The sequence below is a fragment of the Mauremys reevesii genome, linkage group 1 (genome assembly GCF_016161935.1).
Source record: "Mauremys reevesii isolate NIE-2019 linkage group 1, ASM1616193v1, whole genome shotgun sequence".
Taxonomy (NCBI): Eukaryota; Metazoa; Chordata; order Testudines; family Geoemydidae; genus Mauremys; species Mauremys reevesii.
Genome location: NC_052623.1, coordinates 339,473,902 through 340,518,239, shown reverse-complemented (window position 1 = coordinate 340,518,239; position 1,044,338 = coordinate 339,473,902). Strand labels below are relative to the sequence as shown.

The window sequence follows — 1,044,338 nt, the reverse complement described above, 5'->3', positions numbered from 1 at the left end:
TTCTTTTCTAAAATGTCCTATTTCAATTACGGCATGAAGTAAAAGCAGTGAGATGTGCAATTTTGTGCAAACTGCTGGTAATTTTGTTCTTGCTCAGATTTATTATGAAGACAGCGAGTCATGCTGATGGTTGCTATGGAGATTTCTAGCAGGCACTAGCACTAAATGGATGGCTTACTAGGACGCCTATAATCATTATTCTTAATTGACGAAAGTGGGCTGGCATACTTTGCTCTTACATGCATTCACAAATGTTTCTGGTATTTTTATGAAATGGGATTGTTTGTCTGGTGTGACTGGGGTTGTCCAGGAAAGCCACAGTTACTTTGGAATTAGCCCTCTGAAATGGGTTTAATTCATGCATCTTTATATATTGAAATTCAAGTGTAACTTGTCTGCTGGAATCCCACCCTGAAATACAAAGGGTAGTGGCTGTCTGGAAAACTGGTCACTATTAGCAATGGCTTGACCAACAGCAGCAGAGACAGGACTCTTTTGATTTCATGGTTGTTATCCATTCCAAAGAGCTAGTGACAGAGCTGGGTTCACGCACATTCCCTTTTGTGAGATACCATCAATTCAGAGTTCCCAAGATGCTTCCAAAGTGTGCCAAGTTCCTTTTTTGATCAGATTTCTAGGTTGTACTGGAATCATTCTATGCAACACTGTTTCGTGTTCGAATGCATTTTTCTTTTTGGGGTGAATGAAGTCAGAAAAAAACCCTTCTTGTGACATTTGAAAAAAACACCACCACCAAACAAGGACTATTAGTATTTTTTACTTTTTTTTGTATATATTGCAACATATTCTTTCACCCCTCCCCCCATTTTAGGTTTCTTCAAGTAGCTGAAAGTGCTTATATGTGGCGGCAGATCTTATCATCTCTGAATAATTGCTTATTAGTGAATTCACACATTTCTTTGAAGATGCATGTTGTGGCTAGGCAATGGCAGAGGCAGTTTAATTTGTTTTATTCATACGTCTGCTGGGTCAACAGAGATTGAAGCTGCTTCTTTGTTCAAGGCCTTGTACAGTGGAAACAAGCTGAATTATGAGAAAAAGCACAGTGTATGTGTTTACAAATAACAGGGATTTCTAATGTGGTCATTACTATTATGCATACAATGAGCAGCAAACCATTTTCTTTTTTCCTAGTTCACACTAGACATGAGAATTTCTAGGATGAATGTTGAGCTAGTACTTTATCATTACACTTTAAAGGGATAGTATCCAGGGGAAATAGGATATCTTTATTATTACCCACGTTTTTTTACATCATATCTCGGTGGCAGTAATAAGGGCCTGATCCAATGCCTATCGAAGTCAATGGTAATCTTTCCATTCATTTCAGTGTGGTTTTGGATCAAGACCTACGAATTGGTAGAGTTAATTTGCTGGATACATAGGTGTTCCAATGGTTAGATTGTGGGGGATATTGTAGCTGGTAACCAGCTGATATTGATTCTGACTCTAGGAATGATGAGGAGGAGGACTGCTGGAGAAGAAGCAGCTAGTGTGCCCAATAGAGATGATTTAATTAGCATTTAGTTTCATGGAAATATCATAAAGATGTTAATAGTATTTTTTTAATCTTATTATTTGAATCATAACTGACAATATTTTTAAGTACTTTATTTTCATTGCTACAGTGTCTGTATCCCAGATTCCACTAAGTATCTATCTAGATATGTACATACATATATGTATAAGAGAAAAATTGCATCTGTGTAACTGAAACTTGAAGTAGTAATAGAACGGAGAGGTAGTTCACTGTAAGTATCCACCTACATCACATTTGGGGCCCAATCCTGCATTCCTGGTCACACCAGGGCTGAAGGATTGGGCCTGCTTTTTGAATTACTAGTTGCCTTTAGTAAGAAAGTAGAAAGAATAAGCAAAATCCGGATACTCTCTCTTTAAATCATAAGATGCATTTTGATGTTTTCCGTACGTTCTGGTTTATTCTTTTTTAAAAGAAGATTAATAAATAAATAAATATACTGATGAGCTCAAAAATTATATTATATATATTTATCCATAACTCAGAGTAGGTGATTTGAGAGAAAGCAGTTTTCTTAATTTGTTACCCTGTAAATAAGTATACATTTTTGTATAACAAATCAAGTTTGAATTATAATTCCATCTGGCGTCCAAGCATGTGAATGTGAGCATTATTTGACTGTATCTTGTATAGATGTTCAGTGACGTGCTCAGGTGCTCAGCAATAGCTGACTAGCGTGTGTGCTGTCATGCTAGCCGACTATGTGTACAGCATACCCAATGTTTAAAAAAAATCTGCAAAAATACCTTAAAAAAACAAACAGCAGCAAGAGTAGTCCTTGGAGAAATGTCATGTTTCTGCAATGAATGTTGCATGCATTGATGGTGGTTTGTTAATTTTTTTTTGTTTTGTTTTATTTATTTTGCTTCCGAATTCTCTCAGCAAAACAAAACAAACCTGTTCTAAAAGGTTGTATAAATTGAGACAAAAGCAGTATGAGAACTGTATAAAGAAAATGCTTGTAAATCTGTCTCGGTTTCCACTTTATGTATAAATCCATGTTATGGTTTTGTGGTTGTATACAGGATGTATCTTGAGAACTTATGCAAAATGTGCTGTATAAAGGCTGTTACTTCAGTCTGACTAATAAATATTTAAAATATCCACTTTGGTTTCTTTTCCCCATTGAATGCATAAATCTGTACAGATAAGAGTTTTGCTGGTCCAAATTCATCCCCCTCAATGACTTCAGTGGTTTTACAGTAGGGTTGTATTTAGCCCACCTGTGATACTGTCTATCTAGTCAAGCTGCCATTCCGAACCCTACATGGGCACCACTTCCCAAGGTGTTTGCAATTCCATCATTATCCCACATTTTCAGTTTTAAATAGGGCTTGCTTTGCCCTAAGTTCCCTCAGGCAGATTAGCACCTGCATTCCCCTAAGAGGAATGTCTATGCCTTGACCTGCGTTCCTCCTGGCATCCCCCAGACAGCACACATCAGTGTGATTGCAGCAGTACCATGGAAACATGTGCAGCATATCACCTCCTCCACACCTGGACAACTCTGGTATAAAGATGAGACGGAGACATGTCCCAAGGCTGTACTGTCCACTGTTAGGAACCTATCACCCAGGACAGCACTAGGAACACACACACAATATTCCCACCCCACCTTCCAATGGGATTCTGGCCAGCTCCCATAGAAAGGGGAGAATGGACTCCCCTTCTGGTACCCTGTTCACTGGACCATTTTGCCACCCCCATAGCAAGCCTCTATTAACTTAATTCTTAAAATTTTTAAAACTATTATAATAAATAATTAAAACTATTTCAGATTTTTCAGCTCTCGAGTCTGTTTGGAAATAAAGAAGTAGTGGCAACATGATTTAATAACTCCCATGATCAAATTCATTATGAGAACATGAAAAAATTCATTAAACTGAGGATTTCCTGGATTCACAGAGGATTTTCAAAAAACATTGGCTACTAATCCTACAAGTAAAATCTGTAATAACACCCACAATTCCCACTCCGCATCCGAAAGTGACAAAGTACACTGTTAATACACGAAGATTTTAAGTCCTGCTCGAAATGATAATTGAACAGAAATTATTTGCTACAAAGGAGAATCAAGATGATATGAATTAGGAAATATAAAAAGAATAAATCAGCAAGAAGTGTGTGGAATAGAGAATTCCTTTCCCAAGCCACATGAATTGTTCAGATGTTTTTTACATAAATTTTTTGCAAACTGCTGTTTCCAGACCTGCTTTGAGATAAATGCTTCCAGGCATTTCAAAATATAAGGGAACTGAAAACCTTATGGCTTTAATCTGTCATGTTTATAAGATGCTGTGTTGTAGTAGCCATACTGGCCCCAGGATATGTAAGAGACCTGATATGAGAGGTACTATCTTTTATTGGACCAAATTCTGTTGGTGGAAGGGACTGAGGAGGAGATAATAAAGCAGATAATTTGGAGGCCTGGTAAGGAATAGAGTGTCTGCATCCTAGCAATATTCCAGGAGAATTATTGACAGTTCAGCCCGTTAAATTTTCAAGAGCTACCAAAGCACAAGAAAGCTTAGCATAGTATTTAGAAGCATTTTTCATCCATAGACATGCATGTGGGAACAAGATGGGTAAGCAGATCAGGTGACTTCCCCCAGTGTCATCGTGTGTTAAACAGAGCCAAAGGCAGAGCTTGGGTCTCCTGCTTTCCAGTCCATACCCAATCAATCAGACCATGCCAAGCAGAAGAAATGTAGGTCACTTTACCAAAACACACTTAGGTGCCTAGGAAATTTAGGTGCTCACGGGGTAAGTGGCAACTGAATGGGGGCTTCGAGCATCTCTATTTTGAATTTAGGCACCAAAAGTGGCAATTGGCCAACTAATTCTCCAGTGTAACTGTAGCAGGGCCAGGAATCCCATAAAACGTTCCGAACTGATGCATCGACTTTCTATTTTTGCCAAACTGTTACATTATGACAGCACTGACTTTGAGCCCCTTTTCTTTTCTCTGCATGCTGTTTTTATTCTGTAGTCTTCCCACCCCCCCTGACACATTGTAATATGCACACACTTTGGAATCTGTTTTCCTTCATAATTAACTACCCTTGAAGTAAGCAGGTACCTGCTATGCTTTAGAATGTCTGGCGAGGAAGTCATTTGTGGATTCTCCTTCCCCATGCAACAGTGGATGGACGCCTGGAAGTTCCTATCTCTATGCCTCCTCCTCTGCTTCCTTCTCTTCAACCTTCTCCTCCTCCTTGCCCCTTCCAGCTATGTCTAGCCCATCAGGTAAAGTGGTTATTTCATGCAGATTACAGCGTACTAGGAGTATTCTAATGACCTTCATGGGGCTGTACTATAGTGTTCCCACAGCAGACAGAGGGAAATCCCTCCACTCCATCTTCAAGATGCCAAAGGCTGTCTCTATCACTAACTGAGTGTGTTCGTGGGCACAATGGTATCACTCTTCTGCCTCAGTTGGGTTTCCTATGGGTGAGGAGCCAGGGCTGGAAGGGGTATCCTCTATCACCTATAAGAGTCTGTGACAGGGCCCACTCCCCCTGCATTGGATGGGGAAGGGTTAACCCGACATTGTGGGCTGAAGAAGCCATGACCCCTCAACTCTACTGGGAATGCTCCAAATGCACTAGTATAAAAGGGAGCAGCTCAGCTTAGTGGGGGCTGACCACTGGAGAGGAAGGATGCATGCCACAGGCTCCAGCCAAGGATCAGTTGAAGCCCAAGGCCATGGGAGCCAGAGACGGCGCAACCCAGGCAGATGCCAGGTTACCCACAGAGGCCCTGCAGAGTCCAGAGTCACTGGAGACAGTGCAGACCAGGGAACCCAGAGACAGAGAAGATACCCAGATTGCAGCAGCGGGAACCACAGTGGGAAGCAGCCCAAAGAAATTAGTTAGAGAACCAGAGCTTTGAGTCAGCGTGTTTTGGTCGGACCCCACCCCCCACCCCACCGACTCAGTGGCACGTGTTCTTGCCACTATCAGGGTCCTGGGCTGGGGCCCGATGGAGAAGGATGGCCTGGGCCCTCCTATGTGGGATACCACCACCCCTCTTTTGTGCATGGCGGCCCCCTTACGGCCTTGCTAAGAGATGCAGCTGTATTGACTTTGGCCACTAGGCCTTACTGCCCCACTAGCAGAGGTGAATCTATGGACTTTGGCCTCTAGGTTGCTAAGAGGGGTGAACCTATTGACTCTGACTGCTGGGCCTTACTGTCTTGCTGAATCACATAAAGCTAGTGACTCTGGCTTTTAGGCCTTACTGCTTTGCTAATTGGGGCTATTCTATTGCCTCTGGCCATTGGGCCACACTTCCCTCCAAACAGGGGCACATATACGTTAGGATTAAGACATCTGTCTCCATGGTAGGGTGGCAGTGTCCAGTGTTGACGCAGCCAGAACATGCTGTGGATTGGGCTGGTGTGGTTGATGTATGTGGTGTGATTGGTGATGTGTGGGGGAGGTGAGTTCCCCATGTCTTACCTTACCGGTGTGGCTTCTTCTAGGGAAGGTCTACCATAGACAGGGTCTTCTCTGTAAGACAATTTCAGGAAAAGTGCAGCGAGAAGCATATTCCACTGTACATGGCTTTTATAGATTTAACAAAAGCCTTTGATAAGTTAGTGCATCGGGGCTTTACATTGTTTTGAAGAAGCTTGGTTGTCCACCTATGTTGCTAAACCTTGTGAAATCCTTACACAATGGCATAAAGGCAACTGTAATATAGTAAAACCAAGGGTCTGACTCATTTAACATCAACCATGGAGTAAAGCAGGGTTGGATACTGGCTCCTACATTGTTTAAAATTTACTTCTCATTCCTGCTTCAACATGTGTTCCACAATGTTCAAGAGGATGTATCTTAGCACTAGACATGATGGAGGTTTGTTTAATATTGAAAAGTTCAGAGCTAAGATGAAGGTGAAGGAGATCATCACATGGGATCTGTTGTTTGCAGATGATGCAGCCCTTGTGGTTCACAGTGTTATTTCCCGACACCATCTTATTACCAAGTTACCTGGCATGCCATGAGAAGGCAGCAAACCACCAGTGAGCATTCCATAGGTGGAGAGAGCTTGAGATGAGACTAAGGTTTAAGGCCACCATAGATGATCAGTATGAAGAGAAGATTGCATCAGAGTCTCTTTACTGGCAAAATGTTCTGAAAAGGCTCATTGCCATTGTGAGAGCGCTTGTTACCCAAAACCTAGCACTGTGTGGCACATCAGATCAGCTGTATGTGCCAAACAATGGAAACTTCCTTAAAATTGTGGAGCTGATAGCTGAGTTTGATGCTGAACTCCAGGAGCATCTAAGAGTCACCACCCAAGAAATGTACACACACCACTACCTTGGAAAAACCATTCAAAATGAGATCATACAGTTACAGGCAACAAAAGTAAAACAGAAGATTGTGGCAGATCTGAAGTCAGCAAGATATTATTCTGGATAGCACACCTGACATCAGCCATATGGAACAAATGACTTTAATGGGGCATTTTGTAACAACAGAACATAGTGAAAATGTCCCTGCAGTGGTGATTGTCAGAGAGCATTTTCTAGAATTTATTGACATTGGTGATGATACTGGAGCTGGTGTGACAAATATGCTGCTTAAAAAGTTGGAAGATATGGGAATTGCAATAGCTGACATGAGGGGTCAGGGCTACGATAATGGTGCCAACATGAGCGGAAAGAACAGAGGAGTGCAGACACGGATTCAAGAGTTAAACCCTTGAGCTTTTTTTGTTCCATGCTGTTCTCATACATTGAACTTAGTGGTCAGTGATGCAGCATCAGTTTCTAGTGAGGCTGCTGAATTTTTTTAATGTCATTCAAAGCATCTATGTATTTTTCTCTGCATCAAGTCATCAATGGTAAATTTTGAAGCAACATCTGGAAACATTCTCTCTGACACTGAAACCACTGAGTGCCACATGACGGGAAAGTCGAGTGGAGGCGATGAAGCCTATCAAACACCAAATTGGGAAGGTAGATGATGCCATAGTTGCCATTATGGAGGATAATGCTGTGACAGGAACTGTTTGTGGGAGAACGGTGGCAGAAGGCAATGGAATCACCAGAAACACACATAACTTCAAAGTTCTGTGCAGCTTAGTGTTGTAGCATGACATAGTGTTTGAAATAAATGGTGTAAGCAAGAGACTCCAAGGTGTTGACCTTGATATATCTGGAGCAATGGAACAACTGGACAAAGCAAAGTCATACCTATTGTCTTACCGGTCAGATGAGGGATTTCAAAAAGTTCTGAAGAGTGCACAGAAGTTGGCAGAGGAACTTCACACTGAAGCTATTTTCCCACCATTCAAGAATACAAGAGTCTCCGACGAAGAAGACATTTTGATTACGAGGCACGGGATAATCCCATAAGAGACCCCAAACAACAATTCAAAGTTGAATTCTTTAACCAGGTGCTAGATTTTTCAATACAGTCAGTTGAAGAATGTTTCATGCAGCTCAAAGAACACAGCAGTATATTTGGAATGTTGTATGATATTCCAAAATTCCTCACTATACCTGAAGAAGACCTACACCAGCAATGCAGGGCACTAGAGACAGTGTTGACACATGATGACATGCACAATATTGATACGAGTGATTTAGGTGATGAACTGGAAGCCCTTTCAAGATACATTTCAGCAGGATCAACTACAAAGGCTGTTCTGAAATACATGTGTACAAATAAGATGACCACCCTCTTTCCAAATGCTCTGTGCATACATCTAATACTTCCTGTAACAGTTGCCAGTGGAAAATGCAGCTTCTCCAAGCTGAAGTTAATAAAAACAGATCTATGCTCCACAATGACACACGAGAGGCTGGTTGGCCTTGCAACCATCTCAATAGAGCATGAGCTGTCCCAGACTGGACCTTCAGGAAGCAGTTCAAATCTTTGCAACCAAGAAGGCATGGAAAGCACCACTTTGATTATTCAAACAGATAAAAATGCCAGTGTTTACTATGCAGACAAGAAAAGTTACATTTGCTGTTCAGGCATTTGAAAGTTAAGTGTTACTTAAAATTTTTTGAACAAGGCATTTTAAGTTGTTAGTTCTCCTTTATTGGGGTAAGTAGCAGAGCAGTACCATGAGAGGAGTAGAGCAGGAAGAAGACAGCATTGAGACCTTTCAAAGTTTTGGCCCAAGCGAGGGGGCATGGAGGCGTCATTTGAGCTCCCTGCCTCAGGTGCCAAAATGTTGTGGGCCGGCCCTGCCGAGGTCAGCTTGTAGATGGAGTGAGGCATTGTGAGGCGGACTGGCTCAAGCTTTCCAATTACCAGCATCAGAGGAGGAAAGAATCTGCGGCTTGGATTCAGAGCATTGCTAGTGCATGGGTGTGCCCTACCTGTGGATGTGACTGTCATTCGTACATCAGACTCCACAGCCATCAAATAACTCAAAGACAGATACACCATGCTCTGTAAAGTGCGATGGTGTCATTAACCTAACAGACACCTAGAGGGAAACTCTCCTTGGTGCCTGAGACCAAATGGACAGGATGCAAGGTATTTGGCTATGAGGTCTAGAAACTCCATTCTGGCATTGCATGCTGCAGTCATGTTCATTGCATAATTCCTGTGTCTATTCATACACACAGGCGCACCCTGTTGTGGCTTTCTGGGGTTCACGTATGTGTCATCAACTGCTCTGAACTGAAGGGAAGTATGTGTTTCACTAGAATTCTGTCATAGTTCTCCTCCAGGCTGGTGGCTCGAAAGGAAACTGAGTGAATTATATTAACCTGCATGGTTGACTGTAGTGACCAGAAAGTGATCCAGTATGTATCCAGAAAGTGATCCAGTGTCCCTCCCTTTGGGGCGGGATAGCTCAGTGGTTTGAGCATTGCTCTGCTAAACCCAGGATTGTGAGTTTAATCTTTGAGGGGCCACTTAGGGATCTGGGGCAAAAATCAGTCCTTGGTCCTGCTTCTGAAGGCAGTGGGCTGGACTCAATGACATTTCAAGGTCCCTTCCAGTTCTAGGAGATAGGTATATCTCCAATTATTATTAGAGTATCCTTGAAATGCTTGAGTGACTGATGCCGGTGGTCTGGGCAGTGATCTGGTCCCCACTAAGGCCACAGCAATGCTTACCTGTATGTGACTGGGACTGCATGACACCTGTGGGTAGCAGTGGCTAGGTTCTCCTGAAGGATGTCTCACAGGTGGTACGTAGCGTCTGGGTTGAACCTGTAGTGCCATATGCAGGCCCAGTCTGAGACCCCTATAAAACTGTAGTGAGGTCAGAGGAGGCAGATGGCAAGATTTGGCCTCTGCTGCCACAGGAGGTGCTGCAGCACTACAATGCTGTTGATCTTTATTAGTACATCCAACTCTCCAGCCTTCCCAGCACATGATCCCTCTCTCCCCACCCCCAATTCTGCCCCCCGGCATCCCAGCCCACTTGCTAGCCCTGTCCCAGCTCTCTCTCTCCAGAACGACCTCCCCCACTGTGGTTCCCATTCCCTGCTCCATCTGGCTACCCCAGATATTCCTTCAACCTTCAGATATTCACCTTCACCCCTGAATTTGACCTACTACTTAATCCCCTGCATGGCTAACCCAGACCTCATCCCTGATCAGCTACCTGTAGGGATTGATGAGAATTCAGCCCAGGCCTGGAGGGCTCACAGGCAACCAACATCCCCACGCTGCCACCCGGCAGCAGCTATATCCTGGCTGCTCCCTGTGACTCAATCTGCAGAGACTGAGCACCACAGAAAGTTCCACCTTGAGTGCTCTGGCTGACAGTGGTCTTAGTTATCCTTGATCCTATATAAGCTCACAGGGCATACCTAGAAGTGTCCAGGCAACAATGTGGATTCCTGGCTAGCTGCCATGACTGTCCTGTTTCTGAACTCTTGGTATTGATCTTGGTTATGTCTTGGGTTCTTTCTGCCAGTCGGCCCCCAGAACCGCCACACGGACCCTGATATCTGGTATTAACCTTCGGCCTGATTCCTGACTCTCTCTCTCTCTCTAACCCTCATCTTGACTCCTGATTCTGAGCCCGGCTTGACCCTCAACTAGACTCTTTTGGCTCTTGATCCTGACACTGGCTCTGACCCCTGGCCTCATTTCCTGGCTCCTCAGCTCCTGCCACTAGTTCTGACTTTCTCCACACCAAATCCTGGTTCCCAACAGTTTTTTTCTTTCTTTCTCTCTCTCACATGCTCTTCTTATGCTGCCCTGTGGCCCTGGCTGCTTTTTCTTGAGGTTACTCAAATGCCCCTCTACCCAACTGTGGCCTGCATCCAGCCCTCCCACAGTGGAGGAGGACCTTTATTGGGTGTTAGACATTCTCTGAGCACATATACCAGGTTGGGCCTCACAGGCAAGATAGATGCTTCTCCATCTGTTTTACCCTGCTTCGTGGCTTGCTCTGGGGTTTAGAAGGGAGATAGATGTTCAGAGGGCTAGTATGCGGCAGCAGTACGTGTGCCCAAAGGTAGAAATGTAAGGGCCAAAGGGCAGCTAGGCACGTAAGTCCCTTTGTGAATCTAGCACAGAGTCTTATTCTTATTGCAGCTTGTTTTATTTACATCATATATGCTGGTCTTTGAACAGAGGTGGTCAAATATCACATGGGTATTCAGGAATCTCCCAGACTGCAATACTGCCTCAAGAATTGCAGTGTTGTCAGCTCCTGTGATTTTTATGGTGAGTCTATGATGATATTTGGTGATTTCATTAAAGTTCCTAGAGGCAAGAGATTATGTAAGAATTTCAGCTTTTACTTTTTAAAAGTAAACTTCTAGCCTTCTTGGTATGGAGAAGAGCCTGAAAACCTGAACTGACTGTACTCTAAAGGCTCCAAAGCTAGACGACAAATGAAAAGAACCCCAAATATTTTATTTTTAAATCCCCTGATTTTGTGGGGGTTGACTCATGATTTTTAAACAGTTGGGGTTGACAATACTGGAGTAAACTCTAGATAGAAAGATTAAGGAGCAAATTCTCCTGCTGATTACAACAGCTCCCCCCAAAAGAAGCTTCATTCCAAACCTAACAACAATGCAATACTTCAAAGACTGAATAGTGCTGGCATGCCAAGAAAAATACAGGAACTTAAAACTATGCCACACTGCCATCTGCTGGCTCTGACTATAACAATAACATCTGCCCATTCAACATTGACCTCTGCTGGAACAGAACGGAACCTGATCCAAAGTCTATTACAGGGGTCGGCAACCTTTCAGGAGTGGTGTGCTGAGTCTTCATTTATTCACTCTAATTTAAGGTTTCGCGTGCCAGTAATACATTTTAACGTTTTTAGAAGGTCTCTTTCTATAAGTCTATAATATATAACTAAACTATTGTTGTATATAAAGTAAATAAGGTATTTAAAATGTTTAAGAAGTTTCATTTAAAATTAAATTAAAATGCAGAGCCCCCCCAGACCAGTGGCCAGGACCCGGGCAGCGTGAGTGCCACTGAAAATCAGTTCGTGTGCCGCCTTCGGCACCCATGCCATAGGTTGCCTACCCTTGGTCTAGTAAGTCAATGGAAAGACTCCCATTAACTTCAGTAGGGTTTGGATACGCTCATATAGTAAGGGTCTGTCTACACAGAAATGCTCCAGGAAGGTATTGTTTATTGAAATAAATCCATAAACTCATAAAGCAATAAAATAAAGCTTTCCCAGATAAGGTTTAATCACTACAATCTCTTTAGTTGACTCGCAAAGCAGCTGTCAGTAGGTGACTTGACAACAGAGCTGAGAGAAATGTAAAAAAAATCCCTTCAGAAGTGTTAATGAGGGAGAACTCTGATGATGTTCTGAAGTTTAGCACTGGAGAAAACAAAATGCATCTGAAAAGAGAGTTCTTGGCATTGAGTTACCTTGAACAATTTTAAAGGGCAAGCCTGCTCTCATGCGTCCCGAATGTGCAGAAGGAAAAGGCACTCAGAAGGATCTTTCCATCTTGCTGGAAAAATGTAATCAGCACTTGGGAATTAAAAACAAGAAAAAACATCCAGGGGTGAAAAAGGTTAATTGATACTTTCAATTAGAAGCGTTAAATATCACCTCCAGGATGCTAGCGCTAAGTGTGAAAACAATGTGTCAGTACTTCTCGTTGGTGTGGAATTTTTAAAAACACTCCTGCAGTCATGAATTTGCACATTTCAGCAACATTAAGCAGCATCATTTTTTCCCAGTGGCTCTTGACCTCATTTTCAGTAGAGAAAAGACAACGTTAGCATCAAAATTCAATCTAAGCAGTAATTACAAATCCCCAAGTGATTTTAAACATCTTTTCAATTATAAAATATTCCAGTTCTTATTTTATTGGCTGTTATATGATGTACCTCTAAAAATATAAATATAGCATCCTAGAGACAAATCTGGCACTAAATAGAACTAAACATAGTATTACCAAATAAAACCTGCTTAGTTACTGTAAAAATAAATTGCATATTTAAAACTGTGTTGTTATTTTTCTTTCAATCGTTCTTACATAAGTCTTAATATAGCACAAAAATAACCCGATGCACTTTTTTTTTAAAACAATTTATAAAGGTTGGTATATTTTCAAATGGAGGAGAAACAAGGGGGAAAATCAAATGCCCAGCCTCGTCCACATAATTTAAAAATTGGAGGGGAGGGGGTTATCCATAGTACAGGAGATTATGGCAACATATTCAATACTACTCAGTTTATCATGGCTATACTCACTCTAGTAAAAAATAGGAAAAAAAGAATTCTGTACCACACATAGGGTGACCAGACAGCAAGTGTGAAAAATTGGGACAGAGGGTGGGGAGTAACAGGAGCCTATATAAGAAAAAGCCCCAAATATCAGGACAGTCCCTATAAAATCAGGACATCTGGTCACCCTAACCACATACATTAATGACTAATGCATATGTATGTGCCTTGCAGTGTTCTATATTATGACATGGATCGCCTTACTGACCACACCAAAGTGTGATCAGTGTTCCTCAAAAGCAATAATACAAACATGTGGGCAGTGGAGCTACTGGACAGCATAACAGAAGTAGGGACAAATTGTGTCCTCAGTTACCTCTTTGATTGTGTTTCAATAGCGCAGCTGAGGACAGACTGTTTCATTCTGCTTCTCTAAATTTTCCGGGCAAGGGTGGGAGTTTAAGCTATTGCTCATGTTAAGAATGTCAATGAGGCATTGTGCCTAAGACAAACACAACGGGCTAGGTTCTCTGGCTATTTCTGGCCCCTTTGTGCCACTCTGGCAATGCAGAGGGGCTGGAAAGCCATCAGATCTCCCTAGGTAAGGATTCTCCTAGTGTGTGGGAATCACCAGCTGGCAGAGAGCCAGGGTGGTCTGCCACAGGTGGCATGACTGGAGCATTACTGCCTTCCTGCAGTCTTCAGCTGGTATGATGCTTGTTGTAGGTCATAGCCAACTGATCAGAATGGCTTTGAGGCTGCTCTATTCCATGCCAGGGTCAGACCAGCTTATATTGGGCTTAATATCAGGGAAATGCAACTGGCTGTTTTATGGCTTCCACTTCAACTGCATCCAACATGAACTGGGTGAAACTGCGAATCTAGGTGATGGTCTCCAGATGTTCACATAAGATGCAGATCTGAGTAGTTCCTATTACACTTTTCTGGAGTGTGACATACAGGCCCCAAACCCACATCAGCTTAGCTACCTCTCATGCCCACCTGCTTTGGGAAGTTTAGTACCACTGTTCACCCTAGAATCACACAGTCCTACAAGGTTCTGGAGCGGGATCTCAGGTTAGGAGAAAGGCTCCTTGGCCATCCACACAGAGCTAGATACATTAGTTACATTAATTGTTTACATCACTCCATGTGGTAAATTTGCTATGCCATTTGATAACATTGTGGCAAACAGTACAAAGTCATTAGGAACAATCATCTTAATAGGATGGTTCTGCATCTTCCATTAATCATTTGAGGCATATAGGACCAAAAATGTACTCCTGCCATAACCCCAACGACTTTAACAGAGTTATTCCAGCACAGGAATTTGGTCAATAATGCTTAATAAATATTCCATTAGGAATCAGGTTTGTGAAGAGAGAAGATAAAAGACTTTATTAAAGGCACAAGCATTCACCTCAAATCAAGTCTGCTCAGGCATCTGGAGCTTCTAGTGTCCAGGACACATGCTCAGAGTCTTTAACACATGTATTAGCATACTCACTCCCACTTGGTCCTTTTTAAATTATATTTGCACAGATAGCCCATACTGGTATTCAGATAGCCTTACCGAGCACAAAATCACTTTCATTCCAAGGATGGGATTTGCAAAGGTGCCTAAGTGACTCAGAAGCACAAGCTTTTGAAATTCCTTCTCTAAGTCATGTTTTTGTTGATGTTGAAATTGAGTTAACAGAAAATGAGAAGTTGAGTTTTTCAGTTGTCATGAACTTAGTGAAAATGCAGAAGTTGCTGATTTCACTCTGTGCTAAGCAGAAAGCCAATATTAATAACCTTTAATAGGGAAATTTTATTTGTAGAAAAGTCATGAATTATTACAGAGAGACCCTGGGGTTCTGAATTTTTAATATTACATTTTAATGATCATGTTGGAGCTGCAGTACATGTTCAATAAAATTTGGAAGCCCTCCTTCATTCAAACTTCAAAAGAATATAAAGAGAAGCTGACTAGGCAATGGTCTACAGATATGACAACAAGGAATGAAAAAAAAAGTGTGCAACCTCCCTGAGGAAAAACAAACACAGAGCCTGTATAAATATAGAGCATTTAGAAGAGAACTGTTGCAGATGAAGACAATAATAATAAATTATATGGTTACAACTAGGATGGGAGATACCAGAAAAATAAATTTGAAGCTTTTGCAAAATTAACATAGTAAAAGAAAGCATTAACATTCATTATATGGAAATGCCATTTTGCACAAACACCATTGTTACCTAGTGTTTATTTAGAGAGTGCAGTCAAAGCTGAAATAGTAACGAAATTACCTAAAAAAACCCACAGCACTGTTTATGTTTGTCACTTAAAATGAATATCTTCCATAAACTGGAATCATGACATACTTGATCAAGATTCTTGGAACCCAGCTACTCAACCCAAAAGTTTAAGTTTCACAAAGTTATGGTATCTGTTCCTACCATATACAGGATTATTCTCTACAGCATTAATTTCCACTGTCTAGGAATTTAGTTTTTAAATCAAAGAATAATACAATATTAGAATAGTTTAAGTAAATCTAATCTGAATACTAGAGCTGTTTGAAATTTTTCTGTTTAAAAAAACTGAGATGAAAAATGGCCCTTTTGTATAAAGAAAATTGTTCTATGAAAATGTTTTTTTCAAAAATTTTCAGTTTTACAGTTTCAAAAAATTGCCCTCAATATTTTAATTTTTTTTCAATTGAAAAATATGGGGGCAATTTTTCAAATGAAAAATTCAGTTTCTGAAAACTAAACACAAAAACTTTTAATTTTTGGTGTCATGTTTAAAAAAATTGAAAAGTTCTATGAAAATTTTCCTAAAATCTTATTATTTCTTTTGAAATTTTCGGCAGAAATACTGACCAATACTTTCCCAACCAGTTCTAATGAAAACAACAAGAAGAACAGCAGTGTAACCTAGCTGAAGACACTTGGAACTCCTGCTTTAAATAGGCAATCACGAAGAGTCAACCCAAAAGTTGTAATTTATTCATAATTACTACAGAGTGATAGCTGAGCCATTACGGGAATACCTCTCCTTAGACCAGGTATGATCTCAGATACCACTAAGAGACTTCATAATGACAACCATTGTTCTTGTAGAACAGCTACTATTATTATTTAGACCAGTGTTTCCCAAACTTGGGATGCCGCTTGTGTAGGGAAAGCCACAGGCCGATCCCACTGGCCAATGGGGGCTACTGGAAGCAGCGGCCAGTACGTCCCCCGGCCCGCGCTGCTTCCAGCAGCTCCCATTGGCCTGGAGCAGCGAACCCTGGCCAGTGGGAGCCGCAATCGGCCGGACCTGCAGACAGGGCAGGTAAACAAACCGGCCTGGCCCGCCAGGGGCTTTCCCTACACAAGCGGCGTCGCAAGTTTGGAAAACACTGATTTAGACAGAGGTAGTGTTTAGCGGCCCCACTCAGTATTCATGACCCCATTGTGGTTGGTCACAATAGCAACCTTCCTGATATGTTACCCCGAAAAATGAGTTTTGGGGTGCTGCTACACTAACCTTCCTATTGCCCCCTTAATATGTTCTTCCCGAGGTAAAAGTTCTCAGGGTTGCTAAGGAAACGCTCAAAGGACAGGGATATAACCTTCCAATAAAGTAATTGACACAGGCAGTAATCTTTCCAAAACAAAGTATCCTTTTATTAAAATAACTAATAGACCCTAATACAGTGTATTCTAAAAATCCTAAATAAAGCACAAAAAAATCGCTGAGACACAAATCCCTTATTGCATGTTAAAGAGCACTTGAACTACAATAGCATATAGTGCAAATGATACTAAGCAAAGCAATTTGTTGCAAGTGGCTATTTTGCACCAAACTGCTGACAGCCGATCTTAAATTGCTTTAAAGTTCACATAGATAAAATACAATTAAAACACACACATCTCAAGCATACACATCTTAAGTACTATAAAAGCTACCCTAAACTAATTCTAAAACTCTAAATAAAGAATATTAAGCTTACTCTATAAATCCGTTGCTGCTTTCTCTTTAAAAGTCAAATCACTACTGCTGCGGTTCAACTCCCGGTCAGTTAGTTCTGTTCTGCTCCAGCTTTCTTTTCTCTCCCTCTGCAGTTTGTCTTTTCTTTCTGGCACTTCGGCTTCTCCTGCACTGGTCTTGCCTTCTCAGACACAGCCTTCAGACTCTCCAAAACGCTGCTGGCAGCTGGCCTTTGATGCTACATAGTATCCCTGTACTATTAGCTTCCTATTCTTGGCTAGTTACCTCTCTCACACATGCTCAGTCTTGACCATTACTTCAGACTTCTGATTGACAGGTCTGACCTTTAAAACAAGTTGTAACCAGTATGAGGGGGTTCTGGCCAGCTAGAGGCTTAGCTAACTGACCTCTCTGTCACCCTTCCCTTTCTTGCACATGCTCACTGTTATTGTTTACCTCATGTTACTAGGACTCTGCCCAACCCTACACACACCTTTTGCCAAGGCACCATCTTGGAAATTCTGGGCTTTCTGCAGGGCACCTTTAAAAAAAAATTAATTGTCAAGAAATCCTAGGTTCTTACCAAGCATGCTCACGGTCCGCCGCATCTGTCTCAGAGTGGAGTGGTTTTTGCTTATTCAGGATAGCGATCAGAAATACAAAGCAGAGACTGGAGAATTTTCTCTTGCAACAGGGACTTGGAAGGAGGATAGGGTTGCCAACCCTCCAGGATTGACCTGGAGTCTCCCAGAATCGGCAATGATCTCCTGGTGACCATTGAAAGCGATCCAGATTTTAATAGGCTATTTTAAGAAAATGATATTATGTCATGTTGGGGAAAAAAATCTCCTGGAATAGCTTCAGTCAGAGCTGGCAACCCTACAGGAGGAGCATGGGTTGCCAAAAGAAAGAGTTTGGAGAAGGCACTAAGCAATTCGTCTGCAGGCACATGCTACAAGGCTAAGCTGCAGTGGCAGCATCTCTGTAAGTAGTTACTTTAATAAAAAAACAGTTTAGTTTAGTGTTGTGAACCTATCAATTTATGAAAGAGCCAGTGTAGCTTAATAAGAATGGAGGCCTCTATGTTATTACCCAGCACGTGTTACATGAACTACTGTACAGACATGACACACACAGGAAAAAAAAATCCTTGTCCCAAGAGCTCTCAAGCTATATTTCAATCTATTCACTTTTTTCTATGGCTATAAATTGGTTTGTCAATAATTATCAGTTTTCAGACAAAACTGAAGTCTCAATTATTACCTTTCTACTGATCATTAACAGACAAATCTTGAGATCAGGCATTTTGAGACAAGAATTTAGCATAAATAAAATGCAGTCACTAAACAAAGAAGTCATGTCTTACTCTGTCTTTTTTGTCCTGTATTGGTGTTTAATAGTCAAATCAATAGTCTCAAGGTGTCCTACAGAGCTGCAGCAAGCTGTTCACTACAGATTCACATGCTGGTGTCCCAGTCCCTGGGAGCATGTGAGAAATGCACAGGAGCTCCCTGCTTGCCTCAGCCAAAAATAATAAACTAAACGTAACCAAGAAGCTTGCTGAGCTGCCACTGGCAAACTCCTGAATTCAATGTTTGCAAGCAAGAGACTCTGGAAAATTCAGAAGAAAAATTACTGTCATGAGGACATTAATTTCCTATTAATGTTCTCAGTGTCTTTTGCCTTCAGCAAGGCATACTAAATGCACTTTTGCAATTCTCAGTCCTGGCTCATGCAGCCATGCTGCCATACAGGGGCTAGTCACAAACACTCCTGCCACTCAGTATTGCCATCTCTCTTCATATAGGGGATGTCCGGCCAGGTGGGCAGGGAGGTGCAGAGCATATATCTAAATGTGTCCTCCCCTGTCTGGCCCAGGATTAGAGGAGCAAAAATCTGTTTTAGAGCCCCATTTCTCACCCTTCCCCACTCATCTGCACTAAGTGTAATCACAGCAGAGGTGAGGATCCAGCCCCGTATTTTTAAGCAAACATGGACTGTATTAAAACAGAATGTGCTAAGACACTGTAAAAGATCACGTTACCTACACACAATCACTTGGGCCTTAGCAAATTCAAAGAGAGAACTGGCTAAAAACCCTTTCACTGAATGTGGATAATATAGCTCAAAGATTTATTTTTCACCAGAGCTGCAATTTCACCTCCCCTCCTGAGTAAACATGAAATGATCGGAATGCATCCACACCATCTACTGGATGCTGAAGGGAATGCAGCGCAGAAACAAAAGACTTGAGAAACCAAGTGCCAGGAGAAATGACTGCTAAAAGCCAGTAGGAAGTGGGAGAGCCACTCCCCTCGTTCCCACTTCTTCAGCACATTTTTGAGCGTAATATTTTAGTCTCTAGAGGTACTTTGTGAATTTTACTTCTCTTGGCACATCAGTTGCTGACTGAAACAGCAGCTTGAATGTCAATCATGCTTTCTGTCAGCACTGACCTCAGTGCAGCTCTTGGGTGCTGAGAACTTTTGGAAACCAATTAGATGGTTAACTAGCGGGAGGGGTAGGGGTCCCACACTTCAGAGCTTCTGTAGGCAGAGCTCATTTCTCACACCAGGGCTCCTTGAATTCCTTCATGCCACTCCATAAGCCCTCCTCCAATGCCCCTCTATTTTAGGGATTCCTTGCAACTCCCTGCACTGTCTTCCTTTTTCCTGGGACTTTATGTGGACCTCCCAATTCCCTCTCCATCCATACCAAGGTCCTATATTCTCTCCCCCCAGTGCCAGTGGCTCTGTGTGCACCCCCATTCCTCTCTTCCTGCCCAAACCTTCCCATCCTGGGTGACTAGATACCAAGTGTGAAAAAATTGGGACTGGGGGAGGGGGGTAATAGGAGCCTATATAAGACAAAGCCCCAAAACTCAGGACATCTGGTCACCCTATCTGCCCCCCCAATACCACAGGTGCCAAAATATATAGATTTTGAAACCTAAATTAAAGCCTCTATTATTAAAAATCTTTACCATTGGCATTATTTATTAATACCATTGGCATTATTTATTTATTTACAGTAGCACCCAGACATTTCAGTCCTGGGCCAGTCCCTGCGATGCTAAGTACTGTACAAACACAGAACAAAGAGATGCCATCTTCCCCCAAAAGCTCACAAACCATGATGCATGCTATGGAAGAAGATTTAAATGAACACAAGAACATAAGAACGGCCATACTGGGTCAGACCAAAGGTCCATCCAGCCCGGTATCCTGTCTACCGACAGTGGCCAATGCCAGGTGTCCCAGAGGGAGTGAACCTAACAGGTAATGATCAAGTGATCTCTCTCCTGCCATCCATTTCCACCCTCTGACAAACAGAGGCTAGGGACACCATTCCTTACCCATCCTGGCTAATAGCCATTAATGGACTTAAGCGCCATGAATTTATCTCTTAAACGCTGTTATAGTCCTAGCCTTCACAACCTCCTCAGGCAAGGAGTTCCACAGGTTGACTGTGTGCTGTGTGAAGACGAACTTCCTTTTATTTGTTTTAAACCTGCTGCCCATTAATTTCATTTGGTGGCCCATAGTTCTTATATTATGGGAACAAGTAAATAACTTTTCCTTATTCACTTTCTCCACACCACTCATGATTTTATATACCTCTATCATATCGCCCCTTAGTCTCCTCTTTTCCAAGTTGAAAAGTCCTAGCCTCTTTAATCTCTCCTCATACGGAACCCGTTCCAAACCCTTAATCATTTTAGTTGCCCTTTTCTGAACTTTCTTTAATGCCAGTATGTCTTTTTTGAGATGAGGAGGCCACATCTGTATGCAGTATTCAAGATGTGGGTGTACCATGGATTTATATAAGGGCAATAAGATATTCTCTGTCTCATTCTCTATCCCTTTTTTAATGATTCCTAACATCCTGTTCGAGTTGTTTGACTGCCGCTGCACACTGCGTGGACATCTTCAGAGAACTATCCACGATAACTCCAAGGTCTCTTTCCTGCTTAGTTGTAGCTAAATTAGCCCCCATCATAGTGTATGTATAGTTGGGGTTGTTTTTTCCAATGTGCATTACTTTACATTTATCCACATTAAATTTCATTTGCCATTTTGTTGCCCAATCACTTAGTTTTGTGAGATCTTTTTGAAGTTCTTCACAATCTGCTTTGGTCCTAACTATCTTGATCAGTTTAGTATCATCTGCAGACTTTGCCACCTCACGGTTTACCCCTTTCTTCAGATCATTTATGAATAAGCCTCTCCATTCTGAAAATTTACCATTTATTCCTACCCTTTGTTCCCTGTCTTTTAACCAGTTCTCAATCCATGAAAGGATCTTCCCTCTTATCCCATGACAACTTAATTTACGTAAGAGCCTTTGGTGAGGGACCTTGTCAAAGGCTTTCTGGAAATCTAAGTACACTATGTCCACTGGATCCCCCTTGTCCACATGTTTGTTGACCCCTTAAAAGAACTCTAATAGATTAGTAAGACATGATTTCCCTTTACAGAAACCATATTGACTTTTACCCAACAATTTATGTTCTAGGTATCTGACAATTTTATTCTTATTGTTTCAACTAATTTGTCCGGTACTGACATTAGATTTACCAGTCTGTAATTTCCGGGATCACCCCTAGAGCCCTTTTTAAATATTGGCATTACATTAGCTATCTTTCAGTCATTGGGTACAGAAGCTGATTTAAAGGACAGGCTACAAACCATAGTTAATATTTGTGCAATTTCACATTTGAGTTCTTTCTGAACTCTTGGGTGAATGCCATCTGGTCCCGGTTACTTGTTACTGTTACGTTTATCAATTACTTCCAAAACCTCCTCTAGTGACACCTGAACTTGTGACAATTCCTCCGATTTGTCACCAACAAAGGATGGCTCAGCTTTGGGAATCTCCCTAACATCCTCAGCCCTGAAGACTGAAGCAAAGAATTCATTTAGTTTCTCCGCAATGACTTTATTGTCTTTAAGCGCTCCTTTTGTATCTCGATTGTCCAGGGGCCCCACTGGCTGTTTAGCAGGCTTCCTGCTTCTGATGTACTTAAAAAACATTTTGTTATTACCTTGTGAGTTTTTGTCTAGCTGTCCTTCAAACTCCTTTTTGGCTTTTCTTATTACATTTTTACACTTACTTTGGCAGTGTTTATGCTCTTTTCTATTTACCTCACTAGGATTTGACTTCCACTTTTTAAAAGATGGCTTGGAATCTCGCACTGCTCCTTTTACATGGTTGTTAAGCCACGGTTGGTCTTTTTTAGTTCTTTTACTGTGGTTTTTAAATGCTTGAGCTGGAATTGGAGGGAAGCGGCAGCAAGTGAACGAAGTGACCATTTGCCCCTAATACCTAAGGCCACCCAGTACAGCCACAAGAAGCTCTGCAACAGCCTTGCTGCTGAATATGCCTTTGTTTTGGATGCCTCAATTGGGGGACTGATCGAAATCATCTACTCACTTATAAACATACCAGTAACATCCTAGAATCTTCTGTACAGAGGCAGTATTAATATACTAAAATATTCATGAAGGCCTAATTCAGGAAGAGGCTTTTAGCATTTTGAAAAGAAGAGATTTTTCCCATTACATCATGTAACAAACAATACCATGAAGTAGGAGGACAGCAAATACAGGACTAGTTAACTACACTGCTTTATCAGCAGACTCACACATCTCAAGTTAATGATACCACATTTGCATTTAGACGCAATACCAATCCTGTCTCTAGCCATAAATAATGATCTCTTCCAGGAACTGTGTTTTAATATAGACTTCACGCATTACCTCAGCTCCCATTTGACTTCACACATAGCCGTATTTATTAGTATGACTAGGATATATTACAGAATCCCAGAAATGAGAGCTGCAATGGACCTAATACAAGTTGGTCACTTAGTTATTCCCTGGGCCATTGAAGGGTTATTTGCAACAGAATCTTGTCATGTACAGTTCTAAATGACCACTTACCTTGGGAGAATACAATTTAATAGGTTTCACCATCTGGCCATTTAGTCTAACATTCCGTTATTTTAATATGCTTAGTTGTCTCATATAGCCAATAAAAAAAAAAAAGGAAAGAACATTATGATGGCAAAGCCAAGCACGCAAAACCTGGGAAATGCTTGCCTGTGCAACCTTAATTTGGTCCCTTTGTGCATTTTGATACAGTGTTTAATTACATGCTTACACAGTATTTTCCATAGTTTGACAACATTATAAGCAACTGAAAACAATGTCTTATAATGGAAAGTGTTGGGTAACTTTAACAGGTGTTGCTGCCTCCACTGCCTATAATATACACGTATACACAGGCAGTATTCAGGGGCCATAGTGAAGGCTGTGGCCCCTTTTTGCTAGGTGCTGTAAAATCCTGTATGAAGACAAGATCCTTTCTGTGAAGAGGTTTCAGAGTGGTAGCCGTGCCTGAATAAAGACTGGGAGTGGTTGGGCCATTATAAAACCTAAATTTAATTTCTTCCTACTGTTACTCACACCTTCTTGTCAACTGTCTGTAATGGGCCACGCTCTTACCACTTCAAAAGTTATTTCTCCTCCCTTGGTATCCTGCTGTTAATTGATTTATCTCATTAGACTGACCTCACACTTGGTAAATCAACCCCCATCCTTTCATGTATTTTTACCTGCTCCTGTATTTTTCACTCCATGCATCTGATGAAGTGGGTTCTAGCCCACAAAAGCTTATGCCCAAATAAATGTGTTAGTTTCTAAGCTGCCACAAGGACTCCTTGTTGTTTTTTCTGTGAAGAGTTTACAATATAAGACGAATAACACATGCAGGGTCAAAGGAGAGTGATACAATCAAATATGTACATGTTTAATATACACATATCTACTTCTTGCCAGTTGGTGGTTTTGAGAAGCAGCTCCCAGCAGCAGTTGGAAAAATTAAACTGAACTTGACTGTCTAATTCATCCCCTTGAGTGCCAGGCTGCCAGAGGAGCTAGACAGTAGAGGGAAGACTAAGCCAGGAGCTTGACTGCCATCACTGATTACAGACAACCCTCAATACTCAGAATAGTCTTCACATGGCTGGGACCAAGCATACTGAAGCCAGTTCCTCTCAGCCAGTTCCATCCAAGATGCCTTGGGCAAAGGATTTCATAATCTACTTTACCAGTCCTGAAGGTAAATTTAAAGGCCCTTGCCAACTGACTTGCTGGCAGTATTGCCAAAACCCAAGCCTTCAAAAATCATATGTCTGCCCCCCACCCCCACCTTTCTCTGCACTTCCCCCAAATCATTAGATTTTCAAAATTAATGAATCGGGTGTGGGGTTATTTGCCTTCTCTTTTCTCTCCTCTCCCCCAGACATGAGCCTTTCCTCCCCGCCACTCCCTGACCAATTCTAGAGGCAGTCACCTTGGACACCAACTTTCCAGGGCTTCATTTTTGTTCCTTTCTTCTTCATTCTTTGATTGCCTGCAGGGCCGGCTCCAGGTTTTCTGCCACCCCAAGCAGCCACAAAAAAAAAAAAAAAAGCTGCGCTAGCGCGATCGTGCTGCTCCACTCTTCGGTGGCAATTCGGCGGCAGGTCCTTCGCTCCGAGAGGGACTGAGGGACCTGCCGCAAGTGCTGCCCCAATAGCAGCTGGAGTGCCGCCCCTTGGTATTGGCCGCCCCAAGCACTTGCTTCTTTAGCTGGTGCCTGGAGCCAGCCCTGATTGGCTGGCCAATTTTACTGTGTTGGTTGGCCTGCCTTTTTTTCCCTCCTCCATACTCTGATTGGCTGACCATTTTTGCTCCAGTGACAGGTCAGCTGTAGTTAGTTTGATTTTTTTGGCTTTGTTTGTGTGTATTTTTCTTTGTCACTCAGGGACAAGGGATGGGGGGCAATGAAAACACTTTCTGTCCTGCCCAGAAAAATGACTAGGGCAACTCCTGCCCCACTCCAATCCCAAAGCTTTTCTATGGAATCAAGAGAGAGAAAAACTTAACTTTTAAATTTTTTAATGAACACTGGGATTCTCATGTAATCACATGACTCCAAGAGCTGGAGCTTAATCAAAAGCTCCAAATATTGTAAGACTTCTGATAAAATTCTTAGAATTGACAACTGTCACAGAGTCACCGGGGGTGATGCTCTGGAATTACTCTGTATGAAGCCAGCCAGGACTCTGGGGGAGCATGCCTCGTCTCTCTGAGCATACTGTCTCCAGGGCAAGAAGCTTATACAGCTTCGACCTTCCTGGGTCTGACCTTGGAGCATTCACCATCCCCTTCCATACTTATTTCGCCGCCCCAAGCACGGCAGGAAGGCTGCATTCGGTGGCTTGCCTGCGGAGGGTCCACTGGTCCCGCAGCTTCGGCGGCCCTTCCACAGCCGTGCCTGCGGGCGGTCCTCTGAAGCCGCGGGACCAGCGGACCCTCCGCAGGCAAGCCACCAAAGGTAGCCTGCCTGCCGCCCTCGCGGCGACGGCAGAGCGCCTCCCCCTCCCCTGCGGCTTGCTGCCCCAAGCATGCACTTGGCGTGCTGGGGTCTGGAGCCGCCCCTGTCCATACCTTGCACTTCCCACAGCAAGTCCGCTCGGGAAGGGCTCCTGGGGAAGCCAGAGGGCACCCCAACTTCGCAGTCAGATGTGACTCTAAGCCAGTGTAAAATGGAAGGTTTCTTAGTCGACAGGAACACAGTGTAGAACAGAACTTGTTAGCACAGAAATCAGTGGCCTTCAGCCAAGTCCATTTTGGGAAGTCCTGGGCCAGATGCCTGGACTCCTCCTCTTCCAGTCCCCGCAAGCAGACTACCAGCTTCCAGTACCTTAGACACCCTCATTGCTCTTCCTCCTTCTCTTTGTCTCGCATCTCGGGCAAAGAGTCACCTGGTTGTCACCTGGTTGCATCCCTCTCCTGGGTCTCAAGTTATGAAGGGCACCGGTCATAGCATATGTGCAGGCAGCTGGAGCAGCTTCACCTGCCCCAGAGGTCTCAGCCAAAGTCACACACTCCTATTCCCACCACCGAGGTATTGGTGCAGCACACAGGGAAACTGAGGCACACACAGCATTACTGCAAAACAATAAAACTCACATAGGCTCAACAGTAAGACCTATATATAACATAACAAGGGAAAATCCCCACTTTGTCACAACAACACTGTAATTCTAATTTCCAGGGTCTGATATCTCTGGGTTTACACATATAGTAAGATGAAGGGTAAGAAACCTGTGGAAGCCTGGGGAAGAAAGAGGAAGCAAGATAGAAAGCTGGCTAGATCGTCAGGCTCAACGGGTAGTGATCAATGGCTCTATGTCTAGTTGATAGCCGGTATCAAGTGGAGTGCCCCAAGGGTTCGCCCTGGGGCTGTTTTTTTCAATATCTTCATTAATGATCTGGAGAATGGCATGGACTGCACTCTCAGCAAAGTTTGCAGATGACACTAAACTGGGAGGAATAGTACATACGTTGGAGGGTAGGGATAGGATACAGAGGTACCTAGACAAATTAGAGGATTGGGCCAAAAGAAACTTGATGAGGTTCAACAAGGACAAGTGCAGAGTCCTGCACTTAGGACGGAAGAATCCCATGCACTGCTACAGACTAGGGAAAAGTGGCGTCATCAAGCGGTGTGGTCGCTGAAATGCCGCTGAAAAGCGGCGTCACCAAGAGGCATCACCGCCGAAATGCCGCTGATTTTCACTGGCATTTCGGCGATGACGCCTCTTGACATTGCCACTTCTCGGCGAAATTTCGGCGGATGCTTGTCCGCTGGCCATGGTCCTCGGTGGCTCGTCGACCAGCGCTGCCACCCGGAAAAGGTTGGGGACCACTGACCTAGACTGTTCTCAGTGGTAACAGATGACAGAACAAGGAGTAATGGTCTCAAGTTGCAGTGGGGGAGGTCTAGGTTGGATATTAGGAAAAACTTTTTCACTAGGAGGGTGGTGAAGCACTGTAATGGGTTACCTAGGGAGGTGGTGGAATCTCCTTCCTTAGAGGTTTTTTAAGGTCAGGCTTGACAAAGCCCTGGCTGGGATGATTTAGTTGGGAATTGGTCCTGCTTTGAGCAGGGGGTTGGACTAGAGGTCCCTTCCAACCCTAATATTCTATGATTCTATGAGAAGCCAGTACTCTTTATTTGCATTGGTCACAATGAATTTCTACAGTATAATTTTGCACACCTACTTATCACTTGCACTGCATCTAAATGGGATTTGTGCATTCACATAGCTGGAAACCTATACAGTCATAGCTGCACATTAAATCCCCAATTTGTGCAAGCATATATGGAAGTTTGCATATACATTGGAACTGCAACTGCATGTCTATGAATGGGCACCTGCTTTATGGTTAAAAAACATCACCTGATTAACATTGCTGTCTCAGTTTCCCATTCATTAAAGGTCAATAATATTTACATGCTCCCCCACTGCTATGAATTAATTTAGAAGTGCAATTAGTCCCACAGGAGTAAGGGTCTTCAAGACCAGTCCTAGATAGTTATTATTTATAAAGCCTTTTGAAGTTAAGTGTGAGGGAGCACAGGTTTCAAACCCACACATGCAGGTCCCCAGGCAGCACTCAGGCCACAACCACTGTCACTGCCAAATCATTAGGCAAGGGCTAGCTTGCTAAGGAGCTCCTGCACCCCCAAGATCCCAACTGGGGGAAACACCCCCCATAATTGACTAAATAGTGTTGTATAAGCCGGGAAGTTGTCTGAGCAACTAGAAGCTGCCTTGGTTGTCTGTTACTATGGATCTTGTCTGCTTACCTGAGCCCTGCATTCCTTCCTGCTGCTGGTTCCTGTCCTCACATCCCAGACCTCTGTCTACTTCTAGGCCCCTGTGCCTCAGTCTTACCCCTAATGCTGTCTCTGGCTCTGATCCCTGGCCTGGCATCTGACTCCATCTCCAGCACTGACCTTTGGCTTGGTACCTGATATGTCTTTGGTTTTGACCCTCTGCTTAAACCATTTTATCTGACTCCTGCTCTGACCATTAGCCATGACCACCCATTCCCCATGTGATGCAATAAGTGTTCAAGTTATTATAACCTTCTTTGAGGTACTTGTAGCCACAGATCACTTTTGAAAAACTTCATGTGTCTTTGCTGTATAAATTCTGGCTCCTTCACAACTACTGTATATGTACAGTGTTTGATATTTCCTAGATGCGCATCTATTTTTAATCACTCACCACTTGGGGAATCTGTTGATGCTAGCAAATTCACCCCTAACTTTGTAGTTTTAATGAGGAAATGCTACATGCTACCAGCAGATGGTGAAAGAGCACCAGGAAAAGAGATTATACTTCAGTTACTAGCTGTTGAAAAAATGGAAAAGCAGATACAAACAAAGGATGTTTTTCTCTTTTTAGAAGTCTATAAAGAGTTTCACAAAAGTGATCACAGTTCAATTTCATAATCTAATCCAGGTGTTTGAAGTAGCATCTTGATCTGAGGATATTGTGATAGACTTTGAGTTCTTTCATATTTATGTATTGGTTTTAATTTTTAAAGGTCTTATCTGCCCAGAAAGTTAGTCCAAACAACCAATGGCCCCTACTACTTTAGAGTAATGTGTTCATAAAATACACAAGCCAAAAATTTTTAAACATGGGTGTCTAACTATAGGTACCTAAATGCATATTTATGCACCAGAATAAGTAACGAGATATCTAGAGGCACTGGGCACCTGTATGTCTCATTTTCTCTGAGTGAGAATTGTGGGTGTTTCAGAATGAAGCCAATTTTATGCTCACATGAACATTTTAAAGTTTTTTTTTTAACAGCTTGATTATATTTTGGAGACCTTGAACAGACACAAAGGGGATTAGAAGCTGACACAGGAGCAAAAGTTTAATAGCTATCAGTTCCATATATTAGCAGAACAGTGATTTACAGCCAAACAAAATCGCTGTATTTCCAAGGCCTCTGCTGCTTTTGTCTTATCTTTTCCATAGGCTAGACATGGTAGCCTGATGGGAAACTCCTCTCCCTCTGTCTCAGATCATCCATAAGCTTTTCTGTTATGAGAATATCTCATGTTTAATTACATTATTTAGCCATAGCAAATTAATGACTTTTTAAGTAATTATACAATCTTCCTCATTACAGTATCTGAGGGCTAGATCCACAGAGGGACTCCAGCACCTAATTGCCACTTCAGGCCCAACATTTAGGCACTACTGAGATCCTCACAACCCCCACTCAGCCACCACATAACTCTGGAGCTGCCTGAAGGCCCTAGGTTTCCCCCAATAAAGACACCATTTCATTCACAGGCAAGTCCCAGCAGGCTTCACAGACAAGGTAATTCCCTGCCCCTTTCTCCTGATGAGCCTTATAATAAGGGTAACATATGGAGATAGACCTATTTCATGGAGCTAGAGGGGACCTTGAAAGGTCATCAAATCCAGCCTCCACTAGCAGGACCAAGTATTATCCCTGACAGATTTTTGTCCCAGATCTCTAAATGGCCCCCTTAAAGACTGAACTTGCAACCTTGGATTTAGTAGACCAATGCTCAAACCACTGAGCTACCCATCCCACCAATACATCCATCCCCTGCAAATAATATATGGAGATATACCTATTTCATAGACCTGGAAAGGACCCCAAAGGTCATTCGGTCCAGCCCACTGCCTTCACTCACAGGACCAAGTACTGATTTTGCCCCAGATCCCTAAGGGGCCCCCTCAAGATTGAACTCACAACCCTAGGTCTGGGGTGGGTGGTCAATACTCAAACCACTGGGCTATAAGAGCATGTCTGATCTCTACAAAGAACAGCTGGGAGGAGACTGGGTACCCCATATTCAACAGCACAGTGATTCGAGCGCTCACCTGCAATGCAAGAAAACAAGTTACAGGCCCCATTTCCTTATTTGGAGGAGGTCTCCCATGTCCCAGACAAGTGCTCTAACCCTGGGACTATAGACTCATTCTCTCTTTCTGGCACAATAAACACTTATGTATTTTATTCAAGGTGGAATGGCTTCAGAAGCAGAGATTGAGAGAGTCCAAACCCAGAATTCCCTCTAGCCTGGTGATTAGGCTAGTCAAGTGATGGTGAGAGGCCTGGGATCAAATCACTGCTCTAAAACAAGCAGACTGGGGATCTGAACCTGGCTGTCACACCTCCTAGGTAAGTGTTCGAATCATAGGGTTACTGGGTATAAGGGGACCAGCCACCTTGATTTTTTTTCCCCATGAGAATGGGCTGACCTAGCTTAGGCACCTAACTCGAAGAAGAGGGTCCATGGAGGTGAATCCTGAGGGGAGGGAGGTGCCTCCCTCCCGCCCAGAGTTAGTTGCCTAACTCCCTGAAAGGGGTGAGGTCTAAGCTCTTTGGCATTTCCTAGTGCCTAGCTTGTTCATCTTACTGGATTCTTTTTGAGGATCCTTTTTAGGTGCCCAATTCTCCCCATGCATTACATAGGGAGCCTAACTCATGGCATCGTATGCCATTTGGCAGCAGGACAAAGAAAAGCCCACAGCTGGCCCATGCCAGCTGACACAGGCTGCAGGGCTGTTTCATTGCTGTGTAGACTTCCAGGCTCGGGCAGGATCCTAGAGCCCAAGCTCCAGCCACGCCCAGAGGCCCCGTGAGCCCTAGTCAGCTGGCATGGGCCAGCCACAGGTGTCTAATTGCTCTGTAGACACACCCCTCAAAGTTAGGCAGCACTGAGTGTTGTGATGCCTAAGCCCCTTTGTGAGTCTTCCCTGAGTGCCTCCCAATTAAACAGGTGTTACAGCTGCCCAGTTCCTAGATCAAATTCAGGATCCCCTTTCAGAGACACCTGATTCAGAGTAAACAGTTCAGTTAACATGAAAACTAGTGACTGTTTTATGAACAACACATTCAACATAAACCTGCACAGAAAACAATGCAGAATGTGAACTACTCCCGTTTCATGGTGCAAATCTTAGGGAAGTAAATTGGTTAAGATTGGATTGGAAAAATTAAGCAAAGCACTCAAGTACATATTTAAGTCCCACTTTAAAGTTAACCACGTGTTTGACTGAGTCAGGCAGACTTAGCCATGTGCTTAAATGCTTTGCTAGATCAGATCCAAAGAGAATGCATTTCTACGTAGTACCCGGCCCAGAAAGGCAGTTTTCTGAAAGGCAGAAAAGACATTTACAATAAAATCTTGCTAGATTACACTTATAACTGTCTAGCAACCCCACTATAAACTACTGAACTGCACTAATTCACAAATGGGCACACATAGTAAGATTTATTGATTATGAAGCTAGAATGGACTATTGTTATAATCTAGACTAACCTCTTGTATAACATAGGCCATAGGACGTCTCTGAATGAATTCCTGTTTGAACGAGAGCATACACTGCCCGGTTCTCTTGGCGGCGTACACTATGTATGCGTGTGTAGCCCTCTTGCATGGGTACAAATAGCAGTGTAGCCAGTGAGGCATGGCTTAGGAGAGCAAAGACAAACCAGAAAGGTGTGGGTGTGAACCTGAGTACACACCCTACATGACTTTCCACTTGCTCAAGCCATGCATCCCTATCTATTTTTAGCCTTGTAGAGTCCTGTTGCTGGAGCTTTGCCCTGCTGCAGTGAAAGTCTCCAGCAACTCAAAAGGCAACGGCAGTGTGGAAAGCTAAGTCAGCTCCCCACTGCTGGAGCCTTTCACCCATCACACAGAAAGACTCCAGCATCAGGGAAAGGCTCTGCTAAGTCCTTTCTACCAACTGCGGTTTATAGCTACTAACACATGTAGCTATACACCGCAGGGGGAACGCAATCTGCGTTTTGCTATGGAGTGTAGCTACACATACAGTAAATGCCGTCACTAGTGGTGTGTAGCGTAGATGTAGTCTTAGAAAAACATCCACTCTTGATTTAAAAATTAACAGTTATAAACAATCCACCTAAACCCTTGGTAAATTTTTCCAATCATTAATTACCCATCCTGTTAAAAGTTTGTACCTTATTTTTACTCTGAATTTGGCTAGCTTCAATTTCCAGCCATTTGCTCATAAGAACATAAGAACGGTCATACTAGGTCAGACCAAAGGAGCATCTAGCCCAGTGTCCTGTCTTCTGACAGTGTCCATTTCCAGGTGACCCAGAGGGAATGAACAGAACAGGTAATCATCAATCCCATGTCACCCATTCCCAGCTTCTGGCAAACAGAGGTTAGGGACACCATCCCTGCCCATCCTGGCTAATAGCCATTGATGGACCTATCCTCCATTAATTTATCTAGTTCTTTTTTAACCCTATAATAGTCTTAGCTTTCACAACATCCTCTGGCAAAGAGTTCCATAGGTTAACTGTGCGCTGTGTGGAAAAAATATTTCCTTTTGTTTGTTTTAAACCTGCTGACTCTTGTTATACCTTTGTCTGCTCAATTGAAGGGCACTTATAGACTGTGATCAAATCACCCCTTAACTTTCTCTTTGTTCAGCTAAATAGATTGAACTCCTTGAGTCTATCACTGTAAGGCCTGTTTTCTAATCATTTAATCATTCTCGTGGCTCTTCTCTGAACCCGCTCCAATTTGAATTGTAGATACCAGAACTGGACACATTATTCCAGCAGCGGTCATACCAGTGCCCAATACAGAGAATATAACCTTTATTCTTATTCAATGTTCCCCTGTTTTTACATCCAAGAATATCATTAGCTTTTTGGCTGTAGCATCTCATTGGAAGCTCATGTTCAGCAGATTACCCACCATAACCCTCTAGTCCTTTTAAACAGTCACTGGTTACTAGATAGAGCCCCCCATCCTGTAAGTTTGGCCTACATTCTTTGTTCCTATGTGTATGACCTTCCATTTGGCTCTATGAATCTTCTTTGCTTGCACCCAGCTTACCAAAAGATCCAGATCACACTACGTCAATCAACTGTCTTTTTCATTATTCATTATTTCCCTATAAGGAGGACAATGCCTCACAAAATGCACTTCACTTATTTGATGATACTTCATAGTATATTAATGAATACTCTATGGTATATTTTTGAAAGTAACAAATCTTCAGCAGTCTGAGACCCACTACAGCCTCCTGCTATTAAAGCTTTGCTGGGAAGTGTGGTGAGACCACCCTTTATGGCATGCAAATATTGGGGTATGCAAATTAGCAAGGTTCCAATGTAAAATGTATTAATATTTTATAATCCATGGGAAGCACCAGCAGTTATGCTCTCATGTGGATAAACTAATGGCAATCAATATTGCAGCTACATGAGCGATTGTGTATTGTACATGTGAACAAATTAGCTCTTTGGTTTTTTTTAATATAGATCCTACATGCTTGATTTTGGTGAAAATCAGGAAAACAGAAGGAGGAAATGGGGAACACATAGAGCCCCTGGCATCTGGTAAAGCATATCCATCAGCTGCAACCAGGTCTGTAATTGTCTGTAGATCAAAGAATCAGTCCAGCATAACAGTGACCACCATTGAGTTCTGCCCATCATCCAGATGGATTTTAAAATGCTGACACCCTGAATGACGTCTCTCCCAGGCAGAAAGAAAAGAAATAATTAAAATTATAAATGATACAAGCTTATCTAGTTATATGGGTGCCTGAAGTAGTGAGGAATAAGAGAGGGAGCCCACAGGGAGTTTGTGGGGGAGAGTGGAGGAATGCAAGAAGCCTCTGGTATGTGCAAAAAGCTCAGCCTACAGAAGCAATGAAGTGTGCAAGCTGTGCATGGCTAGCCTACCCAAACTAACTTGAATCCAGATTGCTGCTATTGTTACCTGCCCTAACAGCTCAGTGCGGGCTTCAGCAGGGTAATCCACGCCTGGCACAGACTTTGGGTACTTTCCTGGCTTGCCAGTTTGCGCTGAAGCCTGTGCTGCAGGCTTCTCTGCTACCGTTACCTGTGCTAGCTGGATTCACACTAGCTCATACATAGGCTAGCCGACACACAGATTTTGTTGTGTAGACATACGCACTGTGTGCATAAACATCCCCCTCTTGCCTGCAATCTGTTTTTATTTAATTTATTAGTGAGTCAATGTAATTTCATTACTTCCACTTCAGAATCATAGTAGCCTTTTCTTGTGGTTTATTTGCTAGGAATCATAATCATTAGGGCTTTCCTCAGAGAGACTTTTGTTGCTGTCATCTTTGTTTATGCACTGCCAACTTTCACCATTAGATGGCACTGTATGACTACTGTTTACTAAACCTATCTTGCCTCACCAAAAGAATAACAGTGGTCCATGAAATAATTTCATATCCTGGCTTCTCATTACCTTGAGGGCTTCAATTGTAGAACTTGCTAGAAGCATTATGGAAACAGATAACCCTGGAATTGTGCCTAGAACAGAATGAATTGGAGAAAAGACCTTGTTCATATCCAATTAACAAGCGATAGCTTTTCTACAGCTAAACATCCAGACAGGGAGTGAATATCCAATGCAGTCAGGGTCCCCTTTTGACATACAGACAGCAAGACTGAGCTAAGCTAAGCCCTATAAACCATTCTTCTCAGGAACTCCTCCTCAGTGAAAGAGGAACATAGGAGTAAGAATATCTACCAGCTGGAAGAGAGGGACATATACCATTGCCAAATGGCCATTTTACAGTTGTGCCTACTTGGCTCTATAAAATTTAAGGGACAGGGTCAGGAAAGCAGGTTGGGGGAAATAAAAGTTCCTGTTGGAGGGTAACCTTGGAGTGGGGACTGTTAGCAGAGACAAAGGTCCTACAGTAAGACAAGATCCTACTGACATTTATGCATGCTTAACTTTATACATGTGAGTAGTTCCATTTATTTCAATCAATGGGACTACTTGTGGATAAACGTAAGCATGTGGATAAGTGTTTGCAGGACTGAGGCCAGAGATATGGTTATGCTGGAGGGCATTGGTGGCTACAACCAAGTTGTCTTTTGGTCTATGTAAACTGAAGGAGCAATTAAATGCATCTTTGTTCATGATAGTTCAAACAATAGAAGCCACTGCCCAAGACTTGAGCCAGCCTGGCAAAGCCTGAGCAGATGCTGAGTCATGTAGCCCAATGTGTTTCCTTGGAGACTGATTGCACATGCAGGAGCTGCAGCATTGCTTGGTTGGCATCTGTGTATCCATCTGTGTGTGTGAGAATAGAAAGCCAATAGAGACGTAGTGTGAGTGTAGCCATGGGAGGAAGCCAAGAGAGATATTTCTTTGAGGCAAAGAACTTGCTGAGAAGGCAGAACAAAGAACAAAGAAATTGCCTTGTTCCAACTGTATCCAGGAAAACAGGACTTTGTATGAATCCTTTGCAAATATACAGGATTGCAATAAACAAAAACCAGCTCATCTAATCAATTTCTCCTCCTAATGGAAACAACCTGGCAAGGCCCTGGATATTGACTAACTGCTCAGGCCAAGTAGCAACAACACTAAAGTAATGAGAATTCTGAAAATTAGATAGATAGGTAGGTAAGAACTGGTTTGAATTGTGGAAAGTTTATCACTTTTTTTGTTCCAGATACTTCCTGCTAACTAAAATTAAATATGACTGGGTGATTGCATACACAGCACTCAAGAGCATTTCCTGCCTTCTCCCCTTTTAGCCATGCCCCTGGTCAGTGGCAGTGGGGACTGAATCTGTGACCTCTGTCTCTTAAAATGGGAGCTAAAAAGCCTGAGTTAAAAAGGCCCTCTTCTCTTAGCCACAGCTGGCAAGCCACTGAAGCAGAGAAATGGCTAATCTAATTTTGGGGTGTATTAACAACAGTGTCATATGCAAAACACATAAGGTAATTATCCCACTCTACCTGGCGCTGGTGAAGCCTCAGCTGGAGTACTGTCTCCTGTTCTAGGCACTACACTCTAAGAATGTTGTGGACAAATTGTCTTTATTCAATTTCATATTGTTGATTTCAGATCAATTCTCCAATTCGTCAAGGTCATTTTGAAGTGTAATTCTGTCCTCCAAAGTGCTCGACACTTTGGTGTCAACTGCAAATTTTATAAGCACATTCTCTACTCAGTTATCTTGTAATGAGTGAAAATATTGAATGGTTCCAGACCTAGGACTGACGCCTGTGGGGGCCTCACTAGATACATGTTCCCAGTTTGACAGCTAATGATTGATAACTACTCTTTGAATATACTCTTCCAACCAGTTGTGCAGCCATCTTATAGTAATTTCATCGAGACCACATGTCCCTAATTTACTTATGAGAATATCATGTGGAACTGTGTCAAAAGCCTTATCAAAATTAAGATATATCATGTCTACAGTTTCCCTGCATCCAAAAGGAAATTAGGTTAGTTTGGCATGATCTGTTCTTGATAAATCCATGTTGGCTATTACTTGTACCTTTGTTATCCACAAGTTACTTACAAATTGATTGTTTAATCATTTGTTTCAGTATCTTTCCAGTTATCAAAGATAGGTTGACTGGTCTATAATTCCATGGGTCCTCTTCATTTCCCTTTTTAAACACAGGTACTATATTTGCCTTTCTTCAGTCCTCTGGGACCCGACTGTCTTCGAAGTGTTCGCAAAGATAATCACTAAAAATTCTGGGATTGCATCAGCCAGTTTCTTAAGTACGTTAGGGTGAATTTCATCGTGCTCTGCCATCTTGAATACCTCTAAGTCATCTAAATATTCTTTAACTTGTTCTTTCCCCATTTTGGCTTGCAGTCTTTGCCCCTTGTTGTTAATATTCATTTTAAGTATATGGTCACAATTTACTTTTTTAGTGAAGAATGAAGCAAAATATGCATTAAACACCTCAGCTTTCTTGCTGTCATTTTATTTGTTCTCCTTCCTCCCCTAAATAGAGGGCCTACACTTTCCTTCATCTTTGTCTTGCTCCTTCAGTATTTATAGAACTTCTTATTGCTTTTTATGTCTCTTGCTAGATATAACACATTTTTGTGCCTTAGCCTTTCTGATTTTGTCCCTACATGCCTATACTATTCTTTTGTAGTCATCCGTAGCAATTCATCCCTTTTTCCACTTTTTGTAGGATTCCTTTTTAATTTTCAGCTTATTAAAGAGCTTCTGACAGAGCCATATTGGCCTCTTCCTATCTTTCTTTTGCAGTGGGATAGTTTACAGTTGTTCCTTTGAATGTTGTCTCTTTGAGAAACTGTCAGCAGTCCTGAACTCCTTTTTCCCCTCAGATTTTCTTCCAATGCGACCTTTCCTACCCTGTTCTCTGAGTTCGTTAAATCTGCTTTTTTAAAGTGCAGTGTCCTTATTCTGCTGCTCTCACTCCTTCCTTCCTTAGAATCATGAAATATATCTTTTCATGATCACTTTTACCGAAATTGCCTTCCACCTTTAAATTCTTAGTCAATTCCGCCCCCTCCCGTTAGTCAGAATCAAGTCTAAAATGGCCGTCTCCTTTGTGGCATCCTCCAATTTCTAAAAGACAAAGTTGTCCCTAGCACATTCCAAGAGCTTACTGGACATTTTGTGTTTTGCCGTATTGCTTTTCCAACAGATATCTGGGTAGAATGCCAGCCTGAGTGGGTGTGGGTTACCATTGCATTATATGGATGATATGGGTGGAATGCAGGGTTTTGTGACACTAGGCAGGATATGTGCTCCTTGTATATGCCATGGAACCGAACTCCCTGGAGGCCCCCTGGAGGTGGGGATGGTAAATTTTCCACTGCACAGCTCCTTTAGATATTGACCCTTGTGAAGCAGGGTTGGAAGTCATGAAGATGCTACTCTGGCCCTGAACCTGGTATAGTGGCTGAGGAATGTATCTATTGATGTTCTAGGACTGCTGAGGTATTTTTCCTCCCACCATCCCAGTGGAGATTCCTAGGGCCAGGCCTATTTCTTGGGCTGAACTCTAGGAAGAGGATCTGTGCTTAGTGCTAACATCCTTTTTGTAATACTTCTCCTCAACACCTCCAGAACTGATTATGTACCAAGAGCTCTCTTACAGTCCATATGCTGCATTACAACTTTTTGTGGAAGACTTTGTGTTGGGATGGAGAATGAATATCCACTCCTGTTTGGTGTCCTTCATACTGGAGGGTACAAGTGCAGGCTGAGGACCAAGTGGCACACTTCTGCAAAGTCTAAAGAGAAGTTGCATCACCTGGTGACATAAAGACAAGATGCAGGGGGACATCAGGATGAAGCTGACACTGAAGATACCTTCAGGCAAACAGTACTGTTCATAATGATGACCTGATGCAATTGCTAGCAGCAAGTCCCTGTGATAGTCATAACAACATCATATTTTGGTGTCTTAGCCAGAGAAACTGAACAGGCCTCTCAGGAAGAGGAGCAATAGATACAGTTTCCATCCCATGACACAATTATTCCAGGAAGAGAGCAAATCAATGTGTTTTTTTACAAGCAAATCCTGTGTGGTTTCATTGTTAATTAATAGGTCTAAGTGCAATGTTTTCTGTCCTTGTGTGGAATGCATTTGGGCAGCAGTATTAATATTAGTTCTGGCCTCATAATATTTTATTACTATTGGGGCCTTAAACCAATTTTGTTCACTCCATCTTATGGGTTGACAATCTCCCTTGCTCTGTTATTACGGTTTGTTGCTAGGCTGCTGGCAGTTTAATTTTTTATTACTTTGTTAACATATAGCTACATAAATATGGGAACAGTTTATCAGCTATATAGAACAATGACATATCACAGTGGGAACATACAATATGTATACATAATGACATTGCACAGTAATTTTAACACACTGATTTTGTTCCACCAAATGAAACGGCACTATTGCAGTCCATTGTCATAAATCTTTCAAAATCTCACAAGAATCTTGCACTACATACTGTATAAAAACATGACTCCAGACTCCACCCACAGACACACAGTATTCGTAATGTCATGGATTCTAAGACCATAAGGAACCAATGTGATCATTTAGTCTGACCTGCTGTATATCATAGGCCATAGAACTTCCCCAAAATAATTCCTGGAATATAGCTTCTAGAAAAACATCCAATCTTTATTTAAAATTAGTCAGTGATAGAGAATGCAACACAATCATTGGTAAATTGTTCCAGTGGTTAATTACTTTCAGTGTTAAAATGTACACCTTATTGCCAGTCTGAATTTGTGTAGCTTCAACTTCCAGCCATTGGATTGAGTTATACCTTTCTCTTGTAGACTGAAGTGTCCATTATTAGATATTTGTCCCATCTAGGTACTTACAGACTGTAATCAAGTCAACCACTTAGCCTTCACTTTATTAAGCTAAATAGATTGAGCTTCTTGAGTCTATCACTGTAAGGCATGTTTGTAGAAATGCATTTCAGTGATTGCATATTTGGATTTTAGCATATTATAAAAAGTGATAGAGATTTCACACTGCTTCTATTGCAACAAAGAAACCATTATTTAATACTTGCTCCTACTGTGGAGTCCAAGAACATCCACTCCAGTTACTAGAGATCATCTTTAGGGGGTTTTAAACAATCCAAAGTCATACTTTTGATTGTCAGTTTGATTAGGCAGTCCTTTCTTAAAGGAACACTATTAATCTCTTACCTAAAATAGTTAAAGACATGTTATTAATTAACATCTGTAATGCTATGATACCACAATTGAATATATTATACTTACAGTTCCTACAGATACAACATAACACCCCTTTCCCTAACCAGGCAGGAAGAAAATTCATAGATTTTAAGGCTGCAATGGCCAATATGATTATCTAGTCTGCCTTCCAGTATAACCCAGCCTATAAAACCTCACCCAATAATTCCTGCATCAAGCTTATCACTTCTGTTTGAGCTATATCATATTTTAGACATAATCCAGTCTTAATTTAAAGACTACAAGTTATAGAGAATCCACCACATCTCGAAGTAGGTTATTCCACTGGCTAGTTACCTTCGCTGTTAAAAAGTTGCATCTTATTTCTAGTCTGAATTTGTCTTGCTTCAGCTTCCAGTCACTGGATCACCTTTATGCCTTACTTAATACTTACTTAACATCAAAAACATTTATAAATAACAAATGAAACCATTTAAGTTATTGATCCAGTAGATTCAGGAGTTGGGGAAAGAATCTACACTAAGCATGAAAACGGGGAGGAACTACAGTAAGATTAATTTATAAGGGAAGAAGAATGTTTTGCTAAACTGAATATCTGGCTGGAATTCAGACAGACACAATAAGCATAAAAAATGAGATGCAACTGATTACACTAGATGAGTGAGCACTTTCACTAAGTCTTTATAAAAGTTCAGGTGGAGCAACTGCAACATTTATCATCAGAAAATGAATATATGGAGATATACCTATTGCATAGAACTGGAAGGGACCCTGAAAGGTCATTGAGTTCAGCCCCCTACCTCCACTAGCAGGATCAAGTACTGATTTTGCCCCACATCCCTAAATAGCCCCTTTAAGGATTGAATTTACAATGCTGGGTTTAGTAGGCCAATGCTCAAACCACTGAGCTATCCCTCCCCTCAAATAGCTGGTGTACTGTTAGAACAAGCAAAATGAAGTCGCATCCGACACAGAATCTCTCCATCCCACAACATGACTGTGAAAATCTGACCCACAAGCCAGGTAGAAGGCTGCAAACCTTCTGGGCTCTTCAATGGATAGAGATGGTTAAAAAAATCCCTCTATATATTTTCAGTGGAAAAATAGGTTTTTGATTAAATGAAAAATGGTGCAGAAAATGTCTCAATTTTTGTTTGTTTTCTGCAGTTTTGAGCCAAAAATTTTCAGTTTTTCACCATTTGGTTTTTCACCAAAAGGTGTAAGTTTTCCAATGAAAGTTTCAAAAGAAAATAATTTTGTTTTTGGTCAGATTTTTCTGCAGATTCCCCTTCCCTTACCCCTTTAATTTACCAATCACCTTTAGCAATAATATTGTGTATAGTAGGGGGATCAAGGAACGCAAGAAGGAGGCTGTATGGATGCTTTATGCTGGTCACAGAGATGAAAGGGCTTATGTATGTGAACTTCCAATGCACCGTAACCATTGAAGTTTGGAACAAAATGAGGGCTAATTTTTATTAGCACCATGAAAGGAATTTTCCTCCTTCAGACTTGACACAGAAATAAGGTGTGTGTGCATATGTGCATAAAGGGGTGTGTGTGTGTGTGTGTGTGTGTGTGAGAGAGAGAGAGAGAGAGAGAGAGAGAGAGAGATTATTTTATTCAGAAACATTACAAAAACAAATTCCAGACACAACAGGAATGTCACAAGGTTCCTTATCCTTATCACTTCTGTTCCTTTGTGGGAATAAGTTATACTGGTATAAATACCTTAGACGAGTATTACTTTGTGTACACTAGAGGTTTAACAAAGTGATACCATTATAACTATACCAGTGTAACTGGTAAAATTTTTATGCATACACAAGCTCTTAGACACCTGCCTGATTTTCAAGAGTCCTGAGGACACGAAGCAAATGACAGCTGCTGGGCAGAGCTGGGCACAATTTTTTGGCTGAAATTTTTTCAGCCAAAAGCACAGATTCAGCAACCCTGAAACATTTGCAAATTCCCATTGATTTTGCTGAATTGTTCATTTGGACAAATACAAAAAACAAGACAACTGTGGGAAAAATCAAACTGTTTTGTTTTGATATTTTTAAATGAAATATTTCGATTTTTCAGTTTGAAATGACTTTTTGCTTCAAAATGTATTTTAATTGGATTTTGAATATTCAAAAATATTTGAAAATGGTCAACATTGAAGTGGCACGTTTCAGTTTTGTTGAAACAAAATAGTTCATTTGACCTGAAACTTTGTGTGTGCATGTGTGTGTGTGTGTCTTTCAATTAACCAACATTTTCCAATATTTTTTCATTTGGTCCAACACAAATCCCAATATTTGGAAATTGCCAATGAACTGAAAAAAAACTATTTGGTCAGCTCTACTGCCAGATGTTTAGTATAGCTTGTTGGAAATTTTTTAACAAAACCAAATCTTATCATGGAAAATATCTGTTTTGACAGAAAAAGAGGAAGCAGCACTCTAGAGTAGCTAATATCCCTGTGGTTAGGGGCTGCACATGGGATGTGAGAGAAGCTAAGTCAACTCCCTGCATTGCCTTATTAAGAACAATGGTCTTCTATACCTCACATAAATGCCCTAACCTATCAGCTATGGTATATGCTCTCTGCTCACTCACTGTTGAATTTCGGTTTTTGTTTTGTTGTAAGAAAAATTCCCTAGGTCTTGTTTCCACACCTCACTCGAACAAAAAGAAAAGTCAAAACTCAATTTTATTTCACAAAGTGGAATTTTTGTTATTTTCTGGCCAGTGCTAGCGCTTAGCACTTTTGAAAATCAGGCGCACATCTGCCTAAATTTACACTTCTATTTGTTTTTAAAAAAAACTTGGCCTATATGGTTACAATTATATTTTAAAGTTAAATTAGATTTTTTGTATATTAGAGTTTTGCACTTCTGCCCATCACCACAGTACCTTAGCATCTAGTCCATTAAATTCCCCATATTTCAGATTAAATTCTTACAGGAATAAAAAAAACAAAACAAGAACAATCTTTAATTGTACAAATTTCTACATTCAGCCTAAGTCCAACATTAATGGCAAACCACTGAAACTGTGAGCACATGGTAAGGAATAAAGCATTGAGATGCTGCAGTTGTAAATGGTTATTATTGTATTAAATCATATTTATGAAGACATGACAAAGTTATAAAGTACAATGCAAACAAGCAGGCAGTTAACAACAAAGCAAAATGGCTCATTACATACTTAGCATGACAATTTTATTACTGCAATACACCAATATTACAATTGCAATAAGAAATAAAATAAGCTTAAGTTATTTTGAGACAAAAGAGCACAACAGACCAAATTCTATGGGGTGGTATCATTTTATAACAATATCTTTTCTGAAAAATTTTCAGAACTGCAGTGCCATTAGCTAACATAATTCAACTATCAGCCAATACAGCATAAAGCCTTTTTCCAAGTTCTTTTTATTATTGCTATTACAGTATTGCCAACCCTAGATGTTCAAAAATCAATGTCTAGGTGAGATGTGGTGAGCCAATAGCTCCCCAAAATATATTCTGTACCCACACATGGCCCATGCAGAGTAGAGGGTAAAGGGGTGGGAGGATTTGGGGTTCTGGGGATAAAAGGCGAGGCTGGAAGAAGGAATTGGGGGTGCAGAAGGGGCCGGAGTGCAGTGGGGGAAGATCTGGGGCACTGGGGGCAAAGATGGATGGTATGACAGAGAGGCCATCGAGTCACCTCACCATGGAAGAAAGTACATTGGGGGACCTGGGCTAGGAGGCAGTATAGGTGAAAATGAAGAAAGGATGTCACTCAGCTGGGGGTTGGGAGGGACATCAGGGGCCAGTACTTACCAGAGAATGTGACATCAACCACTTCTTCCTGGCTCCTGGCCCATGGGGCTGGCTGGGCTCAGTTCCCCGCACTGAGTGTTATGATCCCTGGTGTCACAAGTGCTTAGGTTTGCCCTGGCCTCTCTGAGATTGGGGAAGCTGGGCCAGATTTGTGGGAGTGGCGTTCCTACCCAGTACATGAGGTCGAGGTCACTCAAATTTGACTGGGCCAAACCTGAGTGGCTCTGAGACCCAGTGCACCAAGTCGCAATGCCCAGAGCGAGGAGCTGAGCACAGCCAGCTCTGTGACCCTTTGATGCATTCTGGTGACTCTGTTTTGGGTCATAACTCACAGGCTGAGAAACCCTTATCTAGGTGATAGTGTACTGGACTAGGACTTAGCAGAACTAGGTTCAGTTTCTTGCTCTGCCACAGACTTCCTGTGTGACCATGGGCAAGACAAGAAACATGGTCTTGATGAACTTAGTAAAAGGTGGGTGCACAACTGGAATACTCAGAATGTAGTTATCAATGGTTCATTGTCAAACTGGGAGGGCGTATCTAGTGGGGTCTTGCAAGGTTCTGCCTGGATCTAGTACTGTTCAATATTTTCATTAATGACCTAGATGATGGAATAGAGAGTACATTTATAAAATTTGCAGATGACACCAAAGTAGGAGGGATTGCAAGCACTTTGGAGGATAGGATTGGAATTAAAAATGATTTTGAGGAATTGGAGAATTCTTCTGAAGTCATTAAAATGAAAGTCAATAAAGACAAGTGCAATGGTCTACATGTAGGGAGGCAAAATCAAAATGGGGAATAAACTGGCTAAGCAGTAGTACTGCAGAACAGAAACTGGGGGTTAAAGTGGATCATAAACTCAATATCAGCCAATAATGTGATGCTGCTGCAAAAAATTCAAATAGCATTCTGGGATATATTAACAGAAATGTCTTTGGTAAGACCCAGGAGGTAATTGTTCTGCTCTATTTGGCAGTGGTCAGACCTTATCTGGAGTACTCTGTTCAGCTGTGGGCACCACATTTTAAGAAATATGCGGACAAAGTGGAGAGAGTCCAGAGGAGAGCAACAAAAGTCATAAGAGGTTTAGAAAACATGACCTGTGAGGAAAGGTTGAAAGAACTGGGCATGTTGAGTCTACAGAAGAGAAGACTGAGGTAGGGACATAATAGAAGTCTTCAGATATGTAAAAGTTCTTATAAAGAATAGGGTGATCAAGATAAAAAAACCTCAGGGGATTAAATTAATCACTTCTTTGAGCTCATGCTTTGAGCTGTTAGATGCACTTGAATTACAAACGTCAGCATTACAACACCCCCCCTCCCCCAAGAAGTGAAGGCAAAGAAAAGTTTTGCACAAACACCAGAACCGTAACCATTGTGTTTTGCTCAGCAATATTAATTAATTATCCTTGGATACTTTGGGGACTCACAGTACAAAGGTTGGTTGCTTATTAAAATCCCAGCCATCTCTAAACAGGAAATATAACTAACTATCCCATTTGCCCATGACATTGAATATCCATTCAGGTGTATTCATCATTTTTCACTTTATTGTATTTTCCTTTAAGCCTGAATTACAATGCTGTGCTTTAGGGACCTAAGGGGCAGACTTCCTTTAGCAGCTCAGGATAAACTACAGTGCAATGGTTATATGCAGAATACCACTGCAAATGTTCATAGCTCCCTCTGAATAACTATGGGCCAAACACACCTGCAGCATAACTTCATTGCAGCAGAAAGTCAGTTTATACTGGGGATGAATTTGGCCCTATATATTTAAAGCTTGAAGGAAAAGCTAAAGGAATCGAGGGAAATCAAGAATATTCAATGAATTTCTGATGCATGTGTATCCTTTTATTGGATTTTTTCCTCAAGGGCTTATTACGGGTGCACATTTTTTTGTTCAAATCTGAAAAGTGTTCAGGACTTTTTTTTTCTTGGAAAAAAGACAAGGAATGAGCCATACCATGAAAGATTATAAAATTATCATATATATTAATCTTCTGTTGTTACAGAGACTTCTGCCAAGTTTATAAGAAAGTTAGGTAATAATTCTCTCTTTCCATAGTGAATGTGAAATATTTTAGGCTTCAGTGATTATGAGCATCTGAGCTGCAAGATGTTCTGCCACATTCATATACATCTCACATTTCTGCTTTCAGGCTGGTGTTCTTGAGAGACTTACTGGGATAACAGCTACCCACCAATAAGCTGTACTGGTGGCAGCCAAAAATCTGCTTTTAACAGTTGCTATGACCAGCTAATCTATCTCAAATTTAACTCAGGCATTTCCTTCCCAACTACACTGGCAAATAGAAAACAAAAACATTATGCAAAAGACCGAACAGAGAAATCACAAAGGAATCGGCAAATCTTACAAGTATATTTAAAACAACTGCTTTTAAGTTTGTCTAGATCTCCTATTCCACAGAGAGTTTAAGTTCTGTCATGGAGAAAAACAAAAGTTTTCAAGAGTGATACAAGAAAATCCAAGAAGAAAGGAAAGAAAAAAATAATCAACTGACAAGCTTGGCTTACTGCACACACTGTAAGGTACAGGTATGCAGTTGAAGATGCCTTGAGATGAATCATCATAAGTTGCTATAATTTTTTCAGCATGCCATTCCCCATAACAGCAACAAACCTTTCCCATCAACAAAATAGTATCTAGTTTACAGCCAATGTCCAGCCTGTCAGTCTAATCCCACTACCTCTACTGACACAAAGGAGGTTTTGTGGTTAAAGCCCTGGATGGAACTCAGAAAACCTGGATCCCAATCACTGACTCTGCCATAGAGTGCCTGTGTGGCCTTTGGTCAATCACTTAATCTCTCCCTAATTGCAGTGCCCTAGAACAATGGGGCTTGATCTCAGACATGGTTTCTAGATGCTACTAGAATATAAATTAAAATACTAATAATAATAATAATTATTATTATAATAATAAATAAGTTTCATTAATTCAATGTAACTGTGCATCTGAAAGAGGGTTTCATGAATTGAGTTTTATATGGATTTAAAGAGGCATATGTTCGATTTGGAGCACAACCTACAAATGAAAACCCCATGTCTGCTGCAGAATATGCAAGGAATAAGTAACTGAATATTTGTGTATTACATACCTATAATTCCATGGTATTATATGATTGAGCTTTAAAGATTATACTATTTTAGACAGATTTTCAAAGCCACCTCAATAAATATGTAAATAAAGTTGGATGTATCCAGTTCCTGCTTTTTTGTTCTGTATCTCTGTGTTTACAAAGAAACAGAGCAATTAATGTATATAAAATACAACACAGATGTACGAAATGAAAATGGGTGTAAAGTAGCTATCACAGAATTCTCTTCTGGATGCCATAACCTTTTCAGTTTAATCAGTGTAACGCTTCCCTGTATAAGAACCCTAATACCTGAATAGATGCCTATGTACAGAATCCTTCGCTTGTCATAAACATAAACCAAGATGGCCCCTTTAGGTATGGATGTGGGTGTGCAATTTATATACGCCTCTGTTTGTTCCAGCTAATGAAGCCTAAAACTACTGAATTGTAATTGGTGTACATGGTTAATGTGCCTGTTACAAACATGTTGATAGCATCTGACCAGCTTCATATAGGAAGATGTTTATATATATTTCTAGCATAATGATACCGACTTGCTTTGCAAAGCGCTTTTTGATCTACCAATGACAATAGCTGTTTAAGAGCCAGGTTTTGTTATTATTTACAGAGGAAACCACATTATCATCCAAACCACAAAAGAAAAAGAGTTATAAGTAAGCTGGTATCATCAGGTTATTTGTTCTGTGTCTTTGTACCGGTAAGTGTTTATACACACAGAGAACAAATAAGCTTTTATAGTGAGTAAGGCCTATTTAGTGGAGCTAAAGTAAAGGGTGAGCCAGATTCTGTAGGTAGAGCTCCTGTAGGAAACAGGAACTAAAATAATTCTAAATTTAAAACCTGGATAAATTACTTCTGTATTTGTGTGATTTCTTGCACAGGTTTTGGTAGTCAAGGATTAAATATCTGCAGCTTTTTATTCAGGTATTCAATCCATATTTTCCTTTGCTTAATTTCATCCAGCATGTAGCACGTATCTTTGTGTTTACACTCTTCAAATATTTGTACATGGATAACATATCCTCCTTAATAACTGTTTAGCCAAGGTATTCATACTTAGGTGCTGATCCCGTGCCTAACTTTATACTTAAGGCTTTGCAGCATCCGGGCCTGAGGTACCACGATAATGATAGATAGAGGGACAGAGCAGAGGGATAGATCATAACAGATAGATGGATTTTTTGCAGGATCAGTGCCATAGATTTTGCTCTTTTTACTCGTAAATCAATCCCTCTAGTCCCTTGACAACAGAAGTAGCCTGAGTCTGATACAGGAAAAAAAAAAGGAATAGAAGGGCCCCTGAGTAATATAGAGTACTGAAAAATGTAGTGTAATAATTACTATGCCATTACACCATGAATCCACATGTTCCTCCATTATATCTGTGCCCTGAAACTTAAAGCTTTGCCTCCTTCTCATAATAACTTTCAGTCCTCTCTAGGAAGAATATGAATTCTAATGAAATACTTTGAAAAAACAATGAATAAATCATTGACTTAATCCCCCTTGATAACGGATGTACCAAAAAAGTTAATTCTTAATTTCCATTCACACACATCACAAATGAAATTTTCTCATCATTAAATCTAAAATAGCAGATGTGGGTTTTTTTTAATTAAAATGATGGCAAATGATGGATTTTTAAATGCTTTTAATGCTGTATATGTTACCCAAAGCTACAAGCAAAATATCCCCCTAGGAGGGTGATGCTAGGTTGCTAGTGATTGTTAGTGACTGAGGTTTTTCTCATGATATTAAAAAGTAGAAAAGAAATAGCAGCACTAACACAACAGTTCAGAACTCATTAAAATGTTCTTTGTTCATGAAAAGCACTCAATATCCTTGACAGTTATAAATATCCGGTGGCAAGTGTAATATTTCAGAAAGGGAAAAGTCTGAGATTAACACTTAAATGATAAGTTTTATCTCATAGACAGAAGGGCCAGAAGTAAGTTTGTGTTAATTGTCCAAGGAACACTTTCTCAGCTGATAGACACTGAGTTTGTTTAAATTTAAGCATGTGCATAAAGCCCATTGAAGTTAATAGGATTAAGTGTATGTCAAAAAACAAACAAACCCACAGCAGCAAGTCTTAAAGCCTGGGTCCACTGACTCAGACTTGTGTTGCAGGGCTAAAAATAGCAACATAGATGTTTAGGCTGGGGCTGGAGCCTGGGCCCTGAGACCTGGAGAATAGGGAGCCTCTACACAGCTATTTTTAGCCCCACAGCATGAGCCCTGCAAGCCCAATTCAGTTGACCCAGCTCTAACACTCCCTGTCTGTGTCTTTTTTTGCCGTCTAGACATACCCTAAGAAACCTCAGGGCCTGACACAAGGCTACTGAAATCAATAAGAGTCTTTCCATTGACTTCATTAGGCTTGGAACAAGGCCCTAAATCTGACCTAACCTTTTCTCTTCTATCTGTTATACAAGCAGAGTCCACATCGTTAGTAATATGTTCTTTCCCCCAAACAAATGCTGGCTTGAGCACATAACAAAAACAGTGCCGCCAAGTGCTCAACATTCATGAGCCAAGAAAAAATAACAGAACAATGTGTGTGCAGAATGGAGAAGCTGGGAGAGCTAATAGACTGTGGTATAGTCTCCAGTAGGAAATAATGGAAGTGTCCATACCAGACCTGTGGACCACATGCTTCCCTATGGATCAGCACTGCATTGGCCGAGTTGTGAAATAAATTACTTGAAAGTATTTTCTCTCTCTGGTTTGCCATCACCATCAAAGCTCAGTAGTAACTCTTGATGGCTCACCATAACAATTGCACGGATTTTTACAAGTACTCACTATTTAAGGAGCAAGAGCAAAGATGTGAAAAAATAGAGCTTGAAAATGAATTGTGCCCATAAGGTAAGGCTTGTGATGTGGGCAGTGCAGAGGCAGAAACTCCTGGAGTTACTGTGTCTCACACAGGTAAGTAGCCTCTGATACTACAGGAAGAACACAATCATTGCTGCCAGGGGTGCTGAACAATTTGTATAGTAGGGGAGCTGAGAGCCACTGAACCAAACTGTTTCCATCATATAGAGGGTTTACTACTTCAAGCCAGGGAGTCCAGCACCCTTAGTTCCAGCACCTATGATTGCTGCACCCTGTGAAAGGATAGAGAGGGCTCTCTGCCATCCCATTTAAGGCCATGGTCCTGCCCCTTTGGGGAGCCTCACCTAGCCATGTAAGTGGCATGGCATCTGATCCTGCTTCTGTTGAAGTACAGTAGAACCTCGGAGTTACCGACACCTCGGGAATGGAGGTTGTCCATAACTCTGAAATGTTTGTAACTAACAGCACGTCCCCCTCCTTGTGGCAGGCAGGGAGGGATGAAAGCAGTGAGGATCCCATCACTGCTCCTGCTCTGCCGGCTCTAGCTGCACAGCGTCTTGCTGTAAGTGGCTGCCCTGTGCCTAGGGGTGGGGATGGGGGTGGAGTGTGGACAGGATGCCCAGATGTGCCTACCTTTAAGATGCAATACAGGCACAATACAGTATTTGGTTTTGGGGTTTTTTTTGTCTCTGCAGCTGCCTGATTGGTTACGTCCGGTTCATTCACATGGTATCCGGTTGACTGGTCAGTCCATAACTCTGGTATTCGTATCTTTGAGTTTCTACTATAAGTGAAAAAAGTCCCACTGAGTTCATTGCTAACAGGATCAGGCCCATTGTTCATGGACACAGGACTGTGTGTCTACCTCCAGCACAGATGCCCATGGGGATCATCCTCTCCCCTCCTTATCCAACAGCACAGGCAGGGCACAAGGGAGTGCTTGCTGCTTACCACTATGTCCAAGGACCTCCTCTTGCTTCTACAGCTGCCAGGCTTTCATGTTATGCCCAAAGGAAGTGCTTCTCCAAGATGATACTTTTGGGCCTGGTGCCGGTGGGGATGTGATATTTCTGAGCATGCTTGTCAGCATCTTGAGGCAATAGTTTTGGGGATGGAAGGTATATAAACCCATATTTAAAGAAATGCATGTCCCTGTCAGTTTAACAAACTCCCCACAATAATTCATCCTGAATTTGAGATGAATTGTGGCAAAAACAATCATAATAAATAACACACAACAGATGTAAGTAAGTCAATAGAGCACCACAATTTCAAAAGCATTAAAGCGATCTATTATTATTACTCTTATGGTAGTGCCTAGAGGTCCCAGCTCAGACTGGGGCACTGTTGTGCTACGTGTTGTCCATACACTTGGTAAGAGACACAAAGCTTCTAGTCTGAACAGACAATACAGACAAAGAATGGGAAGGGAACCAGAAGGACAGAGCAGTGCAGGGACCAGCCTAAGATGACACAGCATATCAGTGGCAGAGCAGGGAAAGAACACAGGTCTCCTAATGCCCACTCCATTGTCCTGTCCACTAGACCACACTGCCTCTTATTGAGAAGCTTAAGGACTTTCAAAGGAATCAATTCAAATAAGGATTCTAGGGTCAGAAGTTTCAGACATGGGCACTGTCATAGGATGTCTTTTGTCTCATACTTGAAGGCCTGGATCAAAACATAGACACTTACATTGGATATTTACTTACCGTGTACCAGTTTGAACATCCAAATCTAGGATGGAGATGTCCTGTTAAAAATTGTTCATATTTGAAAGGAGAATTTGTCTACATGCAGAATAAAATACAAAGGCATGTGGTTTGTCAGGATCCCCATGTTTATAGGGAGCTGAATCTTTAAGACTTTATCAGAGACATTGGAGATGTTATCTAATGAAAGTACTTTACAGAAGTTTTAAAAGCATATTTCCCACCAGCACCTAAGATCTACTTACACATGTTCTACTGGTATATGAAGAAATTTAACTTGACATTCAAAGAATCAGGAAAAAAACATATGAGGATGTGCAAATTGAAGTGTGATGGTGTAACTTACACCATCTTCCAGTTTCTCTGTGTTCCACATTGTGCAAATTGGTCACAATTTGACTCACTTATGCATCTGCAGAGCAGGTGTAATTAGGTCTGTGGGAGTCCCACTGAGTGTAATTTACACCACCTTATGCTTCACTTCTGAATTTGGTCTTCTCTTTTTAAAAAAGGCTTAATGAATGACCCAAACTGGTTTATCTCATAAACAGTATTTCTAAAAACAGACCAAACCAGGGGTCAGAGCCGTCCCTTGGGTAGGGTGAATCAGGCGACCGCTCTGGGCCCCGCACTTTCGGGCCCCCCCTCCCCGCACTGGTGCAGTTGGCCAGTGCAGTTGGTCCTGGAAGAGACAAATCCATCACTTCCACCCCAGGTCCCGCACCCCTCTAGGGACGGCCGTGCCAGGGATGGTTTTCTAAAGCTTCATTGACTGGGTTATGGTTTTGCAAGTTTGTGTGATTCAGGTCTGGCCCCATTTTATCTAAACACCCAACATTTGCATGGCTCTGTAAAATGATTCCAGAATTAAGACAATTTAGTAAAAAAACATTTGCATCTAGGCTGAATACTGGTATCCACAGACTGACTCCACAGTAGCGTGAAATAGGATGTATATAAATCTCTTCAAATCACAGTCCTTACAGAGGACAAAGATTAAACTTTTAAATCCTGAATCATACTATTGACCCTCAGTTAGTGTAAATTAGTGTAGCTCCATTGATTTCAAAGCAGTGACACCGATTACAGTAGCTGAGAATCTGGCCTACTATAATTTGTGAAAAAGATCAGGAATTTTGAAAGCACCTTCCAAAGACTAATAGGGTGTATTGCATGCATGTAAGGATCCAACATGACATTAAACAGCATGACATCTCAAGGACATTATATTTGTCAGTTTGGAACCCAACGTCTTTGACTGCAGTCCAACAGGGATCTCAAGCAGGATTTGTCATGTCTTTGAGCACTAATTACCATCACCAGGCCTCTGTATAAATAGGTTATAAATATTCATAAATATCTATGTGTATTTTTTGGTTCCTTTAAACAGTAACTGGAGCATTCTTCCTGTTTGCAAGACGATAACTGTGTCCTTTGCTAAAGGAACTCAAAGGCTGAAGGTTAAAGAGTGTCTATGGTTAATACTGAGATAAAATGGAATACCCTCAGGTTATCACTCTACTGACATATGCCTTACATCCTCTGACTGTTGTGCTCTCACTAGCTACTCTGCCCCCGCCGCCCCCTGGCTAGCTACTACCCTCAGGACTTCCCATCCATTTGCTCACATCAAGCAATGTCCATCTCACCGTCTCTCCACTCTAACCTCAACCTTCCCCCTTTGCTCCTCCTTGCTTCTGGAACAATGTTTAGGCATTCCTTCCCTTAGTGAGCGGCAGTGTGGTCCAATGGCTAGGATTCTGGACTGAGAATCAGGATACCTAGAGATTAATTCTCTACTGCCTTGCCATTTGTGAAGTTATTTCCACCTGTGCAAACCAAATCTGAACACTAGTCCTTTCCTTACATCCACTTTGCACTCATTGCGCATGATGTAAATGACTATGCAGGGCTGAAGGAATTGGCGAACCAGCCCTTAGTTTCTATCCTGGCTGGGCTACTGAGTTGCCGTGTATCTTTGAACAAGTCACTGCAACTCTTTGAATCTTCTTTCTTCTGCAGAAGGAAAACCCTGAAAGGGGATCTGGAGGAAACTATGTATGGGAAACGACTGCAATTGTAGTAGTTGACATTCTAAGAACAGTTAAGACAATGGAACAAGCTGATAAGGGGAAGTTGTCCATTCACTTTTCCTGGGGTTATTTCCAGCTAGAGCTGACATTATTCTACAACGGTAAACGATTCAGTGGGTGGGTAACCCAGTAGAAATCCCTTCCAAACCAAACAATCCTACTATAACAAAGACAATCCTTAGTTAACAAATATTTTTTTTTGTAATTATCCCCAGATATTATAAAGAATGGCTCACTCCTTTTGTTGCTGTATATGTAGATCTCAGTTACACCAGTTCCTGTCCTGTTGTTGAGTAGAAGTTATTTAAACCCCTTCAAATTCCTGGTGGAGCATTATTGATAAACATGTATTTATTAACTGCTGGTGCACAGAATGTGGTGACTGGGACTGACTTCCATCGCACAGTAAATGCTGAGGGACGAAAGATGCCTTGTTCGCCTGCAGCAGCATTTAAATTACATGCCTAATGGAAGGCTCAGATTTTCACTTTAAAATTACACAAGTATGTCAGGTCAGGTGGGATGACTCCAGCGAATCAATATTTAACACTGTGCAGGCTGAATATGCGGGGCAGCTGTGGGAGTTATGATCAGCTAGTCATACTGTCAGAAAACACACAGGGGCAGAGTGATATTGTTTTACTCATGCTGAATAGTACTTTACTCCATGAGTAGACTCTCTGGAGCCAATGGCACTGCAGGTGCAGTGAGGCACTGCCTCACCTAGGTAAGGCTATCTCTCTGGCCCACACATGGTGGAGCAACGGCATATTGCTATTTGTGGTCCACACTTCAAATGGCCAAATGCCAGTCTCCATTTCAGAGGACACCTGCACTCAGCTACAGCAATACGAGCTGAAAGTTGGCCAATTCAGTTCTGTCTCCCTCAAAGCCTGGGGAAGGTTCATGCCTCTGACCCTCTCTAAGAAAAAAATCAGACCTTACGCAGGTCAACATTTTCAAAAGTGACTAGTGGTTTTTGGTGGCTCAATTTTGGGATGTCCAATTTGTGACACCTGAAAGGAAGTGAATCTGCTCCTGTGAAAATGGGACCCTTTAATAGTGCCTAAAATTAAGCAACCAAAAACTGAGGCACTGAAAAAATCATTAGTCGCTTTTGAAAACCTATGCAAACACTTGCAAATCTGAGACTTATATGTTTGTCTTCCAGAGGATTTAAGATTCTTTGTCTGTGTGCACATCTTTGTTTCCTTTAGGTATTTACTTCACCTATAAGACTCTGGGTGAAATTGCAATAGTTAAAAACAAAGGGAAAGACATGATGCTCATTTCGTCTGAAGCCCAGTACACTACGCATAAAGGGGCTTTGGAAGGGTGTTAATGTATCCATCAACTTCACGGCCCCTTTACATTGCCAGAGTGGTGTAAAAGGACCTTGGGTGTCAATGAAAATGAGACCCATAATTTAAATCAGTACATCAAGACAGCGTTAACAACTGCCAACAGTAAAATAGCCTCCTAGTTACATTATGTGTGGGTATAAAGGGAAAAGTTCTGCCATTACTTCACTCCTGCATGTAGCAGGGTTGAAGAGTGCAAATGAGGACACAGTTTGGTGAATTAAAGCTTCCAGAATTGTCAGGCTGTTTTTAGGGTCCGTAGAAGAGAGATAGGTTAAGGATCTTATTTTTGGTGGTGTATTTGGTGGAAGAGTCGACTGGAAGCACGGCAGCATTACCATGTGGAGACACGTGCCTCTTTTGACAGTTTACCTCAAAGAAAGAGAGACTCTTTTATGCCTCCTTTGTTTGTTGGACTCCCTGAGAAGCAACAAATTTGCATGAAGAAATCACATTGCTCTGATCATTTTAATTAAAGCTTGTAATGCATCACTGGCTACATAAAAACAAACATCACACTCTTCAGCTGTACCACACACATAAACACGCACATGCACAGCATGTGGAATGAATGGAACTCAGGGCCTTCTGTTCTAAAAGCATATGCCTCCACCACTGATAGGATTATCTTTAGCAGTTTTTGAACGGACCTGTGAAACCTTCATAACCTCTCTGCTAGGGGCCAATGGCAGTAACAAAGGGTTCAATCTGTCTAGGGGTCCTTTTCTAAAATATGGCTCAAATCTGCACCCAGAGACATATGACTATTTTCCTGTTTCTGGCTTTGGGAAATTAAAATAAAAACATCTTGGTGAACATTGGGAGCAGTTTTCCCTACTTACAGGCACTCAGTCCTTGGGAACACAGAACCCCATGTGTCTGTTTTATTTGTCCGGGAAAGGAGAAAAGAGTCAATAGCAACATGATAGCCCAGTATATATACAAAATATATAGAGAATATATCAAGAATACATATGGTCACCATTTTTCTAATTGAATGTTTTTCTATTATCAGATTTATCAAAAAATTTATTTCATTTCCATAAACCCTAACTGGGAAAAAAAAACATTTTGATAAGGTCATCATGAAATATATTGATTTTTCCTGCTGGAAATTTCTGCACGAAATTTTGATTTTTCCTTCTGATTCAAAACAAACACAATTTGAAATTTCAGAATGACCCATCAACAGGGAATTCTGGGTACTGCCCAGCTCTAACCAGGAGTTTGGGCAACCCCACCCCAGTCCCAAATGTTAAATATCCAGCTCATGGGCTCTAGATGCCATCTCATCACAAACCCCACCCACCTAAAACCCCACTCATGGTTGAGTTAATCCCGGAAATAGCAAAGGAACATCTGGAGGTGGCTCTCTTCATTGGTCTGCTCCAGTTCAGAGAGAACTGCTCTGCCATGTCGCACTACAGTGTGCTGCTACCCAGTCCAATCCTAGGACTACAGATCTGTTTCTACTGGCCAGGGCACTATGACATCAGTACAGCACTACTGCTGCTGTTGCCGCCAAGTCAGTCTGGTCCAGTCCAGCTTTGGAGTTAACCCTGCTCTGCTGCTGGTCCAGGTGGATCTCACTGTGGAATCACCTCTTTACTGCTGGTCCACGCAATCCTTCCTGTAGATTCCACTCTGCTACCACTCTCACAACTCCATCTGATCTGGTCTGGCAAATTCTTCCACACATAACAGAGAATTTTCAAGTGGGGAACCCTGATCAAAACAGGACCCTTGGACAAAATCCCTACGACAGAGCTCAGCTCCAAGGGAGAGCCCTTTCCTCCTCCTCTTCGCTGAGCCTGAGCTTCATTACCCAGCCAAAGTCCATGAACCGTAATATCCTGCCCAACTGTTATGTTCTTTCATGAGTAGCGTGGGGATGATAATCTATCATCACATTTACACCACAAAACAAACAAATTCCAACCAAAACAACACTGAGTAGGTGGAATTATACAGAAACCACATTATAATTAATGTAAATGAAGCTGGTCAAAACTGCCTTTTCTCCAGTGGAAGGAGCCGAGAGCGCCATTCCTTTATGCCTTCTAATCCTGGCATTATTGCTGCTCATCACTAGCATAACTATCTACAGTGTCTACACCACCGGACAGGATAGGCCAGATCCAAAGCCAATGGGGGTTTTCCCAAACTTTCAATGGATCCAGTTGTATATACGAGGCTGCGGCACAGAGGAAAGGAACAGGAATCTAGGGCATTCAAGTGAACATCCTCCATTCCCACTGTAGACTTTCTCTAGTCCCCTGAGCTTTCCCTGGTATAGTTCCCACAAGTTCTGACTACCCTTAATATAAGTGGCACAGGTAGCAACCTAGTTAAGCTTGCCTGACACTTCCAATTATAAGAGGCTGTTTTCAGTTGCTTATAACTTTGCTACGTGTTAACCATTTGGGCAGATATTTTCCATGCCAGTAGTCTGTCTCAGGTATGAACAATGGTGGGAGGGAGAGGTGAGGAGGAAGACAAATTGTCTAGAAGAGATGCGGCTGGGTGAAAAGCCAGACTGGGATGGGAGAGCAAGCGGCTGGGATGAGGAGCCAGAGAGGGGAGACTGGGACTAGGAAGAGGCACACACTTGAGGCACTCCCTGAGTGCCACGGCTCACAGCTCCAAAGGGGTTTCCTTCCTTAAGAGTTTTTAGGGACAAGGCAGGAGAGAGCTGCAGGATCTCTGATTACACAGACCCAGAGGCCATGATCCCTTCCAGGGTCAGGGAATCACAGCACCACACTAGCTGCTAGGGATACTACAGATCACAGTCTGGAAGACACAGAACACAACAGATGTCAAGTGTACTGCAGTCTGCAGTCTGGGGCTGGAAAATAGGTATCTGGCTCAGTGACATCCACAGCCCCAATCCCATTTACTCGAGCTGTGTCTTTGAATCCCCTAAACAACTTTTTACCTTCTTTCACGCTGACCACCTTACTAATTCCGGGGATTCAGCTTTGACTAAGAGCTCCTGTGTTTTGCAAAGCTTTTATTTAGTTATTTTCCAAAAGGAAAATGCCTTCACGATTTCCAAAGTGTTTTTTTTTCCCTTCAGGGCAATGTTTAACAAAACACCACGAGATGTATCTGATTAAAAACCCAGCCAACAATAAAGTGATTATCTTTCTGCACAGTGTGCAGTGCCATATGGTGACTGAGCAAGTGGGAAGAATTGATGCTTAATATGCAGCTCCACTGATTTACGGTTCCCGACTTCCTGTGGAAAATGACTATTTCTTTCATAAAAACCTAATTTGTTTTAAAAGTATGTGTTTGCAGAGGAAAATTTATGTTGATCAAGTTGCTAGTGCAGTTTCAAAAATATATTAATGATCTGTAAACAGCTACACTGGCAAATTCATTCTGAGCCAGCTGTCTCGTTCTGTCCCGCTGACCCATACGATCAGAAGTACTGCTTGAAATAACCACAAGCAGCTGTTTTTACTGTTGCTTATTATTTATGGTATTTATAAACTTCTTACAATTACATCAAATCAGGGTATAAATCCACTAGCAGATTAAACAGCAATTATATTCTTGTTAGGAGTTCTGCTGACAAAACTGAAGGCTTTCAAAAGGGAACAGTGTTTTAATCTCTAGTTTCATTTTTTTTGCCTGCAGCAATAGAGATGGTACTGGGGGGCAGAGGACATGAAAGGAAAGGGGACCCAACACAGCAATTGAATTCAGACTGAGAAGGCTTAATGTAGAAAAGCACTTCAATAACATCCCAGAAACATAACAGGTTCCTCCTTACTAAATCCACATACATTCTGCTCTTGTTCAATTGTAACTCAGAAGACAGTTCTGTGAATTCACGGCAGATTGGGTTTGATTCTTCAAGACAATGAGTGCCCTACACGACCAATCCAAAGCCTGCTGAAATCATTGCAAGTATTTCCATTCAGTCCAGTTGTTAATTCCATCTATTAGAGATTGAGGTATACCCTGAATGATGAAATTTTATATGATTTCTAATATATAGCTATTTAACCCTATCTAATGACACTGTGGAAGTTTTCATTATCCATATAACTCTCTAATTCATTTTCAATCCTACCAAAATCTTGGACTCAATCTTGTGGCAATGAGCTTCACGGGATTATTATGTATGGTGTAAATAGGTTGAATCCCACAAGGACTTTCACCACCTCAAAGTATGCAGATTATACCTATGTGTGAGTCAAACCCATCTCTGCTCTGACCCCTGGCCTCCCGTCTCTATGCATCTCACCACCAGCTCAAACTCAATCTTTTCAAAACTGAACTTCTCGTGTTCCTTCCAATCTTTCTCCCCTTCCTCTCTTTTTTTGTCTCTGTTAAGAACTCCATTATCCATACCAATTCAGAGGCTGTGCCATATCCATTCTTCACTCTGCTTCTACTCCCCAACCCATTCCTGTCAGGCTCTCCCTAAATCCTGTTTTTATTCCCTATACAATCTGTGAAAAAAATAATCTTTTCTCTCCATGGATGCAGCTGAAACCATTGTCCATGCCTTGCTCATCTTTCATGTTGATGGTTCTAACATTCATCTCTCTCTCTGGCCTCCCGACTTGTCAATGCATACATCTTGCAGACTATCCAAAAATGACTGTAGCAAAGGGTTATAGTGACTCATGCTGGATCTAGCACCTCCTAATTCAAAGAAAAGACAGAAATTGTTGGCCTGTGTTTTCCATTGTCTGTGTTTACTTGTAAACTCTTTGTTGCAGGGATCATGTGTTCCTGTCTTGTAAAATATTACATATGTTTGTAGATCTGCATAACACTATTGGCAGTGGGCTCATTTCTGATCTCACACTAGTATTAATTGGAAATAAATAACCCTACTGTAGTGACAGTTACACCAGTTTAAAACCAGCATGATATCAGAATCAGGCCCATTGTAGTCCAAGCCACACATTATAGTGCAATAACTAGCAACACTTCCAGAATGGGGAACTGTAACTTCTGCAAAAAACAGAAAAAGAGATTGGGAAATTATTCTCTCTTCTCTGAATGTATGTAAATCCTTAAAGCCAATGGGAATGACACATACATTGATAAAGTAGCATATTTATTTGTGGACCCATTTCTTTAGCAATTTGCAGTTAAAATTTAGGCATAAAACCAGAAAGTGTTCCTAATGTATTAAATTAGACATGTGGACAGTAGAGTTGATATGGTATTTGGCATTAGTCAAGTAATCTGAATTTGATCTTATTTCTAGCAAGAAACTACATGAAGGGGAAAGATTCTCTGTTAATTCTGTAGTTCAAAGGTATTGCAGTAACATAAGTAGAATTGAGTTAAAGAAGCCACTGAGAAGACCAACATACAGAACCCTAAAAACTGAGAAGACAAATGGTCAGATATTTTAAGAGTTAATTAGAGGAAAACAGCAAGAAATAAAAGTATCAAATAACTTCAAGGAAAAAGGAACCAGAGAAGGGAATTGTCTCTGCTGGTGAGGAACAGAGTGTTAGGTGACAGCTAGAGAAGGGATACTAAACAAGATTAAACACCCAGCTTGCTAGTTTAGAATCTAAACAAAGGACCTTTCCTTTGCTGGAAATTTCTTCCCTTCCTTCCTCCAAAAAATACAGTTCTGTGGCATGAGCAAGGTGGTAGGGAAACAAGCAGGAGGGACAGCAGTGTCCCATATCAGCATCCATTCACAATAGGCAAATAGAAAGGTGTTTCCTAAAATGTGGGGCACTTCCCCCTGGCAAGGCAGGGGAAAAAGAGCTGGGCACCAGGGGAGGGAAATAGACTTCTCAAGTGTTTTTTTCCCCAGAGTCTCTGGGTGTTTTCTTTTTTTTAAGCAAGTATCCAGTTGTTATGCCTGCACAGGAAACCTCCAAAATGCAACCTGAGTGTAACTCATGCAGCGACATTTGCCTGAGTTTGTAGCATACCTGCAACAATGGCTCAGCGGTGTCACTTCAAGTCATTTCTAACTCAGATGCTGATGATGACATGTTGTGTGTCATCACTGTGAACTATTTCATTTAGCTTTGGGAGACACTGAATGACAGGAAAGAAAACCGTATAAACAAAAATTGAATCAATCTTTTGAAGAAGAGAAGTGCTACTTAACTGTTATACATCCTTATTAATTAATCGTGATTAATCACACTATTAAACAATAGAATACCAATTGAAATGTATTAAATATTTTGGATGTTTTTCTACATTTTCAAATATATCAATTTCAGTTACAACACAGAATACAAAGTGCACAATGCTCACTTGATATTATTTTTTATTACAAATATTTGCACTCTAAAAATTATAAACAAGAGAAATGGTATTTTTCAATTCACCTCATACAAGTACTATAGTGCAGTCTCTTTATAATGAACTCTTTATAATGTAACTTACAAATGTAGGCTTTTTTGGTTACATAACTGCACTCAAAAACAAAACAATGTAAAACTTTAGAGCCTACAAGTCCTGTCAGTCCTACTTCTTGTTTAGCCAATCGCTCGGACAAACACATTTCTTTACATTTGCAGAAGATAATGCTGCCCACTTCTTGTTTACAATGTCACCTGAAAGTCAGAACAGATGTTCACATGGCACTGTTGTAGTCAGCGTCGCAAGATATTTACATGCCAGATGTGCTAAATATTCATATGACCCTTCATGCTTCAACAACCACTCCAGAGGAGTTAAGTATGGGCTTAAGTGCTTTGCTGAATGAAGGTGAGTGGGAAGGACTGAAATATATTATATCTATTGTACATCTGTCAAAATAATTTTATATAGGCAGAATGAAATTACCCAAGTTGTACTTTAGCTAGGACACAAGTACTAAAACCATTACTTTTGCAAAAGTATGATCGGATCTTTTGATGATCACAAGTAGTGTGGGCCTAACTTTACCTCTCATCTCTCAGTTGGTTTGTGGTTGTTAAGAAAATGTAACAATGAGATTTGGTTTATTATTTTTGAGAACAGTATGTGATAACTTGTATACATTTATGCAAGTTTTGCTAAGAATTTTAGAATAATTGTGGCCTGTAGATGAGTAAAATGAGAAACTCTATATTAGAGTGGACGGTTACTTGTCATTCACAAAGATGAAAATGCAAAATAGAGAGGCTTATTTCAGAACTGATCAATAATAAATCAACAGACCAGAGATGATTCAGAGTCTGCTCATGAATTAGTAGTTTGACATAGACCAAAGAACCATCAAGGAAGGCAAAGGAAAATGAGAAATCAGAGGAGGAGGAGGAGGAAGAGGAGGAGAAGGAGGAAGAATTAGTTTCAAAAAGGCTTCTTCTATATGCAGAATAAAGCACCTAATATAAAATTGTTGACAAAAAGATGGAGTAGCAGATCATTCTGACAAAATGGGTCAGACTCTTGAAGTCAAAAGGACTATTCAGGGTGTAAGTCAGGGCAGAATTTACTCCACTGAACAAAGAACATCCTTGATGTAATTGTCTTGATGTTACTGGAGTTACATCAGGGATACATTTGGCTTTAGGATCGTATTCCCCTCCCACACCAACTTCACCATTGACTAACTCCATTGAATACAACTGGGTTATTATTAGGGCTGTGAATTAATCATAGTTAATGCATGCAATTAACGCAAAACAAATTAACTAGATTTAAAAAATAGTCGCAATTAATCGCAGTTTTAATCGCACTGTTAAACAATAATAGACTATAAATTTCAATGTATTATAAATATTTGTGGATGTTTTATTACATTTTCAAATATATTGATTTCAATTTCAACACAGAATATAAAGTGTACAGTACTCACTTGATATTATTTTTTATTAAAAATATTTGCACTGAAAAAGATAAACTGTCAGCTGAAAGTGAGAACAGGCATTTGCATGGCTTTATTGTAGCCGCCGTTGCAAGGGATTTACTTGCCAGATATGCTAAATATTCATATGTCCCTTCATGCTTCGACTTGTAGGCTCTAAAGTTTTGCATTGTTTTGTTTTTCAGTGCAGTTATGTAACAAAAAAATAGTAATAATTCTACTTTTGAAAGTTGCACTTTCATGAAAAAGAGATCGCACTACAGTACTTGTATGAGGTGAACTGGGAAATACTATTTCTTTTGTTTATCTTTATTACCGTGCAAATATTTGTAATCAAAAATGTAAAGTGAGCACTGTACACTTTGTATTCTGTGTTGTAATTGAAATCAATATATTTGAAAATTTAGAAAATCATTCAAAAATACGTACAAGTTTAAACTGGTATTCTATTATTGTTTAATAGTGTGTGATTAAAACTGTGATTAATCGTGACTTTCTTTTTTAATCTGGTGATTAATTGTGATTATTTTTTAATCGTTTGACAGCCCTGGTTGTTATTCTTAATTTATATCATCATGTAACTGAGAAGAGAAACAGGCTCAGTATGTTCAAATGACTGCTGACATGGTGCTGAAGGAATGAACTGGGAAGGGTGTATGGAATGATACATCTTTCAGTATCACATCATAACAGAATATGCTTATAGATCAGTAGAGGTCCTAGATCTGGATAAATATTGGAATAAAATTTTCTATTTTTTACATTGTGTTGGATGACGAAGAAAGCAAATACTATTCCCCTGAAAAGTTATTCTCCACTTGGAATATAACTCCAGACTTTTATGTAACAATGATTGCAAGTGCAGACAATGAGAAAATTATTAGGATACCTGATCTTTACATAGTGCCTTTCATCAGACAAGCTCAAAGCCATTTACATCCATTATATGCCTCCTGGGTAGGCATTTTTATACTTATTACATAGATGGATAAAAAGACACAGATTAGTCTCAGGTGCTACAGTGGCGTGGTCCATTTAAGTAGAAAAAGATGAGGTGACCTTCCCAAAGTCATTGATTTCAGTGGGAATTAAGCACTTAAATTACTGTAAGAAAATGGGACTTAACCCCCCAGGCTCACAGGGTTTGGGAATGCAGTGGAGGAAAGCACTGGAATTAGTTGGTAAATCAAGTCTGTTGGGAGTGTTTTACTTCAGTACCTCAATATTCAAAAAGTTAGGGGGAGCAGGAATAGTTGGACATACTGGTGCACTGTTCCATATAGAAATAGATTATGGATGTGCTGTTCACCCAACATGCTCAAACATTTGTCTTCTGCTAGTGAACACGATAATAGCAGCAAAGTGTGAACTGGAACTCACCACCCATGCCATCCAGCTAATGAGTTGTTAAACTGGAAAACCAAGCTTCTTCAGGCTCCATAAATGTTATCTATCATGGTTAAGCGAGGCCATCTAAGGAGCTATCCTCTGTTTGACACCTGGTGGCAAACACAGCATGTTCAGTCACTCAGTTGGCCTTGTAGCCAAACCATGTTCAACAGAAAAAAAACATGATCAGCTCCTTGTCCTAACAAGATCAACCAAACTTTCTGTATTAGGTCCTGACTGCCAAACTTAATTTGGCCCTACCCACACAATAGACAAACTGCATTCAACCAGAGCTAAAATGGAACAAGAGCGGGATTACTGTTTGACATCACATCAATGCACATCTCAAATTTTTAGTGTAAACACTCAATGGAAAGAAAAGTTCTCTTTTTAAAGCAGTCTGCTTATGCTCACCTCCCTCCTTTGCATTACCCAAGACTGAGCAGGATCTTTCCTCCCAGTGTATGCAGGCTGACAGGAGCTAGGAGGTTTTCCTTACTCATCCATTCAACTGCTGATGAAAAGTGCTGCAGAAATTACTCGGCAGCAGCTGCTGCGATTCCAATAAATAAGTTAATTAATTAACTCATTAATTACTGACATTAAAATGTTGCCACCCATAGACGCTTAAAGAGGATTGCAGAGCAGTAACGTCAGTTAAGAGACACAAGCATATCGGAGAAATTATTTTTTTAAAAAGAGCCCCTGAATCCCAAACCATCACTGAAACCCAGACTCAGGCAGATGCTGTTTTGGTCAAACTCAGGTAAATCAATTATGATGATTATCACTGAGGAGTATTATTTATTTATTATTTTATTACAGTAGCTCCTAGACATTCTGTAGCACAACAGACATTAAATATATATTTTATAGATAAACTCACATCATTTCACCACTGGGAAATAAAAGAGAGAACCACACATGAATTATGCTAGAAGGTGTTCAGATACTACAGTGATGAGGACGGTACCTGAATAAAATCGAATAGGCTCAGGTGCTAGGCCCTGTATAAACACAGGGTAGCAGCGCAGTCCCTATCCCAAAGAGTGTACAGTCTCAGGCAAGATGCAGTAGGGGGCATAGCACACAGTAGGAAGAAGCAGCGAAGGGAGGACTGGGCATAGATATCAAGTTTTGAGGAGATCCTCCACTGACATTTGTGGCATTTAAGAAGTTAGGAGGCTAGAAATGGGGAAGGGAATGCTTCCCTGGGGGAAAATTGTGCTGTGCCCAATTCCCCTCGCCTACACTGTGTTTGCCTCAACAGCCACCCAGGCAGACACCAGCAAGTTGGTTGCTCCACTACCTACCTTTCTCTCTTATTGTGCTCCAGTTCCTCCTCCCACAACTAAGTAATCTCAGTTATGCTCCTCCTTTCTCCACCTGCAACTTGCCTGCCATGCCAGATACAGTATCAGCCAGTACCAGTCACCCCCTTACTCAACAGTTCTCAGCCCTACAAGTTTTGCTTTCCTGCTAGCCAGCCAGCTACCAATGGGCAATCCCTGCAGCCTAGCCTGAAGCATGAGAATCCGGTGGGAGGTAAGGAGTCACCACGGAGGTGCCAAACGCACTAGATGCTTTATGCTTGGCAACTCTGTGATGGGAACAGCAATGCAAGCTTGTGTCCACACAGGGAAGCTACGTGTATAGCTAGATATAGTGTTTCTGTTGTTTTTTGCATTGTAAGGGATAAAGAATAGGAGTCAGTAGTGACCACCTACCTAGAGAGACTTCTAATATTCGTTAATTTAACAATTACAACCAAAAGAGAAACAACTATATTATATCACCTAGAATTAGGAAGAACTCTTTCATTTACCATGCTTACTTGAAGAATTCACATTGTATTTGGCACACCTACCAGGATTACAAGAAGGTTGCTAATGTCTTTATCTTCATGTAGCTGTTAGTCCATTGCAAAACATATGCTGATTGCATACCTAGTGCAAAACCTTTTCTCAACTGTTGTTTTTATAACAGATCACATCTGCTTTTCTAGCTACATCTTTTAATCAAGTGCAGAGTCTCAGCAGCTGTCCTAGAAGTTTTCATACCCTACCCCTTTTTTTCCCTTTTCTTTTCTGTTTTAAATGAAAGGAGACGTTATTAAGCTACAGCCTGAAGACACATCAAGGCTGTCATTGTGAAGGCGAGGTTATTCTTTCCTGTATTTCCCAGGTGGGTTTCAGTTTGTCAGGGATGAACAGTCACTTTTATGAAATGGTGCAACCTGCACATGAAAACCCATGTAACACTGTGAAGGGTTTGTCAAACTGGTAAAAGTGACTCTACACAATATCGACCTCAAAAAGCCCCAACAGCTTGAGAGCAGACAGCAGGGTGAAGAGGATGTTTTTAGGTCAAACAGGATCACATATTTTGATGGGGAATGGAATGAAAAAGTAGTCGGTGAAGGCTTCAAATTCAAACAGTTGCTCAGATAATGCCATGATACCATTTCTTTTCACAAAGCAGCTGGATAAAATGATGGTACTTAAATGATGGCCCATTTCAAATAGTGGTCTCTATCCAAGTGCTGTATAACTAATAAACAGAATGGAATTACTCAGAATGGAATTGTTTTGATTTTCATTATTCCTAACACGGGACTCTAGCATTCTTGGAATTGTTTATTAGATTGTACAAACTCCCTACTCCCTAGGGACCACTTTGAATTCCCCCCTGCATCAGTGTTAAGATTCAGATCCTAATTTACAAGAGTGTGTGCCTTAATGAGACTTCAAAATCCTGCATTTGGATACTCAGCTTGGCATTTAGAGATATTGCTGTCTTTTTTCATAGACCTAAACCCTGATTGGAAAGACATTCTGTGAAGACACCTATGTTTGAAAATTTGTTTCTCTCACAGTGGGCCAAATTCTGAATTCCTTGCTCAGTGTTAGCTACTTAGCTTCATCATTACTGAGGAAAGAGAATACTTTTTTTTTCTTTTTTGGCTATATTCTCCAAGCTCTGGCCTTACAGACACTAATTCATCACAGTAAGAGACAGAAGAAAGAATTTTCATCTCTAGATTCTGTGCTAGTCCTTTCTGATACCTGTAACACTAGTTTAGATTTGGCAATGAATGTGGAGTGGGGTTTTTCCTATCTTTCATTTCCATTCAGCTAATTAGTGACCCTTAAATGTGGGAGAATGTTTATGTGGCAGTTTTATTTAGGAGGCAGGGAATTCTCCCCTTAGCACTGGCAAACCAAAGAAGCATTTTGAACCTTTAGACATGTGGGATCAATTTCCACTGATTTATGGGAAGTTGCTTCTGATTCGCAATGGTGTGAGATCAGGATCTGACCATGCAGTTATACAGGCTCCAATGCAATGACTTAACTGACATGCTCTTAACCATGGGACTACACACAAGCTTAAAGTTAGGCACATGCTTAAGTATCTTACAGAATAATGAACATATACTATAAAGATGGGCCTGAGCTTCAAAGATTGGGTCTGGAGCCTAATAAGGATCCACTTCTGATCTTCCTCAACATCCAAGGGGTCAGGGGCCAGTTGAGGAGTTCAGATCTAAAGTTCCCCAATATTTGAGAATGTTTGGATCTGGAATTTTAGTTCAGGTCCATCTCTAACATACACAGTTAGCAACATCCAGAGAGGAAATGACTCTATCAGAGGCAAGGGAAATCCTTCTTTTCTGATTCCTTTTGACCACTCTATTGTATTTTCATATGTGTGTCATTCACTCTGATATGTCACTAACAAGGCCTTGGTCATTATATCCCTTTTGAGACCCTCATTATAGGCCCCAGGCAGCACCACTCTTTCTTTTGAGGGCTGTGATAAATGAAGGGTGGGAGTAGCTCCCTTTGATGAATACCCAGCCGGACAATTAGCTGTAAAATCCCTCTTGGTAGCTGTTCTCTACTTGTTTTACCTGTAAAGGGTTAAAAAGTCTCCCAGGTAAAGAAAAAAAAAGTGGGCACCTGACCAAAAGAGCAAATGGGAAGGCTAGAACTTTTTTAAAATTGGAAAAGAAACTTTCCCTTTGTCTGTTGTTCTCTCTGGCCTGAAGACATGGGGCAGCAGGAATGCTGTGTAAAGTTTAAACCAGATATGAAAAATCATCAGATCATATCTAGAACTACTTTTAACAATCCAAATATATAAGTAAATTAGGAATGTTTAGAAATATGCGATTAGGTTTATTTCTGTTTATTTTTTAAGGCTTATGGACTCCTCTGTGCTAACCCCAGATGCACTTGTTTGCTTGTAACCTTTAAGCTGAACCCCCAAGAAAGCTATTTTGGGTGCTTAATTTTTTAGAATTGCTCTTTTAAAATCTAACAAAAGCCTAAGTTCCAGATGTATTTTCTTCCTTTTTGTTTTAATACAATTTATCTTTTTTAAGAACAGGATTTGGATTTTGGTGTCCTAAGAGGTTTGTGCATGTTGTTTAATTAGCTGGTAGCCCCAGCTAATTTCATTCGTTTTCTTTCTCAGCTCTTCCCGGGAAGGGGGTGGGGTTGAAAGGGCTTGAGGGTACCCCACAGGGAGGAGTTCCCAAGTGCTCCTTCCTGGCCCCAAGGGTGGGTTTTTTTTTTTGCATTTGGATGCTGCCAGCGTTTATCAAACCAAGGTCAGAGAAATGCTGTAACCTTGGGAGTTTAATACAAGTCTGGAGTGGCCAGTATTAATTTTTAGAATCCTTGCAGGCCCCCACCTTCTGACCTCGAAGTGCCAGAATGGAGATTCAGCCCTGACAAGGGCTAAACTAAGTTATGATATTTTCTAAAAATCCTGCAATCAAACAGTGGGGTAAAAAAAAGAGAGGACTAGGCACCCAACAACAGAATAAAATACCATTGGGAAATGCAAAGAAAATGAATCATGCTGAGGTTTTGTTTGTTTAGGAAAGGAAATTACAGTTCTTAAGAGCATTTTTTGGCAGTTATTTTTCATTTTCCTAAAGAATTCACATAGGAAATGCACTGCATACATATTTCTCAGCATATTCTTTTTTGATGGAATTAATTATCACGATGGAAAGACACAGTTTCCTATTATAATGCAAATAAACAGGAAGAAGTTCTTCACTCGTATTGCTGATCTATTCCTGTCCTCAGTTGTGCCGCTCAGATTTTACTTCACATTAAAGATGTCTCCAAAGTAATAATTTGGATCTGAACAACAAAGAAGTTTGGTGAAGTTTGGTGCCTGTTCTAAATGTTGTAACTGACTTTTTGCTTTATCATGCTGAACCCAAAACCTGAAGTCAAACATTCATGGAACTGTGGGGCAGTTTGGAGCTGGAGCTGAACTGTGCTGTTCAGTCTCATCTCTACTGTATAATTGATCAGATATGGTTGAATGGGAACAACAGGAAATAAACCCACAAGCTCATTTTACAGGAACTAAAATACAGGAATTGCCATACTGGAGCAGACCTGGACAGATCCATCTAGCCCTGTCTGACAATAGCCAGCACCAGCTGCTTTAGAGAGAGGTATAAGAAACCCTGCAGCAGGCAAGTGAGAGATAACTATGTTTCTTAGAAGAGAAATCCTGAAGGGACTGATTAGAATAAAGGTGGTGAACTGGTTTTGCAATCATGGGATAAACTTCTGCCTCACTGAAATCGATGGGGGTGGGGGTTGGGGGAGGTTGCCCTTGATATAACTGGGACCAGGGTTTCACCCACACTCTCTAAATTTCCTGGAGACTGTTTACATGAGAAACATTACCCTGATGTTGCAGCAACAATACCAATGCCAGGAGAGGATCTCGATGCAGGCACAAAGACAGGATTCTCAGTCCCTGGCCTCAGATGCAGTACAGCCAGGGCCAGCTCCAGCTTTTCTGCCACACCAAGTGGCAAAAAAAAAGACGACAGCAGCACTTCGGCGGCAGTTCCTCCCTCTCTTCCTCTTTGGCGGCAGCTCAAAGAGGAAGAGAGGGAATGAGGGACTCGCCGCCAAATTCCTGCCGTGGACCCGGAAGTCCCACCCCGATACTGGACAGACTGCCGCCCCTTTGAATTGGCCTCCCCAAGCACCAGCTTCTACGCTGGTGCCTGGAGCCGGCCCTGAGTACAGAGGTGACACATTGAGTCTATGAGAGAGGGAAACAACTGCATTGTTGTTTGAGCTGCCCTCAAATGCCAATTAGTGAAGGCATGGAAATGAGGACTTTGCAGGAAACTGATTACTCTGCGGCCAAGCCCACCATGCCAACCAGGGAGTATAGCTAATGCTGCTAAAGAAATATTACAAGGAGGTGGGGGGAAAAAATAACCCTGTCTGCATGCAGAATTCTCTAGTCTCAAGGGGTTTTCTGTCTGTGCTGAAAAAGGAACATAAATAGCAAGCCCTTTTTGGAAGCAAGAAAATATTAGACTTGTAGATGAGATATTTGAGTTTATGTTCCCAGATTAAAGCAGCAAGCAAGGCTTGAGCGAAGGAGAAAATTTGTAATGTGAGAATTAACAGCGTCCCGCATTAAACAGGGTTTAGAAAAATTGCAATCCACATTCCTAACAAAAGTGAAAAGCACGGGTCAAGGACTCACATGAGGAGATTTTCCCCAGTCATTATACATGATTAACTTGTTGATTAGGAATTACTGATTTATGTCCTCTGGGGCTTGATAGGAGAACTTTGCTTGACCTTTCAACTTTCAAATAACACTGAGTAAAGTCATGCCCTTTCCTATCAGCACCCATGTATGAGACAGGAAACACTGCAAGTTTCTTTCCCTTCATAGAATTTCTTCTGGATTTCTCCACTGGGGGAAAAGCGTTTGCTCCCATATAGAAGAAAGTTGGGGTCTGGCCCACTAGCCCCTGAAAAACCCTTCCTGACATCAGAAAACCATGTTCTTCCACATCTTCTCTGTCTCCCCTTTAGCTTTGCCCACCTCTGCTCCACTGGAGCTATGCCACCAGTGACTCCTCCACCAATGCATTCGCCAAGACACCCCTACGAGAGTGTTTACCAGTAGGAGGAGGGGCAGGGCTCTGCAGGAAAGGCATTACTCCTGGGTGAGGAGGGGGGAATGATGGATTGATCAGGGCCACACCTGCCTCTTCTGACTTATTCCTGTTCCCAGATCACCCCAGCCCATTAACAAAGGCCTGTGGCAGCATTTGAACAAAGGATAGGGAGAGGGTGCCACAGAAGTGGCTGACTCGCCCCTTCCAAGTGAGGAGGGGGATCTCTCTGCACAGGCCCCCAGGACAAAACAACACCACAGAAGAAAAGGTTCCCTTTGTAAGGAAGCACAAATAAGGCATGGAGCAACACATCCAGCATGGCAGGGGGTGAAGACATAGGGAAGCTTTGTGATGAGAGGAAGTCAAGAGCTGAGAGGCTTTTCCACCTCCTTGATCAGGCCTTTTCCCAGCAATGACATCTTCCCAGAACCAACCAGCAGACTGGAGAAGAGAGAGTAGAAAGCAAGTGGCAAAAAGTGCAAACAAAACAATTTGTACACTGGGAATGAGAGAGACCCTGAGAATACTGGGCCTGGTACAAAGCCCAGGGAAGGCTTTCCATTGACAGTACTGGGCTTTGGATCAGATCCACGAGAGACACCTGAGAAGAAAAAGACAGAGAAATAGGTCCCCTTGGTTGGAGAGCCAACAAGCAGACTATGACATAACATATGTCTCTGCAAACTAACCAAAAATCACCTATATACCTTCCTCCTGTCTTTTTGGCCGCTGTATACTGTCTCCTGTTTACTGTCACTGTAGACAGCCCAGTCCATCCAGCTCCTATGTAAATACATCAGTGCATAATTATTCGTATTTAAACATTAGGACTGGAAAAGACTCCAATAGTTTGGTCACTACTGTCCCAGTCAAAGAAGGTAGTTTTATGTCTACTACTTTGTTTTAAATATTCAAGCATAAGTTGCACAGTCCCTTCACCACAATTATATTTAACATATTGACATACAATAAACCAGGCGACAGCTTGCAATGATTTAACAGCACTCTTTGCACCAGCCATTCTATTAAATGTTAATGGACACACACAAAGTGATAGACATTAATGTATTCTGTAGAATGCAGGCAAGTCTGCAGTTTATTTTTTTACAGAGACCTCCAGCAGTAAATACAAAATTTATTAAAAACAATATATTACTTAATGCATATAGAACTAAAATATTCCAAAGTCCTGCCAATATTTTCTTGGCCAGCAGTTTTTGAAAGTTAATTTTAAAGTGGAGCAGGGGAAGGTAACAGCATTTAAGTCCTAGAAACTGTTTCATTCTTCAGGAAATAGCACAGCTGAAAGAGCTCAGACCAAGGTATAGATAATGCCCCAGCTTACAAAAGAGTGTGTTTTGAAGAGATTTGAAGGAGTACAGGGAGTCTGATTGGCACACAGGAAAAGGGAGATGGTTCCAAGCAAATATTTCAGGCTCTCAGGTGCCATGGTGATGGGCACAATAAAAATCTAAATAGCATATATTAAATGCACAAGTGAAAGCATTGAGAAATGCACTCTGGTAAGAGTGTTTCTTGAGACCCATGGAAAAACTAGGTGTTTTAAATCATTACAATATAGCCTTTACTTTAACAGTTACATTCACTCTCCTACTGAGGGCCAGCATATGACCTATGCACCACCTGAGTTTTATTTTAAGAACCAAAGTGGTGCAGCAGGCATCTGCTAGACTTTTCCAAGTGGTGACTTGGAATGACTGTGGAACTCAGGAAATCCAGCGCGGTCTACTTCAGAACCTGTCTGGAGAGGACCAATCTCTTAACCCTCTTCCAGTTGGGTAAGTGACATATTCATGGCCGTGGCACTTGGAGCTGTGGCATTTGTGATGCCCCTCATTCTCCTGTGGGGGTGTGATGGTTGCCATCTTGGATGACATGGGTTGAATTGGAGACCTCCAGGGCTAAAAGCATAAGTCTCTACAGTTTAAACTAAAGAGCCAGGCTCTTAAGCTGAGGCCTGTAACAGACTTGCGCCCCTTGTGGATTGGGCACAGAGAGGAACAAATAATACACACTGACCAGTTGGTTACATGGATATGTTTGATAGATCATAGTTTGGATCGGCTGCCTATTCTTAATTTTATGCACATCAATAGTCCTATCAATTTTAGTGAGAACATTCACATGCATAAAATTAAGCATGCGTGTAAGTATTTGCGGCATCAGAGCCTACATTTAGCATGCCACTTGCTATGGCATGCTTGGACTCCCTGGTGTGGGCCAAGAACAGACAGGGAGGCAGAGGAATTCATTTTGATCTCCTTTTCTTTTTATTTCACTCTCCTGGGCTTTTTCTCCCCATTCGAATGTGGTCCAATATATAGACTTAGGACAAAGTACTAGTAGCCTCATCACCGCTTGCTGGCAAAAGGCAGTCAGATGACCCTGGGAGCATGAGAGCAAACTTTATCCTCCTATTTCCTCCTCCTTGCATAATTATAGCAAGTTTCCTTTAGCTTAGAAAATAGAAGCAGAAGTCTAGTAGCCAGTCACCACAGAATTATACCACATGCTATAGTGAGCTTAACGTAGGTACAATGGCCCAGCAACATGACTACAGAACTGCTAGGTCACAGTTGGGGAATATTATAACTTCCTACAATCAGATGGAATGTTTTCCACTTAATTTTTTAAAATAATAATGAAACTATTTAGTTTTGAGATAATATTTGTTCGCTAATCCTATTTTTTTTTTGGCCTAAACACCACACAGTGGGGTACCTTTAAGATGTCCTTGTCTCATTTTCCCTTGATCAGGCACGCATGAAGATGAGAATGAAACTCTTGGTTTAGATGCAGGAATGCTAATCTTTTAATTCATTAGGTATAATACATTGGCAGGAGACCAGAAAGTATTCATTTTAATTGCCTTCAGAAGTAAAATCAAAATGAAATTATTTGATTCTAAAAGTACTCCATCCAGTATGGAGTGCATTGTAACAATCTGTACAGTGTGTACTTGGCAAAAACACAAAGTTGGGAAAACTTTTAGATTCAAACTTAAATTAAAATAAAAAATGGAATTTGACTATTCAAGTGTAAGGTACCTTTGCCCCAGCTGTTAGATTTGGCTCTACTGTGTTGGTGCTCAGGATCCAAAAGTGACTTTCCTCCACCTTTGCTGCTTCCTGGTTCTGGGTCCAGCTTGGGACCAGTCCAGCCACCAAAGTAAGTTGGACCAGCCTCAGATATGCCATTTATATTCCCAAGGAACTGTTCTGGCAGCTTGTAATCACTGCTGTGTAGAGACCCTTCAAGCCATGCCTCCTTTTCCCCAGATATGCTTCCCATGTGCTAGAGCAGGGCCAGAGGTGTGGTGCAGAGCCACAATACCAGCTCTGTCCCACCCCAAAATCCTCCTTTTCAAGGGGTAGTTCCCAGCTGACTATCTCCACTGAATTACTAACCACTTTGTGCCATGTTCTTTGGTAATGCTTCTTTGAAGTGGAATTAACACACAATTTGAATCCCCTCCCCCCCAAGTAAAATTTTATTTTCTTAATCATTTGGAAACTAGTTGATCCCCAGGTGACTATCAGTCAGGAGCTTTGCAAATTTCCCAAAGGGAGCCACTGGCGTGCTGCAATGGGCGAGATGTAAAGGATTTGAATATTTGGAGGAAAAGTGTCATTTGGACCTGCTGTAAATCCCCACCTGATCCCCTGGCAGGAGCCCCTGCCCTAGCCTGACTTCTGACAGGAGCTACCCCAGTGCTCATGGCCCATCACTTCCTTCCCAAACTCAGGGAAATGACATGGAGCAGGAAGACAGTCTGAGGGTAGGAAACAACTGGCATGGCCCCATGCAGTGTATGATAGAAGTGGAACCACAAGGACCTTTTCCTACTTAAGGGGGTTCCTTTTCTAGTGCTCACAGAAGATATAAGGAAGTTAGTAGGCAGGGTAGCCAGCTCCCAGGTATGCCATCCTGGTGTAGGAGGAGACCCCTTTCCTGTAGCTATGGGTCTGACCCAAAGCCCATTGTAGTGTAGTGTAGTGTAGGGGATGTTGGCAGCAACAAGGGCCAGGTTCAATAGCTAGGGGTACCTCTTAGCATTACAAAACAGAACTGGCTCAAGCCCCATCCCACTCCCCGAAATCTGGAAAAACTGACCACCACTCTAGGGCACCTCTAAGAGACAATGCTTCCTCACTCACAAGCACTGAGTCTGTGTATGACAAAAGAAACGTTTTATTAAGAGGAGAAGGAAACAGCATTAATTTGGGAAAACACGGCAGTGACTCAAAAGCATGTAAACAGTAAGTAAAGCACCTGTCTGCCCCCCCTCATCTCGGGCAGTAGTCCTTTGCCTCAGTTGCCCACCTTGTCGTGTGAAAACCCAACAGATGAAGGTCTCTTTAACATGCCACTCCCCTCTTCCCTGCACTACTCCTCCGCTCATGATTTGTTATTCAAGGTCAGCAAAGCCCAGAGACCAGTGGTGTGTTCAGGTGTGTTCGCCTCCCACCATGAGGAGTCACTGGTGCCTCCACTTCCTTTCGATATTGTCGCTCCCACTTGTACTGCTGCTCAGTTCCTCGGTCTTCCTGCTGCTGTTCCTCAGTCTTCAGCCACAATGCCATGTTCTGAGGAACATCTTCACCTAACCCAGCCTTCAGGGATTTCAGCTACTAGTTATACTGGTGGATAGTGAGGAGCCTCACTCCTGCTGCCCTCTCTGTATTGTCTTTTGCCACAGCACTGTCCACACCAGCAGGTGTAAGGCTCAGACCCTCACTGTGTACTGATGTTTTCAGCTCTAGTGTTCACTGAGAAGAAACCATGGCTATCAATTGAGTCTAGTCAGTTCTGTCTTTAAACAGTGGAGGAAGAGGATCAAATGGCATTTAGGACCCTTTAAAGAAATCTTCCTCACCCACTCTGACTTTCACTTGGATTTGGTTTCACTGCCCCCTGCTGAGCAGACGAGGTTGATGTTAAGGGTGACCCACCTCAATTAGGGCATATAAAGGGAAGCTGAACTGTACTTACGTCATACAATAAGGATAACATTTAATTATTCCTGCATCCAAGACAAAGTGAATTTTAACCGAAAACAGCCAAAATTGATCTCTTTGACAAAGCAGATCTGTCTGCTGATCACCTAGACAAAATAAATGTGTCTATGCAAATACGGTCTGCTCCCGAGATCTTCTAACCCAATTTATCAACAAATAGTAGATGAGATTCAGACCCTGCAGGCCTTACTGCAGTCACTGGGACTCTTTCCACTGACTTCAATTAGCTGTAGATCAGGCCTTCAGTGTTTAACTTGCTAGACTTTTACATTACACCAAATAGTGCTGAGTTAAGCTTTTTAGTGCCCAAGCTGTGAGGGAGAGTCTGGAGGGAAGGGACATTTGTCATACTTTAAAGATCAGCTTCTGAAAGTCCTGTAAGCAAGTTACTTCTCTAGTGATAGATATGCTTTAAAATAATGTTATTGGAAATGTACAAAGTGTTTGGAATGTAAAATTTAATTACCCCTTGTATGGTCAATATTTCTGCTGCGGAGGCAGCCTCAGTTCTCAGCTCTGCAGTGTCATAGACCTGATGTCATGATCCACTAGCCAGCTGAGAATCTATGAGCATCCTCTGATTATTTTTAAATGGATTTGAGATACCCGAGCCTGCTATCTCCAAACTCCTTCACATCAGAAAATGTGATCTCAGCCCATCAGGCACTCTTGCCCTCTCCAAATGTGCCTCAGCCTTGCCCTGAAACCAGATCCTTGAGTTTTAAAGACTTTTTCTTTTTTTCTCTGTTTGTACAGTCATTTTAAATGCAGATAAAGTTAGTCTAAAACACGGACATAGATTTCAAAGCCAAAAAGGACCATTGTGATCATCCACTTTGAATTCTTATATAACACAGGCCATAGAACTTCCCAAAATAATTCCTAGAGCAAATCTTTTAGAAAAACATGCAATCTTGATTTCAAATTTGTCAGTGATGGAAAATCCACCACAACCTTTGGTAAGTTATTGCGATGGTTAATTACTCTCACTGTTAAAATTTACAGGCTGAACTTGTCATGTTATGCCTTCTCTGCCAGACCAAAAAGTAAATATTTGTACCCCATGTAGCAACTTATAGATTGTAATCAAGTCGCTCCTTAACCTCCTCTTTGTGTAGAAAAATAGATTGAGCTCCTTGAGTCTATCACTATACGGCATGTTTTCTAATCCTCTAATCCAGCAGTTCTCAGATGGTGGGTTGAGAGCCCAAAGTGGGTACACCCCCATTTTAATGGGGTCAGCAGGGCTGGCTTAAACTTGCTGGGGCCCAGGGCTGAAGCCCAAGCCTAAGGCCTAAAGCCCTGGGCAGCAGGGCTCAAGTTACAGGCCCCTGCCTGGAGCTGAAGCCCTTGGGCTTTGGCCCCCCCACCAGGGGCAGTGGAGCTTGGGCTTTGGGGTCATGTAGTAATTTTTCTTATCAGAAGGGGGTCACAGTGCAGTGAAGTTTGAGAACCTCTGCTCTAATCATTCACCTGGCTCTTCTCTGAACCCTCTCCAATTTATCAATGTAACAGGCCCCCGCTTGGCCAAGTGCATGTGCCTGCACTCTCTCTCTCTGGTATGTCTTTGGTGACTCAGCCCTCCGACCTAGTCACACACAGTCTGTCTGTGGGATGAAAGCAAAGCAAAAGCCCTTCCGGGGTACACATCCAACAGGGGTCTCTTTCAGTGCCCCCTGTAATGTCTCCCACAAGTTGTCCCTGCTTCAGAATAGATCAGTGCCCTAGGACTCCCTCCCTGGTGACAGAGTCTTTGCTCTTAGGGCCTTTCCGGCCACAACTCTCCAGCTGGGCTGCTGAAGTTCAGTTCCCCCCTCTGGGGGTGCCTCATGTCCAAGCCACTTCCCCCACTGGGGGCTAGGGGAGATCTGGCCCAACCAATACTCCAGGTCCCAGCACAGGGATCCTGTAGATAGCAGCTGTCTGCTGTGTCCCTTTAAGTGACACTGCTGCTCTAATTCCCTGGGCCACATCCCCATGCCGTCTTCACCCTTGCCTCAGGGCCTTGTCCTGATGGAGTCCTACAACCGGCACAGGGCTCCTTCTCACTCTCCCTGGCTTCTGGCAGCACTACCTCATCCAAGGTCCTGCAGCTCCCTCAGCCAACCACACACCATTCACCATCCTCCAGCTGTAGCAGGGAACTGGAACTTACTCTGGCCCTGCAGCTCTTCTTATACTAATCTGCAGGGCCCTGATTGGCTGTGTCCCACGCAGCCATTCTAGGCAGCTTGGTGGACCATCCCCACTGCCCTTTTCTAGGGTGGGGATGTGGCAGGGCCACAAAGCCTCCAGCAGGGGGACTTAGAGTGTCTGATATACCCCGTCGTAATCAACATCCTGCTTGAATTGGGGGCACCAGAACTGGACACAGTATTGCAGCAGTGGTCATACCAATGCCAAATATAGAGGTAAAATAATCTCTCTACTGCTACTCAAGGTTCTCCTATTTATGCATCCAAGGATTTCACTAGTTCTTTGGGCCACAGTGTGTAGCACTGGGAGCTCATGTTCAGCTGATGATGAGAGCCCTGTGTGGATACACAAATATGTATCCACATCCGATCTGCTATCCCAAAAATGATCTGTGGATATCCATGGATTTGCAGGGTTCTACACGGGGGGCCGAGCTGAGGCTCCAAGGCATCCACCCGCCACAGCCCGGTAGGGGAGAGCTGCATGAGCAGCTGTGAGAAGCCTGTGCGATATCACAGACCCTCCACCTGCCCTCGGCTGGGTGGGGAATCTGGGGGGTGGGGATTGCCCTCAGCCTCCCCTCACCCGCACTGTGGACAGTTGGAGGGTCTGCCACAGCTCCCCAACTGGGCTCCACACTGGCCTGAGTAGGGGGAGGGAAGAGACCTGTGGGGCTGCCTGGGGGCTGCTCGGGCCCCCACCCAGGGAAGGTGGAGGGTCCGCTGCAGCTCCGCACAGCTGTCCACCCTACTCTTAAAACATCACCGGGCTGAAGCTCCGAGCCAGGCCCCCCGCTGGAGCTGGGTCGGGGAGAACCATACTGACAGCTGTGGGGAGCTGCGGCAGAACCTCCATCTGCTCTGGGCCGGGGGCCCCGAGCAGTGTCCCAGCCTCCCGCAGCCCCCATTGACCTGGAACAGCGAACCGCGGCCAGTGGGAGCTGAGATCGGCTGAACCTGTGGATGCTGCAGGTAAACAAACCATCCCAGCCCGCCAGCAGATTTCCCTGATGGGCCGTGTGCCAAAGGTTGCCGATCCCTGTTAAATAGCATAGGGCCAAGAACCAATTCATTTTCTTGCCTGGAATCAAAGTCAGATTCACAGGCCTATAATTACTTGGGTCTTCCCATTTACTCTTTTAAAATACTGGCACAACATTAGCTTTCTTCCACTCTTCTGGAACTTTCCTGGTGTTCCAAGACTTTTGAAAATCAACGTTAGTGAGCTCCTCAGCCAGCTCTTTTAAAATTTGTGCATGCAAGTTATCTACACCTACCGCGTTAAAAATGTCTGACTTCAGTAGCTGCTGAATAACACACTACTGAGATGCTTACAGAATAGAAAGAGTATTATCATATGATATTACTACATCATCTATTTTTTCCCAAATACCCAGCAGAAATATTTATTGATCATTTCTGCCTTTTTGGCATTATTACTCATAATTCTACTGTTTCCGTCTAATAATGGACCAATACCATTGTTAAGATTTTTTTTTCCTAATATATTTTAAAAACTCCTTCGTATCGTCCTAAACTGTGCTGACCATAGGTTTTTCCTTTTGTCCTTTTTCTTCCTTTACCAATTTTCTACAGTTCCTAGCTTCTTCTTTATGTTAATTACTATCAAGTTTCCCTTTCTTCCATTTGTTATACAGTATTTCTTATAGCTGCCTTTATTTCCACACTAAACCAAGTCAGTTTTTTAACCAATATGGCCTTCTTCCTCAGTTGTGGGACTGTGATTTTTGCATCTAGTAAGGTATTCTTAAACATTTTTCTGATTTAATACTTCTTCCCAAGTGATTTGGCTAATAGTATTTTCAGCTTTATGAAACTGGCCCTTTTCAAATATATATACTTGGTGCTTGAAAAGGGCCAGTTTCACAAAACTGAAATATATATCACTGGGCTGGGATTTATTCTGTTTGCATGTTATAAATGATATCAAGTCATGATCACTTTACCGAAGCTACTATTAACTTTCAGTTCTGTGATTGGTTCCTCTTTATCTGTCAAGATGTGGTCTAGTATGGAATCCCCCCATGTTGGCTGCAACACTTTTTGAGTTAGGAAATTATCATCTGTAATGTTTAGAAATTCTCAGGAAGTTTTAGTACTGGCAGCATGAAAATCCCATTATATGTCACTGAAATTCAAGTCCCCCCATGATCATGCAGCTTTTTTCCCCCTACATATTATAGATGGGTGCTTCAAAAACTGCTCATCCTATTCTCTAAGGAGATTTGGTGGTCTGTAACAGGCACCAACTAGTACCCCATCTTGTGCTTTATCTGTTAGGACATTTATCCGTAAGTATTCAAGATCATCTTCTTCTGAGTGATCAGTGACTCAGAAACAGGTAATGCTATTTTTGACAGAGCGCCATTCCCCTTCCCCTTTTGCTTCCTAAATAGGTTATAATCATTGATTTTAACATTCCAGTCTTGGGAATCATCCCCCCAGGTTTCAGTAATACCATTTAGATCACATTTATGCTAATCAATGGGCATAAATACCATAGGAGAAATGGGCATGGTGATTAGAGCATGAGACTGAAAGTCAGGATTTTGAGTTCTAGTTTAACTGCTTCCCTGTGTGATCTTGGGCAAGTTACTTAACCTCTCTGTGTCCCATTGGTAAAATGGAGGTGGTAACACATACCAGCTCACAGGTCTGGTCTTTAGTTCACTAGAGTCTAGGATGTGCCTTTTGGCGCAGACTGGAACAAGGGCTGAGGTGTGAGATGCACCGGTCCAGGGGATACAGAGACAACTCTCCTTTTTCCTTGGTCCAGGGAGGGAAGCGGGTATCTAGTAATTTGCTGATGGCAAATTACAACCCTCCCCTGTGGCAGCTCAGCTATGCTGATCAGTGAGTATAAAGAGGAAGAAGCCAAGGCTCCACTTACTCCCCTCATCCCTGCTCTGGGGTTATATGTACGCAAGCACACATAGGAAAGATAGGATTTATGGCAAGAGACCACCCTCGCTTAACCAGGAGATCTTCAATGATCTAAAATTCAAAAAAGAGTGCTACAGAAAGTGGAAATGAGGTCAGATTACAATGGATGAATATAAACAAATAACACAAGCATGTGAGAACAAAATTAGAAAGACAAAGGCACAAAACAAGATCAAATTAGCTAGAGACATAAAGGGTAACAAATAACGTTCTACAAATACATTAGAAGCAAGAGGAAGACCAAGGACAGGGTAGGACCGTTACCCAATGAAGGGGGAAAAACAGTAACAGAAAATGTGGAAATGGCTGATGTGCTTAATGACTTCTTTGTTTCGGTTTTCACAAAGCTGGTTGGTGGTGATTGGATGTCTAACATAGTGAATACCAGTGAAAATGAGGTAGGATCAGAAGAGGCTAAAATAGGGAAAGAAGAAGTTAAAAATTACTTAGACAAATTAGATGTCTTCAAGTCACCAGGGCCTGATTAAATGCATCCGAGAAAACTCAAGGAGCTGACTGAGGAGATATCTGAGCCATTTACAATTATATTTCAAAAGTCATAGAAGATGGGAGAGATTCCAGAAGACTGGAAAAGGGCAAATATAGTGCCCATCTATAAAAAGGGAAATAAGGACAACCCAGGGAATTAAGCCCTGAAATAAATTGCCTAGAGCGATTGTGGAATCTCCAGCATTGGAGATTTTTTAAGAGCAGGTTAGACAAACACCTGTCAGGGATAGTCTATATAATACTGAGTCCTGCCATGAGTGCACGGGACTGGGCTAGAAGACCTCAAGGTCCCTTCCAGTCCTATGATTCTAATGTACCTACTTAATACTACACACCCAGATTCTAGACTGGAATAGTCCACCCAGGAGTGCATTGGGAATTCTTACTTCCCCTCCTTACTCACTACATCTGCAGCCATGTAATCCAAATCACAATCCATCCCAACGTCTAATTATATATAGAGTGACAATTGTTATTTATCACCTGTCCACAGATTTATAGAGTTTAAGGCCAGAAGGGACCACTAAAGCATTTAATCTGACATCCTGTATATCACCAGCTATTAAATTTCACCCAATTACCCCTGTATTAAGACCAATAAATTGAGTTAGACTAAAGCATATCTTTCACTAAATTAAAGAGCTCTTAGGTACCCAGTATTTTCTCCCCATGAAGGTACTTACACACTGTAATCAAGTCACCTCTCAATTTCCTTTTTGATAAATTAAACAGATTAAGCTTTTTAAGTCTCTCATTGTAAGGTTTTTCCTCCATCCCTCAAATAATTTTTTGGCTTTTTTCTGCACCACCTCCAATTGTTTATAATCCTTTTTAGAATGTGGACACCAGAATTGGATGCAGAATTCCTATACCAGTCTCACCGATGCCATATGCAGAGGTTAAGAACAGGATTTATACACTCTATTATCTTTCTCCATAGGCCTCTGAACAGCTATAAAATAATCAGTTTTGATCACCACTGATGTAGGATGAAGTCAAAGCAGCTGTGAAGGGATCTAAATTCCATTTCTGGAGCCATCTAGTCCCCCAGCTGCGGATAAGCAGCAAGATTCAGTACCCATTGCTTATGAACCCAGCAGCTTTCACGACCAGTAACTTTTACCAAAAAAATACTGTTGTCTTAAAAATGTGGACCAAAAACCCCAACCATCTCTGCATCCTTGGGGACTTACTATATGCAGATGGCAGATTTAAAGTGGTTATAGTTTGACGGATATTTATAGACACTCTTTTGATAGGTGATAAAAAAGACCCTATGAAGCAGCTTAAATGCACATTGCAAGAGCAACATGTAATTCTTAGACATTGGCAGTGAGTTGCTTATTAATGCAATGGAACAAACTTTGTTGTTTAATTTACACTCTGCGGTACACAGAAGCACTTCTCAGCTAGACAACCTAGTATATCTGCCAAGGCAAGGCCCTGTATTTCTGCAGAACTTCTGATGTATTGGTAATGTCAGGCTGTCATGTCATGGAACTGCTTCCCCTACAGAATCAGTTCCAGCAAGCATTTGTATTGCTTCTGGTCAAGCCCTGTTCAGTACTCTGCCATGAAGAGCTTCATGCTTCCTGCACATTTGTTTCTTGAAATATAGCCTGTGCACTGGCCAGCTTCAGATCTCATTTTGGTAACTTTTTAGTGACCAAGCTGGAATTGCCACAATTGTGTGCATGGTTATCCAACCCTTGTGAATATGCTTAAGACTTATTAGTGTTCTATTATTATATCATATCATATTGTATTATATTACTATTCCAAGCAGTTGGTAATACAGAACTGATTCTCATCTGATCTTCCAAAAACAAACAATTTCAATATGCAAAATGTCACACGCTAATTTATTTCAGATCATGCCGCCTTTGGTGCTTCATTTGAAAGTCTGCATTTAAAGTATTGTGAGTGCATGGAAAGATGCCCTGGAATAGAGCTCATTACAGCACATCAGCTTTCCTTCTGAGTGGAACAGCCATCTCATCCCAGTTGCCTCATATCTATTGACAGGGAAGTGTTATGTTTCCTTTCACTTTGGGAATATGAGCGACTTTGTTCTGCACATCAGAGTCAGCAAGAATCCTTCAATGGTGGGGGTTAGAGATCTTTCTTCAGGGGGGTTCGTTCTGAAACAGTCCTGTTGTCTTGAGCCATCATGTAGAAGTGCACATACTGTTGTGTAAAGGAAATTAATTTGTAAGACTTTAGAGACATTGTTACATTACTCACCATAATCTAGTGACCCTTTTATATATGAGTGCTTAAGAAGAGAGACAGTATGAAGGGTTATTGCTAGAACATAAACAAGAAGAACCCAAAGAAAAATTGCATAAACTGCTGATACATACAAGAGATTTAAAAGGTTTATTTTTTTCAGCTTCTAAACACCCATTTGCATGTGAAATACAATCAAACAAAGCCTTGATTTTGTTAAATAAAATATATGGTTCATTTTAACTGACTAACGTGAAACAATATGTCCCAGTAATAATACAGTAATACAAGCACAGATCTTTATAATCCCTAGGAATTTTATTTCTCCAGAGTTATATAACAGAATATACAGGAAGAAAAATTGAAAATAAATGTAAATTACAAGCAGCCTCCTATTTTTATACAATATGGTCATGTCAGGTAACTCACACTTTTGGGGCAGAAGTAACATATATAATAAAGGACATCACAGGAGATTGTTGTGGATAGAACACTGGACTGGGACTCATGAGACCTGTATTCTGTTCCTGGGTCTGACACTGGGTGACCTTGGGCAAGTTACTTCACCTCCTGTGACACAGTCTCCCCATCAGTAAAATGGGGATAATGACACTGATCTCTTTCTTTTTTTCTTTCTTTCTTAATTAATTAATTTAAAAAAGGGAGATAACTGATAAGGTAGCCCGGGTGGGGTGGGGGAGGAGAGGAGGAGGAAAGGACAAGGCCACATTGCTTATTGTAGCCACACTACAAATCAAAACTGTTTGAATGACAGCCTTCTGTTGCTTGGGCCATCCTCTCGAGTGGAGTGGTTGGGTGCCCGGAGACGCCTCCCACGTTTTTGGGCGTCTAGGTGAGGAGGATATGGAACTTGGGGAGGAGGTCTGGTGGTTGTACAGTGGATGCAGCAGTGGTCTGTGCTCCTGTTGGCTTTCCTTCAGCTCCACCAGACACCTGAGCATGTCCGTTTGCTCCCCCATTAGCCTCAGTATTGCATCCTGCCTCTTCTCATCACGCTCACTTCATGCTTTCCTGGACTCTGCCACTGAATGCCTCCATGCATTCAGCTGTGCCCTATCAGTGCGGGAGGACTGCATGAGCTCGGAAAACATGTCATCGTGAGTGCGTTTTTTTCACCTTCTAATCTGCAATAACCTCAGGGACAGAGATGATAGGGGGAGCATAGAAACATTTGCACCTGCGGGGGGATAAAAAGAGAGAGTAAAATTTAAGATAGATTTCTGAGAACAAAAGGGAGACTCTTTCACGGTGAATCAAGCAATTCACAGCAGACAGCACATGTGCTTTAGGTACAAGGTATCATTTTGCCTTTTATATTGAGCGCCTGCTGGTATGGTGACACATCACACACGGCTGGGCAACAGAATTCGGTTTCCAGGCAGCCATGGTAAGCCAAAGGGTACACAGGTTTGGCTTCTAACACCTTCATAACATGTGGGAATGTTTTCAAACTGCAGTGCCCTCCTTTCCCATAGCAAGCAATGCCAGTTGGGTTTGCCATTTAAAAGAAGGGGCTGCAGTTTTTGGGTGGATGTGCAGCACACACCTCCCCACACCCTTTCACATTGCTATTTGGGGTGATCCGTTCGCCCCTTGCCCTCCGCCGTGTGGCTATTCTCAGGGACGATCCTTTTTAGCCAAGCGCAAACAGCCCAGCATGAACGGGTCCTTTTACTGTTCCCTTACAAAAATTCCCCTATTTCAACCAGGTGACCATGAATGATATCACTCTTCTGAGGCTAACACAGAAATATATAGACCGCATGTTGCTTGAAGGCAACCAAAACCCAGGACCATTCACTGCCATGCTTTGTGCTGCAATGATTACTTGCTACTGGCTTGGAGTGGTAAAGTGTCCTACCGTGGAGGATGAAATAAGGCAGCCCTCCTCAGAAACCTTCTGCAAAGACTTTCAGAGTACCTCCAGGAGAGCTTCATGGAGATGTCCCTGGAGGATTCCTCCTCCATCCCCAGACACGTTAACAGACTTTTCCAGTAGCTGTACTGGCTGCGAATGCATCCCAATTCTTCAGGGCAAATCAAACATTAAATACTATTGCTTTTAAACCCTGTACTGTAGTTACAAATGTGCACTCACCAGAGATGCCTTCTCTGCGTTCAGGGTCAGGGATCCCACCTTGGGAGGGTATTGTCTCCAGGGTGATGAAAAGGTCCTGGCTGCCAGGGAGAACGGATTCATCGCTTGTCTGCTACGCAGTCTCCTCCTCTTCCTCATCCACAAAATCCTCCTCCCTGTTGCGTGAGACTCCCCCCTTGCAGTATCCACGGACAGTGGTGGGGTAGTGGTAGGGTCCGCCCCTAGAATGCCATGCAGCCGATCATAGAAGCGGCATGTATGGGGCTCTGACCCAGACCGACTATTTGCCTCCTTTGTCTTTTGGTAGGCTTGCCTGATCTCCTTGACTTTCACACGGCACTGCTGTGTCCCTGTTGTAGCCTCTGTCCATCATGCCCTGTGCGATTTTGGCATATATATTAGCATTTCTTCTTTTTGATCTGAGTTCTGCCTGCACAGATTCTTCTCCCCATACAGCAATCAGATCCAGTGTCTCCCATTCACTCTATGCTGGAGCTCGTTTGTGATTCTGGGGGGACTGCATGGTCATCTGTGCTGCTGAGCTCGGCATACTAAGCAAACATGAAATGAAATTCAGAAGTTCCCAGGGCTTTTTCTGTGTACCTGGCTAGTGCATCAGAGTTGAAAGTGCTGTTCAGAGCGGACACATTGGAGCACTCTGGGATAGCTCCCAGAGGCCAAGAATGTTGATTTGCAACCGCACTACCCCAAATTCGACCCAGCAAGGTCGATTTTAGCACTACTCCCCTCGCCGGGGAAGAGTACAGAAGTTGATTTTAAGAGCCCGTTAGGTCGATGGAACAGAGTTGCTTTTGTAGATGCATTCATTATAAAATCGATCTAATGCAGCTAAATTCGACCTAACCCTGTAGGGTAGACCAGGGCAGAGGCAACATAGCTTGAAAAATAAACATTCCTTTCCCTCAGCAGCACTATTGCTTCTTTTTAAACAAAAGTTAATATATCAAAATTTTGGTTCAGAGTGAGGAGTGTAGGCAAAGATAGAGATCAGCAATAGAAGGCTAGCAAAAACAAGTGAGTTCTGAATTTTGAACGGGACAGGAAGTCTGTATGGCACTCAGGGCAAGGAAAGTCATTTCAACCACAAGGGGAGGCGGTTGAGGAAAGCCAGAGAGTTGTTGTTCTTGATAAACCCAAGATCCTGACTAAAAAACCCACATTTCACAGACATAGCTGGTCTCTTATCTTCCAAATTCATGCAAAGCCGCTCACTGTCTAATGTGGATTCCACGTAACACTGTGGAGATGATGGGACTGGAGACCCTATTGATTAGTCCCAGTGACAGAAGAAAAAAAATTTATGCAAGCCTGATAATATTTGTGTACTGTACTAAGAGGGGCTTGCCAGTTGCAGTGGTTTTGGATTTCCCCCTAGTAATATGACCTCGCTCTGTGAACACTGTAGAAATCCTGTGTCATAGGTCAAAATGAGACTTAAGGTCCTTGTACATCAAGGCCTACATAATTTTCAAATTCACCCTGATGCTTTGTCTGCTCCCAGGAAAGAAAAACCATTGCATAGTTTAGAAAGACTTACAGCTGAGCTTTAATGACTGACTGGTATAGCATCTATATAGATTTCTAAAGCCCTACACTATTAGAATCCAGCAAAGACTTCACAGCAAGATTCACTCAAAAGATTGATGAATCAATTCAGAAAAGTTCAGATGGATATAGCCATAGTCCTTATGGCTCCAAACTATCACAACAAAATCCTACAGCTCCTAAGGTCTATCAATAACTCAGCCTTTAAAGTAGAGATAATACAAAAGTGAGGGCACAGAGGATGTATGAATTCGTAGGGTTTAGTGTTGTGTATTTGGTTGTCGTGGTAATAGAATCTTGTTGTCCCAAGGATATAACATTTAGTGTCATCCTCCAGATTTAACACTCTTCTCTAGGATCTACATCTTCATTTAAAAGAAAATCCCAAAGAACAAACATTTGAGGGAATGGTTTGGCTCCGAGTATTGGTAACAATATAAAGGGTCTTCCATGCACTCGTAGAAATGTAGGGCTAGAAGGGACCTTGAGAACTCATCAAGTCCAGCCCCTGAGGTGGGGCAGGACCAAGTAAGCCTAACTATCCCTGACAGCTGTTAGTCCAACTTGTTTTTAAAAACTTCCAATGATAGTGATTCCAAGACCTCCCTTGGAAGCCTATTCCAGAGTTTAATTACCTTATAGTTAGAATTTTTTCCCTAATAGCCAACCTAAATCTCCCTTGCTGCAGATTAAGCCTCTTACTACTTCTATTTCAGTGGACATGGAACACAATTGATCACATTCTCTTTATAACAGCCCTTAACATATTGGAAGACTGTTGTCAGGTCCCCCCTCAGTATTCTTTTCTCAAGACTAAACGTGCTCCGATGTTTTAACCTTTCCCCATAGGTCAGGTTTTCTAAAGCTTTCATAATTTGTGTAGCTTTCCTCTGGACTCTGTCCAATTTATCCACATATTTCGTAAACTGTGGTGCCCAGAATGGACTCAGTACTCCAGCTGGGGCCTCACCAGTGCCAAGTATAGCAGGACAATTACCCCCTGTTTCTTACATACAACACTCCTGTTAATACATCCCAGAATCATTTTTGTAGCTGCTTCACATTGATGGCTCATATTCAATTTGTGGTCCACTATAATCCCCAGATCCTTTTCAGCAATACTACCACCTAGACAATTATTCCCCATTTTGTAGTTGTACCTTTGATTTTTCCTTCCTAAGTGAAATACTTTGCACTTGTCTTTGCTGAAGTTCACCTTGTTGAATTCAGAACAATTATCCAATTTGTCAAGGTCATTTTGAAGTTTAAACCTGTTCTCCAAAGTGCTTGCACCCCCTCCCAGCTTGCTATCATCTGCAAATTTTATAAGCATCCTCTCTACTCTATTATCGAAGTCATTAACATGTAGCTAGTTTAAATCAATCCCATGTTGGTAGTGACTGAGATCTGGATCCAAAGCCCATTAAAGTCAAAGGGAGTATTTCCATTGACTTCGAAGGGTTTTGGATCAGGCTCTGAAATCATAAATATCTGGCATCTGTTGAAAGGCCGACATGGAATGGGTTGCTGGTCTCAGGCTCCACGTAGTTCCTAGGGGCAGTGGTTACAACAGATTGAAATGGTAGGGAGACAGCTCTTTGTGCCAGCCCAGGAGAAAGATGTAGTGAGCGAGGACTAGATGACCTCCTGAGGTCCCTTCCAACCCTGAGATTCTATGATTCTATGAACCTCTGCATATCCAAGCCATGGAGAGCTGTACTCCTCTATTTATTCTATTTATTCTTGCTTTAGCACCAGTGAAGAGACCGGGAGTTAAATCCTGACCCCACTGAAATCTACGGGAATTTTGCCATTGACTTTAATGGAGTCTGCGTGTCACCCCATTTGTCTTCATCACAACATCTGGAACTGAGTGGCACTTTTATTGGCCATCCATGGATATGAAGAGGAAACCACTTATTCACCCTTATTCACTTCCTCTATGTTATTGAGGCACATAGGCTGGGCAGTGTGAGTAAATATGCACTGCCAGTGGAGTGCTGTGTCTGCTCTGGAGATATATAAGAGATTACAGTCTCTTCAACACTAATCCAGATTATTATACTAGCACTAAATCCATTTGAAATTTCAAGAGCAACAAATGTCATATTCATGCTGCAGAAAAAAGCACTTCTGACTGTGAAGTTACAAAGGGATCTCACAAAACTGGGTTGCAGCCCATAGAGCTAGCTTCAGCATTTTATTTAGCAGTAACGCAAGGAACCTATATGCCTGTATGGTGTAAGATATTAGCTTAAGCAGATAGCAGATGGCATATATTAGCATAAGGCTTTGAAGCCTATGACCTTTGGCATAGATAAATTGCCCAACAGTTACACTGAGCTTTGGGGAACTGGGAATAGCATGCTTAAGAGAGGATTTTGTGTGTAACAATACCAGGTAACCACAAAAAAAATGAGCTGATACTGGGCTTGGATATTTTATGATAAAATGTTGGCAAAGGCTTAACTATTCATAGATTCTATGACTGGAAGGGACCTCGAGAGGTCATCAAGTCCAGTCCCCTGCCCTCATGGCAGGACCAAATACTGTCTAGACCATCCCGGATAGACATTTATCTAAGCTACTCTTAAATATCTCCAGAGATGGAGATTCCACAACCTCCCTAGGCAATTTATTCCAGTGTTTGACCACCCTGACAGTTAGGAATTTTATCCTAATGTCCAACCTAAACCTCCCTTGCTGCAGTTTAAGCCCATTGCTTCTTGTTCTATCCTTTGAGGCTAAGATGAACAAGTTTTCTCCCTCCTCCTTATGACACCCTTTTAGATACCTGAAAACGGCTATCATGTCCCCTTTCAGTCTTCTCTTTTCCAAACTATGAACTTGACTTGGCAACAAATTGATGTATATGGTAATTAGCTGAAATCATTAATATACTAAACTATAAGATATAGATACACCAACATTAGTAGGGTGAGGAAGTTAGGTATGGACAAGAGAGGCTAGGCATTTGAATGAATATTCATGACAGAACCTAAGTCCTATAATAGGCCACACCACCATGTAAGAAAGAGGTCTGGACCATTGGACTCACTTGGCAGGCCAGGGACAGGGCTGGACCTATGTCTCTTACCACTAGATCCCCAAGGAAGGGTGTGAGTATATGAGCATAAGTGTGAGTAATTGTACAAGATATCACCTTAACTCTATATTTTTGCTATCTTTTTATGTGTTTTGGAGCTTTCCTATCTTTACTAGTTGTGCTAATAAAAGTGGTGAAAGCTTTCCTTTGCCCTCAGTGTGAGTGTCTCTGCTGTGCACACCAGGTTTCCCCAACCAGTTATTGAACTTAATAACGTTGATTGTGTTGTGCTTGATTCTGGGACTAGAAACCTACAATCCCTCAGCTCTTTAAATCCAAATTAATTGGAAATCAATAATAATCAATAACCACTAAAGAATTGGGCTACAACATTAACCAAGATGCTGTGCATCACCTCATCAGAAAATCTACATTATGTACTTGTTCAGGAGGGCTGGATAGAACCATTTATCAAAATTTTACATTTTTTGCAAAACAACCCTTGCCTTGGTATTTTTCAGCATATTTTAAGTCAGCATCTTTCATTTATCAAACATAGTTTTTTTTCTTATTGAAACCCAGAGTTTTAAAAAATAAATCCTAAAAATTTTAGTAAAATTACTGCATAAAATGTTGCAAACCCCCCCCCAATGGGACCATTTCAGACCCTGTAAAACAGAAGCAATATTGAAACTTTGAAATGTTTTGCAAAAATCACTTTTTCTATCAGCTCTAGATAAGATGCAGATAGACAATTTGGATTCCCAATGGACAGTGAATTATTACAAGCTTAATCTATAGAGTGATTTATTTTGAACAAATATTTCCTGAACCTCAGAGGCTAAGCCTCTCCAAGCATGTCCAGAGGTGGAATCCCACTCTGAGCCTGAAAACTTCTTAAGCCATGCCTTTCCTTTCTGCAAACTTCCTTTGTCTTGACATCCCTTCTGCAAAATCCCATTTGCTATAGCTCAACAAGTCTCAGCCTGACATCTTTTAAATTTTGCATAAGTAGCTGCACTCTGTACTGTTCTAACCAGAAAAGCAGCTAGATCTATAGGTTCCAATGCATAGAGCCTTAGAGGAAGAACATATGTTAGGAGGGTTCTGTGATTAAGGGATTCCCAGTGAACATGCAAAAAGAGAACAAAGAAGCACAGAGCCTTGGGATGTATCAGGACTACTGACTGGTGCTTCATAAATTGTTATTAATAGTTTAACTGCCACATATAATCCAGAAGGCACAAAACATTTAGTTTTGGTAGGTCCTGTAAAATATTTTTTTTTAGTTTAAGTAATACATACATATGGATGCACATTCACCCACCAGATATTTAGAATCCAGAGGACTTTTAATGTGGCACAAACTTTAGACCCTAAAATATTGATGGCATCTCTTCAAGTGTTCAGTTTTAATTCCTACACTGAAGGCGGGGCTGTGGAGGTAGGAAATCAACCATTTAGTTAATAGCAAAATGAGAAACATTTTTAATAATAGACACATTTAACAACGTAGATGATATATCTCTCTGATTTATGAGCTGCATATGTAATTATAGCACAATCATAAAATGTTACTCAGAGCAATTCAATATATTTGTTTATCTGTGCTCCCAGATTAAGAAAGTAATGCCGTCAACCAACCATGTGAGGGCATTGCAGATCCCAGATTAATTACCATCTGTATGAGACAGATGTTAAATCCTCAATTTCACAGCAAGGCATCTATTGCTTATTTCCCATGGAGTGTTTCTTTGTCTGATCAATAATATGTATCAGCCTAGTTCTTCATCTTGCCATAGAGGTCAGAGAAATGACAGAAATACATCTGGTTTTGTGTCAAATAAAGGCTGAGGAAATTAATCCAATCCAGGCAGATAAACACTCTAGCTACAAGCATCCTTCAATCTTCCGCTAGGCTACTGATGATGATTAAGTTTTAAGCATTTGGGGATTTGTAAGCGTTGGCACAGTTAAAAACTTTGTATGGATTCCCCAACTAGAATTGGTCTCAGTAACTTAAATGTGCAGAGCCTAATTTGTCTCTCAGTTAGGCCGGTGGAATCCCAATGAATTCAACTACAGCCAATGGGGTAGTTCCACCGTAGATGCTAACTAATAATATTTCATCACAAGTAGGGCCGGCTCCAGGTTTTTTGCCGCCTCAAGCAAAAAAAAAAAAAAGAAATAAAAAAAGAGGCCAGAGTGCCACCGCTGAAGCAAAACAACAACAAAAACGGAGTGCTGCCGCTGAAGCAACAAAAAATAAAACCCGGAGTGCCATCCCTTGAAAAGAGCCGCCCCAAGCACATGCTTGGAATGCTGGTGCCTAGAGCCGGTCCTGATCACAAGCTGAACTATTAATGGTTATATTTGTTGTATGGACTAAGAAGGCGAGTAATGAATCTGGTTATTATGTTAGTGACCAGTATTATGAGGATGAGTGCCTTTGATAATAAATAGTGTGCTAAATGCTTAACTCCTGTTAAGTTAATGTGGGTGAAGTGACCTTCCCAAAGAAAACAGGGATACAGTGACAGAGCCATATGTAGGCAAACTACTCTGAGTGGTGTTTCATGTTTTACATGAGAATCTAAAGGGTGTAGAAAACAAAGCGTATGATATTCTATATCATTTGTTTAGGAAATAGTATGTGATCATGTAATAAAAGGGGAAGAGTTAAGGCTGCAAGTGTAAATTTAACTTGCCCATGTCCTGCTTTGCCATTCTGTCTCTGTGGCCCCTATTGTATTTCAAGGTGTAATCCAGACCAGTAAAGGGCCGTGTAGTCTTCGGTGTCTCACAATGTCTTTCTGCGGTAGCTCCTACATGAGCCGCTCACAAACAGCCTGCCAGCGCAGGTCACACCCTGAGTGTCTGTGTATGGCCATAGTACTGGTTCAGTAACTCAGATCCCAGAAGCCTGTCAGAAAACACCAGCCACACTCTGGCACCTACCAGCCTTGGTTATTACTTGCAGGGTGACCCCAACACATTCCCAGACCTAGATTTTCTCCAAAAAAAATGTGTGTTCTGTACTGTTTAGCCCTCTTCTGGACAGTTCAGATATTTTAAGTCCATTGTCCCTGTGAGGGAACAATATACAACAACTTGCCACCTTAAATGGATTTACCCACACAGTCACAACACTGGGTTAATTAAAGAACCAAAAAAAAGTTTATTTAAGTATACAGAGATAGATTTTCAGTGAGTACAAGTAATGAGGTGTTAAAGTCAGAAATGGTTACAAGAAAAATAAAGATAAAACACTTTCTAAACTTAACAAACTAGTCTTGGTTTTAAGTGAAGTCCCTTCCCACAAGTTTTCAGTACATTATTGACCAAATTTTCAGCCAGAAGTCCAATGGCTGTTTCTTTTGTATTCTTAGGTAGGGAGAGAGAACCTGGAGAGATTTTGAACTTCACGTTTAAAGTTCAGTCACCCTTTGAAAAGCATTTTCCTGAGTGTGACCCCTAGTTAAAGTTCTTTCCAGCCGAGAGCAAGGAAACATGGAATCTGGTGGAGAAGATGTATTCTTAGGTAGGGAGAGAGAACCTGGAGTGATTTTGAACTTCACGTTTAAAGTTCAGTCACCCTTTGAAAAGCATTTTCCTGAGTGTGACCCCTAGTTAAAGTTCTTTCCAGCCGAGAGCAAGGAAACATGGAATCTGGTGGAGAAGAGGCGTTATGCTATTGCTTTCCACCTCTGTTTGCTAAGAGGATGCAGAGCTGTGCATCTCTTGCCTTCCCCTTATTCTGCCTCAAAGATTGGCCAACTGATAAGTGATGGCCCATCAGCTTTGATGATACCTGGCTAGGGGCATCTGCTTGTCTGTTGTTTTTGAGAAACAGGTTTACCCACTTCCCAGACTTGTTAGATAAACACATTTCAGTCATCATTTCAGGTTATGTTCATAATTTTGCTTATAATGTTGCTTCACGCATTTCATCATATTATTGATGAACAAGGGGATTAGTTTTCAAATGATACCTTACAAGGCACATTTTGTACAAAGATTATTACAGTAGTGTGTAAGGTGTGAATACTTGGGTGCATTACCATAATATCAGTGCAGCTGATTATTAATGGATTTTCTCTCTATAACACTCCTGTGAGGTTCAGAAATGTTATCCCTATTTCAAAAATGTGGAACTAAGGAACAAAGTTGATTATATAACTTGCCTAATGTCAAGGAAAGAACTGAACACAGGTCTTCCAAGTCCTCATCTGGTGACTTAAAAATTAGAAAGAAGCATGGTCTGGTGGTTGTATTGTTTTGTATGTAGAATATGGCATTATAATGGCTATGATCAGAGCATTGTATATCCTTTAAGAAGGGTGATGTTGTCACTAGTAGGTGTTGCATCACCTACTTAGGAGCAGTTCTGTCCCTTGCTGAGTGGAAACATGGTTTATGCCAGTCTTTTTTATCTAACTTTATTGTCAATATGCCCTCCAGAGAAGTGCATATACTTTTCCAGCTTTGCATCTAACAGGCATATGATGGACCTTGAATTCATTGATTCTAAGGAGAAAGGCTTGTTCTCTGAGTTAAATTTACCTGTGTTCAGAGGGTATAATCAATGCTCTATGCATCACTTAACCCCTTGAGGAACTTGAAAAAATCCTCATCCTCTCAACCATGTCCTGTAGGAAGCTTCCCCACACAAATGCCATCAGTGTCCTTAGAATCTAAGCTTTTATTTGGCAAAATCAAACAAAATCAAAACACAAGCTTATGGCTGTGACGACATTTCAAATTGAAACTGACTATATAGTGGTGCAGTGTTAGCTTCCTGAGTCTGCCAACAGTGTCAATGTCTCTGCTGCTGCCCAAGGCTTGCCCAAGCTGCAGCAGGATGAAAGCTGCTATTTGGGACCTGCAGTCAGTTGTTGTCTGAGTGTGTGTTCTCCCTTTCTACTATTGTGAGTAGTAGTCAAACTGACAAGAATCAAGTCAGTTTCACACTACTGCTGCTGCTGCTTAAGAAAACTAGCAGGAGGAGTGGAAGTGGACACTGGAGCTACTCTATAGCAAAGAGGACTCAAAAAACAAGGTTGGGGAAGTGGAGGAGTAACAGAGACAGATACATACCTCTGACAAGCATCCAGCAAGCCTGGGAGGGGAGAGAGTAAAGAAGATCCATGACTCACACAGGCAGTAGAGAGGAAGCTTTGAGGTGGAAAGAGGGACCAGAAAGAGAGAGAATCCTTTTGCAGCAGCCAGAAAAGGTTAGGGGAAAGTGGTGAGGTTACTCCTCAATCCTCATCTTATTTCCCTTGGACAGTACGCCCCAACCTCCATCTTTTGTACTGACCTTTGGTTACCAGGTGTCTGGTGAAAATTCCAAGTCCCTTGTGTGATGGGATGTGTGTAAAGGAGAGATTAGAAAAGATAAGTACAGTACTGAGAGATCAAAAGATCTGAGGTGATGAGGATGGAGAGGTGCAGAGAGCACAATGGTTCAGTGTCATGTGATCTGGTCACATGCCCTTGCTGAGTCATAGCAGCCATTACTTACAGGCTGTCTGGAATGTTCTCAGGAAGGCTCACCAGGTGGGGGATAAGCTTCTCCTAAGGCCTTTTGTTTCCCCTGATGGCCCATTACCTTGAATAGGCTCTTCCCAACCAGCTGTCTAGAATGGAAGCATCTTGCCTAGTGGGTGTCACCCAGGTGTAACTACATTTGAAATACAGACACATAGTCAATATTCATAGCTTTAGGTACAAAAATGACACACACAACTAGGATAATCATATTCAGCAAATCATAACTTTTCCAATGACACCTCACATGACCCATCTTGTACAAAATGCATCATAATTACATTATAATTACATCATAATCATACAACTGTGAAGAATATGGTGTCATAGCCACCATCTAAGAGCTTGTCAAACAAGGGGTTATTTTCTTCTAAAGAATTTCTACAGCTAAAGCGAAAGGGAATAAGGGGTGTTGTTAAAATTAAAACCTTACTTAATACTTTACATTTCTAATGCTTAACTGTTCTTTCTTCTTTTCCGCATCATTAAGGAAAGGTTTAAAAGGATTTTTAATAATGTGTTTGCCGTGGTACTAAGCAGTCTTAAAAGTCTTTAATGTTGGGCAGTTTCAGGGTCATGTTAATATCTTTGACTCTTTAGACCTATATACTCCATCTAGATTAATACAAAAGGACTCTAGCTTCTACTGTAATAGAAATACTAATAATAATTGGTTATGATATGTTTAGCCATATATATATATATATTTGAAGTGATATTATTTGTTGCTTTGATACACAATATGAGGGAGATAGAGTAAATGATTCAAGGGCTTTACCATTCCTCATGTGCCCTGCTTTCTTTTTTTATATGGATGAAATGCATCTGGAAGACGTTCCTATATTCTTCCCTTACACTTTCCACTAGCTCTTCCTATGTCACCCAGGTGCCTGTCTCCACATGTTATGACACCTTCTCATTGTAATATTTCTATTGTGCCTTTCCTCAAAGGTAGAGGAATGACTCATAACATTAAACTGCATTATAGTTTAATAAAATGCTACATTGCACTGGAATACTAGGTGGATGGTTTGTAGCACATAACGCGACAACACAGATACTGAAACAGCAAAAGTATAATTTTGAAATGATATGTTTTTGTCGAGTGTATAAACATCAGACAGATACCAATAATCATAGGTAATGAAATCCTGTGGGTACTTTGTCAGCGGGTTTACCAATGTAATAATACGATCATCCACTAAGGGGCACCCAGGTGCTATGTTTAAAACTGTACTCGGCGTTCTTTTCAGACTTTAAAACTTCTGAAGTTTCCAGACAAAAGTTCCTCTCCCTAAGGCACCACTCCCAAGATTCAATAAAATCCTGGCCTATAAAACTCCCTTACAGTCAATAGAGGCCTATGCAATATACATTTAATTAATTCACTCTCGTTTACCAGAGTGCTGATCACAGTAACAAATATAATACTTAAATCACTCAAGGATGTGGCCTCTTTACAAGGCAATAGCCAAATCCTAGGCAAAGGAACTGACACCAAAGAATAAGCTTTGAGAACAAAGGCCAAGGAGCTTCATAGGGCAGAATATATTTGTTATCAAACTAACATTAAACAACCTCAGATCCTTACCACCATAAATAAGTGTGCAAGTGATGGGGCTGAAGTCAAGGCAACCATGACAGTTGAATGTCCATGGGAAATTCTGAAGTCAGAATGGAGGGATTTTCAGCAGTCATTCACTATCATCCTCACCACAATTATATGGCTATTTAGAAATCTGTACAGTGCAATTGCCAGATCCTGTGAATGAGCAAGCAGAGATTTGCCTGACATATTATTGGGAAATAACCTATACATCCATCACGCAAATCAGACTCATTCACAACCAGTTGGAATGCTGAGAACTGCATAACTGAGAAGTAAATGTACAGTTATCGGTCAGTAACCTACAGCAGCCCTGTATTCTGACTGGCTGAGGAAATTCTACTTAATTATAATGTACTTTAAAGAGGCATTTAAGCATATCTTCTGATCTAAAGTTAATCTATCTTTTACTGCTGCTGGTTAAAATAACTTAAACTAAATGGAGTGGGTGTGGAGTGATCAGTTCAGTGGTCATGAAGCCAATGGTATTGCACAATTTTATACAGCTGGGAATTTGGCCCATTAAGTTTAACTCTTTCATTCTCCCCTGTACTTAACAAAAATCTACATTTTGTGTCTACACTAAACTGATGGTGTCTTAATAACAAGCATTTGAAGACGTTTAAAATTATTTTAAAATACTGTAACATATTTGAAACACATCTCCGATACATTGTGACACTGATCATTTGAAATCACTAGGCAGTGGTTTGGGAATGGCAACACTTTTGAGCTGAGCTTTTAGAGTAGTTAGTAGAGAGTGCTGTGGTTTGAGCATGAGCCTGCTAAACCCAGGGTTGTGAGCTTAATCCTTGAAGGGGCCACCTAGGGAGCTGGGGCAAAATCAGTACTTGGTCCTGCTAGTGAAGGCAGGGGGCTGGACTTGATGACCTTTCAGGATCCCTTCCAGCTCTATGAGATAGGTATATCTCTGTATATTATATCAGGAATTAATATTATTTAAGAACCAACACTTAGAATGTTTTCAGCCTTGTCTGGTTATAATTGTTCCCATCTGGTGAAGGAAAGACAAACACACAACAGCATTGGGCCAGTGCCTGAGCAGCAGGAAGTGAAACTGCTCAGTGAAGCCTCTTTGTTTTCAAATGCAGTTAAATGGGAAAGTAAGCAATCCACATACATGATGAAGAGGTCATCCATTTCCAATTTTAGACGGGTTTAGCAGCATGGGGAAGGAATTTAAAAAAAATGTATTCTCATCTTGTCACTGACTCTGTCTTTTATAGACACAGGAAATAAAAGCTATCACTTTGTATGTGATCAGCAGCATTGCAAAGCCTGGAAGTGTCTTCAACAGAGGAGGGCCATTTGTCAGCACCTGAATTTGTGTTAAACCATTTAGCATATGCCTACTTAAAATCTTGCTGCACAGTGAGATATGAAGTGTCATGAGACACAGTTGTAAGATAATACTACACAGTAAACCACATTTGTATCTTGCTGCTACAATGGAAAGATTTAATATGTCCTATCCATTTACTACCCTTCAGAGCCAGAGATATAATTGGCTACGATGGTTAAGATTTGATTTAAAGCAGTGACTCCATCAGCCTGGGTTTTTGTTAATGTGGAGGAAGGGTTCCTTACTACATTATATTTTGCCTTGTCATAGTAAGCCCTAGGTTAATTGTATGTTGCAATATAATCTATTCCTGCCTTCACTACATTCTCTACAAGACACCACTGGTACATGTGCTTGATCATTCTCCACCTTTATAAGAAGGAGAAGAATGATAGCTGTCACAGACTACAGCTTACCTGAAATATGAGGGGCTTGAAATTGATAATGACTGTTACAATGATTACAGCTTTTATTTCTTTTCACGAAAACACTTACTGGATCACAGTGGTCAAAGCTTAAAATTATTTGGCACTAGGCAAAGGGGTCTTATTCAATTCTTATTATATTTTAATACTGAAAATTCTGAGAACCAGATGATGACTGAAGACAGGGCCACACAGATGTGTTTGGGTGCCCAGGGCAAAATCTGAAGCTAAGGTTCCCCACCCTTCCAAAAAAAATTACCATGGAAATGGACACATTTTAGAAGAGGAGAGGGGATGGAGGGTCAGAGAGGGCTCAGACCTGTAGGGTCACTGCCCTCCCTGTGCAGATTGGGGATTCTGCCCTGCATGTGGCCAGGGATCCGCTCCCAGTCCTGGCTTCCGCTGAGCTCCAGCCCCGCTGTCAGTAGGAGCAGTATCTCTGCCCACTTCTACCTCTGAGCTGTGAGCCTGCTGGGTTGCCTCAGGCCCATTGTGATGTTGCAGCAGCAACAATGGGATCTGGGCCCAGCCAGGCTGGGCGAATCACTCCCCACGCTTTCAACGGTTGGCGCCAAACCTGAGTGGTGCTGTAACTCTGTGCATCAGGTCCCAAGGCCTCTCACTCAAATTTGGCCCAGATGCCCCTCCATCATTATGAGGCCCCTCTCAAATGGAGGGCTTGGGGCAAACTGCCCCTTTTGCCCCCCTCCAAAACCCTGACTGAAGATTTAAAAAGGGAATAATTCCACATTAGCAGCATGGCTTATGGCCAATAGTACTTAAACAACCTGATGTTTAAATATATATATTATGAATCATATCAACTGTGTGTAGTGTAATGAAAGTCTAATTTTTATGGCTATGGACGATGATTGTCCCAAATAGAATTCTAATTACATAATTGAGATTTGCTAGTGCCATGCCTGTGTGTTGGTTTTCATTATATTTTTAAATATTTTTTTTTCCAGTAGACGAGATGATTCTGGGATTGGGATATATGGAGTATTAAATCATCAATTATTTGGATTCCTCCCAGGTTATTAGTGGTTAGACATCAATACCATTATCTGATGGCTTTTCAGTGACCCAGTTCTAGTGGATAGGTGCCCATATCACACAACCATCCAACAAAACTGGCAGCTTTCTTGGCAGGCTAGACAAGACTGCTTGAAGCATGGAGAGTCTCACCTCTAGAGATGTTTACTCCAGCCCAAGGTTGAGGCCGATTGGCAGGGCAGTAGTACAGAACTTGCACTGCTACAATGGTTTGGCTGTACCTAGCTGGTGAACAGCTCCACTTCTATCACTGCTACATCTTTCATATGCACTACAGAAATTCAGACACATTAGAGAGTGAAAGAAAACGTCAGGTCATATAGCCCCTCTGCATCCCTTCCTATCAAAGGGACCTCACAGTGTAACTTTAAATGTCTGGTTGATCTTATGTGCACTCTCTGGCGTGCCTACATATTACAGGTAATGGACAGAAAAGATGGCCAATGATTCAAGAGTTAGGCTGGGTCTCAGGAGACCCAGGGACAATTCCCTGCTACACTATAGACTTCCTGTTTGCTTTCAGGCAAGACATTTAGTCTCTCTGTGCCTCAGGTCCCCATCTGTAAAAAGGGGATAATAGGACAGGGATGTTGTGAGGGTAAATACATTAAATGTTTTGAGGCACTCAGATGCTGTGGTGAAGGGAGCCATAGAAGTACCATAGATAAATAACAGAGCTTAGAGTGCTACACAATATTCCGGGAGTGGGCCCATCAGAGCCAAACACAGAAGAACTATTAGTTTCCTTTACTATTATATAAGATCATAGAATATCAGGGTTGGAAGGGACCTCAGGACCAATTCCCAACTAAATCATTCAAGATGGTGCTGTGGATGCACATCTGCAGACTCAGTGACAGGTAGTTAAGACCCGTTGGTCCCTTTCAACATTGTTGATTTCCAGGTTTCCCACATTATACATCTTCATTTAATGAAAAATAAGTTCAATGAAAAAAAAAAGTGCTTCCAGGCACACATCTCGGCCTTCTCTTCTGCACCGTTGCCCACTTCCAACACCAATATCTGTGGCCATTTGATGTAGCAGTCTGGTGTTTTGGGAGGGGGTAGGTTAGTAAAGGGAGTGATGGAAGGTTGGACTCCCAGAGAGAGAGGATGCATGCAAGTTTTTCAATGAAATCAATATTTTAATGAAATAGACATTTACAAAATTCAGAAGAAGCCCCCAAGGTAAAGCCTGAAGTTCTGGATGAGCTTTGTTACAATAAGTTCTCCTTGACAACCCTCAAGTTTCAAGCGACCTTCAGCAACTGTTCAGTGGCATTCAAGATATGGCGATGTTTCAGACTTTAAAAACTTTTTTTTGCCAACAAAAATCAAAATTGAAAAAGGCTCCAAGGGTCTTCAAGAGAATGAAGCCACATTCTTCTTCTCTAAGAAGAAACTACATTTAAGGCTACTTATCTTTAGTCACTGATACTTTCAGAAAATGCCTGTGGCTACCATGTCCCTTGCAACTCCCAAACTAGCTCTTCTACTGGAAAGTAATCTTTGGAAGTGGCTCTGCTGTCAGAAAAAAGTTACTGAAAGGAGATAATGAGCTACTGTGTGTGGGAGGGCAGATGGGCTCCAGAGGGAGAGCTACAGAAAAAAGTTACTAATCAAAGTAAATGAAAAGCATTACACTTCCAATGATGTGTTTACCAAGTATTATTCTACCATATTCTTCCTGCATTCTCTAAAAAGTATTTTCCATGAGGGACTGAAAGAATATCCACAATAAAATAGACAAACACATTTTTAAAGACGAATGCTCTTAAAACTAATGCATTCCAAAAGAAAGAACTATACTCTAGTAAGACACTCCAGGATATGTTCTATGGGGGGACATAACTTTGGTAGTTGAAGGTACGTTGGATTGGCTCAAAGTAGGTCCCTGTGATGGTCTAGTTCTTCTAAATCCTGCCTCAAAGGGGGATGTACTGGATGACTTCTCAAGGTCCCTTCCAGCCCTACATTTCTATGATCCTATGATTCTGTGGGGCTTGGTATGGGTGACAAGGATCCACCCATGAGGATGCAATTGCAAGATCATGGGCAAAGACTTGTCAGGGCTTTCTTTATACAGACATGAACCAAAGTCCGTTGAAGTCTTTACATTGATTGTGCTGCGATTGAGATCAGGCCTGACATCATTTATTTACAGAATCTTAGCTTTTTGGATGCAGAAGGTTGAAAAGGTCCACCATCACTATTTGTGTAACGTAATAATGTATAAATAGTAATATTATGTGTGCATGCATGTGCGTATGTGTGTATACACATACATATACATTTATGTGTACTGCCATGCGGTAGGTATGCATGAAAGGTATTATAATTTTGTTTGGAATTTTTTAAGCAACGTTACAGAATTCAATTATCTGTTCTTCTACCAAATGGGGACTGCAACCAGTTGCAGTACAATCTTCCTCATCCTACAGCACCAAGGGACCTCCCATTTCACTTGGAGGAATTCTCTCTAGGGGAAAAAGGACAGTTTACTCAACTCTTGGCTTTTATTCTGAGGCTGCCAATAAGGATACCAATTACTGTCAGTTATAGTGGTAATTATATTTTTAACCTTCCCTTTGAACATGAGTGAGAATGCACAGGTTACGGAAGAGCCATCACCCAGATGATTATGATTTTTGGAACTACCCCCATCCTCTGTCAGTGTCTAATTGGTGACATATAGAGAAGAGGCTCTGTACCCCTGAGCCATGCAGTCCTCCGTTCTGCTCCTGAATGGTAACACGTAAGTTTGGTATGATAGTTTCTGACTTCCAGTCTCTAAGCAGGAAAGAAAATAAACTGAGATATTCATGAAGATCAACATTTAGTGGGCCAGATCCTCAGCTGACATAAATCAGTGTCGCTTGATTAACTGCAATGGAGCAACCCTGACTGGCACCATTGAGAATCTGGCCACAGTTTTTAAAAAAAACACTAATACCCAGAATCACTCCTTGTTAAAATTAGAAAGTAGATCAATAGCTGCTAGAAATAGTATTTGGAGGAAATATTTAATGATCTTCCAGCTTGCTCTTTTAAGGTATCTGAGTGGACTTGAGGGCCTTTTAAGCTTCCTTTCAGCCCTACATTTCTAAGATTCTGTGCTTTTATGCCCAGGATGCAATTTCTTGTAAACTAGCCTATACAGAGCCAGTTACAGTTGGCTGCCATAACAACATAATCTTACACTTCAGTACTACCCTAAGTACCTGACTATAATACCAGGTTGGCATGTAGGTGCTGCTGACCCTCCATGTTCACAGTTCCCATCTCTGTTAAAGCCCTTATCATGCATCAAGACACCAGTAGTATGGATTCCTGCATCTATGGTTCCATGCAGGGTCCCATCGCTGCAGTTTATCAGTTCAGCCGTGCCCATGTGCGTTAATATGGTATTTGACATTATCAGATATGAAGTGATGTGGGATTGTGTGCCTGCACAGAACCAAACAGTCGATGCCCATGTCTGTCCCTAAGTGTCGTAGAGCATAAAGCTTCTTTCTCCCTTAACTGATCATTGCCTCACTTTGATTCATTCATGGCTCCACTTAACTTGCTTTAACATCTTCTGCTGTGTCTGTGGTAGAATATTAATATTTCACCGAAACTTTGATGTGTCCCATCCTTCAAAATACTCCAGCTAAAAAAATTCTCCATAAATCAGCAAGACTTGCTTACACTGATACTTTTTTACTGTTAACGGTGCACATGTATTGGCTCAAACTTCCAGGATGTCTGAGGACACCAGTGCCTCATAAGAGTGTCTTTTATGTAAGGATGCAATTGTTTTCTTTAATCAGACAGTTGCAAAGTAGGCTTGGCTTTGAAGTGGAGTGCAAATTTGGGTACATTGATTTGGGAGACCATGAACTAAAGCTGTCATCCCCGCATCTTTATCAAGTGTTGGCTAGGTGGTCTAATTTGCCAGATTGTCTAGAGCTGTCAGGGACAGCTGCTTCTTGTTTATTTCTTATAAAGAGGTGTGAATCAAAATGACCTGGACTCCCATGGGCTAGCACCATTGGCAGCAAGTATTGGTGTCACTGGATCCTTGTTTGTGTTAGGTTAACAGGCTTTTTAAAAATAATATCTAGCTGCTGTAGTTGGGAAGATTGACAGGATTAGCCATAAGTATACCAAGAACGCTGCAATAAATATTTGATCTGGAAAGAAAAAGTCAACAAAGATTGTACTTTCAGAAAGATAAATGCTGGAATGGTAAATGTCACAATTTGGATGTTACTAAGACAATGCTAAGAAAGAGATTTAATATCAGATGTCTGTAGGAGACAAGGCAGAAGTTGAAGCCATAGAGATAATGAACTAGGGCACTTCACATGATAATTTTAAAAGGGATGCACAGGCTCAGGGATATCGATACAAAAAATAGTTTAGACTTAGAAAAGAACAGCAAGTTTGTTCAACAATGGAGAACACTAATAGTAAGCCTGGTTCGAAGACCAAAGTTGAATTTCCTTCTAAAATGGCCACTGGATCTGGTTGGTAAATGTGTCCCCCACCTGAAAAATTTCAGTGAGACAAAAAAAGTTTATCAAAATTTTCAGTGGAAACATTGGACTTTTAAGCTCAAAATGGAAAAAACATACAAAATTCAGATTTTGATTGTCTGACAAAAATTGAAATTTTTGAGGAAACCACTTTCCATGAAATTTTTTTCTTCATCAAATGTGATTTGCCACCAAAAATGTTGATAGAAATCTTTCAACTAACCCTAATAGCACCACTGTATTACAAGATTGCCAAGAGCTTTTTTTTGACAAAGAAATAAGTAGAGATGGGCCAGAACCAGACAGTTCAGCAGTTGGAATCTGAACTTCCCCACAGGATTTGGGCTATTTAGAAATATAGGCTTTTGTTTCTGGGCATCTTGAGAAACAAGATCTTCCATTCCTGGTGTTTGTGAAGGAAGCTGATAAATAACTATAATCAGATATAAGCCTCAAAGTAGAATGTAATATGGCCCTTCATCCACCACCCCTGGGCTAAATAGGCCTCTTCCCTCTGGTAAAGGAGTTTCCACCCATCTCTGGAGGGGTAGAGGGGGAAGAGCACGTCTTCCCTCTACTCCATGTTCCAGCTTTGGGATGCTAAATTCTGGTCAGTGCTCAGCTCTAAGCCCAAGGCTGCTGGTACAGGATGGGGACTCACCATCTGGTGCCTTCCGCTGGTGACTCTGGGAATTAGCTCTGTCCAGTGGAGCGCCCGCTCCTGGTGGTGTCCCGTCCGTCTTTCCACCCTCCGTTGGCGTCTCTGGACCCGCATTGCTCCCTGCTTGGCGGTGTCCCCTTCAAGGCCACTGCCCTTCAGCAGTGCCCCTTAGTCCATCCGCACCCCCTTTTGGGGGTGGGTGATCAGCAGTCCTACACTTCTGCCACCATGTCCAACCACACCCTTGGAGTGCTGTCCATGGTGCTAGTCTCTCACCTTTAAAGACTGACCTTCCCCTGTCAAAGGCCTGGGACAGACTGCCTGCTCCCTTCTTGGGCAGCCTTCTTATAGGGCTGAGCCTGGCCCTGATTGGCTGTCTCCACACTGGGCCTGATTGGCTCACAATAAGCCCTTCTTTAATTGGCTCCCTGTCTGCACAGGTGCCCTGGCCTGCCGCAGCCCATTCTCACAGGGAGTGGGGCAGTCTGCCCCACTACAACTGCCCTGCTCCATTTCTTAGGGTGCCTGCTGCTGGCCAGTCCTTCTTCTTTGGGTGCCCAGTGTTCCTTCTGTAGTCCAGCCGAAGACCACTACTCAGCATCTTTCCCGGCTTCTTCCACACAGCCTTTCCCAGGCTCCTTCACAAGCTCCTTCTCAAAAGGGAGCTACCACTGGCCCTTTTCTAGATCCCTGTTCCTGGAGACTATCCCCACAACCCCCACCACTGAGAACAGGATCATATGTTTCCCAGTTGGCCTGTCCACATGTCCTCTTCTCTCTCAGTCATGTGATTGGAGCAAGCAGTGGAACCAGGTACAAGTCAGAGCTGGGACCTGCCTATCTTCAAGTTCTAGCATATCCTGCAACACATCATATGTTTTACACTGAAAAAGTCTCCTAAAAGTGCTGCCTTAGTCCTTGGACCAGAAATCGGGCTAGTGTCCTGATCACTTCTAAAAGAAGCATGACCTTTGATCATTAGATAGCAAATTGAACAAGGCACTTCACTGACAGATGTATACCTGAGATTAAAATGAGTAAACTGAGATTAAAATGAGTAAGCAATAAAATCACAAAGCCTCCCGCTAGAGGAGTTCCTCAGTGTGGGACAATCCCCAGGTGGTGTAGAACTGCCACAATTTCCTTCACCAACCTCCAGCACAGTGGGCGTGGCAAGGACAAAAGGGGTCTGGCATGTTTTGGGGCGGTCTGTGGGAGTAAGTTAAAACTGGCCCAATGGCTGCTCTAATACATGTGAGGGACTAGCTCAGTTCCTCCGGCCCCTGTCTCTGGTTCTGTACTAAGCACAGCTCAGCTGCAAAGGAGAACCTTCCCCCATATTTTTTTTTAAACTACATATTTTCATAGAAGTGTTCTGTCTTCACTTGGTGGAGTTTTCTGACTACATCTCAGCTGCACAGGATACAGTAGCGGTTAGATTAATGCTCTGTTCACTGTCAGGCTGCAGCAACCTGCCCTCTCAAAGCCAGCGAGCCTTGTTATTCACCTTGTACAGCCACTGTTCAGGGCTAAATATATCCATCCAGTTCACCACAAAGACTGAGCCTGGAGTAAATGTTAAAGGCCATCCAGATAGTTAATGCTTTGTGCAAATGGGATCCAATAGAGCTGATGTAACAAAATCCAGGCAGCTTTTTTTCAAGCTGTGTATCACAGCAAAAGGAAAGCACAGCAGTAATGGCAAAGCACTGCTTGTTCTTCCTGTCTATGCACTGGTTAGGAATTTCTCATTTAATTTATGGCTTGCTGCACCGATTGCATGAAGTCACTGGAGTCCTTAAGACAAAGTCTGGAAGAAAGAATTAATGTCCCCGAATAATATGTGGTCTCTAATCTTGGCACATTGAGACACCAATGTACAGGCATTTTTCAATGGTCAAATCTACCAGTCCCGACACAATACCTACTCACCCATTAAAAAAAATAAGTTACTGACCCAGGTTAGAAATTTGCAATGCCATGGTAGCAACTGGAGATCTAGTTAAATTGGTTGATCCCCAAATATGAGACAAGTTGGCTCAAAAGAGAGTGATCACACACTAACCTGGTCCTCTGTCAGCTCTACTGAAATCCATGCCAGAAGGACCCAAAGGATAATTCACTCACTACCAACATATTCCAGGTATGGAAAGAAATGACTTTTCACCAGATTGAAAATTATAGAACCATACAGTCTTCCTCTACTTCACAATTAGAGATAGCAGTTAAGTCACAACATTTCAGATGCTAATGCTAATTTCTCAAAGTTTAAAGATGTTTGGATTTGAGATTTTGGTTCTGGCCTGCTTCTATTCAGAATGCCAAAAATCATCACTGAATGGTTAACACAGATGTCTTGTAAACCTGGTAGATTATGCATAGGCAGCTAGAAATAATCATTTGAAGATCAGGGTGGGGGAGGAGGGGATATCAGAGATGAAGGATCTTGCAGAGACCTGGTAAAATATTCCAGTATTTCACATACTAGGCAGCTAGAAATAGTCATTTGAAGATCTAGCAAAAAATACAAACTCCCACAGTCTCATTATCTTTTGATATTTACAATAAAAAAAATTCTCTAACTTAAGACATTGGTTCAATGTACCAAGCAGATAAATTCTGCCCCATAAAATATATGCTAGTGTTTCAAAGAAGTATCCCTAGGCACTCCTGACCCAATCCTACTTTCACTGAAATCGATGGCAAAACTGTGATAAGGGAGAGGATCAACCCATATTTCTCTTCATAACTGATCTGTGGCAGTTTACATAAAGACATTATAGACATCAGTTAAACAGCATGCATACAGCAAAGGCAAGGCTTGAAATACCATCACCCACTCCCACTGGTGAGTGGGAAGCCTGCCTTGGCAAGTGATGGATCTGACAGGATCCATCTTTGAAGAATTTAATTTTTGCTGTTTATTTGCTTATGACTGATTTTAACACATATGGTTCTAAACTTGAACTGAGTATAAACCAATACAAAATTTTTCTGACACCACAGACAGCTGCGGTGCCTCTGCTGCTGTTCATGGCTTTGCCAAGCACCAGCAGACTGAAATTAACAAGACTAAGTTCAGTTTTACTGCTGTTGTTCAGACTATGGTGGCAACAATGAAACAGTCCAGAATCATTGCTGCTGCTGCTGCTGCTTGGGAAAAAAACTTTGAGGAAAACCAGAGGCAGACACAGAAGTGATTCATGGCCCCAGGAAGGAAGGCTGCCCAAAAATCAAAGTTCAGAGACCTTTTATAGAATAATCTCCTCTTTACAGCACCCAGAAGGCTGGAGAAGGGGTAGATTAGTGGAGACCTTCCCATTTGAAGCAGTCAGGAGATTCTGGAGTAGAGAACGAAAGACAGAAATCTCAGGACTCAGAGAAGGATGGAGATTCAAATATATAAGACATCTGCTACGTAAAAGTTTATATGGAAAATGGAGGAATGTCCGTGGTCAGCTCTTTCCCCTTTCCCAGAAACTAGGAGTTGAATTTTTCATTAGGGTATTTTCCATGGACTTTATTAGTGTTCCCTGCCACCTACCTTTTACCTCTGATTAATAAGTTTAGTCCTGTGATTAGTAGGAATCTGGTATATTTTTTAAGTCTTGGGTATAGAGCAGTGTTTCCCAAACTTGGCATGCCACTTGTGTAGGGAAAGCCTCTGGCAGGCCGGGCCAGTTTGTTTGTCCCTGCCTCGTCCGCAGGTCTGGCTGATCACGGCTCCCACTGGCCGCGGTTCATTGCTCCAGGCCAATGGGGGCTACTGGAAGCAGCGGCCAGTACGTCCCCCAGCCCGCGCCACTTTCAGCAGCTCCCATTGGCCTGGAGCAGCAAACCGCAGCCAGTGGGAGCCGTGATCGGCCGGACCTGTGGACGCGATAGGTAAACGAACCAGCGCGGCCTGCCAGGGGCTTTCCCTACACAAGCGGCGTCCCAAGTTTGGAAAACACTGGTATAGAAAATTGAATTCAGGAGCTTCAGGTTCAATGTATTCTATATAGGTTGTTATGTCCCACACATTACCATGGTATCTGAACTAAAGGACCATTGATATTAGCAATGGTTAAACTAACACCCTTTTTGTAAGCCCAAGAACTAGAGGATGTCAATAATATATATTTGAGCCCATTTGAGATCATATGCAGTAGTCAATAAACTATAGATATTCAGGCCTAAGTCAAAGCAAACATCGATCCTCGATTGTCCAGCAGAGTAATCAGTGGGAAACAGATCAAAACATTCTCATTGAATGATAAGCAATGGGCAGCCCAGTCTGTTTTAAAGTCAGATGAATATATTCCAATAAAATATGAAGAGTTTGTTGGATTGCGTGTATTTTCTCTTATGTCTGTTCAGAAACGCACCTCCCTAAATAAATTAATCCCAGAACTATATATATCCTAAACCTGTCAATTGCCAGAGACTAAGGTTTGTTTTGTTTAGTCTCTGTTTTTGTTTCTCCTATTTCCTGGAGTGCTACAATTTTCTGAAAGACCATAGAAACAGGGCCGGCTCCAGGCACCAGCTTATCAAGCAGGTGCTTGGGGTGGCAACTCGGGAGCGGGGTGGCACTTTCAGGTATTTGGCGGCAATTCGGCGGAGGGTCCCTCACTCCCTCTTGGAGCGAAGGACCTCCCGCTGAATTGCCGCAGATCGCGATCGCGGCTTTTTTTTTTTTTTTTTTTTGGCTGCTTGGGGCAGCAAAACCCCTGGAGCCGGCCCTACATAGAAATATGTATGATCAGATAATCTCATATTGCATAGAAGGTCAATAGGTTTACATGTTATATAGAGCACTATGTTGCTGACTTGATATGAATAATTGGACATGGGTGAGGCCTCATTTCTTGGGAGGCAGAATTAGGGAGGTAAATGGTTCAGCAGACTGGAAACAGAATGTCTCTTCTAGCTACGATAAGGAAGAACAACCAGGGAACCATTTACAATGGACAAGATGACAATGGATAAGATAAGCCTGGAAAATAAAATGAGGTAAAGAGTAAATTGTTCATGCACAGTGCAGGGAACTGAGTATGCTGTACAGGTTCCTACAAAGTGACCAAGCCAATCCAAAAACGTGTGATGCAATGTATAGTAGACGCAATGTAATGTGTAATTATATAGAGAGAGGAGGCGGTTTGCTGTATAACTTTGGATGTGTGGTATACCCTTTACAAAGAAACTCCAGAGAGTGGTATTAAATGGGAGAGAGGAGGGGAGAGGGAGAGAGAATGCTTGCCAGAGCTTTATGGCAAAGGTTGGCTAAGTGCCATAAATAAATAAATTATTGGCAGGGCACACCAAATGTCTGTCAAAACAATAAGGAGTCCGGTGGCACCTTAAAGATTAACAGATTTATTTGGGCATAAGCTTTCCTGGGTAAAAAACCTCACTTCTAAGTGAGGTATTTTTACCCATGAAAGCTTATGCAAAATAAATCTTTTAGTCTTTAAGGTGCCACCGGACTCCTTGTTGTTTTTGTGGATACAGACTAACATGGCTACCCCCGATACAAAAGTCTGTTGAATGCCACTAGAATTTTCAAAAAAATAAAACCCATTGGCAAGTATGAAAAAAACAATAACTGGGTGTGTTGGGGGGTTCAATCCAAAGGGGGGAAAAAAGCCCAAACCAAGGCAACAGCTTCACAAGGATTAGTTGCGGAGGCTAAAACTTCACAAATAAAATGCGCCACATTGAGGGATGAATGCAAAAAGCATCCAGAGCAAATCAAAGCTGTACAGAAAGAAAAACTAAATGAAAAAGATTCCTGAAAAGTCAAGAAGAAAATTATGTCTGTCACCTATTTGCATAAATCCAAAGTAAAACGCAACCATTCTTCAAGGACTGTATTTAGTGAGTACAGTTTTGCAAGCAAAGGGCACTAAGTTAAGAAAGAAGTGCAAAAATAACCCATAAAAAATACAGTAAGCTTAGAACCACTAAGGAAAAGTCAGCTACAATATGTGTTACTCTAGGAAATAAGATAGAAGAGTTATGGTCCCAGAATTTAGTAGCTGGCAAGGCCTTAAAAAGTATCTTATTAAACAATAAAAAACTAAAGTAAGTAATTTAGGGAAAAGTATGTGCAAAAAAGGAGTGTTTGCACAATTAATACTGCAGAGCTCAGAGGGGACTAAATAGCCAGGGGGGTAATGACAGTCATAAAGTATTAAAAAGGACATTAAAGTGTTTAAAAAATAGAATTCTTGATTTAAGAATGAATCCCAGTTATGGCAGAATAATGCAGTGCAGTCATGCCTGGTGAAATCCTTAGTAATCAAACTAATTATGCACTGGGGAGGTCAGGTGGTAACAACTTAACAGCGCTATGCTTTTCCCCCCCAAGAACCTTTACAGCCCTTCTGAAAAAAAAAATGGGCTCTTCCCAATGAATATGTCTGTAAATAATCAATTGTGCTGGCCGCTGCAAATACAAAGACAATCTAATTTAAATTGTCTGACTATAAACGATTTACTTGAAATCACAAGAGGAAACAGGAATAGCTATATGGTTTAACTGCTTCCAAATGTTCTAGTAAGAAGGTAACCTGGGCACAAAAAGGAAAAGGAATAATTGCAGTGTTAAGTTCAAGAAAAATAAACAAAACAGCAGCTAAAACTGCCTGTCAAAAAAGATAAATGTAACACTCTGCTTACTAACGTCTGAGATAGCTAAAATGCAGAAGAAAAATAAAGAAGTAAAAAAAGGCAGCAAAACAGATGTTGCTGAAATTCAGCAATTATCAAAGCCCAGGCCAAAAATGTTATCTTGTCTGTAAAAAAATGTATTCAAAGCTTAAATATAAAAATAAAAATTGCAGCTTAGAAATGTGTGCCATTTGCTCATCACTTGCAATTTACAAAGGGAAAACTTCAGGAGTGTAAGACCATTTTAGAAAAGAAGGTTCAAAGATTTAACTAGCCAGTTAAGCCAAGCAAGTTTAGAAGTTGAAAACAGCTAAAAAGCTGCAAAAATAAAATAAATATAATAATAATGATAATTATATTATAATATATAATGTAATTAATACAGCAAATAAAAAAATAAAAGTTAAATTACAAAACATGCAGTGTATACAGTAAAAGAAGCAAAAAAATGTAAACAGAACATGCTACTTGATTAAAATCCAAAAAGTTGTGTTTTCTTTTTCATATGTATGTACCCAGCACAAGGGGGGGGGGGAACAGTAAATGTAAAGTAAATCCCAATTACCAGAATCCTATTAAAAAATGCCATCCAAATTGCTTTCTTTTAACAGATTATTAATGACAAATAATTGTGCAACTGTAAATGGTGCAGCGGCCATTCAAAAAATATAACAAAACCTCCAACTATAAAAATCCCACTCAAACATTCCATTTAACTGAAGTGTAACATAAGTGTTACTAAGGGAGTAAAAATCAAAACTATATGGTGATGTTTTGTAAATAAAAACAAATATAATGTCCTAGACTGAAAACAGGTCCATATAGTTTAGCATTAAGACGTATTAAAAATATTGTACAAAAAATGTTCAGTTTATATATGTGTCAGAATTATTACCTTTTACCAATCTGAGGTTACCTAAAAAATCGTGCCCACCAAAATTTAGTAAAATATAGTTTACAACTGTTGAAAGGAATTTCTGAATAAAAATGTATACTATAGAACCCATAAAACTGCCATGGTAGGGGGCAACTACACTAAAAGAAACTGAATAGGGTTGGTAAGATTAGAGTCTATTTAAAATAGGTAGGGAGAGCCACACAGAGATGCTGTGGAAACAAGACCAAGCACTTCAAAAGAAAATACCGGCAAAAGTTCTGCATCCGTTAAATAAGCAAAACCAACTAATTAATAAAGCTTTGTTAACTGTATATGATGTATATCAGGTTATAATTGCTTTTTAAAAAAAACATAACATTAAGTCAATGTGTTCTAATAATAATATGTGTGGTATGTGGGGGATACATGCTATACAAACCAAATGCAGCCTTAAGTGATATGTAGCAAGAAAACTTGCCCACTTTTATCACAACAGAAAAGTTTAAAATTTGGTGCAAGAAGGGTGACACCATTTGGTGCAGGGTAAGAAAATTAACAAGGGTCCAATACCAGGAAGTTAAATGTGAAATCACTGCAACCCATACGGTGTGGAAGAGGTTTGTTTTCCCTCCTCAAATATTGTTGCAAGACAATTCAAGGTCTGAAAAGCCCCAGACTAGTACTGCTGTTTGCACCAAGGGACGCTTACATTTGCAGATGTAATGTCTTAAACAGAGTTGCCGGCATGTGCGTTCAATATGGGGGAGTAGTCTCCAAATTGCTCAGTAGCGTTGAGACACTGGGACGCTGGTAAAGTAAAAACCGCCTGCTGGTAATGACAAGTATTATGTGATGGCCGAAGAGGACAACTTCTGGTATGGACTCAGAAAATGTTATTTTAATTAGCCTATGTTCTGTTTCAAATTTCCTTGGTAATAAATGGAAAAATATATATGGTGTAGCAGGTTTTTTGTAATGTAATAAAAGAAAAGTTAAAATTACAGAAGAATGTTTTAAAGGCAAATATGTTTGCCAAGCCTCCCGGATTGTCCTGGAGTCTCCAGGAATTAAAGATTAATCTTTAAGTAAAGATTATGTCTGTGATGGTGCACCCCATAAGGCTTTATGGAAATATGCTTAGGAATGTATATATATGACATAACTGGAATATGTTTTATGCTACATATACCATGAGACGTATCTCTGTAAATGTTATGATCTACTGAATCTATTCATCCTATTTGTATGCATGCATCATTTTTGTATTCAAAGTTATGAATATTCGCTGTGTAGTGGCTTGATTTGTATGTAGCCTCTGTAAAGCATTTGGTCAGCTTCTTGAGAAAGGAATGTGCAAAGTAAGTGCCAATTCAAAAAGCACTTAAGGGAAAATGGATCTTGGAGGCTCCAGTCCACATAAGAAGTCTACATGAGGACATTCAAGATAGCAGGTAAGCAATGACTGCTGCCTGTAAAAACTGAGTCATTCATGGACATGTGACTCCAAAATTCCATCTTGGAGCTGGACTTTGCATAGGAGAGAGGAGGGGGTCTCCACCCACAAGAGAAAGTCTACTTAAACCCTGGGAGACCCCTCCATTTGATCTTCAGCTGGCTCAAGAGATAGCCTCTCCAACCTCAAGGATAAATGAAAGAAACTGGAACAAATGACAGTAACTACAGAGGGTGTGAGTGATTGCTGGACCCAGACTAGAAGGAGACTAGTCTGTAAAATGAAGCTTACTGGGCGAGGTTTTTATCTGTATTCAGTTTTCTTAGGGCTGGTCCACACTAGAGGAAGAAAAGAACTAGAACTACGCAAATTCAGCTACGGAAATATTCGTGGCTGTTCCACAACCTAGTCACCCACTCCACTCGATCCCAGGCGAAGTGAAGTGCAGTCCGTGGCGCTCCCACCGCCACCACCACCAGCAGTGGTGGAGGAGATGGGACGGCGCCGCGCGCTTCCGAGTTTGAACTATCGCCAGAGATTAGGCGATAGTTAGTTCGAGAAATCGAACCACCCGCGTCGACCCAGCTGGTAAGTGTAGACTAGCCCTTAGACATAAACTTGCGTGTTCTATTTTATTTTGCTTGGTAATTCACTTTATTCTGTCTGCTATTACTTGGAACCACTTAAATCCTTAAATACTTTCTGTATTTAATAAAATCACTTTTTTACTTATTAATTAACCCAGAGTATGTATTAATACCTGGGGGGGGGGCAAACAGCTGTGCATATCTCTCTATCAGTGTTATAGAGGGAGAACAATTTATGAGTTTACCGTGTATAAGCTTTATACAGGGTAAAATGGATTTATTTGGTGTTTGGACCCCATTGGGAGTTGGACATCGGAGTGTTAAAGACAGGAAAGCTTCTTAAGTGGCTTTCAGTTAAGTCTGCAGCTTTGGGGCACGTGGTTCAGACCCTGGCTCTGTGTTGGAGTAGACGGGTGTGTCTGGCTCAGCAAAACAGGGTGCTGGAGTCCCAAGTTGGCAGGCAAAGCAGGGGCAGAAGTAGTCTTGGCACATCAGTTGGCAGCCCCAAGGGGGTTTCTGTGATCCAAACCATCACAATGTCATGTGATGAAATCTCCAGGAATTTGTCCAACCAAAGTTGGCAACCCTAAAGGCAAAGCAAGCATATAATGTAGGATTATACCCTAGTGGACTATACCAGAGGAGGTGAGCTTGCACTGCCTGGTTTGTAGTACTACTAAGCCTAGTATTAATGGTGGTTCAAATAATTACAACTACTGTGATCTTGGGAATGTGTTGCTGGGTAATAAACTTTAAAAAAGCACACAAAAACCTAAAAATATAATGCAAATTAAACAAATGCTAATATAAAAAAGAATAATAAAAGCAGCAGAATGTAGGCCTGGCTTGACATGAGTAATTGAACATGGGTGAGGCCTCATTTCTTGGGAAACAGGATTAGGGAGGTAAATGGGTCAGCAGGCTGGAAACAGAATGTTTGCAATATCTAAGATAAGGAGGAACCATTTACAATGAACAAAATAACAATGGATAAAATAAGCCCGGAACATAAGATGAGATACAGAGTAAGTTGTGCATGCACAATGCATGGACAGAGCATGCAGTATAGAGATTGGTTCCTACAAAGTGACCAAGCCGATCCCAAACTGTGTGATGCAACGTATAGTAAATGCAATGTAATGTGCAAATATATATAAAGGAAAAGGTTTGCTGTATAACTTTGGATGTGTTGTATGCCCTATGCCCACCCCTGATCAACTCAGTGTAGCTTTGCTATATGCCAAAAAACCTGAGTGACCAAAGTAGAGTCTAACAAAGTTCTTGGGGAACCAAGTGGAAGGGTCTTGGGGGCACCCCAACATATATCTGAGCAGATAATAGCATTACTGTATACTGTGCCATCACTATATGATAATCTAGAGGTAATTCTTGTTGGTGCATTGAAGATAGGTGCTGTTCAGAACCATGCTCAAAGATTCTTGGTGGCAAGAGAGCAAGTAACTTGTCTAAGGTCTCAGAGGCAGTTTATTCTAAAGTCAGAATGGAACCCTGATTTTCTGAGTCACACAAGATCATCTTTCCTTTGCAAGGCAATAACAGGGATGGAGGCGTGAGAAAAGAGATTCCTCCTCCCCTTGAAAGCCTGCCACTTTTGAAGTAGACTTAGAAACAGGAAAATCAGTCCAGGTTCCACTGCCCCCTTTTGCAAATTATTTGGGAGCAAACCTCTGGCCTTGTGGCCTCTTGAGCCTGCACTGGCATGGCATTAAGGTGATACTAGGGGACCAGATGTTGCCAACTTTCCACTCATAGAGTCCACGCTGGGCCAACCACTGTATCTGAGAGAGAATGAGCTCATTTTGGATGCTGGAGTGAGTTTTCTAGTTAGTGGGATCTTCTATGCTTCTTATGAGTAACAGTCTAGTTTACTGCTGAGATAGGGCTGTGCTGCAGCACAACAAGAGTGGCTGGAATCCACCACAGGAAAAAGACAGTGAATGATGTAATGATCAAATTCCTAGGTCGGCTTGGTGGTGCTGTGATCAGGCACAGGGAGGAGCAATGTAATTCATTTGTCTGACATAGGTTCTACCTTTATTAGAATTTGTCTGGAGCAATATTTACCTAGCAAGCTGGGTGAGGCTAAATGTTCTATCCATTCAGTATGAGGTTATCACATGAAAAACCCTTTACTCCATCATACTGAATGAGGAAAAAGATGGGTGGTGGATTTTGGCTTCAACCTACACCGGGGAGTGGGCAGACTACAGCCCGCGAGCCATTTTAAGCCAGCTTGAAAATGCGGCTTGGCCCCGCTCTGGCGCTCCAGCCGGGGCGCTGGGTCGGGGGGGCACCACGTGGCTCGGCCCTGCTTTGGCACTTCAGCTGGGGTGCTGGGTCAGGGGCCAGGCCCACACCACGCAGATCAGTCCCACTCCGGTGCTTTGGCCAGGGTGCTGGGTCGGGGAGTGCACCACGCGGCTCGGCCCTGCTGTGGTGCTCCAGCTGGGGTGCTGGGTCAGGGTGGGCGTACCACGCAGCGCGGTCCTGCTCTGGGGCTCTGGCCGGGGCACTAGGTTGGGGGGTGTGCACCATGCAGCTCGGCCCTGCTCTGATGCTCCGGCTGGGTGCTGGGTCAGGGGCCAGGCCTGCACCACGCGGATTGGTCCCACTCCCGCGCTTTGGCCAGGGTGCTGGGTTGGGGGCTGAACCACGTGGTGCGGCCCCACTCCAGCCGGGGCGATGGGTCAGGGGCCACACCTTGAGCCTGTCCCCACACCCTAAGCCCCTGCCCCAGCCCTGATTCCCCTCCCACTCTCTAAACCCCTCAATCCCATCCCAGAGCAGCCCCCTGCATCCCAAACCCCTCATCCCCAGCCCCACCCCAGAGCCCGCACCCCCAGCCAGAACCAGAATGCCTTCCCACACCCCTGCCCCAGCCCTGATCCCCCTCTTGCCCTCCGAACCCCTCGGTCCCAGCCCAGAGCATCCTCCAGCACTCCAAACCTCTCATCCCCAGTCCACCCCAGAGCCCGCACCCCCAGCCAGAACCCAAACCCCTTCCCTGATCCCCCTGCCATGTCCCATTTCAATACATAACCGGTTCCTCATGTTGAAGCACTCCTAAAACGATTAGGGGGAGCAAGGTATCTTTCAACCCTGGCCTTAACCAAAGGGTATTGGCAAATTCCCCTGACTCCAAACTCCTGAGAGAAAACCGACTTTCCCACAGCCTTCAGCGTCTTCCACTTCGTAACCATGCCGTTCGTCCTAAATGGGGCCACCGCCACCTTCCAGTGATTGATGAATAAGGTCTTGAAACCCCATGACAAGTATGCCATGGCTTATATAGATGACATTATGGTCTATGGTGGTAACTGGGAGGACCACTTGCAACACCTCGCTGGTGTGTTCCAGGCCCTTCAAGAACCGGCCTCATGGCCAACCCTGCAAAATGCCATCTCGGACAGGATGAGGTCACATATCTTGGGTATATAGTGGGAGGAGGGAAACTGCGGCCACTAATCAATAAGGTGCAAGCTCTAGCAGACACACCCATGCCGAAGATGAAGAAACAGGTGCACTGATTTTTAGGATTAGCAGGATACTATAGAGGCTTCATGCCAGATTTCACGACAATCGCCACCCCTCTCTCTGACCTGACGAAGAACTCTCAACCCCGGTAGGTGCAATGGTCCGATCAGTGTGAAGAGTCTTTCTGGACCCTGAAAGAATAGCTAATGCAGGAACCCATCCTGAGACATCTTGATTTTATGAAAAAGTTCATATTCCAGACTGACGCATCAGAAGTGCGCTTAGGGGCCATGCTATCCCAAGAAGCGGAGGGGGAAGAACACCCCATGCTGTACCTGAGCTGCAAGTTATTCCCCCAGGAACAGCATTATTCAACAATTGAGAAGGAAGCCCTGGCCATAAAGTGCGCTATTACCTACTGGGGACCACCTTCAAATTAATCACTGATAATGCAACCCTCAGGTGGTTACACAGCATGAAGGATACTGCACTGGTACATCTCCCTCCAGCCCTACAACTTCTGCGTGTTTCATTGACCGGATGAGACTCACCTTAATGCGGAATTTTTTACTAGCCTGGGAGGGGAGGAGGAGGAGACGGACTGGCCCCCAGGGTTCCTCCTAAACTGGAGGGTGTGTGACGGGATGTGCATACCCCGCACTAGCCAAGACAGGATTAAACCCATGTTATGAACAGCGGAAGTTCTGCCCCTTAGGCCAGACTGAGCATGCTCCATATGCTGCAGCAGTATAAAGGGAGGAAGCCCAGCTCATTTGTGGCTGGATACTGGAGGGGAAGGACCTGTGCTGGAAGCTCCCACTGAGGACTGGCTACAGCCCCTGCCTGCAGAGATCAGAGGCCCCAAGGATCAGCTTGGACCCCTGTGACCAATGGAGCCCCAGGAAGTGACTGGTGCTGCAGAGCCTGAAGACCCTGAAATCTCATTGCCTGCCACACCAGAAACAACAGTAGGAAGTGACCCAAGAAGGGTGACAGAGTAGTACCTTCCACCCAGGTAAGCTCAGCATGTTTTGGTGGGATTCCCTGCTGAGCTAGTGACAGACTGCTCCGCCACTGCCAGGACCCTGGGTCAGGGCCCGGTGGAGTCAGGTGGGCCCGGATCTCCCTACCTGGGCTGCCTGTCATCCTTGCTGGTGGCACCTCGGGTGCTGGCTATTAGGCTTGGCTACCCAGCACCAAAGGGCCATGCTATTGACTCTGGCTACTAGGCCTCACTGCCCTGCACCAAAGGGATGCACTATTGACTCTGGCTACTAGGCCATGCTGTCCTGTATCAAAGGATGGCTGTATTAACTCTGGCCGCTAGGCTACTGTGCCATAGGAACAAGGGCTATTAACTTTACACTGGTCCTTAGACCCTGGGGTGGTGAGGTCAGAGATGGACAAGTGGACTTAACGGCGGTGTCTGTGTACCCCCGGGACTCCTGTTTCTGGCCGGTGTGTGCATACGCCGCCACAGGGTACTTGATGGTTGTTGTGCCTGTTGTGATCATGTTGTGATGAGGTAACTTCAGGGAACACTTGGACTTGTAGGTAACAGACATTAGGATTTCTGATGTTTAAATGCATAATAAAAGCTGTGGCCAAGTTCTTCAACCATAAGCCTTGGGTGGAGTCTTTATTTGCCAACCTTCCTGTTAACACCAGTGTTACATTTAAAAAAAGAAAAAAACGTAAGTGGGCATCAATAGACTGATGCAGCCAGTACATATTTTGCTGAGTTCTAATGTATCTTTGCTGAAGACACTGTACTTTGTGGGGATAGAGTGATAATGGACAATAATGTCTTCTATAAGCTAGTTTCCAAGGCCTGGTCTACACTAGGACTTTAATTCGAATTTAGCAGCGTTAATTCGAACTAACCGCTCAACCGTTCACACCAGGAAGCCATTTAATTCGAACTAGAGGGCTCTTTAGTTCGAATTTGGTACTCCACCCCGGCAGGTGGAGTAACGCTAAATTCGACATGGCTAGCTCGAATTAGGCTTGGTGTGGATGCTAATCGAACTTAGTAGCTCCGGGAGCTATCCCACACTGCACCACTCTGTTGACGCAATGGACAGCAGTCCGAGCTTGGATTCTCTGGCCAGCCACACAGGAAATGACCCGGGAAAATTTGAATTCATTTTCCTGTCTGGGCGGTTTGAATCTGACGGTCTGGTTGCACATCGGGGCGAGCTCCGCAGCACCTGCAACGATGCAGAGCTCTCCAGCAGAGGAGTCCGGGCAATCCCAGAATAGAAAGAGGTCCCCAGCATGGACAGACCGGGAAGTCATGGATCTGATCGCTGTGTGGGGCGAGGAGTCTGTGCTCTCGGAGCTGCGCTCCAGCAAGCGGAATGCAAAGACCTTCGAGAAGCTCTCGAAAGCCATGAAAGACAAAGGATACAGCCGGGATGCGATGCAGTGCCGCGTGAAAGTCAAGGACCTAAGACAAGGGTATCAAAAAGTCAGAGCGGCAAACGGACGACGCTCCGGAGCCCAGCCCCAGACATGCCGCTTCTACGAGGCACTGCATGCCATTCTAGGTGGGTCTGCCACCACTGCCCCACCAGTGACGGTGGACTCCGAGGGCGGAATAGTGTACCGGGACAGTTCCTCCTCGATGTTCGCCGATGGGGAAGATGAGGAATGGTCTTTGGAGGACGGCGCAGGCGACAGCGAACCCACTCCCGCTTTCCCTGACAGCCAGGATCTCTTCATCACCCTCACAGAGATCCCCTACCAACCGTCCCCGCCCGTTACCGCCTGATCCTTCCCCTGATTCTGAGTCCGGGTTAAGTGCTATAAACATGGAAACATTTATTTTTTTAAAAAACAGGTATATAAAAAATAGAAATACTATATAAAAAATTTTAAATCTCAAACTATACAAAAAGTAGGTCCACACATATAGGAATAGAGCAATAATCCTCTTGGGACAGTTCAAAAAAGCTCTCAGAGAGCAGCTCGAAAAGCCTCCGCAGGAGGTTCCTGGGGAGAGGTGCCTTATTGGGTGCTCCGTGGAAGCACACTCTTCCGCGCCAGGACATCCTAATGTACATAGGAACCATCGCCTCCACCAGCATTGCTGCATATGGTCCTGGTCTGTGCAGGGCTTCCCTTAGCATCCGCTCTCTCTGAGTCCGAGTGACACGCCTCAGGGTAATGTCGTTCTGGAAGTGCTGCATCTAATTAGGGCAATTAGTGTACTGTTACTATTGTGAATGGTAGACTTTTACTTTGCATAAGAATGACCCTCGCTTAACAGACTTTTACTTTGCATAAGAATGACCCTCGCTTAACAGACTTTTACTTTGCATAAGAATGACCCTCGCTTAACAGCCACGTGTTGGAGGCCACAGAGGAAAAGCATACAGTGATCTTTCCCGTGCACTGGCGGGAGGGGCTGGAAAAGGCTCATCCTTTCTGCTTTCCAGATTGCCTTTAGCGGGAGGGCACAGCTATCCATTAACTGTTAAGCAGACTCTACTGTAAGGCTTACCAGGACTGGCTGCTAGACGGATTCAGCTGTCCCTCCCCGCTTGGCGTCTCTCCTGTGCAAGACCGCAACCACTGAAAGCGTATTCCGAAATCTCGAACTTGGCCTGAGATCTTGTGAGACTAGGTGCACTGTATGGTCTTGTTCACAGAAACTGACTAGACTGTGTTCACTGTTCGCAAACATGTATCTGTTCAAGGAAATCACTTACTTTTTCCCATCACACAGCTTCGGCTCTTTCCCGGACTGCCCCGTCATCCACCTCGCAGAGGCTGGCTAACATTAGGCGGCGAAAGAAAAAGACTAGGGACGAGATGTTCGCGGAACTGATGGCCTGCTCCACAGCCGAGGCGGCAGAGCAGAGACAGTGAAGGGAGACCCTGTGTCAGCAGCATCGCACACACATCGACCGGGAGGATAGGTGGCAGCAGGAAGACCAGCAGGCGACTCAAACGCTGCTTGGTCTAATGAGGGAGCAAACGGACACGCTCCGGCGCCTTGTAGATGTTCTACAGGACCGCAGGCAGGAGGAGAGAGCCCCCCTGCACTGCATCTGCAACCGCCCTCCAACGCCAAGAAGTCCTGTCCCCCCCTCACCCAAAGTTACAAGAAGGAGGGGCGGTAGGGGCCGTGAGAACTGTCACTGCACCGCAGCAGAGCGCTAATGTACAAGACACCTCTCGCGCTCTAAATTTGTAGAAGTTCTTCCCTTACAGGATCACCCAGTCCCAAATCCAAGGCCTGGTCTACACTAGGACTTTAATTCAAATTTATCAGCGTTCATTCGAACTAACCGCTCAACCGTCCACACCAGGAAGCCATTTAATTCGAACTAGAGGGCTCTTTAGTTCGAATTTGGTACTCCACCCTGGCAGGTGGAGTAACGCTAAATTCGACATGGCTAGCTCGAATTAGGCTTGGTGTGGATGCTAATCGAACTTAGTAGCTCCGGGAGCTATCCCACACTGCACCACTCTGTTGACGCTCTGGACAGCAGTCCGAGCTTGGATTCTCTGGCCAGCCACACAGGAAATGGCCCCCGAAAATTTGAATTCATTTTCCTGTCTGGGCGGTTTGAATCTGACGGTCTGGTTGCACATCGGGGCGAGCTCCGCAGCACCTGCAACGATGCAGAGCTCTCCAGCAGAGGAGTCCGGGCAATCCCAGAATAGAAAGAGGTCCCCAGCATGGACTGACAGGGAAGTCATGGATCTGATCGCTGTGTGGGGCGAGGAGTCTGTGCTCTCGGAGCTGCGCTCCAGCAAGCGGAACGAAGACCTTCGAGAAGGTCTCAAAGCCATGAAAGAGAAAGGATACTGCCGGGATGCGATGCAGTGCCGTGAAAGTGAAGGACCTAAGACAAGGGTATCAAAAAGTCAGAGCGGCAAGCGGACGCCCGGAGCCCAGCCCCAGACATGCCGCTTCTACGAGGCACTGCATGCCATTCTAGGTGGGTCTGCCACCACTGCCCCACCAGTGACGGTGGACTCCGAGGACGGAATAGTGTACCGGGACAGTTCCTCCTCGATGTTCGCCGATGGGGAAGATGAGGAATGGTCTTTGGAGGACGGCGCAGGCGACAGCGAACCCACTCCCGCTTTCCCTGACAGCCAGGATCTCTTCATCACCCTCACAGAGATCCCCTACCAACCGTCCCCGCCCGTTAACCCGGACTCGGAATCAGGGGAAGGATCAGGCGGTAAGTGCTACAAACAGGGAAACATTTATTTTTTAAGAAACAGGTATATAAAAAATAGAAATACTATATAAAAATTTTTAAATATCAAACTATACAAAAAGTAGGTCTACACATATAGGAATCAAGCAATAATCCTCTGGGGACAGTTCAAAAAAGCTCTCAGAGAGCAGCTGGAAAAGCCTCAGCAGGAGGTTCTTTGGGAGAGGTGCCTTATTGGGTGCTCCGTGGAAGCACACTCTTCCGCGCCAGGCCATCCTAAGGTAAAGGGGAAGCATCGCCTCGACAAGCATGGCAGCGTATGGTCCTGGTCTGTGCAGGGCTTCTGTTAGCATCCGCTCTCTCTGAGTCCGAGTGACACGCCTCAGGGTAATGTCGTTCTGGAAGTGCTGCATCTAATTAGGGGAATTAGTGTACTGTTACTATTGTGAATGGTAGACTTTTACTTTGCATAAGAATGACCCTCGCTTAACAGACTTTTACTTTGCATAAGAATGACCCTCGCTTAACAGACTTTTACTTTGCATAAGAATGACCCTCGCTTAACAGCCACGTGTTGGAGGCCACAGAGGAAAAGCATACAGTGATCTTTCCCGTGCACTGGCGGGAGGGGCTGCAAAAGGCTCATCCTTTCTGCTTTGCACATTGCCTTTAGCAGGAGAGCACAGCTAACCACTAACTGATAAGCAGTATGTACTGTAAGGCTTACCAGGACTTTGTGCAAGAGGGATGCAGCTGTCTCTCCTCGCTTGTGCGCTATCCAGTGCAATGGCGCCGCCAATTAGAGCGTATTCCGAAATCTCGGACTAGTTCTGAGATCTCCTGAGACTTGGTTCCCTCTTTGGTCTTGTTAACTGAAACTGACTAGACTGTGTTTACTGTTGGCAAACATGTATGTGTTCAAGGAAATCACCTACTTTTTCGCATCACACAGCTTCGGCTCCTTCCCGGACTGCCCCGGCATCCCCCTCGCAGAGGCTGGCTCAGATTAGACGCCGAAAGAAAAAGACTAGGGACGACATGTTCCAGGAACTGATGGCCTGCTCCAGAGCGGAGGCGGCAGAGCAGAGACAGTGGAGGGAGACCCTGTGTCAGCAGCATCGCACACACCTGGAACGGGAGGATAGGTGGCGGCAGGAAGACCAGCAGGCGACTCAAACGCTGCTTGGTCTAATGAGGGAGCAAACGGACACGCTCCGGCGCCTTGTAGATGTTCTGCAAGACCGCAGGCAGGAGGAGAGAGCCCCCCTGCAGTGCATCTGCAACCGCCCTCCAACGCCAAGAAGTCCTGGCGGGTCCCCCCCTCACCCAAAGTTACAAGAAGGAGGGGCGGTAGGGGCCGTGAGAACTGTCCCTGCACCGCAGCAGACCGATAATGTTCGAGACAACTCTCGCGCTGTAAATTTGTACAAGCTCTTTCCTTACAGCATCAACCAGTCCCAACTCCAAGTTTAAACCCCCCACTGTGTACTACATTATTAAAAGCGGTTTGGTGTTACTCACTGTTTCCGTCACGTTTCTCGTGTCAGAAGACTTTCTGTGGGTGTGTGTGGGGAATTGTAATTGCAGTGCATAGCCCACAGTGCCATGGTACAGACTTGGGTGCAGGGTCAACTGCAGGGCACACACAGACTGCAGTCACTAGGCACCAGGGACAGTCTGTGTGGTGTATGCTGCCCCGGGTCTTTCCTTGATGTGTATGCTTGTCCAGGGTCCTGGTGCCTGCCATCCCCGAATGTAAAGGCAGGCTTCCCTTCACATGCACTTGGACCGTAGCCACGATCCTCCCCGGTGCCCTGAGCCCCAAAAAGCCCTCATCCAGGGGCAGATACTCACCCTTCCCCCACACCCCTCACCCCTTCCAACGCCCAAACCCACAGCCGTCATGTTAACCCCTATCCAAAGACGGCACCCCTCGCCCCTTCCTGCAAACCCACCCATTCCTGCAACCCTCCCCCTACATGCACAACCACCGTAAACCGTCCCCCACCCCACAGACCTATGTAGGAGCAGGAGGCTGTCCGTCCTCTTTTGGACAAGCGGTCTGTACATCAGTGCACACCTTACCCAGCACAGAATGCTTCCATGTTTCAACCAAGAAACAGAAATGCAAAGTCAACGAAAGATTTATTATTAATTACTGAAACATGTCCTTAGTTTTAAAACGTCCTTTGGAAGTGGGGGAAACTTGGTTTGTGATCAGGCTCTCTTAAAATCAAGTGGACAGTCACAGGTTACCCTGCTCTGCGAGGAAACTCGCTTTCAAAGCCTCCCTGATGCACAGCGCTTCCCGCTGGGATATTCTCTCGGCACGGGTGTCTGGCTGATCGTAAACAGCAGCCAGGCGATTTGCCTCAACCTCCCAAGCGGCCAAAAAGGTCTCGCCCTTGCTCTCAGAGATTGTGGAGCACACAGCAAGCAGCAATAACTACGGGATATTCTTTTCGCTGATGTCCGAGCGAGTCAGTAAGCTCCGCCATCTCCCCTTGAGACGTCCGAAAGCACACTCCACCACCATTCTGCACTTGCTTAGCCGGTAGTTGAAGAGTTCCTTCTCACTGTCCAAGGCGCCTGTATAGGGCTTCATGAGCCAGGGCATTAGCGGGTAGGCCGGGTCCCCGAGGATCACTGTAGGCATCTGCACATCCCCAACCGTTATTTTGTGGTCCGGGAAGAAAGTACCTGCCTGGAGGCGTCTAAACAGACCAGAGTTCCTGAACACATGCGCGTCATGAACCTTGCCCGCCCACCCGACGTTGATGTTGGTAAAACGTCCCCTATGGTCCACCACAGCTTGCAGCACCATTGAAAAGTAGCCCTTTCGGTTAATGTACTCGCTGGCCTGGTGGGCTGGTGCCAGGATAGGGATGTGAGTCCCATCTATAGCCCCACCGCAGTTTGGGAATCCCATCGCGGCGAAGCCATCTATGATGACCTGGACATTTCCGAGAGTCACTACCTTTGAGAGCAGTTGCTCAACGATTGCGTGGGCTACTTGAATGACAGCAATCCCCACGGTAGATTTGCCCACGCCAAAGTGGTTCGCTACTGACCGGTAGCTGTCTGGCGTGGCAAGTTTCCAGAGGGCTATGGCCACTCGCTTCTGCACACTCAGGGCTGCTCGCATCCTTGTGTCCTGGCGCTTCAGGGCAGGGGACAGCAAGTCACACAGTTCAAGGAAAGTGCCCACGCATCCTGAAGTTTCGCAGCCACTCTGTGTCATCCCAGACCTGCAGCACTACGCGGTCCCACCAGTCTGTGCTTGTTTCCCGGGCCCAGAATCGCCGTTCCACACCATGAACGTGACCCATTGCCACCATGATCTCCACTGCCCGGCGTACCCTGGTTTCTGAGAGGTCTGTGCCACTCTCCTCACCGCTGCCGGAGCCTCCTCGCCTGGTTTCTCAGCAGCTGACTGTGGAAGAGGTGGACGATAAGGTGCGAGGAGTTGACAACGGCCATAAGTGCAGCGATGATCGCAGCGGGCTCCATGCTCGCAGTGCTGTGGCGTCCGCGCTGTAACCGACCAGACAAGGGCGCGAACAGATTTCCCGCCGGCGCTTTCAAGGAAGAGAGGGAGGGCGTGATTGACGGTTCAATGACGACACTAACCCAAAACCACCCTCGACACATTTTTCCCCCCAGCATGCATTGGGGGGAAATCCCAGAATTCCAATGGGCAGCGGGGAGTGCGGGAACTGTGGGATAGCTTCCCACAGTGCACCGCTTCCAAAGTCGACGCTGGCCCCGTGAATGTGGACTCAGAAGTTCGAATTTGTGTATTTAGTATGGATACACAAATTCGACTTCATAAGGTCGAATCCACAAATTCGACTTAAGTAGATTCGAAATAGTCCTATAGTGTAGACAAGGCCCAAGTTTCAACCCCCCACTGTGTATAACATTATTAAAAGCGGTTTGCTGTTACTCTCTGTTTCCGTCACGTTTCTCGTGTCAGAAGACTTTGTGTGTAGGGGGCGGGGATTTTTAATTGCAGTGCATAGCCCACATTACCAGGGTACAGACTTGGGGGCAGGGTCAACTGCAGGGCACACACAGACTGCAGTCACTAGGCACAAGGGTCAGTCTGTGTGGTGTATGCTGCCCCGGGTCATTCGTTGATGTGTATGCTTGTCCAGGGTCCTGGCGCCTGCCATCCCCGAATGTAAAGTCAGGCTTCCCTTACCATGCACTTCGACCGTAGCCACGAGCCTCTCCGCTGCCCTGAGCCCCAAAAAGAGCCGTCATCCAGGGACAGATACTCACCCGTCCCCCACACCCCTCACCCCTTCCAACGCCCAAACCCACAGCCATCATGCAAACCCCTATCCAAAGACGGCACCCCTCGCCCCTTCCTGCAAACCCACCCGCTGGGATATTCTCTCGGCACGGGTGTCTGGCTGATCGTAAACAGCAGCCAGGCGATTTGCCTCAACTTCCCATCCGGCCAAAAAGGTCTCGCCCTTGCTCTCACAGAGATTGTGGAGCACACAGCAAGCAGCAATAACTACGGGGATATTCTTTTCGCTGATGTCCAAGTGAGTCAGTAAGCTCCGCCATCTCCCCTTGAGACGTCCGAAAGCACACTCCACCACCATTCTGCACTTGCTCAGCCGGTAGTTGAAGAGTTCCTTCTCACTGTCCAAGGCGCCTGTATAGGGCTTCATGAGCCAGGGCATTAGCGGGTAGGCCGGGTCCCCGAGGATCACTGTAGGCATCTGCACATCCCCAACCGTTATTTTGTGGTCCGGGAAGAAAGTACCTGCCTGGAGGCGTTTGAAGAGACCAGAGTTCCTGAACACACGTGCGTCATGAACCTTGCCCGCCCACCCGACGAAGATGTTGGTAAAACGTCCCCTATGGTCCACCAGTGCTTGCAGCACCATTGAAAAGTAGCCCTTTCGGTTAATGTACTCGCTGGCCTGGTGGGCTGGTGCCAGGATAGGGATGTGAGTCCCATCTATAGCCCCACCGCAGTTTGGGAATCCCATCGCGGCGAAGCCATCTATGATGACCTGGACGTTTCCGAGAGTCACTACCTTTGAGAGCAGTTGCTCAACGATTGCGTGGGCTACTTGAATCACAGCAACCCCCACGGTAGATTTGCCCACGCCAAAGTGGTTCGCTACTGACCGGTAGCTGTCTGGCGTGGCAAGTTTCCAGAGGGCTATGGCCACTCGCTTCTGCACACTCAGGGCTGCTCGCATCCGTGTGTCCTGGCGCTTCAGGGCAGGGGACAGCAAGTCACACAGTTCAAGGAAAGTGCCCTTACGCATCCTGAAGTTACGCAGCCACTCTGTTTCATCCCAGACCTGCAGCACTATGCGGTCCCACCAGTCCGTGCTTGTTTCCCGGGCCCAGAATCGCCGTTCCACACCATGAACTTGACCCATTGCCACCATGATCTCCACGGCGCGGCGTACCCTGCTTTCTGAGAGGTCTGCGCCACTCTCCTCACCATGCTGCCGGAGCCTCCTCGCCCGATTTCTCAGCATCTGACTGTGGAAGAGGTGGACGATAAGGTGCGAGGAGTTGACAACGGCCATAAGTGCAGCGATGATCGCAGCGGGCTCCATGCTCGCAGTGCTGTGGCGTCCGCGCTGTAACCGACCAGAGAAGGGCGCGATCAGATTTCCCGCCGGCACTTTCAGGGAGGGAGGGCGTGATTGACGGTTCAATGATGACAGTATCCCAAAACCGCCCTCGATACATTTTTTCCCCCAGCAGGCATTGCGAGCTCTACCCAGCATTCCAATGGGCAGCGGGGACTGCGGGAACTGTGGGATAGCTTCCCACAGTGCACCGCTTCGAAAGTCGACGCCGGCCCCGTTAATGTGGACTCAGAAGTTCGAATTAGTGTATTTAGTGTGGATACACAAATTCGACTTCATAAGGTCGAATCCACAAATTCGACTTAAGTAGATTCGAAATAGTCTTGTAGTGTAGACAAGGCCCAAGTAGCTGAGGGTCTCTGATTTTGAAAAAGGGATCAGATTGGCTCAGCTCTCATTTATTTCCTCCTTGTTGCAAGTTAATTAACAGAGTGAAGGAGTCAACATGCACTCAGCCTTCTCATACCAGCACTGACTTTTCTTTTTCTCTAGCAGTAGAAGGCAGATCTCCAACTGGCTTGTTACACCAAAGAAAAGTAGATTCCCTGACTATTCCCTTCTGTGCAGTTTAAATACCACCGACTGAGAAACCTTTAAGCAGACACCAGTGTCACAGGTGCTAGTTGCCTGATTGATTCCCTCTCAGAGGAACATGTTGGCATAGATGTGCATGAGTGCCATTTGGCCAGCTGGCATCCAGGGACATCAGCTGCCCTTTCAGGCAGATGAATGGTGCAGCAGATTAGCTGTTTGCCAAAGGAAAGACTATCTAGGAGAGGAAGAGAGGAAACATACTTCATACATTTATGTCAGAAGTTTTTATCCTCTTACCATTTGGTTATGGAGCTAACATTATGTGACAAGCTCATCATCACCAAAAGCCTCTTTCTGACACAGCAGTGAGTTACTTTGAATGGATTCTACAGAGCAGAACAATTCATTGAGGAATGTGCATTCTCTCTAATGGTGGTTAGTGTTGTATATTTTCCCCAGTGTGGTTACAACACTAAATAAAATGTGATCTTATAGAATCTCCTTTTTAATAACCTTAAATCCCCAGGCCCCCAAAAATTGACTAACTTTAGGAGCTAAACTAAGTGGCCAAATTTTTGGATGGGATGAGCACCCATAGCTCTCACTGGGAGTCCCCCTGTTGGAGACAAGATCCTCAGCTGGTGTTAATGGGCAAAGCTCCACTAATGTCAGTGACGCTCCAACCATCAACACCAGCTGAGGATCTGGCAATGAAGTACTAAAGACATGGTTCTCAGTGCTTTCCAAACCATGGTCCCATGTTACAACAGAAAAAAGTTGCAGGACCCTGATAGTTTTGGGGATCCCCTATCATCTAGACAGAAAGAAACAGAGGGTGGTCATGATCCCTCTGGACCCATCTGTGACTCCCTGTGAGTCGTGACCACCACATTGATAACTCATGCTCTAATGCATTTTCTTTGACTTTTATGCCAGGTTATGTAGGCAGAATCTGAAAGAAAGGGACAAAGGTTGGTAGAGTAAAGCTATTGTATATACTTTGAAAGACTCACACAGATTAGAAATGTAACAACTTGGCAACGACATTCTGATATTGTGACTTCTTAATAAGTATATATTCACAGCCTCCTTCTTATTCATATGAATTCTTGGGGCTCATTAAATGTACTAGCATGTACTCATTACCATAGAATATATATTCCTTTCCTCAAGAAGTGTGATAATTATTTTTCATTTAAAACATCCTATTAACTAACTGCTCAGAGTTTGCCAGTCCATCCTGTCTAGTCTATATTTGTCTTGTTTAGATGTAAGCTGCTTGGGGCAGGATCTCTCAGTATTTTGTGGTTATTACTATGCTGAACACATAAGAAAAAAGATCTTGCAGTGCTTTTCTGAATGCCAGATATGTCTGGGGATGTGAATGCTCATTGTTCATTCTTCCAGCGTCTCACACCCTTTAGCTGAAGTGTTTTAATATATTTCTGCTGAAACTTAACTGCCAGTGAATTAACAACAAAATTAAAGAGAGTAAATGGTGATTTCTGGCTGGCAGGGTGCCTCTGAGCCCCATGTAGTATATGTTATCTACCATTGGACACTCCAGATAACAGACTGTTTTCCCCTCACCATTACTACTAATGTTGTATGGCTCCTATCAGCATCTGAGCACCTTTTATGATTTTGACTCTGCAAATTTACATTCTGACCCAGCAAAAAAAAAATTACACACCTGATTAACTTTATTCATGCATGAAGACCCACTGAAATCACTGAGACTATTCGCTTGAGCAACACCATGCACATGTGTGTTTGCAAGATCAGGACTCCAGTGGTGCATTAACACAGTGGGTTTGCATTTAATTAAAAATATAAATCTATATGATGCTTCACAGATGGGCCTCGGTGACCCCAGCTAGTGTCATTTTTTTCTCTTCATGTAAAAAGTTGATGTAAGGCTCTGTGATGCAAAGTAGGAAAACATTCAGTGTTGCAGCCAAAAGAATCTCATTTGGAATCCCAAAGGAATTTGACCCATCCAAGCAAATGCACTTTAGCCTGATTATGTAGCTGCCAATTATATTATTGTTTCCTGCATTAAGTTTACGTGGGCTAGATTCTATACTACAACAACAAAAAATCCACTTCAGTGAAGTGTTGTACCTTTGCCTATCTACCAAACAAGTGAATATTGAACATGCATTAGTAATCCGAGTCTTTCTATTCAATTTTGTCAGTCATATAACTGGCAAGTGTCCAAAGTTTAAGGCTGAAAACAAAGATACTGCCATTACTTGGTTATGTAATGGGAAGGATATGACATTGTATAAACAGGTTTTGATGAATTATGGGATACTGCACTCCACTTTTCTTCTGTATACTTGTTAGGGCTGAGGGCTGCAGCCTGCTACAGCATGCATAACATTCATGGCCTTGACTTGCATGTCCGTATGAGAAGACGACAAAGGATGAATAGGATAGCTATAAAGAGATTGCTGGAAATAAGGATGGACTTCAAACATTTGAAGGTTCAGTTTTGTTATCAAAAGCCTTGAACATTTTCTGAGGGGAACCCCCATCACCATTTTTTAACTAGCTCTACCAGGGTCTCCTTTAACCTTTCACATTAGGTCTATGTAAAGTTACATTTTCAGGCATTTTCTGTAGGCTGAAAGAAGCTCTTCTAAATCCTTGTGAAGTGTTAGGGTACGTCTTCACTACCCGCCATATCGGCGGGTAGCAATAGATTTCTCAGAGTTCGATATATCGCGTCTCATCTAGACGCGATATATCGAACTCTGAACGCGCTCCCGTCGACTCTGGAACTCCACCACCATGAACGGCGGTGGCGGAGTCGACGGGGGAGCCGCAGACGTCGATCCCGCGCCGTGAGGACGGGTAAGTAATTCGAACTAAGGTACTTCGACTTCAGCTACGCTATTCGCGTAGCTGAAGTTGCGTACCTTAGATCGAACCCCCCTCCCCCAGTGTAGACCAGGCCTTACTCTCACACAATTCATGTTATCAAATCTTCCATGGGTCAAGATGTGGAAAACTCTCTGACTCCCAGTCAGCTCATTCTCTGGTAAGCTTCCAAGGCCTCATGCATGGAAATACCCAAAATAGGCTCTCTTGCTATAGGGTGGGCAGATTGTAGGCTGCCCAGAGATAGAAAAAAACATCTAGTTGTACCCCTACCCCCAAATAGGCTTAAAACTAAAAAGTTCTGTGCAGCAGTACTTTCCTAAGAGATAGAGAAGTCATTTGATAGCCCTCCCAGCTCCCATATTAAATATCTCTACCAGCTTCCCTTTCCTTCTCCCTGTAGAAAAGAACCCAGCTGCCTGGTAAATAAGGTTGAGCTATCAGCATCCAGTGGATCAACTGGAGATCCTCTGTTACCCATCAAATCCTTTTAGTAGGAAAGTGGTTAGCACCGATCCCTCCCATATACTCAGAAGTCCATAAAATTATGCTCTGAATTTCCAAGGAAAAGTCACATTTGGGTTGAGACCAAGCCTGGAAAGTTTCACCACATAGGAATATGTTTTAGGAAATTGTAAGTGAAATGCAGGGGTTTGAAATAGAAGTCTTCATCTAGTGTGAACTTATTAAAAGTTCTGTCTTGAAATGCCAAATCCTTGATTTATATTCCATTCGTGTGTAAATACCATCCAATGTGTATTTACTTCTGAATACAAAAGCAACTCCCTTCCCCGCCCACACCGATACGGACTAGCTATACAGATGTAACCCCCAAGGAGCTTATCTTGGTTCCTGGGTCTCTGTGTGCTAGTAATTCGGGGAGACGTGCTGTCCCTGGGAGGAAGGGGGGACAAGGGCAGACTCAGAGCCTGCTAGGCAACCAAGAGGGGTGAGGAGGGACACTGTTTCAAGTAATAGGGGCCCTGCTGCCTCATGGGAGAATAGCAAGTGTGCATGGTTGGCCACCAGCACGCCTGCTCAGGTAAGGGGCAGTTTCTGAGAGAAAGGAGGGGGTATTATCAGTGTGGGCACCAGTGACTGTGAGAGTAGTGTTTTACCCAGTTATGTTATACATACTTCCTGTTTAATATAATTACTCTGGTGAATATATTGCGTGTGTTTGTTTATCTTATTTCTTGGGAGTCTCCAATAGGGTGACCAGATGTCCTGATTTTATAGGGACAATCCCAATATTTTGGGTTTTTTTTATATGGGCTCCTATTACCTCCCACCCCCATCCCGATTTTTCACATTTGGTACCTGGTCACCCTAGTCTCCAACTATCTGGAAAGTAAGTGCAAAGAAGGAGGAATGGGGGATGGAGGCACTCACAAATAAATTCATAGGGGAAGAAAACAAGGAAGTTACACTCAGCTGAGCTGGAGGCAGGATCCTGATGAACCCAGGCCTGTCCATCAAAACCCATAAGGAGACTGGCATTAAAGGAGGCAAACAAGTGCATCAGGGTGCCACATAGGCATCTATTCTAACAATGCAAGTCCAGTATTTACCACACTTCTCCCAGTGGCCTGGCTGTCCCCCATTATCCACTATGTAATGAAAAGCCTAGATTCCCTAGGCCTGATCTGACACTCATTGAAGTCAATGGATGTTTTCAGTGACTTTGGTGATCATTAGGTTTGGTCCTTAGTCACTGCAACTAACCTGCTTCCCTCTCTGTGGAAAGACTTACCTCCTCCAGTTCTTTCTTCTTGCCCACCTCCTTTCTCCCTACTCCCAGAGACTCTCTTCTACCTGATCCCTCCTGCAACCATTTCCACATAGCCAGAGACTCCCTCCCTCAGATTTGTCTGACTCCTTCCCTTTGTCCCTCCATTAGAGCACTCCAGATAGGCTAGCTCCCACTGTTCCAGGTTCATATTTAGCAAATACCCTGGTCAACTATTAGGGTTTCAGTAGAAAATCCAAATATGTGGCATGTCTTTTGTATTTAACCATTCCCCAAAGCCACATTCAAGTACAATCTCTGTGATACCTGCAAATTTGCAAACTTACATGTGTCTATATTTTTTCATGCTGTGACAGAATTAAATTAGTCAAGAATCACATACTCTTCTGCATTAACATCTCAGCCATGTAAGAGAACAGGAATTTAATGCCATGGCACTATAATCTCCATCTAAATTTACTGGGAACACTTATCTATTTTCTCCCAAACAGCATCAGACATTAATCCAAATCGATCCAGTACAACAGCATGCTGTTCAAGTATTAAGGCAAAAAGGCTCTGCTCTTAAGACTCTAAAGTGACAGTGAAATGTGTTAAGTTTGGGAGTGTCTGGGTTTATTCATCAGCAAGGACAGTGTTATATAGTGAAAATGCCATACGATAACAAGATGGTAATGGAACTTGCAACTGAAGAAAATGAAAAACTCCAATCTAGCTAAATGCACAATGATTTTTTTTTAAAAAGAGTACGGAGAACTGGTGACTATTCAAGCCATTCTCAGCCAAAATACAGTATGAAATGCTGGAATCTAAGGGCCTCATCCTGCAAACACTTACACATATGAGTCACTTTAAATTACTTGCATGAATATATTTTTGCAGCATTGGGCACTGAAGTTGAAAGCAGATTGAAATAGCTATTTGATTAATATTTTAACTTATACTGGGGAGAGCATGAAATCCGAAGACTTTATTATTAACCAGGTATCTCATCTAAATAAAATTCAGACTGATCATTCATCTTCCCATTTTACACAAAGTCCTATTTTCCTTCTCTTTACATGTATAATTAATTTTATTATACACTTGATACATCTTATATTTATTATACATCTTTTTAACAGATCCTTTATAAAGAGGTTAGTTCACCTACGCTGTTTTTTTTGTTCTAATGCAAGCCCTGTAATTTAATTATTTTAATAGACATGACAAATGTGTTTGACACATGCTAGACAATGTTTTGGCTAGTGCATTCATGCATACAAAATGGACATTTCCCTTGAGAGCAGATGCATCACTGCATACTGCTCCTGTTAAAAGGACCGTGGGCTTCATGGTGGTATAATTAACAGAAACAACAACACTGGTAACATAAGCATAACATTTAAGCATCTGCTCAGTCTGGGTGATCTGGTTAGATAATGCTTGTTGCTTTTCAGAATTTTAAAGAACAAATAAAAATGACAAAGGGATAACAGGCCCGATCCAAGGCCCACTGAAGTCATCAGAAAATTCTCTTGACTTCAAGGGGCTTTAGATGAAGCCCCAAGAGAGTTAATCAAGGAAAGGCAACATATTTCACCACAGCATGTATGCTTCAGCAACAGTTAATCCATTTGAAGTCTACAGGCAATGCCTTCAGTATGTCATTGTGGAAATGAGCAATTTTGTTTTGCACAGTTCAAAAAAGCCCATTTTGGTTTCATGTTATGGTTTAATTCTTTTTTTTTCCAATGTCCTATTCACTTTAGTAAATATGCAATTCCAGTGTGAAAACGTGCATATTCTCTTCACAGAGCAATTTCATAGAAATAGTTATATTGAATGTAACAGTGCCAGGGCTGCAGAAAAGTAGTGTGCAAAATGATGTTTGCATGAGCAAATAGACACCAAGGCACATAAAATGGGTAATCACTCACGTAAAAAACTGTGTGTGCCTCCATGGGCAGAATTTGTAGGAAGTGCAGATGTGACAACCACTCTTGAAAATTTCCCTCTACATGAAATCTCTTTCAGGACAATTTACAGTACTCAGGAAGAAAGGTATCAGTCTAATTCCAATTCAGGTATTTTATTGAATTTAATTCTTGTCTTCTTTTTAATGGCAGAATGAGAACACTTCCAAACTGAAGTATTCAGTGCATTGCCCATGGTCACAGGGTTTAGAACAGCACTGAGATCTATCTAAATTCTTCCTTTCTTCCCACATCCTGTCTCATGTCTCTAACTCAAAGTGTAACTTGGCTTTTAGTTCTGATGTTTGACCTCCCTAGGTGCTCTGTCGTGGGTCCATGTTTCTGTAACTTTGGCCAGAGTCCAAATTTGATGAGCTTCCAGGTGCAGTACAACACCTCTCTCTTCAGCTGGACCTGTGATTGACCAATGGATCACCATTGCAGTGGGTACGAAGGGAAGCAATCATCTTGTAAAGACCTACAGTATATCTAGTCAAATGTAGTCTTTGATTTTAATTGATGTATAGTCAGGTACCTACACGATGAGGTCATGGTTGCACTAATAAGCCCTTAAATACTTACACATATAGAACCAGATCCTCAGTCAGTGTAAATTGACATAGTTCCATTGACTTTATTTAAACGTTGCCCTGTTACACAAGCTGAGGTGTTTTATAGTGAAGTCCTTTCACAGAACACCTAGGAGACACTCACAGTGCATTCTGTTCTGCAAGCTACTGAGGGCCATCCATTCCCACTGAGGTATACACCATGTGTCAGATGTCAGTTGAGTTGACGGCTCTCAGCATTTTTCTGGATCAAGCCTTATAACAGGGATTAATGGACTTTTTTTAAAGCAGTGAAAGCAGGATGGACTTCCATTCTACACCCACACAAATGGAGTTTCACTCTACCCAAGATTACGATAGCCAAATCCTGCTGTATAATTTGTAATTTCACTTCTCCATTCATACCCATGTGCTTTCTCTGCAAACAATATATTATTCCTGATCCCCTTCTCTGAAGTGTGTGCAGATTCATTATGCCACAGTTGTGCAGAGATGGTGTCTGTGTTGTGTTGCTAGGCAACTTCTGAAAAACCAAATCCCCAAGCAGGTCACCTGCACAGGCATACCTGCCTGCAGCTCCAGCTATGTTTGTTTAATTAAAACTCCTACCCCTTAACACCAAGCTGGCTAGAAAGTCAACAGCCCCAATCGATTACAACTGCATTAACCAATCTGTCCACAGTATGTTTTCATTTAATATTTCAATGCGCTGGAAACATCTCCCACGCTGCACTCACTTTGACTGACATCACGGAAAGAGTCTCAGAGCAAAATATGGACTGATCCTCTTGAACGTTGCAGGAGTTGAAAGCGAGCTGTCAGGACTGTCTCTTCCTATTATGCATGCACCCTCGGCACAGCATCCTACAGCCACATGACAAATACCCATAACAACACAATTTCCTCCAAAAAGGGATTGAAGTGTCATTTTATATTGGTAGAGAACAACTGAAAATATGTAGAGAAAATTTGCTTTGGTTTATTGATAAGAAAATAATGGTGATGGCATAGTCTCTCATTTACACTTTCTATCCCTACATGGTTTTCTGTTCATTGTTATTACTATTGTGCTGATTTATTCCTTTCATATATTTCCAAATTCCTCAAAGACTCCATTGTATCAAGCAGAAGGCATTGGCACTAGCTTGGCAAACTGAAACTCCCAATTGGAGACAGCAAAGCCTTGACATTATTCTAGCATGTGCCAGCAGTGCTCGTTCACTGAGAGCTCATTCTTGGATTTTCTTCTCTCTTGGGAGTAACTATACATTGAACACATGCTTTGCAAAAAGCTCCACTCATGATGCTATGACAGATTCATTTTTAATATCTGTAAGGCATGGCTTTCTAAGTGGAATTTCATGTGACCATGCATTTTCCTAATTTCTTCAAGTGCTATTATGATTGTGAATGAGGCTCTTAAACAGGACTGAATGTATGAAATCACCAACAGTAAAGCATGTCATTATGCACATATATACATAAATGTTTTTCCATTAGAATAGTATAACCTGTCAGAGTAAAGGCTGAGTAATCTGAGATGAAACTGTGAGATGGGAATGAAACCTGTGTTACGATATTTTTAGGAGCTGCTTTTGAAACCAAAGGGCCTCTGATCTCACTCACACCAATGTAAATCAGTACTAACACCACTGATGTGAACCAAGTTATTTCAGTTTAAAACCACAGTGAGACTGGAATTAGCCTCACAATGTAGAAAGCTCTCTCGTTTTAAGTGTAGAGAGTGAAATATTTTAAAATTTAACTCATGAACAAGAGATCCTTTCCGTGCTCTGAATAAAGAAACTTTCTATTCCCATTCCTGATGTTATGGGAATAATTCAGGTTAGTTTTGAATTTGGTGATTAAGGAATGTGTACTTGTAACTGTGGATAAAAAAAAGATTAAGAATGTGTTTTGTGATGGCTGCTCTTAATGATGTCAGCTTTTCAGAATTAAAGTGACATGAGAAAAATGTCACTACTGGAAGGTCTTCTAATGACAGGCTTAGCATTGTGAAAGTGCTTACTGGACTATGTACTGTAATTCATAAACCCATGATGAATGTTATAGTTGCCTTGTGTCTGTTACTGGATATACTACTGAGTAGATATACCGTATATATTTTATATTATTTAAACCAGTCTATAGAAATAACATGCAATATGATGCCTATGGGTAGTGGTGGGGATTGAACTCCTGAGCTCTCCATCTACAACCATGAGCCTCTAAAGGTAGAGACAAAAAAAACCAAAAAACAACCCCCTCCCTGCTCAGTTTGCTAAGAGGCTGTAACAGATTCTTAAACTTCTACGCATTCCAACCACTAGAGGGGGACAGCACGCCAAAATGCATAAACATGAGTTACAAACATGTGCAATTATGACAATATATTTTTATCTGTGATCATTCTCATTTTACAGTTTGCATAATCATCCTTCCCAACTCAGCAACAGAGCAGAGCAAAAATGTAACCTATCATTTAAATCAACTTCTGTACCAGATGACTGGAGGATAGCTAATGTGATGCCAATTTTTTTAAAAGGGCTCCAGAGGTGATCCCGGCAATTACAGGCCTGTAAGCCTGACTTCAGTACAGGGAAAACTGCTTGAAACTATAATAAAGGACAATATTGTCAGACATATAGATGAACATAATTTGTTGAGAAAGAGTCAATATGGTTTTAGTAAGGGGAAATCATGCCTCACTAATCTACTAGAATTCTTTGAGGGGGATAAACAAGCATGTGAACCAAAGGGATCCAGTGGATATAGTGTACTTAGATTTTCAGAAAGCCTTTGACAAGGTCCCTCACCAAAGGCTCTTACGCAAAGTAAGCTGCCATGGGCTAAGAGGGAAGGTCCTTTCATGAACTGGTAACTGGTTAAAAGATAGGAAACAAAGAGTAGGTATAAATGGTCAGTTTTCAGAATGGAGAGAGGTAAATAATGGTGTCCTCCAGGGGTCTGTTCTGGGACCAGTCCTATTCAACATATTTATAAATGATCTGGAAAAAGGGGTAAACAGTGAGGTTGCTTTGCACAGGACACAAAATTACTAAAGATAGTGAAGACCCAGGCAGACTGTGAAGAGCTACAAATGGATCTCTCGAAACTGGGTGACTGGGCAACAAAATGGCAGATGAAATTTAATGTTGATAAATGCAAAGTAGTGCACAATGGAAAGCATAATCCCAACTATACATATAAAATGATGGAGTCTCTAAATTAGGTGTTACCACTCAAGAAAGAGATCTTGGAGTCATTGTGGATAGTTCTCTGAAAACTCAATGTGCAGAGGCAGCCAAAAAAGCGAACAGAATGCTGGTAATTAAGAAGGGCTAATAGGCAGGAATGGTGTCCCAAGCCTCTGTTTGCCAGAAGCTGGGAATGAGCAACAGGGGATAGATCATTTGATGATTACCTGTTTTGTTCATTCCCTCTGGGGAACCTGGCACTGGCCACAGTCAGAAGACAGGATACTGAGCTAGATGGACCTTTGCTCTGACCCAGTAGGGCCATTCTTATGTTAACTCCTAGACCACCTCGGCAGGGCCAAGTATATCATCATATTAGACTTCACAAACCTGCACTGGCTCACTCATACCAGAGTTCTGAGACCCCTTTCCACACCCTTTGGGGTATACCAGTTTGAACCATGCCTTTTGGCCTCCACAGAACTTCCACCATCTTTGTGGCTGATCGACTGGGTCCAGAGGCGGCTCGAGACATTTCACCGTGAACCTTCCACAGGCACGCCTGCGGGAGGTCCACCAAAGCCGCGGGACCAGCAGACCCTCCGCAGGCATGCCGCCATGGTGTGCTGGGGCCTGGAGCCGCCCCTGACTGGGTCCTCCATCCACACAGTTCATACAATGATGCCTATTTAGCCAGGATTGGGAGTCCCATCTAGAACAAGTGGCTGTGGTCATCCGATCGTTACAGGAGGCTGGGCTGACAGTGAACCCAGCAAAAATGTAAAATTGGAAGGACGGAAACTACTTACCAGATATATATGCTGGGGCAGGACCAGGTCCAGCCCCTGGCTGAGAAACTCCAGGACTTAAAATCCTGCCCTGTCTCAATAATGAAGAGATAGGTTTGGAGCTTTATAGGTCTCATGGGCTATTATTGCAGATTTGTGCCTATTCACTGACCTGCTTAAAGATAATGGCCTAGAAAAGTCCACAGGTCCGAGGAATGTGAGAAGGCCTTCTAGACACTGAAGGATTGCCTGTATAGGGCACCAGTCCTGTATGGTCCAGATTTATCAAAAGAATTCATGTTACAGACAGATGCTTTGGAAATAGGGTTTGGGGCCAGTTATCCCAAGAAATAGATGGATGGGATCATCCAGTGCTATATATTAGCCAGAAGCTATTTTCAGGGGGAAAGGCCTACTCTGTCATTGAGAAAGAAGGCCTAGACGTGGGTAATAGATGTGCTCCAATATTACCTCAGGAACCAGCTCCTACATGTCCCCCTCAGGTGATTAAATGCCATGAAGGACACAAACACCATGTGTCATAAACATACAGCTAAGGGTAGCATAAAATCCCTCCTTACCTGTAAAGGGTTAAGAAGCTCAGATAACCTGGTTGGCACCTGACCAGAAGGACCAATGGAGAAAGAAGATACTTTCAAATCTGGAGCGGGGAGGCTTTGTTTTGTGCTGTGTGAGAGAAAGAAAGGGAGAGAAAGGGAGAGACCAAGCAAGTAATCCCGCTTCCACTGAAATGATACATCTAATATTACAGAAATAGTAAGTAATAGTAAGGAAATGCATTAGAGTATCTTTTGTTTTAGCTTGTGAATTTTCCCTGTGCTAAGAGGAAGGTTTATTCCTGTTGTTGTTGTTGTTGTTTTTTTCTAACTTTAAAGTTTTGCCTAGAGGGGAAATCCTCTGTGTTTTTAATCTTTTGTTACCTTGTAAAGTTATCTTCCATCCTGATTTTACAGAGGTGATCCTTTTATCTTTAAATAAATTCTTCTTTTAAGAACCTGATTGATTTTTCATTGTTCTTAAGATCCCAGGGTTTGGGTCTGTGTTCACCTGTATCAATTGGTGAGGATATTATTCTCAAGCCTTCCCCAGGAAAGGGTGGGGGAGGGCTTGGGGGAATATGACTCCAAGTGGTCCTTTCCCTGATTCTTTGTCTAAAATCACTTGGTGGTGGCAGCATACTGTTCAAGGACAAGGTGGAATTTGTGCCTTGGAAAAATAAGCTTAGGGGGTCTTTCATGCAAGTCCGTACATCTGTACCCCAGAGTTCAGAGTGAGGAAGGAACCCTGACACCATCCTTCCAGCCCTAATGTTTTAAAGCCCAACATCGAAAAAGAAAGCACACCCAACTGTGGATTTTTCTCAGGAGGGTGAAGGATCTGTCTTCCAATCCTAGTACCCTGAGTACTGTCTTGAGAGGGAGAGTGTGTGCTGGGGTATACAGACCCTACACTGACCAGGATGGAGTGAATTACAGCCAGTGAGCCCAATCAACCCCATCCCATTACACCTATGCAGAGATCAAGCCTGGAAGGAGAAGATAAGAGAGGGAAAACCCAGCTCAGTGGTGACTGATAGAGAGAGACCAGACCTCTTGAGCTAGCACTGGGAAGGAAGGTCCAGCTGGGGCTAGAGACTCCTAAGTATCCAAGAGTCCTTGGGGGCGAGTAGGCCTGGTGTGGAACCTTTTTGTTTCTTTTGATCCCTATAACTAATTGGGCTTTCCTTTGTTTTCGGAGTCAGCTGGGGGACTGTAACAAAATGAATGAACTGAACAAACAGACCTCCTCTGTTTCAGTCAGAGTCCCTAGGCTGGAATGCAGAGTAGAGGTCAGGCCTGGCTTCCTTTTCTGGCCCACTTAGGACAGGACATGAAAATCCCTGAAGCCAAGGGCTGACAGGTCCCAAAAGCCTGAAGTTTGGCCTAACCTCTGGCATTATGTTGCCAGACTATTGGCATATCGGACTCAGGTTACCCCAGAAGGGGCAGGACTTAACGTGACCCAGCTGGAAGGCCAAGTCACAAGAAGAGGCAAACCACTGCAGTCCTAGAGCCACTGTTGGCAGGGCACAACAAAGGAAGAGAGACGCTAAACCACACCCAGATATAAGGGGGGCACGCCTGCAGCGAGTAGACCCTTCCACAGGAACAGGACAAAAGAAGGGGCACACGGCCTAATATAGGGTTCTATCTGGTACAATATCATGGCAGGGAGTGTGGAAACCTGTCAGAAATACATGACAAGGAAAGGTGTAGAGTTATTACTCTGTGATAGGAAAGGAAAGAGGAAACTATCCGGTCCCAATCTTAGTTCAAGGCTGGGATTCACTAATTCTATTGTTACCAAGGACTGCTCTTCCATATGAGCCCCTCCCATTGCATTATGATTGAGTGCTGCTTGTGATCACTCATTCTCCTGGAACTCCCTCTGCTGTGCTGTTCTCACCCTCTTTATTATTAGCTCCTCATTTCCCATAGTTCTTATCTATGTTAGCTTTGCCTTCATTTCAACACTCCATGATTCAGTTTTCTTCTCTCCTGATGATTTTCATCTTTACTGATAGGTATGTAAGGAAACCAAAGTCCTTCACTCAAAAGCAGCCTGTTTCTTTTATTAGTCCCAATATACTGTGACATAGTAACACTGCATATCATGTGACTATGTCAAATTATATATGACTAACAAAAAGAGTATAGCAGATTCTTATCTGTTTCTTAGCTATACAGAACAATTAGCAAAGTTGGCACTAGCAACAGCCTGGCTTTTATTATCCTTGATGAACTCCTTCTTTGAATTGTATTGGAACATTAGTTGTGCTCCTATATCATGGTGCCCACATCCCTGTGATTTGAATGAACATGTGAATAAATCTCATGATATGTTACAACATATTGTGCCATGTCACACCGTACTTCCATTCAGGGTCATAACCTGGATATGTTCTTTTTAAAGGTAAATGTGCTGAAACGGAATGAAATTTTAGAGAAGAATCAGTGAAAGAAATAGTCTTAACTCATTATGTTACACCATCTATAGCTATGTGGTCCATGGCATAGGACAGTAGACACAGGTTCTATCCCTAGATCTGCCACTGACTTTTAGTGTGATCTTGGCCAAGTCTCTGAATTTAGTTCACTTTCCCATGTTACCATCTGAAAAATATTCTGTTCTCCCCATACTAACACTGAAACCTATAATCAGCTGCACAGGTTTAAAAAAAAATTTGGGAAGCTACAAGCTATACTTCAACTTCATCCTCCCTGAATACGGTATTGGGGCACACACTAATAGGATGATCTTGTGCTCTGCAAATAAAAATGGATTGTCTCACTGCCCTTTTAAATTTACCACCACCTCATTTTTCTGCCTCTTTTTATAAACCCATCAAACAATCTGTAGACCTCAGCAAAGATGGAGCTAGCAGTTGCGATTAGAAACAAATTTCTTCACACTTTTGCAAAGTGAAGGTCAATCACACAAAGCTCTGAAATATTTGGGAAAGGGAAGGTCAAGGAATTGGTACAGTTGGAGGATGTGAAAAGAATGTTATTAAAAAGAAGCCCCAGAGAACAAAATCCAAATGTGAGAAATGCATGTCAATGCATAAATTAAAACAATGCATCATTAGTAACATTATTTCTTCATTTAATGCCCCAGCTTCTGGAGTCATGTAATTACATGAGAATCTACTCACAATTAGTCGCACCGGGAACAGTCTTGTAGCTAGAATTAGCAGATTTTGGCCCAAAGAGAACAATTCTACACTTAAATTAATTTAATGACAAAGAGCTTCAAAAGAAGGCACCAGGGAATGTATGGCACAGTGGGTTAATTCACCTTTGGATACTATTTAACATATACCTAGTGTCTATGGCAGCAGGGGGATAAGCAGAAAAATCACATATTTCTGCTTGAAATGCCAACAAAGCTCTAGTGAAGAACAGATTGGCTATGTAGTATCAACAATCTGATTTGTTACCATGACCACATTTGTCTGACCTGTGAAATGTGGGAGGAGTTATTGTATGGATCTCTCTAAAAGTACTGTGATTTCCTACTTTAAAACATTACTGTAAACTACAATTGCTCAGGCAACAATTATTTGTGTTTGGTGACCTCTGTGCTCCAGTATATAATATACTTGTTTCAATTGTTTTATATCTTTTTTCACATAAAAAAGTATGCTGAGCAGAAAACTTTGGCTTGTATGATTTAAAAAAACAACAGTTAGTAGTTAACAGAGAACCAAACCCCCTACTTGCAGCAAAAAGGGAACCAGGAAGCAGAAACCTCCCCTATGTCTTTGTGCCTATCTTCATGTTCTCAGAGAAAAGAGAACTCAGTAAAGGCATCTGTGACTAGATGAATCTTACAGAATTCCTGAAGGTCCACATGTAATGATAACGGACACAATTACTATTAAAAAAAATTACATACACATTGATCCTGGACTGGAACCCTGACCATTCACCTCTGAACAAACTGTCTATCACTAGAATAAAAAGCGATGTCCTTCAGGAACTGGTAGCATCAGGTCCCTTGTCCTTTCTGTGTGACAGCCAATTTTGCAGATAGCTAATACATTCCAAGAAGCTTTGGTTTCTGTTGGACCAGCAAAGGGAAGGAGCTCCCAATTAAAGGTCTCTTTTGCTGAAGAAGCCCTAACTCCAGCCCACAGTGTTAAAACCTGGTGCTGTTAACTCAAGTACCCCAGCTATTTTAAAGGTAGCCACAATTGAAACCATATAGTGTTCTAGAAATCAAAAATGGAAGCAGGCAGGGAACAAGCAGTGGAGTAAGTGGCCTTCATGGAGAACAGCAGGTGGGGTCAGATTTAATTAGGTACTTCCATACACCCAGGCAGATGTCCTGGACTGCAGCATTGTGTTATGTCTCCCATAAATCTATGTGCTTCTGGTTCTGAACATTGATACTTATAGCTATGCCCACCTAGGCTGATTAGAACAGATTCAGCGCCCCTTAAGTAGGACTCTCTCCTATGTATTTCATTCCATCCATGTTTATAATTAAAAATGTACGTTGTATGCTAATACAAGGATGATGAGTGCAGGGTAAAGGAGAGGCTCTTGGGTGGGGGAAGGCTGAACAGAGAGCAGAAGGCAGCAGGGATAAAATTGTGAACTATCCCTGTCTCTGCCTCCCTTTGTGGCTTCCTGCAATCCCTGTACCCAGATACTCTGAAGCCCACTAAGGTTTGTGATAACGATAACTGGGTATGAGCCTCAGATAACATTAATGTGAGCGTCCATTGCAGCACAACCTTCTCCACTCTGCTTTCTTAGTTTTTTCCCCCCACACTGCCCTTTTCTACACTGCTTTCCCCAAAGGAGCTCTGTACGTTCAAAGGCTGTTCTTACCTTACAAGCGAGAAAGAATTTGATGGTCTTATTGTGTTTCCTACTTTTCATTTGTTGGATCATAAGAGTTATTACATAATTTTGGCAAATCAGCACAACTGGCAGTCTCTGTTCACAACCGGCCAAAGACTGGAACAGCTGGACTGTTATAGCTTCGGATTGAGGTATATCAACTAACCCGTGTGGAGGATTTTGAATATTACCTTCTATACTACACAGCATGCCTGATTCAAATTAGTATTATTAGGGTCTCTGATTAGCACTGAAATTCTCTCAGTTTTTCCTGGAATGCATGTGTGTGTTAAATGTGAAAAGACACCTTGTGACAAGAACTGCAATGCAAACTTAACCTGGTGGATTGTTGCAACAAAAATGATCAACGACAGGAAGAAAAGTCTTGTAGTCCAAGAACGAAGACTGGGAGGCAGTTAATCAGGCTTCTACTTCAGGCTTTGCTACTGCCATCCTTGAACGTTACTCTCTCTGTGCCTCAGTCTCCCCATCCATACAATGAAGACAATAAGATTTACCTACCTCACAAGAGCAGAACAACTCTTAATTAGCTGATTGTGAGAGGGCTCCACTCACCAAGCTAGCACCTCATGATGGTTGTCTTGGGGATCAGCGCCACAAGTTAGTACATCTACTCCCAGTGATGTCTCACACACCATCACTCCTGCTTCTAGACCCACATCACTCCAAGGACCACAGCATCCTCTTCATGACACAGCTATCCAGCTGTGCCACACTCTGCTCTCCCTCCTTCCAGGAGCCAGTACCACAGTCCAACTGTCCAGCCACTGCCTCAGCGGGGGTACCTGGGCCCACACACTACCCCAAGTCTCAGCCCAGAAACCCTGTAGATGGCAGCCATGTGCTGCATCCCCTCCAACCTCTCAGTACATTTCCCTGGGCCACTTCCCTGCGACCCCAGCACCTTCTTCACCTTGACCTCAGGGTCTCAGCATGGCAGTCTTAGCAGCCAGCCAGGAGCTCTCCCTAGCTTCCCCAGTCCCTGACAGTAGCACTGCTCTGTGCAGAGTGCTGGATCACCTTCCTCTTGCTAGGAACCTTATTTTTCCCTCCTTAAGCTCCAGGCAGGTACTGACCTTGTTCTGCCCTGCAGCTTTTCTTATATGGGCCTGCCAGGCCCTGATTGGCTAGTCCTCACAGCCCCTCTCCCATTGGCTGCTTTTTGTGCAGCCTGCCTAGGGCTCCATTAATTCCTTACAGGCCAGTGTGGGGCAGACACCCCGTCACACTGGTGGTTGGAAATCCCTGGATGGAAGGATAGAACTGCAAAATATATTTTACTTACTGTTGAAAAGCAGCATATTTTATGATGCATAGTGCACATTTCCCCATAATATACAAGCTTAGCTTGCATATTTCCACACTTACTCCCCTACCCCCCCAAAAAATGACTAAATTTATTAGAGATCGGTGACATGGTCAGCTGTGACAGATGTCTTCAAACATCCTTCCTGGAAAATTCTAATATAGAAAGCTAGCCTCCCTCAAAAGTGAGCACACTTACCGTGGGGTAGATTGTGATATCAAGTGTAAATAACACTTTACACTAATGGGGCAATTTGAAGAGTAACAAACTACTCAACATGAGCAGGAGTCTCATGACCTAGGTCCATATGACAAATGGATGTTGAAGAATGACCATGGAAAGAACCCTGTGAAGTGAGAGTGCTTCCAACTTGTCCATACAGCAGTTTACATGAGTTATCTCTTGGCATGTATGACTATCCATGAAGAAGTGACTAATGATCTTTTCTGTTCTCATTTTATTTAAAGATACTCTACAATTCAAATACTAACAAGCAAAAGAAGAGGTCACATGAGTCACCTTTGTAACAACAACGTAGATGGTTGGCACATTCCAGAATTTTTAAAGTTTTTGTTACTTTATAGGACATATTGTAAGACCATCTATTTTCCCAGGCCTTACCTGGGGAGAGATTAATGGAGGAGGTGAATGGCAGGTAGTTGATGCAGGCAGAGGAAGATACAATGGGGGAAGAAAGAAAGGGATGTGAGGTCTCCTCTTTTTTAAGTCCTATAAATGTTTTTGTGCTTGGGTCAGTCATACTTCATCATTTGGTAATGTGCATATGGGTAAGATAAGCACATTTTATTAAAATATAAGTAAGTACTTGTATAAAATCTCAACAGCGATCAATCAAAAGCTGCCCAGAGAGAAGGAAGAACTTAGGGGAAATGAATTCTGTATTAAACACCAGAAGGATGATTCATTGGTTCTTGATTTAGTAGTTTTGGACAACTCCATTTTTGAAATCAGAAATTAGAAATCAGCTTTGTTCATTGCCTCAGCACTGTGCTGAGCATGAAATAGGGCCTAATGTAATGGAACAAACTACTCGCCCCATGAGCTGATTACATGTTTTGCACGCAGAGTGCTGATTCTTTTATCATCATAGGAGGCTGAATATGTAAACAATAAAACACACATCTGTTACTGAAACTTGACTTCCTTCTTCTGATGTTTCCTCCTTATGAATGTCTGCCTTGTATTTGAAATCTCATAGTGAGATCACGTACTGGTGTTCAGTCTGTAGAAACAGATTATAGTGCAGTGCAATTTTCATTGGTTCCATCATTCCAGTCCCAAATGAGCTTGGTCCAATCAAGAGTGAGAATTGTTGCGGGAATGTTTAGCTAGTCAGATTGCTTAAGTGGCAGAGTGTAGTAAAAGATGTAGTCTTGTGTAAAAGAAATTGCCTCAAATCATGTCTAAAGGTTGATATTGGAATTTGGTCTGTTAACAGCATATTGAAGGGGCGGTCTACGGGGGGCAAATTCTGACTCAATTTCACTTGTGTATAAAGTTAGCAAAAGCCATTCTGTGTATCTTTATAGTGCCTGGCACAGTGGGGGCCCTGGTCCCCAGCAATGCCCTTAGGCATTACTGCAATACAAATAAAGTAACAGATGAACAAAGCTCACATATTCCAGACACTGTTCTCCAGCTTTTCACCCAAATTCTGCTAACCTTTACAAATTTCAGATTGGCAATTGCACCTTTTCTATACTCTCAAAAGGGATGTAGGCAGAAGTAAAAAAATTGGTAAGTCTTATCCATAGACAACCTCCTTCATGCTGGCTCTCTTAAATAGGTATAGGAACTACATAGTTCTCATTCCCTCTCCGAACTTGTATAAAGTAGATGAAGTTCACACCAGAAAGCCTTCTCCTAGCTGTTCAAGTGCTGAAAAAGATCTTATTCCCTCTAGGTCCATTGCAGCACATCCAGGACCTTACCCACAGCCTACAGAAATCAATGGAAAGACTCCTATTAACTTCAGTGTACTTTGCATCAAGCAACAATGGACAATCAGTACAATTTGCTGAAGTTACCCACAAGTGAGCCAATCCTATTCTCACTAAAGTTATTTGCAAAACTTGTGACTTCAGTGATGCAGTGTTGGGGTTCTGGATACCTGAAGCAGATGTTGTGTCATTGGATATCGGGTTTATACACACATGTGTATCTGTTACACTTACTGGCATTTTAAAAATGCTGTGTATATTGATAGGCAGAGTGGATACACATAACACACACATACAGTAAAAAAACAAGACAACATATAATTCACTTCCTAATGAGAACATTTCAATTAAATGACTTTACAGTTGACAGAGAAATCAGAAAGAAATTAATCTTTACTTTGGGAAAGGCCTCTCTCATTATGTGTGTATGTGTGCGCCTTTATGCATGTGTGCCTATAGACCGCTAGTGTTTTAGAGAAATCACCCTGGATTTGAATTACTTGTTATAATACTATTTAGATGCAGGGCCGGCTCCAGCACCAGCGCAGGAAGCAGGTGCTTGGGGCGGCCAATGAAAAGGGGCGGCACATCCGGGTCTTCGGAGGCAATTCGGCAGCAGGTCCCTCAGTCCCTCTCTTCCTCTTTGAGCTGCTGCATAAGTGCCACTGAAGAGGAAGAGAGGGAGTGAAGGACCCGCCGCCAAATTGCTGCCAAAAAAATGAAGCAGCACAATTGAGCTGCCGCCGAAGTGCCGCCAATCAGCTTCCCTTTTCTTTTCTTCGCTTCGTCGCCTGGGGCGGCAAGAAAGCTGGAGCCGGCCTTGTTTAGATGACAAGTTCTCAGCTTCCCTTAATGTCCTGCTGGAATAAACTGTGCTGATCCAAAACTCATTGAAGTCAACTAAAAGATCCCACTGACTTCAGTGAGCTTTGGAAAAAGTCCTAAATACAACAGAACCAGTGAATGAAGGAGACTTTTCCACCCCCCAAAAAAATCTGCTCTTCATCAGTGAATCAAACCAGGCAAGATCCTCAGCTAGTATAAATTGATGTAGCATCATTGAAGCGATGCCTATTTACACCAGCTAAGGATATGGCCTACAATAATCGTGAATATATATCATGATGGCCCTGCAGATTTTCTGATGAATTGGTTGCCCAAGTGTGGAACCAAATTCCATGAATGGTCCACCGTAGCCTCTACACATTTATGCTATATAGAAGGTCATGGGTTTTTGTTGTTGAATATGGCACCCTGAGGAATTAATTAAATGTGATTTTAAATTATGAATGCCAGACATGTCATATTGGATAATTCACTTTTATTTTACAGTAATTGGTTACACAAATTATTATTGTATTATTTAGAACCTCTTGATTCTCAGTGGAAGTCCTTGTACATTTAATTAAGCATGAGTACAAAATGACTTTAACAGTGTAGTCATTAAACAACTCCTTATAAATTATTATTGAATGGAAACAGCCAGTAACAACAGGTTTCAGAGTAGCAGCCATGTTAGTCTGTATCCGTAAAAAGAACAGGAGTACTTGTGGCACCTTAAAGACTAACAAATTTATTTTAGCATGAGCTTTCGTGAGCTACAGCTCACTTCTTCGGATGTGAGCCAGTAACAACAACATTTTAGTTTCAGATATTGGTATTTTCTTTTCTTTTTTTAAGAAAAACCAATAGAGACTTGTGATAAAAATCACAAGAGTTGGCAACACTGATATGGCAAACAAAGATTTTGTCCCTTATACAGAGAATAGTTCATAATTGTTACTGATCCATTTTTAATACATTAAAAAGTAACACAGATTAATTCAGTAAAAAGTAAATTAACTTTGTCAGGAGTGATAAGATTATAAAATGGGAGATGGAGGACATCAGTTCTAAACCCACATGCTGTTTAGCACTCATTACCCTCCCTTTTACGCCGTAGCTTTTTGTACTTTGAATCCCCCTCTCATTATAATCTTTACCCATTCAACTATAAATTCATTAGTTTGTGTCAATATGACAAGCTGCCAATTTTGTCTTTCTCAGCCAGCTGAATCTTAGCTAATAAATGATCTTTTCTTATTTCACTTCCATGAGTCAGCATAAGTAATATATGACTTCTGCCAGCTTGCGTGTTGCAGTAATTTGCCCACTAGCACTGTGTGACAGTCTTCATTTTGATCATCTGACTTAACCAATCAGTCTTTTTTAAACATAATTTTTCTAAGACTTTGTAATGAAACAATGCAGTGAGGCTCCAGTAACATACATGCTGTGTTTTAGAAGTAGCAGTAACTTCCCTACATTTCCCTTGCAACAGGGTGAAATATAGATATTATATAAATAAAATACACACACACCACCTGTAGGTCTTCATATATTCTAATGTTTTCAAAACATTAATTGAAAACTGCAGTATTTTCTCACCTCAATGCTGGAATTATACCATCTTTCATCAGAACAAAAGAACCGACTTCTTAAACAAAAATAAGCAGTGTGGACCCTGATTTTAATAAATAGGCTCACATAATTCAATTGTTGAGATTGTGGTAGCATGTACACAGATAGCTAATTGCGTGCTTGTGTGTGTGTATCATTTCTGTACTTGTGTATACAACAGTAATTGTGTCTGCAGAATGTGCACAAGTACTTTTGCACACAAATGTAAGGAAATTGGGACCAAACTGGCAAATTCTGTTCATTCCATTAAGAACTCTTTTTTCCTTGTTGGCAGACCAAGGTAATGAAGGAAAATTTATTTCCCATTGTGGGAAAAGCACTCAAACTAAAATGCTGATTTTAAATATATTTCAACGTGAATAACATTAAAACTAGAGCTGGTTTTCCTGCCTTACAATATTTTGAGATTTCAAAGCTTTTTCCCATCCAAACTCAGGATGCAAATTCTAAATTTAAAAAATATCTGCAAACCAATAATCTGAAAATGTTTTTGGATCAAGTCAAACGAAATATTTTGTTTTGATCCATTTTTAATGTTTCAACTTTAACCTTTTTTAAAAAATTACTAAAACATACATTTTGAAATGAAAATGGAAAGTTTCTTTCAAAAAGTTCAACATTTTTTCCAAAAATTAGAACTAGGAGCTTCATCAAAACTGACCCTTTTCCTGCAAACAGTTTCAATGAATCAGCATTTTCTGAAGAAATTATGTTTTGTTGGAAAACTCCCACCCAGTTCCAATTAAAGCTACTGACCAATTTTCTGCAAACTTTGCTTGTTTTGTAGATTTCAGTTAGACTTAAAAATCAAGCTGGAACCCTTCTGCCAGGTGTTGTTAGCAGCAACAAAGGCCATTTTCCTATAGCTAAGGGTCCTCTTGAAACTAAGAAGCACCATTGGCTCAAGCCCCCACCCAGAATTCCCAGGATCACTAAATACCTTCCCCGAGTGCCCTTAATATGCAATACTTTTCCACTTGCAGGCATTGAGTCCATATGAAACAAGGGAACCTTTACTAGGGGGAAAAGGGAACATAGGATCAACTTGGAAAACACAGCAATGGTATGTCTATATGAATGATAAGAAAAACAGCCCTCCCTCCCCCCGCATATGGTAACTTTGGCAGTATCTATTAACTTGGTCCCCCACTCACCAGTGTGTATGTCCAATAGACAAATGTCCCTTTACCACATCACTTCTTTCTTCCCCATCTCCTGACCTCACTTGCTATTTGGTGTCAGAGTGTAGTACAGTCCCAGAGTCCTGAAATGGACTTAGGGCTGTCTCAGGTTCCTTGAGAAGTTCTGCCTGTTTTTGTCCTAATGCTCCAATAGCTAACCCAGCTACAGTGATTTGGGCTTTATTTAGTGGCTGGATAAGAAGGGCCTCACTGGAGGTCACTTAGCTCTTCTGCTCCCCTCTGTGGCTTCAGCAAAGAGCCTTCTTTGCATTGCACCCATTAAGGATCCAAAACTCATCCTCACCATCCAAGCGTGTGAAGTATTGTCAGTGGAGGGAAATCAGTAGCATATAGGATCATTGAAGAGAATCCTTGCCACTGAGGATGCACTCTTTGCCATGAAGGAGGAGCCCTTTTCCTCTTTCTCAGTCCAGTTCCACCATCAACCAGTCCTTAGTTTGTGCACAGTTAAGGTGGCTCACTCAAAGTGTCACTGGAGAAATTCTGGGTAGAAAGCTTATGCAAATGAAGCTCTCTCAATAGCTCCACGCACCCACTGGAATTACGCAGAGGAAGCAGTTCTGTGGCCATTCTTCCTCCTGGTCTCAAGAGTTGGGAGCAGAGAGCTCCTGACCCTGTATAACTTCAGGTCTCAGGGCTTATAAGGATAACTGTGAAAGCCATATGTAAATTATTGTACATACTGTTTGTGATAAGAATAGCTTATACAGAGCTTATGTAAAATTTTAAATTTTATATTTCAAATAGATTTAATCTTGATAAGCTGTAAAATAATTTTTCCTTATCAAGATAAAGCATTTTAAGACCAGTTTCTTGACCAATGACCCAGCTCCAAAATAGAAAGATTATTGTAAATGACTTCTTTTCAAGAATAAAAAGAAATTGGAATGGATGAAACTGATCACAATTTGAATTTATTTTAAATTCTGCTCTTGAATGAATGTTGAGTGACTAGTTTTTGCTAAGAGATTTTCCAATTAGCTCCTTTTATAGTATTTTTACATTGAATTTTTCCTAAACTGGTGACAATGTTATTTTATGACCTTTCATCCAGCTAAGACCATACCAACTTCCTCAAAACTGGCCTCATATATCTGGATTCTTGCTATTTTTTTTTTGCATCACAGACTTATAGTTGCTGTGGTATGCAATACAGTGAATATTTTTAAATTGCTGATTTAAGCAGGGCTTTTCCAAATTGATGCTCACTAAGGGTGACCTAATTCAAACATGATTGGACCAAGCTGCAAGGTTCCAAGGTAGGCCTCACACCTGATTTGGCTGAAGACCTCGGAGGGAGGCACAGCAAGGCTGAGGAAGCAAAGTCCTCAAACCATAAGAATCATGGTTAAGCCAAAGGAGCTTTGCCTTTTGGGTCAATCAGCCACACATTCCATAATATTCAAGACTGGGCAGAAGAAGTCATGTGATCGACAAACAGGCTACTACAGCCTTTAACTAGTCTCTACGTGTTAGAAAGGAGGCCTGCTAGCAAGAATCACTGTCCCTACAAAATACTGCCATCTGACTCCTTGTCTATAGTTCCAGCTCCTACTCTACAAGAGTCCAGAAGATTGAAAAAGCTGAAGACTTTGCAAGCCACGTGTTATGTTATGTATTTTCTATTTTCTGTCTTTTGTTTTTATTAATGGGGAGATGTCCTAGCCTTTTTATTTTTAGAGTGTGAAATGAAAAAGTGTGGCTGTGTGCATGTGTGTGAACATACCTACAAAATCCACACAGGGAATGCACCTGAAAGAAAAGATCCCCAGCTTTAAACAGCCCTAAATATTGTCTCATAAGATACTCATTAATGCATGGTCTGTGTCTAAAAGTCCTGGGAGACTTGAGATTGTCGTCTGTAATTTCTGGTAAATAAGAATTGTTACACTTGTGCTTGTCAAGAGTGTTTGGTGAAGTCTCTATTGTAATATCTCTGTTGTGGGGAGGAAAGGTTAGCCACCATACAAGAACTGAAATCTCAGAAGGAAGCTTTATAATTGGCTCTGAGATTCGGGTTTGGACATTACGTAATTTGGTTTTTTTCCATTAGAGATTTAATTGACTTTGACAAAATTCCATAGCTGGGATTTATCACCAAATGGATAGCCTCTTTTTCAGAATTAAAGATTGATTTGTTTTGGTATTAATGTGATGATTTAACTCCAATCCAATATTGAAACTAACTTGTTGATTTGATTATGATTGGATAGTTGTATTGCTTTATTTTCAGGTTATTTTAATATTCATAAACAGTTTTTATTATGTTTTCTAGATTTTCTTTAAGAGTTTTAACAAATTTTATAAAATTGATACTGCATCACATTGCTTTCAATAAGCAACTTGGGTCCAGAACCTGGGTGGATACTGCAGCGATTATTTATTTATTTTTTTTAGACGTGTTTTTCTTTGGCTTTTTAAGTACTTAGTTTGACTGCAGACTTCGTCACTCAGGTATTTTTATTTGGCATACGGCAACACTACACTGAGTTGATTCGACTTAAATGCATGGTGTAGAAGTAGGGTACATCACAAATCCAAAGTTACACCAAAACCCTTTTTTAAATATACATTTACATATTATATTATATTCACTACACATTGCATCACATCTTTTAGGGTTGGCTTGGTTACTTTGCAGGAATCAATTGTTGTATAGCACACTTTGTTCACATGCTGTCCATGATGGCCTTATTTTTTACCTCATTTTTACATTCCAGACTTATTTTATTTATTATTTTGGTTTTTGTAAATGGTTTCCTGGGTGTTCCCCTTTTTATTTTAGTTAGCTTAGTTTGATGACCCATTTACTTATTTTAGTTAGCACAAACATTCTGTTTTCAGCCTGCTGATCTATTTACCTCCCTAATCCTGGCTTCCAAAAAATAAAACCTCCCCCCATGTTCAATTAGCAATTAGTCATGTCAAGCCAAGTCTATAGAGACAAGCCTGTCAAACTAAAAGCATTACCAGCCTCAGTCCTTAGTCTTTGGTTCTCACGTTGTATAAAAAAAGGTATGTTGATGTAATACTTAATTAGTTGACTAGTTATAAATAATAAAGGGAGACCATATTTTAAGGCATAAGTTCTGGTAGAGTTTTATCTACCTAAGCATTTTTATTGAGATAATCACCAGGTATCTAGACACCAGATGTGGAACTGGGGATCCGACAAGGTCTTCAATGGATATAAATCCTCATCCAAAGAGCTTTTAGCCAGAACTTTGCATTTCCCGCCTGTGGAGCTCTTGATTTCTCACACTAATTTGAAGTACTTAATTTCTCACACTTGATACCACACTAACCAAAGTTGTTTTGCATGGACTTGATCTAGAAGTACATTGGGCTAAACCTGAATACACCCCAGTGTGTCACCCATTCAGATCAATGACAGGCAAAGATACACCTGCTGCATTCAGACACAAAGGAGACTTGTTTGGGACATAATTTCTCATCTCTCTCTAACACTATTTTTTATTTATTTAAGTTTAAACAATAAAAACCTCAATGCAAAAAACTACATTCTCTTTGCATCCCCTAACCCTCCCCGAAAATGTTGGCCTTTCCAGAGTACCCACTACTGGTATAAACAAGTACCGTCTGTAATGGATACATAAGGATATCTTGGGATGCACATATTATGGACACGCAATCATCATTAAACCCTTGGTTGGTGTATATGCCAATTAGTCATCTAAACTACATAACCACATTCCAGGATTGTCACTTTTTTGTATCACACTGAAACCTAGAATGCCTTGTGAGTCAGTGTGAAGTGCTGCAAATAGCTACAAGCATGGTTGTTCAGAAAATCACTGGGTTCAGTCATCACTGGGATTTGCAATCTTGCCATGCAGTTTTTGAGTTCTCAGCCATTTCCAATTTGCAAGTTTTTCCTTCTTCAAAATGGCCACCAACTCCTATTACTGTCAATGGAACTGAAGCCAGCAAGATGTCCACCATTTCCCTACTGTCTATCTGCATGTGGAAGTGATGCTGCCCTTAAGAAATATGCTGCCACATGTTGCTTTTTTCCAGTGAGATTGAAATCTCACTCACCAGCAAAATGGTTGCTACTATATGATTCAGGAAGCAGAGCAGGAACTGTGAGAAGCAACAGAGACACTGTGGAAGGTGAGAGCGAGTGAAAGCATGAGAGGCTCCTTCGATCCTGTGAATTTCAGGGTGGGCTTTCAGACAAAGTGCTGTGCGAGAGTCTCAGGCCTGAGGACACAGATCTGCCCTGCCACTGAACCCTGCCTTCATACATGACCCTAGAGCAGAGAGCAGGTCCTGGGGCAGCAAGCAGCAGGGAAGGACAAAGCAGGGGAGGTGGTGCTGCTGGGTCCCAAGCAGAGAAGTCCCGGAGCAGCAGGAAGCAGAGAAGTGTTGCTGCAGGGTCAAGACAGTCATAGGAAATGAATGGCAGATCCCCTGTCTGAGGGGTGAGGAGAGGGTAAGCGAAGTCTCCATCTGAGCAGCCACGGAGAAGCTCACACACACTCACTCACAGAGGAACAGAGGGCAGTTAAAAAGAGACACTGTGACAAACACGTATTTTAGCAGTAAGTACACTATCAGTCCTGGGGTATCCTGAGACTGGTGAAATGTACCTTCGTAATAAAGTTTCATATTCAAAGCAAACAAAGGTGTTAGGCTTTCAAGTTGTCGAGTATTTGTCTGCCACAAAATAAAAACGGCTTCATGCTTTCAACATTAACGAAAGATGTGGTTCAAAACTTTGTGAAAACATGGACAAATGTCCTAAGTAATTTAACAAACAACTGGGATGGAGGTGGGCATGTTTGAGTTAGGTGATAGGAGTCAAAATTGTCACATGTGCATGCACTGCAATTTGACAAGGTGAATGTTTTGCATTCATATTCTTTCTTTCTTGCCTAATATTTTCGTCCAGCAGTCACTGTCGTTTCATATGACTTTAGAAATTAAACCAGTGCAATAGCATGGGCTTTCAGCTAGCATGATATAACCAGAGCATGTTGGCAATCTTTTATATTGTAGGATGGGATAAGATCTGTAGTACCCAAGCTAGCCTGAAAGACCTATTTTCCATTTCATAAGTACAGAAGAAAAGAATGAAATGGAGAAAGGCATTTAGATAGTGCAAAATAAAAACAGTTTAGCAGCTCTTAAGACACTCAACATGGCTATGCTACATGTTTGCTATTACATCCCATGCGTACTAATGATAGATTAACAAACCACATAGGTGGAAGTGGGAGTTTGAAAGCCAGTTAGACACTGTGAATTTTCCCCAATGTGTCAAAATAATAGAAGTGGCTGTGCTCAGTAACTTTGTGCTGAGCCATTGTGGAAACTGAGTGATTAATAACCTTCAGTGCTTGTCTTTGCTTTCTTATGGTATTGTGATCTCGTTGCTGTATGCTAAGAAGCAGTGTGTGCATAATACACACCCTGCATACAAATCTCTTAAATGAGGGCTATGCTGGGTTCCAGCTAGGTACACCTCCAGTCCTCTACGTAGTATTGACTGCTTTGTATACACAACATACTTATGTTATGGATTGGGACATAGGTGGTCAGGCCTAGTGGTCTGAGCCAGAGTCAGAATGAGGAAACTAGTCAAGCCAGGGGTTGGAAATGGAGTCAGAATCAGGAATCAAGTCAATGGTCAGAGTGGAGTCAGTGGCCAGATGTGGGGTGTGCACACAGGGATTTGGAACGAGGCAGGAATAAGGGTCCAGGTTAGAAAGCAAGGTCCAAAGTAGCAATCAACCAAAAATTCACCTAATTGCTCAAACAACTTCTTATGCCTCCTTTTGATTTGAATAGCTAGTCTGAGCCAATCAGAGAGGCCATCTCCTTCAATCAGGAGCTCTGTGGGTGGTGCCTGTGGTGACTTAGGGTCCACCAGCCCATACTTCATGCTGGGAGTAGCAAGCTGCAGGGTGGTGACTGAAGTCTGAGGACAACCTGTAGTTCCATGGATCCAGGTTCAAGAGCTGTGATACCTCTGAACTTATAAGGACAGCTTCTGGACTAGCATCTCTCCTGTGCCAAATTTCCTGATTCTTGGCCACAGCTCTGATATGATTTCAAGCAAAGGCTAGGATGCTCTGAGGTGTGGCACTGGTGTATCTCTGCACTGCCACCCACAAGCACCAGACCTGGCTCCTGCACACTTATCCTACGAGAGAGCCCCTTCCACAGGAGGATTCACTGCCAGACAGATTGTCATCTCAGCAGGAAAGAATCTAGCCCATGTGATTTCCTTCTCCAAAACTAAAAGCAGTGGAAGAGTATTATTGATCTTTTTGGTGCTGAGAAGTACCATGACAACATCCGTTCTAAAGATAGAAAAATCGACTTTAAAGACACTAACGTGTTGTAAGAGCACCTAGAAAAACCCATTATTCACATAGCATCCAAATGTTTGCTAGGTGCTTTTTATACATGGTTCATGTCCCCTGAGCTGTTCTCCTGACAGTAGGCATGCAAAGCATCCAGCAAATTTTGGGACATTATATAAATAAGCAATAAAGGCTTCTCTTCAATCCTAACATGGGGGAGAGAGGGAAGAGATCCAAAGCTAGCCTTCAATCCCAGCAGGGTGGAGCGCTGAGTTCTCACATGGCAAATATAATTACTAGCAAATCAAAGTTCTACATCAGACATGGGATTTTTTTCTCTGATTCAAAAGGACAGCAGCAAAGCAATCAGCTTTGTGTTAGCAGAGGGAAGGAGAGTCCCTAGGGAACAAGTGATCTAAGAACACATTTGAAAATAAAACGGAGAAACATCTGTGTAGGTTGAAGCAGACTTCCCCAGTTGGGGGAAAGGTGAGAGAACATGTCAACACAGGACGTAGCTGACATATGGGTCCACAGAAAGCTACTGATTGGCACTGATGTTGTCAGTGTTGGGATTTTGCTGTCAGAACTAGGGGGAGGTCTCCTTTCATCTTGGCTATGTCTAAACTACAAAGATAAGTTGACCTATGTTAGGTTGACTTACAGCCACTGCATTAATTACTGCGGTGGCTAATGTCCACACCACCCTGCTTCTGTCGGTGGTTCATGTCCTCACCAGGAGTGCTTCCACCTACAGAGAAGGGGCACTCGTTACACATAGCTCCACACCGGGAGCCCAGCTGCCCCCTGGGGATTCTCGCCTCCAGCAGGAAGATCTACACATGGAGTCCGGTTGGCTGCTGTGCTCCCGGCAGGGAGCAGGGAGCCGGGACCCCCAGGGAGCAGCAGGGCTCCCAGTGGGGAGTGGGAAGCCCAGGCAGCAGCTGAAGCTGGGAGCCTGGGTGGCAGCCCAGCTTGGAGTGGAGAGCTGGCAGCAGCCCAGCTCCAGAGCAAGGAGCTGGCTTTCTTGTCAATTTCACGGCCCCCTTGGCATAGCAGGGCCCTGTTGGTGTAGCAGGGGAGTTACATCATTGGGAGGAGCATTTCAATGTGTACACCTCCACTGTTTTGTCAACAAAAGCTGACTTTTCTCAACAAAACTGGGTAGCATAGACAAGGCTCTTGTCTGGTCTCCCATAAGGAGGGGCAGCAGGACTCTTCTTTGAATTAATGAGGTTCCTGGTCTTTTTCAACTACTATTATCCCTTTCACCAAAAGGAGATGGGGTCACTCTGGATCGGGTAACTATGGTTTAGAAGCAACTCCATTTTTCAGACTGAAAGTTTGACTGTCACCAGTTGGAGACTACTAAAACTATGGAACAACTTTACAGAGATAGTTTGTGTTCTGTGGGTTTGTCTGTAGCAAGTTATGTGCCTAAAATGTCTTTATATTAAAAGGGGTCCAGGGTTGTACAGACCTTTGAAAGCAAAAGTCTTTACAAGTCAGTATGAGAAATAAAACAAAACCAGCTGGCTGGTGTACATATCTATATCAATGTGTACATAACGGCTTACTGACTGCCATTTTCTTTCTGAATTTTCCCTACAAATGACTAGTAGAATTCTTGCTCACCAGTGACCCAGGATTTTCAATCTATGACCCAGGATTTTCATGCAATTTACTGAAAAATTCAATGTGAAATCAATGAGCTGGCTCTGTGATTCAGGAAACAGGATGAAATAGGGCTGGTCAAAAATTTTCCATCATAACTGTTTTTGTGGAAATTTTCATTTTTTTCAATGAAATTATTTTGGTTTTTGAGCTTTTGCCAAATACACAAACATTTCGAGGAAAAACGTATGGGTGAAAATTAATCTTTTTTTGGTTTTGTCAAAAATATTCACAGGGGAAAATACACATACTAGCTATAGTTAAGATGCCTCATTAGAAACCACTACCTAGCTGTGCAGACGGGTTTGGTTAGGGAGACCCCTCACCCCATGCACATTTCGTTCAGTTCTCTTGTGCATTTGTTACCCAACAGGAATAATAACATCTTTATAGATAGATTATTACCACCAAACTTAAAACTTAACTGAATTTTGATCAAAATGTTACAGACGGTTACATAACAGAAATGCAAATACAGTTTGGCCTATTCAGTCGTTTCCTCTTTCTCATCAACAGAAGCCAGCAGAGATCTCCCTCCCCTGTTCATCTGGAATTCTTAAGCAGTTCTGGTCCGGTCATCTCCCGGCTCACTAACAGGTGTCAATTCTATGCTGTAGGGCAGTGGTTTTCAACCTGTAGCCCATGGAGCCCTGAGGTTCCACAGACTATGTCTAAGATTTCCAAAGAAGACTGCAACTCCATTTGACATTTTTTAAGGGTTCGCAAATGAAAAAAAATGTTGAAAACCCTGCCCTAGGGCTTCAGGCCAAAGAAAGCAGTGCTCTTCAACACCACAAGGTGGCCATTTTGGAATGCCATTGCAGACTTAAGGCCTAATATTCCTGTCTTGCCAGTGTAAATCAGGAGTCGCTCCACTAAAGTTAATGGAGTTATGCCAGTGGGAGAGGACAATTAGGCTGTCAGCCTTCATTTATGGACATCTCTGTTTTACATCGTGGGAGGGTAACAAAATGATTAAAAAAAACTGGCCCAGAAAGAAGAGGCAGAGTTTATGCCCACCCACACTTTCTACTCATTCAGGATCACAAGATGAGATTACCAGGTATGATGACTACAATATAAGGAAAATATGTTGTGTTTTTAGAGCCTAAGGCTAGGCTTACTTATTCATCGTCTAAAGAATCCTTCAGCATCAAGATAGACATTTTAAATATTTTTGCTGGAGGCTAATTTTTAAATAACTGACTGATTAATTAGTAGCATCAAAGAGCTGAACTGTGCATCACCTTATTTACCTACTACAATGAGTAAATCTAATAATTTCAGGCTTTGATGGTATCCACAGGATTGGGTCGCAGTCAGTGGCGGCTCCAGGCACCAGCACTCCAAGCACGTGCCTGGGGCGGCAAGCCTCAGGGGGTGGCCTCCCGGTCATTGTGAGGGCGGTAGCCAGGATGCCTTCGATGGCTTGTCTGCAGGAGGTCCACCAGTCCCACGGATTTGGCAGCAATTCGGCAGTGGATATGCTGAATCCACGGGACTAGCAGACCTCCCACAGGCGCGCCGCCGAAGGCAGCCTGCCTGCCGTGCTTGGGGCAGCAAAAAAGCTAGAGCCGCCCCTGTTCGCAGTTGCTGACTTTTGGGGATGAAGGTGAATGCACAGGGCAAATTCTCAAAATGGCCTGATACCCCTGATATTTTCAGTAGGCAGATAGCAGGTGCACATCTCTCCACAAGGTTTACATCAGGTATCTCCCAGCTTCGTCTTCTGGAGCTGATAGGAGGCTGCTTCCCTCCCTTCCACAACCTATGGAGAGCATGGGTGCTCTCCCGCCCCCTCCTCCACCTGACTGGCATGTAACAGCTATAATATGAACTCCTATAATCTTTCCTCCAAGTTTCATTTTTTTTTCCTGAAATGGCCCCATTTCTCTAAGCTTTCATTGTTTTTGTCCCCATATTATCTGCCTTTCTTTCCATCTCAGCTTCATTTTTGTCATCAGTTGTTTCTCTCACAGGAGACCTGGGTTCAAGCATTTTTCACTGGCTTCCTGTGTGACATTAGGCAAATCACTTAGCCTCTCTGTACCTCAGTTTCCTGCCTGTAGAATGGAATACTAGCACTGCCCTGCCTCCCAGGGGTCATATCAGGATAAATACATTAAAGATTGTGAGGTGCTCAGATACTAGGGTAATGCAGGTCATAAGTACCACTAAGTCTCTTACTGTTCTGCCCCATATAATTTATTGGACATCTCCATCCTGGCTTTGGAGGTTATTGGGAAGAGTGGGGTGGGAAGAGATAGATCAACCAATGCCTTCAGGTATGAAGCATAATTGCCCCTGCTATGCCTCTGAGCCCTCTCCATTCCACTCTGCCCTCAGACACCACCAGGATACAGGGAAAAGACAGTTATTCTGTTGCCTGTCTCCTTTCCACCTCCACAGTACAGTGCCTCCTAGTTCATAGATTCCAAGGCCAGAATGATTCATTGTGATCGTCTAGTCTGACCTCCTATATAACACCGGCCATAAAACTTCCCTAAAGTCGTTCCTAGACCATGTCTTTTAGAAAAACATCCTATTTTGATATAAAAATTGTTGGTGATGGAAAAATCCATCAAGACCCTTGGTAAATTGTTCTAGTGGTTAATTCCTCTCACTGATAAAAAAAATTACACATTAGTCCAAATTTGTCTAGATTCAGCTTCCACTATTGGATGGTGTTATACTTTTCTCTGTTAGACTGAAGAGCCCATTGTTAAATATTTGTTCACCCAGTAGATACTTATACACTTATACACTGTAATCATGCCACCTCTTAACCTTCTCTACATTCAGCTGAATAGATTGAGCTCCTTGAATCTATCACTGCAAGGTGTGTTTTCTAAACCTTTAATCATTCTTGTAGCTCTTCTCCGTATCCTTTCCAATTTACTTGCAAGAGGCTGGCATTCTTTTAATAAAGTGTAAGCACCAGTGTCAGACAGCAGTGCTTTGAACAAAGCCCAGGGCTGGATTATAAACCAGGACAGTCTGGCAAAAATGGGACTCTTGGCAGTTGTGAGTTGCTGAGCCATTGGCAACATCACACAGAGTCATTTATTCATCAGAGATGTACAATAAAAGTGCATAACTAAATTTGTATTACATCATGGACCAAAGGAGTTCAAGAGACTTGGCAGTTTCTCAAGGAGACAATATTAAAAGGAACTGCAAACTACCACACTGTAAAGGAAAGACAGGAAGCATAGTAAGAGGGCATTATGGCTCCATCAGGAGCTCTTTAATTTAAGGAATCCTACAAAAAGTGGAAACATGGATTAATTGCGAAAGATGAGTACAAAAAAATAGGCACAAGCATGTAAGGACAAAATCAGAAAGGCTAAGGCACAAAATGAGTTACACCTACCAAAGTACATAAGAGGAAATAAGAAGAGATTCTTTTAAATACCTGAGGAGCAAGAGAAAGATGAAGGAAAGAGTAGGTCTTCTACTTAGCAGCAAAGTAAAGCTAATAACTGATGGCAGAAAGAAGTCTGAGGTTTTTAATTTTGCTTATTTTGCTTCAGCTTTCACTAAAACATTAATGGTGACCAGATACTCAACATAATGAAAACTAACAACACAGGGAAGGACCACAAGCCAAAACAGGAACAGAACAGATAAGTTAAATGTATTCAAATCAGCAAGGCCTGATGAAAGTCATCCTAGGGTACTTAAGGAACTAGCTGAAGCAATTTTGGAACAAGATTAGCAATTATCTTGGAGAACTTATGAAAGATTGGTGAGGTCCCAGAAGGCTGGAGAAGGGAAGACATAGTACCTGTACTTAACAAGGGAGACAAAGAGGACCCGGAGAAGAACAGAGCAGTCAGCCTAACTCCATACCTGGAAAGATACTGGAACAAATTATTAAACAATCAGTTTGTATGCACCTAGAGGATAATCGGATCATAAGGAATAGACAGCATAGATTTGTCAAAAACAAATTATGCCAAACCAGTCTAATTCTCTTTTATGTCAGAGTTCCTGAACTACTGGACAGGGGGGCAGTAAAAATGATATCTTGATTTTAGTAAGGCTTTTGACACAATCCCACATGGAATTTTCATAAGCAAACTAGGGAAATGTGGTGTAGATGAAATTACTTTATGGTAGGTGCACAACCTGTTGAGAGACCTTACTCAAAGAACAAGGACCTACACACACCACACAACAAAAACACTAACCCAGGAACCTATCCTTGCAAAAAACCCTGTTGCCAACTCTGTCCACATATCTATTCAAGGGACACCATCATAGGACCTAATCACATCCGCCACACCATCAGAGGCTCATTCACATCTACCAATGTGATATATGCCATCATGTGCCAGCAATGCCCCTCTGCCATGTATATCATTAAATTAGGCTTGGATAAAGATTAGGAGTGGATGGGTCATTACACAAAGTAAAAACTATTTCCCCATGCTATTTTCCGCCTACTGTTACTCACACCTTCTTGCCAACTGTTGGAAATGGGCCATCCTGATTATCACTACAAAAGTTTTTTTTCTCCTGCTGATAATAGCCCACCTTAATTGATTAGTCTCATTATAGTATAGAAAAACACACATTTTTTCATGTTCTCTGTGTATATATATCTTCCTACTGTATTTTCCACTGCATGCATCCGATTAAGTGGGTTTTAGCCCACGAAAGCTTATGCTCAAATAAATTTGTTAGTCTCTACCGTGCCACAAGTACTCCTCGTTCTTTTTGCTGATACGGACTAACACGGCTACCACTCTGAAACCGTACTCAAAGAGTAGTTATCAGTGGTTCACTGTCAAACTGGGAGGGTAGATCTAATCCAGTCCCATAGGGGTAGGTCCTGGGACCAGTGCTATTCAATATTTTCATTAATGGCTTGGATAATGGACTATAGAGTATGTTTATAAAATTTTCAGATGACACCAAGCTGGAAGGGGTTGCTAGCACTTTGGAGGACAGGATCTGTATTCAAAATAACCTTGACAAACAGGAGAATTGGTCTGAATTCAACTAGATGAAATTCCATACTTATAAGTCCAGCATGGGGAATACAAAATGCAGCTACAAAATGGGGAATAACTGGCTAGGAGGTAGTGCTACTGAAAAGTATTTGGGGGTTATAGTGGATTACAAATTGAATATGAGTAAACAATGTGATGCAGCTGTGAAAAAGACTAATATGCTGGGGTATATTAAAAGCAGTGTTGTATATAAGGTATGGGAGGTAACTGTCCCATTCTAATCAGCACTGGTGAGGCACCAGCTGGAATACTGTGTCTAGTTGTAGGCACCCACACTTTAAGAAAGATGTGGATAAATTGGACAGTGTCCTGGAGAAAGCAAAAAAAAAAAAAAAAGATAAAAGGTTTAGAAAACTTGACCTATGAGGAAAAGTTAAAAAACTGGGCATATTTAGTCTTGAGAAAAGACAACTGGGGGGTTGGGGAAACCTGTTAACAGTCTTCAAATATGTTAAAGATTGTTATAAAGAGGATGGTAATCAATTGTTGATCTATCTTCATTGGCTTGAAGAAGAAGTAATGGCTTGAAGAAGAAGTTAATATGCAGCAAGGGAGATTTAAGTTAGATATTAGGATAAACTTTCTAATGACACAGGTAGTTAAGATCTAGAATAGGCTTCCAAGGGAGGTTGTGGAATCCCCGTCATTACAGGGTTTTGAAAACAGGTTGGAAGAACACCTGTCAAGTATGGTCTAGAGATTTCCTTGGCCCTACGTCAGTGCAGGGAGCTAGACTTGATGACCTCTCTAGGTCTCTTTCAGCCCTATAGTTCTATGAAAACAAACTGCATATGGACAAGGCAGGGTAATGTTATACATACATCATGCATTCAACTGTGAACAGCGAGATAGAAGTACTGTGTCACTGTGATGGGGTGTGTTCTCCAGGCTGGTTCTGAGAGGGCTGAATTAGGCCAGGTGGGTCCAATCAGCCAATTAATCAGCAAATTATATATAAGCTGTGTGGATGAAGCTAATTGTGAGGAAGCTCACCTGTGAAAGAAGAGGAGGGGCCTGTATAAAGCCCAGGAGCTTAGAGTAGAAAGGGTCTGCCAGGAAGTAGGATGCAGTCACTTCTGGAGGAGAGGGGATAGGATATGTGTTTGGAGGTTACAGAGGCAGGTAGCCTTCAGCTACTCCCTGGGAGGAGGGAGTTAGGAGGCTGGCAAACCCTGGGAGGGGAGCCAGCCAGACAGGTAGGAAAGGCTCAGGGAAAGTGGCAAAAAGATCCAGGAGAGAATAGACCTTGGTTGTTAATTAGAGGGTCCCTGAGCTGAGCCTGGACTAGAGGGTGGTCCTAGGTTCCCCCTACCAGCCACTGGGAAAGCGTCACTGGCTGGGCAAGAAATGGAAAGGCTGGACTTTGATATCCCAGAAGTGGAAACAGCATGGTGACCTGGCCAGAAGACCAAGTCATGAAGAGGCAGCAGCAGCTCCTGGATCAAGAGGGGTGCAACTGCAGGAAGGGGCTTTGGCCTTGCAGAGCTAGTCCCCAGAGAGGCCAGAAGGAGGCATCATCTAGTGGTGAATAGAGTACACCGTGACAAGTCATATTTAGAATTAAACAGAAATAGCTGTTACTATAACTATCCTAGGCAGTCATATAACCCCCCATTACCGTAGTACCCAATCACCTCACTATCTTTAATGTAGTTATCCTTGTAACCCCATGAAGAGAGAGAGGTCAGTTCCTTTATTGCCATTTTACAGAAATGGACCTAAGAGCCTGCGTGTCTTATCCAAGCTCAGGCAGGAAGTCTGGGTCCAAGCAGGGATTTGAACCCACATGTCTCAACTTGCACCCTAACTATTGGACCATGCTTTCTCTTCAAACTACAGCTGATGTAAGGGTCACATAAGAGGCGGAATGTTTGGCAACAATCTCTCATTCTAATAACTAGCAAGCAGAGTCTGAAATTATGATACAGCAGGGGTGTGATATATAGGAAATGTCATCTTTGAAAACACACAACTAATATAAGACTTTAAACACACTGGCTTGATTCACTGTTGCCTTGCCATTGTGTAGTCAATTACATCACTGAAAGTGGGTACCGTTGGAATGGTAGCATTTCACACCCACTGTGTGTAAGTATAAGTGACTGTATAAGGGGCAGAGAAAAGGGAACTGGACCTCCCTGTGTGTTACACTATTTTCTATACTCAAATGCTAATGAATTTCACATTATGTAAATTCACAATAAGCAAGCACAGGAAGTATGCTTATACACAGAACACTGTGGAGTCTGCCCTTCATAGCTTGTGGCATTTTAAATAAACTGGTCTGTAAGGGTATGTCTACACTAAAAACAACCACCCGCAGCAGCAAGTCTCAGAGCCAGGGTCAACTGACTCAGTCTCCTGCTAAGGAGCTAAAAATAGCCAAGTACATGTTCCTGCTCAGAGGGTAGGCTTGGATCTGAAATCTGGCAAGAGGGAAGTCAGAGTCTACACAGATATTTTTAGCCCTGTAACGTGAGCCCAAGTCAGCTCATACAGGCTCTGAGACTTGCTGCAATGAGTTGTAAGTTTTTTGGTTTGTTTTTAATGTAGATGTATTCTAGGAGGGCTTTTAAGCCAAACTTGGAGCACGTTGTGCAATTGATTTTTCCAGAAGAACTCGCTAGTAAAAATCAATGAGGAGTTCTGCTTAATGATCAATAGTACAAAATGGTCTTTGGCTTGGATTAGGAGTGAGATCAGATCATCTGACAAAGACAGCAAATGGTGCACATCTCACTACAGATGCATGGGGTCCCAACTTGTTAGTTATATTCCATTTACCTCCACACCAAGATCATAGAATATCAGGGTTGGAAGGGACCTCAGGAGGTCATCTAGTCCAACCCCCTGCTCAAAGCAGGACCAATTCCCAACTAAATCATCCCAGCCAGGGCTTTGTCAAGCCTGACCTTAAAAACTTCTAAGGAAGGAGATTCCACCACCTCCCTAGGTAACCCATTCCAGTGCTTCACCACTCTACTAGTGAAAAAGTTTTTCCTAATGTCCAACCTAAAACTCCCCCTCTGCAACTTGAGACCATTGCTCCTTGTTCTGTCATCAGGTACCACTGAGAACAGTCTAGATCCATGCCCTTTGGAACCCCCTTCCAGGTAGTTGAAAGCAGCTATCAAATCCCCCCTCATTCTTCTCTTCTGCAGACTAAACAATCCCAGTGATTCAAGTCCAACAACTTGTGGTTAAACTAGAGTATCTTTTAGATAAATACTCACTCTTAAAGATATCAGGTGATGAAGAATCTATCAAACCAATTGGTAAGCTGTTCTAATGGCTAACTTCCATCACTGTTAAAAGAAAATCGTGCCTTAATTCCAGTTTGATTTTTTTTAGTTTCAACTTCCAGCCATTTCCTCATTGGATAAATAAATATCACTTGATCAGCTATTAGCTAGGCACAGTGCATTTGTGTTCCGCTCACCAGCTACATCACACAATGTAGAGATCAGCTAATGATAACCTTACCCCCTTAGGAGAAAGTGTCACCATTTGCAGCACAGAAGACCAATTGAGAAGTTTTAATCAGTATCTCTTTACTAACTTTTTTAGTTAGTGATCATGGTGGCTTCCTTGTGTTTTCAAAGGAATATATGAATCTAATAATGTTTTTAAAAGAATATCCTTGTGTGAGATAGATAATATGCTGAAAAATAATTGCCAGCTCTCTTCCAAATGCTAGTCTTATTTTCCACAGGATGCAGAACAGCTATATTCACTCCAAGAAGAGATGGCAATAGCACAGACTTTCGTAGGATAATATTTCTCACACATTTTCATGTTGCTCCATATTTCCCTGTCCCATTTCTAGGTGTCAGAGCTCATCAGGTATGTGACATACATTATGTGCTTTGTTCACTGAAAAGTGTAGTGTAGCAGTTTCATAGGTGTGAAGCCAATGTACCGCACATGAGGCATAAGAGGTATATTGTTAATACAGATTTACTACTAATCTGCAAGGAACATCGAAGCTAATTTTCTGCAAACACCAAGTTCCTGTCAGCTAGACAGAATGCCCTTCTTTGAATTAGTGCTGCTCTTGAGCAGTGAAAATGAACCCAAAATCCATGGACAAAGCCTTGTTCTTTCTGCGTGTCTGTAAATTTGGCAATGAAACTGTGTAGCCACTGTACATGTCCTTTATATAATTGGTCCCAGAAGAGAAACTGCATGATGTAGCTTGAACTTTCCCTGTAGGAATGGGGAAGACCCAATCATAAGAAGATACTCTTTCAAAAATGTTATGTCATTCTCTCAATAGGAATCAGTCTATGAAGGTAGGGGAGAGGCTTGGAAATAAATAAATAATACTGAATTGGCTCTCTGAAAAGTGGTTGCTTATTTTCAGTTAGTTTGGGGCAAGTTGGTTCTTTCATTTCCCCTCCATCCTATGCATTTAGTACTTCTTCTTAAAAAACTTGTCTATAACTTATCTTCTCTAGTAATAGCAGAATGCCTCTTTCACGTACTGCTAAGCTACTATTACTCTGATAATCTATTTCCAACCATACATTGGTTCAAGGTACTCTGTTTGGTTACACAACTGTTTCCGGCACTTCTAGATAGCTGAATTTAGAGCCCTTTTTGTCTGTCTTAGCTTGTTAGGATTCTTACTGCACGGGGGGAACCCTTGAATGGTGTAGACCTACCCATCCTAACCCATGGCACAAAGGGCATATCAAGGGAAGTGGGGAGAGTAGTCCTATGCCTCATGTACCTATCTATGCATTTATATTGGGTACATCACTGCATCTGGGAAGAGGTAGTGAAGAGCAGCATGCTAATTTCACAGATACTACTACATTGATAGGAGCTGTGAACATTACTCGGGACAGAAATATGAAGATAGAGAGAACTTAAAAACATGAGCATAAAATAGCAATATGAGATTCAACTTGGCAAACTACAAATTAATGCCCATCTGGGGGTAAATGATCCGAAGGTCATGTATGCCATGGGAAGATACAGGCTTGGAAGTAGTAATACTGAGAGACAATGTGTGATGATAGAGGACAAGACAGCATTATAATAAGGCAGCAAAAAGGCCAATGTGATTGGGGGGGCGGGGGGCTGTAGGTGCAAAAGAACCATGTTACTCAGAAAGAGGCACTAACCACCACTAGTGCCATATCAGAATATTGCATTCCATTATGGGTACCACATTACCAGACAACAAACTGGAGGGATTTCACAAAAAAGTAACAAAGATCGGGAGTGTGCAGAGAGTGACTTACAAGGAAAACATTTTAAGAAGCTAAACATGTGTAACATGTCTTAGTTCTTTCTAAGGAGATCCATGATAAGCATATACAACGATTTAAAGAAGCTCAGCACGAAGAATGGAGAGAATTAGTTAATCAATCAGTCTAGAAACCTAAGTAAGCTAGCTGTCATTGGAGCAGTAACTGGTTAAAAGAGAGCAAACCACGGGTAGGAATAAATAGTCTATTCTCAGAATAGAGAGGTAAATAGTGGTGTCCCCCAGGAGTCTGTACTAGGACCAGTACTGTTCAACATATTCATAAATTATCTGGAAAAACGAGTAAACAGTGAGGTGGCATAATTTGCAGATGATACAAAACTACTCAAGGCCTGGTCTACACTGGGGGGGTGGAATCGATCTAAGATACACAACTTCAGCTACAAGAATAGCGTAGCTGAAGTCAACGTATCTTAGATCGAATTAAAATTACCTACTTCGCATCCTCGCAGTGCTGGATCGACGGCCGCGGCTCTCCCATCTACTTTGCTTCCACCTCTCGCACTGCTGGAGTTCAGCAGTTGATGGGAGAGCGATTGGGGATCAATTTATCGCATCTACACTATACACGATAAATCAATAGCGCAGTGGTTTGAGCATTGGCCTGCTAAACCCAGGGTTATGAGTTCAAGCCTTAAGGGGGCCATTTGGGGATTAATCCTGCTTTGAGCACGGGGTTAGAGTAGATGATCTCCTGAGGTCCCTTCCAATTCTATGAAAATCCCCAATAGATCAATCGCTACCCGCTGATCTGGATAGTTAAGTTCAAAGCAGACTGCAAAGAGTTACAAAGGGATCTCACAACACCATGTGACTGGGTAACAAAATGGCAGATGAAATTCAATGTTGATGAATGCAAAGTAATGCACAGAGGAAAACAATCCCAACTGTACATATAAAATGATGGGGTCTAAATTAGCTTTTACCACTCAAAGAGTTCTTGGAGACATTGTGGATAGTTATCTTTGCTTAACATTTGCTTAATGTGCAGCAGCAGTTAAAAAAGTTAACAATGTAGGGAATCATTAGGAAAGGGATAGGTAATAAGACAGAAAATATCATATTGCCTCTATATAAATCCATGGTATGCCTGCATCTTGAATACTGCATGCAGATGTGGTCGCCCCATCTCAAAAAGATATATTGGAATTGGAAAAGGTACAGAAAAGAGCAACAAAAATGATTAGGGGTATGGAACAGCTTCCATATGAGGAGAGATTAATAAGACTGGGACTTTTCAGCTTGGAAAAGAGATGACTAGGAGGGGTAGTAATGATAGAGGTCTATAAAATCATGACTAGTGTGAAGAAAGTAAATAAGGAAGTGTTATCTACTCCTTCTCATAACACAAGAACTAGGGGTCACCACATGAAATTTAATAGTCAGCAGGTATAAAACAAAAAAAAGGAAGTATTTCTTCACATAACCACAGTCAACTGTGGAACTCCTTGTCAGAGGATGTTGTGAAGGCCAAAACTAAAACAAGGATCAAAAAAGAACTAGCTAAGATCATGAAGGATAGATCCGTCAATGGCTATTAGCCAGGATGGGCAGGGATACAAGTTTCCCTAGCCAGAAGCTGGGAATGGGTGACAGGGGATGAATGACTTGATGATTACCTGTTCTGTTCATTCCCTCCGAAGCACCTGGCATTGGTCACTGTCGGAAGACAAGATATGGGCTAGGCAGACCATTGGCCTGACCCAGTATAGCCATTCTTACATTCTTAAAGTGGTACAGAACACAGAGACCTGCCTAGTCAGCAGTGCTTCTTAGTGGCAGCACATAACACTACTTCTCTATGCTCTGCCCTGGCTGTCTATTGGCTTTTAGTCTGAATTTAAGGTATTCATTTTAACCTATAAATAGGGTGACCAGACAACAAATGTGAAAAATCAGGACAGGGGGTAAGGGGTAATAGGAGCCTATATAAGAAAAAGGCCCAAAAATCAGGACTGTCCTATAAAATCGGGACATCTGATCACCCTACCTATAAAGCCCTAAATCACTGAGACATTTGTACTTGAGAGATTGTGTAACAACACAGGGCTTCTCTCCAGCTCCCAAAGACATACAGCCACACTCACAGGCTCTCTTAGGCAGTTTTATTGTAACAGTTTCTCAACTGCTCCTGGGCTACAATCCTCAGGGGATTTTTCCCCTTTGGCTTTCACTGCCTTCCCTTTTAGGGGAGACTGGCAGTCCTGCTTCCTAGCTCTGCCTCCCCAAGTCTCCCTCTCACTAGGTCTCTTAAAGCTTATTTGGGTCAGCTGCTACAGCACATATGCACCAGTCCTGTTGCCTCTTAAAGAGGCAGAGTCACCCTGTGCCTCTTTCCTTATGCTATACAGATACATCTGGGGTCAGAAGTGCTTGAGCTAGAGCCATCTGCCTTTAAAAGAGAAGGGGCCAGTGTCAGAGAGGTCTCCATGAGGAAACTTCACCTCGGGAGCAAGTTCTGCCTACACCAAAACTCTACTTTATTGATTTTTATTGATGCTACAGAAGATGGGATTTAATGGGCTTTGTATAAGGTTTTGATCTGTGGCCAGGAGGGAAGTTTTTGTGTTCTGCTGACTGTTTAATTTTATTTCTTATTCTTGTGACTTCTGGCAGTAGTGCCTAGAGCCTTTGGCAAGCATCCAGTAAGCAGAGCTGTAACCAATCCAGTTTGGGGCTCTGTCTCTGCCTCAGTTCCCCTTTCCTGGGTTTCCAACTAACTGAACATAGGTGCTTATGCATCAAATAACATCCCTTTTTGGAGGCTGCTTTATTAAAATATCAACTGAAATCAAGACCCATCTTTCTCCAACTCTACAGATCTTCAGCCCGTCACTGGGCTCGATGGTTCCTTTCCAAAAATCTAGGCTCAGATGTTCCTAAATCCTCTCCTTTTTAAGGGTAAAGGACTCCACCTACTCTATTCATCTGGCTGGTGTTTAGAGCCCTTTGCAGGTCTGCTCACTCCAGCTCTCTCCCATCAGGGGCACCAGCACAGCAAGCGTGTGCCTGGGGCAGCAAGCCTCAGGGGGAAGCAGGCAGGTGGCTTTTGGCGGCGCGCCTGCGGGAGATCCGCCGATCTGGCGGCAATTCGGCAGTGGGGACACTGATGGCGTGGCATCAGCGGACCACCTGCAGGCGTGCCGCCGAATCCGCATGACCAGCGGACCACCCACAGGCGCGCCGCTGAAAGCCACCTGCCTGCCGTGCTTGGGGTGGCAAAAAATAGAGAGCTGCCCCTGTTCCTATGCCTGAACACAGGCTGCCCTTATCTCCCAGCAAATCTGGACCTTGTCACATTATCACCCTTGTCATGCAACCTCTGGATTCATTCTCTTCCTCTGGAGAGGTGGGCTAAACCTGGTACAGGTGAGGCAGGCCTCAACTCCTTAACGGGGCAGCTCATCAGGTGATACACACCATTATACTTTGTACAAATCTAAATAAACAGATGGTGCATATTGGAATAAGTAGAAATGGATGACATCAAGGAAGGGGAAATTTGTCATATATGAATATCTACAACCAATGTATTGTGAGAAATTGTGGAAAGGAATTCATAAGAGCTAAATTTCCTCCTATTGTTCAGTACACAGAGTAGGCCATTGGGAAATTAAATTGAAAAACATAGAATCACAGCTAAATGAATTTGAAACTCATAGTAACCAATGGTTACAGGTTGCACAAACATAACTGAAAGCACCCTCTAATCTTTTCTCTCAAATCCCTAGGAGTCCAACACTAATGTTTTCTAACACATTTAGGAACCCAATTTTGCAGTCCTTACTGGCTTCTTAACTGGTGGAAAACTTCTCCCATTGGAAAATGTGATTTAGTTAAAACTGAAATTTGTCCCAAGATAGCTTGATTTCAACTAAATGTTTCAATTTTCTGTCAAGAAATTGAAACAATTTTAACTGAATTAACAATTTTAAACTGGACAATCTTTTTCATTTCAAAATGTTGGTTGCAAACAAGTTTTTATTTCAAGTTGACATCTAAAATTAAAAATGTCATTGTAAGTTGAAATGTTGATTTGAAACAAATTTTATTTCAAATTAACGTTTCAAAATGATTTTTTATTCCATTTTAATATGACGAAACATTTTGTTTCCATTAAAAATATCAACATTTTCCACTTCAGCAGTTGCATATCAACATTTTTCTCAGTGTGTTTGATCTGTAAAAACTTTCAATATTTTGACTTTTTTCATTCTAAATCAGGAGGAAAACAAATGTAGACATGTCATAATGTTCCATTGGATGGAAACTCCATTTTCCAAACAGCTCTACTGACTTCATTGTGCTTTTTGTTTGACTAAGGATGAACAATTTGTGCAGTAGGATTTGATAGTTTCACATTTGTTTAATCCTCCTCCTCGCATGAGTAGACTCATTTATTTTTAAACTCAGAAGATATTTTCAAGTCTATTCTCTACTTTCAAAATGAATGAAGCTTATGAAGGAAGCATAGATAGTAGCTCACCTCACACGCAAGCTGTATTTGTGCCATGCACTCTTATGGACATTGGTCATGCTGGTCCCAAACGATCAGATGTCTATTATGCGGATTCATGTTTTTACCTTCTCATCCACCCCCACCCTATACCGCCCCACAAAGATCAACACTTCTTGTATTGCCTAAAAATCTTTGAAACTTCACATGTAGGGAACAGGTGCTTCTTTAATTAGTTATCAATCCCTTCTACCCAATTACAATGGATTGCGAGTCTAGTAATGATTCATTCAGGTTGAGTGTTCCTAGGTTGTTAAATTAAATTAATCTGGGAGAAAGCCTCTCTTTAAAAAAAAGAAGAACTGCTCATAGCACAGTTAGGAAACGTTATGCTAGAGCCAATGTTGCCAACTTACAGTGTATAAATTAATATGGTGGCAGCAGCTATGAACCCTATTTAAAATTGCGTATCAGTGACTTCCTGCATTCAAGCTGAAATGAAAGTATTTTACTGGAAGCTTCACTCTTACCTCAGACAGAGATTGATGAAAAGATGTTCCTACAGAGAGTGGCCTCCCTTCACCTATTCCTTCTCTTTAGATCACTTAAGAAATTATTTTTCCCCGAATGTTCTACTTTCAATCTCTCTATTTCTTCTGCAGTTTCTCTCTCTTGTGCTCCCTGCAGTAGTGCTGAATGCTAATGAAGTAATATCTGGCTTAGCCATACAAAGACATTTCGGAGGTCATTTCTCAGGGACATTAGAGACAACTTTTTTTTTCTTTTGAGTCCTAAACTGCTGTTGGACAACTTGAACAAGTACCTGAGCTGAGCTAAGCTAAAAGAGGAGGAAGGAAACTGAGCTCAACTGTTAACTGGTGTTCTTTGACTTCACTGGATCTATGCAGATTTATACCAGCTGAAGAGCTGATATGGTCCTATGTTTTAGACTACAGCAACCGGTCTAGTGTACTGTTGGGCCCTAGTACTAGTGATTTTTGGAGCCACTGGTCCTCTAATGGAAAACAGAGGCAAAGAGGAACATTTTAATGTAATCTACTGGAATTTCAATTAGGGTGCTGTGTGCTGGCAAAATGCTGCCAGAGTTGCTAATTTCCTAAATTTTGAGATCAAGTGCAAATCCAATTTCCTATATTTGCTGGAGTTTTCTTTTTCTCCATTCAAAAATCATAAAAGCCCTATAGAGACAAGGTGGGTAAGGTAAAATTTATTTTTATTGACCCAATTCTATTTGTGACAGAGCCAAGCTTTCAAATTTATACAGACCTGAAGAAGAGCTCTGCGTAAGCTTGGAAATTTGTCTTTGCCACAAACAGAAGTTCGGTCAATAAAAGAGATTTCCTCACCTACCTTGTCTGTCTAATATCCTGGGTCCAACACAGCTACAACAACACTGCATAGAAACACTACAGACGTTTTCATTTTGCACGTCATGACGGTTAGTAATATTGCTTTTTTATTTTATTTAGAGCGGATTCTGATGCAGTTACTCACAAAGAGTAGCTCTTTGCTTTGTAAGTAGCCCCAGGAAAATCAATGAGACCATTGTACACTGTAAGGTACTACTTAATCTGCCTCCCCCTGCACCCATTGAAGTCAATGCCAAAGCTTTCATTCACTTGAGTAGAGTGGGATTACCCCCAATGGAAGTAAGGCTGGAAGAATCGGACTCATTTTGTATTGTTTTTGCCCTTCATTGTCTGCTCTAGGAAGGCAATGGGCACTAAGCATGGTGGGGGACTGACACAGACTAGAGCTGTGCTTGTCGCTGTTGCCACTAGTTCCCTTTAGAATGATAGTTCCCAAATTTTTCATGCTGTAACCCCCCACACACACACTTTGGGCTCACCTCTCTTACCATGACGCCCAGGGATCTGACTGGTGATGGGTGGAAAATTAAAATAAATAATGAATGGGTCCTGCCTCCAGAGGGTGGAGGAATGAGGTACAGAGCGAATCTTCTCTGCGTTCACCCCAAAACCATGGAGCTCCTGTGCTGTGGCCTGGCTGGGCTCAGTTCCCACTCTGGGCATTGCAGCCTGGCCCCTGGCATATGGGGTCACATTATAGTGGGCCAAGTCACAGCAGCCAGACCTGCGAGCCGAGCCAAACCAGCCCAGCAGGACAGGAGCCACTTCAACCAGGACTTATTCTGGCTTTCTTGCATTTTCTTTCCATGTCTCACAATTTCCCTAGTGCCCTTTTAGGACCACTGAGGGGAGTCATGACTCACCGTTATGAAAATGCTGTATTAGAAGACTGGCAGCAGGTGTTTTCTATACTGCACCAGGGTGTGACGAAAGAATGGCTTGCTGGCTGGAGGAGGTAGCCTCTAACGGGCAGGCAAAGAGCTTGCCACATTGACCACAAAAATCCCTTTTTTGCTGCAGTTATTTTTTGTTCCTATTTGTTCCCACTTTGTTAGCTGTTTGTCCTATGTCAGGTGAATATGAAAAAGGCTAAATGCCAGATTTTTCACCCTTGGTGATAGGAATAAGTCTTATAACTATGCCTAGTGCTATAGGTCCTTCTTTTTTCCTGTTCCCAAGATTTTCTTTTTTTTCCAGTCTCAGTATTAAGACCTCTATTTCCAGGACTATTTATTCAGCATGAAAAACAAGCTGAAATAATTCTGGGGACTCCTGCCTGGGTATGGATATATTTTATACATACTCTAAAAGTAGTAAACAGATTAAATTCTAGTTATTTGCCTAGGCAAGCGTTACGCTATTGTTGTCGCTAACCCAAAATAACCATAGACTGACAAATTTCCTTGTACTTATGATATCACTATAACACAGCAGCCCCGTAGCTATTAGAGTAGAAATATAATGTATTTCCAAAGGTCATCTTTCCACTGGGCAACCTCTGGATACAGAAGCCCTGATGATGTGTCTGACAGAGCTGTATTGCTAGAGAGAGTGGGAGTTGAAGACCGTTGAGGCACATGGTCTCCAAGGCAACAACCCTGGTCTCCTTCTGATCCACAGGATTACAGGGCTGGCCCTACAGCCTATCCCATGGATGGGGAGAGATCAACACTTTTCTGGAAGATATTCTTTAGCACAACACAAGGTAAACACGTAATTGGACGCAATGCAGCTGTAGCCAGGTGAAATTTAATAGCCTGTGATATACAGGAGGTCAGACTAAACTAATGTTCCCTTCTGGCTTTAAAATCTATAACCACCCTACCCTGACAGAATAACAGACAACAGAAATGAACCCACAGGCCCCTCCTATAATTTCCCCATGAGACAGATGACCAAGTCATATTTCTATTTGTGCTTTACCTCTGCAAACACTAAGTTGTCACCATTTAAAATGGAAGCATTCACCAGTTGCTACCACACAATGGCATCAAATTTACTGCAGTGTTTCCTGCCATTAGAATACAGAATAACTGCAATATCTCATATGCCACAGTGTGGTGAATTTTGACTTTAAAATAGTGATCACTGGTATCTATATCCATGTGTATATTTATCAAAACCCTTAAGAACATAAGAACTGCCATACTGGGTCAGACCAAAGGTCCATCTAGCCCAGTATCCTGACTTCTGACAGCGGCCAATGCCAGGTGCCCCAGGGGGAATGAACAGGAAATCATCAAGTGATCCATCCCCTGCCACCCACTCCCAGCCTCTATCTCAGACTATTGAGAGTCACCATCACCTCTTAGGAGCCCAGGGCCAGATTCCAGGTCCTTATTCTCAGTCACGACAGTTTGAGAGCCCTCACAAGGAGGCGTGGCATTTTGTTTCTCTCTTTAGCACCTCTTTCACCTTTCTAAAAATGTTTTACAATGACCTTGACCCATAACTTTTTGGCAGCAGTTTGTTCATCCCCCAAGCCCTGCAGACATGCACACTGGTCCTATGTTTATTTCTCCCTCAACTGCTGTGCACCACAGTTCTTATCTCTAACGCCATTCCCTCTCAACCCTTCCTGCGCAGACATCCTTGTATTCAAACCCCTTTGGACGGAAAGATACCTTATTACTCTAAGCCAGGAGGAAAGTGATCAAGACCTGTAAGTTAATCACATATTGATCTGCAATTGATGTGCACATAAATTACATTGAACAGTAAAGATAGCCAATGAATCAAACACTTCTTTTTCTGAACCACTGTACTTTTTTTTTCCAACTTCAAATACTAGTTGTCAGGAAGCAGGGCCTGCAGCAGAACCAGTCTTCAGGCAACATAATGAGTGCAGCCTGATTGGTGGGAAGAGGTGGCTGATTGCCTCCCTTGGGAGTGCAAAGTGTGTACTCTGGCAAGGGGGATGATTATACAAAGAACTTAGAGGCCTTAAAGCGTCACTAATGGTATTGTAACACCTAGTAAGAGTATCAGAAAAATGTGGCCCTATTTAAAAAAAAAGGAATATTGCATTTCTTTACAAATTCAGGGAAAGGTGAAGGGCTTTAATTCTTGAATTATCTATGATGTCCAGTGATGATCATAAACTCAGCAAGTGAGTCTACTTCACCACAAACCACATGAAGAAGTTTGCTGGCGGTTCAAAGCATTCATCCCTGGCTGCAATAACTCCTGTGCCACCTTGATCCCAGCCCTATTCCTGGCTTGCCTTACCCCAGGTAACACACTTCTGACCCTAGGTTCTGATTCCTGACCTCTGACTCTGACCCTTGTCTCTGGCATCTGGCCTCTGTCTCCAACCACTAGATATGCTTGCCCTCATCCCAATGTCTGACCCTCGTAAAATGAAAATCTTTTGCAGATAGAAAGATTCTGAATCCACTTTTTCTGAAGTTTCTACAGGAATAAATTAGGGTCATATTATCTTACAATGTGAAGATACAATTTCCCTGTAGACACAATCAAGAGGTGCAAACTGGCAGCTTCTACCTGAATTGGTTAGAAGTGTTTTGGCATTATCTCAAGTAATATCAGGTTTACAGAGGAGATAAAGTGCTTTTAGCTCCCCTCTCCCACATATCTCCCCTAGCTTAAGAATTAATACAAGGCTTTTTAAATAGTCTCTTTTCAGTATGATCTACAATGTAAAATACATTTTATAATTTAAAAAGGAATGGAAGTTTATGTGAACATGACACACAGTAACAGCGTATGTGTTAAATGTGGGTGTAAGCATGCATGCATCTGCGTTGTCATCTTCACAAGTTTTGATGTCAAAACAAACAATTGTCTAAATCAGGTATTTGCTGCTATGTCCAATGATTTATCAACATAAGAAAATCCTAAGTAATTTTATTGAATAGCCACTTTAAGAAATGGTTCATTAGGACTTAAGACATAAGGGTCTTGTAAAATCTGCAGTCTCTCTCACTCTTACCTTTATGTCAGGAGTTTGATGCTTGCAGAAATGTAGTCAGGTAGAAGAACACAACTGCACTGCAGTTTCAAAATACCAAGGCATTTCCCTCTACCCTATGATTTCCTTTGGAGGAGAGGAAGCAGGAATTCAAAGTATGGTCATACTAATGAGATAATACCTCCACTAACGACTTTCAGCTATGGGAATACAGCTGTATTGAGCTGAAAGAGGAAATTACTCCTGGACAATAAAGGAACACCAAGAATCTTGCATCTTTTTCTTTTGTACTTTGTTTCCTATATCTTAAGAATCATCAATAGAAATGTGTCACTAAACACCATCATGCAGAACTAGGCAGGTACACCAGACCCAAGTGGAATGTGTCCATATACCCATATAATCTCTCCAGTCAAATCCCATCCTGAAAACCTACTTCAGCTGTGATGCCTACAAGAAATTAACTGCCAGACTGTTGCAAGTTTGTGGGGTACTTGCAATAGTCTTTAATATTATAACAAAAACCTCCGGCTTATTAAAACTTTGCTAATCAGTACCTGGCCACTTTACTTGTCCTCTGTCCCCTTTTCAGGTTTGTTTGTTTGTTCGTTTTCCTGTCTGTCTATTTTGCTTTTGCAGACAGAGTGAGCTCTTCAGGTCAGGGAGCATGCCTTCCTTTGGACCAGATTCCTATACTCCTACACATGCTAAATAATACCTTATGCCAAGGACAGTCCCAATGAAGTTTCTAGGACTATTTGTGGAGGAAGGTGCTATCTACTCAGTGGGACTGAGGATATCAGAATCTGTCCCTTCATATTTGCATGGTGCCTAGCTCATTGTTGGCATTACTGAACCAGTCATAGGTATTTAAATTCCTATTATTTATCTGGACTTCCAGTTTCTATATAATTGGCGATAGTCATTCCTTCTGACTTCATTAACTAATATTATAACTAATTTAGGGCACTTTGACCCTGTTGTATGCCTCATTGAATTCCTCCACAGATAGGGGGCCATTTAGGGATCTGGGGTAAAAATCTGGGGATTGGTCCTGCTTTGAGCAGGGGGCTGGACTAGATGACCTCCTGAGGTCCCTTCCAACCCTGATGTTCTATGGTATGTTCTATGAGAAGTCCTCTCATAGCCTTCTTCTGCTTCCCCCAGACTACCCACATCTTGAGAGTCTGCACAGTAAGAGAGCAGATGCCACCAGCCTGCTACTTCCTCTCCCACACAGGTGGGCAAGGAGTGGACAGACAGCAGGAGTTAGTAATCTGTGGCAGCAAGAGGGCCACCATAGATTGTTTTCCCTGGAGCAAGAGTTGAGCAGAAACCAGATTGTATTATTGGGGTGTAGACATAGCCTCAAATACACAGCAGCTGTGGCTAATTCGGGCTCTCAAGGGTCGGGCTGTGGGGCTATAAAATTGCAGTGCAGATGCGCAAACTCTTGCAGAGTCCAGGATCCAGCCCAAACCTGAGCATGTACACTGCAATTTTATATCCCATAATCTGAGCCCTGGGTAGCTGACCCAGGCTCTGATACTCGGTGCTGTGGGCTTTTTATTGCAGTGTAGACATACCCTCAGAGTCACAGCCGGACTCTTTGCTCTTATTTGGACTGAATTGTAACTTTACAATCCAGCCCTTCAGAAACTATTTGCTAATATGTTTGTTTTAATAGATTGTATTACTTAATAGCAACAAGTAATTCCAAGACAGGTAACAGTACTGCTTAGGATGGTTATGTAGTAAACTTGATAGTGTAAATACCGTCAATTCCTCCTTGAGTATGTCTTCCCCGGAATCTAATTATTAATCAAATCTCATACTGGAGGCAGTGCTTAATTTGTGCTGGGGCTTGCCAGCACTGAGCCCCAGTACCTCGAGGGTTGGCAGTTCATAGCCCTAGCACCTCCGGGCTTCCCGCGTCTGTTATGAAAGTAAAAAAAAAAAAATGCTTGAGCCCTGGAACCTCTTTCATTACAAATTAAGCACTGACCATAGGCACACTTACAAGAAAAAATTGTCTTAAGTGAATAACATTACATCACTATCCCCGTAGTAAGTATAGAAAATGATGGAGGAGATACTGAGGTAACTTTGTCTAAAAGTGACGAGTTTTAAAATTACTGTGTATAATGTGGGGATTCATTTATTTAAGTGATGGAAGTGCATTCATGTTCATGATTTAGAACAACTGCAATAGTAACAATGGTGGCTGTACAAGTGAGTGATGTTGTCTGTCAACGGGATTTGACAGCTGAGGAGACTAGAAATGAGACATTTTGTGCCCTGTTAGTGTGATATGAATTGTACTTGCTATATAAATCTAGGGGTGGGAGCAATACTACGTTTCCTGTGTGTTTGTGTATGACAGTTAGCCTGGAAACAAGGTCAACAGTGGTTACATTTGCAAGGTTAGTAAACATTTCTCTCAGGGTATGTTGAAGGAAAAATGCCCGACACCTGATGGTCAGACATACCCAGTAGACTTTGTATTACATGACAATGAATACTCTTGTAAATAGGAAAAGAAATCAAAGTCTGACATAATTCCAAAGTTGCAGTCCTATGAAACAATAAATTCAGAGAACTATGAATCATGGGCTTATTCAACAAGTAAATCATGCTTACTGAACGTTAAACTGCAATTGCTTCGAAGTCACATGTACCCCCACAAATAGATGACCTATTAGGGAAACCCCACGAGAACCCAACTCAGTACAAACATAACAACAAGGAAATTGACACCTCCATACAGCCAATAAATAGAAACCGGGCAGGATGTATAAGACATCAGGGGTGAAGCAGAAAGAATCTACTTGGGAGCTAGAATTGGCCAACTCTGACATGTCTATTAAGAAGGCCTCAAAGTGATGGCTGGGCATCACACCAGCACCCATTAGTTGTGGTCTGCCCACTTGGCCCTGCCCCAAAATCTAAAGCCCTCTGTATGATTTATAACACTGCTTACCCTTGTGGGAATTCCAGAAGACACTACTACAAGCATTCACCTGTTCTCAATTGCTCTCTATTGGTCACTGTTGCCTTGCACTGGTTTTTGTTATTTTCAGTTGGAGAAAGAGTAATCCTAGGAAAGACTAGATGAATACATCTGTTTCTCTGTTCCACAACCCAGTTGGCCAAATAGAAACCAGTAGGAGACAGCTGAAAGTTTTCACTTGGAACCTAAGTAAAAAGGCACATTTCTGGTCTTTACTGGCAGGGGCAGCGCTAGGAATTTGGCCGCCCCAAGCACGGCGGCATGCCGCAGGGGGCGCGCTGCCCATCGCTGGTCCCGCGGCTCCAGGGGACCTCTTGCAGACGTGCCTATGGAGGGTGCGCTGGTCCCGCGGCTCCGGTGGAGCATCCGCAGGCATGCCTGCGGGAGGTCCACCCAAGCCGCGGGACTAGCGCACCCTCCGCAGTCATGCCTGCGGGAGGTCCCCGGAGCCGCGGGACCCGTGCACCCTCCGCAGTCATGCCTGTGGGATGTCCGCTGGTCCTGCGGCTCCGGTGGACCTCCCGCAGGCATGACTGCGGAAGGTCCGACGGAGCCGCCTGCCGCCCTCCTGGCAAAATGCCGCCCCAAGCGCGCGCTTGGCGCGCTGGGGTCTGGAGCCGGCCCTGTTTACTGGAAAGATAAATGGTAGTTTGTGGAGAGCCTATCACTGTTGCTTTGGTATATGCATTTATACAGAAAATGGGAAGTACTTTGTTGTTGACAATCAAGAGTATTTATCTGGGGCTGGGATGGTGGTAACCTATGAATCCACCAATCAGTCAACACTAACATGAGTGTAAAACATCCTATCAAGGAACAAAGGAGGTAAAAGAACCATTATCTGCTTGGCAAAGAAACAGAAAATGTGTTCTTCTGTGCACAACTACTGGAAGAATTAACTTCAGTATGGGTCCCACAAGTGTGAACTGGATAAGCTGTGGCAGGAGATGTCTAGCTTCCTAAATCATATATTCAAACATCAGAGTACATTTGTATACTGCACTGTTGGCATTTCCTCTGAATGTTTATTAAAAGCTGTAATACTTGCCTGCTGAATCTGTCCTGAAATGAATGTCACATTATCCCATCTCAGCAAATTGGATTGTGGTTATGTAATTTAACCCATGCTAATACAGTGTGGTTCTTTGTCCCCTTCTAGTGACTGTACCACATGTAGTCTTTACTTGTCTCTGAAATAATAGACTTGGTCTATTACTTTCAGAAGTAGAGGCACCTAGCCTGAATCTAAGCCTATGACTACACTGCAAAAAAACCTACCCCAGGCAGTGAGTCTCAGAACCTGGGTCTACAGACTCAGGCTGATGCTGTGGTGCGAAAAATAGCCATGAAGAGCCCAAGCAGGAATGGCTGAAAGCTAGGGGGTTGGGTTTCAGAGCCCAAGCAGGGACATCTATCCTATTTTTAGCACCATAGTGCGAACCTGAGTCTGTAGACTCACACTCTGAGACATGCTGCCATGGTGGGTTTTGGGGTATTTTGTTTTGGTTTGGGTTTTTGTTGTTGTTTTTTTTGCAGTGTAGACATACCCTCAGAGCTCCTATGCAGGATTCAGTCCCTTCAGACACCCCAACAATAATGAACCGCATACATATGACACCATGGCTGTCAATTAGGCCAGCCTAGGAACCTCAGCCCAAAAACGTAGTTACTATTGCTTTACCTGAAAAAGTTCTTTTAACTGTCAATAAGTAGCAGGCTTTCATGACCTCTGGGGCTAGCCACTCCATAGACTACACCAATGTATTGCATTTAGCAACCAAAATGATGGGATCCCAAGCTTCCCATAGGACCCCACTCTGTGTAGGATCCTTAGTTCCCTTATCTATGCTGGAAGCCAGTCTGGCTCCTTCTGTACACCCTGGATTCCTTTCTTCCAGTCGCCATGGAGGTTTGAGGAAGGCAGCAAGTACAAAAGATGGCATCTAGAATGAGCATCCAATTCTTCCTCACTACTAGAGAGTGTCTAAACTAAACCCTGTTGTTCAGTGAGATGATATCTATAAATTGGATCAGTTGGATGCCTACCATGGTAACAAGTCCCAGCTCCAACTCAACTCCCTGAATCCCTCCTAGACATGCAGCGTACACATTAGCTAGCAAACTGACTAAGAGGGTTTTGGTCTTTTGTGTGTTTTTTAATTTATTTATTTTTTGGCACTTGTGCATATCATGCTTAGGGGAGTTCCCAGCAACCGAGAGACCAGAGCTTACAGCTGCTGCTTTTGTCTGCTTTTGTTTTCATTTTTATTTATTTCTGGGACTATTTGAGACTCATCTATTCCCTTCAACAGCTGAGCTACTTTACATGATATAAAGAGTATAAATAATAAGAGCTGCTGGGAAAATAAAAAACTTTCATCAAAAAAATCCAAATGCAGCCAGTTCAAGTACCTTATATGTTGGCAGCATTTAGTATCTACATTATAGATGAAGTGTTCGGAGTGATAAAAGACATAGTCAAAATTCATTGGTTCCTCCCTTTAATGCTGTAGCATAATAGAAGAATGAACAGATCCCTCAAAATAATTTAACAGCAAGGAAAAAATCCAAAATATGTCACAGAGAGCTAAATTCTGAGGTCTTGTGTCCTCAATCCAGCAAATTCCCATTAACTACAATCAGGGAGAAGGGGTTTCCTGAGCACAGAAAAACTCAGTAAGGATCTCCAGGATTTGGTCTCTTTTATGAAGGCAGCCTGTTGAATACACTGAAGCAAGAGGTAAGTGAAGGCTGCAGTGACATTACATATTTCACCACCAATAGGAAGATGTAGTTTAGACAAGCCTCCAGCATTTTTACCAGTCAGTCAAGCCTAGATTTCAGCCCCATCTATGCTGCTGCTTGCACTGTTGATACCACCGAGGGAGTGTGACCACTGGTGAATTGTGGCTGTAAAGTCCACTGGCATAGATAAGGTCAGATAAGACTCAAGGAGCTCGGTCTATTTAGCTTAACAAGGAGAAGGTTAAGCGGTGATTTGATTAGCCTGTAAGTACCAACATGAGGAACTAATATTTTATGATGAGCTCTTCAGTCTAGCAGAGAAAGGTATAATATGATCCAATGGTTGGAAGTTGAATTTGGACACATTCAGACTAGAAAGAAGGTATAATTTTTTAACCATGAGAATAATTAACCATTGGCACAATTTACCAAGGGTTGTGGTGGAGTCTCCCTCACTGACAATTTTTAAATCCAGATTGGATGTTTTTCTCAAAGATCTGCTCTAGGAATTATTTGGGGAAGGTCTCTGGCCTGTGCTATATAGGAGCTCAGACTAGATGATCACAATGGTCTCTTCTGGACTTGGAATCTATGAAACTATGAATAGAGAGATTATGGTAAATTAGAGGAAAGAACTGCAGAATGTGGGACCAGATCCATGAATAGATTCCTATCTCATTCTGTCTATCTACATTTTACTTTCCTTTTCTGTTTCCTTCAATCACTGCATTATTTTCTGCCTTTTAAAGAGCTTGGTTTGGTATTACTTACCAGAATGTACTGGGGTTCTTCTTCTGGGAGACCCAGTTCACCTTGGATTTCAGCCAAAGCACACTGAAGTCAGTGGATGTTTCCATTGACTTCAATGGTCTTTGGATCAGGCCCTTTGAGAGCTGCCCTGTGGACAGCCAAAAGTAAACAGGTTAATAGCCTGTAGCTTTGCCTCAGGGTCATCAACTCTCCTAGCCAGTCATTAATAGCTAGGAAATACTCTATATAAGAGTTATTTAATGCTCAATTAACTTTAAAAAGTAGATTGTTGTGCTCTCATACCTTGTCACTGGCATGTTTCCCCTTTTTGTAAAGAAACCTGAGGTTGCATTTTAAAATTGAGCTGTTTTCTTGAACACCAGACTTTTATTGAGCAGTAAAAGGAAGAGCTGCACTTGCTTTCAGATATACATTCCAGAGCTTCCTGGAATACTGTGTCCATGCCATCAAGAAGCAGAGTTCAAAGCAAAGGAGAGAGGTGGGGAATTACAGCTGGAGGAATTACATACATGAAGAGAGAGGCACACAATATTTTTAAACATGTATTAATCATGACTCAAAACAGCGGCTTCAGAATGAGGGTTTGCGCCTGGAAGGAGGTAGCAGAGAGAGTGAAGTACTTGTTTTCTAAGTATATGCTTTGTTGAAGCTCAGAAAGATGACGCCGAGTGGGAATGTGCAGCTAGGATGTGGAGGGGAGAAGGAAAATGGATATTTTTCTAGATCTGCCACTTTGACATATGTGCACTCCTGCTTCCGACACAATGGGAGAGTCTGAGAAGTAGGGTGGACATGAGAATAGGGCCCTGTTCTAAAATAGCAGCCATCGTTAAGCTTTCCTTCTGTTTGCTAATTAGCAAAGATTTAAAACAACAACAGAAAACTAATGGACTTGACAATGCTTTGACATATCACATTTTAACAGCAATTTAATATTTAATAATGACTTAATTATGCATGTACTTAGATCACAGATGAGCCTGAGAATCTTCTTTGGTGTTGGATTTGCTACACCTTATCATTCAGCTTTCATTTGCAACCCCCAAACTGGGGATGGCTCAGATCTGAGTTCATTCAACTTGAGCATCTGGAGTTTGGCATAGTGGGAAGCGAGACAAAAGATTCTAGGTTAATCGACTCTCATCTCTAATTTATATAGTACTCTAGGAAGCTTACTAGGATTGTGCAAGGTATATTAAAGGGTTCAATTTAGCCCTTCCCCTTGGGACTACATGGAGCATATACTAATGCAGGGTTTGGCCATATGTGTACCTGTTGCACTTCCAAGCAATGAATAATGATCCCTGCCCTGAGGAGTTATACAGTACATTGGAGTCCAGATGAAACATAGGAAAAGAATGGAGAAAGGCGGGAGTATGGAGACATCGTGGGTGAGGAGGAGCCTGACACTGGATGGTTTAATGGCCAAGGTGAGTGTTAAGAAAGAATATTGAGCAGAAAGAGGGGATCACTTAAAGAAGAAGTAGGAGGGGCTTTCAGTCCTAGGAGGTGGTGTGAAAGAAATGAGGCTTAATTATTTGTGTCTGGTACTTTTTCTATGGACTTTATTTTTTTAGAAGAATTTTCTTGGGCATCACTATGGGTGAGTGGCTGAGGCACTAGACTGGGAGTGAGGAGACTTGCATTCTATTCCTGGCTCTGCTACTGACTGGCTGGATGACTGTACGCATGTCATTTCACCTCTCTGTGCCTCTGTTTCCCATTGCTTGCCTGTCTTGTTAATTGAGGACTGTAAACTTGCCATAGAAGGGATGGTTTTCTTCAGTGTGTTTGTACAGCACCTAGAACAAAGGGGTCCCAATCTTTGCTGGGGCCTCTGGGTGCTACTGCAGTACAAACAATTTGTCTGGCTCTCTGGATGGGTGTTTTACCCTAAAGGTGTTATGTCGCACCATTCAAAAGTGTGATTACACAGAAGTCCCCTTACATAATTTTTTCTTATCTCTGAATTAAACTGGTTATAAGTAGCTGATCTCATTTTAAAACACTAAGGAGATATTATTTGTGCAGCACTTCATAATTATGCATTATCAATAAAGTAAATGGCGTAACTAAATGGGTTTGTTTGGGATGTCTTTAAAAAGAAACAACCGTGCTGGCTGGCCAGCTGAGGTATAAAATTAAACAACATCCATCAGCAGCACAAGAAGAAGTGGAACCGACCCACTGCTGTATTCCCCTGAAAGCATGAGTCACAGACCTATTGAGAACAAAATATGGATGTCAGATGGTTAGCCCCTCAGGCTGTCTGGCAACCTGCTTGCTAGTGAGAAAAGGGTAATAGCTATTTCATATAGGACTAAGAAGGATGATGGAAAGGCCTATATTGGCGTAGGGAGCTCAATACCTGAAGAAACCAGTCAAGGCAGACAACATCTGTGCCTTAGGAAACAACTAAATCCGGCTAGTGTAGCTGGAATAAATACAAGATGGCATTCGCTTATTGGAGTCAGGAATTACTGATTTCTCCATCCATTTTATGGGGTTTATTTTAAAATCTTCTAGTGCTGTTTTTTATCTCTATATAATATTTATTTTTAAGCTGGTAATTTCAATGGGGACTACAGGAGTTTGAAAATCCCATCTTTATTTCTTAAGGCCAGCTTGTTTCTGGGCTTTGTGCAGGGCACAGGAAAGGGAGCACCTAAGGAGTACACCTCTGCCAAGTATAACCACAGTGCCCACATTCAAGAGCATAGAGACAGTGCCCCTGGGAGCATAAGTCACTGAAGAGGGGGCAAGAATAGGTGAGAGGAGACAATGCCATTGCACCACTCCCCTTATTGGCCTATGGGACTGGCCAGCTGGTGAGAAGGGTACATGCTGCACCTTCGCAAGAGATGGTGCAGTCTGTGTACTCACCTGTGAATCGGGGAGCTCCAGGAGGTGTTATACTATTGCTATTATCTATAGCCCTTGCACATTTGGTGCTAAGTTGAGGGAGCTTCTTGTGCCCTGCCCTCCTCTTCTGCACCTCCGCGAAAAAGGCTACACACAATTTGATCCTAATGATGGGCCAGTGATGTCAGATCAAATAAACGCCCTACCTGGCAGAGCCAATTGTCATTTCTCACTCGCTGAGTTTGACCCAAGCTTTGGCAGTGTTCAGCTACAGTTGAAATTCCCACTTCCAGTGAGCACCTGACAGGGCCGCATGGGGGGGGGCAAGTGGGGCAATTTTCCAGCCCCACCTTCCCCCGGCGCATCAGTGCGCCGCATCCAGGAGCGGCCCTGGACAGAGCTAAAGCGGCCTGGCTCGGGCAGGGCCTGAGCTCCTCCCCGCTCGGAGCCGCATAGTAAGGGGGCAGGGCTGCGAGCTCCGGTCCCACCAGAGCCATGCCCCTGCAGCGCTGTCCAGGGGCCAGGGCAGCTCCTGGACGTGGCGCGCTGAGGCTCCGAGAGAGGGGAGAGGCAGGGGTAACCCAGGAGCGGCCCTGGACAGAGCTAAAGTGGCGTGGCTCAGGCGGGGCCTGAGCTCCTCCCCGCTCAGAGCCGCGTGGTCAGGGGATGGGGCTGCGAGCTCCGGACCAACCAACAGGAGCGTAGGCCTTGCTGGAGCCATGTTGCAGCGCTGTCCAGGGCCGCTCTTGGACGTGGTGTGCTGAGGCTGGAGTGGAGGAGGGGGTAAGCAGCATGGCAGGGGGCCAGGGGGTTGGATAAGGGGCAGGGAGTCCCGGGGATAGTCAGGAGACAGGGAGGGGGCAGAGGTTCGGGGGGGGGTGGTCAGGGGATGGAGAATGGGGAGTTGGATCATGGGCATTCTGGGGCTCTGTCAGGACTCAGCAGGGTGGGGTGGATAGGGGTCGAGGCAGTCAGGGGACAGGGAACAAGGGGGGTTGGTGGGGCGTGGGGTCCCAGGGTGGTGGTTGAGGAGCGGGTCTCGGGGGGGGGTGAGAGGACAAGGAGCAGGATGGGTCAGGGATTCTGAGGGGGGCAGTCAGGGGGTAGGAAGTGGCTGGGGGTCAGATAGGGGGGCAGGGCCAGGCTGTTTGGGGAGGCACAGCCTTCCCTACCCTAAAGCTCATTCAGCAGTTTGAGGCTTGCAGACAGCTATTTAACACAAAGAGCCAAGCTGTTATTTTTTCCATGGGGGAGGGATCACATGAGAAGAGCAATATCCTACACCACCTACCTCCTTCCCAACCCTACCAAGGGAGACTTCCCCTCCCTGCATTCCCTGAGGCTCCAGAGGGGTTAATTCAGTGGTTCTGAAACTTTTGTACAGGTGACTCCTTTCACATAGCAAACCTCTGAGTGTGACACACCCCCCCTTATAAATTAAAAACATTTTTAAAATATATTTAACACTATTATAAATGCTGGAGGCAAAGCGGGGTTTGAGGTGGAGGCTGACAGCTCGTGACCCCCAGTAATAACCTCATGACCCCCTGAGGGGTCCTGACCCCCAGTTTGAGAACCCCTGGGTTAATTTAATTTTAGCACCTTGTGTCCATTCACATGCTTGTGCTATTTTGAGCATTTCAGTTTTCACAACATAGGCTCATCCCAGATTCTGGAACAAGCTGAAATGGTCAGTTCATGGAGTATGTACATAAGCTATACTAAAGACAAACTCACAGTAACCGTCTCCAGTTTGTGAGGGACCCCATGGAGTCAATCTCTAGGAAACAGAGATTGTTTCTCCTTGCTGGAGAAACCTACATTCATGGAGGTTAAGTCCATTAATGGCTATTAGCCAGGATGGGTAAGGAATGGTGTCCCTAGCCTCTGTTTGTCAGAGGGTGGAGATGGATGGCAGGAGAGAGATCACTTGATCATTACCTGTTAGGTTCACTCCCTCAGGGGCACTTGGCATTGGCCACTGTCGGCAGACAGGATGCTGGGCTGGATGGACCTTTAGTCTGACCCAGTATGGCCATTCTTATGTTCTAACCTAAATGAACCTAAAGTTATGGAGACAGATATGTCAAGGAAGCCAGCAGAGTATCAGAAACCTGGAAAAATCTCTGACTGGATGGGCTCCGGCTTTTGGTCACAAGCTGAGGTGGTTCAAAAGTTTTGGATTTTTTTAAGCAGAATTTTTTTATTGTTTTTTTAAACAAACACAGCAAGCAGCAAATATTTGGCCACACACTTCTGAAAACCCAAACCATGTTCAGGTTTTGGCAGACTAATTTCAGCTTTTCAATTAAAAAAACACAACACATTTTGAAGGAAAGCAGACATTGACTGTGATTTTTTTCTGCTTTTTAAACCCCCTAGTTTTTGATCCAAAAAATGTTTTGACGGAAAATATTTGTCCAACCCCTTTAATGAGCTTTAGTGCCTTTTAGCACTAGCTGATGCTGAGAACTAGTGATACCTTGTAAAGGTGACTTGAAAAGAAGTTCTCTCAAAACTGGGTTTGTGCCGAGATGTGGAAGGTTTTTAAATGTTTATTTTTCCCAGGGCTGCCCGGGGACGGGTTGGGGGGGCAAGTGGGGCAATTTGCCTCAGACCCCGCAGGGGCCCCCATGAGAATATAGTATTCTATAGTATTCAACTTTTTTTTATGGAAGCGGCCCCTGAAATTGCTTTGCCCCAGGCCCCCTGAATCCTCTGGGCAGCCCTGGCACCTGAACCCAAAGTTCTGATGTAACAGCAGAGACTAGCCACTAGAATGGCTAGAAGTTTCTCACTTCATGAGAATCTTGTGCGTTCCATCCTAATGTACCCATCACAACGGCGTCTCTATTCTGTTTTTGGGGTGGGAGCCAGCCCAGCTTTGCTGACTCACAAGGATCAGTTAGAGATAGGGCAAAAACAACAAAGAATGAATCCAAATCCAATGTTTTTTTCGGGGGGAGGTCTTCCTATCCATGACTTTGCTTCCACTTATGCTAGAGATTGGGTCCAGCAGCAAAATTCAGATCTCCAGAAAGGATGGTCTAACAATTAAAGCCGTGGTCTGGGATTTGGAGAGCAGACTTGCTACATGATCCTGGGTAAGTCACAATCTTCCTGTGCCTCAGTTTCCCACCTTTAAAACGGACATTTCTCCCACTCTTTGTGTGTCTTGTCTATTTAATTTGTAAGTTATTTGCAGCAGGTACTCTTGCTTACCATGTGTGTGTATATCATTAGCACAACAGGCCCCTAGATACTACCATAATACAAATAACAGCATATAAACTTCCAAGAGAGTACGGCTGGAGTTCTGTTTGAGGCTCAAATTTTGCCTTAAGTGCCACATAATCTTCCAGTAGTTTGGGCTTTTGTCAATACTAACCAAACTCTGAATCCTTGGACGTTCAGTTCTCACCAAAAGAAATAACGCTTTTTCACTACTGCAGTGAATTGATTAGAATAATCAACCACATTTACCTTAGTATATTACATTCAATGGACTCTCTAAGTCAAAGTCGCATGGAAATAGGGGAGCATCAACAGTGTTTTAAATGTCAGGAAACATTAAATGCTAATGACTGTCTGATTCACTTATAAATTAAAAGGATAATTTTAGAAAATAAAAATGACCTCCCTCCTCCATGCTCTATTGATTATGTGTCTGTAATGCATCACCACCCACTTCTTTAATCAGGCTCTTTGCTCTCTGCAACTACACGGAGGTGTCTTGCATTTGGCAATATGTGTTTTAAATAGGCAAAAGCCATGATGGCTGCTCTGAATTACTGAAGGGCAAGCTTGTTATCCGTTCAGGGGACAAACAGACCTGTAGCAGTGTTTGTTATATTACTTCCGGGAAGAAAAAAAAAAAGATGGCTAAATTATCATCCAAGTGATATATTATTATTTTTTTACAAAAGCTGCCAAAACTTACTGCAGGGGTCGGCAACCTTTCAGAAGTGGTGTGCCGAGTCTTCATTTAGTCACTCTAATTTAAGGTTTCGCGTGCCAGCAATACATGTTAACATTTTTAGAAGGTCTCTTTCTATAAGTCTATAATATATAACTAAACTATTGTTGTATGGAAAGTAAATAAGGTTTTTAAAATGTTTAAGAAGCTTAATTTAAAATTAAATTAAAATGCAGAGCCCCCCAGACTGGTGGCCAGGACCCGGGCAATGCGAGTGCCACTGAAAATCCGCTCAGGTGCCGCCTTCAGCACACCTGCCATAGGATGCCTACCTCTGACCTACTGCAATGAGCTTAGACAAAGTCAATGAAGAAAAGAAAAAAAAGCGTGAAAGTGATGGTAGCGCATGCAGCCTGCACCATCCCTTCTCAAAGAGCATTCCCCTCTGTCATGACCCCATGTTACCTACAACCCAGTTCTCACTCGGAACACTTAAGCCAGGCCACTCCTCCCTCTGCTCCCTTCTAAAAAGGACCCTGTCACCATGAGAGAGAGGCATGGTATGTGTTCTTCAAATTCTTCTGCAGAAACCCACAGCACCACTCCAGACTGAACTAATGATCCTGTAATTTATTATTTACAGTTAAAACCTCTGAATGGCTTCGGGTACTGATCAGCTGGAAGTGCCTACTGTCCTTTTCAAGTCCTGTAAAGTCTTATTTCCCACCCCAGTGCAGGCTTCCTTTTCATAAGCCATGGAGACTGAAGTTCTCCCTGTCTGTTCTCAGTGCCACTCTGGCAGCCCAGGCCTCTACCCTGTCTGGTCCGTGGAGTCCAGCACAACCTTTCTGGGCATCTTCAGCAAGCCTGGATCAAACCACCCCAGCTGTCAAGTCTCCACACTCCCTCCTTCCATTACACTTTTGAAGAAATATTTTTGGGAGGGGCTCCTAGCAACCCTATGGGCCCTCATGTAGTCCTTAGGTTTCGAACCACTATCTCACTTCCACCCACATATTTTATCTTCCATATATCTCATACCTAAATAATATAAACACAACACATACCTAAATGTTCTCCAGGCTCTCCTGCAAGTGGAGAAGAAATGGCAGATGGGAGTAGGGGTGGGATTTCCTGCCAGCTCCCTATCCAACCAGGGCTCTGGGGGCAGAGGCCTGACCCCTTCACACTGTTGATATGTGGAGTGGAGACTCCATACATTACCTCCTCCTCTTAGGGACACACTTTTAGCTCAGGCATAAAGAGTTAGCTAAATGACTCCTGTTAATCACACTGGAAGTTACTTGGCAATATTCCTGGAGGCCATATGCTGATTACTTGAAAAACAGCCAAACAAAAGCCCTACTTAAAATTAGAGATAAACTTCAAATCTGGATCCAAACTTTTCCCAAGCCTGTGAGGCTACTGCTCCTGAGTTTTGGATCAGCCCATTGCAGACTTAAGACCCGATTCTCTTCTCTAATATGGCCATAGCTGGCTAGTTAAGTGCCTGCCTGGTTGGGTGATCTCTCCACTGGCATAAAGTGAGCTTCTTTGTCAACCACCCCACACCATGCTGGCATTAGGGATGGGTCGGGAAAAAGCACAGCTCTGCCAGTTCTCAAGTATAATCCCTGGGCTGCTCTAACTTTCACTGAGAGCAAGACTAGCATAGACCAGCCCACCGGCTGTTCCTGATGTCCTCCACCCCACTCCAATCTTGACACAAGAGAGAATCCAGCCTTTACTGTCCATCTATGGAGTACAAATGCATTGTAGATCTGGGTTTGTGGTTTGGGTGTTCCTCCACTTAACAAGCTTGTTTAGACTCTTTGTCCCTTCTTGTGTCATTCTTCTCTGTCTTACATAAAAGTCACAATTTCCAGCTTAAAATAGCTTTCCTTCCTGCAAGAATTAAAGATGATGAAATATGCATGCAGCAATATTAGCAGCTATTATCCTGCAAACACTTACACACATGAATAACTCCATGGATGTGCATAGTTCTGTTCAGCTCAAGAGTTTACCAGATCAGAGCCCTATTGTGTATTATAATGAAGGTCCTACTTAACTTGCAATATTGCAGAAATTGTGAATTCTGCACTATTAGGCTTCCACCACAATTTTGACAGTGGGAGCCCCGCCATGCGCAGGGCTGATAGCGGGAGCCCTCGTGGTCAGCCCTGAGTGGCCGCTGTCAGCCCCAGGGGGCCAACACTGGGAGCCCCCGCCCTCAGCCCCAGGCAGTGGACAGTGGGAGCTCCCGTGGAAAACTGTGGAAGAAAAGTAATAATGGGCTTTATTACCGTAAATGATAAGGTCCATTATTACTTTTCTGCAATTTTCCATAGCTTGTCCACAACTCAGCTGAATTTTTTGACAATCCATACTGCAATTCAAGTAGGGTCTTCATTATAATGCTATTGCTAATGCAACTCGGGTGTGCAAACCACAAGGGGGCACAATGAAGAACTGAGGCCGGGCATCTACTCAGAAGCAAAATGTCGTAAGTGGCTGTTTCTATTTGGTAGCCAAGGAGAGGCTTTAAATCTTTTACTCCCCTGTAATTTTCCAAGCAGCGATCACATCTTTATACATATTGGGGCCTCTTGCCTGCATGGAGTTATACTCACAGCTGCTTTTTGCAACTAAAAGTGGGGTTTCTTTGAGGCAAGGTCTGTCTTTTTGTTCTGGGTTCGTGCACAGAGGGGTCCTGGCCCTTTTAAGTGCTACAATAATAATACTAATAATAAATAAGAAGCAAACCAGTTCACATCAGTTTAAATTAAAAAGGTCAGACAAAGTGTAATGATAGCTGTAGCCTTATTGAAATTCTACTTCTCCACATTTATTTTTGAGGGCCCCACAATGTGCGAAGTATGGGACTTGGTCATCCCTGCACATGAGATGAGCTCAGTGTAGGGACTCGGGAGTGGAGTAGAGACAAAAGGTGGATTTCTGCTTTCCCCATCCTGGGGCAGGCTGGCTCCAAATGCAGGCTGCCCTAACTTGTGCTTGACTGGAATGCTCCCTATAAGCTGTTCTCATAGAACATCCCAACCATGTCCCCCTCCCCAGCAACATCATTGGTGCATCCTTCTACTATCAGGGGATGATGTAGGGCTGGCGGTGTGGACTTAGTGCCAGGCAAGAATTCCCACCTCTGTTGAAGGAATTCACGGATGGCCTTCATGGTCCCTTTACACTAGCAGAGTGCATCCACTAATTAATTTGACCCATGTGCCCTGCCCCTAAGTAATTCATTTAAATTCAACAACATGCAATTACTGAGGGTCAGGCAGACAGAAGGGGAGAAGAGACAGAACAGAAGAGAGGTAAAATGGTCATGAGGTAACTCAGTCAGGGGTGAACACATCCTCCTGTAGTTTAATTATGTCCTTGGAGGTCCTGACACTTAGTTTCTATTGGTTTTACCCCCATCATCAGGGCTATGAGGTTTTCAGCCTCTTTGTTAATATGACATGCATACGGTGGAAACCACCTATACTGAGACATTATAACTGCAGTCTTCCTATATCCAGATGCACCTACCTCCCACTTCCTCTTTTGCTAACTCGGGACGCTGACCCTTTCTATGGTCCCCAGCTTGTGGATCACAAGCAACCATGATAGCTAAAATATGTATAGGCAGTGGTGGTTCTGGTTGGGTTATCTGTGGGGACTGTATTCAGGATCTATGGATATAAAAATATGAGCATCTACTGCCTGAGGTAAAGGACTACCTCTACTGAGCTCAGAGACAGCAGCACAGTCATACACCTTTATATGTGGCCTAGCCACTAGAGGGAGACAAAGAGCCACTATCGTGTTGAGGTGAGTTATACAAACCTATCAAGTGAGGACCAGGAGTTTAGAATGCCTGGCTTCTGCAGTCACTTTGCGAGGAGCACCAGTGAAGTGATAGGGGGTTGAGGGTTGAAAAATATGCTTGAAAAGGCACCATACATAAACCTAAAGGGCACCAACATGGGGGCGACTGCCCTCTTTGGCCTCCTATTGCCTCCTCTGTCCTCCATTGACTTCATAGGTGGATTCCCACCAGGCCTATGTGGATAAACACAACAGAACCTGCTGTTCCTCTCCCTCTGATATGGACAAATAAAAGAGGGAGGGGAGAAGATAATCCACTTGGCATGCAGCACTTCTCACCTACCAGAGAGGTGAAAAAATCATGAGGATTATCCAAGAGGACCCTGCTTACACTGGAGCTTAGCTTCATGATAAGAGAAGTGAAAGTCCATTAAACTGCACCCTTCTTGACCACAGATGGAGTTTTACTCTATCCAGCTTCCCTATAGACAGATTCTTCTGTACTCCTAACATGCATTACTCAGACTGCTCAGTGGCTAGAACAAGGGACTAAGAATCAAGACAATGGGTTCTGTTCTATTGCTTAAAACATAAGAGAGCTACATAATCTGTGCCGGAAGCTATACAAATTATAGGTGTTTCCACCCCAAGAGCAGATCTATGTAAATCCCTTTCCTGACAACCAGTTCCCCATAAATTCCACATTAGAGAAAGCTATACAGAGTGGACTAGATTGTGCCACACTGATGCGGGGGGGGATGGACTCCGTGGGGGATTGTGTCTCGTGGAACATTGTATTAATTCTCTCCAAGCTCCCTCCTGCACAAGAAGATGTGCAGTTTGCACCATTCTTTAAGAAAGTGTCGCCTTCCCCTTGTAATGCCTGAGCTGTTCTGCAACAGTGCAGGGGTGCCCTCCCTTTCCCCTACTTGCACCTTCCTTCCTCCCATGGACCCCAGCAAGGGTCAAGTACAATTTGCCCAGTGCATTAATCTGCCAAGGGCATTATGCATTTTGTGCATTATGTGCTCCTGAAACAGACATCAGTGAAAAGACTTTCATATGACAGAAGATGAATAAGGCTAAGAGCACCCGTTTGTCCCGAACCAGGACCCTTTCTGGAGCTTCACCCTGCAACATGCAGCAGACATGTGGACATGGATGATGGAAAACACCAGGGATCATCTGTTACACATTTTCAGGGCACAAAAGACCCTTCTGCCATTGCAGTAGGTAGCTGGCCCATCACACTTGAAGTGCTAGTACTTGGGAACACTCCATGGTTTCAAAGAAATCACCATCACACAGAAATTATGGCAGCATCTACAATCACTGCAAGAGTGATGTTACTTTTCAGAGAAAATAATCTTTTCAGAAATAAATATGTGCAGATCTGCCAGGCAATTTTTCCCCTCCTGCTATGGACATCTGCAGTTCATTTATCTGAATGTCTTCTGAAAATGTATAACAACTGGCAGTTGGCAGGCAGAGCTTCAAAAGGAATCTCAGATTCTTTGGAGATTGAGAAGGCTGTTTGACAGACATTTCTTTCTCCTCCCCCATCCCTCACTTCTTTTTATATACCTTAATACTGTTTTAATAAAACTTTTATTAGATGAGTCCATTTTTTCTCCTTTTACATAAAAGTCTGTAGCTTTTATGTAAAGAAATACAAACAAACAGAGACACAGGTAAATCCTGAAAAAAGAACGAGGAGTACTTGTAGCACCTTAGAGACTAACAAATTTATTTGAGCATAAGCTTTTGTGGGCTAAAATCCACTTCATTGGATGCATGTAGTGGGAAATATGGTAGGAAGGTATATATACACAGAGAACATGAAAAAATGGGTGTTGCCATACCAACTGTAACAAGAGTAATCAATTAAGGTGAGCTATTATCAGCAGGAGGAAAAAAAAAACTTTTGTAGTGATAATCAGGATGGCCAATTTCCAACAGAAGGTGTGAGTAACAGTAGGGGAGAAGCAGCAAAGAGTCCTGTAGCACCTTATAGACTAACAGAAGTTTTGGAGCATAAGCTTTCGTGGGTGAATACCCACTTCGTCGGATGCATGTAGGGGAGAAAATAACATGGGGAAATAGTTTTTACTTTGTGTAATGACCCATCCACTCCTAGTCTCTATTCAAGCATAATTTAATGGTGTCCAGTTTGCAAAAATTAATTCCAATTCTGCAGTTTCTTGTTGGAGTCTGTTTTGAAGAGGTTTTTTTGTTTGAGTATTGTGACTTTGAGGTCTATAATTGAGTGACCAGGGAGGCTGAAGTGCTCTCCGACTGGTTTTTGAATGTTATAATTCTTGACATCTGATTTGTGTGACTCTCAGAAAGAATGAAAAGTGTAGGTACAAAAGACATGCTATATTCAAATCTAGAGCTATCAAAGAAACATATGGTGGAGAAATAAGTCAACACAGAAATAGTATAAACAACTATGCCCAATCAGTAGATATATAGAAATAAAAAGGAAAGGAAGGTGATATTGCATGAAATCATTGATGACAGAATAACATTTTTGTTGAGGGTTTATGTTTCATGATGTTTCCCCTTCTGCATTGAGCAACTTAGTGTAACACCTGCTGCCAGAGATCTAGATAAAGTTTGGATGCATTTTTCTAATTAAGTCATATAGCCTTGATATGGGATAGATAGGCCACCCACTGGTGAGATGAGGATTAATGAGGCAGGTAGGCTATCCAGTGACAAGAAGAGTGTTAAGAAGAGCCTATGGGCCCACCTGACCTTGCCCTGCTACATCTGCAGCCCATGCTACATCTGCAGCCAATTTGGGGCTGACCAAGGAAGGAAAACAGAGCTCTATTATGCCCTTGAGGAGGGAAGCCTGGTTCCAGTCAAGAGCCTGAAGAAGCTTGCTGCGGGAATGAACCATTTTGTGGTTGGGGTGACTGGGCACCAAAAGACTGGCGTAAAGGGACTAGCTTTGTGATGACCAGCCTGGAGCAAAAAGATTAATCTCGGGGTGACCCTGTTTTCAGTTCACCAATTTCCTATTGTTTTGGACTCTATCACCCCAGAAGGGGCAGGACTCAAGTGTGCCGTAGCTGGAGAGCTAAAGTGCCACAGCACTGGATCTTTGAGGGATGACACCTGACCAGTGGATGCCAGCAGAGTGAGTTGTGCCCTGAGCAGCCACAAGGGAGAGGTGGGTGCTGCTTAGATCACTTCAAAGGCTTGTAACAAGATTATGAGCCAACGACACCTCCGCTGTTCATTCACTCCCTGCCTGCAATCTCATTTCTGTTTGTTTTAGATATATAGCAGCAGCAGCAGGAGCTCGTTTCACACAAAACAAAGAGAGGCTGCATAACAAAACAAAGTAATTTATAAAAGCTATGTCAGATAAGCAGTAGAGTACTTATTTCAACCGGTATAACAATGCACTTCAGATTTAAGATAGCATTCTATGGCTATGTGAACAGAGTTTAGAGAGGTTTAAGGATTATCAGAGATCTGGAGAATAATAATGTGAAGGTGTGGGTTGTTGTTTTTTTTAATCTACTGTCAAAAAATGGCCCACAAGACTGTGTAGGAAGAGTCATGTTTGTTTAAACCACTGCTGCACTCTCAGGACACATAAGCCAATAAAGTCACACCACCATGTTCTGGGCTGATATAATTGATAGGGAAGCTTTGACACAAGTGCATTGCTTCAGGATTTTGGATGCACTGATGAAGGGCCTTGCAGGGGACTTTAGGAGATATTCTCTACTTAAGCAATGTATTGTCTGACTTTACAGGTAAAGGATCCTAATGCATCAGCATGTATCTAATGCTTCAGAGATTAGTTCTCTATGAATTTTAGTTTGGCACATACCAAATGTGGCTGCAAGATCTAGGAGTGGGAAGAGAAAAGAAGTGGCCTCAGTGAAAGGGTACGGTTCACAGTTGTCTCAGTTGTATGCTATTTCTATCTCCCGCGATAGAGGCAGCTGTAGGGGGAATGACCTAGTCTAGGCAAATCCAGCAGCAACAGACAATATGGAACTTTTCCTATGCCACAAAGTTAATTTGTTGGTGACAGTCTACCACCAAAATTACTGGGAAGTAGTCAGACAGGGCAGGGGACATCTTACAAGATCACCATGACAAAGTGAGCAATTAAGCTGACAAGAAGTAAGAGAACAAGTCTTTCTGCATCTTGTCATCAGCTGTGAGGACTGAGAGCAGTGCAGGTCACCTTAAAGAGATACAGCAACACAAGCCAGGTCTAGGTCAGGGAACTATTGAACTGCTTCCTTTAACACAGGATGGAGTTCATGCCAAATACAGCTATTCTGGGAAACTAAATGTATTCTGCATACACAAACTATATTAAAAGAACATTATTAAGGTTGCAGAATCAAGCACTTGGAAGTTAAGAAATGCTAGACTTAAAGTTGTCAGTGTAACCTTAGTTCAGCTTCCTTGTGTGTATGCATTGGGAGTCTTTAATTACATGATCCCATATAACTTTTTCTACAGAATCTGCTTCATTCAGTGCACAGAATGGACAGTGCTCGCTTAATGAGCATCTCTTCATTATTATCTTATCCTCCTTGTTCAATATGTGGCACCATGTCTTATCAATTGCACTCTGTTCAAATCTTGTTCTCAGGACAGAATTATAAATGTTATGAGTCCTTCACAGGTATTAATTTATCTTCATGACACTCCTAAGAAGTGAGGGAGAGGTATTAACCTTGTTTTGCAGATTGGGAACTGAGGCACAGAGAAATGATGTCCACTAATGTTGGGTACCCAATCTAAGTTGCTTACAACCTGACTTTTTGGCGTAAGCACTTTATGGTCAAACCATGAGTACTCAGCCCTTCCACAAATCAGCACCAAAAATAGGAGGAACACAAAATGAATGACCATCTCTGAAAAGTTTTGGTTTAAGTGACTTTCCTTCTATCACACAGGAATACTGGTCAAAGCTTCCCACCCCTGCAAAACAAGCACCACCCCCTGTGAGGAAAAAACACCCATTCCCTGGGTTGATAGCCAAGAGGGGGGATGCTGTAGATGCAACATGCCTGGTCTGCATGCCCTGGGAACTGCCCCTCACAGCACTGGCACCAGAACCATGCCTACACTGCCCCTCCCCCCCAAAAAAAGAAACAAATGTAGAATTCATGTCGCCTGCAGATTTTTTTCACCCTGAAGAAAAATAGATTCTGCTGGGGAGGTGCTACCATACTCTTTTCATCCACCAGGGGCTGCTGTGGCACCAGAAGAGAGGGCAGATGGCTCACTGCCAGAGCAGCCAGGCCCAGAGAGGGAGGGGGCACTTTGGCCTTTTTCCCTGTCCCACTTCTACAAAGGTTCCGATGTACTTGCTACGCAGGCATACTCTGGGGTAGCTGGTTAAATTGGCTGTTTTCCTGCTTTGTGCCACCAGAGCAGCACAAAGCTGGCAGGCTAGAGGCCAGAATCAGGGCCTCAGCTGTTACTTAGGCAACTGTGTGAGTTGCCTTGCCCTTGACTTCAGTGGGAGTTTTGCCTCATTAAAGACATCAGGAATTAGGCCCTTACTTTCATAAAAGTGAAATCAGGTAACAAATACTGTTAGCACTATGAACAAACGTCACTATTTATAGAAAACTGTCCTTCTGTAAATAGACATGTGCTGTTATCTCCATATGTGCTGTTTTTTTATAACTTTTTTTCTGTTTTTCAGTACCTACTAACATCTGGTAGTTCCTGCTGTTATTTTGTACCGTGGTAGTGCCTAGCAGCCCCAGTCAGGGACCAGGTCCGCGTTGTGCTAGGTGCTGTACAAACACAGAATAAAAACATTGTCTCTGCCCCAAAGAGATTAAAATAAGAACATAAGAATGGCCATACTTGGTCAGATCAAAGGTCCATCTAGCCCAGTATCCTGTTTTCCAACAGTGGCCAATGCCAGGTGCCCCAGAGAGAATTAACAGAACAGGTAATCATCAAGTGATCCATTCCCTGTCGCCCATTCCCAGCTTCTGGAAACAGCGTCTACGGACACCATCCCTGCCCATCCTGGCTAATAGGCATTGATGGACCTATCCTGCATGAACTTATCTAGGTCTAAGTAAAGTAGTGCTAGAACAACTTTTTTATTTTTTTATTCAAAGCATAAATAGCCCCAAAGATTAAAGTCAATAAAGACAAGGTCAAAGTACTACACTTAGGAAGGAAAAATCAAATGCACAAATACAGAAGGGGGAATAATTGGCCAGGCAGCAATACTGCCAAATATATCTGGGGGGTTATAGTGGATCACAAAATGAATAGAAATCAAGAGTGTCTTCAATCAATGTCCTAGTCAATGTCATTCTGGGATATATTAACAGGAAAGGTGAATGTAGGACATGGGAGATAATTGTTCTTCTCTGCTTAGCACTACTGAGGCCTCAGCTGGAGTATAGTGTCCAGTTTTTGGCACCTCACTTTAAGGTGATGGAGAGAGTCCAGAGGAGAGCAATAAAAATGCTAAGAGGTTTAGAAAGGTTGAAAGAGTTGGCCATGTTTAGTCTAGAGAAGAGAAGGCTGAGGGGGGCATGTGATAAGTCTTCAAATGTATTAAGGGTTGTTATAAAGAGGGCAGTGATCAATTGTTCTCAACGTCCATTGAAGGTAGGACAAGAAGTAATTGGCTTAGTTTGCAGCAAGGATGATTTAGGTTAGAATTAGGAAAAACTTTCTAACTATAAAGATAGTCAAGTACTGAAATAGATTACCAAGAGAGTTTGGGGAATCCCCATCAGAACAGGTTAGACAAACACCTGTTGGGGATGGTGGATTAGATGACCTCTGGAGGCCCTACATTTCTCTGACTCTCTTTCACAGTGTAATTGTAAAACTAAATTATCTGAGCATTCTGGTGTAATTTAGCTTCTAACAAAATTTCAAATACAATTCCCTTTCCCAGCATAAAATAAACAGACACTAATAGATAAAATAACCCCCAACTCTAAACAAGGCTTTTTTATCATTTCAAAAAATGGGACTGCTGTGTGTGTGTGTGTATATATATATAAAATAATAAATACAATAACAATGTTCACCCTTTGACAAATGCAACCCAATGTTAATCATAGAATATCAGGGTTAGAAAGGACCTCATCTAGTCCAACCTGCTGCTCAAAGCAGGACAATCTCCAGACAGATTTTTGCCCCTGATACCTAAATGGTCCCCTCAAGGATTGAGCTCACAGTCCTGGGTTTAGCAAACCAAAGCTCAAACCACTGAGCTATCCCTCCCAATCAGTTTCTTGTCCTACCAACAGGAGGCAGTGTTATGAGTGCCAGGAAGGGCACACTGTAGTCAACATGAAAAGAACATTGCTCACATGAGTGAGAAATTGTAATACTCCACTCTACATGAAGTAGAAGGTACAGGCAAACGGGTAGTAATCAGCCCACTTCTCAGTGTAGAGATAAGGATTACATTTGCCCACCTTCTCCAATGCTCTTTTTCTCCTCAGCCTAGCAGTTCAATGTGGAGACCAGACCTTTGTCTTTGTTTTTGGTGCAGCAACCTTCTCATACAAGTCTATAAGAGACGCTTTTCTCATTCATTTTCAGCCATGTTTTTTAATTTCCTTTCACTCAGTCTAGTATTATTAAGGAAATGCAACAAAGCTTTTTTTAATATACTATTGAATATCCCTGATATTCTCAGTATTCCTTTTGAGTCCAAGCTGACTCATTTTTTTATTTTAAAAAACCCTCTTTCCATAGGATATTGCCCACAATTCCATATAAAATGATCAACCGTTTCTTTGGTTTTGGACATATTACACAGCCTGCGTTTGTCTTTTTATTAAGCTTAACATACCATTTAAGGCACACTGACCAGATAACACTCTATAAATGACTACTTCACTTTGTCTAGCATGACTGTAAAGTATTATCTTTTGATTTATTTAGCATACATCATAGCATTTTCATCCTTTTTGTTTCCTTAGTCCAAGGTTTTTTGCCATTCCTTCACAAGTTTCTTCATGACCACACTTCAAATTCTTGTCTAATTAAGGGTATCTTAATATCCATCTCCCCATTTTTAGAGCATGTTTTGCTCCATTTCACTTCCAGGTATTCCAATATGTGCTGGAATCCATGCTATTGTTACAGAGATCTGCTTGCATTATTTCCATAGTTAGGAACATTATTTCACTTATTCTGTCACTTCTGCTTTCCAAAGTCCCTGCTCTGATTGTCATTATGCCTGACAAGTAATCAGATAAAATAACAGTTGCAGCTGGTCACGCATCTCTTATCCAGGTTAGTGCCAACATTATCCCCATTAGTTCAGCTGTCAGAATGGTCCCATAACTCAATAGCCTTTTAGAATTCTGGATTCCAAGACTAGGAACACAGAAGGCTGTTCACACTCTACCCATGTTGTCCTCTTTTGATCCATCTGTGTAGATTAGGCAAAGCTGGCCCCATTTTTTCACACATAAATTCAGAAATTGCTTTGGTCATAACGTGTAGTTTGCTTCCCTTGTAGATTTGGAATTGTATTTTTTTAAAGGGGAGAGAGGGGGAATTACTGTCCTTCTCTTTGCTTTCTATTACTAAAAATTCTTTCTAAAAGTTCTTTCAGTTTTTCTCTGACATCATTTTTACCCATTTTCTGACCCTGATAGTATGAGGAAGTCTGTGACAATCATATAATTTTGTCTGCTGAACTCCCAGCAATCCTCATAAATCTACATACTTCTATTTTCATTATTTCCCTTTTACCTCTGCCCAAAAGCTTAGATCTAACAGTTTCATTCTTATTCATAGATGCTTCTCCAGTGGCTATTTGCAACACGCACATTGGTACTTTTATCATTGCGCCACATGCCTGTTGCAGAGCTTAGGCCTGGAGCAATTTCAGGTTTCTAAGAGTTGTTTTTGAGGGTTAACCAAAAGCTTGGCATCCGTATTCTAAAACTGGTCTTCTCAATGCTCTGTACATAAAAATCAGCACTTTCTTGTCTGTACCCCCTTTGTTTCCAGCTATACTTTTAAGTAAGTTCATCCTACTTTTGTATGCAGTGACCTTTCCAAGCTAATTTAATATCAAACACTACTTCTACTAACATAGATTTTTCAACTATGTGAAATTTTTCACCATAAGGAAATGGCCTATTCTCGCCTAACTTTCTTCCTGGTGAAAAGCATTCCTTTTCTAAGTCTGACTTTAACTCCCCAATCACTTTCCTCCTTGGAAATTCTATAAAGTGCCTCATTTCTTTTCCATGGCTACATTGTCTTTCATATGTAGTCCATATAGTACAGTCATCTCACCCCCTCTCACCCCCTCAAAAAACCCTATTGTCATCTGCACACTATGTGGGGGGTCATTTATCATAATGGAAAACAAAGTGAGGCTGATAATACTCCCTTGTGGAGTTCCATTTGTAGAGACAACCCCTCTTTTGCAGGCTTCCTCTTTTCCCCCTCAAAATAAACTGAATGGGTATGTCACAAGGTAGCCAGTCCCTGTGAGTAGAACTGGGCCCAGCTTCCCTGTGTCTGAGCAGGTTTGCTCAATGCAGCCAATTAAAGGGGGCTGAGCTACACCTGGGCCTATAAAGGGCTGCCAGGAAATAAGTGCTGGAAAGGAGTGATTGGAAAAGGCAATGCCTGGAGAAGGGAAGCTATGGTGTAGTGGGTCCCTGGAGCAAAGGACCAGGTGCTTAGGATACAGCTCTGGGTCTACTGCTCTTGGAAGGAGCAGTGCTGACTAGAACTAGGTAGCTTCCAGGAGTTTCTTTGAGAGCCCCAGACACTGCTGGGAGAGGTGACCATGAAGCCTAAAAGAAAGGAGTGAGTTAAGACTGTTTTCTGTTGCTTTCCTCACCTATGTTAAGAGAATGAACCTTCTTAAAGGAGACAAGGCGTGGCAGTGACTGCTTGGAAGCTGCAGAGAAGCCCTGTCCTGGGACAGAGGAATACATAAGTGATTAGCAGAAAGAAGACAAAAAACTAAAGTCACTTCTAGAAGTGCAGTGCCCCTCAAGAGGGAGAGAGGGTAACACATCAGAAGAGACCTTCAATAGCCTTGCCCCTCTGGGCCCTCTTGAGGGCATGCATTGCATTCCCATCTGCATTGTTTCCAGCCTGCCTTCACACTGGACCTGCAGCAATTCCAGCGCAGCTTTCACACACACACACCTACCCTGCCCTGAAGATCTCATAGCATAAAGGAGACTACAGCCAGAACAATAATGCAAACCATATAAAATAATATAGTAAATGCATTTGACCAGAAGGAAAATTTTTAAGTGTGTTTTGGTTTCTTTTGGCACAGTGGGGGATAACTAATTTCTATCTCTCTCAAAGCCTGTCTATTAACATGATTCATCTTTCAAGCTCAGGCAGACTGGAAGTGTGACCTCTTGCAGAACTTTGCCACATGTCACCCATCATGTAAGAGCAGTCTTAACCTATCTCACGCTACTGTCCTGAGGCTTACATAGCTAATATTTGCAAATGTAAAGTGCTATGTAAGTGCACAGTCATGAAACAGTTCCTTATAAATTAGCACTGAGCTAGAGAATTTGGAAAGTCAGGAAAAGAAAGTCAAAGACAGAGGAAAAAGGTTAAGGCCTAAAGTCGAAGAGGAGAAAGGGGACTTAACTGAAGGTCAAAGAGAAGGCCTAAGCCTGAAGTCAAAGAAGGGATTCTTAGTACAGAGGTGTCTGACTAGGGCAGAAGAATCCACCCAATAGGCTCCGAGGTTCAGGAAGCCTAGCCTGCCCTCCACTAAAGTTTGTTAGCTGTCCAGTATCAACAATAGGAAGATGTGCTGGAAAGCACCTAAAGAGTTAATAGTGCAGGTCTCCCTGCATTCTGAAGTAGAATCTGCCTCACTTTCAGTTATTCCTCAGGGCTCACCTGTGGCTTTGCTGCAAGCCCCGGAGTGAGGAACAGCCTGTGGTTGTGCTTTCCTAGGAGCAGACTAGTGACCAGATGTTGACTCAGACACACTGTAGACCCTGCTTCCCTCCAGTCCTTTACGAGGAGATAATCTGCTCCAGCTTTGTACTGGACTTGGGTGACCACCCGTCCCGAATTGGGTGTGACAGGCCTGAAATGCAGAGTTCAAGTCCGAGTCCCAGACTGAATGACTCTGGGGCAACATTTGTCCTGGATTCCCTGCAGCACCACTCTGGTGCCAGCCACTTCCCGCTCTGGGGGCTGAGGTGGGCAGGGGCATTGGCTGGGTCCAGGGATCCCCACAGTGGCCCAGGCTCCCTGGGCAGCTCTTACCACAGCTTTGCTCCAGCTTCCGGACTGGCCAGGGGGAAGAGGAGGGGCAGGGCCACAGAGAAGCAGGGCTCCTGTTTGTGTCCTGCTTTTGCCTATTGAAAAGGTGATCACCCTATACTGGACATAGATGACTTGCTCACTGCACAAGCTCCACCAATTTCCCACTGCCCAGCAGTGGCGGGACCAGCCGCATAGAGGCAACTCTGCACCTGCAACGCAGGTAGTCCTCACAGGAGAGTAATGGGATTTCTTGCCCCCCACAGCTCTCCTGTGAAATAGCATAGCCAGGGTGACATTCTGTCCCTTACAAAGTCATATGCTCCCTGCTCCTGCCTACACCACCACAGACTATGTCCGATAATATGTTGTGCAAATTCCAGCCAGACTGCATTGAATTGGGTTATTGCAATCAAACATCTGTCTGTATGTCAAAAATATAAAGGTCCCTCCCTCCCCCCTCTATGAATGTTCCACAGTTAATGAGTTTTGGACTGAAGTCTGGGAGTTAACTCTTAGCTATCAAGTTCCTAAAGGCTGGCTGACGTTCCTCTGTCATCATTAATAGTAATTATAAAAGCAAAGCCCTATTGATACAGCCACACATTTAAAAAAAAAACAACCATGATAGACATTTTTATGCCATTCCTCCGGCCAGATGAGCATTAAGAGATGAAGGGCTCCCTGCCACTCTGAAGATCATTGGATTTGCTTTATAGGATCAGATGAGCAGTAAATTGAGAGTAGAAATGGCTAGAAAAATGTTGACAGAACCACTTTTTGTCAGAGAATGCAGGTCCATGGAAGTCGAAACACTGTAAAATCATATTGATCTCACTGAAATTTCATTTCACAGAAAAAAATGGGTTTTGTTTCCGGTTGGAACAAAGATAAATGATGAAATCTCAAAATCCTTAGTGAACAGGAATTTCTGCTTCCAAGTGGCTCTAACTGAGAGCAGTAGCCTGCCTCTGGCAGGGTCCAGTTGATAACACCTCTGACAACTCTCGGTGCACCTAGTCAATTGTGGAATACAATGTAATATGCAGTCAATTCTTCCCTGATCAGCTTACCCCCCGATCACTGTTATGTCTGCTTGTATAACTATAGATATCACTGGTCCTAAAACTAGTCAATACTCCTCCTATCTGATGGCAGTGTATTCAATAGTCTGACTTCATGCTGGGAGTATCGCTTTTATTTGCCTTCCTCCCACAACCCAGGAGCCAAGCTAATGTTTGTTTTTTAATCAAATGTCTGTCTATTGCCCAAAATTCTTTCCTGATTTAGTTTTGGATTTAAAATCAGCATGGTTAAAAGGTTTACTGGAAAAAAGCAAGACAGAAAAAAATAGCTGTCTACAGTGGTAGCACAAACCCTATCATTAAACAGGGGAAAGGAGGAACAAGGTGATCACTGATGTTGTGGCTCTGCAATCTGTATCCTGCTGAAGATGAACTTATCTCTACAGGGAGAGAACAGAGAGAGAAAGCAGCTGGGAGAGGATTGTTGAAACAAACCAGGGGTTGGTTGTCCCTGTAGCAGATCTAAGGAGGGAGCTACCCTCTGACTGGTGACTCTGAGCAAGCTGGCCCTTTCACAAGGTGTTGTTTGTATGTAGAAGTGAAAGGTTCCCAGTGTTGAATTTCTTTTTTTGGGGTGTGGGGGATTAAACATTGATGCTAATTGTATACCGGGCAGAACGAAGCCTGAGTAATTTACTCTCACACTTACACAAGATGTAACATCTTTTATTTCTCATAGTTCATGTCCTATGTCTGTAAATTTCAAGGCTGCCTGTCATGTGACAGTGGTAGAGAATCACAAAAAGAGTTCTTCTAACACCAAAGAAGGAACTTTATTAGAATAACAGAAAATAGTTATCCTTAAAAACGCTCTGCCATGGTGAAGAGCTTCTGCCCAGAACCTTCCCCTAGGGCTAGCCTACCTGACTTCCACCAAATATTTTAAGAAACAGTACAGATGTACAGATCCTCGCAGACCCGTTACCAATAATGGGGAATGCAAAGGGAGAGCTGAATAGTCAGCATGGTGTTTCTTCATTAAGGTTCTGGGGTCTTTCAAGTATGGTGTATCAGTTTGCTGTGCATCTGTTTTTATTGCTTCTGTAAAGAGAAGAGAGATCGGTACAAAGGGAAGGGGATGAGCTGAAGAAATGTAAAAAATGAACAAAATGATATTGAAGGAATCCAGGGAGAAATATAAGGGGGCAGAATAAAGGAGCATAAAAAGAGAAATGAAGGAAAGAAAAATAGCAGAGGGCAAATATGTGCAATATTGTGTTAATAAAGCCATTATACCCCTCTCCCTAGAGATTTTTCACTGAGCTCTTTAAGGGATACTGTGAAGTTAGAATTCTCAGTTTAGGAGTTAAACATAGACCTGAGTTTCAAGTCACCCCGGCCCCTGATCCTGGCCTATTTTTCTGGTTTTACAATACCCCAGAAAATGTTATTTTTCCCCTTTGTTGCTGTATAAAAGATTTAAAGAAACAAGAAAGGAAAGTGACTGACCATAAGGGGAAATGGAGAACTTGACTATATATAAAGCGCTATCAAATGCACAATGTAAACTGGAAAAAATAAATATTTTTCTCTGTTGCTTTGGTAATAATCTTAATGTCACTTTCAACAACAGTAGGTACTACATTTTCAGAAAGAAGTGTTTGTTATGTTTTTTTAAGGGACTGTGGGCTAGATTCACAAAAGGTCTTACTAACTGCCTAACTGCCATTGAGGCACCTAAGTCCCATAATTAGGCCCCAATGGGATTCATAAAATCCCTACTCAGTAATGCTGTAGGTGCCTAAACTCACTCTAACATTTTTTGCAGTAAAAATTCCCTAGAAGCCTATCATAGAATCATAGAATATCAGCGTTGGAAGGGACCTCAGGAGGTCTAGTCTAACCCCCTGCTCAAAGCAGGACCAATTCCCAACTAAATCATCCCAGCCAGGGCTTTGTCAAGCCTGACCTTAAAAACCTCTAAGGAAGGAGATTCCACCACCTCCCTAGGTAACCCATACGAGTGCTTCACCACCCTCCTAATGAAAAAGTTTTTCCTAATATCCAATCTAAACCTCCCCAACTGCAACTTGAGACCATTACTCCTTGTTCTGTCATCTGCTACCACTGAGAACAGTCTAGATCCATCCTCTTTGGAACCCCCTTTTCAGGTGGTTGAAAGCAGCTATCAAATCCCCTCTCATTCTTCTCTATGATTCTGCCTGTGCACATACACACTACAGCCCCATGCCAGGAGTCTGGACACACAAACCCAGGCAATTCACAAACTGGGGGAAGATAGACATTCCTCCACCTAGCTCTCCTGCAGGGCCCAATCTGGCAAGCATGCTCAGAACTCACCTTCTAGATCAGGCCCTCATATGTTCAGCCAAGAATCTTATAACTCTTTAGCCCAAGAGTTAGAGTACTCAGTTAGGATGTCTAAGACCCCTGGTTCTAAATCCCCCATTCTGCCTGAGAGAGGACTTGAACAAGGATCCACCACCTCTCAGATGAGTACCCTATCACTAGGTTAGAGAATATTCTCATGTGGGGTCCCTCAGTCTCTCCTTTTGAACTGTTCCACTGGGATAAATAATGAGTCATTGGGCCAGAGAGACGCTAGTCAGGGAGAAGAACTGAGCCTCCACCTCCCTCGCTCCTTCCTGGCAGGGTCACCAGGGCATCTTGGGCAGAAAATTCTACCAACAGAGTAATCCCCACTTACTTGACAGATAATTGGAGACTTCCAAGAAATAACACAAGCACATAAAATATATTCAACACAATAATTATATTAAACTGGAGACAAATACAACATAACAGGGTGAAACACTATTTTAGGGTCACCGGTGCCCACACTGAAAATACCTGTGACTTGATGTAACAAGTGTAAAATTAGTGTCCTGTTGGTACGCGTACTTTGCTGGGGCCCTTGATGATCTATAACCACAAAATTCTTCTCTGCAGTGGTTTAGCAGTGTGGCTGACTGGGTTCAGTACAGCCCAAAGGACTCACAAGTGGGAGGAGGTGGTAAATTCCTCCACAGGTGTAATATGCAGCAGGTTATAAAATCCTCAAACCCTCACTCCCTGGCTTGAGGTCACAGTTCAGGGACTAGGGGGTCCCCAAAACAAATTCCCAGACTAACTAATTAAAAGATGGTGCACTCACAAACTCCATGAATGATCCTCAGGTTTGAAGATTATGCTGGACACCTCAGTCACCGCAGAGGGGATGCTGTCTGCTGTCAGGGATCCTCCTCAGGCAGGAATCAGGCTGCGTCGGTCCCAGGATTTCCCCTCACCACAAAGGGGTGCAGGGCTCAAGGTGTAGGTTATACAACTACACTAACATCCAAACTGTAGCCTCCTAGCCCAGCCTCCAGTCACACACTCAGCAGCAGCTTCCCTGGACTAGCAGCCAGAGCAGAGCTGACCATGTGGTGACTGGTATCACCTAGGGAGCTGGAGGTGAACCCAGCCTGGCTGGGGAAATTTCCCAGCAAACACTACAAATTGGGAATCATCAGTGGGGAAGGAAAAACCCAGCTGAGGGATCTGCTGTCAGGTCCCTAGAAGCCTGTTCTCAGGGGGAACCCTGCATGCAAGCCTGGGACTGACCAGCTCCCCACATAGCCAGTCCTCCCTTTTTCCTGGCTGGCTTCAGACTGCCTACAAAATGGCTTCTCCCTGGGAGGGCCTGTCGCTCCGTTTTGGTTTCTGGGTGGACTCTGAGTCTGCCTTGGCTCCCCCTCCCTACCAGGGAGAGTGCCTCATCCTGAGCTGGCAGCAGACAGTGTCCCAGGAATCTATGTTATCTCCTTGGGGGTTACAGAAAGTTAGGAAGGGAAGAGGATTGAGGGAGATTTTTTGGAAGGAGGGTGGGGGAAAGCCTGAGGGAAAGGGGAAGCCAAGAAGAGGGTAACTTTGAGAGAGAACGTGGGGCAGGAGGGAGAGTACACGAAGCTGGGGCAGAAAAATAAAGGGGATGCTGTGAGGATTAACCAATTCATGTTCACAGAGTTCTGAAGATGGAAAAAGGGCTGTAAGTACCAAGTATTGCCCTTTGTAATAAAGCTCCATTGGAAAAAAAATCAATGGAGGAAGCATGGCTTATTTGAATGGGAATTTGCATATCAATATCTCAGTAGCATGGTGCTATAGTAGAGAGAGATTGGGCAAATAAAGGCTAGTGCCAAATATTGCTGGTGTTTAACCTCCATATCTATTTAAAATAAAAACTGAAAATGCCACAGTGTATGTTTGTTTGTCCTTGATTTCCTTCCAACAGAATGTTAATTGATGTGTTCACATGTTTTGATGTGTGATTTACAATCTCTAACTCAAGGGGCAATTGCAACCAGGCTGGTAATCGAAAAGCTGAGCCTCACTACAGTGGGATGTCAACTGTCTTGAATATTGTACTCTAAAAATTCTGGCTTTCTAAGTGTGTGGGTGAAATTATTAAGCAGCGATAATCAACAGTACAGCTGATGGGGGAGAGGGTGGTGGCGGGGAAATGGAATTCTGAAAATAGCTAGTGCATCTGCTTGGTAACTATTTTTTTCTTCCAACTGGAAATATTCTCTAGTGTTTCAGAGGAAAAAAATAGAAAAAAAACCAAAAATGTACTAGTCTTCACAAAGAACTCATTGTCTAGAATTTTTAAAAATCTGTTTTTAGGTGGTACCTAGAAAAAAAAACGAATATTCGCAACTGGTTTTTGTTTAAAAAAATCTATTTCTTTTCATCAGTACTTTAAAAATTGCTTTGCAAAACCATAAATGGCCTGAAAACTTGTAAATTATAGTTTCATCCCAATACAACCTACAGCAGCTCATGTATGACCCCTGAAAACTGAGGTGATAATGAAAAAAGTGAAAGCCTCTAAACTATTGCAGCACTACCCTGTGCTACTAGACTATCACCTGTAAACTTTACGTTTGATCTAGTTTTCCATTGTGATTTCATCCTGTGCAAGAGATACTTAACTAGGAATATTTTTAGAAAAAAAATTGTTCTATTTTTCATGTGCACAGGCTTCCATGCTGTTAAATGAGTTGCTGTAAAGGGCTGTGTGCGAGAGAGAAAAATAATCATGAGCTTATGCTATTACTTGCTATTTCTGTTTATAGAGGGTGATTTGATAAGTAGATTTCAGAGTCTGCTACGGATCATTTGTATTCACTCCGAGAGGAGTTCAGAAGAAATTAACGAGAAGCTGAAATTACTGTTGGTGTGCAAAGTTTTGAAAAAGGTGGGTAGAGCAGATAACCACAACTTTCTAGTGAAGAAATCTGGCAGTTGCTGACCCAGCAGCTGTATTGCTATTTTTTGTTAAGCAATTAGCAGCTTTAATGAATTTTGATAACAAGATGCTGCAAAAATGCTTACCTGAATTATCTTTTTAATGTGGAACAAATACATTAGTTTCTCTCATAAACAAGAATGTATAGGCTCTCATCCTATATTATGTAGCATACAGGCAGATCTCCACAGAGCCCCAATTATTTCAGCGAGATTTTGTGCCAGTTCAGCACTCCACTCACACATTACAGTTCAGGACTGGGGCCATACGTCTTGCCCAAGGGGAATCGTTGGGTCAGATTTTCAGAGGTACTGAGTGCCTAAAGATTGAGATGCCTTAGAAGTCAGGTGCTGACTTCTATTGACTTCCATAGGAGTTCGGCATCTAACCTGCCTAGGCACTTCTGAAAATCCCCTTAGGTGCCTACCTGCATCTATAGGTGTTTAAGTAGCTTTGGAAATCTGACCCCTCCCAATTAACATCTTTTGCTGATGGCAACACTGCTGAAGTCAAGCCGCATCCTCAACCAGGCAACAAGAGAATTTCTACCCATGGGAGACAGAACAAATAATACCAGCTTCCCCCTATCCAATTTCCACAGCTCTGCTTCCCATCTCCCATTTTCTCATTTGCAGAAAAACACAGGTGCTTGATTTTTAAAGGGACACAGGGCTACATTCACCAAGGAACTCTGACTTGGTGAGTGTTGCCACACCTAACTTCTAGGTGCTTAGGGAAAAAAAATCACTGGGATTCACAAAGTTTGATTAGGTGCCTCACAGTTCTCCCTCTTTCTTGGACTGGTGTAATAACAGCTCCCTGTCCTGTTTCAGTCTACTTTAACCATGGGGGAGGCTACAAGGTGGTGATACACTGGTAGTTCCCACGAGACTTCATCTGGGCTAAAGAGATGAACCCAGGTTGCTAAAGGAGGAAGCAGAAGCTAGCAGAGGTATCCTCTGAGAACTGGCTGCAACAACAGGCTCTGTGGCTCTTAAGTCCAGATCCTGATAGTTATTGAGATACTTACCTCCAATCCAACTCAATGAGAGCTAGGTTCCTAAATACCTCTGGAGATCTGGGGTTCTGTGAAGCATACCAGCCCATCAAGCAGATGCTGATTGATACATCAGTGCAAACCACTTCCCTGGGAAAGAATGCAAACAAATGACTCTTTAGCGGAAAATGCCAGATCAATTTACTCCATTTAAAGAGATGTATTAAGAATCTCTTTATTTTTCTACATTTAATTGTTATGCTTTGAACTTTTAATTATTTTTTGGCTAAGAGTCTTAACCTAAGGTTCATAGAATCATAGAATATTAGGGTTGGAAGGGACCTCAGGAGATTTTGATGACACTTTTAAACACCAGCCTGGGGACGTGTATGTGTATTCGATGTGAAATTCACCCCTCTGCCAAACACCAGCACAATGACTATACTTCGCTTGCATTAAGCAATGTATATGCCAAGCATGGGTCCTCTGTACCAGGGTGAAGTTCACTCATGGAGCATGATCCATGGGAATGGCCCAGGCCGTGCTGTAGGTTTCCTGCAGTAGGACCAATGGAGCTTGTCCCGGAGGAAAACATGTAGAATAAAGAAACTTTCATACCCAAAACTACCCTGCCTTTGGAACCTGGGGAAAGAGGCATATGGAACTGTGTGGAAGGAGAATGGAAAGTCTAAGGCAGACTTCCTATCAATTCTGTGCAGGGAACCTGTACATCTCATATTGCCATAATTTCTTTTTGGTGTATGCGCACCACAGCTCTCTGGACAACGTGAGAGACCTACTCAAGTGCGTGTGTGTGTATATAAAACAAGTGTGTATAAATCAATAATTGTGCTGACTATGTGTAGTTACTGCACCTACCAGGTCTGAAATAGTGCTGGTCACAAGTTTTTCAACAACAAGTTGGCCTCCTTGAAATCAAAATGTTCCACAGGCAAATGTCAACTTTGATGATTTTTTTTTAATTTCTTTTTCAGAAGCAACATTTAGAAATGTCAATTTGAAAGTAAATGTCTTGTTTCAAATTGACATTTCATTTCAAAATGTCAAAAGGTTATATTTTGATTGGAAATGTTGAAATTTTTCATTTCAGTGTTCTCCAATTAGTATTTTATGGAGCTTTTTGTTCCGCAAAAACTCTCTGCATTTTCACTTTTTGTACTGATTCAGGATGAAAACAAATGTCAAAACATGAATATTTCTTGTGGGATGGAAGTGCCAGACAGCTCTGGTCTGAAATATTCTACCTGTCAGAGTTCAGAAGGTTTCTCAGTTAGCATCTGGAGTTTGGTCAGAGAGCAGACATAGAGATGGAGTGAAATGGTTGCAGATTATACAAGGGTTTACTCTGTTAGCTTGATTCATTTTGCTGTTTATCTTTTGCACTTAAAGTCAGCATAGCTGATGTTAAAAAATTTATTTGGATTTTGGGACACACAACCATCTGGTAACTTTTGGTGGCCAGCTCACACAGAGTATAGTTCCTAATACTTCTACAATTAACAGATTCTTCATAACTGATACAAGCCTGTGTTTGTGGAACTTAAGTTCTTGGGTTTGTAGCCCTGCTGGAACCACAAAGTCCACCTTAATTGATTAGTCTTGTTAGAGTTGGTATGGCAACCCCCATTTTTTCATGTTCTCTGGATCATGCATCTGATGAAGTGGGTTTTAGCCCATGAAAGTTTATGCCCAAATAAATTTGTTAGTCTCTAAGGTGCCACAAGGACTCCTCATTCTTTTTGCTGATACAGACTAACACAGCTACCTCTCTGAAACCTGTCACAAAGTCCTGTGTGTCTGTACAGTGGTTTCAATGTGTATGTTGAGAGAACCCGTGGGAGTACAGAGTGATAGCTTTTTATGGACATAAGTTCAAGGTGACTGTTTCTCATGAAGGAGTTAGGCATATTGTGTGAAACAAATTGAAATAACGGCTAAATGAAAGGAACCTAACACCCAACTCCCACTGAATTAGTTGGGTGCATAACTCCCTTGGGCTCATCATCACATGCTTCATTTTGATTATCTTGCATGTTAAATTATTTTTTGTCTGTCATTTTTTGGTGTGCACATCTTCATTCCCCTTTACACATATTTCAGTTGCTTCCCCACTTTCTTTTAAGTATGTTAGTTACTATGGAAACAACACTGGAGTTGGGAGTGGCAATGATTAGTGATGTCTGCAAGTGCAGGGTAAAGTCAATGTATATAATTAGGCCCCAAAGCCACAGTGGGCTTTGTGTAGCTAGAGTCCCAAGGTCTGGCTGGGCACAGTTCATTCCAAGATGGGGGCCTTAGCATTCTATATCCTGATTTGTGAAATAGTTGTGATGGGGATTAATTAATGTAAATGAATGACATTGTTCGAGGGTTGAGTGGGGTGTGAATCAGGCCAGGGGGTTGACTTGATATGTATTACGAGTGCACATTAAGGATGTGCTGTACACTCGCAGCAAGCATAAAAAAAATGTCTTTCTACTGAACTGTCAACTTGAAATGTGACTTTTAAATTCCTTCCTTCATTTTAATGATAGATGTTGGGGCCGGTCAGAGACACATTTATCTGCAGCTGCTTTTATCTTTGATTCTTTAATTGGCAATTTTTAAGATTACCAAGAAGCTTTTAAAATAAAGATTTTAAATAAAACTCTAAAGGGCTTAGAGAGCCTGCTTGCCATGGGCTTCCTCAGAGAAGTAAAGTTTATTATTTCTTAAAGGCATTTTGTTTGTTTGTCTTATGGGTCCCTTTGCTCCTCCTCCTCCTACCAGGCCTTGTCTATGCACAGAAGTTATACCCCTTTAACTTAAATTAGTATTCAAATTAGTGCAAAATGCTGTGTGGGCACTCTTATTTCAGATCAGGGGTGTCTTATTTTGGTTTAGCTTAATCCATTTTTACCAGGTTAGGCTAAACTGAAATATGCCAGTCTTAATCCAAAATAAGTGTGTCTCTTTGTAATGGGGTTGAGGGAGGTTGAGGCAATATTATGTATAAATCTATCACACTCCACTTCTTCCAGTTTACCTCTTTGCTGAAGCACAGATCAGATTTCTGTCTTTTCAGAAAGTATTACAGAGTTAAACTTCAGGACTATTTCAGGGACAATCCTGACCAGTAGGTATTAATAGTTCCCAGTCTACTTCAAAGATAGAGTACCCTACAGTTTATTAGTAAACCAACATTGTAAACAGAATAAAGTATTACAAATAGGGTTTGGAATACTATAAATGTACACAAAAGCTATTAGATGGTAAATGTGTTCCTTTTACAGACTTCCCCTTTGTTGCTGTTGCATATATTTAAATATAAGTTTCCAACACAACATTTAGACTTCTGTATTTTAGCACACACAACAAAACACACTCCCCTCCACCTTATTCCAAAGATGGCTTCTCAGTCTTTATAGTGTGACCAGAATGTGTAGAGTGTGTCAGCTGGACTCTTCAGAGCTTGAGAAGAATGGCAGCATCTCAGTCCTTTCAAACGCTTCAGAATCCTGTCAGCTCACAAAGAGTTTGGGGATCTCCATAGTTAAGCATTCCAGCCCTTGGGATAATAGGTGACTAGTCTTCATTTTGCTGATGAAATGGAAATCTGGAGCCTGTATCCAAAACGGTAGATGGGTCCCACACAGCAGACACATCTTAGTCCTGATCCATCAGCTGCTGCATCCGCAGGGTTGTCTTTAGTTCCTATGTTTACAACCATTCTCCCCCTGCCCACAAGCTGTTTGTTTGGCTCAGTTCTCAAGTGGTGAATGTGTGGGACCTGCAACATTCCTTGCTCACAATGAAGGCTTCTTATACACATTTGGAAATGCTACTTAGCATGTTAGTAACCACCTGACCCTAGTTCTGGATGTTCCAGGACTGTTCTAACTGAGTTGGCCAGCCCTACTCTCTCTTCATCTTTGCAGAGACACGATATTTCAACTATGATGCATCTCTCTTCCTCTTTGCTTCTCCCCCCTTTCTTTGGACTAAAAATAAATAAATGCTGTAGTACAAACCATGTAGGTTACATATGCACAAACTTAACACCACTTTAGAAAACACTTTTTAGTTAAAGCAGTGCTAGCATGTGTAGACCAGGCACGCACCCATCTCTACCTCCTCTCCCTCCCCCTTGCTATCTACTCTGAACTTCTATTTACTTCCACCATTTCCTCCCTTTATTCCCCTCCTCATCTTCCTAGACACTCTCCTTTCTTCTTCCTCTCCTGTTTATACCTTCCCCCTTTTCTTCTCACATCCCCCTCTTCTCCTTCACTTTACTCCTCCTTCTCTTATTCTCCCCCTCCCTCTCTCACATTACTCCTCCTTTTCTTCTCTACTCTTCTTTCTAATTTTCCTGACTTCATTGTCTTCATCCAGTTCTTTCTTTCCCTTCCTTCTCATTTTCTCTCTTTCCTTCTCCCATGATTCTTCACTCTCTTTTTCTTCCTACATTCTTGCTTCCCCTCTAACTCTTACTTTTTTTCTTGTCTCACTTCTATTCATCCTCTGGACCATCCCACTCTTCATCCACTCGTTTTCCTCTCTCTCTTCCACATCACCTTTTCCCCTTTGGTGAATGCTCATTAACATACTTCAATGTCCTGAAAACAGGATCAAAGGCAAGGGGTGAGGTGGAGTGAAGAAGGAGGAAGAAAGGGGAAAAGAAGAAGCTGAGCACTATTAGTGTTCAGCCTTGAACTCTATGGCTGTAAGCCACCACTTTTGTTCCAAATTTTTGAGGGTTGCACCCCACCTTAACCCTGTCTGTGCTTCCCCGCTCCCCTGGAGCTGGAGCTGGGAGTGGGGCCATGGCTCCTGGGGATGAGGGGAACGGGGTAAGGGGGCTGAGGCTGGGCCTGCAGCTGGGGGCGGGTCTGGGGCCAGGAGTGGGACCCACCTCATCCTTCAGTGACTGTAGCTCACATATATCATTCCCATTCTTGAGAAGTAGAAGTACTGCAACACCTACTGACAATGATGGGGACTAACCTTCTCAATGCTCATTGAACTCACTAGGAGTCTTTCACTGATTTCAATGATCTTTGAATCAGGCCCAAACAAAGCTACTATTGAACTGATCCAGCATTTCGTCTCACTGACTTCAGTATGTCAATAATCAGTATGAATGCAGGCTCAGGCCCTGAGTTCTTAACCCTGAATTTCTTGGGCCCAATTCTTTACTCTTTTAAGCTGTTGCCAAAGGAGTTACAATGGCACAAAACCAGAGTAAAAGAGAGAGAATCAGGATCCTTCTATTCTTAACTTGTCACAGCTTTAGCGTTATTTTCGAGCTCATTTTAGGCCAGATTCACCACTATGTTACTCTTATGCTGGTGTAATACCATTGATTTCAACTGACTGCCACTTGCATAAGGCTACAGGAAAAGCAGTGGTGCATCAGGCCATTAAAAATTAATGTAAATGGTTTTAAAACTTGTATGAGGCTCATCCATGGACCAGTCTTGCTCTTACTTTGTGTGATGTGATACAGCAACAGCAACCAGAGTTCTCCATTATTCTTACAGGCCCCTGATCCCGAGAGATGCTGAGCACCCTGAACTTCCAGTCTGGCAAGGTGACCAACCCTGACAGAGCTGTTCCAAAGACTCCTATTAATTACAGCAAGAGGCTGTCTGGTGCAATATTATATATTAAAAACTACAGCCAAGTTCCTCATCAAATGATGCACTGATCACAAAAATATGATATTACTCCTGGCATGCAATATCTTCCTTATGCATTTCCATAACATGGGGCTTGAGAGGCTAAGCACATCAAATTTTCAATTTGTTCAACAGTCCAGTGGTGGGGAGAGTAAAGGCCTGATCTGGAAATAAGATACAATTTTTAATAGGGTAATTAACCCTTGGCACAATTTACAAATGGCGTGGTGGATTCTTCCGCACTGACAATTTTTAAATCAAGATCGGATATTTTTCTCAAAAATATGCTCTAGGAATTATTTCGGGGAAGTTCTATGGGCTGTGATGTTCAGATGATCAGACAAGATCAGGGGTCGGCAACCTTTGGCACATAGCCCATCAGGGTAATCCGGTGGCAGGCCGCGAGACAATTTGTTTACGTTGACCATCCGCAGGCACGGCCCCCCCACAGCTCTCAGTGACCGTGGTTTGCCATTCCCGGCCAATGGGAGCTGCAGGAAGCTGTTTTCTCCTAATGTTTATAGTTATAGGGCAACCCCTTAAATATTACCTTATAACATGGGGTATAGATATTATAAGTAAGATTCATGCATGCAACAACTCACAAGCATTTCATAGTCTCAAAACTCTAAATACATTTTAATAGGTCTAATACCTATTTGGAGATATACCTATCTTGTAGAACTGGAAGGTACCCTGAAGGGTTATTGAGTCCAGCCCCCTGCCTTCACTAGCAGGACCAAGTACTGATTTTGCCCCAGATCCCTAAGTGGCCCCCTCAAGGATTAAATTTACAACCCTGGGTTTAGCAAGCTAATGCTCAAACCACTGAGCTATCCCTCCCCACTAACACACAAGTGAGCCAGACTGGTTTCCAGCTATGTGTTTGTCAGTGGCCAGCGAGGCCTAAGGGCCTTGGCATGAGCTTCCCAGCGTCACAACACATACACACACTTTGTAAGTGGAAGTGATGTCTAGGACATAAAATGTGTAACATGATGTTATCATGCACCTTTGATGGTTTGGTAGTCCTGGTAGTCCATCTCATCTGGAATTTATTCTACCCCTTAAAAAGACCCTTCTATATCGCATGCTGCATTCTCATTTTAAAATAGAATTGGCCTTCTTCACAATGGCATTGCACTGTGTGCTCATCTTCTGTTTTTCTCTGATGTGCCTAATGGAATGGAGCCCTGACCTGGTAAAGATTTCTAGGCACTACACCATGTTAGATTTTGGGAATGATGATGCTGATTTATCTCATCATAAGAGCTTTCTAAATAATAGATCCCTACTTGACATGTAGATGGGGCTTTGTTTTTTTCTCAGGAATGTTATCTTTTATCTCAGGTACTTAAATGTCCCCTATTACTGTACTGTCAATGTACTTGTCCTCACAACACCCCTGTGAGATAGGGAAATGCTCTCACCTGCATTTTACAGATGCAGAGGTAAGGCTTAGAAAGACAATGATTTGCCCAAGCTCATACAGGAAGTCTACCATAGAGCAGTGAACTGAACCCTGGGCCCTAGGGGTAGCACCTTAACCATTGCACTGTCCTTTTTGTATTTTGCTATATTAAACTCATTTTTTCCTTTGGCCTGCCAAATGTCTCAAATGATCCCAATTTCTCTGTATTTTATGTGGGTTCTATAGAAATTGTGCAAAACCCCAGAAACTATTTCAAAATTCTCCACCATTTCTCCTAAACCACAACAGTGGGAACAAACATGTCTTAGCTGATGCGTTCTCAGAGAGTCTCCAAATGCAGAGCAGTATCCACAAGCTGCTTTTTTAAAGGGCTGCACAGTGAATCACAATACAGTGGGAAGAGCTGCATCCAGGTCTCTCCTTTTCTGGGATAAATTTGCAGTATTTTGGCTCTGCAGATCACTGCATCTGTTAGGAGCTTCTTTGAGTTAAGAGGTTTTCTTTTCTTTTCTTTTCTTTTCTTTTTTTTAACCAATTAATAATAATAGTTAGTTTTCAGATTAAATGAACATTGTTTAGGAGTTTCATAAGCACCTAAGTGACTTCGTGCTCCTTTTCAAAATCCCACCCATAAAACATAAGGGCAAGACTGTGGATTTAATTTGGGTTGGGTGGGGATGGTGGGTTTGAGAAAACCTGTGCATTGCCAGCTTCTGACTGGCATGGTGCATGATCTAGGCACAGACCCTCTGGGAGTACTGGGAAAATGCATGCGGTAGCTTTTACCAAGTGTTGCACTCTCCACCCAGTGGCCCAGGTGTGATGGTGGAGGGCAGCAGGGTCGTGGCTCAGGCCTAGCTCTGCAACTTCCCCTGTTTTTGTGTCATTGGGTATATGGTTGTGTGAGTGCAAGTGTGAATGAAGTGGGCGTCTAGTACAGCTGTCACTGCCAGTCTTCTGAAGTCCTTATGCACCAGGAGCCTGATCCAAAGCCCACTGAACACAATGGGATTCACCCATTAACTGTGGTCTAAATAAAGAATGGAATGGGGTGGTTACACCATTCAATTGATTCTATATATATGTTAAGTCTCCCTTCACCTTCTCCCTCCATCTTATTTATTATAACTTTTTTTTTTTTTTTTCCCCCTAACGATAGCTCATCATCCAATTGATTAGACTCTGCCTGTTGGTATGCATACTACACCTTTTTCTTCTCATGTTATATATATATATCTGTCTGTGTGTTTTCCATTCATGCAAGAAGTGAAAGAAGCTTTAGCTCAGCTCTCATGCTACAATACAATAAATTTGTTAGTCTTTAAGGTGCCACAAGTACTCCTGTTTTTTTTGCGGATACAGACTAACACGGCTGCTACTCTGAAACCTGCCATTAATTTCAGTGGGCTTTGTACTAGGCTGTAGGAGCACAAAGACCAGGCACAGTCCTGGTCCCTGCACAGAGGCTTAATGGAAACAGAAGGAAGGATCTTTGTACCCTATCACCTGAGCACTCCTACAGGGCAAGGCAGAATTGAGAAATGTGCTGGTACGTCATCCCTCATGACTTGCTGATGCTCTGCATGTTTTGTCTGCACATCCCAGAAAATAGCTGCCAGACTGTTTCAAAAATAAGCTATGGAGCTTCTCCAATCTACACCAGCTGAGGATCTGGCCCCATGTCTATTGACCTAGGATACTCTCTTAAAACCTGCAGTTTGAGAGAGCCCATTGCAGCAGTGTGGAAGAGCCAGGGATGGCACATTTCTCCAGAGTGGAGCGTACAAGCTTTTTGCAGACAGTCTGGCTCGAAGAAACTATCTCTGTTCATAATTATTTGCAAGGAAAACAGCCATTCGGTGTCAAAGCATGTTTTACTATATCTTACACTGGAAACAAGGAGCAAGACTACCCTGATTCTTATTACTTCCTTTCAAGAAGCAATGGCCATAGAGCATGAGTAAAGGTGGCTCTGCCATTTTGAGCATACATCTGACATTAGTAAGATGTATCAAGGGGTTGCACTATATTCTATGTACTTACATGGGATTGCTCTTGACTTTAAAACCAAAGCTGCTCTACATATTATTTAAAATTATGCTTCAGTCCAGTACTCTGACTTCTCTCTTGATGTTGTGTTCTCTGTCTTAAGTCCTAAACTAGGATTTCTCCGCTTAAAAAACAGTCTAAGGCCCTGATTCTCCACTCCCACAGGCTTGACACCCATGTGATTCCCTTGATTTCAGGGGAGTTACTTCTGATGTAAGCATCTGGAAAGTGTATGAAGGCAGTAATAATAACAGTAGTAATAAACTTCAATGGTCCACCTTCCCATCTCTAATTGGGGTTATGAAGTTAGCATGTATTAGACCCGATCCCGCACTCACAAAAGTCAGTGACAAAACGTCTATTGACTTAAATGAACTAAGATCCCATTGGGGCAAACTATGCTCCCATTTACACAGGTGTAAACTCCCCAACTACCTTACACAAGTGTAACTAAGGCCTGGTCTACACTAAGGGCGGGGGTCGAACTAGGGTACGCAAGTTCAGCTACGCGAATAGCGTAGCTGAACTCGAAGTACCCTAGTTCGACTTACTTACCCATCCAGACGCGGTGGGGTCGAACTCCGCGGCTCCAAGGTTGACTCCGCCACCGCCGTTCGCGGTGGTGGAGTTCCGGAGTCGACCGGAGCGCGTGGGGAGTTCGAACTATCGCGTCTTCATTAGACGCGATAGTTCGAACTCGGAGAAGTCGAACTCACCGCATCGACCCGCGCGGTGAGTATGGACCTGCCCTAAGAGTAGAATTTCTGTAAATCTGTTTTCTGCCACAGATTTCCTGAATGACCTTGGGCCCCTCCTGTGTCTGTTCCCCCTCTGTAATGGTGGTAATCTGTGAGTAGTGCAAGAATATATACATTAAAGATTGTGAGGCACTCAATATGGTAATGGGGGCCATGTAAATATCAAGGCTAGATAAGAGACAGAATATGGTGCATTGCCTAAAATATATAGGGCCTGATTCTCCTCTTGCTTCCATTGGTGTAAATCAGGAATAGCTAATCTCCCCTCCCTACCATATGCATTACAGTGAGTATACTGATAGATCAGAGTGCCTTAACATTCATTACTCTTCTCCTTGGTCCCTATCTTTCTCAGTTCTTTAGATTTCTCCTGCGTGCACACATATAATTCCCCTGGCCCAATCCTCTTGTCTTCTAGAATTTATAGACTTTAAGGTCAGAAGAACCATTGTGATCTTCTAGTCTGGCCTCCTGCATATTGCAGGCCACAGAGCCTCGCCTACACATTCCTGGAATAGACCCCTAACCTCTGACTGAGTTACTGAAGTCCTCAAATCATGGTTTAAAGACTTCTAGTTACAGAGAATCCACCATTTACACTAGTTTAAAGCTGCAAGTTACCTGCACCCCATACAGCAGAGAAGGGCGAAAAACCCACAAGCTCTCTGCCAATCTGATCAGAGGGAAAATTCCTTCCTGACCTCAAATATGGTGATCAGTTAGACCCTGAACATGTGGGCAAGACCCACCAGGCAGATACCTTGGAAAGAATTCTCTGTTGTAATTCAGAGCCCTCCCCATCTAGTGTCCTTTTGAAGGCCGTTTGGTATTTTTGCTATTGAAAATCAATGATGGGCCACAGGCCATTGTAGGCAGTCCCATCACACCATCCTCTCCATAAACTTACCAAGCTCACTTATCAAGACCTTCCCTGTGTCGAGGTGCTCTCATCTCAGCCTATCTCTACCTCAGTTTGAGTTCCACTTTCTGTAATACACAAATACTTCCACCTCATTCCCCTCCTGCTCAGTGACCACTCTACAGTACAACAGCTCCCAGTTCAGAATCCCATCTCCTCACTATAAATTCTCCACCTCAGTCCTCCGTCCTTGTTGACCCACCTACCCCATTCCCAGCTACTGCTACCAGCTCAACCCCCCAAAACCCAAACAAAAGGTTTAAATGGGTCAACTAACACAGGTCAATTATTGCATTTAATATGATCCTTGGTTATGCTTTCTTCAGTTTGTTTGGCTTGTGGTGTGAAGATTTACATAAAGTAAGATTTTTTTAGGATCTTTGAAACAATAAAACATGACTTGACACAGGAATGCATACAGAAACCATCTGACTTTTGAAAAGTCCATGCTAAAAACAAAAGCTTGTTTTTAGACTGCAAGAGCATGAAGAAATATCTAAGTCTTCAATCCGGCAAAAACTTATGCATGCAAGCAACTTAAGTCACCCCAAGCCTTCCCATCAAACTCAGTGGGAACTCGCCTGAGTAAAATTACTCACGTCCATAAGTGTTTCAAGATCAGGCCCCAAATCAGTAAGAATTTTGCATCCCCATAATTTGTAGCACAAACAGTTATTTATTTAATAAAACAAGTGAAATAAATAGTTGGAAGGTTTTAAATATCAGTCACTCCTGGAATTTGTGCAAGCGCATCATTCACTCTGAGTCAGGGTGGATCTTGCCTCCTGATTTTCAGATTCAGAAAAAATACAAGAATTCAAAATATACCACCAAGCTTCACTTGGTTCTGAAGCAAAACCATGACTCAACTTCAGGTTTCTCCAACACCGGGCTCAGCGCCAAGTATGGTTGTAAATGTTGCAAGGTTTTCAGGCTGAATCTGGGTGGAATACCATGGCTCTGATCCTTATGGTGAGCTCCATGGGGGTGGACCCCTGCACACACACCCCCATGGGACTATGCACAGGCACAGAGGTCTGTCTGTATGGAGCTTGTTGTAATTGTGGGGTTCAAGTTTGTAATGAAACCTCAAGCCCACCAAGTTTTTCTTGTTTTATGAGCACCATACACAGCTCTGCCTAGTTCTAATCTTCAATGAATTTCACCACAGAGTACATATTCATAATCAGGTTATAATAGAAACCTGCCCTTATAGTGACATGGCCAAAGTTGGGAGGCCTCAGACTTAATCAGCTTTGAAGCTAGATTGTGATTTAAACCATTAGCCCCATGCCTGGACCCCTGCATGGACTAGCCAGGCCTTAGGTCTGGGGGCAGAGAAGTAAGATGGTGCTACATTCATGTTTACTCCCCCTGGAGCACGGGAGTGGAAAATAGGCACAGCCTTGGTTCCACTGATCAACACAGCTAAGAGTTCACTTGAGTAATTCTAATCTTCCAGAGCTGCCCCCAGCTTCTGCTGCCTACTCGTTTTCTCTAACATGGAGGAGCAGGACAAAATATCCAGCCTCAGAGTGTTAATGGAGCCAAAGTGCCTGGGAGCAAGGGTGGGGGAGCAGAGACCTCCAGACCTGACACAGATGCACAGCTTCTCCATATAGACTCCTGCATTTCTTGGACCCATACAGTGTGGGAGCAGCACCCACTTCCTGATCCGGAAGTAGCACCCCCTCTCTTCCCTCTTCCATTGAAACAGTGAGGTAAATACTACATCACTATGTGCCTCCACTTGAGCCTAATGGCATCTGTTCAGCTCCTGTTGTGCAGGGCTTCCAAAGACTCCCTCTGCTACCGGATGGCGATGGACACCATGCTTCTCCTCCCTTCACCTCCCTTCCTTTCTAGGGCCGGCTCTACTGTTTTCGCCGCCCCAAGCAGCGTGCCGAATTGCCGCTGCAGAAGGCGGGGGCAGTCCTTGTGCCCTTAGGACGGCTCGCGCGTTTCCACGGCGGCTGAAGACAGAAGCTGCGCCGCCGTGGACAGCTGAACATAGAAGCTGCCGCTGAATCGCCGCCGCCACGGAAACGCGCGTGCCGCCCTAACGGCACATGAACTGCCCCCGCCATCCGGCGGCAATTCTCGCACTGCTTGGGGGCAAAAACACAGGGACTGCCGCCCCTTGCAGATTGCTGCCCCAAGCACCTGCTTGGGATGCTGGTGCCTGGAGCCGGCCCTGCTCCTTTCGATGCTAACTCATCCCATCCCTGCCATTCCCATCTCTTCCCATACCTTGGCAAGCCAAAAAGAAAATAAAAGAATCTTATATAAATAAAAGGAAAGAAATACCCTCCCTCACTCCAATTTGATATATGTCTGTAATCAGGGAGCTAACAGGGCATATTTTGGTCATCACCCTGGCTGCCGTGCTTCTGTGTTGTGTCCATTTCAACAACCCTTTTGTCCTGATCTGTACATGAGTGTAGTCAGATATAGGATCGGGGCCTTAGTCTATCTTTGGCCTCTATCCTGCAGTGAGCTTTATGCAGACCTTTCCGCCTGTATGGAATTCATTGCAGAAGGGGGCCTTAGCTTGTAATCTCTTCAGGGTGAGTGTCTTGCTAGGTGATTGTACAGGGCTTAGGATGGATCTGGATGCTGATTGGTGCCTTTGGGGTATTACTGTATTAGAAAGAGCAATAATACTTCTACTTGTATTCTTTCCAGTTGTTTACTACTTTGATTATTATTTATTTATACCTGGGAGCTCTGGTCATGGACCAGTGTGCTGGGCCCTCTACAAGCACAGAACAAATTACATTATTATAGTGGGGTCGGGGTCTGATCCTGGAAACTATTTGTATTACCATTACTATAATTAATTATTTTTACAGTTGCTGCACAGAGGACAAATGCAGCATTAGAAAGCTTAAGAATATGATGTTAATGTGGAAGAAATTAATCCCATGTCACTTTATGCTTCTGGCTTTGCTTGTGCTATCATTCCTCCTTTGGCCTTAGTTGCTCATTTGTCTCTCTCACGTCAGCATTGCTAACCCCAAGTGTTCAAAAATTACGAGTCGGGGTACCAAAAATCAGGAGATTGGCTTAAAAATCACCTCATTATAAATGTAATTTTGATGGGTTTTTTTCCTTCTTCTAGTGTTTGTGCCTGCTGGGGGGGTCACATTTTCAATCTTTTCACTGCAATTATAAGCACTAAAAACTATTTTTTTTAAAGTGGAAGCTGAGATGCTCACATAGTCACATGACTCCAGGAGTTGGGTTCTTGAGAAAAACACCAAATATCATGAGACTCAACAAAACTGAAGATGGCTGAGAGTTTTACGTCAGTGCTAAGGTGGCTCTGAAACAGTCTTTCTTTGTGACCAAGGTTTATGACCACCCTGCTCTTCCCATTGCTAAATGGAATGGAGTCCTGGCTAGACAGGAGGGAAGTCTCAGAGGTGGGGATGTGCCAGTTTAGCAAATCCAATGAGTTAATAGTGACTATGTTCAACAGAAGCAAGGAATAGGAGGAAGTAAGCTCCATTAGATTAGAATAATTAAAATGAGACTGGATAAAACTCTCAGGTACCATACAGAAGCATGATACATATAGACAAGGTAAATAGCACTACAAATGCACTGTACGGCAGAGATTCTCAAAGTGTGGTCTGTGGAGTATTTGGTGGGAGTCGTGTAAAGAGCTGGCTGATTGCATGAGGAGAAGGATGGTTTGGTGGTTAGGGCACAGCGCTGTGATCTGGGACAGCTGGGTTTAATTCCGTGATGCTAGCTCTGCCCCCTCAGGTCTATGTGTTGGATTGTTGTTTTTTTTTAAAGTTTGATTAAATTAAAAATAATTGTCATTGTTCTTCTACCCTTGTAAACCAATTGTATTTTCCATGGGGATGTGATTGATGATGAATGGGGTAGTGGAGACTGTGGGAGGGGCTGGTCTGCATGATTGTGAATGGAAGAGGTGGTGGCTCCTACAGGGGCATAGACAACTTTTTTGAAGGGGGGGGTAAAGTTAACAAATAAAATAACCGTTGAATCTCACTTTAATGAGTAATATTTTATTATGACTAAATTTGTCTGCTTGTAATACATTGGAATAAACAAGCTTCTATTCCAAACTGTTTTCTTCATTTAATAACTAAATCCCTAAATTGTTAGTAGGGATAAAGCCCCTTCCTAGCTCCCAGCTGCCTATACCCTGGGCCCTAAGATGATCTCTGAGTTAAAATGTGGTGAGGCAAGGCGGATGGGGTATTAATTTTTATTGGATCAGCTTCTGTTGGTAGGAGAGAAACCAGTTTGAGCTTACACTGAGCTCTTCTTCAGGTCTGGGTTCTGTGTAGCCGGCACGCTTGGCTCTCTCACTAACAGAAGTTGGTCTAATAAAAGATATTACCTCACCCACTTTGTGTCTCTAATATCCCCGGACCCACAAGCTTACAACACTGCATGCTTAAAATGTGGTGAACACACTGATAAAATCTGGTCTTGTCCTGGGAAGGAAATAGATGGAAGGACCAGACTGTCAAAAGTGCCGCGCTTAGCACCCATAACTGGCAACCGACTTTCAAAAGAGCCCCCCAGAGGAGCTGGTGAATGCTGAGCAGAGCACTTTTAAAAATCAGGCCAACTTCCATGGGGAGCCTAAATGGCAGCTGTTAAGTAAGGGGGCAGCTTGCCTAGTAACTAGCCTAACGTGCATGCTTGAGGAGGGGGAGCCGCCCAAGGGCTGAACCCCAGGACCCATGCCCAGGGCCGCCCTGGAGGTGCAGAGCCCCAGCCGCTCATGCCCAGGGAGCCGCCCGGGAGGTGCAGAGCCCCAGCCGCCCATGCCCAGGGAGCCGCCCGGGAGGTGCAGAGCCCCAGCCGCCCATGCCCAGGGGGCCGCCCGGGAGGTGCAGAGCCCCAGCCGCCCATGCCCAGGGTGCCGCCCGGGAGGTGCAGAGCCCCAGCCGCCCACGCCCAGGGGGCCGCCCGGGAGGTGCAGAGCCCCAGCCGCCCATACCCAGGGAGCCGCCCGGGAGGTGCAGAGCCCCAGCCGCCCGTGCCCAGGGGGCCGCCCGGGAGGTGCAGAGCCCCAGCCGCCCGTGCCCAGGGGGCCGCCCGGGAGGTGCAGAGCCCCAGCCGCCCGTGCCCAGGGGGCCGCCCGGGAGATGCAAAGCCCCAGCCGCCCGTGCCCAGGGGGCCTCCCGGGAGGTGCAGAGCCCCAGCCGCCCGTGCCCAGGGGGCCGCCCGGGAGGTGCAGAGACCCAGCCGCCCGTGCCCAGGGAGCCGCTAGCGACAAGCCCGCAGAGGCTTTCGAACTAGGCGGCGAAGCGGAGTCTCGCTGGATTCTGCGCTCCAGTTCCCAGGCTGCCCGGGCTCCAGCACAGGGCTAGTTAATAAAACACCAAGTGCGTGGCGGGCCGGTTCGGAGCCTGGCCTGCGCGGCTGCCCGGTGCAGGGCTTTCTAGCATGTGGCTGGCTGCGGGCTGGGGCTGGGCACCCCCTCCCCAAGCTCGGGAGAGCAGCTGCTGACTTGGGGAGTTCCTCCGATTCCTTGTATGGAAAGCGGCTCCCCACGGGGCTCGCCGAGACTCCTCGAACACCCTCCCCCGCTGTGACTCTCCCCGGCTCCCTTGTCTTCTTGCCGGTAGCAGGGAAGCAAAGGAGAAACCTCCCAGCCTCCGCTGCTGCCCACAACTCACCCCCTCCAACACTCCCACGCCCGCCTCCGCCTCCTCCCCTCCCCCGCGCTCGGGAATAAATCCGGGAAGGACCGAGCCTGGCGCGCCAGAGCGAGCGGAGAAGCTGTTCCAAAAGTAGCCCTGATGGCGGCGGATCGGATGCAGCCGGAGCTGCCGCGGGAGTAGCGGCGAGTCTGAGTATCTCCCTGGATCCCCCGCTCCACCCACCGATCTCAATCGGTCTCCTCCCCACCCCCAGCTCCGCTCCCTGCTGCTGTGCCCATCGCTGGGCGGCTCCTCGGAGAAAGGGCGGGGGGCGGCATTTTAAAAAGCAAAACAAGCCCCCACTCATTTAATTTCATTATTTGTTCCGTCTCCGTGACTGGGGGGGATCGATCTTCGATCAGGAAGATGGCTGCTAGCTGGCTGCTAGTCTTTAGTCTGACACTTTTCCAGTCCCTAGTGATGAACCTGTCCTCGGAAGGACCCTTCCCCTCTGCCACAACGTAAGTCCCACCTAAGTTGGGGTCTGGACTGTGTTTTGTTTTTTAATGGGATGGTGGGGAAGGAAAGCGTTTCGCTCGGAAAGTGTGTGTGTGTGTTTGGGAGCGGGTGGCGATTGTAATTTGCAGGAGAGTTCTCCTTCCTGGGGCGTGGGGGAGCCCTGATCAGAAAGTGGTAACTGGGGTACACTGCAGGATTTTGGCTGCTTTTGTTTTGGCGATCCAGGCTCTCCAATAGACGCTCACTGAGAAGAGCGAGAGCAAGACCAGGGAAAGCCGAGTACTATACTTTTGAGTCAAGGGATTTGCATGAGAGCAACACTCCAGACCAATCTCTAAATATACCCCCAGCAGTTTAGCTGTGCTAAGAGGAAAGTTTCTAGTTACATACATTCCGCTCTCCCCGCCCCCACCAGCTTCAAAGGTTATTTCTGTGTGACTGGAATTTTAACACTCTCTATTTTTAAAAATACTGTAGCAATTTCTTTTTTTAAAAATAAAAGATGCATGGAATACATGTCCTTGCCTTTTCCATGCATGTTTACAAGACAGTGTTGTTATAATTTTTGGATGCAGATTTTAAATGTATATATGCGCTCATTTCTACTTGGATCTCCGCCAGTTCACAATATTAATATTTTGACAGTTCCAGGGTTTGTTTTGTTCGTGTGGTTTTGTGTGTGCGCATGCATGTGCAAAAGCAGACTTTTTTGCATGTTTAAAGCAACATAAGTAAAGTAGCTGTGTTTTCATGCAGACTCTTCAAACATTAGCCTTCACAATAATTACTTAAGGGGATTCACCTTTGCACCTTCAAGAGAAATATTCTTAGTAATAGCTGTTTTATGTTACTGTTTTGCATGGATATAATAGAAAATTTTAAAGCATTGCACAGTTGTTAACATGAAAGTGTGTCCCTGAACAAAGCTAGGATCACATAATGAAAGGCATGCAAAACAAGAAAGGGGTGGGGAATAGCCCAATATGTTATATTAGTTTCAGTCAGACACTTATAGGATAAGAAACAATGTGGAATAATGACCATATTTTCTTTTTAGAAGCACTTACTTTAGTTCCTGGGTTAAAACCTGTCATTAGATAACTTTATGTGGATGGCTCACTTTAATGCATTTTACATAAGAAAAACAAAGCTAAGGATAGTCTTCTGTGTTGTTTGATGCTGGGCAGAATTTACTGTCCTGGCTCATTCTGTACAGGAGATTTCAGTGATTATCAGTAGTGCCTTTTACCAATTAGTGCTGCTGCTGTGTTAGCATTGGTTTCAGTTCTCTGTGTTGGTTCTATTATGTATTGGAGCAAGACTAAAAGGATGCACACACTGGTACAAGAAAGAAAGGAATTAAGAAAGATAACTGCATAACCACTTAATATCTTTTAGATTGCTTTTTCATTTTCATTTACTTTTATTTTCTTGGACTGAAAGAGTTACAAAGATGTGCTGTGTAAAACAAGAAGCGTTAACTAAAAAATAATGCTCAGATACCCATCTTTTAAATCCTTGCTACTTAGACTTCACCATCCTAGATCAAAAGACTATCTCTTATGAATTGATAAATCATGATAGATACAATTATTCACAACTGATCTTCTTAAATTTATCTAATTTGTAAAAGATAAAGAAATGGAAACCAACATGATGGAAAGTAGATACTATAATTTCCAAGTAGAATTATGGATCTCTTTTTACTTTGAGATACTTTGTTTTTAAATATTAGTGGTCCGTTCAGTTCATATTTGCTTCTTACCATCACAATTACTCTTACTATTCATAATGATAAGAGCAAACATCAGCAGAATAGGGTATTAGTTAATCAAAGAACTTTAATGATAAGGAATGCAATAAAAAATATCTGTTCTCTTGGGTAACAGCATTTATATGTTCCCCATGATCTACTTACTGTCTGTTTTTTTTTAACTCAAGCCATTGAAATATTGTAGAAAGAATCCACAGTGTCTGCTTATCTTCATAATAATGTATTTCTAGTCTTAAATGAAATCAAAGAGCAAATAAGTCTAATTTCATTTAGGAGGCAGTTCAGCAGGCTGGTAGGAGGACTTGTTTTGCAAAAAGTAATGATGTAACAGGTGAAGCCGAAAACAATGCTAGGATACTGCTTTTAACAACTGCGAGTTTAATGATGTTTTGCTCACCAGTGTATAGTGTAAATGGGGAAGAACAAAGTGAAAATGACACAAGTGAAAATGTTCGTGAGTGTAAATCATTTTAGATGTAAATACCAGTAGTAACAAATAGAAAAAAGACTGAGGGGTGGGAAGAAACGGAAGGGATACTAATAGTTGAAAACCAAAGGCTGTTTAATGCCTGATATGTCACATTCATCTACAAATATTTTCAATATGCACCCCTCTCTTTTATCATTTACTTGAAAACTTGGTGTTAGGCGGTATTTGAATATTGCTTGGGTGGGTGTATTGTAGTTTAAAATTAGCATATCCAAGGCTACATAGTTGTTGATTTTATCAACAATTGCTTTCCACCCCATTACCCTGTGTATTTTGCATCAGTTAATGTCATTCTTATGAGATGTATCTTTCCTGCAGAACTCAAGAAACTCATGTAATCAATACAGTGATATAAAAATATGATATCTTTTTTGGTAAAGAAAAACTCAAAAGCTTTCACTAGTGTCTCTTAGATAGAATCTCAGGCATTTGATTGATTCCACTACTTTGGCTTTGATATGTTTACCCAGCAAAATAGGGGGAGTCAGCTTATTAGAAACATCTATACTGAATGAAATAGAAACCTGAACTGTTAATTCAAAATCAGAACATATGTTATAGTCACATAGTGCTGCAAGCAGCCAACATTAGAATATTTTAAACAGACTGAAGATTTTCTGTATTGGGATATGCAGGCATATTGATGGATATAACTTGATCTTTTGATATAAGGTTTGACAACTGATCAATATATATTGCACATTTAGTTAAATATATCATTTTCACTGAGTCAAAATATTAAGGAATTATACAATGCACTAAATTATACAGTGCACTAAAATATACAGTGGTCTCTTATGTTTTGACGTCCAGTAATTCAGTCATATGTGCAATATTGCATACATTTTGCACTTGTATGAGAATATTTTTTTTGTATGGCAGACCTATCATACGTGTAACTGAACTGCTGGTAAAAGTACACAATGCATTTCTTTCTTTCTAGTCTTATATGTACATTTAATGTCTCTCTCTCTCTCTCTCTCTATATATATATAGATAGATATAATATTTTAATGTTAGATGTATTTTTTAATTTTATTTCCAAGGACAGCCTAGCGCACTGTGCTGCTACATGAATAAAATAACAGTAATAGAAACAAAATAAGCCATTTTAATTTTAGATTTTTTTAAAAAAACAGTTGTACTTTTGATATCAACTAAAAAGCAGTGATTACAGTAGTGTTGATATTTACTATAACACTGATTAACATAAAATGTAAATATGTACTCCATGCTTTGAGAGGACTAACTTGGATATTTTGTTACACAATTTAAAACTTAATAGTTAAGTGTTTGACAAATTTAGGGTTGGATCCTATTAAATTCAATGGGACTGCTTTTGTGTATGTATTTGCAGAATTGGGCTCATAGTTTGGTTCTATCAAATCCTTTAAAACATTTTCTGTCTTTAGTTCTCTCTTTTTTTTTTTTAAATGACTCTCTCCAAATGTTTTGGATTTTAAAATAAGAAATATAAGTTCATGATATAACCGAGACAGACTTTGTCACTTGGAATGAGTTATAAGATTTATTAATATTATTCAGAATATGTAAAATATGCGAGAATAACAAGGAAATTGTGCATATACTTATAGACAAGCAAACATTTAGTAAATAAAGGTCTAATCCTGCAAACACTTACTCACGTGAATCACTCTCACTCTCTTTTATGTCATTAGGATTACTCATTGAAGTAAGGATGACACACATGAAAGGACTGGGATCTTTATCTTTTGGGTTTTGCACATGGTCCTACCATGTGTAATTCTACCATTAATAACTATACAAGCTAGAATTGATATTCTGTATCACTTTCTGTATTAAATGATTAGTGACAAAGGGTGGACAGAAGACATTCACGGTGTGTGTTTTAAATCTGCTGATAAATGTACATACTTCATTTTGACACTTACAGTATAATGATTATTTAATCCTTTTATTAAAAAAAATCTTCCTATTTAGCTTTGAAACTAGTAGTTATATGTCGAGTACTAGCACTTATAGCATTGTTTTGGTACATTCAGAAATACTCTCTGCTATAAAAAATACCCCACTGACGTGAACCTTCATGTAAATGGAACAGAGAGAGGGAGTATCACCTCTTGGTGTGTTCTCAGCATCATGTGTATTAAAACCACAGGTGCTTAAAACACAGTCTTATGAATGTACGTCTAGTAGAAATAAATTTAAAGCAGAGTGCAAAACAGCTTGGTGACCAGTATTGTTTTCCTTTTGCGTGTGTATGTGTATCGGTGTGCATGAGTGATAAATGAAAGTTATTTGGATTCACAGAACATGATTCCATTTATTATATTTATTATCAGTGAATGGGAGTTTCTTGGTATTTTGTTTTTATTTCTTTCCCTCTTGTTAGTGTTTTGATGTCTTCCCCTCCTCTCCACCCCCATGGTTATTTCTTCTGAGGTTTTCAAACCTACAACTGTTACATTTTATTAGGTATGAAAATCTAAACTGAAAACTTGCAGCATAGTCACTGATCAGAAAGAGATTTTCATTGAAATAAATCAGTGGTTTAGGGTTCTTGCCATCTTTAATCTTACAATGATGCTATTTTCAGAACTGCATTGCTCATACCCTACAAAATGATTTTATCCAAGAACTCCGCTTCTAGAAAGAGAGGGAGGGAGCCTGGCAGTATGTTAGTTTTATATATGTTCACTTAAATAGAAGGTCTTTGGTGTAGATTTTTTTTAAAAACAATATTAATTTAGCTGAACACTTTAATTTGGGGGAGGGAAATGGTCAAATTTTAGTTTAACCTTTTGCAAATGATAAACAGTAAACTGGGATACACAAATCCACTGATAACTGAGGTTAGACCTTTTAATGCCTTGATCGTGTGTCCCTTATTCATGTGAGCAGCTCTTACCAAAGCAAGTAATCTCATTTAAACCAATGAACTATAATAAGATTTGAGGGTTGCAGTACTGGGTAGTATAACAGAGAGAAGAAAATAGTCCAATCATACTCAAACTGGTTTTAATGGAAGCAGGAGTGGGTCCGAAATTCCCTTGTATTTTTACAGGTGAACTAGAGTTTCTCATCCCTGTATGCCTATATATGTGTTTTGTTTAGCAAGTTTATAAAGATATTCGTGACTAATGCCAAAATTGTGGACTTGGGATAAAAACCCCTCCTCTGCTTAGGAAGAAGAAACTTCACCAATCTATAATGCTGGGAATCAAATTGTTACTTGGACCTCAACTGTAATTTTGCTAAAGTCAAATGCTGTGCTTTTTTTTGTCTCTAGTAAATACTGAATCAGGCTTATTTACAGAAATGGTACAAACTTATTTTCTGGATTTAAGCAATTAGTGACCCCAACACTTTGAAAAAATGCAAAGGTTACTAATTACCAAAAAACAAACAAACCCCTAAAAACATATTCCTCATTTTTCTCCCTTGGGTAATCCTGATTCTCAGTGCTCTGATTACTGTCAAAGCTCTCCAGTATGAGCACTTCATTCTGTCTACTGTCATTAAATGATGAGTATCAATGAATATTTAAATTATATGTGAACGAGATTGCAGCCCCAATTTTTCTTTTTGTACGTACTAAAGGACCCGATCCTACACCACCTGTCTCATTCATATAGTTCTCTCACATCCGTGATCCCATGGTCCCCTTGGACTACTCGTATGATTTGCAGGATTGGGCCCAAAGCTCGGATTTTGTAGTAATAAATGGTATTGCAAAATAAAAATGAACCGAACGCTGCAATTACATATTATGGGCTTGATTCTCATCACTCCCGATTGATACTCCGATAAATGAGGAGAGAATTTGTCCAGTATCTTATTTTGAATATGCTTTTTGGCTCCAACAGCATAATTATTTCCATATAATACTCTACTGATTGTAGAAATGGTTTAAATACAAACTGCAAATATATAATATTAATAGCTGAATCCTGCCATCATTGAAATAAATCAATAGCTGAATCCTGCCACCATTGATGACATTAATGTGCTGGTTTGAGTTTAACTGAGGACAAAGTCGGGCCCAATAGGTTTAATTTTCTAGGACATTCAGTCAAATCTAGCCTGCTAATTATGCAATATTGCAGTAGAACATGGGTGGGATTTTCAAAAGAGCCTTAGTGACTTAGGAGCCTGTACATACCTTATTGAAAATCAATTGGACTAGTGCTCCTAAATCACATCAGCACCTTTAAAAATCCCAGTTTGTATCAGAGGAGTATATCTAGGGGCCTTATTGCATAAACCTTACTCAAGCTAAAGCCCATGGCAACTTTGCCTGCATAGGGGCAGCTGGTTGGGGCCTCGGGTGTTTCCCAGGTGTGTAGAACTACACCTTTTTGAAACTGAGATTAGTTCAGATTGTGCCCCCATCAGCAGAGTCCTCAGCAGCATCTCCATCTTCCCATGCCCTCAGGGCTTGGATTTATGTAGTGAGGGGGCTGAGTCTCAGCAGGCCTGACACAGGAAGAGGCTGATCCCACAATGGACTGAGGCAGCATGGGTGATACACATCGCTCCCTCTCACAAAGATCCCCCTAGTAAAAGTGACACAGAAGTGAACTTGGTTGGTGGAGCTGATGTTTGATGAGGGTGGAATTGTTGTCCAAAGGGTGACCCCAAAGCAGCTGTCCTGTGAAGCAGGGTTATCGGTTACAGGGAGCACAGATCCTATCTGTATAAGAAGTGCCAATGCTCATTCCACGTGGAGGCCAGTCCTGGCCCTGATGTTGTTTGAAAAAATAAAAGCAACTATGCTGATATAACAAACTTGCAAAAGCCTTGATGTTTCCCCCACTGTTTTATTTTTCTGGGCTTTTGTTGAGACATCATTAAATATAGAGTGTTGTGCCAGAGCGTAGAGAACACACATGATTTACAAAGGGAAAAATGTCAACTATGGCTTTGTACATGATTGCTTCATTTGTTTACAAATGACTGTCTTTAATGGGAATTAATAGTAAATTAATGAATTATGTAATGATGGGATTGATATTTGAAAGATAATATCTTTATGTTCCATACAGTTTCACTCCTGAGCACATTTCCACTGTGACAAAAATCAGTACTAAATGTGTCTGATCTGTATTCCTTAAAAGGTGTGAACATTTGTTACCATACAGTAACCTCACTTACATCAATGAGATATCTTCCATGAGCAGTGACTTCTTATTTGAGTCAAGTTTTGCCGAATCAAACCCCATGTTTTATATTCTTGATTTGGGGTCAGAATCTGACCCTAATCAATGAACCTTTGTTGAGAAGCCCCATTCATGTCAGTGGGGTTATTGCATGGGCAAGAACTCATCATATGAGTAAGGATTTGCAGATTAGGCCCATAGCTCTCTTTTGGTTTTGGTTTTAAATAATTAAAAATAATGGGTCCTATCTTGCTCCCATTCAGTGCAATAGGAGTTTTTCATTTACTTTAATGGGAGCAAGATCAGACTCAAAATTCCCTCCTCCCACTCCCTGCCCCATTTCTCCCTAAAGTACTCTTCACTGTGTGCCAGTGGTGGAAGAGAGGCAGGAAGCTGGATTTTTGTTCCTTGTATGATTTTTACTGTTTATTTACAAAGATTCTAACAAGTTTATGAAAAAGATTGACATTATATTGCATCAACAAATCAGCAAGCTTTTGCAGTTAATTACAGTAATTCAAAATCAGACTGTCTTTATTTGAGGCAGTGCCTGAAATACTCATAGCATATGAATGTGGGGTTATAATATTTCTGGTTATAATAAACCTTGCTTCTATGGGATTTTTTTACCCTCTTTAATTACCTTCTCTGCTTCTCTCCCCTTCCCTGCTTTTTAAGAGTTCAATAGGAGAAAGCATGCAGATCAGCTGTGATAGATACAGATTTTGCAAATAATGATTTGGGCCCTTGAACCTGAAATTGGATCGGTGTGTTCAGAGCCCAGTCCTGCTGCCCTTACTCACCCGACTCACATAATTTCAGCTGGGCTACATGTGTGAATACGTAAAGCAAAATGTGTCTCATGTTTAGCAAAAGCTCTGATGTGACTAGATAGAGTAAAATAAAGATTGCGGTAATCGTTTTCCTTGGCATGCTACCGAAAGTCCATTTTGTAGCCATATTTTCTGAGGTAACAATTTTTACTCTAGGATAGCTCCTCCATATGACATCAATGGGGGACTTCGCTCTGTGAGTTTATTCTGGAAGTGCAGCTATTGCATGCGTCATGTTCCCCTCTGCACATTGCCAGTTTCCCAGAAGATATCAATGCAGGAAGTGATATGGGTAGAAATACCTTATACAATATCATGTATTTTATTATTATCCTCATCATTATTAAAAATTCTATAGAAAGAATAACATTCTGTACTAGGGTCTATGTCACTCTGTCAAAAATTACATTACCTGTTCCCAAGTCACTGATAACTTGGAATTAAATAATCTTATGAATCAGTGTCCCAGCAGACAAAGCACAATATGAGGTATTAGTTGGTGTCTGTGACAGACCACCAGATCACACTATACAATAGAATGATGAGCTCCTTACTCACCTGTTCAGAGTGTGCAGGGAAAAAAAAACCTGTGTGACCGTGAGGGACTTCAGTATGAGTGACATACACTGGAAGTATCATGCTACGAGCACTAAAACATCATTGGAATTTCTAAATATTATAGAATTCGGTTCAAATTCAATGTGTTGCATCCAACCCAGGGGAATTCTATATTAGACCACATCTTGACAGATAAAGAGAAACTGGTCACAGAACTAAATATTAATGGTAGCTTAGGTACAAGTGATCATGACTTGATCACATTTCTAATGTGCAAACTGAATAAAGTCCAGACTTGATGCTTTAAAAGGGGCTGTTTTACAAAGCAGAAAACAATTACAAGTTAGATCAGCTCAGAGGGAAAAAAATAATCAGAAAAATGTGAATGATAATTAGGAATTGTTTAAGAACATTTTACTAGATGCAAAAAGCCGCAATCCCACAACTGAGAAAGAAGAATGTTTTGGTTAAAAAACCAACCTGGTTTATAAGGGAAGTGAAGGCAGCTATAAAAATAAAATAATATATAACAAATGGAAGAATGAGAGTAAGGAATATAAATCAGAAGCTAGGAATTGTAAAAAAAAACAAAAACCAAAAAACAACAACAACAATCCTTTGGGAAGTAAAGGAACACAAGGAGAAATTTATGGCCAGCAGTATAAGATAATAAGTTCAAGTATGTTAGGAACAAAAAGAATCCTAACAATGGTATTGATCCATTAATAGATGGAAATGGTGGAATTATTAATGAAAATGCAGAAAAGCCAGAATAGTTCAATAAATATTTCTGTTCTGTATTTGGGGGAAAAAACAGAGGATGATGTTATATGATAACACACTTTCCATTATATTAGCATCTCAGAAGGATGTTAAACAGCAGCTACTACAGTTAAACATTTTAAAATCAGCAGGTCTGAATAACTTGCATCCAAGAGTTTTAAAAGACCTGGCTGAGGAGCTTGCTGGACCATTAATATTTGTTGTTGTTTACAATAAGTCTTGGAAAACTGGGTAAGTTTCAGAAGACTGGAAGAAAGCTAATTTTGTGACAATATTTAAAAAAAGCGTAAACAGGATGACCCACAGTAGCTATAGGCCTGTGAGTTTGATGTGGTTCTCTGGTAAGATAATGGAGCATCTGATATGAGACTTGATTAATAAAGAATGAAAGGAGGGTAATATAATTAATACCAATCAATATGAGTTTATGGAAAATAGATTCTGTCAAACTAATTTGTAATCTCATCAAAAAAAAGACATCAAGTGTGGTTGATACAGATAATCTTCCTGTAATATACTTAAACTTCTATAAGGTGTTTGACTTGGTACTGGATGATATTTTGATTAAAAACTAGAATGATGGAAAACATGGCACACTTTACATGGATTAAAAGCCTGTTAACTGATAGGTCTCAAAATGCAATTGTAAATGGGGATTCATCATTGAATGGATGTTTCTAATGGGGTCCATCAGGGATCAGTTCTTGGCCCTGTGCTAGTTAACATAGTTTTCGGTGACCTGGAAGGAAACATAAAATCAGCACTGATGAAGTTTGCAGATGACGGAAAAATTGGGGGAGTGGTAAATAATGAAGAGGAGAGGTCACTGATGCAGCGTGATCTGAATCACTGTGTAAGTAGGGCACAAGCAAACACTATGCATTTAATATGGTTAAATGTATACATATAGGAACAAAGAATGTAGGCCATACTTTCAGGATGGGGGACTCTATCCTGGGAAGCCGTGATTCAGAAGAAGATTTGGGGTCATGGTGGATAATCAACTGAACATATGATACAAGTGTTATGCTGCGGCCAAAAGGGCAAATGCCTCCCTTGGATGCATGAACAGGGGAATCTCAATTAGGAGCAGAGAGGCTAATTTTACCTCTGTAATCAGCACTGGTGCAACTGCTGCTGTAATACTGTGTCCATTTCTGATGTTCACAATTCAAGGAATATGTTCATAAATTGGTGAGGGTTCACAGAAGAGTCACAGGAACGATTAAAGGATTAGACAACATGCCTTACAGTGATAGACTTGAGGAGCTCAATCTATTTAGCTTAACAAGGAGACGGTTTAGAGATGACTTAATCACTGTCTGTAAGTACCGACGTGAGAAACAAATATTTAATAATGGGCTCTTCAGTCCAGCAGAGAAAGGTAGAACAAGATCCAATGACTGGATGTAGAAGCTAGACAAATTCAGACTGGAAATAAGGTATAAATCTTTAACTGTTGGAACAATTTACCAAGGGTTGTGGTGGGCTCTTCATCACTGGCAATTGTTAAATCAAGATTGGATGTTTTTCTAAGCTATATTCTCCAGGAATTATTTTTGGAGAAGTTCTGTAGCCTGTGGGTTATAAGAGGTCAGACTAGATAATCACAATGGTCCTTTCTGGCCTTGGAATCTATGCCTCTAGGAATTATTAAACTCCTAAAGTATTTAGGAGACTTGCTACAGAACCTTGTTAAATGTCTACAGAACCCTGTTGGTTTCACCCTTATTACATTCTGTAGCACTTCTCTAGCCGGGAGCAGTAATTCCATTCTATATCTATAACCCCTCTTCAAGAGGGGTTAAGGTGGAGGTGTGGGGGCCAGAGTTCTAAAGGGAGCCGTATCTGAGATAGGGTGGGATAGAACATTGAACTACTGCATAAAGAGGGTTGGCCTTGTACAGTGGTAGGAGGTATGCACAGGTCCACATGCATTTACTAGTCAATTTGCTGGTGTTGCCAACTGTGCGCCCTTCCTCGGGGCTAAAACCATCCCCATGAGTGGATGATGCAGTTTCAATGGTATTTTTTCTGCAGAAGAATAATGAGAAAGGAGACTAAAGGGAGGGGTATTGTTTTTCTGGTTTACATCCCCGGGGACAAATATATTACATTATAGTTAAACTGGTCCAGTCTTTTCATATTGAGTCTCTCTTTGGGCTTGTTCTAGTCACTTACAATCAGTGCCTCAGTTTCCCTCATTTATTAAGTGGGGGTAATACTTACCTACTTCACAGGTGTCCAGTTTTACAGATGAGGGGCCTAGTACCTAGCCAGATTGGGGGAGGGGGACTGTCTAGATTAATTTGTTACTGAAGGTTTGTAAAGCCCTTTATGAATGAAAAGTGGTTTTATTTTTATACTCTCATTTTGCCTCAGAAAGCTACATACGCGTGATCTTTCCTGACAGGATAGTAATTCTGATTTATCTGCTTCCCGCGGCAGATGCTTTTTATAGAACAAATGAAAAGTTGCTGTCACACCTAACCCTCCCCCTCTTTTTTGGTGACTGAAGGCCTGGGGAGTTAGGAGAGTTAATCCCCCAAATCTTTACTCCTGGGATGTACACAGATTGTAAAACATAAGCTCAGTAGCATTTTTAGAAACTAACGCAGGAGTCAGCAAAAATGTACAGAAAGCACTGTGAAAAAGACCAGCGTATCTGATTCACGTCCGCAGTTAGTTACATTTTGATATACCCCCATCATTTCCCCAGATGAGAACACCTGAGGGGCTTATTTCTGGAATTAATGAGCTCCTGAAATTCCCACTGAAGGCAGTTGGAACTGGGGGTGCTCAGCTCATTTGAAAATGGGCCATAAACATCTTAAGTGTTCTCGAATGAAAACAGAGAGGGAGGCTAGTCAAGAGGCTAGCATCCTAACCTCGGACCCATCCTACCTTGCAGAGGTGGTGTGTGAATAAATACATTACAGACCGAGGGGCGAATGGAGGCCACGTAAGTACTTAAGACAAATAGAGCTACTTAATGAAATTACTTCCAAGGAATACATACATGTTGCATGGGTGGCAGTGTAGGTGGGGGTGGATTTATTACAGACTATGAATTCATGCTATAACTAATGATAACCACTGAAGTAGCAAGTTTTCAAATGCGAGTAACAGGCCTCTCCGTGGTAATCATTTTTTACATGCACAACAGAAGGAAATTTGTATAATCCTTACACTGTTAATTTGTTACATTCAAAGTCACTTTCTTGTGTAGCATCTTGTTGCATTTGGCTTTTGCAGAAATGCTAGATTTGCAAGTGAGTGGGTGATTTGCATGAAGTGTTAAGGAGATTACATTAAACTGAATAGGTGGGACCAAGTTCTGCTCTATATCTGAAAGCAGAATCTGGCTAAATTAATCAGTGTGTGACTTAGTGGCATTACACCAAGGATGAATTTGGCGTAAATGTGCATGCATAAATGTCCACAAATATAATTTGGGACCTGAGTCTGACCTCCTGCCCTATGCTTATGTAAGGAAGTAATTCTACTGAAATGAATAGAAGTTATATTGGTGAATGCAAGAAGAGAATCAGGCCTGTACCATATACAACCAAGGTTCAGGATGAATCTGCATAAAATAATTTCTTATTGTGCATATGCAGATTTTAATCCTTGGGGAATGAGTCATCACTGTTAAGGCCTGATTGTGTAGATTGTATAAAATAAAATGTATTACATGATCATATTAGGCTATGAAAAGGGAAATAGTAACATATCACAAAGGAAACCATGCATGATATCAGATGTGGTCATTTGTCTTCCCCTTAAATTATCAGCTCTGACATCACTTCATTGTCTATGCATTGCTGAGCAAGTGTCTATGTAAAAGAGGACTTTTTAACATGCTATAAGGCATGGCAAATTGTTCCTTCAGATTAGCAACAAATGTTATTTTGTATACATATGTGATCGTAAAGAGGAAGTATTTTCCCTGTTTAAAACATTGTATATTGTCTAATACTGTGAAGTCTAAAATGTAAATGGCTCTCACACGTTTTGCCTTTCTTTTTTTTAAGAAGCAATTAGTTGTAGAGCTCAGCATTTCATTTCAGCTTGGGTAGGAATGATCAAAGTCATTTATTTTAACCCCTCATTATGCAGAGCTGATTACCTCGTTCACCATCTGGTGCAAAAGCTTGATTTTTTTTCAGGTATTTATATTTAAAATCTTCACAAAATCTAAAGCATCAGAGTTCTGCAAACTAAAATCTTGATCTTTGTCGCAAGAGATATATTGGAAAATATTTACCTTCTCTCTTCTCCACCAGGAGTTGAAATATACAATGCGGTTTAAAGAGGAGACTGGTCTAAGGGTGAGAATGGGGTGTAGGAATGCCTGGGTTATATTCTTCTGCCAATGCCGGGTTTACAATGGTGCCAGTGGCTCCATGGAGCTGGGCCCATGTTCAGATGTGGCCCCAGCCTGCTCTGCTTGGACAGCACCCCAAGACCCTGCTGGCTCCCCACACCCACCACTTGCTCCTCTCAGCCTGCCCCCTGGCTGAACCCCAGTCTCTGCTTCCTACCACCTGTGGGGCCCTACCTGTCTCCCCGGAGCGGAGGTGCTTGGGACTGGTACAGAAACCTGGCCAGTCTCAGCCAGGTGGTGGTGGTGGGACAGTGTGGGGGAGTTGGCTGGGCTCCTCCAGGCAAGTGCTTCTTGAGGGAGCCTGGCTGGGGCAGGCCCTGGCCTGCCTGATCGTGGCACTCCCGAGGGGCTGGAGCGATTCCCCATCCTGGGACCATCCCTGGCTGTGGTGCTGCCTCCCAGCAGGGCCAGTGAGTGTGGCCGGGAGGCAGGGCATAGGGGAGTGGGTCTCTGAAGGGGTTTTGAGTGGGTGCTGTGAGGGGGTGGGGAAGATCTCTGTGTGTTGCGGCATTAGGGAGTGGGGGTTCTGTGGGGTTGCTGAGACATTGTGATGGGGCTGTGGGCAGGGGGGCGCAGGGCAGGGGTAGTGTTGTGCAAGGAGCTGTGCATTTGTGGGGGGGCACTGGGCATAGTGGGTTTGGGTGGGCACTGGCCATAGGGAGTCAGGGGGGTGTTGGGCAGAGGGGCTGTGTGGTGTGGCCTGCTCCTGAGGGGAAGGGGCATGCTGGCAGCACAGGGCCGGGCGGGCCACTGTGCGTCTGACAACTGTGGTTTGTAAATAGTGTCCTCACACTGGTCTGGATGGAGCAGAGCCGCCCTGCCATGGCATGCCCCATTGCCTGTGGCTGGCCTCTTGCTCCAGGGACTGACCCCCCCCCCACGCCATGCTCCATTGCCCCAACGGGGGCCCACAAATATGTTTGACATGGGGCCCACAAAAGATTAATCTGATCCTGTGTAAGGTCAGGGAGTTAGAACTCTTATACTACTGTCTCATCTTAGAATATTGGGGTTGGAAGGGACCTCAGAAGATCATCTAGTCCACCCCCCTGCTCAAAGCAGGACCAATCCCCTGACAGATTTTTACCCCAGTTCCCTAAATGGCCCCCTCAAGGATTGGGCTCACAACCCTGGGTTTAGCAGGCCAATGCTCAACCACTGAGCTATCCCTCCAAAGGCTTTCCTGAAGAGCTCAGTGGTTGAGCATTGGCCTGTTAAACCCAGCGTTGTGAGTTCAATCCTTGAGGCGGGCCACTTAGGGATCTGGGGCAAAAATCGGTACTTGGTCCTGCTAGTGAAGGTAGGGGGCTGGACTCAATCTTCAGCAAGTTATTTAGGTCTTGATCCTGTAGAGCGCTCTCAGTTTCCATTAATCATAATGTCACTGGGAGGTGACTGCTCTCAGCATCTCATAGAATCAATCCCTTAAGTTTCTCAGGACCTTAATTTCCCAGTCTGCAAAACAGGGCCTAACAATACTCATCACTCCCTCACTGGGACGTTGGAGGACATAATTAGGTACTTGCATGTGCAAATACGGTCACTGCGCACACAAATTGCATTTTTACACACAAGTATCCATTATGCGTCACAAATAGAGATTTTTTTTCCCCCCCTGCCGTTTCTGCAAGCACAGATTAAGCACCAATGACTGAAATTTTGGTTCCATGTTTGTATTCACCTGGAGCCCAGTTCTGCCACCTTTACAGCCAGGGCTGGCTCTAGGCACCAGCATTCCAAGCATGTGCTTGGGGCAGTACTTTTCAAGGGGCGGCATTCCGGCCCTTTGGGGGGCGGCACTTTTCAAGGGGCGGCACTCCAGGTTTTTTGTTTTTTTTTCCCTTCAGCGGCAGCACTCCGTTTTTTGTTGTTGTTGTTTTGCTTCGGCGGCGGCACTCCGCCCCTCCCTTTTTTTGTTTGTTTTTTTGCTTGGGGCAGCAAGAAACCTGGAGCCGGCCCTGTTTACACTGAGTGTAGTATCTTACTCCACAAGTAGTCCATTGAGGACAATGGAACAATCTATTAATGAAGTATTACAACACTAAGGAACTGGGCTCACAATGTACTTGTGACACAATTTTGTCATCTTAGTTATAAAGTTACTTCAACCCAATCTAAATCTAATATTTGCCTGGATCCTCTCTATATACATCAGACAGTTGCCTAGGCATAAGTCAGCTTTCTGTTTGAGCTCCTTTAAAAAGAGTTAAATAAAACAATTATGGTTCTAAATGGGGTGTGGAACTGCCCCTAGATTAGGTATAATTAACATAATTAAAAAAACAGATGTAGCAGCTGACACACATTAAAATCTTGAGGTTTTAATTGAAATGATTGTTTAAAATAAAGACATTTTTGTACTTGCATATCCTATAAACAGAGATATTAAGTGTTTTTGTACCCCGCAGGAAGGGTAAATATCTGATTTGAAGCTTGCAGTTACTAACTAGTCAGATGAGATGCTACATTACACAACAATTAGAAACCACACTAAAATTCAGAAAGTTACTCACTTTTAATCATCTGAGTGAAATTGCAATGGTAGCATGATAAGCAGGCAGGAAGAGTAATACAGAAGGGAGGGAGTTAGGGAGAGACTATTGGCAGAAAAGAAAAGGCATGTTGACATTACAGTACGTGGAGAGAAAAGTTAGGGTGATACTTTATCAAGTGAAAAGATAGTAACATAATCGGGCATGATTGAAAAATGAATAGAGGTGCAGAATATCAAAGTGGAAACAGAAGAGGTAGAACAGTGATAAATACTAGATAACAAAGGTGAATCCATATGGAATAGTCACTTCTATGAAGAAGAGTACGCTCCAAGATAGTGGAAGTCACAAAGAGGGATTTTTGTTTGTTTTGGGATTTTAACTAAGCTCTGTGAATTTTCTGCTGATCAGTGCTTTCATTTCAGTTTTGTAGTCTTGTGCATGCAAATTTAGTACTCTAGCCCAAGGATTCTCACAACAAAATGTTTGGTGACCTCGGAGTGCGGCCACCAAGTCTTGCTGGTGGCCGTGCTGACAATTTTTCCTAAAATACTTAATTAACTTTAGGAAAAACAAATAAATATGCATATATACATGTCCAAATCATTGTAATTTATTTTTCAGACTCAGTAATAAAAAGAATGTACAGTGGTCTCTATTCTTTACTGGACCTAAACAGAATAGAAACACAAATAAGGTGCTTTGCATGTTCTTTTCTTTTTGTTGTCGTTTCTTTTGCTTTTTTAAAAAACTTGCTAGATAGTAAGTCTGTTGCTGTGAAAAGTGATATTTGCATGTTTGTTAATATCACTTTTCACAGCAGACCTACTCAACCCTGCCAAGCCCTGGGAGAAATTAAGCCCTGGATGGGGAGGTGGGCAGGGAGGCTGCAGGACCCAGGGACGATGGTGTGGATGGTGAGCCTGGGACTAGGGCCTGGACCAGAGCCTGCTACTGTGTGGTTGGAGCCTGAAGCCCCGTGGCCAAAGCCGGCCCCCCTTCCCCTGGGAAAGTGGGGAATTCACCAACTGCCTGCACCTCCAGCATTTGTGTCTCCGGAGGGGGGCAGGGCCCAACCCCTGCTGGTGGCCCTGGGAGAGGGGCCACTGCTCCCCACCCCCATCACAGCCCAGGAGGCTGTGGCTGCAAGAAGAGCCACGGGGGGCGCATTTGAAAAGCGCTGCTTCTAGCCAGTGCTACTAGTCTTTCACATTCTTGAGTCACAGGCTAGTACTGTACAAACTTCCCTAGACATCTCTGCCAGTGAATGTCACTGGTGACCAGTCACTTCACTTTTATTCCAGGTTTGAGAATTTCCTTTGCTGTGAGTGATCATTATGCTAATCTATGTGGCTGTGGGTTCTTTTCTTTTTAGCTATGGACAAATTTCCACAAGTGACCAACATGAAAACAGCAAACTCATTTTCAGCAATGATATTCTAAGCTATTATTTGGACAGACCTCCATTAAAGAATGGCTGGTGCATTTATTTAGTAAACCAGGTTAGATCACCGTGAGTCACATTCGGATACCCTTACTCATGTACTATCTTATTTCTTGAATAGTCCCACTGAACTCAATGATTCTGTTTGGGGAGTAGGATAATATGCACCATGAGGAAGGGTATTAGAACATGGCCCTGTAGGATCACTGGCCCTGATGGGGATATTTCTGGGTCACACTCTCAGCAGAGAAGCGATGCAATGAAAAACGGTAGCAATGGCAAATCCATCCAATTTATTTTTTTTTGGAAGCATCACAGAACTCTCCTAACCCAGACAATTTATATTGAAAAGTCACTCCCTGATTGGCAATACTTGTATAGCATCATGCAAAAGAAGGGCATAACACTTTATGAAAAGAACATAATTCCCCTTAAACTATACAATCAAAACAAAAATATGTGAGTCAGAAGCTGGATTCTGTTCCTGGCTCTAGCACTGACCTACTGGATTGCGTTTCGCAGATGGGTATCATCATCATCATTATATATTAGTTGTAATGCCTAGAGGCCCCAGTTGGGATCTGGTCCCCATTGTGCTGTGTGTAGTTAAAGAAGAGCTCTGAAAGGCTTACAGTCTATGTAAACAAGACAGAGTGGGAGGGGAAACAAGCACAGAGCGGTGCAGGGACTTGCCCAGAGCTGCACAGAAGATAATTGGCATAACATAACCCTGGACCCCTGATTCCCACTATAGTGCGCTAACTAACATAGTTAGTCCTGTAGCCCAAGTGGTAAAAGTCTGTGTAAAGTGATGATGAATAATGGGGAGAAGGGTTATCACAGCTGTGTTTAAAATTTTTTGCTTTTTCCTTTTTTTGAACAAAACAAACAAGGAAACGACATGAAAAAATGCTAAGTTATAGAACGTTATTTAGATTGCAAAGTCAAATACTCCAAAGTTAGGAAATGTCAGCTTTTAGGTTGCCTATGCAATCTTTATTCAGCCCTCCTTGTGCATATGCATAATGATACAGTCTTTAATTAAATTATCATATATGGATATTTCCACAAAAATTCATTCCTCTTTCTGGAAGTGGCTAATTATACTGTTCACCAGGAGTTAGTAGGTGCAGGTGCATTCTGGGTGAAGCCTTGTACCTAAACTTAAAAATGTGTTTTAAGTAGCATCTGCCCTTACAGGGCTACCCAGGAATTTGTCAATAGCTTTCCCTTCCAGAGATAACTATTACAGGCTGTAAGAGTCCCAATCCAAACGTGTTCCACTTACAGGAATCCAGTCTAGCATATACTTATTTAAATATCAGGTGAGCCACAAATTGGAGATCAACTGAAAAATAATTAATCCCAAGCCTGGTTAAAACAGAAACAGAGGAACTGATTACAGAGAAAATATGAAACTGAGTTACCATGAGATACCTCTAAAAATTCACGGTACGCTGCTTTGATAAACTAATAACTAGGGATTCTATAACTGTTAGAGTGAAACAACTCTACAGTAACTGAAATAGGCCTGTTTATTTTTCCATGCAGGCTCATAAGTAGATTTTGGTCCATGCCCATCAAATATACATATCTTGTGTGTATACACAATGTATGTATGCAAGTATAGACTGTATAGTGTGTGTGTGTGTGTGTACATTGTTTTTGTATATGAGATTTCTGGTTCAACAGTAAGTTGGTTCATTGCCAGGTTGGCCTGTTAGCACTCTATAATTAACATGGACACATACCCCTGCATGTGACATTTGTTTCACCTGGGAAAATTGGATAATAAACTAATGAAGGTTTTCTTGGCTGAAAATGCTGTGTATTTTCAGAGGGGAGCAATTACAACTGTGTTATGCATCCTTTGTATCTAAACAGAAAATCATCAGACAAATAGGCTTTATTTACAGAAGCATATTATTCTGGTGTGTGTGTAGGGGAATGAGGGGCATGGATGCATGGATGGATGTACATTTTATATAATCTCTGTCACATAGGCTGGAATGAAGTGATGCCCGTGCATTAGGACACAGGGATATTCAGAAGCCTGGTAGTACATCAGGGATTTTTTTTACCATCTGATTTTTGCTTTCAATTGAAAGCTGTTGTCACATTCCATTGTGTCAGAATCTGAATTGTAAGGGGGTGGTTCAGAGAGCAGTACTTCCAGGAGAGACATTTAAGAGGCAAATGCTGTGGCCTAGTACTGGAGAGCACCCCATGGTTTGGTTATGCTTTGCTGGCATTCATACACCACCACCAGGCAAGTTAAACAGCCCATCACTTGCTGGAAAATGTAGAATTAGAAAACGCCTCAAACTTTCCAGCCTAAAGCTGGATATGACTGACTGTGTCCACTTGGTGTGAGTCACAGGACGCAGTTGTGCTTAGTGTCTAGGATGCCAGTGTGGAGGCCCTATAGAGCGGGGCGTGGAGTCTTGGAGTCTGGTTATTGCTAATTGTTTTTGCTTCATGTTTCTCCACTGTGACAATGGGATAGTAATTCTTGCGTCTCCCAGAGGTTTAGTGATCATAATTTAAAACGTAAAATGCTAATGCCTGTTACATTTGAGAAGGTAAGAAAAGGCTGTGTACAAAAAACTTACTAGAATGACTTCAGAGATTTAAAAAGTATTCCTATTAGCGAGAGAAGGTGGGTGAGGTAATACCTTTTATAGGACCAACTTCTGTTGGTGAGAGACACAAGATATTACCTCACCCGCCTTGTCTCTCTAATATCCTGGGAATGATAGTTACAGCTACACTGCATACAAGTATACCTGTTTTCAGCCATTTCCTTCATTTATGGGCTTCAAATTAAGATCAGGAAGATTTAGGTTAAATATCAAGGAAAAATATCCTGACAGACTTAGGGCTGCCAACTTTGGGTGGATGAATTCCTGGAGGTTTCATCACATGACATTATCTTTAATTACATCTTTAATTCCTGGAGACTCCAGGGCAATCCTGGAGGGTTGACAACCCTAGACAGAGTCCTTAGAGTACAGAATCATCCCTTAAGGTGTTTTGTGGATGTTTCCAATCTATAAGACTTCTAAAATATTACTGCAGATGATATGAAAATATAATGTAAAGCCCAATCCTTCACTAGTATCCATTGCTCACATGTCTTCTGTGTAACCTGTTTTTATACTAGCAAAATACATTTTACTTTCTATACCCAGCTGGAAGATTGCAGTATGTGATGGATGCAGGGTCTGGTAATGCAATCAAATGTATTTTTGAATTGTGTGTTGTGTCAACTACCAGTCATCCAGAGGAACTGGCATTAATGAGTATATACAAATCCATGGTTCAACATGCTTTCCTCAGCTGATTTTTCTAAGGCTTCTCTGAATTAAACATCTGTGGGATATTCTTTTAAGGAGATTTCCCACTTCACTGTGGCTCTGCATATAACATCTTTATTGCCAACATTCACTAGAGGAATGCCATGACAGTCGTTGATATTCTGTCTGGTCTCAGTCCACATTATCTTTTAATGAAATAAAATGTAGCTTGTTCAATTATTCATGCTTTGTGGCAAGATATTGTTAAACACTACAGATATGCAATCATTCTCCCCTGAATATTCTGGTGACAAACAAGTTCACAGAGTCATAGAAATTAAAGATAGAAGGGGAATCAAGTAGGTCATTTAGGCCATTCCTCTGCCATTTGCATTCTTGGATGTCAGTGACATTACAGTTTAATATAGTGAGTGTGTATTGTGCCAAATAGGCAGACCTGGGGATTGAGTTCCTCTCTCACACCGAGTAGGGACAGCAGCAGTGGATGTGTCCTCTCATCACCCTACATAGTGCCTCTGTTGTTGCAGTTATTTATATTGCCATTACACCTGGGAGCTCCAGTAATGGATAAGGACCCTCTTGTCTTAAGCACTTAACAAACACAGAACAAAAAGATGGCCCCTGTCCCCCAAGGTGCTGACAGTCCAAATATAAGATAAGAGACAACAGGTGAATACCGACAGAAATTGCGGTTTGGAGAGACCACACCTGGAAGGAAGAGAGGAGTTCACCTCATGCCCATTGAAACCTTGGTGTCTTTCCTATGACTACTGATAAAGGTAATAAATAATGCCCAATGGTGGTGTTTGGCGGTCTTGTGCCATGACATCTATCCACTATGAAGTGATCTAAGACCACCACCTCGCTTCAGATGAGTCACTGATCTTCATGATAGCCAAATTCTTCCTTTTCACATGCACGTGTGCATCAGAGGTTGAAATGTGTGCCTTTGCCTTACTTCCATTTATCTGCTATCTCCTTTATTCATGTTACAGAACAGTAATACACTAACTGTTTGCTATACTGCAGGTGGTGACTGTTGTTAATGGATTCTTTAAATGCAGAGATATTAATGAGACAAACAATTTGTATACTATCACATGATCAGGGATCAGAATTTGTCCATGTAGATATTAAAATATAATTAAATATGCTCCATTACTGTATTGAGTTTTTGGCTTTAACTGGGTGACCTTGGGCATGTCATTTGGTCAGTTTTTGCCTCAATTACTCTATCTGTAATATTGGTTACAAACAGCATGTCATCATTCTACATCAGGCCAGGATCAATGACTGATTATGTCCTATCTCATTTCCAACAAGTATTGAACCATTTGCCTCCTGTATGAGAGTATGGATGGAATCCTGGCTCCACTAAAGTCTATGGCAAAACTTGCACGGGGTCAGGATTTCGCCCTATGAGTTTTGAAATAGCTGCTGTGATGCTGATGCAGATAGAACTACTGCACATATAGATGGATAGCATATAGATTTCCTGCATCTACCCTGCCTTCTTTTTTGCCAAGTAGCGTATATTCTTGTTAGTGTTTATCTTTATCTCCAGTTGCCTCTCAAATCTTTATCAGTTGCAGCTGGTAACAAGTTTGTATCTAGAGAGGTGTGTGTTGCTTGAGAGAGGATTAATTCACTTTTTTTGAGAGCTCTGCCATTGAAAGTTCACTGAAAGGCAATTGGGTTTCCCTTGCTGAAAGAGAGTGGGAGAGTTCTTGATGCAGATATTTTATATGTATGAATGTGTGCTGATGGGTTACTGTTGGTTGTTGGGGAAATAGGGGATACAGAAATGGTCAGTTTCAGGGTTCTTTATCTAGGAATTGTCAGGGATTGTCTAAAGGAAGGGATGTGCATGCAAATCTAAATAAAGATGTTTCCCAATTCAATCTCAGTATTTTTGGTTTTATACAGTATTAATGATAAATAATGTGATTCTGCTGCCTCTTAGAAGGAAACCAGAAATCTTAAAGAAGTGGTACAAAATGGATGGTAAGAAAGAAATGTCCATTTGAATAAGCTGGATATAGCTCGATATTGTTACATTTTAATTTTATTATTTTGTTTTATTTAAAGATGATAAAGGAAGTGAAGAATCCATAGTGGGGTTGTTTTATTGATTGATTTGTATGTTGTTGTAGAGGATGGTTGTGTGATTTTCGTCTTGTGGCATTTGCATATGTATCTCAGATTCTTTGGTATAAAAAGAAGTGCTGTCTGATTTGCATTTTGAGAGCAGCTTGGATTCAAACAGATGACAATCAAATTGGAATATGCCAGTCTGCAGTGCGGTTGTTAAGTGCAAGGTTGAATAGTAACTGAAGTTCAGTTTGGAATTTTAAACCCTGCAGCAGGGGCATAGTGTGTTCTGCTAAGGAGCAGCAGGGAACTGGCTCCACCTGAAGAGACCAGGTATGGTACAGTGGGACCGAATTCAGCCTTGAGTGTCTCTCCTTCCTTTGGGATCACTGATATCTGATGAAGTCCACGCTGTGCTTAGAGTGCACTCACTGACAGCATTCACACGACAACAGGGTAATATAACTAATAAGGATTTGCTCTGTTTTCTTCATTGCTCTTGTTGCTTTTATTTTTAGCTCTCTGCTACAAGAGACAGGGCTGTGGATTGCTTGCTCTGTTGTGCACGCTCTCTCTCTTTGGCTGTCTCTCTCTGTCTCTTGACAGGTGTAAGGAGGATCCTAAATATAGAATCCACCCGTCAGTTGGCTTCAGCAATCAGCAGGCACTGATTTAGCATTTCTCTTAACCTACTAAGTTCCAAATGATAGGGTTATTTTTTTTAATCTACAAACACGTTAAACTACAAGGTATTCTTAAGATTATCCACAAATTGGGATATGTTGTAGTATGTATGAGCTATGCCATAAGCGGGCGTCTGTGAAACAATAGAAGGTTGTCAGGAATGGTTTGCTTAAGATGCAGTGATGGAATATATCAGGAAGGGGAAGAAAATGCATTTTAAACAGCTCCTGTATCTTAGTCACTTAATGAGATGTTAGATCATTGATTAGGAAGAGATTCAGGACACATAAATAAGCATATTCTTCACGTATCGGGTGTCAAATGCATATTTAGCACTTGTATTTTTCATGGATTTCCCAAGGAAAATAGAGTAACAGTCAGGGTGATGGGTGTGTGGGGGTGTTAATCAGTTGCATCCTGAGACAAGAATGAAATTCCAGTGCATGGTGGGAAATACAGTTATCTTGACTCGGAATGTTTTATGTTGCTTTCATGAAAACATTTTAAAGAAAAATAAAATAAAGTGTGATAACTTTATTTCATAAAGTGCAGTCATTAATGACTTAGCTGAGGTCAGTGCATTACCGATGTTTAACATTAATTGGCCAATCTTAATTTGTTATTAAAAACAGTTTCCAATAAAGGTATTTGCTAAAGACCTGTGATTTTAAATTTAAGGGAACAGGTAGTTTCTCTGTTTAGATTGCCATCAGGAATTAAAAGGATCTCATCTGTCTCTCACATATCTGTATACCATTAATTTCAATAGGAGTTTCGCACAGCACATAGAGAGGGGTGTTGACTTGTTAGCCTGGAGGATGTAATTCTTTATGTTCTGCATCCCTTATGACTGCACATGTCTATGGAATGTATATGTCAAATCAGTAACACCACAGACCACCTTGAGGATAGCTCCTTTAAATGGATCAAGACTGCAGTAATGATTTTCCTCATTAACTCTGTTACAGGTGGCTTCTCTAGCTGCAAGTATTCTCTCCCAGTTTGCCATGGTTCAGTGCCTTTTGTTAATGGCAAAGCTCCCATATCCTGCATCCTAATTCCATAGAAGCCTGTTCTCCCCACTCCTTTTGTCATCACTTTAGGGTAGAACAGGTTGGTAGCCCACCACCACCCTTATTTATGATGTCTTCATGGGGCAACCAGGTGGGCTGTGTCCTCCAGTATCCCAGTTCACCTGGAAATCTCTTCAGGGAAACAGGAAATACTCCTCTTTCTTCCACTACTGGCTGCTTGCCAGGTCTGGGATTATCTGCTAGCATCGTTCACCCTGTTGATTTAAGCCCCAGAGTGAGGTAAAAGAGCAATGTATCAAGAGCAGTAGGACTCTCACTTGAGAAGATGCTTCGAGGAGGATAAGTGGTTTCTGTCCCTGTTCCCTTGTGATTGACAGGTGCTGAGATAATTCTCCCTCCCCCTGCTGCAGCCAGTTGAACAGGGTACCAGGTTGGGATTTCTGTTCTCAGGTGTGGACCGTGAAACTGTCTGGTGTAAACTCACTGGCTCTTCATAGTTGAGAGGCAAAGCCTGCTGAAAGCTGGCAGTTTTGGCTGAGTGTCCATTTGAGTGTCTAGGCTCAAATGAATCTGAAACTCCAAGGGGCACAAACCCAAGAAAACTGAGCCCGATTTCCAAAGGAGCAAAATAAAACTTGTGTGACCTGAAACTGCTCCCTTTTTTGCACAGCTGTAGCTGCTTGTGCACAGATGGGCTCAATGTGTAATGACAGCTGAGAACACTGACCTTTCACCTAAAGCTATCATCTGTCTCTATGTAGCCAAGAACGTCCATGCTGGAAAAATCAGAGCATTTTTTTTAAATGCATGTACTAACAACTGACAGTGTTGGGTTCATTCCTTCCTCCCACCATCATCTCTGCCAGTCTTTCTCCTGCAGTAGATGGTTCCTTGTCTTCCAACAGCCTCCTCTCTGCTTGGCCTGGGCTTTGGATGGATTCTTTCTTTTCCCACTCTCCCCTTTGCAGAGTGCACTGGGGAGAGAGCCCATCTGCTTCACCATCACCTATATAACTCTTCCTAGTCAGAATCTATTCATCCTTCCCCCATCCTTACCATTTGTCTGGATAGAAGATACATTTAGCTAAATAGAATAAACATCCAGAGCCAGACCCAAAGTCTACTGAATGGGAGTCATTTCATCAAGTTCAGTGGGCTTTCTATCAGGCCCCTAGTCTGCATTATTTGGAAGTAATTCTGTCGGTGTGTTTTACCCCAGGATAAAATTGTGTGAAGCAGAGATATCATTCAGGTAGGAAAATGATTTCTAGAATAGGTCCTAATAAAAGGTGAATTTGGAAAATAATGTAGTGGAAGTAATGGCTACACTTTGGCATTAGATTGTGTTAAACAGGAAACAACCTCCCCAGTTCATCCATGTAAAAAAGATAAAAGGGTTAAAGGATCAGGATGTAAGATTAAGGAAGTAAGAAGGTTAATAAGGGGATACACACTAATTGTGTACATGAGTATAAAGACCAAAGACTGTCTTTATAAAAATAGACCTCCTGGAGATATTATGTGTTTGGCGTGTATCTGGGCAATGTTGACCTAAAAGAAATGTTGGGGATTTGCTGCGTATATGATTCTGCGGCAGTTTGAGCGTGAAAATTGCTGGCACTGGTATCAGTGGTCTTGAGACCATGGACACTACCATTTCTTATCCTGGCAACTATAAGACCAGCTTATCCATAACCCTCCATGCATGTGTGAAGGGGAAGCTACAAGGTATCTTGTGCAGCACAGGAACTGCTCCCTCCCTATGGTATCACCTGCTCTAGGGCAGGAAGGGAGTGGGGTCATGGCCCTATCCCTCTCCTTCATGCTGGTCTTTGCAGCTTGCTGGGCATGAATAGAAAGGCAGGCAGGATCATCCTAAACCTGCACAATCCTCCTTCATACTGTGAAGTCCCTCCTCATTTTCCTCTAGGGCAGTGTTGGCCTATGACTAAATGCCACAATGTAGACTGTGCTGTATAAAGAAAAGGCATGGCCTGCCACCGCTAGAACACATGGCATCTTTTAGTAGTTACATGTTACAAAGAAGTTCACTCAGGATGTACTGGCAGTCACTTGATCAAATAGATGATATAAGTTATAAGTTGCAAAAAATTACTCTCCATGCATGGTGCTTCGATTCCTAGCTTTCGCATGTTGGTGGATTTGAGACCTCATGAAAGAACCCTTGACTAGAGCATTTTACCAGTCAGAAGGAGAGTGAAATGTGTGTCCTTGCTGTTCGGTTCCTGTCTAAGGCTTTTAGAGGTAGCAGTAAACAGAATCCTTTTATGTATGAGGAGTTCTCACCCTCTGTTTTAAAATGAATTGACATTCTGGTTCCATATCCTATATGAGAGGATTCCTCACAGTTAGTCACACGCAAGACGCCAGACTCAGTTTTGTCAAAGTAAAAGGCTCAGAAAACAGATGGGCTGGATGTCAGTTTAAAGAAGCAAGGAAAAACTGCAATCTTCGTGTTTGAATGTATGCCTAGGCTATGACAATTACACTGTAACATCTCTTCTGCCATTCCTGAAGCAGGGTTTACAAGCTCCCAGAACCTGTGGGTCAGCCTGGCGGCTTCTGCTCTTTCCTTCAACAGACTTGAAACATTTTTTAAAGTGTAAGCTTGAAAATGTTTCTGGATGTTTGAAAGTTTAAAAATAACTAACTAAATAAAACTGTGTTGCATGTCTAGATTTGAAACATTTATTCCTGTCCTATAGTTAAAAATGCAGTTCTCTTTCTTTCTGTTATTTCAAAATAGAATACGACTACGTAAAAATAGGGCCTGTTCCTGGCTGAAACATGAGTGCCACTACTGAGCACAGTTGTGGGACTATGGCACAGAAAGAGAGGATGGTTTCTCAGGTAGGCAAGTCATATAGGGCTATATGGGTCAAAACTAACAGCCAGCACAGATCACATAGTGTGCACATATCTGTCTGCATGTGCACCTTTCATCATATGTGAGCCACCGTCAGACTAGGTGCCTGCTCATGCAAGGCCCAGGGCCTCACTGACCGCTGACAAATGCACAGCTTGAAACCACTCTGGCTTACCTGTGGGTTAGCATAGCTAAAATAGATATTAGTGTTAGAATGGCAAAAGTTGCTAAACATCAGTAAGAGATCCCCATGCTGCTTGCCGTGGGCCAGCCCTAAAGAACATAGAGAGCCGCTTATTACATAAGCATCTATCACCTTCTTAAATCTAAGACTGTTACTCCTGTGTTTGTGTATGTTTCCTGTTTTAACCTTGTAAAGAACTTTCATTTCTCTTCTTAGTTAATAAATCTTTAGTTAGTTTATCACTAACTGGTTTGGTTTGAGATCTGAGGACAGTTGAGCTGCATCTGTGACTGGTTCTTTGGGACTGAGAGTAACCTGAATGTTGTGGTTATTTTTGGTGTAAAGTGACCATCTATCATATAGTCCAGTTTGCCTGGCTGGCAAGATAGATTGGAATGCCCAAAGGGACTGTCTGTGACTTCATGGTAAAACTGGTATAGTGCTTTAGGAGTTCATCCTTGTTAGAGGGTTGGTGAAATCTAATTATAGAATATATAGTACGTTTGGTATTTCTGCCCTGCTTTTTGTCACTCTGCCCTTAGATTAGCATTCAGAGTTGAGAGTCATTCTAGATGGCGTGACAATGTGAACTTCTGGTCATGGGCCAAGAACTAACCAAGCATTTATGCTGGCATTGCCAGCACCGTCTCAACATGGGTGATGTTGTCTAGGGAGAAGGCATGACCACCCTAGCTGGGGGATTGTGTTGATCCACAGCATCCTGTCAGCAGCTTCCACTATGTCTCTTGTGGAATCCCAAATGGTAACCATACAGGAAAGGCCATTCTGCTTACCATCCTCTGGGTTAAAAGCTTGTTAAAGATCCCAGCCTAAGGATGTAATTGATGCTTCTTTGTTTTTGCTTGGTTGAATCTAGCAAGTAGTTTATGTTACAGTTTCAGTTGTCTAAGGCATAACAAACCTGACAGGACATGAACCAGAGCAGTTGTGAGTTAACCTTAACAGCGGTATATGGATGGAAGCGCAGCACAAATTGCAGTGTGTGTGTGTATACTACCCATTTTATGGACTCTGTTTCTGCAAGTGGAAAGAATACTCAACATAGTAAATGAAATGAAAGCCGCTCACTTTCTGTGCATCTCAAACCACCCCATTTGTGTAAATGCCATGCTATGTAAACCACCCCTCTGTGTAAATGCCATGTAAACCTTCTTGACTGCAGCCAATCAAATTCTGGTTCAACAATTAATCTTCTGGTGACTACAGAATAAAAAGGGTTGCAAATCCTCAACTAGCACACCCCTCTTAAGGGAAAAGTCGGTATGTCAGATTTAGTCTAAATGCCTAGAAGGGCTCTTATTGAGAGATTGCCAGCAGGGCCCACCTGCAGTTTGTCTGTCCAAATAAATATGGTTCAGCCTTATACCTAGGACGTAGGGGTTACAGTGGACGAGAAGCTGGATATGAGTCAACAGTGTGCCCTTGTTGCCAAGAAGGCTAGTGACATTTTGGACTGTATAAGTAGGGGCATTACCAGCAGATAGAGATGTTCAACATTGGTAAGGCCTCATCTGGAGTACGGTGTCCAGTTTTGGGCCCCACTTACAAGAAGGATGTGGAAAAGTTGGGAAGAGTCCAGCAGAAGGCAACACAAATGATTAGGGGGCTGGAGCACATGACTTATGAGGAGAGGCTGAGGGAACTGAGATTGTTTAGTCTGCAGAAGAGAGAGCTGCTTTCTGACAGTCACACAAGGAGGGCAACAAAAATGATTAGGCGGCTGGAGCACATGACTTATGAGGAGAGGCTGAGGGAACTGGGATTGTTTAGTCTGCAGAAGAGAGCTGCTTTCTCGCAGTTAGTCACAGAAGGAGTCACTCAAGAGGAACCAGTTTTTTTTCCTCTCAGCACTAACAAGGAGCCCCAAGGAGATGTTTCCTGGAACAGTGCAGATCCACACTGGTTCAGAGCTCAATGCCAAAATCTAGCACTTTACAAACCATAACCCAATGTTTTTTTATTAGGATGAATTTAGTGCTTGTCTGACTGTCAGCCTCACCACCATAATGATTGGAATCTACACCAAAGGACAAGAGCATAGACAACAATTGTGCAAATTTCCTCAGTCCATCCCACCAACATGCGACCTCTAAGGATGAGACATTGTGTCTCCACCCCCATTTAATCCTTGATACCTCTGCTGATCCTTCTACCATCAAGGTCTCATATACACTTTTTTTAGTGATGTCTGAGAGGAAACCCAGCTTGACCTTGGTCCTGGAGCTGTAGTTTTTGTTTAATGTGACTATGGATGTGTCTGAATGCTATCCAGGGACATTCCAGAATATTCACTGGAGGAGGTGACTGACTGCTTCTTCTGTAATGTCCTGTTGATGTGATCTAACCACATTGAACCAGACTATGACCCTGCCTATGTTCCCATGCAGAGGAGGAAGGAGGCAAAGGAGCATCATTCCACCCAGTGAAGGCTACTGGTATTGTGTGGTTGGGGAGGGAGCAGGGACAAATGGTCTATGGGGAGCGGGTGGGCAGCGGTGGGGAGTGGGGAGAGTTTTGGCTCTGCTCCCAATGCAGTATCCAGCACACCTGAGCCAAAGCATAAGAGGAAGTAGGCTGTGCCAGGAAAGGGGCTGGGTGCAGTTCCCCAAGGAAAAATGGAGAAGCGGAGACCAAATTGTGTTTCTGCGTCACAGCTCATTTCCTGCTCTTCTCCTGGGGCAGTTTGACAGCAAGCTACCCCTCACTCAGAGTGGATTGCCAGGTGCCAGTTCATCCCATTGTGTTAGCAGGCTCCATTCAAAATCCTCTTCCATGGCTGTAAGGATGGATGGTCCAGAGGTAAGGGCAGAAGCCTGGGACTTGAGAGACCGTGCTCTGCCAAAGTCTTCCTGTGTGACTTTTTGGAAAAGTCACTCATGTTGTCTGTGCCTTCATTCCCCATCTGTAAAATGGGGGAATAATAGAGCTTCTATAGCCCTCATAGGAAGGATAAATACATTAAAGATTCTGAGGTGCTCAGATACTATGGGGTTAGAGGACATGTAAGTACCATAGGCTGTAACATCAAAACAACATTTAAAAAGAAGACTGTTATAATCTAAACAAAAAAAAAAAAGGATTCTCCACAGAGCATTGTGATGTGACTGCAGCAATCTGTGCCTGGAGACTCAGACGGGGAAGTTAATTGCTTTCCCAATAACCAACTAATTCTGCAGGTGCAAAATGTGAAGGAATTCATATCTAAGCTGCCACATTCACTCTGGAACCATTCATATCTCTTGGCACCTCACAGAGTTTAAGGCCTCTCATAGCTAAATAAGAAAGTGAAAAACATTCTGGACCAATAAGGTCATAGGATAGTTGCCTATAAAACTAGTGTTCTGGGACCCGCCTCTGATTTCATTCACTCAGATCTCAGCATCTGCCTCTGGGAGCGAGATGGTCTAAGCGGTACTTTCCAGACTGCGCTGCAGTTGCTGAATTCGTGGCCACTCCTGGTGGTTCACAGGGGATGCATGCCAACAAACTCCAAATTAGAGTCCAGGAGCTGAGCTTTAACAAACTCTAACAAATATTGTGAGATTTGTGATTAAAATTGTGAGTGTTGACAGCCCTGTGGAACAGATTACGTTGGGACTCTGTGCCTGGCTATAATAATTTATTTTATGGATCATCAAACTCCTCTTCAGAAACAGAATCTAATATGTGAAATATAATAGTGCCCCTGTCAGGGTAAAATCCTCTTGAGTACCTCAGTAGGGGGCTTGAAGGTTCCAATGTGGGAGGCAGGATTCCTTCTTTCACAGGCTGCGGCTTAGATGCTGGAGCATACTTCTACAATAGAGTGTGAATTCTACAGCAAACTTCTCTACCCAGAATACAAGGAACCCTGCATAGTGCTAAGTATTATCCCCATACATTCCAAAAATATCTTTCTCTGGCTGAACAAGCTGTGATGTGATTTTAATTTACTTCTTTCTGGATGGGACAGCTTGAACGCAGTACAAGCAGCCCAAGGGATAAAATGCGAGTCATATTTTGAAATAGATCCATGTGAAAGGCTGAAGGGCAGGTGGATGAACAGATTGTACAAAAGAATGGAAAAGAAGTGAGATTGGAAGGAAAGTAGATCTAAATCAGGTGGGAAAACTATGGCCCAGGGGCCACATCCGGCCCTCCAGACGTTTTAATTCGATTCTCGAGCACTCACCGGGGAGTGGGAGTGGCTTGCCCCGCTCCGGCGCTCCAGCCGGGGAGTGGGGTCGGGGGCTTGCCCCGTTCCGCATGGCTCCCAGAAGCAGTGGCATGTCCCCCCTCGAGCTCCTATGCATAGGGGCAGCCAAGGGGCTCCGCAGGCTGTCCCCACAGCTCCCATTGGTCGGGAACCATAGCCCATGGGAGCTGCAGGGGTGGTGCTTGCAGACAGGGAGGTGTGCAGAGCCACCTGGCTGCACCTCCATGTACAAGCCAAAGGGGGGACATGCCGCTGCTTGTGGAAGCTGCTTGAGGTAAGTGCTGCCCAGAGCCTGAACCCCTCCTGCACCCCCACCCTGTGCCCCCCCTCCCTTCCTCCGAACCTCTTGGTCCCAGCCCGGAGCACCTCATGGACCCCTAACCCCTCATCCCCAGCCAGAGCCCTCACTCCACTCCCCCCCACACACTCTAACCCCCAATTTTGTGAGCATTCATGGCCCAACATACAATTTCCATACTCAGATGTGACCCTCGGGCTAAAAAGTTTGCCCACCCCAATCTAAATTAAGGAAGATATGGCAGCAAACAATACCGTAAAAAAGAAGTACGGTATATAAAAGGATTCTCTAAATTCACTCAGAAAAATTCAAGTTAGGGGTAAAACAGGGCTGCTAATAAAGGAGAAAGAGGAACTGGCAAGTCATGATTGTAAAATGGTTAAAAGTTTTGCCATCTTTGTTCATCTCTTTCAGTAAGAAGGATAAAAACAAAGAAATCAAAGAGCAAGGACAATATTAGTGCCAATAGTCTGACTCCCGAAACAGGAGATGAACAAAGAGATGGTGAAAGACTCTCTCAGAAAATTAAATACATAGTTCAGTATCATATATCCTAATGTTTCAAGTTTCCTCTGTGAGGCGGTGGATGAATGGGAAAGCTGAATGGAGCCAGCTTTCATGGGCCAAGAGCCTTGTATCCCAGCCAAGGATATGTTAATCCCTGTGCTGGCCATGTAGCTATCAAACCCCTCACCCCCAGGGAGGCATAACCAAGCTTCAGTTAACCAGGGTACTCTTTGTAAATGTGCAGGCGGGACTGGACAAAATGCCTCTGAGAGCTCTAAAGGAGCCTCAGAACTTCTGAAAATGATCTGCTATAAATCATGTGTGTCAAGGGAGGTACTCGAGGACAGGAAAAGGCATTTAGCAAGAAGGAAAGATAGCTTCCTAAGTTATCAGCCAATTAGTCTCTGTTCTGGGCGAAGTATTCAAACATAGCTGGGAGTCGTCATGAAATATTTTGGATAGAAGCATCCAACTGACAAAAAAGCATTAACAAAAGACATATTCATCATCATAACTACTGATCAAGTAGACAAAGGAAATATAGGCACGTCATAGTGTGATATAATGGTGTGTCATACATTGGTAAAGAAAATGGATAAATACTAATTGGATAAAAACCTCATAGCATGGATTCAAAATTGGTTGATGAACAGGAGCAAAGGTTAATAGTTGATTTCCCAGCAAGGACTTGTTTTCATTAATGACCTATAGGGAGGTGTAACTTTAATTCTGATCAAATACATTGATGGCACCACATTCAGAGAAGTGGCAAGCACAAATATCTAACCCACCTGCTAAGTGACCTGGAGACTTTGGAACAGTTGAATGCTGTGAGCTGAGATTCACTGTGATGGATTAAAAAAAAAAAAATCACAAGAAAGATGAGATTAAATTGTATAGAAATAAACTGGGGGACAGCTATCTGAAAAACAATGAGTGATTAAGAGCAAACGATTGAGAGAAAACTAGAGAAAATCCCAAGGAGTTTAAAAAAGGTACAGAAATTGGAGGATAAGTCATTTGAGGAGATTAAAGTAGCTAAACTTAAATAGCTCAGAAAAGAAGACTGGGGACATTGTCATGGTCTATAAATGCCTTCAAGGAAATGGTATAAATGAAATAATGGAATTATTCGGTATTAGAAGTAGGTGGACAGAGAGCAATGGCTTGAGGCTAAGAGAGAAAAAGTTTGCTAGGTATTTGAAAAAAACCCTCTTGAACAGCAAGAGTAAATAGCCAATGGAATAGACTGCCAATGGCCAGAGCACCCTCATTATACGTGTGCAAGAAATAGGTAAGACGTTAGTCTTGCAAAATAGAAGAGTAGAAGGCGGTGTTGGGGTTTCTAGTTCCTAGTGATCATTCCTGCCCCTACTATCTCTGTTTTATTTATCACTATCGGTTAAAGTTAATGAAGAGCAGAGAAAAATCACACACTAGCTATGAATTTGCAGTCATCTTATATGTTCTGCAGGGCTTATTAGAACCCCACAAAGCCGCCTTGCAAAATTGTCTGCTTCCGGAAGTGCATATAGCAGAAATGCCATCACCTGGGCCAAAGACACTGCCTGCTTCTTCAGTACAGTCACAAAGAACCATTGTTTGCTCCTGAGGCTATGTTACAGTATCCTCTCTTTGACTATTTCCCAAGCAGTGTGGTGATGCCTTGCACCTCAAGTCATTTGGTCCTCCATTCGCACAATGGTGCCCATCTGTCCTCTCTGACGCTGTGCATATAAATAGGATTTTTCCCCATGGCAAACAAACCTTCTGGCCTTGTGTGTTATATTGCATGTTACACCTTACCGGAGGGGTGAGAGGAGGCTCTTAACATGGAGGGTAGGGCTTTTGTACACAGCATTGTTCAGTTTTGTTACATAATGTTTCTTGGACTGTGGTCAAGAGAGCACCTAGCGCTCTGTATAACTCATTATCATAAGGAAAAAAACAAGAACAGTCTGTGGCCAGGGTGTTTCCAGCCTCTAAGGCAGACACAGGGAAGACATTCAGAAGCCCTGGTCAATCCAGAGGAGGGAATAACTTCCCTCCCCCACCATCTCTTATTAATGTGGCCTTTATCGAAGGAGTTGTAGGAGGGTTCTACATGAGGAGAGGGTGTGGATTTGGCAAATTGGGAAGGTATTTAATTACTAAAGAGCAGCATGGGCAATAGGAAAAAGAAATGAATGGACCCCAGCCCCATGGACCCTTCCTGATAATCTGCAGAATGAAACGTTTTAAGAATCAAACAGTAGGTTTGGGCATGTAGATGGATTCATGAGGTCTCTAGTGAAGTGGTCCAAAGAATGAAGTTTCACCAATGCAGTGCATATTGGAAGTGACACACACCCTTAAGAAAACCCAGGGGAGATATTGCAAGGGCTGCAATTGGACTGGCTGGACATAGCTGACTGCATTTTATAAATATTTAGTGACATTTTAATGCTTTACCTTAAGCAATCTCTCTCTAGAAGTTAGTTTAAACTCACTGTAACAGAGATGATCAAAATGAATCCATATGACCGTCATGAACTGTAGATTTTTAAATGGGGGAGCCTTCCATAATGAAAGGGGGCAGATTCCAAACTGATGGAAAAATATTACTTTCACACAGCTTGCCATTAGCCTGTGGAACTCATTGTCACATGATATCATTCAAGCCAACAACTTAACAAGCAGACCTTTCAGCAAAAGACTGGACAATTATCCATATAACAATCTCTTCGAACCCATGTCTGTAGGGAAAACTTGGTTTCAGCTGTACTCCTGAGAAGAAGAAGATAGTGAAAGGTAGTACCTGGGGTCTAACCTGTTAGGAGTGGATCTGCTGTTTTCTAATAATGCCATGCTGTTTACTCTATGTAAGGTAGTTTCCCCTATATCAGCATCTGAGTGTTAGCTTTTCTACAAGTGCTTTACACCCTAGAGTTAGAGAATGAGGACTTAATGGGCTGGTGATAAGACTACTGACAGTTAATGGGGGGAGGGGATATTTTGGGATTCAGCCAAATGTATGGGATGGTGTTTGCTACCAGGACCTGCTCAGGTCCTCCTACATTAACAACAAGTTACAAAACATTGATCTTGATGGAGCTGTAGGTGACCATTCATGTGGCAGGAGGAAACTACTTCCAGAGGTATCAGGGAAAATCTCCCAAAGAGGAGGAGGGTTTTTTGTTTTTTTTAAACTTTGCTGTGGTTATTTGCTATGAGCCAGATCTCAAAATCCTTGTTTTTCTTTTACTCAGCCCTTTCTCAGGCAAAGCTCCACTTCAGTGGAATACTGGCATGAGGAAGGAGGAGCTCTACAGTTACCCTTGGTTTGAAATTCTGGAACCTGTTTTAGATATGCTCAGGCCAAACTGTACACTGTCAGAGCAGGGGTAAACGTTTGCTAAGTGTGCCATGTCCCTCTGCAGTGGCTGATCCACATAAAGGACAAGAGCCTACTATTGCTCTCAGCTCATGTAATTACTACTTCAGTTCAAGTGTGCTTTGGAGCTGAAAGTCCAGGGTTTTGTTCTGATTGATGTAATGGCCTGTTTCATCAGACACGAAACTGAGAGAACTGGTGATAATAGGTCTCTACTTCTCTCCTTATAAAAGGTTAAAAGATTAAAACTAGGAGCTGTTGTGTAGCCAGTAGGAATTGAGACTTGCAACCAGGGCTCTGGATTCACAGATTTGTAGGCCAGAAGGGACCATTATGGTCACCTACTCTGCCCAGCATAACCCAGGCCATAAGAACCTAAAGGTAATAATTGGAGATATACCAATCTCCTAGAACTGGAAGGGACCTTGAAAGGTCATCAAGTCCAGCCCCCTGCTTTCACTAGCAGGACCAATTTTTGCCCCAGATCCATAAGTGGCCTCCTCAAGGATTGAACTCACAACCCTGGGTTTAGCAGGCCAATGCTCAAACCACTGAGCTATCCCTCACCCAGTATTTTCTGCATCCAGCCCATTGCTTCTGTTTTGAGTGATAGCATTCGATATTATTATAGAATGGCCTGTTCTGGTTTACTTCTCCTCCCTGAGGTGTCCAGTTGCAGAGAAGGACAGAGAATTTGATAATGACTCACTCAGAGAGTTAGGTGGCTTAAGCATTTCATTTCCATTCATCTTTAAATCAGAGCAATGTTCCTGTTGCAAAGCCATTCTTGGGTTGAAGGAGCTGAAAGAGAAATAGCCAAGTAACCTTTCCTGTTTGTTCTTTGGTAGGCTTGGAGCCGAAGTACTAAAATGCCACTTCTAATCTCCTTCTCTAATTCTATCTATATTTTATTAACTTCTGTTTTTACGAGGCTGTTCCTCAGTTCCCATCTCCACTGAAGCCTGCTGTGGATGGCCCTTTCCTAAAGATGGGACAAAATGTTATGCTATACAAAGCACACAGGATCTTTCCGGGGGGAAGGCAAATACACCGCATTTATTGAAAATATAATAGTTAGCATATGCTTTTCAGTCACACACACACACACACACACACCAAGTCCTGCCAGTTGATGTTTATATTTACCAGTCTGTTCTAGCTTGAGTCAATCTAATGGCCAGTTCGATTGAGCATGAGTGTGGAGCTGGGTTCTGTTGGTCGTGATCCGATGCTCTGAGGCTTTGCAGGACTGAACCCAGAGTTCCATGGCAAAACACCCCAGCTTTATAGTTGTAAATTCCCATTTGAGTCCATGCATTTTGCAATGTCATCCTGTAATCATTAGTCCTTAAATGGTGTTAACCTTGGGGTTTTCTGCTGTTATTATTTGATGGTTATTGTCGGGCTTCCCATCGTTATCTTCTATTTGTTGTCTCGCCTTCGGGGGTGCCTGCCTCACCTCTGAGGTCGTCAGTGCTGTTAACATGTTTAGCATCGGATATGATGGATGTTTTCTGATTGTCTCCTGGTCTTTCCAAGTCTCTTACTTTTTCTTGACCATCTAGACATTTGTGATGGCTTTGACACCTTATTTTTTCCTGATGCATGCATTCCTCATTCACACAAACAATCTCTTACAGAAACTTTCAAACAGTATTGTATATTCAGCAGACAGCAGTATTGTATATTCAGCAGAATACATTGTAAATCAAGCCTTGCTAAATCTTATAACTAAAACAATTCACATTGGAGCTTCAGGCCCTCAACGTTCCTCTAATCTTCTCAACATAGACACAATACAAGATCCTGTCTCTTACTTACTAAAACCTTAAAACAAAGAAATGTATATTGAACTAGAGTGCCTAATTTGTAATACATATAGGAAACCATAGTAGACATTATAACTTATCCTAAAACAAAAGGGTGTGACCATAATCAGTCATAAGGATTGTTCTGTTCTGTCATTCCTTTCTGCTATTCAAAAAGGGTGGCTGACAGGATAAAATCAAATCATACATTAATTCTCATAGTACAATTATAAAATCCTGCTTCTGCAAAATCACATGCGACCTGCAATGTCCTTGGATTAAAAAAATCTTTGGCCGTGTCACATCATTTCGGTGTGCTATTCACCAGGTGACTGTTCTGAAGAATGGCCTTCCAGATAGTGGGTTATAATCAATTGTATTTCAGAAATACGAAGTATGGAAAATGCTAAGGGCTAGTTGGTGTCTGGTCTTATGTTGGTGGGTGGGAGTGTACATGAAGTTTTCCTTCACTCTCCTTGAACAGTGGTTAATCTTAGCAAAGGCATAATGTGGTTTGGTGCTCAACTTCCCAAAGAGATGTGGTATTGCCAATCCTAAACATTTAAAATTGTGATTCTGGCTTAAAAATCATGCGATTTTTAAGAGGAATAGCTCTTGGGGTTATTTGTGTATTGTATCCTTTGTTCTGTAGTGTCGTAGCCTTTAGGACACGTTTAAGCTTTTCTCTGCAGCCATGAGGACTAGAAACATTTTTAAAATGAAAGCTGAAATTCTCATGGAATAACCTGATTTCAGGAGGTGGGGTTCAAGGAAAGCACCAAATATTGTGACTCTCATGATGAACATAAGAATGGCCATACTGTGTCAGACCAACTGTCCATCTAGCTCAGCATCTTGTCTTCTGACAGTGGTTGGTGTAAGAACTGGCATGATTGTATAACTATGAGAGCCATTCAAAAAACCAGTTTTTGTCTTGCAAAATTTCAAATGTTTTCAATTTATTTTTGGTGGTGAAAACAAAATGAAGAAACAAAAAAGTTCTGTTTTTTCATGGTTTCTCTTTTACAATCCCCTCCCCAAAACTCCCCACCAAAAAACAAGACCAAAAAATGTCAAGGGAAACAAACATCTGCCCCACCCCCAAAATACAAAAAAGCCACTTTTCATCAAATACTTTCCAAATGAACAATTTTGACGATATCTAATAACTATGATATTTTATGCTTGTATTTTATAATATAGACTATCAGTGGAAATTAGGGCTGTCAAGCGATTTAAAAAAATTGGCTGGGAATGGTGAACCATGGCCACTGGGAGCTGCAGACAGCTGTGCTTGTGGATGGTCAATGTAAATAAACTGTCTCGCGGCCCGCCAGCCAATTACCCTGATAGGCTGTGTGCGGCCTGCAGGCCATACATTGCTCATCACTGATTTATATAGAGGGTTGATGGTTGATGGTTCGAAGGTTGATGAAGCTATAGCTGTACTACAAGCCCACCAAGGGTAAGAGGCTGCTCAGAAAGCAGTTAACAATCCCATTGAGGTTCCAAGTGTTTAATATAAAGATCCGGGACTTCAGACTAGAACTTCGCTTCACCGAAGAAAAAAATCTAAACATGGAAAAATGATTAAATATTGAGAAAAACATTGCAAAATATAAAATAAATAAAAAAAGGAAAGGAAACTTTGAAGCTTATGTACAATGCAAATGCCTGGGCTAGCAAAACTAATGCTGGTCCTAGATTTACCTATTGATTTAAAAAAAATAGTAAAATAAAAAATACAAATTAATGTTTTATAAACCCGGGGGGGAAGAATTTTCAGCACAATACAGAAATGTAAAGCATTCCTTTCTTTAGGCAATATAATATTTTCTGTCTTCTTATCTATCCCTTTCTTAATGATTCCCAACATTCTGTTTGCTTTTTTGACTGCCACTGCATATGGAGTGAATGTTTTCGGAGAACTATCCATAATGACTCCAAGATCTCCGTCTTGAGTGGTAACAGACAATTTAGACCCCATCATTTTATAGGTATAGTTGGGATTATATTTTCCAATGTGCATTACTTTGCATATGTCCCTACATGCTTCTGCCACCATTCCAGAGGACATGCGTCCATGCTGATGACGGGTTCTGTTTGATAACGATCCAAAGCAGTGTGGACTGATGCATGTTCATTTTCATCAGCTGAGTCAGATGCCACCAGCAGAGAGAAGGTTGATTTTCTTTTTTGGTGGCTTGGGTTCTGAAGTTTCTGCATTGGAATGTTGCTCTTCTAAGACTTCTAAAAGCATGCTCCATACCTCATCCCTTTCAGATGTTGGAAGACACCTCAGATTCTTAAACCTTGGGTTGAACGCTGTAGCTATCTTTAGAAATCTCACATTGCTATCTTCTTTACGTTTTGTCAAATCTACAGTGAATGTGTTCTTAAAATGAACAACATGTGCTGGATCATCATCTGAGACTTCTATAACATGAAATATATGACAGAATGCAGGTAAAACAGAGAAGGAGACATACAGTTCTCCCCCAAGGAGTTCAGTCACACATTTAATTCACGCATTATTTTTTTAATGAGCATCATCAACATGGAAGCACGTCCTCTGGAATGGCGGAACCATTAAAGGGCATACGAATGTTTAGCATATCTGGCACGTAAATACCTGGCAATGCTGGCTAGAAAAGTGCCAAGAGAATGCCTGTTCTCACTTTCAGGTGACTATAATTAAGAAGCGGGCAGCATTATCGTCTGCAAATGTAAACAAACTTGTTTGTCTTAGCGATTGGCTGAACAAGAATTAGGACTGAGTGGACTTGTAGGTGCTTCAGTTTTACATTGTTTTGTTATTGAGTGCAGTTATATAACAAAAAAAATCTACATTTGTAAATTACACTTTCACAGTAAAGAGATTGCACCATGATACTTGTATGAGGTGAATTGAAAAATACTATTTCTTTTGTTTATCATTTTATAGTGCAAATATTTGTAATAAAAAGTAATAATATAAAGTAAGCACTGTACACTTTGTGTTCTGTGTTGGGATAGAAATCAATATATTTGAACATGTAGAAAAACATCCAAAAATGTGCAATAATTTCAATAGGTGCTCTATTGTTTAACAGTGCAATTAATCACAAATTTTTAAATTGTGATTAATTTTTTTGAGTTAATCGCATGAGTTAACTGCGATTAATCGACAGTCCTAGTGGAAATTATAGATAAAAAGCAATCATTCTGTAAAAATGCATACAGAAAGATTCTATCAAGATGCTCAGCGATTTGGCACATAATAATGGGTTGCTTTTGTGTTACATGGAACATAGCCATCATTTTTGAGAATTTTTGTTAGCTTCACAAATACAGGGTTTCAGGGAAGGAGTTTTTTCTCAGTGACATTTCACTTTTTTTGTCATTAAACCCAGTAACTTTTTTCCCCGAGGACCAACATTCATGTAACGATGGAAAATTTGGAAATGTTGATAAAACAAAGAAGTCTGAGCATAGGTCTAAATAGCAGATGCTCCTGAGTTCTGAACTGGGCTCTGGCATTTCTCTCTGTGGCCTGGAGCAAACCATTTAATCTCCCAGCCTCAGAATTCCTATCAATTGTATATTGAAGATTAATTAGTACATGTTTATAAAAGGTGTTGAAGATGTACAAACCTAAGTAGTATTGGCAGACATTTCTTGCAGCAATGACTCAGGAAATCCATTTTCTTAAAATTCAAGGCAATTTCCAGACTGTGTGTGGTTCCTCTGAGGCAGCAGTCTATTTTGGTGTCATTTTTCTGAAAGTAGATTGAATTGTCATGCATGGAGAAATCTAAATCTCTCTCAGTAAGTGATTGTGCTTTACTCTCTCATTTGTTCTCCACAGCCCCTTAAAGATTTGCTCATTGTGCAACTCTCATGTCCCCACTACTCCCAATTCTAGTGGGGTGAACATTCCAATGTGTACAATAGAGAGCAGAGTAATCTAGCCTAGCTCAGTGGTTACTGAAAAGCATTGCCATCTGCTGGTTATTCATTAGTCTGTGTGAAATTAATGGACTCTGTCCAGATCAGAGAGTCTGCACTAGAGTAGCCACCAGTGAAATTGGTGCCAGTTGTCAGCTCTCTTAGTAGAGGCCAAGAAGTAATGCCCATTGTGACTGAAATTTCCTCTCGCCAGCAGAAATTGTCCTGCTATCTCATGTTTCTTCTGACATATTAGTGGTTCATTGTGTGGGAGAGTTGCAGTATTGCCTTCCATGCGAGGCTTCAGCTATAGATAAATGGAGGCCTTTATTCTCCAGGTCTGCCAATCCACCACCTTCCATAGTGCTAAATCATACAGACAGAAGTACAGGAGTGTAGAGTGGTGTTTTTGGTGCTTACTGTTGCAGGTAACACACTGAACATTGGACTCAGGGCTTGTTTTCCAAGTACTGTAGTGAAGGAAGAGTTAATTTATGTTTGATAAGTTTTATAATTCATATCCTGTTCCTATTGCAATCTTAAGCCCCTGTGATGCAAGTATAAGTCAGTGCTCCCATTTGCACGTGAGTATGTGCTAGCTCATCTGTTTGCAGGTTCAGGGTCTGAGACAATATTTGTAGAAAAGCTTTGCACCTTCTATGCAATGTTTTGGATCCTGCAAGTCAGCTCTGTGGCTGACTGAAGTCTCTAAGTGATGCCCAGTATTGACAAGTACAGAGCAAACAACATATGGTAAGATTCCGATGGAGTCATTTGTTAATGGCACTGTTATCTTGCTTGGAGATACAGGTTTCTGGTATGATGCATAGACTTTTTTCTATATGTGCTATGGCTTTATGCTAACAAAAAATCTGAGTCTTTGCCTAGTCTTCAGAACACACTACTGGCTAATATAACCTCAGCAAATCCAACCATCACTTCTTAATGTTGATAGTGCTTGAAAGATTCAAAATTGAAGGCCAAATTCTGCCCCCAGATCAACCCATGCAACCCTGTTGACTTTAATCAGAGTTTAGTCTCTGGTATTCATTTTTATTCTAAGTGTTCACATGCACCTTATTTTCAAAAGCAATAAGAATTGTGAGCGTTTGGACATATTTTTCCTTTCATTTTAGAAGGCAAGATTAGTATTGTTCTCCTGCTCTCATGGAGAAGCTATGTTAGGCAATTATGTAGCAACAGAGCAATAATATGGTTACCTCTGAGAGGACTGCCCATCAATATTAGGATGCATGTGCGCACATAGCAATCTTGTTTTTCCAAAGGTGACTTGAGATTTTTATGCAAGCAGGAGAGAGCTGTATTACTTAGATTGCTGGCTCTTTGGGGCAAGGCCTGCCTTGTTTGTTCTGTGTTTGTGCAGTACCTAGCACAATGGGCTCCTGGTACATGACTGGACTTCCAGGTTCCAGTGCAATACATGTAATTAATAATAATGCGTGGACTTTAAAATCCAGCTCCTAGCCCTGTGGCAGGCTACAGGATCTCAAGGCAACCTTTTCCTAACCCATAGGAACTGCCATTTACCATCTATAAGTGGGTCACTGTCCATAGAACTGGATGGGAAGTGGTTTTCCCACCAGACGAAAGTTTTCGAGATAAAAAAAAAATCTTTTTTTTTATTCTCATCTCCTAAAATCATGGGAAGTCTTTTGCCATCAATGATAGAGGAAGAAGGATAGCCTGGTGATTAGGGCACTCATGCTGGGATATGGCAATTCTGGTTCATGGCCTTGGTCTTCCATCCTTTCACATCCAGGTGGGTGTCCTAGCCACCAAGCTATCAACTATTCTGGGGTGGATTGCTCTCAAATGCTCCTGTTTGGAGCTGTTCCACTTCATATAAATGAAGTTCTTTGGAGCATGTATGTGAGTCTGGGTCCCCCATCCTACCTGAGTGCCCTGGGCTATAGGGTCAGTCTCTTCCTCTCACCTTGGATGCAGAAGACCTGTTCTCCTCCATCACAGCTGAGTGTACTTACTACTAGGCTTTTGGCTATCGTGGTCTCTCAGCATGAAGGAAAATCTGCCCAGCCTTTCCCTCCCCCGTAACATTACTGTAAGGAGAGGAGATGCGGATAGGACATAAGGTTCTATAGTGAGCTGAAGGACCCATCTGTCTTTGAGGACTCATTTATTTCCTTTCAGGAAACAACTAAAGCAAAATTATTATAATGTTCCTTGGGATCTTCACCATTAGTGGCTAAAGCCATCATTAATTTGGCATAGCATTATTAGTTATAAATTAAAGCAGAAATCAGCTGAACCCATTTGGTGGCACCAGTCTAATTTCCTACATAGATATAAATGTTATGCTGGTGTGAAAGCCTGCATTAGCACTTTTTTATAGCTCAAGCTATTCACTGTGTGTTTCAACACCTTTGTACATCTAGTCCATTAATGTGTACTATAAAATCTTCCCTTTTTTCCTGCTAAGCTTGTATATCACAGCTCAGCCTATGTTCCAAGATGACACTATCCTGAATTCAAATTATTCTGATTAATGTAAGAACATGCAGCCTAAAACAAGAGCAAAACTATGTTATCCAATATGCATTGTGTATCCCTAATCTATGCTATGCTTCCATGTGCTAGAATCCTATTAATATGAGTGGAAGCTGTGTGTGTGAGACGAGTGAAGAATATTCATTGGTGAACTGAACTGTGGGTGGGAGATATGCCTTGCAGGTGGGAGGGAAGAATTTTGGCCATGGTTGGTGGTGTGTGCAGAAAGTCTAATGCTGCCCTGATTACTCTGTTGTTTGTAGAGTTGCAGAGTAAATCAGCAATGTATGTGTAAGTGAATTTATTTACATCAGTGTGGTTACTTGCAGAACAGCTTTCAGATTCGAGGCCTGAATTAACACCAGGCAACATATCAGAATGGGATTTGATCTCTGTAAAAAAAATTAGGTTCAGTAAACGCTGCAAATGCTGATAAAATCTTCTAGGTGAAAATGTAGCCTACACAACTCCTGGGTATGGTGCTCTGTCCCATGTAGTGGCACTAAGACCACTTAAAGATTAATGAGTCTGCTACAGCCTCAGCGGACAGCAATGTGGCTTTTAGCTCATGCAGTAGAGGTTCATGCACTAAGCTCCAGAGACCCCAGGTTTGATCCTGTCCCCCCGGCTGTCAGCGTTACACAAAGATATGTCTGTGAGAAATTCCCCACTTGCACATTCTAATGGGGCAGATTTGTGAGAGTAAAATTATGTCCACAGTTTTAAAAATAATGCAGGCTTTAATTTGCTTGGGAAGATTTTGCAGTATATATAAGTGTGTGTGTGTGTGTGTAAACAATGCATACTTTTAAAGAAATAAACAAAAGGGCACCATAAATCACAACAAATGTAAATCTCCTGTTTTTTTTTTAAAGATGATCTCTAACTTCACTGAAGGAATTTATATTGTATAACTATATGTATGTATAATGAATTTTATTCAAATAAGCAGTTATGTGCAGTGTTGACCTAGATATGCTTGCTATAGGAATCATAACTTCATTTTTTTGTTTGAATGATTGAGGATTTAAACTTTCTATGAATGTAGGGCTTTTTTTGCATTTAACTTTCTACTGCATGTCATTTTTTAAAAAAATCACATATTGGAAAAACAGCCATGGGTCTGATTTTAATGTATAAAATCAAAAATAGGTGGTGGCATGCAAATTTCAGTACATGTTGGAAGGAATTTGTGATCTAGAATGATTGGTCCCTGGCTTCATAAGGGGGGATCAGAGGGTATTACAAGTCCACTGACACTACCCATACCATCCCCAGCCTCCATTTCCAACTTTTGTGTTTTGTACTACAGGCTGTAATACTGCGTTTGTGGCTATAATTTCAGAGTATGAAAATCTGAATTAAAGGACTGATTCATTGTTCAAACATTAATAACATAGGGGACTAAGAGGAAAAGATGGCTGGCCAGGTCTGAGATGGGTACAGAGTTCAATCAGTCTACACTGTGCTCCAAAGTGTGCATCTCAGATATAAAATGGAATGATGCCAGTTTAGGCCAGCTGAGGAGCTGGAGGTCTTTATTCATGTTTATGCATACGTCGGATTGCAGCTGTCCATTGTCAACTTTTGTGATTTTTATCATGAAGTGTTCTTGAATTTCCAACTGATGGAGTCAAGAGATTTCCTGAGAATTACAGCTTTCATTTTTTTTAAAAAGTGAGTTTCCAGCTCATGATTATGGCGGCAAGGTGGTGCTTGAAAATATGAAACCTAAAGGCTTGAAAGCCAAAAGAGAAATAAAAATAACTCCAAATTGATTCATTTAAAAAAAAATAAACCTCTTGATTTTTAAGATCGCCTCATAATTTTTGGGAGGGTCTCATGATTTTTGAGTGATTGATCCTACTGAGCTGTGTGCACCTCTCTGTTTTAGGTGGTCTTGCAAAGAATTGTGCAGCCTGTGAGTTTTAAACATTTGTAACTTTATTTCTAAATGAAATTTCTTTGGATATGTCTAGAATGAGGACTCTGGCCCTAATCCTGTAATACGTAGCACAGAGCTGGACTGCTGTTGCATTTCTGTGGCGACTCAGGCTTTCTGGAGGCACAGTGGGCTACGTGAATGCTCCATGTTACAGTACCAGGGAGTTATTCCATAATAACAAAATTGACGTTTACAAATTAATGTACAATACTTACCAGAGTCCAAAAAACTCAACCTGATTTTAAAATAGCTCCCCTCCCCCACGATTATCCTAATAAAAATATCTGAATGTAAACACACACACACACACACACACACACACACACACACACACACACACACACACACACACACACACACACACACACATTTTCCCCTTGTCCTGATAATTTCAGGCTGGAGTTTAATTTTCGTAAAGCTAGAAGCATCTGAAACAAAGCTTTGTAACAACAGGGCATCCTTGACCACAAGTATAGCACAACTCTGTATGGAAATTGCCGGTGCTTTTGATAAAGGGCTTTTATAGTATGCTCGCTTTCTTTACAATAATGGAACACAGTTTGATTTATATTGTTAGTGTTATGATTTTCTGGAATAATTACGGTGAAGGCCATAGTTATAAGAATGAACGGTAAAGGAATAAAATGCCTGTAAGAATAGGTTCTCTATGCTGTGAACCATTTTACATGACTCTCAATAATTGCAGCTGTTAAAAGTATTGCACTTAAACTAATAAAATGGATGAAAGATGACAGAGTAAACCTCTCTTCCTTAATAAGATTTAGTGTATGAAACTCTCCTTCCTCAGCCACCACAAAAAACTATTCTCTCATGGGCGGGGGGGACGTAGTGATAATTTTACAAGTTAAGTGAGTCTGGAGTTTGTCTGTTCCCAATGAAGTAATTGACAAGATTACCATTAACTTCACCAGGAGCAGGATCTAGCCTTCAGTTGATTGTCCAACCACAATGAAGACAATAGGAGTCTTGTCATTGACTTCAATGGTGGCAGGATTTCACCCCCTATGTTTTATAAGCTTGATTCAACTGTGCAAGGTGCAGAGTGCCACTGGGATTTGAGAGCACTCAGCATTTCCGAGGAGATGCTCAGTGCCTATTGGGATCAAATCCATTGTAAGCAAAATAAAGCCCTATTAAACAAAGCAGCTCCCCATCATTTGTTTCCTTAATGTTAATCTGTTCTGCTAGTGCATTTTTATTGCCCCTGTCCATTCTTTAAGTAGCCATTTTTCATCACCAGAGTGAAATAAAAGCTTATCAAATTCTGGCCCCAAAGAATCCCAAGCAGAAATTGTAATTATTGCTGTTCAAATGCTTCCAAATGGCCATGCTCCTTATTTACATATGGCATTGCTCATGTGTTGCATAGTTTGTATTCTGTCTCTAGAAACTTTGGCTGTTAATATGCTGACATTCATAAGAACACTTTGAACCTTTTAAGTATCCATTGCTTTTCCTCAGCTGTTTTCTTAAGTGGCATGACTTTAAACTGTTCTTATTATGATGTAAGTTGCTTTCTTATAAAGAATTAGTTGACCACAGAAAGCCATGGACATAATCTTGATTATGAAGACTGTGAAAAATCACTAAAGCTAGTGGATACAAAATAATTGTACTCACTCAATGCTAGCTAACCATGCTGATTTCTACTTATTGTTTAGCCAGTTTTAGGCCCCGTTTTACCAAACCACATAAGGATGTGCTTAAAGGCAAAAACATGATGAAGTCCATAGGACTTCAATGAGACTTAAGAATGTAGCTTAAATTTGAGCACATGCTTAAATGCTTGGATTTGAGCATGCACTTGAACTTTAAACACATGATTAAATGCTTTAGTAAATCAAGGTATAAGCACTCTTGAATGGGGGCTTGATTAGCAGTCCATCCCTATTCAGCATGTGCTTAACTGCTTTGCTGCGTTGGAGGCGTAATGATCATTCATAGATTCCAAGGCCAGAAGGGACCATTGTGATCATCTAGTCCAGTGGGTTCTCAAACTTCATTGCCCCTTTCTAACAACAAAAATTACTACGTGACCCCGAGGTGGGAAACCGAAGCCTAAGCCCACCTGAGCCCCACTGCCCCAGGTGGAGGGCCAAAGCAGAAGCCCAAAGAATTCAGCCCCAGGTGGTGGGGCTCAGGCTTCGGCTTTGGCCCCAGGCCCCAGCAAGTCTAACACCAACTCTGGCATTAAAACGGAGTTGCAACCCACTTTGAGGTCCCGACCCACAGTTTGAGAACTGCTGAGCTAGTCTGACCTCCTGTGCAACTCAAGCCAGAGAATTTCCTGATAAATAATCCCTAGAACAGATCTTTAAGGGAAAAAAAATCCATTCTTGATTTTAACATTGTCATTGATGGAGAATCCATCACGACTCTTAGTAAATTGTTCCAATGGTTAATTATTCTCACTTTCAAAAATGTGTCTTGTTTCTACTCAAGACAAGATGAATGCTAGCACAAGCCTGAAACATAAATTCAATAGCTTTTTAGCAAAAGGCAGTGGAACAAATAGATTAATTTAAAGTATTGTTAAAATTCGTAAGTGCTCTTGTTGTCAGCGTAGAATGTTTTTTACTTGTTTTACCTCTTTAGGGAAGTGTGTTTGACTTTTAGTTCAGGATCAGGCCCTTCGTTTTCAGATCTCTGTGGGGTAAAATTTCACATGGGGTACAAAACCTCACACCTTCCTCGAATTTGCAAACAGCAAAATATTTGTGGCTTCTTCCTTCCTTCCAAATTTGTTCTTATTTCTTTCTCCCTTCCACTTCCTCAAAAGAGAGATTTTTATGTGTGAATTGTTGATTTTTGCCTGGCACATGTGCATTAATTTGCTGCAGAAAATTGTTTTTCACAAGTGAAAATTTGCAAAGATCCACCAGTGATTCATTTCTACTTGTTTAAATGGGCCCCATTGAAGTCACTGCATACAATGGTTTTTAAACAATTAATTTGTCTACAATGATTGTTTTGCTTGAGTAAGGACTGCAGGATTTGGAAATTAGAAATTAGTTAGACAAGCCATTTTATCTCATCTTTATCAGACGGAGTTGTTCCCTGCAGTGTATTTTCTAGAATCTTTCCTGTTTAATTACCAGTATATGCCAAGCAACTCACAAAATGTATAGCATTCTCGGGCTTGATTTTTTCCATTGTGTTTTATGTGGATGTGACTCCACTAAAACTAATGAAGTTACAGCAGCATATACAGTTGGTGTAAAGTCATGGAGATTCAGGTTCCTACATTTACTGCAGTCTGCTGAGAGTTTTGGTTGGAAGTGGGGAGTTTTAAACATCTTTAAATGATGACAATTGTTTAGTCATCTGTTCTTTGTGAATTTGAGGACTCCTGTTGCGAATTGCAGCTGTAGGTCGGCTGAATTTTGCTTGTCCTTAGGTTCTTGTGGGTAAATGGCAGAAGTGAGGGTTCTTTTCCTGGCGCTGACATTAGCTCCCTCTGTGTTTTCTGGCAAGTTATTTACCATTTTGGAGGAGGTAACACTGACAGACTCACAAAGGGCATCGCAAAGGGGGGCAGTCCCTTACACTGGTCTAGATGGCCGATCACAAAAAAAGGGTAGATTTGTATTAAGTAGGTCACTTGCCTCTCTTTGTCCTAGGAGCACTAATGTTTTGCCTACTGCCCCTCCCCAAGACTGGTATGAATGGATTATGTGAATGGGCCAGCATGGCTTCTGTTTAGCAGGGGGACTGGATCCATAATAGATGTAGCTCTTAAAAAGAAAGAGTAAAGGTCAGAAGTAGATGTGATGGAGATTTGCTGATGGAAAGACCATTTTAGAGAGAGCCAGGACTAATCTGGAAGATTCAAGTCACACATGGAGAGGAAGGAATTATCATCTGCTCTGTGATTCTTTAAAGTCAGAACCCAAAGCTGAAAAAATATAGTAGCAGCCACCCCTCTCCCCACCCCAAGAGAAGGAGTTTTAATTCCAGAAAGCCATTTGGGAGCATATATGCTTAATCTACTACCACCGGGCTCATTTTTACTGCATGAAAGGAGCAAATTACTCACCGTGTCAAATTACTGTGTGACATGAGCTCCTCCAACATTATACCTCTTCTGAAACATCCATTCACATCTGCAAGGATTGTGGGAAAGTTACTAGAGGCACATTGTTCAATGCTTGATAAATTCAGGATACTACTCGCTAGTCACCAAACTTGAAACAAGCTTCTTAATTACTCTGAAACCAATAGTTGTCCAGAATAGTCTAATTGGGACGATCTGAATCTGAAGGTCGGCCATTTTTGTCTAAGAAAACAAAGCAATTCGTATTCTCTTGCATCACAAATACTGGCAGAAATAGGCTGTATTTGTAAACAAAGCCAAAACAAAGTAGATTTGAGGATTGACGATTAGGAATTCCTGTGAGCTCATACCAGCTCTGTCACTAACTACCTCTGTTGCCTCTGGCATAGCATATCACCGTTTTGCCTCAGTTTCTCCTACCGTAATGAGAGCTGTACTTATCTGCCTCACAGAAAGATTAAGTTTAGAAAATGAGAACTTCAATGTGTTGTCACATGCATGTTAGTGAAAGGCTTGTCCCACATCTGCCTTTTGTTTGTACGTGCTGCCTAGATTGTGCTGTATTATAAAATGGCACCCTCTAGTCAATAAGCAAACCCATGACACTTTGTTTCAGTAGCATGCATGCCACATACCACTGAATGCTGCAACCCCCTCTTTAAATATCCAATAACGTAAGGTTTTGCATAAAGACAGAGGCAGTCAGGTGAGGATCAAGGTAATGCTCATACACCTCATGACATAAGACCCATTCAGAACTCCTTAGGAAACTAGTAAACATCCCAATTCTTGCTATTTGTATAAGATATGTGTGGCCCTGTCTTCCTTTCCATAGACCACCAACCATCTCTCAACACTACTGGAGAAATCGTGAGCTTACTCCTTGCAATGTCAGCTATAACTTGGGCAGCAAAAAGTGCTCACTAGTTTACATTTAAGTTGGTATCTCTTTAAGTAATTAATTTGGTATAAATGCATTGTTCACTTTCCAAGTGTTGCCCTTGTGGGCTATCTTTCAGCACCATGCAACGTGAATTCTGCACAGCGTGGGAGGAAAGCATCTCATACATTGATGGAATCAGAGTGGTCAGTCTGCTCCAGAATAACCATAAATCATGCACTTTCGTCCAATCTGCATCCAGGGTAGAATTTACCCCGATAGAGGAATCGGTTTAGTCCAGGGATTTTCAGACTTTTTATAGGTCAGGCCGTGTCTTAATACAGGGATTGTCTTGGGACAATTCCCCTCCCATTGATGATCCCTTTGGCAACTGTAGCAATTGCTTGTGCAGAACAGTAGGCAAGTATTTGATATTTTTAGTTGGCTTTTAATGTAGGTTAGTAGCTGGAGATTAATAGAAACCAGCACTGTGTGACCAGAGCATTCATCACAGAGCACAGTTTGGGAATCTCTCATTTAGTCTTTGTAAAGTGAAAGTAATCTGCGCAGGAGAATAGAAGTATATCAGATTTGTGTACAACTGGGAGTTTAACTTGAGTAGAAACGTCAACATACCCTTTTTCACCAATACCTTTCCTTGAAAGTGCTCTCCATTTCTCCCTCTGAGGGTATTTAGTAGCCTGTGTAAGTCAAAGTATTAAGATGATTAAATATTAAACATAGACTCTAGACCTGCATTAATTAATCCGGTCTGTTACCTGTACAAGACATAAAGCCATCTCATCTTCATTCTTATCACAGTGTAATCTGTTGCAGTGCATGCACAGATCTCACATAGCAGAGCACGCTTATACTGTGGATGAAAAAGGGATTACGTTTCAAGGACAGCCTTAGAAAGAGGGTACAAATAGATCAGGTTTTAATAATACTTTGTGCTGTTAATGGGAGGATCTCAGACTGCTTTGCAAATGGTAACTAAGACTCATAGCACCTGCAAGAGACAGGGAAGCAGCATATTCCTTCTGCAGGTGGGTAAAGAGAGGTTAAACAGCTCCATCTTCTTGTACAGAATCTTGTGTGAACCTACCCAGTTGTGTAGGTTTAAAAGAACCTGATTGGCTTGCACTCAAATGCTTCTGTGTGTGTGTGTACCAGAGGTGCCCATAAACAGAAGTTTTGTTAATAGAGGTGCCCTAAATTTTCAAGCAAAGATATCTATATATTAACAAAACCACCTAGGGGATTTTAACACCCTGTTGCCATTAATATAATGGGAATTGGGCGTGCAAATACTTTTGGCAGCTTTAAAAAGATCAGCTTTATTATCATTAGAGAGGCAATTAGAGGCTCCAGTCAGGGATCAGGGTCCCATTGAGCTAACTGCTGTACAAAGACATAGTAAAGAGACAGTCCCTGCCTAAAGAGTTGACAGTGTAGGTTTAGAACGAGATGCAAGAGATGGATAAATCAAGGTGGTGGTGATAAGGGTGAGTTTACAAGACAACAAACGTGTTTTCCAACAAACATGGACTAGCTATGCACACAGTGTAGTGCCACTTGCCTAAGTCAGGCGCTGTTTGACTTACGTGCAAAGATAGTCTGTGAATGAGCCTGCTATTTTTAATATGGCCTGAAGCCTTGGTTCGAATAAGTGGGTGCTGCAGTGCTGTCAGATTTCACCATTTTTGGTGGCAGTCTTAAAGCCCCAGCTCCTGGAGTCACGTGATCCCATGAGAATATCAGATTTCATTTTTGTAAGTAAGTTTTTAGCCCTCAGATTTGCTGAGGAAAGCTTGGAAATGTGAACCTTAACATCTCAAAAGGCAGATGGCAAGTTAAACCCTACAAATAATTGTTTAAAATCTCATGATATTTAAGCCAATCTCATGACTTTGTGGGACCTATGATTTTTTGAATGGATTGACAGTAATGGAGTTGGGCACCTCCACTGTCGACGAGAAATTAGTAGAGAGACAAAGGCAGGGGAGACAACTTTTTTTCCCCTTCATGCAACATCGACCCCAGTGGGCCTTATTCTCAGCTAGTGCAAATGGAATTGACTCTACTGACTTCAGTAGAGGTGCAGCCATTTACATCTCAATGGAGAACTTGGCCCAATATGCATCACATCCACTGTGCTGATGTAATATAACATCCCTAATCTAAAGAGAAAAGCAAATCTAGTACCTTCCAAAGCACATCTGAAACTTTAATCAATAACTGGAATGTAAGAGCTTGGCAGTGGGACAGGCATGGGGTTTAAAGCAGGCTGCGTGACCCATGTGTAGGGAATCAATTTTTATGAGGAGTAGAATCTGGCACTTGTCCTGCATGATCCGTCGAGATTCAGTTTGACAAAATTTGGATAATGGATTAGTGCTGATTGAAATTAAGTAATTTTATGTGACTTTAACACTCTGCCTAAGATGGTTCAGTCAATAGTACTTAAACAGAGATGCCCCAATATTAGAGGATGGTTTGAAGTAAGCAAACAGCATGTTCTGCACAGTGCTGTGTGTATATAATTATCTCAGCATGCCTGCCAGGAGAAGGGGAGAAATCTTAACATAGAAGTGCGTTACTAAATCACTTCTTTTCCCATTTGAGTCTAAAGCAGCATTGGCTTTTGGTGCTGTGTACCCTGGAAAGTCATCTTGACAAGTAGGAAGACCCGAGAGTGCTCTCAGACCTAGTCCATGCCTAAAATTTAGGTCAACCTAACCACATTGCTCAGGGCTGTGACAAGTGTCACGCCCTGCATGACGTAGTTAGGTTGACCAACCCTCACTTTAGATGCAGTAAGGTTGACGGAAAAATTCTTCTACCGCTTCTCAAGGGTGTGGATTTACTATAGTGACTTGGGGAAAAAAAACCTTCTGTACTGTAGTGACAATGCGACATCAGTGTAGCTGCTGCTGTAGCTCATGTAGTTACATGTAGCCCTTAGTCGTCAGCAGACTTACTGCACCCAGCAGCACCACTGAAAGCCAGGTGCTGGGTGTTTCTATCACTGAGGAGGCTGGGAGCAAAGTGTGCTCTAACTGTGGGGCATTGAATCCAACTTGTAAATATCAGACACATGTATGGGCTTAGCACTATGCCTTTTCTGAGAGGTTGCAACATGACTGGGCACAGAGTCCCTCAGAGTTACCTCTGAAGTAAATCGTGTTCCTTGCACAGAAGGTAAGTGGACAGATTATTGCCCTGAGTGAGTGGATCCCTGATAAGGGAATGGACCTGCTGCTTCAATACTATCCCTTCGGTGAAAAAGACAATCCAGCTGTGCCAAGGTGTTGCACAGTTAGACTTCCCTTCCACGGGGCGAGTGTTAGACATTCAGACATGTCGCGGTGATTAACATGTCCTCTGAACGCTGTGTGCTGTCACGGCAAGGTGCCAAGCTGTTTGATTATGGATTTGACGATGAAGTGAAATTCAGACTGCAAAACCTCTCTTGATTTCTCTAGCGAGAATGGCAGCCATTTTACTGAGCTGCTCAAGGACTGCCTGAGCCTGCCAGTCTAAAAACACTTTTAAAAAAGAAAAACAGCTGTCAGCCATTGGCTCTGGTACAAAGTAGAAAACTCCATTCATTATTTACTCAGTTTGTCACCCTCCCTGTTGCAATGTAGGTGCCTCCCCCACTTGCAGCCATCTGTAGCCCTACTCTGTTTCTACGCACTGCCACTCGCCCATGGGTGGATCAAGGCTAAATAAGGCCCTCTGCCTCTCACGACGACGGAGAAATGTCTCTTCCCTTGCCAAACGGCTTTTTTTCTCAGTTCCCTCTCCATGCATTTCCAGACACGTCACATCCATACCCTGTCAGTGCCCTGCTGTGGATTCCCTGATCTTTTTTTACTCCCCCAGGACTGAGGCTGCCTCTTGCAGATAGTCAGGCTCAGAACCAAGGCTCCTACCTCCAGTTGCAGCAGCAGGGAAGTGTTGCAGCACCTTTCCTTTCAAGGGAGAGGGCTGCTTCTTCTGTGGCTGGTGCTATGTGCATTCTGTCCGTGCTCGGACTCAGGGCACCATTGTGGTTTCATTCAGAGCCCTTGGTTTGCATTTGCACTCTTTTCAGGAGAATCAATCCTTTCCTGGTCCAACATGAATGAGTGAAAAGCTGCGTCTGATTTCCAAACTTAGGTTACCTTTCGGTAGCACAGTCTGCTCAAGTGACCACCCTCACTAGCCGAGGCTTGGTATAATTTTTGATTAAATACTTCTGTTACTCAAACTTGCATACAGAAATGTCTTGATGTTGAGGCAATGGAAATAGAGGGGAGGGTGCCTAGAAGGGAAGAGGGATGCTTGATCAGGTTACTGTTATGATGTATCTGTTTTGCATAACTCAGAGAGAAGAATTGCTTTAGCAATTGGCTTCCCCCTCCCTTTGCTCACTCTAACGATTGCTAGAGAAACTGATTTAATCAACAAACCGTGCAAGTGCAGTGATTGTGAATCAGATCCTTGTGAAGCAAACAAATGTTTCACAGTAAATTGCCAAAGGAGACCAGCTACTCTGCTCTCTTTTTACTCAAATAGATTGTCTTTTAAGCAGCTGCCTCATAAAAAAAGCCTGTGCTATGTATGGACCTTTAATCAACATGTCACTAAAGCCTGCGTTCTGGTATGCTTCATTTGAAACACATCCAGTGCTTTTATTTATTAAATCGTCCAGTTCCGATTCCAGCCACTATTAACCCTGGTAAGCAAAGATGGATGAGTGAGTGACAAAAAGCTTGTGTCAGAGCGGAGATCATTTATGCGTGTGTGATGTCTTGATCTGTTTGTACATCCCTCTTGGGGACCGTCGGGCAATTAAGTTCACCCATTACAAACAGAGCCCTTTCTGTACACTCTGATTTGATAGGAGAATGGGTAATTCCTGTTAATGACTACTACATCTGTTCAATTACAATGCTTTGTATTGATGGTTAATTAGGGAATGTGTCTAGATGGGGCAGGGGAGGAGAAGAAAGGGGGAGGGATGGCTCCCGTGTAAATGTCAGACACTCTTCCTCAATAGTCTGTCTTTGTAACGTGCATTCAATGCACTGACAGGCATTGTAGCCTGACCATAGGGCATGTACCCCAGCCTGAGAAAGGAGAGCAAAGCCTCTTTGAGAAGGAGTTGTTCTAAAGCTGAATTACACTTAATGGCATCTTTATCCAGCTTTAGTGTGAAGTGACCCTCGCTGACCTTTGGCCCCGTCTGCATGCTCAGAAATCATTCCTAAGCCTTGGCTTTAAACCCTGTTTCAGAGCACAGGCTTTATTGCTGACCCCAGGCATTCAAAAATCATGGGTTAGACCCTTCCTAAAATCATGAATGATAGCTTAAAATCATGAGATTTTTTTAAAGGGTTGTTTTTATTTGCCTGCTGGCTTTTGAGTATTAATTGTCACATTTTCATGCTGTTTTTTCCACCTGCAACCATGAGAGCTAGAAACTTATCTATTTTTAAAATTAAACTGAGATTCTTGTGTAATCACATGGCTCCAGAAGCCAAGGCTTTAAGAACAATGAGAAATATCAGTATTGAAAGACTTTCAATAAAATCGCAGGAGCTGGCAATGCTGCACGTGGCTGAGCAGGCCTGTGAGGCCTGGTGGTAAGTGTGTTAGAGATTTGTGATATAAAACGCTGGAGAAGGTTAGGCACACATGGCTTTAACACAGATGTGGCCTGTCCACACTGGCTGGCATAGCCATGACCATGATCCTGTGGCCATTACACAAACAAGTGGTGGTCACTCATGTGAGTAGTCCCATTGAAGTCAAAAGGCTACTTGGATGAGTTAGGGTTTGCTAATCTGGGCCTGATCTTTTGCATAAACAATTTTCAACCCTCTGTTTAAGATTGTTTCTCAGTACAGCAAACTGCACTGTGGACTAGATTAACCCTTTACTCAAGGAGTACAGAATATTGGTTATTTCATTACAGAAGTTTTCCCGACAAGGATCATGACAGCCATTAATATGCATCTGCAGTTCAGGAGCTAGACTATAACATTCCACTGGCTCCCCCTATTTTTTTTTTTTCAAACAGGAACTTACTGCAATTTCAGTGGAATTGACCTTACAGGACATGAGCAATTTGAAGACACCAGGATTTTATACACTCTGTTGCTACTGTTGTGGATGCTTAACATTCAGTTCAATACCCTTTTGATTTGACAATTGTTTTTGTTTTCCAATTTCCTTTCCTTTCTTTTGTTTTATTTTTTTTATGCCAGCATTGAATGCAGGTAAATCCTACCTTTAAAAAATGGAGTCTATTTACATCTCTGCAGCGCAAAGTCTCGTTATGCTGTGACAGTTGTGGTATGTTACAGAGGTGACAGCTTTTACGCATTGGAAGTCAGCCTTTGAAGGCTTGAAGATATTTGCAAATGAAATAGATTATTAGTCTGGAGGATATTCTGCAACAAAGAGATGCCACTGTATATAACACTTCGGTAAACTACTTTTGTAGATGAGAGCAGCGGTAACTGTAGGATGATGAGGTAAGGTGAGTTGGAGTCAAAGATTTGTGTTTCTTTGACTATGTGGCCTTATCATATACCAGCATGTTACCTTCTGATAATAGATGTTTTATTTATGACTCCTTTTGATGATTAAACAAGAGGATTCAACTGCACAGAACATTGTCTTTCCAAACAATCTCTAAGGATCAAGTCTTGGTGGTGAACTGTTCTTGGTTGCATAGTAGCCACCATGTTCGCTGACACATTTGCTGTATTAAAAGTATTTAAATCAATGTGGAAGTTACCTAGACCAGTGCTTCTCAAAGCCGGTCCGCCGCTTGTGCAGGGAAAGCCCCTGGTGGTCCGGGCGGGTTTGTTTACCTGCCACATCCGCAGGTTGGGCCGATTGTGGCTCCCACTGGCTGTAAGTGGTGCGGGCTGAGGGACATACTGGCCACCCTTCCCGCAGCCCCCATTGGCCTGCAGCAGCGAACCACAGCCAGTGGGAGCCGTAGTCGGCCGAACCTGCAGACGTAGCAGGTAAACAAACCGGCCCGGACCTCCAGGGGCTTTCCCTGCACAAGTGGCAGACCAGCTTTGAGAGCCACTGACCTAGACTATGAAATGCATGGTATAAAAACAAGTCTATTTTAATAATATTTGGTGTTTTTCATCTGGAGATGAAATATTAATTGGTGCAAGGACTGGAACCCCTCCTCAGCCCCGAATATCAGGACTGTCCCTATAAAATTAGGACCTCTGGTCACCCTACAAGCTAGACAATATAAGATTGGTGTATTTTAATTTATTTTTCTCTGTATACATGGAGCATAAATAGAATGAGGTCATCCAAAGACTGTGCTTACCATGGGCTGCATGGTGCCCTGATTTACATCTCGTGGAATGCCACTAACATCGGTCAGGCTGCACAGTTGGAAGGGCTTACTGCTGCACCACTGAAGTCAATGGAAACTTTGCTATTGACTTCAGTGGGAGCAGAACTGGGGGGCCTAAATCGAGAGAGAATTTGGGTGTGATTAATATATTCTGAGGAGATGTATACATGCACTTCTGGCAAACACGCATCTTCAGTGACAAATGGTCTTAGAAATATCTACAGAACAATACATACAATGATGAATGTCACAATATACTTTTAAAATGATCTCTTTGGGTGCTGTTCTGGTTTGGGATCTGATCCTTTCTCAGACAAAACCTCTACTGCAGGGCTTTGAGTGCAGGAGCAGGCCCTGAATTGACAGGCTGATCTTACCAACTTTCTAGCACCAACCAAGAGCTTTCTTGCCGCTACATTGGGCAGGCAACATTTACACACTTTTACCACACAAGCATGTGTGAGATACCACCACTTTCTGCGTACTCTATAATAGGAAATTAACTGCCGTGCCTCAGATACTGGTGTGAGGTAACTGTTGACTCTAATGATGACAACTTTATATGTGTCACTGTACAAAGGCTTGTGTAGCTAATTCAGCCAAAAAGTACAGCGCCTAACTGCTGCATTCTAGGTGCATGAAGGCAAGCCTGTGCTACAGTGTAAAGACACGACGTGGGTGGCCCAGATGGAATTCTCAGAATTGCCCTGGGAATGTATATATTTGTCAAACTGCGTATTTGGATCCTCATTTGTATAAACCTCTTTCCTTGTTAACCTTAATAATCACTTCTTTACTAGTATTCAATCTGCCATATTTTAATTTCATTATGCTTTTACTAAGATTAAAATGCAATGCTTATTAGTTTTGGAGAAAAAAATTCATTTCAATATAAATGACAGCTAACGTGTGAACCTGATATGTTAAATGCAATTGATAAAACTGTTTCATGCATAAAATGCCTTAGCAAAACTGCATTTTAAGCACTTTATAAAACCCCATTACAGTGAAATTTATTTTTCAATCATGGTTTTGATGATGATTTTTTTCTTCCAGCGAGCAGTGCTATGCCCAAGGACAGAGCTGCTACATAATAAAATAATATTCAGAAGCATTTACATAGTGCTTTTCAGCCATGGGGATCAGATTCTAATACCAGTTCCATTGGTGTAAGTCTGGAGTAACTGCATTCTGATGAGTGGGTTCAATTCTCATCTCATTTATACAAGTGTAAATCCACAGAAGTCAATGGAGTTAGTCCTAATTCTCACTGTTGTAACTGAGGTCAGGATTGGGCCCAGTGGAATTATTCTCAACTGATAGCAGTTCAAATGAAAATACTCTTAATTATCTAATCTGTTTATTTAGGTCCCCATCATCCTACTGTCTGAACGTCCTGAATTTCAAAGCACTTTACATAGGTTAGTTTCATTAACCCAAGTTTAGAGAAGTGGAAACAGAGTCTGAGTCTGTGTGAATTGCCAGTGTCTCACTGCACTGCAGTTGGCTTTTGCATTGTGTGTTAACAATCGTGACTATAACTTCTCATGTACAGACTGCACAATGGATTTTTGCATGACACAGCAAGCAACACTGTCTAAATTACACTAGAAGTTGCAGTTGTGTGTCAACATAGATTAAACCACAATTAAATACGTGCAGAAATATTCCAGATAAAGAGCTAGGGAAAAAAACCTGGGTCTTCTATTCCTGTGCTCTATTAACTGGACCAGATTTCCTCATTATTTAAAAAAGATTTATATTAGGCTCCATCTGCTGTAGATTTAAAAACAAGCTCATTATCATGCATGATGCAATTCTAGTTTTGGGGCTATAGCAGTGTTAAGTAGATTTTGAGTATTTGATTAATTTTCTTCTTATAAGCAATAAACGTACTTGATAGATATCCAGTTGTAAGAGCCTGTAATGAAACACATCTAGGAAACAATGGCAATCAATGAGCTGTAACTTCATTAAGTCTTATCTCTTTATATGAGATACTTCTCATTTAACTGGAGGTGGTTAAACTTTAATAATTTTTTAAAGGGCGTCTATTTAGGATATATGTTAATTCTGGATCTGAATCAGTTTGTGTCAGGCGTAAATATCTTGGGTTAAACATTAAAAAAAGGAAGAGTGTTGTGTTTAAAATAATAAATGATTCTCCGTATAATAGTAATTTCCATTATGGAACATTTATGGAACATTTGTGTTGTTTACTGGAACGCTGCAGATTGTAAAAGGAGACTCTTTTGGCAAAAAAGAAGAGAAATATTTGTGGAGCAGCAGCTGTAATTATGGGCTTGCTCTGCTAAACACCTGTCTGTCACTTGATTTATTCAGAGTTTGCTTATAAAAAGTAGCAACACAATTGAGGACTAATCCTGCTGTCTTAATGCAGGCAGCAGAACTTCTGTTGAAGTCTGGAATCTATCCTAGGTCAATGTGGCCACCATTACTGTAGATTCTCAGCACCTCTTGGTCTTAAATCTGTTTATTTTTACAACACTCCTGTGAGAGAGAGAGGCAATGTTGTCCCTGTCCAGTGCTACTGGAACACTTTTTAGAGTGGAGGAGCTGGGCTCCCGCCCCTGCCAAGGCCCCCACAGCCTGCTAGAGCTGGGTCTGGGAGCAGAGTTATGGCTCCAGGAGTGTGGGAATGTGGACAGTGGGAAGGGGGGGGGCAGGTGGACCTTGGGGCCAGCAGCCAGGAGCTGAGACCCAAGGTGAGGGGGCTGGCAGCCGGGAGCCTGAGTGTGGGGGCTGGGAGCCAGCACCTTGGATCGTGGGACTGGCAGCAGGGACCCTAGGTGCGGGGCCAGGAGCAGAGCCCTGCATAAAACCTGGGGGTGCTGAAGCATCCCCTGCACCCCTCGTTCCCGTGCCTATGTCCCCATCTTCCAAACAGAGATCTGAGGCACATAGAGGCGATGTGACTTGGCGAAGGTCACAGCATAAGTCCAGAGCAGGGGCTTATCCCCAGACCTCTGAAGTCCTAGACTAGGTGTGTTAACCACTGACCCATCCTTCTGCTAACTTTTACTGGTGTAAAGACTACTGTGTTGGGCTCACACTATGGTGTTTAGCTGAGGTGCGGCGAGACCATGACGGACTCTCTGCATCACATAAGCCTCACTTTGGGGCTATTTGCTGGAGCAGCTGGTAAAGCAGTCGTGGATGTTTGTGAACCAAGCCTGCATAGGCCTGCGGCATGTACTGCAATGGGGAGGGATCTAAAGAGCCATCTTCTTGGAGATCCAATGACCCGGATGCCCTCGTCAAGGATGTGGAGGGGCTGCAGCTGCTACTTCAGCTTTGGACCTGGTTTTGGAGGTGGATTTTGCCTCCCTAACCCACTTTAAGAAGCCTAGGTGTGGATTTCACTCGCGATGGGCAAATTCTAGGTATTTGCCTTCTAAAGCCTTTCTGCTTAGCATGGAAATGCTAAAGCCTCCTACAGGAAAAGGGGGGTTAGATGTGAGGGAGGGCTAACCTTCTCTCTCCTCCTGCCCTCACCAGAAAACCCAGATCTCTAAGGTGACATGGCATTCTAGAGTATAGAGATTCATATATCTAGCTCACTGGATCAAATCTGGTGCAGATAGGGACTGGCTCCAAATCATTATCATCTGTGGCGATCACATATACTCTGTGCCTCAGTTTCTATTTCTGTAACAGTGGGATAGTGATTCTAACCCATGTACAGTGCTTTGAGAGTCAGGATGTTGAGCTAATAGGTTGATGGGAACCTAAATATACAGATTAGAGAATTAACAGTATTTCATTTGCATGGGTGTCAATTGGGAATAATTCCATTGGGCCCAATTCTGACCGCAGTTACAACAATGTAAATCAGGAGTCACGCCACTGACTTCAGTGGATTTACACTTGTATAAATGAGATCAAAATTGAACCCATTCATTTGAATGCAGCTACTCCAGACTTATACCAATGATGCTGGGAGGATGAAAAGCACTATGTGTGTGCTGCTATTATTTAATATTATTTTATTAATATCCAAATTTATTGCAGGCAGCAAGTTTCATGAGCACTGCATGAAAGATTGATGAAGAAGTTTATTAATTTAAAGGAGTGGGGGAAAATAAGGTGGTGTTTATTAGTATTCCATCAGTGTCAAGAGGCTGCAACTAATCACTGAGCTAGACACTAGACAAACATAGAGTAAATAACCCCTACCATGATGAGTTTGCAGTCTGAATAGACACTAAAGAAGCCTTTCCACCAGAACAAGAATGACAGTCACTGTACAGAGGCCCACACCTTCTGCCATACTGACAAACAAATCAACCAAATAAATAACCCTACTTCAAGCAAAGTGTTTATACTGTGCAAAGAGAGAAGACCCAGAGACTTCCTGGAGTACCTTAGGGGCTTGGCTATTGGTACTTCCATATGAAAGGCACTCCTGTACCAGGGGGGCTCTAGACATTTCGCCGCCCCAAGCACAGCGTCATGCCGCGGGGGGCGCTCTGCCGGTCGCCGGTCCCGCGGCTCCGGTGGACCTCCCGCAGGTGTGCCTGCGGAGGGTCCGCTGGTCTCGCGGCTTTGGTGGAGCTGCGCGGGACCAGCGGACCCTCCGCAGGCACGCCTGCGGGAGGTCCACCGAAGCCGCGGGACCAGCGGACCCTCCGCAGGCGTGCCGCCGAAGGCACCCTGCCTGCCGCCCTCCCAGCGACCGGCAGAGCACCCCCCCTGCAGCATGCCACCCCAAGCACGCACATGGCGTGCTGGGGCCTGGAGCCGCTCCTGTCCTGTACTGGTGTAGGCAACAGTGTGTTACCCTTAGAAAGATCAACAAGATGGACAAAGGGGAGTGGGGAAGAAAGAAAGTAATATTCCCATTCTTGCAGTATAATGGATGCTGCATTGTGTACACTCCATCCGCACACTAGCGAATTCCTTCATGGGCAGCATGGCTCCCAGCAGTAGCTATAGAGGCTATAATCTAACTCTTATTTAGACAAAAGCTTGTTCCGGTCATCTCCAAGAATTAGTCCCATGTGATATACAGTTTTGCAATGAATGTCTGGTAGTGCACACAGAACCCACTGTCATCAGGATAGAACTGGGATCTTCAGCACTCATATCACAAGCCCCTACCACTTGAACTAAAGGACAAAATCCTTTGTATACACCTTTGTTCAGTACTGATGGAATTTTACATGCCTTCAATCCACCAGCAGCAAATAGATTATGCCAAAGTATCCGAGAAACCAATGGGCCCAGGTTCAGACGTGCCCAAAGGTTATATAATTAGTTCAGCATGTCTCTTATTGTGGTTGTAAAGGTCCTTGATGGTGTGGCATCTGAATGAATCGTTAAGTCTCCTGTACTAACGTATAAGTCAATCAGAGATGTGACATTCACTTCCTGGGATACTGACTGCTTTTCTTTTATGTGGCTTCCATGTTATACCTGGGCTTTAAAACCGAGGTGACAGTTTTACCCATCTTTAGATACTGTTGGTGTGTGATTCAAGGTAATGCCACTTCTCTAAGGGATCAATCTCATGCCCATTATTGAAGTCTGTGAGTCTTTGCATTCACTTCTATGGTCATTGGATCAGGTCCTGTGTGTTCAGTCTTCTGAAATGCTGAGCACCCTTCTCTTCCTTTGACTTGGAATAAATGGAGGTGAGGACAGTCAACCCATTGCAAGACAATTTGGTCAGTATCTCACAGGATCTGCCTCTCGTTGCTTTTTTCAAAGCCCAGCCATCCATCCACCAGCACATGTGAAATACAAGTACTGTCCGCTTGATAGGTCATTTGAATATATAGTATTATTAAAATTCTCCCTAGGAGTCATACACACTAGTAAAACTAGTGATTTCCTTCTAGAAAGTTAATAATTCCATTGTAATGTGTGTTCTCCTTTCACATGTCATCTAGAAATTGTAATAACAAGCAGTTTCTACTTGCCCTTCAGTTTTGTCTGAAAGGAAAAATCCTGGCTGACAATTCTGTATTTATGATAATTTTGTAGCAGGATTTTTTCTTTGTGCTCCCTTTCCCCCTCCTTTCATGGATAGTAAATCTTCTTCCAGAAGCATCTGATTCTGAAAGTGAAGGTTATTCTGAGTGGGAAAACAAAGAGTAGGGGTAGATTGGATAAATATAGCAGTGCTTGCTCTTTCGTTATTTCTGAGTCAAACCTCCTTTATCTTCATTTTTCAAACACTGCTTTTCGATTGAATTAAGAGCATGTGGTCTGCATTTGGGGGAGTGGGGGCAGGGGTTGATAAGCTGAGAAATATTGAACTATTTTGTAAACAATTCACTTTCTTGTATTCCACAATTTTCATTATTTTAACTGTTGCTTATTAGATATTCAAAGGTGTGCTGGATACATTCAGAATCACAGACAAGATGTGCCCTGGTCCTGAGGAATTTACAGCTAAGGTCCCAAACCTCATTGTGATCTGCATTGACTGACTGACTGCAGTGGGCAACTAGGGTATGTCTGCACAGCCCCCGCAGTTGACAGACTTGGGCTCGGGGGGGATCATGCTACTGAGCTAAAAATAGCTGTGTAGATGTGGCGGCTTGGACTGGAACTCAGGCTCTGAAACCCGACCTGCGTCTTAAAAGTGCTGTCCACACAGCTGTTTTTAATGTGTTGGCGTGAGCCCCGCAAGCCTGTGTCTGTCAACCTGGGCTCAGAGTCTCATTGCTGTTGGCTGTGTAATCACTGGGACTCCATGAGGGTGTGCATAACAGTCTGCCCATAACATCAGAGCCAAACACAGCAGGATTGGGCGTTACCTCAGTGCCCATAGCCTCAAAGCCATGGTCGGGCCTGATTCTGGTGTCAATCACAAAACAGATGCAACACTGTCTGAATTAACTGCCTTCCTTTCTTTAATTTTTGAAATCCACTAGGGCTCTACTTTTTTATGTACTGAACTAGTGGTGCACAATACTGTGTGAAGTTTGTTTTTATGTTCAGTGTGTGTTTAAAATAAACAAACCAAAAAACCCACAACGGATTTGGGTTGTGTAAAGAAGGGTCTGTGAGGCAGAGACCTTTGATGCTGATTTTCAACCAGGCATATGTTTAAATGGCCATGGTTAAACCCTGTGACTCTGGAGATTGTAAATTAGTATAGTGAAAGAGTGTTTGTTGTACTGACTGTCAAATTGGTCTTTATGGACCACATCTTACCATCAGGCGTAGAGCAGAGTATCCCGCTGAACTTACTGAGGTGTTCTGCTTAAAAAACACATGGCATGCTGTGGCCCTGTGTTTGAAATTTCAGGCCACATTCTGCTTTTGAACACTCAGATAAGGTTCCCATTGAAGTCAGTAGGAACTGCACATGTGTGGAACATATACTGTATATGTAATCTTTTTATGTAGATCTTTTCATCCATAGATCTCAAAGCCCTTTAACAAAGAAGGTAAGTCTCCTCATTCCCATGTTGTAGGTGAGGAAACTGAGGCATGGGGAAATGACTTGCCCAAGAGCAGCCAGCAAACCAGTGATGGAGCAAAGAACAGAACCCAGGACTCACGAGTCCCAATCCACTAGGCAAAACTGCATTCCTTCTTGGTTATTGTCTTTTATATATATAACAACAATATATGCAATATATATACAACATATATGCAAGTGAGGGAATCTTTGCTATGTGGAATGTATAGCATATTGCAGTCCATCTCAAAGGAAACCTAACCTCAGTAACTTTTTACTCTGCAATAATTCTCAGTGCCTGAGATGACAAAAAAGGGTTCAGAGCAATTGTATTATTGTCTCTTTTGAGCTTAAATATATTCTGATTTTCTCTTTAAAAGTTCTCATTGCAACTTTAATGCTCTACTAAACAAAAATAAACCTCTCGTCAGCATCAAGGTTCTGTTGCTGGCCTTATCAGGAAAAAAGGTTGCTGCCTCTTTAAGTCACAAGACCTCATGTTTGCTGTAACAACTTTCCAATTGTTAAATAAACTCTGACCGTGAGCAACTGTCAGACAGATATTACACCGTAGGCTTCAGTGAAAGAAGCAGCAGACAAGCATTTCAGTGCTGAGAAGCTCTCATTTCTTTTCTTTTTTTTTCTTTTTAATTTGACGTATTACTTTTTTACCAAGAAAAAAAATTACAATGAGATAATATGATACATTTGGATATGTTTAACAGAAATTGCCATTTTGGACTGGGATTACAGTCTACAAGTGTTGTGCAAAATTTCCCCTGCAAACTTAGTACTGAGAATGTGTCCAGTTCAGAAACCACATCTTAATAGAAGCTTGGAATAGCTAAACCATATGCAACCAAGCCACTTATAACTGGTAGTGAGGTGGAGGATTACCATTCACAGTTATAAACATTAGACAATTTAAGTAAATACTACTGGCGTTACTTAGATGCTTGTGGGAATGAGAGAGAATTGCATTAATCTTTATAGAGATTTTAGAACAGTAATTTACAATGTGATACTTCTAATATTAGTGTGGGGGGAAGGATCTAAATGATTATTCTTTATTATACAGTACCCTATTGTATTAGCCACTATAGAAACAATTAATACCAAGAGAATCCATGTCACAGAAACCACGCAATCTAGGGTGACTAGTCTAGACAATATTCTGTAATATAGACAATAAACAATAGACAATAAAATAGACAATAAAATAGACAAACTATAAATCAATATTTGAAGGTACAAAATTGTTTTAAACAAAGCTAGCATGAGGAGGGAGATTGTCATTTGTTAATTTTAGCTTATTAGTTTCATTGTTGTTATCCCGTCTAACTGTGTGGAGCCAGTTGCAAGATTGGGACTAAGTGAGATCAGAAGCAGGCCTGGGATCTTTTTATTTAATATACAATTTAATATTACTAGAAAAACTGAGCATATTTTTCTACATTAAGGAGGGCATCAGTTGGCATTTCAGCAGTTTCCCATCGTGAAAGAGATTGATGCTCATTTTTTTAGGAGTAATTTGCTTCAAAATTCAAAAAGTTTAAGTATGTTAAAGTAATTTTAACTAAACTAGGTTTTTTACCATCTCCAATCTAATTGAGTAGCTGACAATTACCATTTAAAAATATTAACTGTAGAGAGCATAACTGTGGTAAATGGAAATTGTCAATTTAAAAATCAATCCTGTCTGATTTTTATCAATTATTGTTACAAATAAGACCTAAAATCTTCTTATAACTAGAATAGATCAGAGAAAAAAATTCTGTTTTTTTTCCCTTCGGTTTCCTTTTTGTGCACTGGAAAACACTTTTTGAATAATGGATGTCACTATTTCAGTTTTTTTGTTTGTGTGGGTGTTTCACACAACAACTAGGGAGAAGAGACATTTAAAAAAAATAGGAAAATGTGATGGTAAAACACACACAAATTGGCAGATGATCTCAGGGGCAACTGTAGTTCCTGATACTACTGCCTACTAATACTCTCTCTCTCTGTGTCTCTTGTTGTGTTTAAGTGACTAGATTTCAAATTGGTGTCCCTTTCACTAAAGCAGATGGTAGGCTTAGTAGATCACAGCTGCAGGGCACACAAAATGCACCATAAAGAATCCACATTTACAAGCAGTTTTCTAGAATAGAAAATACTAGATGAAATGTTTACTTGATATAAAATGCAGAGAAGATTTGAATCAGGACCTTTAAAATAATTTATATGTGATGCTTCTGAAAAAAAGAAACATGGAAAATAATATGGAAAAGCTTCAGAATAATGTTTGAATTAATTACAGTAGTCAATGAGAATGTAATCAATCAGCCCAGAGACACATCATCAGCATGTTGTCTTGCCATGTGGGAGTCTCAAGATGAGAATGAACAAAGGAGGGATCTGATAGGGGTGAACTGTTGTTGATATGATGCCGAAGAGGAAAAGCAAAGCACACACTGTATCTCTGGGGAGCAAACCATCCCTCATAATCTGATCCACAGAAGAGCATTAATATTACCCCTGAAGGCAGCTGCTTATTTGTTGGCTGGGAGGCTGGTAGCAAATTGTCGCAAGGGGGACAGCAAGTGGAAAAAGCAGTGTTCCAGTGAGGGGAGTAGGAATTAATGGTGTAAAAAAAGGGAGAGATGGGGAGGAAAGAAAACAAGAACATTGACTTCAATGGAGCCAAGATTTCCCCTGCTGTCTCTATGCTAGCATTTGTTTTAAAATTGCTCACCCTTGCATTACTGCCAGTCCAGCTTCACCAGCGCTAGCAACATTAGAGTGCTGGGATAGACTTGTATACTTGTATACTGGCTGTTCAACCACCGTGTTGCGTAAGCTCTGGCGAGCACTCCCACTCGTGTTAGCATGACGGTCAGAAATTTTAAGAGAACGTCTAGCATAGGCAGGGGTGCTGAGTCTAATTGTCTAAGTGGGTGAATGGAGGCTTTGAACTGCTATGACAACACCCTATGCATTCTCATAGAAAATGGAGGGCCTTTCTCTTGGCCCTTTTGTGAACAACTTTACGGAATATAATGGAGCATTGTAGCCCTGCTATAGAACTCTATCAGATGGGTGAAATGGAGTTGAGGGGTGGGGTACTAGGGACTAGAGCTACTGTAGAGGTACCTGGCCTCTCCATGGATTGCCTAGCCTCCTATGAGGGACCTTCATGGGGACCTGGGTAGGTGACAGGCTCTAAGGGGAGGCAAACCCCATCTTCCTGGACAGATGCTGTCGGGGAATCTCCAGAAATTTCATTAAGATTTCCATGCAACATTCCTACCCCTTCTCCCCGCAGCACACACTCCTGTGGCTTTCCCCACAATATGGCCTGTTATTACTGAGACACCTAACGAGCTGGTATTCTCAGTAGATTGGAATTATCAGTGAAGCCTCTTTTGGCACACACTGGGAACCTCTGGGTATTATAGTTACTGCCAAAAATTCAAAGCAAACCTTTGTTTTTGGAAAGTGAGTGAAGCTATCCAATCCAAATGTGGACACTGTCCCCTTCAAATTTTGGAGGCACTAGGTTGTGCTGCATTGTAAATGTAAGCATTGTTACATTCCCATCGCATTGTGCTGTATAATTTGTGTCACATTCCAAACTGATGGATCACGATGGGATGCGCAGTAATGAGATGCAACCCATTCTTGGGTTATTTTTTTTCCCCTTTAACAAAGGCATTTCTTTCTTGGATTAGATACAGCACATCTGTTTTGCAACTGAATCTAAAATAACTGCAAATCTGGAAGAGACCGTATCAAATGTGAGAAATGGCCAATTTCTTTTTAATATTGAACCATTTTACAACATTAATATTTCCAGAATAGCAGATCTTAGCTGCTGAGAGCACAATTAACTTCCAGGATTTCTACCCTCCTGAGAGGTACCACAGAGAGCAGAATGAAAGCGCACAGGCATAAAAGGGGAGCCAAAGGCAGCATGGCTCCTAATTGCAGGAATATGCAGACATGGCCATCAAGGGATAAATGCTCTTAGGGACAGGCATTTCTTGCGGGTGCTCTGAGATCAGTGGAGTTAGGACCAGATTTCCCTGTGGATCTCTCGGCTCTGCAGAGTTAGAGATCCATGCTCTCTCCTCATCCTCTAGAGGGAAGAATCTGATGAGTTTGCTGCACACTGAAATTCTTTGTGTGTTCAGATGACTTTTTTCCCCTTCTGTTGGTTTTTCTATGGGAGGGGAAAACATAGGGACACATATATAGCTAGATGAATGATGAAGACTAGAAATAAAAGCGGGAGAGGAATTATTTAGGATGGTAAATAATAGGATTAACCGGATGAAATTCAGAAAGAGAATTTCCAGTGGGATTAGGTGGTGGCATAGTCTTCCAAAGAAAATTTTGGCAAATCCATTGAAAAGTAGATTAACCAAATCTCTAGAAAATGTACTAGGAGGAGCCTAGCCTGCACTGTCAGGGAAATCGGTTAGGTGACCCGATCAAAATTAAAGATGGCCTGTGTTCTTATCTGAACATAGGAAATTGCCATTCCCATCACCACTGCAAGGGGGGAGGGTTCATGATTTAAAGATCTCAGTCCTGATTCTTTGCTGCGCAGAGTTTCTGCTTCATGCAGCAGAGGAAAACGCATCAGGGAGGCTGTTACCATTTCTTAATTATCTGTGCTGGCCACGGCATAGATTCGAGTTGCCTGGGGGCTTCAGCAATTATACCAGCTGGTATTGTTCCCCAAGGGATCATCTACTGGCTGAGGGGATGCTTGGTGCCCATTGGACACCTCTGCACATCCCACTTCACTGATGCCAGGTGGGGTGGTGGTGGTGTATGGGCCAGGTCCATGCCAGGGGAATTCTGATCTGGGCAAAGCTGGCCCCTTTGCACCATCAGAGTGGTGCAAAGAAGCCAGAATGTGATAGAAAATCTGGCCTTGGTTTGTATTTCACTAATTCACACTGTTTTGTGTCGCTGTTGAATACAAACAGCCCAGACTATTGCAGTGGAGTTGTGTCACAGAGGCCCATTTGTGGTTCAGTGCTGTATCGGCAGTTCTTGTATGGCCTGACATACTCACCACACCTAACACACTGTGGTCATAATCTCAATTTATAAGGTGGCATGTAGGATTTGTAATAATCTTGCATGATGTATGTATGGGGCATGGATATGGATATGTAGCTCCCTGAGTTCTGGATATGGCCTAGAATAATATACTTAAAATGTGTTTGGCAAGCAATGTGTAAGCACAGTCTGCCTTAGATAGAGGTATGTGCATTTGCTTTTCTGACCAGCCTAGTTGTCAGGCAGAGACAGTATAAAGTAAACAAAACAATCAAGCTAACAAGTAGGGGAGAAGACAACATGGTGTCTACAGCCCAGCAGGAGAGAGACGCTTGGTCTGGGTTTTACTTTTCTAAGAATAGATTGCAAAGGTTTACTGGCTGAACCTCCCTGGCATTATAGACCAGTGATAAGCAATTGAATCAACTGTGTGTATACAATATTACTGTATTATAAAAGTGTATCTAGTCATGTCTTTTCTGCCAATGATACAGTGGTGATTAATATCCTAGTGAAATGTATGTATTAACACTATATGAGGAAATATGGGTGCTTAATGATACTATACTTTAAAGTCTGTGACCAAACACCGTGAGAAACAGTTAGGTTCCCTCCCAGACAGTAGGGAATGCATCTACCTGTTTCCAACAAAATTAAACAAGGTTTGACCAAAAACAATGGAAGCCCTATTTACATGGAACTCAGCAGGGGGATGGGAAGCCCTCAGGAAGAGAAGAGCATGAGGTCATTCTGCATCTTGGAACAAGGTCACTGAACTTTGGAAGAAATAAGCAAGGACAGAAGCCATCTTTGGCATTCATCGTGAGAGACACACGCAAGGGGTCAGAGCTCTTGCAAACCGAGAAAGATGGGTCCATCAATCAAGGGTGTCAAAGTCTCTGGGAATGGAAGATTGATAAGGAAATGACCTTGAACAAAGATTGTAGCTGATTGAGTAAGGTCTTAGCCATTAGAAAACGCATTTTTGCTTTTTTGTGTGTTTGTAGCCCTTTTTTAACTTTATTCCTCCTGCTTGGTGTCACTTAACTCTGTCCTTTTGTTAATAAATTTGTTTTATTTTTACTATAAACCAACTCAGTGCTCTGCTTGAAGGGAAGAGTGTATTTACCCCAGTTAAGTAAGCCTTGTCTACATTAAAGGGAAAAGTGGATCTGAGCTATGCAATTTGAGTTACGTGAATAGCGTAACTCAGATTGATGTAGCTTAGATCTACTTACCGCAGGGTCTACACTATGTAACGTTGATGGGAGATGCTTTCCTGTCGACTCCCCTTGCTCTTCTTGATCAGGTGGAGTACAGGAGTCAATGGGACAGCGATCGGTGGTCGATTTAGTGGGTCTTCATTCGAACCATTAAATTGACTGCTGATGCATCAATTGCCACAGCGTCAATCCTCTAGTAAGTGTAGACAAGCCCTTAATAAGCTGTAATATCCTTTTGGCTCTTTAAAGGAGCAAATGAACCTTAATATCTCTCTGACTGGTCCAGGAGGTGGCTGGACGTTGCAGAGCATATGGCTTTGGGAAAATTCAGAGTTAGGATTGCGTTGAGGTCACTCTCCAAGTGCTAACCAAAGCTGGTAGAAAACAGTGAAAGTGACTGGTGTATTGCTGGCAGACTGCTGGGTTCAGAGTTGCGGGACTAAGGCTGCACTTATACACAACCACTCCGGGCATGTGAGTCGCTGGCTGTGAACGTCCCAGGCAGGGAGTTAAAGTAACAAAGCTTTTAATGCACATAAGGTTTACAGGGTAAGAGGTGATACAACTCCTCATCCCAGATTGCACCCCAAGATGTGATAGTAGTGTTACAAGTGTGGGTGATGGCTCATGTACAGAGAAGGTTTATAATAAAATAACATCTGAATGAGACAGCCTATTCATGTGCCTCGACTGATTTGCGGTACATAATAGTACAATGACAATAATCCCCAATGATTCTGGAACTTTAACTGCTGCATTCTCCTACCTGTCAGTGCTACCTGTTTGAAACAAAAACCTCTCCTTACAGGGACAAATGCCCTGGATTACATGGAGGGCAAATGACCTTGTGCCAGTCGATAAAGGACTGCAATCTATATTCCTAGGAGCTCAACCTTGTTCACATGGCATTGAAGTGAAATCCAAAGCATATGCACTGTGTGCAGCTGTTATGCAGAGTGATTTACATCTCTTCTGGCTTAACTCCTGTTTAGTGATCAGAGCTGAATCTTCAGCTGAATCAAAGCCATCCAACAGTGTTGTTACTCTGCATCTGCTGCTGTGACCAAGGCTGAGAGAATCTCTCTTGGTCAAACTCCCACTCGCTGCCTTGTGCCTGTGTTTGGGTTCTGCATAGCAACTGGGGAGGTGAAATCCATTCCAGCAACTTCGCAGGAGGGTGAAGGGCTGTTTCGTGGTCCCTGCTACTCCATCCTGGATCACATTCTAAGGTGACTCTCTGCCCCCATTCATTGTATAGGGAGCCAGGACACAACTCAGCTTTGTGGATCACAGTGTTGTTCCTGTGACTTTCTAGGCACCTAAAAGTGGGGCACAGTGACACTCAGCCTTTGAATCATTGAATCATAGAAGATATGGGTTGGAAGAGACCTCAGGAGGTCATCTAGTCCAACCTCCTTCTCAAAGCAGGACGAACCCCAACTAAATCATCCCAGCCACAGCTTTGTCAAGCTGGGCCTTAGAGGTTTTTAAGGATAGAGATGCCACCACCTCCCTAGGTAACCCATTCCAGTGCTTCACCACCCTCCTAGTGAAATATTTTTTCCTAATATCCAACCTACACTCCCCGCCCCCCACTGCAACTTGAGACCATTGCTTCTTGTTCTGTCATCTGCCACCACTGAGAACAGCCTAGCTCCATCCTCTTTGGAACCCCCTTCAGGTAGTTGAAGGCTGCTATCAAATCCTCTCTCACTCTTCTCTTCTGCAGACTAAATAAGCCCAGTTCCCTCAGCCTCTCCTCATAAGTCATGTGCCTTCAGCCCACTAATAATTTTTATTGACCTCTGCTGGACTCTCTCCAGTTTGTCCACATCCTTTCTGTAGTGGGGGGCCCAAAACTGGACACAATACTCCAGATATGGCCTCACTAGTGCCGAATAGAGGGGAATAATCACTTCCCTCGATCTGCTGGCAACGATCCTACTAATGTAGCCCAAGGGCACACTGCTGACTCATATCCAGCTTCTCATCCACTGTAATCCCCAGTTCCTTTTCTGCAGAACTGTTGCTTAGCCAGTCGGTCCCCAGCCAGTGCATGGGATTCTTCCATCCTAAGTGCAGGACTCTGCAGTTGTCCTGGTTGAACCTCATCAGATTTCTTTTGACCCAATCCTCCAATCTGTCTAGGTCACTCTGGACCCTATCCCTACCCTCTAGCATATCTACCTCACCCCCCCAGTTTAGTGTCATCTGTGAATTTAATGAAGATACTGAACAAAACCGGTCACAGGACCGACCCCTGAGGCACTCCACTTGATACCAGCTGCCAACTAGACGTTGAGTCATTGATCACTACCCTTTGAGCCGACAATCTAGCCAGCTTTCTATCCACCTTATAGTCCATTCATCTAATCCATACTTATTTAACTGGCTGGCAAGAATACTGTGGGAGACGGTATCAAAAGCTTTCCTAAAGTCAAGGTATATCATGTCCACTGCTTTCCCCTCATCCACAGAGCCAGTTATGTCATCATAGAAGGCAATCAGGTTGGTCAGGCATGACTTGCCCTTGGTGAATCCATGCTGACTGTTCCTGATCATCTTCCTCTCTTCCAAGTGCTTCAAAATTGATTCCTTGAGGATCTGCTCCATGATTTTTCCAGGGACTGAGGTGAGTCTGTAGTTCCCCGGATTCTCCTTCTTCCCTTTTTAAAATATGGGCACTATATTTGCCTTTTTCCAATCACATCAGCCAACTCCCTAAGTACGCTTGGATGCCCTGCATCCGGCCCCATGGACTTGTGTATGTCCAGCTTTTCTAAATAGCCCTTAACTTGTTCTTTTGCCACAGAGTGCTGCTCACCTCCTCCCCATACTGTGCTGTCCAGTGCAGCAGTCTGGGAACTGACCTTATCTGTGAAGACCAAGGCAAAAAAAGCATGGAGTACTTCCGTTTTTTCCACATCATGTGTCACTAGGTTGCCTCCCCTTTCAGTAAGGGTCCCACACTTTCCCTGATCACCTTCTTGGTGCTAACATACCTGTAGAAACCCTTCTTGTTACCCTTTACATCCCTTGCTAGCTGTAACTTCAGTTGTGCTTTGGTCTTTCTGATTACGCCCCTGCATGCTCAAGCAATATTTTTATACTCCTCCTTAATCATCTGTCCAAGTTTCCACTTGTAAGCTTCCTTTTTGTGTTTAAGCTCACCGAAGATTTCTCTGTTAAGCCAAGCTGGTCGTCTGCCATATTTTCTATTCTTTCTGCACGTTGGGATGGTTTGTTCCTGTGCCCTCAATAAAGCTTCTTTAAAATCCAGACAGTCTTCTGGACTCCTTTCCCCCTTCATATTAGCCTCCCCGGGGATTCTGCCTATCAGTTCCCTGAGGGAGTCAAAAGTCTACTTTTCTGAACTCACGGGATCTTGTGAGGATAAATAAATTAAAGATTAGAATGTGCTCATATACTAGGGTAATGGGGACCAGAACATAGATAGTAATAATAAGTGCTGACAGTATGCTTGATTGTTCAGCTAACACGTGGTCTGGTCACTATAGACAACCGTATGAGAGATACAACTGCAGAAAAGTTCACCTGACACTTGAAGACTTAGAATCAAAATACAACTGGGAGGCTAGTCAGTCTCTATACCATGTAGTCTCTAACCTCTCTGCTGCAGCTGTCAGCTAGTGCTAATTGTGTTGATGGGTTTTGTGAGAGGAACTCCTGTCTAGGATATGCGGGGACCACCATGCAGTCTACAGATAGTTACACAATTGGTTGTAAGACCAGGCTAGATTTGAGCTAACAAAAGATATTCACATTAACTTATGTCTCAGTATTGGTGGCATATTCCAAAAGGACACACAGGTTACTTTTTCAACAATCAAGGGCAAGGCTCTTGTGCCCTTTAAACAACTATTTTCACGTGTCCTGACTTTTTGCCCTTTTTTCAATAGGTCATTGTATACAGCTTCCTCACAGTGTTGGGCCTTTGCAAGGCAGAGAGCTTCTATGAGAGAGAGAGAGAGAGAGAGAGAGAGAGAATGAATGTCTAAAGCAGAGTTACAGCAATATCGAGGGGACTTCGGAATCAATCTGCCTCCTGGAGGATAATCTGTCAGCCTGCATTTGTGTTTGTGATCATCATAACTATTTGCCATTGATCTGATGGGACATCTCTTTCTCTCTTCTTTTTATTTCTGTAGAATAAAGTCATGGGTGGATAAAATGCAAGTCGATCTTGTAACGTTGGCAAGAAGCGCAAGTGGGGTGGACGAGCTTGCCAAGGTAAGTCTAAATGGGTAGAGCCTCTGTGACAACTAGAATAGTCAAAAATGGATGGTGCTCATCATATAGGGGAAACAATTAATTCATCCCATCCTCACAGTGATTTCTTTTGGAATGAAAGCCTATAATATCCTTTTTCTCTTCTGTTTACATAGAAGGACATGAATAATGGAGACATCCATTAATTCACTCTCTTTATATTGAAGCTAATATTTAATCAGCTGTGCAGTACCGGGCATAAGGTTTATGATTATTACAATACCCACACGCAATAGCACAGCTCCTTTTACATTGTATATTTGTCCAATATGGTATCCAGGAAGCAACTATTCAAGGAAAGTTCATGGAAAGCTCTCTGTTTTGAAAGAGAAGACCGGTTTTCTGACATATAAATTCTCTGAATTGAAGAAGTCTTTGTAGCCTAGATTTCTATGGAGGAGAATGATACTATCTAATGTTCTCTAATGTTATACTACTTTAATCCAGAGTATATTTTACAGAAGGAACAAATTATTATTATTTTTATTATGGAGAAGAGGTATCCATGTTACTGTACACACTATTATTGTGCACACAAAAATAAGTTAAAAGAACATTATTAAAGTTGCGAAGTCAAGCACTCAAAAATTAGGAAATGCCAGAATTAAGGTTTCCCGTGCAACCTTAATTCAGCCCCCTTGTGTGCATGAACTGTGATACAGTCTTTAATTTCATGGTCACACACTATTTTTTCCATTGGACCTCTTCCCCAGTTGGTTCACAGAATAGACACGCTCTGAATATGAATCAAGGTTATGCAGGGAAGGGGACAGTTGTTTGAAGGTCCGTGCATCATTTGTAGCAGAATTTGGAAGGTGTATAGTGAGTGAAGCACGAGAATGCAGGAAGAGAAAGGATGGTCTCATGGTTAAAGCAGTTGAATACTATCCCCAGGAATTAAATTCTGTCCCTGTCTTTGCCATAGAGTTCTTATGTGACGTTGGGCAAGTCACTTATACCAAATTTAGTGTATTCTGTATTTTCTGGGTGCCTGAGTTGAGACTCTGGGATCTAATTTGCAGGAGTGCTGAACACCCTCAGCTATGACTGAAGTCAATGGGACTTGTGCTTTGATCATATAAAATGCCATATAATGGTAAGAACTCTAAAAAAGGAGCTCTTAGGCCGCTGAAATTTGGAACCTAAAACTAGTGAACACTTTTGACCTTAATCTTCCTGGGCCTCATTGCCCCTCCTGTAAAATAGGGACAATGCCCCCAACTCATCTCACAAGTGTACTGTGAAAATGAATTCATTAATATTTGTGAAGCACTCAGATGCTATAGTGACCAGCACTATAGAAAACTCATAAGGAAACTAATAACTCTGTTTTCAGAGGAGGATTTAGATGGGTTTGCAGTAAAGAAGGCACACACTGAACAATGAGGTGAAAACAAATCTCCTCATTAAGTGACTGTCCATTCTGTGCACTGAATGAGGCAAGGGTCCTATAGAAAAATAGTGTGTGAGAGTTAGAGACTGTATCCTAATGCCTCTGGCAGCCAAATTAAGGTTGCACAGGCATCCTTCATTTGGAATTCCTAATTTTTTAGTGCTTGACTTTGCAGCCTTAATAATAATCTTTTAATCTTGTTTTCGTGTGTAATTTCCTAGTTTTTTTTAAAAAGGAAACTGGAAAAAAACACATCCTGAAATTCCATCATGTGGGATCATATTGACACTCTTACATGGTTCATCAACAGGAAAGGAACCCTTAGACCCACTGCATACACCTCTGACACATGAGCTGATGGAGTAATTGATAGGGGGGATGAGATCCTTTGCCAGTGGTTTCAGAGATTTTCACAGCAGAACATGGTGAGACTCGGAAATTATAGGCTCCGTTTTGTTGGAGGGAGTGTGCTCTAGCAGGTATAGACTCTTCTGTGCATGTGCCCCAAGTGTGACACATTCTGCCCCATCCCTTCAGACTTGTCCCAGTCCTGTCTCTTACCCATCCCGGCCTCCTTGTCCCAGTTCCATACTTCTCACCTACTCAGTCCTAGTCTCCACTCCTCAGGCTACTCATCCCAATCCTGGTTTTCTTGCTCCGGTAGTTCTAGTTTCACCACTGTGGACTTCTGATCCCCTTATTAATCTACTCCCAAATCCCAGTTTTCTTGTGTAGCCATTCCTAGTTCATCCCTCCTCCAAACCCCCATCTCCTTACCCAGCCACTCCAAGTTATCCTCTCCTGGCTTCTCTTCCAATCTCTCTCTCCCTCACCCTGGCCTTCAGTCACACCCCTTCTTGCTCCCGTGTTCCCAGTCCCAATCTTCCTTCCAGGCTTTTTGTCCAATCTCAGTGTCCCCTCTCAGTTCTCTCCCCTCATCCTGGCTTCTGGCCAGATCTCTCTCCTCTCCTTCATCACCTGCTCCCCCCTACATATTGGTCCTAGTCTCTGTAGCCAGCCAGTCTGTGTCTGCTGCCTGACTCCTCATCTGATTTCAGTCTCTGGCATTTCCCATCCTTCTCCCAGTGTCTTTTCCCAACCCGCCACAGTTTCCCCTCTCACCTAATTCACTGTCCTAGTTCCCCACCCCCAAGCTTCTTGTCCCAATGTGTTCTTTTCCCTCCCCTCTGGTCTGGATTTTATCCCCTCTGCATGAGACTCAGTTGGATTCTTCCTCCGTGCAGCCTAGGCCTACTGGCAGATGGAGGGGGGGGGGTCATGAGGGGCATAGGAGACACAGTCTCTCTGCTTAGATGCCTGGACTAAGAACAGCCCATAGCAGCCCTGAGAACTGCAATTGTAGACAAAACCCTGTTCAGCTGTGGCTTGGAACATGCCCAGTGCATAGAGAATCTTTGAGAAAACTGCTAAAATCTAAGAACCCTCTACTGAGCATGTTTGATCTGCAGTTCTTCAAGGATTAGGATTTGGACAAATTAGGATGGAGTTTCGAAGGGACAATAAAAGGCACATCTGTGAAACAAAGGTTGCCCCCTGCCAAATTTCAAGTCCTTGCTCCAAAGGATGGAGGTGCTAGAGCTTTTAAAAGAAAAAGTGTCTTGAATATTTTAACACAGTCAAACAAAATATTTATCCATATTTCTTTCTTGGAAATTGCTGAACCCTTTTGCCTGAAATTTAAAAAAGAAAAAAAAATCAGCCTGAGGCAGACACCAGGGATGGAAAATTTCAGCCCAAATGGATATAGCTTGGCTACACTTGAACCAGTTGAAAACAGGTTCTTATAATGGGAAATGTTGGGCAACCTTACTGTTGAAACAGTGCTATCAGCCCTGCCTAGAATATACCACAATTACATGAAAACTGAAGGAACTGTTAAACTCTGAACATGGTAGCTAATCCCTTTTGAAAGCCAAAATGTATAGCACACTTAATACAAATCAAAGTGCTGTTTCACTGAGTATGCGGACTGCCTTGTGTGTGCGCGCGTATGATTCCAGAATAAGAAGCATTAATGCAGTATGTTTCCATGTAAAATACCACTTCATATTAATATAATTAATGACAGATCTATACTGCCGTATGTCTTTTTTCTGTATCCACAGATTTGAATTGCCTTTCTTTGTAAATGGGAATGTAAGACCCTGTAAGGAGTGACCTATGGAATCTCTCTCTTTTCTCTTATTTACAAGTATCCTTGTCACTTTCTGATTTTTAAAATGAGACTCCATTAGTGCTTAATTGCATCTCTTCTGAAATGAACCCCTGTCAAGGCTGAATCCCCACTCTGTCACTCCAAATGCAGAAGATGGGGGCCCACAAGGATTTTAAAAATTAATACTTGCCACCCCAGGCTTGTATTACACTCCCAAGGTTACAGCTTTTCTCTGGCCTTGGCTTGGTAAATGCTGCCACTACCCAAATGAAAAAACAAAACAACAACAACAAGTCAACCCTTTGAACCCAGGAAGGAGCACTTGGGAATTCCTCTCTGTGGGGTACCCTCAAGCCCTTTCACCCCTCCCCCACCTTCAGGGAAGAGCTGAGAAAGAAAACAAAGGAAATTAGCTGTGGCTACCAGCTAATAAAACAACATGCACAGACCTCTTAGGACACCAAAAATCCAATCCTGTTCTTAAAAAACAAAAAGGAAAAATTACATCTGGAACTTAGGTTTTTTTTGCTAGATCTTAAAAGAAACCATTCCAAAAATTAAGCACCTAAACTCGCTTTTTTGGGGGTTCAGCTTAAAGGTTACAAGCAAACAAAAGCATCAGGGGTTAGCACAAAGGAGACTCACAAGCCAAAATAAAAAATAAACCTGATTGTGTCTAACTAAACAATCCCTATCCAAATAATTTCTTCTAGGTATGGAACATACATTTTCATACCTGGTTCAAGCCTTACACAGCATTCCTGCTCTATCCCTGCAGCCCAGAGAACAACAGACAAAAGGAAAGTTTCTTTACCAATTTTAAAAAGTTCTACCTTCCCATTGGCTTTTTTGGTCAGGTGCCCACTCCTTTTCTTTTACCTGTGGGCTTGTTACCCCTTTACAGGTAAAGCAAGCAGAGAACAGACACCAAGAGGGATTTTACAGCTAACTGGCTGGCTGGGTGTCCATCAAAGGGAGCTACTCCCCCTCCCTTTATGTATCACAACTCCAGTCTTGCTATATGAGAGATTAACATATATTAAAGATAAAGCGTGTGTGAATTCTGCAGTTAGGGTCAACTAGCACTTTTATTCAAAGAACCTGCTTTCCATTGCTCATAGCTTTCTGAAACACGGAGCTTTTAGGCTGAATTTCCAGGGCTATTGTCTGACCCAAAGCCTGCTTAAGTCAATGGAAATACTTCTGTTGACTTCAAACGGCTTTAAAGCAGCCCTCTAGTCTCCACACTTTAGGTAAACTTTGAGAGTAAAATAGTTGTCTTGTCTTTTTTTTTTTTTTTTGGAGGTGAGAATGATGAGATTTTAAAAAAGAATACACAGTTTCTATTATAAAATAATAGTCATGACTTTTTATGAGCAGCTGTAGCGCCGGAGTGCGTGTGCGGAGGACGGGGGTAGATAGCTGTAAATTGGCCAGGAAATAGGCTTTAGGAAGGATAAGTGTCTCTGTGTTCTAGAGAAAAATCCATTCTGATTTGGCCAAGCGATAAGGGTTTGAAAATCACCGCTAGCACATATAATAAGGCCTGATCCACCTCCCACTAAAGTCAGTGAAAGGACACCCGCTGAGTTCAGTGGGAGTTACTGCATCCTTCCCAGTGCTACACTCACCCATTTGTGTCACTAGGACTTCTGGGGGCATATCCCATGATTCTTTGTGCTGCAGCTTAATATTAAATACTTGCAATAAACTGCTTATGAACGTTCTAAGACTTATAGAAGACCCAGAATAATGCATAGAAATGATTTGGTGAATAACTTTGAATAGTGAATACATTTGAGAAAATTGTTGCTGCTTGTGGACAATTGGCCAACAGAAATGGGTTGAATATTATTATTTATTTGTATCGCAATAGCACCTATAGCTGCCAAACAAGGTTGAGTCCCCGTTATGCTAGGTGCTGTGCATACAGATAGTGAAACCCCTGCTCAGAAGAGAGAACAATCTAAATAGACAAGACAGCCAAAATATGTGTGTGTGTGTAGGGAAAGGAACCACTAGTATCCTTATTTTATGGATGGGGTACTTGAGCACAAAGAGATTGATTTGCCCAAGGTCACACAGACAGACTGCGACAGAGCCAAGAGTAGATCTTGGATCTCCTGAGTCCCAGTCCAGTGTTTTACCCACAAATCATCCTCCCACTAAACAGTTTGTTATCAATTATTGATTAGCTGTAGGAATAAGCAGTCACACAACTAGCAATTAACTACAGTTATTATTACCCTTAAGATGAACTGTGCTTAATGTGTATGCTTCCTTTTGTAGTTCATCTTTGTGCCCTTTGCTGCTTATGTATGCTGTATGGGAATGGCTTCAAAGTGGTTTTCCAAAAATAGTTTTTAATCTGCATTTTTCAGTGCAGTTTTCCCAGATATTAATTAGGGGGCTTAGCCTGAGAACTGGGAAAGTGCCAACACAGATTTTCCACCAACTGTGGTGTCCTCATCTGAATTCCAGTCCTCCAGAGGTTGCCTCGACAAAGAGGGGAAGTTTTGAGTTGATAGGCCAAATTCTCAACTGCTGTAAATCAGAGTAGCTGCACTGAAGTCAATGGAGTAACATTGATTTATACCAGCTGAGGTTCTGGTCTGATATCTCTAATTTAAAAAAAAAACAAGCAAGCAAACCTTATTTGGAAAAAAAAAATTGAGCCATTTTTATACATCATACATGAGAAATAAAGGACACAAACATGATCACTTTTTGCCTGTTCAGTTTCCCATTTGAAAAGAGCACTGTGGGTTGTACTACCAGTCTCACATCCTGATACTGTCCAGTTTCTGATTCAGTACATGTTTCTTACTAAACGAACAATGGGAAAGAACTCCTAGTGAAGCACAACATGCAGGATGATCTAGAGTTACAAGATGTTGCACATGTAGCAACCTCCCTGGCACTTGGAGGGGAGGCCCACAGGTTGCAGGAGGGGAGAGTTTGGAGGAGGCATCAGTAAGTCAGTCTGTGTGCATGTGGCTTGAAAGTTTGCTGCAGTTACAGCACCTCTGTAAATAGTTCTCTTAATAAATGGCCAGTCTAGTTTTAGAAATATCATGTCCTCTACTGTTGTGTTACATTAAACAGTGCAATTGTTGTGGGTAGGGTTACCCCTGACCGGTATTTGACCACCCTGGCTTTTTTTTTTTTTAATGGATTTCCCAGTTGCCAGAAAAATAATTTAATCTGCTGGGGGGTTTTTTTATGTGGGTCTAAAGATTTGCATTATTATCACAATACACTGGGATATCAAATGTTAAAAGTTTCTGTGTCCAGCTAAAGATGCTGCAGAGTTCCCAATTCTGCAGTTTAAGTGATAGATCAAAACTGTTGAAAATACAGCAGCTATCTTCCCACCAACATGTAAGCGCACCACACGAATGTGTGAGAGAGGGTTTGAGTCATGTGAGAGTGAGGAGAGATGCAATGTTATCAATCTTATACGTATGTGTTACCTCTCTAGTTAGAGTGGCTGCTGAAGGGGTAGTTGCGGAATTGCCTTGTGGTTGAGGTTAAGGTAGTCTTGCCTTATGGGAGTGGTGCCGGGGGGTTTTGCATTTCAGAGGTGGTAACCCTAGTTGATGGCTTTAAAAAAAGAAAAAAGATTCTTATTTACACCAAGGCTTCTTTAAACTGCTCTGGCAGTGTGCAGGTGGTGTTAGCATTGTATAAGCGTAATTGCTGTTCACTTTAAGGACTCAGTGTAAATCAACCCTAGTGTAAATGATATGCAGACCCTAGTGAGCAAGTGTATTTTTAAGCTTCCTGAGGAATATAGAGACATATATTTTTAAAAAGTGAGTGTCTGTAGATAAAAAGAACAGGAGTACTTGTGGCACCTTAGAGACTAACAAATTTATTTCAGCATGAGCTTTTGTGAGCTACAGCTAACACGGCTGCTACTCTGAAACCTGTCTATAGATAGGCTCCTAAATCCATAATAAAGTACCAAAATAAGGGGCCTGTTTCTCAGAAATGCCGAGCACCCAGGTGATCCCATTGTCTTCAGTCATTTTCTTCAATGAGAGCAAAAAAGAGTTTATTCATAAAAGGTACAAACCCATGTGTGTTAGTCCTGGACAACCAGTGCCACATTGCTCAGGAGTGAGTGGAGAATGGTTTGAATTGTAGAGCTAAGTACACAAATAGTTACTGTTTTTTAAATGTGTGTACAGCTTCCATTTTAAATAGACCTTTCACAGCAAAGGCCCGTGACTAAGCTAATTGACACTTTTTATAATTTAATAAACTGTGACAAGTCTGCTTCTAATTACCCACATTAGTTGCTAATATACCTCTAGCAGAAGGAGAGAGAGAGAGAAAAGGAGGGACCCTTGCAAAACTCAGAAATCAAGTTCTCAGATTGAGCGCGTTGACCCTCAGCAGTGCACTAGCCTGTCCATTTCAAACTGATTGACAAGGAGCATATGTTGCATAAATATCAAAATAAAAATGTGGTTGTGTGTTAGAAGTTTTGACATGACGAATACACAGGAGCTGTACCGTAAACTGCAGTGGCAACAAATAACGTTTTACACCATGTAACCTTTTCAGGCAACAGGCTAATTGAACACAACAGCAGTTTAGAGATACCGTTCCAAGGAGAGCTAGTTTCTGAATGTTTCCCTTTTGATGTAGTAGCAATAGTGACTCTTGCATGATATTCATGAGGCATGCTGTTGTTATAGTCCCAGGAGTCGCAGAGAAAGATAAACTTGTTCTTTATTAGAGCTGGTCAAAAATGGGAGGACATTTTTCTTTACAATTTTGTCTTTTTTTAAAAAAAGACCAAAATTCCAAATTTCAACCTCAAAAATTATTTGACATTTCTGTTTATTTTCAACCAGTTCTGTTCTTTATCTTTACCCATATGTATTATTGTGAACATTACCAGTTGATGTTTTCTGCCTTTCCATTTAATTTTGGTTCAGATATTTTTAAAGTAAAAATTATTTGCTCATAGAGGGAAAATAATAGTAGGGATGGAAATGATTGGTTTGGAGAAATGGTGGGAAGGATGTATTTTATTTGCATATTTTATTTGTCAATAAATAAAAATGTAGGCTTCAGCATGGCAGAGGGGAGCACAGGCCACTGGCTTCACGGAGGTGGGAGATTACCCTGCAGCCCCCCTGCCTGCGGACACAGATTCGATGAGAGTGTACCCGACCCTGACATAGCCTAAGGGGTAGGCCTGCCCCAGAAACACACCCCTGCCCCTCTGCACCAGGTGCGCCAAGATAGCAAGTGAGAGGGGCAGAGTCTCACACGCATTCCCAGCCCTGGCCCCCAATCCAGGTGTGGGGCAGTCAGGCTCAGTCCTGCAGGATCCAAGTGTGGAGGGGCTTAGTGTTGGGGCATCCAGGTGTGGGGTAACAGGGTTCAGTGTTGGACAGTCTAGATGTGGGTGGCTTAGTGGGACATGTGAGGGGATCTGGATGCATCTGGGCTCATTGTGGGGTTCCGGGTGCAGGGGGAATGGAACTTTGCAGGGGGGTTGAGATGAAGATGGTTGCAGCTCAGCAGTGGGGGTCTGGATGTGGGGGAAATGGGGCTCAGTGAGGGGGTCTGGGTGTGGGGGACTCAGCAGCAGGAGGGGAGGTGCTGGTGTGGGGGTCTGGGTGCAGCTGGTTGGGGCTCAGTGGGGTGGGGGGCCAGGTACAGGGAGTCATCGGAGTGGTCCAGGTGCTGGGGGGTGGGGCTCGTCAGGTTGGGGGTTCAAGTGTGGGGGATTGTTGAGGTGCAGGGATGGGGGTCTGGATATTGGGTGAGGAAGGCTCAGCCGGGGGGTTCTGGGTATGGGCAGTGTGGCTTGGCAGGGGGTATGTATATGGGGGGGTCTGGATGCATAGGGGTTGGGTGGATGGAGGAGCAGCTCCCTGTACAGTGACCTCTCCCCCCATGGCTGAGGAGCGATGGGGGCAGGAAGTGTGTGGGGGGGTGCGGAGCTTCCTGCAGCCGGGGGAGGTTTCTGACCCAGCCCTGGCTGCTTCTTGCAGGGAAAGAGGAAGATCTGTTGTCTCCCACCCCGCAGCCCAACTGTGACTAGCAGCAGAACCTGGCACAGGGTAGGAGCCACCAGCCAGGGCGTCCTCAGCCACTCTTCCCCCATCCCCCCGTCTGCAGTGACTTATCTCTCTGCCAGCTGCTCCAAAACAGCACACCCACACTTCCCTTTGCTTCCCTATCAGAAATCATTTTTCTGTGGGGAAACAAAGAAATCTCTGGGAGACATGAATTCTGTGCATGTGGAGTGACACAGAATTCCCTCAGGAGTAATAATACAGCAGGGCTCATTACTGGAGAGTCAGTGTGGTTGAGCCGATATAACGGTGTTTCTCAAACTGGGGTTGCTGCTTGTGTAAGCAAAGCCCCTGGTGGGCCGGGCCAGTTTGTTTACCTGGGCCAGTTTGTTTAGCTGCTGGAAGTGGTGCGGGCTGAGTTTGAGAAACACTATGATATAATATAGGGCTGGCACTCAAGATCTCTTGAGTTCTAATCCTGGATGTATCACCAACCTGTTTTGTGGGCTTATGTCACTCACAGTCTGTGTCTCTTAATTCATCTGTAAAAAAGGGGATAATACTTAACCTCCACAACAGCCATGGAGTAGCTAAGTGGGTGAGATTTGCATGGCTCTTTTAAACATGTAAAGTCTTATAATTGATGAGCATGGTTATTAAGGGATTTTGCAGTAGGGCAATGAACACAGGCACCGAAAATAAGCATTTCACTCAGTCACTGAGGTGAATTAGAGTCCAATGGGTAGTGTTTGAGAGAATAGACAAGATGGGATAGGGTAAATAGTGGTCTCCAAAACGTTAAAGCAATGTTTTAACAATATTGTGCTCCAGAGAGACATCCCTGCCACTGCTATATAGTTTTATGTGAAACTAAATACCAGAGGAGTGAGAATTATGAAGAGGATCCTCCAAATTAAGTTCCGTCGAGCTTACATGTTGCTAACTGATGTCAAGATGTCAGTGGAATGAAATCACTTTTAGAAATGCAGGCTGGGAAATTTGAAGACACATCTGCATGTTATCCTTATGATCCATATGGAAATTAAGGGATTGTCAAAACACTGGGTGCCTCATTTATAACTTGCACATGCTACTCTCCCTCAGCTCCCTTAGCAATAAACCAGCATTTTGAAGTGCTCCTTCTTCAAGCATGTGAAGTCAGTTATAAGAGTCTAAGCATAGGTGGCTGCATTACCAAAGTCCATTCAGACTCAAGGGGATGGGGCGACTCAGCATTACCATACTTTCAATTATTTCTACGTGATGAGCTGGGAAATTATTGAGCATATTACTACTCCTGGCATATGGAGGGTTTTTTTATTGTTTTTAATCACGCCTGCAAGTGTAAGTGGCAAACCATCCTATTCCAGCTTCCTATGACACTTGCTTTCTGCTTGCTCTCATAGCAGCAGGGGATGGATTTCCTTGTTCCAATGCTCAAATAAATGTGTTAGTCTCTAAGGTGCCACATGTACTCCTCGTTCTTTTTGCTGATACTGACTAACACGGCTACCACTCTGAAACCTTTCTGAACATAGTGGTCAGTCAGATGTCAGAAAGGGAATCTAGTTTTCTGTGAGTGAAATTCACCCCCATGTAGAGGGTTGGCATGGGGCTTCAGCTTGGTGATAGGTTTTCCCCTGTGTATCACTGTGTTTAAATGAAATAAATAAATGTTCTTTGGCCAAAATATGTCAGTAGTGAAGGATTATTGAAGTACTTTGCTGTGAGTGCTCAAGTTTTCTATTGTCCTGATCCTGATATACTCCCACATTTAGTTGTGAGCATCTATTATCAGCATGGGTTGAGGAGTATAGACTCCTGGGTTCTCTTCTTGACTCTGCCACCAAATTTTCTGTTTTATACTGGGGAAGCCACTGAACCTTTCTGGGCTTCAGTTTTTACATTTGTGAAACAGGGACAATACATACCTCTCAGGGAGACTATATGGCTTAATTTTGTAAGATCCTTGCTCTCAAGATATTCATGCAAGTGCGAAGTTGGCTAGAAGATGAAAAGTGCTATGTACGTGTTGTCTATTACAGTATTGTTTGTTGTTATCAGTATGACATCCAGTGAGATATTTTGAAAGATAATTTTTTTATGGAAAGGAACATCCCCTCCCCCCACTCTTATATTTGCTGTGTGATAGGTGAAGAATTGAATGTCTATTTTGAGATATTAGATACATATGAAATCGAGATCATGGAAATAATTTCTTGCCTTTACAGACTTCCAGGCTGAGTACCTGGGTAGACAAGGATAAAGCTGGGCAAGGTCTCAATCCTACAAAGTGGCCCTTGAGCCCCGCTTAACTGTAAGCCCATGAATAGTCTCGTGACTTTGGGACTACTCATGTGCTTAGACAGAAGCAGATGCTTAAGTGCTTTGCTGGATCAGGCCAGATTGCTCAGCACTTTGCAGGATCAAGTCCCCACTGTCTGCCTGAGCCTTGGTGAATGTATCAGTTACGAGTGGGCTCTCTCTTGTCAGAGTTCTAGAACTTCCTAGTGCATCCATCACTACTCATGAGATGTCCGGGATATAGAAATTGTTGGCTCTGTCATTTCTGCTCAGATCACCACAGCACTCTGTGACGAATAATTGTGAAAAAGCAATGGAGAATGTAAAATATTGGGGCATTTTCTTCCTTTGTGGGGGTGATAAAAATTTCAAGAACAAAGACGTCTGTGGGTTGCTAGGAAACTGCTGTAATTTTATTTAGACTTTGTATCTGACAAAAAAAAAGTAAGGCATGTTCAACATGATCTCCCTGATTTTCCTGGCATGAACATTTTTTTTAAATGGTGAGGATTTGTGGCTACAGTTTGCAGTTTATGCTCTATAATGAATCAGTTAGTTGCAAACAAGTTAGGGAGTCATAAGTAAAAGCCTCAGGCCCTGGACTTAAATAGAGAAAGTATTCGTGTTGCTTCAGGAATTTGTTATGGGCAGTAAGAGTACAGGAATTATTTACTTTAGTGCTTGGAGCGATCTACAAACTAGATTCAAGGGAAGTGTGCAGTATAATGGCAAATCAGAAATAATAATAAGGGGACACTCTAGACTAGGTTAGGGTGAATATGTCTATTCTTGGAGTTTTCCTATTTCTACCGAAATCAATGACAACTTTCTTTATTACCTTCATTGGCAGCAGGATGGAGCCCTTTGTTTTGAGAGGCTTAACCAACCCAATATGTACAGAAACAATGTTATGAATTAAACAATATTCTGCAGTGCTGGAAACTTATACGCGCCCTCCCCCCTGACCACTTTCGTAGTCCCTGAGCGACTCACTGTCAGTGACTGGAATGTGCGTAGTTGTGCCTAGTAGTTGGAGCAGGAGTCAGTAGCCAGGAATAGGAGCCAGGGTCAGCGGTCAGAAACAAGGGTTAAAGCCAAAGTCAGAAATTGGAGCTGAGGATTAGTGCCAGGTTACTGGGTGTGAGGAAGGCAAGGGTACAGCTGGGTTCAAGGCAGGGGCAGGTGCTATCACAGTAGAGAGCAAGTGCTGTGAGCAATTGATGAACTGCTACTGCTGCTGATTTAAGAGCTGGTCTGCTGACTCCTACCAGTAGCTGCTCAGATGGCCTATGACATGGCAGTTCTGCTCATTAGGTTGCTTGGAGACTGGCTCTACTACAGACCCTGACATTCACAATCTTTAATATGTTAATCCTCTTGGCAAATGAGGAAAGTATTTTGTCCCCATTTTACAGATAGGGAACTGAGGCACCAGAGACTAAATGATTTGCCCAAGGTCATACAGGAAGCTTGTGGTAGAGCAGGAACTCAAACCCAGGTCTCCCATATCCCTTCCTCACATATGCACAAAAGCATTGTACCATTTCATGAAACCACCCAAATCACACAGATCATGTACAATTTGGTACAAAGATGAGATAAACTTATAATTTAAAGAAGTCACATAAATGGTGACTAGCCAGTTAGATAAAATGAAAATTTATCTTTCTAAAATAGTGCTAGGAACCCAGGTAAGGAATTGTATTTGTGTGACTTTCATATTTACAATATTCCATTAAAGATAGGAATTATCCTTTTCTTCGGTCTTCATGTCAGTAGCAAGAATTGTGTTGTACTCTTATGATTCTTATTCTTTGTATTACTGTAGCTCCAAGGAGCCCTAGTAATTGCCATGGATCACATAGTGCTGGGTGCTGTACAAACACTCCCTGCCACAAGGATCTTACACTTTAAGTACCTGCCATGAATGGACAATCTGACCTAGTGGTCAGAGCAGGAGTCAGGTAGGAGCAGGTTACGAGGAGATCAGAGTCCAAGACAGGCTAGAAGGCAAACTGGGGGTCAGGTGTGAGGAAAGAGGCAGCATCAAATTACTAGATCATCATCAGCAGGCTGTAGGAGCAGGTATTGCAGGGAAAACAGTCTTGAGCTGGGAGAACCCTGTTGCAAGCATAATTTCCTGTTCTTGTGCTTGGATTAAATAGGGACTGAGGCCCCTTTAAGGTTCCTCCCAATCATATTCCAGGACTGGACTCCTTTGTTAGAGTCAGTTGCTCTTTTAGGCCTTGTTCACAGGTTCCTGGGTGGCAGGTTGGGGCTGCCTAACTCTTAAGCATCCTGTAGACGAGGGTTCAAGCCTCCCAGTCCCTGATGGTAAAGACAAATGGATACCCACGGACAGGGCAGTACAACTAAACGCTGAAATGTTGTTGGCCTGCATGATAGGTGGTGGATAGTAATTTTGAACAATATATTCAGCAGCAATATAATGCATCGCAGATAAAGATCAGCAGTAGTCCAATAATTCTTGCCAGTACTGTTGCACCAGTGCAAGACTGGAGTGAGACAAGTATCTCGGTACTCGTGTGGCCTCCATTGCTGCAGTATTTGAGTGTCTCACAAACATCAATAGATTTATTGTCACAACATCGTGTTGATATAGACAAGTACTATACTCCCTATTTCACAGGTAGGTATCAGAGGTATACAGAGCTCAGTTGTGGTTGCTTAACACTTGAGCTCTTTTGAAAACCTGGCTCTACGCGCCTTGCCCAAATTCATGCAGAAAGTCCAGTGACACATCTGCACATAGAACTCACATCTCCCAAATCTCTGTTCAGTGCCTTAACCACACTGCCCTCCTTCCTAAGAAAAGGACCCTTTGTTTCTTAAATTTGGAAAACTTGCATTACACAAGGTACACAGAAACAAGTAGAGGTAATTGCAAAACAGAATAAACAATTCAGCCTTCGCATGAAAACATTCCAAGGAATTAAACTATAGTTTGGAATGATTCAGTGCTCCTTTATTATCTGTTTCTGGGCAATCTGTGCAAACAATGCAGAGGATGCTGGCCATTGAAAGGGGAGCACATTCAGTGCTCTTGGAAACTTGTGGGAGGAGCCAGCTTTTCTGAGTGTTATAATGTATTAAAGCCATTTCAATGGAATTTCAGTTATAGCATGCCCCATATATAAGACACAGTATAATAAAGGCCCTCAGTGAGTGTGCATCTTTATTTCACCCTTGATTCATATAAAAACATTTGACTTCCCTTATCTACCCTGCAGCAAGCAGAGAGAATGCCTTTTTTGTAAGGGATTTGTAAATATGCCCTTGAAGACAGAGCGGAGAGGGGTACTTTCTGTAGGGGAATTGGCAGTTCTTCTAATCTTCAGCACATTAGACTATTGTTCTTGTTCTTGTGTGGTTTCACGCTGAAGTGTTGTTTTTTTTTTTTTTATAAACTATGGTTCATTATCTTTGAATAAATATCCATTATTTAGAAAACTATTTTAATACATTCTCTCTTGAAGGGAAAAGTACATGACTATTGACTTGAGAGAGAAATGAGTGTATTTTTCTTGCTGTGACCTTACAGATTTGACTTATCCATGCAATGGGGTTTTTGTTCCATTAAAAATGGCATATTTTACTGTCAATTTGAAGAGCTTTTAGTAAAACACTAGTGATTAAAGTACTGAAAATGAAGTTAGATGTAAAATCTAACGAAAACTTGCATTCACTTGGTCAAAGCAATATAATAAAATGTATTAAAATCAGCTCTTTAGAACAAGCCTCATAGATAATCAAATTGCATTTTGAAAGGTGAATAAACACACCTTAGATAAGGACCTTTATGACTATTAGAGATGAGCTTTCGCTAATTATGTTTGACTGCTAGGTGGAAAGCTTTGAGAATGAAAAGTTTGTTGCTGCATGCAGATAATGAAACCTCCTCTTGCTGCTCTGATTTTCTGCAGTATCAAAGCTGAATTCAAGGAAAAGGGGAGCAAACAAATAAATTATGTAAGCAACTCAAGTAATTAGTGACTCTTTCCTCCATTATTCCTGCCTTGGTGGATTAGACAAGCCTCACATTTGAGGAAAGATTGGGAAGCGTGTTAACATTTCCGAGCACTCTGAAAAACCGAAACAGGTTTGTGTTCAATAAATAGCGGGGTATATCTCCCGCTGGAGTTAGTGGTGGGTAAGGGAGGAGTAATTTTGATACTTTGAGCCCTGGGGATAGGATTAAGTGAGGAGAAGGGGGAGAAGGAGCACCGTGTTCTCTATGTTTCTAGTCCAGCATCCTACAAATTTGCAAATTTAACACCATTAATTTGGGCTTGGATAGGGACTGGGAGTGGCTGGCTCATTACAAAAGCAGCTTTGCCTCTCCTGGAATTGACACCTCCTCATCTGTTATTGGGAGTGGGCTACATCCACCCTGATCGAATTGGCCTGTCAACACTGGTTCTCTACTTGTGAGGTGCTCCCTTCTCTTCATGTGTCATTATATGATGCCTGCATCTGTAACTTTCACTTCATGCATCTGAAGAAGTGGGTTTATGCCCAAAGCTTATGCCCAAATAAATGTGTTAGTCTTTAAGGGGCCACTGGACTCCTTGTTGTTTTTGTGGATACAGACTAACACGGCTACCCCTTGATACTTGACATCCTACAAATGTTTATTCCTACTGTACCAGTTTCCAAGTTAGGTCATCTGGTAACAGCATGTCTTTAAATCGCTGACAAAGAGGCAGTGTCTCTGGAAATAATGTGAACCTCAGTAGAGTGAACCCTTCTCAGTGCCTGCAGTGAAGGCTTTTCACCGAATGGGGTAAAGGATTCCAATTAGGCATTGTTGGATCTCCGCTATAATCATGTGGATTATTCCTGGAGTAGGAGCTTGGGAAGGGAAATGAAAATGTTTCCCTTGTTCCTGAAAGTGGTACCCAGCATTCTGGCTGAACTGCTATGCAATTACCTGCAACTTCCCACAAATCTCCACCAATAAAAGGTGTTTAAATGTTGCAGTGTATTGAAAGGCTAGAAGACTCGGTGAGATTCTAGTGCTGTGCTTTGTTCTGTGGGCAACATCCTACTTTTTGCAGGCACATGTGATAGCACCATACATGGTCCCTCTCTTAGGACTCTGCGATTGAACACTCAGTGCTAGGACACTTATAACTGGTGAGGTGGGAAAACATTTTAATTTCCCTTATCACCCCTAGCACTTATTGCATCAAAATCTCACTACCTGCATACACTACCCTCAATCCCTATGTGCAGATTGAGGGTTTGCATATATTTATATGTTTGCAGTGGGTGGTGTTTTATTTTAATAGAGCAGAGCTGGTTCAATTGTTTGGAATTAAATATTTGCTGAAATCAAAAATAGCCTTTTGTTGTTGTTGTTTTTTGGCGAATGGAAAGCTTTGCAAAACATTTTTCCCTCTCTTCTTCCCCTCCCTGCCAGTGAAACCCAAAAATGGGAAAAAAAAGGTTTTTTCTGTTTGTTTGGGATTTTTTTCTTTGCCTCCCTCTTTTCAGTGGCAAAATGGAAAGAAAAAGAACAAAAGTGGGGGAAAGGCAGGGGTAAAATGAATAATTGGAAATTTTCAAAAGCAAAAAATTTAATGAAAAATTTAAAATACATGAAAAATGGTTCTTTTGACACCCTGGAAGAATAAACAATATTTCAAATTGATCTAATTTCTTTGCAAAATCTCATTAACCTTTTAATCATATTTGTTGCACAGTTATCAAACCATGAAAATCCATAATTCATAATGGCTCTGCCCCTCATTAGTGCCAATGGTACTGCATTTGGCTTCAAAACAGAGGCTTTGCATATATGAGGATCACTAAGATTACGGTGGTTGTCTCTTAAGTGGTTAGGGTGGGTATTAACTATTGATAGGACATCCTGGTGGGTTTGATACAGTTTGTTTAAATCTAGACATCTTGAGATTACAAAACTGAGCTCAGATTTGGTCTTTTTGGCAGTCACGTGAAACAATTTTGTGTCCCTTCTCCCCAGTGTACCTGGCTCTTGACTAGAAATGTAGATATACATATTACCAGTCTGGATCAGACCAGTATCTAATTTAGTATCCTGTCTCTGACAATGGCCAGCACTAGACACCTCAGAGCAGGGTACAAGAAACTCTGTAGTGGTCCATTATGGGATAAAACGCACATAGAATCATAGAAATATCGAGCTGGAAGGGACCTCTAGAGGTTATCTACTCCACCCCCCCCCCCCCTGCTGAGAGGCTGGATCAAATAAACCTAGACCATCCCTGACAGGTGTTTGTCCAACCTGTACTTAAAAACCTCCAGTGATGGGTATGCCACAAACTTCCTTGGTAACCTTATTCCAGTGCTTAACTATCCTTCTAGTTTTCCCTAATATCTAACCTAAATCTCCTTTGTTGCAGATTAAGCCTGTTACTTATTGCAGTATCTTACATTCAGTGGACACGGAGAATAATTGATCACCCTCCTATTTATAACAGCTTTTAACATATTTGAAGACCGTCTTCTTTTCTCAAGAATAAACATGCCTAGAGGGTTTTTTAAAACTTCTCCCACAGGTCACATTTTCTAAACTTTGTATCATTTTTGTTGCTCTGCTCTGGATTCTTTCCCATTTGTTCCCATCTTTCTTAAAGTGTGGTTCCTAAAACTGGACAGTGCATGCCTGCTGAGGTCTTACTAGTGCCGAATAGAGTGGAACAATTACCTCCATATCCTACATCTGACACTCCTGTTAATGTGATACTACCTTTTTTTTGCAACTACATCATGTTACTGGCTCTCATTCAATTTGTGATCCACTATAACCCTTAGAGCTTTTTCTGCAGTATGACTGCCTTGCCCAGGGGTCGGCAACCTTTCAGAAGTAGTGTGCCGAGTCTTCATTTATTCACTCTAGATTAAGGTTTCGCGTGCCAATAATACATTTTAATGTTTTTAGAAGGTCTCTTTCTATAAGTCTATAATATATAACTAAACTATTGTTGTATGTAAAGTAAATACGGTTTTTAAAATGTTTAAGAAACTTCATTTAAAATTAAATTAAAATGCAGAGCCCCCTGGTCCGGTGGCCAGGACCCAGGCAGTGTGAGTGCCACTGAAAATCAGCTCGCGTGCCGTCTTCAGCACTTGTGCCATAGGTTGCCTACCACTGGCCTAACCAGTTATTCCACATTTTGTATTTGATTTTTTTCCTTCCTACGTGCAATACTTTGTACTTGTCTTTACTGAGTTTCATCTTGTTGATTGTCCAATTGTCCAGTTTATCACGGTCCTTTTGAATTCTAATCCCATCTTCTAAAGTGCTTGCAACTCCTTCCAGTTTGGTATCATCCACAAATTTTATAAACATACTCGCTACTACATTATCCAAATCATTAATGAAAATATTGAATAGTACCGGATTCCAGGACAGACCACTGCAGGATCCCACTAGATATATCTCTCCCCCCCACACCAGTTTGACAGTGAAGCACTGTTAACTACTCTTTGAGTATGGTCTTTCAACCAGTTGTGCACGCTCTTTATAGTAATTTCATTGAGACCATGTTTCCTGAGTTTGCTTATGAAAATGTTATGGAAGACTCTGTCAAAAGCCTTACCAAAAAAATCTAGGTATATCAGATCTACTGCTTTCTCCTATCCACTTGGCAAGTAACCCTTTCAAAGATAATTGCTGATGGTTCTGAGATTGCTACAGCTGGTTCCTTAAGTACTCTAGTGTGAATTTCATCAGTCCCTGCCAACTTGAATGCATCTATCTTATCTAAACACTATGTTTTTTAAGATGTTCTATCTAACCCCTATCAATTAATAGTTGGTTTATGCCCTGAAGCAAAAGGTTTATGTCCCTTCTATGGTTTTGTTATCCTATCTAATGTAACTAAATATGCATGTTGTCATTACAAAAACAAGGCCAGATTTTCAGAAGACATCGGCACATTGGCCATAACTGTCACTGCTGGATGATGAGTAGCTTTGAAAATCCGGCCCATATTTAGATGCCTAAGTAGGACCTGAGCACCTTATAAAATCTGTCTCTAATTGTAGATGCTTTGCTGTCTGACTATCTTGTCCATGATGTCTAATTTGGTTTTGGATCTGCAGTGGGAGCTTTAGGAAGGCATGAGATAATTAGCCATGCTGGAATTTGACCAAGATACTGAGACTTGCAGAATGAGTCATGAGATCTTTAGCGTGCTCCCCTTGCACATCACTGGGGCATTGGCTGCCTATCAACTGAGCAAGAAGCATCTGTGGCTGAATCACCGCTTTTTGCAGAACAGTGGACTTATATTTGCTTGTGAGATCTTATGTAATCATAGGCTTGAGTGGTGGATTGTCTACAGGCGTTTTGGGGATATCTTCCCAAAAGCAAGAATTAAAACGCTTTTTTCTTTTTAAATCAGTTTTTGAGGGAGAAAAAGGTTTTGATTTTTTTGAAAATAAATAAATTATATAATCCAGTGTTCTGGAAATCAAAACTGATTGCAACTAATGGTAATTCATGTGAATGACAGAACTGACAAGACTTATCAGACATGACTGGTTTCATTCATCAGAATGGCATCAGACCTGGCAATGTTCAAAATCCACCAGCCGCAAGCGGCAGATCCCTATATTGGTGTGTCCCTTTAAAGCCACCATATAACTATACCCTGAGAAGCCTGGCACAGCTGGTAGAATTAGTCTGCTGGATAGTTTCTGAGATCTTTCTGCTGGAGCTCGGCCAGTGAATTAGTGTTGGACCTATTCCTGTGTGTGTGCCTAGAATTACTTCCCACAAGACAGTATAACCCCCATCAGTCAGTGTTTCAGAGAGCCAAAGCACTTTTGTAACCTCAGACCATCTGTTGGCTGCATACATTAGTTTTCCCCATTCACTATCTAGCCATAAGGTGCACACTCTTTCTTTTTCCAGATTGTTGTTAGAGTTTTTCTCCCCCTTTAAGGAGGTTGTGTAGGAAGAAGGGGTGTCCTTTTAAAAAACAGAAACAAAGCCCACACCTCTCTGTTTTTTGGTAGTTATCCCCCTTAGAAACACCACAGAATAACAGAACTAGAGGTGCTCCCTCACCACCGTGTATTTTAAATCATGGAAGTAAGGACAATATTAAAACAACAAACAACCCCCTAGATATACCTTACTAAAATAAAGGTAAATAAGTGTCCAGATCATCAGGAAGTGTAAATCAGCATAACTATGTTTAATTCAGTGGCACTACATTGATTCACCCTGAGTATCTGTCTCTTAATCTTTTAGGAATAATAAAACACATCAGTGATTTCTGGGCTCAACTTCAGGCACCTTTACAGGCATTTGATTTTCAGATAGGGGATGCTCAGCACTTTGTGAAAGTCAGGGCCCTTTAAGATCTCAGGTGAAGTATCTACCCCCTCCCCCTATCCCCATCCCCCGCCAAAAAAACCTGGAGGTACCCAGAATAATTACCTATTTTTGAAAAGGCGAGCCATCATTTTTAAGGCTCAATCCTGAAAGCAGCAGACCATTGCTTGGGGATGCCGAGGACTGTTAAATCCCACTGATTCTGATCTGCTCATCTCCTTGCAGAATTGATTCCATAGTGTTCTAGATGGGCCGAAGTCTAATAGAGGCACTAATCCTTAAGCCATCGTTGTGAGATGGGTAGTAGTGAGGTAAATACAATATCCTTTCTAAAGACGGGGAAACTGAAACACAGAATCCAAAGCTCCCTGGGGTAGGGACCGTCTGTTCATTATATGTGTGCACAGTGACTAGCACAGTGTGGCTCTGATCTTTGATCCTTTAGGCTTTATTGCGATGCAAATAATTAGTAATAATTATCATAATAGCCTCATGGGTGCGGAGTATTAATATTAACAATAATGATAATAAATTTAGCCCTTCATTATGCCCACATAATCCCCAAATCAGTGGGGACACAATTTTCAGCAGAGAGGCTGTGGCTTGCCCAACTTAGCATAGTTTATTTGAGAAGTGCATAATAATAACTGAAGAGTTACTGGCTCATAGTCCTGTATTCAATCCACTAGGCCACTGTGCTGTTATTACAATGTAAATAAACAGGCCCATATGCTCGTTCTGAATGATTTCCTTTTCTCATGCAGATTTATACGAAATACAGCGATCTGTATACGGTGGAAGCCAACAATGCACGTGACTTGGTGGAAATTGCAGCTAGCAATATTGAAAAACTACTGAGTAACAGATCAAAAGCCCTGGTGGTGAGTACTAATTGGATCTCTCTCTTCAACTTATTTCTCATTCTTTTTGAATCTTCATGTTTAATGATGCATGTTTTTACTGTTGTTATTTTTGCTGCTTATAAATGTAGGGGCAGTGTCAGTCTGATATGTACGGGATGTGACATATGCAGAATGATGGCTTGCGAGTTCATGATAGAAAATCAGCTCATTAGTTAGTTGGCATAGGACAGACGTTTATATTGTTGATTGACACATTAGGGACCCGGGCCAAATGGCAAATCAAAAGATAAATAGGTTGAAAAATATTCCTCTACGTGCACATGAATGTTCATGACATGAAGGTGATAGCACTCTACAGTCATTAGTAATCTTGAAACATTGAATGAATACCGGATCCTCTAAGGTAACTTATTTTTTAAAATATGTGAACATCATCCATTGGGTAGATGTGTTTTGAGACAGACACCCAGTGAAAGATGGGTAATATAAGATGTATCTCTAAGTAAATCACTTAGCCTTTATCGACTCATCTTTTTAACCCTCACATCTTTCGTGATGGCAGCATCTGATTTTCGTCTTCCAACAATGTGTTCATGTGTCTGCTGAAGCTTCACAGTGTGTTTATTCTACGGCTGACTGGCCATTTTACTCCATATTTCAGTCACCTGCAGTGTAAATGAAATTCACCTTGAACTTCTTATAAGAAGTCTGTGTTCAGTTCTAATCCCATGATCCCTTATGTTTTGAATTACAAGTAGTTGCTATTTCAAACTGCTCATTGGCAGTGATCCTTTCCTTTCCTTTCTTTTCCTGTCCTCTAAATAGGCCAAGTCTGGTTAATTGCTTCTTGTAACTCATACCCACAAAACCCTGATTCATTTCAGAGTAGCCTTCTGCTGCCGTTTTCAATCTCAACAATGCCCTTCCTAAGAGATGCTGACCAGCTTTGCATGGAGCACTCCAAGGGCTTGTCTTCACTACCAGGGAGATGTATGCTGCTGCAATTGATGCAGCGAGTGTGAATTTAGTGAGTCTAGTGAAGATCTGCTAAATCGACGGCAGAGCACTCTCCAGTTGACGCTGGTACTCCAGCTCTCTGAGAACATCTCTCATCAATGCAATGCAGTAAAGACTCTGGGGTAAGTCGACCTAGGCTATCACGACTCCAGCTATGTTATTCCTGTAGCTGGAGTAGCGTAACTCAGGTCGATATACCCCAGTAGTGAAGACAAGCCCTAAGTGTGTTCACTCCCTTGCCTTTCCTAGTGTTAAATCTAGAAACGGGCATACCTTGAAGTGGGGTCTAATGGATGGAAGAGTGGACTGGGAGATGGGTCACTTGGGTTCTGTCACCTTCACACTGACTCTTAATGTAGCCTGGGACAAGTTACTTAAAGCCAGTTTGTGGTTGGTCATCTAGGAGTGGGGGGAGAGAACACAAACAGCCTTCATCCCACTCCAGTTGTACCTGGGTTGAGTGCCAGCAGCTGGCTGGGGAGTGAAACCACTGCTCTGTATTAGCCTTCAGTACTAGCCTCCTTACAGGTGGTGAGGAGAGCCATGCACTTATAGTAGCCTGGCCTAGGGGGTCACCATGTACTGTACCCATTTAAAGGATTGTGGATCTGCCATTGCTTTTTGTGCTTTGCCAAGAGGAATTCCTGATTATTCCTCCACATTCCTTAGCTTTCCCCATCCTTAATGAAGGGCTATATCTTTAATACACGAACTTTTAACTTCTCTGTGATTCAGCTTACCCAAGTGTAAAATGGACGTCATGCTGCTCACCTACAATATGACACTGGGTGTTCTGAGGCTGGCTTAGTGTTCTCATAGCATATGAACTTTGTGTGGAAGAATTATAGTGGTGAATTATGGTATGATAACTACTGTTTAGACATTTGAAAACATGCCTGTTTCCCCACTACTTTCCCAGTCCAATAATTCAAACTATTGTACACCTAAGGCAGTGTTGCCAGTTTTTGCAATTTTATTGTTAATCCAAGAGGTTTTATTGTTTTCCTTAAAATCTCAGCTGCTGAAATCAAGAGAGTATGTGAGAATCTCAATTTTCATCTTAAAAAAGTAAGTTTCTAGCCCTCATGATTGCTGAGAAAATCTTGAAATGTCAAGTGAATGCACATTAAAGGCTCAAAAACAAGAAGGCAAATAAAAAGAACCCCCAAATTATTCTTTAAAAAACTTCTTCATTTTTTAGCCACTTCCATTAACTTTTGAGGCCTGATTGATGATTTTTCAATGCTTAGGGTTGGTAATGCCATTACCAATAGGCACCTGTTACAGGGCTCGTTATTTATACCAGTGTGGCTGTAGTCTCCTGATGCATACGAGGAACTCCTGTTGAAACGTGGGAGGATCAGACTCCTGGCATCTGTACTTATCTTGCCACTTTATCCATCAAAAGTGAAATTCACCCTGCGCAGAGGGCCAGAATTGGTCCTAGGCATCACTTAAACCCTCTGCACAGATGTGAATTTTGCTCACAGTCTCTTAGATCCTAATGCTCCCTCTTTGGTGCTGAAACAGCTCAGAAGTTACCATTTTTAGCTGGCCTTTATGAGGTGTTTTTAATCATCTGAGGATCTCTGTGATTTACAAACATTAATTAAGCAAATACAACAGATGCATCCGCCCCTCCTTGGATGAGCATACTTTGGATATATATAACCCTCATCCAGCCTACCACAATTGCATATTCATCTGCTCCAGTTGGCAAGGCATGGCGTTGGACTTCTGCAGACTCCAGTATTTAAGTGTTTACCTCTATTCCTACGAAATGTTCTCCCAGTCTTTATTTAGCTTTTTAATGCCATGTGTGTGTATACACACACTTTTTAATGCCTTTATATGTACATAGGCATACAAGTGTGTGTGTATATACATATATGTACATATACACTTTTGTGCATGCTGGAAAAGTGGATATTTAAATCTAGTCAGTTCCTTTCAGAATATTGTCTGCCATTATATAAAATACCTACATACTCTTCAAAAGTCATAATTACCACACTGTTGCCAACCTCATGTAGTCAAAAATTATGAGTCACATATTCCCAAATCATGCGACTGGCTTAACAATCGTGAGATTAAAAAAAAATTGGAGTGTTTTTGGTTTTTTTACTTTCTAGTTCTGATCGATTAAGGTACATTCAACTCACATTTTAAAGCTTTTCTCCACAGCCGCTTGGGCTAGAAATGTTTTTAAAATGAAAGCTGAGATTCTCATGTATTCACAAGACTCCAGGAGCTGGGTCTTTCAGAAATATGCCAAATAGTGTAAGACTCTCAATAGAATCATGAGATTTGGTAATACTGTTACCAACTTCAGTTTTGTTCCTGGCTTCTGTTCTCTATTAATGATCAGTCTGTGATTAATCTCTGTGATTTAGAGTCTTCCATGGCATTACCTTACGTTAAAAATTACCTGATTCATTCATCTTGCCATAAACGTTGATGGTTGAGATACTTTGTATTGGTTTTTGTGTTCACAGCTTCCTGCTTTTGTCATCAGTGCACACTGTGACTTCAGAGTTTATGCCCTCCTCCAGGTCATTTTTACTCACTTGGGATACTCCCTTGTTATCTTCTGAATTTTAAACTGTTGCCTTCTACTAGCAGTTCTTCTTCACCTCCCAGGCACATTTCTGTGTCATGCAGTACCATCTCCATGAGACTTACTGATTTTGTAACCAGATCATCTGTGTTGCAAAAAGTTGATCGGAAATGTAGATATGTTTATACCTACAGCTTCAACTTTGACTGAGAGCAGGAATGGAGTCAGGCATAGCTGTTACTAATCACCACAGTGGGTTTTTACCATTGGGACTAAAGTGTGTCAAAGTGTTAAATTCAGAGCGAGGATGATGCAAGAGGACAATACAGCTTCTAGCGATGCCCTGAGGGAGATACCAGTGAATGACATCAGCAGTCTCATTGTTCATACACTGGCATAGCCAAGGGACTCCACTGGGTAAATGATGTTCCCTGGGCAAGTAACAGAAACAAAGTTGGGGCAAGGTTGTAATAAGCAAATATTGGTGGTGACTTTCCCATTAATATCCTGGTTTCCCTCAGGTTGCCAGGATGACTATAAATGAAAATTAATCCTTCTGTAACAAAATCTGCAGTGCTGTACTACAGCCCTGTGCTAAACCTCTATAATGAAGATTTTTGGACAACATTATCTGATGGTTTTGTACGTGATATATGAAAGTGTCACTCCATCAAGCATTGCGGATAACTCAGAGGGGATTCATTATTCTATTTCTGGTCTGCATATATTAAGTAAATAGTATGACATTTATATGGAGAGATTATTGTGAAACAATGGACGAAGATAGCAGATGCTTTTCTAGCAAGAAGAGAAATTACGTTTGATTAATCATCATCTTTCCTCTTAGTTAGGTTCCTATATTTACTATTCCCAGAAAGTAAACCTGTCCCCCCCATCCTATAATCTGCCAAGGTCCAAATATGGGGCAGAAAGTGTCACAAAATTCCAAATGAGAGTCATACAAATATTAGAGTTGTGCAGGAAATGCCATGGAGTTTTTTCTTGTAGCGTTGGGTAACTGTTTCTGTTCCCATCCCACCATGATTTTTTATTTCTGTTGGAAATAATTTTTCTGCAGTAAAAGTTTGGGGTACCATCTTTATGTAGAATTTAAGTATTCTTGGAACTGAAACGAATGATGTCCCTCAAAATGAGAGATATTTGAGATGTATGAGTCCATCTGGTCATGTCTGTGTAGGCAAAAAGTTGTGTTCTTCAAATGAGTTAAGCTAATTCGATTGCTCTAACTCAGTTAAAAACTCCCTTTAATGCCTATATAGGCCCTGTTTAACACATTTAAGATAGGTGGCTATAACATGACTAGATGTTAAATAGAGCTTGTCTGGAATTTTCTGTCAAAACAATTTTGAATGAAAAATTCAGTTTCTGCAAAATTGGAATTTTTCATAGGAAAACTTCAAGTTTGCAGAATATTTTTGATTTTTCACTTTGTTTTGAGGCAACACAACATTAAACTATATAGTTCTATGTTACCTGATCTGGAGTAGTATTTCGGAGGCCCGATGCCCACATTCTTCTCCAGTGGCTGGGCTCTCTGGCTGGATGACGTCTCCTATGATGCAATGTGGTCTCCCCTGTGAATGTGGGTGCATCATGGGAGATGTCTTCCAGCCAGGTAGCTGAGCCACAGGGGAGAATGAGGGCATGAGTTGCCTCAACAACAACAACCATGAGGCACAGTAACATCGTAAGCAGATGTAGTTTAATGTTGAACTGACTCAAAATGAAATGCTTTGACATTTCCAAATCAAAACTTTTTCATTCTACAAAATATTTTTTGATATTTCAACTTTTTTGTTGTGATTTGGGAATGTTGAAGTATCAGAATTTCCCATGGCACAAATTCCATTCATTGCTCAGCTCTAGTGTTAAGCTGTCTACTCAGATGTTAAGGAAGGGGCGGTCATGCAACTGAGTTAGCTTAACTCAGCTGAAAAATGCACCTTTTTGCCAGTGAAGATAGGGCCTCTGAGATTAAGCATAGCTATAATAATACTACCTCTGAATGGATACCTGCTCAACCATGCAGCCAGTTAAAAGCCTTTTCTTGTGGTAACAGAATAAAATGTGTAAAAAGGGGCATTATAGTCTCCTTAATATTTGTGTGATTGAAGGCTTCCCTCCATGTTCTGAGTGCAGCAATATTATCTTTTGCCAATAATTGCAAGGCCAGAAGAGACCGTTGTGATCATCTCATCTGACCTTCTGTGTAACAAAGGCCATAGAACAAGCACTCAACGTCAAACAGGAATTATTTTGGGTATCTTTTTGAAAATAATCCAATCTTGATTTAAAAATTGCCTGTAATGCTAACAGTTAAAAGAAAAGATTTGTTGGCAACAACACTGATGAATTTTTCAGGAATGTGCTGCAAAGGACAAGGGTATATTTAGTGTAGGCGGTAGTATGATATAAGCAGGTTATGTGCTTTTACCCAGCAATTTCGAAGTGTAATCTACATTGTTCAGATGATCAAAACGTAGCCTCTGTGCATATGAGTTCTTGAACACATAATTTTTGTGTAATATTTCTTATTGGCCTAACCCATCACTCAATGCAAGTGACTTCAACAGAAGTTGGATCTGGCCTAATGTGCATACATGAGAGAAATATCAGAGCCGTGTTAGTCTGGATCTGTAAAAAGCGACAGAGTCCTGTGGCACCTTATAGACTAACAGACATATTGGAGCATAAGTAGTGTATTCTGAGGAAGTGGGTATTCACCCAGGAAAGCTTATGCTCCAATACGTCTTTTAGTTTATAAGGTGCCACAGGACTCTTTCTCGCTTTATAAATCAGAGAAGTTACATCTGAAAATTTAATCAATGAAAATGAGTTCTGCAGGTGTTTGGTCTCACATGATAGTATACAATACTGCATGCACCAGTGATTGCACTAGGGTTGTCAGGTGTCTGGTTTTCGACCAGAATGCCCGGTCGAAAAGGGACCCTGGCAGCTCCAGTCAGCACTGCTGACCGGGCTGTTAAAAGTCTGGCGGCACAGTGGGGCTAAGGCAGGCTCCCTGCTGCCCTGGCTATGTGCAGCTCCTGGAAGTGGCTGCCATGTTCGGCTCCTAGGCGCAGACTGCCCCGTTGGCCGGAAACCGTGGCCATGTGTGCAGATGGGAGCAGCATGAAGAGCCGCCTGGCTGTGCCTACACCTAGGAGCTGGACATGCCAGCTGCTTCCGGGAGCCGCCCGGAGCCCACACCCCTCACCTCCTTCCACTCTCAAACTGCTCCTGGAGCCTGCACCCCACATCCCCTCCCACACCCCAACCGCCTGCCCAGCCCGGAGCTCCCTCCTGTACTCCTAACCCCTTGGCTCCAGCCCAGAGTCCCTCCCCCCCAACTCCTCATCCTCGGCCCCACACCAGAGCCTGCACCACAGCCAGCGCCCACATCCCAGTCCCCAGCCTGGAGCCCCCTCTAAAACTCTGGGCCCCTCATTGCTGGACTCACCCTGGAGCACGCACCCCCAGCTGGAGCCATCACCCCCTCACACACCTCAATCCCTTGCTCCAGCCTGGGAGTCCCCTCCCACACTCTGAGCCCCCCGGTCCCATCACCCAGCCCAGACTCCCCTCCTGCACCACAACCCCCTGACCTAGCCTGGTGAAAATGAGCAAGTGAGCAAGGGTGGGGGAGAGTGAGCGAGGTGGGGAGGGTGGGATGGAATGAGCGGGGGATGGGGCCTCAGGGCAGGTGTGGGGCAGGGGGCGGGGCAAGAGTGTTTGGTTTTCTGCAATCAGAAAGTTGGCAACCCTAGATTGCACACAGTTATATGTGTACAAATGGAGGTTGGATTGATGCTTCTTTGAAAGTATGGCCTGTAATAACCAAGTACCTCTATCTCTACCTGTATTTTTAATGCAGTTTCATTTTCACAAACTGGTTGCTCTTGGCAGGGAAGTTAAGTGTCTGCACTTGACTGGATGCTTAGGGTATTTCTTACTTTTAGCTTAATAGCTCAGATTACATACAAGATGAAACTTCCTTCTATACTCTTCTAAAAAGTGGAGCTGACCCTTTAAAAACCATCTGTGACAGGGTATACATTGATTAATAACCTCTTGTCCCATTTGCCGCCCACACTCCGTGGAAGCATCTTGATCATTTATGTTCCCAGGTAAAAATACACACAAATGCCATAAGAAATATAAGACATCAGACACTGAGAGGGCTTTATATTTCTGCTACATTTTCACTTGTTACTATCAGTTTTTTGCTTACTTTTTCTCTTTTTTCTATCAGTTTTTTTAAGCCCTTACTGGTGGCTTAACATGATTTCAGTGAATGTTCATTTTTGCAATGGAAGCCGAAACACCTGGGTTCTTAGTTACTAGACTACAATGCAGCTTTGGGCAGATTGTATAATCTCTCTTTGCCCATTTGTAAAATGGGTTCTAAACAATACCTCACTAGTATGTTGTGAAGTTTAAGTAAGAAATTGTGGTAAAGTACTTTGAGATCCATGGGTCAGAGACACTACACAAATGTACAGTGGTACTGGAATCTTTGCTTTGCTGAAGATTTGGTATGGCAGCTTACTTATTTATTGCTGTTTTGGGTGGAGGAAAAAATGAGAATGTTTGTTTGTACTTTCACAGCTTCTCCTTTAATTTCCTCTGCATAAACCAGCCGTACTGTTGAAATAAGTACAGCTATCTGAATGTCTTTTATTTTTCTCTCCATTTTCTCTTCTCTATTCTATACAGCCTACAACAGCTTTGCCTCAATCAGAAATAATTCCATGTCTCAGTTTAGCTAGGACTATTCATTTTTAGAACTGTTCAAGTGTCCAAAATATTATTTTTGGTACCTAAACAGGTAGTTTTCTGGTCTCTTTTCCTGTTTGCTAAACCACACTACATGCTTGCCATGCTGATGACCACTGCAAGAGGTATTGCCACCTCCTGACACAATACTTCTGGTGTTAGAGGAAGATTAAGGCACTGGATAAACAATATCTCGAAGATATGGGTTCAATTCCTGGCCCTGCCAGAGACATTCTGTGTGACCCTTAGTACACCTCTACCTTGATATTAATGCTGTCCTCGGGACCCAAAAAATCTTACCGCGTTATATCAAACTTGCTTTGATCCACCGGAGTCCACACCCCCCCCGGCGCACTGCTTTACTGCGTTATATCCGAATTCGTGTTATATCGGGTCGCGTTATATCGAGGTAGAGGTGTATCTCTGTTTTAGTTCCCTGTTGTAAAATAGGGATGATAATCCTCCAGTTCTCTCACCCTTTGTCTTTCTTGTGAGCTTAGATTGTATACTCTTCTGGTCAGGGACTATATCTGTTCAGTACCTAGCACAATGAGGCCCTTATTAAATAATTAATAGTGGAAAAAACGTTCCTAAGCCACTTAGGAGCTTTTGAAAATGTTACCTATTGATAATGCAAGCTTGTATTTAAAAAAAAAAAAGGCACTGCACCACTCAACAGTAGTAGCTCTAAACCAGTGATTCTCAAAGTTTTGTACTGGTGACCCCTTTCACATAGCAAGCCTCTGAGTACAACCCCCCCCCTGCTTATAAATTAAAAACACTTTAGAATATATTTAACACCACTATAAATGCTGGAGGCAAAGCGAGATTTGGGGTGGAGGTTGACAGCTTGTGACCCCCCACATAATAACTTCACAACCCCCTTAGGGGTCCTGACCCCTAGTTTTGAGAACCCCTGCTCTAAACACTATCTCTTACAGTGGCTATAACTGCGGCATTTGCTGTAAAATACTGTAGTATCTTTCTTGAGGTATAGGCATCATATTTCAAACTCCTGACAATGCAGAGGAAACCCCCTGGGACCACAGCTACAGTCTCCTCCTTTACAAATTGGTAGCTCTGGAACTGTAATCCAGCTGTCCCATGGCTGGAGACTCCGCACATACTGAACGAGCCCCCAGCATGTCATGCCCCCGCTGTGGCAATTTTCTGTTTTTCAGTGTTAACATAAAATGAAAGCAATGCCTGACCTAGCTTAATCCTCTGAGACTGGGGCTACTGTTAGATTTATTCTTGGAGCCCTGTCCTGTAGATAGTAGTGTTTTATTGCTGTTACTTACAGAACAAATTTTAGTGAAAACACGTTTAACAAACAAAGTATATTGTAGCTGTTTGCCTTTCTCTAGGTTGGTAATAGCTGAATTATGGAGAAGGTGGCCTGTAATGGCTATGGTATCTACTTCAAGATCTCCTTCAAGCTAAGGATCTCAAAGTGCTTTGCAATTAACATAGCTTCAGAATACATGGGGTGGGGTGGGTGGTAGGTTAGTATTGTTATTAATTCCATTTACAGGTAACAAATGGAGGCAGAGTGAGGTTGTTACTTGTGTAACCCCTCTGCCAGGCTGAAACGATAGCAGCAAGGGCCAGGTTCAATACCTAGGGGTCCCTTCCCCACAACGTAATGCAAACCAGCTCGAGCCCCCACCCAGTGACCTGGGAAAATCTTACATACACCCCTGGGCGCCTCAAGGAGGCAATACTTCCCCTCTCGCAAGCACAGACTCTTGGTGTAGCAGAAAAGGTTTAATTACATAAGATAAACAACAACAAGCATGAAATTTGGAAAATACCTCAACTAGAGTTCATAGGTCAAACCGTGAGCAAAGACCCACCCCAGCAACTTGGGCCGTGTCCTTCTCTCTGGGCCCTTGAGTCCAGCAACCCCCCAAATCACCCACAGTCCCAAAAGTCCCACAATTCAAAAGTCTCTGTTCCGGGTCAGGCAGCCCAGAGTTCAAGAGTCTCTTTGCAGAGGTTCCCCTCCCCAGCCTAGGTAGAAAGGGGCACCTTACGTGGTTTGGGGCCAACTGCCCTGCCTCTTCATGGGGTTCTGCTTCCACTAGTCGTCCCCGCAAACAGCTCAGCTCCGCTTACTCTGTGGGCTGCTCCACTCTGCCAGCTGCTCTGGTCCTCCAGCTGTCCTGTGATCCGCTCCAGCCGTCCTCACGAGCTGCTCAGCTCCACTCACCCAGTGGCTGCACAAACTGCTCCACTCCGCTCTGCCAGTATTGCTTCAGGCTCCCCCACTCATTAGCACAGTGCTCTCAGCTCAGCAAGTCCAGCTCTTCAGTGATTTCAGCTCCACTCATTAGCACAGTGCTCTCAGCTCAGCAAGTCCAGCTCTTCAGTGATTTCAGCTCATAGTAGGGGAGCCCCAATACCAGTGAATTCAGCTCAGTAACCTGCATCTAGATTCTTAAGGGAATCAAAAATTAACTCTGACATTCCGCAGTGGAGAGAAGCATAGGTGGAACTGGTGCTTCTGGCTCACACAAGGAGCCTGCACCACCCAGTACAGATACCTGTCCCCAGCCTCTCTCTCCAATGGGTTTTGGAACCCATGTCCCCCGTCTAGCAAGCGCTATCCTGCTGACAATGAAACCCCCCATCACAAGACAATTTTGTAGTTCCCCATTTACCCAATCAGGGTGGCAAAATTTCATTGCTCCTGCCCCAATAACAACGAAATTGGGGGTCCCACAGCTGTGAAAATAATCATCCCATGCTGCTTTGCGGTATGCTAAGTGGGGTGGGAGTGCCAATGCAAATAACCGAAACTTCTTTCCGCACTCCCCATAATTTACCACCAGATGTCAGGGTGGGGCTCATCCTGACTCTGCTTACACTTGCTTATGGTCACAGACTTTGTGACAGAACCAGGAATACTACCCCGATCTGTCTCGCATTTCTAGCTCATACACCCTGACTGCTCCTCCAAGTGCTGGTCCCTATGTGTATTCCATGTTCCTGAATCTGGAAATTCTAACAAGCAGTGTCTATTGGCCAGCATATGTGCAGTAGTTCTCTTTGTGCTCCAGACCGAGGGCAGAAGAGGCAGTACAGGCCGACGCCTCTCCAGTTCCTTGTTGCTGCCACATGTCCTGAGTCGGAATCCCTGTGGCCACAGATTTCTCCAGCATTTATCCTTGATAGTCTGTAAATAAATTGTGTAAATAGTTCTACAGTTTTTATATTAGTATAGTTGGAGTTTTATAGTATAGTATAGATAGTGCTTTTCCCCATATTGGGGGCTCCCTCCCTGTGGTCAGGGACTATTTCCAGAGTCTCGGGATTCAAGAATTGTTTCCTGCCCTTAATGTAGTTTCAAAGCTGTATTAAGTCAATGTTCAATTGTAAACTTTTGAAAGAACAACCATAACATTTTGTTCAGAGTTATGAACATTTCAGAGTTCCGAACAACCTCCATTCCCGAAGTGTTCATAACTCAGAGGTTCTACTTTACCTAGACCCCACAGGAGCCTGAACATAACCGAGAGCAATCCACCTGGCATGCAGGGCTTTTCTCCTGCTCATTCGTTCTCTCCACGTCCACGTAATGTCAGACAACCTCACCATGGCCTTTCACACAAACAAAGAGGGTGGAGCAAGATCTCTTCCCCTTTGCCTAGAAGTAGTCAGGTTTTGGAACTGTGCATCCAAACCACATCACTATCCAAGGCACATGCCTTCCAGGTGATCAAAACTCTTTAGCAGACAACATGAGCAGACACTTTTCTGCAAACCATGAGTGGGAGATACACAGCTCTATCCTGAGTGAGATTTTCACTCAGTGGGGAAATCCTCAATAGGATCTCTTTGCATCCCAAACAAACAGGAAGCTTCCCTTGTTCTGCTACAGAGGAGCTATTGGTGATGGCTCTAAGGGTGATGCTCTCCTACTGTCATGGACAAACAATCCAATATGCCTTTCCTCCTGTTCCCCTATTACTACAGGTCTTGAGAAAGATCAGTCAGGACAGAGCCAGAGTCATTCTCCTGACATCCAACTGGTTGCCAGAGCTCAGGAGGACAGACTGTAATTCTCATATCAGGATCTGCTCCTTCTGGGATCTCCTTACTTAGGAAAGGGACAGACTCAGACACCCCAGTCTAGACCCACTATATCTCATGGCCTGGTGTTTGGATAGGCATCAGAAGTAGAATGCTCTTGCTCAGCATCCATTCGAGCTAATCTTACTCAAAATAGGAAAGACTCAACTAGAACCTGCTACCTATCGAAATTGAGACTTTTTCTACGTGGGCTCAGTATAACAGCCTTCTCCAAGTTCTGCAGATAATCTAAAATGATTGGGATATCTCCTGTTTTTACAGAACTCAGATCTTTCTATTATCTCACTGCAGGTCCTTCTTGCAGCCATCCAGACCTTCCTTCTTTCAGTAAACAGATGTTCCATCTTTACTCAGCCTATGACAGTGAGATTCATAAAAGGCCTAGTCAGGACCTTTCCATCAGTCATCAAATCAACACCTCAGTGGACATGGACCCTTACAGCAGACCTTCAATGGAAAATACAGGTAGTAGAGATGAGATACTTTTTGTAAAATCATGGGTATCTCCTACTTCGACCATGTCACTAATGAAGAGGTCCACAACATCATCACCCAACCCACTGGGTCATATGAAGACTTCCTGACAACAGTGAAGAAGCACAAACTGAAGTTGTATAGACATGTAACAAGATCATCTAACTTATCCAAGATCATCCTCCAAGGGACGGTATGGGAGAAGAGAAGTATAGTATAGGTAGACAGAAGAAGAGATGGATTGACAACATAAAAGAGTGGAGAGGAATGGACTTCATGGTGACTCAAGCACTGACAGACAATCATCAGGAGTGGAGACGATTGATTGCTCATGAATGAGGTGCCCCAACAACCAATGCAGTTTTCGAAGTGGTGGTGGTGGTGGTGATGATGATGATTGATGATGACTGTTGCTTGCATGTGACAATCGGATTAATCTTTTGTCCTGACATCTTACTATCCTAAACTCTATAATCCTCCATGCCTAATCATAATCATAATACAACATGAGCTTTACAGTATGTCTGGAAAGTTAACAAATCCAGGCTCTGGTGAACCAAGGATACAAGCGATTTCCAGAGTCTCTTCATGGAGCATGTCCAGCCGGCCGTCACATCCCATTTCTAATGCCTCTGCTGATTGCAACTACTGTATGATTGAATGGGGAAGGTGGTGATTTATAAGGTAGACAAATCCCAATGTGTTTTTGCTTCTTAGATTAAAGCCAGCACCTTGAACTCCACTCTGCAATCAACCAATCACTATTGCAATGCATTCCTGGTGTAACACTCTGCTTAATACGTGGTTTCTGCACTAGCTTCAGTTTCTAGATAGTCTCATGATCTAGCGCCACATAGCATATGATACAGTAGTCTAGTGCTGATATGGGAAAGGCAAGAAGGACTGTGGGGCGGTTGGTATCCAAAATAAACAGGCTCAATCATCTTGCCTGGTATAGATAAAATGAAGGGCTGTTAGCTGCTATTTGGGCATTGAAGTCGATTGGAATTCTGCATGAGAAAGGACTGCAGAATATCACCGTAATGTGCCATAATCTACCGTATTAAGTGAAACAGAAACAAAAAAAATGACCAGCTGCTCTCTAGGCTCTTTCCAGTCCAGTGTTCAGTGTAGTCTGTGCAAAAATAATGGGTAGAGCAATAACAGGCTGGGTGGTGCTAACAGATGCCTCCCAAAGACAAGAAAAGATTATCAGCCTGTGTCACAGGTGCCAGAACGTCTGTCAGATCAGCCAGTGATGCTCACAGCACTGGCAACGTGCTGAAATGCTGCACTGTCACTGGGTGCCCATGCTGATGGTAGCTCTTGTAATAGTAGCTGATGTCAGCTCAGCAAGACTCATTTAGGTATGAAAGCCAGGTGGTGTTTTACACCTGCAGCAGGGGTTCCTTGCAGCCTTATCACCAGGATAATTGCAATTGGCATAACTGCTCCCTCCCCCCGATTAATTAGCTCATTAAGTCCAACCACTGCTTTCAACAGAAATTCTGGGCTGTTTCAGTGTTTTGAATGAGAACCGAGAGCTGCAGGGAACTGACTTTCTGATTGTTCATTCAGTTGCCATATACTTTCTCAACTACCTCCTAAGCAAAGAACAAGGGGCTTTCTGGGAGAGAGGGTCCTTGTGGACCTGGTATTTCATGATGTGATATTTGTGAGCAGCAATATAGTGATGTGTGATTAACTAAACTCAGGCAGGAGAATGGCGTAAGTGATATATGGATGATGTAAATCACAGGAGGAGCACTGTTTATGAAAGGTGAATGGATTGATCCAAAACTGATCAAATTTCAGCCTTTGAACGTACAGTCAAAGGGATCAAATGTCCATTGTAATGTTAAGAAAAAAGGAAGAGGTAGTGTCAGGAAATTGTTTTTTTGGTCTGGCTCACACTGATGATCTCTCTTTCTGTCTCTTGTACTTGCCAAGCACTGGAATGGTGTAGGCAAGTACTGGGCACGTGCCCCGAGCAGCTATGACAATGCGTCTTAGTTCTGAGCTGTAACATCCCAGTTGTATTTCAGCTCCACTTTGTGTGTGTGTGTGAGCTTTACTTAGCCTTTTTCAAACTAACATTTCATTTCAAACTAACCAGTCATTTCACTGATCCCATGCCTGGCCTGTAAGTTAGTGATTTTCCAAGCCAGTTAAAGTCGGGCTTGTTAAGTATTGCTGTGATTCCATGGCATTCATCAAGATCAGGTTTCTTTTCAGTGAACTGTAATCTCTCTTTCTCTTGTCCTTTGCTGAGACTAGGCACCATTCAGCCCTGTCAGTTTCAGGAGCCCTATCAGTAGGGAAAGCAGCAGCAGCATGATTGTGTGGATGAAGTCTCTGTTTTAAGTTTAGCTCTAAGAACTTCATCTGTTTCCTACTTCTTCTTTTTTTTTTTGACACATTGCCCAGCAGCACTGGAAGAGCTCACACTGGAGAAATGTTGTTAGGGAGGAAAGCTTGAAGGGCTGACAGCAGTCAAGGCAGGATGTACTTTTCCTTTCAGAAAGCAGCTTGCAAGGGAACCTTCCCCATACTTTGCTAGTGTTTTATTGTCACTTAAGTAGATTGCCCATCCTAAGGGTAGCTAGCAGTGGACTTTATCTGCGGGATTGTAAGACAATAGTAATTTCATGCTTCTCAGTTCAGAGACACAGTTAAGAGGGGAAAATGTTGTAAATGGAGGAAGAAGTGGAAGATACATGGAATAAATTATTGGTACCCAAGGCAAATATGTTTTGTTTTTGTACATACATATATGTATTATATATGCACGCGCACACACACATCTACAAATATTATCTGTTATATATCCTCCTTTATAACATATCAAGCTTCTTTCTGAAATAGGAGGGCTAGAAACTCCTTTTTATTTTTATTCTAGACGGAACTTTTTAAAAAAAATAAGTTTTAAATGTTGCTCTTGAACCTTGGGTTATGAAAAGATAGTTGGAAATTCCTAGACCTTGACAAATGTAGTACACAAAGCACACAAGAACATCTCAAAGCAAGCAGCATTAACCCTTCCAGAATCCTGCATTAAATGTTTAAAATGTATTTTAATAACATAAAGTTAAAGGGTGATTTTATCTGTGTGAGTACTCCAAGATCATGCCTAGTGTATATCTTTATGCAACAATGTGTGTCTTGATTCTTCAACCAATTTTTCCACCATGTGCTATGGTGTTGGGACTTTTAGTGCTCTAATTTCTGTGTATTAATTGCCTTTCTCCAGCAGAGCACTAAAATCCTTTAACGAGTAATTCACTGCGGTGCAAAATTTGCAGATTTTATCATTGGGTGCTTAAAGTTGTCATTCTTGACAAGAGACTTGCCAACTGTTTGTGCAGCACCTAGCACAATGGGGGCATGGTCCCTCACTAGGGCTGCTAGGATCTATGGTAATACAAATAACAAATAGTAATAATAACTGGCTCAGATACTAAACAGCGCATAGCCCATATGTCAGAGAGCAATGTTGCACTTCTCTGAAAGTAATGGCTTGCACTGACAGATTATAAAACTAGGAAGAAGATCCTGGGTGGTGAGACAAGCACATTTTTGCTCTTTAAGCTGTAATACTATGTCAGTTAGCATGTATGAACGTTGCTTAAACCTTCAGATGCAAATGTAGCCTATTCTTGAAAGTCACTAGCAGTGGCTGAAGCAGATGTGTTTTGGAATGACAGCTAGTGAGATCTGACACTTGTGTAGTCAAGCATTTGTCAACTTGTCCACATATCAATTGTTTGAATTTGTTTTCACTTGCCTCGTCTTGAGTCTTATTTTGTTAAGTTGGATGGAGGTTGTACGGATGCAGTATAGTGTAAAGTAGCACAGTGTGCCTGAAAGCGACAACTCAGATAATTCACACACCTTGCAAAGCATTAGAGATTCAGGAAAGTAAAGCACAAGGGCTTGCAGTGAAAATCCAAATGGAGACTGCATGATTGTAGTTTTTCCAGTTGTTTTCCCCATGGTTTGCTGTGGATTTTATATCCCTACTGACCGGTGAAAAGGGGTCTACACAGACAATCATGACTCCTCATCTTGATGGTATGTAGCATAAGTCCACAGAGGTACTGAGATGGTATTTAGTACCTCTGCCGAATCTCTGGCCTCCTGGCACAAACTATTGCAGCAACAGTACTACGTTTGGACTGCTTACATATGTGACTGAGATGACATAGGCCAAGACCAGCTTGAGGCAAATATTTTTAAATGATCAGCATCACCATTTAACTTTCCCTTTCATTCCACTCACAAAATTGACTCTTGGTGCTAGAACTATGAAACAAGTATGTTTCTTTGTTCCCATTGCACCATTCTGGCAGTATTTAGTCTGTAAAAAAACCAGGAACACTGGGACCAAAGGAGCCATAGGCTCCCCAGGTTAGTATTTTCTATCCAGATACGCCCCTTTGAATGTTTGTTTTGTTTGCAACAAATTCCCTTTTGATACGTTCCATGGCTCGGGCTCAGAACGCTACATTCTAAGTTGGTGCATTACTTTTTACTTCTTTCCCCCCAGCTGGAAGATTGTGATTCTCTTCTACGGGCATGTTCCCCTATCTCAGATTGCGATTGATACTCTAAACACCCAGAGCCACATTATCGGTGTATTCACTGTAGGTTAGTGGGCTGACCAGATGGGGAAGGTGAAGTATTGCTCCAAAGAACCACACTGGTCCAGTCTCATATGCTCAGGGCTTTTCTTTATTAATTTACGCCTGGATTTCTCGGCTTAGCATTGTGACGCATAGCTGAGAGGAAGACAGGCTTAGGAGGAGTCGGGGGAGGGGAAGGATTTTTGTTTGTGTGAAAGATAGTTTTGGGACTTCAGTGTGGACAGCTGTGACCCTGGAAGGGATGGACTTAAGATGCAGTGTAGTTTACTGTAGCTGTCAGAGCCTTTCCTCACTGCAGGGAAAGCTGGCTGCCTCCTGCGACAGGGAGAGGCTCCAGCAGTGAGGAAAGGTGACAGAGGCAGTGGAGAAATGTTCCAACAGCTCCCCACTGCTGAGCCTTTCCCTACTGTTTCCTCCTGCTAGAGCCTTTCATAGACATGCGTAGCTATACACTGCAGTGTGGATGCAGCCAGCTTTTCACTGCAGCTGCATATACCCTGCATGCCACCACAAGTGGCATGCTCTGTAGATGTAGAGGCAGGAAGCTTTATAGATTTGTAGTGTTTAAAGTCAGAAGGAACTATTACATCATCTAGTCCAGTGGCTCTCAATCTGTGGTCTGCAGGCCACTTGAGGTCTGCAGACTATGTCTAAGGGGTCTGGAAAAGGTTATCGTTTCAATAGTGGCAGCCTTTTCTATACAAGAACCTCAGAAAGTTCTTCTTTGAGTGATGGTCCCTATTGTATTCCATTGAAGGTTGTATGTATGCGCCATGCGTCCAGGTAGATAAACTGAGGTGCAGAGAAATCAAAAGCCAGTAGAGATTAAAGGTAGAGGCCTGATGTCTGTATGAAAAATTCTCAGTGTCTTTGGGTCCTGCTATTGATGGGTGCAGTTCCTGTATTTGCATGCAAATATACACCCTGATAACTGGGATGCAGCGTGTAGGAGGTCTGGGGTTAGACTGCAACTGCTGCAACTATGTTGGGTTCAGGTGCAGTTGAAGGTGGGGTTCAGGTGCAGTTGCAGGTGGGAAGTCCCTGTAACTCAGTGGTCTGCCTGGGCTTTGGTCCTGGGCATGGCAATGCCTGGTGAAGGAGCATGCCTCACATGCAGCTTGCGGCTTCGCTCATGTTATCTCTCCTATCTCCAGCGTGGAGGAGAGGAGCAGGTTTCAGTGAGGGTCCTTTGGCAGGCTGGAGGATGTTGAGAGAACATTGTCCTCACACTCACTCTCATATTTATAGGACACCGGGGCCACTGGTGCCAGCTGAAATCTACACTGCAACCTTCCTGCTGGGTAGCTTGGGCTTATTACCACTGTTAGGTGATATTTATAAAGTAAGTTGTGACCTCTGCTTTTAGCCATTTTATGGTGTTTCCATGTTCATATAATTGTTTTCATGCTCATATCAATGAAATGCTGCACATATTAGTGTGCATTCAGATGTCTCTACACTCCACGCCCAAAGGCAATAATTGTATTCATAGCTGCAGATCCTCAAATGGGCATTCTTGGGACTTATCTGTAACCCTAAGATTTTAAGTGACTTCTCTGAGAAGTAGGTAGAAGCCTGTGGCAAAGCCAGCAATAGAACCTACATCCCTTTTCTCCAATGCCTGTATTATGATCTCGAGGCCATTCAAGTTACATTAGTGGGATTTGAATTTTGTGAAGTTTATGAACAGTTGGGGATTGTTTATTTTTAATCTGCCTGCCTCCCTTACACTGGTTAGCACCTTGCTGGTTGAGTAGCCCCCTGTGAAAGGGTATACCAGGCCTTTGTGGCCCCCTGTTGGAGGTCCTATGGTCCTACCAAACCCGGCCCCAGGAAAGGAGCAGCGAAGGAGGTCCTCCAGGCCTGCCTAGAGAGAGGCTGCATGGAAGCAGCCAATGGGAGTCCAGCAGGCTCAGCTATAAGGAGCTGTGGGGGCTTAGTAAATCAGTGCCTGGGTGGGACCAGAGGGGCAAGGGAAGGTGCTCTGCTTTGGCTGTGGGAGTGCAACTGGTGGCATTTGCTTAAGCTGGGAGAAAAAAGGAACTGAGAACTTTAACCCTGAGGTAAGGGGTGAAGATAAAGGAGCCAGGTGTGAAGAGTCCCAGGGATGCAGCAGCAATGAATTGAAGGGAGTGAAACATGGCTACTGTTTATAGAGTCTCTGTGTTGGAACTTAGGGTTCCCCCGCTGGCAAAGTGGCCTGAAGCCTGAGCAAAGGGCTGAGTTTAAAGGGCCCAGAGCCAGTGCTGAAGACCCTTGTGAAGGCAGACAGACCATTTTTGATGGATTCTCTGCTGGAAAGGATTAATTTTTGACTGTGTGACCCAGCCGGAGGGCTAAGCCTCTGAAGACCTGCAAAGCAAGGCTGACAGCCTACAGGGGGTACCAGAAGCAGGAAAAGGCCTGCAAACCACATGCAACAGCAAGACGTGCTCAAGAGATTAGTGGTCTCTGTTATGCCCCCTTTTATTCAATGGGGACTATTCACAGAGAAAGATACTCACATTTCTTTGTCAGAGGGGGGCAGAATCAAGCCATTTACTTTTATGTGTATACTTTTCCTCACCCCCTGATATGAATTAATTATTTTAATGCCAAATTAGGATATCCTTTCTCAACATGAAATAGCACTTTACTGCATGAGTAGTGGCCTTAACTTCAGTGTAACTACTCTTGCTGTAAAATTGGAGTAAATGTATCTGAATCTGACCTTAAGATTGTAAGCTCTGACTTGTCTTATATTTTTGGAGAAATCCTAGAACATTCGGCGTCTCACTGCGATCTCGATGATAATTGATAATTGGGATATTGCTGCATAGTCTTTCCATTGACTCAACCATCCCTCTCTTTGTCATTCAGTCCAGGAAGTGTTGTCCTGAATGTTACTTTAGCCAGCTGTAAAATGGCTATAATCCTTATAGAGAGCCTTAGTATCCGCAGATGAAAGGTATTATAGAAGTGCATAATACCATGGGGGTTCAGTGGTGTAGAAAATACTTTCTTGGAACAATTTGAGATTTTTCTACAGCATCTTGGTGGCACAATTTGTGGCAGTATTTCAGGCATGCTGTTAATTGTAAGCCTCGGGGAAGAATGTGGGTAAATCTGGGGCTTTTCCGAGTAAGCTTCGAAGGAAAATTGGATCATCAGTGTTTGAATCTTCGGGAAACAGCTTGCTGCACAGCTAGTTAAGAAGCAACACCAAATCTCTCTCTTCAGGAAAATACAAAGCAGATTCGGGTAGCAGATTCATCTGGCATCTTTCTTTGATAGCCTTCCCTTCCCCGTCAGTATTAAGGTGCCCACCTCCTACCTTTATTGTGCCGTTTGGGCTTTCTAGTTGAATTTCCATGTTAAAATATTCCTCAAGGGCAGCTTCTATCAGCGTTTTATGCAACAGTGACCTTTGATGTACTTGTTAGTACAGAAGGCACAATTCCCTAGGAACCCAGCCCTCTCTTCACACCATAAGGAAGTGTCTATGGAAAGGTTCAGAAGGCAGAATATGTCGGTAGGGAGGCAGTATAATAAACCACCTTGTGCAATTTCCTGAAGGTACAGATTGTATTTTATTCTAACTCTTTCAGATCCAACTTTTAATTTGCCCACAAACAAATAGAAACGTCACCTGTAAAAGCCTACATTAGTCGGAAGTGAGTGATCCACTTTCAATTACTTTAATGTTAACCCCTTTATAAAATGAAGCAGAGTCTCTGATGGATGGTGTCACTTCAGATAAATCTGCACACAAGGGGTCACTGCTGATGTACCACTGTCACGATAATATTATAGGTGTATCAGAAGTCAGGGCAAGACGTGGTACGTGATATGCTCCTCCTCCCCTTGCACAACTGTTGATGGGCTGCACCCACCAGCAGTTTGTCTTCTAGGGAGCACAGGAACTGTTCACTTCTGCTCCCCACCAGTGACTCTGAAAAGGGACCAGGGAGGAAAGGAGAGGAGGTGGGGCCAAGAATGGAGTACATTGCTCAACCCCTCCCATCCTGTGCCATGTACACATATAGCAACAGTGAAGAGATAGGAATTGCCACACTGGATCTGACCAGTGGTCCATCTGGTCTAATTTCTGTCACTGACAGTGACTAGTACCAGCTGCTACAGAGGAAAGTACAAGAAACCCTGCAATAAGTAGTTATAGGCCAACATGCCTCCAGGGAAAGCTTCCTCCTAATCTCCATTAGCTAGAGCTTGGCTTAAACCCTGTATCGTGAAGGTTTATATCCTTTCCAAAGGTCTTGGGTTTTTAATATTTACGAGTATAACTCTGGATTTTCTTAGGCACCATATAAATGTCTAATTACTTTTTGAATTGCGCATTGGCCTCAGTGATTCTTTGTGGCAATGAGTCTCAAAGTCAAACACAATCTGACTGGTGCTCCTCTTGGGTGGTACTGATCTGCAGGGCACATACTCGGAATTTTGATTTAAAAGCTACATGCCAGCCCTACAGTAAAACCTCATTCTAAAAAGTCAAACAAATCAAACTGCTAATAACACCTAGCTCTTTGTGTAGCACTCTTCATCAGTAGATCTCAAAGAGGTCAATAGCATTATCCCCATTGTATAGATGGGGAAACTGAGGCACAGGGAAGTGTAGAGAGTTGCCCAAATCACTCAGCAGGCCACTGGCAGAGCTGGGAATAAAAGCCATGTCTCTTGAATCCCAGTCCATGCTGCCTCCTGGTAGCTGGAGTAGGAATAAAGTAGGAAGGCAGAAGGCCCGGGGGAAAGGGGGAGGGGGAGGAGCACCAGGGATGGGACTTCAGCCCCGTGCTGCTCCCGGCTTCAGCCCTGCAGTGGGGTCCCAGGGATGGTGCTTCAGCCCCACGCTGCTCCCAGCTTCAGGGGGTTGTGGGGGGAATGGGAGCTCAGGGTTTCAGCCCTGTGCCGCTCCCGGCTTCAGCCCTGTGGGGGGTGCCGGGGCTCGAGATTTTGGCCCCATGGCCCTCTGAAAGGGCTCGCGGACCCCCAGGTGGCCGTGGACCCCCGGTTGAGAACCACAGGTATAGAATACAGTGATCCCTGTGTTCGTCCCATTGGCTGTCCTTCCAGTCTATCCATAATGGGCCAGATCATCAGCTAGTACAGCTCCATTGAGGTTTCTGAAATCATACAACCGACATGTCCCCCGTCCTTCATAAAACTCTGTATTAACACTCTTTCTCTGACATAAGAAGACTGCCTGTTTCCTCTCCAGTGCAGTGAACAAGGTACGTGACATATAAGGAATAACCACCAGTAGAAGATTTTTTAGAGGTTGTAGGGTGGAGTGGGGTTTGAGGAGGAAGTGGTGCTGGTGTGAAGTCTAGGAAAATGTAGCTTTGGTTTATTATGATTCATTTTCCTAGCATACAAAAGAAGTTTTCTGACAATTTTTTTAAAATTTAGTGAAACCCCAAACTCTCCTGTTGATTCCTTCATGCCTGGGATCTAAGACATCTCTCTAAGGCTGGTGAGTCACTATGTGAGCCATTTAACGATATTTTACCATATTTTAGTTAGTGCTGACATCATTCTCCTATTTTATAACAATAATAAAAGTTGCAGCTGATCTTCAGGTCTAGAATACCCTGAGCAGTCATTGCTCATTAGTGAGGTTTTGTTTTTTTCCATTATGTCTTTTGGTTTTAATGTATTTTAAATTCAGGATATCTTATTAAAACTTCAGTCACCCACTTGATTGTAATTAAAACCACCCCTAGGCAATACATTTTGTTCCATGTAAATATGACAGGCATAATTATGGCAAACCTAATTGTTCATGTATTGCTATTTTTCATGTAGTGATAAGGTTGGGTATGAAGGTAAGTGAACAAGTAATTAGTTTGAAAATTCACCCCTCTGCCTCCCAATTCTTTCTCATTTTTTAAAAAAAGTTTTATTTCACCCTCCAACTTGATGACTGAACCACATCTTAGAAATTAACTTCAGAATGCCACAGAGATATTGCTGTAGACCCAAATGCTATTAAACTGGAAAATGAAGAAAAACTGTGCTTCTAGTCAAATACATACAATTCTACTTTTAATTGTAATTACACAGGCCTGAACATTTCAGACTTGCACTAATGGCAACATTTTGTAACCTTATGTTCACCTGTTTCCCTTCTGTGATGAGCCTGTATGACCCATTACAGCTCTTTTCTGGAAACAGCTTCATTCCTGAAGGAATTTTTCAGGGAGCAAGCAAGGGGCACACTACCTCAGACCTAAAGAATAGCAGCGATGGTGCTTTAGGACCTACCCTCTTCTGCAAAGAAACCTTACATAACCCTTCCATTTCAATTTTTGCTTGCACACCAGCTATAGACAGGCTCCTTTTCCCTAGCTCTTCATGCTGTCACAGAGTGGTTCTGTGTCACAGCAGCAGTGACTCATTAATGCTCAGTCCAGCGTAAAGTACTGAGCAGACAGCCTCTGCTGCTAAATTCAGTAACGATTCCCCAAGTAGACTGTCTGAGTCAGACCACTGTAGAGTAATGATTTTACTTGCTGGATATATTGGGGATGATGTCACGGGAGTGGGCGGCCCTAGGGCTCTGGTTGCTGAGCATGCAGTGAGCTTTACCCTCTGACATTTGTTTTCTTTTAGCTCTTGAAAGGATTTGCATTAGTTGTAGATTTGTCAGGATCTATTTCTGTTTTTTTTTTTTTTAAAGTTAGTGGATTGAAAGTGCTAGAGTAGCATGTTTACCTGTCTGGAAGGTGATAAAGGCATCTCAGGTGGAAATCTCAGTGGCTAATTATTTGCAGGCAATTTTCAAAGAGGATCAGTCATTAGAAACATACGTGTTGTACTGACTTGTGTAGACCATGTGTCCATTCAGCTTCTCCAGAGAGCTCTCTCCATCAGTTGCATTACTGTTGTTATTTTTATTAGGGTAATACATTTGTGGCGGAAACCCACACCATCATGCACTATTCCACCTTAAACATATTTTACTGGCATATATGCTAGTGGAAATAGCCAACTGAGGAACAACAGGCAAATTAAAAAATGTTTGTGTTGTCATGAGATGGAGGTCAAAGGTGGTCTTGTCACAAATCTAGGAAAAATTACCAATCAAATGACATGTTGCATGAGCTTCAACTCCTTATACACAAAGAGGAGATCATACCCACGTGTATTCCTGTTTTCTTATGTATATTCAGACTCCCAAAATGTTATGCGTGTATATTATGGAGTCACCACCTGGCGCCTCCATAATTAGGGTTGTGTCCCAAAATGGGTTTAATTGGGCTGTTTTTCACCTCTAAAAGTAGGGGTCCAGTTGGTGTAAAGTTTCACCATGGGCTAGTTTATATACCCTTTGCGTTTTCTGTGTAGGTTCTGTGTAGACCTCACACAGCAACTGTAGCTGTACCACCTTCCCAAAATGCCAGCCTTCCATAACCCCCTTTAACCACTCTGCTGCAAATATCCCCAACCTACCCTCTCCCAATACAATCAACTACAGGACCAAACATCCACAACTATTTAGTGGGTTTTTTTTTGCGGGGGTGGGGGGGCGGGGAGATAATCTGGTAAAGGGAGGTGTGCAGCAGGTGAAATCACTTAATATTGTAGTGCATGTTCTGCTGTACAGTTGTGCTTGTGTGTGTGTGTGTATATATATATATATATAGAGAGAGAGAGAGATACCTATGTATATAGAGATATAGATATAGATATTCATATATCTATATACTTATAATAGCCTGTTTTTTTAGCTATGATTATTAAACTGTATTTGAGCTACTCCACTGGCTCCTCATAGCACCATATGAGAAACCCCAGTGTGAGTATGATCTTGATATTCCAGTTTTCCAGACCCAGTGATCTGTGTCTTAGGAGCAGGTGGGAAGGCAGAACATCTTTTGAAAACTTTTGTGTGAAAATACCCATATAAACTACGAATGTCATTCATGAAGAGTGCCTCCAGCCTTTAGAAAACGCCAGCAGCTTCAGGCTGACTCTTCTGATGGATCAGAATTGCACTGCATAATCAAAAGTGCATACACAACATACTCCATATGCAGTCTATTAAAACATGTTATGTTATGTTTAGTATCAAATCATTTCCCAACCGTTATGTTTTGCTTTTTCTCCATCCTTAACAATATCCACAAGACACCATATTTGTGTATCTTTTTGTATTCTAGCGACATTTTTGTGGGTCAATACAAATCTGAAAACTGTGCTCTGGATATTGTCATGAATTAATAATATCATTTTTGCTAGATTCAATATAGATGAACAGATAGATGGCTTTACTGAGACTTCCCTTAGTTTCGGTCTCAGAATGCAGCAGTAGCTAGGTCAGATACTGGCTCTGTGTGTGTGTGTGTGTGTGTGTGTTAGGAACATGCGGTGGGAGAGGTGCGTGAATGAAATGTGGTTTTGCTTTTTCAAGATGCCTGGCTACATGGCTCTGATTTATTATTTAGCTGTGTGCTGTGTTCAGTTCAGCAGGGGAGCTTTTCTTCCTGCAGCTCCATTGAGATCTGTGTATGTCAAGTGACCATTATACAGTGGTTTGGACATCATTCATGACTGCTTGCATTTTCTGCACACCTTCCACAGAATTTATTCTCATAACTTCTTCAGTGCCGACAGAAAACTCGTTTTTACTAGGTTTATTTCCTCTTTAATTCTCAGCACGTTCATGTAAGCATGCAACCATAGGCTGCTATTGCACTGACTATCATGTGTCAGCTGGGAAATTAGACTTCTTTAGAGTTTGGCACTGATTTAAAACTAATACCAGTAGAAGGCATACTTAATTAGCAGCTTTCCGATAGGTATGATATCACCAATGGGTAAATTACCATATTTTCAGATTGTGTACATTTTTTTAAAGGTTTGTGATGTCTTCTGTACCTTACACAGTCAGCATCTAATAACAAAACAAAGAGAAAGGAGCACAATGTTTTGAAATGCTCATTTCATACCATTCATACCATACCTGTGACTTACCTGTGTCTGCACCAAACTGTTTCCTTTGCCAATTAGGATATTTTGGAATGATATAAACATTATTTTTCATTTTAGGGTTTAAGAAAACAGGTTAAAAACACAGTTTCAGGGAAACAGATATAAAAAAGAGAATGATAAGCATTGTTGCTCTCTAGAAGGGCTTTTCAACAGGGGTTATCTTCAACTACTGGGTGATCTAGTTCTTCACCCAGTCAAGGAAGGATTTTTTTTCTAGAGTGCATTCTAGTCTTTTGTCTAGTCTGTTTTTGAATGTTCTAAGTGATTCAGCTTCCAACACTTTGGAGACTTTCCACTCTGTAGTAAATGCCCCGTCCAGACATTTTCCTTATCATGTTCAGCCTCCTTTTTACCAGTTTTAAATTTCCTACTTACACTCCCTTGTGTCACCCAAAATAATTCCTCTGTGCAGCACCCCAGTTGTCACTTGGCCACCCTATATCTATACAGACCTTTATATCTTTCCTCATATGCTAGATCCTTCCCACTGCTTGTAATCATTTCAGTTGGTTTCCTCTGCACTCTGTCCTGCTCATCACTAACTTGATAGTGCCGAGGTGTCCGGAATTTTGATATGATACTCTAGGTGTGGTCTCAAAATAAGGAAAAATATTTTAAAAATAGTATCTATATTATAGCTTTGCTCAGAGACATCTATTGGGTTTGGGGACTCGTGCAAACAGAAGAGAGAGTTTACCGCAAAGGGCTTACAATAATCTTTTAGGGTTTTATATTCACACCAATCACCCTAATATCTGAGAGCCTTCCATGTAAAATCAATAGTAATAGCGAAGTCCCCAGTGGACTTTATTGAGTCTCTGGCAGGTCCCCCTTTTCAGGATAAAAGAATCTGCATGTGGCAGGGTTCTTGGTTTGGATATTTTAGATTTTGTTAACTTACTTTTTATTTAGGCTGATTTGTTTCAGAGTCTTTTGTTTTGTTTTTTGTTGTTCGCTGGGGTTCGTTGGGTAGAAGGAGGTGCCAGTGTTGTGAATTCCTACGATGAGAAGACCTTTCCAAAGAAGAAGTTTTGCTGCATTTCCTAAAGACCATCATACTTCAGGTTCAAATAATATCCTGCAAATGTGTTCCATAGCCCAATCCTCTCAACTGAGACTGCTTTGTCCCCAACTCTGGTGTATTTTAACTTGGGCTTTGCGATATGCAGTGGCCCAGAAGAGCACAGCGGTCCTAGGCAAAAGACACACACAGTCAAAAGAGTAGGGGATGAGGCCATAACATTCAAGGAAATGAGTATGATGAAGAATTAGCATAACTTTTTAAATTGGTGGTGGTGTTGGGGGTGGAAGAAGGGCTTAGGAAAAGGGATTATTCAAAGCTTGTCGTTCACCAAACCACGTACAGTAGGCTGGGCTTATTGGCCATCGTGGTAGAATCCTAAAGAGGGATTTGAAAAAATTAGAAGGTAGTATCTGTATGAATTGAATGAGAGAAGTTATGCCATGCCAGAGGTGTTTAAGGAAGAAGCTGATTGGTGGATGGGAAAGGTTGGGAGTGTTGGTGGAGCCAATTTTTGCATTAGATTCTGCAAGTGGGAACACTCTGCCAGAGAAATCTGAGGGATGTTTCCATAAGCGTGCACTAGTACTGCTTCTGAAAATGCAAGGGACCCTCCCAAATTATGAACCAAGTGTTTATCAGTAATCCAGCCCACCTCAGAAGTCCCATAATACAGAAAATAAAGAATGGAGCTCTCGAAGTTGTAACAGACAGAGAAACATAAGGGTTAAAATAAAAAACTACTTCAGTTAGACTTTTTGTAGCACAAGGTACATTTTTGCAGAATCCAACTCTTAAAACATTAACATGAAATAAGTATCCAGACACTGATATTTTTGTAAACAAACAGATCTTTACATGCAATTGTAATGGCTGTAATAAAACAGCAGCACTTTATACCAAAAATCCAAGGGGAAACTTTGTGAAGAGCAAATAAGCTCTACAGGTAGTGGCTTGGTTACTACTTAAAAAGTGTCTGCAACAATTTCTTTCAATCTCTCTAGAAATTTTGAGGAAAGGAATTTTCACAGCAATGCACAGCATGTTAGGGGTAGGAGATTGAGAGGTGTACCGCAGGCAGGGGAAAGTGATTAAGGATCATTTTCAGGCTTTCAGACATTTAAAAACTGAACAATGTGCTGGCTAGATCACAACATTCTTGCTCAGGACTCATGCCAAAACTTGGTTATTTGTTCTGGAGCCCAAACAGATTGCGTGACCCACGTATTGACTCCACAATGACTTTTGCAGCTTCAGGCAAGGAAGTTCCATTCCTTAAACCATGTGGTACATCTTTATCCAAACTGTACTGTAAAACACTTTATGTTGTTTGTTGAATGTTGACAATGTGCATGACACTGTGAAACAGAAGAAGAAGTGGTCTCTACCCTAAGGAGTTTACAATCTAAACAGAGCTGAAGATTCATTCTCAAAGTTATTCTTGCTGCTGCTTCTTCCATAACATTTTAAAATCTGGCCTTTTGTCTCTGACAGTGCTAAAGCTCTCTTCCAGGCCCACCTCCTCTCTCATTTTGTCTACTACAATCTCCTCATCTTTAGCCTTCTGACACCCACCTAGTTTCTCAGAGGTCTACTTAAAACACTGCTGCTAAGATCAGCTTCTTTGTTATGTCCTGCACCACACCTGTCTGGTCCCTCCACTGTCTTGTCCACCACAACAAACAGAAGCTTCTGATCCTTCCCTTTTTAAAGCCCTTCACAACTTAGTCCTCCTCTACTTAAAAGCAAATGTATCTTCTTGCATCATTTTTCCCGCTCTCCCCCATTCCTGGCAGTGATGACTTCCTCCATCACTTGTTTGGCTGCTTCTCCCAGAAACTATCTTGTACTTTTTCAGCCCCAGAGTGTGCATGTGGATCAGAACTGTTTCTTTTCTCTGAACCGGAAATTCTCCCTTTCTCTTGTGCTTTTTTTTTTTTTTTACCAAGAATCCTCAGTTTTGTTTCAAAATTCCATCAAGTTCAGAAGTGTAAAAACATTAGTTTACTTACATGCTTAAATATTTTTGAAGACTGACAGTCACTCTAAACTGGAGCAGGAGAGAATAGACTTCAGTCTGACCATGCCATAAAGTACTGTAGTGGATTTCATTGATATCTTTACATCCAATAGGCCACATCTTGTCTTCATTTTCACCCATGCAACCCCATAAAGTCAATATGTTTTATAGAATTATACTTTCCCACATCAGTCGAGGACACTGGGTGAAATCTTGGTCCCACTGAGGTCAAAGGGAGTCTTGCCATAGATTCAGTGCAGCCAAGATTTCACCCAAAGTATGTTAAATGTTGTTTTAGACTTTTATTCCCTGGACCGCTAACCTTCCCCAGTTCCCTCTTCTTTATCCTCCTTTTTCTTCAAAGGGTCCATATCTTAACAGCTGGTGACAGAGGAAAGCTAGACTAATCTCCTTCCATATGCTCTCCATTCATCCTCCAGAGATGTTCATTGGAAAGCAATACAAAGCGTTGCATTCCCTTCCTTCCCTCTGCCACATGGACTGCAAATGTAATGCAGCAATCTCTGCTGGACCAGGCTTTCAGAAGGGAAGTTGATGCAGCTCCTTTGAAATCAATGGAGCTATGCCATTTTACATCACCTAAGGATTTGGCCCAGTGACTTTTGATTGATCAGCTTTTCAGTCCCCACCTCCTTTGCTTGTCTTTCTTATGCTTTTTTAAAAAATGTTCTGGGTACAATTAAGAATTATAGGTAGAGTTAGGACACTAGCTTTTTGTTTTTGCAAAAGCAAATAGAAGGTGGCTGTGACTTGTTCCCCTTTTATCTGAATCATAAAATCATAGAATATTAGGGTTGGAAGGGACCTCAGGAGGTCATCTAGTCCAACCCCCTGCTCAAATCAGGACCAACACCAACTAAATCATCCCATCCAGGGCTTTGTCAAGCCAGGCCTTAAAAAGCTCTAAGGATGGAGATTCCAAAACACAAAAGTCCAGGAATGTGGGAATTGTTTTATGAAGTCAATATTTATTTTGATTCCATTTCCACTGCAAATGTTTACTTCCATGACTAGCCCGTGAACAATCAGCCCCACTGAAGTCAATGAGGCTGGAGACCAGAATTATGATGAGACCTAAATACCTTTTGTAAATGTGGTCTTAGCCACCTAAGAGGTTAGCAGTACTGTCCCCAAAGCAGGCAAAATTCATTCCCAGATCAGAAATATTAATGATGTTGTGCACTTTGCAAAATGCATGTAGTTGAGTGGTTACTGAGCCATCAGGGTGCATTCTCAACTGCTGGTACTAGATACGGCCCTTTTTTGTTTTTATTTGAGGGTTTGGGTCAGCTCCTGAAGATGGATCTGAATTTGCTTTTTTTTCAAACTTTGACATTTGTTTCCTTCACTGTAGAGTCGGTGCAGTGAAGGATATTAGACAGATATTGTGGACTGAGAAAGGAAACAGACAACAAAATGCACACACAGGCACACGCACTGGAACCTGACAGGCTGAGTCATTGGAATAGAAAAAAGATTATAACACATGGAGCCTGATCCTAAACAGAACCATAGCAGCAGCTACGTCTAGGCAAAGAAATGCAAGTTGTTTCTCAATCCGCCTGCATGGAAGGAATGTAGCTAATAGGAAATGAAGCTCTCTCAATATGCTAAGGGTTATATAGTTATGGCAGAAAGGAAGGGTCTGAACCACAGTACACTAATGGATTTGCATGGCAGGAATTGCTCTTGAGGCAATATTCTGGAAACAAACAAACAAAAAATCACCATGCTAATTGTCACTGCCGTGGTTGAAGGTGATAATTAAAAGGAGTGTTCAAAAACCAGACCTAATAAATAGTAAATGAACTGTAAATATGATCTTTTCATTTGTTTGCTTCTAGCCATGGGAGGATGCATCACCTGTCTGTCCTTTCTTGTGACCCGGTCCTGCTGTGCTCTGTCCCCTCTAGGTAGGTCAGGCTTGTGTGGACTAGTCCAAGGGGGATATTTCATCTTGGTACTTGGCGGTGAGGAGGGATGTGAATCAAGCTCGAGGTAGAAAAAGGGACAAAATTAAAACACATGAAAAGCAAATATTTCTAGTCTATTTTTTTTGTATTCCTTTTATTTCTGTCATGTTCTCTTCCTCTACCATCCACATGCAACATGTTTTCCAGCCTGGGGAGTGTGTTGCTGTCTTCCACTATTTGCATTTTTCTGAATATTCAAAACTGGGTGCTCTCAGTACCAAATGGGTCCATAGGAGATGGAAGTTAATATCATCATGTGGATGGTTTTCTTGATTGTTGGGTACAGAAGGGAGAAATGCCACATTTCCCTAAATGCAGATGTGTATTATTTCTGTGTGTGCCTGGTATGCTCTATCAAATGCCACAGTGTGCATGGGGAAGAGGCCGCTTGAGCTCTTAAGAAAATGGGATCAGATGCTCTTCGTGGTTTCTGAAAGCTCCTAAGGCTGGAAGCTGCTAGCTGATTAAAAACCTAAACTCCAGTCATTACAATAAAACCTGTTTACTTTTAACAGTCTCGAATGGAAGGTAGAACTTTGATTGTTGCATTATTGAAGCAGCATGTGGGAGGAAAGTGAAGAAATATCGCCAGCGCTGGGAAAGGGAAGGCCTCTGTAATGATACCAGGGATCTTGATGTAATTGTATTTGCCTTCAGTCCATTGGAATCCAGTAAACAGCATAGCCATTAGAAATGATGCAATATGTTCAGACAGCTAACGCTACTGTAAGATGAATGATTAAGGGAGCTGAACAAAAAATCATTGTACTGTGTCCTTCCAGTGTACAGGCAAAGGGGAACTTCATCCTTGGAATGACTTGGAATGAAGTCAGAGTAACGCCAGAGATGACTTTTTGGTGCAAAGAGCTTATATGTGAATGAGAGAGAAAGGATTTAATATATAGTTTTCAGGGATATCTTGAAGTGATAGCAGCTCTATAAGCAAAAGAAGTTCTGGCAAAATGACACAGCCCCAAATCCTGTAACCACTTGTGTGCAGGAGTAATTGTAGTGAAAAGGATAGTTACCATTGAGATCAATGGAGATTTAACCACATGCGTAAATGTGACTTTCTTACATGGGCAGGTATTTGCATCAGGACCTGACACAGTAAAATGGGGAGGGGGCAAAAGAGAGTGCCAAAAAATGCAGATTTAAGGTAAAGCGGGAAAAAAAGGGACTGATTCTGTAGTCACTGTACACCCACGGCTGCTAGTGATTAGCAATGGGAGCCTTGGATGGGCAAGGAATACAGGAGTGGATTTGAAATCGACTAACTAAAAAGCTGAAGTAAAAGAGAGGAAAATAATTATTTTGGTGCACTCTTCCTTCCACTACTTAGGTTATGAAATGGCTTGATGCTAGGTTTATCTTCACAACTGTTTCCTGCGAAAGACAGTATTTCTAGACCAGGCCTTAAAAATAGTGCCTACTAATTAGTTTAATGGTATATGTGAAGAAATCTAATTATTTTTCAAAATACCTGGTATCTTACTAGAGCTGTGCACAAATTATGATATGTCCTCTCTTGTCCCATCCAGTTTTGTCTTATATTTGATCAGCAAACTGACTCCTTAACATTTCATTACAAGTATAAAACTTTCATGACTTGAATTGGGAGTTTTTGCATTACAGTGAAAGCAGGATCAGGGCTTGGACCAAAAGAGTAAGGATGGCCCTGAGAGATTCAGAGATAATTCCCTCCTCTGGCACAGGGGCTGATGTCTTGTGTGACAGCTGTCAGCTTGTCTGATACCCTGGGAATTGAACTGGTGACCTCAAGAGATAAAAAGCATGAATTCCTGCAGCTTGAGCTAAGGAGACAGCACTCCAACTGGGATTCTAACAGACTTGTATCCTTGGAAGAATGCTCTCATAGCGGACCACAATGCACCTTCATCAGTGGATTCTTCTTCAAGTGCTTTCTCATGTCCATTCCATGCTAGGTATGTGCGCGCCCCATGCACTGTTGTTGGAGATTTTTTCCTTAGTGGTACCTGTTGGGCTGGCTCTAGCACTCTCTGGAGCTATGCACGTATGCATTGTTATAAGGGGCGCTGCCAGCCCTGCTGGCCCCGCACTCTCTCAGTTCCTTCTTACCGCCCATGACAGCTGGTGGAACGGCCCTTTCTTGCTCTGGCATGGTTTCTTCCCAGTGGTTTTGGATTCTTGCTTCATTCATAGTGTTAATAGTTTAGTGTATATAGTTTTTGCAAGTTGTGATAGCGTATATATTTATCATCATCGAAGGACTTTTCGCCTCAGGGCTGGGCCCTGGTCCCCAGCTTTCAAGCCTTGTGCCTCTTGGGGCAAACCTATGCTTATGAGTGACCTGAACTCGAGTTGCTTAAAGGGCTTGGGGGAAACTTACCTAAAGGACAAGTGAAAAATCTGTTGGGACTTCAGACCCCACGCTAAGAAGGTCTGGGACATCTGTCGCAGATCTGAGCTGCTCTGATTCGGCGTCGGGTATTTCAGCATTGGTGCAAAGTGCTCCCTCAGCACTGTTCTCTATTCCCAGTGCCAAGGAAGAAGTACAAAAAGCAGCAAACCAAGAGAGGGTGCTCGCCAGTGCAGAAGAGAGACAAGCAGGGTGAGAGATTGAAACCCATGCCTGGTTGCTCTTCTAATTGTGGTTCCACATCTGCACTGTTGACTCTGACAATGGTGTTACGTCTGGTGTGGGAGCTACTGTGGTACCAGAGGACAGATGGTGCCATCGACCTCGGATGCATTTCAGGCAGCCAGGACCCTTCTCTCTTTTCTGGTCCCTCCAACTCCTCTGTGGCACCTACCTGCTCCAGAGTCCGGAGGCCAAAGGTGATGTCACAATTCCACAACAACCAGTACATTTTTTTTCTACCTGTCTTCTTCCCAAAACCTCACAGAAGCTCCAAGGACTGCTGCTTCATTCGTTGGATGTTAGGTGGGCCCTCACTTTTTATACTGAGAGAACTTAAGCCCTTCTGAAAATCCTTGCAACTCTTTGTGGCAATAGTGGATGAGAGGGCTACTTGTGTCAACCCAAAGCATCTTGTCCTGGATAACTGCCTGTATTCTAGCTTGTTATAAACAGGCGAACAGCCCACCTCCAGCCATCATGACCACTCATTCCAGAATAGCCTAGGCTTTGTCAGAAGTGTTCCTTGCACAGGTACCAAGCCAGGACATCTGCAGAGCTGCAACCTGGTTATTGGTTCATACCATGACACCATCACCCAACAGGCCCAAGATGATGCTAGTTTCGGGAGAGCAGTGTTGCAGTCAGCACATCCATGAACTCTGAGCCCACCTCCAGGAGTACTGCTTGTGAGTCATCTAGCATGGAATGGACATGAGCAAGCACTCGAAGAAGAAAAAATGGTTACTAACCTTCCCCAACTGTTCTTTGAGGTGTGTTGTTCATGTCCCTTCCATGACCCACCCTTCTACCCCTCTGTCACAGTTATTGGCAAGAAGGAACTGATTGGGTGCAGGGCTGGCAGCACTCCTTATACCAGTGCATAAATGCGTGGCTCCAGAGGGCAGTAGAGCTGGCCCAATGGATACTATTAAGGGAAAAATCTCCGGCAACAGTGCACGTGGTACGCACACACCTAGCATGTAATGGACATGAGCCACACGTCTCGAAGAACAACAGTTATGGAAGGTTAGTAACTGTTTTTTACATTTGCACGTCCTCCAGTCTGAGAATGTGTGCACCATGGAATTCTTTGCTTTGTGTTTGGCGGAGAGGCCCTTTGTCCTAGTGCTGGTCACCTAGAGGGTGGGGAGAAAAGTTGAATTTATGCCTGCCCTATAGGAGATGGATGATGCCCTTAGTCAAACACAGATTTAAAAAGCTAATAACTAAATATGCTTTGTCCTTGTACTTTATGAAGAGATAAGTAAACAATGTATATCATGGGGAAATAAATGGTTTCCAGTTCTTTGGTAACCTCAGTTGTGATATTGAGAGAGGTTACAGTAGATTTTGGCATAACTGACTTTATCGTTGATCAAGAATATGGATTTCTTTACATTAGTGGTCAGAGTGCCTAGTTATGAATGGAGAGAATTTTTTCATGTAGATATTTTAATTTAAAAAAGCAGCTTTTAAACTAAATTAAACATTAAATGTGGGATTTTCAAAAGTGCTTGGATGACTTATTGTAATGGGGTTTGTGGCCAAGATTTCCAAACAGAGATTAGTGGTTTTGGGTGCCTCCATTTTTGGGTACCCAACTTGACACCTAAAGATGTATGGCTTTCAGAAAGTGCTGAGCACCCAGCTTCTGGAAATCAGGTCCCTCTAAGGCGTTTCATGTTGGGCAACCAAAAATGGAGGCACTCAAAATCAATTTTGAAAATTTTGGCCTGTGCTCCTAAATCACAGAGGAGCTTTTGAAAAAAAAATCCCACTCTACACCAGGAACTACAGAAACATGCACCTTGTCCTCATGTAAAAGGTTAATATTGTGTCTTTCCCATCCTGTACCTCAGCAGGCCCCCTGCAATACTTTTAAATTTGTTGTTTTTTGTTATAAATTGTTCCCATATGAATCCACCTAGCAATGCCAAGCACTACAAGAGAACTCCCCATCTTGTAAGTTGCCTTCTTTGGGGGCCCATTGGGTCTGATCTGTTCCTTCCATGTTTTCAGTTAGAACTTAGAGTGGTAGCCATGTTAGTCTGTATCGGTAAAAAGAACGAGGAGTACTTGTGGCACCTTAGAGAGGGCTAAAATTCACTTAATCTGATGCATGCAGTGGAAAATACAATAGGAAGATATATACACATAGAGAACATGAAAAAATAGGTGTTGCCATACCAACTCAAAGCTTATGCCCAAATAAATTTGTTAGTCTCTAAGGTGCCACAAGTACTCCTTGTTCTTTTTTCAGTTAGAACTGTACATTTCAAGATCTGTCTTCAACTAATTGCTCCCCCAGACCCAACAATGTGTTGACAATACCACGTGAAGTTGAAATTCTGAAGTCCCTTCTCAGCACCCCTTCCATCTTGCTTTTCATTGTAGCACGACTGTTGGGAAAGAAGCCTTTGAAAATCAGTAATCAGAAAAGGCAATAATGTATTGAGTACTAGGGCGCAGACAAATAAAGACTGATATTGTAAGCCTTCAATTCCTCTAGTGAAATATTATTATTGCTTGATGTTTCATAATGCTGGGTATATTGGTATCCTCAAGGGAAACTGTAATGTGGACAAAACATAATTACAGGGGCTTGCTTCCTGTAATGTGGTTTTTTTTTGTTTTTTTTTTGTTTTTTTTAACTGAATGCAGGAAACCAAAGATCTTGCTTGGTTCAGAGCTTAAGTTAAGATACTTGTGAAACTTTAAAGATATTTGAAATGTTCTGGAGACACAAACCTTGCTAATATGGGAATCACAACTCCACTTGAAGCTGATGCCTGGTTTACTTTCAGTGCTTAAATAATGAATTGCTTTCTGGTTTTCCGAAGTTCAATGAAAGAAATAATCACTTCAAATGCCACACTAGCTTGCTTATTGAAGATGTTTGTTTTACAAGACAGCTGTCGACATTCAAACTCTCTCTAAAGGTGAAATAAGGCTTTTTTCACTGGAGTCTGACCTACTACCAACTCTATCACCAGGACTGGATACATAGATTGTGAGTTCTTTACAGCTGGCTAGCTGGGTGACCCATTCTGTAACTGGGGTTGAGGACCTCCAGCACACATTTCATTTTTCTCTTCTGTACATCTGGAGCTCATCTTGATCACATGCATGGAGACAAGGAGGCTCTACTAATGATCTTTGGAATTTTCCATTAGCATCGATCCATCATCTAGTTATTTATAAGGGGCTTACCAGAGACTGGAGAACAGACCATGGGCCTTACTGCACTGGCCTTTTCAGCAAATGTTGATGGAGCAAAACCATGTTAGAACTTGGAACACAGTTTTTCAACATGGCTCACAGGTTTTGAACATGACTCCTCTGGGGATTCCGCATGGCAGCATGAAGGGTTGGGTGGGAGTAAGCCAAAGAATGACTGAGAATGAGGATCTATCTACTGTTTCCTCCCACAAGTGGTCCTGGGACATATACCGTGTTACAGAGGCAGCTCCAGCCCTACTACCTTGTGCATCAGACCAGTGCCTAATCTGGCTACTGTTTTCCCAAACTGCAGGACTTGGGCAGTGTCTTTGTGGGGCCTTAAACTCTTGCTTTACTTGCCTATTTACAACCTTGAAAACACAAAATGATGCTTTTGGCATTTGCCTTAGTTTCCCTGAGTGCTTGTTCCAGCTTTTGCTAAAATCTTTCCAATGCAGCCCCAGCAGCGTTTCACTAGCAGCGATTCCTTCTGGCTGCTGGAAGCTGCAGTTGTGCTGGTACCAATGGTAAAGACACTGTATCTCTCATCTGCTGCATTCAGTGCTCTCTTGCTGGTGCCCAGTCAGTGTGGAACCACTGAGGGAGGAGAAGCTAGCAGCTGAGTGCCTCAGGGTCTTGCCTGAAGGGAGTTGAGGGAGCAGATGAAGGGGACAGGAGCTCAAGGGGGAACAGCACTGAGGGAACAAGTTGGACCCTGGTCCTCCATGAACCTCTTTTTTTCTTTGGGGAGCTTTCCACTTTCAGACTGGGACCAGAATTTCCACAACTAGCTAAGCTCTGTGCACAGAAATAAGCTCCCATCCATCTCACTGAAGCATATCAAGGTAAAGTCTGTTACAACGGTGTATGCATTAGAAATCTCATAGTTGATTCCTGGTGGATACCTTTGTGTCTCGAACATGTGTGAAGTTTGAGCTCATAAGCCTTGATAAAGTGGAGGACTGATGGTACAAAGTTTGAGAACCACCATACTACTGAACCTTTTCAAAACTAGACTTGTGAACTGGCTCTGTACGTTAAGGAGAAGGGAGAGGTGGTGAAGGAAAACATTCCACTTTAGAGAGCTGTGATGGGATAGAAGCACAATGCTATGTCCCCAGTAGGCAAGGAGTTAACTCTGGTTTCCCTTCTCTCTGCCCCGGGAAGGCTATCAGAATGGCTTCTGGTGAGCCACAGAGAGTGTAAAGTGATCATGTACTTTACCTGGGCTTTTAAAGTAACTGCAGCCTTCGAGGTTGCTTTGGCTTATGAAAAGTTGTCTTGACTGCTGGTTAAAAAGATTTGCTTGAGATATCAACCACAGCTGGCTGTTACTGTAATTTCTGGAGTTAGCCTAGTTTATGGTGCAATCCTATCTCCTTAGCTCTCTGATATCTGCAGAGCTGGAGGAAAGGCTCTTGAACGATTAATGGCAGCACAACACTGATAAACATTTAGTGCTGGTTGGTTGCCTGCAAGTGCATCGCAGGAGGTGCGCTTGTCAGGTCCCACAAGCCTATATGGTTGGGCTTGTTTTTTGGTCTTCTATTTGAATGGGGCCATCCAAGGAAATTGCAGTGTGCGGGTATGATGTTTGTCCTTCTGCATCACTATTGAACCAATTCTGCAGCACCATTGTAGAGAGGGAGGGGAGCAGTGTATTGGAGATGCAGTGTTTCCTTCTGATCATTAAAGATCCCACGATACCTTTCTCAAGCCTGAGTTTATTTAACTCTAGTAACCTGAATTAATCAACTCAGCTGGTCAAATTCCAATTTAGGGAATTGAATTCTGCTTACCTATCGTAAATGCTTCTTGCAGTTTTGAATGAATAACCATATTTTTTCTTCTCTTCCTGTCCTAAATAGTTCTGTAGCATTGTGATGCACTGTTCAGAAATTTTGCTTTGTTCAACTGCAGAAATAGCTGCATATCATCCTTGTATGCTTGATTTCAGAGGAAAAGGGCTATACTATATTAATGTACTGGATTCATTCCCATCCCCATTATAAGACAAGGAACCACATAGTTGTTGATTCTTAGTATCAGTACTGCAGTGCCTCAGTTTCAGCCAGATATTTTATAGGATGATGAAGACAGCCTTTTTAAATACTGAGGTTCCTATACTGTCTTCACTTCTCACACACACCTCGTTGATATTAGTAAGAATTGTATAATGGCTCCAAGGCAGTGTGTGGACCTGAAGTTTTAAAAGAAACCATCTAAACCAGCTTAGAACATTAATCTGTGTTTTCTAGGATAGAATAGAATAGCACTGATTAAATGATTGAAATCACTCTTCAGAGTCATCTGGTTTGAATTGCAGAAACGCATTATGCTGCACTGACAATGTAAACGCCTGTAACCTAGTGTCTCTCCCAGTGTGCGTTGACCCTGACAAGATATTCCCCGAGCTCTCTCTGTGATTTGTCTCACTCTGTGCAATCTAGAGTATTTGGCCTTTAATCAGTTAAACAGGTTGAAGTGTTGCTTGTAGAAGGTAATTACAGGTTCTCAATGAAAATGGCAGAGTTAGTCTGCTGGATAGCACTTGTCACACTGGGGAGAGTACAAGCAGCCTACACAAGGCATGGGTCCTCTGCAGAAGGGCCCCTTCCTGAGATAATGATACAGCTCCTAGCGGAATTGAGGGAATTGGGTAGCAATCTGACAGGAGAAGTGCTGCTTTACCTTGTGTGATATCCATTCAAGAGAAGCAGCAAGGTTAAGAAGGAAATGTTAAACAACAGGCAAACTGTGCTGAGTCCTCCTTCAGTGCAGGGTCTTTGCATTCAAAATAACTCTGGTAAAAAAAAAAAAAAGGAATTACTGACATACTGATCTTCTGGGACGTCTCCAAAGATATTGTGTTCTCCAGTACTTTTAAAAAAACTTCTCTCTGTGAGAGCAGCTATCTTGCTGGAAGTCCTGTCAGTTCTGGTATTTAATTAAAGTAACAAGGTTTACACTGCAGTCTAATTGGCAGCACCAATGAGAGATGGCTGCTTGGTGGCTGAAGCAGCATGTACAGCTTGTGTTTCTGAGCCATATGCCTTAAGTAAAGCTTGAATTGTTGTCTGCATGCAATCAGGCGCTACGGGTATATAACTGTGACTGATCTTCAACTGACGTAAATCAGTGTAGCTCCAATTAAATCGATGCAGCTATGCTGATTTATACCAGTTGATGATGTGGCTTATAAAATGTATGCATAAAAGGTCATAAGTGGCTGACTTATGTCTGTAAAACGGCATGCAGCATAGATGTGGTTTTGTGTTCAGTGCTGCCTCCTTCCATGGGGTTAGGTTATGAGTCAATGACGTGTGTACGTGTTCCCTTTTTGAGACAAGCAGGCCGCTGTGTTTTATATGCTAGTTATTTGTGGGGATTTAGTAAAGTAAATCACGGGGGACACGTAGTAGTGTTAAGAGGCTATTGTTGAAGAAACTAGCAATCTGTGGCATTAGAGAAGCTACCTCATTTTGGAGGTGCCCAGGTTTCTTTCGGCAGATTCCACGGAGATCAAGGCCGCTGTGTGTCAGACAAAGACAGTTGTACAGATACATTAACCACTTACTGGTACTGCTTGTTTTAGAAAACATAAATGAACAGAGCAACGTTTTCCTTCAGTCATAATTATGATTTGGGAAACCCACCTTAATAATCAGAATATATGTGTGCACAAACAGAGGACTTCAGGGCTGTCAATCCAGAAACCATTTTTTAACAATATATTTACTTAAAATTTAAAGGGGGGAGGAAGAGACTATGCTAAGAAACTGAATCGAACAGCCATTCTTCTGAAGAGATGGTTGCACAGTACTTGCGTTAGTGCTGGCAAAAGGACTTTCACTTCCATAGAAACAGATAAGAAGTCCCCTCTGTGAGAATACATCAGATGGCAGCAGAATCACAGGCAATCTGATTAGTTCGACAAGCTGTCAATTTTCACAGGCTCTCTGTTCAGGCACAGAGCACTGATGGTTTTTGTGCATGGAAGACAGATGTTCCCTTTATAGTCCCTAAGTGAGGTAATAAAAGTTCCGTCACATGCCAACCTGCACCGGAACACACACAAAATGAGATAATATTATGCTGCTGCTGCTGCCAGCACCTCTGGTGCTTCTGTACAACACTTTGGAGAGCCCAAGAAAATGGGATCTAAAAATAACATAAGGTGCAAAGGCATTTGTGCTACATACTGTATCTTACAAGTATCAGGAGGGAGCCATGTTAGTCTGTATCTACAAAAACAACAAGGAGTCCAGTGGCACCTTAAAGACCAGACTCCTTGTTGTTTTTGTATCTTAACAAGAAGGCACATCACTTTTTTTTATTATATTTTAACGATTATTTATTGATTAAATGCATGGATTTTCTTTTTGATTTTGGAGAAAATACTCTTAAAATATTTCCATGCAGAAATCCACCAAAAAAACCCAAACAAACAACTGAGAAACAAAAAGCCCCAACATAAGCCTTTGCAATATTGCTTAGCAAGGGACTAGAACCTCTCTTGGAATGTTTGCCAGTTGACTTTTTGTTTGTCACAGACAGGTTGTTAACACTACTTCAGGGTGTGTGTGTGTTTGTGTGTATGAGTGTATGCATGTGTGTTTAACCAGGTGGACTGGAGAGGGGCAGTGCGTTAAGCCAGACAATACTAATTGCACTAGTTCTGGAGTGGAACTTCATATTCAAAACATTAGTAGATGCCAGTTTAATACATACTAAATATCAACTAAACCAGAGCCTAGAATCTAAAAACTTTAGAATATTTGTGGAATTCGTATTTGAATTCCTGGATCTGAGAACCTGTCCCAGTAGCTCTAGCTTTGGATTGGATCCAAAACTTCAAGGAGTTTATGGGCCTTTTTTTGCATTTGGATATAGCCCAGATTTCATGAGAACAGCTGTTCTTGCAAGAGGAGTCCCAAGACCAGAGAGATTTTGTGAGAACAGCTGATCATGTGCGGTTTCTGTCATTTGGGGTTGAAATCTTCAGAGTGCAGCAGGATTTCATTGATCTTGAATCAGAACCCAAGCCTTAGCCCTGATTTGGTTTTGAACGAGCAGACTGAATGTGGATCTGGCCTTGCATAGCTGCAATTGTTAGCTACTTATTGAATGAAATACGTGTTGGCAGTGATTGTTGGCAGCGAGGCAGCACCATACAAGTAGGGAACAGCTTGAAGAACCGTATAACCTTTGAAAAAAATTTAAACAGTTAGAAGTAAATGTGAATTATCTGTAAATTTTCAGGCCATCCCTTATTAAATCTTCACTTCAACATTTGCTGGCTCTGACATCTTCCTTTTGGGCAAACTGTGGTATTTCCCCACCATCTACCAGAGTTTGTGGTCACAGAGGATACTATGATGCTCTCCCAAAAAGAGTGTGGTGTGTGGATAAAAGCATCAAGGTAAATGATAGAAGAGGAAATGCCAAATTGCATTATGGATTGTAGCCTGATCAGTGGCTGAGGTTAGCAAAAGGTTGGGAGGGGGGGGAACAAAGAGAGGGGAGGAAGGAGGAGGGAGGAACAAAGCAGAAATCCGGCACCACAATGTCCAGTGCTGGCACCTCTCCTGATAATTTGGTACATCACCGCCACCCAACTCAAGAGAGCAGACACACATTTTTTCCTAACATAGAATTTTCAATAGTGCTTAAGTCCTCTTTTTCAAAAGTGACTTCAGGGCCTAAGTCTCATTGACTTCCTATGAGACATAGGCTCTTAAATCACTTTTGAAAAATGGGACTTACGCTGCAATCCTAAACCACTTAGGCACTTTTGAAAATTTTACCCCTAATCTCAGATCCAACATTCTGGGTATGCCTACGCTGAAGCCTGGGTAGAAGTATCCGCACTGGCTCAAAAATAGTAGTGTAGCCATGACTGCATGGGTGAAGGGATGGCCTCACTGCCCCAAGTACAATCCCATCTGAAACCCTAGCTATGTAATCGAGAGCAGCTATCCCATCCCTCCTCCTTCTGCGGTGTCTACACTGCTATTTTTAGCATGCTACTTGTTCAGAGCTAGGATGCGTATGCCGAGCTAGAAATTATACCTCCAGCTCTAGTGTAGACATACCTTTTAAAATCTACATTTACTAAAGATACTTCTCTATAATTGCTAAACTGGTCTAGAAGTCAGTCTTCTCTTGAACAGGAAACAATGACAGCCTAATAAATCGATTGGGGTGTATATTCTTATTACTGAAGTTTTATTAGAGATTTGAATCAGTAGTGGGGCAATCATGTTGGCAGAGCACTCCATAGGAAAGCTATTTGGACCTCCAGCCTTCCCTGAAAGAACACTTTTAATAGCAGAAATCAACTATATTTCTGATAAATGTACTCAAAGATTCTCACCAATTAATTTAGAAAAAGGTAATTTAGCAATCCACAGTAGCTTTTAATTCTACATCAGGGGTTTGGAGATGTATCCAACTGATATTTAAGCAAAACAATCCTTTTTTAATATCTGCATTTTAGAGTGGAAATTCTCCATGTGCATTTGTGGGGCTTTTTCAGTCATAAATCCTTAATGGCAACCACAGTACTGTTAAGGCAGAATAACTTTGCAAACAAATGGACAGTGTGACAGTCAGATGTGTCTGGTAAAAGAGAACATGGGGTTGCTATTAAGGTTTTGCATTAAAATGTTGTTCCATGAAGGTGGAGTGCATATTACTTTTCAGTATCTTTTGGAGGTGGAAGGGAATCCTTTATGAGTGTGGTGGAATGTGTTAGCGACGGCATATTAGGCAATGGGAAGGTGGCAAGGAATGCTGAAGGTTTTACCAGTAACTTCATATTCTTCTTCGAGTGCTTGCTCGTGTCCATTCCATATTAGGTGTGTGTGCTTGCCACATGCACCAGTGCTGGAAGTTTTCCCTTAGCAGTATCCATAGGGGACTGGCTCTGGCACCCTCTGGAGTGGTGCCTGCATGCTCCCCCCCACCCTCAGTTCCTTCTTGCTACCAGTGATAGTGATGGAACTTCTGTTGGTTCAGCTAGTTTTCCATTAGTTCAGTGTGTCTCATGAATGTTTCTTTGTAAAATAGTTGTATATAGTTTAGTATTTACCATTAGCATTAGTTCTAGTTAGTTGGTCCCGGACAGGACTCAGCTAGGGACATTCTATCAGTGCTCACCAGCATGGAGCCATTGCGCCTCAGGCTTTGGGAGGCAGGCTCAGAGAAGCCCTCTTTGGTCTTCGGACCCTGGGAACCGACAGCAGGATTCGAGGCGCCACTCGCTGGTAACCTGACGCAGACCTGTGGAGTCACGCGCCCCCCGGCATGAGCGTTGAGACTGATCCATCGTGTCTCCAACGCCTCGGCACCGGTCCTGCAGCGGAACGGGGTCACCAGTCACCCGCCCGCTGGCACCTGTCGCCGAGACGCAGATCCCCTTGATCGGGGAGATTCTGCCGATGGCCGGCCTGCTCCGACTCTAGGTCCCACTCTAGATCCCGGTACAGTTCAAGCAGTGTGAGGCTTAGATTGCCGGTCTACCGAGGCAGAGCCGCTGAATGCCAAAGATCCCCAAGGTCCTGCGGGAGAAACTTGTTCCGATCAGACAGGTCGGCATCGAGGCACAGCAGCCAGCATCACGGGGAGCAGGGCCTCTGGGCCAGCCAGTCGTGGTCACTCCGCAGTGTCCGTTCTGCTTACAACTCTGGTGCTGATCAGGAGTCCCTGGTAGATGGAGAAGCCCTGGTACCAGTGGTACCGTTGACCTCATTGGTCAATGGCTGGCAGCATGGTACCCCTGGAATCCATGGAGGTTCACCCAGCCTTCCCAAGCCACTCGGTCAGTGGCTTGCATCCAAAGAAGTGGGTTTTCACCCACGAAAGCTCATGCTGCAAAACGTCTGTTAGTCTATAAGGTGCCACAGGATTCTTTGCTGCTTCTACAGAACCAGACTAACATGGCTACCCCTCTGATACTCGGTCAGTGGTGGGGGCCTCAGATAGGCCATCGGCCGCATTATCCCACCCTTCTCCAGAGATGGAGGCACCACAGGGAAAGGCCCCCCAGACCTATGAGGACCAGCCAATTGGAGCACCAGGTGATGTGGGGGATCCCTTGGCACTGGCTTCTTCCTCATCATCGCCAGATGAAGTGATTACGAGTCCCCCTCACCCAATTCCGCAAGATGATGCCAAGGCTCATCCGGAGCTTTTGAAGAGGTTCACCTCTAACCTGGGGCTCCAGACAGAGGAACTTGAGGAGCCGTCGGACTCACTGTTCAGCATCCTTTGCTCCACAGCACCCACTAGAGTGGCTTTACCCCTGCATGAGGGGCTATTGAAAATAATTAATGCCCTATGTCACACCCCTCCTCCCTGCCACCCATCTCAGAAAGGGCTGAGTGCAAATACTTTGTGCCGGCTAAAAGCCATGAGTGTCTCTATATTCACCCAGCCCCAAACTTCCTCGTAGTTGAGGCCATTAACCAAAGGGAGAGGTAGGGTCAACCCGGGGCTATGCCCAAGAATAAAGACTCAAAGAGACTGGATCTGTTTGGGAAAAAAAAGTATTAGTCTTCCATCCTTCAGTTGAGAGTGGCCAATCACCAAGCCCTCCTTGGCCACCATGACTACTATATGTGTCAGTCTATGGCCAAATTCGAGGTCTTGCTGCCCGAAGGGTCCAGGAAGGAATTCTGGGCGATCCTCAAAGAGGGCACAGCTGCAGCAAGACAGGCCCTCCAAGAAGCCTTGGATGCAGCAGGCTCTGTGGTTCGCATCATCGCCTTGGCCATCTCCATGCAAAGGACGTCCCAGCTGCTCCTCTCCGGTCTGTCAACAGAGGCTCAGCAATCGATGCAGGACCTCCCCTTCAATGGCCAGGCCCTGTTTGCGGAGCAGACGGACAACAAACTGCCTGGCCTTAAGGGCTCCCTCACTCCCCTGAAAACTCTGGGGCTGTACATTCCCGGTCCAGCCTGTAAGCAGTAAAAACTGCAGCAATCTCAGGGCTAAGGGGCCAAGGAGTCAACCCCACCAGGAGCCCCCATATAAAAAGAGTAAGGGCTACAGGCGCAACCCGAGCCACCCACCTCCACCCTCTGCCCAGTCGGGCTCATCCTGCAATAAGCAGGGGGGCAAGCGAGCATTTTGAGCGTGAACTCGAGGGCAACCTAGCAGACTATAGATCCTGGCTCCATCTGTCCTGCTGTTCTCTACTTGCCTTTCTTTTTTCCTCCCCGCATGGACAGCTATAATTTCAAACTGCTAGGTCTTCAATACTATGGCGGAGGGTTATACCCTACAGTATATTTCTACCCACCTCCCATACCTCCCTTTCCCATCCCTCTTCAGGGACCCTTCTTACGAGAGTCTCCTCGCACAGGAGGTAAAGGGGTTGCTGCAATTGGGCGCGGTGGAAGAAGTTCCTCTTCAGTTCAAGAATAAGGGGTTCTGTTCTGGGTACTTCTTAATCCTAAAGGCCAAGTGTGGTCTGCGGCCCATCCTGGAGCTGAGGGACCTCAACAAATATCTAAAGAAGTTAAAGTTCCCGCATGGTCTCCCTGGCTTCTATCATCCCCTCCCTGGATCCAGGAGACTGGTATGCTGCCGTTGACTTAAAGCACACATACTTCCACATAGCAATCTTTCAAGGTCACAGATGCTTCCTCCAGTTTACAGTGGGCCCCCACCACTACCAATTTGCAGTCCTCTGTCTACACATTCATGGCACATTATGCCATCACTCAGCAGGCCAGAGATGATGCTGGGTTTGGCAGAGCTGTGTTGCAATCTACTCGTCCATGAACTCCTACCCGCCTCCAGTACGTCCCTCAGCCCGCACCGCTTCCAGCAGCTCCCATTGGCCTGGAGCAGTGATCCGCGGCCAGTGGGAGCTGCGTTCAGCCGGTCCTGCGGATGGGGCAGGTAAACACACCGGCCCGGCCCACCAGGGACTTTCCCTACACAAGTGGCGACCCCTGTTTGAGAAACCCTGTGCTAAGGGAAGAACTTCCAGCATTGGTGCATGTGGCGAGCACACACACGCACCTAATATGGAATGGACATGAGCAACACATCTCGAAGAACACTAGTTATGGAAAAGATAACTGTCTTTTTTTTTTCTTTCAGGATTTTGTATGGGTGGAGTGTAGTGATGTAACATTAAGTGCCCAATCAAACAAAGTTTTTGTTTGTGCTAATAAACTAAGCAGGGAGGATAAAAGAATTCCAAACATGTATAATAAAAGTGTGTGTGGCTGTATGTAACAGAAATAAAACTACATTTAAAACAATAGTAATGTTGCAAATTCAAGCACTCAAAAGTATGTATGATACCGTCTTTACACAGTCACATACTATTTTTTCCATAGGATCGCCATCTCATTTGGTTCCTGAGGGACCTGTTCTGGGGATGAATCAGAGTTATTAAACTAATCTTGAGAAGAGCCGGGGATCAGTGCATATACTCTTTGTAGGTGCCCTGTATGCGTCAAGGTTTATTATCTTTTATTAAAGAAAAAATTCAAAGATGGCCTCCAGTTCACTTTCACTTCTGCTTGAAATTCTGTAGGCACACAAGTAAAGTGATGCTTTGTTGTACTTTTGTGTAATCTTTTGACAGAAAAATATTTAAAAAAATATCCCAGGGCTCAAAATAGCCCAAATCTGAATGGAGACGTTCTGAGAGTTCCTGAAGAAAGTTGTTCCTTTTTTATCTTTAAGACCGCTATATTTACAACCCCATCTTTATAGTTTCTTTTAACTGGCTTCCTCAGTTTGCAACCCCCGATGGGAACACTGAGTCTAGCTTAGAGCAGGGGTTCTCAACCTTTTTCTTTTTGAGGCCCTCAGTAACATGCTATAAAAACTCCATGGCCCACCTGTCCCACAATATCTGGTTTTCTGCATATAAAAGCCAGAACTGGCGTTAGGAGGGTAGCAAACAGGGCAATTTCCTGGGGCCCCACGCCACAAGAGCCCCGGTGAAGCTACATTGCTCAGGCTTCGGCTTCAGTCCTGGGTGGTGGAACGAGGGCCGGCTCCAGGCACCAGCCCAGCAAGCAGGTGCTTGGGGTGGCCAAGGGAGACGGGTGGCACGTCGGGCTCTTCGGCAGCAAGTCCCTCACTTCCTCTCGGAGTGAAGGACCTGCCGCCGAATTGCTGCTGAAGACTGAAGCGGCGGCGGTAGAGCTGCAGATCGCGATCGTGGGTTTTGTTTTTTGTTTTCTTTTTGCTGCTTGGGGTGGCAAAAACCCCTGGCCCCGGCCCTGGGTGGAACTCAGAGCCCTGGGATTCAATCCCATGCGACAGGGCTTCAGCTTTCTGCCCTTGGCCCCAGCAAATCTAACACTGGCTCTGCTTGGCGGCCCCCTGAAACTTGCTTACGGCCCCCCAGGGGGCCCCCGGAACTCCGGTTGAGAACCACTGGCTTAGAGCATACTTGGCCAAAGGTGGCTAGAATAGTGTCAACCTTCTCATGCCCACACCAGAATTCTTCTTCACTTTTGATCTCAGTTCTGATCTTTAGCTTGCAGAATTTCTCTTTCTGGGCTTACCACAGATGGACACATTTCTCTTCATTTTTTCCTCTATGTCCTTATGCAATCACCAATACTTTCACTCTTTGATTCTGATTTGTGAGACGTGTGTTGAATATGTCATGCATTTTAGCTACGTTAATAAAATAAAGCCATTCAATGTGCCAGGTTTCTCAAGCATTAAGGAAAATTGCTGCAGTGCAAGACTGCTCATGCTGGAGAGTAACTTACAACAATTCTTTGTACTTTTTATTTACTTTTAAAATACATTTTAGTTTGCTCTAAGGAAGGGTGGATGGGGAAAGTGTCATCATTCTGCTTGTTACAGTACCACTCTATATTGCTCAGCTGTCACAGCCCTTCTCACATCAGTTCAGCTCTACGTTTTAGAATAGCCGCCTACCTAGGTCCTTGAGTTCACCTGATCAGAGTCTACGAAGATATCTTATGATTAAAGTAAAGTGATTGTAATTCACTAAAACGTGATCCTGTTGCTAATATAGTGTCAATCTATTGTGTCAGACTCCAGTGCTTGTTCAGTGTTCAGGTTGTAAGTTAATGCTCAGCAGGCTCTGTTATTTGAATTATTGATAAAGCATTTTGTTCAACGTGAGAATGCAAAAGCAGTTTTGAGCTACAGAGATAAGACACTCCCATATACTGTTCCCAGGCTGCTAGTGTGAAAATGCCTGCCTGTAGCCTAAAATGAAAGATACGACGTACTTACTTCAGTTTGCTAAGATTGTTAATGGATGGCTGTGCTGGATATCCAGTTAACAAGCAAGCAGTTCTTTCACACCTGACTGGAGAGGCTTTCTGTCATTGGAGCATAAGAGCGATCGAGTCTGTTTTGAAAGCCACATTATATATTGCTGAAAAGAATTCAGTATTTAATTACTGGACCTTTATATGTGAACTCCGCCCAGTCTTCCTTTTTTTCTCCTGCTACAGAGTGGAATTTGTGTTTTCTTGCAGGCTGCAATTAAGAGCAGAGATTCATAGATCTTGCATTCAGTTTCACTGATGGACAAATCTTATAGGTTCATAGGTTTGGGGGCTTTTTTGAGCTTTTTTTTTTTTAAGGTCAGAAGGACTATTGTGGCCATCTAGTCTGACCCCTGTATAACAGAGGATGTGGAATTTCACCCAGTTATTTTCAAATCAAGCCCATAACGTCTGGTTGAGCTAGAACAAATCTTTTAGAAAGATAACCAATTGCTGTCTGTTTTGCAGGATTAAACACACAGCTCAAACAGGATAAGAATCAAGCCAAAACTTTTTTGAGGGTAAGCTTAGATTAAATGAGGAAGCTGGATCCCTGTCATGTTAAATTTTGAGTTTATTTCTAACTGTTTTAAAGATAAGCGCCATTAACCTGCCTTTCCACATTGTCACAGCTTTATTCAACACAGATTTATAATTTCACCTTCAAGAATTTATATATAATATAGAAAAGTTTCAAATGAAAAAAATACACACTTTTCCAAAACATGCTGATGCCCCTGCAATTGAAGTAAAAATGGATCTTCACATGAGCACAGGGGTCTAATTACAAGATTGATGCTTAAACGTATATAGGCCAAAAAGTGGGGAAGGCCTTTCATTATCCTAGTTCATATAGTAATGTACTTACTGTTCCTACAAGCCTGATCTAACCATATGCTGTGTTCCCAGAGCTGCTTGGACTCTGGCATAGTTGTGAGTGACTATCTAGTGAAGAAGAATTCTAGCATTGGCATGCAAAGGGGCACCTTTAGAAATCTATTTTTCTTCAACAGTTTGACTTCCAGCAGTCCTGCAACAGGCAGGTTGTGTACAGGCACAGAGTTTTACTCAGGCCAGGCATGCAGTCATGGATTTCAGCTGTATTATTTCATTTGTTTGTTTTAGAGAATGTGTGGTGTTTACTCTCTCTAATGATTTTTTTTTGGCTTAGGCACAGTGAATGCATTTGTGAATTAATATTTTCCCAATGAACTATAATAGCTTCTTAGTGAGTACACATCATTTAGTACACACACTTTGGTATGCATATTAACTTGAAAATATGTTATTTACCTATATGCTTTATCAGATCCCTCTGAGTCAACATAGCTTATTCTGTTAATCTATCTGATAAACTTTTTTAAACTTTGGGGGCTAGATCCTACCATCTTTACTCAGGCAAAAGTCTCTTTTGACATCAGAGGGAGTTTTGCTGGAGTTAGGGCTATGGGATAGAGAGCCTTTTTGTGGCTAATAGCTCAAACCCATTAAGGTCTATTACAGAAGTTCATTTTAATTCAGTTGGTTATTAATCCAGTTGGCTTTCACAGGTGCTACTATGTCAGTCCAGCTGCCATACAAACACTCTTCTGCAAGTACAGACAAAATATGCACTTATGGTTAAAATATTGCACATGAACTTTATCCTATATTTTCAACCTCTGTTTTGGCGCTGCTACATTGTGTTTTTAAAACAGGCCAATGGGCTAAATTCTTGTCAAACTTCACTTATTAAATCAAAGCCTTTACTTAATTATATAAGTGCAAAGAAACTTATTTCATTAGAAAACTTTTCATTTACAAATTACTTATGCACACTTAACTTCAAAGGACAATTTTCAAGTTAAAACTCATGCATGTAAAAAATCAACTTCCCACCCTATTCAAGCTGATTTAAAAGCAAACAAACACAATCCATGGCTTTTCTGTATTTATTCGGTTTATTTACACGTGGCACTTCCTTTATTTTAGATAAGGGAAATATACGTATTAAAAATACAATTTTACTTTTGTCCTTTTGGTTCTGGTCAATTTCACTGGCTTCTTGTGCATTTATTAGCAAGCACCAGGCTGCAATATTTGGCTTGCAGACCCTGCAGGAGAATGTTTAAATTCGTAACCAGTAACACAATCACAGTTGGATTGCTGCTGTTTTTAGTTAGTTATTTTATTTTAAAAGCACAGAACCTGAATACTGGGCTCTCATTTCAATGTCCCTTTGAGGATGGCTAAATAAAGGGGTCAGTTGTGGCTTTGCCGTAAACCCTTTGCTTGAGGCAGTACATAGCTTTGTTACCCCAGGAACAGACCAGGCATCAGATTGTAATAAAGTTACAATTTGCCTCCTGGTTTCCCCTACCCTGGGCAGGGGGTGGAACATATTCTGCCAGCCTTATGTCTGGTGCAGCATACTGCCCGTAGCACACTTGCACAGCTGTACTACCTGGTGCATGGGAAGGGGCGGAGCCAAGGCTCAGCCAACTCTCTGGCCACAGGTGCCGTGGGTGGAGACATAGTGAGCCCTTGGAGGCTGTTTCCTTCTGGGCTACTACTAAAGGTATAACCAGCTGATACAGGGGAATCTGGGGCACTACATGTCCTATTACTCGCCTGTATGGGTACACATATTGGGCCATAACCTGGCCCTTATTTTATATTATTTTGTGTTCTTCCAGAACATTGAGTTCAGTAAAACTCATTTCTGGACAATCAGGAAATACTGAGTTGAGGTTAACGTCCACAGTACCTTCATTCTGCCCCCTCCACGCCCCCTGAAATAGCAATAGCCCCTGGGAATTATCTGCATGCGCTCCACGTCCATTTGCTGTTAGGAGGAGCTGTACTGAATGGTGGAGGAATAAGCTGGAGCATATTGGAAGAGCGGTGATTGTGATATGAGGCGATCTGGGTCTGAATCCTTCCCCACCCAGAGTGTGGATGTACCTGGAGATTCAAGTCTGCATCATTTCAATACAGAACTGTGTAGGTTGTGACAGTGGCAGGGCACTGAGATATTCTTGCCATGGGTATTGTCAGTAGTAAGGTAGGAGATGAGAACAGTCTGGATTTACTAATGTAGGGGAAATATAGGTTTTGGTGGTATCCTGTGTGAAGGGGTTGTAAATGGGTATGTGAAGTGGTTACATTTTACAAGTGTGGTGTTCTGTCAGGGAGTAGGTTCATCTTTTGAGTGTAGGGCAAGTGCAGTTTGTGTCTGTCCATTGCAGACAGACACAAAAGGCAAGAGTTGTGTGTGTTACGGGCATATTGGGGGCATCACTCAAAGTGGTCAGAGATAGGGTTGTGTGGATGTTTACCTTAACTCTGGATTTCCTGGTTTTCAGAAGTTTGAATTTTGCTGAACTCGACATTCTGGTAGGGCGCGAGCTACCACCAGTAACCATAACTCTGTGTTGATGAAGCTTTTTGCCATTTAATTTCTTAGTTTTTTAAACAGCGAACTTTTTTGTTGGTAGAAGTTGATGGTCACTTAGCAGATGAGAACTACAACGGCCTGTTATGGCTATGTAATAAGCTTTATATAGCTTTTATATAGTGCTTTTCATCAGTGGATCTCATATAACTTTACATCATTAACCCATTTTACAGATGAAAACCTGAGGCACAGAGTGGTGAAGACCTTGCCCAAGGTCATCCAGCAAACCAGTGGTGGAGCTATAAAGAGTCCTTGTCCAGTGGCCTTTCCACTAGGCCACATGGTTGCTGTTATTTCCTCAAAGCACCTCCCCCTCCTGTATATTTTGTATGGTGGATAATGGTCATGCTTTCTAATGTGTAGCTGTTCACAGGGCCAGTAAGAAAAATCTCATTTGTGGTCTGTGGGTGTCCCCAAACCTTGACAGTTTTATTATATGGTTGTGACAGTAACTTCACGTGTGGGAGGGAAGACTGGGGTGTCTCTCTCCTTCATCAGTCCGTGCTTCACCATTCCCTGCAACATGTAGCCCCATCCACCAATATTTCTAGCCCCCCTCCCCCAGCCTTCCTACCCTGTTAAGCTATTAGTTGGCTCTGTAAAAGTCATTAATATGTAAGAAGTTGCTTCTTGCTGTGTCCTGCCCTATGCTGCTGCATACGCATATCACAGGCAGCAGCTTACTGGAGGGCCTCACACTACTTCTGTTGTGTAGCCCGAGCTACATGGTGAGCTGGGCCCCTCGCTCTCACCGCCAACCTCAGACTGGGACTCCTACCTCAGGCTTCCCCAGCCATGCCCCAGGTACATCCAGTCTGACCATCCTCCAAACTTGGACTCCTCCTCCCCCCCGGCAGCCATCCCTCTCCTCCCACCATAGGGGTGAGGTGTATCTTAACTATTTGTTTTCGGGATTTCAGATGTTTAAAATTGCATTACCTTCATTTCCGCTGCTACAGATGTCAGCTCACATGGAGGGGTGGGGAGAGGGGTTCAAACAGCCTAGGAGGAGCAGGGTCCCCCAGAACCCATAGTGGGTAGAGAGAGAGGGGTAGAGCTCCATTAGATCCACGCATGGAATAGAAGGAAGCAGGGCTGATAAATCCACCCCACCCCTGAATCCCCAACTTCCTCTGTTCCTCCTTATATTCTCCAGCACTCTCCCCTTGCCTGAACACCCAACTGCTCTTCCTTCCCCATCACCCATTCCCATTTATCCCCCCCCATAATACTCCCACCCCTTACTTCAGACCCAAACCCCTCTTCCCCTATTACCACCTACTCTTGCACCTCTAATCCATCCTCCCTTCCCCGTGAGCATTCACATGTGCAATTTATTCTTCTTTTCAAAAACAGTTTCAGCGCCTCCTCAATATTCTCCTGCACTCAGATTACATTTCCCCAAAGTAAATTAATAAAACAAAACAAAAACTCAGCCCTGGACAGAGACATTTGTTCGCAAATGTTTTATTCTCAGTTCGTTTTCAGATTTCTGCACAGGGTGGGTTTCAAACTTCAAAGCTGTAGGTTCAGAGGGGTGAAGTGGCCCTTTCATCTCAATGAGCTGTTTTCGTGAAGGAGAATACCCAATGGAGCCTGAACAATAGTTCTGAGATTCTGAACCGCTGCACGGCAGGTGGAGAGTTTCTATGTGTGAGGCATACCTGTTCTCAGCTCCTCACCCCAATCTCGGCAGTGTGTTCTTGGTGCATGTGCTGAGCATGCCAATTTTAAGCTCTCCACCCAGAGGGGTAAATCTTCCCCCGATCCAGGGGTGGCTCTAGCCATTTCGCTGCCCCAAGCACGGTGGCACGCTGCAGGGGGCGCTCTGTTGGTCGCCGGTCCTGCGGACGTGCCTGCGGAGGGTCCGCTGGTCCCGCAGCTCCAGTGGACCTCCCACAGGCGTGCCTGCGGATGCTCCACCGGAGCCGCGGGACCAGCGGACCCTCTGGAGGGACGCCTGCGGGAGGTCCACCGGAGCCGCCTGCCGCCCTCCCGGGACTGGCAGAGCGCCCCACGCGGCATGCCGCCCCAAGCACGCGCTTGGCGTGCTGGGGTCTGGAGCTGCCCCTGCCCAGATCCTGGCTCACATGGGCTTGGGGTAGAGAAAGGGGATGTCACACCCTTGTAGATGGGATGGGAGTGGGCCCATATCATGAGAGGGGGAGGTGATGATATGAGCCCTGGTTTTATCTCTGTGCACAAAAAATAGGTTGGCAAAATCTGGCTACTTTAAGAAAAGCTGTGTTTTGTTTTTGTTTTTGTTGCTACTGTATTCCTAGCTGCTGAAATAGCGCCAAATCTGGATCACTATCAGAACCTCACACCCCAATGAGGGGCACCAAATTTCAAAGCAATCCAAGCAACAATATAGATTTTAGAGCATTTAGAAGAGTCGAGCTTTAAACAGAAAGCTGGTTTTAATCTTAACTAGAGCAGCACCGTAAAAATATAAGGCAGTGTATAAAATTCCAGACTCGTTTCCCATCACAGATTTTAACTCAGACTGGAATTCTATGGCCAAGTTTCAAACATGTAATATTTTGCGTGGGAGGAGCAGAGAGTACGTTCACAGAAGCCTTCCTACTTGTGGCACCCAGTGTAGAAGTCCTTAATTTGGCAAAACTCACATTGACTCTGTTGGGGAAATTGGCCTGGGACACTTCCGGATTTTGACCCTAGTTACTTTTTGTATGTCGGTATAATGTATACACTCTGTATTAAAGTAATAGCATATAGAGTACTAAATTTCAAATTCCTTGTTGTGCAGGAACAGTTGCCCTTGCAAGGATACAGTAATTCCCTTTAACTTCAGATGCAGTTTACTTGCATTCTTCATTGGATAACAGGGCCCAGTGTCTTCCTCTGATTTGTACAGTGCTGGTAATGCTAGGGTTACTGAGGGCAGATCTACACTACTGCTTAAGTCAATCTAACTTGCGTTGCTCAGGGGTGTGAAAAAGACACCCGCTGAGTGATGCAAGTTATAGAAACCTCAGTGCTGTCCACACCAGCGCTGTCAGTGGTAGATGCTCTCCCGCCGACATAGCTTCTGCCTGTTGTGGAGATGGAGTAAGTATGCCGAGGGGAGAGTGCGCTCCCGTCGTCATAGTGTGTCGTCACCAGACGCAGCTGCGCCAGCGTACCGCTTCTAGGGTAGACCTGCCCTGAATGAATACCTTTGTAAAATTAAAGGTGAAAGGAGAGCAACCCTCTGAGCTGATACCCTCTCCATATTTTCAAATCTCTAGAAATGAATCTGCCCTTATGGTTTTGGTTGCATGTCAGATCTCAAACTGAAAGAGATCTGTTGTGCATGTTTGATTCAGATGTGGCCCTGATGGCAGAAATTTCATAAAAAACATCATCTTATCTTACAAGGCTTCTGCCCTTTGGGGATGAAATCTCATGAACAGCTGGTGAAATTCCACACAGCTGAACCTGGACTCCAACCCTTGAAACTAAACCAAATCCAAATACTATCTCCTAGGCCCTGATAATGTTCATATACCATGGGAAATCAGACATGAAGCCTGCCAAATAATATTCTCCTTTAAAAGAATCTCCCTTATAATGCCACCCTTAAAACAGAATTAGGGTACCCCCAGAATAGGTCACTCCGATTTACCAAAGGAATGTTTGGTACAACACTTTTTACAGCCAGTCTGTTTTCCTGAGGTTTGGGTCTCCAGGGTGGCTAAGGAAATACTTGGAGGACATGGATGCGGCCTTCTGATAAATGATTGACACAGAGACAGTTTTCTTTCCAAAAAAAGGCAGCTCCTCTTTATTGGTGCAAATAATAATTCCTAGCACAGTAATAATTTAGAACACAAATCCCTTACAACAAATTAAAGTATCAGAGAGGTAGCCGTGTTAGTCTGGTTCTGTAAAAGCAGCAAAGAATCCTGTGGCACCTTATAGACTAACAGACGTTTTGCAGCATGAGCTTTCGTGGGTGAATGCCCACTTCGTCGGATGCAAGTTTTCCACTCTTGCATCCGACGAAGTGGGCATTCACCCACGAAAGCTCATGCTGCAAAACGTCTGTTAGTCTATAAGGTGCCACAGGATTCTTTGCTGCTTTTAACAAATTAAAGAGCATTTCAAACTGCAATAAATACAGTTGAAATTATTCTAAATGGTTGCACCCTGTCATAGCTGGCCAGTCTTTTACAGGCTGCTGACAGCAGTTTTTAAATGCTTTGGCTCTTATACATGTCCTTCTCTATGAAGACACCTACTTACATCTTTATTAATCCACACATACACAGACACATACTAATAGGGTGACCAGATAGCAAGTGTGAAAAATCGGGACGGGGTTGGGGAGTAATAGGTGCCTATATAAGAAAAAGCCCCCAAAATCAGGACTGTCCCTATAAAATCGGGACATCTGGTCACCCAACATACTGATACTATACTGTACTATGCTATAACTATAGCTGACAGGCTTACCCTGTCTGCTGACACAGGACTCCTGCTGCTGCTGCTGGTTTTTTCCATTGCTGCTGCTTTGTTGCTGCTGCTTCTGCCACTGCTACTGTTCTCCACTCTGCTCTGTCTTTTTTCCACCACGTCTGCTCTGCTCTATTCTGCTCTGTCTTGCTCTGCTGTATTCTACTCTTCAGCTCCTACTCCCTTCAGCTATCCTGTCAGTACACTCTCTACTGCCCACCGACACACTGACTTTTATACTGTTTCTCAGTTCTATTTTTAGACACATCCTCAGACAGGGGCGCTGGAACAATTTGTATAGTGGGGGTGCTGAGAGCCATTGAACCAAACTCTACACCCTGTATATAATGGAAACCATCTCAAGCCAGGGGGTGCTGCAGCACCCCCAGACCCTTAGATCCAGCACTTATGTCATCAGATCTTTACTGCACATGCTCAGTTCCAACATTCCAAACATTCTTGAATGTATGCCAATGTTCTAAACATTCCACACATGCTCATTGCCTTTGTTTATGATCTGCTAACCTTTCCCCTACATTTGTACTGCACATGCTCAGAAATATCGTGTGGCCCGAGGCTTCCAATGGTGTTTAGGAGTCAGGGCTTTCAGATCGCCACTTGAGGGGAACCCCATTAGAAGCATTGCCGTCCTATCTCATGGACTACAGAATGCTTTGAAAATGTGATTTGTATCAAGGATCCTCCTAGTTCTAAATTTACTGTATTGACTTTATGGAGAATTACAAGGTTGAAGTTTTATAAGATGCACAATATCAACTCACCATGACACACACACACAGTTTTAAATAATGGAGTTTTTCCTCTGGAAGTCAATTCTTTGAGAATATCATGTGAAGATTGAATATGAATGTATTTTACATGAAAATAAACAGCTAGTCTCCTTTTCCCCCTACCATTTTTGGTGGTAATTTCAGGTCCCTTCAAAGCTTGAAAATAGCTGGGTTATATAGAGAGAGTCTAAACCAGAATAATGAATCCATACTGCTTTGCTTCTATATGTTGGTGGTTCTGATAAAATCAGACTCTGTGTTTGGATTTGGAAAACAAAAACCTGATCAATGCTTTAGAAAACCCACATCACCCCAAATTTGCCTATTTCGGTGTGAAATATGGAGTCGAGAGTCGGAACCAGTTTCTTTTATACTCCCACAACCTTAGATCATTGGGTAAAATGACATCGAAATCCAAAGACTTGACTTAAATTGTGGAAAGCCGGAATCAAAGCCATTCCTTGGTTGTGCACAACTCAAATGTTGTGTCAAAATGACTCAGTGGAACCCTGTGCATGTGTTAGAATCTACCTTTGTGGTTCTCTTTGCAGGATCTAGGCCTTAGATTGTCAGCCTTTGGAACAGTTACTGTGTCTTCTATCTGTTCTGTAAAGCAGCTAGCAAACTTTTGGGGGCGCTTAAACAAATAATAAATTACGATGATTTAAAAATCTAACTTAATTTTCATTCTGAGTGTCATTTTCTTTTTCCATTTCTTTTTACATGGGCCCTGATTCTGCAAAGAGACAAGTGTGGGTCTAACTTTCTGTATGTGAACAGTTCCAGCGAAGTCAATGAGGCTACTCATGTGTGCAAAGTGATTTACAGGATTGGGATATTGGCCACTCAAAGAGAGGCAAGACGGTCAGTAGTTAGGCCCCTAATCTAGGATTTGGGAGATCTGGGTTCAAGTCTCTGTTTTGCCGTATACTTTTTGTATAACCTTGGACATGTCACTTACAGTAGATCTACCTTACAAATTTCTGCTGGCATAGTTGTGTTGGTCAGAGGTGTGATCCCTGATTGACATAGCTGTGCTGCCAACAGCTCCAATGTAGATGCAGTTATACTAGCAAAATTGTACTTTTGCTGGCATATCTTATTTTACTCAGTGGGGCTGGAATAAGATACACCGGCAAAAGCTACATCCACGCTAGAAGCACTTTGGCAGTGTAATATGGTGGTGTATAACTAAACTGGGAAAGCGCTCCTAGTGTAAACTTGGCCTTAGCCGCTCTCTACCTCAGTTTCCCATCTATAAAATGGCTATAATAACACTTTTCTACCTTTCATGAGTGTTGTGAGGATAAATACATTCAAGATTGTAAGGTGCTCAGATACTATGGTGTTGGGGAATGTATAAACACCTAAAATAACTAGATTGATCCAGATTGAATTACATGTGTCACTTATGTTTCTGGTTCTTATTTACTAAAATAGTGTTGTTTTGGTTCACAACACTGCAGAGGAATATCTAGATAAAATGCACAATGAAATAAAACAACTCAACAAAATCCAGTTGTTTGGCTTAAAACTATTTAAGAAGAGAAAAAAATCCTCCTCCTTTTTGATGGCTAATTATATGCTGGAATTATTTTATTTTTTAAATTATAGTATATCAAATATCTTTGTCCCGTTTTTTGGCATAATCTGTAGATGATCTCAGATACTGGTATGAGCTTTGGCCTATATTACAATATAGGCTACCTAAAACAACCCGACTTCTAAGCTAAGCAAATTGAAAACATGAGCTTTGTGTCTAAAATCAATAAGTAGTAATATCATTGCAGCAAGGAATCAAGATAGACCCAATAGCTGCCATTCAGAATGGGGCTCTGCAGTTTCCTGAATCAGAGCCATAATCAGTTTGGTTTGTTTGCTATTTTTTTTTTTATAATGCTGGGCCTTTAAAAAAAAAAGAGAGAATTAGTATTCACAATACAAATCTAACCCCAAAGGTCAGGCAGGATTTCTAATTGGTGGTGCTTTAAGAGTAATTGTAAAGAGATTGGAATGGGGGATGGGGTGGGGGGAAGTGGCAGTTGCAAAGATTGTGCTTTAGTGCTAATGAGCAGATGCTCTGCCGTGTATTGAGAGACCTCATTGCAATTAAAAAATAGTTGTAGGTGGGAGGAGATCATTCAGCTGTGTATGCGCTGTCAGATCTACCTTGACCAGCTTTTTGTGTGACAGATGCAGTTAGATTTAAAAAAAAAAAAAGTCTCCATAGTTAGCGGCTGACTTGGCAACAGCACTGCATGCAGCAGAAAATGAGACCTGGGCTCAAAGGGAAGCTCAGAACATTTTTTCCTCTGGTACAGCTCAGGTGTGTCAGGATGGGGCTAATGGCTTGCTGCTGAAGCAGCATGAATGTTAGCCACTGCCACTCCCTGCCTTCCAGTGGATATCTCACCCTTTCAGGCAATGACCTTCAAGGAGACTTTGAACTTCTCTTGATAAGTACCAAGTGGAAAAGCAGCAATCCAAGAGGGAAGGAAAGTGGTACCCACAGGATCTCCCATGACTAGGTTATGCTTTAATTGTGGTCAGGTAGATAGTGAACATGGGGTGACCACATTAGCTAAGGATGGGGTGGATAAATGTGATACCCCCAACTATAACAACACGGCCTCTAGCATGGAGAGGGAGAGATGGAAAGGAAATGGACTCTAGAATTAATGTCCCTACCTCTAAGCCCACAGGTAATCCTGCCAAATTTATTAGAAAAACACTTCCAAGTTTAGGAAGCAGGTGCATCTTGCATAGGGAAAGGCACTTAGTGAGAACAACTCAGCTGCTGCCGGCACTGTTAGATCCAACTAATGCACTTTTTCCTCTCTGGCCCCCTCCTGTCTCTCTCTTTCACTTCAGGTCAGGGGACTTGTAGCATAATTAAAAATTGAATTATTTATGAAAAGCCATTAAAGTGGGCGGCTTGCAGATTAGTCAAAGACAGCAGAAGTGTGACACGAAGCTGCATTCTCCTCTGCCTCTCTCACTCACAGTAAATGATGTCTCAACTGACTGCCTGGAAACCAAGCTAATGTGTTTTGAGGTTTGGATTAAAAAAAAAATGTTGTGTGATGAGATCTATAGGGGAGATAAAACTACAGATGGAGATCTGCTGGCAAAGGGGTATATTGAGAGGACAAAGGGAAGGGCATGGAGCATGACTCATTGTACAGCTTTGGAAATTAGGAAATGTAAGGCACTAATTTCTCCATCCACTTGAGGAGTTTGAGCTTAATGAAGTTTCTGAAAACAGTGGGAGCTCATTGAATAGCATTAAGACATATAGCATTCTACCAATATGGTAGGGAGCCTGTCTAAAAATAACGGAGGAAGGCCTTTATTTATATGCTGTTCTCTGGTAATAAGGGCACATCTATAAGTGGGACGCTAATAAATGAGCTCCAAGACAAGTGAAGCCTTTAAGCTGCAATACTGCTTTTGCCTTGACAAAACTTCCTTATAGGAAGGCAACATGAGAAATGGGCAGTAATTGTACCATGAAAGTCAGCCTGGTTTGCTGGCTTCCCATTCACTTTCAAGTGCAATTCAGGGTCCTGACTTTCGTCCCTCCATGGCTAGACCCTGACAATCTGAAAGATCACTTTTCTCACCATAATCTATCGTGGCATTTCAAGTCATCTGAACTGCTGAAGCAAGCAGTCCTTAGATCTAATGGTAAACTTGTTAGTGGCATTGGGAGTGCAGTGGTAAGGGTTCTGGTTGTGTGGGGTGTGTGTGTGGGTGGGGGAGGGGGGCTATTCCTCGCCCCCCCCACCCTGGAAGAAGTATCTTTCTGTGTATTTGAATGTGGCTTATTAAATTATGCACATGTAGCCTGTCAAAGGTCTATTTAATCTAATGACAAATACTGTAGTGTGTTTGTGTATGTGTGAGGTGGTCTCATCATAAAGATTGCTTTAATTGTGAGGTGGAGTTTGTATGGAGTATTATCCACTTTGGTAATCCTGGCAAATAAGATCTCTAGTGTAGCATGTCCCTTTTGAATAACATTAGAATTATAGTGAAAACATGCCTACAGGCCCTATGCGAAGAGCCAGTTTGAAAATGAAACATGCGCATCATCTCTTCAATATACATAGTTCATACAATGTAGATGTTGCTTTTAGAGTGCATAACGCAATAAGATAGAGTATATCTTCTTTTTCTTTATGTGTATGTGTGCACTCATGCAGGCAGGAGGAAGGTGCAGAGTCCCATCATAATCCCCCCCCTTACATTTCTTTTTGTTTGTTCCTCCTTTGTTCATGACAGATGGAATATAATTCTGTTACCTGATTCAAATGAGTTTCTAACACAGACCTTTGTTGCTCTGAGTGGCTAAGCTGAATGAGCATTCATTCATCCAGGAAAAAACATAGCACCTTTAAAACCCATGTCTGATGAGAGTTGGCATTATTTTGCAAAATAAGAATACGGACACATTAATTAATATGAATTGGCCGGAACTGAAGCTTAGTATGCAGAATTGAAACTGCTCGAAGCTGCCTTCACTTACACATCCACAAGTTATGCTGTATGTTCCCATGGTAATTATAGTTCTGTTCAATATTGATGAATAATTGCTATAGCGAATTCTTAAAGCCCCCTTCTTTTTTTAAAAATGATTAACCCGTTACTGAATTTGGAGTTTATGTGAAAACAGGTGTGCAACAACCCCAGGTGAAGCCAGGATCACGGCTGCAGGTTTTGTATGCGTTCCCCTCCCTAATTTTGCTAGTCACAATCTGCCACCCTTTGCTTTATCCAGCAACTTCTACCTAGGTGTATTATGTAGAGTTGCAGTGCTCTTGTGTGATACTGTATATACACATACTGTCCAGGATTTTCAATGGTGATACCATCAATTTCAAGCTGCCCAAAGTGAAACACCTTAAATGGGCTTAATTTTCAGAAAGTGCTGAGTACCCATTCCCTGAAAATCAGGTCCCTTTAAGATGCCTCAAGTTGGACACTCAAAAATTGAGGCACTCAGAATGAACAATCACTCTTGAAAATTTTAGACACTGTACTTAGATCCTCAGCCTACTCCCTGATTTATAGGGTTGTGAAGAAAGGCCTTCTAAAGATTTTAATCTCCTTCAGCTATCTTCAGAGATCAATCTCTTAATACGTCATTCAGAAATGATCATTCTTAAAGCACAAACCATCACAACAGTTTCCAAGTATGAGACCATCACTTACCATTCTCTTTTCTTATCAGGATGGTAAAGTTTCCCCTTTGGGTTAGGACATTCTTAGTTTTGTTCTGACACTTCTGGGTCTGCCGCCCAGACACTTGCTGTGGAGAGAGAACATTTCAGTAACATAAAATGATCCTCCTTTTCTAGAATATTAGCTAGGAATTATCTTCCATTATCAACAGTATAATCCTCCTAAGCAACATCCCTTTATTGCTATGTGTGAAAGTAATTATACTCTTTCTTTTAATATGCCTATTCTGTCACACTGGAAGCAGGGAGTGTGTTTGTCTTTGATCTTTGTATATAATTTTTTCCCCTAAGCCTCTGGTTCTATTCTTGAAACAGTGGCTTATAAGATACTTTCTCAAGAAAAGCGTAGCTGAATGCAATGAAAATAAATAAAATCTAATGAAAGAAAAAAGCTGAATTGTACTCACTGTCTGTGCCTGGGACTTTCCTTCATGTTAGTGGGAGTTTTGTATAAATGCTGAAGAAGGTGTTTGGCTCAAAGTGCAGTAACCAGTGCTAGTTACTTTTTCAGTGATTCTTTAGAACTTTCTCTTCTATTTTTATATCCTTTGTTCTCTGAAACATTTTATTTTCCTTTCTTGATAAATTTCCCTTGCCACTTTTTTGTTTACCTGAGTATTTAAAGAGGCGCTCCTTGCTTTGTAGTTATTGTGTAATAAACTGCATGCAACCCTTTGAGATCGTAGCTATCAAGTCTTGTTTCTATTTTTTATTTATTTATTTTTGTATTGCAGTAGCATCTAGCACCTTCACGCATGAAGACCCCATTTACGAGGCATTTTACAGACACAGAACAAAAAGAAGGCCCCTACCTCAAAGAGCTTATAATCTAGGTATAAGACAAGAGTCAACAGATGGATACAGACGGGGAGCATAAGGAAACAACGAGAGAATTATTGGTCAGCCTGATTGCCTGAGCACTTTCTCATGACGTCATAAAAAAGCAGAAGCTATATCAGGGGAACATTTCTATGGTTTTCCCTTTTAACTTCAAGGTTAATTTTTTCTCCATTGCTGATATAGCCTCTGTAGTTTTCTAACTACAGGTGCAGTTTCTGGGGCTGACACCTGTTTCTGAGCTGTGGGAATGGTATACCTTGGGCAAACCAATTTTTTTTCCCCCTATTGTTCCCAACAATATAACAAAAATATATAAATAAACAACGAGTTTTGTAGTTTTCCTTCCCCTTTTCACGTTTATCTAGGTTCTTGGATACCAGGGTGAGGAACATCAAAGTCAATGGAGGATGTCAGGGAAGGTAGTGTCTTCCAGTGGACAGGTCACCAGACTGGGAGCCAGAGGACCTGGGCCAGAACCTCAGCTGATGTAAACTATCACAGCTCTTCTGAAGTCTAATGGAGTTACACTGGCTGAGGATGTGGCCTCTGGTTTCTGTTCCTAGTTCTGCTATTGGTTTGCGTGACTTAGGGCAAGTCACTTCACCTGTCTGTGATTCATCTATGAAGGGATACCTCGTTTGTAAAGAGTGCTTTAGCTCTTCAGATGAAAAAGCACCGAATAAATGCAAAGTATGAGATTATAAATACTTTATTTTTGTGTAAACTAAGGAGATCTGAAGGATTTTGGTGCCCCCCATCTCCTGCTTGTCTGGCCTAGCAAATAGCATATAATTGGTAAATATCTTGTCCTCATTTTGAATAATGCCAACATTTCTATGTTGTACTCTTATATTTTAAAATATATGCCACAGTCTGTCAAATCCTTTTAGGTACATCCCACATTTTGCTTTTATTTATCTTCAGAGTGGAGCATCCTTATTCACTACATTTTGGCTGCCAGCATAAATGGAAACTGTCTTGAGATGTATATGCATTTAGACTGCAACAGAATGACTGGCACTGGGTATGTGTTTTTAGTGTCAAGGCTATGGTAATATATATCATTAGTTGTAAAACATAGTCTGCTGCCGGCTCCGTGCCAGCGTGCTGTCTTATGCGCAGTGCCAAACCTTGCTGGGAACCTAATATGTTCTTTAGTTCAGCTGCAAATTTCCATAGTTGAAACTACAGCGATGAGACACCAAATGGGGTGACACAAAATATCCTTTGAACCATGTTGACTGTATTTCAATTTGACATGAAAATCGATCTCAACCTAGGCCAGGTGAGGTGCTATTGTATCTTCATCTTCCCTTTGGGCTAGATGGCCAGTCATGAGTTGGCCATGCTATGGGAGTAAGACCTCTCTTCGGGTATGTTTAAACAGGGATAAAAGCCCTGCGGCACAGCTACGGCTGTCTTGGGTTCGCAGGGCTCAGGCTATGTGGCTAAAAATGGCTGTGTAGATGTTCGGGCTCCATCCCCAGCCTGAATATCTACACAGCAATTTTTCAGCCCTGCAGCCTGAACTAGCTGGCTTAGGCCAGCTGCAGGTTTTTTATCCCTGTGTGGACACACCCTTAGTCCCCTGTGCAGCCCTGCTCAGATCGTGGATCTGGCTATGGGGTCTAGTCCCTCAAGTGTGCAGGGAAGAGGAGAGGGGAAGCGACTGCTTGCTTCAGAGAGTGGATGGCCCAACACATCGGGGGAGTAAGTTGCTCCATGAAAAGTGGTGAAGTACTTCACTACTTCCCTGAGGAAAGGGGACGCAGAGGATGAACTGTGACTCTGAGTAACAATTCATTCTCTGGACTGGTCTTGGGGCAGCACCATTCCTTTTTTAGGACAGGTTGTAAAGTTATGATCTGGCCTTTTCTGATCTATGGGGATAGTATGTACAGACTGTGAAATAGATGATGCAGAGAGAAAACCTTGCCTTTGGTCTCCTGACATGTAGAATAGCACGGTGTGTAATAACAGCTTGTGTTTCCAATAGTGCCTTTTGTATGCAGTGTTGTCATAGCCATGTCTGTCCCAGGATATTAGAGGGATAAGGTGGGTGAGGTAATATATTTTATTGAACCAACTTCTGTTTTTTCTCTCACCAAGAGAAGTTGGTCCAATACAAGATATTACCTCTCCCACCTTGTTTCTCCCATAGTGCCTTTTGCCATTTGGTACTCACACTATTCAAGTATAGTGGTTCACCCACCAAAATGCTTAGGCCACTACTGTACAAAAGACTAGAGGTATATTCAGTACAAAAGAAAGGTACTTTACAAGTACTTTTAAAATAAAAAGTTAAAAAGCAGCAGCAACAACAAAGGGGGAAGGAAGGGATAGCTAGGTAAAGGGGATTATGATACTCTTACTTATGCTCAAAAGTGTCTTACTCTATGACTTTTTCCCCTGCAACCAATACAGCTGCAAATGTATTAAAATACTACTGGGTTTGAGCATTAGTTTTCCAAAGATCACAGTAATGGGATGAGATAAAGGGAAAATATTAGGCTATCAGCAAAAATAGTTATTCCATTATGAAATAATCTTCCACGGGGAATTTCAGAAGTCCCATCATTTTAGTCTTTGAAAACAGGAGTTAACAAAGAAATGATGATTATATTGTTAACAGTATTTTAAGAGGAAATGGACTTTCTGGCCTAACAGGTCTTTTCCAGGTCTGTTTTTCCTTGTTCTGTGACTCAGTTTCTCACTCTGGGTATCTATGATAAACTTAATGCAACACAGTCTATAAGAATGCCAAAGTACTTGTATGGTTACATATATCTAAGGGCTTTGTTATATTTTCACATGTGATATTCATACTGTAAGATGGCAGGCTGATATACAGTGGTAAGGAATGATAGAAGGTTATGGCCACAGAAGCAAAAAAAAAAAAAAAGTTAGAGTGAAAATTGTCATTCATCTAAAAACAATAGGGTTTTTTTTGAGTGATTTACTTAGTCTAGGATTTGACTCCGGGATGAAAAATTTGAAGGCAAAGAACCCCCCTGTGATCCGATGTAATCCACCAGGAAGGGAAGGGAAATAAGCAGTGAGCAACAGCGCAGATTCTGTAATCCCTTGTTTAAAGGAAGTGTGTTTGCGTGGGGGGCTGAGGAGCAGCTGCTCACTGAAATAATATGCAGTCCAATATTAATCCAATCATAAAAATCCAATATCATTTATTGGATTATGGTATTTAGTTTCTAAAGGTTTTACGATATAGCAAATCTGGATTTTGAAGTGCCTTACCTCCTCCTTTCTCTGCAACCGCACTACTTTGTTTTTGCTTTGTAGAACCTGAAGACTATAATAGGCTACAACAGTAAGTACATAAAAATAAAAATTGTGGGTTGGAACGGGTGTTGTTTGCTGTCTTTTATTAGATATTTCTCACCAACTTTTCTCATTATAGTTTGGCATTATGAGCCAGCACACACAGAAGGAAACCTAGGGTCACCATTTCTTTACACACAGTAATCCATTTTCATAATGATCTTTGGATTCAGATTGGAATATACCTCCTGTGGTTCCTTTATGTATATATATGAAAAGGAAAATGTAAAGATTCCATTTCTAATTGAAATGGTCGGGCAAATTCTTTAGAGAAACTTTGTTCCTGCAACTCACATGAAAGTTAATGGGAATTAAAATTAATGGAGGTTTCAGAGGCACCTCTCATAGTGTGGCCATTATTTGGCAAGGACAATGTGTAATACAGACATCTGCTTCAAGAGCTCTCATCTAAGACCCCATGGGTTTAGAACTTGGGTCACTGACAGTTCTGTGCTGCCACCAATTTGCACTCTATGATCTATTGCACTCTATGACCATAGTCTGTCTCTTCTCAAGGGGTCTGACAGGCAGTAGTTCTCATGGCTCCTGATTGGCTCCCTGCCCTATATAAACCTACGGGGATGTTCAGGAAGTGTTCCGGCAATGTGTGGATCTCCCGTAGCTGCCATGATCATTCGTGCTCCTTATTGCTGGCCCCTGAAACTTTACTCTGATTTTGACCCTTGGTATCGACCGTGGCCTGGAACCTAAGTACTCGTCTGCTACTCCTACCCTCAGGTTTGCTACTGCTCTGACCCTAGGTCCTGACTGTGCTTGTCAGGACCATCTGATTGGGTCTGTGCAGAAGAGTGTAGAAAAAAGGACATTTTCTAAAAATGAAAAATAGTTCAACTTTGACACAAAACCCACTTCAAAATTTCTATGAAAAATAGGTTTTCAGGTTTTGACCAGCTGTGTAATCTACCATTTCACTGGTGATCATTTACCAGAAAAAGCCTGCCATTCTGGGTGCAATCTGAGTAGACAGACACAGCACTTTTCTTTCTACCTTACTCCTATCTGGCAAGAAGGAATGAGTTGAGCTGCAGGGAACTTCTGAGAATGAGTGTCCTTATAGTCCACTTCCAGAAGATGAACCATGGAGACAGACAGACCAAGACATTCCATGTGAGAACAACTGTTGTGAGAGGTATAGGAAGGGGACAGTCTCCGAGGGAGGAAATAGAGAGCAGTACTGGGTTATCAAGTGTATGTAATACTACTGTTCTGTTCTACTAGGTTGCCGCTAAATGGTAGCAAGCTGGCAGTAGTTAGTACATCTGGACTAGGGTGAATACCCACTTCTTGCATCTGAAGAAGTGGGTATTCACCAACGCCTTCTGATACTGGACTAGGAAGAAACTCCACATTTGAGCAGGAATATGGCAAATTATAAAATTAACAAAATTTGAAAGATAAGTCAAGCAAACTGACAGGGACATTCAGTCTCTATAAATATGCTCTGTTTAACAACAGAAGCTGGATCACAGATATAAAAAAATCCATTCATCTATAGTCACACCTGGGACATAGCCCCTGAACTGTGGGTGCTATGTATTCTAAAATGGAATACTCACATAATCCATTTTCACCTTAAAATAATGACAACAGCATAGGGGATATTTCTTGGGTATTAATGACCAGCTGGAGTTAACACCTCTCCTCCTCCTCAATCATTTATTACCAGGAAATGCTATGCAACTTAACTGTCACTGTGTAAATAATGACCCTAGTAGACTAAAATACATGATTTTAAATGCATGCCTGATGAGACCACAGTCACAAATATGAACCAAGGCATTTTATTTTAGTGAAGCCCATCTATTGTCCTCCAGAGTGCCCCATAAAGTGTTCCACTGCCTATTTCTTTTATCAAACAAAGTCCTAAGACTTGCAGGCACATGAACATTTATTTGTGAGAACCCTGAATTTTGCATCATTCTGGACCATTCATGCCTATTTTTTAATATCTTCAGTTACCTCTAATCTATTTAAAATGGCATATTAAACTGTTCCCAAACTGTTACCTGCACCAGAGAAGTGCCAGTAGTGAGTACAATTATCTTACCCTCTGCTGCCAAAGTTTAATGTAAATCAGGGTGTAATATGAATTCCATCTGTTTACTCTGGCTTATTGATTTTGCTTTATCAGTAACTAGGAGAGTGTCTCATCTGCCCCCTCCCCCGCAGCAGTTAGGTCTTGGCAAGGATTGGTCTGCTCTGTGGACAGTTGTTGACAGTAGACCTTTAAACATGCCCAGTTATTGTAAAGACCAGTGTGACATAAATTATTGAATAAATCAATATGTAAAATGTGACCCATCATCTTTTTTTTTAACCATCTCTCAACCAAAATCTGTATTTGGAGAATAACAATAAAAGTTTAATGAGCATTGACATGATGAATATCTTCTCATCTTGTAAATCAAGAATTTTCTTCTTATACATATAACAGTAAAAAGTAATATACACTGCTTAACGATCTGTTTTAAACAGTAGCTCAGAGGTAACATAAAGACCATGGCATGATAAAGTTGATGTATAAAGCATTTCTGATTAGATATTGTAATAGTCATGAAAATCTGTATAATTTGCCAGAGTGCAAATTAAGGTCTAATGAGCTCTGTGTGGCAGAGCCCCTCACTGATCTCATAGGGAATTTCTCTGCAGATACAAGAGTCCACCCATTGTGGGTTCAGGATTTAAGGCCACAAGCTAGAATCCCTGTAAAGTCAGTGTGGCTTTATAGGGGCTCAACAGATCATTCACATTTCTGATTGCAAGGACAACACCTACATAATATTCTGATATGTCCTATGTTTAATAGGAATTGCCAGACTGGATCAGACCAGTGCTCTAAGTAATCCACTGTCCTTTCACAGACAGTCTAGCCAATACCAGTCGCTTCAAATATTGGTGCAAGAAACCCAGCAGCAGGCAGTTAGGGGAAGTTTCTCCCATTAGTTAGAGTTTGGCTCAAGCCCTGCAGCATGACAGTTTATAGTCCTTCCAAAACTCTTGTTTGGTTGGTTTGTTTGTTTTAGTATTTACTGTTATGACTGAATATTTTTTTACTCTGGATATTTTTTTTTAATTCTCCAAATAAACATATGGAGGAACGATAATTTTGTGTTTAAGGCACATAACTGGAACTCAGGAGATCTGGCTTTAATTCACAGCTTTGCCTGAAATTTCCTGTGTAACTTTGGGCAATCACTTCATCTCTTTGTGCCTCAACTTTCCATGCATAAAATGGGCATAATATTTCCCTACATAAGAGGGTTGTTTTGAGAATGAAATCTGCTAATGACTGTGAAGCACTTATGCTGATGTGGGGGAAGCTTATAAATACCTAAATAGATAGAAATGTCCGATTCCTTTCTTGAATCCTGTGGAGCTCTTAGCCTCAATGATATACAGGCTCAGTGTTTGTTGTGTGCAAAATAATTTATTTTACAATATCAGATGTGCTGCAGTGGGAGCAGCAATAAAGTAACACATTAACACTTAACTTTTGACATTTCATAACTTTTGAGTGCTTAACCGTGCAACCTTAATGTTGCAGTAATATCTGTTCCCCCCATTCAATATTTTATATAGCATTTATGATCCTTCAGGATGAGAGGTGCTATATAAAAGTAAGATGTTATTGCCTTTCACTAAGCATTTCATCTTTATAGAGCTGTTGCCTAGGAGATGAACAAATTCTGATTTTTCCAAGATTCCCTGCAGCATATATAAGAATATAAGAATGGCCATACTAGGTCAGAGCAATGGTCCATCTAGCCCAGTATTCTGACTCTGACAGTGACCAATGCCAGATGCTTTAGAGAGAATGAACTGAACAGGGCAATTTCAAGTGATTCATCCCCTATTGTCCATTCCCAGCTTCTGTTATGAGCTATTTGAATGAAACCAGGGCTTACATATGGGCAACAAACCAAAACTATTAAGATGAGCCATTTGTGACCCCAAATTTATACTACATATAAGCAGCTTTGGAGAAAATCTTTGTCCTCATGGACAGAGCAAACATATTTTATGTGCTTTAATAAAGCAACTTTCCTGTCCATTCTAACTTACTTTTTGTTACTGGGAGCTGTATTCTATTATTCAGGTACTAGAGTTCTCTGTGCATCCCCAGAGGAATAGAATGTAGAGGACTATTATTGCTGGAAGATATTATTGGTGAATTTCAATTGTACAGCAGGGTCTCCTGTAAGATTGGTGAATTGTCAAGGACTTTGTTTCATGGTGAAAAGAAATTATGCTTCTGTGCAGAACTGAACAAGCTGGAAGCCCAAGGGGAATGCAAAAATGTTGCCTTCCCTGCGGGGAATATTGCATATGTGAGAATGGATGACAATAATACAGTAAATAAAGGTAATAAATAAGCAAAGCAATGTCATTTTTCAAGTTGCAGATGGTCACCATCTGATACGAACATGATATGAAGTCTGCTGTGATTAGTGATGTTACATCATAGCATTTGGTTCTAGCAGTGCCTAATCATACCGCCCTTCCAATGCGAATGCTGGTGACTGCTTATAATCCAGTGAAAAAACACTTCTGAATTGTTGCTGTTTCATATTTTATTATGCCTTTTCCCGCCTCTGAAAGGAAGTTATGATCAAAGATTCCTTCCCTGCTTTACTATGTATAATATGTTTAAATAGGATTTGAAGATAGGTGGCAAATAACCTGCACAAATGAAAAAAAAAAAGGGAAGATGACTATAATTCTAATTGTCCACCTCTCCTAAACAATAGGGTTGTTTTGACATTTTTAGATGTGCTGAGGATTTATCCCAGTATTAGTTAAATAGTGTTTAAAATAAAATAGCCACATTAAAGGGAGACTTGCAGAATGAATGAAGAGGAGAAGATTAAAGAGTTTGCATTGGAATACATAGCATTGGAGCTCTCTGGGAAATATGTTATTGGTCCATTGATGAACAATCTGGGTGCATTGTGCATGGATAAATGCCTTCAGCAATTAAAGCATCTATTAATGAACAAAAATACACCCCCCCGAGATTTTTTTCTTGCTATAAGAACCAGGTCTCTCCATTTAAATCCAAATGTTTAAACTATCTTTTATTAAAAAATATTTTTCCCTACATATTTTTCTGCTATGAGAAATAGTTCATTGTGCAAAACTTGTGCCATTTCTGTCTCGTTCAGACCCTGATGCATGAGGGGTAAACTAAGGAAATGGATTCTGCTTCTCACCAAACTAAACTTACTATTGTGATTATAACATTCAGGGTTATCTGACTGATTCCTCGTGGCTGTTAAATAGTGTATTTTGTGGGCTGGACATAAGTCTACTTAATTTCTTTTTCTTAGAATCATGAACAGTAGGCACAGGGCAAGGGGAAAACAGTTTAACCTGGACATATAACCTAAAACTTCAGATTAACAAGGTAGAAGAAATACAAGACTGAAAACCAAGAACTATATAAACCAAAAGATGAAACTTACTGAATGCGATTCTCCTCACCCTTTACGCTGGTTTAACTTCATCTACTTCAGTAGTGTTAAGGGTGTGAGGAGAATCAGGCCTTTTTTGCATCCGGGAAAGGACATTTCAGGCAGCTTTCATTAATGAAAATTTGTCAGTCCTTATTTTAACTCGATCCCTTAGTTCGCTCCACTTGGAAGGATGAACAAACTAGATAGATAAAATAAAATCCAAACATAAATCATGTGTTTGCCGTGCAAGCACAGTGCTTTTATGGCAGGGTGTCTCAAACAGGGGTTGCTGCTTGTGTAGGGAAAGCCCCTGGCAGGCCGAGCTGGTGTGTTTACCTGCCCCATCCGCAGGTCTGGCTGATCGTGGCTCCCACTGGCCACAGATTGCTGCTCCGGGCCAATGAGAGCAGTGACCCTTGTTTGACAAACCCTGTTTTATGGCATTATGTGTGTGTGTCTGTTTAATTTATAAATTCTGTAGGGTGACCAGATGTCCTGATTTTATAGGGACAGTCCCGATTTTGGGGTCTTTTTCTTATATAGGCTCCTATTACACCCCCCACTCCCTGTCCAGTTTTTCACATTTGCTGTCTGGTCACCCTAAGGGTAGGGACCTTGTCTTCATTACCTTTCAGTAAATTGCCTAGCCCAGCTATAGAAATCAGGTTAAAGTGTCGTTTTGTAATCTGCCTTGAATAGGAGGCAGCACATAACTGTGCTTCTCAGAAGCAGAGCAGGAAGGAAATTGTGACTTTTAGTACCAGAACTCTCTCCCTACCTCTCCCATTGCTCCAGGGAATGAGTAAGTTGCAACTCATCTGTACCAGGGGTTCTCAAACTGGGTGTCGGGACCCCTCAGGGGGTCGCGAGGTTATTACATGGGGGGTCACAAGCTGTCCGCCTCCACCCCAAACCCCGCTTTGCCTCCAGCATTTATAATGGTGTTAAATACATAAAAAAGTGTTTTTAATTTATAAGGAGGGGTTGCACTCAGAGGCTTGCTATGTGAAAGGGGTCGTCAGTAGAAAAGTTTGAGAACTACAGGTCTATACCAACATCAGTTTACTTCGCCCTTTGCACCAAGCACCAGCTCCACTGTGCTAGCTGCTGCATTTTGGGGTGCAGTCCAGGCTCCACCCATTTCTCACTTGTGCCGACTTGCCTGTGTAGCGAAGTAGACTCCATTGACTTTAATAGGACTACCCACAAGCTTACAGTTAGGCATGTGCATGAGTACCATGCTGAATCAGAGCCTCACTGAACTGCTTTTGACCTTGAAGGATGGGACTTGCATGTGGAAATATCTGTACATGCATTTTTATTTATTTATTTATTTATTTTTTGCCCAACCATACTACAGTTTTGAAAATACTACTGTTGCCGGCCCAAAAGGCCTGAGGCAGCAAACAGTGGTTCGTTGCCCGGTGTACCTCGCTTCCAATAGACACACCAAGGTGGAGAAGCAGTCAAAAGTTTATTTGAGTTCTCAAATAACAGGATGCTCGGAGACACACACGTCTCAAATCAAGCACACAGACATAAGCTGTGTGTCTCTTTTTATACATGACTTTAACTAGGCATCCTCATTACCCCCCACTATTCGCCTCCCCCTCCTATATAATACATACATTGTATAGTTAACAATTAGATCATCCTTGACAGCAAACAATTTATCTTGTTAGTAACTTTTCAAGGCTGTTAGGTTGGCTTACTTCTGAATTTATTACTTTGCCTCCCCCCTCCTCCTCTTAAACCAGAGATGAGTAGGCCTCTTTTTACTATCTCCTAATGCCAGTATTGCACTGATAAGGAGCAGTTACACATTCCATTCTCAATTCTAACCTGGGAGTTCAACTAAAGTTTAATATGGAGGCACTCTGGATAAGCATAAAATAACTTTGGTCCATTCAGGCCTAGTACAGAAAGGCTTCATTAACACTATGGTTTTCCACCCTCCTGAGTTACCTAGGGTTATGCTTAATGACACCAACACTACCCTGAGTGTCCAAACTTTCATGCTGCCAGAAAGAAATATCCATTAGCCACTTGGGAAAAGAATGGTAAAACATGCACCTGCAAACAAATTATAATTTATCTCAGAATGATAATATCTTGACATTTATATAATACCTTTACATGTTTGTGTGGTAGCAGTTCAAAAAAAGATGAAGAACATTTTCTGAAAGTGAGGATGCATATGGTATGCTATGTGGTTTTGGGAGCAGAATATGCTTGTCGAATTGCAAAGGATTTGAGATGAGAAAACCAGCCCAAACTCTTTCATATCTTTTGTGTGTGTTTATTTTTACAAAATTATTTAATGTTCTGTCCTAATAGTTCTTCCGGTTAGAGGCAGAAAAATTTTGTATTTGAATCGGAACAGTGGTAAAGTTTAAAAGACTGGTTCAACTCAGGCACCCTATTAAAACTTTTATATTTTGCTGAAAGAAAAAAAAACTATAGCAGGAGATTAAAGGCCTCCTAATTTAGAATTTAAATAGAAAGTATCAGCTTAACTTGGGAGAGAAACTTCTGAAAATATACTGACAGCCCCAGCTCCACTGAAATAGAGGTGCCTCTTTTTAAAGCAGCTTTTACAATCCTTGATAAGAGATGACTGGCTATACTTTATTTGTAAAAGCAGCAAGGAGTCCTGTGGCACCTTATAGACTAACAGAAGTTTTGGAGCATGAGCTTTCGTGGGTGAATACCCACTTCGTCGGATGCATGTAGTGGAAATTTCAAGAGGCAGGTATATATATGCAAGCAAGAAGCAGGCTGGAGATAACAAAACTGGTTTTGAAGTTGTTTAATCCTGAGCTGATGGTGTCTAATTTGCAGATGAACTGAAGCTCAGCAGTTTCTCTTTGAAGTCTGGTCCTGAAGTTTTTTTGCTGCAGGATGGCCAGCTTAAGATCTGCCATTGTGTGGCCAGAGAGGTTGAAGTGTTCTCCTACAGGTTTTTGTATATTGCCATATCCTAATATAGCAATTTACAAAAACCTGTAGGAGAACAGGATTGAACAAAGACTGTGAATGGCTTGCCAACTACAAAACCAGTTTCTCCTCCCTTGGTTTTCACACCTCAACTGCTAGAAGAGGCCCTCATCCTCCCTGATTGAACTAACCTCGTTATCTCCAGCCTGCTTCTTGCTTGCATATATATACCTGCCCCTGGAAATTTCCACTACATGCATCTGACGAAGTGGGTATTCACCCATGAAAGCTCATGCTCCAAAACTTCTGTTAGTCTATAAGGTGCCACAGGACTCTTTGCTGCTTTTACAGATCCAGACTTACACGGCTACCCCTCTGATACTATACTTTATTTAAAGCTCTTATGAGGTCTTGGAGGCCTGCCTCATTATTTGCTCCACTCCTTATATTACTTGCAAGTGCAGTCAGTGCTAAAAGGCCTAAAACTTAGGTTTTGTGTTCAGCTTTTTTAATGTCAAATAGTAAATTTTAATGGAACTTCTGAAAACATTAATTAAAGCCTCCTTTTTTCCCCCTTCTTTTGATTTTGATATTTCCCAGAAGTGTTTGTAGCTCAAATGCTGCAGCAGCATGCAGCAGAACCAGAAAGTGAAACTGTCTATAGACAAGCTGAGGTAGTTTTTGTCCATGCCCAGTGGAGTGCACAAAAATAAGTCCCCCGTTTGGCAATTAGATTTAACCAGATCACTGGACCCATGTGCACATATGCAAATCAATGAACTCAAGGATTTGTTTGTTCAGGTTTAGCTATAGGTTTGGGGTCTAAGTGGTAAATAGTGAATTAGAATAGATATAGATTTAGATTGATCTTTGACCCTTAATTTCCCCTCAACTGTTTAGATTTCAAATAATCTTTATATGGACATGTTTGGAGTTTTTAAAAAACCTAATAGCTATGGGTGGGCTATGAGAATAAATGCTTGCATTCTAGATTGTATCTAGTAGTGGATAGGTGCCCATATCACAAAAACAACTATGGTTCCAGTTATCACTAATTGGCACTTTAGCTGAATGCCTCAAAACACAGGCTAAGGATTTAGGGATGAAACCTGCATTCATTAAATACAAATTCTCTCTGTATACCCACAGGAGGCCTGCTCCTGCTGTTTGTATTCTCTCTCTGTATATATAGTGACTCTAAGTCTGGGTTGAGGCACTGTCAGGATATTACAGGGAATCTTGTACTGCACACAGACCAAGCTGAGGAAATCAGAGGCCTGGAACAGTGAAACTATTGTAACCCACACACTAGAGGGGACAGAATGCCACACCCAAGAGGTGGGTGGGTTACACTATGAGTGAAACTGTTTCATGAAATGGTTGCACAAAAAGAAATTACTGAAACTAGGCACCTTTCTTTAGAGAGATGGGAAGGAGATTATTTAAACAGAGATGCAATTCTTGTGATATACAGGAAACCTATAGACCTTTGTGACCTGAGATGAGAAATCCCCCTTTTTTGGAAGAACATCCTGTCCTTTATACTAAGCACATCATAAACCTTACGATACTTAGTGATGGACTAGACCAGGGGAAGTCAATAGGCGGACCGCGCCAGATGCTTTTGAACAGACCCCAAAATCTTTTTATTTACTAAAATACAGAATATTTTCATCAGCCACCTATGGATTATTCTAGACCCTGTATAAGGAGGGTCTGTCACCTGTTTGCTCCCAGGATGTGTTGCAAATGTGTGCCCAATCTGCTCTCCACTGATCTCCCTATGTCTCTTTCAATATTACTATTTTCCAATTTGTGTACTTCTGAATATTGTTTTCCCAGATTCATCAGCTTGCATTTTGCCAGGTTGAAGCTACTTTGGTCTGTTCACGTCATTAATCTCTCTGCCCCTTTGTATTTTTCCGTCTTTCCTAGTGTGTGGATCCCACGTCGCATCACACACAAATTTCATGAACATGCTGCTTACCCACTTCTTCCAGATCATAAATAAATATTAAGCAGGACAGAACCTAACCCCTACCCTATGGTACCTCATTAGACATTTCCCCAGAGTTTAGTACACTGGGCCAGTTCACCACTGATGTAGGTGGGCACTTATTCCATTGACTTCATCAGAGTTGTACCCATCTATGCCTGCAGTCAATTTGGCCCACAGCCTTGTATCCTTAGCCTTTGTTTATGTTCCATTCAGCCAGTTTACAATGACATGACAGTGTTCCAAGCCAGTTTTAATTAATTTTTCAACTACGGTATCAGATGCTTTATTAAGATCCAAATATATTACAGCCACTGCATCCCTTTTGCCTACTCGTTATGTAAATCCACCCCCCCAAAAAAGGAATCAAGTTTGTGTGGCAAGATTTTCTTTAGCAATCCAGGTTGTTAATTGTTCATGGTTATGTGTCCTCTGCCCCATATAGCACCTTTACAATGGCCACCCAAAACCTATAGGGCTAGATCCTGATCTCAGTCAAATCGATGTCTATGTGGAGCAACCCTGTTGACTTCAACCGAGTTACTTGTGATAAGTAAAAGAAGTAGTCAGATAGAAATATGTGGGCCCCCCTTGCCACAGTATTTGAGTGCCTCATGATCTTTCATGTATTCATCCTGCAGCCACGAGTTAGGGAAGTGCTATTACCACCATTTTACAGGTGGGTAACATAGAGACTAAGTGGCTTGCCCAAGGTTCGTTCTCTCTCTCTCTCTCACCACCACCACCACCACCACACCACACCACACCACACCACCCCCTCAGAGAACTGAATCCAGATTCAGGCGAGTGCTCTAACCGCTAGAGGCTGCCCTGGCAGCTGCTGCTGACACTGACAAAGCCAGCCAAGCTTGCCCACTCCACTGCTTCCCCTGTGTGTAGCCCTGGCCTTCCTCCTAGCCTTGTGGGAGCTGCAGTGCACAGCACCGGGTGGAGGCTACACAACCCAAGCAGTATCGGTGGGTGAGTTTCTGTGCATGGGAAGGCTGGGAGAGGAATGGAGCATGTTGTGGCTATTTCTGAAGAGCTGGAGCATAGCTCTGTCCTGCATTTCAAGTGCTGGAGCAATTCTCTGGACCACTTAAAAAGCACTATACCTCTGTGGCAGAGAGAGATTGGAGTGGTGCTAAGCCCTCTTGCCTTTCTGCCTACTGGTTATGATTGGCTTGTTCATACCCTTGTATACACATATGTCTGATGTACACTTATGGGCACTTGCTTGCCCAAACATTGAGAGACTGGAAGGAATTCAAGAAAATACCAATTAAAGTTAATTAGGGATTGAAAGGTCTGATTTAATAGGAAAGACTAAGAGTTAATATGTACACAGTAGCTGAATTAAATGATAAAGGAAGAGTAAAGATGGAGGAAACAGTTTTGGACTAGATGACCATATCCAGGTTTGGACTAGATGACCTCCTGAGGTCCCTTCCAACCCTGAGATTCTATGATTCTATGATTCTATGAGTAGCAGTATACAGATTTTAAAGGTGTAAACAGCAAGGAGGTTGCAAAATTGTGCAGGGTGTGGGTGTGTGTGTGTAATTAGCAGTAAAGGAATGAAATTAGGATACACCTCATAATTTTAATGTATTTATCCTCCCAACACTCCTGTAAGATAGGGAAATCCCTATTTTACTGATGAGAAACAGAGAAGCTAAGTGATTTGCCCAAGGTCACACACAAAGTTTGTGGCAGAGCAGAAAATTAAACTAGAGTATCCCAAATCATAGCCTAGTACCATAACCACTCTTTCTCTCTTCATTTTCATATTTCAGTTTAGAGCAAAATTTATTCTGCTTGGGTTAGGTCCTCCTCCTATCTTGATTTTTCTATGAGGTTTTCTGGCTGCTCAGATCTGCTTGGGATTCTAATCCCGTAAGCCTCTTCCCTGCTGCCAGAAATCCCCTCCTTGCTGTTGGTCTGTGCTTCTGACTCAACCCATCTTCCCAGCAGTGATTCTCTTCAGCCAGGAAACAGGCAGGCTGGAGTGGGAACTGAAATGGAGCTAGGAACATAGCAGATGAATAGGTAAACAGGTAGCAGCCATAGAAAGCAAGCAGGGAACAGGAGGAAATCAGCCCACTGCGGTTTGTCTCTCTCGTAATGTGGGTCTTACAGATACAGGGCAGGGGTTGAAGAGCTAGGAGGAAACACCTTGAGCTGGAGACACAGAGGGAGCAGTGTTCGGGATGGTAGCAGGTGTGTTGTGTGGGGAAAAGGTGGAGGGGTGGGAGAGCGGAAGTCCAGGCTGCTCATAATTGTTACTTCAGCAGAGAAGGTACAAGTTTTGTTTCATCCTCTGAGCATTAATACAGTGCTCGTGTAGGTGTCCTGCTGACTTTATCGTTGGCTTTCTTTTCCTGAATTAACTGTTTACAAAACAGAGACGATGTTGAAGGACCACTTTGCCTGGGGTAAGCCCTTGCCATATCCAGGTTTGCTCTTTGTTTTGAGAAATTGCTCCATCAAGAACTCTCTGGCAAGATGCATCGTTTTTTTTTATATATCATGTAGAAATTAGGGTTAAATGCTTAGGAAAACACCAATTAGTGTTTCTTTTCTATGTCGCAGGAGTCTTAAAGGGAAGATCTTTGGGAGAAATAGATCTCGTCATCATCTTGTATTTGATGCTTACTTGAGAACTAGCCTTGTCAACTGATCCAGTGAATTCACTGAGTCTTTCTAATTTGTCTGCTGATTTCAGAATAATTAATTTTGCTTTTAAGTTTTGAGTTGCAAATGTATCTGGGAAGGAGCCATGGCAGCCTAAAATAAAATTCCTCCTTCGGATAGCTTGGGTAAGTTGGCAGTGATCAAAGCAGCAACTATTATTCATTATCCTCTAGGTTACTTAATACATTTATTCTTCTTCATTATAATATTCTTGAGAAGACTGGAAAATTGTTTGAGCCTTTCCCAATTGCACTTAAAATCAGTGTAATTAGTGTGTGTGTGAGAGGTATGGGAATGACAACTGCCGAGAGCTCTGTCTCCAGGACAGGTCAGTGACTGCGAGTCTCAGTAATGTGTCACACCCATAGAAGGGATCATCTCAGTTTATACACTATGATTGATTCACAGTGCTTGTTCCAATACTTAGCCCCTCTGCCAACGAGGGTGAGATGTTAGTTATGTAGTTAATATGACCTGGACCTGTTTCGTAGATAAGGATGGATGATAAGGATAAGGATTCGTGAAAGAAGGATGGTCTTCTGGTGAAGATCTCAGGAAGTCGGGGTTCAGTTGCTGGCTCTGCCAGACTTCTTATGTGACTATGAGCAATTCACTTAATCTCTCTATGCCCATTGTCTTTTTGGCCACAACTGGCTTGATTTACATGGGAGACATGCTCAAGTGGCTGAACCACATTGCTTTGTCTAGGGCAGGGTAACTTTGCCTGTCGCATGTTTTAAGGACGTAATTTTCAGCACACATTTGTAATTTTTCATGCATCTCCCATGAATAGACCACACAGTAATAGTAATAACCAGTGTGTTACCAGTTAACAGTTGTTACCTTGCATGACTCCTTTTAGGTATAGATTATGACAACAGGGAGTTGGGTTATATTGAGCTGGTCAGGCCAGCTGAAACTCACTGCTAGATACCAGTAAGCCTCTGCCGTCCAGGGCCGCCCGGGGTGGGGGGAAGTGGGGCAATTTGCCCCAGGCCCCGGGCCCCACAGGGGCCCCCATGAGAGTTTTTCGGGGCCCCTGGAGCAGGGTCCCCAGAAAACTCTCGCGGGGCCCAGGCTTGCAGGGGGTCAGGACGGAAGGACGGCAGCGGGTCCCAGAGTGGAAGGACCCCCCACCGCTGTATTACCACTGAAGCAGGACCTGCCGCCGAAGTGTCGGATCTTTGGCGGTAATTCGGCAGCGAGGGGTCCTTCCACTCTGGGACCCGCTGCCGAAGTGCCCCGAAGACCCACGGCGGGGCTCCCCCGCTGTCGAATTACCACCCGGCTGCACTTCGGCGGCGGGGGGCCCCACCGTGGGTCTTCGGGGCACTTTGGTGGTAGGTCCCGGAGCGGAAGGACCCTCCCTGCTGCCAAATTACCGCCAAAGCAGGGGCCCCCGCTGCCAAAGACCCCAGGCCCCCTGAGTCCTCTGGGCAGCCCTGCTGCCGTCTGGCATAGGGATGCTCTTGGCGTCACAGACCCTATCCTATTGGGGCTTCTAGCCAATGCTGTAATGCAAATAATTGTGGAAAGTATTAGGATTTGCCTGTTTGCCATGAACCTTTTATTGGAAATCTTGTGGTACATAAAACATTTTTTCTTAAGCAATAAGGGTAATTAACCACTGGAACAGATTAGCTAAGAATGTGGCAAATTTTCCATAACTTGGAATTTTTAAATCAAGATTCCATCTCTATCTAAAACCTACATTCTCATTCAACCCCAAGTTGTTGTTGGCTAGATGGAGGAATCACAGGGTGGAATTTAATAGCCCGTGTTTTGCAGGAGATAGACCAGATGATCATGATGCCTTCTGGTCTTATGACTCTATGAATGTATGGCACAGTATAAATAGTTAATAACAATTTTGGGCCTTGCCAAATATGGAAGTGCTGAGATATACCAAAAAATGGAACTGGAACATTTTGGAAATTCACACTGGGCACTCAAAATTCTGAGTAATTTTCCCAACATTGCTTCAGTCTTGGGTGTCTCCTTGGGTTTAGACCTCTTTGTACCTCAGTGTTCCTTTCTGAACAGTGGGGTAGTACTACTTACCTACTGTGCAGGGATGAGGCTTATTTCATTAATATATGCCAAGTCCATTGACATGCTCAGACTGGATGTAGTAGATGAAAGGAAGATGTGAGAGTAGTGACTAGGAGTATGTAGGTGATTTTACTTCGGTATGCAGCATTTGTGAGACTGATATTGGATGACTGTATATAGTTTTGATGTCCACATTTTAAAAAAAGATGTTGGAAAAATTGGAGAGGGGGTAGAAGAGAGTCACAGAAAAGATTTGAGGGTGACTTAATTACAGTGAATTACCTTCAGGGTCTAAAATATAGGTACTAACAGGCTTTTTTTATATATAGCAAAGGAAGGCTGAGGCCAGACAGATTCAAACTGGATATTAGACACACATTTTTAACAGTGAGGGTGATTAACCATTTGAACAAACTACTATGGGAAGTGGTGGATTTTCTCTCTGATGACGATATCTTCAAATCCGGACTGGATGCCTTTCTGGAAAATAGGCTTTAATCAAATACAAGTTCATTTTTAGTCAACTGCAAGTTACTGGGCTCAGTTGAGGGGTAACCTGAAATTTAATGGCCCGTGTTACATAATGGATCGTACTAGATGATGTAATGGCTTCTTCTGGCCTTAAACTCTATGAATCTATGAAAGATGCCCTTGAAGTGAATGGATTATTATTAGCACTATTACTTTGTTCAACAAGTTTCACTGTTCATACATATGAGTAGTCATTTTATTATTATGGTAGCTGTAATAACAAGCATTTTAGCACGATCTAAGCTTTAGGTTCATAGTGACGTTTTCTATCACTCAACAGTGAACTCTAATAAGGTTAGTCCATCAGTCACTCTATATGTCTGAGGTGAACCAATAGCAATGTTGAGAACGGACATGGAAGGAAAAATATTCACCAAAACTTAATTAAGGCTATCGGAAAAGAAGGTCTGTGCATCAATTATGAATCAAGAGAGAAATAAAATGTGTTATAAACAAAGAGAGCTGTTGAACGTCCATAACATAAATAACTATTCCACATCATTAATTCATTGGCTTTTTCGCCTACTACTGCTGGAATGGCAGACACAGGCCTGGTCTACACTAGGCGTTTAAATCGGTTTTAGGAGCTTAAAACCGATTTAACGCCAAAACCGTCCACACTAGGAGGCACCTTATATCGATTTTAATGGCTCTATTAACATATCGGATTAGGGTTAGTGTGACGCTGATCGACGGTATTGGCCTCCGGGAGCTATCCCACAGTGCACCAGTGACCGCTCTGGACCGCAATCTGAACTCGGATGCAGTGGTCAGGTAAACAGGAAAAGCCCCGCGAACTTTTGAATATTTCCTGTTTGCCCAGCGTGGAGCTCCGATCAGCACGGGTGGCGATGCAGTCTGAAATCAAAATAAAAAAAGAGCTCCCGCATGGACCATGCGGATGTGATCGCTGTAAGGGCAGGCAAATCCGTTCTATCAGCGCTCCGTTACAGAAGATGAAATTCAGAATCCTTTTTTAAAAATCTCCAGACAGACGCCATAGCAGGGACTCAGCGCACTGCAGCGTGACAAAACGGAAAGCCAAAGAATCAAATGGACGCTCATGGACTGGAGGACTGAAGCTATCCCACAGTTCCTGCAGCCTCCGAAAATTATTTGCATTCTTGGCTGAGCTCCAAATGCTTCTAGGGTCAAACACAGTGTCTCAGGGCATAGCTTGGCAATCTACTCACCCACCCCCACCCACCCGGTAAAACAATCCTCTGACTCTTTTACATGTCACCCTATCTTTACTGAATGATGCAGATAGACGCGATAGTGCAGCACTCAACACCAACATCCTTGCTCCATGGCAATCCATCCTCATCATCAGCATAAGCTGATCATACAAAAGATGGAAATCCATCCTCATCATCAGCCTATTGGCCCTAATTTTTCTGGTGGATGGATGGTGCAATATGGCTGGTAACCATCCTCATCATAGCAACAGGGGCTGAGCTCCATCAGCCCCACCCTTCAAGTGTAAAGAAAAGCTTCAGGTGCCCCCGGACTAGCAGTGGGATGCTGGGCTTCTCACCTACACACTGCATAATGTCCTGTCTGGACTATCATAGCAGCTGGAGGCTGCCTTCCACTCATGTCTCACTAACAAGTCAGTGTGTCTTATTCCTGCATTCTTTATTAATTCATCACACAAGTGGGGACAATGCTGTACCCAAGAAAGGCTGGAATCAACAGATGGGGTTGTTACAGGAGCACCCCCTGTGAATAGCATACAGATAATAATTTCTGCAGGCTCTGACACAGAGCAGCTGTGCTCTCTGGTTCTATGATACGGTGGTTCTCTAGCACACTTGCCTATATTAGGCAGCACTGATTCTATTTTTAGATACCAAAAGGAGGGATTGACTCAGGAGTCATTCCCAATTTGGCTGATCGGCCAGGGGCACTTATGACAGCAGCTAATGGTACAAGACGATGGAAGGTGCAATATGGCTAATAACCAATCTTGGCTTGGCTGATTGGCCAGGGGCACTAGCAGCAAATGGTACAAAAGGACTGGTAGCCATGATCATCCTCAGTTCCAATTTATGGAAGGGTTTGGATGGTGCAATATGGCTAGTAACCATCTCTGCTGTCATGCAAAAGCAAAAGCATGCTTCTGTGTAGCGCTGCTGAATCGCCTCTGCATCTAGTACACATAGGGTGAGAGTCACAAACTGCAAAACAAGCTCCATGATTGCCATGCTATGGCATCTGCCAGGGCAATCCAGGGAAAAAGTCGCGAAATGCTTGTCTGCCGACATTTACCCAGAACCACCGCGACAATGATTTTTGCCCCATCAGGCACTGGGATCTCAACAACTATGGGATAGCTAGGGAATAGCTACCCACAGTGCAACGCTCAGAAACACCACCGATTTAATGTGTTTAGTGTGGCCGCGCGCACTCGATTTTATAAAATCTGTTTTACAAAACCGGTTTATGCAAATTCGGAATAGTCCCGTAGTGTAGACGTACCCACAGTCTCCATTCTAAACTGAGTACTTTTAAATATTTCTCTTTAGTCTCTCTTAAATGTATATTCACCTGACATTTCTCAAAAATATAATAACTTGGGCATGGGGGAAGATACAAAATGTGCCTGAAGCCCCTAGGGATCTGTATGTAAACAATTAAATAGTATTTGGGCCAAAGAGAAAGTGAGTGACTATATTCCTGTGGTTGTTAGGGTACTAATGTGGGAAACCCAGATTCTGGTCCCTCTGCTCAAGTGAATATTTAATTATTTTTACAAAGTTGAACAGCTTCATCAGGGAAGATTGAGAGAGACTTGCCCTGGAATTACCTCATAGCTGAGTGGTTAGAGCATTATCCAGGGACGTGGCCTCTTCTCTTGGATGGAGGAAGAAAATTGAACCCAGGCCTCTTATGTCTGGGTGAGTGCTCTGACTACTGGGCTAAATGGTAGCTTTTGTCTGTCATCCAGTCTGACCTGGCTCAGATGTCTAATTCCAGGGGAAGGTTCACACCTGTGAATCCAGAGTGAAGATAGGCTTCTCCTTCCAGCCTACATTTAATTCCCTATGAAGAGTGGGGCTTAGATCGCACCCCGCTTCCTGCTGGCTAATTTAGGCAACTCCCCACTCAGAGTGTAGGCTTTTGTGAATCACTTTCTTAGGTGCCTCACTGTCCCCATGCATTGTGTACGGAGCTTGGGTGCTTAACAGCATTGTGAATTCCACTGGGTGGCAGGGTGCCAAAGTGCCCCTTGTGAATTTCATCCAGAGTGTTCAGAAGTACATGAATAATTTGGAGTGTGCTAAGCCCATCTCTAACTGCATCCCAACAAATGTAAAACAAATTTGCATGGATAGTATTAATTGCATCGTGATGATACTGAAATAGGTGCAGCTGAACTCTCATGCATTGGTTGTAAACATTATTACCAGTAGTGTTCCATACATGAGCCCCGATCACAGTAACCCATGCCTCAGTCTTAGACAGGTGGGCCCAGATATTAAAAAAGGCTTAGAGCCAGATTTTTAAGTGTTTGACTCCCATAATTGAAGCAAAAGTTCCAGTAAATGCAAATATAGCTACAGTAGCATTCCTACTTAAGAAATCATTTTGAAAATGGCTTGTAGGAAGGAGGGAAAGGAACAAGGGCTGGGGAATGAATCAAGAGCATCTTACTCCCCCTTCTGTCCCGGAAAAAAGAAGGCATCATTAGGACTTTCTTTCTTTATTCCTCTCTCCCAGCAAATTACACATTCTCTCTTGCGTACACACGCATCATTAAACACTCCATAGATCTCCCATAGCTTCTCCACCCTAACACTCAAGAAGCCAGTCATCAGATTAATCTTTGTCACTAACAATCACTTGTATAGCTATAAGAAAGGAACATTATAGCCATACAAGCACAGCAGGAATCTATAATTTAAACCTCATACCGCTGAATTAAGGGCATTTATCAATATACTAACCCAAATCACACATATTATTATATTTTTAGCCCCACGGTGCCAGTATATTCAGGTATTTTAACCCAAGGCTCTAAATGCGTTAGTAGTTAGTAATCTGCTCTTGATATGAACTATTATAGCTAAGCTAAGACATGGCTAGGGTTGAAATTATTTGTTACTTCACTGGCAGCAGGCCACTGAGATGCCCACCTGACACCACTTGGCTGCACCTTGATAGAATTAGAAGCACCTTTCCTATGTGGGCACATTCCTCCAGGCCTCAGTGCCATTCCGGCTCATCCCGCAGTCCTGTAATTGGAGAGAGCTTCCGGGAACAGCTGAGACTTCCCCAGCAACAGCTAGAAACTGGGGCAAGGGGAACCCTCTCCATTAGGGGTCCCTGGCTCCAGTGGACTTAATCTGACCTGGCCTCCCCTCTTCCAACGACATGGAGTGAAGGAGGCAGAGCAGGAACTCCCACTTTGCGTAGCCAGCACCCAGGAGCAGGCAAAGCTACACCGACCTTCACAGCAACATCTAGGAACAGGGCTGGGAGTAGCCAAGCAGGGGCTGCCTCCCCACTTCACAGCCATTGGACGCCAGGCTACTTTTGCCACTCTGAACTGCAGACATTACGTTCAGCCTGCCGGTTGTTTGTTTGCCCTACCCCACAACCCCCGTTCCTCTGACTCACTGCCCTTCCAGGAATGGCTTCACTGTCCCTGCCCTAGGTGCTCCTTTCCATCCTTCCATCCTACCTCACTTATTGTGTACCACTAGCACCACATTGTCTAGGCAGTGGAATACAGGAGAAGTTAAACACATTATTTGCATCAGTCTTCACTGTAGAGTATATGAGGGAGGTTCCCAGACCCGTGCCATTCTTTTTAGGTGACAGATCTGAGGAACTGTCTCAGATTGAGGTGTCAATACAGGAGGTTTTGGAACAAATTGATAAATTAAACAACAATAAGTCACCAGAACCAAGTGGAATTCACCCAAGGGTTCTGAAGGAACTCCAATATGAAATGGCAGAACCACTATGATATGTAAAACATCATTTAAATCAGTTTCTGTACCAGATGACTGGAGGATAGCTAATGTGACATCAATTTTTTTAAAAGGCTCCAGAGGCAATCCCAGCAATTACAGGTCAGTAAGCCTAACTTCAGTACCAGGCAGATTGGTTGAAACTATAGTAAAGAACAGAATTATCAGAAACGGATGAAAACGATTTGTTGGGGAAGAGTCAACATGGCTTTTGTAAAGGGAGATCATACCTCACCAATCTATTAGAATTCTTTGAGGGGGGTCAACAAACAGGAGACAAGGGTGATCCAGTGGATATAGCATACTTGGACTTTCAGAAAGCCTTTGACAAGGTCCCTCACCAAAGGCTCTCATGCAAAGTAAACAGTCATGGGATAAGAGAGAAAGTTCTCTGATGGATCAATAACTGGTTAAAAGACAGAAAACAAAGGGTAGGAATAAATGATCAATTTTCAGACTGCAGAGAGGATAGAAGTAAATAGTGATGTCTCTCAGGGATCTGTACTGGGACTAGTCCTGTACTACATGTTCATAAATGATCTAGAAAAAGGGGTAAACAGTGAAGTGACAAAATGTGCAGATGATACAAAACTATTCAATTTAGTTAAGTCCAAGACAGACTGCAAAGAGTTACAAAGGGATCTCACAAAACAGGGTGATTGGGCAACAAATTGGCAGATGAAATTCCATCTTGATAAATGCAAAGTAATATATCCCAACTATACATATGAAATGATGGGGACTAAATTAGCTGATACCAGTCAAGCAAGTGATCTTGGAATCATTGTTGATAGTTCTCTGAAAACATTTGCTTACTGTTCAGTAACAGTCAAAAAAAGCTAACATAATGTTGGGAACCATTAGGAAAGGGATAGATAATAAGACAGAAAATATCATATTGTCTCTATCTAAATCCATGATACTCCCACACCTTGAATACTATGCACAGTTCTGGTCACCCCCTCTTAAAAAAGATATATTAGAATTGGAAAAGGTACACAGACAGCAACAAAAATGGTTAAGGTATGGAACAGCTTCTGTATGAGAAAAGATTAAAAAGACTGGGACTTTTCAGTTTGGAAAAAAACATCTAAGGGGATATGATAGAGGTCTATAAAATCATGAATGGTGTGGAGAAAGTGAATAAGGAAGTGTTATTTACTTCTTCATATAACACAAGAACAAGGGGTTGCCCAATGAAATTAGTAGGCAGCAGATTTAAAACAAAGAAAAAAAAGTATTTCTTCACACAATGCAGTCAACCCGTGGAACTCGTTATCAAAGGATGCTGTGAAGGCCAAAAGTATAGCAGGGTTCAAAAAAGAACCAGATAAGTTCCTGGAGGATAGTTCCATCAATGGCTATTAGCCAAGATAGTCAGCGATGCAACCGCATGCTCTGAATGTCTTTAGCCTCTGATTGCCAGAAGCTAGGAGTGGAAGACAGGGGATGGAGCACTCAGCCTATTGTGTTCATTCCCTCTGGGGCACCTGGCATTGGCCACTGTCAGAAGATAGGATGCTAGGCTAGATGGACCATTGGTCTGACCCAGTATGGCCATTCTTAATTCTTATGTTCTTAGGTCTACACTATTCTCTTTAGCTGTGTAGTATCCTGTGGCTTCCTGGTGCTGGAGTCTTTCGCTGCCTTGTGTAGTGCCTGTAACTCTACGTGCTCTTGTAAGTGTAGCTATAGCCTAAGAAGACAAGTAACTAGCAGAAGGTTGGGGAAAGGGACACAATCAAAATGTGTTGTTTGCTATTTAGTGCATACATAATAGATATATATGAATTATACTTGGGGCCTTGCAACCTGTCTATTGTTAGCTGGCCAATTTCTTGTAGGATTGGGTCTTGGGGGTGGGTCTTGAGGGTGAGGGAGATAAAGAAGGAAAGGGCAGTTTATAGCCGGGGTGAAAGTGAGCTGGTACAGCGTACCAGTAAGAAGCTGGTACTGGCCTGTACGCAGCCCACATTAAAGCGCTGCCGCGGCTGCACTTTAACATCTCTTCCCCTTTTGCTTCCCCTGTCAGTGGCCCTGCAAAGGACTGTTCTTAAAGCAGTGATTTAACGTTGCTGTCCCTTCCCCATCTGCAAACCCACCCTGCTGACGGGGGGTGGTGGGGGGGAGGGAGCAGCTGCCTCAGGGCTGGTGATTTAAAAGGGCCCGGGGCTCTGGCCGCTGCTGCCTCTACTGGAAACCCTGGGCGGCGCGGGCCAGGTGGCGTGGAAGGGCTGGCTGGGGGATGCTGACCCCCCCAGCCCCTCCTCTTCCACCTGAGGCCCCGCCCCTTCTGGGTACAGTTTTTGCTTGGGACTGAACCCAAAGCTAAGCAAGTGAACGGAAGGAAAAATGGGCAGCAGTTTAGGCTCTCAGTTGAAGTACAATATCCACATTCATTTCTGGAGTTCATTATAAAACAATAGCAATCTGCCAGGTTTTTCACACAATGAAAGCAATAGTTCAAGATGATAAAGGTGATTTCAAATGTGATGGGGTGCAGAATGCTGGGCATCTGAATATTTTATGCCAAATTCTATTCTTTACCCTTGTGAATCTATTGCAGTTCCATAGGCTTTCAGATTTATTCTGGTGTGACTGCAAGCTGAATTTGCCCCTTTTTGTATGACAGAGATTGCTTAAGATTTATTGTTAAAATTATCTTTCAAGACAAACATTGATTTAAAAGACAAAGGGGTTTCCCTCTGCTGAAATCCATAACAGCTTCTGTATCTTTTAAAATGCTGAGTTATATTGCATCTTTATTAGTCTGGAAAGGTGGTACAAGAGGTGGTAGGACGAACTTGGGAACCCACCATGAAGAGGGACAGAGAGGAAATGGGAAATTTAATAAATCACTGTCTAAAGTAAGTCTTCTGATATATTAAAAAAGATGTGAAGGCCAGGAAAAGCACACCTCCTGCTCTTTCTATGGTAGATATTTTGGATTGAACTGTTACTTTGTACAGTGCCTAATAGAAGTGGGTCCATGACTGGACCCTATGGAGGCTTGCACAATTAATAATCATAATTAATAATAGCATCTGAAACCTTCCTGACATTTTGGATATGTAGTCTCTTGGTTGAAACAAAGGACTCAGGGGATGTAATTCTGTTTTTGCCAGATTTCCTGTGTGATCTTGGGCAAGTCACTTAATTTATTTGTAACTCAATTTCCTCATATGTATAATGTTGATAATAATACCTAGCTTGCAGAGGGCTTCAGGGTCCAAATTAATTTTTTTAAGAAGCATGTTGGAAAGCCGGATGGAAAGCCCTGTATAAATGCAATATTGTCATTATTATTCCATGTGACTCTGTGTTTAAAATACCAAAGAAAAATGGTGTAAATGGAGAATCATTATTGGGCAGGTGTGTTCCCATTAGGGTGCTAATCAGTTTTTGGCCCTGCGGTATTTAACATTTTTATCAATGATCTGGAAGAATACACAGAATATCACTAATAAAGTTTGCACTTGACACGCAAATTGGGGGAGTAATAAATAATGAAGAAGACAGGTCACTGATTCAAAGTGATTGCACAAGCTAACAGTATGTGTTGTAATACAGCTAAACATAAATGAATACATCTAGGAACAGGAAGGGGGACTGTGCCCTGAGAGACAGTGGTTGTGAAAAAGATGTGGGTATTGTGGTGGATAATGACCGGGGCGGCTCCAGACCTCAGCACGCCAAGCGCGTGGTTGGGGCGGCATGCTGTGGAGGGCGCTCTGCCGGTCCCCAGGAGGGCGGCAGGCGGCTCCGGTGGACCTCCTGCAGGCGTGCCTGCAGAGGGTCCGCTGGTCCCGCGGCTTCGGTGGAGCATCCGCAGGGTCGCCTGCGGGAGGTCCACCGGAGCCGCGCGACCGGCAGAGCGCCCCCCGCGGCGTGCCGCCGTGCTTGGGGTGGTGAAATCGCTAGAGCCACCCCTGGGTAATGAGCAGAACATGAGCTCCTAGTGTGACTCTGTGGCCAAAAGAGGTAATGTGATTCAATGATGCATAAACAGGGGAGTCTTGAGTAGGAGTAGAAAGGCTTTTTACCACTATTGTTGGTACTGGTGTGACTGCTGCTGGAATACTATGTTGATTAACTGGACAGGGTTCAGAGAAGAGCCACAAGAATGACTAAAGGATTAGAAAACATGCCTTATAATGATAGACTCGAGGAACTACATCTATTTAGCTGAACAAAGAGAAGGTTAAGGGGTGATTTGATTACAGTCTGTAAGGATCTACATGGGGAACAAATATTTAATAGGATTGCCAACTTCCTAATTGCACTAAACCGAACACCCCCTTCCCTTCTCAAAGGCCCCGCCCTCACTCATTCCACCCCTCTCCCTCCGTCGCTCGCTGTCCCCCACCTTCACTGGGCTGGGATGGGGGTTGGGATGAGGGCAGGGGTGAAGACTCTGGCTGGGGGTGTGTGCTCTGGATTGGGCCAGAAATGTGGGGTTCAGTGTGTGGGAGCGGGCTCCGGGCTGGGGCTGAGGGGTTTGGGGCTCAGAGCTTCCCCCCCCCCAAGTCCCTCTGCCAAGGAGCCAGACATGTCGCCACTTTTGAGAACCGTGTGGAGCTAAGGCAGGCAGGGAGCCTAGCTTAGCCCCGCTGCGCCTCTGACCGGACTTTTAGTGACCTAGTCAGCACTGCTGACCGAAGCTGCCAGGGTCCCTTTTCAACCAGACATTCTGGTAAAAAACCGGACGCCTGGCAACCCTAATATTAAATAACGGGCTCTGCAGTTTAGAAGAGAAAGTTATAACCCAATCCAATGCCTGGAAGTTGAAGCTAGACAAATTCTGACTGGAAAAGTAATTAACCATTAGAACAATTTAAGTTGTGGTGGATTCTCTTTTGCTGGCAATTTTAAAATCAAGATTAGATGTTTTTCTTAAAGATCTGCCCTAAGAACTATTTTGGGAGATGTTTTGTGGCCTGTGTTATATAGGAAGTCAGACTAAATCAGGGGTCGGTAACCTTTCAGAAGTGGTGTGCCGAGTCTTAATTTATTCACTCTAATTTACGCTTTCGTGTGCCGGTAATACATTTTAATGTTTTTTAGAAGGTCTCTCTTACAAGTCTATATATTCTATAACTAAACTTGTAAAATAAATGAGGTTTTCAAAATGTTTAAGAAGCTTCATTTAAAATTAAATTAAAATGTTGATCTTATGCCGCCAGCCTGCTCAGCCCACTGCTGGTCTGGGGTTCTGTTCACCTAGGCCAGCAGTGGGCTGAGTGAGGCCTGTGGTCGGGACCCCAACTGGGAAGGGTCTGGCAGCCAGAACCCCAGACCAGCAGCGGGCTGTGCGGGGCCAGCAGCCGGGACCCCAGACTGGCAATGAGCTGAGCGGCTCAGCCCACTGCTGCTCAGGGGTTCCATCCGCCGGTTCCTGCCAGCCGGGATCCCGGCTGCCGGATCCACTCACCCCGCTGCCAGTCTGGGGTCCCGGCCCTGCCCACATACAGTGGGTACCTACCTTCTCCCTGGTTCTGGCCCATTCTCTTCCTCTCTCTGCACTGAGCTGAGGGTGGGAGTGCACTGAGCACAGGGCTGGGGGTGAAGGGTCGGGCCAGGAGCTAGAATGAGGGAGGAGGCTCAGGATTGGGGCAGTAGGTTTGGGTGTGGGGCACTTACCTGGGCAGCTCCCATTTGATGTGAGGGGTGCAGGTGGGAATGTGGGGGTGTGTGTGCAGGAGCTCACATTTGGTGCTCAGGGTGGGGATGAGGGGGGTGCAAGAGTCATGGGAGAGGGCTGGGGGCATGTGAGGAGGATGCAGGTGTCAGGGCAGGGAAGGCTGGGTATGTGTGAGGGTGCCAGAGTCAGGGCTGGAGTCATGGGGGGTGGTGAAGGAGTCAACGGAGGGCTGGGTGGTACAGAGCTCAGGGCAGGGGCTTGCGGGGGTAGGGGTGGGGGTGCACGGCTCAGGGCAGAGGGCTGGATGTGTGTGTGTGGGCGGGGTTTCAGGGCTCAGGGCAGAGGGCTGGGTGACTGCCCCCCTCAGAACCCCCAATCCCCCCACTCCTTGTCCCCAACTACCCCCTCCTGGGACCCCTGCCCCTAAACTGCCCCCAGGACCCCACCCCCTATCTAAGCCTCCATGCTCCTTGTCCCCTGACTGCCCCCTTAGGACCCTACCCCCTACCTGTCCCCTGACTGCCCCAACCCTTATCCACACACCCGCACGCAGACAGATCCCCCCGGACTCCCATGCCTATCCAACCGCTCCCTGCCCCCTGACAGGACCCCCAGAACTCTGGACCCATCCAACCCCGCCGCTCCCTGCCTGCCCCAACCCCTCTCCACACCCCTGCCTCCTGACAGCCCCCAACTCCCGACTCATCCAACCCCCCCAGCTCCTTGTCCCCTGACCACCCACTCCAGAGACGCTCCCCAACTGTCTCCCCCAGGACCCTCCTTGCTCCCTGGCCCCTGACTGCCCTGACCCCTATCCTCCCCACCCCTAACAGACCCCGGGACTCCCATGCCCCATCCAACCTCCCCTGCTCCCTGACTGCCCCCTCCAGAGACCCCGCCCTAACCACCCCTGGGATCCCACCCCACCCATCCAACCCACCCTGCTCCCTGTCCCCTGACTGCCCCCACCCCTTATCCAACCCCTAGCCCTGGACCCCTTACTATGAGGCTCCCCGCTCATCCGGAGCCCTGCCGCCGCGCACGCAGCATTCTGAGGGGTGGGGCTGCCACGCGTGCAGCATTCTGAGTGGCCGGGTTGCGTGCGCGGTGGCAGGGCTCCGGATGAGCAGGGAGCGTCTTTCCCTCCCCACGGAGCCAAACCCTGCCCCATGAGAGCGCGCAGACCCGGACCCCAGAGCGCTGCGCGTGCGGCGGCAGGGCTCCAGGGGAAGGCGGGGGAGGGGCCGGCAGCTTGCTGCACTTGGCTGGATGCTCCAGCCCGGGAGCACAGACCCTGCGGCTTGCCGCGCCGGCAGGATTTTTAATGGCACACTGGAGCCCCGGAAGGCCCCAGCGTGCCATTAAAAATTGGCTCATGTGCCGTCTTTGGCACACGTGCCATAGGTTGCTGACCCCTGGACTAGATGATCACAATGGTCCCTTCTGGCCTTGGAATCTATAAATCCATGAACCTAGTAATATAATGTTAAGCTTTTGAAGTTCCTTGTGCTGCTGCTTAAAACTAGCTCTTCATTCTGTACCATGTGCAGTGATTAAAAACACTGTATAAGTAGGCACTGACACTGACTTGCTGTTTGAATTATAATGCATTAATGATGCTCAGTTTTCTTAATAGGCTGTTAACTCCCATTGGGTCGTCTTGACTTTTGGAGGGTGTAGTGTATGTTGAGTTTTAAGTGAGTGCTATAAATAAATGCCGCAATTACTGTTGGGTAATGAAAGGGATGAAAGTTGTAGTCTGTTTCAGCTATCACCAATGTATGATTGTGATTAAAGAATGTAAAAACAGAACACTTATAATGTTGCTTATTCATACTCCAGAGAGCAGAGATTCCTCCCCTCCCCCACCAACTATAGAGAAATCCAGTATAAATGTTTGAGTACTTTAGCTTCAAATACAATCTGTAATGAGACTCCGGTAATAATGTAGCCTCCTGAAGAACATACAAATTCCCAAATAGTAAAAATGGTTGGGGGCGAGGGGGAGTGGGGAGATACACAAAGATTCGGTATTAGTCTCCCTCTCTACCCATCACTGTTTCCATATTTCAGGATTTTATATTTTAAGTTTAATGGAATAAAGATACCTTTTCTACCATTGTTAATTAGAATTATATTCTCAATTTATTATTTAAATATTGTAACATTTTTCTTTTGAAGGTGCTATGCATTATATCCACATCATTGTATCTGGTGGAATGATTCCAAGTGATATCGTCTACTTAAACTGTTTTTTTAATAAACTTTTTTTTTTAATTATAGCATGGCAATATGTGTAATTTTCTTTTTCATTTTTTATCTAGCAGTCCAGATCTGAATGATTACAATGTGACTCAGTATACTTCATTGATATTGCTATCAACATCTTTCTTCCTAGGAGATGATTGTTTAATTTAAGCAAATTGAATTACTGATGTTCTTTTTCTTGTCTTTTTGTTTTTTCTATTCTGTTTGTTGTAAATTGCATAAATGCTTTTTCTACCCCACATATACAAAAATAAAAGATACTTTTTGCCCTCTAGTGGCTAAAAATGAACAATTTCAGCCCAACTTTTGCACAGCATTGAAATGACAGTCTTTGAGGATGGGTCTTGTAGGTCGTGCTGAGCTCCCTTTCAGCCTTTCTGAACATAAAATTGTTTTCAGCTTCTTTGGGAGAGCAATTGGTTCTGTAAAGTATGGAAGCAAAAAGCAGCAGTAGCGCCCACGATCTTCATTGTGTCTGTACTTTGTACAAAGGAATTGTGGGTCTTTGGTTATGTGCATGAAATTACCATTGTTTAGGTGATGTAGTGATTGAATGTTTGGAAACATTCATTTCAGAATGTTCTCACTCTTTTAAATTAGTTGCTATTTTTGACTCTTACTTGGCCTTTCTATCTTGGTGAAACTTTGCAAAGTCAGCAAACTAAAGGCTTTGGAAGTTCATTTGTCTTGTGGCTATGTGCCAACCCTGCTCAAGGTCCACTGAAGTACTGAGTGACACAAGTACCCCAGGAAATCTTGGGCCCTTGTGCGTGAACAGCAGTTGGTGCTAAAGGAATGTTATCTACAGCACAGGGTAAGTCTCCTATACATTTTTACAAAAAAACTTTTCTTAAATGCACTCAAAACAGCACTTTTTTTTAAAAGCTCTAAAAAGTTTCCAACTTTATGCTCAGCTTCTGGCCATCTCTTATTTTTTCTGAAGTAGACTGTCCATCCCTAATGTAAATAACTGCTACCAGCCATCAGAATGTAAGCTTAGAAATAACGGTTAAGTATTTTTTAGAAGGGTGAAGCCTCTGTTAAGGGTGAAGCTCTGTTAAGTTGTACCTTAGCTCTGAAAACTCATTCACAAACAATTGTGTGTTGTATGTGCAGGTGTGTATGCAAACTGTGTGAACTAGCCCAAATACCCCAATGTTTTGAGACCCCCATTATATTTATTTATTTATTTATTTATTTATTGCTGTAGCACTTAGGAGTCCTAGTTATGTATCAGGACTCCATTGTGCTAGACACTGTACAAGCACAACAGAAAGATGGTCCCTGCCCCCAAAAGCTTGCAATGATCTAACAGGTGGATACAGATGGATGGGAGCATACAAGGAAACAGTGAGACAATATTGGCTGGCACGAAAAGCAGTGGTGTCAGTGCACCAGAAGCGTAACAGTCATGTTTTTTGTAAGCATCACGGCAAAGGAGAATTTTAAGAGGGTTTTTAAAGAGGATAATGAGTTAGTTTTGTTCATATTTGCAGGGAGCACCCCCCAAGCGTGAGGGGCTTCATGGGAGAAAGCATTAAAGTGCTTGTTTAAATTCAACAAGTGAACGATGCAGTCTGCCACCATTGGCTGCTTGGAGGTGGGAGATGACACCTTGGTCGAGGAGGATCAGGATGGACAACTGGTTCCGAGCTTTGGCTTGGAAGATGTCATTAGAAACCTTGGCGAGAGCAGTTCTAAGTCAAGTGCAAGGGGCAGAAGCTGGTTTGGGGAAGGTCTATTCAACCCATGTTTAGGGAGCAACCATATTTAGCACCTACAGCTTGTAGTGCTTTTCATCTTCAAACCATAACTAATAGCCACTTACTAATGGATCCTCTCAAAGCCAATGCCTCTTGTAGTGCTTTTCATCTTCAAACCATAACTAATAGCCACTTACTAATGGATCCTCTCAAAGCCAATGCCCCTGTAAGATGCTGAAAGGAAACATCATTATAAATGCTGAAACTGAGAGGGGATGTAAGAAATTGGCTGTTTTCTAGTGGGGCTGGTCCTGTTGACTGGTCTATTGCCAGGATTTGGGTTTTCTGGAGCTTTTGTGACAGCTGGGAAACGGGCACATTAGGCGCAAGTCCTGTCATGAGGCCATTCTTCCCTGTTTCTGAGAGCCAAGCCTTACAAAGACTGACAGGCCAGCTATACCTTATCTATGTTTGCTGCGGGACCCAGTCCCTCCCTCAGTCTAGGTACAACATTTTGCAGGTTGGACCTGTCACACAAAGTAGCTCTGGAGAGATTAATTTGATGGAAGAGGGTGAAAGTTAGGGGAAGCTATGAATTTTGAAATTATACAGTTTTTGTGTTTGAACTATCATTTTATTTTAAGGTTCAGAATTTTAAGGTTTAAAGTTCAGAATTCACCCAGCGGCTTAAGAATTCAAGATCCCTGTATATGCCTCGAAACAAGCAGTAAATAGATGTAATGAAAATGCACAGAGTAGCACAGGGCCCTCATTATTCATAAAGGTAATTCTCTGAGTATGTGACTCACATAATTCCAGCAAACTGACACTCCAACCAAGATTGTAGGATATTTTTGTTTTTTGTGGTGATGGTATTGGTGGGAGGAAGGCAGAGATGCCGGCCTCTGTGACTACAGCAGGAGTCTAGTTGGAACATGTGTTCAAGGGAACCTTTTGACAAACAGGATGCTACAGCTTGTTCCCTTCTGCTCAGACCAATGTTGAAATTAAGTCAGAAATACTACTGGCCTGACTTGATATTGAATTGATTTTATGTTAACAGTTATCAGTCACAAACCTCCTATTCCTAATTATGCTACTCAAATATTCAATACAGTAACTGTACAGCGTACACATAAGCTAGGCTAATTATGCTGTTATACTTGTTTGCAGCTTGATACAGGCAGCACCAATACCATGCATTTGCATCCTAGTGTCTGATAAAATAGGTGCTGTAATAGGGTGGCCTGGCACTTTAATGCCAGCTATGGCCAGTGATCAGACCTGATGCAATGACCCCAATCTCAAACCCAGGCCTTTGAGTTCCCAGACAGCCATTGCAACCTGGCCCTCACCCACTGTTGTCTGAAACCTGGCCGGCCAACGAGCTAGTAGGACTACAGCCTCAGCCAAGGCACCACCCATGAGAGCCCTGATTGGATGATCACCGGTCTCCACCAATTGGTCCAGCCATGCTGTTTAAGCCAGAAGGAGGCACAGAAAGTTGTCGGAGCAATTAGGTGATTCCCTGTTGCTGGTGCTTTGGACCCTGCTTGTGCCTGCTTCCTGTGTTCTTCACCCTGCACTCAACCTTGTTCCTGATTCCCGCTCCTGACTCCAGTCTCACCCCTGCCTGGTTCCATGCTCCTGCTTCATGCCTGATCCTTACCTCTCTCCGGTTCCTGCCCTTACACCTCACTTCCAACCAGTCCTGGCCTGGGCCCTGGGCCTGGCATTTGGTGTGTCACCCCAGCTCCAACCCTCAGCTTTGATTCTTGGCTTTGACTCTGACTCAACTCCTGGCTTGGGGAATCGGCAGTTGATTGGTTCTGAACCTCAACTTCGTTCCCTGACTTGGACACCTGCTCTGCCCACTAGACCTGCTCTGACCACTAGGCCAGACCGCCTGTATCCTGGTTCCTAACACTCAGCTGGAATGGGAGTAAGTGGTTATAACAGCCAGCAAGTGTCTCAGTTAAGTGTGGGGAATTGTAAGTGAAGCTGCAGGAAGGGAGAGGCTCCTGCAGTGGATGCTGAGGAAGGATGACTCCAGTTGGGAAGCCCTGGGAGTCGTCGGGGTAGAACGTTCCAGCTGGATGTTTTGTTTTCCTTTTCTTTTCTGAGTTTGTGGTCATTTGGACAATAAATAGAGCCTAGACCCAAGGGCTAAGGAGTAATTGAGTGTGGCTGCTAATTCCCCAGGCTGGCAAGAAAGCCTGCCTTATCACAGGGGCACTGACCATGGGCTGGACACATCCCAAACTAACTACAGTAGAACCTCAGAGTTACAGACACTTAGGGAATGGAGGTTGTTCATAACTTTGAAATGTTCATAACTCTGAACAAAGCACTATTTGGGCTGCAGATCCAGCAGCTGACACTCCAGGCCAGGCTTCATCGGGGCAGCTTCCCTGCAAGCAGCTTCTTTTCCTGGGTCTGAGTTTGCAAGCTGGTCTCCCTCCCAGCCGTGTGTGCGTGTGTGCGTGTGTGTGTGAGAGAGAGAGAGAGAGCGCAGCACGTCCCCCTCCCGGATGGGGTGGGGAATGGGGTGAAAACAGCGTGACCCCTCCAGGCCGGGGGAGAGAGTGTGAAAACAGTGGCGCAGATCCCAGCACTGCTCCTGCTTAGCTGGCTCCAGCTACCTTGGGCTAACAGCCCCAGCGTCTCCACCTCCTATCTGTAAGTGGCTGCCCCGCATATAGAGGTAAGGGTGGGGTAGGGACAGGCAGCCCAGACGTGCCTACCTTTAAGATGAAATACAGGTACAGTACAGTATTTGCTATTTTTTTTGTCTCTGCTGCTGCCCGATTGGTTACTTCTGGTTTCACGTGGTGTCTGGTTGATTGGTCAGTCCGTAACTCCGGTGTTTGTATCTTTGAGGTTCTACCGTATAAACATTTAGTAAGCATCAGCCTGTGCACACAAGTATGGAATATTTTTCCCCTTCTAAATTTTCTTCTCTTTTTATAATGTTTTATAAAGATGTGTCTTTAGTACAGGTCCTTGACTCTGGAACTCACTTTCCCCTTTGGTCAAGAGAATCTGAGTTGTTTGGCCTTCAGTGTTTATGCCTATACAGCCCGCAGCAGCAGGCTTCCCAGTCTGGCTAGACAAACTCAGGCTAGCTACGCTTACACCACCATGCTAAAAATAGCTGTGTTGATGTTGCGACTCAGGCTGGAACTCAAGCGCTGAAGCCTGGGGAAGAGGGTGGCCTTCACACCCTGAACTTCAGTCCAAGCTGCAACTTAAAAGCTGTCTACACAGTTCTTTTTAGCACAGTGGTGCAAGGCCGAATCTGTTGACCCAGACTGGGAGACTCACTGCTATGGGCTGCTGAAGACTATGTAGATGTATTGTGTAAGTCCTATCTCTTAACTCTTGGCCTTTATTTTGTTATCTTCCATACTCTCCTCCATACTAGGACATAGAGAATCTCCATTAGTAGATCCTCCTGTAAGGGATGTCTCTGTTCAAACCACATGCTCCTCTGCACATGTCAGCTTTCCCCCAGCCCTTAATTAAAAAAACTGCTCTACGCCCTTTTTAATTTTAAGTGCCAGCAGTCTGGTTCCATTTTGGTTTAGGTAGAGCCCATCCTTCCTGTATAGGCTCCCCCTTCCCTAAAAGTTTTTCCAGTTTCTAATAAATCTAAACCCCTCCTCCCTATACCATCGTCTCATCCACGCCTTGAGACCCTGCAGTTCTACCTGTCTAACTGGCCCTGTGTGTGGAACTGGAAGCATTTCAGAGAATGCTACCATGGAGGTCCTGGACTTCAATCTCTTACCTAGCAGCCTAAATTTGGCCTCCAGGACCTCTTTCCTATCCTTCCTATGTCATTGGTACCTACATGTACCACGACCACCAGCTCCTCCCCTAATATTGCTAATACGGAGATGGGAGAACTGGATATGCCTGTATTCATTTGTAAAGAGAGCCATAGGGCCAGAACCTCTATTGCCTTGTTCCTTGCTTAGTCATTGACATCTCTGCCAGGTGTATGGAAAATACTATGAGCCTGATTCAATGTTTACCAACTCCTTGTGTAGCCAGTTACACCTGGACAATGTGCATGTAAGGCATTCTGATATGGTAGCATTTCACATCCACTTTACCCCAGTGTAAATGATGACATATAGTACAAGGCAGTAAAGAATCAGACCTCTAGTAATCTGAGCTGAATCAATGACCGGACCACACAAAGAAGCAGGTTAATTAAATGACTTAGGGCTGTAAATGACAGGAAATTGAAAGATATAATGGACATCCATCATCCTTAAATAAATCCACTCTTTATAAAAACAACTAATGAAACCTTCCATGGAAGTTTATGAAATTCCTCTTAATTACCAAAGAGTTGTTGAAGTTTGAAGCAGATTTTTATTTAGGAAGACTTTTAAAACATCAGTGATAGTGTATAGCATCTGAATTTGACAGATCACAGCAACTCCTTTTGTTAGAGGGGAATAATGTGTGGTCACAACAACCCTTGGCAGAGAGTCTTGAACCACAGCAAGACACAAGAATCCAAGCAAAGGATTTAACAGACACAATTTTTTTTTCAGCCCTCAGGTTCCTTAGACCACCTAGGATACAATGCAGAACACTAAGCATGTGGAGTGCAAGATTCTGTCATGCAGATTATTTCCCTTTATGTATTTCTCAATGCCATGGCCACTAAGGCACTGGGGGTGTTATTACAATATTGAAATACCTATTCATTGAATTACGGTAATGGCTTCAATATGCATGGGCAACTTTGACTATTATAATCATTAAAAATCGCATGGCATTTCTCAGAAGAGCGGGGGTGTTAATGCTAGCGTTCTGATTTAAGGACTGACCAACTTCACTGAGATCCAATATGATGGGGGCTAATTTAGCTACAACGAGTCAGGAAAAAGATCTTGGAGTCATTGTGGACAGTTCTCTGAAGATGTCCACGCAGTGAGCAGAGGCGGTCAAAAAAGCAAACAGGCTGTTAGGAATCATTAAAAAGAGGATAGAGAATAAGACTGAGAATATATTATTGCCCTTATATAAATCCATGGTACGCCCACATCTCGAATACTGTGTACAGATGTGGTCTCCTCACCTCAAAAAAGATATACTGGCACTAGAAAAGGTTCAGAAAAGGGCAACTAAAATGATTAGGGGTTTGGAGAGGGTCCTATATGAGGAAAGATTAAAGAGGCTAGGACTCTTCAGCTTGGAAAAGAGGAGACTAAGGGAGGATATGATAGAGGTATATAAAATCATGAGTGATGTGGAGAAAGTGGATAAGGAAAAGTTATTTACTTATTCCCATAATACAAGAACTAGGGGTCACCAAATGAAATTAATAGGCAGCAGGTTTAAAAACAAATAAAAGTAAGTTCTTCTTCACGCAGCGCATGGTCAACTTGTGGAACTCCTTGCCTGAGGAGGTTGTGAAGGCTAGGACTATAACAGTGTTTAAAAGACCTGGATAAATTCATGGTGGTTAAGTCCATAAATGGCTATTAGCCAGGATGGGTAAGGAATGGTGTCCGTAGCCTCTGTTTGTCAGAGGATGGAGATGGATGGCAGGAGAGAGATCACTTGATCATTGCCTGTTAGGTTCACTCCCTCTGGGGCACCTGGCATTGGCCACTGTCGGTAGACAGATACTGGGCTAGATGGACCTTTGATCTGACCCGGTACGACTGTTCTTATGAGAGCCCAGTCACTGTAGAAAGGGTTCTGTGGGATATGGGAGGCCAGAGACAAGCATTCACTAGAGCCACTACTCTCCCTTCAATATCAGTTTGGAGACCTGAGCTTTGGTATCATTTGCTCCCAAAGCAGAAGGTAGCAAGTTTTCTGGTCTCGTGCTCACCTAAATTCACTTCACTGTCCTAAACTGTCATCTAGCATAAACAATTGCTGTGTTTCACCCCAGAGGTGGTTGCACTTTAGTAGAGGCCAAAGTGCTTCCAGTTATGTCAGTAAAGTGTTTAGGGATGCATTTGGAAGAACGGTGATATATAAATGCAGGCTTATGATGGTCCCAAAATAACCATCATTGTGTTTCATGTCAGCACTTACACACTCATACAATAGATTCTGGCTTTTTTGTCATTTATTTTGTTTTCGGAACAGCTGTTAAAAATCCCCCCAAAAAACAAGGAAATGAGGTACAAAAACTAAGTTTGGGTGTGGCAAAAAAGTGAAAGCTGGGACATGAACCAAGACAAACGATAAACTGTAGCATTCAGACTGAATCTTCCAGTCCTGAGAACATCCCATTGTTCCTTTTCATCAGCCTTGAATTTCTCTCCTTTTGTTGATCTGCATTAGAACCCTTAAATAATTATAATTTAAGCTGGAGGATTTTTGTTTTTGTGAAAACATGTACTCAGATTTTTTTTCAGACAAGTCACCATGCATGTAGCAATCATGACTGCTGAGATGTTTGTAATGGCAAAGTTATACATTCATTATTTCTTTAAAATAGTGGCAAGGAAACAAACATTTTATTTAGAAGTTGATATAATTATTTCTTGTTTTCAGAGCACTAGTCCAGGTTGATTGCCCACAGAGATACATTGATACCTGCTGGGAAGGAATTGTTCATATTTTTATTTGTGGTATGGCTACAAAGCTAATTACATGCTGATTGTGGCCAAAACTGCCTGCTCTACTCGTCAGAAAGCTTTAACCCCAATGGTAGTTTGTTTGCTAAAAATCAGGACTGTCTTTTCCAGTTGTCCAAGTAACACTTCTGGAAGTATTGTGGGACATCCAAAATGTATTTATTTTGTGGAAAGATAATTTTGTAGCATTATTTTACAGATAAATTCTATATGAAGTGATGGTATAGATTCATTAAGCCCTTTTGTTCATAGATACAGGTTACATGAGCCCACTGAAATCAATGGCTTATAGTGAACTGTTTCTGGTTCTACCATGGACTCTCTCTCTAGGATCTTGGCAAGTCCCTTTGCTACTTTATGTCTTAGTTTTTTCGTGTGTAAAACAGGGATAATATTAATAACCAACTAACTGACAGTGGATTTGAAGACTCTGCCTTCTTCATTTGATGTAGTTTGACGTTCTGGCATTTTTCTGAGTAACACAGCAAATAATGGATACATTCAAAATCTTCTGGGCGAGCAGATAAGACCAGTACGGGATTTGGATGGAAGCAACTGGGACTGAAACAAGGGGCTGGGGTGGCTTATGTATTTTAGGGGCAGCTATTGAAAACAGCTAATGCAAAGCATTTGTCAGATCATATGATGACATTGTGAAGAGTGACCCTCAAGTGGGGCTATTTTGTGCCTTTCCGACACAGTTGATTGTAAGCCACCAAGAGCTCACTGATTGAGTTGGTGTCTGTAATTGGCTAAAGCCCTTTAATTGTGGCAGCATGTTGCCTTCATTCTTCTAAATTAAAAACCTTAATTATGACTTCATGCCTCCCCTGCAAACACATGGCACATTGACATGTGTACATAGGCCAACAGCATTGAATATTTACTTATTTATTTTACAAATAAGGCTACGTTTTAGGCACAGGTATTTTTAGTAAAAGTCACGGACAAGTCACGGGCAGTAAACAAAAAGTCATGGTCTGTGACCTGTCCATGACTTTTACTAAGAATATCAGTGAATAAAACTTGGGAGAGGCTGCCTGGGGCCCCCACAGGTGCCGTGGGAGGACAGCCCTGCTGCTTGGCGGGGGGGTGTGTGGCAGGCTCCCTACTTGGCTATGCATCTCCCCTTCCCAGCAGCAGCAGAGTTTGAGTGTGGGAGCGGGCAGGGGAATGAGTAGGGTGAGGTGGGCTCTAAGCAGCATTACCTGGGGGGCTCCCCAGAAGCGGCGACATCCCCCTTGCTCAGCTGCTAGGTGGAGGCATGGCCAAGCAGCTCTGTGGGCTGCTTGATCCCAGAGTGCTGGCTTCGCAGCTCCCATTGGCTGGGAACCACAGCCAATGGGAGCTGCGGGGGGTGGGGGCGTGACTTCCGTGGCAAACTCATAGCCTTAGTTATAAGGTCCATCTAGAAGCCCAAGCTGAGACCGGGACCCCATTTTACTAAGCACTGTACAAACAGCCAGCAAGAGCTAGTCCCTGCCCCCAACAGTTTACAACCTAACTTGACAAAGCAGACACAGGGCAGAGGGAGACAGAGGCACAGAGAAGTGCCATGGACGATGTCAGAACCGGGAATAGAACTGATAACTCCCAACCCCCATCTGTGAAACCAGGCTGCCTCCCTAATGTTGCTGTTGATGAGGTTGTAATTTAGGTTCTACATTATATGGTGAGTGGTTAAAATGTGTCCTATGTCGTGTGTTTTCTTCTCTGTTGGAAGTGGAAGGAAGTTAGGTGTGAAGATGTGGAGTCTGTCACTATTTGGAGAAATGTCTTGAGTGGGTATTCAGGTTCATTTAAGAAGTGTCCCGTGACTTGGCATTTTCTTGCCTTTCAGGCTTTGTTTCAGTGTCAAAATATAAGTATTAAATTAATCACAAGAGATATCTCATATACCTTCAGACTTAGTGGGTGAATGCTTTCTGCTATGAGTATTCTTAATTTAGATGCTGGCATTGTTGAGTTTCTGAAGAGCATTGGTAAAGTGAATTAGCATTTGATCAGTGCCAAAAAAGACTGAGGTCATTGAGAGGAACTAAATGTGAATGGAGGACTTGCAGCTCCAGAACACTGACCTGCCTTCCTGACTTGCTACGGGGGCAGCTGTACAAGATCAAAGGGTAGAGAGCCAAGCTTAATGCCTTTTTAAATAACAATTGAGTTAAGGAATATGAAGCCAGGTTTTCTTTCCAGTGAGATCTTATAGTACACCTCTACCCCGATATAACGCTGTCCTCGGGAGCCAAAAAATCTTACCGCATTATAGGTGAAACCGCGTTATATCGAATTTGCTTTGATCCGCCAGAGTGCGCAGCCCCGCCCCCCTGGAGCACTGCTTTACCGCGTTATATCTGAATTCGTGCTATATCGGGTCGCATCATATTATGGTAGAGATGTGTATGTATTTCCTATATCCATACACCTTCTTCATCAAGGAGGTGTTACAACGGAAAATAGGAAGCCTTTTGTATTTGTGAAGGGAAGCTGATAACCAATATATCATATGATGACTGTGTATGGAAGAGCATCCACGGCCAGAGGAAGGTGCTTAGCAGACTAGGAAGGACATGGGATTTTTTTCTAAATAGGATAATAAAGGGAATATAATAGCATGGAGACAAAATGTGGACCAGGAAAGGTAACTTTTTCAAAAAGAGAGCAAAGCCCCTTCCATTTTGTTTATGGAGTAAAGGCAAATGTATATCTGTTTTCATGATGACTGAATGAGTTCTGCGGTGACATAATTAGTTCCTAGGTCACAGCACCAGATGGTTTTTTGTCTGGGGGTATAAAGTTTCACAAGGCTTTGCTTTGGTTGCTTAACAAATTTACAGTATTACTTCTGCCCCTGAATTGAGGGTATTGTCACAATGGTCATTCACCAAAAGGCTCCTTGCTGTACATGAGTTCGGGTTGGTAAAATAATAATTTTTAAGCAGACTATCTCAGAGCATAGCAAAATAAACTCAAGATAAAGGTTCAGAGGTTGATATGAGCCCCATACCAAATAAAGTACATATGCTGTCATAAAGGATCTTTGCTCATATTATGACAAACTGCCATATGTTACTAGCCCATTTCCTGCTAACAAAAATTAACTCCATTCCACAGAATAAAATTACCTTATCTCTCTTTGTGGCAATGATATTGGTAGTACTGGAAGTTCTGGTACTCCTATAACATAACTTTGGGAGGACAATAAGCTGGGGCTTGTTCTCTTGAGAGAACATGACTTTGGAATGCCCTTCTCTTGACATACTCATCCCTGTTGATCTGTCTGTGACTGGGTGCTGGGATAGACCACACTGACAATGCCACACGCAGGGCAGACTGCAAGAAATAGGGCGGACAATCCCTAAAGCTGGTGGTTTACTCTATAATTAGAATCACCAAACCAGTAACAAAAGAGCTTCTGTAGTACCACACTGGTTAACCAGAAGCCAAATACAATCCCCTTTAGGCATTCCAGCCCTTGGCTCCCATCCAGGCAACCAAATTAATATAGTGAGAGGTTATTGAAAGCCCATTTCACCATATGTAAGGTTCTTTCTAATCCCAAAGGATCAGACACATCCCCAAGTCAATATGAATATCAGATCTTACCAAATATCATGCTGTCACCCAATCCTCAGTGACTAATTAAAGATTTAATAATAAAATAAAAGACCGTTATAAATGTTTAATAGATCATATACATATAAATGATTGCAAAGTCCTTTATCAGGTTTGTAGCAGTGACGGAATAGACTGTGGGCTTGTAAAGTCTCTCTCTGGTAACTTCCAAAAGATTGGAAGCTCCTCAGTCCATAGTTCAAGATGCTTCTTTTAGTTGTAAATCAACAGTCCAGAGAATTAGAGCAGGAAAGAGGCAACATGGAGATGTTTCAGGTGTCTTTTTATATCCTCTGCCATGTGTATGGAAATTTACTGTCCCCGGTGAATAGAAAATTACAGCCCCAAGATGAAGTCCAGGCTCATATGAGCATATCACATGTCCTTACATGGTTTTCTGAATCACAGTAGGTGGCCATTGGCTTCTTGCTGTCTGAAGCATCCTCAGGAAGAGCCATCTGGATGGGATGAGTTTCTTCAGTGGCCCATTGTGAGAGTGGAATATCCTTGATAGACCATCAACATGTATCTAGTCTTACTGTAAGTTCTGAGTGGGTGTCACCCAGGAATACAACATATGTTTTACATACAAGTACATAGTCAATATTCATAACTTTAGATACAAATGTGATACACGGATTTAATCAGGATAATCATACTTAGGAAATCATAACTTCTCCATTGAAACCTTACGTGACATATATTGTATAAGACTTATGGAAACTGTGTAACAGTGGTAACAACAGTGATATAAATCTTTAATCAAATAGTATCACAGTCTGTCTCCATTGGCTTGGTCATCATCAAAAGATGGACAATGGGCATATTCCAAAGGATGTCCTGTATGGTGAACTTGCAGATGTGCCAAGGCCACTGGGCTGACCGACCTAGGCTCAGATTCAAAGACGTTTGCAAGAGGGACATACAAACTTTGATGCTGCAAGCTAGGAAGATGCAGCTAGCAACAGGCCACAATGGAGAGCTGTGCTGCATGAGGTGGTTGAAGAGGGGTGGTTGAAAGAGAGGAAAGCAAAGAGGAAAGTGCAGCAGGCTTCAAGCATTAGTAGTGCTCCAGCTTCATCCTGTGACCTTATGTGTTACACCTGCATTATCTGTGGGAAGGATGGTTGTTAGAGAATTGGACTTAGCTGCGTGTGGTAATACTGCTGCACAACATACAGTAACTGAACTGCTTTGGTGCTTAAACCAGTGTCTTTCAAGATGAACGATTGGCACTACTATTTATTATTAATCTGTATGTATCAAAGGCATTTCATAAATGTGTCCTAGCTTTATATTATTTTACTGATGGCAGAATTGAGGCACAGATCGCTTAATTGACTTACCCAGTGTTAGAAAGTCAAGAGCAGAACATGATGTTTTCGTCCCCTATTTAATACATGTTTGTATGGTTTATTTTTGTTGTCAGGAGCTGCACTAGTAGAATGCTTTGATAGCCCCAGTATTTTTAAAAATACCTTGGGACTTTTAGGAGCCTTGATTACCATAGTAACTGAGTGCCTTGTAGTCATAAAAACACCCTCATGAGGTAGGGGAAGTACTGCTGTTCTCATTTTATAGTCCTGGAAGGATAAGTTACTTGCCTAGGGTCATATGGGAAGTGTTTATCAGAGTTGGGAATTGAAATCAGATCTCCTGAGAACCAGTCTATTGTGCTGACCTCAGGGCCATCCTTCCTCCCAAAGGAAAAAAAATAAACTTGAAATTTTTGACCTCTTCCTGTCCTCACTCATATCCCAAGAGTCCAAGATGGGTCTTGGAGAAGAGACCATTCCTTAATAGGACAGAAGAAAAGAGTTTGCCCTCCTTGCATTGTCCAACACTCACAAAACAGTTCTCTCAGTGATTCTCTCACTTATTTCAACTCTCTTGGGAAAGTGAATTAGGTGATAATTGTTAGGCTGTGGGGAGAAGAAGAAGATTAGAGGATTTTGCGGATGGGGGTGAAAATGTGATGGCAATAAATCCCAGTTTGAATTTAGCCCCAGGATGTTAATGATCAACCTAATGACTACTTATTTCACATGATATAAGCTGGTGCTCTGACTCCAGTTTCACGCAGATAGGTAGGAATCCACACTGCACACAAAACAAAAACACAGTACAGTGAAGGAAACTCTCCATCACAGTTGCTACTAATTGACATTAATTTTGATGGCAGTCTCAGCAGAGAGAAAGAGACGAATCATTGAACTGTAGGACTGGAAGGGACCTTGAGAGGATGTGCTGGCCACCGCTTCCCGCAGCTCCCATTGGCCGGGAATAGCAAACCGCATCCAGTGGGAGCTGCTGAGGGGGGCGGTGCCTGCGGATGGTCAATGTAACAAAATGTCTTGCGGCCTGCCAGTGGATTACCCTGATGGGCCATGTGCTGAAGAATGCCAGCCTCTGATCTAGACCATCCCTCACAGGTGTTTGTCTAACATGCTCTTAAAAATCTCCAATGATGGAGATTCCACAACTTCTCTAGGCAATTTATTCCAGTCCTTAACCACACTGACAATTATGATTTTTTTCTTAATGTCCAACCTTAACTGCCCTTGCTGCAATTTAAGCGCATTGCTTCTTGTCCTATCCTTAGTTGTTAAAGAAAACATTTTTTCTCCCTCCTCCTTATAACAACCTTTTATTCACTTGAAAACGGCTATGCCCCTCCCCCCTTAGTCTTGTCTTCTCCAAACTAAACAAACCCATTTTTTTTCAATCTTCTCTTGTAGGTCATGTTTTCTAGACCTTTAATAAATTTGTTGTTGCTTTTCTCTGAACTTTCTCCAGTTTGTCTGCATCTTTCCTGAAATGTGGCACCCAGAACTGGACACAGTATTCCAGTTGAGGCTAATCAGTACAGAGTAGAGCGGAAGAATTACTTCTTGGGTCTTGCTTACAACACTCCGACTTTTGCTTTTTTTGCAACAGTGTTACACTGTTGACTCATATTTAGCTTGTGATCCTCTATCACCTCCGATCCCTTTCCACAGTACTCCTTCCTTGGCAGTCATTTCCCATTTTATATGTGTGCAACTGATTGTTCCCTCCTAAGTGGAGTACTTTGCATTTGTCCTTATTGAATTTCATCCTATTTACTTTAAGGGGCCTGAATAGTCTTCTCCAGGGCAGAGCCTGCAGCAGGAAAATCTGCACTGCTTCTGAAAACACTGTATTTGTTCTGTAGATGTGTAGGAGACTTCCTTCTCCAAGGAATCCAACACAAACACTATAGCTTAAAAAGAAGAGAAGAGCGTAAGGAAGTTTGATGTATCAGCCTCAAAACTACTGTTTTTTCTATCACGCAGTCCTCACATTTTGTCCCATCTAGACACTTATAAAAATGACTAAGGAATCCACATCCACAGTCATTGGAAAACAATTATCCAAAAGATTAATGTTATTGCTAAACTTTTTGTTAAACCAGCCATTTTATTGCTTTAAGATTGGGCAAGTTGTCACCAAACGTAGGCATATATAAAGCAGAAAGAAATGCATTCGGAAGCCTTACAATTGGGGGAAAAAAAAAGGTTTATACTGAAAGCCATTTTTGTCTCCATGCTCCATAGGATTTGGAACAATTATCTTGGCTTATGTCCTTCCCTAGTATCTCAATTTTTTTTTTTGTACCGTATCGTAGCTGTATCGTAAGCTACACCATACGTTCAATTGGTACTTGCATACTGCCTGGTTTAATTTCACTTCATAATTATCCTCCCTTGTATTGGCAAGATTTGGATTTGACTAATTAAAATATTTTGAATGTCAGAGTCATATTCATTCATAATGAACGCACTGTATGTTTTCTACCCCTACATTTCCTTCCCAGTTTACATTTATATGAGAAATCCAGAATAATTGTAGATGCTAATAAGAGTGCTGAACACAGAAGAAAAAGCAAAGAATTTGGTTTCATACAACACCCGACATCTAGAAATAGATTAGATTCTGGTAATGTAGGGGGTATGTAGGCAAACACAGCAGCCATTATGTTCTTGACAGGAGCTCATGCACAGCACTGGGTATAGAACTTGTTAGAGCCCAGTTTAATAGAGAGATTGGCAGTACTCACTAGTGGCAGGCTGGAAGAGATGATACCACTTCTTTGGGTGGAATTTGATCTAGAACCCTGCAGAAAAGTAATGACTTCTTTACCAGAAATAAATGGCACGGCATGGAATTTACTTTGGAGGACAGATGGGATTTTAAGGTTATATTAACTATTTTTTATTCTCACAGGTAAATAGAATTAGCTGTTGCTAAAATCTAGGGTGTTATGTTGTATAGAGTTTTGAATGACACGAGTTTAGGATGACCATATTATAGATACATTTACGTTCCCAGTAAGCCTTTTTGCACACCATCATGTATTCTGTGTGGTTAAAACATACGCTTTAGAAATGTGTTTAATTGTTCTAGTTTTCTTTCACCATTTTATTCTCCCTCTGTTTGTAAAGCCACCCCATCTTAGTATCATGCTTTTCAGGGACAGAAATGTTCAAAGCAATAAATATTAGAAACCTAGAAATCACCTGGAGTAGCTTTTCCATCCATAATAATGTTGCAGTTTTAAAGTCTGATACTTCATGATGTACCAGAGTAGAAATAAAAGCCCCTAGCCACTAGAAACATGGGAGGAGGAAGGATTGTGAGCTCTCTGTTATAAATAATCAATTTCTAGCCCTAACATATAGAAGAAAATCAAACCTTAAACTTGCAGGATGGAGTATTGCCCATTACAGGCCTCACACCATGTGGCAAGGCATCTCCTTCGCCTTGCCAGGCTCCACATCTCCCCCTCGGGTAGTGGGGGCCTGGAGTAAATCAGTCCCATTCAGGAGAGTTTTTATTCCTCACTCAGGTTTTATTTTTGAATATTTATAAGGTGGGCCTCAGGGTATGCCCAAGCAGTACTCCCCAGCCACACAAAAAGTAACAAGTTCATAATTCAGGAAGGGACTACCTCTCCCTGCCCACTCTCACCAGAAGAGGGTTTTTTAAAGGTCACAGGGAGCCCTTAATGTGACTTCAGTTGACCTGAAGTAACCTCTTTTCAGCTCATAGGGGAAAGAGCCTTTCCACCACTGTGGTAGCTGTCTGGTCTGACTTTGTCACAAGGGGTAGAAATTCAATATCTGGTGAGGCAAAGGAGAAAATTATCTGGCAGATGTTTCTTTTCCAGTGGCATATGTTTGAAGCTACTCAAAGACTTTGAATATTAGAAGTAGTTTAGTGGAAATAATGCAAATGATGTTTTAGCCCTCTTGGTCCAACCACCTTGTCTCTCTAATAATGTAAGTGAGGCAACGAAAAGTGTATGATACAATTTATCACATGGCTATAACCACCACATCTGCAATGTCTGTGTCTTTTTTTTTTCTTTTGATGTTTTCCTGATGACATTTGCCTACACATCCTCCTCAGCAGCTACTCTTCCTATTTTTATACTCATCCTTCGATAGAGGGGAGGGATGTTTACTTTCTTCTGTGGTTCACTTTTTAATTTATGAATTCGGATAGTTAATTGAAAATATGTGGGCACTTATGCCATTGGGCAGTCCTCATAATGTGAAGCTTGGTGTCACTACTTGCATTTGGCATTAGTTTGTCCCATGTCGCTGCTCATGTCAATTAGCTGCTTTCCAACACCAGCCGACAGACGTGGATGAGCTAAAGGTAGGTTTCAAATGGCAGATCAAAGTACTTCTAGTCATAATTTAGTGGAGGGGAGTCTGGTTGGAGGATTAGAAGACAGGACTGGGAGGCGAGAGACCTGCTAATCCCAGATATGACACTAATTCATTGTATGGTCTTTGTGATTCACATCCCCCATCTGTAAGTTGAGGGGGATGTGAATCACAATTTGGGGGTTGGACTAGATGACCTCCTGAGGTCCCTTCCAACCTTGAGATTCTATGATGATGATGCTCAACATCCCTGCCTCAAAAAAGAGTATTTCAAAGAATAATAAATCCATTGGTGTTTTTGAAGTGCTTAGAGCACAAAGTGGGGGTAGTGGGGTTGTGTAAGCCCTCATAAGTGAGGGTGAGTAGCTGGACTTTGAATTTCAAGGTGGAAAAGAAGTGTGGGGATTCAAAAGATGGAAGACTTTTAGAGATGAAAGTTACTTCACTTTTTTTGGTGATATTTCCACTATAATATATATTCTGTGCATAGTTCCTTTTGATCCAGAGTAAGAGTTGGAAGCTGAGGCAATGGGGTTCATAAAAGTTTAGGTCTGTCATGGCTAAGTTCTTTCCTCATCCTTATAGCAAGTTATGCAAAGAACGCCAGAATGCTTTGCACTGAGAGTCACTTGTAAACTAAAGTGAAAGGGAAGGTTTTGAGGAGAGATTTTAAAGAGGGGAAGTAGTTTGGAAGGGAGAGCTCAAGCTATCTGTCTTTCCATCCCTACCTATTTTTGAAGACTTTATCACCATAATTATCAAATTAACATACCAACATGTAATATTCTGATAAAAATGCAATTACGACAATCAGCCAAAGTAATTCTAATGATTGCTTCTCTCAACTCTGTCCTTATAAGTTTCAGGTTTTCTTAAATCTTGGATAAACCTCTAAAAAGAGAGTGAACATTTTGACTTAATATTCCCTGTGGTGCATTTTGTTGGAAAATTACTATACAGATAGTTTTAAAATTAGTAGCAATTTAGTAAGACAACAATAACTATGATCTCAAAATATTTTTCCCACTGTTTTGTTGTTATGAGTTGCTTTCCTGATTGTGGTGTAATGAGGAATATTCTGGAAAATTGTATTTTGTAATAAGCAATGATTAATGCAAATCATTTGCAGCAAATATATTAATAGCTTTATAGTTACCAGAGAGCTCTCATTGCTTAAATAATGCATTAGAAAATTAAGTCCAAGGGCAACGTTATGAAGCTACACATTTTGAAGCTAGTATAATAGGAAAAAAGGTTGTTTTATTATCTTCTATAATTTATCAGTTAATCCTTTTCAACCCACACATAGATATGCATATTTAAAATTGTTTGTATTACTGATCATTCAGTACATCTTTGCGTATAAGTCGTCTGTTTACATCATTAGCAATAGTTTTATTTTCTTTAGATCACCAGCATTTCATCATCGTATGTTAGGCAATGATTAAGAAGTCAGATTGAAAGCACTGGAACTTTAAGACCTGCAACTGACGTTATTCAGAACTGTAGGTTTGCTAAATGGAAGACTGTAGTAGTGCACCCGTGTGAGGGTTCCTTTTTCTTTACATTCCTTGAAACTTTGGCCAGTCTAGAAATTAATATAAGAGCTACTGAAAGAATAAAAGCAACAGCTTAAAATGAGGTTCAAATGTATATGGGTCCTTGCTGCTCACCGTGCTTAATCCACAGGGTTCATGTATTGGATAGTGCTTGAGTGAAACAGACGTGCTTGGACATTATCATATTGCCACCTCGGTCAACCTTCACCTACCTATCAAATGAGCAACACATCTGAGCCCCCTTCTGAACTTTGTCAGCAGCATCCCAGGAGGGTGCTTACCCCTTCGTGTCTTATCCAGTTAGATATTTGAGAAGCAGAGGAAGAATTCAGGGTATGTGTGTAGCTGAGTACAGGAGAGGAATTGCTGCCATATTTCAGATAGTGGATTGCCATGTACAGGAGAGGAATTGCTGCCATATTTCAGATAGTGGATTGCCATGAAGGAAAGTAGCATGAATCCAAAATAGGAAATTTTAGCACAGTAAAAGACACAATCTGTGCATGGCACTCTCTGAAACAAGTGAATCTGGAGGGATCATTTTATTAGGCACAGTTTTTATTTTAAAACTTCCTTGGAGTCTATAGAGTTCTTAAACCTCCTCTATTGTGCTGCCATTAGTGAGCTTTTGGGCTAATTGATTTTTTTACACATCATTCAGCTTTATAAAAGCCCCAGATGTTTAAAAAAAACCAAACCAACAACCAAAAAATGCCATTAAGGATGTTCTGTGGATTTGCGCAATTCCCTGGAGGTTGACGCGTGTAGAAATCAATGAACAGATTACACTAATCTCCTTTCTGTACCGGCTATCTACAGTAAATTTGTCTTCTGTGGCAGATCAATTTTGTATAATAGTTGTAATTTTCAACAACTGTTTCAGAACACAGTGTGAAAGAGAATACAGCAGGATAAGAATTGCTTACATATATAAATACATGCTTGTCACCTGATTTTTTTTTTTTTTTTGGCTGGGCTCTTGAGAATGCAAGAAAATTGGGCATATTATTGTATTTATTGGTCTTGTATGTGTCAGTCATAAAGGCCTGGCACTTTAAGCTAAAGATATAGTCCGCAAACTGCTAGTCAGGGTTTCTGTGCTATGTCCAGCAGAGAAATGATTAAAAGACTTGTACTGAGTTACATAAGTAGCATAAAAAGATTCTGTATGCAGAACGGTATTTGCATGCTGTGCAATAGACAAGGCATGGGGTCCCACATTTGAACGCTGAAGGATAAATACTGAAATACTGAATAGCTGATCATTCACTTAGAGCTGTCCATCCTGTGCACTAAATAAAGTGGGAGTCCTATGGAAAACAAAAAAGGAGAGCATGTAATTAAAGACTATCGTTAATGCATATACACAAGGGGCGCTGAATTAAGATTGTTCAGGCATCCTTAATAGTGGAATTTCCTAACTTTTGAGTGCTCGACTTCACAGTCTCAATATCTATTAATGCAGTTTTCTGTATGTCACATGTCACCCCCCCACACCCCTTGGTTGCATATTTGAGTGGCCCTCTGCAAGGTACGGACTTGTGTTGCTCAGTAATTGACATGCTCCTGTGTGCGATAGTAATGGCTAAGTGAAAAATCCTACGGTATTTAGTGCACCCATCATTTCCCCACCATTTACAGTATCAGAGTAATCAGGTTTCCATATTAAAATCTCCAGCTGTCCCCCTCATCTCACAGACTTCTTAGAATTGCCTAAGAAAAAATTATTAATAAAATTTCATATCCTTTGTAATTCTTTGTCCTCTGTGTGGCTTGTAGCTATGATTCACAGAATATTAATAGAAAAAAGTTTTAGTTTTTGAGCATGGGTTGGTTGAACTTTTCATTGAGGATGTTCTGTATTTACTGTTTATTTCTGTTCACAAATCTATCACAGACTAATTCTGATATCTTTGAATGTGTTCTCTATAAGTATTCACCAGACACTTCAGACAAACAAATTTCAGACTGGCTTATTCACAAAATGATTATTATGTTTGTTCGTTAATTGTGGTTTGTGATTGGTCACCTAGGTCACATGGTATTGTCTGTGCTTCCTAACTGGATTGGATTGTAAATGGAGGTTAAGGAGGAGAATAAGGAAGAGCAAATGAGAATGTACTTTCAGGGTAATAATAATGATTTTGCTGAATTTTGGAAATTGCTAAAATTTTCAGATATCTATGGGTCTTCCCCACACTAGAAATGTGACACCACAGGTAACCACAGACCACATTTGCCACTTTAATCTGCACATAATTGTGGGTGACTTTTTGTGTTATTTGAGAAGCTTGCTTAGTACCCAATTTTGCAAGGTGCTGAGAACCCTGACCCTAATCAAGCAAAGCTCTTAAACCCATTCTTAACTTTAAGCAAATGAGCAGCCCCATTCACTTCAGTGGGATTACCTATGTGCTTTAACATGTGCTTCCATGCTTTGCTGGATCAGGGCCAGAGTGCTCAGCAGCTTGCGGAATTGAGCCCGGAGTGGGCACAGTCTGTGAGGGTTGCTTTGCAGTAAAAATGTCTCATAGCTAATCCCTTGCTATCCATCTGCATTTTGCTAACCTTTGTGATTGGATGCCACATTGATATAATCAGAAAGCTCTTCATCCCTGCTGTGTCCTTTGGGAAATCTAAATTTTCATTTGAATCTCCCCACCGGATTCAAATTGGGTCTCATCTGTCATCGCACATCTTAGCTTGTTCTGTCACACTGAAGACAAGGTGTAGAGGATCAAGGCAGATGGCCTTGAGATAAGTAAACAGCAACAACATGATGGATAACTAGTTCACGCAGGTTGCTCTTGGGATAGAGAGGACAAATTCAGACCTGTGTGAACTACTAAGTGTGGACCTGGTATAGCTGCAGGCTCTGTTTCATTGCTGCACTGCTCCCAAGTGTTAGAATGAATGAAACTGCTTTTTGCAAAAGAACTATGCAAAGGAACACAGCATTTTACACAGATAATCACAATACGTGTTTGAGTCATTGGTAGTCCTTTGTTTACAGGGCTCAAATGCCATGTGTAGGCAACTGATTAAAATGTGACAGTATTCTCTTCCATAAGCTAAAAGGTTGTGCTCCTGTAGACTGTTCTAGGTGAGACACATCCTATAGCTTTTCTCTGAACTTTCCCCAGTTTTTCAGCATCCTTTCTAAATGGTGCATGCAGTATTCCACCAGTGATCTCACCAGTGCTTTATACTCCTGTTCACTATTCCTCTGTTAATATAGTCAGGTATTGTGTTAGCCCATTTTGCCACAGCATTACTTATTTTATAAATTCTTTAGGACACCTAGGTGCTATAATACAAATAATTAATAATAATAATTGCACTGGGAGTTCATGTTGAGTTGGGTACCCACACTTATCTTTTCAGTCACTGCCTTCCAGAATATAGTCTCAGTCCTGTCAGTATGACTGTTTGTGACAGTTGCATTAAAAAGCTGTATCTGTATATTATAGGCAGGGTGGGTAGTGATGTCTATTATTAACATTGCTTGACACTTCCTATTATAAGAACCTGTTTTCATTTGATGAAACTTTGCCAAACTGTATCCAACTGGGCTGAAACTTTCCATGCCAGGTGTCTGCCTCAGGCTGAATTTTTTGATAAAGGCACTTCTATTGGAAGCAGTGGGTGGGAATGAGCAACAACAGGGAAATAGATTGTTTGGAGACACTCTAAGGATTTCAGAGGATCGGAGCAGCTGGGAGAAGAGGTTTGGGGTGGGCGATTGAGGGGATATATTTATTATCAGTTTGAGAAGGGCAGCCTTTTGAGAGGCTGCAAGAGAATTAAAAGCTGCAGGCATTGTTACTTGTCTTTAGCTTTACATTTTTTGCTTTTGCATAGTCTATGCAAAACAATGTGGGTCTGATTCTGCTCTTAGCTACACCAGTGTAAGTCACTGGAGTTATAGCAGGGTAAACACGAAGTTAGAACAGAATCAGGCCCTTGTAATTACAACATTGGATAAGATCCTCAGCTGATACAAATTGGTGCATCTCCCTTGAGTTCAGTGAATGCAAGACTCCTATCTCCCAAGTGAAGTTAATGAAGCCATGCTGATTTACACCAGTTGAAGATCAGACCCAGTGTATTTACATGTGCTTATTATGTTCCAGTCTTTTAACACTGAACTAGTAAACCTGCTCTATGAGTTTGCTGTCAGACCCCCTGCCTTGTTCATCTTATTCAAAGATGCTTACTGATTCAAAGGAAACACAAAAAAAGATCTGCAGTGCCTGGGCAGCTCATTTTTGTACATGCACTGCTAATTGGTATTTGAATACAGGAGCTACAGATGTGCAATTTCTCTTTATACCTACAACCCTCCTATTGATTTAAATCAGAACTAGAATAATGAAGTTCTCTCATTTATTTACTTTCAATCTTTCTTGGAGAATCAATCATACAACAAATGCTTGGATCTCTTCTCAGGTACTGAAGTTACTGGAGACATTGAAGTTTAATAGTCAGGGCCAGCCCTAGACCAAATGGCTCCCAAGGCAAGACCAAATGGCTCCCTCTCATCCCCTCCTGCCTCCATTTGTTAAACTTTTGAATACCTTATTTTTTATTGCATTTGTAGCCCATTTCATGACTTGGATGCATCATTTGCATGCATGATTTATCCCTGTCATATAAGATGGTAAATTTGCACATTTGGGTCTGTAAATCTGTACAGTAACTCCTCATTTAATGTTGTCCCGCTTAACGTTGTTTCAATGTTAGGTCCCTGCCCAATTAGGGAACATGCTCGTTTAAAGTTGTGCAGTGCTCCCTTGGCTGCCTGCTTGTAAGATTCTGTGGAAGAACAGCGACTTTACAAGGGAGCAATGCACAAATTCCGCTTCTCCACCTCCTCCCCCTCCCTCCCAGTGCTTCCCCCATCTCCAATCAGCTGTTTGGTGGCGCTTAGGACTTTCTGGGAGGGAGGGGGAGAAGTGGAGATGCGGGGCTTCTCTGTTCCTCCTCCTCCCTCCCAGCACTTTGCATTTAGGACTTTCTTGGAGGGAGGGGCAGGAGCGGGGAAGCACTGCATCTCCGCTCCTCCCCCTCCCTTCCAAAAAGTCCTAAGTGCCACAAACAGCTGGGAGGGATGTGGCGTGCTCTGGAGTGGAGGTGGGAAGAGGTGGGCCTGGAGTGGAGCAGGGACAGGAGGAGGCGGGCCTGGAGCATTCCTGGAAAAGTCTGAGCCTGTTCTTCTCTGGGGAAGCTGCTGCTGCCAAGGTGCTTCCTAGCGTCCTTGCCTGGCATGGGCTGTGCCTGTGTGGGGTAAGCCAGGGGCACTTCCCAACCATAGTACAGTACAGTACTGTACAGTATATAATGCCTTTTGTCTGCCCCCCAACAAATTCCTTGGAACCTAACCCCCCACATTTACATTAAATCTTATGGGAAAATTGGATTAGTTTAACATTGTTTCACTTAAAGTTGCATTTTTCAGGAACATAAGTGAGGAGTTACTGTATTTATTCATGCCATATATAAGCAAATAAAAAATGTTTCCTTTAAACTTATAGAAACTTTAATTTTCAGAATAACTGAAATGTACTAACATCAAGAAATTGAACTGTGCACCAAAACTGGGTGGACCAATAGTAAATAGTGTTACAGTAGGTGACAGCCGTAGAATGTTAACCCTAGTCCTTTAGTTCAAAAAGTCGCTTTTCTCACCTTTGCCATTGCGAATTGAAGCACAGCATCAGAGAGATCCAAAGACTGGCCAATGGCATTTTCAGGAGATAAAATAGCAAGTGATGTCAGTCTCTCTTCGGACATCATTGATCGAAGATATCTTTTAATGAGGCTGAGCTTTGAAAAGCTGCGCTCACCACTCACAACTGTGAAATTAATCAAACATTATGTGTTAAGCATGGCAAAAAACATAACAGTATTTCCTTTATATTGGTGCATAGATGGGGGTTCAATAGATATCTCTGGCGTCTCATTAAATATGTCCTTTATTAGTCGCTACTCAGGCTCTTCAAGTCTTAAAACAAAAGTGCACTTTCACAATTACACAATAAAACAAGGGCTCTCACTTCACTTTAGTTTGTTTTTATATCTCACTGAATGACTGGTGATGCCCCACCCTTTATTATACCCACAAGGGCATGGCTGACAGCATTCTAGGAGGTTTGAAGAATATGTAGTTCTCAGAAAGTCTGGAAGGTTCCCAGAGATTCTACCATGATCCAGAACATTCTAGGAGGTTAGTGAAAAATGAATCCATATATGCAATATTTGAAACATGTTACTTCAAACATTCTATTTTCCCTTTTGTCACTAACAGCAAAAACAGCATCCCGAGCCCGGCACCCCAGGTGGTCGCCTGGATTGCCTGCTCGTAAGTCCGGCACTGTTAACAGTACAGTACCCTTCTCACCAAAGCTTGGCAAAAGCACTCTTGCCAGTAATAACTGACCTTTTTAATTAAGGGCTAAGATTTTCAGAGTTCTGGATGAAGTAAGGAGCTTTGGAGTTGTGGGTTCTATTCCTCACTCTGTCACAAACATATTTTGTGACCTTGTGCAAATCACCTAACCTTTCAGTGCCTCCTTTTATTTCATGTGAAATGGATATAAAAATATCTAATTCCCATGGGTGCAATGAGAATCAGCCTCTGATTCTCACACCAAAATCCACTTACACCACTCTGACAATGCAAAGGGGGTATTAATGTAAAGGGGATGTAAACTTTTACACTCAATTAAGGCCCCTTTATACTACCAGAATTTTGTAATGGGACCTTAATGTATATGAGAACGGGGTCCTCATTATGTGTAACATGCTTGGAGATTCTTGATCCAAAGGAAGAATAGAAGTAAAATATATTATAACCATTTGAGCTCTCTGTAATATCAGTTATTACATCAAACATCGTTTCAAAGGAAAGGTGTTATAATATAAACTGGCTTTAATGGGAAGATGAGAAAATTTCTTATTGGGCTGACTAAAGAAGGAAAGAGAAACGGGGCTTATGCCTCTTATTGGGCCTTTTTCTGTGTGGCACTGCAGTTCTATTGATCCCTGTTTAGCATGCTGTCATTTTGTCTGTGCTTTAATCATCTTTCCAATACATTGTGCTTCAGGTAAAAGTTATGATGACACCTTTTCCTTTTCTTGAGATGAAAAAAAACCCTTGATATTCTGTGAAAATACTTTCCAACAGAAGGCCCAGTCTCAAGAAAAAAATCATAGGGTGTGAAAAAGCTACATTCAGAGAATACGTTTTGGAAGATAAAGATCAGGTTCTCTGCTACAATGTGCAGATGAATGAATCCAACAAAAACATAAGCCTTTTTCCTGCTTTGTACGTTTAAAAATCTATAATTTCCAACAGCAATTACGCAAAACAATTGGGAGTTAATTTTGTTTCAGACAATCAATAAAGAAATGATCAACACCACAACATGCTTGATACATTTTCTTGTTTTGATAATTCAAGTGTAAACACATTAAAATAAAGGAATATAACACTGACATAAGACAAAGTCTTGGGAGGATTAGATTTTTAACATTTACATGCATCTACCGATAAATACATACCAATTAAAAAATATTTCCATCATCTGACATTAATTTCAGTTCACTGTGAGAATATAGTCACTTAGTTCATCTCGGTTCCTTCTCTCTCTCTCTCTCTTTTTCTTTAAAGGTGTGAATTTTTTAAATCTCATAAATCTCATAAATCTCATAAACTTGGGGCTCTGTTCATCCTTCTTTCATTGTCTATGCTTTACATGATATGTAAAGATATGTATATACATGATATACATGATATGTAAAGAACAACCCCCCCTCCAGTGCTTAGTATGAGGTATCACCAAACCCTTATTCTATGGTCTTCTGCCTCCTTCCCATTTACCTAGCTTGTTATTTCATCCAGAGTCCTGTTTTGTTGTGATCCACTTACAAGGTGAGCTGTTCAGGGCAGGGATCTTATCCTTACTTGCTCTGTAAAGTGTCACATATGTATAGGGCTACATGCACAACGGATTGTTATAATTAGGCTTAGAAAGATTAGGTTTTTATTTCTATTGGTAATAATCAAATTTCATGGATATGCAAAATAGTAATGTCTCAAGCAGCAACAGTTATAAAGCTTTCACTTTTTGAATCTCAACATCTCTGGCCATTAAATATTTGTCTGACATTTCTCCCCTCCCTCCAATTTCCCATAACTGTGAAAAAATTTAGATCAACAAAAAATGAAAAAAATGCTTGAAATTATTACAAACCTTGAATTCTGATAAGCCTCGGCCTCTAGATACTCTGATGCTTGGGTGCTTAGCAAACAGCTGTTACGCAAATAGTTGTGTCATCCCCAGTGTCTAAAACGAATTCTTTTGTCTGTACAAAATGCCACTGTGTTGCACTATTTTACACAAGCGACCTACATTTAATTATCCAACGGATGTGTGTATATGGAATTTCATTAGTTCTACAAAATGGAAATTGGGGGTTTCAGAAAACCTTTCTGCCTGACTGATACATTTACTGTCATTGAGTAGAACCTTATTCCCTCAGTAGATCCACTAAATTAAATGGACTGCATAGTAACTGACTCTGATGTGGCCATATAGTGGAGTAATGGAGAATAAACCTCCTTTCCATCCCTCTGCACAGCCCTATTAATGTTCCCCTCTGAACATGATGGGGACAGCAGAAGCTGCATGTCCAGTTACTCCACCCATCAGGTGGATGGAGCATCCCATTCCCTGTATGACAGCCTGCAGAACTGAACGTGCACCTGGTAACGTGTTTCAGTAAGTTGCTTTCTTCTGGAATAGGGAAGGTATCCTGCCTATGAGTCACCATTCCTACCCTGGGTTCCTCTTTGTTGTGACACACCTCTATGCTGCTCCTTAAGCTTTCATCTAATCCAATGAGACTACTCACAGAATAAGGGATGCTAATCAATGTGACTAAGGGTTGTACAATCTAGAGCATCTGCACTTGTATCTTGATCAATGAATTCCTTCCAACAAAGACTTTGGCTTGGTGAAGTTGAGGATAATTCAGTTTCTACGGTGTTCCCCTGGAGAGCATTCACTTGCATACTCCGTTTATAACGTGTTTGGCATTATTAGACAACAACAGCTCATTTAAGTGTATATTATAACAGCACTTCTTAGAAAGCAACTTTGGAAATTGTCTGACAGTTAAATGGGATGTTAAGGGCCAAATTGTTACCCACACACTCTAGGGCACTGCAGCATTACCCTTCCGTGGGCTCAAGGCGTAACCTGGTTAATTCAGGCACCACCACCATTTTGCAGTTTCTAGGGCATGGGGTGAAGGACACCTACCCTTACCCAGTTCCTAGGGCTCAGGGTATAATCTTCTGTGGGTTTGTGGGGCCTTTTACTGATGGAAGAGCCTTACACATTAATATTTTTAACCTCTATTTATTAACAATTATCAAAACAGAATACACTTGTTAAAAGCATGCAATGCTCCCCACTCCCAATAAGGCAGAAGAACTTTTGTTGGTGGCCAGTCAAAATTAGGCTATTTGGGGCTCCAGTTTCTGCACAGTGTGATTGGCAAGGTGTTGAGGTCTGGCACCTCTGATCTTAGGCTGTGTCCTGGAGTTAAGTTCCAAAGAACTTCCTTTTGGTTATATAGGTTATATAGTCCTGCTTAGCTGTACCTGAACCAATCATTTTAAACTAAAGTCCTACAAAACAGTATTCTAGCCCAGTGTTTCCCAAACTTGGGACGCCGCTTGTTTAGGGAAAGCCCCTGGAGTGCTTCCACCCATTGGCCTGGGGCAGCGAACCGTGGCCAGTGGGAGCCACGATCGGCCGGACCTATGTGAAAGTTGTTCCACTCTCCTGAAGTTGTGTGGTGTGATAAATTCCACAAAAAACCGTGTGGCATGAAATAATGTCTGAAAGTGTTTGAGGGAAAATTGGAATGATGGATAATAAGGCTCAGTGATGGTGGATACTGATGGTTTGGTATCATTTAAAAGATGACTGATAAGGTAGGACTAAATTGTCATATTCCCCATGTAAGCTGGGAAGTCTGTATTTCTTTCTGGATTCTTCATTCAAACAACATTTCCCTTCATCAATCAGGACACGCCAGCAATAATTTCATCTTCTTGGGCAAACCAGCAGCCATCCACCACACCTGGATTCATGCTGAAAATCCACAATGAAGTCTAAGAGCAGCAAAGATTACCATCTGCTCTGCCATTCAGTCTCTGGTGGTTTGAGTGTGTGTGTGTGTGGGGGGGGGGGTGCGTGCTGGAAATAACCAAAATATTGAGGCTGAAAAATTAGGTATTGCACATAGGAAGTGGATTTTTTCAACTGAAAAAATCATGGTTGTTTCATGATCTGTTTAGCATGCAGCTTAGTTTGCATGGATGGCAACTGAAGGTACAGAACAGACCATTATTGCTCCATTGCTGTCACTGCAGTTTTTCAGGTAGATAATGCATGAACTAAGGATGGTTGACAAGACAGATTGTAATGCTATATTGTTTAAAAAATCCTGTCTTATTTTTTTAAGTGCCTAAGTCTGTTTTATGTCTGTCTTATTTTTATAAACTATTGTTATGCACACAATGTACAATTAACCTTGTGAATTCACTGCTTCAGAATCATATTAAGGCAAACAGCTTAGTGAGATTTACATGCTAAAAAATTAGAACATTTGCACAGTTAATAGCAAAATGGTTAAGCCTTCACTATAAAATTATATGGGCTCTCAGTCCACATGTATTAGCATGTAAGATCATTAACTGGTGTCTGGATAACATATTCCATGGTGTTCTACTGCAAAATGACTAGGTCCACTATGGGTGCAGATACTGCAGTTTCCTGTAAAGCAGTGGTTCTCAAACTTTTGTACTGATGACCCTTTTCACATAGCAAGCCTCTGAGTGCGATCCCCCCTTATAAATTAACAACACTTTTTCATATATTTAACACCATTATAAATGCTGGAGGCAAAGCGGGCTTTGGGGTGGAGGCTGACAGCTCACGACGCCCCTATGTAATAACCTTATGACCCCCTGAGTGGTCCTGACCCCCAGATCAGGGCTCTGTTGTGCTAAGCACTGTATCAACATACGGGTAGGTGCCATTCCTACCTCCAAAAGCGAAGTACTTTTACTCTAATGTAGCGTAGGAAATAGCAAAGTAACTGTATCTGCTTATCTAAGGCAAAATTGGCATGGCTCCAGAGTGAGCACTGTAAATCTGTTACAAAGACGCTCTATAGATGATACACATGGTGGGTGTCGGCTGTTCTCTCCCTCACCCCTAACTTTCTTACCAGCCATCATCATTTATCTTTAGAGTAGTGTTTCCCAAAGTTTGAGGCATGAACTGTTAGCCAGAAGTAAGTTTCTAGCTGTTATGATTGCAAAGGAAACATGACCTGACTGAAAGCAATGCAATGGCTGCCTGAATTTGTAGAGCCTTCACCAATAGCTCAGAGTTGTGGATTACCCTGTTCATTTCATGGGTTCATTTCATTCAGTTGCCAGTGAAAAAAAATCATGACATTAACTCTTTCATTGCCCATCAATGTAGGGTAAGAAAGAAAATTAATTCTCATATTATGAAGCTCTACCCTGTGTACTATAAGTGACTGCTCATTTTGGGTAGGCCATTAATGCGATCTATATGTTGTTAAAGGCAGACACGTTTGGTTTAATCTTCCTGAAAGACAGCTCAGCTTTCAAACATTTGGGAAATGCTGTTTTAAAAAAAGGATGTCCAGTTATTTTAAAATGATGTCAAAGGTAATAAAGGGAGATATGCCAATCTCCTAGAACTGGAAGGGACCTTAAAAAGGTCATTGAGTCCAGCCCCCTGCCTTCACTAGCAGGACCAATTTTTGCCCCAGATCCCTAAGTACCCCCTCAAGGATTGAACTCACAACCCTGGGTTTAGTAGGCCAATGCTCAAACCACTGAGCTATCAAACCAGAGTATGGCTACATTAGAACTGGAGGGTGTAAATTCCAGCTTGAGGAGAGATACCCATGCTAGCTCTGATTGATAGACGTGTGGCCGCAGCAGTCCTAGTGCTGGGAGGCACTAGCTACCCTGAGTTTATTATTTCAATGGGCTCGTACTCAGGATGGCTTGCCCCTTCCACTGCTTGTGTTACCGTAGCTACACTTTTCTCGTGTTAGCACACTAGCTTGAGCAGAGCTAGCATGGGCATGTCTTCTGGAGCTGGACCTTACACCGACAGTGGGCTGGAGTGCGTAGGGTGAGCCAGCCCTGGTTACAAGACGAGCCCCACCTCAGAAGAATCAGGTGATTCTGATTATAAAAGGAGCAGGAAGTTGCACTGAAGCAGGGAAAGCGCAGGAAGCTGTGGCAGAGTCTTCAGGGAGTGAAGAAAACTCTCCAGGCAGGGAGGCCTGGCGGAGACCCTGATCAAGCAGAGGAGGGACTGCAAAGGCCCCAGGCAGGAAGGCCTAGGAAAAGAAAGAGAAAACTGGGTTGTGTGGCCTTCTGAATGGACTTTATGATTTTTATTTACAGTTTATTTTATATTGATAAAGCCAGTCCCCTAGAAGGTGTATTTTTTGACCAAGAAAAGGCTTGAAGTGAAGTTTTATTTGAAACTGAGGCAGGCTGCTTGTAGCATGACCTTAGGCCACAAGGGGGCACACGGGAGGCAGCCAGCCTGGCTACAGGGTGGCCCTCGTTGTCTGTAGGGCAAGGGAACTGTGAGAAAACTCATTGCCAGACCCAAGTTCAGCCCGTTTGTACATTGCAAGTAGTAAGAACTTCCTGTGACTGAATTTTAAAAATCTGATTCGTGTTCATAGCTCACAATCTGCTTCACCCATAAAGGTTAATTTGTTGAACTGGTGCTTTGTTTCCTATTTTGTTTCCTAGATCACTCTCTGTAGTGACATCTTCATACATTAGCTAAACCAACACATTTTATATTATCTGGCAGCTTATTTAATTATTGGTCAGACATCACTTTTTAATATTGCAGCCAAGCAAAAATGTATTTGTTCCAGTAGCAGTTTCTTTTTTAAACACCAGCCTGTAATATTTGAGTTTCCCTAGGGAACTCTTAGTGCCAGGCCTAGCCAGTAAATAGAAACAGCTTTCTTGCAGCCTGAGGTATTGACAGATGCTTCAAATTGGATGCTTTATACTCAGTACCTGCTTTGAATAAAAGATTACTAAGGATTGATAGGCCATACTTTACTCACAAAAGAAGCTTTGCTAACTTTCCTGCCATTCTGTAATTGGGAAAATCACATCACAATTTTTTATTTCAGTGGTACTTTTTACCCTCCCCACACACACTTTTTTTTTTCTTCAAATTCTGAGATCTGTGAGATGCAGCAATCTCTCACCAGGATTATATTATTCAGTAAGTGTAATGCAAGTGATATATTACTCTGACATGAATTTGCAGCTAAACAAGGAAACCATTTCCTTACCCAAAGGGACAGAAAGTAGCAATAATGCCAATAGGAATATGATAGTACCAAATAAGAAGTGAATGATATAATAGATTAGATCACTAGCAGGTCTAATGGGATTTGTACGAGTTATTTATAGTTAATACAATGGGGCAAAGACTTATCCCAGATTCAATATACACACATAGGAGGATTATTATTATTAGCATAGCACCCAGAAATCCTAGTCATGTACCAGGACCCCATTGTGCTAGGTGCAGTACAGACACAGAACAAAAAATGGCCCCTTCCTTGATAAACTGTTATCTCCTACTATCATATGCTCTCCTTCAGCAAAGGGCCCCATTAAGCAACGCACTTAAGCACATGGTTGTTAGTGTGCTTAAATCCCATTGATTGCATGATATCTCAGCACATGCTTAAATATTTTGCTGGATAAGGATGGACTTAAATACAGGCTTAAAAGCTCTGCTGAATCAGGACCTTAGTAAAGGATTTCCTAGATTGAAATATAAAACCAGAGAACAATCTTGTGAGGTGCTGAGTTCTACTATAACCCCTAGATCCCTTTCTGCCGTACTCCTTCCTAGACAGTCTCTTCCCTTTTTGTATGTGTGAAACTGATTTTTCCTTCCTAAGTGGAGCACTTTGCATTTGTCTTTGTTAAACTTAATCCTGTTTACCTCAGACCATTTCTCCAGATCATTTTGAATTATGACCCTGTCCTCCAAAGCAGTTGCAATCCCTCCCAGTTTGGTATCATCTGCAGACTTAATAAGCGTACTTTCTATGCCAATATCTAAGTCGTTGATGAAGATATTGAACAGAGCCAGTCCCCAAAATGAAGACCCTCTATGCTGACATTCTCCCGTTGGCACAGTTAATCCACCTCCCAAGAGGCGGTGGCTTTGTCAACCGGAGAAACTCTCCTGCCACCATAGCCCTGTCTCCCCTGGGGGTTAGGTTGGTATAACTGCGTCACTCAAGGTGAATTTTTCACACCCCTGAACGACATCGTTATATCGATACCAGGGCTGCCCAGAGGATTGAGGGGGCCTAGGGCAAAGCAATTTCGGGGGCCCCTTCCACAAAAAAAGGTTGCAATACTATAGAATACTGTATTCTTGTGGCGGCCTCTGTGGGGCCCGGGGCAAATTGTCCCACTTGCCCCTCTCCCTCCCCGGGCAGCCCTGATCGATACAGGTCGGTAGTGTAAACCAGCCCTAAGGCTAAGGACAGACAGCTCGGTTAGTTTTCTTCCTTTTCAGACACATTTCACCAATTGGGGTGTGTGATTTTTGTTCTGTTTTATTTTGAGAGAGAGAGAGCGAGAGAGCGTGCAGTGAGTGACTAAATCCAACTACATTCCTCACCTCTGAGCAAAGCTTTCTCAACACAAAGAGAAATGGCCTCAGATTGGCTTGGCAGAGATTAAGCCCACTTCAATCCAATGAGTTTACAAAGCAGCCTGTTCTAAAATAACTGCTGGACATGCTGGCAGTCTCCGTCAGTAATCTGCAGCTGCTTTTTGCCGTGATATATGTACGAAGCCATTGTCAAGACACTGATTCATTATCTAGCCTAGCTGAAGTGCCATAAATTATAATGGCTATTTTTCCAGGTTACTGCCAAAAGTTATAGATTCAATGTTCTCTGACAGAATAAACAGGTTAGAACTCGACTTAGAAGTCTACTCTGTTTAAAAAAAAAAAAAAAAAAAAGATATTTTTAAATATTGGAAACTTAGTACAGCTCAACTGGTTTGTTTAATAGTTTATTATTGTTTGTATTACAGTAGAAGATCCAACTGAGATTGAGGCTCCATTGTGCGAAGCAGTGTAATAAAATAGTGCATACCTTAAAGAGGTCATGATAGAAATAGACAGAGACAAAGGTTGGGACGGGAAAGGTAAACAGAGAGGTGAAATGACTTCCCCAAGATCACACAGCAGGTCAGGAGCAGACCCAGGAATACAACCTTTGGTCTCCTGGTTCATGATCTCCTGACTTTTTTTTAATGACTAGATTCTTCCCTCCCGCCCCCATGCATTTATCCCCTGCTGCAAAACTATTCAGAAATTTAAGTCAAATCCAATGAATAATTTCAGCTGAGAAATAACAAAGGGAAATTGAAAGTCAAAATGCAGAACTTTCATGATGTTGCATTTTGATACTTTGAGATGTTTCCTGTTTCAAAACAGTGTTTCAAATTCAAAATTGGCTAAGCTAACCCTCCGCACGCACACACACATATGCCAAAACAAGTGAATGGAAATGAAAAACTTGGGAGTGGGGGTGAATTTAAGCTAATTAAAATGTTCAGGGTGATTTTTTTTTTAAATTCAACAACAAAATTTGAAGAAAAAATGGTTTTGGTTTAAATTGAACCAAATTATTTTTTTATTTCTCCTGACCCCAAGTCCAATGCCCTATGTCATGGAAAACATTGCAGTCTATAATCTCATCATTGAAACAAGGCTGGTCCAAGTTCAAAATTCAGGTGTTTCATGTTGCTGGTGCAGAACGGTCATAAAGTTCTAGAGATTGTGTTCTACTGGCGGAGCAATGTGATCTCTGTGCATGTTACAATGTGCAGTGTTATGAGGATTGTGAGCATTGCTATGTCCTGCCATCAAGGCAAGATGCTAGTTGGCTCAAGTGAGCATTTGGCATAGGTCAGGGTTGCACAATCAGGCCCTGAATCAAGAATTAATGTTGTGTGTGTTGGGGGGGAATGTTTACCAACTATTACATTGACCATTCTATAGTGTGATTCTCTTAATCAGGAAATATTGTTTATTTTAAACACAGTGTTTGACGCCATTCAAGACAGCATTAAAAATCATGTAAGCAACACGATACTTGCCAGCCATTGCCCTGATGACTTTGTTTGTATGCTGTATTCCTGTTCCTAATACATTGCATTGACCTTGGTTAATTTAAGCTATATGCTTTTCATGTGACCATGGGCAAGTCACTTAACCTGTCTATGCCTTAGTTTTCTATCTGTAAAATAGAGATAATAGTGCTGCCCTACCTCACCTGGGTCTTGTGAGGATAAATACAGTAAAGATTGTGATAGGGGAGGCCATATAAGCATCTTAGATAGGTGTTTAGCATCCATAATTTCTTATTCCCTCACAATATTGTATAAGGACACTTTGCAAAGCTTGCTTGCTCGTCCTATAAAATAACTATGCACCATACACATGGAAATACACATTCATGTTGTTGCCACTTTTATTTTTTTTCAATTAGCTAACTTTGGCTTAATTTTTCAAGCAATCTCTGACATTGTATTTGTACCCAAAATAGACCTTTAAGTCTGATTTGACAATAATAGACCCGGATGGAGAGCTGGACTACTTGACTTAAAACAAAGGATTAGCAAGAAAATGCAAATACAGTGTTGTTTCATAATTCCATTTGAATATTGTTTAATATACCCCAAACCTTTGGTATACCAGATAAAGTCTGAAAATAGTACTCCTTGATAAGTGGCTTGAAGGGTGTTGATGCTAGGAATGTTGTGTATTGGACTTTGGAATGATAAATTTGGGAGCATATATAGTTCTGAAAATGAATAACCTTAGTTTTGTAAAGGAAGGGAAAACCATCCCTCTCTTGTTTAAGATTTGTTCCAAGCTTTGTTACATGATCTGCAACCTCTGTCAATATCCTTCTCATCTCCTTTTCAGTTATAGTCAAGGCAAAGATTTTGTCACGGTTATTTTTAATAAAAGTCACAGATAGGTCACGGGCAATAAACAAAAATTCATAGAAGCCTGTGACCTGTCCCCAACTTTTACTAAAAATAACCATGACAAAATGAGTAGGGGGGGCCCAGCACTCACCTCTGCTGTGGCTCTGGGGCTCAGAGCTGCAGGGCCCCCCACTGCCCTGGGGCTGAAGCGGAAAATATCATGGTGGTTTCTGGAAGTCATGGATTCCGTGACCTCCTTGACATAATCTTAGCCTTAGGTATAATTTCTATTTAAAAAGAGAAACAATTTCTCCTCGCCAAAATCAGGTGCAAGGTGGCTGGAAACAGCCATTTGAGAAATTTCCATTCCCAACGTACTGTAGAACAGAAACAAGGGTTTGTTTTCCAATGACATTGTTCAGCTTTATCCCACATCTTCTCTTTTGATTTCCAATGGGAAGGAATTGTAATGAAATGGGCATTTGGCTTGTGTTAATGGACTCAGTTGGTACCATTCATTCTGGATGGAAGGAGCCACATATTGGGATATCCTAGGAATATGGACAAACTTGGTGGCACAGATATTCCCGGGCTGGAATACCTCTTTTCAAAATATTTGCTATGATTTAGAAAGGAGGAACCCCAGCTTCTAGATACATCTCAGCACTGGCTGATTTTTTCATTCATTAATGCCATGTTTGAAAAGGTTAATGAATGCAACAACACGCAGAAGAGTTCACAGTCTTTTGGTCCTCCTTGGAACCAAGACCTTTCTTTAAAGGCTATAATTTGTGTGGGTAACATCTGATTGTGCTGCTGAGGCTCACTGAAATTAGGTTGAAACCTGAGAATCATTGACTCTGAAAAAGATTTGGGGGTCATGTTGGATAATCAGCTGAACATGAGCTCCCAGTGCAACGCTGGGGCCAAAAGGGTGAATGTAATCCTTGGATACATAAAGAGGTATCAAGTAGGAGGACAGGTTATGTTACACTGTAGATGGCACTGATGCAACCACTCCTGGAATCTGTCCAGTTCTGGTGTCCAGATTTTAAGAAGGATGCTGATAAATGGGACAGGATTCAGAGAAAAATGAGAATGATTATGGGACAGGAAAACATGCCTTATAATGATAGACTCAAAGAGCTCAATCTAACTATCTTAAAAAAGAAGTTTAAGGGGTGACTTGATTACAATCTTTAAATACCTACATGGGGAACAAATATTTAAGAATGAGCTCTTTAGTCTAGCAGAGAAAGATATAACATGATCCAATAGTGAAAACTGAAGCCAGACAAATTTAGGCAGGAAATAAGGTGTAAATTTTTTAACTGAGAGAGTAATTAACCATTGGAACAATTTCCAAGGGTAGTGGTGGATTCTTACTCACTGGCAACTTCTAAATAAAGATTGGATGTTTTTCTAAAAGATATTCTGTAAGAATTACTTTGGGCAGTTCTCTTGCCTGTGCTATATAGGAGGTCAGACTAGATGATTACAATGGTCCCTTCTGGATGCGGAATCTGTGTTTTGGAGCAGCTTGCATCTAGGTCTGACAAGCTTGTGATTGGGTTTCAAGAGTTCTGGGTGATGCACTGACATTTCCATTTTGCATGTTATTGCTGTCTCTCAAGAGAGAGAGACAGACACAATTAATTAAGCCCCTAACTTGCAGCTGCGGCAGCCATGCTGGCTAATGAAAGAGAAACAAAAAAACCCAACAACTAAAAAACAGGCAGATGGTGATAAGAAAATAGGTAATATAGGTAGCAGCTCAGGGAAGAAGGATGTTATTTCTGCCATACATGGAACTCAGTACCTCATCTAGAAATTAGCTTATATCTTATTAGCATAATTAGCATATAGCTTATGTCAAATTGGGCCATTTTCTCTAACCTCACAGCTGGAGGTGGGGCACCGTAAATGTGCCAGGAAGAAAACAAGTTTGGAGTGGAACATAGAAATTGCCAATATCATGTTTCTGACAGTGGCCAGTACCAGCTGGCCACTGTCAGAAACAATGGCAGTGGCCAGTACCAGCTTATACTGTGATTGGAAAAAGGCTAAATTCTGCCATGAAGTACCTGCCGCAACTGTCTCTGAAGCCAGTGGGATTTGGACATGTGCATCTGAAAATGGAATTTGTCCCAAAGTATTGTCTTTCATATAAACACGGGAAGCTACTTTATATGTCTCATAATAAGCAGCACTTTAAATCGATAGATCACCAAAGCACCTTATTGGGTAAGCATCATTGGCCTGATTTTCAATCAGGCTGCACCTGCGGCTCCCATTATCAAATCTAGTTCCTATTGACACTGAGCACCTTTGGGAAAGAAAAGGCCGCATGATTTCTGTTTTACAGATGGAGTAACTGAAGCACAATTGATGTTACATCATGTGCACAAGGTCACATAGCAAGTCAGGGCGGGGTTAGGAATAGAATCCAGATCTCTTCAAGCTATGCTGAATTCTATAGATAGGTTTCTAGCTCTGAGTGAATGTGCTTGTGGGTGCCCTGTGTGACTGTGAAAATTACCACATTAAAGGGAGTAATTTGTTTAAGCACTTTCCTCTTAAAGTGCCAGAAACTTTAACATATTAATAGTTAAGCATCATTTTGATGAGATAATTGAATGTGCTGGGCAGTTTGGAGTCCCAAGGCAAAGAAGAAAGTGTTTAACATACACATGAGGTCAGTTATGAGGTAACACTCACTTCTGAGCAGTTTACTGTCATTAGCTGTTTCAAATAACTTTACTGAGGATATGCTTGAAAAGCTACTATTGCCAGTCAACAGTTATATACATAAGAGTGAGAACAAAAAGTAAGTGGTGAAAGAGCCTGAAACAGCAAATGGAAAAGAGAGGCTCCGATTGCCTAGATGAGACAGGGTAGATGAGCAAAGTGTCACTTAGGGGAAAGCCTTTACATTTCCTCCTTTAGAGAACGTTACACGATGTGATAGGAAGAATTTACATTTTTCTGAAGATGAATATTATGAATATTTTCAGCAGTGTGTCATGAATATGGAAACTGTGCTTTTATTGTTATGTGTATAAATATATATTTTGTGAGTTCATATCTTTAGAGTGTGTAATATGAATTTTTAAAATTGATAATTAATGAAGTGATTCAGGGGAAGGTAACCCTATAGTGGACAGTTATGCCCATAGGGGAAATTTCTTTCTATTCTCTGAACACTTATGCCTCTCTTATAAAGCCTCTGAGAAAGACAAGCATGGAACTCATGTTTTCTGGTTTCCTGACATATGCCTTAACAACAAGAACATTCTTTCTCTCTCAAAATGTTTAGCAGATTGGTTGTATTGGGTAGTTTTCTGAAGCTTTTCCAAAGGTATTCAAAGATCTTGGGGAAGTGGAAAAGAGACTGTGAATCTGTTGCAAAAAGATTTTGTATACAAAGTCCAGTGCTTCGGGGTTTTCACTGGGTCTGCAATAGTGTCTGAATAATCTGGTTGATTTCACTACTTCCATCTATGTGCAGAAATCATATGAATATTAGCGTGCAGAATTATATGATTTTTGAGCGCTTACGCTTTTCTGTGTTACATGCACAAATGTGAGAACAATGAGTCTCCATTTCTTGAAGGGTCAGTCCATAGTAGTAAGGAGCATTAACCAAACAGACCTGAGTCAAAAATAGAGCTGGATGAAGTTGTTTGACAGACAATAAATTGGCTGAAAAATGCATTTTTGAGGCATTGAAACTGTTCATAAATTCAGGCTGAATTTGGTAAATAGATTTGGCTGGGGAAAAATATTTTTGGAATGTTGATATGTTTCATTCAAAAATTTAAAAAATAACATTGTGTTAAAAAATAAAAAAAAAAAAAAAAAAAGTGTTCAAATTTGTTCAAATTGACATTTTCAAACCTGTTGTTTTGACATTTTGTGTTTTGTGGTTTATAATATAATGGAGATATCTAGAGAACTGGAAGGACCTTAAAAGGTCAGGTCATCCCCAGCAGCCCCCTTCCTTCAGCAGAAGACCAAGTACTGATTTTTGTCCCAGATCCCTAAGTGGCCCTCTCAAGGATTGAGCTCATAGTCCTGGGTTTAGTAGGCCAATGATCAAACCACTGAGCTATCCCTTGTTTTGGTAAGGAAAAAAAGGAAAAACATACAATTTCTGTTCAAAACTAACCACATTTCCTCCATTGTTTTTGTTTTAGCCACCAAACCAAAAAATAACTTATTTGCTCAGCTCCAGTCATGAGTCCTATTCCTGACTCTTGCTGCCTTAGGCTTTGTTCTGCAAGGTATTTATAGGTAGGCAGGTGCTTAAGTAAAATATGTAAGTAGTTCCATTGAAGCCAATGGGACTTCTCCTGTTAAGCACACACTGTATCAGGAGCTGAATGTGCAACCTTGATTAAGTTACTTGAACCCTTTGGAATACAGTACCAGCTTATGAAATGTGAAAAATACGTACCTTCCTCACATGAATGAATTAAATAAAAGTGATCCTTATATTAAAAAAACTGATTAAAAGAGTCTGTATAAATTAAGTGAACAATAATGTAACATAATAAATATATATATATATATATTGGAGGCAACGGTGGCACCAGTGCTCCAAGCGCGTGTCTGGGTCGGCAAGCCGTGGGGGGCAGCCTGCCGGTCCCTGCGAGGGCGGCAGTCAGGCAGCCTTCGGCGGCACGCCTACAGGAGGGCCACCAGTCCCGCGGATTCGGTGGCAATTCGTTTGCGGGTATGCCGACACCATGGGACCGGGGACCTCCCACAGGCGCGCCGCCAAAGGCAGCCTGCCTGCTGTGCTTGGGGCGGCAAAAAAGCTAGAGCCGCCCCTGATTGGAGGGAGATATCAGCATCTTTTAAAATTATTCTTGGTTTACAGTACAATCCGGCTAGGTTTGGCAGAATTAGATTGTTTGTTTTTTATAATTGTGACAGATATCTGTTCATTTGTAAGAATTATTTTCAGTTATTGATTTAAATTTTCAGTTGTTCAAAATTATGGGTTTTAAGCATTTTGTATTTATTTAAATGTTCACAGTTGTGGGAAACTATGGGGGGGAGGTTCAGACAATAATTATTGACAGTGGATGCTGAGATTCAAAAAGTCAAAGCTTTATAACTGTTAAAACAAAATTATTAGTATCGCATGTCAAGATATACAAAGTGAATTTCCTTAAATCAAGCTCTAAGTTCCCAAGCAACATTTTTCTTTCTTTACCTATCTGCACATTTTGATTACTATCAGTGGAAATATTTGTTGTCAGTTTTTGTGTTTTGCATTATATGGATGTTTACCGACCCCTACTGATAAAAATGTAATCCTTCCATGCCTTAACAAGGCTCTGTGAGAATATTGATACTGTCACTATGAAAATGAAATACCTCCCAAAAAACTAAACAATAGTGTTAAAACAAACAGTTACAGGTGCAGAAAATAATTTTCCAAAAATGTTCCTTTTAAAAAGTCCTTGTTTTGAAACAAAATGTCTCCTAACGTGTTTTGTTTAAAGGGGTGTCAATTTCTTTAAAAAACTATAGTGTCTCTTTGCCTGTGATGTGGGACTGTGGCGCCGAAGTGCTAATGAGACAATATATGGGTATCATTCATTATGCTTTTGAAATGAAACGACACTAAGCCTTCGCACACAGTTGCTGCTGAGAGGTCCCTATGTTATATTAAGTGCCTTTTGTAAAATTTTCTATTTTGACTCTGAGATGAATAGGCAGTGGAAGAATTAATTTGGGTTTTCTGGCTGCCTGAAATAACCCCTTGAAAAGCTGTGGCTAATCAGAGGTACTCAGTATTTTGCCTAAGATCAATAGAGCTGACCGCAGCCTGCCACATTTTGCACATTATTAAAATATTGTCTTCATTATGATTAGGGCTCCTGCACACTACAGTAATACTACTACTAACAATAAACTGCACTAAGGGCCTGATCCAAAACCCATTGAAGTCAATAATATTAATATAATAATATATCCACTAAGGGTAGGATTTTCAAAAGCACCTAAGTGATTTAGGGGCACAGATCCTATTGCAAGTTGATGGGATTTGTTGGGGAAATTTTCAATAGCATAAATGGTAGTTAGGTGCCTTATGCCCATTGACTTACAGTGGGTCTGTCGTTTGTGCCTTTGAAGACCTTGCCCTTTGCTGCTAAATCACTTAAGCGCTTTTGAAAATCCCATTTTAAGGGCCACAATATGTGTTCTAGTACACAACCACAATTACTGGTGAAGTTAATGGAATCTGCTCTTCGGCATTTCCAAGGTCCGAGTCAGTTGGTGCAGTGCATTTGTCTTGGGGAGGTGGGAATGTGTGTTCGACACTGTGCCCATCTATTGAATTTACTCCAAGATTAAATAGTTCTGATATGATATGATAGCATTCATGAAAAAGATTTCCTAAAATAAAATCCTTTTCTAAGGGAGTAAAACTCAAATGAGAAGAATAACGGTTTGGGAATATTGTCCATTTTCTTTACTCATTGTAATTCTACTATTTATTTGGTTTTGGTTCTAGTCAGAATCAAATCAAAATCAAATCAAAATTTGCTTATTAGACAATAGTGACAGAGAGAGAGACTCCACTGGCTTGGCACTATTTTGCATCTAGGGATAGTCCTGAGCTAGAATTGTATATGCAGATCAGAAATTCCCCAGAACACATGGGCATTCAGATACAGAATTTAGGTTTGAGACCCTTTCTATTTGTTTCCTTTCCCCCCCACATGTCCCAGAACCTGCCATATCTTTGCAATATCAGGTCAGTGCCCAGCTCTAGCATGTGAAGAAGCAGTAATAAGCCAACAGGAAACACTAAGCCCCCAATTTTGAAGGGAAATTTAACAAGGAAACTTGCACCAGCAAAAGGTAATAGAGGAAGTGGAGTTTGATGACATATTGCCTCAGGTGGGTGGAATTATTATGGTTGTGAATATGTTTGATGGAGTTGATTCATATTGTTCACTCAAGGTCAGTGGGGATAGTCTTTAAGGGTTCTTATTACTGATCACCTATTATAGGTCATCAAAAGCCTGAATATGGCTCCAGAAGAAATCCTGGACCAGCCCCCCAGAGAGGGACCATCATCCTTCCCCTGGGGGAATGAAGGAGAGGACAAAGGGATTAGGATAAGAAAATGGAGGGGAAAACACAAGTCCTCAGATTATCCCAGCAAAATACCATCTCACATGTTATTTGAACAGTTGAGTATAGGTCTCGTAACTTCTTTTGTTGCCATCTAAGGAATAAGAATGACTACTGTGGGAGTTTGTCTCTATTCAATAAGTCAATAACTTAAATATGACCTTCAGCAAAGGACATTTTGTAGGAGGACTCATTTTAGAGGAAGAAAGTGACATACAATCTGAGTTTAATGAGATACCAAAACTTCGTTAGAGAAAAGTTAATGTTGAAGGCATGCATCAGTGGTTTGTGTGTACGTTCTTGTTTAAGAGCATTATATTTGCAAACAAATAATTAGAAACAGGAAAGTCAGAGCTAAGGTTAACTGACAAGGAACCCAAACCTGTGAAAGTGTGGAAATTCACAGGGAAGGTATCCAAACTACCTTAACTATGCACCTATGGTGATGCCTTGAGAGAGTCAGAAATTCATAGTATGTTATCAGTGCATAATAAATACATTCATCTTATCAATGACTACAAAAACTGGACTGCCTTAAATGTATGTAGTGAAATTCACTGCTTTTCAGAACCATTACTTAAGCCGTAAAAAATAACTGAGCTCAAATGGGACTTAAAGTATATGGTGTAACCCTTTGCTCAGGTCTGCTACCCTGGTTGATACTTAATGCTGAAGAGTGCCCTGTTCTAAAAGTAGTGCCTTACTCTGAAAGTTGTCCCATCAAAATCAGCAGGATTACTTGTGGAGTAAGGGACTACTCAACAGAAGGGTAGCTGAATTGGGCTGAGAGTGGTTGTGCCACTTTATGGCCGCCTTCATGGTCATCATGGTACACCTCAAGGGATTTTTACAAATTTCTGATTATCTCAGTAGCACAATGAAGACAATCCCCCTCTTTTCCAGCTCACCTTTATCTTCGTATGGGGGGGTGCAGCAATGGGCTGGGACCAGGTTGGGAACGGGGAGGGCTGACAGCCAGCCTTCTCATATAGGTGGGAACAATTATGGAGATAATGACCTATGTGTACGATTTATTGCTGGGTATTCCCACATATGTTAAGTGAATACAGTTGTGGCCTAATTAAACTGCATCCATTGTAGCTAGTCATTATTCCTGCAAAGCTAGGACAATAACAACTAATACAAACATTATAGGGCCGTGCTGATGCTGCCATGAAAGCAGCAGCAAACAATGTCATCCAGTGCATTGGATCAATATACAAAGGGACAGAATTAAAGTTTCACAGGCAGCCTTGATTCTGATATTTCCTAACTTTTGGATGCTTGACATTGCAACCTAAACAATGTTTTTGTAACATATGGCGTTTTGTTTTTAATGTAATAATAATGATATAACTGTAAGAATCCCATTGTGAGCTGCTGGTGAGATTAAACTGCGCAAGTGATTCAGAAGCACACTGTTCACTACGGTAGTTAGTTTTAGAACTCCATTGAAGCAGGAATTCAGCATAAAATGACACAGTGGACATTTTTATTATGTAAATCATCTGTTTTAATTTCCATGATCTATGAAAGACTGAAAACAAAATCTTTCCCCTGCTGTAGAACTGAAATGAAGTCATGAGAGAGAAGGATGTTAAGGGTGTAAAATGCGTAACTGTAAACTTTTAAGCATGGTAGTTGTCACCCTGCTGCTCAGGATTATTTAGACACTTGACTTTTTCATTAACATTTCCTTTATTTCTGTTTGATCCAGTGGTCCTTTAGTGAAGTGTGTGTAAGTATGCCTAGTTCAGGGTGAGCTGGTCCTTTATGGGGATTGGAACTCAGCTGCAGCTATAGGGAGATTCCTTCCAGAGACTCTGGGTCAAGAGAAGGGCCTGGACAGGAGCTTGCCCCACCAGCTACGTGGCTTGGGTTATTTGCTGTGTGGGCAGCAGCAGAAGCCCCCTAAGGCACAGGTCTCAGGAGGAAGAGGTCAGGCAGCAGGACCTGGTTTACCTTCTTTGACTGACATCAAGCTATGTTTGTGTCTGAACAATAAATACACCTCTGAGAAAAGGGACAACAAGGCCGACAATGCGAGAGGCTTTATTGATGCAGCTGGCTGGTGAGTTGTCCCGCTGGCTTACACAAGAGTGGGGAAACTGAGGCAGGGTCAGAGTCCAGTGCCGATGGAGGCAACCTGGTTACAGTGCAGTGTAATCCAAGGTTATTTGATTTGGTAGATACAAAATATACGAATAAAACATTATAAAGAAAAAGAGTAGGATAAACGTTGATTGGGGCCTAGCAGTGGATTGGTGCTGCAGACCCTCCCCACACTGAACTCACTATGATTTTGAACTCTTGTTTGCGTCTTATGGAAAAGAAGCAACAAGCTAAAGAAGATCCCAGACAAGGCTTACAAGAATAGATGAACACATTTAATGAAGACAACCATGTAAGTGTAAAACTGGATCCAGAGTGTTAAGGATCTTAAAATGATTATTGTGAAATCTCATTTGTCATTGGAGCTCAGGCATCAAACAAGGATGTAAACTGAGCTGCTTGAACCACAAGAAGACCGCAGCCTGCATGCGGTGATTTGAGATTTCTGTAATCACAAGGCAAGCAGTCATCGGGCTGGACCCTCAGTTGGTGTAAATAGACTCCAGTGGAGAGACACTTATTTATAGTAGCTAAGGACCTGGCACATGAATGTTAATTCTCCACTTGATGCAATTGCTCCACTCATTAAAGTTTGGGTTGGTTCTAATATTTACAGCATCTCTAACTCAAAGGTAAAATTTACAGCTGCAGATCCGCTCTGTGTTAATATCAGGTTGTGACTCACATTTTTAAAGATGTTTAGGGACTTAAAGATGCAGTTGGGATTTGCAAAGTAGCTTAGGTGCCTAGTTTCCATTGAAATCAAGTTAGGAGCCTGATCTGTTTAGGTCCCTAATGGAATATTCATAAGCACCTAGCTACATCTTTTGGTGCCTAAATACCTTTGAAATTCTGACTTCCTGTTTAGTGACGTCTCTAGGTATTTAACATAGAGAGTGGGGATGTTAATGACTAAGGGGTCATTGAACTCAATGAGAGTCTTTTCATTGACTTTGGTTGGACTTGGATCTCACCCATGAGAATACATAGCATTTATCTCCCTCCCTTCTAAAAGTGATCTATTTTAGTGACCAGATGTTCTGATTTTATAGGGACAGTCCCGATTTTTGGGTCTTTTTCTTATATAGGCTCCTAATACCGTCCACCCCCCCGTCCCGATTTTTCACACTTGCTGTCTGGTCACCCTAGTGACTGGTAACGTTAGTATCTAAATGTGGATACAATGACACTGACATGATGATTTGAGGGTGCTGAGATAGGGAAATGTACTTGAATGTGAATGCTGAGGGGGAGGACTCTCCTCTGGCTCAGGAGATCATGAAAGGTGGTTGTAGCTGAAAAAATTATTGCAGTCCTGCAAGCTGCTGGAGCTCTGGCCCCAGTTCACTAAAGCACTTAAACTCATGCTTAACTTTAAGCACATATGTAGTCCCATTGGTTGTGATGAGACTACTCACATGCTTAAAGTTAGGCACATGTTTAAACTATATCAAAGCTGAGTGCTTAGCTCCTTTCAGGACTGATCCTGTGCTAACTTTGCAACTATTTGTAAATTCCTTTGGTAAATATTATATTAAATGCACTGGCATTGGTTTAATGCATTGGTATGGTTTAAATTAGAGCTGTGCGGAGGACAAATTCCATTTTGCAATGGATTTTCAGATTTACAAGAGTAGTTTTGATTAGGAACAAAACCTCCGAAATGTATTAATTTCTCTATGAAAGAAAATTCTGGGAAAAAAGTTTTGGATTGATTGAAATTTGTCACTTTTTTTTTTGGTTATATTAAATACCAAAAGTCATTTCAAAACAAAAAATCAGACATTCAGAACTCCCCCCACACATTTTTTCTGAGGTGAAATTTACGTGATTTCACAAAGGACTTAGACTTCGATTGAACTGCATTCTCTGACAGAAAATATCAACATTTTTGACCACCTCCAATTTTATTTTTTAATCCTGTTTAAAGATATGATTTATGCTTTCTAAATATAGCTGAAGTTATTTTTAGATAATTAGACCAAAAGCAATACAATCAATATTGTTAAAGTCTTTCATTGTTACTGAAATCTTAAATTCTCTTCCAGTAAGTGTGTGGGGAGGGGAAAAAAGGAGAAATAGGCCACTCCAGCAATAGTAGAAAATGCACTGAGCCTCATTAGTGCATAACTGAAGCTCTTACTGGATATTTTTCTTTTGCTCTAAGCAGTAACAACTACGGTTAGAATTACATTGGCACACACAGCAAGCAGTGCTCATTAGCTCTAGAAGCTACTTTCTTTTAGCCGTTAGAAACAGGGAAACAAAAACCAATCTGATTGTTCCCTGTTTCATATTCATGTAGTTTCTCCTTGTAATGGCTTGATTGACAGCCATGGTATACATTGTCCAATGTCTTCACATCAAGACTATGACCTCAATTCACCTATCATTCACTTCCACTGTGTCAGCTGAGCCTATTGTGGATGTCCATTATTCAGACTCTATATTGTGTTATGATGAATTGCCCTCTTGGGAATTTTAGGACATCTTAATCCGAGTCGGACAGAACTCTCTGGAATAAATAATCAACAAGATCCTATGCTAAATCTAAGTAGATCAGAGGATGTGGATTTTTGACAGCTGTTACTGATAGAAAAGAAGCAAGAGGGAGTGCCCTAAGCATCCTTGAGCAGGTTTCATCTCCCATTTTACTCTCACTGGATGCTTTTCCACTGAGATGTTGTTGGTAGCAGGGGTGGCAAAGTAATACTTTTATCCCCAGTTTCTTGCTTTATACGCAAAGTGTGTACATGTCGGAGAACAGTTACAGAGAACTGCTGTTTGTAATTTAGACTCACACAGATTCTTCCTCCATCCTCAGAGAAGAAAGAACTTTATAGCAAGAAAAGTCAGTAGCATTTTATTTCATATTCCATTGAAAGCCGTGTGTGTATTTAATACAGCTGGCAGTCACTAGTCAAACATATGGTAATAGTATAAAATCGTGTGTGTGTGTGTGTGTGTGTGTGTGTGTGTGAGAGAGAGAGAGAGAGAGAGGGAGGAGGGGGGTTAACCCTTTCAATAAGGCTAGACTGTGGCCCTCATGTAGCGATGCTGGGCTAGGGCAGGAGGGAGTGAGGAATCTTGTGTTGCCTGTCAAAAGCTGGCTGGAGTTGCAGCACAGGATCTGCCACCAAGATACTTCCTGAAGGTAGTGGGGAGGGGATTAGATAAGTCTGAGACACGTCTCAAACTCTATTCACCCCACAACTGCAGCCCAGAGAGGCTGGGGACCATGTGAGAAGGGTTTGCTGCACCCCTTTAAGTAGATCACAAATTGTGCTTCCTCGGGGGTAATGTGGCTCCACATCACTGCTTTTGATAGGTTGTAGATACATACTAATCTACATGCCCCAGAGCATTAGGACCTTTTAGCTATATTTGCGTTGGCCTAAGGATTTTTGTGCAGGTACATTTTTCATAGGGAAAGACCATAAATTAAGGTGAGTAAATAAAGTAAATTTTTATTACAAAAATACATTACATCAGAATTAACACAAGAAAATACAACATTCATATAGGACCACTTCTGACCATGTAGACAGCTGCTTCATTTAGCAGACAGGTAAGGATAATTGGATTGGAAGAACCTGCCACATTTATAGATGGTCAATTTCCTAGTATTCCCACTGAGTCTTACTGTCTGAATTCCCCCTTCCTCTTTCCTGTAAGCTTCAGTTTAGGACTACATTTCCCAGCATGCCTTTCCTTTCCCCTTCTATTGTCATGTACCAGGGAACTTTTAGGTCCTGCAATTACTAATTCATCTATATTGAGGGCCCTGTTACATTCCAAATACCCATCATGTTCATTGCATAATTCTGTCTAACAGAGTAGGTGGGACCAAGCCATGTATCTGACAAAGGCTGAAGTCTCAGAAATGTCCAAGCACCTTGTAAAACTACTCCAAGGCAAACGCAAAAAATTCAGGGCCAGTGATTCTTCCTCAGTGTGTGAAATTTGACAATGGCCTAAGGCTCGAGCTGTTTGAAAAATAAGGGATATTTTCCCCATGGAAAATCTACATTTTTTTTTTTTAGTGAAAAAATTCAGCCAACCCTCCCCCCAAAAAACTAGATTCAAACTAGCACTGAAATGCCTCATGGGAGTTGTAGTTTGAGTGCCTTGTTCTCCCATCTTCCAGAGAGGACTGGGTTCTCTGGCTAAACTACCGTATATCTCCCATGATATACCATTTTCTTCCCTCTTGGTGAGGCAAGGGAGTACCTCACAAGAGTATCTGGCTGTGGTGCATCATAGGAGAAGTAATTCAGCCGGAGGAGAGATGGGAACACAAGACTCCCATGAGGTACTGAGGTCTCAGTTTGAATTTAAATTTTTGGGGTTTTGGGTTAAATATTTTGAGGTTTGGATTATTGATGCTATAGTGAAATTTTCCATGGAAAGCAGACACTTCTTGTGGAAGAATTCCATTTATTAAAAAAAACCCTAATTTTCCATTTTAAATGTTTTTGACAAAAAAAATTCTACCAGTCCTATCTAAGGCGTCAGTCATGTCATTTGATCAGTTTCCCTCACAATATTCTGTGCTTTATTTATTTATTGATTGATTGATCATAGTAGATCAGGTAGCTAGTCAGCAACAAAACCTTGCTTGTATTTCTCCATTAGTGTGATTGCATTTACCAATGGTCAGGTTTGATGCCAAATATTCACAGCAGCCCTAAAAGAAGTCTAAAGTGCTACACATTATGGTATCATAGCCAGTCTCTTGCTGTGTAGTACCAGTTTCAAAGCTTTATTACAGGCATGATTTGAAAGAAATTTTACAGTTTCAGTTCAGCTTCAATTAACAGATCCTAGATAAATACATTTATTAACCAGACTTGCACATATTTCTTTTAAATAAATTGGCTGATTTAAAAAGAATTGTCAGGCTGTTCAAGTCTGAATTCTGTGAAGTTAAGGCCTAGGGTTTAATGTCACATTTCAGTATTTCTTGCATAAGCTGCATTATCACATTTAAGCCATGGATACTGTCAAACCTTGCAGAAGAAGCAAGTTCTCTTCTTCTGAACTGTCAGCAACCACCTTAATTAAGTTACAAAGCAATTTTTCTCCAAATAAAAAGTGGTAGGTGTCTCTTCTCACATTTCAGATCTGAGGCTCAAGTTGACAATATGAAGTCAAGATGTCATCCAGCACTACACTATTTGCCATTATAGCTTAGACAGCTGTAGGAGATGTTGTGTTCTGAGGGTGGTATATTCATGTGTGTGAGGAGGTGGGCTGGATAATAAATCAGTTTTGGAAATGAGGGGGGAGGGAAAGAGCTTTGTCTCCGCTGTTGTGCTCTTGCTTGTTCGGAAGCTAAGTAAGGATAGCTATATTGGCAGCACTGCTGTTTAAATAACTGCATCATTCTTAGGCCATGTCTACACAACAAACTTTGGTCAACACAAGTTATGTCAGCATAAAGCCACTGTGATTAGTGTATCGCTTGTGCAAGTACATACTTGGCTCATTGCACCAGTACTGCGTGTACTCACCATGAGCGTTTGTCCTGATGCACAGTGCAGTGCACGGTGGGTCGTATCCCAGTGTGCAAACTGCCGTCGTCCGGTACACTTTCCTTTTGGGAAGTTTTGGCAATGCATGGCAATGCAGAAATGAGTTGAGCAGGAGTGACTAGGAGCAAGGGGTCAACTTCCCAGTGTGCAACTGTCCCCATCTCATAATGGCATCTATGTCCCATAATCTTCAGACCCTTTTTAAAAATCCCACTCACCCTGCGTGGTCTTCCTCACTGTCCACCATCTTCGGAGCCTGGACATGGAAGCATAGAGCCTCCACAGCTCTGCATTCTTGGCATGAGCATTGCAAGCACAGGATGCATGATCCTCCACTATTTGCAGAGCCGTAAGAATCAGTAGGGAACATGATGATTTCTTGGAGGACTGAATGCTGTGGGGCATAGGGAGAGCCAATTCAAGGTTGGTGGTGGTGGTGTTCACAGAGCAGCTGTAGATGGAGGAACACTGCTTCTGGGCCCAAGAGACAAGCACTGACTGGTGAGATCACATCGAGCAATGGCTGCAGAACTTTCAGATACGCAAAACCACATTCCTGATCTGTGTGCCGAGCTCATCCCAGCCCTACAGAGCAGGGACACCAAATTGAGAGCTGCACTGACAGTGGAAGAGCAAGTGGTAATCACACTATGGAAACTAGATTGCTACCAGTCAGTGGGAAATCATTTTGGAGTTGGAAATCCACTGCAGGGGCTGTTGTCATGCAAGTGTACAGGGTCATTAACCATCTGTTGCTACACAGGACTGTGATTCTTGGTAATGTGCAAGACATAGTGGATGGATCTGCAGGAATGGGGTTCCCAAATTGTGTTGGAGTAAAAGACAGCATGCATATCCTTATTTTGGCACCAGACCACCTTGCCACATAGTACATCAACAGATAGGGCTAATTTTATATGGTTATGGAAGTGCTTGTGGATCATGGGCAGGGCTTAAATTCTCACTGAGTATTTCCCAGAATCCTGAGGTTTGAGCCCCATGAGATGTGCCAGGTCTCCTGTGGGTTAGAAAATATTTCCTGGAGCTCTGCTCCAGATAACTCCGGCTGAATTTAAGCCCTGATCTCGGGGATGTTTCACCAACCTCAGTGTTGGCTGGTCAGGGAAGGTGTATGATACTCACATCTTTAAGAACACAAGACTGTTCAGAAAGCTATAAGCAAGGACTTACTTTTCCGAGCAGCAGATTACTATTGGCCAGTAAGGATCCTGGTGAACTCAGCCTACACCTTGCTCCCCTGGCACATGAAACCATACACCGTACATTTTGACAGCACCAAGGGAAGATTCAGCTACTGGCTCAGCAGGTACTGAATTACAGTTGAACATGCTTTAGATATATTAAAGGAATGCTGGCAGTGTTTACTCACAGGACTGGATCGCAGTGAAAACAAATCCCAGTGGTTATAGCTGCCTGCTGTGTTCTGCCATAATATCTGAAGCAAAGGGGGAAAAGGTTGCTTCTGGGGTGGAGGGCGGAGGTGGAACGGTGGTCTGCTGAGTTTGTCAGCCAGACATACTATTAGAAGAGCTATTAGAAGAGCTCAACGGGGAGCTATATGGCTCAGGCAGTCTTTAAAAGAGCACTTGAACAATGAGCCCCATGAACGCGTTGTGGTGTACTGTACTCTACCTGATCCTACTGTTTTGGTGCCTATTAGGAATTGTGTGCCGCTTGGTGTACATCTGTGAATATAACACTGCCAATGCACCTATTTTTGCTGTGCTTGCTGTACATTTCATTATTACACCGTGTTTGTCACTGATCCTATGAGTTGTCACACTGTACGGTAACATGTAAGTGGGTGCTTTCAGAACTGTTAGGCACTCTGCAGCATAAGTTGTGAACTAATAAAGATTAATTATTTTCCAAATAGAATTTTATTCAGTAACAAAACCAGTGCAAAGAAAAATATGTGAAATTTAAAAAACAAATACATTAAAAACTTAATAAAGTAACGGAACAGAACTTAACGTGGGAAAAGAACATTCTTGTCCATTTTACCTACACATAGAGCAACAATGGCTTTCACAGGTCAGTATATGTGAAGCAGTAGTTGTGCTTAATATCCCCTGGTCTGGAGTGGTAGGGGCAGGGATGTGCCCCCTGATACCACATGGAATGCTGAGGGGGGCGGTATAGGGATGTACTATAATGGAGTTCTCCATGGAGTACAAAGAGAGGCGAGCCTGTGATTGCTGAACCTGTAGATACACAAGAGTGAGCAGCATCTGTGTTTGCTGCCGGAGAAGCCCCATTTCTGTCCTGGTGCATCTCCTCCTTTTCCTGATGCGACACCTGAGCCTTTCTCCTGTCCACTCTTTCCTTCTCCGGGCTGTCTGCAATGTTCACCCTCCGGGCCCTTTGCTCACAGTCTGATGCAGCAATGTTTTGCAGGATCTCATTGAACATATGATCCCAAGTCCTCTTCTTTCTACTCCTTAGCTTGCTCAGGCCTTCTGCGGGCATGGAGGAGGAACCCCTTGAGGCAACAGCAGCACCTGTTGCAGCTAAAACACACAAGTGCCTTTGTCAATATAATCACAATGGAAAATGAAAGTTAAGATTCAGAACTCACTTCCATTGCTCCCCTAAAAGTTTTAAACAAGACATGTTTATTGACATTTTTGCTTTGGAGTGCTTGTGCATACTGAGTATGGCTTGCCAGAGGAGAGGGAAATACTCAGTTGCATGAAGCTGTGAGTCTAGGGCACTGGCACTGAATGCTGGCACTATTTTCCATAGGTGGTGGTGGGTTTTAGTGGATATCTGACTCCAGAGAGTAACAAAGACACAGAGAACACAGCTGCAGCTAGTGTCCTGAAGCTGCCTAGAACCCTATGCTGCTAGCCTGTGTACTGCAATGGTGTCCGCTGAAATTATTGTTGATTTTCTACTGCGGAGGAAGAAATAAGGCTGTCATCCCTAGAAAACTTTGAGGATTGCAAAGTACCTCCATGAATGTTTTATCAAGACCTCTCAGGAGGGTTCAGGGGACATCCCTGTGTACATAAGCAAACTACTTCACATCTCCCCCTCCCCCCTTGCCTAACTCTGCGGGGGAATGAAAAGCAGATAATAAGGTTACCTCTCTTTGTTGTACTGCTCCCTCTTCTCGTTCCAGTATATTGGTGAAAAGTCAGTAGCTGTGTTCTGTTAAATTGGAGGTGCCATCAGTACATCACTAATGGGAAATACAATTATATGCTTACCTGAGGCTCCTTCCCCTGTATCAGGCTACCCATGCTCGACTGACTGGGCTGTGGTTCAGTCTCAAACAGGTCCTGACTCATGGCATTTCTGGTCCCCCTGTTTGCATGTCCCCCATCTTCCTCCTCTTCCTTGCTGTTCATGCCCGGGGCCTGTGACTCAGTCTCCTTGGAGGTATCCACAGTGCTGTGGGGCGTGGTGGTGGGGGTCTCTGCCAAATATGCCATGCAGCTCTTTGTGAAAGTGGCAGGTCTGTGGCTTGCACCAGATTGACTGTTGGCCTCCCCGGCCTTCTCATATGCCTGACACAGTTCCTTCACTTCCATGTGACACTGCTGCTGCTCCCTGTCATACCCCTTCTCCTGAATCCCCTGCGCAATCTGCTTATAGATGTCTACATTCTATGGCTGGTCTTGGCTTAGTTTGGACAGTATCTTCTCCCCACAGGCCCAGGAGATCCGATATGTCCTGTCTACTCCAGGCCAGAGCACATCTGGAGTGTTGAGCTGGTATGGTCAGCTGGGCAGTTGCACACAACAGTGGAGAGCTGCTAGGTGTGCTTGCCAAGCTGGAAGATCAGGGAAAGGCATTTCAAAAATTCATGCTTTAAAGGGGAGCAGGGTCTTCCACCCTCTGCAACCCCCTAGGCAGTGGAGTTCACAGTTGTGGCCAGAACATAGTGGGAGAGCTACTGGAGCAGTGTCATGGTCGACATAAGTAATGCATTGTCTACACTAACCGTTCATTAACCATGGCTCGATGGTGCTTGGGGAGCTGGTGTTTCTGTGTGGCTGGAATGGGGTACTTACATCATTGGGACACAACTTTAAGCTTAGTCATGTGCTAGGGTGACCAGGTGTCCGTTTTTTTACCAGAACACCTGATTGAAAAGGGATCCTGGTGGCTCCTGTCAGCATGGCTGACTGGGCCGTTGACTGTCTAGTTGGCAGCACTATGCAGCACAACTGGCAGGCTCCTGGGAAGCAGACAACATGTCCCCCCTCTGGCTCCTATGCTTAGGAACAGCCATGGGGCTCTGCAGGCTGCCCCTGCCCTAAGCACCACCCTTGCAACTCCCATTGGCTGGGAACCATGGCCAATGGGAGCAGCAGGGGCGGTGCCTGCAGACGGAGCCAGAGAGGGGACATGCCACTGCTTCCAGGAGCTGCTTGAGGTAAGCACCGCCCAGAGCCTGCACCCCGACCCTCTCCTGCACCCCAACCCTCTGCCCCAGCCCCAATCCCCTCCTGCGCGCCGAACCTCTCAATACCAGCCAGGAGCACCCTCCTGCACCCCAAAACACTCAGCCCCAACCCAGAGCCCGCACCCTGAGCTTGAGCGCTTACTGCGCCCCACACCTCAATCCCCTGCCCTAGCCCTGATCCCCCTCCCGCCCTCTGAACCCCTTTATCCCAGCCCCGAGCACCCTTCTACACCCCAAACTCCTCAACCAAAGCCCTACCTCTGAGTCTGCACCCCCAGCTGTAGCCCTCTCTCCCCTCTGCACCCCAACCCCGTGCCCCAACCCTGATCCACCTCCTGCCTGCCGAACCTGTCTGTTTCAGCACGGAGCATCCTCCTGCACCCCCCAGATCCCTCATCTCCAGCCCCACCCCAGAGCCTGCACCCCCAGCTGGAGCACTCAACCCCCCGCGACCCACCTCCCTGCCCCAACCCTGATTGCCCTCCCACACTCTGAATGCCTCAATTGTGTCCCCACCCTGGAGCTTTCACCCCCTCCCACAGCCCAGCCTCCTGAGCCAGCCCAGTGAAAATGAGCAAGTGAGTGAGGGTAGGGAGAGTGAGCGACAGAGGGAGGGGAGGATGAAGTGAGCTGGGGCGGGGCCTCAGAAAAAGGGCGGCGCAGGGGCAGGGCAACGGTGTTTGGTTTTGTGCGAGTAGAAAGTTGGCAACCCTACCACTTGAACAACTAAGTTGACGCAAGGTGACCTATGTTGACTTAACATTGTAGTGTAGACCAGACCCTACGTACACTTTGCAGTAACAATCCTAGTTTTATTTTCTCCTTCAGAAACTGTGACTCACTTTTTTTTTCTTTAACACATGGGGAGGGAGGGGAAACCTGTATAAATTAAAGAACGGGGAAAAAAAGAAAAAAAAATAATTTCCTGAGTATGTCATAGCATTTGTGTGCAAGAGGAGACATTTGTCTTGATGTGTACTCATGATCAGGATGCCGTGGAAAAACTTTATTCAAGATACATAGAAATAGTGATACAAATTTAACTTGAGGGGAGAGGAAAAGGATATGTTTTGGTGGACGAGGTGAGAAATATACCATCATTTCCCTTGTTCTGGTTTGGTACTTTCTAGACCTAACACTAGAGCTGGTTAGAAAATGAGGTGAAAAATTGAAAACTACCAACAACTGAGAAATTTCCTTCTGAAAGCTACTAAATACCAGAACATTTTTGAGTGAAAACACACAATTTCGTGTGAAGGCTTTTGGTTTTCCACTGAGAAATTAAAAAATAAAAAAAGTAAAGAAAAGCACACACTTTTATTTAACTGAAAGCTTGATTTTACTTCAGCCAGTCCTAGCAGTAGTTAATGCTGATGATTGTGTTTGGCTTGCTGCAGGTAAGTATCTGTTTTGAGATTCCTTATGTGTGAAACTAAAGGGTACAGTAGCACTGTCACAATTTTGAGACAATTGGGGGAGATGAAACTCTTATCACTCATGCTGCACAGCAGTATTGAGCAAGCTCATGGGCCCTATTCCTTTCCCGTACTTAGATTCACACGAGGGGACTCTTGCACGTGCACAGAGCTTCATAATTGGGCACAGAATCTGATTTCAGGATCAGGACATTAGTTGGTACAGTGCTTTGAAGATATAAGGTGCTGTGTAAGAGCTAAGTTTTAGAATTAGTTAGGGTTATTAATAACCCTCATAAAATTTCTTTTAATTTCTGATTATGAAAAATTGCATTGTGCAGTTAAGAATACAAGATTTAGGTCTTAGCCACTTAATAGTAATTCAAACTGTAATTTAACAAATGCGCCCTCATGGTAGAACAAAATCAGAGTAACTGAAACTTAAACACTTCCACTAGCACATATTTATTTTAAAAGATGCCATTAAGATACAGCGTCTTTCCTAACACAGAACAGTACTTCAAACCTTAATAGAAAAGTTGGTTTCTTAGAAGTACATTTATAATGTGCTTGCGTTTGGACCTGTAGCTTTTAATTAGCTTGTGTGTTTTTTCACACTAAATTATTTACAGGAACTTTTAATGTTTCATATCAATCTAAATGGAGAGAGAATTAAATAGGGCATATATAATTAGATTTAAATAGCTGCAGAAAATCAATTCAGCTCAGTTTGTGTTATTATGTAAACTACAATTCAAGACATGCTACATCATTGAATTTGAGCATTTTGATTCTATATGGATTTTCAGCAGTTATGTTCTAGCTAGTGTGAGGCGTCATTTGTGTAGACAGATTTTGCTTTGTAGTCTTAAAGCCCAGTCCTGCAGTCACTGCGCGTACAAAACTCTTATAATTCTGTGTATATAATGTAGACAGGATCAGGTCCTGTGTTTAATATGAGTGGCGAGCAAGCAGATCTATTGAAGAGGCAAATAATGAATTCCATGCCGTTACCAAGAAGCATAGTAACATACAGTAGCAGAGAATATTTACGGCATGAATTATTTATTGATAAGGAAAGATCCCTGCAGTGTAACCATAAAACTAGACAAAGAAAAGAGAAATTATATTTCGATTTGGGTAGGAGATATTGAGATTCCAAATCTTAAATTAGACGATATGGCTTAAGTGTCATAAATTGATGCTTTAGCAGACACACCTTGGTTAAATACATGTTGTTATATAGGCACAAACATAGGGTTTATTTACTTCCCTTTGTGAAAGTCCATAAGTAACTCCTGATGGTAAGGCTGTAAATGCAGAATTTGGAATAAGGCTGACAAAGGGGGTAACCAGGACAAAGCTAATACAATGGCTGAGTTTTGCACTGACTTCCTTATCCTCTTGTCTTTACATGTTAAGCTTCTATGCATCAGGCCACATCCTTATGTGGTGAAAATCAGCATATTTCCATTGAAATTAGTGATATTATAGACATGTATACCATCTCAGAAGCTGACCCTATGTAGCTGACATTTTCCTTGTTTTGCCTCAGCCAAAATTTCCACTATGCTTAGAGTTCCAATATCATTTCAGGGACAGTAATATAAACACATAATATAATTTTGATGATAAGTGAATAAGAGGAAGGATTGTCTAGGGGTTCACGTACTGTGCTGGGACTCTAGAAATGCAGGTTCAGTTCCCTGCCCTGCCCCAGACCTCCTGTGTGACCTTGAGAAGTAATTTATCTCTGCCTCGCTTGCCCATCTGTAAAATTAGTTTATTTGTATTACCATACTGCTAGGACCCTTAATGATGGACCAGGGCTCCACTGCACAGAATAAAAAGACAGTCCCTGTCCTGATGGGCTTTCAATCAGAATAGCACCTCCCTTCCTCACACAAGTAATAGGAGGCTAAATATATTAAAGACTCTGAGGTGTTCCGATTCTACAGTAGTGGGGCCATATAGGTACCAAAGAGAGATGTTGCATCACATGGCTACTTCACTGAAGAGTTCCATAGATATGTAACATTTTGAAGTGAAATTGGTAGCAATATTGGTGCCAGATTCTGATGTCAGTTAAGTTGGTTTAAATCCAGAGCAACTGCCTTGCAGTCAGTGAACCAAGGCCTTGCCCTCTGCAAACCAGCTGTACCTAGGTAGGCAAACGGCAGTGCTTGTGTATAAGGTAGGTGCTGCTGCTGAGCTCATTCCTCCTTCCCATACTCTTGCAGCCGTTATATCTTGTGTAGGCATAATGCCTCCCTCCAGCAGCAACTGGGTAGTCAGCAGCTTTCTCCCTGTTACCATGCCTACTCCCACGACTTCACCAGCGCTCAGAGCCATAATTTAGCCCTCAAAATCTGGTTGTCAAGTTTCTGTTTTAATAACTAGCATTTGTTTGTGTAATGGGTCTTAATTATTGGGTTTCAGCTGAGGAATAAGCTTACATATAAAAGTCCTCCTGGCTTAGTAGAATTACTGGTGCTTCTCTCTGTGGCTTGGAGCATCCACATTTTTGTTGTTATCTGAGGTTCCAGTGAAGCCAAAACCTATGAAGGGGGTATGTTTGGAAGCAGTAAAATGGACCATAATCTACTCTGTTTTATTGGGGTAGATCAGATGTAGATTAGTGAAGTCAGTAGAGTTACACTGGATCTATGCCAGCCTAAGAGGCAGCAGAATTTCATCCAGTGTTTGTGGATGGAAACTTGTGTTCAGAGTGACAATTATTAATAGTGACAATGACACCAGCAAATATACTATGTCTGGAGAGAGCAAGTTTCCTTCTATCTAGTGTGTATTTCTAACGTGGTTAGGCAAAGTAAAAAGTGTTCCAACGGTAGCTTGTGTGGCAAAGTCAGGGTGGATGGTGCTGTCAAAGCAATACCATGACTTGGATTTGAACCAAGGTGGTTGCGGCCACAATGCAGAGTACTAACCTCTATATAATCATGGCAAGTTACTAGGGCTCTGATGGAAGGCAGCTATGTTAGCCCTAGAATGTTAAAGGCCCTCTTCCCTATAAGCTGAAAAGGGGTTATCTCAGGTCAAATTAGGAACACCTGGATCCAGTTAAGGGCTGCCTGAGACCTTTAAAACCAGGAGGGTGAGAGAGACAAGTGGCTACCAGGCTAGTGGCAGCAGAGAAGTAAGCTTCTTCAGGAGGGGAGGCAGACAAGCCTGAGTGCCTGCTAGGGGGAGGACTGACACCCAGCCCCAAGGAGGAAGCAGGGGAAGGTATCACCCTTTGTTTATGTATTTATGGGACTATTCCCCTTTTGTTTGGTGGAGGATCACCCCATAGGCCTAACCAGGAAATATGACTAAAGCAGTACAAAAGCGGGGAAGACAAACATTGCCCAGTGTGGGCTGGGGCTGATTTACCCCAGGCATGCCATCACCAGAGAGGGAAGCGTTTGGTTGGGTGAGATGAAGGAGGTGCCTTGCCACACTTGCTAGTCTGTTTTAAGACATTTTATTACTGAGCCTGTTTGATTAGGTGTAGTCTGAGACATGAGGGATGTTAGTATTGAACAAACACATACACATTCATGGTTCAATTCCTCTGTTAAAACAGTGAGCTTTAATGCTTAAGGAAAGCAGAAATGGGTCCTTATATTAAAAACATGCACATGTCTATAAAGTTGTTAATTCTGCTCTCTTTGCATATGTAATAAATGAGAGGCAGAGATGGTTAGCTTAAAGAGACTTAGTTGGGAATTGGTCCTGCTTTGAGCAGGGGGTTGGACTAGATGACCTCCTGAGGTCCCTTCCAACCCTAATATTCTGTGATTCTATGCCTCCACTGAACTAATCTTAACTGCTGAGTGATTGTTCTACCAACCTGGGGATTCATTCACTGTAACAGAGCTTTTTGTTCTATTTAAATACTTTAGAAGCAAAATGGATATCTGGAAATACTCACTATTTCAGGGGATTGATTATAGCAGCTATTGAGCTAATTAAATCAAAAACTTTTTTCCCAGTGAAGAACTTTGTAGTCTGCTCAAACTGATCCAGCTGTCTTTAGAGCCCTTCATATTTGCAGAAGACCCTGCTTTGCCCTTAAGAAAGCAGTATCTTTTAATCTCCTGAATCATTAGTCATTTTTCCCTTGTGACTTCTTACATAGACAATTTCATACCCATGCAATAGACAGATATTATTACATAAGGCTGAAAATAGTTGTTTGATTATTATAAGGTGTGCTGATTATTACCTTTATACTTAAGGTTGCCTATCTTTCTGGATCTTTTACTTTTCTAGGAAGGGTGTGGGGAGGGAATTTTCCCACACTTGGGGTCTGTTTCTCCATTTGCTTGCACCAGTGTAAAATGAGTATAAAGTGCTACCAAATGGTTACCAGTCTGATTTGGTAGTATTTTATGCACACTCTACCACTCATTCTACACTGGTGTAAATGATGATACCTTCCAGGGCAATGGAGACTCAGACCTATACCAGAAAGTGAGTATTGCTGGAAGGTTTGAAGAAAAATAAGTCAGCCATTTCTGAGGGATCGGAGAGTGAGAAAATTATTGCTAAGGTTGAATAATGTTTTCCACTTAAATCCTGGTTTTCATTTGCTCATACATTTCTGGGACTTTAAACTTTTAGATTGAAAATTCCTTTCATGTTTCTTCCCTAAAACAAATATTTTTGAGAAAATGTGAGCCATTTTTTAATAGGAGGCAAATGAACAGTATCTTTCCTGTTATTGGGGGGAAAAAGGCACTTCGTGATGTTAACAGGAAGAAGCCTGCTCTTTTACCTTAGGAGCATAGTGGAGAGTAGGGTTGCCAACCCTCTTGGATTGGCCGGGAGTCTACTGCATTCGGCATCAATCTTCCAGTGACTATTGAAAACAATGCAGGAGAATTGAATAGGCTGCTAAAAGTCTGGCTGGTGGCGCAGTGGGGGTAAGGCGGGCTCCTTACCTGCCCTGGCTCCGCACAGCTCCCAGAAGTGACCAATATGTCCCTCTGGCTCCTAGGTGCAGGTGTGGTCACTGGGGCTCTGTGTGCTGCCCCACCCTGAGCGTCAACGCACCCCAGCCCTGAGCCCCCTCCTACATTCCAAACCCCTTGGCCCCAGCCCATCTCTGGTCCCACCCCAGAACCAGCACCCCCAGCCGGAGCCGTCATGCTGTCTCGCACCCCTGCCCTGGCCCGGAGCGCCCTTCCACATCCTGAATTCCTCATTTCTGTCCCCGGAACCTGTACACCCAGCCAGAGCCTCATCCTCTCCCGCACCCCAATCCTCGACCTCAGCCCAGGGAAAGTGAGTGAGGGTGGGTGAGAGTGAGCGATGGAGGGAGTGGGGATGGAGTGAGTGGGGGTGGGTCCTCAGAGAAGGGATGGGGCAGGGATGTGACCTCAGGGTAGGGGTGGGACAAGGGTGTTCGGTTTTGTGCAATTATAAAGTTGGCAATCATAGTGGAGAGAGCAACTGTCATGGTTGGAACCCACTGGTGAGTGTGTTACAGAGCGGTACTTGTGTCTGATCCACAGAAGATGTCTCTGTTATAGCCACAGCTAGGGAATGTTAGCTCATGCTTTTAGCTCTGGAGGTCCCTGGTGTGTCAGTCAAAATGGTGGCTATTACATGATCAGTGCCAGACAGTCTGAGATCCAGAAGAGTTACTTGTGCTAATGCCAAACAATCAGCCCAGGAAAGTGAATCTCTTTTGTTTATTTTTGTTTCTCCTCCCATCTCTTTTCTTAAAACCAAAAAAAAAAAGAAAAAACCCTTTAGCCATTGTATACAAAATAGCTACCTTCCTAGAACACTGGGATTGTGTGATTACGTTCAAAAGGCAAGATGCATCATTTTATTTATAATATATATAAATGCTGATCTTATTACTGATACTGTATATTTTATCTGTTGTGAAAGCACGAGCGCAACAAATATGTGCTTTAAATAAAAATTGAAATGTCATAAATATATTGGGCACATGTTCTGTGAAAGTCTTACTGATTATACAACTATTTAAATATACAACATGATGCTGCACATTTTGTTTTCTACAACCTTACAGACTGCAGTACACTTGGTCCAACATACACCGAGTCCATGAGAATTTTACTGTATGAAGAATGGACGATATATCTCACTTGTACAGCAAGCTGCATATTAAGATATTTCACAGGGCAAAAGTGAAATTTTCTGCCCATGTTTAGGCTAGCCAACTGTGTGGTCTTGCAAACACTTCAGTACTTGTTTAAGTGTTTTCATGCAACTCGCCTCATTGACTTCCAGGGGACTGCACACATGACTGAAGTTGCACAAATGCTTAAAGGATTGGGGCTCAAATTAGCAGTGCATTTAACTGGCTCGTTCACTTGACTGCCCTGAAGGAAAACTGTTTAGAGTGTGGCTAAAAGGAATCTTGTTGCCCTCCTGTGTGGGAGCTGGGTACAATTCCGAGTACTGAGGCAGAGAGCTGGGGACTGTCTACATGTGCTGGGGGTTACCTGGACAGGAGCAGAGAACTGGGGACAGCCTGCATAGGCTGTGGGCCAGATGGACTGGTGCTGAACTGGCTCACCATTAAGGAATACAAGCTGTCGCTAAAAGAATGGCAGATTGGCTATTTCAGCAGTGTGTGCTCTGAAAGAATTATGGTCACAGTTTCTCCTGCAGAATCCAACTACTGCCAAGCCCGTCTGCCCGTTCTCTAGTTGGGGCTGTAATTTAGCATTCAAAGTCTAGCTCATATTCTCTGTTCCTCTATGCCATCTGTAACGTGGTTATAACACCTAACCAAGAGGGGAGTTTGACGTTGCACTCTATATGATTTTATGAAAATACGCTAATGTAACTGGAATATGCTTCATGCAAAAGGTCTCTTGTAAGGTATCATTACAAAGCTTATAATCTACTGAGTGTGATCGTCCTATTTGTATAAATGTACCACTCTTGTATCTTAACATATAAATATGAAATATAACTCTGAGAGCCTATTGCAGTTATGCAAAGTGTGGGCCATTAATGGTGGTTTGGAATCTTGACTCCTATTAACACAATTGACTGCAGATGGCTCTGTTTTACCTGTAAGTCTTCCTGTATATGTGTGGGCTGGCAAGGGGTAATGAAGTCTTACAGTGACATGTGATCATGTCACTTGAATTGGAATCCATCTTTAACCTGGTGCCCTTCCATTGAGAAGGGGTGGGTGGGAACCCCAGAGGGACAAAGGATTCCCGTCTTATGCAAAAGATAAATGGGTGGAACAAAACTAAGGGAAAGCCATCATGTAGAATCCCCTGGCTACCATCTCAGCTGGAACAAGAGCTGTACCAGGGGAAAGAATTGTTCCCAGGGCTGGAAGGTGTCCGGTTTGAGGAAAAAACTTACTGAAGCATCTCTAAGGGTGAGATTATCTGTATTCAGCTTGATTAGACATAAATTTGCACATTTTTTTATTTTGCTTGGTGACTTACTTTGTTCTGTCTGTTACTACTTGGAACCACTTAAATCCGACTTTCTGTATTTAATAAAATCACTTTTTACTTATTAATTAACTCAGAGTGTGTGTTTAATACCTGGGTGGGCAAACAGCTGTGCATATCTCTCTATCAGTGTTACGGGGGCGAACAATGTAAGAGTTTACCCTGCATAAGCTTTATACAGGGTAAAAAAGATTTATTTGGGTTTAGACCCCAGCGGGAGTTGGGCGTCTGAGTGTTAAAGACAGCAATACTTCTGTAAGCTGCTTTCAGGTAAGCCTACAGCTGTTAGGGGGCGTGATTCAGACCTGGGTCTGGGTTTGCAGCGGGTTAGCGAGCCTGGCTCAAACCAGGCAGGACACTGAAGTCCTAAGCTGACAGGGCAGGAAAGCAAGGGCAGAAGTAATCTTGGCACATCAAGTGGCAGCTCCCAAGGGCGGTTCTGTGATCCAACCCGTCACAGGGAGATCTGAAGCAATTTTAGATTCTTGGCTGAAATGGTGCTTTGGTAGCACAGCATATTAGGCCTTGTCTACGCTACAAAATTAAGTCAGCCTAAGTTAGGTTGACGTGCAGCCACTGCGGTAATTAATGCAGTTCATGTCCATACTACCCTCCTCCTGCCGCTGGTGCACATCCTCACCAGGAGTGCTTGCACTGACATAAGTGGGGCAGTGTAGGAGGCTGTGAGCTCAGGGCCAGGGAGGCTGCAGGTGTGAGCCCTGGGTGTGGGGGGCTCCAGCTGTGAGACTCATGCAGAGCTAACAGCCAGCAGGCAATGTAAGTGACAGTGTCTACATGGAGACTGTGTCACCCTAACTACATCAACTTAACTCCTCCTCCGTGAGAAACGTAATGCTTATTAGGTTGTGGATAGTGGGCAACTTACATTGGTGGGAGTAACCTTGTGTAGATGCTTACAGAGTTAGATCAATAAACAACGTGTTTTAAAAGCAAACAAATGAACACAGGAAGAAATCATGCTTCACAGTTCCCAGCCCCCTTTGACTGCTTGTGCAGCCAGTAGGAGCTGCCTGCACAGGTAGACCCAGTTCCAGGGCTGGTAGAGCCCTCAGGGAGCAGTGCCCAGGGTGGTGCACCCTCCCACTCCTGGCACACAACCCTTAGCTATCCTGTTCCCTGCAACTCTTAGTTACCCCCTCCCTGCACCCTGAGCTACACTTCTCCATACACCCGGAGTTACACCAGTCACTTCACACAGCCGCTAACTACTTCCTCCTCGCACCCTGAGATACACCCCTCACAGCATACAGCCCTTAGCTCCCCCCTGCCTGCACCCTGAGCAACTTTCAAACTTTTTGAGCTGAGCTCCTGCCCTTGAGGTATATTTTTGGGTCATACCTCCCCAACCCAGACAGGCTGGGAGGCCTGCTGAGGTGAGTGATGGGGCGGAGGCAGGGACGGCTCCAGCCACCAGCACGCCAAGCCGAGCTGGGGGCAGCAAAATGCCTAGAGCTGCCCATGGGCGGAGGTGGCGTGCCCTCCCAAGCCCCACTGAGCCCTGCCCTCCCCCCAGATATAGACATCAAACTATGCCTATGCCCAAGGCACCCCCCCCACCCAGTGCTCCCACCCCAGCAGCTGGAGCCCTGAGCCCCTCCCACTGGCTGATGGAGTTTTGATAGCATGTTGGGGGGTTGGGGAGCTCAGAAAGACAAAGATTGAGAACCCCAATGTAAGGTGTCTACAGAAAGCTCGTAACTTATCAAGACTCAATCATTGCAAGATGCATATATGGGTAATAGTTAAGGAACAATCTTTTTTATATTGAAAATCTCTTTATGGACTTGAAATCGAAATGTGTCACCAAGAGGTAATGGATCTTGGGGATGGCCCATCCAAGCAAGTGGGAGTTGTCACTCCTCCCTAATCAGCTAGCAAGGTAATGCAAGACTCCATTGACCAGCCTTGCTCCCTCCCATGACTATCAATGGAAAGAAGCACCACCAAACAATCAAAGCCTCTTAGGGGTGAAAAAGGATCGTTAGGACAGGCAGAGTTTTGCCGTGGCTGTGAATAGAAATTTGTTGTTTTCAGTATAAGACTGTAGGAACACACTATTTCCATTCACTGAGGAACCCCTTGGGGTGCGAGGGGGCTTTCATGAATGTTTTGGTCCTGATTATTGAGAAAAATCACTCACCTCTGCAGTAGACTGGACTTTGTGGTTGGGGGGAAATCTACTTGTAACTATTGAGAAGTGTAGACCCAGGTTTGTTTTTTATAATTTTGTTTTGTATTGTAGCTACTTGTTTTCAGCACTCTCTCATTTCTAGTTATCTCTACTCATTCATAAGTAAACCTAATTTTGTTTTATTATAAGTGCTCACAAGTGCTGTGTAGTTACAGAAGTGGTGGTTTAAGGTAAAACTGGGTGCAGAGGATCTGGAATTTCCATGAGTATGCAGTGTCGGGCTGGATATCACAGAGGAATGATTGGCCTGCATTGGCCACTGTCAGAGACAGGATGCTGGACTAAATGGAACAGTGAACTGAACTGGTGTGGAAAAGTGATTGCTGTGTTAACTACAAGATATATTTGTACTAGGGCATTTTTCACACACATTTATCTTCTGTATACTTTTTCTTTTAGCATAATCTCATTTTTTTTCTTTAGGTAATAATTGGAGATATACTAATCTCCTAGAACTGGAAGGGACCTTGAAAGGTCAAGTCCAGCCCCCTGCCTTCACTAGCAGGACCAATTTTTGCCCCAGATGGCCTCCTCAAGGTTTGAACTCACAACCCTGGGTTTAGCAGGCCAATGCTCAAACCACTGAGCTATCCCTCCCCCCTGAGAGAAGGCTTTATATTGCTTTTTTCTGTTCACAACCAGATTCTGAAGATAACCCATATTAAATAGCTTCATTTGGAATAAAAATAAATGAAAGTTCATAGATCATGCTATGCTTGTGTGTATTATGCATTTTTTTCCCTTTATAGATAAGAGGCAAGAAAGACTAACAAAACAAAGTAATACCAGATGTGAAAGCAATATGAGGGGGGAGCAATGGTGTTTTTGAGATGGGATAATGCTACTTGATTGTGTTCTTTGAGGTAGAAGGTGGTGATTAGATTTTCATATGTAGAGAAGTGTGAGACATCCTAATTAAACACCTTTTGCTGGAAATCATCATTGATAAATCCAGATTGCTTGTGGTAGCTCTTTTACCCAGGAGGCTAATGCTACAAAGGCCTTTCAGAAATAGCTTTTCAGAAGTCTTTTTTCCAGATTGGAGGGAAATTGTAATTTGAGTGTTGAATCAAGTGTATATGTTACAATTTGTGCCATTTTTCACAAAGACAATTTGTGTTAAGCAAAACTAGAGCTAGTATACAGTAGATTTTGATTTTCTAAAATGGTATGGTTCCTGGAAGGAATATTAAGGTAGAGCCAAGAACACATTCACTTGAACAGTAGTGTGTGCAGTGAACTAAGCTTGAGGCTGGATGCCAGATGAAACTGAGTTCTAATCTCAGCTCTGTCATTTATTTGTTATGCAACCTTGGGCAAATCATTTAACCTCTCTCTGACTTACATTTACCACATATAAAATAAGATTAATAAAATTTATCTCACAAGGTTCTTGTAAGGATTATTTAATGTTTGCATAGTGCTATGAAAATGTGCACTCTTATACAGGGGTTTCAGTATTATTATTGTGCCCTATGCTTTTAAGCTCCCCCGCCCCAATAAAGCTGACTTCTATGTTTTGTACTAGAATAGTAGACTGTGACTTTTCCTTAACATGTACAGGTATGGAATCTTGCAGCTGGATTTCTGAATGGAAAAAAAGACAATGATCTAGGCTAAGTTTTTTTTTTTTTAAAACATACCCATCACTGTGGTGTCTAAACATTGCCCAAAAGAAAGGAGAATAAAAACCCAGAATGAAAAGTTTGAATGTGGTCTGACAGGATACGTAGATCCCGAAGAGATGTTGCTGAGAACTGGGATGTTGGGTCATAAGCAATGCAAGGATACTGAACTTGGTGGGGAGGGGAGGACTTCCGATGCTGAAGTATATATTCAGATAAATACACACAAATACTGGAATCAGTGAGTTTTTCTAGGTCATTTAAAAATATGCTATACAGTCCATGCACTGTCTCTTCTTTATAAAACATGCTGCTTTTACAGATCCAGACTAACACGGCTACCCCTCTGATACCTTATAAAACATCTGACCAGTATGTAAGTATGGGCCAGACACAACACTTAAATTGTAGGGGTGAAATCCTTGCTTTGATGAAGTCAATGAGAAATTTGCCATTGATTTCAAAAGGGTCTGGATTTCACCCCAGGACAGCACCCTCCTCCTACATCAGCTAAAGGAAAACACCTTTAGTTGTGATTAATTGTTGTTAGTGAACTTATTTTAGTAACACTCAAAGGTCTCAATCAGACTTGAGCCCCGTTCTACAAATGTAGAAAACAGATGATCCCTGCCCTAAGGGGCTTACAATCTAGACACAAAATGAAAAAAGGGGCATGGAATGGGGATACAACATAGAAGGAAATAAGAGTGGTGAAGGCTTGGCCCAGATTCGTTAGCTACATGGACTATAGGTTTTTTTGTTTTGTTTTTTAATTTAACGTAGTGGTAGGGAGTAGGTAAAGGAAACAAGGGGTAGCTGGATTAGTCACATATTGTCATCTGCTTAGCCAAGACCAGTAGGTTGGGTTCTGTAAGCAGCATCATGGCAGAGAAGGCTAAGATAGTGTTAGGGTACGTCTACACTACGGGACTATTCCGAATTTGCATAAACTGGTTTTGTAAAACAGATTGTATAAAATCGAGTGCGCGCGGCCACACTAAACACATTAAATCGGTGGTGCGACTTCTGGAGCGTTGCACTGTGGGTAGCTATTCAGCTATCCCATAGTTCCCGCAGCCTCTTGAGATCCCAGTGCCTGATGGGGCAAAAATCATTGTCGCGGGTGGTTCTGGGTAAATGTAGTCAGTCACTCCTTCCTCTGGGAAAGCAACGGCAGACAAGCATTTCGTGGCTTTTTTCCCTGGATTGCCCTGGCAGATGCCATAGCATGGCAATCATGGAGCCTGTTTTGCCTTTTGTGACTTTCACCGTATGTGTACTAGATGCCGCTGACAGAGGCGATTCAGCAGCGCTACACAGCAGCATGCTTTTGCTTTTACATGACAGCAGAGATGGTTATCAGCCATACTGCACCATCTACCAATCCATAAATTGGTAAAAAGATGAACATGGCTACCAGTCGTTTTGCACCATTTGCTGCTGTCATAAGTGCTCCCTGAGTCAATCCCTCCTTTTTGGTATCTAAAAATAGAATCAGTCCTGCCTAGAATATGGGCAAGTGTACTAGAGAACCACTGTATCAGAGAGCACAGCTACTCTGTGTCAGATCCTGCAGAAATTATGAGCTGTATGCTATTCACAGGGGGTGCTCCTGCAACAACCCCACCTGTTGATTCCGTTCTTCCCAGCCTTCCTGGGCGCATTGTCCCCACTTGTGTGATGAAGTAATAAAGAATGCAGGAATAAGACACACTGACTTGTTAGTGAGAAATGAGTGGAAGGCAGCCTCCAGCTGCTATGATAGTCCAGACAGGACAGTAAGGAGTGTGGAGCAGAGGAGCCCAGCATCCTCTGCTAGTCCAGGGCAATTTAATCTTTTTTACACATGAAGGGTGGGGCTGACAGAGCTCAGCCCCTGTGATGATGGTTATCAGCCATACTGTACCATCTACCATGAAAACCAGGCACCCTTGATCAACCTAACGGATGCTAGTCTGCATGGTTACCAGTCCTTTGCACTGCCCCATGTGCCAATAGGCTGATGCACCATCAGCCACCCATGGCGGGAGCAAGGATGTTGGTGTTGAGTGCTGCAGCATCGGGTCTATCTGCAGCATTCAGTAAAGATAGGGTGACATGTTAAAGAGTGAAGAGAGGATTGTTTACACTGTGTTTGACCCTAGAAGCATTTGGAGCTCAGCCAAGAATGCACATACTTTTCGGAGACTGCAGGAACTGTGGGATAGCTTGAGTCCTCCAGTCCATGAGCGTCCATTTGTTTCTTGGGCTTTGCTATGGCGTCTGTCTGGAGATTTTTAGAAATGATTTTGAATTTGATAGAACAGATTTGCCTGACCTTACAGCGATCACTTCCGCATGGTCCATGCGGGAGCTGTTTGTTTATTTTGATTTTTAACTGCATCGCCACACGTGCTGATCTGAGCTCCATGCTAGGCAAACAGGAAATATTCAAAAGTTCGTGGGGCTTTTCCTGTCTACCTGGCCACTGCATCCGAGTTCAGATTGCTGTCCAGAGCGGTCAGTGGTGCACTGCCACACTAACCCCAATCCGATATGGTAGAGCCCTTTATACCGATATAAAGGGCCTCTTAGTGTGGACAGGTGTGGCGTTAAATCGGTTTTACGCTCCTAAAACCGGTTTAAACGCCTAGTGTAGACCAGGCTTTAGTTAGGATTTTACCTGGGAGTTTTCCCAATAGCTAAGAGGCAGCATGGGAGAAAGCACAGGGATGTTTAAGAGATTAACAGATTGGCAGGTAGCTGACAGAAGAAAGGTGGAGGGGGGGGGTCAACATTTTAATAGGTTACTAGATGAACTAAGTAGAGAGGGACTCTGTTATGAAGGGTTGTAAAGATAAAGAGGAAGCTTGTGTTTGATGCTGAGTTGAACAGGAAGCTAGTGGAGGGTTGATGTGCTTAGGGTGGTGAGCCAAGCAAGTGGTTTTAGGAGCATCATTATGAATAGACTTGAGGGAAGCAAGGTAGCAATATTCAGTCCCAGAAAAGAGGAGTTTGCAGTAGTCAAGGTGATATGATGAGGGACTGAACAAGTATTTTGGCTGTGTGGGTGGAGGAGAGGCCAGATTTTAGACCTATTGTGTAAGAAAAGTAGCAAACTTTAAAAATGATCTGACTTTGTAGTTTGCAGTAGTGTTGTAGACATGTTGATCCCGGATATTAGTGAGACAAGGTGGTGAGGTAATATATTTTATTGGACCAACTTCTGTTGGTGAGAGAGAAGAGCATTGAACACATCATCTACAACCATGATTTGGCGTGTTTCTGAAGAAGAGCTCTGTGTAGCTCAAAAGTTTGTTTCTTTCACCAACAGAAGTTGGTTCAATAAAAGATATTATTTCATCTTGTCTTTCTGAATATGTCCAAAGAGAGGACTGAGTCAAAGATGATATCTAGGTTATGGGCCTGAGTGACTGGGAGGATGGTAGTCATGATGGCACAGGAAATGGAGAGAGGAGTAGGGCTGAGTGGAAAGATCTGAGCTCAGTTTTGATTGTCTTAATTTTAAGAGAACTACATCCATGAAAAGGTATCTGAAACACATGCCAAGAAACAAGATTGGATGAAAGTAGATTTGTTAAATAAAAATAAAGATGATAGTTTTAAGCTATAGTTGTGGATAAGAGTACCTAGAGAAAGAATGTAGAGGGTGAGCAGGAGGACGCAAAGATGAGCTTTGACAGATACGCACAGATAGGGGAGAGGGAAGGAGGATAACCCACTGAATGAGATATTGAAAGAGTTTAGAGAAGTAGTTCAGAGAGAATCATGGGTAGACAGAACCACAAAAATCAGTGGAGGGTGACCATTTCAATAGGGAATGGTCAACCATGTCAAAAGATGCTTAGAGGTCAAAGAGAATAAGATTGGAGTTCAGGGCTTGAAATCTGGTCAAGAAGAGGTTATTAGAGAGTGTACTGAGAGTAGTTTCACTCAGGGAAGAGGGTGGAAACCAGATTGGAGAGAGTAAAGAATTGAAGTGGAGGAAAGAAACTCCAGACCATGGTTACAGATGATGTGTTCAATGTGTTTGGAGACTGGATGATGATTTAAAAGGAATGTAGGGCTGAAGGTTTTTTTTTTTTTTTTTTTAGGATGGGGAAACCAAAACATTTTTATAGTGAGAGAAGGACCCTAGTGAGAATGAGAGGTTGAGGGAAGTTAGACGCAAGAGAGGATATCAACTGGGCATGCAGGAAATCTGGCTTGTTTGCAGTTACCATGAATCTAATTAATCTGTCTCTGGCATTTTAAGTGAAAATCGAGCCCCAAATTAACATGAGTACAAAGTGATTTATTTAGATCTCTTAAATATCTAGCCATAATAGCTATAGGCACTTTTTACAGAACCCTAAATGTACAAAAAAAAAGATAAAAATCCTTAAATAGGCAATGAACTGTCCATGCAAGCCAACACAGGACAATAAAATAGGACTTGCACAGTAAATAACTTCCCATGTGTCACCATCTCACATCCCTCAGCCTACACTGGTAACAAAAGCTAGAGGTGTGCAATGTACTCTAAAAGTCAGTGAATTTCTGCCCATGTGGAACATTCTACATTCTTCATGGAAAACAGCTCATCACCTGAATTTTCTTCTTTTTAACTGGAGGCTTTTAGCTGAATGTCTCCAATGCCTGTAGATGCAGCATAACAAGAACTTGGAAAAATGGGCAGGGGAAAACAATAAAAATATTCTAAATTTATTCTAAATTCATTCCATTTATCTTTGGGGGTGCTGAAAAGTTTTAAAACTACTCACTGCTTGGCTTAATTTCAAAAGAGTATTTCAAAAGAGTATTTAGAGAAAGCCCTTAATGAAGTTTAATCCTCATTAGAATGCCTCATTTTTCTGCATATGTGATTGATTGCCAAAAAATTACTATTGTCTTTTAGTAATTAATCTCCTTTGTGCCACACACTAGCTGTTTTGTACTGAAACAATGTATTCATAGGGTGTGCAATGAAACATTGGTCCACATTCTGAAGAACTAATTGGTAAACCGATGTTTTATTTGTATGTAGTGATAGCATTAAATTTTTGTTTCAGAGATGAGGCATAAGGTATTGTTTACTTTTCATCAAGTAAATTAAGCGGGATATGAAAAGTGGACTATAATTGGCCAGCTGTGGAACTTTCAACTTCCTTTGTGTTCAAATATTGTTCATGACACTTCTGAGCACTATGTCTGTAATTAGTTCAGCATCTTTAACAATGGGAAGCTTGACAGATTCAGACTGGAAATAAGGTGCACATTTATAACAGTAATTACCAAAAGTTGTGGCAGATTTTCCATCACTGGCCATTTTAAAATCAGGATTACATGTTTTTCTAAAAGATCTGCTCTAGTTCAAACAGGAATTAATCCAGGGAAGTCTTTTATGGCCCATGTTATGCTGGCGGTCAGATTAGATGATCACAGTGGACACTTCTGGTTTTAGAACCTGTGGGTCAAATTGTTAAAGATATTTAGGCACCTAATGGAATTTTTAAAAGCATCTGTGTGCCTAGATGCTTTTAAAAAAAACCTAGTAGGCACCTAAATACCTTTAAAATCCAGCCACAGGAGTCCATGAATTTATGCTGCAATAGAACTCAATCAAGACTAATCTGCCTGGATTTAGCATAATTTCTTTCCTGGTTTAGAATTTTAGTGTAGCTATGCATCCTGCAGAGCACATGTGTCAGCCAGACACCAGAGTCGTCCGAAAAAATAAATCTGACTCTCATAACTAAACCTGTTGATGGCCAGTTTGTATCCATATGTTTAGGCTTGAAATTAGATGAAGGTTTCTAACCATCAGTTGAGTGAATTTCTGGAACAGCCTCCCAAGGGCAGTGGTAAGGGCAAAACACTTAACTGGCTTCAAGACTGAGCTTGATAAGTTTATGGTATGATGAGACTGCTTACCATGCATGTAGCCAATCTGCGACTGCTAGCAGCAGATATTTCCAATGGCCGGTGATGGAATACTAGATGAGGAGGATGTGATGGGGTGTACCCTGGTGTGCAACCTGGACTGTGGGACTACTAGAGCCCTTCAAACTCACCAACCTGGGCTCTCTCTCACACTGGGATGTTGATGTCAAGCTACACACCTCTGATAGGTGCGGCGCTCACACAGACATCCAGAGGCAGGGACACGTTCAACATGAATGATCTCCCAGACACTCATGAACCAACAATAGGGAGGCTCTAGCCAATCCCTTCCAGCTCCCCAGCCTTGCACCCCGAGAACAATATTGTATTTCACTGTTCAGAAATCTGACCAATGTAAGTTCATTATGTACTTTGCTACTCCCTCAATGTGGAATGGACACGCACAAGCCTTTGTAAACTGAGATTTCCCAAGCACTTCAACACTGTATTAGGTAAAATATAAAACAGATTTATTAACTACAGAAAGATAGCTTTTAAGTGATTAGAATTAGCAAGTGTAGAGGTCAAAGTTGGTTACTTAGATTGCAAATTTATTCTTATTTCTTAAGTTCTACAAACTAAACAGGGTTTGGATCAAGCAGTGTCTCACCCTGACAGATAGTACAAGCAGGTTTCAGAATATTAATATACAGGCTGGACTCCATTTCCAGCCTGGGACCACACTGCCCCAGTTCAGTCTTTGTCCTCCAGACGTTCCTCCAGGTGTTGAGTTGTAGGGGGAGGAGAGCGAGTCCAAGTGATGATGTCACTTCCCTTCTTTTATATTTCTTCCTGTTTGCTGGAAGGATCTTTGCTGTGACATGGGGATCAAGCAGTCTCCATTGCATACATGCTATATCTGAGAACTGTCTGGGATTGCCGTTGGGAGAGTGGATTCCCTTTAATGGGGCATCAGCACATGTCTGGCTGGTCCTTTGTTGCAATTGAAAGGTTGGCTGTGGGCGTCTCACAACATATTTCAGTAACAGATCTAGCAATGCTTCTTAACTTCACAGATAATGATAAAACATACAGTTCAACAGGATATTAATATTCAGCAGATCAAGACTTTTAAAATGATACCTCACAAGGCTTACTTTGTACAAAACACATACTAATCATAACACAGGGGTGAATATGGTGGTTCCAGGGTGCTGCTTTGAGGTACAAAGTGTCACAGAGGGCTTGGAGTCACTACAGAGAATTTTTTTTTCCCAGGAGTCTGTCTGGTGGGTCTCACCAACATGCTCAGGGTCTAACTGATTGCCATATTTGGGGTCAGGAAGAAATTTTCCCCTTGGGTCAGATTGGCAGAAACCATGGTTGTTGGGTTTTTTTTTTTTTTTTGCCTTCCTCTGCAGCCTGGGGCATGAGTTAATTGAAGGTTTAAACTAATGTAAATGGTGAATTCTCTGTAACTTGGAAGTCTTTGAATCATCTGAGGTCTTCCATAACTGAGCCATACGTTAGAAGTCTCTTACAGGAGTGGGTGGGTGAGGTTCTGTGGCCTGCAGTGTGTAAGAGGTCAGACTAGATGATCATGATAGTCCCTTTTTACCTTAATATATGGAGATATACCTATCTCATAGAACTGGAAGGGACCCTGAAAGGTCATTGAGTCCAGTCCCCTGCCTTCACTAGCAGAACCAAGTACTGATTTTGCCCCAGATCCCTGGGTGGCCCCCTCAAGGATTAAACTCAACCCTAGGTTTAGCAGGCCAGTGCTCAAACCACTGAGCTTTCCCTCTCCCAAGACCTTAAAGTCTTTGTGACTAAATAGATGAAATACTCTGATTATACTAAACCTCACATGGACTTTAATGCTCAGGAAGATGAGTGAAATGTGGTGGACAAAAATAGATCTTGCTGCTCCTTGTCCCATAAGGAGTGGGATCTTTTTGAGCATAGGAGTTTGTGCAACAGTTGGCAGATATAAAATGATTGACAGCACCAGATGGATGGATAATATGCATTCATGTATTTGTGCATGTGTTAAGTAGCCACTCCATTTTTTTAAAAAAAAAGGCATGATACTTGTACCATCCATATACCATAATGACAGGTACTTACAGTGCTTGAGTACCTCTGCTTAGGCAGGAGGCAATTTGTCTGTGTGCCCATAATGTGCCTAAGGTGATGTCTGATCAATATAGTTCCTAATAAAGCTGTCAGCACGTCTGTGAAGCAAAAGAGCTTTGGAATTGTTCAAACATTGTCAGATCATATTAAAAGTCACACAGACTGACATAGTTACAGTTGTTTAAGTAAATAAGGGTCCTTGATGGAGTTAAAGAAACCTTTCTCTGACAGGTCCTGCCAGTTACCATCTTGGCAAAATGTAAAGATCAACCTGTTGTGTGTCATTGATAAGAAATGGGGGAAGGAGCAAAGAAGGGGGTGGAGTTTTGATTTGTCTGAGATGGCCCATTCCTGAAAACAATTAAGGTCAGCTTGATCATTAACACATAGCCCTGATTCAGGAAAGTACACAAGGATGTGCTTTAACTTTATGCACATCAGTAAGTCCCATAGAAGCATGTACTCAGTGATGTAGGAGTTTAAATGCTTTCTTGGATATGAATGCTTTTCTGAATCAGGTGCTATCCCTTGTGAGATAAAGATGGCTGGACAACACCAGAATGGTCAATGCACTGTTAGATTTGGCTAGATAACTTCCCTTAGTCACAGATTCTCCTCTCATGTATCCTAATGTAAACCAGGAGTAACTGCATTGAAATCAATGGAGTGAAATGGATGCAAAATCAGCATGAGAGGAGATTCAGGCCCTTTGTTAGGGTTACCATCCGTCTGTATTTTCATACATGTCCAGCTTTTTAGTTTTTAAATCACCTTCCGGGAGGAATTTGTAAATATCTAAAAAATACGGACCTATGGTAACCGTAAGTCCAAAGTCCCAGGGCTGGCAGCGCTTCCTGGCGCCCGCCCGCCAGCAGGAGCCTACAGTGTGGGCAGCCCGTAGGCACAGAGGCGGAGGGAGTCTCCACGTGTTGCACCAGCTCTCTCATGCCCAATCAGAGTTGCGGGGATGGGTCTTGCAGGCGCTGGCAGCGGGAAGCCCTCACCCCCCGCCCCCAACCTGACCCTAGGAACCAGAGGGTCCTGCCAGATGCTTCCTGGGAGCTGCCCCAGGTAAGAACCACCGGGACTCCCTACCTCACCCCCTGGCAGGTCCCTCTGGCTCTTAGGGTCGGGTTGGGGGGGACGGAGGGCTCTCTGTGTGCTGCTGGCACCTGCAAGCCCCGCTCCGTGGCTCCAGCAGCTCCCATTGGCGCTTTTCCCGGCCAATGGGAGCCACGGAGCTCGCGCTTGTGGTGGGCACAGCACATGGAGACCCCTGATCCTAGGACCCAGAGGGACCTGTGGCAGGAGGGATTTGAGTAGGCGAGCGGGGCGGGGTGAAGAGGCGACTGGTGAGCAGTGGGGGATGAGTAGGTGAGGGGTGAATAGGTGAGCGGGGGAGGGGTGTTAAAAGGCCAGTGGCTGGGGTTGAAGAGGCGAATGGCGAGGGAGCCAGCAGTGGGCGGGTGAGCAGCGGAGAGGAGGCAAGAAGCGGCGAGCCAGTGGCAGGTGGGGGTTCTCGGGGCAGGCATGGAGGTTTCTGGCAGGGGAGTGAGGAGGTGAGTGGCAGGTGGGAGGAGGCGAGCGGTGGGTGGGGGACTGAGGAGGGACTTAGCAAGCCAGCGGTGGGCCATGGGGTGAGGAGGCGGGACCTGGGGCAGAGTGGGAGTGGAGTGTGGGAGGACGGGGGTGGACTGTGGGCGGGGCTGACACCCCTTGTGGAGTGTCCTCTTTTTTGAATGTTCAAATATGGTAACCCTACACTTTGTGTTTTTTTCCAATTTGATAATTATGGCACATTGCCCCTTCAAAACTTATGTATTTACTTCTTAAGGTGAACATGCACTCCCTTCATGTCCCCTCACTCCTGCCCGACATATTTCTGTATGATTATGAGTTAAACTTCTTTGTCTTTCTGGTGACTAAAAGCTACTTCCATCACAGCAGTGCTGTCTGACAGTCGCATTCAGTTTCAGTGTACTTTTTGTTTTTGCTGTTGCCACTGGAAACATGTTTCTTGGACTCTTTCTCACTATTGAAGAGGTTAAATTGATTATTCAGCAGCTACATCCTACCACCTGCTCTCTTTCTTCCTTGAGAAACAAAGCTGTTAATACGCTATATGGAGGGCATGGGCTCAGTTATCACTTATGCTGTCAATATTCTGTCTGGTTAAAGTCAACATCCACATTGTTTGAAGGCGGCTGAGATTACTGCTATATTTTTAATTTTTTTCTATGGAGGAGTTAATTCACTTTTAAAGATAGGCGGCCAGATCCTCTGCTAGTGTGACTCAGCATGAATCCATTGAAGTCAACAGAGCTATGCAATTTGCACCAGCTGAGGATCTGAAACAGAATGGTTTAACATTTTTTGAAGCTCATATTACTGTGCTTTCCTTTGACCTTTGGATTTTATTAAGAATAAAGGCATATGTTCTGTAGGCCTGTTGTTGAAACTTTAATGCATACCATGATGTCATCTCAGTTTGATTATAAACATTTAATTATTTTGGGCCTTATTGTTTCACAGGATAAATGAGCATGTGCTAGTGAAACCAACTGGTTGTACTTGTATCCTTTAGCTGGAGCAATGCACCTGTATTTTGATTTTTGTCATTTGGGGAATTTTGTTTTTATTTTTTTAAATGTTTATAATTGTAAAATAAGTTAAAGCTCTTTTTGGATGATGAAAGGAAGAAGTTGTAGGTATAAGAGGCAGCTGAATAGTCTGTGTGCAGCTATGTACCAGAACATCAACCTAACGGTCTACAGCTAAAAGTCTAGATCCACAAAAGAACTTAGGTGCTGCAATGCTCAGCATAACTTTTTAGGCACCTTTCCACCCTGTAGAATCCAGAGCCCCATGTTGGGTGACTAGACTCCCTATGCAATGCATGGGCAGAATTAAGCAACTAAGAATGGGATTCACAAAAGTCAGCAAGCACACTAAGTGGGGAGTCGCCTAAACCAGTGGTTCTAAAACTTGGGCTGCCGCTTGTTCAGGGAAAGCCCCTGGCGGGCCAGGCTAGTTTGTTTACGTGTCACGTCTGCAGGTTCGTCCGATCGCGGCTCCCACGTGGGCCGAGGGATGTGCTGGCTTCCCTTCCTGCAGTCCCCATTGGCCTGGAGCGGCGAACTGTGGCCAGTGGGAGCACGATTGGCCGAACCTGTGGACGTGGCAGGTAAACAAACCGGCCCTTTCCCTGAACAAGCGGCAGACCGTCTTTGAGAACTACTGGCCTAAATTAGCCAGAAGGAAATGATGAAGAGAGAGGTGTGGCCTAAGCTTGGCCTGTGAAAGGGAGTTAAACGCCTAAATCATTTTTTGCATGGAAAGCTGGAGGAGGTAGTGCCCCCATTTGTAACTTTTGGCCAAGTGGTTAGAGCATTCACCCAGGATGTAGGAGACTCAGTTTCAATCCCCCACCTCTGCCTGATGGAGAGAAAAGATTTGACCTTTGATCCCCTATGTCTCAAGAGAGGGCCCTTACCACTGGGCTGTGGTATATTCTGGGGTAGGGCACTCTCAATCTCCTGTTTAAACTGTTTTATAACTTAAATAGTCATGGGGATAGCTAGCGAGTAAGCAATAGACTCTATAGTGAAGTGGTTAGGCCACTCACCTAGGCTATGTGAGACCAAGGTTCCAGTTCCCCTGCTTCATTGCATATTTATACACAGTGGAACAGGTCTAACAGGAGAGACAGAAAGATGTGCTTCAGAATACCCCAAGGCCTAATAGGTAGAACACTTACTTGAGAGGGGGAGATATCCTTTAAATATGATGTCCGCACACGGTTTGTGTAATGACATAGCATTTTGATAACAGCTAAGGCTAATTAGAGTAAAAGACAATGGGGTTGAATCTGAACTAGCGTTGCCAACTTTCTAATCGCACAAAACCGAACACCCCTTCCTCAAGAGCCCCCCCCCAACACACACTACATTCCCCCTCCCTTGGTGGCTCGCTCTCCCACACCCTCACTTACTTTCACTGGGCTGAGGCAGGGGTTTGGGGTGTGGGAGGGGGTGAGGGCTCTAAATGGGGGTGCCGGCTCTGGGGTGGAGCTGGGGATGAGGGATTTGGGATGAAGGAGGGGGCTCCAGACTGGGGGGTAGGGCTGAGGGATTCAGAGTGTGGGAGGGGGCTGCAGATTGAGTTAGGGGGTTGGGGTGTTGGAGGGGGTGAGGGCTCTGGAGTGGGGCTGGGGATGAGGGGTTCAGGGTATGGGAGGGGGCTCTGGGCTGGAGCAGGGGGTTGGGGTGTGGAGGGTGAGGGCTCTGGGCTGGGGATGTGGGCTCTGGAATGGGGCCGAGGATGAGGGGTTTGGAGTGCAGGAGGGGGCTCCAGGTTTGGGGAGGGGCTCAGGGCTGGGGCAGGGGTTTGGGGCATGGGCTTACCTCCGGAGGCTCCCGGTCAGCGGTGCAGTGGGGAGGGGGGCTAAGGCTGCTCTGGCCTGCAGGCATCGTCCTCCCAGCTCCCATTGGCCAGGAAGCCAGTGCTCAGGGTGGTGGCCCTTCTGGGGTTCAGCGCGGTACCAGAAGAGGTAGGGACTAGCCTGCCTTAGCCCGGCAGCACCACCAACTGGACTTTTAACGGCCCGGTCAACAGTGCTGACCAGAACCACCAGGGTTCCTTTTTGACGGGGTGTTCTGGTCAAAAACCAGACATCTGGTCACCCTAATTGAACTCCCACTGACTTTTTTTTTTTAAATACCATTTAATCCCAATGACTTATTAAAAGCTCTTATTGTACAACTAAGATCAGAGTTTGAGCATATGTATCCTCTTCTTCAGTTGTCCTCCATAGAGGGATACATCTGCTGTATTCTCTTCCTACTCCTGTGTAAGGTCCTGAAGTTAAGCAGGTGCTTAACATTAAGTCCACAAGTAGTCCCATTTGGCCTGATCAATGCCCGCTGAAAGCAGTGAAAGATTCCTATTGGCTTCAATGGGTGTTTGGATCCAGATCCACTAACTTCAGTGGATGCATACAGCTAAGCGTGTGATTAAGTGCTTTGCTGGATCAGAGCCTTAATCGAGAGTAATTTGAATGAGCTTAATTGAGTTACACCTGTGTGGAGAGAGGCACATCAGGCCCTTGGAATCTTAGAAAACCTGTGTAAAGCAGTGGTACTCATTGGATTTCTGGAAGAATTTTGTGTTCTCTTGAGTTTTTCTTATGGTGTTTAACACTGCAGAGATGCTGTAAATGAAAACGAAAAGTAACAAGGCATGCTTAATTAGCGTACATGTCACTTTGCTGTGCATCTTGTTGGTTATGGCTACAAAGTTACAAGCTCAGTTGCTGAGCTTTTTTGGGGGGTGGGGGGACAGGGGATGTTACTGAAGTAGGCAGTGAATAGTAGCTGCTGGTGTTCTGCAATTTGTGATTTGTCAGATCATTTGGCAAGTTCAGACTAATGACTCCAGCATTTGTCCCTCACCTTAAGCATGTTTAAAAAAAAAAAAATAACAATGTGGCCTGCTTTTAAAGCATATGAATTATGAGAGTGCAAATTTAATAAGAAACACTCTAAGGGTTTGAAAACACTGGAAATGAGAAGGATAAATTGTATGTTAAAAGAAACACCCTTTTACTGATTGGATAAACTATTCTAGCAAGATTTCACTGCTAGATGTCAAGACAGATTTGACAGACTATTTCTTATTTTCCCTTTCTGCTCATTTTTCTTCATGCCATTATCTATCGCTCTCTGCATCTTATCCTCTCCTTGGCAGAGACATTTTCAGGCACTATCAGGCTGTTAGAGTATTGTACAGGTTTTCAAAGCCCCCCATTTCTACTGCCTCACTCCCAAAAAGAAGAACCACATGGGTATGTAAACTATGGAATTAGCTGCTCTGCCAGTGTGTGAATGTCGGCAACAAAAATGATTAGGGGGCTGGAGCACATGACTTATGAGGAGAGGCTGAGGGAACTGAGATTGTTTAGCCTGCAGAAGAGAAGAATGAGGGGGGATTTGATAGCTGCTTTCAACTACCTGAAAGGGGGTTCCAAAGAGGATGGATCTAGACTGTTCTCAGTGGTAGCAGATGACAGAACAAGGAGTAATGGTCTCAAGTTGCAGAGGGGGAGGTTTAGGTTGGACATTAGGAAAAACTTTTTCACTAGTAGGGTGGTGAAGAACTGGAATGGGTTACCTAGGGAGGTGGTGGAATCTCCTTCTTTAGAGGTTTTTAAGGTCAGGCTTGACAAAGCCCTGGCTGGGATGATTTAGTTGGGTTTGGTCCTGCTTTGAGCAGGGGGTTGGACTAGATGACCTCCTGAGGTCCCTTCCAACCCTGAGATTCTATGTTGCTGCTATTTCTTTAACAGAAAATATGGACAGAATCCTATTGTGAGCTATTATATATTTGTTTATTATTAATATTTCTCCATAGTGTATTGCACTAATACATAATGTCACTGGCAAAAGACATTTTTCTGGTCTGTCCATCTTCCATGCAGATGAGTATGTTTTGTCCTTCCTGATGATCGGACAGGTGTCATTTGTGACTTTTTTTTTTATTATTTCACTGCCTCCTTCTACTAGATCTCCAGCGATACCCACTGCCCCCTAGTTTTGATTCTTGTCTTGCAAGAAGTGGTCATACAATAGCAGACTTGTTACAAACTTTTCCCATTTATGCAGATGGCAAAAGGACATTTATCTACTTACAGGTCTTCCGATTACTCTCTTAGTTCATTCATCTATCTGCATATATGATGCTCTTACACAGGTGAAACCCAGAAGCCAAACTGACTAGGAACCTAAAAAAATTTCAAATTAGGAACTAGCACCCTTGCCCGCATCCTTAAATGCAAGTTTTATAGCTTGCACAAAAACTACTATTTTCCCCCGAAGTTTAAATAAATGACCCACTCTTAATGTTTTCTTTTCTGGTCATTAATAGGATGGATAAAGTTGTTTGAGAATTTGTGGCTGCTCTCAGGGTGGTATTAAGTTTATTCAAACAATCTTAACTGTGCATTTCAATACTTCTGCTTTAAAATTAAAGCATTAGAAACATCTTACTTTTGCCAATTTCCCTGTACAATACTCATGACCATAGGTGCTTCTAAAAGGAAAGCCAGAGGTCTGAACTTCCTCAATGGCCCCACCACTACTGAAAATATGTGGAAAAATTGGGGAGAATCCAGCAGAGGACATTAGGGGGCTGGGACACATGACTTATGAGGAGAGGCTGAGTGAACTATGCTTATTTAGTCTGCAGAAGAGAAGTGATGGGGATTTAATAGCAGCCTTCAACTACCTGAAGGGGGGTTCCAAAGAGGATGGAGCTAGGCTGTTCTCAGTGGTGGCAGATGACAGAACAAGGAGCAATGGTCTCAAGTTGCAGTGGGGGAGGTCTAGGTTGGATATTAGGAAACACTGTTTCACTAGGAGGGTGGTGAAGCACTGGAATGAGTTACCTAGGGAGGTGGTGGAATCTCCTTCCTTAGTGGTTTTTAAGGCCCGGCTTGACAAAGCCCTGGCTGGGATGATTTAGTTGGGGCTGGTCCTGCTTTGAGTGGGGGTTGGACTAGATGACCTCCTGAGGTCTCTTCCAACCCTAATCTTCTAGGATTCTATGAATGCAGACAGAATATAGTCCAGACAAGTGGAGAGTTGTCTTAATGATATGTCATGGTTTCAATTCATGATGAGGATGTGTCAGAAAGCTAACGCATCAAGTCCATATTTCAGTATACCCATTATGTGAAAGTCACATAACACCATGCATCTACATGGTATTAGGTCCTGAAGATTTAAAGCTCTTCCTTGGAGCTCTCACAAATATCCTTGTTGAGGATAACTAAATTTCCCGGTCCTTACAGTACCCCCAATTTACTTTGTGATTAAGAGATCTAATTTAAAATACTTACCTGACATACTTTGTCATGTTTCTCTAAATTATTAATATTTTTCAAATATAGACCAAATATATTAAAATGGACCAATGCCAGCCAAGCTCACATTTTATTCTTTATGTTTATTAACATATATTGAATGCCGCTCACTGTAATAACAAAAATACAAAAGTAAACCAAAATGAAACAATATAATACAAATGATGTCAGATTGAAAATGATCTGCATAAATAGAATATCTTTGATATATTTGATGCAGCCCTTTCCTGTTATATACATACATTCCATTTAACTCCTATCTCAAACATCACTGTCTTGCATCCACACTACAATTAAACTCAGCTGAATTATGTTTAAAATCTGAACAAGCTTGAAGTGCCCACCCAGAGAGAATCAAACTGCCACTACCCACATGCCATTTTACTAATGACTGCTGCTTGAGACAAATAAATGCCTTTTGAGCAGAGAGACAATATCCGGAGTAGCAAAGAGTCCTGTGGCACCTTATAGGCTAACAGATGTATTGGAGCATGAGCTTTCGTGGGTGAATACCCACTTCGTCGGATGCATTGCTGGCATATGATGGCGTATATTGCATTGGTGGACGTGCAGGTGAATGAACCAGTGTTAGTGTGGCTGATCTGGTAACCACGTCCACCAATGTAATATACGCCATCATATGCCAGCAATGCCCCTCTATGTACATCGGCCAAACTGGACAGTCCCTACGTAAAAGGATAAATGGACACAAATCAGATATTAGGAATGGCAATATACAAAAACCAGTAGGAGAACACTTCAGGCTCCCTGGACACACAATAGCAGATTTAAAGGTAGCCATCCTGCAGCAAAAAAACTTCAGGACCAGACTTCAAAGAGAAACTGCTGAGCTTCAGTTCATCTGCAAATTTGACACCATCAGCTCAGGATTAAACAAAGACTGTGAATGGCTAGCCAAATACAAAAGCAGTTTCTCCTCCCTGAGTGTTCACACCTCAACTGCTTGAAGAGGGCCTCATCCTCCTTGATTGAACTAACCTTGTTATCTCCAGCCTGATTCTTGCTTGCATATATATATCTGCCTCTGGAAATTTCCACTACATGCATCCGACGAAGTGGGTATTCACCCATGAAAGCTCATGCTCCAATACGTCTGTTAGTCTAGAAGGCTCCACAGGACTCTTTGCTGCTTTTACAGATCCAGACTAACGCGGCTACCCCTCTGATACTTAATATTCAGAGTTGTTGTTTCGGTTGCCTCTGGGTTGGATTTGTGGGAACGGAAGGGGAAATGGTTGATGCTTTAAATGGGAGGAAGGAAAAAATCAATAGGATTTCTCTAGCTGTTTAAAGAGAAATGTATTTGGCAGAAAACTTAGGGAGAACACTATTTGAACAAGAAAATTATTGAGAAGCATGTAATTAGTCCTGTGTCCTTAATATTTGTCCTATTAAAGGACCTGGTTTGAGACATGCCATCCCAACGTGAGCTTTGGGATTCATTGGACATGATTCACCCCATTTGTGCTTAACCAGGCCCATGAAGGAGCTCCTAGGACACAGGAGAGATGCAACTGGTAATACCTACTTCACAGAGACATGTGAGACTTCATTAATGTTTGCAATGTGCTCTGTGTCCAAAGGTCTCTAGGAGATGCCATGAAGAACAATAACCTTGCATTGGAAAGGAGCTTGGACCAGATGACTAAATAAAATAACCCTGCTTTAAAATTTAATTTATTTTCAAAATTCAGCAATAATAGCCTTCTTCTTGCCCTGCAGCTGTACTACAAGACTCTTCTCTCTGACTAGGTTTCTGATTGTTAATCATTTGGAACAGATCAGCATTGAGAAGTTAGAAGCAGAGACACTGTTATAGTCTGGGTCTGTTTTTGTTTTGTTGTTTTGTTTTGATCAGGTGAAAAATTCCTTATTGAATTCAGGCTACTGTGTCCGTAGCTTTGCCTGTTTGAATGGTAAGCTAATTTATATCTGTTTGGGGAGTTACAGATGAAGTTATTTTCATGTTCTGGGATTGATTTCCACAGGCCTCTCCTTCAGTTACATTGCACAGCTCAATCAGACCCAAACCTACAATCACCATGCTGAAGCCATGTTACTTCACTTTTCTTATTTGCCTTGCATCCAGTAAAGAAGAGAATGTGATATTTAGTGTGATTTCAGCCTCTTGTTATGCACTAGAGGTACAGACCTGCTGTTTAAGTTTCCATTAGGAAAGGCACTATTTGTATTCAGAGATTGCCTATTCCATACATCCAAGAAGGGAGTCAAATGTGAGGCTATTATGATATTCTGTCAAAAAGAACTGGGTTGTGCTGAATTACATTAAATATTACTAGGAAGTATATAAAAGTTTAATTCAGCATTATTTTTATGAGGAATGCTAGACTTTTTGTCATTTTTTGCATACATCTTCTCTGAAATAACTCAGATATTTACAGCTAAATGCTAATATGTATGTATCAAGAGAAAGGGTAACAACATCAACCAATTCTATTTCCTACTGCGTGCTTAAGGGCCGTACTTTAAAGTAGGTTCACCTATGCCCTAGCATGATGATTTTTATTTCCTGTGGCCTAAGGGCCTGATCCAAAAATCCACTTAAGTCTATGGAAAGCCTTCAATAAATAATCCTACAAATTTAAAAGAGAGAACATTTCACATGCTTTAAACCCAGTGTCTGGGTAGCATTTGATCAATTGTTTGCTTGTGTAGGGATTTCAGAGGACATTCTCTCTCTTAACCATGTAAAGAAATTGCTCAGATCTTAAACACCCTCTTCGCCCGAGCAGTTTAGAGTTTAGCAAGAGGGAAGCTTTTGCTAGGTATGGCTGAACCTTAAAATACGCGAGAATTTAATTTAGTTTGGGTAAACACCCAGTAAAATGAATGAATACCTGAACCTGACTTGAAACATCAAACTGATGAGGTCTTCCGCAGCCTCTGTCATATCAAAATGTGCCTGTTTTGCTACTAAGTCAGTGCATAATTCTTTGAATGTAGTGAGCGCGTGCAGTGTGTGTGCATTAGCTTATCTGATGTTTGGAGTTGAATCTGCGCAGCAAGTTGTGACTAGGGTGTGAGAAATTCGTAGAGAGCCAAATTCTGACTGGTGACATTCAGACACATTTTAACTCAAGCACTGAGAGCCAGAGGTAAGATTCAGATGTTCTTAAGTCACCATGGATGTCCTGTAACTCCATAAGTAGCCTTATCAAATTGATGGGACAGTCATAGAGTAAAAGTTTCCAGGTCTACTTATTTGGAATGGCAAATCCTCTTGGGAGTGGGGAGAAAAGTTTTCAGTGGAAATCAGTCTATCGCTTTGTCCATTTTAATCCATATTAATAAAGTTTGGTTTGAATCATAAAGAAGGAAGATACCCCTTACATTTGTGTAACTGACATTGAACAGAAATCCTTTCAATCTAGTCTTCTACATTTATGGAAGATAATCAGATTTCCCCATTAGATTTTATTAGCTAATATGATTGTCTCATGTTGGACATGAGGTCATCTTGTTAGAAAAACTGATTAGGAAGGTCTGAAAATATAATTATTATTCATGTGATAAAAGAAGATGAGCTTGGAAAGCATTAGGCATAGATATAAAATGTGTAAAATAATATTTAGTTAATTGGTACACTAAGGTTGACCTTGAACTTTTCTAGTTTCCAGTGTTATGGCAAGGAACACATTTTTCAGCATGTAGTATGAGAGGGATCTGGATAATTCAGGGGGTTGGAAAATGGGGATAGAATTTGAGTCACGAGTTCAGATCAGTTTATAATAGAAGTCCCATTCCTAGTAGACAGATGTCCCCACTTCAGAAGCCACTGTTACTACTGGCAATTACTCTCTTTTGACAGTCTCATGAAAAAAGATAAGGACTGATGCATGTGAATTATACTGTAATACTCAGGGGTGGTCCATCTAGAAGCATATTGAGACATGTTGGCATGGCAATGTGGGGAATCTGGAATTGTTGGTACCTGTGTGGCACCTGTCCATGAGATGATTAAGCAATGTTGGGTCTCCAGGGCTCTTAGTCTGACACCTTTCCTGGGAAATCTATTCACTTACAACAAATAAAAGAAGGGTGAGGGGGGAGAATATAAGGTGCCTGATCATTTGTCTCAGCCAAGCTGTGATCATTGGAAAACAACGCGGGGGATGATGAGCACTGGCGGTGTTATTCTATCTTTATACCTCTCTTCTCAATTGTAGGGATGCAAGTTAGAACATCCTCAAAGCTGCTCTAACTTCTGCCAGCCGCAAAGGGGCTATTGTGCTTTACAAACCCTTAGTTGTACATGGTGCTCTACATTTGGTAACTTCACCGTCAACCACTCCCTCTTGCCCAGCATGTCCTCTAAACGCAAGTGCCTGGAAGGGTGTGGCCTAGAGCTATATTGGTTCTGTGCTACTCATAGACTAAACTGTGTTGGGGATATTGTGGTTATGCCAACAAGAATTGGATGCTGGCCCTCAGTATATTGTCAGAATTTTAGTATTTTTAAAGGGTTTATTATTAGATTACATTAGATTTAAATATACATTTTAACTCTGTAATTTATATACATTTTGCTTGCATAAATGGAAGTATATCAAACAAAAAATTATTTTATGGTAAGATATAAAAAAGAAGGGGAAAAAAAGCAAATTGGTCATGGTCCAAATATGAAATTTTGGTCTTCCACAAATTAATGTAAAAAATCAATTAGAAATACACACACACACTCCGCATGAGTCCTGTTCACTTCTAGTTTCTTTATTAGAAAAGATTATGTTGGCAAACAAGCAACAATTACTTTGCCAAACAAGCAATTTAGCAAAAAGATTACTTTAGCAAATCTTTTTAGCCAAATGGCTTTCAGGCTTAATGTGGTGGGTCCCATGTTGTATAGATTGAAAGCATTTTATTATTTAACCCCATGTGCCATGAAATGAGATTCTAGAAAACATGGTCTCGCCCATCATTTATGTTGTAGTATGTTATTTTCTTCAATTTAAGGTTTCCATGCTATCAAAACAAATTGAGTCTCCTTTCAAGAGACTTTGTGCATGCAATACCCTGGTGCTTAAGGGTGCAATCCTCTCCTATAATTATGCCTTCATAGCTGCCTGTCCTTAAAAATCAGTCACTCTGCATGGCAAGTGCATCAGCTGACTTTTTCCCTCATAATACCCATTGCTGCTTGCTGGGAGGTCAGAGGGCAGGATTCAGCCCTAAGGATGAACTGTCCACAGTATCTGTGTACTCTTTACTGTACCAAACCAGTGAGTCTACTGCGTAATTATAGAAGTAATAGTTCTCTTCTCCCCTACCATTTTTACTCCTGCACACATCTCTGGCCTTAAAGACTTCTTCTACATACAAAGGTGATCAGCATATCGCTCTAGAGCCCTTAATCAAATGTATGCACTATGTATTTAAGACAATGAAGGATTATACTGAAGCTATTTTAATACTAGCTGGTTAATATTTGTACAGAGTTTGGGGAAGATGGAAAACACTAGAAAGTATGAGGAAGCAATGTTACTATTATTATTCAGAGCTGATCAGAGAAGCAACGGGATGTTTTGTAAAACACTGTAATTGAGTGATTCAGTCATTCTGTGGGCCATATCATCATCAGCTTGTGTAAATTAGCATAGCTCTGGTGATTTTTCAATAGTGTTAAATCAGTATGCACCAGTTGAAGAGTTGGCAGCATACATGTTCCTTTGTTTCTTTAATTGTGAATTTTGATGGCAACTATTTAGGCTTGGATTATTTATGGTGCTTATTAGCAGTGGGTGAAATCCTGATGCTATTGAAGTCAATGGATTTTTTTTGCCATCTGAGCACCTATGGAGTGCAGGTGAATTTATTTCACAACCTTCCTGCTCTGTCTGTCATGCTGATCAATGGTGTTTCCTTGTGCTCACCCATCTGTCTGTCTATGCACATAGTTTTTTGTCTTATTGTTAGATTGTAAGCTGTTTGGGAACAGGGACCATCTTTTTATTCTTTGTACAGAACCGAGCACAGTGGGGTGCTGGTCCATGCCTGGGGCTCCTAGGCTTTATTGCAATACAAATAAAATGCCTAATGATAGTTTAGGCGAGGAACCTTAGGCAGAAAACATATGGCAATTCTATGGCTATACTATGAAAAATGTAATCAGATGGCCAGTTATCATTCATGGTCAAACTAAATTTGCCATACACAGAGGGAAGGCTACGCACACAGACTGTTATACAGAAGGCCATCAGGTCAGAAATTTACACCTTTGGTCTCAGTACTAAATTTCAAGTAGTCAACACAAGTGCCTTCCCATTGCACTTTGTCTCCTATTGTTTCTTAACAAAGACCATAGTGTTTCTCAGTGTGACAGTTGCCATCTTGGCTGATACTGAGGCCCTGCAGAGCTAAAAGCTGGAGATAGTTGAACTTGAACTAACGAACCTAGGCTGCCTTAATATTCGCTGTGATTCAGGTGTACACTGCAATGTATGTTCATCAGTAGCTTACAGCTTTTGCTCTTGGCCTAACAGTGCCGTTCTCTGGCACTATTAATCAAAAATTGTTAGTTGTTAAATGTAACTGAATAGGTGAAAAATGTAACTTCTGTTTAAGAATTCATTTGAAAAGAATCAAATGTGTCCCTTTTATTAATCTAAGCTATGCTTGAACTTTTTTCATGATTGCAATCCTGCCTTTGATCCCTGCTTTATATCCGTAATTCAAGAAGGAAATGCCTGAACTGGGAGTTGAGGTTTATGGTTTAATGATCAGTTCATGTGTTACAATTCAAGTAGTTAGAGCTACAATGGTCACCATGAATAAAAGCAGCATTTACTCATAGCACAATGGCATATGAGATATCATCATAACTGTTTCTTATTTTAAGTACAATTAAGCATATGACTCCTCAGACACCTGTATGTGCTAACTATTGATAATGTTTGGCTTTTAGTTATCAACAGGGTTGCCAACTTTCTAATCACACAAAACTGAACATCCTTGCCTTAGTCCCTGCCCCCCCCACCATCAGGCCCCATCCCCACTCACTCCATCCCCCCACCCCCATCCGCTTGCTCTCCCCTACCCTCACTCACTTTCATTGGGCTGGGGCAGGGGGTTGGGGTGCGGGAGGGTGTGAGAGCTCCAGCTGGGAGTGCAGGCTTGCGGGGGGGGAGGACTGAGGGGTTGGGGGCTCAGGGCTGTGTCATAGGTTTATTCCCCACTTTGAACTTTAGCGTCCACAAGATGGGGACCTGCATGGGCTCCTCTAAACTTAAATCCTAGTTTAGATCTGGTAAAGCTGCCACCAACTACAGATTCCAATGTCTAGCACACTCCCTGTTCCCCCAAACTTTCCCTGGGGAACACAGATCCCAACTTCCTGGGATCTTAACACAAAGGGAAATAATCCATTCCCCCCACCTTCTTCCCCCTCCCCTAGTCCTTGGGAGAGATACCTTGATTCAAACTCCTTGAATCAAAACAAAGAGGGATTCCCTTTTCCCCCCCTCCCCTTCCCCTGAAAATCCAACCAAGGGAAGAAATCAATCAGTTTTTTAAAAAGAAAAGGATTTATTAAAAGAAAGAAAGAAAGTACACTATCTCTGTAACACCAGGATGAAAAATTTACAAGGTCTAACTTATAAACCTGGAGAGGCTTTCCCCCCCTCCTTTCTCAGAATAATCAAAGTAACAGCAAACAGAAATAAAGATATTTCTCCAGCAAACACACAATTGCAAATGTAGAAATTAATTATAAGACTAATCCGCCTTTCTAATACTTACTATACTGGATAGTAGAAAATACTTCAGGAGAACTTGGAGATATGTCTGGCCTCTCTTAGATCTAAAGAGAAAACAAAAACCCAACAAAGAACACAGACAAAGCCTTCCCTCCACAGAGATTTGAAATTATCCTGTCCCTTGATTGGTCCTCTGGTCAGGTGTTCATCAGGTTACTGAGCTTTTTAACCCTTTACAGGTAAAAGAGACCTTAACCCTTAACTATCTGTTTATGACAGGCTGGGACAGGGGGTGTGGAGTTTGGGTGCGAAAGGGGCAGGGGGTTGGGGTACGGGCTCCAGCCAGATGGCGCTTACCTCAGGTGGCTCCTGGTCCTTGGCACAGCAGGGCTAAGGCAGGCTCCCTGCCTGCCCTGGCTTCATGTGGCTCCCAGAAACGGCTGGCATGTCCAGCTCCTAGGCAGAGGGGCCAGGGGGCTCTGCACACTGCTGCAGCTACAGGTCCCATCCCCATAGCTCCCATTGGCCATGGTTCCTGGACAACAGGAGCTCCATAGCCAGCACTCGGGGCAGGGGCAGTATGCGGAGCCCTCATGGTTGCCCTTGTGCCAGGGAGCCTGCCTTAGCTCCACTGTACTGCTGACCGGACTTTTAGCAGCCCAGTCACTGGTGTTGACCGGAGTCACCAGGGTCCCTTTTCAACCAGGCGTTCCAGTCAAAAACCAATGCCTGGCAACCCTAGTTGTCAATCCCTGTACATAAACATTATGTCATTTGTTGGAATCTAAACAACATATAGTAACTAGGTCTGGAATCCTGCACAGAGGACTCTTATGCTCTCATGGAGTCAAGCTGAAGTCAGTGCGATTCAAAGTGGGTGTAAGGGTCATCCCTCAAAGATCTCTTTTCAGATGGGGGGCCCTACTTGCTAAAATCAATTTTGAATTGTGATGTGGTGCAGAAAAGCTACACAGACCACAGTTCTGAGTAGACGGCAAGGCCACAGAACAAATATTCCAGTGATTCCAGTGGGGTCCTGCAGGCATCGCTTCTGTGTCCTACTACACTATTCAACATTTTTATCAATGACCTGGAAGAACACACAAAATCATCACTGATAAAGGTTTGCAGATGACAAACCTATTGAGAGAGTGGTAAATAATGAACATAAGAACATAAGAAAGGCCTTACTGGGTCAGACCAAAGGTCCATCTAGCCCAGTATCTGTCTACCGACAGTGGCCAATGCCAGGTGCCCCTGAGGGAGTGAATCTAACAGGCAATGATCAAGTGATCTCTCTCCTGCCATCCATCTCCATCCTCTGACGAACAGAGGCTAGGGACACCATTCTTATCCATCCTGGCTAATAGCCATTTATGGACTTAGCCACCATGAATTTATCCAGTCCCCTTTTAAACATTGTTATAGTCCTAGCCTTCACAACCTCCTCAGGTAAGGAGTTCCACAAGTTGACTGTGCGCTGCGTGAAGAAGAACTTCCTTTTATTTGTTTTAAACCTGCTGCCTATTAATTTCATTTGGTGACCCCTAGTTCTTGTATTATGGGAATAAGTAAATAACTTTTCCTTATCCACTTCCTCAACATCACTCATGATTTTATATACCTCTATCATGTCCCCCCTTAGTCTTCTCTTTTCCAAACTGAAGAGTCCTAGCCTTTTTAATCTTTCCTCATATGGGACCCTCTCTAAACCCCTAATCATTTTAGTTGCTCTTTTCTGAACCTTTTCTAGTGCTAGAATATCTTTTTTGAGGTGAGGAGACCACATCTGTACACAGTATTCGAGATGTGGGCGTACCATGGATTTATATAAGGGCAATAATATATTCTCAGTCTTATTCTCTATCCCCTTTTTAATGATTCCTAACATCCTGTTTGCTTTTTTGACCGCCTCTGCACACTGCGTGGACATCTTCAGAGAACTATCCACGATAACTCCAAGATCTTTTTCCTGACTCGTTCTAGCTAAATTAGCCCCCATCATGTTGTATGTATAGTTGGGGTTATTTTTTCCAATGTGCATTACTTTACATTTATCCACATTAAATTTCATTTGCCATTTTGTTGCCCAATCACTTAGTTTTGTGAGATCTTTTTGAAGTTCTTCACAATCTGCTTTGGTCTTAACTATCTTGAGTAGTTTAGTATCATCTGCAAACTTTGCCACCTCACTGTTTACCCCTTTCTCCAGATCATTTGAAGAGGACAGGTCACTGGTTCAGAGTAATCTGGCTCACCAGGTAAACTGGGAGCAAGGAAACATTAAAACACATATTATGTCTAAATGTAAACGTTTACCTCTAGGAACAAAGAATGTAGGCCATACTTACAGGGATGGGGAACTGTATCCTGGGAAGCAGAGATTTTGAAAAAGATTTAGGGTCATGGTGAACATGAAGCTGAACATGAGCTTCCAGTGTGATGCTGTGGCCAAAAGAGCTAATGTGATCCTGGGATGCATAAATAGGGGAGTCTTGAGTAGCAGTAGAGAGTTTGATTTACCTCTGTATTTGGTGCTGGTGAGACCACTGCTGGAATACTGAGTTCAGTTCTGCTGTCCACAGTTCAAGAAGAGTGTTGATATATTAGAGGTGTTTCAGAGAAGAGCCATGTGAATGTTTAAAGGATTAGAAAACATGCCTTATAGTGATAGAACCAAGGAGCTCAATTTTTTTAGCTTCACAAAGAGAAGGTTAAGGGGTGACTTAATTACAGTATATAAGTACCTACATGGGGAACAAATATTTAATAATTGGCTCTTAAATTTAACAGAGAAAGGTATAACACGATCTAGCTGAAGCTAGAAAAATTCAGACTGGAAATAAGGCGTACATTTTTAACTGTGATAGTAATTAACCATGGGAACAATTTACTAAGGGTCATTGTGGATCCTCCATCACTGACAATTTTAAAATCAAGATGGGATGTTTTTCTAAAACATCTGCTCTAGGGGGTATTTGGGGAAGTTCTGTGACCTCTGTTATCATCTAGTCTGACCTCCTGTATCACAATGGTCCCTTCTGGCCTTGGAATCTATGAATGATCTCGTTACCCAAAGAAAAAAACATGACACATTTGGAATATGGCAAGAATGACCACTTAGGGCAGTGATACTCAGACCTCAGTGGTTCAGGAGCCAAATTAGCAATCAGCATTACCCAAAAGAGCCACAGTTGTGTGAATTCATTGTTTCATTTACTATAGTGCTATATATTCATATTTAAACAGTATGAGGGGGAAATATTTAGTTATCTATAATTATTCTCACAGCAGAATGACTGATCAAGTATTATTTTATCAACTACAATTAGTTAATAACCTAGTAAAACATCCTGATTGGTTAATAATTAAAGCAGTGTTTTAATATTGTGGGCTGCAAAGAGCCACAGGAGATGCATTAAAGAGCTACTTGCGGCTCACGAGCCCCAATCTGAGTATCACTGATTTGGGGTCATTTAACCACATTTACTCACAATGAGTAGTACTCTGCTCTATAGATAGCCCTATCTACTGCAATGGATTACTACAGAGTAAGGTACCATACATGAGTAAGGGTAGCAGAATCTAGTCCTATGTGCGTGGTTTCATTAAGTTCAGCTTAATAGAGAGAAAGTAGCAGCATTATGAACAAATAAATAATTATTCTAGCTTGCAATGCTTCGTCAGATTTTTATTAAAACATTTTAAAAATAGCATCCTCATAATATTCTTTCATTATTGCTTCTTTTTGCCAGGAACTGCTTACCCCACCCCCATCCCAACCCATTTCTTTCCATTACTTCCCTATTGGTGTGGTGTTTATAATTAGTTAAAGGAAACTAATATTTGTGTGACAGTATATGTTCATACTGTACAGTGATGTCTTCTGTATTATTCATACATAACAGGATGGAGTATTTCAATTATATCTCCAAAGCAGCATTTGAAGTTCATTCTATATTTCTAAATTGTTCGAAGCCAGCTGTGATGCTGCTACATTCTCCCTGGGCATATCTCTTTTTAAATGACCTAAAAAAAAATTCCTTGGAATTCAGCATTTTAGAAAGCTTTTGTCAGACTATTGAGGTCTAATAACTCTCGGATTACACATTTTATAATGGCTTAATGTACCAAGGGGTAGTCAAATATTATTTCAAGATGAAATACTTGAGGGGAGGAGGTGGGAAGCATAAGAAGATTGATTTCATTGTACTGAATATAATTGTAATAGAGCCATGAACTGACAGAGGTCTGTGCTGGCTAGGGGGAGATAAAGCTATGACAGACAAGAAAAGGGAACGATAGAAGATGAATGGGCCTTTTAGGGAGTTGCTCTTTCAACGGATCAGATAAAGCTTCTTCAGGTCTCGTTCCTGCAGACTATGGTACATCAAAGGCTTTTTTGGGATCTGGGGACTAGACCTTTAAAACAGGCAGTTCTAAGATTGACAGTTAGTAGGATTCATGTGGGTTTTTGTAACCCTTTTAAAAGTTACAAAAAAGTTTAAATAAACATAAACCTTGGATCTGCTTGCATTTTCTTAGTCTTCCACAATGGGTATTTTACTTTAAGGGTATCAGCTCTGTTGGAAAGATTACAAGAAATGTAACAACAAGCAATGTTCTTTTTCAGTGCGTGGATGAGAATATCTGCTTGTGAGCAGAGACAGTGTTTCAAAGGCTAGTTGTTTTCATATTAATAACTGTCACCTGATTGAATTGAAGGTTATTGAAGGTAATGCATAGTTGAACGGCACATATCAAGAAAACAATGGACAGCAGATCTGATTCTTTTAAAAAATAAAAAATATTAATAATTGCAGGTAAGAGCACTGGCAAGTATTAGCCAAATGCAATATTTTTAAATATTCCTCCTTGTAACAGTAGATTTGTTTTCCCCCATCATCCATGGGGACCTAAAATAGTGTCTAAATGCTGGCCTTTTTAATGTTCTTTATATCACGGTATATCTACTCAAAAGGATAATAACAATATTACTTAGTGTTTCTGTAGAGCCATTCAGTCATGGTTCTCCAAACACTTTATAAACTTTCTTCTTCACAACACCTTTATAGATGGGTAAACTGAGGCACACAGTGATGTAAATGATCAAAAATGAATTTGCAAAAAGGAACGTTTGTTTGGGACCCTTTCTCTCTTCTTTTTAAACTTTAAAATATCAGCTTCTGGTGTCCCAGTTTTTGCTGGAGAATCCTGTGGGGATCTGCAGTATAGGTTAGTAGCATCATAGTAGGTTCAGAGTTAAACTTCAATTTACTCATCCCACCTCTGATGGGGGTGGTGGTGGTGTTGAGTCTTTTTTCAAGTTTCATCCTATTGCATCACTGTCCAACTCATGGTCTCCAGAGAATCGTCCCAGGAAAGAAAGAAGACAAGACCTGAGATTTCTGTGATTAAAAAGCAAGCTGAAATTCTTTGGGGGTGAGGGTGAGAAAAGTTGAGATTGTCCTTGTACATCACCAAGGAACAACAAAGGGCACAAACAACTCCTAATTTGCTGCACAGTCCATCAGTGTATGACCCACGAGTCCTGGCTTCTATATTATACTTTTAACAGAGCATTCCCTCTCTAGACTGCATGCTCCTACAACAATAGTGGTAGAGTGTCTTCCTTACTCGGAACAATAGGCACAACATCTGTGTGTGAGAACGTCTTAACTTTACAAAATACGGAGTCAAATATTAATTGCATTTTAAAAATAATACAACTCTCGATGTTCTTCCATTGCCTTTCATCCAAAGATATCCAACTTTACAAAGAAGGGCAAGTGATTTGTTTGTGATCACACTGTAAATTAGTTGCAAAATCTTAGATCCTTGCCGTTCTGATTGACTATCCCTACTCTAACCCTTAAAAATGGCACCTTTTATGACAATAAAAGCAGCAAAGAGTTTTGTGGCACCTTATAGACTAACAGACGTTTTGGAGCATGAGCTTTCGTGGGTGAATACCCACTTCGTCGGATGCAACCGAAGAAGTGGGTATTCACCCACGAAAGCTTATGCTCCAAAATGTATGTTAGTCTATAAGGTGCCACAAGACTCTTTGCTGCTTTTACAGATCCAGACTAACACGGCTACCCCTCTGATTTATGACAATAGTTGGGACTAGATCATTATCATCATCATCATGTTCCCATTACACCTCTGGCATTTAGGGCAAGAGTGAAGCTCCTCCACTCCTGTCTGTTTGTGGCAAGTTTTCAATGGTTCCCCATCTGTGCCCCAGGTTTTTCAGCTCAGCTTCCACAGTTCTTCAACATGTTGGTTTTGGGTGGTCTCATTTTCACTTGCCTTCAGGTGTCCATCTTATTGCTATTCTGGTGATGGAATCAGTTTCCATGCAGAGCACATGGCCAATCCATCTCCAATGTCTCTTGGTAATGATGGTGTTCATGTCTTCTTGGCAGCAGTCTGTGAATAGGTCTTTCTTAGAAATTGTTCTGGGCCAAAAAGATATGGAGGATTTTTCTGAGGCAGGTTGTATGGAATGAAGACAGTTTGGCCATGTCATACTTTCTCATTCCCCAGCATTTTACATTATAAAGTAGAGTTGAAAGTACACCGCTCTGATAAATCTGGAGTTTGGTTTTGGTGTTGTATTTTGATGATTTCCAGACTGTATTTAAGCTCCTGAAGTTGTTCCTGGCTTTACTGATTCTGTTCTGGATGTGCTGGCTTGTTCTACCATCCTGGCTGATAGTGCTGCCTAAGTATGTGAATGTTTCTACATTGGTGAGAACATGATCCTCTATCCGTACCGGTGCTGGTGAGGCAATATTAAAGGTCATGATAGCTGTCTTATTGCGGTTGATTTTCTGTCCAGTTTGCTGGCTGAATGTGTTGAGTCGAGTTGTTTTTTCTTATATATGATGTTGGATATGTGATAGAGTGAGATCATCTGCAAAGTCCAGGTCTTCAAGGGATGAGAAGGGTGTCCATTTAATGCCTTTTGGCATATCTTCTGTTGTAAGCTGCATTACCCAGTCGATGGCAGTGTTTAAGAGGACTGCAAACATGACACACCCCTGATGTACTACTGTTTTGACTTCAAAACTGAGCTCTCTGTGATCAACACTGCATGTAAAGTTGAAATAGAAGCTTTTGATGACGTTGATTATACAGAGCAGGATTCCATATGCCCGCAGAGTGCATCATAGACTGGTCCTTTGAATGTTATCAAAAGCCTTCTCAAATTCTGTGACATGTATGTAGAGTTGCCGTTGCCATTCTAAGCATTGTTCTGTTATGTTTCATAGAGTGAAGATCTGGTCTGTACATCCATGCCCTTTCTGAAAACGCTTTCAACTGCCTCAGATATACGCTGGACTATGATCTTACAAAATACCTTGTTTGGCACAGATAAAAGTGTGATACTACACCAGTTGTTACAATCACTCCGAGTGCCTTTCTTTGGTATCTTCACTATTATCCTATTGGTCCACTCATATGGCACTTTTTCCCTTTCCCAGACTGATGTAAATAGAGGGGCAGGATAAATGCTGCTAACTCAGGATTTACCTTGAACAATTCTGCATTCAAGTTATCCTTGCCAGGAGCTTTCCCATTTTTTAAGGATCTGATGATTTGAATGATCTCTTCCTTAGTTGGGGTGTCTGTGTTGATATCAAGATCTTCTTCTGCCTCCTGGATGTTTGCTTCCTCTTTAGGTGGCTCCCTGTTCAGCAATTCTTTGAAATGCTCTATCCAGAGCATTTCATGTTCCTTTTCTGTTGTCAGTACGTGGCCTTGTTTGTCCCTGATGAGTGTTTCTTGGTGTCTGCCATTTACCACTGATAAGCCACATCATTTTGTAAACCATTCCTTGTTCACCACGAGCAGCTGCATCTTCTGCTTATGTTGCTAGATTATCAATATAATGTTGTTTGTCCACTCTCACAAGGTGTTTGACCTTCCGGTTTGCCTTGCTCTACTGCTTGCGGTATTTGTTCTTTAGCTTCTGGGATTTTGTGTCTAAAATGTTTTTCTTCAGGGCTTGTCTGGTTTCTATGGCGTTCCATGTCCTGAATACAATCCACTCTTTCTTCTCTTCTGCTTGTAGCCTAGACAGGCTTCACTGCTCTGTTTATAGATTGTTACTTTGTCCCACATCTTGTTGATCTCCTCATCTGTGTCCCCCTCCTCTTCATCAAGGTCTGCAAGTACCCAAAACCTGTTCTTTAACTGCAGAACAAAGGCTTTTTGTATTTCAGGGGGCTTTAGTTTGTCAACGTCATAACGTCTATGTCCTTTGTTTGGTGGACCCACACTTCTCAGTTTTATCTTCATGGAGGCTGTCACAAGGTGGTGGTCGCTTCCAACATCTGCTCCTCTTTTCACTTTCACATCTGTCAGTGAGCATCACCATTTGCCATTGATCATAATTTGGTCAATCTGGTTCTTATCTCTGCCATTTGGAGAACACCATGTCAGCTTGTGAATTTCACAGTGTTCACCTAGGGTTCCGCCGATGACTAGGTCATTCATATTGCAGAGATCAACAAGCCTGCCTCTGTTTTCATTCATGGTGCCACACCCATGTCTTCCCATTGCTCTGTCATTGTTTGTGTTGTCCTTACTGATCTTGGCATTCAGGTCTCCCATGATGATAGTTAGGTCGTGGTGTGGTTCTCTCTCTAACTCCGCCTGTAATGTAAGGTAGAATTTGTCCTTTGATTCTTCATCACTATCATTTGTCGGAACGAAACACTGAATCAGGATGATATTTTTGTGTTTTCCTTTTGGTCTGGCTCTCGTAAATTTGCTGCTGATGGATTTCCACTCAAGCAGAGACCGCTCCATTCCCTTCTTCAAAAGGATGGCAAAACCCTCATGGTATTGTCCATCATCCCACCCAAAATACAGCAGAATTTCTCCCGAGGCTGTTGTTTTTCTTCCTGATCCTGTCCATCTGCTGTTGCTGACACCCAGGATGTATAAGCCGTAGCATCTCATCTCTGCTGTGACCTGAGCAAGCTTTCCTGGTTCGTACATTGTTCTTTTGTTCCAAAAAACAAGTTTGCTTTTTGTCTTGGGGTTGAGCACTTCAGTCTTCATGCCAGTGGCTTCCTTTCGGCTTTCACCACTGGCAGTCATATGGGTCATTGACTAAGAACATAAGAAAGGCCGTACCGGGTCAGACCAAAGGTCCATCTAGCCCAGTATCTGCCTACCAACAGTGGCCAATGCCAGGTGCCCCAGACGGAGTGAATCTAACAGGCAATGATGAAGTGATCTCTCTCCTGCCATCCATCTCCATCCTCTGACCAACAGAGGCTAGGGACACTATTCTTACCCATTCTGGCTAATAGCCATTTATGGACTTAGCCACCATGAATTTATCCAGTCCCCTTTTAAACATTGTTATAGTCCTAGCCTTCACAACCTCCTCAGGTAAGGAGTTCCACAAGTTGACTGTGCGCTGCGTGAAGAAGAACTTCCTTTTATTTGTTTTAAACCTGCTGCCTATTAATTTTCATTTGGTGACCCCTAGTTCTTGTATTATGGGAATAAGTAAATAACTTTTCCTTATCCACTTTCTCAACATCACTCATGATTTTATATACCTCTATCATGTCCACCCCTTAGTCTTCTCTTTTCCAAGCTGAAGAGTCCTAGCCTCTTTAATCTTTCCTCGTATGGGACCCTCTCTAATCCCCTAATCATTTTAGTTGCCCTTTTCTGAACCTTTTCTAGTGCTAGAATATCTTTTTTTGAGGTGAGGAGACCACATCTGTACACAGTATTCGAGATGTGGGCGTACCATGGATTTATATAAGGGCAGTAATATATTCTCAGTCTTATTCTCTATCCCCTTTTTAATGATTCCTAACATCCTGTTTGCTTTTTTGACCGCCTCTGCACACTGCGTGGACATCTTCAGAGAACTATCCACGATGACGCCAAGATCTTTTTCCTGACTTGTTGTAGCTAAATTAGCCCCCTATCATGTTGTATGTATAGTTGGGGTTATTTTTTCCAATGTGCATGACTTTACATTTATCCACATTAAATTTCATTTGCCATTTTGTTGCCCAATCACTTAGTTTTGTGAGATCTTTTTGAAGTTCTTCACAATCTGCTTTGGTCTTAACTATCTTGAGAAGTTTAGTATCATCTGCAAACTTGGCCACCTCACTGTTTACCCCTTTCTCCAGATCATTTATGAATAAATTTAATAGGATTGGTCCGAGGACTGACCCTTGGGGAACACCACTAGTTACCCCTCTCCATTCTGTGAATTTACCATTAATTCCTACCCTTTGTTCCCTGTCCTTTAACCAGTTCTCAATCCATGAAAGGACCTTCCCTTTTATCCCATGACAGCTTAATTTACGTAAGAGCCTTTGGTGAGGGACCTTGTCAAAGGATTTCTGGAAATCCAAGTACACTATTTCCACCAGATCCCCCTTGTCCACATGTTTGTTGACCCCTTCAAAGAATTCTAATAGATTAGTAAGACACGATTTCCCTTTACAGAAACCATGTTGACTATTGCTCAAGAGTTTGTTTTTCTATGTGTCTGACAATTTTATTCTTTACTATTGTTTCAACTAATTTGCCCGGTACCGACGTTAGACTTAACGGTCTGTAATTGCCGGGATCACCCCTAGAGCCCTTTTAAATATTGGCGTTACATTAGCTAACTTCCAGTCATTGGGTACCGAAGCCGATTTAAAGGACAGGTTACAAACCTTAGTTAATAGTTCCGCAACTTCACATTTGAGTTCTTTCAGAACTCTTGGGTGAATGCCATCTGGTCCCGGTGACTTGTTAATGTTGAGTTTATCAATTAATTCCAAAACCTCCTCTAGTGACACTTCAATCTGTGACAGTTCCTCAGATTTGTCACCTACAAAGGCCAGCTCAGGTTTGGGAATCTCCCTAACATCCTCAGCCGTGAAGACTGAAGCAAAGAAGCAAAGAATCCATTTAGTTTCTCCGCAATGACTTTATCGTTTTTAAGCGCTCCTTTTGTATTTTGATCACTCCTGAATGCCATCACACACTGTAATGGTCGATTTCTCCGCTGCTGTTTCTGTAACATATTTTGTTTTTTTTACAGGACAGGGTTGTTAGCCCTGTGCCTAACCCCCAACCTGGAGGACCAGGGTGTCTGTTTTGTCTGCTCATCCCCCAAAGACCAGTCTGGCATGGTTGAATCTGCCGGGAGCAAAAAGCCCCCCTGACACAGACTCTGGACATCGTTAGAGCATGCAAGCTGTCCCGCCACAACAAGGCATGACACCTGAGGACAGGGGGACTAGAACAGTTGCTGGGGAAAAGTAGTGTAGTTTAGTGAATAGAGCAATGGACTTACAATGGGGAGACCTTGGTTCTGTTCACTTTTTTGACAATTACTTCATGTGACTTTTGGCAAGTAGTTTCGACCTAAGTTTTCTAAAGAGGCCGTGAGTTTGCATGCCCAGCTTTGCACAACTAGGGCCTGATTTCCAGAGGTGTTGGACATCTGCAGTTGGAGATGAGGGAACATCTTAGAAAATTGGGCCGCAGCTGTTTAATATTGGGCAGCGGGAATTAAATGCCACTTTTGTAAATGTGGGGCTTTACCTCTCTGTGCGTCAGTTTCTCCAAATTCAAAATGTAGATGTAAAGGTGGGTAGACATTTTTAAGGTGTTTTAAGATCTATATTTATAAAATGTTACAGAAGTGCTAAGTAGCTTTATTATTTAGAGTTGATTTGTTTTTATTTGGAATACACACACACAAATACAGATGCTTATCCAAACTACTTGAAACTCATGACTGCAAAGTTGGGCTGGGAAGTTCAAGAGCACTGGAGCATTTATGATTTTGCGTTATTAATTCTTCCACTCAATAGAAATACTGTATGTGAAAATTGACTTTCTTGATTGGCTTTGGGCACTTCCACTATGAAGTACAGTTGAGCACAGAAAACAAACAACTTGTTAAACAAGAGTCTCCACAGATTTCAAAGAGAGGTTCATGTCTGGTTGCTCCTTCCCTTCTCTGAAATCCTTAATATGGACAATGCAAACAGATATTCCTCCATTGTAACCCATTTACCAATTTGGTTCATTTGGGTTCCTCTTGTCTCTCTATAAACCAGAAGCAGTTCTGAGCTGTCCTTCGAGGGTATATTGAAGCATGTGTAAAGAGCCCAATACAAATAAATATCTGTGTTGTATAGTTTTGTGTAGTGAGGTCACACTATGTCCCACTTTGCTATATTATTATGAAACATGGCTTAAGCAGCTATAGCTCATCAGAGCACATCCTCTACAATTTGATGCAGAACTGGCTGTATCGAGTAAAGAAATGGGGATTTATAAATCCCCATCCCATTGCATTATGCCAGTGCATTATCACATTGAGGTATTTGAGGTAATGAATTAATCTAATGAGTTGTATGGGGGCAAGCCATGCTTTGTCCCAGCATAATGAATCATGTTATAATGGAATTGTTTTTGTTTTGCAAATATGGAAGTTGGCCAGTTGGAAGGTAATTGTGGGTGGAAATGCTGATAAGACATCAGTAATTTCCTATTAGCTATGAATAGTTTGAATTGCCTAACACAGTAGAGTAGGCCCAGCTCTTCTTTGGCAGTGGAACAGGCTGGGCTCTGACACTGTTTATAGGATGATTGCAAGTTAATAATAATAATGAGTTAAAACGAATGCAGTGCTTGTGAAATATGCCAGCCTGCCAGTCCAGGAGTTTGACTTCCTTTCTCCACAGTGCTGGTCCAAAAATGACAGCACCAATGAAAGCGTCTTATTAGTCTCCCACCAACCACTGTGGTCAAACTCCTTTCTAAAGGCACCACCAGCAGGGTGGTGATCATTCAGGTCTTGGCCTCTTTGCTGAGACTGCAAACAAAACCGACAATTTCCACATGATAAAACTATTGTTGTTATCCGTCAACTGGAAATAAAACTGACACCACCAATTCATTTCACATAAGATTTAATCCAAAATCTATTGTTGTCAATGGGGATCTTTCCATTGACTTTAACTGACTTTGGATCTGTCCCATAGTGACCAAGATGTCATCAGAGGGTAATGAATTTTATTCACTATTGATCTGAACTAGATTCAAATAGATTACTAGGATCAGAGAGTTTTAGAATCCTGTTATCAATCGCCTGAGCCATCTAGTCCACTTTCTTCCCTCTAAGAACAAATCTCTAATAATATACCTCCTTTACACTGTTTTGCCTGAGTTGGATATTAAAATGAAGGGTTGGTCTTTGAATTACCTTTTCCTTGTTAGAAAGGTTTTTCTTGTGCAATAAACATATGGAAATGCATTTATTGATATCCTTGTGCACTTCCTTTGGTGTTTCACAGAAGTCCTACTCTCATTACAAAGTCTGAAGGTGAATTTAAAGAGAGGGTGCTAAAGCAGTTAGTAGTGGACGTTCTCCACAGATTGTGTGAGGACTTGCTTGAGATATCTATATCTACATCTCTGTCTCACCCTCACCCCCTACCTCACCCCAACCCCCATCCCTACACACAAATCAAAGCTACATTAAAAGAACATTATTAAGGCTGCAAAGTCAAGTCCTCAAAATGTAGGAAATGCCAAAAGTTACCTCTGCATTCCAATCAGAAAGCTTCCTCCTCCCGGCGTCCTGGACACCAGCATGGGGAGATTGAGGGCACAGGAAAGAAAACCTCCCTGCTTTTAGTTCTGGTGCCAGCCTGGCCCCAGCTTGCAGCAGCCCAGAGCCGCAATTGCAGATAATTTCCTGCTTAGCCCTGGCCTGGAGCATGCTTGGTGCAGATGGAATCATCAGAATGTATTAGCTGCAAAGCTCTAGCCAGTCTTTATTGAGCATGTGTGAACTGTTTTTCCACACTGCCACCTCCCCCTTCCCACCCTGAGGCTTGTAATTTGGCCAGTGTTGTTATCGCTGTGTTGGTCACAGGATATTAGAGACACAGGGTGGGAGAGGTAATATATTTTATTGGACCAACTTCTGTTGGTGAGAGAGACAAGTTTTACAGTAACTAGGCAGGAAAAGAGATGAAACACAAAGTGGGGCCTATGAAGGAGGCAACTTAATCATGTCATGATATCTAATAGCTCAGAGTATCTTGTGATATCTATGCCACCACAGTGAAGAGTAACAAATAAATGTTTGTAATAGTAATTGGTATTAGGCAGATGAAAATAATGTGGAAACCTCACTGAAATAGCAGTTACTGTTCAAGTCAACAGGCTGAGCTAGCAGCCAAGAAGAGATGAGGTGGAAGATCATTAATATCCAGTATGGCAATGCCTCTTTTCCAAAGCCCAGTGTCCTTCCCGCAGGCTGGAGAAACTGCATATTATCTGTTTCTCACACACCACTGCAGGGTGAACAACCTGAGTAAAGCATTATTCTTGGGCTTTATACAGGTGTCCTGATCTTCACCCTGTGGGCTCAACTGGATGTGCAGCAGAGGGTCCAGTATATTGTGTACGTCCCACTTGTAGACTGGCATCTTTAAAAGTCTTTCACAGTGATCTCATATTTGTTCATCAAGTTTAGTGTCCCCACAAAAAATAAATAAATAGGAAATTTAAGAAACTACACATTGAAATCGGCCTAACACCTGTTTATATCTCAGTGTCATATTAATACTGTTATGTAGCTAGCTGTTATGAGGGTTAGAACAATAGGTATTCCTACAGTGACCATTGTTTACAAGCATAATTATATTAAGACAAGTATTGAAAACACCAAAATAGATTTCTTTTTCTTTTTCCTCAGAACCTTGCAAAAGAAGCAGAGACATTTCAAGCAGCACATCAGTGGAGGGATGAGTTTGGGGTAAGTTTTTTTTTTTTTCACTTTTCCCTCATCTACCTTTTCAAAAATTTCCCACTTTACAACTGTCACTCTGTTCTTTCAAATTTAACTTGTCAATACAGCTGTGTCAGCAGGGTCTGTTCCCCTGAAAACATGGATTTGGCCTGATTGAAAGAATTAGTGTTGTGCATGTGCTAATTTGCTTTGCAATGAACAATGAATACGTTTGAGTTAAATCGGTTTCTGTAGGACAGTGGTGTGACTCAAGGTGCCTAGGGTAACCCACATTGAAAATGCCAAGGGCAGGGCAGGCTGCAAAAAGGAAAGCAGATTCTCCCAAAACTGATGTTTAAATTGTAGTTAGACTCCCCGACCAGCCACAAAACTGTGGTTCTGATCCCCTACACTGGTTATCAAGAAGCTAGAAAAAAAATCACACAGCTCCCCTTTATTGCATTCCAGTCTCTGGCTCCCAATCAGCAAATAGGTCCAGTAAAGTGAGAAGTTACTTAAAACTCTATTCACTATACTAAATGCTCTTCTGATTCCCAAAGGAGCAGCCACATTACTAGATAAATATTAGTTTGGATCATACCCAAAATACCACACTGCCAGCCAATCCTTTGGTATTTAAATCTAAAGGTTTATTATAAAAGAAAAGAACGAGAAGAGAGTTGTTAAATGGTCCAAACAATCAGATACATATATGGACTCCGAAGTTCTATGTATCAGGCTCTTAGCAGCACTGGTGAGTTTGCTAGCTTGTAAAGTTCCTTTGGAACACATACAAAGCATGGATGTGTCTATCAGTCCTTTGTTCTAAGCTTCCGTTTGTAGAGAAGTTGCTTCAGAGGTGAGAAGCAGGACTGAAGACCAAATGGAGATGATGCAGTTGACTTTTTATATCCTCTGCCATGTGACTTGAACGTCCTTTGTCCCAAACACAAACTCACTGCACATGGGCATGGTAAGGTATTGCCACACTTACTTCTGTGCTGCTGCCTTCAGTGCTGGGCCTTCAGCCAGCAGCTGCCGCTCTCCGGCCACCCAGCTCTGAAGGCAGCTCAGAAGTAAGGGTGGCAATACTGCAACCCCCCTAAAATAACCTTGCAATCCCCCCACAACCCACTTTTGGATCAGGACCCCCAGTTTTATAAACGCTGGTCTCCCCCATGAAATCTATATATCAGGGGTAGGCAACCTATGGCACGTGTGCCGAAGGCAGCACGCAAGCTGATTTTCAGTGGCATTCACACTGCCCAGGTCCTGGCCACCAGTCCGGGGGGCTCTGCATTTTAATTTAATTTTAAATGAAGCTTCTTAAACATTTTAAAAACCTTATTTACTTTACATACAACAATAGTTTAGTTATATATTATAGACTTATAGAAAGAGATCTTCTAAAAACCTTAAAATGTATTACTGGCACGCGAAACCTTAAATTAGAGTGAATAAATGAAGACTCGGCACACCACTTCTGAAAGGTTGCCGACCCCTGCTATATAGTATAAGGTAAAGGCACACAAAAGACTAAATTTCACAGGGGGAGACCAGATTTCATGGTCTGTGATGTGTTTTTCATGGCCAGGAATTTGGTAGGGCCCTACTTATATACACTGAGAGACAGAGGGTTAAAAAAATGACTTAGGTCCTGACCAAATTCAGATACTGTAACTAGCTCAGAAGAGCCTGGATCACTAATGAGCAACAGTCTGCTGTTTTGGTGGTCTCCGTGCACAAGAGTGTGGATAGTTTTAGATACTATGTTTGATGATGCACTCTTTTACTGCTACACTAGGCACTTGTGCCACCTGGCTAGCACTGTCTCTGGGCTTTGCTTTTTTTCTTTTGCCTTTCACCTTCAGTGGGAAAGATGCAGATTGTCATACTCCCTTCAGGAAAGCTTCTGGTCTCATCATAATTCATTGCCAAGGAGAGATCTCAAAGTAATTTTTGAAATGTAATTTTATATTAATGCACGCAGCTCAGGCAGTGGCTGGAGTTATAGAGTTAAGGCAATGACAATCTGTGCATATCTCATAGGCCGAAAGAGTCTGCAGTTGGATTTGTAATAAATTAGCTGCAAACCAAGCTTGTGCTTTACTGTTTTGAGTTAGGATGAGAACACGGTACAGAATATAATAACCTTGACATTAGGTTATGCAATTAAATTGAGAATAAATGTATTAAGCATCTTATAATTTAATTTGTTCCATTTTAGCCAGAAGTAATCTTTCTTCTCTTCTGGCCTACTTTTTAGAAAATGCCTGATCAAATTAGCTTGCACACAGATCTTTTTGATAAACTTATTTTTCACTGCAAGATTCATTCTCCTAATGACTGTTTTGGAAACAGAAACTGTACTGTAGAAGGCTTTCAGTGGACTCTGCTTCTTACTGTATTTGTGGTTCCAGAGTGTCTTTTATGGTGTTGTTTCTTTTCTAGGATTTTCTTCTGGGTTATTAAAGCCCCTTCAGCACCATGCACATGAATCACAAGAGAAACAAGCTTTTTTGGACACAGTCTATTGCTGATTTTAATTAGCTCACGCTCAGCAATGGTCTTGACAGCCATATTGTAGCACAATGATAGCCTGCAGGGTTTTGGAGGGTAAAAGAAAAAACAAAACAAAACAAGCAAAGAAAATATATAACATGGGAGGCTCACTCTTACAGAGTGACTATATGGGCTGATTTCAGTGGAAGAAACTGAGGAGAGCGAGGGTAAAAGACATGACATAAGTTCTGAGATCTGTGTAGAGGTATAAGAAGTGTGCCAGTAGGAAAAGTGTCAGCACATCTGTTGTAGCAATATTTGTGCACAATTACACAACAAAAGTGTGCAAAATATACTAAGGTTGGAACAAGGAAGTGTTTAAAATATACTAAGGTTCCAAGATTTTCTCTCTGAGCTAGGGTTGTACTGGGACAGAGATCTAGTATCCTTGGATAATTAGGTGATGTTAAAATAATTGGTATGGGGCAAATCTCCAAAGGTTCAGTTCAAAGAGGACTCTAAAAACCCAAAGTTTATCCAAACGTACCCAAAACTCTTTCTGGTTAATTCTGCTGATAATTTAATGTAGAGCTAGTAAAAATTCTCTGACTTTTTTGGGGGGTGGGGATGATTTGGAAGAATGTAGATGAAATTCAAATTTGAATGAAAGCAAAGAGACTCTCTTGTAGAAAGAGGCCTCATTTTTTAATGATCTCTAGTTCCATGAGAGAAGACTTTCTTATAATATTTCTAGTTTCTAGCTTTATTTTCCAGCTGAAACTGAGAACTATTACTACACAAGAACTGCAGGCAAAAAGTAAATGAACTTCACTTTTTTTCAATGCTCAAAAGCTCAGAAGTTGGAACATTTTAGTAGAGTGTCAGATCAATATTTATTTTACTTGAACTGCTTTGAGAGATATCCCTCTCCTCCCATCCCCAAAGTCAGGGGATGTATCAATAACAAACCTAGCTGGCATCTGGAAAGTTATGATGGTGTCCAAACAAACAACACAAAAGTGAGGGGAGGGATAGCTCAGTGGTTTGAGCACTGGCCTGCTAAACCCAGGATTCTGAGTTCAATCCTCAAGGGGGCCACTTAGGGATCTGGGGCAAAATCAGTACTTGGTCCTGCTAGTGAAGGCAGGGGACTGGACTCGATGACTTTTCGGTGTCCCTTCCAGTTCTATGAGATAGGACTATTTAGGGCTGCGCCAAGTATAAGAGCTAACCTACTTCAGAAAGGGAAGCTTCTGACAGAAGAGACTGACTCTGCTGGGGTTGCATGGTGGTGTACACTGGATTTGGCCCACTGCTTAAGAAGATGGAGACTATGGAGTAAGTAAAGGGAGATGTGGCCTAGAGCTGGTAAAGAACTAACATTTGCTCAGTGAACTGTGTAAACAAAGGGGTAGGGTTCCATTTTCAACCCTAAGTTAGCAAGGTGGAGTCAGTAAAGAGCAACTTGAAGCAGAGGGTTAAGTTTGGTATTTTACAGGGAACAATATTAAGACACAATCTATTGCACACTGAATTCAGGGTGGGTCTTTCCACAGGCCCTAAAGGACCAAATCTGCATTCTGTGTTCACGTAACTCATAGATTCACAGACTTCAAGGCCAGAAGGGACAATCATGAGCATCTAGTCTGCCTCCTGCACATTGCAGGCCACAGAACCTCACCCACCCATTCCTGTAATAGACCCCTAGCCTCTGACTGAGTTATTGAAGACCTCAAATCATGATTTAAAGACTTCAAGTTACAGAGAATCCACCATTTACACTAATTTAAACCTGCAAGTGACCATGAGCCAGGGGAAGGCAAAACACCTCTCCCCACCCCCCAAGGATCTTTGCCAATCTGACCCCAGGGAAAATTCCTTCCCGACCTCAAATATGGCAATCAGTTAGACTTTGAGCATGTGGGCAAGACCCACTTCCACAGAATTGATTGTGGGTTTTTTGGTGTGCAAGGAGGAGACAATACAGACAGATTGCAAAGCATTTCAGGTTCAGTAATCTCCTGGAAGCTGTAATGAATCTATGTCAGCACTACACAATGTATTCTCATGACATTCTCATCATTCTGGAATTTTCCTTAAATAAATACCCTGTGTAGGTATTTATTATTTAATAAATGTATTTTATATAGCACCATAAACACAAATTGAAATCTGCAACGTTTTCTAGTGATTTTGTGAGGTGAAAATGATGAATTAAACATAATGCACTGAATATAAATTAATTGTGGCTATGTATTATGGGTGAACTTCACATATGTGGCAGAGGGCTGACATGTTGAATTCAGTGGACTTATGTCATTAAAGTTAAGAATGTGCATATGGACTGGGCCCTTACATGGATCCAGTTGCCCCTGATGCTCTGCATTACCAGCACAGAGGGGCTGTGGTCACTGTTCCAACCCATAGCCTGGAATAGCAGATGGAAGTGCTGCGTGACAAGCCCAGCATCTTGTCCCTGAGGGTGGATCTCCCCACCTGGGATTCAACCTTCATAGAGCCTGAAGCCAATGGATATTTCTATTGGCTTCAGTGGGCAATGGATCAGAACCATAGAGGCCAAACACTCTGGGTTTATGTGGAGTGAATTTTACTCTATGTAAGTAGAATTTTTATTAAGATGTAGGCACATTGCCCATAAACCTTTATTACACAGGAATGTTTAGAAATCCTAACTATAATAGAAACCAAATGTTGTGTTCTTTTTTACAGAATTTCTTTTAAAAATCCATTTTAATATGAATGCTTTAGAGTTTTAACTATTGTAAAGAGTCTAACTTCTTAATGTCTCGCATCAATAATTTAACATTGGGGTATTGGGAATAATTACTGAAAAGGTGCCTTAACATTTCAAAGGAATATTAGAGATCCTGGACATTTTCTGGAGTAAAGGAGGGCAGCTTTAATTAAATATTGGTTTGTAAAATATAGTTTTTCTGTTTAAATGCAATGCCAATTAAAATATATCTGATTTGCAGTTACCTTTAAGGCCATAAAATACAATGTGCCTCTTATGAAAGTATTAGGTCTCTAGAGACCTATGTGAACACTATGAAGAAGAATCCAAAATATTGAACAGTGGGAACATAACGAGAAAAAGAAAAAAGGCCCACTTAATTCACTGCCCTTCTCTGTTTCCTTTACTCCTGGCAGCACACAATTCCCTAGCTGAATAGAGAGCTGGAGAAACAAAAAATGTATTTATAAATTACCAAACTTCATCAGTGGCTATTTGGAATTTCTTGAGATTTTGAAGACTGAAAGGAAGATATTTTTTGTCACTTGTGATAGTTCAATTATTCTTTTAGATTTCAGGGGCTTTTTAAAAGAGAAAGAATAGGGGACATGTTCTGTATTGAAATAATTGCTTGATTCCCCAAATGGATCTCTTACAATTACATTTGGTATCACATTTGATTGCATTGCAATGGTTTCTTAGCTAAAGCAATTTTGTTTCCAGTTGGGTCCATAATATTAATTGTACTTACACATGTAGAAACGTAAGGAATATCTCATTTGTATTTTAACAAGCAGAGTCTTTCTGCATGGCTTATTAGCATCCACTTGTGTATAAGAAGACTGCAATGAAGACTTCTAGGAATTAATTATCATGTAAAAAGAGTCTCTTAAAAATTCCTTTCAGTGTGTTATCTTTTAAACAATGGCATTGTTCTGGACTCTTTAGGGACCATCTTAATTCCCTGTAGCTTAATAGTTCAGATATAATATTTGGTTTGATTTAAAAATAGGCCAGAGTTTGAGTATCAGTTGAGCTTAAGTTTGAGGCACAGAGAAAAGGTCACAAAAATGTTATTGTGGATCATGTATTTTCATACCTTTCTAGTTTTCTTGAAGAGAGAAGGTTGGCTTCATAAAGTTGCTCAGCAGAGAGGCAAAGGATAGAAACGATAATTGAGATTAATCTGTTCTCCTACCATGAGAGGTGATCCTTTTTTGGTCAGGGTAGACGCATATTGGGGGGACCAGTAGCGGGAGCTTGCTTTCCTTGACCTCTCCTATGGGTTGAAGACTTCAGTCTCCATGGCTGTCTGTTATCTTTCATGAACACTGAGTCAGCACCAAAAAAGTTGTATCTTAAAAACACCAGCTGAAAAATCTTGCCAATTGTATTGTTAATTGCCTGGCTTAAAAGAGGCAGGTTGCCAAACCTGATCTTTCAACTTCTGAGATGGCAGAAAGAAATCAGACATCAGAGGCAGAGATGGGGTGCAGTTCTTCACTGATTTGTACCTCATGTAGCCATTTGTGTTTATACAAAGTGGTCCAGCTTCTCTGTTACTTAGTATCTTGCATAGTCAGTTGCACCAGTGCAAAGTAGGTGGGAAAAGCTACCATTCCGATTTGGCACCATTTCCTGCCCACTTTCACTGGTATAAATGTCTACACAAGCTGCAGGGGAACAGAGAACTAATCCCAGTGACTGCAGGTGGAAAGTAGGTGGAGTTGAGAAATCTGATTAAAAACATAAATGGCTCAAGGCAATGGAGAATCAGGCCCACGCTAGTATGTATCAGTCTTTTCTGTGTCTTCACAACAGGGCCTGATCCAAAGCCTATTGAAATAAATGGGAAGACTTCCATTGATTTCAGTGTTTTTTGGATCAGGCCCTGTGCTTCTGAGATATATGTGATTGAGATGTAACTCAGTGTGATTAATCTAAATTGACAGACAGATGGTCATGGTCTTAGGGAGAAGAATTTGTTTTCCTCTGAAGGGCCCTGTGCTACCTTCACTTATGTGACACATCTTTGATTTGTGCATAATTTAAATGAGACATGCCATATATCTTGCTGCGATAATGTGAAAATGGAATTTTGCTGTCAGTTGTATGTGCACTTTGTGGTCTTCCCACTCATGGAATTGTGCCTCATATAATGGAGATGGTGAGAAGAAATAAAAATGGAGCATAACATGCTGAAATGAGCAGTCGTGTAGATTGTTCTGATGTTTCTCTGATGCTTATCCAAATCATCCTAACCTTTCGGGTCTGTGCAAATGGGCTCAAAGTGTCGCAGGAAAAATATTTCCAGTACTGCCTGTTTTTAAATTGGGTAGGAAATATCTCAATTACAGTCTTTCTATCAGTACCTGGACTGAACTCAAGTTGTGATTCTTTTCCCCTAAGTTAACTGAAATGTCTTCCAAATTTAAAAAATAAATAAATCAGTTTTAATTCAGTTCTTAGTGTATTTGAACCTTTTTCACCATCCTTTATGTAGGATGGCAACAACTGGCAAGGAGATAGAGCTCTTAATTTAGAAGTTTTATGAAAATGTGACAGGATTGAAATTTGGCCTAGACAAATGTGCCATTAGAGATAAATACTAAGGACTTGGTTCTCCTTACACTTTTTTTTTTTCACTTAGAAATATGTGAATCCCTTTGGCCAGATTTTGAACTGTTGGATGGGTGTCAGTCCAGAATAACTCTGCACTCCAGTGGAATTGCCCTTGACTAGTGTAAGTCTGAAGAGAATAAAGCCTGGTTAAATCCTTGGGAAAGTAAATACTAGAATTCTAGACTAGATCACTTACGGCCTTTTTTCTCTTTAATTTCTATCTTCCTGAGAATGGCAACTACTCCTTATGGTTTATCCTCCAGTGCTTTGTTCAGTGTTCTTGGAAGTTCTTGCACTATTGACTCAATGGGACTATGATAGCTAAGGATTTAGTCCTATAATTTTGAACTCCTTGCTCTTCAGGTATACTCTTTTTTTAGACTTGCTAGTACTGTAGGAAGCACCTCAACAAACTCTGCATTGCTTTTGGTGGGAAAAGAAGAGTTTATGGACCCTAAAAACACCTTTGAGAAGTGCTGAATCTGACAATCCCATTTTCTAATATGCCTTTTTGGGTCTTTGTATTTTGGTGCCTCTTTTCTGCAATGAAGTTAAGCATGTAGTTTAACATTTTAATATAAGTCATTTTAAAAATTACATCCATCCAAAAGAGAAAATTCACCGGTAAGGATGGTGCCAGGAAAGCTTTTACGGTGAGGAGATAAACAGTCAGTCATTTTATCTTTCAAACACCCCACTTTATCTGAAAAATTTAAAGTGTGAACAGACATCATGTACCATCTCTACATATTGACCATGCAGCTAATTAAAATTTGTGCTGTTTCTGATAGGGGTGGGAGGTGGCTGGGCTCAGTGTAATTTAAATCTTTTCATCTTTTAGACACCACTGGAGAAAACACATGTGCATTATCACCTTCTTTGGATATGATTGTTTAATGTGCTTTCTGAACAAACATCTAATTAAAAGCAAAATGTTCTATTGTACCGAATTTATTAGCACCCTGCAGGTTCTCTAGCTTAATTTAAAGAACCTACTGTACTGTTAAGAGATGCTTCTGGCAGGCTGCTGTCTTCTTAGTACCTATTTTTCCAAGAGTCTTAAATGACTTGGTAGCACCATTTTAGGACTAATTATTTATTTTTGTCCATACTACATTCCAATGGCAGATTTAGTAGCTACTTTAAGTTTGTGATAAGTGATTCTTAACGTGCAGTTTTACTATCCTAAGTGACTCTAAAAATGGCATTGTGGGATTCCATTTGTATTGTTTCTCAATTTCCAAATCAAATGTTAGTTTAAAAAATAAATATTTTCCCATAAATGCAAGCTGTGCCAGTGTAACCCAGCTCAAGATGGATTTCTTTTTCTTCTTGTGCACCATCATCCCTAAAGAAGGTCCTGCAGGTTAAATAAGACCACCAATTACATCTGTTCAACCCCATTATCTTCATTTGGAATTTAGTTAGCAAATCTGTTGGTGTGTGTGAGAGAAGAAAATTAAGTTCACTCAGCTGCAGTGGTTTTGCACTGCTAATAGGAGAAAAGCAGTAAAAACATACTTTTGTCTTCACTAGAATAAACAGATATAGCTCCGAATATACACACAAGGAACTAGTCAGTTAAGTAACAAGGTGACATTTTGACATAGATACTTTTCAGAAAGGAAGCACACTTTAAAAGGTTTGGAGATTCAGTTCAGTTTGAATAGCTTGATATTTGAGAAGTATCCAAACTATGAATTACCTACTGGATCTGCAAATTGAAAAATCTTTAAAGAGTATGATTTTTTTGTGAGAATTTCAATATTTTCTCTTAGTAAGCAAACAACAAGAAACCACCTCCCAAAAAAGAAAAACCCAACAATCTCCTCCCCCATAATTTTTTTTCAGTTTGGCAATTCTGTTTCCAGAAGGCTGGAATCTGAATATGCCGAGGTGCCCAGAAGTGCAGAATAATTGGTGATGAAGTGGGAGGGTAGAAGAGGGAAATAACCAAATTTATTTGAAAATGGAAATATATTTGCTTTGAGATTTTGAAGGAAGTAGAATAGCTGAGGTTTTTTCCCCATTCAAACATTTGTTTTCATCTTCTCTCTCTAGATGTCAAGGCAGTGCAGGCCTAATGTTGGCTTCAGGGCTGGCACCAGTGCAGAAAACAGGTGCTTGGGGCAGCCCAGGTCTTCAGTGGTAATTCGGCGGCGGGTCCCTCAGTCCCTCTCGGAGGGAAGGACTGGCTGCCGAATTGCTGCCGAAGAATGAAGCAGTGCGGTAGGGCTGCCGCCGATCACAGCTTTTTCTTTTTTCCCCTTCTCTTCACCGCTTGGGGCAGCAAAAAAGCTGGAGCCGGCCCTGGTTGTCTGCAACTTAAAAGCTCCCATACTTGGTCCTGCCTCAGCACAGGGAGCTGGATTTGATGACTTCTTGAGGTCCGTCACAGCCTACATTCTAGAGGCTCACATTTTTCTTCATATGTCACAAACTTTTTGTGCGGCTTAAGACAAATATTTAATCTGTCTATGCCTCACTTTCCTCTGTGTAGAAAGAAAAAAGAAGATTGTAATATTGATGGAATCTGTATAGTAGGGTAGTTGTGAGGTTTCATATTTTAATGTTTGAGGCCCTCGGTGGAGACACTGTAATGCAAAATATGGCAATAATCTGAAAATCTAATGACCCAAGAAACAAAAAATGGCATTTTTACCACAGTATGTATTGTGGCAAAGTTCCTCCTCTCCTCTAGTAGGTCCTGCGCTTATTGGCGGATTTCTTCCCTTCAGTGGTCTTCCCTTGGATGAAACCCACAGTCTGGATCAACTCCTCCTATGTCTGATTAGAAGTAGCGAGGCTTGGGGGGAACCCGGGCCCGCCCTCTACTCCGGGTTCCAGCCCAGGGCCCTGTGAATTGCAGCAGTCTCTATAGTACTACTTGTAACCGCTGCTTGACCGCTACAGCTCCCTGGGCTACTTCCCCATAGCCTCCTTCAAACACCTTCTTTATCCTCACCATAGGATCCTCCTGGTGTCTGATACTGCTTGATTGTATGGTGTTTCCTCAATCCTCCAGTAGTACCCCCTCTCAGTTCTTAGTTCTTTGTGTCTCTGGCTCCCAGCTCCTCATACGCACTTCCTTCCTCTGGCTCCTCTTCCCTTGACTGGAGTGAGCTCCCCCTTTTTATACCAGGTGCCCTGATTAGCCTGCCCTGATTGGCTGCAGGTGCTCCAATCAATGTAGCTCTCTCCGGTGCCTTCTAGAAAGTTCTTAATTGGCCCCAGGTGCCTTGATTACCCTGGAGCAACTGCCATTTTGGTTCCCATGGTACTAGGGATTTGCTTAGCCTGGGGCTAACATACCTGTTCCTCAGTACTTTCCTGTAGTCATCCGGCCTTGCTCCATCACAGTATACATAATTAATGTCAAGAACTGATGTTCCCAGGCTACCAGCTCATACTACAGCTAAAGATGGCGAGTATTTGATGTCTCTCCAGTAATCTCAAATATACACAATCCAAAAGTTAACGATATACCCACTCAGTCAGGCGTGACTCTAAAATGCACTTAAAACTATAAAGAGAAGATTTGTTGGATAACCACTCTTAACAAAAACATTTTACACTGGAGGTTTGGTTTGTATCCTTCCATCCATTTTGTGCTGTGCCTCTGACTTTCATGAAAGTTAAACAAGTGAGGAGAGATTGTGACTCTTTTCTGTGACTTTTGTGAAAGTGATATTGTGCCATGAAGGAATGAGACACATGTCTCTGAGACAAGGTGGGTGAGGTAATATCTTTTATTGGACCAACTTCTGTTCGAGAGAGAGAGACTTTTGAGCTACACAGAGCTCTTCTTCAGATCTAGGAAAGGTACTCATAGTATCACAGTATATATAATATTGTATTTAGACCCACAGGTATAGATCTGTACCATCTAGTTGAGGAACTACTCTAGCTGTGGTGTGTATGTGTAATAAATTCAAATTGTTATGCATTTTCCATTTGAAGACGTTCATAAATCATATTTAATTTTCAATGGTAAATATGAAATTATTTTTTAAAACAATCTTTCATATGTTAACCAAAATGGACCCTCCTCACATTTAGAACTCAAATACTCCAAATAATTAATCTAAATTGAGCTCATCCCTCTGCAGTCTTTAGGAGGCACACAGAGGCATGGTACTACTAAAACTGTCACAGAAGGACCTGAATCTGCGTGTTTGCCTCCTGTTTTTCCAGGTATCTTCCACTGCACAAGGCTACAGACGCCTCCTCTCAGAGGGGAGGATGCAGAGGAAACTCAAAGGAAGAACCTTGTTTGGGGTTTTATTGGAATTTTTCTCCTTTTCTTCTTTTTCCTGCAGTTGGGGAACACTTGGTCATTAGATGCATAGTAAACCAATATTTAAATAACTGTAAATACTACTACTAATGAATAGGTGACATTTTGCAAAAATGACTGTCATTATTACTGGGATTGTATAATGAAGGTGACCTTCCTTTTAAGTGACGACTTCAATCTGAAAATGGTACTGGCACAAATATTACAAAATGTCATCTGAATGAAAAAGGAGAGTGCAGCTGGAGTCGACCCAAGGCTGTCATGTACACAATGGACTGATTAAAAGCAATCAAAGCTGATCTGAGCTAACCAAATACAGGAGTCCATTCTATAATAAAGAACAAAAATAAAGAGAAAAGGAATGACGGATCAAGCTGCTTGATGCCACATTTTTCTCTTATGAACTCTAATGTTTCTTTGGGGGGTGGTGGTTCTATTTTAAGGCAGGTGCTTTACTTTTAGGAAGACTTTCTTGTCTTCTGTATGTACAGGGCAGTACAAGGGAATATAGTGTTCGAGCAGGTTGGCCTTTACATAAAATGATAGGAGGACACAGAACAACAATTTGCATGTGATAACATTATTTGCTTAAAAATTATAAAAATGTGCATGTTATATGGTCAAAGAAGAGACAGAAGGAAAACTGACTATAGTTAGAAACAGCAAGACAAGGGAAAAACACACAAAAAATGAATTGCTTGTCTACACAGAGAAACTTCCTAGTATAGTTATACTATTATATCTCCCTGCGCAAACACGCTTATTCCATAATGAGAGTGACCTTTTCTGATTTAATTTATACTACTTGAAAAACAACATATTCCAGATAGGGATTATAGTCTGATTCAGCGTTCATTGATATCAATGGCAGTTGGCGGACTCCAGATGAAATATAATGAATCTGAATGAGGATTTCCAATGGTGACCAAAACCATTACTACTTGGCACATATTGCTAAACAAATATGCACTGATTTCTGCACATAACACACCTGCAGTGGTCAATATGACAAAGCTTAAGTGTGCAACACAGTGTGTGACAGACCCAAGATACACACAAATGTTCCTTCAGGAAACTTAAAATAATGTAAGATGAATTTATTGTTGGTGAAAAATTATCTATAACCATATTGTCATAGTTCTTTATTTCTGCTGTAAATAAGTTTCAACAATAGAAGTGAGCTGAGGCTACGATTGTGTGGAACACTGACAGCTTTGGGACAAAAATGAGAGATATTTCTTGAAATGAGTCACCTGAACAAAAAGAGGGACAATTAAAACCTAAAAATTACAGTAATGACCAAAAAGAGTTGCATGACCTGTCATAGTTGATTCCTATTTGAAATATAGGGAAATGTAGTGGCATTGCTGTATAATAGCTGTTAGCAAATGTTGACTTTGGATGGTGGATACTGTAGAAGGCAGATCATAGGATTGATTCTCCCCAATTTTACAGAAGGAGAAACCAAGACTCAGAAGTTAAGGGGTTTGTCCAAAGCCACACAGAAATTGGCAAAGCTGAGATTGAGAAATAGGAATTCCTGCCTTTTGTTTCGATGCACAGTCTTCCGTTAGACCAAGCTGCTCCCCAAACAAAAGTTAGGGTAAGTCTACACTTAGTGTGGTGTGTAGACTATAGACACTACATGCTCAGCTAGCATGGGTATAAATAGAAGCGTAGAGAGTGAGGCAAACAGAGTATGGCTACACCAGTAACTTAGGGTATATATCTAAGCCTCTTTGTTTTCAGCTCAAACCTATTTTAACCGAAAAAATCCTGGGTTCTACAAAATGTATTATTAGCAGACATGTCAAACCCGCAAAAAACCAAACAAACAACCTCCCCCACCCCAGAAATAGGGCTTGGTTTTGGCTTAATTGGCTTGTGAGTTGTTTGTTGGCTAGTGTTTGGCTTGTAGCTTGTTGCTTCTTTTTTTTTTAATTGGGGGGGCAAGGGAGGGAAAGCAGGGGCAAGGGGGGGCAGAGTCAGGGGTGCACAGCGGGTCCACCATAGTCCCAGACTGTACACCGGGGGATCTAGTTGCATAGAGGTGTTGGGGTTCTTAGAGATTGGCTTGTTTTGGCCTTGCTTTGAAATGGGATTAGTTTGATGCTTGGCTTATTATGAAAGTCGGGGAGCTTATTTACTGCATGAAAGTTGGCAACTCTGATTTAGTGTTTTTTCCCCGATTTTTCACCCTACTTTTGAATAATTCAAATATCTATAAAATAACTCGTTATAGCGGAAAAATACAATACATTGCATGAGATATTGTATTATATCCATTAATCTGTGTGCATATGCAAAGCTGCCTGTTGAAGTAACGCTATGTATTAGTCTAGATGAAGATAACACAACAAACAGGCACAAATGCAAACTCTGAAGTGCATGCACATCTGAATGAACTGATGAAACTTATGCCCACCAAGTACACATTTCAACCTGTTAACAGATAATGGTTTAAGGATCTGACACTAAATTGGGAAGAAAATGAAAATCTGTATCTGAATACGTTTCAGAACACAAGGAAATAGTCAAAATTAACAAAAAACAGGAGAAAAGGATGAAGTTGTGTTTATGCGCCTCAAATGGTGGGGCCCAATTATTAAATGTAAATATTTATAGGCAAATAGTTCTAAGTCTAAATAGTAAACTGGTGTTTATTCAAATAAAAAGTTTTATTTGGGAATTAGAAAGATATTTTTAAAACCTACTTAAAGGCATTGTGTTTTGAATTCTGTTTTAGTTCTGCAGCAAGCCACACTGAATTCCATTAATCAAAGCATTAATCTACTGAATATTTCCCCCCGTCCTTCTGTCCACCAAAATAAACCCTGATATTTACCCAGAACAATTAATAGCTTTTTTGACCAATTTCCACCTGTTTTTGTTGTTGTAATAAACACCAATTAAAATTCCTGGGAAAAATAAAATAAAATAAAAACCAAAAATGAAGGGCCCTATATATACCCTACACAGCTCAGGTATGTGCCCTATCCAAGCAGTGCTTCCTATGATAGCTGTTCTATTCCGCTTCCTCCCCGCTGCCAGGATCTTTCCCTTCCACCTTCCCCCGCCAGAGCCTTTTGCTGTGGACTGTTGCTTCCCACCGCAGAGTGGACGCAACCTGCCTTTCACTGCAGTGTAGCTACACGTACCCTCCGCATCACTACAACTCTTAAAGTCCTTAAACCAAGAGAATGAACTCTTAAACTGGATAGACTCTTTGTATCTCTACCGTGTGTTCAGGCATTCTGCCTTTTGCAATAAGCTTGGGTAAGTGGGTTATTTATTTTCAAGTTCAGTTTTTTGCAGAATATTTTATTAAAAAAATACTATGTCATATCTCTGCTGACTGAAATTACAAATTGGGTTAAAGTAGACACTTCTAGCTGTTGAGGGGCTGAGAGAAGAGACATAAAGTTCTTCTCGCCTTGTGAGTTGGAAATGAGTGGTTTTATTCTATTCAGTTTTGTTATTTGGTCCTCATCACTTTAGTATCTGAGCACCTTCCAGAAGTGCATCGAATTATGTGACTCGCAACTATCGTGTGATCCTTTCTTACTCTTTTCCACTTCCCAAAGATAAAGTGTTCAGTAGTTTTGTTTGTGGGTTTTTGTTCTTTGCAGAACAGTGAAAATTAAAAGAAAATCTCTGCAGCCATTAGTTTTATTACATCTTAGTATTGGAGAATCTGTGGTTTTTAATATCTTTCCATTCATTTTTTAAAAAAGAAACAGAGTTGCAGAGAAGAACTTCTATTAGGTCTAAAGAAAGGAAAGTTGTAAGAATACAAATATTAAATTTAAGTTTACATATAAAATATAACTATTTTGGAAACCTAAAAACAGACCTATAAATGTAATAAGTGATGGGTCCCGATTTTGTACCAGTGCAATTTAGTTAATAATCTGGACAAAAATATAACTATTAATATATGATTAGTGATACAGACCTTTGTTACTTAACATATCTTAGTTTCCCTGGCTTAATTCATTAGATTAACTAGAAAAAAAATCACCTTTAACTTCATTTTTGTATTAGGTAATAAAATCAGTTGTACTTATACATACCCAGTAGTTACCTTGTAGCACTGAAAAACTGTACATTCCATTAAATGTTGTTTTATTCCAGTGATTGTAGGCAGGGTATGCACATAATAGATGTCAAAGCTGAATAATTAAAGTATGATTCTTTTTGTTCCTTATTAACTGGGTGAGTTTTGGATATTCCTTAAACCTGGCATCTGCCCACCTGACACATCTTAGAAAAATAATATAAATCAATCTTACAAAGAGGGTAAGATTTATCTCAATGAGAGCCCCATTACAATAATTGCCAGTATGCCAGTTATGTTTGTATGTGGGTGAGACAAACCGTTGGAAAAGAATATGTGGTCTGAAATGGCCTGAATTTCATTACCTTTTTGGAATTGTTTAGAGGCAATGGAGAGATTTGATAGCTTCTCTCTAATCTTTCAAATTTAGCTAGCTATAGCGCTAACAATACATAAGCTGCAGTATAACATTTTTACATTTGTAAATAACTCAATGGGTTTTTGTGAATAGACTTAAAGTGGTGGTATAAACCAGAATAAAATTTTAAATCTTTCCAGAAAAAAGAAAATGATTTTTTTAAATGAATGTTAGGAACTGAAGTCATAGGGAGTCCTTCCACTGCTTTAAATGGCCTTTGCATCAGTCCCATAATTGGTATATGAAGACCAAATTCAGTTCTGTTACACACGGTTGAAATATTATAACTCGGAGGAGAGTGGGGCCCTGTGAGTTTCATGTATCAGCAGAAATACAGCATGTTCCTTCTCTCTGTGTCAGAGAGTTATCTCTCTCTCTCTTTCTCTCTCTCTCTCACTCACTCACTCACTCACTCACTCACTCACTCACTCACTCACTCTCCACTTGTTCCTGCAAGTGAACTAAAATGGAAAGAAATACAAGAAAACTTTAGTAGAAGTATGAGATATGAATGGTATAATTTTTTCATCTTTTTTTGGTCTAACATTGTCATCATGTAACAGATTCCTTGTTTGAGGCTTTTGTACTATGTTCAGATGTAAATAACTGGGAAAAATCTTACTCTATCTTCATCTCTCCCATCCTTTGTTTTCTATTACGGTATTGTCTCTAAGATGTTTCATTTAAACTGTTGATTATAATATATTCTCTCTCTTTTAGGACTTTTGTAGTGCTTTTCGTCTTCAGCTACCAAAGCATTTTACAAAAAAAGATTAGTAGAGCTGGTTGGGAACTGCATTCTGTGGGAAATTGTGAATTTTTTTTTTAAAGTGAATCAGAACAAAAAGCCATGATTTTGAAATTCCTGTGAAACAAAAATTCTGAAAAATTGGAACTATCATAGTTTCAATAATGCTGAATCTAATTTAGATAAATTTGTCTTTAGTTAAGATAAAATATTTCATTTTAACTTGTGTGCTGATTAATTTTAATTTTCATATTCTATTAACTATTAATTTTAATGTATTTATAGGTATCATATTTAGCTTTATATTAGGGAAATCAAACAATTTAAAAAAATAATCACAATTAAATGTGAGATTACAAAAATTGATTAATCACACTGATAATAGAATACCATTTATCTAAATATTTTTTGATGTTCTACATTTTGAAATCTATTATTTCAATTGTAACACAGAATACAAAGTGTACAGTGTCCACTTTATATTCATATTTTTATTACAAATATTTGCACTGTAAAAAGAGTGCATCTTACAAATGTCGAATTTTTTTTACATAACTGCACTCAAAAATACAACAATGTAAAATTTTAGAGCCTATAAGTGCACATTTGTAAGTTGTACTTGTATGCGGTGAATTGGAAAATACTATTTCCTTTATCTTTTTTACAGTGCAAATATTTGTAATAAAAATAATAGAGTGAGCACTGTACACTTTATATTCTGTGTTGTAACTGAAATCATTATATTTGGAAATGTAGAAAAACATCCAAAATATTTATGATAAATTTAAATTTTTATGCTATTCATTTAACTGTATTAGTAAAACTGTGATTAATCATGATTAAATTTTTGATCAAGTTCATTTGTTTTGAGTTAATTGTGATTAATTGACAGCCAATAAATATTAATAATTTAATAGAATATAAAAATTGAAACAAAAGGAATCAGAATGTTGAAGTTGAATGGAAACATTGACCTTATCAAAAGAAAGTGTTTTACCTTATTGAAACGAGACAGCCAAAACTTTTATTTTCAACTTTTAACCATCAAAAATGTTGCTGAAGTTGACACAGTCCTGTGAAAAAAATAGATGAAATGTGACAGAAAACTGAATAAGTTCAAGGCCAGAGATCTGCTTGGGAGAAAGCCTTCATGCATTCATTTTGGGTCTGATCCAAGAGACTTCCATTGACTGCAATGGGAGTTGAATAGGATTGCCAACTTCCTAACTGCACAAAATCGAACACCCTTGCCCTGCCCCTTCCCTGAGACCTGCTCCCACTCACTCCATCACCCGTCCCTCTGTCGCGCTCTACCACTCCCTTGCTCATTTTCACCAGGCTGGCACAGGGGGCTGGGGTGCAGGAAGGGGTGAAAGCTCTGGCTGGGGGTGCGAGCTCTGGAGTGGGACCAGAAATGAGGGGTTCAGGGTGCAGGAGGGGGCTCTGGCCTTGGGGGTGGAGCCAGAGGGTTCGGAGTGTGGGAGGCAGTTCCGAGTTGAGGCAATGGGTTGGGGTGTGGAAGGAGGTATGGGCTCTGGGCTGGGGGTGTGGTCCCAGGGTGGGGCCAGAAATAAGGAGTTCAGGGTGTGGGAAGGGGCTCTGGGCTCTGGGCTGTGGTGGCCTATCCCCACTCCCTGCATTCCTACTTTACTAGGTCCACTTTACCCCCTGGGGTAAAGGAAAAAAAATTCTCATCTTGACCAATCTGTCAGTGAGGGGAAAAGAAATTCCCTCCCAGCCCTTCAGGCAAGGAGCTACAGTGAATTATGACATAACCTGTATTTTAACTACTTCCATGGGTGGAGGGTGGGATCTGCTTACCTGCTCTGGGTATAAGAGGGCTATTGCCAGCACAGCCCTGGATATAAATACCGTGTCCCCCTCGTCTGGTCACCTGAGTGGGAGGAGGCAAGTCCCCCATCCCCACAACCTGGTCCAGCTGACCTTGGCTGTTTCCTGCTTCTTACATGGAACAGATAACCCTGGGAGAGGGGCCTTAAAGACCCCCTTTCTACCAGCCTCCGCAACAGGGATCCCTTGCTATTAAAGAGGAGATGAGGAGAAACTCACCTTCATCAAGTCAGACAAAGGTCCCTACCATTTAATTCAGTGAGGACGTTTTATATTCAGCAGTCTGAAGTCTACCTAAGAATACACCATTATTGTATAGGCTGGAGCGCCATTGAAGGTAAGAGAAGGGAGGATACAGTCATCTGTTTTATTTTCTAATTCAGATCTGTTCATCGATTGACTAATACAGCAGGATTTCACCATCTTGCTCCAGCGCCTGCTGCTTGTTAGCAGAGCAGTAGCAGACACATGAATTAGCTTTCATAAAGGTAAATGGTTTTAGAGCATTGTCCATTATTTCTTCAAGGCTTTCTCCATGTGAGCTTGTCACTGCTATCTGTAAGCTTGGCAATTAGAGTCAGAATACCATTTTCCACATACAGTTATGATAGGGCAGCTGTTTATTGAAATAGTCTAGTTCATTGTGTATTGACATACTCCTGAGGCTGAGTTCTGGGTGGTAGTGCTGAGCTACTTTTGACTTGCCAACCTGGTTTAGACTTCACATCCAAGTTATGGAAATAAAATTATGATCTGTATTGGGCACCTGCACTTAAAATTCAGATAAAATCTGCATGCAATTTGCTTTTATCTGTTTAGTATATTGATATCTATCCTAATTTACAGTCTATTAAATCCATTTTTAATGATAAACATACATTAGTACTTTAATTAAGCAGATAGTATTGTATGATAGAGGTTAATTAGCTGTTAATAAATGAGTTACGTTTTTCCCACCTGGAAATCTTCTTTGTAATCAATTGCATTTTGTCATGTTAAAAAAAAAGAAACAAAAAATTCGCACCAGGTTGGCTATGCTCAGTCACTGTGATCAAAAGATTAGAAGTTTGGGGAGCTAGTTTGTGGAATTACACTGTCTGAATAAAACAGATTAAGAGAGTCCGTTCTCTCAGCCCCTTTTGCCATGTGCTTTGTTTATGGGGTTGTAATAGTGACTCCAGAGAGTGAGTGAGCTGTAACTCTACTTGGAAACCTTATTTTAAACCCACTGCTTCTCATAGAAAATCTCCTTTATGCCTGTCATTTTGCATTTGTGAGTCTTCTTCTAAGATAAGAGTTTGTAAAATGAAACACTTTTCTGTTTCTTTGCAGTGGAGCCGGGAACACTGAGGCCTGTCTGGGAGGTGTATTGGGGGCAGCAAGGATGCACTGATGTGGTACCTTCCAGCAAGGTGCAACATTGAGAGAGAGGTGCTAGGGTTTCCTGGCTAGGAGGGGCTGGGTGTAGAAGGTTGGAGATTAAATATATTGGACATTACTATAATGTAACTTGTGACCTCCAACTCATAACAAATACTTACTGTATGTACACACAGGGCCTGTTCCAAAGCCCTTTGAAGCCATTCCAATAACTTCAGTGAGTTCGGTATCAGACCCGTTAAAAGTTACATGATATGGTGAAGCCACTGAAACAAAAGAGATCTGAAGGGCAATGTGTAGACAGATGAGAGGAATCAAGGGCTGAGCACACTGACTGTAGTAATGCTGAAATTTTCTCTTGCTTCTCTGCTGAAAGGACCTTGTTTTAAAAAAGTGGGGGAGGGAGGAGGTAGAAAAATATATGTAAAATATTTTAATATAGAATTTTTAAGTCTTGGTTTCTTATTGAAAGGGTGAAGCTTTAGAAAATGTAGGTATTTGATATGAATCATTTTTTAAATCAAGATGCTGCTGCTCCTTTAAAATGATTCATGTTCTGATGCTAATTCATGTTTTGGAGTAACTTTTTGGGGAGAATTCTGCATTTATACTAGTGTAGCTGAGATAAGAATCTTTGCTGTTTAAACATTGCATTGTCCTTGAAGTATTAATTGTATATACAAATAAATGTTTGCTATACATAGCATTCTGCCAATTATTCTCTTCTATATACCACAATCTATATGCCGATTCTTATAACATGCTCATCTCTGTAGTAACTGAGCACCTTTAAGCATATTAAGCAACGTGAACTAACATCTGTCACGTGTTTGTTCTCTCATGGTCTCCCCAGGGGGAAAAGTGTGTGCAGTAGTGTTTTGGATTGGATTTTTTAAAATCTATAAACATATAGCAACATCTGTTCATCCATCCAACCATACCTGTTGCTGTATATTTGTTAGAGAAGGCAAGATAAAATAACAGTACCTTGCAGAAATTAGTGAGGTTTGTGATTGCCCTTTGTTCCTCTGGGAGCTTGTTGCACAATCTTGTTTTGTCAAATAGAATAATATATTGTCTCATGTGAGCAGGACTACTGCTTACAAGTAAAAACAGACATCACTCTTAATGCACTCAGTTGAATCTCATCTTCAGAAAAAAGAAAAGCTGCCATTTGGATGAACCCTGCGAGACTTGTAGACAAAAGGTGTGCACAGATAATGATTGTCAGTTTGGTAGTACATATCCTTTCATTTTGCAGTCAGAAACACATGAGTTCCCCACTTACCAGGTGGTGTAGTATCAATATTAAATTGATTTATGAATATAGCAAGAGCAAAACATTGTATCCTAGTTGTGTCAGCAGAATTTTAAAAGGTTTATGATGTAAAATTATGTTTTTGGCATTTATCCTCATATACCCTGGCAGGAGCATTGTATTGTAAACATACCGTAGTATACAATTAAAGTATAAATACAGCTATACACTATAGCTAGGGCTACAATTTAGTCATGGGTATTTTTAGTAAAAGTCATGGACAGGTCACGGGCAATAAACAAAAATATGCAGCTGCTTTGGCTGACCTGGGGCCGTGGCGGGGGACTACTAGAGCAGCAGATGGTAAGGTTGCTTGGGTGACCCTGGGGTCAGCCACACTGGCCCTTGCAGAAGTCACGGAGGTCACAGAAAGTCACAGAATCTGTGACTTCCGCAACCTCTGTGACAGACCCAGAGCCCCAACTGTACCACTTGTCACTTGTCACAACGCAGAGTCTTACACTTGAAGACAAATTTTCACTTCAGATAACTGCTACAGTGACCATCCTGATGCCATAATCAGACGTGGCAGAGGTTATTAGCAGCAATGTTTTTGAAGTAGCAGAGTCTTCGTTCCTACATGATTGTTATATTTGAACTTAGGGATTTTACATTAAAATTACTTCATTTGGTAGCAATGAGTTCTGGGTGTAATTTTTCAGTTGCAATAAGGCAGGGGGAATCTAAAATGTTAACAAGCTTTCCTCATTGTAATGTCAATTGTTTTTATGCTCAACAGAGATTAGCTTTTGATCATAGGACATAGGACAATAAGAAATCTTGGTATGAAGGTGCCTAGGCTGCTAAAAAAGTATCATAGTATGTCAGAATAGACAACAATTATGTGGGGAAGCTTCACTGAAGAATTTGATTGAAGTGTACATTTTGACATTATGAAGGTATTGTTCAGTTGTGGCAGCTGTTCCTTGTGGGTGTGAGGACGATAGTACTTTCATTTTACCACATTAATTTGCTTTTGTGTTTTATCCTATAGCCTAATTGTAAGTAATATCTAAAGTAGATGCTTCATTTTTTCAGTGGAAGCTTATACAGTAGGAAATTAAGAATCATCCTGACAGGGTTGTCAAAAGACTATTTCTTATAACATTTCTAATGAGAGAAATTATCTGAAGACTTAACTCCATAGTTTGGTGACACTGAAGGGTTTTCCTGACTCTTTTCTAATGCATTTCCACTTTCCATCATTGTTTCCAGAGAAAAAGTTTGAACAGAATAACAATTGTGTTTGTGTATTTTACCGTTCTTTACAGAGCTGTGTTTATGACCAGCGTGGATTGATATAAATAAAAGTGATTTAAATCACTGATTTTATTCATGATTTAAGTCACCAAGTAGGAAACCTTGATTTAAATAATTGACTTTAATTGTGTTTTGCATTTGTAGTTTTTAAGTTACCTTTCTAACGAAAGGTTGATTCTCATTGGTTGGTAACCATGAAAACGTTGCAATTAAATTTAGCTTTTACACTAAATTTGGTGCTTGTTGTTGCTAACCTGGAAGATACTCCATATATTATACACTATATACACATTTAAGATTTACATAAAATAGCTTAGGTTAACTTACAATTATTCAGATTCTTAAGTTTTACCCATTTTGTATTAGAAAATGATGACTGATATATTTCATATTTACTATATTAATGTTTTTTGTGATTTGTGTCAAACTTTGTTTGGCTAGAAATTCAAATTAAGTTAAAATGTAAAACAGCGTCTTCAGGTTTTGTTATTTAATAAAATTACCTTAAAAGTGCTAGATATATAAGAAAAATGTGTATCAAAATATGGTTTGCATTTAAAACTAACTGATTTATTAAACAAAGGAAGTGTTATATGTACTTAATAAATTTAAAAGAATTTCTTTTTTGGTCACCATGTCATGCAAGATTTTAGAACTAGTAGATTGCATGCTCTTACCTAGTTTTAATTCATAGACTGAAAGCGAAAAACAAGCTTTCCTACTTTTTCAGCTCCCAATTGGTTTCTGAACTTTGAATGAACAAGACTTTTAACTGGACGATTTGAATCAATGGACATGAAGAGAATATTCTCTCTGCATCTGCTACTGCTGTTAAATGCTGGTTTAGCAGTCCGACCAACTCTGGTTCCAGATGCTTAGAGTGACCTTCAGCAGTTCAATGCTTTTACTTCCTTTAACTGGCAGCAAATAAGTACTTGTTAATATTATTTCTTGTGTTTAATATAAATAATTTAATAGATTATAGTAAGTTTAGGCCTTAACATGGATTATAAATTTAATTTTATATATGTTTATTTTTAAAAAAAAAACCACCCTTATTTATTTATTTATTTATTTAAAAATCTGGATTTTTCTATTTTTCTTAAAAAAAAATATTTTTATCCTTCTGGCTTGTGACTTAAATTACAGCAAAAACTGATTCTAACATAAACTAATTGTTGCTCAGTTTAATGCAAAATCAAAATGTACAGACATTAAGGTTCCTAAATCAGTGCTGCTGATGAACATATTCAGTTTTCCTCTGACTTTAGGTATTAAGATACTTTTGTGATATAACAGCTGACAAAAGCAGACTTTAAAAAAAAACAAAAACCTTACCCTCTACTTTGGCAGCAGCACAATAGAAATGAAAATAAACTACATTTCAAAAAGTGTATGTGTATGCACTGGAAAGATCTTTTTAAGTCGGAAACATTTTAGTCTAGGAAACCTGTACCAATGACGATTCTTATGGCATGTAGTAGAGGAGGTGTCCGCAACAAACTTATCAATATACAGTAATGTGTTAATTTCCTGATGTCTGATTTACTATGATTTTATTTATGCTCTGTATGTAAGACAAAATTTTGAGCCTGTCATTGATCATCATATACTGAAATGGAGGATGTGCCATCATCTGACAGGAAGCTGCCTTCCCAGTATTGTCTAATTTGGAAACCAAAACCTTTATTCCCCAGGTCCTTACTTTATAATAAGCATTGAGTTCAAGGTTTTCAAAATAAGATTTTTGTGGGGCACATATCTGTCTTGTCTAGATATTTATATCTGCTCATTACCAAGGTTTCTGGGTGACACAATGACCACTAACACCTGATAAACAGTTTGATGTGTATGAAATATCATGCCTATAGGTCTTGGGAATGATGAGTATCTGACATAAAGCTTTCTAGTGAACCAGTCACCTTATGTCTCGTACCATTAGTCAATGATCTCAGTTCATTTCACAGTAGGCAGGTGTTCTTATCACAAAAACCACCACCGCACTTGCTAGAAATTGGTAACCTCATTGTTAATCCAAGCAGAGGAACAATTTGAAGATACATCCTACAGGAAATAAACAGGGCCAATTCTCCTATTTTAAAAGCAGTGGTAATTAAGATGAATGTAACGAGAAATATGCAGCATCTTTACTCCTCCATCATTATTTTCCAGTGTCTGCATTATAACAGGAGCATTGTTCATTCCCTGTATTGGTCTCAATAAGATCTAAAGACAATCCTGGTGCACAAAAAATAGTCAGAATGGTCCTCACACAAGCTGTGGATCAGAACTGGAACAAATGAATACTTCGTAAATTATTGTATGAAATGTAACATTAGAAATACTGATCCTTCCTCCGGAGTATGTCATATCCTTTGGGTAAACCCAATAGTGACTACATCCCACACAACCCCTGGAGATCATCTCTTGACAGGGAATTTATTGCACTGTTTTGACACAAGCTAAATATGAGTCAACAGTGTAATTCTGTTGCAAAAAAAGCAAACATAATTCTGGGATGTGTTAGCAGGAGTGTTGTAAGCAAGACACTAGAAGTAATTCTTTTGATCTACTCCGTGCTGATTAGGCCTCAGCTGGAGTACTGTGTCCAGTTCCGGGCTCCACATTTCAGGAAAGATGTGGACAAATTGGAGAAAGTCCAGAGGAGAGCAACAAAAATAAATAAAGGTCTAGAAAACATGACCTGTGAGAAAAGATTGGAAAAAAAATGGGTTTGTTTAGTCTGGGAAAGAGAAGACTGAGAGGGGACTTGATAACAGTTTTCAAGAACTCAAAAAATTGTTACGAGGAGGAGGGAGAAAAATTGTTCTCGTTAACCTCTGAAGATAGGACAAGAAGCAATGAGCTTAAATTGCAGCCAGGGTGGTTTAGGTGGGACATTAGGAAAAAATTCCTAACTGTCAGAGCGGTTAAGCACTGGAATAAATTGCCTAACTAGGTTGTGGAATCTCCAACATTGTGCAACCTGCTCTTAAAAATCCCCAGACACCTGTCAGGGATGGTATATATAACTTAGTCCTGCCTTGAGTGCAGGGAACTGGACTAGATGATCTTTCGAGGTCCCTTCCAGTTCTATGATTTGCCTAATAATCACATTAAAAATAGCTGTTTTTTTCTTGATTTCTATTTTTTATAACAAGATTAACCAGATTTTTCTTCTGTTTCTTAGAAACTGAATAATTTTCACACGTTATTTCCTGTCTATTTAGACATTTTTATTTTATTAAATTGTTGTGCTTTTGCAAGTTGGCTGTAGACATAGGAGGCAAATCGGTGTTTTAACTCAAAGACTAAGGGGAAAATGTGAGCTGATATTGGTTTTTTTTTTCCTTATTCATTTTGCCTGTGTGAAATTTAACCTAAACAAGACTTTTAAAGCATTATTAGAAAACTAATTAATTGTAATAATCGGCTCTGTTTATTTATGAAATAGACAAACTTTTTATCCAGCAATGGTTTGTTTAGAGACACCTCAAGATGGAATAATTTAGTCTTTATTGTAGGTCACATCTAGCTTTCTTTGTGCCAAGTCTAACTGTGCCTGACAAGTATATGTCAGACAAAGAGAGGTATTGAACTGAGGCTAGATAGCTTATTTCTCTTAGGGCCCATTAGGTTCGTGTTGAATCATAATGATCCTAAAGGAAACAGAAAGAATAGTTCTTTATCTGCACAGGATGGCAGAAAAATGTCTGCAGAAAATAAACCAGATGTGTTTTACCAACACTTAATAAAAGAAGTATTGACTGGCATTTCCTAAACACTTAACAGACCATTTCAGCTTTTCTTGCTCAGCCATTTTGATATGTCCACATGAAGAGAGCCAAAACAGTATAATTCAGTAACAATTTTACTTGGTACTCAAGTATACGGTTCCCAAAACTTGCATACATGTTCTATTTATTTGCTAAGTATTTGGGACTGATTTGTGACATAAAATGATCTCAAAATCTGAATGTGGACATGGTCTTAAAGCAGTTGAATGATTAAACTGTGCAGTCAAGAAAAAAGCTGACTATACATCGCTTTCCTTGAAGGAGACAGGCTAATACTGTGGAGCCTGACTAAAGGTATTAAGAAACAGTTGTGTTCTCCTTGCTTCCTGTTGAGAGAAGTCCATGGGGCCCATTGCAGGCACGACTCTTACCCTGCGTTGGACGTTGTGGGATCAGAGTTGATAATTGTACCGGCATTTATGAACCCTTGGTAAAGCTGTGTGAATAGTGGGTTATGTTGGTTTGGTGGCAATTCTGAAAAATTAAAAAAAAGTTCAATTTCTAACAGATTTTTTTTTAAGCAAGTCAAAAAGTGTAAAAAAAAAAAACAACAACCCAACCCTTTGGGTTAAATTAAGCATTTAGATTTTGACTATTTTAAAATGGCTCTAAAACTAAAGGAAACGTCGAAAGAAAAAAATCCTTTTGAACTGAAAAATGGAACCAATTTATTCTGAAAAATGTCAAAATGAAATTTTTTTAAAATAACTTTTTCAACCAAAACAATTTGGCAGAATGGACAAGAATTAATTAAATGTTTTGCTGTTGCAGAATCTACATTTTTCACTGGAAAAAAAATATTGTGTCTGAAAAACTGTGCCCATTTCTAATCCTTGTGTTCAAAACAAGGTTGATGTGATATATAACAGCAACAGGAAGGAAACCAGAAATTTGTTTGGTGTGCGTGTGTGTTTGTGTGTTTCCCCCGTTTCCTACATAGCCACATATTTCCTGATGGTTTTTCATTACTGTGAGGATTACTGCAGTCGTCAATGACATTATACTTCACCTCTTCTAGGTTGCTTTGGCAGAATTTTTATGTAAAATAGGATAGAAGATGTAGAAAAATATGATGTGAAGGCAGAGATGTTGAATACATAAACAGAAATATGAATGTAATGTAAGATTTTAAAACACTTCAATTTATTTTCTATATTAATTTATTCCTACTGTATCCTACTACAGTATACCTTATGCAGTAATTGATTACAGTGCTGTATAGGGTGACTCTATAAAGCAAGGGTTCTCAAATATTTTCATAGTATGGGACACCTCTTAATGGTGATTTTTGCTATGGATGTCTCCTTTCCAATTCATAATCTCATAAAATCTCTGTGGCAAATACAGTGATGAGGAGAGCCAACACAATTTTAGCTCTGTATGGATTTGAGAACTGCTACTTTAGTACTCTTTCTGTTGTGCCTTTTTAAAAAACCATACTGATAACACTTGTTTTCCTATATTACCGTATATGAAGTTCTGAAAAGAAAATGTGTATTTTTTGGCCTAAACCTGAAAAAAAAATATTTGGAAATGCTGCCATGGTGCTGTTATAGTTTGGGTTCCTCATGTCTCCAGTCTCCTATGTGAAACATTGCCATCTCCCCTCTTGCAGGACTGTGTAGTTTGGCTTGGGAGACCACCAGAGTGAAAAAAGAGTCAAGGGTGGGGGAAGTACAAGACACATAACTACAAACCCCTTGAACATTCTGGGTCATTTCCAAATCAAAATTTTAAATTATTTTAAGCTGAAAATTTTAGGTTTTGGGATGTACATTTTTTACAAAAAGTCAACATTTTTCTGTGGAAAGCAACATTTTTTTTCAGTGGTGGCAGGGAAGCTCTTTGTCAAGAAACTATTTTTCCACCAATAAACAGTTTTGATCAGGACTAGTAAGGACTATACTCCTCATGGGTCATTGCTGGGATTTGAACCAAGGATCTTCAGATCATACACCTCTACCATGTAATCCAAAGGAGTAACTTCATTCACTGGCAGTAGTAGTAAAATGTTGTACTCTGTTGCTACTGTTCTCTTCAGGCTGTCTATTAAAGATGGATGCAAAATATGCTGTACTAGTGGTTTACAAAAAGAACAGGAGTACTTGTGGCACCTTAAAGACTAACAAATTTATTTGAGCATAAGCTTTCGTGGGCTACAGCCCACTTCATCAGATGCATAGAATGGAACCTATAGTAAGAAGATATATATACATACAGAGAACATGAAAAAGTGGAAGTAGCCATACCAACTGTAAGAGGCTAATTAATTAAGATGAGCTATTATCAGCAGGAGAAAAAAAAACGTTTGTAGTGATAATCAAGATGGCCCACTTTAGACAGTTGACAAGAAGGTGTGAGGATACTTAACATGGGGAAATAGATTCAATATGTGTAATGACCCAGCCACTCCCAGTCTCTATTCAAACCCAAGTTAATGGTATCTAGTTTTTGAAGCTTTTCTGTTGCAAAATTGCCATCTATAAGTCTGTTACTGAGTGGCTAGAGAGGTTGAAGAGGTTTGAATGTTATGTTTCCTGATGTCAGATTTGTGTCTATTTATTCTTTTTTTTTTGTCAGATTTGTGCCCATTTATTTTTTCTGGTCACTCAGTAACCGACTTAAAGGTGGCAATTTTGCAACAGAAAAGCTTCAGAAACAGACTCCAGTGAAAAACTGCTGAGCTTGAATTAATATACAAACTAGATACCATTAGCTTGGATTTGAATAGAGACTGGGAGTGGCTGGGTCATTACACATATTGAATCTATTTCCCCACGTTAAGTACCCTCACACCTTCTTGTCAACTGTCTGAAATGGGCCATCTTGATTATCACCACAATTTTTTTTTCTCCTGCTGATAAGTACTCCTGTTCTTTTTACGGATACAGACTAACATGGCTGCTACTCTGAAACTAGTGGTTTACAGAAGCTATTTGGCACTGTTTAACACAAAATAATAATGTGCTGTAATACAGGATTCTCTCTGAAATTTACTCCCTTTATCTCCTTACTGAAAGAGCTTGATCCTACAATGTGTTAAGTGCTACCTGAGAGGTGATAAGTGCCTTCAGCTTAAATTCCACTTAGTTGTGAATTGAGATTGCAACCAGTGGAGTCAATGCATTGCTTATCTCAAATTGTTCTGTAAGAGACAAAATGGTGAGCCTCCTTTTAAGTTAGTGACTATGGTGTGTGTCCAGATTCCATTTGTAAATATTTGGAAAGTGGATGTTTTCTCATACTTATATTCTTGTTTAATTTATCTGTGTTTGCCCAAATTTCTACACAGACCTGGAAATCAGAGGCATTGGATTCTGTTTGTTGAATAGCTGTATCTTGGGGAGTTACTAACATAACTCAATTTGTAATGTACACAACTCTTAATGCCCATAGGAATTACTTCATATCGAAAACTAGCAATGAAATGACAGAAATGATAACACAAAATCAATGTGACTTTAGCAGACAATAGGATCAATGAAAGCATGGCAGGATAATGATAATCTGTACAGCCAGAAAAGTGACATTACTAAATTGATCCTAAATCTAATCATCATTTGTTTTTTATATTGTCAGATACTTAAATTGTTTGCTATGCAATAGGAATTCACGGCTGTGAATTATCACCCCTGGGAAAGTCTCACTAATATGTCAAACCATTGTGGTCATGTACAAATTTGTCATTTGAATGTAGAATAACCTGAAGTCATTTCTCCCATGAACATGATTCAGGACTGTACCACAAGACCTGTGTTTGCAAATGAACCCTATGCTCACAAGTGGGAATGATGACTTCCTCCTTTGTTTAATTTTAGTCTCCAAATTATTACCAGAAGAAGAAGGTGGTGGTGGTTGCGGGGGCGGGGAGAGGAGGAGGAACCCTCCATCTTAGACCTGCTGGAAACCATTTGTAACTTCCCTAATGGCAAGATAGTATACTGGCGCATATCATGAGGTGGATTCAAATTCCCCGTGCCCGGGAGTTAATAAATAGCTATTTGGTTGAAAGTCAGAATCAAAATAATTTGTTCTTGTCACCTAGTAGTGGTTAAATATGAAAAATAGGCCTCAAATTTTAACTGATCCATGAATCTAATTTGTGAGCTTGTGCTGGCTTCAATATATCATAATACAGTGCAGGTCATGCTTTCTATATAAAGTGTAGTGAAACAGACAAAATGTCCTTATTGGTTTACGTTTTGTGTAGGTACTATCTACAAGGAGCACAAAATTTAATATATCACCAAACAAGGATTTAATTCTTTCCCTTTGTGCTTATCTTGGTTAAACTTGTGCTTATGTTTCTGAGAGCTTCATTTGCTGAAAGGTTGTTTTTAATATTCCTGGTTATTTGGGTCAAACAGGAGTAGCAATGGACTAATTAACAGCAGTATATGATGCAGTCAGCATCTTGCAGGATGAGAGCTTCAACAAATGTTAAACAGACAATATAATGACCACCAAGCATGTCAGTACACAACAGTGTATGAAATAACAGGATGGAAGGAAACAGAAACTTTTGCTTCTTTCAACTCTCTGCACAAACTACGTGCTAAACTACCTCCTATTTTGGAACCATCAGGTTATGAGACTGACCTCACAGCCCATTAAGCGGTGGAGGCTGTTGTCTAGCTTGTTGGAAAACCTGTTCCCCATTAAGGGCTAGAGAGAGACTTGTGGCAGCTTCAGCCCAGGTCAGTGTGGGGATGCTGACCCATCCCTCATCAGGTGACCGGAAGAGCGCGAAGACTATTGAAGTCCACACTGGTGCAGGAAAAGCACCGTTTTCCCTGGAGCAGGCTGAGTAGCGCACACACATCCCGCCCATGGGAGTAGTTAAATATCAGGTTTGTCATGATCCAGTGTGAGCATAACATGTCATCGCTCCTTTCTCAGTGGCCTGGGAAGAAATTACTTTCCTCACTGCCCGATTGGACAAGGCAAAGGGGGCAGGGGGAGGTGTTCTCTTTCCCCACAGCAGGTTGGGGGCTTAGTTGGGATGAATGGTGAAATGTGGGTTAGGCTGTGATGTCCCAAATCATTATATAAGTGTGGGGTGGATGTCCAGCACAGGTACTCCATAGGGAAGGGATACAGTGATCAGATAAAATGGATTGGTAAAGGATTTCAAGGATGTGTTCTCTAAAGGAGCAGAAACGGAGTTGGTGCTCCTATGACTAGTATGTCAGGAAGTCAACCCCTGGCTCTTTTATAGCCCCGCCCCCTTAGCCCTCATTTGAGGGTGGGAGGAGGTGGCAAGGTCCCAGCAGTGGGTTGGCTGAGGGAGGGCTGACAGCCTATACCCTATAACTGGGGTATATAAAAAACAGTGATACTCAGACTGAGGCTCGCAAGCCACAACTGGCTCTTTAATGTGTCTCTTGCGGATCTTTGCAGCACATGATAATTAAAACACTGTTTGATTTAATTATTAACCAGTCTAAGTTATTAACCAATCAGGATGCTTTTACAATTGTAGTTGATAAAATAATACTTGCTCAGTCATTTTGCTGAGAGAATAATTATATACAGAGAGAGAGAGAGAGAGAGAGAGAGGTAAATAAAACAATGGATTCCCACTACTGTGGCTCTTTTGGGTAATGTTGATCACTAATTTAGCTCCTGAACGACTAAGGTCTTCAATGACGTAAATGATTATGCAATTTAGAAATAATGTTGCGGCCTAATTAAACCACATCCAGTGTCTCCTGTCCTTGTTCTGGCATAGCCAGAAAACAATCAATGTACTCACAATTAGCTTTGATCTTTAATGGTAAAAGGAATTTCCTCATGTATCTGTGCATGTGATGAGCTGTGAGTTTTGTACCCCCTTATAGTAGCTCCATCTATGTTGCATTTCCCTAGTTTGTTTAGTATCATTATCTCTATTTGAGAGATGGCAAAAGCGAAGTGAAATGGCTTCATCCAAGGCCACAAAGCATGGTGGCTTTATTATTATCAAAAATTGTGTTTAGCCTAGAACTTCAGAATTGCTGTACTCATAGTTAGTCCTCTTCAAATGAATCTCGCATGTTATATTTATATGAGGGAAAAGGTGTATCTTTCTTCCTTTTAGATTCCAGGTTCTGCAAATTTTCACTCATGTGAGTAGCCTGGGTTACTCGTATGAGTAAGATGTATGCATGTGAATAAGGGTTTGCATTTTGGTTCTTTTCATACACTTTTAATATATATAATACATTTCTGTAAAAGAACCATTGATGTAGAAATATACTCGATTTACATAACACCACAACGGCCATAGTGGGTAAGATCAATTGGTCCACCTGTCCTCCAACAGTGGCCAATGCCAGGTGCTTCAGAGGGAATGAACAGAACAGGTAATCAAGTGATCCATCTTGTGTCGCCCATTCCCAGCTTCTGGCAATCAGAGAGTAGGGGACACTTCAGAGCATGGTTTTGCATTCGGCTAATAGCCATTTATGGGCCTATCCTCTGTGAACTTACCTAGTTCTTTTTTGGACCCTGTTATAGTCTTTGCCTTCACAACATCATCTGGCAAGGAGTTCCACAGGTTCACTGTGTGTTGTGTGAAGAAATAATTCCTTGTGTTTTGTTTTAAACCTGCTGCCTATTAATTTCATTTAGTGACCCCTAGTGTGTTATGAGAAGGAGTAAATAATACTTCCTTATTTACTTTCTCCACATCAATCATGATTTTATAGACCTCTATCATGCCCCCTTTACTAGTCTCTTTTCTAAGCTGAAAAGTCCCTGTTTTATTAATCTCTTCTCATATGAAAGCTGTTCCATAATTCTAATAATTTTGTTGTCCTTTTCCAATTCCTATATATATATATAGGCCTTGCTCCATCACTATATCTATCTATCTATCTATCTATATACACACACACATATATATTGAGATGTGGAAACCATATCTGCACGCAGTATTCAAGATGTGGGCATACCATGAATTTATATAGAGGCAATATGATATTTTCTGTCTTATTATTGATCCCTTTCCTAATGATTCCCAACATTGTTAGCCTTTTTGACTGCCACTTTTTTTTTAATAGGGAGATATATCTATCTCATAGAAGTAGAAGGGACCTTGAAAGGTCATTGAGTCCAGTCCAGTCCAGTCCCCTGCCTTCACAGGCCCTTCATCCCTGACAGATTTTTGCCCCAGATCCCTAAATGGATTGAACTCACAATGCTGGGTTTAGTAGGCCAATACTCAAACTACTGAGCTATCCCTCCCCACTGAGTGGATATTATCAGAGAACTATCCACAGTGACTCCAAGATCTTTTTCTTAAATGGTAACAGGCTAATTTAGACACCATCATTCTATATGTATAGTTGGGATTATGTTTTCCGATGTGCAGTATTTTGCATTTATCAACACTGAATTTCATCTGCCATTTTGTTGCCCAGTCACCCAGTTTTGTGAGCCCAGTTTTGGGCTACTGTTTCACTTAGTTATCAATTATTGCATGAAAGAAAGCTGAGAGAGTAAGAGTTCAAATATATCCTTGTAAAATTGTTATTTAATATAAACAGGATTAAAAATACAAATGGCAATATTTTTGGAGGTTGATCTTTGGCAATAATGATTGCCTTGTTGTTTAGGCTCTGATACGAGCAAAATACTTAAGCATGTGCTTAACTTTAAGCACATACTTAAGTGCTTTAGTGGCTTAGGGCCTTAGCATTGCACTCTTGAGATCCCTGAGCAGAAGTGTGTAAATAAGTGCAAAGGGTTATATGTTACAAAAGTGATATTTATTGGAAAGCAGACACAGTGTATTGGTGAGCAATGTCCACATTACAGAATTCTTCAGGATTGATAGATGTAGCAAAGAAATTACTGATTTTTTTTCATGGTAAAATTTCCCAATTTTTAACCCTCTCAAGAAATCAGTAAATCAAGATTCAGAATGATATTGTAGCATTAGTTAATGTTATGCTAGTTCACAGCTCTGTTAGATTTAGAATGTTACAATTCATCCACTGGAGCATTACATTCTGTTGTATGCCACAAGAATTAGATTGTTCTCCTGATGCATAGTCCCAGGGCTTATTTTTACTACCCAACATGAAGAATGAAATCTCTGCATGAAAATTTAATAACCCACTTACTTTTGTAAAGTTAGTGAGTTATCATGTCTGTTGCCTGATAGGTTGTTTTGTTGCATATATTATCACTTTAGGTGGTGAATTCTTCATATATCTTTAAAACAAATAGCTCTCATAAGTCTTCCATTAGCAGGTTTTCTCCCCACCATAGCTTATACTCTTCAAGTTGTTGTTGATATACCTTTTATAAATTTTCAGGAAAGAAGTGCTAAATAAATGACATTTCTCTGTCGTATCTGTTGGTTCACAAAGAAGACAGAACTAAGGAAGGGCCTGATCTTGCTGGGAAATTAACAGGGGTGTTCACAAAATTCAGGATCAACCCTTAAATGTATATATTCAGGTTTACTTTAGGTCGTGGACCTCTGTATTCATGATCATTTTTCAATTAATGGAATGATTTTTCTTTTCTTTTTTTCCATGCAGAATAATGAAATCATCTATTACAATGCAAAAGATGATCAGAACGATGTAAGTAATATGTTATCTTCTTGTTTTATCTGCAAACTGTAGGCTGCTTAAATTCTTAGAAAATTGAAAGAGGTATTAAAGATTCTAAAGGTGTTAAACTGACATTTTCAACTACTTCTGGGAAATATTTTGGATTTCTGGACATGCACACCAAGTTTGATAGACTGCTAGTTTGCATTTTGTGTTTGTTTATTAGGGTTACATTTTCTCTCATTAGGCCTTCTGAGTTATTAATGAGAGAGTGTGCTTGGGAAGATAACCCTCTCACCATAGCATTGCCTATGTATGGAATCAAACTTTAAAATCTGAATTACAATACTATAGAATCAAGAATACAAAATTCAAGAACAGCAGGAAAATACCATGAAAAAGCCTGCTCTTATGAGATTCCTAGCCCAATTTTGCAGACTTAAGTGGTCAGATTTTCCTTTGCATCATTGCACCCTGTGTAGCCATTTACAGCAGTGGAAAGTTAGTAGAAAATGGATATACATTAAAAACAGTAGCAATTTGCAGCTATTTTTCATTAATGCAAATGACTAAAAGGTGCAGGGCAATGGAGAATCTGGCCCAAGAAGAGTAAATATATGAGGTTTCCCACCATGACTTTAAATATTAAACATCTGTCTGTCTCTTGGGAGGAAGGGACGTTATCTTCTCTTTCACTTGAGATAATACAGCTGCCTTTTTTATTATAGATTTAATTTATAAAGGAATGGCAAAGGTACTGGAATATATTAATCAGATGAATCAACATGCTTCATTTGCACTCTGTAATCAAGTATTGCTAAAAGATTGATGGCATCATTATAAAACTTGATGCTATTGTAGGGTGACCAGATGACAAACATGAAATATCGGGACGCGGGGGGGGCGGAGCAAAAAAAAAAAAAAGCCAGAGCGCCCCCCGCCACCAGGCGGCAGTGGCACAGCCCCGTCTCCACCCAACTCTCAGCTCTGACCCCCAATACACTCCCAGCTCCCCCATCCCCTCGCTCCTGGGCCCCGAGCTGTGCAGCCGAGCCACGCTCCGGACCCCTCTTGCAGCTCCCGGCCCAGCCGCTCCCGGGCTTCATTGCACCAGCCCCACAGCAGAGGCTGCTCCACTCTGCCCCGCCTGGGACACTCGCCCCGGGCAGCCCCGCTCCGGCCGCAGGGAACTTTGGGGACACCCCCCCCTGGGCAGGGGGCGAACCAGGCAGCCGGGCCCGGCCCCTCCTGGCAGGAGCGTGTCCGCCCCACACGTGTCTGTGCCCCCTCCCTGCTCCGCGCTGCCCTGCAGGCTGCAGGGCTGGAGCAGTCTCCGTGCTGCGCTCCCAGCCCCGGCCATGGCCCGTGTGCAAACCTGGGAGGGAGGAGGAATGCCGCGTGCTTGGGGAAGAGGCGGGGCCAGGGCGGGGAGTTGGGGAGGGATCCAATGGGGCAGTGAGGGGCAGGGTTGGGGCGGGTCCAGGGCAGGGATTTGGGGAGGGGTCCAATGGGGGAAGAAGGGGGATGGTCGGGGGAAGTGGGGGGTTAAAGCCCCTCCGGGCTCTGTCTATGCACCGGAGCGGAGGGCAAAATTGCTTGTTTGTCCAGTGTCCCGACCGAACATCGGTCGGGACGCGGGACAAACAAGCAAATATCGGGACAGTCCCGATAAAATCGGGACGTCTGGTCACCCTATGCTATTGCTGTAAGGTAAATAAATAAGATACATAGATCATGTCAAACAAAACTATTTGAGTTGCGTATGTCAGATATGGGTATTCAACTGGGATGCAGGTACAGAAAGTTTGTTCACAAGGAACCAAAACCCACAGAATGAAATCTTCAAACTTAGGTGCCTGAAGATAAATCTATACTTCAGCACCTAAGTAAAAGTGATGTGAGTTTGAAAGATGCTGAGTACCTACCCTGTTGAATTCTATGCAATTTTCAGGTGTTCTGCATTTCTGAAAACAGGCCACTTCTCTTAAAGTGCCTAATTATGCAGTTAGGATTCTAAATGTGTGCATCCATGTTTGAGCAGTTTTGGCATAAAATAGTATTGAGAGGTTCTTTGAGGCATCTTCTTTTTATAACAATGGTCAAAATAGGTTAGGCACAGCTGCAATGCAAACACCACTCAACAATTTATATCTTTCTCAGTTCAGAGCTCCTGTAGGTTTTCTCCCCTTTTTTCATTTTTCACAGAAAAGTCATTTTATTCTTCTAGGTTCCTTGCTCCTTCCAGCTTGTTTGCATTGCTATAGACTCCTTTCCTTTCTGGAGCTCTACAGCCATTGACACCAGAAGACAATACTAGGAAACTTCATGATTGTTGAGTTAATAGCAGCTGTCAGTCAGTTACGGAGAATTTATCAATAAATAAGAAGAAACCTTAATGTGATGGCAACAGCACAGCATGTAATTCCAAAACCCAGCACCAATAAAAGTTATTATTTTGAACACTATTCTATTTCTGAACAAATGAAACATTCAAAACCCTTGGGCTTCAGTCAGGTATTCCAGCATTTCCCAGAGTGATAGCTTTAGAGGAATTTTTTCAAAGCAAAAGTCTGTCATATTTGAGCCTGGTTGGCTGGTCTCAGTCCTTGTAAATTTTGTGGTTTTTATTTACCATATGTACCCTGAGAGAAATTCAGGCAGTTGGCAAAAGTGAAGAACAGTAATTTAGGTCTAATGTAATTCTTTGGATGTTTGTTTAGGTTAAGATCGAGTTCCCTAGATGCAGTGGTTAATTAGATTAATTATATAATGGGTTGGAAAGGAGGAAATTAAACTGGGCAACACCATAGAATGGTCCGTACGCTTTGCATAGATAATATTGTAGTGTCCTCAAATGCTTTGGAGATGAATGCAATATAAATACTAGCTAGCTGGGTAAAACAGAGCATCTCATTCTGATTAAGTTGGGTATATTTACATAGTCATGTGCTGACACAGTTCATTGTGCTTCCTCCTTTCATAATAATTCATATTTCTAAAGGTAGACGTGACAGAAAGCAGAGATATTTTATCTCTGGGATTTTTTTTCTCTGTTTTTTTTTTCTTCAGATTTAAGAAAACAATGTGAATGAACAAAGAATTACACTTCAAGAAGCTATTGGATTTTAAAGTCTCTGGTTGCTTTGAGAAACGTGCTTTGTCTCTGCCAGATCAGTCTTTGTAACTGGCATGATCAGAAGCTGCTTGGCTGCCTTTGAAACTAGTGTTCTGACTCCGCAGATGCCACTAATGACATTCCCATGAGTTCTGGTTAGGCCCTGACAATTTAGGTCATCTTCACATTTCATTGCCACTGATGCCTATTCAGTGTATCCACTAAGTGCTGGACATGCTCATCCTGGATAAATTCCTGTAATGCCTTTCTTTCTTCAGCATTCATCAAAGGCGAAGCTTTCATGTTAGCACTAACCTTTATCACCTTTAAAGCAGCAGTGCACTCACGGTTATAAACAAACAGTAGAAGACGTATTTACATTAGCATATACAGTACGTGAAAAGAAAACATAGGCAGCAAACGTAATACAAAGAAGGCCAATGTATTCGAGAGTAACTAATGATTTTTTGTGCCTGACTTGACATCTTAAAAGGGCCTGATTTTTCAGAAAGTGCTGAGCACCCACCTCTGAATATCTGGCCCCTTTAAGGAGTCTCAAGTTGGGCACACACAATCACTAGTCACTTTTGAAAACCTTGGCCTAAATATATTTTTTTTAAATGCAGTAAATTTAGATCTTCTCCTTTATCTAGGGAGGTGTGATCTACTTGAATGAGTGCAGGGATTAGGGACCAGAGATCTTCTGATTTGTTAATCCCAGCACTGGCTCTGACTGTGTGGCCTTGAGCTAGTTGCATAACCACTTTACCTTGGTTTCCACATCTGTAAAATGGGGATAAAATTTATCTCATGGGGTGCTATGGATGGATTAATCTTTTTTTGCAGCGTGCTTTGAATGTGAAAGGTTTATATATATATATATATATATATATATATATATATATATATATATATATATATATATATATATATATATATATAAATAAAATACTATTACAAATTCTCAAAAAACTACCTGGAAAGAGTGAATGATGAACATAAGATTGACCAGAAATCTGGTTTTCGAGATATCTAGTTGAACAGATTTGCTGTTGTCTTCATCTGAAATATGTACACTCAAATGAAGGTCAGGAGACCTTTCTTCAATTTCTGTCTCACTGATTCCTAGTTAAATTCTAATGTGTAAACTCACTGAGTTGAGGTCCTACTTCAGCAGACTCCTCTCCTCCAGACATCTTACTTAGAATAGTATCCCCCTACCCATCCCCAGCCTAGCTCCATTTTTCCTACCTTTTCACATTTTGTGGGTACCTGACATTTAGATGGGGCTATTGCAGCGCACTGAGTTAGCCTTCCAGTAGTTTGGAATTAAACTGGAGTTCAAGACACTGCTCCTAGAGTAAAGACTGTGTGTATCTATTGAAAGAAAGGAAAAAAAATCTCATCGAGCACTGGCACTTTCTGAAGCTTACATAAACTTTTTGTCTCAGAGCAAGCAGAAAGGAGTCACAATGAAGAAGTGCATCATTACCAGCCTTGATTAACTAAATTCTTAGATCTATAGTGCATGTCCCTGTTCGGAGCCTGTCTGAAACTTGCTTACTCTGGTAACTCCTGTGGTCTTTAGTTCACTTGACTTGCCTAATTCCTAGACCCATCTATTCTTGAAGCAAGGGGAAACTTGTTTACTCTGGTCTTCAATTCAGCTGACTTACCCACTCCATTAGAGGATTTTGTTGATCTTGTACAACCAAACTGTCTTGAACATTCTGATCAGCCTGCTCAGACCCTTCACTTATTTGGTTGACTGTTGGTTTTTCCAAAGAGATCATTTTGTATTTGTCTCCATAAATTATGTTAATTCAGGACAGCTTTTCTTCCACATAGATTCAGTGTTGATACACCCTTTGCATGTTGTTTTCTTTGCTCTCAGCTAAACTATCACTGTTATACAGATACTCAAGTTTATATATCCTGACTTTTCAATCTCCAATAAATGAGTCTTAATACTATCACCTTTTCTTGTAAGCCCTTTTAACTTAATTTGGTTCTTGCCTCTACCTGCCTATTCCTCCCCTTCACAACATCACATTTGTGAAAGTTACTGAATTACCAAGATTGAACAGTCATTCTCAATTGTTCAGCCACAGCTCAGATGACAGCAGTGAAAGTCTTCCCAGAACGTCCCACCAATGTGTCTTTACACTGAACTGGGACCACTAAGGTTGAAAGGGTTATTCAGTTTCTCTGTGATGTCAATAAGGATGTCAATTTTTGGCAGATTGTGTCTGTGATGTGAACATATGTATACTAGGAACAGGAATAACACCCAACTCACAGAGGCCACTTAATATCTATCAGTTGTTTGCTACTAACCTAGATCAGACTTTACCCAGTGACCTAGACATGAAAAGCTCTGTATTCTACCACATATTCCTGATTATTTTACTCCCACAGCCTGTTTGCCTTTTCTGTTCTTTACTTGCTTGCGATCATCTTGTTCTATGCTAGTGGTGATTGAATATTGGTTCATCCTAACCTTTGCAAACTCCAAGTTTGAAATTTATGCACCGTTGCATAGTCCTTTAAATAGTGCAAAGTTGTCTAGTCCATGAGTATATTCAGTTTTAGTTCATATTAGATTCCATCTATACATACACACACCAGAATCCAAAACCCCCCAAAATCTTTACTTAGTTTGATGAATTGTTTGTTTATATAATGTGTTATATATAGTGTGCATATACAGCATGCTAGATGCTTTACAGACAATCTGAAGTTGAAGTTAAATCTAGTTGCAAGTGCTTTTCAGTGCAAATTACAGTAATTATTTAGGGACAGACAGGAAAAGAATAAAAAATGAAATAAATGAAAGTTGTGTCTGCTTCCTGGCTGTTTCATTTGTTATTTTATAGCACAATAGTTGTAGAGACAGTACATAAACATTGCTGGAAAATATTACATTTAGATACTGTTGTATATAATTTTTAAAAAATCAGCACTCATTTTGCTCAGTGGATTTGTATTAGAGCCATATGTAATTCTTTATAGATCTATTACATTACATGCTCCTGAAAATAACATAGTTGTATGTCTGCCAATCCATCTGCCCATGTTCCTCGAGCCTAAAGAATAATAAGAAGTTTGCTCTAGCAAACTCTTCTCTGATGCCTTATTGAAAAGGAGATATGATCAGGAAGGAAGAATGACTTTGTTGTTAAGGTACTGACAAGAGATTCAAACAGATCAAGTCCTCGGTGTGCTACAGACTTTTTTTTACCTAGGAAAATTATTTAACCTCAATACCTCACTTCTCCATCTATAAAATGTGGATAATAATACATCCTTCTCACCACCCTTTGTCTCCCTCATCTGTTTACATTCTAAGGGCTATGGGAAGAGGACTGTCTTTTACTGTGTGTTTGCAATGCCTAGCATAATGGGGATGATCTTGGTTGAGGCCTATATAGTAATACAAATACAGTAACTCCTCACTTAACGTTGTAGTTATGTTCCTGAAAAATGTGACTTTAAGCAAAACGATGTTATGCGAATCCAATTTCCCCATAACAATTAATGTAAATGAGGGGGTTAGGTTCCAGGGAACTTTTTTCACTAGACAAAAGACTCTAGATAGATAGATAGATAGATAGATAGATATACACACACACACACAGTATAAGTTTTAAACAAACAGTTTAATACTGGTACACAGTGATGATGATTGTGAGGCTTGGTTGAGGTGGTGAAGTCAGCGGGTGGGATATTTCCCAGGGAATGCCTTACTGCTAAACGATGAACTAGCAATTGGCTGAGCCCTCAAGGGTTAACTATCACACTCTACAACAGTGGTCTCCAAAATGGGGTGCGCGCACCCCAGGGGGTGCGCAAGACGATCCATTGGGGTGCATGGCGGGAGGAGCGCCACCGGAGGGGGAAAAAAAAGAAAGGGGCGGCCGGAGGAGTGACGGAGGGAGTGGGGAAGCTGGCCCCACCCCCCCGGGCCAGGCAGGGCCACCCAGAACGCAGGGGCTTTAGGGGATGCAGAGCCCTGGGCTAAGGGGGCCCCGGCCTGCAGCTCTAAAGCCCCTTTCAGAATGCGGCCCCGAGTCCTCCGGCCCCTGGAGGAGCAGGGGCAGCCGTGCAGCCAGCGGCGGGAAAGAAGTGGCACTTTCCCCTTCAAAGCCGGCTGGATAGAAGCAGCCCTTTGAAGGGGAAAGCAGAGCTTTGAAGGGGAAAGCGGAGCTTCTCTCCGGTGGCTCGCTGCGCGGCTGCCCCTGCTCTTCCTGAGTCCTCCGGCCCATGCTCGCAGGGCCACATTCCTAAAGGGGCTTTAGAGCTGCAGGCCGGAGCCCCTGGGTCCCTTTATCCCAGGACCCTGCAGCCCCTAAAGCCCCTGTGTTCCGGGTGGCCCTGCCTGGTGGAGGAGAGGGGGGAAGGTCCCAGAATCGCGGCCAAGGGGGTGGTGCCACGCTGCGCAAAGCCACCTGCACACCCCCTGCACCAAACAGGAGCTTCCCCAGGTAAGTGCTCTGCACCTCCTGCCTGCCCAGCCCTGAGCCTCCTCCCACACCCTAACTCCCTCCCAGACCCCGCACCCCCACTCTGAGCGCCCTCCTGCACCCTAAACCTAATCCAAACCTTCAAATCGCTGTATCACAAACTGTTAAACCAAGATTTTCAGAAATAATGAAGCATATTCAATCACATTGCTCTCACTAAAAATATTTTTTTTTGAGAGCAAAAAGCTTTTTTGTACCGTTAATAAATATTTTTTAAAAAAAAATTGTTTATTTCATCTTCATCTCATCCTTTTTTAATTTCTATTTTCTGTGTGTTTTATAATGTAGATAATATATTAGTACAGTAGTAAATGTATATAATTTATACATAAATAAATATACATATATTGGGGGTATGCACTCAAAAATTTTTACTGATAGGGGTGCGCAATCAAAAATGTTTGGAGACCACTGCTCTATAAGGCAGCAGGAATGGAGGGAGGGGAGACAGACAGAGACACACACCGTGTGTGTGTGTGTGTGTGTGAGAGAGAGAAAGAAATGCTCATTTCCTCTTTAAGTACACTGCCTTGTTAATTAGATCAGCTAGCTGAGACCTCGGCTGCTACCAGGAAGCTCCCTCTGTCCTGAGCCCTGACATGTGCCCCCCCCCTCCGCCCCCGCTCTGTGGGAAATGGGGTAAGCGGGATGCAGGAGCAAGAGGGAGGGGGACACCCTGACATTAGCCCCCCTTTTTCTCCCCCATGCACAGCAAGCAGGAGTCTCGGGGAGCAGCTCCAAGGCACAGGACAGGAGCAGCACATGGCAGTGTGGGGAGGGACTGCTGCAATTGCTAGCCTGCTGGGAAGCTGCTGCACAGGGAACTTAGGGTAGCAGGGAGCTGATAGAGGGGCTGACAGTCCACCCTGACTCCAAGCCCCCACCAGCTAGCTGCAATGGGCTGCTCTTCCTGCAGTGGACAAAGCAGGCAGCTGCCAAACGATGTTAGAAGGGAGCATTGCACAACTTTAAACGAGCATGTTCCCTAATTGATCAGCAACGTAACAACGAAACGTTAACCAGGATGACTTTAAGTGAGGAGTTACTGTAATTAATAATAATTGCAGATTCTGCCACAGACTTTGTGTGTGAGCTTGAGCAATACGGTGTATTGCTTTCTTTTACCCTTTGCCTGTCTTGCCTATTTAGGTTGTAAACTCCTCAGGAGGGGGACACTTTCTTAATGCGTATGTACAATGGGCAGTATAACAGGGTCCTGATGTTAGACACTTCACACTCCGCTAATATCATCTTCTAAAACAACCTTCACAAATATGTGTTCTATCAGCTAACCCTTTTATAGTACTGAAACTACCCTTCTGTGTGTGGACAGTGATCTTTTCTTAGCCGTCTATGGCTCCATTTGTGCCCTCATTTTAATTCCTTTTAATGCTGCATTTAAAACTATTGGCCATGACATTTTCCAGATCATCAAGCACCGTCTGGTGGAGTTACAGCCACTTTGCTTCTGTTGTTTTGGTTCTACATATTCAACTCCTCCTCCTCTGTGCTTGGCAATGGAAAACCCTTTACCACTGCACCTCTCTGCCATGGTGTCCCAAAGTTCTTTGTTGATCATATCCCCTTGGCATACTTCCTATCAGATTTTATTCTTCTGTAACTATTTTATGCAGGGCTAGCTCCAGGCACCAGCTCAGCAAGCAGGTGCTTGGGGCGGCCAAGGGGAAGGGGCAGCACGTTGGGCTCTTTGGTGGTAATTCGGTGGCAGGTCCCTCGATCCCTCTCAGAGGGAAGGACCTGCTGCCAAATTGGTGCTGAAGAAGAAAGCGGCGCGGTGGAGCTGCCACTGATCATGATCGCGGCCTTTTTTTTTTTTCCCCGCCACTTGGGGTGGCAAAAACCCTGGAGCCGGCCCTGATTTTATGCTGCTGATACCCAACTCTGATTTTTCCCCTGTTTCAGCCTTTACTCATTTTCTGCTGCTTTCACCTCATGATTGCTTGGCTCTACAAGGGTCTCTTTTAATTCAATCAAAACCCATCCTTCTACTAATTTGTAATAAGTGCACCTTGAAACAAAACTCCACCATCTCCAGATTTCTCCTCAACTCAAATATCACGTCAACTCTAGTATTAAAAAGCTTAGGATGAGGTTGTGTATGAATGAGTAAGTGACTTGGGGGGTCATATCTCCCATTTATATAAATTTGCCTAGTTTCATTTCTGAAACATTGCCCCCTGCGACAATCTCTCAGCCATTCTTCTTCAATTTCTTTCATTTATTTTATGGTAAACTCGTGCTTTATATGTCCCAAGGCCCAACTCCTGAGACTTCAGTTTGTCAAGAAGATGGGCTTATGTCCTTTTCCATACCTGGAAGATGTGCAGCTCTCATCCTCAGAAATCTTTACTGCTAAACTAACCATTTAGGAATCTAGTTCAAGATTTCTCTCTTTTCCTTCTTAACCTGAAATACCTCCTGTTAATTTACTCCATTCTATTTTTCTGCTGTATTTTTCTGTTCTTCAGTCCCATTTGCTTTCCTCCTTCCTATTACCCAGCGCTCTGTAGATCCACCTCTCTCACTCTTTCCACCATCTCGAATATTTTGGGGGGCTAATTGTTTTCTTCACTTGGATTTTAAAAAAACCAATGACCACATTTGAAAACTAGTCATTCTTTGGCCTCTGACTTCTCTAATTCAACAAATAAAACAATCAAATTGTAACCCTTAGTCTTCCAATCAGTAATGAGTCTCTGGTGTTCTGCAACATCAAAGAGATGCTGCTAGTTTATCTAATTACTTATATGCCCCGCGGTGCCATGGTATGTGAGCACCTCATAATCATCAATGTATTTTATATTCACAACAAAGAAGGAAGAATTTTCTTCCTATTTTTCAGATAGGGACATGAGGCACAGAGTAGATTAAGTGACTTACCAAAGTCACAGCCAATAACTGTGACTAAACCAGTAGGTTTCCATTCACTAGAAAATATTTCCTAGCCTTCTTTTTTTGCAGGTTGTAGTCTATGCAATTGATTTTTATTTGAAGGTGTAGAGTACAGGTGTATGAAAGATACAGTGCTTTTATACGACAGCTGAACAGCCCTGTTGTTCTGTCCTTTTCCACACATTTTAATTATTCTCTCTGCTTTTTCCATTTTGTCTCCTTGTTCTTTCCACTCTTCTCTATTTATAGTCTCTTCTGACTCACTGTTCAGTCTTCTCTTCTTGTATTGCATTTGCCCTGGCGTTCTTTCAAATATCACTTTTTTCTTCACAGATCTTGTCCAAATCTGATCGCTCTCTCTCTGTATTTGCTCATATAATCCATCCCTCTAGGAAGTCCTTAATTGCTCCATCTCCCTGTGTTCACTCCTTGGGTTCTTTTCCAATTTAAATTTTTTTTTTTTAAATATTGGTAACTTCTTGTCTGTGGCAAACTGCAGTAAGCAGGACACTTCTAATACCACACAGGCAGTGCACAGTTTGTGTTTCCATTATGCGCTTATGCAGTAGCCTTCTTTGTATTTTAACTAGCTATACCAGCTCCTGCAGTAGCAGAACATAAAACACACATTAATTTTCAGAGTTTAAAATTCAGTGTTTTCTGGTGTCTTCTGTGTGATAGTGCTTGAATTTATTTTTTCATGTTCTATTTTTAACACTAAACATGTAGCAGAGGGGAAGCCATGTTAGTCTGGATCGTAAAAAGCGACAAAGAGTCCTGTGGCACCTTATACACTAACAGACATATTGGAGCATAAGCTTTCGTTGGTGAATACCCACTTGTGTCTGACGCACATGGTGGAAATTTCCAGAGGCAGGTATAAATATGCAGGCAAGAATCAATCAGTCTAGAGATAACGAGGTTTGGCCCTCTTCTAGCAGTTGAGGTGTGAACATCTTGGGAATCCCTAGGTGTTCACACCTCAACTGCTAGAAGAGGGCCTCATCCTCCCTGATTGAACTAACCTTGTTATCTCTAGACTGATTCTTGCCTGCATATTTATACCTGTCTCTGGAAATTTTCACCACATGCGTCTTACGAAGTGGGTATTCGCCCACGAAAGCTTATGCTCCAGTACTTCTGTTAGTCTATAAGGTGCCACAGGACTCTGTTACTTTTTACTAAACATGTAGCAGGTTTATTTACCAAATTGCCTTTGTAAACTATAATGATATAAATATATACCACAGGGTAAAGCTGCTTATTAATTTGTAATTGGAGATTTCAGAATAAACTAGGAAAATCATACTGATGTGTGGAATCATTCCAGAACTGCCCGTTAAGGTCTTCATTATTCACAGACTACTGCTTCCTGCATGTTTTATATGGTGTTAATATAAGTTAGTTATCAGTTGCTATGCTGCAAGTCAAATGATAAGTTAGGGCAGTGATAACCTGCACTATCAATACCATATTGTTTAATTTATAATGCAGGTAATAGCATGTGTCTTGAGCAAATCTACTTTTTTCCCTTTTATTCTAATCATGCTGCTTATAATCCTTTCCACAAAAAGAACATAATACCCTAAGGGAAAAGAGAGTATAGAATTGCAGTGACTTAGCTAATTAACTCAAAGGAATGAGTCTTGTTCTTTTTACCTGTGTTGCTCTTTTTATTTAACATTTAGCTTAACTGCAAACCAGAACAGCCATGCCTGGCTGGAAGCTTCCAGTACCCCTTTTACTCTCATTCATTAGGCCTTAATTGGGAACAGTCAATTGCATCTCCCGGCAAGGGATGCATCCCTAATTGACACAAGTGATTTATGAGAGAAGAGGATTTCCTTCATCAGCCCCATATTGGAAAGCAGCCATGACTGATGGAGCAGTACCACTTGCGCAGATGCTAATCATTACTAATAGTTAAAGCGACAGCAGCACTTTTTATTCATTTTCTTACTAAACTCAAAAGGGGAGGTCTAAGAATGGAAACTCCACAAGAGACTGAACAAACTACGAACTAATGCTTTGACTGAGGCTAAAATGTGAGATTTACCTACTGGGAAGCACGCCAGTTTTATATCAAACAAGGTCATCCCTATGGCTAATCATTTTTTTTTTAAATATGAAACACTGCCACTTTTATAAAGATTTGCATATTCTGTTTAAAAGTGTGTGAGCTCTACTGCAGGAGATACATGGCACTTATTGACTGCTCTGGGGATAATACTTGAAATACAAACTCAGTGAAAGATATAAAGCAGGTGCATAAATGCAGCTCTATACCTCTTTGCAAATGCAAGCAACAAATGCATAAAGAACAGGAGTACTTGTGGCACCTTAGAGACTAACAAATTTATTTGAGCATAAGCTTTCATGGGCTACAGCCCACTTCATCAGATGCATAGAATGGAACATATAGTAAGAAGATATATATACATACAATATGAAAAAGTAGAAGTAGCCATACCAACTGTTAGAGGCTAATTAATTAAGGTGAGCTATTATCAGCAGTAGAAAAAAAACTTTAGTAGTAATAATCAAGATGGCCCATTTTAGACAGTTGACAAGAAGGTGTGAAGATACTTAACATGGGGAAATAGATTCAATATGTGTAATGACCCAGCCACTCCCAGTCTCTATTCAAACCCAAGTTAATAGTATTTAGTTTGCATATTAATTCAAGCTCAGCAGCTTCTTGTTGGAGTCTGTTTTTGAAGCTTTTCTGTTGCAAAATTGCCACCTTTAAGTCTGTTACTGAGTGGCCAGAGAGGTTGAAGTGTTCTTCTACTAGTTTTTAGATATTATGATTCATTTATTCTTTTGCGTAGAGACTGTCCGGTTTGGCCAATGTACATACTTTCAGCTTTAAATGATTAGATAAACCAAGAAAGAGGAGGCAGGGTAGGAGCGGGAGGGGTTATGTGTGGATGTAGGTGTAGCTAGGGGTGTGATCTTTCAAAACTGACTAGTAGATTATGAATGCCACAATATTTGGGTGCCGAACTTGAGATGCTATACAAGGACTGATTTTCAGGAGGTATGTACTTTTGGTGTGCCAAGCTGGGCACCCCATATCTTTAGGTATTTTTTTAAATATTGGCATATATAATATAATATAAGCCCTCAATTCATCTTTCTTTCTCTATCTCTCTCTGCCTCCCTCCTCTCCTCTTAAAATATAGAGCAGAAAAGCAAGGTAATTGCAATTGCCAAATAAGACACATAACACGTGTTTCTTAAATTCTCCAATCCTTCCTTTTAGATAGTGTATAATTATGCACTGTACTTTGGTGTTTTTTATTTACATGAATTACGTTAGAAGACAGAAATTTGTGTGTGTTTATTTCACAATGAATCTAAGCCATGAGAATGTGTCTCTTTTGAGAACAGAATTATTATCTGGGAAGCAGACACTTCAATGGCTCTTTTCCTAGGTACCTGTTATACTGTATTTCAGAGACACGTTGTTAATGCTGTGTGAAACTCATTGGTTTTGGTTTGCAGAGGTTAGTATCAGTTTTTTCTTCGGTGTTAATATTTGAGATTTAATACATCTGAATTTTGTTTGATTTACATTTCAGGTTAACTCATTAAAAATAAGTCATGAGAATCAATTAGCCCAGGTTTACTGAAAACTGAGCCCAGGTTCGCTCCAAATTGACCTCCATTACCTAGATGATCCTAAGATTTATGACCTGGAATAAATTTCAGTTTTGTGCTGAAACCATGTTAGCAATTATTTGTTCTGGTGTTTTTGTAATGGAAATTTCACACCGCTTTAAATATGGAACGCTCAGTATAGTTTTCAGTTACTCTTTCTTCAGTTACTTTTACTTCAAGTGTAGAGATGATTAAATCAATGGAAACAAAATCAGAACCAGCCCAAATTTTAATCCTTTTTAGGGGGGTATGAAAATGTGAACTTTTTTTTTCTTTACTGCACTTCTACAGTGCTTGGCTCCTTCTGGGATAAAAGCAGAAAAATGCAGAGCAGCAGAAAAGAAAAACAAAAACCAGGAATGTGCTGGCTAAACATCACTGCAGCATCCTGACAATATGTTAACTTACACTTACCTTTCCATTCATAAATATATTTCCTTCCACCTTTAATACCTACATATTTCTTTAATTTTTTTTTCCATTTTAATTCTTCATAAATTCACAGTAGTCACTATCCTTTTCACTGTTGTCCCTTTTGGCCTAAGTGCTTGGCCAATATTTTGGACCTTACAGGCTTGTTTCTGTTAGGCTGAGCAATACGATATCACATATAATCTTGGGTGTAATCTTGTCATTCAATAGTAAAGTCAGAAAATTATTTTTGTTACCTCATCCCCACCAAGGGAGCTGCCATAGCTGTGGGAGGAGCCTCTAGAAAGTGATTTATTTGTTTCTGAGCTTCAGTATGGACCAGCTATTTTAAAATTGGCCAGGCTTCTCTTCACCATCTGCTTGGGCTGCCTGCCGCAGAACAGGAAGCTGGGGATCCCAAAAGCACGTTCTCTACTTCTCTCCCCTCTGCTACCTCATCTGCTTAGAATTCTCAGGGTAAACACAGTAGAATGGCAAATGAAAATCTCCCACCTATCTGTGATGCTGGGATTCCAAGGGGGGGATCAGTGCAGCCAACGGCAGAGTGAAACTTTGCCGTAAATAGATTGAAACCTTGCCAGGAAAGTTGAATGATGAGTACTGAAGCAATCCGGGACTTCCACTCCACTGCCTTCCAAGACAGGTTTCACTAGAATAGGACTCCATTGATGTGCTAGCAACACTGCCATGTTGCTTGAGAAGATATTTTGCTTATAAACCCCTATTTTGGGTACCAAGGTGGCAACCACTATAGAAATACCTTGAATAAATAGCTAGATTCTGGCACTTAAAATTTTATAAGGTTTTAGGAGGAGAAACGCTTTGAAATAAAATTATATGGAATGTCACATGATTGTCCCCTGCTTGCTTCCCTCTTTCCCAAAATCTGTTTTTTGGTTACCATAATTTTTAACTTTGTTTCCTTCCAAATCTTGTGTTCTTTATTCTATTTCCCCTGCTGTTCTACATCCAGTTGCTACACTCTGCTTCATGTTTCCGAGAAGCAACACAATGAAAACAATACTCAGACAATGCTTCAGGTATCATGCCAATTTCACTTTGACACTTTGTAGTAGAACGTGTTATGCTGGTACTCTACATTTAATCTTGTATTTATGTTGCGTGCTCTAGGAGGTGTTAGCTTGCCAGTCACAACTGTGGTGGGATCACACAGTGATAGATGCAGTGTCTCAGCCAGCCGGGTTCCAAATCCCATATGCTTTTATAGATCACAATCACATATTGAGTTCTTTTTTACCCCTTTTCTAGCCTTTCTAAATGGAAAGAGTGCATGCTATGGAGCACAATGCAACATGTTCCTTGTGTGATGCACTACTCAATAACTGGGCAACTGCATTGTTCCCTAACTTACGTTTCCCACTCGTGTTGAGCATGCAGCCCCATATTCTTTAATAGAAGCAGAGATAACTATGGTGAGCATACACATCAAATGTACCTAATTTTGAGGAGTGTCACTCAGTATAATCCCAAAGTTACTTATGTTCTACACCTATTTGATTATCTCCTCACAGATAAACTTATTTGATTAATAAATAAAGATTCATGAAACCAAGTTTATAGGAAACATTGTGTACTCTAAAGGAATGATTCCAACAGCATTTGAAGTTTCCTTTTGCCCCTCACTTTGGGTCTTTGTTGCACACTGTGATTTGATTATTGGCAGATAGATTGAGAGGTATGATGTTGAACTCCACAGCTAAAAGGTCATCCCTTCTGGAACACAATGACGTCCTGAACCATGACTAGGGCTCCTAGGTAATACAAATAATAAATAATAATAATAATCATCTGAGTGCAGGTAAGCAAAATGCGCCTTGCCTTAAAACAGCACAAGATGTGGCCAGTGTCTTGTAGAAGACAAATTAACAAATGAATCAAATTTTCCTTGGTTCTTTTGCCCCACTGTATACCCAGCTCCTTTTTACGTGTAAGAGCACACTCACCTACCATCCTTCCAGTCTCAAGTAGTTCCCTGTTGACTTTGCTTCAGTCTCTTTTAGCAAAATACACACTCCATGATTTCACTGTGCACTTGCACTTTATGTCTGAAATCTAATATCAATAACAGTATGCTTTGAATGCCAGTGTGAATTAATGCCATTCCTTGGGAAGATGAACATTTGAACTGACAGTGAGTAGATGACTGACGTTGGCTAGTTAGGTACTAAGGCTTTGTCAAGTTGCTTCCTGAAAATGAGCTTCTTCCACACCTAACAAGTGCGTTGCTGGGAGACGTGTCAAGTCTTTCCATGTCAAAGTTATTACAGGACAGTTTGATTCTAAACAGTGCTTGGGAAATGGGCTCCCTTTGATGCTCTCATTGGAATCATAAATTATCACCTGAAGGAGAAGGTGTTCTTCTTACACTCTATTTGAAATTGGGGGAGAAATCAGACACCATGCTCATATCACATTACTCCAAGCTATGCAAGTATTTTTTTCTTTCCTCCCCTCTCCCCCAAACCTAATGTATGAATATGCATTTGGGGCTGTATGAAAAATACATAATGAGATATGACTATGCCCAGAGCTATCTCCTACCTGGGAAACAGTGTTATGAAATAATAATGACAAGAGTGCTGCTATAGTCAATATCATAAGATGATGAGGGTGTTCATAATGTACAGAATCCTACCTTCAAGGCAGACGTGCATCAGAACAACACTGGAAATCTCCCAATGGAGGCTAAAGTTTATGCCACACTAAAGATCAAAATTCAACCCTAAAGCCTAGTGCTTCATCATTTTAATGGAATGTTACTTTCTTTGAGATCTTAGTTTTATCAGAAACATGAGTGATAATAAAAAAAATGTAATTGTTTTTGGGTTTTTTTTGGGTAGTCAGTCCTGAATGAACTTAGTGATAGGCCTCTCAATTAAACAATATTTTCAGACAAAGTTATGTGTTGCCCAATTCTAGATGAAAATGTTACTTGTTGCAATATGGCACTTTGAATTGCATCAGTCACACTGAGTTTTGTTAATCATTTAGTTTTATGCCACTGTAGATGGGCCAGACTCACCCCTGCGGCGCCTCCTGCTGGTGACTCCGGGAATTAGCTCGTTCCAGCGCTGGAGCGCCCTCTGCAGGCTGGTGATCCGCCTGTCTTCAGGCCCCCGTGTCCCGCCTTGGACCCGGTGCCCTTTTACATGGGGTGCTGCCCCCTAGCAGTAACCCCATTCTCTCTGGGTTTCCCCTGCCCAGGGAACCCCCACCCTCTATCCCCACCTTGCCTCAGTATATGGCTACTGCCAGTCATTGTCTAGCCCCACACTCTGGGGCAGACTGCAGTATCAGCCTACTCATCACAGGCAAAGGGGTTTGGACCTGCTGCCTTGGCCTACCCCGGACTGCCCTCTGCAACCCCCAGTACCAGTTGGCCCTTCACTAGGCCACAGCCTGGGGCTTTCTAGGCTGGAGCTCCCCAGCTCCTCAGCCTTTCCCCAGCCCTGCTTCACCCTAGGTACCTTGCCTATAGCCCTGCAGCCAGGCCCTTCTTCCTCCTCAGGCAGAGGAAGACTGTCCTGGCTTCTGGCTTCCCTGGCCTTTTATAGGGCCAGCTGTGGCCTGATTGGGGTGTGGCCCAGCTGCAGCCACTTCCCCAATCAGCCTAACTTTTAGAGCAGCAGCTCTCAAGCCCTGCCAAGCCGCTTTCAAACCCCTTCAGGGCCGGAGCAGGGGTCCACCCTGCTACAGCCACATAACTAAATCGGACATAAATTATTATGTGGTTGATCTGAGGGTGAATCGGGGTTTGAAAATTGCAGGTTTTTCCAAGAAAGGTTGAATATAGTGTGACACTACACCTGATATTTTTCATGGTTGTATGATTATGATATGATTATGAAAAAAGATGCAATTTGTACAAGATGAGTCATGTAAGGTGTCATTGGAAAAGTTCTGATTTGCTGAATGTGATTCTTATTTGTGTGCATGTATCATTGTTGTATCTAAAGTTATGAATATTGACTATGTATCTGTATTTCAAATGTTGTTAAACCTGAGTGACATCATCATCAGTAGGCTAGATACTTCCAGTCTAGACAACTGGTTGGGAAGGGCCTATTCAAGGTAATGGGCCATTAGGAAAAACCATAGGCCTTAGGAGAAGCTTATCCCCCACCTGGTGAACCTTCCTGGGAACGTTCGAGACAGCCTGTAAGTAATGGCTGCTATGACTCAGCAAGACCACATGACACTGATCTCCATTTTGTATACCTGTATTTTTCCACAAACTGGTCTGGGAACCAAGTTTGAAACAAAGGGTTCCCGCCATATGGAAAAGTTATATAAGGCAGGGAGTGACATCATTGGTTGTTCTTCACTCCCCCCACAACTGAACACCTGAAAGAAACTCCAAAAGAAAAGGACTTGAAATAAGGGTGGGGAGTCAAGCTGCAAAGCAAATGCAGCTTGTGCCTTGAGAATCTGCAAGCCCGCTTGTATCATCAGTCAGAGTGAGAAATTGTTAATTCATATCCAGTATTTCTAGTATTTTAGGCTTAGTTTGCAGTTTTGTTTATTTAATAAGTAATCTGCTTTGATCTGTTTTCTATCACTTAAAATCTATCTTTTGTATTTAATAAACTTGTTTTAGGTTTTAATCTAAACCAATGGCCCTCGACTGTAGTGATGGGAAAACCTCAGCTTATATTGTGGATATTCCTCTCCACATTGAGGGAGAGGCTAACTATAAATTCATACGGATTGGGGTTTTGACCGGGACAGGATGGTACAGCTCTAGGGTCTTGAGCTGGGGATTAATTTGCCCGCAGCCTCTCTATTGTTGGTTCATACAGTGGTTCGCTAAAGCCTGCATGCAACTGCAGCTGGCTTTGTCCCTGCCTGGGTGTATGCTGAAGGGAGTGTAGGACCAGGAGCAGTCTATAGCCTGTCACAACAGCACAGTGCTGAGAGGGAGCCCAGGCTGATGAGTCAGAGGGCTCAGAGGTACCCCAGTTCCAGGTGGCACCCCAGGATGAGCCCGTCAAATAGAACTTTTAAAGATTCTTTTATTAATAGGTTCAGAAATGAAGAACTCACATAGATTAGTATCTAAACAAACTGTGTCCATATTGGTGAGTTTGATGTAAGAAAGTAAAAATCACTTTTGGTTTGTGCTGACAGTTATGTTCAGAACCTAAACTTGTGTTCAAACTCATATTACTTATAGTATCTAATGAAAGAAATTGCCAAATATAATCTTACAACAGTGCACTGTGGATTTGATAAGAAACCAACACTGGTAACTAATGTATGACAATGTTACAAAATCAATTAAAATATTCAAATTATAAATGAGACAACTGAGACAACAATCCAAATGATGTCTTACCAATGGAAAATGTACCAAAACTTGTAGCGAAGTGTTGGGTTAAGAAGTAATTTTGTTTTCCACTGGAGTTTTGAAGTATTACTTTTATTCAAGGCATAATACCTTAAAGTTACCTTGTATATATTTTAAAGTCTACATTATGACTTTGGGTACAGTCTTGAGCCAGGAGTGCTGTGTAAATTGCACTGCTCGAGGATTGGCAGAGTCATTCCTCTGAGTCACAGTTCCTCCCCTTTTTCGTGTGTGTGTGTGTGTGTGTGTGTGTGTGTGTGAGAGAGAGAGAGAGAGAGAGAGAGAGAGCGCTATTGGCTCTTCTCCCTTGAAAGCCCCCCAACAGTGGTTTGAGAGAGAATCCTATTCTCTCTAATCCAGTTAAGAACAGAAGGTAAGTGGAAGTAGTCTTAAGAAGACAGAGTCCAATGTAGACTTTGTCTATTTGCAGATGATTACGTCTGCTATCTTATTCATTCCAGTACTGTCCTCTTCTCCATTTCTGTGAGCATTAACACTATAATCTACTGTTTCCTATACTTTCCATAAATAAGGATGTCAGCTACAGACAAGGTATCAGACTTGAAACAATCCTTTATGTAACGTTTTTCAGACAGTACTTCTGCATCCAAGTCATGTCTTTCCAGACATGTGCTGAATAGTAAGCAATCTCTGGGTTAGCTGCAGAAATAATTCTTGCCCAGTGTGACTGCGAAAGGTCAACTACATTTCTGCTGTTTCAACTGTTCCTGTGTTCTCTCAGCAGGTTCCTAGCCTTTCAGCTCCCTTAATGATGATCCAAGAAAAAGTATCTCTTTGTTAACATAGAGCTCTGTCTTTTATTCTGTTCATTACTTTTTAACTGTTTTTAATTCTGTGAAATTTTTATGTGAAGAGACTCATTGCTCAACTCCTTCAATAATTTCAAACTAGACTTCAGCTGACTTTTCCAGAAAGTTCCTTAATTATGTCCTGTGTCTCTTTCAGACATTTGCATGAGCTTTGGCAATGTTTTGAGGTAGACCCTTCTGTCTTTTTTGTGCTTTTCTGCTCATGTCTAATACTTTGGTAAGGTGTCTTAGTGAACATCTTTATTCTAACTAAGTGACAGAGAGTCCTGTGGGACCTTATAGACTAACACGTATTGGAGCATAAGTTTTTTGTGGGTGAATACCCACTTTGTCGGATGCATGCAGTGGAAATTTCCAGAGGCAAGTATAAATATGCAGGCAAGAATCAGTCTAGAGATAACGAGGTTAGTTCAATCAGTTCTGGGTGCCACATTTCAGGAAGGATGTGGACAAACTGGAGGGAGTCCAGAGGAGAGTGACAAAAATGATTAAAGGTCTAGAAAACATCACCTATGAGGGAAGACTGAAAAAATTGGGTTCGTTTAGTATGGAGAAGAGAAGACTGAGAGGGGACATAACAGTTTTCAAGTACGTAAAATGTTGTTACAAGGAAGAGGGAGAAAAATTGTTTTTCTTAACCTGTGAGAATAGGACAAAACACAATGGACTTAAATTGCAGCAAGGGACATTTAGGTTGGACATTAGGAAAAACTTCCTATCTGTTAGGGTGGTTTTGCACTGGAATAAATTGCCTAGGGAGGTTGTGGAATCTCCAACATTGGAGATTTTTAAGAGCAGGTTTGACAAACACCTGTCAGGAATGGTCTTAGTCCTCTCATGAGTTCAGGAGACTTGACTAGATGACCTCTCAATGTCCCTTCCAATCCAATGATTTTATGCTCCATGTGTAACTTGTGGGATTTGTTCTTGGATTGGTATTGTCTACTGGTTTTCTGTTTGGGTATTACAGTGCAAACAGCCAGAGTATATAGTAACAATAACATCAGCGTGAACCGATGAGATAAAGTTTATACAGTTAAACATTTAGGGTACTAAAAACACTGGAGGCTACTAAAATTTAGGAGGGGGAGATGGGACCAGCCAGGAGCATGCTGGAATCGGACTAGGGACAGCTGAAGACAACAGTCCATTATGAGATGGAATCAGGATTCAGGTGAAGGCTGTATATGGTGCAGGACAAAGACGTGAGGATCAGTTAAAGAACTCAAACTTGTAACTATCCAAATTCAATTGGTTTTAATGTTGGTTTTATAGCTAAATATCAGTGAAGTACTTTGAGAATTTAGCAGTTTGTATTTGCTGGGGATCTGGTCAATGAATCATAGAAAAAAAGGGAGTTCTGCCATATTTTTTTCAGTAAAAGCAGGATTGGGCTCCAGATTGGAGCTTTGGTTTGACATCTATCTGTTGCATATCCTAATTTATCCAAAATACTTTGGGCTGGAAACCTCACAAGATCAGACATTCTCAGTAGACGTTCAGCAAGACTGGGCATACTTTTTTTTTAAATTGCATTACATCTGGTTGAATACCTCATGGGATCTCAGTACAAGCAGTTCCAAGGAAGATAGGAAATACAAAGGGAATTGTGCTTTTGTTTTGTTTTATAATAAAAATAATCAAATGGATCTTTTCTGACCTTCCAAAAAGGTTTAGATTTGGTTTTAGACGAAGTAGCAGTTTATTTTATTCAGATCAAGTCATCCACTCCTGGTATAGACTATCAATCACCCCACTACCAAAGCCAAAGACACTTTAGCAAAATATTAGGCATGAGCAGAGAGGCAGAAAAAGAAAGACAGAAGGATCAACCACAAAATGTTGCCAAAGCTCATGCAAATGTTAGAAAGAGACACAGTAACTTTCTGGAGAAATCTACTGAAGTCTAGTTTGAAATTGTTGAAGGAGTTGAGCAATGGGGCTCTTCTCATAAAAATTTAACAGAATTAAAAACAGTTAAAATGTGGTGAACACAAGATGTATCTAATGCTGAAACAGGTAGTCACTGTCAAAAAGTCATATCTCAGGGGTAGGCAGAAAAATGACTGGTGGTGGTATTTTATGGTCTTTTTTTTTTTTTTTTGCCCAGAATCTTGGAGTGAGAACCAAAAGTGAGAACCACACAGGACAAGATGATGTACCCCCATCCCATGAGCCCCCTTACTTCCCTCAGCAGGCCATCTATGTTATGGATTATATTGTGGTGAGGAAAGCAAACTCCATGAGTTTGCGTGCAGAGGCCGGGAGTGGCTGGAGCCTTGACTCTGCTTCACCAACAAACCAGTTAGCTCAGCAAATCCTGATTGGGACTTGCTTGCTACTGTGAAGTATATGATAAATAATGATGTCAGGGCATCTTGATCTGAATATAGTAAGGATACAGAATGGTGACCCACAGCCCTTACTTTTCAGTCTCCTTATTGTGCACCATGCTGTTGTCAGTGTGTCCAATCAGCTTACACAGTCTGGCCTGGAAAATGTAAAGCGCTCTGGACTTGGTGAGAAAAGGAATGAGCATACCTGTGAGCGAGAGCCAGGAGGAAGATAGCTGGCTGCCAGGCTAGGCAGTGCCAGCAGAAAAGATACTGCCAGTGAAGCAGGCAATGCTTTTATCTCCAGTGCCTAGGAATTGGTTTTAATTATATAAAATGTATCATGAAGAGACCTTCATCAGTTTTGCTAGTTGTGTTGTGACTGTCCCAACTCAGATCTGCAGAGAATTGTCTTGCACTTTAGTGGATATACTATCGTGTGGTTGGGAAGACATGTTTTGATTTAAGGGTTATGGTTTTTTAAGTTGTGTTGTACGGGAGTAAACTGTGACTCTCAGAGATAAGGTGGTGATTCTTCTATGGCTATGGTGTATTAATCCTGAAGCGAACTGCTATACAGTTAACTAGAATAAAGGGACGATAGAGTATGGCTGGTTAAAGTGAGTCTGTAGTCTCTCAAAGGCTCAACACTTTACATTATGGAATGACACTTTAGAATCAGGACCTAAACTTGCTATTGAGTTTTGCCTGAGAAAAATTTTAACAGTGGACTTTAAAGGGGAAATTGTCTTACACAAATTTGTACATAATTAGGCTTAGTGCAGGGAACGCTGTTTTTGTTTTGGAGAATGGGATCCAACAATTCACAGGTGGCTGCTAAGCTTCAACTGAGACCTCTGTAGCTGCTGTTCCAGGCTACAAACTGAAAAACGGACTGCAGGTGGTGTGCACCACTGTGCATGGGCTCATGGGTTTCTACTGGATCCATATACATTTTGTACCAGTAGCCCCTCCATATTGGCCTAAGTGGGATCAGCATAGAAACCCCTCTCAGTGGTGTAAATGTTATGTAGATGCGCCAGCTACTGCGCCTCTGCTTCAACATCTCTGAGAAGGGCTATGCATCTTGCTCTCCACACCTGGGAGAGTTTCACCAATAATTAGCACCTTTCAAAAGTTGTCATTTCTGTCTCTCTCAAGTCTATTTTGTCCAAACACCAGGATAATCTTACACATAAAAGGAACATAACATCCTTGTTTACCTGCTGTTGAAATTCCTCTATGTACATCTACATTCATCTTTTCAAAGGGGCAGTTTGTGCTCTGTCTGAACTTGCCTGTCTTAAAACTCCTACAGTTATTGTGTAAATGTCTAGCTCTAGCACCTTTTCCCAGTGTAGTCTGAATTGCTGATAAGCTGCTGTCTAGGTAGGTGTAATTGCTGCTGCAATTTAGTACTTTCATATCAGCTCTCCTTTGATTGCTGCTATACACTTTTAATTTGGTTGAAAATGATCTTATTCCTCAGTCATTCCTCAACATCAGTTGTCCTGTTTCTCAGCTGTGGAAATCAGACCTATGAATTTTAGTCTCTTGCATCTCAGACTAAATTGCTACTGGCTGTTAGGAAAACAGTGCTTAATCTTTTGTTATTAAGTAAGCACACTCCTGGCTTTTGATGCACCATTTAAAATAAACAAAAAGGTTCTTGCTTGCAAACATATTATTTACTATACTGTTGGGAAGAGGAAAAATCTGACCTAGTAGATCAACATTTTTATTATACTCTTTACATAGTTTTGCTTTGGAAGATGGCAGAAATCTTTTAGTTAGTTTCTATTTTTAAAAATAGAGGTTTTCAACATGTACAGTAAATTCAGCTAGCGAAAGCGTCACTTTAATTGTTGGGAAAGATAAGCACATTGCATGTGTCTCTTGAAAAATAAATAGATTAAATCCTGAATATCTACCTGGATGACTTCAATAACCAGTTTTAAACCTTGAAAAGAATTGTTTGTGATAAGCCTAAAATTCTCTATGCTTTTATATTAGAGCTGTCGATTAATTGCAGTTAACTCACATGATTAACTCGAAAACAATTAATTGAAATGAATCACAGTTTTAATTGCACTTGTAAACAATAGAATACCAATTGAAATGTAATAAATATTTTGGATTTTTTTTTACATTTTCATATGTATTGTATTCTGTGTTGTAATTGAAATCAAAGTGTATATTATTTTTATTACAAATATTTGCACTGCAAAATGATAAACAAAAGAAATAGTATTTTTCAATTCACCTCATAGAAGTACTGTAGTGCAATCTCTGTCATGAAAGTGCAACTTACAAATATAGATTTTTTTTGTTACATAACTGCAGTCAAAAACAAAACAATGAAAAATTTTAGAGCCTGCAAGTCCACTCAGTCCTACTTCTTGTTCAGCCAATCACTCAGACGAACAAATGTGTTTACATTTGCAGGAGATAATGCTGCCCGCTTCTGGTTTACAATGTCACCTGAAAGTGAGAACAGGCATTCTCATGGCACTGTTGTAGCTGGCATTGCAAGGTATTTACATGCCCAGATATGCTAAACATTCATATGCCCCTTCATGCTTCAGCCACCATTCCAGAGGACATGTTGATGACGCTTGTTAAAAAAAAATGTTAATTAAATTTGTGACTGAACTCCGTGGGGGAGAATTGTATGTCTTCTTCTCTGGTTTACCCACATTCTGCCATATGATTCATGTTATAGCAGTCTCGGATGATAACCCAGCAAATGTTCATTTTAAGAACACTTTCACTGCAGATTTCACAAAACTCAAAGAAGGTACCAGTTTGAGATTTCTAAAGACAGCAACAGCACTCAACCCAAGGTTTAAGAATCTGAAGTGCCTTCCAAAATCTGAGAGGGATTAGGTGTGGAGCATGCTTTCAGAAGTCTTAAAAGAGCAACACTCTGATGCGGAAACTACAGAACCCGAACCACCAAAAAAGAAACTCAACCTTCTGCTGGTGGCATCTGACTCAGATAATGGAAATGAACATGCATCGGTCCACTCTGCTTCAGATTGTTATCGAGCAGAATCCGTCATCAGCATGGATGCACGTCGCCTGGAAGGGTGGTTGAAGCATGAAGTGACATATGAAACTTTAGTGCATCTGGCATGTAAATATTTTACTATGCCGGCTACAACAGTGCCATGAGAATGCCTGTTCTCACTTTCAGGTGACATTGTAAACAAGAAGCGGACAGCATTAACGCCTGCAATGTAAACAAACTTGTTTGTCTGAGCGATTGGCTGAACAAGAAGTAGGACTGAGTGGACTTGCAGGCTCCACAATTTTACATTGTTTTTATTTTTGAATTCATGTTTTTTGTACATAATTCTATATTTCTAAGTTCAACTTTCATGATAAAGAGAGTGCACTACAGTACTTGTGTTAGGTGAATAGAAAAATACTATTTCTTTTGTTTTTTTACAATGCAAATGTGTCATCAAAAATAAATATAAAGTGAGCACTGTTCACTTTGTATTCTGTGTTGTAATTGAAATCAGTATATTTGAAAAAGTATTCTATTGTTTAACACTGTGATTAATCACAATTAATTTTTTAATCTCTTGACATCCCTATTTTATATACATTATTGTAATAGTCTGTTCCTAAGCATTAGTGATAGCAATGACCATATTGTATTACTTACTTCAGGGCCATTCCTACAAATATGTATGTGAGTAATTTTAAACAGATGAGTGGACCCACTGAACTCAGTAGGACTGATCACATCAGCAAAATGACTCTGTGCATACTAATTTGCAGGTTTCAGACCTTTCTAGTAGGCCATCAGTCAGTTTGGGATAGTTTCATCTTCAAGACACTGAACTGGGACTTCACTAACCTGTGTTTTGCCACAGATTTCCTATATAGTCTCCAACAAATTACATACAAACTTTCTAAAGTGACCATTGATTTTTGTCTATTCTTTTGAAAATTGTGTCCTTAAACCTCTCTGCCTCAAATTTTCCATCTGTAAAATAGCGTTGTGAGTTTTACTTCATTAATGTTTTGCAGGCCCACATATTGCACTTATGAATACCATGGAAATGTCTATAAATAAATAAACCACTTGTCAGTGAGTTTAGCATCAAAGATTCCTTGACAGCTAGAGATTTCAAAATGCTAACATATTTGAAATTATTCCATGAAAATATTAGTTGCTGTATCCCTATCAACTTCTATTTTTAACAACAAAAAAAGAAAAAATATGTAATTTTTTCAATAGTGTATTACTAAATGATTTCTTAGCCCTCAAAATATTTTCTTGAGTATCACTACCAAATAAAATAATTGGTGGCTAATAATAAACTAGTCATGGAAATGATATTCTCTTTTTCGATACAAGTAATACATCTGTTATTATGAAGCGCCACGTAGGTTTAGGTATAGACTGGTAGGTGGGAATATTGGGTTCTAGTCAGAGTACTGCCAGAGTTTTGCCAGTAACTCACTTTGTGATCTTAAGCAAGCTACTTAGGGCAACGTTCTCAAACTTAAAATTAAACTTTAAACAATCAATTTTTAAGTACTTGCACCAAATGGTTTTGTGCCTTACATTTACCTATTGGCCAACTTTTAAGGATGCCTAGCTCATAAGAAGCTTTAATTGGACCTGTTTGGGGATTTTCCATCAGAAAACATTCAGACATAAAACATTCTTTTTGTAAAAATTGAAAGGGTCATCTTGAGTTTCCCAACTGGAAAAAAATATTAAAAAAAAATAATCAAAATGGTTGAAAAATCACGTCAATGTTTTCTAAACTGAAAATTGTGGGTTTTCATTTTGAAGTGACTTTAATTTAGAAATTAATTATACTAAAAAAAGGCTTTTTTAAAAAGAAAGAGGTCAAAACAAAAAAAGAAATTATCCAACAAAATATTTCAGTTTTTACTAGAAACAATTTTTTTCCCCCCAGATTTCAACTTTGTCCCAATTTGGGATGGGAAAAAATGTCAAAATCTCATGGGATGGGGAAACTGTTTCTTGCCCAGACCTATTTAACATTGAGTTCTCTTTTCTGTTATTGTGATAATCCTGGACATAAAAAAAGAGTTAAAATATCACTTTAACACTTAGTCTGCAACTGTGATCAGGAGCAAAATGTTCAAAAACCACTTAAATGACTTAGGAGCTGCATCTTATTCCCAAAAGTGACGTAGACACTCCAGAATCCAATTCCCACGCATCCCATTAGTTATGGGAATGATACATCTCAGGAGACTTAAGGATTTAACACTAGGCGTTTAATTAAAACCGAAACAGCGTAAAACACACCACACTAAAAAACACCATACTAGTTTTAAACTTATCGATTTTTTTGGCTCTTTCCTCTCCTAACTAGGAGCCTCGCTAACGCTAGTATCGGTATTAATATATATTATTATATCGAGTGTGGTTAGATCGGTGGGGCATCGATCCGCATATTCCAGTAGTCCGCAGTCCACCAGTCTGATCTGGATGCAATGCATCTGAACTCAGAAAATGCGGGAAAACTGGTCAGGAAATTTTGAATATTTTTTGTTTGCCCAGATTTGGCTCCGATCAGGCGTGTCAGACGCATCAACAAAAAAATAAAAAAGCATCGGAAATCAAAAAATGATCCGGATCGCATGCGGGAGCTGGCCAGGAATCGCCCGCAGATCCGTTATCAGAAAAGAAGATCATCAGAGAGATTTTTTTTAAAATTCATTAAAAATCTCCAGACGACGCAGCGCAGCTCAGCGCAGCGTGCGGGCAAAAGAAAAAAATGGATGCTCATAATGGGGGGGACATGGACTGGGGGATCTCTCAGTATCTCCAAAGTATTGCAGCATTCGAAATTCTTTTTCTTCAGCTCTTATGCAAGCTCTTCTAGGGTCAACACCACAAGGTCAGGGGGTGGGCATAGCTTGGCACCACCCACCCCCACCCCCACCCCCCCCCCAAAAAAATCCTAAAACACTCTGACTCTTTCTTTTATGTCCACTTATCTTACTGAATGCTGCAGAGCGATAGTGCGGCACTCAACACAAACATCCCATCTTGCTCCATGGGTGGCTGATGGTGAAAAAAAAAAAAAAAATCATCATCATCCTCCTCATCAGCCTCAGCTGATGGTACAAAAGGACTGCCGTCCTGCGTCATCAGCCTATTTGCTTTTTTTTTTTTGGTGATGGATGGTGCAATATGGCTGGGTACCATCATCATCATCATACAGGGGGGGCTCTCCATCAGCCCCCCCCTTCCTGTGTAAAAAAAGATTCAGTTGCCCCCTGGACTAGCAGGGATGCTGGGCTTCTCTCCTACACACTGCTTAATGTCCTGTCTGGACTGCCTATTCCCTCATTTTTATTAATTTTATTAAGTCATCATGGGGCTATTTTTCATTAATTCCAAACAAGGCTGGGGAAGACAATGCTACACAGGTGGGGTGAGGCTGGGAAGAAGTGAATCCCATGTGAAATGCATAATCAGCAGCACAGAGTGCAGGCTCTGACACAGGTTCTCTTCTCTGGTTCTCTCTGGGTCTGGTTGCTGCTCTCTCTATCTGCCACTTGCCTTTTCTATTATTCACTTATTTTATATTAGGAGGGAGGAGAGGAGATTGACTCAGGGAGGAGGGATGACTTGATGGAGTTATTCTGGCAGGGGCAGCAATGCTGGAATGATGGCACAGAATGGTACAACACGATGATGAAGGTGCAACATGGCTAATCTTAATCAATGCGGCCGCCCTGGGCAATGGCAGCAACTAGCAGCAAAATGGTACAAAAGGACTGCAGCCCATCATTCTCCTCAGTTCCAATTTATGGAAGGGTTTGGTGCAATATGGCTGGTAACCATGCATGCAAAAGCAAAAGCAAAGCTGCTCTCTGCTGCTGCTGCGCTGTGCTTCTCTGCTCTGACATCTCATCTAGTACACCACAGTCGTGAGAGTCACAAAAACAAACCAAGCTCCATTGCCCATGCTATGCATCTGCCAGGCAATCAGGGGAAAAAGGCGCAGATGCTTGTCTGCCGCTGCTCCCCTGCCGAAGGAGTGACTGACGACATTTACACAGAACCACGCCACCATATTTTTTTTGCCCCATCAGGCACTGATCTCAACCCGGTTCCAGGGGGGGGGGGAGAGGGGCAGGGAAGGGATAGCTAGCTAGGCTATAGCTACCACCAGTGCACCTCCCAGAAACGACGCGCCGCTAGACCATGGACGACACCCACCCATTTTTTAATGTGCTTATGGCCGCGCCACCCGATTTTATAAAAATGTTTTTTAAAAAAACCGTTATGCAAATTCGAAAAATCCGTAGAGTGTAGCGTACCCTTAGGCTTTTGAGGCCCAGATCCGTAAAGGTATGCAGGCCTTGCTCCACTCAGCCTTGCAGCCTAGTGGAAGCTTCAGGTCCAAATTAGGTTCCCGGACTCCCTATAATATTCACGGAGAGAGTAGGATGCCTAAGAAAGAGATCCTCAAAGCCAGCTAGCTGAGTGCATGCCACCTAAGCTAGCCAGGAGTGAAATGCTGAGGAGCTCAGTGGGGAGATGTGAGGGGCTTAAGCGGCTGACTTGGTGCATCTGGTAGATTGTCAGGAGATAGGCGCCTCTGTCTGCTTGCAAACTTATCCAAGTCAAGCCAGCCGCTTAGATAGCTCATATCCTAGCAGCTGAAATTGTGTCTCTCTGCATCTCATTATGTCTCCAGCTTGAGCGAGGGTTCCGAGGTGCTTGTTAGCTGTGGGGCAGTGTTGGGGTTGAGGTGGTTTTGTGAATAATGACTGGCAGAAACTTAGGCACCTACAGGGTTTGGCAGCAGCTGAGCAGCAATTTTGAGACTGTCACTGGTGGCTAATAGCAGATTTAGGCGCCTAAATCCAAGGCTTAGAATCTGAGTGCCTAAGTCCTTTTTGGAAATGGGACTTAAGGTGCTTACTATAAAGGTTACCCTAGGCCTTATTTGAGCCATGCAAGTAGAAATAGATCATTGCTCCCTCCTATCACTATTTAAGGGCTAACCATAATCTAACCCATTGTAAATCAGCAGCTGCAATATACTTTTAAACAGCCCTAGTTCTTGCATAGCTTTATAACTGTTAAATATGTGTTGTGTATTAACAATTCTTCATTGGCATTTTCTGTAATGCAATTTTTCAGCTGCAAGAAAATTTCTAAATACATGTAGAAGGCTGTGACAAAAGTGTAAATGGTTTTACTGTGTGTGTGTGTGTGTGTGTTTGTGTGAGCAATTGTGAGTGGGGGACTATATGCCTTTATTGAGCTACAGTCAAATTCTGAATACAATCCCATGCTTCTGTCTACTGCAGGCTCTTGATATAGCTCTGGCAAAAAAGAATGATAGCATAAAATAAAAAACACATTCTGCTCTGAATTTAATCACTGATACTTATTAAAACAATTTGTTAGACAATGTAGACAAATCTGACCCTAAGCACCCCTGTATGGTCTGCACTGCAGCCCAGAATGTGACAAGAAGTTAAACCTAAGAATATGGTTAGGCAGACCGCATGACTCAGGACGTGGGAAGATGGTCTTTCCATCTGCAGAATGGTCAATCTGTCATATTCCATAAGCACTTAATTCATTTAAAATATACATTGAATTATTTTCAGTGCTTTTAAAATTGCTCTATTCATCTTAAATACTTGTTTAAATTAACTACTGCATGCCAAAAAGAGAGTAGATTATTTAAAAAAAGTGAATCAAGCTTTTACATTTAGGTAATTGTTTTGCAGATATTTTTATTATCTCGATTTAATATAAAACTGCAGTATGCTATCAAATTTTAACAAGTCTTACTTGATAGGATAATGTTTATTTGAATAATTATTAGGGCTGGTCAAATTATTTATTATAAACTACTTATTTGGCTTTTGGTCCTTTATTTCTGTTTGTATATTGTTCTTGAAGAGATCCCAATTTGTATAAATTTGTTCATTATACTGAGTTCAGTAAATGATCTATGCAAGCAAATTTCATCCTACGGATAATGTGTAGCTTGTTGATATTCACCCGTTATTTGATATTCATTATTCATCTAAAATCAAATGGTATTCTTACAGGTCCTTGATTGGCTGGCCTATCCTTTATTTAGTTTTTGAACCGACCTGAATCTAGCAATATTGTATCATGAAATGAATTTTGTTTTTTGATTGACTGAATCATGGCTCCAGGTTTGAAATTCACTTAGGGCTTGGCTACACTTGCAGGTGTGCAGCGCTGGGAGTTACAGCTGTCTTCGTACAGCTGTGTAGGAAAAGTGCTGGAGTGTGGCCACACTGACAGCTACCAGTGCTGCAGTGTGGCCACATTTGCAGCATTTGCAGCGGTGTTGGGAGTGGTGCATTATGGGCAGCTATCCCAGCGTTCAAGTGGCTGCAACATGCTTTTCAAAAGAGGGGGGTGGGTGGAGTGTGACAGGGAGCGTGGGGGAGAGAGAGAGTGGATTTTTGGAGCTGACACTGTGTGTCAGCTCCCTGCCTTGCAAGTTCCGATCCCTTCCTTTCTTTTAAGTTTGCCCAAGGCGATATCAGTGCAACCCTCGGCTCCTCTCACCTTCTCGTTCATGCTCTGTCAGCTCCCTGCCTTGCAAATTCTGACCATTTCCCCGACCCCTCATTCACTCTTAAATGCAAATAGCCTGCAGACCAGATAAGCAGCTGCCCCGAGGGACTCCCTTCCCCCCCTCCCCCCTGCCGTGCTGTTTCTCTCCTCAAGCAAACACTAGCTGTAGACATTCATCCCCCTGCCTGCCTCATTCACAGCAAACAGGAGCTATGTTTGTTTTTTAGATAAGCAGCTCCGGGAGCCCCGAGTTCACAACAAAACAAAGAGAGGCATCATAACAAAACAAAGAGAATTCTTTAGTTAAAAGCATTATGGGAAAATTCTGGAGGCCAATTACAGCGCTTTTAGTGGCCACACTGGCGGAGCAGCGCTGCATCACCAGCGCTGTAATAGTTATACCTGAGGCAGAGCAGGAGTACAGCCAGCGCTGCAGCCAGGGAGATGCAGCGCTGTATGTGCCTTGCAAGTGTGGACGGTGAGTAAGTTGCAGCGCTGTAAACCCACCACCAGCGCTGCAACTCTCCAGTGTAGCCAAGCCCTTTCCTAGAACGTACATGAGAACAAAACTTTGCTTGTAGGAGTCTTCATGAGAACTCAAGACCAAAAAAGATTACAATCATGGTGTAACTGTGTGCAGTCACCTCATGTGATTGTCTCCTGGCTGGGTGTGTGTCTGCAATTCTCTCAGCTTATGGTGACCCCTGTCGGCTGTTTCTCAGGTGGGTTTCTGTGACTCAGCCCTCTGGCCCAGTCACACGCAGTTCGTAGGTATGCAAACCTATTAGACCCCTTCCAGGGTAACAGGGCCTGTCTCAATGGTCTCTGTCCTGTCCTTATATGTAACCCTATCGCTAGGCTCAGTGCTCAGTCAGTCCTTCAGTCTCAGCCCCTTCTGAGCTGCCTTTCAAAGCCATTTATCCACTCTCTTCTGGAGCCATTTCCTTTGATCCCAGCCCTCCAGCTGAGCCACCACCCAATATTAGTTCATTAGATCTCCCTCCAGGGTATATCAAAATTCAGTAATTGTTGACCTCCTTTGGGGTATTCAGTCCCCTCTCTGGGCCTGGTACAACTTCCTCCTCAGGGAGCCTGTGCCTGGTGGGTGGACCCAGGCCCATGGACTACTTCATGCCCCAACCCAGGGATCCTATAAATAGTAGTCACCTGCTGCTTTTCTTTAAGTCTGCTGCTGCTACTGTTCCCTGAGCCACTTCCTATGTGGCCCATTCTCCTTCACCCTTGCCTCAGGGCAATCTTTTTTTGAGTCCCAGCAGCTAGCCAGGAGCTCCGTCTTGCTCCCCCAGTCCCTGCCAGGCACTGCTCTGTCCCTGGTACTGCAGCTCCTTCAGCCAGCCAGGAACGCCATCCTTGCTCTTCCAGCTCCAAGCAGTAACTGAATTTCTCTAGCCCTGTAGCGCCTTTTATATGAGCCTGCTGGTTCCTGATTAGCTGTTCCCCTACGGCTCTTCTGTAGGCCACCCAGAGGATTCACGTCAGCATGGTGCCTCTGGGCCTAGTACACCCCGTCACACAGGGTCAAACCTAAATCTTATTTGAATTTCCATAAATTTTGAATTTTTTTTGCCAGTCTAAACCCAGCTCATATAATTGGGTGTTAATTATTTTCAGGGGCAGATTTGAGGGGTGGAGGATTGCATGTAATAATCATAAAACTTGAAGCCCTATCTGAGAATAATATTTGTTTTACAAATCTATTTTAAAAAGCCAAAACCAAATTAAAAAAAAACAACAAAAAACCCTGAGATTTAACAGCAGGTAATTCTGAAAATTCTGGGCACCTAAAATTTGACTGGATACTTATGTAATTTAAAAGGAGAAGACACTTTAATGGTGTTCATATTACATAATGGCTTATGCTAATAATATTTTTCTTTAATGCATAAATGTGTCAATTAAAGGGTACGGTGAAAATTACCACACATGCCACTCCCTAGCAAAAGATTTGGATATGATCTTATGTTTATCTTTATTTGATTAATAAAACATATTTGTTGAGATTTAAAAACTAAGTAATAGACACATCAATATATTATATGAATAAGTGTATTAGGAATTCTAAAGTAGTGCTATTTATTATCTCCATGTTTGTGGACTTATAATTATGAGGAGTAAGCCATTTTGGCTAAAACAAGAACCACTAAGAATTCTAAACTCTAAATTCAGTCTGAACAGAAATTGTAGTTAAAAAAGTGTATTTGTGTATTTGTTTATTCATTTCAATTCTCATTTCTTGGCTCTAGCAGTGTACTAATATGTGAGGATAAAAACAACACTTGAGGCATCCAATGGAGCCAGAAGCTCTGGAAATTTCTCAATTCTTTTCTTTCAAAATTTCCAGTTTTTGTCTTCTGACCACAGAAGTTCCGAGAACTTTTTTTTTTTCCTACACATGATCTGGATTACCCAAACTACCAAGCAATTGGAGGTGTACCTATCAGTAGCCTCCGAAAATCATTTTATTTCCAGAACAGACTATAAATATATATGTTTAAGCTGTATTTTAAATGATTACAAGGCAACCTTTAGAATTTCCTTTTATGATGCAGCATATTGCATAATTTGTAGTAAAAGTATACAGATTCTACCTATCTCTTGGTGTAAGGTTGTCTATCTCTGTGGTATGTGAGCTCTCAGATTGTATTAAATATCTACATAGCTAGCCTTTGTCAGACTACATAGACATCACTGTGATTTACTCATGTGCTTAAAGTCAGGGACATGCTGAAGTGTCTTGCTTAATTAGAGCTTAAGGGCTGGATCTTGCAAACTCTTGCTCCTGATATTTATTGTTGTTGTCATATATTATTCATATTGTGACTGGGCCAAGAAGCCCAAGACAGGTTTTGGTCTCACTGTACTAGGCTTTGTACAAACACCTATGAAGAAAGGACCTGAAATAATTTATAGTCATAGGCCTTAATCCTGCAATTGATTGGGACGCAGAGATATCTGCATGGGCCCCATTGAAATCAAACAGGGTGAGGTAAATTGCAATATCAGGGCCTAGGAAGTCAATGGCACATTTCTCTTGAGTAAGCAAAACGTGCATGGAAAAGATTTGCAGAACTGACCCAGTTTCAGACAGACTGTATAATTCAGGCCAATGTTGAGCAGTCAGTGTCATTACACATCTCTTATAAGTGTATGTATATCTACTGGATTATCACTGGAAAAACTTTCTAGAAAAAGTGGGTATGAATGAATGGCCTGATGGAGAAGGGGAAGCAAGGAATTCCAAGCTTTATCTGTTAGCATGGTAGAAGCCATCAAGATGAGTGAATCAGAAATGCAAAATGAGCATATAGGAGGCTGAGACGGTTGGAAGGAGTATAGTAGTGAGAGATTGAAAACCACTGCTTTATTTCATCCTCTTTTTCATTTGTGGACCCTAAATAATTTTGCATCGAGGTGCAGACTCCTTTGGGAATCTTAGACCTAGTCTGCAGACCTCCAGAGGTCCACGGCTCATAGGTTGAACACCACTGTTCTGTGGTAAAGACAACCTTCTGTGGACCCCTTAGACATAGTCTGTGGACGGACCACAGGTTGAAAGCCACTGAAATAAAGAAAAATGGTTGGTAAGAATTAAGTGAAGCAGAAGCTTGAAAGTGAAGATGGAAAACTTGTGCAAAGCATGAAGACTTCTACGGGAAGAGAGAAAGAAGAGAGTGACACAGAATAGCATCATTTACTCCTCTAAATTCATAACACCATTCTTATGATTGAATTCTGTCTCCTACATCCAGTCTGTGATGTTACTCATAAAAAAGGAAGTTTTGCAGCCATACAAAACATATTCTCTAGATAGCAAAATCATGTGACATTATTAGGTATGTCAATCCCTGTCCATGCCACACAAGCACAACAGTTGTCTGGAATTATAATTTGTCTTTGGTTTGGATTTGCATCTGTTTAGCAGCTAATAAAGCTAATTCCACCTTTCATAGCATACATCTACCCTGTGCCATTTTGCACCTGTGTTAAATCTTTTATGATTCTTCAAGAGTAACTTTCTTGGTGTGCATCTGTAAGTAATCTGCCAAAAGAAAACAATTCAAGAGTAATTTTTTTTGTTTCAGTTATATGGTATTTTTCAAACTACAGTTCTATTTTTAGGCTATCTGTTGCTAATAGCTACAGGAAGCAGGAATCAAAAATATTTTAATATATTTATGGAAGGATTTTTTGGTTTATCACCCTCTTAATGCAGTCTACTGGATTTTTGCTGAAATACAGTATAAACTCTTATACACAGATCTTAAAATTATAAGAACATTTAATAGCGGGGGGGGGGGGGGAAATCTACTCACCTTCCTGTTACTATCATGATGAAAGAGCAAATTATATTTTACTTCCCTATCTACAACAAATGAAACTTAAAAGTAGTCAAAACCTCACCCCACTCTCCACAGGTGAGTGGGAAAAAGTTTTCTAAAGGTGTTTGTCTGTATCTGTAGTTCTGTAGGTTTGTTTTCTAGATAGGTCTCAGTGCCACCCATTACCATAATATCTGAGCACCTTATGTGCCTGAATGAATTTGCATTCACAATAACCTGGGCGAAGTAGGGAAGATAGTATCTCTAGTTTACATATGGGTCACTGAGTCACATAGGCCCAGATCCACACAGGGACTTAGGCGCCTAAACCCCAGATTTAGATGCCGCTGCAATGCACAAAACCCCCATTTGAATGCTGCGTAACCCTGACTAAACTCACTAAGCACCTAATGTTTACTGTAAAAGTCTTTATATGCTTATGTTTCTGTCTCTGGGCATGCGTGCAATCTCTCACTCTAGACATCCAGATGATTAAAACCCAACATAATCTTCAAACCAGGGAGAGAGAGGTGGGAGAACAACTATCTACCTGCAGATTGTGGTCCATTCAAAATCCAGCTGGAGGAGTTTGTGGTGGCTCCCTTATAACCTTTACTCACTGGTTAGAGCACTCACTCAGGGTGTGGGAGACCAGGTTCTAGTTCCCCTTGACCTGATAAGGAGAGAAGATTTCAGTACAGTCTCCCGTCTCTCAGGTAAGCGGCCTAACCAGTGGACTATGAGAGATTCTTATGCTGGCTCCCACATTCTCTTCTGTTGAAGCTGTTCCACTATGGAAAAATAATTCAGCAGTCATTGGGTCCAAGATGAATGAGAGTGACTCTGTAGCTGGGTGGTCAGGGCATTCACCTGGGTGGCGGGAGACAAGGGGCCAGCCCTCTTGCTCCTATGACCATTTAATTGTGTTTCCCCAGTGGAATAGCTTCAACAAGAGAGCCTGAGGATGGGCCATATCAGAATAACCCATAGCCCACTGCTTAGGGCACTTTCCTTAGAGGTGAGAGGATTTGAACAGGAAGAATCTTTCTTATCAGGCAGAGGGGAAATTAACTCAGGTCTCCTACCTTCCAGGTGAGTGTTTTAACCACTGGGCTGAAAGTTATAAGGGAGACACCACTGTTTCCTCTTCCAGCATTTCTTGCAAGAACAGCTGACACACCCAAGTGTGCCTGATTCTGACAGGGATTCCCAGCTGTGGATCACAAGCAGAGATAGACACCTACCTGCAGCACAGTCTTAGGAACCTAACTTGGTGGAAAGAGTGGGGTTTAGGATACACCATTCTCATTGGCATCTCCCATTGGTTAGCTTAGGTGTCTCCCTGCCTAACATGCTGGTTTTTGTGGATACCATTCTTAAGCACCTATTTCTCCCCAGGCATTGTATAGGGAGTTAGGCTCCTAACCCAGGGTTTGTGGATTCCAGTGATTTTTCACAGTGTCTAAAAGTTAGGTGTTGCAACGCTCAGTGTTATAACCAACGTATACATGTCTTTGTGGTTCCAGGTCATAGATATAAGGGCCTGATTGTTGGGTGGGGGGAATGGGGAGAGTCTCCAGTTTACTTCAGATCAAGCAGTAAGCAACTTGGTCAAGGTCACAAAGAAGGATTATGGCAGAATCTATATTTCTTGAATCCTAACTAAATTAGTCACAACATCCACGGCTCTTTCTTCTGGTGCTGAACTGTGCATGCATGGGGAAAAAGTATATTTCTTAAAGTTAATGTCCTAAACTGGTACAAATGTGAATTGAAAGGAGAAACGGATGGTATCTGCTAAACAGGGCAGGGAGAAATTGGTCTGGAGATTTATTTCAGAGAAATAAGTGAGAGATTTTGCTGACTGTCAGTGGTAGTAAGAATGTAATTCAATAAGTGTAGGCCGAGTTCGAATAGATGGAAAATTAATCTTCAGCTTCTGTCTCCTCTGGGATTTTTCTGTGCCATTATTGATTGCATTTCAAGCTCCTGCCTCAGGAGAGAAATTGGTTGGAGTTAGATTTTAATTGTATTCACAAGCTACATTAGATTACTTTCCTTCACAATATATGTGCTTTGTGGTATGTTTGTGAAAACAAAGTTGGTCTGGATATTAAAAATGTAACCAATACATTCTTAGTTCTCTCATTGTTATTGTGTGATTAATATGTTAATGAAAATACGCTGTTTTTTTTTTCTGTCATGGACAGTGTTACTCTGAGTCTACATTATTCTAATTCAGATGTATTTTTCAGGGGGAACTGGTAAATTCCTATTAATTACTGAGAAACCATTATAACAACTGGATTTTGTCAATTAGTGACTAGGAGTGAAATTCATCCAGTCTGGAAGGACCCAAGCACCATTTAAACCACTTGGTAGATTGTGGACGGGAGATAGGCAAATTTGTTGGGCAATGGGGTCTGGGTTGTATCCATTGTCATCACAGTGGCTCTCTATGCCAGCCCAGAAAAGGTCAAAAGTAGGCACTTGAAGGCAGGCTGCTGGTGCATTTCATGTGAATCCTTTGGGCCCAGTCCCTTGCATTGGCGGGGGCCACAGAGACCGTGATCACAGCCATGCATGTGGTGAGGGAATCAAAGTGAGTGAATGAACTCTCAGATCTATGTAGTTCTCCCTTTGGACCCATGGAGCAGACAGAAAAGATCACATACCCTGGCTTGATGAGCTCTGCAGCCAGAGTTCTCAGCTTGGGGAGGAGTGCTGGTAGGAGTTTCAGGGGGTCTTTGGGGCTAGAGCTTCTGTGAAAGCATAAGGCCCCTGTGTGATAGCTCAAGGTGGGAGTGGACCTGCAGCCTCTTCTCCATGCCAGGTGGGTGGGATGTGGGCAGGCTAACTCCCCCTCGATCCCAAGAGAATCATAGGGGAGGAACAAGGAGAGATTACCTCGCCTAGAGAACCTCTGGGATGTGTGCCTTCCCCCCTTGGCAAGACGCAATCATCTGAGCCTGTATTTGCAATCAACGATTCTAATATCTCTTACTCAGAACTGAATTGAATCCTTGCAGAAAAGAGATTGCAGAGATTCGTGTTCAGCAGAATACAGAGTTTTCATAATCCTTCCAGTGAAATAAGAAAGCTCGCTCTTGGGAGCACTACTTTTGTGGAAAACAGACTATAGTAAAGCTTTGCAAAACCCCCACAAACTCAAAAGAAATAATCTTTGTCGAGAAAGAGGGGAAACACTACATGGTTCTGGCATTTTATAGTGGTAATGTGGCTTGATGGCCCCCAGCATTTTTTTCTGAGCATGTCAGCATAGAGTTTGAGACTGTTAGTGCTGATCTCCAAAATAAATGACAGTGCTAGGTATTTTTGGTGATTTGTTTAATCAAATGGTTTGCAGGCATGAGAGAAATTTTCTCACATCAGCAACCTGTTGTTGGGATCTCATTTACAGAGTTAGTCTAGCTCATTAGTTTGGACAGCATGAGGCCAGAAAATAACTTACGACCACCACACCAAAATTTGCTAATTGTTAGGCGGCGTTTCAGACTTGGAAACACTTACACGGCCCTGTAATTGAAAAGCAAGAATTATGGTAAAACATTAATTGAGCCAAATTACATTGTGTCTAGAGCAATGTTAATGTTCCATCATTTTGAACCATAAACAAATACAGTAATCTATAAACAATCACTGTTTTTGGATCTGGTATCATTGTTTAAAATCTAGATATAACACCAAGAACTTCTTACTGAGACTCCTGTTTTCTTAAAGGGGGATGGATAGTGTGTTAAACTGAAATGTGTCATGCAACATTGTGCAGATGTATCCTACTCTATCTACTTTCCTGGTTTTAACGCTAAATTCCATCACCAAAAAAAAGAGAAACTTCTATGTACAATGTACAAGGGCTAGACTATAAACAATTTACAGCAGCTGACATATGTTAGTCCATTGGCCTGAAATCCATTGGACTACTTGTGAAAGTAAATGCCGATCAATGTGAATATGTCACCATCTGGCCCTAAATAGGGACTAAGGATTATAACGTGTTCTGCACATTTTACCTATTCACGTAAATTCTGACTGGGGCTTATGTGGATACCCAGGTCAGACAGGAGTGTTAGGAGCCTCCTGACATCCTTGCGCTGCCTGAAGAGAGACCGACAGAATCACTCTCTCTGCACTTAGGAGATCATAGGACTGCTACCCTCCACTGCTCCCCCAAAGAGGGTGAGTGGAGGAGGCAAGAACATGGTTGTTTCTCTGCTCTGGCCAGCAAAACTGGCTTTTCAGAGAGGTGTCAGTTGCATGCCATAAAAAATAGCCAGTATTGGACTGCCCAGACTCTCTTCCCCCAGGAGCTCTGGCAGGCATTCTGTCTTCCAAAGTACAATACCTCCCAGCTTCCCTGCTGGAGCAGTGAAACGTTACACTCCCCTGTATATACGATCAAACCTTTAACTAGTACTGCATTACGACAAGAGGTAGGGCAGCTAACGGGATGATAGCAGGGGGTTGGACTAGATGACCTCCTGAGGTCCCTTCCAACCCTGATAGTCTATGATTCTATGATATTTCAATGGCTATGATATTTCAATCAAGCCATCCTATGGTTGCCTTGATGTTTGGTTGAGTATGATTAAATACTACAGTGATGGACAGCATAGAAACGCATCACTGATAATCTAAATACAGTTAAAATCTGTATTATTCTTAAAAACATAATATATCTTACAAAATCAGTGTATTTGTGTATAATATTATAAATAACAATATAGTGATACTTTATTTTTATATTTATTATTGCTGTTCCAAGTAGTTAACTTTTATGGTGTGTTTTAAAAAAATCCTGTGAATACTTACATCATGTTCCTTTCCTTTTCTTCTCTTGTTATAGGCCAAACGAGCCGTTTATGTAAAATCTACTTATGAAATGTACAACATTGTAGCAATTTAGGATTTCCAGTCTGCAAGATAATTTCCTAATAGGAATATGGAAATAAATCATATTTACACTTTTCCACCTACAGCTTTAGAATGAGCTTGTAGCTCTAATTGATTATGAATAAGTACCATGCAATAAAATTAAATGCTCTTGCACTACATTGTGTGTGTGTATGTGTTTCTCTTATATATATTAAACATGAATCTTGGTGTATAGTGCTGGTTTCACCTTTTCTATATGTCAGAGAGAGAGAAACATATACACACACCTAGCTATTAGAGAAAGATTATCAGTCTATTCTGTGCCAAGAGGCAAATGTGAATAAAATTGTACTTAACATAAATTTTAATATTTTGTCCATTGAATGTTTTTTCCTTTAAAGTCTGAAAAGAATGAGACTGAAACTGGAAGCCAGAAAATCAGACCAGTGTTTGAAGATGATGCTGTTTTTGGGCGACAGATATCTTACCAGCATGCAGCAGTCCACATACCAACAGATATCTATGAAGGCTGTAAGTAGCATGTGAACACATGGTTTTATAATTATAATAAGCTTAATATGTGGACCCCATTCATAAAAGTAAATAGATGTGTGCCTATTTTTCATTTGTGTTCATATCTTTTTGAATGCTTTTCTTTTAAAGAGTTTCACATATGGTATATTAGGTACGATATTCCTATTATGAGCCAGAAGAAGCCTTATTTAGTTCATCAACTATTTGTGAGAGAGGTAAAGATCTACTGAGAGAAGAACTGAATTTGGGAAATGGATCAGGGAGCAGGAACTGAGAAAGTAAATTCTTGTGAATGTCCTAATTTTCTCATCCATTCACTCTTTGTGCTGTTTTCTCATTTAAACTATTCTCGACAGCTCTTCCTTAGATGGTTTCAGCCTCAGGCAGAGATGAGCACTGAAAACATCTGAAGTATTCCAAAAGCATATACAGTTCATTGAAATAGCATGCTGTTCAAGATGGTAGTACTTGTATTGCATGTAGCTTATCTGAAGCACTTTTTGGTAGACCAGACCTTTAGCAGAGAGAGTCGAATGAGTTCTCTTCAAACTGAGCCAGTACAGGAAACAATAGCGCTCAAGTTTCCAAGTAAGTAATTACAGCAACCCAAAATTCAGTATTAAATTCTCTCTCAAAATAGAATATTTTCTTGCATGAAACTTCATAAAAAGGTACGATATGGAGTAGGAAGACACAGAAGAGATGCTACACACACATAGAAGTGCCTGCAAAATTATAAAAGGAGGGATCTGTCTTTTAGTTCCGTAGTTAGCACTATTCATTTTTATTCTGCAGACTTTTCTAGTCTGCCAAAATCTCATCAACAGGAATGAGACTCTAATCTGACCTGTATTTCTTTAAAATTCAAAGCCGTCATTGTGTGTCTGCATCTGTAAATGACATAGGAGTGAAAATGGAAATGTCAACAGGATTGGGGAGGGAGGAATCATAATGACTGGTATTCCTCATATGGTGCGTCTGAACGACACAGATTTAGAGGATTATTCTGGGATTCTGACTTTAATAAATGCTAAAGTTCATTTTAATTGAAGGATTAAAGTGAAGACAACAGCCATTTCCTTGCCTTATTTTTAGAGCTGCTTACATTTAGCTGCTAAAATCTTATGAGAAATCATATGGTTCCCATCACTGGGAGGCTAATTTTTTCAATGCTCTATGAATTGAGATGTGATTCGTGGTCATGGGAATATTTAAAGGGTCTGGATCTTGCATTAAGTTTCTAGGCAGGATTTGTAAAAGGCATGTATATCCCATAGAAATATTTCTGAAGTAATTTTACTAGCAAATTGTCTGTTTAATCTAAAGGGAAAAACCTGTCACTTCCATAGCGCTGGTATGACTTTCGTATTTAATGAAATGGATCTAAAAGATTAAAATGTAAATACTTTATGAGAGAGGACTGTTTCATGACTTGTGGTAGATGTGGTTCATGAGAAATTCATGATTTTTTTGACACTGACCATCACATTAAGTGCCAGAATAAAATGCCTGGTGATACGACTTTTGATTTAGATTCAGAGAAGAGAAAGTCTTTAAACCTGTCAGATTTCATTCTCTGTCAGCAACCCCTCCCACGCCACACACACACACACACTCACTATAGGGTAATAATGTGTAACTTTGACTTATAAAGTTACAAATTAACTTTATTTTTGGGCCCCAACTTGTAATAAATTTTATAACTCTTGCAAGTTACAGATTTCATATTAATGAGCACAGAAAACAGCACCAGATTTATTTTTTGGTGGCAAAATACTAGTATCTGGAATGTAGCACACAAGTTTGGACAGTCATGTATCAACAAATACTGTTTTTAACACTAGGATATAATTCTTTATCAAAAGCAAATTTCTTCAACTACAAGAACATTTTCTTTTTTGTTCATAACCCAAGGGAGAGTGATAACATCAGTTTGAAAATATGTTAATTCATCATCTTGCTGTTTAAATTAATCAAACTGCTGTTTTCTTGCTCAGCTTTTGGTGCCCATTACATAACGAATGGTTGTACAGTTTGAGAACAGTTTGATTAGCAACTCCTTGACCTACTAGACTTCTTGCAAACTGTCATAAGGGACTATTGCAGTGAATACCTCTGAAAAACAGTGGGTGAGACATAATTTACAAGTTTTAGAGTCTGAGATAAAATATCTTTTGTAACTGAATTATAGCTTGGAAAACAGGGTTAGGCTTTTTAATTTTTTTCCCTTATATATCTTGGGGGTGGGGTATAGGATATAGAATTGGATGTTTATATCTCACAGAACAATCTAAAGGATAGCTCCCTTGAATCCTCTCCTCTCTGTGGAGATTTGCCGGTGCATCATGAGGTAGAAACAATGGCTGTGAGGGACGGTTACATTTCTCCTTATGGGTCTGAATATTCATTGAGGTCTTTTGACCATAGCTTCACCTATTTTCAGTTCCTTTCTTGATGCCTAAAGTGTGGGCTTTAAAATCACTGCTTTCTCACCACAGATATTGTATTGGCTTCCTCGTTTTACAATCAGCCTTGCTTAGGGTTGATACATAACTGCATCTCCCCAGGAGCAGATGGGAGAACAAATTTGTGACTGCCAAGAATTACAATTCACTCCTGCTGGTGTGGATAGGGAGTAAGTTTTATGCTATCCCTTTTTTGTGGAAAAGCTTACTCCTTGCTATGTGATGGGGGGCACATCCAGGTCACTGCTTGCCATTCAACATCCCTTCCCTGCACACATGCTTGCAGAAGGGAATATCAGGGAAGTGATCTGTGCTATTGTACCTTTAGGGCTTGGCTACACTGGAGAGTTGCAGCGCTGGTGGAGGCTTTACAGCGCTGCAACTTAGTAACTGTCCACACCTGCAAGGCACATCCAGCGCTGCAACTCTCTGGCTGCAGCGCTGGCTGTACACCTGGTCTGCTTGAGGTATAACGAGTGCAGCGCTGGTGATGCAGCGCTGCTCGTCAAGTGTGGCCACACACCAGCGCTGTTATTGGCCTCCAGGGTATTAGGAGATATCCCAGAATGCTTTTAACTAAATTACTCTCTTTGTTTTGTTATGATGCCTCTCTTTGTTTTGTTGTGAACTCGGGGCTCCGGGAGCTGCTTATCTAAAAAACAAACACAGCTCTTGTTTGCTGTGATCAATCTGTAACTGATTGTGAACAATCAATTGAGATAACCCACTACCTTGCTGTGAATGAGGCAGGCAGGGGGATTAGTGTTTGCTTGAGGAGAGAAACAGCGCGGGGGAGGGGGAGAAAGGGAGTCCTTTGGAGCAGCTGCTTATCTGGTCTGCAGGCTGTTTGCAGTTAAGAGTAAATGAGGGGTTGGGGAAATTCAGATTTTGCAAGGCAGGGAGCTGATACACAGTGTCGGCTCCAAAAATCCTCTCTCTCTCTCTCTCTCCCCCACTCCCTGTCACACTCCACCCCACCCCCCTCTTTTGAAAAGCACGTTGCTGCCACTTGAACGCTGGGATAGCTGCCCATAATGCACCACTCCCAACAGCACTGCAAATGCTGCAAATGTGGCCACACACCAGCACTTTCCCTACACAGCTGTACGAAGACAGCGGTAACTCCCAGCGCTGCACACCTGCAAGTGTAGCCATACCCGTAGTCTGAATGGGCCCAAGCAGGAACATAAGGGGAGCCTTAATCTCCATTTCTTGCCTGCATGGCAGAGTATGAACTGCCAAAAGGGGGGTCTTGGGTCAGCCTGGCTAAAACTGACACAAACCAGGCCTATAATTTTCAGCATTTTTTAGGGTTCCATTTAGGTCTCAAGATAAAATCAAAATTATGTTCAAAACAAAAATGACCCCCGAATCAACTTTCTGCTACATGTTTTGGGAAATAGACATGTGTCTCCTGTTAACAATTACATACATTTAATGTCTAATTCCTATACAAGGCACTGGAACTACCCTTCTCCTCTCTAAGCATATGAGTGGAACTGCAAGCCAAAACAGAGCCAAACTTCAGCATAAGCCAAGTAAGGTGAGTTGCTTCAGGGATACCACCTTCAGTTGTTCTCACAGTTTGCAGCAAATGGCAAATTGTGTGAGTCAGTCATAGCTCCAGTTAAACCTCTGTACTGGTGTTGCTGCAGACTTTGGAAAAGGTGCTGGATGAGGTACCAATGCAGATACTTTTTATAGTCGTTCCAGCTTCAGTTGTTATAAATGTTCACCCTAAGTTAAAGGTTTACAAATTTTCAGCAATCAAGACTGCCATCACTTCATTATCTAATTAGTTCCAAAGAGTTGATGAAAGTGACAAATCAACACTGCTTACATACAAAAGCAACAAAGAGCTTTTCAACATACTGACATCACTTTGAATAAGTCTAGGCAGCTTCTAGTAACCCAGTAGAAAATCTGCTTCCACATTTTTGAGAGCAATGATAAATAGTTATGAGTTTTCAGATGATTGAATTAGTTTGATGAAATATTTGTTATGTTTTTTTTATCCTGAATGAATTTGGTATTTTAAGGTGCACTCTTTTTATTGGTATAGCAATCTAAATTCTCCTGTCTCTTTTAAAGAGTAAAGGTGAAGACCTGGCCCCATTGAAGTTAATGGAAAAACTCCTATTAACCTTCATCCAGAGATTTCCCCCACAGAATGAAAATTTATATAATTGTTGGGGTTTTTTTTAATTTCAATTCTTACCTATAATAGAATATGCCAATGAACTCAAACATGTTGTTATAATAATAATTAGTAATTAAATAAATATTTATTTATTATTTTCTGATGGAAATCTTCTGATAGTGGAAATTCCTATGGTATTTGCTGCTGTCATGAAACATCAGCTACTTATGTGACATTATAAAGTAATATATTGGTAAGATTTAGTGCATTTTTGGCCTGGAAAAGAGTAAGTCTTTAAGAACAATCTGAAAACTATCATTTTGAGGCCTCGGTAATTATGACATCCATATCCTTAAAAAAATAGAATTTGCACATGATTCATAGGTGGTTAGATGCCTGGAATATTCCGAGTTACAAGTTTGTTAGAAAAATTATTCCTTAGAAAGAAACTTTAAGGCCATTAGGGCAGGTCCTGTATGTATATGTAACATAGTCCATATGTAGGATAGATTCGCCTGTCAACAAGAATACCAAAAGACTAGAAAAACCCCTTTGGTTTTTATTCTCATAATATCCATATGTGGGTAGTAAGTAAGGTTTATTTCAGGAAGGGTCTGTTATATTAATAAAGGGTTTTATAAATAGGTTGGAATGCTACATCTTATTGATTTTAGAGAAGATCAAGGGAGTATTAAAAATTTCCTGTGCGTCTTTGCAAATATTTTAAAGAGGTAATAAATGCATACAATAAAGGTGTTTTTTCTTCTAGGCAAGACAATTTTATTTCTAGAATTATTTTGTTGTGTCTATGAAAGTGATAAAGATTCATGCTATCAAACTCAAATTGTGGTGATAACATAATAGGGATATTAGTATTCCAGTGTTCACCTTTTGTGGGGTAGAAAAGGGTAATTTAAAATTGTTGGACGCCAAGTAATTTTATTTTAAAAATTACTGTCCAGAGAAATAAGAAAAGGTAGGCCAGCTCTTACTACTTGTTTCTTTTACTGCCAAATCAGGGAAAACCCAAATCAAAATATGCACCATTGTTGTAGCCATGTGAGTCCCAGAATATTAGAGAGATAAGGTGTCTGAGGTAATATCTTTTATTGGACCAACTTCTGTTGGTAAGAGAGTTGAGCTGGTATGTCTCTAAGCTCATCCTCAGATGCAAGCTCCCCCCGGACCAGGAAACACCAACTGAAAGTGGCACCAGACCCTGCCAGAACAACAGATGCAAAACCTCCAGACTTATCTCCACTGCTACAATAATCAATGCCCCCGACAGCACACCTTTCAAGATCCATGGGTCCTACACAATCCCATCACATCATGTAGTATACCTCATCCAGTGCACTAAATGCCCCATTAACAACTATGTTGGTGAAACCAGACAATCACTATGCTCTTGAATGAACTCACACGGAAAAATTATAAAAGACAAAACCACCATATCACTTGTGGGTGAACATTTTTCACAAAATGATCACTCTATATCTGACCTCTCAGTCCTCATCCTCAAAGGAAATTGCCCAACACTTTCAAAAGATGAGCCTGGGAGCTTTAATTCATAAGTTAGCTAGACACTAAAAATTGTGGTCTTAATAAAGGCACTGAATTCATGACTTATTGCAACAATCTGTAACCCACGAACCCCCTTTTTGTCCTATGACTACAGGGCTGTTAATTGGCCACTTCACCTTGAATGGTCCCTTAAAATATGCTCTAACTACTTGTGCTAAACTACCTGTTGAATGTACAATTAAAGAGAGATTTTAGCATAAATAGTTATTTAATAAGTTAATTCTTCATGATATTTTTTTGGAAAGAGGATATTGTTGTCTTCCTGCGATGGGTGAGGGAGTTGCTTGAGCACAGCCAGTAACTAATTAATTCCCCATTTAATTATTCTATACTCAAATGGCTTCTTGTATTAATAATCAGTTTAGCAAGGTCATTAAATTTGAGTTTGGTGCATAAAGCATTTTACCATTTACATAGCAGTGATATTAGGGAATTATATTAAATGCTCATTTTGTTAAAATACTTATAAGTAAACCATCCAAAACAATTTTCCATTTCAACATTTAAGAAATACTTAAAGGTTTAAAACATTTCCTACTATACATGTATTTCCTAAAGGCTTTTCTCAATAAAATTTTTAGAGTATTTATAAAAGTTACTTTAACAAGAATATTTATATGATTATTTGTGTGTTTTTATTTAGAAGTTTTCCTTGGAAGGGTGAAAAAACCCACATTACACCTAGATTTCTTGCTCTAATAACACAATCCTACATTCATTTTCATAGGTCTTTTCCTAAAACATGAATGTTTTACATGTCTTGTTTTTCTTAAGATAAGGTTTATATTTGAACCAAACTGGTATTTTATACAAGAGGGGGAGGGCAGGGTACATTTACCCCTGTGTTTTATGGTTTGATAAGAATCTTCAGTGTTCTCTTTGAAATCCTTTTCACCAAATTGCATTTGCCAGTTGCAGTTTTTACAGTTAAAACTCCTATCAAATGTTCTATCCAAAGCACCAATCACAATTACCGAGTTTACATCCAATTTTCAAAACATAATATAAAAGAAATTGGCATAAAGTAAAGCAAGATAAATGTGACAATGTAGCTTTTCTGAATTGGCATAAACACTCTTAGAGGTGATAACCCCTCCTTAGCCATAAAACCATGTTTGTCTTCCTGACATTTGCCTGTCTCCAGGGTGACTAAGAGCAGAAGCCTCCTGTAATTAAACAACCAAAAATATATGCAGATGAGGTACTCCCCCCACCCCCAAAACCATACATTTGTAACAAAAAATAAAGATCCCCTAAGCTTCTGTAAAAGCAGAGGTAAGTTTTTAATGACCTAAAAATTACAATAATGTATTAATAGTGAGATCTCTTCCCTATGTTCTGAAAAGCAAACACAGCGGCTGTTTATTCTGTTGCAGCTGAAATTGACAAACAAGAACATTTTAAACCTCTTGAATGTTTCTTCATGTCCAAGTCTTTGAAATTAAGAACGGACTCATTGCCTTAGCTGTAAAAGCAGTGTATCATTATTTAGCTCCATGTAGCATATTATACTGTTCTAATTTTCTGCATGTTTACTATGATTTAATTACCAAGCAATTTGAGAAAAAAATATAATCAGTGAAGTGGATCTTTAAATGAATTTTCTATGTCAGCATATTCCAAATACCAAACCCTATGGCTTGAGGTCAGGTTAAAGCAAATGTTAGTTTCACCAAGTCTTCATGTACTCCCAGGCTGCCTGGCAGGAAACAATATTAAACCTAGAAGGAAGTTATTGAAGCATGAACCCAGGCACAGAAGTTCAGAACATTGCTTTTAATGTTCTGAAAATCTTGATTTATTATTATTTTTGTGTGGGTAGCTTACTAAAATTCCCAGAGTGAGAGTCAGATGACTTTTAAGTGTCATAAAAAGCAGAAGAGATAACTCAAGATAACTCAAGAGCTGCCATGATTATTACTATTTTAAAGCTACAATGTTCTTTTCTGAATTTTTTTTGCTGAATATGATTATTCTATTTGTGTGCATGTATCATTCTTGTATCTAAAGTTATGAATATTGACTATGTGTCTGTATTTCAAATGTAGTTACACCTGGGCTACACTCACTATGCAAGATGCATAGTCTAGATAGCTGGTTGGGAAGGGCCCATTCATGGTAATGGGCCATTAGGAAAAACAATAGGCCTTAGGAGAGGCTTATCCCCAGTGGGTGAGCCTTCCTGAGAACACTCCAGACAGCCTGTAAGTAATGGCTGCTATGACGCAGCAGGGCATGGAAGAGCATGTGACCAGACCACATGACACGTATCTCCATTTTGGGTACCTGTATTTTTCCACAAATTGGGCTGGGAACTGATTTTGGAACAAAGGGTTCCCGCCATATGTTAAAGCTATATAAGGAGGGGTGTGACATCATCAAGAGGCCTCACTCCACACACAAGGGAACTCCTGGAAACATCTGAGGAACAAAGACTGGACTGGGGGAAGTGTTGGTTCTAGGCTAAAAGGATTTCTAACCTGTGTATGGAAACCTGGTGAACTGCTTGTATCATCAACTAGGGTTAGACTGGATATGAATTAGCAATCTAGTATTTTGGGCTTCATTTGCGGTTTTGTTTATTTGCTGGGTAATCTGCTTTGATCTGTTTGCTATCACTTATAATTACTTAAAATCTAGCCTTTTGTCGTTATTAAACTGGTTTTATGTTTTAATCTAAACCAGTGTGCCTTTAAGTGAAGTGTCTGGGGGAAAATCTCAGCTTGGTTAACACAAGCAAATTGTGCATATTCTTCTCCACACTGACAGAGGAGCAAACCGGGTAATAAATTCATACTGGTTGGGTTTAGACCAGGGAAGGATGATAAAAGCTCTTGGGGTCCTAGGTTGAAAACTGGGAGTTATTTTGGCTGTACCCTCTCTATTGATTCATGTAGTGGCTGGTCAGCCTGCATGTAACTGCAGCGGGGTGTGTCCCTGCCTTTGCAAATGCTGGTGGGAGTGTAGGATTGGGAGTGGTCTAGAGTTTGTCACAGCAGCACAGTGTGAGAGGGAGCCCAGGTTGGTGATTCAGAGGGCCCAGTGGTAACCTAGTTCCAAGTGGCACTCTGGGGGGAACCTGTCACAGAGGGTACTAAGGATACAAGCCTGATAGACGGACACTTTTTTTTCTGTTCCCGGTTAGCAACTTGTTCTTCCAAATACGTGCGATAAGTTTGCCAAAAGTGACAGAAGCTTTGCCAATTCTAGCAGCAAGTTCCCTGTCAAGGTTAAGTGAGCTGGTAAGAATTGAACTGAGATAGAAGAAGTGATCCACATTATCCGGAGCTTCATTATTGACATAGATTTTAGGTGGAATGTTCGTACCTTGTGACATGACAACTGTTTTCTTGATACTGATTACCATGACAAACTTGGTGCATGCATCAGATAACTTGTTATGATGACCTGCAATGAATCAGGTGAATTAGAGACGAATGCAGCATCATCTGTGAAAAGCAGATCCCGAATAATAAGCTGGGTGGCATGCATTCTGCTCTGGAATCGTCTGATGTTAAACAAGCTGCCGTCCATCCTTGGTTCAGTTAGTATACCAGATTGATCATTTCCAAAAAGAAGAATAGAGAAGAAGATGCCAAAGCTGGTGGATGCTAAGACGCAGCCTTGCTTCATACCAGTATCAATACTAAACTCAGATGATGTTTCATTTTCATACTGGATGGTTGCCTTAATTCTCTCATGGAACTCCTTGAATAGGGAGAGCACATTTTGTGGACAGCTAGTTTTCAATAGATGCCATTCCTGCTTACCGTGCCAAAGGCCTTTTGTAGGTCAATGAATGCTACATAGAGAGGTGCCTGTTCATGGCTTTTTTCATGCAAGCACAATATGAAGGACCTGTCAGTCATGAAGCATCGAGCTCTGAACCCACACTGGCTCTTAGGGTAGCCTCTCTCAGCCAGCACTTAGAGGACTTTGAGTCTTTTCAGTAGGACCCTTGCAAGCACCATGTTGAGTAAACATATCCCCTGATAGTTGGTGCAGTCTGCGGCCTAGTTAAACCACATCCAGCGTATCCTGTCCTTCTCGCGTAGCCAAACGAAGCTGGATTTTCTGTAGGAACCTTTAAGTACCCGAAGTGAACATTATAATAGGATTAACTTTTTCTCTTCTTAGGAAACTAGTACAAGTCTTTATCATAAGACTGTTTCTCTCTCTCTCTTTCTCAAACACACACACACACACACACACACACACACACACTCTTAGCAGTTTCAAATTTCTTTTTACTGAAAAACACTCCAAAGATATCACTAACTAGAAATTTATTTTCCTTTAAAATAAAAAAAGTAACACTGGGCCTAAAATTATATACTGTATATGTATATTGCAAAATAAATATAGGGATTGGGACTTCTGACAATCTGAGATCTTCTGCTTTCAAAGAGGGTCACCCTTGGTATTATATTGACAAATTAATAAAACATTTAGTTGTAACACAAAAACAGTTGTTTCCGCGTCCACAATATTGAGCATATACACAACAAAATAAGTAAAACTGAATTACTGTAGCTGTTAGGCTCACATGGTGTCTCAGGTTCAGTTATGTTATACAGCTCACAAAGATATTTGGCCTCCAATCTACGATTCCTCCTTTATGGTGTTTTCCCAGTCTCATTCCCACTGACTGCACTGAGATCCACCCCATAGACTGGTTACCTATGGCAGCACTATCTTCTCCCCTGCAGGGCTGGGCTGGATCTGACTAGTGCTCTATCAGTCAGGGCACAGGGCCATGCCTTGTGTCTCAACAATATGTATAGTCACATACATACATCTGCCCTACTTATTTAATTCTAAGCTTGCTTCTTAGAATAACAAGAGTAAGGGAGCAGCAGCCTTTTAGGTAAGTAGCAAACTTCCCTATGCCCTTCACTACAACCCATTGCTATATAAACAAATACTTATTTTCCTTCTTAGGATTAAGGACTGTATAGATACCTTAACATATAACTGCTGCAGACCAATAAAGTCCAACTAACCTGTAAAATGACAGGAAACTGCACTGAGATCCACCCGACAGATTCGGTCCGGGTTACCTCTGGCAGCGCTATCTTCTCCCTATGGGACTGGACTGGATCTGACTGGTCATCAAATAGCTGCCAGTTTGTACCCCTGACATAATTCACTTCTGACTGGTCAGGAGCTTCAAAGTAAGGTGCGTATGTGCACATTCAGGACTATCTGCCTTGAATGAAACTTTCCACACCGGCTGCAAAACAGCTTCTTAGCATGGTTAACAACTTTCTGCACTCCCCCTAGTGTGCTGAAATAGCAGCTACTTGTTTGCAGTCACTCAAGCCCTCCGTACTGCCTCCTTGTCTGGGAATCTTTCCATATCAACTCAGAGCAAAAGCAGCAGCTGTAATTACTGCAATAAGGTTTTAGGCTGAACTCCAGAAAATAAGAAAAATAGAAAATGGAGTTACACTTACTTGAAATGAACCCAGACTAAACCTTTTGAAGATCACCCATTGTTAATTTTAATTATTTTTTGGGGAAAGCAGGGGGTTTTTGGTGAAGCAAAATCCTTTGAGATCCTTAACACAGCTGACCAGTATTTTTCAAGGAACATCAAATAGTCATTATTTTTAATGCATTTCTTTAAACAAAATGGTCATGTACAGTAATGCAGAGAAGGATAGAAGAGGCATCTAACATTTTTTTAATACTAGCTTGTGCATGAAACATCTTGGATAGCTTTCATTTCCAATAGTTTTTGTTATTTGCCTGAAGTTGGAGGCAGTAAATCATGCATTTTTGCTTTTCTATCATATATTACCCTATATTCATTAGCTCAGGCTGCAAGTACTTCTGCAGCACAGATGTATCCTTTAAGAAACTACTGACATGGTTTCCAAAGTGTAGTTGTTAATTAAGTAGTGTAGATAATCTTGGTTGTATTTTTCCTTATGGTAATCTGATCATTTGAATTCAATGAGTAAGGGCATTTCAAAAATAATTACTATGTGAGTGATTCAAAGCCTTTTGTTGATTTTTTTTTTTTTTTTTACAGTTAGAGAGAAGAAATTAATCATGATTCTACCAGATGAAATAGGGGAGGCAGATGAGTCAGTGGTGGTACAGTAGTACAGAAAATCTGCAAGAAACTAAATGGATGGTTCAGTAGTCATTGAGTTCCTGTTATACACAAAAGCAGACAGGCATTAAAAATGAGGGAAGCCTTAAAAATTATGGGAATAGCTGGTTACAGAAATGCAGTAGACAGACCAGCACAACAATTGTCCGCAGACATTCCTTCTAAATGTCGGTTTAAACAGCCAAATATGAATTTCAGACTGAAATAGGTTAAAAGTGTTCTTATATCTGTCACTTCTGATGTATCAAGAAATAACGCTGCATTAGTGGAAGAGGTCATAGTTATTGCACAGTAATTTATCCTAGTTTGGTGGTCTTGTTCATAGGACAAAAAAATAATTCCCTACCTCTTGGTTAATCTCCCAGCTGGTGTTCGCCACTCATGTGCCCCCCCCCCCCAAAAATCATTTTGAAAGCCAGGCTACAAGCACTTTGGGAATGAGTGTGTCAGGTTCACTCTCTCCTTCTCTTCTCTCCTTCCCTGACCCCTATCCTCTGCTATTGATGGTATTGGGGGTGAAGCCAGTGCTTAATTTGTAATAAAGACGTGCTGGGGCTCAAGCAATGATTTACTTTCATAACTGATACAGCAAGCCTAGAGGTGCGGAGGCTCAGCCCTAGCAAGCACTAGAACAAATTAAGCACCGGGTGAAGCACCAGGAATGAAATGGATGGCCTAGGCAGCATCATAATGAGTTCGTACATTTGTGTGTATAAAGGGATGAAATAATCTTTACTTTGAAGAACCTCCTCAAAAGTCTGGTTAATTATAACCATAGTGTGTACGTATTTATACAAGATATTCAGCATCAGGCAAGGAGGTTAAGCGGGTGGGGGAAGCTATGCAGTAAAAGAGATACCAAGATTTTTGAGAGTCAATAGAACTTTTATGTTTTAATATGAAAGCCTTAACTGTGCACTATGCAGAATTTTTAAAAAGAAGTAAGACTTGAATCCCAGTGGTTAAGCTTGGTATTATTTAAAACCTAAAGAAAGAGTCCAAAGTATGCTTGTAATGAAGAGAGCTCACAGGATTCACTTGTCAAAACTCACCAAATCAAAGAGGAGGCTCTGATGTTTTATTTGCCTCTGAAGTTCACCCCTGTCTATGGATATCTCTAATTCATCCCTGCCAAAAATGGCTAACCTCTGTGATTCATCAAAACTATTTGGAAAAATATGAATATGTATTTTTGCTTATAGAAAGGATAGGCTGCATCAAATGGCAGGTATTAAAAAGAAAAATTCTAAGGAAGCTCCTGGATTGCCTTCAGGTTCACCCACTTACACACACTGAACACCGTGCTATACTGTCAATGTAACTTGCAGTTTGTTCTGGCAAACCATTTGTTATATGGTGGTTGTGCCCAGAGCTCTTGCTTCCTCTCTTGGTTATGATTGACAGCATGCTTGTTTGATATATGGATTCTCCGTCACTTGAAATCAAGTTGGGAAGTCTCTAAAAGATATGCTGTTAGGTCTACTGTAAATTATTGGGTTTAATGCAGAAAATACTAAGTTAAATTCTGTGGCCTGTTTCAATCAATTGGTCAGATTGTATGATCACAATAGTCCCTGTTGGATTTAAAATCTATAAGAGATTAACAGAGTCCCCCAGTTCCTCATTCGTCGTCCTCACAAAGACGATGGATGCCAGTACATTAGGTTTAACAAACCCTTTGTGAAAATATTGGCAATATACTGCAGGTCAAAGAAATAAATATCTATAATTACATTATTTGGAGATGTTCAGGTTACATATTTGATTTTTTTTCCATATATGGTATGTGCGTGGGGTGAGAGGTGGATACACTCTGTGTGTGTGTGTGTGTGTGTGTGTGTGTGTGTGTGAATATGAAAAAAATCAAGTATGAAACCATCTGAAAATCTCTAATTACTTTAAATATAGATCTGTCTCTTTTAATCAACAATATGTTGCCAGTATTTTTATAAAGGCTTCCCGCAAATGTTTCTCTCTTTAGCTTTTGTTAAACTTCATGTACTGGCATCCATTGTATTTGTAAGGAGGAAGAATGAAGAACTGGGGGAATTTGTTAATCTTATAGATCTTAATTTTTCCTATTTATTTTAATTTTTTGCTAGCTAGCTAGCTGTAGTCCTGCCATATCATAAAGCAGTGTAAAGTTGTTGTTTTTTTTTAAAAAAAGAGCAACCCAAACAAAACAGAAAACCTTTATGGCTAATAGCCTATATTCTCAGTCTTATTCTCTATCCCTTTTAATGATTCCTAACATCCTGTTTGCTTTTTTAACTATCTTGAGTTAGTATCAGTATGCAAACTTTGCCACCCTCACTGTTTACCCTTTCTCCAGATCATTTATGAATAAATTGAATAGGATTGGTCCTAGGAATCCCATGACAGACTATTGCTCAAGAGTTTATGTTTTTCTATGTGTCTGACAATTTTATTCTTTACTATTGTTTCAACTAATTTTTGAAATTAAACAGTGGTGTGGCAGCAGGATGTTCTTTTCCCCACACAGATGTTTGAATGCTATTGTATTATGGTCACTATTTCTATCGAAATTTTTCTCTGCATTTCGTCCTGAAGTGAAATGTTCCCAGTCAATATGGGGATAATTGAAATTGTGTCCATTGATGCTCTCAGTCCACCCAGTTTTTCTGTGATCATTATATATATTATCCCTCCTTTATCACAAGGCACTCTAGTTCACCTGTCTTATTATTTAGACTGACATTTGTGTGCATTTTACTAAAAAAAACTTGTCCCTTATTCTGCTTGCCTTTTCTCTGATCTGCCAGCTTTTTTTTTATGTGACTTCATCATCATCTGGCCGCCCTACATTATATTTTCATTCCCTCTGCTCCTGACTATAACCTGAGATTCTCCTTTAGTGACATGAGTTAAACACAGACATTTTAATTCAACTCTGCAGTTTTCCCCATCTCTCCTTTTAAAGTACTTGGAGATCTTCAGTTGATTACAGTTTTTTTCATATATAATTCTTTATGCTCTATATTTTACATTGCTTTATGGTATGGCTGGACGACCTCCCCTGTGCTTGGTACAAGAAATACCCTGTTTTGTTTGATCTAATGTTGAGATTGCTCCCATTACTCACAGGGTGGGGCTTTCCTGAATCTGTGGTTTGGTTAAATTTAAAATAAAAGTTCTAACAAATAACTACATTTATTTCTGATAATTTTGTCATTATAAAGTATAACATATGTTCACCTTGATTTTTAAAAATTCTATTGAGAGAGAAACTTTCATTCCATTAAATCAAGGAAGCAGTTGGATTTTATTTTCATAAGGTTGCTGTGAAAAAGGCAGATTGAAATCTTTAGTGTTTTTTTTTCTTTTTCATTACAACAACATGCCTATACCATGAGTAATTAGGGTCTAATTTCCCCTGAGAGACTGGCATGCAGTTGTAGCAATGAACTCTGTGGGAACTATCAGCTGCTGAGCTTTCTGCGTTTTGTCACTCCTGTTCTTAAAACCGGGAATTAGTACATATGGATCACTGATCTGACATATTTTCCCATATTCATTCAAGGATATGATCTGCTATTTAATTTATCACTTAAACATACTAGTGACAGGTGGGAAGCACACTATAAATGAACAGAAATTGCAGTTCTCAATGCAATCAAAGAGAAGCCCCTAATAGTAAGGTAATTCTTCGCAAAAGCTCCCCCTTGTGGGTAGCTCAATAGATTAGGCAGAATGGGAATGAGGTATCTGCACATTCCCCACTCCCTTTTTGCTTTGGGGCGTGAAGTACTTTGCTATTGCTCTTTTCAGGGTGCAGTATACTCTCTGTCTTCCACCTAGCTAGCTCTGTTGGCCACTGTGTTGAGACAGAGGGCGTAGCCAGGCCCATGGCCCCATCCCTCTCTGTGCTGTTAACTCACTCCTAAGAGTCAGAAGGAACTACAAAGAGCCACTGTCTTCCCACACCCCTCCCCTCCTCTTGCCCAAAACCATGGTCCTGGAAGAACTAACATGGCTGTACAGGTCCCTGCCCCCTCATAGTCCAGTTTAGCCTGCAGGTGGGATTGAGTGAAGAACACGAAGAGGGTATGGAGTATTTGCCTCCCCCAGGCAAATGTGGACCCACTCAGAAATGAGATCATAGATGCAGAGCAGGTCAAATATAGAGTTGTGCAGGGTCTGTAAAAAGGTGAGGAAAAGACATTTCCTCCATTTTTTCAGCATGGCAACATGTAGTAGTTATTTATAACTGCCATATATTGCTAAGAGGTGAGGAGGGGAAGGAATGTACTCCTGCCTCTTACTTGGAACACAGAGACTATAAGCAAAACACACATTGTCTGTAAATGGTCAATAAAATCATATTAGTTGCTTTTACATCCTAGGAATGTGAAATAACTCTTATAAATTTACTCTCTGCACAGTGATGCATTTTCAGATGTGTCTAGGTGATTTACTTATTTTTAATATCAAAAGGAATAAGTACATAAGTTGTGAACAAAATGCCTGCAAGGTTTTCTTTTGAAAAGGAAAGTTTCTTTCGAGCTATTGAAATACCAGGGGAGGGAGGGACTTGAAACCAGGAAAATCTATTATTAATACTTGTCCTCATGCTTCAAAAGTCTTTTATTTCAAGGCTATGATCTCGTAGCTAAGAAGTTGTAGTGCATGATACCAACATGGCCGTCAGTTATGACTCCCCTCTCCTCCCCACAATACTTAACTAGAAATTATATCTTTGGGTTATTGGATTTAAAAGATTTACAACATGTCCTAATAATCCTGCCCTCTAAGGACATTTCATTCATTTGGACTTTCAGAGTGAACTGAATGAAACTTGTTAAATTATAGATGTGCAGAAGATAAAAATTAGGATTCAGAGCGCTTAATGCTGAAAAAGACTAAACATATGTAGGATAAAATATTAAAAAGGAAACAGTCCCCATAGGTATGGTATTTAAAATTTCCCTATTGAGATAGTCATCTGGCATGTGCTTTTGGGATGTTTACTAAGAAGGTGCCTGGATATCAAGGCTGTATAAAATTGGCTAGAATAAATGCTATCTACTATAGTTATAGCATCTATCTTATTGTAGAATCCAGCACACAATATTTGTATAGCAGTTTTTAAATCGTGATTCATCTTTGTAAGTGATGATATGGAAGATTTAATATGCAGAGGGGGAAGAAAGTAGATGGAAGAGGGAAGAGATCAAGAAGAGGAACAGTGTGTGTGTGTGTGTGTGTGTGTGTGTGTTTATATGAATACTATGTGTGTCCCTCAGATTCACAGTTCCTGGAGCTCTTAACCACATGTGACTATTTTAACAATGTTATTCTTAATTTATTATTACCAGTTTAATTGATCAGCTGGCTCTAGATCACTCTGCATGTCATATGTGGTCATTTCTTGACTATTAGAAGGCACTAATTTCTAATTTAATAGCAGGGTGCCTCCATGACAAACCATTAATCCCAGATTTCTTCTGCCTAATGTCTTTGGCTGTTCAATACACTATGTGAACTAGGGATCCATTGAACAAAGTAATTTGAAATTTATGTTTTTTGATTTTTTAAACAAAAGCTGTAAAATCATTTTATTCAGTAGTTATTTTGTAATGACCACAGTATTAAAAATATTCATGAAAATAAACTATATTTGTTATGTATTGTACTCTTTTGCATATCCTGTAGATACAATGCATCAATTAGTCCTGAATTCCACAGCTATATGGCGAGCCTGCTTTTGCCATTCTTACTCACACTGAGTAATAACTTACTGTGTGAGTAGTTCCATGGAAGTTGCTGTATAAGATAATATTCAGCATGAGCAAAGGTAGCTGAATTTTCCCCATGCTAAGCCCTGGTCTATACTACAAACTTATGTTGGTATAATTACATCACTCAGGGTGTGGAAAATCCTGTTATCCTGAGAGACTCGGTTATACCGACCTAACTCCCAGTGTAGACAGTGCTGCATTGATGGGAGAAGCTCTCCTATTGCTGTAGTTAGTGTCTTCAGTAAGTGTTACGGCACTGTAACTGTAGACAAGCTCCAAGCAGCTAGATGCATCTCAAAAGTATTAACCATTTGTGTGTGTCACAAGTTATGCTGCCTTTTATGTGTATATATATCTTTAGATGACATTGAACCAGTCTGATATATGTAGATAAACTCCTCTCCCTCCTGCATGCTGGGGAACAGCTGTTCAGTGGTGTGCAGGAGGCGCTGGGAGGGAGCGAGCGAGAGGACCGGGGACAGGGCGTGCTTGAGATAGGGGCGGAAAGAAGCAGGGAAGAGGAGGGGGAGGGATGGAGCGGGTGTGGGAAGGGTGGGGTCTGGGTCTGAGCAGAGAGCATGAGGGTCCGCTAAAAATTTTAAAGGAAAAGGGGGGGGGTCCTTGTGTTGATAAATTTTGAGAATTGCTGTTCTATAGGATTTTTTTTAAGGAGTACTGAATGTGAACATCAAAAACCTTCTCCCTATATGTTGTATGCCACCATTTACATGGCTAAGGACATTCAGCATATTTCCTAAAATACCCGCCCAAAAAGCCAAAATTTATTTTTCTTCTTTGAAGTTCCTCAACTCATATGACTCTTGCTCCCATGCAAGGTTGTAACATCTACGCAAATGTATGAAAAAATAATTACTATAGCTAGTTGTAGAAGCATAGATATATAGGGCTGGAAGGGACAACAAAAGGTCATCTAATCCATCTCCCCCCCCCTCCCCGAGGCAGCACCATGAATACCTAAATCATCCCTGAAAGACATTTTTCTAACCTGCCCGTAAACAGGCATGTGATTTCCACAGTCTCAAAAGGTGACCTATGCACTGCCTTACTCTCCTTATAGTTAGAAAGTTTTTTTTTTCCCTAATATCCAACCTAAATCTCTTTTGTTGCAAACTAAGCCAATTACTTCTCTTCTGGCCCTCTTTGGACAGTTGATCACTGTCCTCTGTATAACAGCCATTTACATATTTAAAGACTGTTATCATGTCCCCACTCAGCCTTCTCTTCTCTAGTTGAAATATGTGATATATTTTCAAAACCTTTTTTGAATTAAATTTTAAAAATTTGGTTGTGGAGGATTTGCTCCTCTCCTTCTCACCCCTTACTCTCCCATTACAGAAGAGAAGGGAAGAATAGAAACCATTATTTTCCAAATAAAATTGGGGTAGCCGTGTTAGTCTGGATCTGTAAAAAGCGGCAAAGAGTCTGGTGGCACCTTATAGACTAACAGATGTATTGGTGCATAAGCTTTCATGGGTCTATAAGGTGCCACAGGACTCTTTGTCCCATTATTTTTCAGTTTTTTGTTAAAAAACCGGAAAATTTAGATCAAAATGATTTTTTGTTTTTCTGTTTTTTATTAATATTTTTCATCTAAAATGTTCTGGGAATAATATTGAACACTTGTTTAATCACTATATTAATATATAACTGTATATACAGGTATTGTCTGAACAAAGCCAGAACTAGAGTTCTAATCCTGGATCTGACACTGATTTGCTCCGTGGCTCATAGCAAGTCACTTGGAATGGGAGTTTCAAAATCACTCTGATCTAATTTTGATACTACTGATGTTGATGGCACAACTCTCATTGACCTTGGTTGGAGCAAAGTTAGACCAGCACTGAATGCTTTGAAAATTCCACCCTTAATCTTTTTGCCATTGTTTTCCTATCTGTAATACAAGGATAATACTGTTATCATCTTGTCCTAATCCTATTTGCCATGCTATAAAGATGCTGACTCTGCCGCTGATCAGCCAATGATGCTAGCCTTCATCGGCCACCTGTTAAATTATCAAACAAGCACCTTTGTGCTCCATCCCTCGCAGCCCCTCATGCTTGGGAGGAGCTTCCTGTAAACATCTGTAAAACATCTACATCCTTATTTTCCTTTCATCTGTCCTTAAAGTGTTCTTTTGTAGTTAAGCTTAAACAAACTTGACAATGGTTAAGCCTGCAGTAATCTGTAACTGCTGCCTATTATACCAACCAGTATTGTCTCATTGTCTCTTTATGCTTCCCCATCTGTGTATCTATATCCATCTGTTGTCTCCTGTTTTATAATTTTTAGTAAGCTCCTTGGACAATAGCCATATTTTTGTTCTACATTTGTACAGCACCTAGCACAATGAGGTCATGGTCCATGACTGGGGTTCCTAGGAATGACTGCAATATAAATAAATAATAATTATGGCAGGAGTCACTGGATGATACTGTTACACATAATCTTACACATTTTTTTTTCTTAGCAAGCCAGCATTTTTTTTTAGTCTTTGAAGAAAGGCTGTATTGATTTTTGTTATGGAAGGATCTTTTGAAAGAAGCTGGAGTGAGCTGCAGCAGAGTTCACTCTCAGCCTTAATCTCTCTAATTAGAGCCAATTATCGGGGCAGAGTAGCTTCCAGACATTGGTGTATGAGTTGAGATTTCTGAAAGAGGATATTGCCTGCATGCTATTTGTGACCACCTCTGTTCCAGGGCTGGACTATATGTATAAATATAGCCATTTATACGTAGATTATATCTAGACTCTGTGTCACTGATTCTAGGAAGCTGACTTGCATGGCCCCAGAATTCTGCTGCCGTTTGGCACAAGGGTGACTCTCGTGTCAATAATAGAACGCTGGTGTAAAAAAGAGTGGTGACAATATCCTTATGCCAAAGTTCTATAGGATAAAATTTTCAAAGGCATCTAATTCTCATATTCAAAAGTGACTTAAGCACTTAAAAGTCTAAATGTCACTGAAAGTCAACTTTTAGAATTGTGATATAGATATACACACAGAGTGGTTCAAAATACTTATTTAAAGGGTATTTTATGCATTTTGAAGTAATGTCTATAAAACATTCTCTTTTGATACAACTCTCTTGGTTCTATTCCTATTAAATTCTATAGGACTTTTTTATTTATTGATAAAGTTAATTAAATTTGTGGATTTAAGGCCCAGACACGTGAAGTGCTGAATTCCTGTTTAATTCAATATGATTTGAGGGCACTCAGCACCATATAGAGCCAGGTCCTTACTTTTTGGTACACTTTTAATAATGGGAAAAGAATAAATAGTGGCTGACCACAGGAAGAGAGCATGCAAGGAGGAAGATATAAAACCGAGACCTTGTTCCTCTCCGTTGGTGGTTCGAAATCAAAGGCGCGCTTGGGTAACTCAGTGTGATGGCTATAGCAAGTGACAGACCATTCAGAGACTCAAGGAAAAAAGATAATGAAATCTTAAATTAGAATAGCCTCCAAAACAGGCTGACAGAACTGCTCAAAGCAAATTAAAAAAAGTCCTGTAGTGGTTGGCAATTGGGGCTGTGAGGGAGGGAATAAGGATTGGGAATGTAAGAAGACAAGTGAATTTTTAAAGCCTGGCAATTTATTTCATGATAAATTCTTGCACAAATGTGTTTTCAGAAACTTGGAGCTGAGTTTTGAAGAAATATCTTGTCAGAACTTTAACCTTTTTTTAAAATTTATTTTATTTTATTTTTTCTTTTTTGAGGGAGGGGGAACTGCAGATGAAAAGTATGTATGTATTTATTTATTTATTTAGCCTTTTCTTCTTCTGGCTTTATTGGAAGTGGGAAATACCTGAAATCTGATAACTGAACCTTCTACAGTTAGGTTTCCAATATAGGTTTATGCACTCAGAGATAGAGCAGTTTGGATGAGCATCAAATATTTGGATGTTATCCAAACTGTACCATAGATAGAGCTTGGTGAATAATGGATTTTTTGGTTCGCTGTCAATTCTGAAAAACCAAACAAAATGTGTTGTGTCAAACTGAAAATGAAACTTTTTTGGAATTTTTCAGCTCATCAAAAATGTTTTGGTAATGATGAAACATTTTGTTTAGATTTTTAAACATTCTGACAACACCAGAGGATTTGCAGAATGGCAGGAGGAGGAGATGGTGGTGCTGCTGCCGCCCTTATAACTGTTTGCAAGCTCACCTGGGATGTGAGAGACCTGGGCTTAGTTCTCCACTCTTCCTGGTGTAAAGAGGAGATTTGAATGTAGGCCCCTCTCATATTACAAGAATGCCCTAACTACTGAGCTATGGAATATTCTGGTATGGGGTTTTCTCAGTCTCTCCTCCTGAAGCTGTTCCACTTTTACAAATAGTTAGTCATTGGAGCATGGACTTGAATCTCCCATATCCAGGGTGAGTGCCCTAACTACATGGCTGTAGAGTCATTCTCACACTCTTTCCCTAACCCAATGACTATCCATTGTCATCATTGTAAGCGCCAGGGCATAAGCGATCTGGCCTAGTAGTCACAGGTGGGCTGGAGTCCACATGTCAGGGGTGGTCATCAGTGAGCAGGGGTTGGAATAATCACTAGAGCTGGGTTCAATAACCAAGAGATGGGGTCAAAGTCAAGCCGGGTTCAGAGACAGGAGATCAAAGGTAGTACCAGGCTGGAATTGGGAGTCAGGGTCAGAATCAGTCCGGAATCAGAGGCCAGAGATCAGGAGGTCTGGAGTCACAGCAGGCCAAAGTCTGTTTTGTTGCACAGACAACTCCCTGAGATACCTCCAGGGTTAACTAGGGTGGTTAGCCAATCAAAGGGCTGCTGGGTACTGTCACTCTGGCTCCCTTGGGTGGTACTACCTGCAGTGCTTATTCTCCACAATGCTGTCTGGCTGTGGCTTTGCACAGCCTGCTAGTTGTACTGCTATGGCCCAGGCTCCTAATCCCTGCATTCTTACAGTCACTTCCCAGATGAGAGCCCTAGCGCTGGGTTAAAGCTTATAAAGGAGGAGGCACGATCTCCTACTGCTCTGTGAACCCTTTCCCGTGCTTTTGTCAAAACGTTTGAAATCAAAACAATATTTTTCAGGTAGAATCAAAACATTTTATTTTGACGTTACCACAATATTTTGACTTTTGATTCAGTCAAAACTATTTGGCAAACTCGACACAAATTCATGAATATTTTTGGACAACCCAAATATGCATTTTCGGCAAATTAACTATCTGAAAAACTTAACCTAGTTCTAAATTTAGACTCTTTTTTCTTGGGGTGGGGTGAGGGGGATCAGCCATTACCATTACAAGCCCACAAAATGCTTCTGTTCTAGGTGGATGTGGCATTTTACAGTCTTTTAAGAACTTTTTTGTGGTTCCAGTGGGAATATATTTTTATATTATTGAATTTGATTTAGTAAAGATAATTTTTCACTAAGTATAAATGTTTTTAGTTGTTCAGGTGTTCATGTAAAAATAAATGTACAATGTGGTAGATTAAATCCAGATCTCATCTAGTTTAAATGTGGTGGCAGTTTCCCTCCTTTTTTTCTTTTTAGAGGCCATATGCACACTTCAAGGGCTAGTTGTTTTGCTTTGGTGTTTTTCTTTTATCTTTTATCTTCTTTAATTTGAGTCCATCACACAGGGGTATGAGTATTGAACACTCGTGGCTGTACATGCAAAGTGTTCATGCGGGGGTGGGGGCAGGGGTGGTACTCACAAAGATCACTAGGAATGCAGTTAACTGAGTTGCTAACAACAACCTGCATGTGATAATCCATTTTTGTTTCACAGAACTCAGTTGTTTTGTGTCTTAGTTAACATAATTTAACCCCTAAACTTTTGTCAAACACTCAATGTGAAATCCTGGCTGTATTTAAGTCAATGGGAGCCAGCCTCAAGGTCTTAAGAGCTGACTACTACTATATGAAGGCAGACTCTGCTACCCTTTTTTATGGTGAGTAATACCTTGTTTATTGAGGGTCAAATTAGGCTTATTTTTGAGGGCAAGGAACATATAACACTCCTGCATAGGGAGCCAGCTGCTTCTGTGCCTTGAAAGAATGGCTTACTTCTGCTATCTTTAAAAAATAAAACAAAACAAAAACAAACAAACAACAACAAAAACTCACACACTATCTCTCTCACATAATTCTTGGTCTAAAATATGTAATTTTAACTGGATTGGATTTGGTAAAAATATATAGGATTTTTTCAATAAATTAGTACTTTATTAGAAAATTGATAGGCTTTTGTTTTTTAAGTGAAGAATAACTAGCAGTTAGATAGAATTTAGCACCAATACCACTTTACATGTATATAGTGCCTTTCCATTTAAAGCACCCCAAAAAGCTTTAAAAAATGTGGGCCAGATCCTGTCTTTGTCTGTGGATGGTTAATGACTTTGATATGAATGGAAGAGTCTCAAGGTATACACCTGAGTTCTGGCATGGTCTAGGGATTCAGTGAGTGAACAGATTCACTACAATTATTGTAAAGGTAGATTAGAATTCTGAATAACCAGTAAACCACTGAACAAAATCCAACATAGCCATTCCACTACTGAGTTAGCAAATAGGCTTTAGTTGTCCTTCTTGTTAAAGCTTTTGCAACTCTTGCTCATGATTTCAAGTGTCGTCTATCCATTGTTGATTGTACAATGTGATCCCAGAAAATCTGCTTGTGAAGGTTCCTGCTTTGTCTCCGACTAGCAACATTATTATATGTGATTGAGTTATTAGGTACTGAAAGGAGTTCATATAAGATTAAGTTGTGAGTTGGTAAATAACAAAACAAAACAAAAGCATGGGAAACTGTTTCTGATGTATAGTAGTGTTTGTGAAAGATTCTGATCTCAGTTGTGCTGATGTAGATGGAGTTTTCTGGAATAATTCCACTGACTGATTTTTTCCCCCTTCCAGATTTAGAGCAATAAAACCATTTGATTGCAGTCTTCACTGTAGATTGGTTTGAAGTCAAATTCTATGCATGAATATCTGATTGTGTTTTAGCTAAAACTGTCTAAGGTTGAAATATTCATTCATGCTACCTTACCACTGGAGCAGATTGATACAGTTGTTCAGGGGTGAAAGTAATATTAATCTCTTACCGGTATGGGGACCAGCTCCAGGCCCCCGGAAGGGGTGGGGCCTTGGGCGGAAGAGACAGTGCATCAGGCGGAAGAGGCGGGGCTGGAATCAGCCTCCCTGCCTGGTCTGCGCCACCCGGGGCTCTGGCGGTGATTTAAAAGAGTGCAGGGCTACGCTGCTGCTGGTGGCAGTGGCCAAGAGCCCCAGGCCCTTTTAAATCGCCAGCCCCAGTGTAGCTGTCCCTTTTATCCCTACCGGTAGAGTGGCCGATGGGAGGGCAAAAGAAGCAGTGACACTGAAGTGCTGCCGTGGCAGCACTTTAAAGTCGGCTGTGAACAGGCCGGTACCAGCTTCTTACTGGTACGCCGTCCCATTCCATACCGGCCTACTTTCACCCCTGGAGTTGTTCCAAAACTGAAGCTATGCAAAGTATTTTAACTGGACATGGACTTGAGGTAAACAATTCAGATCCAGGTTTGGGTCTAGGTTTTGAAAATCTCACTTAAAGTTTGAGGATTATGGATTTAGGAGTTCCAGTGCAGTCCATTATAAAGAGCAGCCACAATAATGAAACTGAGATTCACTCAGTTGGAACTACTGCTAGTTTAAAACAAAATTGAAATGTGCTCTATGAGATTCCAGCAAACTTTCCTAAATTGCACTACGGATTGTTTCTTAGAGAAAATGTTTGTAAAAATGCAAGACGTGTAGTATAAAATCCTGGTATCGACTCTGTATTCAAAGGTTCTTGAGGGATTTTTTTCTAACTCCTGTTTTTTTTTCATTATTTAATAGAAATGCAGTGAAATAGAAATAATGATCATTGTCTCTCCTGCTGAAGTGTTGTAGACAGGAGGGCATTATGAATCTTTTTATATCAATATAAGAGGGCATTGTGAATCTTTTTGCTTCTTTAGGGTTCAAGAGTAAAACATATCGCCCCTGAATCAGCTGACCTGCAAATGTGATGTGATGATTAAGGTGTGGGTCAAGTAGTATTAAAGCATATAAATATATTACTTTTTGCCTCCATAATTAGAAAATAATTAATTATTACTTATTTTAAGTACCATAATTACAGCTGATCCAAATTATTAGTAACAAGTTTGGATTTTGAAGAATTTGGGTTTTAGCTAAGAATCTGCATATCTGAAAAAAAAAATCACAAGCTGTGTGACTTCTGTTAGCCTGTTCACAAATAACATATAGTTCAGATACAGATGTAAAATTCACATATACCCATGTACCTGAAATCAGGGTATGGGAAATGTGGATGGATTAATTATTTTTAAAATTTGTAAACTTTTATCTGAAACAGGGTCTATCCCCTTGTTCACTACTATAGTCAATGTTCTACTAACCCTGCTCTGTAATTTTTATTTAAGTATTTTCAGTTTAAGGGAGAAATAAGCCTGTCTGCTAATTGGGAGCTCTGGAAGGCACTGTGCTTCTGCAGAATGCTTCCCAGTGCTCCTGTTCAGGTCACGTGTCTCCTCACCTTCCTTTCAAAATGCCTATATGCCACAATCTAAGTATGCCTCCATCAGTGTAATGGCACAGTCTTGTTTCCATCACTCTAATATTCTTGAACCTTTGTTTAATTTAAGTTACTTTCTTCAGCATTATTTTAATATAGATTTCTTTTGGTTAATTATATAGCACTTTAGTTCAGTTTTAACGTTAGAACAACTGACTACAGAAACTGACACAGAATTGTGTTGGCTGCTTCAGGTTGCAGAAGAAGTCCTTCACATGCAGGTTGGGAATAAATGGGCCTGTTTTTGAAAAGTGGCCTCCAATTAATGTTTGCAGTGTTGTGCCCAGAAATAATTGCAGGCAGAATGAATAGTGGTCTAAGTTTGTATAGAATGTAGACAGCCTTGTGTCCTCCAATTTGATAGTTATAAATCTAAGCTTGGATTTACAAAAAAGCCTAATGGAGTTAGGTGCCAGGAGCAGGCATAGAATTATTAAATGAGTCAAAATCTGTCCTCAGTTAAACACATCAGAACTCCCAGTCGACGGGAGCATGTGAGGTATTCATCACCCTTTAAATAAAGCACCAGGTGAAATCTTGACTGCATTGAAGTTAGCGTTAATACTCCTGTTGAGTTCAGTGGGGTCAGGATTTCACTCCAAGAAAAATTGATATTGCCATCTTCAACCTAAAACATGTTTCCTACTTTTCTTATGAACATATTTTCTAGAACTCATTTTAGGACTGTCAAATATCCGAGATGCTCAAATACTGAAATATAACTGGAAAGGATTTAAAAATCCTACAGTAATATTAAAAATGCCATATTGCAATTGGTTCTTGCATGCGAGCAAAGTAATAGGGAAACCAAATAACTTCCTGTTGACAACTTACAAATGAGGTGGAATTGTGTCCTGAAAAGTCCATTAGTTCCAACTTGAGTGTAATAGCTTGGACAGTGAATAAATGAGAAACTCCATTACATGATACCTGCTCTATATTTAGAGTCGATCTGCTGAGAGGTATACAGTGTAGCTGTTAAATTATTTCTTTATTATCTTTAAATTTCATTTCCTGTAGCTCTCACCAGCGTGAGAAATTTACATTTGCTAACCATGAAAATCCCACTTGCTTTGCAAAATAGAAACTGTGTTTTGACATGCAGGCTCACTCCACTGGCTCATCAACTATAGTTTGTATGTTTGGTTTAATTAAACGGTTTTATTTACCCCAGTGTGGATTTTTTTTTCTGAAAGAACAAATATAATGCTATAATTGCTACCCAACAAAAAAAAATCAGTTCCAAAGAATCCAGACAAAATACTTTGTCAATAGACAATAAAGCTAATAATTTAATTGTATGCATAATACTTTTAATAATGAATAATTTGTGTGGTCCATCTAACAATAGATCAAGGTCTCCTTGTGCTAGGTACAATACACACAACAAAAAGACAGCCCCAGAATATCTTTAAAATTTGTAACAGTTAAAGATGTATTAACAGTCAGATATAAGATAATTGTATACTAAGGCGCCTCTACCAAACGTAACTCATTTGTTTCCCTATCCAACTTCCATGTGTTCCCCAATATTATTACTGTTTGTCACATGAAATTAATCTGCCCAGTTGAGTACACAAATTATACTAATCAGTCATTTCATGCGTCCCAATTTGAGAAGAAAAAAGGGAAAGCAAATCTTCCTTTTCTTGAATATCATTATGAGCATGGTTATAAATTCTGTTATAGGCAATAACTATTATGAGACATCCATGTTTAGGGTAGATAGCATACACTTAGATCTGGAAGGTATTTCCTCAGCATTGGGAAGAGTTCTGTGGTGCTGTGTAGTCTCTTTGCCTTCTGCCATATAGCAGGAGGATCCACACTGTGGTCTCTTCCTTTTAAGGAGGATGGTGTTTGTGGTAACAATTTTGTCTCTGGCCTGCATATGGAGACCAAGGCCTTGATCCTGCAGTGACTCTACGAACATGCTTAACTATGCACTGAGTAGTTCCATTGGCTCTAATGAGACTGCTTATAGTGTGTCAAGTTAAGCACAGGCCAGTCTTTGCAGGACCGGAGCCTAAGAATTAAGATATGTAACTTCTGGATTTTTGTCTGGTCGTCTACTGGAGGAAAGAGTCCTGATCCCATATGGATTAGATGTTGGCAGTTTATAATAAACCAGAGTGTAGAGGTTTGGAGGATAAAGTGTCTGTGAGCTGTGCTGCACAAAGTCCACTTTAAGCACACAACTATCTGTTTGACTATAACCTTCCACTGAGGATCCTCTATAAAACTTGTCATCACTAGGAATAATTGCCTACAGAAAGTAGGATTTGGTCTTTTTAAAGGGTGTGGATCTGTGGAGGATGCATGTGGATCTGTGGAGGATGATATCAGCCAGATATTTGTCTTAGCTCACAAAGAAATCTGCTGGAAATACTTCTCTGGGCCAGGCAAGTTTAATATAATTATATGCATTAGTTGTAGAGAAAACAATGTGGGATTTGTGAGCAAAATGCAAATATTCCCTGCATCATAATATAATATAAAGGCATTGCAAAGTAAGGGGAATTTAGGTAAGGTTTTCTGTTTCATTATGAAAAGATAAACCCAAGATTGCTATAATATGCACGTTGAAAGTTGTTTTGTATGGGTGGTACTAATTGCAGTTGGCATAATTATGAACAAGTGTAGAGGGTTCTATTAAAGGAAAAGTGTTCTTTACAAAAGTAAAGCTTTCCTACCCCCCTCCCGCAACTCTCAGGTTTTACAACAAGAAGACTACTTGCACTATGCTTCCTGCCTTCTTCAGTCCCTCTGGAGATACGAGACTGGTGCCTTTTATCAATCTATCTCCCTGTCAGTGTAAGAATGTGTCAGTCATGACTTCATGCAAGCTTTATAATCCCTGACCCACCATCTCCTGCAGATATCTAAAAGGACCAGAGGGAAAGCATTTGAAATTTCTTTGTATATGTACATAATAGATCAAACAGTTGCTTTTAAATATTCCTTTGGCAAGGACTAACAGTGATGACTGACAGCTCATACTCAATCATAGACTGAGCAGTACCATATTTTCCGGCGTATAAGGCGACTGGGCGTATAAGACGACCCCCTAATTTTCCAATTAAAACATAGGTTTTGGCCTATACTCGCCGTATAAGACTACACCCCCCCTTCCGAGGCAACACCATTTTAATAACATCAGATTTGATTTAAATAATTTTAATTAAAATGGTTTTGACTTACCGGTACTTACAGGGAGTCAGAGGGCTCTGGGCTGCCCGCTGCGGCGGGGAGCCCAGAGCCTTTTAAATCCCAGCCGCGGCCGGGAATCAGAGGGCTCTGGGCTGCCCGCTGTGGCGGGGAGCACAGAGCCTTTTAAATCCCAGCCGCGGCCGGGAATCAGAGGGCTCTGGGCTGCCCGCTGCAGCGGGGAGCCCAGAGCCTTTTAAATCCCAGCCGCGGCGGGGAGTCAGAGGGCTCTGGGCTGTCCGCTGCGGTGGGGAGCCCAGAGCCTTTAAAATCAGCACAGGGATGTTCTGTATGTAGCCAAAGCTACAGTATGTTTATACCCGGCGTATAAGACGACCCCCGATTCTTGGGGGTTGTTTTTTAGTATAAAAAGTCATCTTATACACCGGAAAATACGGTATTAATAAATTCGGATAGTTCCATGTAGCCTCTCCAGACTGGCACAGCAATTTTTAATGCCAAAATACTTTATAGGTACAGTTTACCCTGCTATTATCAAAATGTACTAATGTTTCTGTGCATCACATTTCAATCTTTTTTCCCAAACCACGTATCCGTTTTTACCATTTAACCATAAAACTTGTTCCATGTTCAAATTTGACATCCACAGATGATATGGTTCTAATGATTCTCCCCTACCCCCAATCAGTATATCATTTTTGCTATCCTGACCTTTTAAAAAAAATGTACTGGTTTTAAACATACCTTTTTGGTTCTCCTATCTGTAACTCAGCAGTGACATTTTGTAAAGTTAAATTGTGCAGGTGATTGGTTTGTATTTGTATTTTTTTTTCCATAACATATTCAGATTATTGATCAAGACTTGCATAATCCCCTCTGTCTAGTCACACAATATTTGCAAACTAAAATTTCCCTTAAGGAGTGCCTGGGAACTGTATGTTTTGCCTGAAGGTTGTGAACAAGCTGGACTCCACAATGCTACATGATGTCAAGCTAAAATGCATTCTTCTATTGCTTTAACCACAAAGGAAATTTAATTAGAAAAAGGGCACACAAAAAAGGTGCTCATTACTTATGAGACAAAGCTGGTTTTTTAGGTTGTACACACTCTGGCCATATTATCCTATTTAGAGCCCTGAACATTTAACAGAATAGGCAAAAAGCTGCTTTTCCATGGTGATGATGGTTGGAAAACTGGTCTCTACCACAGTTTTGCCAACCTCAGAGATCAAAAAAGCATGAGCCAGGCTTTAAAAAGTCATGAGATTGGCCTAAAGATCATGAGAGATTTAAAAACTAATAAATATTGGGCTCATTTAATTGGTTTTCTGGTGCATTTGTGTCACGTGTTTAGGCTTTTTCTCTGGATCTGTGAGGGCTAGAAATTTCTATTTTTTTTAATTACTATTTTTTTGTTAAATGAAAGCTGAGATTCCCATTTAATCACAAGAATCTATCAGCTGGGGCTTTAATAAAAACATCTAATATCAAGAGACTGGAGATGAAATTGCAAGAGTTTGCAACGCTACTCCTTGAAAACCAAATACTCATTCAAGGAAATAGTATTTTGCAAGGCTGTTTCAATAGATTATCCTAATCAAGTTTATCCAAAAACTCTTCTGATTCATCTGGTATAACCTTGGCCAAATTCAACATGGTGCAAGAGGCAGTAGAGATGCAACTACTGTGCACAAAGATAGAATTTGGCTACTCAAATTTCCTTAAAATTCTTCTTTCCATTTCTTCCTTTTATCAGATGCCGATAGGTAATTACAGGTGTAGAGTGATTGTCTGGCTATATCAAAAAAAGCACAGGAGAAATTTAACATGGGTTTAATCAGGCCCTAACTTTATTATTAGATGTCGGGGACTACCCGGCAGATAAAAGTGTACAGCACAGGTAACCCCATGTTTATTCTGTAATTACCCAGGGGGCTTTTACCAGCTCCCCCTCTGTTTCCATTCAGGTCCCTCTAGCAAATCCATTGCCGGGACCTTACTATACCTGGGGGGGCTTCCACCAGCTTCCCCTCTTTTTCCATTGAGATCTCTCCAGTATATCCATTGTCATGATTTTACCATCCACCCCCCTCATAGGAGTGTTAAGTCCTTTTCCAAGCCATTTTTCTGGTCACTGTACCGGGGTCAGCAACCTACGGCAAAGAAAGAAACAAAACAATTATATTTCCTAAGAACTATAAAAAACAATGGGAATAAAACTATTTAAATAAAGAATTCTACAGAAATAATGCCAATTGCATTAAAAAAATCAAACAAACCCCTCAACACATACTCATTACCCTTTTCCCTAATCATAAATCAGAAAGCAGACACACAGCTACAGCAAAGCTATAAAGCAGCATAGATCAGACTCTAGCAGTGGGTCAGTCTCTTACCAGCTGTATATTACAGGCCACTACTACTACAGATGTAAGAGTAAATTTGAGCACAAATAAATATTTAAATTTTTCAGCAGTGTCATAATGTGCTAATTAATTTTCTGCAGGTTTGTTGTAAAAAGCCGAAATCCTCCCCCCCGCCCCCGGCATGTAATGTATGTTAACAGATTCCAGACTGCAAGGGTAAAATGCATTGACATCTTTACAGAAATTCAGACTATACCTCATTGCCCTCTCAAAATAAATGTTTGTAACATTTTTTGTGGATGGAGACAAATGCATATTTGAGGCTTTGTTGGGCAGATAACCACATTATTCGATGTACACACAAGCTGAAATTTATTCTTGAGAGATTAGGAATACATGAGACCTGGGAGATATATTCCCAACTCTGCCACTGATTTACCTATGGAATATTGAATAAGCCACTTAAACTTCTGTGCCTCAGTTTATTGTATACATAAATTGAAACGTACATAGTACATTTTATTCACTGATCTCAAAACACTTTAAAATATCCTCAATTTAATAGAAATGGTGAAGTGGAAATGCAGGGAGATGAAGTGACTTCACAAAATCAGTAACATAGCTGGGAATACAACCCAGGTCTTCTGACTCCCTTTCCTGTTCTCTTTCCACTGGATCACACAAAATCTCAGTTTGTACAGATCTGGAATTCTCAAACACAGGTTGCTTCTATTGTTTCACAAGATCACAATTTTGAGCAACGTCCTACCAATAGAATTCTACATCAGGGAAAATCAGCATGTAAAGTATCCATTTTAAGAGGGCACAGTAGCGGTTTGCCTGCCGAATGGCTGACACCCTTCATTTTACAGCAATAGTCTGACAAAGAGGAAAAGCGATGGTGACCCAAGGCTAAGGCCTCCAGGTTGACTACTAGATAACAATGCCTTAAGGATTATTTTTTTCTTTGGCATCCCGTTGCAATCTGAAGGACAGATGGAGCATGCCAGAAGGAAGAGAATAGCTATAAACCAGTTTCAGTTGTTTTAAGAACTTGTTACATTAAGCCTAAAAAACTGCATCTCTTTATTTAGTACAATTTTAACAATTGGGTCAATCAATCCTTGGAGAAATGAGCTATTGTGTAATGTCAGAGGCAATATTTTTCAATGTAAAACAAATGTATTTGATAGGAATGCACTGTAATGTATATGAAACTGGTTTAAATAAACTGGATGATGATTCGAAAGATAACACATGATGATTCCACATTGACCGCACTGCACTTTTAAGCACGGGGGAGGAAGGGTATTTGGCTGGCTGGCTGAATGAATGAAGGGAACAATGCTTTGGGGGAGGAGGGGGAGGAAAACTTCTGCAAAAGGGTCAGCATGGTTGCTGACTCATCCCCTAGGAATGCAGGGATTAAAAGGGGCAGCTCTGCACCTGAAGCCTCCTTTTTACATGGAACAGACTGAGATAGGACCCACCCTCCCTCTTCTTTCGGTAGCAAAATACCAGGTTTGGTCAAGACCTGCTGTGTGCATTATGCTAGCTGCCCCGTTTTTAGGGGATCTGTGAAGGAATTTTTCCCTTACCACCATATTGGCTTGGGTGCACTTGATTTTTTTTCACCTTCCCCATAGTGGGTTCAGAAAGGGCTTTGTTTATGCATGGGATGAAGGGTGGTAGGTTATATGTTGCTTCCCCTTTCATATTTCTCCTATCCACACACAGGCCAGCTTGGATGTTGGACCTGGAGGCAGAAGATCTGAGTTTCATTTTCACCTCTGCCAGTAACTTGATGTACAGCCTTGAACAAGTCACTTCTCTTCCTTATCTCTTTCTGATAAGGGTAGTGATATGTACCTTCCTTTGTAAACTGCTTTAAGATCTATGGGTTAAAAGTGTTATACAAGTGTCACAGTTCATAGCAACTGCACCTGTATTCCCCCTCCAGAGTCCCTCAAAGGCACCCACTCTAGGTTCCTGGCTTCTCAGCCATCACCTTTCCTGGGCAGAGACCCATATGTCTATCCCTCCTGTACAGGTTTTTTCCAGGCTGCACAGTTCCCTGACCTAAATGGGCAGTGTCTGCGTGTCTGCACTTTGCTTTCTCTCCAGAGGCTATAAACAGTGTAATTGCCCAGAGTTATGTTACTACAACAGCCGTGCTCAGTAAGCAGATTTATTTTTAAGGTGAAAGCATTACAGAGAAAATGTATTTGAAACACTAGAAGAACCTATGCACATGCTAATAAGTTTATCAGAGATCACTCCTTCCCACCGCCACACATACAAATCCAGCAGGGGCTGTAACAGGAGTCGGTCCTTCAAACCCCACCAAGGAATTTATCTGTGGTTACAAGTTCAGAACAATTTTAGCTCAGAACAAACACCCCCACAAATAAGTTACTCACCTTTATACATCTTGGGACTTTGATCTTCAAATTCCAGGAAGAGGTAATCAGCAGACAATGGTCCTTTCCTCAGGGCCCAGAGGTGGGAATTTGTATTCACCTCCCAGGCATTTCCTAGGAAACCCATTTTAGTTTATTTGTCTCCAAAGTTCCTTCTTGTCTGGCACATGATTTAAAATAGTCCTTTGAATACCGTAACATTTCCCAAGGTTTACATTGGCCACATCTCTGCCTAAGGAAGTTACATACACAATAATACACAAACTTTGCATTTAAAACAATGGACTCCAAAGATACTTAACTTCATTCAATACAGTTTTTCAAGGATATTGCAGGAAATTGCCTTGTCATGATAAGAACTAAGTACTATTCATTACCAGATTTGGGCTTTCACACATTCATTTTATTTCCTTTAAAACTTGCACTTTGCAGAAAGTATCATTCCTTTCCTCAAAATGCTTTGTGTATAGCATTACTTATATATTACGAGGCTGCTAGGTTTGGGATAGCGGGGAGGATTCCTTCATCTCCTGCACAAAATCCTTTAACTCTGGTTTTCAAAAGATAAGATTAGAAGGCAACATTTAGTCTTGTAGGCAGGTATTGCTGTATATAGATGCCGGAGATAATGTCACTGTAATAGGAAATCTCTTGTCACTAGCTTAAATGCTGAGGTGAAATGGAAACATTTACTTTCTAAACTGGAGGCACTGAATCAGTAACAGCATCTGTTCCCTCAAATGATTGAGCTAGCTGCTGTTATTCTCCTTCCCACCAAAGGATTTTGGTGCATTTTAGAAAGAGTGACTGTTTTAAGCAAACCTTTTGCAAACAACCAAAAGACTGAAAATTATGTCAAAACTTCAACAAATTCCCAATACATTCGAAGGAGTCAGGATTGGTTTCCTAATGATTGGCCAGTCAAAAATAGACTAAACTTGTGACAAAAAATACTCTTAATGAATGGTTTGACCAGTTCCATGACAAGTTATTTTCATAAGAACATAAGAATTGCCATACTGGATCTGATTCATGGTCTATCTAGTCCAATATTCTGTCTTTGACACTGACCAGCATCATGTGATTCCATAGAAACCTTACAGAAAGCAGCCGTGAGATAATTTCCCCCATGAAAGTCTTGTCCTAATGAATACTAATTAGACATTTGTTTAAACCCTGAGGAATGAGGTTTTAGATCTTTTTTAGCATGAACTATACTGTAACTCTGGACGTTCTTGTGATATCTCTAGACATCCAGTCCATCTTTGAATCTTGCTGTGTTCTTGATATTTGATGATACACATCCATTATTGGTTTATATTCTGTTTTCTTTAGTCAGCTACACCTCTTCCATTTTAAAACATATTATTTTTAACATTTAATTATGCCTCAGTTAATATGTAGGAGGCACTGTACTTTGTTCTGCAGCTGAATTAATGGAATCCTTTAAGTCCTTCCTTAAAGCCCATGTCTCTGTGCTTTTCCATAAACTCTCTTTAATAATGTTAATTCAATTAATATTTTCAAGAAATAAAATATGAATGGTGTGTAACCACAAATACAAAAATACTAGCCTTTCACGTGGCTACATCATCTTCTTATCTCACTTTTGCCCAACCCTTTACTCATTCCTCCTTGTCTTTTATGGCTTTACTCATTTCTGCAACTGACTCAATGCAAACAGACCCTTTCCTAATACAGGGCTCTCTTGAGCTAACTGGGACTCCATGCAGGCACAGGGATCTACTGGTGCAGAATCAGTTGCAGGATCATGACCAAAGATTGTAAATTTGTTTGGGCAAATAACCTGTCTTTGAAGCTCCATATAGTTCCAAGGAGCTCTATAAATGATGATAATCATGCAATTCTTATTTAAATTATAGATGGTGTGGTAGGTGATTCTAGGTAGTATCCTTGGTAAATAGCTAGTTTATTTACACTATGCAGGTTTCTAGCAGATTTTACGTTACAAGGTTGTATATTTAAATTAATCTACATGGAATTCTCAATTATTTCTGAGCTGCATTTTCATGAGTAAAATGGAAATATTGAGTGCTCTGTGCATGACATAAGTTGGAATATTATTTTAACATAATTAAAACACACACTTTTTTTTAAAACAAAGTGCTTCTCAAGAAGACAGGAAGTGCTGAAGTCTACCATGATATCAGAGAGGTTGAAAGGGTGTGTTTGTCTGCGCATTTATATATCTATATATGAAAACAAGTGTGATGATTGTGTCTTGCAAAATTGATCTCCCAGCCAATTTGAAATGCATCAGAAAGCATTCTTCAAATGAACTTCATAGAGTATGGATTTGTCTGCACTTTGTAAATTAGTAATGTGATTTGAAGTATTAGAAGCTTGTTCATTTTCTGTGTCTGACAGATTCTGAAGGATTTAATTCTTAATGATTTTTTGAGGCCAGGTCTGGCAAAACTCCTTTGATCTAACTCAGAAATTTAGCTGTATAAGGAGATGTTTGTGTTTCATAAGATCCCTATGAAAGGCATAGCAAGAGCTGAGACCCAGGATTGGGTAATTTGAAAAATGAGTAAGAGGGAAGACAAAGAGAATGCTTACTTCATTTTATCTGTAAAAGTATCTTGGGGTGATTGGGCTAGTGATGTTTAAAGCATTGACCTATCACTTCTGTATGCCTGTAAAATAATCATTTTTAGGCTATAACTGAATTGATTTGTTTGGTAAAGTTATTGGCATACATTTGTTAATAACATAAATCCACTTAATTAAATTATTGCAAATGGGAAGCTTCTTCTCAGAAAAAGCCTAGGATTGTTGTGCCTTCCAAGTACTATGGAAGGAAGTATGCACAGTTTCTCCCCATGTTATGATGGACTCTAGACCATACTATCAACCTTTTGCTTTGATGAATACTGAAAATTCACCAAAATCATATTTTAAAAGACAAAAAGAGAAATTCTCTTGATTTATAGGAACATGTTTGCAATGTTAATGGTAAATGCATTAGTCAAATTCTCTCTGAAGTCTTAATTTAACTATTCATAGCCCTTTCTTGTGATTCATGAAAGGATTGTACTTCTAAAAATGGGCTGTTTCTAGGCATTCTTTTGAAATACCTTAGAGCAGTCATTAAACATTGAAATAAAACCTGAACAATCTTTTTAAGAAGATAGCAAACTTATGGGAAGGAACAGTAAGTTCCCCCAAGCAATATACATATTAAAATAAAATGTAAAATATGCTGTGATAGAAAGCAGCATTTCATCTAAGGCCAAACTCCAGTAAATCTGCTTTGACCTGACTTCCAGTTAAACTAACTAAGCTATGCCCCATACAGTTATAATGAATATGCATTACTGCTTCATGCAAAATAGTTCATTATGAACAGCTTTAGGTCTCACCAGACCAATTTATTCACATACTTACTTCCTCTCCCTATCCCCAGTCTAACAGAGATTTGTGGATTTGCTCTTTTTGTGTGCATATGTGTCCGGTGGGGTGGCTGTGAGAATTTAATCATGTGTACCACTTGTTCCCCTTGTGGGTGGTGATTACAGAATATATGTTTGTTCAGTTTCATTCTCTTGTCAACTACTGAAAAAGCAAGTTTTACGTGAAGTGCTCCTGGGTTTGTGGTTTCATAAAGTGACGTAAGATGTTGGAGCTAAATGATGCAGTTTCCGCTTATTAGAAAAGCTTAATTATCAAAATTAGTTTTTTTTAATCCTTTCCAATTCTTCTGCTAGATACTGAATGTAAATGTACATTTCAGTGAAAGCCAGATTAGTCTCAAAGACTTAATTCTCAGGCCTTTTGAGAAGATTTTTAGATTGATCAAGCCAAAAAAATATCATTACTAACAACATGGAGAGCAAAGCTGTGTTTTATATTTAGTAAATGCCCTACAGTACTTGTTTATCTAGTAATTTGCTATTTGTTGTTGAGACAACTCTCCTCCCCACAAAAACAGCTTATGCCATTAGCACAAGCAAGCAAGAAAGAGTAATTAATTCTGCTGGAAACTAGGTAGCAGTCTCATTTGTTTTATCCTATCCTGTCTTATTTTATCCTAATCCTATTAAGGCTACTGAGACAGAAGGATTACCATGTGGTTTGGGGACTGGACTGGAACTCAGGAGATCTGGATCTGCTTCCCAATTCTGTGTTAGAACACAACATGAATGAACACTCCCAGTCTACCTCTTTTATACATCTCATTATTTTATATACTTTTATCATGACCTTTTATTTTCCCCTTTAAGGGTAAACAATCCCAAATCTTTTCAGTCTCTCTTCATATGTTTTTTTTTCCATGTCCCTAATCATTCTCCTTGACCTTCCCCTTCTAATTCTTCAGTATTCTTTTGGAGATGGGGTGACTGATAGTGTACACAATATTTCAGATGAGGGTGCTCCATTGACTGATATAATGGAATTATAATTTTTGCCATATTATTCTCCATCCCGTTCCTTATATATCCCAATATCTTGATTTGTTTGTTGTTTTTACCTTATCATGGCCTTAAAAATCAATTGTATTGATAATAAACAAGAAAGAATAGAATCCATCTCACACTCTCTCTGCTGGGTTGGCTATACTGTGCTAATAGCTCTGAAAATTAGAGCTGACCAATAAGGTGGTGGTGGTTTCCGTTCGCTCTTTTTTTTTTTTTTTTTTTCCCTCGTTGGAGCCACAGGTCACTCAGATTACGTAATATTTTCTCTGTTTTAGTCTCACAATGAAATGTTATGTATATATTGGGCTATGTCTTTCCTGACTTAAGGATATTATGTTTTGTTGCTATTCAGTTTCAAGAAAAATATATTTATGTCCACTTGTGATAACTGCATGTGGTTATCCCTTTTCTTGTCAAGTACAGAGAAAGAGATTTAAAATGTGAGCTCTTCCCTAGGGTCTCTTGTGTGTCTTCTGCCACCATGGAATAATTTCTTCAGAAATATATACATGGGTGCACTTTTAATAAGCAAGGATTTAATATCCTTTGTATTAGGAAATGGCACCTACCACAGATACTGGGGGGGAAAAAACCAGGAACTGTTCGTTTATTGAGCTGGTTGGGCTGCAGTATCAACATAGCTGGTAAATTGCAGAAACTGACAGCATCTGTTGAAGGATAGCTTAATATATTCTCTAGTTAAACTATAATTAATAGGTAAACATGAATGAAATCATTTAAATTATGGGTACAAGTATTTCAGTGGAAATAGGTGTCCAAGAGCTTAATGTAAGATAGCCAAGGGACCCAACTGGCAGTACAAGAAGCAACCTGATTTATTCTCAGTAATTATGTGGAAATCAAGAGAGCAGAAAGCTTATTGATTGACAGAAGCAATAGTCAATACTGTGCAAGAATGAACTGTTAGTTTAGACTAGCAGCAGATTCTGGGGTTATATTCTGCAAAATGCAATATCCTCTTTCATTAGGATTATTCATTTTGAATACACATTCATTATTTTGCATTTTAATTGTTTGATCAGACTAGTATTTAAAAGATTTATGCAGAAGAAAATATAGATAGGCTTCTGGACATGCAGATCCCAGAAGGCTGCATATGACGGGTACACTGTCAGGTGACTAACTGTGACTTGCCATGTGGCCATGCTGTACGATCAGATATTGCAAGCTAAGCAGAAGCAGTATTTGAAAGGAGTCCTAATAAGATACAGCATTTTGCAGGATGTATGGAGTGACCGATAGTGACTCAATTAATAAAGAATTAAAGCAAGGTAATATAATTACAATCATAGAAGATTAGGGTTGGAAGAGACCTCAGGAGGTCATGTAGTCCAACCCCCTGCTCAAAGCAGGACCAACCCAAACTAAATCATCCCAGCCAGGGCTTTAAAACCTCTAGGATGGAGATTCCACCACCTCCCTAGGTAACCCATTCCAGTGCTTCACCAACAGTTTTTCCTAATATCCAACCTAGAACTCCCGCACTGCAGCTTGAGACCATTGCTCCTTGTTCTATCATCTGCCACCACTGAGAACAGCTGAGCTCCATCCTTTTAGGACCCCCCCTTCAGGTAGTTGAAGGCTGCTGTCAAATCCCACCTCACTCTTCTCTTCTGTAGACTAAACAAGCCCAGTTCCCTCAGCCTCTCCTCATAAGTCATGTGCCCCAGCTGCCTGATCATTTCTGTTGCCCTCTGCTGGACTCTCTTCAATGTGTCCACATCGTATCTGTAGTGGGGGGCCCAAAACGGGATACAATACTCCAGATGTAGCCTCACCAGTGCCGAATAGAGGGGAATAATCACTTCCCTCAATCTGCTGACAATGCTTCTACTAATGCCAATTAACATATTTTTATGGAAAATAGATCCTCTCTAACTAAATTGATATTTTTTTTGGTGAGATTGCAAGTTTGGTTGATAGAGGTAAAAGTGTTGATGCAAAACACTTAGAATTCTGTAAGTCATTTGACTTGGTACTGCACAACATTTTGATTAAAAAAATAAAATGGTATAAAATTAGCTTTATTTGCAGTGTTGTTGGTCACGGGCTATTACAAAGACGAGATGGGTAATATCTCTTCTTGGAACAACGTCTGTTGGTGAAAGAGAAAAGCTTTTGAGTGACACAAGGACCCGAAGAAGAACTCTGTGTAAGTCCAAAGCTTCTCTCTTTCATCCAAAGAAGTGGACGCAATAAAAGATATTACCTCGCTCACCTTTTCTCTGTACAATTAACATGGCACATATTAAATTATTTTAAAACTGGCTAACTAGCAGGTCTCAAAATGTAATTCTAAACAGGAATCATCGAGAAGTTGAGTTTCTCCATTCTTAGTCCTATGCAATTTAACACTTTTATCAATGGCCTGGATGAAAACATAAAATAATCACTTATAAAGTTTCCAGATGACACAAAGATTGGAGGAGTGCTAAATAATGAAGAGGACAGGTCACTGACACTGAGGGATCTGGAACACTTGGTAAACAGGGTGCAAGCAAATCATATGAACTTCAGTACAGTCAAATATAAATATATACATCCAGGGACAAAGGATAAAAGCCATTTTTACAGACTCTGTCCTGGAAGGCAGTAACTCAAAAATACTTGGAGGTCATGGTGTTTAATAAGTTGAACATGAGCTCACAGTGCATTTTTGTGGCCAAGACGGCTAATACATTCCTTGGATGCATAAACAGGGGAATCTTAAGCAGGAGTATGGAAGTTATATTATCTCTGTACTTGGTACTGGTGTAGCCACTGCTGGAATTCTATGTCTAGTTCTGGTGTCCACAATTCGGGAAAGATGTTGCTAAATTAGAGAGGGTTTAGAGAAGAGCCATGAGGATGATTAAAAGATTGGAAAGCATGCCTCATAGTGAGGACTTGAGGAGCTCAGTCTATTTAGCTTAACAAAGAAAATATTAAGGGGTTTCTTGATTATTTATTTATTTATTTATTCATACATTCCCTTCTGGGGAACGAATATTTAATAATGGGCTCTTCATTAAGCAGACAAGGATTTAACAAGATCCAATAGGTGGACGTTAAAGCTAGACAACTTCATACTGGAAATAAGGTGTAATTTTTATTTATGTATTTATTTTTAACAATGAGGCTAATTAAACATTTGGAACAATTTACCGGGGATGTGGTAGATTCTCCATCATGGATAATTTGTAAATGAAGATTGGATGCTTTTCTAAAAGATGTGCACTCATTCAAAAAGGAATTATTTCTATGGCCTGTTATTCATGCATTTGGATTAAATTATCACACTTGTGCCTTCTGCCCTTAGAATCTATGGTAATTGTTACCGTCTGAGTTAGTCTTGTTCCAGTGCTCCAGTATTGTAGGAGGAGGCTGACGTCATAGTTATATGTGGTAATTAAAAGATTGCACTATTCAGATGAGTAGTGGTTCAAACTTGGCATGCTTCCCAAGTACCAATATCTTGTGATTGAATGTTCTTCCTATATAAATTACCTGTCTCCACAAGAAAATCTGTTGGATACAGTATTCTTCGTTTCCTGTCATTACATGGATCGGAGATGGAGATTATCACTCCATCTTTATTTTATAGCTTAACAGATCTCACTGTCAGGAGGTTTTATTTTCCCTTTCTTAATTTAATCTCAGCCTTACCAATACTCTTTTATTCCATTAGTAATAATTCATAATTCCTATTCTTCCTTGGTGTTTCAACCCTTCAGATATTTGTAAATTATTAACCTAGAATGCAGTATGAAAAAGAGACTGAAGGGTGGTAGTGGATCCAGAGTGTGAATGAGCCTGGAATAAGGAAACCATGAACAGTAAACATCAGTGATCAGATCCTCAGCTGGTATAAATTTTTGTAGCTCCATTGAAGTCAATGAAACTCTGGTGGTGCCTCCAGGATACACAAAGAACAGTTTGTGATAGACCTAGAAAATTAGCAGAAGGAGGAAAAGCCTTAGATGTAATATATCTACTGTCAGTTTAATTTGTGGCTTCTGAGGTAATGCACATAAACCAAAATCCTCTCTCCACTGCCCACCTTGAGTAACTATATTAAGATGGATCAGCTGTCTGGTATAAAGCTTCTTTCAAGAAAATAATACCTGGGATCAAGCTGTGAGCCACTTACTGGAGCATTTGAATCAAAAGGTTTACTGCTCTAAGGTGGACAACTTCTTGGGATTGCACTCTCTTCAGGAGACAGCGTACATATTTCTCTCTCCTCAGGCAATGGAAGTGTCTTTCATTAATTACATTAGTATGCACATCTGGTGGTGGTGTGTAAACATCTAGTTCTTGCTTTGGGATATGGCTTTTTGCTGAGGGGGAAATGAAGATATATGCTATAAAGGTTTCTGTGTTGAAATTTATTAATATTTCTCATGTTCCACTTGGGAAAATGCAGTTTTTCTACAATTACAACAAAAGCAAAAATACTTGAAATTCCCTGAGGGAAGCATAATTCACTCTCCGTTTATAGTAATTGTCATTGGTTTGGCTCATAAAGCAGTTAACTATGTTGCAGAACAGCCTCATTTGAAATGAATGTTTAAACAGGCTTGTATGTCTACCTACTTGGATTGATAAATTTGTTCCTATTAGTTGTTTCTACATCACAATCAATCTAATTTTTCCATTGTGATTGAATCAATAATTATTGATCACTTAAATCATTCTGCTAAAGTGCCTCAGTCATTTCTGAACAAAAAAGCAAGCTGTTAATGAAGACTCATGCCTTTTGATTTCAGTTGGCTCTCTAGGAAGACAAATAGAATCAGGTACGTACATGCAGTGCAGCCACAGTGGTGTGTGAAGATGGGCAGGGCCTGAAATAGTCAATACCTGGGACCTGCTAATTTACTTTTCGGTATTTTTTATTTTTACTTTTATTTTTAATGGATATTGAAGAAGTACAAAAGGCTTTTATGGCTGCTGTTAATATCAACAGAGCACAAAACAGGAGAAAAACACAATATTCACACATAGAAACAAAAATGTAAATACATTTTTATTTTTTTCTCCATATGGCCAATATGTTTTGTCAGGAAATTGCAGGTGTCTAGTAGCAATGGAAGTGTTCTTGTTTAGACATTGTGCATCTGTGTGTATGTCTTATTTTCATGGATTCATATATTAAAGCTGGTTGGGAATCAGAACTTCTGGTTGGCAGGAAATTCTGACATTTCAAAAAATGGGATGTTTGTGAATTGAATAACACACTTCTACTTTGAATTGTCAGATGAATAAAAATTCATGGTAAAACTGATGCAATCTTTTGGATTTACTGACACTTTCATTACGAAACAGATGGTCATCTGCCATGATGGTCCTGGGCAATGAATACAACAAAGCACAATTTGGGATATTTGTTCACTGACAAACAGCTTTGTATAGGTGATAGTAAGAGGATAGAGGAAGCCATAATGACACTGGTATAACCTAGTATGTATTCGGTTTCAGATGACATCTTTTAGTTTTTAAGGTAAGTTCTTAAAGTTAGTATATAGTATATTTTTAATTTAAAATTTCAGCAATAATTTGATCAGAGAGATGATTTATTGTCTTTTTAATTCTTTTACTGGATTACACATTGTGTTCTTTCTCTGTGACTATTTACAGCCAGCCAGTCAGTCACTGTAGTGTGTGCGGCTGTTTCAAGTGTTCGTTCCATGCTGTTATTTGCACTCCAGGTATATTAATAGTTTAAGAAGAGGGAAGTAAAATACCATTTAATCAAACAACATGAGAAGGTGGTGATTTGGAACCACTGCTAGTCAAAGAAGCAGAGCAGTGGTTCTCTATTCTTTACTGTATATGCCATGGTAATAGCAACCAAATAGTAATAAAAGCTAACACAATTTGTGTGCGTTCTGTTTGATGGGACTAAGCGGGAAAAATCAGCCAAATAGCCTCCTGGTGCTGGCTTCAGTATAGAAATGAATGCTTTCAGTTACTACTGCAGATGGCTCAGATGAACCATACAAAGCATTTGCTAATATGTCAGATCTGTGAAGTACACCTGCAAACAAGATTAATAGAGTGCTCTGTTTGAATAAAAGAAGCTGAATTTTATTTATAGGCAAAAAGAACAAGAGTACTTGTGGCACCTTAGAGACTAACAAATTTATTTGAAACAGGACTTCTAAAGACTAGAGCTGAGCTTTTTCGTTTCAGCTTGCTGGATGAGCTGAATGCATAGAATGGAACACAGAGACACAGACACAGATACAAACAGAGAAGTAGAAAATGCAACAGGCAGAGCAGAAGCATAGCAGATGAGATGAGATTGAGAGGATAGGAAGATGAGAGGAGGAAAAAAAAATTTTTGATAGTGAAGAATAAGATGTGAGGTGAGAGAGTGAGAGAGAAATAGATTCAATTGTAGAAATAATTGGTGTAATGACCCAACCATTTTAAACTTTGTTTAATTTTCTTTTTTTAATAGTTAACAGTTAATAGTAATTTGTTCTCAAGTCAGTTTTTCTTTCTTTTTTTTTTGTTTTTTTTTTTTCAAGTCTGTCACTCAAGTCTGAGTCTGTCTTTGGTGTTTGTGGTGTGAGTGTTGAAAGGTTGAATTGTTGTGATTGAATGTGATGATTTGTGATTTTTGATTTTTTTTTGTTTATTTGACTCAGTAGAGGTGGTTGTTGGCCATGGCAGGCATGCAGGGGCATTATTGTGGGCGATGTGCATGTGTGGTATGTGCATGTGTGTGCATGTGTGATGTGTGGTGTGATGGTGATGGTGTGTCTGTGATATGTGATGAGAATGATGTGGGCTTTATTGCAAGCTGATAGGTATTGGTGTTAGAGGATATGTGTTTAGTGTGTATATATGTGGTATGGGTTTATTTGCTGGAGGTATTTGCAAGTTGTTGGGAGGCTGTCTATAAGCGAGGTGAGATCTGTGAGAGGAAGGGAGGAGTGAGAAGTGAGGATGGATATGTTTGAGGCTGAGATGATTTATGTAGAGGATTTTAGTGGGGGTAGCTGTAGGTGGGCTTTTGTTTTTCTGTTTTTTTTTTTTTAGGCCTGGTCTGTAGTGTGTTCTTCTCTGTTCTCTTTTCTGCTCTGCTCTTTCTGTTTTTTCACTTAAGCTAGGGGTGTGTCCGGGATGAAAGCTGAGGCATGTAAGGATGGATGCTGGAGGCAATGGGCACCATGGGCCATCATGATGCCAACACAACTTTTCCTTAACTCTCGCTCCTAAAACCCGCCCCTCTCTCCCCCCTACTACTACCTCCCTTCACTTCATCATCATCATCATCAATCTCATCAGAAGGACTCAGGAATTTCAATCGAGATTTCATACATTTCCATTTACCATCAATCCCATCTATCCCAATCCACACCCAAGCACCCCACACTCCACACTACTGTGCTAATACTAATATACCATGGTCACATAAATACCAACACAATACACCAACCTACCTATACTTACTTACATGCTTACTTGCCACCAGCCACATGATCCATCATCCCACACCCACACCTCCCATGTAGCCAAGATTTGCTCCAATCTCTTTAACAGAGCTCACAGATAAACACCTACAAGATCTCTATCATCTATCACTACATCTTCACCTGCTGAATACTGAAAACAGAAAAACAGAGCCAGAAGAGACAGAACAGAGTACCCAGTAGCCACCACCTACTACAGGCCAAAAAAAAAAAAAAGAAACACCACTAGCCACCACCTACAGCCCCCCCAAACAAACTCTCCAGCTCTCAACACCTCTGACACACTTGAAGGTGGCAATTTTTTGCAAAAAAAACAAAAAAAAAAAAAAAAAGAGAGAGAGACTGAACTGAACTAATATTGAATTAATATGCATACAATTAACTGTTGTTTAAAAAAAGACTGGAATTGTGTCATTTACACCAATTGAATCTATTTCCTATGTTCTATTCTCTATCTTACTTTCTATCACCATCTTAATTTATCACTCAAAAGTTTTTTTTTTTTTTTTTCCCCTAAGCTCATCTCATCTTGATTGATTTCTGCTTGTTGGCTTTGTTGGTATCATTCTTGTTCATCTTATGTATGTATAAATATCTCTCTGTGGTTTTCTCATATGCATCAGAAAAAGCTGAAGCTCCTCAGCAAAAGCTCTGCTGAAAAAAATTTGTTAGTCTTTTTGCCACAAGTAACTCCTGTTTTTTTTGCGGAAAATTTATTTGAGTGTAAGCTTTCGTGGGCTACAGCCCACTTCATCAGATGCATAGAATGGAATATATAGTAAGAAGATAAATATACATACAGAGAACATGTAAAAGGTGGATGTATTTGTTAGTCTCTAAGGTGCCACAAGTACTCCTGTTCTTTTTGCGGATACAGACTAACACGGCTGCGACTCTGAAACCTTTATTTATAGGGTAACTTTTTCATGGAAGAGGTTGTTCTGTAAGGTGTCAGTAAGACTTGGTCATCCAGTGGAATTCAGAGACACACAGTCATGTCCCAGTTTACTTATTTCATTTACTTATGGGCTTTTCTATGGTGCGCATCACCACAGTGTCTAAGGACCTGACAAACATCAGTTAATTTATCCTCCCAATGCCACTGTGTAGTAGAGAAGCATTACTATCTCCTGCTTTGCAAATAGGGAACAAGGGCATAGAGAAGTAAATGAGTGTTCATAGGAAAAGTGGGTGAGGTGATATCTGTTATTGGACCAACTTCTGTTGGTGAGAGACACAAACTTTTGAGCTACACAGAGCTCTTCTTCAAGCATCGGAAACATCATCTGACTCTCACAGCTAAATACAAGGATTGAACTATGGGATGGAAAGACTTTGAGTACATTTGGAATATAAAAGGAACAGACAGACAATGCTTTCAATTTTGTTGAATCCTAGAAACACAATACAAATATTAAGGCATGCCTCTGCTTCTCTTCATCATTACAAGAGGTCAGCGAGGAGTAAAATTATCTGAAACTCTCCTTTATAGACCAATTCTAACCTACCCTGCAAACCAAATTGTTATTGTTATAGATTGTTATAGATTGTTGTTATTACAACAATTATAGATAGTTGTTGTAGATTATTACAACAATCTACAACCCACTAATAACTCTTCTCCCACCTCCCACATTTGCCTTTCCCCACCATACCACCTTCCTTTTCCCCCCTGTGACTGCAGGGGTATTAACAGGCCACTTCACCTTGAATGGTTCCTTAGAATATGTGCTAACTATTTATGCTAAACAATCTTTTCCACCTTGTGTTTAGCTGTGACACTCCAAATACATTTCCCAGATCTGAAGAAGAGCTCTGTGTAAGCTTGAAAGTTTGTGTCTCTCACCAACAGAAGTTGGTCCAATGAAAGATATTGTCTCGCCCACCTTTTCCCTCCAATATTATCCTGACGCAGCAACACTGCATACTTCCAGAGGAAATCAGTTACAGATCCAAGAACAGAACCCAGCTCTTCTGAGTCCAGGTCTTGTGCTTTGATCATAAGATCATTATAATATATCCTCATATGTGTGTGCTGAAGTTGCATTGATATATGATGTACTATCATGATTCCATGTAAATTTATTTTCGGCAGTATTGGCAATATCATTGACACAACTGACGCCCCTTCTCTCCTCTTTTGTCTGCTGGTGGATAGCAGTGATAAGAGTAGCCCTTGAGCTTATATCTGATTATTTGAGCATGATTCCATGTTGCTTTCAGATGTGTGGGCTTTGCTGTCTTTTGTTTCCACAAACAGCTGGTGATAAAATGTCACTCAATAAGAGGATATAGACCCATTTTTTCACTCTTTTTTAAAGCAGTGTGATTGAATGCATAATTTGATAATATAATCACCAGATAAGGAATCAAGATAAAAATACTTAAGTATGTATCACCAACAGTGATTGCTGGCTTGATATGAAGGAGTCCTAGGACTCATTGGACACATGGATTTTATCTTCGTGCTGTTAATTGGCTGCTTAGGCAATGTGACTGTTAATAAGCGTCACTTCCTCCTGAGTGCATTTATACACAGCATAGTTACAGAAAGCAAGAGGTTCTTGGGTTACTTTCTTGAGAACCTTTGTGAAAACTTAGTCTTCAATTTGAATTTATCCTCCCAATGCCATTGTACAGTAAATTCTGGATTCTATTTAGGTAATTTTTTGACTACGGGAAAGTTTTTGGTACTTTCCACTAGCAAGTTTTTATTTTTTGTTTAATCTATATAGAGACCTTCTGGTTACCCAATGGCTTACTTGGCCATCAACAAGACACTATTTCGTTTGCAGTGTAGGTTAAAACTGGTCTGTAAATGAGGTTCATATAATTTTACTCCTCACCATCCTCTTGTAATGAAGAAAAGCAGAAGCATACCCTAATATTTGTATTGTGTTCCTAGGATTCAACAAAAGTGAAAGCATTGTCTGTCTGTTCCTTTTATATTTCAAATGTTCTCAAAGTCTTTCCATCCCATAGTTCAATCCTCCAGATATTATTGTCAATTGATTTAATAAGCTGAGCACAGACAGACATTACCTACAAGATCAGTACAGTTATAATACAAAGACAAGAAACCAAATTCACTCAAGTCCCAATGCCTGGTAGCATTATTGATGACTGATACACACAGCTACACTGTGCAGGATAATAGTGAATTTATGAGAGAATCACTTACTCTGAAATTGTTCAGTAATTTTTATGAAAGACTGAACTCTTTCCTTGCAGCAAATTTAAATCTAAAGTTCTGGCTTTGTCCTGTTTTAAAATGCATGCTTGTATAATCAGAAGCTACAACAGAAAGATGTGGAATGTCTAAAAAGTGACAAATGGAGTGCAGACCACTCAACCGTCCACACAGCATTTGTCTATAGAAGCCATGTATTATTTTCAATACTCTCAAGTTTTTAAAGGCAACAAAATGTGTTGAGCCTGGGACTAGAATAGGTTTTGTTCTATAATTATTGTTCTTTAGTTGATATTTTCTTGTACTAAGTGTTGTACTAATGAGAGTTCCACCATAATTCTGGTATTTAGCCAGGTTTAATAGCAGTTCAAAGCTAAATAGTTTACTACTCCCTCCTGCCATGATACCTGCAGCATGGCTAGCATGGCAGCTTTTTCTTAGTCAGTTCTGCCCAGCTCAAGTCAGGGTCGCAGATGGGTGGTTTTGAAGAAGATCCACTCACTTCTGATAACTCAACACTTTGGCCTTACATCAGGGCACACCAACACCAACTGGGCAAAGAGATTGTTTTGATGGTCAGTTCTCTGAAACTGATAGGAAGCAGTGAGCCTCCAGACGGATAAGAGGAGGGAAAAGTTCTGTTGAGCTCAATGGTCATGTATAAAGTTGCTCACATTTGAGTGTTTGTAGGATGCAGGGCCTAAAAGGGTTAATTTTTCAGTTCTTACATGAGACAAAATGACTCCTGACCTCAATGGGAGTCATGCCTGGGTGAAGACCATAGTAACAGACCATAAATGTAGGCTGAAATGGTAGACTATTGGTAGCAGAGTTTGATTAGTGTTTCAAGTTTAACAGTCATTTATATGTTTCTGATGTACTCAAGAAAAGAAGCACTATTCTTGATCTGTGGAATTTTAATTTGTTTAGGGCCATAGTCTGACATTCTTTCTTATGCCAAATGGTACCACCTTACTCCCCAAGAAGTCCCACTGAAATCAAGATGAGAGTTTGAGGAGTAAGACACTACTCGGTGTAAGTAAAGGTGACAGAATATGGCCTAGAGTGATATAAATCTAGAACTTTAAAATAAAATCAACCTTAATTATTATTGTCCATCTGAACAATAAATAATAATAATAATTAATAATTAATGTCAGATCATGAAAAATACTTGTAATTGTAGAAAAGATGAAATTGGGGGATGGCAATGAAGCAATGTAATGATATAAACATGGCAATATAAAAATGAATGTGCTATATATGAAAATGATAAAGTAGAAAGCTCTTACTTGAATAAGATCAATATAAAAGGAGATTCAATAGAAGCTGACAAGGGAAGTGAAAGCTCTTTGCTTGAATAAGATGAATGAAAAATGGGAAGCAATATAAACTGACAAGTGAAGTGAAAGATCGCTGCTTGCATGAGATCGATATAAAAACAGATGCAATGCAAACTGACAAGGAAGTGGAGGGTTGTTACAAGAATAAGATTAATATGAAAATATATACAATACTGAAAAGACTGGGAAGATGGATATTGCTTCGTAAGAGACATCAGGGCACACAATAATGATATGCAAAGATAAGCGGTATTATATCTGATAGCATACTACTCTTACTAATGTGCTTCTTTTTAATTAGTCACTCTGGAAATAATTGCCACTCTGTGGCAATAGTGTTTCCCTGATTATTATTTGTTAATTAAGCTTTTGTAAATTTTTGCACATGAGGGGGAAAAGTTCAATTGAATATTTATATTTTAAGGATACATTTTATATACAGTTTTAAGAATACATATTCTCTTCACCCCCTATCTATTTAAAGTGGCTGGGGCATTCTCTCCTCCATAGCTCCTGGAGGTGGATCTCTGCGGCAGTTGTTTAAGATCTTCCAAGCTGAACCTCAGCTCCATTTCTGTATAGATGGCAGACTACATTCTTCATGTGAAGCAGAGAATTCCTGTAACCTTTTTATTCCTTTTCCTCCTCATTTTTTTCTTAAGGACTTGACCTCCTAAAGTTAAACCTTCCAGTTTCGCCGGAGTACATCCTTTTCCCTTTGCCCTTCCACACATCCAGAGTAGACTTTTGGGACATCACATTCTCTTCCTCCTCTCACCTCAGACTAATGGCAGACTGAGACCACAAAGAAAGAAGCAAAAGGGGAAAAACTACCTGTACTGCTTCTCCCTCTTGCAAATAGGCCAATAAAGGTGAAGTGCATACCACGCTGGGGTACAAAGAAACAACAGACACTTGTCCTGAGGTATGGGTGAATCAAGGTCCACAGTAACCAGGGAGAAGAATGATCTGCCCCTGACCATCATGAGGGTCTATGGTAATCTGGTTGTAATGATGCCTTCCAATCCACCAGTGAGAATCTGGCAAATCAGCAGGAGCAGCAACAGCAAAAGGTGACATCTCACCCTACTGTACTTCAATACTAAGTGGTTTCAGTGTTGCCTGCCCATTGCAGCATCCGGTCTAGCACATGGGGCCAGCTTTGATAAGCAAGTGTGGAGCTGGTGAGAAGATCCTCCCACATCCCCTTTCTTTCTCCTTTCTCCCTTTTCCCGTCCCCCCCCCCACTTTCTCTGATTCTCTGCACAAACCTGATTGGCTGTGTGTGAGGAGATGCTACTCAAACACACATAATAAAGTCTGAGCCCAGGGAGGGTTTGAGCCAATGAGCAGACAGGGGGGATAAGCCTGGGATGATTGGAAGAGAGAGCTGTCTCTCCCTCTCTGGCTTCCTTAGTCAGTCCCAGCAGAAAGCTAGCCCCGGCAGACCCAGAAGCCCACATTTTATTCCCTGCTGGACGTGTCTGTCACCCTGTGTTCTCCAGGTAGGGCCATGCTGAGTTCATTACTCCGTAGTCAGAGCTTCCCACTGTTGAATGTCGATCCATGAGTCACTGGAGCTTCCATTGTCTCTCTGGAACCCTTGTTGATCCAGGTCAATTTCAACCAGTTTCTTAATGACTCTATTCATTTGATCCAAATAGTGGGCTGACATGTGCATCTCTTAGTCTGCCTTGAGAGCAAACTAAATTATATACTATTTTCTCCCATTGGGTAGCAGTCCAAAGTATAGGGGGAAGCCAAGGCACCCTTAGGACTCATAAAAATATTATAAAAAATGTGCACTTTGTCACAGCCCCAACCCTCCAAAAATATATTATTGGCCCAGCTTTACTTCTAAGCCATTTTCAACAATATGTTAATTACAGAAGTACACTATTTATTTTTACAAATGACTAACCGATGACAGGAAGATGTATTGTTCTTTCTCTTATGCATTTATACAGCCCCAATAACTGTAATATTTAGTGCCTCACAGTCTTTAATGTATTTATCCTCACAACACCTGTATGAGCTAGGGCAATGCTATTATTCCCATGTTACAGAGAGGAAATTGAGGCACAGAGGGACTAAGTGTCTTGCCCAACATCATGCAGGAATTCTGTGGGAGAGAAGGGAATTTAACCCAGGTCTCCTGATTCTAGGGTTGGTCAATTGGTCAGTCAAATATTGGTCAAATAATGTCAAAACTGGTCAAATATTTTAAACACTAATTTATTAGAACAGTAACAAAAATAGTAAGACTATGATAAGTAAGCCTTAGAAACATATACTTAATTCCCCCACCCCTCAAAGTTACTTAATTGAGTTAAAATAACTCTGAAGAACGTTAAACACAATGAAATGAAGTTCTAAAAAAAGAATTATTTTTACATTCTTAGCACTGTTAGGTTAGCATGTAAATGTGAACATTATTCAAGATTGACCAGTTAAAAAAGAAAAGAAAAATGAAATTAAACAGAAAAACAAACAAACACTGTCATTGTAAAAGAAAAAAAATTAAATGGACTTAGCTAGGTAGTGATGTTGTAGCCATGTTGGTCCCACGATAGGAGAGAGAGACAAAGTTTGTCAGGCAATATCTTTTATTAGACCAGTTTCTGTTGTTGGAGGGGACAAACTTTCGAGCTTCACAGAGCTCTTCCTCAGGTCTGGAGATGGTAACCAATGTATCACAGTTAAATACAAGGTAGGACAGATTAAGCATAAGGAGTTAACACATTGTAGGAAACTATTTAAAATGAAATGCTTATGCTAGGTTGGCAGCAGGCCAGCTCTTCAGTCAGTTTCATGACTGCATCTATTCTCTTTGTGTTAGGGAAGGAGGTTTATTCAATGACATTGAACCCTCTTTTCCCTCCCCTATTCCATCCTCAGTTCATTTCTGTGTGTTTATCTAGGCAGTTTAGACGGTAATTAATAAGTGCAATACCTATTCCATGCAGGCTCAGGTTTAAAGCAGACAGTTCCAGAGGGTGTAACCACTGGGTTATCTGCAGTGGATTTTTATTTGGAGATTATTTTGGAATAAAATAGCTATGGCTTCACAACCAATTAACCTCTCCTACTGAGGGCATGTCTAGACTGCAGTAAAAGATCTGTGGCTAGCCTGGATCAGCTGACTAAGGTTTGCAGGGCTCTGGCTGTGAGGCTATAAAACTGCAGAGATATTCAGGATCGTGCTGGAGCCTGGGTTCTTAGACCCTATGGAGTCCCAGAGCCCAGGTTCCAGCCCGAGCCGAAACATCTACCCTGCCATTTTATAGCCCCGCAGCCTGAGCCGTGTAAGCCTGAGTCAGCTGACCTGGGTCATCTATGGCTGTCCTCCAGGTATTTTGTTGCAGTGCAGAAGTACCTTGAGTGGCCAGTTTTACAGAGAAATGAGCTCTTACATATATATAATAATATGTATAATAGCATGTTTCTGGATACATGTGTGGACAGCTTCAGGCATGGGGATGGAGCAAGATCATCAGCAAACTAAAAATTCCTGGAACGGCTCATAGAAGCATAGTGTAGAGCTACAGTACCGTGCATCCTGAGGGGAAAACAGAATAACCATTCATCTTAGCTTCTGCCTATTCTATAATAAGAAATAGATTGCATGAATTTTTTTAAAACAAAATGTTATTTTTCAGTTTGCATCCTGTTCCTTTCTAAGTCCTTATCTTCCCCATTCTATTTCCAGGTTAACATTCTATAGCTAGGCTATAAATCTGATCTTTGAATCATCACATTTGAGCCTAGTGGTTATTGTTACTTCTTTCAAGGTTCATTGGTGACCAGGAACACCTGGATGAATTAGGTCTTGGCTAAAAATTAAATCACCGTTATTTGACACATTGGTGGTGGTGGGAAATAATTTGTTGTCATAAGTTTGACTGTTGCATCTATCATTGACTTTGAGCCTATTCCCATTGTAGGAATATTATCTTTCATCTTTTGCACCGCAATACATGCAACATACATTACATGGCCACAATTGAGTTCTTATCCTTCACATCACTTGATTTAGGCAGAAAGAACATGAAAGTAGATTGGTTGTTAATAATTTTGTCACAGCAGCACTGAGTTGCAGGGGAATAGAATTAGGTATTACTGAAGCTATGGAAGAAAGAGCACAAGGCATACAATGTTTCTGCATAGATTGCATATTAAAATTGGTGGATATTATTTGTTTTGATTTAAATTCTTGCTGGTGTTTAAAAAGTGTTTGTGTGTGTGTATATATATATATATATATGTGTGTGTGTGTATATATCTAGTGTGTGTGTGTGTGTGTGTGTGTGTGGCAGAGCTCCGACCTTGTCCCTATGGGTCCCGCGCTTCCAGGCGGTTTATGCTAGCCTCAGACGCTCACTGCAACCTTCCACATAGCCCCTCTGTCTCTAAGGCCAGGGTACAGTCTACTGAGCCCTTTTCATCATAAGCCAGCAAGGAGGTTGGTGAGAGAACTCCCACAGTCTCTGTTGTCCCTATGGGCTTATTCAAGAACAGTTTAGTCTCCTGTCCTGACAGGGACCTGTCTTCCCTTCCCAGGAGGTATTTCTATAGTGACGGGTTGGGGGGAACCCGGGCCCGCGCTCTACTCTGGGTTCCGGCCCAGGGACTCTAATGGCAGCAGCTGTTGGCAGCCGACCTTTTTTGCTATTTATTTTTTTGCAATCTTTTTAGTCTGCCGACTCATTCCAATGTGGGTGTCTTCATTACCAGCCCTTCAGCCGCACTTCCTCTCCTCTGGCTCCCTGGCTCTCTGTGGCCTGACTGGAGTGAGCCCTTTTATAATATCAGAGGGACCTTAATTAGAGTCAGGTACTTAACAGCCTCACCTGACTCTTAGCAGGTTAATTGGAATCAGGTGCTGTCATTAGCCTGGAGCAGCCCCTGCTCTGATCAGTCAGGGAACAGAAAAGTGCTTATCCAGTGGCTAGTATATCTGCCTTCTGCTACTTTGCTGTTCCCAACTGGCCTGGGTTTATCACAACAGAGAGAGAGAGACAAGGTGGGTGAGGCAATATCTTTTATTGGACCAACTTATGTTGATGAGAAAGACAAGCTTACACAGAGCTCGTCTTCGGGTCAAAGCTCTGTGTAATCTAGAAAGCTTGTCTTTCTCTCCGGCAGAAGTTGGTCTAATAAAAGATATTACCTCCCCCACCTTGTCTCTAGTATTCTGGGACCAACACAGCTACAATAACAGTATATGTCTATATAGACTTATAAGGTAGTTGACAAGTCCCTTTACATTCTGACGTGGCCAAGAAGCATTAACTACCAATCCAACTGAGACCTTATTTTGACAGTAAGCTGCAAGCTTGATTAGAAGTCTCTTAATGGACAGCTGCTGAGGTTTTTTGTTTTTGTTTTTTTCCTAAGCAGTGTATCTACACAGAGTCCTGTGAGATTTAAATGTTTAATGTGTTTTTGCTTTTACATACTTCTGCTTCTTTTTGAGCCAGAGAAAGCCAAAGATTGGTAACGTATCTGTTAACAAACCAAATCTCACATGTGAAGGATTTCTTTGCTTTTTGTTTTTTTCCATAAAATACTTAATTACAAAATACTTAATACTTACGGTAATTAAATTACACAAAAGACACACTTTGTCAACAATCTTTCATTGTGCTATTTTGCAGGTTGTGCTTTGGTTGCGTAAGTAGGGTTACATTTTACTTTTACTTTTTTCCCCTGTAAGTAATTAGTTTTCCTGGTTGAGCTGTTGTCACTCGTGTTGTCTCCATACATCTCACAAGAATTAATCCTGATTTACTTTTCTTCATAGAGGGTTGTCAGCATTCTCCCCTTTATTGAACATAATTGCCTCTTTCATCTTATTCTATCTGGCCTGTTCCTACTTTTCTGCTACTGCATTTTATTGCATTCTGGTACCTCTGTCTCTTTCCCTCTGCTCTGCCAACAGTGTGAGCCTTGAATGTCCTCTTCCCCCATAAGCATATTCTTGTACCACTTTGCATAGATCTCCTTTAATCTCATTTTTATAGCCACTTCCCTGTCCACCTTCAAATCATTTCTCACTTCTACCAAAATGCCTATAACAAGTATGTCTATAAATAGTGGTGAGGTAAATGTCTGGTAGGGATTATTGGGATGGAGAATTGCTGGTATTCATTTAAAGCAACGGGGGAGGGGCTTTTAAATGGGTCACTTGTGCACATACCTACTATATGAAACTACTTGTTCTTATGGTAATGATTGTGGTTCCTCCCCCAGTTCCCTGCTATTATTTGTATTATTTGTTTCACTCGTTTTTAAGATCTTGATTTAAGATCTTCAGGCCATGGAAAGTACTTTCTTATGTGTTTGTGTAGCACTTAGCAAAATGGGGCCTTGTTACAAAGAATACATTAATAATAAGTGATTGTGTAATAATGACAAATGATTTATAACATCACTTCCTCTTTTCGTGTCCTGCCTCAGTAGTCAGTGGCTTCTGAATACAGATGTTCCCTGAGTCACGTAAACCTGACGTATGCAAATCAGAGTATATGGAAAAAGTTCCATAAGCTAGAAATACGATTTTTTTCGTAATTGTCAGAGATACATTTCTGACTTACCCAAAATTCGAGTTATGCAAGGCGTTCTGGAATGGAACGCTTGCGCAAGTCGGGGAGCATCTGTATATCGTTGTTTATCTGCTTCCTCTTTTTATCATAAGCTGTTGCACAGTATGGACTGGATGCATTCACTTTCTTTTCTTTTCAATATTATGTTGCCATAAGAATATTGATTATTTTCCTGTGATCAAGATATCTAAGCTTGTACTTTGCTGCGGCATAAGGTGCCTTGAAGGAAAAGCAAAATCAGTTTCCCTCTATTTACAAGTCTACTAGTATATACAGGGTACCTGTGGGTTACTGACCAGAATTTTTGACTGCTAGCATCTGAAATCCAATTTTGCGAAAACCAGATTGTAGCCCTGGCTGGAGCTCTAATGCCTCCTTAAATGATGTCCTTGCTTTTTTACCTCAGGCACCTTTATGGGTCCCAGAGAGGAGCCTGTCATCAATAATAAAACATAATAATAATAATAATAAAAAAGACCTGAAGAACAGCTCTGTGTAGCTTGAAAGCTTGTCTCTTTCACTAACAGAGGTTGGTCTAATAAAAGATATTAACTCACCCATCTTGTCTCTCTAATATCCTTGGACCAACATGGCTTCAGCAATATTGTAAACCTCAATAATGTTTGTAAGTTTGTCTTTTTGGCTGCATACTTCTGATAGAGAAAAGAATAAGATAGACTTTTCTGTGTCAGTATCTGCTAAAACATCATAGATTGACAAAATAAAAAAAAAGATCTTTTGTAACTTGTTTTAATGCTATAACCATGAACAATGGAATATATTCAAAGTATTGTCAGAGATCAGTTCCCTGCAGCTGAAATGAGAGATTTGGTTTATTTTGTTGAATGCTCTGTAAACCACATCTCTTCAATGGCACAAAAAGAAAATGATCTTTGATCAATAAGCCCTGAAAACACAGGGAGGCTTCATGGGTCCATTTTGTGCTCTCAGGAAAAAAACTCAACAGGTGATTTTTTTTTCATACATGAGACTTTTCCATACTGTTAGATGTTGTTAATTGAAGTAGCAGGAGCAAAGCACTCAGCAGATTTTGGATCCTGGAGCTGAACAACAATAAGAATACAAATAGCAATTTTATAGTATAATATATTATTTGTATTCTTAATGTTCAGCTCAACAGGATACAATATCTGCTGAATGCTTTGCTCCTTCTCCTTCAGTTAACAACATCTAGCCATGTGGAGAAGTCTCATGTTTTAAAAAAAGTCCAAAGGGATTTTGTTTTTTGTTTTTTCCCCTGGAGCACCAGAAGGACATTGCATTATAACTAATATCTAAAATTTTTCCTCCTCCAAGGTGCTTGAGTCACTGTGCAACACCAAGAAACCATTTAAAGTGTCTTTACAAACATTAAAATGGATGATCATCCTCTTAGAATTTAATATGTAGTTAGACCTGACAACAGCACTGAGAAGCAAGTAAGTACAATTGTCCCCATTCTGCAGATGGGGAATGTGAGGCTTACTTTAATTGTGATGTGCCAAAGGTTGCTCAGGAAGTCTGTGTTAAATCCAAACTTTCAAACCTCGTGGATCGGCTCCTCAGCTGGTGTAAATAAGCATAGCTTCATTGACATTAATGGATAGGACCCTACCAATTTCATGGCCGTGAAAAACATGTCACACACTGTGAAATAAACTCATCCCTGTAAAATCTGATCTCCCTAAAATCAGCCAGGCTGGGGAGGGACAGGACTTGTCCTTCTCTTTTATGGCTGTTATGGGGGAGATCAGACCCACCCCCACAATATACCCTGACTTCTACACTGCAGCAGGCCCAGAGCTCCAGCCGAGGCTCGGGGCAGCCACTCCTCACGGCTCCAGTGAGGACTCGGGGTTTTCGTTCCCCCCTTTCCCGGGCTCAGGGTGCCAGGGCTTAGGGCTGCTGCCCTCCATGGCTCCTACCTGGGCTCTGACCTGCTCAGGTTCAGGGCTTGAGCCCCACAGCTCTTGCTGGTTCTCGGGGCTTCCACTCCATGGCTCCTGCCAGGGCTGGGGCACCCATTTTTCAAATTGGCTGGGGCCATGGGCCCGTGTGTTAATCCACCACTAGCTCTGACTAGCAGCTAGGAGCCCCGGCTGGGGTGTTCCCAGTGGAGGCGCTCCCAGCAGCATTGAGGAGATTGGACCTGCCTCCTCCAGCTGCAGGAAACTCCTCAGCTGCTGCCTTCAGAGCCCAGCTCTGAAGGCAACACAGAAGTGAGTGTGGCAATACTGCAACCTCCCTACAACAGCTTTGGGACCCTCCCCCCCCCAATCCTGTTTTGGATAGGATCCCCTGGAGGTACAACACTGTGAAATTTCAGATGTAAACATCTGAAATCATGAAATTGACCAATTTCAAGCTCTGGCGGCCATGAAATTGACCAGCATGAAGCCTGAGTTGGGTAGGGCCCTGTTAATGGAGATATGATGTTGGTTTCCGTACTGGACTAGTGTCATGTGTATAGGACATACACGGGAATACGCTGGTTTAGAGTGTTGTCGTGTCCTTTAAGTGGCATAGTTGCTCAGCTTTTCTTAGTAGGACGTTCATTTTAATGGAAAAAGACAGATGTTCTTGATAAGCGCATCAATTCTACAGTGGATCCTCACCAGGTGCAAGTTGTCACATCTCCAATGGTTTAGTTTCTATTGAACCAATGGAACTATAACAGTTTGCACCAAGAATGTGCCTCTCAATGTACAGTGAATAGGTAGTAACTGATTTCTAGACAAGAGACGGAGTACCTGAAGAAACCAGATGCAAATAGTATTTCTTATACTACATATCAACAATCTGTTTTGAACAACTTGATATGATATCTTTTGTCATGCCCTGTACTTTTATCTTTGTATGGCTCTGTTCCGCTAGCTGAAACTGTGTGGCATCTGCTGTCAATTATAACAGATTAATATGGCCATAGCTGGAGCATTTCAAATCTGCTCCTGAAATCACTGAGCAACACTTTATTGCAGATGGACTGACACATTTATTTAAGTACAGACCAGTGTACTGCCTGTTGAAAGCATAGATTCTATCACTGGCAAGCCCAGTTATCCCTCCTCTCAGCTATGTTTTATTAATCTGCTTTAATTTATTTGACCCTTCACTCTTAGTTCACCAGACCAGAATTATATCTGAGCTGTCTAATCACTGTATGCAGTAAATGAAATCACAAATGGAAGCAGTGGTATCTCACTACGATGAGCCCAGCGTTGCTTAGTTGTAAACTCATTTTTAATTGATTTGAAGAACAATGGTTCTTTTCTTTTCCTTTTTAAACCAGTCCTGCAAGGAGGGCCTTGTATGTTTGGACCACAATGCCCTAAGTTCATATTCTCAGCGGAAGTCAAAGCTATGAACAATATGCACCTGCTGAGGATCTGATCCCCAGTCTTACGGGTCTTCATATGTTTCATGTATCATGTGAAAAATTTAATGTGCATAAATATTTGCAGGAGTGGGGACTAAGTTTGTTATATTTTACTATGAGGCATGGCCCCAAGTTAAATGTCTTACATTAAACCCAGATTCCCATTTTAATATAGTCTTTATCTTATGAATTTGCAGTACTTTAAGTCTTTGTTTCCAGGGATGTGTTGGAAAAGCTAGTTCAAATATTCTCAGTTATTCGACAGGTGTTAGGAAAAAAAATCGTCCTCACCATTTTGGTTCCAGATGCTTTTCTTTACTGTTCAGCAATTGCTACTCATGTTTTTATTTTCTTAAAGACAATTAATCACTGGCCCCTTCCTGTTTTATGCAATGAATTACATCTAAGCTTTAAAATAATCAATTCTCAGCAGTCTCTAGGATTCCAAAGTTCTCTTTATATAATTGTTACTAATTTGGGGTGGGGTGATAGCTTTTAAGATTAAAAGACCTGAAGCTTTTGCAACTACATTTTTGAAAATTTTAAAACAAATATATATATTTTTGTTTTAAAAATGATTTGGTCTCTTCCTTACTAATGTTGCAGTTGCTTAAAGCTTTTCCTGAAGCAGTATCTCCTGTGCTGGGATTCTGTAGGATCTCACACACTAAATGGGGTCAGTGTAAGTCAATGCATGGATATGAGACCTCCAACAAAGACTTAACAATTACTACTTCCTGTCATACCTGAGCAGTATGGTCCAGTGGTTAAGGCAGTAGCCTAGAGTTTGCGATAACTTTAAGTCCCTGCTCTGCTACTGACTTCCTGGCTTACCTTGGTGAAATGACTTAGACACTCTGTGCCTCAGTTCTCCATCTGTAAAATAGGGATAATAGCACTTCCCTATCTTGGAGATGTATTGTGAGGATAAAGCCATTAAAAATTGTGTGGCTCACAGGCACTATGATGATGGGGTTCAGGTAAGATGGCTGGCTGGGATAGTTGTTTATAGAACACCCAAAGAATAGGTGACATACAGATGCTAAATCTGAAATGTGGGTGCTGGGGGTATATTGTGTGGCGGGGCTTAGTTGTTGGCAGAAAGCCCCTCCCCACCAAGTGTATGGGATTGAACAAAAATTCTGCACTTGTATTATCTAAGTGCTTTGCATCTTTTATGTTAGAGATCATGAACTTTTGGAAACATGCTTTCTAAAGTTTTGTTTGGTTTTAGATCTAAATAAATGATAAGACTTGGGACTTCCTGACTCCCAGTCCTGTGCTCAGTTCTCTAGACCTTGCTACCAATCTGTTGACTATAAACACAACAGATGAAAGATGCAGGAAAAGCTCTTTGATGAAACCATAGGGGAAAAGGGAGTAAAATCCTGGCCCTATGGAAGTCAGTGAGTATTTTGCCATTCACCCTGAGAGTGGAATGTGATTCGGTATCATGGAGAACAAGGCACAGGAGTGTGTCTGCCTCCTATTCCATTTGGAATACTATTGTAGACTACATAAAACACAAGCTATTCCTTTTGTATAAATGCAGGAAGAGTATTTATAGCAAAAAAAATCTTGGCTGAGGTCCTTGGGGAAATAAGCAGCATCACTGTCTGCACAGGCTGCTAGCTTCAACTCTAACCCCTCCAAAATCCCATAGCCCTCTGAAGAGGGAACAGCTTTATTAATTCTTCAAATAAACATCCAGGACACAAACGTGTTTTGGATAGAGGATTTCCTGCCTCCAAATTATCTGACTATTTGGCTTTCTAGAAAGCATATGCGGTTGCATAGTTGGTTGTTGTTGTTTCTGTATCCCTCCAACTGATTTCCTTTGAGGGAGGAGATCTCTTGGTAATGGATTTCTCCAGAGCAGCCACACTCCAATCCTTTCTTTTATTGGCAGATTTCTCCAGAGATAACCCGGGTGCAATCTTTTGGCCAAGCAAAAATTACAGAGGTTAGGAAAACTCTACTATTATTTAGGCTGGAAAAATCATCCATGAGAATATTAGCATATCAACAAAGACCAAGAGTCTTTCATATCTGTACTACATTAATAGGCAGCAGGTTTAAAACAAATAAAAGGAAGTTCTTCTTCACGCAGCGCACAGTCAACTTGTGGAACTCCTTACCTGAGGAGGTTGTGAAGGCTAGGACTATAACAATGTTTAAAAGGGAACTGGATAAATTCATGGTGGCTAAGTCCATAAATGGCTATTAGCCAGGATGGGTAAGAATGGTGTCCCTAGCCTCTGTTTGTCAGAGGATGGAGATGGATGGCAGGAGGAAGATCACTTGATCATTGCCTGTTAGATTCACTCCCTCTGGGGCACCTGGCATTGGCCACTGTCGGTAGACAGATACTGGGCTAGATGGACCTTTGGTCTGACCCGGTACGGCCGTTCTTATGTTCTTATGTATGTTATGTACATAAACTGAAGGAACAGGTTTTATCTCGTCATCAGTTTTCTCACGTATGCTTGTTCATAGTATTCCTGTCATACTAAGTATGTCTTGGATTTGTATAGCCTTAGATACAATTAAATAGAATAAACCAGTATCCCCATCTCCCCATTGCTCATTAATCTTCCATTTACATGGGGATTAAATTAGATTCCATTAGCCAAATCCACTGAAATGGTCTGTGCCTTTTAATATTTATGAAAATGTTGCATCTCTTAAAGTAGATTTCCATATATTTAATTGGATGAACAAGTTTATTAGTGACTGCTTTACCTCTCTGTTGATTAGATCCACTGTAAAAAATCAGCAGTGTTTGTGGTTATCAAACTTGGCCTGTTAACCTTGCCTTTCATTTATTTGTAACAAACATCAAACATATGTCTGGCTTTACTGCCACCGGTATAAGAATAAAAGGAATGAAGGCTGTTATACAGTATACTTGTCATAAGGAAAGTCTTGACAATTTGGTACTCTGTGAATGGTATGAAATTAATTTGTAATAACATCTCTGCTTTCAAAGGATTCTCAGACTACAAATAATATAAATTTTAGTGGGAGTGAGCATAACAGTTTACAGCAAACTGCAAAGGGGAAGAAAGCTTGTGCTGTTTTGGCTTCCTTATGCTATATAAAAGCACATGAAAATACTTTTTTTTCCTAAAGGATTTTGTCTTTTGTAATTCCCCTTTCCCCCCCGCCTGCCACCTCCACCCCTGAGCTAGAAGTTTAGGTCTCATCTAGCCTGGAAGATTTTGAGGTCCAAAGAACAACCCAGGTTTGAAATAAATTGGCATATTAGTTTTGAAGTTGTGTTTTAAATCTTTGTGCATATGCAGCCGGGTTTTCTGTTCAATTTATTTTGCTCATTCTAAGGCCTGAATTTTCCCCAATTTCAGCCATCAGTGGCCAGCCAGTAGTGCAACTGCACCAGTGCAAATCCCTAGATCAAACAGAATGAGCCATTATAATCTTATATCAATGGCTTGTACTAGTGCATTTTACCTTAATTTTTTTGTAGAGTAACCTGCAACGATGTCAATAGTGAAGTTGTCTACACTAGAGGTATGTGCTGATGTAGCTACATCAGTGGCTAAGTGTGATCAGGGCAGATTTCCTATCTGGACAAAGCCAAAAGCAGATTTTAAGCGTGCTAGTTTTTAAAAGAGCTTTTGAAGTCTAAATTACTGTAATGGTGGAGAATAATAAGTGATAACAGGTTTAGGACCCCCACCTCCTGAATTCTGTTTCAGCCTTTGCCAGCCAGTCTCCTTAATAATACATTTGCAAAATGTTTTATAAATTACACCTCTATCTCAATATAACGCTGTCCTTGGGAGCCAAAAAATCTTACCGCATTATAGGTGAAACCGCGTTATATCAAACTTGTTTTGATCCACTGGAGTGCGCAACCCTCCCCCCCCGGAGCGCTGCTTTACTGCGTTATATCCGAATTCGTGTTATATTGGATGGCATTATTATGGGGTAGAGGTGTATATAGCCGGACACTACAATAGCTCTGTGAGGTCGGTAGCTGGTTCATGTTAGTTCACTGGTGCTTATATGCCAGTAGGCGGTATATAATCACCACCTATTGGCAAATGGGGGGAAAAAAAAAAACCTTGATAAAATCAGACTTCAGAATGAATGCAGTACTGAGGGGTGGGGAAAGAAGGTTAAAAAGGTAATTATTCTCAATGCTATTTTAATGAAATGTTTCCCTTTCTTTGTTCTGTGTAAAGCCACTGGTCCCCTTTCAGTGGTCAAACAAAGCAGTCGTGTTTGTATTTAGTTATGATTTGGGTTGGCCAAACTCCGTTAGCATAATTCTGAGCGTTCTTCTGACATTTTGGGGATCACCCAGACCAGTAAGGGAATCTATCACCACTGCCTTGTAATTTTGGGTGCCTGAGTGCTGTGCTGGTATGACTCCGAGCTCTGACACCAGTAGCCAGCCTATAAGTCTAAGGTTCACCCTGGCTTCCACCAGCCTGGTTACTCCATGCAGGATGATCTCTACAGCCTCTTCCTGTGCTCAGTTCCCCAAATCCCTTAGTTCTTACCTGTTAGAAACTTGGACTTTCCCCCCTCTGGTTTGTCGCCCACAAAGGAATGAAACCTGCCCCCAGTTATCAGTTCACCTGCTTGGGGTAAAAATAAACCAAAAGTTTAGTTAATAGAAGAATTGTAGATTCAAAGATGAAATAGTGAGGAAAAGTCAACACGTGCAGGTTACACAGAAAATAAACGTAAAGACACAATCTCAGGCTTTACGCTTCTGTATTAGCTAAATTTCCTTTTCTAACACAAGTTACCTGTTGTCTTGGAACAGTTTCCCAGTGTGCCCTCTGTCCTAGAGGGGATCCAATGTTTCACAGACAGCACCCCACTTAGCCAGAAATGTATGGACAGCATCTAAAGCCCTTCAAATCCAAGCCTGTTTTTAAAAGTTTTTTTTTTCCTTCTCTTTTTTTCCTCCTCTTTCTCCTGGCATGATGACTCATGGTTATTCAGAGTGGGGGAAACTCTCTTATGTCTCAGGGTATGTCTACACTTAAAACGCCGCAGCGGCTTAGCTGTGCCACTGTAGTGCTTTGTCGTAGACACTACCTATGCCCATGGGAAGGGTTCTCCCATCGGTGTCAGTACTCCACCTCCCCAAGAGGCAATAGTTAGGTCGATGGAAGAATTCTTCCATCAGCCTAGCACAATCTACACTGGTGGTTAGGTCGGAATAACTATCTCTGTCAGGGGGTTGGATTTTTCACACCCCCGAAAGATGTTGCTATGCTGAAGAAAATTCCTAGTGTAGACCAGGCCTCAGTTCTCCAAGCCTGGGGTTTTCTTTTAGATTTCAGTGTCTTTCCATTAACTTTAATGGTCCACCATTGTGTCTTCCTGGCTGGACAATGGATGGTATTTGAAGTTGGTTTTATGTAAACAACTAGCCTCCCCCTGCCTGATTACTTCATCCCCCGTCGTCAGGTGGTCGTGTAGTTGCACCATAGTTACAATTACAATTTTCTACGCATATACACATGTATACTTTCATAACTATACCTGTATACATATCTCCTAATGACCATCAAGTTCAAAATATTACAAGCTTTCATAAAAACCATACTTGTCATATATTTATATACAACAACATTGTCTACAACCGGTTGACTGAGTTGCTTATTCTTTGGGGTTCAGATCCCCTGTTATCTCCTTGGGGTGTCTGAACCCTGATTGTTATAACTGTAAAACTGAAAGTTCAGAACCAATGGATATTATTGCATTTGTGTTTCATGTGAAAGAGACCGGAGCAGCAGCGGGGAAGGGGTGCAAATTGGAATGAGTGGGCAGACTAAAAAGATTGCAAAAAAAGAAATAGCAAAAATAGTGTCAAACCTCGCCAAAAATAAATTGACAATAGCATGTCTAGGGGTATCACTTGTCCCATCCTAGCTTTTAACATTTTTTATCCTTACTAGATGGTATATGCATTAAATTACAAAAGAGTCTTTTATTTTCAAGCTGAAGCCATTTTTAGAAAAGAAATGTGTTTAAATTACAAAGGAAAAGTTTTGCAAACTGACTTAGTTCTGAGACCACTGTGAATTAAAAAAAGAATTCACAAGGTATTAATACCTCTACAATCATAAGATTCATCCATCCCTAGTTAGGAGAGAAATCTACACTGCAACTAGGGTGACCAGATAGAAAGTGAGAAATATCGGGACAGGAGATGGCGGGTAATAGGCCCCAAATATCAGGACTGTCCCTATAAAATTGGGACATCTGGTCACCCTAACTGCAACAGACAATACGCCAGGGTACATTTTAAAATGTTTCTCCTGTGTTTTATATAGAGTGGTGAATAACTCATTTAAACACTGTGAGTTCGTACTGGTGAAGCTTTGATGCCTACTTTACATTTTATTAATTGCTCTTGTTGAGATGTAACAGAAGCCTAATTCCATCCTCTGTTCTTGACATTTTTATTCTCATTTCCTTCTCCTGGGCATTTCTCTTTTTTATGAGCTTTTAGTGTGCCATTCTTGCTATCAGCATGTGGCAGCTAAACCTGTCAGCTTACATCATATGGCATTGCCAATTAATTTTCTTGATTTGACACGAGAAACAACTGAATGCTAGATTTCAGTGTCTTCTCTGGTGACTCATTAATAGAAGTATCTAATCCATAATGTCAGCTATGTAATGGGGAATAGAGAACTCCTACATTAAAAAAAAAAGTACAGGGTGTTTTACCATTTGGACTTCTAATTAAGAGTTACATGTATATCATAAAATTATGCTTCAGCAATTTCTGATGTTGAAATTATTCAACTTGAACTACTGATTAAGCATCATTCCAAACCAAGGTTTTGCACTTTTTTTGTAGTTAAAAGACCAAACAAACTGTTACATGCACTAAAAAATTCCATTGAACATTTCTTCCCTGCTTACTGAAATATTTTTGAAACTATTAGAGAGAACAATTTTAGAACCATATTTTTTTAGTTCCTTCTGTCCCTTAAATACCATCTTGGTGTTTCTTCAGAGATGCCTGTTTAGTTTTTGTTAAAGCAGACAAACAAAATGTATATAACTTTAATATAGCATGCTGATGATGATAATTTCTTTTGCAAATGTTTATATTTCTTTGCATTCACCAATTTAAAAAATAGGAGTATGAATTAAGTACATTTGAATCATAGAAGAGTAGGGTTGGAAGAGACCTCAGAAGGTCATATAATCCAACCCCTTGCTCAAAGCAGGACCAACCCCAACTAAATTATCCCAGCCAGGGCTTTGTGAAGCCGGGCCTTAAAAACCTCTAAGGATGGAGATTCCACCACCTCCCTAGGTAACCCATTCCAGTGCTTCACCACCCAACTAGTGAAATAGTTTTTCCTAATATCCAACCTAGACCTCCCCCACTGCAACTTGAGACCATTGTTCCTTGTTCTGTCATCTGCCACCATTGAGAACAGCCTTGCTCCATTCTCTTTGGAACCTCCCTTCAGGTAGTTGAAGGCTGCTATCAAATCCTCCCTCGCTCTTCTCTTCTGCAGACTAAATAAGCCCAGTTCCCTCAGCCTCTCCTCATAAGTCATGTGCCCCAGTCTCCTAATCATTTTTTATGCCCTCCATTGGACTCTCTCCAATTTGTCCACAATACGTTTATATGTTTTTATTTTAAATATATATTCAGCGAGGTAGCTGCTCTAGAGATTATTTTAGTGATTTAGGATTAAATCAATAGGATCATGATTTGAATCTAAATAACTGAAAATGCAGGTAATTACTAATGTTTGCAGTAATGTTGAAAAAATTAGCATATTGTAGTTCGACTGCACAATTATTCTTCTTACCTCTTTCTTTGTGTATGTATAAATAATCTTCCCATTTGCTACAAATATGTTTTGGCTCAACAGAATATCAAAATTAAGTAAGAAAGAATCTTGCAATATCTTAGAATTCATTTACCTATACAATGCAAAGGAGTGAAAAGTAAATATTTACTATTTTTAGAATTATTCAGTGTGGCATTAATAATCATTGCTTATCTGTGTTTTATTTTAACTGAATTCTAGGGTTAATTTCTGGGTTCCAGTATCTGTGTAGGTACCTATTTGACCCCAACATCCTAATATTGTAATTCTTCCTATATATTTAAAAAAGAAGTTGCAATAGTGCTTGTTCTCATTCTCTCTCTCTCTCTCTCTCTGTCACTACTCAACTTGTAGAAAACTATCTCAATTATTTTCTAAATATTTGAGTTTGTTTTTCTTTGTCAGTATGTGAGAGAGAACACATTAGTGGGGGTGAAGCCACATCTAAGAAACAAATTCTATATTAAGTTCTGAAAATGGTTAGTTCCATGATAACCCTTATTTTCTATAATTTCTGTCTCTTGCACCCATGAGCTTTCCCTTTTGATTGACAGCATCATCGTTCTGGTGGAACTCAGCTGTTGTGTGAGGTCGTGTTTGCAGAGGGAGAGGAGATCTCTTAGGTAGCGAGGGCCATTCCCATAGAACACTTTGAATAATAGGATGCAGACCTTGAACTTGTATTGAGTGATGAGCAAGCACACAGTGTGTTGTACTTTAGAGAGGTGTTTACTGTGTGGTTAAGCTAAAAGCTCAGATGGAGCTTTATACAGGATTTCTAGTTTCACTTTTGACATAATTTGTATCAGTTATCTGGAGGTCATCACTGTGGCCAATACGTTAGGGTTCATTCTTCTGGCTACTCACAGATGGAAGTTGTGGGGTTTTTTTGTTTTGTTTTGCCAGGATGGCTATTTGTGCATCTAAAAGCAAGAGGACCCTACAGCTGCAGACTGACTTACTGATATGAGGACAGATGGTCTCAAAGCAGTAGAAAAAGTTTCTGTAGAGGCCCAGGGTTCTTCAGATAACTTCCTACCAACATAACCACAGCCTTAACAGAAAGAGCACATAGGGAAAGACTTACTTAAATGTATGGTAGAATTTTTACTTCTGATGAGCTTTATATCATGGGAGAAATTTGTAGGTCACCAGGTCATACCTTGTGAGGTGAATTACCCCAGTATCTTCATTTGAAGCTCTGAAAATCACCAAGTTGTATTTTTTTTTAAATGGCCTCTTCAGGACTTTAGTATTTGTGGATACATCCACAGATGTATATGTATGAGCCACCTAAGTACTTAATACAAATTCTCTCAGTACCTAGGTTTGTTTAGAAACTTACAGGAAATTACACTTTCTTTCTCAGCCCCACATAAAATGTGATAGCAGTAAAAACTTTCTGTGATTGGTGAGTATATTTAGCACTATTTCCTTTAACATGCACCAGAAAGTGTCTAAGCTCTGAAAATGTGGGTAAAGTGTACTGGTTTTATAATAAAACATATGAGGCAGAAAAATAGATTACGGAAATTCCACTGAAAATGTAATGTGTGGATGTTGTCGACTAGGGTTGGGGAGCGGGGGGTTGAGCACAAGTGTGAACACGTGACTAAATACACGCATGTAAATATATCCTCACTCCAATATCCCAGTATTTGACTGCAATAATATATAACATTCACCACAATAATTCTGCCTAAGTTGTGTCTGCTTTTTTAAATCAACGAGTCAACTTCATTAAAATAGGAGATGGAAACCCAGCCCCCCCAATCACACTAAAAGACAATCACTTTTATGTTATAAATGCATTGCTGAGGAGGTGCTTTCTGTTCCCTCCAGTGTATTATGCATAGCTGCATCATTAGGGAACAGTAGCTGACATCTTTTCGGAGATAGTAAATAGCTCCCAGGCTTTTCAAATAAAGTCATACATTGCCTTCTACTCAGGCCAGGGCCTACACATTAAATAAATCATCAAAACTATGTTCTTCCAGCTCTGCTTTAAAGAGAGCAATAGTGTAGTGTTTTATTGATTGCATTTGCAGAGGCAGATTGAATCCAGGGCTTGTCAAGGCTCCTGAATCCCATGTCATAAACAAAAGAAAAACAAAAAGGGGCGGGGGAATAGAAAAGATGGATGCATTTCAATGGAATTAGCAGGAAAGAATGATGTTGCCTATTGTATGATGATAAATTTAGTTTTCCTTTCCTGCCCATGTCAAGTGGGAGGTAGCAATAGAAGTACATTGAGAGTCAGTCTCCAAAGACCCAGGCCTGTTTTTTAAGAGGATTTAGGAGTAAGCCAGTTATCTAAATCTCGATGTTCTGCCGTTATCATCAAAAGCTCCATCCTCTTACAATGGTGTGCTTCAAAAGAGAAGGTAAGCGATTCTAGCAATTGTCATTTCTCAATTGACCTGGCCACTACAACTCATCAAAAGTCCATTTTAGGAAGATCCAGTTTTTCAAAACAACAAAAATGAATGAAAATATACTATAGCTACTCTAAGGAATACTTACATTTGGGAAGCCAATAGAAATCCAAATCTTAAAGTTTAGATCATGGTCAGCTGAATTCAATATCTCTGGACTGATTTAGTTATGTGCAAAATTAGTTGATATTTGGGGTGGGAGTGGTTTGAGGAATAGCTGGTTTTTGTTTGTTTGTTTAAGATGGCTTTTCTTAAGCTGGAATGCTTCAGAGGCATTGCTGTTAGAAGTTTAACCAGAATCAACTATTCATCAGAGGTGCCAGTTTGAAATTGCCTATTAGCAGCCAGAGAAGTGGTAGATCTCATTGTCAGCAACTTTTTGCATTCTTGGCTATTTAAAGTGAGGGTACATTCATCAGCAACTGCAAAGCAGTATTAAGCTTCTTGAATAAATACAAATTTTGAAAGTGATGGTGAAAGCTATAATTCCTTACAATTACTTCTTCACTCCCTGTCCCTTTGGATGGATATTCTGCTTGTGATAGAAGCTTGTTGTTTTATAGCACACACACAAATACCAAATTTCCTCCTGGAATGGGTGTTTTAATGACCTTATCTTGTGGTATCCGAATAACAGCCTCCCCCATTGCACTATACATGTTTGCTTCCAAGTACATGACACCTTGCTTCAGTCACAGTGAGAGAGTGAATTAAAAGGAAATTGATGCAAATTGAACCATACAATTGTGTGAGCTACTTCTACAATTTAAAACTGGAGCATTCACTATATTAATTTCTGGAGTGCTGAAAGGCTTGCTTTTGAAAACGTGACAGTAGAAATGCTACTCGTATCATTAGCAGCTTTCTCCCAGCTTTTTTTTTTTTTTACTACTATAACTGGTGTTGGAGTGAGCTGCTTTTGCTGGGCCAGTTAAACTCCACTCATAAACTCCTGTTTTCAGACTTGACTGGAAACAGGTTTTTTTCCTGGACTTTTTTTTCCTCATTTTTAACAAATCCTTCTTAAAATGCTTAAATAAGGAAAAAAGTCTCTTTCACGTGCAAAAATAGTACTTTAAGGCAAAATACAGTATGTATTGTAAAATCCTGGGGGTAGGATGCGGGGTGGAGGGGAATCAACCTATACATAAAGATGATGCTTAAAGTTAACTGTCTAGCACCTTTTTTCCACAAATATCAGAAGTAGGGAAGGGGTTTTGCCATATAAAACCATGGAGAAAAATCAGAGGAATTATTAATAGGTGAATTACTCTATTATATCTGTAAGGTCCTTGTCACTGTAGTATCTAGATATTTCAATAATATGTGTGATCACTCTTTTTCCCCCCTTGTTAACCATTATTATTATTTATGTATAGGCTTTTCTGGGATACTCATCATTGTAGTATTTGAGCACCTCATATACTTCAATAGATTTATAGGGGTGTATCGCTATCCCCATTTTAAGCATGGGAAACTGAATCATGGAGAAGTAAGTCCTTCCTAATTCAGCAAGGCACTTAAGCACATGTCTAGCTTTATACTTGTGCTCCAGTTCATCCATATTTAGCAAAGCACTAAGCCCTGGTCTACACTATGGTGTTAGGTCGAATTCAGCCGTGTTAGGTCGATTTAAAAATGACTGCATCCACACAATCAACCCCGTTCCATCGACCTAAAGGGCTCTTAAAATCGACTTCTGTACTCCTCCCTGATGAGGGAAGTAGCACTAAAATCAACCTTGCTGGGTCAAATTTGGGGTAGTGCAGACAGAAATTGACAGTATTGGCCTCCAGGAGCTATCCAGGACAGACAATCCAGAAAGTTTTTGGAAAGTGTAGGGGACAATTTCCTGGTCCAAGTGCTGGAGGAACCAACTTGGGGCAGAGCTCTTCTTGCCCTGCTGCTCACAAACAGAGAAGAGTTAGTAGGGGAAGCAAAAGTGGATGGGAACCTGGGAGGCAGTGACCATGAGATGGTTGAGTTCAGGATTCTGACACAAGGAAGGAAGGTGAGCAGCAGAATACAGACCCTGGACTTCAGAAAAGCAGACTTTGACTCCCTCAGGGAGCTGATGGGCAGGATCCCCTGGGAAAATAACATGAGGGGGAAAGGAGTCCAGGAGAGCTGGCTGTATTTTAAAGAATCCTTATTGAGGTTGCAGGAAAAAAACATCCCGATGTGTAGGAAGAATAGTAAATATGGCAGGCGACCAGCTTGGCTTAACAGTGTAATCCTTGTTGATCTTAAACACAAAAAAGAAGCTTACAAGAAATGGAAGCTTGGACAAATGACCTGGGAGGAGTATAAAAATATTGCTCAGGCATGCAGGAGTGAAATCAGGAAGGCCAAATCACACTTGGAGTTGCAGCTAGCAAGAGATGTTAAGAGTAACAAGAAGGGTTTCTTCAGGTATGTTAGCAACAAGAAGAAAGTCAAGGAAAATGTGGGCCCCTTACTGAATGAGGGAGGCAAACTAGTGACAGAGGATATGGAAAAAGCTAATGTACTCAATGCTTTTTTTGCCTCTGTCTTCACAAACAAGGTCAGCTCCCAGACTGCTGCACTGGGCAGCACAGTATGGGGAGAAGGTGACCAGCCCTCTGTGGAGAAAGAAGTGGTTCGGGACTATTTAGAAAAACTGGACGAGCACAAGTCCATGGGGCCGGATGCACTGCATCCAAGGGTGCTAAAGGAGTTGGCGGATGTGATTGCAGAGCCATTGGCCATTATCTTTGAAAACTCATGGCGAACGGGGGAGGTCCTGGATGACTGGAAAAAGGCTAATGTAGTGCCCATCTTTAAAAAAAAGGAAGAAGGAGGATCCGGGGAACTACAGGCCAGTCAGCCTCACCTCAGTCCCTGGAAAAATCATGGAGCAGGTCCTCAAGGAATCAATTCTGAAGCACTTAGAGGAGAGGAAAGTGATCAGGAACAGTCAGCATGGATTCACCAAGGGCAAGTCATGCCTGACTAACCTAATTGCCTTCTATGAGGAGATAACTGGGTCTGTGGATGAGGGGAAAGCAGTGGATGTGTTATTCCTTGACTTTAGCAAAGCTTTTGACACGGTCTCCCACAATATTCTTGCCAGCAAGTTAAAGAAGTATGGGCTGGATGATTGGACTATAAGGTGGATAGAAAGCTGGCTAGATTGTCGGGTCAACGGGTAGTGATCAACGGCTCCATGTCTAGTTGGCAGCCGGTTTCAAGTGGAGTGCCCCAAGACTCAGTCCTGGGGCCGGTTTTGTTCAATATCTTCATTAATGGTCTGGAGGATGGCGTGGACTGCACTCTCAGCAAGTTTGCAGATGACACTAAATTTGGAGGAGTGGTAGATACACTGGAGGGTAGGGATAGGATACAGAGGGACCTACACAAATTAGAGGACTGGACCAAAAGAAATATGATGAGGTTCAACAAGGACAAGTGCAGAGTCCTGCACTTAGGACGGAAGAATCCCATGCACTATTACAGACTAGGGACCGAATGGCTAGGCAGCAGTTCTGCAGAAAAGGACCTAGGGGTTACAGTGGATGAGAAGCTGGATATGAGTCAACAGTGTGCCCTTGTTGCCAAGAAGGCTAATGGCATTTTGGGCTGTATAAGCAGAGGCATTGCCAGCAGATAGAGGGGAATGATCACATCCCTCGATTTGACATTGGTGAGGCCTCATCTGGAGTACTGTGTCCAGTTTTGGGCCCCACACTACAAGAAGAATGTGGAAAAATTGGAAAGAGTCCAGCGGAGGGCAACAAAAATGATTAGGTGGCTGGAGCACTTGACTTATGAGGAGAAGCTGAGGGAACTGGGATTGTTTAGTCTGCAGAAGAGAAGGATGAGGGGTGATTTGATAGCTGCTTTCAACTACCTGAAAGGGGGTTCCAAAGTGGATGGATCTAGACTGTTCTCAGTGGTACTCGATGACAGAACAAGGAGTAATGGTCTCAAGTTGCAGTGGGGAAGGTTTAGGTTGGATATTAGGAAAAACTTTTTCACTCAGAGAGTGGTGAAGCACTGGAATGGGTTACCTAGGGAGGTGGTGGAATCTCCTTCCTTAGAGGTTTTTAAGGTCCCGCTTGACAAAGCCCTGGCTGAGATGATTTAGTTGGGAATTGATCCTGCTTTGAGCAGAGGGTTGGACTAAATGACCTCCTGAGGTCCCTTCCAACCCTGATATTCTATGATTCTATCCCAGAGTGCTCCAATGTGACCGCTCTGGACAGCACTTTGAACTCCGATGCACTAGCCAGGAACACAGGAAAGGCCCCAGGAACTCTTTTGAATTTAATTTCCTGTTTGGTCAGCATGGCGAACTCAGCAGCACAGGTGACCATGCAGTCCACCCATTATTCCTCTATCATCTCTGTCCCTGAGGTTATCGCAGATTAGAAGGCAAAAAAACTGCACTCACGATGACATGTTTTCCGAGCTCATGCAGTCCTCCTGCACTGATAGGGCACAGCTTAATGCATGGCCAGGAAAGGCCAGGAAAGAATTAAGTGAGCAAGAAGAGCGGAGGTAGGACGCGATGCTGAGGCTAATGGGGGAGCAAACAGACATGATGAAGCGATTGTTGGAGCTGCAGGAAAGCCAACAAGAACACAGACCTCCACTGCATCCACTGTATAACTCCCTACCCTCCTCCCCATGTTCCATAGCCTCCTCACCCAAACGCCCAAGAACATGGATGTGGGGAGGCTCCGGGCATGCAGCCACTCCACTCCAGAGGATGGCCCAAGCAACAGAAGGCTATCATTCAAACTGTTTGATTTTTAGTGTGGCTACAATACGCAATGTGGCCCTGTCCCTCCCTCCTTCCCTGCCCCACCTGGGCTACCTTGTCCATTATCTCATTTTTTTAAATTAATAATGAAAGAATGCATGGTTTCAAAACTATAGTTACTTTATTTTAAAGGGTAGTGTGGTTGGCTTACAGGGAATTAAAATCAACAAAGGGGGCGGGTTTGCATCAAGGAGAAACACACACCACTGTCACACCAAAGCCTGGCCAGTCATGAAACTGGTTTTCAAAGCCTCTCTGATGCACAGCATGCCTTGCTGTGCTCTTCTAATTGCCCTGGTATCTGGCTGCTCAAAATCGGATGCCAGGTGATTTGACTCAACCTCCCATCCCGCCATAAACATCTCCCCCTTACTCTCACAGATATTATGGAGCACACAGCAAGCAGCAATAACAATGGGAATGTTGGTTGCCCTGAGGTCTGACCTAGTCAGCAAACATCACCAGCAAGCTTTTAAACATCCAAAGGCACATTCTACCACCATTCTGCACTTGCTCAGCCTATAGTTGAACTGCTCCTTACTACTGTCCAGGCTTCATGAGCCATGGGAGCAAGGGGTAGGCTAGTGTGGGTGCAACCACGCAGTGTGGCCGGCTGGGAGAGCAGCCTGAGGCAGAAGCCTCCAGCTCAAATGATATTCTAAGAAAAAGGGCGTGAAACGATTGTCTGCTGTTGTTTTCACGGAGGGAGGGGCGACTGATGACATGTACCCAAAACCACCCATGACAATGATTTTGCCCCATGAGGCATTGGGAGCTTAACCCAGAATTCCAATGGGCAGCGGAGACTGCGGGAACTGTTGAATAGCTACCCACAGTGCACTGCTCCATAAGTCAATGCTAGCCATGGTAGTGAGGATGCACTCTGCCAACTTAATGTGCTTAGTGGGGACATACGCGATTGACTGTATAAAATCAATTTCTAAAAACCGACTTCTATAAAATTTACCTAATTTCGTAGTGTAGACATACCTTTAAGCATATGCTAAATCCCATTGACTTCAGTGGTCTAAGTGACTTGCCCAAAGTTATAACGGAAGTTTGTGTAGAGGTGAGGATAACACCTCTATCTCCTGAGTCTCTGTCCAGTGTCTTAATGCAAAAACTCTCCTTTCATCTGCCCCATGTCCTAAGTTTAGAAGCACCCCATGCCAAAACTTGCATTCACTTCACTGGGGCCAGGATTCCACTTTAGGTATTTAGTCATGTAAGTAAGGTCCAGGAGAGAATCATTGCACAAATTAAAAAGAGTGTTACAAGGACTGTACAAAGATTACAGTGCTTCATTACATAATTATACAATAGAGCAAACTTGCTCTAAAGAACATAATTGTACAATAAACATTTTAAAAATGATAGTTAAGTACTTACTTTACCTGAGGGAATTGCTCCTCTTTCTCAAGTAAATATATATTTAATTAGATATTTGACAAAGAGACTGGGTATATAGTAAAGATTTATTGGTTACAAAGGATCTGGAGAATAGGAGGTTTAATTTCATATTTCTTCAAAAGTCTGCATCTCAGGAGAACAGAAAGCACTTTTAAAACTTCTCTGAAAAAATAACTCTTTCACAGAACAATGTGTATCCAAAAACCAAACCTATGAAATTTAATGTTAGCATTTTATTACTCTAATTACAAAAACTTTAGTTTAGAAGCCGATATTAACTTCAAGTTTTTATTCTTGGTCCTCCATCACCTCACCTATAAAGCTTTGCAGAATGATCCATTTTTTTGTCTGAAAGATGGACTCACTTTATTTAGTCCAGCTTGAATTTCCTATAGACAATTCTGTAGAAATACAACAGAGAATTCTGATGAAAAGTGATATTCTACGTGCATTTTGTCACTTCAGATATATTTCTCCCCACTGTTGGTAATGAGTGTGTCACTATCCTCTTTATAGCCTATGTATTTCAGTCTTGAAGCATCAGACAAGACAAAGGAAAGCATTAGTGACCCAACCACCAACTAAAACCTTGCTCTGTTCTAAGAATCTGAATGCCAAGCTGATGCCTACTGTGATTGAGATATCTTTGGAAATTAATTGGATTTGCAACTGATTAAAGCATGGTACCATAATTCAACTTCATTATTTGTTCAGTTGATTAGTACTATAGCGGAGCATTGTTCGTAAAGCCCCTACTATCTTTTATCCATTTTTAAAACTAAGGCATGGAACATGCTAATATAAATATTTGCAAAAGTAACACAAGCATCAGTACAGGGCAGCTTTGTGAATATGAATTTCCATGTCACTGGCCACTTAGTGTTTAGTGCTGATCATGCTTAAGCATATGAATTTCCTTGTATCTCAAGTTCACTGTGGAACTGACCCTGCTCATGAATATTAATGTCCACAGAATTGATCTTTCTGCAAGTGTTCACATCCATATACATGAAATCCTGTTAACTTGCAATAATGAGCACGGTCTTGGTTGCTAGTCCCAGCTCGGTTTTACAATTCTAATGTTGTTTAATTCATTGTTTTCTCTTTCCATGGAATTCATCTTCAATAATAGCATTTACCTTGAAAGAGAGACCTTTGTTACATTTTTCCAATGACTTATACATCTTTTGTTGGTATCACCTTGCTTTTTCTCATGGCTGCGTCCTGTGATCAAATAGGTTATGTGGTTACATCCTCTAATTTACTTGTTTGTAGCCTGGAATCAAGAATAGAATGACCCATCAGAAACAACATATTTCACAGAAGAAATTAAGTATCCAAAAAAATAAGAATAATCTTTCCATACAGATGAATCACTGGGGAAAAAAAGCAGTACAAGAAAATTAAAGAATATTAATACTTTCAAGGAGCAGGACTGCATTTTCTCAAATTTACTCTGTTGATTACTTAAATTACATACCCTCTAGAATAGTTGTTAGAATAGTTTACTCAGCCCCAGCACCATATTTGTCATGTTAAATCTTTCACAATTTTTAAAATTCCTTTAAGGAATATTAGCTGCTAATTATGTAAATACTTAGCTTTGTAATACCAAATATGTTTCCTCTTTTACAGCTACAATAGTGTTAAATGAACTCAACTGGACTGGAGCATTGGATGAGGTATTCAAAAAGAACAGAGAAGAAGACCCAACTTTGTTATGGCAGGTTTTTGGCAGTGCGACTGGCCTCGCCAGGTATTATCCAGGTAATTGCAAGCTTATAACTAAATAACGTGTCTCCCAGAAATACCAGTAAGGCATTCTCCTTTATTTATTCAAGCAATCCTGTGACAATTAAATATAATTTAATTTTCTCAGAACAAAATTATAGCGTAGCTTAGATCGATTCCCCCCCAACCCAGTGTAGACCAGGCCCTAGTGTCACAAACCTAGTATATACAATAACCCTTGACAAAAGTGTACTATTAAATAGAAGCATCTTTCATGGAGCTAAAAAACACAACCAAACAAACAAAAAAATCTTTGTTAGCATCCTTTAACTTCTATAGAAAGAAGGCACAGCATAAACTATGTTAAAAGCGGGAAGATAACAAAAGCTCACGGCAAGTATTTAAAAAAGGAAACCTTAAGAGAGGGTTAGATATTGCGAAATTATAATCGGACCATAGGAACAACAAGAGGGACATCAGTGGGGGAGTCTCCTCAATATCTTAGGCTATGTCTATAGTATACTATGGACCTTACAGTTGTGCCACTGTAAGGTCTCCTGTGTAGTCGCTCTATGCTGGCAGAAGAGAGTTCTCCCGCTGGCATAATTAAACCACCCAAAATCAGTGGTGGTATCTATGATGGCATCTTCCACCGACATAGCGCTGTCCACACCAGTGCTTTGGTCAGCGAAACTTACGTTGGGTGGGGAGTGTTTTTTCACACCCCTAACCAACGAAAGTTTTGCTGATAAAAGTTCTAGCATAGATAAAACCTTAGATGTCTGTACACAAACACAAGGTGTATGAGGAATAAACACGAAAGAACTGGAAGTATTCGTACATAAGCTAAATTATGACTTAACTGGCATCAGTGAAGACTTGGTGGACTTGATGACTTCTCGAGATCCCTTCCAACTTTATGTTTATATGATCCTATGATTCTGTAATAATATGTGTGAAATTAGGGCTTGTTAAACTCAGGCTATATGGGGATCTGCTAACAAAGAGGTGGACAAGAGGTGGACAAGTCTTATCAAGCAGTAGATAAGACTGCAAGGGAGAAAGGAAAAGTTAAACAGAGAGATGGAAGGAATTCAGTGAATATACATAGAGTTCTCTTAGTTATTAGACCTTTTTGTGCACAGCACTGTCAAACCTACACCCATAGGCCATAAAGTCATGGGACCCTCCTACACTAGCGTAAAGTTTACCACCCATGGTCCAGGGAACGTGCTTGCAGACAGAACTCATTGGTGACAACTTGAGCCATTGAGTTAATCAAGATGTCTCAGTTACTTTGTTGACCCTGTTTGGGGCATATTGTGAGGTTCCTTCCAGGGTGGATTTGATTTAAATCACTAGTCAGGAAGACTCGATTAAATCATGGATTTCTACATAAAAGTGCATTATTTTTGGTTGTTATAACTGTAATACATATTATTCACAACTCAGAGATAGATGTAGGTTTCATTTTTAGAAGGTACACCCTATACATTTCTAAAGTGATTTATTTTGAAAACTTTTCAGATTAGTTATACAGCTATATCAAAAAATGAATGATTGGTTATTTCATTTACCAAGGTAATTGAAACAGATATTTATGAAGTCACTGGGAGGTGAATTATCTCCAATTCAACAGGTTAATCATTAATATTTGGAGGATTTTCTTGCCATGTTGTATTAGGAGAACATCACCAGACAGACATTTAAATTGTTTTATTTAACTAAAACAACAACGTTATGTAGTCTGGATTTTTTTCTTTAGCAGCAAATAATTGTTAATATTTTAACAAAACAAGCGTATGGATTTTTTAATTTAAACATTCAAGGTTTTTTTTAAAAATCGGGTTTGTTTTTATTTAAATTGTTTTTAACTAAAATAGTTAAATGATTAAAAAAAAATAAATCGACTATGTCAGCCAAGTCAACATGAGAAACTTAAAATATTGGCTTCTGCAGCTAACTCAGTCATCTTCACCTTCATTTTCCTGTTTGTTCATAATCTGGAAAACAAAAACAAGCTTTCCTGCTTTTTTAGGTCCCAAACAATTTCTCAATTTGGAAGGAATTAGTCCAAAGAAAGAAAATATTCTTTCTTCACCGGCAGAAGAAGTTACTGCTGTTAAAAGTGAGATTATCACTTCAACAATCTCTGAATCCAAGTGCTTAAGTGACTTCCACCAGTTCACTGGTGTGACTTTTTTTAAAACATCATCAGCAAACATACAGTTCTTAGATGGTTCACCCTTAGCTCTGAAGTTTATAATAGCTGGCGCTATGGAGGGAGGATGGCTGGACGTCCATGTCATAGCCAAATCCTCTTCTTCAGCAGTTAAGGTTTGACCCTCGTACCAAGTATTGAGAATATTTGCAAGAAAATGAGCTGGGGATAGTGCTTGTCCCATTCATTTTTTTAATGTTTGTAATTTAACTCTGTCATTTCTCTTCTTAAGAGTTCACTCAGTTCCTTCCAAATTTCAAGAGTGTCAGCAATAAAACAGCTATTTCCCTGCAGTTTGTTCAATGCTAGAAAAAAGTACTCAGCATGTGTTCAACATTTCTCTTAAGCCCAATGTTGAGAACTTAGGCTGTGACAGTGCCATCTATTTTTTTCCAGGTTCTGGGGCTTGATGAAAAACACCAAATATTATAAGACTTTTGATAAAGTTGTGCAAGTTGGTGACACTGTCTTTTAGATATTTAGGATACATTCCTGGCTAATTGAAAGAGTTAACTTCAGAAACCCCCATTTAGAGAAAATGGCACTGATGAGGCTTAACATTTACATTAGGAGTATTTTGTGTCTCCTTACTGAATTATTAGTTCAGCTCACAAAATTACCTCAAAAATTGCTCTTAGATTTTCCTGTAGAAACAGTGGTTAAAAGTTATCTTCCTCTCCCCCACCCATACACCTGTAACTGCTAAGCCGTGAGCACCTATTATTCTCTGTTATCTGCTTTGTCCCAGTTATTCATACCTTTGTGGCCTCCAGATTGGATTATTGCAACACACTCTTTCTGAGACATGTCTTGAAAACCTACAGAAAGTCCAGAAGGAGGTTACCTGCTTCCTTACCAGTTTAAGCAACAGGGAATATATTACACCAAGACAGCACAAGTTTCCTATTTACTTCTAGGTCCATTTCATGATTTTTATTCTGGCACATAATGAGAGTCCTGGATAAGCTAAGAGGCCAACTCTCTCCCCATGTGCCACCATGGCAGCTGACATAATTTTGCTACCAGTCTGTAGATTTGAACATCTGAGCTTTCTGAGTGGAAGGCCTTCTGCTGGAATTCACTTTCCCCATTTATCCAGCGCTAGAGCCTGTTGACTTTCCTAATATGATGTAAGGCTGCTCATTTCTCAGCCTTGTGCCTAATGCAGTCTTCATGGGAATGGTGTATATGTGTATATGTGTATATGTGTATATGTGTGGATGATAAGTATCTTTCAATATTGACACTGGTCAACAAGCAAAACATGCCATTTGCCTTTCATTAGCTTTATGCTTTCATCTGAAAGCCTTTAAAATGTTCAATGTTCCTTATTTTTCCTCTTTTTGCTAAAGTAACACATCTAGAATGGGAAAATTACATCTTGGATTTAATTGAGATCCTTGATTGATTTTGCTTTGTTTTTACTAACTAGGAATTCGATGTTGGGTGGGAGGAAAGAGGGATTGTCTGCCATTGAGTTTGGGAGGGTTTCAGTTATTCAGTTGATCCTGCAATTAGTTCCATGTGGGCTGCACTCACGTAGAGCTTCACTGACCTTAGTTGGATTTCTTGCAGGCAGAAAGGTCCCCACTGACAGAATAGATGACAGATACTAAAGCTGTTCACATTTTGTGTGACATCTATCCTGCTATCTAATTTCACTTCTGTGCTGTAAAAAGCAGCTGCCCAAAAGAACAATTAACTATAGAATTCTTGGTAGATTTAATGGAACTGTACATGCAGACCATCTATTTTCCCTTGTAATGTCTTTGAAATCCTTCTTAATTACAGATGTAATTGGGATTATAATTGTTAATCATTGGATCAGTATAATGATGCTATGGGAAGCACATTATTTTTGCTTTACTAATTAGTAATTAAACTCAAGAATTAGTTTGTCTTTATATGGCCTTTGCTGAATGTCTTATTAGTCATTTCCTCACCTTTCCTTTTGTTTATGTTGTTGCTCAACGGATAAGACCTTTAATCATGGAATTTGTTATGTTTTGGACTTCAGTCAAATAAACCAGAGGGAAGCATTTCTCTGTATGTACAGAGAAATGATGTACAGGTGTTTGTGCTCATGTTCCGAGAAACAGTTTAAGAAAGGTTGGCTGCACAGTGTTGCTGAGAAGAAAGACTAGATTAAAGCAAACTCTCAGTTCTGATAAGTGATTAACCATGTGAAATAATATAGACAGCAAAACTGAATCAGCTGTCCCAGGAGAGTGCCTTAGATGTGCTTTATCAGTGTTATACCAGAAAGAGCCTAGAATGGCATTCTTGAGAAAGCAGAGAGTCTCAGGTTTCAAACTACCTCAAGAATACGATTTTATTTAACAATTGTAGCAACAATTTAATGGATGAAGCTACAATCAGAATTTTACTCAGAATTCTTAGATTGTCTGTTTGTCTCCAGGACTCTCTGTCCTCTATTTCCTGTTAGATACCTGCCACAAGAAGGCAGTATGTCCTAGCTAGGTAGCTTCAGGAAATTTTGAGTGCTTGATAAAAGGATCGGCAGTTCCTCTGGCAAGAATATCTTACCGCCTCTGCTCTACTCACTTAATTCATCCCAAAATATCAGACAGTCCTGAATAGCCATCAGAACTTGCCATGTCTCCATGGCATAAATCAGTCTCCATAATTTTCAAACTACTTTAAAAGACTCAAGGATGATGAGAGCTCTCTCTCTTACTACTGAAATGATAGGAAGGTGGGTTAGAGACAGGGCTGGCTCTAGGTTTTTTGCTGCCCCAAGCAAAAAAAATTTTGGCTGCCCCCAACCCAGCCCTGGGCTCCCCACCCCTGCTGCCCCAGCCCTGGGCTCTCCCCCCGACCTGCACCCCCTGCTGCCCCAGCTCTGGGCCTCCCTCCACCCACACCCCCTGCTATCCCAACCCTGGGCTCTCCCGCCCCGCCCCCCCCCCGCCATCCCAGACCCGGCCTCTCCCCCACCACCCGCACCCCCTGCCACCCCAGCCCTGGGCTGTCCCCCACACACACCCCGTGCTGCCCCAGCTCTGGGCTCCCTCCTTCCCCAATACCCGTGCCCCCTACCCACCCACACACCCCCTGCTGCCCTAGCCCTGAGGTCTGCCCCCTCCACTCGCACCCCCTGCCGCCCCAGCCCTGGGCTCCCCCTCCACCTGCACCCTCCTTCCGCCCCAGCCCTGGGTCACTGGTAACTTGCTCCCAGGGCAGGTCATTCAGCAGGAATTTTGGATGTGCACAGAACACAGACAGGATTGATTCCCATATGGTTACAGAACTGCAGTAAAGTGGAACAATTTTCAGTGATTGGAGGCTATCTGGATGCATGTTATAAGACTGTCCTCCATAAATGAGGAAAAGTTGAGGTGCCTTTATTATTCTTTTGTTCCACTTGTTCTTTCTATGGGGAATTTGCCAATGCAATATCACTGTCTTCCTTTTAAACAAATAAAACTAAAAAAAAAAAAAGGCAATGGCTGTTGAAAATAGCAATTCCAGTCCTAAAAACCACTGGGAAGCATTTCTTGCTCAATTTTATCCTACTTTTTTCTACAGCAAATTACAGTGGATCAGTATATTTGATTTGGGAGAAATGAAGTAACAGCTGCCCAAATTGAGCTTGAGCACTCCTGAATTTTGAGGTGTTCAAATCTGGAAGGCAGGTGCTCGGGGGAGGGGAGGGGGCGGGGGCTCTGCGGGGGAGCACGGCAGCATGTATGCAGCAGCGTGTCGGGTGCTGCGCGGAGCCAGACACGCTGGTCCGAGTGGCACGGTAAGGGGGCTGGGGGGTTGGAGAAGGGGTAGGGGGTTCCAGGGGGGCAGTCAAGGGACAGGGAGCAGGGGGGGGTTGGATGGGGCGGAGGTTTGGGGGGGCAGTCAGGGGCAGGGAGAAGGGGGGGCAGTCAGCGGTTGGATAGGCATGGGAATCCCAGGGGTTTGTCATTGGACAGGTAGGGGTGGGGTCCTAAGGGGAAGTTGGGGGTCTCAGGAGGGGGCAGTTGGGGACAAGGAGAAGGGAGCATTAGATAGGGGTGGGGTCCCAGGGGCAGTTAGGGGCAGGGGTCCCGGAAGGGGACAATCAGGGGATAAGAACCAGTGGCGCTTAAATAGGGGTGGGGTCCTGGGGGCAGTCAGGGGCAGGGGTCCTGGGAGGGGATGATCAGGGGACAGGGAGCGGGGGGGTTGGATGGGTTGGGGTTTCTGTGGGGGGCAGTCGGAGGGAGTGGATGGTGGCAGGGTGGGGCTACCCTCCCTCCCCGTGGAGTGTCCTACTTTTTGAATGTTAAAATATGGTCTCCCTACCCTTCACAGTGCAACTCTCCATTCACAGAAAGCTGCATCATGAGGTCTCAGCAACCTCCCTCCCTCCCCCTCTTTCCTGTTGGTAGCGGCCAAGGGAATGCTGGGAAATGTAGTTCTTTCCCTGCTCCAGGGCTGGCTCTATAGGCTGGCTCTATAGACTCCAGGGCTGGCTCTATAGCTCCAAGGGCCCCCTGTTGGTTCTCAGCTCCCAGGCTGGATCCCTGCTGCCCCTGCAAATGGGCAGCCCCAAGCACCTGCTTGCTTTGCTGGTGTCTAGAGCCGCCCCTGGTTAGAGAGACTGGCTACCTGCACAGTTTGCTAGTTTGAAGTTGGTATTTTTAAGACAAAAAATGTCAGTCTTTGCTAACCAGCTGCCTAGTTATAATTTAGCTGTCTGCCTGTCCCCTCCATTCTGCCAAGACTGACATCCATGCTTAATTTTACATTCAGTAACAGTTGGCAGAGGCCCTGGAGGTTTTTTGCCTTCCTCTGCAGCATGGGGCACGGGTCACTTGCTGGAGGATTCTCTGCAGCTTGAGGTCTTCAAACTACAATTTGAGGACTTCAATAACTCAGACATAGGTTAGGGGTTTGTTATAGAAGTGGATGGGTGAGATTCTGTGGCCTGCATTGTGCAGGAAGTCAGACTAGATGATCATAATGGTCCCTTCTGACCTTAAAGTCTATGAATCTAATACTGGGCTCTTATATGGCATTTTCATCAGTAGATGTTGAAGAGCTTTACAAGGGAGGGAAGTATAATTATCCCCGTTTAACAGATGGGGAAACTGAGGCACAGAGTAGTAAAGTGGCTTGCCTGAGGTCACAAAGCTAGGAATAGAAACTCAGTCCAGTGCTCTATCCAGTAGGTCACACTCAAGTTACTGGGATTACTCACATATTTAAAAGTATTTATGTGCAAAAGACTTTGAAGGATCTGTTCAGCCTTAGGGCAGGGAAATGTGAATCAGGACTACAGGGTCCCTTCTGATCTCTACCACTGGGTCACACTGACCACAAGATTTTAGCCTCATTGCCTCAGTTTATTTATTTTAAAACAGATATAAAACAGATATTTACCCATTTCCCAATGGTAATAAGAAATTTTATTAAATAGATTAAAATTCTGTCTCAAGTCCTTATGGTAATGCCTTTGGGATAGTGGTCTTTCCTTATGTGACTACATGGTCCATAGATTTTAATGGGAGAGCAATATATGTAAGGAAAACAGAGTGCTGAAGATGAGTATCTGGAAGGATAAGTTTCCCCTTAATGTGTGTAAAGTGCTCTGAAACTCTCTGCTTAAAGATAACTAGATAAGAGCCAGTCTTAAGTTTTTTAAAACATTGAGGAAAAAGGTTATTTTGAAAATCTCTTCGGATGTCAATGGAAGCCTATCTTTCTCAACTACTGAAGCTTTCCCTGCTAAGGCAAATTAATAATGGAACAGCTTTAAAATCAATTTCTAATCAAATAAAATGGTATCTCTCTAAATGAAGGACTTGCTGTGCACAGCTGCTCTTATGTTAACCATTAATGCCGAGTAATAGTTTTGCCATGATATTGAACTCTCCAAAGAAAGTCATTACTGTAGCAGATAATAGGAGACTAGAAAGTCTGAAAAATCCATACAAAATGAATCTGAAGCCTTGCAAAAAGAAAGTTTAAGGGAGAACTTTGTGGGCTTTTTCATACATCTTTGTGTAGCTGACATTTCCCCTTTTACAACTGGAAATATAAAGGAGACTTTAGAGAGAGGAACATGAATGTTCCAAGTGTTTCAGCTTGTAAATTATCTGTGCAATTAACGTTCTAGTCAGAATGGCTTCATCACACAGAGAATGAGTCTCCATCTGATCATTATTCACTTTATATTTTTTTAATGTCTGGAAAGAGAGGCCAAGGACTACAATGTTTGTTGTTGTTACAATGTTCATGATACAGACACTTTAACAATTCACGTAATTGGGTCTCATATTTCTAAAGCTATCGTGTTGAATGCCAGCAGTTACGCAAGCAAGCCAAGTCAATCACATGAAAGCATTTTAGTTCTGGTAACAAAATGTTCACACCATGGTCAGTCCCCATATATTATATGGAAGGTAACACTGCCACAGTGCATTTATCATTTAAATAGAAACTTCTGCAGTTAATATATTATGAGAAAAAACAAATGCCAACAAAGACGTCATCTTCACTAATGACATTCACAAATGTAAGGCTCCTTGTTGAAGTACTTTACCCCATTCAGCGTTGTATTTCGTTCACAGATATAAATAACCTCAGCCACAGATGCATGTGAAGGATGAAATTTACTTTGCCCATATAAGACAGAAATATTGGGTTCCATGCCAGTGATTTGGTGGGAGGTGGTGCACTAAATACATCCCCAGTCAAAGGCAAGGTACAGGGCTGCAGCACAGGGCCCACAACCACAGACCCGCCCCCCTCCTTGGGGTGTTAGGAAGACTGGGCCTGTGGAATTCAGGATTCAGTCACCCCTGCCCTAATGGAAGCCTTCCCTAAAGCAAGCCAAACTGCCAGGCTGTTTGGGGCCGAAGTAGAGCCTACCAATCCACACCCAGACAGGCATGAGATGCTAAGGAATGTGTCCTCACGCTGCTTACCCTCTCTTTCATCTGCTCAAAGCAAATGTGGGGCTTAAGTAGTAGGGAAGGCTTTGCATGAGACAGTCTTTGCCAGGGTGACTTTCACCTGGAAAAAAAAAATTAAAAAGCCTTTGCCTGTGTAAACTAGTTTAGCAATGGGATTTCCCACTGTAGCATAAACACTGCATGTGGTGCTGCAGTCTGTGATCGCTTTCCTGTGTCCACTTGTTTAGACAATGTCATTTGCTAAAAATAAAGAACCGTGGAGAAGTGTGCTCTCTGATACTCACAGACAGAGACTTTGCAACCGTGTGTGAGTGAGAGGGTATTTTGTTGTGAATACTCTATAGTTATCATAAATATTTCCCTCAGAGAACTGGGTGGAGTCACCATGTCTCTTCCACAGATTCAACTCTTCACCACTGGTGGTGCCATCTGCTTGGTCAGGGCAATCCCACGTCCCTTCTCCATAACCCTGCTAATTGGCAGCAGTGCCATCTGTGTCAGCAAGAGGACTGCCCTTTAAATTGACCTCCTTTCCCACTCCATCCCCCAGTCCAGCCTGGGATGGACTCCTCACTGCAGTGTGACCATTTCACCTCATCTTGTAACTTTCACTGTGACTTTTCCACCTCTGCAGTTGGTTGTTACAACCTACGCAGACAGAAGGTCATTCACTCAGCGGCAACAGATTATCTCCCTTGCCTTTTCACTAGCCAAAAGGATTGAACACTGCTTGTATGACATGGAAATTTTGAAGAGCTGGGGAGAAGGGGCATTCAGTTGTTAGGGTGTGGGCTGTCTGATCTCTGATGTGATTGGCATGGAAGAACTGGGTAGGAAGAGCTTATTTTTCAAGATATAACTAGGTATTAAGGTCACAACAGTAACACTAGTGTTATGTGGGGTCTTGTGCAGAATCTACATCAATGTACTCTGTGGTTCGTGATGATTAATCCAAGGGCAATGACTAATTAAATGACAGTCATCTATGATTTTAATTATGGATAAAGCCCCTGACTTTGCATATATTACTGAAATCTAGCCGGATAATACTGCTGAGCCACTGTTGCACCAGCTGACTCCAGATCGGTGCTCATTTTAATGTAACTAGCTTAGGAGATAGCTGCTGAATACAGTTCACTGTCAGTGTAGGCAGTCTCACATTACAAATTTGAATTCGTTTGAGTGTCTTCACTTGATATAAGAATTCCTGTTAAAATGGGAAGAGTGGCAATGTATAGGCAGCTATTCGTTGTACCGCAACCTTTCTGTCTTGGTAAGCCGGTTTTATCTAGCCTGGCACTGGGGTCGCGTAGGCATATTTTCCTTGATGTTGTCGGCCCCAATGTGAACATTTCCTTAAGAAAATGTAAAATGCAATTTCTGTTAAAGAAATCGCTGTCTGATCCATGTTCAATAAATCATCTATTGATGCCAACATTCTTACTAATTATTGTTAACCCTTCTAAAAATTTCCATTGGGGGAAAAGATTATTTAAATTAAAGATAATTTGGGCAATGATTATTAAGATGCTTATGGCAAAATAGACTTGGTGCCATCAAGGCTTTAATAAATATATTAAAATACAGTATAGTCATAAAATAACTGAATGCAACACGGAGAGGAAACAGAGAGCAAAAACTACGGAGTCTGAAAACCATATATCAGAGGGGTAGCCATGTTAGTCTGGTTCTGTAAAAGCAGCAAAGAATCCTGTGGCACCTTATAGACTAACAGACGTTTTGCAGCATGAGCTTTCGTGGGTGAATTGCATCCGAAGAAGTGGGTATTCACCCACGAAAGCTCATGCTGCAAAACGTCTGTTAGTCTATAAGGTGTCACAGGATTCTTTGCTGCTTTTGAAAACCATATAACACACAAATCACCATATCGTGTAGCAAAACCTATTTTATTATAAAATTCAGATCCATTTAATAGAAATTCAACAGCTGGATTGCATATACATCCACATTCACCCTAAGAGACTTTACTACCTAAACTTCTCCTCATAAGGTTACTCTCATTTTAAAGCCTGTAATCTCCATTTCAGTAGTCGGAGAAGTAGAAGTTTCCCATATGCTTAGCAAACAACAAAACAATACGAACAAATCTTGCTTGAAATCTATCCAAACCTTCATCTCCATAATGCAAAGATTTGACAAAGAAGGGTTATCAAATCCAGCAAACATTTACTACTAAGGTAGGTGTAGTGCTTACTGCTATAAGAAACCTCATAAAAATCAATAGATCTATGCCTGGCAATAAGCACTACACCTCTGAATTCTTATTATTGTTGTTGTCTGCTATTTTTGTTACTATATTTATTAATTTATTATCTTGCTCTTATAGAGCCTTTCATCAGTAGGTCTCAAAGTGCTTTACATAGGAGGTAGTATCATTATCCCCATTTTATAGATAAGCGTTTAATTAGTGTTTGTACAATTTAATCCCAAGCCAGGTCTCCGGCAAAATTCTCTCTCGCTATCTTCACAGTTACAGTGTAGAGCTCATTGAATTTTGCTTGAATCATAACCACTGTGTGTGGCTTATTGGGGGGGGTTTATAGAAACCAGTTGACGGCATATCATTAATTGTGCCAAATAAAAGCGGGGGGGGAGGGGAGGGGGAGATTGAATCTATGCACATTGGCAGGAAGTTGTAGAATTTGAAGTTTAATGTTTACTTTAATTCTGACACATAACAAATAATAATTGCAGAATGTAAAGTCTTTAGTGACTTTGAAGGGTATTTGATAGGAACATTGAGGGGAAAAACGTAAATGTGAGTAAAGCAAGCGTTTTAGGGCAGAAAGCCAAAGCCCCACCACGCGGGACAGCAGTCCAGGGCCCTGAACCCCAGCCCACGGGACTGAAGCCAAAGATGGAGCAATGTAGCTTCAAGGTGTCCCCTGTGGCGAGGGGTCCCGGGCAGTTGCCATGCTTGCTACCCCTTAATGTTGGCCCTGGTTTTTATATGGTGAAAAACAGTTACTGTAGCACAGCTGGGCTGTGGAGTTTTTATAGCATTGTGGGGGGCGCCTCAGAAACAAATAAGTTGAAAACCTCTGATATTGGAGACCCAATTCAAGTCCCTGATTTAAACCTGGGTCTCCCTCATCCTCAGTGAATGCTCTGACTCCTGGGGTAAAAGTTATAAGGATGGAAGTAGCACCACCACAACAGTTTTTTTGCCAGAAAAAATGTAGGTGCATAACTCCAGAACAGGCCTGAAGGCTGTGAATCCCAAGTGGAGATATGTGCCTCCCTCCACCTGGGCTTAGGTGACACAGCCCTCTCCTTGGCATTTTATACTGGCTACTTAAGGCATGTCTCTGCTCAGCATGCTGGCTTTTCTGGATCCCATTCTTAGGCATCTAACTTTCCTCATGCTTTGTATAGGGAGCCTGGGAGCCTACAGGGCTATGGATTCCATTAAGCCGCAGGGCACCTAATTTTAGGCATTGCAGCATTGAGTGAAAGTCCTCTTATCAATAAATCTACATACACTCTGGAGCATCCAGAATTTTTGGTTTAAAAAAGAAATATTTGTCGCTTAAATTATATTATCATTTTCATGAAATGAAACATTTAGCTATATCTGGGCGAGATCCTCGGGTAGTTTAAATCAGCATAGTGTTATGGGTTTCAGTGGCGTTATGCCAGTTTGCACCAGCTAATCTGTAAAATCAGGGGTCATACCCTATGACTGGAGAATTGCTAATATAATACTTATTTTTAAGAAAGGGGGAAAACATGATCTGAGAAATTACAGGACCCTTGGGTTGACTTCAACTGTATTCAAAGTCTTGGAACAAATTTTGAAAGAGAAAGTAGATAAAGACATAGAGATAAACAGCACCTGAAATAAAATACAACAGGGTTTTACAAAAGGTAGATCATGCTAGACCACCCTGATCTCTTTGAGAAGATAGTTGATTTTTTAGACAAAGGAAATGCAGTAGATCTAATACACTTCGATTTCAGTAAGGTATTTGATACAGTTCCACATGGAAAATTGTTTGTTAAACTGGAGAAGATCTGGAGGAACTTGAAAACTGGAGTAATAGAAATGGGATGAAATTTAATAGTGCAGAGTGCAAGGTCATGCACTTAGGGACTAACAACACATTTTTTGCTGTAAACTGGGACCATATCAGTTGGAAGTGACACAGAAGAATAAAGACCTGGGTGTACTGGTTGATCACAGGATGACTGAGTCACCAGTGTGATTCTGCCCTGAAAAGAGCTAAAACAATCCTTGGATGCATCAAGCAAGGTATTTCCAGTAGAGATAGGGAAATGTTATTGCCATTATACAAAGGCAAGACCTCTTTCAGAATACCATGTACAATTCTTCTCTTCCATGTTTAAGAAAGATGAATTCAAAGTGGAACAAGTGCAGAGAAGGGCTACTGGGATGATCAGAGGGAAGGAAAACGTACCTTATGAGAGGATACTCAAGGATGTTGGCTTGTTTAACCTAACCAAACAAAAGCTGAGGGGAGATATGATTGCTTTTTATAAATACATCAGAGGGATAAATACCAGGGAGGGAGAGGAGTTATTTAAGTTTAGCATCAATGTTGACACAAGAACAAATAGATATAAACTGGCCATCAACAAGTTTAGGCTTGAAATTAGACAAAGATTTCTAACCATTAGAGGAGTGAAATTCTGTAAGAGCTTCCCAAGAGGAGCAGTGGGGGCAAAAAACCTAACTAGCTTAAAAACTGAGCTTGATAAGTTTATGGCGGGGATGGTATAATGAGACTGCCTACAGTGGCATGGTGCCCATCTGTGACTGCTTGTAGCCTCAATGGCCGCTATGGGACACGAGATGGGGAGGGCTATGAGTTACTACAGAGAACTCTTTCCCAGGTATCTGGTTGCTGGGTCTTGCCAACATGCTCAGGGTTCAGCTGATCACCATGTTTGGGGTCAGGAAGGAAGTTTCCACAGATCAGGTTGGCAGAGACCCTGGAGGGTTTTCACCTTCCTCTGCAACATGGAGCATGGTTCAGTCACAGATTTAAACTAGAGTAAATGATGGATTGTTTGTAACTTGAAGTCTTTAAATCATGATTTGAGGACTTCAGTAACTCAGCCAAAGCTTATGAGTCTGTTACAGGAGGAGGTGGGTGTGGTTCTGTGGCCTGTAATATGCAGGAAATCAGACTAGATGATCGTTATGGTCCCTTCTGGCCTTAAAGTCTATGAGTTGATGAGCTGAGGATCTAGTCTATTAATGTATACCCCTTCAAAACATTGATTCCCTCTTAATAATGCAATTGGTGGTGCACAAATAACAATATGTGTTCCCTGCCCCAAGGAGCTTACACTTTAGTAGTTCAGACAAAAAGAATATATGGCCTATGTTAAAAATGATAGTGGTCATTTTAGAAAGAGTTAGTGGAAGTCAATGTGACTTGAGAGATGTGAAAGAGAACAGAGAGACTATTTGAAATTTCAGAAAGGGAGGTGATCACAAGCATAAAATCTAATATCATCAGGAGGGACAGAACCAGGATTGTCCCATCTCAATCATCATCATCTCCATCTCCCATCTCATTATTACTCAGATATTGGTCCTAAATAATAATAAATATAATAAATATTGAATGGTGATAATGTTCATGGTACATTGTATTTGGGGCCGGCTCCAGGCGGGGTTGCCCAGGGCAAAAAGGAAAAAAAAAAAAAAAAAAAAAAAAAAAAAGCGCGATCCAGAGCCTACCACACCACCTCTCAGTTCGGCACGTCTGGTCCTTCGCTCTGAGTCTCTGAGAGGACTGCTGGCTGCCCCTGGAAGACCGACCCGACCCACCCACGCCCCCCCCCCCTGCAGCGCTGGGCTGGGGGCTGGGGCTTGGGCCTGTGCCTGTTGGTTATTTCTTATTTATTTACTTATACAACCTACAACATTAATTTGTATTGTCCATTTTTTTCTTTTGCTTTTTGCTTTCCACAACTTCCAAAAAAAAAGAAGAGAGAGATTAAGATTATTAATATCTCTATCCTCTGGAAATAGCTTGCCTATGGGAAATGGGGCTGATGTATTACAAAGATTAAGAATCTTCCTGATTTCTTCAGATTTCCCTCTTCTGCCATTTTGCAGACCTTGATACTTTAGTTGCATGTCATTTTTAGGATACTTCTATTACATATCTGTTTCCTAATCAGGGATTTCAGCCAAAGCCCATTTAAATCAGTGGAAAGACTCCTGTAAACTTAAATGAGGTTTGAATCAGGTTTGCATTTCCAGAGACCAGAATATTTTAAAAAGTTTGTTTTATAAAGTATCTGCTTGTCCTAAAAGGTTATCTCCCATCCCAAAAATACTTTGGGTGAAATCCTGGCATCACTGAAGTCAATGGCAGTACTTCCCTTTGAACTGTTTTAATAAAAACAATATTTTTAGTAAAGTGTAAGTAGATAAAGAACATTCTAACTTCCTACCACATGTTATTTATATAGTGCTAATTGTGTGAAATATTGATATACCACATATTAAAGGGGTTTTTAATGCTCTCTAAAAGTCTTTAGCTTATGTTACTTTATTCAAATAATGTGTAATATACTGAAATGAGTACAATCTATCTTCTTTCATTTTTAGCCTCTCCATGGGTAGATAAAAGCCGAACTCCAAACAAGATAGATCTATATGATGTTCGCAGAAGACCATGGTAAGCTTTCTTCGGATGAATGAAGCACGTGAAATTGTCAACATAGTACATATTCTGATAAAGAACAAAATCAATAGTAAATATGTGCTAAACACTACACTAAACCCTCTTCTGATAATTTTTGAGGACTAAAAGTTCAAATTTTAAAATATTTTCACTTTCTTTGTAAGCCCATTTTAACTTTCTGGGTAGGTGACATGTATGCAATATCATATTGCTAGACAGAAGGAATTTTCATGATAAAGACAAATACCCAGGTGGCATGACGATAAGACCATTAAACACTTAGATAGAAGGCAACAAACCAAACCAAATTAGGATGATCAAAATGAACCATTCTGTTTTCCAGAATGATTTACAAACACAGTTCTAGAGGGTTAGGCTAGTACTACGGTCACCAGAGCAGTGGGCATTCTCTTAAAATGCTCTTTTTCGGTACTGATTTTGAGCATTTTTTCTCCCAGAATACTATTCCATTTCTTGCTCACTATATTTTCTCATTTATATTTTGCTCATTTTTATTGGTTAAGTATACAGTCAAACCTGCCTGAGTGGCCACCTCTGAAGAGAGACCCCCTGTCCCGAGCAACTACTTACAGAGGCCACAGAATGTTTTCCCCCTATAATTTAACTGTGAAGAAATTGCTGTCTGGCCTCCCAGCTCTGAAGGCAGTGTCGCTGTCAGCAGCAGTTCAGAAGTAAAGGTGGCAATGCCATTCCTTTGAAGAGAAAAGACATCTTAAAAGCAACCACACTTACTAATTCCCATGAGTAGTCACTCTTGCCACATTTTACTGTACTCTCATTAAAAAAAAAAAATCTTTGCCTGAGTTGGACTGCTGGAATAATTCACCTGCTAACTTGTCATCAAGATATATTTAGCTCTCAAATCCTATTCACCCCTCTCTGTTGTCGACATACAAGAATAGTGAATTCCTACATCCTATCTCCAGATCTCGCTATTGTTACTTGAACCTTCGTTTACCTAGAAGGAGAAGCAATGAGAAAGTGACAGTGCATGAATTTCCTACTGAGATGCAATTGAGAAGTTCCTTTGGTTCAGCTAGACTTGGTTTTAGGGATCACAGGGTCTTTCGATCAAATGCTAGAGAGGTGTTTTTAAGTTTTTATCTTTCATATCTTTTCATTTGTTTATTTCAGGTACATCCAAGGAGCTGCATCTCCAAAAGACATGCTTATTTTAGTTGATGCGTAAGTGTTTAAAGACTGGATATTAATACTGGAGCGATGAAAAGCTATTTGGCACCTTTTGAACAAACTATTGCAAATTGAAGGAGAGATGAGGTTGAAAATAAAAGACATTTATTTGAATTGTTGGAAAAAAACGGCCTTGATACTAGGATGTCTTTATGGCCATCTGATGTTGTTATATTGTCAACATCTCAATTATTTAAGTAACCAATTGAAAATGTCTCAGGTGAATGTCAGAGCTTGTTGTGAAACACAAAAGAAATTACTAGAAGCAAGGAGCTTTTTTGTCTGAGAATTAATTAGCATGGTTTGGTGACCAAAAGGATGAGAACTCATGTATGCTTAATGTATTGTATTCTAGTTCTCCACAGTTTATCTTAAGCTGTTTAAAAGCCTAAAGTCCAGCCCCTTCAGAGCTGTCAAAACATTAATCCCCAAACAGTCAAAATAAATACTTCAATGTGTGAATACTCTGATGTAAAAAAAAACAGTTTTGAATGTAAAGCCAAAATTAAATACCGGGGGACTGAATGTTGAGGGTAAAATGGCATATTTTAGAGACTATAGCTGTATTGATTAGCTCAATTATTCAAATGGTGGTGTTCTACATTACAATAATATTAATGAAGATAATGTTATAAAAAGCTATGACAAATTTACAGTTGCCATTTCCAATTGTATAAATAAATTTGCCTCTGGTTTTGTATTTATATTCAGAGATTTATTCCATGTTGTATGAAGACTAAAGGAAGAAATTCATAAAAAACATTTCTCTGTACCCCTGTCAAGATTCCCTTTGTTAAGCCAATGTCAAGAGTCTGGGGGAACCATCAGGCTTGAAGTGTCTCACAGATTGCTTTATACTGAAAAAAAAATCTATTCATTGGTTCTTTGCCTCACTGGGAGAGATTGCATTTGATGCTTTTAAATGCAGTCAAATATTTCTGTATTGCAGAGGTGTGTTTTATCAGCATTTGCAATTCTATCCCTCTCTCCCCCCACCATCCCAGTTTGAGCTTTGCCCTGAAACAAACATTCTGCAATTTAGATCCCTGAAAATGTAAAGCTCTGACTGAATATAAGAGAGTAGAAGAATTTAGGGAACACACAATTTGCATGTGATAAATTCTCATGGCAATCATGAATTGAAAATGAGGAAAGAATGTATCAGTATGGGTCAGGCAACAGAACTATTCCTCTGAGCTACAAAGTTATGGCTTGGAGACCAACCCTGGAACTTTTTTTTTTTTAATAGCAAGTTTCTTCAATTGCAGAGCAACTCTTAAAGGTGAGACTTGGGGCTGAGTAGGCACTTCTGGAGCAATCTTGAGTATGAAAATATGGGAGCCAGTTTATAAAATCTAGTTCAACTGTATGTTTTCAATTGAACTCATTCAATCAATTTTTTTATTATCTCTGTTATGCAGGAGTGGGAGTGTTAGTGGACTGACGCTGAAGTTGATCCGAACCTCCGTCATTGAGATGCTAGAAACATTGTCAGATGATGATTTCGTGAATGTAGTTTCAGTGAGTATCAATTCTTTCAGTGGCAGTAGTGATACAAGGAGGCTCTTTTCTGGGCCAGAGTTGAGTACTTGGTTAAGCTGGACACACAGTGCTACCAAACTGAAATATGTGATGCAAACAAATATAATGAAAAGCACTGAAGCTTTGAGACATGTGGATTTGAAATTAGAAGTGATTGGCTGAGATCCAGGACTGTGCAAGGCAAAGTTTGCTTTTTACGAGGATGTAAGAAAGCTTAATTTAAAAAAAAATTGGTTTATTAGAGCAAAATACTTCTTTCTAATCCACATTGTTGCTCTCTATTGAACATTATTCATTTGTTCTGCACGTGCAATTGCTACTGAGATCATTGCATGCTTGTGGAAAATATGAGAGCTGCTTATTTGAGATAGAATAAGATGAGGGTAAGGATTTGATTCTCCACTGACTTCCACCTTGTTTAGTCATTTATACCTGTGCGTAACAGACCAAATTCTCAGCTGGTGTAATTTAGTGCAGCTCATGGTACATCATGACAAACGGTACGAGTGTATTGTTTAATATAGAAATTAATGGTCTGGGTGAATGGTCAGAGCTTAAATGGCTGGAAGAATCATAATATGGATCAATGACTATCAAGCCTCAAGCGCCTGGTGGAGGACCCTCTTTGAACAATGGCAAGAGCCACATAGCCAAGTTAGCAGGCTCTGCAGGACAGACACAGCACCAGCACCCTCCAGCGGTCGAGCCTTGGTTCGCTGTTGGGTAAAGGTTGCGACATTCCAGAGTATGCATCTGCTACTACGTACCACAGGTTGCACATTAAACTATTTTGCGTGGACAATCTACTGCTATCAACAGTTTCCACCTTCCCAGTATCTCACCATCATCATTCACCAACCCTTCACCAAAAGACTCATGGAATGAGTTTCCTAGGCAGGACTGAGAAGCTGGAAGCTGATACCCAACGATCTCCATGTGAATGGCCTAGGTGTGGTGGTCACATGAAATCCCAGATTCGGGGAGTCAGGAGTAATGGAGGAGCTGAGGGAGAGGGAAGTAATTGCTGGGAATGAACCTGGGGAGTGAACCTGGAGGGTTGTTGGGGGTGGGTGGGAGAAGTATAGAACAAGGCTTTTTGGGAGGCAGAAGGGATTGTTTGGGAGTCTCCCCCATGCAGATCCTGGCTGACCCCTAGTCTCTCATTCAGGCACATCTGCCTCTGTCCCCATGTGTCTGTGCACCCCTCTTCCCCATCCCCATGTGTCCCTTTACTCTGACTGTCCCCATGTGACCCTGCACCACCATTCAGCCACCCCCTCCACTGTCCCCATATAGCCCTTCACCCCTTGCTCCCTATTCCCATGTGGCCCTGCACCCCATTCCACCCCTGCCCAGTCAGTTCTCCCCCACTAGCCCTTCTCAGTCCTAGTCTGTGACCCTCGAGTAGCTCCATGTCTCCATGTGCCCTGCTTTGTGTGTTCCCTCTCCCCCATATCCCATGCCTCCTAACCTGGCTCTGTGAACAGGGCACTGTGAGGACTACAGCTGGCTGCTGACTGCTAGGTGCCAGTCAGCTGGCTGCTCTCTGTTCTGGCACCACCTGGTAACTGCAGCACCTCTCTGGCAGAATATATTTTTCTGTAGAGAAAAAAATCTGAAGGGGACGTGCATTCTGCGCTTGCACAATGGTGCAGAATTCCTACAGGAATACTTAATGGAAAATATTCTTCTGATTAAAGAAATGGACATGTCCTTGACATATGCTAGTTTTAGCTTCTGCAGCACCAAGGAAAGCTGATTGCCTATCTCCCATATCTTAGCAAGAACTCCAGAATTTCTTCAACCACTTTTACACCTTGGTAGCTGTAGCAGCTAGAAAGATGACGAAGGGCTTCTAACTAGGTTGTTCCTTTCTGTCTGGTAAAGTTACAAAGAAGAATAACTTTTTAAGGAAGGAAGGTTTGTTCTTCTGGAATTGCAGATCTGTATGGACAGCTACCAGGGCAGGATAGCTCTTTCAGCTTTTGGTATCGGATGCTTCCACTGCTTAGATCATTTACCCGTGGAGCATAAGTAGAGGTTGTTTTAGGGGGATGTAGAGTCAAGCAAGCATTCTCTGCACCCTGTTTTGCTCTAACACGTCTCTTAGGGCAGTTACGGCAGACATCTGTCATCTTTACTTTTGGATTAAGTCCTCCATGCTCTCACTTAATTGAGGCAAAGAGCTGAGTTATACATCTTCTCATTAGAGAGAGAGAGAGAGAGTGTGTGTGTGTGTGTGTTGGGGGGAGGGGGATGTCTTTAGTATTGTGACGAGGACCCTTGAGCAAATGAGACAAAAATCAAACCAGGTCCATTGCAAGGTCAGTGGTGGGAGGGTTCATACAGCCCGAGCAAAGGAAGCATTACATAATGTTCATTTGGTTATAAGACACAACACCTTTCACTTGATGGTTTCTGTTCTTAGGTCCAGAAACCCCATTCTTGACGACAGAAGACTAGGTAAAGAGAAACATGCCAGACAGAGGCAGCTACAGTGTCAGCTGCCCATACACCTGCTAGCCCTGAGGGTTAAAGTATTACTTGAGAGCCTAGAACCAGCTTGCATGTGGCTTTCCTGACCCTCCTTCCTCCTTTTGCAGACCATCTGCTTTGTTTCCCTGCAGAAGGGAGTAGGATTGCTATGAATTATTGACTGCTAAAGATTATTCAGTTCAGTTACTTGATCAAATTCCACCTCATGCTGTATTTGAATTGTCCTTCCTAATCCCTTGGCAAGTATCCCTCTCATGAGATGCTTCTCAATGCAAAGGTGGCTTTTGTCCTAAGAATGGGGCTACTGAAGTTCTATGTAGTTCTGACCTCCTGTGTAGGACAGGAGGTCAGACCAGATGATCACAGTGGACCCTTCTGGCCTTAGAATCAATGAAATTCCCTCAGTGCTACAGAGGGGAGAAGCTTCTATACAAGGTATTTCTTCATGCTGAAAAAACAAAGATTGCTTTTGCTCCATGATAAATTTTCAGAAATTGACCTATTACATCGTGAAGTTCATGTTCCACATGCTGATCCTGCATTCCTTCATTCCTGCCCTTGCCTCTTAAGACTTGTTCTGGACTTCTGACTTGAAAGTTGCCTGTTTTCTCATTGCAATCAAACTGGCACACCAGAAGGGCCTTTATTTCTCTGTAGGCAACAGTTGCTACCCATACAAAGTCTTACTCTTCACCCTGTGTACAGTACTAGGATCATTTGCCATGTGATTCGTAGTAATTGCTGTTTTCTTTGGGCTTCCTGGCATCCATGTGTATCTGGAACTGGAGGACTGGCGTGAGCATAGTTTTCTGGAAGGATATTAAAGCTCCAGTTTGGGGGAAGGGGCAGAGGTATATCTCCCAAATGTAGGCCTATGCAGAGGCCGTAAACTCAAAAAATACAGTTACTGTGATTTCTTTAACTCTCATTCCTAAATCTGTAGATTCAAGAAATGTTGCAATTTAAAAGTCTCTTGGACTAGCATTGCTTGTCAAGCTCTGGCCTAGGATTCAATATGCCAAGTCCTGAACTGCAAAACTGTGTGAAGGCAAACTAAATTATTTTGGTGTAGTTTGTTTTTAAACAGTGGGAACCCTAGAATGCCATGGCTTATTCTGGAGCATTTTTTATTTTTATTTATTTATGACTGAACTATACAACTTTGAATATAGGAATTTAGAATGGAAGCACTGACAAACCCTTAAAGCCAAGTGACAGCATGTGTGATGAGTAAGTACATAATGATTTTGGAGACAATTTTCAACTTCTATTGATAAATTATAACCAGGCTGCAGGGAGAAAGTCCTGAAATAACACTATACAAATCTCTTTGAACACCATTTACTGCTTCATCTTTTAGCTGTCAGTCTAGTTAGACCTCTCTTCTAGTAGTAAAGAAGGAAGCTTTAATGGAAGTGGCATTTTCTGCCTTAAAGTTCTTAATATTGAAGTAGAGGGTTTTCTTTGGTTTGAACTGCAGTGGAAAATACCTCATGCTCAGTTGTTTATTAAAGCAGAAAAACTTTTTCTATAATGAAAATGGTGATGCCTGCCAAAGTGAATTGAAATCTCATTGTTTGGTCTTTCTGGATCTTCTCCGGTTTAAGAGAAAACGGCCAGATCCTCAGCTGGTGTAAATCAGCATGATTTATTACTCAGTTATGGTACCTGTAGGTTATCCTCTGTTGGTTATGTCTGGCATACTTGAAAGCTTGAGTTTTCTTAATTATTCAGTTTGTGTTAAACTGAGTGGTTTTAGGTGAAAATGAATGGACAAATTGAGATGGTTGCATTATCTCATGCCTTTGCAATCTATCATATCATTGCCAGAGGAAGGGACTATATAAGTACCTGCCACTCTAGAGTGGTGATCCCCACAATCTAGGGTGGTGACCCCCTCAATCAGCTTCCTCCCAATCTCTGCTTAAGGCATCTCCAGCCTTCCCCCCCTCAGACCCTCCGGCCTGTTTCCCAGTCTTCTGGCCTGACCACAATGGAGAACCTAGTTCAGGTCCTGCCGTGATCCAGGATTTCTGTAGCCTACGTTCCAACCAGGCACAACTAATAATGAATAGCAAACACACATGGGAAACTCGTGAGGAGTTCATAGATGGAAATTTTGTTTGAGTGATATATTAGTTGAATAATTTGGAATGAAGAAAATTGTTCACTATGAATACCATTCCCAGTCCTAGACATGACCAGACTTTAACTATACCCAGCATGACCAGAGTGCCTGCTGAAATATGTGTACATGAACATACATGCAAAGTCATGTACATAGGGGAACTTATGCTCTGTTTATTTTTCTTGATTTTTTTTTTAATGTGGAGCAACTGTTTTTTCTGTTGCTCATATACCCTTTTGTATACTTTGGAAATCCTCCTTGCTTTACTCACGTGAGCTAGGCAATCAAGATCCGGCACTGTATGAAACTAAGGAGTCATCACATCAAAGGGAGTTAAATAGCATTTGAATTCTTTCACAATAAGCTCAGCAGTTGAATTATAACCTGCAGAATATCAATATATTTTCTAATTCAGTGAACATTTGTGATGCTCTTGTGTGTGGCAGTGTTTAGAGACTTCATTGTGGAAGTCAAGGATGTTTTTGTTTTAGAGCATTCATATTCATGGGAAGTCAAGGCCCACAGATCTGTGCATAACAGAATATGACATCTTTAAATATTTTTATACACTGCAGTTTGGAAAGTGGTGGTGGCATTGTGTGTATATATACTGTTTAAAAATAGGCTATATCCTTGCAGTATCACAATTCAGTTTTTATAACTATATTTTTAAGTGTTTAAAACCCTATTTTGGATTGCAGTTGTAAGATGATGTTGGATTTCAACTATGACATTTTCCTTTTGTGACAAGAAAACGGGATGTGTACACCACAAATACAAAAAACAAGTTTGAAATGATTTTACTGCCGAAAGGTTTTCTTCAGGCAATGGAAGTAAAAATAGAACAACTTTGCTACAGTCATATTTTGTTCTTAATGTTGTTTTTATTTTTCTGTATTATTTTTGCTTTCCTTAATTTTCCCACAGCCCAGCCAAAATCTCAAAGCCAAGTCAAACACTGACAGCATGGCACTAAATATATATAAATGATGATGACAATGAGAATAAAATATTCCACTATAAGGATTTTTTTATATAACTTAAATTTAGGTGGCATTCATCCAACACAACATTGACATTAATTGCTGTGGTGATTATTGATTTTAATAGTGTGTTTAATTTTTGTTTCACTTAAGCTGCTTAGCACTATCTAATAGCTTGTGAAACACAAAAAGTAAACAAATTACTAAAATGGAGATAAATAAACTAGATTATTTTAAATTACATATATATAACTTCAGCACACTGCAGACTCTTAGCAGGATGTGCCACCTCAGCTTCACTTTTAGTTGAATATGGGATTCTTCCATTTTATTTATTTATTTATTTTGGTTTGCTTGCTTTTCTCTTTTTTACAGAAAAATCTGATGGTTTATGCAGTTAGAGTAGTGGGCTCAGTGATTATTTTCTAATCCTAATGTAATCTAATTCTTCCCACCTATACTTCATAAAATGATCCGAGGATCATTTGGATGAATGGAATTATGTTCATTAAAGGTCATGTTCATAATAATAGGAATAATCATGTTAACAATTCCAAATTGATTCCCCCTAAAACAAAACAAAGCTCTTTATTCGTGTGAAAGAACTGTAACTTTATTCAGTGGGTCCATATTATTGGTTAACAATGTTTATAGCTAATAAATAAAAATCTGGGTGGTAACTGGCACAGTATTAGTCGGCTGGCTTATATTAACCTTAGCAAGAATGGTAGGTTCTTCTTCTTGTGCCAGTCCCTATCTGTGTTTCACTGTAGATACACATATGCTTCATGTTTCTGAGACTGGCAGTTTCTAGCAAGTAGTGTCCACTGGTCTCTGCCTTCACAGTTGCTCTCCTTATGCTTCATACTGAGGGTATAAGCAGCAATGTGGATCAAAGCCTCTTCACTTCTTTCTTATTGCCTCATGGCGTGAGTTGAAAACCTCCAGTTCCTGGAATTGATCTTCTTTGACATTCTTTCCTGTTGATATTTGAAAGCTTATATTGGTAGTTATTGTTAGTGGTTTTCATAGTTCCCCTTCATGGGGCAGGTGGCACCTCCGCCTGGCCACTTTGATGAATCAGCTCTTTCCAAGTCTGAGGCCCCTTTTTCCTGTTCGTTGTGCACCCTACTGCCTCTCTGTCAGGGTGCTCCCTTTTCATGATTTGGCCCTTTGGCTAGGTCATTATGTGTGCTTTCCCCTTCTGGGGTATCAAAGTCTTTCCTTACCAGCAGTCTTAGTGAGTCTTCCCATTCACTGCCCCTATGAAGCCACTTCACCCAGAGGCTGGTGGGGGAACCCGGGCCCGCCTTCTACACAGGGTTCCACGGGGCCCTCTTCCATCAGCCAAAGTCTGCACCATCCTGAATCTTGCTGACTTTTCCCTGAGCCTTTCCTTACCTTCTGGCTCTCCCTCCTTCTCTGGGATCGCCAGCCCCAAATTCCCTCCTCCTAGGGAGTAACTGTAGGCTGCTTGCCTCTACAGCCCCAAACACACCTCCCTTCTCCCAGAGAGTGACTACTTCCCAGACTACTTCCTTGTAGCAGCCCAGCTGCTCTCAGCTCCTGGGCTTTATACAGGCCCCTCCTGTTCCCATCCAGATGAGCCTCATCCAATTAATCTCTACTCCCTGGTTCCTCCTCCAGGTGCATCCTAGGCAGTTAATTGGCCCAGCTGGCCACCTTAACTCCTTGTGTGGGGTGGAAACCCTATCACAATCCCCACCCCAAGGAACCTCCTTGTGTGGGTGGAAACCCTATCACAGTCCCCACCCCAGGAAATCCTCCAATCCCCCAGCGCAGGATTTAGATTATGCCCAGGTGCCCAGGCTTTAAGAATTGTCTTCTATCCCTTTTCAGTCAGCGATGGCCACCAGTGCTGCCTTTACTGTCTCAGAGAAGCTCATATCTCTGTTAAGGACAGTATTTGCCTCTCCTTTCCCAGCCAGATGTGGCAAGCACAAGAACCCTTGCTTCAGAAGCATCTAATGGATCATGCCACGAGCCCTCAGTCAGATGCAGGTTGAGAAGACCCTTGTACGTTGGCCTGAGACATCAAGTGTGCTCATCGTAGCTTTATGTCTGACTTAGGATTGGGAACGATTTGAGTGAAGGACCCTTCATCTTGGCCTTCTCACAAGAATAAGAGTCACTCATAAATGTAAGAATAGATCTCCTCCTAGACCTTGTAAGAGAAGGGATCCCTCTCCATCCAAATTGAGCAACTCTTTCTGCCCAGCACACAAGGACTTAGGTTGTCTTAAGCCTCAAGACCATGGTTAAAAAGGGCACAGCAGCAAGGCTACGTCAGCACAACTCCACGCATCATCATCAACACCAACCTTGGTACTGACTAAAGCAAAGCACTGAGAGCTGAATGCCCACAAACCATCAGTACAGATGTTAACCATGCGGTTGGAGGCTCCATCACTAGCAGTATCACCACAGCCTCAGGAGGAACCACCGACTACCAAGAGTTCCTTCACACTGTCTCCAGTGGTGCAGGACAACAAGACTCAGCCTTTCTAAGGCTCCAACATCCAACACCACACCAGAGGATAGTTTCTTCCTCCTGGGCTATCATTCCCCACTCCCACCCCTCACCCCTGAGTGACCAGCCCTCACAAGGGATATTCTAACACCAGGGAGAAGCTCATCTCCCATTCCATCTGCTAACTGTTACTTTCTGATACTGGTGCCAATGGCACTACCACTAGAACTGGATCAAATCTTCTGGAGAGTTGGGACATTTTGGTGGAACCATCTTTTCCTCACCTAGAGAGTTTAGTCTAGACAGAGATTTGAGAGCATCCTACTTCTAGCCTTGTCCATTCAAGGGGTACCACCCCCATTTGGCACCAAAGGTACCCAATGCCTTGGGGACCACCACCAATCTCTGGTCATGGAGTATATGCGTAACCCCGGTGAAATACAGGTAGAGACTGCACATCTTGAGGAATTACAGTTACGAAGTGTGACTTCCCTTTATCAGCAGTTACGCTTTTTCCCTTCAGTATCTTTTGGCCAAGAAAGTAACAATATTCTACAGCTTGATAAATTTAATAATCACAGCAGTGTTTAGCAATGAGATGTTAAATTATCCAGATCTCTGTTCTACAGCTAAACTACGCCAAGATGTTACCCCACAAAACCTCATGTAGCTATTCATGCCCACACCTGAGAGACTGGGATTTAGGGTCATGTCAATCAGCTCTAGGAAGTGGCACAGTGTGATTTAATCAGTCATGCTAGGTTTATGTAGAAATCCTGGGGAACAACAAGCTTAAAACTGCATGTGCTAAACACTTTAGTTCTACATATTTAATGTCGTCTTTGCATTTATTTCCAGGGAGAAAGGGCTGGCTGAACTATTTAAGTCATGTAAAGACTGTCAAGGGTTAATATGTCATAATTTCCTCTGGGATTTGCATTTCTGCTATCTGAAGAGCTGTGCTTTGTTGCAGAAAGAAAACCTGCTGTTAGAAAGAGCTTAAATGTATGAGTAATACAGCTGTTTTCCCACTAATCCGGTTATATGCTTTGATAGCAGTAAGTGGTAGATGATAGGGGTAGCAATTCAATCCCAGCACGCTATGATTTAGAGACTTGGTTGCAAATGTTGACACAGAGAGTGTAATTTGTTTATGATTGTGAGTAGGCTGTGGTTTCTGGAGAAATGTATTTCAACTTCAAGCCTGCAGAGGGTAAAAAAAAAATGCACCAAGGAAAACACTAACTTGTAACAACAGACATGTTAAAGGTCAGAAGCTGTAGGGCTGCTTAGAATCACTTACCCTTTATAAAAATACAACCAAATATTTACTGTTTAGGTACTGGAAATGAAATATTATGAGTGTGCTAGGGATAATAGAATCATGCTTTGGGAAAATTGAAAGCTCATCTCTAGCTATTATGCTGTGGTTTGGGAATGTGTGAGAAGGAGGTTAGGGTGGGGGGCAGAATTGTTTTGAAACAATACACCTCCCAGCCCTCCCACCCAGTCAATCAAATTGTAGGCTGGTATCTTCAAAGCAGACAGACATCTACCTCCCATTGAATTTTAATAAGAGTTTGACTCCTAATTCTCTGAGGCTTCTTGGAAAATCTTAGCCATAGTTACTTAGGCTGCGTAGCAGGCTATCAGCAGTAGTCCCATGGAGCTGCTAGAGTTTCAGTGATGCTGGGACATTCTAAATAACAAGGCTGTTTGAGAGGAGGTGGAGGGTTGCTGAAGATATCCGGGCCAATCACTGAGGTCAAGAAGTAACAGAAGGTGATTGAGAGGTAAGAATGAAACAGACTGAGAGAGGGAGGATTGGCAGCAGAGGGGTAAGACTGGGCAGCTGAGTGGGAGAGGTCTGAAAGGTGAAGGTGAGAAAGTAGGAAGCAATCAGAAGTCACTGATTTGGAAAAACAAAGAGATGGTCCTCAGAGTGAAAAGCGAAGAGAGGAATTAAGATCCTGGAGAGAAGCAGAGAGTGAGGAAAAAGTGTTTTTTGTTTGTTTGTTTTGTTTTTTGTTTTTTTTTAAGAGCAAGCATGAGGGAGGTCCTGGAAGCAGAGGTTTAAATTGGTCCATGGAAAGACAATTCTAAGAGCCTCCATCTGTGCAAGAAGTCTGAAAGTCAGTGGGTCAAATTCAGACCATAAATACATGGATGGAACTCCAATGATATCTATCAGTGGAGCTGTAGCCCTCTGATTCCAGGTGTGGATTTAACCCTAAGACTGCTCCTGGGAAAAGACTTTTCCAATGTTTGCTGAAATCATTGAAAACCCCTCTCATTTACTTTAATAGGTGCTGAATCAGAGCCCTTATGTTTGAGACAAGATATACATAGTTCTTAATTAAATAAGCAATTTTTGTTTGCATTGGGAGGGATTATCTTTGCAAAAATTAGTTTTTCAAAATATTGCTGTAAAAGTTTAAACAAACATCTAAACTTTTAAATATAATTTCAGTAGGTTTGCTGATCCAGTATACAGAAATACAATCTTCTCCCTATTCCTACTCCCTTTTTATACATCCAAGGATCACCCTGGCCCTTTTTTCCACAGCACCACACTGGGAAATTATGTTTAATTGCTTGTCCTTTATGGGCTCTGAATCTTTTTCATTCACTGCTTTCCAGGATAATCTGTAGGTATGGCCTGCATTCCTCCTTCTTAGATGTATAACTATGTACTGGGCTGCAGTAAAATGCATTTTGTTTTAAAGGACGCAGCTTACCAAGTGTTCTAGATTGCTCTGTATGATTGCCCTGTTCTCATCAAAATTTACCATTCCACCAATCTTTGTACAATGTACAGATTTTATCAGCAGTGATTTTCCCTTTACTTCCTGGTCACTGATTAAAATGTTGAATAGTGTCAAGACCTAGCACCAATCCCTGCAGAATTCCACAAATAACACCCCCTTCAATAATGATTCCCCAGTGACAACTACTTTTTGATACCTGTCAGTTATACATATCTTAATCCATTTAACTTGTGCTTTATTGCTATTGTGTAGTGCTAATTTTGAGATCAGAATGTTGTGCGATATTGATTCAAATGCCTTACAAAAGTCTACGCAGTTTGCATCTGCACAATTACCTTTATGAAGCAAATTTGTAATCTCATCAACGATAGCAGATTCATTGGAGACCTATTTTCCATAAAACTCTGGTGACTGGCATTAATTATATTCCTATGCTTTAATTCTTTATTAATTTAATCCTGTATCAGCTTTTCCATTATTTCACGAGACTGATGTCAGGCTAACCCAGACTATAGTTACCCTGCTCATCCTGCTGGCCCTTTTTGAAAATAGGCACAACATTAGCACTCATCCAATCTTCTCACATTCCTCCCTTATTCCAAATATAAAATTAACATCAGTGAGCCACAGAGCTCCTCAGTCAGCCTTTTTAGGACTTTTGGGTGCAAGGTAGCTGGGCCTGCTAAAATAAAAATGCTTATCTCTAATAGATGTTGTTTAATGTTCTCCTTAGTTATTCATTGACTGGAAAGTACCTCCTCCTCCTCATAGGATATGAGTACATCATCCTGCTTCTTTCCCAATAAAGAACAGACATATTTATTGAACGTTTCTACCTTTGCTGCAGCATTTTTTAACAATTTTACCATTTCCATCTATACCATTGGTATGATTTCTTTTGGTCCTAATATATTTATTTAAACACCTTCTTATTTTCCTTAGCCCTGTGAGACATACTTTACTATACTGTACTGCGTTCATGTATTGTAGCATAAATCAACAAAGTAGTTCATCGACATAGAGGTGTACTGAATCAGACACCAAACAGACCTGAACTTTTGACTATTACTGTGCTTCAGAGTGATGGGCATTTCATGGACAGACAGAATCAACATTTAACTTAAAATATTCTCCCAGTACGTAAAACAGAAATACCTTGGAAAAGCTTATTTAATACTCTTATTGTTACTGTCTTCCTTGGAACATACAATCTGGGAAGAAAGAATGAGGCGATTGGCTCATTTTCCCTGTTGATATATGTACATAATACCAATTAAAGTTAATGGGAGCTGCGTGCAGCACAGAGAGGAAAGTACTTTAAAAAATATTTTAGACGTTGATTTCAGACCACAAAGATGCATAAAGCCAAGAAAAAACCTCAATGAACATAAGTGTATGTTTTAACAGCTCGGTCCTAGCATGCCATTTAAATTGAACCCTGAATAACTAGAAATTGTATTATGAAGCATTTGGGGACTAAGTTATTATTGGTTTTGCATCTTGCATGCTGTGTTTAAAAAAAACACAAATAAAGCCTAAGTTTAAAAATTTTGGTTGCCCCAGTACAGTATATATATATTTTTTCAGAACTCAGAAAAATGACAGTCACATAGACAGTTACAGTTTCTTTCCTTAGTGATCACTGGTTCAAGACCAGTGGTTGGAAATGTTTACTGGTCCTGAAGCATTAGTACAGCCTACCACTTGGGGTTTAGCTTTAGCATGTGAGCAGTGCCTTAAAATCGTGTAACTTGCTTCCCATCTTGCTATTCCTTGTACACTCTAGCAGCTTCCCTAGAGTTAGATATTAAGGGCTACATTTTGTCTGGGTTAAGTACTAGCTCCCCCCTTTTTTCACAGGAATGATTGGTGACTTTAAAATTTGCTCCTAACTTTGTGCCCACAAAGTCAATTCTGAGCACCAATCAAAATGGTCCCTGAAAAGAGAAGGCTCCTTTCTGAAGATTTAGCTGTAAGTTTCCATGGCACTTGAAAGCTGGAATTCCAAGTTGTGAGCAGTGATAGGGGCCAAGCTGTTAAAGAACAGGAGCTTAACTTTAAGACACATTTAGGCACCTGCCTGATTTTTCAAGAGTGCTGAGTATTCAACAACTTCCACTGACTTCAATGCCTGTTTAGTGGACCTCAGTGGGAACTCAGAACCCTGAAAATGAGGCAGATGCCTAAGTATAGGTTTAGAAGCTTAATTTTGGCCTCTTAGTTTTGAATATCTTGGCTAAGGTTTACTGTTGTTTTATGTTTAATATTTTTTTTCTTTTTATTAAAAAAACTATAAAGGAAAAGGCCAGCAAAAACGTTGATGAGAAGACTTCAAAACAAAATCTGTCTAATTTTGGATTTGGCTAGGCTGGAATACATCTGAGTAGACAAAGAGCCAAATCAAATCAAATTAGAAACTGAAGACTAGAAATCAGGATCTTGGGATTAGAGATGTTATTAAAAATTACATAGTTGTTGCTAAGCAGTGTAACTGGAATGAAACTATTTCCAACTCTGGCAGACTAGCTAGACCACATTCACTCTTGCTTGGTTTGGGCTTCAGCACAGATTCCTAATGTCCCTGCTTATAGCTGTCACTATCAACAGCTTTGCAAGTTGCTTAAATGACAATGGTTTCTAGACTAATCTCCATCTCTCTGGTAAATTAGCAGTGTATAAAATGGGACTGTATATCTACCTTTTACTTCCACTGCCTAGTGAATCCATTTGCTGTTTCCAGTTCCATAACTACTTTAAATGTAGAAGTCTTGCCAGACAGAGGCCTGCTAGTTGTCGTCCATATTATCTTAGTGCCAATCTCATGCATTTTTTGGATGTCTTCTTCCTCAATAGGATACTGGAACTAAACTACATTTCAAAGTTAACTTGTCTATGAGTACAGGCTTGTCCGATTTTTGTTCTGTGTATGAAAGTGACTGTCATCACATTTGCTGTAGGTGCACTGATAAGTAAGCTCCAGGAACAACTGACAAATTCTTTTGGAGGTCAGAAGAGACTGGGCATTTGGTATGGAGTCCTCAAGTTCATTGCCAGGTTCATCTACTTTTTATTCCCAGATTTTATTACTGCTACTTCATTTAGTCTTAACATTAATAATTATTCCCAGTGGAGAAAGGACCACTACCTTGATACAAAGGGTTGATTATTTCCTGTTCTCTTATTAGTTATGGTTTTCTAAAAGAGGAACAAGTTCTTTCTTTGGTAGTTTCTTGATGTTTTTTAAACAGTTGTACTGCCATGTATGCTGGTATAAATCTAGTGCAACTCTGTTAAAGTCTAACACACACACTGGTAATGGGCCTGTCGTGGAGCAGAGGAACTAGGAAAGGAGGGCCAGGTTGTAGTAGGCAGGCTGGGGAGTCTGCCATAACTTAGACAGGTGCCCATGGCTATCTAAATTACACCAGGTTTCACAAACCGTCGAGGATCAAAAAGGCACAAAAAAGACTTAAAGCCACATTATCCCCCTGTGCCCCTGGGATGTGAGTTCTGTGTAGAAATTCCAAGAGGCACTGCACAGAATCTTACCCTATTTCCAGCTGTTGGTTCCTTTGTCAGGTGGTAGTTTTGCATTGATTTCTGTGCAATCCAGATTTTGTACTGTTGGCGATTATCGGTAGACCAGTGTAAATTCATACTGAGTTTGGCCCAGAATTAATCCTAAATATTTCATGTAGTCTTTGCTTGAATATCTATGTAACAGAGAGAGTTCATTATGGTAACTGATATATTGTACAATAGGTATTTCTCATTGTATCTTCTTTAATAAATGTTTATGCCAGACAGTGTTAAATGTTTCTGTAATGTTTAGCATGTTTAGCATGAAAAGGAAGAACTAAGTATTATATTGCCAAATATCAGGAGATACAGTATTACTAGTTTACATACAGTATGTTCAACATACATTCCTGTTTAAGGGTATCTGAATGTGCAGAATTATTTTAAATATGATGCTCCTGAAAGAGTGAGGTTTTTATAGGTCACCATACAGCATGTGTATTGTGCATGTGAAACGTCTCTTGAAGACTTTATTTTGAATTGCATGAAAACATAACAGAAAAACATTATTTTTCCATAACAAGATATGAACCCTAAACTTTAACATAAAATGTTGTTCTCTGTGATGTCAGGACTATAAGGCAAACTTCCATTGTTTGCTGAATTCGCTCAAATATTCCAGTGCTCTGAAATCTACTGGTGATTAACACTTGCAAGTGCTCTATTTTGTCTTACTACAGTATTCTCTAAATGGCCTGTGATAAACATTAGTAATATCTACTAAAATACAGGTTGTCATTCAGAAAATTGCCTTTATTCTGGTTCAGGTTTTCTCAGGATTAACCTAAATTCCTGTTACGGAGCCGACAGCACGTAAACACACACACACACGCACAACGGAAAGCAGCAAAGCTGGATTTAGTTACAAGGGGAAAGCCTTACAGAATCAGATCTGTTTCACTCCTGCTCATTTAATATGTATAGATACAACTGGGTCACCAAGCTGCTTTAGCCATGAGGTAGGAGTAGCATAGCAACAACCCTCAGTAGACTGAAAAATCAGCAGCAGTAATATCATATTAGGTCTGCAACATGCTGACTGTATTTTTTCAATTTTCAGTATTCCCAGAGTAATATTTTGATTTATTCAGATAACCCCATTGCAATATTTTAAACAGATGAGATTTATCCCTGTAGCAGGCCCAGAGATAAGAATTACTTATTGGTTCAGGTGCTTTTAATTTTTCATACACATCAAGTGGTGCTGGATATCAAATACCCATCAAAATTAAAAAATCTGACTCTCGCTTAATATTCATTTTTAGTCAGTGAATTGTCATTTAAAGGGATTCCGATTACACTGGCTGCATTTTACAGTAACTGTTCATAAACCAACAGGGGATGTGACGGAGTGACAGGGAAGGAGGTCTGAAAGTGTAATCCTAGCTAAGATTTAAATATGACTTAGATAGTGAAATACTACGAGTATCATCTGTTGTACAGTACTTGGAAGGTCAGGGGGACATTTAGGCAGCACGTCAACTGTGTAGAATTTCAGCCTTTGGCTGGAATCAGCGAGTATTGCAAACACTTCCAAAGTATTCATTTGAAATGAATAGACTTGTGTTTGTAATGTGTGCGCACTTTGCAGCTGAATAGGCTTGGTTTTCTGTCCTCCCCATAGCAATGAACCTCCTGTGTTCAAGACATGGAGGCTTCTGTATTATTTATATCTTAATGGGCCTGTTCCTTCTGCCCATCTGGTGCACAAGAGAAAGTAATAATGAGTCTGTTTAACGAGCAATTTACGGCATTCACAAAAAGTTGTGATTTTGATTGCTATACTGGGAAGGGAGAAAGGACAAAGTGTAAAACCTTCTGTGTAAAAGTAAAATGCTGGTCTGTGTAAGTTCAGGTCAGGCAAAGCTTTTTACTATAGTGCCACCTAGTGGTTTAAGCCTGCAAAGTATGTTGTAAGATGTCTCATTAATTTGTTAGCTCTGATTAATATATAATGTGTTTTCACCATTGAGATGGTTTCCCTAATTGTGTATCTTTTGTGAAAATGAGTTGCATAGCACCACTGGGCCAAGGCTTTGTTTATGATGACATGTGTTCATATGTGCTAATCACTCTCCTATAGACTGATTTTCATTATGGCTCAACATGAATATATTCTGCTCCCACCAGAAACTGCATAGATATATACTGATCGAGAGGTTGGGTCCAAACAAATATATAAAAAAGGGAGAGTCCCTTGTGATAAATGGGAAACATCTATTTTGGCTATATAGAAACATATATATGAACATATTGGATACAATGTACATACAGTCCTTTCCTGTAAAGATCAGATTAATATAATAAATCATTTGTACTAACGATAAATGAATGGTAGAACTACTTCCATGTCCCAAGATGATGTTCTTTGCATGCTCTGTTCTTTATGCTTCCATTTCTGATGTCCTAGTGGATGCTGCCTGTGTGTTTTGCTGGCAATGCAAGTAATATTCACTCCAGGCGATGGGATGAAGGGGACACTTTGGATCTCCATGTAATAAAAGGAGGAAAGTCAATCTAAATATTTCATTTGTATTTAAATTGCCTCCCACATTCTCCAAAAGAAAGATTAACATTGAACTGCAGATTTAAATCCTCTTTACCCCTCTGGATCTTTAGATATAAAGAGAGAATTTCAAATGTACATCAATTCATACATTATCTGTGAAACCAAAGATTTTTCTTTGGCAGTGCTGTATTATTCAGAATGAATTTCATTAGCAGTGTATACTTTTTGACTAAATCTTGGTTATAGGATCCTCATAAGAATTTATGTTTTAAGGATTTATGTCCTATTTGCCCTTGTGGTTAACATAGGATAGACTAGGATATCAAGGATCAAGTTCAAGGACAAATTTGAGAACTGGGGAACTGAGTGCATGTGGCAGAGAGAGACAACATGGAACTGAGAGTCAAGCTTCTTAGCTTCTAGTCTCTTAGACACTCACTCACCTGGGCAAGACACCTTTTGCTGCAGTTACCTTGCAAATTAAACAAGAATAATACATGACTATTTCACATGGGAACTGGGAAACCTCATTCATGTTTGTAAAGTGACTTGCATGGTAAACACATGTCTTCTAGTTGTTAACAATTGGGTGTTACTTGCAAATGTCAGCTATTCTTTTAAAGATGGCTCCTTCAGCCCACAGCACAGTACCAAAAATCCAGCTTAATTTCTTTTTGTCACAATAATATCTTGATTTCAGTATGATTACTTTTAATGTGATAAGTGAGGGGAAAATATCAGTGTGTCAAATGCCCAGTCAACGTACATTTATTATGGATGAGCCAAAAATGATTCTTGAATAAAATACGGATTAAATCAGTTCAGATTTTAAGTCTTTAATAGGACATACTTGTTATAATAGGATTAATATATGTGGACTTTTAAAAAAATGGCACATACCTTTTTTGAAACAAATTAGGTGAAAGTTATTTTGTCCAGTTAGTCACAAAGACCATGGTACTAGGTCAGGTAATTTTCCTCTGTTGAAAAGTGAAAGGAAGCTTGGTGTAAGGATTAGTAAATAGGACTCAGACTCTAGTGAGCTGGGCTCTATTCTAGGCTGTGCCATAGACTTCCAGTGTCATGTTGAGCAGGTCAGTTTTTCAGTTTTGTGGTATATAAAAGCCACTGTATAAGTGGGAAGTATATATTCTCACAACCATCTAAAGGCAGTGTAAGGAATGTACTTCCCTGCACTATTACTGTTTTATTTGTTTATAATGTCACCAAATGCTACAGGAAAACCGAATTATTTATGATTTGTATTCTTAGATAAGTGATATGGATGGTAGTTGTCAAATATGGTATGCAGATATTTTTTGCTTATAATAGGTAAATGTTTGAAAGATTAATGGTTGAAGTAGTGCTGGCATATTTGATACGAACGTAACAGAAAACTGGCCAGTTAGGATATTTCTTACCATGTCTGAGGTTCCAAATGGTCCTGGATGAGTCTGGTATTTGTCACGTTGTCAGCTGGCTAGAGCGCTGAACTATTTTAGTATTATGCAAAAGGAAGGACTAACCAGTTCTAAGGGCAGTCTGGAGGCTTTTACACATGAAGTGCTTCAATTAGTTCAGTTCTTTAGTTTATTGTAGCACAGATTAATTAAATATAACCCTGACTTTTGTCCCTCCCTACAGCTGTTTTTGTCAATCATTCTTTGACCTTCAGACTCTTGGGCTCCTCTCCTGAAGAATATGTTGATGTCCACCGTGGAGGATTTTACCTAAACTGATTGTTTTATCTAATAGAAAACTAATCTTGTCTACTTTGTTTCCTTACTTCAGCCTGCTGGCCTCTAGTTATAGTCTAGCATTTGAAGACTCTTGTTTTTCTGGTCTAACACTCTGTCTTACAAATATGCAACTTCTCTCTTCATTATAACTTTCTTTCCTCAGTAAAAGTAGACATTTGACCTGGTGTCTTTTTCTTTGTTCAATTAACATTTTGTGCTAGTGTTGCTCAATACAATTTTTTTCTGCAAGATACATGCAGTTAGATACATAACTGCCATAAATTTAGAAGGTAATTTATCATTTTTAAATGTATAAGTAACTATCCCAAACACTAGGTGCATTACATCCATTTAAAAATTATATTTGATATCTTGTGAAACATTATCAACAAGTGAACCGTTTGGACTCTGGATTTAATAAGTGATGTTATGGAGCCAATTTAGAATTAACCCAAATAAAGGGTGAAAGTTTGCTTTCGGAACGATCAGACATCTTATGAAAAACACACCCTTCAGATTTGGAGACATGGAATAGATGTCATCTGCCCTAATCCTTGTTTCTCCCATGTAGAAGCAGATCCAAAGACCCTCTGTTCTCACATGTTTTTGTGCATGTACACCTTGCCTAGAAATGGCTCCCCTCACACCCTCTTGTACTGGGTTATCCCGCAGGTGACTATTGCCTGCCAGAATATAGATAACATCAATGTTGCTTTTGCAGCAAGTGTATATCCTGACTCTTGGGTATTTATGTATTATGAATTTTTATATTAATATTACCATAGCACCCCAAATCAGAGTCCCATTGAGCTAGGTATTGTACAAGTAAGAGACAAAAGAGCTTACAGTCTGTGTAGACAAGATGTTATGCATCTCTCAGCCCTGTTACACTTTCACATATCTTAGCTGGATTTCCACATATCCTTTGAGAGGCAGAAACACTGCAGGTGTTTGGCATGTAGTGTTACCTTTTGTCCATTAGATGACACTGTTTTGCCGGTTAGATCAGGGCCTGGAATGAGCAGCAGGGAGTCGGAGGCAGCAGGGGCTAGAGAAAGCACCGGGGGCAGCCGCCCCACAGTGAGGGGGCCCATACCACCTCCAGACTCCCCGCTCTGCTTCTCGGCCAGTCTTCCCTTAGATACCCAAAGAGTCCCAGCATCTACTACTCCATAGAACTCTCTAGATCCCTCATGGTCCCTCTGCCCCAAGTAACCTCAGCGTCCTCAACCCCGGGAGCTCTCCCCTAACCCTTTGATGTCCCAGCAACCAGTCTACTTCCTAGCAGCCACCCACTCTCATACTCCCTCAAGCATGCATATACCTACCCTACCACTGCCCAAGGCAGGGTGAGGGTATATTGACCATGTTGGCTGAGCAGCAGTTCTGCAGAAAAGGACAGGGGAAGTGGATGAGAAGCTGGATATGAGACAGCAGTGTGCCCCTGTTGCTAAAAAGGCTAATGGAATATTGGGCTGCATTCGTAGGAGCATTGCCAGCAGATCGAGGGAAGTGATTATTCCCCTCTATTCGGCACTGGTGAGGCCACATCTGGAGTATTGCATCCAGTTTTGGGCCTCCCGCTACAGAAAGGATGTGGACAAATTGGAGAGAGTCCAGCGAAGGGCAGTGAAAATGATCAGGGAGCTGGGACACATGACTTACGAGGAGAGGCTGAGGGAACTGGGCTTGAAGAGTCTGCAGAAGAGAATAGTGAGGGGAGATTTGATAGCAGCCTTCAACTATCTGAAGGAGGGTTCCAAAGAGGATGGAGCTCGGCTCCTCTCAGTGGTGGCAGATGACAGAGCCAGGAGCAATGGTCTCAAGTTGCAGTGGGGGAGGTCTAGGTTGGATATTAGGAAACATTATTTCACTAGGAGGATGGTGAAGCACTGGAATGGGTTGCCTAGGGAAGTGGTGAAATCTCCATCCTTAGAGGTTTTTAAGGACAGCTTGACAAAGCCCTGGCTGGGGTGATTTAGTTGGCGTTGGTCCTGCTTTGATTGGACTAGATGACCTCCTGAGGTCTCTTCCAACCTAATCTTATATGATTCTATAAACTCAAGTTTATGCAAATTACTTCATTACATTTACATAAGATATCGTAGATGGAGCAGAACAAGGCATGGCACTTCCGGATTGGTGGGAAGAAGATGAAACATACAAGTCAAGTAAACATTGGGTTGCCAATACCATGTTAGTTCCATGGTGTATTTTTTTTAATTATTTTTGTGAGGGTGTGGAGGTAAATTGTTGGGAGGGCATTGGCTAAGAGGTCAGATGAAGGGAGAGAAGTACATTGAAGGAAGGTGGGGAAGAAAGTGAGCATGGAGGGCTGGTGCAATGAGGTTCAAGTGAAGAAACTGTGACAATGGGAATTGCAGCAAACAGCTAGTCTGCAGAGCGGAAAGAATACTAAAAACTGAAACAAAAGCAGTCTGCCATTGATGATATGAACAATGCCCAAAGGTCCCTGTTATAGCTGCATCTTTCTGCTGCTGGCTGAGTTTCTGGGCCAGCTTCTCCCTGTAGATTTTCTTCTTTGAAGTCAGATGGCTGGGTGGGTGGTAGAGTTGAAGCCATATGTGCCATGGTGTCGATAGAGAGCGGTTCTGGGTCCAGAGTGTTGAGGTGGGAAGAGTAGCTCTTTTTGAGTCTCAGCTCCCTCGTCTCCACCGTGGTATGGCTATAGCTGCTCAATGTATTGCAACAGAATTTGGTTCTTAGATTTCTGTGAAACTTGATTAATTTGACTGAGACTGTTTAATGTTTCCACTCTTCTCTTACAAAAAAACGAAATGGATTTTGTAGGGCAGAGCTGAATATCAGATAGTGTTACATTTTTTCTCTCTCCATGTGCAAACATTTGTACTGTAATGTCCTCTCAGTACTTGATTGGCCATTAGAAAATTTTCTTTAAAAAATTTCTTTACCTCATGTAATGCTACTGTTCGAATTTCAAAATTAGGTCAAGGCAAATTGAAAGACTTCCTTAGCACAAAAATGTTTTGTGCTCTCACATCTATGTGCACCTAATAATTATGCGATGAGTCATCATTTACTATTATAAGAAACAGCATTTGAGTGTGTCAGTTCATAACTTCAAAGCCTATTTTAACAGCACCGTATAAACTTGTGTGGGCAAAGCACATCATACTGCTTCTAAATCAGAATCACCACAAACGAGCGTTTGGGGGGGAGAGGGGAAGACTACATATAATGTGCACAGAGGCTGGGGAGAAACCTTTAGAAAAGGACTGAACTTTAAAATGATTAATTGTATGAATATTTTCTAGGTAGGACTCCTCGGTTTGATACCAGGTCTAGATCTACACTTCTAGCTTGATATTATTTTTCCACTGCATACTATAGTAGATGACTCAAAGGAATAGTGAACATCAAAACTCTGAACTGAATTCACCTGTGTTGTCACTTTTTTTTTTCAGGCAAGGGTGATAAACATAAAGAGTTTGCTTTATGGCTAAAGATGGGTGAGAACTGGGCACCGTTTATCTTTCTCACCACCCTTATTCTCAACTTGTTCCAAAACATACCTACTTGTAGTTTTCTGAAAACTAAAGCTACAATCAACCAAGTTTAACAAAATGCAGCCTACTCTATCCATCTCAAATGGTGACATAACAGATTCAGAGAATGCAGAATATCTGAATAAATATAGCATTCTCTCACGGTCATTCATGTTTAAGATCTGCACTGCTTATGTTCTATCAATCTTCTCATACATTGCAGAGTATATGTTGTTTGTGGAGCGTAAGGTGTTACCTACTGACAAATCAGGAAAGTCAGACCAGGCTCCTCAGATGCTAATGATGATAAACATAACACCAGATCCAATTCCCTTAACACTGGAAAGATTCCCATAAGCTTTAATGGCTTTTAGATCGGGGCCATAAAAATGAGAAGGCAGAATAATAGTTTCCTGTTCCCTTACTGATGCAGAAGAAAACATGTAGCTGGTTTTGTTAGCTATTTCTCATGTCACAAACACCTTCATATCAACAGTTATCAACAATTTTAGGGAAGTAGGTGGGGGAAAATGCCTTGGGAAAACAGAATATGTACTAGGAAGCTGTAACAATTAACCATTGAAGGGCAGCACTAACTGGGGCAAGGAATGAACAAAATCAGCTGCCTGGCAAAGCATATGGAACATGAAGATGACAAAGTATTAGATTAGTGCTAAAATATACAATATTCAAAATAAATATAGACGGGGGGTGTTCGCTTGTTTGGTTTTTATTAGGGCTGTTGATTAATTGCCGTTAACTCACAGGATTAACTAAAAAATTAATTGTGATTTTAAAAATTAATAGCGATTAATTGCAGTTTTACACTGCAATTTTAAAACAATAGATTACCAATTGAAATTTATTAAACATTTTGGATGTTTTTCTACATTTTCATATATATTGATTTCACTTACAGCAAAGAATACAAACTGTATATTTTTATTACAAATATTTGCACTGTAAAAATGATAACAAAAAGTGTTTTTCAGTTCACGTCAGCACAAGTACTGTAGTTCAATCTCTTTGTCGTGTAAGTGCAACCTACAAATGTAGATTTTTTGTTACATAACTGCACTCAAAACCAAAAGAATGTAAAACTTTAGAGCCTACAAGTCTACGCTGTCCTACTTCTTGTTCAGCCAATCGCTAAGACCAACAAGTTTGTTTACATTTACTGGAGATAACGCTACCCTCTTCTTATTTACAATGTCAGCAGAAAGTGAGAACGGGCATTTGCATGTCACTTTTGTAGTTGGCATTGCAAGGTATTTACATGCCAGTTATGCTAAGCATTTGTATGTTCTCACCTTCATTTTTTTCATCGCATAATGTCATTTTTTTCGTGGCACGATGTAATTTTTTTTGTGTGTGACACAGCCCTAGTTTTTACATTAATTCAAGGATGGCTTATGAAACAACAGTGAAATTGGAAAACAACAAATTTCTTATACTCTCTAGTTAATGTGGCACTTTGACACGTGTGACTTATAACAAAAAGAAATTATATGTGCAATTGTACATGAATATATAGTATAGCAAACACTAACGTAATAATGTCGACTGAATTTATTCACATATAGTCAAGGAGCAAGATGGAGTTGCATGCACATTTGCAAGACAGGTCTGAAACAGATTTGATTTTTTTTTTCTCATTCTGACCTAGTTACCTGGGCTTTTGTAGGTCTTGGAGTGCCAGTAAATGATAGCATAAACAATACTTTGTAGGCTCAGCTTTCCACTGTTGGTCATCTGCCCTACAAAATAAATTAATAAAAGTTTTACACTCAAAGGATGTATCTGTTTATCTTTTGAATGCACCCAAGTACCGTGATATTTAGGTGTTAAAAGTGAGTAATGGAAAGAGAGAAGGTGGGTGTCTTGGGGTGAAATTCTGGCCCCATTGAAGTCAATGGCAAAACTCCTATTTATTTTAACAGAGCCAGTATTTCACCCTAGGTCTCTTTCTACTTAGATCCTAACCCTGCACCTAGATTTCTGACCAGAGTTAAAACATGTTACGAGGCTCAGTAAATATTCCCCAAGCACAGAACTACTGCCCCAGAAACTTCAGCATTATTAGTGAGAGTTCTCAGCTGCACTGCACTCAGTGGCTATCTGCTGACATACATAAGATGCCCTTCACAATAAAGCAAGGCCTTCTTTATTCCTATAATTAATATCTGTTCCCAGACAATAAAGCAAATACTTTTCCCCCAGATACAACTCAGGCAGGGAAAATCCTGTAAATGATGTCTTACGATACGACCAGCTGTGCTATTCTTCCCACTATGGGCCTGATTTTCTGCTGCCACTTTGCATCATTTACACCCATGCAAAGTAAGTGTTAAAATGCTACCATTCTGACTGGGTAGTGTTTTACAATTACTTGGCACTAGGTGTATGGCAGTGGAGAGCCAGGCTGCTTATCACTATATGAGCAGATTAAATGTAGGAGACAGCTACTCGTGGGACTGTTGATCCCTGTTATCAGTCACTTCCACTTCTTGTTTCTGCCTTTCTCCCTGTTCTCACTTTTACTTTCTCCCTCTGTCTCCTTTATACTCACATTGTTGCTAAAGATCAACCACTGAATTTTAACCAATTAATAATTACTGGACAAACACTTTTAATTAACACTAAAAAAATCAATATGTATATATTAGACTACCCATTTTATTGTTTGGTTTATTGATAAGTATACTGGATATCATTGAGCTGTGGATGAAAAATGACTGTTCTCTAACACGAAGTTACCATGAAATGAATAGGATACTACAGGAGAACAGCATTATAAAACCGATAGAATGAATGTCTAAAAGCCCCAAAGTGTGACTAAAGATGAACTCCAAACTCAGATGAAAGAGGAAGACTCCCATTCTCAGAAATTGCCATTTCTGTCAATTGCAATGCATATTTTTATATATCTTTAACAAACGTTAAAAAAGATGCAATACTATCCCCCCCACCCCAAAAAAAAAAAACCCTTTTCCTTCAATTTGTGCTCGGGAGTCTAGTCTGTTAAAGCATGACTTAGTACCTGATGCTTATTATATTTTGGGGTCTGACAAGCAACTATATATTTTAAGTTGTTTTCTCTCATCTCCATTGTAAAGTTTTCCAAACTATAGATTATTTAATAACTGGAATCATCATGATCAGCGCCTGTGATGTCATTCAGGATCCCTACCAAGCTAAAACCTTCTCTGGCTTTACTTAGTCTTTTGTTAAAATATCAGCTCCAGCCCTTGTCTGGGGGAATGATTCTGTATTAAAAAGTGGGGGTGGGGCGGAGGGATCTTTTCATCAGTTGTAAGGCCTGATCCTCCATTCAAGTTCCCAGAGCCGTGTATGAGAACAATAGAAAAACAATACAATCAGCAGTATTTTTAATACCAAGCTTAAAATAAAACTGAAGTACCAGTTGCAAGTGGTGGTAATAGCTTACAAGTTTTTCCTTTCAACTTATCTATTTTCATTATCCAAAATCATATCTTTCTTTATGGCCGTGGACCTGTTCCTACTGAGTCAATGGAAAAACTCCCATTAATTTTAAATGGTGCATGATTAGAGCATTGATGATACCTGCTAGTAATTCATATGTCTTCTACTATTGGTGTTGATACGATAATTGCCAGTTCTGCAGTTCACAGTAGCACAGAGCATACATCCACACATAACTGATTTCAAGGCATTGAAAATTAAAGTACTTTCTAAGTAACCTAAGAACATGTGTTGAGTAACAATAAAGAACATATGTGTATGGTCAGGAATTCTTTAATTAGAGATCACCTTATCCGCTTACGCTCTGCCTCGTGGAAACCTTTTTATGCATTGCTTCCTTTGGTATCATTCCATAACTGCTTATGATATCACAGGACTGAGACGCTTGCTTTAAACACAGAGGGTTTCTACACATTTTTCTTAAATACTAGTGAAGAAATTGGTCCTAGTCTGTAATTATCTGTTGTCATATTGGTTTGACATATATTGTAAATTTGACAAACCCTATAATTAACATATATATTTTTAACTACATCTAAGATTCAGAGGTAATAATTAATTTACTGGAAAATTGTGTGTGTGCGTACGTTAGACACAAAAACACTATATTAGAAGAACATTAAGGTTGTAAAGCCAAGAATTACCAAAAAAAAAAAAAGTTAGGAAATGCCATACTTAAGGTTGCCTGTACAACCTTAATTTATCAACCATGTGTGTATGCATTGTGATACAGTATTTAATTACATGATCACATGCTATTTTTTCCAGAGCACCACTGCCTCATTCTGTGCACAGAATGGATGGAGCATACTTTATGAGCAGCTGTTTATCCTCATTGTTCAGAAAACAGAATTATTAATTTCCTCATGGTGTTTTCTATGGTGCTCATAATTATAGTATTTCAGTACTTTCCACTAAATTGATTAAATTGTCTTCACAACACCCTCATGAGATTTTGAGTACCTAATTTGGAATGTCTAGGATCTGATTAGTTAGAGTACTTAGCATTATATACTCCTTCATCTGATCAAAGTACAGCTCCCATTGACTTCAGTTGCAGCTGTGAGTGTTCAGAACTTCTGTAAATCAGACCTGAAGGTCTCAGGTCAGGCACCAGAAAATGAGGAACTCACAGAATTAGTGATCATCTGTATACAGTTTGGTTTAAGTGACATTCCAAGTATCACGTAGGAAGCCAATGGCAGAGTCGGGGATAGAATCTGGTTCTCCAGGGCAGCATTTCACTGCCTGAACCATGAGACCATTCTTTCTCTTCCTGCAATTCCTTGCCTCACTTTCCACACGCCTTCCAAATTCTGCACCTAAGAAGGCGAAGGTCGTACGAACAACAGCTAGTTCGGATTTGTCCCCTGTGCAGATCCATCCTGTATACTTAATGAGCCGGGGGCTGTGTAAGAATTAGTATGTAAGCATGTATTTAAAAACAGTATTGTAATGCATATGCACAAGGGAATCAAAGTAAGATAGCATATTAAACCTTATTATTGAGTGCTTGACTTGGCAACCCTAATATTCTTTCAACATAGTTTTTGTGAGTGTAATTTCCTAGGTTTTTTAAAAAAAAGCAAATTAGACATTAGAAATTGTATCATGTGGCATCTATTAACACGCACGTGGGCCATCTGCCAGGGTCCAGTGTTCCCTCTAATATTTTAAGTGCATGGGTGGAATGAATTTTGTTATGTGCACCAATATGGAGGTGATGTGTGTGGGGGGATGGGACTGAGGGATTCAGAGTGTGGGAGGGGGCTCAGGGCTGGAGCAGAGGTTGGGGTGCAGGCTTTGGCTGGGGATGTGGACTCTGGGGTCATGGGGTGGGTCTGGGAATGAGGAGTTCGTGATGCGGGAGGGGGCTGAGGCTTGGGGCAGAGGTGTAGGGGGTGAGGGCTCCAGCTGGGGGTGAAGGCTCTGGGGTGGGGCCGGGGATGAGGGGTTTGAGGTGCAGGAGGGGGCTCTGGGCTGGGAAAAGGGGTAGGGGTGCAGGCTCTGGGGTGGGGCCGGGGATGAGGGTTCTTAGTATTGGGGTTCTTAGGAATTGGTCTGTTTTGGCCGAATTTGAGCAGAGTTTCACAGGGACAGTAAAAGACACATCCCTGACACAAAGGCCATTCCTGCCAAATGTCAAGCCCCGTTCCAAAGGCTGGGGATGCTAGAGCTCCTCTAAGAAAAGATCACCCAAATCAATATAGCACAACAATATAAGAATAGTCATACTGGGTCAGACTAATGGCCCATTTAGCCCAGTATCCTGTCTCTGATATTGCCCAGTGCCAGATGTTTCAGGGAGAATGAGAACAGGGAAATTATAGAGTGATCCATCCACTCCCAGCTTCTGGCAGTTGGAAGTTTAGGGATACCCAGAACATGGGGTTGTGTCCCTGATCATCTTGACTAATAGTCATTGATGGACCATGAATTTATCTAATTCTTTTGTAAACCCAATTATACTTGTGGCCTTCACAATGTCCATTGGCAACAAGTTCCACGGATTGATTGTGTATTGTGTGAAGAAGTACTTCCTTCTGTTTCTTTTAAACCTGCTGCCTATTAATTTAATTGGATGACCCCTAGTTCTTGTATTATGTGATGGAATAAATAACACTCCCTTATTCACTTTCTCCATGCCATTCATGATTGTATAGACCTTTATCATATTTCCCCTTTAGTTGTTTCTTTTCTAAGCTGAATAGTCCCAGTCATTTAATTTCTCCTTGTATGGAAGTTGTTCCAGATCCCTCATCATTTTTGTTGCCCTTCTCTGCGCCTATTCCAATTCTAATATATCTTTTTTGACATGACGCAACAAGAACTGCACACACTATTCAAGGTGTGGGCGTGCCATGGATTTATATATAGTGGCATTATATTTTCTATCTATCCCTTTCATAGTGGTTCCTAACATTCTCTTAGCCTTTTTTGAATGCTGCAATACATCAAGTGGTTGTTGTCAGGGAACACTCCACATCCTAGATCACTTGAGTGGTAATAGCTAATGTAGACCCCTCCATTTGGTATGTATAGTTGGAGTTATTTTTTCCAGGTCCATAATTTTATAATTATCAACACTGAATTTTAATTGCCATTTTGTCATCCAGTCACACAGTTCAGTGAGATCCCTTTGTAACTCTTCTCAGTCAGCTTTGAACTTAACTATCTTGAGTAATTTTGTATCATCTGGAAATTTTGCCACCTCACTATTCACCCCCTTTTTCCAGATAATTTCTGAATGTGTAGAACAGCATTGCCCCCATTACAGATCCTTGGGGACCCTGTTACTTACATCTCTACATTGTGAAAACTGGCCATTTATTCCTGCTTTTTTCTATTTTTTTTAACCAGTTATTGAGCCATGAGAGGATCTTCCATTGAATCCCATGATTGCTTAGTTTGCTTAAGAGCCTTGCATGAGGGACCTGGTGAGGGATATATTTTTCACTAGTTTTGTTTTTCAAAATGGCTGAAATGTCTTGGCTGAGACTTTTTTTAAAAAGCAGCCTAAGGTTGACACCCAGCATATAAAATTTCAGCCTGAACAGTTAAAATTTGGCAAAGTTCCAAGTAACTGAGAACAGGGTTTTATAATGCAAAGAGACGGGTAATAATATTAGGTGGCACTGCTGCTAGCCCTGCCTATAGTGTATAACACATATACCCATAGTATAAACAATTGCTTCACAGTAAATGAAATCCAGAGCTAAACTATTAAAGGCATAGTGAAAATAAATAAATGCAAACAAGAATAATGGGAAAAGATTCCATAGTTGTAAACTATAGATTTTGTGTTGGAGAAAAATGTCATCCTCTTCATTGCACACACACTCATGCTACCTATATACACTATGAATCAACATGTTTCTACAATATTTAGTGTACTTGAATGAATAGTACAGAATGATCATAAAATGTAAGCACATCGTATTTTTGTCTTCCATGTAATGTAAATGAGTGAACAGATTTTGCAAGAATTCGATATTTGCAAATATTAATAACCTGACTCACTCTCTGAACAGATGTCTACGGTAGCTTTATCCTGATTATAAATTAAAATTTGCCTAAATTCATTGTTGGAAGGAAAATGGTAACTACAGACAGCTAAACTAATTAGACCTATAAAATAATTAGGGAGACTGCTATCTCCTCAGTGTATGGTGTTGGGATTTTTCATGCAACTAAATCCTGAAATGTACCGTAAAACATTTTGCTCTGATCAGAGCACAAAGGATGTTTTTTTTAATACCATGTACAAAATGTATAAAACTCAAAATATTGTCACTTTTGAGAATGACGACAGAGCTTGGCATTCTAATAAGATTATGTGCCAATATTTCTTCTATGCTTAGAGCTATAATTAATAATGTGTATCTCCTGCTTGCATTGTGTATACATATATATTCAAAAATAGTAGGACACAAATGTCAAATGAATATAGTGTGTTGCATGTATTTGAACAATTATACAAATAGTTGACTGGCTATGATATATTCCTCCAACACATCAGAAATAACATCTTCATGGCATTCAAACTGTTTGTGCTATTAGGTTATCTCTGTATCTATTTATCTCGTTTCAAATACAAGTGAATGTTTGCAGTCATTGACACACACAAGGTGATATATGCTATCCATCCATGTACAGTCCCGAGTGATGTTTATATTTTTCTTCCAGAGGTTCTTTCTCTTTAGTTTTATGCTTTTATTTATCAGTCTCTGTTGTCTGATATAAGAAAAGGACTTGATGGTTCAAGGATAAACTTTAGAATCTGACTTATGTTCTTATGTTCTTATGACTTTCGGTGAAAGTACTTTCAGTCATAAAAAGATTGTTATACTCAAAGGAGCTGACAACACAAACAAAAATCAAAGTTAATATGGGTAATTAAAGTTAATTCTATATGCTTAATTGTAATGAACTGTGACCACAGGAATGTGCAAACACCATACCAGTCAATGGGGACTCAATCTTCAGATCACCACCACTAAATCCAGAGGCTTCTGTGAACAGGAGCTCTCTTAGTTGTGAAAAAGAGGAAGCTGGTATAGTCAGTGCATCTAACTACTAGAAGGAGACTCTCATAAAATTCTATACTCTAGGTTGGTATATTATACACGGATAGAGGCGCAGCAGAGAAAACTTTTTTTTTTGTGGGGTGTCTCCAAATTCCTGTAGGGTTGTAGGAATCTCTTTTTGGTTTGGGCCTGCATGGATTTTGCACCCCTGAATTTTGCTTTGATTTCTGGGTACAAGTGAACCATTAAAACTAGAAATTCCTGATCTGGGGTTGAAACGCTTTATAACTAATGAGTTTTATAATGTTTACACCAAGTATAACAACTTGGCAGGTTTGCTCAGAATTCCACTAGAATCAGGCGTTTTGTCCTGTTTAGGAGTTGGGTGTGTATGTGTAAAATTTTTGCACATCTTTAATGTTTATCCATTATATACGTGTTCTGTTAGCACCTGGATAAAATGGGGTGTGTTTATAAACTGGCCCTCTGAATTTATTTATTTCTTTGGTTTAAATTAAACCTGTTGTGTCAGAAAAATAAGTTTTTGGAGTTTTAATTTTGAATTTATCATACAGTAAGAAAATAGAAATAGTTTGAGCATCCCAGCTAAATATGTAAAATCACTGGTCAAAATCTCCCCTTCTTTACTTACCCTGAGTGCAACACGAATGGGCTGAATAGAGGTGTTCAGGATGTAAGGACAGGATTAAACTCCTGGGGCTTGATGCTCAGTTATGCTAAGGTGACTTTAGATGCCTGGCATTCTCTTTAAGGCCCCATACACTGCTAGAGTGATAGGAAAGAGCTTTAGTGAGAATTTTAAAGCATATAAAATGGCAAAAAGTATCTGTTGTACCTAGTATTTATGTTCAGTCAAACCAATTAAAATTTCTTTGGGCAGGAAAAATTTTTTTGGTAATATGTGTCCACTGTACTTGTTTTTGAATGTAAAAGAGATTTTCAGGCAATATAGGGCACTGTTTGTACTATTCCTAGCGCAGTGGTGTCCAAAAGCATATCTGGGGCTCATAGGTGCTACTGGAATACACGATATGTCATCATATACAAGACCAAATTTCAAAGAGGTCACAAAATGACCTCCACTTGAGCAGGCAAAACTTTATACATACAAGCATTTGGCATGTATATACACCTCTACCTCGATATAACGCTGTCCTTGGGAGCCAAAAAAATCTTACCGGGTTATAGGTGAAACTTGTTATATTGAGCTTGCTTTGATCTACCGGAGTGCCCAGCCCCTCCCCCCCCACCCCCCGGAGCACGGCTTTACCGCGTTATATCCAACGTGTAATATTGGGTGGCATTATATCGAGGTAGCAGTGTATTTGATCACTGCGACATGAGTGCTAGAAGTTACTAAATGCTAGGCTCTCCCACGTATCATGGGTGATAGTGCTAAAAAATAAAAGCATGTGCATAATACACAAATGGAAACCTGGTTTAAAAATTGCCTTGTTATGTATATCTATACTGTGATGTGCTTAATTTTGCCAAGAGTGTTTTGTATTTTGGCGGGCCATATATAGCAGTTGTTCTTGATTTGCAACTCCCATTATGTGATGATTGGTTTCGGGATGGGCCAGCTGATTTGGATAGAATAAGAAGCAACCTAAAACTTGACACTCAACTTTTCCAAGGAGTAAAAGTTTCAAGAAACTTTCAACCTTTTTTCCCCAATTATTTTTTTTATTATTTTATTGCATTTTTTCTATGCCTCTGAACTTCCTACTTCTATTCGACTGGTAAGTCCTGTACCAAAGGCCACTGAAACTCCAGTAAGAATTTTTCTGCTTATTTCAGTGAGCTTTGGATCTGGTCTTAGAAGTAAAGGACTGATAGAATCAAAGAAATGTAAATCTGGAAGGGACCTCAGGAAGTTATCAAGTCCAGCCCCGTGCATTGTGGCAATGCCAAGTGAACTTACACCATCCCTGACAGGTGTTTGTCTAGCCTGTTATTAAAATCCTCCAGTGATGAGGATTCCACAAGATCCCTTGGAAGCCTATTCCAGAGCTCAATTACCATTATAATAGGAAAGTTTTTCCTAATATCTAATTTAAATCTCTCCTGCTGCAGATTATGCCCATTACTTCTTGTCCTACCTTCAGTGGACTTGGAGATCAATTGATCACTGTCCTCTGTAAAACAGCCTTAACATATTTGAAGACTGTTATCAGGACCCCTCCACCCACAGTCTTCTTTTCTGATGACTAAACTTTCTCAGTTTTTTTAACTTTTCCTCTTAGGTCTGGTTTTCTAAACTTTTTATCATTTTTGTTTCTCTCCTCTGGACTCTCTCCAGTTTGTCCACATCTTTCCTTAATCGTGGTGCCCAGAATTGGACACAGTAACTCCAGCTAAGGCCTCACCAGTGCCAAGTAGCACAGTACAGGCCTCAGCTGGGCACTACACTTTATGAAAGATGTGGACAAATTGGAGAGAGTCACAACATTTGCTGCCCAAATTTGAAGTTTCAAGAGACTTTGATGTTTTGGATAAAGTTGTGATAAGTATCCAAATGTTTGTGTGCGTTATTGCATCATCTGAATCTTTTCAGAATCACCCATTTCTAGGAGTTCCATGTATGGACTGAAGGCAGCATCTGGCCCTCAGCACTTAGAAATATAGAGCAAAATTGGAAATTAAGCCAACGTTATTGGCTTTAATGTTCATTTGTACTTATTTTGCAGTTTAACAATAATGCTCAGAACGTCAGTTGCTTTAATCATCTTGTCCAAGCTAATGTGAGGAACAAGAAGAAACTGAAAGAGGCAGTCTACAAAATCTCAGCTAAAGGAATCACTGACTACAAGAAAGGCTTTATCTATGCTTTTCAACAGCTGCAAAATGTAAGTATTACAAAGTTTTCCCTCTGCGCTGTATACTATTGATCCTTGGTAATAGAACTTTAATGTCCAAATGGTCACTTTGAATGCTCCACAAGCAGTAAACAGTGTGATATGTTTTATGATGCAATTACGTAGCAAGCAAATGTATCCCTTCAGCGTGCTTTCCCTCAGTAGAGCTCCACTCAGCTTGATTTGTTAAGATTTGTGAAGGGGAAACTTGTTTGTCACTGTTATGTACTATTTTTGTTTCACTTTGGGCTTCTTTTTTCTATGGGCTTCTCTCCCAGTTGTCACATGGCTTCAATACTGGCTGCATTGCTGCCAGTTTTCAAAGAAGAAAGTATGTTATTACATCTCAGATTAATATTTCAATTATACCCTGGTTTAGAGTGTCTCTCGGTCATGTTTAATGTATCCACCTTTCCTGATTTTATTTATTTTATATCTAATGCATGCTTGTCTGGTTGTAAAGAGGTATTAGCTGGCAGAGGGATATTGGGTGTTGGAAAGAGACTGTTCCAAACTATTTTAAACATGGAAAGGAGAAAGGAATCAGTATCACCAGGGGGGAATGGCTCCATCTTTTGATTGTTACCTATTCCCATATTGCACCCACACAGTGTCTGTCTAAATAATATTGCCCACTTGCCATAATCTATTTACTACTGTCTCTTTTTTAAATATTTAATGTACATAATCAAAATACTTGTATAGTTCATTATATTAACAACTATGGGACAGCTCTTCAGATGACATAAATGGAGCTATGCAGTTAACACCATCTTATTATCTGGCTTACTAAACAGAATGGGCTGAATTCATTCCTGGTAAAACTTTATTGACTCTAATGATCTCCCTCAACAGAGGTCAGTCTCTTTCTCCCCTCACCAGCTACATGCTGGACCTAGGCACCTCTCGTGGCACGCTGCATCATGCCATGGGAACAGAGCTGGTTGGAGAATTTATATCCAACTGAAATTTTGATGGAAAAAAATCAGTATAATATTTGCAAGAATATTTTCTGACCAACTCAGTGTGAGTGGGATAAAGGATTCAATGCCCTCTGCAGCTGATTATATGAAACTTTAAGCAGAAGGTTAAAATAACTATTTAAATCTTTTAGTCCAACTTGAGACTTCTGTCACTTCTGTCCCTCTCTGGCTGTAGGCATGTTAGAGCAATAACAGGAGAAAGCTAGAGTGAGTTTTGTTTAGAGCTGTAAGTTCCTCAGAGCAGAGACACTCTGTGGGTTATAGAGTAGCAGCCATGTTAGTCTGTATCCGCAAAAAGAACAGAAGTACTTGTGGCACCTTAGAGACTAACACATTTATTTGAGCATAAGCTTTCGTAGGCTACAGCCCACTTCATCGGCTGCATGTAGTGGAAAATACAGTAGGAATATATATATATATATATACACACACACACACACAGAGAACATGAAACAATGGGTGTTACCATACACACTATAAGGAGAGTGATCAGTTAAGATGATCTATTATCAGCAGGAGAGAAAAAGAACTGTTTGTAGCGGTAATGAAAATGGCCCACTTTTGTGCCATTACACAAAGTAAAACTATTTCACCAGGCTTATCCTCCCCCCCCCCCAACCCTTTACAGTTCCTTACATCTCCTTGTCAATTGCTGGAAATATATATATATATATATATTGCTGGATATATATCTCTCTCCCTACTGTATTTTCCACTAAATGTGTCCGATGAAGTGGGCTGTAGCCCACGAAAGCTTATGCTCAAATAAATTTGTTAGTCTCTAAGGTACCACAAGGACTCCTGTTCTTTCTCTGGGTTATGTTTGGTACAGCACTGAGTATATTCTTGGCACTTAAATAATCACTAGGAAATAGTAATAGAAGTTCTAATTTGAAAGTAATGAATACAGCAAAGTCACAAGATGCACTTGTTCTCAAAGCTACATGCAAAGGTAAAGAGAAATAAAATCCTACAAGAGGACAGGTCGGCTTTGTAATAAATTCCAAGGATGCTAAATATTTTAAAAGGTCAAGGTCTTATAATAATTGCGCAGGCTGTGGATGACGACCACTTGAACTCACTCTCACACTTAAGCAAGTGTTGACTTCTTTGTGCCTACGGGAAAATTGCTTTCTAGAAATATGGCTGGATGGAAATAAATATTTTAATATCATCTTTGAAATAAATTAAGGCACTCCGCTAGTAATATGGATGTGCTGATTTGTGAGTCAGTGTTATCTACTGTTCTTCTACATTATATTTGCAAAGGAGTCTTTACTCAATGTTCTTTAGATTTGGTGGATCAATTAATTTTTACCCTATTGTAATGAATACTATAGAAGGAATTGTTCTGTAAATCACTTTGTGGCCTATTGTGATTCCGAGTAGGAGGCTTTTGCATTGCTTTGCTTTCTCCTTCCCCAATGACATGAAAACTCATTGTGCAAGATGCATTCATAGAGTTTCATGCGCCAAGCTATATTCCAGACATACAGGTAAGGGAACTCAATTTTTAAGTGTGAGATAATTATTTCAAAGTAGAGCAATTTTATCCAGAAAATGAATGTGGTAGCACCTTCATTTTTTTTTTTTTAAAAGATGGCTAGCTACTTTAGTTAAAGTTTAAAAATATAAAATAAAATAAAGAATGGAAGATACAATTAGCATCCTAAGAGGGGGGTCAGAAAGGATTTTTAAAATAGAGAGAGATCCTGTCATTATGAGCATCAAGAAAATCATAAGGGTTTCTCATGTATTTTAGCACATTTTCATCTTCATCTGAGACTTGATATTACGTCTTGTCAGCTGGTAGCATGAATTCTTTAATAGACGAATCTCTGACAAGATGGATCAAATCCTACAGTGAAAATGCAGAAAAGATGTAAATTAAACTCATGTGTAAGTTAATGATGTTTTGACTTAGTTATAAATCTCTGACACGGTGGGTGGCCAAACCATCACAGTGGGCTGGACTGTGAATTTTACAGCCAGCCCTGGCCATGTAAGGGAATCTGTGCCGTCCCTGCTGGCTCCTTGGGGTAGGAGAGGGACTGGAAATATGCTTGTTTTTAAGGGAACCCATAACAGATTCCCCCACCCCTTGTACAGACCCATACATTTGTGAGAGTGGAGCCTCCCACTCAGAGATTGTGGGGAGGGAGAGCAGAGATTAAATAGCAACCCCCATACAACACATATTCAGTCAGACACAAGGTGCACGAGTCTGCACACAGGCAGAAGAACCTTCACACAGGCTGCTGGGAGGCTAAGGGGGCTATGCTTAGGGTTGCCAGGCATCCAGTTTTCGACCGGAATGCCTGGTTGAAAAGGAACTCTTGCAGCTAGTTAGGTCCGGTTGGCGGTGAAGTTGGGGCCCAGGGCTAAGGCAGGCTCCCTACCTGCCCTGGCTCCGCGCTGCTCCCGGAAACGGACGCCAGATCTCTGTGTTCCCTAGGCGCTGGGGAAGTTAGGGACTGGGATGCTCTGCGCACTGCCCCTCCCCAAGTACCAGCTCCGCAGCTCCCATTGACCGGGAACCATGACCAATGGGAGCTGCGGGGGGAGGGAGGGTGGCGCCTGCATGCACCTAGAGGCCACAGGGACCTGGTGGACATTTCCTTGGAGCCAGGGCTGCCCAGAGGGGGGGCACAGGGGCGCCGAGAATCCTTTCCCTGGCTACTCACCCAGTGGTGGTCTGGGTCTTCGGTGGCACTTCAGCGGCGGGCCCTTCACTCACTCCGGGTCTTCGGCAGCGGATCCTTCAGTGCTGCCAGAGATGCAGAGCGAGTGAAGGACTCACCACCTCTGCAGACTCGGAGCGCCGCCCGGTGAGTACAAGCGCCCCAGCGGGTGGCACCTTTTTTTATGTCCGCTCCACCGTTTTGCCCAGGCCCCCTGAATCCTCTGGGCAGCCCTGCTTGGAGCTGCATCCCTGGCCCAGCCCAGAGCCCCCTCCTGCACACCCCAAAACCCTCATCCCCAGGCCCACTCCCAGCCAGAGCTCTCCCCTCTCGCACTCCAACTCCCTGCCCCAGCCCGGAGTCCCCTCCCGTACCTCAAACCCCTCATCCCTGGCCCCACCCCAGAGCCTACACCTCCTACCGGAGCCCTCACCCCATGCACCCCAAACCCCTGCCCCAGCCCAGTGAAAGTGAGTGAAGGTAGGGAAGAGTGAGCGACGGAGGGAGGGGGGCATGGAGCGAGCGGGGTTAGGGCCTCAGAGAAGGGAAGGGCGTGGGCGTGGCCTTGGAGAAGAGGCAAGGGTGTTCGGTTTTGTGTGATTAGAAAGTTGGCAACCCTAGCTGTGCTATAATATAGCCCGATGTAATTGACAGGTAAGGAATGTTGCATAAACTTGCTCACTAACACGGTGTTCATGAAGATAAACCAAGAGGAAAAGCTCCTCTTGTAGTTGCTTAGACCACCACACAAAGGGACTCTAGGGAAACGGGGAAGGTATGGTAGTACAGAATAACACTACATCACAATGCAGGAGACTACTGTTAATATGTAGCAAATTGCCAATATTGCAAAATATAATACATATCTATATTTAGATATGAACAATATATCGCCAGTATTGCAAAATGTGTAGTTAAATATAAAATAGAACATCTAGTTATATTTAAGCTAAACAGAATGTACTTATATGATTCTTGTATTTATAGCAATATATTTGATGAAGTATGCAGATAATTATATATGCTGGAGGAAATTCTACTCTAAATGGCATTGGTGTTAATGCAGAGTAAACTCCATTTATAGCAATGTGAGGAAAGATTCTGTCCCAACACACATGAACCCATTGTTGTATATCAGTTATATAAACACGAATCAGATGTAAATATAATGCTTTAATATGGCTGTGGTATGAAGCATACATTTTCAATACATTATTATAATTAAATAATACACATAGGTACCAGTTTCATATTACTTCTTGACAGTAGGTTGTCCTGCAGCCACTGGGGGGGGCACTTCTTTTTACTGGCAGTACCCCCTTTTCCATCACCCTTTCAGCAAGAGAGTACAGGTAGACCTCCTTTGCCTTAGTGAAAGTACCAAAGCTGTACTTCAAGATGCATACATGACAAACTACAGCAACCAGCCAATTCTAATATAATCACCATCCTCCCTTCCTTCTCCCCATGGTTTCAGCCACTCATTACACCCTGATCTGGTAAAGATTTCTATTGATGAGATTGCAAGTGACAATGGCAGGGGACCATCTTTTAATTTATGTTTGTATATTGTTGGGTCTCCAGTCCTGATTGGCTAATAAAAATCTAAGTTTTCATTACATCTGTCACTTCTATCGAAGCACCATAGTACATGTGCTAATAGTCCCACTGTAGCTCTTTTGGGATAGAGACAGTAAAATATTTTGCACTCTTATGATGTTATATAGATGCACACTAGATGTCTAACTTTAAACCACCAAGTAAGTCAGTACAGATTTTGGCCCAGTAGAACAAGGACCAAATCTGCTTTACCTTACTTGTGTAGGTTGTCCTTTTAAACCAATGGAACACCTTGTGAAAGTAAGGTGGCCAGGATTTGGGCCTCCAGTCAATTATTTTTGTGGTGCCCTTATGAATTTATTTTGGAACGTCTATTAAATCATTAAGCAGGTAGGTGTTTTTTCAATATTTATAAAGTACCTGTTCTAGTTTTATTACTTTTTTTAATATAAAAGAGCAGCAGCCCAAAGCAATGTATCATATATAATATTTTACAAGCAAAAGTGATCCTGCAGTTTTTACTTCCAAATGAAACTTACAGTGCTGACAAGAGTGATATTAATGCAATGATTTCAAATTTCTTTATTCATCATTACTGGTAAGAAAATTCATAAGGCTCAGTTCTGTCCTTCGTTAGACAGAGGTGCCTCGTGAAAACTGAGCTTCTGATGTCAAAAGGTCGTAAAGAATTAGTTTTAGTAAAAATGCAGTAATAGCAAGTAAAGAATTTTGATTTATTTTCTTAATACCAGAATTTGGTGAGCATACTATAGAATTATACAATAAAGTAGCTATATTCGTGCTCATCAATTAACCAGTGAGGACTAGATCGTTACATTATGGTCTCTTCTCTATTAGGGACATTGCATAGCTTCAGCACCCCGGGAACATACTGCTGGATGATTTGTAATGCAGAGAACAGAATTTCTTCTCACTTCTCCCTTGTTTTTGTTGTAGAGAAAGTTACTTCACCTTTTCTCATGAGCAGCTTGCTTCTCCCAGTTGCTCTGCCAGCTACATTGGCTACTGAATTAGGGATCTGAGATAGGGCTCCTCCCACTCCCATACCCTTCTGCCCTGTTTACAGAGAGGAATCGGGGGTGCGCGGCACCTCCCCTCCACTGGTGCTGCAATTGATCAAGAGACTCAGAGGAGCAGGGGTTTTCTTGTTCCTCCAAGTAGCCAGGTAACCTTGGTGAAAACCTACCCCACTTTGTGTAAGCCTGCAAAACGTGTGCTTTGAGTGTAAAAGAAAAAAAAAGTCAGCAAAAATAAATGAAGAGAAAAACTGAGCTGATTCTGAAGAAAGGAAAAAAAATAAAACAAAACAAAGTCCTGAGTTTGTAAGGCTTAAACCTAAGAGGTGGCAAGTTCACTGGGAGCTGAGTGGTAATTTATTTACCTCAGATCTTCAGTTTAAGGACCAAATTAGTGGCCAGAGAGTTTGACTGTCTCAGCACTTGGGATCCCAACTTGAGACACTCGGGGTGTCTGAGATTGACTCCTATGAGTTGAAGCATCAGTAGCCACTTCTGTTGGCTTCAAAATTCCAGAGCGTGGGAGGATAGAGGGAGTCAGGCCGAGTAAAACTGAAGGAGAGAGTGAAAATGTCCTCTTTTTTGAATTGCATATGCAAGATAGCCACTGTCTGAGTCGCATTCAGGCATCCAGTGAAGAGAATTTGGGAGCAGGATTTGATCTGCATGTTTTGTTTTAACAAATATTCAATTTACCTCCACCCCAAACAACCGTATTCCATGCAGGTCCCTTATGCTTCTTTGGGTGGAACATACCTGATTACCACAAAGTTGCTTTTTTGTCAGATTTGAGGTGTACCATAATTTGGCTCTTAAAGGGTGAAGGAAAGTTTCTTTCAGAACTGATGCACTAATAATACTAATATCTTGGTGACAAAAAGCAGGATATATACTTAGAAATACTATATTGAACACAGACTTATTGGGTGAAATCCTGGTCAACAGAAGCTTTGACATTCTCCATTGCTGGGTCCCAGAGCCTCCCTCCAGCCCAAGCTGGAAGGTCTACACTGCTGTTTTGTAGCCCCTCAGCCCAAGTCCCACAAGCTAACCAGGGCCAGCCAGGGGAGCTGTTTCACTGAAGTGTAAACATATCCAGTGAGGTCAGGTTTTAACCGTTAATACTTAAATAATGCGCTTTCCTCTGCACAATGCATTAAAAAAGAGGCATTCCTTGCCCTTCAGAGCTGAACTGTGTTTCTGGGAACTATATTGCACTTCTGCATTTTTTTTTTGAGAGCCAGAACTAAAATGATACTTCTCTTTGAATCTCTTACAGCACAGTGGCTCTAGAGCTAATTGCAATAAGATCATTATGTTGTTTACTGATGGTGGTGAAGAAAGAGCACAAGAGATTTTCAACACATACAACAAAGACAAAAAAGTAAGTGACATTTACAAGGTTTTTGTATGAAGATACCTAATTGGGACATGTAGGTGCTTTCTGGAAAAAAAAACAAACTTGTGTTTTGTAAGTGTTCAAAATAACTGGTATCTTTGAGATGCAAGTATTGAATAATACACCATCAGAAGTTTTCCCAGTGAACAATATTGGTATGAAAATATGATGGAATTATTAAATAATATTTTGCATTCATACACTGCCTACCACCCGCGGATCTCAAAGCTTTTACTCCTGGGAGAATTCTGCCCTAATACATAAAAAATTCTGCACCAAAAAGATTAAAAATCCTGCGCACAATATTTTAAAATTCTACAAAAATTTGCATATCTTATTTGTCAAAATAACACAATATAAGCACACCAGTTTCAATGATTTTGGTAATTTATTTCAAAATACCTGTCAACAAGTATGTAACTATACAGACAAAAAAGATTCAGGGAATGTTTTTTAACAAATAGTTCCCCTACTAGGCATATTCATACAGAACTCTGAGGAATAATTCAGTTAATCTACAATTCAGAAATGTATTTCAGAAGCAGTGCACAGGCTTTGGGGAACCCAGGGGAACAGAGGAGCTGAGGGAAGTAATTTCTCGGAAGGAGCAAGGGAGTGAACCTGGAGGGTTGTTGGGTGTGGGTGGGAGAAGATTGGAACAGGTTTTTTTTTGTAGGGGAGGGACTGTTGGGGAGCCTCCCCCATGTAGACCCTGGCTGACCCCTAGTCTTTCCCAATCAGTCAGATGCCTCTGCCCCTGTCCCCATGTGTCCCTGTACCCCCACTCCACCACCCCCACCTCTCAGCATCCCTCCACCCCCACTCCCATTCAGCGCCTGTCCCAGACTGTCCCCCCACTACAGCTTCTGAACTCCAGTCTATGTGATCCCCAAGCAGCACCATGTGCCCATTCTGTTTTTTGTCACCCCCATATCCTGGCCCCGGAGGCAGGGCACTATGAGGGACGTAGCCTCTGCTCTCTCCCTATTGACCGCTGACTGCCATGGGCATAGAGTGGTGAACCTGCTGCCTCTGCTCTGGTGCCACAGCAGCTCTTATTGGGCAAAAGGCATAACAGCTGAGCCTCTCCAGCAGAATGTATTTTCTGCAGAGAAAAAAAATCTGCAGGACACATGAATTCTGTGCATGCGCAGTGGCACAGAATTCTCCCAGAAGTACTCTTGTAAATCATAATGCATTAAGTTTTCCTGTAACCCCAGTGCTGTAGGTAGCTATTATCCCTGTACTACAAATGAAGAACATGAGATACAGGACGATTTAGTGACTTGCTGAAGACCACACAAGTCACCGCTGTGCATGTGGGGAGACACACACTTGAACACTCTCTCTCCTTTTCCCCGACTGGCATTCCTGTGTTAAGCAATGAGCCATTCGTTTTCATAACTGTATGTAACACCCATACAAAACAGACAACAGGTTAAGGGAGTTTTGTACATGAACATTTATTTACCTAAAGCTTTTTGGTAAATCACAGGTTTGCAGGTCTATAGTTCTGGCTAACAGTTCCCAATATATGCCATTTCATCACTCTTCTCTGTTTTGTTTATCTCTGTTGATATGTACGTCTCCACAGCTGATATTTTCTTTGTAATAGCAATTAATGTTATGGGTTTTTTTTTTTTTAAATCTAGCAGATATAGACATAAGTAGATTGGATAGCTAGAGACTGAAGCTACATAAATTCAGACTAGAAATAAGGTGAATATTTTTAACAGTAAAAAACTGGAACAGCTTACCTAGGGATGTGGTAGATTCTCTGTTACCTGAACTCTTTAAATCAAGATTCGAGGTCTTTCTAAAAGATGTGCTATAGTTCAACCAGGAGTTATGGACTCAGTGCAGAAATCACTGTCTCAAATTCTGTGAGTTATGTTATTCGGGTCATGCCGAATCCTCACTCAATATATTTCAATGTAAGTTTCTTCATAATTAAGATAGTTTTAACTCTCCCAATGTCACCTGATGGATCTATAGTCAGTGTAGTGCAGGTAGCTGGGAATCAGGTCCCCCAACTCAGCAAGATGCTTGGTATCTTTAGCACATGAACAGTCTCTTTGGCTTCAGTGGAACAATTCATGTGCTGAAAGCTGGGCATGTACCTTGCTGAATTGGGGCCCAGGAATCCAGGGCCTGTTTCTGTCTCTGATGATGACTCATTGTGTGACCCTGAACAAGTTCCTTCACTTGTTTTCGGCCTAGCTTCCAATCTGCAATATGGATATAAAGCCTCCCTCACAGCTTTAGTTAATCTTTGTGTATTACTTTGAGACTTTTGAAAGAAAGGCAGTCCATAAGTACCAAGTATTTTTTAAAACTGGTAATTAACAATAAGCTACATTGCACTTACAGCTGGAGTTGTAGCCACTCAGTTCTAAGGCATACTGACTGTGCAGACTTCTCAAATTATACATGGAAATTTCATGCTATCCTACCTCTTTTCTGTGCCTGATAGCATTTATTTTAACACAACAAAACCAAAAGAATAGTTACTAAATGACATTGTGTGAAAGAGGCATGAACGAGTGTGATTCATTTCTTAGTGTTTTCCATTTGCAATTGTGTTTTAGGATTGGAAATAGGGTAAAATGTCCAGTCCTAAGAAAGGTACAGTTTTATAATGCTAAGAAATGAATCACACTCTATCCCACATTGTGTCTAAGTACACAAGTTTAAGAAAGACAACAAATTCCTCAGCCATGCATGGGAAATGAAATGTCTGGTATTGTCCGTCACACAATTTGTTACTGCATACTAAATAAAATTTGTGGATGATAATGGCCACCTTGTTGGAACATATGTCGTAATTAAGCACATTTTCTGACACAATTAATTGTAATGCAAGCGACTCATACCCGATTAATTTTATAAATCTGCCGGTTTACGTTTCAGTAAATTCCAACCTTCCTTTTCCTTATCTAATAATGTACTAGCAAAAATGCCTGTATTATTGCTTTGCACCAAAGTGACTTTGAAAGTACAAGGAGCACAGTTTTTGACATGTGCTACTTAAAAGGCACAAGGTTTATTCAAGGAAAAAGAAAATGCTTCTTCAATCAAGTAAACATCTTCACATTCTTGAAGGTGAATTTGTGCTTGCAAAATATAATTGAAGACATTTAAAAGTATATTACAGCAAAATATAGAATGAGGGTAATCAGTGATTTGTACTGGCAAATTCATCTGTCTGAACTACTACAAATAACCACACTATTGTAGCAAGTTTTTGGTGTTTCTCAAAGTAATAACTTAATGCAAAAGTTATTAGTACTAATTCAAGAGCTCTTGGTCTATCTGGTTACAAGGATAAGCATTATTTCTGGAATGTTAAATGTGTAAATCTCTCTCTCTCTCTCTCTCTCTCTTTCTCAACATCTCTAATTAAAGTTTAGACTGGCAGAGGATAAAAGTAAAGCCACTGGCACATGCATTCCAAGATTAGACAATTAATATTTGTATCTTGCAAAGAAATAGCCACAGAGAATAGTGTAGCCTTTTAAAGACTATATAGTAAGCTGTGTTCAGGCAAGATATGATAAAACTTCTCACTGGTTATGATTATGTTCTGATTCTAGTACTTTTACTCCAGTCTACTTATGCCACAAGTAGTCATTGAACTTAATATGGACTAAGTTACAGACAGAGATTCAAGATGAATTAGGTTATCAGAATCTGCTTCCATATATTTTTCAGTAATAGCATTACAGAGTAACAAAATGCAGCTGAACTGTGTAATGCACACAACACAGAACCAAGTGGTGGTATCTTTTCTTGAATAATATGCATTCATGTTTGAGCATTTCTCCCTATGCTTAGCAAAGGGGTTGTAAAAGAAATATCTTTATGTTGTTCACGATTGTAGCATAGTACAGTGAATCACTGTTACCTTGGAGATGTAACATTTTTGGCCTCCAGTCTGAAACTGTGGAATGAACTCCCCGTGGAAGTAGGGGCCATCACAAACCTCTCCTCTTTCTACTCCAAGTGCAAGGCACATTTCTTCAACCCTGTCTTCTCTATCATAAATATACATGTTAAAAAACAAACAAACGAGACACACACTGCACACACTTCTCTCCCTGGGAAGAGAAGGGGAGAACAAACAACATATGATAGATTTTAATCACATTGCTTAATAAACTACTGGAAGATGCTCAGATGCTACATTAATGACTGCAGTCTAAGAATGCCTTTATGAATAGAGTAGAATTAAAAAGAACGAGGAGTACTTGTGGCACCTTAGAGACTAACAAATCTATTTGGTCATAAGCTTTTGTGAACTAAAACCCACTTCATCGGATGCATGGAGTGGAAAATACAGTAGGAAGATATAAATAACAGTACATGAAAAGATGGAAGTTGCCTTACCTGTTTTGAGTGTCCAGGAAGGTTCAAGTGCTCGCCGACTGGTTTTTGAATGTTATAATTCTTGAAGTCTGATTTGTGTCCATTTATTCTTTTGCAAAGAGACTGTCCAGTTTGTCCAATGTACATGGCAGAGGGGCATTGCTGGCACATGATGGTATATATCACATTGGTAGAATTGGAGTAGAATTAGGTAGAGTAGAATTAGTAATATATACCTTATGTTGGAAGACTTATTACCTGTCCATTGTACAAAAAATGCCCATCTTCTCTTTTATTCAAATCAGATTATGTTACCCCATATTGTTGCTTCCCCTCCAAGCTGAACTCACTTTAGATCTCAAAGTATTTCCTTCTTGGTGTCAATCGCTTTGTCATTCTTTGGCATGTACGGGAGCTAAGCACCTTTTGGCCATTCATACATTGCCTATTTACACTTCTTTGCATTGTTTAGTTGTTACTGGAGCTTGACCTTAGCTCAGCCTTCAAGTTGACAAGTCAAAGAAAACAATAAACAGTTTTATAAAACAAAAACAGGAAACCGTGAAAACAGAGATAGGAAAAATGTTCCATTAAATTACTGATTTTCATCAGACATGCCAAATCCAAGAAAAAAACGCAGAAATTGGGCTTGTTTTTGGCTTAATTGGCTTGTGAGATGCTTGTTGGTTACTTTTTGGCTTGTAGCTTGTTGCTTGTTTGGCTTGTAGCTTGTTGCTCCATCTGGTTGGCTCCCGGTAAGCAGGGGCAAGAAGCTAGCAGGGGCAAGGGTGGGGAGAGAGTCTGGGGTGCACAGTGGGCCCACCACAGTCCCAGACTGCACACCGGGGGGATCTAGGCACATAGAGTGTTGGGGTTCTTAGGGCTTGGCTTGTTTTGGCCTTGTTTTGAAATGGGATTAGCTTGATGTTTGGCTTACTGCGAAAGTTGGGGTGCTTATTGTGAAAGTTGGCAACTGTGATTTTCATCCATTTATGCTGGCATATGGCTATATTTCAAGTCGCTTTCTGTCTCTTTAGATCTCTTCATGTGTGAATGGAGAGATTGTTATAAAACAAACCTAACCATTAATATTTTGAGGGGACACATTCTAACTTTTCTGCATGCAGGGGCTGTGTTTGTACAATGGGGTCCTGGGCTATGCCAAAGGCTCTGAAGTGTTACTGCACTAAAAAGAATAGTAATGCCTTTGAAATTGAAATTATTCATTGAATCATGCCTTGTCACTTCTATAAAGCTATACGTAGTGTAACAGAAGACAACTTCACAGGGTGCTATTTAACAATTGGCATGTTTACCTTTACTGTGGCATTCACAGCGCTTGCATTAAGCACGGGAAATACCACATTCGCAGTGGTAAATTACAGGAATGAAAGTGGTAAATATTCATTTTGTGTGTGCAGATAACTTCCCCTTAACTGGATGGCATTTCTCTGATACCATTACTGCTGGAGGGAACCCTTGGGGACTACTATTCAGAACTGGTTAGAAGTAATTATCACACAAATTACGAGCCAGCATAACTAAAGGAAGCTCTATTTTCCATAAGCTTAGACAGTGGCATATATCTTTTAAAGATAATTCTGAAAAGCACAGCCCTGACTACTTGCAGCCATTAAAAAACCTGTGACACTTTCATGATAGGGTACTAGCCCCAATGTGTTGCCAAATTCCAGTCTATGTGTGTTCTGTTTTCTGTGATTACCCCGGTAGTTGGAATTAGATGTGGCATTTTTCCACTTTGAAGCCTGGTCTACACTAGGCGTTTAAATCGGTTTTAGGAGCGTAAAACCGATTTAACGCCACAACCGTCCACACTAGGAGGCACCTTATATCGATTTTAATGGCTCTTTAAATCGGTTTCTGTACTCCTCCCCGACGAGAGGAGTAGCGCTAATATCGGGATTAACATATCGGAATAGGGTTAGTGTGGCCGCAAATCGACGGTATTGGCCTCCGGGCGGTATCCCACAGTGCACCACTGACCGCTCTGGACAGCATTCTCAACTCGGATGCACTGGCCAGGTAGACAGGAAAAGCCCCGCGAACTTTTGAAATTCATTTCCTGCTTCCCCAGCGTGGAGAGCTCATCATCACAGGTGACCACACACAGCTCATCAGCACAGTTAACAATGCAGTCTCCTGAGAATCGAAAAAGAGCCCCAGCATGGACCGCTCGGGAGGTACTGGATCTGATCGCTATATGGGGAGAGGATTCAGTGCTAACAGAACTGCGTTCCAAAAGACGAAATGAAAAAGTATTTGAAAGAATTTCTAAGGCTATGACGGATAAAGGCCACTGCAGGGACTCAGTGCAGTGCAGAGTGAAAGTTAAGGAGCTCAGACAAGCCTACCAGAAAACCAAAGAAGCAAACGGAAGGTCCGGGGCAGGTCGAAAAACATGCCGCTTCTATGCTGAGCTGCATGGAATTTTAGGGGGCTGTGCCACAAGTACCCCACCCCTGACCGTGGATTCTGAGGTGGGGGTTGTAATCTCTGCCATGTCTGAGGATTATGCAGACGGGGAAGATGAAGATGAAGAAGAAGAGGAAGACCTAGCAGAGAGCACACAGCACTCCGTGACCCCCAGCAGCCAGGAGCTTTTTATCACCCTGACGGAATTACCCTGCTCCCAGCCCTCACAAGCAACTATTCCAGACAATGACGCCATGGAAGGGAGCTCTGGTGAGTGTACCTTTGCAAATAGCAAACATTGTTTTTTAAGCAAGCCTTTTTTAATGATTGATTTGCCCTGAGGACTTGGGATGCATTCGCAGACAGTATAGTTACTTAGAAAAGTTTGTTAACATGTCCGGGGATTGAGAGGAAATCCTCCAGGGACATCTCGATGAAGCGCTCCTGTAGGTACTCCAGAAGCCTTTGCAGAAGGTTTCTGGGCAAGGCATCCTTGTTCCGCCCACCATGGTAGGACACTTTACCATGCCATGCATGTAGCAAGTAATCAGGTATCATTGCGTGGCAAAGCATAGCAGCGTATGGTCCCGGTGACTGCTGGCATTCAAGAAGCATCCGCTCTTTATCTTGTTCTGTTATCCTCAGCAAAGTGATATCGTTCAGGATAACCTGGTTAAAAATCAGGAATTTAAGTAAGGGGGGTGGCCATTTTTCTACTGGGTTCGTGGAATGCAGCAGCTTAAAAAAAACACTTTCCTGCACGTAGCGAAGCGGGGAGGAGGAGGAGTGAAATGCCGATGATCTTTTCTGTTTGGTCACCGGCGATCTTCCCAAGCTACCAGACACACAGTGGGTGGGGGGAAGGTTGTTGATTAGCAGGGAGCTAGCGTGGTATTAGCCATGCGTTGGGGGGGAGGGGTAAATCACTGAGACAGTGGCTTACCATGGCCGCATGCAAGCTGAATTCTGATGCCTGGACCTGTGTCTGTGAGATCTGTAACTCCAGAGCTGCAAGCACTCACTATTAAGATGAAAAATGCGACCTTGTAGGGAAATCACATGTGCTAGGTGAATAGTGATGTTCACTGTGAAACAGTATAACCATTGTTCTGTAAAATGTATCTTTCTAAATATTTATCTCCCTCATGCAGCTGCAAATTTTTCAACCATCCCTCCTCCATCCCAAAGGCTAGCACAGATAAGGCGGAGGAAAAAGAAGACGCGAGATGAGATGTTCTCGGATATTATGGAAGTTACACGCAATGAAAGAGCTCATCTGAATGAGTGGAAGGACGTGGTTTCAAATTACAGGAAAGAGGCCAGTGAACGTGAGGACAGGAGGGACAACCGAGATGAGAGGTGGCGGCAGGAAGACCGGCAGGAAAATCAGCGGTTGCGGCAGGAAGATCAGCGGTGGCGGGATGCAACTCTGGGGCTGCTGCGTGATCAAACTGACATGCTCCGGCGTCTTGTGGAGCTTCAGGAACGGCAGCAGGATCACAGAGTGCCGCTGCAGCCCCTGTATAACCACCCTCCCCTCTCACCATGTTCCTTAGCCTCCTCACCCAGACGTGTAAGAACGCGTGGGGGGAGGCTCCGTGCACCCGCCCACTCCACCCCCGTGGACAGCCCAACCAGAAGGGTGTCGTTACTCTGATTTTTTTTTTAATGGCCTTCTCCATCCCTCCTAGCCTCCTCCCAAAGCACACCCTTACTTCTCTCCCTCTTTTTATAATGAATCAATAAAGAATTCATGCTTTTTAAATGAGAGTGACTTTATTTGCATAAGTAAGCTGTACTCGAAGGGGGAGGGGGAGTTGCTTACAGGGACTGAGTCAATCAAGGGGGTTGGGTGTTCATCAACAAACACAGCAGTCACACTGTACCCTGGCCATTGATGAAGCTCGTTTTCAAAGCTTCTCTGATGCGCACCGCTTCCTGGTGTGCTCTTCTAATCTCCCTGGTGTCTGGCTGCGCGTAATCAGCGGCCAGGTGATTTGCCTCAGCCTCCCACCCCGCCATAAAGGTCTCCCCCTTACTCTCACAGAGATTGTGGAGAATACAGCAAGCAGCAATAACATAGGGGACATTGGTTTGGCTGAGGTCTGAGCGAGTCAGTAATGTGCGCCAGCGCTTTAACCGGCCAAATGCACATTCCACCACCATTCTGCACTTGCTCAGCCTGTAATTGAACAGATCCTGACCACTGTCCAGGCTGCCTGTGTATGGCTTCATGAGCCATGGCATCAAGGGGTAGGCTGGGTCCCCAGGATAACGACAGGCATTTCAACATCCCCAACTGTTATTTTCTGGTCTGGGAAGTAATTCCTTGCTGCAGCCATTTAAACAGAGTAGTGCTTCTGAATACGCGAGGCCATGAACCCTCCTGGCCATCCCACGTGGATGTTTGTGAAACGTCCTTGTGATCCACCAGTGCTTGCAGCACCATTGAAAAGTACCCCTTCCGGTTTACGTACTGGGTGCCCTGGTGCTGCGGTGCCAAGATAGGGATATGGGTTCCATCTATCGCCCCCCCACAGTTAGGGAATCCCAGTGCAGCAAAGCCATCCACTATGGCCTGCACGTTTCCCAGAGTCACAACCTTCGTAGCAGCAGCTTAGTGATTGCTTTGGCTACTTGCATCACAGCCCCCACAGTAGATTTTCCAACTCCAAATTGATTCCCGACTGACCGGTAGCTGTCTGGCATTGCAAGCTTCCACAGGGCTATCGCCACTCGCTTCTCTACTGTGAGGGCTGCTCTCATCTTGGTATTATGGCGTTTCAGGGCAGGGGCAAGCAAGTCACAAAGTTCCATGAAAGTGCCCTTACGCATGCGAAAGTTTCGCAGCCACTGGGAATCGTCCCACACCTGCAACACAATGCGGTCCCACCAGTCAGTGCTTGTTTCCCGGGCCCCAAATCGGCGTTCAATGGATAGAATCTGCCCCATTACCATCAGGATCTCCAAAGCGCCGGGGCCCGCGGTTTGAGAGAATTCTGTGTCTACGTCCTCATCACTGTCATCGCCGCGCTGCCGTATCCGCCTCTTACTCGCCTCGGTTCGAAGGTCCTGGTTCAGCATATACTGCACGAGAGTGCGCGAGGTGTTTAAAACATCCACGATTGCGGTATTGAACTGAGCAGGGTCCATGCTTGCTGTGGTATGGCGTCTGCACAGTTCACCAAGCAAAAAAGGCGCGAAACGGTTGTCTGCCGCTTTCAGGGAGGGGGGGGGTGAGGCTGTACCCAGAACCACCCGCGAAAATGATTTTTGCCCCATCAGGCACTGGGATCTCAACCCGGAAATGCCAAGGGGCGGGGGAGGCTGCGGGAACTATGGGATAGCTACGGGATAGCTATCCACAGTGCAACGCTCCAGAAATCGACGCTAGCCTCGGACCATGGACGCACACTACCGATTTAATGTGTTTAGTGTGGCCGCGCGCACTCGATTTTATAAAATCTGTTTTACAAAACCGGTTTATGCAAATTCGGAATAGTCCCGTAGTGTAGACGTACCCTTAGACTTGATTTGTTAGTGTAATTTAACAGCTGTCAAATTCTGCCCAGAAATGCCTGCATTTCAGTAGTAGGTGGGAGTGATTCTTCTGTGTATGTGTGTTTTACATGCATGTGATGGGACTAAAGGGGCGTAATGTAATGTTAACTGGATGAAACTAAGGAAGATTTAGATTGAATTCGTCAGACGCTGGGCTATGTCTGAACTAAGCTTGGCATAGTCTAAGGAGGGACAAAGGTTTTAAGCCAACTTTATGCTTCCTGGATGCTAAGCTAGTGTCTGGACTACTCTACTGTACATCGATTGTTACTTACCCCTAAGGTGACCCAGAAAGTAGGGATTACCATGACACTTTGTCTTGGCCCAGACCATGCCCTCTACTCTGGGAACTGTAATAGGGGTGGTGGTGTAGAAGGTACCGGGCAGGAAGAATCCTCCACTGGCCAGCTAGCCTGGCTTTACTGCCACTTTGTACTGGGTACTAGCACAGTGCAACTGTAAGGAACCAGAACATAGGCAGGCTGGTCTAGTGGTCACAACTGGGCGATGGTCCACATGTCAGGGACAGTGCTCGACGAACAGGAGTCAGAAGAATCACTAGAGTCAGGGTCAAAGTCAGGCTGGAGTCAGAGACTAGAGAGAGTACAAGGCTAGAATAGAGAGGCAGGAATCAAGCTCAGAGTCAGGCTGGAGTCATAGACCAGTGGTGGTATCAGGCAAGAATCAGGGTCAGAGTCAAATTGGGACTGGAGACCAGAGATCAGGAGATGAGATCTGGAGTCGTAGCAGGCCCGAAGTCTTTGTTGTTGACCAGACAACTTCCTGGGGTACCCTCCAGGGTTACATAGGGTAGATGGTCAATCAGAGGGCATCAGGGTCACTCTGGGTCCCTTGGGCAGTACTTCCTGTGGCACCTTCTCCACAATGCTCCCTGACTGGGGCTCCTCATGGTATCTCGGTAGCACCGTGGGAATGTCAGCTATCCTAGGCTCTGCAGAGTCTGATTCTAGTTCCCACATCTTTACAGCAACTTAGCTAGGCTAATTTCTAGAATATGTTCCTAACTATGAGATCAATTGAACTGTACAATGGTTTCCCAAGAGAACTGATAGAAGACCTCTCTTTGGAGACATTTATAAACAAAAGTACTGGAGGGAACAATCCTATAATGGCCAGGGAAGAAGATCTAGTAGGTCACTTTCATTTCTAATTTCCATGAACCAGCTAATCACATGCAGCTACTTCACTTTCCTCTAGTGAGACAGCAACTATACAAGTAATGGCATCTTCTCAGGGCACCGTAATGTTCACAGCTACTTATTTGAAATGTATTACATTAGTCCCTTGTGATATGAGGCCATGCTCCAGTGTTATCTGTTCATATTAGTGATGACTTTCTCTCAGTGACTTTAAAAAATGGAAATTAGTTTTTTGGAGAAACTGATAGATAAATAATAACATTGAATCAGAAGAAACATTTTTGTATGTTTTAATTATAGAGCATAGATATTCTGAAATTCTATTGTGCCCTGCATCTCAAAGCATTTCAAAACATGGATGAATTTCACAGTAGAGATTCACAACATCCCTGTTGATTAGGTAACTATACTATCCCCCTTTAAAAAAAATATGAACAAACTAAGGCCCCAGTCCTGCAACGAGCACTATGTGGGCCAAATCTTGCACCTGTGCAGAGCCCATTGTAGAGCTGAGGCTAAGCACAGAGAGAGAATAAATGACTTGCCTAAGGTCACAAAGCAAGTCTTTGCCAAAGCTGGGAATAGAACCCAGATCTCCTAATTCCATTCACTTTAAAAACTATTCTTCCTCCCTTGATATTTTATTTCTATGTTAATGGAACATGCAACTTAAAAACTGTGTATTTAAAAACAAACACCCTCTTCCCTCCACTTTCCTTCCCTTTGTTGTTATTATTAATAGGCTGCACTTTGATTATGTAGGAATACATCATTTACTAGTCACCAGTTATCAGTTTTCAGCTAGATGGAGTATTGCTTATATCACACTTGAGCACACAGAACTGACTAACGAAATTTCAAAAATGTTGAGTGGTAATCCAAGTTTTCTTTTGGCTCCTATTAGTTGCCCTGGTTTTACTTGTCCTCATACAATTCTCTCACTCTTTTATCCAGAACTTCCTGAGGCGGTCTTTACCTCACAGTTAGTTAGGTCTGTAAAAGCAGCAAAGAGTCTTGTGGCACCTTATAGACTAACAGACGTTTTGGAGCATGAGCTTTCATGGGTGAATACCCACTTCATGCTTCGTGCTTTTACAGATCTAGACTAACACGGCTTCCCCTCTGATACTTAGTTAGGTCTGTTTCCCAGAAGATACAGAGGTTTAAAATGAAAACAGATAAGGGAAATGCTTCTCTTCTGATGATACAAAACAGGTTTGATGAGATGACAATAACCTTCAGTCTCTCCCTAGCTTCAGCTTCAGCTGTCATTGGCCAAAGACCTTTAACTCCTTGTGACACTACAACAGCCTTACCATCAAAGACGTGGCTTTCCCCTTATTCCTCTTAGCCTTCTACTTTCATTAAGCAAAGTTAGCCTACTGTCCTACTAAATCTAAAAATACCAAGCAATCTGCTAAGGTCTAGAGCAGATCCTTTACCGCAGAGTTCATTTCTACCCCAATCCTAACTTTTTATATACGTCTTACTTCGAAAATCCAGGGATGAGTGGATCCAATTTACGCTGCAAAAGAATTAGTCCTGGGAAGCCTGGGCTGCCAATCTCGTTAGTACCCTCTTAAAATTTACCAGCTTTGTCCACCCTGCTTTTCTATCTGAGGGTCTGAAAAAAATTACTGTTGGTGTAAGGAAAGGTGCTTTATGTTAACTGACCGTCAGTAAAGTTTTTCCAGCCTGAGTTTGGTGAGAGTATTGTTCTCATCCTTCATAGCCATGGCCAGAAGGGACCACTGTGATCTAGTCTGATCTCCTGTGTAACACATGCCATGGAATGTCCCCAAAATAATTCTTAGAGCATATTTTTTAGAAACCATCCAATATTCATTTAAAAATTGTCAGTGATGGAGAAAACACTGCAACCTTTGGCAAGTTGTTCCAACAGTTAATTACACTCACTATTAAAAAGTGACCCTTTACTTCCAATCTGAATTTGTATAGCTTCAATTCCCAGTCACTGGATCATGTTATACTATTCTCTGCTAGACTGAAGAGCTCATTATTACATATTTGTTCCCCAGGTAGATACTTATAGATTGTAATCGTCACCCCTTAGCTTGACAAAGAGAAGGTTAAATAGATTGAGCCCCTAGTGATTATCATTAAAGCATGTTTTCCAATCCTTTAACCGTTCTTGTGGCTCTTCTCCGAATCCCCTGCAATTTATCAACATTCTTCTTAAATAGTGGGCACCAGAACTGGACACAGTATTCCAGTAGCAATTGCACCAGTGCTAAATACAGAGGTAAAAGAGCCCCTCTACTCCTATTTGAGATTCACCTGTTTATGCATCTGAGGATCGCATTAGCTCTTTTGACCACAACATCACACTGGGAGCTCATGTTTAGCTGATTCTTCACCACACACCCCAAATCTTCTTCTCAATCACAGGGTCCCAGCATAAAGTCCCCCATTCTGTAAGTATGGCCAACATTCTTTGTTCCTAGGTCTATACGGGTATATGTTTGGCCATATGAAAGCACACATGGTTTGTGACCAGTTTACCAAGCAATCCAGATTGCTCTGAATCAGTGACTTGTCCTCTTCATTATTTACCCTTACCCCATTTTTTTTGTCATCTGCAAAACATTTTCAGGGATGATTTTTATGTTTTTTTCCAGACCACTGACAAAAACGTTAAATAGCGTAGGGCCAACAACTGATCCCTGTTGGTCCACACTGGAAACACCCCCCTCTATGATAATTCCCTGTTTACAAATATCTCTCAGTTAACCAATTTTAACCCATTTAATGTGTGCCATGTTAATTTTTTATTGTTTTAGTTTTTTAGTCAAAATGTCACATAGTACCAAGTAAAATGCCTTACAGAAGTCTAAGGGTATTACATCAACACTATTATCTTTATCAACCAGACACGTAATCTCATCAAAAATGGATATCAAGTTAGGATCTATTTTCCAGAAACACCATGATTTGCATTAATTACATTACCGTGTGTAACGGGTTGTGCTCACCACCATGGCCCCCTCTGCTGGTTGCTCCAGGAATTAGCTCTGTCCATCAGCAGGGCGCCCTTCTCTTGTGGTGTCTTACTCTCCATCGCTGCTTCTCCATCGTCTCCGCCATCTGTGGGGACCCACGAATCTCAGGGACCTTGGCCTCCTCTTCAGGGCACAGCCCTCTGGGTGTGCCCCAACTCTGTTGTCTCCCCACTTCTGGGGGAACTGGCAGTCCTTCGCCCGGCCTCTCACCGCAGTGGCAAACTACAGCCCCTACTCCAGCCCCTCACTTAGGGGCAAACTGCAGTCCTTTGCCTGGCCACTTCCTTCGGCGGCCAGAGGGGCAAAGGAGGGGGTGGGGAGGGCAGGCCCTCCTCCTACTCTAGGCCCCCACCCAGGGACCCTATAGCTGGCAGCTGCTCACTGCCTTTCCTTCCCCTCTGCCACTGCCTGCTTTCCCTGTGTCACTTCCCCATGCCCCAGCACCTACTCGGCCCCTGTATCAAGGCCACAGTCTGGCAGCCAGCTAGACTGGAGCTCTGCTTGCTCACCTGACCCTGCCCAACACTGCTCTGTCCTAGGTACTTCTCTCTACAGGCAGAAAGTCCTTCTCCCTCAAGTTCCAGGGAGAGACTCTCTGCCTTGCAACCTTTCTCATAGGGCCCAGCCTGTCCCTCACTGGTTGCTTCTAAGCTTCCTCTGATCGGCTGGGTTCTGCGCAGCTGCTCCAAGGGCTGCTATTAACCTTTTGCCAGCCAGTGAGGGGCAGCTGCCCCATCACATCCTGCTTTAGTTCTTTATTAATCGAGTCCTGTATCAGCCACTCCATTATCTTGCCTGGGATTGATGTCATGCTGACAGGCCTATAATTACCTGGGTCATCCCAGGTAACCTTTTTAAAAAATGGCACAACATTAGCTTTCTTCCAGTCTTCTAGAATTTTTCCAGTGCTCCAAGACTTATTGCAAATCAACATTAATGTCCAGTGAGCTCCTCAGCCAGCTCTTTTAAAACTCTTGGATGCAAGTTTTCTTGGTATGCTGATTTTAAAATGTCTAACATTCGTATCTTCTGTTTTGCATTCTCCTGAGATACTTGTGGAATGGAAAGAGTGTTATGATTACCATATGATGAGATTATATCATTTGTTTTTCCCCCAATACAGAACAGACATATTAACTGAATGCTTCTGCTTTTTCTGCATTATTATTGATAATTCTACTATTTCCATCTAGTAATGGATCAATCCCATTGTTCCTAATATATTTTACAACTCCTTGTTGTCCTTAATGCTGCTTGCCATAGATTTCTTCTTGTGTCCTTTTGCTTCCCGTATCAGTTTTCTATAATTTCAAACTTCTGATTCATACTGATTACTATCAACAAATATAACATACTTTCTAAAGCTCTGATGGTCCAAGATGGTGTGCCTAGGGGTGTCCCCATTGTCTTTAGTGGGGCTCCACATGAGCATAGGAACAGCTTAGAGGATCCAGCCCTTAAACAGCCTACTACCAAGGGAGCAATTTGAAGGGATTTCTTGGGGACAAGGGCAGCTCCAGCCTCGTCCTGATGGTGGGGCTCAGATGGGCTAGATAGAAAATTGCAGGGGCTGCGCTATACATCTTGTGGGCACACACACTTTTTTTTTTCTTTCTTTTTTTTTTTTTTTTACAATATATACTTAAACATATATTTTATCTGTGTTATCCTGAAAAGGAGAATAAAAATGTATACAGACAGATCAGTTTTTTTGTTTGTGGCAGCTCACTGGTGCAACATTTATTCACAGAAAATGAATAGGAAAAAACCCTAAGTCAATACATAAGTAAATAAACTAATACTACTAATAATAACAATATTCAAACTTCTGGGGGAAAATTACTAGTTAAATAATACTAATAACTAATTACTTTAAATTGGAGACGGTACTGCATTATATATTAAAATTAACCATCTGCACACAGCGAAGTAGGATATTTGGAAGATTTGGACACTCGGAGCCATAGTACAACAACTCATGCTGTGGTCAATCTGGAGCAGGTGGCCTCAATGATAGAGAGGGTTAATTGAACACAAGTGCTGTAGGAGGTGTTACCTGCACCTTCTGCTCTGTCTTCCATCCTTAGTAGCAGCTGGAGGAGGCAGTGGGTGGAAAGGGGGATGGATGCTGGGTCTGTGCTGCTCCTGAGCCCCAGACAGTTTGAAAACCTAAGCCTGGGCCAGAACCAGATGCAGCTGCAGCAGGCACATGGCAGGGAGCCACATGCTGGGGCTGTGAACTAGGCAGGGAGGAAGCAGGGGTGCAATTTCAGACTTTCTTAAGTAAAAGGCAACTTTAACAGTGATTCCAGGGGCTACTTAGGCACCTGAAAACTCTAGGTTTTTTGCAGATAATTACTTAGAAATTAGCTGAAGGGAGCACTATATCTATTTCCTGTATAAAGAAAGAAAAGATATATAAACACCCGTTAAAACCATATTTTAAATTTATATGTAAATTTAGAACAATCAGGAGATAATACGGCAAAATATTCCCAATCCCAAATTGGGAGATATCAGTTTTGGAGCCTTAACACAGATATCAGAAACAAAACTTTGATACTTTTTACACTATCTTTAGTAGAGACAAGGATGGCTCTAGGCACCAGCAAAGCAAGCAGGTGCTTGGGACAGCCCATTTGCAGGGGCGGCAGCCCACAGGGATCCAGCCTGGGAGCTGAGAACCAACAGGGGGCCCTGAGAGTTGTAGTTCCTTGGTTAGCTCTCTGCCTATAGAGCCAGCCCTGGAGCAGGGAAAGAACTACATTTCCCAGCATTCCCTTGGCCGCTATCAACAGGAAAGGGAAGGGGAGGGAGTATGGTAACTGAAACCTCATGCTGCAGCTTGCTGTGAATGGAGAGCTCACTGCTAGAGCAGGGTGGCACTGTGAATGGGGAACAAGTGTGCCCAAGGAGTAGAAGGCTTTGGCCCAGATAGCCCCTTCAGAAGACATCCCCAGACTGGATTAGGGATACTGGTGTGGCCTCACCTTGCAGCCCCCAAAGAAGGAATTTGGTGGACTAAATGGACAGTGCCACTCTCTGTCTGAAGCTTAGCAAGGGAGCTATGTGGATCCGACTAGAATTTAAAATGAAAAGAAAGGGAGGGGAGGCTCTGCTAGGGGAGTTCATCAGCTTTAGATACAGTACCAGGCATGTAGGAGGATTTCCACTTTTGAGCCATGGAAGCAGAAATTGACTTTTCCTTTCCTGATTTAGCTAATATTCAGAAAGGGAATCTAGTGCCTGCCTTCCAGATTTGAACACCTCAAAATTCAGGAGTGCTCAAGCTCAGTTTGGGCAGCTGTTACTTCATTTCTCCCAAATCAAATATACTGATCCACCGTAATTTGCTGTAGAAAAAGTAGGATAAAATTGAGCAAGAAATGCTTCCCAGTGGTTTTTAGGACTGCAATTGCTATTTTAAACAGCCATTGCTTTTTTTTTTTTTTTTTTTTTAGTTTTATTTGTTTAAAAGGAAGACAGTGATATTGCATTGGCAAATTCCCCATAGAAAGAAAGAGTGGAACAAAAGAATAATAAAGGCACCTCAGCTTTTCCTCATTTATGGAGGACAGTCTTATAACATGCATCCAGATAGCCTCCAATCACACAAGCTGAAAATTGTTCCACTTTACTGCAGTTCTGTAACTATATGGGAACCAATCCTGTCTGTGTTCTGTGCACATCCAAAATTCCTGCTGAATGATTCGCCCTGGGAGCAAGTTACCAGTGACCCAGGACTGGGGCGGAAGGAGGGTGCAGGTGGGGAGCCCAGGGCTGGGGCGGCAGGGGTGCAGGTGGAGGGGCAGACCCCAGGGCTGGGGCAGCAAGGGTGTGTGGGTGGTGGGGCACTGTTGGGGGGCAAGGGGAGAGCCGAGAGCTGGGGCAGCATGGGGTGTGTGTGTGGGGGAGAGCCTAGGGTTGGGGTGGCAGGGGGTGCAGGTGGGGGAGGAGAGCCCAGGCTGGGACGGCAGGGGGGTTGGGGCGGGGCGGGAGAGCCCAGGGTTGGGGGGGCAGGCGGGTGCGGGTGGGGGAAGGCCCAGAGCTGGGGCGGCAGGGGGTGCAGGTGGGTGGGGAGAGCCCAGGACTGGGGCAGCGAGGGGCGGGGGGGAGCCCAGGACTGAGGTGGGGACAGCCAAAATTTTTTTTGCTTGGGGCGGCAAAAAACCTAGAGCTGGCCCTGAGTAGAGATAAAAATAAATAAAATCTGCTTACTTTCTGTAACATACACATTCTGTGTTACTGTCGTTATCTACTCTATTTTAGTCAATTGTATTTCATGCCACTAAAACATATTTACTTAATTTTAACATACATGGTTAAGATTTTTTTTCTCTTTATTAAGAACGGGAATTTATTTTTCTAATTATTTTGGCATTTATGTTTATTGATCACAGTCATGTACGTGACTCACTAACATTTGACTCCATCATTACTATTAGTATCAGACTTGGAACCACATTTATTTTTGTACAAATTCGAAGTTATTTTACAGATATAATTAACAAGGCAATTTGAAACAAAGCGAGCTTCATCTGCACAGTATCTAAAATTATATGTTTAGCTATTTTTTTTTAATCTGGCACTGCTAAGAGGAGTACAAGCTAAATTTACATTCTAGAAGGATACCATTATTTGATTGTACCATTTTAAATAATGAATGACAAAGCACGATATGGTAATAAAAGTAATAATGATAATTACTCCAGCCAGGATAGCTTCGGCATTTTAAAACTCACTACTCAAAGAATTAAATTTAATCGTAAGAGAGAAATAGAAGTATTAAATGCACAGACTAGTCAAAAACCCAACATAACAGTACTGTAATCCTTATTGAACTTTGAAAGAATAAATTTACAGAGATACTATGTGCATTGTGCATTTTGACAGGAAGTTGCAAGAGTGAGTGAGTGTTGGCGAGAATGTATGTGGGAGACTGTGTGTGTCCCTGAGTGTGTCAGTGCGCTGTCTCTTTAAAATGAGCACTCAGGAGCCTGAATGCTTGTTCAGTACAGCAGCAGGTGCAGCTTCCACTCCTGAGCAGGGGCATTCTCACAGATATACCCCTCCTCCCGCCCCAGTCCAGCTCAGCAGAGTCCCACTTGGGCAGGGCCACCTCTAGCATCAGGCGAGCTTCCTCAGTGCCCCTCCAGTCATGGATCATTCTCTCTCTCTCCCCCCTCCTCCCACCGTGCTGCCCCTGCTTGGGGATTTACCATAGTATAATATCCCCTTTTTGGATGTTTCTGTTGGAGTTTCTTTCAGAGTCCTCTTTGAGTTAAGGATTCTGTTTACAAGGTCAGCTCCATTTGCAAACCAAATCTAAGAGGTTACCTTTCTAAAGTTCTAAACTTTCTAAAGTTTTTAACTCTTCAACAACATTTTCTAATAAGGCTTGCCTCCTGTCAGTTTTTTCAAGGCTGTTTTAGGTACTGTGCATTCTTTTAATCAAAAGTGCTTTACTGAGTTCCATCAAAACCCAGAGACAGTCCTCTCTGCCTTGTGTCCTTCTCAAACCACTGAAGCTGAGAAATGCTCAGAAATGTAGGCCCAAGTATCAATGGGTCATGAATCTCTGCATAAAAGATGCAAGATTTTTGAGATGACCACAGCTTCTTCCTTTATTTTGAAGAGACAGGGAGAGCAAATAAGGCCCATGTAAATGTTATTGAAGTGGATGAAAATGAACATCAGCTCTGCTTAATGCTTAGGACAGGCCTGTTCAAAAATTGTCCCTCACTGTTAATTTCTTGTAGTTTGCATGTTCTTGTTAAGGTTCCCTCCCTACTCTGAACTTTAGGGTACAGATGTGGGGACCTGCATGAAAGACCCCCTAAGCTTATTTACCAGCTTAGGTTAACAGTAAGCTGCCACCACCAAGCGTGTTCCAAATCTTAGGGGAGAGCCACTTGGAACTCTGCCTTCCCCCAAATATTTCCCAAGTCCCTAACCTCCCCTTTCCTGGGCAGATTTGAGACTAATCCCTCCCACCCAAGTCCTTACATCCCTTTTCCAGGGTAGGCTTGAGAGTATACCCTCACCAATTAATCCTGGTAAACACAGATCCAAAACCCTTGGATCTTAAAACAATGAAAAATCAATCAGGTTCTTAAAAGAAGAATTTTAATTAAAGAGGTGAAAGGAATACCTCTGCGAGATAGAAGAGCTGAAACAAACAGACAGTGAAACAAGAGGAGTATATGTAATATGATAAACAGGTGGAAAACATCAGGAAACAGAGTTAAATTCCATTCAGATAATATGAAGTTTGTATTTATATATTCAGGAAGCATGAGGAAGGAAATAAGAGGTTCAGTAAGGGTAGGTGCATCAGAGGCTTAAATTAAGTCTAGTGGAGGCAGAAAATAAGGTTTAAATACTTGAGTAACCTAGATTAGTAATTTTCAACCTCTGGTTAGCAGACCTTTGGGGGTCTGTAGACTATGTCTAAGTTTTCCTACGTGGTCCGCACCACCATTTGAAATTTTTTAGGGGTTCACAAATGAAAAAAAGTTGTAAACCACTGACCTAGATTGTTTGGAAGGGTTTAGGAAGAGTTGTTTTTTAGGAAAAGGAGAGCATGTGATTGATTCAAGAGCATTATGTCCTGTAAGAAATATAGTTGAGAATAAGAATCATTATCATTAATAAAAAATAATTCGAGAGGCTTTTACTATAAAATGCTTGATCATAGGTTCTCTCCATCATGTTGCTTCCTAACTTATATCAAAACACTGGAACAGTGCAAACTTATATGAGAACTAAACTGGGGTATTGTAAGTAGATGAGGTCAAAGAAAGTAAGGATGATAAGTAAAGATCAGAAAACAAGACAAATAAATTCCTGACTCATTAATGTGATCGAATGGGGAGCATAAAGAAAAGCTGTAAAATATTAAAATGATGCAAAACCTAAGAAAAGCAAAGGGAAGAATGAGAGACTTATACAGGAGAGTAAAATGCTAAAATAAAAGAGGTTCCTAAGACATTTTGATGATTATCTATAGAAACACACTTGTTTACCTCAACATTTAAAAAAAAAAGGAATGGAGATAATTACCATAGAAAGATACAGGATTAAAAAGGTCTCAGCTCAGTGTTCATTTTTACATCCACAGATGGTAGCATGTGTATGGATGGCTACCCAATTTTCATGTAGAATGGGTGATGTAGATAGATGGCTACCTGATTTAGAAAATAACAAAGTAATACTTTAGAAAGTGATAAATATTTTAAAGGTGAAATCCTGGTTCCACTGAAATGGTATTTGCCATTGACTTTGGTAGAGCTAGGATATCATTCTAAATGATTTGAATAGTTTCAGGGAATAGAACAGGGAAAGATAAGAGACAGGCAATTCAGATGACACACATGCAAGGTTTATAGGCAAAGACCTAATTAAAAGTAAATTAGAAAAAACAATCAGTAATAGGGAATATATTGGCAGTAATGCTACAAACCACTGACCAGAAAATAATTTAAGGTTTGACCCATAACAACCTTTCACCAGCAGTTAGTAAAGCACAATCCATAAGAGTAGAATGCACAAGGACATTTTATAATATTCAATATACACAAGAGGAAATGCTCCCTGCACTGCAGACTAATGTTGGTGAGTCATCACTAGAGTGCTATGCCCAGCTGAAATCTTCTTTTTAAAGAAGTCTGTAGAAGAAATGGAGACATCGCAGGAAAGGTCAAGCTGCATGTCAAATGTAGTGTTATAAACTCCAAGTGTGCTGTATGGGTGAAATCCTGATCACCATTGAAGTCAGTAGCAAAATTCCCATTGAATTCAGTGGAGCCAGGATTTCATTCTGTGTTTAACAAATAATAGAGAGACAAGGTGGGTGAGGTAATATCTTTTTATTGGACCAACTTCTGTTAGTGAGGGAGACAAGTGTCCAATAAAAGATATTACCTCACCCATCTCGTCTCCCTAATATACTGGGACCAACACGGCTTCAACAACACTGCATATAACAAATAATAATCCACTACAGTGAACTGAAAATCCGTTGTTCATGAAGGTTAGCATCAGCTACAGAACGCTGGCATTAAATGGAAAGGACGGACATGTATGGGGAGTTTCTGGTCCATATCCTCAGCTGCTATATATCATCAGAGAGCTCTGTGAAACCAATAGAGCTACTTCGGAATCTGGCCCACTGTATCTTCATTATGTCTAATTCTCTGTTCAGCATTTTGAAGTTAATTATTTTACTTGAATTCATATTCACATTAGCCTTGTATCTAAATTTACATAATATTATATATCCATGTTTTTAAGCCTATTTCAAGGGCTTAAGTGAGATGTGTGTGGCTCATGGTCCTGGTACTGGTTCCCTGCACAGACATGAATTTCACCCACATAGAACAAAGAATTAATCTGGAATATGTGCTGAAAATACCTTTTATCAAGAATTACATTGTTTTTATTTTTAAAGGTTCCTTTTAGCATCATTGGACAACAAAGTATTGTGCTTGCTAACTGCTGTGTTTGTAGCAATTGCATCTTTGCTGGTGATGCTTCCGAGCTGCACATTTTGTTAACAAACACAATTTCCCCAGAGCATGTCCCCTGTTTAGTGAAAAGCATATTTGAAAAAATTAAAAAATAGTTATTTGTGTTTCAATCTTAGACTCTGCAGAATATTTATTGTAATTTTTTAAAATAAAATAGCTGGAACCATAGTAAATATCTTCATTAATTACCATTTGAGAAAGTAGCAGACACAATTCTTCCATTAAAGTTCAAAGCTGAGCTAAATGAGATGTTATCAATTATAATCTATTGGTAGTTAAGATTGAACAGGATTTTCAGCTTTTTCATTAAATAACCCTGAATCATTTGGGGGGATGGATAAAACCTCTGCTACTTCACTTCACATCATGTTGAAACAAGATTTATGTTTTGTCAGCTAAGATGTGATTTAAATATATCCTGCTGTCATTAATCAGGCCCTGATCCTTAGCTTTCATGCTTGTAAAGTTGAGCATGTACAAAAGTGTTTGCAGGATTGGGGCCTCAGGCAACACTTATAATTAAGTTAATTGGAGTTTTGATTGCAGGATAAGGTATAATTTCTTCTTTACCAGAAAATGAAAAGACTCATAGACTTTAAGGTCAGAATGGACCAATAAGATCCTCTATTCTAATCTCCTGCACAACACAGGCTGCAGAATCTCACCCACCCACTCCTGCAACAAACCCCTAACCTACGTCTAAGCCACTGAAGTCCTCAAATCATGGTTTAAAGATTTCAAGGTGCAGCAAATCCTCCAGCAAGTGACCTGTGCCCCACGCTGCAGAAGGCGGCGAACTCCCCCACCCCCCACCTCTGTCCCCGGGCCTCTGCCAATCTGCCCTGGAGGAAAATTCCTTCCTGACCACAAATATGGTGAGCAGCTAAACCCTGAGCATGTGGGCAAGACTCACCAGCCAGACACCCAGGAAAGAATTCTCTGTAGCAATTCAGATCCCACCCCATCTAACATCCCATCACAGTCCTGTGGGCATATTTACCACTAATAGTCAAAGATCAGTAGATGTTTTTTATTAAAGTAATTGAAAATATGCATAATTTAGCATGGAAAGGACCTCACAGTGAGAATTACCTGGTCCCCATCTGTCCTGTGGCAAGATTCATTTTATTATTCTAAACCATTCCTACTACAGATAAAGTCTAAATTTCTATATCTGTAATGTTGATGCCACAACTTTAACTGTTCTTGTAGTGGATGCGTAGAAGGAATCTTGAGATTTTGGATGCAGTTTTGTTGTCCTTTGACCTAATGTAGACAAATAAAATATAGTTTTACAAGCAACTTTAGCTAGCCTGCATAGTATTACCTTTATTTTAAATTGCGAAGAGCATTCCGTACTACATGTGTGAATTTATGACTCAATCCTTCAGATACACTAGGAAATATACCAATGACAGTGGGTAGCAGCAGTGGATGTAGTTGTATCAAGACTGGAAATGTTTTAACTGTAAGTGAAGTGGAGTCAAATTGTGCTCAACACAATCTCAAAAAAATATGTTTGAGACTTCTCTGATATCCAGTACTTACTTCCATTTTCTCTTTTTATACTCACGAAAATACTAACTGGAAAATGATGACATTGAAATACTATTAAAGTCATATATTTTAATATAGAGCATAGAAAGGGAAAGCAAAGCACTTCAGGCAATGTAATACAAACCCCTCCGCCCAATCCCCCTTCCAAAGGGTTCATTTTTAAACCTCTAACAGAAGCTGCAAATTTGCTGGCAATCTGGATTTTCCCTGTTAATTGAGCTCTTGGATTCATATCAGGGCTCTGTAAAAGAAAACCCATTAAAGAAAGTGCCAACCACCTGGGGCTACATTTTAAGGGAATGAAGGTAAAAGCACATTGGGGTCAAAGAAGGGAAACAAGAATGGAGTATGTTGGGGACTGGATTGGAAACAGGCGGGTTGGTGGATTGGGGTGTAATGTCAGCTTAGTTGGATGTTAAATAAGAAGAGGAAAAAAGAGTAGGGGTGTTGCAAGAAATACTATTGTGTGTGTGAATGGAACAACTGAGCTTCGTCATTAATCCCACACGCTATAAAGAAAATGGTGAGGGTTTCATTTAAACTAACAAAGGACGGACATTCAAACTTCAGGCTGCAATTTCATTCTGAACCCTCACCTATGGGATGCTGTTCTGAAATCTTTACAATCCCTGGGCATTATGGTACCAGCAAGAAAAGAAGCTTTAAATCTGATGTTTGCCTGTCTAGTGAGATATTAATTATTTGCCCACATCACCGAACTATTTACTTTTACATTTCTCTCACTGCTTTGCCTTTCCTCGGAGTCACATTTTCATTAATCTTTGGAGATTTGACCATTGTGAAATTAGACTTGAACTTTGTGTAACTGATATTTGGAGAGGCAAATATTTCCTGTAAATAGGCTCTGCTCGGAAATGAGAATTTCCTATGGTCTTTCCCCCCTCCTATTCTAATGCAACCCTTTGGCATTTGAAACATTTAATTGCAATCAAACATTTCATGCTGTGAGAAGCAGAGTAATGGGAGTGGAAAGCTGAAAGAGTAACGATACAAAAGAGAACAGTACAGTATTTCCAGAGAGCAGTCTATTTATTGCATTCAATAAATGAATTGATCACAATAGCTGGAGGAGGACCATGATGGAAGCAAGCAAGAAAATAATATTCAGTGGGATATTGAAATTATCCTACTATCCTCAGCCGTGTAAAATGACAGTCTTATAGGTAATGGTTCTTCCCTGAGGTTGATGAGGTCAAAAAAAGGGAAAAGTCTTAATATTGTAGTATGAACAATGAAAATCACTTTAACTAAACTGGCCAACTTCCAATGTCATTGTCATCAAATTCTGTTCTATCAAAACATTTCATAAGATCTGCTATCTTTATTCCAGAATTGCCATGGATGGTGGCCCCTTTTCTTAGTCTATGTGGAGATCTCCATCAAGATGTAGAGAATGCTTTATTTGAGTATGGTTATAGGCAGTTGCAGTGAGAGGAACATAAAACTGAGGATGTACAAATTCATCTATTTTTTCAGTAGTTTTGAGTATTCTCACCCACTTTATAACAAGGAGCTCCCAAAAAAGAGTTTGTGATCAAACCCGAGTATCAGACAGCAAGTACTCATATAGAGGAGAGGGACATGGAAATCTATTAATTTGTTTTCTGCTTTAAACAAAGAAATGTTTTATCTTAATTATAAACAAGGAAAGAGGCTTTGGGTAAACAAAATTAGATTAGTTAACTTTTAAAATGTCTATGCATTGTTCTTGAAAAAAATATGCTGATAATATGGAACAGTGTTCCGCTTCTATAATTTGAAGTGGGGATGGGTGGGTTTGTAGGGCAGATATGAGCAGCTTCTGAAATCTGATCCCATCTACAGGCCAATGCTTTACTCTTCAGAAATATTGAGAGATCCAGGTGTTAATCATCTCTGAGTGAGACAATTTAGCTATATTTAGAGAGTAATGGCAAAACCAGGAATTGAATTGAGGTCTTCTGAGTTCAGTTCCTTATCCACAAGACCATCCTTTCCTGAGGAGTGCTCAGGCTCCACTTTGGGAAACATATGGGCAGCTCAAGGGTGCTCGTTTAACACTGTGTCATTCCATCACTGCCATTGTGTGGTTGACTGGTAGTAGGATGGGCTAAATATGGTGCTGCTGAGACCATATTCCATCAGAGGAAGGGAAATCATTCCAACCTATAGTTTTGGTGGGTGAATTATAACATGAGTGTCTCAAGAACCCCCAAGAGTCCCCTCCTGCACATCATTGGGAATTCCCATTCCTACTATTGTACACAGAATTTTTACCCTGCCCCTATCCCAGGGTAGTCTATAGGCACACTGCAGGCCAAATCCAGACCACCAGATACTTTTGAATAGACCCCAAAATCTTTGTATGTACTTATTATTATCATTATTTTGGGGGGTTTTAAGGTATTTTCTCTGGAGATTGAACTTTGACTATACCTTGACCAAGAAATTTGGACCTTGAAAAAAAAATTAACTACCCCTGCTATCCCATGCTGTCCTTCTGTTTGATTCTCCAGTGAATCCTAATCAAATAAGCCTCTTTTTAGATCTGCAATTGGAAATGTTTAAGGTGATAAATCCGGCTGATTGAAGGATCAAATACAAGGAGAGACTGGCGAACAGAGGACATGGTGTGCTTATTATCAATAATATTTTATTACATTCTTATTATCAATGAGCCAAATCTAGATGATGTTAATTTATCTTCAGCAGTAGTTTGGGCTTATCTGGGATGGAGTCCCAACTGAGTGAGGATTTCAAGGGCTAGATCCTCAGCTTGTTCATATCAGTGTAATGCCATTGAAGTCAGTGGGGTATATTGATTTATATCAGCTGGGAATTTTGTCCATTAATAATAATTGTCTCACATATAGCCAAGCCTAACAATGGATTTTTCAGTTCAGAAAAAAAGTCATTTTGAATTTTTTCAGTGAATCAAAAAGTTTGTTTTTTAAACAAACTTTATTTTGGGTTGCATGAAACATTTAATTTTGATTTTGAGCATTTTAAAATGTTTTACAAATAAAATTAAAGGAAATATCAAATGAGAAATCATTCTGAATCAAAGAATCAATACCTTTTTTACCAGAACAAATTCAGTGAAATAAACACAAATTTGCAAAATCTTTGTGTTGCAGAATCTCTATTTTTCACTGAAAAAAGTTTGGGTTAAAAAATTTTGCCCAGCTTTAGTAAGGCATACCTAAACATGGCAAGGGAAATTTGTGGAAACACAGCAATGTAAAATCATAAACCATTTTATTAATGTGATATATTTTACTGGATGTCTTCAAATATTTCAGATGTGCAGCGTGATGCCCTGACCAACCACTGAGACGGCTCACTGCCACCTTTATTACAAACTATTTTGATGAATAATAGAGTGTGAGAATATCACTTTTTAGTACCATCATCAAATTTGTCTATGGTTCAGTCTTGCTAGTTTCATCTGATCTGGACATGGTTGAGCTTATGAATAATATTGCGAAACATTCCAACAAGTGGAAGGACTTAAAATAAAGCACCTAATGCTTTGGTGGGAAGGATTTTTTATGTTTACAAATCCAGTGGCATGCTAAAAACAGTAAATATTTAATTGGTAAGAAAAGATGTCCTTCTTATGTATCCTTCTGAAATAATAATAATAAAAAGATTAGTGGCACGAAAGAACTACCAACTTCAAAACACAGAGAGATGTCATACACTTTCCATTGACAGGTTCAAAAATGGGTAGTTGTATGTTAGTTCCCCAGTTGTTCCACAAGGTGGCAGTAATAAGATATGGAACTGCATTTGTAAAGGATTGTTAATATAGAGATTGCTCCTCAGGTCACAATGTAATGGTATTTTCTGCCTTTGCACTATAAAATATCTCATATTGAATGCAGATTTTTTTAAAATGTCTAGAAGGATAAAGACAGGCAAAAACACTTTTTCACTTAGAAGTGGAAGTCACTTAAAGGAATTTCTCAGTGAAGAGAGAGTTTAGGGATATATGTGAATTGGCATATAGTTGAAGACTTCAAATATTAACCTTCACATTTCATTCTTTCTTATTGCCTCCTGACCAGAAACATTTGAGTGGTCTTGTGCCAATTTTCTCTTCACTGAATAGGGATGTTTTAAAATATTTTTGTTCTTTATTAATAAAAACCTTAATTAATATAATTTGACTCTTTAGAAGCTTTGAGATTCTGAAACAAGCCAGAGGAAATTAATTATCAGGACTTATATTAGGAAAGCTGTCTTGAATTTTTCTGAGCCCAGGCAGCCTTCTTTAAGAATAATCTTGTGGTCAAAGCACTGGACTGGGTCTCAGAAGGCTTGGGTTCAATTCCTGGCTGTGTTACAAACTCAGTATGTGCCTTTGAACACGTTACTTAATTTCTCTTCAGCTCAGCTCAGCTTCCCACCTGTGAAACAGGGATGATAATTTCTCTCCCATGTCCTTTGCCTGTTTAGACTGAATGCTTATCAGGCCAGGAACTGTCTCTTGCCATGTGTATGTGGAGTGTCAAGGACAATAAGGCCCTGATCTCAATCAGAACCTCTTAGTGCTATTGTAATATAAATTACAATTAATAATCATCATCAAACAGTGTTATTCTGACCATACTGTGGATTTGACAGTAGGAATTGCTGACTGGTGCAACTAAGACCACACTCTATGAGACATCAAGAGCCTGATTTTGATACCTTTACACATGTTCAGTAGTTCCCTACTCCGCCATAGTCTCATTGAAATTGAGTATCAGAATATGATGTCAATTTACCTGTCCATAAAGTCTACACTTTATTGTGCACTTGAGTGAAGTTAGTATGTTAGTCTTCCAGCCACGTTCTGTACATAAGATTTATTCAAGACTAGTGTTTTAATACTATATTTTAATATGAAAATATATATAAGTAATTCTGATTCAGTATACACACTACTGCTGATTTCAGTTATTGTTTATGCAACACTAAGTAAGCCAGATATTCTCTATGTATTAGAGGTTTCCCATTTGTAAAACTGATATAAAATTACCTCACTTGCAAGGAAGTTCAGAAGTAATTTTTATTTTATTTTATTTCGCCATTGTTGTCTTGGGGAAAAAACAGTCAGTTTACCCAGTTATGTCTTATTTAAAACAAAAGGCTAGACACACATAAAGCATTATCGAGGGTCTGCTCCAAAGCCTATTGAAGTCACTGGAAAGACTTCAGTTGGCACTGTATAAGGCCCCAATTACACAACAGAGACTGTCTGCCTCAATATCCAGATTAGTGTCTTTAATGGCCCTAATTTTGTTCTGAGTTTTCAGTGGGAACTGAAAAATTCTGTAGGTAGAAAAGAAGTTGTTCTTAGTTCAGTGTTTCCAGTGCTTTGGAATGAAATTGTCTGAACAGGGAACAGAATAATTTAGGGCCAAATCCTGAGCAGGTGTAAATCAGCAATCATCCACTGGAGACTTGCAACACAGTGTGTGCTTTGTAGTGACAGCAATTTAGATCAGCTGAGAATCTGGTCCTTGGTGAACTGAGTTTTAAAGATAACTAAACCGTTGTTCTTTTCTAGATGAGACTGTAAATTAATTTGTCAGTCAGTGTTGCAGATTGAAGTTACGCTGGCGTGAGTGTGAGGACTTAGAGATAGGTATTGATTGCAAAAGTATATGGAAGGCTGAGAAGGACAGGTAGGAACAGCTTATTTTGAAGAAACTGGAAGAAGAGCAGCTTCAAGTCCTCAATGCACTTAAACATGTGCCTTACTTGAAGCACTTGTGTACTTCCATTGACTTCAATGGGACTACTTGCATGCTTAAACTTAGGCGTATGGTTGAGTACCTTGCTAGTCAGGCCCCTAATGATGAATTAAGACAGGACTTTGGAAGTAAGTTATCAATACACACACTATTGCAGCCTAAACGACCTAACCAGAGATTTAATGAAAGACAATCTATGATATTTCCACACCCCGATCATTATTATAATCTGAGTTAAAATCTCATCCTTTTTCTCACATGCTTCCCAACATAAGTCTAATGTGCACTAATATTTTGGGGAGTGTCTTGAAATAAGTGCCTTCTGGTTCATAACCAGATCAAAACATCCTTCATATTTCTTTTCACAGTAATCCACTGTTTTCTGTGTTATGAAGCATACCCACAGAATAAAGCAATAATAAGGAAAGATGTGTTCAGAATTTTAACTGAGGCAGCCTAAAAAGGGTATAGCGTTTCTCTGGCTTGTGCATCGTGGCATGGAAAAAAAGCAGCCTTAAGATTTATATTTAGAAAAATGGGTTTAATTAGTGTATTATTCCCTTCTTTAAATAGAAGAAATACAACCACAAGCAGAAATTAAAGTGAACAAGATGTCTTTTTGTTTGCATTAAATAGTGAAAAGTAATTTCCTGGGACATGCTTTACCCCACTGATCTTGATTGCTTTTCCCTTTAATTTGCCATCCTTTGGTCTATAACACTATATAGGCTTACAGCTTGGGGTCTTTGTCCTCAGTGACACAGGCCTGATACAAAGTCTATTGAAGTCTGTGGAATGACTCCTACTGACTTCCATAGTCTTTGGTCTATGGCCAATATGAGTAAATGTTTCCTACCTACCCTAAGGCAAGCAAACCTACTGAGCCAAAGTTCGATCTCATCATACCATACAACCACATTGAACTCAACTGTGAATAAAGAATTTGCCCTGCCTTGTTTAATATACTAAAAGTGCATGTGAATTTGTGTTCCAGTATGTAACTACTTTCTGAATAACCCACATCAACCCATTTCTTTTGTATTATACTTACAGTACACCATGTACTAGAGGAAGCACATAATTATTTCTTGTTTTACATTACTCCAGGAGCACACTGGAGAAAAAAACATAAAGACTAGCATCTGTAACCAAAGCATCACTTTTATTGCATTTAATAATGGCTCTTAACCTCTGCCTTTACAACAGCTTCTAGAGTGCCTGAAATCTTTAATATCTGTAGCAGCCAGAACCCTTCATTTTACCTTGACCTGCATTCACCTGTCCAATTGGAGGGAAATGCAAAACAAAACAAATTACTTTGATTCTTGGAAAACCACATTCTCCCTATAACAGCAGTTCTCTTTCTTTCTCTCCACTGTCTTTTTTCTGTCCTTGCTATCCCCACTATGACTAGGAGGGTTTTTTTTGTTGTTGTTTTTATCTTGTGTCCTCCATCTAATGTAGATTTTAAACTTTTTGAGGCAAGGACCTGTCTTCCCACATGCTAGTAAGTAATGTGCTATGCACAGCTAAATAATCAAATTAATTAATTAAATATTGTCATCAGAGTTTAAGAAACTGAGAATTAGCTGATTGTTAATAACAGCTGATTCAAATCTGATAAAACAAGATATGCACCTCTGTACAACACACCTGTATACTCAGTTGCCTGAAAATAGAATTGTTTCATTTAACAAAATTTGGAGGGTACTCCTGATTAGTCTCTTAGGCACCAGTGATCCGGGACTCTTGTCTGGACAGTTGGGGAGCAGTCCGAGCTTGGATGCTCTGAACAGCGAGCTCTGCTCAGCTGGGGGAAATTGGGGAATTCCTTCAGGAGTGAGGCCCCTCAGAATAGAAACTGTTCCCACACAGCCTCATCGGGCTGGAAGCGGACCTGGAAGCAATTCCAGACTCCAGGAGGCCCGCCGCCGGTTCTCGGGAAATGTTGGCTATGCAAACAGCAGGGGCAGGGAATTGAGCTGAAAGAGTGTGAGAGAGCAACAAGCCGGCTGCTGATCGAATGACGCAACCTGGACGGAAGGAATGAGAAGTCCTGGTGCATAGAAGGAGCCAGCGAGCAAGAAAAGACACAGGCCCCAGGCACTGCACAGAGAGTCAGGTGGGTCTGCCCAGAAGCTGCCCCAGAAAAGCCAGGGGACACCCTGTGATATGTGGTGCTGCCAGGCTGGTTATGGCGCCTGTTGCAGGACCACCAGTCCATTGCGTACGCGTGGAGACAGGCACAGTGTAGGGCGAGTGGACAGTGCGACAGAGTGATGGGAAGATGAGGAAGAGGCCAGGTGGAGAGGCGCAGCGTGACAGGCATCAGGGTGCATAAGGCCGGCAAGACAGTCACCACATGCACCTCTCTCAGGGCCTCAGGGGCCCCCCCCGTTACACAAGCTCAGAATCAAAAGGACCAAGAAAAAAAGCAAAAATATAACATTTAAATTTTAGAAAAAATAAAATAACAAAAAAAACAGGAAAGAAATAATAAATATGTAAAAAAAAATTTATAAACATATAAACAAAGCTCTTAGAGAGCTGACAAAAATCCCTCACTTAATAGTCTAGGGGAACAATAAATATAGGCAGAGAGGCGTGGAAGCAGACTTCCTGGGGAACACATTGAGGAAGGTGACAGAAAAATCGCTCCCAAGCCATATCTGACAATGACAAGAATCTTTTTGTCATCGGCTCAGCCAGCGCATCCTCTCTTGTCCAGGACAGACCCGTACAATGTGGTTCTCAACTCAGGCTGCTCTCACTCCGCTGCTCGAAATGTCGTTTAGGAAGGGCTACAGAGAACAGGCACTGGGTGCTTGGTGTTACTACATCTAATGGTTTCATTCCAGCCATGGTACAGAGGCAGGGGCAGCTTAACATTGCTGGCTGGAGGCCACAGAGAACAGCATTGCCTGCATTTTCTCGCTTTCAGCCCTCTGCTTCAGGCCACAGCTAGCAGGATTTCAGCTATCCTTCTCAACTTTAGCGCAGCTATATACTTACTGCGCTGATATGCAGCCTTTTCTTTGCTGCTACAGCTTTGTCTCCTTAAGTGCTTAGCTGTTCTCCTGAGCAGCTTTCTCTCCTCACCTTGCCGTTCTCCTGAATGCACTTGCGGTAAATCTCGAACTTGTCCTCTCCTCTCACTTGCAGACCTTGTGAGCACACACTGTGTCTTCCACTTGAAACTGTCCTGTACTGACTCTACTACTTTCCTACAATCATCGTCTTTTCAGCATCACTCGAATCAAGGACACTGCCGGCTCTTCATGTATCTCCTGCCTGCAATACTGCCGGTGTTCCCAGTCATGGAGATGTTCCGACTAAAGAAAGGGACTCTACAGCCATGAGACAAAGGATGGCAGAGAAGAAAGAGGGACACGGCAGAGAGCGAAGAAACACTTGGCCCCTTTCTCAGGAAGCAGGCACGACACACAGCAACGGCAGGGGCAGGAAAGCAGGAAGAGGCAGCAGCGGAGCAGACGGAGCTTGGGCTAATGAGGGGAGCAGGCGGGGACGCGCTCACTCGAGGACCGGAGGGAGGACAGGGAGCAGCCAGTGAGCCCTGATCCTCCTGCACCCAGCCAGACCAAGCCTGCCACCGGAGCACCAAATCACACCACCACAGCTGACAAGGCCACCAGCTGGAGGCCTGCAGGCCACCCAGAACTGAGCGGGCGCCCTCTGACCACCCCACTCTGTAGTAGCAATTACAATTAGGCCATCACCTGTCATCTGCTCCAAAATCCATCATGTCAAGGCTCACTCTGTCCACACAAGTGCTGTTGTTAAGATGTGTCAACACACTGTAGGATGTTGGGGCTAGGGATTTGTCATTGCAGGGGGGCCTACATTAGCAGGAGGCAGAGATGCTGGGAGCTGTAGCAGTAAGCAATAGCTTGGTGACAGCAGTGCTGCAGGGTACAACTCTGCATGGCTAGGGGTGACTCAGGGTGTAGCTGTGTCACTGTCTCTCATCTGTGTAGTGCATGCTGTACCCATTCTGCACTGTAGGCTGTGCGCTTTTCTGTTGCTCAGGCTGTTGCCTACTTGTCTCCCTCTGAGCCCCCCCATGCTGAGCCACCGCCCCACCCCCGCGCATGCACCTCTCCCCTGCCCCCCCTTCCCCCCCCCTGCACCATCAGCCCCCAGCACCCTCCCCCCACACCCACTCCAAAGACGGCCCCACTCCCCCCTTCCTCCAAACTGCCACCCACGCTCCCCACAGAGGAGCACCACCCCTACCCCCACAACCATCCTGTACATCAGTGCACTGTTGTACAGTGCAGTAAGCCACCTGTTGCAAAGTGCACATTGTACCAGGTCAGTTAAGTCCCAGCATGTGTGAAACAACCATAACAGAATCATTGTAACAGAAACTGTGAAAAACGTGGCAAAGTAAGGAATGTTTGAGAAAAAAAGACTAAGGGTGTAAGGGAGTTTTAACAGGAAATTGGGAACACAGCAGACACATCAACACATAGAACAGAAAAAGAGGATCGGACCAGCTTAGAAACAGTGGCCTCTCTGAGAAAATCAGCCCTCTCAAGCCTCCCAATCTAACTCCCCCTCCCTGCTTTCTCCTTCTCCCTCCTTTCAAAGCCTCCCAAGCAGTCTGTCAGCAGCCAGGGCATTTGCCCAACCGCCCGGAGCCGGCTCTCTGTGAGGCTCCAACCACAATTACTTGCTCTCACAGCAAGCAGCAGCCTACAGGGATATTCTTTTTCGCTTGATATTCTTGCAAGTAAGGCCGCCGCCACCACCCCTAAGATGTCCAAAAGCACACTCCACCACTCCGATACTTGCTCAGCCTTCGTTGCACAGTTTCCTTCACACATTCCCTGGCCTTCTGTCAGGAGTTCCGCCAGGGCATTAGCGGTAGGCTGCATAGGGGGAGATGACTTGTCCCGAGGATGACTGTAGGCATCTGCACATCCCGAGGGAAGAAATTTTCTGCCTGGAAGGATTTCCTGAAACGAACCAGGAGTTCCTGACACACACGCGAACCCCTGCCTGAACACCACCATGAACCTAAGATGTTGGTAACCCCCCTATAACGCCCCCCCGTTGCGCAGCCAGTAAACCAGCCTTTGCAGTTGGTGCTGGCAGTGGCCTTTGGGGCCTGGCTGGGCTGGTACTGTGGGGCCTGCCCAGTATAGCTGAGTCCGCCTTAGCCCCTCCGCGGTGAATCCCATCCCTATGATGACCTGGATGATGACCTGAGTCACTGATTGGGAGAGCTACGCTTGCATTGCAGTTTGCTACTTGAATCAGCGCAACAGCCCCACGGTAGATTTCGCCACGCCAAAGTGCCCAAACTGGTGCAGTTACCTACTGGTCTGGGGCTGTCTGGCGTGGCAGCTCATGGAGGGCTATGGCCACTCGCAGCTATGGCGTTGCTGGTCGCATCTGCAGGCTGGGCAAGAGTTCAGGGTCTACAAAGTCACAGAGTTCGACGCAAGCAGGCACTGACTGTGATTCATCGCATTCATCCACCACTGCAGGCCACCACATGCAGTGCCACCACCAGTCTGTTTGCTTGCCCTCCCCCCCATGCCAATCCCACCCCACCATTCCAACCCATCCCTCATCATCTCCACGTGGCGTGCCTGCTGCTGTGAGGTCTGCCGCTGCTCTCCTCCGGCGCCTCTCCTCAGCCTCTCGCTCGGGCCTCCTCGCCTGAGGTGGGAGCAGGTGCGTGGAAGAAGGCGAGCGATGAGCAACAGCATATGCAGATCGAAGGCATGGCGGCGGCCATGGCCAGTGCTGTGCTGGCGCTGTAACTGGCGTGAACCGAAAGCGAACGATTGCGCGCTTTCGCTGGCGGGAGGGGAGGGAGGATTGACGTGATGAATGTTCAATGAACCCACCACCACAAACACCTTTTTTCATTTTCCCCAGCCAGCAGGCATTGGGAGCTCTATTCAGCAATGGGCATGGGACTGCGAACTGGTGGGGAGCTTCCACAGTGCACACAAAGTCGATGCCGGCCCTGTTAATGTGGACTCAGAAATTCAAATTAGTGTCTTTACTGTGGATACACAAATTCGACTTCATAAGGTCGAATCCACAAATTCGACTTAAGTAGATTCGAAATAGTCTTGTAGTGTAGACAAGGCCTTAGAGCTGAACATAGTATATGTCTCTAGTTTTCTACTTTAAGGGCCAGTCTTGGTTTTGGGTAGTACCTTAATCTGTGAGTAGTCCCATTACAACTCAGCATGAGCAAGGGTGACAGCATCTTGCATAGATTTTTGACTCTTACTCCTCTATTTTGACTTGCTAACTCATCTTTTCAGGTGTCCATTTCCCTTGGTTCTGGATGAATCAGTAGATAAAAGAAAATTCTGAGAATGATTTTTCTAATACTCCAGCAGTTTGCCAAGTCAACTGCAATTAACAAACCCCTAATTGCTTTAATTGTTGTTCTTTGCTACTTTTGATCAATGCAGTGGGTGTCAATTTAGTGGGTCTAGTGAAGACCTGTTAAATCGATGACAGAGCACTCTCTGGTCAACCCCAGTACTCCATCTCTCTGAGAAGAGTAAGGTAAGTCGACCAGAGAGCATCTTCCGTCAATGCAGCACAGTGAAGACACCTCGGTAAGTCGACCTAAGCTACGTCGACTCCAACTACCTTATTCAAATAGCTGGAAAAGCATAACTTAAGTCGACTGACTCCGGCAGTGTAGACAAGCCCTGGGGAGCAGTAGATCAGATATATTTCTCTTTTGTTCATTGTCAAGGGAGGTCATTCCAAATTCCTTATAGAACTGCTACAGAGATCACACACACCTTGGCCTGAATTACCAGTCTCAACGTCTGCAGATAATTGCACAACAAATTTATCTGCTCGTCTAGTGTTTCAGTCTTATGAACAGGATTGGGGTTTTCTGTTTAAAAATACATTGATAGAAAATTTTTGACCATCTCTGTAGCTAATTTTGCTCTCAAGTACACAGATATGGAAGTCAGTGGGCTGCACCAATGGAACAAGACAAAATTTTATCCTCAAAAGAGTATATTTTAAAGAAGAGTTTTTAAGAGCTTGATTGAACAGGTCCTTACACATGGAGCTCCCATTGCAGTGAGTGTGAGTTTTGCAGGTCTGGGTCTGAAACTTTACTCTGTGTATTATTTGTAAGTTTCACTTTCAAAATAAAGGTCCTCATCAAAATTCTGTAATATGTTGGAAAGTCTTATTTTGCATTGCACTGACTTCTGCTGCCTAAAATATGCATGCTACATCTCCCTGGGGACAACACAGTGCTCAAGAAGGATTATGTGAGGTAATTTAATAAAATGCTCAAAAATGATAATTCACACCCCAAAACAAGTGTATTTAGATGTCTTGTAAATAGTAACCCTGTGTATTCGACTCAGAGTACTGAGAATATGGATGAGTGTTCTTCCCAGTTGTCTTTATACTATTTAAATATCAAATACATCAAGGTGTATATATAATATACATCAATGCAGCTATTGTAAGGTATTGGATGCAGTGCTGGAATTTAAAATGTTATCACACTGTTTAAATGAATTAGACGTCCAAGTAGCACTGTCTGAAAGTGACATCTGATTGATGACATGGAGAAAAATGATGTGTATCTTCTTTTCAATTTTCTTAGGTACGTGTATTCACATTTTCTGTTGGTCAACATAATTATGACAAAGGACCCATACAATGGATGGCCTGCCAAAATAAAGGTACAGTGTGTATATCTCTGAGCTTATACCTATATAAAGCTTTGATTATCCCCCAAAATATCTAAACCATTCTGTAGCTGTTACACAGGACTACAGATTTAAAAACCTTAGCCTGATTTACAAATTCATTTTGATGTTTTGATTAGTGATTTTTTTTGTTTTGTTTTTTAGTAGACAATTGGGTTCTAATATTAGTATTGATATTATTTTATAGAATTATTACTAATGGCCTCAGTGTTTATTATTAAGAAAATGAGAGTACTGTACAAAACAGACGTCTTTCCGCCATGTGTTTAATTTGAGATTTTTGTGGTAATGTGTTTTGGGGAAAAATCTCACTCTCTTTTATCCAGGTCTGAGGTGTGTTCATTACCAATAGGTATTAAAGTGGTACTGAATGTGTGCAGGTCACAGCTTCCTTCAACAGATTTAAAGAATTGAGCTGAATAATAGACAACAAAATGAGAATAGATTTTTGGTACCAATCATAGCAATTGGTAGCTTACTACATGCATTTATTCAGACTCCAACTGTGGTAAACTGAGTTGGAGGTAAAAACTTGTACAGTTATCTCAATCTTCTGATTGCCTGGGGATATTTTTTTCAAGTTGAGCCTCTAAACAAGCAAAGACACACAGAAAATGTGGCAGAATGTCTAGCTAGTTGTTAGCCGAATCATCAAATCTGGTAGAGATATTTCATAAATTCCTGCCTGTGGAATTAAAGGTTGACACTTTTCCTAAAAGAGCTCATTGAGACAGAAACTACATGTATATTGATGTAATTGGCAGAGATTTTAACTGCTACCTGCTCCAACTTCTCCCCTATTCCCAGTGGCTTCAGCCTCTCATTCCCCTGCCCTGTCCCTGATACAGTATTCCTGCTCCTTCCATGCTGACCCACTTATCAGCACCTAGGCACTTCATGATGTGGGGGGAGGTCCCAGCTAGTCCCAGCCTCTCCATTTGAAGGAGAGGAAAGGAATTGCGGGTAGCTGCCTAAGGCCTTTTGTGAACCTGTGCCTTGGTCTGTAGATCTGAATGAGAGAGAAATATTCATTTAGTTCTGTGAATAGCAAAAGACTTTTAAATGGAGTGTATGAGCAATTGACTCTACTTTTCAGTCTTAAAACTGAGTTCCTTGAGAGGTTTATTATTCTGTTTCAGTGTGTCTGCTTTAAATTAAGCAGTAATACTGAGAAGAGTGAGGCATAATAACTGGATCCACCCTTAATTTATGACCTGGGAATACAACTTTTGAAGCTAAACTGACATTAAACATCTTCAAAAGCCACCATGATCAATCCACTCTGTAAAACCATTTAAAGAAATGATACCAGTACAGAGCATTTCTGTAAAGGAGATTTCCAAATCCAGTGGAGTGTGTAACACTAAGATATTTTTAAAAAATGAAATCAAATTTGAAGCACAATTAGGTTAAACTTTTCTTGAAATCTGTTAAAGTATTGATTGAGAGCACACTAAAAAAATATGACATTTGTTTTTGTCCCCAAGAAGGAAGAAAAGTCAAAATATTAAATATTTTTTTTATTTTTAAAAAAGGACAATTTGACAGTTTTGATAAAACAAAATATTTTGTTTAAAAATTATTATTTGAAATTAAACATTTTGCTTTGATATACTGACATTTTCAAAATTTCTGATTATCAACATGTTCACTATATCAAATGCTGATTTGAAACAAATTGTTTCATTTCAAACATTTTTGTAAAAATCAGAAAATGTTATTGAAACTCGATATTTTGTCAGGAAAATGTTATGATCAACAATTTTTAATTTTCTCTAATAATAGTGTAACATATATCGTATATGTTTTGGAAAGTTCTTGTTTTGGTGGAAGATGAGAAGCTGATATTGAGGACAGATTAGAAAATTAAGCAAAGATGTTTCTAAGAGAAGAGCTTGTCAACATTTGTTGTCCAATGAAATGAACAAACATTTCAATCTGAAATATTTCACAGTGCTTCCTTTTATTTCCAAACAAATAAATCAAAATTAATTAAGAAATAAAGCAAAACAAAAAATTAATTTCTAAAAAAGGAGTGAGAAATTTTGTGTGTGTGCGTGTGTGTGTTTAAGTTGGGGGGAGGGTATTTTCTTTCACCCTTTTCCCTAGAAAAATGGTGGGGAAAAGTTTTGTTGCTTTTTTTGAGAGAGAGAAAGAAGAGTAAGATATCCATCCACCATTTTGAACAAAAAAAATTAATCATTTTTTTAAGATTTGATCAACATTTTATCAGCCAGTGATTTTTATATGACAATCCATATCTTTGATGAAAATATTACTGTGATCAAAATCCATCATTTTGTCCAGAAACATTTATTTTTAATTATCTTACCGCCATAGACAATCCTGAGTGCTAATTGAAAGAAAGATATTGTAGATAGCAAGCTGATGCATTATAAATCACATAATGAGATAACAAGGAGATCATATAATAGTATGAATTTCTAGTTCCAAACTTACAGTAGACTATATGTGGTACATTACACAGTCAAGAACTACTGGGATAAACTGATCTCAGAATCAAAAATAAGGTTACTTTCAGTGTGGTGAGAGAGCTATTAATCTTTACACCTTTGAACTTTTAGATTCCCTTATAGTTTGCCTCCCCCAAATACTTTGTTATTTTTATGTTGCTGGCAATTTGTTTATCATCTGACTGTCTCCTTCTCTCCCACTTAAGTAAAAGTCTCACCCAACTTTTCTCTTGTTGTATGCCAGTTTAGATCCAAATACTGAGAGGTAATGGGCACAATTATTATGTGTAATATCATAGCTCCAGGTGTTCTAATTATGCTCCATTGTGCTAAGTGCTTTACAAACACAGAACAAAAAGTTCCCACCCAAGGAGCTTACAATCTAAATACAAGATGAGACAACAGATGGATATAGAGAAACAGGTGGGACAGTACAATGAAATAATATTGGTCATCATGACAGGCTGTGGTCTCGGCACACTAGTGGCCTAACCATTTTCAAGTTTTTTGTAGGTATCATAGCCAACAAGAACTTGAGGGATTTGAAGGAGAGTGATTTAGTTTTGCAGATGTTTAAGGGGAATTTGTCCCAAGCAGGAGGGGACAGAGTGGGAGCAGGCATGAAGATGCTTGTTTAAAAATGTAAACAGTGGATGATAGAGGCTGGCATCTTTGGCCCATCAGAGGCTGGAGTTGACTTTTTGATAGTAAGTTAGAGATGATAGACAGTTGAGGACAGGTTGTGAAGGGTCTTGAAAGTGAAAACAAGGCTGCTAATATTTGATGTAGTAGAGAAAGTGGAGACATTCAAAAAGAGTGGTGTTGGGGTAGCAGAAGGATCTTTACAGCAGCATTTTGAGTGAATATGAGCAGGGCAAGATTACATTTATTAAGGCCTGAAAAAAGGATATTGCAGTAATTGAGATATGAGACAAATGAGAGATTTAGTTGGATAGATGGATAGGAGATGCTGTATTTTAGAGAGCTTATGCACAAAGAAACTGCAAGATTTACAGAGAGCTTGTATGTTAGGACCTAAAGAGAGGTCCAATTGGAAATGATGCCCATAATGCAGGCTTGAGTGATATGCAGGCTGATTCTGTGGTCCATAGTGATTGAGAAAGGAGGCAATTGGGAGGGTTTGTGCGGGAAGATTAGGAGCTCTCTTTTAGCCATGTTGAGCTTGAGCTGATAGTTAGATATCCATAGGGACCTGTCAGACAGGTGGAGATTTTAGTTTGGATATAAAGAGACCGCTCTGGAGGAGAGAGAGAGGTAGATCTGGGAGTCAGCCAGATAAAGCTGATAGCTGAATTTATGTTTTTGGAGGAGATTACCGAGAGATAAGGTGCAGAGGAATCCATTATATTTGATGTTAGTGAATAGTGTGCTCACTCTGCATCCCTCAGAATTTGACCTATCATATGCAGATAAAACTTCTCAAGAGCAGTGGGTATGGCCAATGGCAGATATGATCAGTAAAAGGAAAAGATGATTAAGAGATTTTTTTTCCCCACTGTTGACTTTTAGAGAGATTGGCTGCACTTAGTGATAATAGCAAAAGAATATCAAATTTTCCCCTTGTTTTCCAAGTTGTTTCCCACTCAATTACCTGTTTATGACAATGAATGACCAGTAGATCAATATAACATAATTGTTATTTTTATAGGCAATCAAGGTGTATGTTTACCTCTTGGGGTAGGTGTATGTGTAAACCTCTCTGCTTATTATAGTGTGTATGTCTCTACATTATGACAGTCTAATTCCTTTTGCTATTCATTTAGTATTGATCAACCAGCTTAAGGTGCTGAGTGACCATGTTATAGCTCTATTCAGTTTATAATGTGGTTTATCAAGTTGCACATGCAAAGAAACAGGCAGAAGTTTTATTTATTTATTTTAAAATCAGATCATTAGGAATAATCAATTGGCGAACAGTGTTGGACCATGTAACTTTATTACTGTTACCTTTCTCCATCATCCCCCACCCTTCCTATTACTTGTGACTGATAGTCTGTAGTTTGCAGGGATCGTGACTTCTTATAGCTGTACAGTGGGCCCTCGATTGTGATTGAGGCCTTTGGCAATGTTATAATGCAAATAAATAACAACAATGCAAATGATAAATGAATGAATGCCACTTATATTTTGTGAGAGGATACGTCAAATGGATGTTTTCATTCTTAACACACAATAAGCAGTGTTTTTATGCTGTGAACACTTGGTTGTGAAGGCAAACTAGATTTTAATTGGATTTAAACATGTATCCAGCGTATAATTGTATTGTTGTTGCTGCCTTTTAATGTACCTCTTTAATATGTTTGTTCTTCAAAATAGTTGTGAATGCAGGGGGGAAATGTATGAAAACTCCATATGATGATGGCACAACTTGCATGTCCATTCATTGCTATGAAGTCTAATTAAATAATTATGGCTTAGAGGTTCTTTCATGCAAATGCTTTTAAGATACTTTCCATAATTATTGGAAGTAAAAGAGATATGGAAATAGAATTTTTTCTTTCAAGTGATCTCAGATGAAGAGTATGGCATTATAATGTAGCAGCATGTTATTGTTTCCATTATGTATTTTAGGGTACTATTATGAAATTCCTTCCATTGGAGCGATAAGAATAAACACACAGGTACGTCTATAGTGCTTGCAAACTGCAAGCACAGTCATAAGTCAAAGAAATGCTGTTGTCACAGTAAACAGTTTACAAGAATTACTTTTGGTTTGCCTTATAAGTAAAATGAAATGCATCTTTTTTTAGGTATAGTTGCAGAATGAAACAAATTTGAAGGTGCCCACTCATAAACCAGTATAGAACATTTAGCCCTTATCCGATCCCCATCTCAGCTCAAGGAATGCAAAAGCCAGCTCTAAGTTCTAATGCTAATGTTTACAATAGGTGGTGTCCTGAGCAAGACCCTTCAGTGGAAGAAAGACATACATAGTTGCTAACCTGATGTTTCAACCCCAGTATTTACAACCCCAGTGTTTACAGTTCCAGCCATAAATCCTTATGAACCGGCTCTGTCTGTTGTTAGAACCATGTCAATCAATTGACTCACATCCACAGTTTCTTTGGTGTTAAAAAGCTTTAGATCTTTTGGTTCTCAAACTTTGTGTTGGAAAAATGTGCGGGATTTGTCTTGTTCCACTCCCCCCATCCTTTTTGTGTGTTGTAGCTATGGAGAGAAGACAGCTTAGTGGCTACAAAAAAGTGACACAAATGTAATTAAACTGTCTGTGCAGGCACAGGCACATGACAGTTATGGCCTTAACAGAACATTGTGGAGACTGACTTACAGATGTTACTGTGAGCAGTCAAGTCCTGAATAAAGTGCCTAAATACTTTCTTGCCCTCTTCACACACTTTCCCTAAGTCCCCTCGAGGCTTAAGAAGCTTCAGTCTCAGGCAGTTCAGGGTTGAGAGCCACCTACATGTCAAAACTCTCAGCACCATCTGCATTGCCCAGTCTTTTCAAAATGGACCACAAAACTGCACCTGGAGGTCTTGGTGTCAGTTTCACTGCAGTGTCAAAGTTTTGATGCTTTTGGTACTTCAGGAAACTAGTCCAGTGCTCAGCTCCACTCTTCTTGAAACAATACTCAGCATCACCTATGCTTAGGAGCCTAACCAGGCCTGCATCAAAAGTAGCACACTCAATTAATTATCTGAAGATGATTTCACCCTGGTTTTCTAGCAGCATCCAGTCAAGACTACTGATGACTCCAGGAGCAACAACAGACAACAACAGACCAGCTCTTCAACCCCTGAAGACAGTGGGAAATATCATCCAATCTGACCATTCATTCATGTTTACTGCATTTCATCTATACAGACTCTAGACACCAGTAGGTGTCCTTGAATCCTTGGCTCCACAGGACCACCAATTGTGTTTGAGATGAGGTCCACATTCTACTCCTCCAGAGCATTTGGTGCAGTTGTCAGCACTAATGCCATTATGTCCCATGGGGTATCGGACCATTTTTGGAAGGCCTTAATCCTGCTTCCCCAGTACTGACATTAGCATATATGAATAAGTATGGATGAAGACATTCAGGAGTGCTCCTTGGACACAGAGAATTCAAGGGACCATTTTGAGTCTTGCCTTTTGGGCTTGCATCCATGCTACATGTGTTTACAAAGTGCTTAGAAATCATAATCCCAAAACCACACAGAATGGGGGTACATGTTTTCTTCTATGTGGACAATTATTTAATCAAAGACAAAAAATTGGAAGCAATTCAAACATGAGTCCCTGGAACCATCAGGTCACCGGAGACACTAGGGTTCAAAATAAAGTATCCAGAGTCCCAGCTTTTTCTTCAGAAGCTATTGGAATACATGGGTGCCCTGCTAGACTTGAAAAGTTCTATCCCAGGACTGTATTTTGAATATTGTAGAATTGATGGGAAACATTTTCTGGAGCCAGCTGGAACCAGTAAAAACCATGCTGTAGATATTGGGTCTGAGGGTGCCCACAGTATTTATAGTTGATATACCACACAACTTCAGTGGACCCTGAAATGCCAGTGGTGTCAAGCTACACTGACTTTCACATTACTCCTGGATGATGGATGGACTCCAAGCCATGCTCACTTGGGGCAGTTCAGTGAACGTCTGTAATTAGGAAAGGATTTGCAAATTCCTTCCTTCAAATTGTATTAGACATAGGTAGGATTAGGAAGCTCACAGAAGGAGGGGTGGGAGTTACATTAAAAGCACTTGGCCTGTCCAAGAAGATCATTTGCACGTAAGTTATATGGCTATAAAGACACCCCTGAATACACCGAGGACCTTCAGAGACCTGGTATCTCAAAAGATGGTCCTGTTTCATATTTACAATCAGGCTTCAACATTTTACATCAACTAACTAAGAAAGTCTAAGACCAAATCTCCTGTGTCAGGAAGCCCTGCAGGCTTGAACTGTAGACAGTGCCTTACAAGACATTCCCAATGGTCACTTACTAGGCTGGGAAGGAAAATTATTGGTAGTGTTCCATAGTGAACCCACATAAAGCAGGCCTGGATCTACATATGGTATATCTATCTAATTTATCTATCATAAATAGTTCCAATACACCATCTCCCATTTGTTTCTGAGTGGACACAGTGGATTGGATTTCTCTCAAAGAGTTCTGTTTGCAGCATCTCCGAACAACAAACAACTGGTTTTCGGCACAGTACAGTAGGAAGCACTGAAATGTCTACTACATCCATTAGTGAGGGAAGCTAATGTATATCTTTCCTTCACTAGCTCATGTATATCTTTCTTCCATTTCCTGTGTTAGCAAATTTCCAGGGCCTAGGAGAAAAGGCAAAAGTGGATCCTTTTGCCTGTCCCTCACAAACTGCTGGAGTGTCATCTTCATCTGTATTGTTATTGTTCACATTGTTAGATTTCAAATGAGAAGAAAGTCAGTCGTTGTTACTGTTTTTGATAATTTTAGAGGCATCGTGTTTTTTCAGTAGTGGTAATCTGTTCTGACATGTCACTTTGGAGAAGGTGCTTATTGGTAATTGTTCTCCGATGATATACATCATAACAAATAGCACACCCCATTGTTCCCTCATGCACTTGAGGGTTCTGCAATGTTGTTGTCATATTATTATTACACCTAAAATTCATTTTTATAGATATATGTTCCAGTGGAGCTGCTGACTCAGAATACCCCTTGTTGAATCTAATGTGATATGTAGCACAAACCCAAGTGTGATCTGCTTTGATGTATAGCTTCAGAGAGCAATGAATATACTTTTTTTTCTATTATATTACTGGTGTTGAAATCATGCCCTTATACTGACTTCACTTTATTTTTTGTCATATGTTTTGTTTTTTTCCTGGCACTATTTTTGTATGTTGATTTGATAATGTCTTGCCTCTGATGGGCTTCTTGCTCTTTTTGACAGGAATATTTGGACGTTTTGGGGAGACCGATGGTTTTAGCTGGAGATAAAGCAAAACAAGTCCAGTGGACCAATGTGTATTTGGATGCACTGGTATGAGCTATATTTATGTAATAAAAAGAAAAATATCTTTTTAGTATAGAGCATTTTGAAGTGTACATGCTTATAAGTTTAATATATCCATTGCTTTTAAATCCTAAGAACCTTACAGTACTCAGTTGAAATGCATAACTTAAGTCAACACTTTTTTTTATGAACTGTATTGTGGATAAAGCAGAGTATTTTGTATATATGGAAGAAACATTTATAAAATGAAGAGCTCTCCCATTTCTGTCTACCACCTACAAAAGACTCAAACTCCTCCATCCCAAAATGTAACATTTCTGAATTGTCATAAAGCATCTTTCTGAACTACTATTATACCACTGGACATTTTCTGCCCTTGCTATCTTTATCATTTTCATCTAGTATAATGACATGGATAGACATGTGATTTATTCCAGAAATACCTCCCACACACACATCTCTAAATGCAGCTCACTGCTGCCATAAAACAAACAAATGAAAAATATTGTTTTCCAGTTATGGGCCTCTGCTCAGCAGAGACCATCACTTGTGCTAAATTGTCTGGAGACCTTGTTCTGTGAAAAAAATGCACAATTGGGAAAATAAACTGAAAACCAGCCAACTCATTTTCACATGGCACGTGAACAGGATTTGGACTCCAGAAGTACGTGGATATTGCAATTGCCCACTGTCTCAGCCAACTGCTTGTTTAGTTGACTATTGTATGTGATGGAGGAAACAACCAAAAGGGCATAATCCAGCACTTTCCAAGCTGCTAGCTTATCATTTGGGTCTTTTAAAACAAACATACGCAGGAAACTATGAAAAGCTAAGTATTATTAGCAGCAGTCAGGACTTCTGAAGTAGATAAACTTGCTATACATACTTTTAATCATGCAGAAATTACTGTAAAATGATCATCTGAAATCACATATTTATCCAAGTTCACATGGTCATCTAGAGTCATGTCAATATCCACTTCTTCCTGCCTGCATTTCCTTAAAATATCTATTTTTTTATCAGTCCATCATGGAACAGTGTGTGATATAGAGGAAACAATGTTGTGTCATTGCAGTTTTAATAGCCAGAAGTTCATTGACCACATTCTCTTGGTTGCTGTTGAGGTACTTACTGGAAGTATAAAGGATGTTATGAGGAAAGTTCATATGTTCTGTACATATCCTGTTCTAAGCTAAATTTGTAACATGGGTGTCAGAGGAGATCTGGTTACTTAAACAAAAAGAACAGGGATAGCTGCAAATAACCATTACATTGGTTTATGTTTTGAGTGGGTTACAAAAAGTTTTCATTCTAAACCTTTACTTAATGTCTTTGCCCATGTATGTAAACAAGCAAACATTCTCTGTATAAATATACTTAAGCAGAGATGGACCCAAGTTGCAAAATTCAGATCAAGGCTAGTGTCTGCGGCTCAGTGCTTAGAAAATAAAGTGCCAAACATCTAACCACTCTGGTAACTCCAAACCCGCTGATCTGGTAAGTAAGTGTGCTGCCCTCTAATCCGATGCCGATCTAACATGGCAGAAAACTATGTGTTAGGGAATCCCCTTAACGCCTCCTGAAAATCTCCACAGAGTTGAATAAAGTATGGACATGCTGGGTTGAGGACGTAGACCCAGATCTTAAACCTTCTAATAGTTTGAGCCTGTTCTAGTGGAGGGTCTGAATTCAGCCCATGGCAGAGGGTCTCTGTTCATGAAAGCTGGATCTGGTTCAGGATCAGATTTTGAAACCCCACTCCCAGTGTTTAGGGATGTTCACGTTTAGGGGTCTAGTTCAGGCCCATCTCTAATAATAAGGGCTCTTGTTATATCTGTTTATCATAATATAGCTCCTGGCAGTGACCTCTGTCTCCTCTTACCCCTATCATTTAACATCCATCAGGGGACTGTTCTGGGTTCCATGCTGTCCTCCCTCTAGAGTTTATACTCTCTGTTTGACTTCATCCACTCTGAAGGTTTCATATACTGCACTATCTTTATATAGGTAATTCCCAAACTGACCTCTCCAGTCCCTGACTTTTCTCCTTCTGCTTGGTTGTGTGTGTGTAAATGGAACGTCTCCAAATAGAACCCCTTATCTTTCCACCAGATCCTTCTCCACCACCTCCCTTCTCCATATTATCTGACAGTTCCACTGTCTTTCCCTTCACCTGGGCTCACTCCTGCAGTGTGATTTCTATTCCTACTTTCCCCACATCTAGCCTCCGGCTAAGACTGTCACTGTCACTTCTCCTTCTTTAATATGGCTTAGCTCTGTCAGTCAGTGCCAAGGTATCCAGACTACTAAACTACTTGTCATTTATCCCTTTGACCATTCTTATATTTTCCTGTCTGATCTCCTCACATCGCTATCCAGCCTCACTAATCTGTCCAAAAGTAAGCTCAGGTAAAGAATGGATCAGGGTGAGCACCTGGGGGGAAGGACAACTGGCAGCGGGTTTTGGGTGAGCACATCTGAGGAGGAGTGGTTTGGGCTGAACACAGCTGCGGAACAGTTAGGGTATAATTTTCTATTACTTTTTCTCAGACCATATCACCTCTTGTTCTTGAATCTCTACACAGCATTATCACATCACTCATCCTATTCAGGCTCCTTATCCTGAGCCTTGTTACACTACATATTCTGTTACCCACCTTGACCTCAGCTCTCATTTCCTCCTACTCCCTGTTTTGCTCAGTACCTATCGCATTCCTTTCCCCTTTTGCTCCCTTAATTATTTACTACTCTGCTTTGCTCCATTTTCTGCTCCACTAAATATCCACTTCCACCTCCTTGAAATGCCTCTTTAAAACACATTTCTTCCAGAGATCTCTCTTACCTTCCTCTCCCCCCTGATAATCTCTCCATACCCTTCTTACTCTTATTCTGTGTCATAGTTTGTCATAGTTTGTCTTCTCTATGCCCTAGAAAACTGGCTTTTACATAATAAACTCTTCATAGAAATTAGTGTGCCTCGTTACCATGCATTTTGATTATTAATGGCTCTCTGCACTTTATGTTAAATTATAAGACTTTTCTTGACGATACTTCTCTAGCATCAGTCATCTGCCTGCATTACAGTGATTAGATTCAGGCCATCCAGATATACCCACAGTCTGCTCATGCCTGGATGCTACAACCAAAATATCTTCACATAATGAGCGCTCTGGCTAAATTCTTGGCACTATCACCTTCCAGAAGGTTATATATGGCAGTTTTTTCCAAGTGCGATTAGTGTACATCATTCCAGACATACTCCCTTTTTAAAAGTATTGCTTTTGGGAATGACATTAGGAAACAATGGAGATGCCATAAGTAGCTTAACCTGCTGTTTGATGTTTCTGTTTTGATTTGGCTTAATTGTTACTTTCCTTTTTCCTACCCCCCTGATTTAAGGAGTTGGGGTTTTTTTCATAACTGCTGCTAATTAGAGAATGTGTGAGAACTAATGTATAGATGTCAATTAAGTCTCATCAACCTACAGTTCTCTTGAGTTGAGATATTATATTCTAATTGTAGAACACCACTCATCTTAAACATTGAGTTATTACCTGTGTGTGTGTGGGGGGGGAACCTTCTTATACACACACCAGTAAATATATTAACACATTTTTTACCGAGCAATGGAAACTGGAAAAGTATTAATCAAATAGTTTGTTCAAAAAGTATTGCACAATGTATTAAATACAGTGTTTGACAACTGATCTTTAATACCGTTTAAATTAATTATTCAGTTAATAGCTTTTTGGGATTTTTTAGCAAAACGAAAGCCCAGATTTATATCATGGGCTTAAAAAAGGTAATCACTGTTTTTGTCTTAATTTATTTTTGGTTAATATTTGTTATTAATTATGGATTTTTTTTCATCCCTTATGATTATTTTCTAGGAACTGGGCCTTGTCATTACCGGGACTCTGCCTGTCTTTAATCGAACAGTAGACCAACAAGGGAACAAGGTAAGCTATTACTTAAAGCTGAAAAGTAAGTTTCAGTTACTTTAATAAAACTTGATGTAGCAATCCTTGTGGAAATAGATATTTCTATAAAGAGCTGTCTATAGTATAACTGTTTTGTACAACTAGAAACAAATGGTCACAGCGAGTTATCTGATAACCACCTGGGAACAAGGAAATGCAAATCACATTGCTTGTTCTGAGTTTCAACATATGATATCACTTGATCTGTCTGCATGACCTGGTGGTAATGAGAATGCATTTGGGGATGAATAATTACATGGGAAATAGGTGATGAAAATTCATAGGTCTTTCAAAAAGAGAAGCCTAGAGACATTTATAAAATCCATAGAAGCTATGAAATTTCATGATAATAGGCAATAATTATAATGATGCTTGGACTTCAAATGAATAGTCAGTTTTCTCGGGCATTGCCAGCAAAATTGGGTGAGGAAGAGGAATATCTGTTTTTTCCCTTCCATTACATGATGAAAATGATTCTGTCTTACTTTATAGAGTGCTTCCTGCTTTTCTCAGAGATGACACATCAGATTGTGTGTAATAAATTATATACAGAACAAAACAACCATATTTACACTGCAGAATGAAGCATCCAAACTTGTCTGTATACATACACATATCCCTCTCTCACCTTTGTATAGCTTTACTTGTCTGTTATGTAGACTATAAATTCCTCAGGGCATAGACCTGTTTTATATGTATTTTTGTGAAGTGTGTAGCAGAACTGTAGGAGACCTAATTTAAACATGAACATATTGAAAGAGAGATTAGATTTTAATTTACATATATTTGATAGCTAGATAGATTGACATCTAATTATTAGATAGGCATAATTCTATTATTTGTCCCTGTATAGTGTTGAAACCATGTATGTTTTTTTCTGCATCATGACACTGCTTTGTCTTTTTTTTAAATCAGACCTAGAGTAAATTCTGAAGTTGAAAGTAAAAATTCTCTATATTTGACATAGCCTCAGCGTTAATCTGGGCCACTTAAACATCATCATGTACATTTTATTCAGAGTTGTAAATGAGAAAACATTTCCATTTTACTTTTATCCATTTGTGGATTGAAGTATGCAAAAGCTTATTTTAGCCAAAATACTCTTTTTGATTTAAATTTATCAGAGACCACATAGGCCCAGGGAAAAAAAAAAGATCCATATTAGATCCATAATGTTTCTCAAACTAATTTATGATAAGCTCCTTAACCTCTCCTATTCAGGGTCAAGTTCTTATACTCTTAGTCATGGGATAGTGCTGTACCTCAAACTGATCCCATTGAATTCACTGGGTCTGCTTGTAAAGTAAGGTACTAGTCACTCAGTAAAGGTTCCTGAACTCAGTGGGGTTCTTTGGGGAAATTAAAACTCTATTACGTTTCCTAGGTAGTCTCTGCCTCCTTCCCCAATATGTATTCCAAACCCCTGGAGTGCCCTCCATGACATCCATGGGGATTGGAATGGGTAGAAATGATATTATGGAGATGCATGACTCCTTTTTCCAGATGGTACACAGTACATTCAGGCTTTGGTGTTACTATGCTAAATACAGTGGCTGTTGTGTTGTTTGATTGATCATTACCTTACCGTCAAAAGTATGTACTGATTTTGCATGTCTCAATTTTTGAGTATCCAGAATGAGACTCCTAGTAGTTTGTGCCTGAAGTTTTCTGAAAATCAGATCTCTTTAGGGGAAAGTCACAAGCAGGATTTCAAAATCTTGGCTGAAATAGCTAGAAGCCCTCATCAGGACTGGGACCCCATTATGCTGTATACTGTCCAGACACATAGGAATACGTGATCCACACGCCAAAGAGCATGTTCTACTTGTACCCTCCTTGAAGAAGGGAAACTTGAAATAAGATTTAATAAATAGTATATATTGTAAATGTTCACAACATGAGAGAAAGTTCATAAAGACTTTATATGTTGTTACTATGCCATTTAAGAACATAAGAAAGGCTATACCAGGTCAGACCGAAGGTCCATCTAGCCCAGTATCCTATCTACCGACAGTGGCCAATGCCAGGTGCCCCAGAGGGAGTGAACCTAACAGGCAGTGATCAAGTGATCTCTCTCCTGCCATCCATCTCCACCCTCTGAGAAACAGAGGCTAGGGACACCATTCCTTACCCATCCTGGCTAATAGCCATTTATGGACTTAACCTCCATCAATTTATCCAGTTCTCTTTTAAATGCTGTTATAGTCCTAGCCTTCACAACCTCCTCAGGTAAGGAGTTCCACAAGTTGACTGTGTGCTGCGTGGAGAAGAACTTCCTTTTATTTGTTTTAAACCTGGTGCCTATTAATTTCATTTGGTGACCCCTAGTTCTTGTATCATGGGAATAAGTAAATAACTTTTCCTTATCCACTTTCTCCATATCACTCATAATTTTATATACCTCTATCATATCCCCCCTTAGTCTCCTCTTTTCCAAGATGAAAAGTCCTAGCCTCTTTAATCTTTCCTCATATGGCACCCTCTCCAAACCCCTAATCATTTTAGTTGCCCTTTTCTGAACCTTTTCTAGTGCCACTATATCTTTTCTCAGATGAGGAGACCACATCTGTACCCAGTATTCAAGATGTGGGTGTACCATTGATTTATATAATGGCAATAATATATTCTCAGTCTTATTCTGTATCCCCTTTTTAATGATTCCTAACATCCTGTTTGTTTTTTTGACCGCCTCTGCACACTGCGTGAACATCTTCAGAGAACTATCCACGATGACTCCAAGATCTTTTTCCTGACTCGTTGTAGCTAAATTAGCCCCCATCATATTGTATGTATAGTTGGGGTTATTTTTTCCAATGTGCATTACTTTACATTTATCCACATTAAATTTCATTTGCTATTTTGTTGCCCAATCACTTAGTTTTGTGAGATCTTTTTGAAGTTCTTCACAGTCTGCTTTGGTCTTAACTATCTTGAGCAGTTTAGTATCATCTTCAAACTTTGCCACCTCACTATTTACCCCTTTCTCCAGATCATTTATGAATAAGCTGAATAGGATTGGTCCAAGGACTAGTTACCCCTCTCCATTCTGAGAATTTATCATTAATTCCTACCCTTTGTTCCCTGTCTTTTAACCAGTTCTCAGTCCATGAAAGGACCTTCCCTTTTATCCCACGACAGCTTAATTTATGTAAGAGGCTTTGGTGAGGGACCTTGTCAAAGGCTTTCTGGAAATCTAAGTACACTATGTCCATTTAATCCCTCTTGTCCACATGTTTGTTGACCCTTTCAAAGAACTCTAATAGATTAGTAAGACATGATTTCCCTTTACAGAAACCATGTTGACTATTGCCCAACAGTTTGTTTTTCTATGTGTCTGACAATTTTATTCTTAACTATTGTTTTGACTAATTTGCTGGGTACCAACATTAGACTTACCGGTCTGTAATTGCCAGAATCACCTCTAGAGCCCTTTTTAAATATTGGCATTACATTAGCTAATTTCCAGTCATTGGGTATTATTAAGTCATAATAATTTTGTGGGCCATATTTATGTTAATGACTTCAATGGAGATATATCATACCTTTTATACTCCTATTCTGTTGCTTCTTGAAATTGTTACCCATTTATCCATGAAAGTATTTTTTTTTTATATTGGAACATGCTGTTTTCACTTCAATCTCCACACCCCCTTTTTATTAGCCTTCTGGAATATTTTACTCTGAGGCTGGTGTTAATATTATTCCATTTATTGGCTGGTGTGGAATAAGGTCCTTAAAATCCATGCAGCTGCTCTTTTCTTCCTGTCGGTTAATCAAGCTCATATGAGTGCAGTAGTTGATCTCCACTCTCACATAACTAAGCTGCTCTTCATTAAAAGACCAGCTGACTCTCTCTCTAGGTATGTATCACCCCAAAAAAGTTTTAAGTAGTACCTGTCATGAAAAACAAAAAAAGATAAAACCAAAATTAAGATTGAGCTGCTACATGTTTGCATGTGTATTGTCAACATGTTAAAACTGCCACTAACTTTTTATAATCTTACCCCAGAACCAGCTGATTCTTGGAGTTATGGGAGTTGATGTCTCTTTGGAGGACATAAAAAAACTGACACCACGGTTTACAGTAAGTTGCCCTCTTCTGTTGGTATTAGCTGTTTCCCTATTTTATGAATGAACTCTTTTTACACACTTTCACAGACCATCTAACTGTGGGCTAGATCGGAGTCGGAAGATCACCAGATCTCCTATAACTTATGCTCTCCTTTCCTCTGATCACTTTAGAGAGTGGTTACTTTCTCTGTAGCTAGTATCAGTGCTGCTCCACAAAATGGTCATCAGGATGCAGCTTACTTGCACAATACACCTGTCTTCTACTGGTATTGAAAGTAGCAGATCTTAAATCCCCTGGGGAGACCACAGAGAGTGCTGTCATCCAGATGTTTGGTCTATGTAGTATTTTTATTACACTGTACACAGTGTACCTTCATTATGAAGTTAGTGACCTTTCCTTCACCTCACATATTACTTTGTATGCTAGCAGGTATAATTTATATCCCATGTGTAGAGCAAGATATTTTAGTAGTTAATTTCTAATAACATTTTTGTCATCATTGAAAACAAAAACCATAGAAATTTTTTTTTTAAACTGGTAAGACTGATATCCCCCCCCCACACACACGTACTTCAGCTTTGCCTTAAGCTGTATATTTTCCACATTCTGAATATTATTAAAAAGCCATAACTAAATCTTCTTCATTAGACTAAGCCTAATAACAGTGCACATCATTTCTTTTTCCTTTCAGTTGTGCCCAAATGGTTACTATTTTGCAATTGACCCTAATGGTTATGTTTTGCTTCATCCAGATCTTAAACCAAAGGTATGAAAAATCTTCTATTTTATATCACTGTTGCTCTGGAATTATTATCAGACATAAGAGAAGCATACTGTAAGTGCTGATAAAGGTGGTATACAGCAATGGTGAATATCCCGATTTGGGGTTTGATCCAAAACCCACTTTTGTCAATAGACCCCCCCTCTGATTTTACTAGGATTTGAACCTTGATGAAAAATGAAAATCAAACTTTCCACTCTTACCCCATTATTGTCAAGCATATAATTTGTTACTTTAATAATATAATAATATTAATAGCTTGTGATAACAGCACCAAAGTTGATTCTGAAGTGTATCTTCTTTTGGGGGGGTGGGGAAGGATTGTTACAAGGTGACCTCAGGAATAGAACCCTTAAGAGTTTATTTCTGAAAATGTTTCTTTTCTTTTCTTTTATTCTTTGTAGCTACCATAGATTTAGTTTAAAGAAGAACTTTCATACTGAGAAGAACTTTCAAACATAAAAATTAAAGACAAACAGCAATACCGTTATGTTTGCTTTTTTCATATTTTTCCTTGCATATTTCCTAATTACTAGAATTGAGGTCTGATTGAGAATTTGTCCAAAGATTATTGATTGCTAGGGTTTGGTTTGGCCCACTATAGAGAGATAGTCAGCTATGTGGAATTTAGATTTAACTCTAGATCTAATCCAGGATGTAAACTTTCTCAAAGTTTGGAGATGTTCAGATCAAAGGTTTTGGTTTGTGCTCATCTCTGCTAATTATGATCTTGATCCTGCAAATATTTATGCACTATATAGCTTTACTCATGTAAGTAGCCTCATAGACTTTAATTGGACTTTTCACATTAGTAAAATTATATAGTGTCTAATAATTTGTGTTTTAACACGGTTTTGCCCCATCTTAGTCCATCTTCTCGTCTCTTTTAAGAGACCTTGTCAGGTGGCCTAATCCAATAGAAATATTTCAATGAGTTTTGTATTACTTTCTATTATTGTATTGTATTGTATTCCTATTGAAACATTTTTCAATAAACATTCCTCCCACAGTGTCGCAACACACACACTGCAGCATTGTACAGTGCGCAAGAAATTGCAAGTCAAATTAAATAGAAACTAAAGAAATAAATGTAAAAATGACCAGACCAGAAATGTGTGAAAGGAAAAGGGGGAAAATCAACCAGGATAAATAGTGAAAAACAAATTAGATTTTAGATTTTTCAGCTATTAATATTAAACTTGCTATTAACATTATTAGGACAATTTATGTTTAAATATATGGGTGAGATTCTGCAAATGCAGAACACTCCATGCAGGGGGGAAGTGGGAGCTAAAGTGATTCTAGTCCACCTTTATGGCCTTCTCATCCTGGACTGCTCCTGAGTTCACTGCATAACTTAGCCCTGAGGAGCTATCCCCAGCTGCCCACAGGCTATAGGACTGTCTGTAATCTCTGCAGCCTTTCCCTCAATATACCCCTCCTTGTGATGTCATCTATGGCAAGACTTGCAAGATCATCCTTGGAAGTCCTCCTTATAGCTGTCTTCCTCAGTTCCTGCACCAGTGGAATCCTACTGCAGATAGAGCCATGGCTTTTAGAGCCCTTTAAACTTTTCCAGCTTTTTTACTTACCCCAGGGGGAACCAAGGATTGGTGATGACCTTATCTGTGGTGCATTTTATCCTGCAGGATAGTTATCACTCTAAATTGGTCATCTGAGAAATTTATGTGTGATGGAATAAACAGAACATTTTGAAGTACTTACTAGGTCTAACAGAAAGGGAAACTGATTTTGGAAGGAAAAAGTATAATTTAAACATAATAATCTCTAATGATAAACAAGGGGAAGAAATAGAAATAATGTCTGATAAAATAAAATGGATTTATAAAACTATTGCTTTTTGTCTGTGTTTTCTTCATTTTCAAACTGGAATTAGTATAAAAGTTCCTCTTTAAAAGGAAAGAAAAGGAAAAGTTGGATTATTGGTTTAATAATTTGCATGCACTTCAGTTTAATGGATAAGTGCATTAGGCTTTTGATGAAGTGTAAAGGACTCCCTTAGTCAGCTTTCACTTGATGAATTAATATGTTGAATAGTTTTCAGAGAAATAGTAATTACACTGATGACATATATAAATTGCTCCATTACTGGGTGATTTTGTTTTCATTAAAGGTTATTAGAGGTCTCCTAAGAACAAAATGGTTGGGGCAAGTGTCTATTGTTGTATGTTGCCTTTTATGCAACTGATATGAGCCCGTTGTTAAAGAGACAAACAAAATGATTCAATGCATTACTATTATTTGGGGGCCAATCTTGCTAGGTGCTGAGCACTCATGTCATCTTCCATTGATGTCTGCCAGCACCCTGCAGGATTAGATCATTTGTTTGCTAGGGTGCAGGCTTCCAGGTTTTCCCTATGAGTTTAGGCTCTGTTATACATGCATCCTGATAAATGTTCTTAAGAAGGGAATTAAAAAGTATAAAAAGCAAAGAACCATGATGTATTCTATAGCCAAAAATTTTATTACCATTCCAGCACTTTAAGAGTAATTTCTTGAACTGCCTTTTTAAATAATATCATATTCACCAAAACTCACTTAATCTCATGACTTTAAGATTGGTTTTCTTGGAAACCCTAATTTATTTTCAAATATGGATTTATTTTCAAAATGTACTTCAGTACCACATAGTAGTAGTATGGATTTTTTTTTAATTAAAGGGGGTTCTGAAGTCCAGTGAAAATGAGTAGAGATGTCCCCCAAGTACTTCTCCAATGGCTGTTTCAGAATGTTCTTAACAATTCGTTATTTCATAAATGATATATTGTGTTTTATGTCCTCTGCAGAATGTGCAAACTGAGTATTAAGCATGCTTTCATTTGTGTATTATTATTATTAACAGCTGTACGGACTAGACTTTATTACTGCCAGTTTGTTTGGGGTGGTGCATGCACTTCAGACTGATACAGTAACTATCTTCTCAAACTAAGGTACACTACAAAGACAGATAGGTATACAATGCCTGATCGTCTCTTAACACACTATATTAATTTTTAGTTGAATTTTGTGATTGCACTTAATATACTAACGAACAACATCTTAACCCTCTTTGCCAGAAATTGTTCAATAGATGTATACCAAAACATACCTACGCATTTACCTTTGAAGAGGTGAGGGTGTGCTGGAGTGTCATTAATTCCTTCTTCTGAATGTCTTTTGCTTTCCTTCCTAAAATCTGTAACCTGAAAATCAAAACTGGTTCAACATAATTAACGTTTTGGAATACTGCCTTACAGTAACCAACTCACTAATCAAAAACCCCACCATTTACTATGAACTTGTAAGGGTTGTTATTCTGACTTTCTTGAGAAAACACCATCATTTATGTTACACAGTCTACAAAATCATATTTTTAACAAAATACAAGTTCAATTCTAATCTCATTTACATTAGCTTTTAAATCAGTGATGATCAATTAATAAATATTAACTTACACTTTGTCAATTATATATCTATATATGTGTGTATATATATATATATATAGAGAGAGAGAGAGATGAATTGTTTTGAGCCAGAATGAGTTATCCCAAGGGATAGATCCAATCAGGGAAGTCAGTGGAGTTATACTGGAATAAACTTCTCTCAACATGTTCAGTCTTAATAGGATACAAATTCTGAAATAGATAATGGATGAACCCCTGGCTCTACTATTGGTATCATCGTTCTTTCCCCTACTGTTCATTAAGGTCCTGCTCCAAGCCCTTCTATGAATAAGACTTTCATTGACTTCAGTAGGCTTTGAATAAGGTCCTATGTACTTTATGCACTTCATACTATATTTATGTTGGATTTGTTTTTAAAAGAAAAACAAAAGGGAGGTGGTTTGTTTTAGGAGCAAATGTTGTGATGAGTGAGAAGAAATGTGTTTTTCTGTGATCTATTAAAATTGTGGCCAAATGTGTTGGTTATGTAGATGTAGAGCTCTCTGTTAATTTAATTCACCTGCTTTACCGTTGTTTGTTGTTTGTTTGCGCAGCTTGAAACATGTGCTGCTAACAGAGAACTCAGAACTCTGAAACTACTTTGTCAAAATGAGCTTAGTCTGGTGATTCCAGGAAAATACCCATTGGAGAAGAGTAGATCTTGAGGGTAGAGTATAGACCATAAATAATTAACTGTGTGTTAATGGTGTGAAGGTATAAATTACTGCTTTTCTGTTACTTCAGCATATTGGTGTGGGCATACCAAAAGTTAATGTGAGAAAAAGGAGACCCAATGTCCAGGTAACTGTGGATGGAGGTGATCATTAGTGTGTTCAAATGCATAGAGTTGCAGATTAGATTTAGAAAGCTTCTGCTCTGCTTATTAGGAGGAACCTAACTAGGGAACTGTTTACTTTGACAAACAGCTTCCAAAGCATGAGGCTTGCATCCTTCTTTGTTAAATGAATATTGACGATGGTACCTGAAGATGTTCCTTTAAATTATGATGCATTACTAATAGCTGCTAATTAGAACTGTGCTGTAAACATTATTCTTCAGTCTTGGAAATGAATTTGCAGTTTGAAAAAATAGACTACTTGTGCTAGATTTGTTTTCATAAACCTGAAAGCCAGTGGAAGATTCTGCTTTGTTTTTGTGAAATTATTGCCAAGTCTTATTGCACAGTGTGTGCTGTATCATAACATCCTTGTGGAATTTTGGTGATTTGTGTAGCTTTCTGTGTGGAAGTCTCAAAGTGGTGCATATGTTATCTGTCACTCAGAGCGGGTTTCTTTGATCAACCAGCATAACTACATCTATGGTTAGAAGCCATCTCACTAAACATGGAAAGAAAATAAGTGACAGGTCATGAAATTTGAATTATGATAAATGTCCTTGCATACAAAACACTTATTGAAAACAGTGAAATATAAAAAAGAATGGTTTAACTATATAAATAGCAATGCAAAAAATTAAATACAGTATATAACATTAATATCCTACTCATATGGGAGTCCATCGAAGGGTGTTACATAATTTAGTATATGAAGTTAGCAGCTTATTTAAAGAAGACAAAGATTAATTGACTAGCACTGAAACAGTGTGAAATCCTGACTCCATTCAAGTCAGTGACATAACTCCCATACACTTCAACAGGGCCATGATTTTAACCACGATTCCGAACTTAGCCTGATCATGGGTTAGCTTAATGTATATAAAAGAATCTGACAGTCCACATCTTCAGATTTTACCCTTTCAGAGACAGGGTAAAACCTAAACTCTTGTAATTCAAAGTAAGGAAGAGAGATGCTATATTCTAAGAATATGTAAGGGTATACGCCTGCTCCCAAAATCCTTTCAAAGCACACAATAATGACTGTTTAATGAACTTATTTTTATGTTGCTGCACCAGTTCGTTCGTTCGTTCGTTCTTTCTTTCTTTCTTTCTTTCTTTCTTTCTTTCTTTCTTTCACAAAAATAACATATCCTTGCTCTTCGTTGCCCAGGCTGAAAGTAGATTTGCACTAACCTTGCCTGCATGCTTCACTTCTGATGGTGTACTTCTGTTTCATTTTGTTAAGTTGTGTTCTTGTATGGTAATAGTGTAGTTGTGCTTATTTAGTCTGGTTGTGTGCACGTCTGAATGGGTAAATAGAAGAACAAACTTAATAGAAAGTTTGATTCTTCTTCACACACACAAAAATAAATAAATAACCAAGCAAATGACAACCTAGAGGAAGGGAAACGTTATGGAGCCCAAATACCTGAAAAATAAAACACATTCTTCAGGAGAAAAAAAAAAACCAGTGGGAGAAAATATGGTTTTATGGTTAAGCTGTTGGACTAGGAGTTAATATTTCTATTCCAATCTCTAGTACAGATTTCCTTTGTGACCTTGGCAAGTCTCAGCATCCATGTTCACTCACTTCAGTTTCCTCATCTGTAAGATGTGGATAATATGTACTTCATAAGGATGCTGGGATAGATAAAGTACAAATGAGTCAAGTACTTCGAGACCCTAAACCAAACAGCAAGATGCATTTAATGCATATTTTTGTTGCATGAATTTCACTGTTTGTGTTTTAAAGCAGTCATCTAACCTAAGGGACTCCTTAACTAAGACTAGCCCAGGTTATCATTTGAGAGAAATAGTTTACGTTAATTTGATGTGATGTGATGTGATTTATTTTCTTCTCTTCTCTGTCCCTTTGTGTATTGGAATGGGATACAAACTTCGCAATGCCACTTCTGCCATGGCAATGCCTTCATGCATGCTGTTTGGGTTTGATCGTGCTATTCATTATCCATTGCATGTAAGGAAATATTTTTTATTTGCTTTTACATTTTAGCCTTTTGCTATTTGTTGTTTTGTGTGATTTTGTTGGAAAAAAGTTGGTGAATAGCAAAAGAGAAACTTGTAATGAATTGTGATATGTGTTTTATTGATGTTGCATTAAAGTTGATTAGTTGTATATGTTCTAGATGAACAAGAGCATACGATTCCTGTGCAATTATAAATACACATTTAGTGGTTAATTGTCTGTACTTAACCTAGAGTCCTTTGTGCAAACCTGTCCAACGTATACTTTCATTTCAAATATAAAATTCCTTCTGCTTCTCTTCAAGAGAATAACTCTTTCTTACTGAAAAAATGAAAATGCAATCCAGCCAATCATTTGCACTTTTGTTTCTCTAGAATAGTAAGAACTGACTTACAATCTTTTATACCCATGTGAATTACATTGAACTACAGCACTCATATAACAGAGAGCTGGGCTATTGGCCCCCGGTACTCCAAAATCATTTAGATGACTACATTTCCTAACAAGATGTATAGGACATGATTCTCCACTCAGACCAATGTAAATTGGGATTAGCTACATTGAAATCAATGGAGAGAAACTGGCATCAGGAGGAGGAGATTCAGACCTGCACTATTTAGTAAAATGTTCGTATACTGTATAATGGGCATGTAAATGTCATAGAAAGTCAATTTTTTGTCCCGCTACTATCCATTAGCTGCTGCCAAAATGTGAGGGCTACACCTTGAGAACTTTTGTTTGTTAGGATAAAAAAGGATATGACCATTGCTTTGAAAGAAGACAGTTTAGACTTATTATCAAAATAAATTAGCACAGTTGATCCTGTGGCATCCGGAAGAAGATGCCTCTGTCCCTTTGATCTAGCTGCCTAGTAAATTGAAGCTTAGCATATACCAAGCAATAATAAATTTTGCTTAGCTAATTACATGACAAGGAATGCACTGATGCACTGATTGGTGAAAGTTCGAATCCCCGTTTCATATGTAATGTCCCATTTATACAAAGCAAATTCTTTTCCACCGAATAAAAACAAAATACATTGGTGACCTGGTTCCTCTTCTGTACTAAATCAGTCCATAGTATCATGTTTGCAGGGTTTAAAAAATATGCCCCATAATCCTTTTTTCTTAAAAGCCTAAACTACATGTGTGCCTTACATAACTACTGAGTAACCAGGATTTTGCTGGGATCTTTTACTCCAGGACTAGGGATAGTTAGAAACAGATGGTTGTAAAATTATAGATATTAAGGGCTTGTGATTTGTTCAGCTACATTTCCCCCCACCCTGTACCACTTGATACATTAACAATCCTACATAGAGCCTTAATCCAGCAAACATATACAGTCACACTTAACTTCACACATGTGCATCAAGGATGGTCCAGTGACTAGGATAGTAGCCTGGGACTTGGGAGACCTGGTTTTAATTCTCTCTTTTTCCAAAGATTTCCTCTTTGGGCAAGTTATTTAACCGCTCCATGCCTCAGTTTCCATCTGTGGAATGGGGATAATAGTATTTCCCTACCTCAGAGGGGTGTCTTGAGGATAAATGCATTAAAGATTATGAGGTGCAAAATGAACATTTTGAGCCTCACTTAGAAAGAAGTCACCTATGTGATCTGTGAATCACATATGTGATGCACATTGGCTGCAGCGTGACTGATTTTCTGCCAGAACCCACTCTGCACACACAACTTGCTTTAGCTATTCCTTTTATTGTGTCAACTCTGTAAAAAAAAAAAAAAAAAAAAAAAATCCAGTGGAAAATTCACAAAGTGCTGCTGAAGCACAATGACCTTCTGTTTTAATGGACACTTATGCACTGCTATTGAAGTAGCATATAGCAGCAGTTTTCAAACTTTTTTTTTCTGGGGACCCAGTTGAAGAAAATTGTTGATGCCTGCGACCCAACGGAGCTGGGGGCGAGGGGGTTGGGGTGTGGGAGGGGCTCAGGGCTGGGGCAGAGGGTTGGTGTGCAGGGGTGACAGCTGTGGGAATGAGGGGCTCTGGGTTTGGGGGTGCTCAGGAGTGGGGCTGGGGATTGGGTTGCAGGAGGGGATCAGGGCTCTGGGCTGAGGGTGCAGGCTCCAGGGTGGGGCCGGGGATGAGGGGTTTGGGGTACAGGAGGGGGCTCTGTGTTTTGGGGGGGGCTCAAGGCTGGGGCAGGAGATTGGGGTGCGGACTTACCTATGGAGGCTCCCTGTCAGCGGCGGAGCCGGGGTGCAGAGGCAGGCTTCCTGCCTGTCCTAGCACCGTGGTCCACGCCACACCCTGGAAGAGGCCAGCAGCAGGTCTGGCTCCTAGGCGGAGGTGCCAAAGCGGCTTGGTGCAGCTCTCACTCACAGGCACCGCTCCCCCTCAGCACCCATTGGCCAGAAACCAGCCAATGGGAGTGCAGAGCCGGTGCTCGAGGCGGGGGCAGTGTGTGGAGCCCCGTGACCCTCCTGCCTGGAAGTCGGACCCGCTGCTGCCCGCTTCCACGGCGCAGCACGGTGTCAGAGCAGGTAGGCACTGCTGACAGGACTTTTAATGTCCTGGTCACTGGTGCTGACCAGAGCCGCTGGGTTGCTGAGCAAGGCGACCCAGTGCTTTACATGCCACAAGCCAGTACTGGGTTGTAACCTGAACTTTGAAAAACACTGGCATACAGAACATGAAATATGGAAGACATGTTTCTGCAGATCACGACCGTTTCCATTTTAGTTCTTTGCTCGTTTAGATCTTGGTTCAGCAAGGTACTGAAGTACATTGAAGTCAGTAGGACTAATAGCATGATTAAAGTTATATATGTGCTAACTACCTTGCTTTATCAAAGCTTCATTTATTACAAATTATATCTGACTTTTTGCTTGAGGCAACTATTTGTTCCATGAACACGTTTCCATAAGAGGCTCTTTTCATCTGACCTTACCCTTTTGTCATTCCTTTCTCTTGTACTTGCTGTCCATTTCATCTCTAGCCACAACCAACTCATGCCATTGTCACCAATGTGCTGTAGGGTTCATTATAGTGGAGTGCAGGTGTTGATATTACTAGTTGCCCAGAAGACTTTCTCACTACCTGTCTCCCCTTTCTTTTTGGTGGCAGGAAACTTAAGGAACAACTCCTTGTCTGACAGGTCACCCTGTTATCATGCTTACAATTAGCAGAGGAAGCAGCCTTCAGCCATTAACACTGTGTGTGACTGACTTTAGGCAGGCACTAGTTTTTAGGGTTAATCCAGTTATCACTCACCTGATTATCTCTCTCTTTTAAAAATCCATTTTAAGTGAAATAGCACTGCTAGCAATCCACTATGCTATATCTGATTAAAAGATAGAATGGTAAGTAATCCTATTTAAAGTCTTTTTTTTATCTAAGGGAGGGTTTGAGTGATTTCTAGTAACCTATTCATAACATCAAGTGAGAGATCTTTATTGTTTGATATCTTCTGCTTCAGAATCGTAAATCTCAGGAGCCTGTTACACTGGATTTTCTGGATGCTGAGCTAGAAAATGATATTAAGGTTGAGGTAAGAAGCACTAGTAATGTAGTGCTGCTTTCATGTATATATTGTTCACTGTTTTGGGTAATAGCTGAAATATAATAACTGCTGCACATTCCTTCAGTTTCCTTAACCTCTTGTTCTTCCAAGTGACAGAGGACTTCAGATTTTAAGTGCTCTTAAAATGTAGGTTTAGTGAATAGTTTCTGAAATTTATTTTGAATCTATGTATTTTCTTCTCTTATGCACCTGGCAAATTTTAAAAATCCCTGTCATTTGAAAGATTATAGTTTTAAGATTAAGATTCCCAATTATTCGCTCTATATAATGGGAAGTGCCATCAGGAATGGTAGAATCATTCAAAACAGTACTTTTTTTTTAAGAGTGCCTAGTGTAAGACCAAAATGTTTATAGGGTCAATCAGTGTGAACAATACATGACCCACTTTATCATGTGAGCAGATAAGCTCTGTTTATGACATTTCTGAAGCATGCTAATTACTGCAGAAAATATTTAAACAAAAATTATTTCCCTCCATTTTATTATAGCAAAATTATTATTATGACACAACAATTAAGTTTAAAGCACTGAAAAATACATAAAGTGTTCACAACAAACTCGAATCCCCAAAACAAACAAACAAACAAACAAAAAAACCTAAATAAGACTTGCCTACTCATTATAAACTCAAATTCCAGGCAAGGTTTGTTAAAGATTCATATTTCTTTTGGAGAAACTTAACCTAAATTATTGTTTTACAACCTGTGTAATTCAGGTTTCAGTATAATGCCAGCTGAAAGTTGGTGGTTCCAATTAAGTACTGCATTGGACCCAAAACTCAAAGCAAAACTTGGGGAGGGAGACTGAAACAAAAAGTTTGTATGCACCCATTTTAAGACGCACTACAGCTGACTTTCAAATAGCTATCATGAGAATACCTACAGCTATTAGGCAAATTGCATTAGTTCTGTATCGAAAATTCCCATTGACTTCCCTGGGAGTTCTGGGTTTGCAAAGAATGCAGGAATTAATACCCATGTTCACTGAGCCCAGTCATGCAACCATTATTCATACAAGTAGTCCTTACTGTCATAAGGAGTCTTATAAGTGTCAATAATGTTGCTCAACAAGAGTATGAAATACAGGATTGGGCTCTCTTTATTAGGGGTAAGATAAGTAGGCTTGTATTGGCTATTATTTTCAAATGTGTCAATATGATAGTATTGCTCATAAGATGCAAAGGCTCTTGGAAAACATTAATCATGTTCTAAGTCACTCCTAGATTCTGATTTTTCTTTTGTCTCTTCCCCCTATCCTCTTCTTCCTTTTTTTATTTTTTGTTTGTTTGCTTTTTTTGGTTTTGTTTTTTCTTCACCTACTTGTATATAGATTCGGAAAAAAATGATAGATGGAGAAAGTGGGGAAAGAACATTTAAAACATTGGTCAAGTCTCAAGATGAGGTAAGATTGGAACATAGGCTGTCCTACTTTCAGAATAGAACACTGCAAAATGATGACGAGAAACTCTATATTTTTAAGAAACTTTTATATTATAAGAAAATTTTATATTTAAAAGCAAACATTCTACTTTTCCAGTGTTCTATAATAGCCTCGTGGACAGGGCCGTCTCTAGGTTTGCTGCGCCCCAAGCAAAAAAAAAACCTCCGAGAGCGCAACTGCTGAAGCAAAAAAAAACCCTCCCGGAATGCCACCTTGGAATTGTGCTGCCCCAAGCACATGCTTGGTTTGCTGGTGCCTAGAGCCGGTCCTGCTCGTGGCTTATTCCTGTACTAATATTTTCCATCCCCCGCCTCCCCGCCCCTGAGTTGCCAACATTCCTGGCTTGTACTAAGGGATAGCACACATTTCTAAGAACAAGGGTGTTTTGTCTCTCTCTTTCTTTGGTGCTTCATAATCATACAAGTGTTGATAAGGCCCCAAATTCTGTTGTCAAGGATTTAGAAGAGAGTTGTCATACTTCTTTAGATGAATCCCTTAGCAAAAGTCTTAAATGGTATAGGAATATGTTGCTTTGTAAGGCATTATATTCTGGTTAGATATGAAGAAAGTGGTGGTGGGGGGGGGAAATGATTATACAATTTTTAGTTCCTAGATTAGGATTCATTACAATGAGCAAATGAATCATCCAAACAGTTACAGTGATAGTATAGATTAAATTTTACTTTGGATCTTGGTGTGCTTATGGGATAAAGTGGGTTTCTAAACATCCTGTCTTGTTTGTTAAACTTTATTTTCCTAAGAACTTTGACCTAGAAAGCTTGGTCCTCAACCCTGACAAGTTTTACAGTAACACAAAGCTGCTTTAAAGCTGAATGGTCTGGCAGCCCCCAGTAATAGGGGAATCCATAGATGGTGTAGGTCTGCCATATGTCTGTGCCACATCACTTACGGCCCCAGAGTAGGGTGTATATCAGGGGGAGGAGTAACAACCGGAGTACAGTAGGCTGCACTCTGTTGATTCCTACCTGCCACAACAGCTCTTTGGGGCTGTATTGTAAATAGTAGGAGCAGCTTGAAGAGGCTTGAATCGACCTATTGTGGCCCCAGAGATGAGGGGAGATTTAAAAATTGAATAGGAAAAATATAAATGTATAAAAAAAGAAAAAAAAGTACATAAATCATAATTTATATATATAAATATAAACAAACCATAGAATAGTAAATGGAATTGTTCATATGTATGCAGCATTGATAGCAGCAACCCTTTGTGGCTGTAACACTTGTTGCCCTTCCCCCACCAACAGCCTACATTTGTCTGTCTCCAACTCTTACATTATGTCTGAACTGAAATGGTAAGACAATCTGGGCCTGAGCCTACTCTTACATTGTTGTAATGCCGGAGGAACCCCACTGAAGTCAACTAGACTTTTAATGGCCCAATCGGCCATGCTGATCGGAGCTGCCAGTGTCCCTTTTCGACCGAACGTTCCGGTCGAAAACTGGATGCCTGACAACCCTAGTTAAACTGGTGTGAGGTCAGAGTCAGGTCCCACTTATTTCATTTGCCTATGAAGTATGTATTGCACTATAAAATTATGATAATAATCATAGCGTTCTCACCCTCATCGCATTTAGATTATTTTATTTTTAACAAAAGAATCTGCAATAAAAATGCAATATGAGCAGATGTAAGACTTTTTCATGAGGATGACAGTTTGATAAGGGAAAGACAGAAAATGATGCAAATGGGCATGTGTTGTTTGTTTTCCTTCCGTAAAATCTTGAAATCCTGGAAAACCTGAGGACCAGTGTTTAGATCAGTCTCCTTTGTAGGACCAGCACTTACTCCACCTATTCATTTGGCATGATAAGAGGGTCATGTTACACATGATGAATTAATCAACAATATCTCCAATGTTGTGCACAATCCAGACTTTTATTTAACATTAAGCATATGTGTCTTATATTTCCAAGTTCTTTTTTACCTGACACATATCCATGGTAACTATAATAATAAAATCCCCCCCTCCATTAACGTCTGAGTTATCCATTGTCTATCTCACAACATGTGAGAGTCCTGGCAGAGTGCAGAACTCTCTTCTAATCTGATCTGATCCCTCAGGAGCTCTTTAATGAACTTAAAATAAAAAAGGAACCCTACAAAAGAACCTGGACAAAAGAATAGCACAAGCATGTAGGGACAAAATCTGAAGGTAGATCGATACAACAATTATACACCCACAGGTGGTCCGAGTCAGCTGACTCAGTTTCTGGGGCTGTAAAATTACTGTGTAGATGTTTGTATTCAGGCTGTAGCCTGAACTCTGGGACCCCGTTAGTGTAGAAGGTCCTACAACCCAGGCTCCAGTCTGAGCCTGAATGTCTATACAACAATTTTTAGCCCCACATCTCGAGCCCACTGATCTGCCCAGCTGCAGCTGTGTCGTGGGTCTTTTATTCCAGTGTAGAGGAACCCAGAAAGGCTAAGGAACAAAATTAATTATGCCTAGCAAGGGACATAAAAGACAACATGAAGGCATTCTTTAAATACATACATACATTAAAAACAAGGAGCAAGAGGACGGTGAAGGAAAGTGCATGACTTCTACTTAGTGGGGAAGGAGAGCTAATAATGGATGACATCAAGAAGGCTTAGGTGTTTAATGTCTGTTTAGTTTCAATCTTTACTAAAAAGATACATTTTGAACAGATACTTAAAACAAATAATATTAGCAACAAGGGGGAAGGAATGCAAGCCAAAATAGAGAAAGAACAAGTTAAAGAATGTTAAGATAAATACATTCAAGTCAGTAGAACCTCACGCATTTCTTTCCCACCCTACATTTCTTAATATATTGGATTTATATCCCTCTATTTTTTTTTCAGAATATATGCAGTGTGTATAGCTGTAATGCAAACTCTCCTATACTGTTCTGTCAATATGCCAGAATACTGGCCTGTAGGGCTCACCTCTAGGGGGAATCATAGAAGATTAGAGTTGGAAGAGACTTCAGGAGGTCATCTAGTCCAACCCCCTGCTCATAGCAGGACCAACCCCAACTAAATTATCCCAGCCAGGTCTTAGTCATGCCGGACCTTAAAAACCTCTAAGGAAGGAGATTCCACCTCCCTAGGTAACCCATTCCAGTGCTTCACCACCCTCCTAGTGAAATAGTTTTTTCCTAATAGCCAACCTAGACCTCCCCTACTGCAACTTGAGAACATGGTTCCTTGTTCTGCCATCTGCCACCACTGAGAATAGCCGAGCTCCATCCTCTTTGGAACTCCCCCCTTCAAGTAGTTGAAAGTTGTTCAGTTTCCATGTCCAATTAATCCTTGGCTATCTGCTGATATCCTGAAAAAAGGTGCCCATATGATGCCAAATGTCTATAATAGTAACTGTTGTGCTCTGGACACCAATCTACTAGAAAGTAGACCGAAACCTCCAATTCATTTCACACAGTTCATTGAACAGCCCTTATATTACAGTGACCTTGGCCACATTACAGCTAGAGACCCAGTAGTGATTGGTTTCCATTACCCATCCTTGACATGGTGAGAATATTACATACTCATAGTCATCTTTGCATAGGGAAATTTCTTCTGTCCTTAACCTTCCATGAAGTCACAAATGCAAAAGAAAGATAAGGTGCATTTATTGCTTTTTTTTTTTAGTGGATGGGCAGTGTGACAATCAATAGTACTAGGTCAATAAACATGGGTAAGATCTGTGCTGAATAAGTTCACCCATCTATAAGTCTTAAGTAAAAAATGTCTCAAAGCATTCCAAGCATCATCTTTGTGGCAAAATGGCTCTTAGATTGTTTACACCTGTCCTGCTGTGCTGAGAAATAACAAGAGAAGAGAGATTTATTCAAGTTATAAAAATCAGAACAGAACCAAATACACCTTTTTTTTTTTTGCATAATCATGTTAATTTTTGTATTTTTATTTTTGCACAGGGACAAAAATAACATCTACTGTAGCACATTTGAACCGTATTAGTAATGTTGTGATGCAGCAGCTGCACAGATTTTATTGCAGACATCCTCATAAATCTTTGTCTCCGACTATAAAGCAGTAATATGCTACAGCTGGCATATACTTATAATTTTTAATGTGGAAAAATAAGTAAAACTGCTCCAGCGGGGTGCATTAATGATGATTAAATCTTCTACGGGAAGTCAGGGGACCTTTTAAACTGTCTGTCATGTCATCTTTCATTCCAGAAGCAAGTGAATTGAAAAGTTAACTTTAATCTCATACTTCACGAAAACGCTCATGCTTAACTTTACACAAATGAGTTGTCCTATTCACTGTAATGGGACGTCTCATGTACATAAAGTTAAGCAAATACATGAGTGTATGACCAGAGCCATAGAGTATTTATCCCTGTATATACAATGTCCCAGAGACACAGAGAAGCAGACATTAGTATATGTAAGTATGTACAGGCATAGTGGTTTGTTATTATAGGGTTGCTTTTAAATGCTTTGCTACTGGCACTAGTTTTTTGTTTAGATACAAGATCACTGGGCCATTCCTATGGAGGGAGACTCTTTCCTGTATTTAAAATAATCAAGAAAAAGAAGTAATCTGACAAATAGACACAAAGGGTAAATGGACAGGCCAAATTTATGGCTCTTTATACTTGACACAGCACTTCTAAAATTCTTTATTAAATTTAAAGAATGCAGATGACTCTGTAACATGTGTTCTAAATCTGGAAATTGCTGAAGAAATGTAATTGCAAAGCAGGTACCATTTTAATGAAAGGAGCAAAAGAATTCCAACAGCTTGTTTGTTATTGAGTTTTACATTCCTTTCACCTCAATAATAAACCAAAGCCTGGTATTTACTGAGCCTCCAGTGGCAATGATATACTTGTTTATCAAAATTGCTTTCCAGAGGTATATTGACAAAGGAAATCGAACGTATACATGGACCGCTGTGAATGGCACAGATTACAGGTAATTAATCTGTTTTTTAATGGAAAGTGTTGGTTTGTTGTTTTGATGAATAATTTTATTCTTATTCGTTATAACACTAAAAAGCCTAAGAACTGACTCTCTCTGCCAAAAAGAATGGAAAGACAAACATTGGTGAAATACATCTTCCTTGAGGATTTCCCTCTGCTCACCACCTAATGGGATAAGGCCCAGTCCTTTAGACCTTTAAAAAAACAAAAATACCACTCCCATTGCCCATGAGTGTTTTACCGAAGGAACTATACAGAATCAAGCCCTCAATCTTTTGTGGAGCTTTCTAAATAACTCACATACTAGCAAAGTTTCACCATACTTACTAAGAAGATTGTGTGGTTCCTGGTATCAATTTTAAGTGGACCTTATCTTTTCAGGGATCTCATAAATTCTGCAAGACTCTTAAAATCTTTGTAGTGTTTGATTTGTAACTGTGTCTTTGGTTGTGGTCCTCTCCCTCAGCTCCTCTTCTAATCCCACCTTTTCTTGCAGTCTCTCCAACAATAATTTCCATTCCCACACTGGCCTTTGCAAGAAAAAATTAAAAAAAATAAAATAAAAAAGGAAGCACTAATGTTTCATGCCTTTACAAAACAAGCAATTTCACAACCTTATTTTGTGTAAACCTCCTTTTCAATCTTATATTCATTATTTGTCATGTCATGTCATATCTAACCTACCGTGTCAGATTTTGGCAGGCAAGTATTGTGGTATTATCACTCTAATGTGCAGTTGCATTTAAGATGCCATATACAAATGTAAAATAACAATTATATTATTTTGTATATAAAATTGTATGGCCATAGATAACAGCAGAGAAAGATAACACTCTTTGGAAAAGGTGTACCACACACTCACACAATTGGCCTGAAATGCATGATTTCAGACACAATAGCTACACATCGCTGTGACACTGGAAGGGATGCGACATCCCCTTCCTAAAGTATTTGGGCTGCAGTTGGTCCAGGAAAGTTATCAGACTTTAGTTTCAAAGCTGAATACTTTTAAGATTACCAACATTGGGCCCAAATATTATGAAGTTCTGAATATCCAAGTTAGGGCACTCAGGAACTTTCAGGACTGGACAAAGTGTCACAAAGCAGAATCACCCGTGTTTTGCCTACGTAGTGTGAAACCAGAAACAACATTGAAAGGATTATTTTATTTTAACAAAAATATGTAATATTGGGAGTTTTACCCAAAATAATAATATTTGCATTACTATGATGTCTAGAGACATCAACCAAGTTGAGGTAGTAGGCACTGTGCAAATATATAGTGAACAACAGTCTCTGAACAAAATATTTTACAAAACAAACAAACAAACAACATACCAACTCCCTAAACCTAGTTGTTATGAATTAAAACAAAGAGCTGGCTTGATCCATGCAATTCAGAACCTTGTTTTTCTGTTGTTACCCCCATTTTTATTTTCTGAAGGAAAGCAGGGTATTTTTCATCCTATCGTGCTATCTAGTACGCAGTACAGATGCTTATTTGATTTATGAGAGTTCTCAATTCTTACCAAATTCCTCTCATAGCTGTTTTTCATAGTCTGAGAGACAGCAGTTAATCTCTTGGGTTCACATTGCAGCAGTCCCATTAAACATAAAATTATAGATTTTAATTAGTAGTTTCTGTTAGCAATAACTGTTAATGGCAGGTAAACCTCTCCTGATTTCCCTTGAGGGGAATTGATAGAAGGCTATCACTAAATAATACGGAATCTCACTTCTGTGATGTTTAAATGGCAAATGCATTATTAAAGGTCATCTTGCTTATGGCCCAGTTGTGCAACTTGTTTTAATGTTAATTTCTGCAGCCATCCATTAGAAACCAGTGGCAAAATGCACTTTTATGTTAATGAAAATTGAGTGCAAACATTAAGGATGTGGGATGAAGTAGATATGTATCTGATGGGGATTTATAACCATTGCCTTTAACATCCTTTTTAAAAAGTTCTGCTCTCAGATGCATGTATTGATTTTTAGTGGCAAAACCAAAAGAATCATTTCTAAACAACAATGGATATTGGAATCAAAGGAGGTGCATTATAAAATATATTGTACATCTTAAGGCACTCTTATATAGTCCAGTTCAAAGAATTATTTTGTCCAGAAGGGACTGTATTACTTTAAGAAGATATTCTGTCTCTCAGAGATAATGTAAATTCAAGTACTACAAGTTTTTGCATTACATATCAGTAGCTGTCTTATTACTAAAAGGGGACTCGGTCATCATCATACTCTTTTCATAGCAGTTCAGAATTATTTGTGATTCTTTTCAGCTGTTCTTTAAGCCTAACTTTCAGTGGATATATCCATAAAAATTGTGGCTGGCCTATGAATTTTATGATGGGTGCAGATCCTGGAATGCCTCCTACTTTACTTCAGGCCCCTATTACATGTAGTTAATTTCAACCCCATTGAAGTGCCTAAAGTTAGCACTATGGCAGTGTGGGACTGTATGTAATAATCAAATCATCTCATCTCACAATAATTTTCATCCCCAACTTTTAATTGTTTTCAAAGACACATCAAAGCTGACTTGAGAAAACTGCTTTAAAAAGTCTAAGTTTTCTCCACTGAGCTAAATGTGTCTTTATGTCTTTGTTTATGCCTTTGTTATTTCTGTTGCAGTTTGGCCTTGGTATTACCATCTTACAGCTTTTACTACATTAAAGCCAAAATAGAAGAACCAATAACTCAGGCCAGATGTAAGTACTTTGAAGGTTCTCTGGGTTCTGACCTACTTCTGACACACAGGCTTTTAAAAAAAATATTTTTGAAATTCATAAAGTGTGTGGAGTTCCCTAATGTTATCATAATGTACCCAAAATCTACAGCAATGATTCTAACCCATTGTAAACATTCAAGGTACAAGAAATATTCTACACAGCTAGAATATGTGCAGGTACCCCAACTTTGCTCCTTCCCTTTTTCTATGTACCTATAGAATCATTGCTTTGTGTATCCTCTGTTGGTGTCGTTTTAAGGGTCTGCTAGCTGACATTTAAATATTCCACCTGTTAAATATTAATATTTAATATATAGGCTATAAAGCAAAGCTTCTTTTCATAGCTTGCAGTAATTACAGTGCTGTATAAAGCAATTTCTCATGCTGCTCTTATAAATAAAGTAATATTAGGGGCTATTTAGTTTTGGCTTACAGTTAAGCTTTTATGTTGCACTTTGTAAATAGTTTCAGTGGATGTCTATAGAATCTTATTTGGATGACGCTCATTTTAAGCCACTTCCAGATTCTAGAAAACTGACTGGAAATATGATGTATTTCCAGCTATAAAGTTTTGTTTATTTTGTTTGACCATAGTTGAGCCAGTAAATGAAGCATGAGCCATCAGATCCTTTTAACTTTATCCAAGTGTTAATCCAAACCTGAATGAATTTCATTTTTGCATTTAGAAATATGTGTATGTAAAAATTTACTTACAAGGACAAAACATTTTCAACTTTTGTTACAAGTCTCCTTGTCAGTCATAGCTCCTATTATCTCAGAGAAGATGTGGTTAGAAGTTGTTTAATTGACAACCACGTCATCTATCATCGTATGCTGGGTAGGAGATAACACGATAAGCTTTTACCAACCAGTCATTTTGTATGATTTGTTTCTTAACTTTATCAAATAGGGACTAGTGATTAAAGTATTAATGAGTGAAAAAAGTGGTTCTATTTATGGACTAGATCTATTGATGTCGGACCGGCATCAATATACCCTGCAAAATAGACCCTTGAAATAGGCACAGTGTATAGAGGTTACCTCAGAAATAATAGACAAGGACATACACTCCAGTCTTCAAAGATGTTTGTCTTTTTCCCAGACTACAGCTGTGCATAAATTGAATCTATGATCTATTCACAATATTTTTATTCAAGGGGTGGTTGAATAAAATATTGGTTTGTGACCCCTTTTGCTTTACCCTGTTTTTTTCTGTTTCCCTGCTTTCTCTTTCTGATGGATTTTCACAGTCAAAAAGGGCAAGTATATTCTTGTTGCTCAATTTCCTTCTGTTTACTGCAGTTGATATTTTCCACTTATTTCCATTCCTACTGGACATTCTCCTTTGTATTCTTCATTTCTGGACTTCTCCCATGATCATTGGGTACCATAGCAACAGCAAGGGGGAGGGGAATCTATAAAATGCTTTTGTGTTTTCATGCACATTTCAATTTGTTGCTAATCTCTAATCCCTGTTTGTCTGATCCTGTCACCTGTTGGTTCATGCTGATGCTCAGATATATCATTACGTTTTTTGAAGACCACTCTTTTCAATAACATTGAAAGGGACTTATTGTAAAAGTGATGCTTTATAACTTTATTCATGAAAATATTAGAGATAAATGTTTTCCTTGATGTTCTCAATCCTAAACATCCCAAGTATTTTGAATTATCACATTGTAATGATAATGGAAATGTCACATATACTTTGGATTATCATATTGTCGTGATACTGAAACAATTACTCAGATTTAACTTGCTTCTATTGTTCTGTTATTGCTTGATGTATTGCTGTATAATAATCAGATCATTTCTTCCTGCAATGTGGAATATTGATGATGGTATAGTACATTAGTTAGAAAAATGTTCTTTAGAGATCTCATTTTTTAACATTCACAGATGCATGCAGAAATTATCCAAGTAATTTTACAAACTTCTGTTTACTTATCTGATATTCAACCTTCATCTTTGTAGATTCAGAAACTCTAAAGATTGATCACTTTGATGAAGCTGGCTATACCTTTATAGCACCAAGGTTGGTCAATTTCCCAGTTCTAAGCATTATACACAGCAGTAAATAAGAAGTCTTGATCAGGTTAGTGACATTTATGAAGCATGGACTTGCCCAATAAAACTTAATTTTGCACAAGAAATGTGCTGGGGAAAATTCTCAAGTATAAGAGCAATGGTTAAACTCAGATTTACAAGTTTAGATAACATTTTTATTGGAAGAATATGGATAAAACCATCTCAGGCTACTTCATCACATAGTTTATCATATAGCACTCCATACTTTGCAGTGTTATAACTGTGATAGACCCAGGCCAGTTGGGAACAGCAGAGTAGTCCTGTTGGTATCCAGGAAGTGGGCGGGCAAAGCCCGCCCACTGCTAAAGGACCTCCCCCCAGCCTAAGGGGAGGATCTACGGGGCCGGGACACTAACTAATTGCGTGGGACAACCAAAGAAAAAAACAGGATCGGGAGTGAGGTGGAACAGCAGAGTAGTAGGAGGGAGATATACTGGCCACTGGAGAAGCAGTTTTCTGTTCCCTGAGTGACCAGAGCAGGGGCTGCTCCAGGCTAATGAGAACACCTGACTCTAATTAACCTGCAAAGAGTCAGGTGAGGCTGTTAAGCACCTGACTCTAATTAAGGCCCCTCTGATGCTATAAAAGGGCTCACTCCAGTCAGGCCAAAGGGAGCCAGAGGAGAGGAAGTGTGTGCGAGGAACTGGAAGCAAGAGGCGTGCAAGAAGCTGAGAGTGAGTAGGCATACTGCTGGAGAACTGAGAAGTACAAGCATTATCAGACATCAGTAGGAAGGTCTGGTGGCGAGGACAAAGAAGGTGTTGGGAGGAGGTCATGGGGAAGTAGCCCAGGGAGTTGTAGCTGTCGTGCAACTGTACCAGGAGGCACTCTAGACAGCTGCAGTCCACAGGGCCCTGGGCTGGAATCCGGAGTAGAGGATGGGCCTGGGTTCCCCCTCAACCTCCCAACTCCTGATCAAACACAGGAGGAATTGACCTGGACTGTGGCTTCTACCAGAGGGGAAGGTCTCTGGGCTGTTTCCCAACCCACAGGGTGAATCAGTGAGGCGAGCAAATGCGCCAATAAGTGCAGGACCCACCAAGGTAGAGGAGGAACTTTGTCACAAATATTTGGAAGGATAAAAGAAAAAAATAGCTACCTCAGACTAAGCCTCATTTATTTATTTATTGGAAGGTAGTGTGGTCTAGTGAATACAATGTTGGGACTCAGGAGTTCTTAATTCTATTCCTGGATCCAGATGCTGTTTGACAAACTGGCTTAACCTATTCATTCCTCAGGTTCCCCACTTGTAAAATTGGTATAATAATACTTATCTCTTTTGTAAAGGCTTTACAGGTTTAAGGATAAAGAGTATTTCCATAAGATCTATGATAACAATTATTGGGTGTAACGCCATTGACTTCAGTGGAGTTAAAATCTCTGGAGATATTTAAGAGTAGGTTAGATAAACGTCTATCAGGGATGGTCTAGACAGTATTTGGTCCTGCCATGAGGGCAGGGGACTGGACTCGATGACCTCTCGAGGTCCCTTCCAGTCCTAGAGTCTATGAATACTTGCTGGAGGATTCTCTGCAGCTTGAGGTCTTCAAACCACAATTTGAGGACTTCAATAACTCAGACATAGGTTAGGGGTTTGTTATAGAAGTGGATGGGTGAGATTGTATGGCCTGCATTGTGCAGGAGGTCAGACTAGATGATCATAATGGTCCCTTCTGACCTAAAAGTCTATGAGTCTATGAATCTGTGAAAAACAGGGATGAATCTGATCGAGTAAGGGCATTAGTTTCCTGGGTTTTCCCAAGGAATTCTACTTTCATAGTTCATCGCATTTGTGCAACTGAAACATATTAGTATAAATATGCTTGCTTTAGTACGATTCAAACTCAAAAGCTCAAGCTTTTTTAGCCCACTAAAGATGTATTCTAAAAAAAAATCACATGTAAAACAAATAGTTGTGGGGATTTTTTTTGTTGGTTCCCCTCCCCCCCGCCCCCAAACTCAAAGCAGTCTAAAACTGATCAGGAGCATATAATTTTCTTGGAGGGTCGGAGGCATTGATAATGGAGTGTAGCACTGATAAAGGATACTTGATCCTGCAACTAATATATGTGGGCAGAACCAGGCACAGAGCCCCATTGAATTGCTGACCATAGGACTGGGGTCTAAATTCTGCCTGGGTTCTTTTTGGTCATGGTGTAATAAGTGAATGGCAGGAAGGTGGGTTCTTTCTAAAGAAATGTTTGAACTAACTTTTCCTTTGCGTAGCATATAAATTGTATTTTGAAAATTTGCCTATACCACTGGTAATTGTTCAACACCTATCTTCTCTTTATCGTTTACTCTACTGTGGAAAATCTAGTGCATAATTTAATATGAAATGAATGCATTTAATCCCACTTGCTAGCTAATGTTTCCCCTTAAAGTGAACAGTGATTTTTAGCATACTTACTTATGGCTCTGCTTCAGAGAATCACACGAGGTATGTGGTCATACCAAATATGTGTAAATAAACCCACTTTACCCATGTGAATTTTGTGGGGGGAGGGAGTAGTTAGTCTCTAATTCAGTTTTAATAGTGTACAATCTCCAGTCAAGGGCCTCCAATGCTAAGAGGTCATATAAATAATATGATTTCCAGTATATTTTGGCTAAACATTGCCTCTAGTTAACCAATAATTTAGGTTGCTCCCTTGGCTGGGTCACTTAAAACACTTGAGAAGATGGCTAGGAAACTGGCCTCTTCCTATTGAATTCTGCAAAGAGGGTAAACAGAATTTTGCAGAATCCTGTTCCACTGTCTTTTATAATATACTAGCACTGATCTGAGGGCCTGCAAAGCTCTGCCTGGCTTGCAGGAAATGCAAGGCATTTCTTATTGGCACCAGTCGCACCTGAAACAAATCTAACAAGATTGATGTTTTGTTGTTTTTCAGAGAATACTGTAATGATGTAAAAGTATCAGTCAACAACACTGATTTTCTTTTAAATTTCAATGAGTTTATTGATCGAAATACCCCAAACAGCCCTTCATGTAAGTATTCTATTCCATTCACTAAACTTATTTTCACAGGGAGATATAAAAATATGAAAGCCGCTGCAAGACGATAGCTTTCATTATGCCAGTGTTTTAAGATGTTTTTTCTGTATTTATTTGCTTAATGGAATTACATACAGGTCAGAGCATTGAACTTATCAGAGGTTTTATTTATATCCAAGAGAGCGCTGGTAAGATTGGTTTGCAGATTGCTGTGACCATTGAGAAATCTCCCTAAATAATATGAAGCAAAATGTATTCAACAACTTACAAACTTCTGTCGTGGATTGTTTTCTAGCAGCATCCAAAATGCCAGTCAGTTCCCTTCTACACTCCCTCACTGTTTTTAGTTCCTATTTTTATCAGCCAACACAATGCCACAGGCAGAATTTAAAAGAAAAAAAATATCTTTGTCTTCTATCTTCCACAGTCAGTTTCAACACTGGCCTAAGGGTATAAAGACCTTTCAGATAGATCTGTTCTGAAGATTGTAGCATATCCCTTCAAATAGTTTGTGAGCCCTCTAGTGGGCCTTTTGTTTCAGAAGGCACCAGAAACTAAAGAGCAGATGTGGAAGCACACGCTAAGCATTCTATGCTTGCTATCGTTAGTAAACATGGTTATTTGGAACCCAGCTTTGTCTGTGTGTATTCTTCCTATTCTGAATGTTGTGTAGAGAGTAAAGACACAGTTATTGTTAGGGTCTGTTGGCTTCTACAACAGAAGACAGGGAGGTTCACTAGAGGGCTCACAGACCAATTCCTGTTCATTACAAAGACATATTCCTTTTTTAGTGTTGCTTTATCATTTCCCTTCTTGTGCATGGATTCCACTGAATTTTAAAGTCTGGGTACTGGAACCAGTGCAACTGCTTCTCTGCAAAGGACCTTTCACTGTGTATTTAAGAGGGCACTTTTTTGTGATTACTGAATTAATTTCCTACACTTGTTCATAAAAAGGGTGCTTACAAATGGAACATACAGTATTCCTGTAAAATAGATAAGACATAGTGTAAAATAGATAAGACATAGGATGGCAAGTTGTTAGATCCTAACTCAAGAAACCATTCCATGACATCGATGATCTCTCCAATTATCACCCTAGTGCAAATCATCTTCTGTTAGGAAAAGTTGCTGAGAAAGAAATAAACTTGTGGCAGAGCAGGTCTGGCAGCAGCTGGAGTCCTCAGGTCTACTTGACACCGCCACTATGTTTCAGAGAATGGAGAGAATACACTGATTATGTTATTTAATGCTGTCTCCCTGCTGATGACCGTATATCAGGTCCCCCTCATTCAACATAACCCCTTAACCCTTCTGCCTTGCAATCTCTACCTACTGGGTTTTTATAATACCAGCCTCACCCACCGTCCCTAAGGCTTGTTGCGTCATCATACAGAGCCACCCTTAGAGAAAAACAAAACAAACGAACCAAAATTAGAGTGAAATGTCCTTTGTGATTGGTCAATAGCACTATCATTATCTCAGCTACCTCTCCTTGTGTCAGTGCAGCACATTGTCATTTGGCTACAAAGACCTAAATCTTTGATTTTTCTGAACCGGGAAAGCATAAGCACAGGAAGTGGGGAACAGCACCTCCAGCACTTGAGCACTGTGGATGGAGGCATAACATACATTTAAGCCATATAATCCCGATCCCTGGAGAGAACACACTAAGTAGAGGAATATACTGCATATGTTACCAAAAAAAAAAAAAGTGCAACCTACACTCCCCCTGGTGCAGCCTTGCCCATGACTGCCAGCCAATGACTGCTGTATGCTGGGAGGGAGATGATGGAGTCTTAGCCACACTCCTACACAGACAATCCACCTCCAGGGCTTGGATCACTTCTAGCAGCACTGGCTGGCCTTGCCTCTGATGTGACCCCAACACTTTGAACCCAGTGTTGGCTGCCTCCTCTGTAAATTTACTGGGGTGGAGGAAGGAGCTTTCTATTTCTCTTCTCCACTCTAGTTCTCCCATAAAGAGCCAATCAAAATCTGTCCCTAACTGTATAGGATTGAGGTTGCTCAATCACTTTCTACATTGAGGCAAAACAGTTGCCATTAAATTGGCTACTGATTAGAGGAGAGAGCATGGGCTCCTAAGTTCTGTCACTTCCACTGGGCAAGTCACTTCAGGCCTGATCCTGTTGTCAATATAGCCAGCAACAAAAGTCCTATGGACTTCAATGGTGCAGGATTGTGCCTCTGTTTAAACTTAGCTGCTTGCAAAATGGGGTTCCTTTTGTCAATGCCTGTTAAGCATTTTCCTTGGGTGAATGCAATCTACCATTACAATTTATTATTTACTTGTTGTGAAACACGAGCTGTGTGCTTGATACTGTACAAGGACAGAGAAGCTTACATGTTTAATAGACCAAACATGCTGGAAAACCCAGAGGAAGGTTCAATCATAGAATGAGTATTTTGTGCTTAGTCTTCTTCTTTAAGGCCCTAACCCAGCAAACCCCACAAGCATGTGCTTAACTTAAATGACAGATAGTCAAGGTGGACTACTCTCATGCTTATGTGTATTACTTGCTCAGGCCTAAGTGCAGTTCTGCTTTGATGGAAGATACTCTCCAGTCAACTTCCCTTACTCTTCTTGGAGAGCTGCTTTGGAAAGTACAAATGGCATTGCCTAGTCCCATGTTTATTATCTGTCAGAGATTTCCATATCAACCAGGGCTGGCTCCAGGCACCAGCCCAACAAGCAGGTGCTTGGAGCGGCCACGGGGAAGGGACAGCATGTCCGGCTCTTTGGCGGCAATTCGGCGGCGGGTCCCTCACTCCCTCTTGGAGCGAAGGACCAGCTGCCCAATTGCCACCGAAGACTGAAGTGGCATCGGTAGATGGACTTTTGGAGTCTAACTTGATTCTTTCCAGCTGATGTATCATCACCAACAATAAAGATCCCATAGGCCAAATTAGGGTTATACCTGGGAAATCCTTTTGTTTTAAAGTCATGCACTAAATTTCACTCATGCAAAAACATTGCCTTCCGTGGGTTTGCTGACTGACTGGAATGTCTAGATGCACAAGATGGAATAGAATTCAGAACTCAGCCTTAGCTTTGTTTGCTCAACTGGGAAAGCAGGAAAAATCATGTGTGTCACTAAATGCACAAAAATTGCTTTTTCACATATCTTACTCTGAATATAAAAAGGAAATAAATCTCTGAATAGTAAAGCCATGTCATTTTTACATTCTGATTTTTCAGAGTGGAATGAACAATACTTTAATATATGAAGCTTAGCCTTACAATAGGTGCACTTAAATAGTTCATTCCTGTTTGGGATGTGTTACCTGTGGTATTCCCCATTGTAAATATGGAAGTATTCTTGGAAATGATAATAGTTCTAAAATTGGAATAAACTTATTAAATGCGTCCACTGTATATTTGTGTTATTAAAGACATCAGTTAAACATTACTGTTCAAGAAAATTTCAAAGAAGATTTTAATAGCTATATTCATGTATTTGAGTGCTTACCTCCTGTTAGCATTGCTAGAGGTTTTAAAGAGACATGGAGAGAAAAATATACTTCTTGTGATCTGTCATGATATGGGATCAATTATCATGAAAGCCGAGGAGATATCAGATTCTAAGCACTACCATGTCCTTGTTTCATCCAAAGGGAACTCCAGTAAAAATGTCTTTACTTTGTTAGACCACCTAGCTAAAATAATCTGCAACAAGATATGAAATCCTCTCACAATGTAACTATCTTTAAGGCTAATTTATTTTCTTAATTGTCCACACATTTGTCTTATTGGATGATGTATTATGGTTGTATAATGTATGACTGTAACTTTGAGTGTGTCCCCAGAGTCAGTCTTAGAAATGAGATTATTCATCTCAAATGACTTAACCCAGAAAGAAATTTTAATAAATGAAAACTCTAAGCTAATAGCCTACATTAGTTTATAATTGAGTATTGAGGACACATTAGTGTCAGCATGGTACACACTAGGGCTTAGAGAGTAATTAAACCATACAGCACATTGTCAAATTACTGCCAGCTCTCAGATTTGAATTCACAATGATATTTGAATTTGTTTTCCTAATTTTTATTTTTTTCATAACCGTAACTTAAACAAGTACTCTCTTGAATGATTAACATAACGGTTTTGACTAAAGTAATGTGTAATAATCCTTCTTGGAGATTATCCTTCACAAAAAATTGTCTTTAAAAGGGAACAACTAATACCATCTATAAGGTTATCTAATTCATATGTAGGACATAGCTTTAATTTTCATTACTTTTTACAGCTAAACATTTAGGGACTGATCGAGTCATATTCAGAACTCCCATTTGACTTAGGTGGAAATTTGGATCAAGTATGGGCTGCAGGAACTAGCCCTGGTAATATTCAGCACAGTCCCTGATCTCTTCTCCTTATTTTCAGCTGGACAGGTTACTTTTAATCAAATATCTTGTCCTTGTTATGTACCTTAGTATGGCTCTGTCCAAATGACTTGGATCTTACCATCCCGGATTCTGCAAACAATCACCTCTGTAAATTTAATTCCGTGAGTGCCAAGTAGCTGGAGCCCTTAGGTGAATAAGGTTGTGAAGGATTGCAACTAAACAGGATAATGTAAATATGTCCTAATTAGGATTAAAGTAATTTGTTAAAATGGGATTGAAGCAGTACTATCTACTGGTTAGAGCATGGCCTAGAAGTTGATTGTGTTGATGTTTGTAGTAAAGTTCATTACAAATTCAGATTTTAAAGTGGATTTACTGAAAGCTTTTTTGCAAAGGTTCACAGCCTGATTTATGATTTTGCATAAGAGTAGTAGAGAATTAACAGATTAAATGTGAAATGCAGAAAAACTTGGGTGGTTTTGACCACAGGTCATTTTGAGTTCATTTGAGTCCAAAGGTAAGAATGAAACGTGAAGCATAAGAAACAATATCATAGAAAAAGGTTGTGATATCCTCTGCAGTGAAACCACAGAGTTCGGCGCAATTCAGATTGGGAGTCAGAACTCCCTAGTTCTAATCCCAATTCAACTGCTGCCTCACTGAGTGGCCTGAGAGTCTTTCTGTTTACTTCATTGGGCTTTGGTTCAGCCATTGTTTTATTTTCCACAGCTGTAAAATTGGATACTGTAATATTTGCCTAAATCACTAGGGTATTGTAAAGAACTTTCTGTTACAAAGTGGTCTCCAAAACAGAAGAGATTGAGAAGCACTGACCTCTGACTAGTTTTTCAAGGGTACAGCCTTAGATGTGGCCCATCTAATCTAATTGTTTAAAACATGATTATCACTGTAAGTTTTTACAGGAAGGGAAGAAAAATGCTTGTTGCATTTTAAAAATAAAGAAAGGTCTTGACTGTCAGATTTATACTGCAGTTGAATTCTATTTATTCTTTGTAAAGCAAGACAAGGTGGGGGAGGTAATATCTTTTATTGAACTAAGCTTTGTTGGTGAGAGAGTCAAGCTTTCAAGCTACAGAAAGCTCTTCTTTGGGTCTGGGAAAGGTACTTCAGCAATTTCCTGCATAGGAGAGAGAAAACAAAACAAAACAAAATGCATAACTGCATGTCCTGAGAAGAATGAGATGTCAGCTATTTGAATGAAAATGTGCTCTTCACAGTATGTTAACTTCCATCTTTGATACAAAACTGGATTCATTCCACATTAAATGACTGGATAATTAATTTGGTACCTGGGTGGCTTTATAGAATGTAATGTTGGCAAAACTAAAGTTAGCCCAAGCCACCCAAAGCTGTATATGTGGAGATTACAGAGATCCAGGACACTGGTCACTGGTCAGAGTGAATGCAGGATTGTCTTTATTTCTTGTTTACATAGAGTCTTACCTCCTTACTAAGTTCACCCAGTGGCCACCCCGAGTAGTGGCTCTAACCATTCAAACTTAACACCACAATATTTAGGCACCTGATTTTCAGAGGTGTTGCCCTCAGTGAGAGTTCTGGGTGTTCAATGGAAGCGGTGAGCACTCAGACCTCTGAAATTTGGGCCACGTCAAGTAAGCTGCCTAAAAATAGATGTAGGCGCCCAATTTTAAAAATGACAAGTTTGAAAAAGTTGTCTTCTGTATTCTGATTTGGTAGTGTAAGGGCTTGTCTTCACCATGGAGGTAAATTGACCTAAATTATGCTACCCCAGCTATGTGAATAATGTAACTGGAGTCAATGTATCTTAGGTTGAGTTATCCCAGTGTCTTCACTGCAGTGATGGAAGATACTCTCCAGTCAACTTCCCTTACTCTTCTTGGAGAGCTGGAGTACCAGGGTTGACAGGAGAGTGTTCTGCAATCGATTTAGCAGGTCTTCATTAGAGCCGGTAAATCAATCCCTGCTGCATCGATTGCAGCAGTGTGGATCTCCCCATAATGGAGACCAACCCTAACTTTATCTGCTTGAGTTTGAAAATTTTAGTTTAAAGGTTCTGATTAAATTAACATATTTTCTTGTCAGCATCAATCAACTTTTTGAAAAATCACATAGTTTTTTATTAATAAGTAGCAGGAATCAAGAAATTCAGAGTTTCATGTTTAACAGATTTACAGATCTCAAAGTCATGTGTTTTCAGGTGACTCATGTTGTCTCTTTTGCTAGGTAATACTGATATGGTCATTAGAGTTTTGCTGGATGCAGGATTTACAAATGAACTAGTCCAGAATTATTGGAGTAAACAATCTCTGTGAGTGTTCTTTTTTCATATCTTTTCATATCATTTTCATATCTTTTTATTAACTATGTAGTCACTGGGTGTATTTGTAATTTTTGTTATGAATGTCAAGACCCAAGGTCTGTTAAATTCAAATTTGTGATTAGATATCAAAGTCAAAAATAAAACTACATATGTGATATGTATATTTCAGTATTTAATGTTGATTAGAAAATGTGTATATTTTTCTCATAATTCTGTGCCTAAATGGTGGCTATTGTGAAGGTGGAGTTGGTAATAGTTCTAATTAGCTTTCATTTAAACTTCTGCTTTTTGTCATAGCAATGGAGTTGTTGCACAATTTGTGGTTACGGACGGTGGAATCACTAGAGTTTACCCTAAAAGGTAAGGGTCATTTTATTTTCAAATAAGATCAGAATGTGAAAATAATTCCTGTAAGCCATATCAATGGAATATCCAATTAATGGATGTTATGCATACAACTGAAATTCCTTTGGTAACCCCAAGGATATATAAGAACATAAGAACAGCCATACTACGTCAGACCAAAGGTCCATCTAGCCCAATATCCTGTCTTCCAACAGTGGCCAATGCCAGGTGCCCCAGAGGCAATGAACAGAACAGGTAATCATCAAGTGATCCATTTTCTGTCAGTCTTTCCCAGCTTCTGGAAAACAGATGCTAGGGACACCATTCTTGCCCATCCTGGCTAATAACCCTTGATGGACCTATCCTCTGTGAATTTATCTAGTTCTTTTTTGAACCCTGCTATAGTCTTGGCCTTCACAACCTCCTCTGGCAAAGAGTTCCACAGGTTGACTGTGTTGTATGAAGCAATACTTCCTTTTGTTTGCTTTAAACCTGCTGCCTATAAATGTCATTTGGTGACCCCTAGTTCTTGTGTTATGAGAAGGAGTAAATAACACTTCCTTATTTACTTTCTCCACATCAGTCATGATTTTATAGACCTCAATCCTATCCCCCCTTAGTCATCTCTTTTCCAAGCTGAAAAGTCCCAGTCTTATTAATCTCTCCTCATATGGAACCATTCCATATCCCTTATCATTTTCCAATTCCAATATATCTTTTTTGAGATGGGGTGACCACATCTGCACGCAGTATTCAAGATATGGGTGTACTATGGATTTATATAGCGGCAATATGATAATTTCTGTCTTATTATCTATCCCTTTCTTAATGATTCCTAACATTCTGTTTGATTTTTTGACTGCCACTGCACATTGAATGGATGTATATGTATAGTTATATGTATAGTTGGGATTATGTTTTCCAATGTGCATTACTTTGCATTTATCAACACTGAATTTCATCTGCCATTTTGTTGCCCAGTCACTCAGATTTGAGAGATCCTTTTGTAGCTCTTCACAGTCTGCCTGGGACTTAATTATCTTGAGTAGTTTTGTATTATTTGCAAATTTGGCAACCTCACTGTTTAACTCTTTTTCCAGGTTATTTATGAATATGTTGAATAGAACTGGGCCCGGTACAGACCTCTGGGGGACACCACTATTTTTCTCTCTCCATTCTGAAAACTGACTATTTATTCCTACCCTTTGTTTCCTATCTTTTAAACAGTTATGAATCCATGAGAGGACCTTCCCTCTTATCTCATGGCAGCTTACTTTGCTTAAGAGCCTTTGGTGAGGGACCTTGTCAAAGGCTTTCTGAAAATCTAAGTACACTATATCCACTGGATCCCCCTCAAAGAATTATAGTAGATTGGTGAGGCATTATTTCCCTTTACCAAAAACATGTTGACTCTTCCCCAACAAATTATGTTCATCTGTGTGTCTAACAATTTTGTTCTTTACTATAGTTTCAACCAGTTTGCCTGGTACTGAAGTCAGGCTTACTGACCTATAATTTCTGAGATCACCTGTGGAGCCCTTTTTAAAAATTGGTGTCACATTAGATATCCACCAGTCATTTGGTACAGAAGCTGATTTAAATGATAGATTACAGACTACAGTTAGTTCTGCAGTAGTTCCTTCAGAACTCTTGGGTAAATACCATCTGGTCCTGGTGACTTATTACTGTTTAGTTTATCAATTTGTTCTAAAACCTCCTCTAATGACACTTCAATCTGGGACAGTTCCTCAGATTTGTCACCTAAAAAGAATGGTTCAGGTTTGGGAATCTCCCTCACATCCTCAGCCAGGAAGACCGATGCAAATAATTCAGTTATTGTCTCCACAATGACCTTATAGCCCTTGAGTGCTCCTTTAGCATCTCAAGTGGGCCCACTGTTTTTTAGCAGGCTTTCTGCTTCTGATGTACTTAACAATTTTTTTGCTATTACTTTTTGAGTCTTTGGTTAGCTGTTCTTCAATTTTTTTGGCCTTCCTAATTATATTTTTATATTTTGTTTGCTAGAGTTTATGCTCCCTTCTATGTTCCTCACTAGGATTTAACTTCCACTTTTTAAAGGATGCCTTTTTGCCTCTCACTGCTTCATTTACTTTGTTATTTAGCCACAGTGGCCCTTTTTGGTTCTCTTACTATGTTTTTTAATTTGGGATATACATTTAAGTTGATCCTCTATGATGGTGTTTTTAAAAAGTTTCCATGCAGCTTGCGGGGATTTCACTTTTGGCGCTGTACACTTTAAGTTACTTTTCTCCTAATTTTTGTGTAGTCTCCCTTTCTAAAATTAAATGCTACAGTGTTGGGCTGCTGTGGTCTTTTCCCTGCCACAAGGATATTAAATTTAATTATATTATGGTCACTATTACCAAGTGGTACCTCTTGGACCAGATCCTGTGCTCCACTTAGGACTAAATCAAGAATTGCCTCGCCTCTTGTAGGACCAGGACTAGCTGCTCCAAAAAGCAGTCATTTAAGGTATCAAGAAACTTTATCTTTGCATGAGGTGACATGTACCCGGTCAGTATGGGGATAGTTGAAATCCCCCATTATTAACTGAGTTTGGTATTTTAATATCCTCTCTAATCTCCCTGAGCATTTCACAGTCACTATCACCATCCTGGTCAGGTAGTCAGTAATATATCCCTATCGCTATATTCTTACTATTAGAGCATGGAATTACTATCCATAGACATTCTATGGTACAGTTTGGTTCATTTAAGGTTTTTGCTTCATTTGATTCTACACTTTCTTTCACATATAGTGCCACTCCCCTACCACGACCTGTTCTGCCCTTCCATTATATTTTGTACATAATAAGAAATACTATTATGTAGGTTGTCTTTCAGTTGCACCTTCCTGTATATTTTAGGTGAGGTAATCATATGTCATAGACAGGGCCGCCCAGAATGGGGGGCAAGAGGGGCAATTTGCCCTGGGCCCCACAGGGACCCCCCCGAGAGTTTTTCGGGGCCCCGGAGCGGGATCCTTCACTCGCTCTGGGGGCCCCGGAAAACTCTCACGGGGCCCGGGCCCCCGGAGCTGCTTCTTCTCCTGGGCTTCGCCAGTGGGGGGTCCTTCCGCTCTGGGGTGAAATGAACCCCCGCCAGCGAATTACTGCCAAAGCGGGACCCGCCGCCGAAGTGCAGCCGGGTCTTCGGCGGTAATTCAGCGGCAGGGGGCCCTTCCGTTCCGGGACCCACTGCCGAAGTGCCCTGAAGACCCGTGGCGGGGGCCCCCCACCGCCAAATTACCGCCGAAGACCCGGCTGCACTTCGGCGGTGGGTCCCGCTTCGGTGGTAATTCGCCGGTGGGGAGCCTCCGCCGCGGGTCTTCGGGGCACTTTGGCGGCAGGTCCTAGAACGGAAGGACCCCCCACCGCCGATTTACCGCCGAAGCGGGGGCCCCCCACTGCCAAAGACCCCAGGCCCCCGGAATCCTCTGGGCAGCCCTGGTCATAGACACTGTCTACATGGTAAATGAGACATTGCTTTAAGTTATCCTTATGGAGTTATTTTCTCACTAAATCTCTGATTTCCCCTCCAAACTCCACACAGACAAACTGACCAATCAAATGGATATCTTTGCCTATGTGTATTCCCAATTCATTAGGGCTCCATATGATTGCAATAGTCCATCTGAACACAGGGAGTTTGTAAGATCAAGTCCCAGTACTGTCCACTCTGTGGTGAGCACAATCTAACAATTGTGAAGTCCAAAGTGGCCATAGGTCAGTTAAGATTATGAGGATGGTATGTACTGTATTTATCCTCAGTAGATGAAAAGGTAGGAAAGGTTTAAAAAACTCACAAATCTGTGTTTCTTTTCAACAAACTGATTATGACACAATTCACTGTTTGCAATGTTTGTGCTTAAATTTACTCTCCCAACACTGTTGTTAGAAGTAAATACTGAGAACCGTATGCATATACAAGCACAGTTTATACCTAGTTGAAATAATCGTGCTGTATCCATTAGGTGATGGAATTCCAGCAGTACTTTCATAGTAGATCACAGCATAACAAAGAGAACAAAGAAAAAGCACTTTACTATAATGTGTTAATATGTATCTGCATTCTTCTTCTATCCATATAAATGTTGTTGCCTGCATTGAGGTCTTCACATTTATCATTCGTCTTCAGTCTTCTTCAGGGTTCGGCCATGAAGTTATAGGGTTAGGTCATCCCCTCCACTTTTCTCACTAAGAGGATGAAAACAAATGAAGACCCACTGAAATAGCTCATATTTTGTAGGCAGATATAATGTACCTTCCCTCCCCTTCCAGCCCACAGTTGCAACTCTGTGGAAGCCTTTATCTCTCTCTGACCATGCTAGCTGGCTGTGTTACAGCCTAGGCTCCCAACTAGGCTAAAACATGGCCTGCTAACAGTGCTTCGTATGTCTTAGCTTGCATCTTAATGGGCCTTTTCAATCATGTTAAGCTAACTCAATTGAGCTAGCACAGTCGAAACATCATTTTGCCCATGAAGGCACACCCACTGTGTTTGGGTCACCATGATTGGTGAACAGCTAGGGAAGTGATGTTTTATGAATCACTTCCCTCCCCCCCAGTCTTGCAGTTAGATAATGGTGACCCTGTCAGTACTGAATTGAATCCTGATTTGAGTTTGCAGCTTCCCGAGACTCAAATGGGTTTAGGAGCAAAGTTTCTGAAGGAGATATGCTCCCATGGAAGACAGGTGGGAACTGGAGAATAACATGGGCACAATGCTTACACACACATACTTAGGCCCACGATGGATGCCCCAAATTTGGGTGAATAAAATTAAAAAGTCAGCTGATCTTTCTTTTAGTCAGTATGTCAATGCGCTGACTGACGGACAGCTGATCTGAGAGCAACTTTTCCTGCTGAAATAATCTGCACTGATACATGTGAAATCTCATGTGTGCCTTGATTTTCTTTGAACTGCAGATTTTAGCTATGTCACCATTTGAAACTGGTCTGTAATGTTATTGAATTCCTACTGAGTGTGAAGCAGGAGCAGGTCATAGTAATCAAAGCTTCTTCTTAGCACAGTATAGCAGTAAAGTGATGTCCTTCTAAAAGCCATCTGGCCACTTAACATCTAATAGCTCAACATTCATTTGGCTGGCAAGCTTGAAAATCATGAACACTCTAAAGTACTCACAAGTACTCCCAGAATGTAAAGGGGAATGATGCAACATTAACAGATAGTATAGAGGACACATGAAAGTGATAACATTTCATACCATATCATGCAATTCTTATCTTCAGTTATTTAGGATGTGGGGGGGATTATATTAATATGAATTTATATGGCAAATTTATCTTTTTCCTGGGATTATTTTGTATATTTTACCCATTAAAAATGTCATGGAATATGTTCCCCAATGGATTTGCCTCTCATGCCTGTAGTGCTCAGTTTCTCTCTCCCTCTCTTAAGTCTGTTAAGCTGCTTGCGTGCTTTTGAATAAAGGATGTCATGCAAAATAAGTCTATGGTTTTATGGTTTAAATAAACCCAGTGATAGATTTAAAATCAGAAAAATGTCCTTATAACAATTCTGAACCTGGTCCATGTTGTTCTGGGGAACCCTTTCTCCATTCTATGGTCTGTTTGGTTTTGTTTTTCTCATTGCGGTTTGTAATTTAAGTTGTTGAAAGCTCAGACTTTCGTGAGGATAGGCTCAAATACATTGTAATAAAAGGAGCTCATGAGTTTCCCAATCAAGACATTTATATTAAGTGGGGGAAAAAAACCTCTGCCTTGCAGCTCAAAGTGAAAATCTGACAGACTTTCTTTTTTATGACCTCCCCCCCTGCCATGTATAGGGCAGGAGATGATTGGACAGAAAATCCTGAAACTTATGAAGTCAGTTTCTATAAACGGAGCTTGGATAATGACAACTATATCTTCACAGCTCCATACTACAACAGTAAGTCATTACTACTTTGAAATTCCAGAGGAGACTGGCACAATATCAACATTTGTGGATGTTTTCCTCCTTTCCAGTTGAGTTTGCTATTTAAAGTTGCATAGTTCAGAACAGACATTCCAATAGAGTCTGCCGGGTCCTTGGGGAAGCAGCTCTAAAATAAATGTCAGTCAGGTTTGGAAACTGTCATCACAATCAGTCATCCATCCCAGTAAAGTGATGTGCTCTGCATTGTTTCTCCCAGTGACTAACAGGCTAAAATGCATGTTGGTTATATATTTTGTTAATTAACTGGGCTTGAAAGGTTTCTGTAGGTTTCTCAAATGCAGAGTTTCTTGTGTGAAGGAAACTACAGTGACCGTGTATCATACTGTCTGCAAGAGCCTCAGTTCCATGTATTGACATCGGAGAGGGGATCCAAGAGCAATTGTATATAGCTGAGTTCCCTAGATCTCATCAGTGTTGGCTCTAGCCATCCATGGGGGAACCAGGCCCAAAGGGAGGTGCAAAGTGGCCAGGCAGGCCTGAAGTTTCACGACTGCTTTAACACCACACTATTTATTTTTTTCCAAAATGAGCTTGGATAAGTGCAGTCACAGAACTGTGTGGTCCTGAGAGCTTCTCTTCTGCATGGAGCCCAGACTGTGCCACTGATTTATTTAACACTTCAAACCTTTGAGTTTGAATTATTTTACAGATCAATATTATTCTGCTGAAATGGTTTCTGTGACCTTTTGTAATATTTAAAACCTAAATATCCACAATAATAAACTGGTTGATGAGAAGAGGTCCATCACCGAGACACATTAACCTTGTAATGCTCCTCTGAAAGCAGATGCTGCTGTGAATGAGATACTCTTCCCTCTTAGAGGGGGTATTTTATTTCATCTACAATTATTTCATATACATATTTATTATTGCAGTTTTCCAAAAGTACTAGCCAGGTAGTAAAATGGTCTGCTTCAAAAGCTTTTAGGAATCCTTTGAAAGCTCTCAGGACATTTTTTTTTGTTACTTCATTTTCCATATTAAACAGTGCTGCCTGCAGGTTAGCCTGTCACAGTACCAGTCATCATTTACTGAGTGTTGTTAGTGGGCTGCGCGCTGTCCGGTGACTAGAAGACTGCCTGGGCTCTATTTAATGACCATACAATCTATGGCCCCTATTCTACATTTCACGGGGCTGCTCACGGCCGCGTTTGCAGAATCAGACTAACTACACAGAACAGTGGAACTGACTGTACACACAGAGCTGTCAAATGTACAAAGTAAATAAAGAAGAGCAAAATATATTTTCCTCTGATTGTTCATGATTCTAAGCATAGCTGGGGGTAACCATCAAGTACAATTAGTAAGTACAACATTTTCATATACAGATTTGGGTTTGGGGATGATGGTTGCCAGTTAAATATTTAATTTCTTGATTGAAATTGAGTTGAGGGGTAGGACTTCTTTATTTAGGGCCAGGAATCGGAAAAGATCACATCACTCTTTTTAACCTTTTGTTTTTTCCCGTACTCTCAGAAAGTGATGCCAGTAGCTATGAAACAGGCATTATGGTGAGCAAGGCTGTGGAAATAACCATTGGTGGAAAACTTCTTAAACCTGCAGGTGAGATGGAATGGTGCTAGCACTCTAAATACACAAGTTCTTTTGTTGTTGCCCATCACGAACGTCCATAAGAAATCCAACTGAAATTTCAAAGCAGTCTGTCTTCTAAAATTTTTCTTCACGAGGCTTTTTTAAATTTTGCTGGTGAAAATCTAGCCAAAGAGCTGATAGTGTGTTAGTAAAGATATTTCGTTGATTAGAATAATGAAGGGCCTTGGAGGACAGATGACTGGTCAGAAAAATGATTTCTTTTAGTTTATCAGCTTCAGAAGTTAGACTTTTATGGTGAATTTTTCATCTGTTTTAGGCTCTTGCCTTTTGTTGTTGTTTCCTTTCATTTTGCTAAATAGAATTTCCTGGTTTGTTTGTTTCTTTGTTTCTTTGTTTTAGTTGTTGGAATAAAAATTGATGCAATCAGCTGGATGGAAAATTTCACCAAAACCACAACCAAGAGCCTGGTAAGGAATTGATTGACTTCTGTTGAACTTCATTTGCTTTTTCTCTAAGCTATGAGCACAAACCAGTGCTTCCCCCTTCCGTGCAGGCAGGGGGAAGTTTGTATTACAACTTCACAAAGGTCCACAGTTGCTGACTGGTGGTGGTGTTTAAAGCATTTCAAAACACAAAATGCATCTATTAAAAAGCAGCTGTATTTTTTCAGTTACACACTTATACATGTCTTGTGTTGAAGGTTAGAATATGTCTCCAGATTCAATAGTAACAATGGAGAAAAGAAAATGCATAACAACGGCATATGTCAGCCACTAGAGACAGTATTGTGTTTTTACAATGAGCCAAAACTCTCAGAAAATCAGGGACACCCGTGGCTGGCCAGTGCCAGCTGACTCAGGCTTCCAGAACTCAGGCTTCAAGGCTGTTAAAGGCCTGGTCTACTAGGGAGGGCAGGGTTCTACGAAGTTCAGCGCGTAGCTGAACGAGCTCGAATACCTGAAGTACGAAATAGTTCTAGTCCCGTCGGATCGGCGCGGGCTCCCGTCCGGTCCCTCCTCCCGCCCCGCTTCGCGGTGGTGGAGGTGTGGTGGAGGTCGGCGGAGGGGGCGCGTTTCGATATTATATGTAGAGAGAGCGCGATATATCGAAGAACTCTCGAGAATCGTCCTACCCCCCGACGGGGCAGGTAGTATGGACGTACCCTAATTGTGGCATAGACGTTCAGGCTGGGCTACAGCCCGAGTTCTGGGACCCTTCCCCTGGCAGGAATTGAATGGGAATTTTTAAAGGAGTTGAATGAGACGGGGAGAAAATTAGTGGCAGCTAGAAGGAAAAGTAAAGGGAGGATCTGACACACTAGGGAAGGGGAGGGACAAGAAGTAGTTGAGGAGCAAACAGGCTCAATGAGCCACAGTTGGTGGGAACCCAGATTCATGTCTGGCATGCTAGTACTATCAGAGCTGTGGCTCTACTGGTAAGCTGAGTGCGGAGAGCAGCTCCATGTCCCAACACATCAACATGAGGTGAAGGAAGCTGCTTGTCTGAAAAAGAAAGTCGACTTGTGGGTGTCAGTGAGTGCAAAAGAGGCTGCAGTGTGGTCTGGGAGCTGAGTAGCCCAACACACAACAGAAGGGAGGGAGAGAGAGAGAGAGAGAGAGAGAGAGAGTTGGCACAGAAACTACCAAAATTGAAGAGTGGTGAACCTCGGTGAACCTCCTTGATCTCTGAACAGAGTTAAAGTGAAAAACTGATATGTTCCTATGTATTTTTTATATAGCTGGGGAAAAAATACATAGGAACATGCCAGTTTTTCACTTTAACTCTATTCATAGATCAAGGATGTTCACCACTTTTCGGTTTTGGTAGCTTCTGTGCCCACCATCTCTCTCTCTTTCTCTCTCACACACTCCCACACCCTTTCTTCCTTCTATTGTGTATTGTGTTTTGTGTATGTATATACACACACACACACACACACACACACAGGCTGTCAAGTGATTAAAAACAATTAATCATGATTAATCGCACTGTTAATAATATTTATTTACATATTTTGATGTTTTCTGCATTTTCAAATATATTGATTTCAGTTACAACACAGAATACAAAGTGTACAGTGCTCACTTTATATTTATTTTATTACATATATTTGCACTGTAAAAACCAAAAGAAATAGTCTTTTTCAATTCACCTAATACAAGTGCTGTAGAGCAATCTCTTTATCATGAAAGTTGAATTTACAAATGTAGAATTATGTACAAAATATAACTGCATTAAAAAAAAAAAAACAATGTAAAACTTTAGAGCCTACAAGTCCACTCAGTCCTACTTCAGCCAATCGCTCAGACAAACAAATTTGGTTACATTTGCAGGAGATAATGCTGCCTGCTTCTTGTTTACAATGTCACCTGAAAGTGAGAGCATGGCACTGTTGTAGTCAGCGTCGCAAGATATTTATGTGCCAGATGCGCTAAAGATTCATATTTCCCTTCATGCTTCAACCACCATTCCAGAGGACATGCATCCATGCTGATGACGATCCAAAGCAGAGTGGAGCAACGCATGTTCATTTTCAGCATCTGATTCAGATGCCCCCCAGCAGACGGTTGATTTTCTGTTTTGGTGGTTTGGGTTCTGTAGTTTCTGCATCGGAGTATTGTTCTTTTAAGACTTCTGAGAGCACGCTCCACACCTCGTCCCTCTCAGATTTTGGAAGGCATTTCAGATTCTTAAACCTTGGGTCGAGTGCTGTAGCTTTTTTTAGAAATCTCACATTGTTACCTTCTTCCATTTTGTCAAATCTGCTGTTAAAGTGTTCTTAAAACAAATGTGCTGGGTCATCATCCGAGACTGCTATAACATGAAATATATGGCAGAATTCAGGTAAAACAGAACAGGAGACATACAATTCTCCCCCAAGGAGTTCAGTCACTAATGTAATTAATGCATTTTTTTAACAAGCATCATCAGCATGGAAGCATGATCTTTGGAATGGTGGCTGAAGCATGAAGGGGCATAGGAATGTTTAGAATATCTGGCACGTAAATACCGTGCAAAGCCTGTTCTCACTTTCAGGTGACATTGTAAATAAGAAGCAGGCAGCAGTATCTCCTGTAAATGTAAACAAACTTTTTTGTCTTAGCAATTGGCTGAACAAGAAGTAGGACTGAGTGGACTTGTAGGCTCTAAAGTTTTACATTGTTTTGTTTTTGAGTGCAGTTATGTAACAAAAAAAATCTACATTTGTATGTTACATTTTCACAATGAAGAGATTGCACTACAGTACTTGTATGAGGTGAATTGAAAAATACTATTTCTCATCATTTTTACAGTAAAATTTGTAATAAAATATAATAATATAAAATAAGCACTGTACACTTTGTATTCTGTGTTGTAATAGAAACCAATATCTTTGAAAATGTAAAAAAAGTCCAAAAATATTTAATAAATTTCAATCGGTATTCTATTGTTTTAACAGTGTGATTAATCACAATGAATTTTTTTGAGTGAATCGCGCGAGTTAACTGTGATTAATCAACAGCCCGTGTGTGTGTGTGTGTGTGTATATAAACCACTACCAACCAAAAGAAACAAAGAGGGAATTAATAAAATCTATAAATCAATCAATCAATCTACCCTGAGCAGAGTTTTGACCCCCAGTGGCAAATGCAATGCACTCAGATACCATGGTAATGAGTACCAGTATAAAACCCTTCAGCGGACAGCCAGGCACACACAAAAAACACCTGGGTTTGTCTTGAATCCAACTGTTTATACTCATGAGTTAATGAATATCACGTAATAGAACAGACTTTCTAAGAAACCATTCTCTAAAGATTATTCTTCTTCTGTTTTCCAGTGCAACAGTGAACTTTGTGGCTGTGAAAGAAACAGTATGGTAAGAATAAACTTAGTAATAAATACCCTGCAGAGAGGGAAGGGTCCCCTTTGTTTGTTCTTTGGGGCCATCAAAACTTGTGACCACTGCTATACCCAATTACTTTCTGCAAGTTAAAAACAGAAGCAGTGTTAGCAGAGAGTTGACAGTCTTCCGTGTCTAGGAAGAGAGAGGTGAGGATTCTGAGAGGGATGCTATTGTGAGAAAATGAAATGAAGTCATAGGCAAGGGAGTCCTTGAAATGAGACTATAAGAACTAAAGGGGAGCGAAAAAGAAGAAAGAACATAATATCGGAGAGAGCAGTAGGAAATGGGGGAGTCATGAAAAAGAAGGTGAGGAGAGAAAAGATGATGAAACTTTTTAAAGAAAGAGGTGAAGAGAAAGGAGAGGGAGCAAAAAAAGAGAGAGTGGGAAAATAAGAGAAATTGAGAAGAGAGACAAAAAGAAGAGGTGAAGGAATGTGAAGAGGTGGAAAGCAAAAACAGATGCACAATGTTTCACCTAGTGAATATTAGATCATAATTAGTTTCTCCTCTGTCTTATTGTATCTCTTTCACATACATCCTGTACATTTTAGTAGGAGGGAAGGCAGGGAAACCTATGTTGAGCATGTGTAACCAACACACATCCTGGGTGTGGTGTTCTGTCCCCTCTAGTGGCACCGAGACCACTTAGAGATGAATGAGTCTGCTACAGCCTTAGCTAAGAGCTATGTGGCTTTTAGCCCATGCAGTAGAGCAGTGGTGGGCAGCCTGCAGCCACAAGCAGCCCATCATGGTTAATCCGCTGCTGGGCCGCGAGACAGTTTGTTTACATTGACTGTCCACAGGCACAGCCGCCTGCAGCGACCAGTGGCCGCGGTTCGCCATTCCCAGCCAATGGGAGCTGTGGGAAGCCCCATGAGCCACAGGTTGCTCACTACAGCAGTAGAGGCTCATGCGCTAAGCTTCAGAGGTCTCAGGTTCGATACTGGTGATCGTGATCTGTTGGTGTTACACATTCATGTTATATTAATGTTTAGTTTGGATTCTGCCTAATTTGGATTCTGTATTATCAAATAATTTGAGGGAGAGAGACAGACGATATCCTTAAATCCACCATAATGCACACACCACCCTCCAGCATGTGGGGATACTAGACTTTCCACTGCCTTCCTTCCCTCCATCCCCTGCTGAGCCAGGATTTCGGGGCATGTGGCCCTAGAAGCACTGATGGGTGGTGATTTTAAGCTTCAGGAGCCCTAATGTTGTCAGGAACTCCGAATTTTCTCATGTGCTGAAGCGCCTTCCTCAATCGGGACATCTGTGAGTTCTTTTGTGGGGTTGGGAGAATGAGTATTGGGTGTGGGACTTATGACTAATTGTCAGGCCCAGGCAGCAGCACCGCATCCTCGGGCAATAGGAAGATCAGTGTATGCTCTATAGCAGCAGTTCTGAAATTTTAGCAACCTGAGGATCCCCATTTGAATTTTAAATGTTTTAAACCTCAAATCCCCGCTCAGCGCCAGGCCTCGCCCCCACTCCACCCCTTCCCCCAAGGCCCCACCCCCAGCCCACCTCTGCCCGTCCCCACTCCATCCTTGTCCCTCTTCTCCCCACCTCTTTCTGGCTCCTGCCCCTCCCTCCCAGCACCTCCTGCACACCACTGAACAGCTGTTCCCCAGCATGCAGGAGGCACTGGGAGGGAGGGGGAGAAGTTGAGGGAGAGAGGGGAAGGAGTTGATCAGCAGGGCCCGCGGATCCCCGGAGTACCCTTGGGGACCCCCAGGTGTCTGTGTGCGGACCCCAGTTTGAGAAACACTGCTCCATAGTTAATCAATGGACTTCCTGACCCCAGTACCTGGCACGTGCAGGAATCCACCCATGCCACTGGGACAGCAGCAGAGAAAATGGCTCTTAGCTCTGTGTGGAACTGGTGCCCTAGTTGGAGAATAAGGGGTTCATCATCTGAAGGGGGTGAAAAAAACAGAGCAAAATAAAGTAAATAATGTGAAAATAATTATAGGCAGCAAGCCCAGGTTTGCCGTTTTAAAAGACTCCTACCACTAAAAGCTACAAATCAGAATGGTCTCTAAGTGTGAACTAAAACCAAATCAAAAGTTGCAATCCCTTTATCAGAGCTCTGATCCATGTATGAAGGGGGGTTGTAAGGACATTGCACTCTTAAGGCTAGTTAAGCATCCTGAACAAATAATTTACAAAAACAAGTTACATAAAATTAAGCCACATGTGGGTCCCTTGATCCAAATTTTGCAACACTTATGGATTCAGGGCTATTGGCTTCATGCCCTAGTCTCCCCTACTTATACTTTCTGAATACCAGAGGTAAAGTCAGAAAACACCTTTCCCAGGTGTTAATGGATGAAACAATAGTTACTAGAGCAAGGGAACAAGGAGTGTGAAGTTCTCCAAATACTAATGTTGTTTTACATGAAACCTCTAGGTCTTGACTAGGTTAAACATGCAGATTCTTTGTTGCCAAGCTGATTTCTTTTGAAAAGGGACACTCCACTCCAGGCCACATTGATTTTAATCTATATCTGAAATGCTGAACGTCAGCCTTTTCTCAGGGATTGTGTCTGGCTGCTTGGAAAGAGAACCGTATCTTTCTTGAAAAAGATCCTTTTTTTTCCTCCTTGTAATAGCACCTGGATTGTGTTGTTCTTGATGACGGTGGATTTCTTTTGATGTCAAATCAGGATGAATATACCCAACAGGTATGTGTGTTTTTAAATTCATGCCATTAAACATGAGATTGACTTACTTCTCCATTAAGACAAAGAGCGTTTTATAATTAAAAATGACCTGTTAACCTAAGTTCACTATACAAAGACACTGTGTGGCTGTTCATTGACCTCATTTCATTTATTTAAATCACGGTTATCAGAGTTTGAGGTGATGAATCACAGACTCATGTACGAACCACAAAGAAAATTTGCTAAATCTCAAATTTAATATAATTTGCTAGCTTTTATCACTGTCTTACTAGTGACTTGACATTTCTAGGCCTGCGCTAATGTGGCCCTGGCTATAGTGATTTAAGGGAGTGAATAAGAAATGGGATGAAGAGTTTGCATTGTTTCCCTGAGACAGACTGCTTGAAACATAGAGATAACGTAGTGTAAGTGCCGGGAGCGCAGAATTATTCTGTGTTGATGTATGAGAACATGAAGATGTTATATTTTTTTCTATAAAAAAATTCAATTTTTTTCCAGTACTTTTTAGAGCTTCTGTCAAAAAAAAATATTTTGGTTTTCAGTTGTGGAAAATGTCCATTTACTCAAAAAGCCATTTTTCATCCCCCCCAAAAAAGGAGTTCCTATGAATTTTTTTTCTATCAAATCTAATTGGTACACTGAAGAATTATTGCATAAAGAATCTATTTCATGATACTGCAACATATTATCATCAGCAGCATTGTGTCTTGGTGTTATGACATCACAGGTTATTGCACTGCAACATTGCACTATTGTTTGAGACACAACTGTAGTCAGTTATGTAATGGAAGGTAAGATCCCAGTTCAGCTGGAAAGCCAGAGCATGGGAAATTTTGATCTCTGGAGAAGATGGTGGCTCCCCGTGTGGTGGGGTGCAGCAGCCTACTTTTCCTCAGAGGCAGAATTCAGGAATTATATGGTAAAGTCATAAATATGCCACCGAAGCATCTTTTGGTTGGTTCTACCTTTTTCCACCTAGAAAAAAAGAGGTAAGCACTGTAGAGGAGATACTGAGATAGCATGTGAACAGATTTGGGTAACTGTTGATGGAATGAGTACAAACATTAGGGGCAAACACAAACTACCATCTAATCACATCAAGAGTCGAATATTCAAAAATGGCTTTGGAATTTGCACCTAAAATATTGCACGTGCAGTCATTTGTTCATAGGGAAAAAAAACCAAAGACTCAAAGTAGATATGGACATAATCAGGTTGATGCCCCTGTGAAAAATAAGTCCCTTATGGGTTTTTTTATAATGACAATGAACCAAATCACGCAGCTGTAAATCAGGCCAAACTTCCCCTGAAGTCATTTAGAGTTTTGCCTGAGTAGATCTGGAAAACAATTTATTATTTTATAGAATGTAAAGTAAATACAAAATTAACATAAAATGAAAGACTTTTGTAATTTATCACCATATATCCCATAGTAAGAATGATAGGATTTATACCTTCTTTGAATTCAGCAGCATTGTTCAATATATGTAAATAATATGTATGTTATTTATCATGTGACGTCAGTTTAGAAGTGTTTAAACTCATCTTTTTTACAATTTTCTGCACCAGATTGGACGATTCTTTGGTGAGATTGACCCTGACCTGATGCGAAACCTCATTAACATGTCCTTGTATGCCTTTAACAAGTCTTACGACTATCAATCTGTGTGTGATCCCGAAGAAGAACCAAAGCAAGGAGCTGGTCTTCGTTCTGTATACGTGGTCAGTATCCCCTTGCCAAGTTATCAGCATTCCCCTTACCTATGTGCAGATGCTTGTACTAATGGTGCAATCTTTGTACTTCATTTTGTAGCCTACAGTAGCAGATATTTTGCATGTCGGATGGTGGGCCTCTGCAGCCGCCTGGTAAGTTCAAATATTCTGGTAATGTTTATACCAAAGTCATAATTTACAATTCAGCAAAAAGAAAATGTATTTGGTAACAATTAGTTTCTTCTTTCTACAGTGGCTGTGTATGATAATAACAGACTTTTGAATTCTTAGGAGCTATTCTGTGGTCTTAAGGGCTGGTACTGCTTCTGCAGCCTCATACAGTGAACATTTTTAGTAACCTCCTCAGACTCCTTGAAAACTTCATTTTATTGTTCTTAAAGCAAAATGAGACTTCATAATTCTCTGTTGTCAAGCTAAGGGTGGGAGGGATAGCTCAGTGGCTTGCGCATTGGCCTGCTAAATCATAGGGTTGTGAGTTCAATTTTTGAGGGGGCTATCTGGGGCAAAAATCTGTCAGGGGCAGTACTTGGTCCTGCTGTGAAGGGGGACTGGACTTGATGACCTTTCAAAGTCCCTTCCAGTTCTATGAGATGGGTATATCTCCATATTAAAACAAAACAAAACTGCATAGGTGCAGGAGTTGGTTTGGGTTGAGCTATCTTTAATCTAGGATGCTGCCATGCAGCTTTCAGATGGACTTGTTCAGTTCATAATTCAGTACACTATATTGTTCTTTTTCAAGTGCATGATTAAACAAGTAGGTTGAGAAAGAGTCAGTTTTTGAGGTGTCTCTGAATCATTTTGTTAAGCACATAATGGCATCTATTGGAAAACATAAGCAAGTCCTATTTCAGAGCACCAGATGCCATTAAAATGCATTGTTTGGTAATGTAACTCACTGAAAGTTGCTCATTGAAAGAATCAATTGGTTTTTTGTTCATTGTCTTTTTTACCAAAGATATAAACTAGTGATACTGTTTCAAGGAAGAAGCCACATGTAAAACAATATAGTATAACAGCTTTTTTCCATTTTTTTTCCTTTGCTCAATTTAAACAACAAAACTATACTTCCTCTGCAAGAACAAAAAGAACGCTGGGTAATGTTCCAGCAACATATACCTTAGAGACTATCATAGAACAGGGAAGAGGGAATGGCAGTCTATTTTAACTTTTAGAACTGCTGAATGAAATCCTGGTTCTCTTGAACTGAATGAGAATTTTGAGATTGACTTCAGCGGAGTCAGGATTTCACCTCTTAACTGGTTTAATGGTTACTATATTTAGCTAAACACAATACTGAATAAATATAGAAACTGATCTAAAACTCCACACCACAGACTTGTCTCATTTTGGAATTAAATCTGTGCAGTAATTAGCAATAGCCACAAAAAATGTTTTGCTAGTTTCATAATGCATATATAATGAAATTCAGCCCTGTACAGATTAAACACCCCTGCGATACCAAAAACATGTGGCAAAAATTTAATTGGGACTTAAGTGGTATGGTCGGCGTCAGGCAGGCCTTCTGCACTGGTGTGAATTTTACCCTATGAGATTATCTGTCCTTCATGATAAAGTTTTGTGGTGCATATTCCATAGCACAATAGTAGATAATTTACACTATTTGGAGGTAAGCATTGCAATATATCACAGCTGAACAAATATAGAGAGAGCAGTTATCTCACAGATGGCACTGTGAAGACTTTAGATATTTGTTTTTATTATCGGTTACATTTAGTTAACAGGAACAGTTAAGATCTTTGTTTTCTGGAACAAAAATGAACCTCAAAAACCAGAGACGGGAAATGATCCAGGGATGAAACCTAAGCTCTGCTCAAACAGAGAAATTTGGGTTATCAGTGTTCAAATCAAACTCAGAGGTCTGGACTCAATTTAGACTTGGGTCTTGTTTTCCACAGAGTTTCAGTTGAAAGCGCCACAAGAAAGTGCTTTCATTGGAAATTTTTTAAATGGAATCTAGGCCACAAGCAGGCTGAGAGGCCATTAGGGAAGTGGAATAGAAAGGACTGATCAGAGTGCATTTCAGCAAGGCAGCTAGTGAAAGCAAATGCAGAGAAATAGGAGAAGCTGGGTTAAGGATAACTCTTATGTTTCGGGCAAAAATTTGGAATAGGATAGTGAGTGACAATTTTCAAAGCTTATTTGGGGAGCATGAAGAATCAGTTAAGTAAATATCTTCTGTTCTCTGCACTCTGGGAACTTTCAGGCTCTTCTCCATTTTTTCAGGCTTCCTCTCTCTCTCATCCTCAGTGAATTCTGTGATCACTTTCTTTCAAGCTAAAAAGGGCTTGATGAGGACTTCCTTCTGGGTCAGCCAGTGGAGTCACTGTTGAATGACATGAGGTTTCTCATCATTCCTACAGACAAGCAGGTGGCCCATGCAGCAATCCCAGTCCGGATGTTATGTAAACAAACCCCGTGTTTGATGCAGTATTGCAGAGCGCTATCCACAGAAATAACTGGCAGATATATTTTCTTAACAAATGTATGAGGCTATGGAGGAAGCAGATTGAAGGTTCATCAAGACTGGCTTTTATGAGTAGTAGAATATATGGGGGAGTAGGGTGCCACAATAATAGACTAGGACAGATCTGATGGCAGAAGTAAGGCCTGGAAGGTGAGGACAAGAAGTTTAAAGTTAATGAAGAAGGAGCTGGGGGAGGGAATCAAAGAGAGGGAGTGACGAGGGAAGGAATTTAATTATAGTGGTTACGGTAGCAGGGGTTGGGCATTGTGGATGACAGACGAACCAGAGAGGAGGAGGTTCCAATAATTGAAATAGGAGTGATGTGGGCATGAACGCAGAAAAATAAGAGCTTAGCGTTATCCGAGTTAAGCTTAATTTTTTCGCAGCATTGAGGAAGAAATGACAGGGATAGGCTAAAGTGCAGAAGTGGAGATAGAAATACAAGTTGCCATCACAGAGATGACTTTTATATGAAATGGTTAGAATACTCCAGCATTTATCTGCCTCACAGGAGGGTTGTGAGGCTTAATCAGTGGAAAGTAGCAGAAGCCCCTTAGAGCTATGTATAACTATTGTCATTTAAGGCATCCTAGTTAGTTGAAATGTGAGATATATCTCAGGATTCCTGTTTAAAATTCTGCAGAGATCTTAAGGGATGACAATTAAACTGCTCTTCAGCATCTCTGCTAGCTGAATTATGAGTTAAAGAGGCACTGAATATTGATTGTCAAATAAAAAGATAATGTGGGACAGTAGCTGAAGGAGAAGAAGAGGGTACTGACAAAATGTAAGATATTAAAGAAACACATTCATATTCATTGGTATAAGTGCAATTAAGCTATGTTGTTGCTGTTGTTATTAACCATTATTTTTATCCCAGTGGTATTTAGGGTCTCCTCTAAACAATCAGGGCTCCCATATTAGCAAAGCTATGTTTAAAGGAGAGGTAAATAACTATTTCATTACAAAACTATTTTTCTGTGCTCAGGTCTATCTTGCAACAGCTGTTTTTGGGCCTGACTTTTCCACGTTTCCTCGAGGCAGGTAAGTCAAGACTCAGGTTTGTTAAAGGGTCAACTTTGAATGAACTAGAAGATAAAAATCCAGGTACCACCCAAATTCTGCTCACTCCACTATATGAGTTGAAAGTGTTCTGTATTTTCTTTCTCCTCAGCGGAAGCAGATGATGACGATTACGCTACTATCCTATCCAAACAGAGCTGCATTACTGAACAAACTCAGTATTTCTTTGAAAATGATGATAAATCCTTTGGTGGGATCGTAGATTGTATAAACTGTTCCAGGTAAATTTTCAACTTTGAATACAAAATGTAAAGAGGAGCCTTTTTTGTGCATATTAATCTTAGAAGGAGGTAATCAGCTGCGAGCAGCGGCACAGGAGGCAGCAAACAGGGCTGCCAACAGGGGAGTTTGAGAGGGAGTTTGCAGGGGGAGGTGGAAGGGGGAGGCACCGTGCCCCCTGTGCTCCCCAGGTAAGAATGCCGAGCGAGGCCGAGACAGCAGCAGCCATGAGCCAAGCAGCAGAGGATACACTGAGGATGAGAGCATGCAGCAGCTGCGGTATGTACCTGGTTCTAGCGGGGGACCCAGAACAGTACTATGTATGCATGAAGTGCCGCCTAATAGAGCTGCTGGAGGAAAAGATCCAGGGCCTAGAGCTGCAGGTAGAAACTCTGATAGAGAATAGAAGGGGGTTCGAGCAGCTGATGGAGCAATGGAAAGCAGTAACTGAAGGGGAACGCCCAGGGGCACAGGGGGGGAGCAGGGGCTGAGGCCAATGAGGGGGGACCACCAGATGAGGCAGATGGGCGGTAGAAGCATGTGACCGTGAGAAGCAGGCCAAGGAAAAGGAGAGCCAGTGAGGGGGAAATTGAGCTAAGGAACAGGTTTGAAGGTTTGGAGAATGAGGAAGGGGTAAAGCAGGTGGTAGCTGACGGTGGGAGGCCAAGGAAAAAGAGACGAGCGGCCAGTCCCATAGAAAAAGGGGAGGAGTCTATGGAGGTAGCACCAAGTTTGGGCCCAGGGAGGATACAGGATGGCTTAAGGGGAACCACAAGGGATGATAGGAATGGAAGGAGCTTGCAACCAGGGGGAACGGGGGATAGGTTAGAGGACCACACTGTCCCCAGGCGAAGGCAGGTCTACGTGATTGGGGATTCCATACTGAGAAGGTTGGACAGGCCTGTGACCAGGGCCGATCCGGAGAACAGAAGGGTGTGCTGTCTACCGGGCGCTAAAATAAGGGATGTGGACCTGAGGTTGAAAAGGATCCTAAGAGGAGCAGGTAAGAACCCTTTGGTCATCCTACATGTGGGAACGAATGACACGGCTAGATTCTCGCTAGAAAGGATCAAGGGAGACTATGCTAGGTTGGGTAAGACGCTCAAGGAAATTGAGGCTCAGGTCATCTTCAGTGGGATCCTACCTGTCCCTAGGGAAGGGCGCCAAAGGGGTGACAGGATCGTGACGATTAATAGTTGGCTGAGGGAGTGGTGTTACAAGGAGGGCTTTGGGATGTATGGGCACTGGGAGGCTTTTGGGGACAGACAACTGTTCTCACGGGATGGGCTCCATCTAAGTAGGGAAGGAAGTAGACTTCTAGGAGGGAGGCTGGCTCATCTGATTAAAAGAGCTTTAAACTAGACACTGGGGGGAGACGGTTGGCAGAGGTCCTGGTGCTCTCCATGCCAAATTTATACATTGGGAGTGAGAACAACAAGATAACAACAGATATAGCCAGAGGGGGACGGTTAGGTGTAAGGAAGAGGGGGGGGGACAGATACTAGATCTACAAGTCATACTGGAAGTACTGGGTCCCTACCAAGTTGGGTGAAAAGAGGGAGAGGAGCCCAACAGGAAAAATTAGGATGTTTGTTCACCAATGCAAGAAGCTTAGGTAACAAAATGGAGGAACTGGAGCTCCTGGTCCGAGAATTGAAACCGGATATCGTAGGAATAACCGAAACATGGTGGAACGGTAGCCATGACTGGAGTACAGGTATGGAACGGTATGTGCTATTTAGGAAGGACCGATACAAAGGTAAAGGTGGGGGAGTAGCATTGTATATCAATAATGAGGTGAAATGTAATGAAATAACTAGCAATGCAATGGATAATACGGAGTCTGTCTGGGCAATGGTCACATTGGGGAAGAAAACTACCAGAGCCTCACCCGGGATAGTGCTTGGGGTGTGCTATAGACCGCCGGGATCTAGCTTGGAGACAGATAGAGAGCTCTTTAATGTTTTTAAGGAAGTAAATACTAATAGGAACTGCTTGGTCATGGGGGACTTTAACTTCCCGGATATAGATTGGGAAACAAATGCTAGTAATAATAATAGGGCCCAGCTCTTCCTAGACGTGATAGCTAATGAATTCCTTCATCAAGTGGTTGCTGAACCGACGAGGGGGGATGCCATTTTAGATTTGATTTGGGTGAGTAACGAGGACCTTGTTGAGGAAATTGTTGTAAGGGACAACCTTGGCTCGAGTGATCATGAGCTAATTCGTTTCAAAATAAATGGGAGGATAATCAATAGTGCATCTGAGACTAGGGTTTATGATTTCAAAAGGGCTAACTTTACTAAAGTTAGGGAAGTGGACTGGACTAACATACTTAGGGATCTAAAGGCAGATGACGCCTGGGGTTACTTCAGGTTGCAGTTGCAGGAGTTGTCAGAGGCATGTATCCCGAGAAGGGGAAAACGGCTCGTAGGTAGCAGTTTTAGACCGAGCTGGATGAGCAAGCGTCTTAGAGGGGTCATTAAGAAAAAACAGAAAGCGTACCAGGAGTGGAAAATGGGAGGGATCAACACAGAAACCTACCTTATTGAGGTTAGAGGGTGTAGGGAAGCAGTGAGAAAGGCAAAGCGACGGGTGGAGATGGACCTAGCGAAGGGGATTAAAACCAATAGCAAACAGTTTTTTAGCCATATAAATAGGAAGAAAACCAAGAAAGAAGAAGTGGGACCGCTTAAAACTTTAAACAGAGTGGAGATTAGGGATAATCTTGGAATGGCACAATATCTGAACGAATATTTTGCCTCGGTCTTTAATGAGGCTAATGAAGGGCTAAGGAATAGTGATAGAGGGACCGATGGGAATGAAAATATGGGGGTAGACATTACGGTATCTGAGGTAAAAGCCAAACTTGAACAGCTTAACGGAAGTAAATCGGGGGGCCCGGATAATCTTCATCCTAGAATATTAAGGGAATTGGCGAGTGATATTGCTAGCCCGTTAGCGATAATTTTTAATAAATCTCTAAATTCGGGGATTGTACCGTTTGACTGGAGATTAGCGAATGTAGTTCCTATATTCAAGAAGGGGAAAAAAAGTGACCCGGGTAACTACAGGCCTGTTAGTTTAACATCTGTATTATGCAAAGTCATGGAAAAAATCTTAAAAGAGAGAGTGGTTCCGGAGCATGAGGCCGATGGCAACTGGGATAGATTACAGCATGGATTTACGAAAGGTAGATCGTGCCAAACCAACCTGATCTCCTTTGAGAAAATAACAGATTTTTTAGACAAGGGAAATGCGGTGGATCTAATATATCTGGATTTCAGTAAGGCGTTTGATACGGTACCACATGAGGAATTACTGGTTAAATTGGAAAAGATGGGGATCGAAATGAAAATCCAGAGGTGGATAAGGAGCTGGTTAAAGGGGAGACTGCAGAGGGTCGTATTGAAGGGGGAACTGTCAGGTTGGAGGGGGGTTACCAGTGGAGTTCCTCAAGGTTCGGTTTTGGGTCCGATTTTATTCAATCTATTTATTGCTGACCTGGGAACCAAGAGTAGGAGTGGGCTGATAAAGTTTGCGGATGACACCAAGTTGGGAGGTATTGCCAATTCGGAAAAGGATCGGGATATCCTCCAGGGAGATTTGGATGACCTTGTAAACTGGAGTATTAGTAACAGGATGAAATTCAATAGTGAAAAGTGTAAGGTTATGCATTTAGGGATGACTAACATGAATTTTAGTTATAAGCTGGGGACGCACCAGTTGGAAGTAACGGAGGAGGAGAAGGACCTAGGAGTCCTGGTTGATCATAGGATGAGTATGAGTAGGCAATGTGATGTGGCCGTTAAAAAAGCTAATGCGGTCTTGGGATGCATTAGGCGAGGTATTTCTAGTAGGGATAAGGAGGTGCTAGTCCCGTTATATAAGGCGTTGGTGAGACCTCATTTGGAGTATTGTGTGCAGTTTTGGTCTCCCATGTTTAAGAAGGATGAATTCAAACTGGAACAGGTACAAAGAAGGGCCACTAGAATGATCCGAGGAATGGAAGGCCTGTCGTATGAAAGGAGACTTGAGGAGCTCGGTTTGTTTTCCTTAACCAAAAGAAGGATAAGAGGAGATATGATTGCACTCTTTAAATATATCAGAGGGATAAATACCAGGGAAGGAGAGGAATTATTTCAGCTCAGTGCTAATGTGGACACGAGGACAAACGGATATAAATTGTCAGTCAGGAAATTCAGGCTTGAAATTAGACGAAGGTTTCTAACCATCAGGGGAGTGCAATACTGGAACAGCCTACCGAGGGAAACAGTGGGGGCGAAGGACCTCCATGACTTTAAGATTAAGCTAGATAAGTTTATGGAGGAGATGGTATGATAGGATAACGGGCTTAGTCAATAGGTCAATTAAGGGCCACACTGAAGTAAATAGTACAATGGGTCAATGATATGATATAACATTTTTCAAGAGGGTATAGCTGGAGAGTCTTGCCCGCATGCTCGGGGTTCAGCTGACCGCCATATTTGGGGTCGGGAAGGAATTTTCCTCCAGGGAAGATTGGCAGTGGCCCTGGAGGTTTTTCGCCTTCCTCCGAAGCATGGGGCAGGGGTCGCTTGCTAAAGGAGTGGGTGGAGCGGCTTATGTGGCCTGCATCTTGCAGGAGGTCAGACTAGATGATCATAATGGTCCCTTCTGATCTTGAATTCTATGATTCTATGATTCACATTACTGTCTGAAGGATAAACTATACTGTGTCATAACCTTATCACATGTATGTAAGAAAGATAAAGATATGCATACATATGTGTAGTGTAGTACATACATGACAGAATGTATATGTATGTATTTGTATAGATTGAAACTAATATTTGTAATAATAGTGCACAGAATCATTTTACCTCAAGTTGTGTTTTTCTGTTTTATGGGACGGTCTCCATGTATATTTTAACAGGATAATTGGTGTTTAATACATTTTAGTCCTAATTTTTTTCACTGTATTTTTTTCTAATTTATTAATTGAAATTCTTGAGTTCTATCAAAGATATTCAGAACTGAGGGTTTTTTTTTTGTGCATTCTATTATCAGTTTAAATGCAGATAATGTTAGTGTTGATCACCTTCTTCATATTTTGCCTTGAGTTGTCCAATAGCGCTGCTGCTGCTTTCATTAAAGATGTTACAATCTCAATATAGTTTTGAGAGACTTGAAAATTTCTTCTATCCTAAGTTATTAGATTGACAGATTTTCTTAAGTGAAAGATTATAAAAATTACGATAGAATTAACATATTCAAAAAAGGAGACATTTGAAGACGTCCATGTAGACAGATTTGTGATAATTCCGTTTAAAATCCTTAAAGAAACATTAAGCTACAAATCGATAAAAGAGAGGACATTTAGGATGTGTTATAGCACAGCACAGATATGGCACAGTGATGTAAGTGTACAAGGTAAGAAATGATCACCAGCATTACCTGTATTAAAGAAAACATTTCTGGCTGTGCAATAGCAAGAGAGAGAAGTCAGAGTGGGAAACACAGAGCTGAGCACCTCATTAGCATGATGAGAATTGTATTTAAATCCTCATCTCCTCCATGCCGCTTTGTTCTGTGGTTTATTTTTTTTTTAATCTGGCACTCTTGAGAATACTGGAGTGGACATGCAAGTGTCTCAAGCCTTGGTTCCTCCACTGCATGCCAAAAAGTAAGCATGTTTTTATGCTTACTGCTTCCCTTTATATTTGCCCACATGTAGTCTCTGCTCACCCTTCCCCTGGAGTGTAATAACCTTACACACAATTCTGTGCCTCATGCCAGAGCCTACAGAAACAAGAGCTGACAGTTGTTAGCAATTTCTGAAAGTGTTGGAGACAATAGAACCGCTATAAACAGCCAAGCCTTGAAGAACACCTGGAAAATGTTTCATAGGGTATTTCAGTCCAGCAACGTACACACAGGGAATTGGACACAATCACAACACAGGGTCAGATACTGAATTCCATAAAGGGTAGAATGGTGCTGCTATGGACAGAAACAGAGCCATCTTCAGAGATTCTCTTTCACTGATTTATTCAGAAGAGATGTTTGGGCCCCTAAAATGGCCAACTAGTGTGAATAAGTCATTTGTAAAATTACAGATGACCTGAAGGAGTTGTTGGGTCAAATTTAGCCATTGGGATAAACTCCACTGAGGTCAATGAAGTTTTGTCCACTTACACCAAAGGATACATTTTGCCTGTTTTTGTTAGATGTGCGCAAAAGTGTGTCAGGAAGCCAGTTACAAATAAATAGCTCTCTAAATTCAGACCAACATAAAAGCTTTTCTTCAGCAATTAGAAAATATTCTCTTTGTCGCTGAGTTTTACATTATTTCTCAGCTCACTTGGATGCTTATTTACATCTATCTATCCATCCATCTAGCTGTCTAAGTATACAGTATAAACACCTGAAAATAAGCCAAGGAAGTGCATAAATTCTCTTAACTATAGTGTCTAAGAAACACTGTATCGAATAGAGATGTGATATATTCAAATACATTATATTCTAACTGAAAAGGTTCATTTGGATTTCTAAAGACGTCAGTATTCTCACTACTCATATTAAACCCTCATTTCCTCTCCTGTTTAGAGTGGCTTTTCTTTTCACACTACATTGGCAGTAGAGAAATTGTAGCTGAACTGTAGGTTTCACTTCTTAGTGGAGTTACTGATTTAGCAGCATGCAACTTGCTGCTTAGTGGTATAAGGTCACCCTGTGCCCTTTTTCCATTTTTTAATCACAGCATCTGCTCTAATGTAGAACAACACTCCTGTCAATAAAGATTACAAAATTTCCCCTTGAATGGTCCTTGCTATTCTTAAAAAAGACCGGCTGTCCCTTGTATAGCAGTCTAGTTCAATCTATAAAGTTGTGTTACCTGTGATCTCATTAGTGAATGTGACAAGCCCCTGAAGATATATTGTTTGCTTTTTTTAACTAGAGTTGTGTTTCTTTTTCAGACTTTATCATGCAGAAAAGCTTTCACACACCAATCTAGTATTTATAATTAGTGACAGCCAACGGATGTGCCGCTCCTGTGACCCAAAGCCATTGATGCAAGCAGAAAAGCCGGGTATCCTTTAAAGTCAGAACTTCTAGTGGCATAAACTGATATATGTTGAGCAAATATTAGAACAGGATTTGGAGAAATATGGCCTATTTATGTACATTTCTGTGACACATCACTATAGTATCTGAGTCAGCAGATGATTATCAGATACATTTTATATACAACAAACATAGCATAGACTAAACAGGAATCCTTTCAAAGTGTTAAGAATTTTTATGTGCATATAGTTCATATGCTGGTCCTAATACCTGTTCCCAGACTGTGTTACCAGGCAAAATCTTCTGAAGCCCGTGCACTGGAATGACTTGTCAGTTGCTCGGGGCAGCCATCACTGAAGTATATAATGGCCTGTTGTCATAGTATCCTGCAATTGGTGCAACTTGCAGGAAGCAGGCCTTTCTGCAGAGGACCAGAAGGTGCATCACAAGCCCCTCAGTTTGTCACACAACTTGGTGACTGACCTGAAGAAATAGAAGGAGAGAGGCCAGAGCTTAACAGTTACATGCTCCCTGAGGTGCTGAAGACCATTAAGCATGAATCACTTGCTAGTTTCCCTCCCCTCACCACGGGAAGAGAGTAAGAAGTGAAAAGCCCCTATTCACGTGTATTGGGTGCTCTGGGGTCTGCGGCCATTCTGAGTAGAGCTGACAGGGTAAAGAGAAATGCCCCTGCTGAGACGCACAAGCCAGAAGGCACAGCCCAAGGCAGGGGTAATGGGACCAGGCCCCACCAATAATCTGTCTAGTGTGGCTGACATACTGCAGGGTGCAGGAGCACCTGTTGCCCGTAGGTCATTTTGCTGGAGCTGGAGCTGTTCTGGCCATGGAGCATCAGGGGCACTGTAGCACCAGGTAAATGTAGGCTGCTACTCTGACCAGCTTGGCTCCATGTCAGTTTGATTAACTACGGGTACTGTCTAAGGTTACGTACAGGGCCTGCTGCACAAAATAAAGCAAGTTTAATAAGAAACTGTGTAACTTTCCCATGGGGCATTTACTTCACAGGGCTAGGGGCAGTAGATGAAAGCTTGACCAGCTGGCTGGGCTAATTTTTCACTAAATAAATTGCTATATGTATTATTCACCTGAGCTGCAGTAAGCCAAGCTTTCTTTTTCATAACCAGGGCCCATTGTGAAATGCAGATGTGGCATGACAGCACAGAGATGGGAGTGCTATTCATCTGTAGGTGTTTATTCCTGCTGTCTGGTAGGGATATGCTAATGTTAATGGCCTTTTAACTTATCATCCCTGTCTCTCACTCTCCTTTCTTCCACAACATAAATCTCATCACATATAAACCATCCTGCCATCAGTGGGTGGGTGGATACTGCTAAGATGTAAATTAGGGAAGAAACTGACCGTATGTTGTCTTTTCATTTATTTATTTTTTAACATTTTAGGCTTAGGACCAAATCCCATGCCATCTTGTATCCCGAATACAGTAAACTGGATTGTTCCTTGTCTTGCATTGGGACAGTTGCAAAAGTGAAATATTAACCTCAAGATCCAGTTCCATGGTGTGTCCAGGGGGCTTGCATCAGGGCATAGAATTGTCCCAGTCTGTCTGAGCCAGAATGACTCAGTGTATGGGGCGCTATCCATGTTTCAAGAGACCTGGGTCCTATTCCTTTTTCTGCCATTGATCTGACAAGTGACCCTGAGTATGCCATTTCATCTGTTTCCCCTTGCATTCTAAAGCTGAAACCCAAAGAAAATCTTTGTCCCTTACTGTGGGCTGGTCTACACTGAAAATTTACATTGCTGTAGCCACATCTCTCAGGGATCTGAAAATCCACACCTCTGAGACATAGTTAAGCCAACCTAAGCCACTTCATAGACAAGAATTCTTCTGTTGACCTTGCTACCACCTTTTGGAGAGAAGGATTAATTATAGTGATAGGAGAACCCCTCCTACCGTTGTAGTAAAGCATTCTGGTTTTAGATTAGCTGTTTTTCCCATATACAGTCTGGCAGTGTCTATCTTTATTATCTTGATTAGGAGCACTGGAAGGTTATCCTGTAAGTCATAGAATCATAGGACTGGAAGAGACCATCTAATCCAGTCCCATGCACTCATGGCAGGACTAAGTATTATCTGGACCATACCTGACAGGTGTTTGTCTAAGCTGCTCTTAAAAATCTCTAATGATGGAGATTCCACAACCTCCCGAGGCAATTTATTCCAGTGCCTAAACACTCCGACAGTTAGGATATTTTTCCTAATATCCAACCTAAACCTCCTTTGCTGCAATTTAAGCCCATTGCTTCTTGTCCTATTTTCTCCCTCCTCCTTATAACAACCTTTTATTTACTTGAAAATTGTTATCATGTCCTCTGACGGTCTTCTCTTCTCCAGACTAAACAAACCCAATTTTTTCAATTTTCCCTCAGAGGTCATATTTTCTAGATCTTTAATCATTTTTGTTGTTCTTCTCTGGACTTTCTCCAATTTGTCCACATCTTTTCTGAAATTTGGCACCCAGAACTGGACACAATACACCAGTTGATGCCTAATCAGTACAGAGTAGAGTGTAATAATTCCTTCTTGAGTCTTGCTTAACAACACTTCTGCTAATACATCCCCAAATGATGTTTCTCTTTCTTTTTTCTTTTGCAACAGTGTTACACTGTTCACTCATATTTACCTTGTGATCCACTCTGACCCCCAGATCCTATTCCACAGTACTCCTTCCTAGATAATAATTTCCCATTTTGAATGTATGCAACTTGATTGTTCCTTCCTAAGTGGAGTACTTCGCATTTGTCCTTATTGAATTTCATCCTATTTACTTCAGATCATTTCTCCAGTTTGTCCAGCTCATTTTGAATTTTAATCTAATCCTCCTTGCAATCCCTCCCAGCTTGGTGGTATCCACAAACTTCATAAGTGTACTCTCTATGCCATTATCTAAATTACGGATGAAGATATTGAACAGAACCAGACCCAGAATTGATCCCGATGGGACCCCACTAGCTATGCCCTTGACTGTGAATCACAGATAACTACTCTCTGGGAATGGTTTTCTAGCCAGTTTTGCACCCACCTTATGGTAGCTCCATCTAGGTTGCATTTCCCTAGTTTGTTTATGAGAAGGTCATGTGAGACAGTATCAGAAGTCTTGCTCAAATCAAAATAAAGCACATTTGGTTTCTATTAATTCAATTTTCTTTAATAGGGAACAGTAACAGTGGGTGGTTAATGTGATGCAACCAACATCATCACAAAGCCATAGCTGGCAAAGCATGTGTCACGGACGAGGCCATAAGTATTTGACACCACTTAAACTTCTTGTGATAGTAAAAATAAAAACAAAATGTTGTTGCTGCTAATGTGTTGTACGCAGGAAAAGAATGTTACATTCCTTAGCCAAAGATCAGATGAAGGGCCAAACCCTTGTGAAATGGTGAAGCAGCCCAGATACAGAAAGGGGCCTGATGTCTGCTTTGATAACGACAAGGGGGTAAGGTTGAACTCTTAAGGCATTAAGATTCTGAGATAGTGTCTTTCCATGTAAAAGCAGTTATAGGAGATGTTTCAGAACAACAATAAAACCTGTGTTTTAGTGGAAGATAAGTGTAGTACCTGACATCTGATTATGTAACCTATCTCTCATTAAACATACTCTTCGCTCTGAACCATAGTCACTTTATTTCAAATGTTCCATGATTAACATAAAATTAACAGCTGCTTTCTTATCTGCCTTTCTTGTAAACACTGCACTTTCACACATGATTCCTGGCAATAGTAATAAGTCAAGAAATCTAGTGCTCTGCACATGATGGTGCCAAAGACAATTCCCCCATGGCTCTGGGAAGCACTCAGATGGTTATCCTGGTTATTTCTCTAATCTATAAACTTTGTTCATTTGTATTTCTGAATACTGAAAAGATACATAGGGCCAGATTTTTAAAGGCAGCTAAGCACCTAAATGCCTTTAAAAATCTGGACCTTAAAACATTCTATTTCAGGATGTCATGCCTCTTAGGAATACAAATCCGTTCTTCAGGGAAGAAAAAATTGAGGGATAATTTGTTAGCCTTTTCGCTTTCATTTTTAAATATTGTATGAAATAGAGAAAAGCAATCCAAAATGTTATGTCAAATCTTAATTGATAGGTTGTTGAACTGTGTGTTATCTAAAAATGCAAATCTCAGTGGTTACTCCTTATCCATAATGCTGTCTTCTCTCAGGGCCCAATCATACAAGGTGAAGAGAGCTCTCTAGCCTTCAGTGAAGACAGTGGGTATTGAGGGTAATTGGCATTCTGAAGCATTTGACCCCAAAACTGTAGATTTAATTTTTTTAGAAGCTGCTTTTACACCAAATGAGTTAATAGCTATGAAGGGTTTGCAGAAGGCAATTTAGTAGTAAATTTTTATTTTTTTAGGAACTATTGATTGTTTCATGTTGAATACCTGTCTACATTCCTAAACCTGTTCTTCCCTTATTTAGTAGCCAGATATCTGGAGGGGTTATTTTCAACCAAGAGGACCAGACAAATGGTTATGTAAAAGCAATTGCCAGAGCCACTGTTTGATCCTGTTGTTAGTGTGTGCTGAGTCTTGATATAGCTAAATCCAAGAAGACATAATGTCTCAGATGTTCATGATGCTTACGCAAGCCTAAGCCTTTCTTTCAAATCCTCTTGTGTTCACAAACAAAGCATTATGTTAAAAAAAAACACCTCTCTTTTTGATCAGCAATTGCAAAAAATATTGGCTTCCGCAGGGACTGAAAAACAGTCCTAACCTATAAACTTTTCCAACAGATGTCAATCCAGGTGTTGTTGTGTGTGAAAGTACAACTCTTGCTCACTAGCTTGATGTGCTACTTGGTGTGTAAATCATGTGTTCTCTGTAACAGTGGAATATTTTGGTTAAGTTTATTTGCAATACTCACTATGATTCTCTTGCTCTTGAGTGGATGCTTTCACATTAACTCTGCTAACTGCCAGCAAACTGCATGAAATCTCATCTTGTATGTCTTTTTTTCCTGTGTTTTCTTTCCTTTCCTCTACTTGCTACTTTGCCTGTTGTTAATAGGATCAGCCTATATGCACAACGAGTCGTGCCTCTGCCATGATGTCCGCTCCTATCTTCATTTTTCTGCAAGTTTTCATATGGTGTGGATGGTCAGTTACTTTCTCTAATTTTTGTTTTGTTTTTGTTCTTTGCATAAAAGAATAAAAATCTTTTTTACTAACTAAGGCCATGAAAGAAAATTAAATGAAATGGGTCCCCAAAACAGCAACCTGGAACAAATTCCTGTAGCAATTTAAGGAAAAATTAAAAAGCCCTGTCCAGAGCCTTGTAAATCAGAATTAATAGAACTGTGGGGATCGCCCCCATAGAGTCAGGAACCTGCCCGCTTTGAAGGGCTGCAATATCTGAGCTTCTTTCATATCGCTGTCATTACCTTCCATGTTAGCCCTTCAAAATATTTATTGCTTCCTGTGCTCTTGGTAAAGATGAAAATGAGGAAGAAGAAAAAGAAGACATCTAGGACAAACTCTCTGCATAGAAATAAGCAGAGGTACAAAGTAGTTGGAAGAGACTACAGTTCCTGAAAATCTAAAACTATACATGGCACAGCATAACTGAATGCTGTCTTTAGGGTTTGCCAAAATCATTGCTGTGGGGGGAGGGATAGCAGTGGTTTGAGCATTGGCCTGTTAAACACAGGGTTGTGAGTTCAGTTCCTGAGGAGGCCACTTAGGGATCTAGAACAAAAATCAGTACTTGGTTCTGCTAGTGAAGGCAGGGGGCTGGACTTGAAGATGTTTCAAGATTCATTCTAGGAGATAAATAAAATTAATGGAGATATTGTATTTATTTAAACCTAAGGAGAAGTTCAGTGTCACTAAGCCCATACAGAGGTTGATGATAAAAATAACACTCATTGCTTATTAGGAATAAAAAAAATTGTTTACTTTTTTTAAACCTAATATCCAGCAAAACACACTGTCATTGGCTAGTAAAGATACAAGAGAACTTTTGCTTCTAATAAAAATATTGATATATGTTTCAGTACACAAGATTCAGCAGTATGAGTCTAGACCAGTGGCTCTCAAAGCCAGTCTGCCGCTTGTTCAGGGAAAGCCCCTGGTGGGCCAAGCCGGTTTGTTATCTGCCACATCTGCCGTGGTTCGCCGCTCCAGGCCAATCGGGGCTGCAGGAAGCAGCGCGGACCGAGGGATGTGCTGGCCACCCTTCCTGCAGCCCCCTTCCCTCAGTGGCAGGTAAACAAACCGACCCAGCCTGCCAGGGTTTTTTCCTGAACCAGCAGTGGACTGGCTTTGAGAACCACTGGTCTAGAACACTAGTGTATGGAAACATCAGGGTTCATAAAGAAAGCTCAGTCTTTATCTCCATGTTATTTTTATTAATTTGGAAACTCTGAGCTACCATTATTGCTAATATACCAAAGCACCGATGATCTGAGTAACATCCTAAAGTATGGGTTGTGGAATCTCCATCTCTGGAGATATTTAAGAGTAGCTTAGATAAATGTCTATCCGGGATGGTCTAGATAGTATTTGGTCCTGCCATGAGAGCAGGGGATTGGACTTGATGACCTCTCGAGGTCCCTTCCAGTCCTAGAATCTATGAATCTATGTTCCTCATACAGTGGAAGTTGTGTCAGAATATAGATAGCAGTATTGGTATAACTTCTCAGCAGACCACTAGAGGGAGATGCTACCATGACTATTATTGTAATAGTCATATGTTATGATGTAAATTAAGTTTCAATGTTAAAATACAGTAGATACATTAACTTTGTTTATAAATGTTCTAAAAAATTTTCAGCAATGCTTTAGATAATTTTTTGAAAGGTTAAGTTCATAGAGTTATGGTGATAGGGTAATATTTATAAGTAGGTAAAAAAACTAAAATCAGTTGTAAGAGTTCATCTTCTTTACTGCCTTTAGTGTTGGAAAAAGCTAAATCACTTGGACGTCAATAAAAAAAACTCCATGCTCAGTTTGATAGCTGTTTTTGTTTGGGCGTCACAACATCTTAATCCAGGGGCAGGCTAGGGTGACCAGACATCAAGTGTGAAAAATCAGGACAAGGGGTGAGGAGTAATAGGAGCCCATATAAGAAAAAAACCCAAGAATCGGGACTGTCCCTATAAAATCGGGACATCTGGTCACCCTAGGGTGGGCAAACTTTCTGGCCTGAGGGCCGCATTGGGTTTCAGAAATTGTATGGAGGGCTGTGCCTCCCCAACCAGCCAGGTGCCCCCGGCCCCCTATCCAACACCCCCCCACCCCGCATACACACACTTCTCACACCCTGCCCCAGGACCCCTGCCCCATCCAACCACTCCATCCCCCTGTTCCCTGACTGCCCCCTGCTGCCCCATCCAACCCCTCCTCTCATTCCTGACTGCCCCCCCGGGACTCCTTTGCTTTGCTCCAAAATTAAATTGCTAAGGGCCCAATCCAGTGTCAGCATTCCAAAACTCCCATGGAAGCAAAACCTTTACAACACAACTTCAACAGATGGATTCTCAGCAGCAGTAGATGGAAACTAGGCAAGATGCAAAGTTAACTTTTTGTTTCTCAGTCCAGCTTCCAGCCCTTAATAATTCTGTGACTTTGGGTCAGGCTCTCATCTGGTGTAAACCTATATAGCTCTGCTGAAGTCACTGAAACCAAAACTGATTGTCAGATGGTGTAAATCTGGTTAATGAATTATAGCTCTCTTTTTGTCTTCTTTTTGGGAGGGCACAGCAAAAGGGGTTATCCCTGTTATGTACTTGTACTTAGTTGATTTTAAAAATAACAAACAAAAAGGAAAATGACATGCAAGTGTCAGAGCACGCCTGTAAGATAGTGAGCTCCCTCGACTCCCACCAAAGCCAGTGGGTTCTGTGAGACTGCTTAACATGTTGCAGGATTGGACTAAATTGACTTTTTCATTTGTGAAATGGGCTACCAGTGAAATGATCAACACATCAGGCATCACAAGAAAGGTCACTAATATTGCATCAAAAAAATCTTTTGACAGGGTGAATGAGGTGACAACTGTTTTCCAAAAAAAGGCATATAGTCTACCGATTTTAAAACAGGACTTCTTGATCAGGACAATCTGAAAGTAGTACACATAGGAATTATGGCTTCATCTAGTGGCAGAAAATAGCCCAACATTTACATATGACCCAGAATGGACCTCAAACTCAGTTGTCCTTTGCTGAATCAAGGAGCTTTCCTTACAACATGCAGCTTTCAAACAGGGGCGGCTCTAGGCACCAGCGGGCCAAGCACCCGCTTGGGGCGGCGTCCTGGGGAGGGCGTCATTTGGCTCCGGTGGAGCTCCCGCCGGCATGCCTGCGGCAGGTCCACCGGAGCCCGGGACGAGCCGACCTGCCGCAGTCATGCCTGCGGCGGGTCCCGTCTTCCCGCGGCTCCGGTTGAGCTCCCGCATGCATGACTGCGGCAGGTCCGCTCGTCCCGGGCTCCGGTGGACCTGCCGCAGGCATGCCGGCGGGAGCTCCACCGGAGCCAAATGCCGCCCTCCCCAGGATGCCGGAGTCGCGGGAAGAGGGGACCCGCCGCGGGACTGGGGAAGGGCGGCGCAGCCCTCTGCGCTGCTTGGGGCAGCCTACTTTGTAGAGCCGCCCCTGCTTTCAAAATATCTTCCATATATGTTAAAAGGCCAAGATTGTAAGCTCTTTAGAGTTGGGAACTTCATTTTTGTTGTGTGCTTATATAGCACCTAACACAAGGGGGTCCTGGTCCATGACTGGGGCTCCTCAGTGCTACTGTAATACAACTAATAAATAATAATAATAATATTTTATAACATGAATTTAAATTTAGTTGTAGTGTGCTTCTGAAGTATTTATACGTTTCTTTGACAGCTCATGCTATCCCCCAGTAAATTTTGATACATTTACTTTGATGTAAATGTGTGGCTATGTAAAAACATTGACTGCTAACATGAACATACTAAATTAGGATGGTACTGTATAGTCAGAAAATAAGCCTATGTAAAGTTATCGTGGTAGGACTGCCTAACTAGGGGAAATAGTGTTTGGATTTGTCTCTCTTCCCACTTTTTCCTCTCAACCCTTGATGTTGAGGCGAACTGGCATCTCTCGAGGCATCTAGATAGACTTTTGTGTAGTGCTGGGAAGGAGCCGGTGGTCATGGTACATGTAGGTACCAATGACATAGGGAAGGGTAGGAGAGATGTCCTGGAGGCCAAATTTAGGCTGCTAGGGAAGAGACTGATATCCAGAACCTCTATGGTGGCATTCTCAGAAATGCTTCCAGTTCCACATGCAGGGCCAGGTAGACAGGCAGAGCTTCAGATTCTCAATGCATGGATGAGACGATGGTGTAGAGAGGAGGGGTTTAGATTCATCAGGAACTGGGGAAACTTTTGGGATAGGGGGAGCCTATACAGGAGAGATGGGCTTCACCTAAACCAAAGTGGAACCAGACTGCTGGCACTTAACATTAAAAAGGTTGCAGAGCAGTTTTTAAACTAAGAGATGGGGGAAGCCGAGTGCTGCAGAGGAGCACATGGATCGGACAGAGACTTCTCTTAGAGAAGAGTCTATTGATAGAGATTCTCTAGGTTTTAGTCAGGAGGAGAGGATGGAAGAGGATAAAGTGTGTGCCAGAGCAGACAAGAAATATTCACATAAAAAAGAATCTGACACGTCAGAAAAGGGCAGACAAATAAACAGTGACAATTTTTTTAAGTGCTTGTATATAAATGCTAGAAGTCTAAATAATAAGATGGGTGAACTAGAGTGCCTCATGTTAAAGGAGGATATTGATATAATAGGCATCACAGAAACCGGGTGGACCAAGGACAACCAATGGGACACAATCATTCCAAGGTACAAAATATATTGGAAGGACAGAACAGGTCATGAATGGGGGAGGGGGATGGAGAGAGGCAATATATGTGAAAGAAAATGTAGAATCAAATGAAGTAAAAATCTTAATGAATCCACATGTTCCATAGAATCTCTATGGATAGTAATCTCATGCTCTAATAAGAATATAACATTAGGATCTATTTTCGACCACCTGACCAGGTCACTGATAGTGACAATGAAATGCTAAGGGAAATTAGAGAGGCTATCAAAATTAAGAACTCAATAGTAGAGGATTTCACTTATCCCCATATTGACTGGGAACATGTCACCTCAGGACGAAATGCAGAGACAAAATTTCTCGATACTTTAAATGACTGCGTCTTAGAGCAGCTGGTACGGGAACCCACAAGGGGAGAGGCAACTCTCGATTTAGTCCTGCGTGGAGCGCAGGAGCTGGTCCAAGAGGTAACTATAACTGGACCACTTGGAAATAGTGACCATAATATAACAACATTTAACATCCCTGTGGTGGGAAGAACACCTCTACAGCCCAGCCCTGTGGCATTTAATTTAAAAAGGGGGAACTATGCAAAAATGAGGGGGTTAGTTAAACAGAAGTTAAAAAGGTACAGTGACTAAAGTGAAATCCCTGCAAGCTGCATGGATGCTTTTCAAAGACACCATAATAGAGGCCCAACTTAAATGTATACCCTAAATTAAAAACCACAGTAAAAGAACTAAAAAAGAGCCACCATGGCTTAACAACCATGTAAAAGAAGCCGTGAGAGCTAAAAAGGCATCTTTTAAAAAGTGGAAGTCAAATTCTAGTGAGGTAAATAGAAAGGAACATAAACACTGCCTAATTAAGTGTAAAAATGTAATAAGAAAAGCCAAAGAGGAGTTTGAAGAACAGCTAGCTGAAAACTCAAAAGGTAATAAAATGTTTTTTGAGTACATCAGAAGCAGGAAGCCTGCTAAACAACCAGTGGGGCCCCTGGACGATTGAGATACAAAAGGAGCGCTTAAGGACGATAAAGACATTGCAGAGAAACTACATGGATTCTTTGCTTCAGTCTTCACGGCTGAGGATGTTAGGGAGATTCCCAAACCTGAGCTGGCTTTTGTAGGTGACAAATTGGAGGAATTGTCACAGATTGAGGTGTCACTAGAGGAGGTTTTGGAATTAATTGATAAACTCAACATTAACAAGTCACCAGGACCAGATGGCATTCATCCAAGAGTTCTAAAAGAACTCAAATGTGAAGTTGCAGAACTATTAACTATGGTTTGTAACCTGTCTTTAAATCGGCTTCTGTTCCCAAAGACTGGAAGATAGCTAATGTAACGCCAATATTTAAAAAGGGCTCTAGAGGTGATCCCAGCAATTACAGACCAGTAAATCCAACGTCAGTACCGGGCAAATTAGTCGAAACAATAGTAAAGAATAAAATTGTCAGACACCTATAAGAACATAAATTGTTGGGCAAAAGGCAACATGGTTTCTTTAAAGGGAAATCATGTTTTGCTAATCTATTAGAGTTCTTTGAAGGGGTCAACAAACGTGGACAAGGGGGATCCGGTGGACATAGTGTACTTAGATTTCCAGAAAGCCTTTGACAAGTTCCCTCACCAAAGGCTCTTACGTAAATTAAGTTATCATGGGATAAGAGGGAAGATCCTTTCATGGATTGGGAAGTGGTTAAAGACAGGGAACAAAGAGTAGGAATAAATGGTAAATTCTCAGAATCCCCCAAGGGTCAGTCCTAGGACCAGTCCTATTCAACTTGTTCATAAATGATCTGGAGAAAGAGGTAAAAAGTGAGGTGGCAAAGTTTCCAGATGATACTAAACTGCTCAAGATAGTTAAGACCAAAGCAGACTGCGAAGAACTTCAAAAAGATCTCACAAAACTAAGTGATTGGGCAACAAAATGGCAAATGAAATTTATATGTGGATAAATGTAAAGTAATGTACATGGGAAGAAATAACCCCAACTATACATACAATATGATGGGGGCTAATTCAGCTACAACGAATCAGGAAAAAGATCTTGGAGTCATTGTGGATAGTTCGCTGAAGACATCTACGCAGTGTCCAGCAGCAGTCAAAAAAGCAAACAGGATGTTAGGAATAATTAAAAAGGGGATAGAAAATAAGACAGAGAGTATCTTATTGCCCTTATATAAATCCATGGTACGCCCACATCTTGAATACTGCATACAGATATGGTCTCCTCATCTCTGTAGATGAGCGGACTCACCCTGTGGCACCGCCTGATGGTGACTTCCAGGAATTAGCTCTTTCAAGTTCCAGAGCACTCTCTGCAAGCTGGTGATCCACCTGTCCTCTGGCCCCCGTGTCCCTCTCTGGACCCGGTGCCCTTTTACATGGGATGCTGCCCCCTGGCAGTAACCCCTTTCTCTCAGGGTCTCCCCTCCCTGGGAAACCCCCACCCTCTATCCAAACCTTGCCTCAGTATATGGCTACTGCCAGTCATTGTCTAGCCCCTGCGCCCTGGGGCAGACTGCAGTATCAGCCTACTCATCACCGGCAAGGTTGGGTTTGGACCTGCTGCCTTGGCCTACCCCTGGGCTGCCCTCTGCAACCCCCAGTACCTTTTAGCACAATGCTAGGCCACAGCCTGGGGCTTTCCAGGCTGGAGCTCCCCAGCTCCTCTGCCTTTCCCCAGCCCTGCTTCACTCAGGTATCCTGTGTCCAGCTCCCTGCAGCCAGGCCCATCTCCCTCTATGGCTAGAGAGAGACTGTTCTGCCCCTGGCTTCTCTGCCTATATAGGGCCAGCTGAGTCTGTTTGGGGCGTGGCCCCAGCTGCAGCCCCTTCCCCCAATCAGCCCAGCCTAAAAGCTGCTTTCTTCAGCCACAGCCCCTCCCCGGGCTGTTTTTAACCCTTCAGGGCAGGAGCGGGGGTCCACCCCACTACAATCTCAAAAAAGATATACTGGCACAAGAAAAGGTTCAGAGAAGGGCAACTAAAATGATTAGGGATTTGGAATGGGTCCCATATGAGGAGAGAAAAGAGGCTAGGCCTTTTCAGCTTGGAAAAGAGGAGACTAAGTGGGGATATGATAGAGGTATATAAAATCATGACTGATGTAGAGAAAGTAAATAAGGAAAAGTTATTTACTTATTCCCATAATACAAGAACTAGGGGCACCAACTTAAATTAATGGGCAGCAGGTTTAAAACAAATAAAAGTAAATTCTTCTTCACACAGCGCACAGTCAACTTGTGGAACTCCTTGCCTGAGAGGGCTGTCAAGGTTAGGACTATAACAGCATTTAAAAGAGAACTGTATAAATTCATGGAGGTTAAGTCTGTTAATAGATATTCTTCTTCGAGTGCTTGCTCATATCGATTCCAATTAGGTGTGCGCGCACCGCGTGCACGTTCGTCGGAAGATTTTTACCCTAGCAACACTCGGTGGGTCGGCTGGGCGCCCCCTGGAGTGGCGCTGCTATGGTGCCGGATATATACCCCTGCCGACCCATCCGCCCCTCTTTTCCTTCTTACCGCCCATGTCGGTCGTTGGAACAGTGGAGCGCGGCTTAGCTGACCTCCACTTCCCTAGCTACTCGTAGTTCTCTCGTTAATTCTTGTGTATATAGTTCAGATTTATGTAGTTATAGTTAACTTTATTCGTTGGTACTATAGTTAGTGTATATAGTTCACAGGTGTTCGGGGATTATCCCCTTCCCCGCACCCGGTGCCGGAGCCTATGCCCGGTTCACCGGGTTTCAAACCATGCTCGGCCTGCCACAAGCCGATGCCGATGGGAGATCCCCACGACTCCTGTCTTAAGTGCCTCGGGGAATCTCACCTAACAGATAAGAGCCACATTTGTAAGGCCTTTAAGCCGAGAACAAAAGGGGGAGCGGGACTTTCGTCTCAAGCAGCTCCTGATGGAGGCAGCTCTTACTCCTCCGCCTTCAGCACCGAGCGCTGGACAGTCTTCAAGAAGCGCTCCCTCGGCACCTGATCGCCGGTACCGCCAAGGCCTCTCGGCACCGGACGTCGCTGGCACCAAAGTCCGCTCGGCACCGATCCCTCTCCCCAAGGGTGAAGAGGCACAAGACTCCTGCTGCGTCAGAGCCACCTGCTTCACAGCCCGAGCGCTATACTAAGTTGGACCGCCCGGCACCGATACCTCCTGTGGCACCGATAATATCGGCACCATCGATTCCGGCCACGCAAGAGCCGTCGAGTCCCGTGCCCGAAAGCTCCCCAGTGCGAGCCGTGGTTGAGCTCACTATTAAGCTGCGTCAGAGCTGCCTGCTCCGCAGCCCAAGCGCTATACTAAGTTGGACCTCCTGTGGCACCGACGATATCGGCACCGTCGATTCTGGCCACGCAAGAGCTGTCGAGTCCGGTGCCTGAAAGCTCCCCGGTGCGAGCCGTGGTTGAGCTCACTATTCCCTCCACGCCGGAGACATTTTTCACGGCGAGGGAGCTGATTGCAATGACAGCGCCTGCGCTGCCTCAACCCCCGGCACCGCCAGCGCGGGTTATATAGTCGATCGGCAAGCCTGCCTTGATCAGACCACCCTCCATTGGCACCGCAGAGCGGCACCGTTCACAATCGCGGTACCGCAGACGTTCTTGGTCCCATCGCCAATTCAGGTCCCGACGCCGCTCGCAGTCCCAGCACCGTTCTCCACTTCGGTACCGGTCGTACTCGCGGCACCGGTCAGCATCCCGTTCGCCGGCCCGGTACACTCGGCACCGATTCAGCTCCCGGTACTGCTCCAGGCACCGGGACTCCCGTAGCCACTCCCTACATCGAGCCTCGAGATCTCGGTCGACCTCCCGGCACCGCTCCGGTGGCAGGTCCTGTTCTCGCTCCCGCCCGGTACCAGTCCCCGGTGCCGCGTCGAGCGACGTCAGCTAGAGAGGGAGACTCTACCAAGGGCTTTTCAGCTCCTCCATGGCCTTCCACACATGCATCAGTGTCGTCCCGTGCTGACACTTCATATGCACAGTACTGTGTTTCGGATGTGCCCACCAGAGTCTTCCAGGAGCCCTATCAGTGGTCATTCTGGACACCTTGGGCGTACCACCAGGCCAAAGGCGTACCTGTGATACCATCTCGCTCTGTTCCGTCAGACCACTGGGTGCCACAGGTGACAGTTAGCACCGGAACAGGAGGTTGTCCAGGAGCACGAGCCCACACAGGACCCGCTTGTCCCCGTCCTTTCTTTTTCCTCCTCCCCAGATGAGGCGGTGGCAGGAGCGTCCTCCTCGGGCCCTCCTCCAATCGACTTGAAGGCCCATCAGGACCTCCTGAGACGGGTGGCACTCAATATGAACCTCCAAGTGGAGGAAATCTCGGACATAGAGGATCCGGTCTTAGCCATTCTGTCAGCTGACGCCACCACTATAGTGGCCCTACCGTTCATTCGGATGATCCAGGCCAATGCGGATATCATCTGGCAGTCTCCAGCCACTATCCCGCCCGCGGGCAGGGGAGTCAAACGCAAGTACATCGTACCCTCCAGGGGGCACGAGTACCTATATGTCCATCCTCCACCCTGCTCCCTTGTCATCCAGTCCGTCAATGAGATGGAACGCCATGGCCAGCAGGCACCAGCCCCTAAATCGAAGGAGGCTAGGCGAATGGTCTTACTGGGCCGTAAGGTGTACTTGGCAGGGGCCCTGCAACTCCACGTAGCAAACCGGCAAGCCCTGCTTAGCCGCTACAATCACAACACCTGGACGGCGGGGGGTGGGGGGGGCAAATTTGCGGAGTCGGTTCCTCAGCACTCCCGTCAAGAGTTTGCTGCCCTCCTCGAAGAAGGGAAGAAAGTGGCGAGCACTTCCCTCCAGGCCTCGTTGGATGCAGCTGGCTCCGCTGCCTCGGGTGTTGCCATGAGGCGCATTTCATGGCTCCAGGTGTCGAGCCTTCCCACAGAGCTGCTGCATGCTATACAGGACTTACCCTTCGATAGCAAAGGCTTGTTCTCCAAAAAAAAACCCCAAAAAAACAAAAAAAAACCCTGACCCTACGCTGCAAAGCCTAAAGGACAGCAGGGTCACTATGCGCTCTCTTGGCATGCACACACCGGTGACTCAGTGCCGACCGTTCCGTCCCCAGCCTCACTGCCCTTACCCTGCGTCTACACAAAGACAGGATTTTGCCAACAGGTGTGGCCGAGGCAGTCGTAGGCGTCAGTCAGGACCCCAAGGGGGCCAAAATCAGGGTCCCTCTAAACCACCAATGGGGCAAAACCCTGACTTTTGAAGGCACGCCCGAGGACGGTGTACCAGTTATTACCCAGGATCCGTTCCCTCCCTTGTACGACCGCCTCCAGTTTATTTCGTCCCCCACCTACCACAAGTAATTCCTCTTCCAAGAAGTGTGGACGCTCCTCACCATCAGAGCTATAGAGGAGGGACCAAAGGACGAAAAGGGCAAGGGGTTCTACTCCCACTATTTCCTAATCCCCAAGGCAAAGGGAGGTCTCAGACCTATCCTAGACCTGCGGGAACTCAACAACTTCATGATAAAGCTGAAGTTCCGCATGGTATCCATGGGGACCGTCATCCCATCCTTGCATCCTGGAGACTGGTATACCGCCCTTGATATGAAGGGCACGTATTTTCACGTCGCCATTTATCCTCCACACAGAAAGTACCTCCGGTTTCTGGCCAACCATCATCATTTCCAGTTTACAGTCCTTCCGTTTGGCCTCTCTACAGCCCCAAGACTGTTCAAAGTGCATGGCTGTACTCACTGCCTCCTTCCGCCGCCGTTGGATACACGTTTTTCCGTATCTAGACGATTGGCTCATTCGAGGAACCTCCGAGGCCCAAGTTACCAGTCATGTGGGCATCGTCAAGGACCTATTCCTGCATCTAGGCCTGATGATCAATATAGAGAAATCCACTCTGATTCCCACACAGAGAATAGAATTCATTGGGGCCATCCTGGACTCCAATCTCTCCAGAGCCTGCTCGCCTCAGCCTTGGTTTCAGGCGATGGTAATAATTATACAAGGTCTATGGAACTTCCCCACAACTTCGGCTCGTACGTGCCTAGGTCTCCTGGGTCACATGGCTGCCTGCACGTTTGTAACCAAACATGCCGGGCTTTGCCTCCGTCCACTCCAATCGTGGCTCACCTCGCTGTACCACCCGGGCAGAGACAGCATAGACATGATCGTCTCGATCCCCCCAAGCATCCTAGGTTCCCTCGACTGGTGGTCAACACCCTCCCTGGTGTGTGCAGGGATGCCGTTCCATCCACCTCACCCCTCGGTGTCCCTCATGACGGACACCTCATCTCTCGGCTAGGGTGCCCTCCTTTGTCAGTTTCGCACTCAGAGCCTTTGGTCACCTCAAGAGCTGCCCTTGCACAGCAATGTCCGAGAGCTGAGAGCAGTCCGCCTTGCGTGCCAGGCGTTTCAGCAGCACCTACAAGGCCATTGTGTCTCAGTGTTCACAGACAACACAGTGGCCATGTATTACATAAACAAGCAGAGAGGAGCACGGTCCTCCCCTCTTTGCAGGAAGCTATCCAGCTCTCGGACTTCTGCATAGCCCAATCGATAGGCCTGGTAGCGTCCTTTCTCCCAGGGGTCCGGAACACTCTGGCGGATCGCCTCAGCAGATCCTTCTTGTCTCACGAGTGGTCGATTCATCCGGACATTTTTCATTCCGTTTTCCAGAAATGGGGCTTTCCCCGCATAGACCTCTCCGCTTCTCGCGAGAACAGGAAGTGCCAGACGTTCTGTTCATTCCAAGGCCTCTCCCCGGGCTCGATCTTGGATGCTTTTCTGATACCGCGGACGAGCCATCTGCTGTATGCTTTTTCCACCGTTCCCGCTGGTTCACAGGGTCCTGCTAAAACTCCGCAAGGACAGAGCGCACCCGATCATGATCGCTCCAGTGTGGCCCAGGCAGCACTGGTACACCATATTGCTAGACTTGTCGATAGCCAACCCGATTCCCCTGCCTCTTTGCCCAGACCTCATAACACAGGATCACGGTCAACTTCACCACCCAGACCTGCAATCCCTGCACCTCACAGCATGGCTGCTGCGTGGCTAAACCGATCCGAGTTATGTTGCTCTGCCTCGGTTCAACAGATTCTCCTGAGTGGTAGGAAACCTTCCACTCGGTTAACATATCTGGCCAAGTGGAAGCATTTCTCCTGCTGGTGCGAAACGCACAATGTTACTCCCACCGAGGTCCCGATCCATTCCATCTTGGACTACCTCTGCTCAAACGGCAGGGCCTGGCGGTGTCATCATTGAGGGTACACTTGGCAGCCATCTCTACCTTCCACCCAGGGGAGAGTGGCCGCTCCGTATTCTCGCACCCTATGGTTTCTAGGTTCCTCAAGGGCTTGGAGCGCTTATACCCCCAAGTTTGCCGCCCCGCCCAAACCTGGGATCTCAACCTGGTTCTAACCAGACTTATGACTGCCCCATTTGAGCCACTGGCAACCTGCTCACTGCTATACCTGTCCTGGAAGACAGTTTTCCTTGTAGCCATTGCATCGGCCAGGCGAGTCTCCGAGCTTCAGGCTCTCATGGTGGACCCACCGTATACGGTGTTTCACAAGGACAAGGTGCAGTTGTCACCACATCCGGCCTTCCTCCCTAAGGTGGGTCAGCCTTTCATATCAACCAGGATATTTTCCTTCCGGTCTTCTTTCCGAAGCCACACTCATCGCGAAGGGAGCAACAATTGCACTCCCTGCACGTCCATAGGCCGCTCACATTTTATATCGAGCGGACAAAGCCCTTTCGTAAAACGCCTCAACTCTTCGTCGTACTGGCAGACCGAATGAAGGGCCTACCTGTCTCCTCCCAGAGGATTTCATCTTGGGTGACATTGTGCATCCACACCGGCTGTGACTTGGCCCATGTTCCATCGAGCCACCTCACTGCACGTTCCACCAGGGCTCGGGCTTCTTCTGCTGCCTTCCTGGCTCACGTGCCCTTCCAGGAGATATGTCGCGCAGCTACCTGGTCCTCGGTCCACACCTTTGCCTCACATTATGCACTGGTCCAACTGTCCAGAGATGATGCAGCCTTTGACTCAGCAGTTTTGCATTCTGCAAATCTCACTCCAACCCCACCGCCTACTTAAGGCTTGGGAATCACCTAATTGGAATCGATATGAGCAAGCACTCGAAGAAGAAAAGACGGTTACTCACCTTTGTAACTGTTGTTCTTCGAGATGTGTTGCTCATATCCATTCCAAACCCGCCCTCCTTCCCCACTGTCGGAGTAGCCGGCAAGAAAGGAACTGAGGGGCGGATGGGTCGGCAGGGGTATATATCCAGCGCCATAGCGGTGCCACTCCAGGGGGCGCCCAGCCGACCCACCGATGTTGCTAGGGTAAAAATCTTCCGACGAACGTGCACGCGCTGCGCGCACACCTAATTGGAATGGATATGAGCAACACATCTCGAAGAACAACAGTTACAAAGGTGAGTAACCGTCTTGTAGCCAGGATGGGTAAGGAATGGTATTCCTAGCCTCTGTTTGTCAGAGGGTGGAAATGGGTGACAGGAGAGAGATCACTTGAGCATTGCCTGTTGGGTTCACTCCCTCTGGGAAACCTGGCATTGGCCACTGTCGGTAGACAGGATACTGGGCTAGATGGACCTTTGGTCTGACCCAGTATGGCCATTCTTATATTCTTATGTTATGTTCTTATGATTTTTGACTACAGGAAGGCTCACACTGCTAGTAGGGAAAGAAAGTGGCAAAAAAGGATTCTTGGTGGTGAGGGAAAATCCATGCTGCAAATGATTAGTAAAAAGGTAACAGGGAAAAAATGCCCCAGTTAAAACATCCTGATTCAGGACTAAGTAGTGTTATGAATTGGAAAAGAACAGGTCCAATGTCTGACAGTGCTGGCAGATGGGAAGAAGTGTGTGAAAATTATGTGTAAATAACAGAATGATTGTGAAAGAAAGAGAAGTTCCGGGCAGCCTTCCATGAAGTTAAATTCTTTGAAAAGGTTATCCAGCCGTATTCTGGAGCAGGAAAAGGAGTATGGAAGCAGCTTGCTATCAAATGATCTAAAACTAATACTTGGGAGAAAATAACAGAGATGGCCATGACTCAGAGATTCTTCATCACTATGTTTTACTCTTATGGATGCGCTTATACAAGGAATCTTGGGGTGAAGGTTCACAGAAAATTCCAGAACAACTAAGTTCCTTTAGTGAAGTTGGTGAGTGAGGGAAAACAGCTTCACTGAGTCCGATTCTGCTCTCACACCATTTTTTTACTGGTGTGATTCCATTTGTTTCAGTGGTGCCACCCCTTACGTGTAAATCAGAATAGAATCAGTCTCTCGCTTATTCCTCCTCTCACCTCTCTTTCGCCAGCCAGTGAGACTCTCTGAAATGGAAGTGGCATGCAGTCAAAATACCACATTTTTCAATCTAGCAGGTGCAGCACCCTTAATGTAATGTGCCAGAGTAGTGCATATTATTCATGATTCTCATATAGACAATGGAAAGCTACAACACATCAGGGATATCCACAGTGTGATCTTCCCAGCCATCTGCTCTAACACAAAGGTGAAGGAAAAACTGAATACTGAGTAACTCCTATAGGTGGACATCCACCTAGTTCACCAGTATCCTAACCAGATGCTATTTTCACTAATCTGACACATTCCCTTTCATATTATACCCAGTTTTGCTTTAAGCCCAGGGCTTTCCTATGTGCTTTATCTAAGAAGCGAGTTGTGCCCCTTCCTTTCAATGTCCAGCTGCAGACACCCTCATTCTGTACTTAAAGATCTCAAACTTATTAATAGCATAAACCATTTCTTGGGATATACCTCCTTTGCAGCATTTCAGTGATGTGAGACTAAGTATCAGAAATGTGCTATAGAGTATTGTTTGTTGATGAACTCACATCAGAAGAAACCATCACTGATAATGGCCTTTCTAATGGTGCTCACTTTAAGGAAGAAACTTATGCAACAGAGTACACTCCTCACTTATTTGTTGACCAGCAACCTTTGGAATTTTGAACTTCTAGGGTACAATCAACAAAACGTCAAGCTACTAGAACTGAAGCTGACAAATGAAAGGAGTAGTCTGCTGCTACTGGTAAAGAACAGAAGCAAATGCAAGGCATTTTCTTTGCAAGGAATGATATAACGATTTTAGAAGCACTTTAATACTTATAAAAAAATATCCCTGGTCTTCCACTAACCTGGCTTGTCTTGGCAGTTTAACCTCTTGGAGCAGTGAAAAAAACACAGGATCTCCCATCTTCCCCTCTGAAATAACTCCTTGATTTTCCAGAGAGAGGTTTTAAAATCTGTCTGACAAGTGTTGTTGCAAATCAAGTTTTTAGGTAGATAATGGCTAAAACACTCTATATACAGATTAAGGATTTTTCAAAACCAGGCCCTTTGATGGTTCTTGTAATACAGGTGGCTCGTTTCATGTTTAACTACATTGGTAAGAGGACTTAGAACCCTGCCGGGAAATGGTGACTGATCGTTGCTGGCTGACTGTGGCAGGTGTGGCTCATTAACTCCACCGTGATATAAGCGAGTGGCTCTTTGGGCAGAGAAAATAGGGGTCTAGGTTGGGGAAATCTTTGCAGGGAACCTTAGGAGGAGCCAAGTTTAGGACAAAAGCTTCGGTTGAAGTTTATTTTAGTTATGTGTTATTGGAGTTGCCAAACCCCATAAGTCTGGACATAATACAATGGGCCAGACCCTTATGTGGTCTAAATCAAAGTAGCTTCAATGGAGCTAAACCAGATTACATCAGTTGCAAGTTTGGCCTAGCAAACGTAGTTCTAAGATCTAGAGGCAGGGGCTGTGTCTTTGTCTTCTACAGCACAGATCAGTCTTTCAGTGCATTTCCAACACTGAATAATAAGCTTTCCAATCGGTATACTCTGAGCATTTCATTTTGCAGGAGCCAGATATAACTTATTCCATCTGTCATGAGATATTTAAGAAGGTAGACAGAGAGCATAAATAAAGAGAACATGGATCCTTCTCACCTTGATACAGAATAAAACCACTGCAAAATCTAAAAGCTTTGCCTGCTGGGGTGGTGCATTGGTCTGTAAGCTGATTTACTCAGCTACCTGAGAATCTCTCTGGCATAAGAGGAAATCCTCAGGTGGTACTGATTGGGCGGGGTGGGGGAGGGAGAGAGAACATGGCTGGAGCACCTACTGGTCCCTGGGTAGTCAGGCATAAATTACACCAGCCTGGGGACTTGAGGAACCATAAGGGTGTCATAAAGCCAATTTATCTCTTGCATCCGAAGAAGTGGGTATTCACCCACGAAAGCTCATGCTGCAAAACGTCTGTTAGTCTATAAGGTGCCACAGGATTCTTTGTTGCTTTTACAAAGCCAATTTAGTTACCCTCTGCCTCCAGTGCATCAAGTGCATCTCAGCCAAATCAGGAGTTAGGGCTGTGATCCTAAGGACATCTGTTACACTGACAGACCCCGGTCTTCGGCGGGCAGGATCGAACCTGGGACCTCTGGAGCTTAGTGCATGAGCCAAAAGCCACATGACTGTTAGCTAAGGCTGTAGTGCAGACTCGGTCTCTCTCTCTAAGTGGTCTTGGTGCCACTAGATGGGACAGAACACCACACCACAGTCCAAGAGCTATGATCCCTGGTTGGCATAAGGCGCCCTTGGGGGCCATTATCAGCTAGTGCCAGTTAGAGCGGTGTGAGGTCAAAAGTGGCCCCTAACCAGCACCAGAATTGGAGAACGTAATGGTGGTGTCTAGCTTGGCCAGACCTGAAGAGCAAGCTAGAGTTTGTACAGGGTATTTAGTAAGTCAATACAAGATTTGATTCCAGCACTTGAATATAGCAATATTTGGTCTGGCAGAGTACACTCCTGAAGGTGTGCTCACAGAGAGAGTACTGGGAATGGCAATTTTTTGAAATAGGCTCCCTTGTCTTACCACAAAGATTTCACTGCTCTTCCATCTCTCCTTGCAGTAAAGTGGTGTTTGAAAAAAAAACCAACCAGTATTGTCAATGCAAAGAATTAAATACGTTAATTTTAGGCCAGATAAACAGAGTGATGTAGGGCTCACTAGTAGTTTCACAGTTATTTCTCATCTGAATGCGCACATATCCTGCATTTTTTATGGTGAGTGACCACCTTGATTCTGGGAGTATTTGTCTTTGTTTTTACAAGGGTATTTTAGGTATACCTTCTATCACACTTTATTTAAAAATTCAGATTGTTGCCTCCAAGAATATTTGTAATGGCACTTTAGGGAAAACGATGTATTTGAGATCAAAATCCATCCTGCAATGTAGTTCAACAAGTGACAGGCTAAAATGTAGATTATTTCATTAGAGAGTTAACATCAACTAATGCTGAACTATCTCATTTTCTTGCCAACAGGAAGATTCGTCAGACTGTGGTGGGGTCTCTGGACTGAGCCCATCACTCTGGTCTCTGATAGGAATCCAGTTTGTCCTGCTTTGGCTGTTATCTGGCAGCAGACATTGCCAGTTATGACCCTGTGAAACCAAAACCTGCATAACTAATCAAGACCCTGCCAAAACGTTAGCCCTCAGTTTCATTGTCAAAGGGTCAGCTATTCAGGCAGCAGAAGAACAGCAATGCCCATAACTTGGTATCAGTCTATGTGAACGATTTATAAAGGCACCCACAGTGGCTGCATGTTGGAGTGTCAGATCGTTAAACATGTGTGAATGCTGCATCATCTCTGCCATCAGAACAGAATTCTATATGTGCTTTATTGAGGAATCTAAGATTTTTGTGTTCATTGTTGTATCGTTGATGACTTCATGTAAAAGGGCTCCCCTTAAAATAGCGTATGTATGATATGATTTCCATTTATTTTGATCTTAGCATTGAATTTGTTGCAGACCCTATATGCTTTTACATGAACACTTGTGAAATCATATTTCTTTAACCCTCCTCTTTTATTGTATTAATACCATTACAGCTGCTTTGAACATCAGTTGTGTCCAGAATATAAATAGTTGGCAGACTTCAGTTTGTACAAAACAGCTTAGTGAATTGAAAATATTGGCTAGTCTTCTCCAGAAGTTCACCATGACTGAAATGCCTTACAATGAGTGGTTTATTCTGCCAAAATTAATCAAAACAGGTGGCTAGCAAAGTTTTGGTAGGTTCATAAACTGTTGGTTTTAAAATAAAATAAAACAAAAAAGCAAGAAAGAAGCTAATGAATTTTGAAATATAAAGGTGTTTGACAGTTTGATATTTTATCTAACCGAGTGATTTTCCTCCTGAACTCAGTGTCATGTCCCTTTCAGAAAGCTGTTAATTTCCATGTAATGATCAGTGCTCTCTTCACAGTGCAGTTACGTAACGCTAGCCAAATCCTTCAAAATGCTCAAACGAAAAAGCTTGTGAATACAAAATGTCTTTGTGATTATTGAATGTTGGTTTCCAAGGGTATTTTGCATGATGATGCTGCTACTTTATTGTTTTAAAGTTTGTTTTCTTGAATGGTAGAGTATAGTCCATTGAAAAGGTAACTGAGTGATTCTTTTGTTGTGTGAGAAACTGAACACTGCAATGTGATGCAATTAAATAATCTTAAAGTATATTGTTAAACAGAGCTCTGAATATACTGTGCAATGACAAAGCTAAGAAAGTAGCGTAAATTTCGTTGGCTGGACAAAAGGGATGAGATGGATTTTATACAGATTAGTGCTCTCACATGAAAACCTATGTACAGATATTTTAAGTATATAAAAATCAGATTTGACACATTTATTTTTGAAGAGTATATGTTGTTCTGAGATTCATGCCAGGTTCCCCTTTTGTTTTCATGACACGGTAGCACCCCTTAATGTTTAAACTCCTACTATTGCTATTTTATATCGAATATAGCAAGCTTAGTAGAGCAAGATTTCCTGGCTGCTGAAATTAGAACGAAATCTGAACAAATGGGGAGCCTTGAATCTATATGTATGCACATTGATACTTGATTGTGAATAACAATAAAAACAATTGTTTTATACAAACTTGTTGGTGATACAAATTGGTGCAGTAAATTATAATATTACACTGTAGAATAGTGTACATGCAAAATATGATTTGCGCTTTTTTCTAGTTTTCAGAACTAAACAGTATTGCAAGACAGCTAAACCAATGAATGTGCAACTCTGCTGACATTGTGCAATTCTGCTAACAGCTGCAATATGCTAATATTTACATGGTACAATACATTTGTTCTTTAAAAAATGAAAATGCAAAGCGTTGGTATGTATATGCTGGCAAATGACTACTATAATCTTGAACATGTCAAAAGCTTACAGAAATTATTAGGCATGCCTCAATATGCCATGAAAATTGAAGAAGCCACTCAAACCTATGGCATGGCTTACAAGATGAAATGACTACATGTAGCTGTGCCTATGATTGGTTGTTGTTTTTTTCATATTACCCTTGGTTCCAGCTGTGTATGTTCCCATGTTTAGGATTACAGTGCTGGGGAAAATAAAAAAAACCTATTATTTAATTATCATAATTAACTGTTTAATATCTCTAAGAAATTCATTTGATTAAAAGTACAATTAACTGAGTTGGGTGTATCCAGTTCTCTAGTGAAAAGGAGCTGATTTCAGCAGCATGGGATGAGGATAAGTGGGGAATTTTCCCCGCCAGTAGTGTTGCTGGTAGGGCTGTCAATTGATTAAAAAAATTAATCACTATTAATCACATGATAAAAAAAAATAATTGTGATTAATTGCACTGTTAATTATAGAATAGGATTTATTGAAATATATTTGGATGTTGTCTACATTTTCAAATATATTGATTTCAATTACAACACAGAATACAAAGTTTACAGTGTTCACTTTATATTTATTTTTATTACAAATATTAACACTGTAAAAACAAAAGAAATTGTATTTTTCAATTCACCTAATACAAGTACTGCAATGCAATCTGTGTACCATGAAAGTTGAACTTACAAATGTAGAATCATGTACAAAAAAAGACCTCCATTCAAAAACAAAACAATGTCAAATTTTAGATCCTGCAAGTCCACTCAGTACTACTTCTTCTTCAGCCAATTGCTTAAACAAACAAGTTTGTTTATGTTTGGAGCAGATAATGCTGCACACTTCTTGTTTACAGTGTGACTTGAAAATGAGAACAGGCATTCTCATGGCACTGTTGTAGCCGGTGTTGCAAGACATTTATGTACCAGATGCGCTAAAGATTCATATGTCTCTTCATTCTTCAACCACCATTCCATGGGACACGCATCCATGCTGATGATGGTTTCTGCTCAATAACAATCCAAAGCAGCTTTCTTTTTTGGTGGTTTGGGTACTGTAGTTTCCGCACCAGTGTTGCTCTTTTAAGACTTCTGAGAGCATGCTCCACTCTCAGATTTTGAAAGGCACTTTAGATTCTTAAACCTTGGGTCGAGTGCTGTAGCTATCTTTAGAAATCTCACCATCGTACCTTCTTTGTGTTTTGTCAAATCTGCATATGCTGAGTCATCATCTGAGACTGCTATAACGTGAAATATATGGCAGAATGCGCGTAAAACGGAGCAGAAGACATACAGTTCTTCCCCAGGGAGATCAATCACAAATTTACTTAACGCTTTTTTTTTAACGAGCGTCATCAGCATGGTAGCATATCCTCTGGAATGGTGGCCGAAGCATGCAGGGACATATGAATGTTTAGCATATCTGGCATGTAAATACCTTACAATACCAGCTACAAAAGTGCCATGCAAATGCCTGTTCTCACTTTCAGGTGACATTGTAAATAAGAAGCGGGCAGCATTATCTCCTGTAAATGTAAACAATCTTGTTTGTCTTAGGGATTGACTGAACAAGAAGTAGGACTGAGTGGACTTGTGGGCTCTGAAGTTTTACATTGTTTTGGTTTTGAGTGCAGTTATGTAACAAAAAAAATTTCTACATTTGTAAGTTGCACTTTCACAACAAAGAGATTGCACTACAGTACTTGTATGAGGTGAATTGAAAAAATACTATTTCTTTTGTTTATAATTTTACAATGCAAATATTTATAGTCAAAAATAATACACTCTTTGATTTCAGTTACAACACACACTACAATATATATGAAAATATAGAAAAACATCCAAAATATTTAATAAATTTCAACTGGTATTTTATTTTTAACAGTGTGATTAAAACTGATTAATCATGATTAATATTTTTAATTGTGATTAATTTTTTTGAGTTAATTGCGTGAGTTAACTGTGATTAATCAACAGTCTTAGTTGCTGGAGTTCCTTTCACCCTCTCCATGCCTGCTCCCCAAATGAAAAATGTCAGCTGTAGTTTGTTGATCACTGGATCACTACAATCCACTACATGCTGCCAATGAGAATGCTCTTGGAAGGAAGGGGTTTGTCGGATGGGAGCAATATTTATTACATTTATGACTCTAAAACTCAGCTTATTAAGACTACCTATTAGTTTATATTTTACTTTTTTAATTACTTGAAAGGTTATCATAATATTAAGTGCTATATGTTTAAATATTTCCACTTAGTTTCCCAGAAGAATAGCCTTCATGGAAAAGTATGATGCTTACACTTCCCGAATAATGTGGAGTGTATGTGTCTATACTAGATTTGCTAACAGAGATGGGTCCAATCCCATGTTACTTACTGAGGCCTTGATTGTGTCTGGTCGACATAGCCCATAGAAATGGATGGCACAGAGCCACATTGCTCCCAGAAGGCATACTACCAGCCTCCGCCTGCTCCCTGTCACCTTTGAGCTCCATGCAATCCTGGGAAGTAAGCGGGGAGTAGCACTGGCACCTCAAAGGGACCAGCATTCTTCTTGGCCCTCACACGGCCAGGCTACTTGTTCTGCCCTCCAAATACAGGTCTGCATACTGGCCTTTCCCAAGGGAACTCTGATTGGCTATGGGTGGGATTATCAAAAACGCCTAATGATTTAACCGCACAAGTCCCACTGAAAGTCAATAGGACTTGTGCTCCTAAGTCACATAGATGCTTTAGAAAACCCCATTCTGTACAAGCAGTTTTTCTTCCACAGAAGTTCTTCCTGTGTGGTGACAGATTGAAAACTCAGGATTTGGCCCAACTGTTGTTTTTCATAAGGCTTAATATTTTTAAGATTAAAAAACTGAATTTTTTGCTGCTGTTTGCAGAGAACTAGGTATATTGTAATTGTATGCAAATGGCATTCAATTATTTAAGGTTCAAAAATGCACTATATAGATAGGTTTTTTTGGTCAGAAGAGCAAACACGACATTGTGAACATTATCTACATCATAAATTCTAACTCTCACATAGTGGACTTGTTTGTTAGAAAACACCCTCAATCCTAGCCTTTAAAATCGAGAGATATTAAAGTTATAATATCTTGTAAAAACAGTTTGCATTTGTTTAGGTACCAAATAATAAGTTGTGTTTATATTTGTTTTAAAGCCTTTAAACTTCACTAAGGGATTTAAACAAGCTGCTTGACCTGTTTTAGTTCACATTGTAGTCATACAGCCTATGGTATATCTGACAGTTAACCACAGTTCAAGTCATTATAGCACTGTACTAACAAACAGAAAGGTATAAGGATGTAACATGAATGGTTTCTTTCTTATTTTTCATTTGAACAACCAGCATTACTGCCAAAACACTGACTGTGGTCCATATTTCTAACAGGTTTTTACATGACAGTTAGCAAGTTTGAGTGAAGAGATTTTTAGGTCCTGTACCTTTAAGACTTTAGTATAATCTTTTTCATGTTTCTAATGCTTGAGGCTTTATTGCTTAACTTGACAATAACAGTGTTGCTGCCATTTGTAAGTTTTCCTATAATATTCCTTTTATTAACTTTAAATACTGGCCTTACTGGGTTCAAATAGGCAGTATCCCTTTTAAGTGACCTTTGCAACCCAAGTGTTACTTGCTGTGTTTGACAGTTTTCAATATCTTTTAAAGGACATTGAGACACTTTGTTCTCCTTTACATTGAAGCTCAGAAAGCTTAAATATTATTTTGTCTTAATTTCAAAACACTGCATTAATCCCCCCAGTCCTGCAAATTCAGATGCTAACCCTGCTGGTAATTCAGAATTCCAGTAATGCTGGCAAGCCACTGCAGAAAGCTCTGTGAAGTTTTTTAGAATGTCTACTGAAGACTAAATGTCAGTAAACCCTTTCGGAGTATAAAGCTTTAGCCTAAACCTTCATCTGACATCCAGACCTTTAGCAAAGGCCACATTTCTTTTTTGTTTCTTTTTACATACCACAGTGTTAATATTGTTAATATTCAATGTACACTACTGTAAAAAAAAACTACAACAAAATGTCTGAAAAGAATTCCAGAGTTTCAAAAAATTGGCTTTGCCCTCTTACCAGCATTTCTGTTGGTTTTTTTTTTTTTTTTTTAAAAAGGATTATCTTGAAGAAATAATTTCACTGAGGCTAAAGGGATACTGTCTTGTTCAGATGCCATGAATTTGCGATTGTGATCTGACAAAGCTGTCTTCTCTTCTTGTGTTGTGTGGAATGTCTGGATCATGCTTTCTGGAATATTTTTATTGAGATGCTTTCTGTGCGTTCCTGCAGAAAAAGGCCCCTGCCTGCTCTGATTGGGCAAACAGGCCTTTTCTCCCTTTTATTGTTTTCTCTTGACACTTTTGTGGACCTTGACAAGCTGGAAAAAATAAAATGAAATTTTGTAAAAATTTGTACAATAATGTTATAAAAAAGTTTATAATCCTAGAAAATGTTGTGTTAATTCTTGTGCAAAAACAGTATATTCAGAATAAAAGTTTATCATTTAAAATCAAGAACAAGTCTGGATTTGTTGTCATCTTGAACAATAGCATGTAAATATAGCCCCCAGAAATTTCTGAATAATTATCTGTCTCTTTGAATTTGCTTCATAATTTTTCTGCAGAAGCTTAGGAGATTTCCAAAAACACAAATGGAGGGTTAGGAGCCCAACTCCTATGAAGAGTCAATAGGAGATGTTCAGCTAATGCCAGTTGTGCCTTCAGAAATCACCCTCGTAACTTTATGCTTTTATGAAAATAAAAGTCTCTGCCTGCAAAACTTTTAGAAAGTTAAACCAAATGTAACATTGCAGGCTCTGTGCCTGAGTCTGCAAAGAGCCTGAAACAATCATGCTGAGAATTGTGATTGTCTACTAACTCTTCCCAGGCTTACATTGATGAGACCTCAGAGAACTGCAGTTGTATATTTGAACTGTGAATGAGAGAAACTGGGAAGAACTCAAACACAGGTCCTCTAGTCCATATAACACTACAGAGTATCAGCCCCCTGCATGTAAGATTGCTGGACGGCACATGATACTGCTGATCAGCATCCGTAGGTCACAAGCATCAACCGTACCAAACATTTCAGTGTATCTGTCCTATTGTCATTGTATTGCTAGAATAACTTTGTCATGTTGTGCTGTATGCTGAATGCCGTGAGGATGAGGTACAAATAGAAAACAAAATTCTGTTCCCAAATTTCACAGCGCTCCTGATACAAGTTTTTAGTTTAAATTGTAGTGTTATCTCCTGCAGTCTTTCTGAAGTATTGTACATCTATCAAATATTAACTACAAAATATTCTGTTTCCAGGTTCTGCACACAAATCTGTCTTCTGGGGTCTAGTGTGATAATGGGTCTGCCACAGTAAGACATTTTATACTGGTCACCAGTGCAAATCAAGGCTGGGAAAGTGCATTACATCTGTTCCACCATATTATTTTGAGAGATGACTTTACTCCATTATGTTCATAGCGTTGCTACTAAAATCTGAGGAAATCAGTTACGTGGTAGCTGTGTATAAAAATCCCACAGTGCCATATTTGCTCAGTGTTCCTTGCTATGCTTGATTGAGCAAGAAGCACTCCTGTAACTGGTAATCCACTTGCTCTGCCTGATCAGTTTAACCAATCAAGGGCCTGAGCCAAAACCCACTGAAGTAAATTGGAGTCTTTCCATTAGGCCCCACTGAGCTTTGGGAGAAGCTACAGAACCACAGGCACTAGTTTGCTTAAGTTCTAATTCAATTTTGACTGAATCATTCATACTGCCCCTTTCCCATGCTTCAGAGGGATTCTGGTCATTTTGTGTCCTGCTTGTGACTTCTGGAGAAGACTTCTCTTATCATAATGCTGAAGTCCTTCATTTGATAATTTGAAAATATTTTAACATGAATAATGAATTCTAAAAAAAAAAAAGCTTCCTTTATTGATCAACATTTAGTAAATAAGCAGAAAAATGAGACCAGTTAATTTAATGTGCATAAATAGCCTCCTTACTCCTTCCATCTAGCACAACTGATTGATTCCTAATTGTCAGAGGATAGTGACTTGCAAGGTTGGAAGGTCCTTAGCTGTATTCTGTAAGACGACTGAAACCTTAAACATGTTAAGGAAGATTGTTTAGGTCCCTTCTACACGAAAAACTGCAGGCACGTCGTAACTGTGTCTTCTGGTTGGTTGTATTTATTGCGTGCTCTGGCTCTCTGATGCTGGATAGTGATGCTTGTGTGTGGACAGATAGCGATTTCATTTCCTTGACTGCAACTTGAGAAGTCTTAACGTAGACCAACACTTTTATTCTTAAGAGATAAGAATCTAGTTTGAATCACAGATGCTTCAACCTACAATGGATTTTGAAGGGTGATGCTGCTATTGCTGCTTCAGCATACTGTCCAGTAAATCAGAGAGGCCTTTAATCTCATGAATATGCTGCATTTGCTGCTTTTGCCATTGCTTTCATGACATATTCTTTTACATTTTCTTGGAGCTGGTCATGGCTGCCTCTGGCAGCTGTTTTGCGAGGAAATGTGAAGTAGAGGGCCTGCAAGCTCGTTTTCTCCTCTCCCTAATGACAATCGTTTAAGCAGTTTCCATACACCGGATTGGTTAGTTCATACACAATATACAGTGCGAGGGGTAGAATGGCAGAGTTCCAGTCTTAATTTGTATGGATTTAAGTCAGACTGTTCTTACGGGCTCAGCCCACATTTTGTGGTTTAACTATTGAAAATCAAATGCCCTTGAGTATAATTTTATATCTATATTTTGTCTGGGGAAGGAAGCAACATTGTGTTTTAGGGTGCTGACTAATAGTTAGCACTATGGTATGGTATGTGTGGTTATCGTACGTTATTTGAATTGTTTAGTAGTTGGAGCAATAGTTCAAACAACTTACACTCACCATAGTCAGAATTTCCAATATGATTTTTTATAATTTCATCATGTATTTTTTATAATAGCTATGAAAAGAAAATACAGGCAGCTAAAGCTTTGCACAGATAGGCTCAGTCTAGGAAGGTATATTTTTTATGATACCTGTTTTTTACAGGTTTGTAAATTGAGGCCACCCTCACTCCATCCTGCTCACCTACAGTTAGGCTTAAGGATTACAGGATTCGTACATAATGCCAGGGTATGTACAAAGTGCTTCCCAAAGGCCTGATGCATCCTTCATTGTCATAAAATATGTGTCTTGATATCTACCTAGAACCCCAAGTTGAGATCTAAGCCCTGGTGACTTTCAGGTGCATAAGCCATTTTTGAAATCTGAATTTTGTATCTGGGTTTTATTTCTGTAATGGGGCAAACCAAAATGCTTGGCCAGACTTTTGTTTGGGTATGTCTACTGAAATGTAGATCTGGATCTAAAATTAGAGGCTTAACCTCCACCTCCACTATCAAGGAAGATTCAAATAGGTGTTCAGTTTTGGAGAATGTGTATAGATCTGTATCCCAATTAGATGCAGATTGTGGGCCGCTATCAAGTTATCATTTTAGATTTGGACTCCTACTGTGCTTCTCTGTGTGGCATGCAGCATTAGAAGAATAACTCCATTGTACTGATTCCACACAATGTGATTTTTTAAATCTATACTTGAACTAACTGTTTTACATGGTAACTGTCTCAGATCTTAATGAAAATCTAGTTTGGGAGTTACATAGATACTTTCATTATTTCCAGGAGAAGTTGATATTACAGAGTTGCATGGAAACCCAAATTTTATAGTTAATCTGGATTCACTCTTCTGTAATTGAGAGCATTGACTCTTCACTCTTGAGGCTTTCAGTGTTCCTGCAACTTAAAATATAGCTGATTTACACAGTGAAAGGGAAATCAGAATCAGGCTTCAAACTGCATTTGCAAAGTAATGTTTGAGGATTTTTTTTTATTTCACAAACTAAGGTTGAGAAATGAAGGTTTTAAAAGCAACTAATACACACAGAGTAACTTTTCATTAGGAAGTTTGCTTTGCACTCATTATTATGGATGCAAGGCCATACTATTTTTAATGTACATTCCTATCATAATTTTTTCAAAGCTTATATGTGCCATGAATCCCTATTTTAAAAAAAGTCACATACTTGGCTAACTGTATTTTTCCACAATTTCATAATACAGAATGAATACTGTGGTATGCTCCATACTATTATTAGAAGAGTTTGCAGGGGATTTGGCAATTATAGTTTGGTTCCAGATAAAGTGGGATTGATAGCTCCTGAATTACACCTTCAGTTTCAAATTTGAATAAACCCAAAAGTCTAAAGCAAAATTGGACCATGCCAGTGATATTTTGGTGGTCTTGTGTTTCACCCATGTGTAGCTAGGTTCATGATTCAGGATCTAGCCACAGTGGGGTTAGTAAAGGATGAAGTCTGCACCTGAATCTTAGTGCTTTCTTGTTTTGTGATCCTTAATGTTGTTTGAATCTCATTGTTTGTGGTTTTTACAGTAAGTCCGGTGGCATAATACGGCCTAGTGTGGTTAACCAAAATACTATTCTATGTTGTTAAGCTTGCAGTGGGCACCAGTAAGCAGAGTTACTAAATGACTATCAATTGACTCAGCCAAAGTTTTCTAAGTTTGGTCCCTAAAGTTAGGCATCCGTGGCAGGGTGAGACTCACTAGTGCGGTGCCTCCTGCTGGTCATCTCGGAAATTAGTTCTTCCAGCCCGGAGCGCCCTCTGTAGGCCGGTGTCTCGCCTGCCGCTAGCCCCTGTGTCCCTCTCGGACCCCGGTGCCCTTTACATCAGGGTTCTTCCCCAGCAGTAAGCCACAATCTGGGTCTCCCCACCCAAGGGAACCTCTAACCCCACCTTGCCTCAGTGGCTAATGCCAGTCACCGTCTAGCCTGGGGCGGACTGCAGTCTGTAAACCACTCCTCATCGGCAAGGGGGGTTGGACCTGCTGCCTTTGCATATGTCTGGGCTGCCGTTCTGCAGCCCCAGTACCCTTTCTGGCCTTTTAGCAGGGCCTGCAGGCTGGGGTTTTACCAGGCTGGAGCTCCCCAGCTCCCTCTGCCCTTCCCCAGCACTGCTCCACCTCAGGTGCCCTGCTCAGCTCCCAGGCAACCCGGTCCTTCTCTTTCAGAAGCTAGAGAGAGAGTCTCTTCTTTGAGCTTCTGGCTCACAGTCCTTTTATAGGGCCATCTGTGGCCTGATTGGGGCATGGCCCCTGCTCTGGCTCCTTCCCCTTTTCACAGCCGCTCTCTCCAGGGCTGCTTTTAACCCCTGTTCTACAGGAGTGGGGCAGCCACCCTACTACACCCCTACATCCATATTTAAGCACCTGAGACTTAATCCTATGAGATGCTGAATATTCTGGCCCCAATCCAGCAAAGCTCAGGTATGCATGCATCCAGCCTTGATTGTCAGATCCTTGTAGCTCACAGTAGGTCCCATGATTGGAATGGGAACAGGGGATGTTCAATGCTTCTCAAAAAGAGGCCACTTTGATTTATAAATGTGGATTTGGGTGCCTAACTTCAGGGAGCCAAATTAGAAAACTTTGGCTAACTTAATAGAAAGAGTCAGTTAGTAACACTGGGTAGTGGGGTCTACTTGAAGCTTGATGGTATAGAATAGTGTTGCATTTAACTATCCTAGGCCACATTATGCCATTGGGGCGCAGTGAGCCAGGCAGGGCACTTAGCTTTGTGCTGGCATGCAGAGGGGAGCATGCCCCCTGTGCCATCTATCAGGAGGATGCAGCATGCTCTCTGCTACACATGTTCACCTCTTATACCTCTGCCTCCTTCCCACCTCGTTTGGCTGCTAGCAGGGATTAATACCAATCCCCTGTGTTCTCCTATCCTCTCGTACACGCAAGCAAGGGCCAGAAGCAGCTTGATCTTCCATATTTGACAGTATTACTCACTAATGGCCATAGTGAAGACCCACAAATGAAATACATAATCAAAGCCACAAATCACGAAACTTGAAATATATGTCTAGGGTGTCTGGTTATAGTTATGCTGAGAGTAATATAATCTTTGGCAATGTAGGCAGATGGCCTTTTGGAAACACAGGATGGCCTGATTTTTTTTTTTTTGGTGGGAGGGGGGTGGTGTTAACTTTGCTGCTTCAATGGGTTATTTAAAAATGTTAAGTTTTGTGACCACCTTTGAAAAGAACCCTTAGAGACAGAGAGGTTATAGCCGTCTAACTTCTGTTGCTATGGAATTGAGGGAAATGCAGCTGCTGGAAAAAGGCTGTAGTTCTCTGAATATCTTTAAAGTGATTTCACTGATGTTATGTCTCATGGTTTTAAGATGCCTGATTAATGTTTTGAAGGTGATTCATCTTTGGTTCCCCTATTGGTGACCCAGACTAAAGAAAACACGATAGCTCCTTAAAAGACAGAAAAATTGGCTGAAACATGGATTTATATATTTCAATTAATAAAAAATTAAAAAATAAATACAGCTCTGAACTCTAGATATTGGAGAGCAAAAGAGAGAGATTTCCTCATTCTTTTTTCAGATGGTTTATCCCTAGCAAAGCAAGTTTGAAAAGTGTTCTTTTTTTATTGCATGGGCTGTGCCGTGCTATGTCAACCTTTTATTGATTTAGTTAAATCCTAATTGATTCCCCTATTGTCTCAAACATTGTGACTGACTGGAATAGAGCACACATTGCTGGCTCATGTGTCTATTTATGCATATTTTTTTCCCAAATTCTTAAATCATTGAACTGTTTCTGCTTCTGGACACTAGATTTCATTTAGCAACCAAGGGTAAATATGAAAACAGATACATTGTTCAAAAGCTACATTTCCCACAAACTGTGCTTATTATTTACTGTTTGGCTTTTGTGCAAATATCTTGAAACTGGACCTGGCATCCTCAGTAGTGCTGCAGAGAAAACCGGGGTCACAGGATGTGCACAGAATTTGCCCTAATGTCCCTTCCAAATGAGCATTACACTCTGTTGCTTGTATTTATGTATTTCGGGGCACATTTGCTAAGGGCCAGATCCTTTGGTGCCTACCTCCTGTTGAAAGGGAGTTAGGTACCTAAATACCTTTGAGGATCTGGGCTGAAGTCACTATATGTTGCCTAAGGTTGGTGGAGGTTTTTTTTAATTATGGCTGCACTTTGCACTAGAACGTTAAATGGAGACCACCCACACGGATAATATGTGATGGTGTGGTGTGATATCTAGGTTTCCATGGGATGAGTTCAGAGGAACTCTAGTACTCACAACACCATTTCATTTGTACATCTATATACTTACACGTATCTCAGAGAAGATTTGTGTGTGTTCATTGCATTTATCATGGACCTTTAGCCTCATCATTTGCACCCTGACCACAAACGTATCGCTCCAGAATGACTTATGATATTCCAAACCCAAGGGCAATTTTGAATAGCTGCCATTAAGAAAAAATCCTGCCCTTCTTTGTTTCTTATCCCCAAAATGTTATTGAGATGAGGTGCAGAATGGGCAACAGTTCTTCAACCAATGACAGGTTTATAGTCTGATAGCACTACCTTTTTAGGGCTAGAAACAGGAGCATTACAAAGGCAAAGAGGTGAGTCCCATCTTTCGAGACACTGCTTGTTCTAGCTCCACAGATACTGGCCCTTCAAATTGTAACATTATTTATGGGAAAACATTCTGAGCCTTATAATATGTGGCATGTTCGAGTGCATTTATCTAGCAGGAAGTCATTTGGTTGACAGTCTAAAGACCATAGAAGCTGAGCACATAGTTATGTATTTGTTTAAGGATTTTGCTGTATTTATAAGGATGAACTTAAACATTTGCTTAAATGCTCAGTTGAGACAGGGGCATTATTAGCTAATATCCTGTTGTCTGTACTGTGTGTTATATTACTTAGAGCTCTCTCTCTCATAGCTTTATTCAAACTGCTCTGTACTTCTTAAATTCATAATCAATTTGGCTTATTTAGCACTTAAGTTAGATGGATTCATGGGTTTTTAAAACAAAAAAAAATACAACATTATTTTGAGTCAATATTTCAAGCAGTGAAATGAAAACAGCAACTTTCTTCCATGGGAAAAAAAAATCTTTCTGACAATTTATGGTTTGTTATTTCAACATGTGGCAAATCCATGAGTAAACTGCTATTTAAAATGTTAAGATATCCCAAAACTGATGTGACGCTTGATGATACATTTTAGTTAAATCAGACCTTTACAGGGAAATGCAAATGAAGTAGATACTAAAGTGTGGTAAAACCCTACAAACATTTTTTCAAAGGGGTCCTTTATACCTGTTCCACACCCCATTCATATTAGCGCAAAGAAAACCCTCTAGTTAATTCCCATACCGTCCGAAACAAATCATCAATCTATAATGTCCACTAAGGAGTAATATATTTCAGTTTGTAGGAAGCACAGATGTTGGCTCTGGTCCCTGGATAAAGGCTGAAGAATGATTTCTGAAATTAAAGAGACATTGCAGAACGCTGATATTGTACACATCCAGTCACTTGTTGATTCAGTCTCTCTCACTTTGTGGGATCATTCATATACGTTACTATCTAGATGTAAGAAAGAATAGGCTACAACCCGCACAATTTACAATATATTTCAAGAGTAAGTGGGAATGTTAGCAGTGGAATAGAAAAATAACAACAATTGAGTTATTTTTAAACAAGTTTGGACGTGATGAATGCTGTGAATTAAATCCTGGGGCAAAAATACTATCCCAATTTGTGTGGTTGCACAAAGTGGGGGAGAAGATGTTCCAGTTTCTTTTCCTTGTGGGCATCCTAGCAGCAGTGAAGCAGGATCCACTCCTCATGCTCCCTTAGGCACTAAGAACAGGGCTTGGGTAATGCATCTGCCAGGGCCTTACTCCTTCACCTTCAAACCTGCTGATGTGTGACAGGAAAAACTGAAATGGATGACGAATGAAATATGGAACCACCTGGGTTGTGTTGCACATTGCAACCTCATTGGCAGATTTTAATGGTTTAACTAGAAAGTCTGTTTTTAAGGATATATTCTCACTGTGTGAATTAAATAAACCAGTTAATTATAAATACTGGCAAAACAGAAATTTCATGTCATGCAAGAGTGCTTGAGAGTAAAGGTTGTGAGGTACAGAGAAATTTAAACAGAAGTCATGGTGGACGAGGGGAAGTATGGGAGCAGTCATGGTGGGAGAGGTGAACTGTGGCTTTCTGGCCACCAGCCCTAAGGCAAAGAAGATTCTGTGGGGCAGTGTTTTCTCTCTGGCTTATACATGAGGAACCCAAATGCTCTAAAATGCATAATGGACAGTGAAAAACCAGACAGTTGAGAGGTCTGACCAGGACCCACAGTGGGACACAGCTGACTGACTTGCAGGAATGACCAGATCCCCACCACCAAGCCTCCTTGTGTGTCTGAGCCAGAGGCACTAGGAGATATACACTGTTCCTTTTGGGAGGAGCAGTAAGGACAGCTACAGAACACGTTGCCCCGGGGACCTCCCTCTCTCTGCCACAGATGATTCTTGACCCTACTTCACCCCCTCGTCTTCGGGATTTACAGCACAGTTCATGTTACTTAACCATGGAGTTTTGTATTCATATTCTGGGCCTGATCCTGCCATCTATTGATGCACTGTTTTAATCTCTCTCAGACTGTAATCACGTCTGCACACAAGATCTACACACACATAATAAGCAAAGAAATACATATCATGATATCAAACCGTAGAGGCCCAAGTGGATGAGCGCACGGTACTGGGCACAGAAGTGCATTGACACCAGAGGTATTGCTAGAGTAAGCAAGCACTATGCCCAGGCGCAAGTGTTCCAACGGTCGGGTCCTTATTTGTCTATAGACAATTGCAAATGTCCAGGTACATTTATCCATGCACAATTGTACCTCAGGATCAACTTTATTTTCAGTGCTTTGAGCTATAGGCGCATGATTTGAAATAAACAACATCACCAACCCAAGCCTTCAAAACTAATGAGTCGGGTCACATCCCCGTCCCTTCCCAGGTCATGAGATTGTTTTAAAACATGAGATTTTAAAAAAAAATATGAAAGTGTGTGTAGTGGGGGTGGGGTTCTTTGATTTGACTTTTTGGTTTCTGGCCTTTAGGGTGTACTTGTTTCTATTTTCTCCATGCCAGTATGCATTAAAAAAAAAGTACTTAAAAATTAAAAAAACTGGAATTCTCAGCTCCAGGAGCTGGGGCTTTACAAAAAACCTAACTACCGAGAGATTTATGATAAAATTGCAGGAACTGGCAACACTGACTAAAATTGCATTATTTCATGTAGGCTGAGGGAACCTGTACATTTAATGCTGCTTCCTCGCTCCAGCTCTCACTGAGCCAGCACGCTAACAGTAGTAGTGTAGCAGGAGCAAAGGCAGCATGGGCTAGTTACCCCCAAATACACCTATGGGGTCTGGGGAGATTTGTACTCAGGGCGAGTAGCTCATTCCACCACTCACCACTGCCCATGCTACCCCAAGCCAGCACAAGTATATCTACTCAAGCTGGGCATCACAGCCAAGTGCAGGCGTAGTCCTAGTGTAGTGTCTCAATATCAGATGCAGTGACTGACCACACTTGACAAGTTTTTCAGAACTGGTTTTCAGCCCCCCCAAAAAAATAGTAATCCAAAAGCAAATATCTGCATTTATAGTCAATGTTAAAAAGATGCAGACATCTTAGCACTTTACAAACATAGCTTGCTTCATTTCCGTTGTCACAGATTATTTTCTGTCAGACCCTTAAAAATCGTATGGGGCTCCATTTCATTACACCGCTATATATGTTCAGTACAATACCCGTCTTCCCCTCTTCGTACATAGGGTTGCCAACTTTCTAATTGACAAAACTGAGCACCCTTGCCTTGCCCCTTATCTGAGGCCCCAACCTGCTCACACCATCCCCCCTCCCTCCGTCACGCCCTCTCCCTCACTCACTCGCTCATTTGCACCGGGCTGGGGAGGGTCCCTTTTCGACTGGGTGTTCCAGTTGAAAAGTAGGAGCCAAGTGAAATGGAATTTTTCTTGTGGTGTGAAACCTGTAAAATGTATTGATTATATTATATGGAAGAAAAAATACTGCAGCACTATTTTAAGAAAAATAATGTGTGTGGGGGGGTCTGGCCTGCAAACATAGGCACATGAGTTACTCATGTGAGTTATCTTGACTTCAGTGGAACTGTTTCTGTGAGTCAGGTTACCGGCGCGCATAATGATTTGCAGGGGCTGGGCCTAGAGTCCTTCATTAAATGCAGGAGTAACTTTCATATAATTTGTTGTGCATAAACCAAGTATTTGTTTTTTCTTAAGGTCAGTTTGTGGCTCCTCACCCTTAAGCGTCCATGTCGGACGATCGAAGGAAGTTAACTTCCCCCTCCCCTATGTGCACACACTCCCCAGGGCACAGCGCCAGGCAAAAGGGTAAGAGCAGGCTCTGCAGAGCTGCTACTGCCTCCTTGCCCAGGTGGATCACGGGGCAGTTTGTTGCTGAACAAGCTCAGTGTTTGCTACTAACAATGTCATTGGACCGATTTTCGGATGAATTCCTGCCTCCCCAAAGGCCGAGGAGGGGGGGTCTGTACCCCAAAGGATGGGGTTAGCGTTGGGAACTGACTACCACTCCGGGGAGTCCTCACCACAGAAGTTGGTTAGTTACTGAAGGCAGCACACTGAGACGTGAATGCAAATCATAAGGGCCTGCACCGGGATTTCCCTCGCTTCTTAGCTCTGTAGATTTATAAAAGGGGCAGCAGCAAACTCATTATTATGTTGGCAACATAACTATTCCTGAGATGTCAAGGTGGCTGGTGTCTGTACCAAGAGCTGCTGATTCAGTTGCTGACAATAGAACCCACTGTAAAAAAAAATCTTTCCCTGAAGGCAAGGAGAATTGGGAGTATGTTAGCCATGCCATAGACACAGAAATGTGAAGGCATGGAAAGAAGAGGCTTTGATTATGTTTAAAATGCTTCTGTTTGGCAGGTTTTAAAATATATATTTTGAAGGGCTTAATCATCAGCATAGCTCCATTGAAGTGGATGGACCTATATGTAAGTGGTTTTATATTAGTTAATGAGTTTGCCGTTGTATATTTGATGCGGAAGAAATATCTGAATATTCTCTATGATGCTCCATTTATAAATAAACCACTTGCATATAAAACCATTAGTAACTCTCAGTCCCTTTCCAAAAAAGGTTCTTAGGTTTAGTCCTTTGTCTTTGATTTTCCTGTGTGTCGCTTTCTGTATTAGCCTGTGACTGGAATGAAGAAAAAAATTACATGGAGAAATTAATTTCCCTACTGCATAATTTGAATGAAAAGAAATATCTAACAGGCTTCCCACTATAGACTCTTAAAACTTAAATTCAATAATCCAGCGCTTAAATGATCTTTTCAGATACACACAGTCTGGTTTTTATAGTTGCTTCTAATGTAAAACACTTATATGCTGCATGGTATGAATCTGACTATGGGATGTTGATTGATGTTTAGCCATAACTGTGTGGCTCAAGGCCAAGGTTTTTGCTTTCAGCTGACCTGGATATTTCACAAGGATAATCTCGGTCAAGGTATTTTGGCATTTTTGTCTCTGGCACAAACCAAGAAATGCAGATGTGCAGAAAAACAAAGGAAAAAGTTAGCCAAACATTTTTGAACGTCAAACTGTGGGTTTGCTTTGTTTTGCGGTGAGTGAGGTTTAAGGTTGGTTTGTCTTTCATGCCAGCAAGTTCACAGGTTCCTACTAAAAATTCACTTTGAACTCGCCCCATCAAAAAATCTTATAAATGTTGAGGCGAGCTTTTATATATTAATCCTTATTCTCTCTCACATAAAAGCATTCACTACCTAATTCAAGGACCACCTAAGGACCCCTCAGTTCTGCCATGATTAACTCTGCACACATGATGAATCCCATTGCCTTCAGTAGGACTATTCACGTGTGTATATGTTTGCAGATCACAGCTTGAAGGCCAATACCTGCGGTCATTATTCACATGAAGTTTGCCTGAGTCGGGACCACAGGGTTTACTGCTTTAATGTACAGCTGAGGGAAAGCAAGAACACTGAGAACCTTGACGTTTGCGGTTTGTCAACCTGGTGCATTAATCTGCACCGGAGTGTGTAAATTCTAGTGTGCTCTAACTGGCCTCTGTGGCCCTTCCTGGTGCATACTAGAAGTCCCCTAGGGTGGGTTAATATAGTGCTGCTTGAAAGGGGATGTCATTAATGTGCACTAGGAAACTTGTAATGCATGTCAGCAGGGTCCACATGGGCCAGTTAATGCACTACACTCTAGTGCACACTAGAATTTACTCCCCTCTGGTGCAGACTAATGCACCATGTAGATCCATTTGTCCTGCATAAGTTCAATGAACTTGTCAAACTATAATCAGGATTGCCAGAGGACAGAGGATTGTTTAAGGAAAAAAGTTGTGGAAGACTGGCAAGAAAAGAAAGAGTGTGGGCCTGGTATGATGGCTACATGTTTCTTCTCTCCCCAAAACAGAACCAAGAGGGTCTCCACTCTTAAACATGTGCACCAATTACTAGGCTCATTGAGTATGATACTGCAGTCTCCTGAAGCTACAGTAACTCCTCACTTAACATTGTAGTTATGTTCCTGAAAAATGCAACTTTAAGCGAAACGATGTTAAGCAAATCCAATTTCCCCATAAGAATTAATGTAAATGAGGGGGTTAGGTTCCAGGGAATTTTTTTTACCAGACAAAAGACACACACACACACACACACACACACACACACACAGTATAAGTTTTAAACAAACAATTTAATACTGGTACACAGTGATGATGATTGTAAAGCTTGGTTGAGGTGGAGGAGTCAGAGGGTGGGATATTCCCTTACTGCTAAATGATGAACTAGCAATTGGCTGAGCCCTCAAGGATTAACTCTCACTCTGCAAGGCAGCAGGAATGGAGGGAGATATGTGCATTTCCCTTAAGTACACTGCCTTGTTAATTAGATCAGCTTGCTGAGACCACAGCCCTGGTGTGTCCCCCTTCCTCTATGGAGATAGGGTAAGCAGGGTGCAGGAGCAGGGGGGAAGGGGACATCCTGACATTAGCCTCCCTCTTCCTTCCCTCCCCCTGCAGCACAGCAAGCAGGAGTCTCAGGGAGCAGCTCCAAGGCAGAGGGCAGGAGCAGCACATGGCAGTGGGGGGAAGGACACAGCTGAACTGCAGGCAGGTACTGCACAGGGAACTTAGGGGAGCGGGGAGCTGATAGGAGTAGCTGATGGGGGGCTGCCGGTCCACCCTGGTTCCAAGCCCCCACCAACTAGCTGCAACGGGCTGCTCTTCCTGCAAGCAGTAGACAAAGCAGGCAGCTGCCAAATAACGTTAGAAGGGAGCATCACACAACTTTAAACGAGCATGTTCCCTAATTGATCAGCAACGTAACAATGAAACAACGTTAACCGGGATGACTTTAGGTGAGGAGTTACTGTACTTTCAAAATGCTTCAGCAGAGCTATACCCTCAGGACCAAGGGTACAGTAGGACATCTCCAAGCAGACAAACTACTCTCTCAGGTCCTCATGCTCAATTAATAACTTGCCATGAGTGGACAGTCTGTGATATGGGATGCTACTTAACATACAGATGGCAAGATTTGGCCCTTATTATTTACATACACAGGACAATGAGTTTGACCTGCTGGGTCTTCTCTCCAGGAAAATGACAGCACCTATGTCAGAATAATTTCCAGAATAACATAGCAATGAGAACTCATTATATACATGATGTGGTAGGGTTTTTTGTTCCTTTTCTCTTGCTGCCAACCATTATCATAACCAATTCCCTCATGTTGGGAAAATAAAAGTGACGCTGTTGTAGGTAATAACACTCCTGCTCTGTAAAATCAGCTGTTAAGGGGGGTTCCAGAATGTCACTGCCAGTAGAAAGTGAGTGCAGAAAGTGAGTGCCATGCCCAGGTTCCAAACTCTGACTCCGCCAGCCCGGGGTCCAAAGATGTCTACTCTATTTTAAGCGCCTCATATGAAGACAGAATATGTGAGAAACAGAGATGGTGGATGGCAAAAATAAATCAATAGCAGCTTTGTGAGAGCAAAGAATTATGTCTGGTAGCTGCGGGGAGGGCAGAGGTATACATACAGTGCCTTTTTGATCCTTAAAAGGAAAGGCAGACATAGCTTACATTAATGCTGTCCAGGGACATGCCATTTATGATTAACCAATTAACCATTCCCAGGTGAACCACTGGGATTTCATGGGGTTAAACTCCAAAGGTGCATGCAGATGCTGTTAGTAGCTTGCTGATACAGGTTAAGGATTGGGGCAGTTTCCATGTCCCAGTTATCACTGTTCTACACCACTGCAGTCACAACACAAGCAAGTGACTTCTGGTCAGCATGATGGGTGGGCAGTGGAGTGCACCAGACAGCAACCACTGCACAGTGGGATAGCTGTGGGTGGCATATTTGTGCTATTGAAATTACATTAGTGAGCTCTGTCCTCAGTGTGCATGGTGGTTAGCTTTGCCAGAAGAAGTCTAAACCCAGTGTCACACCTGTAGATACACACCACTGTGAGCATTTCGGTGTATGGATAGTGTGTCCTACGCATGCATCCATTTATTAGCATAGTAAATCTCTCTGCTGTAGATGAGGCTGTCACAACCCTGTGTGAGCTGCCCCTGGCAGACTATAGCCCGAGTGCTGTTTTTGGCTCTAACCATTGGATCCAATCACATGCTCAGCACTGTCCCTGGGCCTGCAGGCATGGACTCGGGGGCATAGATCCTGTGTCTAGCTCCCTTCTGAAGAGATGGGCAGTCCAACTGCATAGTCCCTGTAACCAATGCCAGGTCTCCCAAGCCTCACCAGTAGGCACAACACACTGCCAAGAGTTCCAACAAAGCTGTAGACCCTCTGGATTACGGTTTTACCTCTTCTGAGGCTCCGTGACCCTTAAATCAAGTAACACACTGACTTTCTAAACCAATCACCCTTTACTCTTAGACAAAGCACAAGAAATATGCAGATCTATGAAAAAAATAACAAAACTTGCACACAAATCCCTGACCACTCAGCAAACCCTTTCGATTTTAGTGTTCTATGGAATCCAGGGTTCTTAGTGCCTTCTAGTTCTGGTCTTCTCCTCCTTGTTGGAGACAGTCTTTTTTGTAACGATTCAGTCCCCTCTGTCAGATGATTCTACTGAGTGGCTTCAAGTCCCTCATCAGGTGATCTATTGCTTGGTTACAAGCCCACTTTGAGAACTTATTCCTCTGGAAAGTAGCCAGCTCATTGATCTAAGGTGCTTCCATTTGAATGGAGGATCATTCAGGTTAATGACAGCTGATTGCTTTCCATTGTTAGCTGTCTACTAACACCTCCTGCAAACAGGAGGTGTTTGGAACAAATTGATAAACTAAATAGCAATAAGTCACCAGGACCAGATGGTAGTCACCCAAGAGTTCTGAAGGAACTCAAATGTGAAATTGCAGGACCACTAACTGTAGTCTGTAACCTATCATTTAAATCAGCTTCTGTACCAAATGACTGGGGGATAGCTAATGTGATGCCAATTTTTAAAAAAGGGCTCCAGAGGTGAAGCTGGCAATTACAGGCTGGTAAGCCTGACTTCAGTACCTGGCAAATTAGTTGAAACTATAGTAAAGAATGAAATTGTCAGACATATAGACCGCCGCATGCCGCGTATCCCGTATCGTAGGGATCGAGATCGAGATCGATATATCATTCGCTCATCTAGACATATCGATCCCCTGATCGCCTCTCGAACTCCATTCGAACCCACCGGTGGCGGGCGGTGGCGGCGTCGATATGGAGGCCCGGACACGATCGGCGCCGTGAGCGATCGGTTATCGATATATATAAGATACTTCAGCTTCAGCTACGTTATTCACTGAAGTTTGCGATCTTATATATCGATTTTTCCCCTTAGTGTAGACCAGCCCATAGATGAACATAATTTGTAGGGGAAAGAGTCAACATGGGTTTTGTAAAGGAAACTCATGCTTCACCAATCTACTAGAATTCTTTGAGGGAGTCAACAAGCATGTGGACAAGGGGAATCCAGTGGATATTGCTCAGGCATGCAGGAGTGAAATCAGGAAGGCCAAATCACACTTGGAGTTGCAGCTAGCAAGGGATATTAAGAGTAACAAGAAGGGTTTCTTCAGGTACATTAGCAACAAGAAGGTGGTCAAGGAACGTGTGAGCCCTTTACTGAATGAGGGAGGCAACGTAGTGACAGAGCATGTGGAAAAAGATAATGTACTCAATACTTTTTTTGCCTCTGTCTTCACAAACAAGGTCAGCTCCCAGACTACTGCACTGGGCACAGTATGGGGAGGGAGGTGACCAGCCCTCTGTGGAGAAAGAAGTGGTTCAGGACTATTTAGAAAAGCTGGATGAGCACAAGTCCATGGGGCTGGATGCACTGCATCCGAGGGTGCTAAAGGAGTTGGTGGATGTGATTGCAGAGCCATTGGCCATTATCTCTGGAAACTCATGGCGATCAGGGAGGTCCCGGATGACTGCGGAAAGGCTAATGTAGTGCCCATATTTTAAAAAGGGAAGAAGAAGGATCTGGGAAACTACAGGCCATTCAGCCTCACCTCAGTCTCTGGAAAAATCATTGAGCAGGTCCTTAAGGAATCAATTCTGAAGCACTTAGAGGAGAGGAAAGTGATCAGGAACAGTCAGCATGGATTCACCAAGGCCAAGTCATGCCTGACTAACCTAATTGCCTTCTTTGATGAGATAATTGGCTCTGTGGATGAGGGGAAAGCAGTGGACATGTTATTCCTGGACTTTTGCAAATCTTTTGATACAGTCTCCCACAGTATTATTGCCATCAAGTTAAAGTAGTATGGGCTGGATGAATGGACTATAAGGTGATAGTAAACTGGGAGGAGTGGTAGATATGCTGGAGGGACTGAGACAAATTAGAAGATTGGGCCAAAAGAAATCTGATGAGGTTCAACAAGTGCAGAGTCCTTCACTTAGGATGGAAGAATCCCATCAACTGCTACAGACTAGGGACTGAGTGGCTAGGCAGCAGTTCTGCAGAAAAGGACCTAGGGATTACAGTGGATGAGAAGCAGGATATGAGTCAACAGTGCATCCTTATTACCAAGAAGGCTAATGACATTTTGGCCTGTATAACTAGGAGCATTGCCAGCAGATCGAGGGACGTGATCATCCCCTCTATTTGGCATTGATGAGGTCTCATCTGGAGTACTGTGTCCAGTTTTGGGGCTCACACTGCAAGAAGGATGTGGACAAATTGGAAAGAGTCCAGTGGAAGGCAACAAAAATTATTAGGGGGTTGAAGGGCTGGGATGATTTAGTTGGGGACTGGTCCTTCTTTGAGCAGGGGGTTGTACTAGATGACCTCCTGAGGTCCCTTCCAACCCTGAGATTCTATGATATAGTGTATTTAGATTTTCAGAAAGCCTTTGACAAGATTCCTCACCAAAGGCTCTTAAGCAAAGTAAGCTGTCATGGGATAAGAGGGAAGGTCCTCTCATGGATTGGTAACCAGTTAAAAGATAGGAAACAAGGGTAGGAATAAATGGTCAGTTTTCAGAATGGAGAGAGGTAAATAGTGGTGTCCCCCAGAGGTCTGTACTGGGCCCAGTCCTATTTAACATATTTATAAATGATCAGGAAAAAGGGGTAAACAGTGAGGTGGCCAAATTTGCAGATGATACGAAACTACTCAAGATAGTTCCCAGGCAGAATGTGAAGAGTTACAAAAGGATCTCTCAAAACTGGGTGACTGGGCAACAAAATGGCAGATGAAATTCAGTGTTGATAAATACAAAGTAATACACACTGGAAAACATAATCCCAACTAAACATACAAAATGATGGGGTCTAAATTAGCTGTTACCACTCAGGAAAGAGATCTTGGAGTCATTGTAGATAGTTCTCTGAAAACATTCACTCAGTGTGCAGTGGCAGTCAAAAAAGCAAACAGAATGTTGAGAATCATTAAGAAAGGGAGAGATAATAAGACAGAAATATCATATTGCCTCTATTTAAATCCATGGTATGCCCACATCTTGAATACTGCGTGCGGATATGGTCGCCCCATCTCAAAAAATATATATTGGAATTGGAAAAGGTTCAGAAAAGGGCAACAAAAATGATTAGGGGTATGGTTCCATATGAGGATTGATTAATAAGACTGGTACTATTCAGCTTGGAAAACAGACAACTAAAGGGGGATATGATTGAGGTCTACAAAATAATGACTGGTGTGGATAAAGTAAATAAGGAAGTGTTATTTACTCCTTCTCATAACACAACAACTAGGCCTCACCAAATGAAATTAATAGACAGCAGGTTTAAAACAAACAAAAGCAAGTATTTTTTCACACAATGCACAGTCAACCTGTGGAACTCCTTGCAAGAGGATGTTGTGAAGGCCAAGACTATAATAGGGTTCAAAAAAGTACTAGATAAATTCATGGAGGATAGGTCCATCAATGGCTATTAGCCAGGATGGGCAGGGATGGTATCCCTAACCTCTGTTTGTCAGAAGCTGGGTATGGGTGACAAGGAATGGATCACATGCTGATCACCTTTTCTGTTCATTACCTCTGGAGCACCTGGCATTGACACTGTCGGAAGACAGGATACTGGGCTAGATGGACTTTTGGTTTGACCCAGTATGGCCATTCTTATGTTCTTAATCCCAAACCACGATGAAGTTTAATAGATAGCAGTGAAAGTACTGTGAAGTTTACGCTCAAAATGGCATTCACAAAACAAAATGGAGATTGTAGTTAGATATAAACATATGCCAGTCCATCTTAGGCCAGTGTAGAGGCTTGTATGCCTGATAAAAAAGCCCAACTTTCCACTGACTTGGTCTGTGGGCTTAGGCCTTGTTAGGACAACTTGTAGATGAGGGCAGGCAGAAATGTGATGCCACAAAAGCAAAGTGGTTAGTGGTGAAGTTTGGCTTGTATTTCCATAGTTTTTATTTAATTTTTAATTTTATATTGGGGTATGGTTTGTCATGTTATCTATTCAGTTATCATTTCTGTAGAGGATGGGACAGTCTGGGGTTTATAGGCCATTTGGCAGAAATGTTATAAAGACAGACTTGAAGAAGGAGAAGGTGAATGCATCGGTAACTAGGACTGTACAATAAGAACTAGTCTTGAGTGCTAATCCTGGCTCCGCCCTTATTTTCCAGTACAGCCTTGAGCCAGTCACTTACCCTTTCCATAATTGTTGCCTTGTCAGTAAAATGGATGTAATTTTGTTTACCTCACAGATATAAGGATGAGAAAAAGGATGGTCTTGTAGCTAAGGCACTGCTCTTGAGACATGGGAGGTGTCTGTTTGATTCTTAGCTTTGCTACAAACCTCCTGTGTGCTCTTTGACAATTCATTTAATGTCTCAGCTTCACTTCTCCCTGGGTAAAGTGGGGATAATTATACTCCCACGCAGCATTTGGGGCCTCAATCCTGGTTGGAGGGGCTACTTAGCCCTACTGTTACACAAACATAAATAATAATAATCCTAAGGATTCATTTTTATTTGTAAAGCACTTTGTTACTCAGTTTTAGTATTTTGAATTATTTTTAGCACTTACTTTGTTTCATCAAACACAAAGGGTAAAAAAAGACTGTCAGCATGGTCAGTGTTCAACGCCGAGACCAAAAGGAAAGAGCTGCTACACTGTCATAGCCCTGATTTATGGTAACTAGTTTTAGCCCTATTTCAGGGCAGATCTCTTAAGGATCCCTATCTTTCAGCACTGGAACTGAAGAAACACTTGTGCCATATGAGTTATTAAATTCCTTGAAGATAATCCACACAGGAAGACCAGGTTAGATCAAAGTCAGAGTGCTGCCCTCTGGAGTTGTAACATATTTTTCCAGGAGGGATCATTTCTTAGAGAGTTTGAATACATAAGGATGAAATAGGGAGGCTTTCTGTTTTCTAGAGATCAGCAATTCTTCTCTTAGCCAGCGATAAATCACTGTCCACAAAGTTTTGCTGATAGACATTTTTTTTTCCTACTTCCAAATACAACATACTGAGTTTGGGACAAGGTTGATTAGGTTGTTAATGATTTCTGGTCTATTTGAAGTAAGTTTTTGACGGTGCCTGGGTAATTTACAACAGGATCAGAATATATTTGGGATCTCCCCTTTAATAAAACATTGAAGTCATTTCTGGCTGTTCTCAGAGAGCAGGCAGTGATTTGAAAAGGGGATAATATACATTTTGTACTGTTATAAGTGTGTCTTTCTATATTTAACATGGATATAACCTCCACTGAAATTTAGCCCTGTTTGCATTCTAAATTTGTAACTATCCAATATACATTTTTCTTTAAGTTTCTTGATTCTTTTTGGCAGAGGCGGTGAAGATGGGATTACATCTTTCCTGGCAACAACCAAACTACAAAAAAAACAAATCTAACTTCTGAGTGTTATTTTCATGCAATCCAATTATATCCATTACCATTAAAGCAACAACCAGTACATACCACGTAGTTACCACAACTGCTACCATAAGTGAAGGGAAAATATGTGGTACCTAATAAATAGTAGATGTTGGCAAAGGCTTTTCTATCGAGGTACTTATGTCCCCCATCATGTAGCAGCTCACTTTTTAAAAATTAATTTAGGCCAGGGGTCAGCAACCTTCGGCACGCGGCCCAGCAGGGTAGGCCACAAGACATTTTGTTTACATTGACTGTCAGCAGGCATGGACACTCGCAGCTCCCAGTGGCCACACTTCACTGTTCCCTGCCAATGGGAGCTGTGGGAAGCAGCGGCCAGCACGTCCCTGCAGCCCACACCACTTCCTGCAACTCCCATTGGCTGGGAATGGCGAAGCCTGGCCACTGGGAGCTGTGGGGGGGCTATGCCTGTGGACGGTGAACGTAAACAAAATGTCTCTCAGCCCGCCAGCGGATTACCCTGACGGGCTGCATGCCGAAGATGGCCGACCCCTGATTTAGCCTAACAACTCTCCTGTGATGTAGGGAAATACTATGACTTCTGTTTTACAGATGGGAAACTGAGGCACAGGGAGACTAACTGACTTGCCCAAGGGCACACAACTGCCTGAGGCAGAGCAGGGAATTGAAGCTGTCTCTCCCAACTCGTAAATGAGCACCCTAGCTGCTGGGCCATCCTTCTACTTTTCTTAGTAGCAGCCACTGTGAGTCTGGTCTGCGAAATACATAATGGAACGGTATCTTGAAGCAACTACAACAGCTGATACGGGGAAGTATTTTTTTCTAAATGAAAAGGACTGATGAAAATGAACTGTTTCGTCAACACTTTTCTAAAAAAAAAAAAATTGGGGGGGGGCACAATCAAAAATGTTTCAGCAAAAATTGCCCACTTGGGAAAAAAGTTTTGGTTTAAGAGAAAATTGGAGCCTATGCTGAAATGTTTCCATTTTCAGGGGATCTTTCCTGAAGATTCTTTCTGGGTATTTTTTGAGGGAAACCTGGAAAATTTAATAAAAAATGGACATTGCCAATGGATATGTCTATACAAATTATAATTTTCAGTAAGATTTTTTCCCCATGAGAAGTCTTTGAGTAGCTCCAGTAACTACTGCCAAGTAATTTCCATTGTGCAGTGCACCGTTGAAAAAATGTAAAATGTTCATCCCTAGTAAATAAGTCTTGAGGGCAAAGTCCTACACAATCCGGTGAGGTGATCCTAGTCTGGCCCTTAGTAACTATTATTTTGCCTTGATTCCTAAGGACTCATCTTCTCTAACATAAACTTCCACTGGAGGCCTCAGATCATTGAGTCAGTCTGCAGCCTCAGTGTCTGCCTGCACTCCTCATTGCCTCTGGATACCGAGTAGCTATTGCTGTGACAAATGCCCTTTTCCATCTCAGTAATTGTCTGTACTGTTTGTAGATCTGTAACCAACAACTTTCCAAAAGCTACAACTGGTTCAGAGTAGTGTGGCTCGATAATAATTATAGTTAACACATTGAAGGGAGAGGATAGTATTTAAGTAGCCTGTTGGCTCAGCAGCATAGACATTGAGAGTACATCATCCCACTACTCTGATCTCTACCTCTGCATGGCTCCCCAAGGAATACCAGGTCAAATTCAAGCATTAGGGCCCAGATCCACAGAGGTATTTAGGCTCCTAATTTCCTTGGATGTCAGTCCTCATCTTCAGTGTCCTCAAAGGGTCCATCAAGTGGAAAGATGCTGGGAGCCTTGGAAACTCTTCAGCCAGGCACCAACAGCTCCTCCTCCTGCTGCAGTTTCCTCTGTATGGTGAAAGCTTCTTTTCAGGTCCATGGAGGAAAGGGAAACTCACACAAGTCAATGAGAGGAGGGGTGCCCTCTTGCTGCTTTTAGCAGAGAAGATGGAGTGGTGTTCCCCTTTACTTTAAGCCTGGCTTCTCTGGATTAGAACATTGTGTTTCAACATCTCTGTGTTGTATAGCCTAGTGCTAAATCCATAGAGGAGCTTACTAATGAAATATAAAATAGGAAATGTCTAAGACTTTATTCAATCCCAGTTAATATTTTTAAACACTGCCCAGTATATCAGACCCACTTTACATTACAGCTAAATGGCATAAAAGTCATTGTGCCCATAAACAGTATTCCCACCCCTCATGTTTATCTTATGCAGCATGCTCAATGCATTTTTGTAAATTAACAGTTTTCAGATTTATAAACAAGTCTTTACACTGTTGCTATTTAGACACAAGTGATTCTGTTTAGAGTTATAATGCAGTTATCTTGTTCAAGAGGTCAGAAGCCAATTTATTTATAATACAAAACATTTGAAAAGTGACATCTGTTCTCGAGATACTTACAGGATGACTGAATTGACGTCAATAATGTAACCACAAACAAAAAAAATGCTTCCTGTACATTTCCTCACAGTTTTTATCTATGTGATAACTGCTCCCAGCATATTGTGCTTTTTCTGCTTTTTCTGCATTGTAGGTAATGGCACTAACGGACAGATTTTCAAAAGTGCTTAGCTCCCAAATAAGTGGCCAGATTTTCAAGCACATTCAGCATGTTGGAGCGTGATCTCTTTGGAAAATCCAGATTCGTGTGCAATGGTGGGCTGGGTGTTGAGTACTGAGTGCTTTTGAAAACCCTAACTGTCTAAATAGGAACTGGACTCTCTTGAAAATCTGGCCTTGGTTGTGAATGTTCAGTGCTAGAAATCTGGCACTGAACTCTTTTGAAAATTGGGACCTAAATGTGTGAGGGTATCACTTTAAACTAGGCGAAAATGGCAATTAATATTTAGAGGAAGAAAACGATGTGTCTATATTTCTGGAAGGACAAACTGTAGGTATTTGACTTCCCTGACCACAGAATTACCTTCTAAAAGAGTTTGTCACTGATCTAAATCAGGTGTTCTCGGTTGCTTTCATAGGGTGAGGCACATCTTGAAAGTGAACATCTTGCAACAGCTATTCTCCTGTTTGATTAACATACAGACCGCCTCCCTTCCCATTCATAGCATGCATGGAGAAGCTACAGCAATGGGCAACATGGAGGATTAAGATTAAGAAAATAAGTAATGTGTTTTTAGCTTCTTTAAATGTGATTTAGCAGCTGGAAATACAAAAGAAAGCCCGCACAATGTAACCAGGCAGGTCTTCGTAGCTTACCAGCAAGTGTTCCGCAGATTACAGTTTGGGAACCATTGATCTCAATATATAGTCAAGCAGTGAGTACAGACAGGTCCAACAGTCTGGAAAACTCTGGTCCTATTTAAATATATTTGAACATGATCATGTATGAAGATCAAATGTCTATGTTGAGCCCCTTAAATTTCTCAGCTGCTGTTGACACCATTGGCTACAAGCTCTTATTGGCGCATCTGTGGTCTCCAGAGCAAGGAGTCATCTGCTTTGTTCTGCCTAGTTAGTGATATCACTGCTTAGCACAGCTCAGCAAAGTAGTATGTATCATCATCCTACAGTCATAGATTTTGAGGCCAGAATGGACCATTAAGTCATCTAGTCTGATCTTTTTTATAACACAAGCCATAGAATTTCATTCAGTTACTGCTGTATTAAATTCCTTGAACTTCCGTCATAGAAACTGTAAGCGTTAGGACGTCTTAGGTGGGTAGTGGTTATATTACTTCACATCCTCTCTAGCAAGACTACTGCATATTATTTTAAAATACATTTTTACTGGCATTTTTCATTCCTTCTTATCCTTTCAAGATCCTGAAAGCTGTCCAGAACCACAGGGAAATATTTATTAAGGTGGGTTAAGTTATGCCATTTAGTTTGGTTTTAATGCCTAAAGTTATTTATAGGTGTCAGACATGACCTGTGATTGAAATACTTGGTACAATTCTTGTATCCTCTCTCAGAATTCCAGACCTAGTCAAATGGAATCTGAAATGATGGAGAGATTGTTTACAAATAATCATAAATATGACTAGCACTCGAGTGACCAGACCGCAAATGTGAAAAATCAGGACAGGAAGTGGGGGGTAATAGGTGCCTATATAAGAAAAAGACCCCCAAATCAGGACTGTCCCTATAAAATCGGGACATCTGGTCACCCTAACTAGCACTAAAGAAGCAACAGCTGTTTTGGTTACAGAATGCTACAAAATAATTGTCTACACTCCCTTGATATCACTCCTGAAAGTACAGTCTGTGTCTGCCACTTGATTATCTGACTCAGAAAGTAGTCTCATTGATTTCAATGTCAATAAAGGTGGCAGAATCTGTCCTTAAAAGATGAGGTACTAAATTTCCAGGAATGACCTCAGTGTGTCACTAACCAGCACAGCCTGACAGACCTGATGAAAACATTTGGGGGCAGGGGAGGGTTAATTGTGGGAATAATAAAACAGCAACAAGGTGGCAGTATCCAGCAGGGCAGAGGCAGAAGTAAAGCTCCAGATCTACTCATGGCCGACTATTCATACCTGTGTCTGGAGATACTGGTACTAGTGCAATGCAGAACCCCCAACCAGGCTATACTTAGGCACGGGGTTATTACCCCGCCCTCCAAACAGAGACCTGGGCCCGGAGGAGAGGGAGTATAGAGCTGCTTCTCCTTCCCATGGTGCCTCTGCAGACAGGGATGGGAAATAGAGGGGGAAGCAGGAGCCCCTCATGCCACATCCCCTAGGCAGCAGCAGCAGCTGGGACTCCCCCATTAATCTGGCTCATCCCCCTCAGCACTGGCAGCCGACCTCTAGTGGGTACCCCTGTCGCAGGTACCTCTTCCAGTGCCCTCCAAATACCCCCTACAGGACCTCCCAAATACCTCTCCAGTCCCTTCTCCCCCTGTCCCTGGTAGTGTCTTCTATTTGGGAACTTGAAATATGGTAACCCTAGGGGTTGCTCTGTTCTCTAAGCCTTGGTTTCTGGAGCTGGTGGGAGCAAATCCACCCTGCCAGCAGCTACCTGCCTGAGTGCCTGGGGTGGGTACTGGGCTCATGGGGCCGAGCTCAGAGCTTGGGCTGTGTGACCATGAGCCTGGAAGCTTTGGGGCTGGGATAGGGCAGCTCAGGAGAGTAAGGGGTGGTGCCGCTTTGTGCACAGGGTGTGGGGGGAGAGTGACCCAGCTGCAATGGCAGGTGCCTGGGGAGGGAGCGGGGTGTGACCAGGCTGCTGAAAGGCAGGTGCTCAAGGGGATGAGTACTGCAGGGAGCACCTTGGGGAGCATCTCATGGCAGCCAGGTTCCATGGGCAGAGGCTCCTTCGGAGCTGTGCTGCCTGCCCTGCCTGGGGAGCGCTCGGCCGTGCAAAAGTGGCCAGCTGGGGAGCAGCCAACCAGTCCCCGGTGTCCCACAGCACAGAGAGTCAGTGGCCTGAGAGGGCCGGGCAGCTCCCACCAGCTTCCAATCTGCCAGCTCCTGGCAGGAGGTGACAGTTTTCAAACTGTGGGGAGCATTCCCCTAGGGAGGCATGCCCCACAGTTTGAAATCCTCTGTGCTAAATGGGAGGCAGAAATGTGTGTGTGGGGGGGGGGGGGGAAGGAGACCCTGCGTGCCTACTCCCTGCACCCCTGTCACCTCAAGGGTGTGCAAATATGATTGCTCACCCCAGGCACTAAAATGCTTAGTTATGACTCTGTTGGTCAGGACTACCCATGTTTCTGTTGTGATTTCTCTAATGTATTCTGTATTTATCTGTTCATCATACAGTTTTCCCTTTCATTCTAATGTGGTGAGTTGCAGAATACTGAATGCCCACGCGAGCATTTCTTGCTGTGTTTTAGGGACTGGATAAGATGCCCATCTCCTGTAACTGTGGTGTATAAAAAGACTGCGTGGCAGAAATGTGGTTAGAAACAAAAATATATCTTATACATAATCACTACAATGAACCATCAAGGGCCTGATCTTCAATAATTCTGCCATCCAGCTTTCACTTTTGCACATGCCCTTCCTATGGACTAACATGCAGAAGATTCTAGCACCTTCAGTAGCAGATTTTGGAATTTGCAAATTCAGAACCTTTGGTAGCATTGAACTCCACCATCCATGCATCATGGTGATTAGAACTGGGCAAATTGATTTTTCATTTTGCTGGCAGTTTTGAAAAATTCATTTGGGCTGAACCAAAATTCAAAAACTTTGAAAAACTTGGGTGAATCGAAAACACCCATTTTGGGTTGAACAAATCAGAATTTGTGTCAAGTTTGCAAAAACTTTCAAGTTGACCAAAACTGCATTTTCTGGTGAAGAAACTGTCTGAAAAATCTCACCCATCTGTAGTGGTGATACTTCACAGAAAGCATGTGCACTCTAAACTGTATATGCACAAGAGGATTCTGAATATCAACCCTTTAATTTTTGAAGTTATGAAAGCATCTTGCACTCGAAGGTTGAAGGGCTTTCATTCTAGCTTAACCCATGTCTGAAACATTCTTAAATAAGGTCTGCAGTTGTTAGGAAATAACCACAATTACCATGGAATTGCATAAGTACTACAAAATTCTCTCTTAGTCAATACACAAGAATTATGCAGTGGTTTTGACATAGTGCTTAGTAACTGAACACGGAATAGCCAATTAAAAATCCTCTTATAATGTTAAATGCAGCCTCCCCTCATAATGCATAAATTATTCCAAAAAATAGGTCTCAGGTTTTCCCCAGGAACACAGAACTAGAAACAGTGGTCATATTCCTGTCTACTGAGTCAGTGTTCTCTTCACTTACAAATGTAGGCGATGTAACGTGAAGCATCAGGACTGCATTCAGCAGCAGCATACATGCTAGTTGAGCAAGATCCTGACCTTTGCCAGTCAGCCATGCCCTACTGGAGTTGAGAGTGATGCTGCTGCTGGTCATAGATCTAATCCAAACATGGGAAACATTTTCATGACAACTTTTACAACATCTCCCTTTTTTCATGGCAAAATTTCAAAATTTAAACTACCTTACCAGCAACAGTCAGGAGGCTCCCTCCATGTGACTCAGGGCAGGACCTGGTCACATGCATCTGGATTGAAATTTCAGATCTGCCTAAAAGATTTGGATACCCAACTCCCATTCATTTTAGTGGGAATTAGTTTGAAAATCTAAGCGTTACACTTCAAAAACTGTACAATATGCTCAAAGAGGTCAGTGAGTTGATTTAGGTACCAAGCAACAAAGAAAAACATCTGGACCAACGTTTCCAAAACCAGATGGCTAGAGTTAAGCATCTTGAGTCACAATTAGGCACTGAAATGGCTAGATTTTCATCAGTGGACTTCTCTTTTAAGGCTGTAACTTTAGGTATGAGCTTTTAATAAATGTCTTTCCTGGTGACAAGTAGCCAACCATCTGTTAAAAGGAGGGTTTTCAGAATTACCTGCATCTTTGAGTCTCTTAATATAACTGGATGTTTTGCATTGCAAACAGAATGATGAATGTTTATTAATATAAAACATCTGTATTGTGTTAGGCATTCACAACAAGACAGTATGAGATAAGAGAGAGGAACTATTTGTCCCAATCCTGTTCCCTTTTCCATTGCCTGGATAGAACTGAGTGGGGTTGTCTGCGTAACATCCAATACCTATTAGCCATGTGTCAAGCAAGTCATTTTTTAAACTGATCAGTCAAAGAAAATGGCCTATCTGTTCTTCATTGACATGCTTGTTTAAATTAGTTTAATTGTGTGTGGCAGGGGTAGGGGTTTGTGTAAGCAAGTACTTATGGAAATGAAGCATGGGTATCAAAAATGAGCACGTAAAAGATACGGCTTCCTATAATTCATGTTTTCAGGAAATAAAATAGGAAATCAATCAAGAGGCGCTGCACAAAAGATCTCTTCAGCAGGAAGCTGTTTCTCAATTAACTCCAAACACTTTTTTGCACAAACATCAGACAGGGTGGGCTGCCTTGTGGTGTTGTTTATCAGAAATTCATTCTCCCCCTTCACTTCACTTCTTCCCGCACATGGCAAGTGCTCAGTGTCTTCCTCCAGCCAGGAGGGGCAGTTTAGAGGCTTCCTTTTGCAACTGAAGCCAACATTACTCTTTTGGCCAGTTCACACGGTATGGGCAGTCTGCCTCTATCTGTTCCCTGGTGCAGGAAGTCATCACTAGTTCCAGCACTTTGACTAGGCTGAATGAAACAAAACCTGGCCAAAAAAAAGTGCCTTTCAAATTCATTTAACTCTGTGTGTGTGTGTGTGTGTGTGTGTGTGTGTGTGTGTGTGTGTGTGTGTGTGTGTGTGTGTGTGTGTGTAAAAGAGCATGATTTACTGTATCTTTAACTCATAATAAGTCTACATAAAAGTACTAATACTTCTGGGTGTCAGAAAGGCATAGTATGTACATGGGAGGCTAAAACAGAACATGCTATATCTTTCAGGGGTTTAAGAGTAGAAGTAATTAAAAAACATCTGTTGTCAAAGCCATTTCAAGAAGCAGTGTGAAGATTAGTTATACAGCTTCTTTGGGAGCTACCCTTTTCAGCTACAAATCTAAAAGCATCACATGAAGAAAGTTTGCTGTAGCCCACAGCCAGATCTTGGCGAGCTAACATCACTGACAGTTTTCTAAAAAGAGCAATCACAAGAATGTGTGTTGTAGGTTCTGCAAAGAAAATCAAGTGTCTTCACCTGGTGTAAGCAGTTTGTTTCATGTCTCAGAGTTAGCTCTAACGTCTGTGGGGCCGCAGGCAGTGTAACAGATTTGGAGCCCATGTAATTTCTTCCCCACTTATAGCTAGGTTCCTACATGGCAACATAATCATGGCACTCCGGCTTTGGTTCCATCCTCACATGGACAGATAACACAGTACAAAGTGTGAAATAAATACCTAGCTAGATCCAGCCTGTCTTTGAACCTGTACAAAGTATTTCTTTTTCCTTACTCCTCATGGTGCTTCTCAGATCCCAGTGACCCTGGGTGTGATGTTCCAGGGGTCTGTGTGACCCTTCTACCTGTGCTGGGAAACCAGATGGTGAAACAGAAGTGCAGCTTTCTATCAGGGTAGGGCCGTAACGGAATCCAGTCTCACCCCACTAATGCAGGATCTGATTCGGACTATGGATAGAGGATTGAAGGACAGTGATCTGGCTGTTAAGTCATATGTATATAGGTAGTTTGGGGCTGAATACATCGCATTGGCCTTAGGCCACCGCTGTTGCATCTTCTGACAGAATTGCCAGGAATTTTGATTATTCATTTTATGAATTTGGGGCAGAATTCAGCAAAGAGATCCATGAACAGATTCTGCCATTAATTACTTCATCACTCAGTCATTTGCCTTTTGGGGCAGTGTTGCCACTTCCATTGCTTGTATCTTGTCTACCTAGATTATAAGGTCTATGTAGGGTGACCAGCTGTCCCAATTTTATATGACAGTCCCGATTTTTGGGTCTTATTCTTATATAGGCTCTTATTACCCCCTCATTCCACCCCCTGTCCCAGTTTTTCACACTTGCTGTCTGGTCACCCTATGTCTTTGTTGCAGGGACCATCCTCTGGACATATGTCTATGTAACACCTATCACAGTGGGACCCACACCAGCAAGAATACATAATAGTAATTGCAAGTTTTTAGGGAAAAAGCCTTGTATTCTTATTTATCCATGAAGTACCTCACACACTTTTGGCACAAAGCAAATAATAAAATAATGATTTATAACATCAAAGCCAATTGAAAGAAATCATGCACACGCTGAAATGTTTGCATGCAATTGCTGATTAAAACATAAAATGTGTATTATAATAATAATAATACCTCACACTTTTGTAGTGTTTTTCATCAGTAGATGACAAAGTAAGTGCACCTCCCCCCCCCAAAAAAAATTAGTCATTTTGGTTAGACAGTGATATTTGGTTCCATTTCAGATTGCAGAGATTTATTTTTTAGCTATTATTTGGAATGCAAATTTTGCTAATATTACATGTAAATCAGAAAGGGGTACAATGTGTATATGTGTGTGCGTGTGTGTGTGTGTAAATATAAGTGTAAGAGAGGGGGAGAACAGGAACTGAAAGCGTCAGAGAACAATAGTTTTCATTTCAGGAGGTGGTGTTGAGTCATCAACAGCAGAGTCTATTCTGTCCTCGCTGGGGTGAGCAGGAAGTGAAAGTGCAATCTAAGGAACTCCAGACATTCGGATAAACAACCAGCTAAGATCAAGTGGCATGAAATTACTTATCCGTGGCTGTGATTTTTTTTTATGATAAGTTGATTTGTGTCCAGTGTGACTGAAAGGTGACTGAAGAATTTGTGAAAGGTGTTGGGCAGAGCCCTGGAGGTTGGATACCTCCATTTATCTATTGCACCAGCAGTGGAGGAGGTAGGTTCACTCATGCTGTTCTGAGAGTGTGTCACAATGCACTTGTAAGGAGGAGCGGGTACTTCACTCTCCATGGCCTATTCAGTCCCTATGCTCTCTGCAAAGATTGTCAACAAACCTCATGACAGTGAGATCACATGGTTACTCAGCATATTGGAATGATCCTATAACGTCTCCTCTGCCTTTTCGCTGTCGTTTTTTTAAAGTTACCTCTCCTCAGGCTCCACTCACTTTTTGCAGGTGAGATGGTAGCAGTAAGTTTCTAGGACAGATTTGAATGCGGTGAGGTGGCAACAGAGTGGTAGAAGAAAGCACAGAGACAATGGTAGAAGTAGAAGATGAAAAGAACATTGAGACTGGTATGACTAACAGGGAAGGAACGGGAAAGGAGGCGAGGTCAGAGATGTTGGCAGGGGCTGTGTCATATAGGAACTATATGACAGGGTGTACCAGCCGTGCACTGGTGTAGCAAGGTTTAATCATTCTCTTTGGGATGAAGAGGCCACACCCCCTCCACCCTGCTGGGCATGCTCCAGTTGGAGACAGGGTATAAGAGGAAATAGAGCTACTCAGTCTGGGCTGACCGCTGGCGAGGAGGGAGATGAGCTGCTGGCTCCTGTGGGAGGACCTCCTGCACTCCAGGATGCAGAGGTCAGGCAGCCCAAACCCCAGGCTCAAGATACCGCAGAGACACCGTGGGAACCCAGAGATGGCAAACTGCTGAGAATCGGGTAGGAAGTGACCCAGGTAAGCTTTGCAGAGAATCAGTCATGGAACCAGAGACCAGCTTGGCGTGTTTCGGTAGGAGCTCCACTGAGCTGGTGGCGGGCTACCCCACCACCAACAGGGCCCTGTGTTGGGACCCAGTGGAGAGGGAGGGCCTGGGTCCCCCAACCCCTGCCACCACCCACCCCAGGGTGGTGGCCCAACTCACCAGTACTACTGACTCTGGCCACTAGGCTGCACTGCCCTAATAGCAAGGGCTGAACTATTGGCTCTTGCTGCTAGGCCGCACTGCCCTGATAGCAGGGTCTGTGCTATTGACCCTGGATGCTAGGCCGCACTGCCCTGATAGCAAGGGCTGAGCTATTGACTCTTGCCACTAGGCTGCACTGCCCTGAGAGTAAGGGACGAACTGTTGACTCTGGTTAATAAGCCACAGTGACAAGGAGAGGAGTTAAAGATGATCTCCTAGGCTACAGGCCTGGCTGACGAGGATGGTGGCATTGTTAGCCATAATTGATCATGGAGGGAGTTTGAAGGAGGAATGATGATGGTTTAGTCTTGGCTGTGTTAAGCTTGAAGTGATATTGAACTATCCAAAAAAGATATCAGAGGCAGCAAGAGAAACAAGACGGAATGCCAGGGATAGGTCTGGAAGCTGGGTACAGCTGATCCAGCAGCAAGGCTGCCATGAGGAAATTAATCCAGCAGTTGTAAACAGTCCAGTCAGTGACCTGGGGAGTGGGGAAGGAATATAGGACAGAACCCACCACACACGCTTCATACAGAGCAGCAGATACTCATCAGATTGCAATGGATTTGTGATCATAGTTATTTAATATTAATATCTGCTTAATAGTTTCGTTTTCCTGTCCTGTTCACCATTGCTTTGGTCTACAGCCACTCTATACTCCATTGTTTCTTATCCTAATATGCATGGGCAGAGAGCTGGATAGCATCATCTCATGAAGATAACATTTGTGGCCAGTCAGCAATCCCCTTGGGTTGCTAATGGATTATTCCCACATCTGAGAATGCTGTTAAGAAGCTTCTGAAGTGGAACATGAATCCAGCTGTAACTATTACTTACTGCTCAAATTTCCTATGCCAGGTCCCAAGAGTTTCACTACTGCCTGTTAGCAAGCTGACAATGAAAGGAACAGTTGTAAATCTCAAAAGCAATGATAAGCTCAATGCTCCTGAATGAAATAAAGAATAACTAACTGCAATTTAAAAATAGACTCTTGAACCTTGATCTTTTAAACTGAGTGATGCCAACTGCAAGCCAGTGGATACAGAAAGAACATAAATTATAACCATTTCGCATATCTTGCTTTATGGTTTTACATCTTTCTTGGAGCTGGATGAGGAATGATAGTCAATGGGTTGCATCCAAATGTCAAGCCAATATATCACATTTTTTTTAAGTGTGACCATATGGAAGCCGGATAACTGAGAACTTATGAAGAAGTAGGAAAGTCCTAAGTCCTAACCCTGCTTTGTTCTACTGTCCTACTTTGTGGTTTTCAGCAAAGGAGAGACAAGAGGGAATATAGTGGGGAAATCTAATAAACATCTTAGATGTCCGTATATTAATCCAAGAAATATGGGGAATAAACAGGAGAACTAGAAATAGTAGAGAATAATCACAATTTTGACATCACAAGTATATAGGGACAAAATTAGAAAGGCTACAATAAGATTAAAGTACCTCAGGATAATAAAAGTAACAAGAAAGCCTTTTACAAATACATAGAATCATAGAAGATTAGGGTTGTAAGAGACCTCAGGAGATCATCTAGTCCAATCGCCTGCTCAAAGCAGGACCAACACCAACTAAATCATTCCAGTCAGGGCTCTGTCAAGCCGGGCCTTAAAAACCTCTAAGGATGGAGATTCTACCACCTCCCTAGGTAACCCATTCCAGTGCTTCACATGAGAAGCAAAGGAAAGACCAAGGACAGGATAGGCCCATACTCAATGAGGAAGGAAAGACAATAACAGAAAATGCATGGCTAAAGCATTAAATGCCTTTTTTTGTTTCCATTTTCATCAAAAAGTTAGCAGTGATTGACAACTAACATATCAAACATCAGTGTAAATGGGGTAGGATCTTAGGCTAAAATAGGGGAAAAAACAAGACAAAAAGATGGAAAAGTGAGAGAGGAAAAAAGTCAGACTTGGTGCACATAGAATGAAATCTTGGCCTGCATTAAAGTCAATGGCAAAACTCCCATTTACTTCAGCAGGGCCAGGATTTTATCCCTAGGGTCAGATTTTGGCTGACTTTATTTAGGTGCACAAGATGAGGCGCTGGCACAAAACTCCATTCCCTGATCACCAGGCCACAGTGTAGATGGAGAGAGATGGCCCTAAGCAAAAGCTAGAACGGCTTTCAGTGCTAGCTCCACCAAAGGGGCTGGGCCATAATCTTGTCACTCCCCTTCCACACAGAGCAAAGTAGGGAAGTACATACTATAACCTTTTCAATGGTTGCAGGAGTCTCATTGCAACACAGACTACCTAAAGTCACAGGAGAGGTTCTGAGTCAGCCAGAATTCTTCCAAGAGGCTCTTGCTGCAATGGGAGCCCCTCCCACGGGCTCCTACCACAGAGCTGTGCCATTGAGGTACCATCTAGCCAGGGGTACGCACTCAATTCCCACTGAACATCTGCCTTTCTATATTTCTTAGCATTTGTCTTTTAGACTCCCTCTCACTCTGTTAATTGGACATGAGCGCAGTGAGACTAGAATGTTGTTGTAGATGAGAATTGTCAAATTGCTGCTTATGTGCTTCATGTAACCGAGGTACTTGAGGGGGTAAGGTATGGGAATGCCACAATACCAGATAATATTTTAAAATGCCAAGCCCTGAAAACCCTGTTGTAAAGCTAGGTTAAAAACAGAGAGAACTCAACTGAAAACTTTGTGTTGAATCTGAGCCAAGCTTTTGTAGGGTGATAAAATACTCAGAGGGACTGATTTTTTTTAAAAAATCATTGGCCTCTATCTGTGGATGACTCTGCCCATATTTGTACCTGCAAATCAGCTGCTTAGATATCTAGATGACCTAACCTGCACCTCTTTGGTAACTGCAGGTCTAAAATGACAGCCATAATTTTTTGAACTCACAGAATTGTAGGTCCAAAAAGGAAGGCCTGATATTAACATAGGGATAAAATATCAGGTCCACAATATACCAATGGCCTGATCCAAATTGTATTAAATCAGGATGAGGCTTAACATTAACTTCAGTGGGCTTTGGATCAAAGTGTATGTCTACACAGCAAAGAAAAACCTGCAGTTGGCCCATGCCAGGCGACTCAGGCCTGCAGGGGCTTGGGCTGCTGGGCTGTTTCATTACTGTGGGTGTCGAGGCTCAGCCTGGAGCCGTGGCGCTGGGACCCTCCCACTTTGTAGGGTCATAGAATCTGGGCTCCAGCCTGAGCCCGGAAGTCTACATAGCAATGAAACAGCCCTTCAGCCTAAGCCCGGCAAGCTCAAGTCAGCTGGCACGGGCCCTCCTTGGTTATTCTTTGCTGTGTAGACATACCCTAAAGATACAGATTTAGCGTAGACTTGGATTACTGAAAGCATTCCTTTCTTTTAGAAACAAAACATTTCTTGAAGTACAGCCTGAATCCCAAGAAAACTACTGCCTCCCCTGAGTAATAAAAACTAAGAAACAGGAACAAGAAACGGAATTTTAAAATAAACACAGAACCAAGACTCTATAGAAAATCAATCCAAATTTAGTAGGTTTACTCTCATCTTCAATAGACATCAGGACTGTTTTTTGAGGGTTCTGATCAACCAGATGATTAGTGATAAAGAACTTGGAGTAATTGCTACTATCAATTTGAGGATTATTAATCATTGCATCAGTGTTTATACAGGACTCTAAAGATATCAAACATGAGGTAAGTGTTAAACATTATTAGTTATCACTTTTTATTGAAAAATCCTTGAGTCCAGCTGCTTTAATATGTAAAAAGAAACATGCAGCCAAGACACAGTGTAATTTTATTTTGTATGCGAGACGGTGTGGACTAGTGGTAGGACACTACACTGGGGTTCAGAGGCAGGGCCGGTGCAAGGATGTTTTGCGCTCTAGGTAAAACTTCCACCTTGCGCCCTCCCCTGTCCCCGAATCCCTGCCCTGAGGCACCCCCCCCTGCACGGCAGCTCCCCCCCTCCGCCCTGAGGTGCCCCCCCTGCGGCAGCTCCCCACCCCACACCCTCCACCCTGAGGCACCCCCCATGCCCCAGCTCACCCCTGCTCTGACTCCACCCCAAGCACACCATCACTGCTTCACTTCTCCCGCCTCCCAGGCTTGCGGTGCCAATCAGCTTAGGCGCCGCAAGCCTGGGAGGTGGGAGAAGTGATGCAGCCACGGCGTGCTCAGGGAGGAGGCAGGGCGGGGTGAGCTGGGGTGGGGAGTTCGCCTGTGTTCCGCCCCCTCCTCACTTACTTGCTGCAGGCGGCCCTCCCCACGCTCCCCTACCCCAGCTCCCTCTGCCTAAATGCTGGCGGTGACCGGGGCGGCCGAAGATCTGGCCGCTGTGGTCGCTGCCGAAGAAAATGCCGCCCCCCAAATCCTAGTGCCCTATGGTTGCACCAGCCCAGTTCAGAGGTCTGTGTTCTCTTCCAGGCTCTGTCACTACCAGCTGTGCAATCTTGAGCAAATCTCAATGACTGTTTCCCCTCCTGTATCTCTTCAGAACAGGGACTGTCTCTCACTGTGTTTGTACATTGCCTAACACAATGGCATCCCAATTTTGGTTGATGCCCGTAGGTAATACTCAATACTAATAATGTGACACATTATAAGGCAATACAGGTTCATTTTGGCTTTCCAGGAGACGTCAATGTAAAGTTTATGGCCTTGTCTGGTAAGGTACTTAAGCACATGCCCAAGTTTGAGCAGGAGTAGTTCCACTGACTTTGCTGGGACTACTCACGTGCTTAAAGTTAGACATATATGAAGGGAACATACTGGATCAAGACCTTATTTAATCATTTTTGTGGTGCTAACCCACCAAGCAGGAAACCTCTCTAATAAAATTCACTTGCATGAATCATAGATCTTGCAATATATATTACAAGGAGAGAGAGGAGAAAAAAAGGAAATTAGAATTCTGATCCTCTACTTTCCCATAAAAAAAAAAGCATAGTTGGATTCATGGTGTGCTGTACACCTTTGCTCCTATTGTTTGCATCTGCTACATGTTCTGCTCTCCAATATTAAAACAAAAACAAAGCATGATCCTGTTTTCTGTGGCCCTCAGGAGAAGTAAAGTGGTTGATCAATCTGGCCTGCCAGCAGCACTGACCCTTTGAGAGATGACTCATAAAGTACCCTGTCATGGGGAAAATTAAAAGGGAAGATGCCAATCTAAATTCTATTACTTTTATTTCTCTGATGCTTTTTTTAAAATGGGTGGCCTCAAACTCATCTCTTTCATTAGCTCTCTTTGTTTTTACTCAGCATGTCATTTTTTTTTAACAGTAGAGGAATGCCATAATCACGTAAATGGGGGCGGGGGGAGAACAGAGAACTAAAAACATCAGTTTCCAACCTGAACATACAGCCATACCCTTTCTAGAACGCTGGAGCATGCTGCTTTAGGATGGCAAGGGCCAACTTTACAATTATGAATAATGCAAAAACTGCCTGTACTGCATACAGATTTGTACGTTGTTTGCACTCCTAGTCAGTGGAAACAAAACTGGGCAGACAACAAACACGTTTAAACAAACCTGTTGCTAGCTCGGCCCGACTGTGTTTCCCTGACCAATGTGAGAAGGGATTTTTGGTCTGGGAACCATATTATAAAACCTTGCTATAGAAAGAGGAGTAGCATGTGTACTGTTTACTTAGATCGGTTCATTCTCCAAGCAAAATATATATTTCTGTGGAGTTCAGGGTAACTGTGCTGGCACTCTGCTGGCTACAATTAAACAGAATCACTACTAATGCTATTCAGATCGCAGGGTGAAAAAGGGGCCTACTTTATTGAAGAACAATATGATTGTGTACACAACAGAGCATATGCTGAGTCCCTATCCCCAGACAAATCTAATTTTGGAAATGGTTCCAGTATTTTCCTTGAACATGCACAGAGTATTTTGCTTATGATCTAAGACTACTTCTGTTTTTTAATGACCTCTTAATCTTGGGTCAAGTCCTGCTTGCCTTACAGATGATTTCATTAGGACAGCTCATGTGAGTAGTAAAGGCTAGCAAGATTTGTCCTCTTATGTTATTGGCATCAATCCCAGATATGGCCTAAATGTTATCCTATGTCACCATTACAGTTCTGAAATCAGAAAAAAAACAAATCTACAGTCTTAATACTCCAAATAATTTAGCTATATTTTTACAATAAATTCCTGGCCCGTTCAAGACAATGGGGTTTTGCCATTGCTCATTGAGGATGGAATTTCACTTGTAATGGTGAAGATGTAAATCAAGGTTAAATTGCAATCTCCTCATTCAGTGATTTTTGGCATGATGAAACGTTATTCTTATTAACACAAAAGCCTTGTTTTGTGGCAGTTAAGGTTTCAGCAAGACATACCGACCTCCAACAAGCCCTTGAAAGCATGGAAATAAGTTAAGGGAAAAGCCTCCAGCATTCTTGCCCACCTTCACATCACCTAAAACACTGTCATTAACATACTCTGAAATTCCATGAGACATTCACTTCCATGGCCAAGAGATGCTGAAAAGCAATACACATCCCAGCTTCATCCAACTTGCTCAATATCCAAAACCTTTATGGTGACCACCTGCTCTCTTGTATCCACATTGTAGCAATTCTTGCTGCCACATCGTCTCTTCATTTGGAATGTTGATCCGTCTTCACATCACCATTAAAGATGAGCATGAGTTAAGAAAAGCTGAAGTTGTGACACTTTCTTGGGGTGCCCAGAACTGTGGGTGCCATTTTAGCCCTTTGCCTTAGCAAAAGAGAGACTTGCTGGAGCTAAACCGGGTGACAGCTCCCTGTCACCCCGGTCTCTAAGCCCACCCCAGACAAACATCTCAGGACTCTGAGCCTCTTTGAAGAGCATTCTCCTGCAGTATCCAGCCCCTGTCAGTCGATGCTAACAATAATTACCAAGTCCACTGCTTCCAAAGAGAGTGTACTCATTAGTTTACATGATTCAATTCACACATGATAAAATAAAGGAGAAATGTATCAACAAAGAGAGTCAAATGACGCTGAATAAGGGCAGTAGAAACATATGGTTACAAATAAAAGAAAAGTATAGCATGCTTCTAGGAGACACTAGACATAAGTTAGACAAAGCTTTTCGCTTGCCAAAGTTAAGTTTCTCACCTAAAGCAGCCTCCCAGCATCTATAGACCCCTTGGCTAGAAGCCAGCTTTCATGGATACAAAAAACACTGTCCTTTTTGCTCTCTCAGAGATGGACAATGAAGTGTCCCTTTGATTCTCCTTATATTTCTCATAGTTTGTGGTCTTTATTTCCAGAGTCAGGAACGCATTCAGACTCCAGTGTCTTCCCATGCTGATTTCACATCCGCCACTCAACTTTTCCAGTTGACTTACATGCAAATGTGGCTTCCTTTGTGTTTATTTCACAATGGCTAATTTACATTAATAACTACCTTCCCTCTTGTCTGGAAGAAAACAGTAAGTATCTATAATTCCTCACAGTGTTAATACATACATGTCACAATGATATTAATGACCAATATGTTCATGGCTTTTATTTGATACCTTACAAGACACTCTTTATAGATAAATACTATGGTGTAGTGAGTGTGTCAGGTCTCATAGGAGCTGTTGAACCACCCATGGGCTGCTGTGTCACAGAGGTGTGTACTTCTTTTTGGTATCTGTTGGAGACTGTCTTGTGGAGTGAAGTTATTCCATTAGCTTCACTGAAGTTATTCTTGATTTACAGCAGTATAACTGAGATCAGAATCAGGTCCAGCTACTCAAGCCTTCGGTCCACTGAATGGTTTCATGTTATTTTGCTTGAAATAATTCCAACTACAACATTGTGTCTTTTGTATCTCAGAATTGCTGATATGTTTTAATTGTATTGCCAAGGCGATAACTGAGTCAAAGGATCAATTTCTGATAGTGTGACAATAGTAACAGGTATGACATCTTACGATATCCTTATGGGATAACATGCCTATCTTCAAGAAGACTTATTTAGAGGGATGGTCTTTTTCAGTTTTTCTCTCAGATTTTCAAAGGGAAATTCAGTGGGGGTTGTGTGCCACCACCTAACTTCCTTTGGTATCTTTGAAACACCCAGCCTGAAGGCATATGCACACACAAATGCATATATATAGTTATTATATGTAACACATAATAGAAAATAAAGCTTGCATAATCAAATTGGAAATGCCAAAATTAGGGTTGTGTTCACAACCTTACCTCTTCCCATTTATACAATTATATTACAGTCTAGTAGATGACCACATAAATCTCAGATACAATAAAATATCATGCTTTCCCACTAAAATATTAGATAAACATGTGTAGCACCTTGTAATATGTATTCATTGTTGCCTACTTACACTCATTTCATTTTCATCACTATCCAATATATATTTAGCGATTTTCTTTTCATATAAGTTCCTATCTCTCTACTCTGTATCCTAATATTCTTAGGCTCCATGTACTATAAATTTAACCGGATTCTTTCCCTTTGCAGATATATGCACTTTTATTATAGTAGTATTTCACTCAAAGGAAAATAAATGCACTCTTAATAGTGCCTCTTTCAAAATATTTCTTGATAGATATCTACAGAAGAGACGAGTCAAACTGATTTGATTTTTTCCTGTGATCTGCTCTCAAAGGACTTTAAAAATTCAACTTCTACTTTCTCTGACTACTGAATGTACATTAAAATATTTTTTCAAAAACTGTTTTTAAAAAGTTTTTTTCCCAGAGACAAATGAATTAGACTTTGTGTTCAAAATTTATAGTTCCTCACATTAGATTTGATAATTATCACTATATCTCAAAAGCTGACAAGCATAAATAAATTGGAAATGGAATTTTTCAGTGAGATGTCTTAAAAACCTTGTGTTTCCAAGTATAAAATATCTAACTGTATTAAATAGGAACAGTGTATTTACAGTAAAATGTATGACTGAAGCACTGCTCACAACGAGATGGTAATTTAAAGAGTTAATGTTGTAATTTAACTCTAAATTATTACTTTACATTGTTACGTGCTGCAAATGAGGCATTAGTTTGGCTTGCTGGGTACTTTCCATGAGCTGGCATACAGAGAATAGCTAATACATCATTCTCTTAAATCCTCCACAAGTGTATTTAAGGTTGTATAAAATACAGTAGAAGCTGAATCAGGCCTTTAACAAGTTAACCAAAACCAAAAATAAAACACCCCTATGAGGGCTCCTCATGTGATTTTTCCAAATGAGCATAACTGGTTTTGTCTGGAACAAAACTGTCCATTGCACCACAGTGAAGGCTATTTCCATGCCACATTGAAACCTCAGCTATTCTCTTGGGCTTTCATTTTAAAAAATCTCAAGTTTAGGTTTTTTTTTTTCTTTTAATAATGAACAAAAAAAAAAACCAAAAACCCCAAACTATTTTTTTTACATTCTCCATCCAAGAACTACTCGAGTTTTACTCAAACATTCCAGAAAAACTTACTTTTGAACAAAGACCTTGCTTGGACAATTGAGCGAGAATTTCACTAAGTTATGATCAGCTGGGAAGAAGGCTTTCATAAAAGAAATCATTTTGAATCCTTAACTATAACAGTCACAGTATTCTTGAAGAAATATATTCAGGAAAATAAATGAGACAAAACACTAATAATTCAATCCCTTTGGATTAGCCTGGCTTTGTATTATCTAAAGTTGCTATGTACTCTTGCCTCTTTAGCCTACAGGTTAGATCAGTGTCTGTCTGGTCCAGATCACCCCTTGAAGAGCCATATGGGGAGGGAGCATTCAATGCACAAGTCTCCCCCAGAGGCAGGAGTTATATCTCCACTGCACCGTCCAGCCACCTCTGCTTGCTTGGTGCATACAGCCTTCCTCTGAATTTGGTGGGGAGAAGATGAGGCTGGAAGCAAAGGAGGGCAGGAGGCTGCAGCACCTGCATGGACAATTCAAATTTCCATGTGGAACTCTGGGAAGGTGATATGGCCAGGAGCTGGATCAGCTACCCACCATGGTTTATATTCCATGCCCCCAATGGGAGACAGCCACAGTGCAGCAGCATGGACAGCTCCCGGTGAATACTGGAGTGTTGTTCCCTCTATTTCTGTGAGATCTGAAGACTTCCTTCCACTCCCTTGAGGGGACAGTTCATAGCGAACTCCGTGAATTCAACCTCAGACTTTTCCTTCTCCTTTTCCCCCTTCTTACAAGTTTCTCCACAGAAGTTGGCAGACCTGCCCCAGGAATGTAAATGGAAACTCAAAGGTCAATCCTGCAAATTGCTTAGCATCCACTGCAGTCAGCGGAAGTAACAGTGATTCCACACTTTGCAATTAACACTTTCTCGGATTGAGCACTCATTGCATAAGGATTAGTTTTTTATTGCCATCTTCAGAAGATCTTCGTATAGACTTTTCTTGCTGATGATTGATGGCAATGTGGTAAGCACTTGAGCTCAGGAAAAATAATTACAGTTTGTGATGAGGAAATTGTTTAACCAGGATGAAACTGCCAATCTAAATTTAACTGTGCCCTTTAAACACATTCATTCTTCCTACCACTCCTCCACAATTGCTATAAAGGTGTCACTTTTGTTGTCTAGAGTTTTAGACTCTTAATATCTCTTTGATGGAAACTAAGTATCCCACTTGCCTGGCTTCCCTTTTCCAATACTTTAGGGATCACGAGTTACAGAAGCCAGGTTTAGACAATGCAAGGAACTGCTATTTTTCATGATCCCCTTCGCTTGCCAAATTTCACTTCTGCTCTCTCTATATTCCACAGAGCTAATTTTGATAACAATAATGACACTTTCTATATACACAGCAAATTCTTTCAATCTCTATTTTAAGAAATGATGCTAAAATTTCCAAAAGTGGCTGTTGATTTTGGGTATTGCAATGATGTGGGTGTCCAATGTGAGACAGCTTGGGCATGCTTTACAGAGGTGCTGAGCTCCTGTAAATCTATTTGATTTCTAGGGTTTTTAAAGTTCAGTATCTCTGAAAAATCAGACCCAAGGTATCTCACGCTGGGTGCCCCAAGACAGAGGCCACTCAAAATCAATGCTACTTTTAGAAAGTTTGGCCTAATTCCTTTTAGAGAAAGCCTCACCCCACTGAAGTCAAATGCAAAACTCCCATTGTGACTTAAAGTTTTAAAAGGAGAAGTAACATCATACAAGTTTGTCTTTTAAGATTTCTGTTTGTTTGACTCAGGCATCCCTTTAGGTTGGAGAAACATGTTTTTAATTTAAACTCCATAAAAACAAATACTAGTTTAATTATGGGGTGGGTGGGAGGTTTCACAATGCTTATGAAACCCCAAGTGCTTGAAAGCCCCGTTTGTAAAGCTCAATAAATCTTAAACACCACTGACTTTGCTTCCCTCCTTCTCCCCAATAATACTGTAGTTGATAATTTTACAGCACAAATGAAAAACTGATGAAAAATTCTAGTAAATTAGGTTCTTGAATTCAGAAATTTGCATAGTAGATCAGAACCTAGAATAAGCCATAGCTGTGATTTATTTTGCTAATTTGGAATTTAAAGAAAAACTTTATATTTTAAAAAGATAACTTTTAAAGAACTTTAAGGTGATTATGTCTGCAAAATATAACTGGGCCAAATTATGATCCCATTCTTCTCGTGGTAGCTTAAACATTTTCTATTCATAAATGTCTTATCGGCATATATAGAAATCTACCTCTATGCCTATAATTGACCACATAATAAACGTAATTTAGATTATTTTTACTGAATGTAAATAGGGAATTCAGGCAAGGATTTAGGCCAAGAACCAACTTGCCAATATATACACAAACACAGACTCTTTCTGTTTTAATTTAATAAAATATCTGTTTTATATATTGGTCCCTAAAGCAAACTAGTTAGCAGAAAATGGACCAGGGAAAGTAGTTCTGGGTATTTTAAACAAACTTTAAATCCACTTAAACTTACCATAGGTTTAAAATATGTTTTAGAGTTATGGCTGTAACACTTCTGCAGTTTTTCTATTCCCTGAATTCTGAAAGGTGTGTATGCACATTCATATATATATACACACACAGAGCTTCCCCAAGCAATTGCACTTCTTCAGGTGTTTGGAATGTTAGAATTAGACTTGGTAGAAAGATTGGTGGTCAGAGTGAAGGTGAGGAGTGATCAGTAACTAGACATAATTGTTCACTTTTTGATGGTGGCTACTCTGTCTTGATCTTCATATTGTAATAAATAGTTGCTCATTAAATACCAATAATTATATAAATTGTTCAGGGTACAATTTTCAAAAGTGCCTGTTTTTCTTAGGCGTCTAAATCTCATTGGCATTCAGTGGGACTTTGGCTCCTCGGTCATTTAAGCACTTTTGAAAATTTTATCTTTAGTCTTTTATACATGCATAATAGCCAGTGGAGATAGGGTGACCAGATGTCCCGATTTTATAGGGACAGTTCTGATTTTGGGGTCTTTTTCTTATATAGGCTCCTATTACTCCTCACCCCATCCCAATTTTTCACATTTGCTGTCTGGTCATCCTAAGTGGAGGCAAGCCTGCACCAGGGTTTCAGGACTGGCCTCAAAATAGGGCATATTCTATCTTCGACACATCACTATCTCCCATAATGTTAATAATGTTAAGGCCATGCATCTGACGAAGTGGGTATTCACCCACAAAAGCTCATGCTCCAATACGTCTGTTAGTCTATAAGGTACCACAGGACTCTTTGCTGCTTTTACATAATGTTATTAGGTTTCATGCATGTGCAGAAATGAGAGAATGGATCAGCATTTGTAAGAAAGCTGGATCTTAGTTACTAGTATCCCTACAGGGCCCTACAGATACACTGCTAAGGGTTGTGAACTAGTGGGATTCAGATCTTCCTCAACATCCTCACCACATTGCCATTTTCTTCAATTGCAGTGGCTAGTTAGCACCTTTAGGAATTCACAATGAGCTGGAGTGTGTGATTTGCAGATAGACCTGCCAAAGGCGTGGTGTGGAGCTTGTACTACACACATTGCCTCTCAGGATTGTACCTCTAGGGGTGCTTGGTGTATCTAAGAGGATGGACAGCCCTTTGATTAAGGCACAAGTTGAGGGCTCAAGAGAGCAGGGTTCAATTCCCAGCTTGTTTCTGTCTGACTGTGACCACTTAATAACTTTAAAAATCTGGCCCTATGTGCCTACAGATAGACACCTAGTTGGATTTTCAAAAGCACCTAGTTACCTGTCTCATCTTTAGGCCCCTAAATATCTTAGAAAGGAAAAAAAGATGGCCCTTAGTCTATGTACATGAGCTACCTATCTGTAAAACATGGATAATACCACATTCCTACCTCACAGGGGGCGTTGTGAGGGAAAATACAGTGTGAGGTGCTCATGATGATGGAAGCCATATCAGTACTTAAGCTAGTTAGTGAGGGAATAGGTACATCACTCCTTCCTAGTGTGCTGACCCCATTCTGAGGACTAGTGTGAGAGGGCTGGGCCATGCTCCCCCCTCCCACTGCCCTTTCAGATGATTTGCTCACTGAGGGAGGAATCCTTCTCACAGGGACTACTGATGCAATGAGCAATGGTGGAGGGCAAGCAAGGGGCAGAAGAAGCATCGTCTGACCTCTCCTGCAGTGTTTCTTGACTGCTTTATAGATGGTTTAGCAGAAGACCTTATTTGTGCTGAGTGGCTCTGCTAATGGTGGAGGAGGGGAAATGAAGCCTCCAACCACTGTGCCCAAGGAACAGGGCAGGATTCAGTGTAGATCTCAAGGGAGTGTTAGGAAAGCTGCCCTGAACTAGCTAGCAAACTAAAGCCTCAAGAGGGCATAGAACAATCCCCCACCCTCTGGTTAGCAGTCATGTTGTCATCTGCAGCATGAGTTGGCCAGAGGCTCATGCTGCTCTTTTGCAAAGTGTGCTCCTTGCAGTGCAGTATCATTGGTAACTCTGAGTCAAGCTGCCACACTCCATTTATATCACTTTGGAAACCAACGTGAGGCCGGACCTGGTCCGTTACCTGCAGTGCCTATAAATAAAGGGCAGTGTTGCCCTTTGTGTTGTAGCCTGTTAGCAATTGGTAAATTTGTTTCCAGGCATTTGGGATCTCTCAATAGACTGACTGGACCTTTACCTTTCCACCTGTCACTTCTGTCTCCACAATGTGCTTGGAAAACACGTTGCACTAATCCACCTTACCTTTTGGCTGGCAAGCCTCCTGAGGCATCTATTCTCAGCTCCAGGGAACGTTCAAAGGCCTTAAATCTGATCTTTTAGACAGCTGCACTAATTTGACTAAACGGGCTACAGAAGGGGATGGGGAGAAATCTATAAAGTATTTGGCTGACATTTGAAAAAAGAGGTTGGATGTTTTCTTGTTAACCTTTAGAACAGCACATTACATAAATTGTGACAATGTTCCCAGATTAAATGGGACTGTGTTCAGGCATCACGGAGCTCGCTTCTAGATTTATCACTCCAGCAAATGAATTCTACTGTAAAGATTGGCAATATATCTTTTAAAGAATGCTGTTTATCTCATTTGGGAACTTGAGCGCTGAATAATAAGGGGCATGACTGAACCATCACAAAGATGGGTAGACAAGAAGATTCAGTAGCATCATTTTCCTTTGGCGAGGGGAAAGTGTTATACTGTAGATAGCCTCCTAAAAAATAATAGATTTCTCTTACCACTTTTGTGAGTGTAGAGTAGTTAACAATATCTGTGCAATTACACCCTTTGCTTAATTAACATGACTGTGGTGTTACCAGTATTCCCTATACTATGGTAATGTTAATTACTTGCAAAGACGCAATTGTACAGATTTTAATGACAAACAACTGCACTGCTGTATCTTAAGTTACTAATTACCATTCTGCTGGAAAGCATTCACTTTGAGCAACTAAATATAACTAATTTATGTCTAAAAGAAGGGGGTTTGAGGTACAAATTGTAGTGGTATAGTTGATTCATTTAATTCAGACCCCCTCTAAAAATAAATTATAAACAGCCTAAGAGTAATGTCTTTGGTTTTCTAAGATACTTGGGTCCAATGCCTGCAGCAGCTAGCTAAGTGGTGAAAATTTCTTTGTAGTTTTTCAAAGACTGAATCATAGAATAGCATGAGAAGTTGTAATTAAAGGGCTCAGTTTTGATTCCATTAAAGTCAATGGGAGTTTTGCCATTGACTTTTAGTGACAGCAAGGTCTGTTCTTGAATTGTTTAATTGCAAAATTATGACTGCCAGTTGTAAACTGGATGTACTGCAATGATTCTGTCTTGCCACCTCCTGCATGAAGTCCATGCCTTGCCTACAGATTCAATAACATCTCTGCCCTGAGACAAAGTTCAGCATATATCAGACCTATGTACTGTTCTATAGGTCAGAAACCTGGACCTCTTACAGACAGACTTGGAGGGGCTAGAGTCATTCCATATGTTGTGTTAGCACAAAACCCTGGCCATAAAGTGATTGGCCTTTGTATGGAATGCCATAATCTCCCAGAGATCTGGCCTTCCTCCAATCACTCACTTAATTCAAAAGCAGCATTGCATAGTCTTTGGCTAGTTCACCAGGATGGACAAAAACTTCTCAGCACACTGTGCTCTCAAACGCTCCATTGATGCAGGAAGGGATGTACAACTTGACCCTACCTGGCATCACCCATGGGGCTACCTCACAGGTTCATGAAGTCACAAAATTGAGCCAGATCTAGGAACTTGACTCTATGATGCCTGGTACAATGCCATCAACTATATTCACTGTGGCTAGCACAACAGTTCTCAATAGACCAGGGATTGGCAACCTTTGGCAAACAGCCCACCAAGGTAAGCATCCTGGCAGGCCGGGCCAGTTTGTTTTATCTGCTGTGTCTGCAGGTTTGGCCGATTGTGGCTCCATCTGGCTGCGGTTCACTGTCCCAGGCCAATGGGGGCTGCGGGAAGTGGCGTGGGCCAAGGGATGTGCTGGTCGCCACTTCCCGCCACCTCCATTGGCCTGGAGCGGCAAACCATGGCCACAATTGGCTGAACCTGCAGATGGGGCTGGTAAACAAACCATCCCGGACCGCCAGGGTGCTTATCCTGGCAGACCGCATGCCAAAGGTTGCCGATCCCTGCAATAGACTATATGCTTTTAGTTATGATGAATTATGAACAAGTCTATAAAGCAGAAGAATCCTCAATGTCATAAGTAATGTCATTTCATAGCTTTTTGAGATACGTTTTGTCTGAAAGTGGGAGACGAAAAAAAATGTAAAAAAGTTTGATACAATGGAAAACTTCTAAAAGACCTGTACGTTCTATGAAATAGCTAGAGTGCTCCTAAAAAAAATAAAAAAAAATGGCTCACAATCCCTAAACTTTCCATGGCTCCTCCAGTACACTCCACTCTGCAGTAGTAATTTCACCTGCTTCATAAATAACATTTGATTAAATCCTGCAAGCTGCTAAGCACCTTCTAGGAGGTGCTGAACTCCCTCAGGATTGGGCCATATATGAACATATGCAATAAACCCCCCAGAATACTACATTGAAAAGTACTTGTTGCATTTATTTTTTATAACTAGTTTAGTTTGAATTATTTGTGATAATATTCCATCGTGTGCTATAAAGGCACTGTAGTGTGCTTTGTAATGACTAAGAAATGTCAGTAATATAGCTCAGTGCAGGACTTGACTGTTTAAATCTTTGAGATAAGGGGAGAGATGGATATTTGTGTGTACTAATTATAATTGTGTAGTTAACCAAAGTGCAAATTAGTGAGTTTTTACTATACAATGTGATGCGTAATATAAATGTTCAAAATAGGGCTGTCAAGTGATTAAAAAAAATTACGACTGATTGTGTGATTTAAAAAATTAACCGTGATTAATCACGTGATTAATCACACTAATTAATTAATCAAACAATAATTATCAAATAATTAATTAATCAAATAATAATTAAACAATAATATAATACCATTTATTTAAATATTGTTGGATGTTTTCTACATTTTCAAATATATTTATTTCAATTACAACATAGAATACAAAGTGTACAGTGTTCACTTTATATTTATTTTTGATTAAAATATATTTTTGATTAAAAACAAAAGAAATAGTATTTTTAATTCACCTAATACAAGTACTGTAGTGCAATCTCTTTATCATGAAAGTTGAACTTACAAATGTAGATTCATGTACAAAAAATAACTGCATTCAAAAATAAAACAATGTAAAACTTTAGAGCCTACAAGTCCAATCAGTCCTACTTCTCATTCAGCCAATCGCTCAGACAAACAAGTTTATTTACATTTGCAGAAGATAATGCTGCCTGCTTCTTGTTTACAGTTGCACTTGAAAGTGAGAACAGGCGTTCTGATGATACTGTTGTAGCCGATGTCACAAGATATTTACATGCCATATGCGCTAAAGATTCATATGCCCCTTCATGCTTCAACCGCCATTCCAGGGGACATGCCTCCATGCTGATAACAGGTTCTGCTCGATAATGATGCTCATTATCTGAGTCAGATGCCACCAGCAGAAGGTTGATTTTCTTTTTTGGTGGTTTGGATTCTATAGTTTCCACATCAGAGTGTTGCTCTTTTAAGACTTCTGAAAGCATGCTCCACACCTCGTCCCTCTCAGATTTTGGAAGGCACTTAAGATTCTTAAATCTTGGGTCAAGTGCTGTTGCTATCTTTAGAAATTTCACATTGGCATCTTCTTTGCATTTTGTCAAATTTGTAGTGAAAGTGTTCTTAAAATGAACAACATGCTGGTCATCATCTGAGACTGCTATAACATGAAATATATGGCAGAATTCGGGTAAAACAGAACAGGTGAAATACAATTCTCCCCCAAGGAGTTCAGTCACAAGTGTAATTAATGCATTATTTTTTTAACAAGCATCATCAGCATGGAAGCATGTCCTCTGGAATGGTGGCCGAAGCATGAAGGGGCATAGGAATCTTAAGTGCATCTGGCATGTAAATATCTTGTGATGCCAGCTACAAGAGTGCCATGTGAACACCTGTTCTCGCTTTCAGGTGACATTGTAATTAAAAAGCGGGCAGTATTATCTCCCATAAATATAAACACACTTGTTTCTCTTAGTAATTGGCTGAACAAGAAGTAGGACTGTGTGGACTTGTAGGCTCTAAAGTTTTACATTGTTTTGTTTTTGAGTGCAGTTATGTAACAAAAAACCCTACATTTGTAAGTTGCACTTTCATGATAGATTGCACTACAGTACTTACATGAGGTGAACTGAAAAATACTATTTATTTTATTTATCATTTTTATAGTGCAAATATTTGTAATAAAAAATAATATAAAGTGAGCACTGTACACTTTGTATTCTGTGTTGTAATAGAAATTGATATATTTGAAAATGTAGAAAAACAATCAAAATATTTAATAAATGTCAGTTGGTATTCTGTGGTTTAATGGTACGATTAATTGCGATTAATTTTTTTAATTGCAATCCATTTTTGAGTTAATAGTATGAGTAAACTGCAATTAATTGACAGCCCTAGTTCAAAATGTTACTAAAAGCATATTGGCACAACAGTAAAGATGAATACTACATACTGTTGTAGAATTAGTAATACTAAAGGTATATAGGAGGGATGGGACCAAATGATCCGAACATGCCAAAACTTTGGGAGAATTTGGTTCCAGGTCTGAACTTTGTGGCTCAGCTAGCACTCCAGTAAAGACTTTAGAAAGAATAAAATAAATAGAGTATACTACCTATGCGCCAAATCCTACAATGTGACTACTCATGGAAGTGAGAACTAGTTGCTTGAGAAAAGCAAGAACCGTCCTATTTCTTTGTAAAATAAGATTAACTTCCAGTAGGATTCTCTGCTGTGGAGGAGTTACATTTAGCAGGACAAAAAAGCAGAAATGCATGATCCCTCTAGCCCCGAGGACTAATCTTGTTGAAGGTTGCAATGTTTCCTTATTTTATCTGTATTTACTGTAGAAAGTTGGTTGGGTGATGGTGACTAATAGCTGAACATCTGGACAGAGTGACCTTTAAAAGCCTTTAGTCATTACCGTGCCCAATTAAACACAATGTCAACAGAAACGCTCACATTTTGACTTAACTGGTATAAATCAGTTTGCAAACTGTGGTGAACGTTACCTTTCTGGCGCATTCTCCTATAAATTGGCTGAAAGATGACCAGAGTTTGCCTGAGCTCACTTGGGACCTGCAACAACACAAACTCTCTCTGAGGTTGATGTTCATTAAGTCCTACCAGACCTGTCCCTTTTTTGCTCTCTCAGATTTTGTGAGCCCTTGGGCATTTCAGATTAATTACATAAAGGAAATCCTTCCACTGTCTCTTAATCCAGACCTCTTCTTCTTCCCCAGAGAGAAGAAAGGAATCCTTTTCATTGTCATTCATTAGTTGGATTCCTTATATAAAAAGCCCTCTGCATTTAGGTAAAGTATTCCAAAGTGAACAGTGGATTTTTTAGAAGGAGGAGAGAGAGGTAACCTCCCGACCCACCCCCAACCCTAGAAGTGCCTATCGAAAGGTAATTTAACATTTCAGCACCATAAATCCTAGGAAAAGACAATTTCATGGTTCTATTAATCTGTGTTCCATGTTAACATGACGCATTACTGGAAATTGAATAATAGGGCATTCAGTCTGGGCACTCTCTGTAGCCGAAGAACATTGACAAGATGAAGGGAATTCAGAGATGATAAAAAAAATATTAAATACCTAAAGGGGCTGAATGATTAGGAAAGGAAAAGAACTAAATATCGGCAGCTTCGCTAAGCAATGAGTGAAGCAGGGACAAAAGTATCTGCAAGTGTCTGAAGGGTGTAAAAACCCTGTAAAGGAAGACAATTATTTAAAGTGGCATGAAGGTCTACCACATGAAATTAATGTTATCTCAGGGCTGGACAGTGGCTTTCCCCCCACAGGCAGTGTGTAGCTGAGCTACCTGATGAGCAGATTGGGAACCAAATTGTATCCCAGAGACTCATAATCCGTTTCCAGGTCTCCTCCTGGTCTGGAGAAGTATCCTGCACCAACCCTGTAGCTGTCACAGAATACAGCCCAGGACACAGTGGCACAGCTGTGCAGTCTGGCATATTGAGGGGCAGGGACATAGATACTGCTTATTTGGTGTCTCTTCCTACTGACGAGTATGGGGGAGAGGGACTGTAGTGGCACCACAGAAGATGCTCTTCTCCATGCTACTACTCACAATATAGGAAGCTGGCATGGAGGAGCAAGGCAAGGGTAAATGCAGATGACATGGGGGGAGGGGGGATACAGACAGAACGCCCCTCCCCCCCAGTGAACAGGTAAATACTGTTCTAATTTTTAGATGTTTTATTTAAACACTGGCATTTTCATGATGATGCTTTGCACACTCCCCACTGCTGCTCCTCTTCCCACCACTCTGCTAAAATGTTCTGTGGTTATGGCAACTGCTAAATCCCAGAAGATTCTTTCCAACATAGTACCTCTTTACTGACATTGCAGCTGGAACAGGCCTTTTTACTCTACATAAAGCACCTGGTTTCAAGTTTGGTACCAAATACAGAATCATAGAAATGTAGGGTTGGCTCGAGAGGTCAGCTAGGCCCTTGTTGAGGCAGGAGTCTCTTAACATGCTAGCATTAAGGGGTATGCTGAGCACACTGAAAGAGATGGGAGTGGAGATGCACTGCCTCAGGGAACTACCTGGTTGCACTTGAGTTGGGGAGGAGCAATTTGTGTACCCTTGCAACACGCCATCCCATATGCTGGCCTTTTGTCCCATTGCACAACTGAACCATACTAATTTTGTAGTCAGAAATCCTCAGACTGCAGAGGAGTAGGCAGCAATTGCACCTAAAAGAATGACTATGGATGCGCACACTTTCCTTTTCCAGAATAAATGTTTGGATTATTGACATACTTTACAGAAAGCAGAACTCATAATGTATTGATCATGCCAACTCTCAAAGGGAGAGTGAGATGCATATAAATAATAGAATTACAGGCCAACACGTCTTCTTGTATAAACTGGTACAGTTCCATTGAAGATGCACGGATTTATTGTGGCAGAAATTTGGCCTTTTCCTTATATTTTGTAAGTGTAATTTTAATTTGATCCATAAAGCAGTGCACCATTTCTACAAGGATAAATTCATAACAAGCTCAAGGTAAGTATACTAAAAAAATTCCCAAATGTACCTAATTAGAAATAAATAATTATGATAAATGCTAAACCAGAGAGAATGGATGATAAAAATTTTGTTCTGGAAGAAGGTGCTCATGACAAGCATATTAGGAGCCATTGATGTATAAGCACCCACAGAACAAGTTAAAAGATCCCCTGCAGTAAATGCCCCTGAGGTATTATAGGGGTATTGTGTGGGTTAAACAACTCTTCTTCGTTTGGGCCATTAGATCTATGCTTCCTTTGTGTTGCAGAACAGCTGCAGAATAGGAGGATTAATGGCCAGATCACTTTTCCAGGCCACATGATCAGAGGAGAGCCTTGGACTAGGGTTTCCCAGGTTTAAATGGCAGGAGCTGAGGGAGATGAAAGAACAGAGACTGTGTGTAAGTGACTGGATGTATGTGAAACAGAGGCCCTAGACTACCGCTTCTTGGGACAGAGCAATGGTTCCTTATCTGAGGTTTCTGCAATCAGGTTGGGCTGACATCATTTTCACAAGCAGGAAGTGGGAAAGAAAGGCAGCAGAATTGGGTCTGAGCAGCTGGGTTCTATCTGGGGTGACCATATATCCCTTTTTGGCCAAGATGGTCCTTTTTAAAACCCTGTTCCGGCCATCCTGACTTTTCTTTTTTTTGCAAAAGTGGGCATTTGTCCCGTTTGCTCTTGCCGACTCAAATGCCCACTTTTGTCCAAAAAGTGAGGTGCAGAGGAATGCGCAGGAGGGGATGCAGGGCTGGGGCAGGGGTGGCAGTGTTCCAGCGACTGGGCAACAGCCTTGCATGGGGGGGCCAGCAGGGACCAAGCAAGCCGGAGCCTCCCCATCCTCCACATGTTTCTGGCTTGCGTGGTGGCAGTTGGGCCCGAGCAGGGAATGGAGGCAGCGGGGCTGTTGCTGCCTTCCCAGCCAGGATCTCTCTCAGGCAGCCATCATGATGCACAGAAGAATGGCCACCCTTAGGTGGTTTGAGAATTGGCTCCATTCCATCCCCTCTGCTCCCTGCCCAGGCCCAGATGCCAGGCAGTGCAGCTGAGGGAGCTGGAAATGTACCAGGGGGAGGCACAGAAGAAGGACAGAGCTACCCTCAAGTAACTTTGGCAGGGACAGTGTGGTGGCCCTGGGCCAGGCGAAGGGTTTGGGGGGCACTGGGGAAGGTGCTGGGAACAGGGTCCCTCTGCTCAGCCCCTCAACCCCTTCCCCTTCTGAGGTGTCCATGAGGGTGCCAGAGTTCCAGGGAGAGAGAGACTCATGCTGTGAGTCTCCCTGGGCTGGGGCCAGAGCCAGCTGGCCCAGAGGCACATGCTCTCCACTCCTGTGACCCCCTCCTCCCCCGGAGCCAGCAGGATTGGCTGCCCTGGCCCAGGGAGGTGGGGCTGGAAAGTTCCTCCAAGAGGAAACACATGGGGCGGTCACATGGTCCCCCCTTTACATTGTGCCCCCCCCCCAGTATCAGCAGGCATAAGTCGTCTCTGATCCAAACACTACCTTTGCAGCTCCTGACTGATTCTTCATTCACAAGCCTTGAACCACAGAGAGGAAGGGCTCAGAACTGCAGAAGGAAAGGAGCAGGTGTGGGCCTTCTTGGGCCAGGCAGACATACAGCAGAGTCTGCAAGTAGGGACAGCCTGTACTAATTACACTGGGGGGATAGAGGGAGTGTTGCATGAATTGGGGGAAGGTGTTTTCTGCTAATATTGGAGGACCATTTGGGATTGCATTGTTTGAACTGGGGTCAACTTGGAGTCAACCATTCCTCCCAAGCCCCTCCTCTCCAAGAAGCTAGTACAGGGATACTCTTCACCCCACAACCTCTCCCCAGTCCTCCAGGCGCCTGGGTAGTGACCCTTTGTGTAATCAAACGATTACAAAACTGATTTAATTGATCAACAATGTAGGAGAACTTCTCCGAGAACTTTATATTAAAAAATACTATAATCTCTTGTTTATGGAACGTCATGCAACAAAACCCAAGTGTTCCACATTGTGGTAAATTTTTGATAGCTTGTTTCACACAGTGGCAGAGTTCAAGGTTGAGAGGAATGTGATTAATCGCCTGGAAGACTGACCTGGATTCTGTTCCCATTGCTGTAACAAATGAATTGTGTGATCTTGGCCAAATCTCCTGGGCCACATCCTCATGAGAGGAGTCCTTACAAGTATGAGTAATTCCACTGAAGTCAGTTGGACTAACTCATGGTACTGAGGTACTCTGAGGTGCTGAGATGAATGCCCTCAGCTCTTAGTCTCTTAAGCCATCTGTGCTCAGTTTCTTCATCTATAAAATGGGGGCCAAAATACGTATCTCACAGGGGGTTTTATGCTAAACTAATGTTTGTAAAGCAGATTGAGATCCTATATAAGTATAAAATATCATCACAATATAGCCAACATCACAATATAGCCAAAGTACTCAAGACTTGTGGGTTTAACATTTTATTTGCTCAGTAATTACTATTAACAGCTCCTATTGTCCCTTGCACTCTTCTACAATCTTATGGTCATAGATCTAACAAGAAATTCATAATATACATGCTGCTTAATTCTACATTTTCCTTCAGGGCACTAAATTATAGTTTGAAAAACACATCGGGCTTTTATAATATGCATTGAATAGGCTATAACCGAACCAAATTACACATAAACCATCATGGAGGCACATCTCCCACCCAATTGTTTTCAGTAAACTATGCTACAACAGACAAATCTTTATATAACAATAATTGGTGCTGTTTCCTTTTACGTTTTGAAACAGAACGGCAATTGAAATGAAGTTATTTCTAGGAAACAGAAACGAGGGCTGAAAGAATCCTGTAGTTCAAAGTTAGGTATTCTGGATTTCTTCAAGTACTACAACTCCAGCTTTTACAGCCAAGCTTCAGAACCTTGATGCAGCAGGTAAAGGATATTGTTCCATAGGATAATTGACCCCAAGGGAAAGGTATATCAATGGCTTTCATGCTATAAAGCAGCACATGCCATCAAGTCATTAATCATTTATGAATGTCACTGAGCAGTTATAATGCAAAGGAAAGGGACTGAGAATGTAAAATATCACAGGGAAATAAAAAAATATAATTAAGAAAACAGAAGCGGAAAAGAGGAAGAAAACCCTTTCATGATGGACAAAATTTACATGCATTAATAGAATGTCAGAAAACATTCTGAATTTAAGACTCTAAAAAATTGCTATTTGAAGTAAGGTTTGAAATTAATCTCCCAGCATCTTTCATCAAGAGCTGAAAAGGGATTGAAAAATGAAAACAGAGCAAGCTATTTAGGTACCTAATTCATTCATCGATTTAGATTTGTACAAAATATTAAAAAGGTGCCTATCCTGAGCCCTACGTGCCCTTGGCAAACATGTACACTAAAATAAGTAATACATCTAGAACCTTGGCCTTCATAGCAAAAATACACCAGCTAAGAAAATAAACTTTAAAACATGCTCACTAGTGATAGCTGAACTGGTTTGGAAAAGAGTAGGACCTCTGCCATTTCCTCAAACCTTTATCAAGCCCACACTAGGATAGACAAGCAATCCCACTCCGTGGGCTTGCAGCAATCCTCTTGCCTCACTCTTCATCTTTTTCCGTCTTGTCTCCTCATAGCTTTGGTGGTCTGATTGTGGAGACTAGCAGATTGTTGGTTTTCCTAGTGAGGTTGGCTTGTTCCTTTTTCACACAGTCTGGGGCTTTCCCATTACAGCTGTTCCAAGAGTGCATTATACACCTCTGACATGAAAGCCCCATGTCAACCCAGTATCCTGATGGAGCTGAAGGCAGAAACTGCTCTTGGGTTCTGGAGAGAGACTGGACCACACATTAATATCTTCAAAGGCAGAGAGAAAGATTGGAGAATAAGATTAAGAAGGAGTCAAATCCTCAGCTGGTGTAAATCAGCATTGCTCTGTAGACTTCAATGGAGTGATACCAATCTATACCAGCCTGAGGACCCGGCCCACGTGGGCTCCAATTCCAATTAAGTGCTTTACTGAATTGTGGGTCATGGACTCTAAAAGTAATTTAGGGATTGGACAGGTAGAAACAAACTATGGGCAGAGTCACTCAAACAGTAATGCTCCTATCTCATACCTGTATAGTAAATTATTAAGGCTGGGATTTTCAAAAGCACTCAACAATCACCTAACATCGCTTAAGTCAATGAGAGTTTATAACCAGAAACTTCAAGGGAAGCAGAATTAGGCCAGTGCTGGGTGCTCCTGAAAATATCAACCTAAAACAAGAAGAAACTCCTCCAGAACAGTCTTGTCCATATATTAGGGATTAGCACACATCTCTTAGGCATTCTGTGCTAGTTTTCTGTGGTTGTTAGTCGTTACATTCCCATTTGCTGCATTGTTCAGCAAAGGCAATCCCCCAAAACATATGTTGCATTTTACCACTTCTCTGAGCTTTCCAATACCGTCTTAAAAGAGACAAACCAATATCTTATGTCATGAAATGCTGTACATTATCAATGGTAACAGGGGCAAATAAAAACTGCTAAAGCATTGTGATATATTTGCCATAGCTTTCAAGAAACATACTTTGCTTCCAGCAAATTAGCTTCTCAAGAATTTGTTCATGTAAAGAACAGCTGTGTACCACATGGATCAAACTTACAGTTGGCAAAATTGGATCATTTTCCCCAAGCCCATCTGATTTTCATGTACAATCTGTGGAGACCCATACTCCAGTCATATATCTGACTGTTTAAGAAAGGAGTTTGCTGGTTTACTGAAGACTACTCCCCTGGGAAATAGCTATTTTCATATCCAGTATTCTTTTGAATTTTCTTCAAAAAGTGTCTACTTCATCTGTAGAAGACTCAAGAAAGAATCTTGTAAAATACCTGGAAGAAAACTACAGACCACAAAAAAGTGAAGAAATTGTTCAACCAGCACAGAATATGTCAAAGACTACAATAGAGCCAGGATTTCACCCATTGTATTTGCCATGTGTTTTACATGTGTTGGATGCCATGTCAATTAAAGCAAGAGATCCACTTCTAATTATTATTAAACATTGGTATTATGGTCGTGCCCGAAGGTCCCACTTAAGAGTGGAGACCCCATTGTGTTCCACACTGCACAAACATAAAGAGACAATTCCCTGCCCTGTAGGGTTTCTAATTTAAAATATATGTAATTAATAATTATACACCTCCACCAGCCTTCATCAAAGATCTCAAAACAGTCTTCAAACATTTAATGTATGAATGAAGCCTCATAACATCATATACATGATGTGGGTAATAATAATTATAACTATTTTGCAAACATTAAGATAAAGACACAGTGAGATGAAATAACTTGGTTGTGGCTGTTTTAAGAATAGAATCAGGATGTCTGCATTCACAGGGCCCTACCCCAGCCGTGCATTAGACCCATGCATACATGCTCACATGTGCAAACACATGTATGTGTAATGCAAGCTACTCTACATCAGTAAGATTTTAAATACATAAAAGTTAGGGAAGGATTAATTATGGTTTCCTCTGCAACTGTAATACAGCTCCCTTGGGTAGGTGTATTATCTTCTTGCATAGGAAACTGTTCTTAGTGAACTCCTAAGAATCGGGATTGTTTGTAATCATAACTAGAGCTGGGTGGGAAATGATTTTCCCATCCCAAATTGGGGTGAAAAGTCACAATCTTGAATACGTTTGTGATCTGATAAAAATCAGATTGGTTCAATCAAAACATTTTGCTAATTTCTATTTAATTTAATGTTTTTAATATTTTAAACTTCTTGTTAACTACACATGAACTACAGTTTTGAAACAGAAAACACAACTTTTTGTTTTGAAAACATCAAAACAGGATGTTTTGAACAATTTCAAAACTTTTCTTTTCAAAAATGTTTTCAATCTGGAGAGATGTCAGAACTTTCCCACAAATCATTTCAGTTTTGATTAATATTTTTCAAGTGAAAAAACCATTTTGTTACAAAGTTCCTGATCAGTTCTGATATGAACTTCTGGAATTCAATGGGCACTCACTATACAAATGTGATATTTATCAATATCACTTTCACTTTTACTATTTTAGAGTCATAGAGTGATAGACTTTACGGTCAGAAGGGACCATTATGATTGTTTAGTCTGACCTCTTGCACAATGCAGGCCACAGAATCTCACCCACCCACTCCCGCAGCAAACCCCTAACCTATGTCTGAGCCACTGAAGTCCTCAAATCATGGTTTAAAGACTTCAAGGTGCAGAGAATCCTTACTTTAGTAAGGGTAGCCACACTGGCTCTGATTTTCAGAAGTGCTGAGCACGCACATTTCTAGTTAAAATCAATAGAAGATGCAGTTACTCAGCTTCTCAGAAAATCAGGCCTAATGTCTCTTCAGCTCCCAGCACCCTCTGCAGGCTGCCAGACCACCTCTGTGGGTCTTCTGTGACTCAGCCCTCCAGCCAGATCACACAGTGCAACCCTCTCCTGGCGTACAACAAACTCAAATAGAAATAGTTCCTTGTTCTTACCCTTCTGGGACTTAATTCCCTCTCCAGATTTATATCAGCAAGGTTCCTCCTGAATACCTGTCACCAACTGTGGTCTTGATTGGCTGTTGTTGATCCCCAGCTCTTCTAGTTGTTGGATCCCCAAAACAACTGTTTCCCGTCTGCTTCTCTACTTGCTGCTCTTTTCCTCTCAGAAAACTGTTTCCTGAGCTGTGGTGTAGCAGAGCACACCACAGGTGGGGCCTCCAGCAGGGGGCCGCAAAGGTTAGGAACATCCCGTCACAATTCTACATAGGGATCCTATATTGGCAGACTTGACATCACATGGTGAATTCTAAGTGGTGCTAAAGATTATTTAAGTTCACTTTACAAAACACCTGAACCAGATTCTTTGTGTATCTTGTCTCTCCCATTTACGTATTGGTTTAAATATAAGACATCAAACACAATGGGCAGCATCTCCTTCTCAGTCTAAGGTCAAAATCTTTCTCCTTTGTTTAGAGATCTCAGTTCAAATACCTCTGACTGCCCTTTCTGCTTAAGGCTTGTGTTAAGTCCTTTGGAAGATGCATTTATTAATGCAATTGGCATAATTAAATCACCAGATTTTAAAACTGTCAGACTGGTGACCAGTGTTTTTAATTGCCCAGATGCCTATTTATGCCTGTTTTTCCAATTTCTGAAGTTCCCCAAATGGTTTATTGACCATAGATCAGAATGGATTCCATCAAAGAGTTTATCATCTCCATAAATATCGGTTGATCTGCTTTCATTGTGGAGCGTATATTTCAATCATTGCCTTTATTTTATCTGAATCAGCAATTACGTCATCTTTGCTCAACTTATGTCCAATATAGAGACCTTTCTCTAGTGCCCTCCCACTTTTAACTTTTGCAAGTTCATTGTTACATGTCTTTCTCTTGCGCTCTGTAAAACTTGTCTAAATCTTGCATTGTGTTTTTAAGGTCCCAAGTCCAAATTTAAACATCATCTGTTATAACTTCAACACCTTGTAATCGATCAAAGTTCTGTGCAATTACTGTGAGATGCCTTGGGAACAGAACTAATACCAAATGTTATTTGCTTAAAGTTGGAGGGGCAGCTCCTCAGATGGTGTAAATTATCATCACTCCATTGGCTTCAACAGAGCCACAAAAGTTCACGCCAACTGAGGATCCCATCCATAATGTCTATATGGGAAGTCACTAGCTTAGAGCTGGACTTATCTAACTTTACTTCCCAGAATATTTGTCTTGGATCTAGAACTAAGACTATTTTTACTTCTGGGAATTTTTCTGCCACTTCTTGTCATCAGACAATGTTCACATTTCATTACTTTGTTTTTAATTGTGTGAACTGACGCGTACCCTTACTTTATTCGGTTTTTCCAATAATTCACAGATTTTCTACATTATAGAGTTCAAGTTTTCTCATACATCTATTAGGACAAGTGGAATTTTTCTGGGTGATTGGATCACTGTAGTTAGTGATTTGTATTTCTTATTGTAGTATTCATCCAGACATCATGGAAGACATCTAAGAATTCTCCTGTGTTCCCTGTTTGTATTTGTGATTTTGTGGCATTTACAGCAAATGCTCTTTTAACTAACTTCAGGACTATACAGGATTCCATTTCTAAGGGTACGTCTAGACTATCTGCCATATTGGAGGGTAGCTATCGATTTCTCGGGGATCGATATATCGTGTCTCATCTAAACGCGATATATCGATCCTCGAACGCACCCCCGTTGACTCCGGAACTCCACCAGCGCGAACGGCAGTAGTGGAGTCGACAGGGGGAGCTGTGGACGTCAATCCCACGCCGTGAGGACGAGAGGTAAATTGATCTAAGATACTTCGACTTCAGCTACGCTATTCACGTAGCTGAAGTTGCGTATCTTAGATCGATTCCCCCCCCCCAGTGTAGACCAGCCCTAGCACAGGAGATACATCTGCTCTTACCCTTGCCACGTTAAGTGATATTGATTTTGACAACAAGTTCTAACTCTTACTAGTCCTTTCACACTTTTAAATCCAGAATATGGCTTTAGATTATAGTATCATTTCCTTAGCTACAGTATTATGTATTTTCCTTAGAATAACAGTTCATTTGTGCTCTAGTATTCAGTTTAAGAAAATACAGCACTGCCATTAACACTCAGCTGCATTTGCCATTCTCAAACAGTTTGCTCTGTAGTGACTTTACCTACTATGAAAGCTGTGTCATTGCTTTGTTGTTCTTTAAGCATGTGGTCACTCTTGGCTTTAACTGTATGACATACTCTTTGAATAGTGTTTTTTCCTCGCTTCTGCATTTATGGCATATTTGACCAAATGTTGGGCAGTTTCTTGGTGTATGTTTTCAGCCACATCTAGTGCACAGGAATTTTTGCCTGTCAGATGACCTTTCATTCCCATTTGGAATGTTATTTTTTTGTGCCTGGCCTTCACTTTTTAAAATAATGTCACAAAGACTAGCTGCTCATTATAGACTGGTTTGTCCAGAATCCAGATTTGCAATTACTAATTTAGTTGGTTCTACAAATGTCTATTCCCACAGTAGTCTGTACCTCACTTGGTCATTTTGTAAATTATTCTGGAGTGACATAGTTCTTTGAATTTACTAGCTTACACGGGGTATGTTCACAGGGTTAATGCAGGCTTTGGCATAGCGATATCCCTCTTTCTAACCTGATAAAACTCCTTACTCAATTAAAATGCCTATTAGTTTTGCTTGTACAGAATAAGGTTTGCTCCTAGTGTCACAACTCTTCATTAACTAACTGTTGCAAATAATTTTGTTGTTATTGGTCACATTTAATTAAGACTTTTTTATCTCTATTATGATCCAAAAGAAGGGCTTTTTTAAAAATCACTAAAAGACTGGAAGACATTACTCTTATGTAATAATGATTTTTCCTATATAATTCATTTTAAAAAATTCAACTTAAATCCCATATAGCTCATAGAAACCCTGCATAGAAGTGGTTTACCTATGTAATCAGTGCTTAGATTTTTTTTAAATTGTGACATACAACATTCATTGTGTCAAGTATCAGAGGGGTAGCCGTGTTAGTCTGGATCTGTAAAAGCAACAAAGAATCCTGTGGCACCTTATAGACTAACAGACGTTTTGCAGCATGAGCTTTCGTGGGTGAATACCCACTTCTTCGGATGCAACATTCATTGTATTAGTTAATTGCATGTTTCTGTTAATCATTGTAATTTATTTCCAGATTTAGAGTCAGCTTTCCATACCAATTTTTCCAATGGGACCACATATCAGACATCCCTGGGACATGGAACACCTTAAATGCAGGTTGCCTACTAGCTATTTTAGTTCTGGAGAATAAATACCAGATGCAGATAAATACCAAATGGCACTATTAAAAAAAAAAGGTCAAGATGTAGTTTTTCACAAGTGGGGGACCCAGCTTATTTGTCTTCCAATGCTAACGGGGGGTTAATTCACATTTATCACTGGGTTATTTGTAATGGTTCCATAACTGAAGGCTCCGTGCATAAAATAATCTTATAGGACCATGAGAAGACTTTATTGATCCTTAACAAGTGAAGAAGAATTTCTGTGCTTGATCTTCAGTGAAGAAGTTGAAGAAGTGCATTGGAATATCATATTAAGATGTAGTTAATCACACAAGTGCATGAAAATCCAAGTGTTTGCAGGAAGGAGATTATTTTATTCAAAAACTGGAGTTGTATAACCTGATTGGTAAGAATCAACTAAAGAACAAGGTTTTTAATTGTTTTCTTTACTAATGAAAAGTAATTAAATTGAACCACTGCACATTTGCTGTCTCAAAGCAGGTGAAAACTGATAGTTTGTCAGTTCACTGTACCCAGAACATATTTTGCACAGTTGAAATGGATAGCCCTCCAAAACAAACCACAGAAGCCTTGTAGTATTTGGAATTGGACAGCCCACTTCTATTTCAAATATTTAGCCCATTATTCATTTTGTTAAATTGTGTTTAGAGCTGAAATCACTTTAGATGGCAAAAGAGAGACTTGAAGCGATGAACAATCTTGTGGACATCAAAATAGATTAATTTGAGACCAGTAGAAACTGTACAAAAATTGCCATTCTCCTGTGTAACAGAACTTATAGTTTATCCTGGGAAGATAAATATAGGATGGATATTGGTTCAGAAGATGCTATTTCCAAGAAAGTCTTCTAAGTAACTTAGAATACTAAACAAAAATATCAGCTAATCTGCCCCACCTCAGTGGAAAATCCAAAAAGACAATGGCAAATCCAGTCACCAGGACATTGACACCTAGTAACCAATGGCCCGGAGGTAGATGGATTTCCCCATCTCTCAACAGGGAAGCTGAGCAGCATCCCCCAGCTCAATAACAAAGGGCTGGGAAGGAGTGCGATGGGGGGATAAGAGTTGGCTGCTGGAAGGAGTCAAGCCTGTCCAGGGATCTGATTAAGCAGGTCAGTCAGAGAAAGACACAAAGCCTGAATAATGAGGTTCACTACAGCTTGGCTGGGGCTCTGGCTAACCAGAATGGGCTTGGAATATGCTTTAACCTTCCTTTCTCTGTGCTAACCTAAAGACTTCCTGATTCTGTGTGCCAGGTGACTAATAAATGGTTTTCCTGTTTTGAAAAGGCTTCCTGTGTCTCCCTGTAAATACTCACTGAGAACATTGTGCCCTGAAAGGCTACAGTAGAAGCCTCCTACAAGAGTCTGGTTTGGCTAGATTTGCTGCAGGAAGCCATGGAGAGAGACAGGGGATGCTCCTCCTGTGAGCTGTGTGGATGGGCACTGTGTCAGTAGGCACTTGGATACCCTGGTGATGGGTGCAGTATAAGAAACTGAATGGAACAGAAAAGCAACAGACCTTGCAATAGTTGCAAAGCAATAGTTGCATAACAAGTATACCCAAGGTTACACCATGTTCAGTGTTGTTCAGTAATTGTGGTTAAGCGTTTTAACAGATAAACAATGTATGGAAATATTTCTTACTCAGTATAGAGAGCACAAATAGCTAGGAAATTCAAGTTTTCTTTAGTCTTCTTCTGAGAGTTCCTGTCCTGATTCCTCAGCCAAATGTCTCCTTTTCCTCCCTGATTAATTTCCAGTAGCTGCACTGCAAAGATCACATGGCAAACCAGGAGTCTTTGATTCAATTGAAGAACAGGATGACCTGTTCTTGAAAAGAATTCAGTCTGAGATTCCTTCACTGATAACATCCTTTTCTGATGTCTTTGTGAGCTTATAGCCCTTGGATTGCCAGGCTTAAATCAGGAAATATCAGCACTTTATGGCCCTCAATTGTGAGTTCCTCTTTTGTTTTTGTTTTTTTCAGTGCTGCTATTAATATTTCTTCAGGTCTGAGGGATTGCATGACAACTACTACATCCCCATCTTGTTTTTTTGTTGAATAGTGTAACAGCACTCTAGGTACAAAGGATCTTCTTTGATATCAAAGCTTAGATATTTTACTCTTGACAAGCTGACCCTGGAAGTCTTCATCCTCTGGAATTTCCAGGTCTAATGTTTTTATGTGCCTCTGGATTTTCAAGTAACTCCACTCATCCCATAATCCATCAACTTTTAAACCTCACTCTCCTCTGTGCATTTCATTCATTCTCTTATAAAAAAGTGGGCACACTTCAAAAGTTTCTATCTGAGAGATATCAACAGTAAAGTCAGAATTTTGCATCTTGAGCCTGATCCAAAGCCCAATGAAGTCAATGAAAAAAAGTATATGGGCTTTTTAATCCTGGTCTTTATGTAAAGGAAGTCTGTCTCAAACTGGCAGAATCTTTGTAAAAGAGACGAGACATTCTCTGAGCACAGCCAATGTATTCATCTAGTTTAGTATCCATTGCATTAACCTTCGTTATTAATGTTTCTATGATGTAACATCTGCAATTTTTCTTCCAGCATCATATTTTTTTTTGGTGAGGTTTTCTTGTTATTTCTCAGACTGATGTTTCTGTTATGAAGGAGTCAGATGGGAAGAAGAGGTCCCTTGGCTCTCGGACAGCTGCTGGGCCAAGTCTGTGTCTTATTTTTAAATATATTTCTCTGGTTTTTAATGCTTTTTTTTCTTTATGCCAATGACAATACTATTTGCACCTAATGTAGCCTCAGAGTAAGGTTAGCAATATTGTCAACCTCAGGAGTTCAAAAATCATGAGTCAGGCCCCCATTTTAGATTCTTTTTATTTGACTATTGGTGTTGGAGCATTTAAGGTTCACATTTCCAAGCTTTTCTCCACAACTATAGAGGCTTTTTTTTTATTTAAAATGGAAGATGGGATTCTCTGGTAATAAATAATCTTCAAAATGCATGCATAAACATTACTACATTTGAATATTTTAACTAAAAAAATTAAATCACTCTGGAAAAGACAAGTTTCCAGAGGCAGTGGGCAATAAACACAGAGAGAAGAGGCCGGGTAGCCTATTGCTTTTAGGTTACATTTCAAAGAAAAGGAATACACATTCAGTAAGTGTGACAAAACTCTGGGTTTGTGCTAGAACCCATGTATTAAAGGAGGAGCAGTAGTTACAGGTATATTATGGTTGACTATGTTATGGTTCATTTATTGATAAGTCATCAGATAACTTTGCTTAATCAAACATATAACAATATATACTGACAGGCAAAGATTAAACTGACCTAATCTGAGGTCGCAGTGACAGTATAGTCTGCTCCAAAAAATATTAACTCACTATTAACCATATGTGTACCGTAGTCTGTTACCATAGACAGGAAACTCCCCAAATTTATGACATGATGTACCCTAATTTTCCTTTTCTGTGCATTTTAAACCTACCAAGGCTTTTGGATACCTGTACCCTGTTAGTTTTAACAAGCTTGCAACAATTATAAGAGCTTGCAAAGCTCTGCAAAACACTCTCTTGTCCTTAATGATCTTTTCCACCTCTCTTTATACTGGAGTAACTCAGTCAACAACAGCAGCATAAAACTGGTGCCACAGAGTAGAGAATCAGGCTCAAGACTTAGAATAAAGAATAAAAGGTTACACAGAGTTTTTAACATATTTTCAGCACAAAGGATGCTGGATGTGTGACTCACATAGCATATGCGTATAGCCCTTAATGCATTGATTTTGGTTAAATAATTTTTGCTAACACCTAACCATGCACACATACATAAGAGTAAATGAAGGTTAACTGACAAATGGCTGAATATATGAATGTTAAAAATGCACAATGCAACTATCCTCTAGAAAGTAACTTAGGCTTGGTCTACACTATAGACTTATGTTGGTGTAACTCCGTCACTTAGCAGTGCAGGTATACTGACTGAACTCCTGGTGTAGACAATGCAGTGCTGATGGGAGGGCTTCGTCTATCGACATAGCTACCGCCTCTCAGGAAGTGGAGTACCTATGCCGATGGGAGAAGCTCTCCCATCGGCGTGGGTAGCCACTTCGCTACGAGCGGCGCAGCTGCATTGGTGCAGCTGTACTTCTGGAGCACTATAATTATATAGTAACTATGATGTTATGGGGTTCCATGTTTATTCCCTCATTTCAGATTAATCAACATCAAAAGTACTCACTTTGCAAGTAAAATTATGTTTGTTTTTCTAACTGCCAGCCTCACAAATTGATCCTTGGATCTAAGAGTCAAGCGGGGATTTTTCATTCTTACACATCAGAATCAGTAGAAAAGGTTCTGTAGATCAAGTTAGACACGAGTCACACAGATGTAATTGATTGGAATTTAGTTCACAATTCTGCTGATGATGTTTACCCTTTCTTGGCTGAGTTGGCACTGCAGGGCTAAAAGGAGTGAATGAAACAGAAACAAAACAAAACAGAAGTACAATTTTTAACTCCTAAGTCAGTAGATATATATTCTGAATATGCACAAGGAGTAGATCTGCTGCAATTTTTACATAATCATTTTTTCAGAACAGGCCTGAACTTTAAGGGCTTGATCCTGTAAACACTTATACCTGCAAATATACTACTCCTGCATGGAGCCCCACTGACTTTAATGGAACTCCTCTATGGAAGTAACCATATTTGCATTATGCCTTAATAATAATTAATAATTATAAATAATTAATACTATACAATTACTAATGAAAAGAACAATTAATGATCACAAGAAAATACATTTTCTCTTTACAAGATGTGGTGTGGAAGTGGGTCAATCGGATGGGGAATCAATGATATGATTGGAGGGTGTTGCAATTAAATGGGAAAAAGGGTAGGTTTTTATTTTGTTAACACAATGACAAGACACACGTCATTGACTGTTTTAAGTTTTTTTTTATTAAGTTGTTACAAAATACTCAGAATATAGGACAGATGCTTAAATAATCTAAATAAATGCATACATAGATACATACATATGTATGCATACATAGATACATACATATGTATGCATAGATATATGCATACATAGCCCACTTAGACCCCACCCCTTACAATTGAGTTCAGTGAGAACAGTATCCAGTCCTATATCTACCAAAGAGTTCAGCCATTAAAACAGAGCCTATGCTCCAGTGTCTTCTTGAAAAAGAATATATGGAATTTCATGCAAAAACATAGGGATGAAGAAGTAAGAACGTTTGTAAATCAGAGTTGTCTTTGATCTTGGTGGACTCCAGTTTAATATCTAAATGAGATTTTGTGGCATGTAGTTATCCCAATCTATGCACTGGACTTTTCTTTTCCCTGTCTTATGTTGTCCTGTTTTTAAAGACAGTAAAAATAGACTCATAGATTTTAAGGCGAGAAGGACCATCATAATCATCTAATCTGACCTCCTGTACATTGTAGACCACAGAACCTCACCCACCTACTCCTGTTATAGACCCATAACATCTGGCTGAGTTGCTGAAGTCCTCAAACCATGATTTAAAGACCTCAAGTTACAGAGAATACACCATTTACTCTAGTTTAAACCTGAAAGTGACCCATGTCCCGTGCTGCAGATGAAGGTGAAAACCCTCCAGGGTCTCTGTCAATCTGACCTGGGGGAAAATTCCTTCCTAACCCCAAATATGGTGATCAGATAGACCAGGGTTCGGCAACCTTTCAGAAGTGGTGTGCCGAGTCTTCATTTATTCACTCTAATTTAAGGTTTTGCGTGCCAGTAATACATTTTAACATTTTTAGGAGGTCTCTTTCTATAACTCTATAATATATAACTAAACTGATGTATGTAAAGTAAGTAAGGATTTTAAAATGTTTAAGATGTTTCATTTAAAATTAAATTAATATGCAGAGCCCCCCAGACCAGTGGCCAGGACCTGGGCAGTTTGAGTGCCACTGAAAATCAGCTCGTGTGCCGCAGGTTGCCTACCCCTGAGCTAGACTCTGGGCATTTTGGCAAAACCCAACAGCCAGATACCTGGGAACGAATTCTTTTTAGTAACTCAGAGCTAGGGTGACCACTGCCACGGGGGGAGGAAGCGGCCGCTGGCCAAGCTTGGCAGCTGCGGCTCTAGCACCCATTAACCCCCCGAGCCCGGGCCTGCTGCGGGGACCCAGCGCGCACCCAGCCCCGCGGGGCCAGGCGGCGGCTGTTCTCCCCACCTGGGCAGCAGGACTCGGGAGCAGCCGCTGCTGCAGCTCCCACTGCCGCGGGGGGAGGAAGCGGCCAAGCACGTGGCGCTCAGCGGCTGCGGCTTTGGCGCCCGGGCCAGAACCCCCTGAGCCCGGGCCTGCTGCAGGGACCCAGCAGCGCGCACGCTGCGCCCAGCCCCTGGCCAGTCGTGTCTGGGCTGGCTGCCCGGCTGGTGCAATCCCGTGGCGGAGGCATCGGCAGCCCAGCCCCATTCGTTCTCCTGCGGGACCCAAGTGGGATGGGGGGGCTGGGGCCTGCTGCCCCCACTCCGGGGCCACCCGCGGGATTGCACCAGCTGGGCAGCCAGCCCAGACGCGACTGGCCAGGGGCTGGGTGCGCGCTGGGTCCCCGCAGCAGGCCCGGGCTCGGGGGGTTAATGGGTGCTAGAGCCGCAGCCGCCAAGCTTGGCCACCGGCCGCTTCCTCCCCCCGCGGCAGTGGGAGCTGCAGCAGCGGCTGCTCCCAAGTCCCGCTGCCCAGGTGGGGAGAACAACCGCTGCCTGGCCCTGCAGGCCGCCCCCTACTCTCCCTCCAGGTACCGCGCCCGAGTCCTGCCTGCTTGGGGCCAGGCCAGACTCACACTCATCCCAGCCCCGCGCTCCCCTGAGTCTCCCGGGCCTCCCTCCAGCGCTTGCGGAGGGAGGAGGAATCGGGGGTGGGGGATTTTTTTTTTTTTTTGCTCTGCCGCCATTTTTTTCCCCTCTGTCCCTGTCCCCCCCCCCGTCCCGATATTTGACCTGGGTGATCTGGTCACCCTACAGAAGAACAGAAGAATGTCCACACTGTGTCAGATCAATGGTCCCATCTAGCCTAGTACCCTGTCTTCTGACGGTGGCCAATGCCAGGTGCCCCAGAGGGAATGAACAGAACAGGTAATCATTGAATGGTCCATCTCCTGTTACCCACTCCCTGCTTCTGTCAATCAATTTGCTGATGGCCAGTTTATATCCATTTGTTCTTGTGTCATCATTGACACTTAACTGAAATAACTCCTCTCCTTCTCTGCTATTTATCTCTCTGATGTAAATATAGGCATATTTCACCTCAGCCTTCTTTTGATTAGGCTAAGCAAGCCAAGCTCTATGAGTCTGCTCTCATACAGTAGGTTCTCCATTCCTCCGATCATCCTAAAAATCCTTCTCTGCACCTGTTCTAGCTTGAATTCAACTTTCTTAAACATGGGAGACCAGAATTGCACACAGTATTCCAGATGAGGTCGCACTAGTGCCTTGTATAATGGTACTAACGATTTCCTTTTTCTACTGGAAATACCTTGCCTGATGCATCCTAGGATTGCATTAGCCTTTTTCACAACCTCATCACATTGGCGGCTCATAGTCATCCTGTGATCAACCAGTATATACCTAGGTCTTTCTCCTCTTCCATTCCAACCAATAAGACCCCAGTTTATAGCAAAAATTCTTCTTGTTAATCCCTAAGTGCATTACCTTGCACTTTGCACTATTAAATTTCATCCCATTTCTATTATTCCAGTTTTCAAGGTCATCTAGATCTTCTTGTATGATATTTTGGTCCTCCTCTCTATTGGCAATACTTCCCAACTTTGTGTCATCTGCAAATTTTATTTTATTTGCTTTTTGTGCCAAGGTCATTAATAAAAAATGTTGAATAAGATTGGTTCCAAGACAGATCCCTAAGGAACTCCACTAGTAACCTTGATCCAGTCTGACAGTTCACTTTTCAGTATGACCTATTGTAGTCTCCCCTTTAACCAATTCCTTATCTGTTTTCCAATTCGCATATTAATCCCCATCTTCTCCAATTTATCATTTTGAGCCATAATATGTGAGCCTCCCTAGGCGGTGATATTTCTCTAGAAGTGTTATAACCTGAGTGATTTGCCTTAGTCATCTCCTACTATTTTCACTTCCTGGAGGAGCTGTTGCAACCTTTTCCCCATGGAGTGCATACAATACATGGCCCACAGTGATACACAAACCATTCATACGCTTCATTAAATATGTAAGCCAAGAATTTTTTTTAAAGATTTACTTTGAACACATTAGGTGGTTCGTGTGACTAAATATGCTTCCCTTTAAACTTAATTTGGACTCAGTATCTTTTGTCAAGGCTAATTTTGTCAAGGCCAAAATTGTGACTATTTGAGATTTCTGCACTGGATGCTATATCTGAAAAACAGATTGAAGTGTGTTTATGGTCAGATAAGGGATTGTGTAAAAATAGCAACTTCTATGCATTTGCTCACCTAGATCTTTGCTCATGTCTGCTTACTTTACCAAGCAAAATAAACTTTTCCAACTATTTACTCCTATTAGCAGCTCAGAGTCAATACATATAGGGTAAAATGAGGACGATTCTTTTCTCTTTGGACATCCTGTGCAAGATTGTTATGCTAATTTCCAAATCCTGGCGATGTCATGGGAACAGTGTTATCAGGGTGAATTTGAAAGACTGGCAATTGTGGGGTAGTGTGTGGAGGGGTGGGAGACAGAGAGAGAGAGACTCGAAGGCCAAAAGTGAGCATTGTGGTCATCTAGTCTAAACTCTTGCATAGCAGAGTCCATAGATTTTCACCTAGCTATTCCTGCATCAAACCCATAATTTCTAGTTAAGCTACAGCATATTTAAATCTTTATTCCTCTTTCTGCCTGTAAGAACAAATTTGATCTGGAAATCACTGAGACATTATAAGCATGGAACTCGGTTCTTCAGACTCCCTTTCAGAGAATATCTGCACTTTAAGATGAAATGTGATTAATTTGAAGGAAAATATGCTTAAATTGTAAGCCTCCTTGGGGCAAGGACACAGGGCCGGCTCCAGCTTTTTTGCTGCCCCAGGCGGTGAAGGAAAAAACAAACAAACCCCCCCCGATTGAGCTGCTGCCGAAGTGCTGCCGAAGAGGAAGCGAGGGACTGAAGGATCCGTTGCCGAATTGCCGCTGAAGACCCGACTGCCACCCCTTTCTATTGGCCACCCCGGCACCTGCTTCCTTTGCCGGTGCCTGGACCAGCCCTGCAAGGACCATCTTTTGTTCTAGGTTTGTACAGCACCTAGCACAATGGGGTCCTAGTCCATGGCTTGGGCTCATAGGAACTACTACAATACAAATAATTAATAATAATACACCCCTCTAGTTATTAGTGACTTTCCTCTGGCCCACCTACTGTGGGGTCTGATAGGTATCAGGTCTTGCGTGTATTCAAAGCATTCCCACAAGATTGGGCCATGCATTTCCCCACCTAGTTTAAGAATCCTGGTCTGGGGCCTCTGGGACTTCAGTTTAAACCAGGGCTCTTAGCTGCTCATTAGCTGTGGCATGATGATAGGCCTTAGGTGGCCTTGCAAATGAAAATGTGGACTGCAGGAGATGTAGACACCTATGAGACTTAGTCACCTCCATGATGGTTAGGTGGCACCTGAGTCAAAATGTTGATTTGAAATTGTCAGTGGCGCCTAAATGGTGGACCTTTCCTTCTGTCCTTCCTTCCTTCCTTCCTTCCTTCCTTCCCCAAAGCAGTAAAGTACTCAAAGAGTCAGATAGGCACCTAAATATATTTGAGAATTTTAGTTTTAGAGCCTAAGTCTCATTCAAAGTCAGTGGCAATTAGGCTCCTAGGAACAGATCCCCAATGGTACTTAGGCGTCTAAGTCAGTTTTGAAAATGGGACTTTAGTTCCTACGTCACTTGAGCACTTTTCAAAATGTTACCCAAGTTAAATAAATATCTGGTCTTGCTTCTTGATTTTTTTTTCTTTAAACAATATTTGAAAACAATTTAGCAAAACCAAGACTTTTGTTGTACACTAAAAAAATACTGAAGGCAGGAATTTTCAAAAGATAATAAGGGAGTTTAGGTGTCCAAATCCCATAGAAATTCAAGGTGAGTTTGGTGGTTAGCTCCCTTAGGGACTTTGGAAAATCCCAGTCTGAATAAATAAAACAATGAAATTTAAAGAAGAGTGAGTAAATTCTCAGTCAAGTTCCAACACCATCCTCAACTCTGTCCCGTACCTCTGCCTGCCCACCAAATTATCTTAACCATCCATCAGGATTATATTAATGTTTTCATTAGTTTGCAGGAGGAAAAAATATATTAATAATTGTTTATATAGCATCAGAAGTATGCCAAGGTCTTTACAAACGAGTATTAAAACAAGATTCATGCCCTAAGAATCTTGCAGAATTGGTTAATCCAGTAAATAGATGTTTATATGCCATGATTTGCATCTGCAAGGCACAAAACAGAGGAAGTGGGTATTAAAAATCAGGCCCTAAATGGACAATCAAGAATGGGGAACAGAATACAATAAAGTGGTGAGTCTTAGAAGATGAGTGGTTTGAGGTTTTGTTTTTCCACTGTCATCTATTTTGTTACCATTTATTGAGTGGGGGACCAGAAATCAATTATTACTTATTATAGTATAGCCGTTTCAAGACAACATGCATTATGCATTAGAATGTTGTTTTGTTACATGCTAATATGACCTTAACTCACCCTCCTTGCCTGCATTTGGTAGGTGGGACAAAGGTAGGGGTTTGTAGCTCTCACTGAGATGGTACATATGGGAAAGGTGGAGGATCTAGCTCATGTTGGGAGGGTGGATGAGATTGCAGAGGCTTTAACCAAAAGAGATATGACAGGGGAGGCTTGGTGATGGTAAGAAGGGTGTCAGGTCCCTGGGTGGAGAATGGGTGGTGGTGGTTCCTGATGCTTCCAGGCTTGAGTAGGGATTAAACCTTGTTGAAAAACTGTCATTTTTTGTGAAAAACTTAGAAATAACTTTAATTTTGCAAGTTTTGAAAAGGAACATTTTTTTAATTTGAAATCGTTTGCAAAAATGTTCCTTTTAAAAAATGTTTAGCTGCACAGCCTCCTTTGCCCATTTTCTTCTTTCACTTCATTTCTCTCCTCTTTGTTGACTCCTTTTTCCATTTTACCACTGCGAAAAATAAAATGGAAGGAGGAAGAAAAAACTGAATGTTTGGGGAATTCAAAAATGGAAATTCATTTTTCTCCAAAAATATTCTGTTTTAGAAAAAAGGCCATTTTTTTTGGCAGTCAGAGGGTTTAAGGCCAGAAGACACATCAATTCTGACCTCCTGTATATCAAAGGCCACCCTCACCATCCACCACCTGCACACTAAACCCTCAAAATATGCACTAGACTTTTTTTGTTGTTGTTACATGCTAATATGACCTCAGCTCACCCTGTTTGCTTGCATTTGATAAGTGGGGCAAAGATAGGGGTAAAAATGATGAGCAGTATTAATGCAGATAATAGGAGCTGGTAAAGGGGAGGGAGAGGGTGTCTTTGAATAATACGAGGAGACTGAATACGGATGCTGTTAAGGTTGTCATGGCAACATGTGGAGGTCTCTGGATGGTTTGTGGAAAATGAAGGGAATTATGGTTTCCTGCCTGCTTGTGTTGTCTGTGCCCCACACATATTAGCCAGAGGGCCCTGTGAGACAGAACGGGTGGGTTCCTGGGATAAGAGGGCAGAGTTAAGGTCAGCGCAGGAGCCAGAACAGATAATTCCCTTTATTCTGAAATCTAGAATTTTATTTGCTAAATTGATCTACAACCTAAATTGAGCATTAATGACATTACTTCAGTGTAAATAACACTAAAGTTTGATAGAAAAAACATTGTTGACATTTGCCTATGAAAGATGTGAAGATAAACGCGCCTTTGGATTCTGCTGTTTGTTTCTCCTAATTGCACCAGACCAGCTTGTGTTTGCCTTTTTTGATTTGCCCTTTCTAGTTCCTACAATTTTAGGGAACTGGAACTTGGCGGGTGGAGTGAGGGTGGTGATGGTGAGGTCAGGCTGCATGGCATGAGAAGAGTGGGTGTGGGGTGTGGAAGAAGAAATTGGGGTAATTGTTGTGGGGGAGTTGAGGAAGGGTTTCTATCTGCCTTGCTGCTGTCACAGGTGCTGGGGACAGTGGGAGAATTTGATTGAAATAAGCGATAAGACTCCTTGTCAGGGAGGGGGACTGGGGGTCTAGCTGAAGATGAGGGAAAGAGAATGAAGGAGGGGTGATCTGGCTGCAGGTGAGGGAAGGAGCCCGGGGGTGTGTGTGTGGCTGCAGCCTGGAGGGGGGAAGATCTATCTGCAGGTGAAGGAGCGGGGTTTGGGTCAGAGGTCTGGCTGAAGATTAGGGAAAGAGCAGGGGTGATCTGGCTGCAGAATGGGGAGGGGGTTAGCTGTAGGAGATGGAGGGGTGAGTCAGAGGCCTGGCAACAGGTGAGACAGGAGGGTCTAACTAAAGGTGAGGGGGTCTGGCAGTAGGTGAGGCAGGAAGCGGGCTTCTGGCTGAGGTCTGGCCTCAGGTGAGGCAGGGGACTGGGGGGAGGGGTCTGGCTGCAGGTGAGGCAGGAAATGGGGGAGAGGTCTGGCTGCAGGTGAGAGAGGGGATTGGGTGGGTCTGGCTGCAGGTGAGTCAAGGGACAGATGGGGGGTAGAGGGTCTGGCTGCAGGTGAGGCAGGAAATGGGGGGGGGCCTGGCTGCAGGTGAGTCAGGGGACAGATGGGGGGTAGAGGGTCTGCTGCAGGTGAGGCAGGAAATGGAGGGGTCTGGCTGCGGGTGAGGCAGGGGATGGGGGGGAGGAGGGTCCGGCTGCAGGTGACGTAGGGGACAGATGGGGGTTAGAGGGTCTGGCTGCTGGCGAAGCAGGAGACTGGGTGGGTCCAGCTGCTGGTGAGGCAGGAAATGGCTGGGTCTGGCTGCAGGTGAGGCAGGGGACAGATGGGGGGGTTAGAGGGTCTGGCTGCAGGTGAGGCAGGAAATGGGGGGTCTGGCTGCTGGCGAGGCAGGAAATAGGGGTCTGGCTGCTGGCGAGGCAGGAAATGGGGGTCTGGCTGCAGGTGAGGTAGGGGACAGACGGGGTTAGAGGTCTGGCTGCAGGTGAGGCAGGAAATGGGGGTCTGGCTGCAGGTGAGGCAGGAAATGGGGGGGTTAGAGGGTCTGGCTGCAGGTGAGGCAGGAAATGGGGGGTTAGAGGGTCTGACTGCTGGCGAGGCAGGCAGGAAATGGGGGGTCTGGCTGCAGGTGAGGGGGGAGGCAGGACCAGGAGGGAGCGGGAGGGGTCTGGGTCCGGCTGTTGGTGGGACGGGGGAGGGGTCTGGTCGCAGGTGAGAGAGGGGATGTGGGGGGAAGGGTCCGGCTGCTGTCCATGCCGCCCACACCCCCCGTGGGGGCAAACCTAGGTTCCCCTGTCACACTCCGCGGCCCCAGTCCGGCCTTTGCCCCGCGCTCCGGGCCGCTGAAGACAAGGCAAAGCTCCCAGTGAGCGGAGCAGGGTCAGGCCCCTGGAGCGCGGCGCTGCCCCCGGCCCCCCCGGCCTGAGCGAGCGCCCTGCCAGCCCGCCTGCACCGGGCGATGCAGCTCGCCTGGGCGCCCTGCCGCGGGAGCTGCCTGCCGGGCGGCTGGCTGGGGGGAGGGGAGGAGGCAGCTCCTGCTGGGTGCAGAGGAGGGGGAGAGGCGGCAGAGGGGATGTTGTTAAACAATCTCTTACCGTAAGAGGGAGTTGGGACTCAGATCTTTCCAGTTAATCACACAACAAACTTAGATCATCGCAATAAAAAGGAGCGCGGCTCACTCAGCCTCCTCTAGTGACCGACTGTGCACAGGGGTCCTTCCACGAGCCATCTCCTCTCCTCCTCCCTGCGAGTTGCTGGGCAGCCCAGCGGCAGCATGTGGGCCAACAAACTCCTGCCGGTCCTGCTGCTCCATCTGCTGCTGCTGCTTCCCATCACCATCCCTTTGGCAGGTTAGTTTTTTCTCTCACTTTGCCAGCGATCTCTCTTTTCTGCATCCTTTTCTTTCCTTTTCCCATTTATTATGGTGGGTGGAAATGTGCACTACTTACAAACCTTTGGGAAATGATACCGAGAAAGTCGAAAAATCTCCACCCACGCCATCCCTACCTCAGTAAAACAAACACACCTACCTACTCCTTCCCAGATGGTTGCAGCACACAAATGGTGAGCTGCAAACCAAGTGTCATTTCTAGTGGAACAAGCCTTCTGCTCTGGCAAGTTGAAAGCTGCACACAGATTGCACTGAGGGAGGGAGAAGGGATCTTTTCCTTTCTACTGGAGAATAGTTTCTGAGCACTAGGGATCATTTGGTGTGAAAGGCAGTAGTGAATGAAATATTATACTATCTGTGCCAATGATTTTTCATTGTGTTTGTGTATTTCTGTGTATATTCTTTGCACAAACAGCCTGTATGTGTGGTTTAGCTCTGAGCTTCTGAGTTACCATTACCTTCTCACTCATCCCCACATTTAGGGGTGTCTCAGGACAGACAGGGAGCTGGATGAACTAAAAATGGTACAGTATTTCATGATTGCTTCTTGGAACTCTCAGCTGTTATCAGGGCAAGAAGAAACATCTGTACTTTATAGCACAGTAATAGATTAAATAACTGTGAGATAACGAACATCCAAAACATATGATAGTATGTGGCTTGGAGTCACTGTCCAAATAGCAGGCATGTCTTTGTGCACATCAAGCAGCAGGAATATGCTATTTCTAAACTTGAATTAATTCTAATTTCATTAGTGTCTCAATTCAGTTCCTGATGAAACTGGGGGTGTGGAAGGTGCTAGGATTGAACAATAATAAGCAATCAATTCTTGGAAGCTGTCTAGTTGAATTTATTTCCTGAAGTGCTCCTTTTGATAGTGGAGGGACTGGCTTTGCATTCCTATTGGCTCTTTGGTGAGGCACTTGAGGAAAAATGTTTTACAAAGATTTCTACACACCTTTCCTTCCTTCCTTCCTTCCTTCCTTCCGCAAAGCAGTGAAGGACAGACTGCTACTCTGCTAGACAGACAGAAGGAAAAGATAACATGCAGCTCAGGGAGAAGATCTGCCAGCAGTGGGCAATATACCTGCAGAGAGCAGGAGGACAGATAAACAATGCAGAGGTCCAGCACAGACACACAGAGAGCATGGAGTTGTGGGACAGGTTCTGAAGGCATAATACAGAAAGAGCTGCTTTATAGACTGTGGTGTCTTGGAGGAAGCAGCTGCAGTTTCCCAAAGGCTTGTAATGGGTAAGCAGGGTTTACACAGGGAACCCCCTGTCTAAGTGCAGATAATCTCAAGAATTTGCTGGCTGCCCTGACCTGGGGCTCAATTCTGTGATCCTGGAATATATCTCCAGGAGGCATCCAATGTCGTCTTAAATACAAAAGAGTGATAATTAATAGCACAAATAATTTGAAACAGGATTATTTTGTGTTTTGAATGTGCACTTCACAAATACGCTGACGGTATCACTTTCAATTAATCCTATCATATTCTTCTAAGATAAGAGCCTAATTCTGTAAGGTGCTGAACATTTCATGTAAGGTGACCAGATGTCCCAATTTTATAGGGACAATCCCAATTTTGGGGGCTTTTTCTTATATAGGCACCTATTACCCCCACCCCGTCCCGATTAGGCTGGTCACCCTAATTTCATGAGAAGTGCTGTGTACCCTCTACTCCCATTGATTTCAAGTATTGTGGGGCTTACTCAGCAGGTGTTCTGGTATAGGCCCATGTTAGCACACTTTTTTGTACTATTTCCTTCCCTCATGTGCCTCATAGTTTCCATGCCATTGAGCTGCGCCCAATTTGAAAAATGGTGACCTTTCCATTTCTCAGCAACACCTCTCCGTTTTCATCTCCCTTTCAATCCCCTCTGCCCTCACTTTAATATTGCATCCACCCTATTGGACCAAGAAGATGAGTCTTGCCACTCACCACCCTTGGACAGCTCAGAGCCTTGACTCTGTTTGTTTTGCTTTTTTTATTCCTATTTTCATGAAGACCATGAATGTCATCAAAAAGGCCAAATTCTAAATTCCAGTGAGAACAAGCTACATGAGGGAAAATTGTGCCATAATTGTTTTTTTCATATACTAAGATGTCTCCTTGAATAATTTCTCCACTGAAGTTTTTATTTTACTGGGGATTTTTAAGAGTCCCTGTACAATTTGAAAAAATATTCTTTATATATTAAATGCGTTAGAAACTCTTCAGAAATGAAGCTATTTGACTTGTGTATTAGAACTTAGAGATAGAAGAGACTTCTTATATCTTCAGATCAACCTCCCTGCTAATGTATGAATGTCCCTGTTCTGTTGATGTTAAATGTGTCAAGCTATGAGGTTTATTTTTATTATGTATTATTTGTATTATGGTTGTACCTATAAGCCCAAATAAGGCTTGGCGGTCCAACATGCTAGGTTCTGTATGAACATGAGTCTCTGACTTGCAGCACTCAGAAGTCAGGATATGTCAGTGGATAGAGGGAAGGAGAGAGAGAGAGAGAGAGAGAGAGGGTGAAGAATACATTACTGAAAACGTGTTGATGTGAGCTAGCTATGTCCATTATGAGAGGTCCGATTCTTTTGTAATATATAAATAATAAGATAAGAATAGATGAATGAGATAAATATGTAAAGTTCTTATTAGCCAGTTGCTATCCATTGGCGGTATTCTGTAGGTATCTATCATTTACACTGAGAGACAACTCTATAAGCTAATAACTTTCCTCAGGAAGTTTTTTCCCCCCTGATATTCAGCCTATTTAGATATTCTTAATTACATCCGAGTATTCCTAGTGAGTATGTCTTTTACTCTGTTAAAAAACAGTCTGCTTAGCTCAATAAAAGCTGTTGAACTAAAATGACCCCCATTTTTATGAACCAGGAACACAAATTAGCACATGGGAATGAAAAATTTATAAAAAACACATCAAATTTTCACACGAAGAGGTCTCTAATCTAGGGTGACCATATGTCCCTATTTTATAGGGACAGTCCCGATTTTTGGGTCTTTTTCTATATAGGCTCCTATTACCCCCGCCTCCACCCTGTCCCAATTTTTCACATTTGCTGTCTGGTCACCCTACTCTAATCTAACATTTTTCTTAAAACTAAGTTTCACAGCATTTTCTGTAGGTCACATGAGATGAAAAGAATATGAAGTGCAGGTGTAGTACAAGATGTGGGAGAGCATTTTGTTTTTTTAACTAAAAATGCTTTATACAAATATTAGTAGCCATAGGAGTGTTGTGTGTCCATGTGGCTTGCATAACTGCATGTATTTTACAAATCTAATGTGATTTATTCTCCTCACTCCCTAGCTGTAAATAATCATTATATTATATGCCATCAGCAATGCAAAACTCTGCCAGTTTGAAGACTGTATTCTTTCTGGTTAATGGAATCCATTTGGCGCAGAGTGCCAATAGCTTCTTGTTTTGCTCTCATGCAGTACAGCATTTACCCTACTTAACCGATTTTTTGTTTCCATTAATACCATTTTTGTGAGCAACATAACCAGAGAAAAATAGAATAAAAAGACTTGAGATTAGGATGTTGCATAAAAACTGGGAAAATGTGCTCTGAAATCAAAGAAAGAAAAGCCTCTTAGTGGAGAAGCTTATCTTTCATTAAGATAATACTTTAACTGAGGCCAGAGTTGGGAGGGAAATGTGCATTCTCTCTCCAGAGGATGACATCTTTCCTCCGAGTCTTTTTTTCTTTTTGCTGAGTATTACGTGCAATTTATGTCCTTCTAAACCTTGTGAAGGAGAGGAAAGATGGCTTTGTGGGGATGATCAGGATTGGAAATCAGGAGACATGGGTCTGTCCTACCATAGTTGGAGGGCAGTCAACTCAATGGCACTCTCCCTGGACCCTACAGAGGAGTTTTACGATTCTGTTTGTAAGGGTGGCTTTAGAGACTTGCACTTCTCCCTCAGCATTCATGTTGTGGGGCTACCCTGCAGTAGCAACATCAGGAGGACCAACATAGCTAGAATTCCTCCTGGGTCACTCAGGAAGAACACGTTACAGTGACAGCTTTGCCATCTTCTAAATGGGAGCAGTACACACTGTCTGCAGTCCCTGAGCAAGTCTTCTAGAAAGCATGAAAAGGGGTGGGTTACGTTCCCTGTTTTCACTCCCACCTCATCTGGGGGAGGCCAGTGCTAGCATGGATGGAGCTGTGGCTCTGCTCCCCAACCGCTCTGTGGCTGCCCAGTATGCAGGGATTCTAGAATGGGGGAGGTGGGCTTCCTTGCATCCTTTCCCATTGCCTTGCATGCCCAGCAACCACCAAGCCCCTTTTCCAGAAGAATGTACACAACACACTGCTGGAGGTGAAAGAAACACCAAATGCTTGTAAAGATTGTTGTTTTCACTGTGGATGGTAGTGTGACATGGTGGGGATTTATTTCTGTGTTAAATATAGTGCTTTGAAGGGCTACAGCTCTCAAAAGAAAAGACTTGTTTTATAGTCAGAGGCTAGATACAGCCGGTCAGAGTACATACTGCGGAACAGTCAGTTCTTCTTGTCTGTCCCAGCATCCTGCCGAGCAGATAACCTTTTCCTGGAAGAAGGGATGTCCTTATGTATATACCATCTGACTTTAGAACACATTATCTGCTGTCACCATTATCTTTAGTCTAATGGGTTTTGGTACTGTGTACAGATGAGTTGTGAAGACAGGACTTACTGAATTTGAAAGTCAGGTTTCTAATAAAAGGAGTCACTGGTAAAATAAACAATAGCAATGAACAATAACCAAAAAACAACCTCCCTCCTTTCTCCCACCATCTCGACAACTGGCCTAAAAAGCAACTGTAAAGCACAAAAATAAGGACAAAATATATATGTTTGATTTTTTCCAGATTGTTGTTACACAAGCACCTATCCTTTGTCAGTACTTTTTTTTGCTAAGAGAAAACTTTGGAAATTAAAATTATCCCAGTGCCATTCTGTATTGTCTTCAAGCAGCATTCTGAGGGAAGCACTTAACTGTGAAAAGCTAGGGATGAATCTCTGTATGGTCTCCTTGTTTTATTTAGTGACTTTCCGTCTGTACAATTGTCTCTGTTTTCTTGGGTCTGGGCAAATGCTTTTTTTACCAACCTGGTGGCCTACATAACTAATCTCACTGAACCCAATCTGGCATTTTTTTCATGTTCAATTTAATGTGTTTTTTTTCTTTGGCACATTGCAGAACTTTATGCAACTTCTCTTTGTGCTGATCATTTTTGCCCCAAACCAGCAGTTACGGGCAATTATTAATTTCATCCATATACACAAAGCTCTAGGAAGTCTCTAGTGCTGAAGCAATTCTAAAGGGAAGTCACTTAAACATATATACCTAAAGGGATGAGGAAAAGGCTAATATTATACTTTCTCCGTTGATCTGGGTCTGCCAAAAACTGTGGCTTACATCCAAAACTGAACAGTCCCAAATTTAGTAGTCCAGGAATGACCTTCTCAAACCATGTTTGAGGACACTGTTAAAAAACTTTTGATTCTACACAAATCTCTAACATGTTTGATTTTATTATGATGACCATGTTGTTAACCCAATCGGTTGTTGTCAGAATTCTTCAAATAATGTCTAATTTTGCTGTCTGGTTAAATTTAGCTTTTACTTTCTATATGTATTTGTGTTGGCATGCTGGAACCTGTATTAATATATGATATACCCAGGATGTATAATATCCTCGTAGATTCTAGTCCATTTATAAACCTCATTGAATTCTTTAAGAATATCTTTTTCATCCTGTTTTGTAGACTAGTTCTACACCCATTTGATCATCTGTATTTGCACACTGCTCTTCAATGCAAGTATGGTATTTGTGTTGCATAGTTGCAAACTCTAGTGACTGCTATCTCTTCTTATATAAACATGCCAGTGTGGCTTTGCTACATGAGCTCATTTTGTGTGCACTATCAAACATGCTTTTTCATTTTAACAGTGCGCTCTCACTGTATATACTGCACTCAGCTCCAGTATCTATTTTGAAATCTATGTTTGGTCATTTATTTCCTTTGTCAGAAATTGGTCTTTTGCATAATCTTGTGTAACACCAACATGGGCGGGATCGAGCCTGGGACCTCTGGAGCTTAGTGAATGAACCTCTATCACATGAGCTAAAAGCTAACTGGTTATTAGTTAAGGCTGAAGAGCAAACTCATTCATCTCTCTCTCTAAATAGTCTTGGTGCCACTAGATGGGGCAGAACACCACACCCAGGAGATGTGTGTGTTACACTTGCACTGTAAATGTTATTGAGACCTAACCAGGAAACTCTGTTTCTACATCATCACCATTTGGCTTTCTCCTTCAGCTGTATATTTAACAACATATTTTGACTTTGTATTTCTTTCGCAATTTGGACTGCGTGTGGCATTCTCTTGCAGAATGGTTGCTCTTCTGTTGGACAATTTGCATGATATACTGTGGTTGTTTTCACATTTATTCCGAACAAATATAATCTTTGCTATTTGTTTATTCTGCCTCTGTGCCTCAGTGAACATTTTTTTTAATTAGATGCAGTTCAGTCCTTTCATTGCTTGCTTCTCGATTCATTTGGGAAGCATAGTTTACATTAACCCTGTATTTAATTACTGTTTTTTGCAAAGTTAAGTTCTTTTCTTAATCTTACTTTGAACTGGTTATCAGTAATACCACAAATAATTTACTCTCTAATTAGTGCATCTGTTAACTGTTCAAAGTCAGGTGACTTAGTTTTATTACTTGTGTCTGTGATCGCTATCATTCACATAATGATCAATGGTCTCACTTGGCAGCTGGTGTCTTGTATTGAGAAAGTGCCTTTCCGAAGTGTGGATCAAAATATTCTTGACATTTTTGAATGACTTGGTCTAGATTGCTATTGATGGAAATGCGTGTAGATCTCCAGTATTTATGGCCTTGCAGCATATAGCAGTGTGGAGGATTTTACCCTCTGCAGTATCTCTTCATTACAACTTGGAAGAAATAAAGTCGTAAGAATTAGCAACATTCTCAAGTAGAATCATGAACCCTCATTTTATGGAACCTTGGAGGACATCTGAAAACTCAGTAAAAACTGGAGATTTGACTAACTGGAGGTTGCTGGAGAGCTTCAGTTCTGCTCTACAAGTCTGAAGTTACTGTATGGCTATGTCCTGTATGGCTGTGTCTATAGTAGAAAAAAAGGTTGGTTTTTTATTTTTTACAAAGAGAGAGCTACTTTATTGTAATATCCTAATGTAGACAAGGTAGCTTTAAATTTGTTAGTCTCTAAGGTGCCACAAGGACTCCTCGTTGTTTTTACCTTCATGTAGATGCTCAAGGTAATCCATAGGTCCTCCTCTGCCCCCTGGGCTTACCTCCACAAGCTACATTGAAGTAAAACTACCACTATGTTGAGGTTGCCTTGTTTACACCTGGATTTTACAACAAGAGGACTGACAGGAGATAGTTATCTTGTTTAAATAAACAAACAAATAAAAAACAAACCAAAACCCAACATCTTATTTGCTAGTGAAGGTAAGCTGTAGAACAGTGGTTCTCAAAGCCCGTCCGCTGCTTGTTCAGGGAAAGCCCCTGGCGGGCCGGGTCAGTTTGTTTACCTGCCATGTCTGCGGGTTTGGCCGATTGCTGCTCCCACTGGCCGCAGTTCACCACTTCAGGCCAATGGGGGCTGCGGGAAGGGCGGCCAGCACATCTCTCAGCCCGCGCCGCTTCCTGTAGCCCCCATTGGCCTGGAGTGGTGAACCGCAGCCAGTGGGAACCACGATTGGCCGAACCTGCGGACGCGGCAGGTAAACAAACCGGCCTAGTCCACCAGGAGCTTTCCCTGAGCAAGCGACGGACTGGCTTTGAGAACCACTGCTGTAGAAGACTGAAGCTAAGCTTATGGGTAAGGCCCTACTTAACTTGCAATATTGCGGAAATTGAGGATTCCACAGTATTAGGCTTCCTCTGCAATTTTGCAAGCAGGAGCCTCGCCCTGTATGGGGCTGACAGGGGGAGCCCTGGCCGCCCCAGGGCTGAGAGCAGAAATTTCTGCTCTCAGCCCCAGGCAGCCACTCTCAGCCCCTGGTGGCCGACAGCGGGAGCCCCCGCTCTCAGCTCTGGGTGGCTGACGAGAAAATAACGGAAAAGTAATAATGGACTTTATTACTGCAAATAATAAAGTCCATTATTACTTTTCCACAATTTTGCATGGCTTGTCCGCAACTCAGCTGCAATTTTTTGACAATCATCCTGCAATTTAAGTAGGGTCTTACTTATGAGGTATCTAAGCGGTGCACAGTTACATTTCTGCTGAGCAATGTAGCGCTGCTCCTGCAAAACTCACCTTCAGAGTTGTGGAACGTCAGGGCTACTCACGTTATAAATTTCTGACTTGCTCGGTAAAAAAACATTCTTCAGTATAGGCAACAAGAGGAAATAAGCCGTTCTCAGTTAACCAGGAGTTTTGGTTACTCAGAGTTTAGAGAGTAGGGATGAATTGTAATTACATGTGGGTAGGCAAGCCATTCATTCAGTATTAAGATGGACTGTCCTGTTTTTGTATGGCTTGTCCACATCAAGTACTGACATAAAACTGGAAGTGGTTTTATCTGCTATCCTGCACAGAGGGCACCATTTTACGGAGCATGACACTCCGTCCTCACTGATGAGACTTGCACGCATGGTGTGTGTGAAATCATGCTGGCAGGTGGGGCAACTGAGGGGATGTCCTGTTTTCTGGAGATGCATCAGTGGCCATCCTACATGCCGTACATCATTTACTGATTACAGCCCAGCGTTTGAGAGGCCCTAATCTAATAGAGAACATTTCTTGAGAATTGTTTAAGATTACACAATAAATCTGTTTTATTATTTTTAAAGTAAAAGTTCTGGGTCTTTTTGTTACTAGAATGATAAGCATTCATGCTTAAAAATCATCTCTGGTATAGCTCTGTTTGCTGTAATGGAGTTACACAAAGGATTAATTTGATCCTTTCCTCTTGGATTGCAATCAGTGCCACAGAATGTAGTTGTTTAAGATCTAAAGTAAATCGGGTTGTTAGAAATTGCTGGAACAAACTCTTAATCCTCTTTGGACAACTGTTCATTTAAAAAACAAACAAAAAAAAACAATGTTACATTACTTTTAGACTGAGCTAAGCTACCTCACTTTTTTATCTAGCTCTCTCATGCTAGCTAGTGACAGTTTAAGAACCCATTATCATATGGATTTATGATAATGACACTTATCAGTGGGTGGGAAATGTTATCAGCAGATAGCGGAAAGAAATACTTTGATATTACTGAATGGATTCTCATCTTCATTTGTCATAGAGATCTTGGCTCAGGCGCTAGATAACTAATTCAGCAATAATAAAGAAATCTCATAAGAGATGCATTTTCAACATTTTACCACCTTTTGCTTAAAAGGATCACTTTACTGTGTTAGTTCTGGCACATGAGAATGAAATGTGTGTTGCAGTGCATTGACTTTAGAATCAGTATTATGGAAAAGGCAACTTCATTTAAGCTGCCTGCTTTTACACAAGGGGCTCTCCATAAATTTCCCCCCTTAGCATGTGATTAATTCTGTGTCCACTGAATGGAGTAGCTGCAGAAAAAGAAGTGTGGAACTAGGGAATCTATTAATATTTTCATTTTAAACAAAAGCTTTTTCACATAACAACAACAACCCAGGAGTGTAATCAGTGCCATTGGTAAAAGAAGTCTATATTAACCTGGCAATGGTTGTAATTTTGTCTCTGAAAAATAAATAAATATATTATATATTTGGCTATATTCCATTGTTCAACTTGTGCAGTTTGAAATCAGAGAGAGATGGCAGAGTGAAGATTCTGTATGGATTCGTTGCAGGAGGGATGGCCTCTCTCTGAGAATTCTGTTTTTAATACCTGAAGCTTGGTGCAATCTGATCTAAAGGCAAAAGCAAACCAACCCAACCCTCTTCTAACTATTTTGAGGAGCCCAAGGGGTAATTCATCTCTTGGATGGTTGGTTGAGCAGCATCCAGTGAAGGAGTGAGCTCATCATAGCCTTCCATATAATGGGATGGTGGACTTTTAATCAGGGGCTCCTGGGAACCCTTCTGTAGTTGGTAGAAGTCTGTTCTGAGACATGGGGCCTGATTCTCTTCTGCCCTGCCTCTTGTGTAGTCATGTACACCATTGCACAATGAATGTAAAATGCTACCATTCTGACCTGGTAGCATTTTAAACTCACCTTGCACTGGCACAAATAACCTACACATGGTGCAAAGTAATGACGAATCAGGCCTGTGGTCTATTTTGCAAAAAGTAACAGGCTCTACTGAACCTCTTTTATAATCTAATTGCTGCTGAACATCTTTTGTAACATGCATTGCTGCAACTTGTACAGAGGAGAGAAAAAAGATTATGAAAGGAGAAATAGGAAAGTAAAGCATGAAATATAAGGTGATGTGCTCCTGGCACTGACTCTTGCCTACTTTTTTAGACTAGTGTCTTATACAATTGTTTAACTGAAATTATCTGCTGTATTTTTAAAAGATCTCTGTGTCTGAATGAATGCAGATCAATGACTGCAAGTGACATTTTCTCCTCTATGCTGTGAGGGCTGACGTGGGTTTGGTTTCTTAATAAGCTTCATATATTGTTGAGTGAAATCATTATCTTGACCACTTTCCTTAAAGGTGCGTCTTTTCTTTTATCTTATTGGGTTCTTCCACAGAAGGCAAAGGGAAAAGGAGAAATGCTCTTCATGACTTCAAAAAGACAGGCGAGACTATGCTAATTAGATCAGACCTATCACTAGTGGGAAAAACCAAGCTGTTAAACACCACAGAGCAATGTGCCAAGAGATGCAGCAGGAATAAAGGCTTTTCATTCCCTTGCAAGTAAGTTATTACAGCTCTAATATTTTTGTTTCATTATTAAAGTGACGTCTAGCCAAGCACACCACTTACCTTGACATCAGTGGGACTGCCACCTTGAATAGAGTGTATAGCCTGAAGTTTGTGTTTTGACAGCTGTGATCTTCCTCTTCATGGTCAGAGATTCTCTGGTCTTCTCAAACCCTTAACGTGAAATTGGAGGAGTTGTTCGGAATTCTTTACCAGTGTAATCTGTAATTTTTTTCTTGCACACTAGATCTAAAGAAATGTGCTCAAATTAAGATGTGTATGGCTTGTTTTAGGTTTGTTGTTGTTAAAGAAGAGTGACTGAGTTTTCTCCATTTCTCATAAAATGGTTATTATTGTACATTACAGCTGCCCTGCTGCAGTACCACTTTAAGCCATATTCTGCCTTCATCCTTTACATGTTACTCATGTTGACTTCACTGGGAATTCCACACGTGGAACACAGTTAAGTGCATGGCTGAAGTTCATGCATGGCATGTACGTAGAATCTCTGGTACAATGTGATCAAACATTTTGGGCTGCATAATAATTACAAATGGAAACTCTGAGCGATAAATATCCTGAGGTGCCTGCAGTCTTTGTCAACACATCTTGCTGCTGATTGCTTCCCTGCCTACAGTAATGCTTGATCTATACTCTGTTTTGGAATAAAACACACTATTTTGTCCACTATGCAATGGACCTGAATTTTCCCTCTGGCCTGTATTAATCTATGGGTGTGACTACAAATGAAAGAAAATGATTGCAGAGGAGAGATGCAGATAACTCCTGTGCTGGCAAATAGGATCCACCAACACTGACGGCTGTGGAAGTTTTACTATCGACTACAAATGGGACCAGGATCAGATGCTTTATTTAGAGAACTTCGCTTGTAGAGATACTCATATAGAGCCTGGTCCTTCTCCCATGAAAGTCACCTACAATGGTGCAAGTTCTGGCCCCTAAGGTCATTAGGTCTGATTTCCTCCCCTCCCCCCACTCCACTGCCTTGCCCCTTGTGTACTCATGTACATCTGTGAAAAATGAGTGCCAGGTGGGTGTAAAATGCTACCTGATGAGAATGGTAGGTAATATTTTGCACCCAACTGACACTCTCACTTTTCACATGGTGTAAATGACTATGGGCTTAATCCTGTTCCCACTGAAGTAAGAGTCATAACTCCCATTGCCTTCAGTGGGAACTGGATTCAAGACAGCATGGGATCCTGCCCATTTTGCTGAGCTGGAGGAGTGCAGAAATGAGGCCCACAATAAAGTTACTTAGGTTTCATAATATAAAAATTATTTCTGAACTCTGCCAGATTTTGAACAATGCTAAATTCCTATATCTGCTCAGGAAAATTGCTTCAAGCTTTCATGAGTTGTGGCTGCTCTGGCTGTTGTGTCCTGAAAAGTAGGTTAATACATGTGTGTTATTTTAATCCATTATGAAAAATAATCTAGAACTGCTCATATTTTTTCATTACTTTCTCATTTGTGAAGGATTTTCCATCACGACTGTTGCCGTTGCATTCATTCAGGAGCAAATCCTTTCCTTTGTGCACAGCCTGAGTAAAAAGGCTGAGTACTGGGGAGATATACAAGGGCTTGGGAGGAGTGGGGGATGGGAGGAATCCTGCATCCAGCTGGTGGAGTGGCAGCACTGTCCTGCTTCTGATGTTCACTTGCTTCATGAGTTTGAATGAACGTCAGATCTGCCTAATCATGGATCCACAGGCCCAGCAGCTACTGCTTCCCTAGGCTACCTCCAAACTCCCCCTCCACAGTGTCAGACAGAGATTTCCATGATGCACAGCTCCATGCGCTGTAGGAAAAAGCCTTGCCTAGGCTCCCAGAAACCAGCCCTCTCAGGCAGGATTAACTGGACTGATTTTATGTACCCAGGGCCCTCAATTGGTATGTCTTGGTTTTGGCCCTAAGCCAGTTGATACAGCATTTGGCCCTAAGCATTGATATAAAGTGCACAGAGGGCAATAGGATTTCTTTAATGCCTGTGAAAAATAAATGCTTAGAAATGAATATAAATATTTAAAAGAATCAATGTTTAACTTTCCCCTTAGAGTTGGGAGCCCAATCCTCAGCATTGTGCTAGTGCGTGACAATCAAAAATGAAAATGACTATATACATAAGATAAAACTGATCAGTCAAGCTGTGAGAATAATTTACTTTTTGGTTCACTGTCAGTTCCAATGATCATCATAATAATAAAAATAATTTTGGGGAGTGTAACAGCCCCAAGAATGTGGTCAGGAAAAGATTGTTAGAAATCTTTGTGTGAAGAGGGCTAAAGCTAGACTAGAAGATATCCAAGATGGAGCTGGAGGAGGAACTAAAGGAAATGGTTGTAAATGATGCATTCAGTGAGTTTAGAAGTGAAGAGAAGAAGGGAAATGAGAATATATTTGGAGAGGCAGATGGGGGTCAATGGTTGATTTTTGTCAGAAAAGAGGAGATCAGATATGGCATCTTTAGGAGAACTGGGCAGAAGAGAGGCTGAAGAAGTGGCAGAGGGATGAAGGTTAGCAGTTTGGAGGGGTGGGAGTCCAAAGAACAGGTAGAGTGGTTAGAGAAGGGATGAGAAACGGTGGTGGTGGTGACGGGGGAGAAGATGAAGGGGAGGGAAGCTGCATCTTATCTTATAATGTTTTTTCTTTGAAAAAGGCAATGAAATCTTGCAAAGAGACAGTGGTTTGTGGCATTAGGATATGCGGGATTTTAGGAAGGAGTCAAAGATTTTTTTAAAGTCTATTAATAAGGCTGCAGAAATAGTGGGAGTCAGTAAAGCTGGAGAAATGGTGCTATTTTGGGAAGGAATAAAGTGGAACTGAAGGAGGAGTGGACCAACCTGCAGCGGAGGAAGTCTGGTTGGTCATGAGATATTCTACAATAGGGCTGAGTAGCACCAAAGCAGAGTGGAGAAAGCAAATGTTGGAGAAGAAAGGGGCTGAGTTTAGAGGGACATACTTTGCAGTGGGAGAGAAGAGGCAAAGAAGTCAGGAGTGGAGTGGAATGAAACAACAGCAAAGGACAGGGATGGGAGGAAAGGGGAATATCATAATTGTAATTATTATCTATAATATTCCTGACTCCACTTTGAGCTTCCATTTATCTTTAAGCAACATGGGTGAGATACTTTCTACACCACTGTGAGGCATGCAAGTTTCAATTAATGTTTGAGATCCTGGGGTGGAAGATTTTGTATAGGTACAGGGTATTGTCATTATTTTCAAGTTAATCAGCCACATTCATATCTAGTGTAAGTCCACTGAATTGAAGTCAACTCAGTTGCACCTAATTATATGAGGAATGAGTTTGCCTATGGGTTCAATGCAGTATATCTCCCTCTTTCTTTCCACACCTCTTATAGCAGAAGGGAGTGTCTTTTTTTAGAAAAGAACACAATTGGGGCTTCATGTATCTCCTCAGCCACATTAGTCTTACTTTTAAAATAGAGATTTTTAATGACAAGTGAAATCTGAAATTAGTGCAAGCAGCAAAACTGGTATTTAATGCTACAATCACAACCACTTAATGTCTTTGTTTCTGTATGCTTGTCAGCACAGTTGTGGGTTTAAATACCAATTTGGGCTGCTTCTGTGTGTTTCCCAGTAAAAATAGATCTATTGTCATAGTATATTCATTGGTATGCCATCTATCATTGCTGTAAACCATGTAGGATTCCTTTCCTCATTGAGATTTTCGTTTCAGGGCCTTTGCTTTTGACAAAGCTACGAAACGATGCCATTGGTTCTCTTTCAATAGCATGACAAATGGAGTGAGGAAGAAGCAAGACCATGCGTTTGATCTATATGAAAAGAAAGGTAACTGATTTATTCCCCAAGCACAGTGCTACGGAGAAGGGAGTCAGCAAGTGACCTTTATGACTGTGTGTCTTGCCTGAGGAAAGCATGGTTTGTGCATTCGAGGAGCTGATGTGTTGTGCCTTAAAACTCTGTGTTTAAAAGATGTCCTTTAACTTTGCTGAGATACACAGCACAGTGATGAACTGTATATTTAAGAACCTCAGTTGTGTGACCTTTAGTATTTATGTACCATATTATGTGCTGGATTGCACTGCTGCTTACTTTACTATTTAAGGGCCTAATCCAGTGGGTTATTGCCATAGGATTTGGTGCTGCTACTGTTTGGGTCACTGATGTCAGTGTGAATTGAAAGTGCTCAGCATGTGCTTTTGGTAAATGAAACATTAAAATTACCTTTTCAGTAGCATTTTATATAATGTTTAGGATTAAGTATTTTGAAAAAAAAAAGGCACTTCTTTGTGGAAATACTAAAAATTATGACACGACATTATCATTGTTTTTTAGCTTTTGCACAAAAAGCTGCATGCCTTTCTAGGAACAAAACCCATAAAACTTTTCTGGGAAAAAAGGCTACTTTTTCAACAAAAATCCTTTTCATTCAAAAAATGTTTACCAGCTCTAATTTTCAACAAGTAAACAAGACTTTCCACTAGGTTCTTATTTTTCCCCCCCTGTTTTCTTCCAACAGACTACATTAGAAACTGTATAATTGGTAAAGGCGCAAACTACAAGGGAACAATATCTGTCACCAAAAGTGGCATCCAGTGTCAGGCATGGAATTCTATGATACCCCACGAGCACAGGTAAGCATAGTCTGAACATAAGAAGGGCAGACTCTTCTGGAACCGTGCTGGTATTCTGTATGTTAAAGTTAAGGATCATGGAGTACAAACATGTATGGTGGGATGTAGCTCCTGATTCATTTTTAATTTTACAAATGAGTAATGGGTCTTTGACCCTACTCTTCTTCCAAAACTTCAGGCATTTCACCTCCCTGTCTCTGAAATGACTGGACCCAGAAATATTAGGCATTTTCTAGCTGGGACCTTTCCAGTGACCAACCTATATTTAAAATGAAGGATTTTTGGGATAGATGGTAGACTAGATTCTGAATTCAGTTATACCATTGAGTAACTGAGTTGCTCCATTGAATTCTGTAACCTAGTTATGGCCTAATTCATATCCCAGATCAAACCATTAAAGAAGTCTGAGGATCCACAATCTTTCTCTGCCTGTGATCCAAAACAGTCATATTTACTTTTGCCAGGGCCTCCAAGATCATTATCTTTTATAGATGCACATTTTTAATATTGAGATTACTTTTAATAATCTCAAATACCCCCAAGATAGCATGATGGTGTATATTTCAGGGGTAGATGGGGTGGGGTGGGGGGCACAGAGTGCTTCTTTGTGCTTCTGGCTGCTGCTGGGTGGAAGCAGTTGGGATATATTTCTGGAAGGAAATTGCTATTGGGGGTTGTGCAAGTGCTGCTGCATGACAATTACTCAGTGGAGGATGCTGCTTCTGGAATGCACTTAATGCAAGCATGGTAGGTGATTGGTGTAGGATTTCTAACCTGTACCACATTTAGCTCTGAAGGAAGGTGATGATTAAAGGTGTGTCTAGCCAGCTGAGTGCTATGGGCCAAGCAGTTGGCTCCACAGCAGTTTTAAGCAGTGTCTTGACTTGTAGCTGAGGACAGTGAAGAGAGGACAAATGATGAGAGGTGAACAGAGGGTAGGAGCAAGGAGCTGCATTAGGGCTGATCAGGAGGATTAAAGAGCAGTCATCTCCTTCCTTTCTGTTGATGGCCCTAGCATCCAAATGCAGCCAATCCGTCTAATCAATTAGGCTATTTCTCTTTTTAAATGGGAGTTAACCACACTTAATACCAATCCTGAGAACCATCAAAGTCTATATATTTTTAAAGTCAGTGTATCATATATTTACAGCTATCTATACATGTTATGGATGAAATGATCCATTAGTATCCCTTCTAGACGTTAAAGATCTAGAATTTGATGTTAAAGATGCAAGAGCCAAGTTCTGCCCTCATTTACACTGAGAAGTGAAATAACTCCAAATTTACATTAGTGAACAGTAATTGAGAGCAGAATTTGTCCCTTAAATTTGCAGTGCGCTGTAAAATTCTGCAAAGCCCATCTTTTGACTCCTCCCCTACCCTCCCACCCGGGGCTTTGGGAAAGGGATAGTTTTACAAATATAGAGTGGCAGGTTTGGCGGTGTTAGTTTATCAGTTTTGGGTGCTTACATTTGTCTCTATAGTTTGGTTCATGTTGCAAATCTTGTGGATTGTAAGCTTTGTTAAAGCACCTTGAGCCTGGGATAGGTATTTGAAATTAATAAATAAATCAATGAATGGCTTCCCGTTCATTTCTGGAGGAGCATTCCACTCTGTCCTTTTAAGTACGGTTTAGAAACTAACCTCACTATGAAAGAGTTTCTCAGGGCTGGTCCACACTAAGAAGCGGGGTCGAACTAGGGTACGCAAATTCAGCTACGTGAATAGTGTAGCTGAATTCGAAGTACCCTAGTTCGAACTACTCACCCGTCCAGACGCTGCGGAATCGAAGTCCGCGGCTCCAAGGTCGACTCCGCCACCGCCGTTTGCAGTGGTGGAGTACCGGAGTCGACCGCGGCGCTTCCGGAGTTCGAACTATCGCGTCCAGATTAGACGCGATAGTTCGAACTCCGAGAAGTCGAACTCACCGCGTCGACCCGGCTGGTAAGTGTAGACTAGCCCTCAGAGGAAGTTGGCCTTAAAGTGGAGTTACATGCAATCTGGAGAGGATTTGAGAGTACTGGCTATCATTTTTAGAACTAGTCATAAATGCATGGAGAATTGTTTTGGTTTATATTTCCTGTCAGATTTAGGATTACATACATAATATATAAAATTAAATAATAACACAGCAATAATTGTAGAATGGTACAATAGCCATAGGACTTAATTTTTTAGCTGAGGGCCTGATCCTGAAAGGAACTCAAAGTCCTTAGCTCACACAGCACTTGAGATGTCAGCACTCATTACCTTTCAGAATCATTCTGAGATACTACTTTCTTCAGTGTCAGTGGCAAAACTCCCATTAACTTCAATGGTAGCAGCATACAAGAAGTTGGTTTACTGTAAATGTATTTGGTTAATATCTTTAGCAGTTTTACTTCTGCATTGTAGTAAGGATGGCTACTCATCTGAGAAGCATGCTGTAAAGCTGACTTCTTCCCACCTTGCGCAATAGATTTTGTTTGAAAAGGTCATGATAAACAAGGTGGTCACATGCTAATTTTGTTTCTCAACATCAGAAAATGTGATTTAATCGTTGGAGGCTTGAGTGAGATGGAATGGAAGCAAACAGTGGAGTGTTTGGAATTTACTAACATGTAGAGTGGGAGTTATTAGGTCAGTTTTGTCCCAACATCTGGTTATCACAAGGTGGAAGTTGTGGAAAAAAATCTTTTTTCCATACTCGTGGAAAGTAAATTTTACTAATTTTGCATAAGCTTTTCCTCAAAACTTGTACTTACTCCATACTTTGGAAGGTTGTGCTTAAAATGATTATACTATTGTTATTATTATTACTCTATATTCCAGTTGTGCCTAGAGGCCCCAACCAAACCTGGGGCCTCATTAGGGTTTCCAATGGTCTAATCATACAAACCCAAATGCCTCTGCCCCACCCTGCTCACTCCATCCCCCCTTCCTCCGTCACTTACTCTCCCCTACCCTCACTCAGTGTCACCGAGCTGGGTAGCGGGAGGGGGTGCAGGCTCTGGGCTGTGGCCAAGGGGCTTGGAGTGTGGGAGGGGGCTCCGGGCTGAGATTGGAGTTGGGGTACAGGACTGGGTGCAAGCTCTGGGAGGGAGTTTGGGTGCAGGAGGGGACTCAGGGCTGGGTCAGGAGATTGGGTTGCAGGAAGGGCAGGCTCTGGCTGGGTGGCACTTACCTCAGGTGGCTCCTGGTCGGCAGCACAGTGGGGCTAAGGCAGGCTCCCTGCCTGCCTTGGCCCCCGTATCATTCCTGGAAGTGGCTGGCATGCTCCTGTGGCCCCTGTGGGGGAGGGGGGTTTCATGTGCTGCCCCTGCTTGCAGGTGCTGCCCCTGAAGCTCCCATTGGCCGGAAACTGTGGAGTCGGTACTTGGGGCAGCCTGCGGAGACTGCCTCCCCACTCCCACCCCCAGGGGCCGCAGGAATGTGCCAGCTGCTTCCGGGAGCAGTGTGGAGCCAGGGCAGGCAGGGATCCTGCCTTAATCCCATTGTGCAGCTGGACGTTTAGCGCCTTAAAATCTCCCGGATTGGCTTCAGTAGCCCCTGGGAGATAGGGCCTGATTCCAGGAGACTCCTGGCGAAACCTGGACAGTTGGCAAGCCTAGGCTCCATTGTTCTAGGCACTGTACAAATATAGAGTAAGAGACATTTCTTGCTCTGAAGAGATTACAAATTAAATAGACAAGGCAGACACGGGCAGGTGTGAATGATTTCAGAAATGGTTTTGATCCTGATCCTGGGGTAAATTGGATTGACTGTTGTCAGGCTTTTGTAATGGTTATTTCTGAGCTGAGAGACTCTGTGATGGTAAAATTATAAAATGAAATACTCTAACGTTCAGTGACACACCACTTAACACATACACGAGATGTATTCTCCATCAGAAAAGTTTGCCTAGAGTTGTCTTTATCTTGCTTTTCACTGAGCTTGTAGCTGCACATACCGTACTCACCACCACAGGTGTAGACAAGGTCTAAGATGTTTTGAGAGAGTTATGTGATGAAAATGCAGAAGAATAAAAAAAGGAACAAATATGCAATGGGCAACGGTAAAATGAGGAAAATTATTCTCTCCAAGGACCAAGAATAGGAAAAACTCCCATTAAATTATGCTACCACATTGTGCTGATTGCAACCAGGATGTGAGTAACAGGGATATTTTCCAACTAAATCTGTTCCAAGACTTACTTAACCAAAGGTTAAAAAAAGACAAAAATACATTTTTGGTGGGGTGAGTGGGAGTGGGTAGGGATTTTCCATTTTTTTCCCTTTTGTTATTCATTCATACCATGCAGTTAGCCAAGTGAGGCAGCAACTGTAAGCTGTTCTTGTACTTCTTGTATGAGTTGGATCAGTTCTGCTGTATGCGTGCAACAACTGGTTAATTCCGTTTAAAGAGTAAAATGCAAGTGTAGTCTCTTCTAAATTGGGGATTTGCACTGCTGACAGCCATAGCACTACTGTGCGCCCAGCATAGACAAGCAGAGTAGCTATTAGCTCTGGAGAATTTACCCCAGTTTCAAGCAGGAGTAAGCTCTATTAGTGCAAATAGTGTCTTTTCCTGTCTACACTGGGAGTTTCACCAGTCCCACTACACCAATGGCTGTAATTAGAGCAAATCCCTAGTCTAGACAAGTCCTAAGATACAGACTGAAGTACTCGCTCCAAAGGGCTCATCACTAAACACAGGAAATATATTTTTTACTTTACTGCAGTCTTACCTCCCTATGGGAATGATCCAAAATCCATTGAAATAAATGGGAATCTTTCTACTGACTGCAGTGACCTGTGGCATCACATCTAATGCCTTTTTTTCTCTCTCTGTATAACCCTTTTTACTCTGAGAGTGTGTAGAAAAGCAGTTGTATTAGCTTTGTAAAGAAATGAGTGAAAATAATGCTGTGAAAAATGCAAGACTGAGAACCATAGATATGGTCTTTTGGTTATTCACAGAGCAGATACCTGGCAGGAACACTTCAAGCTTCTTCATGCTGCCAACTCATTGTGCCTCAATTCTGTTCTCATCTGGAGGGTAGACTAATATGTAGACTCCATGCCCACCTCAGTCTGGTCTTTCCAATAAGACTGCCAACAAGGGTGAGAATCAGTACTAATCAAAGGATGTTTTTGTTTTTGCAATATAGAGACACATCCATTAACTACTGTACTAAGAACACCAACTATTGCACATATTACCAAAGACATATCCTGGCATTGCTCCTTACCAGCTTGGCTGAGATGGCTATAAATCAGTGACCAAGAGGTGAAAGGCTCTGATTCTCATTGCTAATCTTATGAGCCATACAGCCTTCCTTTAAAATTTATAAATATGTAATATTACAAAATATCCTCACTATATTCAGATAATCCCAGGGTAAGGGTACATTGATAGAAACTTTCCGGTGATTTGATTCCAAAAAATATTCTTTTACTTTTCACAAATTGTCATCTTTTTTTGCTGCAAATGAGACTAAAATGTGAATTAGATATGGGCAAACAGATTCTGGAAACTTAAGAAATGGTTCACATATCACTCCAGTTCATAAAAAGAACCAGAACCCAAACTCCAACCTTTTCTTAAGTTTAATCATTGCAGGCAGGTAGCACATCTTCTTCCTAATTTCTGACCGACCCTCTGTTTTTGCCGATATCTGTCTCCGGACAGAACTGTCTCTGCTACATCAGGCCCAATGTTACAAACTTAGTTCGATTTGTCCAGTGCCCCAAAACTCACAGATTTGGTTCTGGAGCTTCATTTTACCTTAAATCCTTGTACTGGAACAGGTTTTGATTTAAATCTGAGCTGGGACAAGTTAAAGGATGGGATATTTGATGCACTGGATGAGGTACACCACATGTTGTGATATACATTTGGATCTTGAAAGGTGTGTTGTGGGTGGCGGTGATCATTGTAGCATGGCTGCACGTTTTGCATCAGTTGTTTTGGCAGGGTCTGGTGCTGCTTTGAGTTGGTAAGTCCTGGTCTATAGGGAGCATGTTTCTGATTATGAGCTTGGTGAGCTTTGGTGGTTGTTTGAAGTTCCGAAGAGAGGGTTTGGGAAAGATTTCTTTCAGGATGTGGTCCCCATCAAGTATGAGTTGTAATTATTTGATGATACCTCATGAGAGTTCCAGTGTGGGGTGGTAAGTTACAATTAGGGGTATACAGTCAGTGTTTGGGTTTTTTTTTGTTCTGTATTGAAGCAGGTTCTCTTGAGGTGTTTGTGTAACCTATTCCATGAGGTGATCTACTTCTCTGGTGGAGTGTCTTTGTTTGGTGAAGGTGGTTTTAAGTGTGTTAAGGTGTATCTAAGGCTTTCTTCTTGGAGCATATTCTGCGGTATCTGATTGCCTGGCTGTAGATAACAGATTTCTTGGTGTGTCTGGGTGGTTACTGGATCTTTGGAGGTAAGTCTGGTGATCTATGGGCTTCTTGTGTATAGTTTTCTATAGCTTTCCATTGCAGAAGCTGATCATAGTGTCCTGGAAGTTGATGCTGGTATGGGAGTGTTCTAGAAAGAGTGAAGGATAGGTGGTGGTTTGTGAAGTTGTGGTGAAAATCTCTGAGGGAGTTTAGGTCATCTGTCCAGACAATAAAAATATCATTGATGTATATCAGGTATTTCATTGGTTTATGGTGCATATTTCCAGAAATTCTCCCTTGAGGTGACCTATGAAGAAGTTGGCATATTGGGGAGCCATCCTAGTATTCATGGCTGTTCCCGTGGTTTGGAAAAAAGTGCTTGTTGAATGTAAAGTTCTTAAGGGTGAGATGGAATGGATGAGTTCGATGTGTTTTGGGTGGATATATGAGTGCTGTTCATTGTTGTGAAGATATCTGAGGAAGGCAGAGAGGCTGTCATGGTAAGGGATATTGCTAGATAGGGAGGTGACTTCCATGGTGGCAAGTATAATATGCTGAGGGAGATTGTTAATATTGTGATGTTTCTGGATGAAATCGCTTGTTTCCTGGAGAAAACTTGCCCTTTTTGTGGTGAGTGTTTTGAGGATGATTTCTGTGAGTTCTCATGTTCATAAGCATGCTGTGGCCAGATACGATGGGTCTGCCTGGTTTCGCTAATTTATGTATCTTGGGGAAACACGTAGAAGTTCCCTGGGGTAGGTTCATGGGGGAGGAGGTTGTAGAGTTTCTCTTGGAATTGTCTGGGGAAGGATTTGATGATATCCATAAATTCCTTTGTGGTGTGGGGGTCTTCTTTGAATTCCTTAGAGGAGGGTGGGGTTGGAGACTTGTCAGTTGGCCTTGTTGATGTACTCATCACAGCTGAGGAATATGAGGGCGTTCACTTTGGCTGCTGCTTTGATCACTGTATGGTGGCTGGATTTCAGGGACTGTATAGCTGACCTCTTGGCAGTGGAGAGATTGTGGTGGATATGATGTTTCAGGATTCCACAGTTTTTTTGTGATGTAATAATCAAGTGTGTCATTTCCTCCCCTGTTGGGTGTCCAGTCAGATAATTCTTTTTTTCTTATGACTATTGGTGGGGACATGGTAGTTCTGGTTGATGTCAACTTTGTTGTGAAGTAATTCTTTGAGACAGAGTCAGCGAAAGAATTCTTCCAGTTATCCACATGTCAGTATGGTATCAGTTTCAATGGTGGGATAGAAGTTCAGTCCTTTGGAGAATACTGGTAATTCAGTTCCAGTTAGGGTAGTTGTGATAGGCTGTTGATTTTGTGGTGTTGTGTAGGGTCCATGTGGTAGGTCCTTGTGCTCTGGTTTATCCTGGAGGTGAAGTTCTGAGGGTTTGGGAGGAGTTAAATAAATAATTGGAGATATACCAATCTCTTAGAACTGGAAGGGACCTTGAAAGGTCATGGAGTCCAGCCCCCTGCCTTCACTAGCAGGACCAATTTTTGCCCCAGATCCCTAAATGGCCCCATCAAGGATTGAACTCACAACCCTGCGTTTAGCAGGCCAATGCTCAAACCACTGAGCTATCCCTTCCCCCTGTTATAGATGGTTCCATTTTTGTTTTTGTGTTGCATGGCTGTCATCAGGTATTTTGATAGTTGTTTTGGGTTTCTTATATGATCTCCAGGTAGGGTTCCTCACTTTTCCCTTCCATTGTGTGGGAGCATGTCATGATTTCTTGTTTGAGGTGGTCCCTTCCAGAATATGTGAGGTGCGGGAGATTTGCACCTTAGTTTTAATGAAATCTTTTTGTAGAGTTGTTCAGAGTTGTATGTGGTTGTCAAAAGGTTATAGATGGTGAGTTCTCTAGGGATGTTGTTCTGTTTCTTGCATTTGCTCAGGAAGTAGATGTTGCTGTTAAGTTTGTCTTCCATCTTCTTTGTGTTGTGGAGTTTCCATATCAGATGGCAAAATTGTTGTTGCAGTGTTGCAACAACACTTGTTGTTGCAGTGTTGCAGTGTTGTTGTAGCTGTGTTGGTTACAGGATATGAGAGGGACAAAGTGGGTGAAGTAATATCTGAAATACTTCACTTAGTTTGGTGGTTGGAAGTGTTTCTCCAAAACCCTCTGCAGGAGCATGATGCTAATTTCCTACTTGGTCTCCTTATGCAGCATCAGAATGTCAGAGTTTATATAGGAACAGGATGGAAACACATTCCAGAATGCAATGCCTGGGTATGGTTACTCCAAGTGTAAAATATAATGGAGTTGTTTTTATAATATGTAAAGAGTCTGGGTCAGTAGTTGTCATACAGTGGTTTTCATATCGTAAACCCGTATTACAACAGAAAAAACGTTTCAGTACAGCTCTCCCATCTATCCATAAAGAAAGATGATCCACCTAGACTGAGACTGCACAATCTAAGGGACAGTTTCTGCTACCTCTAATCAGGTTGTGAAGCACCATTAGAATAGATCTATCTATGTCTATATATACTGAACACAATAGAAATTTAGTGAATTAGATTACCGTTAAATGACCTCATTTATGTGATAAACTTAATTACCATACATTACTTCAACTCTGCATCTATTTGACAAGCACATTTAAATGTAGGAGACCCTGGGGTGAAATCAGTGGACTTAATTGCTGAGTAAGGTGTTACTCAACAGGAATAAAGATGGCTGAATCTAGCTTTGGTCTTGTCATATGTTAAAATGAGAAACAGTATATAATTAAAGGTAGAGGTAAGGTATATGGATGTGTGCGCAAGCACATGTAGCATGTGTGGAAAAGAAAGCAAGAGTTTAATAAGCTGTAAGTATTCATGAATACAGTAAGATTCACAACAAAGTTTGCATGCTCTTATACTGTAATGATTGTCATTTTAAAACTAGCTTTTTGCCTTCGAGCTATCGGGGTAAAGACCTACAGGAAAACTACTGCCGGAATCCCCGTGGAGAAGAAGGAGGGCCTTGGTGTTTTACAAGCAGTCCAGAGATACGCCATGAAGTCTGTGACATTCCTCTCTGTTCGGAAGGTAACATGACACAGTTGATACCATAGAAAAGTCTTATGCCCTGGAAGCAAGTATGTAACTGTTGTTAGTTATTAGAGAGTATTTATATTTGGGCTTTGAACAAAGAATGGCTTAATTCTTAGTAAGAATGACTGATTTAACAAGAGGTGTTTGAGTAATGATGTGCTTATCACACAAATTAGATCATTTGAACAGCTCTCTAGTTCACTACAAATCAGCTAACAATTTCTGTTGTGTTCAGTACATTATGAAAGCACCTGTTGCAGGTCCGTAGTTAATGCTGAGTTGAGTTTTTTTTGGCTAGATAATGGTTTTGAGGATGAATTCTGAAAATTAATTATTGTTTCACCTTTCAAATGATGCTCATGTGACAATCTGTAAGGAACATTGGTCAATGTAATTGCTGTAGAGCATTCTGATTGGGTATCTTCCATCAACTGATATTATAAATAAGAACATAAGAATAGCTATGCTGGGTAAGACTAATGATTGATCCTGTCTTCTGACAGTGGCCTGGGCCACTGAATGAACAGAACAAGGAAATTTCAAGTGATCCAGTCGTCCAGTCCCAGCTTACGTCAGTCGGAGGTGAAGGGACACCCTGAGAGTGGTGTTACATTTCTGACTATTTTGGCTAGTAGCCATTGATAGACCTATCCTCCATTAGTTTATCTAATTCTTTTGTGAACCCAGTTACACTTTTGGCCTTCACAACATCCCCTTAGGGTTACCGTGTGTTTACAGATTTCAGCTTTGTTTTCTTCAGGCTGTCTCTGTTTCTCCCTGGTTCTGTGTTCCGCCCCTGCCTACTCACCCACAGACTTACCAAAACAAACCCTTCCACCCACACAATCCAAAACCATAATCCTTTTGCCTTAAGTGGGTGATTGTAATGAATTTATCCTTATTGTTACGCTAATTAATAGGTGCATTCACACCTATTAATCTCAATTTGGTTTTAACGTTATCCATAATCAGGTTTCATCACAACTTATATGTACATATATTTATATAATTGTCACACAAGCAGGCATCACTTATTTAATCAACAGTAACCTTTCCTGCTTGGTGTGTGCTTTATCAAAACTTGGATCTAGGTCTTCATTTAACACTCAAACTAATTTCTATAAAGGCCCAAGAAAGATGGTGGGTATGTAAATACCTCAAATGCTTCCATCCAGATGCATCCAAAGTAACTTGATTGTGAACTAACCTGGCACCAAATCTAATCATCTGACAAGATCTTAAAAGTGAGATGTTATTTTGAAGGGCGTTTCTTACACCTGTCAAAGATCAGAAGGGTAGCCTTGTTAGTCTGGATCTGTAAAAAGTGACAAAGGGTCTGGTGGCACCTTATTGGAGCATAATCTTTTGTGGGCATTCACGTGGGTGAATACCCATGAAAGCTTATGCTCCAATATGTCTGTTAGTCTATAAGGTGCCACCGGACTCTTTCTCGCTTCTTACACCTGGGTGAAACTGATCATCAGGAAGTATTATTTTTATAATATTATAATTCTCTGTGCAGGATAGCTTGAGTTTATGACTGCAATTTCTTTCTACTAGCCTTATGAGCTACTAACATGCTATTTTTTGTTTTCAGTTGAATGCATGACCTGCAATGGAGAAAGTTACAGAGGGCCAATGGATCACACTGAATCAGGCAAGGAATGCCAGCGCTGGGACCTTCAGAGACCACACAGGCACAAATTCAGACCAGAGAGGTAAAATACTTTTTCACTGTTTTCTTTTAAAAATTACACATATTCTGGTACTCGTTAGGCCTAACCTCAGCTGGTTTAAATCAGCTGAATTGAACTTTATGGAGATATGCTATGTGAATTTACATGGTCTGAGGAGATACATATATCTGTATACACAGAGTGAGTGATGTCACTAGAAAAAACTCTAACATAATAACAACAAAAAAATAAATAATAATAATTACAAGTAGCAGTAATACTTTACACCTACGATAGATCTCAAAGCCCTTTACAAATACTGATGAATTTAGCCTTCCAACATTAATAATTTACAATATATCCACTTACTTCAATAATGAATAGCTAGACCCTATGCAATTATCAGTCTTAATTCTCTAGTTTATGTTGCGTAAGGTGTTAAAAAAAATCAACACTGATTTTCATCCTGGAAAAGCAATTATGAATGGTTAAGTTCAGCATTTTATGATCAGAGATTTATGTTTTGGACAATAACTTGATGAGATATAGATATAATGCCAAAAAAGTGAGTCAGAAATAGCATTAAAAATCTGCAGACAAGAAAGGTTTTATTCTAGTGCGTGAAATTCACCGAAGTGCAGACAGCCATCTGCAACATTTACACTCCCTTCTGGAGAGGCTATGTGGGTGGGTTTAGGCCACACATAAAGGCCTTTGAACCCTTACTGCATTAAGGAGGGGAAACCTTACATGGGCTCATACTGAAACAAGCCTTTCTGAAAAATTTGATTTTGATTAAGCCAATTTATAAAATAGATAAATTAATGCTAACCTTCCTCACAATAATGTTGTTGGGATTAATTCATATCTGTAAATATCTGAGATCTTCCTCTGAATGTGTCCATATAAACTACCAAGTATTAATAATGAAATGTAGTCATTATGCTTTAAAATAAGATACTGGTAGCTTTAGGTTATGTCTACATTACAGGTTATGTCAGCATAATTTGTGTCGCTCAGGGGTGTGAATAAATGAGAGCTATCTGGGAAAAAGAAGACTGAGACCTGCTCTACACTACAGTTAGGTCGATGTAAGGCACTAAAATGTAGCTCTCACCAATGTAACTCGCCGACTTTACCAACTTCATACCTCCACATGCACGAGAGGCGTACCACTTAGGGCTACGTAATTAGACTGACACAGTGTCAGTGTGGACACTGTTGCTTACATTCAGTGTTGCTGTCTTTCAAAAGCCATCCCACAATGCCCCACACTGACAATTAAATCAGTGCAAGCGCTCCTGGTGAGGACAAGCACCTCTGACACAAGTTGCGTAGCATGGACATGCAAAACCAATTTATTTAGTGTAGTGGCTGTATGTCAATGTAGCTTAGGTCAACTTAATTTTGTAGTGTAGACTTGCCCTAAGGATGACATCCTGGCATCACTGATGTCCCTGGGAATTTTGTCATTGATTTCAGTGGAGCCACGATTTCATTCTGATGCTTGGATGATTTAGTTGGGGATTGGTCCTGCTTTGAGCAGGGGGTTGGACTAGATGACCTCCTGAGTCCCTTCCAACCCTGAGATTCTATGATCCTGCATTGAGCTCTGCACAGACGCACTGTTGCACCTTCATGGAATCCCATTGAGGCTTGCGTGGCTTGGTGTTGGGACAGCAGTCCCTCTCTATGGAGCACAACGCAGGACTGTGGCTTATATTCATGTATAGCAGAGAAATACTGAGAGGAACCAATACAGTTTAAAATCTGTCTGTCTTTTCATTACAACCTCCTGATTTATATCCCTGGTATGGAAATACCTTTATACAACAACTTGACCTACAAGGTTGTAGCCCTGAACACACAAATTTGGAATATTTATGAACAGTAAAAGTTTTAGCCCCCACAAAACACTATTCAGGTTTTTTTTAAGTGTGACAAATCAGAAGGCCAAATTAATCACCGGTGTAATTTAATTTACAACAGTATACTCATGTCAGGGATGCATTTGGGATGCAAACTTCAACATGAACAAATAAATAAGGATCGTTCATTCGTGTTAAAGAGCAATCTTGGTCTGTTTGAAAAAAAAATGTGCAATATTCAGAACTTGAATGGCTAACTCTCTTCAAACCTAGAAATGGACCTGTCTCTGACATTGGAGAAGTGTCTTGTTGCTTTCTTAGCCACTGAAGTCAAGGTTCCTACTGCTGCTTCAGGGGGAGGATGGGGAAAAACAAATAATAAACCTAACAAAAATCACTAAGGAGGTGTAATGGGGGATCTGAAAGATCTCAGGAACCCTGAGAATCCTCCTCTGATCCAAGCGGCAGATTATGGCCCAGGGTATGTTTGGGGGAAAGAGACCTGGAGACTGGACTAACTCCTACAGGGACATTACACAATTCTCAGTAACATAAATCTGAGATTGGGTTGGCCAGATTGCAAACCCATCATCCAGTTTATCCCTGCTAGTTGTGGCTACCTGTGAGGGAAGGGACACTAAATGGTCTTCTGCTTTAGGGGACTAAAATAGCTACTAGTTGACTCCCAGGGACATGGAAAGGGGCGAGCAGATCTGAGAACACTGTAGGCAAAATCAGTAACGGAGCAGGACAATTTTTCCCCCACTCTCTCTCTCTGCATGTGAGCAAATGAGGGAGGTAAACTGGAGTTTTTCTGTTCCCCAAGGTTAGAGGAAGTCTAAAAGGGCTTTTTTCCCTGCTGCCCCACCCCACTCACGAGACTCAGATTAGCTTTGTACCCTAATACCCTCCTGCAACCAAGGTCGTCTGTAGTCCTTACAGGGAGCTGATACCAATGAATTTATTTATACTCAGGGTAGAAAAGATGTTGAGGATACAGTCAGTGGATAGTGCTGGACATTTCCCCATTTCTCTGTCTATATGGCTTGATCCTGCAAGATGCTGAGCACTCTGGTGATGATTGTTAAGCCATAAATGATGCAATTGAAGTTAAGTCTGCGCCTAAGTGCCTTGCTGGACTGGGACCAGAGTGCTCAGCACCTTGCAGGATTGAGCCCTTAGTGTACAGTTGCATGATGGCCTTTAGTGGAAATGCGACAAAGAGTCCTGTGGCACTTTATAGACTAACAGAAGTATTGGAGCTTGAGCTTTCATGGGTGAATACCCACTTCACGAGATGTGTGTCATTTAGGGGAAATGGTTCTGATGATCCTACCCCCTACCCTGGCCCCATCCCAGGGACTGATCGGTTGTGGGGATCAGAGGAAGGTCCTTGGAGATATCAGGGTATTTTTAAACTTCACTCCCTCTCCCAGTTTAGAACTTAGTAATTGTCTTGCAGCAGTAATGAGTATTGTGGAGCACAGTTGCTACTGCGGATAAAAAGCTTTCATGTTGCTAAAGCCCTGTCTCCTCAGCCCATTCTGCAGGATTCAATGACAATAACGATTGAACCCTCTTTCAATTCTCTCCCTACCCCACCTTTCAAACCCTGCTGTAGCAGCAAGAGTGTGATTTGTCCCAAGGAAGGCAGGACTGTACAAACAGACTTTGGGATGAGTGTATGGTGGGTAGAGAACCCTATCGGCACACCTTTGTAAATCACATGTAAATCATTAAGCACATCTGCTTGCAATTGTGGGAAGGTCTCAGGTTCATAGGTAGTTAACATTTTTGTCCCCTTAAATAAGTTTTCAAAGTAGTCACTTGGGCAAGTCTACCTTTTGTTCTCTTTCAAAGATGCTGCAAAAACCCTGCAAAACCAAAGCACTTTGCATTTATTGGCAATAAATACATTTTACATTTATCCCCACATTTGGAAGTTTATGGCTGCTACTATGACCATTTAGATAAAATAAGTCTCCTTATTATGTTCCCCCCACTTTTCTGTTTAACAGAGGCGAGACAAACATGGAAACAATTAAAATAACACGACAGTTTCAAACCTTGACAAGATAAAGGGAGAGGGAAGTTTTAAATATTTTTTGCAATGCTGGAAATGAGGGCATGACCTAGAACAAGCTGTGTTACCAAAATGGAGCTATCATTAGTAACAAAGCAATTGAAAATAGCTTCCAGTTTGAACCCAGGGTTGTTGCACTAGAGAACCTGTTTTCTTAATGAGTCTGGCATGCCAGGCAGTGTTTATATAATCCACACTTAATTTGGCTGTGTGGGGGGAAAAAAAAGTGAGGCTTGTGTGTCTGTCAAGGGATGGCCATGTACTAGAGTGAAGCAATTAGCTGAGTTACCCCATCTGGTGTCCTGCATGTTACCAAAGCTGAGTCTCCCTCTCCAAGGGCCTGATTCTGCTAAGTGCTTCCTAGGAGGTTTCACCCTCATTTTCCGCTATGGGAGTAGAGGGTATTCCCCAACCCCATATGATCAGGTTCCAAGCCAGCAGGCACTGTATCAAATTTGTCTCAGATGGAATTGGTTCTTTACACGTCTTGTACATGCCTGTATAGTGTTGCCAGCCAGACGTGCTGAACATATTTGTTGGTGTGGTTTGCAGATATCCTGACAAGGGCTTTGATGATAATTACTGCCGCAATCCTGATGGCAAGCCGAGACCATGGTGCTACACTCTTGACCCTGACACCCCTTGGGAGTTCTGTGCAATTAAAACGTGTGGTGAGTTAAAGCAAAAATTTATTGCTTCCTTTTCCTTTCCCAAATCTGGACTCAAATAGTCTGTTCTAAGTGGGTGGGGAATATAACTGTTTTTGTCCATTCATTGCGCTTTGCTTAATTTTAAAATAAAGCAAAGAACAGCCCTTACAATCTCATCAATACTCTGCATAAGATATAATCAGCAATGCATTATTGAGCACTTTTTATAGTTATTCTATTATACACATGTCACAGGGCAGCATGCCACACTCCTGCTTCTTCCATAAACACAGACTGCACTGAGATGTCTTCCTTGTAAATACCACTGTGCAGTTTATTTACAGTATTTTAATCCTTCCACCAATCCATAGCAGTGTCTCCATACCTCTAGACACTGTATCTTAACTTTCTAACCCCTTCTCCCAAATAGAGGAAGGGGATAAGGTGGCTCTAATCAGAGGGACCCCTTGGTCAAGCACGCCTAGCTTTCTGTTCCTCTCCTCTCTTTCCCCTTGAGCGTGCCTTCATATGTCCTTTTATATAGCTTCCCTGCTAATGGGCTAATTAGATCATTAACTCACCAGCCCCAATCTGGCCTGGTAGTCAGGTACACCTTGTCCAGTTAGGCCTTCTCCAGGCAAACCTAATTAATACTAATAATGGTACCTAGAGTGCTGGCTCAAGTGCTAGCCCTCATCACTCTGTCACATGTGTCCTCCCTTTTTCCAGCAGAAAGATACATCTTCTCCCTCACTTCCCCTCCTTTTCTAGAGGTACTACTAGGCCTCTGCCCTTCCTTGCCCTCAGGATGTTTGTCTTGGATCTTGTTATAAGGTCCATCCATTCTCCACCCACAAAAATCACATTTGGTGGGTAAGGGTTGTCCCCATAATTCTGTTTGTGCCCACAGGTTGTCACACCAAGGGCAGTCTGTTGGGCTGTGCTCACAAGGAAACCAAAATTAAAAGAACATTAAGGCTGCACAATCAAGCACAGAGCAATTAGGAAATGCCAAAATTAAGGTTGCCTATGCAATATTAATTCCACCCCTTTGGGTTTATGTATTATTATGATACAAACTTCAACTACTTAATCACATACAAATTTTTAAACAGGGCTCCTACCTCATTCAGTGTTCAGGATGGATAGTGCTCACTGAATGGGCAACTATTCAGTATTTTTATCCTTGTTCAATATGTGATCTCCTGGCTTGCTTACTGGACACAATTCAAACCCTCCCCTGAAGACAGAATTATTCATTTCCTTATGGGATTTCTATAGTATTCATCACTATAGTATTTGAGTGTTTCATAAACATGGAATAAATTTATTTTCATAATGCCTCTGTGAAATAAGGGGTGCTATTATTCCCCATTTTCCCTAATGGGAATCAGGCACAGAGAGATTTAGATGAAAAGTGTCTACTAACTCTGAGTGCCAGGTTGAGCTGATGTTTAGTGTCCTTAGTATTATATAGCACTTTATATGTTCAAAACACAGCTCCCACTGAGTTGTGTTGCAGTTGTGAGTGCTCAGCACTTCTGAAAACCGGGTGTCTCAAGTTGGGCTCCCAGAGAATAAGGAACACGTAATTAGTGCAATCAGTGAAAAGTGTGGTATAAGTGACTTGCCTAGCATTACATCGGAAACCTGTGGCAGATGCAGAGATAGAATCTAATTCTCCAGGGCAGCATTCAACTGCCTAAACCATAAGACAATCCTTTCTCTTCTTGCAGCCCCTGCCTCCTTCACTATACACCTTTCAACTTCAGTAGCAAATGAAGCAGGGATCCTGCAGACAACACTCTTTTTTACTACATAACCATGATGCATCCCCAAAATAGATCCATCCTGTGCACTGAATGAGATGGGTCCTTTGGAAAAAATAGGCTGGAATCACATAGTTAAGGGCTGTGCCATAATGCACATGCACAAGCGACCAAACTAAGGTCACACAGAGAACTTTGCTACCTTAATGTCATTTTTAACATAGGTTTTTTTTCTGAGAAAGGATATATGTACTTATGTCTTGAGAGCTCTTTATGTGCAGTACTATTCTTCAGAGAGATTGTGGCTTTGGTAAGGTTTCATGGTTATAAATGACATCAGAATTTGTCACAGTTAGTTTTAAAGGTTAACTGATACTGTTAAAAATCCACACCATCAGACCATTTATTCACGCGGAAGCTAAATTTATTTATTTGTGGATTTAAAAAAAGAAAAGAAAAATAGTTGAGTGAACCTTTATGATTGTTTGTTTTAGTTTTCATAGTCCTCTGCAATTTTTGGTTTTGACGGAGACCAGAAAAAGCCATTCTTGTGATATTTTCAACTAGCCCAAAATGAGAGGGAACTGGAAACTGTATGAAAAAATATGTTCTTCCAGTTTTCTAGCCCCTCAATGGTCAAAGTGTGGATAAAACATCTGGGGCCACATTCTGCCTTCCACCCCTGTATAGCGTCCAAGAGGCTGCACACAGTGTAAAAGCAGAATTTATATCCTTTACTTTTGGGCTCTTATCCAATTTATACTTATCAATGTTTTCAAATTTTGCCCATCAATACTTCTGGACAGTCCATAGTCACTTGTACAGTACTAGTTTTATGCTACTGTAACCTTTTTGGCCATGACTCATGTCTCATTTACCCTGTATTTATGCTGGTGTAACTCTGACTTCAGTGATGTTACTCCTGATTTATTCTTTGATGCAGACCATCACTTTGAGCCTAATTCTGCTTTCACATGCATCAGCACCAGTCTAGAATAATTCCACTAAAGTCAGAGGAGTTACATCATTGTAAAAGTGGTGTAAAGGAGAGGACAATTTGTCATGCTGTATGATGTCTGTAAAGGGGGTGCCCAGAGCAGTGGCAACTTAGAAGTGACCCTGCTGCCTTATGTGATCAAAAATAGTGGCTTCAAAAATCCATACATCAGTTCATGTGTGACCTTGTGCCAAAAGATCTCTCCTGTGAACTCAAGCACCTCCTTGTATCTGGACTTTTTGCTACCTGAGCGTCCGACTTTGGCCTCTAAGAACAACTGGGAAGTTATTAAGCCAAAGACATCATCTAGTTTGGACCTAGTTTTTGTCTCAAATATAAAACAGTTGAGTCTGTACACCTAGTTTAAAGATTGTGAAGAGCAATTTACTTATTCGTTTCTTTACTCTTTATTTTTTACTGGGTAGTTCTTCCCACAACCAGTGGGGGCACCCAGAAAAATGGGCACCCCCAACTCGCTCCGCTCACCCAGCACTCCTGCCATGGAGCAGAGTCAGAGCGTAGGGGCTTGCCCCACTCTGCCTGTCCACCTGACCCTCCTGCCGGGAGTGGGGGAAGCCCTGCGCCCTGACCCCACTCTCTGGCAGGAGTGCCAGGCAGGCAGGGCAGGGCACCCCCACTCCCTGACAGGAGGGCTGGGCAGGAGGACCAGAGCATGTGTGTGTGTGTGTGGGGGGGTGTTGGAGAGAACTGCAGGTGGAAAAGGTGAGGAGGAGCCCCCACTTGCTCTGGCTCAGGGCCCCACAAACCCCTAATCCACCTCTATCCACAACTACTTTCAACACGTGTATTTTATTGAATAATCGGTCTCTGTTGTAACATAGTCATATACTTTTTTCTGGTAGTGGAGATTTTATTACTAAAAAATTTGTCTAAGTTATAATTTCTGACAGTTTTTACAAATGCAGCTTTTATAAATGTTTATCCTTTGGCATTTCCCAAGTTGATGTGTCAGTGCTCTGAAGAGTCACATCTGGCTTTGGTGGTCACATAAGCTTAACAATCAATGTAACTCTTAACATTCACAGTCTGATCCAATTTTTTTAAAGACATATGGCAGGGGATGTTTTCCAAACTCTAGTAATGGCTCCTCCTCTCCTAACAGTTCAGATTATGTTAGAGTCTTCAAGAAATGCAATCCCAGTACCAACCCTTCTAAAAATAAATGGCCTACATTAATGATCCTGAGCACTTTGCTCTTGAAATTGTGATGAAGTTGGGCTCTCTGCACTGGGTACCCAATCTTCTTTTTGATCTTCATCTGACATCAGGGGAAAACTAAATTTGAAACACTTGAAACTAAATTTACATTATAGTAAACGGTAGTGTTCTGTGTAAGGGCGAATATGTAAAAGATGCATGCACAATACAAAAATTCCTTTGATAAATTGCCTGATTCTGTTTCACATTACTAATCAGACAATAGTGACGATGATGATAATATCAAGCAATGTTCTCATCAGTATACTTTTACATCAGAAAAATCACCACTTTTCTAAAATCTTCAAATATTTTCCTGAATAAAACTCTGGTAAATACGAGTTTTTTCCATTAAATGATGATGGATGTTTTAGTGCAGTGGTTTTCAAACTGGGATACACATACCCCATCAGGGGGTACGTGGGAAAAATCCTATAATGACCGACAACACATTTTATTTAGTAAGACTTGGCAATCTGATCAAATTGAATCTCCTTTCAATTAAAACTGCAGCAGCATTGGTGTACCTCAGAATCAGAGGGTTTCAAACTGTGGGGTGCGGATCGCTGCTCTGGGCCAATGGGAGCTGCTGGAAGCGGCGGCCAGGAAGTCCCTCAGCCCGCGCCACTTCCAGCAGCTCCCATTGTCCTGGAGCAGCAAACCGTGGCCAGTGGGAGCCGCGATGGGACAGACCTGCGGATGGGGTAGGTAAACACACCGCCCGGCCCGCCAGGGGCTTTCCCTACACAAGTGGTGACCAGGGCCGGCTCTAGGATTTCCGCCGCCCAAAGCAGGGCGGCATGCTACGGGGGGCGCTCTGCTGGTCGCCGGTCCCACGGCTCCGGTGGACCTCCTGCAGACGTGCCTGCAGAGGGTCCGTTGCTCCCGTGGCTCCGGTGGACCTCCCGCAGGCATGCCTGCGGATGCTCCACTGGAGCCGCGGGACTAGCGGCCCCTCCGCAGGTACGCCTGCGGGAGGTCCACCGGAGCCGCCTGCCGCCCTCCCGCGGGACGCCGCACCAAGCGCACGCTTGGCGCGCTGGGGTCTGGAGCCGGCCCTGGTGGTGACCCCTGTTTGAGAAACCCTGCCCTAGAGGTATGTGTCCCACAGTTTGAAAACCTCTAGAAGTTGCTTCTCACTAGAAGGCAGAAGTCTGAGGGGGCACGTGACCCTGCACGCCCCCCCACGCATTGCCTCTGCCTATCTCAGATAGGGGTATGCAGTAAGCTACATTATTTGGAAAGGGGTACGTAGCCTAAAAAGTTTGAAAACCACTGTTTTAGTGGTTAGGACAGTGGGTGAGGTTTTGGAAATCCTGGGTTCAATTCCTTGCTCAACCACAGACCTTGGGCAAATCACTTAGTCTCTCTCAGTACCTCAGTTCCTCATCAGTAAAATGGGGATAATGGCACTTCCCTACCTCACAAGGATGTTGTGAGGATAAATAAATTAAAATTTACGAGGTGCTCAATGGGGGCTGTGGTTAGATGTTTGGCTGCATATGTGTGTTCTCCCTCTGTGCTGCCCCAGCCAGCACAGCAGACCTTGAGTGAACCACCCAATGACCACCAAATCCATTAAGGTCTGAAGGCGCCAGGCCAGGTTTATTGATGACAAAGCACAGTAATAGCACACGGCAGACTCTACGAGGATACTCAGACATGTATACCCATGACGATGGACGCAGCTCAGTGAAAGGCGGGACTTTCCATTCCCCACTCGGCTGGACAAAGATACTCCCTTTGAGATGCATTTTTATACCCTGATACAAACAAGTTAGTACTGCCTCCGACATAGTTAGTTACTGCCCCCTGACGTGGCTAGTTATTAACTTGTACACATTGGTTCTATCAAAACATCTTTATTTCATACTGTTATCCTGACCTTATCTTTAAGGAGGGATCAGTGTGTTCCTGTTCTCCTTGGGGGATGTTTCTGCACCATCCTTAATATCGGGATGTTCTGGTACCACTTGATATCAGGATGTGTTTGCGATTACTCTGTGCTTAGCACTTCTGAGGAATGAGTATTTTTGCAGTATTAGCCCTATTCTTGCCAAATTGTGTGAGCCGGTCCTGCCTCATACCAGGCCTCTGATACAAGAGCTTATGTCTCAGGCTCTCTTCCTACTACAGGGGCCATATAAGTACTAAAGGTTGATGATGAAACCTCATAATAACCCCCCCAATTGATAATCAATTACAGTATTATCTTCTCTAAATTAATCTGAAATTGCCTTTTGCTGCTATTATTACTATTATTTGTTAGCCCAAAACTTACTGTGTGTTAGAGCAGCTTTGCACAAACTGCCTTAGAGCTGGTTTACCCAGCTACCATGTGATTTCTCAGCACAGGTGAATTTTTGGCTTACAGTCACCTTTGTGCTCCCTCCCTCATACGCCACCCAAGCTTCACTGAGTACATCTCTCAGCAGCAGCTCAGGATTTGGTACATAGCATGCATTAGTTTATATAACACAATAAATCCTGTCTCTGCACCAAGACGTTTGCAGTTTAATTCAGAAATATGTATGTGAGAGTTCTCATGCAAGAAGGCAACCTTTTTGGTGATGAAATCAATGTAGGGATGGCTTCATAAAATAAATGTATGTTTATGGAAGGATTTGAAGCGGCAGAAGGAGGGGACTTGATGTATCAGAAACTGAAGTCTCTTTCAAGAACAGAAGACAGTATAAAAATGAAGACATAAAGTCAAGAGTGTGAGAAGGAGATGATGGGAACAATAAGGATTAGAGATGGATTCAAACTGCAGAAGCTGGATCTGGAGTGAGGTTTTGAGCACATGAGTTGGTTTGAAGTTGTTCACATATGTGGATGCGGTTTTGGCTTGGGCCAATTTCTAGTTAGGCGAGAAGATAAAAAGGAGCATTAAAATAGCCAGAATGGGTGTAGGAGGAAATGAGAGCAGAGATGGAAGCAGGGACAGGGATTGTAAAGAGGGGATAAGGACAAGGAATTTGGGATTAATGGGAAAGGAGAGTGGATTCCTGTTATAATAATCAGAGGTGGGGGGTGTACATAGTAACATGGCTAGAGTGACAGAGGAAAAGGATACAGTTAGTTGGCCTACACGGGGAGGGGAGAGGAGACATTTTTGGGGAGCACAGAGAGGAGGAGGCTGCAGATGTCAGTCAGTATGAGAAGTATTGAAGGCCTAGATCAGAGTAGAAGGCACAGAGAAGAAAGGATGATGTTTGGAAGTATTAAAGAGGAAGAAGTAACAGGACTCAGTGAGTGCCTGGAGGCGATAGGAGAAGGAGAAAGAGGAGAAATAACAACAAGGTTGATAGCGTGGGTCAGAGGGACGATGGTGCTGTTGTCACCACTGATTGGGAGGATAAAGAAATGGAACTCCTCTATTTTTGCCAACTAAATTTTTTAGAAGCAGAGATTCCCTTGCTGGTTTGAATGCTGAGGTGTGATTTAGGGCTTGTCTATTCAGTGAGTTTAAATAAATTAACTAAAGCTGTGAAGTTAATGTGCATAAATTAAAACCTGCATGTGGATACTCTTATTCAGAAGTAAAGTTTTTGTAGTTTAATCCTCCTAAGCAACAATGCCAAGGTCACTTTACTTATGAATGAGAGCATCCATGCAGGTGTTTAGTGCACTTGAATTTATGCACATTAACTTCAGACCTTCACTTAATTTATCTTGACTTTCCTGAGTGTCCACATGTAGACAAGCCATTATAGTGTCTTGCTGAAACATACTACACAAATAAAGAAAGTGCAACTCAAGCTTCATATTTACTTAACATAAAGATGTTTATAGAAGTGAGTCAGTGGGAAGAAACTGGTGTTTAAAATTTGATAGTTACTTCCCACTTAATTTTACAATGAGGACTAATAGAGGGTTATTATAGTGTTCACTGTGTGTAACTATGTATTATTTTCTCTCTCTTTATAAAGACTCCATCTCTCTACTTCTAGCATACTTTTCAATCTGATATGTAGGAGTTCTGTTTAATCTAAAGATGAGATTCAGGGTCAAAATTTGGATCCATATCTGAATTTTGAACACACTAAATATAAAGCGGTTTTGGATTCAAAGCTTTTCAGCCCATTATAGAGGTGTGGGGGGAACTCTGAAATGTGTATCTGGATTCCAGACCAAGCTAATTGTTGGTGTTCATATTCAGGCTGTAGCATTGCCAAGATATGACCCTCTGTGGGTTTTTTGGGGGTTAAACTCTAATTTATTCCTTTGTTATCCCTCAGGCAATGTAGATTAAAATTGGCACTACATGATTCTTCCACACCAATGCTATAAAGCAGGTATTTTTTCCTCTGCTCTGCTGTATATCATAATAAAGCTACCAAGCACACAGAAGGGGTTGAAGAGCCAATGTTCAAAATATAGGGGAGGAAAGTGACCTGAGGTGTGGTATAGCCTAGAATTTCAAATTCAATAATAATGCAGGGCATGAGTTAAGGCTCTTTTGGGGCAGCTTTACTATGCATGAGCAGCACCTGCTCAGCAGATCACTCCAGCTTCTCACTGAACTTTGCAGCATTACACAGGTCACATTTTATTATGACAGAGTTGTTTTAGAACAGTTCCTCTACTGTATTAGGCACAAACCTGCTTGTCTTTAAAAAACAGGGACAAATTATTCCCCCATTTACACCCTGGTAATTCTATTGACTCGAACGAGTGTCGTTGAGACACTCCCAATGGTATCATTGAGAGCAGAATTTGGCTCTGTGGGTTCATTGCGAATTATCTCTATACTCTTCTATGTCTCTTCTATACTCATTTCTTTACTGTGAAGTTCTCCAAGGAAGGAACAAATGTTAGTGTTGACTGCCCTTTTCCTACCTTAGTATTGTTGTGAGGAGTAGGATCGAGAAGATCATCCTCAGTTTGCTATGCAGAGCTCCAGATTGTATGCTTATCCTTCCTCCCAAAATTTTATATGGGTTTTGTTTTTTCTGCACAAGGGCTTCCTTTAATAAGTAGTTCATTTAAAGATATCAAAAGAGACAATTTTATGAAAAATTGGTATTTTTGCATTTTTGAAACTTTTTGTGTTAGGGGTGTGATGGTGAAAGTGTAGAGGCATAGAAGGGATGTCGGAGAATCTGTCACAGCTTTTTGCATTAGTCAGTGATAAAATTAATGGGGTTCCTTTTGGTCCTCAAAGTGTAAGATATAGTTTAATTTAAGTTCCAAAAAATGACAAATAAATGACAAAATTATTTCTGCTAACAATTACAAAACTTCATAGGACAGCGTTAATATATAACACATAGCACTTTTTATAAAAATGTAAAAACATAACACAGAATCATACTCCCTTTGAAGTCAGTTCTACCTTTTTACTAATTAAGGCCCTGATCCTGCCAAACACTTAAGCATGTGTAACTTTAAGCACATGATTGTTCCTATGGAACTCAATGAGACTAGTCATGTGATTAAATTTAAATGTGCATAAATGGTTTGCTGGATCAGGGACTAAGACCTCATCCTGAAAAGCAATCCATGCAGGACTTTTTGCAGGACTGGGACCTGATAGAATTGGGTGGATGGGATAGTGTAAAAAAAGAAATAATCATTTAGATTTTTTTTGCCATATTCATATGCCTTTTGTATTTTGCCTTTTACAAATGTTCATGGAAAATGCATTTTAAAGTTGCATCCTTGAGAATTTCCAGAAGCCAAATTTTAAATTTGGAGGCTTACGTATTGGTACCAGAAGTGCCTTCTCATCCAATCAGGGAACAGAATAATACTTTGTGACTTACTTGACTAATTGGAACTAAAGGACACAGCTCAATTTATGGATATCAAGTTCCAAATACACTCAGCTCAGTTTATGATCAATACACAGAATAAATGCTGAGGAATAATATAATTAAATTAGTTCAAAGAATGAAAAAGTCCGAGGAAACTGCAATCTATTTGCAATTATTCTAAAGAAGGGACGAAAGGATAAATTCAGTGGATAAATTGTTCATTGTGAATAATTCACTCAGCTCTGCTAATTAATTGTCACAACAGCCCTGTCATGTGATATTATTATATAACATTGTAAAGGGTGAAACCAAGATGCAGAGAGGTTAAGTGACTTGCCTAAAGTCACACATTTTATGAGTGGCAGAGATGGGATTATTAGACCGGCAGCTTCTGGTTCTATCACTCGCCTCAGTGGGTCACGGCAGTCCTCAGTCTAGCCATTTGCCCTTGGCCTTCCGCCAAGGGCAAATGGCAGTCTGGCTTAGCCACTCATTCCTGGTAAATGGTGGGGAAAGGGGTGGCCCAGCCAATTACTGCCCTCCTCCAACTCTCCTCCACTGCCTACTTCCCTGGGCCCCTTCCCCATAGCCCCAGCACCTTCTCTGCCCCTTTGTGTCAATGCCCCAGTCTGGCAATCGTCAGCCTAGAGCTCTCCCAGACTCTGCTAACCCTGCCCAGCACTTGTCCGTCTTAGGTGCTTCTCCAAGAGCCAGTTCTTCTCCCTTACTTTATTTATAAAATCAGTAAAAATAGTTTTGATGATTGAAAACTAAAGAACAGCTACTCTCTTTAGTGAATCCACCCCAGAGGATGCATTTACCATCTTGCAGAAACCTAGGAATGCAAGAGACATCACTATGGCCTTTTGGCTTTGGAATGAGCTTGGAAATCATAACTTCAGTGCAGAGGGGCAACTTGTGCAGATGGACTGCCTTGGGAAGGGGAGACAGGCAATTAATCTGACTATGAAGCAGAGATAAAAGCATCTAGCAGATGAATAAAAGAGAAATGTAGAGTTCTAGCATAGACAGATATATATATCTATATCTATCTATCTATCTATCTATATCTATATCTATAGTACCACTGTGCATCTTGATGTTATTGACTGACGTTAATAGGATCTTTAAAATGAGGGATTTGAAAATAAGTCATACAGAAACCCTATGTTATAACATTTCATTTTCCTGAGATCCATTCACTTTGCAAATTAGTGGAGCTGGCTGGAATTACTGATTCACTAACAATGAATGACATTATCAATAGAACACATCTATATTATTCTAATTGCTGGAACATAGAATAAAATAATTTAGAGACTGTTTATTAACATATTTACAGTCAGAGGCAGCTCCAGGCAGCAGCACGCATGCTTGGGGTGGCAAGCCACTGGGTGCGCTCTGCCGGTGGCCCTTAGGGCGGCAGGCAGGCTGCCTTTGGCGGCGTGCCTGCGGAAGGTCCGCTGGTCCCGCGGCTTTGGCGGACCTCCCGCAGGCCTGCCGCCGAAGGCAGCCTGCCTGCTGTGCTTGGGGCAGCAAAATGCCTAGAGCTGCCCCTGTTTACAGTTGAAAACTGTAGCTGGTAAATTAACTTGTAAAATTACTCACCAGATTATGAACAAATACCAATTAGCAACAGTTACAAAATGACTCTTGAATAATTATTTAAAGGTGAGTTTGGGGGGGCATTTGGAAGACACTGACATCACTGTAGTATGTTTAGTTTTGCATTACTTAATAAATTTTGTGCTACATCTTTCCCATCAACTTTTCAATTACAGGAAATAAAAAGAGGCTTTCAGGCATTGGAAATGACTCATTTGTGAAGCCACTGTTTGTCTGAATTTAGTTCAAAACAGCCCAGACTAGGATTAATGCTGATCATATTGACATCTGTGAAAGATCTTGAGTCTGATGCATTTGTTAGTCTTGAAAATATTTATCTCTCTCTAGAGAATTCTGATCTCAGGTTTCCAGAAATTAGGGCACTTCTTTTTCTTAACTTTATGAAGCATAAAAATGAGTAGTTTAAAGGAGCATTAGGACATTAGCTAATAATAAGATGTATTGCTTTTTAAGTACGTACTGCTCACTAATCCATCACTGATATTTTGGGTGCGTTGGGAAAAAACAACAACTACATTAGGGTCTGAATCCTGCAAACATTTATGCATATGCTTCACTTTAATGTGTGGGACGTCTCATTGGGGCTACTCAGTTGCGTGAAATTAAGAATGCGTGTAAATACTTTCAGGATTGGGATTATAATAACTAAGGCCTGGTCTACACTAAGAGGAGGGGGTCGAACTAAAGTACGCAAGTTCAGCTACGTGAATAGCGTAGCTGAACTTGAAGTACCCTAGTTCGAACTACTCACCCGTCCAGATGCCGCGGGATCGAAGTCCGCGGCTCCAAGGTCGACTCCGCCACCACCGTTCGCGGTGGTGGAGTTCTGGAGTCGACCGGAGCACATGGGGAGTTCGAACTATCGCGTCTTGATTAGACGCGATAGTTCGAACTCCGAGAAGTCGAACTGTCCGCGTTGACCCGCGCGGTAAGTATAGGCCTACCCTAAGAATATCACTCTGACACTGACTGCAGTAGAAACAACCTAGCATCTCTCTATGCAGCAAGATTTACATAGGAACCCTTATATATTTCAGACATTTTATGCCCTAATCCTGAAAGCAAATGTGCTAACATGAGTTTCTGCAGCCGCAGAGAATCTCATTGGTCTTGTAAAAGTTGAAAGAAGCAATTAATTGTTTGAGTTGCCAGACTTGACCATCACTGACAGTGTCATCAGAGGCTCTGAATTTGAGTAGCTATAGAGGCTGAACTGCAGTACACTCACACCAGACTCACTCTTAGGAAAAGAAAACAGCTCTCTTTCTCTCCATTTACAGCTCAGACCATTGTGAACATCACCGATGCTGCCGTAGAAACGACAGAGTGCATCAAGGGGCAAGGTGAGGGCTACCGAGGTACCATGAACACCATATGGAGTGGAGTCCAGTGTCAGCGCTGGGACTCCCAGTTTCCTCACCAGCACAACATCACTCCCGAAAACTTCAAGTGCAAGTGAGTAGCACGTGCAGGTGTCACAGATTACAGGGCAGAGATCAGTTCCTGCAATTTAGACATTTGTGTCACCAAAGGGTATTCAAAGAAAGGTTGTTACTTTTTTAATATCGTCGTCATCATCATCATTACTCTGCATGCTGACATGTTCATTGTTGCCTCTGACATTGGAAACTATGTGAATATTGCAAGAGTGTGCTATAAATAATTCTTACTCTTTGAAACAAAAATTATGGGTTATTATGTGTAACAGATTAATTGGTTCAATGCTGTCTTTGTTTTTACACACTGAAGACCCTTATCCTAAAAACACCCATGAGCTTAATTTTGACCACATGACTAGACTGATTTGACTTCAGAGTTAGGTACACGTGTGTTTACAATACTGTGGCCTAAATCCCATTAATACACTATCACTGTTTCTTGGAAGGAGACAATTGTTTATCTGTAGTTTTGATATGCAGACGTAACTTAGTCTTAGTGGTTTTTTCCTGCCTTTTTAGCTAAACAATCTCACTGTGGATACTTGACATTTATAATATTTTATGGAGCTTTTTTATTTTGTCCTCTTGTCAGTTCTGTTTTCCTCTCATTAATGATTACATTTCTAGCGTGTATTTTCATCACCTTGTCTAGATTTAATTACACTGATCCCCTGGCCTGACCACAAGACTTGAGTGGAAGAGATTCCAGCCCGAGTTCTAACCTTGGCTCTCAGAAGCACTTGCTCTGTGGTTTTGGGCAAGACACTTATGTTTGCCACGTTGGTCCCTTCATTGACCTGGAGCATTGTCAGGGTTCTTTAATGTGTGTTATATCCTTTAGAGAGTTATCAGTAAAATGAACAACAGTTGGAGTCACTTGGATATAGGTGCAAAGCTAAAAGCATTTTCTCCTTGGGCAAGAATTGGGTTAAAATCACTCATATGTTAACCTTTTGCATTCCTGTTGACCTCAGTGGGGGGAACAGAATTGCTATTGGTCCTGAATCTCCTGTATAAATCTCATAGCTGTTTAAGCAGGACCTTCCTGAGCCCACCTAAAAGACAATCTGTGAGGCTGTTCCTGCAGTGTTTTCTCAGCCAAAATACAATTGAGTCTTTGGCATTTTGACTGAGTCACTACTATTCTAAGATTAGGCTCAATGTAGAGTTCTCACAATCTCCTGTAAAAAAGTAGCCTGTAACAGTTCACCCTGAAAACAATAATGCGCTGATATGCAGGACTTACTCATATGAGTAGTTATTAATCATGCTAGTAGCCCTCATGAAGTCAATGGAACTGCTTGTGTGACTGAGGAAAACCCATGTGAATAAGGGTTACAGGATCAGGCCTATTTATTATACCATAAGTTATCAATGACTGTTGCAGATGGGAAAATACTGTGGAATGTGAAATTGCAAAGAACGTGAGAACAGCTTTCAAGAGACTAGAGAATAAAACTTACATTTGTGAAGTTTGACTATTTAATTCAAGCTGTGAGAGATTTTTAAAGAGAGACTCCCTTGTGATTAGATTCCTGTTCAAAAGGTAACACCTGTATAAGATTTCAACACAATTTTTTCATGTACTAAGATTCAGTTTCCTAATTAAATCAATGAAAAACTACAGGACACCATTACATTCTACAGAGCCATTCAAAGTACTGAGAATTTTAATGCTATGGTATGGTTTGTATTTTTTTTTAAATACTTTTAATAGGTTTCAGGTGCATCTGATGCCATGAAAGAATTTTGTAATCAGAGAAAGCTTTGAAAAAAATGATGGAAGTTCCCATATGGAAATATACTATATTTAAAATATTATTGTACTTAAAGTGAAATCCTATAGCTAGTCAAAACATAGATCTACTGGAGATGATTCCCCTATAACCATACTCCAGTTACAATTGCCTTACTTTATTAGTCCCTGCTTTCTTATTGTCTCACCTAAATCTCTCTGCACTAAATACTGATCAATAACATACAGACCTCAAGGAGCCTCTATTATTGTTAACTTGTAATAGAAAAGCAATTAGAACACAGCAGTTTTAGGTTATGCCCAATATAAAATAGCATATTTATTTTTATAGGGATTTAAGAGAGAACTACTGCCGAAATCCAGATGGATCGGAGTCACCTTGGTGTTTTACTACTGACCCAAACATTCGGATCGGTTATTGCTCCCAAATACCTAAGTGTGAGGTGTCAAGTGAACAAGGTAACTGATACAAAGGAGATAAAATATTGTAAGTTCAAGGTGCCAGATTGACTTCCTTGGAGACTGGAATACCAAATTCTGATCTCAGTTACACCTATGCAATCCAGAGCAACTTCACTGGCATCATTTGAATTTCACTGGATTTATAGTGGTGTAAATGAGATCTGAATCTGGTCTAGTCCCTCTAGTCAGGCAAAGGAAGCAACAGTGAAAGTGTCCCCCCACCTGGTGCCCTATTGCATCAGATCCTCTGCTGATATAAATCAATACAGCTCCATTGAAAGCAAGGAACTGTTCCATTTTACACCAACTAAGATCTGGACCATTGTGTTTTCTCCTTGAGATGGAGGGACCATCTCTAGATCATTGTCCAAGCCTAGCTATGTCTTGATCTCTCTGCTGAAATTGCCAACAAGGCTACCAGACGTGATCTATGTTAGTTGGTTGTTTTAATGTGGATTCCTGACTACCGGGAAATGAACTTAGACAATAACACGCAACCTACCACAAATAGCTGTGAATTTTAAACAAAATCAGAAAGCATTCTAATCTGAACCTTTAATATTACATACATTTTCTATAGATATTTTCCTATTAGATTGCTTCTATATGTGAATTTGATCGTGGAAGATGCATTGTTATCAATGGGAGTTGACTGCATTCAGCATCTTGTAGAGCATGCTCAGGCTTTGATCCTCTTTTAGTATAATTCATAAGTAAAGATTTCAGCTGTATTCCATTTATCTTAGCATCCCATTAAGATTTTTGGTGGGATAAGCAGCTTGGCATTTTTTTGTATTAACAAGGATTAAATTTTGCCTCCTTTTTTTGTTTGTTAAAAAAAAAGTGTGTTTCGGAGAATCTGTTTGGAATTAAAATATTTACCATTTAAATCAATCATTTTATACATGAAGTCTTGTGCTATTAACCATTTCAAATTATTTTACACATAAATGTTTGGTGACAGCACATCATTAAATAAACATAATTTATGCTTCATTATCAAGGCATGTTTTTAAACTGTATTTAAGTTGAAGGTGTGCTACTCCTTGGCCATGCCAGAGAACAGAAAAACTCCAGTGTTATCTATTGCTGCCAAAATCCAGAACCTCTCCTTAATGAGTTTAGAAGTTTTGTTCTCAATTCTGTTGAGGACATCTGGACTTTTTAAAAAGAGCACATTATATCCTGGCAGCTTTTAGAAGTAGAATAATTTGCAGTGACCCTGTTAAGTTAACTGTAAGCAAATTATATTTAAACTGAAAAGCTTCCAGTTTATCAAAGAAAGACACAGTAAAAGCAAGTTATTGCGTACTATAGTTAAGACCTTAGGCCTCAAGGAGGGGATATATCATCTAATTTCAGAAAGGTTCACTTTCTCTCATTAATTTGTTTTCTGGTTTTGGTTATGTTTGCTTTATCTTGTATAGTGTCTGCTAAATATAGAACTTGATTATCTTTAATTATTTGGATGCTTGCTGTAAAAGAACAACTTTCCTTTCATTATTGCACAAGTTCCTTCAACATTTCTTTTTCTCAATATTCTTTTTCCAGATTGCTATCGTGGGAATGGCAAGAATTACATGGGGAATTTGTCTAAGACAAGATCTGGGCTAACTTGCTCCATGTGGGACAAGAATATTGAAGACTTAAGGAGGTGTGTAGCTACAAGACATAAAGAGAATGCGCAATGAGTCCTGCACAAACACCACCTCCAATTGGCACCTTATTGTCTTATGCAAACACTTCAAAATATCCCCTGGAGTTCCCAGCATAATTTCCTTCAACATTTAAGTATGTTGTAGAATGTGTCTTTGTTCAGGCTTGCCAGTAATTAGACTTTGGGATCTCATAGCCAGTACACTCAATTCTCGGGATTTTCCCATCTCTACCCTTTAAAGTTGTGGGAGGGGAGGGGAGGGAATGTAGCATAGTTGCTCCCTACGAATGATATACTGTGAGTTGCTGAGTGCTCCCTGCTGAGCATCCTCAAATCCCATTTACTTCAATGGGAAGCCAAGATTGGTGGTGGAAAAGGCAACTCAGTTTAATAGACATAGTTTCAATTTGGTTTTAAGATGAAAATGGATAAACAACCCAAGAAAGGTTCTAAGCAAGAATAAGCTCTCTGGGCTGTCCATAACTCAACTGTATTCTGAGCACCAACTCAGTTCCCTAAGAAAGGGGCTCTAAATAACTCCCACAGCAGAAAGTGCAGATGCCATAAAGGTACCACACCCTCCTCACAAGATTAATCACAAATGGAACTGTTTCAGCCATTCAGTGCAGGGATGCCATGCAACTACAGGCCCCTAATGAAACTGTTCTACCTCAGTAATGCAATTCGGTGCTCTCTGATTTGTGCTGTGTGTTTGGTTTGTGTAGTCACTGTCTGGTTATTTCTCACTGTACAATAAGTGAATTGCATACACTTGTGTTGCCTGCTATTATTAACCAATTATATTGAAGGGATTTGTCATGATCTGAATGTACAAATGTGTCTATTCTAATTGGGACCTATAAGCTGCCTGCTTTGATTGTCTTATCCCACTCTCATCAGCATATGTAGAAAATCTCTACAGTTTAGATGGAACAGAAGTCCTGTTGTTATGCACTTGTATGTGTGTGTTCATGCATAGTCTGAAAACACTACAAGCTGAGTCTTTAAGGCATGTGGGTGGATTCTTAGGCCACTCTCTGATCTCTGGTGTGGAACGTGGAATCCTGATTCACCAGCCACTCCCACCTAATTGAAAGGAACTAAGATTTGCTCTTTAATATGGCCCAAAGCCTCCCATTGAGCACACAGCCTGAATACGGAGCTTTGTGCTGGGTTTCTTCAGATCAAGCTGAGGAAATTAATTTTCCTGCCATGCCTTGAAGCAACCACAAACCAGCTCTTCAGCCCTCCCTGCAGTCCTTATGCTTGAATATAGTCAATGTGAATTCATTTAAAATTAGGAATGAACATTCATAGTAACATACTTATTGGTAGCGTGTTTTCTTCTGTAGGCACATACCAGTATTCAGGGAACCAGATATTAGCAAACTGAAGAAAAACTACTGCCGCAATCCAGATGATGATGCTCATGGTCCCTGGTGCTACACAAGCAATCCTCTCATTCCCTGGGACTACTGCCCAGTTTCTCGATGTAAGCACTGAAGATTCCTTGCAACCTGGGAATTACTGTCAGCTATATAATGTTGGCTATCTTGTTTTCATGTACATTTGTCTATGTTCTGGCTGTTACATGTGGCACTACAAAACTTAAACTCTTATCATGAATAATTTGTGCATTACTTGGGGGCAATAGGGAGGAAATGCCTTCTGCAAAGCCTATGCCAGGGAGATTCTCCTGTGACTGGCTCTGAGGCTCATTTATGCTGCCACAGCAGGACAAAAGGGCTGTAGCAGATGAAGGAATCCTGCCCACTACAGGATTACTGGTGATAGTAAAGCAAGGAGAGGAGGAATGATGATTCAGGGGCTAGGGTATTACCCTGAAACTCGTGAGATCCAGGTTCAATTCCCTTTTCTGTCTGCCACAGACTTCCCATGTGACCTTGGACAAATCACTTGGGGGAGGGGGGGAAGCTCATGATGAGAAATATGGAATTCACATTTAAGTTTGAAAGATGTTTATCTTCAGTTTGTATCTTAAAACTGGAAATTCTTCATAACCTGGGAGAACATTTAAATAGTAAAATAGGCTCTTGGATTAAGGCAGAAATGTGTTCCTATGCTCTCTAGGATTTAGGAATAAAATCACACTAATTCATAAGAGCAATTGGCAGCATTTTTTGAGACCCTAACACTACAAACATGCTCAGGCTATGTCTACAATACAAGCGCTACAGCAGTATAGCTGCATCGCTGCAGCCACACAGCTGTAGTGTAGATACTTGCTACAGCAAAGGAAGGGGTTTCTTGGTTGCTGTAGTAGAATCATAGAATATCAGGGTTGGAAGGGGCCACAGGAGGTCATCTAGTCCAACCCCCTGCTCAAAGCAGGACCAATTCCCAATTAAATCATCCCAGCTAGGGCTTTGTGTAGGTCCATCCCCTTGAGAGGCAGTAGGTAGGTTGATGGAAGAATTCTTCCATTGAGCTAGTGGTGTCTACTGGGGCTTAGGCTGACTCAACTATGTCTCTCAAGGGTGTGAATTTTTTACACCTCACGTGATACAGTTTGATCAACCTAAGTTTTAGTTGTAGATCAGCCCTTAGAAGGAGATCCTCTGATTCAGGTGCTGTTATATCTGTTGAAAGTAAAGAAACTGTGTAAAAAGTGTTTTGTTTTGTCAGTGTAGAGGAAAAGAAATAATTGAACAAATGTCAAACCTATTCAGCTTTAAATTTTATTACCTGTACTCTTGGATTATTTACAGCAAGCACAGGTGGGCTATGTGGCAATGGTAATTATTTTTGGTCACCACTGGTAGTGCGATTTCTGGATTCAAACCCAGAATTCTCCTAATTTGAGCAAAGCTTAAGCAGTTTAAAAAATAACTGGATTATAGAGTTGATATTCAGATAACAAATTTGGCTTCAGATAATTTTTCCTAATATCAATATATAAATAAGATTTATATTTTCCAAAGGGTTAGAGATAGGAACCCAACTTCCTTGGACAGTCAGTTGGATTTGGACAAGTAAATCCTTTTCGTAACTCCAGCCTTATTTATTAGTATTGGCCGATACTTATGTGAAACCAGATGCATGCATTGGTAAATGTCTGTGTAGTTCAGATGTATCCAAAATTCAGCCAAGAGGAAAAATGTGAAATAAACATTTTTAAATGTTGCTAAAAAAAATTCTGAAATGAAATTCTACCCCCTTCCTCGCCTCTATGCCTTTGTGGCCTTTTCCAAAGCTCATTTAAACCTTAATCTTTGTGAGTTATTAAAATCAGCAACATAGCATTTATTTTTCTGTTATGACTCCTCTTAATTTTAGACTTTATTTTATTTTTCACTGTTATGGACGTCTTGTGTGTCTGCTAGGTGAAGGTGATACAACTCCTACCACAACCAATTTAGACCGTAAGTAATTATACTTATATACTGTATGTCCCATTATGATATTTCCACTTTCTTTTGAGTGCTTCTGTGTATATGTATGAGGTAAAGAAATAAGTTCTTTACAACTAGCCAATCCTTTCTAACTGGCATGCCAAAACATCAGCTAAAGAAAGCAAATTACTTCTAGGCTGAAGAAAATGAGATTTACAAAAGAAAAACTTAAAATTCCTTGGCGAGCTGATAACTTTAAAAATGTATATCCCAGAACACAATAAACTCACCCTTCCAAATGGTGAGGTTTGGTGCTAGTTTTCAGTATTAACTATATAATTACATGAATCTCAACAATAAAACTGTTTAAATGTTTTTATGCCAACAGTCTGTTTAAATATTTGATGGCCTAGTGCCACTCCAATTGATGTAATTTTGAATGCTTTTAGTAGCTCTGAGAGAAAAAAAAATGTTTGTTAAAAATTGACCTTTCTGTGGTCCTTATGTGCAACTGTACAGGTTTCCTACCACTGTTTTTAGTAAAATGTGATCTCTGGACCTGCTTTCAGATACTGTCATTTCTTGTGCCTCAACCAAACATTTGAGAGTTGTAAATGGAATCCCAACACAAACTAACGAAGGATGGATGGTTAGTTTGGCCTACAGGTAACTATCATTTTGCATAGAAAGATGACCCTACTTTAAAAAATATAGGTTTAAAATAAAGACCTCAGTAAAGACACATGTAGATTGTGGTTAAACACTGAATAAGCAAAGTAGAAATATGCTGGAACAACTGTTGAATCCAAGTCTGTATCCTTCATGTCAATGAACTGGTTATAAGTTCATTATTTCTGTCCTGTGTATAAGAACTGCTCTTTATAAAACATGCATAACCTTCTGCTTTCCAGATTAGCTACTGTAGCTCCATTTATATCATTGGCATCACGTCCAGCATTAAAATGTTTGTTTCAGTGACTCTTGTAAGAAAATTGAATTGAATGTTGCCTTCTGCAATTTAACAGCAGTACATTAAGATTTAAGCTGACATGCAGGATCTACACCAGTGTCAAATTTTAAAGTTATCTGTTCATGTCATTACATGCAATTGAAATGCAATATGTATGAGAAATAACTATGGGCAATAAGGGAATCCCTTTTCTCCCTGTAAAACAAGATCCTAATATCCACAGCTGGAAATGTAGATTACATTATGCAAGATCTTATTTGATACAGTTACTGTAATATCTTATCTCATATTCTCCATTTGGTACCATATGAAGAACTACCAACATACAAAAATGAATGTTCCTTAAACTCATTATTCTGCTCCTCCACAAATGCAGTTCCTAACCCATTTGTTTGCCTTTTCCAATTGATGTATATTTCTGTACTATTTTGATATCTGTATTGGCCTTTCTTTAAAGAGCTGTGGAATATTTGAGCCCTTTATACTCCCTTTGTACTCCCTCCCATCCCCCATCCATCTCCAACTCACTTTCTAATAGAAAAGCTATTTTTGGATGATCGAACTGTTCTATGGTGACCATGTTCCCTCAATAACAGGAATGTTGCATCACCTTTTTGTTCTGCATTTGTACAGCACTTAGCACAGTAAGGTCCTGGTTCATGACGGGGTTCCTCAGCACAGCCAAAATACAAATAATTCTCATTTATAATATTTTCAGGGTCTGTCTCAAGGTCCCGGTTGGTTTAACAAAAAAAACGTTTTTGTCCTCTTGAATAAGCTGCTGACCAGCTGGCTGAGGGATTGATCCTGCAAGGCTGGTGTGATCCAGCAAAACACTTAAGTGCATGCTTAACATGTGAAGCATTGACTTCAGCTGGACAACTGACAAAGCAGGTCAGGTGCATATGTGCTATGTTGAACCAGACAAGTGTGTTCAGCACATGAAAGCAAAGAAGGAAAAGGAGGTTTGTTATATGACTTAAGGAAAGGAAAGGAAGGCGTGGGCATGGCTTTTCTCTTACACCACAGCTGCCCAAACCCTATCATATATACACATTTCTGACCCTTTCCAAAGCTATCTTCTACCTGCCTACTGTAGCAGGTGTCTTGATTCTCCCCTTTAATATTTGGTCACCAAAAGCAACTCCCAGTTTAGTTTTTACTCTGACAAGTGGATTAAATGTAGCTTGCAGGCCACAAACTGCTGCAGAAAAGGCATTTTGCCCTCAGTGCTTCCCTCTGTCCACCTGCCACTGCTACCTCTCTTGCAGCCCTAACTGTCTTTGTTCCCCTTCCCCTGTTAACTTTTCTCTATCCCATACCCAGAATGGACATAGCGGCTTTGTTTTGTGGGGTTTTTCATGATGAGGCTTCATCTGTGCATTGACAGGGTTCGCTGCACAGGTGACATAATTGAAAAAGCCCAGCCACTGTCCAATTGGAATGTGTCTTTGGACACTGTGTCCCAGGCCATACCACAATATATTCTCAAGAGAGACAGAATGACTAGTGGCTGGGGGAATGACCAGAGACATTTAAAATATTATGGGGTCTTTTACTGAAAGGTGAATTCCGAAAAGCTTTTCATTTGTTTGGTAGAAGGGAGGGTGAGCAAAATTCACAAGGAACAAAATTATGATTGAAAAATACTTTGGCGGTGAATAAGAATATGGTTTTATTATTCAACTGTTACATTGTTAGAAACAAACTCAATTTAAATAGAGGTCTGAACCAAAACCTCAGATCACTCTAGAACTTTTTTTGGGGGGGGCGGGAGAGAGGGGAGGAAACAAGAGAGTTTCAAAATCAAATCAGTCTCCTAGTCCTAGTTTTGAAAACATTAGAAAGTGTTAAAATGGGCAAAACCAAACTTGGAGTTGAAGCTCTTTAAATTTTGGGGTGCTTGAAACCCAGATCTGGGTCCAGATTTTGCAGCTAAGGCCCATCTCTAAAATATAAAGAAAATTAATTACCCTGAGCATCCTGAGATCTAGGCCAGATTCTGTTACTGATTACAATTAAGTAAATCTGGGGTAACTTCATCTGCAGAGAAATTACTCTGGATTTGTGCCACTGTTGAAGTAGAATTTTGACCTCTGTGTATGGCACTGTGTATGTACCAATCACAACTTCTAAATGAGATGATGCCAATCTGGCCAAGTGACACTGACAAAAAGATTATATGTACTCTTACTTCTGATGCAGTTTCAAGGAATCTGGACAGAACCTTTCTTTTAATAAGAACCCGACTTGTTGTTCCCCAGCCGAAATACAGTCCAAAAATAAGTAGAAGGCAAACATCTGTGTTAGTCTGCTATCTTCGAACTGCAACATAGAATAAGCATAAGTGAATTTGGGCTCATTCCAGTAGTTCTTGCTAAAGCTTTGAACATCTGTATGATTTGAATTTATAAAATGTGAGAAGTTAAGCTTTTCCCAGAGTCCTTCCAAAGAGCAGCAGTAAATAAATATAACTATTTTGGAAGTAGAAAGAAGCAAACTAATTAATCTGCATTCCAAAATCTCCTCTTTATTCCTGGAATATCTGTCATATTTAATCCTTTTAATTTTACATGATATAGTATGCTGCAGTTTCTATAATCTCACACAGGTCATCACACATTGCAGATTGTTTCCAACTGAAGCATGCAGGGACTGGATAACCCAAGGGATTGGTAATCAAATAGGAACTTTCCACCTTTAGGTCAATACTTGGAATACGATCTAGTTGAGTAATGACCAAATGTTGTTACCATCTGGTGGCAGTTTAGTGTGAAATGAGCTGGTAATTTCAGTCCAGTTCCTACTAGACAGAGAGCCACATCACAGTTTTACATTTGGCTCCCTTATTTTAGTCTCAACACTGAGGCCAAAAAATGAATGAACAGAGAAATGAACTTCCCTCTCATCTCTAGTCAGGTTGGTCGGGCAGTCTGAGGAAAGCCTACATTGCTACAGTATTATCCATGATACAACTGCACTGTAGAGGGAAATCTTCATTTTCTGGGGTTGTCAATCTACCTTTTAATGGCACTACATTTAGTTAAATAGTATGATTATGTAACTGAACGGTGGCCTTAGAAGTGCTGTTAGACGTTTTGGCTTGGTAAAAACCAAATCATACAATTGTTCCCTGTTTTTTTTCTCTAGGAATAAACATATCTGCGGAGGTACTTTGGTAAAGGAAAACTGGGTTCTAACAGCAAGACAATGTTTCCCTTCTCGGTACAGTAGTTTGTAGATTTACATTGTTGAAATTTATTTTCTTTCTTTTAAGCCAGTGGCACAATGCATCTTCCCTTTAAACCCTGCAGTCTTCCCTCTTGCTTTATCTTCAGTCCTTCTCTCTTGATAATGAATGTCTTTATGGAACCTTGGTATTCATTTATTATCATTATCATTGCTCCAAAAAAGCACTGGACATTTTACAGACAAGTATGAAGTACGACCATCTCTTTCAAGTGTGATGATTAGACAATTACTTGTTTATAAAATTTAATTTCATGTTACTGCTGGGAATTGGCTAGAGCAATGCTTTTTAAAACCAGTCCGCCGCTTGTGCAGGGAAATCCCCTGGTGGTCCGGGCTGGTTTGTTTACCTGCCGCGTCTGCAGGTTCGGCCAATCGCGGCTCCCACTGGCCTGGGAAGGGGCTGCGGGAAGGGTGGAGAGCACATCCCTCAGTCTGCGCCGCTTCCTGCAGCCCCCATTGGACTGGAGCGGCGAACCTCAGCCAGTGGGAGCTGCAATCGGCTGAACTGACCGACGCGGCAGGGAAACAAACTGACCTAGACTGCCAGGGGCCTTCCCTGCACAAGTGATGGCCTGACTTTGAGAAGCACTGGGCTAGAGTATAATACAAACCTGGGGAAATCTCAGGAAGTTCAAAGGTTCAGTTCACTGAGAATCTGAAAGTTTGGATATTATTAGGGAAAAAAATTACAGTTAGTGGCACATTTCATCCATCCAAACCCTTAAAAGAATGGAAACAAGAAGTTAAGGGGAAACACTTGTGTGGCAGAGTTTGAACCCATTGAGTCATTGAGGCGGGGAGAGGTGGGGAGAGAGAGAACATGCATGAAAATAACTTAGGCCTGGTCTACACTGGGGGTGGGGTGGGGATCAATCTAAGTTATGCAACTTCAGCTATGTGAATAACATAGCTGAAGTCAACATACTTAGATCTACTTACCGTGATGTCTTTACTGCAGTAAGTCGATGGCTGATGCTCTCCCGTCGACTCTGCATGCGCCTCTCGGCCTGGTGGAGTATCAGAGTTGACAGGAAAGCGCTCGGCGGTCTATTTATCATGTCTAGACTAGACGTGATAAATTGACCCCGCTGGATCGATCGCTGCCTGTTGATCCAGCAGGTAATGTAGACAAGCCCTTATAGGCTGATGGTTAGAGCATTACTTAGGATATGAGTGACCCAGGATCAAGTCCCCCCATGACTAATTATTGACCCAGAGTGCAATAGCTTCACCAGAAGAGACTGAAGGTGCCCTGTATCCAAATGTCACATAGCCCAGTGGTTAGAGCACTCACTGGAGAAGTGATAGATCCCAATTCAAATCTCTTCTCCCCCTCAAGTGGAGGGAGACTTCAACTGGGAGCCTCCCACATCCCAGGTGACTATCCTCATGAATTGGCTAAAGTTATGAGTGTTTTCCTCCTCTTTTCCCTCCCTCCTTTTCAGCAGCTTGCTAAAATGGCGTAAGATGCCTAGCTCCAAGAGAGGATTCACAGCTGAGAATTGACATAGTTGCTTCCCTGCAGCCTGGACTTAAACGCCTATCTCTGTGAGGTGGGGGGGCTTGACACTCACCTTTGGTCAGCATCTCCCATTGGCTAGTTTAGGTGACACCCTGCCTAGCATACTGGTTTCTGTGAATCAATTGAAGGAGCCTATCATTAATTGTATAGGAGCCAAGGTGCCTAACTCAGGCTTAGTGAATTGCAGTGATTTTCTAGGCACCTAAAAGGTAGGTGCTGTGAAGCTCAGCATTACTACAACTAATTTCTTTTGTACATCCAGGTCTTACTACTTAGCCATCATTTCTCCATAATAGCTGAATATTCACAAGAATTCTGAGAGGTCATTAAATTTCTGGAGCTTTCTTATTCTGCCTTGGAAATACAAACAGAACAAACTTTCAGTTCATCCCCTTTAGGTACTGGCTGAAATCAGGAAGTAAAGTTTCATTGTGCAAATGAAAACTAAATAATTTTTGAAGTGTGACCTGTTGGATCACAGTTTGAGTTTTGGATGCAAGTTTCTATTGGTTCTTATTTTATCCATACTTGTTTTCCCCTCTCTATACATTGCTGAATTACTATGTGTTCTAATTTACTGACCTAGCATCTTCCAGAGTATAGACTAAGAGGCCTGTCATGAATACATGTGGAAATGAACTGCATATTTTTATCAGAAATGTTCCTAATATAGAAGTGGATAAAAGATGGGTAAACTGCTACAGGATCACTTCCACTTTTAAAAATAATACTTCAGTAGTTATTGTCTTACATGCCACTATTTTAATAACCAGTTAACACATTCTCTATCATGCTGCAGTACTTGCAAAGTGAAATAATGCAATCTTACACTTGGTCGAATTGATATAAAATGCAAAAAAAAAAAAAAAAAAAAAAGGAGAATACAGGAATAGAGGAGATGGACGCTAACCAAAATGCTTTTGGATTTTGGAAAACTTTAGAACTGGATGTGAACTTTGCGCCTTGCCTTTATTTCCAAACCAAGACACTATATCTGAACATGATGAATTTTTGGGAAAAGTTCTGTATTCAATGTATATGTGAATGTTACTGTACCAAAAAAATGTTTGTGTTGAGACTAGACCAAGGAAAATGCCAATGTGTCACACCAAATTTGCCTTATTCAGGTACAAAGATTTGAAAGACTATGAAGCCTGGCTTGGGGTTCATAATATCAAAGGAAGAGAAGAGAAACGTAAACAAGTTCTGAATATCTCCCAGTTGGTGTATGGACCTGAAGGGTCTGATTTGGTATTATTGAAACTTGCCAGGTTAGTTCTTAATACCGCTAACTCCAGGATCTCCGGTTGATGGATGTTTTGCCTAAGAAATTGCTAAATACTAGCAATACAGATTATATCCATATAGTTTAAACTCACATTTACAGCTGGTCATAAAAAGGAAAAGTAAGCATAGGTCATGAAAAAATTCAAAAGAAACAATGTTTTCAGCTTGTTTGAATGTTTTCATTTATTTTAAACAAAAATAATCCTTTTGGGAGGAGAAATAAGAAAACCTTTACAATATTTAACTTCCCACCACCCCACTGGGAAAGGGTGTGTTAAAGTAAAAGAGCAAAAGAGTAGGATTTTCCCCATCCAAATAAAATGAAAAAAAATTCCTCTTTCAAAAAAGGAAAAATGTTGATGAAAACAAATCTTTGTGGATTTTTTTGGGGGCGATGTGTGCATGGAAAAAAGCCATTTTTCATTGAAAAACATTGACAAAAATATTCACCAACTCTACTCACAGTGATATAATTTATAACTTTGTGATTAGTTCAGGGGCGGCTCTAGGATTTGCGCCGCCCCAAGCAGGGCGGCACGCCGCGGGGGGCACTCTGGCAGTTGCCGGTCCCGCGGCTCCCGTGGACCTCCTGCAGATGTGCCTGCGGAGGGTCCGCTGGCCCCGTGGCTCCGGTGGCCTTCCTGCAGGCATGCCTGTGGATGCTCCACCGGAGCTGCAGGACCGCGGACCCTCCGCAGGCACGTCTGCGGGAGGTCCTGCGGAGCTGCCTGCCGCCCTCCTGCGGGACGCCGCCCCAAGCGCGCGCTTGGCGCGCTGGGGTCTGGAGCCGGCCCTGGATTAGTTGCTAATCTTTGTTTTCTTGTTTTGGGGATTGGCTTAATATCTTCACAGTATGTACCTGATTTTTCAGCCATCCTGAGTTTTTGCTGATGCAAAGGATAGTAGCTAGATTATATTTCTACCAGCAGTTCATTGCTGGTGGAATTGACCTGTCATTCTTGTGTCCAGTACAAGGTCTCTGTTTAGGAGTTATTCTGGTGTCTGCTAGCAGACTAGCTGAAAAGTGGTACTTGTGCACTCACTATGTACTAAAGAAACAGTTTCTACACTGGTCCCATGAAGTCTGGCATAAAAGGCCACAGTTGGGATGACTAAGAGTAAGGTGATCAGATAGCAAATGTGAAAAATCGGGACATGGGAGTGGGGGTAATAGGTGCCTATATGAGACAAAGACCCCGAATATCAGGACTGTCCCTATAAAATCAGGAAATCTGGTCACCCTAACTAAGAGTGGGCTCACAGATCTATCTTTATGCTGATCCAATAGCCCTAATAACTGGTGTGGAACAGCAGCCACCAGAGAGTCTGTTTTGTGCATGTAGTTCGATTCTCAAGTTAATGAGCACTCCATCAGAACGGAGCCCAAATGCTTGGACATGTGTTAAAAATGTACGTTCACCTTCTGAACCAACAAAAACAAATGCCATTTCTGAAAAATCATGCCCTACATGTATTTTTCTTCCTGATAATGAGGTCTCGTTAAATAGAATGGCGTGTGGTTTTAATTTATAGTATAAAATAAACACTAGATTGTAAGTGAGCTCCTTTTGTACATATAACCCTTCATATGTACCGTCATATTATCATAAATGTTTATTCAAATTAAGGGTATTCTCTTTATGCCTTCATTGTTTATCTTTGTACAGAAAACCCAAATTAAACAGAATAAAAGCAGTAACAGCACTACAGGAAAGCTGCTTGAGAAATAACATCTGCAATTCAAAAAGTAGTTAAAAGGAACTCCCAGATTTTCATGAGAAGAAAAATAAAGCAGAAAATTTGGCACAATTTTTAATTATTACTGTGAGCTATTGTAGATCATATTGTTTTTTTAAAAGCAGTTTAAAATATTATATAAGATCCATCATATCTACCCTTTGTTTTCTCTTTGCAGAGCTGCAGTATTCAATAATTTTGTGGATCTAATCAGACTGCCCATTTCTGGATGTACCATTCCAGAGAGGACCACCTGCAGTGTTTACGGATGGGGACACACAGGATGTAAGATATTAGTTTTTAAAACTGAATGAAACAATATATGTTGACAGCCTGCTTAGTTCCCATTCCCAACATATTATAGGCAGGGCTAGTAGCGCTGCCTAATATTGAAGTTCCCCAAAATGTCCCATTATAAGATCTTGTTTTCAATTGCTTATAACATTGCCAAACTTTAACTGTTTCAGATGAAATTTTCCTTGTTCGATGTCTTCGTCAAGCTGAATATTATTGGAAAATTAAGCCAAAACTGTTCAGCTGTGTCTGAGAATGAGGCTAGGGAAAAATGCATTGGTTTGTGTATGTTAAAAAATTATGATGACATTTTTCTTTGAGAAGCTGTAGCAGCCCCATACTTTGGTCAGGGATTTAAAATTTGACAGGGAGGTGGCCTTTGTGTCAGGGATGCTCCTTTTGTCATCCCTGTGAAAATCTGCTCAATTTTGGCCAAGTTATAAACTTTTGAAAAATTGCAGTAAACACATGCTCAGTTTAACTGGTAAAGTTAACTGAACTCTCTGTCTGTAGTGCACATGCTCCAGCCTAGGGCTGAGCAAGACTTTGCCTGCAATTGCAGGCCTGGGCTGCCGAGGGCCAGGGCTGGGCACTGGAATGAGAGCAAGTGCTCTCCTGTGCTGTCAATGCTGCCCTGCTGGAGGAGAAAGCTGCGTGATTGGAATGCAACAGGGTTGGGGGGAGTAGGTTCTGAGAAGGAACCTAGGGGTGGTCGGACTGAGACTAGAGGCTGTTGGAGTGTGAGGAGGAAAATGGGACTCATGGTTTGGGGGGGCAAGACTGTGACTGGCTGGGCAAGGTTACTAGGAGCTAGGAACCAATAGGTAGGGGACACGAGGTGGTGGTAGGGAGGGGAGACTGGTCTGACAAATGTCTGGTGTGGGTGTGTAAGAGAGAGAGAGAGAGACAACTGGGGTTGGCTGGGCAAAGAGACCTGGACTGGAAGCCAGTGGGGATGGGGAACATCAGGAAGGTGGATGGAGTCTTGGGATGCGTGTGACAAAGACAGATCAGATGAGGAGCCAGCAGGGAACTGGAATGGGCTGGGCAAGGAAACTGGGGGCAAAGAGCCTAGAGGGTTGTGCTGGGAACCAGGAATGGCTAGGCAAGGAGACTTGGACTGTAAATGGGGGGAATCTAGAACAGGGACTAGAGATAGGGGCACTAGGACTTGCTGGACAAAGAGGCTAGGACTGGGATGAGGAGCCAGTTTATTCCAAAATAGCTATTCTGATCAATTTCCCCATGTAGACATGCGCTTTCTTCTTGGATGTGGGGATAATGGTTACAGTGTGAGTCTTGACAGCACCATGTCCACAAAAGAGAGAGTGGAGAAAATCCACTGGGAAATGGAAGCTGTTTGTGGGGGAAAGAGAGATTTCAACACAGTGAAGTAACAAGGGAAAGCATTGTCAGCAAATATATGTATATATTAGTCTAAGATAATTAATAGTAGTTTTAACTATTACATTATTTCATAATAAAATAATATACATTTCATAGTAGCTTTCTTCCAAGTATCTTGTACAATACTTTGTACATTTTAATGATTGTATTAGTCCTCACAAATATCCCTATCAGGTAGAGAAGTTCTATTATGCCCATTTTACAACTGGGGAAATGGAGTCACAGTGTGATCAAGGGCAATATTGTAGCTTCCCATATGTGGTTGCTCAGAGAACAGGCAGTGAGGCCCCCCCATGCTATATGCCCTACCTAAAGCAGATTGCAACTCTACATACACAGGGAGAGCAAGCTCTGTGGGCTGCTACTTCCCCTTCCTCAAACAGATGAGTGGAGTGTGAGCAGAGCCTTGGTTCTGCACTTCAACCCACACAGTGCTATCCAGAGTAGCTGAACAGTGAAGGGAGAGGAGGTAATTTGTGCTTGTAACTCTCAGGGCATATCTACACTGCAATTAGACACTGGTGGCTGGCCTGTACCAGCTGACTTGGGCTCACAGAGCTTGAGCTGTGGGGCTGTTTAATAGTGGTGTAGATATTTAGGTTCAGGCTGCAGCCTAAGCTCTGGGACCCTCCCACCTTGCAGGGTCTCAGAGCCTGGGCTCCAGCCAAAGCCTGAACATCTATATTGCAGTTAAACAGCCCATTAGGCCAAGCCCCACAAGCCCAAGTCAGCTGCATGGACCAGTGTAGACATACCCTAAGTCATAGTTCCGTTCCTAGGCTGATCTGAGGGTGGCATAACTGCATATTGCCCTTTATTCAGGACAAGACAAAAGGTGAAATTCTGGCTCTTTTGCAGTCAATGACATAACTCCCATTGATTTTTGTGCAGTCAGAATTGCACCCACAGTCTCAGTCTTACCCTCCAGTGAGTTTTTCCAAAGTCATACAGCAAATCATTGGTTGATTAGGGAATAGAACCCAGAAATCCATAATCCAGTCTTGTACTCTTACAAGTACAGCACACATCTCCAGGTATTATAATCTAAAAATATTGCACACACTCCAGACACACTTTCTTACCTGTCTTTTATCTGTAACAAATGTAAGAAATCTAAAACATGAATGTGTATTACTGGAGAGTTTGGGAGAATGTGCAGCTAATAACGTGGCATATATCAGCATAAACGGTCTTTGTACTTAGTGTTCATTTTCATTAAAATGTAATATAATTTGTGCACAATTGACTGTTGCTCTTGTTTTCAATGCTAGTGATTCACTTTGATGGCCTGCTCCAAGTAGCAAACCTATTTATTATGGGAAATGAGAAGTGCAACCAATATCTCAAAGGGAAGATTACTGTGAATGAGTCAGAAATCTGCGCTGGGGCTGAGGGCATTGGCACTGGACCGTGTGAGGTAAAATAGTATGGCTATACATAGAGTGCAAGAATCTACAAACATCTGCTCAGGGGTTGTTTTTTACTTTACCAGTAATACTTTCCTGGTGTTTGCCTAATTATTCTCTCTGCATTTAATTTGTAAGTGGAAAGAAAACATGGATGCTATTTCCTTTCATTGCACATTGCAAACAAAGGTCTCTCTCTGGAAGACTCTTTTCTACCACCCTGACTTGCATTGGATAGTAGCTTATTCTTAGTTCTTCTGAAATCAGTGGCACTATGACCCCAATCCAACAAAGCCCTCGAGCACATGTAAAGTTTACTCAGCATGGTTAAATCACATACTTTGGTGGACTGGGGTCTATTTGTGGAGTAAGTACTATTCAGTGTGAATAAGGCAGCAACATCAGGTAGCCTGTGAGCAGCAGCAGCCATTTATCTGAATTGCCAGTAGGGTTGCAATTAGTTTAGCTGCTTAGACAATTGAGGAATTTCCCAAGAAATTAACAAAATAGGCCACTGCATTGTGATGTTGAAAGAGAGAGCTATGAATAGAGTTCCAACGTTCTCAGGATAGACGTCTCATAACCTATACAACCACTACTGGGATTTAGAGTGTTTGCAGCTTTATCAAATAGATTAGATTCAGAATTTGGGGCTGTTTTAGTTGTTATATACACTTCTGGGACATATTGGCATTCATCCTTGATTGTGGTGGGGATCTTACCGGGGAAAAAAGACAGAGCAGATGATAGCTCTGTTTCTAGGTAGAAAAGTGGAGCTTTGTGAGATACATTGGTATCCTTCAACTGCAGCCTGAGCCAAAGCTCGGTCAAGTCAGGGAGAGTCTTTTCACTGACTTCATTTGGGTTTGAATCAGTCCCTTTGAGTGGGAATTGGTTAGGATGTAGAAGAAATGGTACAAAATCCTCTTATTGTAGTGATGTATCATTTTTGGACTGACAGTCTGCCAGCCGAGATGATGGGTGGAGAAGGCAACAGTCACTAGTATGAGTACACATTTGGTTTAGATGGATACAAGGAAGTTTTAAGTAGTTCAATATAAATAAAACAATGGACTTTTCCCTACCCAAGGACTGCACCAAGACATGGAGGAGGCAGGTCCTGTTTAGGTAACGACATGGTAATGTGACTCCTTAGTGGGATCATTTTGTTATAACAAAGTATTTTCTTCAAAATTAAACATTAGTTCTCGTGGGTGCTAAGATGTAAATGACACTCCTGCATAGAAGTCCTCAGGAAATCCAGCTCTTCATTTTTTCCTGTAAGAAGAAATGGAACGAATCAATATTAATTATGCTTATAACCAGTGGATGGTTTCCCTCTTCCTGTGTTCCCCTTGGAGCAACCTCTATCAGTATAGTTATCTTTTATGTTTAAGGCAGTACTTCAAGATCTGATGCGAACACTTCTTAGTGCCCAGTCCTGCAGTCCTGACTCGCTGACGTCAGTGAATGAAGACTGCACGATTTTATAGTTCACTAGCTAATCAAAACTTAAAGAATGTCAGGGCTAACTATGAGCTTGTCTACATGGTGAATTAGTCAGCACCAGAGGGATATAAATTCTAGTTACACTAGTGTGTTGCGCACTGCGCTGTACGGACCCCACAGAGGCACAGTAAAAGTTCTCTAGCACATGCTAACGTGATACTGTTTACAATGGGCTTACATTAACATGCACTAGAGAACTTTTCTTATGTGCCAGCAGGTCCACCTGGGCCAGTTAGTGTGTGACATGCTAGTGCACACATGTATGATGGGAATTTTGCATGTAGAGCTTGGATTGATGCATGTATGTATCACCCATTAAAAATAATGAGTTATGCATGTTCACTGAGGAGAGAAGAGGTCCTTGCCTTTTTATAGCTGTGGCTAATTCATTTCTGAATCATTCTTGGTGATGGCCTTTGCCATCTGTGGAAAAACATGCAGCTCTATGCACCCGGGGGCCTTGCTGCCCAACATGTGACAGAGGGATAGCACTGCTGGCTCTCTCAGAACCCTTCTATCAATAGCCTGGCATTGCACCAGAGATTATCCAACCATCTGTCCTGTTTGCCAGCTGGCTTTTATGTACACTGTACATATTTTGCACTTGCCAGATAGCTGAGGGAAGGAAGCAGTATTGTTGGTATGCAGAAGTTTGGAGGAATTACAATCAGAGGTGAAGAGGTATCTGGATGGAGCCTCTCTTGCATGGCTCTTTGCATAGAGGCCTGACAAAGCCTAGGGCCAACCCTGCTGTTTGTTGATATAGGCCCTGTTTATCATGCTCTGCATAAATGAAGATATCACATTACTCCATGGATAGTCTTACTGAAGGTTCCTAGGGTAGGGTGCTACTCAATAGCTCATAGAAAACAAGTGGGAACTGTGTCTTTTAGCTGTTCACAAATTAATGTTCTTTATTTCTCTTTTCCTAGAGGGATTATGGTGGCCCCTTGGTCTGTGAACAAAACAGGATGAAAATACTAGTGGGTGTTATCGTTCCTGGCCGCGGATGTGCCATTCCAAATCGTCCTGGGATTTTTGTCAGAGTGGCATATTACTCCAAGTGGATACGCAAAATCTTGTTGACATACAAATCTGAGTTATAGCTGAATATTTCACAGAAAAGCACCAATTCCATATACATGAAGATTTCAGAGAGCATGAAATTAATGTGTAATGTAAAGATCCATGATTTTTAAAAAAAACTACTTGATAGTCAAGTTTCTTGATCTTCTATTGATATTTATGGGTGTTTTCTGAAGATTTTGTCTATCAGTGTTGTTTTATAGATGTTGAAGTGAGCTACAGTATATGCAAGTATGGTGACATATCTCCTGAAGATACTTGAATGGGTAAACAAAATTGCAAAGATACTATTGCTGAATGCAGAAGAGTTTTGTGGAAATGGCTCATGTGGCCTCTTTAGGCTGCTTCTCCAGATCAGCTTGTCCATGAGAAACAAAGAAAGCCTTTTTTTTCTTTACCACCCCTTACTCTTGCTATGTACCATATACTGCTCTCTGTTTGTGGCAAAAGTTCTATTGTGAGCTGTGTGCATTGATCAGGAATGCATTGAGCATATATGGACCTAATTCTCTTCCCCCATATGCAGAGTTTAATTATGTTAAATGCTAAGCTTAAAATAAAATCTCTTTATTTGCTCATTTCATTGTGGGCCCAATTCTGCAAGCCCTTCATAAGCAGAGCTCTCACTGAAGTCAATGGGAGCTCCTTTTACATAGGATTTATAGGATCTGGCTCTGTACTTGCTGTCCTCAGGGATATTACACTATATCCTATGGTTGAGGGATGAGACAGAGAAACTGGTTGACTAGCAAGTTATCAATCTTTTTTGAATTGTCCCAGGGTGCATCTACTCTGCGGCAGGAGGTGTAATTCACTGCTCAGGTAGATGTACACAAATCTATACGTGCTAGATTTGATTGAGCTAGCAAGTTAAAAATAGTAGTGTAGCTGTTGGTGCTGGCAATGGCATGGACTAGCGACCTAAGTACTTATCTAGAGTCACTGATGGGATTGCAGTCAGGCAGCTAGCCCATGCAACTGCCCGTGTTTCCATGGCTACACAGCTATTTTAGTGGGCTAGCTCAATCAAAGCTGGAAACTGCACCTCCAGCTGCAGTGTAGATGAACCCTTATATTTAAAAAAACAAACCTAAAAGTGTATTTCATAGGAGCCCAGGAATGTATCCTGATTAGCTAATGACAGACCATTTTTACTGTTCAAATTAATTGCATTGCAACAGAGAGTTTGGGCCAGATTTCTCAGTAACTCAAGGGAATAACTCTGGATTTACAGCAGGATAAGAGCAGAATCTGACTATGAGCTGATAGAATCAACAGGAAAAAAAATAATACTGTTGTCATTAATGCATTTAAAACCAAATTGTGCCCTCAGGTATGCCTGAGAGCATTGGAAATTGCATACGCCATCTGGGGGCGGAACGTCAGCCCTTCATATTTAACAAACAGAACCACTAAAAGAACCGATATTTCAAATAGAATGGAACATACATCTTTTGATTTCAGTAACATTAAATATGTTTTATTTATAGGTCTTATATTATCTTCAAGAAAAACCTAAACATTTGGTTAATACATCTTTTGTATAACTTCTTTGAAGCCAATAGAATTATTGCAGAGATAAATCTGGCCTGTTGTAAAGTATGCAACATGTCACTAATGGTTTAATTGCTTGTGTTACATGTCTACTTGCACACTTAGGGCCATAATTTTCCATACTAGAAATGGAGCAAGAGAGCAAATAGTCAACATCTCTGAGGTTTCCTTGTGCTCCTTTAGAACATGTATTGTGTAGCTGAAAGTACTAAACAATTAGCAAATGGCAATATTTTACGTTAGATGGCACCAATTACCATGTACCTGCTGGAAAAATGATACACTATATAATCCCATTGTACTTACTACCGTACATTAAATTGCATAAGGAACTTCATTGTTACTTTATTCATGAATGTATGTAAATGTATATGTTTCAGATAGCAGACTGTAAAGTATGTACCATGTCTAACTACATAGCCCCTAAACTGACATCACTGTGTAAAAGTAAAGAACATTTCACTGTAATTACATGTAAGTGACATAGGACTGAATCCTGCCTTGGTAAAAATAACCATGCAGGGGAGCTGCCTTAGGAGGCTGAGAAGGCGCTGATTCCCCAAACTGTCCCGAATCAACAAAGCATTTCGACTTTCATGGGTTACCTGTATAGTTAAATGCTTTGCTGAATAGGGATGGACTTCAGCATAGGCTTAAGTGCTTTGCTGAGTAACACCCAAAACAGTCTACTGGCACAAAGCAAGAGGTCTCGCAGCAAGCAGATAAATAAAATCCTTCCTCCTGTGAGTAGCCCCACTGACCAAAGTGGGATTACTCATAAGGGCTTCCAGGTTCTGGCTCCTCACTTGTATGCCTAGATGTTAGCTGGGTGTACCTCCCACTTTGTCTGCTAGTGAACGGGATTAGGCTTCATACACTCTCCGTCTGGCTCCTCTTGTTTTCCAGCCCAGCAGAGGGCAGGATTTAGCCGGTAGCACTTACAAGAAATTGTTGCCATTTATGCAAAGTGTATATTCTCATTAAATATGTGCTGACTATATCTTAATGAAAAGGATTAACTTTTAAGGAGAGATGAGGAACTCCAAGTGAGTTTTTATTTTGTGCCATTGAGAAGAGTGTGGATAAAGTATACAATGACATATTTACTTTTCCTATTCTAAGACTTATGTGCTCACTGTATTATATTTGCAGGCATTTTGTTATGTCTACCAACAAAATAAAATAAAATAAATTGGATCCTGAAGTATTTTAGTTATAATCTTCTGCTGTGCAGAGGACAATATGATTATATATATGTATATATATATATGATAAATATACTGTTTTTTGTTAGACAATGTGTAAGGATTTTTACCTGTTTGTTCTGGGCAGCATCTCAGTAAAATGAGTTGTGCAGAGTCAATGCTCTAGAACTTAATGTGTTTCTAAGCACTTGCTTATCAGGTGTGCGTACTCTCTCTAAGTATGGAGGGAATTTGGCACTCTGAAAAGCAAGGAAAGAGAAGAATAATGAAATGGTAATTAATTTGTACTTCATTTATTCCTGTGAATATTTCTTGTTGGTACCAATGGTACTGTACCAGGGAAATGTTATAGCTACAGCATTCTCCTTCACAAGGACACTGTTAAGGCACTTTTCATTGTTTTAACAATATTTTTTTATAACTGGGGGCCTGATCCAGTGCTCATTGAAGTACCAGGAAAGCCTCCTACTGACTTAAATGGGCATTTGCCTGGGCTTTGTGGATGCAGTTTTGGCCAGGGCCATATTTAAGAGAAAAATTGGGTGGTAGTTGTGTAAAGGCTATGAAACAAGTAATTAGGAAAAAACCCTCAGTCACTGACATCGTCTTAACCCAAATTCAGCTTTGTTTTTCAAATTTTTGATCCAGGGAAGAAGGATAACTAGTCCCAGGGCTGGGATAACAGACAAAAGTGTAATTGACATGGGACTTTGAAAAACTTAGGGGCTGCTTCTGCCCCATTAAAGTGAATGGGAGCTTTATTATTGATTTTTTTGCGGGGCACTGGATCTGGATTTGTTACCGCAAACCTCCTCTCTAGGCTTTTTTCCCTTGAGCCTAATCCTAAAGTAATAAAAGGAAAACAAATGCATGACTCCCCAGGGAATTAGAGCTCTGAGTGGTCTTGATGCTGCTGAAATCCTTTCCCCAGGTTTAAGATGAGAGCGCTCATGGGAAATCCTGAAAACCCTTGCTCCTGTGCGTAGTCCCATGGAATTTCATGGGGCTACTCATGCAATTTAGGGTTTTCAGAATAATACCTGAAGTTTTCTGTGAGGGACGCAATCTACTCGGGCAAAAATGCCCATTGAAATCAGTGGATATTTTTTGCCAAAATACTGCAGCACCTAGCTTGTAGGTTGCTCTGTACTGTCTAAGATGGCCACACATCCATTTACATAATCCCCAAATATCAACAGGGCATGAAAAATCATATCCCCTTAGAAGCCTGAATATGAATCAACTGATCCCATTGGAAGTCAATGGGAGTTTTGGCAGCATAAAGTCTGTTGGACTGGTCATTACATGTTTTCTTACCAATTATTTTCTTCTTTCTTCACATGCACTGGTATAATACTGTATCGCAAGCATTGGGGCTGCTGACAAGAACTAACATTGCTTTTCACCCTACCTTTACAGTGTCTCTTTATAAATAGGCTCATGGACATACGTCTATGGAGTTTCCTAATTTGGAATCTGACTTCAGGGAGCTGTCAGTGAAATGCTGTGGATGGTTCAATTCTTTTTTCTTGTATTTAAATAGGAACATATTAATGTTGCCTATTAAATAAGACTAGCCGGATGCCTATCAAAAGGGAACACTGTGGTTGTAACTTCTATTACAAAAATTCTGTAATTAATGGCATTATTGTTAGTTAACAAAGTTGGTATTTTGTAACCTTTATCCTTATTATTCTTAATAAAATATTTTATAAAAATCCCACCCATATCAGCATCAGATTTCTTATTTGAGGTTTGGAAACTGTATTGTTGGGCAGAGGTGGTACTGCCCTTGAAAAAACAAGAAGCCCAATTCTGACTTCAGTGGCTGAGTTTTGGATGTGCAAAGGAGGTATGATTGGGATCACATAGACATTCTTCCCTTTGTGCATATTCAGTGCTACCAGTAACACTGCGTAAAAAAGGAGGAATTGACCCCAAATTCAGGATTGGATCCTACCAACCCACCCTTAGAAGTCCCAATAGGAATTTAGCACTCAGAATGAGGGCATTGGTCCCAAAAGATAGAAGTGTCTATGTGTGTGTGTGTGTATATATATATATA

General features: G+C 41.5%; 2 protein-coding genes and 1 long non-coding RNA gene across 17 annotated transcripts; 2 read left to right on the top strand and 1 right to left on the bottom strand.

Moving 5' to 3' along the window:
• The first annotated feature begins 233,784 nt into the window (after positions 1–233,784).
• Positions 233,785–892,617, top strand: CACNA2D1 (calcium voltage-gated channel auxiliary subunit alpha2delta 1). 7 transcript variants are annotated; one of them, XM_039518644.1, is made up of 41 exons: positions 233,785–234,249; positions 311,168–311,249; positions 333,319–333,435; positions 536,535–536,594; positions 572,104–572,148; positions 614,519–614,648; positions 693,849–693,980; positions 709,687–709,756; positions 710,918–710,968; positions 712,396–712,495; positions 745,979–746,137; positions 753,687–753,791; positions 791,811–791,889; positions 796,983–797,032; positions 800,309–800,398; positions 804,262–804,330; positions 808,361–808,435; positions 809,115–809,189; positions 813,392–813,448; positions 818,909–818,980; positions 820,343–820,414; positions 825,323–825,384; positions 828,036–828,112; positions 829,383–829,391; positions 830,107–830,167; positions 833,115–833,212; positions 839,815–839,899; positions 840,209–840,271; positions 846,086–846,189; positions 847,714–847,800; positions 848,191–848,258; positions 851,612–851,650; positions 854,296–854,367; positions 855,937–856,089; positions 856,181–856,233; positions 859,578–859,633; positions 859,764–859,893; positions 866,851–866,963; positions 870,339–870,421; positions 872,004–872,092; positions 890,188–892,617. In XM_039518644.1, exons 1-41 carry the CDS (start codon positions 234,155–234,157, stop codon positions 890,222–890,224), a joined length of 3,324 nt encoding a protein of 1,107 aa, XP_039374578.1. In that variant the 5' UTR covers positions 233,785–234,154; the 3' UTR covers positions 890,225–892,617. The 7 variants fall into 7 exon arrangements, with proteins under 7 accessions (XP_039374578.1, XP_039374588.1, XP_039374613.1 ...); XM_039518654.1 differs by lacking the exon at positions 829,383–829,391; XM_039518662.1 differs by lacking the exon at positions 813,392–813,448 and having other exon boundaries at positions 233,786–234,249.
• An 80,941-nt stretch (positions 892,618–973,558) lies between these two features.
• HGF (hepatocyte growth factor) lies at positions 973,559–1,043,987 on the top strand. Of its 7 annotated transcripts, XM_039518586.1 has the most exons (19): positions 973,562–973,738; positions 984,505–984,670; positions 988,404–988,516; positions 989,208–989,322; positions 998,583–998,725; positions 1,000,329–1,000,449; positions 1,004,911–1,005,029; positions 1,017,658–1,017,832; positions 1,019,904–1,020,031; positions 1,021,586–1,021,688; positions 1,023,044–1,023,183; positions 1,025,036–1,025,074; positions 1,025,614–1,025,710; positions 1,029,165–1,029,239; positions 1,030,605–1,030,643; positions 1,031,916–1,032,059; positions 1,033,991–1,034,097; positions 1,036,785–1,036,930; positions 1,039,361–1,043,987. In XM_039518586.1, the coding sequence occupies exons 1-19, from the start codon at positions 973,663–973,665 to the stop codon at positions 1,039,532–1,039,534; spliced, it is 2,220 nt and encodes a 739-aa protein (XP_039374520.1). In that variant the 5' UTR covers positions 973,562–973,662; the 3' UTR covers positions 1,039,535–1,043,987. The 7 variants fall into 7 exon arrangements, with proteins under 7 accessions (XP_039374526.1, XP_039374520.1, XP_039374522.1 ...); XM_039518588.1 differs by lacking the exon at positions 1,030,605–1,030,643 and having other exon boundaries at positions 973,563–973,738; positions 998,598–998,725; XM_039518587.1 differs by lacking the exon at positions 1,030,605–1,030,643 and having other exon boundaries at positions 973,563–973,738.
• Positions 980,548–996,698, bottom strand: LOC120394387. 3 transcript variants are annotated; one of them, XR_005592272.1, is made up of 4 exons: positions 995,068–996,698; positions 994,269–994,391; positions 984,740–984,925; positions 980,548–980,765 (listed from the first exon to the last, which is right to left on the bottom strand). It is a non-coding gene; the product is annotated as an uncharacterized LOC120394387 (long non-coding RNA). The 3 variants fall into 3 exon arrangements; XR_005592275.1 differs by having other exon boundaries at positions 984,740–984,850; XR_005592274.1 differs by lacking the exon at positions 980,548–980,765 and adding an exon at positions 980,869–980,959.
• Positions 1,043,988–1,044,338: the final 351 nt, after the last annotated feature.

Bases quoted from the DNA above. Each gene is read 5' to 3' on its own strand.
- CACNA2D1 (XM_039518644.1), top strand. From the start codon at position 234,155: ATGGCTGCTAGCTGGCTGCTAGTCTTTAGTCTGACACTTTTCCAGTCC. The intron at 808,436-809,114 runs GTAAGTTGCCCT...TTTTCCTTTCAG, and splicing joins AACTGACACCACGGTTTACA to TTGTGCCCAAATGGTTACTA. The intron at 870,422-872,003 runs GTAAGGTTGAAC...TGTTGTTAATAG, and splicing joins GCTTTGATAACGACAAGGGG to GATCAGCCTATATGCACAAC.
- HGF (XM_039518586.1), top strand. From the start codon at position 973,663: ATGTGGGCCAACAAACTCCTGCCGGTCCTGCTGCTCCATCTGCTGCTG. The intron at 1,021,689-1,023,043 runs GTGTGTAGCTAC...TTTCTTCTGTAG, and splicing joins AATATTGAAGACTTAAGGAG to GCACATACCAGTATTCAGGG. The intron at 1,023,184-1,025,035 runs GTAAGCACTGAA...TGTGTCTGCTAG, and splicing joins CTACTGCCCAGTTTCTCGAT to GTGAAGGTGATACAACTCCT.